Source organism: Phyllobates terribilis, unplaced genomic scaffold (genome assembly GCF_046119375.1).
Source record: "Phyllobates terribilis strain yellow unplaced genomic scaffold, ASM4611937v1 Scaffold_2__4_contigs__length_985480577, whole genome shotgun sequence".
Taxonomy (NCBI): Eukaryota; Metazoa; Chordata; class Amphibia; order Anura; family Dendrobatidae; genus Phyllobates; species Phyllobates terribilis.
The window spans coordinates 316184876-317338308 of NW_027362762.1; the positions used below are offsets into that span (position 1 = coordinate 316184876).

The 1153433-nt window shown below is 43.0% G+C and overlaps 8 protein-coding genes and 1 long non-coding RNA gene across 13 annotated transcripts; 4 read left to right on the forward strand and 5 right to left on the reverse strand.

Moving 5' to 3' along the window:
• Positions 1–104345: 104345 nt before the first annotated feature.
• COL4A1 (collagen type IV alpha 1 chain) lies at positions 104346–322843 on the reverse strand. The gene is made up of 52 exons (XM_073664356.1): positions 322599–322843; positions 227644–227700; positions 214194–214283; positions 214067–214111; positions 212512–212556; positions 212363–212425; positions 212210–212263; positions 210518–210544; positions 208283–208363; positions 208111–208173; positions 203613–203648; positions 203487–203528; positions 202420–202500; positions 201091–201135; positions 198959–199018; positions 196319–196363; positions 195745–195798; positions 195361–195402; positions 195114–195207; positions 194948–194983; positions 186387–186533; positions 181280–181375; positions 179337–179426; positions 155545–155615; positions 154624–154815; positions 149378–149546; positions 149059–149151; positions 141816–141920; positions 137730–137827; positions 133406–133556; positions 133165–133278; positions 131251–131418; positions 131063–131152; positions 129204–129350; positions 129019–129117; positions 128823–128912; positions 128562–128701; positions 125463–125589; positions 125298–125378; positions 124301–124399; positions 123285–123335; positions 120746–120931; positions 119612–119745; positions 119453–119525; positions 118795–118866; positions 111221–111349; positions 111037–111135; positions 110693–110905; positions 110363–110540; positions 109599–109713; positions 109313–109485; positions 104346–107807 (listed from the first exon to the last, which is right to left on the reverse strand). Exons 1-52 carry the CDS (start codon positions 322680–322682, stop codon positions 107726–107728), a joined length of 5016 nt encoding a protein of 1671 aa, XP_073520457.1. The 5' UTR covers positions 322683–322843; the 3' UTR covers positions 104346–107725.
• Positions 322771–590908, forward strand: COL4A2 (collagen type IV alpha 2 chain). The gene is made up of 49 exons (XM_073664347.1): positions 322771–322990; positions 331040–331127; positions 348882–348933; positions 386972–387052; positions 508249–508383; positions 513005–513049; positions 513513–513629; positions 516619–516690; positions 517593–517628; positions 517707–517769; positions 519456–519491; positions 521459–521500; positions 522113–522160; positions 527796–527882; positions 529518–529562; positions 529740–529802; positions 530660–530704; positions 531351–531404; positions 534494–534560; positions 537193–537303; positions 537384–537521; positions 538324–538416; positions 538724–538887; positions 539524–539596; positions 541882–541988; positions 542777–542960; positions 544322–544357; positions 551060–551134; positions 552796–552903; positions 553275–553496; positions 554354–554515; positions 555031–555201; positions 555843–555986; positions 557350–557475; positions 557707–557888; positions 558673–558736; positions 558824–558898; positions 563720–563827; positions 563962–564069; positions 576263–576334; positions 576421–576546; positions 580911–581027; positions 581157–581318; positions 581401–581499; positions 581661–581807; positions 583046–583162; positions 584481–584672; positions 586441–586727; positions 587032–590908. The coding sequence occupies exons 2-49, from the start codon at positions 331060–331062 to the stop codon at positions 587284–587286; spliced, it is 5181 nt and encodes a 1726-aa protein (XP_073520448.1). The 5' UTR covers positions 322771–322990; positions 331040–331059; the 3' UTR covers positions 587287–590908.
• On the reverse strand, positions 553491–585283 carry LOC141207015 (uncharacterized). Its single transcript, XR_012277449.1, has 3 exons — positions 585181–585283; positions 584871–585107; positions 553491–553702 (listed from the first exon to the last, which is right to left on the reverse strand). It is a non-coding gene; the product is annotated as an uncharacterized lncRNA (long non-coding RNA).
• Positions 590909–601686: 10778 nt separating the features above from the next.
• Positions 601687–623812, reverse strand: RAB20 (RAB20, member RAS oncogene family). The gene is made up of 2 exons (XM_073664321.1): positions 623458–623812; positions 601687–602832 (listed from the first exon to the last, which is right to left on the reverse strand). The coding sequence occupies exons 1-2, from the start codon at positions 623630–623632 to the stop codon at positions 602318–602320; spliced, it is 690 nt and encodes a 229-aa protein (XP_073520422.1). The 5' UTR covers positions 623633–623812; the 3' UTR covers positions 601687–602317.
• Positions 623813–623839: 27 nt separating this feature from the next.
• PDCD6IP (programmed cell death 6 interacting protein) lies at positions 623840–627156 on the forward strand. Of its 2 annotated transcripts, none has more exons than XM_073664310.1 (2): positions 623840–623952; positions 624027–627156. In XM_073664310.1, the coding sequence occupies exon 2, from the start codon at positions 624131–624133 to the stop codon at positions 626738–626740; it is 2610 nt and encodes an 869-aa protein (XP_073520411.1). In that variant the 5' UTR covers positions 623840–623952; positions 624027–624130; the 3' UTR covers positions 626741–627156. The 2 variants fall into 2 exon arrangements, with proteins under 2 accessions (XP_073520411.1, XP_073520418.1); XM_073664317.1 differs by having other exon boundaries at positions 623842–623948.
• Positions 627157–721261: 94105 nt separating this feature from the next.
• Positions 721262–764953, forward strand: NAXD (NAD(P)HX dehydratase). Of its 3 annotated transcripts, XM_073664330.1 has the most exons (11): positions 738506–739389; positions 740549–740914; positions 750264–750414; positions 753040–753085; positions 756741–756829; positions 756910–757018; positions 757118–757168; positions 757244–757348; positions 762049–762169; positions 762941–763061; positions 764497–764953. In XM_073664330.1, the coding sequence occupies exons 1-11, from the start codon at positions 738807–738809 to the stop codon at positions 764645–764647; spliced, it is 1893 nt and encodes a 630-aa protein (XP_073520431.1). In that variant the 5' UTR covers positions 738506–738806; the 3' UTR covers positions 764648–764953. The 3 variants fall into 3 exon arrangements, with proteins under 3 accessions (XP_073520439.1, XP_073520435.1, XP_073520431.1); XM_073664338.1 differs by lacking the exons at positions 738506–739389; positions 740549–740914 and adding an exon at positions 721262–721395; XM_073664334.1 differs by lacking the exons at positions 738506–739389; positions 740549–740914 and adding an exon at positions 721373–721504.
• Positions 764954–771226: 6273 nt separating this feature from the next.
• Positions 771227–855479, reverse strand: CARS2 (cysteinyl-tRNA synthetase 2, mitochondrial). The gene is made up of 15 exons (XM_073664364.1): positions 855142–855479; positions 851136–851186; positions 842523–842640; positions 815744–815815; positions 806592–806697; positions 799395–799478; positions 794523–794652; positions 794232–794365; positions 788872–788939; positions 784315–784381; positions 784057–784195; positions 783847–783970; positions 780435–780533; positions 772045–772290; positions 771227–771915 (listed from the first exon to the last, which is right to left on the reverse strand). The coding sequence occupies exons 1-15, from the start codon at positions 855333–855335 to the stop codon at positions 771859–771861; spliced, it is 1689 nt and encodes a 562-aa protein (XP_073520465.1). The 5' UTR covers positions 855336–855479; the 3' UTR covers positions 771227–771858.
• A 49334-nt stretch (positions 855480–904813) lies between these two features.
• ING1 (inhibitor of growth family member 1) lies at positions 904814–914957 on the forward strand. 2 transcript variants are annotated; one of them, XM_073664374.1, is made up of 2 exons: positions 904814–905456; positions 913330–914955. In XM_073664374.1, exons 1-2 carry the CDS (start codon positions 904823–904825, stop codon positions 914031–914033), a joined length of 1338 nt encoding a protein of 445 aa, XP_073520475.1. In that variant the 5' UTR covers positions 904814–904822; the 3' UTR covers positions 914034–914955. The 2 variants fall into 2 exon arrangements, with proteins under 2 accessions (XP_073520475.1, XP_073520476.1); XM_073664375.1 differs by lacking the exon at positions 904814–905456 and adding an exon at positions 906389–906518 and having other exon boundaries at positions 913330–914957.
• A 112726-nt stretch (positions 914958–1027683) lies between these two features.
• ANKRD10 (ankyrin repeat domain 10) lies at positions 1027684–1082455 on the reverse strand. Its single transcript, XM_073664376.1, has 6 exons — positions 1082143–1082455; positions 1076514–1076666; positions 1072230–1072321; positions 1051578–1051816; positions 1046568–1046651; positions 1027684–1029549 (listed from the first exon to the last, which is right to left on the reverse strand). The coding sequence occupies exons 1-6, from the start codon at positions 1082347–1082349 to the stop codon at positions 1029110–1029112; spliced, it is 1215 nt and encodes a 404-aa protein (XP_073520477.1). The 5' UTR covers positions 1082350–1082455; the 3' UTR covers positions 1027684–1029109.
• Positions 1082456–1153433: the final 70978 nt, after the last annotated feature.

Below are 1153433 nucleotides of genomic sequence, written 5' to 3' on the forward strand. Positions count from 1 at the left end.
AGAATTCGGAGTCAGGTGGTGGCACAAGAGGAGGTGGAGGAAGTAGAGGAGGAGGAGTTGTATGCGGAAGGGCTAACATCTGCAAGGTCCAGACGGTCGGCAGCACAAAGGCGGCAGGCATGTGAGGGTGGGGGAGATGGTTTTACCAGGGCGCATGGTAGCAGCCAAACTAGTGAGGAAGGTGCAGGAGCCCAGGAAGAAGTGGAGGACGAACTGATGGAAGACTCATCAGATGAGGGAGACCTTGATCACATTTGTGTTGTGCGAGGTTGGGGGGAGAGGACAGAGGAAGGAAGCATGATTGTTACCTCGCCACCAACACAACAGGGACTTGGTGCTCCTGGATGCACAATACACATGAGTGCCTTCTTGCTGCACTACCTGCAACATGACCCTCGAATTGTGAGAATTAGAAATAATCCTGACTACTGGGTTGCCACACTGTTAGATCCCCGGTACAAAAGTAAATTTGCAGAAATTATTCCTGCCATAGAAAGGGATGCACGCATGCAGGAGTATCAGCAGAGACTGTTGCAGAATCTTACATGTGCTTTTCCACAAAATACCAGTGGTGCACGTAGTGAATCTCACAGTTCCAACTTGCCAACCGTGGGACCGTCAAGTGTTCAGCACTCAAACCGTAACAGAACCACAGTATCTGCTGGTAACATCAATTTTGCGGAATCATTTCACCACTTTTTTAGCCCATCCTTTGCAAGGCCACAGGAGACAAGAAGTCTGACACATAGTCAATGCCTAGAGACGATGGTACAGGAGTATCTCCAAGTAAACATTGAAGCCATGACTGTGTCACTGGACCCTTGCTCTTTTTGGGCTTCCAATCTGGATAAATGGCCGGAGCTAGCCACTTACGCCTTGGAGATCTTGTCATGCCCCGCAGCCAGCGTTCTGTCTGAACGTGTGTTCAGCGCTGCTGGTGGTGTGCTGACAGATAAGCGCACGCGGCTCTCCACTGATAATGTAGACAGACTCACGTTCATAAAGATGAACAAATCATGGATCCGAAACGACTTTTCTACCCCTGTGTCATCCTGGGGAGAGTAAAAGCTTGATCATTGGTTAAAATCACCCTACCAACCGTTTTAAGCTTTCAAATTACTAATCATGTTTATCTGTATCTTGGCTGGAAAATAATTTGGGCTTTGTAGCAGTGTGCAGCACTGATTCTATTAGGCCATCTATAATAAGCTCCACCAGATTTAAAATTACTAATCATGTTTATCTGTATCTTGACTGGAAAATAATTTGGGCTTTGTAGCAGTGTGCAGCACTGATCCTATTAGGCCATCTATACTAAAGCTTCACCAGATTTAAAATTAATAATAATTTTTAGCTGCATCTAGCCCGGAAAATAATTTTGGGGCTCCGAGATGCGCAAGACACATAAGTGCCTTCTTGCTGCACTACCTGCAGCATGACCCTCATATTGTCAGAATTCGAAGTAATCATGACTACTGGGTTGCCACACTCTTAGATCCCCCAAACTTTTCGATCAACCTTTTCATTTTAATAAAGACCAAAAAAATGGTCATTTTTGAAATTATAAGCATTAGCAGGTTGTTAGAAACTGAAATCAAACAGTTTTCAACTCAAAACTTTTTTCTAGGTGATGTTACATTTTCACATAGGACCCCTTGTTCGAAAGGAGCTTCTGAACTCTCTCGTCCATTGAATTTGTCAGGTTTTGGATGGTTTCTGCTTCAATTGTTTTGCATGAGGACAGAATACCCTCCCAGAGCTGTTGCTTAGATGTGAACTGCCTCCCGCCATCATAGACACTCCTTTTGATGATGCTCCAAAGGTTCTGAATGGGGTAGAGGTCAGGGGAGCATGGGGGTCACACCATAAGTTTGTCCCCTTTTATGCCCATATCAGCCAGAGATGCAGATGTTTTATGTGCAGCATGAGATGGTGCATTATCATGCAAAAAAATGATCTTGCTGTGAAATACACGGTTCTTCTTCTTGAACCATGGCAGGAAGTGCTGTTTGAGAAAATCCACATACATTATGGAGTTCATCTTTAGCGCCTTCAGGGATCCTAAAGGGGCCGACAATCTCTCTCCCCATGATTCCAGCCCAAAACATTACTCCACCTCCTCCTTGTTGGCGCTGTAGCCGTGTTTGCGTGGGGTGTCCATCAACCAGCCATCCTCCACTCCATCCATCTGGACCATCGAGCGCTGCACGGCACTCATCCGTGAACAAAACAGTTTTGAAATCAGTCTTCATGTAATGTTTGGCCCACTGGAGCCGTTTCTGCTTGTGTGAAGTGGATAGAGGAGGTCGACAGGATGGCGTATGCACAGCTGCAAACCTCTGAAGGACCCTGCATCTTGTTGTTCGGGGGACGTTGGAGGCACCAGCAGCTTCAAAAACTTGTCTGCTGCTATGACAAGGCTTTTTTGCCGCTGCTCTTTCAACCTGACGTAATTGCCTGTAGGAAAGAGTCCTCAATTTGCCCTTATCAGCACGCACACGTGTGTACTGTGAATCAGCTACATACTTCTTGATTGCCAAGACACTTCATCCTGATCATCGCACAATGTTGATTGTAGTCATGCCTTGACCTAAACACTCCACAATTTGTTGCTTCTCAGCAGCCGACACATCCTTTTTCTTTCCCATTTTGGCAGAAAATGTAGGCTGCTTAATAATGTGAGACAGCCTTCTTAAGTAGTCTTGCCTTTCATTGGACACACCTGCCAAACTAATTAGCACAGGTGTCTGCAATTGCTTACAGTGATATAAAGAGCCCTGACACACATCACCATCAATGAGTTTAACTGACAAACAAACAAATTCTTCCCTTATCACTCCTAAACACTTTTTGCATAATAATTTGGAACACAGTGTACATGTGCTTTTCCACAAAACACCAGTGGTTCACGTAGTGAATCTTACAGTTCTAACTTGCCAACCGTGGTCTGTATGGAGTTGTTCAATAAAGGGCCCAAAATTAAGATAACATAGATGGGAGAGGTCTCTATGAATAGGAATTCCTAAGTATTTGATACCCTGTGAGGGCCAGGCAAAGGGAAAGTTGGACTGGATGGAATCCTATATGGATTTGGGGAGGGAGACATCGAGGGCCTCAGACTTCGCTGCATTGATTTTAAAATTTGACCATGTAACAAAGTGATCTATTTCATCCATAACAGCATGGATGGATATATGTGATTGCGTGATATATACTAGGACATCATCAGCAAATAGAGAGCACTTGTACTCGGTGCCTCCCACCTCAATCCACCTAATATTGGGGTTATGGCAAATTGATGAGAGCAGGTGCTCCGTCACTAGGATGTATAAGAGAGGGGACAGAGAACATCCCTGCCTTGTCCCATTGGTGATTGTGAAAGGTGATGAAAATGTTCTGACGCGCCCCCTGGGCCTTCCGACACCCGGAGCCGGACCCTTTTTGGTGGATGCTGGTGATTGTAGTCTCCGTGGCGGCGACCCGGTTCCGTGGCTCAGGGCGGTCAAACCAGTGGCGGAACTATTTATGTGGTTTTGATGTTTAAATGTCCGACTACGCCACCCGTGGATTGCGGTCAGAGTGAACCGCCGCTCCAGGGCAGACCGCTGAGGCTGGTGTTGTGGGTGCAGCAGAGCGTAGCATAACTCCCCACGGGAGGAGTATAGCCTCAGGGCAGTGTATGCGGAGGATGGGGGTGATGGTGCAGGGCAGCAGCAGTAACGACACGGAGTCAGTGATGCAGTCCAGGGCCTTTACTCACAGTTCTTATTATCCAGACCACGTCTGCAGGCAACGGCTGCCCACGTCGTACTGTGCTCAGCAGGTGAGGGGCTCAGACAACTCCCAGATAACTTTGGAGCGCTTCACAGGACCCCCTTTGTGTGTCCTTTGTCTGGCCTTTCTTACCAACCCTTCTGTCCGGCTGCCTCGGGCCTCCTCTTGGTAAACTTGGCGCCAGTTTCCCTGACCCTATGTGGTGCCTTCCTAGCGGGTGTAGCGAGGGGCTGCGCCACATAAAATGTCACAGCCTCCTGTTTCTAGCTGAGGGTCATTTCCTGCCTCCACTAGTTTCGGGGACCGGTCTCCCCCTTTGGCCTGACCCCTCCACGCAGGTGGATTCGGGCGTGCGGTGGCGACTCGCCCGTCCGCACCCCTGGGATCCCTTCGTTCCTGGAGCCTTCTCCGCTCCTCATCCTTCCTTCTCCCTCTTCCAGGCCTGGGCCTCTGTTACTAGGCCCGCCTCCGGAGCAGAGCTCATGCAGAGCCCCTGCTCCCTGCCACTTCTGCTCAGACTTCTCTGCACTGAACTAAGATAGTGCCCACCTTTTATACTCCCTTCTCAATGCACCCAGGAACTGCTTCCTCCCTGCTCCTGCACTACAGGGTTCCCCTTCCTCAGTGTTCCCTCCCCCCACTCCAGCCAGGGACAGGGACTGTCGTGCCCATCTCAGGGGCATATTGGTCGCCCTGCCCCACGGCAATGTGGTGTAATGCATGCAGGTGTCGGGTCCTGATCCACACTACATCCTTACCTGAGAGTGAGATATCACACCTCTGGGTGAGGTGCAATACCTCTGTAGCAACCGAGCCCTCAGGGTGCTACAGTTCCATTTATCTTCAGCCTAGGTGACGTATTGCGATACAGGGCCGTGATTTTGGCTATAAAAGGGTCCCCTAGACCCCTACCCCAAGCTTTTTAAGAGAATCATATATGGCGTGCCAGGAGACTCTATGGAATGCTTTCTCAGCATCCAACGAGAGTATCTAATTACAAATTTTTAACTGCATCTAGCCCAGGAAATACTTTGTGCCTAGTAGCAGTGTCTGCTAGTCAGCGGATTATCCCGGCTGTTAAGCAAGCTACACCACCTGTAGTTTGGACACTTAATTTTTTCAAAGGAAATGCTTCGGGACCACGGGATACTCAGTGAAGAGCATCAGGAGGTACCCCAAGGCATAGGGGCTGGGACTGGCAGTAGGATGCCTTGCGGTGGACAGCCGAGCTCGATCCTTATAAAAGCTTTTTAACTGCAGCAGCTTTAGTGGACGCTACTGGAGCTGGAATTACGCGGCTGCTGGCATGAGACTTGCCCTCCAATAGATCCTTGTAAATGGATTTAAAGTGTATTCATTCAAATTAGAGGGACAATTTAAATTAAAAAGCTTAGAGCTGCCTCCACCACAGGGGGGCTCGCTCGACCCACCAGCGGACAGGCACCAGTATTGGGAGAGGGGGGCTGGCCGTCAGGGTTCACCGCGGCTCTGGCACAAACCCGGCGACGCGGAGGTGGCACGGGCAGGAGCGGACTGAACGTGTCGGCTTCTCACTTTTTGGATTTTAGAAGGGCATGACATGCCTATATCTGTGTCTCCCCCTCCTTTTACTCCTCCACCTCTTTTCTTTTCACATGACTATATGTACTTGTCACTTTTCCATGTGTTAGTTGTGTCTTCTGAGCAGTTTGTCAGCTTTTGGACACCTTTGAAGGTGTTTTCTATGTGTTTCTATGTGTTTTTGTTTGCCTGCCATTGGTTTTAACGGTGTTCGAAGGTGTTCGACGAACAGTTCGACGAACAGTTCGGCGAACACACGGGTGTTTGACGAACCGAACCGAACTCGAACACTACGGGGGTGGCTCAACACTAATAGTAAGGGACTGTTTGAGTGTGATGAAGTGCTCATTGGGGTGGGACCTTTTCCATCTCCGCTCAGCAGACCTGGAGGCCTGTCGCAGCTCTTTAGTTAGGCTAGTGAGCCAGGGTTGCTTGTTGATTGTGCAAACTTTGTTATGTGTGAGGGGGGCGACCAAATTGAGAGCTGCAGCTTTTGTGGTGTTGTATAAAGCGGCAGCAACATCTGCATTATGTAAGGAACTAATGTCTGTAAGAGAGAGAAGAGATTCAGAGAGTGAGTGTAGGTCAAGGTGTTTAAGATTTCTGCGAGGGTTTGCAAGTTTGTGGAGTAGAGATTGTGGACCTGGAGAGGAGAGGGGAGAGAATGTAAGTAGGTAGTGGACAGAAAGAGGGAGAGGTGAGTTAGAGAGGTTAGGTAGGGAATAGAGGCGAGTCCAGAGTGTGGCCATCTTTGTGAGTGGCTGCAGAAGATCATTGAGCAAGGCCGAAGGAAGAAGTGAGGGATAGAAGCTTAGAGACAGCTGAGAGGGAAGTGTCAATGGGGATGTTGAAGTCGCCCATGATGATAGTGGGGATGTCAGCGGAAAGGAAGTGAAGTAACCAGGTGGTGAAGTGGTCGAAGAAGGTCGTATGAAAGCTGGTCTGGTTTTTCCCACATTTGGCTTCAGGAAACCCATTTGCCCAATAATTCTGTATATATGGTGGATATTCATTTCAATATGGAGTATATGAACGGGTCAGGTCCACTTGAGGAAAAGTCACTCTTTAATAGCAGAGAAAAGATAATATCCAGCAGTAGCACTCATGACTTGTAAAAAAAAAGCATCTTCTTTATTGTAAATCAGTAAAACAACTTGGAATAAATAATACAAGAGTTAAAAGTCACAAACACGTTTCAGAGCTATGTCCTTAATCATTGGTATGATTGAGTCCTGCTACTGGAACTTATCTTATCTTGCTCTGCTCCAAGTGTTCCATGCATGGAAGTGCCTGACCTGCATGGTATGGAAAATAGGTGAGCTGACTTTGTTTTCAAGTTTATGTTTGCTCTTTGATAGCAGCTTGTTTGTTGGCTCATACAGGGGAGTCTGGAGCAGAGGACCCTCCTCTATGACATTCATATAAACTAATAGAAAAAATGATCTATTGAGCTCCAAATAAAACGAAAAAGAATAGACTAGAGTAGAGTTATGTTCTTCTTTTACCATAGATGTTGAGTCTTTTTCTTTTCCTACTGTGATAGCATAGCTGTGCTCTGTGGTCTGAAATGTTTTTTCCTTGTTGCTCTTTTTCTCACTTTCATGCTATGTGAGAAACTGCTGCTTCACTATCCCCTCCTCCAACATACTCTCTGTATTCTATTTCCGACTTCAATTATGTAACATGTACCTGTCATTTCAGATTACTTTTCATAATACGCTGAAGTGTGTGTCCATTAAGAATCGCAGTGTATCTTAATATTACAAGACTCACGTCCTGGATTTTTCGCAATTTTCCTCTCTGACGGCTTTCAGTTGTCTCTAAGCTAGAGAGTGAAGACAAGCAGCTATGATATCTTCCAGAAACAGCAAGCAAAGACATGAGCAATTCCTGCTCTCATGTCCCTCCAGCAGCATAATGGAATTTATACAACAGTGTCAAATAGTGGAGCTGTGAATCCAGCAGTTAGGTGAGATAAAACAATTAATTATGCAAATTGTCTCTTCAGAGAGAAAGAGGACTAGAACAGTAGAGCCAAATATTGAAAGTAGTAATCCTAAAAGTCAATATCGACCCTTGAAAAAGCCTTGCCACAAGGCTTAAGATAAAAGGCAAACCAGAATCTCAATTTGCAGACACAGTGTTTCAAGGTGCTGCTCCTCATCAGTGCAAAGTGTGAGATCTGGTTTGGCTAGGTGACAGGCGTATGACTGGGATCCAAGGGGTAATGTTTCTCCTTGTAGAGAGTGACGTGCCAATGTGAGGAGACTTTTAAGCCTTGTAATGCTCCTCTAGGAAATTAAATATGCTAATTGCCTCTTCAGAGAGGAAGAAGACTAGAACTCTAGTGACACCTATTGGAAGTAGCAATCCTAAAAGTCAATATCGACTCTTTAATGAGCCTTGCCACATGACTTAAGATAAAAGGCAAACCAGAATCTCAATTTGCAAACACGGTGTTTCGGAGTACTGCCCCTCATCAGTGTAAAATGTGAGATCTGGTTTGACTAGGTGAAAGGCGTCTGACCAGGATCCATGGAGTAACATTTCTCCTTGTGGAGAGTAACATGTCAAGCCTGGTATGCCAATATGAGGAGTGGGAATGGCGCTGGCACGGGAGGTGAGTATAAGCTTTTTTATTTTATCGGGATCAAGCGTGGGGTATGAGAAAGAGTTCTCTAAGTAGTGGACAACTTCTTTAAGCCTTGCATGTCACTCTCCACAATGAGAAACATTACCCCTTGGAAAACAATTAATGAAATGCAGCAGCACGATTTCTTTCCTCTTTCTCTCACTCTGCTCCTCCTCGCTCCATAGGTTTCAATAAGCAAATGCAAAGTGATCCTTCAGGGTAGGTTCACAAAACTGAATTCACCACATTCAAGAAAAATGGTCCTATTATTCTGGTCAGAGTCTGATCAGAGGAGTATCAGAAAAAAAAATTTCTCCACCTTTTCCATTCTGTCATAAGAGTGCAGTCCGATTTTTTTTTCACAGACCCATAAACTTGCATTGCCGCTTTTGATGTGACACTCGGATCAAAATCGAACATGTCTCCAATTTTTTCTGCGGACCACGCAATCAAGGAAAAAGTCGTACATGTGGACAGCCCCATAGGATATCATAGGTGCGAGTGCTATCCGTGAAAACAACGGATAGCACTCGTGCGAGAAAATCGGTCATGTGCACGAGCCCTTAGTGAGCTGTGAGATGCCAGTCTTGTCTTTAGTTGTATTTCTTCAACTACAGTTTTTGCCTACTACCTGGAAGCAGGACAATTGCCTGAAACATTCTCATTTATAATGTTTAATCAACTGACAATCTGAAAGAAAAACGTCAGAATATCATCATGGAATGTTTAACCCAGGATGGATTGTCTGTGTAATTGATCTTATCTCATGTCTATGACCAGCTTACATATAACTTTGAATGTAAAGCATTAGGATTGACTTTCATTAAAATAATATCTCAAAAAGGAAACTAAACAAATAGGCATGGTATTTTATCAGTACATCGCTACACCTGGATTGATGTGATAAGAACTGACATTTCCTATAGCTGGAGCTTTCCAAGAGCTTTTAATAAAGGATTCAGTATTGACCACATTGGTTAAGTGCACAAGTATATACCAATCTGTGTTTTCATGATACATTATTTTCTTGTCATATTTCATTGTAAGCAGATTGATTTTCTGTTTTTATTCCTACTTCGACATAGATCGCCCTTTTCCATGGTAATCACTTGATATGGCTTATTGATGTCATTTGGCTATTCTCAGAATATCACAAGCACATCTGACAGCAGAATAGCAAGGTTCACCAGAAGGTTTTTGCTGAGAGTATGCTTTACAAGGAGAAGCCAAGTAGCTTCTACCAAATCTTCCAATCGCGCATTTTCTCATGTGACTGAGGTTTTGATGTTGATGTTTTTAAACATCTATTCTGGATAACGTGTTCATTACAGAGAGCTAGCCAAGTTCTTACACATCAAAAACAGGCCTAGGATATTAGGTTGTATTTACGAGAAACAGATTTTTTTTATTATTTAGATGCACATACATTGATGAGAAAATTATTTGCCCCTTACAGATGGTCTCTATTATTACACTGAATGGATTCTAATCTTTAAATATAATGCATTTCACATTGGACAACTTGAGGTAACTTATGATGGTTAGAAGACTGCAATCTATGTCCTACGAGGAGCGGTTACAGGATCTGGGAATGTTTAGCTTGCAAAAGAGAAGACTGAGAGGAGACTTAATAGCTGTCTACAAATATCTGAAGGGTTGTCACAGTATAGAGCGATCATCCTTAAGGCCCCATCACACTAAGCGACGCTATAGCGATCCCGACAACGATACGATCTGTCACGGATCATTGCTGCGTCGCTATGTGGTCGCTGGTGAGATGTCAAACAGTCAGATCTTCCCAACGACACAGCAGCAATGCGGCAACCCATAACGATCTGTATAACGATGCACACCTATGTGTTTCTGTGTCTGAGTCGTCAACAAGGTCGTTGGTAAGGTGTCAAACACACCGATGCATGCTACCCAGCGGGACCTCAACGATCAAAGACATTTCCAGACCATTCCGACACGACCAGTGATCTCACAGCAGGGGCCTGGTCGCTGCTACATGTCAAACATAGCGAGAACGCTACTGAGGTCGCTGTTGCGTCACAAAACTTGTGACTCAGCAGCGATCTCGCTTAGTGTGACGGGGGCTTTATTCTCATTTGCACACGGAAAGACTAGAAGCAATGGAATGAAACTGAAAGGGAGAAGATACAGATTAGATATTATAAAAAAAATTTTGACAGTGAGGGTGATCAGTGAGTGGAAGAGGCGACCACAAGAGGTGGTGAGTTCTCCTTTAATGTCTTCAAACAGAGGCTGGACAGACATCTGTCTGAGATGGTTTAGTGAATAATGAATTGAGCAGAAGGTTGGACACGATGACCCTGGAGGTCCCTTCCAACTCTAACAATCTATGATTCTATCATTCTAACTTAAATATTAACGTAACAAGAGATGAGTATTCGCCAAAATGCAGATTTTTTGTAATGTGCTTCGGTGCAGATTCAGCAATTGTGCCAAAATATTGTGTTACAAAGTGTATACCAAATGTATTTTTTCAGACACTTTTACAGCCCACCGGGACTGCAGGCATTCATGTACCATTGTTGTGTCACATAAGCACTGCAGCCCATTAGCAGCTGCTGATTCACTGCAGCGCTCATCCGACATAGCAATGTCACGCGGACACCAGAGACCTGGTGCCGACATCAGTGGAATGATGCCAGTGCAGTAGGTGACTAGTTGTTGTTTTAGTTATTATTATTGTTAATTTAAATGAGGGAATATAGAATTTAAGAAGGGGCTGTCTATTAAGTGAACAACACCTTTAAGAAAAGTTGTAAAATGCGTCAAATTTCTTAAAGACAACTTCTTGGAACAAAATGTTAGTATATACAAAAGACCATGTCATGGTATAATGGGGGATATATATTAATGCTGGTGTACCATAGGAGTTGTACTTCAGTAAGTACCCTTGTGTAGAAAGCACCACATTCATAGAGGCACAGGTTAAAAACAACAACTACAACAACTGGTTAAAAACAACAACATGCTGATGTTTGCCACAATTTAACATGGTAGAGCTAGTTAATAAATGAATAATTTTTGTGATTTTTAACAGTATAACTAAATTATAACTACAGATGCCATAGCTTTTTGTTCTTCAGCTGTTATATTTATATAACAGGATTTACAATACTTGCCATATTACAGCAGCATTTAGAGAAGCATATGATGCTGGACTGAGGCACCACGTGTTGGCACATAGTGTCCACAACTACGTCAAAATAGGGATTCTGTGTGATGCAAAAGGGTCTTGACATGCAGCTGGGTCATATGCATGGCCCCTAAATTAGAGCTGGTCAAAATTTATTTCAAGGGATTATCCTACCTTCAACATTTATCACCAGTCACCAGAGGCTCCAAGTAAATGGACGGAAGTGTGCATGTGTGACCACTGCTCAATTCACTTTCTATGGAAGTAGTGGTCATACATGTGAATTACTCCTCCACTAGACTGATAAAATTAAATGCAGCAGTTTTAACTTATGTTTACTACATATAGTACAGATACATTCCCACAGTGGACATGGAAACCCTTGTTCTTGTGACAAGTGGGTATCTTAGCAGTCCAACCCCACAAATCATACATTTAATACCAATCCTGTTGTTGAGATAACTCCTTTAATATCTCTATCCTGTCCAACAGGGCGAATTTAAGTCATATACGATTGTTTTTAAATCCAATGCTTTCTGGAGCCATAACTTTTTTATTTCTGTGTCTACATGGCCAGATGAAGGAAAGAGGAATGTGGAGGATCTCGGGTGCTGCCGCTAACAGAGGTTACTCCAGGCGGTAAATACAAAAAACTTCTAATTTATTGCAACACTTTTAGGATTAGAGCCTACTCCTTCCTCAAGCATGACAGAAAAGTAAGCACCTCTTCCCTTACGATGGGGTCGGAAGTGTTGTGTAAAATACATGTTATCACTTATCAACTCATTTAAATTAAGAACATTTGACTGAATACAAAAAAATGTATAAAAAAACAAAAAACAAACAAGGAAAATGTTTTTCTTTTAATAATATAGTAATAAAAAACAAACAAAGACAAACGTACATGCATATACACACATACAGGTGCATCTCACAAAATTAGAATATCATCAAAAAGTTAATTTATTTCAGTTCTTCAATACAAAAAGTGGAACTCATATATTATATAGAGTAGGTGTTTTTTTGTCAATTATTTTAATTTACTGAGATAATGACTTGTGTGTTTTCATTGGCTGTAAGCCATAATCATCAACATTAACAGAAATAAACACTTGAAATAGATCACTCTGTTTGTAATGACTCTATATAATATGAGTTTCACTTTTTGTATTGAAGAACTGAAATAAATTAACTTTTCGTGAGATGCACCTGTATATATACCTATACATATATATATATATATATATATATTTATATATATATATGACTAAATAAAAAGTGCAGTTATACACCTAAACATACAATATAAATATTGGAAAACAATAGCGTGTAGACATAATTGTAATATTGATTTTATTATAAATTAATTTAATGAAATAATTTGCTATCTTGTATTCTTTCATTTAATCTCTCTGGAACAAGAGTAGATAATTTCAATATCCAATATGATTCATGATTAACTAATTTCTGAAATCTATTTGGTTTGTAGTCGGACATAAATTCATAGAGTTATTATGTTTGTGCTCCATTATAAAGAGTCTTAATAAGCTATGATTAATAATGCCATTATTGATATTGTATCTATACTTATTAATTCCACATCTAATGGATTGTATTGTACATATTGAAAATTGCAGTCACACTCCAATAGATATATAATAGAGGATGTGCTGCAATTAAAAAATTGATGAATCTGGAAAGTCTCTTTAGTAGTGTTGAGCCACCCCCGTAGTGTTCGAGTTCGGTTCGGTTCGTCGAACACCCGTGTGTTCGCCGAACTGTTCGTCGAACTGTTCGTCGAACACCTTCGAACACCGTTAAAACCAATGGCAGGCAAACAAAAACACATAGAAACACATAGAAAACACCTTCAAAGGTGTCCAAAAGCTGACAAACTGCTCAGAAGACACAACTAACACATGGAAAAGTGACAAGTACATATAGTCATGCGAAAAGAAAAGAGGTGGAGGAGTAAAAGGAGGGGGAGACACAGATATAGGCATGTCATGCCCTTCTAAAATCCAAAAAGTGAGAAGCCGAGACGGCCAGTCCGCTCCTGCCCGTGCCACCTCCGTGTCGCCGGGTTTGTGCCAGAGCCGCGGTGAACCCTGACGGCCAGCCCCCCTCTCCCAATACTGGTGCCTGTCCGCTGGTGGGTCGAGAGAGCCCCCCTGTGGTGGAGGCAGCTCTAAGCTTTTTAATTTAAATTGTCCCTCTAATTTGAATGAATACACTTTAAATCCATTTACAAGGATCTATTGGAGGGCAAGTCTCATGCCAGCAGCCGCGTAATTCCAGCTCCAGTAGCGTCCACTAAAGCTGCTGCAGTTAAAAAGCTTTTATAAGGATCGAGCTCGGCTGTCCACCGCAAGGCATCCTAGTGCCAGTCCCAGCCCCTATGCCTTGGGGTGCCTCCTGATGCTCTTCACTAAGTATCCCGTGGTCCCGAAGCATTTCCTTTGAAAAAATTAAGTGTCCAAACTACAGGTGGTGTAGCTTGCTTAACAGCCGGGATAATCCGCTGACTAGCAGACACTGCTACTAGGCACAAAGTATTTCCTGGGCTAGATGCAGTTAAAAATTTGTAAGTAGATACTCTCGTTGGATGCTGAGAAAGCATTCCATAGAGTCTCCTGGCACGCCATATATGATTCTCTTAAAAAGCTTGGGGTAGGGGTCTAGGGGACCCTTTTATAGCCAAAATCACGGCCCTGTATCACAATACGTCACCTAGGCTGAAGATAAATGGAACTGTAGCACCGAGGGCTCGGTTGCTACAGACGTATTGCACCTCACCCAGAGGTGTGATATCTCACTCTCAGATAAGGATGGAGTGTGGATCAGGACCCGACACCTGCATGCATTACACCACATTGCCGTGGGGCAGGGCGACCAATATGCCCCTGAGATGGGCACGACAGTCCCTGTCCCTGGCTGGAGTGGGGGGAGGGAACACTGAGGAAGGGGAACCCTGCAGTGCAGGAGCAGGGAGGAAGCAGTTCCTGGGTGCATTGAGAAGGGAGTATAAAAGGTGGGCACCATCTTAGTTCAGTGCAGAGAAGTCTGAGCAGAAGTGGCAGGGAGCAGGGGCTCTGCATGAGCTCTGCTCCGGAGGCGGGCCTAGTAACAGAGGCCCAGGCCTGCAAGAGGGAGAAGGAAGGAAGAGGAGCGGAGAAGGCTCCAGGAACGAGGAATGAAGGGATCCCAGGGGTGCGGACGGGCGAGTCGCCACCGCACGCCCGAATCCACCTGCGTGGAGGGGTCAGGCCAAAGGGGGAGACCGGTCCCCGAACTAGTGGAGGCAGGAAACGACCCTCAGCTAGAAACCGGAGGCTCTGACATTTTATGTGGCGCAGCCCCTTGCTCCACCCGCTAGGAAGGCACCACATAGGGTCAGGGAAACTGGCGCCAAGTTTACCAAGAGGAGGCCCGAGGCAGCCGGACAGAAGTGTTGGTAAGAAAGGCCAGACAAAGGACACACAAAGGGGGTCCTGTGAAGCGCTCCAAAGTTATCTGGGAGTTGTCTGAGCCCCTCACCTGGTGAGCACAGTACGACGTGGGCAGCCGTTACCTGCAGACGTGGTCTGGATAATAAGAACTGTGAGTAAAGGCCCTGAACTGCATCACTGACTCCGTGTCGTTACTGCTGCTGCCCTGCACCATCACCCCCATCCTCCGCATACACTGCCCTGAGGCTATACTCCTCCCGTGGGGAGTTATGTTACGCTCTGCTGCACCCACAACACCAGCCTTAGCGGTCTGCCCTGTAGCGGCGGTTCACTCTGACCACAATCCACGGGTGGCGTAGTCGGACATTTAAACATCAAAACCACATAAATAGTTCCGCCACTGGTTTGACCGCCCTGAGCCACGGAACCGGATCGCCGCCACGAAGACTACAACCACCAGCATCCACCAAAAAGGGTCCGGCTCCGGGTGTCCCAAGGCCCAGGGGGTGCGTCAGAACATTTTCATCACCTTTCACAATCACCAATGGGACAAGGCAGGGATGTCCTCTGTCCCCTCTCTTATACATCCTAGTGACGGAGCACCTGCTCTCATCAATTCGCCATAACCCCAATATTAGGTGGATTGAGGTGGGAGGCACCGAGTACAAGTGCTCTCTATTTGCTGATGATGTCCTAGTATATATCACTCAATCACATATATCCATCCCTGCTGTTATGGCTGAAATAGATCACTTTGTTACATGGTAAAATTTTAAAATCAATGCAGCGAAGTCTGAGGCCCTCGATGTCTCCCTCCCTAAATCCATATAGGATTCCATCCAGTCCAACTTTCCCTTTGCCTGGCCCTCACAGGGTATCAAATACTTAGGAATTCCTATTCATAGAGACCTCTCCCATCTATGTTATCTTAATTTTGGGCCCTTTATTGAACAATTCCATACAGACCACGGTTGGCAAGTTAGAACTGTAAGATTCACTACGTGAACCACTGGTGTTTTGTGGAAAAGCACATGTACACCGCGTTCCAAATTATTATGCAAAAAGTGTTTAGGAGTGATAAGGGAAGAATTTGTTTGTTTGTCAGTTAAACTCATTGATGGTGATGTGTGTCAGGGCTCTTTATATCACTGTAAGCAATTGCAGACACCTGTGCTAATTAGTTTGGCAGGTGTGTCCAATGAAAGGCAAGACTACTTAAGAAGGCTCTCTCACATTATTAAGCAGCCTACATTTTCTGCCAAAATGGGAAAGAAAAAGGATGTGTCGGCTGCTGAGAAGCAACAAATTGTGGAGTGTTTAGGTCAAGGCATGACTACAATCAACATTGTGCGATGATCAGGATGAAGTGTCTTGGCAATCAAGAAGTATGTAGCTGATTCACAGTACACACGTGTGCGTGCTGATAAGGGCAAATTGAGGACTCTTTCCTACAGGCAATTACGTCAGGTTGAAAGAGCAGCGGCAAAAAAGCCTTGTCATAGCAGCAGACAAGTTTTTGAAGCTGCTTGTGCCTCCAACGTCCCCCGAACAACAAGATGCAGGGTCCTTCAGAGGTTTGCAGCTGTGCATACGCCATCCTGTCGACCTCCTCTATCCACTTCACACAAGCAGAAACGGCTCCAGTGGGCCAAACATTACATGAAGACTGATTTCAAAACTGTTTTGTTCACGGATGAGTGCCGTGCAGCGCTCGATGGTCCAGATGAATGGAGTGGAGGATGGCTGGTTGATGGACACCCCACGCAAACACGGCTACAGCGCCAACAAGGAGGAGGTGGAGTAATGTTTTGGGCTGGAATCATGGGGAGAGAGATTGTCGGCCCCTTTAGGATCCCTGAAGGCGCTAAAGATGAACTCCATAATGTATGTGGATTTTCTCAAACAGCACTTCCTGCCATGGTTCAAGAAGAAGAACCGTGTATTTCACAGCAAGATCATTTTTCTGCATGATAATGCACCATCTCATGCTGCACATAAAACATCTGCATCTCTGGCTGATATGGGCATAAAAGGGGACAAACTTATGGTTTGACCCCCATGCTCCCCTGACCTCTACCCCATTCAGAACCTTTGGAGCATCATTAAAAGGAGTGTCTATGATGGCGGGAGGCAGTTCACATCTAAGCAACAGCTCTGGGAGGGTATTCTGTCCTCATGCAAAACAATTGAAGCAGAAACCATCCAAAACCTGACAAATTCGATGGACGAGAGAGTTCAGAAGCTCCTTTCGAACAAGGGGTCCTATGTGAAAATGTAACATCACCTAGAATAAAGTTTTGAGTTGAAAACTGTTTGATTTCAGTTTCTAACAACCTGCTAATGCTTATAATTTCAAAAATGACCATTTTTTTGGTCTTTATTAAAATGAAAAGGTTGATCGAAAAGTTTGGGGGATCTAAGAGTGTGGCAACCCAGTAGTCATGATTACTTCGAATTCTGACAATATGAGGGTCATGCTGCAGGTAGTGCAGCAAGAAGGCACTTATGTGTCTTGCGCATCTCGGAGCCCCAAAATTATTTTCCGGGCTAGATGCAGCTAAAAATTATTTTTAATTTTAAATCTGGTGAAGCTTATTATAGATGGCCTAATAGGATCAGTGCTGCACACTGCTACAAAGCCCAAATTATTTTTCAGTCAAGATACAGATAAACATGATTAGTAATTTGAAAGCTTAAAACGGTTGGTAGGGTGATTTTAACCAATCATCAAGCTTTTACTCTCCCCAGGATGACACAGGGGTAGAAAAGTCGTTTCGGATCCATGATTTGTTCATCTTTATGAACGTGAGTCTGTCTACATTATCAGTGGAGAGCCGCGTGCGCTTATCTGTCAGCACACCACCAGCAGCGCTGAACACACGTTCAGACAGAACGCTGGCTGCGGGGCATGACAAGATCTCCAAGGCGTAAGTGGCTAGCTCCGGCCATTTATCCAGATTGGAAGCCCAAAAAGAGCAAGGGTCCAGTGACACAGTCGTGGCTTCAATGTTTACTTGGAGATACTCCTGTACCATCGTCTCTAGGCGTTGACTATGTGTCAGACTTCTTGTCTCCTGTGGCCTTGCAAAGGATGGGCTAAAAAAGTGGTGAAATGATTCCGCAAAATTGATGTTACCAGCAGATACTGTGGTTCTGTTACGGTTTGAGTGCTGAACACTTGACGGTCCCACGGTTGGCAAGTTGGAACTGTGAGATTCACTACGTGCACCACTGGTATTTTGTGGAAAAGCACATGTAAGATTCTGCAACAGTCTCTGCTGATACTCCTGCATGCGTGCATCCCTTTCTATGGCAGGAATAATTTCTGCAAATTTACTTTTGTACCGGGGATCTAACAGTGTGGCAACCCAGTAGTCAGGATTATTTCTAATTCTCACAATTCGAGGGTCATGTTGCAGGTAGTGCAGCAAGAAGGCACTCATGTGTGTTGCGCATCCAGGAGCACCAAGTCCCTGTTGTGTTGGTGGCGAGGTAACAATCATGCTTCCTTCCTCTGTCCTCTCCCCCCAACCTCGCACAACAGAAATGTGATCAAGGTCTCCCTCATCTGATGAGTCTTCCATCAGTTCGTCCTCCACTTCTTCCTGGGCTCCTGCACCTTCCTCACTAGTTTGGCTGCTACCATGCGCCCTGGTAAAATCATCTCCCCCACCCTCACATGCCTGCCGCCCTGGTGCTGCCGACCGTCTGGACCTTGCAGATGTTAGCCCTTCCGCATACAACTCCTCCTCCTCTACTTCCTCCACCTCCTCTTGTGCCACCACCTGACTCCGAATTCTGTTTAACATGTGCTCCAGCATGTAAATCACTGGAATAGTCATGCTGATAATGGCATCGTCAGCACTAAACATCTTCGTCGCCATTTCAAAACTGTGCAGAAGGGTGCATAGGTCCCTGATCTGAGACCACTCCTCCAGCGTGATTTGCCCCACCTCTGAATCTCGTTGGCCCAGGCTATACGTCAGAACGTATTGCACCAGGGCTTGTCGGTGCTGCCACAGTCGCTGCAACATGTGCAGAGTTGAATTCCACCGGGTAGGCACATCGCATTTTAGCCGGTGAAGTGGCAGGCCCAACGACTTCTGTAGAGATGTAAGTCGCTGAGCTGCGGGATGCGAACGGCGGAAGTGAGCACACAGCGACCGTGCCCTCTGCAGAAGGCCATCTAGTCTGGGATAGTGGGCTAAAAATTGCTGGACAACCAGGTTCAACACGTGAGCCATACAAGGCACGTGTGTGACATTGCCCCGGCGAAGGGCCGCACCCAGGTTTGCAGCATTGTCGCACACGGCCTTCCCTGGTTTCAGGTCCAGTGGAGACAACCATTCATGAAATTGGTTCTCCAGAGCTGACCACAACTCCTCAGCTGTGTGACTCACATTTCCCAGACATTTCAATGTAAAAACCGCCTGATGACGTTGAGCCCTACTGCCAGCATAGTAAGGAGGTGTGCAGGATCCCTTCTGCGCAGTTAGAAAGCTTGTGGCATGACCAGACAGGCTTTGGGTGCAGGTGGAAGACCGAGAGGAGGTTGAGGAGGCAGAAGCAGTGGAGGAAAAATGACATAAAGAGGATTGACGCACAACTCGTGGGGACGGCAAGACTTGGACAGCAGCCCCTTGTCCTGCTGTCACCATAGTTACCCAGTGGCCAGTCAGCGACATGTAACGCCCCTGTCCATGCCTACTCGTCCAAGTGTCTGTGGTGAAATGCACCCTGTCACACACAGAGTTTCTCAAAGAAGCGGTGATGTTGTGTGCGACATGCTGGTGGAGCGCAGGCACACCTTTCTTTGAGAAGTAGTGCCGACTGGGCATCTGGTACTGGGGCACTGCGACGGACATAAGGTCTCGAAAATCCTCTGTGTCCACCAGGCGGAAAGGCAGCATTTCTGTAGCCAAGAGCTTGCAGATGGTGAAATTCAACCTCTTAGCTTTCTCATGGCTAGGAGGAAATGGTCTTTTACTTGTCCACATCTGAGGGACCGAGGGCTGGCTATTGTGCTTAGACGGGGTTGATAAGGGTGTCCCCGGCAAACTGCCGGTCTGTGAGGAAGATGCAGGCGGACATGTTAGGTTGCCTTGATCCAAAGGTGGTGCTATCGATGTCGGACAGCGCTCAAGACCAGCTGGTGTTACCACCTCCAAAGAAAATGATGACCTGCCAATCACGCTGGCTGTTGCGGGTAAAGAGGTGGCAGGTCTGCGCCCCAAAACAGGTGTGACTGCTGTCCCCCCAGTCACAGAGGATGAAGAGGCCGCGGATGCACAAGATATGGCAGACGGTGGTTGGCCCGGCCGGCTAGACCGCATTGTAGCACACTGAGCTTCCCACTGCAACTTATGCTTCATATCCATGTGCCGGTTCATGCATGAAGTACTCAAACTATGTATTTTTTGGCCTCTACTTAGCTTTTGCTGACAAATGTTACAGATAACACGAGTTGGGTCATCTTTATCGATCTGAAAAAATGCCCAGGCTATGCAAGGCTTAGCACCCATGCGACCTGAAGAGCCACCACGACTTGTGGTGAGAGGCAGAGTTGTGTTTGAGGATGCAGTTGTTGACGTGCTTCCAGTACTACGTCTCTGTCCAGGAAGGCGCAACCTGACCTCGTCGTCACTAGCATCTTCCTCCACCTCCTCTGCTGACCTCATCTCTTGGCTGACTGTGGGTTGACAGTAAGTGGGATCTCCGACCTCATCATCATCACCCTGTGCGTTATCACACCCGTCGTCCTCAGAGCCAAACTGTTCCTGCCCTGACAAAAAACTAAAGTTGTCGCTCCAATCAGGTATTTGAGTCTTATCATCGTCTTCCTCATTGTCTCCACCAACAGGAGTTACAGTTTGGGAATGAGGGTCTACATTATGGTCAGAACCTTCTGCGTCTGGTCCTGGATCCGACTCATAAAGATTCTGGGCATCAGTGCAGATCATTTCCTCGTCTGGATTCACAGAAGCGCTGGAGTCGACCTCTGATTCCCAGGCTATAGTATGAGTAAACAGCTCTGCAGACTCAACCATCTGTTCTACCTCATACTCAGACGGGCAGCTGGAGATTTGGGAGCTGTGAGGAAGCAAGTGCGATTTGGGTGACACCTTTGAGGACTGGAGTATTTGTGATGTTGAAGTTGATGTGGAGGAGAGCCCACTTAAAGGAGCACTTGATATCCGTTGAAGCACCTGCTGTTTTTGTGCCTCATCTGGAATTTGTAGCGATTGGCGTGGCCGTAAGAAAGGGATCTTATCACATTGTCCGCTAAAAGAAGTAGACATTTTAGTTTGGCTGGAAGATGGTCTTTCTTCTGCACCTACCCCACGGACACAACCTTTTTTCCCCTTCCCAACACGCCTATTCCCCTTTCCACCAGCAGCAGGCCTTTTTCCACTCATTTTGGTGGTTAACTAATTCACAACTCTGGAGTTGTTTGCACAAAAAAACAATGGATGGTAACCGAGCAGAGCTGAGTGGCCAAACTGTGGTATTAGGCCAAAACTATTGGCTGGGTTAGATGCAGAAAAAAATTATTTTTAATTTGCAACCTGATGGAGGTCAGTATAGATGGACTAATAGACCAAGTCCCACACACCGCTAGAAGCCCAAATATTTTTTCAGAGCTAGATGCAGAAAAAAATTATTTTTAATTTGCAACCTGATGGAGGTCAGTATAGATGGACTAATAGACCAAGTCCCACACACCGCTAGAAGCCCAAATATTTTTTCAGAGCTAGATGCAGAAAAAAATTATATTCAATTTGCAACCTGCTGGAGGTCAGTATAGAAGGACTAATAGAACAAGTCCCACACACTGCTAGAAGCCCAAATATTTTTTCAGAGCTAAATGAAGAAAAAAATTATTTTTAATTTGCAACCTGATGGAGGTCAGTATAGATGGACTAATAGACCAAGTCCCACACACTGCTAGAAGCCCAAATATTTTTTCAGAGCTAGATGCAGAAAAAAATTATTTTTAATTTGCAACCTGATGGAGGTCAGTATAGATGGACTAATAGACCAAGTCCCACACACTGCTAGAAGCCCAAATATTTTTTCAGAGCTAGATGCAGAAAAAAATTATTTTTAATTTACAACCTGATGGAGGTCAGTATAGATGGACTAATAGAACAAGTCCCACACGCTGCTAGAAGCCCAAATATTTTTTCAGAGCTAAATGAAGAAAAAAATTATTTTTAATTTGCAACCTGATGGAGGTCAGTATAGATGGACTAATAGACCAAGTCCCACACACTGCTAGAAGCCCAAATATTTTTTCAGAGCTAGATGCAGAAAAAAATTATTTTTAATTTGCAACCTGATGGAGGTCAGTATAGATGGACTAATAGACCAAGTCCCACACACCGCTAGAAGCCCAAATATTTTTTCAGAGCTAGATGCAGAAAAAAATTATATTCAATTTGCAACCTGCTGGAGGTCAGTATAGAAGGACTAATAGAACAAGTCCCACACACTGCTAGAAGCCCAAATATTTTTTCAGAGCTAAATGAAGAAAAAAATTATTTTTAATTTGCAACCTGATGGAGGTCAGTATAGATGGACTAATAGAATGATGCTATGCCCAAAAGATTTTACTTCACTAGGTGCAGTAAAAAAATTGGTATTCTATACACAGGTGGTATATCTTGCAACACAGATAGGCTACTCCACTGACTAACACACTCTGCAATAGGCCAAAAAGGATTAGCTTTGCTAGATTCAGCCAAATGCTGTGAAAAAAACTTGCACAGCACTGGCACAGACCTGCCTGGCAAAAACTGATAGGAACTGATGTAACCTAGTCCTGAAAAGGACTCCAATTACAATTAGTCTTTACTCCCACAATCTATCTATTTAAAAGCACAGACCTGCCTGATAAAAGTCGTAGGAAATGCTGTAACCTAGTCCTTAAAAGGACTGCAATCACAACTATTCCCTACTCCCAAGCTATCTGTATATTTGTGCGAAAATTGGCTTGAAATTAACAAGGTATAGCGCACACAGCAACAGCGGTGCCGTCTAACACGCAGCTGCAGCAGTGAGAAAATGGTGGCGACGGGGAAAATGGCTTGGTCTTATAGGGCAAGGACATGTGACATACACTGCCAATCACACATGCCCTTGCTTGTGTGAAAAAAAGCACTTCGCTCCGTGTGTGCGCTGCTGATAGGCTGACAGATTGCACCTCCCCACTGCAAATGCGGGAAAGAGAAAAAAAAATGGAGATCTTCATTGTTCCTGCAGAGATCCATCCCCTGCCCCTCCCCCCGCCCCGCTGTACACTCAAACTGCGTATTAACATTAATTTTCATCATTACTGAGAAAAAATCCAGTTATGATTTTGGTGCACGAACAGTTATCGAACATAACCTCGAACAGCCGAATTTTTCTCAAATTGTTCGTGTTCGCCGACCGGCTCGAACACCGCCCAAAACAGCTCGAATTTGAGATTGGCGAAAAGTTCGAGTAGAACAACGCTCATCTCTACTCTTTAGTAGCCATTAACTGAAAGGTTGAGCAGCCATGTATCATGATAAAGTTTCATTTACACTTTGAATTGCCGCAGTGGTAACAAACTTTAGGCCATGTGCATACGTTGTGTTTTTGCCATGTTTTTGCGGAATTTTTGCCATGTTGATTTGTCACAAAACCTGAAGGGAATCCTGCTGCCAGCAAAGTGAATGAGAATCCTGAAGTGTCATACACACGTTGCTTTTTTGTGACTTGCGGATATGGGGCTGATTGAAATCTGCAGCATGTCAATTCTTTTAGCATTTATGCAGCATTTTTTCAACCTTTGGCTTCAATGAAGTCTGTCCAAAACGCTATAAAAACGCAGGTATAATAATGAATGCAGATTCGCTGCATTTTTGTAGCCTTTTTTGCAACAAAAAATGCATTGTGGTAACTAAAGGATGTCACCAGGAGAAAGAGTAAACTACACCATTTTGTGCAGAGTGGAGGAGAGAGCACATCTTGTTCATCAAGTCTGCAATCAATATGTCTTGGTATCGTCACATGGGGATCGATGTGAGAAGGTTAATTGGGCTGGCAAGTTGTTTTCATCATATAAATATGTGTGTATATATATATATATATATATCTATATATACAGTACAGACCAAAAGTTTGGACACACCTTCTCATTTAAAGATTTTTCTGTATTTTCATGACTGTGAAAATTGTACATTCACATTGAAGGCATCAAAACTATGAATTAACACATGTGGAATTATATACTTAGCAAAAAAGTGTGAAATAACTGAAAATATGTCTTATATTCTAGGTTCTTCAAATTGGCCACCATTTGCTTTGATGACTGCTTTGCACACTCTTGGCATTCTCTTGATGAGCTTCAAGAGGTAGTCACCGGAAATGGTTTTCACTTCACAGGTGTGCCCTGTCAGGTTTAATAAGTGGAATTTCTTGCCTTATAAATGGGGTTGGGACCATCAGTTGTGTTGTGCAGAACTCTGGTGGATACACAGCTGATAGTCCTACTGAATAGGCTGTTAAAATTTGTATTATGGCAAGAAAAAAGCAGTTAAGTAAAGAAAAACGAGTGGCCATCATTACTTTAAAAAATGAAGGTCAGTCAGTCCGAAAAATTGGGAAAACTTTGAAAGTGTGCCCAAGTGCAGTTGCAAAAACCATCAATCGCTACAAAGAAACTGGCTCACATGAGGACCGCCCCAGAAAAGGAAGACCAAGAGTCACCTTTGCTTCTGAGGATAAGATTATCCGAGTCACCAGCCTCAGAAATCGCAGGTTAACAGCAGCTCAGATTAGAGACCAGGTCAATGCCACACAGACTTCTAGCAGCAGACACATCTCTTCAACAACTGTTAAGAGGAGACTTTGTGCAGCAGGCCTTCATGGTAAAATAGCTGCTAGGAAACCACTGCTAAGGACAGGCAACAAGCAGAAGAGACTTGTTTGGGCTAAAGAACACAAGAAATGGACATTAGACCAGTGGAAATCTGTGCTTTGGTCTGATGTGTCCAAATTTGAGATCTTTGGTTCCAACCACCGTGTCTTTGTGCGATGCAGAAAAGGTGAACGGATGGACTTTACATGCCTGGTTCCCATTGTGAAGCATGGAGGAGAAGGTGTGATGGTGTGGGGGTGCTTTGCTGGTGACACTGTTGGGGATTTATTCAAAATTGAAGGCATACTGAATCGGCATGGCTACCACAGCATCTTGCAGCGGCATGCTATTCCATCCAGTTTGCGTTTAGTTGGACCATCATTTATATTTCAACAGGACAATGACCCCAAACATACCTCCAGGCTGTGTAAGGGCTATTTGACCAAGAGGGAGAGTGATGGGGTGCTACGCCAGATGACCTGGCCTCCAGTAACCAGACCTGAACCCAATCGAGATGGTTTGGGGTGAGCTGGACCGCAGAGTGTAGACAAAAGGGCCAACAAGTGCTAAGCATCTCTAGGAACTCCTTCAAGATTGTTGGAAGACCATTTCCGGTGATTACCTCTTGAAGCTCATCAAGAGAATGCCAACAGTGTGCAAAGCAGTCATCAAAGCAAAAGGTGGCCACTTCGAAGAACCTAGAATATAAGACATATTTTCAGTTGTTTCACACTTTTTTGTTAAGTATATAATTCCACATGTGTTAATTCATAGTTTTGATGCCTTCAGTGTGAATGTACAATTTTCATAGTCATGAAAATACAGAAAAATCTTTAAATGAGAAGGTGTGTCCAAACTTTTGGTCTGTACTGTATATATACATATATATGCAGTGGAGAGAATAAGTATTTGATACACTGCCGATTTTGCAAGTTTTCCCACCTACAAAGAATGGAGAGGTCTGTAATTTTTATCGTAGGTACACTTCAACTGTGAGAGGCAGAATCTAAAAATAAAAACCAGAAAATCACATTGTATTACTTTTAAATAATTAAATTGCTTTTTTATTACATGTAATAAGTATTTGATCACCTACCAACCAGCAAGAATTCTGGCTCTCACAGACTTGTTAGTTTTTTCTTTAAGAAGCCCTTCTACTCTGCACTCTTTACCTGTATTAAAATTGCACCTATTGAACTCTTTACCTGTATAAAAGACACCTGCCCACACACTCAATAAATCACACTACAACCTCTCCACCATGGCTAAGACCAAAGAGCTGTCTAAGGACACCAGGGACAAAATTGTAGACCTCCACAAGGCTGGGATGAGTTACAAGACAATAGGCAAGCATCTTGGTCAGAAGGCAACAACTGTTGGCACAATTATTAGAAAATGAAAGTAACACAAGATGACTGTCAATCTTCCTCAGTCTGGGGCTCCATGCAAGATCTCACCTTGTGGAGTAAGGATGATTCTGAGAAAAGTCAGGAATCAGCCCAGAACTGCATGGGAGGACCTGTTGAATGACCTGAAGAGAGCTGGGACCACAGTCTCAAACATTACCGTTAGTAACACACTATGCCATCAGGGATTTAAATCCTGCCGGGTACACAAGGTCCCCCTGCTAACGTCAGTGCATGTCCAGGACTGTTTGAAGTTCGCCAATGACCATCTGGATGATCCAGAGGAGACATGAGAGAAGGTCATGTGGTCAAATGAGATCAAAATAGAACTTTTTGGTGTCAACTCCATTCGCCGTGTTTGGAGAAAGAAGGATAAGTACAACCCCAAGAACACAGTCCCAACTGTGAAGCATGGTGGGGGAAACATCACACTTTGGAGGTGACTTTTTTGCAAAGGGGACAGGACGACTGCACAGTATTGAAGGGAAGACGGATGGGGTCATGTATCGCAAGATTTTGGCCAACAACCTTCTTCCCTCAGTAAGAGCATTAAAGATGGGTCATGGCTGGGTCTTCCAGCATGACAATGACCCGAAACACACAGCCAGGGACCAGGGCTGAAGTGGCCTAGCCAGTCTCCTGACCTGAACCCAATAGAAAATCTTTGAAGGGAACTGAAACTCAATGTTGCCCAGCGACAGCCCCGAAACCTGAAAGATCTGGAGAAGATCTGTATGGAGGAGTGGGCCAAAATCCCTGCTGCATCGTGTGCAAACTTGGTCATGAACTACAAGAAATGTCCGACCTCTGTAATTGAAACAAAGGTTTCCGTACCAAATATTAAGCTCTGTTTTTCTATTGTATCAAATACTTATTTCATGCAATAAAATGCTAATTCATTATGTAAAAATCATACAATGTGATTTTCGAGAGTTTTTGTAAGATTCTGTCTCTCACAGTTGAAGTGTACCTACGATAAAAATGACAGACCTCTCCATTCTATGTGGCATGTAAAAATTTGGCTACCTCTGGTCAAAATTATTGATGTTATTGTGAACATTTAAGCAAGGTGAAGATGAAATGATCTCTAAAAGGCCTAAAGTTAAAGAAGGCACACTCCCTTTATATTTTAGTAAAAAAATATAAATATTGTAATTTTTTACATTTTAAAAATTACAAAAAGGAAAATGGGCCAATGCAAAAGCTCGGGCACCCTTGGAGATTTGTGTGCTCAGATAACTTTGACCAAGATTTCAGTCCTTAATTAGCCCGTGAAGGTTATAGCTTGTTTACTATCATCATTAGGAAAGGCCAGGTGATTCAAATTTCCAAGCTTTATAAAAACCCAGCCTCCTCTGACCTTGTGCCAAAAAACAGCAGCCATGGGTTCTTCTAAGCAGCTGCCTTGCACTCTAAAAATGAAAATAGTGGAGGCCCACAAAGCAGGAGAAGGCTATAAAAAGATAGCAAAGTGTTTTCAAGTTGCCTTTTTCTCAGTTCGATATGTAATTATGAAATGGAATTTAACAGGAACAATGGGGGTGAAGATAAGGTCTGGAAGACCAAGCAAAATTTCAGTGAGAGCTGCTCATAGGATTGCTAGAGAGGCAAATCAGAACCCCCTCTTGACTTCAAAAAACCTTCAGAAAGATTTAGCAGACTCTGGAGTTGTAGTACATTGTTCTGCACAAATATGGCCTTCATGGAAGAGTCATCAGAAAAAAACCTCTCTTGTGTCCTCACTAGTGTTGAGCATTCCGATACTGAAATATCGGGTATCGGCCGATATTCGCGGTATCGGAATTCCGATACTTAATTCCGATACTATTGCAATATCGTATACCGGAATCGGAAGTTCCCATAATGCAATGAGACATTTTCATTTTATTCAGCCAATGAGGATCCTAAGAAGTGTGGGCACATCCTGTTAGGCATGTAGGCATCTTAACTAATGGCATGGCTGTGATTGGCTGCTGAAATGATGTCATGATGCACTATAAAAGCCACCGCCGCCATTTTGAGCTCACTCTGCTGTGAATTCAGTTAGGGATAGGACGCTGTTGTTCTGAGGGACAGTTTTAGCTACCTATTTGCTCTATACTGCTTTACCCAAGCTACTTTCTAAATCACTGTGCCTTGCAGTGCTAGTGCACAGTTCCCTGTGCTGTTCACCGCTATCTGCAAGGTCTGTGTGTGTGAGTGCAGCTCACCCTGTAGTGTGTGCTTCAGCCAAGTCTGGTTGTAGTGCACTCAGTGTGTGTCACTGCCTCATACATTGTCCTTTTTTGCCAATTCATAATTTTTCCTGATATCTCCTATTAGTGTGGTGGTTCCATCTGTATTCAGCTAAATTGGTTCCAAACACACTATATAGGAGTAGATAGAGAAATTTTTTTCCGTCTTGCAGCACTAGTGCACAGTGCTCTGCATCTGTACTGTTCACCGCTGTCTGCAAGGTCTGGTGTGTGAGTGCAGCTCACCCTGTAGTGTGTGCTTCAACCCCGTCTGGTTGTAGTGCACTCAGTGTGTGTCACTGCCTCATACATTGTCCTTTATTGCCAATTCATAATTTTTCCTGATATCTCCTATTAGTGTGGTGGTTCCATCTGTATTCAGCTAAATTGGTTCCAAACACACTATATAGGAGTAGATAGAGAATTTTTTTCCGTCTTGCAGCACTAGTGCACAGTGCTCTGCATCTGTACTGTTCACCGCTGTCTGCAAGGTCTGGTGTGTGAGTGCAGCTCACCCTGTAGTGTGTGCTTCAACCCCGTCTGGTTGTAGTGCACTCAGTGTGTGTCACTGCCTCATACATTGTCCTTTATTGCCAATTCATAATTTTTCCTGATATCTCCTATTAGTGTGGTGGTTCCATCCATATTCAGCTAAATTGATTCCAAACACACTATATAGGAGTAGATAGAGGAGCCTTTCTGCAGCATTGGGCCCTGCAGCCCCAGCCAGATTAGTATTAGCCTATTTTTTGCAGCCTCATCTATTGCATTGTAGGTTACCTTCCTACATTGTAATAGCTACAAAAAGTTTGTGATACTATCGTTATTACATCTTTAGGCACATCCAGTGTCTTTTTGTGACAAAAAAAACCTAAATAAAGTTCACCAAACACTCCACTTTACAGTTGTGTAGGCCACATTAGCTCATATTAAAGTCTAGTCCACACTTTATAAAATTAGTGTTTCTTATACCTGTTAGCAGCTGTTCAGGAATAAGCACACTAAGCCCTTAGTACTTTTCTGCCTATCTTTATCAGTCTACCAAGATGAAGAAGGCAGGGAGTAAGGCATGTGGTCGTGGTCGTGGGCGTGGGCGTGGAGTTTCTGCAGGGAGAGGACGTGAGGATTCTGTGCCTGCAGGGAGAGGACGTGGGGATTCTGTGCCTGCTGCGGGCACCAGTGACTCAGCATCCCCCAGTTTTACCAGGGAACAGTCCTTTATGCGCAGCTTTGTAGGAGCTAGCCGTACCCCACTGCTGCGCGAGGACCAAATTGAAGCCGTTGTCGGATGGATGGCAGCTAACGCATCGACTTCAATTAGTTCCAGATCCTCTCAGGTCCTGAGCACTGAAGAGCACCCATCTGTCTCTTCACCACCTGCCAAATTGCCCAGGCAGTCAGAGAGCCCTGGACAGGAGCCATCTCTACTTCTGTTCTCTGAATCTCTTGGCTTGGAAAGAGGGGGCCAGCCAAGCAGAATTCGAGAATTTGAAGAAGAGGTAGTATGCAGTGATGCGCAACCGTTTTGTCTCTCTGAATCTGAAGAGGCGGGTGGGCCAGTGCCTATGGTCAGCAGCACACCTCAGGACGCATCTGATGATGAGACTCAGGTGCCACTTTCTGGTGCGTACTGTGCTGTCGAGACTACCCAGGAGAAGCAGTTGTTTGAAGAGGGTGGTGTAGATGATGAGGTCCTTGACCCATCATGGCGTGAGGGACAGGAAGGTGGTGGGAGCAGCTCTGAGGAAGAGATTCCCCGAACGGCCCAAAAAGGAGGGAGAGGGAGGGGGCAGACTTGGTTGCCTGTAGCCTCCACTTCGGCACCCATTAGGAGCATGGCTCTTCCAAAATCCAAAGCGGGCGCTCCCAAGACTTGCAGTGCCTGGTCCTTTTTTGACACAGTTGCAGATGACATTTGCTTTGTCAAATGCAAGCTGTGTAATCAGAAGGTGAAAAGAGGGAAAAGTGTCAGCAACCTCAATACCACAAATATGTGGAAACATGTGCGGACCAAGCACGTGGTGGAGTTACACAAACACACTGAAGACCTAGGCCAACCTACAGCGCCACCTACCACCTCTTCAGCTCGTGTTGTAGCCTCTTCCTCCAGCTCACACACAGCTGGTTCGGCTTCCTCACAGGATCGCCATGGAAGAATCTCTGGCACTGTTGTACAGAGACACAGTGTAATTCCACCCACAGCACCACTTTCCCAGTCATCCTCACACTCCCAGGCCAGTCTACAGCCATCGTTAGCACAGGCATGGGAGAAAAGGCGCCCATACTCGGCAAACCACCCCCGAGCACAGGCTCTGAATGCTGGCATTGCTAAACTACTGGCCCTTGAAATGCTATCATTCAGGCTGGTGGAGACTGACACATTCCGTAACTTTATGGCATTGGCAGTCCCACAATACAACGTGCCCAGCCGCTTTTATTTCAGCAGGCAAGCCGTCCCTGCCCTGCAACATCATGTGGAGGGAAAAATTAAACATGCGCTACAAAACGCCGTCAGTAGCAAGGTCCACCTGACCACTGATGCGTGGACCAGTAAGCATGGACAGGGACGATACCTTTCCCTCACTGCCCATTGGGTAAATGTTGTGGAGCCGGGTACAGATCTTGAGAGTGGCGCTGTACGTGTTCTGCCAACTCCAAGGATTGCAGGAATCCAGTCTGTACACATTGACTCCTCCTCATACTCCAGTTCCTCTGAATCAGCGCTGCAGGAGCCGTCACGGTCTACCTCCACATCGACCCGTGAACGGTTACCTGTTATGATGACCGATATGAGCACAGCCGTGGCCAAACGTCAACAGGCCGTATTAAAATTAATTTCTTTGGGGAATCGAAGCCACACAGCGCAGGAGCTCTGGAATGCCATCAAGCAGCAGAGTGACGTGTGGTTTGTGCCAGCGAATCTCCAGCCAGGCATGGTAGTGTGTGACAATGGCCGAAATCTGGTGGCAGCTCTGGGCCTAGGCAACCTCACTCACATCCCATGTCTGGCACATGTGCTCAACTTGGTCGTGCAGAGTTTTTTGAGGGACTATCCGGATCTTGATGCACTGCTTCACAAGGTCCGCATAGAGTGCGCTCACTTGCGGCGTTCCAGCAATGCAAGATCACGCATTGCAGCTCTGCAGCGCCGATTATGTCTTCCGGAACATCGCATCATATGTGACCTACCCACCAGGTGGAATTCAACGTTACATATGTTGGAGAGGTTGTGTGAGCAGCAGGCAGCAGTAATGGAGTACCAGCTGCAGCAGGCGCAAACAAGTCGCAGTGCGCGCCGTTCACACTTCACCACCACTGAGTGGGCCTCTATGAAGGACATTTGCCACGTTTTGCGTGCCTTCGATTATTCCACGCGGATGGCGAGTGCAGATGATGCACTAGTCAGCATGACTATCCCCCTTATCTGCCTGCTTGAAAAAACACTGCAAGCACTAAGGGACGAGATTTTGGAAGAGGTGGAGGATGAGGAGTCACAAATGCCATCTGCTTCTCTACAGTCTGCGCAACGTGGTTCCTCACAAAGGCCTAGGCAGGGGACACTTTGTGAGGAGGATGAGGAGGAGTCAATGGATGAGGAAGACATCTGTCCAGAGGAGGGAGGTACACAATGCTCTAGTAGTCAGTATCTAGAGCGAGGGTGGGGTGATGCAGAGCAGGCAGAGATCACGCCTCAAGCAGGGGACAGCGTTTCTTGGCCAGTTGGCAGTCTGCAGCACATGGTTGATTTCATGCTGCAGTGCCTCAGAAACGACCGCCGCATCGCCCACATTCTCAACACGGCTGATTATTGGGTGTCCACCCTCCTAGATCCTCGCTACCGGGACAACTTACAAAGCCTCATAACACCATTGAACCGGGAGCGTAAAATGCGGGAGTACCAAGACGCACTGGTGCATTCCATCATGTTCTCCATTCCAACCGAGAGCAGTGCTGCTAGTGCTTTACAAAGCAGCTCAGTGCGTCGAGGCAGTGGAGGAAGCTCTGCACAAAGAGGGAGCAGAAGCAGCGCCTCAGCACAAGGCAAGACCAGTATGGCCGAAATGTGGCAAAGTTTTGTGTCCCCGCCGCCACAAATGTCTACACCATCACAGACAGCTCCAGTCAGCAGGAGGCAACGTTTCCGTCAGATGGTGACAGACTACATGTCTTGCCCTCTTAGTGTACTCCCAGACGGCTCTTCTCCCTTCAAGTTTTGGGTCTGTAAGCTGGATACATGGCCAGAGCTTAGTCAGTATGCACTGGAGGTGCTAGCTTGCCCTGCTGCTAGTGTATTATCGGAACGCGTCTTTAGTGCCGCAGGTGGTGTACTAACAGACCGTCGCATGCGACTATCCTCCGATAACGTTGACCGGCTTACTTTTCTCAAAATGAACAAGGCCTGGATCTCTCATGAATTTGCCAGTCCTCTTCCAGAATAAATAATTGGTTGGCAACAGTATCCAGGTCTCCTGTTCTGTTCATGTTTCTACCACCTGAACTGTAATCCCTGAGCTCCAACACCGCCAGTTGGCGCTCGGAAGTGCCGTCTGCACAGTCAACACTTGCTGCCGTGTTATTGGGGTTCAGTAACGTCAGCTGTTCTCCTGCTGTGCGGACGGCAATTTCTCCTGATTTGTCCACATCCACTGTACTACACATTTTAAAGTTGCTCCAATTACTCCTCTGGCTCCTCTGTTTTCATTCTTATCCCTGGGCTCCAGCACCGCCAGTTGGCGCTCGGAAGTGCTGTCTGCACAGTCAACACTTGCTACCATGTTATTGGGGTTCAGTAACGTCAGCTGTTCCCCTGCTGTGCGGACGGCAATTTCTCCTGCTCTGTCCACATTCTCACTACTACAGATTTTAAAGTTGCTCCAATTACACCTCTGGCTCCTCTGTTTTCATTCTTATCCCTGGGCTCCAGCACCGCCAGTTGGCGCTCGGAAGTGCCGTCTGCACAGTCAACACTTGCTGCGGTGTTATTGGGGTTCGGTAACGTCAGCTGTTCCCCTGCTGTGTTCACGGCAATTTCTCCTGCTCTGTCCATATTCACTGTGCTACTTATTTAAAACTTGCTCCAATTACACCTCTGGCTCCTCCGTTTTTAGTATTTACCCTGGGCTCCAACACCGCCAGTTGGCGCTCGGAAGTGCTGTCTGCACAGTCAACACTTGCTGCCGTGTTATTGGGGTTCAGTAACGTCAGCTGTTCTCCTGCTGTGCGGACGGCAATTTCTCCTGCTTTGTCCACATCCACTGTACTACACATTTTAAAGTTGCTCGAATTACACCTCTGGCTCCTCTGTTTTCATTCTTATCCCTGGGCTCCAGCACCGCCAGTTGGCGCTCGGAAGTGCCGTCTGCACAGTCAACACTTGCTGCCGTGTTATTGGGGTTCAGTAACGTCAGCTGTTCTCCTGCTGTGCGGACGGCAATTTCTCCTGCTTTGTCCACATCCACTGTACTACACATTTTAAAGTTGCTCGAATTACACCTCTGGCTCCTCTGTTTTCATTCTTATCCCTGGGCTCCAGCACCGCCAGTTGGCGCTCGGAAGTGCCGTCTGCACAGTCAACACTTGCTACCATGTTATTGGGGTTCAGTAACGTCAGCTGTTCCCCTGCTGTGTTCACGGCAATTTCTCCTGCTCTGTCCATATTCACTGTGCTACTTATTTAAAACTTGCTCCAATTACACCTCTGGCTCCTCCGTTTTTAGTATTTACCCTGGGCTCCAACACCGCCAGTTGGCGCTCGGAAGTGCTGTCTGCACAGTCAACACTTGCTGCCGTGTTATTGGGGTTCAGTAACGTCAGCTGTTCCCCTGCTGTGCGGACGGCAATTTCTCCTGCTCTGTCCACATTCTCACTACTACAGATTTTAAAGTTGCTCCAATTACACCTCTGGCTCCTCTGTTTTCATTCTTATCCCTGGGCTCCAGCACCGCCAGTTGGCGCTCGGAAGTGCTGTCTGCACAGTCAACACTTGCTACCATGTTATTGGGGTTCAGTAACGTCAGCTGTTCCCCTGCTGTGCGGACGGCAATTTCTCCTGCTCTGTCCACATTCTCACTACTACAGATTTTAAAGTTGCTCCAATTACACCTCTGGCTCCTCTGTTTTCATTCTTATCTCTGGGCTCCAGCACCGCCAGTTGGCGCTCGGAAGTGCCGTCTGCACAGTCAACACTTGCTACCATGTTATTGGGGTTCAGTAACGTCAGCTGTTCCCCTGCTGTGTTCACGGCAATTTCTCCTGCTCTGTCCATATTCACTGTGCTACTTATTTAAAACTTGCTCCAATTACACCTCTGGCTCCTCCGTTTTTAGTATTTACCCTGGGCTCCAACACCGCCAGTTGGCGCTCGGAAGTGCTGTCTGCACAGTCAACACTTGCTGCCGTGTTATTGGGGTTCAGTAACGTCAGCTGTTCCCCTGCTGTGCGGACGGCAATTTCTCCTGCTCTGTCCACATTCTCACTACTACAGATTTTAAAGTTGCTCCAATTACACCTCTGGCTCCTCTGTTTTCATTCTTATCCCTGGGCTCCAGCACCGCCAGTTGGCGCTCGGAAGTGCTGTCTGCACAGTCAACACTTGCTACCATGTTATTGGGGTTCAGTAACGTCAGCTGTTCCCCTGCTGTGCGGACGGCAATTTCTCCTGCTCTGTCCACATTCTCACTACTACAGATTTTAAAGTTGCTCCAATTACACCTCTGGCTCCTCTGTTTTCATTCTTATCCCTGGGCTCCAGCACCGCCAGTTGGCGCTCGGAAGTGCCGTCTGCACAGTCAACACTTGCTGCGGTGTTATTGGGGTTCGGTAACGTCAGCTGTTCCCCTGCTGTGTTCACGGCAATTTCTCCTGCTCTGTCCATATTCACTGTGCTACTTATTTAAAACTTGCTCCAATTACACCTCTGGCTCCTCCGTTTTTAGTATTTACCCTGGGCTCCAACACCGCCAGTTGGCGCTCGGAAGTGCTGTCTGCACAGTCAACACTTGCTGCCGTGTTATTGGGGTTCAGTAACGTCAGCTGTTCTCCTGCTGTGCGGACGGCAATTTCTCCTGCTTTGTCCACATCCACTGTACTACACATTTTAAAGTTGCTCGAATTACACCTCTGGCTCCTCTGTTTTCATTCTTATCCCTGGGCTCCAGCACCGCCAGTTGGCGCTCGGAAGTGCCGTCTGCACAGTCAACACTTGCTGCGGTGTTATTGGGGTTCGGTAACGTCAGCTGTTCCCCTGCTGTGTTCACGGCAATTTCTCCTGCTCTGTCCATATTCACTGTGCTACTTATTTAAAACTTGCTCCAATTACACCTCTGGCTCCTCCGTTTTTAGTATTTACCCTGGGCTCCAATACCGCTAGTTACTGCTCAGAAGTGCCGTCTGCACAGTCAACGCTTGCTCCAGTGTTATTGGGATTCAGTAACGTCAGCTGATCCCCAGCTGTGTGTCCGGCAAATTCTCCTGCTTTGTCCACATCCACTGTAGTACGGATTTAAAACCTCCTCCAAATACACCTCTGGCTCTTCTGTTTTTAGTATTTACCCTGGGCTCCAGCACCGCCAGCTGGTTCTCGGCAGTTCCATTGGCTCTTGTACCTTCTGCTACCCATCAGGGTTCCAGTACCGTCAGCTGGTCCTCGGTAGTTCCATTTGCTCTTGTATCTTCTGCTACCCATCCGGGTTCCAGTACCGTCAGCTGGTTCTTGGCAGTGTCTTTGGCACGGGTACTCCCTCCTGCCCAGCCTGGTTCCAGCACGCCAGCTGTTTCCGGGTAGTGTCAACGTCACTTTGCCTCCAATGCGTTGTCCTGTCGTGTTGCGGTCGGGTTAGCCGACTCTATGGTGCCTGCAGTTTAGGTGACTCCTATGTGGGCTGCGGGATCTGGCAATGAAGGCTGGTTCCATAGTGCCAATAGGACAAGCACCCTCTGTAGGACTGTGGGTTTTGGTAACTGCGGCCGGCTCGCGGCCTTGAACTTTTTTTTTACATGGGTACCTTCTGCTACCCATCCGGGTTCCAGTACCGTCAGCTGGTTCTCGGCAGTGCCTTTGGATTAGGTGCCTCCTTCTCGGTATCCAAGTTCCACCAACGTCTGCTGGTCCTTGGTAGTGCTTTCTGGCACAGGTACCTCCTGCTTAGTAACCGAGTTCCAGTAACATCAGCTGGTCCTCGGTAGTTCCATTGGCTCTTGTACCTTCTGCTACCCATCCGGGTTCCAGTAACATCAGCTGGTCCTCGGTAGTTCCATTTGCTCTTGTATCTTCTGCTACCCATCCGGGTTCCAGTACCGTCAGCTGGTTCTCGGCAGTGTCTTTGGCACGGGTACTCCCTCCTGCCCAGCCTGGTTCCAGCACGCCAGCTGTTTCCGGGTAGTGTCAACGTCACTTTGCCTCCAATGCGTTGTCCTGTCGTGTTGCGGTCGGGTTAGCCGACTCTATGGTGCCTGCAGTTTAGGTGACTCCTATGTGGGCTGCGGGATCTGGCAATGAAGGCTGGTTCCATAGTGCCAATAGGACAAGCACCCTCTGTAGGACTGTGGGTTTTGGTAACTGCGGCCGGCTCGCGGCCTTGAACTTTTTTTTTACATGGGTACCTTCTGCTACCCATCCGGGTTCCAGTACCGTCAGCTGGTTCTCGGCAGTGCCTTTGGATTAGGTGCCTCCTTCTCGGTATCCAAGTTCCACCAACGTCTGCTGGTCCTTGGTAGTGATTTCTGGCACAGGTACCTCCTGCTTAGTAACCGAGTTCCAGTAACATCAGCTGGTCCTCGGTAGTTCCATTGGCTCTTGTACCTTCTGCTACCCATCCGGGTTCCAGTAACATCAGCTGGTCCTCGGTAGTTCCATTGGCTCTTGTACCTTCTGCTACCCATCCGGGTTCCAGTACCGTCAGCTGGTTCTCGGCAGTGCCTTTGGATTAGGTGCCTCCTTCTCGGTATCCAAGTTCCACCAACGTCTGCTGGTCCTTGGTAGTGCTTTCTGGCACAGGTACCTCCTGCTTAGTAACCGAGTTCCAGTAACATCAGCTGGTCCTCGGTAGTTCCATTGGCTCTTGTACCTTCTGCTATCCATCCGGGTTCCAGTACCGTCAGCTGGTCCTCGGTAGTTCCTCAGCTTTCTTGTACCTTCTGCTACATTTCCAAGTTCAAGCTTTTTGAAATGGTTCTTGGTAATCACTCTGGATCTCCCTGACGAGGACCCTGAAGACGAGGACCCTGAAGACCAACCCTAAGAAGACGAGGACCCCGAAGACAATGACCCTGAAGACGAGGACCCTGAAGACCACCCCGAAGAAGACGAGGACCCTGAAGACCACCCCGAAGAAGACGAGGACCCTGAAGACCACCCCGAAGAAGACGAGGACCCCGAAGACGAGGACCCAGAAGACCAACCCGAAGAAGACGAGGACCCCGAAGACGAGGACCCCCGAAGACGACGACCCTGAAGACCACCCCGAAGAAGACGAGGACCCTGAAGACCACCCCGAAGAAGACGAGGACCCCGAAGACGAGGACCCAGAAGACCAACCCGAAGAAGACGAGGACCCCGAAGACGAGGACCCCCGAAGACGACGACCCTGAAGACCACCCCGAAGAAGACCAAGAAGATGACCCTGAAGAAGTTGACCAAGAAGACAAAGAAGAGAAGACAAGCACCAAGATACAGAAAAACAAGAGACAGAAAACCAAGAAGCAGAAATACAAGAAGCTGCAGAACAAAAAGCGGAAGAACATTAAGCATAAGACTAAAAATCAGAGCAAAAGATAATATCTAAATTATAAGCAGAAGATGACTAAGCAGTGTATGGGGGTGAGTCCGTTCCTCCTCGTGGTGCCCCTGGAAAAGACCTGCTGCTGCAGGCCAAACTGAACGCGGACAAATCCTGTTGTAAATCTTTTGTGACGGGCAGAACGAAAGGTGTAATGTCCAACCTTTTATAGATAACAACTACAGGAATGCCTGTCACAAATAAGAATATGATGAAGAAGAAGAATATGAAGAAGATGAAGAAGTAGAATATGAAGAATGTAAAAAAAAGAATAATACGAAGATGGTGAAGAAGAAGAAGGTGAAGAAGAAGTGGATGAAAAAGATGCTGAGGATGATGAAGGAGAAAGTGTGGGAGAAGTAAAAAAGAAGGTGAAGAGCATGGAAGTAGTGAAACATAAATATCTGACAAAATATAAAAATACTTAACATAGTTAATATTTCCGTAACTCAGAACATAATAAAAAAATATTAATTCCTGCTATTCCATTTGACTGGGCTAAACCTCTATGCCTTTATTGTCTCCCCCACCTCCCCCAATACATTCTACATTATTCTTAGTTGTTTTCCTTCATGTAGAAATAACCTACAAGGAAAGAAAGGGTTTATTTTAATTCCGATATTTATGTCCCATTGACTTGCATTGGTTTCCGGTATCGGAATCGGCGATATCCGATACTTTTTCGGTATCGGTCCGATCCAATCCGATCCGATATTTCCCGATATCGGAAGGTATCGCTCAACACTAGTCCTCACCATAAAATTCTGTGTCAGAAGTATGCTAAAGAACATCTAAACAAGCCTGATGCATTTTAGATATAAGTCCTGTCGACCGTGCCTCTCGTAGTATTCTACCACAAATGAGGTATTTATGTACTTAGACGAAATTGTGTAACATACTTTGTGGTCCATTTTCTCCTATTATCCCTTTTGAAAATGTAAAACTTGAGGCCAAAGTAACATTTTAGTGGAAAAAATGGTAATTTTCCATTGACTCTGCTCAATGTTATACAAACATCGCTTGAATCGCTTGAATGTTAAAAATGCTCACTACACCTCTAGATGAATTTCAAAATGGGGTCATTTGTTGTGGTTTCTGCCATTTTGCCATGTTAGTGGCTCTTCAAATGTGATGTAGCATTCGAAATCTGTTCCATTGTGCTCCAGAATTCATTTGGCACTCCTTCCCTTCAAAGCCCAGCCATAGTTACATAGTTTATAAGGCCGAAAAAAGACAAGCGTCCATCCAGTTCAGCCTGTTTCTTGTGCACTGCAGCTACTCTGCAGCGTTGATCCAGGGGAAGGCAAAAAAAACCATGCGGTATAGGCCAATTTACATCATTGAGGAAAAATTCACTTCCCGACTCCAATCTGGCAGTCAGATTAAATCCCTGGATTAATTAACTATCACTAAGTATAAAATGTAATTTTATTATTCTCAAGAAAGGCGTCCAGGCCTCTCTTGAACTCATTAAGTGAGTTGGACATCACCACCTCCTCTCCCAGAGAGTTCCAGAGTCTCACGGCTCTGACGGTAAAGAATCCCCTTCTATTCTGGTGCAGGAACCTCCTTTCCTCCAGACCCATAGTGTGCCCCCTCATCTTTGTCACCATCCTTGGCATAAACAGGTCATGGGAGAGATCTCTGTACTGCCCCCTGATGTATTTATACATGTTTATGAGGTCTCCCCTAAGCCTTCTCTTTTCCAACGTAAATAGGCCTAATTTTGACAACCTCTCTGGGTATTCTAGTCCCTCCATTCCCTTTATTACCTTAGTCGCCCTCCGTTGTACCCTCTCTAGCTCCAATATGTCTTTCCTGAGCCCCGGAGCCCAGAACTGTGCACAATATTCTAAGTGCGGCCTTACCAGCGCTTTATACAGAGGAAGAACAATGTTCTCATCATATGCCCCTATTTCTCTTCTGATGCATGCCATGACTCTATTTGCCTTCGCAGCTGCTGCCTGACACTGGGCACTCCAATTTAATTTGCTGTTAACCAAGACGCCCAGGTCCTTCTCCATGTCAGATTTCCCCAACGGTTTCCCATTTGATATGTATGGATGACTGCTGTTTTTCTTTCCCATGTGCATGACCTTACATTTATTGTCATTGAACCCCATTTGCCATTTTTTGGCCCAACTCCCCAATTTATCTAAATCCTCCTGTAGCTGTGCCCTATCCTCATCTGTATTAACTACTTTACAAAGTTTAGTATCATCTGCAAATATTGCTATTTTACTATGCAACCCTTCCACTAGATCATTAATAAATATATTAAATAATATAGGGCCCAAGACAGACCCTTGAGGCACCCCGCTAGTAACCCTGACACACCCTGAGCTTACTCCATTGATAACCACCCTCTGCTTTCTATCACTCAGCCAGCTATTTACCCACTTGCACACATTATCCCCCAGACCAAGCATTCTCATTTTATATACCAACCTTTTGTGTGGCACGGTATCAAACGCTTTGGAGAAGTCAAGGTATACAACATCCACTGACTCTCCCCGGTCCAGCTGTGAGCTCAACTCCTCGTAGAAGGCAATCAGGTTTGTTTGGCAGGAGCGATCCCTCATGAATCCATGTTGATATGGAGTTAGACAGTTATTATCATTAAGATATTCTACAATAGCATCTCTAAGAAATCCTTCAAACAATTTACCCACAACAGACGTTAAGCTGACTGGTCTATAGTTCCCAGAGTCACTTTTAGACCCCTTTTTGAATATTGGTACCACGTTTGCTTGGCGCCAGTCTAGTGGGACCGTCCCTGTCCATAAAGAGTGCTTGAATATAAGATACAGCGGTCTGTCTATCACATTACATGCACCAAAGCAGTAGTTTTCCACCACATATGGAGTATCTGTGTATTCAAGAGAAATTGCACAACAAATTGTATGGTCCAATTTCTCCTGTTACCCTTATGAAAATGAAAAATTTGGGGCTGAAGCAACATTTTTGCTGGAAAAAATTATTTTTTCATTTTCACAGCTCAACTTTATAAAATTCTGTTAAGTACCTGTGGGTTCAAGCTGCTTCTCTGTTTAGCCATATCAGGGGCTCTGCAAATGCGACATGGTGTCCGCTACCTAGTCCTGCCAATTTTGTTCTCCAAAAGTCAAAAGGCACTCCTTCCATTCCGAGCCCTTCTGTGCACCCAAAACAGTAGTTTTTCCCCACATATGGGGTATCGGCATACTCAGTAGAAATTGCACAACAAATTGTACAGTCCATTTTCTCCTGTTACCCTAGTGAAAATGAATTTGGGGCTGAAGCAACATTTTTGCTGGAAAAATGTAATTTTTTTATTTTCACGGCTGAATGTTATTAAACTCTGTGGAGCCCCAGTGGGTTTCAAAGTTCTCACCACTCCTATAGATAAATTCCTTGAGGTGTGTAGTTTCCAAAATGGGGTAACTTGTGGGGGGTTTCCACTGTTTAACCACATCAGGGGCTCTGCAAATGCAACATGTTGTCCGCCTTCTATTCCAGTCAATTTTGTGCTACAAAATTCAAATGGTGCTCCTTCCTTTCCGAGTCCTGCCATGCACCCAAACAATAGATTTCCACCACATACAATTGTATGGTTAATTTTCTCCTGTTACCCTTGTAAAAAAGTAAAATTTGGGGCTAAATGAATGTTTTTGTGGGAAAAATTAAAATTTTCAGTTTTTCCTGTGAATCACCTAAAGAGTTAATAAACTTCTTGAATGTGGTTTTGAGCACTTTGAGGGGTACAATTTTTAAAATGGTGTCACTGTTGAGTATTTTCTGTCATATAGGCCCCTCAAAGTCACTTAAAACGTTATGTGGTCCCTAAAAAAACGGTTTTGTGAATTTTGTTGGAGAAATAAGAAATTGCTGGTAAACTGTTAACCCTTCTAACTTTCTAACAAAAAAAAATTATGTTTCAAAAACAAAGCTGATGTAAAGTAAACATATGGGACATGTTATTTATAAATTATAACACATACAGATGACCAAAATCATCACTTCCATGGTACCACTTTTGTTTTTTTTCATGTCTGTCTCATATGTCCTCCAGTATTTCAGAAACACAAGGGAGAGTAGACAGGCATGATGCAGACAATACACAGTTCTTTGGGAAGACGGCAAGGCCAACAGGCACATCTCCCTGCTGTCAGTGGCGAGGCAGTCTGTTTTCCAAAACAAAGACGTTTCTGTCACTCTTCCTGATTCATACATTCACACAACTCACTGGTGATGCCAGTTTTTGAAACGTGCACACAACCTTACTGGGAAAGATTGGGAAACCACAGAGAGAGTAAAACTAAAGTATAAAAGTAAACAGCTTATTATCTGGCTGTAGCTGGAAGTTTCACTGTTGTGGGAATTCCCTATTCAGAATAGGTCAAGTTGCAAGGTTTGGCACAAGGTTCTATTATAGCTTTTCTTCCTGACCCAGAGTCAGACTACAGGTTCATCAGTGAGGCCTAATCAGGGAGGAAGGCTTTATTCAATATGAACTCAGAGAGATACTTATTCACACAGATAGTGGGCAAAAGCTATTCTGTTTTTTCAGCCCATAAGCAGACTGCTTATACCACTCACAGACACATAAACACTCTGTGTCACTTGTAAATGTCACTTCTCACGGAAAAGCCATGAGGCAGGGGAGTCAAGAGGTCCAGAGTCAAATACGAAGAGAGTTAGTCATAAACAGAGGAGCAAGACAAAGGAGTAAACAGATCACAGTCCGAGGTCAAAATTCTGGGAAGATAGCAGATCGAGACAAATGGGCTAGGCAAATGGATGGTCAAAGGCAAGGTCCAAGCTCGGACAGCAAAACATCAGAATAACAGAGCACTAGAACATGCACACCAATGACTGGCAACAATCTATCATTGTCAGCTAACTAAAGAGCCAGGCAATCATTCAGAAAGGGAGACACCTGGACGAAACCCTGCAGGCCTGACATAAATGGGCGGCTGGGCTGTCACTCACAATACTGATGTAACGGGGGGCAGGGTGGTAGTCATGGGCGAGTGTCGCAGTGCTTTCTTCATCACCCCGGCCCGCTACAGAAATATGGGGACGTGCTTGTCCCTGGGTGTGTGTTTTGTGCTGTACTTTGGGCTGCATGCTGTGGAAGTCTTTACTCAATTTCATCCTTGGTTCAGACGGGTGCAGATCTTCTGTGCTTTAAATGAAAGAAGATACAGTTCTTTAAAAACACAACAGTTCAGGTTACTTGTTCAGCACTGCCTTAGAAACAGGGGATTACAGGTACAACACTTGCTGTAAAACACAGCATTCACAGATGGTAAAACACAGTCTCAATCCCCACACGGTGAGAATCACGGTGTCACTGGGACCTAGGGGAAACTGCCTCTGGACTTTCTCGTGGAGAAGCTCCTGCTTCACTCCATGGCTCCCAATGCCTGACTCTAGCAGGAACTACCTCGCTTCTGAGGTTCCCTAGTCCCGTTTCTGCCTATCGGCTGGAAGAGGCCAGGATCCACAAATTGACCTTTAGAGTATAGATTAGGCTGTGGTGTGCCTGTTACTGTTAATCCTCCTGGTTTCTCCCACAGACACCCATCTCTCTTCTTCCCTGTGCTCTCAGCACGTCTGTCCTTACTCACTGCTCCTTCTTAACTAACCAAGATGGCCGAATCTCACTCCCAGAGATCCCTCAGTCTCTAGCTTGTCACTGAGGGCGGCCCCCAAACTAGTTAACCTTGTGTCCCACTGACATAAGGGTAATGCAGTATCAAACATTACCTGTGCTGCCATCTAATGGCCGTAACTGAAAATAACACATTTTCAGATGACTAAAACAGTACAGTTCTACAGGGGAGTGGAGTAGACATTCTCCACACACCCCTCACACTGATAACCCAGCACGCCCCTACCACTAATTGGGTGACTGGGCTTTCATTCGTAAAACTGACAGCTCAGCGCGCCTCTGCAGTCTATAGAGTGGCAGAGTTAACACTCACTGCATTCCTAGGACTCATGAATGGCAGGATCGTGATAAAAACCCCTTTTCTAGGGGGGCCACCAAATCCTCAGGAAGACTTAAGTGGAAGGACCAAGCAATTGGCCCTCATAGATAGATCTGGACCCAAGATCTTTCATCGGGTCCTTATCCCATCCAATGAACAAGATATTGGATAGAATGTCAGACCTACCGAGAAATCACGATTCTCTGCACCTCATACTCCAAACCTCCGTCAACACAAACTGCAGGAAGCTGGGACAAGAGAAACAACACAGAAGGGACAAATTATTTTAATACAGTGGCTTGCAGAAAGGATTCACCCCCTTGGCTTTCTACCTATTTTGTTACATTACAACCTGTGTTTAAATATTTTTGTAATTTGAATTGTGTTTGATGCATCAGCAGCACTAAATAGTCTAAGTTGGTGAAGTGAAGTGAGAAAAATATAGGCATAAATTAAATTTAAGGGATCAAATAACTAAAAATTGGCATGTGCATATGTATTCACCCCTTTTGCGATGAAGCCCCTAAAAATTTCTGGTGCAAGCAATTACCTTCATAAGTCACATGCTTAATGAAAGGAAGTCCACCTGTGTGCAATCTAAGTGTCACATGGTCTGTCAGTATATACACACCTTTTCTGAAAGGCCAAGGAGGCTGCAACACCATTAAAAAGGAGTTACCACTAACCAAACAACATCATGAAGACCAAGGAGATCTCCAAACAAGTCAGGGACAAAGTTGTTGAGAAATACAAGCATTAGTTTCAGCATTAGACAATTCTGATAAAGGAATAAAATGAGCTTATTTACTGAATCGGTCAACCACAACCCAAATAACTGTTTTTCCACCAGACAAAGGCAAAACCATGACGAAATCCATGGACAAATGAGTCCACTGTCTTTCTGGAACTGGCAATGGAGCCAATTCCCGGGCCAACCAGTTCACATGTGGAAACAAGATCTCTAATATCATTATATTTGGCAAGTCACCAAAAAAGTCTAGCAATAACCTTTCATGTGACCACTCAAGAATCATGAAATCATGAAATTCTTGTTACTGATGCAATTTTAGCTACACAGGTACAAATAATTTGGACCCTGGAGAAGCAAAAGGGGCCAAAGATTAGACTCTATGTATCTCTGTTTCCAACTCCGAGGAAACCACTATGCCCTGAGGAAGATTGGAGGATGGAGGTTTTAGAGGAGAAACTGAATCAAGACTGCTTGATACAGCATCAGACCTCACATTCTTTGACCCTGGCCTGAACATGATAGAGAAATTCAATCTAGAAAAAAATATGGACCATCTGATCTGTTTTGGGGTTAACCGTTTAGCTGATTCAATTTAGGCTAAATTCTTATGATCAGTTACCACAGTGACTTTATGAACTGCCCCCTCCAAAAAATGCCTCAATTCTTTAAAAACTAATTTAACAGCGAGTAGCTCACGATTCCCAACATGATAATTTCTTTTGGCAGACAAAAATTTCCTAGAAAGAAATGCACATGACCGCAAGTTAGTCAGAGTTTTGGGACCCTGAGATAATATGGCCACTACCCTGACCTTCAAAGCAACCTCCTCAATGAATGGCTGTTAGAGATCAGGTTGGATTAGGACTGGACATGAAACACTATTTCAATTTTTTAAAAGCCCCAATAGCATTCGGCAACCAATCCTTAAGATCCGCCCCTTAAGAGGTTTAACGATCTAAGAAAAAACCCTGAAAAAAATTTCTATAGTAGTTGGCGAATCCAAGAAACCATTGTAACGCTTTAATGATACGAGGTTGAACCCAATCAACTATGGCTTGCACCTTCCCAGATTCATCTTAAACCCTTCTGCCAAAACAATGGACCCCAAGAATGACATTTTTTGAACGGAAAAAGTAAATTTCTCCAATTTAGCAAACAAAGAATTCTCTCTTTACTTTTGTAACACAAAACGGACATGTTCATGCTGAGAATCCAAATCGGGTGAAAAAAATAGAATACCATCAAGGTACACCACAATAAACCTTCCAATAGAATTTGAAAATATATAATTCATAAAATTTTGAAAAACTGCTGGCGCATTGGTTAACCCAAAATACTGGACAAGATTTTCAAATAGACCCTCAGAAGTTAAAAACACCGTTTTCCACTCATCACCTTATCGAGTGCGTATCAAGTTATAAGCTCTTCTAAGATCAAATTTGGAAAACCATTTAGACTCCACAAGCTGATACAGGTCGGGAATAATCAGAAGTGCGTATGTATTTTTAACTGTTATTTTGTTTAGTTCATGGAATTCGAGGCAAGGATGGAGACCACCATCTTTATTTTTAACAAAAAGAAACCCAGCCACTACTGGTAAAGAGGAGGGGCAGATATGACCTTTCAGAAAATTTTCATTCACGTAATCCTTCATGGCTGTACGTTTAGGCCCAGACAAATAGTAGATGAATTTGGCATTAGGGATAAGATTAATAGCACAATCATAATGATGATGGGGAGGTTATATCTCGATTCTCTACCTTTTTTTCCGAAAACACATCTCCGAAGTCTTTCAGGTACCCTGGTAGATCCTCCAGACCCGCGGAGCAAATTTGTACAGAACTAATACATCTTTTATGACAATTGAGGCTCCACTTAACAATACCCTTCTGGAACCAATCTCTAACAGAATTGGGAAGAAGTAGGCATGGAAACCTCAATACCAACCCAGCAAGTAAATTATCCAAAACAAAGCAGGAAATGGATTCAGAGTGAAGTGTTCCAACTTGAAGTGTGAACTCCACCGTTACCAGCTTGACAAGATTCTGAAGAAATGGTGTTCTGTCAATGACAAAAATTTGAACTGGTCTTTCCAAATTAACTGTCCCTAATCCTAATTTAAGAACCAGTCCTGAATCAATAAAGTTGGCTGTAGACCAGCAGTCAATGAAAGTGAACGCTGATAACAACTGGTTCTCGAAAAGTAGTTCCACATTAAGCAGAACTTTGTCTGAAGCTGCTGCCCCACTATCAGTATTTGGTCAGTATTTGGTCAGTATTTTTCCTCAGTATTTGTAAGACAAAATCAGCTGAGGAACAATCAGAGAAAAGGTATAATAGAAGCAAGTTCAACAATTCAGCATTTTTGACCCACTCCTGGTTTTGGCTTACAAATACTGCAGAAAAATACTTACCAAATACTGACCAAATACTGATAGTGGAGCCATATCCTGAAGAGTAAAAAGGTATCCCATCAACCATAACCCAGAATTAGGCATTTCCTGACGACTTGCTTGCTTGGGCGAATCGAGCAGTCCTTAAGAAAATGCCCAGCGAGTCAACTGTAGAGTCAGAGTCCGAGATTGTGCCAACATTTCCTCTCAATGGCACAAGAGCTGACAATTCCAACTTCCATCGATTCCACCTCAGGTAAATGGACAGGCTCAGGGGGAATGACCGAAGCACCCTGCCGCTCACCATGCCTCTCTAGCATTCTGTGATTCATTCATATGGCCTGGGTCATGGCCTCCTCCAATGAACAAGGTGGCGTATGAAGAGCGAGAGCATCATTAAAAGTTTTGAAAACACCTTTTACAAAACTGGCTCCTGAGAACTGCAGAGCTGCATCATTCCACCGAACTTCATTATGGTCCCCCTGTGTCAGGTTCATGATCTTTGCCTCAGAGACCGGGATCCTGTCGGGTTTGTCATAAAAGGCATCAAAAAAGTGTCAAAGTAAGACCATTCTAGGGCTTGTGGGGACAAAGAAAATTCCCAGGTTGGAGGGCCCCCTTGCAGTAGGGACCAGATTATCCCTACCCACTGGAACTTATCCCCTGAAGACCAAGGTTGCAGGGCAAAAAATAGCCTACCGCTCTCCCGTTTCTCTAAAAAAAAAAATCAGGGAAGGCCACTACAGGTTTGGGAGAGACTGACTGTATGTCAGAAGGTACAGACATCACAGCCACTTCCCGCAGTGGAGAGCTATGGGAAGTATTCATCACGCTAGACAACTGACCCTGCAGCTGTAACTGTGACTATTCTAGGTTCCGGTGCTCCTTGGCTAGATCCTGAGTCATCTGAGTCAAATTCGCCACCTGAGCTTAAAGTGTACGAATGGGATCCATACGGGAAAAAAAAGTATATGGCCAGTCATAATGTGACGCTTGTAAACGTCACTTCTCATGGGTAAGCAATGAGGCAGGGAAGTCAAGAGATCCAGGTCAAATACCAAGAAAGTTCATCATAAACAGAGGGGCAAGACAAAGGAGTAAAAAATTCACAGTCCAAAGTCACAATTACAAGGAGGTAGCAGATTGATACAAAGGGGCTAAGCAGATGGATGGTCAAAGGCAAGGTCCAAGGTCGGGCAGCAAAAGATCAGAATAACAGAGCACTAGAGAACAAGACACACACACTACCATGTTAAAGCTACGTCTGGATCTAGATATTTGTCAGTTAACTAAATAGCCAGGCAATCATTCAGAATGGGAGACACCTGGATGAAACCCAGCAGACCTGACCTAAATGAGCTGCTGGGCTGTCACTCACAATACTGACAACCCAGAATGCCTCTACCACTTTTTTGGCGCCTGGACTGTCATTCACAATACCGACAGCCCAGCACGCCCCTGCCACCGATTGGGTGGATGGGCTGTCATTCACAATACGGACTGCACAGCATGTCCCTGCATTCTATAGAGTGGCTGAGCTATCACTCACTGCAACCCTAGGGCCTCATGAATGGCAGGATCCTGACACACTCCATGCAAGGTTCCCATGGGAAATTCCACCAAACCCACATTCCCCCTGTCATTGGTTAGGTGGTTAGTCCTCAAAACATGGCATATAAGATAAGAAAATATTAGACAAAACATGAGATTAGAAAAACCTAACCCTTCTAGATCAACGGTGCCCAACCTGCACCATTAATCAGACACTAGCTGAATTATTGCAACCATGTATGTTTTACTGTGAAATGCCGCATTGTTTTAGAAAATATATACTTTGAAAAAAAAACTTTGGCTCGGCTGTTTGGAGGCCTATCCCCATTGGCTCTGTCCTGACACTGCTAGACTGACAGGTCTCTCCCTATGTATGTGCATAGGAAGAAACCTGTCAGTCAAAGGATCTGGGCAAGGAGAAGTCATCCAAGGCACATAGTCCCAAGCCGGCTTTTCAAAGTATGTTTTTCTGAAATGCCACAGCATTTCAGAAAAAAACATGTGTGGCTGCAATAATGCAGCCAGACTCTGATTCATTCTGGCTGTAGTTGAGCAGCTTGAATTAGATTATTATTATTTATTATTATAGCGCCATTTATTCCATGGTGCTTTACATGTGAAAAAGGGGTATAATACAAGAACAATTACAATAACAATAATCTTGAACACAATGTGACAGCGACTGGTACAGGAGGAGCGAGGACCCAGCCCGTGAGGGCTCACAATCTACGAGGGATGGGTGAGGATACAGTAGGTGAGGGTAGAGCTGGTCGTGCAGCGGTATGGTGGAGATGTGGTTACTGCAGGTTGTAGGCTTGTCGGAAGAGGTGGGTCTTCAGGTTCCTTTTGAAGGTTTCCACAGGTTCATTCGAAGGAAATGTCTTCATTAATACTAAAGACTAAAATACTCTTCATCCTAATATTTAATTCCAGATATAAGAAAAAGATTTTAAGTAGTTTCTGTAATTTCACTAATATACAAGGTCAATCAAGTCCATCCACAGCTACAACTATAGATAGCAAAGGTGAAGCAAACAATATACTGTTCCAGATGACCTTTTCAACTTTTCCTTCACCCTAACATAAGCAGATTTACTTTGCCTCAAAACCTTTAGGTAAGCAGTATATTATCTGTCTATGTCTGCAGAGTCTGCTGAGTGGTTGGAGATGTGATAGGAGTCTTTTTATGACATCTGCCACATAGTATTAGAGCACAGTGTTCAGCGAAATGCAAATAGAAAACAAATGCAAGCAAAATAGAAAACTAGTAGATTTTACTTAAAGATTACTTTGAATGTTAAAAATGGTGTCAAGACTGCAATTCCAATAGTGAAGTTACTTAAGGGTTGTCTGCTTTGAATAATCACTTTTAGTTAGCAGGGTCTGCCACAACCAAAATGATTTTTGGGACCCCCAAAATCAGCTGTGCCCTATAGGGGAACTTGTCAGCAAGTTTTTTTTTGCTTCCCTTTAACACCACCACAGGGAAAATAAATATGTTACCAACTCCCATGGTGAGGTGGGCTTTCTAAGCTATAGGCCAGGATGAGCAACATAGATCAAAGGAGATTGCACAACACACGGACAGCATGTGAATTAGTGGGGACCAGGAAAACAAGCTATGCAATATGGCAGGCAAACAAGTGGAGCAGCAAACACAAAAAGACACATAGCCTAGAGTGTGAATATAAACAGGAACTGTAGAAGTATAGACAGTTGAAGGATTTACACAAAATTAATCGTGGAATTGAATACTATAAAGTGACACAGTGTCAATGGCAGAGACATAGGCAATCAGCAAGTAAATGGTTAACTACAGGCATATGAGATGAACAGTCAAATTAGATACTTGCTTAAAGAAAAGATTACACACTGTTGAAACAGTTATGTAGTGTGAAAAGCACCAGTATTACAGAGAAGAATTTTTATAGTTACAGCAGACAAATGGCTAACCGCAGGTCAGCAATAATGAACATACAACTGAATATTTGCTTGCAGAGATAATTACACACTAGTGTTGCAGTGTGTACAGCACCAGTATTGGAGACAAGAGCTGATCATTCACCAGACAAATGGTTAACCACAGAAGTACATGTGGAACTTAATGCAAAGTTGTCTGAGTCAACATTAAAATCACCACTGTGATTGAAAGGTTAAAAGACTGTAATTTTAGGTATTTGGGGAAAGAGGCTGTAAATTAGGCTCCTAAATAACCATTGCAAAAAGGTATATTAGCAGTAGAGATGAGTGAACCAATTTGATGCATCTTTTTACACATTGCAGTAGATTGCATCAGCCAGAGAGAACTGACATGACCTCAGGCGCGACCACAGGGGTTTCCCCATAATGCTCTGCAGTTATCAAATCACATGGTATAGCACAACCAATTAGCACACCAAAGAGAAAATGTATAAGGTGGCGGTCCAATTACAATTACCAACCCGCACAAAAAAACGTGCATTGTTCGGCATCACCGATATCACAGGAGACAGAAACAGAAGTAGTCTCCTGGGAAAACGCGTCGAGCCATGGGATGTAGAATTATGGACCCTGAAGAGTACTTTGGTTAGATAAGTACCCAATGTGCTCAATGTGTTTTAAGAGCATTCTCTTATATTTAGAATGTGTTCATAGAGCATTTTGTCATTTAGGTTCCTGGGATGTGTTGTGTGATGTGTGTTGTTGTGATGTGTTTTGTTGTGACACTACTGTTTTAGATTGATCTATCAGGTTAATATATTGATTATAATGATTATATACATTGTTCATTGTTAGGTTTACTCTGTATACACTCCTGGGATGGTTCAAGTTTTCAATCCTATTGTTGTTTATTCTTGCTGTGGTCTGTGAAGTGAGGGTGCACAGAGAGGCATATATAGTTTCATTCTATGCTAAACGGGAGCGCCATCTTGTATTTCTAGGGTGCCAACCTTTGCCGCTAGGTAGGGTTCACCTAGGGACGTCTAGGGATATTTAGTACCTACCCTTCGATTGCCCTACTTCTAGCTCCCTTTTTAACTCTGCTACTTTGTATCGAGCACCACTCTAGCTTTAGTTTTTCTTAGAGTTACCATTTTTGTTCTTTATGGCTTTTGTGTGCATATTTAATATAACACAGCCAATCAAGAGGCACATTTTAGGGTGATTTAACAGAATCCAACCATTTTAGGGTGATTTAAGATAGTGAGAGGAAGTCAGATCTTACAGCAGAGAAACAGAGATAGAAAGAGAAAACCTTGAAACATTTGACAAAGTATCTTAGAAAGTAATTTGTCATACGTGCAACAGCAGCAGTGACGGAGATGAGTGTAGTAGTCTCGGAATAATACACAGATTCAGTTTATATGGAAAGAGAAAGATAAGAGAGGAGAGGTGCAGTTCCAGATTTGGTGTAATTGATAAGTGATGTGGTGTAGTTGCCATCTGCCCTTCTATATTTAAATTACAATTACACATATTTTTTTCTTTTTTCTTAAAGCACTAGAAAGCACCAAGCCAGCATAATTTTTTTTTTCAAAAATAAAAAACTGAAAATAATGTTAGATGGTATATTTGTTTGTTACAAGTGACTGTACTGAGATTTTGCATTTCTTGTGCATTGATTTTAGTGAAGGGGAATAATTGTCTTTTTTTAAATGAGACTGTCTACCTCATCAAGTGTGTGTTGCAAACTTTTTTTTTTGCACATCTGTTTCACTAGTTGAATTTCACATCTCCATACTGTTTAAACACACATACGATTATCATTTAGACAATATATTGCAACCTATAATCATGACTACAAGACTATGAATGGAATATAAATAATCTTTATTTGTCACACAGAATTATTTAACATGTCTGAGAAGGTGCTAGAACAATTAATTGAAGGTAACAATAGACATATGGCAACTTTTTCCAACACTTTCAATTCATAGGCAAGCATATATCTTATAGCGTGTCAAAGCTTCCAATAGTGCACTGACACCAGTTTCTATAGCCATTCAAAGTATTAGATGCAAAATATACAGTATATTGTCAGTGATAGGTGCTGTACAGATTATAATTTTTTGTTAGAGTGGCAAGGCAGTCCAAATAGAAATACTATATTTAAGATAAATATACCATAAGTCCTTTCATTATGAAAAAAGCATAATGCCAACTGCATATGGATCGACTAGTTGGAATTATAACTCAAAAGATAATTTGTGCAGCATCAATCATTTGATAGATAAAGGTGTATGATAGATTACAGTAAAAAATTCATCACTTTATAAGTGGTCAAATAGACTGTTAAATGTGGATATTATTGATGAAAATACATAAAGATACTGTGAGTGCAATGTGCCCACCAGAGCTGATGTGCAAGGCCAGAAACATAGTGTCCAGCAAAATATTCTGCTTTAGGCTGAGTGCCCAAGATGCGGAGTTAATGCGTTTCCGCAGCGGTATTTCCGCCGCGGAAACACATTAAAATCACTTGTTAAGATGTCTGCCATGTTTCCCAATGATAATCCGCATGTGCTGTGCACATGCTGCGGAAATTTCCGCTGCGGATTATCATTGCGGAAAATTCCACAGCACAACCATTTATTGTGAGATTTTGCGGTGAAATTGCCGCCATTGACTTGCATTGAACCGCATAACATCCGCATGTATATATGTGCACATGCGGATGTTTTGCGGTTCAATGCGCAGATGGTACCCGGGTCTGGAGAAGAGGAGACTTTCCTCCAACCCGGGTACCATGGTACCTGCAAGTTAAACAAGAATTATAAAGTAAAAAATAAAAATAAATATTCATAGTCACCTCTCCGGCGGCCCCCGGTCTGCTCCCCGTGGCGTCCTCTCTCCTCGGCGGCCCGCGGTGTTCTGTCTGTTTCGATCCAGTTTCTCAGGCACTAGGAATGTGGGTTTCTGTGTAAAAGTGCTACATGATAGATTTAGAGCATAAAATGAGGACTGAGAAGACAAAATGGATCCTGATCTCCCACAATACCCACCACAAATGCTAGCTCCTCCAAGCTCTAGGTGTTTTGCCTTTGGGAATCCACAAAACTGTGATAGCTACCTGAATTATGGATATATCATAGTCATGTTTGGTGTGTCTAGGGTGGTGAAAGTATGCTCGCAAATATGGTGATCATATTATTCCACTAGGAGGTTCTTGTGGGAAATTATAACACAAAGTAGCATCATGTCCTAAACGGTGATGGTCTTGCATACAATTAGCCATCCTCAGAGGGACGGGTGAGGGGTCTGGATGAGGTCCTATATAATATCTCACCCAGAGACACCCATGGTCATACTCAAAGAGAATCACGTGCATGGTAGTTCTGTCCAAATTTCTTCAGAGTCTCCTCTGCCTGAAGCGCTCACTGATCCAATTCCTAAGACGTGTCTCTATTTTAAACCTTTTATTTTATATGGTTTTTGCTGGTATTTATATCTTTTGTAACCTTTATATAGCACTATACTCTTTTTCTATATTCAATCTAAAATTTAATACGTTTGTTACTTGCTGCCCTAAACGTACCCCGTAACCCAAAAAGGAAACAAATAGCCTGGTTGTGTTATCCTGTGTATGCCAGAATGTAAGAACTGTACCGGCTAGGAGCTTGTGAAGCTGAGTGGCGTGTATGCTAGTGTATTATTCAATGCAGGCTTCCTACTGGCCTATTAAAACGGTGGGTGGTGGTAGCGAAAAGTGTGGTGTGGATATGTGAACTGGCTTTGTTGTGCGCTTAGGTTATTGTTAGCCTATTGCGAGTGTGAGACATGGAGTCCCCCTTTACAGTCGCATCCGAGTCATGTGTACTACGAGTTGGCAGTGTTGGTGACACACACCAATACAGTGCTGTATTGCAGGTGCTGCCTTTTGTAACTTGTACCTATCTAGCATTTGTTATCAAGTCATTTTTAGGAAGAGAATTACATTTTGTTAAAGAAATAGATGTTTTTTTTAAATGTAGAGATTTAACTGCATGTCTGTTTTTACACACCTGATTTCCTAGTTTCATTTCACAACACAACACACAACACTAGTGATGAGCGAGTATGTTTTGTTAACCCTTTCGCCGAGTATGCTTCGGCAGAGCTCCGAGTATTTACAGCTGCTCAGTGATATGTTTGAATCGCTCCCGTGTGCATGATTTGCAACTGTTTGACAGCTTTAATACATGTGAGGAATGTGTAAGAAATAGACATTCCTCACATGTATTAAAGCTGTCAAACAGTCGCAAATCATGCACGCGGGAGCGATTTAAACATAACACCGAGCAGCTGTAACTACTCGGTGCTCGCCCGAGTATACTCGGCGAAAGGGTTAATAGAACATACTTGCTCATCACTACATCACACCTATAATGCAACCTGCTACAGCATTTTGCTTTGGTATGTGTACCTACCTACATAGCATTTCTTGTTAAATTATTTTTAGGTTGAATAAATGGGTTTGAAAAGATTGTCCAAAGCTAATTATATTGATGTATAAAATGTATTGTAATAGAAAAAGTATCAATGGCAATGGATGGTGTAGTGTAAAAGAAAAAAAACATAACTCATCTAATAATGTAGGAGCTGCTAGCAGCAGCAGAAGTACCACCACCACTGGTACCAGCAATCTGGGCAGTAGCTACCAAACTACCAAACACAGGACACAATTGGCTTCCTTTGCCTCTGGGAAACATCAATGTGGAGGAAGCGGAGGGTGTTTTGAAATATATGATACATCACTCGTCACAGCAGGATGATTTTATTTCTGATAGCGACACCATCAGTTCAAGTCAGTGTGCAAAGAACAGTCTGCCTGAACACAAATGACTAAGAGTGTGAGACATGGAGTCCCCCTTTACAGACGCATCTGAGTCATGTGTACTGCAAGTTGGTGGTGTTCTTGACATACACCAATACAGTACAGTACAGTCTTCCTGATCACAAATGACTAAGAGGGATAATTTTGGACAATTTTTTAATAAAAAAAGCATAAAAAGACTGTCAGTGCCCTGTGTTACTAATTAGCCTGTTGGTTATTACCGGGTTAGTATCTTTTCCCATGGTCAGGTCACTTTGACATTAATGAGGCTCTGTATGTATTAAATAGCTAGATAGGGGAGGATACAGTCCTAGTAATCCTCAGAGTGTTACACACATCTTTTCAGGGCGACACTGGAGGCTTTGCAGTATTGTGATTCTTGGGGAATTGATTTGCTGTTCATCAAACTTTTTTAAAAATTTCATCCAACCTGGCATATTTCAAAATATTTGATTATCTATTAATAAAGGTCTTAAAGGGGTTAATTCAGTATAGTATATTAAGATATTTAGATTTCAGTTTTCTTAAACCTTTACTAGACTGTTATGATGAGTCTGTATACAGCGCACTGAATAACAGGAAACTGAGAAACGGGGTTACTCAAGTTCTCACTAAGGGATGTTCATTTTTTTAGTCTTATGTTTATATTACTAAATACAGATTTATTACTGAAATAGATTTTCTGAAATTGTTTTGCCATATTTGGTACTAAAAAGGGAAAGTATGTGTACGACACTATGACCTGAGAGAACTCCATTTCATATGAGTGTCCCATTTTTAGCATTAAAGAAATCTGAGGAATGTAGAAAAATAAACTTTCACTTAGCTCCCAGAAAAATATTGTCTGTCATAAACTTTTCGTCATCACACTGACCAATTACTTTTCACTATAATAATAAACTCAAACCTTGTTATTTAACTGTTCTTCAAGATGTACCTTCAGCCAAAAAGACAGTAGTGTTTGTCCACCTGAGTGCCTATGAGTAGCGACTGTGAGTAATAAAAAAGGTGTACATATCCCTAAATGTATTCTAAAAACTATGACTACAATTTCACTATACATTTTTACAAAAACTGTAAACCACACAGTTATCAAAAATGAATGAACAGCAACCTCTGCTGAAAAAGAAGAAGAAATTGCATAATGGAGAATGGTAAAATGTATTGGATCATTCAGTGTAGATTGATCGAGTGTTGGTAAAAGGTGTACGCTTAACATTCAAGAGGGTGTACTGCGCTCTCAAGTAGCCCATTCAGTCATCTAATTAGCAAAGATGCAGAGAGATAGACCCCCATCGATCTGATATTAATGCCGTTTCTATAGATAAGCCATAAACATTCTGATTCTTGATAACTCATTTAAAGAGAATCTGTCGGCAGGTTTTTGCTATGTAATCTGAAGACAGCATGCTGTAGGGGTTAAAACACAGAATTCTGTGATGCCTCTCTTATCAAGCCTCAGATTTTGTTTTCGTACAATGATTATTTTAGCACAAGGAGCTTATCATTGCTGGGACACAGCAGGCTGTGCCTCCTGGTCCGACACTACCTCCTTCTTTGAGAATCAACTCCGAGTCTATAGCCATTGTATATAGAGAGCCTGGTGTGGGCGGGGTTAACTTTCTCAGCTCTGCTTCATACTAAATCTAAAAACTCTAATTGTCTCAGAACAGCTGCATCCAGTAAACTAAGTGATACATTATTAGATTCAGGGTCTGTATCCCGACATCGTGCTGCTCTCAGATGAGGTAGCAAAATCTACCTGACAGATTCCCCTTACGATAACCTGCCTTTGACATGAATGACTTCTGTGTTTCTCACTATGTTACTGTGAACAAATAAAGCTCCGTTTATTCTAGAACATAATTTACAGCATACTACTTTAAGGGAATGTCTATTCATCTTTAATGCTAGCGTGACATGAGCGTATATTCTCTCATCCGAGAGAATCAGGACAATTATGCAAATCACAGAGTTTGATCAGAGTGTAATCAAAGTGTGGTACTATTCTCTCGGATGAGGAGAAGATGGGGAAAAAAAAATCTCCATTTTCTCCATTCTGTCAGGCTGTGGAAATCGGACTGCACTCAGATGTCATCTGAGAGCAGTCTGATTGTTTCCACGGACTCATTGATTTGCATGGCCGAGTCCGATCCAAATATTAGCTCAAACTCAAGCATGCTGCAATCTTTTCCTTGGACTGTCTCAGAAAAGATGATATATGTGCTCGTCCCCATAAAATAACATTTATTTGAGTGCGATCCAATGTATTGGCGGATCACACTTGGACCGAAAATACGGTTGTCTGCAGTTGCCCTAATGGGTAAAATTGCTTGTAAAAATAAGCAACTATGCAATTCACTTATTATTAAAATCCTCTCTCTTTTCAGAGCCAGAGGAATTTTTAATTTTATTGTTTATTGCTTGTTGGCTAGGTTACTGGCCACCACTGCAGTCTGAAAGTGGTAGCTGGTCTCCTAGGCAAGGAACATGGTTGGCTCCAGGTTTTCGTGGACCCAGGGCAAAAGAGCCTCAGTGGGCTCCTTTAACACATACCACAATTCATGATACAAAGATATGACAAAGAAATATATCTATAGTACAAGGCCAAATATTTCACTTATTTCTTACATTACATGAGTGATATCTATTGTAAAGTCTACAATAGCTCAGAAACCAGCGAATTCTCGCAGTGAACAGTGCATGCCCTGGGGGGATTCAAAAGTTTTCATTTTAGACCGGACAGTATAGTCCTCCATACAGTATTAACGGCAAAAATAGCCCTCCATACAGTATTATGGATACCACATAGTCCTCCATACAGTATTATGGGCACCACATAGTCCTCCATACAGAATTATGGGCACTTCATAGTCCTCCATACAGTATTAAGGATACCACATAGTCCTCCATACAGTATTATGGGCAACACATAGTCCTCCATACAGTATTATGGGTACCACATAGTGCTTCATACAGTATAATGAGCTCCATATATTGCTCCATAAAGTATAATGAACCCCATAAATTGCTTCATATGGAATAATGAACCTCATATATTGCTTCATATAGAATAATGGACCCCATATAATGCTCCATACAGAACAATGGGCCTCATATAATGCTCCATACAGAATAATGGACCCCATATAATGCTCCATACAGTATAATGGGCCCCATATAATGCTCCATACAAAATAATGGACCCTATATAATGCTCCATGCAGAATAATTGACCCCATATAATGCTCCATACAGAATAATGGGACCCATATAATGCTCCATACAAAATGGACCCCATATAATGGTCCATACAGAATAATGGACCCCATATAATGCTTCATACACAATAATGGGACCCATATAATGCTCCATACAGAATGGGCCCCGTATATTGCTCCACACAGTATGGGCCCCATATATTGCTCCATACAGTATGGGCCCTATATATTTCTCCATACAGTATAGGCCCCATATAATGCTCCATACAGAATGGGCTCCATATCATGCTCCATACAGTATGGACGTTATATATTTTTCCAAACAGTAGGGGCCCCATATATTGCTCCATACATAAAAAAATCAAATACTCACCTCTCCTAGATGACTGCTGCTCCAGACTCCTCAGCGTTTTCTGGCTCTCTGCACTGTGACTGCTCAGTACAGAAGGCATGCTGTAGTGACGTCATTGCACCCTCTGGCCTGAGACATCACAGAGTCAGAAGACGCGGAAGACGTTGGAGTTGATGAGGAACAGGGAGTGGTAAGTATTGCAAGTGCTGGAGCCCTGAGTAATTGGGGGGGAACCCACTCGCAGGCACTGGCACCGGGCTCCCCCGACTCATGGGTCCCATAGCGTGCCGGTGTCCCCGATGGTGAGTGGGCCCTCCCCCGCTTGCTCAGGGCCCCGGCACTTGCCCGGCCGTGGCAAAGAAAGCAGCTCTTTGCTATAACACTGGTCGGATCACTGGATCTTCTTTCATTATCACTGGGCTCCTCTGATGCTGGTGTAATAATCGCAGTTTAATCACAGTTTAATGTATTCTTGGAGATTTGTGATGTAATATGGCCAGTAGAGAGCAGCGGCGTGAGGCCTCATTGGAGCACGGGGTTTTGGCACTTGGTGAGCGGTTGGGAGGCAAAGGAGACACCGGGTGAAGGTGAAGCTGTGGATCCTTGGGGAAAGTCTGGATAGCGCGGTGGGACTCTGGACCTGTTGTTGGTGTCTCTGGGACACGTTGTTGGCTTCACATGAGCCCACTCTGTGATGACAACCAAGTACACAGCATCTTGGGCTAGGCCACGTGAGGCCTAATCTCTAAGGACTTAGGGAAGCCCTGCATTAGAGAGATCAGCGTTCCCTAAGAGCTTCAGGACAGCGTTTCTGATTATTCGGGACTCAGTCCAGCAAGAAACCTTCTACTATCATTCTCAGGACGTATCAATACCATCTTACATCTAAATATATATGCGCATATATAAAAAGCCTTATAGAGGTCCAGTCAGGATAAAAGACCTCTTCTATTCCGTGTAGGCAATTACTAAAGTACTGGCACAATACTGTCGCATTGATTTATACATAGAAAGGGTTTATTGCATTGTATTTTGCTTGCATATAACTGTTAACTTTGTTTAAGTGTACCTGTTGTAGGGATTTGTACTCACTGAGCCACGTTGGAGGTAGGCACAGGTTCACACAGTGATGCACTCCATGGATTCAAACAAACTGGTGGTTTATTTAGTGTCCAATCCTCTCTTGCATCTGGGCAACGTGCTCCACCACGCTCCTATAGGGAGTGGTCTCAGCTTCCCAGGACTCTTTCGCCATATCCAGATCCAGGAGTCCTCGAGGGTGTCGTCCATAGAGTAGTTCAAACGGGGAGAAACCTGTGGAAGCTTGGGGAACTTCCCTGATGGCGAACAACAGATAGGGAAGCAGACAGTCCCAGTCTCGGCCATCCTTTTCCACTGCTTTCCTCAACATTGCTTTTAAGGTTTTGTTAAACCTCTCGACCAGTCCGTCCATCTGGGGATGGTACACGGAAGTTCTCAGTTGTGCAATCTGCAATGTCTTGCACAATTCCCTCATGACCTTCAACATAAATGGAGTTCCTTTGTCTGTTAGGATCTCCTTAGGCAACCCCGTTCTTGAAAACATGTTGACTAACTCCCGGGCTATACAACTGGTGGAGGAGTTTCGAAGTGGTACGGCCTCCGGATACCGTGTAGCATAATCTAATACCACTAGGATATACTGATGCCCTTGGGCGGACTTGACCAGGGGACCCACTAGATCCATTGCTATGCGTTCGAATGGTACCTCGATGTCGGGTGTTTCGGATCCAGGTGGTGGAACCTCTGTGCTGCGGTGCAAGGAGGGACCAGAGGGGCGTGACTAAGTATCTACTCAGCCTGACCAAGGTCGCACGGTGGCTCAGTCGACTCCGTGAACCAGAGAGGGACTGAGCTGAGGGACCAGGTGCCACTTTGGGACTGACCTTGTATGAGAGCAGGTGACTCGCACGGGTCAGAAGGCAGGAACTGACCGGTACAGCGAAAGAGCACGGCAGGCAGGCTGACGGATGGTCCAGGTAGTCAGGCAGGCTGATTCGGCAGATAGCCAGACAGGTGCTCCGGGTAGGCAAGCTGGTGGGCACAACAGGTAACGGGCAGGTGCTTCCAGGTAAGCAGGCTGGTGGGCACGGCAGGTAACAGGCAGGTGCTTCCAGGTAAGCAGGTGGGCAGAGCCCATAGACAGATTGGTGGACTGGACTGTAGGCAGACTGTCGGGCTGGAAAGTAGTCAGACTGGCGGACTGGACTGAAGATCAGACTGGCGGACAGGACTGACTTGCAGAGGACCTGAGGGCTGAAGCAAAGTAAGTATCACAGAGCAACAACCTTGCACGGGCACCTCCATATTGGAGGAGGTGCCGTATATAGAGAAAGCCTTCCGGCCATTGGCCGGGGACTTTTTAGGACGGCACACGACCCCTTTAAGAGGGAGAGAGAGCGTGCGCCCTAAGCACAGAGCCAGGGAAGCTGCGTGCACCAGTAGCAGCTGCAGAGAGGCCGGAAGACGCCGGAGCAGGAACGCGGCGGTTAGGGGGACGGCGTCTGTGCCTGGCAGGCGGCAGAGACTCTGATGCTACAACGGGTAGGGGCACTAGGGGACTGCGCCTGCTGTGCCTGCAGCAGATGTTTAAGCAGGTCCTCCATTTTGTCCGGTGACACTTGCTGGCTTATGGCCGACTTCACCCAGGACATATACGTCTTCTTGTAGCAGTCACACTGCCGCTTGGGATCTGTGCCCATGCTTCTAGCACCAATTGTAGGGATTTGTACTCACTGAGCCACGTTGGAGGTAGACACAGGTTCACACAGTGATGCAGTCCACGGGTTCAAACAAACTGGTGGTTTATTTAGTGTCCATACACCAGTGAGGAAGCAAAAGTAACAACCTTTTCCTGGCACAAAAAGGAATAACAGAACAAGGCTCAAAATAACAAGTCCATGCAGCACAGCCTCAGCCGTTTAAACAAAGTGCTTTTCTCTGCCTCCTGCAGAGTCTAAGAAGCACATGCAAGGTCTGCTCACCTTGCCCAACACACACAGACAGACAGAGACAGGCGCAGCTGTCTTAAATCAGCCTTCCAAGACCTGGACTGGAGGTAAGTGAGCAGCTGTTCCTCCCCAGCTCTTTCAGCTGCTCGTAAAACCCAGCCCTGTAATCTGGGCCTATTAAATTCCTCTCAGCACTATGTGTGCTGGAGCCTGCTTCTCCGGGTCCTACATCACCGAAGCTTGGCACTTCGGGGACACATACCTCCTGTCGACGACCTGTCCGGCAGCCACCTTACACTGTGTATAAACATAGTAGATGTTATTGAGAGTCATTGTATTTGTTACTTATACACTGTTCACTTACCATCCTTTTTTGTTTTTTAAACTGGTTAATAAATATTCATATTATATTATCTAAACTTTGTGCGTGTCTGCTGATTGTTGCTGTACCCCTCGTCCTGTGGCCGTCCCTCGTCTGCTTTTCATTTTACCGCTGTGAGCAGGATACAGCATCACAATGCAGAATGCGTCCGGGATGATAGTGTGGTGCAGGCCGCAGGGTCCGCAGGAGCATCTGTCCCACTCGCTCTCCTGCTGACTCTAAACGCTACGATCCTGAGCTTGTCAGCAGGGTCCATACTGAGAAAACTTGCAAAATTTGATGGCTATAACGTACCAATCGAAGAATGGGCCAATCGTATGCAAAGTATATACAGACTATACAACCTAGCTGAGGAGCTGCACTCTGACATCACGCTGCACACGCTAGAGGGATAAGCACAGGAAACAGGGACATGGCATCCTGCATCAACGCAAAAGATTCTATAAGACATTATGGTCATATTAGAGGAGGTTTACGAAGAGAGAGGCCTCTGGTTTCCGGACGCACTTCTTTAATCGGTGTCAGCAAGAAGACGAAAACATCTCACAGTATATAAATGCTTCACAGAGAATGTTACACACCTGCCAAAAATAATACAAGGCTGGAGTCTCTATTTTCACTGATCCTGACACCATCCTGAAAGAACAGTTTGTTCAGGGGCTGATGGGTACATCGCTGAGGCGGACATTGCGGGATCAGATTCGGGCGAATGAGACGCTTCAGTTTTCCCAGGTTGCCGCAAAAGCTTTTGCTCGTGAAGGTGATGATGATATGGGCTCCAGAACTGTGCAGGTGTATGACCCCAGAGGACAGGGAGTCCAGGCTAAAAATCAGCAGTCTGATTCCTTGGCTGAGATGAGGGCCAAAATCCAGGAACTGACCGGGCAAGTGAATCAGATAAGAAGGTCTCACACCTCGTCACCCCGTCAAATTGGGTGGGGGAAGCCGGTCCATTTGACGTATGACCCGTCACCCTGAAGGATGCAGTGGGAAGAACTGAGATATTCGACAAACATCCCTTCGCATAGGTCATCAGAAGAGACCCGGGACCAGACAGCCCCAGCACGGCCTGACCCACCCCCAAGGACAATCCAAATCAGGACCAAACCTGAGAACACCTGAACACTCTCTACCCCGGGGCCCAATATGCTGGAGGTGCTGAGAAAGAGGGCGTGTCTCCCAGACCTTCGCCCAGCTCAGACAACAAATAGGAATAGTAGCGTGCGAGCCAGGACATTTAAACGAGGATCACCTCCAATGCTGATTGAAGACAAGACCATGCCTAGTGGACAAAGGAGCCAAAGTCTCCACCATGCTACTGGAGTATTTCAAGACCCATTTTGGTCATTTTATCAAAGCCGAGGGAGAAAAACTGATTAAGCTGACAGCCGTTAACCAGACGAAGATTCCAGTCCTTGGGTTAGCGTGGATACACATGAAGATTGGAGACTTGGATGTGTGTCAAAAAGGGGTCGTGCTGGTGGATGGGGATTCACGGTCAGGAACCTCGATTACATTAGGAATGAATATCCTGCTTGATCTAGACCGGTTGATGTTCCACGAAGATGGCCCGGGATTCTGGCAGAGAGTCACCAAACATCGGCCTACACAGAAGGCGTTCCAGAGACTGAGCCGGGTATGTGGGATTCGCTACAGTGTTCCTGAAGATGAAGTGGTGGGGATTGCGACCGTCCCACCAGAGCGTCAAAATATTATCTTGCCTCGTCAGGAGCAGATCGTACAGATAGATGTTGGCAGCAGCTGAAGACTCAATGGAATAGAGGTGATTATTGAGCCCCAGAAGTCAACAGGAACTGGACAAGGCCTGATGATTCCACGTACTATGGCAACAGTGGTGGAAGGACAAGTGGGCTGTCCAGTGTGTCAATGTATATGATTCTCCTGTCGTGCTTCGTGCAGGCGGAAAAGTTGCGGATTTGTACGTGTATGGAGGAGAGACAGTCCCCAAAGTCCAACTGTCTCTGATTGCTGAGGAACAGGAACCGTGAACTGTTACTGTGTCCGAAGCTCTGAGGACAGAGTCGACTCTGGAGTGGAATGGCCGAAAGATCCTCGAAATAATACAACTGGACACCATTCAGTTTTCCTACAAACAGCTGATAAAAGACCTGCTGTGGGAATTTCAAGCTGCTTTCTCCATTAATGAAGATGATTTTGCATGTACAACCCGCATTGAACACGAGATTCCATTGGGAGACACACCTCTGATCTGTGAGCGAAGTAAAAGCCATGCTATCAAAGATGCTAAGTAGTGGAGTAGTGGCGGAGAGTCAGAGTTCAAGAGCCGCACTTATAGTGCTCGTCCGAAAGAAGGAAATGAAAATTGAGATTCTGTTTCGACTATTGTAAGTTGAATAGTGTCACCGTATGAGACGCCTACCCTTTACCTAGACTAGAAGCGTCCCTGATAGCACTTCAACAGGCAAAGTATTTCCCCATCTTAGATCTGGCAAGTGGCTATTGGCAGGTTCTGGTGGCTGAAAGAGACCAAGCCCAAGGCTGCTTTCATTTTACCAATGGGTCTATACGAGTTCAATAGAATGCCAGTCGGATTCACCAATGCACCTGGGACATTTCAGCGGTTAATGTAGCACTGTTTAGGAGAGCTAAATGCATCTTGATCTATCTGGACAATGTCATCGTTCATGCACCCACCTTCGAACAACATCTATGAAGACTACGACAAGTGCTGCTGAGCTGTCTACAGGCTCATCGTCTGAAGTTGAAGCCCCAAAAGTGTAATTTGTTTCAGACAGAAATCGAATATCTAGGGGTGTTCTGGGCTGTAAGAAGGTTCGTGGAAATCGCCTCTACTTGATAGACTAGAAGGGATATGGTCCTGAGGAGAGATTTTGGGTGCCAAAAAAGGACATAAATGCCCCAACCTTGCTCCAAAAATTTCACGTTAAGCATCCTCTATCTGCTGTTATGAACTCATCTGGGAGGGGCCCTAAGAGGGGTGGATACTGTTGCACACCTGTCTCAGGTCCGGGGTCTTCTCCCTTCACCCTGGTCCTCTGTTGTGATCCAAGTAAGGCTTTACAGGTTGCCCGGAATATAACATCATCTCCCTAGGCCTTTTAACCCCTTATTGACATATGACGTACTGGTACATCATATGCCTGCTCCTTGACTTCGATGCAGGCTCGCATGCCGAGCCAGCATCTTTCCTTGCATGTGACGGCTGATTTAATCGACCATCATGTGTCTCTAACAGCTGCGAGTGGAGTTGAGCTCCACCTGCGGTTGTTAGCCTATTAAGTCCCTCTGTCAATCTCTGACATCGGCATTTTACACGCACTGACAATGGCGTGCGTTGTTCCACGCTCCATCAGCACACCAGTGACATGATAACAGGGCGTCGATTGGTTTATCATGTCAGCCGAGGGTCATATGAAGACCCCTGTGCATGGTTGGCGTTCAAAGGATATTGTCATTTTAACTATACATAGCAGTGTTGATGCACTGGTATGTATAAAACAAGTGATCAGATGATCTCAGCTTCAGGTCCCTTAAGGGGACTATTAAATGCATCAAAAAGTGAAAAAATAAATTTTAAAAATATGAAATGAAAAAACACAAATGTTCAAACCACTGCCCTTTTGACCCATTATATTATAATACACATAATTGGTATCGCTACATTTGTAAAAGTCTGACCTATAAAAAGTTAATTGATCTGATTAGTAAACGGCATAACAAAAAAAAATCTCAAAACGCCAGAATTAGTATTTTTGGCCTCCACAACATTGCAATAAAATGCAATAAGAGGCAATCAAAACATCATATCTATCCCCAAATGGTATAATTAAAAACGTCAGCTCAGGGCACAAAAAAATACACAGCCCCATATCTTGAAAAATTAAAATGCTACAGGTCTCAGAAAATGGCAAAAAGTGCAGAAAAAAAATTTCTTACAAATTTCCACATTTTTTTCCACCACTTAAATAAAAAAAACGATACATGTTTGGTATCCGCATACTCAAACTGACCTGGAGAATCATATTGCCTGGTCAGTTTTACCATATATTGAACATGGTAAATAAAAACCTAAAAAACAATTGAGAAATTGCACTTTTTTGCAATTTCAACACACTTGGAATTTTTTCCTGTTTTTCAGTACAGTATGTGGTAGAATGAATGGTGTTATTCAAAAGTACAGTACAACTCCTCCTGCAAAAAAACAACCCCTCATATGGCTATATTGATGGAAAATAAAAAAGTTATTGCTTTTGGAAGAAGGGGAGAAAAAAACGAAAATGAAAAGACGGAAAATGCTCATGGCATAAAGAGGTTAAGGCGCACTAAGACACACATCTGTGTCTTAGTATTAAGACTCTAGTCTCTAGTGTTTGGTGTGCTCCACCATTTGTGCTCCAACATTGATCCTGCAGACCTATAGCTCAGCAACCCTCGTTTCGCCATCCCTGTATTCACCATTTCTTTGTCCTACTGTAAGGAGGTAGATGGAGATGTAGTGGCAAGAAGGAGTTAATGAGAATAAGTGTTATATGTGCATATGTTATGATTACCTGTTTGATAAAGAGCGTTGCATTTTATCCTTATGGCCGGTTTGTGTTTCGGTTTCCTAGAGGTTCTACCTCAGGCCGTCTCCCGGGGAATGAGGAGGACAGTCCACTAGGGGAGCCATTACAAAGCATAGGGATATAGTTTGTCTCACTCAGGGTAGTATACAGTTAACAGATTTGGATTAGCCCACTAGTTGGGAGGGATTAGGTCAGATAATAGGAGAAGCACTTCCTGCTTTTAGTTATTTGAGGAGTCTAGAAGTGTTTGAGTTGAGTTCTGAAGAAGTGCTAGATAGTGACAGTGTTCAATGGGTTCTAAGACAGCGGATGCTGCAGAGGTGTAAGGGTTCAGTCAGTGCCAAGTCTTCAAACAGTATGAAGACACATCTGCAGCTTTGTGAGGACACAGTGGCAGAAGAGGCATTGTTATGTCTATGTCTCCCCTGTGAGGAAGATGCCGGTTGGGTCTCATGGAAACTGTTTTGCCAGATAGAGGGTCTCCGGTGCCAACAAGAGCTGTTGAGGTGGGGGCAGGTTGGGCAGAACGGAGGACAGTACTGACAGTGCACTGAACAAAGGGAACATCATCTGGAGGGGATTCTGTCTCACTCTGTATGCTACAGCCTCATGTATTCAAATTGCACACTAAAGCTGAAGCTGTTGAAACGGACCTTAGGTCTCCTGTTATGTATGTCTGTAGCAGTAACCAGTCCCATGGATGGGGAGGTAACAAGGACTCCCAAACGACAAGTGAGTACAGAACAAGCCCCACAGTATATCACGCACAAGTCAGACTCCTGTTTAGAAGAGGGGTTTCAGGGCAAAGAGTTCTCAGTTCCAGCACACAGCAAACGGTCCTGTGCCCCTCTTTACCACTACACCTGTGCTTCTTGTCCTGAGTCTCTTCCGTGTGCTGAGTTCTTGTCTCCCACGTGCCTTACCTGCCTGATGCACCAATGCACGTGGCCCGTATGCCCACCTGGACCTGGGGCTTGGAGGATCCACCTCACCAGTTGAGCTGAAACAGATTATATCATATGTAGCATCTGCCTACCTGTCCATTATCTTCTACACTGTTCTGCTGACTCCAGTGCTGATGGCCCACACCCAGTCAGGCATCTACTCCATGTCCATCATGTCATCTATACTGTAGCACTGCTACCTGAGCTGCCATTCTGGTCCTATACCTCCAGACATCTTCTTGCCTGTCCCATCATATTTTTATCCAATGCGGCTTCTGCCACTGCCACTACCACTGCTCAGCCACACCAAGTACAGATCAGCAGCCTCCCAACTGGCCTTATATATACTGTAGTACTGCAGTTGCTGGGACTGCCAGAGCTGGCCCTAAAATGACAGATGTTTCCTGCCTGCCCTATCCAATTTATACGGTTGCTACCACTGACACTATTGATGCCACTGATGCTAGATGCGCACACACAAAAAGGATACTTTTTTGGACAATTTTTACAATTAAAGTCTGTTAGTGCTGTGTGTTGTTAAACAGGCTGTTGTTACCACCGGTTATCATCTGTCTATATGATGAGGATACTTTGACATTTCTAAGGCTGTGTTGCGAAAAGGGGTTCAATAAACTTCTAGGAGACCTCAGTGTTACACATTTTTTCTGGGCTACTAAAAGCCTAGCAGTACAGCAAATTCATTTGTTGCAAATCAAGTTTTTGGGAAAATTCAGTGTGGCTAGTGAATTCAAATGTCAAAAGGATGGATCATCTCTAATCACAGCTACATGTTTGGATTTTCAATATATAAATTACAATTATTAGTATTATAAAAATTATTATAAGACAAAGTTGCAATTTTTCATTTTCTGCATAAAGGAGGATTACTATTTATAGAAGACAGCATGAGAACCATGAGATACTGATGCCTTTGCCAATATGTATATTTCTGAATTCATTGTTAATGCAGTACCATCAGTGACAGATGATGAAATGAAATGCCATTGGCATTGTGTTAATGAAATCGCAGTGTATACTCACAGGTGTTCACAACTCATCCACTAAATTTACTTATTTACAGCTCGGAAATGTTAAAAATGCAGCCCGCAGCATTTTATCTGTCTGTACACATATTAGATATATTATGGAAAAATACAGACTTAAACAAATATGTGAACCAGCTAAAAATGTTCTGCAATGCACATAGCTGGGAGTTATCTACTTTGGGTGATTGTTCAGGCGTTAGTTCCTTTTACCGGAATTAGAAAAGCAAGATTGACATACAATCATCTGCATTCCTGTCCATGCAGATGTTTTAATATTTAGTATTTTATATATAATATGCCAGCATATTACTTCATAATTATCAACAAAAATTATTTGAAAAACATTATTAAAACATTTCTGATTTGATTTATCATCACATTTCTAGATAAGGACAATGTCTGATTCCTTAAATTTGCATTAGTAAAATGCAAATGGTATGTTTGTGCCATCTGGTTGACAGCTCAAAAAAATTGTCATGGAGCCAAATATTTCATCTAGCACCAGAGCTTCATGCTTGTCTGTGCAGTGCAGAGATTTTAATATCTTGACCCTTCAGGATATTCGTCCTACTTAAAGCAGTGAACTTATATCAAATAGCAATAACAATGGCCACCTCTTTTGAAAAAAAAAATAGGAAACATTAGTGTAGAATTCCCTTTCTGTTTCATGCAGCAAAATGTTAGAAATGTTCTACCAGTCTGTAGTGGCAAGTGCCATCTTTTTTGCAATCATATGCTGGGGATGTAGTGTGTGGGTGTCTAATGCCAATAAGCTGAAGAAGCTGATCAAGAAGGCAAGCTCTGCTGTTGGTGGCCATATTGCCACTTTTAAGGAGGTAGCGGAGGAAAGAATTCAGAAGAGTTTGGGAATAATGAGCAATAACTCACACCCATTATATGAGCTGTCCATGAACCAGAGGAGCACCTTCAGCGACAGTCTAATCCTACTAAGGTGTAAGAAGGAAAGATACTGCTATGGGAATGTATAAAAGCTACCTAAGTATGAAATTCTCCAAGAGACTGGTGTATTATCGGCGTATCATACTGACCGGTCATGAATAGGAATGTATGAGATTATACCTGCAAAATTCTACTGTTATGTTCTGGCATGCACTTGTAGCGCCCCGAGGGTTCGGCCGCTACAGGGGTATTGCACCTCAGACCAGAGGTGTGATATTCCACTCCCAGGTAAGGATGGAGTATGGACCAGGGCTCAGTTAGCTGCATACAGCACACACACCCCATTTCCGAGGGACAGCTCAATGGTGCTCCCACTAGACATAAGTGCAGGCATGACCGACCATGTCCCTGCTGGAGTGGGGAGGGGGGGGTGGAACACCCAGTGCTGTAGGGGCAGATAGGGGGCGGTTCCTGAGTGTAGGAAGGAGCCCATTGGTTGCTGGTCACCTGGGCTCATGTTGCTAGAGGGAGGTATAAAAGGTGGGCACCATCTTAGATCTAGGTTCGTTCTGTGGAGAGGAGAAGACAGGGAGCAGCAGCTCAGGCTGAGTGCTGCTCCAGAGGCAGGCCTAGGGAAGAGGCCGGGGCCTGAGAGGAGAAGGAGAAGTGGGCCTGGAGAAGAGGCCGAGGAGGAGGTGAAGGGGAGCTGAGATTCTGGCTCATCTCAGCTCCAAGAGAAAGGAACAGAAACAGAAAGGAACTGCAAAGAAGGAGAGACAGAGAAACAGAAGGGCTCAGGAACAAGAAGGTGGAAGGGACCCTAAGAACCCACGAGAATCCAGGGTGAAGGGTCAGGCAGATTAAGGGTGCCGGATCCCAAGTTGGTGGAGGAGAAACTACCCTCAGCCAAAGACCGGAGGTCGTGATCATTTATTGGTGTGACACCTCATCAAACCTGCTAGGAAGGCACCATATAGGACAGCGGGGAACGGGGCCCACGTTTACCTGCGCAGGTCCGCGGCAGCTGGACAAAAGTGGGTCACTGGTGAGGCAGGCCAGAGAAAGGAAAGAAGGGGGTCCTGTGCCATATTCCTGAACTGCCTGGGAGTTGACCGAGCCCCACACCTGGTGGACGCAGCACGGCTCGGGCAGTCATTGCCAGCTGAAGTGACTTGGATATTAACCGTGAGTAAAGACCCTGGACTGCAGTACGTTGTCTGTGTGCTTTTTCGCTCCTCCGGCACTACCGGTACTGGGACTCTCATCACCATCACTCCCACCATCCACTACACTGCCCTGGGGCCGCACTCTTCCCGTGGGGAGTCACAGTACCCCAGCTGCACACCTCATCAGCCCCAGCGGTCTGCATGCAGCGGAGGTTCCTAATAACCGCAATCCACGGGTGGCGTAGTCGGACATTATCTAAAGTACAGTAGCAGACTACCATTGGTCTGACCACCCTGAGCCGTGGGACCGGGCCGCCACTACTACCCCCATCGTTCCCCTATCGCCTGGTCCCGGCTGTACCCAACGATCTTCTAGCTGAAGGAGACTCTTCGCTTTTCCCAGAAGGCACCTGGAATAAGCAAATTGTCCTCTTCAAGCTTCAATCCCTGGTTTGGCGATGCTTTCCAAGCAGCTGGTCCCGGCTGAACCCAACGATCTTCTAGCTGAAGGAGACTCTTCGCTTTTCCCAGAAGGCACCTGGAATAAACAAATTGTCCTCTTCAAGCTTCAATCCCTGGTTTGGCGATGCTTTCCAAGCAGCTGGTCCCGGCTGTACCCAACGATCTTCTAGCTGAAGGAGACTCTTCGCTTTTCCCAGAAGGCACCTGGAATAAGCAAATTGTCCTCTTCAAGCTTCAATCCCTGGTTTGGCGATGCTTTCCAACCAGCTGGTCCTGACTGTACGGCTGTACCCAACAATCTTCTAGCTGAAGGAGACTCTTCGCTTTTCCCAGAAGGCACCTGGAATAAGCAAATTGTCCTCTTCAAGCTTCTATCCCTGGTTTGGCGATGCTTTCCAAGCAGCTGGTCCCGGCTGTACCCAACGATCTTCTAGCTGAAGGAGACTCTTTGCTTTTCCCAGAAGGCACCTGGAATAAACAAATTGTCCTCTTCAAGCTTCAATCCCTGGTTTGGCGATGCTTTCCAACCAGCTGGTCCTGACTGTACGGCTGTACCCAACAATCTTCTAGCTGAAGGAGACTCTTCGCTTTTCCCAGAAGGCACCTGGAATAAGCAAATTGTCCTCTTCAAGCTTCAATCCCAGGTTTGGCGATGCTTTCCAAGCAGCTGGTCCCGGCTGTACCCAACGATCTTCTAGCTGAAGGAGACTCTTCGCTTTTCCCAGAAGGCACCTGGAATAAGCAAATTGTCCTCTTCAAGCTTCAATCCCTGGTTTGGCGATGCTTTCCAACCAGCTGGTCCTGACTGTACGCCTGTACCCAACAATCTTCTAGCTGAAGGAGACTCTTCGCTTTTCCCAGAAGGCACCTGGAATAAGCAAATTGTCCTCTTCAAGCTTCAATCCCTGGTTTGGCGATGCTTTCCAAGCAGCTGGTCCCGGCTGTACCCAACGATCTTCTAGCTGAAGGAGACTCTTCGCTTTTCCCAGAAGGCACCTGGAATAAGCAAATTGTCCTCTTCAAGCTTCAATCCCTGGTTTGGCGATGCTTTCCAAGCAGCTGGTCCTGACTGTACGGCTGTACCCAACAATCTTCTAGCTGAAGGAGACTCTTCGCTTTTCCCAGAAGGCACCTGGAATATGCAAATTGTGCTCTTCAAGCTTCAATCCCTGGTTTGGCGATGCTTTCCAAGCAGCTGGTCCCGGCTGTACCCAACGATCTTCTAGCTGAAGGAGACTCTTCGCTTTTCCCAGAAGGCACCTGGAATAAGCAAATTGTCCTCTTCAAGCTTCAATCCCTGGTTTGGCGATGCTTTCCAAGCAGCTGGTCCTGACTGTACGGCTGTACCCAACAATCTTCTAGCTGAAGGAGACTCTTCGCTTTTCCCAGAAGGCACCTGGAATATGCAAATTGTGCTCTTCAAGCTTCAATCCCTGGTTTGGCGATGCTTTCCAAGCAGCTGGTCCCGGCTGTACGGCTGTACCCAACGATCTTCTAGCTGAAGGAGACTTTTCGCTTTTCCCAGAAGGCACCTGGAATAAGCAAATTGTCCTCTTCAAGCTTCAATCCCTGGTTTGGCGATGCTTTCCAAGCAGCTGGTCCCGGCTGTACCCAACGATCTTCTAGCTGAAGGAGACTCTTCGCTTTTCCCAGAAGGCACCTGGAATAAACAAATTGTCCTCTTCAAGCTTCAATCCCTGGTTTGGCGATGCTTTCCAAGCAGCTGGTCACGGCTGTACCCAACAATCTTCTAGCTGAAGGAGACTCTTCGCTTTTCCCAGAAGGCACCTGGAATATGCAAATTGTCCTCTTCAAGCTTCAATCCCTGGTTTGGCAATGCTTTCCAAGCAGCTGGTCCCGGCTGTACGGCTGTACTCAACGATCTTCTAGCTGAAGGAGACTCTTCGCTTTTCCCAGAAGACACCTGGAATATGCAAATTGTCCTCTTCAAGCTTCAATCCCTGGTTTGGCGATGCTTTCCAAGCAGCTGGTCCCGGCTGTACCCAACGATCTTCTAGTTGAAGGAGACTCTTCGCTTTTCCCGGAAGGCACCTGGAATAAGCAAATTGTCCTCTTCAAGCTTCAATCCCTGGTTTGGCGATGCTTTCCAAGCAGCTGGTCCCAGCTGTACGGCTGTACCCAACGATCTTCTAGCTGAAGGAGACTCTTCGCTTTTCCCAGAAGGCACCTGGAATATGCAAATTGTCCTCTTCAAGCTTCAATCCCTGGTTTGGCTATGCTTTCCGAGCAGCTGGTCCCGGCTGTACCCAACGATCTTCTAGTTGAAGGAGACTCTTCGCTTTTCCCAGAAGGCACCTGGAATAAGCAAATTGTCCTCTTCAAGCTTCAATCCCTGGTTTGGCAATGCTTTCCAACCAGCTGGTCCCGGCTGTACAGCTGTACCCAACGATCTTCTAGCTGAAGGAGACTCTTCGCTTTTCCCAGAAGGCACCTGGAATATGCAAATTGTCCTCTTCAAGCTTCAATCCCTGGTTTGGCGATGCTTTCCAAGCAGCTGGTCCCGGCTGTACCCAACGATCTTCTAGCTGAAGGAGACTCTTCGCTTTTCCCAGAAGGCACCTGGAATAAGCAAATTGTCCTCTTCAAGCTTCAATCCCTGGTTTGGCGATGCTTTCCAAGCAGCTGGTCCCGGCTGTACCCAACGATCTTCTAGTTGAAGGAGACTCTTCGATTTTCCCAGAAGGCACCTGGAATAAGCAAATTGTCCTCTTCAAGCTTCAATCCCTGGTTTGGCGATGCTTTCCAAGCAGCTGGTCCCGGCTGTACCCAACGATCTTCTAGCTGAAGGAGACTCTTCGGTTTTCCCAGAAGGCACCTGGAATAAGCAAATTGTCCTCTTCATGCTTCAATCCCTGGTTTGGCAATGCTTTCCAACCAGCTGGTCCCGGCTGTACAGCTGTACCCAACGATCTTCTAGCTGAAGGAGACTCTTCGCTTTTCCCAGAAGGCACCTGGAATATGCAAATAGTCCTCTTCAAGCTTCAATCCCTGGTTTGGCGATGCTTTCCAAGCAGCTGGTCCCGGCTGTACCCAACGATCTTCTAGCTGAAGGAGACTCTTCGCTTTTCCCAGAAGGCACCTGGAATAAGCAAATTGTCCTCTTCAAGCTTCAATCCCTGGTTTGGCGATGCTTTCCAAGCAGCTGGTCCCGGCTGTACCCAACGATCTTCTAGTTGAAGGAGACTCTTCGCTTTTCCCAGAAGGCACCTGGAATAAGCAAATTGTCCTCTTCAAGCTTCAATCCCTGGTTTGGCGATGCTTTCCAACCAGCTGGTCCCGGCTGTACGGCTGTACCCAACGATCTTCTAGCTGAAGGAGACTCTTCGCTTTTCCCAGAAGGCACCTGGAATATGCAAATAGTCCTCTTCAAGCTTCAATCCCTGGTTTGGCGATGCTTTCCAAGCAGCTGGTCCCGGCTTTACGGCTGTACCCAACGATCTTCTAGCTGAAGGAGACTCTTCGCTTTTCCCAGAAGGCACCTGGAATATGCAAATTGTCCTCTTCAAGCTTCAATCCCTGGTTTGGCGATGCTTTCCAAGCAGCTGGTCCCGGCTGTACCCAAAGATCTACTAGTTGAAGGAGACTCTTCGCTTTTCCCAGAAGGCACCTGGAATAAGCAAATTGTCCTCTTCAAGCTTCAATCCCTGGTTTCGCGATGCTTTCCAAGCAGCTGGTCCCGGCTGTACGGCTGTACCCAACGATCTTCTAGCTGAAGGAGACTCTTCGCTTTTCCCAGAAGGCACCTGGAATATGCAAATTGTCCTCTTCAAGCTTCAATCCCTGGTTTGGCGATGCTTTCCAAGCAGCTGGTCCCGGCTGTACCCAACGATCTTCTAGCTGAAGGAGACTCTTCGCTTTTCCCAGAAGGCACCTGGAATAAGCAAATTGTCCTCTTCAAGCTTCAATCCCTGGTTTGGCGATGCTTTCCAAGCAGCTGGTCCCGGCTGTACGGCTGTACCCAACGATCTTCTAGCTGAAGGAGACTCTTCGCTTTTCCCAGAAGGCACCTGGAATATGCAAATTGTCCTCTTCAAGCTTCAATCCCTGGTTTGGCGATGCTTTCCAAGCAGCTGGTCCCGGCTGTACCCAACGATCTTCTAGCTGAAGGAGACTCTTCGCTTTTACCAGAAGGCACCCGGAATAAGCAAATTGTCCTCTTCAAGCTTCAATCCCTGGTTTGGCGATGCTTTCCAAGCCGCTGGTCCCGGCTGTACGGCTGTACCCAACGATCTTCTAGCTGAAGGAGACTCTTCGCTTTTCCCAGAAGGCACCTGGAATAAGCAAATTGTCCTCTTCAAGCTTCAATCCCTGGTTTGGCGATGCTCTCCAATCAGCTGGTCCCGGCTGTACCCAACGATCTTCTAGCTGAAGGAGACTCTTCGCTTTTCCCAGAAGGTACCTGGATTAAGCAAATTGTCCTCTTCAAGCTTCAATCCCTGGTTTGGCGATGCTTTCCAAGCAGCTGGTCCCGGCTGTACCCAACGATCTTCTAGCTGAAGGAGACTCTTCGCATTTCCCAGAAGGCACCTGGAATAAGCAAATTGTCCTCTTCAAGCTTCAATCCCTGGTTTGGCGATGCTTTCCAACCAGCTGGTCCCGGCTGTACGGCTGTACCCAACGATCTTCTAGCTGAAGGAGACTCTTCGCTTTTCCCAGAAGGCACCTGGAATAAGCAAATTGTCCTCTTCAAGCTTCAATCCCTGGTTTGGCGATGCTTTCCAAGCAGCTGGTCCCGGCTATACCCAACGATCTTCTAGCTGAAGGAGACTCTTCGTTTTTCCCAGAAGGCACCTGGAATAAGCAAATTGTCCTCTTCAATCTTCAATCCCTGGTTTAGCGATGCTTTCCAAGCAGCTGGTCCCGGCTGTACGGCTGTACCCAACGATCTTCTAGCTGAAGGAGACTCTTCGCTTTTCCCAGAAGGCACCTGGAATATGCAAATTGTCCTCTTCAAGCTTCAATCCCTGGTTTGGCGATGCTTTCCAAGCAGCTGGTCCCGGCTGTACCCAACGATCTTCTAGTTAAGGAGACTCTTCGCTTTTCCCAGAAGGTACCTGGAATAAGCAAATTGTCCTCTTCAAGCTTCAATCCCTGGTTTGGCGATGCTTTCCAAGCAGATGGTCCCGGCTGTACGGTTGTACCCAACAATCTTCTAGCTGAAGGAGACTCTTCGCTTTTCCCAGAAGGCACCTGGAATATGCAAATTGTGCTCTTCAAGCTTCAATCCCTGGTTTGGCGATGCTTTCCAAGCAGCTGGTCCCGGCTGTACGGCTGTACCCAACGATCTTCTAGCTGAAGGAGACTTTTCGCTTTTCCCAGAAGGCACCTGGAATAAGCAAATTGTCCTCTTCAAGCTTCAATCCCTGGTTTGGCGATGCTTTCCAAGCAGCTGGTCCCGGCTGTACCCAACGATCTTCTAGCTGAAGGAGACTCTTCGCTTTTCCCAGAAGGCACCTGGAATAAACAAATTGTCCTCTTCGAGCTTCAATCCCTGGTTTGGCGATGCTTTCCAAGCAGCTGGTCCCGGCTGTACGGCTGTACCCAACAATCTTCTAGCTGAAGGAGACTCTTCGCTTTTCCCAGAAGGCACCTGGAATATGCAAATTGTCCTCTTCAAGCTTCAATCCCTGGTTTGGCAATGCTTTCCAAGCAGCTGGTCCCGGCTGTACGGCTGTACCCAACGATCTTCTAGCTGAAGGAGACTCTTCGCTTTTCCCAGAAGACACCTGGAATATGCAAATTGTCCTCTTCAAGCTTCAATCCCTGGTTTGGCGATGCTTTCCAAGCAGCTGGTCCCGGCTGTACCCAACGATCTTCTAGCTGAAGGAGACTCTTCGCTTTTCCCAGAAGGCACCTGGAATAAGCAAATTGTCCTCTTCAAGCTTCAATCCCTGGTTTGGCGATGCTTTCCAAGCAGCTGGTCCTGGCTGTACGGCTGTACCCAACGATCTTCTAGCTGAAGGAGACTCTTCGCTTTTCCCAGAAGGCACCTGGAATATGCAAATTGTCCTCTTCAAGCTTCAATCCCTGGTTTGGCTATGCTTTCCGAGCAGCTGGTCCCGGCTGTACCCAACGATCTTCTAGTTGAAGGAGACTCTTCGCTTTTCCCAGAAGGCACCTGGAATAAGCAAATTGTCCTCTTCAAGCTTCAATCCCTGGTTTGGCAATGCTTTCCAACCAGCTGGTCCCGGCTGTACAGCTGTACCCAACGATCTTCTAGCTGAAGGAGACTCTTCGCTTTTCCCAGAAGGCACCTGGAATATGCAAATTGTCCTCTTCAAGCTTCAATCCCTGGTTTGGCGATGGTTTCCAAGCAGCTGGTCCCGGCTGTACCCAACGATCTTCTAGCTGAAGGAGACTCTTCGCTTTTCCCAGAAGGCACCTGGAATAAGCAAATTGTCCTCTTCAAGCTTCAATCCCTGGTTTGGCGATGCTTTCCAACCAGCTGGTCCCGGCTGTACGGCTGTACCCAACGATCTTCTAGCTGAAGGAGACTCTTCGCTTTTCCCAGAAGGCACCTGGAATATGCAAATAGTCCTCTTCAAGCTTCAATCCCTGGTTTGGCGATGCTTTCCAAGCAGCTGGTCCCGGCTTTACGGCTGTACCCAACGATCTTCTAGCTGAAGGAGACTCTTCGCTTTTCCCAGAAGGCACCTGGAATATGCAAATTGTCCTCTTCAAGCTTCAATCCCTGGTTTGGCGATGCTTTCCAAGCAGCTGGTCCCGGCTGTACCCAAGGATCTTCTAGTTGAAGGAGACTCTTCGCTTTTCCCAGAAGGCACCTGGAATAAGCAAATTGTCCTCTTCAAGCTTCAATCCCTGGTTTCGCGATGCTTTCCAAGCAGCTGGTCCCGGCTGTACGGCTGTACCCAACGATCTTCTAGCTGAAGGAGACTCTTCGCTTTTCCCAGAAGGCACCTGGAATATGCAAATTGTCCTCTTCAAGCTTCAATCCCTGGTTTGGCGATGCTTTCCAAGCAGCTGGTCCCGGCTGTACCCAACGATCTTCTAGCTGAAGGAGACTCTTCGCTTTTCCCAGAAGGCACCTGGAATAAGCAAATTGTCCTCTTCAAGCTTCAATCCCTGGTTTGGCGATGCTTTCCAAGCAGCTGGTCCCGGCTGTACGGCTGTACCCAACGATCTTCTAGCTGAAGGAGACTCTTCGCTTTTCCCAGAAGGCACCTGGAATATGCAAATTGTCCTCTTCAAGCTTCAATCCCTGGTTTGGCGATGCTTTCCAAGCAGCTGGTCCCGGCTGTACCCAACGATCTTCTAGCTGAAGGAGACTCTTCGCTTTTCCCAGAAGGCACCCGGAATAAGCAAATTGTCCTCTTCAAGCTTCAATCCCTGGTTTGGCGATGCTTTCCAAGCAGCTGGTCCCGGCTGTACGGCTGTACCCAACGATCTTCTAGCTGAAGGAGACTCTTCGCTTTTCCCAGAAGGCACCTGGAATAAGCAAATTGTCCTCTTCAAGCTTCAATCCCTGGTTTGGCGATGCTCTCCAATCAGCTGGTCCCGGCTGTACCCAACGATCTTCTAGCTGAAGGAGACTCTTCGCTTTTCCCAGAAGGTACCTGGATTAAGCAAATTGTCCTCTTCAAGCTTCAATCCCTGGTTTGGCGATGCTTTCCAAGCAGCTGGTCCCGGCTGAACCCAACGATCTTCTAGCTGAAGGAGACTCTTCGCTTTTCCCAGAAGGCACCTGGAATAAGCAAATTGTCCTCTTCAAGCTTCAATCCCTGGTTTGGCGATGCTTTCCAAGCAGCTGGTCCCGGCTGTACCCAACGATCTTCTAGCTGAAGGAGACTCTTCGCATTTCCCAGAAGGCACCTGGAATAAGCAAATTGTCCTCTTCAAGCTTCAATCCCTGGTTTGGCGATGCTTTCCAACCAGCTGGTCCCGGCTGTACGGCTGTACCCAACGATCTTCTAGCTGAATGAGACTCTTCACTTTTCCCAGAAGGCACCTGGAATAAGCAAATTGTCCTCTTCTAGCTTCAATCCCTGGTTTGGCGATGCTTTCCAAGCAGCTGGTCCCGGCTGTACAAAACGATCTTCTAGTTGAAGGAGACTCTTCGCTTTTCCCAGAAGGCACCTGGAATAAGCAAATTGTCCTCTTCAAGCTTCAATCCCTGGTTTGGCGATGCTTTCCAAGCAGCTGGTCCCGGCTGTACGGCTGTACCCAACGATCTTCTAGCTGAAGGAGACTCTTCGCTTTTCCCAGAAGGCACCTGGAATATGCAAATTGTCTTCTTCAAGCTTCAGTCCCTGGTTTGGCGATGCTTTCCAAGCAGCTGGTCCCGGCTGAACCCAACCATCTTGTAGCTGAAGGAAACTCTTCGCTTTTCCCAGAAGGCACCTGGAATAAGCAAATTGTCCTCTTCAAGCTTCAATCCCTGGTTTGGCGATGCTTTCCAAGCAGCTGGTCCCGGCTGAACCCAACCATCTTCTAGCTGAAGGAGACTCTTTGATTTTCCCAGAAGGCACCTGGAATAAGCAAATTGTCCTCTTCAAGCTTCAATCCCTGGTTTGGCGATGCTTTCCAAGCAGCTGGTCCCGACCGTACGGCTGTACCCAACGATCTTCTAGCTGAAGGAGACTCTTCGCTTTTCCCAGAAGGCACCTGGAATATGCAAATTGTCCTCTTCAAGCTTCAATCCCTGGTTTGGCGATGCTTTCCAAGCAGCTGGTCCCGGCTGTACCCAACGATCTTCTAGCTGAAGGAGACTCTTCGCTTTTCCCAGAAGGCACCTGGAATAAGCAAATTGTCCTCTTCAAGCTTCAATCCCTGGTTTGGCGATGCTTTCCAAGCAGCTGGTCCCGGCTGTACCCAACGATCTTCTAGCTGAAGGAGACTCTTCGCTTTTCCCAGAAGGCACCTGGAATATGCAAATTGTCCTCTTCAAGCTTCAATCCCTGGTTTGGCGATGCTTTCCAAGCAGCTGGTCCCGGCTGTACAAAACGATCTTCTAGTTGAAGGAGACTCTTCCCTTTTCCCAGAAGGCAGCTGGAATAAGCAAATTGTCCTCTTCAAGCTTCAATCCCTGGTTTGGCGATGCTTTCCAAGCAGCTGGTCCCGGCTGTACGGCTGTACCCAACGATCTTCTAGCTGAAGGAGACTCTTCGCTTTTCCCAGAAGGCACCTGGAATATGCAAATTGTCTTCTTCAAGCTTCAATCCCTGGTTTGGCGATGCTTTCCAAGCAGCTGGTCCCGGCTGAACCCAACCATCTTGTAGCTGAAGGAGACTCTTCGCTTTTCCCAGAAGGCACCTGGAATAAGCAAATTGTCCTCTTCAAGCTTCAATCCCTGGTTTGGCGATGCTTTCCAAGCAGCTGGTCCCGGCTGAACCCAACCATCTTCTAGCTGAAGGAGACTCTTTGATTTTCCCAGAAGGCACCTGGAATAAGCAAATTGTCCTCTTCAAGCTTCAATCCCTGGTTTGGCGATGCTTTCCAAGCAGCTGGTCCCGACCGTACGGCTGTACCCAACGATCTTCTAGCTGAAGGAGACTCTTCGCTTTTCCCAGAAGGCACCTGGAATATGCAAATTGTCCTCTTCAAGCTTCAATCCCTGGTTTGGCGATGCTTTCCAAGCAGCTGGTCCCGGCTGTACCCAACGATCTTCTAGCTGAAGGAGACTCTTCGCTTTTCCCAGAAGGCACCTGGAATAAGCAAATTGTCCTCTTCAAGCTTCAATCCCTGGTTTGGCGATGCTTTCCAAGCAGCTGGTCCCGGCTGTACCCAACGATCTTCTAGCTGAAGGAGACTCTTCGCTTTTCCCAGAAGGCACCTGGAATATGCAAATTGTCCTCTTCAAGCTTCTATCCCTGGTTTGGCAATGCTTTCCAAGCAGCTGGTCCCGGCTGTACTCAACGATCTTCTAGCTGAAGGAGACTCTTCACTTTTCCCAGAAGGCACCTGGAATAAGCAAATTGTCCTCTTCAAGCTTCAATCCCTGGTTTGGCGATGCTTTCCAAGCAGCTGGTCCCGGCTGTACCCAACGATCTTCTAGCTGAAGGATACTCTTTGCTTTTCCCAGAAGGCACCTGGAATATGCAAATTGTCCTCTTCAAGCTTCAATCCCTGGTTTGGCGATGCTTTCCAAGCAGCTGGTCCCGGCTGAACCCAACGATCTTCTAGCTGAAGGAGACTCTTCGATTTTCCCAGAAGGCACCTGGAATATGCTAATTGTCCTCTTCGAGCTTCAATCCCTGGTTTGGCGATGCTTTCCAAGCAGCTGGTCCCGGCTGTACCCAACGATCTTCTTGCTGAAGGAGACTCTACGCTTTTCCCAGAAGGCACCTGGAATAAGCAAATTGACCTCTTCAAGCTTCAATCCCTGGTTTGGCGATGCTTTCCAAGCAGCTGGTCCCGGCTGTACCCAACGATCTTGTAGCAGAAGGAGACTCTTCGCTTTTCCCAGAAGGCACCTGGAATATGCAAATTGTCCTCTTCAAGCTTCTATCCCTGGTTTGGCAATGCTTTCCAAGCAGCTGGTCCCGGCTGTACCCAACGATCTTCTAGCTGAAGAAGACTCTTCGCTTTTCCCAGAGGGCACCTGGAATATGTAAATTGTCCTCTTCAAGCTTCAATCCCTGGTTTGGCGATGTTTTCCAAGCAGCTGGTCCCGGCTGTACCCAACGATCTTGTAGCTGAAGGAGTCTCTTCGCTTTTCCCAGAAGGCACCTGGAATATGCAAATTGTCCTCTTCAAGCTTCAATCCCTGGTAATATTACAAGATTCATTAAAAGGTCGATTGTGACTTGCAGGATTGCTGCTTCCAATAGGTGGCGCTGTAGAGTACAAGTCCTCTTTTTCTCTGAAGAGGCAATTTGCATACTGTTATGTTGTAATTCATGTCTATGTTCGGCTGCTGTGATACTGTAATTTCCCTCAGGATCAATAAAGAGTATTGTATCGTATCGTATGAATTCATTAGGAATAGTGTTGAGCGAGTATGTTCTGTTAACCCTTTCGCCGAGTATGCTCGGGCCGAGCTCCGAGTATTTACAGCTGCTCGGTGATATGTTTGAATCACTCCCCTGTGCATGATTTGCAACTGTTTGACAGTTATAATACATGTGAGGAATGTCTATTTCTTACACATTCCTCACATGTAATAAAGCTGTCAAACAGTTGCAAATCATGCACATGGGAGCGATTTAACCTTATCACCGAGCAGCTGTAAATACTCGGAGCTCGGCCCGAGCATACTCGGAACAGAACATACTCGCTCAACACTAATTAGGAACTCATTTACTTCAGTGGTGTAGCTATAGTGGATATATGCTCCCCTACTCTCTGTGGGGCTAAAAGACCAATCTGTATCATAAGAGTAAAGCTAGGCCTAAAATGGCAGCCTGATAAGTTTACTAAAAAGCTGCATTCAACTGGATGTGGGCCAGTGGTCAGAATATAAGTGGTAATATTAGTACTTCTGGTGCAGTATGACAGAAAGAACACATCTAGAGGTATCAGCATTATTCATTTCACAGGCAGAAATTGGGCACTGTATGGCAGCAGTTATTGGGCACTGTATGGCAGATATAACTGGGCACTTTGCGCTTAAGGATGGTTCTCATCTTAAACGCATAGATATACATTGTTTTTATGGATTTTTGTACTTGACATTTGATGTCTGAATTTTAACCCTTGGATGCCGTAGAGCTGTAATTTTCCTTGTTTACTATCTACTATGTCTGAACAGCATGTTTCCTAGCTCCGGAGTGTTGGAGTTCCCCTTAAGAGTGAGCTGGACTCTTTCCATATATTACTGTGTGAAGGAATGAATTGATTGAAATGTGTGAATTAGCACTAAAATGCTCGGGTGCTCGATGCTGGGGTCGAGCAAATTGGAATGCTCGGGTGCTCAACCCGAGCAACGAGCCCAATGTAAGTCTATGGGAAACTCGAGCATTTTTCAGGCGGCTCCCCCCGCCAGTCTGCAGAGAGCCTAAAAATTGCCCAAATCAATAAGAACAGTGCTTAAATGACATGGGAACAGCATGGGGAAGACCCCTAGAAGCATCTCTGACTCCCAGGTCCTTGCTGTCAACAAAGTTGTCAGAAGTATTACGCCACTTTTACAGACACAATAAAACATACAAAAACGAAACCAAAATGGATTTTCCTGGGAAATATGTTAAGGAATATCCTTTCCAGGTTAATGACTTGTATATAAGGAAAAATTAAAATACAAAAATGCTCCTCCACACCTTGAGCTATGTTCACACGTAGCGTTTTTGATGCGTTTTTGCACTTTTGCATTGCTTTCAACCGTGACAAATGCATTCACTGGTAAATGTTATTTTAACATTATACAACCTTATCTGACCATGTGGTGTGTGACACATCATCCGACACATCCTGCTTCATTTATGATTGAGGGACTCAATTACAAAGCCTATTTTTATAGGGCCTTCAGGATGCCCTTACTATTCTTAAAGGGCCAGCAGTCGGTCCTCGCTATTGCTAGAGAGCCATCAGCCGACTATGCTTTGTTGTTCCCATTATTAACGAGTGGGTCTCCTACACGGTTATTGCGTATGCAGTGACTACAAGGGCTGCCAAAAATTTAGAGGCACTCCATTGCCCCTTGCAAGAGATGTAGAGGTCAGAGAGCCTCCTAAAAACAATATTCCCATTATTAGGAAGAGGGTCTCCCATAGTGTTTGCCTATGCACTGAAGCAATGGCTGCTAAAAATTTGGAGGAACTCCAATTCCCATTGCAAGAGATGTAGAGGTCAGAGAGCCTCCTAAAAACAACGTTCCCATTATTAGGAAGTGGGTCTCCCATAATGTTTGTCTATGCAGTGAAGCAATGGCTGCCAAAAATTTGGAGGAACTACAATGCCCCTTGCAAGAGACTTAGAGGTCGGAGAGCCTCCTAAAAACAATATTCCCATTATTAGGAAGAGGGTCTCCCATAGTGTTTGCCTATGCAGTGAAGCAATGGCTGCCAAAAATTTGGAGGAACTACAATGCCCCTTGTAAGAGATGTAGAGGTCAGAGAGCCTCCAAAAAAAAATATTCCCATTATTAGGAAGAGGGTCTCCCATAGTGTTTGTCTATGCAGTGAAGCAATGGCTGCCAAAAATTTGGAGGTACTACAATGCCCCTTGCAAGAGACTTAGAGGTTGGAGAGCCTCCTAAAAACAATATTCCCATTATTAGGAAGAGGGTCTCCCATAGTGTTTGCCTATGCACTGAAGCAACGGCTGCCAAAAATTTGGAGGAACTACAATGCCCCTTGCAAGAGATGTAGAGGTCAGAGAGCCTCCTAAAAACAATATTCCCATTATTAGGAAGAGGGTCTCCCATAGTGTTTGTCTATGCACTGAAGCAACGGCTGCCAAAAATTTGGAGGAATTCCAATGCCCCTTGCAAGAGACTAGAGGTCGGAGAGCCTCCTAAAAACAACGTTCCCATTATTAGGAAGTGGGTCTCCCATAGTGTTTGTCTATGCAGTGAAGCAATGGCTGCCAAAAATTTGGAGGAACTACAATGCCCCTTGCAAGAGACATAGAGGTCGGAGAGCCTCCTAAAAACAATGTTCCATTAGGAAGTGGGTCTCCCATAGTGTTTGCCTATACAGTGAAGCAACGGCTGCCAAAAATTTGGAGGAACTCCAATGCCCCTTGCAAAAGATGTAGAGGTCAGAGAGTCTCCTAAAAACAATGTTCCCATTATTAGGAAGTGGGTCTCCCATAGTGTTTGTCTATGCAGTGAATGCAAAAGCAGCCAAAAATTTGGAGGCACTCCAATGCCCCTTGTAATAGACGTAGATGTCGGAGAGCCTCCTAAAAACAATGTTCCCATTATTAGGAAGTGGGTCATTTTGGAGATGGATACTGAAGAGGAGGTGCAGGAGCTGTAGAATGTAGGGGCAGTCCTGATTGACCCAGGGACCGCAATCCTCAGCGTCGGGAGGACATGTTACGTCCCAAGGTCTGACTGGGTCCCGGCTTCCACTATGTTAAACCAGTGTGCCGTCAGCGAGATGTACCATCCCTGCTCACGAGCACTTGTACACGTGTCTGTGGTTAGGTGGACTTTTCCAGTAACTGCGTTGTTGAGGGCACGGCTAATATTGTGGGACATGTGCTCGTGTAATGCGGCGATGGCACACCGGGAGAAATAGTGGCGGCTGGGGGGTGAGTACCGAGGAACGGCTGCCGCCATCAGGTTGCAGAAAGCTTCCGTCTTCACGAGCCTAAAAGGCAACATTTTGAGCGCAAGCAGTCACGAAATGTGTGAATTTAGTAGTGAGGCCTGTGGGGCGTTGGTTGCATATTTGCGCTTGCGTTCCAAGGACTGGGGTAGGGACAACTGACGTGGACATGCTTGCTGATGGTGCTACTTGAGAGTGTGCGATGACAGGTGCAGGGCAGGAGGCATCTTCGCATGCGCCATGGACAGAGGATTGGCTTGCACACACAACAGCGGAAGAAGCAGTGGTGCCAAGCGCACACACTGTTCCTGGACTCTGGGGTTCAGCCCACTTAGTCGGGTGCTTTGCTGCCATGTGCCTGATCATGCTGGTGGTGGTCGGGCTGGTAGTTTTGCTACCCCTGCTGATGCTGGCCTGGCAGGTGGTGCAAATGGCCTTTTTGGGGTTATCGGCAGTCTTTAACCCCTTAACCCCCGAGGGTGGTTTGCACGTTAATGAACAGGCCAATTTTTACAATTCTGACCACTGTCAGTTTATGAGGTAATATTGTACTTCATGATTTTGGTAAAATTTCTTCGATATCACTTGCGTTTATTTGTGAAAAAAATGGAAATTTGGCGCAAATTTTGAAAATTTTTCAATTTTCAAAATTTTAATTTTTATGCCCTTAAATCAGAGAGATATGTCACACAAAATACTTAATAAATAACATTTTCCAAATGTGTACTTTACATCAGCACAATTTTGGAACCAAAATTTTTTTTTGTTAGGGAGCTATAAGGGTTAAAAGTTGACCAGCGATTTCTCATTTTTCCAACAAAATTTACAAAACCATTTTTTTAGGGACCACATCACATTTGAAGTCACTTTGAGAGGTCTTTATGACAGAAAATACCCAAAAGTGACACCATTCTAAAAACGGCACCCCACAAGGTGCTCAAAACCACATTCAAGAACTTTATTAACCCTTCAGGTGCTTCACAGGAATTTTTTGAATGTGGAAGAAAAAAATGAGCATTTAACTTTTTTCACAAAAATGTTACTTTAGACCCAATTTTTTTTATTTTCACAGGGGTAAAAAGAAAAAATGGACCCCAAAATTTGTTGTGCAATTTCCCCTGGGCACGCAGATACCCCATATGTGGGGAAAAACCACTGTTTGGGCGCACGGCAGGGCTCAGAAGGGAAGGAGCGCCATTTGACTTTTTGATTGTAAAATTTGCTTGAATAATTAGCGGATGCCATGTTGCGTTTGGAGAGCCCCTGATGTGCCTAAACATTGGAGCTCCCCCACAAGTGACCCCATTTTGGAAACTAGACCCCCCAAGGCACCTATCTAGATGCATAGTGAGCACTTGGAACCCCCAGGTGCTTCACAAATTGATTCGTAAAAATGAAAAAGTGTTGTTTTTTTTCACTTTTTCATTTTTACGAATCAATTTGTGAAGCACCTGGGGGTTCCAAGTGCTCACTATGCATCTAGATAGGTGCCTTTGGGGGTCACTTGTGGGGGAGCTCCAATTTTTAGGCACACAGGGGCTCTCCAAACGCGACATGGTGTCCGCTAACAAATTGAATGGAAAATCGCCTCAAATTGTTAGCGGACACCATGTTGCGTTTGGAGAGCCCCTGTGTGCCTAAACATTGGAGCTCCCCCACAAGTGACCCCATTTTGGAAACTATACCCCCCCAAGGCAACTATCTAGATGCATAATGAGCACTTGGAACCCCCAGGTGCTTCACAAATTGATTCGTAAAAATGAAAAAGTGTTTTTTTTTTTCACTTTTTCATTTTTACGAATCAATTTGTGAAGCACCTGGGGGTTCCAAGTGCTCACTATGCATCTATATAGGTGTCTTGGGGGGTCTAGCTTCCAAAATGGGGTCACTTGTGGGGGAGCTCCAATGTTTAGGCACACAGGGACTCTCCAAATGCAACATGGTGTCCGCTAACAAATTGAATGGAAAATCGGCTCAAATTATTAGGGGACACCATGTCCAAAATATCTTCCTGCTGTCTGGTGACCCGGATGTTGTCATGACGACATCGGGTCGTCATGGCAACATCCTGGAAGCCACGGCAGACAGCGCTGGAGGCCGGAAGAGGAGGTGAGTATCTGCGATCACCTTCCCTTGCCACCGCAATACTGCGATCGACTGCGATCGACTTCGATCGCAGAATTGCGGGGGTTAATGTGCTGGGAGCGGTGCGGGACCGCTCTCTGCACATAGCCCTGGGTGTCAGCTGTGACAAACAGCTGACACCCGGCGGCGATCGCACCCGCACAGCCTGTGTGCGCACGCGATCGCGATGACGTACTAATACGGGTCTGGCTCTTAAGTCCCTGGGCACAGACGCGTATTAGTACGTCTAATGTTGTTAAGGGGTTAAAAAACAACCAGACTAGGGAAGACCTAACAGTTGTACTGGCAACTTCCGTTGTGTTGATGTTACGGGGAACAGTTGCCCACCTTCTATCTGCGGCCATCACACTGCTTCTTTCTGCCTTTTGTGGTGCTTCGCCTCCCTCCTCCTGTGTGCTCCTGTCCTCCCTCTGTATGTCCCCCTGCTATGTTGGGTCAGTTACTATATCATCCACCATCTCGTCTTCCACTTCCTCACCCTGGTCCTCCTCCTGACTTTCTGGCAATTGTGTCTCATCATTGTCCACCTCTTGTGACAGTTTCCCACCATCGCTTTCGTGTGACCATGGCTGCTCAAATATTTGGGCATCGCCACATGCGATCTCCTCTTGCTCTACTTCAAGTGGACCGGGCGAGAGGCCAGAATCTATAAATGGAAAAGTGAACAGCTCTTTGGAGTGTCCAAGTGTGTGATCAGTTGCCTCCAGGCACTCGGCATGGTGGGAGGAAGTAGGATCAGGGTGAGGAATATGCGGTCCAGACTCACGGCTACTGAGACTTGACCGTGTGGAAGATAGAGTGGTGGTGGTGGCTTAGTGACTGGAAGCATTATCTGCTATCCAACCAATAACCTTTTCACACTGCTCTGTGTTCAATAGTGGTGTTTGGCGGTCCCCTATTAATTGGGACAGGAACGTCGAGCGAGAAAATGTGGGTGTTTGTTGTGGCACAATTTCAGCTAGCCCACGGCCTCATCCTCGTCCTCTGCATGCACCATCATCATCCTCACGTCCACTTCCCCATCCCTTGCCATGCTCCTTGCCCATTTTAAATGGAGGACTATATTTTCCACGTTCAGTACAAATGACTGGATTTGAACCGCAGTGATATGTGATTCGTGTGACGGAAAAGCACAGTTTTAAATAGCTGGCCTGTAGGTAACTATTTTTAATACCGACCTCGTGTCAATAACTTCGTTGACACACTGCAACAAAATTTCAATGGAGGCCAGAAATGGCAGAATTTTCAGCGCAATTATATGTGATCCGTGTGACGGACAAACTACAGTTTTAAATAGCTCTCCTGTAGGTAACTATTTTTAACAGCGACCTCATGTCAATAACTTCACTGACACACTGCAATAAAATTTCAATGGAGGAAAGAAATGGCAGAATTTTCAGCGCAATTATATGTGATCCATGTGATAGACAAACTACAGTTTTAAATAGCTCTCCTGTAGGTAACTATTTTTAACAGCGACCTCGTGTCAATAACTTCGCTGACACACTGCAACAAAATTTCAATGGAGGAAAGAAATGGCAGAATTTTCAGCGCAATTATATGTGATCCATGTGACCGACAAACCACAGTTTTAAATAGCTGACCTGTAGGTAACTAATTTTTAACAGCAAGCTTGTATCAATAACTTCGCTGACACACTGCAACAAAATTTAGTGTAGGCCAGAAATGGCAGAATTTTCAATGCAATTATATGTGATCCGTGTGACGGACAAACCACAGTTTTAAATAGCTGGCCTGTAGCTAACTATTTTTAACAGCGACCTCGTGTCAATAGCTTCGCTGACGTACTGCAACAAAATTTCAATGGAGGCCAGAAATGGAAGAATTTTCAGCGCAATTATATGTGATCCGTGTGATGGACAAACCACAGTTTTAAATAGATGGATTTTTAGCGCTGTGATATGGAAAGGATCTGGCTGTATTCTGCAGTGCCAACAAGCAAATGGCGCATGTTCTCTGGATTGCTTTTTAAGCAAATAATCAGGATTAAGATCCCTAAAAAAAATTATTCCTGGCCCTTGATACCTGGGGCTATTTTTAGAAATATCTGTAAAAGCACCAGCAGACAGAACTGGAATTGACCTTCTTGCTATATGCACTGCAGTCTGCCACATACACTGCCTGCCTGCCTAGCACTGATATCTATGCAGCTGGATTAGTCCTTAGAAGGACTGTTAGTCAAGATGGATATGTGTAGAACAAGATGGTGGCCCGATTCTAACGCATCGGGTATTCTAGAATATGTATGCGGCCGACCGGGCGCAATCAGCAGAGCGGTGTTTAAATTTGGCGCCAAAATCGCTGATTGGTCGTGGCCGGCGGCCTGGACCAATCAGCGAACCGTGTTAGTGAGGACCGGAGAGTGTGTTTAAATTTGGTGCCAAAATCGGCCGCGACCAATCAGCAGAGCGATGTTTAAATTTGGCGCCAATATCGCTGAATATCAGCGAATCGTATTAGTGAGGACCGGGGAGCGGCGCTGCCTGTGCGGGTACTTCCGCTGCGAGCAGCCGGGAGATGACCGGCTGCTCACAGCAGAAGTATCCCGACCGGCGATGCTGCTCCCCAGTCCTCCGTTCTCACTTGCTGTCAGGAGATCAGCGGCCCTAGCTGCTGATCTCCCGACGATAGCCGCATGGAGGTCAGTGGCGACGCCGGTCGGGGTACTTCTGCTGCGAGCAGCCACATCGCTGCTGATCTCTGTGCAGAGCGGTGTTTAAATTTGGCGCTAATATCGCTGATTGGTCGTGGCCGGAGGTCGCGACCAATCAGCAGAGCGGTGTTTAAATTTGGCGACCAATCAGCGAATCGTATTAGTGAGGACCGGGGAGCGGCGCTGCCTGTGCGGGTACTTCTGCTGCGAGCAGCCGGGAGATGAGCGGCTGCTCGCAGCAGAAGTATCCCGACCGTCGGCGCCGCTCCTCGGTCCTCACTTCACACTTGCCGTTGGGAGATCAGCGGCCTTAGCCGCTGATCTCCCGATGGTAGCCGCATGGAGGTCAGCGGCGCCGCCGGTCGGGGTAGTTCTGCTGCGAGCTAGGGAGATGACCGGCGCTAGCCGGTCATCTCCCAGCTTCATCGCCGCTGACCTCCGTGCGGCAGATGAGCCGCTAACGGCAGCCATCTTTTTCTGAAATCCCGCGTCGCTGATTGGCCACGGCCGGACCAATCAGCGACGCGGGATTTCCTGGACAGACAGACGGACAGACAGACGGGATAAGACGATTATATATATTAGATATGTTGTGGTATACCTAAACTAACTATGAAGAAGCAACTCTCTCCCTAGCTCAGCAGCAGCTCTCCCTACACTGCCTGATTGCGGAGTAGACTGTGACGAGCACAGCGGCGCCAGATCTGGTATAGACCTGATGACGCTGTGCAGCCAGCCAATCACTGTAATGCCACAACCAACATGGCTGCGGAATTACAGTGTGTGGCAGACAATCCCTGCATGTTCATTGGCGCTCTAAAGAGCACCAAACATGCAGGGAGGGGACCCGAGCTCCTGCCGAGCAACCCCGGAAATACTCGGCGAGCACTGAGCATCTCAAGCAGTGAGATTCTCGGACGAGCACCAAGCAGTAGTGAGCATGCTCGCTCATCACTAGTCTTAATATGTCTTTTTCTTCATCATAACCATTCTGGAGCATGTGAGAAATATTGTGCCTTTATTTTGTTAATCCCTCTAAAACTGCAGGAATAAATTGATTGTAACAGTCATATTCCCCTGGGCATCAGTCCTGATGTTTTCGAATTATACTTGATTTGATTTGTCCTTTATTACTTGCATTCAATTCATTGCAAAATCCTGTTGTGTTCACCTAAAATGCCTTAACTAGGTGTCAGCAACTCAGCAGCCATTTGAGCATTGTGTGTCACAGTTAAAAATCGAAGCTGTATTATGCAAAATGAGCTACTTGAGGTTAATTGTCAGTTGTGTTACAACCTGTATGGTTAATGTTTACTACGTTTCATTTGGACCTGAGGGATACAGCAGCCTTTGATAGATTTAGAACATATTGTCATAAAGGCAAGCCAATATTATTTTGTCCCTTGACGTAGGTATTTAAAAGCTAAGATAAAAAGGTCACTCTCGGTGCCAGGCACAGTTTCCATTCTAAACAAAGAACTGCACAGGTTACTAACCTAGCCTCAGCCACACTTGCTATTTTTATTTATTGGTATTCTATTAAATTTATCTTGGCAATGTACTGTACATCCTGACAGTCTGGTATTAGATCCACCTGGCATTCCTACTGATAGTTGCCAAAAGTCCAGAAATTCCAGGACAGTAGGGCACGTTTTTGTCCTGTCCATAAAAAAAATTAAGGCATCCAAGATTTTTTTTAACCTGAATACATTTTTGCTGATTATTTTGACTGTGATTCTCATAATTTTACGTTGAATGTACCTAATGTCTTCATATCAGAATTATGGGCTGTAGAGCACTAATAGTCCTAATGATTTCTTATGGTTTTTCAATGTGTCCATAAAAATATTGTCTGTCTGTGATTTTTTTAAAATATAAAGTCAAGAAAAATAAAAAGTCAAGCTGACAATCCTGCCAGTATTTTACTATGTAAAGAAACCTTGTTTATAAAGGGAATAGTAGATTCCAGTTGTCAAATTCTTCATACTTTTCTAGGAGCAATAAAAGAGAAATGGCACAACATAAGAGTTCCAAGTAAACATGCTCAAGAGAATACGAATATTTATTAAAACAAGCATGTCATTTTTTCATCATTTTACTAACATCAAATATTAAAAATATGCATGTAATATTAGAATCATACTTTCTGTTTGTACAGATCACTTTTCAGTAGTCATCTCATTAAAATAATCTCCATAAACTAGGATCCACCAATCACAATAAGTGGTGTCAAAGTCCACCTCCTCATCCTAGACAATCCCAGAACATGTCTAGAAAATTCAAATAGAAGTCAATGAGTCAGAACCTGTCTATTGTTGGATGTGTTCTATATGTCAGTAGGATCAACCCTCCTAAACCGTCTATATGGGCCTGCTGGTCATAGCAAGCTGAATAAAATGATACTTTGATATCTGCAATCTGAGGTCTTATTCCTGAGAAATCCACTTTTTTCTTATATGTAAATGAGCTGTTCCAGGCTATGGGCCGGACACAGATCTGAATGAGACTCCGCCTCACAGTTTATTGTATAGATTGTAAGCTTGTGAGCAGGGCCCTCACTCCTCATGTAACTGTTGAAATATGTGTTACTTTGTATTGTTTTTATTGTCTGTACATGTCCCCAATTAACTGAAAAGCGCTGCAAACTATGTTGGCGGCAAATAAATAAAATTATTATTATTTATTATTTTAAACAAAAGGGGGTGTTACCAGTGTGATGTGTAATGGCCGCTCTCTGCTCTCCTGATCTCACTGCAGAGCTGTGTGTGATTATAACTGACACATCTGCAGATTCCTCTCAGCTTCAGCTTCCATCTCACAGGCAGACAGGGTTGTAATATTGTTGCAATACAGCAGAGTTGTGAGAACTGCAGCTGCTGATGTGTTTGTTATCAAAGTTCAGTTCTATTTTTCCGTGTTGATTACATGTTTCACACTGGTAATGCTCCCTTTCATTTATAATAAGCTCTGGAAATATGGATATCTCTGGAATGAGACATCAGATTGCAGATATCAAGGTATCATTTCATTCAGCTTCCTATGACCTACATGCCCATATAGACAGCTTAAGAGGGTTGATTGGTTGATCCTTTAATCCCTTTCTGACATCAAGCATAATAATTCGTACCTGTGCCCTGGGCCTCATGGACCAGGTACGGATTATTACATCCTGGTGATAGCGCTCTCACAGAGGCTGTACGGGCCCGATCGCCACCGGGTGTCAGCAGATTCTAACAGCTGACACCCAGTGCTATGTGCACGCATCGCTCCCGGCACATTAACCACCGAAATGCTCAGTGCACGATCTACCTAACTTGTGTCTGCAGGGCAGACAGCCTGCATAGCATAGAGATGCTACTGCTGCATCCCTATGCTATGCAAGAGATCAGTCTGCAAAAAATGAAAGTCCCATAGTGGGACAAACTGTAAAAGTAAAAAAAAGTGTCAGAAAGTGAAAAAAAAAAAATTGTAAAAATATAAAAAAAATAAAAATAAACTGTACCCATAAATAAATATTATTATGAAAAAAAAAAAAAAACAATAAAAGTACACATATTTGGTATAGCTGTGTCCGGAATGACCTGACCTATAAAACTGTCCCACTAGTTAACACCTTTAGTGAACACGGTAAAAAAAAAAAAAAAAAAAGCAAAAAACAATGCTTTATCATCATACCGCCAAACAAAAAATGGAATAAAACGCGATCAAGAAGACGAATGTAAATAAAAATAGTACCACTAAAAACATCATCTTGTCCCGCAAAAAACAAGGCACCATAAAGCTCTATCAGCTGAAAAATAAAAATGTTATAGCTCTCACAATAAAGCAATGCAAAAAAATAATTTTTTCTATAGAATAGTTTTTATTGTGTAAAAGCGCCAAAACATAAAAATACTATATCAATGTAGTATCACCGTAAATGTACTGATCCGAAGAATAAAGCTGCCTTATCAATTTTACCACACGCGGAACGGCATTAAAAAAAAACAAAACAAAACAATTCCTGAATTGTTGGTTTTTGTTTATTCTGCCTCCCAAACATCGGAATAGAAAGCGATCAAAAAATGTTACGGGCCTGAAAATGTTACCAAGAAAAACTTCGACTCGTCCCACAAAAAAACATTACTCTGTCGGCTGAAATATGGAAAAATTATAGCTCTCAAAATATGGCGATGCAGAAAGTCTTTGCAAAAAAAAGGTTTTTTTAGTGTGTGACAGCTGTCAATCATAAAAACCCAATATAAATCTGGTATCGCTGTATTTGCACCGGCCCAAAGAATAAAGTCGTCTAATCACTTATACTGCACAAGGAACAGCTTAAAAAAAATAAATGCTAGGGTTAGGGTTGTGCTGGTGTTACAGTTGTGCTAGGGTTATGGTTGTGCTAGGGTTAGGGTTGTGCTAGAGTTGTGCTACGGTTAGGGTTGTGCTAGGGTTAGGGTTGTGGTAAGGTTACATTTATGCTAGGGTTAGAGTTTTGCTAGGGTTACAGTTGAATTAGGGTTGGGGTTACGGTTGTGTTAGGGTTGTATTAGGGTTGGGGTTAGGATTATGTTAGGGTTAGGGTTGTGTTAGTTAGTATTTTTTTAAAAGTAAAGAAAACAAATGATGACGATATGGCGACTAGTGTTGAGCACAAGTGCTTGCTACTCGAGTTTGCATCGGGTACTCGAGTATGCACCGAGTATCGTGGGTGCTCGAGTGACATGCCCGAGTCTCCGCTCCATATGTTTTGTGGCTGTTATACAGGCAAAAAACACGCGGGGATTACCTGCCATGCACAGGAAATCCCTACATGTTTTTTTGGGGTGTCTAACAACTGTCAAACATGTGGGGCGGGGACTCGAGCATGTCACTTGAGCACCCGCGATACTTGATGCATACAGGATGCAAACTCAAGTAGCGAGCACTTGTGCTCAAGACTAATGACAACTTATTCAATACGATGATCTAATGTTATCAAATTCTGTGTCTTACCTCTGGGTTAAAAATGTTCACTATACCCCTTGATAAAATCCTTGAGGGGTCTAGTTTACAAAATGGGGTCACTTGTGGGGGGTTTCTGCTGTTTAAGCGCATCAGGGGCTCTCCAAACATAATATGCGTCAGCTCTCGATTCCAGACAATTTTGCGTTCAAAAAGTCACACAGTGCTCCTTCCCTTCCGAACCCTGCCGTGCGCCCAAACAGTGGTTTTCCATATGGGGTATTGGCTTACTCAGGAGAAATTGCACAAGAAATTGCATGGTGCAATTTCTCTAGTAACCCTTATGAAAATGTAAAATTGGGGACTGAAAAACATTTTTGTGGGAAAAATGTGAAAATGTTATTTTTCCGGCTGAATGTTATAAACTTCTGTGAAGCACCTGCGGGTTCAAGCTGCTCACTACACATCTAGATAAGTTCCCTGAGGGGTCTAGTTTCCAAAATGGTGTCACTTGTGGGGGGTTTCCACTGTTTAGGCACATTAGGGGCTCCCCAAATGCGACATGGCGTCCACTAATTATTCAAGCAAATTTTACATTCAAAAAGTCAAATGGCGCTCCTTACCTTCCGAATCCTGCTGTGTGTCCAAGCAGTGGTTTTCTCCTGCATATGGGGTATCAGCGCACTCAGGAGAAATTGCACAACAAATTTTGGGGTCCATTTTTTCCTGTTACCCTTGCAAAAATAAAATAATTTGGGTCTAAAATAACATTTTTGTGAAAAAAGTTAAATGTTCATTTTTTTCTTCCACATTCCAAAAATTCCCGTGAAGCACCTAAAGGGTTAATAAACTTCTTGTATGTGGTTTCGAGCACCTTGAGGGCTGCAGTTTTTAGTATGGTGTCATTTTGGGGTATTTTCTGTCATAAAGATCCCTTAAAGTCACTGTGAAGTGGTCCCTAAAAAAATGGTTTTATAAATTTTGTTGGAAAAATGAGAAATCGCTGGTCAACTTTTAACCCTTAAAACTTCCTAGCAAAAAAAAAATTTTGTTCCAAAATTGTGCCGATGTAAAATAGACATGTGGGAAATGTTATATATTAACTATTTTGTGTGACATACAGTGCAGACCAAAAGTTTGGACACACCTTCTCATTTAAAGATTTTTCTGTATTTTCATGACTATGAAAATTGTTCATTCACGCTGAAGGCATCAAAACTATGAATTAACACATGTGGAATTATATACTTAACCAAAAAGTGTGAAACAACTGAAAATATGTCTTATATTCTAGGTTCTTCAAAGTAGCTACCTTTTGCTTTGATGACTGCTTTGCACACTCTTGGCATTCTCTTGATGAGCTTCAAGAGGTAGTCACCGGGAATGGTTTTCACTTCACAGGTGTGCCCTGTCAGGTTTAATAAGTGGTATTTCTTGCCTTATAAATGGGGTTGGGACCATCAGTTGTGTTGTGCAGAAGTCTTGTGGATACACAGCTGATAGTCCTACTGAATAGACTGTTAGAATTTGTATTATGGCAAGAAAAAAGCAGCTAAGTAAAGAAAAACGAGTGGCCATCATTACTTTAAGAAATGAAGGTCAGTCAGTGCAAAAAATTGGGTAAACTTTGAAAGTGTCCCCAAGTGCAGTTGCAAAAACCATCAAGCGCTACAAAGAAACTGGCTCTCATGAGGACCGCCTCAGAAATCACAGATTAACAGCAGCTCAGATTAGAGACCAGGTCAATGCCACACAGAGTTCTAGCAGCAAACACATCTCTTCAACAACTGTTAAGAGGAGACTTTGTGCAGCAGGCCTTCATGGTAAAATAGCTGCTAGGAAACCACTGCTAAGGTCAGGCAACAAGCAGAAGAGACTTGTTTGGGCTAAAGAACACAAGGAATGGACATTAGAGCAGTGGAAATATGAGCTTTGGTCTGATGAGTCCAAATTTGAGATCTTTGGTTCCAACCACCGTGTCTTCGTGCGACGCAGAAAAGGTGAACGGATGGACTCTACATGCCTGGTTGAAGCATGGAGGAGGAGGTGTGATGGTGTGGGGGTGCTTTGCAGGTGACACTGTTGGGGATTTATTCAAAATTGAAGGCATACTGAACCAGCATGGCTACCAGAGCATCTTGCAGTGGCATGCTATTCCATCCGGTTTGCGTTTAGTTGGACCATTATTTATTTTTCAACAGGACAATGACCCCAAACACACCTCCAGGCTGTGTAAGGGCTATTTGATGAAGGAGAGTGATGGGGTGCTACGCCAGATGACCTGGCCTCCACAGTCACCAGACCTGAACCCAATCGAGATGATTTGGGGTGAGCTGGACCGCAAAGTGAAGGCAAAAGGGCCAACAAGTGCTAAGCATCTCTGGGAACTCCTTCAAGATTGTTGGAAGACCATTTCCAGTGACCACCTCTTGAAGCTCATCAAGAGAACGCCAAGAGTGTGCAAAGCAGTCATCAAAGCAAAAGGTAGCTACTTTGAAGAACCTAGAATATAAGACATATTTTCAATTGTTTCACACTTTTTGGTTAAGTATATAATTCCACATGTGTTAATTCATAGTTTTGATGCCTTCAGTGTGAATGTACAATTTTCATAGTCATGAAAATACAGAAAAATCTTTAAATGAGAAGGTGTGTCCAAACTTTTGGTCTGTACTGTATCTCTCTGATTTAAGGGCATAAAAATTCAAATATTGAAAATTGCGAAATGTTCTAAATTTTTGGCCAAATTTCTGATTTTTTCACAAATAAACACAAGTGATATTGAATAAATTTTACCACTATCATGAAGTACAATATGTCTCGAAAAAACAATCTCAGAATCAGTGGGATCCGTTGAAGCATTCCAGAGTTATTACCTCATAAAGTAACAGTGGTCAGAATTGTTAAAATTGGCCCGGTCATTAACGTGCAAACCAACTTCGGGGGTAAGTTGGTTAACAGTAGGTCAGACATAATTATGTGCAGAAAATATAATAACACTACAATCAGAAAATATAAACAAGTTAGAAAAAAGAATATGTATCATTATATGATTTTAATTAATCAAAATACTGTAGATGACATCTACTCAGTAGCGGGGTTGGCATGTACGGGGTTTGAAAATTAGGAGACTGGTGCTTGTGAGACTCTTAGACAGTAACTGTTGAGAATAACACACAATGATGTTCAAAGACTCAAAGTAGCTCCTTAAGGAATCTGCTGCCAAAGAGAGGTGACTGTGAGAGGGAATGTGCTAAGCACTGTATGCGCTGAACTGCTGAGAAAGTGGCAGAAACTGTTGAAGAGTGAAGGAGTTGATACTGAAGAGATTGATAGCACTGTTGAATATGATAATAACCTGTTCCCTACTATTTGTTACCTTAACCACTTCCCAACATTTGATTTAATAGTATGTCACGTGTCAGATGCCCACGAGCTAAACCCACCCCAAACTCAGGAGATGCCAGCTGTGATGCACACTCGTCATATTGCTGTAACAGCAGTGACTGGAGCTTTCTCCGATCGCTGCTGTTCAACTATTTAGATGATGCTGTCAATCACTGAAAGGCCTCGACGCATTTATGCTATTCAGTAATCATTTAACACAGATATTATTTTTTAGCTTCAAGAGTCAATCAAATGGAAGACACCTACAGTGCCAAGAGGTCACCATACTAACTACAGTTAAAGAATGTAGTATAAGATCAGGGTCAAGAGAATTTTAATATTTTATAAAAAATAGTTTATAGAATTTTTTAGAAGATTACATGTAAGATACAGCAGTTTATGTGGTTTGGGTTTTCTCAAATGTAGTTTATTTTATGATATTTTCCCAAATCAACAAAGATTAAAACACCACATAATCACTCCTCAGCATTATCTGCGATCACCAGAATAACCAGCCACTATTTCTGTAAACAGCAGATTCTTCATATTGTATATGAGATTTCTATTTTTTAAGGATGTGGGGATTATGCTCAATCTCAAAGCCTGTTCAGTTTTTCTAACAGCCCAATGAAATGCATAACTAAAACCCACATCATGCTACGGCTGGTCTATTCGCTGCCTCAGGGAGATCTTTATAACTCCAGCAGATGTTTTCCGGTTACAATGTAATAAATGGCTTTAACATATACATACGGGGTAATATCTGTAGAATGCTCCACTGTTCAGAATTCATTATTCTGTAGCATTGATGGTGGACTATGCATTTTTATTTCTAACAAGTTAGTGCTGATATGATGCTTAAGCTAAAGAGGAACTACAGATATACAATCTTCATATCAATTCATGCGACTGGCTTTCCAAATCTTTTTCAAAAATTTTCCACTTCAAACAGTGGTGCTGAACAAATCCAGGTGAGATCTGACATAGCTTCATTCGGTGCTCTTTGTGGGCGGTTGGGTTAGGCACAACACAACAAACACAGCGCTTACTTTACAGCTCTTACCTAGCAGAGAACTTCACCATGCTCCCCTCCGATTTGCTCCACAGTAGCACTTACACATTTACATTCTTCTAAGCACACACAATATTCTCAGAGATGCACTTAACTCATATGCATGGACTCTACTTGACAGTTTTATTCTGGTACAGTGGCTAGAATTCTAATAGAGCAACTGTTACCACTGCTCCATTCACTAATTACAAAAGTGGTTGTCGCACAAGCTGAATACCACTTCTCCACACAAGTGGCTTTGCCCCCTATCTTGGTATTGGTCTCAGCTGCAGGATTCCGTGATCATACATTTATCATCTATACTGCAGAGAAGTGGTAAATGGAGTTTATAAGATACCCCTTTAAGCGAAACTGCCATCAAGGCTCACATAAAGCACAACTTTCGGACAGAAGTCCAGCAGAAATATGAATGTGACTTTGTCTGAACAACCAATAAAATATCATGAAACTAATAAATGATGATAGGCTGAAGGCTGATCTTATTAGCCTCGGAGGGGGCCAACATCCATGGCTCCTTCCCTGGGTATTAATATCAGCCCACAGCTGTCTGTTTAGCCTTTGCTGGTTAGAATTTATAGGGGGACTCTACATCAATTTCTTTCTGGGGTCCCCCTGTAAACTAGCCAGTAAACACAAACAGCAGGGAGAGCAGGCCACAATGATAAGAGCTGCCTTCAGCACCCGGCGCCGGAACTGTACCGCTGTTTCCCAGGCACCGGTACATGTCACACTGATGACACATGGATGTCATAAATGTTTCATCAGTGTGCACTTGTGTGGGACGTTTTGCGGCCCGTGCTGCGTGCAAAAAATGGACATGCCAGAATGTTTTGCACACGGACACAAAGTCCGTGGAAACACACTGACATGATTTGAATGCGTCTATGTGTCTGTCTCTGGTACATGTGAAAACTGTCGCCATACATACTGGAGAAAGTGATGTGTGAAGGAGGCCTAAGGTGTATGCATACATACTGGTATCATTAGTAAACAAATAGGAAAATAGCAGAGCAAAGAAATCAACAATTAAAGATTTGCAGCATCTAACAATGAGATGCTAAATACAGAAGGAATAGCAGTCTGCCATCACACATCTGTGCGATGCTAAATTTACCCACAGTACTCTGAACACAAATAGAAGCAAGTACAGCGATTTGTTCTCAAGACCAGAGAGGAAGAACATTGCAGTCACAAACTGTACCCGTGTTCCTTCCAGTCATCACAGAAGTACAGCATGAAATACATTTCATCATCTTGCTGTAATGAAGTCTAATGTATTACTTATCAAGCCATTATGTGGACATTATGATAGACACATAGATAGATATGGATAGATAGATAGATAGATATGGATAGATAGATAGATAGATAGATAGATAGATAGATATGGATAGATAGATAGAGATAGATAGATAGATAGATAAAGATAGATAGATAGATAGATAGATAGATAGATAGATGGAGAGCTATATGGAGAGATAGACAGATAGATAGATAGATAGATAGATAGATAGATAGATAGATAGATAGATAGATAGATAGATGGAGAGCTATATGGAGAGATAGATAGATAGATAGATAGATAGATAGATAGATAGATAGATAGATAGATAGATATGGATAGATAGATAGATAGATAGATAGATAGATAGATAGATAGATAGATGGACAGATAGATATGAGATAGATAGATAGATAGATAGATAGATAGATAGATAGATAGATAGATAGATAGAGAAAACTGCTTCTTTCTCTGCCAGGACTGATTTTTTGTTTTCAAAATTCTCACTTTACAGTTATTCAGTGAAGGCAGAATATTGCATTACTGACATCAGAAATGGCCATTACTAATGATAAGATTCTATGTACCAGGGACAGAGGTGCTGGAGTGCTAGAGACAGAGCTCATCCCAACCCCTGCTCCTTCTCTCTACATGGAATCTTACTAGTAGTAACTGCAATCTCCTATGTCAGTATTGTAAAAATAAGTCTTCAATGAATACAGATTTTACCCATGAATTGAGAATTTTGTAAACAAGTGATCAGTTCTAGCAGAGGAAGAAGCATATTTCTCTGATAAGATGCTTTACAAAGTTTCTTATTTTCACATATAATATTGATTTATGAAAGAATGATTAAAATGACGGTTACTCTTTAAAGGTCTTAACTAGTTTTAAACTACAAGTCTAAAGTCACTCTGTGTGACTGTAGATTTGTGGATCTTCATATCGTACGCATTGCGCGCTTTGAGGAGTCTCTGGTTTCGGAGCTAGGAGCGGTGGTCATGTGATCACAAGTATATTTGCATACTCCCGGCCACATTCCGACTAGACTGTTTCTGGCCTCTCTCAATGCATTTGCAGTTAGCGAGGCCACGCCCATATAGTCAAAATGTGACCAGGAGTATGCATATCACATACTTGTCACATGACTGCCGTTTCCGGCACCAGAGAATCCTCAGCGCACAGTGCACACAATGTGAGGATTCACAAGTCTGCAGTCACTCAACGTAGACCTCAAGTGTAAGCTTATACATACTCATCTGTGTTCCTGAAGCTTCTACTCATGAATGTTCTATAATGATCTATGGTCGGCGAGAACTTGTAACCACTTACCTCTCCTCCACTCCCGCTACCTGTTCTGGCCAATCACTCAGTTGCCATGCCCGACCGCATGGATGTCCCTCCTCTATTATCAGGAATTCTTGAATATACCTGACAGCTGTTGAAAGATCATTTTACGCCCGCTTGCTGTAATGTCCACATCGGAGCTCCGTTGCTCCAACTGGTCTCCAATGTCAGCCGACCGTGCCGACAAGTTAGTTGTAAATATCGTTCAATATCAAATCAATCGATTATTTTTTCATCCATTTTTCAGGTCCCCTAAAAGATGTGGGGCCCATAATCAGTAATACAGCAATGGACATTACTTCAGCCTATAACTGAGCTCAGCAGCTCTGCCCGAGTTATATATTATCAGTATTATCAATGTAAATATTACATTTTAAAATATTATTAATATTATTAATCTGACATGTGATTCATGCTGCCTGAACAGCGGGCATCATTGAGAAAACATACTTTAAAAAGTCATTCTTGGATCTTCTGTAATGACTAGTTGGAGGCAGGCCCAATTTAGCTTCTCCCCATTCCGTACCCCACAGTAATATTGAGTGGTGCTGTTAGCAGTGACTGAAGTCGCTTTGTTCATGCCCTCATGACTGAAAGTCGGAGACTACAGGGAGGAAATAAGTTGATTTTTCTCCCTGTAACCTCACTTTCAGTAAGGTGGCCGGACAACATTGGAACGCAGTTTATTTGCAGATTAACCTTATATCTGCAGGTAATTTGCATTTTCTGAAGTGACAGGTTCCTTTTAAGAAAAATATTAAAATACAAAAAAGTTTGTTGCTGCCCACCTTATTGGGTTATGCTAAAGTAGGCACAACTCTATTTACAGCATGTGTCTAGGATTGTCTGCCATAGATGTCTTATTTCCTTCAATATGGCTACCAAGCCTGTTCAGGAGATGATTCACGAACTTGCAAGAATACACCGGTGCTTCCACGAAATTTGGGAATAAAGATCGTTTTCTACACGGATTTTGATGTTATGGACTGAATTTGAGTGCTGATCCTCAGATGCTCAAAAATCTAGAGGGAGAGGGAGTATTTACATACCCTCGTCAATTGGTGAACGTATATGTTACAGCAGTGACAGATTAGATTAGTCAATCATTTGAAGATTCTCTTTTTATAAATTTGCTGTGTTTGGCATGAGAGCATGACAGTTACATTAAGGACACATAGGACTGTGGCTATGTTATTCTGCACCATAACATAAATATTCAGCAAAATTATTAGATTCCTTGTTTAAACTCACAGAAAAAGCAGAGCATTAGCGCCACCTACTGGATATCTTCAATAGTTTACAATAATGATCTCTTATTGGCTTCTGCTTTGAAACTTTGAACATTCTTCACGTTGTAACTTAAAAAGTAAACAAAAAATAATTTACAAAACAAATAAAATACAGTAATGCTGTTTATGTTGGCTTGGTAAAACACGAAGAAGTTTTGTGTTACAAACTAAAGAACAAAAAAGTCACCAAATCGCCTAAAGAAAACTGACCAGGAGAAGGGAAAGCATTCAACACTGACACCACAAGAAAACAGTCAAAAGTTATGGCCCACATTTTAAGGATTTTTCACCAGGCAACATATGAGTGATTGTAAAGGAACCTAATGCATTCACTGAGTATATGAAGTATCTGGATGAACTATATTTCTATTTTACTTACACTTTAAACTAAACTTTCTTGTCACTTAAATCCTCCCCCACCGCCTTCTTTAAATTGTGTTACATAATGTCTAATCACACTCATATGTGATTTTTGGGAGGCATGCAGGGTCACAACTCTACGTGTTCCTGATCAAGGTTGCTTTGTGGCTAGGATGACATCTTATTACATTTTATATGATTTGTGACATCGTACAGGTCTTTAGAACAAAAACAATTCTGAAACTGAATATTATATTTTTTGAGAATAGCATCACACTTGATATAGCCAGTCAGTAAAAAAATACATAAGTGTTTATTGAAAACTGAATATTTCTGTTATGCACAACAAGAGCACAGGGGACCTTAACAGCTGTAAAGGGTGGTTTGGAATTTCCATATAAAACAATTGTTAAACATATATAATTGAAAACACAGTGGTGACGATTCAAGTAGCGCAAAGAAAAATCATTAGATCATTAATGAGGGCGGTTTTCAATTAGAAACATTGTGCATGTTCAGTGTCACTGAGCCCATGAAGTATTAAAACATACATATCATGAAATTGACTTCAGAATAGTGTTGAGGATTTACTACATCATGGGCAAATGAGCCAATGACACCATTATTAAAGGACTATATTGTTTTGTCATATGCAACCTGTGTAAGGATTTGACCAGCGTATTCTATGGAGTATTTTTAAATACCAAGTAACCTTTGTGATAGAGGTGGCATTGGACAACAGGTCTGATATTACTGCATGCACAGCCACTAAGAAAATCAATTATTTTTACTTTAAGAAGCACTCTTCCCGTCAAAGTTTTTATCCTCTTAATATATTGCAGTCATCATATCCTATAGCACTGTGTACTTACAATTGCTCATTTTTCCTTTCTACCCAGTTAATTCTTCTATTTTCTCTGCTCTATGTAGAAACAGGAAGTGTATTTTCCCTGCATGAGTCATCCCCATCTTCAACTCCTGACCCAACTGCTCCTCCACCCTGTCAGGGACTTTGCAGTGATGACTCATGCAGGGAAGAGAGACTTCCTGCTTCTACATAGACTTAGAAACAGCTAGTCAGTTTTTAATCAAGTGATGTCACAGACCTAATGGAAAAGAGAAGAATTAGCTGGGTAGAAGGGCGAAATGAGCAATAGTCATTTACCGGACTATAACTGTGGTAAGAACTTATACACTATGATAAAATTGAGAATTTACTTTTATTTATGATGGAAGGGCTACAGATTGCAGCATTAGTGGTTACTGATTTTCAGAGCATTGAATTTTTCCATCAAGTGAAACATTTGACATCAAACTAGACTTGATATTGTATGTATATATTTCGCTGGGCTTACACAAGAAGGTTGAATAATACCTATGATTATAAAGTATAAACAATGATGGATTAGGGGTATTACAGGTAACAGGAGTGTTGTATTCTGCTAAGATATGAAAACATGAGAAGTAAATTTCCTTATAAAATGTTCTATTATTAACTAAATACCTGGATGCAGATGGATAACTTATACCAAAGATGAAAATATTCATACTGTTTGATTGGTGACCACTAAAGATGTGTGGATCTTTTAAAATACGAATCCACCATAAGAGCCTACACACTACAAAGGAGAGAGCGCAATCCTGGCTGGCCATTAGAGCTTAAACTCTACAGGAGAGAGAAAGGACCCCGCTGATGAGAACAGCTTACACTCTATAGGAGAGAGAGAGGACCCCGCTGATGATAACAGCTTAGACTCTACAGGAGAGAGAGAGGACCCCGCTGATGATAACAGCTTAGACTCTACAGGAGAGAGAGAGGACCCCGCTGATGATAACAGCTTACACTCTACAGAAGAGAGTGGACCCTGCTGATAACAGCTTAGACTCTACAGGAGAGAGAGAGGACCCCGCTGATGATAACAGCTTACACTCTACAGAAGAGAGTGGACCCTGCTGATAACAGCTTACACTCTATAGGAGAGAGAGGGGACCCCGCTGATGATAACAGCTTAGACTCTACAGGAGAGAGAGAGGACCCCGCTGATGATAACAGCTTACACTCTACAGAAGAGAGTGGACCCTGCTGATAACAGCTTAGACTCTACAGGAGAGAGAGAGGACCCCGCTGATGATAACAGCTTACACTCTACAGAAGAGAGAGTGGACCCCGCTGATGATAAGAGCGTAAACACTACAGGAGAGAGAGAGGACCCCGTTGATTATAAGAGATAACACTCTACAGGAGAAAGAGACTCTCCCAGTGATTCTGTAGATGGAAAACGAATCTGCCATACAAACGGTGCACCGCTGATCTGTGATGGCCCAGGTACTGATCACCACTGTACAATGTAATGTACAATGATAATCTGTTGGATGTCATAGCTACAGGGCATTATAAGAAAGCCTCCTCGGTCATGCAAAAAGACATTATCCCCCTCTCTGGTGCTTCAGCAGATGCCGGAAAAGGTTTTTCTTTTTGCAGACTGCAAATGGAATCTCGCAGTGTTCGAATTTGCTTGAAACTGCAAATTTTAGGAAATTTAACTCAAACTCGATCCTCCTTGGATCAATCCGCTTATCTCTAGTGGCCACAACCTATATTGGTAAACCCAGTCACAGCTTGCCTCTCCATTTTCACAATATCTGATACCCAATTGTAAATGATGACATTTTTATGGTATTCGTATTCATACAGATGCAAGTGGTTAATTCATCTTGTAAACAGACATAATACAGTAGGGAGCTGGTCTCACAACTGTTATATTATACATTATATATATATTTAAAAATGTACATATCAATTAACAAAATTAGTATATACTAGTTTGCTGACATAAATTACTAAAATAATAAATTCACTGCTGGGAAATTGTATTTTTATTATATGTGAGTACTGTATTTAGCATCTGCATATAAATGTATACTCAGGAATGTGTTCTGCGGCATCATATAAATGAGTGATAATACTTTTGATATTCCATATACTATACTGAATGATATAGGGAAACAGAAATGCTACTCTGAGGAAACTGTATCTCACACATATGCCATTGCTAAACCTCAAGTCTCTGACGACCTGCCTTATCAACTATTTTCTCATGTACATTAGTTGCTGTTTATTAACTAGATGAACTTCGGTCACATCAGTATATTTTTGCTCTCATTTAGATTTCAAATATCCAAAAAGGCACTAAAAGGGATTTTATGTTGCGTGCTACCAGTTACAACATACCTATGTTTTGTGCAGATAATGGTTATTTATATACTTCTCAAAAACATACAATGATTTTAACAAATATTTATATTTCTTAAACACAACCTAAAATATAGTACAAAAATAAGAGGAGTCAACAGCATAAGGCACTGCGTATCTCCTAGCACCTTATGAATTAAGGAATCAGCTTCTGTTGCTGGAAAGGATCAGTGCATTATAACATTATGTAATTTCAAAGTGCCATCTCATATGTAATAAAGGAATCTAGTCTTGGCTGTCTTGCCTTTGGACAAGGACCATGGACAAGGACCATGGACGAGGACCATTAAGAACACAGTTAGTTATGTAAGTTCCTATAATGCACTTTACTGTTTTTCTTGTACAATAGTGAGGTACATTGATATAGTATTTGGCTTCTTGGATAACACAAATAGCACCATGTGTTGTAAAACGTTGGTCTTTAAGTTTGTCTCATGCATACTTGACAGCGGCTGACATGTGTACGGAGGTCTCCAGCTTTGAGAGTTGACGGAGTAGGTTTTCTGTGCAAATCAAAATGAATAATAAATTAGTCAATATAAATTACAGCAGTATATTAAAGAGAACTTTTAACATAGGATAAAGCTGCTAACCTGCAGATATAGCCTTAATCTGCATGGGTCATAGCGGTTGAAAGGTGCTCAATTACCGTACTGAAAATGCGGCTCCCAGGAGTTAAGGACAGATTCCCTTTAATAAGTCACATTTACTTTAATGTAACTCAAAAGTTGCGCAAAAATATTGCAACTTTTGGCGTTTGTACACCACTCCTGGCCAGCTATGGGCAGAGCATGATCAAGACATGGTTATACCTACCTGTCAAACTCATGATAAGTTATGCCACTTTAGTGGCGTAACTTACTCCAGAAATATACTCCAGACTCTGACTTAAACTTGTGACATGTGCCTGAGATCACGTTGACACGTTCAGGATTTGGTCAGTATTTTACATCAGTATTTGTAAGCCAAAACCAGGAGTGGAACAATCAGAGAAAAGGATAATAGAAACACGTCACCACTTCTGTATTTATCACCCACTCCTGGTTTTGGCTTACAAATACTGATGTGAAATACTGACCAATTACTGCCTCTTAAAGAGGACCTTTCACCAAATTTTTCATGCTGAGATGGACATAGGATGGGATAGTGGCTGCAGAACGGAATAAAACATTTATGTTTGTTTGTAATTTCACCTCTACATTGCAGAGGTATTAGCAATCAATATGTTAACTTTGTCTAACTGGGTGTTTTTGGGTGTTTTTATTGGGGTTGTGTACAACTTCTCCCTGTATGAGTTGTCATCTAATAACATCCACTTTTACTCAACAAAATATAACATATTGGGAGCGAAATACTTTGATTGCTAATATCTCAGCAACAGAAAGGAGAAATTTAAAAGAGCAAAAATATTTTATTCCACTCTGCAGCCATTATTACATGGTGTGTCCAATTCAAATTGAAAAATTGGGTGAAAGTTCCTCTTTAATAAATAAGGCAAAGCTTACTCCAACGGCCTTTTCATTAAGATTGGCTCAAGACAGTCTTAATGGATCGGGGCCTTATTGTTAATTTTCCAACCAGATTTGCTGAAAGTTTTATCTAACCATCTACTAAAATATAATATTTATTAACATGCAATTTTGTTAACACATGCAGATTTTAAAGCTGTAATTTTTTTTTGCCAATCGGTTATTTCCAAAAATGATGTATTGTTTTTAGTGACGTCAGCAGCTTTTTATGTTAATTTAATATGGGAATTTTTTGTGACATTAGGGAAATCATTTTTTGTGCAGCAGCAGACTCTGTAGAGACATTTATAAAGATATCTGCAGAGCTACATGTGGACCAGGCGACATCTAGAGACCGCTGGGCAGTCAGCTGGGTTGTTTCTTTGTTGGAAGCAACATATAAGAGCAACATTTTATTTATTCAATTCTGATCATGAAATTTAACTAGTTTTATTGAAATTAAGTTAATGAAACATTTTAACATTGAATTGTCAACTCACTTGAACATTTCATTCCTCTCTATTGTAGCAAGCCAAAAGCTGTAGGTATTGGCATAGTAGTTGCAGGTTCCTCGTCCATGGCACTCAATGAATGGCACACTGCGGAATTCTTCTAAACAAGACCCTGGTGATGCCAAAGCTTGGCCTGAGCCTTCAGCACCAGCACTGGTTTGCTAGAAGTATTAATAAAATATACATGTGAGAAAATGTAATTTGCATTTAGCATGCTTTTAGTATGAAATATCCCACTATCAAAACAACGTAGGAATAGTGCATGAACGCTCACCATTACAAAGGAATATCCAATCCACAGTGAAATCCATCCATCTGGACAAGCTGGTAACATAATTGTTTGGCTATGTACGGCCATTACCATTGCAGGGGCCTCACAAACACTGCACCTATTGAAAACAATCATTGGTGTTCATCATCAGTAAAGTATGGAACTATTAACAAAATACAAGCAAAAACAGACCTTTTAGTCTTGCAATGAATGAAATTAACCATGATTTATAGTTCAAGAAGAGGTCAACTAAACTTAAAGGTTAGAAAAATAACTTTGTAATGGTGGGATTAATATTTTCTCAGTGTTACAAATGTAGGAGGAACATGTAATACCAAATACTAATTCACTTAAAGGGCTTGTTTGGTTTGGACAATAACTTACTACACCTAAGATTCTAAGGGCACTCCACAATCAACTAGTGCCATTGTGGATTATGTTAGCCCTTTTCTTCATGACTTCTTTTTGTACTGTGTACACAATAGTCCACAGGCATGTTGCATAGATGGGCTGCCTATTCAAGGGCAGAGTTAATCCAAATTTGTAACCTATTTTGTCCCATAGAGAATAAATGGATGACCAAATCCAACATAAGATAGTTAGATCAATTGCAGAAAAGAATATACTAACTTACTAATATTTACATCGAAACCTTACAAAAGCACAAATGGCAAGGTTTTGCATTTCAAGCTCAGTGTATTCTTTTCATGTCATAGTCATTTTTATTAAAAAACAAAACAATATATTAAAAAGGTCAGCTTAGTTACCTGCTGATGAATGGCTGGATACTCTCCCCAGTTACTGGAGCCATGCTCATTGGCATTGGTTCAGGAGTGGATAACCAGTAGGAATAATCATTCCTTGATGCAAAGTTGCAAACATTATTAATATTGCAAAATAGGAAGGGCATTGTGCTGAATTTACGAAGACAGCTTCCTGCAGCACCTAAAATTGAAACAATATAATTGTAGGTAATTCACACTGAATCTAAAAGTTTGGCATAACTAGTAGAATTTATAGAGAGATTGTATATAAAAAGCCAACGTTAGTATGAATAAATACAACAGTAATGGACATTTAATATAACAATTTCTTACCAAGATCTTGTCCGTGTGCCCTTTCATTTCCTTGTACATAGAGAAGTGAGTAGCCACTATAGACTGGAACTGTACCAAAGGGACATTGTGGAACCTCAATTGTTTGACTGTGCCTTGTCACTAGGAACCCATGAGCCATAGAAGCTGGGCCAGGTAATCCCATTGGACCAGGTAAGCCATCTGAACCTGGTGAACCTTGATATCCTCTTGGACCTAAAAGTTTAAAAACATTGATAAAAATCTATATGTATATGATTATGTTTTAGTGATAAAATGTTATCTAACGTAAATAAAAAATGGGTTACATGCTCTTCTTAGAAAATCTAAAATATACAAAAACATACCTGTTGGCCCATTGGGACCTAATTCTCCCTTCTGCCCTGGGATACCATTTATTCCTGGCACCCCACTTGGACCAGGGAAGCCAACTGCACCACTTGGACCTACAGAAAATTAGGTAAAATGTTTATTTGCTATCTAGTAATGTATTTATACACAATTAGACTGAATTAAAGCGAACATACTAACCTTGCTCTCCTTTAGCACCTGGAAAACCAGGAATACCTTTTGGACCAAAGGGACCCTGTAGTCCAGGTGGACCAGGTTCTCCTTTGAATGTCTGGAATGCACCTGCAGGCCCTGGAAGACCTTGTGATCCTAATGAGAACAAACAAAGAATTGTCACCTATTACATAAGTATGTCATGAGAAAAACTAAGTACACTCGCTTAAAATTCTGTTATTGTATATATCAGGACATAATAAACCACATTTGGTCATTAGAAGGTCCTAAAATTAGGCAAATGCAACTGCAGATGAACAACAACACATGACAAATTATTAATTAACAGTAACTAGACTAAACAGCAAAAGCAGTGTGTATAAAATTAAATACACCCTTACTGCTTCCATAGGAAGTAAGAGGGAAATAAGCAAGCCAGTTGATTAATTGTTTATTACCAAGGATGACCACTTTAATAAAAGCTGGAGTGTTGGCTGTTTGTTGGTGTGCAGCATTCAGGTGTGTGTTTACACAATACTAAGGAGGAAAGACACCAACAATGATCATAGAAAAGAACTTGTTTTTGCCCATCCATCATGGTTATAAAGCCAAGGCCAAACAACTTGGAGTCCAACAGTGTACTGTAAATCCACAAGTGGAAAACATTCAAGAAAGCTGACATTCTTCCCAGGACTTGAGGCCTCAGCAAATTCACCCCAAGGTCAGATTGTGCTATGCTCAGAGAAACTGCAAAAAAAACAAGAGCTACAGAGTACACTCTTAAGGCCTCACTGGACATGTTTAATCCTAATGTTCATGAAAGCAGAAGAAAAAAGACTGATCAAGTATGGCATGTTAGGAATGGTTTCCAGGAGAAAGTCTCTTATGTCTCAAAATAACATAACAAAAAAAACACAAGACTTCTGGAATAATATCTTTTGAACAGATAAGAACAAATAGGAGATGATTAGCCATAATGTCATGTGCCACATATGGTGTAAACCAAACACCTCATACCAAATGACAAGCACAGTGGTGGAGGGGTGATAATTAGGCTTGTAATGCAGCCATAGGACCTGGGCGTTTTGCACACATTGAGACGATCATGATTGTCTCTATATACTAAACGTTTATAGCGTCAAATGTAAGGATATCTATGCAAATGCTAAAGCTTGCTTAAAAAACTGGGTCAAATAACAGGAGAATGATCTCAAGCACACCATCAAATCTACACCAGAATGGCTGAAAAAGAAAAGAAACAACAAGTTGCAATAGACCAGTCAAAGTCACACCTCATCCCATACTGTCATAAAGGCATACAAAAAACAATCACTTTAAGTTATTGCTGCTAAAGGTGGTTTTACAAGCTATTGCATCATGGGGTGTACCTCATTTAGCACACACTGCTTCTGCATTTTGCCTTTAGTTGAATAAATAATGACACAATGTAATTGGTCAAATTTAACCTGAGGTTGTATTTACATTTATTTATTTTACCCAGTTATATATCGCCATTCATTTCCATAGCGCTTTACAGACATCATCATCACTGTCCCCATTGGGGCTCACAATATAAATTCCCTATCAGTTTGTCTTTGGAGCGGGGGAGGAAACCAGAATACTTGGAAGAAACCCAACCAAACAAGGGGAGAACATACAAACTACTTGCAGGTGTTGTCCTTGGTGGGATTTTAACCCCTTCATGACATGACGTATAGTTCCGTGATATGCTGTGTCATTGACTTCGATGCGGGCTCCAACACTGAGCCCACATCTTTCCCTGCACATGAAAGCTTATTAATCAACTGTCATGTGCCTTTAACAGACACAAGTGGATCCAAGACCCACCCGTGGCTGTTAACCAGTTAAATCCCGCTGTCCTGTTAAATCTCTGACAATAGGATTTAACACACGCCAGCCAGAATCCCGCATATCAGCACCCCTGTCACGTGATCGGGGGAATGCGGGGGCGCCGATGGGTTGTCATGACAGCTGGGGGTCTGCAGAAGACCCCCATGCCTGTCATTGTGAATCTCCTGTGAACGCTGGCTCGTGGCCAGCATTCATAGGAGATCGTAATTTCTGTTATACATAGCAGTGCTCAAGCCCTGCTATGTATAGCACAGGCGATCGGATGATCGCAGCTTCGAATAACTTAAGGGGACTACTGAAGACAGTAAAAAGTGAACAAAAGTTTTTACAAATACGAAAAAATAAAAAAAATAAAAAGTTCAAATCACCCCCCCACTTTGCCCCATTGAAAATAAAACAATTAAAAACAAAAAATACACATATTTGGTATCACTGCATTCATAAACGCCCGATCTATCAAAATATAAACACACTTAATCCAATCGGTAAACAGTGTAAGGAAAAAGAGAATAGAAATGGCAGAATTACGTATTTTGGCTGCCACAACAATGCAATAGAAAACATTGCATCTACCTCTAGATGGCATCAATAAAAATGTCAGCTCAGGGCAAAAAAAATAAGCCATCACCCAGACCCAGATCTCAAAAAATGAAAATGATATGGGTCTCAGAAAATGGCGCCCAAAAATTTTTTTTCATACAAATTTGGGAATTTTTTTTCACCACGAAAATAAAAACTAAACCAGGGTTGGACTAGGCTGGCGGGGTACCGGGGATTTCCTAGGTGGGCCCCGCCCCCTGCTGCAGAGGAGAGGGGGAAGAAGAGAAGGGGGGGGACAAGCAAAAAAAAGGACACATGGAGGCCAGGATGGATATATGGGGGGGCAGGCTGGACACATGGAGGCCAGGATGGATATATGGGGGGGCAGGCTGGGCACATGGGGGGCCAGGATGGATATATGGGAGGGGGCAGGCTGGACACATGGAGGCCAGGACAAATATATGGGGGGGTGGGTGGCAGAATGGATATATGCGGAGTAGGTGGCAGAATGGATATATGTGGGGGTGGGTGGCAGAATGGATATATGCGGGGGTGGGTGGCAGAATGGATATATGCGGGGGTGGGTGGCAGAATGGATATAAGTGGGGGTGGGTGGCAGAATGGATATATGCGGGGGTGGGTGGCAGAATGGATATATGCGGGGAGCGGTCGCAGAATGGATATATGCGGGGGGCGGTGTCAGAATGGATATATGTGGGGGGGCAGGATGGATACATGTGGAGGGGCCAGGATGGATATATGGGTGAGGAGGTAAGACTGGACACATGGGGGGCCAGGCTGGACAAGGGACTTAATTACTTTTTGGGGGCAGATTGAGGAACATACATTATTAGTTTATGGTGGCGAGTGGGGAACATTATTACTTTAGAGTCCAATTAGGGACATTATTACTTCTGTAATATAATTTACTTTTTAAGAAACTGTTTTCCATGGGAGGGGACAAAAGGTGGGTCCTGTTACTGTGCAGGGGGGCACTATGTCGCTCTTTTTCTCCAACTGGTATAGTGTAGAAGTTGGGGGGAAAAAGTGGGAATGTGCTCTAGAAGAGATCAGTTATTGATAACTGTGTGTTATTTTCTGCAGAGATGAGTCCTGGCTGGAAGAAGTGATGGTGGTCTGTACCAGATGAAGAAGAAAAGTGAAGATGAAGGACTTCACCTAGAGACGTCACTGGTGAGTCAGTGTATTACATGTACACTTACACTATACACTATATAGTGTATACAGAGCTCCTGTGTATGTCACTGGTGACCACTGTATTACCTATACACTATATACAGAGCTCCTGTGTATAATGTCACCGGTGATCACTGTATTACCTGTACACTGACATTATATACAGAGCTCCTGTGTATAATGTCGCTGGTGGTAATAACAATGTTGTTAGTATTGTGGTTTGTATTCAAGATCAGTATTGTGCATTTGGTCATTATGTGGTGGTAATATGTGGTCCGGTCATGGTGTGGCAGTATTTTTTCCTTGTATGTGGTATTATTCGGTCACTTTGTGGTGGTAATATGTGTTACAGTCCTGGTGTGGCAGTATTTGTTCCTTGTATGTGGTATTATTCGGTCACTATGTGGTGGTAATATGTGGTCTGGTCATGGTGTGGCAGTATTTGTTCCTTGTATGTGGTATTATTCGATCACTTTGTGGTGATAATATGTGATCTGGTCATGGTGTGGTGGCATTTGTCCCTTTTCTATGTGGTGCTATTGGTGTTGGTATAGTGGATTGTTTTGTGGATGGCGGTCATTTGTTCTCGCTGATATTAACTAGGAAAATATTTTTTTTACATTAGGACACAGCCCCACAATCAGTATTTGGTCAGTATTCGGTCAGTATTTTTTCTCGGGAGTGGGAGCCAAAACCAGGAGTGGGTGATAAATGCAGAATTGGTGCACGTGTTTCTATTATACCTTTTCTCTGATTGTTCCTCACCTGGTTTTGGCTCCCACTCCTGAGAAAAAATACTGACCGGATACTGACCAAATACTGATAGTGGGGCCGTGGCCTTAGAGATTAAATACTTGGACCAGAGCAGCAGAGATGCACTTACAAGGGTTCTCTGGTGAAAACAAGTAATCACCTCTCCACAGGATAAGTGATAATTTATTGATTGGTGGAGGTCTGACTGCTGGGACCCAATCGGCAGAATGTGGAGCTTTTCTCCCCATTAGACTGGAGCCCTTGTATGACTAGACCACGGATCCATTCATTCTCTCAGTGGCTGTGAGCGCTGCTCTTTTTTGGAAGCCCCCAAGAGAATGAATTGAGCTGCGGTCAGACGTCCCACCTGTCGCTGCATTTTAAAATGGGGATAAGTGTCCTGTCAGGGATAAAACGTCCCCATTCTTTCAATTGGTGCGGTTTCCAATGTTCGGACCCAAACGATCAATAAGTTATCACCTATCCTGTGCAGCCCATGGATCGGTGATAACTTGTTTTAACCAAAGAAGCTCTTTAATGCAAACTACCATAACTGTACATCCCAGTTATATTATGTGCACAGTAGATGTGCAGGAGCCGCCAGTCAATGCTCCACAATAATAGGGATAGTGGATAACAGATATCTGCATATTGCTGTAGGTGGGCCTCTAGAGTCAATTCCCCCTGTGGGCCCCAGACACCCCAGTCCGACCCTGAACTAAACTATACATGTTTGGTGTCTGCGTATTCATACTGACCTGGAGAATCATATTACCAGGTCAGTTTTACCATATAGTGAACATGGTAAATATAAAAAAATCAAAAAACTATTGTGGAATTACACTTTTTTTTGCAATTTCATTGCACTTGGAATTTTTTTCACGTTTTCCAGTACACTATACTGTATGATAAAATCAATGGTGTTGTTCAAAAGTACAACTCATCCAGCAAAAAACAAGCTCTCATACGGCTATACTGACGGAAAAATAAAAGTTATCACTCTTGGAAGAAGGGGAAGAAAAAACGGAAAATGGCCATGGTGTTAAGGGGTTAACCCAGGACCCCAGCACTACAATACTAACCACTAAGCCACTGTCCTACCCAATACAAAATTTTCAGACCTTTCAGAGGACTAGATGTTTTTTTATTGTGTCCTGATACTTACTTGATATTATGCCCTGTACTTAGTTTGTTTCATGACTGTAAATATAGCAGTATGACTCTGTTTTAAAGAGTTAAGTTATTCCATTTCCAGAAAATGAAAACTGAAGTACCAAAATTGTATAAGCAAAAAATAGGAGAATACAATTTTAAAAAATTACTCAATTACTCATTTGCACTATTCCAGTTAATGGGGCCATGGAGCAGTTTCTTGAACGGTGAATGGCGAAGAGTGTCAATAACCAGGGAAAATTTTAAGAGGGATGCAGAACCAAAAATCTTCCAGGGCACTTCATTCTCTGAATTGGTGAGGTTCCTAGTATTCTGACCACCACTAATAATAAAGTGATCAACATACAAGGAAAAAGTGGCCTTTAACTGCGCTGCTGGATCGCCAAAAACATGAATCTGTAGACCAGAGGTTAATAAAAGTGGTTTATTGTCAACGCATTTCAAAGTTAAACCGACTCCTTCTTCAGGACAACCACATGTTTTTACTGAAGAAGCAGTCGGTTTGACTTTGAGATGCGTTGACAATAAACCACTGGTCTTCGGATCCATGTTTTTGGCAATCCAGCAATACCTTCCTGGTGTATTGGCATGTTGAATCCCCATGGATACTGCAGAAGCTGATATTTTCACACTATACAGTGGTTGTGTCTACACACACCCACCAGGTGAGCATACAACTACATGTTTACCTACTCTGCATAATATGGATAAAACCCTATCTGAGCTTTACGCTTCTCCTTAGCTTCAATAATAAAGCGATGGCATATTTGAATGCTATGCCATGACTTTATAAAATGCTAATACAACTTTAAATCTATTTTTGTAAGGGAGATGGAGTTAGTTTTTTTTAGTGTTTGTTTTTTTAAGAAAAACAGAGATCCAATCACCAAAAGTATATATAACGAAATTCATCACCATAGAAAGTCAATCCTGCTTAAAGAAGAAAACTATATTCAAAGAACTAAGATAAAAGTAAATAAAGGTTTAAGGTAGTTATGCTGTAATCAAATATTGGTTCCATTAATAACAGTTGCAGAGCAAAAACATCACATCATTATTATTTAAATATCAAGTTATTTAAGAAAAACTGTTTAAATTGAAACAATAAAAAGAATTTTGCTTAAGTGTGTCTGATATTATGCATCATATAGCAAAAAAAACAATTTTGACACTGGAACCTTTAAAGGGTTATCCCCTTTCAGAAAATACATGTCAGCACGGTTTGTTCTAAAAAAAAAAAGCAAACTGCCCCTTACTCATCATTCTCAGGTCCACAGGTGAGTCTCGACCGATGCTCCTGTTATCTGATATTGGCTGCAGCACTGACATCATGTTGAAAGTGCGGCGTCTATCACTAATAGATCTATCCCAGCTCAGAGCAACTAAGCTCACTGATCAACTGCCGCACGTGCTGTCAGCGCTTCAGTCAATATTAGATACCAGAAGTATCAGATATTGGACGCAGTGGTGGAGAGTCAGAGCTGGACCTCGGGAGGGTGAATAAAGAAAATTTGTTTAATTATATATATTTGTGTATGTATATATATATATATATATATATATATATATATATATATATAAATATATATATTGTATTTGATATATTGCACGTATATATACATGTGCCATTGGGGAGGCTAGTCTACATGTTGTGTATTGGAAGGATTCCTGTGTGTGGTGTGTGTGGGGGAAGGGGAGTAGAGATGGTGATAGATCATTTGTGTATCCTAGAATTTGTATTCACTGTGTTACGGCTACAATGTCTGTCTCATCCGTGTGTTTACTGAAATGAACTAACATCTTCATATACTGTATGTTTATATTGCTGCTAGTCCAAATCAAGTGGTTGCACTGGTCGTTGAAACTGTAAAATGGCATAGAATACGGTTGTGTGATTACACCCTTATTAAGAGGTTAGAATTGCTTTCAGGGCCCAAGATTTTCCAATGGCTGATTTATTTTTTATGTTAGACTTATGAGATCACCAATAGCCTTTAATGCTTTACTGACTAATTGTAGATGTTCCTGTGTAAGGAAACACCTTTTTCTTGAGACAATTTACTCACCTCTTGGGCCAGACTCTCCTCGGTCTCCATCTTGTCCTTTCTCTCCCATTGGACCTTCTGTACCTTTTAATCCTAAAATATGACAATATAAAATGTGAATGTTTTTTCAGTTATAGTTGTGATATATAGATAGATAGATAGATAGAGAGAGAGAGAGAGATAGATAAATAGATAGATAGATAGATAGAGGGATAGATGGATAGATAGATAGATAGATAGATAGATAGAGAGAGAGAGATAGATAGAGAGATAGATAGAGATAGATAGATAGATAGATAGATAGATAGATAGATAGATAGAGAAATAGATAGATAGAGGGATATATATAGAGAGAGAGAGATAGAGAGATAGATAGATAGATAGATAGATAGATAGATAGATAGATAGATAGATAGATAGATAGATAGATAGATAGATAGTAAGCTATTGTGTAGAGGAGTAACTTAGCATTCCTATGCTGCAACGTTTTATCTGTAATAGGGTCCTCACCTACCATGTGCCATTAAAAATGGAGGTGTTTAAAATAAGTATTCTCATATGGCCCATATAGCAATACCTTTTTCTTCCATGGATAAGATATTTTTAGTTAGCTTGCTTGCTTTTATTATTTATTATTTTTTACCATTTTACCTATGTCAATACATTACTTTTACTTTACCTGGAAATCCAGATACTCCTTGAGGTCCTCTGTCACCCTTTTCACCTGTTTGACCTGGAAAACCTGCATCTCCCTACAAAAAAGTAATTAATTACCTTCTACTTATTGGAAAAATGAATGGAAAAGATTGAAAGCAGCTAAATTGGAATAATTACTTACAGGAAGACCCTGATTTCCAGATTCACCTTTTACTCCCTGAAAACCAGTGGCTCCAGGCCAACCTCTTTCACCTTTGTCTCCTTTTGCTCCCTCCGGTCCTGGAAAGCCAGCAACACCCACAGGTCCAGGAACACCTTGGAAAATAGAATATGTAACTAACAAGCAGTATCATCTTCTCACAGCTTAAATTTCTAGAAATTATAATATTGGGAAAATATATATTCTTGTACCGTGTTAGCCAGTAGATAGAAAAATATTTAGATTTGAGAGTCCTCAGTGGTTGATACCTTTTAATGGCCAACTGAAAAGATGGTAACAAATTGCAAGCTTTCGAGACTACTCAGGTCTCTTCATCAGGCATAGTATCTATACTATGCCTGATGAAGAGACCTGAGTAGTCTCGAAAGCTTGCAATTTGTTACCATCTTTTCAGTTAGCCTGATTAAGAGACCTGAGTAGTCTCGAAAGCTTGCAATTTGTTACCATCTTTTCAGTTAGCCATTAAAAGGTATCAACCACTGAGGACTCTCAAATCTAAATATTTAGAAATTATAAGAATGGTTTCTAAGCATCAGTCAAAACTACCAGCAAATAACACGACTGGATTGTCATGTTGTGATAATATTAGACACACCCTCACACAGGGCAAAATGGGTTCCATTATCACAAATGTGCTGACAAGAGCAATATTTTTCAACCTTGCTTAAAAATCATCCCAACCCAATAAATGAGCATCTTACTCGTTTGTTGGGTGATCACTGGGCAGTTAGACAGGCCAATAATCAGGAAGTATTTCCAGGAACTCTCATTCTCTATTATGGTCCTGTCTAAACGAACCCATAGTTAGATGACAAGGGATAGCTACTAGGAAGTAAACCAAGGAGTTCCGGGGCTGCATTTGAACGAAGAAGGATGAGAATAGTGTAAAATTTTTTTTGCTATTTTAGGGCATATCATCCCTTTAGGCAATGTTTTTGCTATCTGGGAATGTCTCTTGTAGTTAATGAAGAAGCATATTACTAATACACACAATGTGAATTCATATATTAGTAATAAACTGTGATTTAATACTGTTTAATACTAAACATAATAAAGATGCACATTGTTAAATTATTTATTTGTTCATTGATTTACCTGGAAATCCTGGAGGACCATGCTGTCCCTTGTCACCTTTTGGTCCATCCATTGCCATTCCAGGAAGTCCAGGAACACCCTGTGGGCCACGTACACCTTGGTTTCCAGGAAACCCTACATCACCTTTAATACCAGGGAAGCCAGAGGCTCCAGGTGAACCAGGAAATCCAGCATCACCTTTGACACCTATTAAGTAAAAATTAAGCAAAAAAAACATATTAAAGAGAAATATTATATAATAAGTTTTATTATATCCAGATCTGACTTTCATTTTTTTTCTTCTTATTCTTTTCTTCCTTTTTTTGATTTTGTAATTGAATTCTTACCTAGATAGTTGCCAACAATGCCAATTCATAAAAAAGTTTGACACATTTTTACAGTTTCAAATCCTGGTCTGCAGGATAAAGCTGATAGATAAAGTCAATAGACCTGTGATTGGCCTAGAATATCCACAAGTAATATCAGCATCCAAAGCAGGCCTGAAATGTAGGCCTCATACATGGCTGTGCAAACAAAACACTTATACATTGTAAATGTAGTTTCACTGTTAACCTATGTTGATAAACCTGCTGTATTGTTTATTTCAATATAACTGATGTAGCATAGCTGGAGGAAGGACAGGGTTAAATCCCAGCTCTGCAGTGTGTGATTAGAAGTACCTGCAGTGTTTCTCTAAGAAGCAAAAAGTAGATTCATTGTGTGGCAGTCTCCTGAGGGAGTGTTCATCTGCTGGATGGAGCAGAGTTGAGTGTGCTACTGGTGAACCAAAATGTGCGCTGTTGCTGAGAGAGAGAGACATGCTGGGGTCTCTCTCTGAATTCAGACTGCACTAAGCAGTCTATTTGTGAGAGCTGCAGAGAACCGTGTGGAACCTGCAGCCTGTTCAGTTTGAACTGTGCCCGGAGTTGAACACTTCTGTTCGACACTGGCTGCTGATGGCGCTCGGGCTGAAGGGGATACCGCAACTGGTGGGACCGTGCCTTTTCTGTGTATGAAGTATGTGGAAAGAACTGTAATCTGTTCGGGTGAGCCCGCACTAACATATGCTGTCATGATTAAATGCACAGGCCGTGTGCAGAGAACCGCAAGTATCACTGGTTGCAATGGACAATAGCTGCTTTGCTTGACCGAGCTGGGACTAGCTCAGCTGTGTATATGTAACCAGGGTCTGTTCTGGTTAGTTAGCACGTGGACAAGGCTAGGGACTTATGTTTATGGTTTTGATTTAGGTGCTGAGCAACTTGTGGAAAGCAACAAAAACTGCATGTGTTAGGCCCAAAACTGCAAAGCCTGTGTGAACGTTACCTATTGCCTACCTGACAGCATGAATTCCTACAATTGGTAGAGAATGCGACATGATATCCCAGAGAGCACAGACAATTGCAGTGTAAGGATTGGAGGTAGTGCATAAATGCGGCAACAGTGTTGGAGTCGTGGTCTGAAAGCATGGAGAAGCTGTCCTGCCAGAAAGTGACATTGCCTTGGTACTATGGCGTCACTTGTGCAGCTCGGTGGAGTGCTGAGAGCCGGGAGCTGTCTCTTTAATTGGAATTGTGCGGAGGAGAACTGGGTACCACAATGCCGAGGGCCGATGGACTGCAGAATTGGCCGGCACAACTCCTACTTTGCCAACCCTGCCTGCAATGCTGTTCCTCATCCTGGCAAGGGACCACAGGAGTGCCAGCTAACTGTGAAATGGTGTCCAAGTGATGGGACTTCAGGATTCAGGGAGTTTGGTGACCCTGGAGAGGGTCAATTCCGCATGTGCTAGTCTGTGGGGTGGGGGCAAGGTGTATCGATGGCAATGCCAAGGACTATCCCATGGCCCAGGTCAACATACGCACAAGACTCTGGCTCCGTGTCCCACCAAGTGGGAGTGATCAAGGACTTGTTGCATGCGACGGTACTTGTGGGCTGAAGTGGTAGCGCCCAGTAGTCCACTATGCTGCCAGAAGTCGGCTGTGATGACAAGGTCACATGATGTGTGGTTATGTACACATGATGTGTAGTGACAAGGTCACATGATGTGCAATGGTGTGCAGTGTGTAGGACTGTGTACTGTGTATAGGACTGTGTGCAATAGGTTTGCAACCTTATGGTGTGTTGGCATTGAGAGTGCAGTGTGCACTGTGTGTGAGGTTTTGTGTATGCAGAGCAGTATGATTATGTGCACGTGGCAGAGCCTAGATGTAGTCTATAGGTAGCTGAGCATTGCATGTAGTCTTTAGGCAGCAGAGCATTGCATTTAGTCTGTAGGAAGCAGAGCATTGCGTGTAGTCTGTAGGTAGTAGAGTATTGTGTGTAGTCTGTAGATAGCAGAGCTCTGTGTGTAAGCTGCGGATAGTAGAGCCCTGTATGAATGGTGTTCCCCAGGAGCTGGGAGGCAATAATCAGTTTTGGTAGAGTGACCGCCTGTTGGCACTGTGGGTTGGCAGATGGTGCCAACTGACTAAAGTTTGAAAGATATTTCAGTGATTTGCAAAACAATAGTCAGACCCATGTCAATGAATTTGTAGCATATAGTTGTACAGAATCTTACCTTTCTCCCCGCGTTCCCCGGGGTATCCAGGAACGCCTCTCCCAGGTATACCTTAAATTACATAAATATTATTCAAATTATTTTACAAGGAATAAATACTGTATTACATAAGCACATAGTGAATAATTAATAAAATAATAAAATAGCTTGCTTTTACAACACATTAATGTAATATTATATTCTAATTATGCCAGCATACAAAATCAGCTATTGTGGAACAAAGGCTAATAGGTATATCTCAGTTCAGTACAAAGTTAAAGGAGTTGGACACTACTTTTTTTATTGATGGACTATCCTTAGGATAGACATTCAATATATGATTGGTGGGTTGCGACAACCGATCCTTCCATCAATCAGCTGTTACTGATGGCAGGAAGGTGTCAGATGCTGCCAGAATACAGCAGCTGCATCAAAACTATAGTGGCCACATCCAGTGACCGCACCTAATCGGCAGGGGTGCCGGGTGTCACATGCCCACTAATCAGATATTGATGGCCTATCCTAAATATAGACCATATATAAAAAAAGTAGTGGCCAACTCCTTTAATGGTTTTCCTTCCAATTTGGAAATTGTGACTGTGACGTATACATTTTTTAAAGAGTTTAAACATTTATGCTAACAATTGTAATTGGAAAAAAAATCTGCTCTTCGGTCATGACAAGTAAGAAGAATGTATATTTTTTTATGAAATTCGGAGTTCATGACTTGCATATTTTTGTATCTTTCTACAACAGTGCTGTTCAATAGAAAAAATACCAAATCCAGATGTCATGTTTTATTAAAAAACTCATTTACATCCCATTTTTATGAAATTTTGAAGATTTTTTTGCAATTAATTGACAAATTCTTTGATGTACTTTCCCTAGGAGATTAATGGTGCCAGATGTTTCTGGCTTAAGAATACCCACCTCTCCCTGTTGAAATAAAACTCCAATCTGAACATGAATTTTTATGTGGAAGTCTTAAGAAAAAGGGAAAGAAGGAAGATAACAAATATTGGAACAATTGGACTTACCTGGTTCACCCTTTTCTCCTGGTGTTCCTGGAATCCCATCATATCCAGGTTCTCCTTTTTCTCCAATTGAGCCAGAGGGACCCTGAGTTCCACGTTCACCTACACATTTACCAAAAAACAAAACTCAATCTAACAGATTTTTTTAAGCTAAAATTAATGTCTGAAAAAAATACTCAAGTAAAGCTCAGCTTGATGCTGCAGTACCAACCTGGCAGCTTTGAGGGAATTCAACAGACCCTTAGCTACAATAGAAACCCTGGAATTATGTAATTAAGGTGCCAATAAGCACCTGGAATGGCGCGCTACCAGGACCAAGCACCTTAAATGAGGGATTAACATCAGCAATCAGAGCTTAGCTCTGAACACTGCTATTACAGGCAGGTGCTGACTAGTACAGACAGCGTCTGCTGGGTAAAGCTTGGGCTCAGCTCCTGAGCTCCATACACCTGAACCCAACATGAACTGTACTAGTATGAAAAGTGTTAGGAAATGGGTTAAAGGTGTTGAACGGTATTTTAAACTTGTTAACCTAACCAAAGGATAGGTTATCAATGTGAAATCAGTTTGGGTCCGATACCTAGCACCCCAACGGACCAGCTAATACTTTCTCCAGTAGCGGCTGGATATAATTCATGTATGGAGCAGAACATTACAGCCCATATGTTGCTTTGTGGTCGATAATGATTAAGCTCATAAAAATAATAAAGTAGCGATAAAGCTCAGATACTCTTATGAAGTCATCATCAGTAGTATTCAATGTAATCTGTAAACTGATTGCAAATTACAATCATAACAATCTGTAGAAGTTCCTCCAATTTGAAAAAAAAATCATGGAGGCAACAATTTTGTCCTATAAACAGAGTTTTACAGGATCCCTAGGAGATTACACTCAACCCTGCCCTATTTACGCAACCCTGCCTTAGATGTACTTAGATGATAAATGTACTTAATCTGGAAAACCCCTTTAAAGGGAATTCTGTTCCTTTATGCTTCTCACCTAGTTGTCCTTTTGATCCCGGAACACCACCTTGTCCAGAGAAGCCCTTCGCTCCTTTCTCTCCAGGCATACCCGGGTTACCTATTACCATGTTAAAGTTATTTTAAAGTTGTACTTCCCCTTTTTATCAAAATATTCAGCTCAAATCACAGGACATCTAATCACCTGGAAACCCTGCAGAGCCCGATGTTCCTTTTGGTCCTGGTAATCCAGGCATTCCAGGGACACCAATGTCACCTTTGTCTCCCCTTTCACCTGGTACACCTTGAAGACCATCAGTTCCAGCTTCTCCCTACATTCAAATGCGTTTTAATATCAAATTTAGAAACAAAATTTAGGTGATACATATATCCACTTTCAGGGAAAAGCTATTATTATTTTACTCTATGTATCAAAAACTGGATTCAGTAGAAAACAACATCAATTCTAACGTGTTCATTTTTGGATAAGACGATACAATCTTAACCCCTTCTAGACCAGGCAAATTTCTGCTTTTTCCAAGAGCTATCATTTTCCTCGTGGGGCAAATTTTATTTTAAAAAATTGACAGGTTAACTTTGCTCTGCATGGGTGATTTAAACTTTTATGTTTTATCTTTTGCTCTTTATATTTTTAAAAGTTGTTTCATACATACATATATGCATACAAAACAATATACAGCACAGACCAAAAGTTTGGACACACCTTCTCATTTAAAGATTTTTCTGTATTTTCATGACTATGAAAATTGTACATTCACACTGAAGGCATCAAAACTATGAATTAACACATGTGGAATTATATACTTAACAAAACAGTGTGAAACAACTGAAAATATGTCTTATATTCTAGGTTCTTTAAAGTAGCCACCTTTTGCTTTGATGACTGCTTTGCACACTCTTGGCATTCTCTTGATGAGCTTCAAGAGGTAGTCACCGGAAATGGTTTTCACTTCACAGGTGTGCCCTGTCAGGTTTAATAAGTGGGATTTCTTGCCTTATAAATGGGGTTGGGACCATCAGTTGTGTTGTGCAGAAGTCTGGTGGATACACAGCTGATAGTCCTACTGAATAGACTGTTAGAATTTGTATTATGGAAATAAAAAAGCAGCAAAGTAAAGAAAAACGAGTGGCCATCATTACTTTAAGAAATGAAGGTCAGTCAGTCCGAAAAATTGGGAAAACTTTGAAAGTGTCCCCAAGTGCAGTTGCAAAAACCATCAAGCGCTACAAAGAAACTGGCTCACATGAGGACCGCCCCAGGAAAGGAAGACCAAGAGTCACCTCTGCTTCTTAGGATAAGTTTATCCGAGTCACCAGCCTCAGAAATCGCAGGTTAACAGCAGCTCAGATTAGAGACCAGGTCAATGCCACACAGAGTTCTAGCAGCAGACACATCTCTACAACAACTGTTAAGAGGAGACTTTGTGCAGCAGGCCTTCATGGTAAAATAGCTGCTAGGAAACCACTGCTAAGGACAGGCAACAAGCAGAAGAGACTTGTTTGGGCTAAAGAACACAAGGAATGGACATTAGACCAGTGGAAATCTGTGCTTTGGTCTGATGAGTCCAAATTTGAGATCTTTGGCTCCAACCACCGTGTCTTTGTGCGACGCAGAAAAGGTGAACGGATGGACTCTACATGCCTGGTTCCCACCGTGAAGCATGGAGGAGGAGGTGTGATGGTGTGGGGGTGCTTTGCAGGTGACACTGTTGGGGATTTATTCAAAATTGAAGGCATACTGAACCAGCATGGCTACCACAGCATCTTGCAGCGGCATGCTGTTCCATCCGGTTTGCGTTTAGTTGGACCATCATTTATTTTTCAACAGGACAATGACCCCAAACACACCTCCAGGCTGTGTAAGGGCTATTTGACCAAGATGGAGAGTGATGGGGTGCTACGCCAGATGACCTGGCCTCCACAGTCACCAGACCTGAACCCAATCGAGATGGTTTGGGGTGAGCTGGACCGCAGAGTGAAGGCAAAAGGGCCAACAAGTGCTAAGCATCTCTGGGAACTCCTTCAAGATTGTTGGAAGACCATTTCCGGTGACTACCTCTTGAAGCTCATCAAGAGAATGCCAAGAGTGTGCAAAGCAGTCATCAAAGCAAAAGGTGGCTACTTTGAAGAACCTAGAATATAAGACATATTTTCAGTTGTTTCACACTTTTTTGTTAAGTATATAATTCAGTGTGAATGTACAATTTTCATAGTCATGAAAATACAGAAAAATCTTTAAATGAGAAGGTGTTTCCAAACTTTTGGTCTGTACTGTATATGTGTACTGCAGTGACTGCAGGCACACTACACAATAATTATGTATGGCAGTATATTGTAAACCTTGCAGTCTCCTATAAAGCATGGCCTGTGGCAGGGCTTCACAGGAATATTAAGATGACAAACGCAAGGACATCAAAAATCCCTGAGTTGCTATGGAAACCCATCAATATCCTTCAATCAAGCTGCATGGGAAGGCAATAGTGTGACTCAAAATGATGTTGGTCATATATCTGAGGATTAAGTAACCACATCAAGCCAAAGAAGTGAGAAGTACTGTAGGTTCTACTGATTCTTATGTCTGACAAATTGTCTCTTCAGAGAGGAAGGTGACCAGAACTCTAGTGCCACCTACAGGAAGTAGCAATCCTAAAAGTCAATAGTGACCCTTTAACAAGCCTTATCACATGATTTAGGATATAAGCCAGAACCATAAACTCAATTTGCAGACACTGTGTTTCAGGGTACTGCCCCTCGTCAGTGCAAAGTGTGAGTTCTGGTTTGGCTGGGTGAGAGGCGTCAGACCGGTATGTCTGACAGACACACTGTTCTATGCAAAATATCTGATAATTATTTGTATTTTTGACAAAGGTAAAGTATAAAAATCTTACAAAATTTAAGGGAGATCTATTAATTTTTGCGCACTGCCTGAGCGTTGTACAAGTCTTTCTCCCAGTGCAGCATGTGCCACATTTATCATCAGAATCCATCCATGCTCACAAAAATACTGTGGTCTAATAATAACTCTGAACTTTATTTTATACACAATTGCTAAACAGATAACTGGAGAAAAGATTAATAAATAAATTGCTTCACCCACTTTTCCTTACACATCTTGTGAAAGTACTAGAAGGACTTACTAAATACACAAACCACAAGTTCACATTAATATATTGATACATTTCCCTATCAGCCTTGCACAAATAAACAAAAAATAACAACAGATTACCTTTACATCATTAAATGAGGAAACTACATTTACTCAAAAATGGATTTTTTTTATTACCTTTGTGCCAGGAGGTCCTGGTATGCCAATGCCTGGAAGACCTTCTTCACCTTTAAGTCCTTTTTCACCTTTGATTCCAGTAACACCCGGAAGACCAGGAGTGCCATGAATACCATGTTCGCCCTTTGGTCCAGTTGTCCCTAAACATAAAATTTGTGTTCCAGCAACAAACTATTTCAGAGAATCCCAAATATCTATCAAAGTGAATGGTCAAGTGCAGGTTCCAATGTAAATAAAAATAATATAACTAAAAATTTTTACCTGGCAAACCCATTTCTCCCACAGATCCTTTTTGTCCAGGCGTCCCAGGAGATCCTGGAGTTCCTTGAAGGCCTTGCTCTCCCTTTGGTCCTGTATATACGTAAGGAAGTTACATTATTTAGATTAAGATTTAACAACCAAAGCTTTTTAAGACTTCTTGTCAGCATACGATGAATGCATGTAATAACATTGTCACCTGGCATCCCAGGCATTCCTTGCTCCCCGTCTTTTCCAGGCATTCCAGTGGAACCCAAATCACCATGCAATCCTTTTCCTCCCTCATGTCCAATTTGCCCTGAAAATATTTTTTTTTAAGTGTTGTTAAAAAAACAATTTATATTAAATATTTTTTAAGAACACAGAGCACATAAATGACTGTACCTCTTATACCCTGATCTCCTTTATCACCCTTCATATGTTCCATGGGTGGAAGTGTTCCTGCAGGTCCTTGCAAACCTTGTTCTCCCTTTTCACCTTTTGTACCAGGAGCTCCTGTTTCTCCACGGAATCCAGTTGGACCCAAATCACCTACAAGTAATAACAATAATTAATAATATCAATGGAAAGATAAAAGGATTACATTGGATGCCATTGACACCCTTAAAAGCAAAATACAAAGCAAATTTATACTTGCACATATTTTATATTACCAGGTTATGTTAACTAAAAAGTCAAGAGTAATACATATTCATCCATCTCATGTCACAATAGGCTTGCCAAACTAATGTATAATGGCCATACCAATGAGATCTTGATTGGTAGAAAATGCTGATTTCAGCAGGAGCAGCCATCCCTCTAATATGTATTGGAGCATCCCCACTCCCCCCTTGGATGATGTTGGGAGAGGATCAAGGATCAAGGAGTTGGATTTCAACTTCCTAATTTCATTGTTTTGGCAGAGTTAAGTCGCCTCCAAAAGTCTAGAATTGGTTTACTCCTTTCTTATTATGTGTATAAAGAAAAGATAGCTGTTAGCCAAACAAATTTTAGGCTTATGGTCTGATTTGCACCCTCACTCTATAAACAAAATTCTTCCCACACATCCACCTAAGAATTTTTTCATTCACTAAGGTACTCATTCAAGCCTTCTCCCACCCAAGCTCTCACTCACACACATTCTAACTTAAAGGGAAGCGGTCATCAGAAAATGACCTTTTGTTTAAGTCAGATTTTTGTGTTAAATTTATTTTTTTATTATTTTTGGAAATGTTTTTATTTTATTTTTTTTTCATATTACAATCTGTATTAAAAATAAAAAAATAATAATCTTGCAATTTGTACTCTGGATACTGAGATTTTTTTTTAGTGTTTAACTTTCTATTGTTTCAGGAAACAACATATGTACATAGCCACAATATTCAGACCGGACCCTATCTTTTGTATTGAAGTCTTTAATGTGCAAAGGTTATTGTGAAGGGAGGGGGAACAAGGTCATCTGTGACATCGCCTATTGTTATTGGTGAATCCTGTGTCATAAACTGTGTTTATAGGTATTACCTGCCATTGCAATGCTGCCTTTTTTATATGGAGGGTGGTTAAAAAATCTTCTGGAAAGGACAGGAAGTATGAGCCTAAAAAAGCACCAGTGGCCACTGTGAAAATTGCAAGATTGCTAATTATGTTTTTTTGTTTTGTTTTTATAAATATCTTGATATGAAAAAAAATTGCTAAATTTTTTAAAAAAATTACATATAACCCAAATAATTGCTGATTTAAACAATAGTTCATTTTCTGATGAAAGCTTCCCGATAAATGGCTCATCTCGGAAACATGATGTCTTTCACATGCACCTCAGCTCCATGGCTGTCACAATAGTGACAGTAGATTAATACAAAATGTATATAATGTGTATAAATGCCATGTTGTATATGCCAGACATCAGTGTCACATGGAAAGAAGGGCATATGAGGACTGAAAACTGCATTACTGTGACACTGCTTAGAAAATATTGCATTGCCAAAAGATAACACAGTGCACCATATAAACACAGAACCAGAATTTCAGATTTTATCTTCGTTATCAGGCTACTTAATGTAAATTATAATCAAGTGGTGGACCGGGCACTGTGTGTATTTTGTCAGTATGTACTGCATAAAACAATTTACAAAACTATAACACAAAGTATAGAAATTCTTAAATAAAAAATAATTTTAAATAACATGATCTTCAATTGAATAATTTTCAAAAATATGTTTTTAATTCTTAAAATTGCCAATTAAGGTTTCCTAGATCTAGTTTACCTTTTTCTCCAGTCAGACCTGGATTTCCTGGTGTACCTGTTTGACCTCGGATTCCTGGAACTCCCATAAAGCCCATATCACCTTTTTGTCCTATTAGAAAAAAAACAATTTTTTATGTTTCTTACACTTTTTAGCTTAAATACATTTGTGAATAATGTATCATCTCCCAAAACGTTATACATGCTTACCTTGAAGACCTGCAGAGCCATCGTTTCCTGGTGGACCTTGACTCCCTGGTATCCCAGGCATACCCATTATGCCAGGCATGCCCGATGTGCCTTTGTCTCCCTTTGGGCCTGGCATGTCAGCTCCAGGAAAACCTGGATAGCCTCTTTCTCCCTTTTCTCCTATTTGGCCTATAGAGTATAGTAAAGTCAGACAATAAGAAATTGTAACACAAAACAAATTTACCATTGTGAGTCACTGTAATATACTATTTAGGCTCCCATACACATTAGTTAGCTGTCAGCCGGACAACTGTTCAGCCAACAGCTTTCTAACCCGACTCCCTCATACACTAGAACATTCGGCTCTGTGTTCTCTATAAGGCTATGTTCACAGATTGTGTTTTTTAATGAAAATTTTCAGCTGCGTTTTACAGTACCAGCAAAGTCTATGAGATTCCAGAAATCTCATGCACACAGCTTGGTTTTTATTTGATCAGTATTTTGTGTATTGCATGTTTTTTTGTAGAATAGAGTATGTCTATTGAAAAACACACCAAACACGCAGGTGTAAAGTTTTTCAGTGTTTTTTGTGTCAAAACCAGAATGAGGTTTTTTTTTCCACTGAACTTCATGTACATGCATAAAAGAGACAAAAGGGCAGTGAAAAAAATGCACAAAAAATGCACCAAAAAACAAGCAAAAAAGCAAGAAAAATCCTGAACAAACCTCCTGCCAAGAGATCAGGTTTTGCTGCAGAAAAAAAAACGCAATGTGTGAACATAGGCTAAGAGAGTCAGTCTCAGAATCCTCTGGCTTATGTCCCCTGGCCTGCTGGAAATCCAAATAACCATATCCGTCTCTCCCCTGACATCGAGAGCTGAGAGGTTTCCATACACATTAGACTGTTGACTGATCCCGCCGATATCGGTAGGTTTGGCCGACTTTAGTCTAATGTGTATATATTACACAGTAACACAATAAAGTGAACCCTTATCCATTAAATATGAAACAGATGTTATATTAATAACCCAAGCAGTGAACCTGTGCTACAAAAATTCTATGTATTTATACCTTATCTTAACATTTATAAACTGATTGTGTTTCAGAAACTATGTGCAAAGTGTTGTTACAAAAGGTACTAAAGCTAATGGGCTGCAGAACATTACAGCAAGTGAAAAGTAATAAATAGTTAGTGATACAGAGATGATGTTTTGCTGCATAACATGGTTCATAAATGAAAAATATTCAGATTGCAGAGAAAGGCTATTGTAATGATATAAAATATAAATGGAAAGATGGGGCTCTGGAAGTTCCTACCATAGAGACAATCAATGAGTTCAGTGCAGGTCTCAAATGTTTCTGCCAATCATGCCACTTTTCTAAAAACGGGTGGAGCATAGCGAAAGAGGACATGGCCTCCCTTGGCCCAACAAATTTACTGTACTTTACACCACAAATTGGAGTGTAACATGGCTGGCATCGATTTCATTTTCTGGCACACATATGGTAAGAAATGCCCTTAATTTAATAGGCGCATATATTAGGCTCAGTCTACACTTACACTATGATTTAAATTACTGAAAATCCATTACACATTTGCTGATGGCAGTTGTTTAATAGCCTGTTTAGATAGGCCGACTATGCTTAGGTTATGCACAGAGCAGTCAGTAATAGATTATTCAGTGCGCATAGGCTGTCATTGTTCTCAACCGCATACTGACAAAGTGCAGCCGAAAACAGTGATTTCTTAAGTAAGCTTAAATGATCATTTTATGAGCGCTTTTGTAGGAACGCTCGTCCCGATAATCTTGCAGTGTAAATGCACCTTAACTCCAGCAGGCTCTTTATTAAAACCAGTCTTGATAAATTCCCCCCATAATATCCAATTTTCATCCTGTCCCCAGCAGATTATTTTTTCTTAAATGTACTTGTCACCTGGAACTCCTGATGATCCTGTTGGTCCTTGAGGGCCTGGTTCCCCGTGTGGGCCAAATCCCGGTACACCTGGGTTGCCTCTCATGCCTGGTGCTCCAGCTGGTCCACTGTCACCTTTGTGAAACAAATGCAAAGAAAATTACTTAGTTGCACATGTTAAATAACAGTAGTAACTTTCATAATAATGGCTTAAACTTTATTTACTCAATGGTGTACATCATATACTGTACAAAGACCTTACCTTTAGCCCCAGAATATCCTGGAACTCCTGAAAGACCTTGCTCTCCAGGGACACCTGTGGGTCCTGTGCTTCCCTTTTCTCCAGTGATTCCAGGAGGACCTGGCGGGCCATGCGACCCTTTAGGGCCTGGAAGGCCTAGTCCTGGCTCACCCTAGAGAGTCCAGGGGGAAAGTAAACATTAAAGAAAAATACAATAAAAAATTATATATAGTAAAAAAAGGTGTCCTATATAGTAAGCATATGTAGCCACGTAAACCCTAAAAAAATTAAAAAGGCCATTTTACAGGTTTTATTAAATATGACTTACATTAAGAATAAACAATGGAAATTAACAAACTGTTGATAAGAGGTCTGTCAATCAAAGACAAGAAACATTATATGCTGTGCATCCAGCAGCACCTCGCAGTCAAAGTTTCCTCAGCCTTATACATATTATATAAATGAATGCCTCCTTATAATAAGCTTTCTTTCTCTCTTCTATACCTCCTGAACCACTACAGTGTAAGTTTGACACAATATTTGGCATTATTTCCACTGAATCCATGTCAGCTGCTGCTGTGAAATACAAATGCTTCACTTGAGTGCTGTTAACTATACTGAGACATCTAAGCCACTCATGTGCACTTTCTAAGCAATCGACAGAGAGTGCAAATGTGTAAGCAAATCAGCACACTTTCCAAACTGTACCTGCACTTTGCTTCATGTAGTGGAGGACATTTAATAGTCACTCAGTAGATCCAAAATTCCGTAGCCCTTCCAATCATTTTAATGCCTCTAAACATAAATTCAGTTTAGTTTAGTTGCTGGATTAGTACCAAATTCTCTGAATCTTTGTCGATGATATATCAAAAAATAAATGCTAGGTATTGCCAAATATACAATATAATATGCATACTTTACTAATACATAATATTTATGTTTTAGATGTAGCTTCAACAATACTAAACGGAATTTATTTGCCAATTATTTAAGCTTGAAAGCAGGTCAGCAGTAGTCTGATATCACAACTCGTTGATTATAAATACATATACAGTCGTGGCCAAAAGTTTTAAAACTAACGTAAGGTTTGATTTTCAGAAAGACTGCTGCTTATTTCTTTAGATCTTTTAGTCAGATGTTTCTATGGTTACTGGAGTACAATTATACACATTTAATAAGTTTTTAAACTTTTATTGACAAATACATCAAGTTTATATAAAGACACAATATTTACTATATTGAGCCTTATTTTTCAAGACTTCTGCAATTCGCCCTGGCATGCTGAATATCAGCTTCAGGGCCAAATCTTGACTGATAGTAACACTGTCTTGCCTTATCAGTGCTTGAAGTTTAACACAATTTCTGTGCATTTGTTTGTCCACCCACTTTTTGAGGATTGACCAGAGGTTCTCAATGGGACTGAAAGCTGGGGCGTTTCTTAGCTATGGACCCAAAAATGTCAATGTTTTGTCCCCCGAGCTCCTTAGTTATCAATTTTACCTTGTGACATGGTGCTCCATCATGCTAGAAAAATCATTGTTCATTACCAAATTGCTCCTGGATTGTTTGATATTGTTTGTTATGAAGTTGTTCTTGGAGGATGTTTAGATACCATTCTTTATTCATAGCAGTGTTCCTAGGTCAAATTGTGATTGAGATTTACTGTTAGCATGGCACAGGATTCATGGTGGCGCTCACCTTTTCTTTTCCAGACAATCATTCTTCTAGATGTTTTAAAGAATCTGAAGGGTGCTTCCATCAGAAAAAAATAACTTTACCTCAATGCTCTGCAATCAAATTCATGTACTTCCGGCACAATTTCAGACCATCCTGGCCAGCCTCCAAATGTTTTTGTCTCACCGTGTGTGCCGATGCTCTGACACCTTCCTGCTGCTATGTCTGAGCAAACTCTGCACTGGTGTTGAGCCGATCCCATAGGTAAATCCTTTTAAGGAGATGGTCCTGGCATTTGCTGGACTTTATTGGGTACTCTGAAGCTTTCTTTACAGCAACTGAACCTGTCTTTTTGACGTTTTTGATTATCCATTACATGGTTGATTTTGAGGCAATCTTACATGCAGCAATGCCATTGCCTGTAAAGCCCTTTTGATGCAAATCAATGAGGGCTGTACGATTCTTTGAAGGTAACCATGGTTAACTGAAGAAGATAATGATTTTAAGCATCAGCCCCTTTTAAAGCAACCAACCGGCTCTTATAATTCGATAAGAATGATAGAATGATTTCATATGCATTGTCCTTGTTAACAATTTCTCCAGAGCTAACGAGAAGATCACTGAAATGATGAAAGCAGGTCATTTTGTGGCGAGGATGAAAATGGGGTATTTGGGATTTAGTTAATTTTCATGGCAAGGAATGACTTTGCAATTTTTTTATAATTAATTTCATCCCTCTTCATAACAATCTAGGGAAAATAGCGTTTGGTACTAACTGTATATAGAGTATTAAAATATAACCTTTATTGAATAACTTTAAAAACTTCTAAGTGCACAAAGTGCAAAAATTGGTGCTCACACACGTGATGTAAAAAAGCCCCTGTGTCCAACAGAGGACTATGACGAGGTGCCTGTATATTAACCACTTCTTGCCAAATGGCCACCAGAGACACCTCCTCTCTATGTATGGTATATGCCTTGTGGTTCTTCCCTAAAAGGGAAGGAGTATATAGGAGTATAAATGGATGACAATTTTTTTCCCCCATCAGCCATTCCTATACATGGACAGAGGATTTGCCAGGAGTGATCCCTGAATGATTGTGGTATTAAAAAGGAGTGAGATTGTTTCTTATATTATCTTATTAATCAATACTTGTCTGCACCAAGGTAATACAGCATGATACCTGGTGCTATATTACAAGACGGCATGTTACAGTATTTGTTATAAATGTGCATCATGGTATGACAGTAACCTGCCTGTAAAACAAACCATTCAGGCAACTGTTTTCCATTACTGGATATGATTATACGTAGGTTACTTCTAACATATATCCAGGCTGCTGCTGCGTATGGTATTACATGTCTAAATATATTTAGCCACACTTTTGTGGTGGGACATCAGGAGGTTCTGTACCATTCTGATTTGTGAGAGGAAAACAGTAGATGCAAGTTTCCCTACATATGTGTGTCCTTTCCCTTTAATGTGCAATAATATTGGTAACAAAGCAAACATTAATACCTTTTAGGGAAGAACCACAAGGCATATACCATACATAGAGAGGAAGTGTCTCTGGTGGCCATTTGGAAAGAAGTGGTTAATATACAGGCACCTCATCATAGTCCCCTGTTGGACACAGGGGCTTTTTACATCACGTGTGTGAGCACCATTTTTTGCACTTTGTTTGAAAAGTTATTCAATAAAGGTTATAGTTTAATACTCTATATACAGTTAGTACCAAACTCTATTTTCCCTACTCAAAATTTTGGTAACCATACCCCAGCTATAGCTAGTTCATAACAATCTAGTGTTAAAGGGAATCAGTCACCACTTTGGAGTTATCAGACCTCTACTATGGCCATACAGGGTATGGAAAAGTAAATCTATACATACCTGTAGTATGTATAGATCAAACCTCTACTATGGGCCATACAGGTATGTATAGATTTACTTTTCTATACCCTATATGGCCATAGTAGAGGTCTGATAACTTCAAAGTGGTGTCAGATTACCTTTAATGCACATTGCCTGTGCCACTATTAAACTTGAAGCAGCAAACTTTGTGAAAACTAACATTTGTGTCAGTCTCAAAACTTTTGACCACAACTGTACAGTAAAGCCCTTTTAACACTTAAAATTACAGTGGAAAATGGACTTCCACTGGGGCAGTTTTCTCAAAAATAGAAAGTGTAAGAAAAACACACAAGATAAAATATAAAACACAAGTTTTCATATTTTTAAAGAGAACTTGTAAAATAAAAATCATGCCGCCCTGTCTGAGTTGGTGATAGGGCACCGCAGTATAAAGAGTTACTTAAAAAAATATCTCTGCTATGTGTAAGAATAATTATCTTGCGCACTGTGTCACAGTCAGTGCAATCTTTATGTAACATTAATACACTCTTCTGTAATAGTTTCCAACTTGTGGCTCTCTAGAACTTGTTTAGTTTCCACAATGCCATACCAGTATTATAGGGCAGGCTGATAGTTGTAGTTTCACAGCACCAGTGGAGCCAGGTGTTAATAAACACTGCAGTATAGGAAACTATCTGCTATACAGTTACTTTACACAGTTTTTGCATGATATGCTGTATACAGTCTTGTACTCTAATACATCTACCTTTTAAATGAAAATTATTTCTCAGTTGAATTATATTTAATTTGTAAACCTACCTTTATTCCTGCTACACCTGGTTCCCCACGTAAACCATCACGACCTGGCTGACCAGGGCTACCATCTATACCACGTGTACCCTCCATTCCTTGATAACCTAGAAAATTAACATTATGCATCCAAATCACTGTTAGCCCTAACACATTGAGTTTTGTATCTGAAAAGACATGAAGGATATAAGAAATGTACAGTATCTGGTACAAATTTAAACTATGATAGTGTGGTGCCCCTGTGGGTCCAGTTGCCACAGAGGTACTGCATCTCACCCAGAGGTGTGGTACCCCACTCTCAGGTAAGGAGGGAGTACTACACAGGACCCAACCACTCGCATCCAACACACTCCACTTCAGTAGGGCAGGGCGAGATTGCTCCTAAGGGAGAGCACAGTCCCTGGTCCCTAGCTGGAGGGTGGAACCATGCAGTGAGTGTGGGTGGAGGAAGTAGATAGAGGAGCACAGTGAGAAGCAGTATAAAAGAGTGGGTGGAACATTCTAGAGTTCAGTTAGAGGAGTGAGAATTGGGAGCAGGATCTCAACAGGAGCTCTGCTCAGAGGAGGAGAGAGAGAGAAGTTGGGCCTAGACTGAGAGGCCCAGGAGAGAGAGTGAGAGAGGACGGGAGCACAGGGAAGGCTCCAGAAGTTAGAGGGGATTCCAGGGGCATGGGGAGTGCAGAGGCCACCCGTGCGCCCAAATCTACACAGACGTGGATGGATCAGGCGGCAGAGAGGGGACCGGCCCCTAAACTAGTGGAGAACAACCAGGCTCAGCTAGACAACCGGAGACTGCTGCATTTTCAAGGTGCTGCAGCCAAAGCCACAGTTAATCGTCGAAAAGGTGACCATTGAGGACCCAGGGGACTGCATGTCGCCCGACAAGGTCCGAGGCCACTGGCTTGGGACTCTGACTGTGAGGCGCAGTGCAGGAAGGCGAGAGCAAGCACAGTGAGATGACCGGGAGAGGCACATAGTATGGGGTCCCGTGAAAGTGCTCCTGAGATACTGGAGAGATTGCTGGATCCCTACCCCGGAGGACACAGGACGACTTGGGCAGTTACACACCGGTAACTGTAACCTGGAGTCTTTACCAAGTGTGAGTAAAAACCTGAAGCCTGCACCCCACTGTGTCCTTGGTTCATTACTGCACGACACCGTCCCTGCCAGCAACATCTACCTCATAAATCTCCATACACTGCACTGGAGCTTAGCTCTGCCTGTGAAGAGCTGAACCAACTCTGCTGCGTCACCATCAGCTCCAGAGGATCTGCACAGCAGCGGCGGCTCCATATAGCCGCATACCACAGGTGGGGTCACGAACATTTTTCCCTTTATTCCCCCTTTTACTTTTATTTGACCGCCCGGGGCCACGGACCAGGTCATTGCCACCGTGACATCCCCCAAATAGAACTGACCGGACCAGCTACCGAGTACCCCACCGCCCCAGGGGGCGAGTCAATAGCACTAACCCTTAACGTATTTACCTTTGGTATGAGAACATAGCATAAAGAAAAAAGCAAAACATTTTATAAAAGATACTTTGAACTTCAAACTCCACAAGTGTTTTCCATTCAATAAATTCAATTTCATGACTTGGATTGTTTTGGACCTTGATATCCAGAGCAAAATTTTACCTTTTAGAATGCTGCATTCTAAAGATTGATATTTTTTTTTACCCAATAGGATTTTCTGATATTAACTTTTTTTTCAGGAGTTAAAACTTTCAGAAATAACTTTAGATGCTGTCTCTGCACATAGATGATTATATTCATGTATGTACATTTTTTACTTAAGGATTTAAAGCAGATGAATGAGCAAAAGAGAAATCTAAATTAAATCAAGTATCGACAAGGAGGTTGTTTTAAACATTTTGGAGAAATAACCACAGATCATCTGTGCATACAGACTTCAGCAGATTCTTCTATTGCTTTTTGTAATCCCACACAGACTCTATGTTGAGTTCAAGGCTCTATTGGGAAATAACACAACAAGACTCCCTGATCTTCTTTACTTAATGGCATTGGTGAAATTTTGGCAGTCATTGTCTTGCTGCAGAATAAATTTGAAGCCAATCACATGTCTCCCTAATGGTATTGCATAATGAATAAGTATCTGCCTATATTTCTCAGCATTGAGGACACCAAGATATGGGCAACATTAAGGACTGTAGACAAAGTGGTTGGCCAAGAAACCTTATTGCAGCAGATGAAAAACATATCATGCTTACTTCTCTTTGAAATCAGATGATGTTCAGCAGTGCTATCAGATTATAACTGTCAGTAACCAATGGGGCCCACTTATACTATCTACTGTTTGGAGAAGTTTGGACTGAAGTGGTCTTCATGGAAGAATTGAGGCCAAAAACCATACCTTCAACATGGAAATAAGGCCAAGTGGCTCAAATATTCACCAGTACTTGGGTGCAGAAGAATGGCAGTAGGTGCTCTAAATTGATGAGTGAAAATGTGAAATATTGTGCTGTAATAAAAGGCAGTTTGTTAGTGGAAAGGCTGGAGAGCGGTACAATAAAGAGTGTCTGAAGGCAACAGTGAAGAATTGTGGAGGTTCATTTCATGTTTAGGGGCTGCATTTTAGCAACTGGAGGTGAGAATGTAGTAAAAATGAATGGTGTCCTTAATGCTGAGAAATAGAGACATATACTTATCTATCATACAGTACTATCATTAAGAACTATCTTCAGTGTAAAAAAGAACAAGGAGTCCTGGAAGTGACGATATGGCCCCTACACAGTCATGATCTCAACATCATTGAGTCTAAATAGGATTACATGAAGAGATAGAAGGATATGTGCAAGCCTTGAACTACAGAAGATGTCTGGAATAACCCCACTTCTGAGTTCCTTCAAAAACTGTCTGAAGTGTACTTAGAAGAATTGATAATTTGATGTTGTTTTGAAAGAAAGGGCAGTCACACCAAATATTAATTTGATTTAGATTCATCTTTTGTTCATTCACTTTGCATTTTAATTGATAAAAATAAACTATTAACACCTCTATCTTTGAAAGCATTCATACTATGCAGCACTGTTTCCATACCTGCCTAAAACATTTTCACAACTCTGTAATTATATGCGTGCATTTGTGTATGCATATATATATATATATATCTGTATATATATATATATATATATATATATATATATATATATATATCAATTACATATGCTAGTATATTGGCAATCTGCGTAGAAGTATACCAGACACATTGTTACGTATGCCACAAAAGTCTTTTTAAAATAGAAAGTTCCAGGAACCTTTTATAGGGAATAGTGAATATATAGTGAAATCAACCACAATATTTACTGCTACTAGGAGGTCTCTCCTCATACAGTGCCACTAACAGGATTGGAATTTTTGTCAGATCCTGGTAGTTGAGACCGAAGGGCGGCTATGTATTAGCCATCCTTGAATGATGATCAAGTAGGCACATTAGCAGTGCCCGAATCAGCTTGATGTGATAGTACATCTATGTATCTCAACTATCTAAGGCCCATGTGGCGTGGGTGTGGGAATGAGTTATGGGTACATTTTTACTATGGGGCATAAAAGCATAGATGATGGTAACAGGCCATTAGATAACTGTTGCCAGTTATATGTTTAGCATGTAATGCATAGAAAACACAGATTGCAATGTGTCTGCGTGCCTCCCAGCCACCTCTACACAAGGAAACCCCCGTGATGTCATTATCGACAAAGTTCCCTAGCAGAAAAGGATAGTGGTGTCAATGGCAGCACGTAAATTAACTACTTCTGAATTTTGTAAAATAGCTTTTTATTCTGTCCATTGTATATTTAGAACCCAGGTAAAATAGATTAAATAAATAACAATACATTACAATTGAAGTTTAAATGCTAATAATTCCAGAGCTAGGATACATCAATTTCACATATATATAACTGTAAATTAATTAAAACAGACATTATTAAAAAGTAATACTACAATAATATAACAACAAATGCTAAAATTGTATAAAAGGGTTAGAAATTTCTGCCACAGTTTACTATGCCAAAAAGAGAAGTAGTCATGGGTAGGCATCATGAGAAAGTGATATGGTTATATGAGTGAACAAACCTTTTTCACCAGGAGACCCAGGAAGTCCTTTCCCTTCAGAACCAGGCTCACCCTTTTCTCCAGGAAATCCAGGTCTACCTGGAAATCCATTAGTACCCTTTTCACCTGGAGATGGCACAAAGTTTAAAGAAGATTTACTTTGCTTGCTCATTTTTTGATATCAAGAGAAAGCAAAATAAACTAAACACAATAAATCACATTGACTTGTTAGCTAGTGTTAACTTACAATAAACACATAAGAAGAACGTTATTCAAACACCTTCTCCATGATAATATAGCCATGATCAATGACTAGATAAGAATGAATTATTAAAAAACCATGACATATAGGAGGGTTAAAAATAGGTCACCCACCCTTTTACAAAAATTTTGAACAAATGCCACTAAAAGCTCACTGTAAGGGCTCATTCAGCAGAGCGTATTAAACATCCGTGTGCAAAATGGGAAGCATACAGACAGCACAACAGAGCCAATAAGGAACTGTTGAAGAGATTTTCAGTAATCTGTATAATGTGTAGCACGTGTCATGCTACTGTTGTTGAAAATACCAACCGTCTACCTCTGTTCATACAAAACTTTAACCTTTTGTGAGATTGTTGCAACTATGAAGCTTGTTGCTACATGTAAGACTCCATAACCATTAAGATTAAAGGGTATTCTCATCTCCAAGATCGCATCCCAATATGTAGTAGGTGTAATAATAATATTAGCAAATTCCTCCAATTAGAAATGTAGTATAGTTTTTCTGATTCACTATGTCTCTTTCCTCATGTGCAGGCATTGCAGGACCTTAGGTGTCCATGGTTACGACCATTGATATATTGACAGTTAGCTAGTTGCTAGTGGTCGTAACCATGGACACCTAAGGTCCTGCATGAGGAAAGAGACATAGCGAATCAGAAGAACTAAACTACATTTCTAGTTGGAGGTATTTGCTAATATTATTATTAAACCTACTACATATTGGGATAGGATCTTGAAGATGAGAATACCCCTTTAATGCTTTCCCTGTGAGCAAAGCTGTTGTTACATAGTCTCCTATACATGCCCTCAAATGGTACTACAGCTCATATCATTTTTAAAGGGCACATCATTATCTAACTATTCTTCTACATATGAGATTAGGTGAGACTAAGTATGATGTTAAAGAGGGAACCAAATGTGCAAATTTAAGATTCACGTCAGAAGAAATTTTTCATTCACTGGGATGAACTGACACTTTCCATTGTGCTGCGTATCTGTTCTCCTTTACAGTGGTCTGCATTATTCTGAAGAAGGACTTGTCTGTCCAAAACGTTAAATAAAATCGATGCTTTGGATCACCCATTATTATCTACTTCATCATTTCATTTTTTAAGTGTGGAGTAATCTGCTATCCATGCACCTTTTTTTCAAATCAAGTACAGTGATGTGTCCTGTGTGATCAGATAAATCTGAGTTAGGCTTAGTGCAATTCTGATGCCAATCACACTTTTTCTAACAATATTTGTATAATATTATGTTTAACAATGTTGGCATAATACAGAAAATGTAGCCCAAGATCCTCATAAAAATGGCATTAGATCCGAACTTTATAATTTTTGTAGTAAATGTGCCACAAAATTATCATACATATATTGATCAATCTGCCCCATGTTATTCATCTCCATAATACAAGTACTGAGAGTCATTGCCATGTTTAAGTGGTTTCTCCATTTAAGAGTTCCACTGAGAAGGTAAAGGGTAATAAAATATTGTCTGTATGATGAATCAGTCCTGGTGGCATCTCCATTTGAGTTTTAGTAAAGCACATGGGTAATGTGGGATGAAAGGAGAAGATCTTAAGGAGAAAATGTCAGGACTAGGTAGGTGAGCATGGAGGCATAGTAAATAGTAAGGACAGCCTGGGGAGACACTGAAGATGGGGGAGTGTAGAGGAAGGCAACATGGGGGGACATTATGGAGATTGGGACAGCATACAGTGGGGATGGTGTTGAGGCTATAATTCATAATGCAGGAGCAGTGTAGAGGAGGCAGTGTAAAGGCCATAGTTCAAAATGGAGTGTGGCACGATAGTTCATAAGGGATAGGTTGATAATCAATTCCTCATTATCAGCCAGTGTAAATGCACCTTGAAGAGTAACTAAACTTTTAAGAGATTTTCTATGTTTTATACTATTTAATTCTGAGTATATCGGTAGGGGTCTGTGTCCTGAGACCCCACCAATAACTCAAAAGATCTCTTAGAAATGCACAACTCTGGAGACAGAAGCACACGCACACAGCAGAGTACCAATGCAGTAGAAAGTAATAGGATTTCTGTGGACTACTGAGTTGCAAACTTTACTTTGAAGGTGCCTTTTGGGCGATCAGGGACTTGAAGAGCATCTGTAGGATCAAGCCAGCTAAATCGTCTATATGGGCATGCAGGTCATCGGAAGCTGAATAAAATGATACCCTGAAATGTGTAATCCAATGTCTTATTCCAGAGAATTAAACATTTTTTACATGTAAGTGAGCTGTTAAAAACTATGGGCGGAACACAGATCTCTTTGAGAATCTGACTTTTAAACAAGAGGGGGAGATACTAGTGTGATATTTAATGGCTGCTCTCTGTTCTCTTGATCTTACTGCAGAGCTGTGTGTGATTATACATTAATTTCACAGGCAGTCAATGTTGCAATACAACAGAGCTGTGAGAGTTGCTGTTGCAAACATGATTGCAAGGAGACAAAGTTCAGTTCTACTGTACTGTGTTTGTTAAAGCTAAGTGCCCACGATGCAGAAATGCTCCGGATTTTCCTGAGCATTTCTGCATCTCCCTGGCAGAAAAAATGCATGGGGATTTTACATGCATTTTTTCAGCCAGGGACAAGCGTTTGTCACGCGTTTTGTACATGCGATTTCGCATGCGGGTTGTCAAGCGCTTTCCAAGCGATTTTAGCATCACTTGGAAAAGTGCTTGACAATTTGGTCACAATATATAAATCCGTGCAACCAGCATGGATTTTATATAGTGTGACTAAGTTAGTTAAAAAAAAGAATAAAAATGTTAAAAAATAAAAAAAAAACATTATACTCACCTTCCGATGGCCCCCGGTCTCCTTCTCCGGTCTCTCCGGTAGCTCGTGATGGTCTAAAAGGACCTTCCATGACGTCATTTAGTCATGTGACAGGTCACGCGACCGCCGACGTCCTTTTAGACCATCGCGAGCTGCCGGGGAGCCAGGACGCATTGCTAAGGAGACCGGGGGCCATCAGAAGGTAAGTATAATGTTTATTTTTTATTTTAAAATCTTTTTTTTTTACAGGTACTATGGTACCCGGGTCTGGAGGAGAGTCTCCTCTACTCCAGACCCAGGTACCATCCACACATTGAATTGCTTAATATCCGCATGTGCACATGTAGTCATGCGGATATTAAGCGATTCAATGCAAGTCAATGGCGGCAAAAGCGCCGCGGTTACGCAAAATAATTGGTAGAGCTGCGGATTTTTCCGCTATGATAATCCACAGTGGAAATTTCGGCATCATGTGCACAGCACATGCGGATTATCATTGGGGAACATTGCAGACCTTCTAACAAGCGTTTTTTAAGCGTTTCTGCAGCGGAATTGCCGCTGCGGAAACGCTTAAAAAACGCATTGTGGGCACACTGCCGTAATGTCTCACATTGGTAACTTCCTCTTTCATTTAAAATAAGCTGTAAAGGCAGATTCTCAGGTTCTGCGGTTTAAAAGTCCTTTAATCCAGGGATGAAGAAAATCAAAGTGGTAGGCAGGGGGTGTGGGCACACCCCAGCCTACCGCTTTGATTTTCTTGCTCCCTGGATTAAAGGACTTTTAAACCACAGAACCTGGTGAGCGACGCTTTTCATTCATCCTATGACAGCATATTTCATTATCTAATGAGAGCACTACCACTAGTTCCATTATACGGCATACAGCTCGATATAAGAGGGCAATTTGCACACTTACCAGTTGGGTCTGGTGCCGGTTCAGCTTAATCTATTTTGTAAATTCTCATGCAGATCAGTGTCTGGCCCATAGATTTTAACAGCTCATTTACATATTAAGAAAATGAGGATTTCTCTAGAATAAGACATCAGATTGCAGATATATTTTCTTGAGTTTCCTATAATCTACATGCCCATATAGACAGTTTAGGAGGGTTGATCCTACTGACAGATTCAGTTTAAAACATCTAAAATAGCTCCCAAAAGCTAAGTTACCGTTTAAATGTTTAATAGTGCTACTGACTATGTTTAATCTTTAATTTGATTCCTGTATAGTCCGCAATCTGATATTGGTTGGTAACAACAGCTCCCACCATATACTTAATATTGCTATAGAGGAACTGTCACTATCTAAAACAAATTGAGGTAAATACTTTGTAAAAATCCCTGAGCTATCCTGATTCTGCTGCATTTTCGGTTTTGCACTGAGTCACTCAACTGCAGAGATATTTACATTTCTGAGTGCAGTTCAACTGGGCATTTCTTCAAAGTCTTCTCTGAGAGTTTGCACTTTCAACCCTCCTTCCCAGATGCAGCAAATCACATCTTTGCAGCTGATCTAGCAGTTTCAGATGCTATGATTGACAGCTTGGGAGGGAGAGGTGAAGGCGGAGACCCCCAGAGAAGGCTTTGAAGAAATGCCCAGTTGAACTGCCAGCAACGATTTCACATACCACCCTCCAAAAGCAATAAATGTGAGTATCACTGCAATGGAGCGATACAGAGAAAACCAGAAAATCAGAGAAGCCCTGAGCTGAGATCCCTGAGAATACCTCAGATTTTTACAAGGTACTTCACTCAGTTTTTTGGAAAAAGTGACATGTCCTCTTTACGCTCATAGTGGGAGTTTCAGGAAGCTTGGTGATGTATTCAAGTACTGATGATGGCTCCGGTGCCATGTTCATGTACTGATGATGGTTCTAGTGCTGCTTCATGTACTGTTGATGGTTCTGGTGCTGTACTCATATAAAGATTATGGTTTGGTTGATGTATTCATGTACTCAGAGTGGTTCTATGTTCTTGCATGAATTAATGTTCTGGTGCTATATTTTTGTACTGATGGTGGTTCTGGTGCTGTATTCATGTACTGAAGGTGGATTTGGTATTGAATTTATGTACTGATGGTGGTTTTGATTCTGTACTCATGTACTGATTCTGGTGCTGCATTCCTTTACTGATGATGGTTCTAGGGCTGTATTCCTGTACTGATGACAGTTCTGGTACTGTATTCCTGCACTAAGAGAAGTTCTGGTACTGCATTCATGTACACATAGTGATTCTGGATTTTTATTTCAGAACAGATGGTGGTTCTGGTGATGTATTGATGTACAGATGGTGGTTCTGTTGTTGTATTGGCGTATGGATGGTGGTTCTGGTGCTGTATTTATGTACTGATGGTTCTGGTGCTGTAATCCTGTACTGCTGATGGCTCTGGTGCTGCATTCCTGTACTGATGCTGGTTCTGTATTCATGTACTTATGGTAGTTCTTGTGCTGCATTAATGTACTGGTGGTGGCCCTGGTGATGTATTCATGAAATGATGATGATTCTGTATTCATGCACTAATGGTGGTTCTTTTGCTGTATTCATGAACAGATGATGGTTCTGGTGCTATACTCATATAATGATTATTTTTCGAGTGATGCATTCATGTACTGATGATGGTTTTGTGCTCATGTTCTGATGATGTTTCCGATACTGTATTTTTGTACTGATGGTGGTTCTGGTGCTGTATTCCTGTACTGATGATGGTTCAGGTGCTGTATTCCTGTACTGATGATGGTTCTGGTGCTTTATTCCTGTACTAATTGTGGTTCTGGTACTGTAGTCATGTACAGATAGCAATTCCTGTTCTTTATTTCAGTATAGAGGGTGCTTCTGATGCTGTATTGATGTACTGATGAGGGTTCTGGTGTCACGCATGTGTCAGAGATGACAGACAGTCGCCCTGTGGTTGGTTGCAGGAGATCTCTACGTTTGGAATTACAGACATCTTCTTAGAGGCTGGCTGTCTCTAGGATCCAGCGGCTACCTCACTCTGGCTAATTAGCTCCCTGGCCTGAGTGTATAAATACCTGGTGTGTCTGAGAGGGAGGTGCTGGCGATATTCATTACTACATGCGAGGCTTTAGCAAGAACAGTACTTCGTCCTCTCTGGAGCTTGAGGCCGTGTGCGCTTTTGACTGGAGTTGTCTAAAGCTAAGCAATCCCCCCCTGTTTGTCTACCCTTGTTGTCTATAGAGTTTAGTGGAGATCGACTAGTGCTCATCTCCTCCCTTCCCTAACCTTAGCCATACGTCAGGAAAAGTCAGAGCGAGGCACGTGTGCGGGGATTGGTGAAGAGCCAATATAGGGACGGTAGTTGAGACAGGGTGACACTAGACCAGACTAGGAGGTCTCCACTCCCCCCTTTCCCTAGTGTCTGGGCTCCCTTTCCCTCTGTGTTGCACTAAGTCTTTCCCACACCCTGTGTGACATTTGGTGTTGTATTCCTGATGGCTCTCGTGCTGTATTCCTGTACTGATGGTAGTTATGGTGCTGTATTCATGTATCAATGGTGGATCTGGTGCTGTATTCATGTACTGGTGGTTCTGGTGCTGTAATCATGTACTGATGGTGGTTCTGGTGCAGTATTCCTGCACTGACAATGGTTCTGATGATGTATTCATGTACTGATGATGGTTCAAGTGCTGTATTTATGTAATAATGATGGTTCTGATTCTGTAGTAATGTAGGTGTAGTAATTCTTAATTTGTCAGATAACATACTACATAGATATGTTAACACAGTAGTGTGTTGTCTGAGAAGTTATATATTATTGAATCTATATTTATATTGAGAGCATTCAAATTTTGTATTTTGGAGGTGGGCAGAAAGATAAGAGTCCTACCTCAGAGTGCTATCTAATCAGTGATGATTCTGTAATCTAGTGAAATACTTATATAATACCTATCATATTAACGGTATTTAAAGATATATCACTGTGTATTATTTGTGGTGTTATATAGAACCATAGGGAACATCTACTATATTGCCAGCATGAAAATGTGGCTTTAATTTTGGCTACCATTACTTTAATTTTAAGTGTGAGAGATGTGTATGTAACTGGGTGTGGCCTACAAAAAAGTTATGATCTGAAAAGGGGCATGGTTTCACACACTCAAACAAGGAACCTGTTAAAAATTTTAATCCAACCCCTGGAAAAATTAATTATTCATTAAAAGCAACCACACAAATAGTCTGCTGTACCTTGTTCTCCCGGAAATCCAGGAGAACCTGCACTTCCCATTGGTCCTGGGGTTCCAGTTACAACACTTAACTTGCCAGGTTCACCCTTGTTTCCTAAAGAGTAAACATAACAATGCAGACAATAATTAGTTGAATGGATTTCAGTAAAGTTAATGTTGCATTATGAAATATTCCATACAGATGTAGCAAATGTAAATTTGAAACTTCGCGTGTCATGATACCATGAGGCAGAACTCCTCTGGTTTGCTTTATTATGACATGTAACACGTTAAGTGTCAAATTAACCTTTGCTACATCTGAAAATAATTATCTTACTTACCTGGGTTACCAGGTAATCCAGCAAATCCTGGTACTCCAGGTTCTCCTCTTTCTCCAAGTTGTCCTGTTGGACCAGATCCTGGAGGTCCTTGTAAACCTCGCTGTCCAGGAATCCCAGGGAATCCACTGTCTCCAGGGGGCCCACGCTCCCCTTTGTCACCAAATGTTCCCTAAATTGTATAAGTAACAATATAGACATTGTATTTGTGCCACTTCTTGCCATGTGTTATAAATAATATGTAAAATTTTAAATATTATTATTATTTATTGTTATAGCGCCATTTATTCCATGGCGCTTTACATGTGAAAAGGGGTATTCATAGCAAAAACAAGTACAATAATCTTGAACACAATGTGACAGCGACTAGTACAGGAGGAGCGAGGACCCTGCCCGCGAGGGCTCACAATCTATTAGGGATGGGTGAGGATACATTAGGTGAGGGTAGAGCTGGTCATGCAGCGGTGGTTACTGCAGGTTGTAGGCTTGTCGGAAGAGGTGGGTCTTCAGGCTCCTTTTGAAGGTTTCCACGGTCGACGAGAGTCTGATGTGTTGGGGTAGAGAGTTCAAAATATGTTCAAGATATCTACTTGCTGAACACTACAGAGCTATATTTTTCAGTGGGACTTGTTCATGTAGCATTGTGGCACCACTATATTACAAAGGATCGATCTTTAAGCCATACTTATATGATGCTAATTATGGTTTTAAATTAATTTACATAAAATTATGTAATTTTATAAAGACTCTATGACTCCTATTTCTCTTGTTTGTATCAATTAAGTGGAGTTGGCAAGTTATTACATGCTGTTTAAACATGCAATTTTGGAACCAGTTTTGTATAACATTTTTGAATAGATTTTTGTTGTTAGCTTTAAAGGGGTTATCCACTACTTGGACAACCTCTTCTCAATCCCTATTTTTCCCACTTGTAAAATAAAAACAGTTAAACTCACCTCCGGTGTCTGCGCCATTCCCGGGGGGAGCCAGTGCCGACACCGCTGGAACGCCGCCGCACAGGAGGTTAGTATAAGTGTTATTTTCTTACAAGGGGTAATTATAGTGGTTGTCCGAATAGTGGACAACCGCTTTAAGTAAAGCAGTTAAATTATTTTTTTATCATCTACATATGAATCAAAACAGCTTGAAATTTGTATATTTTTTCAAATGAATATGTATCAGCTTTGATTACATATCAGATTATGTTCATGTGATAACTGTTGAATTTTAGTCTCTATTTTTAATGCAACACTGTTTTAGCAAATTATTTAATGAGTGAGCAGAATCATCCCTTTATCATATGAAATGGGCATTATTTGAAACACTATAGTACTCCTGAAGGCCTAGTTAAAGAGCTCTGCCGAGATCCATTTCAAAATCTAAAAACCTCCAAAGTTTCTGTAATATTAATATATAGTTGAAGTCTGATCATCTATATTGCCAGAAAATCATTTTATGCAGGTAAATAAACACTGCAATCACTTTGGTGTGTTTATATCCTGATAATGGGCATTCTTTTGTCTTCACAAACTACACTTCTCATCAATCTTTTCCTTCTCTGAATGCTATCACCACACCCCATGTATGTTACTCCTCCCCTGTGTTCCCTATATTAGAGCTAGTGCAGCATGGGCTTCTCATTACTTCTGCACATTGTCTGTGAGAATCTGCAATTGTATGCTGCAGTCTGGAATTACCATCGTTTCTCTTGCTCAGCTGCATTCTACTTAACACTTCAGTACATCAGTCATTTTATCCCCATACTGCAGTACATTGCTCCTCTCTGCCCCTTTATATACAGTAGTCTACAGCAGTATCTTATTCGTTTCACCACCTCTATATACAGTAGCATCACTGCTTTGTGTATGGCGGATATCTCGCATGTCACAAAGAAAAACACAGTTAAAAAGTAAGTATTATTACAGTATGATATAGAGTAGTATTATGCAGTACATCAATCCACTCAGCCTTTCTATATACACAGTCCCATCCTGCAGTATATCACTTCTCTAAGCCTCTCTATATATAGTATCGTCCTGCAGTACATCATTCCTCTCAGCCCCTCTATATATAGTATCTTCCTGCAGTACATCATTCCTCTCAGACCCTCTATTTAAAGCTGCATCAGCAAAGCTAGTACCTCATTAACAACAGAAAATGAATTCCCTAAGCATTGTACCTGATATACCGTATTTTTCGGACTATAAGACGCACCGGACCATAAGACGCACCTAGGTTTTAGAGGAGGAAAACAAAAAAATAAAAATCAAAGCAAAAAATGTGGTCATGATGCACTTTTAAGGGGGAGGGGGTCTTCTGCTGACACTGGTATAGGGGTAATGTCCCCCAATTCTGACAATATCCCCCATCCTGGTATATATGCCGCCCCCCTTCCTTTTATATGTGGTCCCCATCCCCATCCTGGTATGCCCGGCATCCCTCCATCCTGGTATGCATGGCACCCCTCATACCTATCCTGATATGCATGGCTCCCTCATCCTTATCCTGGTATGCATGGCACCCCTCATCCCCAATCCTGGTATGCATGGCACCCATCATCCCTGTCCTGGTATGCATGGCACCCCTCATCCCCAATCCTGGTATGCATGGCACCCATCATCCCTGTCCTGGTATGCATGGCACCCCTCATCCCTGTCCTGGTATGCAGGCACCCCTAATCCCTATCCTGGTATGCATGGCACCCATCATCCCTGTCCTGGTATGCATGGCACACCTCATCCCTGTCCTGGTATGCATGGCACCCCTAATCCCTGTCCTGGTATGCATGGCACCACTCATCTCTGTCCTGGTATGCATGGCACCCCTAATCCCTATCCTGGTATGCATGGCACCCCTAATCCCTGTCCTGGTATGCATGGCACCCATCATCCCTATCCTGGTATGCATGGCACCCCTCATCCCTGTCCTGGTATTCATGGCACCCCTCATCCCTGCCCTGGTATGCATGGCACCCCTCATCCCTGTCCTGGTATGCATGGCACCCCTCATCCCAGTCTTGATATGCATGGCACCCCTAATCCCTGTCCTGGTATGCATGGCACCCCTAATCCCTGTCCTAGTATGCATGGTCCCCCTAATCCCCATCAGGCTGCACAATAAAAAAAAATAAACACTCATACTCACCTCTCTTCTCTCCTCCAGCGCTGCATCCGGTCTGCCTGCACTGATCTCTCCATGTGAGCCGCGCATGACGTCACTGCCATGCGCGGCTCACAAGGACAGATCAGCTGCCGGAAGTCACTGCTCCCCACGCCGGGTCTGTGTGCGCGGGGAGCAGTGACTTCATGCTGCTTAATAGCCGGCACACAGCGGAGCCGTGCTGCGGCTGCTGCTGCTGCCGGCTATCTCCTGTGCCCGCTCATTAAAGGGCATGAATATTCACCCTCTCCCCACGCCCATGGGTGTGGAGAGAGGTTGAATATTCATGCCCTTTAACAGCGGGCACAGGAGATAGCCGGCAGCAGCAGCAGCCGCAGCGCGGCTGCACTGTATACCGCTATTAAGGAGCATGAATATTTAGTGCTCTCCACGCCTCATGGGCGTGGGGAGCAGTGAATATTCATTTTCTTTAGCAGCGGGGACAGTGTAGGCTGCAGCGGGCGGCTGCTGCCTCCTGTGCCCCGCTCCTCCACCGATACCGCTCCCCCCACACCCCACATAAATATACACCCCCCCCAACATTCGGACTATAAGACGCACCCCCCATTTTCCTCCAAAATTTTGGAGGAAAAAAGTGCGCCTTATGGTCCGAAAAATACGGTAATCAGATTATACAGATAGTCAAGTTCCTCAGTAAAATGTAGTTTATGTTTAAAAATCAGAGTCTCTCCAACTTTGATGCGAGTAAATGTTCTCAAGTTTCATGTCAGCTAGAAGTATTCTGCTGACTGGCTAAGTGTTTGAAGGGTGTATGTTACACGCACGCCGCTAGGTTCAGATAGGGTGAGACGGGTTTCACGAATTCTTTAGAATCCTGGGGGAACCGTTACTCAGGGCGACCATAGGCTGCAGCTTCTCTCAGGCACACGATAGATTCAATTGCTGATCAGACACATCTGACAAGAGTCTTTTTCAACAGTTTAACAGTGGAATTTAATCTGAAGCACGGCCAGTGCAATTCAGGGATATTACAGAAACAATCTTCATTACAGTACAGTCTGAGCTTCTTGAGCAACCGGCTCCAGTAACAATACAGTAGTTTTTTCAGTAGCATAATTCAGCATAGATTAGATCTCTTAGCAGCACACTTCTATGCATACACAACTACAGGCTTTTCCTTCACAAGGACACAATAGTATACAGCATTCTTTATTCTGCATGGAGATGGAGGGGGGTAGGGTTTGATGAGGGAGATGATCCCTGTGACACAATTCCTTCCAGTCCTTATCTTCCTGCCTGGCAATACTCTGCACTGTTAGTTCAGGGACTTTATCTGACCTGTGTTTAGTTTCTCTCCTGATCTGAATCCTGTTTAGTTGCCTTCTGTCAGATCCAGATAACACACCACCACCTTTCTCTTCGGCTTCAGCCAGACTACAATAACAAGTTCCCCACAATCCCCATGGGGCTCTGTTAAAACAATCCCTGTCTCCTGTGAATGTGTTAACCCCTCTAGTTGCTGGATGCTTCTGAAGCACAACACTTCCTGTCTCCTGTGCTTGTGTTATTTGTAACAGTTGCTGGATGCTTTTGAAGCAACAGCAATACTTCTGCATGTCACATGTAACATCACATGCACAAATAAGGGAACCGTTTTCACTGGTGTTTGGGTTTGCTGTTGTGATCCTCGGGCCCCGTGATTCTTCCAAAATAAAAAAATATTTTGGACAACCCCTCTAGGACAGGTAAATAAAACTTTACACAGATAAAACTCTGCGTGCAGCTCCCCTTTCATGCTTAGGTCTCTTTAAAGGATCTGTACTATATGGACCCTGTAATAGAGTCTAAAATAATATCATGGACATTGTAATAATGTAATTTCTCTATGTATTGTTTGTTTGAATATCATTTCAGTTGCCATAAAGTGCACACATCCTGCTACTGTATATACAGGAAGGAAATTGTATCTCCAATATGGCCACCACCAAAGCGTTGTAAAAAATAGTTGCCGTATTTTAAGAAAACAACAATAATTATATTCTACAAATTAGCATCAAATCAATTAAACAATTTGATACATGGGACACTGTCTTTAGTCAGAAAATGTTCTAAAAGTAAATTTCTCATACCGAAACGCCTTTGGGACCTGGTTGTCCAGGCTGACCATCTCTTCCTGGCCTTCCCTCTCTTCCAGGCGTACCTTGCAGCCCAGGTAAACCAGCGTCTCCTTTAGCTCCATTTAATTTTGGTTCAAAATAAACTTCACCAGGGGATCCTTTTGCTCCAGGCCTCCCCATTAGACCTGGTATACCCTGTGGGCCCTACAAAAACATATATCATTATTATTATTATTATTATGAAGAAAAAGAATCAGCACTTTAAATAAGGCTTCAGCCATCATATCTTGCATTTTATAGCAGTTTAATCTTTCTGAGTGGTCAGATGAAAAGGGCATGTGAACACGGCATATTATAGATGCCAGCATACCCGCTTAGTTTTTGCTATAGGAAGATACTTTAAGAAAACGCCGGCAGTGTTTTTCCTGACGCGTCCTCTGTTGCGTCTTATATGTCGTTATTGTAGCAGCTTTGCCGTTAGCAGTTATTTCATGAGCAGAAGACACCAGAAGAATGGATCAGTCACTTCTTTTAGAAACTTCATGGCTTTAGGAGCCTGAATCGGTTAAAAGAAGCTGAAAAACACTGAATTTATGAGCAGCAAGTTGTTTTGACATTGCTGTGCTTATTTTCATTTTTTATATATATATTGAGCCCTTTTTCAGGCGAAATCCTCCTAAAAGTCGTGTGTACATACCCTTATTGTAAAATGGAGATGTATTAGTTAATATTTAATTATTATTTAAGAACACATGATCCATTATTTCCTACTTCTTTTCTTTCTCAACCAGGCTTCATCTGTCCAAACACAGGTCAATTTTATACTGGATCCTACTATTTATATCAACTATGACATTCTACCTGGCCTACTAATCAGAATGTATTGCACCAGGAATGTATTTCTTAACTAGCTAACAAATACTCAATACTTACAGGTGAACCTGGGGGGCCATCATAGCCTGGTTCTCCTCTGTCTCCCTTGTTTCCTGATTGACCAGAAATACCTTAAAAAATATATGTATATATTATCAGGATGGGTTAATATAATCAGCTTTTTTTAAAAAATGTACTTGGTGTCAAATAATTTAATATGCAAAAAAGTGGACTTCCAAATTAAAGTGGTTTTCCATGCTTCCAATATTGATGAACTATCCTTAACCCCTTTACCCCCGAGGGTGGTTTGCACGTTAATGACCGGGCCAATTTTTCCAAATCCTTACAAATCTGACCACTGTCACTTTATGAGGTAATATCTCTGGTACGCTTCAACATGTCCCGCTGATTCTGAGATTGTTTTTTGTGACATATTGTACTTCATGTTAATGGTAAAATTTGTTCGATATCACTTGCGTTTATTTGTGAAAAAATCAGAAATTTGGCAAAAATTTTGAAAATTTCACAATTTTCAAAATTTACATTTTTATACCCTTAAATCAGAGAGATACAGTACAGACCAAAAGTTTGGACACACCTCATTTAAAGATTTTTCTGTATTTTCTTGACTATGGAAATTGTACATTCACACTGAAGGCATCAAAACTATGAATTAACACATGTGGAATTATATACTTAACAAAAAAGTGTGAAACAACTGAAAATATGTCTTATATTCTAGGTTCTTCAAAGTAGCCACCTTTTGCTTTGATGACTGCTTTGCACACTCTTGGCATTCTCTTGATGAGCTTCAAGAGGTAGTCACCGGAAATGGTCTTCCAACAATCTTGAAGGAGTTCCCAGAGATGCTTAGCACTTGTTGGCCCTTTTGCCTTCACTCTGCGGTCCAGCTCACCCCAAACCATCTCGATTGGGTTCAGGTCTGGTGACTGTGGAGGCCAGATCATCTGGCGTAGCACCCCATCACTCTCCTTCTTTGTCAAATAGCCCTTACACAGCCTGGAGGTGTGTTTGGGGTCATTGTCCTGTTGAAAAATAAATGATGGTCCAACTAAACGCAAACCGGTTGGAATAGCATGCCGCTGCAAGATGCTGTGGTAGCCATGCTGGTTCAGTATGCTTTCAATTTTGAATAAATCCCCAACAGTGTCACCAGCAAAGCACCCCCACACCATCACACCTCCTCCTCCATGCTTTACGGTGGGAACCAGGCATGTAGAGTCCATTCTTTCACCTTTTCTGCGTCGCACAAAGACACGGTGGTTGGAACCAAAGATCTTAAATTTGGACTCATCAGACCAAAGCACAGATTTCCACTGGTCTAATGTCCATTCCTTGTGTTCTTTAGCCCAAACAAGTCTCTTCTGCTTGTTGCCTGTCCTTAGCAGTGGTTTCCTAGCAGCTATTTTACCATGAAGGCCTGCTGCACAAAGTCTCCTCTTAACAGTTGTTGTAGAGATGTGTCTGCTGCTAGAACTCTGTGTGGCATTGACCTGGTCTCTAATCTGAGCTGCTGTTAACCTGCGATTTCTGAGGCTGGTGACTCGGATAAACTTATCCTCAGAAGCAGAGGTGACTCTTGGTCATCCTTTCCTGGGGTGGTCCTCATGTGAGCCAGTTTCTTTGTAGCGCTTGATGGTTTTTGCAACTGCACTTGGGGACACTTTCAAAGTTTGCCCAATTTTTCAGACTGACTGATCTTCATTTCTTAAAGTAATGATGGCCACTCATTTTTCTTTACTTAGCTGCTTTTTTCTTGCCATAATATAAATTCTAACAGTCTATTCAGTAGGACTATCAGCTGTGTATCCACCAGACTTCTGCACAACACAACTGATGGTCCCAACCCCATTTATAAGGCAAGAAATCCCACTTATTAAACCTGACAGGGCACACCTGTGAAGTGAAAACCATTTCCGGTGACTACCTCTTGAAGCTCATCAAGAGAATGCCAAGAGTGTGCAAAGCAGTCATCAAAGCAAAAGGTGGCTACTTTGAAGAACCTAGAATATAAGACATATTTTCAGTTGTTTCACACTTTTTTGTTAAGTATATAATTCCACATGTGTTAATTCATAGTTTTGATGCCTTCAGTGTGAATGTACAATTTCCATAGTCAAGAAAATACAGAAAAATCTCTAAAAGAGAAGGTGTGTCCAAACTTTTGGTCTGTATTGTATATCTCACAAAATAGTTAATAAATAACATTTCCCACATGTCTACTTTACATAAGCACAATTTTAGAACCAAAATTTTTTTTTATTAGAGAGATATATAGGTTAAAAGTTGACCAGCGATTTTTCATTTTTACAACAAAATTTACAAAACCATTTTTTTAAGGGACCATGTCAAATTTGAAGTGACTTTGAGGGGCCTTTATGACAGAAAATACCCAAAAGTGACACCATTCTAAAAACTGCACCCCTCTAGGTGCTCAAAACCACATTCAAGATCTTTATTAACCCTTCAGGTGCTTCACATGAATTTAGGGAATGGGGGGAAAAAAATTAACATTTAACTTTTTTCACAAAAATGTTACTTTAGACCCCAATTTTTTTATTTTTGCAGGGGTAACAGGAAAAAATGTACCCCAAAATTTGTTGTGCAATTTCCCTTGAGAACATAGATACCCATACGTGGGGAAAAAACACTATTTGGGCACACGGCAGGGCTCAGAAAGGAAGGAGCGCCATCTGACTTTTTGAATGTAAAATTTGCTTGAATAATTACCGGACGCCATGCTGTGTTTGGAGAGCCCCTGATGTGCCTAAACAGTGGAAACCCCGCACAAGTGACAACATTTTGGAAACTAAACCCCTCAGGGAACTTATCTAGATGTGTGGTGAGCACCTTGAACCCCCAGGTGCTTCACAAAAGTTTATAACATGGAGCTGTGAAAATAAAATTTTCACATTTTTCCCACAAAAATGTTTTTCAGACCCCAGTTTTGCATTTTCATAAGGGTAACAGGAGAAATTGCACCATGCAACTTGTTGTGCAATCTCTCCTGAGTAAGCCGATACCCCATACGTGGGGGAAAACCACTGCTTGGGCGCACGGCAGGGTTCGGAAGGGAAGGAGTGCCATTTGACTTTTTGAATGTAAAATTTGCTTGAATAATTAACGGATGTGCCCCTGATGTGCCTAAACAGTGGAAAACCCCACAAGTGACACCACTTTGGAAACTAGACCCCTCAGGGAACTTATCTAGATGTGAGGTGAGCACCCTTAACCCCCAGGTGCTTCACAGAAGTTTATAACATGGAGCCGTGAAAATAAAAAAATCAAACTTTTTCCACAAAAATGATGTTTTAGCCCCAAATTTTTTATTTTCACAAGGGTAAGAGGAGAAAATGGAACCTAAAAACTGTTGTGCAATTTCTCCTGAGTACGCCAATACCCAATATGTGGGGAAAATACACTGTTTGGGCGCATGTCAGGGTTTAGAAGGGAAGGAGCACTGTGTGACTTTTTGAACACAAAATTGGTTGGAATCAAGAGATGATGCCATGTCGCATTTCGGGAGCCCCTGATGTGCCTAAATAGTGGAAACCTCCCACAATTAACTCCATTTTGGAAACTAGACCTCTCAAGGATTTTATCAAGAGATATAGTGTACATTTTGAACACAGAGGTACGACAGAATTTGATAACATTAGGTCATCATATTGAATAAGTTGTCATTAGTCTTGAGTGCAAGTGCTCGCTACTTGAGTTTGCATCGGGTACTCAGGTATGCACCATGTATCACGGGTGCTCGAGTGACATGTTCTAGTCCCCGCCCCGCATGTTTGACGGTTGTGACATGTTTGACACCCAAAAAAAACATGCCGTGATCGCTCATGCATGGCAGGCGATCCCAGCAACTTTTTTTTGGCAGTGAAGCATATGGGGCAGAGACTCGAGCATGCCACTATACTCAGTGCATACCCGAGCACCCGATGCAAACTGAAGTAGCGACCAACCCTTACCCCAACCCTAGCCCAACCTTAACCCTTACCCTAACCCTAGCTCAACCCCAACCCTAACCCCAACCCTAACCCCAACCCTATCCCAACCCCAACCCTAGCCCAACCCTAACCCTAGCCCAACCCTATCCCTAGCCAAACCCTAACCCTACCCTAACCCAACCCTAACCCTAGCCCAACCCTAACCCTAGCCTAACCTAACCCTACCCAAACCCTAGCCCAACCCTAACCCTAGCCCAACCCTAACCCCAACCCTAACCCTAACCCTAGCACAACCCTAACCCTAGAGTTTATTTTTTTACGCCATTCCTCATGTGGTGTAAGTGGTTAGACGACTTTATTCTTCGGTTCGGTGCAATTACAGCGATACCAGATTCATATCGGGTTTTTATGATTGACAGCTGTCACACACTAAAAGACACTTTTTTTTTTAAAAGACTAGTTTTTGTATCGCCATATTTTGAAAGCTATAATTTTTCCATATTTTGGCCAACAGAGTCATGTGACGGATTGTTCTTTGTGGGACAAGTTGACGTTTTTATTGGTACCATTTTTGGGCATGTGACATTTTTTGATCGCTAACTATTCCGATTTTTGGGAGGCAGAATAAACAAAAACCAGCAATTCCGGTATTGTTTTTTTTTTTACGCCGTTCCACGTGTGGTAAAATTGATAAGGCAGCTTTATTCTTCGGGTCAGTACGTTTACAGCGGTACCGCATTTATATTGTTTTTTATGTTTTGGCGGTTAAAGGAGTTTTCCCACGAACGAAAGTACATTTTAATCAATAGATCTTGGAATAATAATAATTTCCACAATTGGATGGGTTTAAATAAAATGTTCCTGTGCTGAGATAATCTTATAAATGTGCCCCTGCTGTGTACTGTGTACTGTGTACTCAACACAGGAACATTTTATTTAAATATATTCAATTGTCGAACTTCTTATTATTCCAAGATCTATCGATTTAAATGAACTTTTGTTCGTGGGAAAACCCCTTTAACACCCTTAAAGCCCAGGGCGTACTAATACGTACCTGCGCCCTCGGCTTTAAGAGCCAGGTACGTATTAATACGCCCTGGCGATTGCGCCCGCACAGAGGCTGTGCGGGCATGATTGCCGCCGGGTGTCAGCTGATTGTCACAGCTGACACCCGGTACTATGTGCTGGGAGTGGTCCCGCACCGCTCCCGACACATTAACCCCCGGAATGCTGCGATTGAAATCGATCGCAGCATTCCGGAGGTAAGCGCCTGTACTCACCTCTTCCCCGGCGTCCCTCGCTCTCTGAGGCTGGGTCCCGTGGTTGTCATGGTGACCTGGATGTCGTCATGACAACATCCAGGTCACCAGACAGCCGGAAGATACTTTGATCATGCGCAGTGCACGATCAAAGTATCTTCTGTCTCTGCAGCGCTGACAGCCTGGATAGCACAGGGATGGGGCTCTATCCCTATGCTATACAGGCGATCAAGGTAAAAAAAAGTTAAAGTCCCATAGTGGGACAAAGTATAAAAGTAAAAAAAAGTGTTAGAAAATGGAAAAAAAAAATTGTAAAAATATATAAAAAAAAAATAATAATCCCCAAAAAATAAAAATATAATGTACCCATCAATAAATATTATTATGAAAAAAAAACCATCAAAACAATAAAAGTACACATATTTGGTATTGCCGCGTCCGGAACGACCTGACCTATAAAACTGTCCCACTAGTTAACCCCTTTAGTGAACACGATAAAAAAAAATGAAGCAAAAAACGATGCTTAATCATCATACCGCTAAACAAAAAATGGAATAAAATGCAATTAAAAAGATGAATATAAATGAAAATGGTACAGCTGAAAACTTCATCTTGTCCCGCAAAAAACAAGCTGCCATACAGCTTCATCAGCCGAAAAATAAAAAAGTTACAGCTCTCAGAATAAAGCGATGCAAAAAATATTCTTTTTTTCTATAAAATATCTTTTATTGTGTAAAAGCGCCACAACATAGAAAAACTATATAAATGTGGTACCGGTGTAAACGTACTGACCCGAAGAATAAAGCTGCCTTATCAATTTTACCACACGCAGAATGGAATAAAAAAACGTAAAAAAAAAAAAAATCCTGAATTGCTGGTTTTTGTTTATTCTGCCTCCCAAAAATCGGAATAGAAAGCGATCAAAAAATGTCACACGCCTGAAAATAGTACCAATATAAACGTCAACTTGTCCCACAAAAAACAAGCAGTCACATGACTCTGTCGGCCGAAATATGGAAAAATTATAGCTCTCAAAATATGGCGATGCAAAAACTAGTCTTTGCAAAAAAAAAAAACGTCTTTTAGTGTGTGACCGCTGTCAATAATGAAAAACCCAGGTATCGCTGTAATCGCACCGACCCCAAGAATAAAGTCGTCTAATCACTTATACCGCACGAGGAACAGCATACAAAATAAACTCTAGGGTTAGGGTTGTGCTAGGGTTAGGGTTGTGCTAGGGTTAGGGTTGTGGTTCTGCTAGGGTTAGGGTTGTGCTAGGGTTGGGGTTGTGCTAGGATTAGGGCTGTGATGGGGTTGGGATTTTTTCGAAAGTAAAGAAAAAAAAAATGATGACGATATGGCGACTAGTGCTGAGCGCCAGTGCTCGCTACTTGAGTTTGCATCGGGTGCTCAGGTATGCACCGGGTATCCCGGGTGCTCAAATGACATGCTCGAGTCTCCGTCCCATATGCTCCGCGGCCAAAAAAACCTCGCTGGGATTGCCTGCCATGCACGAGCGATCCCCGCATGTTTTTTTGGGGGTGTCTATTAACCGTGAAACATGCGGGGTGGGGACTTGAGCATGTCACTTGAGCACCCGCGATACATGGTGCATACCCAAGTACCCAATGCAAACTCATGTAGTGAGCACTTGCGCTCAAGACTAACGACAACTTATTCAATATGATGAGCTAATGTTATCAAATTTTGTGTCGTACCTCTGGGTTCAAAATGTTCACTATACCCCTTGGTAAAATCCTTGAGGGGTCTAGTTTCCAAAATGGGGTCACTTGTGGGGGGGGGGTTCCACTATTTAGGCGCATCAGGGGCTCTCCAAAGGCGACATGGAGTCCGCTCTCAATTCCAGCCAATTTTGCGTTCAAAAAGTCACACCATGCTCCTTCCCTTCCGAACCCTGCAGTGCGCCCAAACAGTGGTTTTCTCTCACATATGGGGTATCGGCTTACTCAGGAGAAATGGTTTGGCGCAATTTCTCCTGTTACCCTTCTGAAAATGCAAAATTGGGGGCTGAAAAACATTTTTGTGGGAAAAATGTGAAAATTTTATTTTTACGGCTCAATGTTATAAACTTCTGTGAAGCACCTGGGGGTTCAGGGTGCTCACCACACATCTAGATAAGTTCCCTGAGGGGTCTAGTTTCTAAAATGGGGTAACTTGTGGGGGGGTACACTGTTTAGGCACATCAGGGGCTCTCCAAATAAAACATGGCGTCCGGTAATTATTCAAGCAAATTTTACATTCAAAAAGTCAAATGGCGCTCCTTCCCTTCCGAACCCTGCCGTGTGCCCAAACAGTGGTTTTCTCCCACATATGGGGTATCTGCTTACTCAGGAGAAATTGCACAACAAATAGTATGGTGCAATTTCTCCTGTTACCCTTATGAAAATGCAAATTTGGGGGCTGAAAAACATTTTTGTGGGAAAAATGTGAAAATTTTATTTTTACGGCTCAATGTTATAAACTTCTATGAAGCACCTGGGGGTTCAAGGTGCTCACCACACATCTAGATAAGTTCCCTGAGGGGTCTAGTTTCCAAAATGGTGTCACTTGTGGGGGTTTCCACTGGTTAGGCACATCAGAGGCTTTCCAAATGCAACATGGCATACGCTAATTATTCAAGTAAATTTTACATTCAAAAAGTCAAATGGTACTCCTTCCCTTCCGAACCCTGCTGTGAGCCCAAACAATGTTTTTTCCCCACATATGAGGTATCGGTGTGCTCAGGAGGAAGTGCACAACAAATTTTGGGGTCAATTTTTTCCTGTTACCCTTGCGAAAATAAAAAAATTGGGGTCTAAAGTAACATTTTTGTGAAAAAATTTAAATGTTCATTTTTTTCTTCCACATTCCAAAAATTCATGTGACGCACCTGAAGGGTTAATACAATTCTTGAATGTGGTTTTGAGCACCTAGAGGGGTGCAGTTTTTAGAATGGTGTCACTTTTGGGTATTTTCTGTCATAAAGACCCCTCAAAGTGACTTCAAATGTGATGTAGTCCATAAAAAAATGGTTTTGTAAATTTTGTTGGAAAAATTAGAAATCGCTGGTCATTTTTTAACCCTTATAACTTCCTAACAAAAAAAAATTTTGGTTCCAAAATTGTGCAGATATAAAGTAGACATGTGTGAAATGTTATGTATTAACTATTTTGTGTGACATATCTCTCTGATTTAAGAGCATGGAAATTCAAAGTTTGAAAATTGCAAAATTTTCTAAATTTTCGCCAAATTTCTGTTTTTTTCACAAAAAAACGCAAGTGATATTGAAGAAATTTTACCACTACCATGAAGTACAATATGTCATGAAAAAACTATCTCAGAATCAGGGGGATCCGTTGAAGCGTTCCAGAGTAATTACATCATAAAGTGAAAGGGTCAGAATTATAAAAATTGGCCTGGTCAATAACGTGCAAACCACCCTGGGGGGTAAAGGGGTTAAGTTAGCAAGTCGGTGAAGGTCCAACACCAGATGAAAACAGCTGAATGTCACAGGTCCATTTAATGTGTAGTAGCCACTCTCACACTCTCAGGTATTGCAGCTTAGTTCCCATTTACAGTAAGTGAATTCAGCTAAGCTGTAGTACCTGGGACTGGTCATCAGAGAGGGAACAAAGCAGAGCTGTTCAGCTATATTCACTGTTTACATCCAGCTACAGCAGAAGCTTATAACAGCTGACCGGTGAAGGTGTTCAAACCTCACTGATACGATATTGGTGACCTATCCATAAGATAAGTCATCAATATCAGAAGCCTGATGACTTCTTTAAAAAGCTTATTGGTTTTTAGTTAAAGGGATTTTCCGGGACTATCTTTTTTCCCTATTGAGCTAAGTACTGCTGGCAGGTAGTTGCTAACTACTTGTCTATTATGCCCAGTGCCAGCTCTAAGCGGTCATGGGCCGCTCCTGCCGGCAATTCAGCTGCTCCACATCAACAGAAAGATTAAAATCTCAACTATAAACAATACACAACATATATAAAAGATTGGGAGATTGGGAAAAGGACATTAGACACCCATGATCTGGAAGACTGACCGCACCTCACTGGTAATTTATGATCATTTTGATGATCTTTTATATATGTTGTGTGTTGTTTATAGTTGAGATTTTAATCTTTTTGGTTTGATAAAGATACTTTTAATTGTTCCAATAACTGCTATAAAATATTTGATTGTCATTGGACACATCCCTCGCTTTATTGATCCACATCAACAGAGCAGCTCTTCCTCTTACGGGCTGCTCTGTTGATTGGGAGTGCATGCCATGGTCATACTGATTGACAGCCATCTCCCTGCAGTTATGTAGCGGGGAGCCAGCGTTCAATCTGCATGACATCGGCAGCCATGCCCCGACAACATAGCACAGTGGAAGAGAAGAAGCTGCTTTGTCGACATGTCGTCACCGGAAGCTTCAGTATTGCCAGCAGGAGCGGTCAGTGACTGCTCGGGCAAACAGACAGATAGTTAGCTGCTACCTGCCTGTAAGTTCTTAGGCTCATAAGAACAAAAATAGTCTCAGATAAACCTTTCAAAAACTTCAGTTAATTATTTTTACAATATAACCTTATAGTGTTAAAAACTCATTTTATAAACAGCCAATCAGCACATGCTTCCCTTCATATAGACATAAAATTAAATTGTGCTATTATTGAGTTTATTGGTATCTGTAAAAATACATCTTTGTTTCTGTCTAAGGAATTTTTTACTTGCACTATCTTGAATAATATGAGCTTAAAAGTATGAAAATAATAATTTTACTTAAATGAAATCTGTCAGTAGGATCAACCCTCCTAAGCCATTTATATGGCATGTAGGTCATAGGAAGCGGAATAAAATGATACCATGATATCTGCTATACGATGTCTTATTCCAGATACATCCACATTTTTATTATATGTACTATGGGTCGGACGCTGATCTGCATGACAATCTGGCACCATTTTTAAAAAAAATCACAAAATAATAATAATAATAAATATATATATATATATATATATATATTGTACCCATAAATATTTTTATGTTAAAAAAAAAGTACACATATTTGGTATCACCACGTCCAGAACGACCCAACCTATAAAACTGTCACACTAGGTAACTCCTTCAAAGAACACTGTAAAAAAATTAAAAACGAGACAAAAAAACAATGCTTTTTCATCATATCGCCAAACAAAAACTTGAATAAAACGCTATGAAAATTGTAAATAAAAATGGTATTGCTGAAAACATCACCTTGTCCCGCAAAAAACAAGCTGCCATACAGCTGCATCAGTGGAAAAATAAAAAACCTATAGCTCTCTAAATACAGCAATCCAAAAATAATTATTTTTTCTATAAAATAGTTTTTATTGTGTAAAAGCGCCAAAACATAAAACATGATATGTCACATCACTATAATCATACTGATCCGAAGAATAAAGCTGCCATATCAATTTTGCCACACACAGAACGCCATAAAAAAACAAAATTCCTTAATTGCAGTTTTTTGTTCATTCTGCCTTCCACAAATCAAAACAGAAAGCGATCAAAAAATGTTATATGACCGAAAATGGGACCAATAAAAACTTAAACTCGTCCCTCAAAAAACAAGCCCTCACATGACTCTGTCGGCAGAAATCTGGAAAAATTATAGCTTTCAAAATATGGCGATGCAAAGAATAGTTTTTGCCAAAAAAACGCGTCTTTTAGTGTGTGACAAACATAAAAAACTGATAAAAAAAATCTGGTATCACTGTAATCGCACCAACCCAAAAGGTAAAGTCATCTAATCACTTATACCACAGGAGCAACGGCGTAAAAAATAAATAAAACAAATTCTTCACCTTCTATTGATTTGTTCATTCTGCCTCCCAAAGATCGCAGTAATGCTCGGCTCACATTTATCCTGCTTTGTATGCTGAGCGCTTACATTTGGGTTTCCATGTAAATCTATGAAATACGTGATTTAGACAGAACCCCCGACGGAAGATTCCCTATAATGAGGCAGATGGAGTCACTTTGGACGTTGTCTGGCCTATCTCCGTCTTTTTGCGCATGCATAAAAGCTCAATCCGTCACAGTTTTGTGCACTTCTGAAAAGGACACCACTGCAGCAGAGGCCAGAAAACGGAAATATAGGGGGCTTACACGTTACTGGTAGCACAAAGGCTCTGGAAAAGCACTATGGCTCCTCGCCCCCAAAAGAAATTTAGCAAATTCTGCACTCCCAAATCCAAATGCCTCTCTCCCTTCTGAGCCCTACAGTGTGCTTAAACCACATTTAGCGTCCATGTTTGGCATTTCTGTAGCGATGAGAGCCCGCTTAATTTACGGGTGCATGTCTCCAGAAGAACAAGCTGGGCACTACAATAGCAGATTTGCAGTTTTCACTCAGCAACATCCACTGCTGCTTGTTTCTGGAAAACACCCATATAGTCAAATCATCACTACACCTGTAGATAAATCCCCAAAGGGGTATAATTTCCAAAATGGGGTCATTCTGCTCTTCTAGCACTTAGTAGCTCTGTATATGGAGTCTGCAAACTATTCTAGGAAAATTTGTACTGCAGGAGGCAAATAGGGCTCCGTCCTTTTCGAGTCTCGCCGTGTGGCTAAACAGTACTGTACAGCCACATATGGGGTATTTCAACATTCAGTAGAAATTGTGTGACAAATTTTGGTGCCATTTTTACCCATTCTCCTGTATGAAAATGTAAAATCTGGAGCTAAAACTAAATTTTTGAAGGTAAATATGTAATTATTTTGTCTTAACTGCCCAATGGTATACAATTCTGTGACACATCTGTGGTGTCAATATGATCACTGCACCCCTAGATTAATTCATTGAGAGGTGTAGTTTGTAAAATGGGGTCACTTATGGGGGTTCTGCTGTTCTGCGGTTCTGCTGTTCTGCCACCTCAGGGGCTCTCCCAGTGGGTCATAGCACCCTCAAACCATAATAGTAAAATATGTACTATAATATGGCAATCTATCCCTTCTGAGCTTTGAACTGTGCCTGAAAAGAAGGGAAAATTGCACAACAAACCGAGAGATCCATTTTTTCCTATTAGCCCTTAGAAAAATTAAAAACTTGGGCTAAAACAACAGGTTAGTGGTAAAAATGTAATTATTCTTTCTTCACTGCCCAATGGTCTAAAATTCTGTGGTGTCAACATGCTTACTGCACCCATAGAAGAATTAACTGGGGGATGTATTTTGTAAAATGAGGTAACTTATGGGGAACTTTCCGTTGTTCTGGCACCTCAGGGGCACTGATAATGTGACATGGCACACTCAAACCATTCCATCAAAATCTGAACTCCAATATGGCGCTTCTTCCCGAGTTTTGCACTGTGCCTCAAAAGTATTTTATAACCACATATGGGGTATTAGCATGCTCAGGAGAAATTGCACAACACATTTTGGGGTCCATTTTCTCCTGCTATCCTTTTGAAAATGAAAAAATTTGGGACTAAAACAATATTTTTGTGAGAAAAAAATGTTTTTCATTTTCATAGTTCAATGTTGTAAAATTCTGTGAAGCACCTGTTAGTTCAAGGTGCTCACCACACATCTAGATAAATTCCTTAAGAGGTCTAGTTTCCAAAATGGAGTCAGTTGTGTGGGATTTCCACTGTTTAAGCACATCAGGAGCTCTCCAAATGCAACATGGCGTCCGCTCTCGATTACAGCCATTTTTGCGTTCAAAAAGTCAAACGGTGATCCTTCTCTTCCGAGCCCTGCCATGCTCTCAAACAGTGGTTTTCTCCCACATATGGGGTATCGGCGTACTCAGGAAAAATTGCACAACAAGTTTTGGGGTCCATTTTCTCCTTTAACCCTTGTGAAAATAAAACATTTTGGGCTAAAAGAACATTTTTGTGGGGGAAAATATGAGTTTTCATTTTCACAGCTCTACGTTATAAATTTCTGTGAAGCACCTGGGGGTTCAAGATGTTCACCACACATCTAGATAATTTCCTTGAGGGGTCACTTGTGGGGGGGTTTCCATTGATTAAGCACACGAGGGTCTCTCCAAACGTGACATGGTGTTTGCTCTTTATTCCAGACATTTTTGCGTTCAAAAAGTCAAACAATGCTCCTTCCCTTCCGAGCCCTGCCATGTGCCCAAACAGCAGTTTTCCCCCACATATGGGGTATCGACATACTCAGGAGGAATTGCACAACAAATTTTGGGGTCCATTTTTTCCTGTTACCCTTGTGAGAAGCAAAAATTTAGAGCTAAGATAAAATTTTTGTGAAAAAAAGTAAAATGTTAATTTTTTCCTTCCACATTACATTCATTCCTGTAAAGCACCTGAAGGTTTAATAAACTTATTGGATGTGGTTTTAAGCAGTGTGAGGGGTGCAGTTTTTTGAATGGTGTCACTTTTGGGTATTTTCTGTCATACAGGCCCCCCAAACTCACTTCAAATGTGATGTGGTCCTTCTAACTTCCTGACAAAAAAAAAATATCTTTCAAAAATAATGCAGATGTAAAGTAGACATGGTAAATGTTATTTATTAACTATTTTGCTTGACATAACTCTCTGGTTTAAGGGCATGTAACACGGGTATTTTAAATGCAGTGACACAGAAACACATACAGTGGTGGCCAAAAGTATTGGCACCCCTGCAATTCTGTCAGATAATACTCAGTTTCTTCCTGAAAATGATTGCAATCACAAATTCTTTGGTATTATTATCTTCATTTAATTTGTCTTCAATGAAATAACACAAAAAGAATTGTCCTAAAGCCAAATTGGATATAATTCCACACCAAACCTAAAAAAGGGGGTGGACAAAAGTATTGGCACTGTTTGAAAAATCATGTGGTGCTTCTCTAATTCGTGTAATTAACAGCACCTGAAACTTACCTGTGGCACCTAACAGGTGTTGGCAATAACTAAATCACACTTGCAGCCAGTTAACATGGATTAAAGTTGACTCAACCTCTGTCCTGTATCCTTGTGTGTACCACATTGAGCATGGAGAAAAGAAAGAAGACCAAAGAACTGTCTGAGGACTTGAGAAACCAAATTTGTGAGGAAGCATGAGCAATCTCAAGGCTACAAGTCCATCTCCAAAGACCTGAATGTTCTTGTGTCTTCCGTGCGCAGTGTCATCAAGAAGTTTAAAGCCCATGGCACTGTGGCTAACCTGCCTAGATGTGGATGGAAAAGAAAAATTGACGAGAGATTTCAACGCAAGATTGTGCGGATGGTGGATAAACAACCTCGACTAACATCCAAACAAGTTCAAGCTGCCCTGCAGTCCGAGGGTGCAACAGTGTTAACCCATACTATCCGTCGGCGTCTGAATGAAAAGGGACTGTATGGTAGGATACCCAGGAAGACCCCACTTCTTACCCAGAGACATAAAAAAGCCAGGCTGGAGTTTGCCAAAACTTACCTGAGAAAGCCTAAAACGTTTTGGAAGAATGTTCTATGGTCAGATGAGACAAAAGTAGAGCTTTTTGGGAAAAAGCATCAACATAGAGTGTACAGGAAAAAAAAAGAGGCATTCAAAGAAAAGAACACGGTCCCTACAGTTAAACATGGCGGAGGTTCCCTGATGTTTTGGGGTTGCTTTGCTGCCTCTGGCACTGGACTGCTTGACTGTGTGCATGGCATTATGAAGTCTGAAGACTACCAACAAATTTTGCAGCATAATGTAGGGCCCAGTGTGAGAAAGCTGGGTCTCCCTCAGAGGTCATGGGTCTTCCAGCAGGACAATGACCCAAAACACACTTCCAAAAGCACTATAAAATGGTTTGAGAGAAAGCACTGGAGACTTCTAAGGTGGCCAGCAATGAGTCCAGACCTGAATCCCATAGAACACCTGTGGAGAGATCTCAAAATGGCAGTTTGGAGAAGGCACCCTTCAAATATCAGGGACCTGGAGCAGTTTGCCAAAGAAGAATGGTCTACAATTCCAGCAGAGCATTGTAAGAAACTCATTGATGGTTACCGGAAGCGGTTGTTCGCAGTTATTTTGGCTAAAGGTTGTGCAACCAAGTATTAGGCTGAGGGTGCCAATACTTTTGTCTGGCCCATTTTTGGAGGTTTGTGTGAAATGATCAATGATTTGATTTTAGCTTCATTCTCTTTTGTGTTTTTTCATTGAAGACAAATTAAATGAAGATAATAATACCAAAGAATTTGTGATTGCAATCATTTTCAGGAAGAAACTGAGTATTATCTGACAGAATTGCAGGGGTGCCAATACTTTTGGCCACCACTGTAGCAGCAAATACAGGGTTAATAAACAGGGGAGACTTATGATAACAGGGTCAATCTCCACGCAGGGAGTAACAGGGGAAAATATGGGGAAAAAACAAGGGAAGTAGCAGGTAAAAGTCTATAACTGACAGTTCACAGTTTAACTAGATGTAGCAAAGTCGAACCGGTTGTAATCGACAGTTTTTACACTTAGCTGACTCTTATCCTCCACAAGGCAGTTGCCAGCTGATACCGGTGTTGCTTTCCTCAGGCTTCCCCGCCCAAACCATGCTCCGTCTTCTGGTGGCAGCGGGCGGTCTCCGGTTTTACCCGCTGAGCCCCTAGTCCATAACACGCCACCTCACGTGCTCGGCTCCACAGACCCTGTGTCTCTTCTCCCTCTAGTCGGCTTGACTCCTCCAGTCCACTGCACTCGGATCTTGCTCCAAGTACTGGAGCCAGGAGCCTGGACCCTCTCACATTGCTCTCCTGAGCGGGACTCTCCTGCCACTTTCCCACGCAAAAGTCCTCATTTCCCCCTCTCTCTAGCCACGCCACCAGTTTCCCGGTCACCTGACCTCCCAGCTCTCACTCTGGACATGCCCCCAGCTTCCCAGTCACCTGACTCCTGTGCTCGCAGTCAGTCTTCCCCCTGCAACCAGAGGTACGGCCCCGGCAGTTCCGGATCCCTTGTTCTGAAAGTACTTACACCCCGGTCTTCCCCCTTACACCCCCACTCTCCTTTAACTCGCCATTCTGCGGGCGAAAGTTCCTTCACCAAAAGTTCACATTCTTGGACTTCCTGGATGATACAGTGCCATATGAATTGATCTTGTTCGTAACGGTGAGGAGGCACTCCTGCTGTTGTCCGTTCTGACCGGCGTAACTCGGTTTGACCGATGGGGGTACAGGGTCACTCGCATTCCCAATCTCCGCCAGCCCGGTGGCTTCAACCGATGTTGTTCCCTCGCTGCCAGCACTGGGGACTGCAGGTAATCGAGTGCTGGGGTTCGGAGGTAGAATCAACAATTCTTCGTCCACATCGTGGCTTGGGGCAACTGTGACAGGACCCTCTCTAGAAGCAGGTGATTCTTCTCCATCCTCGTCATCTTTAGACAGACAGGGTCGCAGCATACTAGGATGAACCACTCTGGTAGGGGCTCCTTCAGCCCCCTCGGGTTGAACTTCATACACAGGTCCTTCAGCACCAATCCTGCGCTTCACTCGGTGCAGGGTCCGTTCTCACCGCCTACTCAATTTTCCCCGGGGCCGCCTGTCCCGAACCAACACCCGCTCCCGGGGCCTCAGAGCTGTCCCTCGAAGAGGCAATGTCTCATGATGTTTGAGCTCCTGAAACTTTTGTTGTACCAACCGTCGGAGGGTCTGCAGTCGATGCCGATGTTCCCGGACCAAGGAAGACATCCCCGTCCGTGGGTAGTCCTCCTCGGGGTCCAGCTCTAACTCGGTAATCTCTCGCCCCTTTCGCCCAAACAGCAAGGTATATGGAGTGAAACCCGTCGTACTATTCACTCGGTTGTTGTAGACCCACACCAGCTCGGCCACAAACTCAGGCCATCGTACCTTCCAATCTTCCTCCAACGTGCGGAGCATTTGGATCAGTGTCCGATTAAAGCGTTCACAGGCCCCATTTCCTTGAGGGTGGTAAGGAGTAGTCCGTGACTTCTCAATCTTGTGCAACCGGTGCAGCTCTTCCATCACCCGGCCTTGGAAGCAGGCGCCTTGATCGGAATGGATCCTCTTTGGAAAGCCGTACACCCGAATGAAGTCTCGGCAGATGGCCTGCGCAGCTGACTCGGCGGTCTGGTCTCTGGTCGGGGTCACTACCGCAAACTTTGTGAAGTGGTCTGTCATTACCAGGCAATGTTCATACCGAGATGCGCCGGCCCAACAGCCAAATAGTCAATCATCAGCACCTTCAAGGGGGCAGAAGTCACAATGGTTTGTATGGGGACCCGATGCTCTGGGGGCTTAACCAGCTCACAGCTCCGACATCTTCGACAAGTGTCTTCTATTGTTGCTCGCAGTTGGGGATGATACACCAGCCTCTGCAACCACTGAAACGTCTTCTCTGGTCCGAAGTGAGCCCCTCGTTCATGAGCCTCCTTAGCCACTACTCCGACCAACTTCTCTGGGATCACCACTTGCCAGGTGGTCCCGAACTCTCACAGTAGCTGCACCCGTCGGTACAGCAGCCCGTCTTGCAAACACAGTCTCTCCCATTGTCCCAGCATTTTCAGTGCTCCCAGGGACAGGGTACTCCTCTCTTCTCGACTAGGGACTTGCCGCAAAGCCACCCATTGACGTAATTGAGCAACTTCTCTGTCAGTCTGTTGAAGTCGGATCCAGTCATCTCTTGGCCGCCCTAGCACTGGTTCTTCCAACGTCTCACCGATCTGTCCCTGCGCCGTGGCTAGCGGTTCCACGAAAGTTCGGAAGCTAGGGGTCTCATCCGCCTCCAAATCTTCATCGCGGTCATGATCAGGCCGTTCATATGTCACTCTGGAGAGGGCGTCAGCGTGAGTATTCTCTGCCTTAGGCCGGTAGGCAATCTTATACCGGTACCTGGCCATGCGGGCCACCCACCGCTGCTCCAGGGCCCCCAATTTCGCATTCTCCAGGTAGGTGGGCCAGCGGGTTGTTATCTGTTCTCACCAGTACTTCGGACCTGGACAAATACTCTGCAAACTTCTCGGTCATTGCCCAAACCAGAGCCAGCAACTCTAATTTGAAAGAGCTATAATTATCTGGATTCCTCTCGGAGTCGTGAAGGGAGCGACTGGCGTACGCAATCATGCACTCTTTCCCCTCCTGTACTTGGGATAACATGGCTCCCAGACCATGTAGGCTCCCATCAGTGTGGAGTATGAATGGTTGGGAGAAATCCGCATAGGCAAGTATTGGGGCCTCGGTCAGGACCATTTTTAGGGCACGGAAGGCCTCTTCCAGGCTGCTTCCCCACTGAATCGCCTGATTCTTGGAGCCCGCCGGCACTCCCTTAAGTAGCTCCAGCAATGGGTTGGCTATGCGGGTGAAGTTCTTCACGAATCTTCGGTAGTACCCGGCAAGTCCCAGGAAGGCCTGAACGTCCTTCACTGTCTTCGGGGTAGGCCACGCCTGTACGGCGGCCACCTTTTCCTGGGTGGGCCTGACTCCTTCACCGGACACAGTATGACCGAGATATTCGATCTGTTTGCGGTACAGGTGGCACTTCTGGGGCATCACCTTTACGCCATGACTCTGTAGGCGACTCAGTACTTGCTCCAGTCGCTGGTGGTGCTCCTCGAAGGTGGCGGCATAGACAATTATGTCGTCAAGGTAAATCAGTGTCGCCTCGAAGTTCAAATCGCCCAGGCACCTCTCCATCAGACGCTGGAACGTCCCGGGGGCGTTAGTCGGGCCGAAGGGCATCCGATTGAATTCGAACAGTCCCATGGGTAATATGAACGCCGTCTTTGTACTGTCATGTTCGGCCATGGGCACCTGCCTGTAGCCACTGGCCAGATCCAAGGAGGAGAAGTATATTGCCTTCCCTAAGGCCGACAGGGACTCTTCGATTCGGGGTAGTGGGTAAGAGTACCATACTGTACAGGCATTCAGTCGTCTATAGTCCACACAGAACCGCAGGGTCCCATCTTTCTTCCGGACCAGGACAATCGGGGCTCCCCACGGACTCTGACTCTCCCGTATCACACCATTCTGTAACATATGGGCTAACATCTCCTTAACCTCTTTATACATCTGGGGAGGTATCTGCCGGTATCTCTCCAGCACTGGGGCAGCGCTCCCCGTGGGAATCTCGTGGGTAATGGCTTCGGTGCAACCAAAATCATCCTCATGGCGAGCAAAGACTTGCTGGTACCGCTCCAGTACCTCCTCAACCTGCTGCACCTGTCGAGGTGTAAGTCCCGTCAATTCAGCCCGCATTCGTTCTAGGATTCTTCGTCCCCCCTTCGCACTAGCCCGGTGGGATTCCGGCGGCATGGTGACCGCCTGAGTCCAGGGGTCTCCTCGTACAGCGGACAGCTGTACCACATCAGGTCACACCAACTTCTCTGGCATTCCCAGAATCTGGGCTATTTCCGCCCTGGGAGGGAGTGTGAGATCATCTTCGCCCAGATTAACACACCGCACTATAACATTGCCACCCTGAACGGTGGCCAGTGTCCGAGCCACCAAGAGTCCAGGGGGTACTTTGTCCATCGATGTTGGTTCTATCTGAACTTCGACCCCCTCAAGAGGTGTGCAATCCCGTGCAGATAACGTGAGTACAGTTTGTCCTGGCAGTAAGGTGAGCGCCGTAGCTGCTGGCATTATTATTTTCCCCAGGATCTTCCCTTCACTCGACGTCTCCTGAGCCTGGGCAGCTCGGATTAGGGGGGTTCGCAGGTCCCACTGGTCTAGAGGAAACTTCTTCGGCTCACTAATCAGGATTTGCCCGATCTCTTTCAGCACATTCATTCCGAGGGTCACCGGGGGTCCACTTCCGGTTCCCCCTGCGACCAGGACGACTCCTTTTTTTCCCACATCTTTTCCACACACTCGGATCTTAATCCACACCACCCCTGCGACCGGGATGGGTAATTGATTAGCTGCCGTGAGTCTAATTACTGGTCCCCATTCAGGCCGCGCTATCTCTGGAAATCGCTGTTGAAAGTAGGCTTCTGTCATCGTAGTCACCTGGGATCCCGTGTCAATCAGGCAGTGAACAGCCCGACCGCTTATTTCGGCCCAGACTGTCGGGCTGGTGGAAACCAGGTCCTTGGGACTTCCTCTTTTTCTTTCCCCTTCCTCAGGCTCCAGGCTGTGTCCCCCAGACACGGAGCCCGCTAGTTTAATGGCTGCCGCGACAGGGGCCGCCCTTGGCTAGCACAGCCCCTGGCGTAATGTCCTGTGCCTCCACACTTCCAGCAGGTCGTGTTTCTGTCTGTGTAGGGCTGCCTCACTCCTCTACGGAACTCTCCTGTAGGTGGGGGCCTGAATTCAATTCTTTCCATGACTGGGACAATCGATCTGGGTATCTCTGGTGTTGGGGCAGGGATCTTCTTGAGACTGGACCATTCATCCCGCATCTCCTGTATCTCCTTTCGCATCTCTCGAGCCTATTCTGGTTCAGCTGCAGGCAGGGTGGGTACCTCATTACTCCGGACCATCCCTGCCAGGGCCGTCACCCCCATCTCCTGCTCTCTCACACGTGCCTCTGCCCCCACTTCTAGAAAAGTCTTATGTGGGTTGGCGCACAGGCGCTCCCACAAGGCCTGCTTCAGCTGCACATCCCTGAGGCCTGCCACAAACTGGTCCCTTAAGATCACGTCAGGGGGGCCATTCCCAAATTCCCCATGTCGTCTTTTCTAGTGATATAGGCATGCACCCTCTGTAAGGCATTAACATACTGCGTCACAGTCTCCCCCTCCTGCTGCACTTGGTGAAACAGCCGTATCCTCAGCTCTCCTACATTGGTGGGATCCCCATGCATCTCCTCCAGTATCCGCACCACTTTTTCTACAGTATCCCAGTCATGGGGAGGGCGGTACATCACGGATTGTCGGGCCTCGCCATCCAGGGCCAGTAAGGCTATTTCGGCTTGCCTAGCTGGGGTCATCGGATGCATACGTAACATACTCCTAACTCTCTCAATCCAGTCCCACAGCATCATATTGTCCCCGGTGAACTTTGGGAGACTGCTGAGCATGGCCCCCAGCGGCAAGCTAGATTTAGGGGCTCCCAGGATGGACTGCTATGCAGTGTCTGTGTCTAACGACTGCATACTGCTGACTACGCCAAATGTAACACGGGTACTTTAGATGCAGTGACACAGAAACACAGAGCAGCCAATACAGGGTTAATAAAGAGGGGAGATTTATGATAACAGGGTCAATCTCCACGCAGGGAGTAACAGGGGAATATATGGAGAAAAAACAAGGGAAGTAGCAGGTAAAAGTCTATAACTGACAGTTCACAGTTTAACTAGATGTAGCAAAGTCGAACCGGTTGTAATCGACAGTTTTTACACTTAGCTGACTCTTATCCTCCAATAGGCAGTTGCCAGCTGATACCGGTGTTGCTTTCTTCAGGCTTCCCCGCCCAAACCATGCTCCGTCTTCTGGTGGCAGCGGGCAGTCTCCGGTTTTACCCGCTGAGCCCCTAGTCCATAACACGCCACCTCACGTGCTCGGCTCCACAGACCCTGTGTCTCTTCTCCCTCTAGTCGGCTTGACTCCTCCGGTCCACTGCACTCGGATCTTGCTCCAAGTACTGGAGCCAGGAGCCTGGACCCTCTCACACTGCTCTCCTGAGCGGGACTCTCCTGCCGCTTTCAAGCACAAAAGTCCTCGTCTCCCCCTCTCTCTAGCCATGCCACCAGTTTCCCGGTCACCTGACCTCCCAGCTCTCACTCTGGACACACCCCCAGCTTCCCAGTCACCTGACTCCTGTGCTCGCAGTCTGTCTTCCCCCTGCAACCAGAGGTACGGCCCCGGCAGTTCCGGATCCCTTGTTCTGAAAGTACTTACACCCCGGTCTTCCCCCTTACAGGCATAAGAATTGAAAGTTTGAAAATTGTAAAATTTTCAAAATTTTCACAAAATTTCTGATATTTTCACAAAGAACGCAAGTCATATTGAACAAATTTTACCACTTTCATGAAGTACAAAATGTCTCTAAACAACAATCTCAAAATCACTGTGATTCGTTGAAGCATTCCAGAGTTATTACGACATAAAGTAACACTGGTCAGAATTGTAAAATTTGGCCTGGTCATGAAAGTGAAAACAAGTTTGAGGGTGAAGGTGTTAGCAAGTGTAGTAAGAGAAAAAGGACCCCATAAATTGTAAAGCAATTTCTCCTGACTACGCCAATACCCCAATATGTGGTTTAAGACTAGTATTTGGGCCCACTGAAGAACTGAAAGGAAAAAGGAACATCTTGGAATGGAGAGTCTTCTGGAATGTTACCTGGGTGCTATTAACAATAGCAGAGGTGCCAGAATAGCAGAAATTCCCCTACAACTGAATACATTTTAGAAACTACACCCCTCAAGGAATTCTTCTAGGGGCATTATGATAATGCATAATTATGTACTAAATGGTAAAACACTGGGTAATACTGTCACTAAAAAGATTTGGGCATAGGGGTGGTCATTAAACTAAACAGTGCCAGACATCTTCTGACAAGGCAAATAAAATCATGGGATGCATTAAAATAGGCATTGATGCTCATGATAAGAACATAGTTTTGCTGCTATACAAGTCACTAGAAGCGGCCACACTTAGACTTCTGTGTATAATTTTGGGCTGAGCTCCAGTCTATAACAAGGATATAGCAGAACTAGAGCCGGTGCAGAGAAGAGCATCCAAGGATACTAAGGGAATGGGTGGACTGCAATACTAAGACAAGCTATTAAATTTGAGGTTATTTAGTTTGATAAAATGAAGGCTTAGGCGTGATCTTATTACAATGTACAAGTATATGAGGAGACCATACAGAGATCTTTCTAATGATCTTTTTACACCTAGGCCTGTGACAGGGGCAAGGGGGCATCCTCTATGTCACACAGACAGATTCTTTACTGTAAGAGCAGTAAGACTAAGGAATTCTCTACTAAAGCTTGTTGTAAAGCCTGATTCACTAAAAAAAAGTTCAAGCAAGGACTGAGTGCCTTTCTTGAAAAATATAACATTACATTGTACAGGTAGTAGATTCTGTGATGGGACGTTAAATAAAGGAAACAAGTCTTATTGCCGTATGTGGAGTCGGGAAGGATTTTTTCCTCTGACATGGGGCAACTAACATGTTTGCCTCATGGGGTTTTTGCCTTGTTCTGGATCAATATATTAGGTTATAGCTTGAACTCAAAGGACTTATGTCACTCTTCAACCTTAAAAACTATGAAACTATTAGTTAAGGATGTGCATATTTATGCAACCACATTATTTTAGCTTTTTTATTTTATTTTTCCACCTGAAAAGATTGCTTTTCAATTGAATTGTACAGATAGGTGACATTAAAGGTGGAAAAAAGATCTGAAATGATTCTTCTTGATATGATTTTTACATGAAAAACTAGCATTCTAACAGGGGTGTGCAGACTTTTTATAACCACTGTATATTAATTTCCTCCCCGTAGCTGCAGCTCCAGTAAAACAGCTAGCCAGGATTTTAACACTATTTACCTGCAGATTCAACCTACATCTGCAAGTAAGGAGCAATTTTGAACAAGACAGGTGCCCTTAACCAGCTAATATTTATAAGCTACAGTAAATGAACATAAAAAGTGAACCATTGAAAAAAATATTATTTTTTTTCTCAGTGGGTGCACATTTCTTTTTAGTTGAGTTTTTTCTTTACCGTGAAAGGAGATTTGATGCACCAAAAAGGCAGAAATCATACCTGGTTCGCCAGGAGGACCTTGAGGCCCTGGTGGTCCTGGTAGAGGTGATGGTATTAAGTCACACGCAGGGCAAGCATCTCCCTTGTCACCTATATGCAAAATGAAAATTATTTTTAATATCATAATAAGAATATATGCACAACTACTAATCACTTTTTCCTAGGAGAAAAGATATACAGCACAAGGGGACACAACTAAATGACAATTATATATCCCCATTGGATGGCTCACTCAGAAAAGCATTATTTATTGCAAATTTTTCCTCAAAAATAATTTTGTAAAAAAATAAATATTTCATAGGAAAAAATTAGCAAGGGCAAACTTTCAAAAACCTATTCATTGCATGATACCATGTGAGGCACTACTATACAACCCTTTTGTTACTTACAAGTCCCAGCTCCTCCACCAGGTTTTGATTCCTTACTTTATGGCCAGCACCTTCTATGCTAGTGCACAGCTTGTTACTGGGGTATCCACGCAAGCACCACTTATGTCATCATCTTAGGCTCTTTAAGCTCAGCTCAGGCAGCTAGCAACCACCTGAATATTCAGGATGTATGGCATCTTGCTACCAAGTTCTTTTCCTGGAGTTAGCCTTATCTTTCTTTATACTCTGCTCCTGCCAGGTGTTTAATTATTTTCCCAGCTACTCCAGCTACTCATCAACTAGCCACTATTTCCAAGCTCAGTCCAGCAATTTCTGGGGCTATTGCACTCTCAACTCTGCTGTGTCAAGTTATGCTAACAAGCTTGTTTCTGCTATCTTTATGCTGCTCATATTTGTTACTCTGCTATTTAATTGAATAACTGCAGCTCTGCAAGTTACCAGTATGTCTACATATCTCTGCTATTCCTCTCTGCTATTCCTAGTTTGCCTCCTCAACTTTACTATAACTGCATATCTGCAAGCAAGTTAACAGTTTGCCTATAGTTCTGCTATTCCTGTGTGAAACTGCACTCATGCTAGCATGGTACTAGTTTACTTATAGATCTTCACTGTTCCTGTTCAATCCACACATCTGAGAGATGCATCCTGTGATACCAGCCCTGCTTGCCCATCTGACGTCCATCATAATCTGCTGTATTAGTTCCCACTAGTGATGAGAGAGTATGAATCGTTAACCCGGGTGCTCGCCAAGTATTCTGGCTTGCTCTGCATTTCTTTTACTGTCGCCGTGGCTGCAAGTGTCAAGGCTGTTAGACAGCTGTGAAACATGCATGGATTGCCTGTTCGAAAGGCAATCCCTACATGTGTCACAGCTGTCTAACCCGGGCATGCTCGCCGAAAGGGTTAACGATTTATTCCTGCTCATCACTAGTTCCCACTGATCCAAATGCAGTATGACAAACCCAGCTCAGGAGCATCATTGCCTCTTTTCCATGCTGCCCACCCTTACTTATGGCATGGAAAATTCACTTCACCAAATGAGCCTTCACCACCCTTGTTAATAGGGAATTAAGGGTGCAGCTTAAAATAAAAATACTCTATTCTGCTGTTCCTGTTCATTCCACACATCAATTCCAGACTGGCACATTTCCTCCAATCTTAGCACCATTCCCCCCCTCTGGTCACTCGACATAAACAATGTCAACTGACCACTCCTACTGATCTGCTGCAGCCTTCATACATCTACATTGTTTTTATGGATTTTTTACATGACATTTGATGTCTAAAGTTTACTCTTGGATTTCTATTAAATAAATGTTTCTGCATACCGTAGAACTGGAATTTCACTTTGATATCTGAGGTCTGATTGTTCTTGATCTAAGATCCTAGCTACAACGGAATGGTTCCGATTTTTCTGTCTAGTTATTCCACAAGTAATAATACAATGAAAATATCCTTTATATATTCTTTGACTGACTATAATAACTGAAGTGTGAGTAAGAATTTGTAGGTTATATATTTTTTGATTGTTTAGATATAAAATGAAAATCGTACCTTTCTGCCCCCTTTCCCCAGGGAAGCCTTGTTCACCTGGAGTTCCAGGGAATCCGGATTCACCAGGCTGTCCTGGAATGCATTCCTGTGTAGGGTCTATCAATAATTACAATTTTATTTATATGGGGCCAACATATTCCGGTGCACTTTACAATTGATATATGCACAAACAATCAGACATTACAGAGTAACACATAATTCAACAATTCAAACAAGAGGAGTGATGGCCATGCTCGCCAAAACATATGAGGAAATATGGGTGACACAAAAGGTAAAAAAGTGCTTGTAGGGTATGAACCAGCCATCTTTTATACTAAATAAAGGTATTCATATAAAAATACATTAACCGGTCACCAGCAGCCGGTATCTGTAAATGTCCAGATATTAAGTGCTACTACGTGTATGGAATGTGTGCAAATAAATGATATAAAGAATAAATAAATTATAATGTAAAACAGATTTAAAAAAGGCTGAAAGGACAAGTAAAATGTATTACTGACTAGCACAGTCGTAGGTGACAGGACTTAGGTTGACCATGTGGAGGCCAGGTGTGGCATTTGCATTTGGAAGCTGTTGCTGTGAACCCACAACACGGGGAAAAAGGAGCTCTCAATGGAAGAAAAACAGACCATCATTAGGCCACGGCCCCACTATTAGTATTTGGACAGTATTCGGTCAGTATTTTTTCTCAGGAGTGGGAGACAAAACCAGGTGAAGAACAATCAGAGAAAAGGTCTAATAGAAACAAGTGCACCAATTCTGTATTTATCACCCACTCCTGGTTTTGGCTCCCACTCCTGAGAAAAAATACTGACCAAATACTGACCAAATATTGATAGTGGGGTTGTGGCCTTAAACTGAGAAAGAAGAAATCCATCAGAGACATCGCAGAAATGTTAGGAGTCGCCAAATCAACAGTTTGGTACATTCTGAAAAAAAGTGTGCACTGGTGAGCTTGGGAACTCAAAAAGGCCACGTCCACAGAAGACAATAGTGGTGGATAATCTTAGAATCCTTTGCATGGTGAAGAAAAACACATTCATAACATCCACCCAAGTGAAGAACACTCTCCAGGAAGGAAGTGTTTCAGTATCTAAGTCTACCATAAAGAGAAGACTTATTGAGAGCAAATACGGAGGTTTAACCACAAGGTGCAATCTATTAATCAGCCTTAAAAATAGAAAAGCCAGATTAGACTTTGCCAAAAACATGTAAAGAAGCCAGCCCAGTTCTGGAAAAGCATTCTTTGGACAGATGAAACTAAGATTAACCTGTACCAGAATGATGGGAGGAAGAGAGTATGGAGAAGGCTTGGAATGGCTCATGATTCAAAGCTCACCACATCCTCTATTAAACATGGTGAAGGCAGTGTGATGGCATGGGCATGCATGGCTTCCAATGGCACTGGGTTACTAGTGTCTATTGATGATGTGACTGAAGACAGAAGCAGCCAGATGAATTCTTAAGTGTACAGGGCTATACTTTCTGCTCAGATTCAAGCAAATGCAGCAAGGTTGATTAGACAGCGCTTCACAGTACAGATGGACAATGAACCAAAATATATTGCGAAAGTAACCCAGGAGTTTTTTTAAGGCAAAGAAGTAGAATATTCTGCAATACCCGAATCAATCACCAGATTTCAACCCCAATGAGCATGTATTTCACATGCTTAAGACAAAACTCAAGGCAGAAAGACCCACAAACAAGCAACAACTGAAGTCAGCTGCAGTAAAAACCTGGCAAAGCATCACAAAGGAGGAATCCCAGTGTTTGGTGATGTCCATGGCTTACAGACGTCAGGCAGTCATTAACTGCAAAGGACTCTCTACAAAGTATTAAAATTAACATTTTATTTATGATAAAGTTAATTTGACCATTTACTTTTGAGCCCCTGAAATGAGAAGGCTTTGTAGAAATATGGTTCCAATTCCTAAATAGTTCACAAGATATTTTTGTTCAAGCCCTCTATTTGAATCTGAAAGTCTACACTTCAATTCCATCTCCGTTGTTTCATTTTAAATCCAAAATAGTTGCATGCAGAATCTAAATCTGAAAGGCCACAGATGCTGCAACAACATTAAGCAAGAGACACCACTAACCAAACAACACAATGAAGACCAAGAAGATCTCCAAACAAGTCAGGGACAAAGTTGTTGAGAAGTATACAGTGGTGGCCAAAAGTATTGGCACCCCTGCAATTCTGTCAGATAATACTCAGTTTCTTCCTGAAAATGATTGCAATCACAAATTCTGTGGTATTATTATCTTCATTTAATTTGCTTGCAAGGAAAAAACACAAAAGAGAATGAAGCAAAAATCAAATCATTGATCATTTCACACAAAACTCCAAAAATGGGCCAGACAAAAGTATTGCCACCCTCAGCCTAATACTTGGTTGCGCAACCTTTAGCCAAAATAACTGCGAACAAAAGCTTCCGGTAACCATCAATGAGTTTCTTACAATGCTCTGCTGGAATTGTAGACCATTCTTCTTTGGCAAACTGCTCCAGGTCCCTGATATTTGTAGGGTGCCTTCTCCATACTGCCATTTTGAGATCTCTCCACAGGTGTTCTATGGGATTCAGGTCTGGACTCATTGCTGGCCACCTTAGAAGTCTCCAGTGCTTTCTCTCAAACCATTTTATAGTGCTTTTGGAAGTGTGTTTTGGGTCATTGTCCTGCTAGAAGACCCATGACCTCTGAGGGAGACCCAGCTTTCTCACACTGGGCCCTACATTATGCTGCAAAATTTGTTGGTAGTCTTCAGACTTCATAATGCCATGCACACGGTCAAGCAGTCCAGTGCCAGAGGCAGCAAAGCTACCCCAAAACATCAGGGAACCTCCACCATGTTTGACTGTAGGGACCGTGTTCTTTTCTTTGAATGCCTCTTTTTTTTTCTGTACACTCTATGTTGATGCTTTTTCCCAAAAAGCTCTACTTTTGTCTCATCTGACCAGAGAACATTCTTCCAAAACGTTTTAGGCTTTCTCGGGTAAGTTTTGGCAATCTCCAGCCTGGCTTTTTTATGTCTCGGGGTAAGAAGTGGGGTCTTCCTGGGTATCCTACCATACAGTCCCTTTTCATTCAGACGCCGACGGATAGTACGGGTTGACACTGTTGTACCCTCGGACTGCAGGGCAGCTTGAACTTGTTTGGATGTTAGTCGAGGTTCTTTATCCACCATCCGCACAATCTTGTGTTGAAATCTCTCGTCAATTTTTCTTTTCCGCACACATCTAGGGAGGTTAGCCACAGTGCCATGGGCTTTAGACTTCTTGATGACACTGCGCACGGAAGACACAAGAACATTCAGGTCTTTGGAGATGGACTTGTAGCCTTGAGATTGCTCATGCTTCCTCACAATTTGGTTTCTCAAGTCCTCAGACAGTTCTTTGGTCTTCTTTCTTTTCTCCATGCTCAATGTGGTACACACAAGGACACAGGACAGAGGTTGGTTCAACTTTAATCCATGTTAACTGGCTGCAAGTGTGATTTAGTTATTGCCAACACCTGTTATGTGCCACAGGTAAGTTACAGGTGCTGTTAATTGCACGAATCCAATTTGGCTTTAGGACAATTCTTTTTGTGTTTTTTCATTGAAGACAAATTAAATGAAGATAATAATGCCAAACAATTTGTGATTGCAATCATTTTCAGGAAGAAACTGAGTATTATCTGACAGAATTGCAGCAGTGCCAATACTTTTGGCCACCACTGTAAGTCAAGGTTGGGTTATAAAAAAATATCACAATCTCTGATGAACCCCCGGAGCACCATCAAATCCATTATCATCAAATGTAAAGAACATAGCACCACAACAGACCTACCAAGAGAGGGCTGTCCACCAAAGCTCTCAGCCCGGTCAAGGAAGGCAGCATAGAGACCAAAGGTAACCGTGAAGGAGCTGCAAAGTTCCCAAGGAGAGACTGGAGTATCTGTCCATATGACTACAATAACCCATACACTCCACAGAGGTTGCCTTTATGGAAGAGTGGGCAGAAAAAAGCCTTTACTTACACATAAAAATTGTAAGGCTCGTTTTGAGTTTGCCAAAAGACAAGTGGGAGACTCCCCAAATGTATGGAGGAAGGTGCTGTGGTCATATGAGACCAAAATTTAACTTTTTGACCACCAAGGTAAACGCAATGTCTGGCGCCAAATCAACACAACCCATCACCCTAAGAACACCATACTCACAGTGAAACATAGTGGTGGAAGCATCATGCTGTGGGGATGTTTTTCGGCAGCAAGGACAGGGAAAATGGTCCGAGTCCAGGGGAAGATGTATGGCGCAAAATACAGGGATATTCTTGAGCAAAACCTGTTTCATTCTGTCAGTGATTTATGACTGGGACGGAGGTTCACCTTCCAACAAAGCAATGACCCAAAGCATACTGCTAAAGCAACACTCAAGTGGTTTAAGGGGAAACATGTAAATATTTTGGAGTGGCCTAGTCAAAGCCCAGACATTAATCGAATTGAGAATCTGTGGTCAGACTTGAAGATTGCTGTTCACCAGAGGAAACAATCTAACTTGAAGGAGCTGGAGCAGTTTTGCCTTGAGAAATGGGCAAAAATCCCAGTGGCAAGATGTGGAAAGCTCATAGAGACTTATCCAAAGTGACTTGCAGCTGTAATTGCCGCCAAAAGACTCTCTACATTGTACTGACTTTAGGGGGTGAATAGTTATGCACACTTAAGTTTTCAGTAATGCATGCGACTAGTTTCTCTAAACAGGAGGCATCTTGAAGCTGTCATCACCAACAAAGGGTTTTGTACGAAGTATTAATTACATTTCAGTAAGAGTGTTCAATACCTTTTCCCTGTCTCATTTTTCGTTATTACACATAACTTAATTTTTGAACATATATGGTTTGATTTATTTAGCTGTGTGGATAGGATGGGTTGTTACCGACATCTGGTGAGAATTTTATGTCAATAGCACCTTTAGAAATATATTTATTTAGAAAATTGGTGACGTGTTCAAAACTTATTTCACCCACTGTATACATATGCTTGTGTGTATATAAGTGTCGATTTAACTATAATGCAACTAAAGTATATAAAAGGACCCCTTTGATCCCTCAGTTGCATAACTTCTTACCTATTGGACCTGGTGGACCAGGGAATCCAGGAGGTCCACGTAGCCCCTCGCTACCTTTCTGTCCAGGTAGGGATAACCCAGGGATTCCAGGTTCACCCTTTTCCCCTGTTAATCCTGGTGCCCCGGGTGGTCCAGGAATTGATATACCTACATATAACAAAAGCAACATTCATAGTTAAAGTTTAACATTAAAGACACTAAGTATAAAAAAATCACTTCTGGTTGTGCCAATTAATATATTATATTTATAATATAATTTAATTTTTTCTCTTGAAATATAGCTCGTACCTCAACCTAATGCTTTTTAACCAAGAGATTGATCCAAAGATATAGACAATTGGGTCATTTAAAGTTACTTCATCAGTCCAGCACCCAGACTTCAGCACCTACCCAGATTTTATCACCAAACACTTCAGCATCCCAAAGAAATAAATACTCAAAACTTCATCACACTCCAGGTTTCAGGATTAAAGATTTCATCCGATGCCAAACCCTTATCACCTTAGAGAGTAACCGTCATTATAATTTTTATTATACAAATATATACTACACACATGTCATGATTCCTGCATTCTGTATGGGATTGCTATGCTGTCCTATTGAACTGGTTCTTGCTGTATTTTGATGGACTGCTTGGTTGTCCAATCCAGTGATTGGCAAGTCGGGCTCTCGGTGCTTTGATTGACAGCTCGGCTGTCCAATCTTTGACTGGGATTTGCAGGGCAGTCTCCAGGTGTTCAGTGTTCTGGAGATTGCCCAAGCTATTTAACTGAGCTGCCTGCCCCTGTTCCCTGCCAGACGTAGTTAGTGCTTCCTGGTGAGTGTTTGCCTCATTCTGTTGTTCTGTGTTCTGATCTTCTGCTGCCTGACCCTTTGGACCGTGTTCTGACTACCTCCTTGTCTTGCCCTTTGGCTTTGCTCTGCTCTCTCTTGATACTGACTCTGGACTGTGACCTGACTTACGCATCTGTCTTTTCCCTTGGTATCTACGGGCTCTCTTGGTATTGACCTCGGAACGTCTGACTACCCGCCTCACGGTCGCTCCATGAGTTACTGACTAGTGTCACATTACGTTTGGCCATACATTTTTTTTTTCTTTTCCTCTCACCAGTTCGTGCACTGTGTGATCAGGTGACGAGTCTGACCCAGATGGTTCAGGATCTGACCAGGAATCTCCAGAGGCTAGAATCCTCACAGTCCAAGCTGCAGGGTCAGTTTAGTACTCTGGGTGTGTCCCAAAGCTCTCTGCCAGCGACAGTAGTTATGTCTTCTGGACCTACTGACGTACAGTTGACATCCCCCGAACCAGTTGTGGCATGCCAAATTCTTGGGGGGGAGGGATCAATTTAGGGTGTTCAAGGAGAGCTGTAAATAATTTTTTACTCTGCAACCCCGGTCTTCTGGGGATGAGTCCCAGCGGGTGGGTATAATCAAGTCCCTATTGCGTGGGGGTCCTCAGACTTGGGCATTTTCTTTGTCCCCACTAGCCCCAGACCGGTCTTCTGTCGACGCCTTTTTTGATGCTTTAGGGATGATTTATGACGAACCTGACAGGGTCCAAGTCGCAGCGGCTAAGATCATGAACCTGATGCAGGGGGGCCACACCGCTGAGGATTATAGTTCGGCCTTCCGGAAATTGTCCTCTGAGGTTTTTCCCTTAGAAAAGTGTACTTTCTCTGTTCAGGAAATATCATTTCTGGGGTTCATTGTATCTGCTGAGGGTTTTAAAATAGATCTTGGGAAGGTGCAGGCTATAACTGATTGGGTTCAACCCCAAGACCTTAAAGCACTACAGCGTTTTTTAGGATTCGCCAACTACTATAGAAAATTTATAAGGGGTTTTTCGCAGATTGCTAAACCTCTTACTGATCTCACATGTAAGGGGGTAGATCTTAAGGTTTGGCCGTCAGATGCTATTGGGGTCTTTGATAAACCAAGAGAGTGCTTCATGTCTGCTCCAGTTTTGATTCAGCCTGATCTTCAGAAACCGTTTATGGTAGAGGTGGATGCCTCAGAAGTTGGGGTGGGGGCTGTTTTATCCCAAGGTCTCAAAACCCTGACTAATTTACAGCCATGTGCATTTTTTTTTCTAGGAAATTTTTGTCTGCTGAGCGAAACTATGATGTTGGAAATCACGAGCTGCTTGCTGTAAAGTTAGCTTTTGAAGAATGGAGACATTTTTTGGAGGGAGCTATTCATCAGGTCCCGGTTGTGACTGATCATAAGAATCTGGCTTATATTGAATCTTCTAAACGTTTAACCCCTAGACAGGACAGGTGGTACTTATTTTTTTCTAGATTCAATTTTTCCATCAAGTTCAGACCAGGGTCTAAGAATGTTAGAGCTGATGCTCTGTCACGCAGCCTTGAGTCTGTTTCTCCTCCAGGACCTCTTTCCTCCATTCTTCCTAAGGGTATAGTAATTTCGTTGATGTCCTCAGAATTGGAGGCTGAGATTTGCAAAGTCCAGTGGTCAGCTCCATCCGCTACTCCTGGATCAAAATTATTTGTGCCCGTTTATCTAAGATTACGTTTGTTGCAAGAGTTTCATGACTCTATCTTGAGTGGTCACCCCGGGGTCACTGCAATTCAGAAGGCTATATGTAGAAACTTTTGGTGGCCATCCATGCTTAATGACATTAAATGTTTTGTATCCGCTTGTGAGGTTTGTGCACGCACTAAAGTTTGACATAACCGGCTGGCCGGGGAATTGGCTCCTTTGCCTCTTCCAGAAAGACCGTGGACTCATTTGTCTATGGATTTCATAACTGATTTGCCTTTGTCTTGTGGGAAAACCGTTATTTGGGTGGTGGTTGACCGATTCAGTAAACAAGCTCATTTTGTTCCGTTATCAGGGTTACCTAATGCTGAGACGCTTTCCCAGTTATTTGTCAATCATGTGGTAAGATTGCATGGCATTCCCTTGAACATTGTATCCGACAGGGGGGTGCAATTTGTCTCCAAATTCTGGAGAGCGTTTTGTAAAAGATTAGGGATTGACCTATCATTTTCCTCTGCTTATCATCCTGAAACTAACGGTCAGACAGAGAGGACCAATCAGTCTTTGGAGCAAATTCTTAGATGCTTCATTTCGGGTCAGCAGGAGGACTGGTCCACATTCTTACCTCTTGCTGAGTTGGCCTTTAACAGTCGGGTTAAGCAGTCTACTGGAACCTCACCTTTTTTTTGCAATTATGGTTTTCATCCTCATTTTGGTGAATTCTCAAGAATGAGTTCTGGTTGTCCAGGAGTAGAGGTTGTGTTAGGGGGATGGTTGCAAACAACTTTATTATAATGGAACCCAACTGACCCCGGGGTCCGCGATGCTGCCTGGTGGACTGCGGCCGAACACCTTCCGGGTGAGAAGGTAAAACAACCAACTTAAATAACAATCCCCTCCGTGTTACAGCACACCGGAGCGGGACTAGGAATTCGCACTATCTCCGTTAACTGCATGAGAGATGTGTAATAAATAAAGTATCTGTAGTCCTGTTGCAGCACACGGACTACACAGTTGGTGCTAGGATGCGTGTGTGACTCACGCCGGGGTATAAGTGCTCTCAGCCGGCGTGCTACCGGACTGAGGAGAATCTCTCCACGTGGCTTACAGGCGGTACCGGGAATACGGCGTCTGCAGACTGCTCGGGGTGTATGGCGACCCCTTAGTCGGAGCCAGACTGTCAGACGAAGCTACCTGCCTATTTCCACTAAACCTGCCTATTTCCACTAAAGCACCAGTGGAGCTCAAATGACCAAGCGTCCACACAACACCATCACTGCTCAATGATCAGAGCGCGCCGCCATGTTTGTGGGAGGGCTTTTTAAATATTAAGCCCTGCCCACAGTCGTACCATTGGTGACGTCACCCGCGACCAATCAGGCGGCTCAGCTGACTCCCAAACCACCAATCACGGTCCGGTCCGCCATGTCACGGGCATGCTCAGTGCAGAGAATCCTGGACTTAGGCTGTAGCAGCCCTGTTTCCCTCCGCAACCTACGCTTCATGTTGCTAGGGATAAAGGCCTGGGAAACAACTCGTCCATCTCGTGCACCAGCTAGGCGTTGGGACTGACGAAAATGCTGAGCAGCATCAGCCCCTGCTGGACCAGAATGGGAGACCACAGAATCCCTTGATGGCTCTGAACCCATTTCAAATCCAGCAAATGCCCGACGCCTAACAGGTTGTCATACAGAAACTTGGGGATGTCTGGAGGGAGGTTCAGAAGAATATTGGGGTAGCCCAGCATCGCCAGAAACGGAAGGCTGATAGGAAACGTTCAGGGGGCCCCATATTCAAAGTTGGTGATAAGATATGGCTTTCTTACAAAAATATTAAATTGAAAGTGCCATCAGCAAAGTTGAGTCCTAAGTTTATTGGTCCATATGAGATTTTGGAGGTAGTTAACCCAGTGGCCTTCAGATTAAAACTCTCTCCGTCTTTCCGCATTCCAAATGTATTCCATAAATCTCTGCTAACAGAGTTTGTCACTTCCGTTTTGTCTCCTTCATCTCCACCTCTGCCAGTTTCCATCAATGACAGTTTGAAGTTTGAAATACAAAAGGTTGTTGATTCTCGGAAAGTCCGTAATTCCCTCCAATACCTCATTCATTGGAGAGGTTACGGACCAGAGGAGAAATCCTGGGTCCCTGCTCGAGACATAAACGCGATCGTCTAGTCAGGGCTAGTCAGGGCCTTCCATCGGAGGTTTCCTGGGAAACCAGGGGGTCCGGAGGCCCCCCAATGAAGAAGGGGTATTGTCACGATTCCTGCATTCTGTGTGGGATTGCTATGCTGTCCTATTGAACTGGTTCTTGCTGTGTTTTGATGGACTGCTTGGCTGTCCAATCCTGTGAGTGGCAAGTCGGGCTCTCGGTGCTTTGATTGACAGCTCGGCTGTCCAATCTTTGACTGGGATTTGCAGGGCAGTCTCCAGGTGTTCAGTGTTCTGGAGATTGCCCAAGCTATTTAACTGAGCTGACTGCCCGAGTTCCCTGCCAGACGTAGTTCGTGCTTCCTGGTGAGTTTTTGCCTCATTCTGTTGTTCTGATCTTCTGTTGCCTGACCCTTTGGACCGTGTTCTGACTACCTCCTCGTCTTGCCCTTTGGCTTTGTTCTGCTCTCTCTTGATATAGACCCTGGACTGTTACCTGACGTACACATCTGTCTTTTCCCTTGGTATTTTACGGGCTCTCTTGGTATTGACCTCGGAACGTCTGACTATCTGCCTCACAGTTGCTCCATGAGTTAGTGACTAGCGTCACAACACAACTTTTTAACATATCTTATCAGACAAATTTGTTCCTTCCACCTCAGGAATTGGTCTTCTACTCTCATTTCACGAGTAAAATCAGTATTCAGTGAAGATTTTCCAATTATTGAGATGACAGTTAGTGGCTTTTAAAATTTTCTGGAAGAAGAGACAGACACAGATATCCTGGTGCAAGTTCTCCTGAAACAACAGTTATAGCTCCCCACAGAAATTTATGAGCACCAACTTTCATCTTCTAACTAATAAAAGGAAAATTTGTATTCGGTGAAGACAGATTTTATCTGTGAATTGAGAATTTTGAGAATGAATGATCAGTTCAGGAGGAAAAAGCAGCAGATTTCAATGATAAGATATTTTACAAAGTTTCTTATTTCCAGTGTACTATTAATTAATAAAAAATAAAATGATGGTTACTTTTTAAACTTCATCAGACCTGATATTTCAGCACTCAGTAGTTCATCTAATTCCAGACTTTACTAACTGAGACTTAAACAGCCCCCCATTTCAGCATCTTGCAATAAATAAGACCTCAGACTCCAAAAATGCATGACACTGAAAGTGGATCATTCCTTAGATTCCATAATACAAATAGTATACATATTTAATAGATCTCTGAGACCTGGTGAGACTTCAATTGTTCTATTGAGAGAAGCTGCTGAGGTTCTAGCTGGCAGGTGATCTTTAATTTGCAAATCGCATACTGGTGTCACGTGACCATCAGCTTGATCTTTCAAATGAGGGGACTAACCTAATCTTTCAAATGATCCACTAATCTCCAGTCACATAGTGTGACTGCCAAACTTCAGCTCAGGGAAAAAAACTCGTTAAAGGGAATCTGTCAGAAGGTTTTTGCTATGTAATCTGAAGACAGCAGGAGATAGAGGCTGAAACACAGAATTCAGGGATGTGTCACTTGTCAAAGTGCGAGATGTTTACTAACTGTGCAGGATTTATCAATAAGAAATTAACATTGCCAGACTGGTCCAGCAACTAAACACCTCACTGTCTATGGACTTAGTACACAGAGAGCCTGGTGTGGGCGGGGTTAGCTTTCTCAGCTCTGCTTCATTCTAAATCTAAAAGTTCTGATTGTGTCAGAACTGCTGCACCCAGTAATCTAAGTGATACATCGTTGGAATCACGGTCTCTTTGCCTACATCAGGCTGCTCTCAGATGTGGTAGAAAAAAATCTGCTGCCAGATTCCCTTTAATAGCATTGAGCTTTTTATCATTACGTCTGTAGAGTGAGGGAACTCACTCTGTTTGCAGTTTTCTATTCATGTATATATGCATCTCTGATTATATTATTATGCAACTATGCAGTTATGGTTCATTTTCTCTGCATATACTTGTTGGGTATTTTTGACTGATGTATTCTACCTTTCTAATTATTGCTTGGTGCATTTATATTAACATACTATTGTTGATTTACCTTTACATAACCCTATTACTATAATTGGATGTGTACTTATATCCATTGAATATTGGTGTATTTACATCAATCTAATGTTCAATATGGAAATATACAGACTATATCCGCGTGTACCCATCTTTTTGTCCTGTGTGTGTCTTGTCTTACCTTTTATGTGTTTTTATTGTGTATTGTTAATAATAAAGTTTATTCTATAACTAATTGAGTCTATTTGTAAAGCTCCTTTTGTTGGAGTAGTTTTATTGAGAAGTGTGAGATTTCAGCAGCAAGAGGATCTGTCAATAAAACTACATAGGCAGAGAATGAGTTGAACTTTCATAAAAGATTACACAGTCATTCTGACATCGATTATCAACAAAAAATACAGCATCCTTATCAAGTCTAAGATCTATTAAACAATGCATGCAGTTTGTATTGTGAAATTGGGTGATATATCTGCTTTAACCATTCTCACCCTAGACCCCAGGGTAGAATACTAACTCCCTAACACTGCCATAACACAGATTGGCTGCATGGCACTGCTTTACAGATCTACTTGACTAGTTCCTATATATAGATATATATACAGGGTGGACCAAAAGTAGGTGGACAGAAAGTGTAATAAGGTTATGAAGGGGGAGATTTATCAAACACTAAATTGCAGCCGCCTGTCTGGATCATCCTCCAATAAACCATGAATTAGACGTGGACGATAAGCTTTCCACCCAATAGAATTCAGGATTCGCATGATAGAAGCTCGTGAAATTCCCAATTCCAAAGAGGCTCTTCTGGTGGACTTTTTTGGACTCTGAACAAATGTTTCAGCAACAAGTTGTTTGTTATCTTCTGTACAGACTGTTTTGGGTCGACCAGTTTTTGGAGCATTAAGGATTGAGCCAGTGGCATTGAATTTGTCACGAATGTGGTAAATGGTTTGTCTCTTTGGGGCTTGAGTACCAAATGTTTCAACCCAATTTGCTCGGTTTCAGCATTTTGAGATTTCCAATACTCTGTTAAAATCCATTTTCTTTGATGTGTATTTAAATTATTTGCCATTATGTGTTAGCTGAATTATCTGAAAAGAAAACAGATTTGGGGGAGATCTATCTGTGAAAACTAGATCTGTGAAATTGGCTCAGTTGCCCTTAGCAACCAATCAGATTCCACCTTTCATTTTCCAAAGAGTCTGTGAGGAATGAAAAGTGGAATCTGATTCGTTGCTAAGGGCAACTGAGCCAGTTTCACTTTACACCATGTTTGATAAATCTCCCCCTTCATAACCTTATTACACTTTCTGTCCACCTACTTTTGGACCACCCTGTATATATATCTATATATATTTGTTTCACATGAGCTGTAGCAGTACCACACACCGAGTAGAAGGAGCTTTATATATGGATTCTTCATACTGAAAAATTGATTCATAGAAAAGTATTAACAACACACTTAGTGATTTGATACAAATTATTTTCAATTTAGTTATCATAGCATAGGATGGTCCATCCATATTTTAATCTACCTTGTGAAACGTGTACCAGCTCATCAAAGACCTTTATCAACTCATATCTGTTAGGGAGTTGGTAGATATAAGAGGCAAAACCCATTGGACTGGAAGAGGGATAGAGTGCTCTTCAATCGGTGTGGGGAGTACTTTTCCCTTTGTATATTTGTATCACAGATATAAAAAGAGTATAAGGGAGTCACTTTGTAGTACTGGTGTAGGACTGCCAGTATCAGCACATAGAAGGAAGGTCAAAAGGGAACAGTTGTCAGCCTTATACACAGGAGAAAATCCAACTCTTCCAAGGTCCAGGAGAGCTCCCTAATTCCATGAGTTTTCTAGATATCTTTTGATATCTAGAGATTTATTTTATACAGTACCTGGTTGTCCAGGGCTTCCGGGTATTCCAGTTGTACCTGAAGAATAAAACAAATAATGTTTGCTATTAAGAAAAAAATTCTTATTAGTAGATAAGGCAATGAAATTAAAAATCACAGCTCAGAACTGGAAACAAAATGTAAACATCCGAAAGCTTAGTCTAGTTACCTTTGGCACCCTTCTCTCCTTTGCTGCCTGGATAACCAGGTGTTCCTGTGTCTCCTTTTTCTCCGGTAACAGTATGTTGGCCATCATGTATTACCTCAAGCACACAATAATAATAAAATGGTCACCACAATTGTACTTTAAAATTGAATTATTTATGGTTTTTGCTTTCTGTAAGATAATTCTTTGAGTAGTGAATATAAATGCATGTAATAATAAGCAACATCTATATGCGAAACCCACAACTTACAATTCCTGGTGGTCCTGGTGGTCCAGAGTCACCCTTTTCTCCCTAAAAAAAAAAATAAATAAATAAAGTTGTTTCCACATATTTCATCTAATGTAAGAATATTCTCTGCAATGTTTTATTACTTTTGTTTGTTAGATACAATTGTAATATTTTTTATATCTACACATTGGAGCAAACAGTATATTATACAAATTGTGCACCAAAGATTGTGCTGTAGATCTTTAGTGCACAAGTGTAAAGCAAAAAACAAGTAGATGAAGTGCAGTAAAGAACTCTAAAGCTTAAAACATCCACTTAAATGTAACAATCTCCTACTTTGATCATAATGTTTGGCAAATAAAAGAGAAGCTAATAACTACACCTCTGTGAACACATTGTACTTACTCTTTCTCCATCCTGTCCTCGAATTCCATCAAATCCTGGTCTACCAGGTACACCCTAAATATGTTAAGAATTGCATTAAACAGTTAAATTGTACATCAGCAATAAAGTTTTAATTACTTTTGCTGAAAAAAAAATGTTTTATTTTAATTAATTTCATACTTTGTCTTTAAAAATATATATTATATTCCATATAATATATTAATTGAAAGACATATTTTAACTTTGTTTATTTTACAAATAATAACCCTTTTTCATTAAAACATAATTCCCCTTAAAGTAGTATCTGAGGGATGGAGATTTCTATAGAATCACTACACCCGTGAAGCAGCATATGGGGCTAGAGCTGAGACTCAGGCAGTATAAGCCCTTTATGTTTAGGGAGATTTAACCTGTAATTCTTTGCATAACTTGTCATACTGTTAGCCATAAATCTTTTATGGACCACTATACTTGGAATATGACATGAGGAGGATGCAGGTATGTTTAATTTATAACAAAAATAACTAAACAATTCATAAAATGTAATTACCTAATGTTATATTCTAATGCTATTATTTTTTAATAAAATACTTACATCATGTCCCCTTCCTCCCTTTTCACCATCTTTGCCAGGTTTTCCCTAAATAAAAGGCATAAAAAATATAAATCGAGAACATGCACATGATTATATTCTTCTGATTTTTAAGAAAGATGGGCATCCTGATTATTGGCTTGGTTCCTCCAATTTCATGCTTACTAAAGGTGGCCATACACATTTGTCTCAGATAAAAGGGATTGTCCAGGCTTGGTGTTAAGGTCTGCAGTCACTCTATGTGACTGCACACTTGTGAATCTTCACAGTTCACAGTCTGCACGCTGTCAGGATTCTCCAGCGCTGAGAGCAGGCAGGAGCGTGATCACACATAAGCGATTAGCATATAAGTGGTCACGTGTCAACTAGACGTGTGCACTCTCACGCAATACAGCTGAATTGAGAAAGGCTGGACACGTCAAGTTGGAATGTGGCTGGAAGTATACATATACAAATTGCATGCTTGCCGTCACATGACCACTCCCTCATGGCATCGGCACTGGAGAATGTTGACACCGCGCACTCTGCACTCTGTGAGGATTATAGCAAGATTGTCACATATAGTAACATAAGATTGTTCATTGTTAAATTTCATCCGCTGAACAATCATTTTAGCTGATCATATATTTTTCTGTGAAAGAATATGCCAAGAATATTCCCAGAAAGATCATTCATCATTCACTTCCTTCATCAAACATATATCACCAGTTGATCAACGGTAACGGCTGAAAAGTTTGACTGTGTTGGTGCAAGGTACATGCAACAGGCAATGACATCTTCAATTGTTGTTCAGCCATCTATTTTATTTCTATCTAATATGTATAGGCACATTAAGAGGTGTCTCTAATAAACAGGCAGGTTAATACTAAGAATAGTCCTGGGGAGTTTGGGAACATGGAGCACCATTAACTCACAGGCCCACTGGCAGCTTCTAGAATATATATACAGTACAGACCAAAAGTTTGGACACACCTTCTCATTTAAAGATTTTTCTGTATTTTCATGACTATGAAAATTGTACATTCACACTGAAGGCATCAAAACTATGAATTAACACATGTGGAATTATATGCTTAACAAAAAAGTGTGAAACAACTGAAAATATGTCTTATATTCTAGGTTCTTCAAAGTAGCCACCTTTTGCTTTGATGACTGCTTTGCACACTCTTGGCATTCTCTTGATGAGCTTCAAGAGGTAGTCACCGGAAATGGTCTTCCAACAATCTTGAAGGAGTTCCCAGAGATGCTTAGCACTTGTTGGCCCTTTTGCCTTCACTCTGCGGTCCAGCTCACCCCAAACCATCTCCATTGGATTCGGGTCTGGTGACTGTGGAGGCCAGGTCATTTGGCGTAGCACCCCATCACTCTCCTTCTTGGTCAAATAGCCCTTGCACAGCCTGGAGGTGTGTTTGGGGTCATTGTCCTGTTGAAAAATAAATGATGGTCCAACTAAACACAAACCGGATGGAATAGCATGCCGCTGCAAGATGCTGTGGTAGCCATGCTGGTTCAGTATGCCTTCAATTTTGAATAAATCCCCAACAGTGTCACCAGCAAAGCACCCCCACACCATCACACCTGCTCCTCCATGCTTCACGGTGGGAACCAGGCATGTAGAGTCCATCCATTCACCTTTTCTGCGTCGCACAAAGACACGGTGGTTGGAACCAAAGATCTCAAATCTGGACTCATCAGACCAAAGCACAGATTTCCACTGGTCTAATGTCCATTCCTTGTGTTCTTTAGCCCAAACAAGTCTCTTCTGCTTGTTGCCTGTCCTTAGCAGTGGTTTCCTAGCAGCTATTTTACCATGAAGGCCGGCTGCACAAAGTCTCCTCTTAACAGTTGTTGAAGAGATGTGTCTGGTCTCTAATCTGAGCTGCTGTTAACCTGCGATTTCTGAGGCTGGTGACTCAGATAAACTTATCCTCAGAAGCAGAGGTGACTCTTGGTCTTCCTTTCCTGGGGCGGTCCTCATGTGAGACAGTTTTTCTTTGTAGCGCTTGATGTTTTTTGCAACTGCACTTGGGGACACTTTCAAAGTTTGCCCAATTTTTTGCACTGCCTGACCTTCATTTCTTAAAGTAATGATGGCCACTCGTTTTTCTTTACTTAGCTGCTTTTTTCTTGCCATAATACAAATTCTAACAGTCTATTCAGTAGGACTATCATCTGAAGTTCCACCAGACTTTTGCACAACACAACTGATGGTCCCAACACCATTTATAAGACAAGAAATCCCACTTATTAAACCTGACAGGGCACACCTGTGAAGTGAAAACCATTTCCGGTGACTATCTCTTGAAGCTCATCAAGAGAATGCAAGAGTGTGCAAAGCAGTCATCAAAGCAAAAGGTGGCTACTTTGAAGAACCTAGAATATAAGACATATTTTCAGTTGTTTCACACTTTTTTGTTAAGTATATAATTCCACTTGTGTTAATTCATAGTTTTGATGCCTTCAGTGTGAATGTACAATTTTCATAGTTATGAAAATACAGAAAAATCTTTAAATGAGAAGGTGTGTCCAAACTTTTGGTCTGTACTGTATATATATATATATATATATATATATATATATATATATATATATATATATATATGTGTGTTTTTGGTTCTCACTATTATAAATGACAGCACTTACTCTGGGCCCTGGTTTGCCGGGTTCTCCTTTTTCACCTTTAATACTTAATCCAGGATCACCCTAAAATAAAAATAAACAAAAATAGGAGTGTGTATTTATATATGCTAGAAATGATCAAATCTTTAGAAATTAGAATTCAGCAGCCTAAAATGTCAGCTGCATTAGGCTTTTATGCAGGCTATGATAGTCCCTCCTGATTGGCTGCGCTAATGTGATGTGTAGTTGCAAGGCATTATTGGGAAGCCTGCTCGGTTGCGCTTGAGGTCATGTCCGCCTTCTGTTACTAAAGCAATTTTCTACAATGTGTAGAAGGGAACCTGTCAGCAGGCTTTTGCTACCTCATCTGAGAGCAGCATAATGTAGGCAAAGAGACCCTGAATCCAACAATGTATCACTTAGGCTGTATGCCCACTATGTGTTTTCCAAGCGTTTATGCTGCGGAATTTCCGCAGCATAAACGCTTGGGAAACGCTTGGTAATCCGCCCCCCATGGTCCCCAATGACAAGCCGCAATGTCAATGCCCATGCTGCGGATTTTTCCGCAGCATTTATGCTGCGCTCAAAAATCCGCAGCATGTCCATTAATTTTGCGGACAAGCAGCGTAATCGCCGCCATTGACTTGCATTGAAACGCATAATATCCGTGTCAGTACATTTGTACACACAGATATTATGCGTTTCTATGTGCGGATGGTACCCAAGTCTGGAGGAGAGGAGACTCTCTTCCAGACCTGGGTACCATAGAAACTGTAAAAAAAAGAATTTAAAATAAAAAATAAAGTTTATACTCACCTTCTGATGTCCTCCCGGTGTTTTGTCCGCTCCGTCCGGTCTCTTGCAATGCTCCCGCTGTTGTGAAGGAACTGCCATGACGTCACTGAGTCATGTGACCCATCACATGACTCAATGACGTCACCGTAGGTCCTTCACAACAGCGCGAGCCGCCCAATACACCGGACGCGGCAGAGAGAACACCGGGAGGGCAACGGAAGGTGAGTATAAACTTTATTTTTTTATTTTTTACCATTCTTATTCTTTTTTTTTAACTAACTTTGTCACACTACTATAAATCCATGCCGGTTGCATGGATTTATATAGTGTGAACAAGATGTCAAGCACTTTTCCAAGTGATGCTAAAATCGCTTGGAAAAGAGCTTGATAACCCACATGCAGAAATGCATGCAAAAACGCTTGACAAACGTCAAGCTTGACAAACGCTTCTACCTGGCAGGAAAAACGCATGTAAAAAACGTATGCGTTTTTCCTGCCAGGGAGAAGCGTAAAAAATATGCAGCATTTCTGCATCGTGGGCACATAGCCTTAGAGCTGAGAAAGCTAACCCCGCCCACACCAGGCTTTCAGTGTACAAAGTCCATAGACAGTGAGCTGCTTATCACAGGAGGGGGTGTTGACGAACTACTGTAGTCTAGCATTGTTAATCTCTTAGTGATAAATTCTTCACAGTTAGTAAACAACAGCACACACTTTGTCAAGTGACACATCCCTGAATTCTGTGTTTCAGTCTCTATCGCCTGCTGTCTTCAGTTTACATAGCAAAAACCTGCTGACCCTTTAAAAGGCAGCAGCCATTTTTTGGGCAATTTGAGAGAATTAAATAAGTTATCTCTAATATATACAGTAAATATATAAATACATGTGCAATGGGAGATAGCTCATCCCAGGACAGTGATTGTAATACAAAATGCATCCACTTTATGACAGAGTTCTTGTCCCAGGACAACAACTGCAATCTATATATAAATATAAATATCCCTGCTCATGAATAAATAGGAATAATAGTTTTAATGCAAAGGCATCAGCTATTTCAAATACACAAAATACCCAGGACAAACCAACTTGAATGTCCCTTAGCGTGTTGCCCAACTGGCGAGCGGCCTGCCATAGGTTGGTGTAGCAGGAGCAGGTGAGCCACACACGCAGGTTAAAGTAGTGGGAGACCCTGTCAGCTATACTGCTGAGAGCAAGGCACAATGGAGTGAGTGTGGATGATATGGCTTCCTTCTCTCCCCACACCTCTCGCTTAGTACTGCTTATATCATATTGTACATTTATGTACAGCACGTCAATAAATGCCCAAAGTTTAAATAAAAACACCAAGAAGAAACACTTACCCTATTGCCTTGATCACCTTTATCACCTTGCATGCCCTTTTCTCCCTGTGATGTGGGCAAAGATCATACAGAGCATTATAATTATTATGATTATTACAAACACTATGTAGGCTGCAACATTTTATGAAGGGCAGTAGACGACTGATGATGTGTGGTACTACAGGGTTAAATATTTAAATGGCTTGATGTTATATAACACAGTCTACAAGGGCTTGGTTTATTCAATTTTACTGATTTGCATTTTTCTCAGCATCATGCAATAAACAGTGATTATTTTGAGAACAATCCTAGGAACCTTCTGACTTTTTTCATTTTTCAGCAATTGGAAAAATTTGGCAAACATACATTTTCTTCTCAGTCCATGTCTAATAAAGTATGGCCATCAATCTATGTTAAAGCCTTTAATTCTGCGGAATAGGACTATTTGTTGATTTTATATTGTATTTTGTATTGTATTGGATGTTGTATTGTATTTTCTATAACTGTTAAATAAAAAAAAACAGGCTTGCAGTTCAGAAGTCGTTTAGAAAAAATAGCTCTATAATAACGGTGCCTCTAATACACCCTTATAATGGTGAATGACTACTGTGAGACAGTGAGGGGAATTATATGCGAGGGATAGAGGATTATTGAACCCTCTGGAGTGCATTGTAATCACAGAAACAGCTGTGGTTGCAGTGCAAAATAAAAGCAAAGTTTGGACTTGGTCAAGCTATTGGATTTAAGAAAACCCAGCATGGGCTTTTATTTTTGGAGTGATCTACAGGATGGCAGTGGGGCGGATCACTCCCTCCAGCCGGGTTTTACAAGTGGCTTATGGCCACAGTTTTCATTTAAAAACCTGCAGCAAAGGTTTGGGTGTGTCAGTGGTTTGTTTGTTAGCTGCAGAGCAGCAGGCTCTGTGCACCGCAAACCTGTGTCAAGCTGAGCACAGGCCTGTGAAAGCAACGTAACTGGCGCACCTCAGAGGGAAACTTTGCAGCGATCACCCATGGCAACATGTTTACACGGACTGTTTGGATCACCCGGTTGCAATCCAGAAGACCTCATTTGCATTTGAGTTGTCAGTTTTTGCAAATAAAGACATTTAAGTTGAACTTTCCTTGGGTCACTGCCTCATTAGCACACAGTGTGAACACCGCCGCACAACACTACATACTATAAGGTCCAATGCCACTAAATATTTTGCTCCAGTTAGGCTGCATTCAGACATTGCGGCTGAGGTGCATTTTTTGCAACAACTGCGATAAAATTGCAACATTTTTGCAGAAAATAAAAATTATTATTAGAATAATCATTATGGTATTTAATAAAAAAAATATATATTACCTTTTCCCGATACCACACTGAACTATTTTCAGCAGATGCATGGCCTTGTGGACCTGGAGGCCCTGGTGGTCCTGGTTCACCCTGAAAAAATAAAGATAAAAAGACACAGCACCCACAATATTAAAATCAAAAGAGAAAAACATTAATAAGGTCCTCCTAAGGTGAGACACATTAATATTTGAATATTCTAAGTAGTCTGCTCAAAGCTGTCAATGTAAGTACACTACATACAAAATAAAAAGGAAGCATATTCTTGACTACTATTCAATGCAGTTGCCTGATTAGCAAACCAGATGTACTGAATGTATAAACAGTTTAGTTCCCATCTGGATCACTTTTCAAAACTACATGACCACTATGCTGAATTTTTCAACTATGCTTGTAAACAGTAATTACTATTAGCAGTAATTTCCCTTGAAAGAGCATCAAACAAGCAAAAGGAGCATCATAACTGTGTTCAGAGAAATTCACTGTTCAATATCTTATAACATCACACAATAAAAATTGTCTTGTGCTGAGATGAGGCATTAATGATCATGAGCCTCATATCCACCACTAAAGTAGGTTTATGGTTAATTTGAGTGAGACTGGTTTCACACATCTGACATTCAAGGCTTGAGCATGGACCATGATGTCCAGATCATCCGCAGGTAACTTGACACCAACTCATCAGTCTCTTAGGCATAAATAAGGCTGAGTTTGGGTCAGAAGACCTATGGGTGGTGGTGGACATGTGTAACCTGCTCTTAGTGAAATGGCATTTGAGGAGCCAAATTTGTGCAATTTGGCTCCATTCTTACATCCGAACTTTTTTTAATCGCATTTAGGCGAAAGCTTGAAAGACAGTGTTGAAAAGCTAAATTAATTAGCTCATGATTTAATTAATTAAGCCAAATGTCAGACTTTTTTTGCTTTGTCTGACTCAAAAAAATAAATACCAACATTTTTTCAACAAGACCCACTTACAGTGAAGTCCAAACTGAACTATCTAGTGGCACAATTTATTTGATCTGGTACTGATTTATCTCCCCTTATCTCTACTTATAACAAAGAAAGACAATACTTACCTTTTCACCCTGTGGTCCATGGAAGCTAAGCCCCATTTGACCCTGGAGAGGTACAAAACAAAAGATCCTTACAGAACAGTTTATGTTAACATTAACTGATATTATTAAGATATAACCTATGCATACCTTTGGTCCTGGAGCTCCAGGTTGACCAGGTGCTCCCTGGAAAAAACACATAAAGAAAGTAATGTAAGTGTACAGTTACAATATACAATAGGGCAGATGTATATTATAGTAGATTGTTGTATCCAAATAGGTGTGGTATGCACCAGGTAAGATTGAACTTTGGTGTGAGTTTCACTTTCACCCACCGTAGAAGTACAATGTCCAAGAAGAGGCTTAAGAGCTCCTTCACGTGTCAGTGATTTTTCCCATAGGCAAAATACAGTCTGAGTTTGATCATTATTTTTCATCAGAGTTTGGTCAGTGATTTTTCATCAGTTTGGTCAGTGTGTCAATTTTTAGCATCAGAGTGTGGTCAGAATTTCATCAGTTTTTCTTGGATAAAAAAATAAATAAATGATGGACATTTTTCAAGCTTCTCCTATCATACAATTCGTGAAAAATGGACAATACACAGTGCTGTCCAATTTTTACCCAGATCCATACATTTGCATTGGTGAGTAGCAATGGCATACCGCCAATGGTGGCAGGCTACGCCAATGCTATGGGGCCCGTGAGCTGGGGAGGCCTGGTGACAGCGCTTGCACCGGGGTCCCACTCCTCCCGTTAGTGCCCGACCACACGGAATGATGGGCGTGGAAGCATCTGCTGACTCTCCCTCTTCCATCATTGCTCGCGCTGACGGGAGGAGTGGGTGTCAGCAGCGCAAGCAATGTTGATGTAGGAGGGAACGTCAGCAGATGCTTCCACCCCCATCATTCTTCCTCGCCGTCTGACGTGTCAGAGCAGTGGGCACGATGACGTCATTACAGCGAGCCCGCTGTTCTGAGATGTGCGGCGCATCACACGACACGCTCAGCAGACTGGAGCATCAGGTGGAACAGGGAGAGGCGGGTATTGTATGTATATTTTTAAATCAGTGACTGGTGGCCATAATAGCGTATGGAGGACCATAGGGGGAGCATTATATTTTATACAGGACCATGGGGTGTGCATTATATTGTATACAGGACCATGGGGGTGTATTATATTATATACAGGACAATGGAAGGTGCATTATATTGTATACAGGACCATGTGGGGTGCATTATATTGTATACAGGACCATGGGGTGTGCATTATATTGTCTGGAGGACCATGGGGGTGCGTTATATCGTCTGGAGGACCATGGGGGTGCATTATATTGTTTAGAGGACCATGGGGGTGCATTATATTGTCTGGAGGACCATGGGGGTGCATTATATTGTATGAAGGACCATGGGGATGCATTATATTGTATGGGGGGTGCATTAAATTGTATACAGGACCATGGTGGGTGCATTATATTGTATGGAGGACCATGGGGGTGTATTATATTGTATGGAGTACCATGGGGGGTGTATTATAATGTATGGAGGACCATGGGGGGTGCATTATATTGTATAGAGGACCATGGGGGTGTATTATATTGTCTGGAAGTCCATGGGGAGGTTCATTATATTGTATGAAAGACTATGGGGAAGTTCATTATATTGTATGGAGGACCATGGGGGTGCATAATATTGTCTGGAGGACCATGGGGGGTGCATTATATTGTATGGAGGGTGTATTATATTGTATGACGGACCATGGGGGGTGCATTATATTGTATGGAGGCCCATGGGCGGTGCATTATACTATATGGAGGACCATGGCGAGTCCATTATATTAGATGGAGGACCATGGGGGGTGCATTATATTGTATGGAGGACCATGGGGTGCATTATATTGTATAGAGGACCATGGGAGGGGGCATTATATTGTATGGAGGACCATGGGGGGTGCATTATATTGTATACAGTACCATGGGGAAGTTCAATATATTGTATGGATGACCATGGGGGGTGCATTATATTGTATGGAAGACCATGGGGGGTGCATTATATTATATGGAGGACCATGGCGAGTGCATTATATTATATGGAGGACCATGGCGAGTCCATTATATTAGATGGAGGACCATGGGGGGTGCATTATATTGTATGGAGGACCATGGGGTGCATTATATTGTATAGAGGACGATGGGAGGGGGCATTATATAGTATGGAGGACCAAGGGGGGTGCATTATATTGTATACAGGACCATGGGGAAATTCAATATATTGTATGGATGACCACGGAGGGTGCATTACATTGTATGGAGGACCATGGCGAGTGCATTATATTATATGGAGAACCATGGAGGGTGCATTATATTGTATGGAAGACCATGCCGAGTGCATTATATTCTATGGAGGACCATGGTGAGTAATTTTATTATATGGAGGACCATGGGGAGTGCATTATATTCTATGAAGGACCATGAGGAGTGCATTATACTATATGGAGGATTATGGAGGGTGCATTATACTATGTGGGGCCACTATATTATTTGGAGGGCTACGTGGGGGCCCATTATACTGTATACAAGCAATTATACAGTGTAAAGGTTTGTGTGGGATCCATCATACTGTGTGGAGGGCTGTGTGGGGGCCATTATATTGTTTGGAGGACTAGTGGGGGCCATTATACAGTGTGGGGCCATTATATTGTATGTAGGCCCATTATACTGCATGGAGAGCTGTGGGGGTCACAGTTGGGGCATCTTACTGTGTTGGGCCACCATACTTTGCCTGGGAGTTGAGTTGGGGTACAGTAGGGTCATTATACTGTGCATGTAGAGGCTAATGTGGAGGAATTCACCATAGGGGTATCATACTGTGTTTGGGGGGCACTTTTGTTGGCATCATACTTTATGGGGGCAATGAATGAGTAATTTAGGATTTCAGCAGGATGAAAATTACTATGTAAAAGCTGGAAAGTTGTGAGATATGCTTTTTTTGTGACCTTGACAATTATTTACTTGTTGTTTTTTTTTTGGGGGGGGGGGGCAATTAGAACTTCTGCTATGGGGCCCAATGATTTCTATGTACGCCACTGGTGAGTATGATCCAACACTCGAATCAATATCAGACAACTCTCCATGCTTTTGTGTGGACCACTCGGTCTGGAGAAAATGTGAATTACCCCATAGACTATCATATGTGCAAGAGCTATCCATGAAAAACACAGAGAGCACATGGAGAAGAAAAACTGATCTCTGACTGAGCCCTAAATGTGTGTTAATACCTTATATGTGTATTTTTTTTGTGTAAATATTTGTTTTATAAATACATTTCTCAAAACTTTTTTTAGAGTAATGAAATGCTTGGGGGCCTTCTTTTAGACCTCTGGATGGTATGGAAACTCATCGCCACCCAGCAATCACACTGTGGGGCACCGAAGGGGTGACAGAGAAAGTCCCCTTCCTCTGTCTAATCTGCAGCACCTAAGGGGATAATTCAGCAGTGCTGTCTGGCGGGGTTTTCCTTGTCAATGATGTTCTATAGTAAAGCAGTGAAAGCAGATCTCACCAATGCCACCAGGTGCAAAAACAATGACACAACAATAGAAGTAGACCGCTCAGGTGTGTAAAGTCAGAGGTAATTTAGCTGTAGAGGATGGCCTTACACAGCCAAAATCTGCCTCTAACAGCAGCAAGCAGAGCCCAGTGTTGTTAACCATTTAAATGCATTTTTATATTTTCTATCAGCTGGATAAGATGATACAATTATACATATTATATATATACATATATATGTATATCTTCACATTTTAGCTAGAGGCACACTATTCACTATAGGCCAGAACTGGACAAAGTGCGGCCCGGGGGCCACATCCAGCCCTCTGGCTGTTCCAGTCCGGCCCGTGCACCGAGACAGCTGAGGGGCTGAAAACAGTGGCCCACAGTGCCCTATGCTACAAGTCCACCACTTGCCCACTGTCACCACTATCTGCATCCTCGAGCGGTGAATACATTGGTGTAAAACAGGGCCCCCGGCTACTTCTTCCACCAATTAGCGCGTGAGTCCACGTCCGCAGACAAGATAACGTCACTTAACCGCACTGCTGCAGTTGCTGGGAGTATGTGTTGTTGTTTTTTTCACAAGTGTATGGCAGGCTATGTGGGGCTCATGCTATATATAGGCTGCTTTGTGGGGGCTCATGCTGTACATAGGAGGCTGTGTGGGGGCTCATGCTGTACATAGGAGGCTCATGCTGTATAAAGGGAGGCTGTGTGGGGGGCGGGGCTCATGCTGTATATACAGGGCTATGTGAGGGCTCATGCTGTATATGCTGCATATTGGAGGCTATGTGGGGGCTCATATTGAATATGCCATCTTCTTTTTTGGGGAAGATTTAGAACCAAGTCTAACACTTTTCCTACATGTATAACTACAACATAGAACATACAGAACTAGCAAGCAAGGATAATAACAGACTTTATCTGTAACAAGGCAGTTTACTCAAGTTGAGAGTTAATGGAAAAAAACTGTTGTGAAGTTTCACTATAATTATAATCTAATTTGTCTTTTTGTGATCTCACTTTATAGTCCTGATTCCATAAGATGAGATAAAACTGAGGCCACAATATATATTTTTCTCACATTTTTCAAATACTTACTGTACGTCCTGGTGGACCAGGGGGACCAACTGGGCCTTCTAAACCTGGCAACCCGGGTGTGCCCTGTATGAACATAAAATGTAAAGGTAAAATATGCAATATATTAACAATGTAAACATAATTATAATAACATATTTAATCAATCTTGTTTCATGATCTACATTTAACTTACTGGTAATCCATTGATCCCTGGTAAACCCTTTTCACCTTTTATCATTAATCCCTGCATACCAATAATATCTCCTGGATCTCCCTGGAAAAAGATACAAATATTAGAATAAACTGAATGTAAATGACTGCAGTATACGTGTAACTTTTCAGAGTTCATTCGTATTGAGTAAGTGAATCTCTTTAGAAAAGAGATATGTAACCTCCATCTGCAGCTATACATGTAACACTGTATGCCTTATGTACATTATAAAGGTACTCTCTTTAGAAGTAGCATTTCCAGGGGAAAATTCCTCCATAAATTCGCCATCTGACAAAATAAGCCACAGCCTTTTTTTTTTTTCATTTTTGTTGAATTAGACACAATAAAAAAACTGTCTGTCTACCCATAAAACTGGAGGCATATAGTAAAGGTCTCCTACTCATCTATGGCATTAAAAATTCTCCTACTCATCTAGCTCATTACAAAATATAGTATGACAATGTGCACACTCCTTAAAAGAATTTCTACAGGCTCAATAAAAAACTCTGAAATTGCAGAAATCTAAGAAATAAGAAAGGAGTTCATGTCCATTTGGCTCTCATCATTGTTAGCTACAGACTAATTGGGCAGGGTTTTGCTAAAAGGCCTCAAATCAGCTTAAGCTGGTATTGACTGAGGAGTAGGAAAACATCCAACAAGTCCCCCCTCTTTCTTAAATTAAGGACAAGGATAAAACTTCTGGCACAAAGAAGATCAATGAAAATGAACATAACATCATCATTGTTGTTAATATTTCCCTATTTCGACTGTGAAGAACTAGATTTTCTACCTCTCAACTTTTCTCGTCCCCTTTCCTGTCTTCATTATTTGAAAGGGACTGCTATTTTCCTATGATTGGGAATTTTTCGCCAGTTTTAGCATGTTAAATTGGCCACATAATGGAACAGTGGCTACAGAGCTGAAAAAAAAAAGATTTTAATTTCTCCTCTCCATTGTGGAGATATTAGCTTGTAAAGCTTAGGTTATAATTTATGATAAACTCAACTGTACGTCTTCCTCTGAGGTTAACCAATCATAAGCAGGCAGCAACATACAAGGGAAAAAAGAAAATACTCACACAATAGCTTAGAATAGGCTTTCTGCTATGTGAGACAGGTAATGACAGACACTGAACTCACTGCTCTGACTTTGATTTTTTGTATTCTTTTTATATGAGTCTAGCCATATCTGTAACTTTGTGTCTCATTTCATTTATTTACTTGTATTTGCTGCATGATGTATTGCCTATTTTTACTAAAATAGTAGATAATTCACACTGAGCTGCCAGATGGAGTTAAAAATAGGGGTAAAGCGAAAAATAGGAATTGAGATAAATATTTGAATAAAAAGAATTTTAGTTAAATAGAAATTAAAATATATAAAATGGTTTAAGATCCGTTTTGAAGGAATGAGTAATCAGATAGTTGATTCAGCTAATTATGATATGATAGGAGGAATCCAACCGAGATTGTCGAGGTGGTGGATTAGTTCTACATGACTGTAGAACTAATCCACCACCTCGACAATCTCGGGTGGATTCCTCCTATCAACAGGACTCCAAAGTTCCCTATCATCTTCAATCAAATCCTCTCCATAATTAGCTGGATCAACTATCTGATTACTCATTCCTTCAAAACGGACCTTAAGCCATTTTATATATTTTAATTTCTATTTAACTAAAATTCTTTTTATTCAAATATTTATCTCAATTCCTATTTTTCGCTTTATCCCTATTTTTAACTCCATCCGACAGCTCAGCGCGAATTATCTACTATTTTAGCATTTTTACTCCCTGCGCAATCGCGGTATTGCTTTCAATTCACAGCAGTCCTGCCGGTCAGATCCTTCTAGCACCACTGAATTTCCCTTTCTCTCATCTATTGCCTATTTTTGCCTAATTTTTGAAATGTCATTGAAATTGTCCTTTTTTTACACAGATTTATATATATTCTTTCAGTCTGATGAAGGTCTAAAGTGGATTGAAATATCATGATATTTGTTTGGATTGCATTATTAAACATATTCCTACGCTAAGATTACAAAAGGGGTGGTCCTCTTCTTTATGAATTATATGGGGTGGTACCCCTCCTGAGCACCCACTGATATGGAGTACACCACACACCACCACCACGCACCATATATTTTTATCACCATCAAAAAGGTTAAACAGCATCAAATAATTCACATGAGTTACTTTACTTCTGCATTAGTACATACCTTAATTCCTGGTAAACCTGGAGGGCCCTAAAATAACAAAACAGGGTAATTAAAGATTTCAACAGCATGTGAAAAGGGAAATATTAAAATATATATATATATATATATATATATATATATATATATATATATATATGTATATTTAAAGAAAAATTTCACACTTTATATTTCAGGCAACTGGATTAAATGCTATTTTGGCATTTCATTCTTTTTTCTACTTTACACCGTTTACTGTACTGGTTGATTAATTTTATACTCTGATAAATCGGTTCGCGGGAATACCAAATATGTTTATTTTTGTTTTATGCTTTATTTCTACTTTTTATATTTTTTACTTTTTTTTCTCACTCCCATTAGGAACTTGTACCTATGTTCGTTTGATTGTTTCTTCTATTTACTGCAATACTTTTATATTGCAGGATATAGTCAAAATGTTGCCCGAAGCTGGCTTCATAGAAGAATTAAGATGGAAGCCATGGATCTAAGTAGGCCCTAACCTGCTATGACAACTCATCGGTACCCCACAAATGTTCAGGAATGGTTGATGGGTGCACACATGCAGTGGCAATCCGAGGCAATTTAAAGGCCGTTATCAGTGAATGACAGTGGCATTTAAATGGTTAAATAGAAATCTCCAGTCACTGCTGTTACAGGCAGATGCAGGCTGTGTAGCACAACTGGCATCTGTAAGCCATGGTGCGGGCTCATACCGAGCCCGCTTCACACAAAGCACCCAATGTATGATATACGTATGTCACATGTTGGGAAGGGGATAAAGTGACCATGCAGTCTGTACCATGCAGTTACTGTAACTGAAGGCGGTGTTTATGGGAACTGTATTCTTTCCATGTATGGCAGACATGCTCATTCCATCTAACTGCTGCGATCATGGCATATAAAGATTGAAAATGGGGGGGGACTATCCCTTATGATTCCCTTGCAACCTAATTGTGGGTTGCTCATGATATTGTCATTGCCGCCAGAGGTTCACTGAATGTGTCATGTTTGTACACCTAGTATATCCATAATTTTACAATACCCTGCAATATTACTGTATTGCAGTGTATTGTACAAGTCATCGCAGGTTCAAGTGTCCCTAGGAAATTGATCAAAAATGTAAATTACATTACAAATATTTAAAAAAAAATGATCAAATTTCCCTCCTTTACTAGGAGGTAAATTAAATTGAAAAAGTAAGGAGAGAAAATATTTGGTATCGCCACCTGCATTACTGTCCAGACTAATAAAAGGTCATAATATCTACCCCCATACGGTGAATGTAAAAAAAAAAAAACTAAAAAGAGCAGAATTTCTGATTTTATGAAATAAAAATAGATCAGAAAGTCATTTAGACTTTAAAATGGTAGTGATAAAAGCTACAGCCAGTACTGCAAAATCAAGCCCGCATACACTTCTATCAGCCAAAAAATAAAGTTAGAGCTCTTGGAAGGCGAGGAGAAAAAATCGAAAGCAAAGAGATGCCCATTGGGACTGCCACCCAAGGGTTCGCATAAACCTGCAGTAGGCCTAGGATGTATTCTTTCCAGTATCGTCTATACCATTAATGAATGTAAAAGTGAACCATCTCACTTCTGCATTCTTGATACTACAATTCTCGTCATATTTATGCTTCATCAACAATGTATATCAATATGAAATGGTATTTAAACCATAGAAATATGTAGTACTTACTGGATAACCTATTAATCCCGGAAGCCCAGATGGCCCCAATGGTCCAATTTCACCCTATGAGGAAAGGATAAATTGTTACTTAATCTAACAATATTACAAAACACCATCTGAATTAGAAAAAATGTATTATCAGTAATAAGTTGCATAATTTACCTTTGTACCATTGCAGCCGGGAATGCCAGGTGGGCCTGGAGGGCCATCTTGACCAGGTATGCCCTTCAGAAATACAAGATTTTATAATAGATTAAAATACTATTTTCAAATGCAATAAAGTATTTATTCAGAATGAAGCCAATACATACAGGGAGGCCAGGGTTTCCTGGAAATCCAGCAGATCCGGGAGGCCCCTGGATTGAATGAAAGGAAAAAACAATGACTTTCTGATTGAATTGCTTCACAATGCAAACCACTTGTAGACTGTACACTGATTTTAATAATAATATAGTAATATTCAGCAGAATTAGTGAGACAGAGGGGGAGAGGTAAGTCGAGAGAGTAAGATAGAATGAAAGAGCCATTCATTAGCCAACAAAATGTCTTAAAGGGATTGCCCCACACTTTAAAGGGTTTGTCCAGTGTAGATAAGTTATCACTTATCCACTGGATAGCTGATCAGTGAGAGTCCGACAGCTGAGACCTGCATTAATCGGCACAACGGGGAACTTTTGTGCCCATTAGAATGGAGTGGCAGTGTACCTGCTTGACTGCCGATTCATCCTTTCCAGCAGCCCCATAGAGAATGAATGGAGTGGCGTTTTAGCATGCACACTCCATTCTAACAGGGATAAAAGTGCCCCGTCAAGGATATAAGTGTCCAATTCTGGATAGGTGATAACTTGTTTCCACTGGACAATATTTTATATTTAGTTTGGTTGCTTGATCTTGAAATGATTTAATTAATGATTGAGTCTAGATTCTGCTGATACATGCTTGTTATGGTGACCTTTGTTGTTTATGTGATTTCCCCCCAAAAGTCTGACTAATGTGTCCATAACTTACAAAAAATTGCCACTTCTAGAGCACTGATGGTTATTGGCTGGCCTGCCGACTGTGTAATAGAGGATAAAGCCACTGAGCATGTGTGACTACTGGCACTGAAGACTGTAGGTGGCCATTCAAAGGTGGGGGATGCCATTACAAATAACAATAACAGTAAGAAACCACAAATATCCAGACACTCAGCATCTCTTTTAAATTATTCAGCAAAAATTGAATTTATTTAATTGAAATTAATGTTTCATTTTCTACGTTTTCTGTAAATCAAAGTTTTAGTTTGAGATAGTATTGAGTGAATGTCAAACATGATTACAGTGGACATCTGAATGGTGGGGAAATGTGGGTTGTGGAGGCGCCATCTCTTCAGGAATAGACCATAGTTGGTATGTACAGTATATGGACACCCATATTATAGCGTTATACTGATTCGCATGCATCTGACTCCTTCTGTCACATAGCCATGTCCACTGCATCATCATATTGCTATTGCTAGTTTCTGCTTTTCCCTGACTAGTATATCATCACTATTCCTAATCTTACTGTGATATGTGACAGTGTGTCACTCTATGGTATCATGTACTCTATCATGCATCATGTAGGTATCATGTACAAAACTCTACAGTTTTGTGTTTCCTACCTCATTTTAATAAGTTCTGAGTGCAATTTTGTCAATAAAGAGTTAAATATCTTTTTTTATAAAGCACGTTATTTGATTGTCTTACAGGTTTTTTTTGTAGGATTTAGGTTTTATATGCTGCATAAAGAATAACCTATGGCCCAAGTTACATTATAGTTGAACAAATGATATATACTAGATGTAATAGTTTGTAGTAGGTATATTTATTAGGTTTATGAACTTACTCTATTTCCTTTGGTACCTGGAAGTCCTGGTTCACCCGTGTCACCCTGTAATAGTAGAATATTAGATATGTTGCACTTGTATAGATGGTGAAATAAATTGAATAGGATCACCACATATTTCACTCACTTTCTGTCCAAATGGTCCAGGAGGTCCTTCTGGTCCTTGAAGGCCAGGAAACCCAATAACGCCATGTAGACCAGGAAATCCTCGTTCACCCTTGCAAAAGAGAACAGGAATATGGTATGAAGTTACAAATGGTACAAACGGCATAGAGTTGTTTAGTAGCTGGCTTACTTGTACAATTGTGGCGTGTATGCTTTACCAAGTCCTAAAAAGAACGTGTTTTACGCACTGCTGATGACGAAAAGGAATATTTCCAGCAGTAATATCACAGTTGGGTGACTGTATACGTAAAACGGAAATGATTTACTCTTTATTATAAATGATAAAAGCTGAAGCACTGAGTATAACGGAGGCTCTAAATCAACCGTAAGCTAAAAGTAAGTTGAAGAATGATCATCACAATTCTGTATTTTGGCCACTAGAGGGTAGACAATACATGGAAATCACTAGAGGGCCTCATAGGTAGCCATTTAGGACTGCTTGTGCCTTTCCACATACACACCAAGCTCTTAGTTGTAGAACTATTGGCTGAACTTATTATTCTGAAATATTTGATTCATTCTATTGGCATCAGATTAAAGCATAAAATAAATAATAAAGGTATCATTACCACAAGATAACCAATGCCTTTAGCAGATTTCACATTATTAATGAGATATACCATATAATATTTGGTGCATCTATTAACAGAAAAGGGAATGTTTAAATAGTCAAACTACAGTTAGTGTGACAATAGTATTATTATTATTATTTATTTTTAAAGCACCATTGATTCTATTGTGATGTATGTGAAGAGGGTTCACCTACAAAAACATCCATAAATTTCAGTGAACAAACTAAAGATGACAGACCGGTATAGAGGGGGAGAGGACCCTGCCATCACAGGTATAGGAGAAGATGCATGTAATATTGTCTTCTAGCTTGGGAAGTTAGTAAGTTGCATGTAACTTCGGTTAGGGTCGTTTCAGTGGAGGTGTAGGGACAGAAGCCGGATTGTAGGTTGTCGAAGAATGTGTTGGACGAGAGGTGGGAGAAAATTTCAATGTGGACAAGCTGCTCAAGGCGTTTTGAAGCGAAAGGGACTAGCAATAAGGGGCAATAGCTGGAAGTACAGGTTGGGTCAAGAGATGGCCTCTTCAGGATTGTTACGTGTTTGAAAGCAGAAGGAAAGACACTACAGGTTAAAGGGGTATTCTTATCTCCAAGATCCTCTCCCAATATGTAGTAGGTGTAAAAATAATAATATTAGCAAATACCTCCAATTAGCAATGTAGTATTGTTCTCCTGATAACCTATGTCGCCTACCCTCATGTATAGGGCATTACAGTAGCTTAGATATCCATGGTTACGACCACTCTTGTAGTGACAGTTAGTTGCTAGTGGTCGTAACCATGGATACCTAAGCTACTCCAATGCCGGCACACTGGGTAAGTGACATAGCTTATCAGGGGAAATATATTACATTTCTAATTGGAGATATTTGCTAATATTATTACTATTATACTTACAACATATTGGGATAGCATCTGGGAGATGAGAATACCCCTTTGATGATAAATTGAAAATATGGGTTAGGGCTGTGATAAGGTTGGTGAAGAGATTAGATGGGATAGGGTCTAGTGCACAAGAGGTGAGGTGTCATTTGGAGAGAAGATGAGTACGTTTTATGGGGGAAAGGCATTGGTTTGTTAAATAAATGTAACATGTGCAAAAAAGATTCCTTCTGCACTGTAATAATTCATTGCCTGCTTTTATAGCTTTATCTCTATTCAAATGCATTTACCTGATGAAAGTACTGTAAGGTATTCCAATCATTAAACCTAACTCTATGTTTTACTAAATTCTCCTCAATCATACGGCCACATGCACATGGCTGGATTAGGGCACAATACAACCTATGAGTTGCCCAGAGCAGTAATCCAGCTCAAAAATACTACTAAGTAGCCTTGTTGTTCCTCTGCATGCCTACTATTAAATACACTGGTATTTCTTGCGTGGAATCAGAAAAGAATATATATATATATACAGTACAGACCAAAAGTTTGGACACACCTTCTCATTTAAAGATTTTTCTGTATTTTCATGACTTTGAAAATTGTACATTCACACTGAAGACATCAAAACTATGAATTAACACATGTGGAATTATATACTTAACAAAAAAGTGTGAAACTACTGAAAATATGTCTTATATTCTAGGTTCTTCAAAGTAGCCACCTTTTGCTTTGATGACTGCTTTGCACACTCTTGGCATTCTCTTGATGAGCTTCAAGAGGTAGTCACCTAAAATGGTTTTCACTTCACAGGTGTGCCCTGTCAGGTTTAATAAGTGGGATTTCTTGCCTTATAAATGGGGTTGGCACCATCAGTTGTGTTGTGCAGAAGTCTGGTGGATACACAGCTGATAGTCCTACTGAATAGCCTGTTAGAATTTGTATTATGGCAAGAAAAAAGAAGCTAAGTAAAGAAAAACGAGTGGCCATTATTACTTTAAGAAATGAAGGTTAGTCAGTCCGAAAAATTGGGCAAACTTTGAAAGTGTCCCCAAGTGCAGTTGCAAAAACCATCAAGCGCTACAAAGAAACTGGCTCACATGAGGACCGCCCCAGGAAAGGAAGACCAAGAGTCACCTCTGCTTCTGAGGATAAGTTTATCCAAGTCACCAGCCTCAGAAATCGCAGGTTAACAGCAGCTCAGATTAGAGACCAGGTCAACGCCGCACAGAGTTCTAGCAGCAGTCACATCTCTTCAACAACTGTTAAGAGGAGATTTTGTGCAGCAGGCCTTCATGGTAAAATAGCTGCTAGGAAACCACTGCTAAGGAGAGGCAACAAGCAGAAGAGACTTGTTTGGGCTAAAGAACACAAGAAATGGACATTAGACCAGTGGAAATCTGTGCTTTGGTCTGATGAGTCCAAATTTGAGATCTTTGGTTCCAACCACCGTGTCTTTGTGCGACGCGGAAAAGGTGAACGGATGGACTCTACATGCCTGATTCCCACCGTGAAGCATGGAAGAGGAGGTGTGATGGTGTGGGGGTGCTTTGCTGGTGACACTGTTGGGGATTTATTCAAAATTGAAGGCATACTGAACCAGCATGGCTACCACAGCATCTTGCAGCGGCATGCTATTCCATCCGGTTTGCGTTTAGTTGGACCATCATTTATTTTTCAACAGGACAATGACCCTAAACACACCTCCAGGCTGTGCAAGGGCTATTTGACCAAGAAAGAGAGTGATGGGGTGCTACGCCAGATGACCTGGCCTCCACAGTCACCAGACCTGAACCCAATCGAGATGGTTTGGGGTGAGCTGGACTGCAGAGTGAAGGCAAAAGGGCCAACAAGTGCTAAGCATCTCTGGGAACTCCTTCAAGATTGTTGGAAGACCATTTCAGGTGACTACCTCTTGAAGCTCATCAAGAGAATGCCAAGAGTGTGCAAAGCAGTCATCAAAGCAAAAGGTGGCTACTTTGAAGAACCTAGAATATAAGACATATTTTCAGTTGTTTCACACTTTTTTGTTAAGTATATAATTCCACGTGTTAATTCATAGTTTTGATGCCGTCAGTGTGAATGTACAATTTTCAAAGTCATGAAAATACAGAAAAATCTTTAAATGAGAAGGTGTGTCCAAACTTTTGGTCTGTACTGTATATTCTCTGGGGAAAAAAACCCAAATGGATCAACATTAAGGGGGATACAAATAGCCTATGCTGTCTCCACACTACAGAAGTCTCATAAGAAATGAGTATTGTCTTATAGATAGGAGACATCGTCTATGTGATTTCCTTTTAATAGGTAGCACTACAGTTCCAGTTCTCTTCCTCTCTGAAGAGGCTATTTACATATTTCATTTCCCAGGAGATCACTGTATGACCTATCAGTCTCCTAACACTGACTTGGCACTCTCCTCCAGGAGAATCTTTACCCCTGAAACCTCCTATCAGAGGCCTCTCACCCAGCCAAATCAGTACTCTAGCTTTGCACTGATGAGTCGCAAAAACCATGTTCTGCAAAAGGAGTTTCTGGTTTTGCTTCTCACCCTAAATCACGTGGCAAGGCCCTTTAAAAGGCTGATTTTACCTTTGAGGATTTCTAATGTCAATATGTGGCAGTAGAGTTCCTGTCTTCTTCCTTTCTGAAGAGACTATTTTCATACTCATTTTAAAAAACATGGACCACACTCAAACATTTGGTTCACAACTTTTTTTTATTTTCTTAACGGGAATATGTCACCAAGTTTTTGCTACCCCATTTTAGAGCGGCATGATGGAGGGGCAGAGACCCTGATTCCATGGACGTATCATTTAGCTTAGTGCCTGCTGAAGACTTGATTAAAAACTGTTTTATCTCCTGTAGATTTACCAGTTCTCTGAATGCTGAGCTCTGTATAACCCCGCCCACACCACTGATTGGCAGACTTCAGTGTACACTGTGCATAGGCAGAAAGCAGCCAAGAAGCAGTGGGAGCCTGGTTGGACTACCTGGCAGCAGTCCAAGTAGTAGCCTACTGATAATCTCCTGCCAATAAAACAGTGATTTATAAAATAAACTACGTTAGAGGGGTATTCCCATCTCCAAGATCCTATCTCAATATGTTGTAGGTGAACATGTGCAGGCATTGCAGTATCCATGGTCATGACCACTGACATAGTGACTGTTAGCTAGTTGCTAGTGGTGATAACCATAGATGCCTAAGGTCCTGCAATGCCTGCACATGAGGAAAGAGACATAGTGAATTAGAAAAACTATACTAAATTTCTAATTGGAGGTATTTGCTATTATTATTATTACGCCTACTACATATTGGGATTCGATCTTGGAGATGGGAATACCCGTTTAAGCAGTCTAGTAAGTGACACATTGCTGGAATCAGGGTCTCTGTCTTTACAATATGCTGCTCTCAGATTAGGTAGCAAAAACCTGGTGATGGATTCCCTTTAAGTGTTATACATAAATATGTGATTGTCACATGACTTTGTCACAGTTTTAGAGGGGAAAAGATGTTAACGACAGAAGGTTCTTGGCTACATCTATAACTCCAATTGCAAAAAAGTTGTGACACTGTGGAAAATGTAAAGAAACCAAGATTGCAATGATTTGGAAATCTAGAACATTGAACGCAGATCAGAAGTTGAAAGTTAGACACTTAAAAAATTAACTTATTTAGAAACCGAAGGCAGCAACACATCTCAAATAAGTAGAGACAATGCCCACAACTACCATTCTGTAGCGTCCCCTCTTGTTTTTATAACAGTCTCTAAAGTCTGGGAAGTGAGGAGACCAAGTGCTGGAGTTTTGGGAGAGGAATGTAGTTCCATTCTCGTCAGATTCTATCTGCTTTACAGTCCTGGATCTTCTTTGCTGGATTTATCATTTCATAATACGCCAAATGTTTTCTCTTGGTGAATGGTCTGTACTGCAGGCGGCCAGTGCATCATCTGAACTCTTCTTCTGCAAAGCCATACTGTTGTGATGGATGCAGAATGTGGTTTAGCATTGTCTTTCTAGAATATGCAAGGTCTTCCCTAATATAGGTGTTGTCATAATGAGAGCATTTGTTGCTATAAAACCTGTATGCTCAGCACTGATAATGCCTTTCAAGATGTGTAAGCTGCCCATGCTATAGGCACTAATGAAAGCTCATACCATTGAAGAAACTGGTTTCTGAACTGTGCATCAATAAGAACTGGATGGTCCCTCTCCTCCTGAGCCCTCAGGTTACAAAGTCCGTGGTTTCCATACAAAAATTAAAATTTTGATTAATCTGACTACAGAAGTTTTCCATTTTGTCTCAGTCCCTTTCAAATTAACTTTAGAGAGAAGATGGCGGTGTTACTAGATTGTGTTGATATACATATTGTGTTGACAATGATTTCTAGAAGTATTCCTGACCCCATTCAGCGATTTTCATGACAAATCATGGCTATTTTTAATGCAGCGGCACAGAAAGCCTGTCCATCACAAGCTTCCAATATTGACCTTTGGCCTCCTCCTGTGTGCACCTAGATTTCTCCAGAATCTTTGATGATATTATGTACTGTAGATGGTGGGTTATCAAAGAGGTTGTCCACTACTTTTACATTGATGCCCTATCCATAGGTTAGGGCATCAATGTATGATCAGCCGGGGTCCCGCACGCAGCACCCCCGCCGATCAGCTGTTATCACTGCCGGCGGCAGCGGTCGCCGGCCGGAAGTGCTCACCTGCGGGGCTTCGCTGTCAAGTAGTAGTGGCCGCCGTGGTGTACTGCAGATCCGCTTCTCATTCAATTGAATGGGAGGCGGATGTGCAGTAACAAGCGCCGGCCACTACCACTTGACGGCGGAGCCCTGCAGGTGAGCACTTTCTGCCAGCGCCCGCCGGCACCGATAACAGCTGATCGGCAGGGGTGCCGCGTGCGGGACCCCGGCCGATCATACAATGATGCCCTATCCTACGGATAGGGCATCAATGTACAAGTAGTGGACAACTTCTTTTAAGCCTTTACAATTTAATGTGGAACATTTTTCAGAAATTGTTCACAGGTTGGTGAACCTCTAACCATCTTTTCTTCTGAGAGACTCTGCCTCTCTAACATGCTCTTTTTCTACAGTCGACAGACTTTTTTTTAGATGTGTTGCTGCTGTCAATTTCTAAATGAGTTAAGTGAAATGGAAAAATGTCTAACTTTCAGCTTCCGATATGTGTCCTATGTTCTGTTGCGGACAAATTATCTCTAGAAGAGAATTGCATGCTTGAGAAAGGGGAACCCCGAAACATCACAAGTGTGATTTTGCTGCATACAGCTTTGCCTCTGCTAACATCTCCATGGAGCCCTGCACAGCTACTTCTAATGAAGGATTTACTTAACCATAACGAGTGGAATCTAAATATATATGCCGTTGCATTACTGTTGCTTGATTTACTCATGAAATAATTAATGAATACATCACTATATTTTGTATTGCATTTTTTCAATTCTAATTTCTTCACATATTACAAAGTGTCCCAACTTTTTTTTAGAATTGGGGTTGTATATTACATCATATTTATATGAGTATTGATATTAATAGGATTTCCTGGGCTGAGAAGAAAAGTCTGCAGTAACTTTATGCAATTGCAGACTGACGAATTGTGGCAGTGTGCAACGCACACTCTGTCATGATTCCCCTGTATTCCCCATGCGAGTGAGCGGTTGGGTGATTGCAAGTATACATAGTTGCAGTCACATGCCGACTAGATTTCTCTTCTGCATCTTGCAATTCTCTTCTATTGAATGAAGCCAGATAAATCTTGTCAAGTCCCATGACTTGGAAATCATACAGGCAGTATTGTATTATTGAGTTCTTATATTGTGCTGTTTTGTTGCTATGAAATAAGGTTTGCCCTCTTTAAAAATTTGTCCTTCCTCTCTCCCTGTCCCTCTCTGATGTAGCTCTGATGTCAGTAACCCCTCCCTTCTTCCTCATTCTCTGACTATCAGCCATTTTAGAAGCTCATGTATTTGCAGTCCTGGCTCTGAAAAGTCTTTTTTACCTGTGTACAAGAATTCAGCTGGAAAATGAACCTTCTTCTGCAATCTTCATACATGCCTTCTACAGTCGAGTTCAAGCTATCTGATGATATATCTCCGTGTGAGTTCTGGGTTTATACTGTGGCAGCCTAGAAATGATGTCTCATGCGCCCTACACTTGCAGCCTAGCTATGGAGTCAGAATAGTCTTGTCATTATTTAACTACAAGTATGAAAATCGCATAGTCGCAGTCACATGTCTGCCACTCACATGGGGAATACAGAGAAACAATAACAATGTGCGCATTTGCACAAATCATCAATTTGCAGCCACACATAGTGACTGCAGACTTTTTTTCAGCCTGGAAAATTCCTTTAAACATGACTATCTATATCTAAGTATCATCAGACGTCATTCTGTGGTTTCATCTATCTCTATAATGTACTGTTTACCTATAACACAAGAGGGATACGGAAAGAGGATATATCCTGAAGTGACACAATACACATATCAGTTCTGCTAGAATGATTAGCTGCCACATGTTTTTGTAATTTCCTCAGTTTTATGGGACATTGTGTATGCTCCACTGACTCACTGAACGGTAAGGACAAAGCTCCCGAAAAATATATCACTTCTTGTTCCTGCTTTAAATAACTTATGCATCTGGATAATAGCTTTAATTGTCCACCGCCATAACAGAATTGTAAAGTAAATGACGGAAATAAGGGTAATTCCTGCCTGAAAAATGAAAAAAATTGTATCTTTTTGTAATATTCTATTCAAAATATACAATCAAAATGTGAGTCTTTTATTCCAGTTTTCTGGAAATAAAACATAATAACTGCAAGAATTAAATCTTTCAAAACTGGCGATTTACATCTATTTAAATCTATAGCCCGCTGGAGTGATATGCACTTGCCTCTTTGGGCAGTCCATGCACCAGAAAAGAAAATTTATGGTAGTCATAAGACTTTTTCAAAAAGTTGAAAATTATTGTGCAAATATGCCACATGATTTTTTACACCAGAAAACTGTGGTGGAGGATGATAAATTCCACCATTTCCATTTTAATTTATCAACATTTTCCAAATGTCATTGAATAATAACACATTTGTTTATATGCGGGGCAGCAAACTGGTGCATATCCTTCCTGGCCTCTGATGAAAATGCAGCTGCCGGATGAGGCATTGTAGAACATATCAGTGAGATTCCTGCTGCTCATATATTTAGCTCACAGATCATTGCCTGGATTTGATACAGTTGTGTCCACTTCTTGCTGAGAGCAGGCATAGCAATGTACAGGTTTGTAGTCTGTCTTTTTTACAGTAAAGTATTTTCAACGTGCTGGCTGGTAATGCCACGGCATCTCGGCTTTCTCCATTCACAGAATACAGGTTGCCAAAAGACACATAGTGGGCGCAATATGGCCAAAGTGCTTACATGTCACCTTACTGCTGATGTATTGTGTTAATGATGCCTCTCATTATGTGTGCATCCTGTTCTCATATCTTTCTGGTAGATATTTCTTCAAGCAGATTAACAAGTTTTTAAAGGTGTTGCCTGGTTCGGACAAGTCATGAGCCAAAAACTGACTCGCTGACATTGACTGTGTTGAGCTGTCCTCAATTAAACCATTAGGATGCACACAGAAATTAAAGAGCTGGGTCCTACAGGAAGATGACCTCCTCCTTAAAGTGGCTTTGTGCTCTGTCTTCTAGATGATATCCTGTGCGGTTCATATGCCCTACTTAGTAGGATATGTTTATTGACCTCCTACTAAAAAGAATCTGTTAGAGCGATGCAGCACCCCAAAATTCTTATATGGTCATTAGTGATGAGCGAGCATGCTCGTTTAACCGTTTCACCGCGCACACTCGGGTGCTTACCGAGCATCTTCGGCGTGCTCGTATATTATGTTCGAGTCCCTGCGTCTGCATGATTTACAGCTGTTAGACATCCTGAACACATGCAGGGATTGCCTTTTTGTTAGGGAATTCTCACATGTGTTGAGGATGTCTTACAGCTGTAAATCAGGCAGACGCAGGGACTCAAACATAATATACGAGCACGCCGAAGATACTCAGTAAGCACCTGAGCGTGTTTGGTGAAACGGTTAAACGAGCACACTCGCTCATCACTAATGGCCATTTAGGTCTTTGGAAATAGAAGGAAATCTATTGAAGCATTGCCCAAAACTCTGTATCCCCGGCTTTATTCCACATCTAACACCAACTTCTTCTGCTTGATTGACAGCTCATCGACTTTGTAATCAAGCCAGGCAAAAGGTTTGGCCTTGCTGCGATGGGCTCTGAAATGACTGTCTGGCAAGGTACTCAATCCTACCAGCCTTTATACCTAACTACTGACCTCTAGTCGGGCTTCACTCTCTTCAGCTGCCCACTGCCAACTGCCAACAACCTCTGGTCACCATAGTGACCAGACTATAGAGAGTGTTGATCAAACATCCTCCAATACATTCTCTTTCCAACCCTTATACCGCCACCTGCTGGTCTCCAGTGGTATTACAAAACTTGTGGCCTGCTTTCATAGGAGATTGTGATTTTTGCTATACATAGCAGTCCTATGGATGATTGCTGTTTCAAGTCTCCTAATGGGACTATTAAAAAAAGTAAAAAGGGATGAAATGGTTTTAAAAATATGAAAAAAATAAAGAAAACACAAAGTTCAAATCACCCTTTTTTTGTCCCATTGAAAATAAAACAATTAAAAAAAATACACATATTTGGTATCGCTAGATTCAGAAATCTCCGATCTATCAAAATATAAAGTAAATTAATCAGATCAGTAAACGGTGTAACATGGGAAAAAATTGAAACACCAGAATTATGTTTTTTGGTCGTTGCAACACTGCAATAAAATGCAATAAGAGGTGATCACACCATAGCATCTACCCCAAAATAGTATCAATAAAAACGTCAGCTCAGGGCACAAAAAACAAGCCCTCACCCAGCCCCAGATTTCGAAAAATGAAAATGCTACGGGTCTTGGAAAATGGCGACAAACGGCAAAACTTTTTTTCATACAAATACTTTTTTTATGACAAAAATAAAAAAATAAACTATATATGTCTGACATCTGCGTACTTGTGCTGGCCTGGGGAATCATATTACCAGGTCAGCTTTACCATATAGTGAACATGGTAAATAAAAAAAAAAACTATTACAATTGCACTTTTTTTGCAATTTCACTGCACTTGGAATTTTTTTCCCAATGAATGGGGCCTTTCTGTGTCTGTTTGCATAATGGATGTAACAGATCCCTCTTGCATATGAATTATATTTGTCTATATTTAAAACAGAACAGACATATGAAATGAGCAAATGCAACTCAGCCTAAGCAAATGATGATTGACCTAAAGGTGAATGACCCCTTTAAAAGGAATCTTTTATCAGACAATAACTATGCTTAAAGGGGTTGTCCGGTCAAAAGTGATAAGTCTGCAGTCACTCTGTATGACTGCAGACTTATGAATCCCCCCAGTGCAGGCACCATATTTTTAAAACTACTGGACAACCCTTTTAAGTTCTGTTTTTCTATTGTATCAAATACTTATTTTATGCAATAAAATGCAAATTCATTACATAAAAATCATACAATGTGATTTTCTGGATTTTTTTTTAAGATTCGGTCTCTCACAGGTGAAGTGTACCTACGATAAAAATTACAGACCTCTCCATTCTTTGCAGGTGGGAAAACTTGCAAAATCGGCAGTGTATCAAATACTTATTTTCCCCACTGTATTTACCTGCAGGTTAGCACTAATACATACTATTATTTCTGATCACAGGTTTCCTTTAAAGGCTAAAATATAGAGGAAGAAAAGCAATATATGTAATAATGAGTGTTGTGACATTCTCATGAGCAATAAAATAGCAAATGAGGTGCCAAGTGAATTGTAAAGGACTCGGCAGACGATGAAGCAAATGTGTGCAACCTTTAGTGCCCTTCATAGGTCAATTACACAATAGGCTACTAACAATGAAATGACTGGTGGATACACCCTTGGGGCCTTGATTTTATCAAGTATATAATTAGTAAATTATGTTTTGCTTATTGTATTGTTCAGAATAAGTATTAAACAACATTGTAAAAAAACAAAATGACGCTAGGTTCACCCTGTTTTAAGGGTTTGCAAGCCTGACATATGCAATTATATGCATTTAAACGTACCATTACTGACAGCTGTATAAAATTGATGTATACTCCATGGTATTGATTTTTTATGCCGTTATGCTGAAAATCACAGTTGACAATGCTGTCATAGTTTTAATATGGAAGCTGAGGTTGTAAACTGTGGCCAGTAGATTAATCCATGACAAATTAGCTGTCCAGACTGGTATTAATGTGTAGTGGGATGCCAGAACATCTCACGTCTTCTGGGATAAAATACAGCTGGAAGACTGAGATGAAAATTTCATTGCATGATCTCAACCAGCCAGCTGCCAGAATTATCCCTCTGCATTATCATACATGGAATTCCACAGTTTGGGAATTTTGCATTTCTAAATCAATTTCATGATGCAATTAATGTTCAATGGAAGTTTCTTTCAAAGAATGAATCTTGTCTTTGCCTGATCTGAAATAATAACCATGGCCCTAACTAATAAGGAAACAAAAGTGTCCAATTCATGGTAGTACCCACGATATCTACCAGCTAAAATCAAGCCCCATATTCAGAAAGATTAATTAATAGCATCATTGATTATACTGTCACATGGCATCTTGTTTAATAGATATATTTATATATATTTATATATATATATATATATATATATATATATATACATATATATATGTGTGTGTGTGTGTGTGTTTATCCCCAAGTACCTGCTTGTTTTCTGCTATGGCCATTGCCGATATAATTATTATGAACAGCACTGTGTGTGGCCAGTGGGCATGGACATGGGCATATCTAATGGGCATTTATACTACTACACAGCTAAGAAGACCCCTCTATTGGAGAATCTTGAATCCACAGATGTCTTTTAACCTTTTTTGTGTAACTTATTGTATTCAAAGTGTACAGCTGCTCCGATTTACTAAAATATTTTCTTCTGACAAACTTTTGCATTTTAAATGTTAAATACAGTAATGCATTTCATGGACTAGCCGCTCCACAAATGTGCACTCTTACCACTGTCTTCTTAAACTGCTTTTCCAAGTTAGCAAGCAAGTGGGTTATCTAACTAAAACTGACCACACATGAGATAACTGTTAGCCAAATTTAGTGGACAGCTATATTTCCCGACTCTTCCACACACGAGTGCTCAGCCGGGCATTCGTGTGTTTCCACTCAGAAGAGAAAGCCGCTGCCAGAATTTCCTGACAGTGCTTTATCTCTTCTGAAAATAAAAGGATCGGCTGTTGAAATTCCTACTTCCCGATACACATTAGAAGGTGAGCCAGTCCTACTGGAATCAGCAGATTCAGCTGATTTTTACTTAAAGCGCATAGAGGTGTTAATACTATGGCAGGAATGGTAGCTGACAATTAGATAGCAGTAGGAGACAACAGGTAGTAGTGAACAAGTAATATTAAGGGGGAAAAGGGAACTAAAGGGTTCACTTTAAGGCCATGTTCACACGGTCAGCATTTGGTCAGTATTTTACATTAGTATTTATCAGGAGTGGAACAATCAGAGGAAAAGTATAATAGAAACATGTGCACTGCTTCTGTATCTATCACCCACTCCTGGTTTTGGCTTACAAATACTGATGTAAAATACTGACCAAATACTGAATGTGTGAACATGGCCTACGGTTAAGGGTGTTTATCATTCAGGACCCCATCTTGTAGAGTTCCAAATTAAGAGTAGCCCCCTCTCTGTTGGATCAGTGTAATAAGATATTACTTGCTGTAATGGAATTGTGTGCCTTGGTGATATATCAGATGTTTGTCAGGAGGTATAAGAAGTACAGCATTCAAATGCACTCACCTTTTCTCCTTTTACTCCGCTACAGTCACATTTGCTAGTTCCACACCCGTTACATGCCTGAAAATAAAATGAGAATATTTGTGTTACTAATTTAGGAATGAATTATCAGTCAATAATAACTGCAACTCAATACTGTGCATAGGCTGTTTAATAAAAACATGAACTTAATAGCAGAATATTGAATTATTCAAGTCCAATAAATAAAATGTTAACAGAAAGAACAAAAGAGCAGTCGTATTTGGACCTGGTTCCCAATGGAGCCCAAAGATGACCCCAGTATTTTAGATGGCAGATTGTGGGTTGGGAGCTTTATTACAGATTTTGTAGTAGGAGAGTGTGAAATTTTCAGCAATCCTTCAGGACAGACTTCAATGTTTAACCTACACTTATCTGTTATATATGAAATATAAGCAAAAAAAATACACAGTTTAGGAATCCGATATAGAAAATACCGCAGTGGAGTGTTGTAAAAAATGGCAAAAAATGATAAATGTGGTTGTGCAATGGCGTTATCTATTCAGTGGAATGCAGAGAGGGTCTGATGAGATCAGTGGTCTCCAACTGTTTCCATTACAGCGCCATAATTCAGCTGACTGATGGCTGGCACACAGGAATATGGGAGCAATGAACATAACTCCACTAACAAGTTTCATTCCATTTATAAAAAACATTTTACAACTCATTTAATACAAATCCTAAGTCCTTCCAAATATTTTGCTTTGCTGGAAACATCTCATGACGCAATATTGTGCACATTCCTTATCTAAGCAGTAGCCCCAGCAGCCATTGATAGCAGCTGATATATGCTACGCTCAGAACGAACTCCTATCTGTATGAACTGTGGCTGATGAATGTGTCCGCCATCAGAACATATTTTTCCTATTATCTCTCAATGCAGTTTTTGCAAGCTTTTTCAGATTATTCACTTTTTTTTTTAAATATCGGATTAGGACTCCCTTGGTGCTTTGATGTGGTGAATATTATAATGACTTTAACCTGGCAGCAGCTCAACCAAATAAGGAGCTGTGGATGTACGGCTCTGCTTATCTCAGGAATGTCTAGTAGCCTCTTCACTATGAAATTCTGATATGAAATTTATTATAAGCTTGGCTGCCATCCTAGCTGAATGCCTAATTTCCCAGCTTAGAATCCCTGTGAGGAGATTGAGGTCTAAGGGGTTACGTTTCTCCTTGTGGAAAGTGAAATACCGGCTCTGGCATGCCATTGTAAGGAGGCTTATTCACCGTGCAATGCTCCTCTGGGAAATCTAATATGCAAATTGCCTCTTCAGAGAGGAAGAGGATTTGAACTCTATAGCACCACCTATTGGAAGTAGCAATCCTACAAGTCACTATTGACCCCTTAACGAGTCTTGTAATATGACTTGGGATAAAAGCCAAACCAGAATCTCAATTTGCAGACACGGTGTTTCAGGGTATTGCCCCTCGTCAGTGAAAAGTATGAGAATTGATTATAATTTAATTATAAATATTTGTTACACAATATATTTTACTTTACATTATTGTATAGGAAAACTAGTACAATACCAGTACAATACAGACTAGTACCATAACAGTTCGATCTGTATTGATAGGCCAGGAAACCACGTAGTGGTCAACCCCTTCTCAATTGCTGTATTCCTCCTTATAAAATAGTAACAGCTTATACTCACCTCCAGTGCTGATGCCATTCCATCGACCGGACAGCCCTGCAGACAGTCAGCAGCCACTTCACTCTCAGTACCTTCGTACATAAATGACATCCAAAGGGAATCAGAGAGCAGCAGCAACTCTCACTTCTTCCGAGTGTCAATTTAGTCCGAAAGAATTGAGAGTGAAGTGGCTGCTGCTCGGGTGAGATAACAACATCACGCAAGCCCCAGTACTGCCAATGCCATCACCGCTGGAATGGCGTCGGCAATGGAGTTTAGGCTGTTTTTATTTTATAAAGGGCAATATAGCAATTGAGAAGGGGTTGTCCGCGTTATGGACAACCCTATTAAAGGGTTACTCCCATCTCAGTCTTTCATGTGTTATATGGGAAAACCTCCATCCAGATGATAACCACAGGGGAACATGGCTGAGCTATACTGTTTCTGTAACTTTCATAGAAACAGATATGCTGTTTACAAAACTGGGGAGTTGCATAAAAGTATGGATCACTGTGCCGCGCTGTTTCCAGAACTCCAATTCATTTCTATGGTAGTTACAGAGACAGTCTAGCCCCATTGCCAGAGCTCGGAGTTTGGATGAGGTTACTCCCGTCTCAGCTGTAAAAAGATAAAATGAGAAAAATCTTGTAACATAAATGAAAAGAAAAGGCGTCCAGAAATATGCTTACGGGTGCGTAATATTAGATGCAGGACACGAAGCTTCATTTAAAAACTATATGTCAATGGCCTACAGTACCGATATACAAAGTACATGCAGCAGTATAAGTCAATCACAAACTAGGCTTCCATTGTTCAAGAAATTTACAGGACTTATGTTTTTTTACATTCACTCCAATTTATTTATTTATTTTAGTCACTTATGAAGCACCATTAATTCCACAGCGCTTCACAGACATTATGGACACTGTCCCCATTGGGGCTCACAATCTACATTCCCTATCAGTATGTCTTTGGAGTGTGGGAGGAAACCCATGCAAAACGGGGAGAACATACAAACTCCTTGCAGATGTTGTCCTTGGTGGGATCTGAACCCAGGACCCCAGCGCTGCAAAGCAACAGTGCTAACCACTGAGCCCTGTGCTGTGCTGCCCAATGGGGTTGTTTCTGCAGCAAAAACATGGATTTCTGCACAACTCTTAGCAGTGACGTCATCTTCACTTCAGTAACCACTAGTGACACTTGTTATTAGTAAGATTACTGGATTTAAGTATACTTATAGGGGGGATTTACACTTAAGTGTATGGACTGAACAAAATCCAACTAAATTTGCTATATATTACAATATGTCAAAGCACATTTCCAGTTTATGAGATGAGAGAGCATTAGACTATAAACATTATGAAGGACAAATGTGTACAATCTCCTTATACTCTCCAAATAAACAGCTGAATAATGTATTGCTAGAACAGCAGACTAAACCAAATCAGTGATGTGGAATGGGACTAGAGGTCATTGCCGTTAATAATTGCATGTGAAGGTCAGCAAATGACATCTTACCTACGGAAGTAACCCATTCCTTGCTGTAAGGAAAGGGTCCTTTCTAAGTAAAGAGGGATTCCTTATTTATAGTGTGGATAAACAGTGGTGCAATAAAGACGCTTAAATAATTATTATACATGCAATTCATTAAAGTAAGAACCAGGCAGAAGTAGATGGCAGAATGTACAAACCTAAAGCTGTACAACTTCTGAGCACTATGATGGTCTTGCTTGTAATGTTTGCTGTCTTAAATAAAGTTCATCATTTTATACTAGTAAATGACCTACAATAAATTAAGCTGAAGTCTATGAAGAATATGTTTTCTGCACATTGTGTTTATTGGTGCATTAATCAGAACCAATGCATTCTCATTAGTCTTTGTACTGCTGTATGCACTGCGAAAAGAGGCTCTTAATCCTATGGTCTAGGTTTATTTAACTTTAGCATTCTCAGAGACTGTGATATTGTGCCAGCTAAATAAACACACACATATAAATATACATGAGAAACCAGAGATTTGTTTTATGATTTTAGGGCTTGAAAATGTCAGTCAAATCATACTGTATACATTACCATCTCATAAACAGTCATTGTCATAAACAGTACCGATCAGACCATACTAGGCTATGCTAACACAGGCATTAAATACTGTACAGTATATGAAGAAAAGTAAAAGCCTTCTACTGTGTTTCCCCAAAAATAAGACATGGTCTTATATTATTTTTTTGCTCTGAAAGATGGGTTAGGGCTAATTTTCAGGGGATGTCTTATTTTTTTGCATGAACAAAAATCAACATTCATTCAACTATAATCAGATCATCACACACTCACACTGCACATACAAATATATACACACAAACAGTGCACACACACATGTAAATACAAACACACTGCACATACATACTCATGAATATAAACACATACTGCACACTGAAATGTATATGTAGCACCCTGAGGACTCGGCTGCTACAGGGGTATTGCACCTCGACCCAGAGGTGTGGTATTCCACTCCCAGGTAAGGATGGAGGGTGGGACTGAGCTCAGCTAGTTGCATGCACTACACTCATCCCATTTCCGGGGGACAGAACAACGGTACTCCCACCAGATAGATGTGCAGGTACGACAGCGTCTGTCCCTGGCTGGAGTGGGAGGGGGGGAGGAACATCCCAGTAGTGTAGGAGCAGTCAGGGGAGGGACTCTGGGCATAGGAGGAGCCCATGGTTGCATTGTGACCTGGGCTCGGGTGTCAGAGGGAGTTTATAAGGTGGGCACCATCTTAAGACAGGGTCTGTTCAGCCTGGAGGAGTGGAGAGAGGAGCTCAGCCAGAGAGGGCTGAGGGGGAGCTGTGGCTCCGTCTGGGCCCAGCTCCAGAGCCAGGCCTGAAGCAAAGAGAGGGAAGGGAGAAGAAGAACACTAGGAAAGGCCCAGAGACGCAAGCAGAAGGAACCCTGAGATCCCACGAGTGAACTAAAACGGGTGAAGGGTTGGCAGAGAAGGGTACCGGATCCCAAGCTGGTAGAGGCAAATCATCCTTAGCCAGGAACCGGAGGTCGTGGTCAAGCTTTGGCATGACCCCTCGCCACATCCACCAGGAAGGCACGCCACATAGGGTCAGGAAAACCGGAGAGAGGTTTTGCCCCATAAGGTCCGAGGAAGCCGGACATAGGTGGGTCCCTGGTGAGGACGGCCAGTAGGAAGGAAGAGAGGGGAGCTCAGGACCACGCTCTGGAACTGCCTGGGAGTTGGCCGAGTCCCGCACCTGGTGGACGCAGCACGGCTCGGGTGGTCACTCTTGGCCGAAGTGACCGGAGCAACACCTGTGAGTAAAAGCCTTGAAACTGTACCACACGTCTCTGAGCTTCCTTGCTGCACCATCACTACCACTATCATCCACATCTGCTGCCCTGAGGCCATACCCCTCCCGTTGGGGGTTATACCATCCACGCCGCACATCCGTACCACCGGCCTCAGTGGACTGTCCTGCAGCGGCGGCTTCATAGCCGCATTCAACGGGTGGCGTAGTCGAACACCGTACCATCTTCTGCTAAACTCTGCCGCTCAGTTTGACTCCCTGGGCACGGACCGGGTCACCGCCACGAGACTACTACCCCCATCTGATCCGGCTCCGGGTAAGCCCCCGTGCGCGCGATGCCGCACGACACAGCAGGCCCAGGGGCGCGTCAACTTTGGCGTAGTCGGCAGGATTACGTGCCCGCAACCGACGGGTACTGCGTGCCTGAAGAAAAGTTCACATTTACCGTAAAAAGGAGTCTCCCGCCAATTCCAGAGGGTTCCCGCCATCGGACGCCATCTCGGGTCGTTTCCCGCCGTTTGCCCGCCATCTGCAGCCTTTTCCCGCCATCCACGGAGTTTCCCGCCATAAGGTGACGATTCCCGCCATCTGAGACGATTTCCCGCCCTGGCAGAGCGGACTCCATTGTGGGCGTGCCAGAGGGTGGCAAGAGGCCACCTCCCATCGTGGGCCAGGTCCAGGAATGGCGCCAAAAGCGGAAACCACCCCCACCAGCAGAGACTGCAATGATAGAAATGTCCATCAGCGTGAGAGGGCTGCCCCTGGAACTGACAATCACTAAGTTGCCACGGGACCACCCTCAATGGGGGCGGATACAGAACAAAACAGAGAAGATGGGTGCGGCCTGGAGGAGTCTGGACAGATCGCACCCGGAGATGGAGGAAGAGTCAATCAGCACCGACCCTGTGGTCCGGAACCTGTTGCAAGCTACCACTCCACAAGACCTGGTGGAGATCCTGGCACAGCTCCCCCGAGACCGGGAACGTGCACAGACCGCGCTGGAGGGCCTCGCACGGAGGATGGCCCAGGTGCAGCGAGAAACGCTGACGGAGTGGAGCAGGGAGATGGCCCAGCAGGCTGGAACCCGCCAGCGAAGCACACCACCCGCAACGAGGAGCACGCCTGCCCCTGAAGAGGATGCAGAAGGGACGGAGGCCGGAGACGACGCCGCAGATGGAGCTGAAGAGACGGAGGCAAGTAAAGGGGACGTCACTACCCCAAGCCCAGCCACCGTAAGCCTACCCCCGCTCCCCATCGCAGAGCCCGAAATCCCACCGATCGTGCCCGTTGCCGCACCGCTACCGTTCCAGACTAGGCCTCCAGCAGGAGCCGCGGCCACGCCTCTTGTGACGTCACGCGCCTCAACCCTGAGCGCGGCCAAGCAGGAGACGCCACCGGCCTGGTCGCAGGGCCGAATACCCCCGGGCGCCGCAGTACCAACAGCGCCCTCTACCGAGCCACCGGCCTGGTCGCAAAGTTAAGTACACCCGGGCGCCGCCGTCTTCACGGTGCCCTTCACCTTCAGGGTGCCCCAGGCCTGGTCGCAAGGCCTGGTGAACCCGGGCGCCGCTACCACCACCGCGCCCTCAACCTCCACAGTGCCGCACCTGGGTGAAGACTTGTTAGCCCAGCATATTTGCCCGGATGGGCAGCCCTTTGAGTGGTCACCAGAGTACTACCATCCCCGACTCCGGAAAGAAAGACCCCTGGATGAGCCCCTGATCCCGGCTCCGGCGCCCGCCAAGATCACCCCACTCTCGCTGGAGGAAGCGCAGTTTGCGTGGGACCCCACTGGAGGAGACCTCATCGGGTTCACTCAAGAGACCCGGGCAGCCGCAGCCCAGTGAGCAGAGTGCTGCCGGCAACAGCTAGAGATTTTCGACCGGGAACGACGAGAGAGGCGGGTCCGCGAGGAGCGGCTGCAAGTGAGGAGTGCAGAACAGAAGAGCCGGACCCGACGGAACCCCAGTGCAGCCCATGGTCCCCGTGCCACTGGGACTGTAATTAAATTCCAACTGCAGCACGGTTGGGGCTTCATCCGGGATCACCGCACCCCAGGCGACGTCTTCGTGACCCGCAGGGATGTCGAGTCCCACCTGCCGGAGGGACACAGAGGTCGTGACCTATACCTGGGTGATGAGGTCACCTTTACCCGGCACCAATGTGCCAAAGGACCCTATGCCCTTCATGTACACCGGTTGACGGAGGAAGAGCTGAGGTGTCAGGAGGAGCAAGAGGACCCGGACTGGTCTGAAGAATACAGGGAGGAAGCATCAGGAGGACGCCGTTATTAGAGTACGGTAAAAAAGAACTGTACATAGTTATCCGTAAGGGTATAAGAACTGCTGCTAATTTAAATATGTTCCCCGTTGGGACAAGTGTGAACTTAAACCCGTGAGTCCCCTATCCCTTAACAGGCTGAGGACTGTGAACAGCCATTCCTTTTCCCCACTGGCCGAGGACTGAGAGCGGCCACCTCCCCTTGTATATAGTTGCGCTTTCTAAGGCGCCCCCTACTGGTTTTATAGGAAACTGTTGTTCTTGAACTGACTGTTGCACTTCTACCTGGTCACAAGCGCACAGTGGCCAGTAACTCAAAGAACATTATTATGAAAGAGTTTTATATGAAAGAAAAAGTTTATATTGTTTAAATCTGATAATGTTTAATGTTTGATATGTTCTTGTATGTTTTGAAAAAAATTGTATGTTTTTGGATATTTTATTCTTTTACAGCCCGAGGACGTGCTGTGATTTACCAGGGGGGAATGTAGCACCCTGAGGACTCGGCTGCTACAGGGGTATTGCACCTCGACCCAGAGGTGTGGTATTCCACTCCCGGGTAAGGATGGAGGGTGGGACTGAGCTCAGCTAGTTGCATGCACTACACTCATCCCATTTCCGGGGGACAGAACAACGGTACTCCCACCAGATAGATGTGCAGGTACGACAGCGTCTGTCCCTGGCTGGAGTGGGAGGGGGGGAGGAACATCCCAGTAGTGTAGGAGCAGTCAGGGGAGGGACTCTGGGCATAGGAGGAGCCCATGGTTGCATTGTGACCTGGGCTCGGGTGTCAGAGGGAGTATATAAGGTGGGCACCATCTTAAGACAGGGTCTGTTCAGCCTGGAGGAGTGGAGAGAGGAGCTCAGCCAGAGAGGGCTGAGGGGGAGCTGTGGCTCCGTCTGGGCCCAGCTCCAGAGCCAGGCCTGAAGCAAAGAGAGGGAAGGGAGAAGAGGAACACTAGGAAAGGCCCAGAGACGCAAGCAGAAGGAACCCTGAGATCCCACGAGTGAACTAAAACGGGTGAAGGGTTGGCAGAGAAGGGTATCGGATGCCAAGCTGGTAGAGGCAAATCATCCTTAGCCAGGAACCGGAGGTCGTGGTCAAGCTTTGGCACGACCCCTCGCCACATCCACCAGGAAGGCACGCCACATAGGGTCAGGAAAACCGGAGAGAGGTTTTGCCCCATAAGGCCCGAGGAAGCCGGACATAGGTGGGTCCCTGGTGAGGACGGCCAGTAGGAAGGAAGAGAGGGGAGCTCAGGACCACGCTCTGGAACTGCCTGGGAGTTGGCCGAGTCCCGCACCTGGTGGACGCAGCACGGCTCGGGTGGTCACTCTTGGCCGAAGTGACCGGAGCAACACCTGTGAGTAAAAGCCTTGAAACTGTACCACACGTCTCTGAGCTTCCTTGCTGCACCATCACTACCACTATCATCCACATCTGCTGCCCTGAAGCCATACCCCTCCCGTTGGGGGTTATACCATCCACGCCGCACATCCGTACCACCGGCCTCAGTGGACTGTCCTGCAGCGGCGGCTTCATAGCCGCATTCAACGGGTGGCGTAGTCGAACACCGTACCATCTTCTGCTAAACTCTGCCGCTCAGTTTGACTCCCTGGGCACGGACCGGGTCACCGCCACGAGACTACTACCCCCATCTGATCCGGCTCCGGGTAAGCCCCCGTGCGCGCGATGCCGCACGACACAGCAGGCCCAGGGGCGCGACATATACACACGTATATACAACACACTGCACATACATACACATGAATACACACACATACTGCACATACAAATATATACACACAAACAGTGCACACACACATGTAAATACAAACACACTGCACATACATACACATGAATACACACACATACTGCACATAGAAATGTATACACACACACTCGTATATACAAACACACTGCACATACATACACATGAATATAAACACATACTGCACACTGAAATGTATACACACGTATATACAACACACTGCACATACATACACATGAATACACACACATACTGCACATACAAATATATACACACAAACAGTGCACACACACATGTAAATACAAACACACTGCACATACATACACATGAATACACACACATACTGCACATAGAAATGTATACACACACACTCGTATATACAAACACACTGCACATACATACACATGAATATAAACACATACTGCACACTGAAATGTATACACACGTATATACAACACACTGCACATACATACACATGAATACACACACATACTGCACATACAAATATATACACACAAACAGTGCACACACACATGTAAATACAAACACACTGCACATACATACACATGAATACACACACATACTGCACATAGAAATGTATACACACACACTCGTATATACAAACACACTGCACATACATCCACATGAATACACAAATAGTGCACATAGAAATGTATACACACATGTATATACAAACACACTGCACATACATACACATGAATACACACACATACTGCACACTGAAATGTATACACACACGTATATACAACACACTGCACATACATACACATGAATACACACACATACTGCACATAGAAATGTATACACACACACTCGTATATACAAACACACTGCACATACATCCACATGAATACACAAATAGTGCACATAGAAATGTATACACACACATGTATATACAAACACACTGCACATACATACACATGAATACACACACATACTGCACACTGAAATGTATACACACACGTATATACAACACACTGCACATACATACACATGAATACACACACATACTGCACATAGAAATGTATACACACACACTCGTATATACAAACACACTGCACATACATCCACATGAATACACAAATAGTGCACACAGAAATGTATACACACACATGTATATACAAACACACTGCACATACATCCACATGAATACACACATACTGCACACAGAAATGTACACACACACATGTATATACAAACACACTCCACATACATACACATGAATACACACACATACTGCACATACCAGCCTGCCTCCTTTTCAATTCTTCTAGACTCCCACAGTTAAAGGACCTCTGGTGACACCATGGTCTCATGACCATGATGTCACCAAACGTCCTCAAGCAGTCTTAACCTCGGAACAGAAATGCTGGAGGGCCCTAATATAGTGGAGGACCTGAGAAATTGCCCAATTTACCTCCCCCTCAACGCCAGTCCTGACTATAACTAGGGCTTATATTTCAAGCATACTGCAAGCATCCTGGAAAATCATGCTGGGGCTTATGTTTGGGGTAGGTCTTACTTTTGGGGAAACACGGTACCTCTCAAAGAAGACCATAGCAAGTTAACTTCAATGATTATCTTTAAGGATTAACCCCTTTTTAACTAGAGATGATTTCACCTAATATTTTCTGGGAATTAAATTACAATTTTCAACAAACTTTGCATAATTCAATAGTACAGCAATAATTAGAAACTTGCAATATATCTTAGTAGAGAACAAGGCATTTTTCTCCACTCATTAATTATATCCTCTCCTCCTTCTCTCAATTTAGAACTGAATGCATCTTTAAAAAGGCAGAGATTAGATGGATTTATAGTTTCAATAAGGGATCAAGTTACTGCTGCTGCCAATGGAAGTCAATGAAGAGGGGTGGAGTAGAAGAAAGAGAGAGCAGCTGCGAGAGATATACACGAAGATGCACAGATTCAGCTGCTGTTTCTAGTTTGTGTTCTGCCAGTGCTGTATTCACAGCTAGCTGCTCAGTACTGCTGTATAGTGTCCTCCATCCTGTTGCTGCTTTTGAGGGCATTCAGAAATATAGGGCAATATGTTCTTCGGTTCTCTGTGCATCATAGTAGCTAATCTCTGCCCACTTTGAAGGTGTGCTGAGCAACAAATAACAATTAGATATGGATGCCCAGAGGGAAAAATTGGTGATATATGCAGGATTCAAGACATATAATGGTCAGAAACAGTTATAATAATAAAAATTTTATATAGCGCCAACATATTCCCTAGCACTGTACAATTGAGTAAAGTATACAGTTGACAGATAAAAAAATCCATGAGTCAGGTTTTAGCTAAACCCATTCACAAGCAGAAGAAAATAAATCTGGATGTATAAACCTAAAAAAGTGCATACCAACTTTTGAGCACCATAATGGTCTCGCTTGTAAAGTTAAATAAAGTTCATATTTTGTACAGTATTAAATGACCCTAATAAATGTAGTAAATAATACAAAACACATATGTTTTCTGTATGTTGTGTTTATTGGCGCACAAATCAAGTCAAAACATTGGATGGCCAATCTGTTGAAGATTTCTGCTGCACAATGGGTAAAATCAGCTGGAAAATCTGCCATAACATCCACATGTATTACATATGGTGCAGATATTTTGGTTACTTAAAAAAATATATATTTTTGCTATGTTTAAACTTTATCCTTAAAGCGAATCTGTAATGTTCAAAATACGTTCAATCTATATTGTAGCGTGCTAAATATGGAATTTTAACAACATATTGATTTACCTTCATAGTGGTTGGAGCTCTGTATATACAGGGTGTTCCAGGACTGACAGATTGATAACCTATCCGTGAGATAGATTATCAATATGAGATGGTGGGTTCTGACACCCGGCACACCCACCGATTGGCTGAAATTCACATCGGCAGCACAGCAGTGCCGAATATTGCTTAGTGGTCACTGCCTAGTACTGCGCTTTATATCCCATTCACTTGAGTAGGAGATAAAGTGCAGTTCTTGCCAGCGATCACTAAACAAAATAAGGGGCTTCTGTGACCCTCCCTATAAATCGCTTAGTTCCTACTTCTGGAGCGAATTTGAACTGCTCAGTAGTGGGGGCCACATGTCAGACCCAACAATCTCATAGTTATGACCTATCCAAAGGAAAGGGATAGGCCATCAATATGTCATTCTCAGATAATATGTAGACTTCCTGCAGCCTCCACTATAATGAGGCCGGCAGCTTACTGCACAGTGTCTTATCATTAAGTTAAATCTGGCCAGATGGACACAAAACCGGGAACACTCTTTGGCTTCCGTCTGGTAAATGTGGGCCCATGGAAATAGTATACACTAGGAGTTTTCCCATTGTGTTTGTTTGGCTCGTGCACACACGTATTACACTTAGCCTAACATTTACTGTACTCCAAACCTTGGTTATAGAGTGACTGAATAGTATTGTCAATTATTCTGGAAATAATGTTTTAACAGCAACTGTATAAAAAGGACATATATGGCTCAAAAAACCAAGACATGAAAAAATAAAACAGAATTATATGAGGAGGAAGGAACTTCCACCTGTATCCTGCTGAGGAATGTGAAATTTCCTCTTATAAGAATAGGAAGGCAACGTTACAAAAACTTCCCAACATAAATAATGACCTCCAGGTCTATTTTCATAGGACAGTCTTATGTCATGCCACTAAACACTTCATACTACAGTACTGACAATGTCTTGTAAAGGTAGCAGAAATGGTGAAATGTGACACAAAGTAAGAAATAACATTCAGCTGAATATTCTCAAGATAATATATAGTAATATAATATTGATTTTAACGGAAAAAAAACATGTTTTCTAACTCTTGAAGTGATTTTTAGAATTTACTTATCAATGTGTTCTGAGAGCTATGATGTTTTTATTATACTACTGGCATGGCGATATGGGGAAATGATTTTTGCAGAGCACGTTGTATTTTTTAATGTCACCTTTTAGGGTACATTTAATGTTTTGCATAATGTTTACATTTTTTTAGAGGGATAGGTGTAGGAGAAAACGAACAATTCAAAAATGATAAGCCTCTAACCTCTCTTCACCCCAGTACTCATATCAATAAGAACGGTAAGGTAAGTATTACCACGCTTTAATATATTTTAGGTATCGTCATTTAACATTCAGAATGTATTATTATAGTCCCGTCTTAATTAATTATGTGTTGCTTAACCAGTAATCTTATTTAGATGGGTTAAGTCTGCCTAAGTTATCCGCAATTTCAGCCCTCAAATATCTTTGGAGAACAACACCTTCATAAGTTCCCAGATTTCAACATCAGCCAAGAAATTTACAATAAAGGAACTCCATTTTTTTTTTAAAAATCCCTTGGTCTCTGTATATTTATTTTTTCCAGTGCATAAAATGTTTCATTTACTCTATCACTTTAGCAATCTGAAGAGTAGTCGGCTATAGTAGACATCGGCTATAGCAGACATCTCTTAGCCACCAAAATAAGGACATGAGCAACCAGCGATAGAGACCCTGTAACTGAGTGTCTGGGGTTCCTCAGCATTTGTTACTAGCCATTTGGATGTCATTAGATATTATGATTTGATCATGGTGTAACTGAGTATGGGGACAGGACCATATCTCATGAAATCGGTCATTTTCCCCCTCTTTATATTTGAGGCGAGCAATCAGGCGATCTGGAACATTGTGGTCTGCAGGGATAATAAAACAATAAATAGATGAATGTGCATCAGTTTAAAGAATGTTTCACACAATCTTTAATTTTTTGACAAGTCTAACAATGATTGTCCACTTCTCTAATATTTTTGTTTAGATGTCAACTCCTTGCAGGTGATTTTTACACTGTTTAAATGATTAAATAATGCCAAAACAACTTTCCAATCAAAGATTAGTAAATTATGGCACATGCAATATTTCCATTAGAATTAGGACTTTTCACTTCTCTTACTGCATTTGAAAAGTGGTAAGGGGAGTGACAATAACAGTGACTTTCTGAGAGCCATAACTTTTCATTTTACTGACTTTAGAATGAGTTCTAGTTTCCAATTTGTTAATTAAAAGGATTGTCCTAAATCAAGCCAATGGTTAGCTGCAGCAATCACTTGTGTACACAGCAGTACAGTATACACCAGCAGGGAACAGCACAATAAACAGTTCCAGAGGAATTAACAAGACTACTTTCATTATACCATGGCATTTCCCCAACCCACGCCCCCTACTGTTTTGTTTTGTTTTGCTTTAAATCTTGGAAAACCCCTTTAATTTTTATTCATTTTTTGGGGGGGAGGCGGAGTGCACAAAAAATCCGTAGCACGATTGTCATTTTGGTATGTTAAATGAAGTCTTAATTTTCGTAAAACAGGTCATTACTCTTGTGGTGATGTAAATTGTGTGAACATTTTAAATTTATTTTTTAATTTTCTATTTTTTTTCTTAAAATAAAGCATTTTATAATGGGAAAAACATTTGTAAACACTCTTTTTTTATTTTTTTTAGGACTCAACTATGTTATTTCTTTTTCAAATCCCTTAGTTTTATCACTTACTTATGGTCTAATGAGCACATACTTATGAGGGTCCTTAGACCTCTGGTTGACAACGCAATCCATCAAGAATGGAGTGACAGAGGGAGACTTTCCCTTTTTTGGATACTTTGGTCACTATCGACCGTCGTATCTTAAAGTTTCAACAACTGGTATTGTAGTTATCTTTCAAGTGTGTTATTATCGTGATGTACTTGCTGGTTGTGACACTCCGTATATACTTGAGTGCTGCAATATAAACTGCCTCCAGTATGAATCTATGACTTAACACTTACATTGGAAGCTGCTTACTTGCATCTATGTAAAGTTCAATTAATGCTTTCTTCTTACTTGCATGACTAGGGAAAACAACCATGACTGAGAACATTACCCATGCTAACTATTGCATGTCTGACTAACTAAAGGTATCATTTTGTAGTACATATAAAGCATAGATCATATAGTATTTTTGATTTGTATTTTTGATTTGTACTTGATCTTAGTCACTTTGAGAAATGGAAATTTTGGCTTTAAACTCAAGCATATTTTTATTACTTTTCCTCTTTTGATTTCAGTACTTATAACTTATTTTTATAGCTGTATGAGGCTTTTTTGTTGTGGGTTGAGATATATCGTACTTTAGGAAGATGCCATTTATGGGTACATACAGTGGGGAAAAAAAGTATTTAGTCAGCCACCATTTGTGCAAGTTCTCCCACTTAAAAAGATGAGAGGCCTGTAATTGACATCATAGGTAGACCTCAACTATGAGAGACAAAATTTGAAAAAAATTTCTTTCCAAATCAGACAATGTGATTTTCAGGATTTGTTTTCTCATTTTGTCTCTCATAGTTGAGGTCTACCTATGATGTCAATTACAGGCCTCTCTCATCATTTTAAGTGGGAGAACTTGCACAATTGATGGCTGACTAAATACTTTTTTCCCCACTGTACAATGCCCTTAGCATTATTTTTTTATCATTTTTTGCATAAATGCAGAGAAAGGCAATTTCAGTTTTACATGTTGTAATGGTCATGACAATAATACCGTAAATATGCGTATATTATTTTGTCCTGGCCTAGAATAACTGTAATTCGATTAAAGGTCTGCCCACTCAGTTCCTTCCTTGAAAGCTGTGATCAGCATTGATAGCAGCATTTAATTGGTTCATTGGGTAATTTAATTGGTTCAATCCATGAAAATCTATGGTTTTATGTATTAGGACATAATGAAAAAACATCGTCCTAAGAAGGTCTTAAAATTAGGTAAGTACAACCCCAGATGAAGAACAACACATGTCAGATGTCATTATTTATTTAGCAAAAACTAGGCTAAAAAGCAATATGTGAAAAATTAGTTTTTCTCATGATTGTACCTTTGATCTATCTGGCTAAATCAGTGTAAACACAGGGGACTGGTATGTATATGATAGGTCTGTATATACAAGGGAGTCTGGTCCGTGATCTGAACACAGTGGTTATACATTGGTGGGTTCTGTATACAGGTCTGGGGTCTGTTTAAAGAGGGATCTGGCCTAAAGTCGATATCTTTATTTACGGAGTCTGGTGTATGAACCATAATCATTTCTGAGTATGCCAAAAAAGTCTTATATACTATTTGTGAAGAAATTGCCATTGGTTAGGTATGCCCTATATAAATAAGCAGGGTATAATGGAAAACAAATTTCTGCCTCTTGTTCCCAATTGATGATGCAGCACCAGTTCTGTCACACAGCAGTGACCAATGGGACTCCACCGGCCCTCCTAATTTATAATCGGGTCTGTCCGAGTTCTGTTGTAGTGTCTGTTTTTTGACATGAAGAATAGTGCTGGATGCTGCCCTATTCTTACCATCATCTGCAATGGAGCTGAAGACAGCAGTTAAACACAGCCTTATAGATGATTGCCTCTTTTGGGGTACTTGTTTGGAGCATTTTGTCACCAGGGGGTACTTGGCTTGAAATAATAGAGGACACTTGAAATTCAGAAAGGGCTCTCTAATTTAAAAAAAAATGTTTTCTTCCTGTCAATCCTTAATAAAACTTTAGTGTGCAAAAATGATTATATTGTAAATAACAGGTTATAAAACGTTTGATATAGTTACTGTCAATTTAAGCCAAGGTTTTCTTTAGTGTTGTGGAAAGTTGTAGAAACAAAATATAAGGAATGTATCATAGATATTAATAGACTAATAAATACTTTGGCTATCTAAGCCTATCCATGAGATGGTAATGTCAGTGCTGTCCAGGGTCCTGATTAATAAAGTTAGAACGCACAACTTAACAAACAAAACATCTGTAATTTCATAATTATCAATTAATATTGTTCATGTAAAATAGCTTACACAGCAAGTATAAGGTGGATGTAAGGGACAGTTGTAAAGAATAAGTATTTTGGCACAAAACATTTAATTCAGTCATGAATTGCATGACAAATGACTGGTTTGTATGTTCCTTCTACGTTTGGGTTAATTTCTTCTCAAATTAGAATTATTATATATGTGAAATAGGGAACTAATATTGTAATACAAACTAGGGACAAGAGTTAAGTGAAAGCATTCTTGTATAAACTTACACAATTATAGAGCCAATATGCATGATGCTTGGAAAAGCATTAGCTAGTACTGGCTAGTATTGAAAGGCTCGACCAAAAGCGACCACCAGAATGGTGCTGGGAAGTGCTATGGATCATATTGGATAATCATTAGTTATAGGTTACCATGCTCCAAATTACCCTTAAAAGCAATCTGTGCAAAATACCTGCTTTTCTGACATATTTAAAGCATATTTAATATATTGCAGTCCTCATATATTATACAGCACTGTGAACTTACAATTGCTCATTTTGCCTTTCTACCCAGTTAATTCTTCCCTTTTCCATTAGGTCTATGACATCACCAGAACTGACTAGCTGAATCCTTCAAAGCTCTATGTAGAAACAAGAGGTCAATTTTTCCTGCATGAGTCATCACCGATTCTACTCAATGCAAATTCCCTGGCAGGGGGCGGAGCAAAGCAGCAGGGTGAGGAGTTATATATTAAGTGATATAAACTTTGATGGGAGTGCTTCTTTAAATACCAAGACTAACAATTAAGCAAATTTATTCGAGTGGAATTGAATTCTCCTCTAATCTTACAAAAATTCATATTCTCCAGGAAGTGGAAAGAGGCTTTATGTGACAGCTACCTTTAAGAACAAGGCTTCTTCTTATTTTACTGCTGCCTAGGGGGAAGAGTTAAGAAATCACTATACAATTTAGATGGTTGGCCAATCCCGCCGATATCAGCGAGTTTGGCCGTTTATCTAATGTATTGGGGACTTGACCTTCAAATTACTCTACACAAGTGGCTACAAAGTATCGCCTGATGTGGAACGAGGCATTATGTGGCAACCACCTACCTGTAACTCTTCAGTACTGCTCTCTATTATCATCCGCAATAGATTGTATAGAATAGATCATTTTTAAGCATATAGATATGAACTCGCTCTTCCCATTCCCCCATCATATTATTTATAGATAACATGACAGATAAAAAAAGTTAGAAGGGTAGAAAGTCAGACAAGTATTATACAGATAAAGTTGCCTTTTAAACCATTTTTGGTGTAATGTGAGGAAGCGCTGTAGTTCAAAGCGATTCCAAGAAATCCGTTTCATTACAATAGACTTATTTTATTCTACTTGGCAAACCTAATATTTGGCTAACTATTGTTGTGTCTTAAAAAATACAAACTTATGTCACTATGGGAATATTTGGCTTCCTTTTCAGTACATGATGACTATTACTTGTTCACAATGAGTAATTTAAAAAACCTAGTAAACAAGCACAGACACAAAGATTCTGTATGGAAGTATACTCCCTAGCTCAGGGTTGGCATAATGCCATGCAAACCAGCATAGGAATCCTTTAGAAACAGAAACAATATTTGCAAGATTAAAATATACTTAATTCATATCTCTACACATTCCTTCCCTGCACAGTTTTATAAATATGTGCTATAAATGTTATCAAAATTGCTTTTGACCCTATTACTGATTTTGAAGTTTGAATAAAAACATCCATATATACAATATGCAACAGGTTGTTAGGATTCTCTTAAAATAAATCAGAACGGTTTTCCCATTATAGTAAGTAATGGAATATAATGATCTTCAAAGACATGAGAACACTGCCCCTTTATTTTTCTCCGTGTGTGCCACTCCAACAAGAAGCTGAGACAGAATTATCACATTCAGAATTGATACATCGAGCTATAGATACCAGAATGTTCTGACAAGGGTACCTTCTGCTATCTGCTCCATAATAGTGTATTTGAAAGTGGATTCTTAAAAAAATACCTCTTAACACATTGGTGTAGATGCATTAGACATCCAGCTGACACTAAGAAGAATTAAAGGGGGAGATCTAGTACAAAGTGTAGCAAAATCCAAACTCTTACTCACAAGTAAATTGGAAGATGTGAATAAAATTCTATGATGTTTTACTGGACTGAAATATTGTATTTTCCATTTTTAGCCTCCTGTAAATATTGTCTTACGATATGAAAGGGCAAAATGTCATCAATTTACAGTTAATCGAAATCCAGTCAATTCTTTGCTGCATAGCAATGAATATACTCTATTCTTATGGGAGTATTCTTTAAAATGATATCCTTTACTTCTTGTGCAGTTTTTCAGGGGGATTTTGCTCAGGATTAAAACTGGCTGTCTGCCTCTATATAAGTCTAAGTCAAAAGAACTCACTGAGAAGGCCTTGTAAAGTACACACCTGTATGTAGGGTGTCTAGTCGGGGTAAAGTCAAGTGACTAGTAGCATGGGCAAGTATATAATAGGGACTAATGTGAGGCGGAACCTAAAGAAAAACGTTCATATAAAAAGAAGAAAAGATGCTGATAACCCTCATGAATCTAGAACATTAGCAAAAAGACTGTATCTATAAAAACAGATTGGGGAAGAGAACACAGCAATGAATGATATAAGTATATACTGTATATAGTGTTATGCTAAATATTTATACTCTGCTTTATTATTTTAGACAATTAAATCTACCTATATATCTTTGATAATTTAATATTAGCTTTATGAGTGTCTTTCATAAAAGCGATAACACAGGGTGTAGAACTGTGTTTCTGTTACGCTTTTCTCTGTTTTTTTAAAGTATAGTTAATTGGACAGAGCTAGCTTTCAAGGACGACTGTTATTTACAATTAAAATACTTTCTCTGTTAGGTAATGTTAGCCATCCCCTTTCTTCTGGGGGTGTAATAAAATACTTGTTGCTTGAGATCTGAGGGCAGACAAGAATTGTACATTCAGACACTGGCTGTGTGTTATTTTCTTTTCTCCGATGCATCGTATATATTTATTTATCAAATTTGAACCAAACATGGCAGATTTGGGGATAATTTGTATCTCAATCCAAATTAGCTCTTCTTGGAAAGGCTACCACGACAATAGTAAGAGCCAACACTGGTTAGGTGACAACTAGTGTTGAGCATTCCGATACTGAAATATCGGGTATCGGCCGATATTCGCGGTATCGGAATTCCGATACTTAATTCCGATACTATTGCAATATCGTATACCGGAATCGGAAGTTCCCATAATGCAATGAGACATTTTCATTTTATTCAGCCAATGAGGATCCTAAGAAGTGTGGGCACATCCTGTTAGGCATGTAGGCATCTTAACTAATGGCATGGCTGTGATTGGCTGCTGAAATGATGTCATGATGCACTATAAAAGCCACCGCCGCCATTTTGAGCTCACTCTGCTGTGAATTCAGTTAGGGATAGGACGCTGTTGTTCTGAGGGACAGTTTTAGCTACCTATTTGCTCTATACTGCTTTACCCAAGCTACTTTCTAAATCACTGTGCCTTGCAGTGCTAGTGCACAGTTCCCTGTGCTGTTCACCGCTATCTGCAAGGTCTGTGTGTGTGAGTGCAGCTCACCCTGTAGTGTGTGCTTCAGCCAAGTCTGGTTGTAGTGCACTCAGTGTGTGTCACTGCCTCATACATTGTCCTTTTTTGCCAATTCATAATTTTTCCTGATATCTCCTATTAGTGTGGTGGTTCCATCTGTATTCAGCTAAATTGGTTCCAAACACACTATATAGGAGTAGATAGAGAAATTTTTTTCCGTCTTGCAGCACTAGTGCACAGTGCTCTGCATCTGTACTGTTCACCGCTGTCTGCAAGGTCTGGTGTGTGAGTGCAGCTCACCCTGTAGTGTGTGCTTCAACCCCGTCTGGTTGTAGTGCACTCAGTGTGTGTCACTGCCTCATACATTGTCCTTTATTGCCAATTCATAATTTTTCCTGATATCTCCTATTAGTGTGGTGGTTCCATCTGTATTCAGCTAAATTGGTTCCAAACACACTATATAGGAGTAGATAGAGAAATTTTTTTCCGTCTTGCAGCACTAGTGCACAGTGCTCTGCATCTGTACTGTTCACCGCTGTCTGCAAGGTCTGGTGTGTGAGTGCAGCTCACCCTGTAGTGTGTGCTTCAACCCCGTCTGGTTGTAGTGCACTCAGTGTGTGTCACTGCCTCATACATTGTCCTTTATTGCCAATTCATAATTTTTCCTGATATCTCCTATTAGTGTGGTGGTTCCATCTGTATTCAGCTAAATTGGTTCCAAACACACTATATAGGAGTAGATAGAGAATTTTTTTTCCGTCTTGCAGCACTAGTGCACAGTGCTCTGCATCTGTACTGTTCACCGCTGTCTGCAAGGTCTGGTGTGTGAGTGCAGCTCACCCTGTAGTGTGTGCTTCAACCCCGTCTGGTTGTAGTGCACTCAGTGTGTGTCACTGCCTCATACATTGTCCTTTATTGCCAATTCATAATTTTTCCTGATATCTCCTATTAGTGTGGTGGTTCCATCCATATTCAGCTAAATTGATTCCAAACACACTATATAGGAGTAGATAGAGGAGCCTTTCTGCAGCATTGGGCCCTGCAGCCCCAGCCAGATTAGTATTAGCCTATTTTTTGCAGCCTCATCTATTGCATTGTAGGTTACCTTCCTACATTGTAATAGCTACAAAAAGTTTGTGATACTATCGTTATTACATCTTTAGGCACATCCAGTGTCTTTTTGTGACAAAAAAAACCTAAATAAAGTTCACCAAACACTCCACTTTACAGTTGTGTAGGCCACATTAGCTCATATTAAAGTCTAGTCCACACTTTATAAAATTAGTGTTTCTTATACCTGTTAGCAGCTGTTCAGGAATAAGCACACTAAGCCCTTAGTACTTTTCTGCCTATCTTTATCAGTCTACCAAGATGAAGAAGGCAGGGAGTAAGGCATGTGGTCGTGGTCGTGGGCGTGGGCGTGGAGTTTCTGCAGGGAGAGGACGTGAGGATTCTGTGCCTGCAGGGAGAGGACGTGGGGATTCTGTGCCTGCTGCGGGCACCAGTGACTCAGCATCCCCCAGTTTTACCAGGGAACAGTCCTTTATGCGCAGCTTTGTAGGAGCTAGCCGTACCCCACTGCTGCGCGAGGACCAAATTGAAGCCGTTGTCGGATGGATGGCAGCTAACGCATCGACTTCAATTAGTTCCAGATCCTCTCAGGTCCTGAGCACTGAAGAGCACCCATCTGTCTCTTCACCACCTGCCAAATTGCCCAGGCAGTCAGAGAGCCCTGGACAGGAGCCATCTCTACTTCTGTTCTCTGAATCTCTTGGCTTGGAAAGAGGGGGCCAGCCAAGCAGAATTCGAGAATTTGAAGAAGAGGTAGTATGCAGTGATGCGCAACCGTTTTGTCTCTCTGAATCTGAAGAGGCGGGTGGGCCAGTGCCTATGGTCAGCAGCACACCTCAGTACGCATCTGATGATGAGACTCAGGTGCCACTTTCTGGTGCGTACTGTGCTGTCGAGACTACCCAGGAGAAGCAGTTGTTTGAAGAGGGTGGTGTAGATGATGAGGTCCTTGACCCATCATGGCGTGAGGGACAGGAAGGTGGTGGGAGCAGCTCTGAGGAAGAGATTCCCCGAACGGCCCAAAAAGGAGGGAGAGGGAGGGGGCAGACTTGGTTGCCTGTAGCCTCCACTTCGGCACCCATTAGGAGCATGGCTCTTCCAAAATCCAAAGCGGGCGCTCCCAAGACTTGCAGTGCCTGGTCCTTTTTTGACACAGTTGCAGATGACATTTGCTTTGTCAAATGCAAGCTGTGTAATCAGAAGGTGAAAAGAGGGAAAAGTGTCAGCAACCTCAATACCACAAATATGTGGAAACATGTGCGGACCAAGCACGTGGAGTTACACAAACACACTGAAGACCTAGGCCAACCTACAGCGCCACCTACCACCTCTTCAGCTCGTGTTGTAGCCTCTTCCTCCAGCTCACACACAGCTGGTTCGGCTTCCTCACAGGATCGCCATGGAAGAATCTCTGGCACTGTTGTACAGAGACACAGTGTAATTCCACCCACAGCACCACTTTCCCAGTCATCCTCACACTCCCAGGCCAGTCTACAGCCATCGTTAGCACAGGCATGGGAGAAAAGGCGCCCATACTCGGCAAACCACCCCCGAGCACAGGCTCTGAATGCTGGCATTGCTAAACTACTGGCCCTTGAAATGCTATCATTCAGGCTGGTGGAGACTGACACATTCCGTAACTTTATGGCATTGGCAGTCCCACAATACAACGTGCCCAGCCGCTTTTATTTCAGCAGGCAAGCCGTCCCTGCCCTGCAACATCATGTGGAGGGAAAAATTAAACATGCGCTACAAAACGCCGTCAGTAGCAAGGTCCACCTGACCACTGATGCGTGGACCAGTAAGCATGGACAGGGACGATACCTTTCCCTCACTGCCCATTGGGTAAATGTTGTGGAGCCGGGTACAGATCTTGAGAGTGGCGCTGTACGTGTTCTGCCAACTCCAAGGATTGCAGGAATCCAGTCTGTACACATTGACTCCTCCTCATACTCCAGTTCCTCTGAATCAGCGCTGCAGGAGCCGTCACGGTCTACCTCCACATCGACCCGTGAACGGTTACCTGTTATGATGACCGATATGAGCACAGCCGTGGCCAAACGTCAACAGGCCGTATTAAAATTAATTTCTTTGGGGAATCGAAGCCACACAGCGCAGGAGCTCTGGAATGCCATCAAGCAGCAGAGTGACGTGTGGTTTGTGCCAGCGAATCTCCAGCCAGGCATGGTAGTGTGTGACAATGGCCGAAATCTGGTGGCAGCTCTGGGCCTAGGCAACCTCACTCACATCCCATGTCTGGCACATGTGCTCAACTTGGTCGTGCAGAGTTTTTTGAGGGACTATCCGGATCTTGATGCACTGCTTCACAAGGTCCGCATAGAGTGCGCTCACTTGCGGCGTTCCAGCAATGCAAGATCACGCATTGCAGCTCTGCAGCGCCGATTATGTCTTCCGGAACATCGCATCATATGTGACCTACCCACCAGGTGGAATTCAACGTTACATATGTTGGAGAGGTTGTGTGAGCAGCAGGCAGCAGTAATGGAGTACCAGCTGCAGCAGGCGCAAACAAGTCGCAGTGCGCGCCGTTCACACTTCACCACCACTGAGTGGGCCTCTATGAAGGACATTTGCCACGTTTTGCGTGCCTTCGATTATTCCACGCGGATGGCGAGTGCAGATGATGCACTAGTCAGCATGACTATCCCCCTTATCTGCCTGCTTGAAAAAACACTGCAAGCACTAAGGGACGAGGTTTTGGAAGAGGTGGAGGATGAGGAGTCACAAATGCCATCTGCTTCTCTACAGTCTGCGCAACGTGGTTCCTCACAAAGGCCTAGGCAGGGGACACTTTGTGAGGAGGATGAGGAGGAGTCAATGGATGAGGAAGACATCTGTCCAGAGGAGGGAGGTACACAATGCTCTAGTAGTCAGTATCTAGAGCGAGGGTGGGGTGATGCAGAGCAGGCAGAGATCACGCCTCAAGCAGGGGACAGCGTTTCTTGGCCAGTTGGCAGTCTGCAGCACATGGTTGATTTCATGCTGCAGTGCCTCAGAAACGACCGCCGCATCGCCCACATTCTCAACACGGCTGATTATTGGGTGTCCACCCTCCTAGATCCTCGCTACCGGGACAACTTACAAAGCCTCATAACACCATTGAACCGGGAGCGTAAAATGCGGGAGTACCAAGACGCACTGGTGCATTCCATCATGTTCTCCATTCCAACCGAGAGCAGTGCTGCTAGTGCTTTACAAAGCAGCTCAGTGCGTCGAGGCAGTGGAGGAAGCTCTGCACAAAGAGGGAGCAGAAGCAGCGCCTCAGCACAAGGCAAGACCAGTATGGCCGAAATGTGGCAAAGTTTTGTGTCCCCGCCGCCACAAATGTCTACACCATCACAGACAGCTCCAGTCAGCAGGAGGCAACGTTTCCGTCAGATGGTGACAGACTACATGTCTTGCCCTCTTAGTGTACTCCCAGACGGCTCTTCTCCCTTCAAGTTTTGGGTCTGTAAGCTGGATACATGGCCAGAGCTTAGTCAGTATGCACTGGAGGTGCTAGCTTGCCCTGCTGCTAGTGTATTATCGGAACGCGTCTTTAGTGCCGCAGGTGGTGTACTAACAGACCGTCGCATGCGACTATCCTCCGATAACGTTGACCGGCTTACTTTTCTCAAAATGAACAAGGCCTGGATCTCTCATGAATTTGCCAGTCCTCTTCCAGAATAAATAATTGGTTGGCAACAGTATCCAGGTCTCCTGTTCTGTTCATGTTTCTACCACCTGAACTGTAATCCCTGAGCTCCAACACCGCCAGTTGGCGCTCGGAAGTGCCGTCTGCACAGTCAACACTTGCTGCCGTGTTATTGGGGTTCAGTAACGTCAGCTGTTCCCCTGCTGTGCGGACGGCAATTTCTCCTGCTTTGTCCACATCCACTGTACTACACATTTTAAAGTTGCTCGAATTACACCTCTGGCTCCTCTGTTTTCATTCTTATCCCTGGGCTCCAGCACCGCCAGTTGGCGCTCGGAAGTGCCGTCTGCACAGTCAACACTTGCTGCGGTGTTATTGGGGTTCGGTAACGTCAGCTGTTCCCCTGCTGTGTTCACGGCAATTTCTCCTGCTCTGTCCATATTCACTGTGCTACTTATTTAAAACTTGCTCCAATTACACCTCTGGCTCCTCCGTTTTTAGTATTTACCCTGGGCTCCAATACCGCTAGTTGCTGTTCAGAAGTGCCGTCTGCACAGTCAACGCTTGCTCCAGTGTTATTGGGATTCAGTAACGTCAGCTGATCCCCAGCTGTGTGTCCGGCAAATTCTCCTGCTTTGTCCACATCCACTGTAGTACGGATTTAAAACCTCCTCCAAATACACCTCTGGCTCTTCTGTTTTTAGTATTTACCCTGGGCTCCAGCACCGCCAGCTGGTTCTCGGCAGTTCCATTGGCTCTTGTACCTTCTGCTACCCATCCGGGTTCCAGTACCGTCAGCTGGTTCTCGGCAGTGTCTTTGGCACGGGTACTCCCTCCTGCCCAGCCTGTTTCCAGCACGCCAGCTGTTTCCGGGTAGTGTCAACGTCACTTTGCCTCCAATGCGTTGTCCTGTCGTGTTGCGGTCGGGTTAGCCGACTCTATGGTGCCTGCAGTTTAGGTGACTCCTATGTGGGCTGCGGGATCTGGCAATGAAGGCTGGTTCCATAGTGCCAATAGGACAAGCACCCTCTGTAGGACTGTGGGTTTTGGTAACTGCGGCCGGCTCGCGGCCTTGAACTTTTTTTTTACATGGGTACCTTCTGCTACCCATCCGGGTTCCAGTACCGTCAGCTGGTTCTCGGCAGTGCCTTTGGATTAGGTGCCTCCTTCTCGGTATCCAAGTTCCACCAACGTCTGCTGGTCCTTGGTAGTGCTTTCTGGCACAGGTACCTCCTGCTTAGTAACCGAGTTCCAGTAACATCAGCTGGTCCTCGGTAGTTCCATTGGCTCTTGTACCTTCTGCTACCCATCCGGGTTCCAGTACCGTCAGCTGGTCCTCGGTAGTTCCATTTGCTCTTGTATCTTCTGCTACCCATCCGGGTTCCAGTACCGTCAGCTGGTTCTCGGCAGTGTCTTTGGCACGGGTACTCCCTCCTGCCCAGCCTGGTTCCAGCACGCCAGCTGTTTCCGGGTAGTGTCAACGTCACTTTGCCTCCAATGCGTTGTCCTGTCGTGTTGCGGTCGGGTTAGCCGACTCTATGGTGCCTGCAGTTTAGGTGACTCCTATGTGGGCTGCGGGATCTGGCAATGAAGGCTGGTTCCATAGTGCCAATAGGACAAGCACCCTCTGTAGGACTGTGGGTTTTGGTAACTGCGGCCGGCTCGCGGCCTTGAACTTTTTTTTTACATGGGTACCTTCTGCTACCCATCCGGGTTCCAGTACCGTCAGCTGGTTCTCGGCAGTGCCTTTGGATTAGGTGCCTCCTTCTCGGTATCCAAGTTCCACCAACGTCTGCTGGTCCTTGGTAGTGCTTTCTGGCACAGGTACCTCCTGCTTAGTAACCGAGTTCCAGTAACATCAGCTGGTCCTCGGTAGTTCCATTGGCTCTTGTACCTTCTGCTACCCATCCGGGTTCCAGTACCGTCAGCTGGTCCTCGGTAGTTCCATTTGCTCTTGTATCTTCTGCTACCCATCCGGGTTCCAGTACCGTCAGCTGGTTCTCGGCAGTGTCTTTGGCACGGGTACTCCCTCCTGCCCAGCCTGGTTCCAGCACGCCAGCTGTTTCCGGGTAGTGTCAACGTCACTTTGCCTCCAATGCGTTGTCCTGTCGTGTTGCGGTCGGGTTAGCCGACTCTATGGTGCCTGCAGTTTAGGTGACTCCTATGTGGGCTGCGGGATCTGGCAATGAAGGCTGGTTCCATAGTGCCAATAGGACAAGCACCCTCTGTAGGACTGTGGGTTTTGGTAACTGCGGCCGGCTCGCGGCCTTGAACTTTTTTTTTACATGGGTACCTTCTGCTACCCATCCGGGTTCCAGTACCGTCAGCTGGTTCTCGGCAGTGCCTTTGGATTAGGTGCCTCCTTCTCGGTATCCAAGTTCCACCAACGTCTGCTGGTCCTTGGTAGTGCTTTCTGGCACAGGTACCTCCTGCTTAGTAACCGAGTTCCAGTAACATCAGCTGGTCCTCGGTAGTTCCATTGGCTCTTGTACCTTCTGCTACCCATCCGGGTTCCAGTACCGTCAGCTGGTCCTCGGTAGTTCCATTTGCTCTTGTATCTTCTGCTACCCATCCGGGTTCCAGTACCGTCAGCTGGTTCTCGGCAGTGTCTTTGGCACGGGTACTCCCTCCTGCCCAGCCTGGTTCCAGCACGCCAGCTGTTTCCGGGTAGTGTCAACGTCACTTTGCCTCCAATGCGTTGTCCTGTCGTGTTGCGGTCGGGTTAGCCGACTCTATGGTGCCTGCAGTTTAGGTGACTCCTATGTGGGCTGCGGGATCTGGCAATGAAGGCTGGTTCCATAGTGCCAATAGGACAAGCACCCTCTGTAGGACTGTGGGTTTTGGTAACTGCGGCCGGCTCGCGGCCTTGAACTTTTTTTTTACATGGGTACCTTCTGCTACCCATCCGGGTTCCAGTACCGTCAGCTGGTTCTCGGCAGTGCCTTTGGATTAGGTGCCTCCTTCTCGGTATCCAAGTTCCACCAACGTCTGCTGGTCCTTGGTAGTGCTTTCTGGCACAGGTACCTCCTGCTTAGTAACCGAGTTCCAGTAACATCAGCTGGTCCTCGGTAGTTCCATTGGCTCTTGTACCTTCTGCTACCCATCCGGGTTCCAGTAACATCAGCTGGTCCTCGGTAGTTCCATTGGCTCTTGTACCTTCTGCTACCCATCCGGGTTCCAGTACCGTCAGCTGGTTCTCGGCAGTGCCTTTGGATTAGGTGCCTCCTTCTCGGTATCCAAGTTCCACCAACGTCTGCTGGTCCTTGGTAGTGCTTTCTGGCACAGGTACCTCCTGCTTAGTAACCGAGTTCCAGTAACATCAGCTGGTCCTCGGTAGTTCCATTGGCTCTTGTACCTTCTGCTACCCATCCGGGTTCCAGTAACATCAGCTGGTCCTCGGTAGTTCCATTGGCTCTTGTACCTTCTGCTACCCATCCGGGTTCCAGTACCGTCAGCTGGTTCTCGGCAGTGCCTTTGGATTAGGTGCCTCCTTCTCGGTATCCAAGTTCCACCAACGTCTGCTGGTCCTTGGTAGTGCTTTCTGGCACAGGTACCTCCTGCTTAGTAACCGAGTTCCAGTAACATCAGCTGGTCCTCGGTAGTTCCATTGGCTCTTGTACCTTCTGCTATCCATCCGGGTTCCAGTACCGTCAGCTGGTCCTCGGTAGTTCCTCAGCTTTCTTGTACCTTCTGCTACATTTCCAAGTTCAAGCTTTTTGAAATGGTTCTTGGTAATCACTCTGGATCTCCCTGACGAGGACCCTGAAGACGAGGACCCTGAAGACCAACCCTAAGAAGACGAGGACCCCGAAGACAATGACCCTGAAGACGAGGACCCTGAAGACCACCCCGAAGAAGACGAGGACCCTGAAGACCACCCCGAAGAAGACGAGGACCCTGAAGACCACCCCGAAGAAGACGAGGACCCCGAAGACGAGGACCCAGAAGACCAACCCGAAGAAGACGAGGACCCCGAAGACGAGGACCCCCGAAGACGACGACCCTGAAGACCACCCCGAAGAAGACCAAGAAGATGACCCTGAAGAAGTTGACCAAGAAGACAAAGAAGAGAAGACAAGCACCAAGATACAGAAAAACAAGAGACAGAAAACCAAGAAGCAGAAATACAAGAAGCTGCAGAACAAAAAGCGGAAGAACATTAAGCATAAGACTAAAAATCAGAGCAAAAGATAATATCTAAATTATAAGCAGAAGATGACTAAGCAGTGTATGGGGGTGAGTCCGTTCCTCCTCGTGGTGCCCCTGGAAAAGACCTGCTGCTGCAGGCCAAACTGAACGCGGACAAATCCTGTTGTAAATCTTTTGTGACGGGCAGAACGAAAGGTGTAATGTCCAACCTTTTATAGATAACAACTACAGGAATGCCTGTCACAAATAAGAATATGATGAAGAAGAAGAATATGAAGAAGATGAAGAAGTAGAATATGAAGAATGTAAAAAAAAGAATAATACGAAGAAGGTGAAGAAGAAGAAGGTGAAGAAGAAGTGGATGAAAAAGATGCTGAGGATGATGAAGGAGAAAGTGTGGGAGAAGTAAAAAAGAAGGTGAAGAGCATGGAAGTAGTGAAACATAAATATCTGACAAAATATAAAAATACTTAACATAGTTAATATTTCCGTAACTCAGAACATAATAAAAAAATATTAATTCCTGCTATTCCATTTGACTGGGCTAAACCTCTATGCCTTTATTGTCTCCCCCACCTCCCCCAATACATTCTACATTATTCTTAGTTGTTTTCCTTCATGTAGAAATAACCTACAAGGAAAGAAAGGGTTTATTTTAATTCCGATATTTATGTCCCATTGACTTGCATTGGTTTCCGGTATCGGAATCGGCGATATCCGATACTTTTTCGGTATCGGTCCGATCCAATCCGATCCGATATTTCCCGATATCGGAAGGTATCGCTCAACACTAGTGACAACTATACAAATCATACACATACCCATGAAGTAAACTCTCCTGCTGGAATGGCACCAGCCCTAACCAATGTTGGCTCTTACTATATACAGAATATACAATATCTTTCTTTGTGATTGCACAAATAGACGTTATATAAATTTACCTTTTAACCTCTCCTGCTGTCTATGTGGCCATTTTTTGCTATGTTCCCTCCCCCTGATGTTTTTATTAATAAAGTCTTTTTGATACTATTTTATATTTTTGAGGATTATTAGCATTTTTCTCTTCTTTTTTGATGTACGTTATTCAATATAAGTCAAACAGTGAGTTCATATAATGTGGGTGAGATGCAGCCACGATGCTGGTGAAAACCACCATGACAAGCCGATAATGAAGCTGCTCCAATCTCCAATCCGTTTGTAAACTATACCCATCTACATTTCGGAATGGTTTTTGGCTGCATTGTGCCGTGGCCATAGAATGTGAACCCATCATTATGACTGGAACTTTCTTGAGGGCTTTGATTGTAGAGAAAGTTTCCAAATTATATACTGAATATATATTGTAGCATTTTATTAAGAAACAACGATGACATTTTGGAGGTCTGCGTTTAGGCTTTATTCATATTGGTGTTTTTGTAAGTTTGTCATGGAAGTATAGCAAGAATATTGAAGCCTGTAATGTTATTACTGCAAACAAAATTTCCAGAGCTTCAAGGGAACCTGACGGACCCCATGATTCCTCTGGAAATGCATCTGGCATCACTGTCATGACTCCATTCTAAACAAAAGCCATGACGATAGTTTTAACAGCGTGTAAAACCAAAAATCACTTGCATACTATAAATTATTATTGCTTTGATCTTATTTCAATTTAAAATAAATAGCAAAGTCTTATTGTCTAAAGAATATAAAAAGACCCATGGGAAGACAACACAAGTAGCTTGTTTGAGGTTACTAAAAAAAAAAATAACACTGCAAAAAGTATTCATTTGGTGATAATTCGGCATTTGTCTCTTCACTTGTTGTACCCATTTGAAGAATCTGATGCCCACTATCCAACTCCAGTTACTTACAATACCAAAAAACCAAATACCACGTTAATGCATAAATCTGTGCTGAAGAATGCTACAGAAAGTTAGTTATAAATAATATGTACCTGTTCATTTGTCATTTCAAATGTTAGATACTATAGTTCAGCATTGAAAACTTGTAGTTGTATTTTCCGCCAGGACATCTGTAAAGATTTCTCAAAGAACTAAAAAGTTCACTGTGTACTATATCTTGGCAGTATACAGTTCCTCACCAGATGTATTCCCTGCATGATTCTGCTTCAACAACACAAGTATAAATTGTAGATGCTTTAGAACACGTTAATAAGTTTAAAATAGTTGTATAATACTGCAACCTATGTGCTAAATGGAAGCACTTCAACTAGAGCTGAGCCTGGCTAAGCAGCCACGTCATCACTACTTTGTGGCACAATGACATCACGTGGGCCTATTAATCACAAGAGGCGCTCAGGATGTCGCAGATAGTAGGAGGTTTGCAGAGCTCTGGTTCAATGGCCATAGACTACTGATATGGCAGCTGGACCAACCAGTTTTGCAGCATGGTGGCTCAGTGGTTAGCGCTGCAGCCTTGCAGTGCTTGGGTCCTGGGTTCAAATCCCACCAAGGACAACATCTGCAAGGAGTTTGTATGTTCTCCCAATGTTTGCATGGGTTTCCTCCGGGTTCTTCGTTTTCCTCCCACACTCCAAAGACATACTGATAGGGAATTTAGATTGTGAGCCCCAATGGAGACAGTGGAAATAATGTCTGTAAAGCACTGTGGAATTAATGGTGCTATATAAGTGAGTAAAATAAATAAATAAATAAACTTCAACTTATGTGCTAAATGGAGGGAACTTCAACATTTAGTATGTGCTAAATGGATAGGCATACAAACTATGTGTTAAATGAATAGTACTTCAAGCTACAGTACAGACCAAAAGTTTGGACACACCTTCTCATTTAAAGATTTTTCTGTATTTTCATTTCCGGCGACTACCTCTTGAAGCTCATCAAGAGAATGCCAAGAGTGTGCAAAGCAGTCATCAAAGCAAAAGGTGAAGAACCTAGAATATAAGAACCTAGAAGAACCTTTGAAGAACCTAGAATATAAGACATATTTTCAGTTGTTTCACACTTTTTTGTTAAGTATATAATTCCACATGTGTTAATTCATAGTTTTGATGCCTTCAGTGTGAATGTACAATTTTCATAGTCATGAAAATACAAAAAAATCTTTAAATGAGAAGGTGTGTCCAAACTTTTGGTCTGTACTGTATGCCATGTATACGTTTTCTTAGCTCTATTAAGGGAATTGTCTATTCAAGATATTTTTAAACAGCATAGAATAGGCTTAAATATTAAGAAGTTATATCTTACTGAACTTCCACATCTCCTTTTCCAGAGCTTCCCAAGCCCTTGAAGGTCTTTGTACTTCTTGCTGTACTGATGACATGTCATCATGGCCATGCAATCACTGCAGTCAATTACTAGCTGTAGCAGGTAACTGCGGTCAGTGATCAGCTGCAGCTCAGAGTGGGTATAATTACCAAAAGAAATCGTCCTCAACTTACTGATCTTCTGCCGCCTCTGTTCAAACACTTCCCAAGCCTCCTAAGGTCTCTGTACTTCCTGCTGCAATGCTGATATGTGACTGCTGCAGTCAATCATCAGCTGTAGCTGTTAACTGCTCTTGCCAGTCCATCATAAGTCCATGCTAGGAAGTCATCACTGCAGCAAGAAGTAGCGAGACCATGGGAAGTAGCAGAAAGTATCATAATAAGTTGGCGACAAGCCAGTAAAGTGAGCATGACTTCTTTTGTTATATTACCCATTCTGAGTTGTTCTTGAAGAAAGTTTTCCCTGCCTGGACAACTCCAATAATATGTTTCATAATGTTAATAGGTTAAGCATAAAAATCAGTGCAACTCTTGTCTATGATCTGTACCTGTTGTTGCAAGTCAACCACATTTAATTTTTGCATGTGGTATCTATCCAGGATGCTGCACTTTGGATGGGGGGCCTCATCATGTGTGCACAAAAAGGTATCTCTGTGTGGTTTCAATGTTTTTAATGTATGTGTTTTATTTGTATCATTCAATAAATATTTAGAATTTTTGTTATATACAGTATATATTTGAGGTAGTGTTTCCAATACCCCACCTTCTTTTAAAGTTTTAGTGACAGGTCAAGTTGACAACAAACAGGGAACTAAGGAGTTTTTGGTAAGTCGAATATGTTATAGTGCATTTAAGACTTTTTTAACCTAATATTTAAAACTGATTTAAGAAAATATTTAGAATGATATAGTTATCGTCTGTATGACAATGCACATAGACAAATGGTTTTTAAAAGCAATATAGATAATTCAGAAAACTCGCTTCCATCTCATACTCTTATTCTGCACACACTATTTTGGAATGTTCCCATTTCTACTTTACACAAAGTACCATTTATATTGCAGACTTAAAGACGCTGCATCCATTCTTACTAAATAGCCAAGGGTGAAATTTTCACATAAAGGTCAATAGTCAATTGAACTAAGAAAGACAGATTTCCAACTTAATGAAAGAAGAGCTTTATGGTCACTTTTAGAATAGTGCAAAGTACAATTACTCTCTATGCAAAGGAAAATGTCTTACACATAGCACATTAATAAACTTGCCAGTAACACCCCCGATATATGGAATTTATAACACTAATACGCATGAGAAAATCTCATTGTATTCAATGGTAACATCTCCAAACACATTCTCTCTCCTTTTCTATAGTTTTATGACATTGGATCACAGTAGATAACTTTTCTTCTTCACTGTTCAACATAAAAGGCTCTTTCATGTCAAGGAAAAAAGCAAAACTCTGCACAGCCATATACAATGTCATATCCTACTTAAAGTTGATAAAACTCCTGCAATAAGTTTATCAACTTGATTATTTAATAGTATTCTCAATTTCCAGTCGATTTTGTAATTCCACAACTTCACTACTACCTTAAATATTAAATAAAATAAAAACAAATAGAAATACTGGGTATGAGTGTATGATAGGAATCCTCGCTCTCCCAGGTGGCAACAGGCAATAAGTGAGTATCTGCTCACTCAAAAAGTAATATCAATAGTATAAAAGTTTACACTGACTCAATGTGTGCCCCGCACTGTACATAATGTTGCTTCGGGATATACTGCTAGGCTAATCTGTATACCGCCACAAAGTCCGCAAAAGGGAGGATGATAGGTTTGTCAGTCGTGGTGAAGGAATCTGGAGGTGGTATAGGGTGGATATGTGATCAAACACTGGGATGAGATCCAGCATTTATAGCACCCCGCTCAGCGGCGTCTCAATACTGAATCTCATACAGGGTTTGACCACACGCCCAACCTCTACTACCTCCAGACTACTTCACCACGACTCCCAAACCTATCATCCTGTCTTTTGCGGACTTGGCACAGGTGTATGTCAGTCCAGCAGTATATCCCAAAGCAAAATTGACTTGTACTCATATTTTTTTTTTGTTATCAATGGAGCAGTCATATAGAGGAGTGGATTATATGATTCATTATGTAGCGCATGTGCAAACACACTGAGTCAGTGTATCTTTTACTGTGACCACAGCTTCCAGGAACTCTAGCGCTGGACATGTCTTATATAGGTCACCAACACCATTAAACTTGCCAAGTGAAGTCAATAACATTAAATATACAGTCATGGCCGAAAGTGTTGGCACCCTTGAATTTGTTCCAGAAAATGAAGTATTTTTCCCAGAAAATTATTGCAATAACACATGTTTTGTTATACACGTTTATTTCCTTTGTGTGTATAGGAACAACACAAAAAAACTGAGGGAAAAAAATGTAAATTGGACATAATTTCACACAAAAACCCAAAAATGGGACGGACAAAATTGTTGCCACCTTTCCAAAACTGTGGGTAAACTTTGTTTCAAGCCTGTGATGCTTGTTCAAACTCACCTATGGCAAGTAACAGGTTTGAGCAATATGAAAATCACAACTGAAACCAGATAAAAAGGGGAGAATTTTACTCAATCTTTGCATTGTGTGTCTGTGTGCCATACTAAACATGGAGAACAGAAAGAGGGGAAGAGAACTATCTGAGGACTTGATAACCAAAACTGTTGAAAAATACAAATAATTTCAAGGTTACAAGTCCATCTCCAAAGATCTTGAAATTCTTTTTTCCATGGTGCAGAACATAACCAAGAAGTTTATAACCAATGGCACTGTAGCTAATCTAACTGGACGTGGATGGCAGAGAAAAATTGATGAAAGGTTGCAACACAGGATAGTCTGGATGGTGGATAAACAGCCCCAATCAAGTTCCAAAGAAATTCAAGCTGTCCTGCAGGCTCAGGGTGCATCAGTGTCAGTGCAAACTATCTCTCGACATTTGAATGAAATGAAACACTATGGCAGGAGACCGTTTTTTATGTGCTGACACAGAGACATAAAAAAGCTAGACTGCAGTTTGCCAAAATGTACGTGAGTAAGCCAAAATCTTTCTGGGAAAGCGTCTTATGGACAAATAAGTTTTTTGGTAAAGCACATCATTCTACTGTTTACTGAAAACAGAATGAGGCCTGCAAAGTAAAGAAGACAGTACCTACAGTCAAATATGGTGGAGGTTCAAAGATGTTTTGGGGTGTTTTTGCTGCCTCTGGCATTGGGTGCCTTAACTTTGTGCAAGGCATCGTGAAATCTGAAGATTACCAAAGGATTTTTGGTCGCAATGTAGTGCCCAGTATGAGAAAGCTGGGTTTGCATCCTAGTTCATGGGTCTTCCAACAGGACAATTGCCCCAAACATACTTCAAGAAGCACACACAAATGGATGGAAACAAAGCTTTGGAGAGTTCTGAAGTGGTCAGCAATGGGTCCGGATTTAAACACCTGTGGAGAGATCTTAAAATTGGTGTTGGGAGAAGGCACCATTCAAATATGAGAGACCTGGAGCAGTTTGAAAAAGAGAGGTTAAAAATTCCAGTTAAGAGGTGTAAGAAACTTGTTGATGGTTATCAGAAAATACAACCTATGGGACTCCCATCCATTTGAAAATTGAGGGTCTCATGACCACCATTCACAGGCTGTACTCTTCAATACACTGTAATAAAGAAATGGCCACTCTTGATCAGGCCGTGATTATGAAAGTTTATGTGAGGTATGGAAACAGATGGATGCTGCTTGCTTCCCAAAGTTAAGAGTTATACCTATCCTAAAGATATGCCATTAGTGCCTATAATGGAAGAAACCTTTTTAACAAGAAATATAATTAGCATTGTAATCTATCATGGATTGACCATAAAGTATTAAGAATATGAACGCATTTAAATGTTCATGTTGTAATAACAAATCCTCTACTGTATTTCACAAACTTTCCAATATTACACACCCTTTACTGTGGCATTTGAGATTCCAGCAAGAAGTTATTTTTTCTATACTTCTGTGTAAAGACAATAATATTAAAAAATCTTACAATAATACACGCACTTCTAAAAGATTCTCTGGAATATTCTCTAAATAAATACACATATGATGGATATACAAAGTAATTGTATATCCATCATACCACAAGGAGATTATTAGGGGTTTCCTTATGGCAAGACGGCTTTTAAAACCAAAAAAAGTTACAGAGCGCCGTGGCAGTAAGTTATGGTGTCCTGTTCTTTGGTCAATGAGGCCTGTGATTGGCAGCAGCTGTCAGATGTCTAGAACAGGACATCATCAGATGTGCCGCAGATGATGTCCCAGTTTAGTCTATTGAGGTTAGAGCAGGGGAGCATGCCTCATCATTTTATTCATTCACACCATCCCTACCATTTGCAAGATTCTTTCCAGAAGTCAGACAACCACATTATTATATGCTATTTTCTATTAAAATAATGTATTATTTCCTTTATTAAACAAGGCTCTTTTACTAATGCTTCCATTAATTACAATTATGAATGATCAAGTATATATTTACACTCAAATATTTTTTTTGATTTGTGACAATATATACCTCTGCTGAAATTAAAATTCACCCCATTTGGATATATTTTTGTACAACTTACTGGCTCTAGTAGTATACTTGAATATAGCAATTCTTATTTAAAAAAAAAAAAGTTTTCTTTTATTTGTTTAAAAATAATTATGATGACATCTGGAAGAGAAAACTGTGACTGAACATAATTATCGTAGCTTGGTTAGCTTCTAGTGTAATGATGTACCAGGTCATGAGTAAGAGTTCATTGTGTCTGGTGGCAGGACACATTTCCTTTTAGAACTATTAATAAAACTTCTTTGTATTCCATTGTTGTGTCTAACTTAAGAGAATTCTTGATTCACATTGTCGCAAGATCTTTCCAAAAATGTTCTGTGACATTTGCTCTAAAGCAGGCTGCATATTTTAGTTGATTAAAAAAATTGTAGATGATTTTCTTATTGGTAGCACTGTTAAACATGTTGCTTCAAAGGTATTAGCAGTTTAACAGTATTTCCTTTTTATGCTTGACATCCTTTAGAACTTACACCTAATTACATTGCTGTTCCCAAGAGCTGCCATGACTTTTTTTAATCAGGGCGTTGGAACAAAATGAAACAGAAAAGTATTTATCCAGTGCTTTGGCAGCTTTAAAGTTTTTTGTTTCTAATTAATTACCACCATGTATGGGCGACCTAGACAGTCTTAAAATTCAACAGATTTACAATAGTGGCAATGCTTTTGATAAATTTGTCGCAACTTTAACCGGTCTACTATACTGTTCAGTTTAACAACCAACTAGTTAGCTTTATGAATTTTATTTATTTTTTCTTTATTTTGCATTTTTTGGTACTGCATGTTACATGTTAGGCCATGACCGCTTTCCGGTAAGCATTACACTTTTTAGTGATGACATGAACCCACTGTTGGAAAAGATGTAATGATTTTAGACTGATCATCCTGAATGATAACTATTGAATATTCGCTGGGAGTCCTAACTCTAACCAGCACTGTCATGCTAAGTTCGCACAAGCTAATTATCGTCCAAGCTTCATCAAGAAAATTCGGACGATTTTTTTTCTCATTTGTCATCCAATTTTATGCATCAGCAATTATTAAAAATTGCCATTTAAGAATGGCAATGTATCCGCAATAATCAGATGCTTTACAGTGGCTCCACATGGAATCCGATTATTTTTGCATAGCCATAGACTTGAATGGGTGAGTCTCATCTAACCCATGGAAGGAACTAATGCATGCCGCAGTCTATGAAAACAATCGCTAATCTGCACTGCCCAATTGCATGTCATTGGTCTGAATACTGTCCGTCTACTATTTTTTCACAGACAGCACTCGGACCAAAAATAAGTTTGTGTGAACTTAGCCTTAAGGTGAGACAATGTGTAGCAACCAAGGTATGACCAATTTAGCCCCTGCTTCTAAATAATGAATGATGACAGTCTTGTTGGGATGACCCCACACATACTGATGTTGATCAACAGTGCGAAAAGTTAGCAGCCTCAAAAATCCAGCAATATTCAATACATAATCTCGTTTAGAGATACCATATAACAGTTAGATACATTTAAAGAAGCACTAAATATATTGCAGACACCATATTATATAGTACTGTGTACAATCGTTCATTTTGCCATTCTACCAGGTTAACCCCTTAAGGACCGAGCCACTTTGTACGTTAATGACCGGGCCAATTTTTTCAATTCTGACCACTGTCACTTTGTGCGCTAATACCAACGGATCCCCCTGATTCTGAGAGTGTTTTTTTGTGACATATTGTACTTCATGATTGTGGTAACATTTATTTGATATCACTTGCGTTTATTTGTAAAATAAACAGAAATTGTCAAAAAAATTTTACATTTAGCAATTTTCAAATTTGAATTGTTATGCCCTGAAATCAGAGAGATACAGTATGTCACACAAAATAGTTAAGAAATAACCTTTCCCACATGTCTACTTTATATCAGCACAATTTTGGAACCAACATTTTTTTTTGTTAGGGAGCTATAAGGGTTAAAAGTTGACCAGCGATTTCTAATTTTTCCAACAAAATTTACAAAACCATTTTTTTAAGGGACCACATCACATTTGAAGTCATTTTGAGGGGTCTTTATGACAGAAAATACCCAAAAGTGACACCATTCTAAAAACTGCACCCCTCAAGGTGCTCAAAACCACATTCAAGAAGTTTATTAACCCTTCAGGTGCTTCACAGGAACTGAAGCAATGAGGAAGAAAAAAATTAACATTTAACTTTTTTTCACAAAATATTAAATTTAGACCAATTTTTTTATTTTCACAAGGGTAACAGATAAAAATGGACCCCAAAATGTATTGTGCAATTTCTCCTGAACAAGTTGATACCAAATATGTGGTGGAAAACTACTGTTTGGGCGCATGGCAGGGTTCGGAAGTGAAGGAGCGCCATTTGACTTTTTGAATTTAAAATTTACTGGAATAATCAGCAAACGCCATGTTGTGTTTGGAGAGCCCCTGAGGTGCCTAAACAGTGGAAACCCCCAACAAGTAACCCCATTTTGGAAACTAGACACCTCAATGAACTTATCTAGATGTGTGAAGAGCACTTTCAACCCCCAGGTGCTTCACAGAAGTTTATAACATAAAGACGTGAAAACAAAAATCACAAAAATTTTCTTTTAGCCCCCAATTTTTTATTTTTACAAGGGTAACAGGAGAAAATGGACCATAAAAGTTGTTGTGCAATTACTCCTAAGCATGCCGATACCCTATATGTGGCAGAAAACTACTGTTTGGGCGCATGGCAGGGTTCAGAATAGAAGGAGCGCCATTTGACTTTTTGAATTCAAAATTTGATGGAATAATTAGCGGACGCCATGTTGCGTTTGGAGAGCCCCTGATGTCCCTAAACAGCAGAAACCCCCCACAAGTGACCCCATTTTGGAAACTAGACCCCTCACTGAACTTATCTAGATGTTTGATGAGCATTTTGAACCCCCAGGTGCTTCACAGAAGTTTATAACATAAAGACGTAAAAAAAAAAATCACAAATATTTTCTTTTAGCCCCTAATTTTTTATTTTCACAAGAGTAACAGGAGAAAATGAACCCCAAAACTTGTGCAATTTCTCCTGAGCACGCCGATACCCTATATGTGGCAGAAAACTACTGTTTGAGCGCATGGCAGGGTTCAGAAGAGAAGGAGCGCCATTTGACTTTTGGAATTCAAAATTTGCTGGAATAATTAGCAAACGCCATGTTGTGTTTGGAGAGCCCCTGATGTGCCTAAAAAGCAGAACCCCCCACAAGTGACCCCATTTTGGAAACTAGACCCCTCACTGAACATATCTAGATGTGTGATGAGCACTTTGAACCCCCAGGTGCTTCTTCTTTTTAGAGGTGCACAAAACTGTGGCTGTCCGCGCTTTTATTTACGCTTAAAAAGATGGACACCGCCGGATCATAGGTCAGACGCCGTCCACAGTGCCTCCATCTGTCTCATTACAGGGAACCTTCCGTCAGGGTTTCAGTCTGAATCACGTATTTCAGAGATTTATACGGAAACCCCGGCGTAAGTGCTCAGCGCAGAGCGCAGGATAAATGTGCACCGAGCCTTACTGAGATCTTTGGGAGGCAGAATATACAAATCAGCCGCAGGTGAAGAATTGGTTTTATATATTTTTTACGCTGTTCCTCGTGCGGTATAAGTGATTAGACGGCTTTATTCTTAAGGTCGGTGCGATTACAGCGATACCAGATTTATATCAAGTTTTTATGATTGACAGCTGTCACTCACTAAAAGACGCTTTTTTTGCAAAAACTAATGTTTGCATCTCCATATTTAGAGAGCTATAATTTTTCCATATTTCGGCCGACAGTCATGTGATGGCTTGTTTTTTGCGGGATGAGTTGACGTTTTTATTGGTACCACTTTTTGGCAAGTTACATTTTTTGATCGCTTTCTATTCAGATTTTTGGGAGGCAGAATAAACAAAAAACAACAATTCAGGATATTTTTTGTTGTTACTTGTGTGGTAAAATTGATAAGGTAGCTTTATTCTTCAGGTCAGTACGTTTAGAGCGGTACCACATTTATGTAATTTTTTTTATGTTTTTGCTCTTTTACATAAAACTTTTATAGAAAAAATAATTATCTTTGCATTGCTTTATTCTGAGAGCTGTAATTTTTTAATTTTTCGGATGACGGAGCTGTATGGTGGCTTGATTTTTGCGGGACAAGATCACGTTTTCAGCGGTACCATTTTTATTTACATTCGTCTTTTTGATAGCGTTTTATTCCACTTTTTTTCCAGCGGTATGATGAAAAGTCATAGTTTCTAATGTGTTGTTTTTTTTTACGCTGTTCACTAAAAGGGTTAACTAGTGTGACACGTTTATAGATCGGGTCCTTCCGGACGCGGCGATACCAAATATGTGTACTCTTTTGTTTATTTTTTTTACCTATAAATCTGTATTTATTAGTGTAATATTTTAGATTTTTACAATTTTATTTTTTATTTTTTTTAAACTTTTTTACTTAGTCCCACTATTGGACTTTCACTTTTTTCATAGCTATAATGTATTGCAATGCACTAGTATTGCAGAACATTATACCTATATTGAAAGCTGCTGAGACTATCCAGTGCATTGGTCTCAGTAGCTTTCCGTAGCTTGTTGACCTGGGGGTCATCATGATGACCCCTGGTCACTATGGCAACGGTCGGGCCCCCGCGATGATGTCACGAGGGCACCGACCTGAAGGCAGAAGGAGCTCCCAGCCCTCCGCCTTGCCTCCTGAACACTGCGATCGAGCTTGATCGCAGTATTCAGGGGTTAACAGCCAGGGGCTGCGCTGACACCGCTTCTGGCTGTTTAGTGCAGCAGCTCAGCCACTGGCAGCGCTGAGCTCCGGCACTGATAGAGCAGCAGACGCTGAAATTGGTAGTGGTGGAGCGGGATCGCAGGGCCCTAACTCCTTCAGGAACATGGTGGCGGCGTCAGCAGCAGAGGTGAGATGCTGTCAGCGGTGAAGCGGTGAGGCAGAGCGGCTGGGGCCGGGACCCGTACCTGGCCGGTGTGGAGCTGTGAGCGGCATCGGGTGGTGAAGCAGAGTGGCCTGCGTGGCTTTCCAGTGTGCGCAGCCATCTTACTGAGGCCGCGATCTACGGGAAAATGGACGCCCGAGCCAGCGCATGCGCCGACCGGGTGCTCCGGCGGCCATTTTCCTGTAGATCACAGCTTTAGGAAGATGGCCGCGGCCACCGGAAACCCGCACATGCCGCTCTGCCTCACCTCCCAACACCGCTCACATCCTGGCACCAGCCCCGCACAGGTCCCGGCCCTGCACAGGCACCCGGCCAGGCTAAGGGCCACCGGCCCGGCACAGGCCCCCGTCCAGGCTAAGGGCCCCAGCCCTGCACAGGCACCTGGCCAGGCCCCAGCCCGGCACAGGAACCAGCCAGGCTAAGGGCCCCTGCCAGGCACAGGTCCCGGCCCGGCTCAGGCCACAGCCAGGCTAAGGGCCCCAGCCAGGCACAGGTCCCGGCCAGGCACAAGCCCCACAGCATCTCACCTCTTCTGCTACAGCCTCCTGAGGGAGGGAACGGAGGGCCTGGCGATCTTGCTCCACCACCACCGCAACTCCCTGCTGCTGGAGCACCGGCTTCTTGCATCCAGGGTCCACAGCATTCTTCCACTTCCGCCGGCTTCCTGAAGGACCCTGCCTCCACCGTCCCCCAGATAAGATACTGTACCTATTCAGACTATAAGATATTTTTTCCTATTTTCCACCCCAAAATTTGGGGTGTGTCTTATAGTCCAAAAAATATGGTAAATGTTTGGCCCCGATAAAATAAAAAAACCTATACTCACCTCCCGTGCTGGCGCTATTCCAGCGGTGTCGCCGCTGGAACGGTGCCAGCACGGGAGGTGAGTACAGTTTTTTTTTTTTTTTTATCAGGGCCACACATTTAGTTCAAGAAGGGGTTGTCCTAGTAGTGGACAACCCCTTTAATATTTCGATTGTTTTACTTGTTCTTTATAAGCTTTTCACTTCTCATTTCTCCAGCAGTCAGAAGACGTTCATGTAAATGTAATTGTACAACTCCTGTTACACTCATCTGGCGGCTGTACTGACATTGACATATGCTGTCCCAGTTTTGAACTTTCAATGTTATACTTAGCAGACTCAGCATATGGTAATTGTTTACCACTTGATTCTTAAATGATTTTTTACCAAACTCATTTCTATAGTGTTGGCTTAAGGGAAGCTCAATTCAAAGAATTGTCATCATTTGCTCAACCTTGTAGTGCTGTCACTTTCTTGCCGATCCACAATACAGCACAGTCTTTCCCTGACAGACTCTGCAGTAAATTTTTCAGTGGGGTTCGGTTCTCAGGAATGTCACACAGTCACCCAAGCAATCGTAGTGCAAGGAGTTCTTTCTAGGGCCATGGCGGCCCCACTATTAGTATTTGGTCAGCATTCGGTCAGTATTTTTTCTCAGTAGTGGTAGCAAAAATCAGGTGAGGAACAATGAGAGAAAAGGTATAATAGAAACAAGTCACCAATTCTGCATTCATCACCCACTCCTGGTTTTGGATTCCACTCATGAGAAAAAATACTGACCGAATACTGACCAAATAGTGGCCTAAATGTTCCATGCACTGACCTTAGTGCCAGTTGTTAGTGTATTACTATACTCCTGTAGTTAGCCTTGAACACTACGCCTGATGCGTGTGCTGCAACTCCTGATCCTGACTCTTGGCTATTCCAGACTATGCTCTTGTCTTATCCTTGGGAATGCCTTACAATGTGCACCCCAATCCAGTCCCTGCAAAGCTGATTAAGGTTTTCCAGTTAAAGGAATAGCCTGTAGTCCAAAGTAATTCTCATCCTAAATCCCTATCTATATAATACTATAAACAAAACTATTTTCTTATATACTTGAATTAAATATTCCCTACTCTTCCCTAAATACTCTAACTGCTTTTCTATTTTTTTCACTTCCTTTTTGATGATGCTTCGTTTGAGAATCCAAGTGCATGCTGCGATACTCAGTCACTGCCCCCTCCCTAAAACTAAGTGTCATCAGTGATGCTCATTTCAGGGTCTAAACTAGTCCCTGTGTGCTGTCCACTGTGCAATGTGCACAATGACAGCAAACCCTCTGTTGCTGGTTCAGATCAGCAGTAACGATCTTGCAACAGAGTGCCTTGTCAAAATACCTGGCTTACAGAGACCAGTGATGTCACTTGCGAGGGTGTTGCTCGTCTCTGCATGCTGGGTATTCTGACAATGCACTCTGTTGCCAGATTGTTACTGCTGATCTGAGCCGGCAACAGAGAGTGTGCTGTCATTGTGCACATCGCAGAGTGGACAGCGTGCAGGGATTAGCCCAGCCCCTGGGACAAGTGTCACTGATGACTCTTCGTTTCAGAGAGGGGGCAGAAGCTGCAGCAGTGAACACAGTCTCTGCTCCCTGATGATGCTTCGTTTGAGTATCCAAACATGCGCTGGGATTCTCAAATGAAGTGTCATCAAGAAGGTAGTGAAAAAAAAAATAGACAAGCAGTTAAATATATTAGAAAATAGTTTAGATTATGACACCAAATAGATAGGGATTTAAGAGGAAAATTACTTTGGACTTCGGACCACCCCTTTAACATTTCAGGTGAGCAAACCTAACAAGTGCCCAGTAGAGTCAGCATTGACTATTGAACTTCAGTACAGAATAAGTAACTGCTGGTGTAAAATGAATAGGAACACTCTCTCTGCCCGGCGATGTACAACCAAAAGGACTATAATGAGGGTAATCTGGCCATGCCCTCCCTGTCACCTCAGACTTCAGTTGCTAGCCCAGATTGCCCTTATTATAATTTGTCCCTAGCTGAGAATGGTAAGAACTTTCTGCATGTTTAAGACTGTGGTGTATAACAAGACAAATGTAAACTTCGGGGGCTCAATTGTTAGAACTGTAGACTTGCAACGATCAAGTCACGGGTTCAAATCTCACCAAGGAAAACATCGGCAAGGAGTTTTTATGCTTTCCCTGTGTTTGCATGGGTTTCTTCCCAAACTCCAAAGACATACTGATAGGGTATTTAGATTGTGAGCCCCAATGGGGACAGTGATGATAATGTTTGTAAAGCGCTGTGGAATTAATGGCGCTGTATAAGCGAGTAATATAAAAAATAAATAAATTCAACAAATCATTAGCAAAAAATATTTATGAAACAAAACTAAAACCAAACAGGATATTCAGTAAGTTAAGAGTTAATCATGTAGTCTTCTCTATAGGTTATAGAAAATCTGTACAATGTGCAAAGCATTATAATATACATAGACTTCGCAGGAGTTATAAACAAGGTTTTGGCTGTGGTTCCAAGAAAAAAAATGGCTGAAATGAAATATCCGTGCGAACTGCAGCTCCGCGCCAGAGCAGCCTTTGGAAATTTAATGCAATTAAATTATTTGACAGATTCCAATAACATCTGTATTACATTTTCACTCAGTTTCATGAAACACGTTGTTCAGTGTTCTTCTACCAACCATTTTCTTCATGTGTTCTCTAATACATTTATTAGCTTTATACAAATCCTTTGGGAAGAAAGCATTCTCATTATCATAGTATAGCAGAGTTTAGTGGCTATTTTATCGTGTATATGTTAGCCTAATTCAAGTTCTTTCTTGTGCAAATGTAAGATAATATTTTCACAGGGGTCCAAATAAGGGGTTTCAAGGAATGTGAAGGAAGGCATATCCTCTGGTAGGAATTATGGCTATTACATTGCATCTGGAAATCTTTTCAGATGTCTAGGTAGCATGTGCTATTAGCTCGCAGCAGCCAAGCAACCACATCACAACAAGAAAATCACTTACAGGAACTTGCCCATAAAGTGAAGATGATTCAGAAAATAAGACAGAGATCACAGAGGACCCTCTATAGGGTCAGCCATGACAAACGTGCTGTAACAGCTGCTTTGTCACAGCAATAAATACATTGACAATACATTATTCTGTCATATTTCTGGAATCTACAGTGGAAAGTTCAAAGTTGAAGAAACCGCTTTAACCACCCCTACTGATGAAACTTAAAGCTGCTGTCTCAGGATGACAACCCTGTCCATATGCCCTATTTCCGAATATGGAACTCGTAAGGTGTGGGGGAGGGGAGGGTCTTCCTTCTCAATGAGCCAGAACAGGAAGAAGCTCCAATGAACCCTTCATGCCATGAATTAAATGGATGGTGCTTCATTTAAATGGTTGACATGTTATGCTCCATTACTTTTTTGAAGACTCTGCTTTTCCTTTCAATAATAGCTGATTGCTGTCGATCTGGCTGTCCTATTATCTGACAATCAGATGCTTTCATTTTTATTAGGGGAACGTTCAAGGTAAAAAAGTGTTATAAGTATTAGGTGTTCTATTGATACAAATCAGACTCGGCACAATAAATATACTGAAAATGAAACAATTTTTAACAGTATGTAGAATAATTTCTTCAAAACAAATATCTTATTAGTGACCGTTAATCTTTTTTATTATCCTATAGAATTTCTTATTTTGTTGTTCAAGGGATATTCCCATCACCGAGATACTATCCCAATATGTTGTATGTGTAATAATAATAATATTAGAAAATACCCCCAATTAGAAATGTAGTATAGTTTTTCTGATTCACTATATTGCTTACCCCATGTGCAGGGCATTACAGTACCTTAGGTATCCATGGTGCTGGCAGAGGAAGCGTAATGGGGTACATGATACTTGGTTGGCTTGCAGCCTGCTGGCGGGTCCAGCGCTGGTGGCTGAGTTTCCCTTGTCGGTGGCCCCCATGGCAGCTGCATGAGCTATGGTGGCAGTGGTTCTGCCATTATAGACTGAATGGGATATCATGTTATTAAATTACAATTCTCCACTGTAATAAGATCTTATCCCGATGTTTGTGTTACAACACTGACCTACAAGAACTGAAGATATGGGAACAAGATGCTGTGCGTCTAATGCATTTTCCTTCCACATGCCTGGGTAGATTGATGGTATAGTTTTGTCTTTCAGTGTTAAGTTAACCCTCCACATATGGTACATACAATAATGCATGGATTAAAAGACAGTGATTTATCTGCTACGGCTTCCAGAAAACTAACAGCACATTTTTCCAATTAAACCAATACTTTTCCATAACAATTGTTATGCACATAATTAGTGTAGCAGCTAAAATAATGTATTGTATGCTATTTTTCACATGAGTCATACATGCGCATTTAAACAAGGAATGTTATTATGTAAAATCTGGATACTGTAGTTTTTTACCATAGGGGCAGAATACCATGAGCAAAATGTGTCCTTGGCTTAAATGGGAAATGTATTTTCAAAAACTTTGCATTCATCAATGGTACAGTCAATTATAACATACATTTTATTAAAGAATCCTGCATCCTTTTCTACTTATGAGCCACTTCTTCCTGTTCTCCCTATCTCCTGAATTTGTAAACCCATCTGAAAGAAAAACAACTTAACTCTGTCTTGCTCAAGACAATACAGACCCCCTGTATGTGATACATCATAGCTTCTAGCACCATCCCACCAGCTCAGAGTCAACTGCAAAATAGAGATCGAGCCTGAGAAGTGGAAAACTGTTTAAAATTCAGAGTACAAGTCATATAATGGCTGGAACTAGTGTTATTCCTCATGTACACACACGAATGCTTAGTGTGAAATGTTGCTTGAAAGTATAGTTATCTTTATAGGATAAACCATCCTAATATTTTAATCACCTTGGTGACCAACCACTTATTTGATCACCAGCTATATTTCTCCTGCGTCCACTAATCTGTACAGGATCCAAGGAGTAACGTTTTTCCTTGCGGAGAGTGACATGTCAAGCCTGACATGCCAAGGTGAAGAAACTTTTAAGCCTTGCAATGCTCCCCTGGAAAATTAAATATGCAAATTGCCTCTTCAGAGAGAAAGAGGACTAGAACTCTCGTGCTACCTATTGGAAGTAGCAATCCTAAAAGTCAATATCGACCCTCTAACGAGCCTTGCCACATGACTTAGGATAAAAGCCAAACCAGAATCTCAATTTGCAGACACTGTGTTTCAGGGTGCTACAGTTGAGATTCTGGTTTGGCTTTTATCCTAAGTGATGTGGCAAGGCTCGTTAAAGGGACGATATTGACTTTTAGGATTGGTATTTGACTCGCCCCCTGGGCCGTGGGGCACTCGGATCCGGGCAATAGGGGGAACGATGGGAGTAGTAGTGGCAACCCGGTTCCGTGGCTCAGGGTGGTCAGGCCAGTGGTAGTCCGTTATGTGATATTATGTCCGACTACGCCACCCGTGGATTGCGGTTATTAGGAACCGCCGCTGCATGCAGACCGCTGGGGCTGATGAGGTGTGCAGCTAGGGTAGTGTGACTCCCCACGGGAAGAGTGCGGCCCCAGGGCAGTATAGTGGATGGTGGGAGTGATGGTAGTGAGAGTCCCAGTGATGATAGTGCTGGAGGAGCAAGGAGCACACAGACAACAGGTTGCAGTCCAGGGTCTTTACTAAACATGTAAACTTGACCCACAAACAGTCCCAGCTAGGAGGGAACCTGGATGTCTGAGAGCAACGGGGAAATTGGCCCTGGTCAGGGTGAGGGTGTAGGCCTACCGTGCTTTCTGCGCTCCTTCTGGCTATCCCCTCCTTATAGAGTAACAGCCCACGTTTCCGAGCTTTCCGTGTATTCTCGCCTGTATGGCCTGCGACGTGGGTTCCTTTCTGCTCCCAGCCTTGTACGGCTTCACTGGTCCCTTCGGTTGTGGCAGGGCCTCCAGGCTTCTTAGGCCAAGGAATGTACAGTCCCTTGCGGACTGGTTCTCTGCTGGGGGATGTGGAATCCTTCCAGCCTCAGACACCAAAGTCTGGTAAAATGAAGTCTTTTCTCTGCCAAGACAGGCTCTCTTCGCCTCTTGTCTCTGGCTGGTGGCTCTCTCCTACTGCCACACTTCCTCTTAGGTGCAATCAACTGTCTGTCCCTGCTCCACTCTGGGACACGTCTCAAAGCTGAGACAGGCAATCCAGTTCTCTCTAACCCTGTCCCCAGTACCAGCTTTTATAGGGGCAGCCTGCTCCCCCTACTGGCCTGAGACAGGAGGCATTGCATGCTAATGTTCCCCTGACCAGAGAACCTCCCCCTTGCTCTCAGACACAGCTTTATTACACTTGTGGCATCCAGGTAGGGTGACACATTCCCCCCTAGTGAAATTTAGTACTCCGGGACTAAACAATAAACAAAGACAATATGCATAACAATAAAACATTAATAGACAGACGGCGCACAAATTGAGTTCTTTAGGTCACAGTGTGGCCTGTGACCGGGTGTCCATATCACCAAAACAACGGGGAGCCTTAACCAGGTGGGGGTCTGTCCTACCCCAAGTCCTTTACAGTCTTAGTTCATTCCTGGGTTAAGTTCCGAACGCAGTCCATACAAGGTCCCGGTTATAAAAAGTCCATAACCTTTGAGTCCTTACGGTAGCTGCAAGAAACTGAAACAGAGTATTACCAAACATGCATGTAACTTTGCAAACGATTCAACATTTGGCAACAGGGTTATTTACAATTTTTGTGCGCTCTATATTCTCCAGCGAGCGGGTATCTGTCCCTTTGTGCTCCTGGTTGACCTACGTAGCCCACTGTCTGGTGGTGGACCAACCTGGCTTTCCCCACTAGCGTTAGGGGTACAGCTACCAGCTGGGTGTACAGGTAGGGCAGGCAGCTGTCTGCGGGTCCTTTGGCTTACCGCAGGCATGGCAGGCTCACTGTCAGCAGAGGGTTGACTCTCCTGGGCTGCTGGTACAGGCTCTTCTGCCTCTGGAACCGCTTGCTCCTCTTCACCTTCCGGCTCTGGTGTTGGTTGTTGCTGTGCCGGTTGCAGGAAATGCAGGACGGGTACCACTATAGCATCATTTATGCGAGTCCAGGACTGAGGGAACTCTCCGAGGACGGTGCTGATCATTTCTTCCTTGTCCTCTGCGGGTTCAAGGTCACTCTGATCCTCTTCTGCACTACGGAGTTGCTCGGGGCACCTTTTGAGGTGGTCTCTGGAGACGACACTAGTGGTTTCTCCTCCGTCCTTGGTGATTACGCACACCTTTGGGTTGTCGTGGTCAGACTGCAGTACGGTGTAGGGTTCCCTTTCCCACTGGTCGTCCAACTTATGTAGCCTTCTTTTTCGCTTTAGGACTTGCTCACCAGGTTCTAGGGGACCAGCAGGGGCGTGTTGATTGAAGAGTCTTTCTTGCTTCTCTCTCACCTGGGCCAGGCTCTTCTCCACACTCTCCTGTACCTTCTTGTACTGCAGTTGCCTTTCCGTATCCCAGTCCGCATCCGGGGAGGTGTCCTCAGGTATTAGGACTCCCATCTCCAGGTCTACGGGCAGCTTACCCAGTCTGGCTCGCATCAGGTAAGCCGGGGTGCAGTTTGTAGCGTTCACCGGGATATTGTTGTACATGTCTACCAGGTCCGGCAGTTTTTCTGGCCACAGGCTGCATTCCTCCAGGGGCAACGTCTTCAGGAGATCAATGACTATATTGTTCATCTTCTCACACATCCCGTTGGTTTGGGGGTGGTAAGGCGTTGTCCGAATCTTCTTACAGCCATAGAGGTTGCAGAACTCCTGGAAGATTTCAGCTTCAAACGCTGGACCCTGGTCTGTCAGGACCTGTTCCGGATACCCGTGTGGACGGCAGAAGTATTGCTGGAAGGCTCGGGCCGCTGTTTGGGCTGTCAAGTCCTTTACCGGGACCACCACTAGAAAACGGGAATAGTGGTCCACGATTGTCAGGGCATAGATGTATCCAGACCGGCTTGGAGCCAATTTGACGTGGTCCAGAGCTACCAGCTCAAGAGGCTGCGTGGTGACGATGGGCCTCAAGGGTGTCTTCTGGCTGGTGCGGTCCTTCCTCCTCAGGTGACAAGGGCCACAGTCTCTGCACCATTTTTCTACTGCTCCTCTCATGCCGACCCAAAAGAACCTTCCTCTTAGTAGGAACTCCAGTTTCTTCCAACCGAAGTGTCCCGCTCTGTCATGGTAAGCTCCCAGGACCATAGCTGCATCTCGCCTTGGGACCACGACTTGCCAGGTCAGCTTGTGCGTCCGGTGGTTGACAATCCTTCTGCACAACTTGCCTTCGTAGAGGAACAGCTTGCTCTTCTCCTTCCATAGCTGCTTGGCTTCCTCTGGGGCATCTGGATCTAGGCGGGCGTCTTCCCGGGTCAGCAGATCTTTCACCAGGCGGACAGCAGGGTTACTATCTTGGGTTTCGGCCCAGCTGTGGTGAGGTAGGGGATTCATCATCACAGTTGTTAGATCCTCCTCCTTCACGCGGTGAGAGTGTTGAGCGGCTCCATACCGGTGAAACGCGGGGAGTTCTACCTCTTCCAGCTCTTCTGGGTCTTCGTCACCTTCAGGTAAGTGAGGCATTCTTGATAGGGCGTCCGCGTTGGTTTTGCCTGCCCGGTACTTGATCACGAAGTCATAGTTGGAGAGACGGGCCATCCACCGCTGTTTCAGGGCACCCAGTCTTGCATTGTCCAGGTGTGTCAACGGGTTGTTGTCCGTGTACACGGTGAACTTTGCGGAGGCCAGGTAATGCTTGAAGCGTTCCGTCACGGCCCACACCACCGCCAAGAATTCTAGCTTGAAGGAGCTGTAATTCTCCGGGTTCCTCTCGGTGGGCCTCAGCTTCCGGCTGGCGTATGCGATCACCCGTTCTCTGCCCTGTTGGTTTTGGGACAGTACGGCTCCCAGTCCCACATTACTGGCATCTGTGTGGAGAATGAAAGGCTGGCCATAATCAGGGTAGGCCAGGATCTCATCCCCAGTGAGGGCCAACTTTAGCTGGCGGAAGGACTCCTCTTCCGGTTTATCCCACCTGAAGGGTGGCTTTTGACTTCTGGACTTGGACTGTCCGATCAGGAGGTCCTGCATAGGAGCTGCCATCTTAGTGAACCCGGGGATGAACCTTCGGTAGTAGCCTACCAACCCGAGAAACTGTCTCACCTCTTTGATGTTCGAGGGGCTTGGCCAGCTCTTGATTGCCGTGACCTTGTCAGGGTCGGGGGCCACTCCTTCCGCGCTTACCACGTGCCCTAGGTACTGGACCTTTGGTTTCAGCAGGTGACACTTCGATGGTTTTACCTTCAGGCCATAGCCTGCCAGGGCTTCGAACACCTCGGCCAGGTGCTTTAGGTGGTCCTCGTAGGTTTTCGAATAGACGATCACGTCGTCCAGGTAAAGGAGGACCGTCTCGAAGTTTCGGTGCCCTAGACAGCATTCCATCAGCCGCTGGAAGGTCCCTGGTGCGTTGCAGAGCCCGAAAGGCATACAGTTGAATTCGCTCAGTCCCATCGGCGTGGTGAAGGCGGTCTTCTCCTTGTCAGCCTCTGCCACAGGAACCTGCCAGTACCCGCTAGTAAGGTCCAAAGTAGAAAAGAAGTTAGCAGATTTTAGTGCGGCTAAAGACTCCTCTATTCTAGGCAGCGGATATGCGTCTTTGTGGGTGATACGGTTGATTTGTCTATAGTCCACGCACATTCTCTTGGTGCCGTCTTTCTTTCTGACCAGAACCAAAGGAGCTGCCCAGGGGCTACAGCTGTCTCTAATAACCCCAGCTTCTTTCATCTCTCTTAGCATGCCCTTTGCGTTCTGATAATGTGCTGGGGGTACAGGCCTGTGTCTCTCTTTTATTGGTGGGTGGCTCCCGGTGGGGATGTGGTGTTCTATCCCCTTTACTCTGCCGAAGTCTAGCGGGTGCTTACTAAAGACTCTCTCGTACTCCTGTACCACCCGGTAGACTCCTTGTTTTTGGTGCAGGGGAGTGGAGTCAGCACCCACATGGAGTTTCTGGCACCAGTCCTCCTTTTGTTTCTGGGAGCCATTACCCTCCACCTGTGGAGATGGAGGCAAGGGTTCCACGGCCCTGATAGCTTGGTGTTCGACAACAAACAGTTTGGCGAGTGTAGCGTACCTGGGTAAGTGTACTTCCCTCTCCCCAATGTTGAGGATGCGGACGGGCACCCTCCCATGACGGACATCAACCACCCCCCGGGCTGTCAAAATGGTGGGCCTGCTGTCTGAGTACACGGGTTCTACCATGGCTTGGTAGTCTCTACCTCTCAACCCGATTGCAGTCCGACACCAGATCATCATTTCACTTTTGGGAGACATAGAAATGGGGAATGGATCACTGAGTCTTACGCTACCGATCTCACCACCAGACAGTTCTACCTGCTGCCGTCTCATCAGGGCTTTTATCTCCTTGTTGAGGACCCTCTGTTGGCTGGAACTAGCATTCACCGCCACCTGTTGTAGAATTACAATTACCTCTGAAAGCCAATTTTCAATTATGTTAGTACCCACAGTTATTTTAGGGTGACTTTCATGACGGTCAATGTCCACAATAATCACTCCCTGTGCCGGCAGTTCAACTTTACCAATTTTAATGGTCATCTCCTTGAACCCCATCTGCGGCACGGGTAAGCCATTACTGGCGATGATGCTCAAGTTACTGTCTGGATACCGTGTGATATCAGCATCAGTCCAATACTGCTTAAAAAGTACATAAGGGATTGTGGTTACTTGCGACCCAGTATCCAGCAAGGCGCTCATGGGGATACCGTCCAGCACCACGGGTAAAACCGGGCGCCCCCCAACGTACTTATCACGCCAATTATAAGGGCCTGGTGATCTTATGCCTGGGGGTCGGCCCTCTGCCCCAAGTTGGACCCGTTTAAATTACAGTACCTGGAAATGTGTCCGGGCTGGTTGCATCGACGGCAAATGGGCTGTCCATCCTCTGCGTAGCGGTCTGTGGGCCTCCCTCGGAACAACGGGATCCTCCTCTGTCGACGCCACGGGACATCCTCCGGACTTGAAGCCAGCTTGATGGGTCTTGACGGGTCCACTTGCAACGCCTGGACGGTCCTGGTCAACGCCGCGACGCTCCTGGTCAGCTCCTGGACTTGGTGGTGCAGGCCTTTCGACGGGGCTTGGTTCAGGGCCTGTGCATCAGCCTCCACGGAGTCCATAGAGGAGGGCGCCGCCTCCTGGTGGTAGGTGATAGCAGGGCGCCGGGGGTTTATAGCGCCACTGGTTGCAGATTCACGGAGCACCCTTATGGCCCTGTCCTTAAATTGGGCAAAGGTCAGGTCGGGGTTCTGAAAGAACATGAGGCGCAGTTGGGCCCTGTGGGCGCTGGACAGCAGACCTTCTATGAATTGTTCTGTTAGCAGTTTATCCATTTCCTGCACACTGCCAGGGTCAGTTTGTTGGATAGCCCTCAAGGCTTCCTGCAGATTTAGGGCATAGTCTCTGATGCTGTCCTGTGCCCGCTGCTTACATCCATAGAACCTCATTTTAATTTCAGCGGAGGTACGTGTGTCAAAGGTACCCCGCAGCCGGGCCAGAATACCCTTCACAGTCCTTTTCTCCTCAGTGGGCCATGATTTTACCTCCCTTTGGGCTGCGCCAGTTAACTGCCCTGTTAATATGCTGACCTTCTGTTCCTCTGTCAGGGGGTATACGTGGAACAAACTGTATAGCCTTTCCTTGAAGTCAGTTAGGGCATGGGGCTCCCCTGAGTATTTGGGCAGCCAGGCCGCTCCCGGGATGTAGGGTAAGGAAAAGGGCATCACCGCTGCTGCAGCTGCGTTGGTGGTAGTGGGCGCCTCTGTGTCCGACATCTTCCTCCCCCCCTAGTGAAGTGTGGCCTACCTTCCGACGATCCTCTTCTGTAGGCCGCGGCTCCGCTGCTGCTCTGGACGAGGACCTGGCGTCGCGTCCTGATGACGTCAGCGTCGCTCTCTCTCCCTTACAGGACCTTGCGCAGCGTTGGTGCGTGGGGCGGAGCTTCGGATCTCGCGCGGTTTTGACGTCCACGCCCCTCTTCTTCCCGCGCGGCGTCCTGAAGATGGCGTCCGATGGCGGGAAACAGCTGCGGATGGCGGGAAGACGGCAGAAGACGGCGGGAAAAGGTCCAAGATGGCGTCTGATGGCGGGAATCGGCTCCGGATGGCGGGAAACGACTCCGGACGGCGGGAAACTTCGCCACAGGTAAGTTACAAAAGTCTTTTTTCAGGCACGCAGTACCCGGTGGTTGCGGGCACGAAATCCTGCCGACTACGCCAAAGCTGACTCGCCCCCTGGGCCGTGGGGCACTCGGATCCGGGCAATAGGGGGAACGATGGGAGTAGTAGTGGCAACCCGGTTCCGTGGCTCAGGGTGGTCAGGCCAGTGGTAGTCCGTTATGTGATATTGATTATGTCCGACTACGCCACCCGTGGATTGCGGTTATTAGGAACCGCCGCTGCATGCAGACCGCTGGGGCTGATGAGGTGTGCAGCTAGGGTAGTGTGACTCCCCACGGGAAGAGTGCGGCCCCAGGGCAGTATAGTGGATGGTGGGAGTGATGGTAGTGAGAGTCCCAGTGATGATATTGCTGGAGGAGCAAGGAGCACACAGACAACAGGTTGCAGTCCAGGGTCTTTACTAAACATGTAAACTTGACCCACAAACAGTCCCAGCTAGGAGGGAACCTGGATGTCTGAGAGCAACGGGGAAATTGGCCCTGGTCAGGGTGAGGGTGTAGGCCTACCGTGCTTTCTGCGCTCCTTCTGGCTATCCCCTCCTTATAGAGTAACAGCCCACGTTTCCGAGCTTTCCGTGTATTCTCGCCTGTATGGCCTGCGACGTGGGTTCCTTTCTGCTCCCAGCCTTGTACGGCTTCACTGGTCCCTTCGGTTGTGGCAGGGCCTCCAGGCTTCTTAGGCCAAGGAATGTACAGTCCCTTGCGGACTGGTTCTCTGCTGGGGGATGTGGAATCCTTCCAGCCTCAGACACCAAAGTCTGGTAAAATGAAGTCTTTTCTCTGCCAAGACAGGCTCTCTTCGCCTCTTGTCTCTGGCTGGTGGCTCTCTCCTACTGCCACACTTCCTCTTAGGTGCAATCAACTGTCTGTCCCTGCTCCACTCTGGGACACGTCTCAAAGCTGAGACAGGCAATCCAGTTCTCTCTAACCCTGTCCCCAGTACCAGCTTTTATAGGGGCAGCCTGCTCCCCCTACTGGCCTGAGACAGGAGGCATTGCATGCTAATGTTCCCCTGACCAGAGAACCTCCCCCTTGCTCTCAGACACAGCTTTATTACACTTGTGGCATCCAGGTAGGGTGACACATATTTCCAATAGGTGGCGCTAGAGTTCTAGTTCTCTTTCTCTCTGAAGAGACAATTTGCATATCTAATCTGTCCAAGCGTGCATGTTTATTTCGTGGGAAAAGGGGAATAAGCCGCATGTTTATTTCAATAGGGAGAGTATAATAAGGCATTGCCAAACCACATGTTGAATTCCATTAAGCTGGATCCTCCTTTCACCTGACATCTGTTGGGTCACAGTCCCATACATTAATTGTTGACTGCATTTACAAAAAACCCGCATTAGTGAATGACTTTTATGTTATGCGTATGGCCAGCTAAAATGTACCAAGGCCTTTTTGAATTGTAGTCAAAATACATGAATAAAATACGTCAAAGCGTATACATTGAAAGGATGTTTACGAATGCTTATTATTCTAGACAAATCTGACTGTCCTTGTGCAATGGCAAACATGGCTTATCAACGACCATTGCAACACATGGGTGGAGTAACATGTTGTGTCTAGGATGGCAGTGCACTGAAAACTAATCTTATTTTTTCTATTGAAGAATCTATCTAATTAGTGAATTATATCGGGAATAACAAAGTTGAATTAACCAACCTATCTTATTACCAAGTTTTATTCAATTGAAATCCATGAAAAAAAGTGACAAATGCAAAGTCTGTGACTATGTAACGAATGTAACATGACAGCTGAAATAAAATGAAATGAAAAGCCATCCTGAGAATGAATTATTCAGTCTCCTGGAAAATACAATAGGAATTGTGCCTCTATATTACATTCCAGCTTTGAACAACTGTTTATTTCTCTATACTGAGCGCTTCCTTTGTGCTTCTATATAAATAAAATAAGTCTTTGTACTCTTAAGAATATTGTTTGAGGCAAAGCCACTTCCAAGGCGCAGGCCAGGACTTGATTCTTGCGTTACATCAAACGTAATACATTTTCTATTGTTTTCTTAAGTTGAGCAGACTTTCACATAATGACGCAGAATAAACTCTTACCAGGCTGGGGGTACTAAATTATCATATATTTAGGGAAATGTAGTAACTTGCTTGCAAGAGATCTGACGTTTCTTAACTGTAAATGTGGACTGTTATTGCATTACAGGATTTCTCTTGAAGCTGATGTAATCAGAGTGATGAAATTCAAGGGGTACAAAACCAAGTAAATAACTCCAAGCAGACATGCTCATGAAAGGCTATACTCAGAACTTAGTTGGAGGCTCTGTTAGACTCCATCACAGATTTCATAGGGGTGAAATAAGAGTCCTTATAAAAGGAAAGACACCCTACTGACAATTTGATAGTTAACGGTGTCCATAAGACTATGTTGGTGTTCACAATGTGATGGATTTCCGCTCCTGATTCAATGCAGATGTAAACATAGTTTGACCCGGGAAAAGGAATGCAATTAATGGTCCACATTGTCAAATGCTTGAAACAAAAAAATATATTATGCTGGCTTTTCCTCATGGTGCTACAGTGATATAATGGTGAATCAAGATGTGTAATCTTTGGTCCATCAATGCACCACAATGAGTGATGATTGAAAGCACAATCCCATCAGCATTCATCTACTACTCTATTTACCCATACACAATGATGGGGAGAGAACAACAACCCGATCGTTGTGCCCCCAAAAAGTATCCCTTATTGACATTGGGCTATGTGCTACCAATAAAAATGTTTTTTTTTGCCATCATAAACAGTCCGATTATCCCATAAGGGAAGATTTTGCTCATTTATTCGGTGATCGCTGGCTTATCTATATGAGGTGATAATCAGGAAAGAGCACTTCTATGAATGCTCCTTCACCAATTATGTACTAGTCTAATTGCACCTTAAAGGGTTAAGATACCGCCACACTTAGCGACGCAACAGCGATCCCAACAACGATACGACCTGGGAGAGATCGTTGCTGCGTCACTATATGGTCGCTGGTGAGCTGTCAACCAGTCAGATCTTCCCAACGACGCAGCATCGATACGACGACCCGTAGCGACCTGTATAACGATGTCGGCGGTCGTTAGGACCCTGTCACATAGCAGCTACTCTGACGATTCAGACCTCGATGAGGGACGCACTGTGTGACGCTGTAGTCAAACAGGCGTGCATTTGCGTTGCCTTTTCCGCGCCCCCTCAGCTCCGATTGGTCGTTGCTACTACGTTCTGATTGGGCGGCCTTGCCTTAAAAGAAGGCAACATAGTAGTGCTTCTGCAAACAAGCACGCGGTCAGGAACAAAGGACGGAAGCGCTACTATGTTGCCTTCTTTTAAGGCAAGGCCGCCAATCACAACGCAGTAGCGACTACCAATCGGAGCTGAGGGGGTGCGGAAAAGGCAACGCAAATGCACGCCTATGTGTCTCCGTTCTGAGTTGCCAACGAGGTCGTTGGTAAGGTGTCAAACACACCGATGCATGCTACCCAGCGGGACCTCAACGATCAAAAAATGGTCCAGGCCATTTCGACATGACCAGCGATCTCACAGCAGGGGCCTGGTCGCTGCTACGTGTCAAACGTAGCGAGATCGCTGCTGAGGTCGCTGTTGCGTCACAAACCTTTTGACTCAGCAGCGATCTCGCTAGCGATCTCGCTTAGTGTGACGGGGGCTTTAGTCTCCAGTTGTCTCTTGAGCAGCACACAGCTTTCCAGTCTCTTTCACTTCCTGGTTTTTAGTGAGGCGGGCACTACTCCTTGAGTGACAGTTTCAGTGAGTAGCAGAGCTGTAGTATAAGGCCACGGCCCCACTATCAGTATTTGGTCAGTATTTTTTTTCAGGAGTGGGAGCCAAAACCAGGGGAGGAACAATCAGAGAAAATGTATAGTAGAAACAAGTGCACCAATTCAGCATTTATCACCCACTCCTGGTTTTGGTTCCCACTCCTGAGAAAAAATACAGACCGAATACTGATAGTGGGGCCGTGGCCATAGTAGAACTATCTAATCTGTGGGCTAAACAGTTTATATTTCAGAGTGAAACATTGTAGCGATCTATCAGAGAGATATGCACAGCTACTGTACTTGCTGATAAATTTAGCTCACAGAGTCTAGACTGGATATAATAGTAAATACTTTAGCTAAGAACAGGATTACATTTTTAACTAAGGTTTTTAGCTTCTGGATAGTAGTGTCCACATTAACTCACAGAAAAGCTTTTATCTTGAAACTGTTGAGAAATTAAAACATAAACTATGTCAGAAAGTCATAGAACTTTTTTATTTATTCAGTTATTAAATCTTCTTGACCTAAAGTATGTTCTTTAAACAACACTGGTGACTTGGCCAAGATAACATGGGGGTGGAGATCATGTTCCTGAATTCTTCCTACGCAAATAAGCCCTCTGGGAAAAATGCTGGAAAAATACCTTGAAAACATTATTATTTGTCATAAATAAAGTTGTGGATATCTTCGGTATGCCAAAAGGAAACATTGCAACTCCTGAAAAATAATTGTTTCTTTGCTAATTCACATAAGATCCCTTTAATGAACATATTGCCTTTGTAAAACATCATTCATATAGTCTTTTGAAATAAACATATTTTTCACAATATAGAATTACAATCTACTAACCTGTATTATAATAATAGAAGGGTTTGTACCAAGTTTAGATCTCCTATCCATAGAATACCTTTGCATAGGATACCTCTCCAATTGCTCGATATTCAACAATTGAAACCCTCACCAATCTCAAGAGCGAGGCTCGAGATCTGTCAGAATGGAGCAAAGATTGACATCAACATTTCACAACACTCATTCACTATAGGACTGAGAGAGGTAGCCACGTAATGTGCCCAGAGGTCGGATTCTCAGCAATCAGAAAGTTATCCTCTATTCTATGCATAGATGATAGATTCTAAACTTGGTACAAACTTAATCAACATTTTCGGTTTCCCACTTACATAATTTTCATGCAAACATCAATATTTATTGGCCATTGCCAAAATCTAGGTTTTGGGTGCCAATTCTGCTATACTTCCTTATGCTGAGCTACCAGTCCAGATCTACTGCACATGTGTAAGGGGTGTGACAGGAGACGTCATATGCTTCTCCCCCTAGAGACAACATCTGCAAGGAGTGTATTTAAATATGTGTTGTGACGTGGTTCTATTGTATTTTGCGAGTAATGAGAATTGTGAATCTGCATATAGTTCTATAGGCACTAAGTGATATGGTTAACGTAATGTATTGTAACTAATCTATAGTGTTGTAAGGTACTGATGCTGCTGTGTAAATACTGTAAGTATAATGCCTATTGTGAGTAACATGCACTCTGCTCAGGTGTAGGGAAAGTATAGGATGAGGTTTAGAGTTTAGGCCTTACCAAAATCCATGTGGATATTTCTGCAACGTCCAAAGCTCAAGGCTTGATTGAGTCGGTGGCTATGGAGAGCACCGATAAACCTTCTGTACAGAGGAAGTTGAACATGGAACCACGTGAGGGAAAGGTTATGGATCTCGGAATACTGCTGGGCCTGATGGAAAATCTCTGGTGCTGACAGGAACTGTTACAGCAAGATAGTTCAGGCAGAAAGGAAAGTGAAGAGGGAAATGTACTGGGTTATTGAAACAAGAAACTGAGAGTGCGGTGCCTGATACTGTGTGATACAATCTGATGTACTGCAACTGTCAAGTAAACTGTTATAAGTTGAAACCAACTGGTGTCCCATGAGTTGTATGCGGCTGTTTCTGAGTATGCAAAACTGAAGACAGCAGAGGCCTACGGCCGCAAGTGAGTGTAATGCACCCTACACAAGATGGCACACTGCGATTGGGACACCATTTATCTCTGGGGTGCCAAGGCATGGGGCGGACATATCATTGATGCAGCTGCACAGGAGCCCAAGATGTAAGGTGGGTCACTACTACCTCCATATCGGAAAGTAGCTAATCTCATACATAAATAATTTTTATTTTTATATAGCGCCACCTTATTCTGCAACGCTTTACATAAGAAATATTGTACTACAAAGGAGCCCTAAACTGTTCTTGCACAGGGGTCCTTTTCTGTCTGTATCAGCCTAGTGTGAAACTACCTTGGGCTATCTCCACACAGGTTCGATATGCTGTAGGGTTTCTGTCTGGATTTGTCTAAACTGAAAACCTTCAGTGTATTAAAGAATGAGCTAAACAGATGCAATTTTACTAAATCTCATCAACATACTGCCGTAGGGATTTGTGCAGAAATACCATGTGGTGCAGATTCTAAATATACAGCATGACAGTTTATGTATCAAATTATCTCCATAAAGTTTAAAGCGGGAGTCAAGAGCCTCAACAAGCCCCCGTTATTGTGAATGTTTCTGTGGATAACCTGCCGGGGGGCTCATGATGTCAAATAATAATCAGTTTCTTAGTTTATTTAGCTGCAGACCAAAAGAAACAAATTGTAAAGTAAAACATAACCTGTGCATCATAATCTGCTAAATGCATTATTTCAAATTAATAAATAAGTGCCTTATGCATAATCAATCCTGAAATTTGTCTGATGATGACTTCCAATGTCCGCCTTGTTTTCTGATAGGAAAGACAAGTATGGTAGGTAGTGTTGAGCGATACCTTCCGATATCAGGAAATATCGGAATGGATTGGATCGGGCCGATACCCAAAAAGTATCGGATATCGCCGATTCCGATACCGGAAACCAATGCAAGTCAATAAGACACAAATATCGGAATGAAAATAAACCCTTTCTTTCCTTGTAGGTTAATTCTACATGAAGGAAAACAACTAACAATAATGTAGAATGTATTACATGAAAAGCCGGCAATTCAGCAGCGGCATACACCGGTACCCAACAATTTATAACAGAAAGAATAGAGCATCACACATAGATTAGATAGATAGAAACATGTCAGTCACATATATATGAAGTACGGTGACAGTGTTGCTTGCTGTACTTGTCATTTAGTGTAAAGGATTTATTAAAAAAAATATTAGTGTTTTCATGCACAGTCTCTTTAAAAAGCCGGCCGGCAATTCAGCAGCAGCACCCGATAATTTAGAATAGAAAGAATAGAGAATCACACATAGATTAGATAGATAGAAACATGTCAGTCACATATATAATAAGTACAGTGACAGTATTGGTTACTGTACTTGTCATTTAGTGTTAAAATAAAGGATTTATTAAAAAAAAAATTGGTGTGGGGTTCCCCGTAATTTTAGTCTCTAGCGGAGGTTAAGCAGACGGCTGGGGCAGATGTTTGAAGCCTGGGAAGGGGGTAATACCCACAGAGCTTCCCAGGCTACTAATATCAGCCCCCAGCTGAATACCTAGCCTTTACTAGCTATTAAAATGGGGGACACCCCCCAAAAAAATGACGTGGGGTCCCCCCTATTTTAATAGCTAGCAAAGGCTAGGCAGACAGCTGGGGGCTGATATTAATAGCCCAGGAAGGGTGCCATGAATATTGGCCCCCTCCCAGGCTAGAAACACCAGCCGTCAGCAGCCCCAGAAATGGCGCATCCATAGGATGTGCCAATTCTGGCATTTAGCCTCGCTCTTCCCACTGCCCTGTAGCGGTGGCAGTGGGGTAATAGGGCTGGGGTTGATGTCAGCTTATATTGCCAGCTAACATCAAGCCCAGGTTAGTAATGGAGAGGCGTCTATAAGACACCCCCATTACTAACCCCATAGTCAAAGTTAAAAAAAACACAAACACCCAGAATAAAATCCTTTAATTTAAATAAACACACAATTCTTTATTGTTCTAAATTAAACCATACTTACCGTCACACCCATTCCAGCTGAAGCCAACGATCTCCTGCAATAAAAATAAAATAATAAAGCAACATCATCCTTACCTTCCCATGGTTCCCAGGACAGCTTCAGCTCAGCTACATCGACATGACAGGCTGGACCGCAGCAGAACGCTGCCATCCAGCCTGTCATCCCGCAGACACTGAGAAGCGCAGGCATGCTTGCTCTCCTCAGTGTCTGGCTGTGACGGCATCCAGATGAGCCGACAATGAACTCAGCTCACCTCATGCACGTCACTGACAGCGTGGGAGAATTCTCCTGCGCATGCGGTGAGCGTGAGAGACTCGGCTCATCGGGATGCCGTCACAGCCTGACACTGAGGAGCGCAAGCATGCCTGCACTTCTCAGTGTCCGCGGGATGACAGGCTGGATGGCAGCGTTCTGCAGGTCCAGCCTGTCATCTCGATGTAGCAGAGCTGAAGCTGTCCTGGGAACCATGGAAAGGTAAGGATGATGTTGCTTTATTATTTTTCTTTTATTGCAGGAGATCGTTGGCTTCAGCTGGAATGGGCGTGATGGTAAGTATGGTTTAATTTAGAACAATAAAGAATTGTGTGTTTATTTCAATTAAAGGACTTTATTCTGGGTGTTGTGTTTTTTTTTTAAATACTTTACTAGAAATTCATGGTGGTCATGTCTAATATTGGCGTGACCCCATGAATTTCGGGCTTAGGGCCAGCTGATAATGCCAAGCTGGCCCTAACCCCTTTATTACCCAGTGAGCCACCGCACCAGGGCCCTGGATGAGTTGGGTACAGCGCCAGAAGATGGCGCTTCTATGAACGCGCCATTTTCCGGGGTGGCAGCGGACTGCAATTTGCAGCGGGGGGGGCCCAGAAAGCTTGGGCCTCCCTGCGCTGCAGATTCCAGCCCCCAGCTGCCTAGTTGTACCTGGCTGGACACAAAAAGAGAGCGAAGCTCTACGTATATTTTTTTTTAATTATTTCATGAAATTCATGAAATAATTAAGAAAAAAAGGGCTTCCCTATATTGTTGTGTCCGGCCAGGTACAAATAGGCAGCTGGTGGTTGGGGCAGCCCGTTCCTGCCTGCTGTACCTGGCTGGACACAAATATAGTGCGAAGCCCCACATCAATTTTTTTTAATTATTTCATGAATTTCCTGAAATAATTAAAAAAAAAATTGACGTGGGGCTTCGCCCTATATTTGTGTCCAGCCAGGTACAGCAGGCAGGAACGGGCTGCCCCCAACCACCAGCTGCCTATTTGTACCTGGTTGGACACAACAATATAGGGAAGCCCTTTTTTTCTTTATTATTTCATGAATTTCATGAAATAATTAAAAATAAAAATACGTGGGGCTTCTCCCTATTTTTGTGTCCAGCCAGGTACAACTAGGCAGCTGGGGGATGGAATCTGCAGCGCAGGGAGGCCCAAGCTTTCTGGGGCCCCCCCGCTGCAAACTGCAGTCCGCAGCCACCCCGGAAAATGGCGCGTTCACAGAAGCTGGATGCTGTACCTGGCTGGCATACAAAAATATGGCAAAGCCCACGTCAAAATTTTTGGGAAAAATTAATTAAAAAATAAATAATAATTTAGGGACTGCATCTTTATTAACTCCTCAAATGTCATTTAGTGTTAAAATAAAGGATTTATTTAAAAAAAAATTGGCGTGGGATCCCCCATAATTTTAGTCTCTAGCGGAGGTTAAGCCGACGACTGGGGCAGATGTTTGAAGCCTGGGAAGGGGGTAATACCCACGGAGCTTCCCAGACTACTAATATCAGCCCCCAGCTGAATACCTAGCCTTTACTAGCTATTAAAATGGGGGACCCCCCCAAAAAAAATGACGTGGGGTCCCCCCTATTTTAATAGCTAGCAAAGGCTAGGCAGACAGCTGGGGGCTGATATTAATAGCCCAGGAAGGGTGCCATGAATATTGGCCCCCTCCCAGGCTAGAAACACCAGCCGTCAGCCACCCCAGAAATGGCGCATCCATAGGATGCGCCAATTCTGGCACTTAGCCTCGCTCTTCCACGCTGCCCTGGTGCGGTGGCAGGGGGTAATAGGGTTGTGGTTCATGTCAGCGCCAGCTGCCATGAAGCCCAGGTTAGTAATGATGGGCGTCTATAAGACACCCCCATTACTAATCTAAAAAGTGTTAAAAAGAAAAAAACACACTACACCCAGAAAAAAATAATTTATTTGAAATAAAACACACCATTTTATTTAATTCTTAGTTTACTAAAAAAAAATAGTTACCAGTCCACGTTCCTGCGCTGATCTCCCATGCACAGCTGTCACATCTGGAGATGGTGACAGCTGTGCATGGCTGCTGTAAGCTCACGCTGCCGGGAACACTTCCGCTCCCGGCAGCGGGAGCCCCTGACTGAGGTCACCGGAGTGCATTCAGGCAGCGCAGCTCCGGAGACCTCCTTTACGGCACTGCTGTACCGTGGGAATTTCTCACGATACAGCAGGGCCGTAAAGGAGCTAACCGGAGCAGCGCTGCCTGAACTCCGGCGAACCCGCTTATGCAATGACGGGGCTGCTTTACGGCCCCATCATTCTAGCGGCGGCAGCGGTTCAGAGCGGTCACATTCTATGTCGCTGCTCTAAACTGGAGATCTTCGTGGGACACTCGTGGACTACTACGGAGGGGTAAGGATAAGGTTGTGGTTTATTATTTTATATTTTATTACAGGAGATCGATGGCTTCGGGGAATTAGGTGTCTAGGTGAGTAGAGGTGTAGTTTTTTATTTTTTACTTTATTTTAGGTGGCGATCGGCGGGGACAGGTAATGTATGAACTAATTTATTGTAGGTAACCACTGGCCACCAATGAAATGTATTTAAAATTTATTGGGGACACAGTAGGGCAATTTAAATAGCAGGATCAGGCTGATGGGAACTACTGCTCCCATCGAGCTGATCCTGCTGGCACGAGTGGACGGGGGACAGACATAGGCCGATGGGAGTAGTAGTGTCACATTGGCCTATGTCTGCCGGCACGCACACACCCGCAGACATCGCACAGACACCGCGCACACCCGCAGACATCGCACAGACACCTCACACACCCGCAGACATCGCACAGACACCCGCACACACTAATCATGACGGGCTGATGGTCTGGGAGGTGAGGCTGACCTGTGCGGCCGTGGGAAAGTTCATGTGAGTTCATGCAATGCAGTCAAGCATGAACTCACATGAACCCTCTGAGGGCACCGCGGCTACTTCAAATGAACAGCTGATCGGCATCACCTGATACCTCAGCTGTTCATTTGAAGCAACCGGCGGGAAAGCGCAGCACAGAACGGGAAAGCCGGCGGTGAAGTCTTTTCACTGCCGGCTTCCCCGCCCGGGTCCTTCGCTCCCCGCCCGGTCCTAACTTACGATTGGGATGGGAGGTGGCGAGGGGAGCGGAGGATCGGGGTCGGAGGCTGTGGGGAAGCAGTATGGGGCTGTGTGATTGTTTAAAAGCCGGCGGCTTTTTACCGCCTGCCGGCTTTTAAACAATCAGGAGAATTCTCCCACGCTGGGATGGCATTCTGATTACAGGCTGGATTGCAGCTGAGCGCTGCCATCCAGCTTGTCATCCTTCAGAGACACTGCAGAGCGCAGGCATTATGGGAACTTCCGATTCCGGTATTCGATATTGTAAAAGTATCGGAATTAAGTATCGGAATTCCGATACCGCGAATATCGGCCGATACCCGATATTTCAGTATCGGAATGCTCAACACTAATGATAGGACATACTTTACCTCAAGTTAAAAACAAAATCCATATGTGAAAAAACTAAGCATATGCCAAAGGACGACCTAAAATTACATTTTACACAAATACAGCTTTACGCCATGAGCCTAAAGGAGAAGATTACTAATGCAAAATGTGTTAAGCAAGGCGTTAAAAGAAAAAAACAACTAATATATGAGGGAATAAATGAATCATGTGAATCTGTCTGCTTATTGGGAAGCTTTACACCCACAATAAAGACACAGCATTGGTGCTTCTTGGCCCATGGAAGCCACAAGCCACAGATAGGAAATAAACTCCAGACGTCTTAGTTTACGAGTCTGGTTCTTTAAAAGCATCATTAACTAATGACATCCTTTTCATGTAAACTCATTTGTTGTGACAAATGTATTCTAAATCTATTTTTTACAGCCAGTTAGGTAAAGAATCCCTGACAGACCAGGTTGTTAAATTATTTAGCTGACTATCAAAAATGTTAGGAAGACATCATGATGCTGCTACTGCACCAGCTCACAGAGGATGACTTGAATCTATGTATTTTTGTATCTATTTTATTATTTTGCTTTGTTATGTGTACCATTTAGGTACAGTAGTGTTCAAAATAATAGCAGTCCAATATGACTAACCAGATTAATCGCTGCTTTTGGTATAAATTATATTACCATTGTCACACAATTTACTAGTTGATGCAGTAGATTCTAAGAAAACCAACAGACTCAGAATTCATGATGTGCATGTTTTTGAGTCTGTGTATTTGAATAATTATTTGAAAGGGGGTTCAAAATAATAGCAGTGTGGAGTTCAATCATTCTGTGAAGAAACAGGTGTGAATCACAGGGCTGTGGAGTCGGAGTCGGAGTCCATTTTGGTGAAGTCCGAGTCAATATAAAATGGACCGACTCCAACTCCTAAAATTTATAAGAAATTGGGTACAGTAGTTCAATACAGTTTGTGGGAAACTTTTTTCATAAGAATTTGGGAAAGTTATGAAATGTCCTATAAATGTCTGTCCTATTCCTGATCTAACGGTCTAGACTTCTAGCTGAGATGAATCTGTGCTACAGTAAATTTATCACTTAAACATGAGCCATGTATGAGGGAGTTGGAGTAGTTTAGTCAGAGTCGGTGTCATGGAAATTGAGGAGTCTGAGTCAGATATTAGGCTTACCGACTCCACAGCCCTGGTGAATCAGGTTGGCCTTATTTAAGGGTGAAGCCGACACATGTTGTGCATGCATTTCTCCTTGAAAGCCTGAGAAATATGGGTCGTTCGAGACATTGTTCAGAAGAACAGCGTACTTTGATTAAAAAGTTGATTGGAGAGGGTAAAACTTATAAAGAAGTGCAGACACTGATAGGCTGTTCAGCTAATATGATCTCCAATGCTTTAAAATGGAAAGCAAAACCAGAGCGACGTGGAAGAAAACGGAAGACTACCATTTGAATGGATCGAAGAATAGCCAGAATGGCAAAGGCTCAGCCAATGATCAGCTCCAGGATGATCAAAGACAGTCTCAAGTTATCTTTGAGTACTGTGACAGTTAAAAGATGCCTGTGTGAGGCTAATCTCTTAGCAAGAAGACCCCGCAAAGTCCCACTGTTAAAACAAAGACATGTACTGAAGCAGATCGTATCAACTGGCTTAAAGAGAAATGGAGAAACATTTTGTGGACTGATTAAAGTAAAATTGTGCTTTTTGGGTCCAAGGGCCACAGACAGTTCGTCAGACGACCCCCAAACTCTGCATTCAAGCCACAGTACACTATGAAGACAGTGAAGCATGGTGGTGCAAGTATCATATGCGCAGGTTTCTCTTACTATGGTGCCGGACCTATTTACCGCATACTAGGGATCATGGACAAGACTGCATATATTAAAATACTTGAAGAGGTCATGTTGCCTTATGCTGAAGAGGATATACCCTTGAAATGAGTGTTTCAACAAGACAACGACCCTAAACACACAAGTAAACGAGCAAAATCTTGGTTCCAGTCCAACAAAATTGAGGTTATGGAGTGGCCAGACCAATCCCCGGACCTTAATTTAATAGAACACTTGTGAGTTGATATCAAAAATGATGTTTCTGAGGCAAATCCAACAAATTCCAAAAAATTGTGGGATGTAGTCAAAGCATTCTGGGCTGGAATAACAGTTGACAGGTACCAGAAGTTGGTTGACTCTATGCAACATAGATGTGAAGCAGTTCTAAAAAACTGTGGGCATACAACTTATTAGGTTAGTGATTCATAGGAATGCTAAATCCTCAAAAAGTACATATTATGAGTTTGTAAAATAGGAATGCTAAATCCTCAAAAAGTACATATTATGACTTTGTAAAGACAAATGCAGACACTGATATTTTTTAGAACAGCACAATGTTCATTTTTTGTTATTTTCTGTAAAGTAGTTAAAAATTATATACATTTCTCTTCATGCTTTGAATTAGAAAACAGTGTGCAATGTTCCCAATGCATAGAAATAAAAACTTGTATAAAGATTTTGTGCTAAACTCATGTTTTTGAACACACTGCTATTATTTTGAACACTACTGTATTTCTGAGGCACATAATTAGAATTTGTACTATCCAGCGACACAATGTGGCTATTTTTAAATTGGGGGCACATCTGCATTCTTTATTAGAACAAATAATGGTGGACATTAATTTTTATCCAGAACACAGTATTTCCATCTTTTCTGTTCAAGGGGCACAATGTGTCTGAGAAGTGTAAGAAATGTGCAGCAAAACCAAGGAGCTGAAGATATCTGGGCAGCAAACTTGACAGCAGAGCCATGGCCAGGAAAAATGGTCACATCCATTTTGGCTGGATAGAGAAAAAAGAATGACTCCAATCGTTATAAGTAGAAGGATGAGGATTGACTGTGGCTATCAATTTGGGCAGAGATGAATTTGAAATCTGCTGGACATTTGAGTAGGGAAACTACAGTCACAACATGGGCTACCCACAAGTAAAATTTCTAGGTAGACACTGACACTTACTTAAAGGGGTTGTCCACTACCAAGATAACCCTTTCTTGATCTAAATGTTTGGTCCTGATAAAATAAAAGAGCCTATACTCACCTCCCGTCGCTTGTGACACTCCTGGTCCCGGGGCTCTCGTGCGGTTGTTGCAACACGTGAGCCCAGTGCCCAATCAGCGCTGAAGTCACTGTCCCTGGCTTCGTACAAATTGAACATGAAGAGGATGTCAGGGCTGCAGCTGCTCTCTCACTTGCTCTTCATGTTAAATTCGTACGAAGCCAGCGCTGATTGGTCGCCTGGCTCACGTGTCATAGCAACCGCACGTGAGCAGGGAGAGCAAGTGCTCACACCGCTGGAATGGCGCCAGCATAGGAGGTGAGTATAAGCTTTTTTTATTTTATCTGGGTAAGCATTGATTTAAACTGAACCTGACAGCTGAGACATGCTGCCGATCCACGGGCAGCATGTACAGTATCAGATAGATAGGTACCCGGCAGCTGCTTCCCACCTGTTGCCCTGAATTTACAGGCCTCTGTTTACATGCTGGTATAGGGAGAGACCTGTATCTCAAGGGCAGCTGGTGGGAAAAAGCTGCCAGGAAAAGCTTTTAAAATCTTTTTTCCTTTAAAGCTCCGCATTGTTTCAGAATCAAACATACCTGGCTGAGATCATACAGCCAGTGGCTGATGCATGATGTCTGTGGATTGGGTAGCATGTATCATATGTCAGCAGGGGTGTAATGATTGCAGTCGCAGAGGGTGCGACAATGACCAGGCCCATGCAGGAGGGAGACCCGCTGAAGCCTGCTGCAATTTCAGCTGGATCTACATCCGAGCACGCACATTCAGCTGAAATGTACTGTGGCGCAGAGACCCGATGGGTTCCTGCACTGCAATACATGCTGCCAGCCAATCAGAGGCCGGCAGCTGACATTGACATGCAAATCACTGGCGGCGAAAGCAGTGGCGTAATGTCCTGCTGTCGCTTGTACGCTGAAATCAGCTGCTGGATTTTAAACTGGCTATGGAAAAGAATGCCGCATGTAGTGGAAGCAGGGGAAGGTGAGAACATTTTTTATTTTTGTTATATTTGTTGGAGAATAGCCGCAGAACAGGGGCATTATTAATGGAAGAAGCCCAGAATGGGGCACATTATATCAGGATAAGGGAAATATATTACCGGAAAGGGCCCAGGATTGGGGGCATTATACCAGGAAGAGGGACATATATTACTGGACTAAGCCCAGGATGGGGGACATTATACCAGGATGGGGGTGATATATAACTGGAAAGGGCCCAGGATAGCGAACATTATACCAGGATGGAGGACATATATTAGTTTAAGAGGCCCAGGATGGGAGACATTATACCAGGAGAGGGAGACATTACACCTGGAAGGGGCCCAGGATGGGGGACATTATACCATGAAAGGGAGATATTATGCTAGGAAGGGGTACAGGATGGAGGACATTATACCAAGAAAGGGAGACATCATACCAGGAAGCAGCCCGGGATGGAGGACATTATACCAGGATGGGGGACATTATTCCTGGAAGGGGCACAAGATGGGGGACATTATACCAAGAAAAGGCCCAAGATGGAGGACATTATACCTGGAAGGGGCCCATGATGGGGGGCACTATTACAGGAAAGGGCTAGGATGGGGGACATTATTACAAGAAAGGGGCACAGGATGGAGGACATTATTACAGGAAACAGCCAGGATGGGGGACATTATTACAGGAAAGGGGCACAGGATGGGAGACATTATTACCGGAAGGGGCTAGGATCGGGAACATTACTACAGGATGGGGGACATTGTTACATGAGAGGGCGAACACATATGTCTTCACATGAACTGGTACGCTACAAGGGCCCATACCTCTGACAAACATGCTGGTGGGGGCCCAAGTCCAAATTTTGCACTGGGGCCCATCGGACTTTAGTTACACCATTGGCTGTTAGGTTCAGTTTAAAGGATTTGTTCATTTCTGGTGAAATCGTCAACAATTGCTGTATATTGCCGAATCCTAATGGGGTGTAATTTACACACTCTTAAAGCGCATCTGTCAGCAGGATTGTGCTCAGTAAACTACATACACTGTCAGGTGGGCGACATTACTCTGATTAATATGATACCTTGGTTGATTAAATCCATCCTGTGGCTCTTGTGTAATCTTTACTTTCAGTTTGGAGATAATGATATGGTCGTGCTTCGGGGCGGCCTGTGGGGGGGGCGCTCTATCTGGTGCTCTGCTTACATATTCATCTGTATGCTCTTATGGCAGCTCACTGTGCCTTCACTGACCTGCCTCCTATTTTACCTAGTCCCGCACTACTAGATGCATTATGTAAAATAGAAGGGAGGTCAGTGACGGCACAGTGAGCTGTAATAAGAGCATACAGATGAATATATAAGCAGAGCACCAGATAGAGCCCACCCCACAGGCTGCCCCGGAGCACCAGCATATCATTATCTCCAAACTGAAAGTAAAGATTACACAAGAACCACAGGACGGATTTCATCAACAAAGGTATCATTTTAAACAGTGTAATGTCGCCCACCTGACAGTGTATATAGTTTACTGAGCACAATCCTGCTGACAGGTGCACTTAAGAGTCGCTCCACAAACATACGTGGTTGAGACAACAAATATGCAATTCGCATGCTTAAGATCATGTGACCACCGCTGGAAACAGCAAAAGGAAACAAATCCTAAAGGTTTGTCCATTATACTCGGTTGCGATTCGGCAAGCTGCGGGGCTTAATAATTGAAATTATGGGATGAAAGTGCCCATAATATAACCTAAGATCAATATTTACAGTCACCCTACAGTACATATATACTGTTATAGACACATATTTTCATTTGTATTGGTTACTTTTTTTGTTCTGCTCCATTAAAGAACATATGTCATCAATGACTTAGAGTCAGTCTGAATTCAACTTCCTATCTAATCAAAGACTCAGGCGGCTCCGCTATCCCTCCCTAGTCATGCTTTATACTGCACATATGCTAGTTGAAATGGGTGTTGTGTAGAAGTACAACCCCTGGCAAAAATTATGTCAGTCCACTTGGTACAACAGCTCTCCAAGGAGTGATCACTCCTTTTTAGATGCAGACTAACGAGCAGATCGAATTTGATGCAGGTGTTAGTTTTGCAAATGAAAATTGACAGGGTGATTCCATATTTTTTTCCCTCAGACTTGAGTGATTCCATAATTTTTTCTCTCTGCTTGGTCTGAAAAAAATTACCCTTACTGAGTACCACATTTTTAATCTTGATTTCTTTTAGTGTTTCTTAAAGCCCTAAAGTTGCCATTTGAAATGACTTTAGTTTTGTGCCATGTCTGTGATCTGCTTTTTTTTCAACAACATTAAACAACTGAATGAACATCCTCCGAGCCCGGTGATTCTATAATTTTTGCCAGGGGTTGTAGATGCCAACCACATGCTCAGAGCAGGGAAAGCTGATTTCTATTACAGCAAGGATAAAATTATTATAAACTACAAGCCAGAAAATCACTGGTAAGAAAAGCAACTAGCCTGTGGTGGAGGTTTAACATGGAATTCAGATTGTAACTACAGAAATGGCGGTTGTATAGAGATATTAACACAGCATTGATATATACAAGTATATTTGGAATTGTTTATCTAGAAATACCAGATACTAAGTGATTTTATATTTCTGTTCACAGTACTTTTTCCAAATCCTTGTTCCTAAATGTAAAACATGCATGGCTTTACTCTTGGATTACAGTAGTTTTCTGCTGTTCTCAAACACTTTTTTATGACAGCCTGGCTGAAACTTTTTAAGAGGTTCTGTGACTATCTGGATGAGTTGTTCTTGTAGATTCGTCTTTTCTGCAGGTTGACAACTCTTAAAAAAACATAATTTAAAGGGGTTGTCTCATGAGAGTTATTTATTGCATTTCCATAAGAGATATGGAGGTGGCACCCACATCTGATAGGAATAAATTACATATCTTATAGATATGCTATAAATGTCGTGACACATCCCCTTTATGGCTGGCCATACACATTAGATGGCTGTCAGCGGAACGATGCTTTGGCTGATCATTTGGCAGACAGCCATGTCAGCAGACACTCCCATACACTGTAGTGCTCGCTGGGCCAAGCACCCTTGTGTTTATGAGAAAGTCGCTAGCTGACACGTTCGCTGGCACCATATCTCAGGGAAAACAGTACGATTGGCAGTCCGAAATCAGACATGCCTGATCGACATCTCTCCCAACCATCAGTTGTCCGATGCCCCCATACAAATAAGACTGTCTGCCAAACTTGTTTATATCGCCTGGTTCAGCCAATATTAGTCTATGTATGGAGGCTTTTGGTCTTTTCCATTTAGACAATTCATTTTAGCGTGGCTTTACACACATTTATAAAATGGGAAATGTCCCTGTGTTTCTCTATGCAAGAGCCATTGCCAGAATCATCTTTCAGCGGCTTAACTCTCCGCCAAGTAAAAGAATTCCAACCGTCCAATCCTTATGTCCCCCAATATAATCTTCTTCAGGTTTTCTTTTTTGTTACATTAACCCTGCTACTGATTATCCTGAGCAGTGCTAACAAGAGGTGATGTACAGTACTGGTATTACCAAGTCAGCTACCTGCATCTCAATTACTAAAGGCAAAATTTACATTAAATTGCCCCCCAAACAGACAGAATGTACAAGCAGGTGGGGAAAAAGCCTGGTAATATCTATGGATTGCAGACTTTAGGAATTCCAAGAGTTTGCAGGCAACTATTCAACATTTTATAAACATGAATTCATGATTGTTAGTTTGTACAGTTGATCCTCTATAGTTTGGGGGGCTATGTACTGTGTGAAAAGAATCGTAATTCCTGTACCATATCTGATAATAAGAAGTACAACATGAGTATATGTAGTGAACACAAAGACACCGGCAGTAATCCCCTGGACTGCTACTTCATGACCTAAACTTGTTTTGCTGACTGACAAGCCGACACCTTTCAGTTCCCTTTTCAAGACCTGTTCATTTTCTCACAACATCAGATTGTCATTATGACACGTAGGCCAAAATCACATCGACAGGTCACTGCTTTCCCTACAATCTATTCACTCACACCACGCTGCGGTGAACTTTCTGATTATCTGACATGCTGTCATTGGTAGTCTAGATAAAACACATATTTGCAAATGGATGGATATGGACGTTTTATTTTTAGCATTATCATAGATAACAAGTATGTGGTTTATTTTCTTTTGCAAATTGCACATATTTACAAACACAAATGTATTTCTAAAAGAAATAAGGAAGAAAGAAGCATGAGGGGAGGTTTTCTAAGCTATATGAGACATAATTCTGGTGCAATTTGTTCCTTACGCCACAATTATTATGTGTTCAAGACACACTAAGCATAGGGGGAGGCTTAGAGGAAAAGGGTGTAGGTTTACACAAAAAGAGTGTCTTACAAAACCATGCACCAAAATTGTGCCAAAATTTTGGTGCAAATTTTTATCACAGAGTAAACCAACTGATAAGTAGTGTTAGCTTATGCCCTGATTCATCAACACTGGTGTTTTGTGTGCCAGCCTTGATGAGCTATTAGCTGCAGTAAAATGTGCCTACTTTATTAAGAGACATGCACCTTTTAATAAATCTGACGCATCTTTTGACTGTGTCACAAACAGAAATGTTTCTCCAGTCACGAGTGAGTTTAGTGGCATAAATTGTCATGCATTAGTCTGGCACTCTTGGCCGTGTCCCATCCAGCCTCAGCTCTTAACGACTTTTCTACAAGTTGATTACCTAATAGACTAAAATTGTAAAAGGCTTTCCCATTATAATCAAAACCTATCGAAATTCAGGAGTATTAGTCAAAAGTAAATAAAAACATACGCTTATTGAACAATTTTCAAGACATAATTTCAAAATGTTAAAAGAAGAATGTCAAACAAAGGCATAAGCCACACAAGAGACCTCCAAATATATAGCCAATTTATATAGTTAGGTGCACACACCTTTTTTTCTAAAAGTTGTCAGAACTGGCCAAGAGTGATGTTAAAACACCAAAATTCTCAATATTTTGTGCAAAACTTTTACATCATTTCAAGGTGTTTAAGCCAGCATTCTGCCAAAAATACCATAACGAATTGAGCACTTAAAGGGGTTTTCCTGTGAACAAAAGTTCATTTTAATCAATAGATCTTGGAATAATAATAAGTTCCACAATTGAATGTGTTTAAATAAAATGTTCCTGTGCTGAGATAATCTTATAAATGTGCCCCTGCTGTGTACTGTGTAATGGCTGTGTCTGACCATGTACGGAACACGGTCTGATCATACCACAGCTCCTGGGCAGGGGAGGAAGGAAAAGAGTATATATAAAGAATCAGCTGCGATTCCATGCTATAATGTCTGTATACTCTTTTGCTTCCCCCCTGGTCAGGAGCTGTGGTATGATCAGACCATGAATTGAAGCAGCTCATCACTGTCAGACACAGCCATAATACGGTATATAGCAGGGGTACATTTATACGCTTATTTCAATGCAGGAACATTTTTTTAACACATCCAATTGTGGAACTTATTATTATTCCAAGATCTATTAATTAAAATGTACTTTTTTTGTGGGACATCCCTTTAACTTATCAATGAGTGTAACAATAAGCTTGCATCTGCTAGTTTTCTATTTAGTTTAGCATCTTATTCTTGTTACATATTCTAATATGTACTTCCATGTTGAACAATGTTTCAGTATAGATAACCCTAACCCACAGTGGCGTACCACCAATGGAGGCAGACCACGCCACTGCTATGGGGCCCGTGACTGGGGGGCCCGTGAGCCGAGGGGCCCCAAGCAGCGAGGGGACCGAAGCAGCGTGGGGACGAGTTTTATAGGTGAGTATTGGTGGATAGTGGTGGGGGGAGGGAGGTTGCGGCGGAGCGGAGAACACACAGAAGCTGCTGAAGCAGCTATCACGTGTGCCCGCTGCTAAAGGGACATGAATGTTCCCTCTTCTCCACTCCCATGGGCTACTCCCTGCTACTAAAGAGAATGCATATTCACGCTTCTCCACGCCCATAGTCCTGGCGTGGAGAGGAGTGAATATGCCGGCAGCAGCAGCTCACCTCGGGATCTAAGAATGCGCGTTGCTCAGATGCCGACATGAGCTGCAGCTGACTGGACGCAGCGCTGGAGGAGAGGTGAGGAAGGAAGGTGAGTATTAGTGTTTATTTTTTTTGCGTGTGCAGTGATTAGGAGATGAGGGGGCCATATATACCAGGATTGGGGGTTTGGGGGGCCACACATACCAAGATTGGGGGATTGAGGGGACCACATATACCAGGATTGGGGGATTGAGGGGGCCACACATACCAGGATTGGGGGATTGAGGAGGCCACGCATACCAGGATTGGGGGATTGAGGAGGCCACACATACCAGGATTGGGGGATTGAGGAGGTCACACATACCAGGATTAGTGGATTGAGGAGGCCACACATGCCAGGATTGGAGGTTGGTGAGACCACACATACCAGGATTAGGTGATTGAGGAGGCCACACATACCAGTATTGGGGGATTGAGGAGGCCACACATACCAAGATTGGGGCATTGAGGGGACCACATATACCAAGATTGGGGTATTGAGGGGACCACATATACCAGGATTGGGGGATTGAGGAGGCCACGCATACCAGGATTGGGGGATTGAGGAGGCCACGCATACCAGGATTGGGGGATTGAGGAAGCCACGCATACCAGGATTGGGGGATTGAAGAGGTCACACATACCAGGATTAGGGGATTGAGGAGGCCACACATGCCAGGATTGGGGAGACCACACATACCAGGATTGGGGGATTGAGGAGGCCACACATACCAGGATTGGGGGATTGAGGAGGCCACACATACCAGGATTGGGGGATTGAAGAGGCCACACATACCAGGACTGGGGGATTGAGTAGACCACACATACCAGGATTGGGGGATGAGGGGTGCCATACGTACCAGGATTGGGGGATGATGAGTGCCATACGTACCAGGATTGGGAAATTTACTATTAGCTGCTGCATTTCCCACCCTAGGCTTACACTCGAGTCAATACATTTTTCCAGTTTTTTTGTAGTAAAATTAGGGGCCTCGGCATATACTCGGGTCGGCTTATTTAAAATATACGGTATTTTAAATATCAGTGAGTACGTGGTGCCCATAATACTGCAGGACTGTGGGGTGCATTATACTATATGGGGGCTGCATTTTACCCTATGGGGTGTGTAATATACTGTATGGAGGACAGTGGGGAGTGAATTATATTCTATGGAGGACCATGGGAAGTTCATTATACTATATGGAGGATTATGAGGGGCGTATTATACTATATGAAGGATTATGGGGGCGCATTATACTATATGGAGGATTATCAGTGGCGTATTATACTATATGGAAGGCTATGTGGGGCCATTATAATATTTTGAGGGCTAGTGCAGGCCATTATACTGTATGTAAGCCCATTATAGTGTATGGAGGGCTCTGTGGGGGTCACAGTTGGGGGATCATACTGTGTTAGTGTCACCATACTTTGCCTTGGGAGTTGAAGTGGGGTACTGTAGGGTCATTAAACTGTGCATGTGGAGGCTAATGTGGAGGAATGCACCATGGGGGTATCATACTGCGTTTGGGGGGCACTTTTGTTGGCATCATACTTTATGGGGAAATGAAAGAGGGATCTAGGACTTTAGCAGGAGGAAAATTACTATGTAAAGGCTGGAAAGTTGTGAGATCTGCTCTTCTGTGACACAGACAAATATTTATTTATTTATTTGGGGGGGGCCCAATTAGAGCTTCTGCTATGGGCCCCCATGATTTCTATGCTAACCCATCAAATATTCAACAATGATGTTCGATTTAGGATTGATGTGAATCTGGACAGCTCCACAATAGTTTATTTGCCTTAAAGGAGAAATGTAGGAAGAGTATGGCTTTCTTGCCTATCATCATTTAAAAAACTTTTTTTATGGTAAAGATGTGAAATTTAAGGGTATGTGCAAACAGCGCCTTTTTTAGCTGGATTCTGCTGGCAATGTATGGGGTAAAGCACCAAAAATACACCCTATAAAATGAACATGGTGAACAAGTCTTATGTCACTTATGAAGCGATTAAAAGTAGCAACATGCTCACTCTTAGGGCGGCTTAACAGTATAGAGTGAAAGCCGCCATAAGAACGCCAGTGAAGCTGCCAGTGAAGACCACCGGTATTTGCTTGACGCAGCTTCACCTGGGACAACTTGGCCGATAAGCCACCATTTAAATGATGTTGTGTGCACATGCCCTACAGTAGTTTTCCTGCAAGCATGTAAGGAATAATTGCCTCATGTACATTATACATTTCTCCATTACAGTAGTAATATTTATTATTTCTATATCAATCTATAAAATCACTGAGACTAGAAATTATTTATCCTGCTTTTAGGCTTCTATAAATACCTGGATATAGCTTGTCTGAATTCTTAGTGCATCAGACATCAAGATTGAGCATCAAACATTTAAAAGGATTTCTAGGTTATTGTTCGTATCTTGTAGGCATTCTCATAGTAAAAACCGCAAAATGAACCATAATTTCCCTTCAAGCATTAACTCTCTGCTACTGGGCCAGGTCTTTCTTTAGACAACTTCAGTGGCAATGTCATTACTACAACCTGTGACCGCTGCGGCCAGTCACTAGGCCCAGTAGTCTTATGCTAACTACAGTGTTGAGCCAAGTGATTGGTTACAGTAGTCACATGTTGTAGTCATGATGTCACCATCGTAGCAGTGTTATCAAAAACCGGGAGAGGTGCTGGAGCTGCAGGAAGAAAGTATAGCTCATTTTGGTATTTTGCAAGCCAGATGCCTATTAAATAAAAAAAATGGAAGACCCCTTTATTACTATTCAGTTTCTCTAACACTGCTATACAGGAAGTCTAAATGCTGTTAGTACATCTGCCAATGCTTTATACTTCACACAGGAAAGGTATCCAATACACATTAACGGCAACACCATGGTTTAATTACTTTCCCAAACTGAGATGGAAACACTCAGGACGTCATTTATTTCCATATTTGGTTTCTTCATGTTTGCTTATCCTTTGTTGAGTAATTACAAAGTAGTGCAGGGTTGGACAATTATTATCCATGTTATTTCTAGCAGGGATGTCGAACTCAAACACACCGAGGGCCAACTTAAAAACTTGGACAAAGTTGTGGGCTAACCTTAATATTCATTTAAAAAAAGTCTACAATTAAGGAAGTTTTTCCTTATCAAATATAACGATGAACCTTTTCATATGGAAACAAACTTTAGCTTTGCTTAAACCTTGAATCTGGAACAAGCAAAGCTTAAAGGCAACCTGTCAATAGTTTTTTTCTACCCCATCTAAAGGAAGCATAATATAATGGCAGAGACCCTGATTTTAGCTATGTATCACTTACTGGGCTGCTTAATATAACTAATAATATAACTAATTATATAACTATAATAAAATCAGAGTCAAGATGGTGGGGAGTGAACAAAAGGGTATGATCTCAATACATAAGGAAAGGATAACAATGAAAAAAATGGAAAATACCTGAAATAGAGCAAAAAAAAAATCATGTCATGATCCAAAAAAGCCTAAAGGGGCAAAGCTCCACTAGAAGTGCCCCTCTCAAGCAGGTCAATAAAACTTAGCTGCTATTGTACTATACTAAAAGTTATTTTATGGGGTAATGAATTAAAAAGAAAATCCTAATTTATCATAAATAGATTAGATTATTCAATATATGTGTATAATTAAATATATTTATGGCAAATTAGGATTGTTATCGAAGTAAGGATCACCAAGCTACAACTTGCCTACTTTGGAAGCATCGTAAGCAAAGAGCAATCACTGGAGGGCATCATGGTCAAAAGAATAGAAAGAACAAGGCAAAGAGGAAGACCAGCAGCCCGATAGCTTGATACAATCAAGATAATGGTGGAAAAGATCATGGTGGTTCTATCTAGGCTTGCAGAAGATCGATCTTCCTACAGAGCGTTCATCCATCCATCCAACCATGGCTTGAGATCGATCCAAAGGCCAGTAAATAATAATAAGTCCAGTACTTTATTACCTGCCCCATTTGTCCCAACAGCTGCAGACTAGTATATTTCTAATTGTCATTGTCATTTATTACATTACATATTGCTGTCGGTCACATGATTCAATGTTTCTTTCCAATGTTTTCTTCCATTAACTTTCCATCCGATTCATCCCTCTTCCAGGCTCTGGATTTATCTATATTGTCACCACGCTCCCTCACGAGGACAGCGAAGGCTTGGTGACAATCTGTTCCTATCCAGAGCCCAAAAGAGGGATGTATCAAATGGAAAGTCACTGGAAGAAATCAGTGTGGAAACGCACTGAATCACATGACCATCAGTAAGATGCCAATCAGTGAATATGGATAGCGGTACCAGAGCGCCAATAACAGGGCAAAAATATTAAAAGGACTGATTTATTAATATACACACAACGCGTTTCGGTGGACACAGCCACCTTCATCAGGTGTGACAAGCAGCAAACAATTGATCCTTATATACATTTGACTAGGTATACAATTACTTAAAAGGGGCGGGGCCAGATACAGAGTAATACCTCTATATTAACCCCTTGAGTTCATATATGCTCAATAGAGTAAAAAGGATTGTTATAAATTAATGCCTAATGAAGCATATAGGGTTCTTATAAAAAGGATTCGCTGTATAAAAACTTGTGAATTCCATAATCATAAATAATAATTTTTACATACAACATAAAACAATGTATAAATATAAAGTTATAAAATTACAATCAGTTTCTATCATTATAATTAGGGAAAAGTAGATGAAGAAAGGAAAGAGAAAAAAAATAAAAAAAAAATTATTAAAAAAAAAAATAAAAATAAAAAAAATAAAATTTTTTTATCTCTCTTTCCCCCTCTCCCTTTTTACTATCCTTTCTCTCTTCTCTCTCTCTTCCCTCCTCCCCTCCCTCTCTCCTTTCCCCTCTCCTTTCCCCTCTTCCCTCCTTCTCTCTCTCCTCCCCCCTGCTCCTCCATATAAAAGATATATATAATAAATTTACTAAAATATAAAAACAATTATTTAAAAAGTTGTCTTCTCTATATTAAGGTTCAAACCTTCAGGAGACAAGGTTCCCATTTTGAAAATCCAATAATTTTCACGTGTAATGAGACGATTTAGTCTATCAGGGTGTGTATCAACTATATGATCAATGATAGTTAGTTTTAGGTTATAAGGATTTTTTTGATGTTCTTTTAAGAAATGATTAGAAACACTATGTAGGGGAAAGCCGTTTCTAATATTTTGACGATGTTTATTTAATCTGGAGTGCATTTCCTGGATAGTGCGGCCAATGTATTGCAGGCCGCAGGTGCACTGGAGCAGATAGATCACATATGAGGACTGACATGTAAGTCTAAAGCGAATGGGATATATCTCTCCAGTGACCGCAGAGACGAATGTTTTAGCTCCGTTATCAATGGATTGACAGCATAAGCATTTAGGGACGTTGCATTTATAACATCCATTATTGCTAGTAGGAGCTGAATTTAGCGAATCCTTTTTATAAGAACCCTATATGCTTCATTAGGCATTAATTTATAACAATCCTTTTTACTCTATTGAGCATATATGAACTCAAGGGGTTAATATAGAGGTATTACTCTGTATCTGGCCCCGCCCCTTTTAAGTAATTGTATACCTAGTCAAATGTATATAAGGATCAATTGTTTGCTGCTTGTCACACCTGATGAAGGTGGCTGTGTCCACCGAAACGCGTTGTGTGTATATTAATAAATCAGTCCTTTTAATATTTTTGCCCTGTTATTGGCGCTCTGGTACCGCTATCCATATTCACTGATTGTCCCTTTCCCCCTGTTGGGGTGTGGTAGAGCTGCCTTTAATTTATTGTTCTTTCACCTGTGGGAGGAATTTAATTAGAATCACTACCCAGGTTTTCCAAGCTGCGCTGCTCTAACCCCTCCGGAGCGCTGCCTGGGGTGTTGGTGAAGCTGGGCGTCCATCTCGGCGTTACATGCAACTAACCTGACCACGTGATCCACCACCGAGAGATCAGGATCTGGGAACGCCGCTGGAATTAGATGACAGCCACCAACAGAGCGGAGCTTGTGGAGCTTTACACTGGGGTTGTGCAGAGGTGCACAACTTCATAAGGTTAGTAGCCATCCTCACACCCCTCTAACAATTGCAATACTGAGTCACCCATTGCGCCTTGTTCTCTCCTCTCTTTACATCAGTAAGATGCCGGCTTAGAAGCATGAAATGTAATAAATGACAATTACAAATCTATTTCTCTGCAGCTGTTAGAACAGATGGAGGGAAGCTATAAAGTAGTGGACAAGAATTTCATTCTAGTGGGAGTGAAAATAGCTGACTTTACAATGGAATTAATAGCAACTTCCTAGTGTGATTAGATTGAAGAAATTCTGTGTTCAATGCCACAATATGTGCTTGAAGGTCCACAGATTATTTTACAGATACCACTGGCGAATTTTATTTAAATGGTCACTAACTTTTAAAACAACCTTGTCTCATTTCATAGTATATGTGACATGTATGAATACAGTATATCACTTTATTCAAAACTGTAGATGTTTTACTTCTGAAAAGTCTCTCTAAAGTGGCCACCACGAGGTGTCTCCTTTTCTCCTAGTCTGAGGTCTACTGCCTGTTTGTAAGGCAATCCCTGCATGTGTCACAGGTGTATGACAGATGTGACACATGCAGCCGCGGCGACACTTTCATCAATGCCGAGCACGCCGCAAATGCTCGGCGGGTACCCGAGCATGCTCGTTTAAAGGGTTAAACGAGCACGCTCGCTCATCACTAATTACATTGCATTATACCTGTCAGTGCTGCACTGACAGAAGCCTCTTAGACCAACCTCTCAGAATGGTCTAACAGGCTTGCCATAGCTGGCTGACCCGGAGGTCGTCATGATGATTGTGCCCTCATGATGATGTCGCAGGGGCACCGATCTGAAGGGAGAGGGATCGCTGAATTTAGGGGGTTAAATGGCCCGGGCAGTGACAGCTGGCAGTGACAGTCGAGCTCCCGACGGCAATCGTGTGGGCACAGCTTCTGTGCTTACATAATCAGCATGACGTAAATTTACATCATTTTGTGGGAACCTCTTCCCGACCACGACATAAACTGACATTAAATGTCGTCAAAGGGTTAAGGGTAGTCCATTTTGGGTTAGAAAGAAAATATGACGATTTACTAAATGTGGGGTTGAGTATTCTGTTCTCATAAGCGTGCTCCTGTCTACTCATGGAGACAGCATCTGTTAGCATCTCCAGCATATCGCCTGTGCTCAGAGTGAAGTAGTCCTCTCTCCTCCAGTAGATTCTTTATTGTCCACCTGTGCGATTATTTCTAGGGTTTTATTGTTTTTTAAACTCCTAAGCTACCAGTAAACAAAATGTACTATTGGTCAAAAGTGACTGGACCACTCCAAGCCTGCATATGTGACCGAGATGTTTCACTGCAGACTGTTATCCTTCTACATCACTGTGATTGCTCATGTGTGCTTGAGAATTCTTGAGTGCTTGAGTGATGAGACAATCTCTTTAACTAGATCAAGATCAGGCCATATACCCCCATTTTTGAGCAGGCACATTTTAGTTTTTTTTTTTTCGTACATGCATTTAAAAGAGCTGTAAAAAATGTTCGCATCTTTTTTCATGGCATATGGGGCCTAGTTTTATTTATTTATGTATTTATTTTCTGAGTTTTATTTATTTATGTATTTATTTATTGTTTAATTTACTTCAAATATTGGGCCCCCCATTAGGTCATAAATGATCTTTGAGTGGCATTTCAACATTAAATACTGTTTTTTTTTTAACTCAATATCCCCTGTGACTCAGGCTCATATTAACCCCAGTTACAGGAGAAATTGTTGCATAACAGAGCTGACTGGGAGTCCTAGGATCCTGCTCCCTCTCTACATTCAGCGATCACATGACCGGAGGAGAAAAGTGCCTTGAGGCACAGCGAACGGGAAGGCAAAGACGATAATAAACCATCAGTGCTTTCTCCATAGGGAATCCAGCTGTGTATGACAGCTGCCTTCTAGTTCCCAAAGAAGTATGATCATGTTCAGCTGCTCTAATATGCAGTGACATTTTAGAACGTTGCTGCCTTAAAAAGGTGCAAATTTTGATGCAATCCAACTTTATGCTATTTTAAACCACTGTCGCCACTTTTAAAAATGAGTATAAAAATTAGGCATGGTTCGCTGTGCAAATGAGCTTCAAGCCAGAAATATGAATTGTGACTTTTTACAAATTTGTTAAAAAGTCACAAATTCTAGTCAGCTGTGTTTGAGAAAATTGATGCAAACTACGGCAACACAGCCACGAATAGAATTTTGATTAGTCCCCTTATGATACCTTCCTTCCACAGTACTTATATATTCCAATATTTAACAATATAGCTGTTAAAAAAATGTCATAGTATGATCTCTGCAGTAATAACTAATTACTAATACCATGAACAGTCCTCCCTCTCCCACTGCATCTAGCTCACTTTCTGTCTTTGAACCAGTCACGGAAGAAGAAATGATCAGGCTCCTTGCATCTTCTCGCCCTACTACCTGCACCAGTGACCCTATTCCCTTATATCTACTTCAGTCCCTTTGCCCGGCTGTCACCATTCCCCTAACTAAAATATTTAACCTCTCTCTCTCATCTGGTATATTTCCCTCCTCATTTAAACACTCCTGCATACATCCATTAATTAAAAAACCGTCCCTCGACCAAAACTGTGCTGCTAACTACAGACTTGTGTCTAATCTTCCATTCATCTCTAAACTCCTGGAACGCTTGGTCTACTCCCGTCTAATCTGCTATCTCTCAGATAACTCTCTTCTTGACTCCCTACAATCCGGTTTCCGCTCTTTACACTCCACTGAAACTGCCCTCACTAAAGTTTCTAATGATCTACTAACTGCTAAATCTAATGGTCACTGCTCCCTGCTGATTCTCCTGGATCTCTCTGCAGCATTAGACACTGTGGATCACCAGCTCCTCCTCATGATGCTACACTCTATCGAGCTCAAGAACACTGTTCTCTCCTGGTTCTCCTCCTACCTATCTGACCGCTCCTTCACTGTATCATTTGCTGGCTCCTCTTCCTCCCGTTTTCCCCTTACTGTTGGGGTTCCCCAAGGATCAGTCCTAGGCCCCATCCTCTTCTCCTTAAACACCACCCCTATTGGACAAACAATCAGTAGATTTGGTTTTCAGTACCATCTCTATGCTGATGACACCCAATTATACACATCGTCTCCTGACCTCACCCCTGAATTATTACAAAACACCAGTGATTGTCTTACCGCCGTCTCTAGCATTATGTCCTTTCTCTGAAACTGAACCAGTCAAAAACGGAACTTCTTGTGTTTCCTTTCTCCACTAACCTACCTATGCCTTATATTGTCATCTCCGTATGTGGCACTACCATTTCTCCTCAGCAACAAGCCTGCTGTCTTGGGGTCATACTTGATTCAGATCTTTCTTTCTCTCCCCACATCCAATCACTCGCCCGCTCATGTCATCTACACCTCAAAAACATTTCTAGAGTTTAACCTTTTCTTACCTTTGACCCTGCAAAAACTCTTACTGTCACTCTTATTCATTCTCGTCTGGATTACTGTAACTCTCTAATAATCGGTCTCCCTCTTACTAAACTCTCCCCTCTCCAACCTGTCCTAAATGCAGCAGCCAAGATCATATTCTTCGCCAACCGCTACACCGATGTCTCAACCCTGTGCCAGTTGTTGCACTAGTTGCCCATCCGCCTCAGAGTTCAATATAAACTCATCACCCTCACCCACAAAGCTCTCCATGCTTCAGCACCGCCCTACATCTCCTCTCTTGTCTCAGTCTACCACCCTACCCGTGTCCTCCATTCTGCTAATGACCTAAGATTAACATCCTCAATAATCCGAACCTTTCACTCCCGTCTCCAAAACTTCTTACGTGCTGCGTCAATTCTTTGGAACGCACTACCCAGGCCTCTTCGATTAATCCCCAATACCCACAGTTTTAAGCGTGCCCTAAAAATGCATTTCTTTAGACTGGCCTATCGCCTCACCTCACTTATCTAACTATCCCCATTTTTTTTTTCCCATACAAAATTTCCTTCCAAATCAGGACCCTCGCAGCATCTGTACACACACTACTATGTACTTAATAGACTTCTATGTCTGTACTTTTTCACATACTGGTTAGTGACTGGTTCATTTAGCATTATGTGATTACCCTATTTATTACATTGATGGTTGACCGTACAATACAAGCTATTGTTACCATCCACCTTTCGTTTTTCCCTTATTTCCTCATAGATTGTAAGCTTGCGAGCAGGGCCCTCACTCCTCCTGGTATGTGTTGATTTATGTGATTATTGTTATTCTGTAATGTCTTTTATTGTCTGTACAACAAGTCCCCTCTAAAATGTAAAGTGCTGCGGAATATGTTGGCGCTATAGAAATAAAAATTATTATTAATAACTACTGTTCATGTGACTGCATTTACTATGGGACCTTTCAGTAACATTTACATTTTATAACTGCTTGCAATGGAAAAACATTTTCCAAATTAGCTTTTAGTTCATGGTCCAGTGACCAGTTACACTTTAAAGATACCCCCCAGGGATACTTTATATAGCTTACCTATTAATGTTTGCCCCCGGCAATAATGTTTGTACAGTTCCTAAAATCTTGGCTTGTGTGAATACTACTAAGGTACAACTCTCTTCATTAATAGGAATACATAATACAATCCATGTGAAATTCCAAAGGTTCTTATCAGCATATTAATATCTAATACTTGAATTGCTTATTCTATGAATGGGTTTTTTAAAAGTGTATTCACAAATGCTGTTTTTGAAGAGGTTCTGTAGTACTTTCTGTAGTGGTTTTAGAAAATTGACATGTAAAACACTCTTTCTGACTGATCATTAATGTGTTATTAATAGTAGTAGGGGAATAAAAGGAAGAGGTATGTCACGATCCCATAGCCCAATCCCTGTTTTCCCCACCACTTGCCATTGTACTATCATACATATTAAATGGTTGGCCAATCTCAACAAAATGTACAGGCTTGGCTGATCTGACAGAAGATCTAAATGATGTGAATCTACTATTTCCAAGGATAAAACCACAAGATGACTAAATGAACAATAGATTAGGATATATCTTACATATTTGAAGAAAGCACTAAAAGTCTAAGATCTAATGTTTGCCAATATTCTACAATATGCCGGCCAAATCGTGTATTAAGAATTGAAGAGACCGGAACTCCATGTACTTCCTAATAGCTATTGTAGTACTGTCCTCAAACAGAGACTATGAAGAATAAGATTTACCTGAAAGGGGCTGCCCGGCCTTGGGGTACAAGTCTGCAGTCATTCTATGAGACTGCAGACTTGTGAATCCTCACACCGCGCGCAATGCACATTTGTGAGTATTCTGCCAGGAGAGGGAAATGCGATTTGCATACTTCCAGCCACATTCCAACTAGACATGTCCAGCCTCACTCAATACACTTGCATTGAGAGAGGCCGCAAATGTCTAGTCGGCACGTGACTGCATGTATGCAAATCACATACTTGTGGTCACGTGCCCACCTCTCCTAGAACTGGCACTAGAGAATCTTCACAGTGCACAATGCATGCGCTGTGAGGATTCACAAGTCTGTAGTCACATAACGTGACTGTAAACTTGTACCCTTATATTCTTTTTTGAGGTCATTGCTCCGCAAACTCATTACTTCATCATTGCTGGGGCTGTGGGTGCTCTTGATTAATTGACAGTTTAGGTCACCAACATTATCATGTTGTTGGCCCAAACTGTGTTCTCCCGATGCTGCTGAATGAGCCTCTGCAGTATCTAAAGCCCAGTGGAACTGAAGCTGTCCAGGATCAGGCGGCAAAATTCTACTCCAGAGATCACAGCCAGCCTCAGTGTACTGATTCTAAAAGTAAATTGCAACTTTTTCAAGCACTTTGCAAAGTTACTTGCGGGTGAGGGTAAGTGCGAGTGGCTGCCATTTGGCACAAACCTCATGGGAATGGGGCATTATCCCCCATTTGCACTGAGCACTTTATCACTATATTCCACTGTCACATCTGCGGAGCAGTTTGCACCAGGCACCTTACTGAGAATGCCAACATGATTCATCTAAGCTAAGTCTCTGTTATTAAGCATTCATATTATATTATTTGAATTTATAGGGTCTGTGGCTCCTGATGAGCCGATTAGCAGGAGAAACGAGCCCGTGTCGAGCGATACCTGCTGCATTTGTATTTGAACTTAGCGGTGTAGTTGTGGGGTTGATCTATTTGCATTTCTGATCTTGTCCCTATGAATAGGAGGGTCCAAGGACACCTCCATACTATATCTCTTGATTTTCTGGCTGACTAGTGAATCTTTTTATGCTTATTGAGCTTGAAGATTGGTCTATTGTGTATATTGGTATAAAGTGACATCTATTTTCTGGTTTGGTGAGGGATGCAGGAATATTCCCTGCAATCATTTTTGTTACTAATACACATATACTTGATCTGTATTTACAGCCAGATTGAGATCTATATACAGTATTATTGTTGTTTGATGATTGATATCCTCTTGAGTATCTGGGCCATTAAGATAAATGACTGTTAGGAAATGAGTACCCATTAATTTCCTATTTTTTGATTTACCACACCTGTACACTGCAGGTACAGTGGTGGTGGCCCATTTGTCTTGGAGATTGAATGGTGATTACCCTCTTGCGTCCCCTAACACTGATAATTGACTCCCACCACTCTCACCTAATCTGGGACTTATAGGGTCCTTCAGGGTGAGCCGACAAGGAGCCGGGGCGCCATTTGCGTTCAAGAGGGTGCCAACCTCCGCTGTGAGGTAGGGACAGATTAGGGGTCAGCTTAGGGCATTTCCCCTTCCCCACTTTATGAGAATCTCTTTTTGGGCTGAGAATACTTTACAGCCTTTTAACCATTTTTGGTGTTTTTGGTTGTTTTTTTGAGGGTCAGTTACAATTGAATTTTTAATGATACTAATAAACATAAAATTTTAGGTTTATTTTTTCGGTGAAATCACTTTGCAAATTTACCTATGTTAGAAGATAGGAACAGATAGAATTTAGTAAAGAGATTTGCGCTGTCTTGTTCCAGCATCCAGTCCTGTCCTCCACGGACTCCAGATCAGGGCAGTGAAAATATTTTTGTCCAACTTTAAGAACAACATTTAGCCTGTCTAGTTGGCACGGCCTCGCTCCATACACTTGTATTGAGCGAGGCCACGCCCACGACTAGTAAAGTGGTCGTCCAGTGGGCGTGGCTGACAAGAGGACGTGGCCTCGCTCCATACTGCCCGGGAGTATATATAACTCATACATACCCTCCAGTCCCAGGTCAGAAACCGGCGAATCCAAGCAGTGCACAACCTGCGCTAGGGGGATTCATAAGTCTGCAGTCACACAGAGTGACTTATCAATTTGGACCAGAGAACCCCTTTAACATTAGAGAGGTTGCTGCGCACAAAAGAAGGGCCAAGCAAGCATAGCCCTAAACCTTGTGCAGCCATCTTATGCAGTCATTAACCTGTTAACAGGGGTTACATGTCCTCTGTCTTCCAAAGGTGGGCATTCTATTAGGAATTTATGGTGTATTTTGTGGATACATAAATGCTTTATATGGGAATACTCTTTTATATAGAACATGAAAATCAGTTCTATTTCAGATGGTGATTTCATGACCTTATATTGGTTTATTTTGTCCCCAGAATTTAGGAAGGCTGAAAAAATGACTCTAGCTTGTAATTTTTCTTGTAATGTAAAGGAGATATTGCAGCCCCAGCCTAACCTGCCCTCAGTTATATTTCTACAGGAAACATGATGGGACTCGTATGATCCCCTTTGTGATTAATCTAGATGAACCCAATAATATAGGGTATGTTCACACAGACAAAAATCTACTCATATTTTTTTCCAGTAAGTGTAAGCAAGGTTACAAAATCAGTCAGATTTTCACATAACTTCATGCATCTTTGTGGATAAATTAGTGCAGTAAAGAGCAATGGAAAAGAGCCTGAAAACTGCACTGTGTGCACCTGAACCTCTACATGTAAGAATGCTTCTAAAAAAATAAAAGTGTTAATAGTTTATTTTATTAATTAACAAAATATAAAGTGAATGAACAAAAGTGAAATATAAATTAAATCAATATTTGGTGTGACCTCCCTTTGCCTTAAAAACAGCATCAGTTCTTCTAGTTTCTTCTAGGCACACAGGTTTTGAAGGAACTTGTCAGTGAAGTTGTTCCAAAGATCTTGGAGAGTTAGCCACAGATCTTCGGTAGATGTAGGCTTGTGCGAATCCTTCTGTCCCTTCATATAAGCCCACACAGACTTCATGATGTTGATATCAGAGCTCTGTGGGGGCCAAATCATCACTTACAGTACTTTATATTACCCCACCAATGTATCCCCCCGGGGCCTCTAAGGATTTTTGTAATTACCTTATGTTGCACATACTCCCTGTGAGCAGCACTATCACTGGCCGCTCACAGGCATCACGTGACCCCCGGCTGCAGCCGGCTCTGACATCCGCTGACGTCACGACAAGTGCTGCCAGCAGCCAGGGGTCTCTGTCTTCTGCGTTCCACGGTGGATGCCAGGCTGTGGGCGGGGTTACCCCCCGCGTCTCACCCAGCATCCACCGCGCGCTTTGCCTGTCCCCATTCATTGGGAAAGAGCGTGGTGGATGCTGGGTGTGATGCGGTGGGGTAACCCCACCCACAACCCAGCAGCCACCGTGGGGACTCCAGCGCTGAGTCACGCCTCACTTGTCGTGACGTCAGCGCAGGGGTCACGTGCTGCCTGTGAGCGGCCACCAATAGCGCCGCTCACAGGCAGAAAAAGCAACGTAAGGTATTTACAAAAATCCTTAGGGGCCCTGGGGGAATACATTGGGGGGGGGGGGGTAATATAAAGTACTGGACAACTTCTTTAATTAGATTGGCTATATGTTTGGGGTGGTACAGAATAAATGTGGAGCCAATCAGACTCCCTGATGGTATTACATGATGGATAAGCATCTGTCAGTATGTATCAGCTTTAGGCACACCAAGAAATGGGAAACGATGAAGACCGAAGATACATGGCCAAGAAGATGACTAGCAGTGCCATCAGCTCAAAACTGGTAGTAACCAGTGGGACCGAGCTAACTTCCCTCTCCTATTTGAAGAAGTCTGGCCAGAAGTGGTCTTCCTGGAAGAATTGTAGTCAAAAGCCATACTGTCATCATGGGAACAAAACCCAGCAACTCAACTATACATGAAAACACAGGAACTAGGGAACAGAAAAATACTCTTGACTGAAATATTTGACTGTAACAGAAGGCAGTTTGCTCACTGAAGGCCTGGAGAGCTATACAATGAGTGTCTGAAGGGAACAGGTAGGCATGGAGGAGGATACAAGTAAGTTTAAGGCTGCATTTCAGCAAATTGTGTTGGGAATTAAGATTAATGGTGTCCTCAGTGCTGAGAAATACAGACACATATTTAGCCATCATGTAATACCATCATGGAGACGTCTGATTGGCCCCCAATTCATTCTGCAGCAGGACAATGACCCCCAAACATACAGCCAATGTTATTAAGAACTATCTTCAGTGGAAAGAAGCACCAAGAGTCCTAGAAGTGATGATATGGCCCCCACAGAACCCTGGTCTCATCATGGAGTCTGTCCGAGATTACATGAAAAGACAGAAGGATTTACACAAGCGACATCCACAGGCAATCTGTGGTTAGTTCTCCAAGATGTTTGGAACAACTTTCCTGCCAAATTCCTTCAAAAACTGAGTGCAAGTGAAGTGAAAAGACTATCTGCTGAACTGAGGGCAAAGGGAGGTCACAAATACTGATCTGATTTAGATTTCTCTTCTGTTCATTCACTTGGCATTTTGTTAATTGATAAAACAAACTATTAAAATGTCTATTCTTGAAAGCATTCTTACTTTGCAGCATGTTTCCACACCTGCCTAAAACATTTACCCAGTACTGTACATACATTCAATGTGGCACTCAGTGAGTCAGTGACTGGTTCGTCAGAGAATTGGCACCAGCAGTCTCACATGAGGGTTTTCATTATGGGTATAGCTGCTGTATCTAAACTTATTACATATCATTATGGGTATAGCTGCTGTATCTAAACTTATTACATACCATTATGGGTATAGCTGCTGTATCTAAACTTATTACACATCATTATGGGTATAGCTGCTGTATGTAAACTTATTACACATAATTATGGGTATAGCTGCTGTATCTAAACTTATTACATACCATTATGGGTATAGCTGCTGTATGTAAACTTATTACACATCATTATGGGTATAGCTGCTGTATGTAAACTTATTACACATCATTATGGGTATAGCTGCTGTATCTAAACTTATTACACATCATTATGGGTATAGCTGCTGTATCTAAACTTATTACAGATCATTATGGGTATAGCTGCTGTATCTAAACTTATTACAGATCATTATGGGTATAGCTGCTGTATCTAAACTAATTACACATCATTATGGGTATAGCTGCTGTATCTAAACTTATTACAGATCATTATGGGTATAGCTGCTGTATCTAAACTTATTACACATCATTATGGGTATAGCTGCTGTATCTAAACTTATTACACATCATTATGGGTATAGCTGCTGTATCTAAACTTATTACACATCATTATGGGTATAGCTGCTGTATCTAAATGTATTACACATCAATATGGGTATAGCTGCTGTATCTAAACTTATTACCCATCATTATGGTTATAGCTGCTGTATCTAAACTTATTACACATCATTATGGGTATAGCTGCTGTATCTAAACTTATTACACATCATTATGGGTATAGCTGCTGTATCTAAACTTATTACACATCATTATGGGTATAGCTGCTGTATCTAAACTTATTACACATCAATATGGGTATAGCCGCTGTATCTAAACTTATTACACATCAATATGGGTATAGCTGCGGTATCTAAACTTATTACCCATCATTATGGGAAGAACTGCTGTATCTAAACTTATTACACATCATTATGGGTATAGCTGCTGTATCTAAACTTATTACACATCATTATGGGTATAGCTGCTGTATCTAAACTTATTACACATCATTATGGGTATAGCTGCTGTATCTAAACTTATTACACATCAATATGGGTATAGCTGCTGTATCTAAACTTATTACACATCAATATGGGTATAGCTGCTGTATCTAAACTTATTACACATCATTATGGGTATAGCTGCTGTATCTAAACTTATTACACATCATTATGGGTATAGCTGCTGTATCTAAACTTATTACCCATCATTATGGGTATAGCTGCTGTATCTAAACTTATTACCCATCATTATGGGGTAGCTGCTGTATCTAAACTTATTACAAAGCTTTCTGTAAGTGCAGTCCAATGTAACCATGTAACTCCGAGATCGCTGCCCTACACATGGACACATCTCCTGGCAGGGAAGCCCCTCTGCAGGCAGCGGCAGGGCTGTGGTCCCTGTGGCTACTGGTGGCAGGGCTGTGGTCCCTGTGGCTACTGGTGGCAGGGCTGTGGTCCCTGTGGCTACTGGTGGCAGGGCTGTGGTCCCTGTGGCTACTGGTGGCAGGGCTGTGGTCCCTGTGGCTACTGGTGGCAGGGCTGTGGTCCCTGTGGCTACTGGTGGCTGGGCTGTGGTCCCTGTGGCTACTGGTGGCAGGGCTGTGGTCCCTGTGGCTACTGGTGGCAGGGCTGTGGTCCCTGTGGCTACTGGTGGCTGGGCTGTGGTCCCTGTGGCTACTGGTGGCAGGGCTGTGGTCCCTGTGGCTACTGGTGGCAGGGCTGTGGTCCCTGTGGCTACTGGTGGCAGGGCTGTGGTCCCTGTGGCTACTGGTGGCAGGGCTGTGGTCCCTGTGGCTACTGGTGGCAGGGCTGTGGTCCCTGTGGCTACTGGTGGCAGGGCTGTGGTCCCTGTGGCTACTGGTGGCCAGGGCTGATGGCAGTGTGCACTCACCGCAGCCTCGTAGCAGCTGATGAGCTCCTGGAGAAGGCAGAGCAGTGCCAGCAGCTTGCATCTCATGGTCCAGCTCCTTGGCATGGTGTGTCCGTCAGATAGGCTGGTATTAATGCGATGCCAGTGTGTGGCCAGCCAGCATCTCCTCACAAGTCCCCCGGTCTCATGTCAGAGCGCAATGTGAAATGGGCGCTGAGGAAAGTTCGCAGTTTGTTGGCGCTAACTCCCCTCCCACTGCAGCCCCCACCTCCTCACACGGGACCTCCATGAGTTGAACCCCTCGTCTGTGTGAGGAGCGCCAGTCCCAGCACAAGGACGCACTTTCCACCTCGGAGGACAGCACAGCTGGGGACAGTGCACGGTGCGGGCAGAGCTGGCATGAGAGGCTGCTGGTAAGTGCCCGGGGCTGCTCCACCGCTGGCTGTGGGTGCGGGGATGCCCCCCATGTTCTGCAGGGAAGAGGGGCTGCTGCTAGCTGGGGTCTGTCATCTAATGAGAGATGTCAGGATAGTAAGCAATATCGCGACAGGCACCGCATTATTATATAGCACGAGGTAGTGCTGCCAGCACAAGATGTACCCACAGCTCTGCTGCCAGTGAATAGTCCATGCCTGGTCTTACTACAAGTGCACAGCTGTCAGCGGATTGCTGGGCTGGCACACTGTAACGAACTGCAGCACTGGGCAACCTACAGCTCGGTCTGTGCCAGTTATATAACAAGTCATCTTCTCAGTCACTGAACTTCTCATTATACTCTGATTTGAGGGCTCCTCCAGCACAGACCCCCCATTTATAAGGGTAGACTCGCTGGTGATCGCTGATTGCTGCCATCGGGTAGGAAGGCGGGCACCCAGACGTAGGAAGGTGGGCACCAGGGCATACACTGCAAGGGTGATATAATAATAATATTACACCGCGCCAATGTATCAGCACAGGGTGCGATCTGGTCACTGTCACTAATAGTTCTTATAGATGGGTCGTCCCCTCATATACGTTCCCTCCATGAGTTTTTGATGCATCAAAAACACAGCATCTTACAGATCCAGCAAAGTGGATGAGATGTATAGAAATCTCCTGCCCTCTGAGCTTCTTTTTTACCCAGCATAAACTGTACTGTGGTCCATGTTTCAAATCTGCAGCATGTCAATTTCTCTTGTGGGTACGCTGAGTTTTATGTTCAGGTTTTTCCTTTAGACTTAAGTTCGATGCGGAAATACACAAATAACCTGCGTTTCCGCTGCGGAAATGCATCAAAAATGCATGAAATCCACAGAAAACTACCGTATTTTTTGGACTATAAGATGTACCGGACAATAAGATGCACCTAGGTTTTAGAGGAGGAAAATAGAAAAAATATTGAAGCAAAAAATGTGGTCATGATGCCCTGTTATGGGAGGTGGGGGTGATCTGCTGCTGACACTGTTATAGGGGTAATGTCCCCCAATTCTGTGCTAATATCCCCCATTCTGGTATACATGGCCCAAATCCTGGTATACATGACCCCCCATCCTAGTGTACATAACCTTCCATCCAGGTATACATGACCCCCCATCCTGGTATACCTGACCCCCCATTTTGGTATACATGACCCCCCATCCTGGTATACATGACCCTCCATCCAGGTATACATGACCCTCCATCCAGGTATACATGGCCCCCCTTCTTGGTATACATGGCACCCCATCCTGGTATACATGGTCCCCTTCCCCATCCTGGTATACATGTCCCCCATCCCCATCTTGGTATACATGGCCCCTATCTCCATCCTGGTATACATGGCCCCACTTCCTAGTATACATGGCCCCCATCTCCATCCTGGTATACATGGCCCCACTTCTTGGTATACATGCCCCTCCATACCCACCCTGGTATACATGGTCCCCATCCTGGTATATACGGCCCCCATCACACTGCACACATAAAAAAATGATTATACTCATCTTCCCTCTGCTCCCTTGCAATGTCCAGTTCTGATGACGTCACTGACATGCGCCCCCACACGCTGAGGTCAGCTGCCGGAATATTCACTGCTCCCCACGCCTGGGACTATGGGAGTGGAGAGCAGTTAATATTCATTTTCTTTATTAGCTGGCACACTGTTGGCCGCAGCCACCGGCTCCTGCAGCGGCTGGGCAATCCTGTGTGCCCGCTATTAAAGAGCATTAATATTCACTGCTTTCCACTCCCATCGTTCTGCCCACCTTTCGGCACCGGCTTCAGTGCATAGAGGTGGTCGGGACTATGGGCGTGGGGAGCAGTGAATATTCATTTTCTTCAACAGCGGGCACAGTGTTAGCTGCAGCAGCCAGCTCCTGCCTTTGTGACCCGCTCCTCTGCCGGTCGCCCCCCCCATCCACAGCCACACTATAAGGTACATTTGGACTACAAGACGCATCCCCTACTTTCCTCCAAAATTTTGGAGGAAAAAATGCGTCTTATAGTCCGAAAAAGAGAGTATATCAATATAGTTTTATCAAGTCCAATTACCAGGAAGTATAAAAAACAAAGCGGCTTTATTTAAAGCATGACTCACCAACAAGAGAAAAAAAAACCCACTGCATTAAAAATGCAATAAAAACACGTTAAAAAAACGCACACGAAAATACAATGAAAAAATGCAAGTAACTTAATTTAAATAATAGTTGCAGAAATTCTGCAGAAATTCTGCAATGTCAAAAACTCACCAAAAGCTTATTGTGGGAATGTAGCTTTAAGGTTTATTTACTACTTTAGTAGCACCCATAAGTGGGTCTAAATGTGCTCTAACTTTTCAATACAGTGGTGGATGTATCATTGGTGCAACCTGTGAAGCCGCACCCTGGGGCCTAAGAGGTAATGGGGGGTCAGTTCTACCGCCATGGGTGGATTATGCCATTTGACTGAAAAAAGCCCACAAACTCTTCTTGCACGGTGGCCCTGTTCTGTGTTCACCCCTATTCCAATATATTGCAGTACATGTATAAAAATGTCTTCTGGGTTTTGTGATCCTTATACTGCGTTTCCATGAATATCGGTTGTGTCCAGTCAGTATCCATATATCAAAAAACTAACCAGCACTTCCAAACAGGAAACGACAAGTGTGAACAGGTGCAAGCTAAGAGAGTCACTCTATATAACTAATATATTAAAGCAGCACTCTGAAACGCTATAGTATGTAAACATTGAATATATGAAATTGGAACTGCATTATTGCTGTAGAACACATGTTAAATAATGAAGGTACTTAGCGCACACATTGGACAATTTGTGTGAGCCCATGCCTTGTCGCTGGCTGTCAGGCTCACACGAATTGGCCAATTTGTGCACCAAGTACCTTCATTTTTAACATGTTTTCTACAGCAGTAATGCAGCTCCACGTTCATATAGTCAATGTTTACATACTATAGCGTTTCAGCGTGCAGCTAATTTGTTAATTATATAGAGTGGCTCTCTTAGCTTGCACCTATTCACACTTGTCTTTTTCTGTTTGGAAGTGCAGGTCAGTTTTTTAATATTTGTAGTACATACCTTCTGACTGAGCACTCCTCCAATCAGCTTAAGGCATTTTTAACCCCTTAACGACTGCTGTAACACATTTTCACAGTGGTCATTAAGGGTACTTATTCCTCAGCGCCATGAAAATGCGACGCTGAGGAGTAAGTAAATAACGCTGCCCAGCGGAGGCGATACCCTGCAGTATCGGCCCGGCCAGTCTCGATGCCGATCGGGGCCGATTAACCCCTTAAATACCGCTGTCAATCGTGACGGCGGTATTTAAGTTGTTACAAGGGGGTCTTGCGACCCCTTTAGTAACCATCGGACCTCTGTGATGAGAATCGCGGGTCCCGATGGTTAGCATGGTACCCTGAGATCATGTGATGATCCCATGGTACGGTAGCCTGTGAGAGCCAGCAATAAGCTGCCTGTCACAGGCTGAGTCACTGAGTCAGACGTGACTCACTGACAGGTCTCATACACTGCAGTACAGAGGTACTGCAGAGTATAAGATCAGCAATAAAAGTGAAAATCACACATGTCCCACAGTGGGACTTAGTGAAAAAGTAAAAAAAAAAGTTAAATAAAATATGTAAAAAAGCAAAAAAAACACACGAAAAGTTCACACAAATCACTAAAATCCGTTTCACCGCTTAAAATGCAGCATTTGTGATAAAACAAAAATAAACGAAAAAATTTACACATAATTGGTATCGCCGCGTCCATCTATAAAACTGTCATGTTATTTAGTCCGTTTGGCGAATGGCGTAAAAATAAAAATCATGCCGAAAATAACTTTTTTTATTATACTGACTCACAAAAAAGTGAATAAAAAGCGATCAAAAGGTCGCACGTAAAAAAAAATGATATAAAAAAAACGCCAAACCGTCCCACAAAAAAGAAGCCCTAATATGGCTCATTTGGCAAAAAAATAAAAAAGTTACAGCTTTCAGAATGTGATCATGCAAAATCAAATTCTTTTTTGTAAAATACTGTTTTTAGTCTGTAAAAATAGCAAAGCATAAAAATATATATAAATCTGGTATCGCTGTAATCGTACCAACCTAATGAACAAACCGGTCTTATCACTTTAACCGCACGGCGAACGGCGCAAAAAATAAAAAATAAAAACAATAACTGAATTGCTGGTTTTTGTTCATTCTGTGACTGAAAAATCAGAATAAAAAGTGATCAAAAATTACTATGTGCCCCAAAATAGTACCAAAAAAATCTGCAACTCGCCCGCAAAAAATAAGCCCTCATACAGCTCTGTTCACCTAAAAATAAAAAGTTACAGCTCTCAGAATATGGCAACAAAAATAACTACTTTTTATTAAAAAAAAAGCATTTTAACTGCGTGATAGCAGCAAAACCTAAAAAACACCAATATAAATCTGGTACCGCTGTAATCGCACCGACCCGAAGAATAAATCCACGTTATCACTTATACCGCTTGGTGAACCGCGAAAAAAATAAAAATAAGAACTATTCTGGTACTGCTGTCTATTTCTTCATTCTGCCTAAAAAAAAACAGAATAAGGCTCGGCTGACGTTTATCCTGCACTCTCTGCTGAGCGCTTACTACAGGGTTTCCGTGTAAATTCACTGAAACCTTAATTCAGACAAAAAACCCAGATGGAGCCACTCACTTATGAGGCCGATGGAGTCTCTGTTCTAGTAGCGTACCATCATTTTCGGGGTTTTTTTTAGTTCACAAGTGTGGATGACCACAGATCTCTGTGCGCCTAAAAAGATGGAGACCACCGGAGCAGACGTCAAACGGGCTCCAAAGTGTGTCCATCTGCCTCTTTGTAGTGAGTGGTTCCGTTGGGGGTTTCGTCAGAATTGCATTTTTGTGGGATTTACACGGAAACCCCATCGGAAGTGCTCAGCGTAGAAGACAAGAATGTGATCCAGCCTTATTCTGGAAGCAATCGAAAATGTATGTACCCCAAAATGTTACCAATAAAACCCCTAATTTATCCCACACAAAACCAGCCCTCTCTCAGGTCCCACATCTGTCACTGGGACTATAGGGGGTCCCACATTACTGGTAGAACAAAGACTCTGGAAAAGCGACATGGCTCCCGCCCCCTCACAGTCCCAGCCATTAACTGTCACTGTCAACTACCTGTTGCTGGGCAGAACACAGCTTTATCACAGTACAGTGTAACACATTACACTTTACATTACAACAATAACATTGATGACTTCAAGGGGGAACAGGACAATATGTTCACCTCATTACAATAACATGCTTCAAAAAGTCATGTCAGTGCTCACATGACTTTAAGCAGCCTATCTATAAGTGGTGGTTTGATTATTAAAAAGGCCAGGTTTATTTTTTGCTCCTTGTTCACATGTTCACAAGAGAACTGTCTAAAGAAACCAAAAATGTTATTATCACCAATAGTCTAGAGCGTGCAAGACTAGTCCAAAGACCATAGAAATCCTGGCTTCAGCGTGTCTTAATACATGAATAAAAGAAGTTGGCTGCTCGTGGACCAATAAAGAATGTTCTGGATTTGATGGAAAGAGGAACATTGTTGAGAGAACCCTACCAAAGTTGGTTCAAAATGTGGCATAAAATCTACCTATGAAATCCTAGGAACTTCAGGCTGAACTGGAGACATCTGGAAAGATGGCTTTAAACCCTACCATATACCGCACACTGAACAAAGCAGACCTCTATGGGTATAAGCAAAAGGAAGACCCCACTATTCATAAAAAAGGCTGAAAAAGCACTTGAACTTTAAATAAATCTTACATAAACAAACCATAACCTTTCTGGTAATATGTTCTATAGACAGATGAAAACGAGCTGGAGCTCTTTGGCAATGCATGCCAACATTATGTTTATAGAAAAAATGAAGCATATAAAGAAAAGTGCACCATACCTACACTGAAACATGGTGGAGAGTCCATAATTCTCTGGGGCTGTTTTATTGTTTCTGGGACTGGATGCCTTGAACATGTTATAGAAAATCAGATGATTATCAAAGCCATTTAGAGAAATTACGCTCCCTATTGTAAGAAACCTGTTTTGGAATCAAATAAAATGGGTGTTACAGCAAGATAAAGATCCAAACCACACTTTCAAGACTACAAAAGAATGGTTAAGAAGAAAAATGGACTGTCTTAAAATGGCCAGAAATTAATTCAGTCCAATTGACAATCTTTGGACTGAGCTGAAATCTGCTGTTGGAAAAAAAGAAACTTCTGACACATTCAAGAGCTCAAGAGAATTGCAGAGAAAGAGTAGAACAAGACAGGTGCATGAAGCTGACAAATGGCCAAAAATGTTTTTTGGCACTAATTTTTGCCAAAGGTTATGCAACCAAGTATTAAGGAAGAAAGTATTTCATCATGCCAATGTCATATATCTTTTTTGGATCTTTTTTTTTATGCTGAATCACAAGGAAATGGACAGCATGTGACTTAAATATGAGTGTCTGAGCAAAGGGTCTGAATACTTATGACCATGTGATATTTCAGTTTTTCTTTTTTAATAAATTTACAAAAATTTCTACATTTCTGTTTTTTTCACTCAAAATGGGGTGCAGAGTGTACTTTAATGAGAAAGAAATGAACTTTTTAGAATTTACCAAATGGCTGCAATGAAACAAAGAGTGAAAAATTTAAAGGAGTCTGAATACTTTCCATACCCACTGTATATATATATACATTTTTGTTGGAAAAGGTTCAGTAAAATTTTCATTGTATTATTGAAATCCTTAAGTGTTTGTGTGCATATCACTCCAGTGGCATTCTCATTCCATGATTGACAGTCTTGTCTTTATGACTGTGGATTCTGAGATAGCTGTCAATCACTGAGTAGCACCGCTCACTATACTCATATACATACAAACACCAGGTATTTCAATGAATAAAATACAAGTTATGCTGAATAACTTCCCCAAAAAAATCTAGATATAATTCTGCTTAGCTACTCCCTCGTTATACCATGCTGTCCACAGATTGGACTGTATGTACAACATGAAAGGGAACATCTCACCTGATTCATGCTTTGAAGATCAGGCCAAGGACCATAACCAGAGACCAGACTAGTCTGGTGCCGCACTCAGCCAGCTTCTCCCACGCTGCTGCAGGTGGGCAGCATGAATCAGGTGATCGGTTTCCATAACAGTAAGTGGGAAGATTAATCAGAGTCTGAAAGTAATGGTCATTCAGGACATAGGTTAACAAGGGAAGTCATAAAGTAATATGTAACATGTAGACAAAACAATGTGCTGTGGAATTAATGGCGCTGCATAAGCGAGTAAAATAAATAAAATAAAAAATGTAAACAGGAGTTAAATGAATTTTTGATACTTGAATAACTTGGCTGAAAAAAAAATAACTATCATGCCCGGATACTCCCAATCTCATCATAGACATTTACGACATATTGTTAATGTGTAATAGGTGCAGGTCATTTGCTGAGGGTCTACATCTAGGTCAAGAACATGGGCCTTCTGATCCCTTTCCCGCTGTTTAGGTGGTCACAATGCCACAATGGAGAGGTGGTCATGGTGCACACCTAATAGAAACAACAATTTAAGTCCTACAAATGTGCCTGGATATTTCCATAAAATTTACAGATTTAAGTCGCATTCACACATCCCAAACTCAACAGCTTCAAATGCATGTATGAGGCTTTCAAGTTCAGCTCAGCGACCACCAGGCCGGTCTGTGCATTGTAGTCCGTACTCGGACAGCATCAAACGAATGTCTGAATACGGCATAACTAAACATTGCTGATTGAAGTTTGATTCACTAAAACCAAGGGGGCTTTCAAATTTTGGCGGTTCAATACGAATGATAAAATATAGCCGTAATATAGTCACTGGGGACATCAGACTGCTTTTCTTGGGTTTGTGAATACTTGCAATTATGTTAACTTTATATAATTAAAGCTATGTGTGCAATGTCAGTATGTTTTACATTTTCCCTGTTTCTTCTAACAGCCTGGGGAAAAGTAGCCAGGATGGTGGTCACCGAAGACATTAAAAGATGTCATAGAAGCCATCAGCAATGGAAGATGAGTGTGTCATGGTAAGTCGATGTACAGCTGCTGTGCTAGTAATCGGAGTTATACACTTACATCCACATGTAAGATTTCTTCCCTGCTAGAGCATAGATTTTAAAGAGTACAATAACTCTTGAAATAGGATGAGCCTTTCCACAAGAATGTTTATAATGCGTTTAGCTGCATGCTACTAATTATTATCTCTTGGTACTCAAGACCAAAACAGTGAGTATAACTGTATACCCACAAGTCATACGATCTGCCAGTCCAATGTGTTTTTTGTGGTGTCATATGTCTCTTCAGTCCACTAATAAAAAACTCATTGTTGTCATAAGGTACAATGCTGTTTAAGAGTAAATGCCTGTTCCAGATGCTCTTTATTACATTTATGTCATACTAGTTTAAAGTTGTAGATGAAGGAAACCTAATTATGCACAAATATGTATTTTCCTTTCATAATCATTATTGGATTTATATGAAAAACATACCTTTGATGAACCTCCTAAAAACTATTAATGCAAAAATCAAATTGTATAATACAGAATTAAAATTAAAGGGGTATTCCCATCTCCAAGATCCTATCCCAATATGTAGATGGTGTAATATTAATAATATTAGCAAATACCTCCAATTAGAAATGCATAGTTTTTCTGATTCACTATGTCTCTTTCCTCGTGTGCAGGCATTGCCGGAACTTAGGTATCCATGGGTACGACCATTAGTGAGTCACCCAGGAGGAATATAAGGGACTCGGTACCCGGGCCTTTTACCTTGTTTAGGAGGTCACGGCAGTCGGCTCCCTCGCCCGTACTCTGGGTCTCTCTTTAAAAAAGGGGTTTCAGTATACAGTTTGCCTCGTGACGCCACCTGTGGTTTCCGGTAATGGTTACTGGCGCTGCTGCTGACCTCCGGGGGGTGATGGGATGGCAGCTGGGATGTTTCTGCTCCCCACAGGCGGAGCGGGCCCCCGGGGCAGTTTAGGTGCAAATGGTGGTGATGCTGGGGCTTGTAGTGCAGGAGAGATGGCGCAGCAGGAGTAACTGACAGAGACAGGGGATTCACTTCAGTACCTTTACTGGTGCGGATGTCAGGTACGGTCCATGGTACTCGGTAGGAAGGGTGCACTTCAGGACTTCTCCCCAGTGAGCGGGTATAAGGCCTCCTGGTCCGTGTCTCCCTCTCTCTAAGCTCCTGGCCAGCCTGCAACTGGGCCTAGCTTCTGTGTCGTGCTGTTCCTTCACCTGTCGCTTGGTAGTAGGACCTTTTTCTGGCAACCACTATCCCTGGACGCCGGGGCCTTCATGGTTCCTAGTCCTGTCAAGGGTTTAGCTTCAGGTCGACCAGGGACTTGTAGTCCTCCTCGTATGCCGGTGATCCCTACTGGGTATAAAGGACCCTGTAGGCGCGGACCCGGTGTCCGGTTCGTGTCTTGGGGTGAGCCTATGATGCTCCTCTGCCCCCTCAACTTCTCTCTCCTCTCCTCTTTGCCTCCGGCCACACTCGGGGCCCTCAGTACAGCAGCAGACATGCTGCGTCTTCACTGCTGTCAGTGGCAGCACACTCTTTCTCAGACTGAGACTGAACTGCCTGGCTCTACCCTCCATATATATATATCCCTAACGGGCTCCCTCTGGTGGTATGAGGTGGAAGGGTGGAGTTGTTTAGTTGTAATGAGTGCCTCTTGTGGAGAAGTCCATCCATGCACCTGTAGCACCCTGAGGATTCGGCTGCTACAGGGGTATTGCACCTCAACCCAGAGGTGTGATATTCCACTCTCGGGTAAGGATGGAGTGTGGAACTGAGCTCGGTAGGCTGCATGCACTACACACATCCCATTTCCGGGGAACAGACCAACGGTACTCCCACTTAGAAATGTGCAGGTACGACCGAGTCTGTTCCTGGCTGGAGTGGGAGGGGGGTGGTACATCCCAAGTAGTGTAGGGGCAGATAGGGGGAGCAGCCTGGGTAAAGATAGGAGCTCATTGGGTGCTGGTCGCCTGAGCTCACACATAGAGGGTGTATATAAGGTGGGCACCATCAAAGAACAGGGTCAGTCTGTGAGAGGTCAGTCTGTGAGAGGTCAGTCTGTGAGAGGTCAGTCTGTCAGAGTCAGGAAGAGGAGCAGAGCAGACCCAGAGAGAGAGAGAGGAGAAAGCCAGAAAGACCCAGAGGGGGAAACAGAAAAGGAACTCTGAGAACCCAAAGTCCATCAGCGGGTGAAGAGTTGGCAAAAGGGTACCGGAACCCAAGCTGGTGGGGGCAAAAGCACACCCTAGCCAGAGACCGGAGGCCGTGGGCAGCGTCTGCCACGGCCACCCACCACATCCACCCCGAAGGCATACCACATGGAGGGTCAGGGAACCCAAGGCCAAGGGTCTCCCAACAGAAGGCCCGAGGGAGCTGGACCTAGGTGGATCACTAGTGGGGACGGCCAGAGGAAAGGACAGAAGGAGAGCTCAGGGTCACGCTCCGGACTTGCTTGGGGGTTGGCTGGATCCAAGACCTGGTGGACGCAGCACGGCTCGGGTGGTCACTTGAAGCTGGAGTGACCGGAACATCAGCAGTGAGTAAATACCCTAAACTGCACAACCCGACTCTGTCTTCATTTTACATCTACGCTGCACCACCACAACCCCCATCCTCTGCACCTGACCCCCTGAGGCTATACCCCACCCGTTGGGGGTTATACCATCAAACGCTGCACCTACACCATCAGCCTCAGCGGACCCTGCTGCAGCGGCGGCCATAGTGACCGCAATACAACGGGTGGCGTAGTCGACAATAAAGAACTTAATAACATCTGTAGGACTGCCACATACAACTGAGTTTGACACCCTGGGCACGGACCGGGTCACAGCCACTCGGAAGACTACAACTCCCATCTGATCCGGCTCCGGATATTCCCCCTAAAGAATATGGCCCAGGGGGCGCGTCAACTTTGGCGTAGTCGGCAGGATTACGTGCCCGCAACACCCGGGTACTGCGTGCCTGAAGAAAAGAACGAGTTTACCTCAAAAAGAAGTCTCCTGCCGGTTCCGGAGGGTCCCCGCCATCGGACTCCATCACAGGTCGATTCCCGCCGGTTGTCCGCCATTAACAGCTTTTTCCCACCATCTGCAGAGTTTCCCGCCACTGGGAAGCGATTCCCGCCATTTCCGAAGATTTCCCGCCTTGCCAGAGCGGACGCCATTATGGGCGTGCCAGAGGGTGGCGAGAGGCCACCTCCCATCGTGGGCCAGGACCGAAAATGGCGCCAAAAGTGGAAACCGCCCCCACCAACAGAGACTGTGATGCTAGAGGTGTCTGTCAGCGTGAAAGAACTGCCCCTGGAGCTGACAGTCACCAAGTGGCCCCGGGACCGCCCTCGAGGTGGGAGGAGACGAAAGGAGAGAACAAAGATGGGTGTCGCTTGGAGCAGTCTGGAGCGAGCGCACCCGGAGGCAAGAAGCCTGGAGAAGAGTATCGGAGGAGCTTACCCGGAGATGGCGAGAAGGCAGAGCAGCACCGGCCCGTTGGCCAGGAGCCTGCTAGAAACAGAAGAGGGAGAGCAGAGCAGCACCGGCCCGCTGGCCAGGAGCCTGCTGGAGACAACTGTAGGAGAGCAGAGCAGCACCGACCCGTTGGTCAGGAGCCTGCTGGAAGCAACGACCCCACTAGGCCTAGTGGAGGTCCTAGCACAGCTCCCCCGAGACCGGGAGTGTGCACAGACCGCTCTGGAGGGCCTCGCAAGGAGGATGGCCCGGGTGCAGCGAGAGACGTTGGCGGAGTGGAGCCGAGAGATGGCCCAGCAGACCGAGACCTGTCAGCGGAGCACGCCACCCAAGATGAGGAGACAGACCGCCTCTGAGGATGGCGCGGGAGGACTGAAGGCCGGAGACGGCGCCGAGAAGGGAGCCGAACGAGTGGAGGCAGGTAAAGGGGACGTCTATACCCCAAACCGGGAAACCGCGTACCTGCCCCAGCTCCCCGTCGCAGAGCCCGAAGTCTATCCTGCCGTGCCCGTCGCTGCAACGTCACCGCCGCAGACTAGGCCTCAAACGGGAGCCGCGACCCCTGTGACGTCACACGCCTCGACCCCGAGCGTGACCAAGCAGGAAGTACCACCAGCCTGGTCGCAAGGCCTAGTACCCCCGGGCGCCGCAATACCAACAGCGCCCCCTACCTCCGCGGAGCCCCCGGCCTGGTCGCAGGGCCAAGTAGCCCAGGGCGCCGCCGTCCTTACGGTGCCCTTCACCTTCCAGATACCCCAGGCCTGGCCGCAAGGCCCGGGCAACCCGGGCGCTAACACCACCGCGCCCATAAGACCAAGAGTGCCGCATCTGGGAGAGGACCTGTACGCCCAGCATACGTGCCCGGATGGGCAGCCATTTATATGGCCACCGGAGTTTCACCATCCCCGACTCCGGAAAGAGAGACCCCTGGATGAACCCCTGATCCCGGCTCCAAAGCCCGTAAAGAGGATCTCGCCCCCGCTAGCAGAAGCGCAGTTTGAGTGGGACCCCACCGGAGAAGATCTCATGGGGTTCACTCAGGAGACTCGGGCAGCTGCAGCGGAGCGTGCTGAGTGCTGCCGCCAACAGCTCGAGGTCTTCGAGAGGGAGCGGAGAGAGAGGCGGGCCCGGGAACAGCAAGCTCAAATAAGGAGCGCGGAGCAGAAGAGCCGGGCCAGGAGAGACCCCCGTGCAGCGCATAGTCCCCGCACCACCGGGACTGTGAAGCCAAAGGTAACCATAAAGCAAGAGCAGGAGGACGCCGTCGTTAAGTACAGCGGAGCCGAAGCTGTATATAGTTGCCCGTCGGGGCACCGTGAACTGAAACTGTTACTGTTGCTAAATATAGTCCCCGTTGGGACCAGCAAGTGTGAACTGTTACCCGTATTTCCCTAAATCCCACTGACCGAGGACTGAGAGCGGTCATTCCTCCCTAATACCTGGCCGAGGACTGAGAGCGGCCACTACCCCTTTTGTATATAGTTGCGCTTCCTAAAGCGCCCCCTACCGGTTTTATAGGAAAACCATTTTTTTTTCAAGAAAGGACTGTCGCACTGTACCCGGTCACACGTTGCACAGTGACCGGAGGAGGAGCCAGAGGCGACGAGAATGTTTTATATGAAAAGTTTTATGCTAATATATGTTGTTTTATATGTTTTATGTGTTTATGCAAATATTTGTATGTTTGGTGTTGTTTATGTCTTACAGCCCGAGGACGTGCTGTGATTTACCAGGGGGGAATGTAGCACCCTGAGGATTCGGCTGCTACAGGGGTATTGCACCTCAACCCAGAGGTGTGATATTCCACTCTCGGGTAAGGATGGAGTGTGGAACTGAGCTCGGTAGGCTGCATGCACTACACACATCCCATTTCCGGGGAACAGACCAACGGTACTCCCACTTAGAAATGTGCAGGTACGACCGAGTCTGTTCCTGGCTGGAGTGGGAGGGGGGTGGTACATCCCAAGTAGTGTAGGGGCAGATAGGGGGAGCAGCCTGGGTAAAGATAGGAGCTCATTGGGTGCTGGTCGCCTGAGCTCACACATAGAGGGTGTATATAAGGTGGGCACCATCAAAGAACAGGGTCAGTCTGTGAGAGGTCAGTCTGTGAGAGGTCAGTCTGTGAGAGGTCAGTCTGTCAGAGTCAGGAAGAGGAGCAGAGCAGACCCAGAGAGAGAGAGAGGAGAAAGCCAGAAAGACCCAGAGGGGGAAACAGAAAAGGAACTCTGAGAACCCAAAGTCCATCAGCGGGTGAAGAGTTGGCAAAAGGGTACCGGAACCCAAGCTGGTGGGGGCAAAAGCACACCCTAGCCAGAGACCGGAGGCCGTGGGCAGCGTCTTCCACGGCCACCCACCACATCCACCCCGAAGGCATACCACGTGGAGGGTCAGGGAACCCAAGGCCAAGGGTCTCCCAACAGAAGGCCCGAGGGAGCTGGACCTAGGTGGATCACTAGTGGGGACGGCCAGAGGAAAGGACAGAAGGAGAGCTCAGGGTCACGCTCCGGACTTGCTTGGGGGTTGGCTGGATCCAAGACCTGGTGGACGCAGCACGGCTCGGGTGGTCACTTGAAGCTGGAGTGACCGGAACATCAGCAGTGAGTAAATACCCTAAACTGCACAACCCGACTCTGTCTTCATTTTACATCTACGCTGCACCACCACAACCCCCATCCTCTGCACCTGACCCCCTGAGGCTATACCCCACCCGTTGGGGGTTATACCATCAAACGCTGCACCTACACCATCAGCCTCAGCGGACCCTGCTGCAGCGGCGGCCATAGTGACCGCAATACAACGGGTGGCGTAGTCGACAATAAAGAACTTAATAACATCTGTAGGACTGCCACATACAACTGAGTTTGACACCCTGGGCACGGACCGGGTCACAGCCACTCGGAAGACTACAACTCCCATCTGATCCGGCTCCGGATATTCCCCCTAAAGAATATGGCCCAGGGGGCGCGTCACACCCTTTTGGGTCCTGTGGTACCTGTTGTAGCAGGGTGCCACATTCCCCCCTAGTACAATTCAGTACTCCTGGACTGAAGCATTTTGTAACAGGTTACAACAATAACAATAATAAAGTTACAGTAACAATAATAAAGTTACAGTATGTCCGGTAACCAGGTGTCCATTTCACCGAAGAAAGTGCAAAAATGAGTAACATGAGGGACCCGCCTGAAAATCCTCAACGTAGGCCCTGGGCGTGGCTACAGTGCATAAGTGATCCAGGTGCTGGACCACGTCTTCGGCCACGTATCTTGGCATATCTTGGCAATTTGACTTCCTCCTCTCCACAATTTAGGAGACGTACAGGTACCCTCCCATTGCGTACATCAGCTACCCCTCTAGCAGTTAGGAGTGTAGGTCTGTGCTCTGAGTTAATGGGCTCCACTACCGCCTGGTAGTTCTGTCCCTTGAGACCTATTGCTGCCCTACACCAAATTAGCATTTCACTCATTGGGGGAATCACAATGGGTATCGGGTCTGTCACCCGTACATTACCAATCTCACCACCTGTTAGTTTTACCTGTTGCTGGTACATGAGGGCTCAAATTTCTTTCTGGAGCACCTTCCTCTGCCCTGGTTCGGCAGTGTCAGCCATCTGTTGGAGTAAGAGCAACACTTCTCCCAAACAGTTACCAACCACATTTGTACCAAGTATCATATACAAGTCTGTATCACCAGGGTTAGACTCCACTGCAATCAGCCCTTGGTCCTTTAGTTCCGCTCTCCCCACCTTCACTGTCACATCCTTAACCCCTACTAGGTTAAGAAGAAGGCCATTGGATGCATACACAGAGAGATTTGGGGCTGGCAGATGGAGTTCATCTAAGGACCAGTACCTTTTGTACAGGATGTCAGGTATGATGGTTATCTGTGACCCGGTGTCCAGTAGTGCAGGTGTTGCTATTCCATCCTGCACGATGGACAGTAAAGGCCTTCCTCCTACAAACCGGTGGTACCAGCTTGATGGGCCTGGTTGGTCTACTCCTGGGTGTTGGCCCTCGGCCCCAGGGTTTGCCCGTTTAAAGGACAGTTCCGCGCGGTGTGGCCTACCTTGTGGCAATGGTAGCATATGTATTCTCTTATAGGGCGACGTTGGTCGTTGGTCCTCCTTCGGGGTGGCGTTGTCCTCCTTCGGGGTGGCGTTGTCCTCCTTCTTCTCCTCATCCAGGGGACATCCTCAGGACTGTCGGCGAGTAGGATCCTTCCTTCTGGCTCAGGCTCCGTCTGTAGCTGCAGGGTTCTCAGGACAGGACGCACTTCAGAGCGCAGGCTGTCCAGCTCACTAGGGGGCACTGTTTGCATTTTTGTTTCAGCCGTTAATGAAGGAGCAGTGGGTGCTGCGGGCACTGGGGTGGCCCCGCCCTGGTAACGCTGGATAGCAGTATCTGATGGTACCAGGGGCTGCAAACCCTTAATAGCCATGTCCTTCAGGGTGTCAAAGGTGGCATTTGGATGATCTAAGGCCCACCACCTTACAGTTCTGCTCTCCTCCTGGGACCTCAACCCCGGGATGAACTGTTCTGTCAGCATTTTGTCCTCACCATGTATGCTGGCTGGACTAACCTGTTTCAGGGCCCGCAGGGCTTCCTGTAAGCGCCAGGCATAGTCCCGGATACTGTCCTCAGGTTTCTGGGTACAGTGGTAGAACCTCATCCGGAGATCTGTCTCAGTGCGGTTTTCAAACACAGTTTGCAGTCTCTTAAAGATAATGGATACTGATTCCTGGTCTGCGGCTGGCCAGGTTTCAACTTCCCGCTCTGCGGCACAAGTCAATTGTCCCAGCACAACAGCGGCTCTCTGCTTACCAGTCATTGAGTACATATCCAGTACACTGCATATTTTCCTTTTGAATCCAGACAGGGTATCTGGTTTGCCGTCTTACTGGGGAAGCCATTTTGCTCCAGGGATATACAGCAGGGCCATGGGTATCAACGGAGTCACGACCCCTGCTGGTGGGGCGGCCGCCCCGGCCTGAGCAGCGCCGGGCGCGAGTTGAGCATCAGGAGCGTTAACCGGTGCTCCGGCGTTTTTCTGGTCGTCGGCCATGGTTGCGCCCCCCTAGTAAACCGTAGCCTACCTCCTGTTTCTTTTTAGGGTAGGTCGCAGCTCCGCAGACAACGGGCTCCTTCCAGGACCTGACGCTTCCTGGTGCTGCGTCAGAGCGCGAGGCGGGGCTTGAGCTTCGCGCGCTTCCAACAGTCACACCTCTCTCCAATCCCCACGGTTACGCCCCTCTTCTTCCCGTGCGGCGACACGGTAATGGCGGCGATGTTCACCACAGTTAAAACACAGTTCAATACGGCACACAGTACCCGGTGGCAACGGGCACAAAATCCTGTTCGTGACGCCAGGAAAGAGAGCTGTGTCACCCAGGGGGAATATAGGGGACTCGGTACCCGGGCCTTTTACCTTGTTTAGGAGGTCACGGCAGTCGGCTCCCGGGCCCGTACTCTGGATCTCTCTTTAAAAAGGGGTTTTAGTATACAGTTTGTCTCGTGACGCCACCTGTGGTTTCCGGTAATGGTTACCGGCGCTGCTGCTGACCTCCGGGTGGTGATGGGATGGCAGCTGGGATGTTTCTGCTCCCCACAGGCGGAGCGGGCCCCCGGGGCAGTGTAGGTGCAAATGGTGGTGATGCTGGGGCTTGTAGTGCAGGAGAGATGGTGCAGCAGGAGCTACTGACAGAGACAGGGGATTCACTTCAGTACCTTTACTGGTGCGGATGTCAGGTACGGTCCAGGGTACTCGGTAGGAAGGGTACACTTCAGGACTTCTCCCCAGTGAGCAGGTATAAGGCCTCCTGGTCCGTGTCTCCCTCTCTCTAAGCTCCTGGCCAGCCTGCAACTGGGCCTAGCTTCTGTGTCGTGCTGTTCCTTCACCTGTCGCTTGGTAGTAGCCTATGATGCTCCTCTGCCCCCTCAACTCCTCTCTCCTCTCCTCTTTGCCTCCGGCCACACTCGGGACCCTCAATACAGCAGCAGACGTGCTGCGTCTTCACTGCTCTCAGTGGCAGCACACTCTCTCTCAGACTGAGACTGAACAGCCTGGCTCCACCCTCCATATATATATATCGCTAATGGGGTCCCTCTGGTGGTATGAGGTGGAAAGGTGGAGGTGTTTGTTTGTAATGAGGGCCTCTTGTGGAGAAGTCCATCCATGCACCCTTTTGGGTCCTGTGGTACCTGTTGTAGCAGGGTGCCACATTAGCAACTAGCTGACTGTCATTATGTCAGTGGTTGTAACTATACTATATTTCTAATTGGAGGTATTTGCTAATATTATTATTACGCCTACTATATGTAGGGGTAGGATCTTGGAGATAGGAACACCCCTTTAAGTATTCTGTGCTGCATATTTTTATATAGAGCAGAGTAAGACCGACTAAAATTACTAAAGCCCTTAAAGGGGTATTCCCATCTCCAAGATCCTATCCCAATATGTAGTTTGTGTACTAATAATAATATTAAGCAAATACCTCCAATTAGAAATGTAGTATAGTTCTTCTGATTCACTTTGTCTCTTTCCTCGCGTGCAGGCATTGCAGGACATTAAGTATCTATGGTTACGACCACTGATATAGTGACAGTTAGTTAGCTAGTTGCTAGTGGTCGTAACCATGGATACCTAAGGTCCTGCAATGCCTGCACATGAGGAAAGAGACAAAGCGAATCAGAAGAACAGGATCTTGGAGATGGGAATACCCCTTTAACTTCTCTTTAAGCTAAGCACACACGGCCATATAAAAAAATCGTATCATTTTCATCCAGAAACAAACAATATTTCATCTGTATTTACAGTGCCTACAAGTAGTATTCAACCCCCTGCCGATTTAGCTGGTTTGATAAGATGCAAATAAGTTAGAGCCTTCAAACTGCAAACGAGAGTAGGTTTTATGAACAGAAGCATAAATCTTACAAACCAAAAAGTTATGTTGCTCAGTTGAATTTTATTAAATTTTAAACATAAAAGTGTGGGTCAATTATTATACAACCCCTATGTTTAATATTTTGTGGAATAACCCTTGTTTGCAATTACAGCTAATAATCGTCTTTTATAAGACCTGATCAGGCCGGCACAGGTCTGTGGAGTTATCTTGGCCCACTCCTCCATGCAGATCTTCTCCAAGTTATCTAGGTTCTTTGGGTGTCTCATGTGGACTTTATTCTTGAGCTCCTTCCACAAGTTTTCAATTGGGTTAAGGTCAGGAGACTGACTAGGCCACTCCAACACCTTGACTTTTTCCCTCTTGAACCAGGCCTTGGTTTTCTTGGCTGTGTGCTTTGGGTCGTTGTCTTGTTGGAAGATGAAATTACGACCCATCTTAAGATCCTTGATGGAGGAGCGGAGGTTCTTGGCCAAAATCTCCAGGTAGGCCGTGCTATCCATCTTCCCATGGATCCGGACCAGATGGCCAGGCCCCTTGGCTGAGAAACAGCCACACAGCATGATGCTGCCACCACCATGATTGACTGTAGGGATGGTATTCTTGGGGTCCTATGCAGTGCCATCCAGTCTCCAAACGTCACGTGTGTGGTTGGCACCAAAGATCTCGATCTTGGTCTCATCAGACCATAGAACCTTGAACCAGTCTGTCTCAGAGTCCTCCAAGTGATCATGAGCAAACTGTAGACGAGCCTTGACATGACGCTTTGAAAGTAAAGGTACCTTACGGGCTCGTCTGGAACGGAGACCATTGCGGTGGAGTACGTTACTTATGGTATTGACTGAAACCAATGTCCCCACTGCCATGAGATCTTCCCGGAGCTCCTTCCTTGTTGTCCTTGGGTTAGCATTGACTCTTCGGACAAGCCTGGCCTCGGCACGGGAGGACACTTTCAAAGGCTGTCCTGGCCGTGGAAGGCTAACAGTAGTTCCATAAGCCTTCCACTTACGGATAATGCTCCCAACAGTGGAGACAGGTAGGCCCAACTCCTTGGAAAGGGTTTTGTACCCCTTGCCAGCCTTGTGACCCTCCACGATCTTGTCTCTGATGGCCTTGGAATGCTCCTTTGTCTTTCCCATGTTGACCATGTCTGAGTGCTGTTCACAAGTTTGGGGAGGGTCTTAAATAGTCAGAAAAGGCTGGCAAAAGAGATCTTTAATCCACACATGTGAAGCTCATTATTCTTGGTGCCTGAACTACTTCTTAATACTTTAGGGGGACCAAACAGAATTCTTGTGGTTTGAGGGGTTGAATAATAAATGACACTCTGAATTAACTTTTAACGTTTTTAAAAAAAAAAAAAAAAATTTGCTGCAGTGCATTTCCCACTTCCAGGCTGATCTACAGTACAAATGTCACAATGCCAAGTTAATTCCGCATGTGTCAACCAGCTAAATCTGCAGGGGGTTGAATACTACTTGTAGTCACTGTATATCCCTTTGGCAGTATGGCATCCGTATGGCATCTGTTTTTCTACATCAGCTGTTAATTAAATTTACAAGACCAAACTCGGTTTCTTATGTTAATAATTGCAATGTATCTATAAAATTGGATGCTATGCCAATGATTGACACTGGATCCGATTTTTTTTGTACACCTATAGACTTGAATAAGCAAGTGTCATTCGAAATACAGAGGAGGCTTGTGACTAATTCAAATTTTTTTGTGCATGGACAGTCAGTCCATCATCTGAACAGCCCAATTAAATAACATTGGTCCTACAGTTATCCTTTTGAGGTCAGTTTTTTTCCAAGACAACTCTCAGACCGAAAATACATTTGTGTATATGTACTCCTAATGAGAAAGAGTCTGTAAAATTATTGGGGCTGGCCGAGACTGGTGTAAAGCACCAAAATTTGCAGGGTTTTTTTGCGCAGCTGTAAAGCTATGTTCACACATTATGTTTTTTTCAGCGTTTCTTGATGCGTTTTTTATGCAAATTTTAAGCTGCCTTTTGCAGTATCAGCATAGTCTATGAGATTCCAGAAATCTCATGCACACATCATGGGTTTTTTTTGTTCAGGATTTTGTGCTTTGCATGTTTTTTCGGGAAGAGAGAGCATGCCACTTCTTTCAGTGTTTTTTCACCCATTAGAAGTAATGGGTGGTGAAAAAAACGCAGGTAACTTTTTTTTCACTGAACTTTATGTACATGCATAACAGACACAAAAGGACAGTGAAAAAAATGCTGAAAAGATGCACCAAAAACACACCAAAAAAAGCAACAAAACAGCAACAAAAGTCCTGAACAACCTCCTGGCAAGAGATCAGGTTTTGCTGCAGAAAAGTAAAGCAGTAAAAACCACGATGTGTGAACATAGCCTAAGTTGTATAACTATAGTGTGACATTTCAAACAGTTCTGGCTAAAATTGTTAGATGAATTGGCCATAGCGTGCACTGGGAGTGTCCTGTAACTGCCCTGCATGTGTCCCATGGCAGACGAAGGTACTGAATTAGTAAGAAGTAGAGGTCTACGTGAGGACGTACATTTTAAAGAACAAAGTAATACAATTACCACATCACCCATATTAAAAAATAGCTTCCTCTATTAAAGCGTTTATCCAGTTATAAAGTGTTAGAGCTGGCTGTCAGTCAGTACCAGGGGGGCAGTTACAGCCACTGATCACAATGCACTGAGCCTTCACTGAATCAATGCTAGCCCACCCCAATGAATGAAAGCCTCAGGCTGCCGAGAGAAGTTAATTTCCTCCAGGCAGCAGGGCTCACAGTGCAGGCCCAGGCAGCTTCAGAGCGCAGATTAACGCCATATCTGCTGGTTAACCCCTTCACGACGGTGTCAATTTCCATCTTTGCGCTTTCCTTTTTTCCTCCCCTTCTTGACAGAGCTATAATTCTTTTATTTTTCTGTTCACATAGACATTATATGAGTGCTTGTTTTTTGCAGGAATAATTGTACTTTTGTATAACACCATTCATTTTACCACATAGTGTACTGGAAAACGTGAAAAAAATTGCGGAAAAATTGTGAAAAAAACGCAATTCTGACGTTGTTTTTTTGTGAACTGTTTTCATGGTGTACATTTTGTGGTAAAAATGACCTCGCAATATGATTCTGCTCATCAGTACAATTATGGAAATTCCAAACATGTCCAGTTTTTTTATTTTTTGGTTGATGTAGCTATGTGTAGCTTATTTTTGGGATAGATGTGACGTTTTGATCTCTTGTTACAGCATTTTTTGTGGAATTGAAGAGACCAAAAAAACTTACCGTATTTTTCGGACCATAAGATGCACCCCAAGTTTAGAGGAGGAAAATAGGAAAAAAATAATTTTTAACCTGTCATCAGGATCAGGCATGTCAGAAGTCACAGGTGCGTCTTACAGTCCGAATGTAGCTTACCGGGGAGTTGGCAGCGATGGAGCGAGGTCACAGGAGGCAACAGCATGGTCACATTCACGTCATTTGACAGTAGGAGTGGCTTCTCAGGTCGGAGGGCGCGATAACGTCTTTCCAGCGCACCCTCTGCTGAGCAGTCACAGCTCAGTCTCAGAGAGTGAGAAGACGGCAATGCTCAGGAGTCCAGAGTAGAGCAGTAGCAGCAAGGAGAGGTGAGTATTTGATTTATTTATTTTTTTTATGTATGTAGGCATGGAGCATTATATGGGGCCCATACAGCATGGGGCATTATATGTAGCCCAGCCTGCATACAGCAGTATATGGGGCCCATACAGCATGGGGCATTATATGGGGCCCATACAGCATGGGGCATTATATGGGGCCCATACAGCATGGAGCCCTATATATGCGGCCCAGCCTGCATGGAGCATTATATGGGGCCCATGCCTCATTATATGGGACCCATACAGCGTGGTGCATTATATGAGGTCCAGCTTGCATGGAGCATTATATGGGGTCCATACAGCATGGATCATTATATGAGGCCCATACAGCATGGAGCATTATATGGGGCCCATACAGCATCGATCATTATTTGGGGCCCATACAGCTTGGAGCATTATATGGGGCCCATCCTGCATGGAGTATTATATGGGGGCCAATATTCTTTATGGAGCATTATATGGGGGCCAGTATTCTGTATTGAGCATTTTATGGGGGCCAGTATCCTGTATGGAGCATTTAATGGACCCAGTATCCTGTATGGATCACTATATGTGGGCCATAATCCTGTATGGAGCATTATATGAGGTCCAGTATCCTGTATGGAGCATTATATGGGGGCCAGTATTCTATATGGAGCATTATATGGGGCCCAGCCTGCATGGAGCACTATATGGAGCCCACTCTACATGGAACATTACATGGGGGCCAGTATACTGTTTGGAGAATTATATGGGGCCAGTATCCTGTATGGAGCATTATATGAGGTCCATTATTCTTATTGGAGCATTATATGAGGTCCATTATTCTGTATGAAGCATTATATGGGGTCCATTATTCTGTATGGAGCATTATATTGGGTCCATTATTCTGTATGGAGCATTATATGAGGTCCATTATTCTGTATGGAGCATTATATGGGGCCCAGCGAGCATGGAGCATTATATGGAGCCCATCCTGCATGGAGCATTATATGGGGGCCAGTATCCTGTTTGGAGCATTATATGGGGCCAGTATCCTGTACGGAGCATTATATGAGGTCCATTATTCTTATTGGAGCATTATATTGGGTCCTTTATTCTGTATGAAGCATTATATGGGGTCCATTATTCTGTATGGAGCATTTTATGGGGCACATTATTCTGTATGGAGAATTATATGAGGTCCATTATTCTGTATGGAGCATTATATGGGGTCCATTATTCTACATGGAGCATTATATGGGGCCCATAATACTGTATGGAGTACTATACTGTCTGGTCTGCACTTGGCGCTGCGAGGATTCGCCAGTTTCTGATCTATTGTAAAATTTACAATAGATATCACTCATGTAATGTAAGAAGTAAGTGAAATCTTTGCATTGTACTATAACTATATTGCATCATGAATTGTGGTATGTGTTAAAGGGGGCCCACTGAGACTCTTTCGCCCAGGACCCACGAAGTCCTGGAGCTGGCCCTGGTGCTAACAATTTTTGTCCGGCCCAGTTTTGGTGTTTTTGTTGTGAAATTATGTCCAATTTGCTTTTTTTCGTGTTGTTCCAATACACACAAAGGAAATAAACATACAGTGCTGGCCAAAAATATTGGCACCACTGCAATTCTGCCATTTTGAGATCCCTCCGCAGGTGTTCTATGGGATTTAGGTCTGGACTCATTGCTGGCCACCTTAGAAGTCTCCAGTGCTTTCTCTAAAACCATTTTATAGTGCTTTTGGAAGTGTGTTTTGGGTCATTGTCCTGCTGGAAGACCCATGACCTCTGAGGGAGACCCAGCGTTCTCACACTGGGCCCTACATTATGCTGCAAAATTTGTTGGTAGTCTTCAGACTTCATAATGCCATGCACACGGTCAAGCAGTCCAGTGCCAGAGGCAGCAAAGCAACCCCAAAACATCAGGGAACCTCCGCCATGTTTGACTGTAGGGACCGTGTTCTTTTCTTTGAATGCCTCTTTTTTTTCCTGTACACTCTATGTTGATGCTTTTTCCCAAAAAGCTCTACTTTTGTCTCATCTGACCAGAGAACATTCTTCCAAAACGTTTTAGGCTTTCTCAGGTAAGTTTTGGCAAACTCCAGCCTGGCTTTTTTATGTCTCGGGGTAAGAAGTGGGGTCTTCCTGGGTCTCCTACCATACAGTCCCTTTTCATTCAGACGTCGACGGATCGTACGGGTTGACACTGTTGTACCCTCGGACTGCAGGGCAGCTTGAACTTGTTTGGATGTTAGTCGAGGTTCTTTATCCACCATCCGCACAATCTTGCGTTGAAATCTCTCGTCCATTTTTCTTATCCACCATCTGCACAATCTTGCGTTGAAATCTCTCGTCCATTTTTCTTTTCCGTCCACATCTAGGGAGGTTAGCCACAGTGCCATGGGCTTTAAACTTCTTGATGACACTGCGCACGGAAGACACAGAAACATTCAGGTCTTTGGAGATGTACTTGTAGCCTTGAGATTGCTCATGCTTCCTCACAATTTGGTTTCTCAAGTCCTCAGCCAGTTCTTTGGTCTTCTTTCTTGTCCTCATGCTCAATGTGATACACACAAGGACACAGGACAGAGGTTGAGTCAACTTTAATCCATGTTAACTGGCTGCAAGTGTGATTTAGTTATTGCCAACACCTGTTAGGTGCCACAGGTAAGTTACAGGTGCTGTTAATTACACGAATTAGAGAAGCATCACATGATTTTTCAAAGGGTGCCAATACTTCTGTCCACCCCCTTTTTTAGGTTTGGTGTGGAATTATATCTAATTTGGCTTTAGGACAATTCTTTTTGTGTTTTTTTCATTGAAGACAAATTAAATGAAGATAATAATACCAAAGAATTTGTGATTGCAATCATTTTCAGGAAGAAACTGAGTATTATCTGACAGAATTGCAGAGGTGCCAATACTTTTGGCCAGCACTGTATGTATAACAAAACAAGTGTAATTGCAATAATTTTCTGGGAGAAATACTTCATTTTGTGGAACAATTTCAAGGGTGCCAACACTTTCGGCCATGGCATATAACATGCTTTCAGTGCATTACTTTACCTAATTTATGACCTTGTATGTAAATAGTCTCTATGATTGCTTGCTGAATGATGACACAAACACTATATAACAATATGGCCTAATAAGTATGTCAATATGAGAACAAGTATATAACTATTAAATAGAAAAAAGGGTTGATTTTGAATGTTATTGCTTTACTAAACTTGGAATAAAGAACAAAATACTTTATTTTCACAAATTTACATTTTAACCAGGAAAAATACACCCCATATTGCCAGCAACTCGGCATCTTCCTTCTGTCTAATTTACTGTCCAGAGATACTGATATGCAATGCATGCTAAGGGGGAGGTATTGGGAGTTACACCATCTGTAGAGCAGATAGAATGCTTATGAAGGGAAACTAGTACCATGTTATAATGCATGAAAATTAGGATGATTCCTGGGCTTATTAGACTGGAATGGACACCAAAAGCAGTTTTATCTTGCTGTGACTGGATAAGGGCATGAAGACCTTGCTATTGTTCTGGTTTTGGGTAAAAAGACAGATATGCATTAATATTGTTATATCTTTATAATTATGTTCACAAGTACTTTTTTTGGAGATGTACTTTTTTCCTTATTTTGCTTTTGTTTTTTTCGTTGTCTACAGATTTTAGAAAATATATTTTTTGAAAGACGTGGAGGGTTAAAGTATGGCCTGTGCAAGAGTGTTCCGTTATAGCTCTGCTCTAATGTATATATTTTTATTTTTTAGGATTCTCCTATCAGCTATGCTAGCAGGGTTGCTCCTCAGGACTGTTGATGCTGTAAGTATGTTATAATCAAATTTAATAATAGATATGAAATATATAACTGTGTTTCTTAGTCGATGGTAACATTTGGGGTATGTTCACTTTTGTAGCTTTTCCAATGGAAAACATTTATTGAGATACATAGTTGTTTTATAAACATTGTTCAACCTTAGTTATGATGAACCGCATGTTTGAGGCTGTGTGCCCACGATGCGTTTTTAATGCGTTTCTGCAGCGTTTTTGCAGCTGCGGAAAAGCATTAAAAACGCATGGTAGAAGGGCAGCAATGTTCCCCAATGATAATCCGCATGTGCTGTGCACATGCTGTGGAAATTTCCGCTGAGGATTATCATTGCGGAAAAAAACGCAGCACTACCAATTATTTTGCGGAAGTGCTGCGTTTTCGCCGCCATTGACTCGCATTAGAACGCGCCAATTCCGCAAGACTGCATCTGTACTTGCGTAATTGGCGCGTTCTAATGTGCGGATGGTACCCAGGTCTAGAGGAGAGAAGACTCTCCTCCGGACCCAGGTACCATTAAAAAATCTGTAAAAAAAGAATAAAATAAAAAATAAATATATATTTACCTTCCAGCGGCCCGCGTTGCGCTCCTCCTTGCTTCCCGGCACTTCGCAATGGAATGAAGGACCTGCACTGATGTCAGAGTCATGTGACGGGTCACGCGACGCTGACGTCGGCAGGTCTTTCAATCCAACGCTGCCGGCAAGGGAGAACGGAGTGAGCAGGACACCGGGGGCCATCGGAGGGTAAGTATACATTTATTTTTTTATTTTTAACCACTCTCTCAGGTCACACTATATAAATCCATGCCGTTTGCATGGATTTATATAGTGTGACCTAGTTGTCACAAGCACTTTCCAAGTGATGCTAATCGCTTGGAAAGCACTTGTCAATCCGCATGCGGAAATGTCAGTGAATAACGCTCCATTTCCGCATGTCCCTGGCAGGAAAACGCATGTACAATCCGCATGCGTTTTTTCTGCCAGGGAGATGCAGAAACGCTCAGGAAAAAATCCTGAGCATTTCTGCATCGTGGGCCCATAGCCTTATAGGTAATTTTTAGCTTGCCCATTCCCTTCTACTAAAATGTTTTGAAAACTGTCAAGTACACAAGATAGTTTTGTCCAGCCAGCTATGCTTTACAGTGTATGCACTCCCAGGGGCGTAACGGCCGCGGTCAATAGAGGTTGCAAACGTGACCAGGCCCATGAAGGTGAGGGGCCTTCCGACACCATGCGCTTCAATACACGCCAATCAGGGGCCAGCAGCTGATGTCAGCATGCATGTGACTGAAAGTGCATGGCAGTGACGTTATATGCTCCCGTTGCTTGCACGCTGAAGTCAGCTTCTGGCTTCAGAAGAGGACTTCGCACAGCGGGGGAGCGGAGGGAATGTGAGTATAATTGTTTGTTTTTTTCCTATGCATTAAAGGTCAGCTGCAGAATGGGGGACATATACCAGGATGGGGCTCAGGATAAGGGACACATATACAAGGATGGGGAATATATATACCAGGATGGGGCCAGGAAGGGGAACATATATACCAGGATGGAGGACACATACAGTGGTGTGAAAAAGTGTTTGCCCCTTCCTGATTTCTTATTCTTTTGCATGTTTGTCACACTTAAATGTTTCAGATCACAAAACAAATTTAAATATAAGACAGAGATAACACAAGTAAACACAAAATGCAGTTTTTAAATGAAGGTCTTTATTATCATTAAGGGAAAAAGAAATCCAAACCTACAGGGCCTTGTGTGAAAAAACATAAATTAACTGTGGTTTATCACATCTTTGGGAAGCTCAGTTCAATTTTCCTAGCCACACACAGGCCTGATTACAGCCACACCTGTCCTTAATCAAGAAATCACTTAAATAGTACCTGCTTGATAAAGTGAAGTAGACTAAAAGTTTTTCAAAAGCTAGACATCATGCTGCAATCCAAAGAATTTCAGGAACAAATGAAAAGCAAAGTAATTAGATCAATCAGTCTGGAAAAGGTTATAAAGCCATTTCTAAAGCTTTGGGGCTCCAGCGAACCACAGTGAGAGCCATTATCCACAAATGATGAAAACATGGAACAGTTATGAACTTTCCCAGGAGTGGCCGGCTGACCAAAATTACCCCAAGAGCGCAGCGACGACTCATCCAAGAGGTCACAAAAAACCCACAACAACATGCAAATAACTGCAGGCCTCACTTGCCTCAGTTAAGATTAGTGTTCATGACTTCACCATAAGAAAGAAATTGGGCAAAAATTGAATGCATGACAGAGTTTCAAGACGAAAACCACTGCTGAGCGAAAAGAACATGAAGGCTCATCTCAGTTTTGCCAGAAAACATCTTGATGATCGCCAAGACTTTTGGGAGAATACTCTGTGGATTGACGAGACAAAATTTGAACTTTTTGGAAGGTGTATATCCCATTATATCTGACACAGAAGTAACACAGCATTTCAGAAAAGGAACATCATACCAACAGTAAAATATGGTGGTAGTATGATGGTCTGGGGCTGTTTTGCTGCTTCAGGACCTGGAAGGCTTGCTGTGGTAAATGGAACCATAAATTCTGCTGTCTACCAAAAAGTCCTGAAGGAGAATGTCTGGCCATCTGTTCGTGACCTGAAGCTAAATCGCACTTGGGTTATGTAGCAGGACAATGATCCAAAACACACCAACAAGTCCACCTCTGAATAGCTTAAGAAAAACAAAATTAAGACTTTGGAGTGGCCTAGTCAAAGTCCTGACCTTAATCCGATTGAGATGCTGTGACATGGCTTTAAAAAGCGGAAAAAGTCCAAGATGGCTGAATTAGAACAATTTTGCAAAGATGATTGGTCAAAATTCCTCCAGAGCATTGTAAAAGACTCATTGCCAGTTATTGCAAACGCTTGATTGCAGTTGTTACTGCTAAGGGTGGCTCAACCAGTTATTAGGTTTAGGGGGCAATCACTTTTTCAGGTTTGGATTTCTTTTTCCCCTAATACTAAAGACTTTTATTTAAAAGCTGCATTTTGTGTTTACTTGGGTTATCTTTGTCTTATATTTAAACTTGTTTTGTGATCTGAAACATTTAAGTGTGACAAACATGCAAAAGAATAAGAAATCAGGAAGGGGGCAAACACTTTTTCACACTACTGTATATACCAGGATGGGGCCAGGATGAGGGACATATATACAAGGATGGAGGGCATATATATACACCTGGATGAGGAACATAAAGTGGCAAGTAAAAGTTTGGGCACCACTGGTCAAAATTATTGTTATTGTGAACAGTTCAGCAAGTTGAAGACGAAATGATCCTTAAAAGGCCTAAAGTTAAAGATGACACATTTCCTTTGTATTTTAGACATAAAATATATATATTTTCATCTTTTACATTTTAAAAATTACAAAAAGGAAAATGGGCCAATGCAAAAGTTTGGGCACCCTTAAAGATTTGTGTGCTCAGATAACTTTGACCAATGTTTCAAACCTTTATAAGCCTATTAGGGTTATGGCTTGTTCACTATAATCGTTAAGAAAGGCCATGTGATGCAAATTTCCCAGCTTTACAAAAACTCAGCCTCCTGTAATCGAGTGCCAAAAAATAGTAGCCATGTGTTCTTTTAAGCAGCTGCTTAGCACTCTCAAAATGAAAATGGTGGAGGCCCACAAAGCAGGAGAAGGCTACAAGAAGATAGCAAAGTATTTTGAAGTTGCCCTTACCTCAGTTTGAAATGTAATTAAGAAATAGCAGTTAACATGAACAGTGGAGGTCAAGATAAGGTCTGGAAGACTAAGCAAAATTTCAGTAAGAGCTGCTCATAGGATTGCTAGAGAGGCAAATCAGAATGCTCACTTGACTGCAAAAGACCTTCAGAAAGATTTAGCAGACTCTGGAGTTGTGGTGCATTGTTCTACTGTTCATAGACACCTGCACAAACACGACCTTCATCGACGAGGCATCAGAAGAAAACCTCTCCTGCGTCCTCACATAAAATTCAGCATCAGAAGTCTGCAAAAGAACATCTAAACAAGCTTGATGCATTTTGGAAACAAATCTGATGAGTTTAATATTGAACTCTCTGGCCACAATGATCAAAGGTATGTGTGGAGAAAAAAGAGCACAGAATTGCAGGAAAAGAATATCTCGCCAACCATTAAGCATGGGGGTGGATCAGTCATGCTTTGGGGTTGTGTTGCAGCCAATGGCATGGGGAACATTTCACGGGTAGAAAAAAGAATGAATTCAATGAAAATTCAACAAATTCTTGATAAAAACATAACACTATCTGTTAAAAAGTTGAAGTTGAAAAGAGGATGGCTTCTACAAATGAATAATGATCTTAAGTGCACATCGAAATCCACAATAGTCTGTATCAAAAGGCGCAAGCTGAAGGTTTTACAATGGTGCTCACAGTTCCTGATCTGAACATCATTAAAAATCTGTGGCCAACCCTTAAAATAGCAGTGTGGGACACAATTATTCCATTAGAATGGAGCAGCAGTGTGTATGCATGACCACCACTCTATTCATACTCTATAGGGATATTGGAAAAGCCAAGCACAGCATTTAGCAGTCCCACTGAAGAACCCCTTTAACATTTTCATTATGGGATCAAAAGGGCTTTTTTTCATTAGGGTCACGTTAGGATTCCTTTCGAATCTAGTGGCTCAACAGTGGAGAAGATAAAGAAGAGTAATTGATAGTAAGCAAGAAAAGAAAATCAACTTTATGTTTGTACATAATGTGCTTGGTAAATTATGAGAGCCGAATCTGCTTTTCTTTAGGAAATAAATAACTTTACAAGACAAGAGTAATCTTTAACCTTGCAGGTCAGTAGACTAACTTCTGTTTTATATTAGTGGAGCTGGCTGTTGGCTGGTGTTAAACGGCAGGGAGAATTTCTCTACAAGTTTCACAGATTGTATCATGAGAAAAAGGAAATCATACCGGAATTTCAGATGTCATCTGGGAGAGAAAGTACACGGACACACTGTTTGGAAGCCGTTCATCCATTTTAATAACACAAAGGGAATAAATGTGTGTGACAGGGGTAACTTGCAAAGTTCATAATTAGTCATCATTACCATTATTTTCCTTTGAGCTACACTATAGGATCAAATCCATATGGACCGGAAGGAAGGAAAGTCTAAATATAGACTGGTGGGTTCTTCATATGAAAATATTCTTAATTTTATTCCCTGACATCTGCTACCTGTCCTGATTGTCCAAGAAACAAGAGGCAATGCCAGCTCTTTAACAATTAAATGCATTGGCATATTTTATAACAGCTTACAGATACTCAAACTGAAAATGAAGACAAGAAAAAAGGGAAAGGCTCCATGTGCAGATCTGAAAATAATGTAAGCAGAGTAGAGCTAGTAAAACTGCTCATCTGAATGAGTTGTATGACTCCAGGCACAACTCTGATGATAGTGAACAGGGCACTCCAATGGCTGCTGCTCAACCCTCTGGATCCAAGGCTTAGACCCAGATGATAGAAATGGGAAAAATGAGGGCTTAAAAAAGCGCTGCCAAATTCTGAGCAATTGAGATGGGTATCAAAACGAATGAAAGTAAAAAAACTGTTTTTTATTTAAAATGCTACGCATTTCAGAGCTGACCTAGCTCCTTCTTCAGGCATATTAAGTACAAAAAAACAAAATAACTATAAGGATTATTCTAAAGGCCCCGTCACACTTAGCGACGCTGCACCGATCCCGACAACGATACGATCGGGATAGGGATCGTTGCTGCGTCGCTATGTGGTCGCTGGTGAGCTGTCAAACAGGCAGGCTCACCAACGATCAGGGGAGCAGTGACATCGTGGAAAGAATCTTTCCACAATGTCCTGCTCCTGGTTACCAGCCTGCTGAAGCAGGAGCAGGCTGGTAACCATGGTAAACATCAGGTTACTAGGGGCACACGCGCACCTAGTAACCCGCTGTTTATCATGGTTACCACTCTGCTATGGTGAGCGGGAGGTTACCGCTCACTTTAGCAGGCTCGTAACCATGATAAACAGCGGGTTACTAGGTGCGCGTGTGCCCCTAGTAACCCGATGTTTATCATGGTTACCAGCCTGATCGCTGCTCCCGCTGGTCACACACAGCGATGTGTGCTGACTAGCGGGAGGGCAACGACCAAAAAAAGGTCCAGGACACTTTGCAGCGATCAGCAACCTCACAGCAGGGGCCTGATCGCTGCAAAGTGTCACACATAGCGACATCGCTGGTGAGGTCGCTGTTGCGTCACCAAAACCGTGACACAGCAGCGATCTCGCTATGTGAGACGGGGGCTTAAAAATACCCCTATTATGTTGTGTTTTCAAATGCACTCATTCAGACTTTAAAAATCCAATAGGATTCCCTATTCACAAGTCTTTGGAACCTATTAGACACATTTTCTGATATTTGTTCTAATATAATAAGTCTTAAACTGGTGGGATCTCGTTTGTGTTCTAAAAGGAAAAACCTTGACTGACTGTGGCAGATTACACCTTTCCTATATTATATCTATGGCTGTTCATCCTGTTATGGACTGCTTGGGTCATACGACCTACATATTGTAAATTGCAATCGCATTTTAATAAGTAGATTGCGAAATCAGTATTGCAGTTGACCAATTGTTGAATACAAAAAACTTCTCCGGTTACAGTGGAGGAAAATTCTCTACATCCACGAATAATCATTTTACAGCAAAGACATTTGCTAATGCCACAGCAATAAGATCCCTTAATTGGAAGTGTTGAAGGGGAAACAGATGAATGTTACCTCTGTGTTGAATTACATTTTATTTTGCTCAGGGCAATGTGTTTTTTTTATATTCATACTCCTGCGGAAGATGATATTAGGTTTGTCTATAATGTTCCCCGATAAAACGGGGTCGCTAAGAATAGCCCAGTGTTTAGTCAAGGCATCCCTTATTAATTTATGAGATTGGTTAAATGCAGTAATGAAACTACAAGTGCTTCTCACTAAATTAGGATATCATCAAAAAATGTATTTATTTCAGTTCTTCAATACAAAAAGTGAAACTCATATATTATATAGAGTCATTACAAACAGAGTGATCTATTTCAAGTGTTTATTTCTGTTAATGTTGATGATTATGGCTTACAGCCAATGAAAACATAAAAGTCATTATCTCAGTAAATTAGAATACTTTATAACAACAGCTTGAACATTTTTTTTAAAATCTGAAATGTTGGCCTACTGAAATGTATGTTCAATAAATGCACTCAATACTTGGTCAGGGCTCCTTTTGCATCAATTACTGCATCCATGCGGCGTGTGCTGAGGTGTTATGGAAGCCCAGGTTGCTTTGATAGCAGCCTTCAGCTTGTCTGCATTGTTGGGTCTGGTGTCTCTCATCTTCCTCTTGACAATACCCCATAGATTCTCTATGGGGTTAAGGTCACACGAGTTTGTTGGCTAATCAAGCACAGTGATACTGTGATCTCCAAAAAGCTTGTCGGCAGAGGGAAGCATGAAGTGCTCTAAAATTTCCTGGAAGACGGCTGCGCTGGCTTTGGTCTGGATAAAACACAGTGGACCTACACAAGCAGATGACATGGCTCCCCCAACCATCACTGATTGTGGAAACTTCACACTAGACCTGAAGCGGCTTGGCTTGTGGCCTCTCCACTCTTCCTCCAGACTCTGGGACCTTGATTTCCAAATGAAATGCAAAATTTACTTTAATCTGAAAACAACACCTTGGACCACTGAGCAACAGTCCAGGTCTTTTTCTCCTTGGCCAAGGTAAGACGATCTAGCATTGTCTACTGGTCATGAGTGGCTTGACACAAGGAATACGACACTTGTAGACCATGTCCTGGATACGTCTGTGTGGGTGGCTCTTGAAGCAATGACTACAGCTGCAGTCCACTTTTTTTGAATCTCCCCCAAATTTTTGAATGGCCTTTTCTTAATAATTCTTTCAAGGCTGCGGCTATCCCAGTTACTTGTGCACCTTTTCCTACCAAACTTTTTTCTTCCACTCAACTTTCCATTAATATGCTTGGATACAGCACTCTGTGAACAGCCAGCTTCTTTAGCAATGACTTTTTGTGGCTTACCCACCTTGTGGAGTGTGTCAAAGACTGCCTTCTTGACATCTGTCAAGTCTTCCCCATGTTTGTGGAACCTACTGAAACAGACTAAGAGACCTTTTTAAACGTGTAGGGAGCCTTTGCTGGTGTTTTTTGTTAATTATTCTAATTTACTGAGATAATGACTTTGTTTTCATTGGCTGTAAGCCATAATCATCAACATTAAAACGGTTGTCCAGTACTTTTAAAAATATGCCTATGTGTTTTTATGATGAATAGAAGCTTCTTTCTAATTACCTCCTGGTGCTGTTTCTGCCTGTCAGTGGCGCTATCGGTGGCCGCTCACAGGCAGCACCTGACCCCCCTCTAGCGTCACTTCAAGTGAGGCTTGACTCAGCGCTGGGGTCCCCATGGTGGCTGCTGGGTTGTGGGTTATTCCCCACGTCACACCCAGCATCCACCGCGCGCTTTCCCAATGAATGGGAACAGGGAGAGTGCGTGGTGGATGCCGGGTGTGACGCGCAGGGTAACCCCGCCCACAACCCAGCAGTTACCGGTGGAACGCGGAAGAGGGACCCTCGGCTGCAGCCTGGACTTGTCGTGACGTCAGCAGATGTCAGAGCCGGCTGCAGCCAGGGGTCACGTGATGCCTGTGAGCGGCCACCGATAGTGCGGCTAACAGGCAGAAACAGCACCAGGAGGTAATTAGAAAGAAGCTTCTATTTATCAATAAAACACATTGGCATATTTTTAAAAGTACTGGACAACCCCTTTAACAGAAATAAATACTTGAAACAGATCACTCTGTTTGTAATGACTCTATATAATATATGCATTTCACTTTTTGCATTGAAGAACTGAAATAACTTAACTTTTTGATGATATTCTAATGTAGTGAAAAGCACTTGTATATTTAATTGTTTTATTTAATTCTGTATCATCCACCTTGGTCTTATTGGTTGTGCCCATAGGTTTGCCAAGACAATCACTTTGGCCTAATCTGAATGTACATTTGAATGCATCATTTAATAACTTTTTGGATATTTTTTTCTCTGAATCTTTTTTTTAATTTGCAAGCTTCCTTCAGGAAATGTTCATTCGTCATACAATTTTTTCTCATTCTCCTATATTGACCATAAGGAATGTTGGTGATCCATTTAAGATAATGGCCTCTGCTAAATTCTAAATAACAGTTCGCGTCGATGCTTTTAAAAAACGTTGAGGTATGGATGATGCCCTGATCTCCTTTATATATAAGTAAATCCAGAAATTCTATTTTTTTTCTGGAGAAAAATTATGAGAGAATTCTAGACCGCATGAGTTTTTATTGAGCTGTTCCACAAAAAATATCCTGCTTCCTCAGGGGTTCCCGTCCAAATAATAAACAAATCATCTATATATCTCCTGTACTAGTCAGACTGAAAATACCCTGCCATCATGAAAGATGCATGTGCTGTGTTTCTACACTGCTCAAAAAAATAAAGGGAACACTTAAACAACAGAATATAACTCCAAGTAAATCAAACTTCTGTGAAATCAAACTGTCCACTTAGGAAGCAACACTGATTGACAATCAATTTCACATGCTGTTGTGCAAATGGAATAGACAATAGATGGACATTATTGGCAATTATCAAGACACCCTCAATAAAGGAGTGGTTCTGCAGGTGGGGACCACAGACCACATCTCAGTACCAATGCTTTCTGGCTGATGTTTTGGTCACTTTTGAATGTTGGTTGTGCTTTCACACTCGAGGTGCATGAGACGGACTCTGCAATCCACAGAATTTACTCAGGTAGTGCAGCTCATCCAGGATGGCACATCAATGCGAGCTGTGACAAGAAGGTTTGCTGTGTCTGTTAGCGTAGTGTTCAGAGGCTGGAGGCGCTACCAGGAGACAGGCCAGTCCACCAGGAGACGTAGAGGGGGCCGTAGGAGGGCAACAACCCAGCATCAGGACTGCTACCTCCGCCTTTGTGCAAGGAGGAACAGGAGGAGCACTGCCAGAGCCCTGCAAAATGACCTCCAGCAGGCCACAAATGTGCATGTGTCTGCACAAATGGTTAGAAACCGACTCCATGAGGGTGGTATGAGGGCCCGACGTCCACAGATGGGGGTTGTGCTCACAGCCCAACAGCGTGCAGGACGCTTTGCATTTGCCACAGAACACCAGGATTGGCAAAGTCGGCTCTGGCACCCTGTGCTCTTCACAGATGAAAGCAGGTTCACACTGAGCACATGTGACAGACGTGACAGAGTCTGGAGATGCCATGGAGAGTGATCTGCTGCCTGCAACATCCTTCAGCATGATCAGTTTGGCAGTGGGTCAGTAATGGTGTGGGGTGGCATTTCTTTGGAGGGCCGCACAGCCCTCCATGTGCTCGCCAGAGGTAGCCTGACTGCCATTAGGTACTGAGATGAGATCCTCAGACCCCTTGTGAGACCATTTGCTGGTGCGGTTGGCCCTGGGTTCCTCCTAATGCAGGACAATGCCAGACCTCATGTGGCTGGAGTGTGTCAGCAGTTCCTGCAAGATGAAGGCATTGAAGCTATGGACTGGCCTGCCCGTTCCCCAGACCTGAATCCGATTGAGGACATCTGGGACATCATGTCTCGCTCCATCCACCAATGTTACGTTGCACCACAGACTGTCCAGGAGGTGGCAGATGCTTTAGTCCAGGTCTGGGAGGCGATCCCACAGGAGACCATCCGCAACCTCATCAGGAGCATGCCCAGGCATCGTAGGGAGGTCATACAGGCACGTGGAGGCCACACACAATACTGAGCCTCATTTTGACTTGTTTTAAGGACATTACATCAAAGTTGGATCAGCCTGTAGTGTGTTTTTCTACTTTCATTTTGGGGGTGACTCCAAATCCAGGCCTCCATTGGTTAATAAATTTGATTTCCATTGATGATTTTTGTGTGATTTTGTTGTCAGCACATTCAACTTTGTACAGAACAAAGTATTCAATGAGAATATTTCATTCATTCAGATTTAGGATGTGTTATTTGAGTGTTCCCTTTATTTTTTTGAGCAGTGTAGTACTTTGGAGTACTTTGGCTAATGTGGCTAGAGAGAATAATGGATTTTACTGATTGTCAATGAAGCAATTGTACCACAACATAATAGAACAAGAAAATCTGAAACATATTGCAAAATCAACCTTTAACTACTACTAACAATAAATTAAGGTTTTGGAATGGCATGTATAGTCCCTTGACTAGGATAATATTGATCTGTGTGGATAGATCTCAAACATATGCATGCAAGATGATGATAGAACAGAGATTCCTATAACTGGGCTAAAAAAAACGTTTCCTCCTGCCACTTTTTTACACATGTTCAATTCGTTTTTATTTTTTTTAGGATACATTGTATACAGTTTCAAAATAAACTATCATAATGCAAATGCTACATATTTCTGCAACTACCTCTGATTTAAAGAAATTGTATGAAGAGGAGAAATGCTTCTAAAAATTATGTTTCCGAAGAAGATATGTAATCATACTTGTACCAAGTCCGCTCAGAGTGGGTATTTGCTTTTACATAGAAAGTAGATATACAGCATAAGAATAAAAAACATATACTTTAATGTATTATCTTTAAAAACACACACTTGTCATTTGAGACTATAACAAAAACAACACAGAAAACAACTCACCCTCTTGTCAATAGACTTATAGTTCTACTGATATTGTCATGATGCTGCTGCATACTCACTGCTGTAAGTAATTGCTTCCTGAGCTCATTGCAAGGAATAATTTAATGCATACAGTGCTTAGCATAAATGAGTACATCCCTTTTGAAGAGTAAGATTTTAATTAATATGTCACTGATTACAAGAACAATTTCCAAAATTTTGACAAGAATGATTTTATAGAACATTTTTTAGCCCATATCACGAAAGTAAGGTTAATAATATAATTCATTACAAAATCTCCACAGTTTTACTCAAATTAGTTGATGCGATTCAAAAATGAATACACCTCACCATCAAATACCAAATACTACTAATTTTAAGGACAGCACCAAGTCTTCTAGTCATGGAATGAACATGGTGACATATTGCAATATCTATCTTTTTCTACAATAACTACTTCTTTTAGAGCCTATATGCTGGATGGAGAGTAATGTTCAACTTGTCTCTTCAGAATTCCCCATAGGTCTTCAATTGGGGTAAGATCAAGAGACATACTTGGTCACTGAACTACTTTCACCCTGTTCTTCTTTATAATTGCAACAGATGTGTGCTTTGGATCATTGTCATGTTGGAAAAGTGCACGTCTACCAAGGGCACGGAGTGTTGGTAGCATCTTTTCTTTCAATATAGAACAGTGCATCTGTGAATTCATAATACCATCAATAAATTGTAAATAATGATGGTAAACTAAAAATAGTAAAAAATAAAATAGAAAAAAAGCATGAATAAAAAGAAAATCTTAACAAAAAGACACACTGCCAGTCTAAATCGCTGTTTCTAGCCACCCTAATTTCTACAGAAGGGGGTATGCAACTAAAAATGTTTATAGCGGTCCTTTGTGGTCATAAAAAAAATAATTACAATTAAAAAGATATGAAAATAGACATGAGCTGCCTTCTTTTCTATACATTTTTCCCCAAAATAAATAAAGAAATATAAAAATGACATAAAAATTAAGCCCCATGTATTGCAAAAAAAAGAGGCAAAATAATTTAAATATCTGAATGAGAAATAATTATAAAGGAAATAAAGGGAACCTGTCAGGTCCCCCGTGCCCCCAGAGCCAGCAGCAGTTGCGTGTACATATATAAATTCCCTGCCTAACAGTCCCTGTATTACACTACATACATAAACAGATCTTTAGAAAAAGTCCATTTATGATATGTAAATGAGGGCTTTGACTAGGCGTGGGGGCGTTAGTGTCCCTAGACTAGTCAAAGCCCTCTTAGCATGTTATCACGCAAGGTCATGGTCATTACATGACCTAGTTCACGTAAAGGAATGGTTCGGCACCTAAAATGTATTTTCTAACTATCTTTACACCTTAACCACTTTTGTAATTTTCTTTATTACCCTGCACTTTTCCTTATCTACCTAATCTCTTAATGTGTTTTTTTAATGTACTTCCTGTGATATTTCATTTGAGAAGAGTCTCAAACTTGGCCGGAGCTGCACTCACTTTCTGCAGCGTCCATCGCCCCTCCTAGAACAGGACGTCACAGGGGGCAGCACTGCAGTTTCTTGCATCGCTGTTGTCTCTGAAGATGTCCTGAGTGATGAACGCTGTGTGAGATATAAGTTCAGTGCCGGCACTCTGCTTCTATCTCAGCTATTTTGTGAAAGAATACATTGTCAGAGAGGCGGAGATAAAAGCAGTGACACCAGCGCCGCCCCACAGGTTCTAGCACCCCTCTCAAACTAATTGTCATTACGGGGGCACTATTGCAGGGCGTGAGTGCACGTCACGTTTGAGACTCTTCTTTATCGAAACATCACAGCAAGTACAGTAAAAAATGTAGTTAGGTAGAAAGAGAAAAGTGTAGGGTGTTGGATAATTAAGGAAATTACAAAAGTGGTTAGGGAGTAAGGATAGATAGTTTGAAAATACATTTTAGATACCGGACCACCCCTTTAAAGCGGATCTGTCACATGCCATACATATGTACATATGTCTTTTTTTTCCTTGGTGTAAATGTCATTTTTCTCTTGAATCTGGCTTTACTTTTCTTTTATTCCTGTGACTCTACATTCCTGAGCCGTAGTCTCATCCTCTCTGTATGCAAATCTTGTTTACTTGGTTCTCGACCCTTCCCTATGCAAATTTTCTTGAGAACCATGTCTAGTTGACTAAAAAAGACAAAATTTACACATAGGGAAGAGGGGCTATATCTCACAAATGGAAAAGTGCAGGATCTAAAGAAATACAATGCCAGATTCAGGAGATGTGGATGCTTAACAAGATCACTTGAGCACTGCTTGTGACATCCTAATTTAAGGAAACCTGTCAGCAGGTTTTTAGATTCTAAACTAACATCATCTATGTAAAGCATCTGGAATGCTGATTATGACTATACCTTTGTATAATAAGTTTGTGTGTCCATTTTCTAGAAATCCATCAACGGATTTTGTTTATGCAGATGAGTTCGCAATTGGGGGGCGTTTTCCCTGTAGTTACAGGTCTCCAGTCTCTCTCCCTCTTTCTGCTCCCGTCGAGGGCCTCCTGTCAGTGACCAACAGGTCACTTTTTTCTGTGACTGACTCCCCCGCCCTAGATCTCAATCATGCCTCATCATTCACGAGGACGGTCCATTCGCAGATTGATAGTCCAGCAGCTCACGCAGCGTTATCGGGACCTTACTGCACATGCACCATTCCCTGGAATGACTACTTCTGCATGAGATCTCTGGTGGGAGATCAGGTCACAGAGAAAAGTGACCTGTCAGTCATTGACACGAGGCTGGCAGCGGAAGGTGAAAGAAGGAGAGAGGCTGGAGAGCTGTAAGTGCAAGGCCCAGCCGCCTGCACCTATGAGATCTTTTACATAAACATGGATTTCTAGAAAATTGAGGCACGGACTTATGATTCAAAGGTATACAAATAATCAACATTTCAGATATTTTACATGGATGACGTTAGTTTAGGGTTCCCTCTAAAGCATATCATCTGCATCACTTGACTTTATACACTTGGTGTCTGGCATCAGCAGCTCAGTACCTGGTTCAATGTTACAGTATGAAAAATGCTAATGTCATAACTTACTTATAAGTTACCACTCATAAACCCATTACAATTGTAATATAGGCTAGTTTGACATCTATTACATTTATGATTAATTTCTCAGTGAAAATTCAGCCTTCTCAGTGGATAAATGTTTCGCAAACCTACATACAGATGGTCTATCATGGTTTATCACAACTACATCTGGTTTCTGTATTCAGAATTATATCTTCTGTGAACTCTTGGTGATGCATAGGTATCTCAGAATGAAATTGTTTCCATACCGGTGTAAACGTTCTGCAGGCGTTCAACATTATATTATGTAAACAGGGAACATGTACCCAATTTTACATATGTTTATAACTATACATACAGTACATTCCCACATATGCGTCCCCCAAAATTACAACTTGCTTTAATTTAAAACATGTTTAACTATTTATAGTTGCCTATTATTCACGTTACAGTATGTGAGCTGCAATATGTTTGGTTATATTTCAATTCATCTAATTAAAGGCATGTTATGCGTCTCATGGCAAAAAATGTAGGAAATTTCTAGTATGTCATAGAAGGGTACTATATGAACACACAAGTTTACATTGTTGTAATCCTTTTCATTAACTTTTCCCAACATTTTAGATTAAAGCCAGTGTATAATATGTTAATATTCTTTGTAGATTTAGAGTTTTTAAATTTGTGCCAGCGATAGTGGAATGGATTAGGGAGACGAGGTAATTGGTTAAAATTTGTTTATTGGGTTATAAATTATTAAAATGTGTAAAAGTGAAATAGAATTGGATATAAGATAGTCCGGAAAAAGTACACTAGGTCCGGGTGTGTACAGTAAATTTTCAATAGATAAAATAAAATAAAATAGAGTTCATAAATTTCAATATATCAGTGTATAGTTCAATAGGCCAGTAGGTAGTTCAATAGAAATGGGTCAGTACTGGCATATGATCCCGGTTTTCCTTGATGGAGGTATTGGTGTGGAGACCTGGTCAGACGTGGCGATCGATCCTCAGCGTAGTGGGTTTTTTTGTGTGTCGGCTGCTTCTTTTTGAATTTAGCTAGGGAGGAGGGGAGGGGAGAGAAAATATTTTGGGAGTAAGATGATTCTTTTAGTATAGAGTTGTGCATACAGTTTGGTGATCAGGTGTGTGATCACGTACCTCCTGCCGGATTGGTGGAGGTCCAGCTGCTGGGTGTGATTGTCCCACTTTTTCCGTTGATCCTGTCTGTGGAGCCTGTAGGGCCTGTAGACTTCACAGTGTATTAGTCATATTCAACCGCTTTGTCAGATTCAAACATGGCCAATGTCCTGAGAAGGAATAAGCAGGGTGAGCTGAGTCCTGTCTGGGGACCCTGTTGGAGTGGGGTCCGACCTTGGTGAGGTTCCCGCCCTTTTGTGGACATGCTTTAGTGTGTAAGTACACTGACCTGTGATGGGTCCAGAGGATGGGTGTCGTTGCTGACAGTCACCTGGGTCTGAGCGTGGTGGGTGCAGCGGGAGGCTCTGGTTGAGCTGTCCGTGGCGGCTGCGATTGAGGTTAGCGTCCTGAGGGGCTAAGCAAAAGTGAGCAATGGAGGTGGTCTCAGAGTGATGCAAAGCAAACACAGAGGGGTTACTGTAGTGCGAGAAGTACTTACACTGAGTGGTCATGCATTAAGTAAGCCAAGGGGCTTAATGGTGGTCCAGAGGGGTGGTAGTAGATTATTATGGAGACGCACTCGGTGTCATATAGTCAGGTGCAGCAGAAGATGCACTTGGTTTCCTAGGGTCACATGTAGCAGGAGGCTCTGGCTGCACTATAGGGGAACAGTGGTAGGCAGTCAGGAAATTGTCACAGAGTGATGCAAGGCATATACGGAGGAGTTGATGTAGTGCAGGAAGTACCTTAGATGAGCTGCGAGGCTTATTGGTGGTCCAGAGGAGTGGCAGAGTATAGTGCAGGGGCACTTAGTCTCATATGGTTAGGTGCAGAAGGAGAGGCACCTGGTCTCGTACGGTCAGGTGCAGCAGGAGGCCCTGGCTGTGCTATGGGGAACAGTGGTAGGCAGTCAGAAAGTAGTTTCACATTTGGGGTAGGGTAATATACGTTAGGGGGCCTAAGCCCACTGGTACTCACAGTCCTGACGGTCCTGGAAGTATAGTCGTGGCGTCCGATAACCGGAGCGGGTGCGGTGTCCCGGCCGGTGACTGCCGCAACCCGCGTAGTTCCGGTGTGAAAAGATGGAGAGGAGGAGATAGGGGTGGGTGCTTCCTGCAGAGAAGCGCGCGAGATGCTGGGCGTGTGACGCGGCGTCACGTGGTGCACGAAGTACGGAAGCCTGGGTGTGCTTCCTGGTCTGGGTTAGGGACAGTCCGTCCAATGCGTTTCAACAGCTGCGGCTGTCTTCATCAGGGATCAAAAAAGAAGCAGCCGACACACAAAAAACCCCACTACGCTGAGGATCGATCACCACGTCTGACCAGGTCTCCGCACCAATACCTCCATCAAGGAAAACCGGGATCATATGCCAGTACTGACCCATTTCTATTGAACTACCTACTGGCCTATTGAACTATACACTGATATATTGAAATTTATGAACTCGATTTTATTTTATTTTATTTTATCTATTGAAAATTTACTGTACACACCCGGACCTAGTGTACTTTTTACGGACTATCTTATATCAAATTTTATTTCACTTTTACACATTTTAATAATTTATAACCCAATAAAGGAATTTTAACCAATTACCTCGTCTCCCTAATCCATTCCACTATCGCTGGCGCAAATTTAAAAACTCTAAATCTACAATACATACATCCATACGGACAGGCATCGGTTCCCTGTCTACAAATTCGCAGCCACCATAGTGAGCGGCTTAATAGCGCCTTCTTTCTCCCAATCTACAAAACCCATGTTAATATCCTTAGCTGTTCTTACCCGATTCATCATGTTTCCCTAAGCTAATGATTTAACATCATTCGCACAAGACTGCAAATAGTCCAAATACCATTAATTTATTGCCTTAAAACAGACTTAATAGTATGACAATAAATGTACTAGGTTTAGGGGTCTTGCATCTGAAATAAAAAAAAAATCAACTTTTTAAATAGTCTGACTTAACCCTTCCCACCACACTTTGTAAACGTATGTCCCAGGCATCATAGAGCAGGAGGAGCTGAACTGCTTCATCCCTGTCTCTCTCTGTATATTGTGAGGGATCGGCTCTGCGGTAGACGCTTGTTCACATACAGGATTCAGTTCTTCGATTCAAACAAACAGGCGGTTTATTAAAAGTTCATAAACCATCACGGTTAACAAAATAAAACAGCTTCTTCCAGGTACAAAAAGGTATAACAGAACAAAATGGAAAATAACCGGTCCATATAACGCAAGGGCTCAGCCGTTCAAATGTCAGAGCTTTTTAACCACTTCGCACCAGAGCCTGTTTTTGCCTTCGTGACTGGGCCAATTTTTTCAATTCTGACCACTGTCACTTTATGAAGTAATTACTCTGGAACGCTTCAACGGATCCCCCTGATTCTGAGAATGTTTTTTCGTGACATATTGTACTTCATGGTAGTGGTAAAATTTATTCGATATCACTTGCATTTATTTGTGAAAAAATCGGAAATTTGACGAAAATTTTGAAAATTTTGCAATTTTCAAACTTTGAATTTTCATGCCCTTAAATCAGAGAGATATGTCACACAAAATAGTTAATAAACAACATTTCCCACATGTCTACTTTACATCAGCACAATTTTGGAACCAAAATTTTTTTTTGTTAGGGAGCTATAAGGGTTAAAAGTTGACCAGCGATTTCTCATTTTTCCAACAAAATTTACAAAAACATTTTTTTAGGGACCACATCATATTTGAAGTCACTTTGAGGGGTCTTTATGACAGAAAATACCCAAAAGTGACACCATTCTAAAAACTTCACCCCTCAAGGTGCTCAAAACCACATTCAAGAACTTTATTAACCCTTCAGGTGCTTCACAGGAATTTTTGGAATGCGGAAGAAAAAAATTAATATTTAACTTTTTTCACAAAAATGTTACTTTAGACCCAATTTTTTTTATTTTCACAAGGGTAACAGGAAAAAATGGACCCCAAAATTTTTTGTGCAATTTCTCTTGAGCGCGCTGATACCCCATATGTGAGGGAAAACCAATGTTTGGGCGCAGTGCAGGGTTCGGAAGGGAAGGAGCGCCATTAGACTTTTTGAATGTAAAATTTGTCTGAATAATTAGCAGACGCCATGTTGCGTTTGGAGAGCTCCTGATGTTCCTAAACAGTGGAAACCCCCCCATAAGTGACACCATTTTGGAAACTAGACCCCTTAGGGAACTTATCTAGATGTGTGGTGAGCACCTTGAACCCCAAGATGCTTCACAGAAGTTTATAATATTGAGCTGTAAAAATAAAATTTTCACATTTTTCCCACGAAAACTTTTTTCCTCCCTTAATTTTGCATTATCATAAGGGTAATAGGAAAAATTGCCCCATGAAATTTGTTGTGCAATTTCTCCTGAACACGCTGATACCCCATATGTGGAGGCAAACCACTGTTTGGGCGCACGGCAGGGTTTGGAAGGGAAGGAGCGCCATTTGACTTTTTGAATGTAAAATTTGTTTGAATAATTAGCGGATGCCATGTTGCATTTGGGGAGCCCCTGATGTGCCTAAACAGTGGAAACCCCCCACAAGTGACACCATTTTGGAAACTAGACCCCTTAGGGAACTTATCTAGATGTGTGGTGAGCACCTTGCACCCCCAGCCGCTTCACAGAAGTTTATAATATTGAGCCGTAAAAATAAAATTTTCACATTTTTCCCACAAAAAATGTTTTTCATTCCCTAATTTTGCATTATCATAAGGGTAACAGGATAAATTGCACCATGAAATTTGTTGTGCAATTTCTCCTGAGTACGCCGATACCCCATATGTGGGGGTAAACCACTGCTTTGGTGTACGGCAGGGTTCGGAAGAGAAAGGAGCGCTATGTTGGCTGGGATAGGTTGCAGACACCATGTCACATTTGAAGAGTCGCTGACATGCCGAAACAGCAGAAACCCCCACAAGTGACCCCATTTTGTAAACTACACCTCTCAAGGAATTCATCTAGGGAAGTAGTGAGTATTTTTTAATTTTTAAATTTATACCATTGGGCAGTGAAAAAAGCATAATTATATTTTTACCACAAAAAAATGTTTTACCCTCAGATTTTACATTTTCACACAGGGCAATGGGTAAAAATGGTGCCGAAATGTGTCACACAATTTCTTCTAAAAGTGTCAATACCCCATATGTGGCTGTATCGTACCGCTCAGCCATACGGCGAGATCTGGGGGGGGGCGGAGTGCTATTTGACAATTGGAGAACAAATTATTGCAGAATAGGCATTTGGATTTGGGAGCACAAAATTTTCTGAATTTCTTTTGGGGGGCAAGGGCCATTTCGCTTTTCCAGAGCCTTTCTGCTACCAGTAACTTGGAAGTCCCTTATATTTTTAACAGATGACAGACCTGAGTGGGGACTAGCTTTTTTTGAGGACTGAGTTGAAGCTTTTATTGGGAACATTTTACGTAACATTTATCCGGCGCTCTAGGCTGAGCACTTACATCGGGGTTTCCATCTAAATTTCCAAGTGATGTAATTCAGATGAAACCCCTGCGGGATCCATTCACTGTAATGAGGCAGCAGAGTTACTCTGGACTCCGTCTGGCCTCTGTTTAGCGGTGTCCTTTTTTTCAGAAGTGCACAAAGCTGTGGCCAACCGCACTTTTATGCACGCCTAAAACAAATGACACCGTGGGATCCCAGGCCAGACGGCATCCACAGTGACTATATCTGCCTCATTACAGGTAATCTTCCGTCATGGGTTCCGGCTGAATCACATATTTCAGAGATTTACACGGAAACTCTGGTGTAAGTGCTCAGCGCAGAGCGCAGGATAAATGTAAGGCTCTGCGCCTTACTGCGATCTTTGGGAGACGTAATAAACAAATCAGTAGCAGGTGAAGAATTGGTTTTATTTATTTTTTACGCCGTTCCTAGTGTGATATAACTGATTAGATTACTTTATTCTTCGGGTCAGTGCGATTACAGAGATACCAGATTTATATGGGGTTTTTATGACTGACAGCTGTCACACACTAAAAGACGCTTTTTTTGCAAAATCTAGTTTTTGCATCGCCATATTTTGAGAGCTATAATTTTTCCAGATTTTGGCCGACAGAGTCATGTGACGGATTGTTTTTTGCGGGACGAGTTGAAATTTTTATTAGTACCATTTTTGGGTACGTGACATTTTTTGATCGCTTTCTATTCCGTTTTTTGGGAGGTAAAATTAACAAAAACCAACAATTCAGGAATTGTTTTTTGAGTTTTTTTTTTATGCCGTTCTGCGTGTGGTAAAAGTGATCAGGCAGCGTTATTCTTCGGGTCAGTACGTTTACAGCGATACTACACTTACTGTATATTTTTTTATGTTTTGGCTCTTTTACACAATAAAACCATTTTATAGAAAAAATTTTTTTTTTGCATTGCTTTATTCTGAGAGGTATAACTTTTTTATTTTTCGGCTGATGGAGCTGTACGGCGGCTTGTTTTTTGCGGAACAAGATGACGTTTTCAGCGGTACCATTTTTATTTCCATTTTGCTTTTTGATCGCATTTTTTTCCACTTTTTGTTTGGCGATATGAGGAAAAAGCATAGTTTTTTGCTCCGTTTTTTATTTATTTTTATTACGGTGTGCACAGAAGGAGTTAATTAGTGTGACAGTTTTATATCTCTGGTTGTTTCAGACGCGGTGATACCAAATATGTGTACTTTTTTTATTTTTGCATAAATATACGGATTTATCGGTTTAATATTTTATTTATTTATTTTTATTTATTTTGTAATTTTTTTTTAACAGTTTAAAAACATTTTTTTTTACTTTTTTTTTTACATTTTTACTTAGTCCCTGTATGGGACATTAATTTTTATTTTTCTGATCACTGATCTCATGTAATGTAATAGACATGTATTACATTACATGAGATCTTCCCTGACTGTTTCACAGTCAGTCTCCTGCCTGGCTTCAGCTGCAGGCTGAGCCAGGCAGGACACCATATATGGCAGATCTGGAGGCGGTCATGTGACCTCCAGCTGCCATAGCAACGTCAGGTCCTGGAAGGTATAAGGGGGCCGTCGGAGAGGTAAGTGGACTGTCTTCTATATGCAGCGATCACTATAGATCGCGGCATATAGAAGACAGCAAAGGGTTAACATCACTGGGACCTGATCCAATCAGGTCCCGATGATGTTCCCTGTCAGAGCTATCGCTCTGCACCGCTCCCGCAGCGCTTGCAAGACCCTGGGGGTCCTGAGCGCTGCGGGACCACCCACCGTTTTTAAACGTCCGCGCTGCACAGAGCCCAGGCAGCGCGGACGTTTATCTACAGTGGGCGGTCGGGAAGCGGTTAAAACCTTTATTTTGGACAAATGGTTAGTACAATGGTGGCACTGGAAAGACGTGTGCACACACTACACAAAAGTAAGCAAGAAAGCTAAAAACCGATTAAAATCGATGAGGGACCGGAGAAATCAATGGATATACATATACATATTATGCAACCACAAGATCAATATATGCATGTAAATAAGATAGTGGATAGCTGTGTACAGAACATGTATCAACATAAAGGGAATCCCATACATAGAGAACTAATGCATCAGTGAGATATTATACGTGCATACAGTCAAATATACTGGCTATGGTGATATCAGTAATACAAATCCCGAAAGACTCAATCGAACTATGTTAAAAGACTGTAAATTAGATTATAGTCAGGGAATAAAATGAGGAGGGGGAGAAGGAAGAAAGTTGCATTATATTCAAAGGGGTGTGAACATCACAATGGATGCATTTCATGTGCAACTAATTAATGCCTCATATATCTGAAGAAATACAAATGGAAGATGCACACAAGAGATTCCAGTAATTAATGTAGAGCAACTAGATATATGGGGAATCCCAAAATAGCATATAAAGAATCAGGGTACATCAGAAAATATGTAAGGTAAAGATAGCACCTATATAGTCCGGTTCTTGCATGTAGCACCCACCCTGACGCGCTTTTCGGTATTGCACCTTCATCTTTCATAGGAGCTTTGGGCATTAAATAATCGGATATTTTAATAATAATAATTATTTTTTATCTATATAGCGCCAACATATTCCGCAGCACTTTACAATTAAGTAGGGACGTATACAGACTATACAATGTAACACATTTCAACAGTTACAGGAGGAGTGAGGGCTCTGCTCCTAAACTTACAATCTATATGGAAATAGGACGACATAATAGGTAGAACATGGTCATCAGCCAGTATCTGTCCAGTATATTTTTAACTAAGTTCTGCTTATTTGCTTTACTCCTTATTGTAAATGCATTGGAACAAGAAAAAATACGTTTGCAAAGATCTAAATATCCCTTAAATTACTAATGCATTCCAAAGTGCATACAAAGCATTCTGTTGTAAAAAAAAAGAAAGAAGATATTTGATTTCTTTGTTTCCCCTTAAAATATATTTTCTAATAATACTTTCTTCTTTTCTCTTCATCCCCAAAAGATTTAAATGGAGTTAAAAAAATGAAAAGCTGGATAATTCTTATTGTTGGCATACAAGCAGACAATTGCGTCTGTGCATTTTGAATGTGGATTTTCTAATGGTCAAGACCCCCTCCTATGTGGATACACAGCCGTGCTGTGTGCTTTACATTTCAGAGATTTCACGCTGGGAGTCTCATATAGAATACATATACAACAATTTTGATTAGCTTATGAATTGCGCAGTCCCCATGCAGCTATTTATTTTAACATTTGAGGTTTTCCTTTAGTTCAGCTATTTCAAAACAAATAGAAAGTGTCAAGGTCAAGTCTAAGTTTCAACAGCATAAATATGATTTCCATGCTCGAACAGTCAACATGACCTGGCCTATCTTGTCTGGTCTTCCTGGAAAGAGGTACAATGATGAATGTCTGCAGGCAACAGTGAAGAATGGTTGAGGTTACTTAAACTTTGGGGCTACATTTCAGAAAATGGAGTTGGGGATTTGATCAGGATCAATAGTGTCCTCAGGGCTGAAAAATACGGGCAGTTACCTACCCATCATGCAGTACCATCACTGAGGCATCAGATTGGCTCCAAATTTATTCTGCAGCAGGATAACGACATCAAACTTATAGCAAATGTTATTAAAAAACTAAATGTTATTAAAAATTATTAAAAAACTATCTTCAACATGAACAAAAGTCCTGGAAGTGATAATATGACCTACAGAGTCCTGATCTCAACATCATCTAGTTTTACATGAAGAGACAGAAGGATTTGTGCAAGCTTACATCCACAAAAGGTCTGTGGTTAGTTCATCAAGATGTTTGGAGCAAACTCCCTGCTGAGTTTCTTCAAAAACTGTGTGCCATTAAACCTATAAAAATTGATACTTTGATGCTGTTTTGACGGCAAAGGGTGGTCACTAGTGATGGGCGAACGTCTTCGGCACTGCTCAATACACGATCGAGCATCGGGGTGCAAGCAGTGCCGGGTATCGCGTGGTGCTCGGGTCCCCGTAAGTGAATTATCTGAGCAGGGCACCGGAGAGATAGATAGAGACTAAGTGCTTGAGTTTGCCATTCACTTCCATTGAGCTCACTACTCGAGTTGAGCACATCCGAGCGTCCGACGTGCTTGATTCGAGTACAGAGCACTCAAGCATTTCAGTGCTTGATCAAAACTAGTGGTCACACCAAATATTGATTGGATTCAGATTTCTCTTTACTTCATTCACTTTGAATTTTGTTAATTCCTACAAATAAACTAATAACACTTCTATTTTTGAAAACATTCTTAGATTGCAGGTTTTTTTTCCACACCTGCCTAAAACTTTTGTACAATACTGTATATATACTAGGTATTTTTTATCTAGGTGAGTGAGGTTAAGAATTATCTAATGTGTATGGGCATGTTAATCTACTGTCAATGAAAACTAGGTTTATGCATATTAAAATCCAACATTCCCATTTCTTTGTTCTTCGGGGACATCATAAGTGTCTGTCAGTTGTTTATTTACTCTCTATCTGGCAATATACAACCCTCTTTGCAGATTATTGATCAGTAAAAATAATCACTTTATTAATGAGACACATGGAATAAGAAGTATCTAAACAGCTATGTTACTTTGGATAATAATCATAAAAGCAAGAGCATAGTTTGCTGAACAGAGAAACAGGTACATGTTTAGCCTGTACTACAATAATACCCCCCAAAAGGCAGCTGCACCCACTTAGATTTACAATGTATTACTCATTATGCAGGTATTTGTCAAGCATGATTATTGCTAGCTCCATGATGGAGAAGCTCTCTCAAAATAAACAAGACACGAGGGCTTAATAAAATGGATGTGAAAGATGTGTCAGCTGACATCATTTGGATAAACGTAGAGGAAACTAAATATTTATGTGTTTATATCTTATTGTACAAGTTGTTTGTACAAAGATAACTGCATTCTTGGTTCATATGCAGAACCACAAATCTCATGTTGGAGAAACCTCTTAATCCAACATCAGGTTTTCTTTGCTTAGCACAATAACTGTAATTTATTCACGCACATAATTTTACATTTCAGGCTAATTATCCTTAAAGAGCAAAATATTGAGTTGCTGTGATCTCATTATAGACATCCTTAAATGAGTCTATCACCCTCAAAACTCTAATGATCTCTTACACATTCATAAAGTGGACTTAGTCCCTAAAAAAATCATATCTGCAGTAAAAAATGTTTTATTACATATATAAATGTGGGGTCCTCAGTGCACACTTATCGTGTCCAAGGATTCAGTGTTCTGTTCAGCCCTTTCAATTAGCATGCTCCACACTTCCTGTTATGTTGACTGACACTCACTTTGGAACACTACCTAAATTGCATGCCCAGCACTGCTGGCACTGACACTGCTGGAGCCGAGGGCACACAGTGTCAGAGTGGGAGTGGACTCACTCCCTCTCCTCTCAGCATTCTCTGCCTTCTTTTGTAATCCTGTATGAAGTGAGCGTCTGCTGTGAGCAGGAGTGAAGGATTAGGCTATGTGCACACGAAGCGTTTTTACTGCGTTTCCACAGCGTTTTTTCCGCCACAAAAATGCTTGTTAATAGGCTTGCCAGGCATAGCAATGGTAATCCGGATGTGCTGTGCACATGATGCGAAAATTTCCACTCCAGATTACCATTGCGGTAAAAACCGCAGCATGACCATTGTTCGGGTGTTTCCGCCGCAAATTCACGCCTTGCATTGAACCGCAGCAAACCTACAGGTATAATATCTATACTTGCGAATTTGCTGCGTTTTAATTAAAGCCAATTAAAGCGTTTCAAATCAGCTCTTGCTGATAACAGCAGCCCCCGGTATCCTCCTGGTCCCCGGCGGCGATCCGATGCTCCTGGCGGCCAGCGGTACACTAGGGGAGAGCGCTCTATACCAAGCAGTGTCCTGAGTTGCCAGGACCTGCGGTGACGTTAGGGATCAGCTGATCCGTCACGTGACTGATCAGCTGATGCTCACGTGACCTTCCCGTGGGAACATTCTCAAGAATGCTCCCACGGTGGTAAGTTCACCAGGGCTGATCAGCTGATCTTCAGCTGATAAACCCTAGTGACCTCCTGCAGCAGCATTTATACTGATAGGAGTGATTTTACACTCCTGTCAGTATACACTGCTGTCTTCTACAGCAGTGACATCAGTGATTGCTGATGTCACTGCTGTAGAAGTGACCTGGATCGCCGTGGGACAATTGTTGGCGGTACATGGACTGCGTTGTTGACGGCGGACAGGTGAGGGATATGGTTGTTTGTTATTTTACATTTTTTTCAGAAGATCGATGGCTTTGCAGACAGAGGGTAATAAAAAAAAATGTAGAACCGTGTGTTTTTTATTTAATCAAAATACTTTATTCAGGCCGTGTCTTTTATTGAAAAAGCAGCGACCATTTTACAGCGCAGTTAGTAATGGGGGGCATCTTATAGACTCCCTCCATTACTAACCTGAGCTTCATGTCAGCTGCCAATACAAGGCTGATGTGAACCCCAACCCCATTACCCCACTCGCCACCGCTACAGGGCAGCGGGAAGAGCGGAGGCCAAGTGCCAGATTTGGCGCATCTTATGGATGCCCCATTTCTGGGACTGCTGAGGGGTGATATTAATAGCCGCGGAGGGGGCTAGTATTCATGGCCCCTTCCCTGGCTATTAATATCAGCTTGCAGCTGTCTGTTTAGCCTCACCCACACGTCAATTTTTTTTATGGAGTCCCCCTCTAATCTAGCCAGTAAATGCTAAATAAACAGCTGTGGGCTGATATTTATAGCCAGGGAACATTGTTGGCTAATTGCCCCTTCCCAGGCTACTAATATCAGCCCCCAGAGGTCAGATTTCCCTCTGCTGGTTACAAAAATGACGCGGGACCCTACGCCATTTTTTTTAAAAAAAAATTTAGGCTCTATGCCCACGATCCGGACGTAGCAGTGCTTTGGATGCATATTTTTGCTGCGTCCAAAACATTGCATTCTATTGAACACAGGTAAATCCGCATGTGTTCACTGAACCATGCGGATTTACCGCTTTCTATACATTCTAGTGGTCAAATTTCTGTTGCAGAGACTAGCGAGAAATGCTGCAGTACTGAAAGACGCGCCTCATGTCAGTGTCCACAGGTGATATGCAGCTTCTGATGCACGCATAGTGAACATGGGATTTCTAGAGATCCCATCCACTATGCTGTAACATCTGGACGCTGCAGGTTTGACGCTGTATAAACATGCAGCTTCAAACCCACAGCGGCTGCTAATCGTGGCCATGTACCCAAACTCACCCGCAGCCTGTTAATTTCTGTAGTGGACACGCTAGTATCCGCTGCAGATTTTGACCGATTGAAGTGTCATTATATGCGGTAGATTCACATTTACCGACAACAAAAGTGCGGCATTAGAACAACGCATTTTGGACGCTACAAAAATACGCTGCGTCCAAAGTGCTGCTGAGTGCTGATCGAGGGCATGTAGCTGCTAACGAACCAGCTGTGAGCTGTTAATTATACCCAGGGACCATGTCTGCAAATGGCACCTTCACAAAAATAGCAGCTCACAGCAGCTGCATAATTTACTTGAATAGCAATGCTAATGAAGATTGAGTGTATGGGATTAGCTGACACCTAGCTCTTTTGTTTGGTTCTGACAAGGTGTCAATCAAACCCCTTTATCACCCAACCTAATTAAAGTAAAGTAAAGAGTTAAATAAACACACAGACACAGAGTAAATACTGTATTTGAAATACAACAGACACATTATTTAATTATGTAAATTAACCAATATACTCACCCCAGTTCTGAAGGTAATCCAAGAGTTTAAGCAAATAACTTGATTTAGCTCCAAATAGCATTAATTGATGTACAAAAACGCTTCAAAAAGCGCATTAAAAAAGCGGCAAAAACGCGCAGAATTTCCGCATGCATTTTTCCTGCCAAGGAGATGCTTAAATGCACAGGAAATTTCTGCTTCAAATCCTGATCGTGCGCACATAGCTTAAGAGTGCAGCTGTACTGACACTGTATGTGCTTCGTTCATTGTCTATGGTATTGTCGAGTACAGCACTCCAGCAGTTCCATTCAGGATGTGACTACTGAGCCCTGTTCTCAGGATTACAAAGCTTCTATCTTAGGATCGCTGGTGGTCCCAACTTTACCTGATGTAGTCATGGTTTTCATCGTGGTGGCTACCTTTTGCATAGTGGTCAGAATAACCCATACATCTTTGAATAATCTTTTGTATGTATTCAAAATATAATTATGTCAATTGACAGTGAATGGCAACTCTCTGGAAACCAACAACTGCTAGGCCAAGTTCAGACAAACTCATTTTAACTCATTTATACTTAACTCATAACTCACTGCACAGGGATGGCACTCTGACCAATGTAAGAGAAAATGTCAGTGCACAGGAGCTGGAGCAGATATTGGTGCATATTTTCTGCAGAAGGGTCGTGACGGTACAACTTTCAGTGGCTTCATAGCTTGTGCCGCGATGCGAATCAGCATGCGTAGCTACATACAGATGAAGTTACATCTGCAGTTTGCAGAACATTTGAATATTTGCTTATCATAAGAAAATTCAGGGATAGCTGAACTGAGTATTAGGAGATTTTCAGATACATCTTTTACTTTCTTAATTATACATTTTCTAATGACAACATGCAGGTATCCTGTGCCAATGCCACCTAAATAGATTTGACATAGTCACTGCATGACAATCATAGTCTACAAATTCTAAAGTATTCTGGTGCAGTGCTTCTCAAACTGTGAGGCTGGCACCACATATGAGGCATCAGGCATCACCAGCTGGTTTTTGGTGAGCCATAGGTGAGGAGGCAGTTTTTATAAAAGTGATCATATTTTGCACAGGCCATTCTATGGCTGCAGATATTTCTAGTTTAGCAGCAGATCTGACTGAGTTTAGGAGGCAACAATTATAAAATTGAGAGATATTTTTAGCTGAAGTGTCCGTTTACGTGGATCTGCTGGCAGCACTAAACGAGCACTGATTGATAACCATTTACCGATTAGCGGTCATTTAATAGCATTTACACAGGCAGACCATGGTAAGCGATGCGCACTGAACGATATGTAGTAGTCTTTTCAGTGCTCGTATGCTGCCATCGTTCTCAGCGTTGCATCCTTTTGTGTTCTCAAGAATGCTCGTTCACAATAATTATATATCTATTTTATATATTATAGACTGATAATAATCTTTCTGTGTAAATGTACCTTAACCATGGACATCCGCTGAGAATGCTTAGTCTCCAGAATTATGTTAGTGAATATGGTAAAAAAAAAAATTATATGACCTAATCTACAGGAATTGCCTAACATTTTTCGATTTGTAAAATGAAAGACTTGTTTTATTGGATATGGTTTTTAAAGACAGTTCCAGACACGTCATAAGTGCATGAAAATAAGACAAAATGTACTGTCCTCCCACCAAGACAGTGGAAATTACAGTTCATGTGCCTTAAAGATATAATATTTTGTTCTTTGAATTCACGCATTGTATTTCAAGTCAGCAAAAGACAATGGACCATTCTTACCTTCATTCTTACCTTCAACAAGAATCAATAGGCACACTTTGTTCTTTTATGTATATACTGCTGTGTAGTGGTTTACCCATCGTTTACATAGAACCTTAAGTAGAACCTCAGCAATAAAAAAGGCTATAAGAAAGAGGGACTAATTGCATGTCTTTGTTTCACCTATCAACATACTGTAACATATTCTTTCCACACAAAATATATTGGTCAGTGTGTGTGTAAGGAGATGGACATACTGCCCATGTTCCTGACGCACCCCTGGGCCTGTGTCGCACAGCGTTGCGCATGCAGGAGCTTACCCGGAGCCGGATCTGTTGAGGGTGGTAGTCTCGTGGCGGTGACCCGGTCCGTGCCCAGGGAGTCAGACTAAGTGGCGTTGTATTAGCGGTAGATGTTGGACGACTACGCCACCCGTTGAATGCAGCGAAGGAGCTGCCGCTGCAGGGCAGACCGCTGAGGCCGGTGGTAGGATTGTGCAGCGTGATAGTATCACCCCCAACGGGAGGGGTATGGCCTCAGGGCAGCCGACGTGGATGATGGGGGTAGCAGGAATCACTCAGAGACGATGCGGTGTAGTTCAGAGTCTTTACTGGTGATAAAGATAGACCCTCCCGGAGTACTGGCTAGCGATTGGGGCCTGGTCAGTCCTTGAGCAGATGGGATCTCCCCTGGCCAGGCGGAGTTGTAGGCCTCCCAAACTGACTGTACTCTTCTGGCTACCTTGCTAGAGGCGGGTATAAGTAGCCCACGTCCCTGAGTGTACCGTGTGGTGCTCACCCGTATGGCCGGTGACTCGGGGCCTTCTAGTAGCTTCCGCTCCACGACGGCGGTGCTGGTCCCACGCGTGTGACCGTGCCTTCGGGTTTCTTGGCCGGAGGACCTGAAATCCCCTGCCGGTCGGTTTCTGCTGCTGGGTAGGAGTTAGTCCCCACAGCCTCGGACTCCGGGTCCGGTGATAGCTTCCCAGTCAGGGCGAGCTCTGCAGCTGCCAGCCCCTGACTCCTTATAGCACTGCTCCCACAGAGCTCCTGATGTTCTTTTCCTATATCTGCTTCTCTTCTCTGTCTCTACTTCTTCTCTACACACTAACCCTGCCTCAGCCCTAGGTTTATATAGGGGAAGTTCTTCCCCTCCCAGGACTGGGCAGGAGGTGTGGCATGCACAGGATCCCTGACCAAGAGACCTCCCACCTGCTCTCAGACATAACATTGCTGTTACTGTGGAAACCAGACCCCTGGGGTGCCACATTCCCCCTTGAAGACATGCGTGTTGTTATCAAGTGTAATGTGTATTGTGACATGTGTTATTAGTGATAGATTGTAATTTGCCCTATAGTAGTTAGAGGTAAAAGCTGGGACTAGCCCCGAGTGGGAGGTGCTAAAGTGAAGGGACAGAGACAGTTTCCTGTCAGGACAACAGATAGGGCCCAGCGTGCAACAGGAGCAGACCTAAGGTCTGACTAGTCAGCAGAGCCACTTGACGTGGGTGTCCCTGAAGTGAGTGGAGATCGAGGCAGTGGATAGCGAGATCCAGAGTAGAGGAAGGAAAAGTGACAGAAGGACAGAGTGATGCACTGGAGACGGATCCTGGACAGGATGCCTAACAGTACGGCCCCGAGTTCGCTAGACAGAGAGGTAACGGGCCAGGATGGGACAGGGAATGTGAGACGAAGAGAGGACCCCGGGCTGTAGTTTCAAGGCATCAGCAAGCAAAGAAGTTAAGTAATAGCCATAGTGGCAATCTAATTTCCCTAAGGGAAAGGAGGACACGGAACTGCAAGTTGAAGTACAGGACTCTCACTTACTGGACTGTACTGGGTTGTCGTGAAGGCAATGAAACTAAGGGATAGAAGCAAATAGGCCTAGAAGAGATAGGGCAACCATGTATGAAGATGTTCCACATTATAAAGGAAACATTTGTGAAGTTATGCACCCGCTATCTATTGTACATTGTTCCCACAAAGTTAATGTTCAGTAAAAGACCGTTTATTTTTGAGTGGTTGTGTCCCACACTGAATTGTTCAATATTCGGTCCTGACCAGCCAAAGTCACCGGCATCATGCTGCCTGCAAGGGCATAGCGCCCCCGTAGACAAAGCCCACACACCCAGCCAGGATCCCCATCTTCATCTAGCGTGCCGAGGCATGGAAGACAAGTACCTCACCCACGTCTACCACCCTGGCCACACTACATATAGCTACTTATATTTTTTTTATTAGTTCAAATAATTATAACTCAGGCAATACATATATATTTTATGCTAAAATGAGATTAAACCCTGTCAAAACGGAAAAAGGAGCAAAAACTTTATACAGTATGCTCATGTGACTACAACCTTGCTGTATTCGACTAGTGCTGATCTAACTGATCAGGCCTTGTTTTTCCCCAGTGCTGCTTTATTCTTAGATGTCATCTGCCGGGATTGGACTCCTGAAATCCCCACAATAAGCAGAAATCAACAGCCTTGTAATGTTCATACAACTATGTCGGGTACTATACATGCTTCTATTTAAATTGACAGACATATGTTCGCACTACAATGGCAGCTAATGAATTTACTTGGCTGTCATTGTGCCCCCACATACTTAGTGACCTGGGCACAAATAAAGAAATTAGGTGTGGGATTAGAACAGTCAATATAGTAAGAAGGAATAGAGGTACAGAGAGATACATAAAATGCTTGTACACTAATGCCAGAAGCCTCACCAACAAAATGGAGGAATTAGAATTAATATTGCTGGAAAATAATTATGACATGGTGGGGATATCTGAGACGTGGCTGGACGAGAGCCATGACTGGGCAGTTAATTTACAGGGCTATAGTCTGTTCAGAAATGACCGTACAAACAAGCGAGGAGGGTGTGTGTTTATATGTAAAATCATCCTTAAAACCTGTCTTGCTTGAGAATATATGTGAATCTAATGAAAATGTAGAGTTCCTGTGGGTGGAGATAAGGGGAGGAGGAAAAAATAATAAATTGCTGATAGGGGTTTGTTATAAGTCTCCCAAAATAATGGAAGCAGCGGAGAATATCCTCATAAAGCAAATAGATGAAGCAGCGACTCAAGGAGAAGTCATTATTATGGGGGACTTCAACTACCCTGAAATACATTGGGGAACAGAAACCTGTAGTTCAAGCAAAGGTAATAGGTTTTTGACAACTATGAGAGACAATTACTTTTCACAACTGGTTCAGGACCCAACAAGAAGGGGGGCACTGCTAGATCTAATATTAACCAACAGGCCAAACCGCATATCAAATATACGAGTTGGGGGTCACTTGGGTAATAGTGATCACAAAATAATACGTTTTCATGTATCCTTTAATAAGATGTGTAGTAGAGGGGTTACAAGGACACTAAATTTCAGGAAAACAAATTTCCAACGGTTGAGAGATGATCTTAGTGCAATAAACTGGGGCGATATCCTGAGACATAAAACTACACAAAGCAAATGGGAGACATTTATTAGCATCCTGAATAGGACCTGTGCACAATATATACCCTATGGCAGAGGTCCCCAACCGCCGGTCCGCGGACCAGGACCGGGCCGTTGGGGTTTTTCAGCCGGTCCGCGGGGAGAGGGGGCCCCTCCAGCCTCCAGCAGGGCCGCCATCAGGGCATGACTGCCCTGACTCCAGTATGGGGCCCGGCCGGTAGGAGCCCCCTCGGAGCCCCCCTCTTGTGCGTCTCTCTCCTCATGGGGCCCCCGGCCGCATGCTAAGCGCCGGGTCCGGGATATCTTAGCGCTGCGCTGCTCCGGCAGCACCTTCATGATTCCCCTGACTTCCGGTCATGTGACGGCGCCGTCACATGGCCGGAAGTCAGGAGAACCTGGTGTCAGCGATTTGGACGAGCGCCAGGATTCTGCAGGGATCGCATGGGGGTAAGTATAACAAGTTTTTTTTTTTTTTAAATACAATTAACTAGGAGTGGGGGGAATGGGAGATGCACATGGGGGGAGGGGAGAGATGAGAGATGCACATGGGGGAGGGGAGAGATGAGAGATCCACATGGGGGGGAGGGGAGAGATGAGAGATGCACATGGGGGAGGGGAGAGATGAGAGATCCACATGGGGGGGAGGGGAGAGATGAGAGATGCACATGGGGGAGGGGAGAGATGAGAGATCCACATGGGGGGGAGGGGAGAGATGAGAGATGCACATGGGAGGGAGGGGAGAGATGAGAGATGCACATGGGGGGAGGGGAGAGATGAGAGATGCACATGGGAGGGAGGGGAGAGATGAGAGATGCACGGGGGGGTGAGAGATGCACGGGGGGGTGAGAGATGCACGGGGGGGATGAGAGATGCACGGGGGGTGGATGAGAGATGCACGGGGGGGTGAGAGATGCACGGGGGGGATGAGAGATGCACGGGGGGTGGATGAGAGATGCACGGGGGGGTGAGAGATGCACGGGGGGGTGAGAGATGCACGGGGGGGATGAGAGATGCACGGAGGGGATGAGAGATGCACGGAGGGGATGAGAGATGCACGGGGGGTGGATGAGAGATGCACGGAGGGGGATGAGAGATGCACGGAGGGGGATGAGAGATGCACGGAGGGGGATGAGAGATGCACGGGGGTGAGCTGCACATGGGGGGGTGAGAGATGCACATGGGGGGGTTATGTTTACATAACTTTGTTGCCTTATGAAGGGCGGGGGGGGCCCCCAAAAATTTCTTGCACAGGGGCCCACTACAGTCTGTGTCCGCCCCTGGGATGAAGTAAATGCAGCTGAACAGCAGCTGTCAGGACAGCTGCCCTGTCCTGCTGCAGGGCGTGATGGGGCCTCAGTGATGCGGCTCCTGGCACAGCACATTATGTGGGGCTCCTGGCATAGCTCCTGGCGGGGACCTGGTCTACACTATATGATAAGTATGCACTAAACTCCAAATCCCTCCATTACCCCGCCCCCATATGACCAAAGCCCCGCCCACCCCACCCCCTCCTTGCTGGGCCATGGAAAAATGATCTTGCTTCAAGCCGGTCCCTGGTGCAAAAAAGGTTGGGGACCACTGCCCTATGGGAATAAACATGCTAGAAATAGGAGGAAACCACTATGGCTAAATAGAGCTGTAAGGGGCGCAATAAGTGACAAAAAGAAAGCATATAGAGAACTAAAGCAAATAGTTAGTGATGAGGCATTAAATAAATGCAGAAAATTAAATAAGTTCTGTAAAAACCAAATCAAGGCAGCAAAGATTGAGAAAGAGAGACTCATTGCCAGAGAAAGTAAAAATAACCCCAAAATATTCTTTAACTACATAAATGCTAAAAAATGATAGTGTTGGCCCCCTTAAAATAGTCTAGGTGAAATGGTGGATGAGGATGAGGAAAAAGCCAATATGCTAAATGATTTTTTTTTTCAACAGTATTTACACAAGAAAATCGCATGACAGAAAATATGATCATTGATGACAAAAATTCTCCATTAAATGTCACTTGCTTAACCCAGCAGGAAGTACGGCGATGTCTAAAAATCACTAAAGTTGACAAATCCCCAGGCCCGGATGGGATACACCCGCGAGTACTGCAGGAATTAAGTAACGTCATAGATAGACCATTATTTTTAATCTTTAAAGATTCCATAATAACAGGGTCTGTACCACAGGACTGGCGTATAGCAAATGTGGTACCAATATTCAAAAAGGGGACAAAAACCGAACTTGGAAATTATAGGTCGGTAAGCTTAACCTCTACTGTGGGTAAAATCCTGGAGGGTTTCCTAAGAGATGCTATAATAGAGTATCTGAAGAAGAAAAACCTCATGACCCAATATCAACATGGGTTTACGAGGGACAGTTCCTGTCAAACTAATTTGATCAGCTTTTATGAGGAGGCAAGTTCCGGACTGGACCAAGGAAATGCAGTGGATGTTGTGTATATGGACTTTTCAAAAGCTTTTGATACAGTTCCACACAGAAGGTTGATACATAAAATGAGAACAATGGGGATAGGGGAAAATCTATGTATGTGGGTTAAGAACTGGCTCAGTGATAGGAAACAAAGGGTGGTTATTAATGGAACACACTCAGACTTGGTCTCAGTTAACAGTGGGGTACCACAGGCGTCAGTATTGGGCCCGTTTCTTTTTAACATATTTATTAATGACCTTGTAGGGGGCATACAGAGTAGTATTTCAATATTTGCAGATGACACTAAACTCTATACAAGTCACTAGTGCGACCACACTTAGAATACTGTGTACAGTTCTATCTCCGGTGAATAAGAAAGACATAGCTGAACTAGAGCGGGTGCAGAGAAGAACGACCAAGGTTATTAGAGGACTGGGGGGTCTGCAATACCAAGACAGGTTATTACACTTGGGGTTATTTAGTTTGGAAAAATGAAGGCTTACGGGTGATCGTATTACTATGTACAAGTATATGAGGGGACAGTACAAAGACCTTTCTACTGATCTTTTTACTCTGAGGCCTGAGACGGGGACAAGGGGGCATCTTCTACGTCTGGAGGAAAGAAGGTTTAATCATAGTCACAGACGTGGATTCTTTACTGTAAGAGCAGTGAGACTATGGAACTCTCTGCAGCATGATGTTGTAATGAGTGATTCACTACTAAAATTTAAGAAGGGCATGGATGCCTTTCTTGAAAAGTATAATATTGCAAGTTATATATACTAGATTCCTTGATAGGGCGTTGATCCAGGGAACTAGTCTGATTGTCGTATGGAGTCAGGAAGGAATTTTTTTCCCCAATGTGGAACTTAGTGTTTGCCACATGTTTTTTTTTTGCCTTTCCTCTGGATCAACATGTTGGGCTATGGGTTGAACTAGATGGACTTAAGGCCCCGTCACACTTAGCGACGCTGCAACGATCCCGACAACGATACGGCCTGTCAGGGATCGTTGCTGCGTTGCTATGTGGTCGCTGGTGAGCTGTCAAACAGGCAGGCTCACCAACGATCAGGGGAGCAGCGACATCGTGGAAAGAATCTTTCCACGATGTCCTGCTCCTGGTTACGAGCCTGCTGAAGCAGGAGCAGGCTGGTAACCATGGTAAACATCGGGTTACTAGGGGCACACGCGCACCTAGTAACCCATTGTTTATCATGGTTACCACTCTGCTACAGTGAGCGGGAGGTTACCGCTCACTTTAGCAGGCTCGTAACCATGATAAACAACGGGTTACTAGGTGCGCGTGTGCCCCTAGTAACCCGATGTTTACCATGGTTACCAGCCTGATCGCTGCTCCCGCTGGTCACACACAGCGATGTGTGCTGACCAGCTGGAGAGCAAAGACCAAAAAATGGTCCAGGACACTTTGCAGCGATCAGCGACCTCACAGCAGGGGCCTGATCGCTGCAAAGTGTCACACATAGCGAGATCGCTGGTGAGGTCGCTGTTGCGTCACCAAAACCGTGACACAGCAGCGATCTCGCTAGCGATCTCGCTATGTGAGACGGGGGCTTTAGTCTTCCTTCAACCTTAAAAACTATGTACTATGTAAATATACATAGATAATAGTTTAGAGAGGTAAAAAATTTAGAGTGAAATAAGTGTCTAGTAGTCTTATGTTTACAACAACAGTGACACTGATGGTGAGGAGCAACTGCAATGTAAAGACAATGACTGCAGCTTCATTTTATCTGTAAGAGGGTAGACAATATGGTCAACACTGAAAGAGATTGTCCGATAGAGGAAGAAAGAATAACGCATGGTTGGTTTTAAAATAAGAGACAGTTGCTTACTCACCGTCAAGCGCCCACACCTGCTCCGTTCATAAGTCAAAGGGCTACTGTACCCTGTGATTGACTGCAGCAGTCAGGTGACTAGAAGGACATGTCAGAAAAACATCTAATGATGTGCTCTTCAAGTCACCTGACCGGTGCAGCCAGTCACAACCTGCAGCAGACCTCTGTGGTAAAGACTATGGTTTTAGAATAGGGTGTCATAAAAGCTCCTGTAGGCATTCTAATACCTTTGTTCATATAGTGTATGACCTCAACCAACCTTATCCTCATTTTCCATGTGCAGTGTTCTTTGGTCATATCTAGAACATAATTGAAGGACCGTTGATTACATATCTGCTTAACATAGCAACCATTAAAAAAATGTATATTTACCTTTCCCCTGTATTTTGTTCTTAGGGTGGCAAGTCATACATCGGACCCTGTGGAGGACGAGATTGCAGTGGAGGATGCCAGTGTTATCCAGAAAAAGGCAGCCGTGTAAGCTATAATATATTACTATTTTATTTGTGTTTGTTATAGTAAGTGGCAGAATTTCTGCAGATTCTTTCTAAAGTGAATCAGCCACATCTAAACATCGTTTTAGGCATATTACTTAATACTTATGTTTTGTCTAAACTATCAAATTTTCTTATGTGTAACAAAGAATGTTCTTTAGTTTCTCGTCTAAATTATGATGATCTGAAAATTTGGGGTAGCTGATGGAGACCTTGGAATATTGGGCTTTTTTATATTAGTATTCTTCTATGAATAAAACAAATTATACAGATTAGGCATTAAGGTAAATTAGCTCAATAAAACGTTACATCTAATGTTTTTGTCTAATTATAGGCAATAAAAATTACTTGACAAAACAGATCCAAAAACATTAAGTTGTAGACCTTTGTAAAATGTAACAGAACTTAACCCGCTGCTGAAGGCTCTGTGTCAGGCATTTTCGCTAAGAGTACATTTAGACTAGTCAACAACCGGAAGTTTACTACCCTGTTTAGATACTAGAAAATTGCCATGCACTCAGTTGTGTTGCAAGGTGCTGGTGGAATGGGGTATGTGACCCGGTATGTGACCCCTCGACCAAGTCATGAGAAATTCACCACACATTCTCATTTCGGGTGATGCAAGGTTTTTGTTATTCGTGAAAGTAGACATATGAAAGTTGCTATGAAATATGCGACAAAGTACGACGTTTCGACCCCTCCAGAGTCTTTATCACAATATCGTTGATTGCTGCGATTAAAGGTAACCCTGTTAGATAGAGTCGCAAATTCAATGGGATTTACAGTGGGTACTGTGCTGTCTGGGCTCCATGTGGTGCTCCCACGCCTATGTGTGCTGCTTGCTTACTACCCTGTTTAGACAGGCTGACCGCACTTCCATACACACAGAATGATCATTAAAGGGAACCTGTCACAATGGATAATTCTACTAACTTGCAGATACAGGGTTAATCTGCAGGTTAATAGCGTTACAAATGTGCCCAAGCACAGTGCTGAAAGTGCGGCAACCTGGAGAAAATGAACTTCATTCCTCCCGGGAGCCACTGGCTTTGTCATACAGGTGTGTTAGTGCGATTACAGTCACTGCGGCGGCTGTAAGCACACCCCGGCACTTGGTTTTACTCAGCAGTGTACAGTTTGCTGTCAGTCACTAACTGTGCTGTGAGCAGGGACTGTAGCTGCGCCGGCACACCTGCATGACTGAAAGCCAGCAGTTCCCCTTGAGAAATTTAGTTAATTTTCTCTCTTGTGCCACACTTTCAGTACAACGGCTGGGTAGCTTCCTAAAACTATTAACTTGCAGATTAACCCTGTACCTGCAGGTTAAAAGCATTATCTGACATGACAGGTCCCCTTTAACACCAGACCCTTTGCTCTGTGCACATTGATTGTTTTGTGTGCATAAACTGTCATTGTTTTCGGCAGCAAATGTTTTGTTTATACAGAACGATGCCGAGACCTACCATTTTAAGCAAACTTAAAAATCATTTCATCAAATGATCGTTTTGCTCTTTTGTTGGGTGATTGTCAGCCTGTTTACACCTTCTAATTTTCATGAAACAAGTGTAGGTAGGGTAAATGCACCCTACGTCAGTACTTTTCAGTCATTATGTAACTAAATAAGGCTATGTGTAGTACATTTGGTGCATGTGGTGGGAAGACTCCCATTCTTTTGGCCTCTATCAGGTTGGACTATACTATTATACATTTTTATTTTATACTACTAAACCAGAATACCAGAATCAACATCAGTACATGAATACAGCACTAAGTACCTTAGTACCGTGATCAATTGCAATGTCAGGTCAGCCCCTACCATATAGATTTGTATCGCAGGAACCTACAACTCACAATATGACCCTGAGCAATGGTAATGAGATGCTGGGAGTTTTTATTATCAGCCGTCATCTGACTATTGACAATACAGGAACCACAGTATTGATTTGATGCAGTCAGTAGCATTATTAAACATTTAAAGAATTACTTAACCTTTGGGAGATTTTTTTATATCTTTTGGCCCTTTTATACTGAGCAGGTCAGTGGGGGTTCGAGTCATGATACCCCTACCAGTGGCTCAAAAGTTTCCTTTGCTAAATAATGGCAAAACTACACTGCACTACAATAATTCACAGGTAGTGACTAATCACAAACAAATATTTGAGTGATTTTTGCTTTAGTTAACATCATTTTCAAAACGTCCAACAAACCTTGTATATAATATGTATATATAATGCCTTTAAAGCATTGGTGAGAGTGCATAAATATATAACAGAAAAGGGTAAATCTTAAAGGCTACTAAAGATTTAAGTATACTGACGAAACAGAAACATACAGCCCTGAGAGTGCATGTAACATCCAGACATTCTAGAATTATATTCTATATAGATCTAGATTATAATGAAGTATTCTAAATTGTCTGCACTCATCTGTATATTCTTGAAGACTTGTGTATAGAACAACACTGACAAAATCAGAAGGGCATGCATTGAAGTATTCCACTAATTGTCCAATTTGATCTCGGAGCATGACCCTCAGTGAACAATATATTACTTGTGCAGCCATTATTGACCAAGATGACACAAAAGTCTTAATACCTGTCCTTTCATTAATGTGAAACATTCCTAAACCCGTTATACTTTGACGACTTTACCATTTTTCCTTATTTTTAAACTAGTTGATCTATTGCTTGAGCCATCTGAAAACAGTTCCATAGTCCAAACAACTCCAATTTGTTCTACAAAATGGAGAAGGCAGTAAAATAAATGTCTCAATGTTGTGTTATAGCATCTTATGTAGTGTTGAGCGAGTATGTTCTATTAACCCTTTGGCCGAGTACGCTCGGGCCGAGCTCCGAGTATTTACAGCTGCTCGGTGATACGGTTGAATCGCTCCCCTGTGCATGATTTGCATCTGTTTGACAGCTTTATTACATGTGAGGAATGTGTAAGAAATAGACATTCCTCACATGTAATAAAACTGTCAAACAGTTGCAAATCAAGCACACGGGAGCGATTCAACCATATCACCGAGCAGCTATAAATACTCGGAGCTCGGCCGAGCATACTCGCCGAAAGGGTTACTAGAACATACTCGCTCAACACTAGTTAAGACATCTCACCCTGAGTAAGTGGTGACAATTTAAAATGTTTGGTATGTCAGATTATTTTTGGCATTGTAGCTGAATATATCAGTACAAGCTCTACAACAGCACTATCTCCAAAACTGATACATAGATGCTAGAGAAAATTAGCAACATCTACATGAATTACATTTTTCAAACTGTATATAAAAAATGTTGTCCATGTTCTTTCTTCAGGAGTGCACTGCTCCCCAGCCTTGTCAGGAGGCAATGCACTCTTGACGACTAACAGATCAGACCAACAACATGGTTGTGTTGCTGCGCCAAACTATGCATTCTCCAGTGCAGAAAGCAGAGACAGCTTTCCTTCTGTAACATCTGAGGAGTGCAGAGGCACTGAAGCTGGCCTGATCCAGTGAAGCTCTATAGCAAAGAACTTATAAGTGCTGCGCTCCTTGCCTAGGAAATTGGTCAGCGGTGGCTGGTAACCTAGGAAATGAGAGGTAAACTATAAAATAAATCTAACCATTTCTGAGAATAGAGATGGTCTTTAAGAAGAGGTAAATAGCAAGTATGTTTGATTTTACAAGCGGTTTGCAAATTTACTTATAAAAAAAAAATAATCTAAATATTATACAGTACAGTATATATACACAGTTTTTTTTATATATATATTTATATATATATATATATATATATATATATATATATATAAATTTATATGATATTTAAATGTCCAGCATTTCACAAATGAAACTTAAAGGGGTTCTCCAGTACTTTTAAAAAATATGCCAATGTGTTTTAATGATAAATAGAAGCTTCTTTCTAATTACCTCCTGGTGCTGTTTCTGCCTGTGAGCGGCGCTATCAGTGGCCGCTCACAGGCAGCACGTGACCCCCGGCTGCAGCCGGCGCTGACATCCGCTGACGTCACGACAAGTCCAGGCTGCGGCCGGGGGTCCCTCTTCCGCGTTCCACCGGTGGCTGCTGGGTTGTGGGCGGGGTTACCCCGCGCATCACACCCGGCATCCACCGCGCGCTCTCCCTCTCACCATTCATTGGGAAAGCGTGCGGTGGATGCTGGGTGTGACGCGTGGGGTAACCCAGCGCTGAGTCACACCTCACTTGACGTGAAATCAGCGGGGTGTCACGTGCTGCCTGTGAGCGGCCACTGATAGCGCCACTCACAGGCAGAAACAGCACCAGGAGGTAATTAGAAAGAAGCTTCTATTTATCATTAAAACGCATTAGCATATTTTTAAAAGTACTGGACAACCCTTTTAATCATTGAATAATAAAATCAATTCCTCATAGTTTCACCATCTCTACTTGCTATCGGTGCGTAAATACATTCTTACAGTATTTACATTAAAACTACCCCTGGTAGCAGCCGCCAGGTGAATGGGGCATTACCATGATGTAGCAGGAGGCCACATGAACCTGCAGTTTTTAAATTGACTATAAACATTCTTTCTCATATCATGAAAAAAAAGCACATGGACCACACATCCAAATATTGTACATTGATCTACTGCTGCTAATCAAAATCTTCAAAATTGAACGTGAGGTTCTTAGTTTACATTTTGATTAAAGTGTATAAGCTCAATGCTAAGTAATAGCAAACTCTTTAAATAGATCCCTACTCTATTTGGTGCAGCACAGCACGGTGACTAGAAAAGCCGCAACATCATACCCACAGGAGTGTAACCCCGATGCACAACAGCACCCATTCTGCCTGGCACAGCCCGTGGCCACACCACCTGACAGACACAGCAGCAAACCAAAAGTGTCTACTGGCTCAGACTGGCGTAAACAATGTCAAAAGCTGCAAAATTATTGACCAACTTTGAGTAGCACAAAAAAATTGTGCCATTTCAATGTGTTTTACCCCAGTTTATAAACACCTTGATGATTTGGGTCATTTGAAAACATACAAGGAAACTAATTTGTAAGATTACATCTATACAGTAACTTGAACCCCATTAAGCCCTGCACTGTGACTGTAAAGGCCCCGTCACACTTAGCGATGCTGCAACGATCCCGACAACGATACGACCTGTCAGGGATCGTTGCTGCGTCGCTATGTAATCGCTGGTGAGCTGTCAAACAGGCAGGCTCACCAACGATCAGGGGAGCAGCGATATCGTGGAAAGAATCTTTCCACGATGTCCTGCTCCTGGATACGAGCCTGCTGAAGCAGGAGCAGGCTGGTAACCATGATAAACATCGGGTTACTAGGGGCACACGCGCACCTAGTAACCCGCTGTTTATCATGGTTACCACTCTGCTACGGTGAGCGGGAGGTTACCGCTCACTTTAGCAGGCTCGTAACCATGATAAACAGCGGGTTACTAGGTGCGCGTGTGCCCCTAGTAACCCGATGTTTACCATGGTTACCAGCCTGATCACTGCTCCCGCTGGTCACACACAGCGATGTGTGCTGACCAGCGGGAGGGCAACGACCAAAAAATGGTCCAGGACATTCTGCAGCGATCAGCGACCTCACAGCAGGGGGCTGATCGCTGCAAAGTGTCACACATAGCGACATCGCTGGCGAGGTCACTGTTGCGTCACCAAAACCGTGACACAGCAGCGATCTCGCTAGCGATCTCGCTATGTGAGACGGGGGCTTAAGTCTCTAAAAACTTTCCTAGAAATGACTTTATCTGGGTGCATCAAGGTATGAGCTGGCAATTGTTGGACAAAAATCCAAGTGAGTCTTTTATTTTACCAGGACTTATATATTGCAATAGATGCCTTGATAATATTGTACATTTTAATAAGCACATTACTTCAAGGCGGTTTCTTAACCCCTGGCCTAGAAATATTTTCTTTATTTTACAGCCTTTGGCAAATTATCTGTGACTGACAGTCTTTTGTTCTTATTTTATTCCAACTGTTTCCTGAATATTCTGGCTTTTTTAAAAAAAAAATCTGCCACTTGGTTTCAGAGATATGGGCCTTTTCATTAAAGGGAATCTATCACCAGGTTTTTGCTACCTCATCTGAGAGCAGCATAATGTAGAGAGAGAGAGACACTGATTCCAGCAATGTATCACTTAGTTACTGGGAGCAGCAACTGTGATACAATCAGTGTTTCTAGATGTAGCATGTTGCATTGTATATTGACAGGAGGTTGCTAATCAGTGTTCAGGGCGGAGTTGGACCAGGCACCAGTCCAGCTGATAAAACACTCATTGTATTAAAACAACAGTAAACAGCCTAATAAGTGACACATCGCTGAAATCAGTGTCTCAGCCCCTACCTCATGCTGCCCTCAGATTACATAGCAAAAACTGCTGACGGATTCCCTTTAAGTGCTAATTTTTCTGTTCTTTACTAAGGGGTATGTCTCCCAGGATTCTTTGGGGACGTGTCTCTAGGCTGCTCTGCATTATTACTCTATGAGCCATGCTCCCTGGTAAACACCATCAAAATTAGCACTTAATAAGCCCATATGTCTGGGACCATATGGTCCCCATTAAAGGGAGACACATACAATGAAGTCTTTGGCTCCTCACAAACTCTGACTTTGTCCTGTTAGTTGAAATTTACAGTCGTTTACTTCTGATTATATACAAACATTTAAGAACTAAAAATTCCTCCTTGTCATATTATGACATTAATGAAACATCACAAGTTGAATAACATTGATGTCAAATTGTTCCTTGCTATCCCACTCACTCAACTAAGTGCACAGTAATAAGTTCTCATGAATTGCAGTACTCTGACAAGTCAGTTGTTTGCATGCTATTCAGTGTTCCCTAAGAAAAGGTTATTTCAGGGAAATGCTTACATTAAATTTGCTGTATAATGATGTGATAGTGTAAATCCTAGTGTGCTTTTTATGTATGACTTAAGAAATTGCCTGTTGTACATGTGTAGTGACTGTCTTGATGGGCTACCTACTTTTAGAATTCAGCTGGCCAGCAATCAGCTGGACGTTCTACATGAAGCTCACTGAAATGTGGGGCCATGAAATTCACAGCCACATTGAGTCCTCTGCAGAGGGAGTCACTATTTCTGGCCCTTTTGGTTTGTAGAGGTGAATTCCCAGAAGTCTTGGCCTAGGCAACTTTATGGTGTCCTAAATTACTTCTATAGAAATAGAAAACGCAAAGGGCAATTTCTTCCTGATCCCATTTCTTTTAGGATGACAGATGGCTTTGGTTTGGAGCTTGAGAAAAAGGGGTAAGAGATTAGTAGTGTAGCCCTTAGTTCCCTGCTATAGAAACGTGTATTAAGCATTGAGACATGACCACTTATAAAACAAATGAAGTTATATATGACAAATATTGTACATTTACTGCCGTTTTTAACCCTTTGCCGACTTGGCTATTTTCCCTTTTTGCATTTATGTTTTTTCCTCTCCTTCCAAGAACCATAACCAGCAACATAGCCATATGAGGGTTTGAGTTTTTTTGTGGAATGAATTGTACTTTTGAATGAAACTATTCATCTTACAATGTGATGTACTGAACAGCAGGAAAAAAATTCCAAGTCAGGAAAAATTGCAAAAAACGCGCAATTTCACGATTATTTTTTGGGGTTTTATTTAGAGCGTTCATGGTACAGTAAAAATTACCTGATAATATTATTCGCTCCATGTGTGGCTGTTAGAGGCTGATGGTGGCTGAATATCACAGCCATCATGTACTGGTAAAGATGCAGACTCAATCCCTGAGCCCGCATTAAAGTCAGGAAGACAGCATATAACATAATCGTAAGTCATATGTCAGTAAGAGGTTAAATGCATCCTCTACTTTAAGTGGAAAAATTGGAAGATGAACATTGCCATTCAGCAACTTTAAAAAATAGAAGAATAATTTTTATTTACTGATTGTATTTTTTGTATGGTTATTAAAAAGAAAACAATAGTTTTATATTTAATTGTTAATTGTTTTACAAAACGCAATTATGAATATTATTACAAGGAAGTCTAGAATATGTAAAAATGGTTGATACCTACACTGATTTTAATGCAGTTTGATAAATAAATTGATTAAAGAGGAGTAAAGTATAAAGTAAAAAACTGTTAGGTTTTTACTGTACAGTTTTATGTACTTTCTACATTTATTGATCTTTTAAAGAACCACTCCTGTTAAAATGTTATGGGCTAAACCTGTGTGAATGTACATATAGGGGGTGTAGTGTAGCGAATTGTGTGAGTATATTAATACATCTACTGTTAGAACTCTCCTGTTAGGTTTTTTTTAGTTTGCTGGTCACATGACCATGTTTGCCTATTTAATCCGGCTCCGCCCTCCTGGTCTTGCTGGACTTCATTGTATTTACTACTCTTGAGCTAGCTTGGTGCTCTGTTGCCGTTCTCTGTTAGTTTTGCTAGGTCTTCTGACCTCTATGCTTTTTGTTGTGTGTTTGTCTTTGACTGCTACTATTTCTGCTAGGAGGGGTCCAACTTATCCCAGTCCCTAGTTCTTGTAGGGATCCCTCCCTCACATCTATAGGTCTTCGTTCAGACTAGCCGAGGACTTTAGCGGGTCTGATCGCAGGATCAGGTTCCCCGTTACATCGTAGGGATCTAGTTTAGTTCTATTGTAGGGACAGTTCTCCTGTCTTTCCTTAGTCCCTGTAGCAGATCATAACAGTAAGTCCAGCCCTAAAAGAAAAAAAAAAATTTTCTCTAAGGAAAGACCTCCAGTTTTCCATCATGGTTTCGGTTCAAGATTTGGCTCAACGCTTGCAGGGACTCTCTCTGGAGGTGGCCAAGCTCCAACAACACGTGAGTAGCTGTTCTGGAGCACATTTTGTGGAACCAAAGGTACGTCTGCCTGATTTATTTTTTGGCGAACAACAAGATTTTTTTTCTTTTAAAAATGCTTGTTTATTGTATTTTCGTTTGAGACCCGGATCCTCTGGTGATGAATCACAGCGCATAGGGTTCATAATGTCACTTTTGCGCAAAGATCCTCAGGGATGGGCCTTCTCTCTCCAACCTAGTGATCCGTGCTTTAGATCAGTGGATAGTTTTTTTTTCTGCTTTGGGTTTGTTGTATGATGATCCTGATCGTGTCTCATCTGCTGAGTCTGAATTGAGACGTTTGAGGCAGGGATCAGGTAATGTGGAAAAATATTGTTCTCACTTCCGTCGGTGATCTGCCCAGGTGGGGTGGAATGATTCAGCTTTGAAAAGCTTGTTTCTTGCAGGGCTAGGTGAAAGGGTTAAGGATTTACTGATTGCTTATCCCACACCTGGAAACTTGCAGGAGGCAATGCAATTAGCTATACGGGTGGACAGGAGACTGCGTGCAAGGGTTAATGACAGCAAATCCTCTGCTATGTCAGCTCCGAGTCTTGAGAGGGTCTGTGCTGACAATGGAGAGCCGATGGAGATTGGGGCGATGGCACCCCGCTCTCAGGAAAAAGATCGCAGGCTTTCTGAAGGCTTGTGCTTCTATTGCGGAAATTCGTGTCATTTTATTAAGAACTGTGTGCTTCGTATCAAGAAAGAAAAAAAAATGGTCAGTTATGCCCTTATTGCCTGTTTAAATTCTAAGGGAGTATTCCTATCTGCCACTACTGCTGCTCAGGATGAATTAATTGAATTTCGGGTATTTGTGGATTGTGGTTCTACTCTGAATGTGATTGATGGAGGATTCTTGGAAAAACTTAGATTAGAACCTAAAACTTTGTCATCCCCTATTGCTGTGGTTTCTGTTGATGGCTCTCCCTTGAAGAGTGCTACTCATAAGGTCTGTGAATTTCCCCTCACTATTAATGGTATTCACCAAGAAAATTTGGATTTGGTGGTATTGGATAATTTGCCTTCTCCAGTAATATTGGGGTTACCCTGGTTAAAATTGCACAATCCTGTACTGGATTGGTCTACCAATGAAATTAAGTCCTGGAGCCCTAAGTGTTATGACAAGTGTTGTAACGGACGTATTGCTGCTGTGGATAAAGGGGAATTGCCTGTACCTATTCAGGATTTTTGGAGAGTTTTTTCTGAGGAGGAGTCACAAATTTTGCCTCCCCATAGAGACTATGATTGTACCATTGAATTTGTCCCTGGAGCGACTCTTCCTAAAAGTCGTTTATTTAATCTTACTATTCCTGAGAGAAAGGCTTTGGAGGAATACATACTGACAAGCTTGGCCGCCGGTCACATTAGGCCTTCCAAGTCTCCTGTGGCTGTTGGATTTTTTTTTGTAAAAAAAAAAGATGGCGGTTTACGTCCTTGTCTGGACTTTCGTGAGATTAATAAAATTACTGTACGCAATCCTTACCCACTGCCATTGATTCCTGATTTATTTAACCAGTTAGTGGGGGCCAAGTGGTTCTCTAAAATTGATCTCCGGGGGGCATACAATTTGTTGCGCATGAAGGAGGGTGATGAATGGAAGACTGCTTTTAACACTCCTGTGGGTCATTTTGAGAATCTGGTTATGCCTTTTGGTCTTACCAATGCTCCAGCATTTTTTCAGAATCTTATTAATGACATCCTTAGACCTTTAATCGGCAAAAATGTGGTTGTGTATTTGGATGACATTCTGATTTATTCGCCTGATCTGGAGTCTCATTGGCGGAGCGTACGTGAGGTATTACAGTTATTAATGGACAATTCGCTTTTTGCTAAGCTGGAGAAATGTGAGTTCGCTGTACAGAGAATTAGTTTTTTGGGCTACATTATCTCCAGTGAAGGTTTTGAGATGGACCCGGTTAAAGTTCAAGCTGTGCAGGAATGGCCTAGGCCTATTGGTTTGAAATCGATACAGAGGTTTTTGGGTTTCGCCAATTATTACAGAAAATTCATAAAAAAAATTTCTATTATTGTCAAACCGCTGACCGATCTCACCAGGAAAGGTGCTAATGCGGTTCAGTGGACTTCTGAGGCCATTGAAGCTTTTGTGTTTCTAAAGGAGAGGTTCACCTCTGCTCCCATCCTTATGCAGCCTGATGTGACTAAGCCGTTTTTGGTTGAGGTTGATGCTTCTTCGGTGGGGGTCGGTGCGGTGTTGTCTCAGGAAAACAAGGATGGAGTACATTCCTGTGCCTTTATTTCAAAAAAATTTTCTGAGACTGAACTTAATTACGATATTGGTAATCGGGAATTGCTGGCGATTAAACTCGCATTTGAACACTGGCGTCACCTATTGGAAGGTGCTGAATTTCCCATTCAGGTTTTCACTGATCATAAAAATCTGTTCTATCTTGATGCTGCCAAGCGCTTGAATGCCCGTCAGGCTAGGTGGGCACTTTTTTTCTCGCGGTTTAATTTTTCCGTTACTTACATCCCGGGTACCAAGAATGTTAAAGCGGATGCTTTGTCTCGCAGCTTTTCTCCCATGGTCGGTGTTGAGGAGGAAGAGGAGAGCATTTTACAAGAAGGTGTTGTGATTGCTGCTTTGGACTCCGTTTTGGAGGATGAGATTCTTAAAGCTCAGGAGAATGCCCCATCTAACACTCCCCATGGGAGGTTGTTTGTGCCTAGGACCTTTAGGAGAGATTTGTTTGTTGAGTGTCATGAGTCTCGGTTGGCAGGTCATCCAGGAATTTCTGAGACCAAGAGACTTGTGGGTCGCAGTTTTTGGTGGCCTGGATGGCAGAAGGAAGTCATTAAGTGGGTGCGCCAATGTACTGTGTGTGCTAGATCCAAGTCTTCGCATGCTCCTGCTGCGGGGTTGCTTTGCCCTCTGGAGGTTCCTAGTGCAACTTGGACACATCTGGCTATGGACTTTATTACTGACCTTCCCCCCTCTGAAGGTTTCACGGTCATCTGGGTGGTCGTGGACCGTTTAAGCAAGATGTGTCACTTGGTTCCCTTCATCAAACTGCCTTGCGCTAAGACACTCGCTAAGGCCTTTGTCAAGGAAATTGTCAGACTACATGGTGTTCCTACTGACATTGTTTCTGATAGGGGACCTCAGTTCGTGGCTCGTTTTTGGCGTGCCTTTTGTGACAGGTTGGGAGTTCATTTGTCGTTTTCATCTGGATATCATCCTGAGTCTAATGGCCATACAGAAAGGAAGAACCAGGATGTTGAGCAGTTCTTGCGTTGTTTTGTGGCAGACAATCAAGAGGGGTGGTCTGAGTTTCTGCCACTTGCTGAATTTGCTCTTAACAACCATACATCCTCTTCTGCTGGGTGTTCGCCTTTTTTTTGTTGTTCTGGGAGACATCCGTCTTTTGGGTCATTCTCCAAATTGGTTTCGGCTGTGCCTGAGGAGGAGAGTTTTTCCGGTGATTTGGAGAGAGTTTGGACGGATGTGCGTGGTAATCTTCAGGAGGCTAACAAAAAATCTAAGAGGTACTTTGATAGGAAACGGCAAGAGGTTTTGTTTGCTGTTGGTGACATGGTTTGGTTGTCCTCTAAGAATCTGCGATTGAGGATTCCTTCTAAAAAATTGGGTCCCAAGTTCGTAGGGCCCTTTAAGGTGCTTCAGATAGTTAACCAATCAGCTGTTAGGTTGGAGGTTCCTACGTCCTGGAAGATTAACCCGGTGTTTCATGTTTCTCTGTTGAAAAAAGCTGATGTGTCTGATGGTGACGCCTCTGCCACTGTTCCTCCGGTGGTGGAGGACGGGGAATATGAAATTTCCCGCATCCTAAATTCTAGACGGTATAGAGGGAGTTTGCAGTATCTCGTCGCTTGGAAGGGTTTCGGACCTGAGGATAACTCATGGGTGAGGGCGGATGATGTTTCTGCTTCCAGACTTGTCAGAGCATTTCACAGGAGGTTTCCTGGTAAGCCTGGGCCTAGGGGATCCGGAGGATCCTCTTAGAAGAGGGGGTACTGTTAGAACTCTCCTGTTAGGTTTTTTTTAGTTTGCTGGTCACATGACTATTTTTGCCTATTTAATCCAGCTCCGCCCTCCTGGTCTTGCTGGACTTCATTGTATTTACTACTCTTGAGCTAGCTTGGTGCTCTGTTGCCGTTCTCTGTTAGTTTTGCTAGGTCTTCTGACCTCTATGCTTTTTGTTGTGTGTTTGTCTTTGACTGCTACTATTTCTGCTAGGAGGTGTCCAACTTATCCCAGTCCCTAGTTCTTGTAGGGATCCCTCCCTCACATCTATAGGTCTTCGTTCAGACTAGCCGAGGACTTTAGCGGGTCTGATCGCAGGATCAGGTTCCCCGTTACATCGTAGGGATCTAGTTTAGTTCTATTGTAGGGACAGTTCTCTTGTCTTTCCTTAGTCCCTGTAGCAGATCATAACATCTACACTATACTACATAAATGTTAAAGGGAACCTGTCAGCAGGATGTTGTTAAGTAAACTACAGGCATTGTCATGTTGGGGCTGCTGCACTGATTAAAATGATACCTGAGGTGAAGAAATCCATCTTGTGGTTCTTGTGTAATCAGTGTTTACAGTTTTGAGCTAATGATATGCCCGTCCTCCGGGGCGGGACTGTGGGCAGGGTCTTTTCCTTGGTGCTCTAAGCCAGATCAGCAAGAAAAGATCTGCCCACAGGCCCACTCCGAAGCACAAGTATGTTCCTCATCATAGAGACAAATAATGGCAGGCCTGTGGGCAGATCTTTTCTTGCTGATCTGGCTTAGATTACCAAGGAAAGACCCTGCCTACAGTCCCGCCCCTGAGCACGAGCATATCAGTAACTTAAAACTGCAAACACTGATTACACAAGAACCACAAGATGGATTTCTTCACCTCAGGTATCATATTAATCAGTGCAGCAACCCCAACATGACACTGCCTGTTGTTTACTTAGCAAAATCCTGCTAACAGGTTCGCTTTAAGACAGGTATTACCATTTAATTACTACTTCAATTTTTTTTCGGTAATGTGAAGGAGACCCTTGAGTATGTTATGAATGTATGAGCCTTTAGGAGTAAAGGGCTTGTCACTTGTAGATTAGGCATTCTAGGATACAGAAATATTTCGGTTGAGACACTTAATCACTTCAGTGATAAAGACTTCTTTCACATGTCCTTTTAGAAGAGCACAAGAATCTATCACAGTTAGTGGAGGGTCAGAACAGAGAACGTCACAGCTTTTATAACTATGTCTTGCTGCAGTGAAGGAGCAAAACTATCTTTGACCCAGAAACCTATGCCTGCTTAAACAAAAGGCTTACCACACACGGCCTTATCAGTAACTGTCTGATGAAAATACGCTAAAAAAATCATGGTAAAACTGTTGCCAGCAGAACCAGTAATTGCTTGGAAATATCATTGTGTATTACAAAAATTGCTACAATTGGTGCAGCGGAACTTGATACAATAATTTACTTTTTATCGTGTTAAAAGTCTGCAAAAATATTTTATATTATTTTCAATTTTTATTTTCATTCGTCTTAGAAATGAGCAAACCATAAATACTGAATCTGTGTAAGAAACTTATGAGCATGAGGTTTCAGCTGGTACAGTGCTGCTTGCCAACAAAGACTGGGAGGACCGCAGTAATGTGTCTGCTGCATCGGGAGGAAAGAAGATGCTAGTGATAAGTTTGTTGTTTGCAGCATTTGCTACTTTTTTATGTTTTTTTCTGAAACTGGATAACTCCTTGAACTCTGTAGCTTCACGAATGGGAAGCAGGAGATCTGTAGAAAATCTACAATATGGCCAAAAATTAAGTATTTCTCCCAGAAAATTATTGCAGTTACACATGTTTTGTTCTACACATTTTTATTTCCTTTGTGTGTATAGGAACAACATAAAAATACAAAGTAAAAAATGACAAATTGGACATAATTTCACACAAAACCCTAAAAATGGGCCAAACAAAACTGTTGGCACCCTCAACTTAATAGTTGGTCAAATGTGCCAATACATCTCATCTTTTGCTCATCATTATTTTTTAGATAGGGTTTCTTTTAACCAGCTTTTACAGATTAAGAAACCCTATCTACAAAATAATGATGAGCAAAAGATAAAATTTATTGGCACGTTTGACCAAAGTGCCGTTGAAGTTAGAAGGATAATGGCTAAACACTGGCATATTATAAGAGAAGATAAGGACCTAAAGGATAAAATTACTGAATATCTTAACATCACATATCGAAGGAGTGCAAATCTGAGAAATTTGCTATTTCCTAGCCATTTTTCACCTATGGTTGAACCTAAGGATAACTGGTTAACTAACAAAATTACAGGATGCTATAAATGCTTTTATTTTAAAACTTGCAAGTATGTTTCCAAAATTAAACAATTTACAAATCCCAAACAACCAGGAAAATCCTTCACTATTAGAGACTTCATAAACTGCACTACGTCAGGTATCATATATGCAGCATCATGTCCCTGTTTACTACTATATGTAGGAGAAACAAACCAACAATTCAGGAGACGTGTTTTGCAACACATTGGATCTATAAGAAATAGCTACGATACCACCATATCACGCCACATGAGATTCCATCACAGTTCAGACCCTCTTGCTATACAATTCTGGGGTATTCAGAAATATATCCTCAAACAAAGGAAGGGTAATCTGGATCAACTTTTATTAAAAGAGGAAGCTAGATGGATATATCGCTTAAAAACTTTAAGTCCAGACAGTCTGAATGAGGGATTCTCATATGGATCTTTTTTTGTAGATGGGATATTAATAAATAAATATTATTGGTTATGGTTGTAATTCACTTACAGCCCAAAATAGGAAGTTTCTGTATAAAAAGGAATGTCCTTCTGACTTTGTTGCAATTGGCTGCGAAGGGGAACAGTGGAATTGGACTAGGTCTATGTGACATCACGAATGACATGTCTAAATGTGATTGGAGAATTGTGGTGAATGGGACAGGGCCTTGGGTGAATGTTACCATGGCTACAAAGAGGTAAAATACATATCTTGACAGCGTATCACAGTGCTTCTTATATGGAACTCTTCTATACTGGGATTGGGCTGATCTGTTGGCGACATGTATTGGTGTAAAGATATGTGTGGTCATATCCTGTATTTTAATATACATACTCCTATTGGTTAATGGGTACATACAGAGGTTATATATAGATGGTGTGTCTGGCTTGCATCCATTCACGCCAGTGCCCTATCCCCTGATGATGCCGCTAAAGTGGTGAAACATGTTGGGGGGACGTGTGCTATTATAACTTTGTCCTGTTCTACCACAAATGATGACACCCAATGGTGTCATGAGAACAATTATATAAGTGATCTATAAATAAAACAGGTAGATTAGGAGACTTGTGGGAGGGAGGATCATGGAGGTAGTTCAACATGCAGGCACGACATTACAGCACCGCAACTGCATGTCACAGTGTGACGTGCAGGGGAGGGGGGTACTATTATAATGAAGAGAGGAGGAGGTGATTCCTTATGGGCCTGGAGCAATCATTACCATAAAGGTATAATATGCGATTTCAAAACATCAAAACCATTAATATGAGGCATACAGGTAGGACTAGAATAACATTTCTATCACCTGTATGCCCATATTAATAGGTTATATACTCTCAGGGGGTGACAGATTCCCTTTAATTTTTAGCCAAGGTCTAATTCTGATGACTGTGACACCTGGTCCCTGTATAGACCATGATGTGTGGACTGGCTGCAGGTCTCCTGATAGGAATATATGAGGCTGTCAAATGAGTGTCAGGAGTCCTGCAGACAGTCCGTGCATCGCAGCCTTTACTCAGACCGTAATACAAGGACATCTAAATGAGGCCTAAATTAAGTTTTTAGATTATTTTTTTGAAAAATAAAGTAGCTACCATGACATTTTTTAAAAAATCCCATCATGTAGCGATGAAAAAAGAGATGAATAGATGCTCACTTCATTTTCAGATTTTCAAGGTAATTAATGCATCCCAATAGACAGCAATACAATAGTAATATTTTTATAGTGAGGTAAAAACTTTAGATGTACCGCTAACATTGTAAAATGTGTTGAAGCCGAATTATAGGGATGAAATTTTTACAGATTAAAATATGTCTGTCACCAGGTTTCACAATACTAACTGCATAAATAGTTTTTATTCTCTCGATAAGACTGGTGTATTTAGTTTAAATATCCATGTAAGAATAGTTGTATGATTCTTTTATTAAGATGAACATTTTATGAGCAGAAATACAGAATAGAACATCTCATGAGTCTAAGTATTCAGTATCCGGCCACACAGTCTGACTGACAGCTGCAGCTTGTAATGAGCAGTGTGAGATCTCAGCAGCTGGAGGGACACTGAGGCGCTGTCAAGCTGACATTTGGTCTGACGTTTATGAAGGATTATTCAGCCATTCTAACACAAATGTTTAAAGCATATAATGCATCCATATCAGTGATCTATGTATTCCTGTATGCAGTCTGTATTTGAAAATCTGGTGGAAGATCTGTTTTGATTTTAATATTTTAGGTTTATCTGACAGTCATTAAAATAAGTTTATATTTATGGTTTGGAAGAAATCCGGCAGAAAGATACAGAAGTTTGAAAACTCTGTAAAATATCATGCTTTTTTAGGTATGCCACTTCACAATATGAGATAAACCATAATGTAATTTTATTGAAATGTTTTAACAAACAATTTGTTTTTGCTGTAATCCTCTTGCTCTGTTCTGCTTGTTAATAAATGGGTGTGGAATACAGGAGATTATGAGTTACAGAACTCTGGTTCATGGTTCACATGTTTCTGGCAGAACAGTTTGCATCATCTGTATAATCTTCAGGGACACTGCGCTCTGTGCAGGCACCTGTTTCACAAGCTGGAGGTAGATCGAACTAATGGAAAACACATAAAACATTCATATCTGCAAAATTAGTCACACACAGATGTAAATGCGCATCTGCATTGTCGTGTCCCTTATGAATCAACTTATTTTGGAATCAGTGTAGCAAGGAAATAACACGTGTGTCGGAATAGGGTCCAAAAGTCTGTGACTTTTTATGAACATACTTCAATTTTGTGTCCTTATGTACTTTCGTCCAAAATTGTGCATGACAAATTACATTGTCTGTATAAGGTTATGTATACACATGCAATTTTTGTAGAATTAAAAAAAATGCTGCAAAAGCATCTTCTAGACATATATTAACCAGACGTATTCCAACACTATTTTACTGTGGGTATGTTCTTTTTTTTGTAAACTTTTTAGGGGAGGATGATAATATATACTTCTTATGTTATCTAACATGGTTTCCAGAAGTTTGTGTACTACTTGATGATTCTTAAAGGATTTGACCATTTTATCTTTAGTATACCAAATGTGTTAGGGACATGATTTTGCAGCACTTAGTAATATAGAAGCATTATATGCTCTTCTCATGTTCTTGTTGGTTGGTTCTTCTCATGTTCTTGTTAGTTTAGCCTTCCTCACTTACTGAACCGCTCTCCTCTTCTTAATTTGGCTACTGATGGAGGAGCATGTGACCAGACCTGCCCATCAACCTCCTCCAAGTAAAACACAGTTTTCCTATTAACAGAATCCTGTTTCACTATGAATCTTTCTCCATCAAGATCCAAACAAGTGGCATTTTTCTTTATCAAGCAGTAGATGATTTCGTGTGATGTTAAACTCCAGGGTAGGAAAAATATCCTAGACACCTGAATATTCCCATTATGATGTTTCACTGATGTTTTGACACACCACTCTGTATTCCTCTCCCTTTAATGCCATTAATGTCAATCTTATTGAAATAATCAGTAAGTAGGACTTTTTTCATCAATCCACGGTGAAATTGTGTAATGTCTTAGCCTTGGCCAAGTGTTTGACATTGTTTCCTTTTTTTGAGTGGTTATTAGGTGACTTGCTATTCGTCCTTTGAGATCACAGCTAGCGAGCGTTCTTTTGACAGGACTTTGGCTGATTGGCGTCTCATTCTTTGTTGTGGTTGCTCTTCTCGATTTACATAACTTTTCATATTAGTCTGCTAGTTTCTCTTTTGCCTGCTGAATCATGTTTTGGCTTCAACCATTACTTGGCCAATATGTTCTAGAACACTGTGCATCATCCCTGATTCAAGCATCATGTATCACTTGCTGGTTTCCTTGCTGCAGTTTTGATAAAATCACTGTTTATCAGCAGGAGATTATCACTAGAGGACTAGTAAACTTGCTGCAAGGTAGACAAGCATATTCATAAGCTCTGTATAACCCCGCCATTGATTTGTAGCTTTCTGTGAACAGCCTTTCAGTGGTGTGGCGGAGATATACAGAGCTCAGCATTCAGAAAACAGGGAGATCTACAGCAGATAAAACAGGGATTTTATCAAAACTGCAGCAAGCAGCCAAGTAAGTTACACATTGCTGTAATCAGGGTTTTTGCCCTTAAATCATGCTGCTCTCAGATGGGTTAGCAAAACCTGGTGACAGATTCCCTTTAATGTCATATTTTCCATTGTCACAATAATATTTTGTATAAAATCTTCTACCTAAAACCTGATGCACGACCACTTTGAAAATGGCTGTATGTTGATCACCTCAATCAATCAGATTAGATATTCCTGAATAAAGACATTAATTAGTCAGTATGACATATTGAGGTGTATTCTGGAATTAGTACACTATGGCATATTGCTAGTATATGCCTTGCCCTACTTTATCTACAGAGCTCCAATCTTTGCAATCACAAAAAGGAAGAGGATTATAGAAATACATTAAACAGTCCCTCAAAGTGATAGTTAGAGATTTAGAATTACTTTGCTAACTCTTTAGTGGATGTAACTGTACTAAATGAATGTCACAGTAATACTGTAGTAACATTGTGGATCAGAGAAAACCTGCAACGTTAATTGAGTAACACTGTAGATTTTAAATACACTGCTCAAAAAAATAAAGGGAACACTTAAACAACAGAATATAGCTCCAAGTAAATCAAACTTCTGTGAAATCAAACTGTCGACTTAGAAAGCAACACTGATTGACAATCAATTTCACATGCTGTTGTGCAAATGGAATAGACAATAGATGTAAATTATTGGCAATTATCAAGACACACTCAATAAAGGAGTGGGTCTGCAAGTGGGGACCACAGACCATGTCTCAGTACCAATGGTTTCTGGATGATGTTTTGGTCACTTTTGAATGTTGGTTGTGCTTTCACACTCGTGGTAGCATGAGACGGACTCTACAACCCACAGAAGTTACTCAGGTAGTGCAGCTCATCCAGGATGGCACATCAATGCGAGCTGTGGCAAGAAGGTTTGCTGTGTCTGTTAGTGTAGTGTCCCGAGGCTGGAGGCGCTACCAGGAGACAGGCCAGTACACCAGGAGACGTAGAAGCGCAACAACCCAGCAGCAGGACCGCTACCTCTGCCTCTGTGCAAGGAGGAACAGGAGGAGCACTGCCAGAGCCCTGCAAAATGACCTCCAGCTGGCCACAAATGTGCATGTGTCTGCACAAATGGTTAGAAACCGACTCCATGAGGGTGGTATGAGGGCCTGACGTCCACAGATGGGGGTTGTGCTCACAGCCCAACACCGTGCAGGACGCTTGGCATTTGCCACAGAACACCAGGATAGGCAAAGTCGCCACTGGCACTCTGTGCTCTTCACAGATGAAAGCAGGTTCACACTGAGCACATGTGACAAACGTGACAGAGTCTGGAGACGCCGTGGAGAGCGATCTGCTGCCTGCAACATCCTTCAGCATGACCGGTTTGCCAGTGGGTCAGTAATGGTGTGGGGTGGCATTTTTTTGGAGGGCCACACAGCCCTCCATGTGCTCGCCAGAGGTAGCCTGACTGCCATTAGGTACCGAGATGAGATCCTCAGACACCTTGTGAGACCATATGCTGGTGCGGTTGGCACTGGGTTCCTCCTAATGCAGGACAATACCAGACCTCATGTGGCTGGAGTGTGTCAGCAGTTCCTGCAAGATGAAGGCATTGAAGCTATGGACTGGCCCGCCCGTTCCCCAGACCTGAATCCGATTGAGCACATCTGGGACATCATGTCTCGCTCCAACCACCAACGTCACATTGCACCACAGACTGTCCAGGAGTTGGCGGATGCTTTTGTCCAGGTCTGGGAGGAGATCCCACAGGAGACAATCCACAACCTCATCAGGAGCATGCGTAGGCGTTGTAGGGAGGTCATACAGGTACGTGGAGGCCACACACAATACTGAGCCTCATTTTGACTTGCTTTAAGGACATTACATCAAAGTTGGATCAGCCTGTAGTGTGTTTTTCCACTTTCATTTTGGGGGTGACTCCAAATCCAGGCCTCCGTTGGTTAATAAATTTGATTTCCATTGATGATTTTTGTGTGATTTTGTTATCAGCACATTCAACTTTGTACAGAACAAAGTATTCAATGAGAATATTTCATTCATTCAGATCTAGGATGTGTTATTTGAGTGTTCCCTTTATTTTTTTGAGCAGTGTATATCCCCCTTCCTGGGCCCCTTCCTTGTATAATGTCCCAGTACTTGGGCCCATCCTATAATAATGCTCTCTTTTCTGCCGCTGCTCTATTTCCTATCACCTTACACGATGCGCGGCCTCTTGATTAGCCAGCGCAGAGGATGGCAGCTAACTTCGGCATGCCTGCTATGGGTGACACATGATGTCACTGCTATGCACCGCCTTTGACTGGCACACCGATGTCAGCTGCCGGCCTCTGAAATAGGAGAAATCCAGCTAAAATAGGTGCTGGTGTCAGCGGACCCCTTTTCACATGGGTCGAGTTGCAGTCGCACCCTCTGCGACCACGATCTTTACGCCCCTGATCATGACACTTAAAGGCTTAAATAGCCAGGTGCAGGGCTGGCTGGTGGAGCTCAGCTATCAGCTGAACTCCCAGTGGTGATTGTGCTGTCACCACTGCTATGTGTGCATTATCACCATGACGTAACTGTACGTCATAATATAGGAACTCCTTCAGAATTATGATGTACATTTACGTTAAATGTTGGGATGGTGTTAAGTAGACAAAGAGCTGAAACACTTAAGTATATTTCCCCTCTGTTTTCTAACACTACCTTCCATTACATTTCAATGCATTATGGAAAAAAAGACAACAGAAAGTTTTTATTATCTTGTATCTATTGGGACTAAGAGGAATGCGCATGTAACTTGTTAATGACTTTGAAGATGTGGAAGAACTGAAAAATATTTTCCACATAGAGCTTCACTTTGAAATTCTCTGGGTGTGGGGAGCCTGTTTTTTATGTTGTCTGGCACAGTTCTGGGAATCTCGTGATTGGTTGTTAAAGGAAGATCTCAAACAGAGGTTGCGTTCATAATTCTCATAGAAAACTTTAGTGCTGCCATTGTCTATGTTTTCTCTGTTTATTTTTGTTCCATGCTCAAGTATTATAAAGTTTTTCTCATGACATTTGCAAAACTATAGCTAAAACTTCCAGACAGAACATCTTTGACCCTAGAAAATTGTATTGAAAAGGAAGTTTATGGTAGAAAAGTATAATAAAATACATTTCAAATTTGTATTATAATGTCTCCACTTTCTAGAGAGTTTAATGGGAAATGCATGCTTTTAGCGTCTTTTCTGGTATTCTGATATTTTCTCATATTTGGTTTTGTCATATTTTATAGCGAGAGATAGATAGATAGATAGATAGATAGATAGATAGATAGATAGATAGACAAAACACAAAAAAACAGAAACAGGTTCACAATGTACGTGTGCCTTATTTGGGGATTTCAGCACCACAAGTTCTTAAAGGGAATCGGTCAGTAAGATTTCACCCCCCACCCCACCCCCAAAACTATTAATATGGGAATGTAGCTCAATTGTACCCTTACATGGCCAGTCCGTTTTTCCCTTACTGAGAAATCAGTGTTTGAGCTGATATGCAAATAATGGCAAAGAACTTTTGTAGATCTGAAGCCTTTGTCATTCCGGTTCTATTCCCCACCCAGTGCTGCCTCCTCCTGCTTGACTGACAACCTCCATGCTGTGTGACCTTAAGAAAAGGAGCCATCAGTCAAGAAGGAGGAGATGGCGTTGGCTGAAAACTACAGTGTGCATAACTATTCTTTGTATAGTCTACTTTTGCAGCAGGTACATCTGCAGGTCGCTTTGGATAAGTCTCCATGAGCTTTCCACATCTTGCCACTGGGATTTTTGCCCATTCCTCAAGGCAAAACTTCTCCAGCTTCTTCAACTTAGATGGTTTCTTCTGGTGAACAGCTATCTTAAAGTTGACCACAGATTCTCAATTGGATAAAGTTCTGGGATTTGACTAGACCACTCCAAAACATTTACACGTTTCCCCTTAAACCACTCAAGTGTTGATTTAGCGGTATGATTTGGGTCATTGTCTTGTTGGAAGGTGAACCTCCGTCCCAATTTCAAATCATTGACACACAGAAACAGGTTTTGCTCAAGAATATCCCTGTATTTCGCACAATCCATCTTCCCCTTGACTCGGACTGTGTTCCCTTTCTCTGCAAAAAAAAAATGCCCACAGCATGATGCTGCCATCACCATGTTTCACTGTGGGGATGGTGTCCTTGGGGTGATGAGCTGTGTTGGTTTGGCGCCAGACATGGCGTTTACCTTGGTGACCAAAAAGTTAAGTTTTGATCTCATCTAAGTACAGCACCTTCCTCCACACATTTGGAGAGTCTGTTGGCAAACTCAAAATGAGCCTTACAGTTTTTGTGTGTAAGTAATGGCTTTTTTCTGCCCACTCTTCCATGAAGACTACCTCTATGGGGAGTACGGCTTTTTGTGGTCGTGTGAACAGATACTCCAGTCTCTGCTTGGGAACTCTGTAGATCCTTCAGGGTTTACCTTTGGTCTCTGTGTTGCCTCTCTGATTAATGCCCTCCTTGCCCGGGCTGAGAGTTTTGGTGGGCAGCCCTCCCTTGGCAGGTTTGTTGTGGTACCATGTTCTTCCCATTTGATGATAATGGGTTTGATGGTGCTCCGGAGTATAATCTTAGATTAGGATATTTTTTATAACCCAACCCTGACTTGTACTTCTCAAAACTTGATCCCTGACTTGTTTGGAGATCTCCTTGGTCTTCATGGTGTTGTTTGGTTAGTGATGCTCTTGCTTAATGGTGTTGCAGCTTCTGTGGCCTTTCAGAAAAGGTGTGTATATACTGACAGACCATGTGACACTTAGATTGCACACACGTGGACTTTTGTTAAGCATGTGACTTTTGAATGTAAATGCTTGCACCATTACTTTTTAGAAACTTTATAGTAAAAGGGGTGAATACATATGCACATGTCAATTTTTAGTTATTTGATTCCATTAATGTAATTTATGCCTATATTTTTCTCACTTCACCAACTTAGACTATTTAGTACTGATGCATCATACACAAATCGGATTAAAAAATATTTAAACACTGGTTGTAATGTAATAAAATAAGTAAAAAGCCAAGGAGGGTGAATACGTTCGCAACCCACTATACATGCCAACACACAGAGAAGAGCGAATTTCCCCTTCAGTGTCAGAAAAAAACCAGAAGTGGAACGGACCAGCACTGATAAGCAAAAGCCCTCTAGATGTTACCTAATAACCTTTTTTAATAATATACTGATGCATTTTATTTATATACTGATGTAGCAATGTTAAAATTAACATCTACGGAGCAATAATTGCTCACACATTCTATTTATGTCGGCGGCAGCCACTCAATAGCTATGCTAGGCGAGTAGTGTGAAATGTAAACAGAGTGACCAATCTATCTGTAAGGATGGTACTCTCTACACCTTAGCACATGGGCAGCACAGGATCCCATAACACTTTTTTTTACTTATTTGACAGTTAATGCTTTTTCATCAATCTAAGAATTTGAACGTTTCCCAGACAACCCTTTGCAGACTATAACATTTTATTTTATAAGGATTGTCCTTATATGACATTTCTCTCTCTTGTCTGGCTGACTTCAGTGTGCAGTTTATGTCCAATGATAGGAACATTTCTCCATTGGGAACAAAGGAATATTTTCCCTTAGACATTCAGCTGGGATTAAGATATTCCAGGGTCATTTATTTCACACACAAATGGTCTTCTTTCAGAAACTAAATATTTCCTGTTTTGGATGAATAAGCATCTTTATCTTTTCAGACTATTTCAAATCTCTATAGAAAACCAGTACATGAACTTCCAGCTAATCTAAAAACTGGGACCGTGGCCCAGTCTGTGTATGTGTATGTATTATCTGAGAAAATGGATCCTACCAAGAAGACTAATTTAGACTTGACTTGATATATAAGGACAAGATTATTCAAAATGTGCTTTAAAAAAATAAAACAGTTTCATGTTTTACAATAAAAATGTTGCTGACAAAAACGTGTAAAGTAACGTACGTGTTTGTTTAACCAGTATAATTTAGCTAGTAACAAGCCTGTCTCTGTAATCTTTGCTAAAGAAATATTGTAGGATAAGTTAAGAACAGTTTTCCATGAGAAAGCGTACAGATTATATATAAAAAAGTCTACACACCCCTGTTAAATTGTCAGGTTTTTGCAAAAAAAAAAAATCATACTAGGAGGAAACATTTTAGAACTTTTTCCACCTTTAATGTCACCAGTAATCTGTACAATTCAATTGAAAAACAAAATGAAATATTTTCTGGTGGAAAAAGAACTAAAATAAATTGGTTGCATAAATATGTACACCCTTAGAGCTTGCTCACACTGGCGTATAAATAATCAGTCCCATTCTAATCCAGGAGAGTGGGACAATTTTTTCTCACTTGTCATCCGTGTACAATCTATTTTTTTAATCAGCAGCTATTAATCATTTACAGGACCATAGACAGGTTCCTATGTTACAGAATTGTAATGTATCCGTAAGAATAGGATGCTATACTGATGGTCCGTATGGCATGCAATTTTCTTCTCACGCTGTCTTTCACCCCTTAGGGCTTACTCACACTTGCGTATAAATAGGACGAGTGCAATCTGGTGAAAAATCAGATTGCACTCGGACCAATGTTACTCAACTTTCCCAGCTGCATTCAGCATGAGAAAAAAATTACTTCATGCTGCGATTTCACTTCGAAGTCGGACAGTGCGAGAAAAAAAATGTAAGTTATAGAGAGCAGTCGCAGTGAGAAAGACAGCACTATCAATTAAGATAAAGGACAGGGCTAGAAATGCAAATCGGTGGGCGAAAAGGTGCACTGAGCCATTGGCATGCCAAGGTTGCACCAAAGCTCCCTCATTTGCTTATGGCTTAAAAGGAAATTGATCTGCTACTACAACACTAAAATGTATATTACTGGTAAGTATAAGTCCCCTATATAAATGTTTAAGTCGCTGAGTTTGCATTTTGTGGGGTGACAGACTCCCTTTTATAGCGTTACTTTTTTTTTTCAGAGATATAGTACTCACCTACCACCTTGACCAACAATCGTCCTGGAGCGTTCCTGGTCTTTGTGTGCACACAGGTGGCACTCAGGGGCTGCAGCGTTCATGTGCCGATTTCTTGGCATCATGGCTCCCACCTCTGAGCGGTAATGCCAAGAATTTATCGCATGCTGCGGTAAACGAAGAGCGGCAGTGCTGCAGGAGGGTCATCTCTGGATGGATGGCTAGGAACGTAGGTGACTACTGTGTATTTTATTATATTAGAACAATTGGATCTGTTAGTAAAAAAAATCAGAAGCTGGATAATCCCTTTTAATCATTTCTTATTAGAAACAAAAATGCCTTCTATGTGAAAGCAGCCTGAGAGATGTAAATGCATTACACATTACTAGAAAAGGGAAGGATTCTGAAGCGTCTGGCAAAGTGCATTTGTCTTTACCAATCAAAGTAGCAGGAATTTCTGAATGCGCTCTGTAAGTGGAAATCTCAGTTCTGCAGATTTTCAGACTGTCACACAGATAAATATTCTTGGAAGGAATGTGCTGAGACAAAACTTACGTCTTTTTTATCCAGGCTAAACACAGTGTCAGACGGAGGAATACGAGCACATGGTGGTCGCATGCTAACGTTATAGAGTCATTAACATTACTTAGAAGGTAGTTTTGTTAATTTCACAGTTTAATGAAGCAGTAAACTGCTGTCAGGACTATTCAACTACTCCATTCCTGAATAACAGTTTAAATAACATTTGCTGCTAGATTTAAGAATGGTGGGCTCAAGTGAATCGACAAGAATATACGTCTGACTGTTGTGCTGCACCATACATGATAATATATTGCGTATGTATTTTACTATATTGCAATCATGGCCAGTTGGATTAAATTTTTCGTTCTATTAGCTTTTAGGCCACGGTCACACGTTCAGTATTTGGTCAGTATTTTACATCAGTATTTGTAAGCCAAAACCAGGAGTGGAACAATCAGAGAAAAAGTATAATAGAAACACGTGACCACTTTTGTAGTTAGCACCCACTCCTGGTTTTGGCTTACAAATACTGATGTAAAATCAGGGGTGGATTAAGAGTAGCAAGGGCCCCGGGCAGTTTAGAAGGCACACCTCCCCCCCCCACACACACACACACACACACACCTGATTTATCACGTGACATGTCACATGATCCCCTGTGATAGATCATGTGATAGTTCACATGAAATTAATTTGGCACAATATTAATTATAATATATTTTTTTAGGCTGTGTGCCCACTATGCGTTTTTTAAGCGTTTCCGCAGCGGCAATTCCGCTGCAGAAACGCTTAAACGCTTGGTAGAAGGTCTGTCATGGTCCCCAATGATAATCAGCATGTGCTGTGTACATGCTGCGGAAATTTCCGCTGCGGATTATCATTGCGGAAAAATCCGCAGCATTACCAATTATTTTGCGGAAGCGCGGCGTTTTTGCCGCCATTGACTTGCATTAGACCGCATGGAATCCGCATCCCTGCATCTGTAGATGTGGAATCCATGTGTTTCAATGTGCAGATGGTACCCGGGTGTGGAGGACAGGAGACTCTCCTCCGAACCCGGGTACCATAGAACCTGTAAAAAAAGAATAAAATAAAAAATAAATATTATACTTACCTTCTGATGGCCCCCGGTGTCTTTATCCGATGCGTCCTGGCTTGCCGGCAGCTCGCGATGGTCTGAACAGGACCTGCCGTGATGTCATTTAGTCATGTGACGGGTCACGCGACCGCTGACGTCGGCAGGCCATCAGAAGGTAAGTATATATTTTTTATTTTTTACCATTCTTTTACGGTCACACTATATAAATCCATGCTGGTTGCATGGATTTCTATAGTGTGACCAAGTTGTCAAGCACTTTCCAAGTGATGCTAAAATCGCTTGGAAAGTGCTTGTCAACCCGCATGCGGAAATGCAAGTGAAAAACGCTTCACATCCGCATGTCCCTGGCAGGAAAACGCATGAACAATACGCATGTTCAATCCGCATGTACAGTCCGCATGCGTTTTTTCTGCCAGGGAGATGCAGAAACGCTCAAAAAAAATCCGGAACATTTCTGTATCGTGGGCACATAGCCTTACATTAATTGTATGACTCAATATTGAGCACACGTAGCCATCTATACACAGCGGGAGGCTGCACAGTGCCATCTATACACAGCGGGAGGGCGCACGTAGCCATCTATACACAGCGGGAGGCCGCACGTAGCCATCTATACACAGCGGGAGGCCGCATGTAGCCATCTATACACAGCGGGGGGCCACACGGCGCCATCTATACACAGCGGGAGGCCGCACGGCATCCCCCCCCCCGAGACAGCAGGAGGCCGCACGGTGCCAACTATACTCAGCAGGAGGCCGCACGCAGTCACGCATGCAGTCACACACACAAACATATACAGACATATACATACATGCATAAACACATTTGAAACACTAAAATACATATAAACAGACATCACACAATGATATCTGCCTGCACACACACACACACACACACATATACACATATATACACACATATACACACAGACTCACCATCCCCCGGCTCCATTCCTCCTGCCTGCTCTGACTTCTCCGTTGCAGCAGTGCAGGCCGGGCGCGCACTGCGTGACATCACAGCTAGGAGACACGGCCGCGCACAGGGCCGTGTCTCCTACCAGTGACGCGGCCGGGCCAGCACAGGGAAGTTAACTGCTGCAGTGCTGGCCCGGCCGATGAAGAAGCGGCGGCCGCTGCTGGGGGAGCGGTCCGGGGCCCCCCTCCCGCCACTGCTACCGGTATGTGCCGCGGCGGCCCGCACATATAATGAGGGCAATCCGGCATTAGACACCCCGCCCGGAGCCGCGGGCCCCCTGCAGGTAGCCCGGATTGCCCTCATTATAATCCGCCTATGTGTAAAATACTGACCCAATATTTGGACTCTCTTTGTCACATTCTGTGAATTATTTGTGAACAATTTTTTGCAATGTGATAGGTTGCATAATTCTCCTTAAAGTGGCTACTGCTGTTAGTAAATTTCATTGATATGACAGGATGGGCTTAATAAATGTTTAGGTAGCTGGCACTTGTCATAGTAATATTCCCATAAATATTTCCCGTAATGCATTCTAGTGCATCTATTTGAAGACAGTTAAGAATTGTACACACTACGTCATCCACATTATGTAAAAGAAAATATGATATATCATCACACCATAGCCTTTTTCCTATTGCTCCATGGTCCAGTTACACACGTGGTCAAAATTGTTGGTAACCCTCGTTTAATGAAAGAAAAACCTACAATGGTCACAGAAATAACTTGAATCTGACAAAAGTATAATACATTAAAAATCTATGAAAATGAACAAATGAAAGTCAGACATTGCTTTTCAACACTGCTTCCACAGAATTTAAAAAAAAATTTAACTCATGATATAGGCCTGGACAGAAATGATGGTTCTTCTTAACTTAATATTTTGTTGAACAACCTTTTGAGGCAATCACTTCAATCAAACGATTCCTGTAACTGTCAATGAGACTTCTGCACCTCTCGACAGGTATTTTGGCCCACTCCTCACGAGCAAACTGCTCCAGTTGTCTCATGTTTGAAGGTTGCCTTTTCCAGACAGCATGTTTCAGCTCTTTCCAAAGATGCTCAATAGGATTTAGGTCAGGGCTCATAGAAGGCCACTTCAGAATAGTCCAATGATTTCCTCTTAGCCATTCTTGGGTGTTTTAGCTGTGTGTTTTGGGTCATTATCCTGTTGCAAGACCCATGACCTGGGACTGAGATGAAGCTTTCTGACACTGGGCAGCATATTTCTCTCTAGAACCCCTTGATAGTCTTGAAATTTCATTGTACCCTGCACAGATTCAAGACACCCTGTGCCAGATGCAGCAAAGCAGCCCCAGAACATAACAGAGCCTCCTCCATGTTTCACAGTAGGGACAGCATTCTTTTCTGGTTATGCTTCATTTTTCCATCTGTGAACATAGAGCTGATGTGCCTTGCCAAAAACTTCCATTTTTGTCTCATCTGTCCATAGGACATTCTCCCAGAAGCTTTGTGGCTTGTCAACATGTAGTTTGGCAAATTCCAGTCTGACTTTTTTATGTTTTTTTTTTGAACAATGGTGTTCTCCTTGGTTGTTTCCCATGAAGTCCACTTTGGATCAAACAACGACGGATGGTGCGATCTGACACTGATGTTCCTTGAGCTTGAAGTTCACCTTTAGTCTCTTTAGACGTTATCCTGGGCTCTTTTGTTACCATTTGTATTATCCGTCTCTTTGATTTGTCATCAATTTTCCTCCTGCTGCCACGTCCAGGGAGGTTGGCTACAGTCCCATGGATCTTAAATGTCTGAATGATATGTGCAACTGTAGTCACAGGAACATCAAGCTGCTTGGAGATGGTCTTATAACCTTTACCTTTAACATGCTTGTCTATAACTTTCTTTCTAATCTCCTGAGACAACTCTTTCCTTTGCTTCCTCTGGTCCATGTTGAGTGTGGTACACACCATGTCACCAAACAGCACAGTGAGTATCTGTAGCCCTATATACAGGCCCACTGACTGATTACAAGATTGTAGACTAATGCTAATTAGTGGACACAACTTGATTTAACATGTCCCTTTTGTCACATTATTTTCATGGGTATCATCATTTCTGTCCAGGCTTATTTCATGAGTTTGAGTTTTTTTTTACAATTCTGTGGAAGCAGGGTTGAAAAGCAATGTCTGACTTTCATTTGTTCATTTTCATAGATTTTTAATTTATTATTACTTTTGTCAGATTCAAGTTATTTCTGTGACCATTGTAGGTTTTTCTTTCATTAAACGAAGGGTACCAACAATTTTGACCCCGTGTATATGATGCACATGTAGCAATTGTAGGTACTTTTTGTGGAGTACATAGGGTTAGCTTGCCTCTTCACAGTCCCATATGCAACAAGTTGCCACTGCTGCACTGTATGTTATGGGAAAGTACACTTGTTCACTCGTTAGCACCAGCTAATTGGAGGCATTCCAGGGGTTCTAATTTGCCAATATTTTGAAGGTGGTCAACACATAAAGAAACAATGATTTTGTGGCCAACTTGCTATTAATATCAGTGTAATTACATTACCTCTATGGAAAATAAGATATATTCAGGTATTTACTAGATTCTGATTGTGGACCTAGAATTTGAGATTTAGATAGATAGATAGATATATGGATAGATAGATGTTAAGTAGGTAGCTTTATCCTTTTATCTAGATTGTGATATTTGATATTTTTGTTTTGAATAACATGTAAATACAATATGTAAACTGTAAATCATTGTTACTAGCAAACATACAGTATGCCCTTTACAATGTTTTTTGTGTCATTTTGATACAGTCCTCAGTTAAAGCTAATTCACTTATTAGAGATTGCCTTAATTATCGACAGTGACTTCAGCCATGGTAAATGTAACAGCGGGTTATCTGAATGGCGCTATGTTCTTGTAAATTCTTCAGGTTGTTCAACAACTGAATCCTGTGCACAGTAGTGGGGTTTTCAACTATCCCTTGGGGAATTGATAGTGGATTCTCATGCCCTTTGACTTCCTTAGTTTAATTCGGACTGTCACATTCCTGGAATGAATTCAACAAAAGGATTCTTTATATCACAGATAGAAATGTAACATAGAGACAACTGCTTTTTAGCTTAGGTTAAGTGGTTATTCCCTGTTGCTTTGTTATTCCTCAAGTTATGAATTCCCACAGTATTCAACCATTTGTCGGCATGGGTCATCTGAACTATGCAGCCTGTATATTACCTCTACTGTTGAAACTTAATGTACTTCAAGAAGAAACTAGAGAACTGGGAACAATTAATATTACAGCTGCAGAGTCGTCATCATTGAAGACATATTTCAGTATACCAAAATATGCATCCAAGTCCAGATATGGAAATCTATTGGTGATTGCAGTAATCTTTTGATGGATTTATGTGAGAACTTTGCAAAGCACATGTATGCTAGTTTATTGTATTAGGATGTGGTTTCTACAGAAGATCCATTCTAACAATCGTAAATTTCACAAGACCCCACTCATTTACTTGGGCTTGGAACATTTCAAATTATACTGTTCTCCCTACTGATACTGAGAAAATCAGAAGTACCGTAACTGCAGAATAATACTAGTTACAAAGGAACAGAGTCATGAAAAACCCATAAAATCTATAAAAACCATGGCCTTAATACATCAAAGTGATTATGCCAGAATTCTGGCGTAAATTGCTTTGAAAAATCTCCAAATTTTGCGCAACTTCTGCACAAAAATGTTGTGAATTTTGGTGTTTTTACCCAGTTTCTCCCAGCTCCGTCAAGACTGGCATAGCTGGAGCAGGAGCATGTCGTGACGTCACAGCTCATCTAATTCATGATATAGCAAGTCAGCGGGTGCATGGAGCACACTCACAGGGTGAGCCCACCCCATCCCTGCAATAATGGCTGGGATCTGCCATCGACTATTAACATGATAAATTAGATACCTTTGTCAATTTCAGTCAGTGGCATTAACAGCATTTCAGCATAGGGATGCATGGGGACACCAATGGGATGCTATGACAGCCAGGTGTCTGTTGAAGACCTCTATGCCTGTGGCTGGACTTCTTGAGAGACGGTGATTTTTACTATACAGAAATTCTGTGGTATTGCTGTATATAGTAGAGCATTTCATTTTAAAGGGAGTCTTTCCCACAAAATGTATTTTAAATGAGCTATACCATGATATAGAGCAGTGTTCCCAAACTTCAGTCCTCAAGGCCCACCAACAGATCATGTTTTCATGATTTCCTTAGTATAGCACAGGTGATGGAATTATTGCCAGTGCTGCTGATTCAGTTATCACCTGAGTAATACTAAGGAAATCCTGAAAACATGACCTGTTGGTGGGCCTTGAGGACTGGAGTTGGGGAACCCTAATATAGAGGACTTAGCCCCTATAAAAATCATACTATCACTGTACCTGTTACTGGTACAGTGCCTGAGAAAATAATTTTTAATATGTATCCAAAGAAGGGGCTCCAAGACACCTTTCGCTTAGCCAAAAGTTTGATGCACAGTTACATTGCTTCATTTTGCATGTTGGTGGCATTCCCTGCTTCTGATTGACAGTGTTTGCTTCCAAAAGCGAGCTATTCCTAAAGTCTGCCAGCATGTGGGCATGTGTGCACTGGCATTACTTGTGCCAGAGCCGCGCACATAATTGTGTGTTCTCCTCTCTGCTGATACCAATCTCTACACTTCTGAGTGTATCAGAGTTGCGAGTGTTGTCTAGAGGGGCCACGTGCCTGGCCACTGTGTGCATGACCGGCTGAACACTGGCAGTGAAAGGGTGTATGTTCACACATGCCAATTAACTTTGGGCAGTACTCGCGCTGTGAAGGACGCTTTGTCAAACAGAAGCCCCCAATATGTAAAATGAAGGGGGCATAATATTGCACCGCGCTGTTGGCCATGCCAAAGTTGTACCAAAGCCTCCTCCTTTGCATATGTATTAAAAGTTATTTTATGAGGCACTATACCAGTAACTGCTACAGTGCTAGTATGATTTTTATAGAGGTTATGTCCCTTTTATCATGGTATAGCTCTTTTAATACCCTTTATGGGGGTCCAGACTCCCTTTAAGTCCAGTTCCCTGTGCATGTCGAGGGGAGCTTTGTTTCCCCTGACATGCATGCATAACAGGGATTGCCATGGTTCTCACAGCGCATGCATCCATTTATTGGCATACATTCTTCTTTGTCTCTGATTGTAGTTGTCCTCTTTCCCTTTTTCTTCTGCATTTTACCTTGACCACTATGACTACTTCTCCTCATGACTGAAGAGTTTGCTGCAAAACATCTTTGGCCACCTTACAACCTATACCCATTACAACAACACAAATACATTTAGACCAGATCCCAAAAATTAATGAAACACCAGACCAGACTCCTAAAATTTATTGAGACTCTAGACCCCAAAAAGGGATTTTATGTATTGCATGTATATCTATGTAGTACGCAGTATTAATAATGTTATCAATTTGTAGCTAATTACATTTTATCCTAATGATGACACCCCTTACCGATAGTGCCCACTTTGAACATCCATAAATTAGACTTAGGTTGGGTGGCAAAACATGTTCAGTGTTCCCAGACTGGACATTCCACTGTATGACCAGCCCGCCAGGAATCTGCCTGGCAGGGCAGATTGTCAGTCTATAGGTGACAGGGGACCTCTTTAAAGGGCATAGAAACGCATTACATTACTGACGTGTGTGAATTACAGTTTTCCATTTTACAGTGTGATATAATCCAGGCAATACTAACATGAGTAAAGATTGTGGCTAATTTCATGTAAACTGCAGTGAACCAGAGCATTGTTTAATAAACCACTTTGTGATAATTCTCTTTTACTATTATTTAATTATTTATAGTGAGAAAGAATTGTTCTCTTCTTTGTTCAAAGGAAGATTACTTGGATGTAATAAAGCAATGTACACACAGTATCCCTTTTATAGAAGTACAGTAGTAGAGAACACTATATATGGCAAGACATTAGCACATTAGAAATGTCTTGGTATCTGTGGCATCTCTGCAGGCAAGAGACACAAATTGAATCTGAAAGCCAGCCTTGAAAATTATATATTCATACATTATATCTTTCACTACAGCACCACTGCATATTACGCTACACATACATGTCAGTGTTTCATTTCTCAGCTCAGATCTACTAGGTATTGTACTTTTCCAAATAACTAATCACTTACTTTATGCAATAGAATGAAGTTGGCATCATCCTGTTGGTGTTGAGTGATTAAACCAATTTTATCCTCAAACTATCTGTGTTTTGAGGATGTGTAGCAGGTGCTAACAAATCGTAACAGTTTGGAGTTACTATTGCTGAAATTGCACATCTTTGCCTATCATTAGACACATTTAATTCTATCATTTAAATTTTTTGCACAATCATATATATTCTTCTAATATATTCAGAAGTCGTTATTTTTTCTCCCAGAACTCTATGGCTGTGTGCCCATGATGCTTTTTTTAAGCGTTTCCGCAGCGGCAAAAACGCTGCAGAAACGCTTAAAAAACGCATGGTAGAAGGCCTGCCATGATCCCCAATGCTGTGCACATGCTGCGGAAATTTCTGCTTCGGATTATCATTGCTCAAAAAAACGAAAAAAAAAACGCAGCACTACCAATTATTTTGCGGAAGTGCTGCGTTTTCGCCGCCATTGACTTGCATTAGAACGCGTGCATTCTGCTTCACTAGATAAGGACATGCGGAATGCACGCATTCAATGTGCGGATGGTACCCAGGTCTAGAGGAGAGGAGACTCTCCTCCGGACCCGGGTACCATAGAAACTGTGAAAAAAAGAATAAAATAAAAAATAAAGATTATATTTACCTTCTGACGGCCCTCGCTGCACTCCTCCTCTCATGCCGGCAGCTAGCGATGGACTGAAGGACCTGCGCTGACGTCATAGTCATGTGACGGGTCACGCGACGCTGACTTCGGCAGGTCCTTCAGTGTACCGCTGCCGGCAAGGGAGAACGGAGGGAATCAAGACACTGGGGGCCATCAGAGGGTAAGTATATATTTATTTTTTATTTTTTACCATTCTTTTACGGTCACACTATATATATCCATGCCGGTTGCATGGATTTATATAATGTGACCAAGTTGTCAAGCACTTTCCAAGTGATGCTAAAATCGCTTGGAAAGCGCTTGTCAACCCGCATGCGGAAATGCAAGTGAAGAACGCTTCACATCCGCATGTCCATGGCAGGAAAAACGCATGTACAATCCGTATGCTTTTTTTCTCTGCCAGGGAGATGCAGAAACGCTCAGGAAAAAATCCTGAGCATTTCTGCATCGTGGGCACATAGCCTATGACTCTGGACCTTATCATTGAATAGGGCAGCTCACAAATAAGGATAAGTTTTATAGGTCCTGTAGAGATTTCCTTTTACTTTGTCAATATAATGCCTTTAAAGTGGTTGTCCACTACTTGGACAACCCCTTCTCATCACTGATATTTGGCCCCGTAAAAATAAAAATACCTATACTCACGTCCCGTTCCACAGGTGGCGGCACTTGCATTCCCGGGGCTCACGTGAGCTTTTTACGTCACACGAGCCATTCTCTTCACTATCCCCGCCTTTGGACGTATTGAACATCAACATGAAGTCAGGGCTGCAGATGCTCTCTGACTTCCTCTTGATGTTTGATTTGTGTGAAAGCGAGGACAGTGACACCAGTGCTGATTGAGCCGGGATGACATGTCATAACAACCTCATGTCGAGAACGCGAGTGCCTACACCGCTGGAACAGCGCAGGCATGGGAGTTGTGTATAGGTGTCTTTATCTTAATGGGGTCAATCATAAGGGATTGGAAGGGGTTGTCCTAGTAGTTGACAACCCCTTTAAATGTTTTCGTCTAAATTTTTCATTAAATGCTTTGCTCTTGCTATTTCGAATTTCAGCTAAGATTGTCACTTTAAGGGCTCGTGCAGATGATTGTATTATCAGTCCGAGTGCGATCTGACAAAACATCGAATCACACCCGTACCAATGCTATGTTATGCTATGGGGCTGTGCACATGTCATGTTTGATCAGAGTGTGATTTGTATAATCAACCCGATTCTCTCTGATGAAAGAATACACAGTCATCTCTGCCTGCCCTTAGGGAGATCCATCAACATTTAGTGTTTTTCATATATTGCAAATATACAGTATTTAAGAAAATAATTTTTACAATATCATACATATGATTGACTCTAGAACTTGGCCTAAAGCTATTCTACTCTCCCTAAGTATGTCTACAAATAAGATTTCTGCTGTCTTTCAATCTCCATCTCTGTGCTAACGTGAAATGTATTAAATAGGAAGCTAGGAAGACCAGTTTTGTGAAGGTGGGTGAGGAACGAGATTGGTGATACAGTGGTGGCCAAAAGTATTGGCACCCCTGCAATTCTGTCAGATAATACTCAGTTTCTTCCTGAAAATGATTGCAATCACAAATTCTTTGGTATTATTATCTTCATTTAATTTGCTTGCAAGGAAAAAACACAAAAGAGAATGAAGCAAAAATCAAATCATTGATCATTTCACACAAAACTCCAAAAATGGGCCAGACAAAAGTATTGGCACCCTCAGCCTAATACTTGGTTGCACAACCTTTAGCCAAAATAACTGCTAACAACCGCTTCCGGTAACCATCAGTGAGTTTCTTACAATGCTCTGCTGGAATTGTAGACCATTCTTCTTTGGCAAACTGCTCCAGGTCCCTGATATTTGAAGGGTGCCTTCTCCAAACTGCCATTTTGAGATCTCTCCACAGATGTCCTATGGGATTCAGGTCTGGACTCATTGCTGGCCACCTTAGAAGTCTCCAGTGCTTTCTCTAAAACCATTTTATAGTGCTTTTGGAAGTGTGTTTTGGGTCATTGTCCTGCTGGAAGACCCATGACCTCTGAGGGAGACCCAGCTTTCTCACACTGGGCCCTAAATTATGCTGCAAAATTTGTTGGTAGTCGTCAGACTTCATAATGCCATGCACACGGTCAAGCAGTCCAGTGCCAGAGGCAGCAAAGCAACCCCAAAACATCAGGGAACCTCCGCCATGTTTGACTGTAGGGACCGTGTTCTTTTCTTTGAATGCCTCTTTTTTTTTCATGTACACTCTATGTTGATGCTTTTTCCCAAAAAGCTCTACTTTTGTCTCATCTGACCAGAGAACATTCTTCCAAAACGTTTTAGGCTTTCTCAGGTAAGTTTTGGCAAACTCCAGCCTGGCTTTTTTATGTCTCAGGGTAAGAAGTGGGGTCTTCCTGGGTATCCTACCATACAGTCCCTTCTCATTCAGACGCCGACGGATAGTACGGGTTGACACTGCTGTACCCTCGGACTGCAGGGCAGCTTGAACTTGTTTGGATGTTAGTCGAGGTTCTTTATCCACCATCCGCACAATCTTGCATTGAAATCTCTCGTCAATTTTTCTTTTCCGTCCACATCTAGGGAGGTTAGCCACAGTGCCATGGGCTTTAAACTTCTTGATGACACTGCGCACAGAAGACACCGGAACATTCAGGTCTTTGGAGATGGACTTGTAGCCTTGACATTGCTCATGCTTCCTCACAATTTGGTTTCTCAAGTCCTCAGACAGTTCTTTGGTCTTCTTTCTTTTCTCCATGCTCAATGTGGTACACACAAGGACACAGGACAGAGGTTGAGTCAACTTTAATCCATGTTAACTGGCTGCAAGTGTGATTTAGTTATTGCCAACACCTGTTAGGTGCCACAGGTAAGTTACAGGTGCTGTTAATTACACGAATTAGAGAAGCATCACATGATTTTTCAAACAGTGCCAATACTTTTGTCCACCCCCTTTTTTAGGTTTGGTGTGGAATTGTATCCAATTTGGCTTTAGGACAATTCTTTTTGTGTTTCTTCATTGAAGACAAATTAAATGAAGATAATAATACCAAAGAATTTGTGATTGCAATCATTTTCAGGAAGAAACTGAGTATTATCTGACAGAATTGCACGGGTGCCAATACTTTTGGCCACCACTGTATACAGTATATCTGAGACAGACTCTAAACACTCTTGGGAATATTATTTAGAAATTGCATGTTCAGAATATTAAGACAATATTAATGATTAAGATAGAAAAGGCTAGTTTTCTCTCTTTTTATATTTTTTTATTTAGGTATACAAGATTCTAAAGAAAAAAGAGTTCAGGAATGGCTTGATACCAATGTATTTTAATGAAATAATGATGGGAAGACTATCATGGCGAGTTTCACTCAGATACATTGTTATTATACCTAATCTTTGCCATGTAAATAGTCCATAATTTTGATAATTGTTTTTTTCCTTTAATTTTTGAGTATTTAGAACTCTTTACTAAGTAAAGCTCAAGTCATTATTGTTGAACACAGTTCCTCGCGTTTATCGAAAAATGCAAAAAAAATGTTTTTGAAGGAAGCAATATCTGTCACATGAACTGAGTGGCCAAAGAAAACAGAACCACTGTTCAAAATATTAGATTTTTATTGGATGGGATCCTGCTGCCTTGTCCAACCCCAGAATCTGGTTTTAATTATCCTTTCATTGCTCTGCTTCCAAATATCCCAGCTGTTTACTTCACAACACGTGTGTCCTTATTATTTTTACTACTTTTTAAGAATGTTTTTTATTTTATTTCACTAATATAAACATCCTATTATTGTTTGTTATTTAGGAATTAAATGGGCAATACTGTTTGTTTCGCTTCTTATAAAGAGGAACAGTTATTTAATGTGAATTGAAACAGATTTTCTTTATTCATGCAGCATCATTACAACACAATGGTGCATTTTTATCAATACAACCTAATGCTTGTTGGAAATTTAGTCTACACAGTCTTAAAATACACCAAAATTATCATAGTTTTTCATTGTGTTTGCTAAATCGAGTGCATCTTTAGATTGTCAGGTTTAAGTTTACATAATCTATTAGTTGGTTTATTTTAACCCAAAAAAGGTAAAGCCAAAATGTTGCCGCATTTTTTAGCTCACGGTGTTGCACATTAGACCATGAATCTTTACAATGAAGTCACGTTCATTTCATTGACATGAAAGAAAAATGTGAGAAAGGGCACCTTGCGCGGATCATACTAAAAGAGGCTCAGCTCTTAATAAAAAAAAGCTCTCACCTGGACTTGTAGTGCATCGGCAGGCACAACACTGAGAAGCATTAAGATTCAATCCACTGGCTGCTGCTTCACCCAATGCATTCAGTGGGAGATCCAGAGAGAAATTCAGAAGACAGGAAAAAATGGTGGTTTAATGCTGCGCTGCCACGGAGAAATGGTAAAAAAAGGTAAAAAAAAAACTGCTTGTGTGCCATTTAAAAAAACTTTTATTTAAGTGCTACACATGTGCTTTACTTTCAATGCTTGCTTTTACCAGGGCGCAATACAATGAATCAACCAATCACAAGTTGAATTTAATTGAGGATGTTTTTTATGAGTGTATAAGACTATGCAGTTATTGTATATGTACAGTGCTGCTCACCATTATTGGCACCCCTTCATTTTTTTACATAGACTGTACAATATCTTCAGAAATAAATGGAAATGTACCAAAGTTATGTCTTCAGGATTTTTTAATTAGTGGTCCAAAGTAATACAACAATAAAACATTTTTTTTTAACTTCCACCATTCGCACCAACCTTCGAAGACATCTCTTGTCAATTTTCCTCTTTCCCCCATATCCAGGAAAGTTCTTGACGGTCCCATGCTTGGCAAACTTCTTAATAACATTGCGCATAGTTGAAGCTGGGATACCAAGGTCTTTGGAGATGGCCTTATACCCTTTTGGAAGTCTTGTGTTTGCTAATAATATCAGTTCTGATGTCCTCAGACAGCTTCTTTGTCTTCACCATTGCGACAAAGGAACAGGGCCTATCATGTGGCTTTTTAAAACACTGAAGTCATCGTTCATTGGCTAATTCATGTCACATGGTCTCTGACAATTAATCACAGGTGAATCTCTTTTGTGATTTACCACAGGCGAGTCAAAATGTGTTTCCATACTAAATTAATGTAAAGTGTGCCAATACCAGTGACAAAGCAAGCTTTAGGTATTTCTATTTTTCCCTCCTATTGTTTTTTGTTTTAAATTATTGTTTATCATTTGCCCTTTTGTATTTAACACAAGTGCTCTGTACAAAAAACTGTTTCACTTTCAGGAGATATTCCACATTATGTACTTAACCTTCATAGGTGCTGGTAACGATGAGCAGGACTGTATATCTGCCTGATGAAGGAGATAGACCAGATCCGACACACATAGCATTTAAATAAAAGTTTTTTTAAATAGCACACAAGTGGGTTTTTTACCTTTTCTCCATGGCAGCGCTGAATTGAACCACCATTTTCATTTCTTTGACATTGACAGAATTTACTTTTCACCATGAACAAATATTATTACATATAGTGACTGAATAATGATTCCTCCCAGCTATTGTTTTTGTTAACAAGATCTTGACACATCAATCTATGCATCCTTCTCAATTTTCTTTGACAAACTGATGTCAAAGTACATCAGCTTCCTGTAAACAGCAATATACTGCAAATAAATATTTGTGTCTGTACCCTAATATCAACATGCCTAAATAATACCGTAATTAATGATTACTACCATTGAAGACTGCACGCACCACTTCAGGCTTTTTTTCTTCAATCACTTAGTTAGGTCTTGTGGACACGTTCTATATTTGGTCTGTATTTTACATCAGTATTTGTAAGCCAAAACCAGGAGTGGGTGATAACTACAGAAGTGGTAACGTGTTTCTATTATACTTTTCCACTGATTGTTCACTCCAAGTTTTGGCTTAAAGATACTGAGGTAAAAAAACACACCAAATACTGAACTTGTGCACGTGGCCTTAGGCATCACGTATGTAAGTGTATTGCATGTATTTATATGCTCACCAGTCAGCATCTTCTGTTTTGAGCCACGTTGCAGTCACTCCGGCACCACATAACAGATTTTGTTCGCTGTGTGTTCCCAGAACTCACTTTTCTCAATACAAGTCTATGAGACTCAGAGCAAAGCAACAGAGCCTAGTTCTGAATTCCCATATACTTACATTGAGAAGGTTTTAAACAGTGACCTCTGCTCCACACAGTAACCACTGTGTGATTTGGCAGGTACAACGGCAGTTATGTGGTGCCAGAGTGGGGCTGAGAACAGGTGAAGACAGCTACATGCATTACACTCACACATGTGATCCCTAACAGAGGGATAAAAAAAAATACTGGGGTGGTGCTTGAAGGATATCATCATATACAGTTGTGCTCAAAAGTTTACATACCCCGGCAGAATTTTTCCTTTCTTGGCCTTGTTTCAGAGAATATGAATGATAACAAAAAAACTTTTTCCCCACTCATGGTTATTGTTTGGGTGAAGCCATTTATTGTCCAACTACTGTGTTTTCTCTTTTTAAATCTTAATGATAACCAAAAGCATCCAAATGATCCTGATCAAAAGTTCACATACCCTGGTGATTTTGGCCTGATAACATGCACAGAATTTGACACGAATAGGTTTGAATGGCTACTAAAGGTAACACCCTCACCTGTGACCTGTTTGCTTGTAATCAGTGTGTGTGTGCATAAAAGCTGAATGAGCTTCTGGGATCCAGACAGACTCTTGTATCTTTCATCCAGCCACTGATATTTCTGGATTGTGAGTCTTGGGGAAAGCAAAAGAATTGTCAACGGATCTACAGGAAAAGGTAGTTGAACTGGATAACACAGAAAAGGGATACAAAAAGATATCCAAGGAATTGATAATGCCAGTCAGCAGTGTTCAAACTGTGATTAACAAAAGGAAAATCATGGGCTCTGTAAAAACCAAACCCCGGTCAGGTAGACCAACAAAAATTTCAGCCACAACTGCCAGGAAAATTGTTCGGGATGCAAAGAAAAACCCACAAATAACATCAGCTGAAATTCAGGACTCTCTGAAAACTAGCAGTGTGGCTGTTTCAAGATGCACAATAAGGAGGCACTTGAAGAAAAATGGGCTGCATGGTCGAGTCGCCAGAAGAAAGCCATTACTGCGCAAATGCCACAAAGTATCTCGCCTACAATACGCCAAACAGCACAGACACAAGCCTCAAAACTTCTGGAACAAGGTAATTTGGAGTGATGAGACCAAAATTGAACTTTTTGGCCACAACAATAAATGTTACATTTGGAGAGAGGTCAACAAGGCCTATGATGAAAGGAACACCATTCCTACAGTAAAGCACAGAGGTGGATCGCTGATGTTTTGGGGATGTGTGAGCTACAAAGGCACAGGAAACTTGGTAAATGTTGAAGGAAAGATAAATGCAGCACGTTATCAGCAAATATTGGAGGCAAATTTGCACTCATCAGCCCGGAAGCTGCGCATGGGATGTAATTGGATGTTCCAACATGACAACAATCCAAAACACAAGGCCAAGTCGACCTGTCATTGGCTACATCAGAACAAAGTGAAGGTTCCGGAGTGGCCATCTCAGTCTCCTGACCTCAATATCATTGAGCCACTCTGGGGAGATCTCAAGCACACAGTTCATGCTAGACAGCCCCGGAATTTATAGTTACTGGAGGCTTTTTGCCCCGAAGAATATGCAGCTTTGCCATCTGAGAGAATAAAGAACCTCATCCACAACTACCACAAAAGACTTCAAGCTGTCATTGATGTTAGAGGGGGCAATACACGGTATTAAAAACTGGGGTATGTGAACTTTTGATCAAGGTCATTTGGATGTTTTTGGTTGTCATTAAGATTTAAAAAGAGAAAACACAGTAGTTTGACATTAAATGGCTTCACCCAACCAATAACCATGAGTGGAGAAAAAGTTTTTTGTTATCATTCATATTCTCTGAAACAAGGCCAAGAAAACAAAAATTCTTCCCGGGTATGTAAACTTTTGAGCACAACTGTAGGTTCCAAAAATACAAAAACTAAATAATACCTCCATTTTATGACTAAATACATCATCATATTGTGATTGAATAATATCACTATATCATGATAATGTATTGATCAAGCAAAGACTGATTCTGAAATACAGCAATTAAAAAGCCTCATAAACCTTAGATCACTATTGACTGAATGATGGTTCAACTGATCACTTAGCTGGCAGCTATTTTGCCCTATTACTTCATACACAGAAACACTCACTCTGCCGAGCGCTCCTGCATTCTCTGTGAGAGAGCTGCAGCCAGACATCTCTGCTAGCGGCCCATCTCTTGGAGAACAAAGTAATAGTGTTCTTTTTGTGCCCCCATATAGTAATCATGTCCACTGACAAATTAATATTGACCCCTTAGTGCCCTCTAGACAGTATAAATGCAGACTATGATCGCCCCAATAATAAATAATACACTGAGTTCTCTAAAAAGTAGTAATACTTCCTATATGCATCCCAGTTATATTCTCTAGATAATAATAAGACCCTTTAGTAGCAAAAAATGCCCCCTGAGCATCCCATTAAAAAGTAATAATTTAGAAAAAATAATAAGTAAATAAAACAATACTCTACTAACACCAATTCCGGAAGGTGGGCAGTGAAGAGTCCTCTTCTGACGTATACGGTTTGTAGCCTAAGATAAGCAGTAACGACATTGCACCACCATTCCGTATAACGTCCTGAAAATTATATGATGCATCCACAGTAGTCCCCACACTGTATGATGGCCTCACAGTACCCTCCACACTGTATAATAGTCCCTTAGTAGCCCCCACACTGTTTGATGGCTCCCATACTGTACGATGTTCCAACTGTAGCCCCCACATTGCATGATGGCCCTCTCACTGTATGACGGCCCCCACAGTAGTCCCTAACCTGTATGATGGCCTCCACAATAGTCCACACAGTTTATTGGCCCCCTTAGTAGCCACCACTCTGTAAGATGGCCCCCATAATAGATCTCACTCTGATGGCCCCACTAGAAGCTCCAACTCTGTAGGATGGCTCCTTTATTAGCTCCCCTCTGTAGGAGTGGTCCCAAAACTGTATCATGGCCCCTTTAGTAGCCTCCAACCTGCATGATGGACCCCTTAGTAGCCCCCACATTGTTTCTTGGCCCCCTTAGTAGCCACCACTCCGTTGGAGGACTCCTTAGTAACCCTATCACTGTATCATGACCCCCTTAGTAGTCCCCATACTGCATGATGGTCCCCCTTAGAAGCTCACAGACTGTATCATGGCCCCCTTAATAACCCACACTATGTGTGAGAACCCATTTAGTAGCCCCTATGTTATATGATGGCCTTCTTCAGTAATCCCCATGCTATTATGATGGCCCCCACTTTATCATGACCCCCTTAGTAGTATCCCTTACTCTATTATGGCCCCATTATTAGAAGCCCCCACTCTATTATGCCCCCCTTAGTAGTAGCCCCCAGACTATTATGGCCCCCTTAGTAGTAGCCCCCACTCTGTTATGGCCCCCTTAGTAGTAAACCCACACTATTATGGCCCCTTAGTAGTAGCCACCACACTATTATGGCCCCCATAGTAGTAGCCCCACACTATTATGGCCCCCTTAGTAGTAGACCCACTCTATTATGGCCCCTAATTTAGTAGCTTTCACTTCATTATGGCCTCCTTATTAGTAGCCCCAATTCTATTATGGCCCCCTTAGAGTAGCCTCCACACTGTTATGGCCCCCTTAGTAGAGACCATCTCTCCCTGCTCCTTCGCAGAGTTTAACTGTATCAGCGCACTGTGCACTGTGCGCGCCGATACAGTTAAGTGTAGTGCAGCTCCGGATGGGCCCCTCAGAGTGCGGGGCCCGGGGCGACCGCACCCTCTGCCTCCCTGGTAGCTATGCTACTGCACTGGCCTCAGTTTCTGAGGACTGCAAAGAAAAGTATAAAGGAAAAACTGAGAGAAAATATGCATGTTTAAGTCTCTTTGCCATATATCTCTACTCATGCATACTACTATCGGCTTGTTTATAGCAAACTACTGCACAAAACAGTCACTTCTTACTGTTTGAATAATAATATGCAAAACTCTGATCAAAGTTTACTAGATTTTCTAGTATTGCATTGGAATATTTTTGTAGCTGAATTTCAGGATTAATAAATGGATATGCCAGAACCAGATTTTCCATAGTTATATCAAAATAAGTTGTTTAGCAGGGAAGAATATTGGATGGTTGGAGCATTTCTAAATTATCTTGTGTATTCATATGAGTTTGCCTGACATGAATAGTCTTTTGTGGCTAACATTAATGAGGGAGTACATAGGAATTGTGTGTGGGAGTAGTTTTAAATGACAGACTGTGATGTATTTAACTCTTTCAGAGAAGCCACAGAACTTCATCTACACCCTTTGCAAATGAGATATATAATAATGGAATAGTTTAAACCAGAACAGATCTGTTTACTAATGGATCAATCCTTGGTCTATATTTTCTTGTGGCATATTTTGTGCGATAAGTGATATTCTATCAATGACATTATTGTGATATGCAGCACACCATTACTGTTAATATTGCATTTTAGGATTGAGAATTAGTTCACAGTTCATTCCAATTTGGCAATGTTTTCCTGTTTGTACTCAGCTCTATGACCAGGTACCGTAATTGCCCCCATTTGCATAAGATAAAAAGACGTCCAAACTTTCCATTTTAGGGGGAATCAGCTGACCATCCAAATCGTATGGGGGCCTCCTAAATGACAGATTATGTTGCGGGGCATAAGGGTCAGGTGGTTAGAATTCTATAACCCAATACTTTTGTTTGGTGGTTGTAGAAGTCGCTACCAGATGATACATAGAGGGTACAAGGACTTTCTGCCATGTCGAGCACTCCGCTCCTCTGGAGAGATAGCATACAGCTGACATCAGTTTGGTCGACAGTTATCTAATGTGTATGGCCAGGTTAAAGCTATGGCTACACAACATGTTGTGTGACGCTGAAATCTCATTGACACATTGCAACATTGAATATAATGATTTCCTATGTCGTCACATATGACCTGTGACACATAGTGGCATATGTTTCCAAATGTATTGGAAATTCTGTTTCTAGATGCAAGTCTCACACAATTCACTTGCAATGAAAGTTGCACATGACAGGCAACTTGCCTGCAACTTGGCTGATTTAATCAGAGGTTTTAAATAGTAGCACGACTGCAAGTCACAGATGTTTTTGGTTGCGCAACTTGTAAGAGAACTGATGACCAATGTCGCGGGACAACACCAGTTTAGAACATCATAGATAACCACTGTTGATTTGATCTAGAAGTGTAAAATGCTGGATAAATCATCTGAAATGACTATCTTATATTCCACAAAATGTATTATATTGTTGACCTTATACTTCACAATAATATACAGTGAAGGAAATCAGTATTTGATCCCTTGCTGTTTTTGTAAATTTGCCAACTGACAAAGACATGAACAGTCTATAATTTTAAGGGTAGGTTAATTTTACCATTGAGATATTGAATATCCCCCCAAAAAATCAAGAAAACCACATTGTATAAGTTAGATAAATTTATTTGCATTTTGCAGGGAGAAATAAGTATTTGATCCCTCTGGCAAACAACACTTAATACTTGGTGGCAAAACCCTTGTTGGCAAGCACAGCAGTCAGTTGTTTTTTGTAGTTGATGATGAGGATTGCGCACATGTCAGGAGGAATTTTGGTCCACTCCTCTTTGCAGATCATCTCTAAATCATTAAGATTTTGAGGCTGTTGCTTGGCAACTCGGAGCTTCAACTCCCTCCATAAGTTTTCTATGGGACTATGGCCTGGAGACTGGCCACTCCTTTGTTGCCTTGGTTGCATGTTTTGGGTCATTTGGCTATGTATTGTCTTGCTGGAAGACCCAGCCACGAACCATCTTCAATGCTCTTACTGAGGGAAGGAGGTTGTTGGCCAAAATCTCGCAATACATGACCCCATACATCTTCCCTTCAGTACGGTGCAGTCATCATGTCCCCTTTGCAGAAACGCACCCCCAAAGTATAATGTTTCCCCCAACATGCTTCATGGTTGGGACGATGTTCTTAGGGTTGTACTCATCATTCTTCTTCCTCTAAACATGGCGAATTGAATTAATGCCAAAGAGCTCAATTTTTGTCTCATCTGACCACAGCACCTTCTCCCAATAACTCACAGAATCATCCAGGTGTTCATTGGCAAACTTCAGATGGGCGTGCACCTGTGCCTTCTTGAGCAGGGGGACCTTGCGGGCACTGCAGGATTTTAAACCTTTAAGGCGTATTGTGTTACCAATGGTTTTCTTGGTGACTGTGGTCCCAGCTGCCTTGAGATCATTAATAAGTTCCCCCCATGTCACTTTAGGCTGATGTCTCACCTTCCTCATGATAAAGGATACCCCATGAGGTGAGATTTTGCATGGTGCCCCAGACCGATGTCGATTGACAGTCATTTTGTATTTCTTCCAATTTCTTACTATTGCACCAACAGTTGTCTCTTTCTCACCCAGCTTCTTACTTATGGTTTTGTAGCCCATTCCAGCTTTGTGCAGGTCTATGATCTTGTCCCTGACATCCTTAGAAAGCTCTTTGGTCTTGCCCATGTTGTAGAGCTTAGAGTCTGACTGGTTAATTGAGTCTGTGGACAGGAGTCTTTTATACAGGTGACTATGTAAGACAGCTGTCTTTAATGCAGGTAACGAGTTGATTAGGAGCGTCTTACTGGTCTGTAGGAGCCAGAACTCATAATGGTTTGTAGGGGATCAAATACTTATTTCTCATTGCAAAATGCAAATAAATTTATCTAATTTATACAATGTGATTTTCTTGATTTTTTGGGGATATTCTATCTCTCAATGTTAAAATTAACCTACCCTTAAAATTATAGACTGTTCATGTCTTTGTCAGTGGGCAAACTTACAAAAACAGCAAGGGATCAAATACTTATTTCCTTCACTGTAACAAACTATAAAGCAAGTTGAAAGTGTGTCTTATTGACACATTATTATACTAAACATAAAAAGACAAATTTCCTATTCAACTTTGCTGTCATATTTTAGGCCTTAATTGCAAGATTTCCAGTTTTAGTTTTCTCATGGTTAGAAACTAAAATTTTGTATAATATTGATGAATATGTGGAAATGTGGAAACCTTCTGCTTAGAACTCTTACACCTAAAATGTGTCTTCAGGCAGAAACCCCTCCTTTTCATGTCTTATTAGCTTGAATTAAGGTATTTCTAAAAATCCCCCTATTGAAGTTAAAGCTTGATCAAGCCATGGCAATTTAGCAGAAATAGCATGAGCCACTTGGGAGCAATGAGACTCTTCACTGTCATAAGTAACACAGGAGTTTATCGAGGAAAGTCTCCAACTGCCCTACTTATAAACACGGGTGATAAGCAGCTTAATTACTAATACAAGAAGTTACTGAGTTCAAGTGGAAAGAGCAAGAAAGAGACAGACACAATACTTAAAGATGATGTTCGTCTTCCTAGACCACTTAGGCCAGTGATTAGCTGCAGTGGTCCTGTATACAAAAAATGTACCACAGAATTGTCCGCATTAAATCATACAACAATAATATTCGGACATGAGGATAGAAATAAGGCGGGCATCGCAGGTAAGACATGAAAGGTTTGGAGGAAAAAACAAGCGACATCAAAGCCCCAAATATGAAAAGACTAATTTTATTCAATATACATATACAAAAAACTATACAAATTACATAGAGCTTCCGGGCACCAAGTGCCACATGTGCAGGTTAAAAGAAAGGACACCACAAAACCCCCCAAGAAAATATAGCTAGTAGTAAACCAGGGCCACATATGAAAATACATATGTATTAAAGGGAACAATTGGTGCCCGGAAGCTCTATGTAATTTGTATAGTTTTTTGTATATGTATATTGAATAAAATTAGTCTTTTCATATTTGGGGCTTTGATGTCGCTTGTTTTTTCCTCCAAACCTTTAGTGGTCCTGTATAGTAGATGAGTCATCACCTCTACAGCCATATGAAAAAGAATTTGGGGAGTAGCAGAGAGGTGATGCTAGAGTGGCAAGGGCTTCAACAGTATTGATAATAAATAAAAGTAATATGGAATACTTTATATTTTATTATTTTACAGCATTGGCCCCGTTTTTATGAAAATGAACAATTCCCTTAAACTGTCTTTAATAGGAATAGTGCAACAACAAGGAGCACTGTGACTTCCCATTAAACCATATAGTTATACACAAGTGGCCAAACCCTAACTTACATGAACAGCTCACTTTGGTACTCCAGATAAAATAAGTACATTCCAGGTATCAAATACAACAACCTTTGTAGAGTCATTTGTCTGTAACCAACCTTTATTCCTGGCATACCTTTATAGATCTCACTATATGAGTAACAGGGAAACTGTTCTCCACTGGCATCAACTTTCACAAGAATGCAGAAGACACCAATCTATAATTGACACTGAACTCTAGTGCAGAGAAACTCTACTCTCTATTTGTTTGTTTCAGGCCTTACAAAGTCTTGAGCTTCTGACAGCAAATCTCTAGAATGCTAGTTCAGTACTTTGTTCCCTGAAGAAAGCTCACACAAGCAAAGAGGTCATGTCACAATCACAAACTTATACCCAACTACTGAGCATTCTAAACTACCCTCATATAGACACTAAACAGACAACAGAGTGCTAACTTAAGAGTAGTGTTGAGCCACCCCCGTAGTGTTCGAGTTCGGTTCGGTTCGTCGAACACCCGTGTGTTCTCCGAACTGTTCGTCGAACTGTTCATCGAACACCTTCGAACACCGTTAAAACCAATGGCAGGCAAACAAAAACACATAGAAACACATAGAAAACACCTTCAAAGGTGTCCAAAAGCTGACAAACTGCTCAGAAGACACAACTAACACATGGAAAAGTGACAAGTACATATAGTCATGCGAAAAGAAAAGAGGTGGAGGAGTAAAAGGAGGGGGAGACACAAATATAGGCATGTCATGCCCTTCTAAAATCCAAAAAGTGAGAAGCCGACACGTTCAGTCCGCTCCTGCCCGTGCCACCTCCGTGTCGCCGGGTTTGTGCCAGAGCCGCGGTGAACCCTGACGGCCAGCCCCCCTATCCCAATACTGGTGCCTGTCCGCTGGTGGGTCGAGCGAGCCCCCCTGTGGTGGAGGCAGCTCTAAGCTTTTTAATTTAAATTGTCTCTCTAATTTGAATGAATACACTTTAAATCCATTTACAAGGATCTATTGGAGGGCAAGTCTCATGCCAGCAGCCGCGGTAATTCCAGCTCCAATAGCGTCCACTAAAGCTGCTGCAGTTAAAAAGCTTTTATAAGGATCGAGCTCGGCTGTCCACCGCAAGGCATCCTACTGCCAGTCCCAGCCCCTATGCCTTGGGGTGCCTCCTGATGCTCTTCACTGAGTATCCCGTGGTCCCGAAGCATTTCCTTTGAAAAAATGAAGTGTCCAAACTACAGGTGGTGTAGCTTGCTTAACATCCGGGATAATCGGCTGACTAGCAGACACTGCTACTAGGCACAAAGTATTTCCTGGGCTAGATGCAGTTAAAAATTTGTAATTAGATACTCTCGTTGGATGCTGAGAAAGCATTCCATAGAGTCTCCTGGCACGCCATATATGATTCTCTTAAAAAGCTTGGGGTAGGGGTCTAGGGGACCCTTTTATAGCCAAAATCACGGCCCTGTATCACAATACGTCACCTAGGCTGAAGATAAATGGAACGGTAGCACCCTGAGGGCTCGGTTGCTACAGAGGTATTGCACCTCACCCAGAGGTGTGATATCTCACTCTCAGGTAAGGATGGAGTGTGGATCAGGACCCGACACCTGCATGCATTACACCACATTGCCGTGGGGCAGGGCGACCAATATGCCTCTGAGATGGGCACGACAGTCCCTGTCCCTGGCTCTAGTGGGGGGAGGAAACACTGAGGAAGGGGAACCCTGTAGTGCAGGAGCAGGGAGGAAGCAGTTCCTGGGTGCATTGAGAAGGGAGTATAAAAGGTGGGCACCATCTTAGTTCAGTGCAGAGAAGTCTGAGCAGAAGTAGCAGGGAGCAGGGGCTCTGCATGAGCTCTGCTCCGGAGGCGGGCCTAGTAACAGAGGCCCAGGCCTGGAAGAGGGAGAAGGAAGGAAGAGGAGCGGAGAAGGCTCCATGAACGAGGAATTAAGGGATCCCAGGGGTGCGGACGGGCGAGTCGTCACCGCAGGCCCGAATCCACCTGCGTGGAGGGGTCAGGCCAAAGGGGGAGACCGGTCCCCGAAACTAGTGGAGGCAGGAAACGACCCTCAGCTAGAAACCGGAGGCTCTGACATTTTATGTGGCGCAGCCCCTCGCTACACCCGCTAGGAAGGCACCACATAGGGTCAGGGAAACTGGCGCCAAGTTTACCAAGAGGAGGCCCGAGGCAGCCGGACAGAAGGGTTGGTAAGAAAGGCCAGACAAAGGACACACAAAGGGGGTCCTGTGAAGCGCTCCAAAGTTATCTGGGAGTTGTCTGAGCCCTCACCTGGTGAGCACAGTACGACGTGGGCAGCCGTTAATAAGAACTGTGAGTAAAGGCCCTGGACTGCATCACTGACTCCGTTACTGCTGCTGCCCTGCACCATCACCCCCATCCTCCGCATACACTGCCCTGAGGCTATACTCCTCCCGTGGGGAGTTATGCTACGCTCTGCTGCACCCACAACACCAGCCTCAGCGGTCTGCCCTGCAGCGGCGGTTCACTCTGACCGCAATCCACGGGTGGCGTAGTCGGACATTTAAACATCAAAACCACATAAATAGTTCCGCCACTGGTTTGACCACCCTGAGCCACGGAACCGGGTCGCCGCCACGAAGACTACAACCACCAGCATCCACCAAAAAGGGTCCGGCTCCGGGTGTCCCAAGGCCCAGGGGGTGCATCTGACGCGCCCCTGGGCCTGTGTCGCGCTGCGGTGCGCACGCGGGCGCTTACCCGGAGCTGGATCCGTGGAGGGTTGTAATCTCGTGGCGGTGACCCGGTCCGTGCCCAGGGAGTCAAACTAGACGGCAGTCTATTAGTAGTAAATAGTTGATGACTACGCCACCCGTTGAGTGCAGCCAGGAAGCTGCTGCTGCAGGGCAGACCGCTGAGGCCGGTGGTAGGATTGTGCAGCGTGATAGTATAACCCCCAACGGGAGGGGTATGGCCTCAGGGCAGCCGACGTGGATGATGGGGGTAGCAGGAACCACTCAGAGACGGTACGGTGTAGTTCAGGGTCTTTACTGGTAACAACGACAGACCCTCCCGGAGTACTTGCTAGCAAACGGGGCCTGGTCAGTCTTTGAGCAGATGGGATCTCCCCTGGCCAGGCGTAGTTGTAGGCCTCCCAAACTGACTGTACTCTTCTGGCTACCTTGCTAGAAGCTGATGTAAGTAGCCCACGTCCCTGAGTGTACCGTGTGGTGCTCACCCGTATGGCCGGTGACTCGGGGCCTTCTAATGGCTTCCGCTCCACGATGGCGGTGCTGGTCCCACGCGTGTGACCGTGCCTTCGGGCTTCTGGGCCAGAGGACCTGAAATCCCCTGCCCGACGGATTCTGCTGCTGAGTAGGAGTTAGTCCCCACAGCCTCGGACTCCGGGTCCGGTAAAGAATCTTCTTAGTCAGGGCGAGCTCTGTAGCTGCCAGCCCCTGACTCCTTGTAACTCTGCTGTTTCCTATGCTGCTTCTCTTCTCCACTCTCCTTGTCTGACTCACCCTGCCTCAGCCCCGGGTTTATACAGGGGAAGTTCTTCCCCTCCCAAGACTGGGCAGGAGGTGTGGCATGCACAGGATCCCTGACCAAAGGACCTCCCACCTGCTCTCAGACATAATATCTCTATCACTGTGGCAACCAGACCCCTGGGGTGTCACATTCCCCCCTAGTGAAATTTAGTACTCCGGGACTAAACACATTTAGAAAAACATAACAAAGTATAACAATAACAATACTATAAGAAAAACACATAAGATGGTTACGGCGTGTCCGCAACCGGATGCAGTCTTTGAAGAAAAGCAAAGGTGTCCATTTCACCAACACAGGGAGACGTAACCAGGTAGGGGTCTGTCCTACCCCGAGTCCTTAACAGTCTCTAGTCCATCCTGGTTACGCTCCAACTATATACAAGGATTCCCGGTAAATCCACCAAGGTTTCCTAAAAATAACTAGAAACACAAAATTATACACAAGCAACAAGACACAGAAAAACATAAATAAAACAATTTATACACTTTAAATTCTCCAGCGTGCGGGTAACTGGCCTCTAGTGGCCCGAGTGGACCTACGGAGCTGACTGTCTGGCCCTGAACTACAGGGTGTAGGAGCTGTCAAGGGTAAACTGGGCAGCTGTCTACCGGCTCTTTGTCTCACTAGGGGTACGGCAGGCTCACTATAAGCAGAGGGTTGATTCTCCTGTTCTGCTTGTGTGGAGTCTTCTGCCTCCTGGACCGGCTGTTCTTCCAGCTCTACCCGTTGCTCCGTAGGTTCTTGGGATGATGGTTGGAGGAAGGTGAGTACGGGTACCACAACTGCACCATTGACTTGAGTCCAAGACTGAGGAAAGTCCCCGAGCACGGTACTAACCATATCTTCCCTTTCTTCCACGGGTCGATGGTCTTCTTGTTCCTCTTCAGGGTTCCTCAGTTGTTCGGGACACTTCTTCAGGTGGTCCCGGGATACAATGGCTGTGGTTTCCCCGCCGTCTTTACTGATGGTACAGACCTTCGGGTTCTCGTGGCTTGAGGGCAGTACGGTGTACGGGTCCTTCTCCCACTGGTCGTCCAACTTGTGGAGCCGTCTCTTCCTCTTCAAGACCTGCTCTCCGGGTACCAGGGGAACAGCGGGAGCATACTGGTTGTAAGTTTTCTCTTGTCTTTCCCTAGCCTGACAGAGACTTCGCTCCACGCTCTCCTGTACTCTCCGGTACTGCTGCTGCCTCTCTGTGTCCCAGTCTGTTTCTGGTGAAGTGTCCTCGGGGGTCAGGACTCCCATTTCCAGGTCAACAGGTAACTTACCAGGTCTTGCCCTCATTAGGTAAGCCGGGGTACAGTTGGTGGAACCTACCGGGATGTGGTTGTATAGGTCCACCAGATCGGGCAACTTTTCAGGCCACAGACTGCGTTCTTCCAGGGGCAACGTTTTTAGAAGATCCATTACCACCTGGTTCATTTTTTCACAAAGTCCATTAGTCTGCGGATGGTAGGGTGTCGTCCTTATCTTCCGGCAGCCATACAGATTGCAGAATTCCTGAAAGACCTCCGCTTCAAAGGCAGGTCCCTGGTCCGTCAGCACTTGGTCCGGGTACCCGTGTGGACGGCAGAAGTGCTGCTGGAAGGCTCTAGCTGCTGTTTGAGCCGTTAAGTCCTTGACGGGGACGACAACCAAGAACCGGGAGTAATGATCCACGATGGTTAACGCGTAGACGTAGCCACTTCTGCTTGGGGTCAGTTTTACATGATCCAAGGCTACCAGTTCCAACGGTTGCCGGGTGACGATGGACTGCAGGGGAGTCTTCTGGCTGGCTCGGTCCTTCCTTCTCAGGTTGCACGGGCCACAATCTCTGCACCACTTCTCGATGGTTCCCCTCATGCCTACCCAGTGGAACCGCTCGCGCAGCAGGAACTCCAGCTTTTTCCACCCAAGGTGTCCAGCTCCGTCGTGGTATGCCTCCATCACCATGGCTGCGTCTCTTCGTGGCACCACTACTTGCCAGAGTAATTCATGCGTCCGGGAGTTAACCATTCTGCGGCACAACTTCCCTTTGTAAAGGAACAGTCGACTCTTCTCTGCCCATAGTTGTTTGGCTTCCTCCGGAGCGTCTGGTTCAAGGCGAGCCTCCGGCCGAGTCAGCATCTCCTTCACCAGTCGGACGGCAGGGTCGCTGTCTTGCGTTTCCGCCCAGTTGTAGTGGGGTAAGGGGTTCAACGTAGCAGCCTGCTTACTCCTTACCCGGTGGGAATACTGAATAGTCCCATGACGGTGGAACGCAGGGAGTTCAACTTCTTCCAGTCCCTCCGGATCTTCTCCTCCGTCCGGCAGGTTGGGCATCCTGGACAGGGCGTCCGCGTTGGTATTGGAGCGTCCTGCCCGGTATTTAATTGTGAACTCGTAGTTGGACAGACGGGCCATCCACCTCTGCTCCAGGGCACCGAGTCTTGCCGTGTCCAGGTGTGTCAGCGGGTTGTTATCCGTGTACACGGTGAACCGGGAAGAAGCGAGGTAATGCTTAAAGCGCTCAGTGATTGCCCATACTACGGCCAGGAACTCTAACTTAAATGAGCTGTAATTCTCGGGGTTCCTTTCGGTGGGTCGCAGTTTTCGGCTGGCGTAGGCGATTACTCGTTCCTTCCCCTGCTGGATCTGGGACAGTACGGCTCCTAGCCCGATGTTACTGGCGTCGGTGTAGAGGATAAAGGGCTGGCTATAATCCGGGTACGCCAGGATTTCGTCCCCCGTGAGGGCCATCTTCAGCTGGCGGAAGGACTCTTCTTCCAGCTCTTCCCATTTGAAGGGCGGCTTCTGGTTCTTGGCCTTCCGGGACTGGCCTATCAGGAGGTCCTGCATAGGTGCTGCCTTTTTGGTGAAACCGGGAATAAACCTTCGGTAGTAGCCTACCAACCCGAGGAACTGCCGCACTTCTTTTACGCTGGAGGGGCTTGGCCATTCCTTAATTGCGGTGATTTTATCAGGGTCGGGAGCCACTCCGTCAGCGCTCACTACGTGTCCCAGGTACTGCACCTTTGGTTTCAGGAGGTGACACTTGGAGGGTTTCACCTTTAGGCCGTAACTCGCCAGAGCCTCGAACACTTCCGCCAGGTGTTTCAGGTGGTCCTCATACGTCTTGGAATATACGATGACATCGTCCAGGTATAACAGGACCGTCTCGAAGTTTCTGTGGCCCAGACAACACTCCATTAGGCGTTGGAAGGTTCCTGGTGCGTTGCAGAGTCCGAACGGCATGCAGGTGAACTCGCTAAGTCCCATCGGGGTGGTGAATGCGGTCTTCTCCCGGTCCGCCTCTGCTACAGGAACCTGCCAGTACCCGCTGGTGAGATCCAAGGTAGAGAAGAAGTTAGCAGATCTTAAAGCAGCCAATGACTCCTCTATCCTTGGTAAGGGGTACGCATCCTTGTGTGTGATACGGTTGATTTTCCGGTAATCTACACACATCCTCATGGTGTTGTCTTTCTTTTTGACTAAAACTAATGGGGCTGCCCAGGGGCTACAACTATCCCGGATTACCCCAGCCTCCTTCATATCTCTAAGCATCCCCTTGGCGTGTTGGTAATGTGCAGGGGGTACGGGTCGATACCTCTCTTTTATGGGAGGATGATCTCCCGTGGGGATGCGATGTTCTACCCCCTTGACTCGCCCGAAGTCTAACGGGTGTTTACTAAACACTCTCTCATACTCTTGAACCACCCGATAGACTCCTTGTTTCTGATGTGAGGGAGTGGAGTCAGTACCCAGATGTAGTTGCTGACACCAGTCCTCCATGTCTTTCTTAGAGCCGTTACCTTCCTCCGGGTGAGATGGAGGCAAGGGTTCCACAGATTGTATAGAATTTTGATTAGTGATATATAATTTGGCTAGCGTGGCATACCGGGGCAGGTACACTTCCCTCTCCCCGATATTTATTATGCGAACGGGCACCCTCCCATGGCGTACATTGACGACCCCCCGTGCTGTCAAAATGGTGGGCCTACTGTCTGAGTAAACTGGTTCTACCATTGCCTGGTAATCTCTACCTCTCAGACCAATAGCTGCCCGGCACCAAATCATCATTTCACTTTTTGGGGGCATGGCAATAGGAAAAGGGTCACACATTCTTACGCTACCAATCTCACCACCGGAGAGTTCCACTTGTTGCCGTTGCATCAGTGCCCGGATCTCTTTCTGGAGCACCCGCTGCTCGCCGGAGCTGGCATTCTTGGCAACCTGCTGTAAAAGGAAAATCACCTCTGCAAGACAATTTTCAATTACATTAGTTCCTAGAGTTATTTTTGGGTGACTCTCATGTTTATCAATATCTACAATGATCAGTCCCTGTGCGGCCAGTTCGACTCTACCAATTTTGATGGTCACCTCTTTAAATCCGATCTGTGGCACGGGCTGACCATTGCTGGCGATGATACTCAAGTCGTCGTCGGGGTAGCGGGTAATATCCGAGTCATTCCAGTACTGCTTGAAGAGCACGTACGGGATGGTGGTGACCTGTGACCCGGTGTCCAGTAGGGCACTCATGGGAATGCCATCCAGTACCACAGGCAAGACTGGGCGTCCTCCCACATATCTGTCGCGCCAGTTCGATGGGCCTGGTGATCTTTTTCCTGGGGGTTGGCCCTCTACCCCAGGTTGTGCCCGTTTAAAGAACAGTACCTTGCCATATGTCCGGGTTGATTGCAGCGGCGGCAGATGGGTCGTCCGTCCTCACTGTATCGGTCACTGGGTCTTCCTCTGGCCGGTGGGGTCCTCCTTGGTCGACGCCACGGGATGTCCTCCGGTCCGGATGCCAGCTGGATCTTCCCTGGGGTGGAAACCTGTAAAGACTGCACAGTTCGGGTTAGCGCAGCAACGCTCTTAGCTAGCTCTTGGACCTGATGGTGTAGGTCTGGAGCCGGGTCATTGTCCAAAGCCTGCGCATCAGCTCCCACAGGCCCTGCTGACAAGGGCGCCGCCTCCTGGTAGTAAGTGGTAGTGGGGCGTCTGTGGGTCACAACGCCACCTGGTGCCGGTTCTCGGAGCACCCGGATGGCTCTGTCCTTGAACTGTGCAAAGTCCAGATGGGGATCCTGTAAGGCCATTGCCCGCAACTGGGTTCGGTGGGCATTGCAATATAAACCCTCTATAAATTGTTCAGTCAACAGCCTGTCCTCGTTTCCCACCCCATCAGGGTCGGTCTGCTTTATGGCCCTCAGGGCCTCTTGTAGGTTTAGTGCATAGTCCCTTATACTCTCATGCGCTCGCTGCTTGCACCCGTAGAATCTAAGCTTAATCTCGGCTGAGGTGCGGGTATCAAAGGTGTCCTTCAGCCGGGTTAGTATCCCTGCGACAGTCTTCCTCCCAGGTGGCCAGGATTTTACTTCCCTTTTGGCTGCCCCTGTTAGTTGGGCCACCAGGATGCTCACTTTTTGCTCTTCTGTGAGGGGGTACACCTGGAAGAGGCTATCCAGCTTTTCTCTAAAGTCATGCAGGGTATGTGACTCCCCTGAGTACTGGGGTAGCCAAGCTGCTCCCGGGATATAGGGCATGGTGAAGGGCATAACTGCAGCAGCGGTAGCGCTGGCGGGGGTTGAGGCAGTGAAGCTCTCCTCCGTATCCGACATCTTCCTCCCCCCTAGTGGACCGTGGCCTACCTTGCGATGATCCTCTTCCGTAGGCCGCGGCTCCGCAGTGGATCGTCAGGGTTGAGGACCTTCCGTCGCGCTCCTGTGACGTCGGCGTCTGCTGGGCTCCTTCCAGGACCTTACGCAACGTCCGGACGTGAGGCGGGGCTTCAGTTCTCGCGCGCTTTCGGAGTCCACGCCCCTCTTCTTCCCGCGCGGCGTCCTCAAGATGGCGTCCAATGGCGGGAAAACTCCACGGATGGCGGGAAGAAGGTCGAAGATGGCGCCGGATGGCGGGAAAACTTCGCGGATGGCGGGAAGAAGGTAGAAGATGGCGCCGGATGGCGGGAAACCTCCACGGATAGCGGGAATCTTCACCACTGGTAAGTTTGAACAGTCTTTGCTTTTCAGGCACGCAGTACCCGGTGGTTGCGGGCACGAAATCCTGCCGACTACGCCAAAGTTGACGCGCCCCTGGGCCTGTGTCGCGCTGCGGTGCGCACGCGGGCGCTTACCCGGAGCCGGATCCGTGGAGGGTTGTAATCTCGTGGCGGTGACCCGGTCCGTGCCCAGGGAGTCAAACTAGACGGCAGTCTATTAGTAGTAAATAGTTGATGACTACGCCACCCGTTGAGTGCAGCCAGGAAGCTGCTGCTGCAGGGCAGACCGCTGAGGCCGGTGGTAGGATTGTGCAGCGTGATAGTATAACCCCCAACGGGAGGGGTATGGCCTCAGGGCAGCCGACGTGGATGATGGGGGTAGCAGGAACCACTCAGAGACGGTACGGTGTAGTTCAGGGTCTTTACTGGTAACAACGACAGACCCTCCCGGAGTACTTGCTAGCAAACGGGGCCTGGTCAGTCTTTGAGCAGATGGGATCTCCCCTGGCCAGGCGTAGTTGTAGGCCTCCCAAACTGACTGTACTCTTCTGGCTACCTTGCTAGAAGCTGATGTAAGTAGCCCACGTCCCTGAGTGTACCGTGTGGTGCTCACCCGTATGGCCGGTGACTCGGGGCCTTCTAATGGCTTCCGCTCCACGATGGCGGTGCTGGTCCCACGCGTGTGACCGTGCCTTCGGGCTTCTGGGCCAGAGGACCTGAAATCCCCTGCCCGACGGATTCTGCTGCTGAGTAGGAGTTAGTCCCCACAGCCTCGGACTCCGGGTCCGGTAAAGAATCTTCTTAGTCAGGGCGAGCTCTGTAGCTGCCAGCCCCTGACTCCTTGTAACTCTGCTGTTTCCTATGCTGCTTCTCTTCTCCACTCTCCTTGTCTGACTCACCCTGCCTCAGCCCCGGGTTTATACAGGGGAAGTTCTTCCCCTCCCAAGACTGGGCAGGAGGTGTGGCATGCACAGGATCCCTGACCAAAGGACCTCCCACCTGCTCTCAGACATAATATCTCTATCACTGTGGCAACCAGACCCCTGGGGTGTCACACATCAGAACATTTTCATCACCTTTCACAATCACCAATGGGACAAGGCAGGAATGTCCTCTGTCCCCTCTCTTATACATCCTAGTGACGGAGCACCTGCTCTCATCAATTCGCCATAACCCCAATATTAGGTGGATTGAGGTGGGAGGCACCGAGTACAAGTGCTCTCTATTTGCTGATGATGTCCTAGTATATATCACTCAATCACATATATCCATCCATGCTGTTATGGCTGAAATAGATCACTTTGTTACATGGTCAAATTTTAAAATCAATGCAGCGAAGTCTGAGGCCCTGGATGTCTCCCTCCCCAAATCCATATAGGATTCCATCCAGTCCAACTTTCCCTTTGCCTGGCCCTCACAGGGTATCAAATACTTAGGAATTCCTATTCATAAAGACCTCTCCTATCTATGTTATCTTAATTTTGGGCCCTTTATTGAACAACTCCATACAGACCACGGTTGGCAAGTTAGAACTGTAAGATTCACTACGTGAACCACTGGTGTTTTGTGGAAAAGCACATGTACACTGTGTTCCAAATTATTATGCAAAAAGTGTTTAGGAGTGATAAGGGAAGAATTTGTTTGTTTGTCAGTTAAACTCATTGATGGTGATGTGTGTCAGGGCTCTTTATATCACTGTAAGCAATTGCAGACACCTGTGCTAATTAGTTTGACAGGTGTGTCCAATGAAAGGCAAGACTACTTAAGAAGGCTGTCTCACATTATTAAGCAGCCTACATTTTCTGCCAAAATGGGAAAGAAAAAGGATGTGTCGGCTGCTGAGAAGCAACAAATTGTGGAGTGTTTAGGTCAAGGCATGACTACAATCAACATTGTGCGATGATCAGGATGAAGTGTCTTGGCAATCAAGAAGTATGTAGCTGATTCACAGTACACACGTGTGCGTGCTGATAAGGGCAAATTGAGGACTCTTTCCTACAGGCAATTACGTCAGGTTAAAAGAGCAGCGGCAAAAAAGCCTTGTCATAGCAGCAGACAAGTTTTTGAAGCTGCTGGTGCCTCCAACGTCCCCCGAACAACAAGATGCAGGGTCCTTCAGAGGTTTGCAGCTGTGCATACGCCATCCTGTCGACCTCCTCTATCCACTTCACACAAGCAGAAACGGCTCCAGTGGGCTAAACATTACATGAAGACTGATTTCAAAACTGTTTTGTTCACGGATGAGTGCCGTGCAGCGCTCGATGGTCCAGATGGATGGAGTGGAGGATGGCTGGTTGATGGACACCCCACGCAAACACGGCTACAGCGCCAACAAAGAGGAGGTGGGGTAATGTTTTGGGCTGGAATCATGGGGAGAGAGATTGTCGGCCCCTTTAGGATCCCTGAAGGCGCTAAAGATGAACTCCATAATGTATGTGGATTTTCTCAAACAGCACTTCCTGCCATGGTTCAAGAAGAAGAACCGTGTATTTCACAGCAAGATCATTTTTTTGCATGATAATGCACCATCTCATGCTGCACATAAAACATCTGCATCTCTGGCTGATATGGGCATAAAAGGGGACAAACTTATGGTGTGACCCCCATGCTCCCCTGACCTCTACCCCATTCAGAACCTCTGGAGCATCATCAAAAGGAGTGTCTATGATGGCGGGAGGCAGTTCACATCTAAGCAACACCTCTGGGAGGGTATTCTGTCCTCATGCAAAACAATTGAAGCAGAAACCATCCAAAACCTGACAAATTCAATGGACGAGAGAGTTCAGAAGCTCCTTTCGAACAAGTGGTCCTATGTGAAAATGTAACATCACCTAGAATAAAGTTTTGAGTTGAAAACTGTTTGATTTCAGTTTCTAATAACCTGCTAATGCTTATAATTTCAAAAATGACCATTTTTTTGGTCTTTATTAAAATGAAAAGGTTGATCGAAAAGTTTGGGGGATCTAGGAGTGTGGCAACCCAGTAGTCATGATTACTTCGAATTCTGACAATATGAGGGTCATGTTGCAGGTAGTGCAGCAAGAAGGCACTTATGTGTCTTGCGCATCTCGGAGCCCCAAAATTATTTTCCGGGCTAGATGCAGCTAAAAATTATTATTAATTTTAAATCTGGTGGAGCTTAGTATAGATGGCCTAATAGGATCGGTGCTGCACACTGCTACAAAGCCCAAATTATTTTCCAGCCAAGATACAGATAAACATGATTAGTAATTTTAAATCTGGTGGAGCTTATTATAGATGGCCTAATAGAATCAGTGCTGCACACTGCTACAAAGCCCAAATTATTATCCAGCCAAGATACAGATAAACATGATTAGTAATTTGAAAGCTTAAAACGGTTGGTAGGGTGATTTTAACCAATCATCAAGCTTTTACTCTCCCCAGGATGACACAGGGGTAGAAAAGTCGTTTCGGATCCATGATTTGTTCATCTTTATGAACGTGAGTCTGTCTACATTATCAGTGGAGAGCCGCGTGCGCTTATCTGTCAGCACACCACCAGCAGCGCTGAACACACGTTCAGACAGAACGCTGGCTGCGGGGCATGACAAGATCTTCAAGGCGTAAGTGGCTAGCTCCGGCCATTTATCCAGATTGGAAGCCCAAAAAGAGCAAGGGTCCAGTGACACAGTCATGGCTTCAATGTTTACTTGGAGATACTCCTGTACCATCGTCTCTAGGCGTTGACTATGTGTCAGACTTCTTGTCTCCTGTGGCCTTGCAAAGGATGGGCTAAAAAAGTGGTGAAATGATTCCGCAAAATTGATGTTACCAGCAGATACTGTGGTTCTGTTACGGTTTGAGTGCTGAACACTTGACGGTCCCACGGTTGGCAAGTTGGAACTGTGAGATTCACTACGTGCACCACTGGTGTTTTGTGGAAAAGCACATGTAAGATTCTGCAACAGTCTCTGCTGATACTCCTGCATGCGTGCATCCCTTTCTATGGCAGGAATAATTTCTGCAAATTTACTTTTGTACCGGGGATCTAACAGTGTGGCAACCCAGTAGTCAGGATTATTTCTAATTCTCACAATTCGAGGGTCATGTTGCAGGTAGTGCAGCAAGAAGGCACTCATGTGTGTTGCGCATCCAGGAGCACCAAGTCCCTGTTGTGTTGGTGGCGAGGTAACAATCATGCTTCCTTCCTCTGTCCTCTCCCCCCAACCTCGCACAACAGAAATGTGATCAAGGTCTCCCTCATCTGATGAGTCTTCCATCAGTTCGTCCTCCACTTCTTCCTGGGCTCCTGCACCTTCCTCACTAGTTTGGCTGCTACCATGCGCCCTGGTAAAACCATCTCCCCCACCCTCACATGCCTGCCGCCTTGGTGCTGCCGACCGTCTGGACCTTGCAGATGTTAGCCCTTCCGCATACAACTCCTCCTCCTCTACTTCCTCCACCTCCTCTTGTGCCACCACCTGACTCCGAATTCTGTTTAACATGTGCTCCAGCATGTAAATCACCGGAATAGTCATGCTGATAATGGCATCGTCAGCACTAAACATCTTCGTCGCCATTTCAAAACTGTGCAGAAGGGTGCATAGGTCCCTGATCTGAGACCACTCCTCCAGCGTGATTTGCCCCACCTCTGGATCTCGTTGGCCCAGACTATACGTCAGAACGTATTGCACCAGGGCTTGTCGGTGCTGCCACAGTCGCTGCAACATGTGCAGAGTTGAATTCCACCGGGTAGGCACATCGCATTTTAGGCGGTGAAGTGGCAGGCCCAACGACTTCTGTAGAGATGTAAGTCGCTGAGCTGTGGGATGCGAACGGCGGAAGTGAGCACACAGCGACCGTGCCCTCTGCAGAAGGCCATCTAGTCTGGGATAGTGGGCTAAAAATTGCTGGACAACCAGGTTCAACACGTGAGCCATACAAGGCACGTGTGTGACATTGCCCCGGCGAAGGGCCGCACCCAGGTTTGCAGCATTGTCGCACACGGCCTTCCCTGGTTTCAGGTCCAGTGGAGACAACCATTCATGAAATTGGTTCTCCAGAGCTGACCACAACTCCTCAGCTGTGTGACTCACATTTCCCAGACATTTCAAGGTAAAAACCGCCTGATGACGTTGAGCCCTACTGCCAGCATAGTAAGGAGGTGTGCAGGATCCCTTCTGCGCAGTTAGAAAGCTTGTGGCATGACCAGACAGGCTTTGGGTGCAGGTGGAAGACCGAGAGGAGGTTGAGGAGGCAGAAGCAGTGGAGGAACTTTGACATAAAGAGGATTGACGCACAACTCGTGGGGACGGCAAGACTTGGACAGCAGCCCCTTGTCCTGCTGTCACCATAGTTACCCAGTGCCCAGTCAGCGACATGTAACGCCCCTGTCCATGCCTACTCGTCCAAGTGTCTGTGGTGAAATGCACCCTGTCACACACAGAGTTTCTCAAAGAAGCGGTGATGTTGTGTGCGACATGCTGGTGGAGCGCAGGCACACCTTTCTTTGAGAAGTAGTGCCGACTGGGCATCTGGTACTGGGGCACTGCGACGGACATAAGGTCTCGAAAATCCTCTGTGTCCACCAGGCGGAAAGGCAGCATTTCTGTAGCCAAGAGCTTGCAGATGGTGAAATTCAACCTCTTAGCTTTCTCATTCCTAGGAGGAAATGGTCTTTTACTTGTCCACATCTGAGGGACCGAGGGCTGGCTATTGTGCTTAGACGGGGTTGATAAGGGTGTCCCCGGCAAACTGCCGGTCTGTGAGGAAGATGCAGGCGGACATGTTAGGTTGCCTTGATCCAAAGGTGGTGCTATCGATGTCGGACAGCGCTCAACACCAGCTGGTGTTACCACCTCCAAAGAAAATGATGACCTGCCAATCACGCTGGCTGTTGCGGGTAAAGAGGTGGCAGGTCTGCACCCCAAAACAGGTGTGACTGCTGTCCCCCCAGTCACAGAGGATGAAGAGGCCGCGGATGCACAAGATATGGCAGACGGTGGTTGGCCCGGCCGGCTAGGCCGCATTGTAGCACACTGAGCTTCCCACTGCAACTTATGGTTCATGTCCATGTGCCGGTTCATGCATGAAGTACTCAAACTATGTATTTTTTGGCCTCTACTTAGCTTTTGCTGACAAATGTTACAGATAACACGAGTTGGGTCATCTTTATCGATCTGAAAAAATGCCCAGGCTATGCAAGGCTTAGCACCCATGCGACCTGAAGAGCCACCACGACTTGTGGTGAGAGGCAGAGTTGTGTTTGAGGATGCAGTTGTTGACGTGCTTCCAGTACTACGTCTCTGTCCAGGAAGGCGCAACCTGACCTTGTCGTCACTAGCATCTTCCTCCACCTCCTCTGCTGACCTCATCTCTTGGCTGACTGTGGGTTGACAGTAAGTGGGATCTCCAACCTCATCATCATCACCCTGTGCGTTATCACACCCGTCGTCCTCAGAGCCAACCTGTTCCTGCCCTGACAAAAAACTAAAGTTGTCGCTCCAATCAGGTATTTGAGTCTCATCATCGTCTTCCTCATTGTCTCCACCAACAGGAGTTACAGTTTGGGAATGAGGGTCTACATTATGGTCAGAACCTTCTGCGTCTGGTCCTGGATCCGACTCATAAAGATTCTGGGCATCAGTGCAGATCATTTCCTCGTCTGGATTCACAGAAGCGCTGGAGTCGACCTCTGATTCCCAGGCTATAGTATGAGTAAACAGCTCTGCAGACTCAACCATCTGTTCTACCTCATACTCAGACGGGCAGCTGGAGATTTGGGAGCTGTGAGGAAGCAAGTGCGATTGGGGTGACACCTTTGAGGACTGGAGTATTTGTGATGTTGAAGTTGATGTGGAGGAGAGCCCACTTAAAGGAGCACTTGATATCCGTTGAAGCACCTGCTGTTTTTGTGCCTCATCTGGAATTTGTAGCGATTGGCGTGGCCGTAAGAAAGGGATCTTATCACATTGTCCGCTAAAAGAAGTAGACATTTTAGTTTGGCTGGAATATGGTCTTTCTTCTGCAGATGTTACTGTTGCTTTAACACCTACCCCACGGACACAACCTTTTTTCCCCTTCCCAACACGCCTATTCCCCTTTCCACCAGCAGCAGGCCTTTTTCCACTCATTTTGGTGGTTAACTAATTCACAACTCTGGAGTTGTTTGCACAAAAAAACAATGGATGGGAACCGAGCAGAGCTGAGTGGCCAAACTGTGGTATTAGGCCAAAACTATTGGCTGGGTTAGATGGAGAAAAAAATTATATTCGATTTGCAACCTGATGGAGGTCAGTATAGATGGACTAATAGAACAAGTCCCACACACAGCTAGAAGCCCAAATATTTTTTCAGAGGTAGATGCAGAAAAAAAATATATTCAGTTTGCAACCTGATGGAGGTCAGTATAGATGGACTAATAGAGAAAGTCCCACACACTGCTAGAAGGCCAAATATTTTTTCAGAGCTAGATGCAGACAAAAAATTATTTTGAATTTGCAACCTGATGGAGGTCAGTATAGGTGGACTAATAGAAAAAGTCCCACACACTGCTAGAAGGCCAAATATTTTTTCAGAGCTAGATGCAGAAAAAAATTATATTCAGTTTGCAACCTGATGGAGGTCAGTATAGATGGACTAATAGAACAAGTCCCACACACAGCTAGAAGCCCAAATATTTTTTCAGAGGTAGATGCAGATAAAAATTATTTTTAATTTGCAACCTGATGGAGGTCAGTATAGATGGACTAATAGAGAAAGTCCCACACACTGCTAGAAGGCCAAATATTTTTTCAGAGCTAGATGCAGATAAAAATTATTTTTAATTTGCAACCTGATGGAGGTCAGTATAGATGGACTAATAGAGAAAGTCCCACACACTGCTAGAAGGCCAAATATTTTTTCAGAGCTAGATGCAGATAAAAATTATTTTTAATTTGCAACCTGATGGAGGTCAGTATAGATGGACTAATAGAGAAAGTCCCACACACTGCTAGAAGGCCAAATATTTTTTCAGAGCTAGATGCACAAAAAAATTATATTCAGTTTGCAACCTGATGGAGGTCAGTATAGATGGACTAATAGAACAAGTCCCACACACAGCTAGAAGCCCAAATATTTTTTCAGAGGTAGATGCAGATAAAAATTATTTTTAATTTGCAACCTGATGGAGGTCAGTATAGATGGACTAATAGAGAAAGTCCCACACACTGCTAGAAGGCCAAATATTTTTTCAGAGCTAGATGCAGATAAAAATTATTTTTAATTTGCAACCTAATGGAGGTCAGTATAGATGGACTAATAGAGAAAGTCCCACACACTGCTAGAAGGCCAAATATTTTTTCAGAGCTAGATGCAGATAAAAATTATTTTTAATTTGCAACCTGATGGAGGTCAGTATAGATGGACTAATAGACAAAGTCCCACACACTGCTAGAAGGCCAAATATTTTTTCAGAGCTAGATGCACAAAAAAATTATATTCAGTTTGCAACCTGATGGAGGTCAGTATAGATGGACTAATAGAACAAGTCCCACACACAGCTAGAAGCCCAAATATTTTTTCAGAGGTAGATGCAGATAAAAATTATTTTTAATTTGCAACCTGATGGAGGTCAGTATAGATGGACTAATAGAGAAAGTCCCACACACTGCTAGAAGGCCAAATATTTTTTCAGAGCTAGATGCAGATAAAAATTATTTTTAATTTGCAACCTAATGGAGGTCAGTATAGATGGACTAATAGAGAAAGTCCCACACACTGCTAGAAGGCCAAATATTTTTTCAGAGCTAGATGCAGATAAAAATTATTTTTAATTTGCAACCTGATGGAGGTCAGTATAGATGGACTAATAGAGAAAGTCCCACACGCTGCTAGAAGGCCAAATATTTTTTCAGAGCTAGATGCACAAAAAAATTATATTCAGTTTGCAACCTGATGGAGGTCAGTATAGATGGACTAATAGAACAAGTCCCACACACAGCTAGAAGCCCAAATATTTTTTCAGAGGTAGATGCAGATAAAAATTATTTTTAATTTGCAACCTGATGGAGGTCAGTATAGATGGACTAATAGAGAAAGTCCCACACACTGCTAGAAGGCCAAATATTTTTTCAGAGCTAGATGCAGATAAAAATTATTTTTAATTTGCAACCTGATGGAGGTCAGTATAGATGGACTAATAGAGAAAGTCCCACACACTGCTAGAAGGCCAACTATTTTTTCAGAGCTAGATGCAGAAAAAAATTATATTCAGTTTGCAACCTGATGGAGGTCTGTATAGATGGATTAATAGAACAAGTCCCACACACAGCTAGAAGCCCAATATTTTTTCAAAGGAAGATGCAGAAAAAAAATATATTCAGTTTGCAACCTGATGGAGGTCTGTATAGATGGATTAATAGAACAAGTCCCACACACAGCTAGAAGCCCAATATTTTTTCAGAGGTAGATGCAGAAAAAATATATATTCAGTTTGCAACCTGATGGAGGTCAGTATAGATGGACTAATAGAGAAAGTCCCACACACTGCTAGAAGGCCAAATATTTTTTCAGAGCTAGATGCAGAAAAAAATTATATTCAGTTTGCAACCTGATGGAGGTCAGTATAGATGGACTAATAGAACAAGTCCCACACACAGCTAGAAGCCCAAATATTTTTTCAGAGGTAGATGCAGATAAAAATTATTTTTAATTTGCAACCTGATGGAGGTCAGTATAGATGGACTAATAGAGAAAGTCCCACACACTGCTAGAAGGCCAAATATTTTTTCAGATCTAGATGCAGATAAAAATTATTTTTAATTTGCAACCTGATGGAGGTCAGTATAGATGGACTAATAGAGAAAGTCCCACACACTGCTAGAAGGCCAAATATTTTTTCAGAGCTAGATGCAGAAAAAAATTATATTCAGTTTGCAACCTGATGGAGGTCAGTATAGATGGGCTAATAGAACAAGTCCCACACACTGCTAGAAGCCCAAATATTTTTTCAGAGCTAGATGCAGAAAAAAATTATATTCAATTTGCAACCTGATGGAGGTCAGTATAGATGGACTAATAGAATGATGCTATGCCCAAAAGATTTTACTTCACTAGGTGCAGTAAAAAAATTGGTATTCTATACACAGGTGGTATATCTTGGAACACAGATAGGCTACTCCACTGACTAACACACTCTGCAATAGGCCAAAAAGGATTAGCTTTGCTAGATTCAGCCAAATGCTGTGAAAAAAACTTGCACAGCACTGGCACAGACCTGCCTGGCAAAAACTGATAGGAACTGATGTAACCTAGTCCTGAAAAGGACTGCAATTACAATTAGTCTTTACTCCCACAATCTATCTATTTAAGAGCACAGACCTGCCTGATAAAAGTCGTAGGAAATGCTGTAACCTAGTCCTTAAAAGGACTGCAATCACAACTATTCCCTACTCCCAAGCTATCTGTATATTTGTGCGAAAATTGGCTTGAAATTAACAAGGTATAGCGCACACAGCAACAGCGGTGCCGTCTAACACGCAGCTGCAGCAGTGAGAAAATGGTGGCGACGGGGAAAATGGCTTGGTCTTATAGGGCAAGGACATGTGACATACACTGCCAATGACACATGCCCTTGCTTGTGTGAAAAAAAGCACTTCGCTCCGTGTGTGCGCTGCTGATAGGCTGACAGACTGCACCTCCCCACTGCAAATGCGGGAAAGAGAAAAAAAAATGGAGATCTTCATTATTCCTGCAGAGATCCATCCCCTGCCCCTCCCCCCGCCCCGCTGTACACTCAAACTGTGTATTAACATTAATTTTCATCATTACTGAGAAAAAATCCAGTTATGATTTTGGTGCACGAACAGTTATCGAACATAACCTCGAACAGCCGAATTTTTCTCAAATCGTTCGTGTTCGCCGAATGGCTCGAACACCACCCAAAACAGCTCGAATTTGAGATTGGCGAACAGTTCGAGTAGAACAACGCTCATCTCTACTTAAGAGCCTCAGCATCATGTCACCACAGGTTCCTCCCTAGAAGAGGAAGACTTAATGGCCATTGTCTAGCAACATGGTGTCTGGTCTGGTTCCTCCAAGAACCGCATCACCCATCCAACAGGAGATGGACTAGCAACACTGCCATCGAAAAGGGTAAAGCACCATCCATCTCAGCGTAATAGAATACAATATTAAAATATTTGGCCAGAAAATCTTAACAATGTTCACATGCTTAACATTCAACAGTTCTGAATTAAAGAATAAACCACATTTTTTTCAAAAACTGGGCCCAGCATTGTAAAAAAAAACAGCTAAAAACATATATACTCCCTATCTCCCACTACTCCCGGACTTTCCCAGGTCTCCCGCAGGTCTCTTTGCATTCTCTTTTGATGGGGATAGGCCTGTGACCACTTCCTACACATTCTTAGTACCAGAAAAAGATGTACAATGACCAGACTGTATGGGAAGGGAAAGTTTGATTATTCTATTTTGTCCTTGTTTAGACATATAATTGTAAATCAGCAGCAAAAAATTGGTCACAAAGCCATGTCAATTCTTGAATATGTTTCTGTGTTTTCTGGTAAGGGTGCCAGCAGACTTGATCAACTGTCACATTGGTGGTTATTGGGAAATTATTATTAACATAGGGAACAATTTATCAAGATGTTTACGCCAAAATTCTGGTGAAAAACACCTTGAGATGTGATGACATTTTTGCATAACTCAAAATTGTACAAACATTTTTCACCTTTTGCTGTTTTTACGCCAGTCTCTGACAGCTTTGTCTAACTGGGTGGAGCAGGGGCAGGACAGGGAGTGGCAAATTCAACAAAAGTTACTCCACTGACTTCTGGCAGAAATACACTCTAGTCCTTAACTGAAGTAATATATCTGTCAGAGGCCTCTTAATGAAGTAGGTGCATTTCACTCCATTAGTGCCTTCATTTACACTGGCGTGCACAAAGCCAGTCTTAGTGAATGAAGCCCAAAGAGTTAAATGGATAACAATGATAAAATAGTTAATGGGTAAGTGAAACACATCTATTGCAAAATATGTTGTTTTTTTATCTCACTTGATTTTTTTTTCAAAATACACATATGTAAAAAAAATCAAATTGACAGTAAGGATAGACCAGTTATGATCAATGAGATCAATAAGTAAATGACAACCTTGATCTGAAAATATCCTAATTATTAAAGGAATATGAACCTGGAGAAAATGAGGGTTTACTATCTAGACCTAGGATTTTCCTGATCTGCCTCCATGATTTTTTAGTGGACCAGATTAAAGTTTACACATATACTTTATGGATGTTTGTAGTCAGAGTGTTTAAGGGAATCTGCCAGTAGGTTTTTCTATGTAATCTGAGAACAGCATGATGTAAGGGTAGTGTCATGCAAGGTGTAGGAAAGACTAAGTGCAACACAAAGGGAAGAAGGTTAAGGGAGCCCAGACTGTAGGGGAAAGGGGTAGTGGAGACATCTTAGGCTGACCTTATATCACCCTGTCTCCCCTAACGCCCCTATATTGGTTCCTCACCAATTACCGCACAGGAACCTCACCCTGTCTTTCCCTGGCGTTTGGCCCTGGCTTGGGAAGAGACGGGATGAGCGCTAGTTGATCCCCACTGACAACTAAAGACAACAAGGGGGAACAAACAAGGGAAGATAGCTTAGCTTTAGTCGACTTCAGAGAGATGAACACACGTCATCTTAGCACCAGAGAGGAAGAAGTAATGCACTTGCTCCAAGCTTTCAACAAGGGGTAATGTGAGTATCGCCGGTACCTCCCTCTAGCAAATAGCAGTTATTTATACACCCAGGCCAGGGTATTAATTAGCAAGAGGAAGGTAGCCACTGGGTCCTAGAGAGACAGCTTCTAAGAAGGTGTATGTAATGCAAAACAAAGAGATCTCCTGCAACCAACTGCAGGGCGACTGTCTGTCACTTCTGACACACCCGTGACAGGTAGAGAGCCTGATTCCAGCAATATGTCACTAGGCTGTATGTTGTTTTAATAATGTCAATTTTTTTATCAGCAGTAAATTATCACTAGAGGACTAGTTGTCTCGTGCCATGTAGTCCTTATGCTTTCTGAAACCCTACCCCTATCACTTATAAGCAGCTTTCTGCCTATGCACAGTGTACACAGAAAGCTTCCAATCAGTTGTGTGGGCAGCATTATATAGAGCTCATCATTCAGTAAAGTGATAGATCTGTAGCAGAGAAAACAGTGATTTTATCAAAATGACAGCATGCCGACCAGTAAGTGACACATCGCTGGAATTAGGGTTTTTGCCCCCAAATCATTGTGCTGCGCTCAGATTATATAGCAAACACCTGGTGACAGATTTTCTTTAAAGGGTCTCTAGCAGCAAGTAAGAAGTGAAATGTGATTTTAAGGTAGTGTTTGAAACACGTCTTTGCAACCAGTCTGTAACATATTTAAAGTTGGCTGCTAGACTATACAAATTAATATCAGGAAGATTTAGACCTTCCAATACATTAGGTTGTTGCAGCATCAAAAAACATATCCAACTGTCCAATTCTCTAGTTTATATAAAAGTTCTAAATACTAGGGAAAGCAGCCTTAAAGGGGTATTCCCATCTCCAAGATCCTAACCCAATATGTAGTAGGTGTAATAATATTAATATTAGCAAATACCTCCAATTAGAAATGTAGTATGGTTTTTCTGATTCTCTGTGTCACTTATCTCATGTGCAGGCATTGCAGGACCTTAGGTATCCATGGTTACGACCATTGATATAGTGAGTTAGCTCATTGCTGATGGCCGTAACCATGGAAACCTAAGGTCCTGCAATGCCCTGCACATGAGGAAAGAGACAACGAAAAAACGGAAAACTATACTACATTTCTAATTGAAGGTATTTGCTAATATTATTATTATTATTGGGAATTGGATGTTTCGCTAGCAGCAGTTCGCCCCCAGCAGTACACCCCCAGCAATTCGCCCCCGGGTACATTTGGCCCCCGCACATTTCGTCCCCAGCATTTGGCCCCCAGGATGGTTTGCCCCCACACATTTCACCCCCGCACATATCGCCCCGAGTTCGCCCCAGTCCGGGGGCGAAACGTGCAGGGGCGAAATGTGCGGGGGCGAAATGTACCTGGGGGCGAACTGCTGGGGGCGAAACTTCCTATAACCATTATTATTACACCTACTACATATTGGGATAGGATCTTGGAGATGCGAATACCCCTTTAAGTCAGGTTTTTTTTTATCAAAAAGTGGCAAGACAACAGACAGAGAATGATCATTTTAAGTGCTGCCGTGATTTGAGAAGCTAGATTATATTCATAAGGACTGGAGAAAAATGTAACTTGTTAAGGGAAGAAAAATTTGGCCCAGCATGGCATAACACCCAAGTACGTATCAGAAGCACAAAGCTATTCAAATGGAAATGGAGTTACTGAACATGATTGACTATTCGTGATTCAAGACATTATGGCATTTTGCAAGAAGCAGAAGTATCTTGTAAATGCTGCTATGGATTTTATTCATGATATGATATTTGAGAATAAGTGAAATAAATGCAAATATGAACATAACTTGTGGTAGTTGCATGACTACACCTGGAGATATTTACAACATGTGGGAAAACCATGACAATAAGAATTTAGACATATGAAACATAGTTCAGCTGCTGCTCCATGATATTATATCTGAGCACAGAACAGATGTGACTTCCTGCCATTCTCCATTTCTGAATGCCTACATGTCACTAGGAAGATGTTTCCAATGAATCAAAGAATGGCTTAGGGAGGATCCATCTCCTTTTACTTTGTTGTACACTAGGCTCATGGGACTGTTGTATGTCTTATGAGAGATTCCGGGTGTGAGTCAGCAGACTCTTCAGGAACAAACGGGGATTGCTGAGCCTCCAGCTCACGTAATACATGTGCTTTAAATAGAGTAGCATCACCCTACAGCATTCTCATCTTCCATTAAACATGGGAACATGTGTATTGCTAGACTACCAGATGTCTGTGTGTTTCCTAAACAGGCTAGTTTAAACATGGGAAAATTCACTAATCACTTTCATACACATAACTTGAAAAACAAGAACAATTGCTAACATTTCTCTGGCTGACTCCCAGATTTAACTAAATTCTCTTTTCTGTAGACATGACAACTGTAGCTATGTTGAAAGAAGTGGATTCAAAGTAAATAATCTAAAATGATTGAATGCAGTACTAGAGGCTTAACCCCTTTACAACCCAAGGTGGTTTGCACATTAATGACCAGGCCAATTTTTACAATTCTGACCACTGTCACTTTATGAAGTAATTACTCTGGAACGCTTCAACGGATCCCCCTGATTCTGAGAATGTTTTTTGACATATTGCACTTCATGATTGTGGTAAAATTTCTTCAATATCACTTGCGTTTATTTGTGAAAAAAATGGAAATTTGGCGAATATGTTGAAAATTTTGCAATTTTCAAAATTTGAATTTTTATGCCCTTTACATCAGCACAATTTTGGAACCAACATTTTTTTTTATTAGGGAGCTATAAGGGTTAAAAGTTGACCAGCGATTTCTCATTTTTCCAACAAAATTTACAAAACCATTTTTTTAGGGACCACATCACATTTGAAGTCACTTTGAGAGGTCTTTATGACAGAAAATACCCAAAAGTGACACCATTCTAAAAACTGCACCCCTCAAGGTGCTCAAAACCACATTCAAGAAGTTTATTAACCCTTCAGGTGCTTCACAGGAATTTTTGGAATGTGGAAGGAAAAAATTAACATTTAACTTTTTTCACAAAAATGTTACTTTAGACCCAATTTTTTTTATTTTCGCAGGGGTAACAGGAAAAAATAGACCCCAAAATTTGTTGTGCAATTTACCCTGAGCACGCAGATACCCCATATGTGGGGAAAAACACTGTTTGGGCGCACAACAGGGTTCGGAAGGGAAGGAGCGCCATTTGACTTTTTGAATGTAAAATTTGCTTGAATAATTAGCAGATGCCATGTTGCGTTTGGGGAGCCCCTGATGTGCCTAAACAGTGGAAACCCCCCACAAGTGACACCATCTTGGAAACTAAACCCCTCAGGGAACTTCTCTAGATGTGTGGTGAGCACCTTGAACCCCCAGGTGCTTCACAGAAGTTTATAACATTGAGCCGTAAAAATAAAATTTTCACATTTTTCCCACAAAAATGTTTTTCAGCCCCCAATTTTGCATTTTCGTAAGAGTAACAGGAGAAATTGCCCCATGCAGTTTGTTGTGCAATTTCTCCTGAGTAAGCAGATACTCCATATGTGGAGGAAAACCACTGTTTGGGCGCATGGCAGGGTTCGGAAGGGAAGGAGCGTCATTTGACTTTTTGATTGTAAAATTTGCTTGAATAATTAGCGGACGCCATGTTGCGTTTGGAAAGCCCCTGATGTGCCTAAACAGTAGAAAACCCCCACAAGTGACACCATTTTGGAAACTTGCTTGAATAATTAGCGGATGTGCCCCTGATGTGCCTAAACATGGAGCCATGAAAATCAAACTTTTCCCACAAAAATGATGTTTTAGCCTCAATTTTTTTATTTTTACAAGGGAGAAAAGGAAAAAAACAAGGGAGTTTATTTTTTACGCCATTCCTCATGCGGTATAAGTGATTAGATGACTTTATTCTTCGGGTCGGTGCGATTACAGTGATACCAGAATCATATCGGTTTTTTATGATTGACAGCTGTCACACACTAAAAGACGCATATTTTTGTAAAATCTAGTTTTTGCATCGCCATATTTTGAGAGCTATAATTTTTCCATATTTTGGCCGACAGTCATGTGACGGCTTGTTTTTTGCGGGATGAGTTGACGTTTTTATTGGTGCCATTTTCAGGCACGTGACATTTTTTGATCGCTTTCTATTCCGATTTTTAGGAGGCAGAATAAACAAAAAACAACAATTCAGGAATTATTTTGGCGCTTTTACACAATAAAAGCTATTTTATAGAAAAAATTATTTTTTTGCATCGCTTTATTCTGAGAGCTATAACTTTTTTATTTTTCGTCTGATGGAGCTGTATGGTGACTTGTTTTTTGCGGGACAAGATGGCTTTTTCAGCGGTACCATTTTTATTTATATTCGTCATTTTGATCACTTGTTATTCCATTTTTGGTTTGGCGGCATGATGATAAAGCATTGTTTTTTGCTTAGCTTTCTTTTTTTTTTTTTTTACCGTGTTCACTAAAAGGGTTGACTAGTGGGACACTTTTAAAGGTCAGGTCGTTCCGGACGCGGCGATACCAAATATGTGTACTTTTATTGGGTTTTTTTTGTTTTTTTTTCAGAATAATATTTATTGATGGGTACATTATATTTTTATTTTTGGTGGATTATTTATTTATTTATTTTTATATTTTTACAATTTTTTTTTCACTTTCAGACGCTTTTTTTACTTTTATACTTTGTCCCACTATGGGAGTTTCACTTTTTTATTCTGATCGCCTGTATAGCACAGGGATGGAGCACCATCCCTGTGCTATGTTGGCTGTCAGTGCTGCAGATGCAGAAGATACTTTGGTCATGCACTGCGCATGACCAAAATATCTTCCTGCTGTCTGGTGACCCAGACGTTGTCATGATCGGGTCGTCATGGCAACATCTGGGAAGCCGCGACAGACAGCGCTGGAGGCCGGCTGGAGAGGTGAGTTTCACGATCCCCTCCCCTTGCCCCCGCAATGCTGTGATCGACTTCGATCGCAGCATTGCGGGGGTTAATGTTCCGGGAGCAGTGCGGGACCGCTCCCTGCACATAGCACCGGGTGTCACCTGTGATAATCGCGCCCGCAAAGCCTTATGCGGGTGCGATCGCAAAGACGTACTAATACGTATCAGGCTCTTAAAGCCTAGGGCGCAAATACGTATTAGTGCGTCTTGGGCTTTAAAGGGGTTAAAGGGAATCTGTCACCCTTTTGAGCTTTTGGGTATGCAGGTTGTAGACAGCTGAAACTAGTCATTATCAAAAATAGGATACAAAAATAGATTATTATTCTAATAGCTATCAATGGGAATCCCCACACATTCATTTTCACAATACGACCCCAATCATTGTTTGTAAAGGATAATTATGTACAAATATATATCATTACTCAAAATGTATTTACTTTAATTCATCTTTTATTTTCACACAAAAGCATAAATATATTAAAAACTAAGCCCCTAAGAAAAACATTAAAAATTGGGCAGAGTGGTACAATAGAAGTAGTTTAAAGGCACAGGCCTTATTCAGATGTGGTATTTTTCAAGTAAACATTTGTAGCCAATATATAGCCAGTATATCACTAGGTCAGTTTAAAGGGATATTGCATATAACAAGTTATTACATATAAATAACAGTGTTTATATTACATAAGCATGCCTACTCAAATCATTATCCTTAGTATCAATATATACAAATTGTCAATACAACAGTTTGCCATATAAATTCAGTCATAATTGTAGCCATACATAAATGTATCTTTCAAATAAAGAGTATTTAAATACTGTAAGAACTCCCTTTTAGAACCTGAAACTAGCGCTAATTAATAGGTGCAGACAATATTATATACACACCATGTGCCATATTGTTATAAGGACTACACTGCCCTTTTTTTAATGGGTTTTTAGGGCCTTAGTTTTTAATATATTTCTGCTTTTGTGTGGGGAAAAAAATAAAAAATATATATATATATATATATTTTTTTTTTTTTTTTTTTTGTACCATGTTAGCCAGTAGATAGAAAAAAACAATAAAACTTTCACAGTCCTTATCTATGAACTGCTACAATATTTACAGCCAGAAATGTTTATCGCTCCCATAGTAATAGCTCTGCTTTTCATCACCTGTCTCATCTATTGCATTATTTCAGTACCATATTGTGTATAAATATGTGACTCTTCAGATTTTGGGTTATACTAGCCTGATGAAGAGGCCTGAGTAGTCACGAAAGCTTGCAACCTGTTACCATCTTTTCACTTAGCCATTAAAAGGTATCAACCACTGACGACTCTCAAATCTAAATATTTTACTTTTGTGTGAACATAAAAGATGAATTAAAGTAAATAAATTTTGAGTATTGATATATATTTGTACATAATTATCCTTTATAAACAATGAATGGGGTTGTATTGTGAAGCTGAAACTAGTCATACCTGTATGCCTCCTGAATGTTGCCTTGTTCAGTAAAAATCATCTTTTATAGCTTCGATCTTCTAGGCTGTGGGGCGTACGCTGCCCGGAAAATAAGACTGCTTGTGGCCTTCATTATACAAGATTTCTCCTCCCCTTCTCTTCTATGTCCCTTTGACGTCATGTGCGTGGGTGGAAATCTAGTGCCTGCGCATTCTGCCTGCCATCGATCCTCTGGAAGATCGAAGCTATAAAAGATGATTTTTATTAAACAAGGCTACATCCAGGAGGCATACAGGTATGACTAATTTCAGCTGTATACAACCTGTATGCCCATGTTAACAACTCAAAAAGCTCAAAAGGGTGACAGATTCCCTTTAGGTGAAAGTTGTTATGAATTCCTCTCGTCATATAATGTAATTCTCTCTCTCTATTTTGCTATAGTGTGGAATCAGAAAGTCACACTATTTTTTTCTTGACATTATATTATATTATATTACAGTACCAGTTAAAAGTTTAGACATACTTATTCGTGCAAATTTTGACACACCTGTTCTTATTGGAATGTGCACTTTATAGATTGAGACTGAAGGCAGCAAAACCACGAAAGTACACATATGGAAGCAGTGTTAAAGAAGCAAGTGTAAAAAAAACAGAATATGTTGTAAACCTTGGATGTTTTAAAGATTCTTTGAATATGAATCTAAAGTTATCTTCTCAAGCACTGTACCAGTAACAGGTACAGTGCTAGTATGCTTGTTATAGGGGCTGAGTCCCCTAAAATACTGTATAGCCCAATTAAAATGCATTTTGATTGGTGACGGACACCCTTTAAAAATCATGGGGGTCATTTGAAATACTTGATGTAGTTGTTTTTTATGTGTTCATGGGCGAAAGTGTTGGCACCCTTGAAATTGTGTCAGAAAATGAAGTATTTCTCCTAGAAAATTGCTGCACTTACATATGTTTTGTTATAAACATATTTATTTGATTTTTGTCTACTGGAACAACACAAAAAAAACAAAGTAAAAAAGGCAAACTGGACATAATTTCACACAAAACCACAAAAATGGGCCAGATAAAATTGTTGCCACCTTTCCAAAATTGTGGGTAAATAACTTTGTTTCAAGCATGTGATGCTCGTTCAAACTCACCTGTGGGCAATATGAAAATCACACCTGAAACCAGATAAAAAAGGGAGAAGTTTACTCAATCTATGCATTGTGTGTCTGTGTGTGCCACACTAAGCATGGACAATAGAAAGAGGAGAAGAGAACTGTCTGAGGACTTGAGAACCAAAATTATTGAAAAATATCCACAATCTCAAGGTTACAAGTCCATCTCCAGAGATCTTGATGTTTCTTTGTCCTCGGTGCGCAACATAATCAAGAAGCTAATCTCCCTGGACATGGACGGCAGAGAAAAAATAATGAAAGGTTGCAATGCAGGATAGTCCGAATGGTGAATAAGCAGCCCCAATCAAGTTCTAAAGAAATTCAAGCTGTCCTGCAGGCTCAGGGTGCATCAGCGTCAGCGCGAATTATCCATTGACATTTGAATGAAATTAAATGCTATGGCAGGAGACCCAGGAGGACCCCACTGCTTACACGCACAATAAAAAAGCTAGCCTGCAGTTTGCCAAAATGTATGTGAGTAAGCCAAAATCCTTCTGAGAAAGCGTCTTGTGAACAGATGAGACCAATTGTTTGGTAAAGCACATCATTCTACTGTTTACCGAAAACGGAATGAGACCTACAAAGAAAACAACACAGTACCCACAGTCAAATATGTTGGAGGTTCAAAGATGTTTTGGGGTTGTTTTGCTGCATCTGGCACTAGGTGTCTTGACTGTGTTCAAGGCATCATGAAATTTAAAGATTACCAAAGGATTTTGGGTCGCAATGTAGTACCCAGTATCAGAAAGCTGGGTTTGTGTCCTAGGTCATGGGTCTTCCAGCAGGACAATGACCCCAAAAATACTTCAAGAAGCACACAGAAATGGATGGAAACAAAGCACTGGAGAGTTCTGAAGTGGCCAAATGAGTCTGCCGCTAAATCCCATTGAACACCTGTGGATAGATCTTAAAATTGCTGTTGGGAGAAAGCACCCTTTAAATATGAGAGACCTGGAGCAGTTTGCAAAAGAAGAGTGGTCAAAATTCCAGTAGAGAGGTTTAAGAAGTTTGTTGATGGTTATAGGAAGTGATTGATTGCAATTTTTTATTCCAAAGGGTATGCAACCCAATATTAAGTTGAGGGTGCCAACAATTGTGTCCAGCCCATTTTGGGGGCTTTGTGAGAAATTAAGTCTAATTTGCCTTTTTTTCTTTGTTTTTTTTGTGTTGTTCCAATACACACTAAGGAAATAACCATGTGTATAACAAAACATGTAATTGCAATAATTTGCTGGGAGAAATACTTCATTTTCTGGAACAATTTCAAGGGTGCCCACACTTTTGGCCATGATTGTATATTATTAACCATACTTTCATGTTATAAGTTAAAAAGGTTTTATAAAATGAAGTCTTATCAAAATTTTGGAAATTGTTTTCGTGTTCAGTGGGATATTGATTAAAACCTTACATTTGAAAGGGGTGTGCACATCAATGCTGAGCACCTTATGTGGTTTGGGTTAGTTGATCCCAAATACTTCTAGATTCTCTTTAACCCCTTTCCGACATGTGCCATACATGTACGGCACATGTCGTGTCTCTCCCTTTGGCGCAGGATGTTCCTGCATCTTTCTGGGGACATGACAGCTGATCTGGTCAGCATTCATGTGCCCCTAACAGCCGCGGGTGGAATCGTGACCCACTCGTGGCTGTTAACTAGCCAAATGCCGCTGTCAATCTCTGACAGCGGCATTTAGCATCACCGCACCGGAAGGACGTCACTAGTCCGGCCCATCGGCGCCCGTGTCACATGACAACCCAGGGTCTGCAGGTTGTCATTGCCAGGATGCTATGAGCGCCGCCCATGATCGCAGCTTCTAGTCTCCCATGGAGACTATTAAAGCATGTAAAAAGTAAAAAAAATGTTTTTAAAAATATAAAAAAAATTAAAAATATAAAAGTTTAAATCACCCCCCTTTCGCCCATTCAAAATAAAACAATAAAAAAATCAAATATACACATATTTGGTATCGCCGGGTTCAGGAGCGCCCGATATATATATTTTTTTGGTCGCCACAATATTGCAATAAAATGCAATAATGGGTAATCAAAACATCATATCTACCCCAAAATGGTACCAATAAAAACGTCAGCTCGGCGCACAAAAAATAAGCCCTCACCTGGCCCCAGATCCCAAAAAATGGAGACGATACGGGTCTCGGAAAATGGTGACTTTTTTTTTTTAAACAAATTTTTGATTTTTTTTTTCACCACTTAAATAAAAGAGAACCTATACGTGTTTGGTATCTACAAACTTGTAATGACCTGGAGAATAAGAATAGCAGGTCAGTTTTAGCATTTAGTGAACGTGGTAAAAAAAAAAAAAACCTGTGGAATTGCACTTTTTTGCAATTTCACAGCACTTGGAATTTTTTTTCCTGTTTCCCAGTACACAATATGGTAAAACCAATGGTGTCTTTCAAAAATACAACTGGCCCCACAAAAAACAAGCCCTAACATGGCCATATTAATGGAAAAATAAAAAAGTTATGGCTCTAGGAAGAAGGGGAGCAAAAAACGAAAGCGCAAAAACAGACTATGGCCCTTGGGGTGAAGGGGTGAAGTCAAATGGTATTCTCAGAGGGCTAAGGTTTTAACTTAATTTGCAATTATGCTTTTGGTGCAATTTAAGCAGATCTAAAAATCCTGTCATGGAAAATTATAGTTATAAATAGTTTATATATGAAAATATCTCCAGAAGATTCTTAATATTACATTTATATTATTTTTTAAAGCTGGGATATATGGGGGGGGTCTGTCAACAATATCACGTCACCAATAATGTTGGTCAGAATGGAAATAGGACTCCCTGGGTAAAACATCAAAAGTCTTACAAACAAGATACGTTGAAGAGTTACATTGTTTTGTATTGTATGATTTCCATCATATAAAGTACCTAATGGCAATAAATCAAAATAGCAGACCACCAGTCATCAAAGTAATGAAGGCTATTAAAATCTACTGTAAGTATTTTAGGAATTTCTGTGTGGGCTGTTTGACATTTCTGGATATCATACTGTGCTGGTGTTGTTAAAGTTTATGAATGGAGGTCATCGTGTTTAATAGACAAATGTTACAAGATTCCCAAGGGTCTTATCATATGAGATGTGTTTGTTGATATGGTAGATGTATAATAAAGTGAGAGTCAAATATCAAATGTCAAGATATTAGAAAATGCAAAACACATCATGTCCAAGGTTGATTTCTATGGCACCCTACTATATCCATTGATGTTGTACATACTGTTTGCAATAACAACTTTTATTGTCACAGAATTATTTTTTCAAAGCAGTTGATACCGTGTATGAACAATGCCATCTATATATAAGTTCACAATGCCACAAAATTTTCGGAAGATTAAAGGGGTTGTTTGATCCAAATCGATGTCTGCAGTCACTCTGTGTGACTGCTGACTTATGAATCCCCCCAGCGCAGGCACTGTGCACTGTAGGGATTCGCTGTTTTTTGAGCCAGGTATGTATGAGTTATACATTTGGAACGGACAACCCCTTTAAACAAGGTCAAAATAATGGCCTTGCACATTCAGCAAGTGTCCTGCAGAGGTAATTGCCAGAGGGCAAGAACATTAAAGCTTAAGGCTATGTGCCCACGTTGCATTTATGAAGCAGAAAATTTCTGCTGCATAAATGCAAGTCCTCTCCCGGAAAAACGCATGCGGAATTCCGCACGCGTTTATCGCGCATTTTTCGCGCGTTTATCACGCGTTTTCCACATGTGGTATTGCCTTGCGTTTTTTATGCATTGGACAAAGGCAATTCCGCTTGCGGAAACGCAAAATTAAATGACATGCTGCGGATTTTTGAACGCGGCATAAACGCTGCAGAAAAATCCGCAGCATGTGCATAGAACTTGCGGAATCCCATTGGGGACCATGGGGTGCGGATATACATGCGTTTTTCAAGCGTTTACGCTGCGGAAATTCCGCAGCATATACGCTTGAAAAATGCTACGTGGGCACACAGCCTTAATATGTGTTGTTATTTTTTTTTAACTGTAGGAAAATATCAGATATCTTGTGCAGGGAATAGACTAGTTAATGTTTTATAGTCTTTCATATTCGCAGGACATAAAGTAAAGCATTATGGTTGATTTAAAAAAGTATGGCTGGGTCCATATCATGTCTGTGTTGCAGATGTAGTCAATATGTCTACTCATACACATCTATACATATATGTACCCACACACAACGCTTTTTACTACACATGTTGGACACAAATACATGTAATTTGCGACACATTTTTATTTTTAGTGAAAGTTAATGGCAAACTCTATAGCTATGTAGTGGCAATTTGCATGGCATATATATTTGGATGACCACTGTCAGGCAGTCCTGCAATGTAGTCACTAAACATAGCATGCTAATCTAGAGGCTAATCTAATGAGGCTTTTAGGCTAAGACCTCCTTAGGAATCCTTCACACTGTTACTTTCACGCCGGACTGACTGGCGTGAGCGTGATTAGTGATCCCACTGTACCATGAACCGAGGAGTGCCTGGATGGGCGTAACCAAGGTCGCACGGCGGCTAACGACTCCGTGAACCAAGGGGGAACCGAGCAGAGGGACCAGGTGCTACTCCAGGTCAGACCCCGGTCACAGCTGTTGACCCACACCGGGGAATGCAGGAACAAGCAGGTTAGGCTGGCATACGGACAGGTGGGTATTGGCAGGCACGGCAGGTAACAGGCAAGTGCTCCCAAGTGAGCGGGCTCGCAGGCGGTCACGGCAAGAGACGGCAGGAACCTCCGGGTAGGCACGTCAGGTAACAAGCGGGTAACAGGCAGGTAACAGGCAGGTGCTCCCAGGTGAGCGGGCTGGCAGGCATGGCAGGTAACAGGCAGATAGGGAGGCACTAGCAGGTTGGAGCGCAGGCTGGATAGGGTCCAGTAAGACTAGGATTCAGGAACAGAACCGCAGATGCGGTAGACAAGCAGAGCAGAGAGGAACCGCCGGAGCGGTGGGCAAGGCAGAGCAGAGAGCAACCGCCGGAGCGGTGAGCAAGGCAGAGCAGAGAGGAACCGCCGGAGCGGTGAGCAAGGCAGAGCAGAGAGGAACCGCCGGAGCGGTGAGCAAGGCAGAGCAGAGCGAAACCGCTGGAGCCGTGAACAAGGCAGAGCGGAGAGGAACAGCCGGAGCGGTGAGCAAGGCAGAGCAGGAAGGAACCGCCGGAGCGGTGAGCAAAGCAGAGCAGGAAGGAACCGCCGGAGCGGTGAGCAAGGCAGAGCAGAGATTAACCGCCGGAGCGGTGAGCAAGGCAGAGCAGGAAGGAACCGCCGGAGCAGTGAGTAAGGCAGAGCAGGAAGGAACCGCCGGAGCGGTGAGCAAGGCAGAGCAGGAAGGAACCTCCGGAGCTGTGAACAAGGCAAAGCAGAGAGGACAGGGCTCTGTTCACACTGAACAGACTGGAAGGGAAAAGAAGAACCAGATACACACAAGGTACTTACAGTGAAGTAGCGAGTGGACTCTAAACTCACAACAGAAGTACAGAGACAACGAGTAGGAGTTAGGTGCAGGGTCAGAGACTGCAGGAAAAGGGAAGGTATGGACACAGAGACAAACAGGCTAGGAGAGTGTTCAGACAGGAACTGACACTGCAACAAGATACAGGAGTGAGTCTGGGTATACGGCCCCCAGAGAGGCGGACAAACAGGCTAAGAGATAGTTCAGACAGGCCTGGGAATACAGCCCCCAGGTTGGCGGACAGGCAAGAAACAGAACGGGACCTGGCACAACAGCGGCAAGGAGCCCTCTGAAGGTAAGAGTTGCTCATGCACCTCCTACTGGGTGGAGGGGGTTTAAATATCCAGTGACTCACAGCAATATGCTGGAGACGCATTAAGTGTGCGCCCACAGCAGCTATAAGAATCAGGAAGTAACCGGGCCGCCGCCCTAAGCAGTCAGTCAAGGGACATGCACACAGCATGAACTGGAGCAGGAATAGCAGACTGGACAGACAGGTAAGATTGCGGCCTTGCATAGTGGGAGGTGATGCACTATGCAAGCACGCCGCCAGGGATGTTACACACACCTTCACATATAATCTGTAGCCCCTTATCCCATCATCAGTACTCACCATATACCATACCATATATATTTATAGATGCACCAGAATAGCAGCAAAAACAATATTTTGTCTGACAAAAAATTTACCTATATGATTCCACAATAATGGTGAAAAGAAAAAATGCTTTGAGAATGCGTCACTGATCCCTCTGCCTTTGGGATCAGTGACGCCTGATCCATCATTCTATTCAATGATACATACAGTTATATGGAAAAGTTTGGGCACCCCTATTAATCTTAAGCTTATTGTTTTATAAAAATTGGTGTTTTTGCAACAGCTATTTCAGTTTGATATATGTAATAACTGTTGGACACAGTAATGTTTCTATCTTGAAATGAGGTTTATTGTACTAACAGAAAATGTGCAATCTGCATTCAAACAAAATTTGACAGGTGCATAAGTATGGGCACCTCACCAGAAAAGTGACATTAATATTTAGTAGATCCTCCTTTTGCAAAAATATCAGCCTCTAGTCGCTTCCTGTAGCTTTTAATGAGTTCCTGGATCCTGAATGAAGGTATTTTTGACCATTCCTCTTTACAAAACAATTCCAGTTCAGTTAAGTTTGATGGTCGCCGAGCATGGACAGCCCTCTTCAAATGATCCCACAGATGTTCAATGATATTCAGGTCTGGGGACTGGGATGGCCATTCCAGAACATTGTAATTGTTCCTCTGCATGAATGCCTGAGTAGATTTGGAGCGGTATTTTGGATCATTGTCTTGCTGAAAGATCCATCCCCTGCGTAACTTCAACTTTATCACTGATTCTTGAACATTATTGTCAAGAATCTGCTGATACTGAGTGGAATCCATGCGTCCCTCAACTTTAACAAGATTCCCGGTGCCGGCATTGGCCACACAGCCCCAAAGCATGATGGAACCTCCACCAAATTTTACTTTGGGTAGCAAGTGTTTTTCTTGGAATGCTGTGTTTTTTTGCCGCCATGCATAACGCCTTATTGTATGACCAAACAACTCAATCTTGGTTTCATCAGTCCACAGGACCTTCTTCCAAAAAGAAATTGGCTTCTCCAAATGTGCTTTTGCATACCTCAGCCGACTCTGTTTGTGGCGTGCTTGCAGAAACGGCTTCTTTTGCATCACTCTCCCATACAGCTTCTCCTTGTGCAAAGTGCGTTGTATAGTTGACCGATGCACAGTGACACCATCTGCAGCAAGTTGATGCTGCAGCTCTCTGGAGGTGGTCTGAGGATTGTCCTTGACTGATCTCACCATTCTTCTTCTCTGCCTTTCTGATGTTTTTCATGGCCTGCCACTTCTGGCCTTAACAAGAACTGTCCCTGTGTTCTTCCATTTCCTTACTATGTTCCTCACAGTGGAAACTGACAGGTTAAATCCCTGAGACAGCTTTTTGTATCCTTCCCCTCAACAACTATGTTGAATAATCTTTGTTTTCAGATCATTTGACAGTTGTTTTGAGGAGCCCATGATGCCACTCTTCAGAGGAGATTCAAACAGGAGAACAACTTGCAAGTGGCCACTTTAAGTAGCTTTTCTCATGATTGTGACGCGCCCCTGGGCCTGTGTCGCGCTGCGTTGCGCACGCGGGAGCTTACCCGGAGCCGGATCTCTTGAGGGTTGTAGTCTCATGGCGGTGATCCGGTCCGTGCCCAGGGAGTCAGACTAAGTGGCGCTGTATTAGCGGTAGATGTTGGACGACTACGCCACCCGTTGAGTACAGCTAAGAAGCTGCTGCTGCAGGGCAGACCGCTTAGGCCGGTGGTAGGATTATGCAGCGTGATAGTATAACCCCCAACGGGAGGGGTATGGCCTCAGGGCAGCCGACGTGGATGATGGGGGTAGCAGGAACCACTCGGAGACGGTACGGTGTAGTTCAGGGTCTTTACTGGTGACAAAGATAGACCCTCCCGGAGTACTGGCTAGCGATTGGGGCCTGGTCAGTCCTTGAGCAGATGGGATCTCCCCTGGCCAGGCGGAGTTGTAGGCCTCCCAAACTAACGATACTCTTCCGGCTACCTTGCTAGAGGCGGGTATAAGTAGCCCACGTCCCTGAGTGTACCGTGTGGTGCTCACCCGTATGGCCGGTGACTCGGGGCCTTCTAGTAGCTTCCGCTCCACGACGGCGGTGCTGGTCCCACGCGTGTGACCGTGCCTTCGGGTTTCTGGGCCAGAGGACCTGCAATCCCCTGCCGGTCGGTTTCTGCTGCTGGATAGGAGTTAGTCCCCACAGCCTCGGACTCCGGGTCCGGTGATAACTTCTCAGTCAGGGCGAGCTCTGCAGCTGCCAGCCCCTGACTCCTTGTAGCACTGCTCCCACAGAGCTCCTGATGTTCTTTTCCTATATCTGCTTCTCTGTCTCTACTTCTTCTCTACTCACTAACCCTGCCTCAGCCCTAGGTTTATATAGGGGAAGTTCTTCCCCTCCCAGGACTGGGCAGGAGGTGTGGCATGCACAGGATCCCTGACCAAGAGACCTCCCACCTGCTCTCAGACATAACATTGCCGTTACTGTGGAAACCAGACCCCTGGGGTGCCACATTCCCCCCTAGTGAAATTTAGTACTCCGGGACTAAACATATTTTTAGAAAAACATAACAAGGTATAAACAATAATAATACAATAAGAAAAACACATAAAGATGGTTACGGCGTGTCCGCAACCGGGTGCAGTCTTTGAAGAAAAGCAAGGTGTCCATTTCACCAAAACAGGGAGACGTAACCAGGTAGGGGTCTGTCCTGCCCCGAGTCCTTAACAGTCTTTAGTCCATTCCTAGGTTACGCTCCAACCATATACAAGGATTCCGGTAAATCCACCAAGGACTCCTATAAATAACTAGAAACACATAATTATACACAAGCAACAAGAAAAACAGGTAACCACAAATAAAACAATTTATACACTTCAAATCCTCCAACGTGCGGGTAACTGGCCTCTAGTGGCCCTAGTGGACCTACGGTGCTGACTGTCTAGCCCTGAACTACAGGGTGTAGGAGCTGTCAAGGGTAAACTGGGCAGCTGTCTACCGGCTCTTTGGCTCACTAGGGGTACGGCAGGCTCACTATAAGCAGAGGGTTGATCCTCCTGTTCTGCTTGTGTGGAGTCTTCTGCCTCCTGGACCGGCTGCTCTTCCAGCTCTACCTGTTGCTCCGTAGGCACTTGGGATGCTGGTTGGAGGAACGTGAGGACGGGTACCACAACTGCACCATTGACTTGAGTCCAGGACCGAGGGAAGTCTCCGAGCACAGTACTAACCATATCTTCCCTTTCCTCTACGGGTCGATGGTCTTCTTGTTCCTCTTCAGGGTTCCGTAGCTGTTCAGGACACTTCTTCAGGTGATCCCGGGATACAATGGCTATGGTCTCCCCTCCGTCTTTACTGATGGTACAGACTTTCGGGTTCTCGTGGCTTGAGGGCAGTACGGTGTACGGGTCCTTCTCCCACTGGTCGTCCAACTTGTGGAGCCGTCTTTTCCTCTTCAAGACCTGCTCTCCGGGTACCAGGGGAACAGCGGGAGCATACTGGTTGTAAGTTTTCTCTTGTCTTTCCCTAGCCTGACATAGACTTCGCTCCACGCTCTCCTGTACTTTCCGGTACTGCTGCTGCCTCTCTGTGTCCCAGTCTGCTTCTGGTGAAGTGTCCTTGGGTGACTTACCAGGTCTCGCCCTCATTAGGTAAGCCGGGGTACAGTTGGTGGAACCTACCGGGATGTGGTTGTATAGGTCCACCAGATCGGGCAGCTTCTCAGGCCACAGACTGCATTCTTCCAGGGGCAACGTTTTCAGGAGATCCATTACCACCTGGTTCATTTTCTCACAAAGTCCATTAGTTTGCGGATGATACGGTGTCGTCCTTATCTTCCGGCAGCCATACAGATTGCAGAATTCCTGGAAGACCTCCGCTTCAAAGGCAGGTCCTTGGTCCGTCAGCACTTGGTCCGGGTACCCGTGTGGGCGGCAGAAGTGCTGCTGGAAGGCTCTAGCTGCTGTTTGAGCCGTTAAGTCCTTAACGGGGACGACAACCAAGAACCGGGAGTAATGATCCACAATGGTTAACGCGTAGACGTAGCCACTTCTGCTTGGGGTCAGTTTTACATGATCCAAGGCTACCAGTTCCAACGGCTGCCGGGTGACGATGGACTGCAGGGGAGTCTTCTGGCTGGCACGGTCCTTCCTTCTTAGGTTGCACGGGCCACAGTCTCTGCACCACCTCTCGATGGTTCCCCTCATGCCTACCCAGTGGAACCGCCCACGCAGCAGGAACTCCAGCTTCTTCCATCCGAAGTGTCCAGCCCCGTCGTGGTATGCTTCCATCACCATGGCTGCGTCTCTCCGTGGCACCACTACTTGCCAGATTAGTTCATGCGTCCGGGAGTTAACCATTCTGCGGCACAACTTCCCCTTGTAAAGGAACAGTCGACTCTTCTCAGCCCACAGTTGCTTGGCTTCCTCCGGAGCGTCTGGGTCAAGGCGAGCCTCTGGCTGAGTCAGCATCTCCTTCACCAGCCGGACGGCAGGGTCACTGTCTTGCGTTTCCTCCCAGTTGTAGTGAGGCAAGGGGTTAAACGTAGCGGCTTGCTTACTCCTTACCCGATGGGAATACTGGATAGTCCCATGACGGTGGAACGCGGGGAGTTCGACTTCTTCCAGTCCCTCTGGATCTTCTCCTACGTCCGGTAGGTTTGGCATCCTGGACAGGGCGTCCGCGTTGGTATTGGAGCGTCCTGCCCGGTATTTGATTGTGAACTCGTAGTTGGACAGACGGGCCATCCATCTCTGCTCTAGGGCACCGAGTCTTGCCGTGTCCAGGTGTGTCAACGGGTTGTTATCCGTGTACACGGTGAACCGGGAAGAAGCGAGGTAGTGCTTAAAGCGTTCGGTGACTGCCCACACCACTGCCAGGAACTCTAGCTTAAATGAGCTGTAATTCTCAGGGTTTCTTTCGGTGGGTCGCAGTTTTCGGCTAGCGTAAGCGATTACTCGTTCTTTCCCCTGCTGGATCTGGGACAGTACTGCTCCTAGCCCGATGTTACTTGCGTCGGTGTAGAGGATAAAGGGCTGGCTGTAATCAGGGTACGCCAGGATTTCATCCCCCGTGAGGGCCATCTTCAGCTGGCGGAAGGACTCTTCTTCTAACTTCTCCCATTTGAAGGGCGGCTTCTGGTTCTTGGCCTTCCGGGACTGGCCTATCAGGAGGTCCTGCATAGGAGCTGCCTTTTTGGTGAAACCGGGGATGAATCTGCGGTAATAGCCTACCAACCCGAGGAACTGCCGCACTTCCTTTACACTGGAGGGACTTGGCCATTCCTTAATTGCGGTGATCTTATCAGGGTCGGGAGCCACTCCGTCAGCGCTCACCACGTGTCCCAGGTACTGCACCTTTGGTTTCAAGAGGTGACACTTGGAGGGTTTTACCTTTAAGCCGTAGCTTGCCAGAGCTTCGAACACTTCCGCCAGGTGTTTCAGGTGGTCCTCATAAGTCTTGGAATATACGATGACATCGTCCAGGTACAACAGGACCGTCTCGAAGTTTCTGTGGCCCAGACAGCACTCCATTAATCGTTGGAAGGTTCCCGGTGCGTTGCAGAGTCCGAACGGCATGCAGGTAAACTCGCTAAGTCCCATCGGGGTGGTGAATGCGGTCTTCTCCCGGTCCGCCTCTGCTACAGGAACCTGCCAGTACCCGCTAGTGAGATCCAAGGTAGAGAAGAAGTTAGCAGATCTTAAAGCAGCCAAAGACTCCTCTATCCTTGGTAAGGGGTACGCATCCTTGTGTGTGATACGGTTAATTTTCCGGTAATCTACACACATCCTCATGGTGTTGTCTTTCTTTTTGACTAAGACTAGTGGAGCTGCCCAGGGGCTACAGCTATCCCTGATCACCCCAGCCTCCTTCATGTCCCTAAGCATCCCCTTGGCGTGTTGGTAGTGTGCAGGGGGTACGGGTCGATACCTCTCTTTTATGGGAAGATGGTCTCCCGTGGGGATGTGGTGTTCTACCCCTTTGACTCGCCCGAAGTCTAACGGGTGTTTACTAAACACTCTCTCGTACTCTTGAACCACCCGATAGACTCCCTGTTTCTGGTGTGAGGGAGTGGAGTCAGTACCCAAATGTAGTTGCTGACACCAGTCCTCCATTGTTTCCTTAGAGCCGTTACCTTCCTCCGGGGAAGATGGAGGCAAGGGTTCTACGGACTGTATGGAATTTTGATTGATGGTATACAAATTGGCTAGCGTGGCATACCGGGGCAGGTACACTTCCCTCTTCCCGATATTTATTATGCGAACGGGCACCCTCCCATGGCGTACATTGACCACCCCCCGTGCTGTCAAAATGGTGGGCCTACTGTCTGAGTAAACTGGTTCTACCATTGCCTGGTAATCTCTACCTCTCAGACCAATAGCTGCCCGGCACCAAATCATCATTTCACTTTTTGGGGGCATGGCAATAGGGAAAGGGTCACACATTCTTACGCTACCAATCTCACCACCGGAGAGTTCTATCTGTTGCCGTCGCATCAGTGCCCGGATCTCTTTCTGGAGCACTCGCTGCTGGCCGGAGCTGGCGTTCTTGGCAACCTGTTGTAAAAGGAAAATCACCTCTGCAAGACAATTTTCAATTACATTAGTTCCTAGAGTTATCTTTGGGTGACTCTCGTGTTTATCAATGTCTACAATGATCAGTCCCTGTGCTGCCAGTTCGACTCTACCGATTTTAATGGTCACCTCTTTAAATCCAATCTGTGGCACGGGCTGACCATTGCTGGCGATGATACTCAAGTCGTCGTCAGGGTAGCGGGTGATATCCGAGTCTTTCCAGTACTGCTTGAAGAGCACGTACGGGATAGTGGTGACCTGTGACCCGGTGTCCAATAGGGCACTCATAGGGATGCCATCCAGTACCACAGGCAAGACTGGACGTCCTCCCACATATCTGTCGCGCCAGTTCGATGGGCCTGATGATCTTTTTCCTGGGGGTTGGCCCTCTACCCCAGGTTGTGCCAGTTTAAAGGACAGTACCTTGCCATATGTCCGGGTTGATTGCAGCGGCGGCAGATGGGTTGTCCGTCCTCGTTGTATCGGTCGCTGGGTCTTCCTCTGGCCGGTGGGGTCCTCCTTGGTCGACGCCACGGGATGTCCTCCGGTCCGGATGCCAGCTGGATCTTCCCTGGAGTGGAAACCTGTAAAGACTGCACAGTTCGGGTTAGCGCGGCAACGCTTTTAGCTAGCTCTTGGACCTGATGGTGCAGGTCTGGAGCCGGGTCATTGTTCAAAGCCTGCGCATCAGCTCCCACAGGCCCTGCCGACAAGGGTGCCGCCTCCTGGTGGTAAGTGGTAGTGGGGCGTCTGTGGGTCACAACGCCACCTGGTGCCGGTTCTCGAAGCACCCGGATGGCTCTGTCCTTGAACTGTGCAAATCCCAGATGAGGGTCCTGTAAGGCCATTGCCCGCAACTGGGTTCGGTGGGCATTGCAATATAAACCCTCTATAAATTGTTCAGTCAACAGCCTGTCCTCGTCTCCCACGCCGTCAGGGTCGGTCTGCTTAATGGCTCTCAGGGCCTCTTGTAGGTTCAGGGCATAGTCCCTTATACTCTCATGTGCCCGCTGTTTGCACCCGTAGAATCTAAGCTTGATCTCGGCTGAGGTGCGGGTATCAAAGGTGTCCCTCAGCCGGGTTAGTATCTCTGCGACAGTCCTCCTCCCAGGTGGCCGGGACTTTACCTCCCTTTTGGCTGCCCCGGTTAATTGGGCCACCAGGATGCTCACTTTTTGCTCCTCTGTGAGGGGATACACCTGGAAGAGGCTATCCAACTTTTCTCTAAAGTCATGCAGGGTATGTGACTCCCCTGAGTACTGGGGTAGCCAGGCTGCCCCCGGGATATAGGGCATGGTGAAAGGCATGACCGCAACAGCGGTGGCGCTGGCGGGGGTTGAAGCGGTGAAGCTCTCCTCCGTATCCGACATCCTTCTCCCCCCTAGTGGACCGTGGCCTACCTTGCGATGATCCTCTTCCGTAGGCCGCGGCTCCGCAGTGGATCGTCAGGGTTGAGGACCTTCCGTCGCGCTCCTGTGACGTCGGCGTCTGCTGGGCTCCTTCCAGGACCTTACGCAACGTCCGGACGTGAGGCGGGGCTTCAGTTCTCGCGCGCTTTCGGAGTACACGCCCCTCTTCTTCCCGCGCGGCGTCTTCAAGATGGCGTCCCACGGCGGGAAAACTCCACGGATGGCGGGAAGAAGGCAGAAGATGGCGCCGGATGGCGGGAAAACTTCGCGGATGGCGGGAAGAAGACAGAAGATGGCGCCGGATGGCGGGAATCTTCACCACTGGTAAGTTTGAACAGTCTTTTTCAGGCACGCAGTACCCGGTGGTTGCGGGCACGAGATCCTGCCGACTACGCCAAAAGTTGACGCGCCCCTGGGCCTGTGTCGCGCTGCGTTGCGCACGCGGGAGCTTACCCGGAGCCGGATCTCTTGAGGGTTGTAGTCTCGTGGCGGTGATCCGGTCCGTGCCCAGGGAGTCAGACTAAGTGGCGCTGTATTAGCGGTAGATGTTGGACGACTACGCCACCCGTTGAGTACAGCTAAGGAGCTGCTGCTGCAGGGCAGACCGCTGAGGCCGGTGGTAGGATTATGCAGCGTGATAGTATAACCCCCAACGGGAGGGGTATGGCCTCAGGGCAGCCGACGTGGATGATGGGGGTAGCAGGAACCACTCGGAGACGGTACGGTGTAGTTCAGGGTCTTTACTGGTGACAAAGATAGACCCTCCCGGAGTACTGGCCAGCGATTGGGGCCTGGTCAGTCCTTGAGCAGATGGGATCTCCCCTGGCCAGGCGGAGTTGCAGGCCTCCCAAACTAACGATACTCTTCCGGCTACCTTGCTAGAGGCGGGTATAAGTAGCCCACGTCCCTGAGTGTACCGTGTGGTGCTCACCCGTATGGCCGGTGACTCGGGGCCTTCTAGTAGCTTCCGCTCCACGACGGCGGTGCTGGTCCCACGCGTGTGACCGTGCCTTCGGGTTTCTGGGCCAGAGGACCTGCAATCCCCTGCCGGTCGGTTTCTGCTGCTGGATAGGAGTTAGTCCCCACAGCCTCGGACTCCGGGTCCGGTGATAACTTCTCAGTCAGGGCGAGCTCTGCAGCTGCCAGCCCCTGACTCCTTGTAGCACTGCTCCCACAGAGCTCCTGATGTTCTTTTCCTATATCTGCTTCTCTGTCTCTACTTCTTCTCTACTCACTAACCCTGCCTCAGCCCTAGGTTTATATAGGGGAAGTTCTTCCCCTCCCAGGACTGGGCAGGAGGTGTGGCATGCACAGGATCCCTGACCAAGAGACCTCCCACCTGCTCTCAGACATAACATTGCCGTTACTGTGGAAACCAGACCCCTGGGGTGCCACAATTGCATACACCTGGCTATGAAGTTCAAAGCTCAATGAGGTTACAAAACCAAAAAAAAAGTGCTTTAGTAAGTCAGTAAAAAGTAGGTAGGAGTATTTAAAACAGGAAAATGATAAGGGTGCCCATACTTATGCACCTGTCAAATTTTGTTTGAATGCAGATTGCACATTTTCTGTTAGTACAATAAACCTAATTTCAAGGCAGAAACATTACTGTGTCCAACAGTTATTACATATATCAAACTGAAATAGCTGTTGCAAAAACACCAATTTTTATAAAACATTAAGCTTAAGATTAATAGAGGTGCCCAAACTTTTTCATATAACTGTATGTCCTGAGGATGTGGATACTGCTTAAATTTTGATAATGGGCAAGGGGATGGGCCCAGTGACGAGCCATGCCAGGCTGCCGGCTTACAGGCCCTGTAGCGGCTGTGTGGTCTGCTGCTATGGGTGGTACACCCCAATGTCCTTTATACTACATGGTAAAGGCTGTGAAAATGAAACCCCAAAAAACAATAGGAAAATAATAACTACTGGGTCTTTAGCTCAATAAAATCTGAGATAAAAATAAAATTTGTAAAAAAAAAAAATGTTTGTGTCTCCATATTCTGAGACCCGTAACTTGTTTAACATGTGATTTAAATAATTTTATGTTTTGATAGTTTGGACTTTTTTGGATGCAAAAATACCAAATATTTTTATTTCTTTATTTTTGAAGGGGGAAAGAGGGGTAATTTAATTATTTTTATTTTTTTTATTTTTAAATACATATTTTTTTTTATTTTTACTTTATTTTTTAGTCCCCCAAGGAGATTTGAACCTTGTTCTATTACTACAGTACCATAGTTCTTTAGCATATAGTCCTAATCACAGTTCCCTATGAAGTTGAGCCCATCGTGGAGTGATCGCATATACTGTATGCTACAATACCATAGCCTGTGGCTGAGCTTCACAGCTGGACTTACATGGCAGTTACAGGGGTCTTTAGCAGATCCCTAGCTGTCAAGGTAACCCATCGGATTCCTGCAATCGTAGAGATTGACATCAGCATTTAAATAGTTAAACTACAGTAATAGGAGCCAGCTCTGATCACTACAGTCACAGACAGATGCTGACAATGTAAAACAGCCAGCATCTGCCTGATATGAAGCAGGCTCTGCTCCTGAGCCAGCTTTATACTTTGCTTAGCGACCTATCACAAAGATGTATGACACATCAGTAACCAGTTAAAAGGGAATTGAATAAATAATGATATTACAAGAACATACCTAGGGGAGCCTAACTATGGGAAAAATGTATAAGGAAATAAAAAAGGTTTTCATTTTTTTATACTGTGCCCAAATAACTTATTCTGACTCTAAGTACAGTGGCCCCTAGTGTTTCTGTGGTCTCCCCAATGCTGTATCCACCTTACACTGTAGTGCGCAGTGGACATGCATTATTTCTTTTAATCTATCTTTTCTGTGTTGGTGTGGAATATAAATTCCCATTGGTGAAGCGGTCCTTGAAGGGAAGAGAAGTTCTAGAACAAAGTCTCTATAAGAACACTTTGAGCTAGTGGGGTATAGAATTTGAAAATGGTTATATGGTGCTGTGATGCTGCCCGTCCATAAGCCAGCAATGGAACAGAGAAAGGAGTGCAGTAATTGCATTTTTACTACTTTTTTTCCTAACCTTTGAATGCTTGTGTTTTTCTAAGAGATAACCCCTTTAAACCCGTCTGTGCCAAATCTATGGGATACAGGGTTATACCATCGATAGCAGCCGCCCACACTATGGGGCCTGTGAGTCGGAAGGGCCCATTGCACCTCGGCACCCCCTGCCATCACATTTTCAATGTTATCCACATCCTCAGGATACAGATACCATTAAATATAATGGTGGATCAGGGAGCCGAACCATTCAGCCTTTGCTCGTGAGTCTGTAGTGTGGTGCTTCTGAACTCACACTGCACAGACCTGCGCGCCGAGAAACAGGGCAAGGTGAGTAGTGTTTTTTTTAGAAATGTCAGTAATTGTGGCAGCCATCATAATAAATGGGGGGATGGTGGGGGCCAAACATACTGAATGGGGGGCTTTTGGGGTTCAATCATATGAATGGGGGGCTAGTGGTAATCAATCATACTGAATAGTGTGCTGATAGCAGCCAATCCTACTGAATAGGGGGCTGGTGGGGACCAATCCTACTGAATTGAGGGGGCTGTGGGTACCAATGATACTTAATTAGGGGCTGGTGGGGACCAGTCATAATGAATGGGAGACTGATGGGGGGCATTATACTGAGTGCGGGCTAGTGAGGACCATCATACTGAGTAGGGCCTAATGTGTTGAGTAGGGTGCTGGAGGGGGTCATTATACTGAGTAGGGGGATGGTGGGGACATTATACTGAGTGGGGAGCTTGTGCAGGCTATTATACTTGAATGGAGGCTGTGAGAGCATCATAATGAGTAAGGGGCTGTAGAGACCATGATACTGTGTGGGGTTGGGGCTGTGGGGTATCATACTGAGTGGGTGATCATATTAAGTGTGGGCCACAATACTGTGTGGGGGCTGTGAGGTCACCCATATTGAGTTGGGGGACTGTGAAGGCTCCCATATTGAGTTGGGGACTGTGGGGGGTTCAACGCAGAGTGGGGTGCTGTAAGGATCTTCATTCTGAGTGGGGGGGCTGTGGAGGCAAAAATGCTATGTGGGGTAGCTGTGGCAGGCCTCATAATGTGTGAGGGGTTGTGGAGCCTTAATAGTAGGTGGCTTTGGGTCTCCTCATACTGTGTGAGGGGCTGTGGAGAACTGCATAATATGTGGGGGCCCTTATACTGAGCAGGGGCTGTGGGGCCCTCATACTGTCTAGGAGGCTTTGGGTGCCCTCATACTGAGTGGGGGGGAGGGCTGCTTCAGCCATAATACTGTGTGGGGGACTGTGAGGTCCCTCATACTGTGTGAGGGCCTTCATAGTGAGTAGGAGGTTGTGGGGGTCCTCATATTGTGTGAAGGGCTGTGGGGAACCCTCATAGTAACTGGGGGAATCATGCTGACAGGCAATCATACTGTGTGTGGGGGGGAGAGACTATGGGTATATCATACTATAGAGGAGCACTTTAGGGGCATCATGCTATGTGGTGTATTATACTGTGTTGGTGGCACTGTTGGGACCTCATTCTTTGTTGGAGGCACTGTGGAGTCATCACATACTATATTGTAGGTGTGGGGTAGAACTGTGAGGGGGTTCACTGAGGGGATACCATATTCAGTGTGTGGGGGAATTTTTGGGAGTATCATATTTGACAATGGCTATAAAAATGGTATCGCTGGTGAGAACACTAAGAATGTTATATAGACACATAATTACTATGTACGAGTCCCAATACATGTCCTTCTTGTTAATAAAAGTTGGGAGATATGACTCAGCCAAATATATATCCTTTTTTTGGGGTGGGAGGGGGAGGCGAAGAACGTTTGTTGTGGGACCCTGTGATTTCTATGTAGGCCTTTGACAGGATTTACCACAAATTTATAGTATTCAAGGCTCTACTAATGAAACCTGCATCTATCATTAGAACAGGGCCCTGGTGTTATGTTCTGCTACCAAAGCTAAAGAAAGAGAGGAGATCTGTCCCTACTATAGGACTCAGCTGAATCCCTACGATGTAACAGGGAACCTGATCCTGCGATCAGACCTGCTAAAGTCCTAATCTAGTCTGTACGGAGACCTATAGATGTGGGGAGGGAATCCCTACAAGTACTAAGGACTGGGAGGAATATGGGACACCTCCTAACAGAAATAGTAGCAGACAGACGAACAAACAAAATAGATAGAACATAGAGGTCCGTAGACCAAGCAAACTAACAGAGTTAGATACAGAGCACAGGCTAGCTAGAAAGTAGATATACAATGAAGTCCAGCAAAGCCAGAAGGGCGGAGCAGGACTAAATAGGCCAACAAGGTCATGTGACCAGCAAAGGGAAAAAAAAAACTAACAGCAAGGTTCTAACAGTACCCCCCCTTCTAAGAGGATCCTCCGGATCCCCTAGGACCAGGCTTATCAGGAAATCTCCTGTGAAACGCTCTGATAAGTCTGGACGCGGAAACATCATCTGACCTCACCCAAGAGTTATCCTCGGGTCCGAAACCTTTCCAGGCCACAAGATACTGCAAACTACCTCTATACCGTCTAGAGTCAAGGATGCGAGAAATTTCATATTCCCCGTCCTCCACCACCGGAGGAACAGAGGCAGAGGCGTCACCATCCGACACAACAGCTTTTTTTAACAGAGAGACATGAAAGACCGGATTAATTCTCCAGGAGGTAGGAACCTCCAACCTAACAGCAGATTGGTTGACAACCTGAAGCACCTTAAAGGGCCCTACAAACTTGGGACCCAATTTCTTAGAAGGAATCCTCAACCGCAGATTCCTAGAGGACAACCAAACCATGTCACCAACAGCGAACAAAACCTCCTGTCGTTTCCTATCAAAGTAGTCTTTAGATTTTCTGTTGGCCTCCTGAAGATTACCACGCACATCCGTCCAAACTCTTTCCAAATCACCGGAAAAATTCTCCTCCTCAGGCACGGCAGATCCCAACTTGGAGAACGACCCAAACGACGGATGTCTCCCAGAACAACAAAAAAAAGGCGAACAACCAGCAGAAGAAGATGTATGATTGTTCAGAGCAAATTCGGCAAGTGGCAGAAACTCAGACCACCCCTCTTGATTGTCTGCCACAAAACAACGCAAGAACTGCTCAACATCCTGGTTTTTCCTTTCTGTCTGGCCATTAGATTCAGGATGATATCCGGACGAAAACGACAAATGAATTCCCAACCTGTCACAAAAGGCACGCCAAAAACGAGCCACGAACTGAGGACCCCTATCAGAAACAATGTCAGTAGGAACGCCATGAAGTCTGACAATTTCCTTGACAAAGGCCTTAGCGAGAGTTTTAGCGCAGGGCAGTTTGACGAAGGGAACCAAGTGACACATCTTGCTAAAACGGTCCACGACCACCCAGATGACAGTAAAACCCTCAGAGGGGGGAAGGTCAGTTATAAAGTCCATAGCCAAATGTGTCGAAGGAGCACTGGGGACCTCCAAAGGACAAAGCAACCCCGCAGCAGGAGTATGTGAGGACTTAGATCTAGCACATATAGTACATTGGCGCACCCACTTAATGACTTCCTTCTGCCATCCAGGCCACCAAAAAATAAATCCGGCAAACATACCTTAGGCTCCAAGAAATGTGCTCCAGGACAGTTACTCACGTGCTGACGGAGCTCGGCCACCTCCAGAGAGAGTCCCTGCAGGCGATGAGCCAAATCCTGAACCGACACCATGATGGAACAGAAAAATCTTTCCTTAGAGAATTTGCTGGCTGGACTTACTGTTATGTTCTGCTACCAAAGCTAAGGAAAGAGAGGAGATCTGTCCCTACTATAGGACTCAGCTGAATCCCTACGATGTAACAGGGAACCTGATCCTGCGATCAGACCTGCTAAAGTCCTAATCTAGTCTGTACGGAGACCTATAGATGTGGGGAGGGAATCCCTACAAGTACTAAGGACTGGGAGGAATATGGGACACCTCCTAACAGAAATAGTAGCACACAGACGAACAAACAAAATAGATAGAACATAGAGGTCCGTAGACCAAGCAAACTAACAGAGTTAGATACAGAGCACAGGCTAGCTAGAAAGTAGATATACAATGAAGTCCAGCAAAGCCAGAAGGGCGGAGCAGGACTAAATAGGCCAACAAGGTCATGTGACCAGCAAAGGGAAAAAAAAAACTAACAGCAAGGTTCTAACACCTGGTGTGCTCTGCTATCTTTGGAGAGTTGGTCGGAATTCCTAATCATGTGCATGGGAAGTCAAACCATCACGTTACTGACAGTAGTGACTGACATGGCTCTGTTCTTGAAATGGCTGTGGGTCTCATTGGTTGAGTCCTCATCTACTATACATTCATGGCATATTTTTTGGATATGCTATAAACATACAAGATGGGAATACCCTTTTATAGGATTATATAAAACTGATGACGAGAAACTGTTACACATTTACAATTCTGCTTATCATCGATATTATCTAATATAAATGTCCTATATAAAGTTCATATCACATTCCAATGCAAGAAACTAACTAGGCTTGTGTTTCTGAGCTGATATTGGGTGAAATTCTGTACTGTTTGTACGGTAACCAATGTATGCCTTTCTTCCCTATTCTATGTTTCTGCTGACTGCGTATCTTGAGGAATTCCTTTAGAGTGCAGTATTTCTCATTTTCTTTCTGTGAGAAACCTAACTCTGAGTAATGTGTTTTCAGCTGCATTGATGATTTATATGGAAATGGAAAGCTAAATCATTGAGAAGGAACATGGGAAAACTATGATAACAGCCAAGGTCTTGCATGCTTGGTCCCTCAGACAGCATTAAATAATGCCATGTGTGGTCTTTTAGAACGTTATTCTTTAAAAAATCACAGCCATTAAAGGAAACAATCATTAGATTCATGCTGCACGAACTCCTTGGAGCATGAATCAGAGACTGGTTGCGCAATTGCAGCCAGGTACAGTGGGTACGGAAAGTATTCAGACCCCTTTAAATTTTTCACTCTTTGTTTCATTGCAGCCATTTGGTAAATTCTAAAAGGTTCATTTTTTTCTCATTAAAGTACACTCTACACCCCATTTTGACTGGAAAAAATCAGAAATGTAGAAATTTTTGTAAATTTATTAAAAAGAAAAACTGAAATATCACATGGTCATAGGTATTCAGACCCTTTGCTCAGTATTGAGTACAAGCATCCTTTTGAGCTAGTACAGCCATGAGTCTTCTTGGGAATGATGCAACAAGTTTTTCGCACCTGGATTTGGGGATCCTCTGCCATTCTTCCTTGCAGATCCTCTCCAGTTCCATCAGGTTGGATGGTGAACGTTGGTGGACAGCCATTTTCAGGAAATGAGCCAGAACTCATAATGGTTTGTAGGGGATCAAATACTTATTTCTCACTGCAAAATGAAAATAAATTTATCTAATTTATACAATGTGATTTTCTTGATTTTTTTGGGATATTCTATCTCTCAATGTTAAAATTAACTTACCCTTAAAATTATAGACTGTTCATGTTTTTGTCAGTAGGCAATCTTACAAATACAACAAGGGATCAAATACTTATTTCTCCCACTGTAGGGCAAGCTGGTTGAAATGTATTTTTGTAATTTGCTGTTACATAACTATTTTAGAGCTTCGATTTGACCATATAAACAGCCAAACTGCAGACATGTGGCTTGGTGAATGCTACTTACATTAAGGCTATGTGCACACAGTGCGTTTTTGGTGCTTTTTTTCCTCCCAGAAATGGGCCAAAAATGCATTTCAAACCTTATCCCATGGTTTCCTATGACATTTTGCAAGTTCTGTGCAAATGTGTGAATTTCATGGGCAGAAAAAGAAGCAGCATGTCCATTCTTTGGGCGTTTTTGCCTGTTTTTTCCTATACAATGCATTGGAAAAAACGCATGGCAAATCCGCAGGCAAAAACACATGAAAATACATAAATGCTGCGGATTTTCCGCAGCGTTTTTGCTGCCAAGAGGTACAGAAGCGCTGCAAAAATTTTCCTGATCGTGCGCACATAGCCTTAAACCTATAGTTGCAAAATCACATACGATTTAAAGTCTGCACTCAAAATGGCTTGGATTTTTCCTAACAATCACTGAGAATTGATATATGCAGCATTGTGATCTTCATGCTGTTTGACAAATGTTGATGTGTAGTCCTAGCCTAAAGGTGACAACATTCATAATGAATGACATAAAATCACTAAGATGTGACAACTAAATTGCCACTGCAGAAATGGCAGTTTTGACAGAAATGGTCATATTCTGGTTGCTATGGGTTAGGTCCAGAAATATTTGTAATTACAGTTCTTTAATATGTACAGTAGCTGCCTCTTTTTAAGGGGAACAAGAGTAATTGGACAATTGTCTCAAAATCTCTTAAATGGGCTATTCTCTCGTTAATCCATCATCAATTAAGCAAGAAAAGGGTCTGGATCTGATTCCAGGTGTGGCATTTGCATATGGAAGCTGTCGCTGTTAACCCATAGCATGCATTGAAAGTACTGGTCAGCTTGGAAACTCAAAAAGGCCTGGATGTACATACCATACCATAAAGACAAGACTTCATGACAGCAAATACAGATAGTTCACCACAAAGTGCAAACCATTAATCTGCCTTAAAAATAAAAAGATAAGATTAGACTTTGCCAAAAAGCATCTAAAGAAGCCAGCCCAGTTCTGGAAAAGCATTCTTTGGACAGATGAAACTATGTTCAACCTGTTCCACAATGATGAGAAGAAGAAAGTATGGAGAAGGCTTGGAACGGCTCATTATCCAAAGCACACCACATCCTCTGTAACACATGGTGGAGGCAGTGTGATGGCATGGGCATGCATGGCTTCCAATGACACTAGATCACTAGTGTTTATTGATGATGTGACTGAGGACAGAAGAAGCCAGATTAATTCTGAAGTGTACAGGGCTATACTTTCTTCTCAGATTAAACCAAATGCAGCAAAGTTGATTAGATGGCGCTTCACAGTAGAAATGGACAATGAGTCAAAACATACTGCAATAGCAACCCAGGAGTTTTTTAGGCAAAGAAGTGGAATATTCTGCAATGGTAATCACCAGATCTCAACCCCATCAAGCATGCATTTCACATGTGTAAGGTGCCCAAACAAGGTAGTCATGGGCGAGCTGTAGCCCATGCTTGCTTTGGCACCCTACAGACAATGTGTGTCCTCCCTCTGATGTGCTGCTGTGTATGTGGTGTCTTCCACTTATTTCTGGCCAGCCGGCCTCTTCTGACTCCAGGAATTCCTCTTCTGGAACCAGGGAAGCAATCAATTCAGAGGACACACAGTTCATAACAACAACTAGAACTTTACTTGGTAACTGGCAGTATTTACAGGCAGGTATAAAGGATAAGGCCCAGCGGGTTGTCATCTTTCTCACAGATACCAGATACAACTTCAGCCCTGGTTCCCAATCTAGTTAAAGCATTTCTGTTGCTTTCTTCTCTAGCCCTAGAGACTCTTCCTCACCATTGACAGTATATCTGGATCCCAATTCACTCTACCTCCTAGAACTTGAGTCCTGACTTCTTCTGCAGCCTCGCAGACAGAATGTGCCCCCAGGCCCCTGACGATGTTCTCGAGATTCACAGGCCAACTAAGGTGACTCTTGTGGAGGGATTCTTTGGCGATCCTCTGTCTCAAGGTTTCCAGGCCGACTAAGGTGACTTGTGGAGGGATTCTTTGGTGATCCACTATCTGAGATACTAGGCCCACGTCAACCCTAGCAGCCACTATAGAGCCTATCAACTCTCTGAAGTGCTGCACACTACTGACTGGGCTCACTTCCTGCACTAGACACTGGCACTGAGTTCCCCCTCCTTCTACTGGGCCGGCTGTCACAGTTAACCCAACCTGGACAAAACTGCAGCCCCAGAGGGTTCTAACTTTGGGAACGTGCTTTTAACCCTTTTTAGTGTCAGGGGGAGATTATCTCCTTCACCACTACTACACATGCTTAAGAGAAAATTTAAGGCAGAAAGACCCATAAACAAGCAACAACTGAAGTCAGCTGCAGAAAAGGCCTGGCAAAGCATCACAAAGGAGGAAATCCAGCCTTTGGTGATGTCCATGGCTTGAAGACTTCAGGCAGTCATTGCCTGCAAAGGATTCCCTGCAAAGTAATAAAAATTAACATTTTATTTAAGGAAAAGTTAATTTGTCCAATTACTTTTGAGCCTCTAAAATGAGGAGGCTTTGTAGAAAAATGGTTGCAATTCCTAAATGTCATAGGATAATTTTGTTCAACTCCTCAAATTAAACCTTAAAGTCTACATTTCAATTGCATCTCAGCTGTTTAATTTTACGCTAAAAAATAAACAGTAGCATGCAGAGCCCAAATCACGAAGATTCAGTCACTGTCCAAATATTTCTGGACCTAACTGTATATCTATATGTGTAACGGTTGCAATCTGTTTTATTGAGTGTCTTTTTATGCAGGTTTTGCATGTGTGTTTTTTTTCTGTAAGATCAAGAGAATTTTTGTTATACTTTGCTCAGCAGAAATGGTGTATTGCCCAGAGCCCTGTGGATTGGTGATAACTTGTTTTCACTGGACAGTCCCTTTAACTTTGATCAATTATTAGTTTTAAACTTTTTTGGTATTTACTGTGGCATACTCTTATTATTATGGCCCCATACACATAGATAACTGTTGGCCAAATTACTGAGCACTCCTGTGTTCATTATGGAAGAGTCATTGACAAACTCCTCATCTTACTCAAGATAGAGCACAGATATCAGCCATTAGAATTCAAATCTGCACATTCTTCTCTCTCTGACATCATCTGGGAAGAGTTAGGAGGTCGCAATACACATTGGACTGTTGGCCTATCCTGCCAAGGCTGGCTGGGTCCCCCCAGCTAACAGGCCATGTGGTCTGCCTCTTTGGCAATAAGATCCTGACTCTAAATATCCAGCATTATAAATGATAGTACGGTATATAGACAATATTCTGTGTGACTATATGCTGCTTTAACCCCTTTCCAACCTTGTCAGTAATAGCACGTAGCTGTGCCCTGGGACTTATGGACCAGCTACGTATTATTACGCGCGCTGCGATCGCGCCTGCACACAAGCGGTGCGGGGCGATCGCCGCCAGGTGTCAGCTGATTGTCACAGCTGACACCCGGTGCTATGTGCTGGGAGCGGTCCCGCACCGCTCCCAGCACATTAACCCCCGCAATGCTGCGATCGAAGTTGATCGCAGCATTGCAGTGGCAAGGGGGGAGGTGATCGGTATACTCACCTCTCCTGCCGGCGTCCAGCAATGTCTGCGGCGGGTTCCGGATGTTGCCATGACGACCCGATGTCGTCATGACAACATCCGGGTCTCCAGGAGGCAGGACGTTACTTTGATTATGCGCAGTGCTCGACCAAAGTAATGTCTCCCCTGTGTGCAACGTTGACAGGCTGCATCGTATAGGGAGCTGCTGCTCTCTATGCCATGCAGCCGATCAAGCTGCAAAAAGTGAAAGTCCCATAGTGGGACAATGTGTAAAAGTAAAAAAAAAAGTAGAAAAGTGAAAAGAAAAATTAAAAAAATTGTAAAAATATTAAAAAAAATGAAAAAAATAATCCCCAAAAAATAAAAATATATTGAACCCATAATATTTATTTAAACCAATAAAAGTACACATATTTGGTATCGCTGCGTCTGGAACGACCTGACCTATAAAATTGTCCCACTAGTTAACCCCTTTAGTGAACATGGTAAAAAAATAAAATAAAAAAACGAAGCAAAAAAACTATGCTTTATCATCATACCGCCAAACAAAAAATGGAATAACACGCGATCAAAAAGACGAATATAAATAAAAATGGTACCGCTGAAAACGTCATCTTGTCCTGCAAAAAACAAGCTGCCACACAGCTACATCATCCAAAAAATATAAAAGTTATAGCTCTCAGAATAAAGCGATGCAAAAAAATTATTTTTTCTAGATAATCGTTTTTATTGTGTAAAAGCGCCAAAACATAAAAAATAGATATAAATGCGGTACCGCTGTAAACGTACTGACCCGAAGAATAACACTGCATTATCAATTTTACCACACGCGGAACGGCATAAAAAAAAAAAAAATCCTGAATTGTTGGTTTTTGTTTATTCTGCCTCCCAAAAATCAGAATAGAAAGCGATCAAAAAATGTCACGTGCCCGAAAATGGTACCAATAAAAACGTCAACTTGTCCCGCAAAAAACAAACCATCACATGACTCTGTCAGCCAAAATATGGAAAAATTATAGCTCTCAAAATATGGTGATGCAAAAACTAGTCTTTGCAAAAAAAGCGTCTTTTAGTGTGTGACAGCTGTCAATCATAAAAACCTGATATAAATCTGGTATCGCTGTAATCACACCGACCAGAAGAATAAAGTCGTCTAATCACTTATACCACACGAGGAACGGTGTAAAAAAATTAACTCTAGGGTTAGGGTTGTGCTAGGGTTGGGGTTAGGGTTGTATTAGAGTTGGGGTTGGGATTTTTTCAAAAGTAAAGAAAAAGAAAATGAAGACAATATGGCGACCAGTGTTGAGCGCAAGTGCTCGCTACTTGAGTTTGCATCGGGTGCTCGGGTATGCACTGAGCATCGCGGGTGTTCGAGTGATATGCTCGAGTCTCTGCCCCATTTGCTTCACGGCCAATAAAACGTTGCTGGAATCGCCTGCCATGCACTCGCGATCCCTGCATGTTTTTATTTGGGTGTCTAACAACCGTGAAACGTGCGGGGCAGGGACTCGAGCATGTCACTCGAGCACCCGCGATACTTGGTGCATACCCGAGTACCCGTTGCAAACTCAAGTAGCGAGCACTTGCGCTCAAGACTAATGACAACTTATTCAATATGATGACCTAATGTTATCAAATTCTGTCGTACCTTTGGGTTCAAAATGTACACTATACCCCTTGATAAAATCCTTCAGGGGTCTAGTTTCCAAAATGGAGTCAATTGGGGGAGGTTTCCACTATTTTGGCACATCAGGGGCTCATGAAATGCGACATGGCGTCCGCTCTTGATTCCAGCCAATTTTGCGTTCAAAAAGTCACATAGTGCTCCTTCCCTTTTGAACCCTGACGTGCGCCCAAACTGTGTATTTTCCCCACATATGGGGTATTGGAGTAGTCAGGAGAAATTGCACAAAAGTTTTTAGGTTCCATTTTCTCCTCTTACCCTTGTGAAACTAAAAAATTTGGGCAAAAAGATCATTTTTGTGGAAAAAGTTAGACTTTTTTATTTTCACGGCTTCATGTTCTAAACTTCTGTGAAGCACCTGAGGGTTAAGGGTGCTCACCACACATCTAGATAAGTTCCCTCAGGGGTCTAGTTTCCAAAATTGAGTCACTTGTGGGAGTTTTCCACTGTTTAGGCACATCAAGGGCACATCCGCTAATTATTCAAGCAAATTTTACATTCAAAAAGTCAAATGGTGCTCCTTCCCTTCCGTACCCTGCCGTATGCCCAAGCAGTGGTTTTCCCCCACATATGGGGTATCGGCTTACTCAGGAGAGATTGCTCAACAAGTTGCATGGTGCAATGTCTAATGTTACCCTTATGAAAATGCAAAACTGGGGGCTGAAAAACATTTTTGTGGGAAAAATGTGAAAATTTTATTTTCACAGCTCCATGTTACTTCTGTGAAGTACCTGAGGGTTGAAGGTGCTCACCATACATCTAGATAAGTTCCCTGAGGGGTCTAGTTTCCAAAATGGTGTCACTTGTGGGGGGGTTTCCACTGTTTAGGCACATCAGGGGCTCTACAAACGCAATATGGCATCCGCTAATTATTCAAGCAAATTTTACATTCAAGTCAAATGGTGCTCCTTCCCTTCTGAGCCCTGCTGTGTGCCCAAACAGTGTTTTTTCCCCACGTATGGGGTATCTGCGTGCTCAGGGAAAATTGCTCAACAAATTTTGGGGTCCATTTTTTCCTGTTACCCCTGCAAAAAATAAAAGAAATTGGGGTCTAAAGTAACATTTTTGTGAAAAAAGTGAAATGTTCATTTTTTTCTTCCCCATTCCAAAAATTCCTGTGAAGCACATGAAGGGTTAATAAACTTCTTGAATGTGGTTTTGAACACCTTGAGGGGTGCAATTTTTAGAATGGTGTCACTTTTGCATATTTTCTGTCATAAAGGCCCCTCATAGTCACTTCAAATGTGATGTGGTCCCTAAAAAAATGGTTTTGTAAATTTTGTTGGAAAAATGAGAAATCGGTGATCAACTTTTAACCCTTATAGCGCACTAATAAAAAAAAATTTGGTTCCAAAATTGTGCTGATGTAAAGTAGACATGTGGGAAATGTTATTTATTAACTATTTTGTGTAACATATCTCTCTGACTTAGTGGAATAAAAATTCTAATTTTGAAAATTATGAAATTTTCAACATTTTTGCCAAATTTCCAATTTTTTCACAAATAAACGCAAGTGATATCAAAGAAATTTTACCACTATCATGAAGTACAATATGTCATGAAAAAACATTCTCAGAATCAGTGGGATCCGTTGAAGCGTTTCAGGGTAATTACCTCATAAAGTGACAGTGGTCAGAATTGTAAAAATTGGCCTGGTCATTAACGTGCAAACCACCCAGGGGTGTAAAGGAGTTAATGAATAAAATGGATTGATCGCTTCAAATTAAATTATCATGTCTAAAGTGCCTGTAATTCACCAAAAAGTTGTTTTACCTTACTTGTGATTGTGTTGTGATTGTGCTTCTTCAGTTTGGAGTTGTGTTTGGAGTTGTTTTACATCAAACTCTGCAGGATATTTTGCTCAAAGCCATATTTTCAATCTTCTGTGTATAAGAGTTGTGTGTGGTCTACTGAGATAAGTCAGTAATAAATGCTTTATTAAAAGGATCGTTGGACAGAACTATGTCAAATAGAAATGGAAAAAGAGTGGTTGAAGCTGACGTTCAGCAAGTCAATAAGTTGCCCCACTTAGCATGGGAATTGCATTACTTGATCTGGTGATGAGTGATATTTGTATCTTCAGATCTAAAGTAGTCAAAGGAATTCATCCAGACTGCATTTATTAAGGATTGCTTTTACCGCATTGAATTCCCTTAGTGCAAGAACATCACATATCTTCCTTTAAAGGTTAATCAGTCTTGCCTCAAAATAATCCCATTTCCGTTTCCATTTTCCTAGAGGGATTTTTTCTAATTTCACATCCGCAGTGACTCAGTCATCTGAGTATTTCTTATTTTGAGAAGCTCACTATCATTCTGTACGCTGACGATGTTTAAAATTTCATTAGGGAACACTTCTAGTAGAAAAGAATGTTCTCACAAATATCAAACCCAGGACAGATGTACTGTAGCCCTTGGAGCTCCCAACGCCTGCTGACACAAAACATCTGCTGGATGCTTTGTGAGAACCCTCCCACACACTACTACTGAACTATTGGTTTGGCTGAACACATTTCTCAGTGTGTTACTGAAATTTGCGTCTTCCAAACAGGTGTAAGATTGTGCAAGAGATACCCTGGAGCTCCTGTGGCAAATAAATCTCACATTTCTTTGTATGGTATAACAAATGGATATGCCATAATCTTTCTATGATTTACATCTACTTATAAATTGGAGGTTTTATGAATGGTAATGGGAAATTTGGAGATTCCGAATGAGGCTGGTCACACACATACAATAGCTTACAGCCGAATACTCATTCAGCTGTCAGCCATCTGTCCTGACTCATCCACACACATGGACATTTGTCACATGTCCTGTCAATAGGGAGAATGGAAAAAGTCTCTGCAAGTCAGCTATGTAAGCAAGTTACCTCCTGAAGAGCAAAAATCAACAGTTCTACCTGCCTGACCCTTATCTCTCTCAACATCATCTGTTGGGGAAGAATTGCGAGGCCCTCATACACTTTAGTCTGTTGGCCAATCCCGCCAACATTGGCAGGTTTGACTAACTTTAGTGTAATGATTACGGTGGTCTTAACATTTAATGACTACCATTTGCTGTGACAAATATGTACCATACATGTCGGGAAGGAGTCAAGAGAATTTTTTTACACTAATCAACAATTTTTATATTCAGGTGAACTTTTTTCAGAAGAATCTTATGCTTCATTCGCATTTCAGTCTTGGCCTTTGGGCATAACAGATGCTGGATCTGTTTTTGGTTTCCCACTGGGTCTGGGTATTTTTGACAGCAAAAACTGCACTGCAAATGACACTATTCTTATTATCAAAAAAACTGAAACCTCCAACATAAAATTGAAAAGGGTAATGTGAGCAGAACCAACCTATAATTGTTGCATTTAAATTGGCTTTGAAGGGTGTGTATGAGTCTTGAAAAACATGGCTGCTTTCTTTCAGAAACAGCGCCTCTCCTACCAATGATTACAGCTCACTCACATTCATTTTTCTAATCTTATACAATCCCTATCATAGATGTACAGAAAATCGTCCACGTAACAAAATAATATGCACCTTTTAGACAGAGGTGAATTCTCAATTTCTATGAGCTAATGTGTCAGAAACAAAGTGTAGTGATTAACACATACAGTGGTGGCCAAAAGTATTGGCACCCCTGCAATTCTGTCAGATAATACTCAGTTTCTTCCTGAAAATTATTGCAATCACAAATTCTTTGGTATTATTATCTTCATTTAATTTGCTTGCAAGGAAAAAACACAAAAGAGAATGAAGCAAAAAACAAATCATTGATCATTTCACACAAAACTCCAAAAATGGGCCAGACAAAAGTATTGCCACCCTCAGCCTAATCCTTGGTTGCACAACCTTAAGCCAAAATAACTGTGAACAACCGCTTCCGGTAACCATCAATGAGTTTCTTACAATGCTCTGCTGGAATTGTAGACCATTCTTCTTTGGCAAACTGCTCCAGGTCCCTGATATTTGTAGGGTGCCTTCTCCATACTGCCATTTTGAGATCTCTCCACAGGTGTTCTATGGGATTCAGGTCTGGACTCATTGCTGGCCACCTTAGAAGTCTCCAGTGCTTTCTCTCAAACCATTTTATAGTGCTTTTGGAAGTGTGTTTTGGGTCATTGTCCTGCTGGAAGAACCATGACCTCTGAGGGAGACCCAGCTTTCTCACACTGGGCCCTACATTATGCTGCAAAATTTGTTGGTAATCTTCAGACTTCATAATGCCATGCACACGGTCAAGCAGTCCAGTGCCAGAGGCAGCAAAGCAACCCCAAAACATCAGGGAACCTCCGCCATGTTTGACTGTAGGGACCGTGTTCTTTTCTTTGAACGCCTCTTTTTTTTTCCTGTACACTCTATGTTGATGCTTTTTCCCAAAAAGCTCTACTTTTGTCTCATCTGACCAGAGAACATTCTTCAAAAACGTTTTAGGCTTTCTCAGGTAAGTTTTGGCAAACTCCAGCCTGGCTTTTTTATGTCTCGGGGTAAGAAGTGGGGTCTTCCTGGGTATCCTACCATACAGTCCTTTTTCATTCAGACGCCGACGGATAGTATGGGTTGACACTGTTGTACCCTCGGACTGCAGGGCAGCTTGAACTTGTTTGGATGTTAGTCGAGGTTCTTTATCCACCATCCGCACAATCTTGCGTTGAAATCTCTCATCAATTTTTCTTTTCCGTCCACATCTAGGGAGGTTAGCCACAGTGCTATGGGCTTTAAACTTCTTGATGACACTGCGCACGGAAGACACAGGAACATTTAGGTCTTTGGAGATGGACTTGTAGCCTTGAGATTGCTCATGCTTCCTCACAATTTGGTTTCTCAAGTCCTCAGACAGTTCTTTGGTCTTCTTTCTTTTCTCCATGTTCAATGTGGTACACACAAGGACACAGGACAGAGGTTGAGTCAAGTTTAATCCATGTTAACTGGCTGCAAGTGTGATTTAGTTATTGCCAACACCTGTTAGGTGCCACAGGTAAGTTACAGGTGCTGTTAATTACACGAATTAGAGAAGCATCACATGATTTTTCAAACAGTGCCAATACTTTTGTCCACCCCCTTTTTTAGGTTTGGTGTGGAATTATATCCAATTTGGCTTTAGGACAATTCTTTTTGTGTTTTTTCTTTGAAGACAAATTAAATGAAGATAATAATACCAAAGAATTTGTGACTGCAATCATTTTCAGGAAGAAAATCTGACAGAATTGCAGGGGTGCCAATACTTTTGGCCACCACTGTATACTGTATAGCATCAACAGTTGTGTCATTGCAATACTTTGATGTTTTATTTCAGATATTCATGTTTTTCTTATACTGTATATAAAATAGCTGTTCCAGACTATGGATAGGACACAGATCTGCATGAGAATCTGCCTCCAGGGCCTATTTTAAATGAAAGGAGGAGTTAGCAGTGTGATGTGTAATGGCCGCTCTGTGCTCTCCGGATCTCACTGCAGAGTTGTGTGTTATTATAACTGACACATCTACAGGTTCCTCTCAGCTTCAGCTTCCATCTCACAGGCAGCCACTGCTGCAATATTGTTGCAATACGGCAAAGCTGTGAGAGCTGCAGCTTCTAACGTGTTTGTAAGAAGACAAAGTTCTGTTCTACTGTTCTGTGTTAGTTACATTTCTCACACTAGAAATGCCCCTTTTATAAGGCAGATTCCCATTCATATCAGTGTCCAACCCATTGCCCCGAGCAGCCTATTTACATATAAAAAAAAGTGGATTTCTCTGGAATAAGACATCGGTTAGCAGATGACAAGGTATCATTTTATTCAACTTCCTATAACTTACATGCCCATATAGACTGCTTAGGAGGGTTAATCCTACTGAAAGGTTCCCTTTAATAACTTTTAGAGATATGTTTTATGGCACCTACATGGATACCATAGAAACCCATAGTCTGGAGATGTTCATTGACTATGAATTTTCTAGGGGTGACCTGTGTAGAATTACTGTGCAGGATGGTAGAGATGGTGAGTTGCAACAATTGTGAATGGCGGATCCTATATTAACTACCGTATATTTAGGTCAAACTTTTCATTATAATCCTGTCTGTGATGATACTGATATGACTACTGAAAATTGATCTTTACAGAACAGGTAGTATCTGCCCAATATGAGACTAAGAGGAAACCGTGAAAATTGCAATATTTTAGATTATTTTTTTTAAATGGTACTGATAGTTGTAAATTTAAAAATTAAACCTTTGAAAAAAACATGTTTAACACACATTGGGGAAATTATGAATTAATCAAGGTTACACGAGTTCATCAAGAATTTGCTAATTTTGTCTCATGTTGTTTTTGTGCAAAAATCTGTGCTTTTTTGCAATTTTATGCCATTCTCGCCATTTTTAAGTAGTGGGTTGGAAATGGATGTGGTTGTCTATGCAAACAAGTCTAAGATTTAAGAATTATTACTTTTAAAAATGCCTAAAAAAGTTGTCAATTTCACTCTAGCAGGACGGCTCTAGACCAAAATTATATAACTAAAGATGTGCCAAATAAAGGCAACACAGCCACAAATAAAACTGACTTGCCCTTATGATGAATTTCTCCCCTCTACCAGGTAACTTTTCTCCTTGTGGAGAATGACATACCGGCTCTGGTATGCCCAGGTAAGGAGGCTTATTCGCTGTGCAATGCTCCTCTGGGAATTTTAATATGCAAATGGTCTCTTCAGAGAGAAAGAGGACTTGAACTCTATAGCGAAACCTATTGGAAGCAGCAATCCTACAAGTCACAATCGACCCTTTAACGAGTCTTGCAATATGAATTAGGGTAATAACCAAATCAGAATCTCAATTTGCAGATGGATTTGCACTGACGAGGGCCAATAGCCCGAAACACCGTGTCTGCAAATTGATATTCTGATTTGGCTATTATCCTAAGTCATATTGCAAGACTCGTTAAAGGGTCGATTGTGACTTGTAGGATTGCTGCTTCCAATAGGTGGCACTATAGAGTTCAAATCTTCTTTTTCTCTGAAGAGGCAATTTGCATATTAAATTTCCCAGGGGAGCATTGCACAGCAAATAAGCCTCCTTACCTTGGCATGCCAGAGCCGGTTTGTCACTCTCCACAAGGTGAAACTTTACCCTTTAGACCTCAGTCCAGAGCCTCTCACCCAGCCAAATCAGATCTCATACTTTGCACTGACAAGGGCCAACAGCCTGAAACACCGTGTCTACAGATTGAGATTCTGATTTGGCTTTTATCCTAAGTCATATTGCACGACTTGTCAAAGGGTCGATAGTGACTTGTAAGATTGCTACTTTTAGTAGGTGGCACTATAGAGTTCAAGTACTCTTTCTCTCTGAAGAGGCAATTTGCATAATTCCCCATTACCAAAACTTGAATAAAAGAGTAGGTCATGGCTGATGATATATCCCCTGTAAAGCAAACCTGTCAGATCATTCAAAAAATGATTACATGACTATGTAGGTGTGAGATGGTGAAACAGCCCCCATTGCCCATGGGCAGATATATGTACCTGGTTAAAGGGATGGATGGTGAGCCCTGTACATCCAGTGCACTACCTGGCTCACCAGCAGGGTATAGATGTGCATATCTGTGTATTCTTATGTGTAAACATTGTACCTGTTGTATATAAGTTTATCACCTGCTTGCTGTCAGTAATGTTGTGGTACTGCTTTACATGGACTAATATGTCGTTATTCGGCCACAAGAGGCCGCTGTTTCCTAAGCACAAGTCTGCCCAGCAGCAGACACATGTTCAAAGACAGTTGACAGTTGGATGTGCATCACAGGAATGAGTGGGGTGGCCATCTTGGCGGCAGTTGGAAGGACAGAGAGAGGACATGCCGGAGGGAGGTCCAGTGACATTAACATGTAGAAGCATCCTACTGAGGACCAGAGCCACGGCGGAGTGAAGCTGACCTTGCCTGTGACCAGATCCTTATCAGATGGGAAAAGATTGCCAGCAGGAATACTGCTGAGAGACAGAAATAGGCCAAAACCTAGCCCAGGTGCTGGATGCTGCTGAGGAGTAAAGCCATAGTCATCAGCAGTACCGCTCATCTGTTGGAGGGGAGCCTCATCCGTGCTCATGCATCGGTATTTGTCTGGATCAGACCTGTGTTGGTAAGAGTGGGTAACCGTGCACGCACCTTATCATATTTTGGCACGAAAGACTGAGACAAGCCTGTAGTTAGTTAGGCAAATGGACTGTGTCAGGCCCCAATTTTTGGCAAGATCAGCGTCTGGTATTTCCGGTTTCACTGCTTTGCCACCTATTTCTTTGTGATTAAGGACTCTATGTTTACTATAAATCTCCAATTTACACCTAGGTGCAGTTAAAGTACACAACAGACTTTAGACCACTTCTGAGCTTGTCCAGGAGAAAGCTTCTGGGGAACATTATAGTTATTTGATATTTGTTTAAGTTTTTCAAAGTTTATTTTTTGGGGGGGGCTAAGCAGCTGCTGCATTTTTATTCATGGTGTAGTTGTAGAAGGATTATTCGTCAGTGTTCACTGAAATGATAACAAGGCCGGGAAGTGTTTGGTTGGGGAATAGAGTTAAATTATTGTTAGATTACAAGCTGTTGCCCTGTACTGCAGGTGAGTCCATATTCCACACCCATTCAATTGTTCTCGATTTAAGGGAACTGACAGGTAATAGACAGCTAGTTTAACCAGGCATGCCAGTAGGTAAAGATATAATGAATACAGTTGGCATATATTGTAGAGTACCACGTGATACAACAACAAGGGTCTCGGCCTTCTGGCTGAGTGTCTGTGAAGCTCTTTGAATCTTTCTCCTTTCTCTACATTTATTCACATATTTAAGTAAAAATTTGTTTAGTGGTTGAACTGTATTTGAGTCGTCTTTCTCGTTCGTGACTTCGCTGTATCCTGTGGAGCCCACCCCGGCACACAGCGCTGTTGTAGGGTCAAGAAATCCATTTTAAAAATGATGTGCAAATTAGGCTAGATGTGCTCTGGGAGGGACGGAGCACTTCTGCTACCTCGGCTCCCATCTCCACCCTCAGCCGAACTCCGCCGTACACTAGGTGATTGACAGTTAGACAGTTTGTTTCCGTATATTAATGTTATGAGTAATATTGTCATTTTTTTAGGTTTAGACTATTACTTCCAACTTTGGTAGAATAAATGACCCAGTTGGCGTTCCTCAGCCTTTAACACTTCATGTTTCTTCTGTTTCTGTGTATGAAATGTCTCTTACTAGCTTCTAATCTTATCTACTTTGGTTTATTTTTGTTGACAGCTAATAGCTGAGTCCTCCGAGAAGTGATTTCTTCATGAGGTGCAGCATAGAATGCCTCAGTCCAACTCTGCTCACTTATCAGTACAGATAAAGTTTCTCTAATCTGCTTTCAGTCAGTGCCAGTGATGTACACAAATTTGTAAGAGTTTCAAAACTATACAAATTGGCGTATATGAAGCATTTGGATACAACTACACAGAGATTACTATTAGGGTGACACTGAAGCTTGATCTGATGACAGGAGCTGAACATTGTATAATATGTGGAGGAGCTACGTACCTGAATGATGACCTAGTGATAGTTGTATTTACATTGGAACATAGAGTAATACAAATATTTTCCTGTGATTGATGGGAAGCCAGAAAGTTTTTGGCCTTATATTTGGTGGAATTATCAGATAAGATTCAGCTGGAGGATAACTACATGTACAGTATGACAGGGTATGACATTGGTCTTTTGAATACTTTTCTAGAATAAATATTGTGAATTTTTTATTTTGTAAATAGTTACTCTCATTTTAATGAAGATAGATTCCTCTGAGGGCCAATGCAGTAACTAATAAAATTATTAAGCCCTTTATTACTTATTTAGAATGATGTTTTAAGTCTGAAAACTCACTTAAAAGTGCAAACACCTAGGTGTCTTCCCTTTGTGTAACCTTCTGTCTTCTGTAATCCTCTAGCAGCAGAGACACCGAGGCAGTTTATATAAAGTGTTTCTTTGTCCTCTATGTTCTTAGTTATTACTCTCCTGTCTGACCAACTGCATACAGGCATTACAGAGAGACAGGCTTTCAGTTGAGGGTAGCTAGGCCATTAGACAATGTCAGGTACAATACATTTTAAGAAATGAGGCAAAGCTAAGGTGTAGCACCTATAGTGCTGGAAGAATGTTCATAAGGCTATCTGCCCACTCAAAAGAGTGGATGGCAAGTTACAAAATATGATAATCAGGATATATTAGACTGATTTGCTCATTAGAAGCAGTTTTAGCTTGTGGAAGATGAGAACAGCAAGACCATGCTTTTACTTATGTTTGGATGAAATGACAAGAATGCTTTAACCTTTTCTTTATATAATTTTAGGGATGAGCGAGTAGTGAAATAATCGGACTCGCTATACTCGTAACGAGTAGGTCCCAATACTCGGGTACTCGTTACGAGTAGCGAGTCCAATGTAAGTCAATGGGAAAAGCGAGTAAGCCGAGGAGTAAGTGTCTGTTAGAGCCTATAAGGTGGTCTGGGGGCTGAGGAAAAGGCTGAAATGGGTGCATGATTCTTTAAAAGCCGGCAGTAAAAAGCAATCACTCACCCCATACTCGCTTCCCCGCAGCCTCCCATCCCGATCCTCTGCTCCCCTGGCGCCTCCCATCCTGATACTAAGTTAGGACCGGGCGGGGAGCGCAGCACCAGGGAGCAGGGAGCAAAGGACCCGGGCGGGGAACCCGGCAGTGAAAAGACTTCACCGCCGGCTTTCCCGTTCGGTGCTGCGCTCCCCGCTCCCTGATGTACGCTCCCTGGTGCTTCGCTCCCCGCCCGGTCCTAACTTAGGATCGGGATGGGAGGCGGCGGGGGAGCAGGGAGCGTACAAAATTGCCCAAATCGATGGGAACAGTGCTCAATTAAACATCGGGCAGGCAGAATATATAGGCAGACAGGCAGGCAGGGTATATAGGAGGGTGCATGAAAAACATAGCAGGGCACTTGGAACACACTAGTGCCCTCCAATTTTCATGCACCCGTCTCTTTAAAAAAGCCGGCCGGCAATTCATCAGCGGCATACACCGGTACCCGACAATTTAGAATAGAAAGAATAGAGCATCACACATAGATAAGATAGATAGAAACATGTCAGTCACATATATAATAAGTACAGTGACAGTGTTGGTTACTGTACTTGTCATTTAGTGTTAAAATAAAGGATTTATTAAAAAAAAAAATTGGCGTGGGGTTCCCCGTAATTTTAGTCTCTAGTAACATATATTACAAAGTTGCTTATTTTCATGTGCACTATTGCTTTATGAAATAAAAAAAAAACTATGGTTACTCTAAAACATTTAGAAGCCTAGATAAAATAGTTAATTTACAGAGCAAGCCGAAAAAGTATTTTGAAAATGATAATTTGGGGATTTTCACAAAAATTACATTAAAAGCATCTGTTATAGGAACAAATTGATTTAAATAAGGGCATCTGTTAGCAAGTAACACTTAGCATCTAACTAATTGAAAGAACAAGCTTTTTATTGCTTTATTTTTCCTGTACACTTACGTCACAGACATGGAGTGTGTTCTCGCGAAAGTATGAGCACAATGTGCTAACTGCTTTTAGGTACTGAAGAAGGCGTCTCTTTTTGTTACTTAAAACAAATTTGAAGTTAGAGTGTGTTTGTACCCCTCATTTCTCAATGGTGGATTAGGCAGCTGCATACTTCCATTTCCCTGACAATATAGTTTTCACCGTAGTTTCCTATTAAAGGGGTTGTCCACTACTCAGACAACCTTTCTTAAATACTATATTCTTCAATGTAAAATAAAAATACCCTATACTGACCACCAATACCGGCGCCATTCCAGTGATGTCTGCGTCAGGTGAGCCCTGCAGCCAATCAGGGCTGCTTCATCTTCACTTCTTTTGGATATCTGAGGTTTGTCCAAATGATGTGAGAACACAGTAGCTCAAAAGTGGCCACTGGTTGGCTGTAGGGCTCACATGGCAGAACAATATAGAGTGAGCCTCAGGAGACAAGGCGCCAACATCACTGGAATGACGCTGGTACGGGAGATGAGTATTTTTATTTTACATTGTTTAATATAATATTTAAGAAAGGGTTGTCTGACTAGTTGGGCACCCTTTTAAAATCGAAACTCCAGTGAAAATTATATTGTCAGGGAAGTGGAAATAAGCGATTGTCTGATCCACCAGTGAGAAAGGATGCGCAGAAAAACACACTCTAACTTGAAATTTGTTTGTAAAACAAGTTGTATTGTGTATGTTCACTGATTATACTGTTGTGCACAGGAATTTAACTGCAGGGGGGGGAAATGCCCCTCTTCCACATTAGAAGACACAAGTATAATAAATACCACCGAACTCCTTTCATTGGGTTCCATTAGGGGGTACTACACATCCACCTTCTATTGAATTGAATAGGTGGCAGATGGGTACTACCCCGCAGCGGCCACAGCTCAGCAAGCAAGTACTTCCAGCCGACGGCCACCGCCGCCAACACCGATAACAGCTGATAGCCGGGGGTGCTGGATAAGTAGTGGACAACTTCTTTAATATAATGTCTATGGAGGCCTTAAAAACCAGGAAAGTTGTCACTTGTCATTTTATACTTGTAATACCATTTATGTACTCAAAGCCTTGTATTGTTCTGTTGTGGGAAACTTTGTACTCTATAAAATGAAGACACTTGTCATTAAGCAAGAAAAGTCTAAGGAAACACATTATAGTAAGGGTGATAGTCTGTTTTTATTTTTCATTTTTAAGAACAGTTTCATAAAAGGCTATATACCCCTATCTACAGGCTCAGTATTGATGCGCCACTTAATTTTCTCCATAATTCACATAACAGATGTTTTTTATTAACGGTATGTACAAGGGTTTCCTCCATTGTTGTTATTTTTTAAACAATACTAAAGATACCTGTTTTTTAGTTTTAAAATAACAAAGCCTTTTCCCAAATGTGTACCATTCTTCTCACAAAATGAGTGTATTGATATATACAGAAGTTACGTGGCTTGAGCACTGTTATGTTAGATTGCCATCTGTCGTAAGAAATTTATACTGCAATAGTAATACTTATGTTGCATAATTGGCACTATTTTGTTAGTCATTAAAAATAGTATAAAACTAATTGTAAGTGCATAATTATAAACAAACTGAAATTCACAGTTTAAATGATCTTTGAGAAGAAAGAGAAAATGAAACAAAGAAAGAAAATGAGATATATAGCTTAAACAAGGTGATTTATAGAGTTTATTAAATGCTACCTGTTTCAGTATAACTTTGCTCAATTGTAGGGCAATCTACAGACTCAATCTGCAGTCATGTTCATCTGCAAATCTGCAATATCAGAATAAAACCATTTTAGACAACATGTGACTCTATGTACTATTAATATACTTTATATATCCTTCTTATGTAGGGGCAACCAGGATTACTTGGCAATCAGGGTGTCTCAGGACCACCAGGACTTATTGGAATAGAAGGATTACCAGGTCGTAAAGGAGACAAGGGTGAAAGAGGTTATCCAGGGGCCACTGGGCCACTTGGAGATAAGGTAATATGGGGCATTATCGTTACAGAATTTATTTAAAATATTTTTTATTACTATTTTGCCATGTCATCTATGTTGAAATAAATGGTTTCATTTTGGAATAACATATAGTAGCCAAACATGATTCCCTGCAGACTAGTTCAAAAAGACTGTTGATTTAATGTTAAAACATCACTCTTTGATGTTAAAGAAGAGTATGACAGTTCCATTAAAGGGGTGTTTCACTCCTATGATATTCATGATCCCTTAGGATAGGTCATCAGTATCAGATGAATGGGGGTCTGACACTCGACACCCCCTCTGATCAAATGTTCTCAGTTCCACCTTCTCCCAGATATAAACAGTTGTGGATTTAACCCCTTAACACCCAATGACGGGGATAACCCGTCATGGCAGGATTGTAGTTCGCGCACCATGACGGGTTATCCCCGTCATGCATTTAAACTGTCACTGCGTGAGACAGACAGCTGAGCGGTACTAGAAGGGGTGCAGGGACCCATGCCGGTGGTCCCCGCACCCAGATTGCTGTGATCAGTCAGTCTGACTGACCGATCACTGCACGATTACGCAGGAGACGCTGAAATATCAGCGTCTCCTGCCCGATCAGTGCCGGAGCTCAGCGCTGCCAGTGGCTGAGCTCCAGCACTAAACAGCCAGTGTCAGCGCTGCCCCTAGCTGTTAACTCCCTCGCAGCGTTCAGGAGGCCGACAGAGGGCTGGGAGCTCCCTCTGCCTTTAGATCGGCGCCCCTGCGATGTCATCGTGGGGGCCCGACCGTTGCCATGGTGACCTGGGGTCATCATGACGACCCCCAGGTTACCAAGCTAAGGAAGGCTTCTGAGACCATGCTCACAGCATGTTCTCAGGAGCTTTCACTATAGGTATATTGTATTGCAATGTTAATGCATTGCAATACATTATACTTGTGGAAAGAGGGAATAAAGTGAAAGTCCCATAGAGGGACTAAGTAAAGAAGTTTACCAAAAAATTTAAAAAAAAAATTGTAAAAATCTAAAACAAAAAAGTTAAAAAATAATAAAATATATTACACTAATAAATACACATTTTTATGTAAAAAAAAATAAAAAAGGAAACATATTTAGTATCGCCGCATCCGGAACGACCCGATCTTTAAATGTGTCACACTAGTTAACCCTTCAGTGAACGGCATAAAAAGAAAAAAAAAACATGGGAAACTATTCCTTTTCATCATACCGCTAGAATAAAGTGGAATAAAACACGATCAAAAAGACGAATGTAAATAAAAATGGTACTGCTGAAAACGTCATCTTGTCCCGCAAAAAACAAGCCGCCATACAGCTCCATCAAGCGAAAAAATAAAAAAGTTATGGCTCTCAGAATAAAGTGATGCAAAGATAACTATTTTTTCTATTAAAGTTTTTATTATGTAAAAGCGCAAAAACATCCAAAAAATGACATAAATGAGGTATCGCTGTAATCATACTGACCCAAAGAATAAAGCTGCCATATCAATTTTACCACACGCAGAATGGCATAAAAAACAAACAAAACACAAAAAAAAAACAATTCCTGAATTGTTGGTTTTTGTTTATTCTGCCTCCCAAAAATCGGAATAGAAAGCGATCAAAAAGTGTCATGTACCCGAAAATGGAACCAATAAAAAGGTCAACGTGTCCCGCAAAAAACAAGCCTTTATATACCTCTGTCGGCCGAAATATAGAAAAATTATAGCTCTCAAAATATGGCGATGCAAAAACTATTCTTTGCAAAAAAAAAGCGTTTTTTTAGTGTGTGACAGCTGCCAAACATAAAAACCCGATATGAATCTGGCATCGCTGTAATCTCACCGACCCGAAGAATAAAGTCGTCTAATCTCTTATACTGCACGAGGAATGGCGTAAAAGATAAATAAAACCAATTCTTCACCTGCTGTTGATTTTTTCATTCTGCCTCCCTAAGATCGCAGTAAGGCTCTGCTCACATTTATCTTGCACTCTGCGCTGAGTGCTTATACCAGGGTTTCCGTGTAAATCTCTAAAATAAGTGATTCAGACGGAACCCCCAGGCGACGATTCCCTGTAATGAAGCAGATGGAGGCACTGTGGACGCCGACTGACCTATGATTCGGTGGTGTGCGTCTTTTTAGGCGTAGATAAAAGCGTGGTCAGCCACAGTTTTGTGAACCTCTGAAAAGGACAATGCTGAACAGAAGCCAGTCGGAGTCCAGAGTAACTCTGCTGCCTCATCTCATTATAGTGATTGGATCCCTTGGGAGTTTCATCTGAATCACGTCATTTGGAGATTTAGATGTAAACCCCAAAGTAAGTGCTCAGCATAGAGCGCAGGATAACTGTGATCGAAAATGTTATGCAAAATGTTCCCAATAAAAGCTTCACACAAAAAGCCCCCACTCAGGTCTGTCATTTGTTAATGGAAATATAGGGGGCTTCCACGTTACTGGTAGTACAAAGGCTCTGGGAAAGCGAAATGGCTCCTCGCCCCCCCAAAAGAGATTCAGCAAATTCTGCACTCCCAAATTCAAATCCCCCCTCCCTTCTGAGCCCCACAATGTGTCTAAACCACATTTAGCGTCCACATGTTTGGCAGGGGTATGATTTCCAAAATGGGGTCACTTGAAGGGGGGGTGGCTTCTGCTCTTCTAGCACTTAGTAGCTCTGTATATGGGGTCTGCAAACTATTCTAGGAAAATCTGCGCTCCAGCAGGAAAATAGCGCTCCTTCCCTCCCGAGTCTTACCGTGTGGCTAAGCAGTATGGACAACAACATGTGAGGTATTACCACTTTCAGCAGAAATTGTGTGACACATTTTGGTGCCATTTTTTTTTACCCCATGTTAAAATGTAAAATCTGGGTCTAAAACAAAATATTTGTGGTAAAAATGTAATTATTTTTTCTTCACTTCCCAATGGTATAAAATTCTGTGACACATCTGTGATGTCAATATGATCACTGCACCCTTAGATAAATTCACTGAGAGGTGTAGTTTGTAAAATGGGGTCACTTATGGGGGATTCTGCTGTTTTGGCACCTGAGGGACTCTGCCAATGTGACATGGCACCATCAAACCATTCAAGCTAAATTTGCACTCCAATATGGCGCTTCTTCCCTTCTGAGCTTTGCACTGTGCCTCAAAAGTAGTTTTCGACCACACATTGTGTATTGACGTACTCAGGAGTAATTGCACAACAAATTTTGAGGTCCATTTTCTCCTGTTACCCTTGTGAAAATAAAAAATTTGGAACTAAAAGATCATTTTTGTGGAAAAAAAAATATTTTTTATTTTCACATTTCTACGTTATAAACTTCTGTGAAGCACCTGGGGGTTCAAGGTGTTCACCACACATCTAAATATGTTCCTTGAGGGGTCTAGTTTCCAAAATGGTGTCACTTGTGGTATGTTTCCACTGTTTATGCACATAAGTGGTTCTCCAAATTCAATATGGCGTCCGCTCTCGATTCCAGACAATTTTGCATTCAAAAAGTCAAACAGTGCTCCTTGCCATCCGAGCCCTGCCGTGCACCCAAACAATGGTATTCTCCCACATATGGGGTATTGGCGTACTCAGAAGAAATTGCACAACAAATTTGGGGGTCCATTTTCTCCTGATACCTTTGTGAAAATAAAAATATGGGTCTAAAGTAACATTTTTGTGAAAAAAGTTGAATGTTAATTTTTTCCTTCCACATTGTTTCAGTTCCTGTGAAGCACTCGAAGGGTTAATAAACTTCTTGAGTGTGTTTTGAGCACCTTGAGGGGTGCAGTTTCTAGAATGGTGTCACTTTTGGGTATTTTCTGTCATATAGCCCCCTCAAAGTACCTAAAAAATGGTTTTGTATATTTTGTTGCAAAAATGAGAAATCGCTGGTCAACTTTTAACCCTTAAAACTTCCTACCAAAAAAATTTTGGTTCCAAAATTGTGCTGATATAAAGTACACATGTGGGAAAAGTTATTTATTAGCTATTTTGTGTGACAAATCTATCTGATTTAAGGGCATAAAAATTCAAAGTTTAAAAATTGCTAAATCTTCGCCAAATTTCCATTTTTTTCACAAATAAACACAAGTCATGTTGAAGAAATTTTCCCACTATCATGAAGTACAATATGTCACAAAAAAACAATCTCAGAATCAGGGGGATCCGTTGAAGCGTTCCAGAGTTATTACCTCATAAAGTGACAGTGGTCAGAATTAAAAAAATTGGCCTGGTCATTAACCTACAAAGTGGCTCGGTCCTTAAGGGGTTAAACAGTACAGCTTGGTCAAGTGTTTACATCCACCGGAGCTGAGAACAGCTGATCAGTGTGGGTGCCACGAGTCGGACCGCCACCAATCTAATACATAACATTGATGGCCTATCTGAGATAGATCAGCAATATCTTAGTAGTAACCACCTCTTTAAGTATTGTTTTCAGAAAGTAACAAGGCATAATACATTATAGTTTTTAAATAAAATTATTAATTTTGACACGAAATTTGAACCATGAACAGATATTTTAAACACGTTAATATTAATTTTGGTGATTTTTTTTCCCTTTAATGGCTTTCACATCTATGTGATTTTGGCGAGTAATATAAAAAATGGTTTTGGTTAAAATATTTTTTTCTTTTTTTTTTTCTTTCAGGGTCAAAGTGGTGTCACAGGATTTCCAGGGGCGAATGGTATACCTGTAAGTATGACAACCTTATACTTCTCTTACAACTAGCATGTGGTGCTTTGGTATTTTTTTATTTAAAATTTATTTTAAAGACAATTTAGTCACTCGAGTTTTGCTACCCCACCAGAGCAGCATGTTGTAGGTGCAGAGATCCTGATTCCAGCGATGTATCACTTAATGGGCAGCTTGCTGTCAATTTGATAAAATCAATATTTTCTCTGCTGCAGATCTTTCAGTTCTCTGAATGCTGAGCTCTGTATAACCCCACCATTGATTGACAGCTTTCTGTGTGCACTGTGCATAGACATAAAGGTGCCAATCAGTGGTGGGTCGAGGTTATACTGAGCTCATGAATATGGAGCCTGGTGACATATTCTCTTTAAGATGATACTTTCAACATGAGATACTTGATACTTGAAATGAGCGCCCTGATTTTCTCTGTGTGCAATAATGTTTTAAATTATGATGTGCACAGGGTCATGTTGGACAAGGTGGTTCAAGAGGAAAACCAGGAGTGGATGGTTGCAATGGAACAAAGGGAGATGCTGGCGAGCGTGGGCCTAGGGGTCCAGGTGGTTCTTCAGGCTATCCTGTAAGTACTATAAGAACTAGTAACAATTCTTCATGCCTTTATGAGAACTGGGTTCAGAGAGAGAACAACATTTAGTAAGAAGCATTAGACAATCAAAATGGTTAGATTAACAACATAACTGGCTATGCTTCATGCAGCAAGAACATCAATATACAGGGTGGTCCAAAAGTAGATGAACAGAAAGTGTAATAAGGTTAGGAAGGGGGAGATTTATCAAACACTAAATTGCAGCCGCCTGTCTGGATCATCCTCCAATAAACCATGAATTAGACGTGGGCGATAAGCTTTCCACCCAATAGATTTCAGGATTCGCATGATAGAGGCTCGTGAAATTCCCAATTCCAAAGAGGCTTTTCTGTGGACTTTTTTGGACTCTGAACAAATGTTTCAGCAACAAGTTGTTTGTTATCTTCTGTACAGACTGTTTTGGGTCGACCAGTTTTTGGAGCATTAAGGATTGAGCCAGTGGCATTGAATTTGTCACGAATGCGGTAAATGGTTTGTCTCTTTGGGGCTTGAGTACCAAATGTTTCAACCCAATTTGCTCTAACGGTTTCCGCATTTTGAGATTTCCAATACTCTGTTAAAATCCATCTGTATTTAATTTAATTGCCATTATGTGTATCTGAATTATCTGAAAAGAAAACAGATTTGGGAGAGATCTATCTGTGAAAACTAGATCTGTGAAACTGGCTCAGTTGCCCTTAGCAACCAATAAGATTCCACCTTTCATTTTCCAAAAAGTCTGTGAGGAATGAAAAGTGGAATCTGATTGGTTGCTAAGGGCAACTGAGCCAGTTTCACTTTATACCATGTTTGATAAATCTCCCCCTTCATAACCTTACTTTCTGTCCTCCTACTTTTGGACCACCCTGTATGTGATTGTCTGAGAAAATTGTGCTATATATCACTATGCCATTAAAGTGATTAGCTGGACATTGTGCCTGCCTGATCTTCCTGAAGTAACCATTAGCTGCAATCATCACTCCTCCCTGACTGCATTAATTTCTTGCGAAACCTAAGACGTTGTAGGGAGATGACTATTATCATTGAACTGCATAGAGAGAAATGCTGGTAATTATAAAAAAATAAAAATCATTAACAGGAAATAAAAAAAATGAAAATAAAGTTTTTCAAACACTTGCCTCAACGTAACCGCACAACTAGGAACCTTGGCATGAAAGTATTGGACCTCTAGAATATCACAAACTATATGTTATATCAAATTTACCAAATTACTACATTTCCTTCATTTTTGTCCACCTTCCGTATCTGCCATACATTTATCTAGTTAAACTAAATCCAATAGATTACAAAAAGAAAATACAAATGAGAATTTTGTCCCTAATTTTCTTATTTTCTTCTGTGTAAAAATTGCACCAAATGAAAGATCTGACTGAAAAAAATATTTGATCAATCAAAAAAATATTCACCTTTTTTACAGCAAGCCTGGAAAAAATGTACTGGTCAGTAACTGTACCATATTGTTAGACTGTTCAACTCCCAAGGGCCCCAATAAAACGTAAATGAGCAATCCCATCTGAGGCGTTTATAGCATATCATCAGAACATGCCATAAAGGACTAGTAGGGGCTTCAAATTCTGGAATTCCCACCAGTTTTATTTGGAAAAAAAGTCCCTTGCTGCACTGTTTGTACACCGGAGAAAAGCAGGCAAGGTTGCTACATATGCACAAAGATTTCTCTATTGTATTTTAAGGATGTTTTAAATATGCAAATTGTCTCTTCAGAGAGGAAGAGAACTAGAACTCTAGCGCCACCTATTGGAAGTAGCAATCCTACAAGTCAATATCGACCTTTTAACGAGCCTTGTCACATGACTTAGGATAAAAGCCAAATCAGAATCCTAATTTGCAGATACGGTGTTTCAGGATATTGCCCCTCGTCAGTACAAAGTAGGAGATGTGATTTGGATGAGTGAGAGGCCAAGACTGGGATCTAAGGGGTAAGGTTTCTCCTTGTGGAGAGTGAGTGAAGTTTTAAAAACTGATGACCATTTCACAAATCCCATAAACAAAATATGGTGAACATGCTGGCCACTTGTCTTCCACACTTCAATGCGGGACCAAACATATCAAATATGTTTTGTTAGAAATCAAACATATGGCATATCACATGTCCCAATATTCCAAAAAAAGAGCAATCTGTTTAAAATTGATATAATGCACTGTGTTATGTGGAGTGAAGTGCCTGAGGGGGCGATGCATGAAGTGGGGATTTAAAGAGACTACCAGTCATGGTCTGCACTATGTGTAACAACATGCACTTTAATTGCTCCTTCAAGTTGCTTAAAATAAAAAAACATACATCCCCATAATGTCTCCCATAATAGGGCCAAACTGATAGCTGAGGGACTCACAAAATAACATTAACAACTCCTCCAGTTGTCTGACACTCATACACATATTCTCTGCCAGGTCATATGAATGGAATAGAAGGGTTCACTGCAGATCTTCCTCTGTTAACCAGAAGAGGCAACTGGAGAAATAGGCAGAGGGCCTATTAATTTTAACAAGCATAATTTAATAATTCATTTCTCAGCCATACTGAGAAAAACTGGGGTTCATTTATTAATATTGTTCTTAATAAAGACAGCAGAAACCTAGAGGAAACAAGCAATGTTATCACAGTGGTGCACACCGTATGATAGACTTGGTGCATCTTAATAGTCATTAGTCATTGACCTCTTCCTTACACCTCTTTTTTTGGATGAGTCCAGTTTTTTGCAGCAATCTGCTCCATTTTAGGATTTCTCTCTGCCCTGCTCTTTTTTTAGACATTTTTAAAAAGTTGACAGCAAGATGCAAAAAGTATTTAAACACGCAACAAATCTGGTGCACAGCGTGTCCCCCAGAATTCTGCCATATAACCCCACAGTAAATCTAGTCCTTGGGTTTTTTAAGCAATTAGAAGATTTCTTTGAACAGTGTGTTACTTGTATATTAAATATTCACTTATTTTATGTTACAGGGGGAACACGGTCTCAAGGGGCAGAAAGGTGAACCTTCTCATATATCCAGAGACTTGAAAATGAAACTAATGGTAAGTGCACCATTAATACAGATTATACAATCAATGTGTTATTGGCAATATTTACAAGCTAATATATATATACAGGATACCTTATGCTAAATATCTGCACATAGCAGAGCCATATGTGCGAGGCTGCTGAGCAGCGTGGGACGCTGTGTGCTGCTGCATTGTGCCCTCTAGTAAAATATTGTCAACTAGAAGCAATTCTTTTGGAGGAGATTACCTCTATATGAGGCCAGATAAAGAGGATTAGCGTGCATACAGTCTGCAGGTCGAGGTGCCGGTAGATGGGATGTAGAATCCCCAAAATCAATGTAGAGAAAATCACCGCACACTCTGTTTTCAAAATGCAGTAGAAGTATTTATTTGTAGATGTGCAAATAGACACACTTGGGGAGCAGGGAGAAATGCGACAGATTATATAAAAAAATGTTTCGACCCTTCCTGGGTCTTGATCACAATGTCGCTTAAACAGGGTAGTATGGAGGCACTCCCGCACCTAGGTCACAGACAGACAGATCAGAGCTAGGCGCGGGAATGCCTCCATACTACCCTGTTTAAGCGACATTGTGATCAAGACCCAGGAAGGGTCGAAACATTTTTTATATAATCTGTCGCATTTCTCCCTGCTCCCCAAGTGTGTCTATTTGCACATCTACAAATAAATACTTGCTACATGTTCTAGATCCTTTAAAAAAATCAAACTCAAACATGGGCATTAGTTCAATGTTTTTTCCATTATGCTTTATGCCACAAAATATACAAACTATATTAATATATCATGGTGTGGACATGCTCTAAAACATACTTGGTTATCTTAGGAAACCAAATATATGTAAATATCAAGCTCTGCTGTATTTTCAGCCACTAATGCATACTTTGTTAAAGTGGTTTGCTGTTTCTTCTTTTAGGGGGATCCTGGTGTACCCGGAATTACTGGCGTTTCAGTGAGTTATTTTATTTATAGAATTTTAATTTTCAATGTTTTTTACTGCTCAGTTCTTACAATCTTTTGAATTTTACAGGGTCCCAGAGGTTCTCCTGGAGTTATAGGATTCATTGGCCCAATGGGTCAACCTGGATATCCTGTGAGTACATTTGATACAAAGGAACAATAAAAATACTCCAATATAAAACTGCTAGATGTGTCTCCGCATTAAAATTCTCCCATGATATTAATATATTCTTGTTCTACTCGTATGATATATGAAAAAAATAGACAACCAAGAGTATATCAGCTAAAAGTATGTCAAAGGGTTCCTCTTTTAAAATCTTGGCGACATCCACCATACATATATAGTGGATGTATACTACTTTAATGGAGCAGGCTCAGGACCTGAGCGTGTTCCAGCTGTGTTGTGCTGGATGCCTATGGAGCTGTCATGGTGTCTGCCATGTTTGTACAGGTATAAAGACAAGCCTGTGGCAAAACTTCATAAGAGATTGCTGGATTTACAAGTGATCAGTTGATCGCAGTTTCTAGTTCTCTAAGGGACAATATTGAAAACTGTGAAAAAATAATTACAAATATATTTTTTTAATATTACAAAACATTAAAGTTTGAATCACCCCCTTTTCTTGAAATGTTACTACACAATAAAGAAAATTTTTATAAAATTAACAAATTTCCCCAGATGCTTTTTTGTCAAAACTAATGAAATATAATATTTATTCCATTCCGTACAAGCAGAAAAAAAATAGATAAGGAAGTCGTATAGACTCTATTATACTAAATGGTACAAGTAAAAACAAATGTTTGTTCCACAAAAACAAGTCCTGATATAGCTCTATTGCCATAAAAATATAAACTTATGAATCTCATATTATGGCGACAAAATCTAATTTTTGGGGAAATTTTTTAAGTAGTAAAGCTTAAACTATATAAATGTGTTATCACTATAACAGTACTGGTACATAGAGAAAATTTTATATATTTTTTACAGCAAAATAGATGTCGTAAATACAAAATCCGCCCCCCAAAAATGGCGGAATTGCTGTTTGTTTTTTTGCCACTCCACTTGAAATTGTTTTGCTGCTATTGAGCACATTATATGTTAAAAATAAGCTGTGTAATTCAAATGTTAACTAGTCCCGCTATATACCAGCTCTTATATATCTATGTTAGTAAAAATAAAAAAATTATGACTATTGAGAAGAGACGACATAAAAAAGGAAAGGGGAAAAATACAAAAACTGCATCTCCAAGGTGTTAACTTGTATCTGGCTAATAAAATGTTGGGGTGCAGTAAAGTAAGTAAAGCAACTGATTAACAAAATTGCTTCACTTCTTATGTAGACTTATCATTAGCAAGTTCATTATGTTTAAAGCAACACTTTTTTATATACAATTTTATGTCAATTACCAAATTAAAGATGCAGTACACATGAAAATCCCTATCTGTACAAAAAATGGGCACTTACACAGTACATTTATTACATTTTTAAAAAAATTAATTAATATTAATATTTTTTTCTGTTAAAATGTATCTCACTTGTCCCATGTAAGATTAAGACATTGATATTCTATATTCAACTTAAAAGGTTAGTACATTAGTACAGCAATAAAAATCTTTATGATCACCATAATGGAGTCTTATGAATTTGCATCTACAGAAAGCTGAGTTATATATTAAGCGTATACTCAATGATTTAATGAATGTTATATTGGAATGATGTTATTGAGTTTAGCACTAACATTTTGCAGACCTATAGATTCCAAAGAACCTACAAATGATTTGCTGTTCATTATAACATACTATTGGATTTCTCAACAGGGACCTGCGGGGCCTCCAGGAGCACCAGGACCACCCGTAAGTTTTATAAAGACACAAATCACATAGTATTTTAATAAATACACTAAATTTTAATTATCATTGTGGTAGAAATAGAATGAAGATAAACAACATTTATAGCTTCTTTGTAAACTTAGTAACTAAAAAAATCAGAATGATGTTTAAAGGGAACCTGTCACCAGAAAAAACGCTATTAACCTGCAGATTAATAGTGTTATTATGCTGCCCAGGGCCTGCACTTACCCGAACGCTTCGGGGAGAAAATGAACTTTATTCTCCCCGGCAACGTTTCGGTTTCAGCCATGGGGGTGGCGCCGGCACTTGTTCAGTCGCCACTGTGAGCAAACAGGCTGGTGGTTGTAATCGCGCCCCGGCACTGACTGATACTGGCTCTGCATTAGGGCTTTCAGTCAGAGCTGGGAGCGTGGTTACAGCTGCCGCTCTGAATACGCGCCCCTGCGCCTCCCCCATGACTGAAACCAAATGCTGCCAGGGAGAATAAAGTTAATTTTCTCCCCGCAGCATTCGGGTAAGTTTGGGCGCCAGACAGGTTAATAATGCTGTTAAGCTGCAGATTAACCCTATATCTGCAAGTTAATAGCGTTTTTTCTGGTGTCAGGTTCCCTTTAATATGTTGACAGCAAAATGTCTTGAATTCTTTTATTGTTTAATTCTAAATTAAAGAGGTTGTCTACTACTATATAAAATGCCCCAATGTATTTAAACGGTGTAGATAATTTTTTTTGTAAATACCTTATGCTGTGTGTCTTGAATGTGAGCGGCGCTATTGCTGCCCGCTCACAGGCATCACGTGACCCCCGGCTGCAGCTGGCTCCGACATCCGCTGATGTCATGTCAAGTTCCGACTGCAGCAGGTCGTGACCCAGTGACGCGCTCCCCCCTGATTGATGGGCTGTTGGTGGGGTTTCCCCACACGTCACAGCCCAGCATCCACCGAGCTCTTTCCCAATGAATGCAGAGGAGAGGGAAAGCGCACGGTGGATGCTGGGTGTGACGTGTGAGGAAACCCCGCCCACAGCCCATCAATCGGGGGAGCGCATCACTGGGTCAACCGCATCCGGAACTTGACGTGACATCAGCGGATCTCAGAGCTGGCTGCAGCCGGGGGTCAGGTGATCATGTGAACGGTCAGCAATAGCGCCACTCACAGGCAAGACGCACAGCAAAAGGTATATTTACAAAAAAACTTATCGCCACCATTTAAATACATTGGGGCATTTTATAAAGTAGTGGACAACCCCTATAATTACATTATTGAAATAAAAAAATGTTACCTACTCATTTACGACACGTGAATATCGCTGGCTGAGCTGAGCATCGTGTAGTTTATATAGCATATTAAAGAAGTTTTTCTCTTCTTAAAAAGTTATTGTGAATAGGCCAAAGGTGGGATCATAAAAAAAATACTTTACTGACCTCCTAGACAAGGGAACCACCACATGTGCAACTGTGTCCCTTGCTGGTCTTGGAGCATTAACATTTGGAAGGGTAATCACATGACTGCTGCAGCAGCTGCTGATTGGCTGCAGCCTTCACATTTCACCTACACTGAAGAAGCTAGCTTGGATGGAAGTGAAGGCTGCAGCAGAACAGTGGGGGCTGATTGGTGCAGCAATCATGTGGCCCTCCCTTCGGCTGTTGATGCCCTAAAACTGGTGACGGATAAAGAAGCCTGTCGAGGTGAATAAAGCATTTTTATTATTATCCCACCCTAGATCTATTGATAACTTGTAAAGTAGGGTAAAACCGGTTTAAGATTGGTAGTAAAAATTTACTTAAAAGACAGTTAATATAAGGCACGTTGACCGTCAGATTTCATTTTTTGATTTTAGCTTCGTGGGATTTATGTGTGTAATATAAAGGATAATATATTTAATATACTAAAACAAAATAGGTTAGTGATTTAAAAAAATGTTTAGGAATTTATTTTTTATACTTTAACATTTATTTTGTCTTTTTTGAAGGGTAGTAAAGGCATTGGATTTTATGGACAGAAAGGAAAACAGGTAATCAACATTTTCTTACATAAGAAAATATTCTAGGTAGTTATATTACTGCATAATGCTCATAAAAAGCAAGCAGCTTTGCAATTTATAGCTTACAGTTCAATTCCAGGATTTCTGGTTAATTCTGCAGTCTGTAAGAGGTGGTCATTTTCCTAGACAAAGAGCATGTGCTTGAAAGCTGTCCGCTATTGAGCTTGCAAGCGCTGCTCTGAAGCTGGCCAAATTTTTGCATCCCGCTAGCTTCTGTGCTCTTGTGCTGCCGAAGCAATGCTGCTTCATATAGCACCATTGGAGAGTGAACATTTTTGGTGCCTCAGACATACTGATGGCCCAACCTGTGAATCATCAGGAGTGCATCATTCCTGGCAAGCAGAAAGGCAGGGGAGCAGTGCGCTACTGATGATAGGATCCTAAGAAAGGAATTTGTCACTCGATTCATGCTGTACAACCTACTAGCAGCATTCATGCTGCCCTAACCAATGTCTAAATAAGCAAGCAAACAACGCTTCCACACAGCCTTACTTTTCTGAGAATTGAATGTGTGTGATGTAGAGTATATGGGAATTGTCACCACATTAAGCTCTTCTCACCATATTTATGCTTACATTACAGGGTGAACAAGGCAGTCCTGGGCCCCAAGGCCTTCCATGTCAATTAACGGTAATCAGATTATTTCTTCATGTTTCTATTGTTCAATTATAATTTGTGTACAGTTTTTTCTCTAAGTGTGTGCCTATTGAGCAAAAAGTGTCAAGCTCCTTTAGGATGTTATAGGTTAGTCTTCAACTGCGCAAAATTAAAATTAGAGACATTTTGTGCCAGAGAGCAATTTCACAAAAATTTTGCAACATTTGAGAAAGTCGCAAATTATGAATTAGGCTAAAAAATTAGGAAAAGGAAAACCAAACCATGTTGTCAAGCAAAGAAAAAAACAGACAAAACCACAAAAGGCACAGACTAAATAATGAATAAGGCACAAGCATAAAAGTCACTATTAGAACCATTTCTAATTTATGTATATCAGCTGTCATTTTTATGGTCTGTAAATAGTTCACCATTATGATAGCATTTTCTTCCAATAGAAAACCAATAACTTGATCAGTTCCCAAGCTCTGCTACCTTAAACAAGCACTCCCATCAACATTTTTATCCTCTTAATATATTGCAATCATCATAATATATAGCACTGTGTACTTACAATTGCTTATTTTGCCTTTCTACCCACTTAATTCTTCTGTTTTCCATTAGGTTTATGATATCTCGTGATTAAAACCTGACTACTTGAATCCTTCAAAGCTCTATGTAGAAACAGGAGGTCAATTTTCCCTGTATGAGTCACTGCAAAAGTCCCTGGCAGGGGTATGAGGGAGCAGCTGGATCAGGAGTTGAAGAGGGGAATGATAAATGCAGGGACAAGAGACTTCCTGTTTCTACATAGAGCAGAGAAAAGAGAAGAATTAACTGGGTAGAAAGGCAAAATGAGCAATTGTAAGTACACAGTGCTATATAATATGATGACTGCAGTATTTTAAGAGGATAACATTTTTGATGGGAAGAGTGCCTCTTTATATCATTTATGAATAGAAGGAATATTTACTGGTCATCTGAGACCATAGGCTTAAAACAAGCTCCATCCATGACACCTTATTCTTTCATTTGAAATGACACATGAACTATTTTGATGGTCGTCATCACAAAATGATAGCCCCTGTCCTCTCTTTATTGACAGAATATTTGCTGCAACTTGATTTCCTCAGTGTTGTTTTCTGTTAAATTAATTACCATTAAATGGAGCCATTCTGGTAGTAGAAGTCATTATGGAATTGCTCATTATGCCATTGCTTAATATACAAGTGTGGTTTTGGAAGACAACTCTTCACTGTAAAAATGCATTCCCAGAAGGAATGTTTTAACCCTTTCCCTGCCAAGGATGGCAAGTCAGTAGTCAAGAATATATAAGATATGTCCCAGTTCCTGATGTCCTCATGTCACCTGAATCACAGCTTCAGCGGGATTCTCAGCTTCATAATGAGACCAGAATTGCTCCAGTAGTCGCTACGCATCCTAGGATAGAATGAGATACTAGGGGTTAAAGTGTACTTATCACTCCTGACTCCAACTTTAACCCTTGATATCTTGGGCTAAAATAATGATTCTGGTCTCAGGAGAGAGATGTTGTGCGATTTTCTGCTGTCACTGTGTAACACTACGTTTTATGCATCACACTTGAAAAGTAAAAAAAAAAAATAGAAAATTAAAAATTAATAAAAATCTAAAAAAAATGTAAATAGATCCTTTTTTCTTTTAAAGAGGATATGTCACCAGTTCAAAAGTGGACAGTTTCTACCTTTATTTTATTCCCGATGCTCCCCTGAGTATGTTATATAAAAATCCATCTCATGGCTCGAGAGATATGGGCTGTTTTTATTTAGAGCTACTTGTTATTTCCTTTACAAAAGGGGCGCGGCTGTCTGTATTATCTGGGGACGTGTCTTAGACTGCTCTACCTTATTGCCCTGTAAGCACCGCCCACTTGGTAAAGGCCACAAAATTCACTCTAAATAATAAGGCCCATATCTCTGGGACCGTACGACGGATTTAAATAAAAAAAAAAAAAAAAACTCAAAAGAGCAGAAGAATAAAATAATCACAAAAACTGGCCACTTTTGACCTAGTGACAGATCCTACTTAAATCCTTTATTATTAGAGAAAAATACGTAAACTAATTTGGCATCCTGTGTCTGCAATGACCTGAACTGAAAAGTAGGTTATCATTTAGCTAAACACATTAAAAAAAATAGCACTGAAAAGTCACAAGCCCAAAAATTATACCAACTTAAGTTAAGTGAAAAAACACTGAACACAGATCCTCAAACATCTGGTCATATGTTTGAGGATCTGTGTTCAGTGGCTTTATCATGTACGGAATAAAGTGATAATAAATGCAACGTTTTCTCAAGAAAGACGGAGTGCCGGGTTTTCTCTTAGGTCACGTTCACACGTTCAGTATTTGGTCAGTACTTTACATCAGTATGTGTAAGCCAAAAATAGGAGTGAAACAATCAGAGGAAAAGTTTAATAGAAACACGTCACCACTTCTGTATTTATCACCCACTCCTGGTTTTGGCTTACAAATACTGATGTGAAATACTGACCCAATACTGAACGAGTGAACATGGCGTAACTTAATTATACTAACACTTTGCCCAAGCTGCCGAGCACCCCGCATGAAGCCATTACTGGTATGGTGAGCTGTTAGTTTTCTTAAGTTAGAGTTTTTTTCCCTGCAAAAAGCAAGCCCTCATGCACAAAAACATTTAGAATAAGGCGACACAATTTTTTTTGTTTTAACTGGGATTTTATTCTGATTCCATAAATGGCCTTATAATGTGTCCATAATGGCCCAAACTATAAAATGAGCATAATATTTACCCCACCAAAAATAACAAAGAAAAAAATGAAACCAGAATTAATATCTTATTTCAGTCATTTAAAATTAAATAGAAAGCAATAAAAGTATTTTTCATCATACAAGAAATATGCCCTCACACAGCTCTGGCAATTTAAAAAAATTCAAAAGTTATGGCTCTTACAATAAGGTGACCAATAAAAACATTAATAAAAAAATGGATTTTATTGTAAAAAAGTAATAAAATATAAATAAACTCTAGAAATATGGTATCACCGTGTCTATAATGACCCAAACCATAAAATGAGCCCACTCTGTATCCTGACCAGTGAATACAATTTAAGAAAAATGCCAGAATCAGTTTTTATGTCATGTTGTCTCACAAAAGATGGAATAAAAAACATTCAAAAGTCGCATACATCCCAAAATAGTAGCAATAAACAACTACAACTCATCCTTCAAAACATGAGTCCTCATACGGCTCTGTCAGACACAAACATATTTTTGTTTTCAACAAAGTTTTTTTTAATGTGCAACCATAGAAAAGCATAAATACAACTATATACATTTGGTATTTCATTAATTGTACGGTCCCACAGAATAATGAATGTCACGCAATCAACATAAAAAAAACCAAGCTTGGAAATCAAATGAAATTTTCACTTTTTGCCAACTGCCACATAATTTGGGGGTCAAAATAGTCCCTATACTCCTTGATAAATGTCTTAAGGGGTATAGTTTCCAAAAATGGTGTCACTTCTGTTTTTTTCCTATTAATACGTAAAGGGCTCTGCAAATGCAATCTGGAGACTGGAAACCATTTCAACAAAAATTTGAGCTCCAAATGGTGCTGCTGCCCTCCTGAGGCATACAATGCACCAAAACAGTAGAATCTGACAACATGTAGGGTATTGCCATACTCTGGAGACATTTTTTTTTCCCTCCTATTACTCCTTTTGAAACTGATTGATTGGGGTCAAAACTACCTTTTAATGGAAAAATGCATTTTTTATTTATCTATTCCACATTGCCTTAGATCGTGTAATGCTACTGAAGGGTTAACAAAAACTACTAGACATCATTTAGAATTCTATTAGGGATTCATTTTTAAAAATAGTGTAATTTGCATGGGGTGGTGTGTAATAAATAGGCCCCTCAAAGGCACTTGAGAACCGAATGGCTCCTAAAAAATAGGTTTTTGAAAATTCCTTGAAAATTTTAAAAATTGCTGCAAAACTTATAAGCCATCTAATGTCCCCCCAAAAAATTAACGGACGTATAAAAATGACGTCAAGATAAAGCAAACAGATGGGAAAGGTAAATTATCATCTATTTTGTCTGGGGTGGCCAACACATTAAAATGTGAAAAGTGAAAATTTACAGTTTTTTTTTTGTTTAATAAATTTAATAAATATCAACCTAAATTTACTACTAACATAAAGTACAATGTGTCATGAAAACATTCAAGTGGGATTGAATACTACATGAATTTTACAAAAACCCGCGTTATGGAGAATATGGATTTCTTGTAATTCTCTCAGCACGATTTCACCAAGATGGTGGCAAGATGTGTCCACCTCCTTGCTGAAGGGTAGAGGACTGATAAAAGGTTAAAAAGAAAAAAAAGCATATTCATCTCACTGTTCACCTCTAATGCCACCCTCGCTGCTCCCTGCCCTCTGTCTGGTATTCTGCTACTGTCGCATCGAATCTCTGGCCTCTTATCTGGCTCTGCCTAAAGTGAACACTGTGCTGGAGATGCAATGCGACACAGGCGCAAAGGACAGGATAGCAGACAGGGAGCAGTGGGGACGGCGGAGGAAGGTGAGTGGAGAAGTGAGCGTGTTTTTATATTTTACCTTTTGCCGTCCGCTTACCCGCCTCCGCTGCTCCCTGCCTGCTATCCGGTCCTGCGTACCTTTGTCACATCTCCATACCGATGTTCAATTTAGGCAGGGACTTTGCCAAACGAGCAGGCCCTGGAGTTCACTGCGCATGTATAGTTAAATCTGGTGCCATCTCAGGGCCAGAAGCCCCAACCTAGAGTGAACACCAAGCCAGAGATGCGACACAGCGGGCATGCGGAGGACTGGGCAGGGAGCAACAGGAGTGGCCGGGAAGGTGAGCAGTGAGATGAGTATAAATATTTTTGATATTTTTTACATCTTTTGTTTGTTATGCTCCGGGGCTGGAGAGACTCCACAGCATAAAGGCAAATTCAAATTTTGTCCGAACCTCTCATCTCTACTGGCGATATTTATAGGCATTCCTAAGTGACACATGCCAAACTTGAATTTTACAGAGTAAAACCATATTTTTGGTTTAGCAAGTTCTTATCATTTTATAAAGGTATATAAATGTAGACATAGGCCTAAGTTTACAATCAATTACACTTTGAAGCAAGTTTGCATGAAGATGTCTGCGTGTATAAAGTGCTGAGTGGCTTTCTGATGTTCTGCAAGATGTCTAATTTCAGAACATATCTAGGTATTGGGGTTCATATCAAGTTATTATTTAGTAATTTACGTTTTATTTGAATGTTCAAAAATTGTCCTGGCTATCAGGGACACAAAATGGTCAGAAACCCTGGAAACAAAGGGTTCAAATATACTTGGTTTAGCTATATAACAGCTTCAAATGCTGAAAACTGCTGTTTGTATTTCTTGCTGGGCCGTCCATTCTGTACCTGGGACAGACGTCAGTACATGTTCCCTTTGTGTCCATCTGTATTTTATTTTTGTTACTTTCTCTTAAACATCTCTATTTTTTTTCTGAAAAAAATGATAAACTGGTTTATTTTTCTTTTAGTACTTTTAGAACAATGTCTCAAAATCTCATATGCAATATGCATGCTACATGAATACTTGTATTTTTGTGCTTCTACAGGGTGAACCAGGGGCGACAGGACCCACAGGCGCACCGTGCCACCTAGAGTTGGTGAAGCCATCTGATATATCCCTATTAGATTATCTTGTAAGTACCTCAATCACTATTGAGAAGCTGACTTTTCTCTACTTTAGTGTCAACCCTGTGCTGGATGCCAGATACTGACTGGTATGGTATGTTCACATGCGACAGTATTGTTGCAGAAATTTCTGTACTTGTCCAATTAAACTAAATTGGGTTTCTTAAAATTTGTGCACAATTGAAAAAACAACCCTATTTAGATATATGTGACAGATCTGCAGTTGCAGAAATCGCTTTAACAAGTCTGCTGTAAGTCAACATAGTATTAATTATGAAGTGATCGTGAAGTAGTTTAATTTTTATATAAATTAATAAAGTAATATATATCAGTTCTAGAGGTCAGACTGTAGATATGTCAGTTGGACAAAATGGACAACTATTTGTTTGTTCTTGCTTTTTTCTTTATAGAGAAGCAAACAATACATCATCCGAGAATGATGTCTTGTTTCAATCAAGTTTTTCTATTAAATGTATTTTTAATTGTTTTTTATCATTTCACAATCTGTAATAAAAATCCAAAAATAGAAATCTTACAATATTTACATTAGCCATTGGGGCTTTTTGGCTTTTTTAGACTCTAATTTACAGTAGTTTCAGAAAACAGTACACATACATTAGCCACAATGAACAGACACTGACCCTATCTTTTTGTATTGAAGCATATAATGAGCATGTGCAGATGTCATTATGAAGGGAGGAGGAAAAGGGTCAGCCGTGACATCACCTATTGTGACTGGTGGATCCTGTGTTATCAGCTGTCTATAGAGGTGTTACCTGTCATTGCAATCCTGCCTCTGATGATTAGGAGTCTGCTAAAAACTCCTCCTTTTTAGGATGTATGACATTAAAAAAGCCCTAGTGGCCACTGTGAAAACTAATTTAACTTTTTAAGAAATATTGTAACATGAAGAAAAAAATCATTGTCAATTTTTTTAAAACATACATGTAGCACAAAAGTCTGATTTAAATAATAGGTCTTTCCCTGCTGATTGTAAATAGAGATGGGAGAATTAATTCACAGGACACTCGTCCATTGGCCAGGTCAGTAATCTGTGACCACTGGAAGGGTACGCTTGCAAATCTCCTTACCTCCTGGTTCTTCTGTTGATTAGCAATGCTGGCACAATGTGGTGTGTGTCACGCTGCAATGATGACGTCTCACCAGCTATGCCGGGAATGACGGGAGGTAAGGAAATTCATAGGCCTCCTGTCCAGCGGTCACAGATTACTGATCTGGCCTAATGACCAGAGTCCTGCGAATTGATTCCCAAATTTCTAATAGATTCACTATATAGGAGTTGTCCAGCCCTGGCAAAATTTTTGGAAAGCGTCTTCGCTTGTCGGTTTGATCAGTTGTCATGTGACCACAAGTATGCAATTGGGTACTTGCAGTCACATGCTGACTAGTTTCTCACCAGCTTCTCGCAATAGAGCATTGAGAAAAGCGGATGAGAATCTAGTCGGTATATGACCGCAAATGTGCAAATGATATATTTTCAGTTACATGACAGCCACTTGAACCGGCAAGCAAAGCCAAATCCAACAATTACTGTATGTACAATATATTGCACACTGTTAGGATTTGGCAATCCCTGGAGCTGGACAAACCCTTTAATTAAATGTCTTGTGTAATGTTTATAGGGAGAAAAGGGTGTCAAAGGAGAAAAAGGAAATCCTGGATTACAAGTACGTTTTTGAATAACTATGTTAACTGATGTTTTATTTTATGATGCTTTATGTTTTCTGCTATTCTCATGTTCCCTTGTCCAAGGAAGCAAAGTCTGGCCTATAACTTTCCGTATGTCACCTGGCGGAGTCCATAAGGAGAAACAGTAATGTAAATTACTCTTTTATTTTTTTTAGGGACAAAGAGCTATTGAAGGAGAAAAAGGAGAAGAAGGTATAATGGGCTTCCCAGGAGCAAGGGTAAATTATATACTACAAAATAGATCCAAAAATTAAGTTAATTGTTGCTTCCCACTGCATATTCATTGCTCCAGGTTATGAGAGTCTTTCTGACTTCAGGTGACACATTGCTTATATGACACTTCTCCTTCCAACTTTAAAAATACAAATACATTGTATAGACCTAAGTTGATATGTATCATTAATATTAATTAATTATATTATATTTTGAGGCATAATTCATATGTCCATTTTTAAACAGGCACGTGAAAAAATGGCACCGGTGTCAATCAGAGTTTTGGATCAGTATGTCATTGGTGTGTCATAAGTATTCTTCACGGATGGATAAAGAAATAAATAAATTACCCAATTGCTCATACACTTTGCAATGTTAAATGTGTACAGCGCACAGATGTCACACGGATGTCACCTGTGTGCTGTACATGGTTGTCACTGACCCATAGACTTTTATTGGGCCTTGTCATCTGTGTTGTTGGAAAAAAAACAGACATGTCTCTGTGTGTTTTGCATAGACATGCGGTCCATGAAAAAACATGTGAATAGCACCATAGATTATAATGGGCACATGTTGTATCCGTGAAAAAAAGGATAGAACCCGTACATGTAACACGTACATGTGAATGAGGCCTTAAGTAGTATTCTGCCAACAAAATGTGTGCTTATATCGTCCTCTGTTCTCTTCCCTTGACACTTGCAGTCCCATTTTCTCTAACCCGTTCAAAGAAGTAAGCCGATCATTGCTGAAGGTTCTTGTTGGATTATTTTTGTTTTTATGGAAACTGAGCAGAGAAAATCTCATAGTAGAAATGATCTGAGCTACTAGGTGAACACAATAATAATAACAATATTTTTCATAGGGTTTTTCTGGGAGCGATGGACAGCCCGGTGAAACTGGATATGACGTAAGCTTAACTCATTCTAAGTGTTAACTATACTATTTATTGGATGCTTATATTGTGAGTTGTGTGCAGCCTGTAGCAACCAAGCTAATAAGCTACAACTCCCAACCTGCCCCGACACCCAGGTTTTAGAGCATGATGGGAGTTGTGGTTTCAGGAGAAATAAAAAGTCAAAGGTAACATCCCTTTGATTTACAAGAAGATGAAACAATGGTGTAATCCATACCACTTATCATATTACTATGCCCAGGGGCAGACACAGACAGAAGAGGGTTCCTGTGCAAGAACAATATTTGGGACCTTTGATGCCCAATAATGTGTCTGTGGGAGAAGCTGCTTTTGAGGTTAAATGGCCCCCTTACCTCTTTGTCCCCTGTGCGTCTGCTAAGGGTATACTAATGGTGGTATATGGCCATCCCTGACTATGTCTTTTTCATATATCTTTCATATGCCTTTTTCTGTAGTATCTGACTTATTAATATATTTTTTTTCTTTGGGCAATGGCAACATCAGATACCCAGAATCTAGTTTACATGTGGCACTTACATATAAAATATTTAAAAATGCCTGATAAACTATAGCATATTTTACTCACTTGTGTTTTAATTAATTTACCTTAAGTCAAGTTCATTGTTTTCTACTTTAATAGGGAATGCCTGGAAGATCTGGTTATCCAGGAATACTTGGCTTTAAAGGAATAAAGGTAAATTGGTTTATATACAGTTCTATTACAACAAATGTTGTGCTTTATCAATATTATATATAATGTATTACTAGGTTCTGTAATACCCTTTGTAGGCTCCTTTTCTGTACGACTGAGCTTTATCCTTCACCAGACATATGTTGTACGTTTTACCCCTAATCCTTAGATAATCCTTATCTCTTTCATTAGTAGTTTTCTACACTGTTGAGGCAAACATTGTACTTGACTACCTTTTATTTGTCACCTTTTGGGATTCCAGAGCAAGGTCTATTTACACATTTAGTTTTTCTTGTTAGATATTGTAAATGGAATAATCTCAAATATTACAAAATTCCTGCATTTACAATGTCTAAAACAAGGACCAATACTATAAGGCTATGTGCCCATGTAGCAGATTTGATGCAGAGCGTTTTTGCCTCTCTCTGGCAGAAAAAAACGCATGCAGATTTACATGCGTTTTTTCTGCCAGAGAGAAGCGTTTTTTCAGCGTTTTTACATGCGTTTTCGCATGCGTTTTTTCAAGCACTTTTCCAAACGATTTTGAGCATCACTTGGAAAAGTGCTTGACAAGTTGGTCACACAATATATATTGTGTGACCAACTTAGATGCTTTAAATGCAGCATCTATAGTAAAAAAGAAAAAAGAATTAAAAGTTAAAAATAAAAAAAATCTGTATACTTACCTCTCCCGTCTCCTCCCGGCGGCGTCCTCTGTCCTCAGCGTCCCGCGGTGTACTTGCAGAACCTGCGGTGACGTCATTTAGTCAGCTGATGGTCCCGCGACCATCACCTGACCACTTACGTCAGTGGTCGCGTGACCATCAGCTGACTAAATGACGTCACCGCAGGTCCTGCCGCCGAGGAGAGATGACGCCGCTGGGAGCAGACCGGAGAGGTGAGTATACAGGTTTTTTTTATTTTTAACTTTTTTATTTATTTTTTTCACCGCGTGGTAGCCGGGATGAAGAGGAGCTATAGTCTCCTCTTCATCCCGGGTACCACACGCACTGCGATTACGCTTCAAATTCACGGCCATTGAATTTAATTGAAACACAGCAAATCCACATATACCTGCGGGTTTGCTGCGTTTCAATGTTCCTCAATGGCCGCAAATTTGCAGTGTAATCGCGGTAGAAATGGTCATGCTGTGTTTTGCAACGCAATGCGAATTCGGTGCCCTAATTAGCGCATCATGTGCACAGCACATCCGAATTCACATTGCGTTGCCTGGCAGACGGTTTTACAAGCGTTTTCGCGGCCGTAAAAATGCCGCAAAAACGCTACATGGGCACATGGCCTAATATTACATAATAAACTAGTGGATGATGAGATAATACATTTGGTGCAGAAAATACCTTATTTAAAGGGAACCTGTCATGTCCCCAAATGCTATTATCCTGCCGATATGGAGTTAATCTGCAGGTTAATAGCATTCTAAAGTTGTGTGGACACCGTACTGAAAGCCCAGCTGACGAGAAGATGTGAATTTTATTCCTCTCGGCAGCCTCCAGCTTTCAGTCATAGAGGCGCAGGCAGAGCAGCTTCAGTCTACACTCAGTGCAGAGTGAGTGGTAGCTGTAAGTACGCCCCAGCACATTGGCTGACTTGGCAGGGTATCACTGCAGAGAAGGCTGTCAGTCAGCATGCAGGGTGTTCTTACAGCTGCCGATCACTGTATACTGAGCAGTGACTGAAGTCAAACCGCCATGACTGAAAGCCGGAGGCTGCCGGAAGGAATAAAGTTCATTTCCTCTTGGTACCTGGGCTTTCAGTACAACAGCCACATAGCTTTAGAATGCTATTAAACTACAGATTAGCCCATATATGCAAATTAATAACCTTTGGAAACATCACACGTAGAGTATGTTTTATTTGTCAACTTCCATAAAATGTCAACATTTATGACTAATTTCTGGTTGTTTAAAGTTTAATATGTGAAATAAGCAAAAGGTAATAGTAATAATGTAAAAGAATACAAAAAAAAGTAGGGAATAAGAGAGCAGAGACACTAATACAAGAATACAGAGAAGATATCATCACCCTTTGCTAAAGTAAAAATGCAGGGTAAGTATACATGTGAAAAATATAAGAAAACACATCCCAAAAATATATCTGAAAGGACAGTCATTGCAAAAAATGACAGAAACAGTTTCTCCATGGACGTATCTTTCTTCCCCTTGTCAGTCTGAAGCTGTAGATGTTTCCATCATTTCTCAAGTGCAGCTGTATAGATGTCCTGTGAGTGAAGCATTGAAAAATCCCATATTCATATATTATCAAACATTATATTACTGAGCCCAATACCCACCAAGTTAAATATATAATTTTAGTCTTAAGTGTCTTATACAATATATAGTTTAATGAGGAGAAAGAAAAAAATGGTGGTTGGGGACTTTGGATAAAACGTAATCTTCTTGATCTTTGCACGTGCATTTATAGACTGAGAGAACAAGTTACATCGTTCCTATAGGTATATGGTTCCCTAGATCTCAGCACATGGACAGCTTTTTGTGGTTCATTTTTTATAAGCACATGTTAAATAAAGTACAAAACCCCCTTGAGTCATGGTGGTTAGCAAAACCATATGTATCTCTTATCTAGCGGAAGTAAAAGAGACAGGAGGTGCTCAAATAGGCATTAGATTTACCCACATATTCCTCGGTGCGTCTGTTGGTTGCTAGCAGGATATAGCCTCCCCCAAACAGAAAATAAGTTTACTAGCTGTCTAATTAAAAAGAAAGTTCAAAGGGAAGTTTGTTTTCTGGGAATCCCCTGTCTTGCTACAGACAAACAATAAACTCTATAGAGTAGAACAAATGATTAAAGAATTCGTCTATGTCTGTTGTCTGTTGCCTAAAGCTATGAGACGTCCGTTCACTGCAAAAGAACAGACAGAAGAAAGGACACCTTGATGTAAATTAAAATAAAGTCCACTGGTTAGGAAAATGGTACAACGCTCTAAAGCCATGAAATGAAAAATTAACAACTACTGTATCTTTTCATTGTATAACTTCAAGCAAATGAAAGTGTGATTATGGTATATAGTATTTAATGATATGTCACAATTGTTTGTATTAACATTTTCTTAGGGAGAACGTGGTGGAATAGGCGCTCCGGGACCTATTACCTATGTAACACAACCTGAAACACAAAAAGGTACTTGGAGACTTTTTACCAATCACATTCCTCAGAAGATATTCCCTTAGGAATTCCCTTTTACATCACATTTGGCAAAGTATACACAGGTCCACCAAAATGGCGAGATGGGGGCGCCACAGCTCATCTAATTTTTGGGGAGCTTTGGCTTACCTTAAGTCCGAAATCTTACATCAGAAATCTAACTGGGGTAAGATTTGCAGCCAAGCGCATGCCACTTGTCAGATGCTCTTTTTTATGTGGACCATTGATAAAAAAGAAAACACATGACTAGCCCATAAAATATAATGTGTCAGTGTGATGTCAGTGCATAGCACTACAAGCACATGTATAACAATGAGGTGCGAAGGAGCCTTAACAGTTAATGGTTAAGTGTTCACATCTGAAGAAATTCACCTGTTTTCTGTAAATTAAAAAAAACACACGCCTTGTAAGCCAAAGTACACAAATAAGGTATTCTTGAAATATTGCGCTAAAATGAATAAACTACATTCATATACATTTGGCCTTCAGTAAATAATAAGAAATGTAAAGAATATAGGCCTGATTCACACTGGTCTTGATGAGGAGGCGTCCTGAATCATGAAGAGTTGTGCCCAAAATATTTTTAGAAAAGCTTTTTTTATGCCAGGCTGCTGGCATAAAGCTTTGATGCATCGGGCCCTTTGTTTCTTCAAGTTTTATTTTCCTAAAAAAAAGGTTGGTAAAATAAAGGATGCAAAGCACCTCATGTAATGGGATTGACATGAGATAGTAAAGCTGTCAATGACTTTACCACGCTGACCCAACCACTGGTGACTGGCACAAGATGACTTATTTCACTTTTGTAGTTTTAAAAATATGTTTAGCTTATGTTACATATGACAGGTTTTGCTCTTGCAAAGAAGGAAAAAAAGATATATGTAGATCATAGTGATCAGCTCAAACAATTTTTTATTTATTAATACCAAATAACAAAAACAAGCCACAATAAGAATCTATAAAAACATTTTAAAAAACCCACAAAAATGGCTATATGTACACAGACAACCAACCTGGTGTAGATATAGGTTGCATTTCCCCCTGATGAAGCCGCATTGGTAGCGGCGAAACGCATGGGGGAACTCCCTCCGTGTTATTTCCTGTAGGATCCCTATTTTTGATATCTCTCAAAACATCTTCGTCATACTGGTATTGTATGTCTATTTGGGGAATATGTCTGAATGAATTGTACATAGGTCTGCGCTATATAATGACACTGCAAGTGTTTTACATCTGCCTATTGCATCTTGAAATGGAGTGTCCACATAGCAATTATTGTTAAACAAGTTTGTTACAAGCAGACTTATTATAGATTGGCTCAATGCAAACCTTGCTTGTATGCCTTATGTATGTCAATCTGAGGTTCTGACAATTCTGCTTATAATATGTCCATATTTTGAGTTTAATATACATGAGGTTATGGTTGCACAATGCACTTTATTTTGTGTATCTAGTGCACTTTATGGTAATATACCAAATTGACTAACCATGTATTAATATTTTTTGATCTGGAACCACGGAATAGGCTCACCTGTCCTATATCTAGACCAGGTTGGTTGTCTGTGTACATATAGCCATATTTTGTGCTTTTTAAATGTTTTTATAGATTCTTTTTGTGGCTTGTTTTTGTTATTTGGTATTAATATATAAAAAATTGTTTGAGGTGATCATTATGGTCTATATATATTTTTTTTTCCTTCTTTCTGATACTTGAATTGATATATAGCAGTTGATCCCTTTTTGTCCACTAGGTGGTGCTCTCCTAAATACGATATATAAAGATTTTGTTCTTGCAACCTTTGAGATTTCATTTTCTTCCAAGTCTAAGATGTGACTATAAGTTATCTAAGGGCGCTATTAACACCTTTCTGCTAAATGTGATCTGCATATGATCTTTCCTGTGTAGAAACTTCTGACATTTAGGGCTCACTCAGACATGCGTATTATACAGACGTGTGCTTTCTGTGTAATAATCAGACAGCACACCGACCAATGTAATTCAATAGAAGGACCATTTACAGTTTCCTATGCTAAAGAATTGTAATGTATCAGTAAAAATAGGATGCTATACTGATGGTCCGTATGACATCCGTATTTTTTCTCGCACCCCATCCGATTTCGGAGTCAAATGCTGCATGCTACGATTTCTTCCTCATGCCGAATACAGCTCAGAAAAGATATGCAGATCTGCGCTGCCTCATTGAATAACATTGGACTGAATGTAATCCCTTTTTTATCAGATTGCACTTGTGTGAGCGAACCCTTGACACTGTTTAGCATGCACAGTGCACTAGTCTCTGCCATATTTCGGATGATACTCCCCCTTTAAAATCTATGGGTGCGCATAAAAATTTGATCCCATACAGATGATCTGTACTGCATCCAATCTTTACAGATACATTGCCATTCTTAACATAGAAAACTGTAATTTTATTAACTGTGGATGTATAAACACAGATGCCATACAGATGTAAAATCTGGACACAGGTGGCAGAGAGATGGAATATGAACGACAATACAGATGAAAGTTGTCCTATTTTTTTGGATGAAAATCAGATGATTTTTCATATGCTTGTCTGAACCCATTCATGGGGCCACTTTTTGTTTATAGGATCCAAAGGAAATGTTGGCTTCCCTGGAAATATTGGCTTTGATGGGGAAAATGGTGACAGAGGGGATACTGGACTTCCAGGTTTAATGGGAAGACCGAGCCCATTCCCTGGTAAATATTAATTATTTGCATTATATTATATTCATAGTCTTATTTAACAAATGCTTCCAGTTTTCCTATTCTTTATATAGGGCAACCAGGCTTAAAGGGTGAAATAGGTCACAAAGGATACCACGGGGATCCTGGATTTCCTGCCTTTCAACCTGGAATTGCCGGACAACCTGGAGAACCTGGACAACAAGGACCTCCTGGCTCACCTGGATATCCTGGTAAATAGAAACACATATAGTAGATTCTAAATATCATGGAAACATCGATGTTAAACTGTCCGAGAAAGGGGTGTTCCCATGGTTTCTATAGGATGTTCTATTAATGTCAAAGAGACTAAAACATCACCTCTCGGACTTACACCTATAGTTAAAATGGAATCCACTGGCCTGTATTCTGACAGTGATCCTACTGTAACTTCCAGAAACGTTGGCCCTGTTCACACTGTGTTTATGCAGTGTGTTCAGGGATTCTATCTGAATCCTCATGAAAATGAGAGCCATCGACTGCTATGAATTGTACGACCTTCAAATTAACTCTGTTGCGTTTGTGCTTTTACCCGGAAAGCATCAATCTTTTCAGATGAGAACAAGAAAACTATGGCCTTGGTTCATTAAGACTTACATTTTGTATCTAGTCTTATTGAGAGGCGTGCAGGAATAATATTCTTCAAATTAATTAAGATTTTCATTGATTAATGAATTTGCTGCATCATGTCAGTGGCATGTGCCTCGCCAGAAATGGTACTCCACTCATGGACTGGAGTACCTTTTCCGGCATAAAAAATGCAGCTATTGATGAATTGGGCGGGAATAGCCATGTGCCATGCTGTGCCGGCTCCTTCCCAGCTACGCCTACTTTGGCGGAGTTGCCAGAAGTTAACATGTTAACAAAATTTGTGACTTTTCAAAGCATGATGAATCAGGGCTTATGTTTCTGTGCTAGTCTGAAAAGAGTAGTGTGGTTCCATGTTTTAACTGAGTTTAAAGGTACTCTGTGTTACATCTATGTATATACTTGTAGGTGGGCGCATTGGGTCTAAAGGTTTACAAGGACCTCAGGGAAAAGAAGGTGTAAATGGATTTCCTGGCCTAGCCGGATCAAGAGGACTTAAAGGTGACATGAAAAATAAAAAAAAAATTAAAACACAGAAAATATCCAATGCAGTGATATCTGTGGTCATTTACAGTTATCTCAATTATATACTAGATGATATTTTTTATATATATCTGTGAACAGTGTTTTTCTTTATTTTTTTTTGTATGGTAAATTTGTGCTGGTTGGCATATTGTAGCTGTGCAGTGGAATCCCTTTTTAATTTTTAGGCATTTTATAGGTTCTATTTGTAATAACTGAATCATATACCAATTCACAAATATATGCTTATACTGAGCATCTCAATCTTATTGTTAATACCTTACAGGGGACCAAGGTGAATGTAGATGCACTGCTGGTGATGACCCTCCAAGAGGTCCTGCTGGTGGTCCTGGTCCTGTAGGATTTTCAGGCTCACCAGGTGAACTTGGTCCTAATGGAGAAAGAGGAGACAGAGGAGTTCCTGGTCTGCCTGGTGCACCTGGTATTGGGGTGAGTATGTTTTTTACCTTCTGTTATGTTAAAAGAAAAGAGTAAAATTAAGCAAAGGTATAATTTTTCACCAGTTACTAGTTTTCAGGATGAACATTGTATCTGATTATAGTTCATAATCCACTGGGCTAGGCTAACAATTTTTACATTGAGAGTCAATGACATATAAGCTGTATAGCATTCACTGCACTCCTTGCCTAGGAGACCAGCCACTGCTGAGAGACAGTAGAGGAGGCCGGTAACCTAAGCGAAGAGCAGTGCACAATAGAAATAAAAATCCCCCCATTCTTGAGAATTGAGATGTTTTTCATAAGAAGTACATTTCTGACTTGCTTGTTTTTACAAGTACTTTGCAATTGTATCCATTTAAAATGAGAGAAGCCCTTTAACTGCTGTTACAAGTGCAAGTTGCCTAATAATGCCAACTTTGACAGGTATGTCAATTGTAGTATGTACTGTACATACAGTTCAAGTTTTACTTAATCATTGTTAAGAGAATAAGAGTAATTTATTTTAGGACTAAACACTCCTTTAAAATCTATCAGCACATACCAATATTACCAGAAGAAATTATTGTAAAAATATTTTTTAAGTGGATAATGGTTTTGGGACAATTTTTTATATATTATTTAAAAGGGACTTCCAGGCATCAATGGTCTTCCTGGATCTGCTGGAGAAAAGGGAGACACAGTGTTTGCTACCGAGAAAGGTAATTAATTACTATGCATGTCTACGATAGTTTAATTTATAATATTGTACAAAATTCTAAGATTTCATAGCCACAGAAAAATGTTACTGATTATATTGATAACAAATCATGCAATTCATACATTAAAAAATAGTACATTTTTTGAGTATGAGATCTGATTTGGCTGGGTGAGAGGCTCTGGACTTGGGTCTAATCTCACTCTGACATGCCAGGCTTTGCTTGTCACTCTCCACAAGGAGAAACGTTATCCCTTAGAACCCCTTCCACAAGAACAAAAGAAACAGGGGCTGAAATTCCACATGTCTGAATGGGAAACCCTCACAGCCATAAGTAATCTGTATGGTAATCTTATGGAGTACTGTACATCTACTGGGCTTTTAATTGGTAGCATATAATAATAGCTATGAGTGTACTTTGGTGTAATATTTTTGAGTAGCAAGCATTACTGGCACTGCTCTACATGCACAGAAAAGGCATTTTAATGCAAGATAAAAAAAAGCCGCCACTCTACGCAAGTAGCATAAGGTGCTACACTACTGCCGCAGCACAGTACAGTGAAGTGGTTGCTTTGTCAATTGCAACGTATGTACAGTGCCTACAAGTAGTATTCAACCCCCTGCAGATTTAGCTGGTTTGATAAGATGCAAATAAGTTAGAGCCTTCAAACTGCAAACGAGAGTTGGTTTTATGAACAGAAGCATAAATCTTACAAACCAAAAAGTTATGTTGCTCAGTTGAATTTTATTAAATTTTAAACATAAAAGTGTGGGTCAATTATTATACAACCCCTTTGTTTAATATTTTGTGGAATAACCCTTGTTTGCAATTACAGCTAATAATCGTCTTTTATAAGACCTGATCAGGCCGGCACAGGTCTGTGGAGTTATCTTGGCCCACTCCTCCATGCAGATCTTCTCCAAGTTATCTAGGTTCTTTGGGTGTCTCATGTGGACTTTATTCTTGAGCTCCTTCCACAAGTTTTCAATTGGGTTAAGGTCAGGAGACTGACTAGGCCACTCCAACACCTTGACTTTTTCCCTATTGAACCAGGCCTTGGTTTTCTTGGCTGTGTGCTTTGGGTCGTTGTCTTGTTGGAAGATGAAATTACGACCCATCTTAAGATCCTTGATGGAGGAGCGGAGGTTCTTGGCCAATATCTCCAGGTAGGCCGTGCTATCCATCTTCCCATGGATGCGGACCAGATGGCCAGGCCCCTTGACAGAGAAACAGCCCCACAGCATGATGCTGCCACCACCATGCTTGACTGTAGGGATGGTATTCTTGGGGTCGTATGCAGTGCCATCCAGTCTCCAAACGTCAAGTGAGTGGTTGGCACCAAAGATCTCGATCTTGGTCTCATCAGACCATAGAACCTTGAACCAGTCTGTCTCAGAGTCCTCCAAGTGATCATGAGCAAACTGTAGATGAGCCTTGACATGACGCTTTGAAAGTAAAGGTACCTTACGGGCTCGTCTGGAACGGAGACCATTGCGGTGGAGTACGTTATTTATGGTATTGACTGAAACCAATGTCCCCACTGCCATGAGATCTTCCCGGGGCTCCTTCCTTGTTGTCCTTGGGTTAGCCTTGACTCTTCAGACAAGCCTGGCCTCGGCACGGGAGGACACTTTCAAAGGCTGTCCTGGCCGTGGAAGGCTAACAGTAGTTCCATAAGCCTTCCACTTACGGATGATGCTCCCAACAGTGGAGACAGGTAGGCCCAACTCCTTGGAAAGGGTTTTGTACCCCTTGCCAGCCTTGTGACCCTCCACGATCTTGTCTCTGATGGCCTTGGAATGCTCCTTTGTCTTTCCCATGTTGACCATGTCTGAGTGCTGTTCACAAGTTTGGGGAGGGTCTTAAATAGTCAGAAAAGGCTGGCAAAAGAGATCTTTAATCCACACATGTGAAGCTCATTATTCTTGGTGCCTGAACTACTTCTTAATACTTTAGGGGGACCAAACAGAATTCTTGTGGTTTGAGGGGTTGAATAATAAATGACACTCTGAATTAACTTTTTACGTTTAAAAAAAAAAAATTGCTGCAGTGCATTTCCCACTTCCAGGCTGATCTACAGTACAAATGTCACAATGCCAAGTTAATTCCGCATGTGTCAACCAGCTAAATCTGCAGGGGGTTGAATACTACTTGTAGGCACTGTATGTGTCCTGGACAGATAATCACAGTTCTGCAACTGGTGGCCATTGGTTTATGATTAAGATTGTCGTGACCTGTACTATAAGTAAGTTTGTGAGAAAATTAATTAACACTTTACATTCTTTAAGGTGCAAAGGGTGCTCCAGGAGATCCTGGCATATCCGGCATTGCAGGATTTGAAGGACCTCCAGGAAAAGATGGATCTTATGGAGTTCCTGGCTTCCCTGGTGCTCCTGTGAGTAGATCACTGAAAGTTAATCTGCAATCAAATCCAAACACATAAAAATATAACATAAATAGTGACTATAAGAACCCCGGCGTCTAATGTCTGTTGTCATCTATATGCACCTTCTATATAATATATATATTCATTTCTTACTTGTGTATACAGTAGCAAAAATGTTAGTAATGCAATTCAGAATGTATTCATAAAACAGATTAAGCCTGCACTTAAAAGAAAACATACTTTTGAGTAGCCATAGGTTATAAGAATATACAAGGTCACAAGAAACGCACAATAATTTTGTGAAGCATTCAAAAAAGGCTAGGTTCACACTGGTTTTACCGGTGCTAGTGCTGCACTTATTTTTCTGGTAAAAATGGCAGAACTTGCTGTGGCTCCAATCCACGTGTGAGCATAGCCTTAGCTGCAAATAGCCATTTAGTACAGAGGGTAATTTGTGAGTGTTTTTAACAAAATGTAATGAAGTGTTTTTTAGGTGTAGCTTCATCTTAGATGTTTCTTAATACCTAGAGAACTGAAGTGAACTTGGCAGTGTTCTTACACCTGTGAGCCCTAAACCATTCTGCCTATATACTCATGCAGGAGTTCTGCTGCCTCCAGAAGGGAGCACTTTGGGACAGTGCTGTGAGCAGTGAGGGTCTCAAGACCTGGATCCTCATTGTTCTGCTGGATATTTAGGGACATAAAATATTTATAAAACTGCTATCAAGTGTACTTACACTCTAAGATGTCCAAAGTGTTCAGAAAGCCGTACAACACATATACTTTGTTTGTTGTAGGGCGATGCTGTCAAAGGATTACTTGGAGACCCTGGGCTTCCAGGACTTCCAGGTTCTGAAGGACCCAGAGGTGAGACTGGTCAGCCAGGTATAGGATTTCAAGGCGCTAAAGGCACACGTGGACTTCCTGGGCCACCAGGACTGAACGGACTTCCAGGAATTCCAGGATTTCCAGGCTTAACGGGTATGAATTGTAAAAGTTACTTTTCAATGATTATGTGTAGATCATTACTTTCATTTCATAAAATTTTAGATAACAGATTTTAGTAAGGCCGGAGCTTGTCATCTGAGCTTAATGACTGCTTTCTACTGATCACTCCTTCTTTAAACGGCTTTATCACAGTCCAAAACTATTCTTAAAAGATATTTGGCCACATTACCCTCCAGACAGATACCTGAATGCTACGCACTGATATGGTATAGTCAAAAGATAAATTCAAGCTGACAAAGCAGAATGGCTCACAACATGGTCCCAACATACAACAAACTGTCCTTAGGTGCAGGGCTGGAAACTGCAGAAGTGGTCAATATAGAAATAAGCCATGCAAATACCTGTCTTTCTTCATTCTTACTGGCTCTGTAGTCTGATGTGCTATCCTATACTTGTTTTAAGTGTTCATCTATTTTTTCGTTTTTTTTTAGCTTGCCACTGTGCTCAGAGTTTAGGATTTCCAAATTATTTTGCCTGATAAATTTTGTCACATATGTACTCTAGTCCTCCCATTAAGTCATTTTATGTAGGCCTGGAATTTTGGCACAAAGTTTGCCAATACTTTAGCGAAACATGCGACTTTTGTAATAAAAAGTCTCAAAACAGCTTAAAGACAACAGTAAAGAGCTTTTTTTTATTGTTTTGCGCAAAATTTATGAATTGAGTGTGTAATTTTGATGAATTTGGCGCAGAAACCTCAGCAAATGCCACAAAACTGAAAGAGAAAAGTGACAAAAAAATGTTTTCAAAAGATGAATTGGTTCCAAAGTAGATTAGGAAATAAAGTGTTTCAGACGATTTGTCAGTTTTTCTACTTTATCAGCTCATAAAATATATTTGAAAAATGTGTTTGCCTTTAATTCTCTAAAATGCACCAAAAGCAATTGTCATAGTGAGTGATCCATATTACCAATATAGATGGAATCCAAATTAGATGAAAGATTTGCTCATCTCCAATGAAGATTTTTGCAACTCAATGTTATCAATTACGGTACATTATTTAGTAATCTGATAAGATATAACACTTATATGTTTTTTTTTTTTCAAGATCTGGCATAAACCAATAGTAAAAAACTGTAGTTCTTTAGTGTGAAAACAGGTTAAAAATGTGTAATATTATTACATTCCGAATTCAAACGATACTGTAATTATATCAATATAACAGTACATATTATGGATGATTACAAATTACAGCCACCATGAGATAATGCTGACTTTATTCATCGGATATAACTTGTTGATAATAACTATGTTATTTCATAAAGACTATAACATTTATTTGGTTACATTTTGACATCAATATTAAAATAGTTTTTTTTATTTTTTTATTTTAGGAGATTGCTTTAAGGAGCCCAGAGATGGACAAAGAGGTAATCCTTGTGTTCCCCACCAACCGCTGGGCACAATAACTAAGTCTCTTTTCTAAAGCTTTCTGATATTTTTATAGGTTATTCCTAGAGATGGGTGAATTTATTTGTGTGAAATCGAATTCTACTCGAATTTTACAAAAATGTGTGTTCTCCAGAATGTGGATTTTTTGTAATTTTCTCCATGGCAATTCAGTAAGATGGCGGCCTACTGGCCGCCATTTGGCTGAACCATAGGTTGCCGACGAAAGAGTAAAAAAATAAAAAGAACTGATACTCATCTCAAGGTTCAACTCCTAGCCACCCCTGCTGCATGCTCTTGGCCATACAGTTCTAACTGCCTCGTCTTACTGGCTCTGCACACTGAAATACATGGCGTCTCCATGCTAGGCCGGGACTTCAGGATGTGCACCACAACCTTTTTTATGACAGGCATTCTAAGCCGGGACTGATGCCACAACTAGACCGGGGACGTTTCTGTGCATCCTCGAGGTCGGAAATCCCAGCTTAGCGTGAAGAATCCTTTGGTTTCAGTGCGTGGCAGCAGTAAGAACATGCGCACAGGACAATACAGGGGATAGTGAGTAGCAGACGCGAGTGGAGAGTTGAGTATTGGTTGTTGTTTCTTTTTCTGCATAATATGTATATTATGTCCCAGAGCATAGTAAGGATTGTTCAATTTGTGGAGCATAAATTTTTCTGTATTTGACACCCTGCCGATTTTGCAAGTTTTCCCACCTACAATGAATGGAGAGGTCTGTAATTTTATCATAGATACACCAACTGTGAGAGACAGAATCTAAAAAAATAACCCAATCACATTTTATGATTTTTACATAATTAATTTGCATTTTATTGCATGAAATAAGTATTTGATACAATAGAAAAACAGAGCTTAATATTTGTTACATAAACCTTTGTTTGTAATTACAGAGGTCAGACGTTTCCTGTAGTTCTTGACCAAGTTTGCACACACTGCAGCAGGGATTTTGGCCCACTCCTCCATGAAGATCTTCTCCAGATCTTTCAGGTTTCGGGGCTTTCGCTGGGCAACATTGAGTTTCAGCTCCCTCCAAAAATTTTCTATTGGGTTCAGGTTTGGAGACAGACTAAGCCACTCCAAGAACTTGAAATGGAGCTACTTCTTAGTTGCCCTGGCTGCGTGTTTCAGGTCATTGTCATGCTGGAAGACAAAGCCACGACCCATCTTCAATGCTCTTAACGAGGGAAGGAGGTTGTTGGCCAAAATCTCCCAATACATGACCCCATCCATCCTCCTTTTAATATGGTGCAATTGTCCTGTCACCTTTGCAGAAAAGCACCCCCAAAGTATGATGTTTCCCCCACCATGCTTCCCGGTTGGGACGGTGTCCTTGGGTTTGTACGCATCCTTCTCCTTCCTCCAAACACAGTGAGTGGAGTTCATACCAAAAAGTTCTATTTTGGTCTCATCTGACCATATGACCTGCTCCCTTTCCTCCTCTGAATCATCCAGATCATCACTGGCGAACTTCAAACGGGCCTGGACATGTGCTGGTGTGAGCAGGGGGACCAGTGAGTTACCAATGTTTGAGACTGTGGTCCCAGCTCTCTTCAGGTCATTGACCAGGTCCTCGCATGTAGTTCTGGGCAGATTCCTGACCTTTCTCAGAATTATCCTTACCCCACGAGGTGAGATCTTGCAAAGGTTTTTTGCAATCACAGAGCTCAGACGTTTTCTGTAGTTCTTGACTAAGTTTGCACACACTGCAGCAGGGATTTTGGCCAACTCCTCCATACAGATCTTCTCCAGATATTTCAGGTTTCGGGGCTTTTGCTGGGCAACATTGAGTTTCAGCTCCCTCCAAAGATTTTCTATTGGGTTCAGGTCTGGAAACTGACTAGGTCACTCCAGGACCTTGAAATGCTTCTTAAGGAACCACTCCTTATTTACTCTGGCTATATGTTTCGGGTCATTGTCATGCTGGAAGACCCAGCCACGACCCATCTTCAATGCTCTCACTGAGGGAAGGTGGTTGTTGGCCAAAATCTCGCAACACATGACCCCATCCATCCTCCCTTCAATACTGTGCAGTCATCCTGTCCCCTTTGCAAAAAAACACCCCCTAAGTATGATGTTTCCCCTACCATGCTTCACTGTTTGGAAGGTGTTCTTGAGGTTGTACTCATCCTTCTTCCTCCAAACATGGCGAATGGAGTTGATGCGAAAAAGTTCTATTTTGGTCTCATCTGACCACATGACCTTCTCCCATGCCTCCTCTGGATCACCCTGATTGTCATTGGCAAACTTCAAACGGGCCTGAACATGTGCTAGCGTGAGCAGGGGGATCTTGTGTGGCCTGCTGGATTTTAATCCATGATGGCATAGTGTGTTACTAATGGTAATGTTTGAGACTATGGTCTCAGCTCTCTTCAGGTCATTGACCTGAAGTTGTAGTTCTGGGCTGATTCCTGACCTTTCTCAGAATCATCCTTACCCCGTGAGGTGAGATCTTGCATGGCGCCCCAGACCGAGGAAGATTGACAGCCATCTTGTGTTTCTTCCATTTTCTAATAATTGAGCCAACAGTTGCTTTCTCACAAGCTGCTTGCCTATTGTCCTGTAGCCAATAGGCAAGCTGCTTGCCTATTGTCCTGTAGCCAACCTCATCCTTGTGCAGTTCTACAATTTTGTCCCTGGTGTCCTTAGACAGGTCTTTGGTCTTGGCCATGGTGGAGAGATTGGAGTGTGATTGATTGTGTGGATAGGTGTCTTTTATACCGGTAATGAGTTCAAACAGGTGCAATTAATTCAGGTAATGAGTGCAGAGTAGGAGGGCTTCTTAAAGAAAAACTAATAGGTCTATGAGAGCCATAATTATTGCAGATTGTTAGGTGATCAAATACTTATTATTAAATCATACAATGTGATTTTCTGTTTTTTTTATTTTTAGATTCTGTCTCTCACAGTTGAAGTGTACTTACAATAAAAATAACAGACCTCTCCATTCTTTGTAGGTGGGAAAACTTGCAAAACTGGCAGTGTATCAAATACTTATTTTCCCCACTATAGATATTCTCCAAAGAAAGACAATACTTCACTTTTACTTTCTTAAATATTCAGGTTTATTCTGAATTGACTGACTGCATTGTAGTTGTTCAATAAAAAAATTATTCATCAAAAATACAAATTGCCTAATAATTTTACACACATTTTAGTTCTAAAAGCCAGCCAGGGAATAATACGACTAAAAAAACTAGTCCAAAAGACAGGTTCCTGACGGCTTCCCTCAACCACCTTTTCTAGACTGACAGATTGGTAAAAGACCTCAACTAAAGGGGTATTCTTAAGTTGTCTCTTGAGCAGTTCAGAGCAATTCTATCTCCTTAAAATTATCTTACTTCTTAGTTTCTATCAGGGCAGGCTCTCTTCCTTGAGTGATAACTGGTGATTAGAACTGTAGTATTATTAGAAATATAAAGCTTAACACAAGTTCTGCTGTAACACATTCAGCCATCAGTGATTTGTTCTCTGTCTACACTGTTATCTCTGTATTTTTACACATAGAGATAACAGGGCATATGAGCAAGCACTCAGGTCCAGACAGGGAGAGCAGAGAGCTGTGAATATAAGACCTGTTGTGGAACCTGCTGGGTTGATGATTTATAACTGTATCTGTTCAGAAGATGAGAGGATGGAGGGAGATAAGGTGAGGAGCTAACTGCTGTACATATATCAATGGACAAAAGAGAGCTGACTGGGATGTTAAGAGTTAACCCCTCTCCTGGAATGTAACTACTGTGCACTCTTTACCAGGCATAAAGACTGGGCTTGTAAGCCTTCTTATTTTCATGCTGCCTAAATAATTAAAGCAATTTAAGAACTTGAAAACATCCCTTTAAGTGGCAGCATTTATAGGGAATCTGTCACCGGGTTTTTGTTACCTAGTCTGAGAGCAGTATAATGTAGACACAGAGAACCTGATTAGAGCAATGTGTCAATTACTAGGCTGATTGCTGTAACTTTTAACAAATCACTGTTTTATCAGCAGGAGATTATCACAAGAGGACTAGTAAACCTGTTGCCATGTATTCTTCTATATTCATGAGTTCTGTATAACCCCGCACTCACCACTGATTTCCAGCATTCAGCTTATACATTGAATGTGTTAGACATCAGGCGTGTGCTGGATCTGAAATTGGGTCAGAATCATCAGTGGATTCTGTGGTCTCCCATTCATCTCCAGTCAGGAAAACACTGCTCAGCATCACCGTCAGTCCCATCGCCTAACTAGTGCACAAGATGTACAGGCTGTCTCTCGGGTCTTTGTTCCTAGTAGCATAAAGCATCGGCTGCGGGAAGGAACAGGGCTGCTACAGCCTAAGTCCAGGGTGCACTGCACTGAGCATGCCCGTGACATGGCGGACCGTGATTGGTGGTTTGGTGTCAGCTGATCCGGTGACCTGGCACCGCCTGATTGGTCGCTGGTGACGTCATCAGTAGTGCGACCAATAATGCGACTAGGGGCAGGTCTTAGTCTTTAAATAGCCCGCCCACAAGCATGGCAGCGCGCTCTGATCATTGAGCTAAGGTTGTGTTCATGTGTGGACGCTTGTCTGTTTGAGCTCCACGTGCTCTCTTGCTGCTCTAGCTTCGGACAGGCAGGTTTAGCTGGGGATAGGCAGTCTTAGCTGGAGGGAGGCAGGTAGTTCCGTTTGACAGTCTAGCTCCGACAAGGGGGTCGCTATACACCCCGAGCAGACTGCGGACTCCGTATTCCTGGCACCGCCTGTTAGTCACGTGGAGAGTTACTCCGCAGTCCGGTCGCACACCGGCTGGGAGCACGTATACGCCGGCGTGAGTCACACACACTTCTTAGCGTCTGCTGCGTAGCCTCTGTTGAGAGTTGAGAAAACTTTGGAGCTATGAGTGGCAAACAAATTTTTGTTTCACCATTCATACTATGCTAATTAGTCAGGACTAGTCTGGTGGTGGTATATATTTCCCAAACTAGTCCCCGTCTCGTGTACTGCAATCACGCCTGCTTGGGGTAATTGACATATTCTTCACTGTGCCCAGGCATATCTTGAGTGCAGGATCTCTCGCTTAAGTACACGGCATCCTGCGCTGAATCTTTAACTGGGCAGAATGAAGAAGTTGTCAATTAAGCCAAGTGGGTGTAAATACAGTGCCCTAGGCTGGACCAGGCCAAGAGAGTAGATGCTCTGCCGAACTAGTCCTAGCTACTTAGCATATCATGAGCAGCGAAACAAAAGTGTTTTTCTCACTGATAACTCCCGAGTTTTCTCACAACAAACACTTTATTAAAACGCACTGCTAGGGCTCTGCAGGATATTGGTGGCAGTATGGGGGCATTAGGTAACCAGACCGGTTCCCTTTTAAGAGGTTCCATCAACTCTCCTGATATGTCTTTCTGTAAACACTTGCATTTCTCATAATATCACAATTCTGGAGCTTGTTTTCTACGAGCTTTGCATTGTGTCATTTTCTGGTTATTCCTACTAAAATATATGAATTCTGTGAATATGAAAGAATGGCTGAATTAGATGAATGTGTTATTAATAGGAGGTATATTATTAACAGTCTAGTGCCCAGTTGTCACTTAATTCACATATTTCCAGGAATAAGAGAAATGGCACAGAGTTCCAGAAACGAGCAAACAATGATGCAAACACAAAGAAGTCTTTCTTATGAATTCATAACTCCAATGGTTTTCCCGAGCATGATAACTGGCTCTTAACAAAGGATCTGTCATAGAGATACAAGTTAAGAAGCCTTGCCGTTTGTATCCCTGTGACTTGGTGCAATGTCTTACTTATTGCCTATTGAATGCTTTTGATAGACAACAGAGAGTGAGTTTATAATACAGAATGAATCCTAGGTTTAAAGTGAATCTGTCAGTAGGATCAAAGCTTCTAAGCCGTATATATGGGCATGTAGGTCATACAATAAAAAAAGGTTAAATAAAATTATACCTTAATATCTGTGATCTGATGTCTTATTTCCAAGAGATCCATGTTTTTCTTAATATGTAAATAAGATGTTAAGATTTATGGGCCAAACACAGATCTTCCTAAGATTCTACCTTAAAGAGCTCATTTTAAATGGTAGAAGGCCTTACCAGTGTAGAAGATGTAGATCAGGAGAGCAGACTGTCAGTCATTACGTGTCTCCCATCAGTAATGCCCCTTTTTTTATTTATAATAAGTTCTGGAGGCAGAGTCTTAGTGAGAAAGAGAAGAATTAGCTGGGTAGAAAGGCAACATGAGCAATTGTAAGTACACAGCGCTATATAATTTGATGATTGCAATATATTAAGAGGCTAACAATTTTGATGGGACGAGTGCTTCTTTGAGATATGTTAGCAGTACCTAACCCTGTGTGACATGTTAAAGGATTATTCCCAGCTCAGCAAGATATCATCTATTCATAGGATCAGCGATAAGTGACTGCTGAGGGTCTGACCACTGGGATTCTTACCAACGCTTAAAATAAGGCTATAAAAAGCCCAGTTGGAATGGTGCTGTAGCCACACATTGTGGGAATCCAAGTAGTCTTACTCCCAGCATTTAGCGAGGCTAACACCTATCCTACGAATAGGTGATAAGTTGCTGAGTTGAGAATAACCTTTTAATTTCTTCAATGCAAGATAAAGCTGAAGCCATTATATGGGAGTATAACTATATATATTGATTTATTTCCAGGAAATGGATGTACTTTAACGCCTCCACCAGCACCAGCCGGAGCACCAGGACCACAGGGATTACCAGGATTTAATGGTTGGAACCTTTATATGTATGCTGTTTAGATGAAAACTGACTTATATCCTTATTTATATTATTTGTAACATATAAAGCTAAATGACACTGACAAAGGATGAGCCACTGCAAAACATATAGGCCCAGATTCATCATTTCCTTTGCGCCTGTTTTTTTTTTTCTAGTTTTGTGTGTTTGTACCAAATTCATTATTCTATTTGCTCCTTTTTTCTTTTATTTTATATGTGCTTACCTGTTTGTTTTTTCGTTTTTAGCTTAGTTGTCGATGTTTAGATGCATTCGCCTGATTCATCAATTGCGACTTTTTAAAAAATCTCTAAATTTAGCCGAACTTCACTCCTGTCCATCCTCCCTGGATGTTTTTGACTTTTTGTAAGGTCGTTGGAAGTAATAAAAGTCGTGTGCCAGCCCTTTGTATTGACCACACATGTATTTATACATATAAATGAGATCTTCCCTGAGACGTCTTTTTTTCCTAATCTAAACAAATCCAATTTTTCCAGCCTCTCATTATAGGAGAGGCCTTCATTCCATGTAATAATCTAGTTGTGCTCCTTTGAACTGACCCTAACTTCCCAATATCATTTTAAAATATGGTGCCCAAAATTGGATCCCATATTCAAGATGTGACCTTACAAGTGATTTAGAGAGGGGTAAATTATTTTTTGGATAATAGGACTTTCTCTCTCTCTTTATACGACCTAAAATCTTGTTTGCTTTTGCAGCAGCTGCCTGACATTGACTACTGGTTTTTAGCTTATTTTTAACCAGAATACCCAAGTTCTTCTTCTGTTCTGTAGTCCCGAGTATATTTCCTTATGCTGGATATGAAGTAATATGATTATTCCTGCCTAGGTGCATTACTCTGCATTTATCAACATTAAACATCATCTGCCATTTCTTTGCCCATGGGGAGAGGGAGAGGTGTGTTTATTTGGAGTATTAGATAAATAATTATGGTCTCATCACAACAGAATTTTTATCGATATTTATTGTTATGTGTTGGATAGAAGAGAGATTGCTCACTTTAGCCCAATGAAAAAAAAACTAATAAACTAGTAATAATGTAGTGCCCTATGAAAAATAGTGTTTAACAATAGAGGGTTGTCCTTCAAAATTTACAAAAATGTTGGGAAAGTGTGTAACTCACCTAATTCTGGGGTGTAGCTCTTACCGAAGCTCTGTTTTTACCCATTTGCCCTGTAATAAATTGTGAAATTATGTTCTATGTGCATGGTTTTATAGTGTAATCAGCTATTATAAAGCTGATGGTATATGTCCCTTCTGTATTCTTATCTGTATTTGATCTACATATAAATTACTAAAAATGATATGCCAAGTCATGTGAGCAGTATCTGTAATGTCGTACGTTTTCATGTTATTCCATTCTTCAATCAAATGAGTTTTAAAAAACGAATGGTCTGAGGCCGCAGAATGGCGACTCTCAAGAAACTTTAAAGAAATAAGTATCACATGACTTGGCCGACTTCAAAACATCACCCAGTAAAGAGTCTTGTGCTACAGACCTATAACGTCTACCGAAATCTTTAAACATTTTTCCCTATAATAATCACAGTCGTTTCACATGTTTACTCGGTGGATTATGGATCCAATCCATAAGAATATATATTTAATGCATATGTGTTTTATTTTTATACCAGGTATCAGAGGCCTGAAAGGCCAGCTAGGGTTACCTGGTACAGACGGCATGCAGGGTTTTAAAGGAATCAGAGGTGATCCTGGACCTGATAGTTTGCCAGGGCCACAAGGTAATATTGTTTTCTTACTCATTAAAATTGGTTCTAGTTTACAGAGTAGATTATTATAGTTATGAACTCTGCATTTCTGAAGGTTTTTTCATAATGTGTATGTGTGTTTCTGACATTGACAAACCAAAGGATTCTACAAGTCAGCATTATTTATTTAGTAGGGTTTCTATAGTGCTTTGTTTCTTGACATTAATTTTTTTTCCATCTTCCTCATTTAATGTTCATTATATAAAAGTATTATAACTTCAAACTAGCACTGAATTGCCACTTTAACGTTGAGGTATCCTGCACTATGGTTCGATCTGTAAGAATTACTTTATTGTATGAAGTAGAGATTATAGCTTTTGTACTGTCTTTTCTTACTTTTGCAGGATTTCCAGGGAGAAGAGGAGACCGTGGTACTCCTGGATTACCAGGTTTGCCTGGGCTACCTGGCATAGAGGGTAATCCAGGGATACGAGGACTTGATGGTCAGAAAGGTGGCTCAGGTGATGTCTTAGGTGCCCCCTCAGGAACTCGTGGAGATATTGGATTTCCTGGCTTCCAAGGTCCAAAAGGAAAGCAGGGTGAACCAGGTTTCTCAGGACTACAAGGTACATCACTTTATTTTAGTTATTACATCTTCATAATACTGACATTTATGGAAAGCAGAAATAGTTTACCTGTAATGTAATGTTAAGATATTTTGTAATGACACATTTATATATTTCTCACATTTGAAAGCCAGTGACCTCTGACTATGTTTCAAACATGTCGATGTAGGTGATTTTCTTGCCGCATATGGTGAGCTGTAGTAAGTCTGAAAAAGATAAGCATTCCAGTCTATTAACTAGTTTCCATTTTGTCAGTTTAGTAGAGGGATAAAAACAAATCCTCACACTAATTTGGGATAAATTTCTTGATTGATTATATACAGAGCAGAATATATTAATGTTTGTATTAATTATTAAACTGAATTAGGGTTACGTCTTTGGCCACGTCCACACATCAGTATTTTGTCAGAATTTCATATCAGTATTTATAAGCCAAAATTAGGAGTGTAACAAACAGAGCAAAAGTATCATAAAAATATTTGCACCACTTATGCATTTTTGACCCACTGATTTTGGCTTAAAAATACTTATATAAAATACTAACCATAGTGCTGACGTGTAAATGTAGCCTTTCACAAATAACCTTTTAATGCATAACATTTGATGTAGTATCTAAGGTACCACTGTCATGCCAGCCTATTGCTTGAGATTCCTACTTCAGTGATGCATTAATAATAAATATTTTGTTGGGATTGCTATACTTCTTGCTGCTTAAAAAATGTATCTGTATTAAGTGATCAGAATATTAATGAAATATAGTTGCTTGACATAAGATTTTAAGATGTAGGTAATGTGTGTTTTTGTGCTGTTTACATATTTCTTTTACCCATTTGGGTTACTATACTGTTCTTGCCCAGGCGACAATGGCATACCTGGGACTCCAGGACAGAAAGGTATTCAAGGAGAACATGGAATTCCTGGTGTTTCCGGGTTGCCAGGACCTTCAGGTAATGGTGGATTTCCAGGAATGCCAGGAAAACAGGGACAGCCAGGAACTGTTGGATCCCCTGGACTTCCAGGTGAGAATAAACGATTTTATATATTACAAATCAACTGCTTCACCCATAAGAGGAGATTTTCTAAGGAAAATTGGAGCTGGCCATACAATTGACCAATCTGGTCAATTGTAAATCCCCCACATCATGGCTATTGCCCATTAAGCTTAGTAATAATACATTAATTTATGATATACCTCTTAGCATTATAGTGCATTATAACATGTATCAACAGAAAAATACACAAATATAGGGAGAAAGCTGTCACTCAAGGGGAAGTGGGGTGGGAAGAAGCCACCAGGACCTGCCACGGATTTGTCATCCTATTTGTATTATTCACAGTCAGCGTCTTAAAGTATGTTTAAGTGAAACATACATATCTGCAGTAATGTCTCTGCTTCCAGCTGCCCGGACCATCAGCTGACAGGTTCTTTTTAAGCTTAAAGTTACTCTTTGCAACACGGAAGAGAAGTGCAGCATATAGTATAATTCAATGTAACTGCATGTGCACAAATTATATTGCAACATATTAATCACAGGCTCTCCTGGACCAAGAGGAAATGAAGGTGCACAAGGCCAGCCTGGACAATCCTGGATAAAAGGACAGCCAGGGGATGAAGGAAATGTAGGCATTATTGGTATAAGAGGAAGACAAGGAGATCAAGGCTTTCCTGGTTTGTTTGGCATGGATGGACACCCTGGTTCAAAAGGTAAATGAAATCAGCCTCTGGCGTTTTAGTAAACGTTACTACTTTTCTATCTTTTTAACTCTGCTTTAGTTGGTTATGTACTTAGAAAATATTCACAGTTTTCATATACTAATTTCTTCCTTAATCTTAATAAAAGATTTGCCTCAGACTTATATATTGATGATCTATATATGGGATAGGTCATCAGTTCAGATTAGTGGGGGTCCAACACCCAAAAATCAGCTGTTTACTGCTTTCGCTGTGACCATATGTATACAGCGTACAGAGCCGGGCCAGCATAGCTCCATACAGTGTGTAGTGGTTGTTCTCAGATATTGCAACTCAGCTCTTATTCATTTAAATAGGAGCTAAGCTGCAGTACTTCAGAACGGCCATTAAACAATTTATGGAGCCATGGTTATTGGGCTCTGTACACCGAGTACATTGAAGAACAGCAGAAGTTGCACAAAGCTGATCAGTGTGGATGCTGCATGGCAGACCCCCACCAATCAGATATTATTGACCTACGCTAAGGACAGGTTAAGAATATAAAAGTCCTAGACCAGCCCTTGTGTGGTCTGTTAGTATATGTTCTCCATGATGCCCAGGTTTTGATTCCATAACTTTTAGACTGAAGTTTTTTTACCATTACCTTGTAATAGGAGCAAAGGGTTCACCTGGCATGGCAGGATTTGAAGGAATGAAGGGAGAAAAAGGAAGACCTGCTTGGAGTGGAGTTAAGGGAGAACTTGGCAATGTTGGTGCACCAGGACTTAGTGGGATTTCGGGAGCTTCAGGAACAAAAGGTAAATTCGAAAACAATAAAATAAAATCGTTTACTTCGTTACTTTCTATCTCTCTCTCTATATCCATATCGAGCTTTTGACATTTCCGTTATTAATTCTAAAATGTACTAAGTGCATTTATTAACAAATATCTTCAGTGGGCTTTGACATCCTACATTACAAAAATACAATATAGTCCTAATTCGATTTTCTTTATCTAGAATTTTCCAAAAAGAAATTTACATTGATAGTAATAAGTTGACTTCACTCCCACTATACTATACATTATACCTATGTCTTATTATATTATCTCTTTCATGCCTCAAAAGCAATACCAATTATTTTGTTTTTTTAGGATGTTTTGAACAGCATAGTCCATAGTCAATGACCCTTCCTCAAACATGTGCCTACTTTCCTTTTACTATTTCTATTGTTGCTTTACGGTTCTTTACGGTAAGAGCAGTGAGAATATGGAATTCACTGAGTGAGGAGACGGTAATGTCGGATTCACTACACCAGTTCAAGCGGGGACTGGATGCATTTCTAGATACCAGGCAGATTTCAGCGTATACTTAAAAATAAAATAAAATAGTAGGTTGATACAGGGATTTATTCTGACTGCTGGTTTCAGAGTCGGGAGGGAATTTTTCCTCAGGTGAAGATTGGCTAAATCATTTGGGGTTTTTGCCCTCCTCTGGATCAACTTTAGCAATTACAGAACTAACAGGTCGAACTTGATGGACGCAAGTCTTTATTCGGCTTTACAAACTATGTTACTATGTTACTAGGTTATACTGTACATTGTTTCTTCTTTAGATCAGATAAATGGTTGCTGTTGTTTCAACAAACTTTGCATAAATCAATAGTAAAAACAAGTATAGAAAACATTTTCAGAGAAATCTGCTTCTTTCTCCACTTAAGAGCTACTTCTTCTCCTCTCCCCTGCCTCCTGAAATGATCATTCACTTTAAAAAAAAATGCTAAAATCCATCTTGCTCAAGACAAGACGGACTACCAGCTCATTGAAGGATCAGATTACAACTGCCTATTGAAGTCTATGGAGAGGGGGAGTGAAAGACAGAGGATGGAGAGAGCACAGAAACACAGACCTATGCTGCTGCTTTCTTCAGTTTTATTTCACAGCTGGATTCACAGCTATACTGCTAAGTATAATGACTTCCATGCTGCTGGGAAATCCACATACACTGGAAAAGTAGATATAGAGCCTGTTCGTGAACAATGCAGGATACCAGTCATATGATGGCCAGAAACACACAACAGTTTATTCTCAAAAGTCACCAGACAGATGCACTTTATATTTCTAGATCTAGAGCTTAAGCACAATAACAAAAAAAGTTACGTTTATCCACTTGTAAACCTTAAGGTAATCGAGGGGAAAGCGGCCCACCTGGATCTAAACCTGAAGTGGAGCCAGAAATGTTAATGAAGATGAAAGGGCAGAAAGGAGATGAGGGTGTTCCTGGATTACAAGGCTTCACAGGACCTAAAGGTAAGAACATAGTTTTCTTTTAAACATTAGCTAAACAATATTCTGACAAAATTCTGACAAAATCTCAAAACTTTGATTGAATTCCAACTGCATGATATTTAGCTCAAAAACTTGTATTATGGTGTTTAATTATCCCACATTTAATTGATTTATTATATTTCTTTAGCATTCTTATTTAAATAGTATTTTTTTAATGCTTGTACAGTTTACTAAATATGACTTGTTCTTTAGGTGATAAAGGTATGCCAGGTCATCCTGGGCAACCTGGACAGCCTGGCTTACCTGGAATGCCCAACTATGACCAAGGTGATAAAGGAGAAAGCGGAATATTTGGAAATACTGGTTTTCCAGGGGTTCCGGGCCAAGGTGGCTCACCAGGCATTCGTGGATTCCCAGGATTTACTGGTCCCAGAGTAAGTTTGTCTCACTTGCCAATATTTAGAAAGAAAACAAGAAAAATTGTGATTTCTCCAGTATGTGTATAAAAGACGACTTTGGGACATAGTAATAGTATAATTGTATTCTAATAGTCTTTATGAGCAACTTAAAGAGTATGGACACATTCAGGGCCGTGGGGCTGTGGTGGGGGCCTATTTTTTACTTAAATTCATGTATTTTGAGCTAAAAGAAAATGTTTTTGCAATTGGAATTTGTTACAATTTTTAACCCATTGACTTCTCCTGCCTCTGTGTATCACAGTACATTTCAGACATAGCAGACTGCAGGATCAGGTAACAGTAAGCACAAGGAGATGAGTTTGTAGCTCTTATGACCACATCATTGATATACTCATAAATCAGCTTAGAGGATTTCAGAAGAGAGATAAGGGTTACTAAAGATGCCATCAGGACTAGCTTACTGACAGATTCACAGTGAACTCATTCTACAGCAACTATGTACAGTGAAATGTTGAGGCTGTAGAAGCCAAATATCTAAAAACTTTAATTGAATTCCAACTGCATGATATTTAGCTCAAAAACTTGTATTATGATGTTTAATTATCCCACATTTAATTGATTTATTATATTTCTTTAGCATTCATTCCCCCCCAAAAAAAACAAAAGCTTTATGTCGTGCACAAAACAAGATAGTTTGTGGTTAGAATAGCCCCAATATTTTACTATAGCGTTCCATTAAAGGTGGTTAATAAGACTTACATATGTTATGGACATTGTCATTCATTGTTTTCACGCACAGGGTTTCAAGGGCATGCCCGGTATGTTTGGCCTGCCAGGGGAAAGAGGTACTTTTGGAGATAAAGGTATGCTCTCTTTATATTATGTTTTCTTTGATGAAAATACAATTTAGTGAAAAATGATTTATTGCTGCTCTGTATTTCTTGTGATAGGACAAATAGGAGAAACGATGGATATGCCTGGAGAGAGAGGAATCAAGGGTCTGACAGGAGACAGTGGCTTACCAGGTATACGTTCTGTAAAGAAATGCTCAGCAAATGTAGAAGAGCCATCATATGAAGAGTTTTCACCAATGTGAATATTGTGCATCCAGTCATGTCCGATCTCTTAGGCCATGTGCCCACGTAGCGTTTTTACGGCCGTGAAAACGCTTGTAAAACCGTCTGCCATGCAAAGCAATGTGAATTTGGATGTGCTGTGCACATGATGCGCTAATTAGCGCGCCGAATTCGCATTGCGTTGCAAAACGCAGCATGACCATTTCTACTGTGGCCATTGAGGAACATTGAAACGCAGCAAACCCACAGGTATATGTGGATTTGCTGCGTTTCAATTAAATTCAATGGCCGCGAATTTGCAGCGTAATCGCAGTGCGTGTGGTACCCGGGATGAAGAGGAGACTGCAACTCCTCTTAATCCCGGCTACCACGCGGTGAAAAAAAGAAATAAAAAAGTTAAAAATAAAAAAAAACCTGTATACTCACCTCTCCGGTCTGCTCCTGGCGGCGTCCTCTCTCCTCGGCGTCCCGCGGTGTACTTGCAGGATCTGCGGTGACGTTATTTAGTCGGCTGATGGTCACGCGACCGCTGACGTCAGGTTTACATGGACATGTGGACATGTTAAACATCCATGATACAAAGGAAGAACCTGAGGTCTAAAGTGACAACTGCTGACATCCTAAACAAATGGTGTCCTTACCCCAGACATCATAACATTAGAGTACAGGGACCACAGAGGTACAAGACGGTATTGCACTGTTTAAATGGAAACGGTCACCAGGTTCATTCTTCCCAGTCTGAGAGCAGCATTAAATAGAGACAGAGTTCCTGATTCCAGCTGTGTGTTACGACTGGGCTTACTGCTGTAGTTTAAAGTGAGCGCTTTCTAACTTTGCCCATGTCATTGATTGACAGCTTTCTGCCTTCACTGTGTTTAAACTGAAAATTAACAATCACTTGTGGGGAGGGGGTCTGAGCTTGTGAATGTCACTACATTGAAACTATTACACAACAGGAATCCATCATTGAAAAGACTAGCAGAGCTGCAGCAGGTAAAATAGTGCTTTTATCAAAACTACAGCAAGAAACCCAGCAAGTGCCCCTTTGCTAGAATCAGGATTTCTGCCCCTACATAATGCTGCTCTCAGATGGTGCAGCCCAAACCTAGCAACAGACTGTCTTAAAAAAAACCTGTTCCCAGTCAATATAATTTTATTTTTTAGAATATGCGCATCTGATCTTTTAATAAGTATCTGGTGTGGTGATATTGCTTACTGTGACATTTAGTCATTTTGACCAAAACATCTCAGCAATGGCTGTCCATGAAGTGAAAGGTGATGGTGTACAATCATTTTTAGCAACCATTATGTCCATTTATGTGATAGAGACTTCTCGGTTCTTTAAAGTACCAGGATATGAATGCTACTGGAATCTGTGCACCCCCTGTAGTTACCCCCAGCTGGATGGCAATGTACTGCACGCTCACAAGCTAATGGTTATGTGCTTCTAGTTTTGTAAAGCTTACTCTGAAAAATCTTTACTACATTTATAGTTACCAAATTGTTTTATCCTAAATTGAGTCATGTACGTGACCTTTCATTTACATTTATGTTTTTTTCCTGCATTTCGTATTTTTCATTTAACCCCATTAGGACTGGGCAATTTTTGCACTTTTGTTTTCATCCTCTTCCAAGACCAATTACATTTTTACTTTCCCATAAACTTAGATATGAGCACTTGCTTTTTGCAGGACAAGTTGCAGTTTTGAATGACACCAATCATTTTTACCATATCATGTACTGAAAAACAAAGGAAAAAAAATCAAGTACTGTGAGATGAAGAATAATAAAACTATTCGGCCTTTATTCTTTGAGTTTTGTTTTTGCACCAATGATTTTGTGTCAAAAATGACCAAGCAACATGAATCTTCAAGTCAGAATGATTATAGTGATTGCAAACTTACAAATCTTTTTTATATTTTACTGGATAGAAAATCAGAACTTTAAAAAAAAAGTTTTGTATGACCATTTTCTGAGGCCAGTTTATTTTTCTGAGGGCTTGTTTTTTTGCACATCAAGCTGTTGTTTTTAAAGATATGTATAATTTTGGGATACATATAATGTTTTGAGCACTTTTTATTGCACTTTTTGAGGAAATTGCGATGACCAAAAAATGCCAGTTCTAGTTATTTCTGTTTCGTCGTTCATCATAAGGGATAAATATTTTTATATTTTATTTCAAGCTATTACATACAGAGCAGTTCTAAATATGTTGATTTTTTTCAATTAACAGAGGGGTGATTTAAAACTTATGTTTCTTAATTTTTTAATTAGTCTCTTCATGGACTTGAACCTTTGATCTGTTGATCACCTATACAATACACTACATTAGCTGTGCTTCATAGGAGATCTCATACTACTGACATAGGGGCCTTCAGAACCAACTGGCACCCCGTGATCACATTATGTGGGGTGTGAAAGCCATAGAATGTGATAGCCACAATGTTGGAGCCTGATATGTACAACTGTTAAACTTGACAGCAGCATTTAAGAAATAAACTTATGGGATTGGAGCTAACTCTTGATTGCATCAGTTACTTTAAGGGTAAGGCTGTATAACACAGCCTGCACCCGCACTGCATGTAGCAAGCTCAGCTCCTGTGATAGCTACATACTGTGATAGTATAGCACATGACACATAAGCTTACATGAAAACAAGCATCATGGTGCTCTTTCAAGCATTTTGCCCATTCAGCTACTAGCTTAAAGATTTCCACATTTCCATAGAGCACAAAATTAATTTTAGTATATGGTGCTTCAGTCTTATGTTCTTCCAAGTCAATGGCAATGTACAGTGGGGGAAATAAGTATTTTATCCCTTGCTGTTTTTGTAAGTTTGCCCACTGAAAAAGACATGAACAGTCTATAATTTTAAGGGTAGGATAATTTTAACATTGAGAGATAGAATATCCCCTGCAAAAAATCAAGAAAATCACATTGTATAAATTAGATAATTTGTTTTTGCATTTTGCAGTGAGAAATAAGTATTTGATCCCTCTGGCAAACAACACTTAATACTTGGTGGCAAAACTCTTGTTGGCAAGCACAGTAGTCAGTCGTTTTTTGTAGTTGATGATGAGGTTTGCGCACATGTCAGGAGGAATTTTGGTCCACTCCTCTTTGCAGATGATCTCAAAATAATTAAGATTTTGAGGCAACTCAGAGCTTCAACTCCCTCCATAAGTTTTCTATGGGATTAAGGTCTGGAGACTGGCTAGGCCACTCCATGACCTTCTGTGCTTCTTTTTGAGCCACTCCTTTGTTGCCTTGGCTGTATGTTTTGGGTCATTGTCTTTCTGGAAGACCCAGCCACGACCCATCTTCAATGCTCTTACTGTGGGAAGGAGTTTGGCCAAAATCTCGCGATACATGACTCCATCCATCTTCCCTTCAGTACGGTGAAGTCGTCATGTCCCCTTTGCAGAAAAGCACCCCCAAAGTATAATGTTTCCCCCACCATGCTTCATGGTTGGGACAATGTTCTTAGGGTTGTACTCAAACTTCTTCTTCCTCCAAACACGGCGAGTTGAGTTAATGCCAAAGAGCTCAATTTTTTTCTCATCTGACCACAGCACCTTCTCCCAATAACTCACAGAATCACCCAGGTGTTCATTGGCATACTTCAGACGGGCCTGCACATGTGCCTTCTTGAGCAGGGGGACCTTGTGGGCACTTCAGGATTTTAAACTTTTAAGGAGTAATGTGTTACCAATAGTTTTCTTGGTGACTGTAGTCCCAGCTGCCTTGAGATCATTAACAAGTTCCCTCCGTGTAGTTTTAGGCTGATCTCTCACCTTCCTCATGATCAAGGATACCCCACGAGGTGAGATTTTGCATGGTGCCCCAGATCGATGTTGATTGGCAGTCATTTTGTATTTCTTCCATTTTCTTACTATTGCACCAACAGTTGTCTCCTTCTCACCCAGCGTCTTACTTAAGGTTTTGTAGCCCATTCCAGCTTTGTGCAGGTCTATGATCTTGTCCCTGACAGCCTTAGAAAGCTCTTTGGTCTTGCCCTTGTTGTAGAGCTTAGAGTCTGACTGGTTAATTGAGTCTGTGGACAGGCTTCTTTTATACAGGTGACTATGTAAGACAGCTGTCTTTAATGCAGATAACAAATTGATTAGGAGCGTCTAACTGGTCTTTAGGAGCCAGAGCTCATAGTGGTTTGTAGGGGATCAAATACTTATTTCTCACTGTAAAATGCAAATAAATTTATCTAATTTATACAATGTGATTTTCTTGATTTTTTGGGGATATTCTATCTCTCAATGTTAAAATTAACCTACCCTTAAAATTATAGACTGTTCATGTATTTGTCAGTGGGCAAGCTTACAAAAACAGCAAGAGATCAAATAGTTATTTCCCCCACTGTAGATATTTTTCTCAGATATTAGAATTAAGCTTGTCATACACATTAAATTAATGTTGGATGAGCTTCCAATTTCTGCTGGACCATCTATTTTCTATAGACTGAGTACATTTATCCCCTAAGCATTCATGTTCTTATCACTGTGGTATTTCTAGTACACGATGCCCTTTTCATATATAAAATATGTGAAGACTAAAAGAATAATCTGCTGACTGTATGTAAATGCAGCATACTGGTACAGACAAATCAGCTCATTTTAAAATAGAAAATATAAATCTTATTTAATATTTTGAGATTTAACAAGTATAAAATCAGTGTAAAAATTACTAATTGTATTTCTAATCTGTACTTGCTTTACATAAACCTAGTACATAACTGCATGCATTTTGCATTTGTAGGGTTTAGAGGAAGACCTGGAGACAAGGGATTCCATGGAAATGATGGGTTTTCAGGCATTGAAGGAATGAAAGGAGTAACAGGACAGCCAGGAGACAGAGGCAGCATAGGTATAGTCTGTGCAGTAACATATATGTTTTAATCATTGCCATTGATTCCAGTTTATCCATTAATCGCAAGAATACAGATCGGTGAACTTTTCGCAGTGTATAATATGTATAATAATATGTTTATTTCTTGTAAGGGTTACCGGGCCTTCTAGGATTGCCTGGAGCACAAGGTGATCCTGGTTTCCCTGGCATTCCAGGTGAAAAAGGAAGTATTGGTTTTCCAGGTGTGCCTGGACAACAAGGTAAAAATTTGTTTAGTTTTTCATTTTTAATATTCAAACATGAGAGACTTTGAATAAATGGAAATGCATTTAAATAAGCTCTAGAGCAAAGATATTTCTGTATATTTGTTCTATCTCTGAATCCATTTCTTTACAAAGAGCAAGGTAACTGCCTCCTGACCTTAGTTACTTTAAGACCCACCATGCTAGATGTCTGTTGGCCAACAGCCATCTTGGCCTGCTCTCCCATACACAGGGTGTGTTTGTTCGGCCTAGCACTCCTGTGTTCCTGATCTGTCTGACGGCAGCTTTATTCCAGGAGAAAATATGATCGGCAGTCCCAAAAAGGACATGCTGAATCAATATTTACCTCTGCAATAAATTATTTGGGGCTCCCATAAACATTAGAATGTCGGCCGAACCTGCGGGTTTGACAGACATAACTCTTTTTATTGAAAAATTCCCACAGGATAATGGTTACAAACAGATTCTGTCATAATATAAGGTCAAGGTAATCCAAACATTACCCATTCTCAGTTTAGTACAATTTTCATCACGTTCTCAATAATCAGAGTAAACAAAAGAAAAAAAAAAGAAAACAAATAGTTTGAAACATAAGCTTCATTGTGGAACACTGCACCCTTTACTAAACCGGCCCATTCCCGATCAGAATTCAGTATATATATCAATTATAGTTCCAATAGAGGTACACTCTTATAGCCCATATATATCATATGTCATTTCCCATGTATTCAAAAGGGCATATATCAGGACTCATAACTTGAGATTAACGAAGTCATGGCACCAGGGGACAAGTGTGTTAAGGGCGAGTTACACCATCTTTCCCATATCCTTTGGAATTTCTGGGGACATCCCCTATTCCTATATACTATATTTTCAGACGGTATTGTATCATTCACTAATTTTTTCCATTGGTTGATAGTAGGAGACTTTCCTCCCATCCATCTTAGTGCTATCGCTTTCCTGGCCATAAATATAACCTCCCGAAGGAATATCCGATCATAGTGTGTCCACATTTCCTCGTTCACAATACCCAAACCACAAAACTCTGGACTACATTCAACTGGCATCCCAATTATCCGTTCTAGTGTAGTTATCACCCCAATATCTTCGTATTATCCCACAATTCCAAATAAGATGCCAGAAATCCGCTCCTGATTCCCCACATCTGTGGCACTCTGATATGACACCATTCTACCAAATCTATACATTCTCACTGGGGTCAGGTAAGATTGATGTAGTATATATAATTGAATTAATTTATTATTGGCGGCTGGTGACACCACCATATGCGCTTCCAGTGCATCATTCCACTGATCATCAGTTATAGAAGTGATTAATTGCCGCCATTTACTCTCAACAACAAATTGGGTAGAAGTGATTTTAGAATTCAGTAGAAAAGTATATAGAGAAGATACCACGTCTGTAGGTCCTTGAGTTTTTAGTACTCCTATTAATGGATATTTAGATATTCGCCTCCTAGGATTCACATCCTAGGATGTGAGAATTGGTGTGTTATGGCATGTCTCATTTGTACATATGTGTAGAAATCCCTATGAGGGATTCCAAACTTTACATGAATTTGATCAAATGACAAAATTTAGTTTTCAAAAATCTGATTAAGTGTTGTTATTCTGTGTTGCTTCCAGAAGATTGTGTCCTGTAGGTTTTTAAGTTGTGGAAATTCAGGGTTATCCCATATTTGGGTTTCTCCCATTTGATCAGTAAATCTCACGATACACCTACTATCACGTCACACCTGCATCACTAGGCTATGTGCAAATAATAAGCACTGTGGTGGTCTGTAAGAGCCTTCTAATATAGCCCATGGTGTATTCTCAATTAATAAATGTATAAGATGCGCTTCTGCATTAGTGAGTTTATCACTACTTATCCAGCACTTCAAATATCGTATCTGACCAGCTAAATAATAGAGAAATAGGTCGGGCACCACGCTACCCCCTTGATCCTTGCGTCTCTGCAGAGATCCAATACTTAGTTTGGGTCTTGCTGAGCCCCATATAAATGTCGCCATCATGCCGTGCAGTTTCCGAAAAAATTCTTTGGGGATTTTAATGGATAAATGTTAATACATACAGACATTTTGGAAGGATAATCATTTTGATTAGGTTAATTCTTCCCGCCACAGACAACAGGAGTTGGGACCAGCTTTAAAATTTTTTCCTCATCATATCCTTTATGGGGTACACATTATCCTTCAGATCCATAATCGAATTAATTATAATGCCTAGATATTTGAATTTTTGTACTACCTGTAATCCAAAAAAAAACGGTTCAGGTATGTTATCTATAAGTGGCATAACCACAGATTTGCTCCAATTGATTTTAAGGCTCGATAATTCCCCAAAGTAATTAATTAGGTCAATTGCTCTTGGAAGGGATTGTTCTGTTTTGTTTAGAAAGAGGATCAGGTCGTCTGCGTATAACCCCACTTTATCTATTCTAGAGTTTATACTAATGCCCTCCACCATGTGGTCTTGCTTAATTTTAAGGGCAATAGGCTCTATCACTAGAGAGAAGAGCATCGGAGATAAGGGGCAGCCCTGTCTGGTTCCTCTACCCAGGTTAAAGTATTCCATTTACTAGAATGTTACCCCTTGGCATATAGTAGATCAATTTAATCCAGCTACAAAATTTATCAGAAAACCCAAATTTCAGGAGCACACACTATAGAAAAGTCCACTCCAAGGAGTCAAAGGCTTTCGCCGTATCTAAAGAAGCTATAGCCCAGGGCTCCTGATATTTATGGCCTATCTGTGTTAACACTTGAACTCTTCTAATATTAGATGAAGTAGATCTTCCCGGCATAAAGCCAGATTGATCCTCATGTATAATGTTTAATATTACTGTTTTTTAATCTATTGGCTATGAGTTTCGTAAGTATTTTGTAATCTGTATTCAATAGGGATATGGGGCGATAGGAGCTACATTCCTCAATTGGTTTATCTGGCTTGGGGGTCAATACTATAGTAGCATCATAGAAGGATTGGGGAAGTGAGCGTCCCGAAAGTGCTTCAGAAAAGGTTTGCAACAGAACTGGGCAATTAGGTCTATGTATCTTTTATATAATTCTATGGGTATGCCGCAGACATAAGTTTAATGTGTATGGGAGGCTTTAGTTCTATTGCACATGTCATATAAATGGCACAAACTCATTTTTCATCTGGTTTTATTTTTTTGCTTGATCTCCACTGATCTCGAGATCACCATCATTTATTATTAATGGGACTGCGAGAGATAGCCAGGTACAGTGCTCAGCTATCTCTGACAGTCCAGTAATAGCAATCAGCAAGTTAACGCATTACATATGTGTGACAACCCCTTTAAGGTTCCTTCATAAGCTGCAAGGAAGAAAATTAGTGATAGAAAATAATTTTTTTATTAAAAAATGTCATAACGTCACATCAAAATTAAATATACAACATCATTATTTAAAGACCTGCATCCCTCCCATATCTCCCTGGACTTGATCACAAATAAATAAAAAACCTTCCCTCATCCCCTCTTTACCTCTCCTCTGTCACCTGAACCATGTTTTCTCCCACTCTATAATTTTGCCTCTGCCAAAACCAGATACGCTCATACTCCACTAATTATCTTATACATAAGATTTTCCAATTCCTCTGAAGTCAGAACCATCTCAGAGGCCCAAACTTTAGATATTTATACTATGTTCTCAATAATTATTGGTCATATTCCTATTCAGAGGAAAAGCACTGATTTCCCTCATTTGAATTCAAGTACAGAAATTTAGCAATATTTCACTACTAAAGTAATAAACCCGGGTAAAGATCTTTGGAGGATGTCATCTGCAATGTCATCAGTGTCAAGTAATGTAATTGGTCTGTACTCTTTCTTTTTTGTTTGGGTTTTTCCCATTCTTTGGTATGAAAACAATTATACCTTCTGCCATTTAATTAAGAAAAGCTCTCTCCTTCCAAGAAGCATTCAGCACTTCCAACAAAAGAGGTTCCAGTATGTCTAGTCACCATATTTCATGAGGTTTCAAAGAGAGCCCATCTACTTCAGAAGCAAAATTAACAGAAAATTAGCTTAGCACCTCCTCCATTTCTAGGAGCATAATTGGGGCTTACAGCTGGGTTTTAAGTGCCTCCCAAGAATCAGGAAGATCAATCTTCTCCAAATACATTTCTGTTTTAGAGATGAGCAGATCGAAACGTGCGTTCCACGCAAATTCAAACACTATATGATTAGATTCGCAGGAATTGAAAAAAAGAGGCTGGCCGACATTTTGGTGACCCTTATATGCCGTCAAATGATAAAAAGAAAACAAAAGTTAACATTTACCTGTGTGCTGCCCACTGTCCTTTCCTCAGGACCTCTTCTTTCAGCTTCTGCATGCCTCATCTCCCTGTTCTTCATTATAGGCCAGAACTTCTGGCCACATCCAGGCCTAAGGGGCCACTGTGCATTGTAGGTCGCAACGTCGCAATGCGACATTAGAACATGCAGTGATCCCTGAGGCCTGGTCATGGCTGGAAGTCCTTGCCTATGGTGAAAAACAGGTAGATGAGGCACGAGACAGCTGAAAGAAGAGGACCTACAAGCGGCAGTGAGCAGAGGTGGCCAGAGAGGTGAGTGGTGATGTCAGGATTACTTTGGTTTTGTTTTTTATATCTTGCGTTCATTATGCTCAGGGGTCTTTCCAAGTCCCAGAATAAACGTTTTTTTCCATGAGAACTGGTGAATTCGAATTTCAAATGATACTCTCATCACTATTTCCAATGAATCGACTTGATGCTGAGGACGTAATATGAGCTATTAACTAGGAATTGTTCGATATTCCATTTGCCATTCTTCTTATTATGCCCCACAAATAAATCATTCATAAAAGTTAAGTCTAGTCTAGACATGGTTCTGTATACCCAATTGAAGCATCAAAAAATCTGACTATATAAAGCATCAATATATTTGAAAGCCAGAACACACTGGTGTTCTTATAGCAACCCATAAAGAAATACGTACCTCCCTTACAAATCAGCAATGGATGCCTACCTTAAAATCAATTGCTTTATGAATATAGACGCTTAGGCTGCGTGCACACGATGCGTTTTTCATGCGTTTCCACTGCGGAATTTCCGCAGCGGAAACGCATCAAAAACGCATGGTAATCCGCACCCCATGGTCCCCAATGGCATTCCGCAATGTCAATGCACATGCTGCGGATTTTTCCGCAGCGTTTCTGCAGCGCTCATAAATCTGCAGCATGTTCATTAATTTTGCGGAAGCGCCGCCATTGACTTGCATTGAGACGCATAATATCCGCGTCTGTACATTTGTACAAGAGGATATCATGCGTCTCAATGTGCGGATGGTACCCAGTTCTGGAGGAGAGGAGACTCTCATCCACACCTGGGTACCATTGTACCTGTAAAAAAAAAGAATAAAATAAAAAATAAAGTTATATTCACCTGTCCGACGGCCCCTGCAGCGCTTCTCCTTCCAGGACCTGAGATGACGTCACGGTCATGTGACCGCAGGCTGTCTCGCGATAGCCCGGCAACCCGGAAGAAGCCAGGACGAGCGCTGCAGCACACGCCGGTGCATCGGGGGGGGAGTATAGCTTTATTTTTTTTATTTTTACGGTCACACTGTATAAATCCATGCCGTTTGCATGGATTTATACAGTGTGACCTAGTTGTCAAGCACTTTCCAAGTGATGCTATCACCTGGAAAGTGCTTGTCAGTCCGCATGCGGAAACACATGCGTTAACGCATGTGGATACGCATGTGAATCCGCATGTATTCTGCAGGAAAAACGCATGCACAATCTGCAAGCGTTTTTTCTGCCAGGGAGATGCAGAAATGCTGCAGAAATTTTCTGCTTCATTTCTGCATCGTGGGCACATAGCCTAACTCCGCAAGAGTAATTGCACTGATAAAAATAGAATTCTTGACCAGCCCATCTCCTTTAAATCAAATAAATCTTTTTCCTTATTCAGATGAGTTTCACTTAAGTATGTAATTGTCGGCAGATGTCTGTTGATGATGTTAAAGACATAGCTTCTCTTGCTCCTGTCATTTATGCCACTCACATTCCATATTTAAAACTCTGTTTACCGATACCATTCTAGAAATAGCTCAGAACTCCAGAGAACAGAAGCAGAGAGAAAAATGACGACCATAACAGCTCCCCACACAGTAAGATGGCTCCATAGCAACCTACACACAGTATGATTCCCCCCTATACACAGTATGATGCCCCATATCCCTCCATGAAGAAAAAAAATGTTTATACTCTTCCAATAAAAGTTCCCCATCATACCGCAGCCTTTGTCTTCTCTCCCAGCTTGTCTAGCAGTGGGCCAATTCAGGCTGAGTGATGCAGTTATGTCATCATGCCGCTCGACGTCACCTGTGTGGCACCGGGTTCAAACAGCCTGCAGGCCAGATATTGCCTATGGCATGCCAGAGTAACTGGGAACCAATGGCTTTCTGCTCCTCTACAACTGTAAACAGGATCGTCATCCTGACGCCAATTTTGTTAAAAATGTTGCAAGCCGTTTTGGCCCACTATGGGAACAGCCCATCTGGCATTGTTCAGTGGCCCACCTTCCTTGCCTTCTGTAATTCCAAGAATTCTAATATTGCTACTTCTTGACTTATCCTCTAAATCAACAATTTTTGCTCTAAGGGTTCTAGTCATTACCTTAGTAACCACTTCCCTCACCTCTGCGATTTCTTGTTGGAACCTAGTCACTGCCCCCTCAGATTCTTTCAACCTGTCCTAAATTTTATTTACGTCTTCACACATTAGGAAGATGTCATTTCTTAGGCCTCCTATTTGTGAGGGCAGATCTTCCATTGACCCATTATATTTTTGTATGGCAGTCAAAATGTCTCCCAAAAGGAAGTTTCCTTTTGTCACTGTCCACTTCCCCTATGATTTTGAGGAGCCTCTCTGGAACCTGATGCTTTAATAGTTTCCCGGTCTAAAGATTCAGCATCCTGGGCTTTCTATCCTAGCGGCGTCTAAACGCTCATTTAGACATTGGTGATTTTTCTCGTTTTCTCGTACCGTTGTCCATCAGTGTTTTGGATATGAGTTTCATCAGTGTTTCGTCCATTTGTGAGTTTTTACCAGTGTTTTATCAGTGATTTTCGAGTATAAAACATAAAAAATATATTACAAAGCTTCTCCTATTCATTACAATGCTAATCACGGACAGTTCATGTACACTGATGCCATCCGTGTGCTGTCAGTGATTTTCATGGACCCATAGACTTGTGCAGGTAATTTCGATCCATAACTTGGATCAAAGATTAACATGTCTCTGTGATTTTTTTTTTTGCAGACTCACAGTCCGCAAAAAATACGGACATGTCAACAGCTCCATAGACTATAATGTACATAAAAATCGGGATATGCACCCGTGCCCTCTTGCATCAAGGTTAATAAAGACAGCTGATGCAGCAAGAGGCAATGCACACACCTGTCTGTGTGGTTACAAGTATTAGAAAACCAAAAGAGAAAAATTTGGGTAACCACTGCACTTCAGGATTAAATAACCTAGAGGATTATATGAATATATAATGCATATGAACAAGCGGAACTCAAAGTATTAATTCATTCATTAACTCATAGTATTAATCAAATAGAAAAAGAGTAAAAAATTCAACATAAAAATATCAATAGAAATAAATAGCTGTGGGCTGCACCTCAATAACAAATTGCAGATAGCTGCAGCAAATCCTTGAGATTACTTAATCCTGAAGCACAGTGGTTAATTAGTGAGAATTTTTCTCTTTAGATTATAATGTGTTCATGTTCTATCCATGAAAAACACGGATAGAACATGTACGTGAATAATAGATGACTGAATAAGGCCTTAGACTCAGGGGTCTTCAAGAATTTGTTTAGTTTACAGGTTGCATTTTTATTAAGAAACCCTAACTAAACTGAACAGCATCACAAAAATATAGACACCCATAAAAGTAAGTATGAGCAAAAGATATAGTATTTATTAAGTAATAAATAGACAAGTTACTCATCAGACATAGCAATACGGTACAAAAGCCGGAGCACCACTCTGACAACGACGTGCATTTCGCAGCCAGCCTTCTCATAGGGTTCATCCAGTTTACCAGTTTCATTTCTATTAACTCCCTGGTCTTTTGGAGGTGACAAACCTCCTAACTTTCCGCTTGTAGGCTGCTATCCAGATTCTGCTAGTAGCTTGCACAGATTTCCAGTACACCCACCCATCCCAATATTATTTTTGGCAGGCAGGACTGGACTCTCCCTTCTCTAATAGAGAAACCTCAGGACTCAATCACAGGATGATTGTCCCAGCACCATCCAGACTGAGCCGAGCATGTTATGGCATGTCACTATATCATGCCATCAAGCGCCAGAAGCGATAGAAAAGAACATTTCTTTGTCTATAAGTTAATAGATGCCAAAAGAAAGTGAGGTGTAACAAAATACCATTAGAATGTATCAGAGTATTACTACAGATTTTGTATTATGTTCACAATTGTGGCACATCTGTGAGTAGCTATTGTTTTATATTTTTTAGTTTGTAAAGCCGAATAAAGACTTGCGTCCATCAAGTTCGACCTGTTAGTTCTGTAATTGCTAAAGTTGATCCAGAGGAGGGCAAAAACCCCAAATGATTTGGCCAATCTTCACCTGAGGAAAAATTCCCTCCCGACTCTGAAACCAGCAGTCAGAATAAATCCCTGTATCAACCTACTATTTTATTTTATTTTTAAGTATACGCTGAAATCTGCCTGGTATCTAGAAATGCATCCAGTCCCCGCTTGAACTGGTGTAGTGAATCCGACATTACCGTCTCCTCACTCAGTGAATTCCATATTCTCACTGCTCTTACCGTAAAGAACCCCTTCCTATGCTTGTGCTGAAACCTTTTCTCTTCCAGTCTTAGTGAGTGCCCTCTTGTTACCGTAATATCCCTCCTTTTGAACAAATCTCGGGCAAGATCTCTATACTGTCCCCTAACATATTTGTACACATTTATTATGTCCCCCCTCAACCTTCTCTTTTCCAGGCTGAATAGTCCTAGTTTTGCCAACCTCTCTGGGTATTGCAGTCCCTCCATTCCCTTTATTAATTTTGTTGCCCTCCTTTGTACCTTTTCAAGCTCATTTATATCCTTTCTATATATTGGGGCCCATAACTGAGCACAGTATTCCAAGTGTGGTCTGACCAGTGCTTTGTACAGTGGAAGAACAATGTTCTCATCCTTTGCAGCTATACCTCTTCTGATACATCCCATTACCCTGTTTGCCCTTACAGCAGCGGCCTGACTTTGGGCACTCCAATTTAGTTTGCTATCAATCAAGATGCCCAAGTCCTTCTCCATCTCTGAATTCCCCAATGATTTCCCATTCAGTGAGTACTGGTGACTTCCATTTTTCCTTCCCATATGTATGACCTTACATTTCTCCTCGTTAAACCTCATTTGCCATTTAATGCTCCACCTACCCAGCTTATCCAAATCCCTCTGTAGGTCTTCACTATCCTCTTTTGTATTAATTGCTTTACATAACTTTGTGTCATCTGCAAATATTGATATTTTACTATTTATCCCGTTGACTATGTCGTTAATAAAGATATTAAATAACATTGGGCCTAGTACAGACCCCTGTGGTACCCCACTAGTGACGCTTACCCAATCTGAGTATATTCCATTTATAACCACCCTCTGCCTTCTATCCTTTAGCCAGTTAGCTACCCACTTGCAGACATTTTCCCCCAGCCCCATCATTCTCATTTTGTATACCAACCTATTATGTGGCACGCTATCGAACGCTTTTGAGAAGTCGAGATACACGACATCCACTGGTTCCTCCTGATCTACTCGAGAGCTAACCTCCTCGTAGAAGTCAATCAGGTTTGTTTGGCAGGAGCGATTCCTCATGAATCCATGTTGGTTCGGGATTAAAAGATTATTAGCATCAAGATGCTCCGTAATTGCCTCTTTAATGAAGCTTTCAAAAATTTTGCCCACAACGGACGTCAGACTCACCGGCCGATAGTTTCCGGCGTCACTTTTCGCTCCCTTTTTGAATATTGGCACTACATTCGCCTGTCGCCAATCAAGTGGCACAGACCCAGTCTCAACAGAGTCCTTAAATATAAGATATAACGGTCTGTCTATCACATTACTTAGTTCCCTTAGTACCCGTGGGTGTATGCCATCAGGTCCTGGTGATTTGTTTATTTTAATGTTACTGAGGCGTTTCTGTACCCCAGCTTGGGTTAGATTTGTCATACTTAGTGGAGGATTAAGTTTGTCACTTCTCATTTCTCCTGTTAGTTCGATTTCCTTTGTGAAAGTTGTCGAAAAAAAATTATTTAATAGATTAGCTTTATCCTCATCTTTCTCTATGATTTTGCCTTCCTCACTTTTTATCGGTCCAATATTATCCGATTTAATCCTTTTACTATTTATATACGTAAAGAACAGTTTGGGATTTGATCTACTTTCCCTAGCAATACGTCTCTCTGTTTCCTCCTTCGCTATTTTTATTTGTTTTTTACAGGTTCTCGTTTTTTCCTTGTAACACATTAGTGCCTCCTTACTGTTTTCCTGTTTTAATCTCTTGAATGCCTCTTTTTTGCTATTTAACGCCCCTTTTACGTTCTTGTTCAACCATATTGGTTTCCTCTTATTTCTGGCCCTTTTATTCCCATACGGTATATATCTCTCGCACTGAGTATTCAGAATTCTTTTGAAGGTTTCCCATTTACTATTCGTATTCCTTTGATTAAGAACTTTGTCCCAGTCTATAAGTTGAAGGCTTTCTTTCAGCTGATCAAACTTTGCCCTCCTAAAGTTTAATGTTTTTGTTGTTCCCTTATTGATAACCCTACTGAAGGGCATTTTGAAGTCGATAATATTATGATCGCTATTACCTAGGTGCCCCCCTATCTGTACCTCAGTTATTCTATCAGGCCTATTAGTCAATATTAAGTCCAACACGGCCTTCCCTCTCGTTGGTTCCTGCACTAGTTGGGAGAGATAATTATCCTTAATATTTGTCAAGAACCTTTTACCTTTCTGAGATCTACAGGTTTCTGTTTCCCAGTCAATATCCGGGTAGTTGAAATCCCCCATTACAATCACTTCATTATGTTTTGCTACTTTGTCTATTTGTCCTAATAGCAGATTCTCATTCTCCTCTGTTATATTTGGTGGCTTATAGCAGACCCCCAGTTTTAGTAGTTACATTACTTCATATGTGACCATATTCCCATTTTTTGCAGCACAACTTTTTATCCTGTTTCTGTACTTTATGTAATAATTCCTTTTTCAATGTTTTTATCTTCATAATTTTAGTGAGAATGAATTAATTGACTTAAATATACTACTCTGAATCAGAATTGCATATATTTCTTTGTAGGATTCATACTAATTTAAAGACTCATACTATTGGACCTTTTAAAGGGTGTTTACCTGCAAATTACTCCTATATCTGCAGGTAAAAAGCATTTTTGAGGTGACACGTTCCCATTACGTACAATTCATGTATCTAATTTTATCATTAAACAAACAATGCATTGCAAGCAAAATGCATTTTCGCAGTGCAGTTACTTTTGCACACCACTAGGAGGCACAAGCTTATTCAGTGAGAGACTGATTGTCACTGTCAAATAGCTTTACAACCACATAAAGGAGAAATCTCTATGGCAACAAACCTTACTGTGCAACAGATAAAACATTGCGCTCGTGCCTGAATATTTTCTCAGGAATTGGTCTTACTTTTGTCCCTCTACACTGTAACATAACTGGTCAATCTGTCACATTAGTGAACATCAAATCAAGCTTTATTCTTCATTGAACGCACCAAAGCTACCCCCATTGCCTCCATAAATGAGTAAGAGATGCAGCCACAGTGCCTAAATATATGGACAACTACACCGCCCCCATAACAGTCACAGCTCCAGTGCCCTATAACATTTCCAACCTGAAATATTTTCTGTCCCCACACGTATGAGCTACAGTGCCATTATGCGTAAAAGCTGCAGCACCACAATAAGTGCTCAAGCAGAGCAATATGATCTCACGTCCTAATAATGGTGTAGAAAGTAACCCCACTGCGTACTCAAAAGCCCAACAACCCCTATACTTTTTACTTTACATTGTATCATTCATAAATAGTTCCATTATTCCTCCTAACACAGGCTTTCCTGGACTCCGAGGACTCGCCGGACTTGAAGGTCTAACAGGGACTAAGGGACAGCAAGGCACATCAGGTACAGGTAGCATCCAGTCATTAATTAATGCTGCGCACAATTTTAGAACTGGATACAAATGTCTGTATACTATCATTTTTTAATAGGCACAGATTCATTTGGTTCACCGGGCTTCAAAGGACCCATAGGTGAAGCAGGTGACAAAGGAGAGCAAAGTAATGTTGTTGGATTACCTGGAAATACAGGTGTTAAAGGAGCCAAAGGAGAACCAGGTCAGTGCTATTTTTTTCAAAGAATTATTTGTTTCGAAATTTTATTCAAAATTAAATCCTTTAATTTTCTCAGGATTAGCTTTTTCATCATTTACTTTAAATAAAGTCAGCTCAGAGTGTAAAAAATGAAGGTGTACAAAAGACATGCTCATATTATCGGAGGACAATTCCCACATATTTGGTAAAGTATGGTTAATGTAGACCCCGAAGGTCCGGTAGCTAATTTTTATTCCACAATCACCCAAATGACTGCAGGTTTCTAGATGTCTAAATAAGAGCATGGGAGCACCGAGTACTATATTGGGCTAGTGAATTGTGGCCACAGGTGGTTTCAGCTACTCTTCCAAATAAGAGAGCCTTCCCTGTTCCAGGACATCTTAGAAGCTTGACATTTTACCATAGATATTGCATGTAATGGAAAACAGTCTAATTCCATTATGTACTGGAGGAAGAAAGTCCACTACTATTATTATTTACTGGAAGAAAATAGTCCACTATCATTATTATATATTGGAGGAAGACAGTCCATTACCATTATTATATATTCGAGGAAGACAGTGCACTACCATTATTATATATTGGAGGAAGACAGTCCACTACCATTATTATATATTGGAGGAAGACAGTGCACTATCATTATTATATATTGGAGGAAGACAGTGCACTATCATTATTATATATTGGAGGAAGACAGTGCACTACCATTATTATATATTGGAGGAAGACAGTGCACTACCATTATTATATATTGGAAGAAAATAGTCCACTATCATTATTATATATTGGAGGAAGACAGTGCACTACCATTATTATATATTGGAGGAAGACAGTCCACTACCATTATTATATATTCGAGGAAGACAGTGCACTATCATTATTATATGTTGGAGGAAGACAGTCCACTACCATTATTATATATTGGAGGAAGACAGTGCACTACCATTATTATATATTGGAGGAAGACAGTGCACTACCATTATTATATATTCGAGGAAGACAGTGCACTACCATTATTATATATTGGAGGAAGACCGTGCACTACCATTATTATATATTGGAGGAAGACAGTGCACTACCATTATTATATATTGGAAGAAAATAGTCCACTATCATTATTATATATTGGAGGAAGACAGTGCACTACCATTATTATATATTGGAGGAAGACAGTTCACTACCATTATTATATATTGGAGGAAGACAGTGCACTATCATTATTATATATTGGAGGAAGACAGTGCACTACCATTATTATATATTCGAGGAAGACAGTGCACTATCATTATTATATATTGGAGTAAGACATTGCACTACCATTATTATATATTCGAGGAAGACAGTGCACTATCATTATTATATATTGGAGGAAGACAGTGCACTACCATTATTATATATTGGAGGAAGACAGTGCACTACCATTATTATATATTGGAGGAAGACAGTCCACTACCATTATTATATATTGGAGGAAGACAGTGCACTATCATTATTATATATTCGAGGAAGACAGTGCACTACCATTATTATATATTCGAGGAAGACAGTGCACTACCATTATTATATATTCGAGGAAGACAGTGCACTACCATTATTATATATTCGAGGAAGACAGTGCACTACCATTATTATATAGTGGAAGAAAACAATAAACTTCCATTATTATATACTGGAAGAAGACAGTCTACCACTATTATTTTATACTGGAAGAAAACATTCCACTATCATTATTATGTACTGAAGGAAGATAGTCCCCTACTATTTTTATATACTGGAGGAAAACATTCTAAAACTATTTTCATGTTTTGTAAGAAAGTAGTCTTCTATGATATGTGTTTAGTATTTATACTATTTGCCTATTCAGATATGTCATTGGGAAATTAATTAAATACATTAGCAGCAAGGTAAAGTGTATAAATAAAATATAACTTTTAATTAATGTAAAAGCTAAAAAGCCAATAGGCTAGTGAACATGAAGGACATACAGACACGCAAATAAATAACCAGCACTGGTGAGAGTAATACACTCTCAAGGAATTGAGGTAGTCTGATATAAAGCAATGTAAACAAGATATATATACAAGTAGGAACGATCTCACCGTGATTCAGGTGGTGTCCTAGATGACTAGATCCAGGTCAGATCCCTAATACCAGATAAATATTCTGTATACTGGGTAAAGGAAGAAGAAAGGGAGCAAAATTACACAAAAACCTTGTGTTGGAACTGTCCTTCAGCCATCATAGCTGTGATATCCCCCCTTTTTGGTCCTTTGTCTCCCCTGATGAGTCTGAGATTAAACGCATAGGGAGAACCATAGGGCATTTCTATTTTTGATCCCTGGAATTTTGTGTGGGAAAATGTGTGGCTTTGTAGTAATTTTGCCCCCTTCCTTCTTCCTTCACCCAGTATACAGAATATATCCTGATTTTTCCGGTATTAGGGATCTGACCTGCATCTAGTCATCTAGGACACCACCTGAATCACAGTGAGATCGTTCCTACTAGTATACAGTGGGGAAAATAAGTATTTGATACACTGCAGATTTTGCAAGTTTTCCCACGTACAAAGAATGGAGAGGTCTGTAATTCTAAAAATAATTACATTCTTAAAATAAAAATCATAAAATCACATTGTATGATTTTTAAATAATTAAATTGCATTTTTATGCATTAAATAAGTATTTGATGACCTACCAACCAGCAAGAATTCTGGCTCTCACAGATCTGTTAGTTTTTCTTTAAGAAGCACTCCTACTCTGCACTCATTACCTGTATTAATTGCACCTGTTTGAACTCGTTACCTGTATAAAAGACACCTGCCCACACACTCAATCAACCACACTCCAATCTCTTCCCCATGGCCAAGACCAAAGAGCAGTCTAAGGAAACCAGGGACAAAATTGTAGACCTGCACAAGGCTGGGATGGGCTGCAGGACGATAGGCAAGCAGCTTGTTGAGAAGACAACAACTGTTGGCACAATTAATAGAAAATAGAAGAAACACAAGATGACTGTCAGTCTTCCTCGGTCTGGGGCTCCATTCAAGATCTCGCCTCACGGCGTAAGGATGATTCTGAGAAAGGTCAGGAATCAGCCCAGAACTACACAGGAGGACCTGGTCAATGACCTGAAGAGAATTGGGACCACAGTCTCAAACATTACCATTAATTACACACTACGCCATCATGGATTAAAATCCTGCAAGGCATGCAAGATCCCCCTGCTCACGCCAGCATATGTCCAGGCCCATTTGAAGTTCGCCAATGAACATCTGGATGATCCAGAGGAGGCATGGGAGAAGGTCATATGGTCAGAACGGACCAAAATAGAACTTTTTGGTATCAACTCAACTAGCCGTGTTTGGAGGATGAAGAAGGATGAGTACAACGTCTAGAACACCATCCCAACTGTGAAGCATGGTGGGGGAAACATCATACTTTGTGGGTGCTTTTCTGCAAAGGTGACAGAATGACTGCGCGATATTGAAAGGAGGATGGATGGGGTAATGTATCACGAGATTTTAGCCAACAACCTCCTTCGCTCAATAAGAGCATTGAAGATGGGTCATGGCTTGGTCTTCCAGCATGACAATGACACCAAACACACAGCCAGGGCAACTAAGGAGTGGCTCTGTAAGAAGCATTTCAGGGTCCTGGTCCTGGAGTGGTCTAGCCAGTCTCCAGACCTGAACCCAATAGAAAATCTTTGGAGGGAGCTGAAACTCAATGTTGCCCAAGGACAGCCCAGAAACATGAAAGATGTGTATGGAGGAGTGGGCCAAAATCCCTGCTGCAGTGTGTGCAAACTTGGTCAAGAACTACAGGAAACAACTGACCTTTGTAATTGCAAACAAAGATTTCTGTACCAAATATTAAGTTCTGTCTTTCTATTGTATCAAAAACTTATTTCATGTAATAAAATGCAAATTAATTATGTAAAAATCATACAATGTGATTTTCTGGTATTTATTTTTAGATTCTGTCTCTCACAGCTGAAGTGTACCTACGATAAAAATTACAGACCTCTCCATTCTTTATAGGTGGGAAAACTTGCAAAATTGGCAGTGTATCAAATACTTATTTTCCCCACTGCATAGATCTTGTTTACATTGCTTTATACTAGACTACCTCAATTCCTTGAGAGTGTATTGATTCTGGAGAATGTATTGAATAATTTATTCTCACCAGTGTTGGTTATTTGTTGTTTGCGTGTCTCTATGTCCTTCATGTTCACTAGTCTATTGGCTTTTCAGCTTTTACATTAATTAAAAGTTGTATTTTATTTACACACTCTACCTTGCTGCTAATATATTGCTACTTGATTGGTATTAGATAATCGGAAATTAATTAAAAGACTGTGTTTATCAGGTATGCCTGGTCTTATGGGTCTACCTGGATTAGTTGGCGTTCGTGGAGTTCCTGGTGTTTCTAACTACTCAGGAATCCCTGGAGATGATGGTTCTGCGGGTGTTCCAGGGCAATCAGGTATGTTTGTCTTTACAAATAGAGGTTTTAGGATTTTCTTACTCATTTGGGCTTCAGGATCATCCCTTTAATAAGGATTCTTAACTAAACTTTTGCTCAGATGCATAACTTATGTTTAATTTCGTTCAGGCTCTCCAGGCCCCCAGGGAAGACCTGGCATGCCCACAAAGCCTGGTGCTAAAGGTGAACCAGGACCATTTGGGTTACAAGGAAAAGCTGGTGATAAAGGAATTCTAGGTGACAGAGGGCCACAAGGATTTACTGGTATCCAAGGATATCCTGGAGGGAAAGGTAATGAACATATTTCTATTGCTGCGTCATTGTACTTTTTCCATATACTTAATAATATAACACTTGTTTTTATTGTCAAAAGGTAAAATAGGAGTGCAGGGTAATGAAGGTGCACTTGGATTACCTGGATTCCCAGGAGACAGAGGTCCTAAAGGACCAAAGGGAAGCCGGGGATCAGAGGGTAAGTACCAAAATACATTTCCTCCATCATTGCTAAGTTCGGAATTGTATGTTTTAAGTAAAGTAAATAAAAATGCACGATTAACCATAATGTCTTCCTGCAAAGCAGTGAAGGATTCATTACGACTGCGGAGACCTTCCTGAATTTATATTCTTTTACAGGTGTGCAGGGTCAACCTGGATTACCAGGAGTTGCTGCTGAACCATTAAGTATGCCAGCAGAACAAGGTCCTATTGGTATAACAGGCATTATAGGTCCTGAAGGCATCAGAGGGGATGTAGGACCTCATGGTCTTGTTGGTGATAAAGGTATGACTATTTTCAGCAGTGTTAGCAAAGTATAGACATTAGAAATAAAACTGATCAACTGATTACTAGACTGAAGGGTCTCCATTGCTCTGCTGAATATCATGCCCCTTTAGGCTTCCCTTGCTTAGGAGAGGTGAATATATGCGATGGCTATGCCACAGTATACATTATTTTCTTTTCTATACACACTGCATGTATATTCATATTTGTTTCATAGCACATACATGTGGTGTCCAACCAGACTAAGTGGCATAAAATTTGAGCTTGATCCTAGTAATGAAGATCACATGTCCAAAGGGGGCATTTAAAGGGAATCTGCCTCTTGGTTTTTGCTACCTCATCTGAGAGCAGAATGATGTATTATTATTATGCTTTGATTATATAGCGCCATCATATTCCGCAGCGCTTCACAGACATTATCATCACTGTCCCATTGGGGCTAAAATGCCTATCAGTATGTCTTTGGAGTGTGGGAGGAAACCCTCATAAATACGGGAAGAACATACAAACTCCTTGCAGATGTTGTCCTTGCAGATTTGAACCCATGATCCCAGAGCTGAAAAGCGACAGTGCTAACCACTGAGCCACCGTACTGCACTATGTAGTGGCAGAGTCCTTGATTCTAGCGATGTGTCACTTACTTTACTGGTTGTTTTCATTTTGATTAAAACGGTTTTATCTGCCGCAGGACTACCAGTTCTCTGAATATCCCGGCCCCCGCTACTGATTGACAGTTTTCTGTGTACACTGTGTGTGGGCAGAAAAGTGCCTAACCAGTGGTGGGGGCAGGGTTATACAGAGCTCATGAATATGGAGAACTACATGGCATCAGGTTTATTAGTCCTCTAGTGATAATATCCTGTTGATAAAACAGTGATTTTATGAAAACTACAGCAAGCAGCCCAATAAGTGACACATTACTGGAATCAGGGTCTCTGCCCTTAAATTGTGATGCTTTCAGACTATGTGGCGAAAACCTAGTGACAGATTTCCCTAAAGTAAACCCACGTAGCTATAGCAGTAATTCACCGGTAATTGTAGGTCAGGTTGGATGGAATGAGCTATTAAGGTCGAATTCAGAAGGATGATCCGTGTACACTCTATGATCCTGGCCCGAACTTGATAGTCTAATAGATATTTTTGAGGCTGTTTAGTTCGGATTGGAAGAATCGTGGCCAGTCTGAAATGTCATGGCAAAGAATAATTACCAAAATCTAATTTAGAAACTTGTTTTCCAGGAGCACAGGGTCCACAAGGCAAACAGGGTGTGCCAGGTATAGCGGGAAGGTCTGCAGCGCCTGGCATCCGTGGAGACCAGGGGATAATGGGACAGAGGGGTCCTTTAGGATTTCAAGGTAAATACTAGCTAATTAGTAATATATCAGATTGAATAACACTAAAACCAATTTTTTTTAAAAAAGTATACTTTGCTGAGTGAATGTTCAGATGTTTCATTAGAATTTGGATATTACTTGAATGAATTACACCAGGCCAAACTAAATCAATTAATCAATATGCTGGTAGTGCTATCTGCTTTGTATCAGTAGGTAAAAGATATGAGCTAGATCCTTAATACGGTATTTTTTTAATCCATTGAGTAATAAATGATGTCCAGGTATTAAGCTGCATTCACACTTTGTGACTGCGGCACATTTTTTTTCTGTAATCACAGTGAAATGGCAATATTTTTGCTGCGATTTTCGCTGAGGCAAAAAATGCACCACAGCTGCAACATGTGAATACAGTCTACACACTGCTTCTTTTTACATTGGATGCAAAACCGCACAGTATGTGTGTTACAAGCTGAATGTACTATAGGTTCTACACAGCGGCTGTCCATCTCTGCTATCTATAACAGTTTATTAATGACACGATTAGGATGCCTGCTGTATTAAGTTACAATTGCAGCTCAGCACAATTGACATTTATCTACAGTACTTTGTATTATTGGAACATGTAGCAATCTATCTAAGGAAACAAGTATTTGTATAAGCTACACATCACAAATTATTAGGCACAAAAGTGTCATCTTCATTGGTCCATATGGGAAAACGACCATATAAGTAGCAGTTAGGCGTCATATGGTCCTTTTGAGGCACAGAGAAGCAAGAGCATTGCCTGAATTGATTTTTACGCACTTGAACCAGTAAAAATGGCAATTTATTGCTGACTTTAAATGGATATCCCCCCCCCAAAACAACAAGGTATTCTCTATCTTTTGGATAGGGGATAATTTGATGATCACTTGAGGTTCAACCCACAGCGATCCCAAGATTGGGGCTTTAGAACCTGGAGAACATCCTAAATGGAGCAGATGTATGAATTCACGGCTTTCTCTCAATTCATTGTCCATGGGACTAGCCAAACACTGCACTTGTCGGTGCTATAGACAATGAATGGAGCCATTCAGAGTGTGGCTGCAAAACCCCATTTTCTGAGTTCAAAAGCTCCGATTTCAGGGTTGGTGGGGTTCTCAGTGTTCCCCCACCAACAATCCATAAGTCATGTCATATCTTTTTTTTAAGTGGGACTACCTACAGCAGAGCTCATAACTGGGCACAGGGGCTTTATGGGTTTCTCTGGGGTACTTACTTGAAATTGATTTGTGCAGTGTCAACAATGTACATTTTTAGGATAATATTTACTACAGCACATTAAGGTTTTTTTTGTCAGGAAACCCTGGTGTACCAGGTACTGTTGGGCTGCCAGGAATGCCAGGAAGAAGTGTGAACATTGGCTATCTCCTAGTAAAGCACAGCCAGACAGACCAAGAGCCTATGTGTCCTGTGGGCATGGGCAAGTTGTGGAGCGGATACAGTCTGTTGTATTTTGAAGGGCAGGAGAAAGCGCACAATCAAGATTTAGGTAACATGATTTCTCTCATTAATTACATATTCACACTAAGGTAAGAAAACAATATAACAGCTAGAAGTGCGCTGATAAAAATGTGAAGCCTGGCAAGTTAAAGGAGTACGCTGCTGATTTTTTTTTTATTTCTCCCTTTGTTGCAAATTAATGATGTATCTATTTATAATGATGTAATGAGTGCAGCAATATACTCACCGGTCATCTTCTTCTGCCATTTTCAGTGGCGTTCTGCACGACCTCATTTGTGGCAGGTGGAATCACATGTCTTCTATGTTGAGAGAAGGTCACTTTATACATTTTCTCAGTGCTCGTCTATGACACTCAGAATGAAGCTAGACTTGCATTGAGAAAGTAACTGCTGCTCCACACAGAGGACACTGTGTGATCCGGCTGGTTTCAAACATGGTGCTGCCAGAACAGACTTGAGCGCTCCTGAAAATTGCAGAAAAGGGCACCCAGTGAGTATATTACTGACCTCATTACACATACACACTGTTAGGCTCACCTAGTGAGGTGGATCCACTAAACCTCAGGTTCAGGTGGGCTCGCGGACCGCAGGCATTGCTGTAGCAGGCAGGAAGGCACATGTGGAGCAAGAACTTGGTGCAGAAAGGACGCAGGAAAGTCTGAAACAACCAAGGCAGCAGGTATACAGGGTCACAAGGCAAATGCTGACAAGGAGCTGATAGCAGAGCACCGCAAACAAATAGGACTAGGAATCTTAATACCAAGACTCAGGTGTGTGTCTTAGTAGGACTTAAATAGGACAAAGGCAGATGATGTCATGGAGGTACATCAGGCCACTTGTAAAACCCGACGTGGAGCACAGCAAAGGGCATCAGCCATAGGGGAAGGTGGTGAAGCCCTGCTGAGCCGAGGCTGTCGCGTAACATACACATCATTTCTACCAAAGGAGAATTTTTTAAAAAATCACCGGAGTGCTCCTTTAAGCAGAATCATAGCTGTTACAATGTGTACTTTAACCGTTAACTTAATAACTAAATGGTCAGTAGTAATCAATTATTTTATTATATAGATAAGATAACACGGGCGTTATGTGGAAAGTAAAATGTCTCAGAAAGGAAGTCTAAATCAGGTTTTTGTGTTACATTTATTTTTTTAATTTTGGGGGCATTTTTTATACATCACAATCTGTATTAAAAAGGAAAAACAGAAATCTAGAAATCTTGCAATTTTCCCACCTCCCATTGGAGCTTTTTTAGACTCTAACTTCCTGTTGTCTCAATAAAATCACATGTATATATTAACCACAATGGTCAGACCCTGACCCTATATTTTGTATGGAAGTGTCCAAAGAGCCCATACAAAGGTATGACTGGAGGGGAGCAGGGTCATCTGTGACATCGCCTATCGTGATTGGTGGATCCTGTGTTATCAGCTGTGTATAGAAGGGTTACTTGTCACTGTAATCCTGCCTCTGATGATACAACCTTGCTGTAAACTGTTCCTGGAAGGAAGGAGTCTAAAAATGCCCCATTGGCCAGTGTGAAAAATGCAAGATTACTATTACTTTTTCTTTCATAAAGATCATGGTATGAAAAAACAAGACAAAAAATTGAAACATTTAAAAAAAAAATACATGCAACACAAAAACCTTATTAAAACAATAGGTGATTTTTTTTAAAAGCATTTAAAAAATCCCTGTAACCACAGTCTGACAGTTTACTACACGTCCGATGTACACCCACTTTTATGTTAAAGCATTTATCCCTATGTTATAATCACATCTGCTTTGTTTCCATAGGTCTAGCTGGATCTTGTCTGCAACGCTTCAGTACAATGCCTTTCCTATACTGCAACCCAGGTGATGTGTGCTATTATGCCAGTCGTAATGATAAATCCTACTGGCTGTCAACCACAGCTCCTCTTCCAATGATGCCTTTAGTGGAAGAAGAAATTCAACCCTATATAAGTCGTTGTACGGTTTGTGAGGCTCCTGCAGTTGCAATTGCCGTCCATAGCCAAGATACTTCCATCCCACTCTGTCCCGACGGCTGGAGAAGCTTGTGGATCGGATATTCATTCCTTATGGTTTGTAGTTTTTAATTGGTTGAATGTTGTCTTTACTTACTATGTGTAATCCTGATGATCTACCCGTTTTTTGTACATGTCCTACGACTGCAAATCTAATACAATAGATTTTAAGGTCCATTTACTTACTAGAGATTATGGTTTACATCCAAATATGAATCTATCGATTTTTATTTTTACATATATGATGTGATTATATCTTATAATAATTGCATGTACATGTGAAAAGACATTTCAGTCTGTATGTAGAATATTTGCCATGGTACGTATAGTAGTGAACTGTAACTTTCTATCTTCCTCTCAGCACACAGCCGCCGGTGACGAGGGAGGTGGACAGTCTCTATCTTCTCCTGGCAGCTGCCTAGAAGACTTCAGAGCAACGCCATTCATTGAATGCAATGGTGGTCGTGGAACCTGCCACTATTTTGCTAACAAATACAGCTTCTGGCTTACAACTATTGACAAGACATTCCAGAGCTCCCCGTCTGCGGACACACTGAAAGCAGGCCTGATCCGAACTCATATCAGCCGCTGTCAAGTTTGCATGAAAAATTTGTAAAATGAAATTTATATGTATTACCTTTTTATAAGTAAACATTTAACAAATGTATTATTGGTGCTCAATGTTAACTTATTACCTCACTACTTGATTTCACATTTGTTAAGAAAATTTTATTTTTGTTCACCCATTTAGTTGGGATCGATGCCATTACAGAGAACTCCATTTATCCATATGTTAGTACTTTATCTGAAAGGTGTTTGAATTGTTCTGTATAGATAAAAATAAAATAATGAAGTGACATGTGGATGAAATGGCTGGTGCACTTAACATTTGCCGCCTTGTACTTTCACTATTCTGTTTTTACTGACTAGGACCAGTGTGAATTGCTGAATGGAAACAAAGGTTCGGATCTCACACCCATTAAAGCATTAGGGATATCACATTTTATCCTGTAAATGGATTGCATTTGCTATATCTTAATAGGCATGGTGCCAGCCTCTATCGGTGCCTTTATACTGGATACTGTAGGGCAAAAGTCTAACATTTGATGTTACTGATAGCTGGCTTTACACAACTGTAGAAAGGCCACAGCGCTTGGACTCCTATGAATCTTATGAATAAAACCTAATCTACTGACAGACATTTCTGACAGCTTTTTGTCACCGGGGAAGATCAGGCATGTTGAAATATTTTGGGGAAATTCATGACACCCCCCCCCCAACCCTTATATAGTCAAAATTCTTGGGTTAAGCCAGTTATCTTGTGTCACCTTTAGATCACTATAGTATACAATTGTAGTTTACATTTGGTTTAGTAGAACCAAGAAAAAGTGTAGGTGAATGACCAAAATAAAAAACCTAAAATGTGAACACAATAAAGCCATAACAAAAAGGGCTTAGAGGCTACATACAACTTTGAGAAGAAAAATGTATATTACATATGTTAGTTGTTACCTAAAATTGCACTATTTTCCAGTCTTCAATGTTCATTTATTTTCATAACAATTTATATGCATTTTGCAGCCTGATCCAAGTTTCAGATTTGTCTCTTATGAGAGTGTCCCTTCCTGTAATATAGGCTGTATGTGAGGTCTGTATCAAAGGTGCTGTTGCCCTCACAGCTCATATATCAGCACAGCTTCTATCCTGCACTTATATCCTCGCCATATTCTTTCCTCGTTTTCTACAGCCTGCTTTCTCTGCTCTACCTAAGATACTTTTTCCCCTCCTCATGCTTCATGTATACAACCTCCTCCTCCTCCCTGCTGCTGTGTCTAAGACCTCGGCCTTAGTATCAGTATTTGGTCAGTATTTTTTCTCAGGAGTGGGAGCCAAAACCAGGAGTGGGTGATAAATGCAGAATTGGTGCATTTGTTTCTATTGTACTTTTTCTCTGATTGTTCCTCACCTGGTTTTGGCTCCCACTCCTGAGAAAAAATACTGACCGAATACTGACCAAATACTGATAGTGGAGTTGTGGCCTTACAATGAGAGAAGGGAGGGAGAGCAGAGAGCAGACAGCTGAGCTGCAGGAACTCTGATGATTTGTAACATATTTTTCAAAACCACTGTGCTAGAAAATCAACTTATATCTGCAGCAGTAAAATGCTAGAACTTTTTGATGAAAACTATTTAGAAAGTTATAAAACTTTGCATTTAGGAAATAAATGAACAGTAAAAAATAAAATAGGAAAGAGAGTAATATGTGATACGTCTGTTATATAAAGACAATGGCTGAGGCTAAAAGTGTTCCTTTTGTGACCACACAGCAGCATACCACACTGGTTTTAGATCTTTTTTTATATAATCATTTTATATCTTTTTTTACTGCTATGCAAATATTGCCATGTACTTAGCGTTTGCAACACTGTATAGCTAAAATTTCAGTTTTTATGAATCATTTTTAAATCTCCGTATCAATTATATATTATTATTTGCAATTAAAGGTCCCTAAAACACTTGCAAATTGACAAAAGAATTAGGAAAATCCAATTTACTGTACTAAAATAATCCCAGTGTGAATATACTGAGTGTAAGTGACATTGCCTTCTTTTTGGGCCATAGAAAATAACTGCAACGTCCTTGTCAGTATTAGCAGATATTGGGTTGCAAAACTAAACACTATTCTTTCCTTAGATTTTGGATCCTGTGCACTTGTGGTTGGGTGAGCTGATCATGTCTTCTTTTTATATTACAACTAAACAATGCTGGACATTATCCACCAGGGGGCATCAACAACTGCTTGTGAACAGACCATATACGATTCCTTCTATGTACAATGCAGAGTTTACCAGCAATAGTTATCGGAACATTAATGTATGATTATTATGCTATTTCATTGTATGCGGATGTGAAACACACACTTTGGCCCATAAAAAGCTGCAAGAAAAAAGTGCAGTGTCATATGTGAATAGGAGTAACATTGTGTCAGGCACATTCCTGCATGCAAACCAATTTTCTTGCCATTTATCAGTGCTTGTTGAGAGCAATTGAAGCATTATATATTAATATGAAGATATGTGCATCGCTAGTAAATTTTTCTGCAGTGTTCTGTCTAGGTCAAGACAATATATAATCCATTGATTTATTCATGCAAGAAATATACTGTAGCTGCAAAGCATAAAGATCATATATACAACAGCAAACACTGGTACAGGTAAAATGGCTGTGCAGCCTAGAAAACCCCTTATTGGTGCGTCCTGAGCTGATAGCCCCTCTCCCAATATGTGATGTCCAGTGTCCATATGGCTGACAACCTACAGCATTGGTGCTGCATGGAAACCATGGGCCCCAATGAACAGCTGAGCACTGGGCTCCCAGGAGTTGGTTTCCCCTTGGTCTTAGTGGGATTCACAGTACCTTTACAACATTACCTTGGGGTGACTATTTTACCCAAAACTGTAGTTACAAATGAGATAAACCTTTTCTTGTCACCAGTCACACTTTAGGCCTGTACTCTGAACTATATGGTTAATTCACACAAAATAACATAGAATATTTCAAGACGAGCCGTCAGCTCTTCTAACATACCTGTTTTAGTAAAGAATTACATTTCCCTTAAACTACCGATATTGTAGCACATGTACTTACCACTCTACAATGTGATGTTCCTCTGTTATTCTTCCTGGAAATGTATGTATAAATTGACAATTCTACCTCTACGCAATGGATGTGTCCCTATTCAGACTTCCACTGTTCAATCAAGGCTGATAGTGTCAGATCTCATTCACACTTGCATAATTTAAACAGTTGTTACATCCATATTTTTAGACCAAAATGAGGATTTGGACCAACACAAGGAAGAGGCACAAATTGTTCCACTCTTGGTTTTTACTTGTAAATACTGATGCAAAATATGGACATATTGTAGAATACATTCATTTCACAAAAGACATAGTTACGCCCAGTTGTCAATTTATTTTTACATTTTTAGGAGGATTAACGAAGGAATCGCACAACTCAAGAGTTCTAAGAAAATATCCTACAGGATTGTTAGCTCATGGAGAATAGTTGCTTAAACACATCAATTCAGTTGACCAGAAAAATGAAATGCCCGTAGTTCAGCTGCCAGTGTTGTAATCACAATTATCTGTATTTCTTTTTGGCTTATTTTGACTTTGTAGATTTCCCAATATGATGCTGTTGTAATTATCCTGAATAAAAGTATATTTTATAATTAATTATGTGTCTATTTTATGTCGTATCATTTTTTAGAGGTGAGCAAAAAGATTCACAGGACCCTGGTCCAGTGGCCATGTGTGTAGTCCATGGCCGCCAGACCAATGCCCTGCATAGCTCCTCTTCTCTATTAGGAGGCACAGCGCGACGACTATGTTGCAGTATGATACATGCATGACATTGTGTCGAGCCTAGCAGTCAGAGGAGGTGCCGGGACACTATCAGGTCAGAGGAGGTCCACAGGGCTGTGGTCCGGCAGCCATGGACTACCAACATGATCTCTAGACTAGGGTCCTGGAAATATTAATGCTCAATATCAGATTTATCTGTTAACCCCTGTCTGATTCTGCATGTCAAATGGTGTGTGCCGACATCTGATACTCTCGCCATTGATTCCACAGTGTCAGACTGATGACACACCCCCAACTTGTAACACCATTTTGTCTAATTAATCATACATTTTCAGAGGAATAACAGGAATCTCACAATACAAACTTCAACAAAAAGCTGATCCAAAATTGTTATTCCGTGAAGAATCTAGTAATTACTAGAAGAGCAAACAGGTAATCTTTAAAAAAAATATTCAGATAACATAAGGAAGAAAAAGCATCTGATTTTTTTTCTGTATTCTTGAACCCGGCCTAATGTGTAGGTCTCACAATACTTGTGTCAATGTAGTGCCCAGTAAAGTGGTAGTTCCATAAAGACAAATTGTCTTTAAACAGAAGAAGAGAGCTGCTTCTCTTCCCAGATGATCTGCTGGTATTGTCAGAGGAAGGAAGCTGTCTGCTCTTCATATAACGTGATAAGTACTAAAGAATAGTCCTTGGTTGTGGCTCATATACAAGAGAGTCCTTACCAGAGACCTCTTAGGTCAGATGGGCAAAGGAAGTATGTATTGGGTCACGTTCACACGTTCAGTATTTGGTCAGTATTTTACATCAGTATCTGTAAGCCAAAACCAGGAGTGGGTGATAAATGCAGAAGTGGTGACGTGTTTCTATTATACTTTTCCTCTGATTGTTCCACTCCTTATTTTGGCTTACAAATACTGATGTAAAATACTGACCAAATACTGAACGTGTGAACATGGACTATGACAAACCCTCTAAAGTTAGTTCAAAACGTAAGTGAAATTTCAGTGCAGTAATTCCTTACCAAGGTAGGGCCATTAACTATCTGGGAAGAAGTGGACTAAAACTTTGGAACATTTTCCCCTCTATCCCCCTCTTGTAAGTTACAAGCTATATCATTTTATTTTGATGATACAGGACCTTTGATAGATTTCAGAATTACTGAAGATGTCAGTGTGATTCTCGAGCTGGCGTGGTGAGCTTATTCCAGTATTCAATCCCTTTCACGATCAACGTTCCCAAACCTAGGATAATTCCTCCTTCAAACATATTTCTTATGGCCTCAGTCAGACGTCCATTTTTTATTTTGTATGGGGGGGGGGTGGAGGAAGGGCAGAACGATATTTATCAGTGCGCTGGATCAGATTTTCATCAATTGGTCAGCGTGTCTATTTTTCCCATCAGTGATTTTGTCAGATGTCCTCTATAAAGGACAGCTATGGACTGACTAAATACTCATGCACATTGATGTATGGAGCGGAATATGGTGCCCATTGCTTGTCTTGCGCCCACGCTGTACTGATTCATACATTGATGAATGGTGACACATCCCCTTTCTATTGTTATTTATGTTTATCGGTACCAGATATATTTCCCATGGAGCCTCTATCTTCTAATTAATGTAAGAATTCATTTTTTATATTCACTATTATGGCAATTGGCAATTTAAGCTTCTGTATTAACAAGTCATTCTAGCCCAACAGCATGATGGGAAATATTCCCTGTGTATGCTTTGATCATTGACATGTGGACAGCAAATTAGGTAGATATTAAGGGTAAAAAATGAGTGCGATAGGTGCTTTATTACAAATAATGTACTAGTAAAAAGAAATTACTTCATTAAATCCCATGTGCCATGCTTACTACTCGCTGATAGACACCTTAAGGCCACGGCCCCACTATCAGTATTTGGTCAGTATTCGGTCAGTATTGTTTCTCAGGAGTGAGAGCCAGAACCAGGAGTGGGTGATAAATGCAGAATTGGTGACTTGTTTCTATTATACCTTTTCTCTGATTGTTCCTCACCTGGTTTTTGCTCCCACTCCTGAGACAAAATACTGACTGAATACTGACCACATACTAATAGTGGGGCTGTGGCCTAAGCTACATTCACACATCCGTGTAACACGACTTAGTGCTATTTTTTCTTCTCGAACAGCACACTGACCCAGAGTTTCATTGATAGTTTTAAAACTGGACTCAGAGCAGGTCCTATTCTCATCTGTTTTGGGAATCAAACTCGGCCATTAAAGTCTATGGGGATCTGTAGAAAACAACTAACACATTGAAGACATACTTTGTACTTCAGAGCTGTATCCAAGATTCATTTGTTTTTAACTGATCCACTGTTAAGTGTCAAAGGAGACAAAAGAACCTTCAGACTGTATTTGCTTTAGTGAAAAAAAAGGTATGAGAAAATAACTAATGCTAATAGGATAACATCTGCTGGGAAAAAAATAGGTCCTTTTCTCTCGGATGGTAAGGCTGTGTGCACACATTGCAGATTTGGTGCATTTTTGTCTGCGCAGATTTGTGGCAAAACCTGATGCCAGCAAAGTGAATGGAGAACCTGAAGAGTCATGCACACGTTGAGTATTTTTGACTTGCAGATTTGGTGCAGAAAATAATCTGGAGCATGTCAATTCTCTGTGCGTTTTTGCCTGTGTTTTTCACTCATTGAATGCACTGAAAATTGCAAGCAAAAAAACGCAACAAAAACGCAATGTTTTTGAGGCTGCGTTTTCCTGCCAAGAGATGCAGAAATGGTGCAGAAATTTCTGCATCCAAATACTCAATGTGTGCACATATCCTAACACTCATATGGATGTGTAAAAATGTTCCTTTATGCTGTATACGCACTTACCGTATATACTCGAGTATAAGCCAACTTTTTCAGACATTTTTTACGCTGAAAAAGCCCCCCTTGGCTTATACTCAGGTATATACTTTATTGTATATACATTCTGGTGAGGGGGGGGGGTTGCAGCGGCAGAGGAGCGGTGCACACACAGTAGCCGCTACTGCAGCTACCATGTGTGCCCGCTGCTAAAGGAAAATGAATATTCACCCTTCTCCACGCCCATGGGAGTGGAGAGGAGTGAATATTAATTTCTTTAATAGTGTGCGCAGTGTCAGCAGCGCTGCAGCTACCGCTGAGGCTCAGTGATCCTGTGTGCCCGTGACTCGCCCCCGGGGCCGTGGGGTACTCGACAGCCGGGGCGGTGGATGCTGGTGGGGGATATCACGGTGGCTGGCCCGGCCCTTGGCCCAGGGCGGTCAACAAAAAGGAGAATTATTTATAGGGGATTTGCAAAGTGTTCGTGACGCCACATGTGGAATGCGGCCAAAGGGAGCCGCCGCTGCGGAGCAGTCCTCTGGTGCCGATGTTACTGCAGCAGGGATGGTGTGGCTCTCCACAGGAAGAGCTAGCTCCAGGGCAGTGAAGGTGTTGTTGGTTGCGCTGGGCGTTGTAGTGCAGGGGGAAGATGGCGCAGCTGAAATAATGGACGGAGGCAGCGCGGTGCTGTCAGCCGAATCTTTACTCACAGTTGTTAAGTTCCTCAGGTTGTACTGTCCAGCTTACCGCCTCCCACGTCGCGCTGCGTTCACCAGACTGGGGGTTCAGCTCTTCCTCAGGCAATTTAGGAGCACCTGACGGAACCCCACTTTCTTGTGTTCCTCTCTCTAGACCGTCTTCACGCTGGGTCTTCTCCCTCCTGCCCTGCGCTTCCCCACTCTCAATCCCACTCGGGTGCTCTGAAGTCCCTCCTGTCTAACTGGAGTTCCCGAACCTGCTTGACCCTCACGGAGATTAGAATGAGGCTTTGGCAACTGGACTATGTAAGCCAGAAGCCTCCGGTTTTTCCAGCCGAGACCTGGAGTAACACGGCTGGTCCAGGGGCCGGTCCCCTTCTTGCGGCCTACGATCCCCCTGTCAGATTCGGGGTGTACGGGTGCCGTCCTGCACTCGCCGTACCCCCTAGGATCCCTTCAATAGAACGGAGCCTACTCCTCTGCTCCCCTCCTGGGGCTCTAGGACTGGGCCCTACATGTGGAGCAGAGCTCCTAAGGAAACTCTGCTCCCAGACCGTCTTCACTCACTGATCTGACTGACCTCTTCTGCCACCCTAAGATGGCTTCCCATTTTATACCTCCTTCTATGGTACTCCTCTAAACTGCTTCCTCCACCCACACCCACTACTGGTTCCCCCCACTCCAGCCAGGGTCAGGGCTCGGCTCAGCTCTGCGCACGCATGTTGCCCTTCCTGCCGGCCTGGAGCAGTGTAGTGTTGAATGTGGGTGTTGGGGTTCCGGGCAGCACTCCCTCCTTACCTGAGGGAAGGAGACACCACACCTCTATTAACCACTTTACAGCCTGTGCCGTATTTGTACGCAACAGGCTGTAACCCCCGGTTCAGCGCGGGCTCCGGCATTGAGCCCACACTGAACCGGGCACATGTCAGCTGATTCTTACAGCTGACATGTGCCCGCAACAGCCGGGGGTGGAATTGCAATCCACACGCGACTGTTAACATGTTAAATGCCGCTGTTAATCTCTGACAGAGGCATTTAACATCGCTGTGCCGGAAGCGCGTCACTTACCCCGCCCATCGGTACCCCGTCACGTGATCGCGGGTCACCGATGCGTGGGCATGACAATCCTGGGTCTGCAGCAGACCCCAGTGGTTGTCATGAGCTGATCGCTATGAGCGCCACCTAGTGGTCATATCTGCTGATCACCTCAATCTAGCAGAGGCGATCAGACAAGTGCTGCTTCTAATCTCCTATGGAGACTATAGAAGCAAGCAAAAAGTGTAAAAAAAAATGTTTTTAAAAATATAAAAAAAATTAAAAAAATATAACGATTTAAATCACCCCCCTTTCGCCCCATGCAAAATAAAAAAAACCAAAAAAAAAACACATACACATATTTGGTATCGCCGCGTTCAGAATCGCCCCCGATCTATCAATATAAAAAAGAATTAATCCGACCGATAAACGGCGTAACAAGAAAAAAATTCTAAACGCTAGAATTACGTTTTTTGGTCGCCTCAACATTGCAATAAAATGCAATAACGGGCGATTAAAACATCAGATCTACCCCACTTTTCTCAGGAGTGGGAGCCAAAACCACGAGTGGGTGATAAATGCAGAATTGATGACTTGTTTCTATTATACCTTTTCTCTGATTGTTTCTCCCCTGGTTTTGGCTCCCACTCCTGAGAAAAAAAAATACTGACCAAATACTGATAGTGGGGCCGTGGCCTAACTGTCCAGTACGAATCCCGAACTTTTAAGTCCAGGTTCACTCATCTCATTCATATATGGTGATGATGTAGCAAGATTTACAACATACCATCAAATCACTTGGTGCAGGGTTAGAAACACTCTTCAGATTTCTCTTTTGTCCAATCAACCTATTGAAATAGGTTATCAAAAGAAAGATTTACTACGCTGCTGTATAACAGCTGCTCGATCTGTAATACCTCGTCATTGGTGCTCGATACTGATGCCTACCTTTGCCAAGTGGTATATGGATATGGCAAATATATATTTTTGCATTTTCATTTTTTGCTCCCCTTGTTCCCAGAGACATAGCCTTTTTTATTTTTTGGGCAATATGGCCATGTGAGGGCTTATTTTTTGCGGGACGAGTTGTACTTTTAAACGCCATTACTAGTTTTACCATATCGTGTACTGGAAAAAAAATCCAAGTGCAGTGAAATTGAATAAAAATGCAATGCCACAGTTTTTTTTTTTCTTTCCACGTTTACTGGATGCTAAAACTGACCTGCCATTATTATTCTCCAGGTCATTACGACATTCGTAGATACCACACATGTATAGGTACTTTTTTTATTTAAGTGGTGAAAAATAAAAATCCAAAAAGTTTGCTAAATAAAAAAATTTAAAAAAATGGTGCCATTTGCAGAGACCCGTAGAGTCTCCATTTTTCGGGATCTGAGGGCTTATTTTTTTGCGCGCCGGGCTAAAGTTTTAATTTATACTATGTTGGGGTAGATCCGATGTTTTGATCGCCTGTTATTGCATTTTATTGCAATGTTGCGGCAACAAAAAAACCCCGTAATACTGGAGTTTGGAATTTTTTCACTCGTTACGCAGTTTACCGATCGGATTTTTTTTTTTTTATATTGATAGGTCGGGCGATTCTGAAAGCGGCGGTACCAAATATGTGTATGTGGGGTTTATTTTTTATTTTATTTTGAATGGGGCAAAAGGGGGATGATTTAAACTTATATATTTTTAATATTTTTAAAAACTTTTTTTTAGACTTTTTGCATGCTTCTATAGTCTCCATAGGAGACTAGAAGCAGCAACTGTCCGATCACCTCTGCTACATAGAGGTGATGAGCAGATCACCTCTATGTAGCAGAAATGCTCCTGTACTATGAGCGCCGACCATTAGGTGGCGCTCATAGTAATCTTTACATGACAACCACTGGAGTCTGCTGCAGACCCAGGGTTGTCATGACCCCATCGGTGACCCGCAATCACGTGACTGGGGTCACAGATGGGCGCGGCGATGTTAAATGCCGCTGTCAGAGATTAACATGTTAAATGCCGCTGTCAACAGCCGCGGGTGGATCGCGATTCCACTCGCGGCTATTGTGGGCACATGTCAGCTGTAACAATCAGCTGACATGTGCCCGGTTCAGTGCGGGCTCACCGCCGGAGCCTTCACTGAACTGGGAGTGATGGCCTGGGGGGTACTAATACACCCTGGGCCATTAAGGGGTTAAGAAATGTCAGTTAACAGGAACGGTGAAGGTCAATATAAGGTCTGGAAGATCAAGCAAAATTTCAGTGAGCTGTTGCAGGATTGCTAGAGAGGCAAATCAGAACCCCCGCGTGACTGCAAAAGACCTTCAGAAAGATTTTGAAGACTCGGGAGTTGTGGTGCATTGTTCTACTTTTCAGAGACACCTGCACAAATATGGCCTTCATGGAAGAGTCATCAGAAGAAAATCTCTCCTGCGTCTTCTTCATAAAATTCAGTGTCAGAAGTCTGCAAAAGAAAAAGCCTGATGCATTTTGCAAACAAGTTCTGTGGACCGATGAGGTTAAAATAGAAACCTTTGGCCACAATGATCAAAGGTATGTGTGGAGAAAGAAGAGCACAGAATATCAGGAAAAGAATATCTCACCAAACATTAACCCCTTAGGTATCCACGGTTACGACCACTAGCAGCTAGCTGTCACTTTATCAGTGGACGTACCCATGGATACCCAAGGTCCTGCAATGCCTGCACATGAAAGACATAGCGAATCAAAAATACAATACTACATTTCTAATTGGAGGTATTTGCTAATAATATTATTATTACACCTACTACATATTAGGTAAGGATCTTGGAGATGGGAATACCCCTTTAATGACCCGGCCAAATTTTACAATTATGACCAGTATCATTTCATGAGGCAATAACTCTGGAACGCTTCAACAGATCCCACTGATTCGGAGATTGTTTTTTCGTGATATATTGTACTTCAGGATAGTGGTAAAATTTCTTTGTTATGACTTGCTTTTAAATGTGAAAAAAAACAAAAATTTGGCAAAAATTTATAAGCTTTTGCAATTTTCAAACTTAGAATTGTTATGCCCTTAAATCAGAGAGATATGTCACACAAAATAGTTAATAAATAACATTTCCCAGGTCTACTTTACATCAGCACAATTTTTGCAACAAATTTAGGAAGTTATAAGGGTTAAAAGTTGATCAGCGATTTCTCATTTTTCCAACAAAATTTACAAAACCATGTTTCTAAGGACCACATCACATTTGAAGTGACTTTGAGGGGTCTTTATGACAGAAAATCCCAAAAAGTGACACCATTCTAAAATCTGCACCCCTCAGGTGCTCAAAACCACATGCCAGAAGTTTATTAACCCTTCAGGTGTTTCACAGGAACTGAAGCAATGTGGAAGGAAAAAATGGAACATTTAACTTTTTTTTTTTCACACAAATTTTACTTCAGACCCCAATTTTTTTATTTTTGCAAGGGTAACGAGAAAATGGACGACAAAATTTGTTGTGCAATTTCTTCTGAGTACGCAGATACCCCAAATGTGGGGGAAAACCACTGTTTGGGCGCACGGCAGGGCTCAGAAGGGAAGGAGCACCATTTGACTTTTTGAACGCAAAATTGGCTGGAATCTAGAATGGACACCATGTCACGTTTGGGGAGCCCCTGATGTGTCTAAACAGTGGAAATCCTTAACAAGTGACACCATTTTAGAAACTAGACCCATCAAGGAACTTATCTAGATGCGTGGTGAGCACCTTAAACCCCAAGGTGTTCAAAGAAGTTTATAATATAGAGCCATGAAAAAAAAAAAAAAAAAAAAACTTTTTCCACAAAAATCATCTTTTAGCGCCAAATTTTTTATTTTCACAAACGTAAGAGGAGAAAATGGACACAGGATTGTTGTGCAATTTGTCCTGAGTATGCCGATACCCCATATGTAGGGGGGGGGCCTACGGGGGGAAAACCACTGTTTGGGTGTACGGCAGGGCTCGGAAGGGAAGGAACACTGACTTTTTGAATGTAAAATTTGCTGACCTAATTAGTGGACGCCATGTCGCGTTTTGAGAGCCCCTGATGTGCCTAAACAGTGGAAACCCCCCACAAGTGACCTCATTTTGGAAACTAGACCCCCTCAAGGATTTTATCAAAGGGTATAGTGAGCATTTTAAACCCAGAGGTACGACACAGAATTTGATAACCTTAGGTTGTCATATTGAATATGTTGTCATTAGTGTTAAGCGCAAGTGCTCGCTACTTGAGTTTGCATCGGGTGCTTAAGCGGGTATGCATAGAGTATCGTGAGTGCTCGACTGAGATGCTTAAGTCCCCGCCCCACGTTTCACGGCTGTTAGACACCCAAAAAAAACATGCGTGGATTGCCCGTGTATGGCAGGCAACCCCTACATGTTTTTTTTGCTGTGTAAGAGCCGCAAAACATGTTGGGTGGGGACTCGAGCACCCGCGATACTCTGTGCATACCCGAGAACCCGATGCAAACTCAAGTAGTGATCACTTGTGCTCATCACTAGTCATCATATGGTCTTTTTTTTTTTCCTTTACTTTTGAAAACATCCCAACCAACACAACCCTAATCCTACCCCAACCCTAATTCTAACCCTAATTGCAAAGAATGGAAAAAAATATATATATTATAATTTTTATCTAACTAAGGACAAAGGGAGATTTGATTTATTTTTTTGATCACTGTGATAAAAATGAACCAATTGGGAAACTCCCTATTGTTGCCGGGTACCTGCTGGCAGATCTCGGCGGGCGCATGCACCCGCCATATATATATATTTTTTTTATCGGAACATCAGAGGGCCGGATCAGAAGATCCAGAGGACGGCAGAGGTGTCAGGGGGCTTCATTTCTCTCTCCTCTGACATGTATATCATGTCAGAGGAGAGAGAGAAACCATTGTAACCGCAAGCACAATTTTTTTGTGATCGCCGCTATTCACTGAATAGCGGTGATCACATGATCGGAGACTGGAAAAACCGTACATGATCATGTTCTCCAGGGTCTCAGCTACCCCCGTTAGCTGAAACCCCGGAGAATTTCTGACGCTGGGGGTGCTACACTCTTATTCCTCAGCGCCATGAAAGCGAAGTGCTGAGGCATAAGTACCCTTAACTGCCACCGTGAAAATGCGTTACGGCGGTCATTAAAGGGTTAAGCATGGGGGTGGGTCAATCATGCTTTGTGGTTATGTTACAGCCAATGGCACGGGGAACATTTCACGGGTAGAGGGAAGAATAGATTCAACGAAATTTCAACAAATTCTTGATGCAAACACCATAGCATCTGTAAAAAAAAGCAGAGGTTGAAAAGAGGATGGCTTCTACAAATGAATATTGAGCCTAAGCACACGTCAAAATCCACAATAGACTACCTCAAAAAGGTGCAAGCTGAAGGTTTTACAATGGCCCTCACAGTCCCCTGATCTGAACCATCATTGAAAATCTGTGGCTAGACCTCAAATTAGCAGTGTATGCAAGACGGCCCAGGAATCTCACAGAACTGGAAAAATTTTCCAAGGAAGAATGGATGAAAATCCCTCAAACAATTGAAAGACCTTTGTCTGGCTACAAAAGCGTTTACAAGCTGTGATACTTGCAAAAGTATGGGCACCCTGCATGGTTAGTAGCTAGTAGCACCACTTTTGCATCGGCCCATTTTCAGTTTTGTAATTTTTAAAATGTAAAAGGGAAAAAGATTAGGATACATTTTTTTTCCCTGAAATACAAAGGAAATATGTCATCTTTAACTTTAGGCTTTTTAGGGATCATTTCATCTTCAACTTGCTTAACTGTTCACAATAACAGTAATTTTGACAAAGGGTGCCCAAACTTTTACATGCCACTAATATAAATAATAAATACACACATTCTTGACGACAGCCTGATCTAATCCAATGTACGCCGTCACGATTGTGAGTTGGAAGTGGTTTGTGTAGCTGGAAAACAATCAATAGCATATATCATGATAATAGTTTTATTACCTTGTTTGTTATCTTATGCTGGTCTTGCGCGACCAAGTTCTGCATTCATACCTTTTAACACTTATTAAAAATAAACTGAACATAAAAATAGAAGTAAGAAAATTCAGAATTTTAATATCAGGTCAGTCATTGATACAGGTTAGTGACAAATCGCATCAACAATGATGGTCATAAATTACTTCCCTCCCCCCCAACATATGTGTATATACATTCATAGCATACAGAACAGTCATTGTACGTGTATTGCTTTGCTTTTTTTTGTTTTTAAACACCCATAATGGACATAACTTTCCTGGATGGACAATTTATTTTCAAAAGTATTTTGCTCAAATAGAAATAAATGAAGTTAATATTTAAATGCAAACGTGAACGATTCTTGAATCAAGTCAGACATTTTTTATGAAGTTGAAAATCAGCAGAATTTTATAAATAAACGTAGTAAAAAGGCGCGAACTCCTATGACATGAACACTAAAACAGAATCAGTGAACTGATCCCTGGGACTTGAAGCGCAATAAATTAACTGCTGAAGGAAGCAAGATGGACAGATTTATTCCAAACTAGTAGGTAGTCATTTAGTAAGGTACTACAATAGGGTATTTGTTTTTCTGTGCAAAATCCAGTTTGGGGTTTGTTTTTATTTTTTTGTTACTAAGGCAGTATATGAAAGTAAAACAGCTGTGCAGTATGATCATAGTTTTAGAAGAAATACAAGAGACCTGACTGCTAACAGCAGCCACTTTTAGTCTTCTTCTCATGATGGTTCTGTGCGAGATTGACTGTATCATCCGGTCCATTTGCTTTCTTCTTCACAATCAGTGGTATAACCATGTTAAAGACGCTATCAAAGAGAAAATCAACATTGTGTCCAGTCTTTGCGCTGGTTTCAAAACACATCTTGTCTGCGGCGGGAGCATGGACTTCATCTACCATTTTATACTTTATGATTCTTTTGTACAGAGCAAAAGCATCTTCGGTAGAAACCTGTTTGCGAAGCTTAGAAGCACTACCCTTACGAAGCCCTTCTCCCCCAAATTCTTCTTCTCCTTCATGTTCATCGGTGAGGTCGATTTTGTTGCCCACTACAGCGTAGATGCAGTCATCACTGGCCGTGTCCGTCAGGCCCAAGAATCTGTCCTCAAGCTCCACGAGACTCTGCCTGTGACACACGTCATAGGTGAAGATGATGGCAGAGGCAGACCGGCAGTACAAAGAGCCCAGGCCATGGAACTGTTCTCTCCCTAAAATGGAAAGAAGACAGGCGATAACAGTCTGTAAGACAAGGTGACAACATTCTTGCACTCTCAGTGGCGTCACTAGGAGGGTCCGCATTTTCACTACAAGGAAACCATTCAGAAAGCATAACATAGGACCGCATTTACTGGATACTTATACATTGCCATTGTTATTGTTCTGATGCATTTAAGGCAAAAAATGCTGTAATTTTTCAAATATTTTAATAATAATAAAAAAAACAACTTTCAATTTGTCTATGCAGCTTCTATACAGAAGTGTGTCTCCAGTGTTACAAAGAAATCCTGAGCAGGATGGATGATCTTGCAGTTATGTGCTACACCCCAACATCCGTCCCCTTTGTACGGTTTGCAAAAAATAGGAAGAATAAAAGCTATACAGTCAGATTTAGTGTCACGATTAATAAAGAGGGATGTTCACTTTTGCAACTAATGCATTTAAATGCAAAAAAATGAAGCAATATTACTTAAAGGGGTTGTCTCACATTTGGATTAGAAAAAATAAAAACGGCCTGCGTATATTGGACGAGACTCATCAATGCAAGTCAATGGGTGCGAGAGAAAAAAAACTAGACAGCACACGGACCACGAATATGCCGTCCTTTTTTTCTCTCACACATCTCAAAAGAACCAGGAAACTTCATCAGCCAAGTACAGTAAATTCATAACCAGAACCCTCAGAATAGATCCAGAGATAGGTGTCCTGTAGATATATAATGTTACAAGCCCCCTACATATTAAACTTGCACCCTTTAGTGCCACATGAAAGGCACTAAAGGGTGCTAGTTTATTATATGTAGGGGGCTTGTAACATTATATATCTACAGGATATATATCTATTTATCTTAGATATATAATCTTTCAATCAATTATCTACATCTGTACATACGATTGCTTTATTATTTTGTAAACTAGCTTTAAAATTATATTGAGAAAACAATATGTAAAAGATGTTAAAAACACATTGCATATGGATTGTACACGCATGTCATATGGATACTAGGCGAGAAAAATCGCATTGTACTCGCACGACACTTGTCCTACTTTTCTGGATCAAAATCGGAGTCATTTTTTTTTTACGTAGATGTGAGCGAGGCCTTAGACGGATATAATTTTTCTGGTTAGCCAATAAAGGCATTTGCAAGCTTTTAGAGCAGAGGCTCCTTCATCAGGCAGGTTTACAAATGGTTAGCCAATAAAGGTATCACTCCTAGAATACGTTTCTTTTTTAGGCATAAAAAACTTTAATATAAATTTTTCATTGTACATGGAGATAGAACCTTATTAGAAGTAACTCGTCTATGTAGATGTGAGGATGAGAGAAGAGATCTGCCTCCAGCTCAGCCCTCCTCCTCCCCCTCTCTTCTACATAGTTCTTTACATTACTAAGCTAGAAGACGAGTTACTTTTGAAATGATTCTGTCATCACTGAATGCAATTTTGGCGCTTTTTGCATGCCAAAAAGCTGGGATCAGATGTTAGATAAAAGTCTATAGGATACTTTATGGGTTTTTTTCCCCCCACAATATGCTATGCTTTGGGTAATGCATTTTTTTTTGGGGTGGGGGACAAATAAAAACACTGCTAAAGTACTTCTTGAAAAAAAAAATTCAAGGCATTTTTGTTCAAAAACGAGAATTTGGCTAACCGCATATACCACTTGATTTCATCCAGGTAGACATCAACAATTAACACACGCACGTACAAGTGCTTCTCACTAAATTAGACTATCATAAAAAAGTTAATTTATTTCACTTCTTCAATACAAAAACTGAAACTCATTATATAGAGTCATTACAAACTGAGTGATCTATTTCAAGTGTTTATTTCTGTTAATGTTGATGATTATGTCTTACAGCCAAAGACAATACAAAAGTCATTATCTCTGTTCATTAGAATAATTAACCAAAAACATCTGCAAAGGCTTCCAATGCGTTTAAAAAGGTCCCTTAGTCTGTTTCAGTAGGCTCCACAATCATGGGGAAGACTGCTGACTTGACAGATGTCCAGAAGGCAGTCATTGACACACTCCACAAGGTGGGTAAGCCACAAAAGGTCATTGCTAAAGAAGCCGGCTGTTCACAGAGTGCTGTATCCAAGTATATTATTGGAAAGTTGAGTGGAAGGAAAAAGTGTGGTAGAAAAAAGATACACAAGCAACTGGGATAACCGCAGCCTTGAAAGGATTATAAAGAAAAGGGCATTCAAAAAATTGGGGGGAGAGTCGCATGGAGTGGACTGCTGCTGGAGTCATTGCTTAAAGAGCCACCACACACAGACGTATCCAGGACATGGGCTACAAGTGTCGCATTCCTTGTGTCAAACCACTCATGACCAATAGACAACGCCAGAAGCGTCTTACCTGGGCCAAGGAGAAAAAGACCTGGACTGTTGCTCAGTGGTCCAAAGTGTTGTTTTCAGATGAAAGTAAATTTTGCATTTCATTTGGAAATCAAGGTCCCAGAGTCTGGAGGAAGAGTGGAGAGGCCACAATCCAAGCTGCTTGAGATCTAGTGTGAAGTTTCCACAATCGGTGATGGTTTGGGGAGCCATGTCATCTGCTGGTGTAGGTCCACTGTGTTTTATCAAGACCACAGTCAGCGCAGCCGTCTACCAGGAAATTTTAGAGCACTTCATGCTTCCCTCTGCCGACAAGCTTTTTGGAGATGGAAATTTCATTCTCCAGCAGCACTTGGCACCTGTCCACACTGCCAAAAGTACCAATACCTGGTTTATAAACAACAGTATTACTGTGCTTGATTGGCCAGCAAACTCGCCTGACCTTAACCCCATAGAGAATCTATGGGGTATTGTCAAGAGGAAGATGAGAGACACCAGACTCAATGCAGACAGGCTGAAAGCTACTATAAAAGCAACCTGGGCTTCCATAAGGTTATGTGCCCACGATGCAGAAATGCTCCTGATTTTTCCTGAGTGTTTCTGCATCTCTCTGGCAGAAAAAAACGCATGCGGATTTTACATGTGTTTTCCTTCCAGGGATAAGCGGAAGTGAAGCATGCGGGTTGTCAAGCGCTTTCCAAGCGATTTTAGCATCACTTGCCAAGTGCTTGACAACTTGGTCACACTATATAAATCCATGCAACCGGCATGGATTTATATAGTGTAGATTGTGAGCCCTCGCGGGCAGGGTCCTCGCTCCTCCTGTACCAGTCGCTGTCACATTGTGTTCAAGATTATTGTAACTGTGCTTGTATTATACCCCTTTTTCACATGTAAAGCGCCATGGAATAAATGGCGCTATAATAAATAATAATAGTGTGACCGTAAAAGAAAGGTAAAAAATAAATATTATACTTACCTTCTGATGGTCCCCGGTGTCCTTATACGATGCGCCAGGTCTCCCCGGTGTCTCGCGGTGGTCTAAAAGGACCTTCCATGACGTCATTTAGTCACGTGACGGGTCAAGCGACCGCTGACATCAGCGGTCGCATGACCCTTCACATGACTAAATGACGTCATTGCAGGTCCTTTTAGACCATCTTGAGCTGCTGGGGACACCGGACGGACGGATCGCTATGAAGACCGTGGGCCATCAGAGGGTAAGTATAATGTATATTTTTTTTTTTTTTTTTTTTTACAGGTACTATGGTACCCGGGTCTGGAGGAGAGTCTCCTCTCCTCCAGACCCAGGTACCATCCGCACATTGAACAGCATGATATCCGCATGTGCACATGTAGTGATGCGGATATCATGCGATTCAATGCCAGTCAATGGCAGCGAAAACGCCGCGATTCCACAAAATAATTGGTACTGCTGCGGATTTTTCCGCAACGATAATCCGCAGCGGAAATTTCCACAGCATGTGCACAGCACATGCGGATTATCATTGGGGAACATGGCAGACCTTCTACCAAGCGTTTTTTAAGCGTTTCTACAATGGAATTGCCGCTGCGGAAAGCTTAAAAATTGCATAGTGGGCATACAGCCTAACACCTCAGCAGTGCCACAGGCTGATCGCCTCCATGCCACGCCGCACTGATGCAGTAATTGATGCAAAAGGAGCCCCACCAAGTATTGAGGGCATTTACTGAACATACATTTCAGTAGGCCAACATTTCAGATTTTAAAAACATTTTTCAAGCTGTTGTTATATAGTATTCTAATTTACTGAGATAATGACTTGTGTTTTCATTGGCTGTAAGCCATAATCATCAACATTAACAGAAATAAACACTTGAAATAGATCACTCTGTTTGTAATGACTCTATATAATATAGGAGTTTCACTTTTTGTATTGAAGAACTGAAATAAATTACATTTTTGATAATATTCTAATTTAGTGAGAAGCACTTGTATATTTGCGGATCTATGAAAAATGCCATGGCTCCAAATATTTCACCGAGTTGCCACAGGTAAACAAATCCTGACATTAATTCTGGGAAACAATGTTTTATTTTGCTTCAGGTTCAAAGACTCAAAGTTTTTATGGCAAAGTAATGGAAATATAGGTAAAAATATTATCTTACAATGCAGCAGTCTTTGCTGGCTTCCGTCTGAAGAACTGAAAAACTGGTGTCAAACATGCCAACAAAGAAAACCATTAATTACATCAATACAAATTGAGCCCAAAGAAACTGTCAGAAAAGGACACTGCCGCAAAGAAGCAAAGCAGGCACAAGAGCGCATGCAACTAGGCTCTTGTGCCGCAGTACGCAGCTAGCCTCATCTCCAAGAAAACACTGAAAACTTTCAGCCGAAAGTCAATCAAATGAGTATGGCCGGCCTCTTCCAACTCCTGTACACATGTTCTGAATGGAGCGATGACTGCGGCCTGACAGCTCTGGCAAAGACTTAGCCCTCCTAAAAACATATACATTCGATGGTCAGTCAGTCCTACCAAATCCATGGTTTCAAACAATCGAACGCGCATGGTGAGCTTTAAGACCCTCATATACCTTAGACTAGTGTCGACCGAACCCATCGATATCGATTAGTTCAGTCAAAAGTGTATGTGTGTAAGGGCCCCCCGACATAGGATTGGGCCGAGCAAGCACGACTGTGCACTCGTATAGCGCACTTACTAGCTATACAAACTAAACCTTTCCACAGTTTTGAAAAATGGGGAACTTCAGTAATGGAGACTAACCGAAATAGGGGTCCAAGCTCCTGATAAAATTTAGAGATATGACTGTTTACATTGTCCCACAGAAATATACATTGTCCTGAACATTTATATAATACATATAAAAATAAACATTTTCATCCATTAAAGCTACTTAATGTCTGGTCCCACAAACACAAGTTATCATGCAAATATGTCAGTAAAAAATGCAGCTAAAGCTGGGACTGAAACGTGACCATACAGGTCTCATGTACAATCACGTTCCTGATGACCTCCTTTGCCCCCCACTGTGTCCTCTGCTCAGATCGGGTTCTGATCTTACAGTTTCCAACATGGCTGCCACAGTGATATGAGGAGTGCAGTGGCAAGTCTCAACCATGCCTCCTTGTCCTTCCTGTGGGATAGGAAAGGTAGAGATGTGTGGTTTACAGTGCACTCCTCGTGCCACTGTGGCAGCCATCTTGGAAGCAGGAGGAAAGCAACATTGATCTGAGTAGAGGGTGATTTGTACCCATGAAGTGTCTAGTCTCTTTGCAGTCTCGGATTGGAGGCTTGCTTTATAAATCTTTTCTACATCTGCATATAAGGCTCAGGGTGGTCCACTAAGCTCAGATATGGGACTAGTTTTATGAGGGTGTCACACTAAGGAGATGTCTGCATGCTTTCAGGATAACCATGATGGGTGATATGGATGTAATCACACCTGAATTTTCAAATTCACTAAATGTAAGAGTTAGGCCTAATTCACACACCAGTTTTGTCATACAAAAGCTATGCTTTTTCTTTTACCAGATAACACATGGACATATTATAGTCCATCACTGCTTTAATATGGCATTTTTTTCCGTCAGTTTTTCTGTCGTTTCCTAGGCGTGTTTTTTTTTTTTTTTGACAACTGGTGGTTTTGGACAGTTCTCTCATGGTATTTGACATTTTTTTTACTGTCGTTTTCAGGTCTGTTTTTAAATGCATTGAATAATGAAAAAAATCACTAACATTTTTTCAAGAAAAAAAAACTATGGTAAAATGCTCCAAAAACAACTGGTCTTCCAGGTGTTGAAAAGTACAGAGAATTATCTGAGCAGAAAACGTTTGGCGATTTTAGACGTGGTTAAAAGACATTCAAAAGCCTGAACATGCGCACAGCAAGTCATTTTTACATAGAAATGCTTAAAGGGAATCTGTCACCCCCCTGGGCGATATCAGACCTCTACTAATGTATGGCCATACAGGGTATAGAAAAGTAAATCTATACATCCCTGTATGGCCCATAGAGGTCTGATTGCAGAGAAAAGCACTGAAATCAATTATTTTTTCCACAGGCTTGGAATCCGCCTCTCTGCTTAATTATCATATCCCCCCTCCCCTGCACATCACAGGGCCCTGTGATGTACACTGTGCACCCTGACTTCCGGGCATGCACAATGCACTGCTCACAGAGCGCGCTTTGCTTCATCCCGGCCCAGTCTACCTGTGCACTGCGCAGGCACCGGGTGAGGTGGGGTCACTGTCACTTATGGCGCCTGTGCAATAGAAACTGCCCAGGGGGGGGGGGGGAGGTGACACATTCCCTTTAAGTTCATTCTTTTGCATGTTTTTCAGACAGTTCCCACCAGATTCGACAATGAGGCTTTCACTATTTAGGCTATGTGCGCACGATCAGGATTTTGAAGCAGAGATTTCCTGAGCGTTTCTGCATCTCCTTTGCAGGAAAAAACACATGGTTTTTGAAGCTTTTTTTGAAGAGTGTTTGTACATCAATGAATGCTTTTTGGAGCTAGATAAAGTTATTTGGTGGGACATTGCTTAAACCCTTGGATTACTGGTCAGAACTAGGGTGAGTATATTGGTTAATTTAAATGATTAAAGAATGTGTGTTGCATTTCAAATAAATAAAGAGACAGAGCAAACACTTTAAATCTTTACTTTTCTTTAATTAGGTTTGGTCATGAAAGTGTCTGACACCTTGTCATCACCAAACAAAAGAGCTAGATGTCAGCTGATCCCATTCACCCAATCTCATTAGCATTTCCATTCATGTAATTTTTGGGGCAGCTGAGCGCTGCTATTTTTAGACTAGGAAGGTGCCATTTGCAAACATGGTCCCTGGCCATTATTAACAGCTCACAGCTGTTTCATTAGTCGCTACGTCCCCCCAATCAGCACTCAGCAGCGCTTTGGACGCAGCGTATTTTTGCTGCGTCCAAAACGTGGTGTTCTAATGCCGCACTTTTGTTGTTGGTACACGTGAATCCACCGCATATAATGACACTTCAATCGGTCAAAACCGGCAGCGGAGACTAGCGTGTGGGCTACAGAAATTGACAAGCTGCGGGTGAGTTTGGGTACATGGCCACGATCAGTAGCCGCTGTGTGTTTGTACAGCGTCAAACCTGCAGCGTCCAGATATTACAGCATAGTGGATGGTATCTCTAGAAATGCCATGTCCACTATGTGTGCATCAGAAGCTGCGAATCACCCATGGACACTGACATGCGGTGCGTCTTTCAGGACCGCAGCATGTCAAATTCTCTTGCGGAGTCGCTAGTCTCTGCAACAGAAATGTGACCACTAGAATGTATTGAATGTGGTAAATCCGCATGGTTCAGTGAACACCTGCGGATTTACCCACGTTCAATAGAATGCAACGTGACGCAGCAAAAAATACGCGTCCAAAGCGCTGCTACATCCGGATCGTGGGCACAGAGCCCAAAGTAAAAAAAAAAAATGGCGTGGGCTCCTGCATCATTTTTATAACCAGCAGAGGGAAAGCCGACCGCTGGGGGCTGATATTAGTAGCCGGGGAAGGGGCCATTAGCCAACAATGTTCCCTGACTATTAATATCAGCCCACAGCTGTTTGTTTAGCCTTTACTGGCTAGATTACAGGGGGACCCCAGAAATAGATTGATGTGGGGTGCTCCTATAAAATCTAACCAGAAAAGGCTAAACAGACCGCTGCGGGCTGATAATAGCCAGGGAAGGGGCCATGAATACTAGCCCCCTCCGCAGCTATTTATATCACCCCTCAGTAGTCCCAGAAATGGCGCATCCATAAAATGCGCCAAATCTGGCGCTTAGCCTCCGCTCTTCCCACTGCCCTGTAGCGGTGGTGAGTGGGGTAATGGGGTTGGGATTCACATCAGCCTTGTATTGGCGGCTGACGTGAAGCCCAAGTTAGTAATGGAGGGAATCTGTAAGACGCCCCCATTACTAACCGCGTAATAAAGTTTTTGCCGCCTTTTCAATAAATACACGGCCAGAATAAAATTTTAATGAAATAAAAAACACACAGTTTAAAAAAATAAATAAATTGTTGCACTGTCCGCAAAACCATCGATCTTCTAAAAAAAAAACGAAAAAAAAAAAAAAAAACAATATCCCTCACCTGTCCGCTGTCAACAACGCAGTCCACGATTACGCCAGAAGGTCACTGGGGTTAATCAGCTTACCACTATGGGAACATTCTTCAGAATGTTAACACTGTGAGGTCACATGAGCGATCAGCTGACTGTAGGTCCTGGAAGCACAGTACACTGCTGGGAGCGAGCGCGCTCCCCGCAGTATACCGCCGGGAGGAGAGCATCGCCAGGACCGAGGACCAGGAGGACACCGGGGGCGCTGGACAGGTGAGTAAAAGGCTTTTTCATTTTTGCTACCGCGGGCACGCCGGCTTGGCAGAGCAGACTACTGCTCCCCCCAGACGACCCACTCTCGCTGTTATCAGTGGGAGCGGCGGGCAGATGAGAGGAGTAGTAGTCCTCCTCTCCCAACACGGGTACCACAAGCACCGCATTTCTGCCACAAATTTGTGGCTATTGGCTTTTAATTGAACCACAGCAAATCCGCACTTCAAAATTGTGCACCATATTACATGCGAGACGGAAGTGGTCATTTATCACATCAGATGCCACTGTGATCTTGTCTACATAGTCATGACCACGAGACCCCTCAAAATTCGCATTCAGGAACACATTAGGGACATAAAAAATGCCACTACCTGCTCAGACCCTCAATCACTTAAAACCATTCCCAGGCACTTTTTTGAGACCCATGGTTGTAATCCTAAAGGACTTTCGGTCCAGGGCATTGATAGAGTGTATATGGGCATAAGGGGAGATAACACTAAACAAAAATTGCTCCAAAAGGAGACACGATGGATTATTACATTGGATACGGTTATGCCCTCCGGTCTTAATGAGTTTGTAAGCTTCAAGTCTTTCTTGTAAAATATATTTCTCTATTGCGCTATTTTACTGCTGGGTTCCTTTATGTTTTTTACCTCTATCTGTGTTTTTGTATTCATTACTAATTTTATGCTTTTTGACATCCTTAGCATCCTGTTATCTACTGACCGCCACTTTACTGCCATTGTTTTCCCTGATATAAAGCCCTGATGCCTCGTCAAGCAATAGCTTGGATGTCACATATTTTCTGTCTCTCATCAACTTAATCGACAATCAAGATCTCTATTAGTGCATTATCTATTTATTTATTGGTTATGTATTTTGTATTAATATTCATATATGGAATATTCTTCTGCATACCTGATGTAATATGACTGATCAATTATCTTTCATTCTGGTCTACTATTACCAGCATCCTATGTTTATTTAGTCTTGTAGTTATCTTTTGGGGACCTTATCTAGATTACATTTTAGAAGACTAACATTTAAATCTGTGGGACAACGGAGCAATGACTTTGATCATTCAGGCTGGAGCAGGGTATTATTATTATATATTTTTTCCTACTTACCCTGATCTGTCCTCGCTGACGGTGGGGGACTGGCCACCCCCCGCCTGCAGCGATGCCATTCAGAAGTATAGTATTCCCCCCTCAGTATATTGTCTTCTCTTTTCTGCCCTTGTATGGACGCGCTTCCTCTCACGCGCTGCGGCGCCCCGGCGGCGTCGCGGCCCATGCGTCGTTGTCCGGGCGACGGAGGTGATGACGTCACTCCTCCCCCTCGTCGCGCGGGCTGCATGCCTGGCTGCGTCATCGCGGGGGGCGCGGCATCATGGGAGACAGCGCACCAATTGGCGGTCAGACATAGCTCATTTACTTAAATAGGACCCACCTTTTATGTTAACCATGCCTCCTGACGAAGCTGAGGCGAAACGCGCGTCGAGGCGTTCTGGCAGAGTGTCACCACGAGCACCCCTGCTCCTTACAACATGACTCAAGGTAGCTATACTTTATCCCCTGATTGATATACTTTATGAGTATCTGAGGTATTGGGCTGATTACTATTATGTGCTTGCAATTATTCATTTCTACCTGAGACTGACACTACTATCTGTCAGCAGGTCACAATGCTCCTATCAGCCTTCTAATTAAGCTTATAGCTATTGCTTCATGTGCACTATTCCTGGCACTTTATGCTGTTATATTTATCTAAATTTTGTACGGTTTTATCTATTATCTTAACATCACTTATCATGTGATGGACTTTGTTAAGTATTTTGCCCTGATTACTATGATGTTTATTATTACATTATAACGTGTGTAGGAGCCTCTTTGATCGGGGGTTATGCTCACAACTCTGCTGCGTCACTTTGGGACTACATACCCTGTTATTCCTTGTGTTTTAGCGGTCTTCTCTCCGATAACCTTTCATGCTATATGTCTTATATAATGATATATTTTTGTTAATAAAATTATAATATCGCATTATTTCTCCAATGTGTCTTGGGTGTCTATTTATATTTTCCTTTATTACTATCTGGTTCTTCTCCTTGATACCCAATAGACCTTGGTTTGGTTTTAGCCTTTAGTGTTTGGAGATTGCATTTGACCTCGGTGATTTGCTTATCTTTAGGTTTTTATAAGTAATATACCTGCTGTTTTGCTGCGGTTCAATTCAAGTCAATGGGCGCAAATTCGCAGCAGAAATGCCCGCACAATGGTCATGCTGCGGTGTTTTCCGCAATGGTAATCTGGAGGGGAAATTTCCGCATCATGTGCAGAGCACATCCGGATTACCATTGCTATAGCTGGCAGACCTATTAACAAGCGTTTTCGCAGCATTTCTGCGGTGGAAAAACCACCGTGGAAATGTGGTGAAAACGCTTTGTGTGCACATAGCCTAAATGTCGATTACAAAAGGCACAATAAACCCATGAGTATGGAGCATTTACATTTCTGTATTGTGGTCAGATCTACTGCTTCTTTTTAGTACAGTTTGTGCAAAAAGTAAAACCGGAGTAATTGCAAAGCTTGCAGGTTTCAAAAAAAAAAAAAAAAAAGCTTTTGTAAAAGGAGAGCCAAATTTTGATTAATTACACCACTTTTCCTCTGCACCAGTTTTGCCAAGTCTGGAATCACACATGCAGTTTTTGCACGGCTGCAAACCGCTTTTTTCTTGTTCAACAGAGCCACAATTCATAGATCATATTTTTTGTAGGAAAATGCACCACCCCTTCAAAACTGTCGTACCCAAAAGGCACTTGACCTAATACCCTTGAATCACAAGTAGTGCAGTGTCCACAACCTTTTCATCCTCCTTTCAAAACTAATTAAGACCCCACACTTAGGCTAGGTCATCACAACCAATTGTCTCTCATCTGAGAAAATCACGCCGATTATGCTAATCACAGTCTGATTAAACCCTGATCCGTTTGATCACAGTGTGATAGATTTTCTCGCATGTGGAAAATAAAAAAAAAAAATAATTTCTCCATTCTGTCAAGTCTGTGAAAATCAGACTGCTCTCAGATGTCATTTGAGTGCGGTCTGATTTTTTCCACGGACACAGACATGAATGGCCAAGTACGATTTGATAAGTGAATGTAATACATGCATGCTGCGATTTTTTCCTTGGACTGGCTTGGTCAGAGAAAAAATAAAATAAAAATCGCACGTGTATGGCCCCATGGAATAACATGGGGGTGAGTGTTATCCGTCAGACCATATAATGAATGATTTTCTCGGCAGCACAAGTCCTGTATACACAGATAACGTGCTACCCAGAACGACGATCTGTCGTGCAAACCACAATGAACCTGATCTGACCTGATGAACAAGCGTTTTGCTCATTCGTCAGATGATCGCCAGCCAGTGTAGATTGCAAGACACTCATTCACAATTATCATGTAGAATAATTGGGGGAGGAAGGTTGAACTAGACGGACCAAGGTCTTTATTCAACCTACTTTACTAAATGGACTTGAAAAAATACAGTTCCCAAATCCCATACGGAGGTAATGCAGAACATAGGCTCTAAACCTTACACTGAACTGCAGTACCAGTTAAAAATGCATTATTGCAGATCCTGAGTCTAACTTAGTTAGAGGAACACGGACTCCAAACCTCCAAGTGATAAAATCAGAAACCACATTTCAGTCTATTAGAATTCCACAGTCCCGTAAAGACAGCGGTAACAAAGAAGCCATTGCTGTAATATGTCAGTGGGATGTAGAATTTTTACAGCAGTGGGAAGACTTCACTAGGAATGTAGAGCATGTGAGCAGTAGAAAGCATGTCAGTATAATAGTAGGGTACACTTATTTATAGACTAATCGGCCACTGCAAGGGGTAGGGCTAAGGGGAATGCTCTGGAATAAACACATTCAGCATTGGTGATAGTCATGCTACCCTACTTACTGACTGTCACCATCTACCTGAATAATTCCAGGCACGTATGTGTCAGGTCACCCCTCATAGCTGCCATGTAGTGGTATTAGGCGGAACGGTCCATATCCATCACGTAATGCAAGGAATGTGGTCTAATTTACCTACAGGCAAGTGCCTATAGATAGCCGAGAGGGAAGACTTCTGATAGATGTTAACTCAAGAAAACAGATCAGAGAGTTGTGCATTTATACGAGTCTAAAATGGCAGACATCCTAGAACTAACTATACTGCTAAAGGAGACGGACATTTAAGAGACAATGGTGAAGACTTTGGGCTTCTATGTATCATCTATAATTATACAATGCATGAGATCTTTATGAACATCAGTTATATTAATAGGGAGTTAATATTCAGTATATACGGTAGGTTCAAAATGGCTTCATAAGCCAGTTAGCAGCAATGAGAGGACTAACCTGACATGGTTAGAGGTTGGATAAGTAGTGTATGACTGACAGAGTGCTCTGTGAGCGAATTGCTGAATTACCATCCAAATTTTGGACTTGTTTTCCTCTTTGCCTGATCCTCTTAAAAGTTCTCAACCATTTCTATTCAGTATTAAAATCACACTAAGATGCAGGAATTAATCAAGATGGCCACTACAGATATTAATACTTAAACACTATGCAACATGATCAGTAAGATAAGGAACAATACATGAAAGTTAAGACAAGTAGATACGTCAGCGAGGAAAACTGACACAGTAACCAAGAAAAACATGCTCCCTGCTCTGCAAGTATTCAGCATCTGGAGGGCATGCCGGGCCTGGAGAGCTGGAGTATGGTTATATCAGTGTCTGCATCTGTGTAGCCTCCACCACTGCAGGATACAGGTGATAAGAGGGAGCTTGCTGCCACTACCAAGGAAGACGGTGGGCGGCAACCCACAAGAAAATGGGTCGGACTCAAAAGGAATATAAAAAGTAGTAGTTAATAAGCCCCATAGTCCAGAATAACCCTTTACATTTTCTGCACACCTTTTAGATATGATTACTCTGACACATAGCTGCAATTAAAATTATTCATCCCCAATTGTAAATTAGGTTTATTAGCACAATTTACAAACTTTGTTTTGCAATAAATCAAGCAAGAACAATGGAAATAGCTCAACACAACTAATAAGTGGTTTCTCCAAACTCAACACAAAATGACAAGAACATATAAATGATTGTGTGCATAGAGCTCAAGAGCAGCGCTCTCTCCATACATGTCTGAGGATGGCCATATTACCCAGCTGGCATCTGTGTCTTAAAGGGTTGGCCCGAAACGAAAATTTATTTTAATTCTAAATGCCTATGTAATGTCATAATCTAATCTCTTTTCTAATATACTTTATTTGAAAATTCCCTATACTTCAGGGCTGTGGAGTCTGTAAACTAAACCTGTGACTCAGACTCCACAGCACGGCCTCACTACTGAGCATGTACAAAAAGTTTTTCTTTTTTTAATAAATTTGCAAACATTTCTACATTTCTGGGTTTTTTTCAGTCAAGATGGGGTGCAGAGTGTACATTAATGAGAAAAAAAAATGAACTTTTTAGAATTTACCAAATGGCTGCAATGAAACAAAGAGTGAAAAATTTAAAAGGGGTCCGAATTCTTTCCGTACCCACTGTACATTTTAGAAGTCGGTCCATTTTATACCGACGCCAACTCCACAGCCCTGGCTGGGATAGTCAAACAAGTTGTCATAAGGTGGACTGCTGGAAGCGTCATCCACATCAATCAGAGCCGGAGGATGGCTTTTGGGGGCAAAGACGCAGCACAGACGACGAGAAATGACACCCATCAGACAGGACCAAAAGCATTTACATAGCGTGCAGGAGAAAAAAAAAAAATAAATTAAAAAAAAAAAGGTAATGCAGGGGGAATTAAGGGATGATGGACACATTTAAGTAATGCAGTACAGGTGTTCAACAAGGTGGTGGCATTGGTTCACGCACTACAAAACTGGTGACAGGTTCCCTTTAAAGACCCATTATAGGTATTGCACCCTTTAAAGATACAATACTACTTGAAACATGCCAAATCTGTGTGAAAAGTGCTACCCCACCCCTTAAAAGCCAGCCATTGTTTTCAATAAGAGACTCGCCTTACCATTCATACGGCCATGGATTTTGAAAACTGTTGTAATAAGAGACATGTCACCTGAATTGGTATCTGAGTTTATTCTGCCACGTAGAAACATGAAGATTAGCTTCATTGAAGATTGACCTGCATCAGTTCAAACCAGGGCTGGGGTCACACAACAGCATTTCCTCCATTCTGTCAGTCCCTGAAAATCGGACCACGCCGAGATGTTATCAGAGCGCAGACCAATATTTTCCATGGACTCACTGACTTGCATGGCCAAGTGCGATCCAAATATTGGATGCAAATCGAACATGCCGCAATTTGTTCCTTAGATAGCCCTGTCCAAGGGGAAAAAAAAAAAACAGACATGTGCACAGCCCCATAGCATAACATTGGTCTGAGCGCGTTCCAATGTTATGTAGAATTGCACTCGGCCTGAAAATACGGTCATCGTCACAAACACTTCTCAGCAGCAGAAACCAGAGATTCAGTCTCAGATTTCTTCCATTGCGACATGTAGGAGTTCTAACACAAAAACTGTGAGTAAATAGTCTAAGGCTATGTGCACACGAAGAGTTTTTACTACATTTCCGCAGCGTTTTTTTACACCACGGAAAAGCTTGTTAATAGGTCTGCCAGCAATGGTAATCCTGATGTGCTGTGCACATGATGCGGAAATTCCCGCTCAGGATTACCATTGAGGTAAAAAATGCAGCATGATCATTGTGCGGGCGTTTCCGCTGATCGCTCACGTGACCTCATTGTGGGAACATTCTGAAGAATGTTCCCATGGTGGCAAGCTCACCGGGGCAGATCAGCTGATGAACCCCAGTGACCTCCTGCAGCAGCATGTATACTGCCAGGGACCATGTTTGCACCTTCCTATGTTACAAATAGCAGCTCACAGCTGCCACAAAATTACATGAATGGAAATGGTAATGAGATTGAGTGAACGGGATCAGCTGACACCTAGCTCTTTTGTTTGGTGATGACAAGGTGTCAGACTCCTGACCAAACCCAATTAAAAAAAAGTAAAAAGAGTTAAATAAACACACAGGCTAAGAGTAAACACTTTGTATGAAATACATCAGACACATTCTTTAATCATTTAAATTAACAAATATATCCACCCCAGTTCTGACGGTAATCCAAGTGTTTAAGCAATGTCCCACCAAATTGCTTTTTGGAGATGAATAAAGTTTACATTGATTTACAAAAACGCAAAAAAAAAACCAAAACGCACGTTTTTTCCGCAGCATTTTTCCTGCCAATGAGATGCAGAAACGCTCGGGAAATTTCTGCTTCAAATCCTGAACGTGTGCACATAGCCTTACTGTAAAGTCATGTGTCAGATATTGTTGCATAACTTCCTGTGACACCCATAAAAAGGAATGGGGCTTGCTGAAATTCATGTGTTTGCTGCCCAAAAAACTCCATTCAGTTGCAGAAATATTAGTAATGTGAATATGTCTAAAGATTCATATATAAATAGCAGAGAGGGAGCATACATTCCAGGGTTAACGGTGCAAGTGTTCTGCATCTGAGTAGCCACAACAGATGGCGTTCAGCTGTCCAGGAGGCACATACCCCTGACAGCGCAGTGCCAGCTTCTGGTGCCCGCTAGTCATGACAAGAATGAACACATGTAACACTATTACAAAAAAACGTACAGAATTTGCTATACACTATTGTATACTGTTTGGTAATATACCTTTTCTTGTTGAATGGTGTGATAGTAAATATTCTATGAATATGTATTAGTAGATGAAGAACAGTTTTGCCTTTCTTAAGCAGGCCATACACATCAGATGGCTGTCTGCCAACTCTCCCATACACAGGAGAACTCGTTCGGCCAGGCTCTCCTGTATTCTCTATGAGAAAGCCGCCGACAGACATCTGTGTTGACAGCTTACATCTGGGGAGAACAAAGATCGGCAGTCCGAAATCATGCCCAAACAACAACTGGCTGGCGTCCCCATAAACATTAGGGTGTCGGCGTAACCTGACGATATCGGCGGGCTCAGCCAGCGCTAGTCTCAACAGTATGGGGACCTTTAGGTTGTGTTCACATCCAATCTGGAGGCTCTTTTAGGAACTTGCAGAATAGATTCTGGCATTTTTTTTAACTGGAAAAGAAAATAGCACAGGAGCCGCATAATGGAAACCCAGCAGACACTATTATAGTCAATGGTGTCCATTAGGCACAGCTTGTGTCTGTCGTGTGACTGAGTCTGTGGATGATCAGTTTTTATTACCATTGAGGTTAATGTCTGATGTAAATTTGTCTTAGTATTTTTGCCCATCGATAAAGAATATACTGGCACAAGACACAAAAGTATTGCTGTTCATGCAAGTCTAATTTTTGATAAGCAATATTAAATGCTATAAGACACGGTATCACAGGAAAATGAGTATGCCTAACCCCCAACTAAAGACTGACTGTTATAAAACCCTGCTAATGAGACATGGATTCCCATGGCCATCATACCGTCTAACCCAGAGGCCTCTTCAAGGAAAGAATCTCATTTACACATTTCCCGAAAAGCCCTGAATGCACATTTCTTAATCAGTTTTGAGAACCAGGAAAGCAAGTGATGATTTTGCATCCCACAAAAGATGAGCCGACGTGACCCGGCTACTTCTGCATTTCGGTTGCACAATAAAAGGAAATTTTGACATGTGGTAATGTTTTATAGAGCAGAAGGCACCCTATGCAGCAGCACTGTCTCATGATTGAGCAGGTAAGGCACATGTGGAAATAGACAAATATTTACACCTATAAGATCACTTCAGGCAATGTCTTAAGACTACAGTAAGGGGTGGGAGATCCTTGTTATTCGCATTCATCAGCATCTAATCTGCACACAGGAGGTAAAACATTCACTAAGTCTACAGCTAAAAAATAACATTCAGAAAGCTGGATTATCCTGACCTGGATTACTACCATTACTGGCACACACAACTGCAGGTTTACAAGTTGCACCTAAAATCGATTCCATGGAAAACCCACAAAGTCAGTATCACACGTAGCATTGGCCCATGTGTAAAATGGGAAGCATACGAGCAACACGCTGATCACTGCACATCAATGTGCTAGCTCACATGAACTTTACATACAGGGCAATGGTTTGCATCTAAAAACAAAGCACAGAATGCATTACTTTGTATCTCGGATCAGACTTACTCGTTATAAACAGGGCTGTAGAGTCGGTCAGCCAAACCTCTGATTCCACAGCCCTGAATTTATTTATAAGTCAATGGATGCAAAAAAAAATTGGATCAAATACGGGCTAGCATCCAAACGTCATGCGATTTTATTAACATGGAACACTGTATTTTGGCTTTTATTACTGGCATGTAAAATCTGGACCTAGACTTCGATTCATCAGAACTAGAGTTTGCACACAAGTCTGGTTGAAGGATGAGAAAGGTGTCAAATTCATTAAGAGGTGTGCTCCTCCTAATAAATTTGGCATATCTTTTAGCTGCCATGTGCCTCAGCAAGAAATGGACTACATTGACTGGCTACATTTTTATTGGAATTCATGCCAACTTTGTGGTGGAAACCATGAGGACTTTGCCGACATACCCCTGCCAGCCAAGCTCCACCCTCTCCCCCTTTCCTTTGTTGGCGCAGCTGGCAGAGACTGATAGAAAAACAGAAAAAGTCACCAAAGGGTTCTGCAGTTGGACAAAAATAAAAATTGACATTCTAACTCCTTTTATCTCAGTTCTTGAGAAAACGGTTCAATGAATCAGGCCCGAAGTGCTTTACCACAATGAAAAATGGATTGAGGTGGTTACAGCAGCAAATAGTCTACAGGATTTAACACTTGCAGCATTAGTGGAGCGGCCACTGCTCATATCCAGGATCAAGCTGCATTCACACTGATCGATAATTGGGAACGGGCGTCCATTCCCTGATATTCAGTGATTTGACAGAGGTCATTCTTTTGGGCAGTAGAGCATACCTATCCTCATACAATTCAGTCAGTGTAAACAGGCTGCCAATCACCCAGTGAACAAGGAAAAAGCTCATTCATCTAAGCTTACATAGAAATCATAGTTTTCAGCTGTGTTCTATGAAAAGAAGACGTGCTGCCGAGAAGATTGATATTCTGCATATGGATGTGCAGTCAGCCTTCCTATCTATACAGCAGCCACTAATCAAAAAAATGTTTAGAATATAAATATATCTCTACTATATCTATCTATTTATCTATCTAGAAAAATGAAAGGTTTGGACATATTAGTGGAGCAGCCATTACATAACAGGATATGTATTAAATGTTTGATGCAGGCCCACAGGTGGGATCTATATCTACCTTGAGAACAGGGACCCCCATCTTGTGCCTCTGTGCCTGGAGAGGTGGCCACATGTCTCCACACATCGATGGGGGGTATTACAGCATTGTCTTTCTCACTTCAATACAATAATGGTACAATTCCCTCCTCCACTGCTTCCACATTGAGAAGCCTCCTGATGAAGTTTAGAGGAGGGGTGCCTTACAGCTTTATCATACTATCTGGTATTGTTAGGAGACTCCCAGTCACAATGGCTAGTGAGAATAGCTGGAGGAAATTCACTGATAAGGAGTCACTTATTGTATTCTTAAAGAGATTACTAGACAACTTTTTTGTCCAACAAAAAAAAAAAAAAAAAAGATTTCAACTGAAACCATTCTTTTAACATTGAAGTCTATGGAAAACAGATCTGTTAAGTAGCCATTTGCTTTGTTCCATTTCAAACTAGCCCAGTAAGCAAAAAAGCGATCCAGATCAAATGAAAGAAATACAGATGGCCATTTAACGGATCAGTTTTCCATAGACTTCAATGTTAAAAAAAGGATCGAGTTTAAATCTGTTTTTTTTAGCTTTACAAAAAGGTTGTGTCTGCTGGATCCATTCTAACTGATGATTACTGGACATGTGAACACTGACTTACTGGAAGGTCTATGACCAGTCGATGGGAGTAATGTTATATGGAACTAGTCTTTGATTTTATGTTATTTTTTGCATTGTTCAATGGCTCAGAGGAGGTTCTCCCTTAGGCCTCATTCACATGACCACATTTAAACATGTATGTGAAAAAAATGGTGTTGGTGTCAGTGTCTGGTCCGTGTGTCCATTCTTACAATCGGATGGATAAATAAGGTATAAAACTTCTCCGATACTTTGCAATATTAAACACTGACGGCACACAGATGACAGACGGACGCTATTCCATGTGCTAGATGTGTTTCTCATGGACCCATAGACTTGTACCGGCCTTTTTCATCCGTCATCCCGCAGAGAAACGGACAGGTCTCAGTGAATTTTGTACAGACACATGGTCCGCAAAAAAAAAAACACAATCATGTGAATAGCGCCATAGATTATGGATACATGTTGTATCTATGAAAAAACAAGATAAATTATGGATTTATGCCTCTTTTCCAATGTATTTTTTAGAATGGTTTCTCACTATTAGCCCACGGCCCCACTAGTATTTGGTCAGTATTTTTTGTCAGGAGTGGGAGCAAAAACCAGGTGAGGAACAATCAGAGAAAAGGTAGAATAGAAACAAGTCACCAATTCTGCATTTATCACCCACTCCTGGTTTTATCTCCCCAAAAATACTGACCGAATACTGACCAAATACTGATAGTGGAGCTGTGGCCTTAAGAAAAGCAGAGAAACCTCCATCAGGATTTATTTTTTTATTTACAAAGAAAACTGAAAATAAAAAACCGACAACCTGATGAAAATCTGCTCATGTGTGAACGAGGCCCTACATGGGGATGTGCGGCGTGCACGGAGACCCCGCCGTGCAGCCAGAGCGCCCCCTACCTGCAGTGTCCCAGATGGAGATGTTGTAGGGGCCCCACTGCTTCAGGTAGAAGGCTCCCCCGACAGTGCTGACCGTGTCCGCGAACCTCCGCTCCATGTACCGGTGCAGCAGGGATGTCTTGCCCACGTTCATGTCGCCCAGCAGCACCACCTTCACGTCCGGCTTCTTCATCATGATGGAGGCGATGCGCTCCGGAGACCTAGTGCCCTGACTGTGCCGGCAGGCCGGGGTGGCGGGGCAGCTGGCAGCACATAGCGGGCCGGCGCTGCCTGCACTCCGCTCCTCACACTGCTACACAACTTTAGGATAAACAGGGAAGTTCAGGAAGTTGTTGGGCTCATGCCGCCCCTCCTCGGCCCCGCCCTCTCCCAGCACGGCCCCGCCCTCTCCCAGCACGGCCCCGCCCTCTCCTGCTAGGCTCCTCCCCTTCATGATGTGCGCGCCCGCTTACTTCGCGCCTCATTACTGGCGGGACCCCGCTGACATCTGAGTAGGTATGGGCGGGGGCAGGGCTCGCACACGGCGGTACATGACAGGCAGCAGGAAATGACAGTGCACTCTCTTTCAGGTGACTCACCCTGCCGTGTGACCGAGCAGCACGGGAGGCGGCACCCGGAAACAGCGGCCGATACTGAGGAGGAAGACTAGTCTCCTGCAGGACGCGGTGCAGTCATGGCCGCCTTCATCTCCGTGCCCCTGAAGAAGACGTCGGAGTCCGAGCTGGCCAAACCGCTCACCAAGTTCATCCTGAACACGTACCCGAGCGGGGAGGAGCAGGCCGAGTACGTGCGGGCGGCGGAGGAGCTGAACAAGCTGCGGCGGAGCGCGGTGGGGAGGCCGCTGGACAAGCACGAGAGCTCGCTGGAGGCCGTCATGCGCTACTACGACCAGCTCTGCTCCGTGGAGCCCAAGTTCCCGTGGTCGGAGGGCCAGCTCTGCCTCAGCTTCACCTGGAAGGACGCGTTTGACAAGGGCTCTCTGTTCGGCGGCTCGGTGAAGCTCAGCCTGCCCAGCCTGGGCTATGAGAAGACCTGCGTGCTCTTCAATGTCGGGGCCCTGGCCAGTCAGATCGCCTCCGAGCAGAACCTGGACAACGACGAGGCCCTGAAGGCGGCCTCCAGGTACTACCAGCTGTCCAGCGGGGCCTTCTCACACATCAAGGACACAGTGCTGTCCTCCCTCAGCCGGGACCCCACTGTGGACATCTCCCCTGACACCATGGGCACCCTGAGTATCATCATGCTGGCCCAGGCTCAGGAGGTCTTCTTCCTCAAAGCCACCAGAGACAAGATGAAGGATGCCATCATAGCCAAGCTGGCTAACCAAGCTGCTGACTTCTATGGAGATGCCTTCAAGCAGTGTCAGTACAAAGATGTCCTTCCCAAGGAGGTGTTCCCAGTGCTGGCTGCCAAGCACTGTCTCATGCAGGCCCATGCGGACTACCACCAGTCAGTTCTGGCCAAGCAGCAAAAGAAATTTGGGGAGGAGATCAGCAGGTTACAGCATGCCGCCGACCTGGTGAAGACTGTCACCTCCAGGTACGATGAATACATCACTGTCAAGGATCTGTCTGACAAAATCCACCGAGCACTGACAGCTGCTAAAAAAGACAACGACTTTATCTACCACGATAGAGTCCCAGACCTAAAAGATCTTGATCCTATCGGAAAAGCTCCTCTTGTCAAACCTACTCCCGTCTCAGTCCCCATGAGCCAGAAGTACACCGACCTGTTTGAGAAGATGGTACCTCTGTCTGTACAACAGTCAATGAGTCTCTACAATCAGAGAAAGGCTGATCTGATCAACGGAACCATTGCCAGGATGAGAGATGCCACCACTTTATGTAATGGGGTCCTTGCCTCTTTGAATCTTCCTGCTGCCATCGAAGATGTTTCTGGTGACAGTGTACCTCAGTCTATTTTGCAGAAATCAAAAGCTGTGATTGAGCAAGGTGGGATCCAGACCATTGATCAACTAATCAGAGACCTTCCAGAGCTGCTCCTGCGAAACAAGGAAATTCTGGACGCATCACTTAAGTTTCTGGATGAGGAAGAGGCGACTGATAATGAACTGAAATCAAAATTCAAGGAAAGGTGGCAAAGAACGCCTTCTATTGAACTCTATAAACCTCTGAGAATTGAAGGCGCCAACCTGCGTAGTATCTTGGATAAAGCCATTACAGCAGATGCACTTGTAAAGGAGCGTTATCAGTCTCAGCGTGAAGCCATCGCAATCCTATGTAAGGGAGAAGCCGATCTCAATGCATCCATTCCTTCTGCCAACCCTGCAAAAACCATACAGGGAAGTGAGGTGGTCATCACACTTAAGTCTCTGTTGGCCCAGTTGGATGACGTTAAGAAGGAGAGGGAGCAACTTGAGAATGATATAAAATCTGTTAATTTTGACATGACAACCAAGTTTCTCACTGCCTTGGCACAAGATGGAGCCATCAATGAAGAGGCTTTATCAGTGACTGAGCTTGACAGAATCTATGGAGGCTACACAGACCGAGTGCAGAAGAACCTGAACAAGCAGGAGGAGCTGATCGGTCAAATTCAAGTGTCTCACCAAGATTTTTCCAAGATGAAGCAGTCAAACAGTGAAGCCAACTTAAGAGAAGAAGTCTTGAAAAAATTAGCTGCTGGCCATGATAGTTACATCGAACTTGTAGCTAATCTGAGGGAAGGAACCAAGTTTTACAACGACCTGACAGAAATACTGCTGAAATTCCAGGGTAAATGCAGTGATATTGTGTTTGCCCGGAAGACCGAAAGAGATGAGTTACTGAAAGATTTGCAACAAAGTATTGCAAGAGAGCCAAGTGCGCCATCAATGCCAGCTGTACCAAGTTACCAGACTGCGGCTTCATCTGCTGCTGCTGGTGGTGGCACAGCGAGCCTTCCAACACCAGCTCCAAGGACTGTCTACAACAACAAGCAGCCTCCACCACGTCCTCCTCCTCCTGCAGTCCCCACAAGTGCTCCGGTCCCTATTAGTGCAGCTCAGAATATGAATCCTGCCCTAGGAGGTGCCACTGCTCCAGCACCCGTACAGCCTCCTGCAGGCGCTATACCATCACAGGCACAGGGTCCTCCATTCCCGACCTACCCAGGATACACAGGGTATTACGGTATGCCTATGCCTGTTGGCTATAATCCATATATGTATGGCCAAACCATGCCCCCTTACCTATACCAACCACAGGCTGGTCAGGCACCTTACCCAACTCAACCTTCTGGTTACCCCTGCCCACAGCCTCCTTTCTTCCCACCTCAGCAATAAGTGTGTAGACAAAAAAACTTTCTCAGTTTTCTTAAGATTATCTTTCAGTGGCAGTAAGTGCACTGTATAATATAAGTCCCTAATTCCTGTTCTGAAAACTGTTTGAGCTAAACTTCTGGTTGCACTAAGCCATTTCTGCCTGCCTGTTTTCAGCCGAGACCTGATTAGAATGAAAGTGACTCAAGTTTTGCCTGACAAAAAAATAACTTTCTTGAGCTCGATGCAGAGATTTTTTTTTTTTTGGTAATGTGCAGATATCTCTGGTAACACTATGCTCTTTCATATATAGAATTTTGGTTGTTCTCTATTTTTCTTTCTCTATTTTTACTTTCTTTATATTTAGTTATTGTATGCCATTTTTGTCTAATAATCAAAAGTCTTGTAAATCATAATGAAAATAAATGTACAAAAGCACAGCACCGTTTGAGAATGTCGGTCTAAGATGCATCATTCAGAGCTGATGGGGGTTAAAGATGTGATTCCTCCTGTCTTATCATTGCTCTAATGTGGTAAGTGATGATCATAAATGTTATCACCATTTCTCAGTAATGGCTCATGGCATTGATTGGGTTAACTGGAGGCTGCATAAATGTGGATTTTATTTTTTTTTTCTGGTAGAAAAAAGGTTTTACAGGCAAACAAGCAAAGATTTAGACTTAGTTTTAGCAGATTCTTAAAGGGGTTGTCCACTGCTAGGACAACCCATTCTTGAAATAAATGTTTGGCCCTGATTAAAATTTTAAAAAAAGCCTATACTCTCCTCCCGTGCTGGCGCCGTTCCAGCAGTGTCAGCACTCGTAGTCTCGGGGCATGTGATGCGGTGGAATAAAACGTGATGCTCGGCGCCCAATCCGCGCAGGCGTCACTGTCCCCGCCTTTGTACGGATTGAACATGAAGAGGAAGCCAGGGCTGCAGCTGATCTGACTTCATGTTCAATCTGTTCAACGGCAGGGACAGTGACACCAGTGCTTATTGGGTGCCGGGCACAACGTGTCACAACACCGCATGACAGCCCCGGGACCGTGAGCGGACACCGCTGGAACAGCGCCAGCATGGGAGGTGTGTATAGGTTCTTTTATTTTATCAGGGCGAACACTTAGTTCAAGAAGGGGTTGTTCTAGTAGTAGACAACCCCTTTAAGTTTTTTGTTCATTGATTTCACATATGATTATATAAGGTCTACAAAGGATGGATCCCTATAGTGTCCATGGTAAAAAGTGGTAATAGCTGTCATCTTGAGTTCAGATAAGCTGATTGGAATTTTGTTTCCATGCCCAGGCGTCTTGCATGCATGTTGCCTCACCATGCCTTTTTTATACTTCTACAGTATAAAGCTATCAGGCTGTTTGACTATTTGCCAGGCAAAGGTCCAAGGCCGGATCATAACGTTGTATGAAAAGTGCCAATGCATTGGCAGCTGTCTGAAACAACTGAATACAGATTGACCAATCCCACTGCAAACAATAGAATCCATTTGTCATACCATTCATTAATTAAAGGGAACCTGTCACCAAAATTTTGCTATCCCATCTGAGTGCAGCATGATGTAGGGACAGACTGATTCTAGGGTTGTATTGCTTACTAGAACGGCTGCTGTCATTTTGATAAAATCATTTTTATCTGCTGCAGATCTACCAGTTTTGTATGCTGAGCTCTGTAAAACCCGGCCAACACCTTTTGATTGACAGCTTTCTACCCATGCCCAATGTATACAGAAAGCTGCCAATCGGTGTCGGAGTTATACAAAGTTCATGAATATACTTGACAGTGGGTTTACTAGTCCTCTAGTGATCTCTTGCTGATAAAAATTTTAGCAAAACTACAGACAGTCCAGTAAGTAACACATCGCTGGAGTTAGGTTCTCTGTCCTTATATTATGCTGCTCTCAGATCTGGTGGAAAAAGAGAGATTCCCCTTAAATGACACATTGAGCAACAAATGCAGGGGGCATGACATTGTGCACTACGCATTGTATCAAAATCAAGTAAATTGTAGCTTTAAATTAATTGCACATTTTTATTTTTTTTATTCTTTGCTGAGCAGAGTTGACTTGTGTTGTGCTGGTTCTCTATGTGCAATAGTAGCCAGTAATGTTCTGACCATGGTTTGTACTTATCAGTGGTCTGCTCCAAAGCCTTATGTGCCATAATTGTATACTAGTTGTTGTCACCAATGCCATTCGTATCTACCTCGAGAACGGGCCTCTAATGTGCGTCACTGTCAGTGGAGGATTGGTCGCAATTCCAATTACTTTGTTTGGGAATTGCAACCACCTCTGACAGCAGCAAACTATGGGCCTTGTTCTTCATGTGGAGACTGCATCCTGTGGATATTCCTTACATGTTTGAAGGGAACCTGTCAGCAGTTATTTTTCATGAATGAAGACTAGCACCTGTGCTGCATTCCATAGAGGGGTATATAACTCCTGACTCCCCCCTGTATGCCCCCCATAAAACTTTTTGAAAGTCTTCTGTACTGTATATAAATCCTGCCGGTCCGATAGGCGTCTTTGCTGAGGTGTCTATCCCTTCTCCCAGCTGCTGTGCTCCGTCCTCCTGCTCTGGATGCTGCCTCCCGCATCATCCACATAACCGGACAACATCTTGTGGCGGCACAGAGACATCGGCGGCTCGCGCCTGCGCACTTAGTTTGCCCTGCTGTGGGCAGAGCCTAAAACCTAAGGACAGAGATCAGTAGCCAGGAGGAGGGATAGACTCCTATTGGACCTGCAGGATTTACATAGAGTGCGGGAGACTTTCAAAAGGTTTTATGGGGGTGCATACAGGGGGTTATGCAGCACACGTGCTGATTATGGTGCTAGTCCTTAGTTCAGACATGAAAAAACTAGTGACAGGTTCCATGTAAGATGAGAATACCCCTCCAGATTCTGTGTCTAAGGGCAGGGACAGACGGCTGTAGATTCTCTACAGTATGCTGCGATTCCCTGCCCCCAGGCACATTGTCTTGAGGAAAACATGTGCACCGCCCCATGGAATAACATTATGTACATTTATACAGCTCCACTCTTTCGACTGGGATACAGAGCTATTGCATAATTTTTCTTTTTTATCCCTTATTTACCTTGATATTCATGCAAAAGAGTACAGCAGCACGCTGGAAGCACAGAGATATATTCTTATAGCCCGGGAGAGGCATGTTGGATAAATATTAGGTTTAGGACCCTATCAAAGAAGGTTACCCCTTGTCATGGTTCATGGGCTCACTTGAATTGGCCAATTTGTGAGCTAAGTACCTTCATTTTAGAAGACTTTTATATAGCAGTAATGCAGAATACATTTCATATATTCAATGTTTGCATACAGAGTGCTGCTGTACTCTGTATATTATGCAGTTAGAGCAGCTTTCACCTGTTCACACTTGCCTTATTCTATTCAGCGGTACTGGTCATTTTTTTTGTTTAACCTTGATAATGGTTAGATTTTTTTTTTCTTATGACTGTGATGTCGTACCCAGCAGTAGCCTTAGACATGAGATAGGTAAAGGTCTTAAAAGTATTCAGTCCAGAATTCTATGTCACTATTAATCACGTGGTTGTAAGTTGGTAATATTGTCCACTAGTAAATACGAGGGACACTAATTTTCACTGAATATAAAACCTTATTTAACCATATCCTTTAGCTTTTTGCAGTATGGAAACTAACAAATGCTACAAGCTTGCTGCACCTGCTGATTCTGATGGGGAGAATGGTTTCCTTCTATTTGGTGCAGTGCCAAAGACTAATGTAAATCAGTTGTTAGTTTCATTATGCTTTCAAGAGCTGCTCAGAAGCTTGCTCCTTACATGCACTTGATATAATCCAGCAATGCTCTGGCTGAGCCATTTAGGCTATGTTCACCTCACATTTTAGGAGCGCGTTTAAGGGTATGTGCCCACGATGCGGAAAATTTCTGCAGCGTTTCTACATGGTCTTGGCAGTCAAAAACGCTTGCGGATTTTACACGCGTTTTTACATGCGGATTTGACTTGCGTTTTTCAATGGCCATGCGGATTTTTCCGCAAGGAAAATTCCGCAGCATGGGCACAGAACATGCAGATTTTGATTGGGGATCATGGGGCACGTATTACCAAGCGTTTTTAAAGCGTTTCTGCAGCGAAAATTCCGCATCAAAAACGCTTGAAAAAGTATAGTGGGCACACAGCCTCACTTGTACTTATTTACGGACTACTGCTGTTTAAAAACGATCATATCTATCCCAAAATGGTATCAAAAACATTCTTGCCCCTCAAAAAATAAGCTTTCACACAGCTCCAAAGACCAAAAATGATAACGTTACAGGTTTAGGAAAATGGTGACACCACCCCCCAATTTTTTTTTCTTTTTTGCAAACTTCTGGGGTTTTTCCCTACTAATAACCCCTTCACGATCTTAGTATTTTCCATTTTTGCGTTTGATTTTTTGCTCCCCATCTTTCCAGAGCCATAAGTTTTTTGTGTTTTTTTTCTTTCATCAATATAGCTGTGTGAGTGCTTATTTTTTTGTGGGACGAGTTGTACTTTTGAACATCACCATTGATTTTACCGTATAGTGTACTGGAAAACGGGAGGGGAAAATTCCAAGTGTAGTGACCTTGCCAAAAAAAATGCAATTCCACAATAGTTTGTGTTTTTTACCATGTTCACTAAATGCTAAAACTGACCCGCCATTATAATTCTGCGAGGTCGTAGATATCAAACCTGTATAGGTTCTTTTTTTATTTAAGTGGTGAAAAAAATTCAAAGTTTGTTTAAAAAAAAAAAAAAAGTCATTTTCCGAGAATCATGGCTTCTCCGTTTTTTGGGATCTGGGGCTTTGGGGGGCTTATTTTTTGCGCGCCGATGTGACGTTCTTACGGATACTGTTTTGATAACCTGTTGTTGCAATGTTGCGGCGACTAAGAAACTGGCGTTTTTTTTTTTCCTCAGGGCTGAAGCCCTGCAATGTGTAGCAAATCGTCTGCAGACCCCCAGTTGTCATGCCCGTCACATTATCACAGGGCGTTGATGGGTTGGCGTCAATGGGCGGGGTTTGTGACGCGCTTCCTGTAAGTTCGAGTTAAATGCCGCTATCAGAGATTGACTGAGGCATGTTAACAGCCGCTTGTGGATTGCGATTCCACCGACAGCTGTTAGGGGCACATGACAGCTGAGTTAGGCTATATGCCCACGTAGCAGATTTGATGCAGAGCAGTTTTTGCCTCTCTCTGGCAGAAAAAAACGCATGCAGATTTACATGCGTTTTTTCTGCCGGAGAGAAGCGTTTTTACATGCATTTTCGCATGCGTTTTTTCAAGCCGTTTTCCAAACGATTTTGAGCATCACTTGGAAAAGTGCTTGACAAGTTGGTCACACAATATAAATCCATGCAACCGGCGTGGATTTATATAGTGTGACCAAGTAATAGTTAAAAAAAAAAAAATGATAAAAAAAGATTATACTCACCTTCCGGTGTCATCTCTGCTGTGTCCGGTCTCTTGCATTGCTCGCGGTGGTGTGAAGGACCTGCTGTGACGTCATTGAGTCATGTGATGGGTCACATGACTCAGTGACGTCATGGCAGGTCCTTCACAACAGCGTGAACAATGCAAGAGACCGGACGGCGTGGACAAAACACCAGGAGGACGTCGGAAGGTGAGTATAAACTTTATTTTTTATTTTAAATTCTTTTTTTACAGATTCTATGGTACCCAGGTCTGGATGAGACTCTCCTCTCCTCCAGACTTGGGTACCATCCGCACATTAGAACGCGCCAATTACGCAAGTACAGATGCAGTCTTGCGGAATTGGCGCGTTCTAATGCGAGTCAATGGCGGCGATTACGCTGCGTGTCCGCAAAATTAATGGACACGCTGCGTATTTTTGAGCGCAGCATAAACGCTGCGGAAAAATCCACAACATGGGCATTGAAAGTGCGGAATTGCATTGGAGACCATGGAGGAAGGTTTACCAAGCGTTTACGCTGCTGAAATTCCGCAGCGTAAACGCTTGAGAAATGCATCGTGGGCACACAGCCTAAATCATGTGCTGGAAAAGATGCGGGCTCATCGTCTGTGCCTGCATCAAATGCCGGGATACTATCTACGACATATATACGTGAAGGGGTTAAAATAATTTAAAAAAAAAACCTCCATGTTTGGAATCGCTGTAATCATATTCATGACTAGACTCCTATTGCCAGGTCATTTTTACCACAAAATATACATTGTAAAAAAACAAAACACGTCAGAATTGCATTTTTTTTTTTTTTCACAATTTCTCCTCATTTGGATTTTTTTGCCGGTTTTCCAGTCCACTATGTGGTAAAATTAATGGTGTCATTCAAAAGTACAACTTGTCCTGCAAAAAAAAAACAAGCCTGGATATATCTACATGGACAGAAAAGTTATTGCTCTAGGAAGAAGGGGAGGAAAAACAAAAACTTAAATCGGCCACGTTGTGAAGGGGTTAAGCATGTGCTTCCAGTGTACACTGGCTTTTTTTTTCTTCTTGATCTGTCTAAAGTGACTTTAGAAGAAAATTTTGAGCTGAATACAGATGGTGGTGAAGGAGTATTTATGCTGAGAGCTACAATAAATGGACGGATGGTGGCATTTCATAACAAATGGAATCAATGTTTCAGTAACACTTCATTTTACCATACAAAATGCCAGACTTGCATAATTTTTTTTTTTTATAAAATATAATTGGGTTTTTGTTTTCTTTTTCCAAACCTATAACATTTTTATTTTTCCGTTGTTGAAGCTGCGTGACGGCTTGTATTTTACACGCTGAGCTGACTGTTTTATTAACCCTTTTACCCCCCAGGGTGGTTTGCACGTTAATGACCAGGCCTATGTTTACAATTCTGACCACTGTCACTTTGAGGTAATAACTCTGGAACGCTTCAACGGATCCCTCTGATTCTGAGATTATTTTTTTTTGTGACATATTCTACTTCATAATAGTGGTAAAATTTATTCGATATGACTTGCGTCTTATTTGTGAAAAAAAACGGAAATTTGGCAAAAATTTCGCAATTTTCAAAGTTTTGAATTTTCATGCCCTTTAAATCAGTTGTCACACAAAATAGTTAATAAATGACATCCCACATGACTACTTTACATCAGCACAATTTTGGAACCACAATTTTTTTTTTTTTGTTAGGAAGTTATAAGGGTTAAAACTTGACCAACGATTTCTCATTTTTTCCAACAAAATTTACAAAACCATTTGGACAACATCACATTTGAAGTGACTTTGAGGGGTCTTTATGACAGAAAATAACCAAAAGTGACACCATTCTAAAAACTGCACCCCTCAAGGTGCTCAAAACCACATTCAATAAGTTTATTAACCCTTCAGGTGCTTCACAGGAATTTTTTAAATATGGAAGAAAAAAAATGAACATTTAACTTTTCACAAAAATGTTACTTTAGACCCAAATTGTTTTATTTTCGCAACGGTAACAGGAAAAAATGAACCCCAAAATTTGTTGTGCAATTTCTCTTGAGCACGCCAATACCCCATATGTGGGAGAAAATCACTGTTTGGGCGCACAGCAGGGTTCGGAAGGAAAGGAGCGCCATTTGACTTTTTGAATGTAAAATTTGCTTGAGTAATTAGCGGACACCATGTCACGTTTGGAGAGCCCCTGATGTGCCTAAACAGTGGAAACCCCCCCCCCCCCCCCCCCAAGTGACACCATATTGGAAAGTAGACCCCTCAAGGTAGTCTACGTCCTCTAATACATGTTAAACTAATATCGGCCGGCAGTCTGTGAATGGGGGCCTGGGAGAATTGGGCTGAAATACAAATTAATTTTCATCCTAAATGCCTATCTGTTTTACACCATAATCAAAACTATTTTCTAATATACTTTAATTCCCCATCCCTCTGGACCTACTCTGTCAGATCTTGTTTTTATTATTTTTTTTCCCCCTACTTCCTTTCTGATGACTCTTCATTTGAGAATTCCATTGCATGCCGCAGCCTCTGCCACCTTCCTGAAACGAAGGTCACTGATAACGCTTTGTTTCAGAGAGGGTGCATTAGCGACCTCAATCCCTGGCCCCCAGATGACGTCCGGTTTGAGTATCCCAGCATGCACTGGGCTTCTCAAACGAAGCGTCGTCAAAAAGAAAGGAAAACAAAAAAGGATAGAGAATCTTCAATTAAAGTAGATTAGAAAATGGTTAAGATCAGGGTTCCCCGACCTGTAGCTTGCTAGCCCCTGCAGTGTGGCTCACAGCTGTCTGCTTCATCGGCATGTTAGTGCCAAGCTAACAGCCAGGAGGAGGATGAGCCATGAAGAGGTTAAGGCTGTCTCCTCCTCCTTGCTGGTGACTTTATTCCCCTCAGCGTTGCAGCTCGCTCTGCCTCCTGATGTGTTTGCATGCACTCACCATTGCAAGACAGTGAGAGGAGCCGGCACATCAGTGAGAGCGCAGACACTTCACACGGGCTGTTTCCACTGCTTATCCAGTGAGTGCTAGTAGCAGCCTGTGCAGACACTGAGACTGCTCTCAGCAGTAATAGGCTGCTTTCTAATGCTGCTGAGTAGCAGTCTCCATACCTGTGCGGGGCTGTTGCTAGCACTCGATATGCAATGGACACAGCACAGATTTCTCCCCACTTCTTCATCACTTCTGATAGAGGACTGTGTATCCCTCAAGTGTCTGCACATGGTATGAGAATGCAGAGCTGCTAAACAGAGGGAGAGCTGAGGGATGTAGGGTATGTGCACACGATCCGTACAGGCAGCGCTTTGGACGCAGTATACTTTGCTACGCCCAAAGCGCTAAGTTACATTGAACGCAGGTGAATTCACATGTGTTCATTGAACCATGCAGACTCAATACATTGTACTGATCTAATATCTCTTGCAGAGACTAGTGACTCCGCAAGAGAAATTGACATGCGGTCTGGAAAGACGCCCGTGTGTCCGCGGGTGATCCGCAGATACCCGCATAGTGGACATGGGATTTCTACAAATCCCATCCACTAGACTGTAACAACTGTCCGCGGCGGGGTTTGACGCTGTAAAAGCAGGCAGCATAAAACCCGCAGCGGCTTCGGATCGTGTGCACATACCCTTATGGTTCCATCCTACTCACTCAGATAAGCAGCACATGTAGCCATGCTGAATAGCCCTCAGCCCCATTAAAGGGAATGTCCACCTTTTCAGTAAAGTAGTCCCCAAAGTGTGAAAAAGATAAGACTCATCAGGTTCTCCCCATTTGAAAGTTGACAGCCCCTTTTAAGAATGGCAAAACCAAGAATTAGTGATCTGACAGGGAATACAAAGATGTCCCTTTTTTGTGAAAAATTGTATAATTTAATTACGTATGTGCATCAGGCGCAGGGGTGTAATTGATTAAGTGCAGTATCGGCCTTAGGGCTGATGCATACAACCTATTTTACTCGTATGAGTGATAGCTGTGCTTTGCATGGATTGCACTTGTACCTATGATAGTCCTATGGGACCGTGCACATGTCAAAATCGGCAATGAAAGTCTCTGGGTCCGTAAAAAAAAAAACTAAAAATTGGACCGTGCTGACATCTGAGTGCTGTTTTGATTTTCCCTGTCTGATAGACTGGAGAAGGAGAACTTTTCTTTTTTTTTTTTTCCTCCATGTCTGAGAAAATCTGATGCTTCTCTGATCAGAATAACTGCACCTGTGGCACCCCTGAGGGTTCAGTCGCCACAGGGGTACTACACCTCAGACCGAGGTGTGGTATCTGCTCTCCGAGGTACAGAAGGGGCACCTCTCAGGACTCAGCCATCCATCCAACACTACACTTCTCCCACTTGAGGGGGGCTTATATGCACCAGGGTGCTACCCCAGCCGGGATAAGAGGAGATGGGGGGAACCAAAAGATAGGGGGAACCATGTAGTGGGAGAGGGTGGGGAACGCACTTTAGGTTACACCACAAAATTCATATTGAATAAACGGCCATCTTGGGCTTATGGTCTTTTGATTGTGATCTTCATCACTGAACGTGGCTTTGTTGTGAACCTGCAGCTGATTGAGGATACACGGTCCTCGTGCTCTGGCATTGAGACGAGGAGCGGGCTAGAGTTAACGGCTGTCCTCTACCCGGTCAAGGTCCCTACCTAAGAAGGCCTGGAGGGGAGTAGAGGAGACAAGCTCCACAGGCAAAAGGATCCCAGGGGGATGCAGACGGAGCGGTATACGCCACCTGTCCTCACTATTCTGGCCTAGCCAGAGGGACTTCTGCTGCAAAAGGGGCACCGGCCCCCGATATCTGACTCTGTCACTTCAAGTCTTAGTCAGAGAAGCCCGGAGGCTCAGAGGATCCCACCGGGTAATGGACGGAGCGGAGTCGTCACCCGTACTCTTGTTCTGTGCATAGTCCAGAGGGAGACCCAGCCTTGTAACACGCACCACATACGGACAGGAGAGGACCTAGTGGGAAAGTCTAGGAACACTCTGGTGCAGGGGGTCCTGATTGTTGCACCCGAACTACCCGGAGTGTGCTGAACCCCTTCCTGGTGGCCGCAGCCCGCCGTGAGGAGCAAGGAGAAGCCTTGCGGCTGACACCAAACAACGTGAGTAAAGCTTGGAAGACTGCATCCATTGCCTCCGGTCCCTTATTTCAGCGCGACACCACACCGCACCACCCACTACGACCCACCTTCCTTCCTCACACTGCCCTGAGGACTGCTACGCCTGCGGGGAGCCGTCCCATCATAGCTGTCAGCAACACCGACCTCAGTGGACTGAAACAGCGCTGGTGTCCATCACCGGAAACCGTAGGTGGCGTAGTCGAAATACCACTCAACCCTGAAAGCCCATTACATCTTTTATGTGACTGCCCTGGGCACGGAATGGGTCTAGGCCGCGACTGCATCCCCTCCAACATCTGACCTGGCTCCGAGTAGCCCCACTTCCCAGGGTGAGGGCTGAGAGCGTCACACACCGTTTTTCTCAGATGTGGAGAAAATGGTCACGCGACCCTACCCTTCTACTGAATTTAGATGTCCATGTATCACAGTCTGGGCGCAAACAGCAATGCACGGACTGGCCACCGTTAAGGATCAATAGGAACTGTCCTGAATTTTGGGAGCTGTCTCACTGGAGGTTATATCCTGATTTCAGCTGTGTCTGCTCAGGATACAGATACTGCTGAACCATCAGACTCTCCACCATTCAGTCTATGCAGAGACTGAGGATCCGGCCAGGACACTGGTGCTTTTAGCCCAATATGAGAAAAGCGCAGTACGAATGTCACATGACAACAAGAAAACATTCTCACATGGTCCTGGCAGGATATTCAGTCTCTGCACAGACTGCACTGTGGCAGAGACGTGGGGCAGGACACATGCAAGGGGTGTTGATGTGATAGAGCAGAGTATGCACACTGTGGGGGCATCATACTGTATATGGGGGGCATTGTGGAGGCTATGAAAATGGTACCATATTGTGCGGAAACACGAACTGGCTTCACTAGGAGCAATATTTCAGTGTGGACACACGGATAGGGGAGGGTTAGTGTCATGCCGCAGTAAGTGTCCCTCTTATCTTTCATAGTTGTGGGGTATGTAGAATTAATACACTCCAATAAGGTCCAACAATAATTACTTCCTAATCATAATATAACCACAATCAGAAACTAAAGTGCCATCGCACTAATTTCAAAAAGGGAGATACAAAAATAACCAAAATAATTAAAATTAAATATTTTTATTTCAAAATAGTTTAAATCGATATATAAAATTTCAGGTACTTTCATTACAATCACCACCAACCACAAACTGAATTTATTATGACTTATATTAATACTCCATCAATTAATTAATATTCCAATATTTTATTGCACCTATCCCCATATCCAAAAGGTGCAAAGTGCAAATGCCAGGTTCTCAGTAATTCTTTTATACCCCTCTTATACAAATAAATAATGGTTATTCCATATATGGATAAAGTGCAAGTGCCAAACTCTATTCCAATTTTATTCATGGAGTAATAAATTATTCTGCGATCAAACTGGGGTATTTCATTAGTATTCCTATCATATTAGCATTAGCATGAGTATTACTATAGAAATTGTACTTACAAAGTAGCAATATCAGAGAGTGTGTGGTAGTGCTGGTCTTTACCCCGACGACGCTGTTTCGCCTTGGGCTTCTTCAAAACCCCAATGCCCCCCTTTTTTGGAGAAGCCCAAGGCGAAACGGCATCGTCGGGGTAAAGACCAGCACCACCACACACTCTCTGATATTGCTACTTTGTAAGTACAGAACCAATGCTTTCTGGCTGATGTTTTGGTCACTTTTGAATGTTGGTTGTGCTTTCACACTTGTGGTAGCATGAGACGGACTCTACAACCCACAGAAGTTGCTCAGTTAGTGCATCTCATCCAGGATGGCACATCAGTGCGAGCTGTGGCAAAAAGGTTTGCTGTGTCTTGTCAGCGTAGTGTCCAGAAGCTGGAGGCGCTACCAGGAGACAGGCCAGTACACCAGGAGACGTGGAGGGGGCCGTAGGAGGGCAACAACCCAGCAGCAGGATCGCTACCTCCGCCTTTGTGCAACGAGGAACAGGAGGAGCACTACCAGAGCCCTGCAAAGTGACCTCCAGCAGGCCACAAATGTGCATGTGTCTGCACAAACGGTTAGAAACTCCATGACTCCATGAGGGCCCGACGACCACAGATGGGGGTTGTGCTCACAGCCCTACACCGTGCAGGACCCTTGGCATTTGCCACAGAACACCAGGATTAGCGATGTTGCCACTGGCGCCCTGTGATCTTCACAGAGGAAAGCAGGTTCACACTGAGCACATGTGAGAGTCTGGAGACGCCATGGAGAGCGATCTGCTGCCTGTAACATCCTTTAGCATGACTGATTTGGCAGTGGGTCAGTAATGGTGTGGGATGGCATTTCTTTGGAGGGCCGCACAGCCCTCCATGTGCTTGCCAGAGGTAGCCTTACTGCCATTAGGTACCGAGATGAGATCCTCAGACCACTTGTGAGACCATATGCTGGTGCGGTTGGCCCTGGGTTCCTCCTAATGCAGGACAATCCCAGACCTCATGTGGCTGGAGTGTGTCAGCAGTTCCTGCAAGATGAAGGCATTGAAGCTATGGACTGGCCCGCCCGTTCCCCAGACCTGAATCCGATTGAGCACATCTGGGATATCTTGTCTCGTTCCATCCACCAACGTCACGTTGCACCACAGACTGTCCAGGAGTTGGCGGATGCTTTAGTCCAGATCTGGGAGGAGATCCCACAGGAGACCATCCGCAACCTCATCAGGAGCATGCCCAGGCATTGTAGGGAGGCCATACAGGCACGTGGAGGCCACACACAATACTGAGCCTCATTTTGACTTGTTTTAAGGACATTACATCAAAGTTGGATCAGCCTGTAGTGTGTTTTTCCACTTTAATTTTGGGGGTGACTCCAAATCCAGGCCTCCATTGGTTAATAAATTTGATTTCCATTGATGATTTTTGTGTGATTTTGTTGTCAGCCATTCAACTTTGTACAGAACAAAGTATTCAATGAGAATATTTCATTCATTCAGATCTAGGATGTGGTGTTTGAGTGTTCCCTTTATTTTTTTGAGCAGTGTATTATATAGAGTCATTACAAACAGAGTGATCTATTTCAAGTGTTTATTTCTGTTAACGTTGATGATTATGGTTTACAGCCAATGTAAAAAAGGTTGAGGACCACTGGTTTAGATTATGACATTTAAATAGACATTTTAGGATGATAATTCATTTTTATTTTGGACCACCCCTTTAAGTATTGAGCAAGTCTAGTGGTGGCTCTCATTGAGAACTTAGAACAAATTGTAAATAACGTGTCATCTGAAAGGGCTGATTTATTTTGGATTGGACAACCATCTGATGTGCATAGGTGTCGCCAGATTTTACCCTGATGGTAACTGTGATTGTATGAAGAATTAGGTTTAGATTTCAAGGAATGTAAATTGCCTTGGGAGGTGCCTGGCAGAATTTTATCCCCCTCTCTCTGAGAACACATGGCAGATTTAGGCTGTCCTTTTGTACAGTTAGGTTGTCTATTGAGAATCTACTGAAATTGACAGGTTCTGGTTGAGGAAAACCTCTATCCGGCTTACCCAAACCAGCTTTTCAGGCGTGGTGGTTTCTCTTTTAACCCTGCAGAGCTATGTCTTGTAGAGTAATCTCATTTACTCACTGCAGATGCAGTTATTGTAGTACACTCTTTCAGTTAGTCCCGTGATTTGACCCTGCATCCTGGTTTCCTAATGATATCAACTGGTAATGATGAGAGGATTGCAGCTTGACACTCATGCTATGCCTATAATTTGCAGACTCATACAGAGGCACAACTGTTCAATGATTAAAATATCAGGAAGAGAAACCAAGGTGATGCACATGGGTAAATTGTTAGGAGACTGGTATCCACAGTTTGGGACCCGGTCCTTTGTCTGCCCTTATATACATTGAGGTCAACTCTGACACATGGTAAGGATTTTAATATTACACAGTGTTGGACCATCTTGAATAGGGTCACCTTGCCGATGGTGGGATGGCTTTTATTCTTTTTTTTATCAAAAACAATGGTTACTAAGAACCTTATGTTATTTAAATGCACTTTTGATTTTTGATTTATTTAGTTACAGCAGGGTTTATGATCATTTTGTTTCTTGTAGGTTTTGTCTATTTAGTGGCCAATGTGAACATGCGTTTATGTGCTGCATGTATACCAACTTAAATCCAAGCTCAATTTTTTGTGTTTTTCTCAGGAATATTAATCTGTAGTACTACAGAAAGTTGCTTATTTTACATTTTATACCCATTCACTGGGTATGACCGCAATATACATTTTTACCCACAGTGTTTGAAACTACAGGTTCAGTTTAGAAATCTTAGATCATAGTGATGTTAGAAATTTTGATTGGTAAGGATCTTGGTGATTACCCCAATGAAATAAAAGGACAGAAACCTGGCAGGATCCAGTACAGCTGCAGGAGCACAGCAGATTTTCTTTGTACAGCAAGGCATGGAATCCATGTCTTTATCAAAATGTGTTGTGGAAACCTTTTGCCAGCATGCTTTTGGTAAAACCAGAAGTATCATGCGACCTGGATAGCGTGCCCTCACAATAGGCAGGGATTGTTGTAGATATTTTCGTTATTTTAGAAATAAGGTTATCCAGAGCTTCTGACTTTCACATGCTGCTAACATTGCATTGATGCCAGTTTGTCAGGTGTCCTACACAGTTGGCAGGTCTCATTCATGCATCCTAGTCTAACAAGACAGATGCACAGTGCCTGGCAGATGGCCATCAACGCCACATCAGAAGAGTCTCTCTGCTTACCTACTGCCCCAATGCCAAACTGAGAGACCTTTAATTTCATAACACTTGAAAACCCAAAAATGCATACCAAAGAGAAATATACCGCTATGGATATTGGGGTGTTTGGGCCTCAAAAGAAATGTTAGGCGATTAAAAAATGTAAAATTACTAGATGACAAAATACAGATTGTATGAATGAACAGACTATACAAAGTTGTGTTGCTCCACTGATGCTCTAGGACATATGGAAACCTCATATAGGGAGGACGTAACTAAGACTCCTCTTTATTAGGTGGAGCAACCATTGTGCTTTTGCAAAGCCGCCACATAGGCAATTGCCTGGCTATGGACAGACTTTCTGGCCAGCTTTCCCAGAGTGGACAGCTGAGTGTACCAGCAGCCGACCCTGTGACCATTATCCCATTGTTACTTACCATTGAAATGTTATATTTAACCAAAGATGAAAAATAGCATACACAGCTTTCATTTTCAGAGGCGTCTCTATGATTGAATCTATTTAATTTCCAGACAGTGCTGATAAATGTTTGTTTAGGCTTTATTCATACACTCCCATATTAGTTGTCAATCTTCAATGTGTTTTTAGGCTGTGGGTTACATGAAGATTTTGGTTACATTTTTCACTATTGCATATGTGACTTAATATCTCTCACAATTTTTTTTAATGATAACTTAGGTTATAGGTTGAACTCAATGGACGATGGTGTCTTCTTCAATGTTAAAGGGAGTCTGTCAGCACAGAATGACTGTTCAAACCAAATACAGGCGCTCGGTGCAAGTTTGGCGTGGCCAGAAATGTAAGTGCACCTTCCCACCAACTTAATTTTCATCTATCTCCACCCTTCTCTGCCTCTATAAAGTCAGTTGTTAATCAAGAACTGGGGGGTGCACTTAAATGTTTGGACACGCCAAGGATACACTGAGCGACTGCACTTGGTTTGAACAGTTATTCGGTGTTGACAGACTCCCTTTAAAGAGGTGTCTGGTACTGTATAGTGGCTATGGCTGGGCACTGCAATCTGCCCCTATCCGAATGAATAGATGGATCTGCAGTACCCCGATGCGGTCACTATGAAGTTGACGGAGCTGTGCTGTTCCACTCTGCAACGAAGCACATTGGTGCCGTCTGTGTCAGGAACGGCTGATCATGAAGGGTACAGAGTGTTGCACTCAGTGGCATATCGCTAATGCCGGCAGGCCGCGCGACTGCTAAGGTGCCCAACGGGTGAGGGGGCCCAGTGTGGTCTGGCGGCTGCGCAGTGCCGTGTGTGTGGCTTTAATTAAATGTAAGCGCCGCTGTGTACCTTCTCGCTCCAGCCTCCTCCTGACTCTTCCTTCTTTACTGCTTTGCTGTCACTGGATTTGTATAAGCCCGCCACACCTCCTAGCGGAGGTAGCTTTCCAGCCGGAAGTCATATGCACATGTGAGGAAGTTGGAACCTGAGCTGAGCTGCACTGCCGCACGCCTGTGTGGAGACGCAAGATGGTGAGCCGGGCCCGGCGGTGGTAATAAATTTAACTTGATTTTTTTTTTTAATGTGTCCCCTTGCCACTGGCACTTCTCCTTTCTTTGTGGCCCAAAAAAGTAAATATAATATTTTGCCTGCAGCCCTGCACACAATTTGCACATTACAGAGTGGAGGAGGGGGGTAAATATTGTGACTGCTTCTGCACAGTTTGCACATTACAGGGGGGAGGGAGTAAATATTCTGCCTCCTAGGGGAGCATACACTGTATACAGGACCATGGGGGCTGCATTACATTGTGTACGGGACCACGGGGGGTGCGTTACACTGTGTACGGGACCAGGGGGGTGCGTTACACTGTATACGGGACCACGGGGGGTGCGTTACACTGTATACGGGACCACGGGGGGGGGAGCGTTACACTGCACACGCGACGGGGGGGAGCATTACACTGTATACGGGACAACGGGGGGCTGCTTTACACTGTATACGGATCATGGGGGGTGCTTTACACTGTGTACGGGACAAGGGGGAGTGCATTATACTGTATGCAGGACCATGGGGGGGAGCACGCAATTATTCAATGTGAAAGTTTGTATGGGGTCCATCATGCTGTATGTAGGCCCATTATACTGCATGGACGGCCGTGTGGGGGTCACAGTTGGGGGATCATACTTTGTTCTGGTCACCATACTTTGCCTTGGGAGTTCAGGTGGGGTACAGTAGGATCATTATGATGTGCATGTGGAGGAATTCACCATGTGGGTATCATACTGTGTTTGGGGGGCACTTTTGTTGGCATCGTACTTTATTTGGCAATGAAAGAGGAATCTAGGACTTCAGCAAGATGAAAATAACTATGTAAAGGCCTAAAAGTTGTGAGATCTGCTGTTCTGTGACCCGCCAATTTTCTTTTTTTTTGGTGGGGGTGGGGGGGCACTTAAAACTTTTGTTATGGGGCCCCATGATTTCTATGTACTCTTCTGGTTGCTCTCCCACCAATCAATAAGTACTGGGCACCCACTTTAAAATGATGAAGTATTGGAAAGTGTTGTGAGATGTGGGAATCATTTAGTAAAGTTAACTGGAAAGTTATTTTAGCTGTCATGGAAAATAGTGGGTGAATATTCAATCTCCAGTCATATTTTGGCTGCTTAGTCACAAGTCTAGCATGACATTATTGTAGTAGACTACCCAACCCAGAGCAAAGTTCAACCTGCCATCATCAGCATATGACTGCTATCCGTTGATATAATTAAGCAATCCATAACATGCACAGATATTCACAAGTGGTGACTGATGACACTTGTAACAGAACACATTACATAGAAAGTACTCATTGCTTCTCTTACATGTGCATTGAGCACCATTACCTTTTATGTACATTGCTGGTTACTGTACCATATAGAGTTGTTTTAATTTTTCGCTGATCTTTTCTTAAAGGGGTTATCGCATTCAGGATTCTTCCAGGGCAGCTGCTGGAACTGCAGGTGACCTCACATTTGCATTGGAAAAGTGGTAGTGCAGGGCAGCCATCCCAATGAAAATATAACCACTTGATAAATGGTTGCTCTGAATCTGTCAGACTGATTTGCAGCGGCTCTCCGCTCTGGATAAGGTACACCGATCAGCCCTAACATGAAAACTACTGACAGGTGAAGTAAATAACATGGCTTACTTCCTGACAATGGCACTTGCCAAGTGCTGGAATAGGGTAGGCAGCAAATAAACGGTCACTTAACCCCTTAACGCCCTATGACGTGATTATACGTCTTTTCCGGCACATGACAGCTGAACTGATCAGCTGTCATGTGCCCCTAACAGCCGCGGGTGGAATCTCGATCCACCCGCAGCTGTTAACTAGTTGCTGCTGTTAATCTCTGATGGCTGCATTTAACTCTCGCAAAACGGATGCGCGTCATTTGCATTGATCGCGGGCCGCCGATGGGTTGGCATGACAACCTGGGTTCTGCAGGAGACCCCTGTGGTTGTCATTGCCATACTGCTATGAGCGTCGCCCTGTGGTCAGCGCTCATAGCAAATGAGCATTTTTGTTACACATATCAGGGCTGAAGCCCTGCTGTGTGTAGCACAGGCGATTCGAATGATCGCAGCTTCAAGTCTCCTATGGAAACTATTGAAGCAAGTGAAAAGTAAAACAAAAGAAAAAAAAAGTTTTTGAGAAAAAAAATAAAAAAAAATATAAAACTTCAAATAACCCCCCTTTTTGCCCCATTCAAAATAAAACCATTAAAAGAAAAATCAAAAATACACATATTTGGTATCGCTGCGTGCAGAAACGCCCGATCTGTCAATATAAAAAAAGAATTAAACCGATCGGTAAACGGCGTAACAAGAAAAAAATCAAAACGACACAATTACTTTTTTTGGTCGCTGCAACTTTGAAATAAAATGCAATAACGGGCGATCAAAACATTGTATCTACCCCAAAATGGTATCAATAAAAACATCCGCTCGGCACGCCAAACATAAGCCCTCACCCGGCCCTAGATCACGAGAAATTTCACCACTTAGAAAGGAACCTATACATGTTTGGTATCTGCGAATTCATAATAACCAGGAGAATCATAATGGTAGGTCAGTTTTAGCATTTAGTGAACTTGGTAAAAAAAAAAAAAAAACAACTATTGTTGAATTGCACTTTTTTTTGCAATTTCACCCCACTTGGAATTTTTTTCTCGCTTTCTAGTACATGATATGGTAAAACCAATGCTGTATTTCAAAAGTACAACTCGTCCCGCAAAAAACAAGCCATGGCCATATTGATGGAAAAAAATTAAAAGCTATGGCTCTGGGAAGAAGGGGAGCAAAAAACAAAAACTGAAAAACCCACGGTCTGTATGGGATTAAAAAACATTGGTGAAGGTCAGATTGTTAGAATATTTGTTAGGTAAATGGGTTATATTTCAAGATGATGTGAATCGATTTGCAGAACCCAGTCCAGTGGCTACTCCAGTATCTGTGGTCGACAGCTTAGCCTGGCGTGACCTCACGTGCATAATGCCATAACAATGTTGTCACACCAGGCTGGCTAATCCAAGAAGAAGCTGAGAATGCTTTGGGTAAGGAGCGGTTTGCGAGTCTCTTGCTCGCTGGCCACAGACTATTGGCTTGACCATCTCCTGCGATCCAATTCGCACTATCTCTAGTTATATTCTGTAGTGTTATATGGGTTTCATTGTCTGATTCACCAGGTGTTTTCTGTTTAAAGTGCACTGAAATTATGAAGAACTTTGCCTTATACGTGTATCTGACGCTTAGCGGTGGGCTTCACTTTTTGTAGTTGCTACTGAATATTGAGTGTTGGTGATTGTCTATAAGATTACATACAACTGAATGAATATATTTCTTTCAGCTGTATCTCAAGCCGGATGATCTTTCTTTGTGTTTATTTAATGTGTTTTCCTTCTCTTGGTGCACATAAATGAAGGTGTCATTGGAGCAATAACTACAATTTTTAAATGGTTTAATTGAACAGATGTATTGAGTATGATTATCTAACCAGCGCTACTGTGGTAATGGAAGCAGTCTCTGGAGTACTTGGGTGCACAAATTACCAACTTGTGTAAAAAACACAGAGCTCTACAAGGTGAGCAGTGCTAGAAAGGTGCTAAGTGGCACTTTGATACCCAAACTTTCACCAGTGATGGTCACAAAGTGTGGATCCTGACTTCAGGACTTTCTGGTTAGATCCAAATCAAACGGTAGAACGGTGTCAGGGATAGTGATCTGCTAGTGAATACCAGACATGGCACAACCTTCATCCATACTCCATTTCTGGTGTTGCAGTTCAGTGAGGTTGACCTAGAATATAGGACTTGGTCCATGAATAATGATGGTACTGTGTCTAGTAACTGGCAAAGGCACAAACCACTGCACAAATTTCACCCCATATTTTTTTTGATTGTTGTATGGTTTATACTATCTATAATTAATGATACAGAACCTGCTTACATATAGCAGTATACAGGAGTGGAGCCAAAGTCTTCACATGTAAACCCAGACTGTGGGAGAGACACAACATAGCTTGGTGGGAATATCAGTGCTTATATATAAAAAAGAATGCTGAATATGGATTTACTCAGTGAGGATGCTAAAATAATAGTAATGGCTCATAAATTGGTTTATATTCTCCACTAGAAATCAGGCTGGTTAATGCACATACTCTGCGCTTAACCTGCTTGTTTGTGAACTGTATTCTGTAAAATGCCTGGTCTGGTCAGAAGTGGTCAGGTTGTTTTACTATTCCTAGAGAAAAAGCCTCGGCACTCAAATATTCAAAGCGGTGAAATTTATTTGCAGTCCATACACATACAAAAACGTTTCGGTCTTAGCGACCTTCATCAGTTTAACTGCAAAGATGTAAAACAGTGTAACTATATTGTCATAACAGTTTATACAAATATACAATGTTACATATAAGCCTGATTCAGGGAATGTAACGTGGTAGGGGAGACAAGACAAGGATAAGACAACTGGAGAGAGAGGGTGGGGGAGGGGGAAGGGCCTGAAGGGGAGAGCGGATGACTAGCAGTACCAATTTAGAAATAAAGTATGGGGACCTACCAATAGTAGTATATAGTGGAATTTGCAAAGAGATAAGTCCAACTGGGACCAATACGATGGGGACCACCTGAGGATATACATAAAGGATGAGCACACACTGTCTAGTTCCCAACATGGAGGGAAGGGAGGGACCAAATATGCTCAGAGGATTACCTTATACAGAGGGACTGGATGCAGACCAAAGGGGCTCCACAACGCGGTATCCACCGCTCGTTGTTGTGGCCAGAAATGGGAAGGGGTCCTTTATATAGGGGGGCGACTATCCCCTGATCAACCGCAGAGAGCGGAGCCAGGAAATGAGGAACAGGAAGTGGGGTGACGTCACCGGAAGTGACGTTGAACTCGGACGCTTGCGTTCCAACGATACAGTGTTTGCGTTCCAGCAAACAGGAAGGGGTGGGCGGCGCTCTGGGGATGCGAGCAGGGTACGAGGAAGGAGGAGAGGAGGCAGAGGAGAGGACCAGGGAAGAAACATCTGCAAATACAAAAGATAAGAGTCAGCATAATCAAGTATTATACATGAGTTATCAAATCATATATAAGGCAGTATGATGTCTAGGGCTTGGTTGATTACAGAATATGAGAACATGAAACTACTATGGTGTCAACAGAATCGACATAATAATAAGACCGAATGATTGAAGGTATCATCACTCAAAGAGGCACAGTAATCGGTATACATAATATAATATATCCTCCTACAAATGTACATACATATGTGCTCAATAAATGCATTTATAACCATAGATCTGAGGTATTGGGGCTCTACTAGGAGGTGTATGAAGCCCCTGCGTCCTTCAGCACCACACTTCTTATTTAGGTGAAAGAGAGGAGATCGTAATCCCTGTTAAGTCCGTTAGGGGAAAGGGATTCAAGTTTATGGATCCAATAGGCTTCCCTCTGTTTGAGAAGGTGGATCCGATCACCTCCACGTCGTGGCTGTTGGACCTGTTCCAGAACCTGAAACCTCAGTTGGGAAATATTGTGTCCATTGTTGATAAAGTGGTGGGGAATGGGTAGTAGTAGATTTTTACAGCGTATCGTGGATTTGTGTTTTGAGATTCTGTCCCTGATGGGTTGTGTGGTCTCTCCTATGTAAATCATGCCACATGGGCACTTAATCAGGTATACCACATAGGAGCTTTCACAAGTATAGTAGCCCTTGATAGCGTATTGCTTGCCCGTCTGAGGATGATAGACTAAACTGCCTTTCATGACGTTACTACATTGTCTGCACTGGAGACATGGGAAAGTTCCCATTTTAGGATTCTGGAGAAATTTTTGACTATGTCCCCGTTTGGTGCTGCCAATGTCTGCTCGTACTAGGGAGTCCCTCAGATTTCGGGCCCGCTTGAAACATGGCATGAATGGTTTCTGGAAGCTGGTGATAGAAGGGTAAGCAGTGCCTAGGATGTTCCAGTGTTTGCGGATTATTTTATGTAGAGTATAGGCAAATGGGTGATAGGTGTGAATGAAAGGGATGCGCTCAGAATTATCGGAGCGGTGTCCATTTCGACCCGTATGTTGAGGCTGTAAGGTGGATTGAGGGTAGCCTCTTGCTATGAATTTAGAGCCCATCTCTTGCAACCTTTGTTGTCGAATGACAGGGTCTGACACTATTCTTTCAACCCTCTTAAACTGTGATTGGGGAATGGATTTTTTAATATGTGTTGGGTGGTTACTCGAATAATGTAGCAGACCGTTACGGTCGGTAGATTTAGTGAACAGATCAGTAGTGAGCTGTCCATTATCGTCTTTGATGACCAACGTGTCCAGGAAGCTCACTCTCTGAAGGTCATACGTCATGGTGAAACCCAAGTCTGGCCAAGCAGTGTTGAGGTGGTTATAGAAGGTATCAAGTGTTTCTGGGGGACCATCCCAAATGCAGAAGATATCATCAATGAATCTTTTCCAGAGCAAAGAGTGCATTTGGAAAAGCGGATGGGTATATACTATAAGTCTCTCAAAGGCTGCCATGAAGCAATTAGCATATGGAGGCGCTACATTTGAACCCATTGCGGTGCCTTTGATCTGCAAATAGTATTTATCCTGAAACAAAAAATAGTTCTTAGTGAGGACTATGGTGAGTAGGTCAATTGTGAGCTCAATAATCCGAGGGTCAATGTCTGATTCCACTAGGAGGGTCTTCACAGCGTGAATGCCCTGATCATGTGGTATTGAGGTGTAGAGGCTCTTTACATCGAATGAAATAAGTAGAGCGGTAGTGGGGACTTGTCCTAAATCGGAAAGTGTTTTGAGGAAAGCTCCTGTGTCTAAAAGGAAAGATGGGCTTCTCTGAATCAGTGGTGTGATTATTTTCTCTAGAAATCTTGATAATGGAGAAAAAATAGAGTCAGTTGAAGCCACTATAGGTCGCCCAGGGGGATTTGTTAGATTTTTATGTATTTTGGGTAGTATATAAAATACCGGAATGATGGGATGTGCCCTGTTGAGGAATTCCCCAGTTTTGATGTCAATGGTACCCGCTATAGTATGTCGGTTGACCATGGTCCTAATCAGATTACTAAACTGACTGGTGGGGTCCTGTGAAAGTTGAAGATAGAGCGCCAGCTGAGCGACACTACCATCTATCTCTCGGATATATTTGTCCTTATCCATAATCACTATGGCACCCCCTTTATCTGCCGGTTTTATGACCAAATCCTTATCATCTTTTAGGCTATTCAACGCTTGTTGGTCTAATGCTGATAAATTGGGCTCGTAATGGAGTTTCCCTTTGTCAACCCTAGAACGTAGATCCCTAAATGCTGTGTCGACAAATCCAATGAAGGTTTCCAGGGCATGAGACCCATGAGGAGGTCTGTAAGTACTCTTATTGGCTAAACCCAAGCTCTTAGCCGTGATCAATACGTCGGGGTTAGTTAATGGGGTGCTTAGGTCCCGTGTAGGTGGCAATTGAGTCTCTGAAAAATGTGTTTTAAGTCTCAGGGTGCGGTAGAAGCGTTGCAGCTCCATATCTAATTGGAAGGTATTATACCTCCCTGTTGGGCAAAAGGACAAGCCCTTCTGCAATACTGACAGTTGGGAGTTGGTTAGAGTTTTAGAGGAGATATTTACCACCAACGAGGTTGTGTCTGGGATCGGGTCACCCTGGTGAATTCTTTGTTGCCTCTTGTGTTGTCCGCCTCTCCTCGTTTTCTTCTTCTTTGTTGCCTCCGTGGAAGTCCTAAAAAATGAGAAGAGTTCGTGAATTGGTCTCTCCTCTCTGCCTCTGACCCTGATGAGGAAAAGTCTGTAGAGGAACGTGTAAATCTGTGGGTGTGGCCACCCTTGCCTTGCCATTTATAAACTCTATTGAGGTCGTAGTCCTCGGTATCTCTCTGGAATTTATTCCTCTTCCTCAGTTCGGTGTCGCGCCTATGCTGATCGGTATTAATCTTTATGTAGCGCCGGCGTCCCTGCCCTCTGCTAGGCAGGGACGCTGTTCCCCTCACCTCTCTGCTCCGTGCCCGGCGTCCTCCTCCCGCTCTGCTGGCAGCGCGCGCTCCTTCCCGGCCACTGTGCTTAGGGCGCGCGCGCTCTCCCTCCCTCTTAAAGGGGCCGCGCGCGCCAATGGCCGGAGAACTTCACCATATATAAGGCACCTCCTCCAAAATGGAGGTGCCCGAGCAATGTTGTTGCACTGTTCACTACTCTGCTTCAGCCCTCAGGTCCCGTTGCCAGTTACCTGCCAGACACCTGCCAGATTCCTGCCAGCTTGCTGTCTTATTCCTGCCTGATTATCTGCTACCTGCCTGCTAGTCTGAGGTCCGACGGTCTGCCTTACTACTCCTGTCAGTCTGTCTAAGGACCAGCCTGTCCGCTCACCTGGGAGCGCACTTCAGCCACCTGCCTGCTTGCCTGAGGTCCGACGGTCTGCCTTCCAACTCCTGTCAGTCTGTCTATGGACCAGCTTGCCTGCTCACCTGGGAGCACACATCTGCTACCTGCCTGCTAGCCTACCTGGAGGCTCCGCCGTCACGTGCTGTGACCACCTGCCTGTCCAGTGACTCCTGCCCGCTCACCTGGGAGCGCTCATCTGCTGCCTGTCTGCTAGCCTACCTGGAGGCTCTGCCGTCACGTGCTGTAACCACCCGCCTGTCCAGAGACTTCTGCCCGCTCACCTGGGAGCGCTCATCTGCCGCCTGTCTGTTGGTCTTCCTGGAGGCTCCGCCGTCACATGCTGTGACCACCCGTTCATCCAGAGACTCTCGCCTGCTCACCTGGGAGCCCACGTCTATCATCAGTCGCCACAGGTCGTACCAACCCTTTACCCAGAGACTGCCCCGGTCACTTGCCGTGACCATCTGCCCGTTCATCCAGAGACTGCCCCGGTCACTTGCCGTGACCATCTGCCCGTTCATCCAGAGACTGCCCCGATCACTTGCCGTGACCATCTGCCCGTTCATTCAGAGACTGCCCCGGTCACTTGCTGTGACTTCCTGCCCGTCTTCCCTGGTCGCCACCCGTTCCCTTACAAGGACCGCCCCCTTGTATAGTAGCTCAGAGGTTCCGCCTCCCAGACCCGTTACAGTTTGCTCGGGCCATGGAACCCGGTGGCACCCAAGCTCCCTCGCTCTCGGACCTGTGTCATGAACTGTCCCGTCAAAGGTCCCAACAGGAGTCCATCCTGGGTCACCTGCGGAATGTCAATACTCACCTGGACACTCTGACTGCTCCACCAGCAACCTCCGCCAGTGCCATGTCTTGCAATCCGGCAGCTCCGCTGCCCACTAATACCATGGTATCCTACCCCGGACCCCGGCTTTCTGCACCTCCTCGCTTCGGAGGCGACTCCGCCCAGGCTCGGGGCTTCATAAATCAGTGCACCCTGCACTTTGAACTATTGTCCCACCAGTTTAACTCCGACCGAGCCAAAATTGCATTCATCATGTCCCATCTCACCGGGGAGGCCCTGGCCTGGCTAAATCCTCTATGGGAGAGAGGAGACCCCCTGGTGTCCAACTTGCCTGCTTTTCTCACGGCTTTCCGGAAAGTCTTCGATGAACCCGGACGGAAGACCTCATCCGCATCATCACTGCTACGCCTCCGTCAGGGAAGTCTCACCGTGGGCCAATATGCCATACGGTTCCGTACCCTTGCCTCGGAGCTGGCCTGGGATAACGACGCTCTGGTATCCGTCTTCTGGGAGGGTCTGTCCGGCCGTATTAAAGATGAACTTGCCGGTCGGGACATCCCTACCACTCTCGATGACCTAATAACTCTTGCCACCCGGATTGACCTACGGTTCCAGGAGCGTGCCAAAGAGGTCACCCGTGAGAGGAGGTTACCACGTCTAGCTCCTACTTTTCAGAAACCCGTCACTCCCTCCGTCTCTACCCAGGTACACTCTCCTGAGCCTATGCAGGTCGACCAGACCAAGATGGTCAAAACCCGTCAGGACTTACGCCGTGCCGAGGGGAGCTGCTTCTACTGTGGCAGTAAGGAGCACCGGATCCGTACCTGCCCGGAGAGGTCGGGAAACGCCTGTGTCTAGGTTCGCTCAGAGAGGTCGACCTAGACAAGAATAAATCCTCTCCATCTCTGCTGTTGTCAGTCTCAATCGTCTGCGGGGAGAACCGTTATTTCGAACTAGCCCAACTTGACTCTGGAGCAGCCGGGAATCTTATTTCACAGTCCCTGGTAGAGAAATACCGCATCCCCACCAAACCTCTAGCTGTACCCTTGTCTGTTGCTGCCATGGATGGGGGCCTCTTACCACGCCGCATCCAACTCATCACCGAATCCATTACTCTGCAGGTGGGAATGCTGCATTCTGAGAGTATCTCCTTTCATGTTCTGCCTGGACTCTCCCACGCCCTCTTGCTAGGCCTACCTTGGCTCCAGAGACATGCACCCGTGCTTGACTGGCAGACCGGAGAAGTCCTTCGCTGGGGACAGGACTGCCATAAGACCTGTCTGGTTCCCGTCCATCCCGTCCGTCCTTCTCCTACCCCAGCTAATCTACCTGGACTTCCGATTCCTTATTGGTCTTATGCTGATGTCTTTAATAAAAAGGAAGCAGAGACACTACCCCCTCATAGACCATACGACTGCCCTATCGACCTGTTACCTGGTACTACTCCTCCCCGTGGGCGTATTTATCCATTATCCGCTGCTGAGACCCGGTCGATGTCCGAATATATTGAGGAGAATCTGGCCAGGGGATTCATCCGGAAATCTACCTCCCCGGCGGGAGCAGGCTTCTTTTTCGTCAAAAAGAAGGACGGCTCTCTCCGTCCCTGTATAGACTATAGAGGCCTTAACCAGATCACGGTGAAGAATAAGTACCCCCTTCCGCTTATTCCGGAGTTATTTGATCGTCTGAGGGGGGCTAGAATCTTCACCAAACTGGACCTCCGTGGGGCGTACAACCTGGTTCGTATCCGTCAGGGGGATGAATGGAAGACGGCATTCAACACCCGGGACGGCCACTATGAATATCTGGTAATGCCCTTTGGTCTCTGTAACGCTCCTGCCGTCTTTCAAGAGTTGGTCAATGACATCTTCCGGGACCTTCTCTACTCCTGCGTAGTGGTGTACCTGGACGACATCTTGGTCTTCTCTCCGGATCTCCAGACTCACCGGAGGGACGTTCGTCAGGTCCTGCTCAGGCTCAGGCAGAATCACCTCTTCGCTAAATACGAGAAGTGCCTCTTTGAGCAGACCTCGCTTCCGTTTTTGGGCTACATTATTTCTCTGACCGGCCTACGAATGGATCCAGAGAAACTGTCTGCCATCGAGAAATGGCCTCGACCGGAGGGGTTGAAGGCCATTCAGCGATTCTTGGGCTTCGCTAACTACTACCGCCTCTTCATACCACACTTCTCTTCCCGGACTGCCCCAATTTCCGCGCTCACCCGTAAGGGTACTAATCCCAAAGAGTGGCCGCCCGAAGCAGAGGAGGCCTTTCTTTCCCTAAAACAGGCCTTCTCTTCCGCCCCGGTGCTGCATCGCCCGGACGGCAACAAGCAGTTCTTCCTGGAAGTTGACGCCTCCTCCTCTGGAGCCGGAGCGGTACTTACTCAAAAATCATCTTCCGGGAGAATGGTAACTTGTGGCTTCTTCTCTAAACTCTTCTCCTCTTCTGAGCGCAACTATTCCATAGGAGACCGAGAGTTATTGGCCATCAAACTGGCGTTGGAGGAGTGGCGTTACCTACTCGAGGGGGCTCTTCACCCGGTAATAATTTACACTGACCACAAGAACTTGGCTTACCTCTAGCATGCCCAGAGACTTAACCCGCGCCAAGCCCGGTGGTCCTTGTTTTTTGCTCGCTTTGATTTTGTTCTTCATTTTCGCCCGGCTGACAAAAACGTCAAAGCAGACGCCTTGTCCCGATCCTTTCTGGTGTCCGATCTCGAGGAAGAACCTAAACATATCATCGATCCCGCCAGAGTAATGCAGGTGGCTCCCGTGAGTCTAAATCGTCTCCCTCCCGGTAAGACGTTTGTTTCAGTACCTGATCGGAAGAAGATCCTACACTGGGGCCATTCGTCTAAACTAGCTGGCCACGCCGGTCAGAAAAAGACCCTCCAGCTTATTGCCCGGCACTACTGGTGGCCTACCCTGCACAAGGACGTAATAGACTTTGTTTCTGCCTGTGTGTCCTGCGCCCGCAACAAAGTCCCGAGACACCTGCCAGCCGGTCGCCTCCTTCCGCTTCCTGTGCCTGCTGCCCCCTGGCAGCATATTGCTATGGACTTCATAACTGATCTCCCCGTCTCCGCCGGTTGTACGGTCATTTGGGTGGTCGCTGATCGCTTTTCCAAGATGGCTCACTTTATTCCCCTGCCAGCCCTCCCGTCTGCACCCGAGCTGGCTAAAGACTTTATCCGCCACATCTTCCGTCTTCATGGCCTGCCCCTCCACATCGTGTCGGATCGTGGGGTATAGTTCACCTCACGTTTCTGGAGAGCCACTTGTAAACTGTTAGACGTCACCCTGGACTTCTCTTCCGCTTACCACCCACAGTCCAATGGTCAAGTGGAGCGGATCAATCAGAACCTGACCAGTTACCTCCGGCACTTCGTTAATGCCCATCATTCAGACTGGGTGGATCTCCTACCATGGGCCGAGTTCTCTTATAACAATTACGAGAGCGAATCCTCCTCCAAATCCCCGTTTTTTGTAGTCTTCGGTCAGCATCCTCGGATTCCTTTTCCTGTCTCCACCTCTGTGGACAACCCGGCTGCGGAATCTCTCGTTAGCAAATTTTCCTCCATTTGGGAGAGTACCCGATCCGCACTCCTTCAGTCGTCCGAACGGATGAAAAGACACGCTGACAAAAAACGCCTGGATCCTCCACAATTCCGTCCTGGAGATAAAGTCTGGCTCTCATCTAAATATGTCCGACTCAAGATACCTTCTTACAAGTTAGGGCCTCGGTTCATCGGTCCTCTGGAGGTCATCAGTCAGATCAACCCGGTGGCCTATAAATTGAAACTCCCGGCCAACTTACGGATCCCTAACTCCTTCCATGTATCTCTCCTCAAACCTGTGGTACTTAACTCTTTTTCCAAGTCTACAGGTACGCCTCCTGCTCCGGTTTCTGCTGAGGACGAGTTTGAGGTAGAGAACATTCTTGCCACCAAAAGGGTAAGAGGAAAGACCTTTTTTCTAGTAGATTGGAAGGGGTTTGGTCCTGAGGAGAGAACGTGGGAGCCCCGGGAGAACATCCATGCCCCTCTTATCCTAGCTAAATTTCTGTCTGGCCTAAAAAAGGGGGGGCCTAAAGGGGGGGGTACTGTAGCGCCGGCGTCCCTGCCCTCTGCTAGGCAGGGACGCTGTTCCCCTCACCTCTCTGCTCCGTGCCCGGCGTCCTCCTCCCGCTCTGCTGGCAGCGCACGCTCCTTCCCGGCCACTGTGCTTAGGGCGCGCGCGCGCGCTCTCCCTCCCTCTTAAAGGGGCCGCGCGCGCCGTCCTAAGGAGTCCCCGGCCAATGGCCGGAGGACTTCACCATATATAAGGCACCTCCTCCAAAATGGAGGTGCCCGAGCAATGTTGTTGCACTGTTCACTACTCTGCTTCAGCCCTCAGGTCCCGTTGCCAGTTACCTGCCAGATACCTGCCAGATTCCTGCCAGCTTGCTGTCTTATTCCTGCCTGATTATCTGCTACCTGCCTGCTAGTCTGAGGTCCGACGGTCTGCCTTACTACTCCTGTCAGTCTGTCTAAGGACCAGCCTGTCCGCTCACCTGGGAGCGCACTTCAGCCACCTGCCTGCTTGCCTGAGGTCCGACGGTCTGCCTTCCAACTCCTGTCAGTCTGTCTATGGACCAGCTTGCCTGCTCACCTGGGAGCACACATCTGCTACCTGCCTGCTAGCCTACCTGGAGGCTCCGCCGTCACGTGCTGTGACCACCTGCCTGTCCAGTGACTCCTGCCCGCTCACCTGGGAGCGCTCATCTGCTGCCTGTCTGCTAGCCTACCTGGAGGCTCTGCCGTCACGTCCTGTGACCACCCGCCTGTCCAGAGACTTCTGCCCGCTCACCTGGGAGCGCTCATCTGCCGCCTGTCTGTTGGTCTTCCTGGAGGCTCCGCCGTCACATGCTGTGACCACCCGTTCATCCAGAGACTCTCGCCTGCTCACCTGGGAGCCCACGTCTATCATCAGCCGCCACAGGTCGTACCAACCCTTTACCCAGAGACTGCCCCGGTCACTTGCCGTGACCATCTGCCCGTTCATCCAGAGACTGCCCCGGTCACTTGCCGTGACCATCTGCCCGTTCATCCAGAGACTGCCCCGGTCACTTGCCGTGACCATCTGCCCGTTCATTCAGAGACTGCCCCGATCACTTGCCGTGACCATCTGCCCGTTCATTCAGAGACTGCCCCGGTCACTTGCTGTGACTTCCTGCCCGTCTTCCCTGGTCGCCACCCGCTCCCTTACAAGGACCGCCCCCTTGTATAGTAGCTCAGAGGTTCCGCCTCCCAGACCCGTTACACTTTATTTTGGCTTGCAATGTAGACCACTCTTCAGGACTGGCCAGGGTACTTAACTGAGTTTCTATGCTCCTGATCTGGTCCTTGGTAGAGGTAATCGCCTTATGTAAGGACTCTACAGTCAAAATCATTAAATCAAATGAACATTTATTGAGGATTTGTTCGAACTTACTGCAGTATTCTGGTATGTCAGAGAAGAGGGTGGGTCTCAGTGGTACTCTAAGGCCTCTAGGAATACGGTGTACCCTCAGGTACTCCGTTAGCGTGGCGCAGTGCAATTCCAAGTTGATGAGATGTCGCTGTTCTTTTTCCAAGTCGCGTCCCCTTGTCTCACCTGGAGGTGCCCTCAAAAAATCACTTGGTATGGTACTCTGTGCCAAAATGGATGTGGCTTCATCCGCGTTATAAGAGAAAGTGGAGGATGACATCTCCCAACAGTGTGCAAGCGGACCGGAATTCAATCACTATAGAAAAAAATCGCTGCACTACCGTATACTGGTGCACAAGTAGGGGCCGAACCCGCTGATATATAGAGAAAAAGCCTCGGCACTCAAATATTCAAAGCGGTGAAATTTATTTGCAGTCCATACACATACAAAAACGTTTCGGTCTTAGCGACCTTCATCAGTTTAACTGCAAAGATGTAAAACAGTGTAACTATATTGTCATAACAGTTTATACAAATATACAATGTTACATATAAGCCTGATTCAGGGAATGTAACGTGGTAGGGGAGACAAGACAAGGATAAGACAACTGGAGAGAGAGGGTGGGGGAGGGGGAAGGGCCTGAAGGGGAGAGCGGATGACTAGCAGTACCAATTTAGAAATAAAGTATGGGGACCTACCAATAGTAGTATATAGTGGAATTTGCAAAGAGATAAGTCCAACTGGGACCAATACGATGGGGACCACCTGAGGATATACATAAAGGATGAGCACACACTGTCTAGTTCCCAACATGGAGGGAAGGGAGGGACCAAATATGCTCAGAGGATTACCTTATACAGAGGGACTGGATGCAGACCAAAAGGGCTCCACAACGCGGTATCCACCGCTCGTTGTTGTGGCCCGAAATGGGAAGGGGTCCTTTATATAGGGGGGCGACTATCCCCTGATCAACCGCAGAGAGCGGAGCCAGGAAATGAGGAACAGGAAGTGGGGTGACGTCACCGGAAGTGACGTTGAACTCGGACGCTTGCGTTCCAACGATACAGTGTTTGCGTTCCAGCAAACAGGAAGGGGTGGGCGGCGCTCTGGGGATGCGAGCAGGGTACGAGGAAGGAGGAGAGGAGGCAGAGGAGAGGACCAGGGAAGAAACATCTGCAAATACAAAAGATAAGAGTCAGCATAATCAAGTATTATACATGAGTTATCAAATCATATATAAGGCAGTATGATGTCTAGGGCTTGGTTGATTACAGAATATGAGAACATGAAACTATTATGGTGTCAACAGAATCGACATAATAATAAGACCGAATGATTGAAGGTATCATCACTCAAAGAGGCACAGTAATCGGTATACATAATATAATATATCCTCCTACAAATGTACATACATATGTGCTCAATAAATGCATTTATAACCATAGATCTGAGGTATTGGGGCTCTACTAGGAGGTGTATGAAGCCCCTGCGTCCTTCAGCACCACACTTCTTATTTAGGTGAAAGAGAGGAGATCGTAATCCCTGTTAAGTCCTTTAGGGGAAAGGGATTCAAGTTTATGGATCCAATAGGCTTCCCTCTGTTTGAGAAGGTGGATCCGATCACCTCCACGTCGTGGCTGTTGGACCTGTTCCAGAATCTGAAACCTCAGTTGGGAAATATTGTGTCCATTGTTGATAAAGTGGTGGGGAATGGGTAGTAGTAGATTTTTACAGCGTATCGTGGATTTGTGTTTTGAGATTCTGTCCCTGATGAGTTGTGTGGTCTCTCCTATGTAAATCATGCCACATGGGCACTTAATCAGGTATACCACATAGGAGCTTTCACAAGTATAGTAGCCCTTGATAGCGTATTGCTTGCCCGTCTGAGGATGATAGACTAAACTGCCTTTCATGACGTTACTACATTGTCTGCACTGGAGACATGGGAAAGTTCCCATTTTAGGATTCTGGAGAAATTTTTGACTATGTCCCCGTTTGGTGCTGCCAATGTCTGCTCGTACTAGGGAGTCCCTCAGATTTCGGGCCCGCTTGAAACATGGCATGAATGGTTTCTGGAAGCTGGTGATAGAAGGGTAAGCAGTGCCTAGGATGTTCCAGTGTTTGCGGATTATTTTATGTAGAGTATAGGCAAATGGGTGATAGGTGTGAATGAAAGGGATGCGCTCAGAATTATCGGAGCGGTGTCCATTTCGACCCGTATGTTGAGGCCGTATGTTGAGCGGTGTCCATTTCGACCCCTTCCTGTTTGCTGGAACGCAAACACTGTATCGTTGGAACGCAAGCGTCCGAGTTCAACGTCACTTCCGGTGACGTCACCCCACTTCCTGTTCCTCATTTCCTGGCTCCGCTCTCTGCGGTTGATCAGGGGATAGTCGCCCCCCTATATAAAGGACCCCTTCCCATTTCGGGCCACAACAACGAGCGGTGGATACCGCGTTGTGGAGCCCTTTTGGTCTGCATCCAGTCCCTCTGTATAAGGTAATCCTCTGAGCATATTTGGTCCCTCCCTTCCCTCCATGTTGGGAACTAGACAGTGTGTGCTCATCCTTTATGTATATCCTCAGGTGGTCCCCATCGTATTGGTCCCAGTTGGACTTATCTCTTTGCAAATTCCACTATATACTACTATTGGTAGGTCCCCATACTTTATTTCTAAATTGGTACTGCTAGTCATCCGCTCTCCCCTTCAGGCCCTTCCCCCTCCCCCACCCTCTCTCTCCAGTTGTCTTATCCTTGTCTTGTCTCCCCTACCACGTTACATTCCCTGAATCAGGCTTATATGTAACATTGTATATTTGTATAAACTGTTATGACAATATAGTTACACTGTTTTACATCTTTGCAGTTAAACTGATGAAGGTCGCTAAGACCGAAACGTTTTTGTATGTGTATGGACTGCAAATAAATTTCACCGCTTTGAATATTTGAGTGCCGAGGCTTTTTCTCTATATATCAGCGGGTTCGGCCCCTACTTGTGCACCAGTATACGGTAGTGCAGCGATTTTTTTCTATAGTGATTGAATTCCGGTCCGCTTGCACACTGTTGGGAGATGTCATCCTCCACTTTCTCTTATAACGCGGATGAAGCCACATCCATTTTGGCACAGAGTACCATACCAAGTGATTTTTTGAGGGCACCTCCAGGTGAGACAAGGGGACGCGACTTGGAAAAAGAACAGCGACATCTCATCAACTTGGAATTGCACTGCGCCACGCTAACGGAGTACCTGAGGGTACACCGTATTCCTAGAGGCCTTAGAGTACCACTGAGACCCACCCTCTTCTCTGACATACCAGAATACTGCAGTAAGCTCGAACAAATCCTCAATAAATGTTCATTTGATTTAATGATTTTGACTGTAGAGTCCTTACATAAGGCGATTACCTCTACCAAGGACCAGATCAGGAGCATAGAAACTCAGTTAAGTACCCTGGCCAGTCCTGAAGAGTGGTCTACATTGCAAGCCAAAATAAAGATTAATACCGATCAGCATAGGCGCGACACCGAACTGAGGAAGAGGAATAAATTCCAGAGAGATACCGAGGACTACGACCTCAATAGAGTTTATAAATGGCAAGGCAAGGGTGGCCACACCCACAGATTTACACGTTCCTCTACAGACTTTTCCTCATCAGGGTCAGAGGCAGAGAGGAGAGACCATTTCACGAACTCTTCTCATTTTTTAGGACTTCCACGGAGGCAACAAAGAAGAAGAAAACGAGGAGAGGCGGACAACACAAGAGGCAACAAAGAATTCACCAGGGTGACCCGATCCCAGACACAACCTCGTTGGTGGTAAATATCTCCTCTAAAACTCTAACCAACACCCAACTGTCAGTATTGCAGAAGGGCTTGTCCTTTTGCCCAACAGGGAGGTATAATACCTTCCAATTAGATATGGAGCTGCAACGCTTCTACCGCACCCTGAGACTTAAAACACATTTTTCAGAGACTCAATTGCCACCTACACGGGACCTAAGCACCCCATTAACTAACCCCGACGTATTGATCACGGCTAAGAGCTTGGGTTTAGCCAATAAGAGTACTTACAGACCTCCTCATGGGTCTCATGCCCTGGAAACCTTCATTGGATTTGTCGACACAGCATTTAGGGATCTACGTTCTAGGGTTGACAAAGGGAAACTCCATTACGAGCCCAATTTATCAGCATTAGACCAACAAGAGTTGAATAGCCTAAAAGATGATAAGGATTTGGTCATAAAACCGGCAGATAAAGGGGGTGCCATAGTGATTATGGGTAAGGACCAATATATCCGAGAGATAGAGCACCAGCTGAGCGACACTACCACCTATCTTCAACTTTCACAGGACCCCACCAGTCAGTTTAGTAATCTGATTAGGACCATGGTCAACCGACATACTATAGCGGGTACCATTGACATCAAAACTGGGGAATTCCTCAACAGGGCACATCCCATCATTCCGGTATTTTATATACTACCCAAAATACATAAAAATCTAACAAATCCCCCTGGGCGACCTATAGTGGCTTCAACTGACTCTATTTTTTCTCCATTATCAAGATTTCTAGAGAAAATAATCACACCACTGATTCAGAGAAGCCCATCTTTCCTTTTAGACACAGGAGCTTTCCTCAAAACACTTTCCGATTTAGGACAAGTCCCCACTACCGCTCTACTTATTTCATTCGATGTAAAGAGCCTCTACACCTCAATACCACATGATCAGGGCATTCACGCTGTGAAGACCCTCCTAGTGGAATCAGACATTGACCCTCGGATTATTGAGCTCACAATTGACCTACTCACCATAGTCCTCACTAAGAACTATTTTTTGTTTCAGGATAAATACTATTTGCAGATCAAAGGCACCGCAATGGGTTCAAATGTAGCGCCTCCATATGCTAATTGCTTCATGGCAGCCTTTGAGAGACTTATAGTATATACCCATCCGCTTTTCCAAATGCACTCTTTGCTCTGGAAAAGATTCATTGATGATATCTTCTGCATTTGGGATGGTCCCCCAGAAACACTTGATACCTTCTATAACCACCTCAACACTGCTTGGCCAGACTTGGGTTTCACCATGACGTATGACCTATAGAGAGTGAGCTTCCTGGACACGTTGGTCATCAAAGACGATAATGGACAGCTCACTACTGATCTGTTCACTAAATCTACCGACCGTAACGGTCTGCTACATTATTCGAGTAACCACCCAACACATATTAAAAAATCCATTCCCCAATCACAGTTTAAGAGGGTTGAAAGAATAGTGTCAGACCCTGTCATTCGACAACAAAGGTTGCAAGAGATGGGCTCTAAATTCATAGCAAGAGGCTACCCTCAATCCACCTTACAGCCTCAACATACGGGTCGAAATGGACACCGCTCCGATAATTCTGAGCGCATCCCTTTCATTCACACCTATCACCCATTTGCCTATACTCTACATAAAATAATCCGCAAACACTGGAACATCCTAGGCACTGCTTACCCTTCTATCACCAGCTTCCAGAAACCATTCATGCCATGTTTCAAGCGGGCCCGAAATCTGAGGGACTCCCTAGTACGAGCAGACATTGGCAGCACCAAACGGGGACATAGTCAAAAATTTCTCCAGAATCCTAAAATGGGAACTTTCCCATGTCTCCAGTGCAGACAATGTAGTAACGTCATGAAAGGCAGTTTAGTCTATCATCCTCAGACGGGCAAGCAATACGCTATCAAGGGCTACTATACTTGTGAAAGCTCCTATGTGGTATACCTGATTAAGTGCCCATGTGGCATGATTTACATAGGAGAGACCACACAACCCATCAGGGACAGAATCTCAAAACACAAATCCACGATACGCTGTAAAAATCTACTACTACCCATTCCCCACCACTTTATCAACAATGGACACAATATTTCCCAACTGAGGTTTCAGGTTCTGGAACAGGTCCAACAGCCACGACGTGGAGGTGATCGGATCCACCTTCTCAAACAGAGGGAAGCCTATTGGATCCATAAACTTGAATCCCTTTCCCCTAAAGGACTTAACAGGGATTACGATCTCCTCTCTTTCACCTAAATAAGAAGTGTGGTGCTGAAGGACGCAGGGGCTTCATACACCTCCTAGTAGAGCCCCAATACCTCAGATCTATGGTTATAAATGCATTTATTGAGCACATATGTATGTACATTTGTAGGAGGATATATTATATTATGTATACCGATTACTGTGCCTCTTTGAGTGATGATACCTTCAATCATTCGGTCTTATTATTATGTCGATTCTGTTGACACCATAATAGTTTCATGTTCTCATATTCTGTAATCAACCAAGCCCTAGACATCATACTGCCTTATATATGATTTGATAACTCATGTATAATACTTGATTATGCTGACTCTTATCTTTTGTATTTGCAGATGTTTCTTCCCTGGTCCTCTCCTCTGCCTCCTCTCCTCCTTCCTCGTACCCTGCTCGCATCCCCAGAGCGCCGCCCACCCCTTCCTGTTTGCTGGAACGCAAACACTGTATCGTTGGAACGCAAGCGTCCGAGTTCAACGTCACTTCCGGTGACGTCACCCCACTTCCTGTTCCTCATTTCCTGGCTCCGCTCTCTGCGGTTGATCAGGGGATAGTCGCCCCCCTATATAAAGGACCCCTTCCCATTTCTGGCCACAACAACGAGCGGTGGATACCGCGTTGTGGAGCCCTTTTGGTCTGCATCCAGTCCCTCTGTATAAGGTAATCCTCTGAGCATATTTGGTCCCTCCCTTCCCTCCATGTTGGGAACTAGACAGTGTGTGCTCATCCTTTATGTATATCCTCAGGTGGTCCCCATCGTATTGGTCCCAGTTGGACTTATCTCTTTGCAAATTCCACTATATACTACTATTGGTAGGTCCCCATACTTTATTTCTAAATTGGTACTGCTAGTCATCCGCTCTCCCCTTCAGGCCCTTCCCCCTCCCCCACCCTCTCTCTCCAGTTGTCTTATCCTTGTCTTGTCTCCCCTACCACGTTACATTCCCTGAATCAGGCTTATATGTAACATTGTATATTTGTATAAACTGTTATGACAATATAGTTACACTGTTTTACATCTTTGCAGTTAAACTGATGAAGGTCGCTAAGACCGAAACGTTTTTGTATGTGTATGGACTGCAAATAAATTTCACCGCTTTGAATATTTGAGTGCCAAGGCTTTTTCTCTATATATCAGCGGGTTCGGCCCCTACTTGTGCACCAGTATACGGTAGTGCAGCGATTTTTTTCTATAGTGTTTTACTATTCCTGACATATGAAGACAGAGTATCCCATAATTTATTCAGTGCAATGAGTGTGAGGAAACCTGTGTTTGTAGTTTGCATCAGCCACATAAATACATTGGGACGATCTCCCTGTTAGTTATGGTTGAGATCTTTTGTAAGATTGCGCAAAAGACCATTTAGTCCTTTACAAGACTAGATTGATAATTCTGTTAAGTGTTTAACCTCTTTACCCCTGAGGATGGTTTGCACATTAATGACCAGGCCAATTTTTACAATTTTGACCACTGTCACTTTGCGGTAATAACTCTGGAACGCTTCAACGGATCGCACAGATTTTGAGGTTTTTTTTGTTTTTTTTTTTCAGATATATTGTACTTCATGATAGTGGTAAAATTTATTTGATATGACTGGCGTTTATTTGTGAAAAAATCAGAAATTTGGCAAAAATTTTCACAATTTTCAAACTTTGAATTTTCATGCCCTTAAATCAGAGAGATATGTCACACAAAATAGTTAATAAATAACATTTCCCACATGTCTACTTTACATCAGCACAATTTTGGAACTTTTTTTTTTGTTAGGAAGCTATAAGGGTTAAAAGACCAGCGATTTCTCATTTTTCCAACAAAATATACAAAACCATTTTTTTTTTAGGGACCACATCACATTTGAAGTGACTTTGAGGGGCCTTTATGACAGAATATACCCAAAAGTGACACCATTCTAAAAACTGCACCCCTCAAGGTGCTCAAAACCACATTCAAGAAGTGAAGAATCTGAGAGACCTTGTCAGAGTTGCTTCATGAAATTCAAGCAAGGTGGATCCTTCTGTAATTTCCGGGTTTTTTATTTTTGGGGTGATTTGGAATTACCCAATTAATTATCAATTCTTTCCAATGAGTTACACAACTTGAATCTTTTATTCATTGAGATCAGATGTGATTTACTGTAAGCATTTCTTTATTATTTTTCATCTGTATATAATGCCCCCTTTGTCTCACCAATATTCCCATATATACATTATTCCATTCACTGAAAAATGACCGCAGAGGTATATAGCATAAATGAATTGCTGTAAGCAACTATACCAGATAATATTTATAACTCTACAACCTGTTTGACCAGTCCATTATTATTACAAGGTTCTTGTATCGTAGGTGTGAATCATAACATTCCTATGGTTAGCGATCATAATGTACACACTAGAGAAGTGCCATGATGACTAGTTACCACATGTAGGTATGGAGACTTCTCACTAGATTACCGTAATATACGCAGCCGATGCAGCAAGAGGTGCTGGTTACTGTAGCCTGTGTTCTGTCAATTTCCTGAAGACAAAGGGTCTGTTGATGTGGTAGCAGAATTCAGATGATGGGAAATACCACCTAATTGTCATATATATCCCAAATTCCTGAAACCTTCTTTTAAGATACATTAGTGGTAGGATTAGAAAAAAACAGCAGCTTCTTGCAATGGCGTGTAGGGATGTACCCCTCTCCTGGAGGAGCTGGACTACCTGTGCAACTTGATTGGGCTGCAGGTATCTCCTCGTGCTACCAGAAGTGATAAGAACACTACCAAAACACAAAACAAGGGACGAATCAGGAAGAATGAGAGCGTAATTGTTTGTGACCACCACCAGCAAAACCATTCCCTTTTTGAGAGTTCTCTTGCTGTCGCCGCTCCACTCTGACTGTTGTCACTTTTGTTTGCACCAAACAAGGTAAAATTGATTCTCAATCACTTCTGCTTCATAAGGGTTGTGCCAGACTTCGCAGCGGGCTGCATGTGGATGAAATTCTACGCACTGTGATGGCCAAGGGCCGCATGATTGTGTGATTTTGTTTCATGGGTGTATGGTGGAGCCTCAGTCGCACTGCCACTGCATCTGGCTATACCGTCACTGGGCAGAAAGATTTCCCTCAAGTTTAATACCTTAGTTACAATGCCGCTTTTGGCTTTAAAGACCAAGTCCCATTTATCAAATCTGACATGTCACTTTATGTGGTAATAACTCTGGAATGCTTGTTCCAATCAAAATGATTGAGATTGTTTTTGTTTTCATGTACTTTTATGTTAGTGGTAGATTTAGGTCAAAAAGTTTTTTGCTTTGTTTTTTTTTTTAAATATTTGAAATTTGAGTAAAAAAATAAACCAGTCATACAACACAAATGGTTAATTTACAACATTTCCAATATATCTACTTTTCTTCAGCATAATTTTTTTTAAAAAAGTCATTTTGTTTTGTTAGGCTGTGTGCCCACTATGCGTTTTTTTAAGCGTTTCCGCAGCGGCAATTCTGCTGCAGAAACGCTTAAAAAATGCTTGGTAGAGGGTCTGCCATGTTCCCCAATGATAATCCGTATGTGCTGTGCACATGCTGCGGACATTTCCGCTGCGGATTATCATTGATGAAAAATCCACAGCACTCCCAATTATTTTGTGGAATCGCGGCGTTTTCACCGCCATTGACTTGCATTGGACGCATGACATCCGCATCACTGGGCGGCACAGTGGTTAGCACTGCAGTCTTGCAGCGCTGGGGTCCTGGGTTCAAATCCCACCAAGGACAACATCTGCAAGGAGTTTGTATGTTCTCCCCGTGTTTGCGTGGGTTTCCTCTGGGTTCTCCTGTTTCCTCCCACACTCCAAAGACATACCGATAGGGAATCTAGATTGTAAGCCCCAACAGGGACAGCAATGATTATGTATGTAAAGCGCTGCGGAATATGTTAGCGCTATATAAAAAATAAAGATTATTATTATCACTACATATGCACATGCGGATATCATGTGGTTCAATTTGCGGATGGTAGGTACCCTGGTTTGGAGAAGAGGAGACTCTCCTCCAGACCCAGGTACCGTAGTACCTGTAAAAAAAAGAATATAAAAAATATACTTACCTTCTGATGGCCCCTGGTGTCCTTATCTGATCCATCTTGGCTTGCCGGCAGCTCGCAATGGTCTAAAAGGACCTGCCATGACGTCATTTAGTCATGTGATGGGTCACGCGACAGCTGACGTCGGCGGTCGCGTGACCCGTCACATGACTAAATGACGTCATGTCAGGTCCTTTTAGACTGTCGGGAGCTGCCGGCAAGCCAGGACGGATCGGATAAGGACACCGAGGGCCATCAGAAGGTAAGTATAATATTTATTTTTTACCATTCTTTTACACTATATAAATCCATGTGTGACCAAGTTGTCAAACACTTTCCAAGTGATGCTAAAATCGCTTGGAAAGCGATTGACAACCCGCATGCGGAAATGCATGTGAAGAACGCTTCACTTCCACTTGTCCCTGGCAGGAAAAACACATGTAAAATCCGCATGCGTTTTTTCTGCCAGGGAGATGCAGAAACGCTCAGGAAAAAATCCGAAGCACTTTTGCATCGTGGGCACATAGCCTTAGATAAAAATTTATCAGCAAGAAATCTATGAATCCTTTTTTTTTTCTTATCTCTTCAATCTGGAACTGACTTTGAGGGATATATGTATGTATGTACAGTACAGACCAAAAGTTTGGATACACCTTCTCATTTAAAGATTTTTCTGTATTTTCATGACTATGAAAATTGTACATTCACACTGAAGGCATCAAAACTATGAATTAACACATGTGGAATTATATACTTTACAAAAAAGTGTGAAACAACTGAAAATATGTCTTATATTCTAGGTTCTTCAAAGTAGCCACCTTTTGCTTTGATGACTGCTTTGCACACTCTTGGCATTCTCTTGATTAGCTTTCACTTCACAGGTGTGCCCTGTCAGGTTTAATAAGTGGGATTTCTTGCCTTCTAAATGGGGTTGGGACCATCAGTTGTGTTGTGCAGAAGTCTCGCGGATACACAGCTGATAGTCCTACTGAATAGACTGTTAGAATTGGTATTATGGCAAGAAAAAAGCAGCTAAGTAAAGAAAAGCGAGTGGCCATCATTACTTTAAGAAATGAAGGTCAGTCAGTGCGAAAGATTGGGCAAACTTTGAAAGTGTCCCCAAGTACAGTTGCAAAAACCATCAAGCGCTACAAAGAAACTGGCTCACATGAGGACCATCCCAGGAAAGGAAGACCAAGAGTCACCTCTGCTTCTGAGGATAAGTTTATCCGAGTCACCAGCCTCAGAAATCGCAGCTTAACAGCAGCTCAGATTAGAGACCAGGTCAATGCCACACAGAGTTCTAGCAGCAGACACATCTCTTCAACAACTGTTAAGAGGAGACTTTGTGCAGCTGGCCTTCATGGTAAAATAGCTGCTAGGAAACCACTGCTAAGGACAGGCTACAAGCAGAAGAGACTTGTTTGGGCTAAAGAACACAAGGAATGGACATTAGACTAGTGGAAATCTGTGCTTTGGTCTGATGAGTCCAAATTTGAGATCTTTGGTTCCAACCACCGTGTCTTTGTGCGACGCAGAAAAGGTGAACGGATGGACTCTACATGCCTGGTTCCCACCGTGAAGCATGGAGGAGGAGGTGTGATGGTGTGGAGGTGCTTTGCTGGTGACACTGTTGGGGATTTATTCAAAATTGAAGGCATACTGAACCAGCATGGCTACCACAGCATCTTGCAGCGGCATGCTATTCCATCCGGTTTGCGTTTAGTTGGACCATCATTTATTTTTCAACAGGACAATGACCCCAAACACACCTCCAGGCTGTGTAAGGGCTATTTGACCAAGAAGGAGAGTGAAGGGGTGCTACGCCAGATGACCTGGCCTCCACAGTCACCAGACCTGAACCCAATCGAGATGGTTTGGGGTGAGCTGGACCGCAGAGTGAAGGCGAAAGGGCCAACAAGTGCTAAGCATCTCTGGGAACTCCTTCAAGATTGTTGGAAGACCATTTCTGGTGACTACCTCTTGAAGCTCATCAAGAGAATGCCAAGAGTGTGCAAAGCAGTCATCAAAGCAAAAGGTGGCTACTTTGAAGAACCTAGAATATAAGACATATTTTCAGTTGTTTCACACTTTTTTGTTAAGTATATAATTCCACATATCTTAATTCATAGTTTTGATGCCTTCAGTGTGAATGTACAATTTTCATAGTTATGAAAATACAGAAAAATCTTTAAGTGAGAAGGTGTGTCCAAAGTTGTGGTCTGTACTGTATGTGTGTGTGTGTGTGTGTGTGTGTATGTATGTGTATATATATATATATATATATATATATATATATATATATATATATATATATATATATATATATATATATATATACAGTACAGACCAAAAGTTTGGACACACCTTCTCATTTAAAGATTTTTCTGTATTTTCATGACTATGAAAATTGTACATTCACACTGAAGGCATTAAAACTATGAATTAACACATGTGGAATTATATACTTAACAAAAAAAAGTGTGAAACAACTGAAAATATGTCTTATATTCTAGGCTCTTCAAATTAGCCACCTTTTGCTTTGATGACTGCTTTGCACACTGTTGGCATTCTCTTGATGAGCTTCAAGAGGTAGTCACCAGAAATGGTCTTCCAACAATCTTGAAGGAGTTCCCAGAGATGCTTAGCACTTGTTGGCCCTTTTGCCTTCACTCTGCGGTCCAGCTCACCCCAAACCATCTCGATTGGGTTCAGGTCTGGTGACTGTGGTGGCCAGGTCATCTGGCGTAGCATCACATCACTCTCCTTCTTGGTCAAATAGCCCTTACACAGCCTGGAGGTGTGTTTGGGGTCATTGTCCTGTTGAAAAATAAATGATGGCCCAACTAAACGCAAACTGGATGGAATAGCAAGCCACTGCAAGATGCTGTGGTAGCCATGCTGGTTCAGTATGCCTTCAATTTTGAATAAATCCCCAACAGTGTCACCAGCAAAGCACCCCCACACCATCACACCTCCTCCTCCATGATTCACGGTGGGAACCAGGCATGTAGAGTCCATCCGTTCACCTTTTCTGCGTCACACAAAGACACAGTGGTTGGAACCAAAGATCTCAAATTTGGACTCATCAGACCAAAGCACAGATTTACACTGGTCTAATGTCCATTACTTGCGTTCTTTAGCCCAAACAAGTCTCTTCTGCTTGTTGCCTGTCCTTAGCAGTGGTTTCCTAGCAGCTATTTTACCATGAAGGCCTGCTGCACAAAGTCTCCTCTTAACAGTTGTTGAAGAGATGTGTCTGCTGCTAGAACTCTGTGTGGCATTGACCTGGTCTCTAATCTGAGCTGCTGTTAACCTGTGATTTCTGAGGCTGGTGACTCGGATAAACTTATCCTCAGAAGCAGAGGTGACTCTTGGTCTTCCTTTCCTGGGGCTTTCCTTATGTGAGCCTGTTTCCTTGTAGCGCTTGATGGTTTTTGCAACTGCACTTGGGAACACTTTCAAAGTTTGCCCAATTTTTCGGACTGACTGACCTTAATTTCTTAAAGTAATGATGGCCACTCGTTTTTCTTTACTTAGCTGCTTTTTTCTTGCCATAATACAAATTCTAACAGTCTATTCAGTAGGACTATCAGCTGTGTATCCACCAGACTTCTGCACAATACAACTAATGGTCCAACCCCATTTATACGGCAAGAAATCCCACTTATTAAACCTGACAGGGCACACCTGTGAAGTGAAAACCATTTCCAGTGACTACCTCTTGAAGCTCATCAAGAGAATGCCAAGAGTGTCCAAAGCAGTCATCAAAGCAAAAGGTGGCTACTTTGAAGAACCTAGAATATAAGACATATTTTCAGTTGTTTCACACTTTTTTGTTAAGTATATAATTCCACATGTGTTAATTCATAGTTTTGATGCCTTCAGTGTGAATGTACAATTTTCATAGTCATGAAAATACAGAAAAATCTTTAAATGAGAAGGTGTGTCCAAACTTTTGGTCTGTACTGTATGTATATATATATATATATATATATATATATATATATATATATATATATATATATATATATATATATATAATATATATACACACACACACACATATACATACATATACACTGTGTGGAGAATTATTAGGCAAGTTGTATTTTAGAGGATTATTTTTATTATTGATTAACAACTATGTTCTCAATCAGCCCAAAAGACTCCTAAATATCCAAGCTTAATATTTTTGGAAGTTGGAGTAGGTTTTTTTTTAGATTTGGCTATTTTAGGAGGATATCTGTTTGTTCAGGTAACTATTACTGTGCAGAATTATTAGGCAACTTAATAAAAACCAAATATAATCTCATCTCACTTGTTTATTTTCACCAGGTAAACCAATATCAGTGCACAAAAGTTAGAAATAAACATTTCTGACATGCAAGAACAAAAAAAATTAGTGATCAATATAGCCACCTTTCTTTATGATGACACTCAACAGCCTTCCATCCATAGATTCTGTCAGTTGCTTGATCGGTTTTCGATCAACATTGCGTGCAGCAGCCTCCACAGCCTCCCAGACACTGTTCCGAGAGGTGTACTGTTTTCCCTCCCTGTAGATCTCACATTTTATGATGGACCACAGGTTCTCTATGGGGTTCAGATCAGGTGAACAAGGGGGCAGTGTCATTATTTTTTCTTCTTTTAGACCTTTACTGGCCAGCCACGCAGTGGAGTAGTTGGATGCATGTGATGGAGCATTGTCCTGCATGAAAATCATGTTTTTGTTGAACGATACTGACTTCTTCCTGTACCACTGCTTGAAGAAGTTGTCTTCCAGAAACTGGCAGTAGGTCTTGGAGTTGAGCTTCACTCCATCCTTAGCCCGAAAATGTCCCATAAGTTCATCTTTGTTGATACCAGCCCAGCCCATACCAGTACGCCACCTCCACTTTGCTGGTGTCTGAGTCGGAGTGGAGCTCTCTGCCCTTTACTGATCCAGCCTCTGGCCCATCCATCTGGCCCATCAAGAGTCACTCTCATTTCATCAGTCCATAAAACCTTTGAAAAATCAGTCTTAAGATATTTCTTGGCCCATTCTTGATGTTTTATCTTATGTTTCTTGTTCAAAGGTGGTAGTTTTTCAGCCTTCCTTACCTTGGCCATGTCCCTGAGTATCGCACACCTTGTGCTTTTTGATACTCCAGTAACGTTGCAGCTCTGAAATATGGCAAAACTGGTGGCGAATGGCATCTTGGCAGCTTCACGCATGATTTTCCTCAGTTCATGGGCAGTTATTTTGCGCCTTTTTTGGGCAACACGCTTCTTGCGACCCTGTTGGCTATTTGCCATGAAACGCTTGATTGTTTGGTGATCACGCTTCAAAAGTTTGGAAATTTCAAGACTGCTGCCTCCCTCTGCAAGACATCTCACAATTTTGGACTTTTCAGAGCCCGTCAAATCTCTCTTCTGACCCATTTTGCCAAAGGAAAGGAAGTTGCCTAATAATTAAGCACACCTTATATAGGGTGTTGATGTTATTAGTCAACACCCCTCCTCATTACAGAGATGCACATCACCAGATTTACTTAATTGGTAGTTGGCTCTCAAGCCTATGCAGCTTAATGGATATGATCAAGTGGATGCAAGAAAGAATAACATCAGACAAACACACAGTCGGATGTAAGCTCTCCTTGATCAGCTATGGCACAGCTCCAAGTGTCCTTTATTCAGCTCCAACATAGATTTATATAACCTCTGTATATGGGCTCGCTTAGCCCCAGAATGTAAGTAACCTGATGTATTGATTGGTTAGTCCATGGGCAGATCCATGAGGTCATCAGGGTGGGTTGGTCCATGAGGACATCAGGGGGCGTGGTCCGTGAGGACATCAGGGGGCGTGGTCCGTGAGGACATCAGGGGGCGTGGTCCGTGAGGACATCAGGGGGCGTGGTCCGTGAGGTCATCAGGGGGCGTGGTCCGTGAGGTCATCAAGGTGGGTTGGTCCGTGAGGTCATCAGGGGGCGTGATCCATATGATGTGTCGCTCTGTGGTTGGTTAGTCCTTCTATAGAATGCAGCTTCCTCCCAGAACAGAGCATGGTGTGATGAAACAGGAAATGGCAGCCATCTTCTGATCTAAACAACCTTATGTAAGGTGAAATAATACACTTTGTGGGTCTTTTCTCTCACTCTCCTATGTCTTGAGGTTAATTAAGTATTTGAGCCTATGGCTCTCCTCAACAGTCCCCCCTAAATACTTTATTAACCTTTTGTCCCTACTGTGGTTCCCTAACCCATCAGTGCTTGATCACCCCTCTTGCTTTGGTGATTGCGACCTGTTGTGCTCCTACAAATGAGTATAGAATGGCACAACACACAAAGTAGAGGATATGTAACATTATGTAGAAGGTTCTGATGGAGGCATAAACTTCTTGCAGTGGGAGGCGTGTATCCACGTCGAAGTAGGAGTGGTCAGGAGCACTTGGTAGGGACCCTCAAATCTCAATTCCAGGGATGTCTTTCTGATGAACTTTTTTACCAGCACGTAGTCACCAGGTTGGTAAGTGTGAGTACCTTCACTGAAATCTGGATCTGTAATGGATGATAAAACTCCTTCATGTGTTATTGACAATTCTTTAGTAAGGGCAATGACATAATGTACAAGAGTATCACTTCCTAAGGCTAGCTGTTGTGGAAAATATTGACCCAACCTTGGAGGCCCCCCACAAAGAATCTCATATGGTGTAAGTTTAGTGGGACCCCTCGGAGTGTTTCTGACTGAATATAAGGCAGTGGGCAAAATGTCTGTCCAAGGAAGTTTGACCTCCTGACTGGCTTTCAGTATTTTGTTTTTCAAGGTGCCATTTAGCCTTTCTAATTTACCACTGCTCTGGGGGTGATACGGAGTATGTAAACCCAAATCGGCCCCTACCAATGTCCATAGTTCCTTAGTCAGTGCTGCAATGAATGCGGGTCCTTGGTCACTCTCAATCACCTCTGGGATTCCATATCTGCACACTACCTCAGTCATCAGTCTCTTAACAGTCACTCTGTCAGTCATGTTGGTTACTGGATAGGCTTCAGGCCATCCCGAGAACATGTCAGTCACTACCAGTACATACTCGTACTTACCTACTTTTGGCATTTGAATATGATCGATTTGAATTCTTTGAAAGGGATAGAGTGGTTTAGCCAAATGTTTCTGAGTAACTTTCTGAGGCGGTGCTGGATTTGCATGTTGCACACACAAAGCAGGACTTGCAATATTTTTGGGTGACAGTAGAAATTCCAGGTGCCATATAAATATTCCAAATTAAGTCATTGATCTGTCCCTTGCCTCTATGGGTGATACCGTGTGCCCATTCTGTCACTGAGGGGTACAAATTATGAGGTAGACAGATCTTTTTGTTCTTCCTCCAGACTCCATCTTCATCCTTTTTAGCTCCTGCTTCTTGCCACGACTTCTTTTCATCATCCGATTTCTTGTCTTGATGTAAATGGGTAAACTTCATAAGAGGGCTTTGAGGCCCTCCTTCAGTGACTTGAGACACGTACACCGCTGCTTTCTCTTTTCTAAATGAATCCTAGTCATGTGTAACCGATATATCCCGTATGGAATCTTCCTGTTTCATCTGCAAATCTGTAACCATCGGTGAAGAACGTCAGGTCAGCATGCGGGAGTGGGTCTTCAGACACATTTCTCTTGGAGGCAGCTTCTTCCTGCATCTGTTCAAGACAATCATGATCCTCTGAGTGTGTAAAGGCATCTTCACCTAGAGTATCAGTATCATCATCCACATCCCCCCTGGGAAAAGGAAGTAGCGTGGAAGGGTTGAGGATGGTGTTGCGGACAAGAGTGACATTATCCGGAATCAAGAGGGAACATTGGAGTCTCATATGACGCTGCAGCGACAGATGTTTAGGTTGAGTTTGGTCAAGAATAGCTTTTATGTTTTGTGGAGCCATTAAGAGAACCGGATGTCCTAAGATGATATCAGAAGTTTTGTCCAGAAGCACATGTGCAACATGAATGGCTCTGAGGCAAGTCGGGGAAGCTTGAGACACCGAGTCCAGGCGGGCAGAGTAATAGCCGATGGGTCTTGTTCTTCCCCCATGTTTCTGTGCTAGAACTCCGGAAGCATGTCCTGCTACTTCACTGACAAACAAGTAAAAAGGTAGTTGATAATTTGGGATTCCAAGAGCTGGTGCAGACTGTATGGCCGGTTTAAGAGCGTAGAAGGCTTCAACGGATTTGGGACCTAGTGGAAAAGCTGATGTCTTGAGGTCATCATACAACGGTTGCATCAGCTTTGAGGCATCTGGAATCCATTGGCGACAATATGTGATAAGTCCTAAGAAAGCTTGTAATTGCTTAGGTACTTTTGGTAGAGGAACGGTCTCAATAGCAATTTTCCTTTCGCCCGTTAGATGTTTCAGGTTTGGAGAGAGACAGTGGCCTAAAAACACAACTTTGGGCTGACACCACTGAATTTTGTTGAGGGACACCTTGCAGTTTTGTTGTGCAAGATGAAGGAGAAGACTGAGACTCGACTCTTCAGCTGTCGCCTGATCCGGATAACATAGTAGGAGATCATCCACATACTGAAGAAGGACAACTTGATGGTTAGTCTCTCCACGGCCATAAACAAGAGGCAAGGGCCTAAGAGAAATGACTTGGTGAGTTCTGTGCTCCTTGTGGTAAGACCATCCAGGTGTATTGTGATCCTCTGTACGTGAAGGCAAACAGATTCCAATCCTCTGGATGTAGTGGTACGCTGAAGAAAGCATTGGCCAGATCGATGACAGTGAAACGTTTTGCATCTGATGGTATTTCTGACAACAATGTATGTGAATTGGGCACAATGGGACTTTCTAGTACAGTTGCCGCGTTAACAGCTCGGAACTTAAGTTGTTGGCAGAACTGAGCACCAGAGTCCCATGTGGTTTCACTGACAAGTGACACATCATTAAATGTAGTGTCCATAACAGTCCAATATGCATCACCTGCTTTAAGATTTGCCAGGGAAATGAGATCTTGCCATGTGGTGGAGTAACTCCTTTGTATTTGAAGCATGTTTCTATATAAAGACATCGACTGTTTTTCTGGATCTGGGAGTTGGTTCAGCAGAGTAGCAGCTTGCTGGGGTGTAAACTTGACAAAGGGTGGGCTCCTCAGACGTGGGCATTGGCACGGTTGGTGGTGGCACCTGAGGCGGGAGTAGAGATGGCACCGGAAGTACAGGTGTAATTACTTGTGTATGAGGAGCAGGAGGAGGTAAAAGTCCTGGAATGAGGGGCTCTATTTGGGCAGCTCCTATATCATGGGGTGGAGTCCAGGTGATACAGGCAGTCTTAAAAGCTTTAACAGTCCTGTCCTCATTACTAATTAACCTGATTTCGGAGAAGCATCAAATGCTTGGGGGGCTACACTTGTTCATTATAATACCATTCCAACAATGTCCCTTGCACACACATGAACAGGGAACCCGAAGAGGCCAACACCAATGGCAGGAATTTTCAAGGTCTCAATCTGCTCACTAATATTCGCACACTCTAAGATACGAGTTATTGCAGCGCGTAGTTGTCGAGCACTGACATTTGGATGAATAGGGTCAAAAGTAGGGATTACAGCGTGTATGATCATTCTACAAGGAAGATTGCCAGATTTAGTCACCGCTATGTCCCCAACTGCTATCTGACCACGCGACCCAACAATGATACGACTGTCAGTTTGAATAGTCGCCCCTCCTGCTTCCTGTGATGTTGGTGTCTGTCCCCCCCCCACCTCCCCCAGATTGAGCCCCTCCTTCATTCAGTGGCCACCGTTCCATACAGGTGTGCGCTCGGCCACGCGAGGGGCTGTGAGGTACTGGGAATAGAGTTAAGTAGACTGCGTGAGAGTGCTGTTGTAGCGGAAGTGTTGGGAGGAGAGGTCGCTGCTTGAAGTAACTCATGTGGATGTGCGGCTGAGTTGCCAGTGGAAGTGACAGTGGAAAGGGTCGGTGCTGGGGATGATCCAGGTAGGAGAATAGCTGGGCTCACGATGGGAGTGTTAGGTGAAAGGGTGGGCCCACTGGACACCGTTGTGACAGGGAACATGGGTAAAGCCTGTTCACTTCGCGAAGGAGTATAGTACTGGCCATTAGTGGTCATTGCTGGGTAAAAAGGATCTGGTCTTGTGATGTGTAGCATTTGCCTAGTATGTTCACCACCGAAAGTCGTGTGTATATTCCTGGATTCTGCATCACTCGATTTAGCCAGATCTATGTCAGTTACATGATGATATGGCTCAGTTTGTATGATCTAAGGCAACGTTCCAAGATGGTCGCCACCGGAGGCAGCACATGTGCCATCCGCAAAATGGCTGCCGCCAGAAACAGCACATTTGCCACCCGCAAAATGGCTGCCGCCAGAAACAGCGCATTTACCATCCTCAAAATGGCTGCCGCCAGAAACAGCACATTTGCCATCCACAAAATGGCTGCCGGCAGAAGGAGCACATTTGTCATCCGCAAAATGGCTGCCACCAGAAACAGCACATTTGCCATCTGCAAAATGGCTGCCGCCAGAAACCGCACATTTGCCATCCATAAAATGGCTGCCGCCAGAAACCGCACATTTGCCATCCATAAAATGGCTCCCGCCAGAAGGAGCACATTTTCCATCCGCAAAATGGCTGCCGCCAGAAGGAGCACATTTGCCATCTGCAAAATGGCTGCCGCCAGAAGGAGCACATTTGCCATCCACAAAATGGCTGCCGCCAGAAACAGCACATTTGCCATCCACAAAATGGCTGCCGCCAGAAACAGCACATTTGCCATCCACAAAATGGCTGCCGCCAGAAACAACACATTTGCCATCCACCAAATGGCTGCCGCCAGAAACAGCACATTTGCCATCCACCAAATGGCTGCCGCCAGAAACAGCACATGTGCCATCCACCAAATGGCTGCCGCCAGAAACAGCACATGTGCCATCCACAAAATGGCTGCCGCCAGAAATAGCACATGTGCCATCCACAAAATGGCTGCCGCCAGAAACAGCACATGTGCCATCCACAAAATGGCTGCCGCCAGAAACAGCACATGTGCCATCCACAAAATGGCTGCCACCAGAAGGAGCACATATGCCATCCACAAAATGGCTGCCACCAGAAGGAGCACATGTACCATCCACAAAATTACTGCCGCTAGAAACAGCACATGGCAATGTGCCACCATAACCACAATTATACGGCGGTGGCAGCTCACAAGATACATTTTTTAAATACACATAACTCAAAACTCTGTCCTTTTTCCTTTCCTCTTCTACCCAATTTTCTCTATACAAACTTTCAGAGACTCTGTCTCATGCCTTAGCAGTAGACAACAATCCATTATCTTCTAAAGTACCTTTTCTCTCTTTTAAGACAGTCTTTTACTCCAGGGGCTGTAACCTCCCCCCTTCTGGCATTCCACACAACTTCATAAGCTTTTTACATTGTTTAACATGACTTTTCCCTTCACGAGTTGCAACTAATGCACACGGGTCTAACTTGCCATCTGAATTTGGCTTAGTTCCAATACGACAAAACTGCATTAATTTCTCCATCTTTCTCTATATAGACCAAGATAAACACAAAACAAACAATAAGACGGGGGAGAATGACTCAAACCTGAGATTCTAAAGGAAAACTGAGTCTGCAGCACACACTTTCTATCTCTCCGTCCTGCCACGTGCTCCCGGTCTGATCTCTGTGTGTGTGTGTGTGTGTGTGTGTGTGTGTGTATATATATATATATATATATATATATATATATATATATATATATATATATATATAATGAATAAAACACCTCGTATTAATCCAATTACCAGGCCCCGTACCGAGTCACTCACTCTAGGCTACGTGCCAAAACTCAATTTACTAGGCTCCGGGCCGAGTCACTCACTCCAGGCTCTGTGCCGGTACCAGGCCGAGTCACTCACTCCAGGCTAAGTACCCCTACTTTCTCCACCAGAACTGAAAATCATATCACAGGCGACAAACGTGAACTGTACCACAGACAATATCCTTTACTTCTCGAGACACCACTCAAAAACCCACTTGCTCCCTTTAAAAACCACTCAATCTCCCCTCAACACGACACATAACAGGAAGCAGGCAACTAAGCACGTGACGGTTCTTCCGCAATTAAATGGCCAGCAGCAGAGAGACCCTTCTGCCGTCTTACAGATACCTCGAAAACCGGACACAGTTAGGCAATCTGCACAGGATACCCCGAGGAACACAGGAAAAGACTAGACTACAGATTATAAAAATCAGCAGACTTACCGTGTTTGGTAAGGAGGTGATCAGTCTCCTGGCTTGGGGTATTCAGTGCGTCCTGCCATTCCACTCGCCGGTCCTCAGGGTGTAGGGCTTCTCCCTCTGCTGGCCCAACGTTGGGCGCCAAAAATGTTAGAGTGAACACTTTAATATGTTCACAAGTTGTCTGCTCCAGGCCTAATGGATATGATCAAGTGCATGCAAGAAAAAATAACATCAGACAAACACATAGTTGGATGTAAGCTCTTCTTGATCAGCTATGGCACAGCTCCAAGTGTCCTTTATTCAACTCCAACATAAATTTATATAACCTCTGTATATGGGCTCAGTTAGCCCCAGAATGTGAGTAACCAGATGTATTGATTGGTTAGTCCATGGGCAGATCCATGAGGGTGGGTTAGTCCATGAGGTCATCAGGGGGCGTGATCCATGAGGTCATCAGGGGGCGTGATCCATTAGGTCATCAGGGGGCATGCTATTCCATACGGTTTGCGTTTAGTTGGACCGTCATTTATTTTTCAGCAGGACAATGACCCCAAACACACCTCCAGGCTGTGTAAGGGCTATTTGACCAACAAGGAGAGTGATGGGGTGCTAGGCCAGATGACCTGGCCTCCACAGTCACCAGACCTGAACCCAATCGAGATGGTTTGGGGTGAGCTGGACCGCAGAGTGAAGGCAAAAGGGCCAACAAGTGCTAAGCATCTCTGGGAACTTGTTGGAAGACCATTTCCGGTGACTACCTCTTGAAGCTCATCAAGAGAATGCCAAGAGTGTGCAAAGCAGTCATCAAAGCAAAAGGTGGCTACTTTGAAGAACCTAGAATATAAGACATATTTTCAGTTGTTTCACACTTTTTTGTTATGTATATAATTCCACATGTGTTAATTCATAGTTTTAATGCCTTCAATGTGAATGTACAATTTTCATAGTTATGAAAATACAGAAAAATCTTTAAATGAGAAGGTGTGTCCAAACTTTTGGTCTGTACTGTGTGTATATATATACCAGAGCCAGCGATGTGGGCAAACACAATAGCACCCAAGAATCTTAAGAGGGATGCAAGGGCCAGCGGCACTGGACTTTATTTATGCATTCCCAGCTGCAATTCGGGGGTGAGCAATTTTCATGTATGAGTACTTGGACAATAAAGGACATTTCATTTAACTTGCCTGGGTCACTGTCTCACTAAATTTACTGGCGGAAAACACTGTTGTCTCTCTCGCAAATTATTATTCAAAAGCGCTGTCATTAAGTTTGTTCATTAGGAATTTCAGCAAAGTAATATGAAAATAAAATTTCCACTAAAATATTGCTTTAGCTCCAAATTTGTAATTTTCATAATATTAATGGGAGAAAGAATCTATGACTTTGATGCTCAACTTTTCCCGAACGTAGCAATATCCGATATATATCGTCAAAATCTGCTGTTTGGGCTCACAGAAGGGAAGAAATGCTGTTTTGATTTTTGCAGCGCAGATTTGGCTGGAATTAATTTAGGATGCTATGTCATCTTTTCAAAAGTCACTCTCGTAGCAAAAGTGCAGAAACCACCTACAAGTGACCCTATTTTTGTTACTAGACCCTTCAAGGATTTCATCTAGGAATGTGGTATTTTTTAAATCCACAGTTTCTTCACAGAACTTTATAAAATTAGAACTGTCATGGGTTCAGGAGGACCAAGATAGAGGGGTGATGGCCCTTGAGAATATAGATTGAGCTGTATGAGCCCAGAGTCGTTTCTTGGAGATAAGGAGGGAGTCTAAGACTCGGGAGAACTCTTGGTGATTGGGTGAGGAACGAATAAGTGTGAAGGAGAGAAGGTCTTGGGAGGACCGGTGATTACGTGAGGGAAGATATCGGAAGATTAGTTCGGAGATTTACGGAGGAGACAGGTTATGTATGGTCTTTGTATGTGTTAGTAGTTTGAGCTGGATATGCTGGGGAATTGAGAGCCAGTGAGAGGATTTGCAGAAGGGGGAAGCAGAGGAGAAGCAAGGTGACAGATCAACTAGTCGGGCAGCAGAGTTAAGGATGGACTGGAGAGGTGCAAGTGTTAGCAGGTAGGCCACAGAGGAGGATGTTGCTGTAGATGAGGTGGGAGATGATGAGGGCATGCACAAGCATTTTAATAGATTGAGGGTTGAGGAAAGGACAGATTCTGGAAATATTTTTAAGCTGGAGGTGACAAAAGGTGGCAAGAGTTTGGGGATGTGCAGTTTGAAGGACAGGGCAGAGTCCAGGGTTTCTCCAAGGCAGAGGATTTCCGGTACAGGGGAAGGCGTGATGTCATTTATTATGATCGATCAGGCAGGGAAGATACGTGAGATGGAGGAAAGGTAAAGAGTTCAGATTTGTCCACATTGAGCTTTAGGAAGCGAGAGGAGAAGCAGGAGGATATGGCTGATAGACATTCCGATATTCTGGACAGCATGTCAGTGACGTCTAGGCCAGAGAGGTAGATCTGAGTTTCGTCAGCATACAAATGGTACTGGAAGCCATGGAACTTTGAGATGTCCCAGGCCAAGGGTTTACATGAAGAAGAGTAGGGGTCTTAGGATGGAGCCTTGAGGGACTCCAACAGATAGAGGGCGGGATGAGTAGGCAGTGTGGGAGACGCTAAATGTGCAGTTGGAAAGTTATGAGGAGATCCAGGATAGGGCAATATTTTTGATGCCAAAGAGAGTATTTGTAGTAGGAAACAGTGGTCAACTGTGTCGAAGTCAGTGTACAGGTCAAGAAGGAGGAGAATGAAGGATAGTCTGTTAGCTTTGGCTGTAAGTAGGTCGTTAGTAATTTTGGTCAGGGCCATTTCAGTGGAATGGTGGGGATGGAAGCTAGATTGTAGGTTGTCGAAGAGCGAGTTAGAGGAGAGATTAGTGGAAAAGTTCAGTGTGGACATGCTGTTTAAGGAGTTTGGAGGCGAACTGGAGCAGCAATATGGGGCGAGAGCTGGACTTGCGGTTGGGTCGAGGGATGCTTTTTGAGGATGGGTTTGATTGTGGCAAGTTTGAAAGCAGAGGGGAAAGTACCAGAAGTTAGCGATAAGTTGAAGAGATAGGATAAGTGTGGGGGTAAGATTGGGGAGAAGATGGGATGGGGTCAAGTGCACATGTGGTGAGGTGTAATCTGGAGAGAAGACAAGTAAGCTCTCCTTCAGTGATGTTGGAGAGGGAAGTTATGGAGTAAGGGCATTGGTCTGATATACAAAGAGTTTGTGGTGGTCGAACAATAAAGACTTGCCTTGTTTGTTCGATCTTATTTTTGCAGTGTGTAGAAAAGTCCTCAGCAGAGATTAGGGAGGTCGGAGGGAGTTAAGTGTTTGAATAACTGTTTGGGATTAGGAAGATATGAGGCTTGTGAAGTAGGCCTGTTTAGCCGAGGTGAGGGCTCATTTGAATGCGAGTGTTATTTATTTGAATGCAGTGAAGTCCTCTTGCAAATGTGTTTTCTTCCAACGCGTTCCGCAACCTTGAATGTTTGCCAAAGCTTTTTAGTGAGGTTATTGTGCCAGGGTTGTCTATTGATTCGTCGCACTCTGCCATGCACGAGAGGGCGACCGGGTCAATAGCTGATGCAAGAGTGGCATTGTAGAAAGCAGTGGCACGGTCTTTGTCTTGGAGTGAAGATAAGGCTGTCAGTAGTAGAACAGAGTCAGGCTGCTTTACTTCCCTTGAGAAAGGTGCCTGCTGGCACCGAAACGTGCGTTGGGACAGGACAAGATCTCTGGCGTGGAAGCTAAGTATATACTATATTACACTCATAATGAATTGATTTAACTTGATTTTTACATACTTAGATTCTGTCATTGAACTGGAGGAGAGGACTCTTATGGGCAGCATGGTTTCCTCATGTGATCAAATGCAACTTTGAGAACCACAGGTCTGGTCAAATTACCCTGCACAACTTAGTTTTTTACTTTTGTATTTACATTGATGTGCATGTGACAGGGAAGACCCTGACCTTTGAGGTTACTATGGGCTTTCTATAGTTGTCCTCATTCCTCCATTTTTGCTACCATGTTACATTAATGCATTACCTGTGAGTCTTCCAATTAGCCTTTCTGCGAGCCTTACTGATACCTCTGTATTACTGTGTGGAAATGTTTCCCTTGTTCTGAGCCCATGCCACTGGGCAGGGTTCTATATGATGTATTTTAAAATGTTTGTGTTTGTCTACTAATAAAATCGTATTTTGTCTAAATATGTGTTGTTGACCTCCTATGACTTTTAGTGGTTCTTTGTAGGTGTTAGTGTGTACGTGCGTCTAGATGTGTGAAGTTTCTGCGGGGGGGTGCTAGTTGCTGGACATGGGTGGCAGGTGAGGAGGACAGGGATGAGAACAGGGATGAGAACATGAGTACATTATGGTCAGATGAGGGGAGGTTGTGAGGTTAGATAGGGAGCAGAGTCGGGTGAAGATGAGGTCTAATGTATGTCCGTCTGTGTGGGTGACTAAGGAGGACCACTGATTAAGACCAAAAGATGAAGTAAACAACAGGAGTTTGGAGGCTGCTGACTGGGGGGTGTCAGTGGGGATGGTGAAGTCACCCATGATGATGGTGAAATGTCAGCAGAGAGAAAGTGAAGAAGCCAGGTGGAGAAGTGGTCAATAAAGGCAGTGGCTGGGCCTGGAGGTCGGTATATGACGGCCACTTGGAGGTTGAGTAGATGCGGACAGAGTGGACTTCAAAAGAAGGGAGTGTAGAGGTGGGATGGGCTGAAGGTGCAGTTGGTAGAAAGGAGAACACCCACTCCTACACCATGTCTGTTACCAAGGCGAGGAGTCTGGATGAAGTAGAGGTCGCCATAACACAGCGCAGCAGGGGAAGCGGTGTCCGAGGGTGTCAGCCATGTTTCGTTGAGGCCCAAGAAGGAGAAATTTCGGGAGGTGCGTGCGTTGGGGGGATTTTCAAGTCTGTCACACAGAGTTACTGCAGACTTATCGGTTTTGATCGGACAACCCCTTTAAGTTCTGCACAAAGAATTGCCATTCACTGCACAATGGGAGAGCTGTATCTTTTAGGCGGAGGACAAATTTATTTAGCCTATACAGCATCATCACATTACAAAGCGATTTACAGACATCATCATTGTTCCTATTGGGGCTGACTCTCTAAATTGTTAATAAGTTTTGTCTTTGGAGTGTGGGAGGAAGCTGAAGTACGCGGAGGAAACCCACGTAAACACGGGGCGAACATACAAATTTTTGCCGATATTGTACTTTGTGGGATTTGAACCCAGTACCCCATTGCTCTAAAGCAACAAATTGCACCTGGACTTGGCTATGGATTTAGTGTTTATTATAGTGAAAATCTTGTTCTCAATTCGTAGGATAAGTATCATGTATCCTGCCTCGGGGTCCTTAAAGCAACTGCGAACTTGATGAGTGAGATTTTCTATGAATAACGATAGTTACTTTTACGCCTTTCTTTTAGACTGGGGATTATTGCGTAAATGCCGGTGGTTATAATGTCTGTTTGTAGGAGGGAGAATAGCTTTCTTTAACCCCCTTAACGACCGCCAATACACATTTTTCCCGCAAAAAAATAAGTCTTCACTCAGTTCTGTTAATAGAAAAATGAAAAAGTTATAGCTATCAGAACATGGCAATGCAAGAAGAAAACATATTTTGTAAAATATTGTTTTTATTGTGCAAAAGTAGCAAAACATGAAAACCCCTATATAAGTCTGACATTGCTGTAATCCTACTGACCTGCAGAATAAAGCTGACATCACTTGCTGCTCACGTGATGACGGTGCGACTGTAAAGGGGGACTCCACATCTCACACTCACTCGTTCACTCACCTATCACAGTAGGCTGACAATGGGCTAAGCGTACCCCACAGTCAGGCCACACATATACACACCATGCGTTGCACCAAGACTCACCATTTTTATAGGCCAGCTAGATGCTTGCACAGAGTAATACACTAAGATACATGCTACCCAGCTTTCCCAAACACCTGACAGGTACAGTTCTTGCACTCTGGCATATACAGGGTAACACAATCAGGCTACCTTCCCTCCTCGAGGTTGTGGGTACATTTAAAGTAGCAAGGAACAAATATTTACATTTTAGATTTAATATACAAAAAGAGTACAGTGCTTACAATCTTAAAAAATATTAAATAAAAAAAACATACTGTGGTAGATCGACTCACTTGGTTGCACACAAAGGTACACAGGAACACTGTCTCTTTAAATCTTCTGTGGTTTACTAAGAGCACTGCATGAGCCTCAGCATTGTTAGCAAAACAAACACGGCCTTCCCGGCCTAACAGGAAAAACAAAACATAACGTATGGCACAGTCCTTGTTGCTACAGGTAATCGTCCGCTTCAGGAACAAAACAAGGTTTAGCTTTCCTTAACATGCACGCCACAGCTCCAGAGCTTGTGCCTCCAGACCTTCCCCACACCAAATGCACTGAAAGGCTGTGATTTTATCCTCCGAGTTCCTCCCTTTCTACAGGTGTTTAATCACCCTAGCACTAAAGATGGCTGATTAACCCCTTTCTATACTTCGTGTGCTGGAACACTTTTTCTATGTTTATATCACTGGAACTAACAATCTTAGTGTTACACATCTTCTCTCCAGTACTTTGCCAGTGACCTTGTCACAATACATTAAAGCAAACAGTATGGATTAAAAAGATAAATGAAGAAAGCTCCTTCAATTAGATCGTATAGTGACTTTGCAGAGGAGTCAGCGAAGAAATTAGGATAGATGTACAATACATGTTGTCCTCCTTTGACCTAACTAGGGGGTTCTCTTGAGATGTTATAAAGTGTCTTCAGACCCCTCACACCTTCCTTTGATAATTTAAGGGGACGATGTCTAATTATATGCAAGCACAACCACAGTTTTTGACATAATTCTACTTTGTCACATTTTCCCACTGGAACCTCCTAGTGAAATATGATCGCCATTCTCCGGAGCATACTTAAAGCATCCTAAACTCATCAAACATGACTATAATATAATTCGGGGTGATATTGCACTTCTTTGGGTTACCAGCTCTGAAAATCCTAGATATATCCATGCATGGTCACAATTGGACTATTCACTGGCTAATGCACATTTTGGTGCCTCAAATGTTAGACCTGTCTCTGGGTAGATTTGAGCGGCTGATTCCCAAAAATGTACCAGTTTCTCCTCATAATCTCTAGTTTTTGAGATACAGAAAATATACCATATACCTCTCTTTACTCTGCTCTCCCATAAACGATCAGGATATTGTAATGTAGTGTTTAAATTATTATCTTTCAAGCTAAATATTAAGATTTGAGAGTCATCAGCGGTTGAGATTTTATTAATGGCTAACTGAAAAGATGGTAACAAATGGCAGCTTTCCAGACTACTCAGGTCTCTTCATCAGGAATAGTATTTATTTATTTCACTCACTTATATAGCACCATTATCGGCACTGTGCCCATAGGGAATCTAGATTGTGAGCCCAAATCAGTACGTCTTTGGAGTGTGGGAGGAAACCCACGCAAACACGGGGAGAACATACAAGCTCCTTAACACAAAATCTGAAAAGTCACATATTTATACACAACAGGACACAGGAATAGTTAGCCTATTTTCAGTTAGTGATTAAAAGGTATCAAACACTGAGGACTCTCAAATTTTAATGTTTTTCTATCTACTGGATAACACCATACAAACATATATTTTCCCGTATCTTTTAAACATGAAGGAAACAAACATATAAAAAAAATTAAAACAAAAGTATACTACATGAAAATATTTTTAGTTCATACCAAAAGCACAGATTTATTATACAAACTTTGCATTCATTCGAGACACAAGACGCTCCTTTTGTAAGACTTCAAAGAGTGGGATCTGGCAGAGCAATGCTGCATACGATTCCAATAATATTCTGCAATCATGTGTGTCTCCCATCTTCTTGGAAATTAATAATAAATAATAATTTTATTTATATAGTGCCAGCATATTCCGCAGCACTTTACAATAAAGCCAGGGGTATCTGGCTTCCGTTGTTTTTATGTCTTGGTGAAATCTTTCACCTTGCTCTTCGGTTAAGTCACCAGGTTCTCTGGTAAGCAACATAAGTGACTGTGTAGGTAATAGACTATAACACTCATGTTACAGCCAAGCCTGTTGACATGAAAGCGCATATGCTCTACTAATTTATTACATTTTGTCCTGCAACCATCACATATTCTCTGAGTGCAATCTTTTCTTGCCCAATGTTCATGTTTGCCTCTATTATCCCAAAGGCATACATAGCAAGAATACTTTGTGTAGCCACTTATTTATCTTGGTGTCCAGGATCAGCCAACTTTTTAAAAAAAAAATACAAATTTTAGAATGGATTTGTTAATTCTGCTAATGTTCACATTTATTCTGCCCTCTACTCTTAGGACTCACCTGGGGGTATCCGTCTAAAACCCCAGAAAAAAACGCGATTTAGACTCTAGGCCCAGCAAGACCATTCAATGTAATAGGTGAGATGGAAACACTTTGGACTCTAACCTGATTTCCTGCGGTGTTTTTTAGCTTTCTACTTAGTGCACAAAAGTGTGTTCGACCACAGTTGTTTGTATACCTAAAAAGATAAGACACGTAGATCAAAAAATGTTATGCACCCCAAAATGGCACCACTATAAACTTCAATTTTTTCCTAGGGGTTTTTATGTTTTGCTACTTTTGCACACTAAAATCAAGTCCACCAACCAGTTCTGTTCTCTGTGGGGAAAAAAAGTGGATTTCCATGTTACTGGTAGCACAAGAGCCAACTACCCCCCCCCCCCCCCTACCCCTTCCTCAAATAAAATCCAGTTAATTCTGCAGTCCCAAATCTAAATGGTCCCCCTCCAAATGGCCAACTGCAGTTAGGATCTACATGTTTGGCATTACTGTAGCTGGAAGAACCCACCTAACAATTTATGGGGTGCATGTCCTCAGAAATGCAAGCTGGGCACCAATGTGTTGGGCACTAATCTGGCATTTTTGCAATTTTTACTGTGCCACATCTACTGTGCTTTTTTTTCCCTGGAAAAACAGATTGTTGGCCAGAAAACTAACTGAATCAGTGAATAAATGAATCGAGGGGTTTAGTTTTAAAAATAGGATAATGTGTTTTTTTCTGCTATTCTGTCACTTTAAGGGCCTTGCAAATGCCACCAGTAAGCTATTCCAGCAAATAGATGTTGCAAAAGTCAAATAGCACTCCTACCTGCTGAGCCCTGCTGTGCGGCCAAACTGTAGTTTGCTATGACATATAGAGCTTCATCACATTTTAGAGAAATTGTGTAAATAATTCTGTGGTATATTTTCACCAATTACATCTTGTGAAAGTGAAGAAATATGCAGCTAATATAAAATCTTAGTGGTGAAAAATGTATATATTTTTTTTAGCTTTGCGGCCCAGTGTTATAAAATTCTGCAGCACCTATGGATTCAAAATGCTCGGTATGCCCCTAGAGTGTAGTTTCCAACACAAGGTCACTTGTGTGGTTTTTTTTTCTTTTTGTTGCTGTTGTGGCACCTCAGGGGCTCTGTAAATGACTTCTACAATCTATTCAAACAAAATCTAGACTCAGAGTCAAATGGCATTCCTTCCCTTCAGAGTCTGGTCGCGTGCTCGAACAGGAGTGTGCATGCACACATATGGGGTATTGCAGCATTCAGTAGCAAGTGCATAACAAATTGTGGGGTCTGTTTTGTACTATTACCACTTGTGAGAGTTGAAGATTTGAGGCTTAAGTAACATTTTAGTGGAAATTTTTTTTTGTTTGTTTTCACAGCTCAGTCTTAAAAACTGAAGCACATGTGGGTTAAAAATGCTCTCTACACTCCTAGATGAACTCAGTGAGGGATTTAATTTCCAGAGTGGGGTCACTTGTGCTGGGGTTTTTTGTTGATCACCCATGACAGCACCATGAGAGAGGGGATCTGCCCTTCAAGGACAGGAAACCTACAGGCAAAAAAGGCACCTCTGACACGCATCGGTTAGTTTCCTGTCCTTGACGAGTGAACCTCTTGCAGGCATACCTGAAGAACAGAAGATGGATGTTCGTCTTTCCCAGGCCTGAACGGTTGTTTCAGGCAGCGGTATTTTCCCTGCCTGGGCCGGTGCGGGGTCTCTGGAAGTGCCACAGTGGGTCCAGGGGGACTTCGACGCTTGTTTTCGGGTACAGGTGAGCAGTATCCTGAATGGGGATAGCTGGCTCTGGCGTAGTTCATGCGGCGCTGGCACGTGCCGGAAGAAGATAAGCGGCATGTTGAAGACTCCTGTGACACTGCCCGGCGTGTTTGGAGCAGCCTCTCTGCATGTGAGGAGGATGCAGGCCCGGGTGATGCGGCTGGGGCACTGGATAATATAGCAGCCTGCATAACGTTCGGGCACGCCTGGATGGCAAGCCATGACCTGCTGACCAGGAACTTCAGAGAGGGTACAGGAGTCTGGAGGGATGGGTTATAGCACTGGCCTGGCATTTAAGAAGCTGCCGGAGCATGAATCAATGTTTTCTGGCCCTTTGCCTCCTCCAGGATAATGGATGTAACCGAAGAGCAGCAGCAGCTTGTTGGGAAGCCCCAGCAACAAGCAGAATGGTGTCAACTTCGTGGCAGTACTGACGGCGGCCATGTCGGTGAGAGACGGAGTTCTGCAGGCAGTGGCAGATCCAGTCAGCGAAGCTCCAGCAGAGTGGATGAGTCTTCGGCCTCTCGAGATGGTCTTTATGCTGAGATGTGTCCCCCTTTAAATCCGGTACCATTTGATTGCCTCACACTGGTAAGTGATCTTTGTGAAAGTTCACTCGGTGATGTAGCCTTTCCCCTTTTTGGTCATTTGTTGCCAGGGAAAGAAATGTGCAGCAAAGTCCAAGAACAGGCAGTGTGCGCTTTGCAGAAATCTATTGCCTGATTCCTACCAAAAGATGCTTTGCCAGCTTTGCTTAGAGCAGACAGTAGCGGAGGAGACCCCTAACTTTGCCACCGACCTAATATCAATCATCACGGTGGAAGTTAGACAGTCCCTTAAATCCCTTTCCCAGGAAGAGGTCCACAGGGGGAAGAGGAGTAAAAAAAAGCTTGCCAGCGCTCCCCAGCGTCAGACGTGTCTAGCGCGTCAGATAAGGATAACGACTCCTCCGAATCCTCATCTTCCGCCTCCTCCTTAGATGATAACACAGGCAGTCTCTGTTTCCCTGTAGAACAGACGGACAAACTGATAAAGGCATTCAGGACCACGATGGGGATAGTCAAGTCCAAACCCGAAAGATCGGTTCAGGACATTGTTTGGAGGCTTGGACCAAAAAACGCGTGGGTCTTTTCCGTTGGATGATAAAATTTGCGCCTTAATACAGGGAGAATGGATAAAACCCTAAAAGAGAGGCTCCTTGTCCCCAAGAGGAGATATCCCTTTGAGTCAAACTGGGACAAAACCCCAAAAATGGATGCATCGGTAGCAAATGCTTCTAGAAGATCCTCTCTCCCCTTTGAAGATATGGGGAATTTAAAGGAACCCCTCGACAAAAAAGCAGATACTTTCCTTGTACACTTGTACATGGGAGACATCAATTGGAGCCCTAAAAACGGCAGTGGCTGGTACATATACAGCCAGATCCTTAATGATCTGGTTAGACTGTCTGGAAACCCAGTTAAAAGATAAAACATCTGGAGACAGCATCCTGGCCACTGTCCCGCTTATGTGAAGGGCTGCAGCCTTTTTATCAGACGCCTCAGTGGACCCAGTTTGTTTGGCAGTGAGATCTGCAGCCCTTTCAAACGCGGCTCGTAGGGCCTTATGGTTGAAATGCTGGCCAGTGGACATCCAGGGTAGGACAAAGCTGTGTGCCATTCCGTGTGAGGGGGAATACCTGTTTGGTTCAGCTTTGGATAAACTTTTGGAGAAGACTGACGACGCCAAGAAGAGATTTCCTAACTTGTCATCAAGCGAACCTTCAGAAAAAGAAGGTTCGCCAGAAGGAAGCCATCCAGAGATCAGGACACATGGGAAGACCAGAAGAGGAAAGGTAGAGGTTTCATGTTCGGAAACTCCTCCCAAGATTAAAAAAAAACAGGCTAATGACTTCCAGCCCAGTTGGGGGAGGGGGGCTTTCATCCTTCTTTCCAGTCTGGGAAGAAATATCAGGGAGTAGTTGGATTCTCAGCCTGATTATATCTGGGCTTAGAATGGAGTTCTGCTCTATCCCGCAGAGAAGGTTCATGGTAACTCCCTCTCGGTCTTCACCGGCAGAACAACAAGCCCTAGAGACTGAAGTCTCAGCACTGGTAGAGAACTATGGGAAGTGCATTATACTGTATGGAGGACTATGGGAAGTGCATTATACTGTATGAAGGACTATGGGGAGTGCATTATACTATATGGAGGACTATGGGTAGTGCATTATACTATATGGCGGACTATGAGGTGTGCACTATACTAAACGGTGAACTATGGGGAGTGCACTATACTATATGGCGGACTATGGTGTGCATTATACTATATGGCGGACTATGAGGAGTGCATTTTACCATATGGAGGACTATGGTGAGTGCATTATGCTATATTGAGGACTATGGGGAGTTTATTATACTATATGGAGGATTAAGGGGTGCAGTATACTATATGGAGGACTATGGGGCCCATTATACTATATGTAGGATATATGGGGTCCATTATAATAGTTGGAAGGCTATGTGGGGGCCATTATAATATTTGGAGTGCTATGTGGCAGCCTTTATACTTTATGGAGGGCTATGTGGGGTCCATTATACTGTATGCAAGCAATTATATAGTGTGAATGTTTGTGTGGGGTCCATCATAATGTGTGGAGGGCTCTGTGGGGTCCATTGTATTTTATGTAGGCCCATCATACTGCATGGAGGGCTGTGCGAGGGTCAAAGTTGGGGGATCATACTGTGTTGGGTTCATCATACTTTGCCGCGGAAGTTGAGGTGGGGTATAGTAGGGTCATCATGCTGTGCGTGTGGAGGAATTCTCTGTGGGGGTCTCATACAGTGTTTGTGTGACACTTTTGTTTGCATCATACTTTATGGGTGCAATGAATCTAGGGCTTCAGTAGGAGGAAAATTACTTTGTAATGGTTGCACAGTTGTGAGAGATGCTCTTCTCTGACCTCGCTGAATATTAATTATTTTTTTGTTGGGGGATCCAATTAGAACTTCTGCTATGGGGCCCCATGATTTCTACTGTACGTGCGCCACTGTCTGTGGGCATGAGTAACATAATTTACAAGAACAGAATCCCCTCCGGCTCTTTCCAAATCTCTGCATCCCGGACAATGTGCAGTAAGCTGGGGGTTTGCATCTCAGCTTCATTGGCACATTGCATAGGCAGTGGTTACGTAGGACACAGCTGCGTGATTTGCAGAAAACAAAGGGAGTGTAGAAATAACTCAATATATACCAGTGATTTTGAGATTGTATTTTTGTGACACATTGTACTTTATATTATGAATTGATATTTATGAAAATGTCTAAAATTTGACAAATTTAGAAAAATTTGCAGTTTTTGAACTTTTACATTTTATACCCTTAAAGCAGATAATCGTTATATAACACACAATAGTTAATAAGTAACATTTACCATATTTCTACTTTACATCAACATATTTGAAACAAATTTTTTTGTTAGTATGTTTTGTTTTGGGTTTTTTATAATGAAATTTAGAAAACTTGTATTTTTAGGGACCACTTCACTTTTCAAGTGACTTTGAGGGGCCTATATGTTATAAAACCGGCAAACAAGGCCCCATTTTAAAAATGTTGGATACTACACCTCTCAAGGAACTCATCTAGTGGGGTATTGAGCATGTTAAACCCACAGCTGATTCACAAAATTTTATAACATTGGGCTGTGGAAATCAAAAATTACATTTTTTTCCACTAAAATGTTGTTTAAGTCACAATTTTTTAACAGACCACATCATTTGTTAGACAAATTCTCCTGATTGCGCCAATACAAATATGTGATCTGAAATTACTTTTCAGGTAGAATTTAAAGCTCAGAAGCGAAGGAGCGCCATGTTGGAGTGCAGATCTTGATCCACAGGTGTTTCACATAATTTTATACTATTAGGTGGTAAAGAAAACCTAACCACATTTTTTTCACTAAATTGTTGTTTTAGCCCTAAATTTTACATTTTCACAAAAAGAAAATTACCTCATAATCTGTTTCACAATTTCTCTTGAAAGTGGCAATACCTCATATGTGGCTATACCGTACTATTTTGGCCACACGGTAGGACTCTGAAAGGAAGAAGTGCAATTTGACTTTTGAAGCGCAGAGTTTCCTACAATAGTTTGCCTACTTCATTTGTCAAGTGACTAAGTGCCAGAACAGCAGAAACCCCCCTCAAGTGACCCCATTTGGGAAATGACACCACTTTGGGCATCCACCTATGGGTATCATGACTATTTTGACTCCATGGGCGTTTTCCAAAAACAAGCACATATGGAATGTTGCAGAGTGAAATTTGTAAATATGCCAGCTCAGTGCCCAAAAGAGTTTGCCCAGCTTGTGCTTCTGGAGACACGCACCCCATAAATCATGAAGTGGGCTCTCCTTGCAAAAGTAATGCCAACATACAAAGAAGAGCATATAATGATTACTAAAAACACTTTTTTATTTAAACATGATTAAAATGATTATGCAATACAAAAGGTGATACAGAGGCTGCTGACCCTCAAACAGGGACTTCAACATATATGTACAGAGTAACAACAGCTCACAAAGTAGCAAGTATAAGTATAGCCTGCATTATGAATTGAGATGCACTTTTTCCCTTTTCTTGCAATTAGGCAATACAATATCAGAAAGATATCACTTACATGAAAAGATCTCCTGTATGTGAGATGTGCGTTGGGGCACCGGGGACGTTTCGCTTTGTCTTCATCAGGAGACTCCTCCTCCTGACGAAGACGAAGCAAATCATGCCTTGGGGCAGCAGGGACATCACACAAACAGGCACCTCAGGAGCTCTCCCAGGGAGTCATGGCACCCACAAACCATAACCGTAAAATCAGAACTATAATATGGCGCTCCTTCCCTTCTGAGCTTTGCACTGTGCCTCAAAAGTATTGCCCGAATACATGTAGGGTATTGACGCACTCAGGAGAAATTGCACAACAAACTGTGACCCATTTTTTTCCTATTAGTCCTTATAAAAATTATAAATTTGGGGCTAAAACAACATTTTAGCGGTAAAAATGTAATTATTCTTTCTTCCCTGCCAATGGTATACATTTCTGTGAGGCACCTGTGGTGTCCACATGCTCACTGCACCCCTAGATGAATTCATTGAGAGGTGTAGTTTGTAAAATCACGTCACTTATGGGGGGTTTCTGCTGTTCTGGCACCTCAAGGGCTCTGCCAATGTGACATGGCACTCTCAAACCATTCCAGCAAAATCTGAATTCCAATATGGCGCTTCTTCCCGTCAGAGCTTTGCACTGTGCCTCAAAAGTAGTTTTTGACCACATATGGCATATTGGCACACTCAGGAGAAAATAGACCCAAAAATTTGTTGTGCAATTTCTCCTGTTTCCCTTGCAAAAATAAAAAAAAATTGGGGCTAAGGTAAAATTTTTGTGAAAAAAAGTTAAATGTTTATTTTTTTCCTTCCACATTCTATTAATTCCTGTGAAGCACATGAAGGGTTAATAAACTTTTTGAATGTGGTTTTGAGGGGTGTCGTTTTTAGAATGGTGTCACTTTTGGGTATGTTCTGTTATATAGATGCCTCAAAGTCACATTTTTTTTTAGGGACCACATCACATTTTTTAAATTTTGTTGTAAAAGTAAGAAATTGCTGATTACCTTTTAACCGTTCTAACTTCCTAACCAAAAAGAAATTAATGTTTCAAAAATTGTGCTTTCATAAAGTAGACATGTTTGAAATGTTATTTATTAACTATTTTGTGTGATATAACTCTCTGGTTTAAGGGCATAAGAATTACAATTTTCAAAATGTTAAAAATTTTCGCCAAATTGCTGCTATTTTTACAAATAAACGCAACTAATATCGAACAAATTTTATCACTATCATGAAGTACAATATGTCACGAAAAAAAACAATCTCAGAATCACAGGGATCCGTTGAAGCGTTTCAGAGTTATTACCACATAAAGTGACAGTGGTCAGATTTAAAAAATGCGGCCCGGTCATTAACCTACAAAGTGGCTCGGACTTTAAGGGGTTAATAGGATTACAGCGATACCACATGTGTATTTAGTTGTCTTGTTTGTTGTTGTTTTTCTACTGTTGTACAAAAAAAACTTAGAGTAAAAAATAAAAATCCATTGTCAAATTCTGAGAGCTGGAACTTTTTGACTTTTCTAATTACAAAACTGAGTGGAGGCTTGTTATTTGTGGGACAAAGTGAAGTTTTCAGGATCTCATTATTATGTACAAATGACTTTGATACTGTTTTACTGCATTCTTTGTTTGATTTCATGATGTAAAAACATAATTTTTGCTTTTTTTTTAACCGTGTTCACTGTGGGGATTAAATAGTAGGACTTAAAAGCCTCTGGCATCAGAAAGGTCTACACAAACCTGTAGAAGGCTTTATAGGACACTGTGCTATGAGCCAGATGACCAGGTACAGGTGTTCCATTGAGCTCATGCCATCACTCTGAAAGAATATCATGGTGGAGGGTAGAATGGAGCTCTATCTTCAACGATGTCCAGCTTTTGTCTTGGACACTAACATAGCCAGAGATTGGTCAGAAAACTATGTAGGCAACTCTGTGAAGAGTCAATATAATCTGAAACACACACATCGTGTATACAATTGAATATTATAGCAAAATGCCCAAACGCCAGGCTATAGTGGATAATCCACACGGACACTCCTCAATGTATGCATCATGCAAAAAACATGGAGTCACAGCCCATAAATATAAAATATACCAAAGTTTATTAATGATTACAAACAGAAAAAAGATATATATATACATATACACACAGTTGAAACCAGAAGTTTACATACACTATATAAAAACACATATGCATGTTTGTCTGCCATTAAATCAGAATAAACCTTTCCTGCTTTAGGTCAATTAGGATTACCATAATTTTTAATATTTGCCAAATGCCAGAATAATGAGAGAGAGAATGTTTTAAGGCATTTTTACTTACTGCAAAGTCAAAAGTTTACATACATTTCATTAGTATTTGGTACCATTTCCCTTAAACTGAATGACGTTTGGGATATCCTTCCACAAGCTTCTCACAATAGTTGGTCGGAATTTGGGCCCGTTCCTTTTGACAAAACTGGTGTAACTGGTCCAGGTGGTTTATAGGACGCCTTGCTTGCACATGCCTTTTCAGCTTTGCCCATAAATTTTCAATAGGTATGAGATCAGGGCTTTGTGATGGCCACTCCAAAACATTGACTTTGTTATCCTTAAGCTTCTTTGTTACCATTTTGGCAGTGTGATTCGGGTCATTGTCCATTTGGAAGACCCATTTCTGCCCAAGCTTTAACTTCCTGGCTGATGTCTTGAGATGTAGCTTCATTATTGCCAAGTAGTCTTCTATTCTATTTTGTGAAGTGCTGCAGTTCCTCCTGCAGCAAAACAACCCCACAACATTATGCTGCCACCCCCATGTTTCACAGTTGGGATAGTGTTTTAGGCTTCCAAGCTTCTCCCTTTTTCCTCCAAACATAACGATGGTCATTATACCCCAAAAGTTCAATTTTAGTTTCATAAGACCACAGGACATGTCTCCAAAAATTAAGGTCTTTGTTCCTGTGTGCATTTGCAAACATTAATCTGGCTTTTTTAGGTTTCTTTTGGAGTAATGGCTTTTTCCTGGCAGAGTGGCCTTTCAGCCCATGTTGATATAGTTCTCGTTTCACTGTGGATATTGACACAATCTTACCAGCTTTTGCCATCATCTTCACAAAGTCTTTTGCTTTTGTCCTTGGGTTGACATGCACTTGTCGGACCAAAGCATGTTCATCTCTGGGGCACAGAACGCGTCTCCTTCCTGAGCGGTATAATGGCTGGACATTCCCATCTTGTTTGTACTTGCGTATAATTGTTTGTACAGATGAACGAGGCACTTTCAGGTATCTTAAAATTGTACCCAAGGATAAGCCAGACTTGTGCAAGTCCACAATTCTCTTCCTGATATCTTGGCTGATTTCTTTAGACTTTCCTGTGATGCTACACAAAGAAACAGTGTGTTTCAGGTGTGCATTAAAATTCATCCACAGGTGTGTCTCTAATTAACTCAGATGTTGCCAAAAAAAACATCAGAACAACAATCAGAAGCTTCCAAACACATGACATCATCATATGGGCAGTCCAGAATTGTTTAAAGGCATAGTAATCTTAGTGTATGTAAACTTTTGACTTTGCAGTAAATAATAAAAATGCCTTAAAACATTCTCTCTACTTTTTCTGGCATTTTGGCAAATATTAAAAATCATGCTAATCCTAACTGACCTAAAACGGGAAAGGTTTATTCTGATTTCATGTCAGATATTGAGAAAAACATGCATATGTGTCTTTTTATATAGTGTATGTAAACTTCTGGTTTCAACTGTATATATATTAAAAACCAAGTCAATCAGACACAAGCTCAGGTGTTTTGGCTGCAAACCCATAAGCAGTATTCCGGGCAGGGGTAGTGTGTATCCCAGCAATCTCCAATAGTCCCTAAAACAAGGCAGTGGTCGAAGTATAAGGTCAATGGTATTAGTACCGTGTATAGGCAATACAGGTCTCACTGGTTCTCAACATATTGAAAATCCAATAATAAAGTGCAAGTGCATAAGGTTAAGTGAAATCCTCAATATGAGGGAGCCAGAGATACTATGTAAATGCCATATAGGACCACCTATCATACAGAATTACATGTGAGTACCATGCGTATTTTTAAAAAATTAATGAGGGACATAACAGCCATAGTGGAGGGGGATGACCTACCCATTTTAGACCTGTATGGACCAGTATGGTATGAACCAAGAGCAACAGCAGCTGATTGACTTGGTTTTTAATATATATATATATATATATATATATATATATATATATATATATATATATATATATATATATATATATATATATATATATACATATATATATATACATACACGTACAATAGGTGAAATAAGTATTTGATCCCTTGCTGTTTTTGTAAGTTTGCCCACTGACAAAGACATGAACAGTCTATAATTTTAAGGGTAGGTTCATTTTAACATTGAGAGATAGAATATCCCAAAAAAATAAAGAAAATCACATAGTATAAATTAGATAAATTTATTTGCATTTTGCAGTGAGAAATAAGTATTTCATCCCCTAAAAACCATTATAAGTTCTGGCTCCTTCAGACCAGTTAGATGCTCCTAATCAACTTGGTATCTGCATTAAAGACAGCTGTCTTACATAGTCACCTGTATAAAAGACTCCTGTCCACAGACTCAATTAATCAGTCAGACTCTAATCTCTACAACATGGGCAAGACCAAAGAGCTTTTCAAGGATGTCAGGGACAAGATCATAGACCTGCACAAAGCTGGAATGGGCTAAAAAGCCATAAGTAAGACGCTGGGTAAGAAGGAGACAACTGTTGGTGCAATAGTAAGAAAATGGAAGAAATAAAAAATGATTGCCAATCAACATCGATCTAGGGCACCGTGCAAAATCTCACCTCTTGGGGTATCCTTGATCATGAGGAAGGTGAGAGATCAGCCTAAAACTACACGGGGGGAATTTGTTAATGATCTCCAGGCAGCTGGGACCACAGTCACCAAGAAAACCACTGGTAACACAATACGCCTTAAAGGTTTAAAATCCTGTAGTGCCTGCAAGGTCCCCCTGCTCAAGAAGGCACATGTGCAGGCCCGTCTGAAGTTTGCCAATGAACACCTGGATGATTCTGTGAGTTATTGGGAGAAGGTGCTGTGGTCAGATGAGAAAAAAATTTAGTTCTTTGGCATTAACTCAACTCGCCGTGTTTGGAGGAAGAAGAAGGATGAGTACAACCCTAAGAACATCGTCCTAACCATGAAACATGGTGGGGGAAACATTATACTTTGGGGGTGCTTTTATGCAGAGGGGACATGATTACTGCACCGTACTGAAGGGAAGATGGATGGGGTCATGTATCGCGAGATTTTGGCCAACAACCCCCTTCCCTCAGTAAGAGCATTGAAATGGGTCCTCGCTGTGTCTTCCAGCATGACAATGACCCAAAACATACAGCCAAGGCAACAAAGGAGTGGTTCAAAAAGAAGCACAGTAAGGTCATGGAGTGGCCTAGCCAGTCTCCAGACCTTAATCCCATAGAAAACTTATGGAGGGAGTTAAAGCTCCGAGTTGCCAAGCGACAGCCTCAAAATCTTAATGATTTAGAGATGATCTGCAAGGAGGAGTGGACCAAAATTCCTCCTGACATGTGCGCAACCCTCATCATCAACTACAAACAAAAGTCTGACTGCTGTGCTTGCCAACAATTATTTTGCCACCAAGTATTATCTGATGTTTGCAAGAGGGATCAAATACTTATTTCTTACTGCAAAATGCAAATACATTTATCTAATTTATACAATGTGATTTTCTTGATTTTTTGGGGGGGATATTCTATCTCTCAATGTTAAAATTAACCTACCCTTAAAATTATAGACTGTTCATGTCTTTGTCAGTGGGAAAACTTACAAAAACAGCAAGAGATCAAATACTTATTTCCCCCACTGTATATCTTTTTGCCTGTTTTCTGTTATTTGTAATCATTAATAAACGTTGGTATATTTTATATTTATGGACTGTGACTCCAACTCTGTAAAAGAGGCTTTACCCAAGGAATGGCAAAGTGTCCTAGGTACGGCTTTCAGCACGACAACACCAGGCTGCTTTTGCATTCCCAACTGCGTGGCAGAACATTCTGCAGACAGCCATTAATAATCTTATTGATAGCATGCCAAGGCGTGTACGTGGGTGTATTTCTGTCTATGGCACTCATTCTTGATACTGAATAAATTGAGATGTTTTGAAAATGTTGTTTCTATTTTTTCACCATTTGCATATTATTAAAATGTCTGTCAATCATGCGATTTTCATAATTTTATGAATTTTCATTCTTCATGTTGCAGTTTCAATGTAAATACACTTGGTGTCTGGCAGCAGATTTAACATGAGACTTTCTGCTGTGCTTGTCGGAGACTCTCCCCTGCAGAATCCGGGAAGCAAACTTGTGATAATGGCCGCTGAAAGCTGAAAACAAAGGCACATTAGGACAAGGGCTAGACCTGTTAGAGTAGGGCTTCTCATACTTTAGAAACAAATGTGAATAGTCCAGCCAATATGGATAAAAGCCTATAATCCCAGAAAGAGCAGAGGTGTAAATGATTAAAACAGTTTATCCTTAATGCTTTCTCACAAAACTATATATCCATCTACTCAGCTCCCCCTTCTGTATAACAGGATGCAGCAGATTGAAATGCATTTTTATGGTGACAAGTTCCCTTTAAGGGCATGTGCAACGTTTAATTGACCATAATTTAGCTATTCTATTGCCAAACCATACAATGCATGACAATGGCGTATTAGTGGAGACCAATTGTTTACCACACCAGGAAAGCTTTTATATTCAATTCCACATAATAATATAATGATTAAAACATAAGGAAAAGAAAATTAAAAAAAACAATAGATCATGCAATTCATTTGGTCAAAAAAGAACAACATGGACTTTCGTATACATGGGAAAATTATATACAACTCCTGCTATGATCGATACAGAATTACAGCTGTGTTCATACTATACAGCTCACGGTCATAACTGCAAAAAAATACACTCAGAAAAGTAAAATCTTAACTTTCTCTACTGTAGATCCACCTAAAAAAATGTGGTGGTGGGGTCTAGGCCTTAATATTGATTAGTCCAGGAAAAAATAATTGCTTCGTGCATCTTTCATTTATCTCACAAGCTCATTAAAATTAGGAGAAAAGCAGTCAATTACTTTGCTGAACTAGAGCTATGGCAGCAGGAGAAAAGTCCCTTTATTATAGGTAAAAACGTAAAAAGGAAGGCCCTGAATCATCAAAAACGACAGTGCCACAAATCTTACACCAGTCTGCGAGATATGTGGCAAAATGAATGAATTTAACAACACACCCCTGTCCCATCCCTGCTCTACCCACATTGTCAGAGGTGGGCATAAATGGTGAGAACACAAATTGCAAAATATTAGCGCAGCCCTGCGTTGTGCCAAAATGTTATGACTTTTCAAAGCTTTTTACACCAGAATTCTGGCTGTGTTGAATCAGGCTCCAAAACATAAAATAACTCCAGTTTTCTGTAGGAACATATGTAGCGAGAGTTTTGCACCCAAAACCTGTCAATTCCTGTTGCAGACTTGAAGATTTTCCTTAGGGCTCCCTCACACTTGCGAATAAATCGGACGGATGCAATCCGATAAAAAAAAAATCAGATTGCATTCGGACCAATGTTATTCTTTGATTCTGTGCTCTTCTGCGTTTTTTTTTTTCAGCTCAGATCAGATCGAGATTGGGCTTAAAAAAAAAAAAAAAAAAAATTGCGAAATTTGGATCACACGCACCCATACAAGTCTATGGATGCATGTGAAACATCGCACTGCACTCGGATGTCACCTGAGTGCAGTGCGATTCTTGCTGACGCCGGCAAAGGAGAAATTACTTTCTCCGCCTACTCCGCATCTGTGCAAGCGAGAGGATGGGTGTACAGTGCACCAACACTCGGCTCAAACTCGCAGCAGTGTCATTAAGGTATCGCAGCCAATGCTTTATGCTAGTTGCGGTAAATACAGTGGGTGAAATAAGTATTGAACACGTCACCATCAGCAATACATCAGAGAAAGACTGGGAAGGCTGTGGGGATAAAGCTCTTTTTAGAAGATTTAGAGACATTAAATTGCAGAAACTTGTCAACAAAGATAGAAGAGTTATCTTCAGTTCTGAAGGCATAGAATTAGAGCGCAATGTCCCCGACATCTACTGAGCTTTTAAAGTAGCGAAATTGTGAGATACCCACAGAATTTGTTCATGCTCAGCGCATTACCTATAGCGCTGGCCATCTTGGGACTCACCGATTCCTTATTGCTACAGGCTGAAGAAGATCCTGGTAGCGGTAATCTTGGAATTCCTTGATGTGCTAGAGATGAGATGTTCTATCAGGTAGAACTGACCAGCTTAGGTACCCAAGCTTGTTGAAGACTAGACAGCAAAGACACGCACACCAAGTTGTCTTTTTAATGAGGTCTCGTTTATTATGGGATAAGCGCATCTTTTAAAGAGGTGCTCTGATTACGTAGAGTATTTCACAAAGTTACACAATGTTTGGCAGAAATATTGGTAAAAACAATCATTTGGCAGAGACCACAACTTTTGATATGATGGATTATATTTGTGGTGCCATCATGACGTTTAGAATATGTCTCAAAAATCACCGTAAACAGTTTGTCCTCGGCTGAAATAGAAAATTCTGTGCTTTCCCATGGATTCTGAGAAAAAGGGGTTTTTTTTGTACAGCCAGCCAAAGTCTCCAATCCGGTCAAGATCAACCATTGCTCAATCTTAATAGAAAATAATGCTTATGGAGACACAGATGATAACCACAGAAACAAATATATTCTGAAAAACAGATTTTAACGATTTCTTTAACAGATGATATCTGAAAGAGGAATCAGACCACTGCGCCATTGTATAGGTGCTGCAGCAGAGTGAAACCAAGCCCATTTAAATCCAGTAGCTGAGGGACTGCGAAACCTCCCAGTATACTGCCAGAAGTGCCAGGAACAGAGCCTTAGGCCTCATTCAGACGTCCGTGTTGCATGTACATGTTGTAAACGTTTTTTTAATGGATACAACAAATACCTATTATAATCTATGGTGCCATTCACATGTCCATGTTTATCACGGACCGTGTGTCCGTACAAAAGGCACAGAGACATGTCAATTTTTTTCCGGTAGCATGGATGAAAAGAGTCGGTACAAGTCTGTGTCCGTGAATAACATGCACAGCACTTGGATGGCATCCGTGTGCAGTCCATGTGTAATTTTTTTTTAATTATTTTGCTCTGAACTTTATTCAACACTACTTTATTATTCTGTAGTATGCACTTCCTGTGTGGAGAAACTGCCGAGGACTTGCACCCAAAGAACGTTTGGTCTTCGTTTTCACCAACCAAGCAAGCTGAGTAATTCCCCTCATGGTTGTTCCTTTTGCCTAATTATTTTTTACCTTTGTTATGTTTACTATATTGCGGTTTTGCTCTCTACTATTGTACAAGAACATTCAATTGTGCCCTCCAGTTACAAATGAACATTGCCCTATCTGGTGACTTTGCATGCTCCCAATGTGATCTGTCAATTTAATCTACATTTATGTTTTTCTCTTAAACGCTGCACTTTCTCAGAGAGAAACATACAGTATGTCACAAAAGTAAGTACACCCCTCACATTTTTGTAAATATCTTATTATAGCTTTTAATGGGACAACATTGAAGATATTAAACGTTGATACAATGTAAAGTAGTCAGTGTACAGCGTGTATAACAGTGTGCATTTGGTGTGCCCGCTAAATAACTCAACACACAGCCATTAATGTTGTAACCGCTAGCAACAAAAGTGAGTACACCCCTAAGTGACAGTGGTCAAATTGTGCCCAATTAGCCATTTTCCCTCCCTGATGTCATGTAATTCATTAGTGTTACATGGTCTCAGGTGTGAATGGGGAGGTGGGGTAAATTTGGTGTTCTCTCTCTCACACTCATTCTGGTCACTGCAAGTTCAACATGGCACCTCATGGCAAAAACTCTCTGAGGATCAGAAAAAAAGAAATTGTTGCTCTACATAAAGATGGCCTAAGCTATAAGAGATGATCAATACCCTGACACTGAGCTGCAGCACGATGGCCAAGACCGTACAGCAGTTTAACAAGACAGGTTCCTCTCAGAACAGGCCTCGCTATGGTCGACCAAAGACGTTGAGTGCATGTACTCAGCATCGTATCCAGAGGTTGTCTTTTCAAATTAGACATATGAGTGCTGCGAGCATTGCTGCAGAGGTTAAAGTGGTGTGGGGGGGGGGGGTCAGACCATACGCTGCACACTGCATCAAATTGGTCTGCATGGCTGTCATCCCAGAAGGAAGCCTCTTTTAAAGATGATGCACAAGAAAGCCCGGAAACAGTTTGCTGAAGACAAGCAGACTATGTACATGGATTACTGGAACCATGTCCTGTGGTCTGATGAGACCAAGATAAACTTATTTGGTTCAAATGGTGTCAAGCGTTTGTGGCGGCAATAAGGTGAAGAGTACAAAGACAAATGTGTCTTACCTACAGTCAAGCATGGTGGTGGTGTCATGGTTTGGGGCTGCATGAGTGCTGCTGGCTGAGGGTAGCTACAGTTCATTGAGGGAACCATAAATGCCATCATGTACAAGCAGAGCATGATCCCCTCCTTTAGAAAACTGGGCTGCAGGACAGTATTCCAACATGATAACGACCCCAACCACATCGCCAAGATGATCACTGCTTTGCTAAAGAAACTGAGGGTAGAGGTGCTACTCTGGCCAAGCATGTCTCCAGAACTAAACTCTATAGAGCATCTGTGGGGCATCCTCAACCGGCAGGTGGAGGAGCACAATGTATCTAACATCCACCAGCTCCGTGTTGTCCTCATGGAGGGGTGGAAGAGGATTCCAGTGGCAACCTGTGAAGCTCTAGCAAACTCCATGACCAAGAGAGTTAAGAAAAGAAAGTATTGTTGGCCACACAAAATATTGACAGTTTGGGCACAATTTGGCCATTTTCACTTAGGGGTGTACTCACTTTTGTTGCCAGTGGTTTAGATATTAACCCCTTTCCGACGTGGTGCGCATTAGTACGCACCATGTCGGTACCCCCGATTCAGCACGGGCTCCGGTGCTGAGCCCACACTGAATCGGGCACATGTCAGTTCATTTACACAGCTGACATGCGCCCGCAATAGCCGTGGGTGGAATCGCGATCCACCGCGGCTGTTAACCAGTTTAATGTCGGTGTCAATCTCTGACAGTCGCAATTAACTTGCGCTTCCGGGAAGCGCGTCACTGACTCCGACCATCGGTGACTCCGTCACATTATTGCGGGTCATCGATGGGTTGGCATGACAACCTGGGGTCTGCAGCAGACCTCTGTACTTGTCATGTCTAGATTGCTATGAACGCCACCCAGTGGTCGGCGCTCATAGCAAGTGAGCATTTCCGCTACATACAGGCGATCTGCTCATCACCTGTGTGTAGCAGAGGGGATAAGATAACTGCTGCTTCTAGTCTCCCATGGAGACTATTGAAGCAAGCAGAAATGTTTTTAAAATATTAAAAAAATATAAAAGTTGAAATCATCCCCCTTTCGCCCCATTCAAAACAAAACAATAAAAAAAAAACAACAACACATACACATATTTGGTATCGCCGTGTTCAAAATCGCCCGATCTATGAATATAAAAAAAAGAATTAATCCGATCGGTAAACGGCGTAACGAGAAAAAAATTAAAAATGCCAGAATTACGGTTTTTTGGTCGCTGTAACATTTCAATAAAATGCAATAACGGGCGATCAAAACATCACATCATGGGGAAAGCCACCACCTACCAACTGCAGCAAATCACCCCCTACCTGCTGCTGCAACCCACCACTCACCTGCTACAGCAAGCCTCCCCCTACCTGCTGCTTCAACACACCATTCACATGCTACACCTTTGCCTCATCAGGCGTACAGGTGTCCCCAACCTCAACACCCACAACAGTATTGTGATCCTCTTTATATCCATGACTCCTACCCTTATCCCTCTGACTATTCCAATACTGCCCCACATTTGGTTCACTAAAGACATTCCCAATTATCACTTTCAAGAGGCCAAATGCAAGCTCAAATGACCCCCTCACACATGGCCATACAGCCAGAAGGGGAGAGCTCCCACACCCCCAATGTTTTGTTGGTCAGGAGGAATAATATAATTCAGAAATCCCAGTTTTCCCCACCCATCTTCTTTGTATGTCTTTTATTTAAATACGCTGAGTTTAATGTTTGACATTTCAATTGATTTTACACATTAAAAATGTGTTGTTAAACCAAGGTGCATGTGGTCTTCTTTTACAATGTGTTCACCAACATTTTTCTTAACAATATTCAATCATGACTTGTGTCTCATATGTATAGAGGGTTCAGATCATGTGCAATCGGAAGCTCACTGCCCTAGCTGAAATTTGTAAAGATTAAGCACACAAATACTTAAAATGCCGAGTGAAGCAATGTGGCGAGAACAAAGGCCACCTCAAACTTTGCTACCCCCAGCTTTTACAAGTGACAATATATCATATAGGTCAGCAGTGGAGCTTCCTTTCAATGTCATGTGAACATTCAGGAACATGGCTCATTTGTAACTGGTTGCCCAATATGTTGTAAGCTCTGTTGACAAATGGAGTTCAAATGGAGTTTTTTTCTCTATGTTGTGTCTACTTTCATATCATTCGTTTAGCTCAATGATCTTTCCTAGTTTACAGACTTAAGACTATTGTGTCCAAAGGGTTGGCAGCTTGTTCCCGGGATGTCCCTTCTGTTTGTTTGAAGGTAAGAAGTCATGTCCCCAAAATAAAGTCAGTAGCAGATATTGGGGTGATGGCCATATTTCTGGCCTCCCCAAAAGTGTACTTCTGGGGTCCTGAAAGGACACCTACCGGGAGCGAAGGGGCTAATTTCATCCCAGCAGCCTCTGCATGTTGGTCCACGAGGTGTGACTTTGCAACTTTATTCACCGATCACTATAGTCTATAAGGCGGCTGAAAGCATGGCACGCCACGAGGCTTGGCAGCCAGCTCTGTCGGTAGGTGCATAACCTGATTGCAAACTCACAGGCCGTGCTTCTAGCCAAGAGACCCTGTACACTTAACATTGCCAAATCTGCAACACCACAACTCTTAGTGTGCCAGGATAAGTAAATTTCCTCCCAGGAGTTGGCCCGTCAAAACAGTGCGCCATCCATTTTTGGAAACCCAAGCAACCTGCTGTATAAATATCTGCCGATCAGATCTGAGCTGCCCCATAGTATAACACTGAGCCAAGTGCTATGTGATGTTTTATTGCATAACACTCGGCTGTGTTATATACTCGTGTGAGCGAGCCCTAATTGTAGAACCAGGAGCCAGAGTTCATCGCTTTCCTGACACGAATGTGCTTACCATCCAGGGAACCAAGACAGTTTGCAAACTCGGCTGCTTCCATGAAGCCCTGGGCAATCCTCACCCAGTCCAGTGTGGTTGACTCACCCGACTCTTGAGATTGACCCAAATGATATCACAAGTTGTGTGTGCAATACTGGATATCATGGATGTGCCTGGAGGAAAGCAAAATAATTGCCAGTAGTCAGGAATCTGGAAGAAAAAAAATTATGAAAGTAAAGAAATATTTTAAAGGATACTTTCAGCAATAAGCAATATTAGCCAAGGGGAAAAAAAGGTGCATAAGCACAAATACACATTAAATGACAATATAGTGGTCCCATAAAAACAATATACTTACCGTTCACCACACACCAGTACAAAGGTTTCAACAATTAACTATCAAACACAATACCATATGAAAACACATTAAACACTTGGACCTAGCAGCAAACTATTTGATAGATAGAAAAAACGTGATATACCTCAGGGTAACTAGCAATTGTTGCTCAGGAGATCTGCTTCGCGCATGCAGGTGTCTTGACGGATAAGATGAGGCCACAGCTCATCAAGTAGTAGGTCAAAACTACACACCGACATGGACAAAAAGCCAAAAACTTCACAGGATAATTTCAGAAGGTGTTTAAGTGCCCATACGCCCCATGTTACAAGACAATAGGGTGAACCCACGGCCTTCTGCGTATCCAGAACTTGAGTAATCATCTGCCGCCGAACACCAAAGCAGCACGACAGGAGCCAGCACTGCGAAATTAAAAACTCCATTGACTGCGAAACTTTAAAAGCACGAGGAACCCAAACACACAAGCCAAATCTTGAATGACAAAAATCAATAGGGTTTTTACATGGAAATTACAAACTTTTCACATCTTTTTCACATCAACACCAGCCATTTTTTCATGTACGTGAAACACGGATGACAAAAGAGTATACCACATGGATGTCATACACGGACCGTGTGAGGCGTTTTTTTTACAAACTGTGTAAGTGCAAAACTCAGGGACATGTCCGTTTTTTTTCCGGTATCACGGATGAAAAGGGTCGGTACAAGTCTGTGTCCGTGAAAAACACTGACAGCACATGGATGGCATCAGTGTGTAATCAGTATGATATCCATATCAACATTGCAAAGGATAAAATACGTTTTGTAATTTATCCATCTGTAAAAACACTGATGACACACTGATGGTAAAAACGGACACATGGACCGCACACTGATGACACTAATCCAAAACACTGATGACCCCCCTACCATTTTTTTCATGTACATGTTTAAACACGGACGTGTGAACGAAGCCTTAGGGACAGGATAAGCATCCTGTATAAAAGGCTGTCTTTGACTATGATAAAGTCTTCAACTATCCAGTTCAGAAGAAAATTGAATAATTGGTTTATTCGCTATATTGATAATTAATACGTCTCTTCAATCTAAGCAGACGAAGTGTCGTTACTAGTGTTGAGCGATACCTTCCGATATCAGGAAATATCGGATCGGACCGATACCCAAAAAGTATCGGATATTGCCGATTCCGATACCGGAAACCAATGCAAGTCAATGGGACACAAATATCGGAATAAAAATAAACGCTTTCTTTCCTTGTAGGTTAATTCTACATGAAGGAAAACAACTAAGAATAATGTAGAATGACATGCAAAGCCGGCAATTCAGCAGCGGCATATACCGGTACCCGACAATTTACAACAGAAAGAATAGAGCTTCACACATAGATTAGATAGATAGAAACATGTCAGTCACATATATATGAAGTACAGTGACAGTGTTGCTTACTGCACTTGTCATTTAGTGTAAAGGATTTATTTAAAAAAATAACTGTTTTCATGCACCGTCTCTTTAAAAAAGCCGGCCGGCAATTCAGCAGCGGTACCCGACAATTTAGAATAGAAAGAATAGAGAATCACACATAGATTAGATAGATGGAAACATGTCAGTCACATATATAATAAGTACAGTGACAGTGTTGATTACTGTACTTGTCATTTAGTGTTAAACTACAGGATTTATTTAAAAAAAAATTGGCGTGGGGTTCCCCGTAATTTTAGGCTCTAGCGGAGGTTAAGCAGACAGCTGGGGCAGATGTTTGAAGCCTGGGAAGGGGGTAATACCCACAGAGATTCCCAGGCTACTAATATCAGCCCCCAGCTGAATACCTAGCCTTTACTAGCTATTAAAATGGGGGACCCCCTATTTTAATAGCTAGCAAAGACTAGGCAGACACCTGGGGACTGATATTAATAGCCCAGGAAGGGTGCCATGAATATTGGCCCCATCCCAGGCTAGAAACACCAGCCGTCAGCCACCCCAGAAATGGCGCATCCATAGGATGTGCCAATTCTGTCACTTAGCCTCGCTCTTCCCACTGCCCTGTAGCGGTGGCAGTGGGGTAATAGGGCTGGGGTTGATATCAGCTTATAATGCCAGCTGACATCAAGCCCAGGTTAGTAATGGAGAGGCGTCCATAAGACACCCCCATTACTAACCCCATAGTCAAAGTTAAAAAAAAAAACACAAACACCCAGAATAAAGTCCTTTAATTGAAATAAAGACACAATTCTTTATTGTTCTAAATTAAACCATACTTACCATCACGCTCATTCCAGCTGAAGCCAACGATCTCCTGCAATAAAAGTAAAATAATAAAGCAACCTCATCCTTACCTTTCCATGGTTCCCACGACGACTCCAGCTCTGCTACATTCACATGACAGGCTGGATCGCAGCCGAAAGCTGCCATCCAGCTTGCCATGTCGCAGAGACTGAGAAGCGCAGGCATGCTTGCGCTCCTCAGTGTCTCGCTGTGACGGCATAAAGATGAGCCGAGGTCATGTCCAATGAACTCAGCTCACCTCATGCATGTCACTGACAGCGTGGGAAAATTCTCCTGCTGAAGCGCTGAGCACAGGAGAATTTTCCCACGCTGTCAGTGACGTGCATGAGGTGAGCTGAGTTCATTGGACATAACCTCGGCTCATCTTTATGCCGTCACAGCGAGACACTGAGGAGCGTAAGCATGCCTGCGCTTCTCTATGTCTGCGGCATGGCAAGCTGGATGGCAGCGTTCTGTTGCGATCCAGCCTGTCATGTCAATGTAGCAGAGCTGAAGCTGTCGTGGGAACCATGGAAAGGTAAGGATGATGTTGCTTTATTATTTTACTTTTATTGCAGAAGACATTGGCTTCAGCTGGAATGGGCGTGATGGTAAGTATGGTTTAATTTAGAACATTAAAAAATTGTGTGTTTATTTCAATTAACCCCTTTGCAACCCATGCCGTATTAGTACGCACATTTGGCATCCCCTGGTTCAGTGACGGCTACTGCACTGAGCCCGCACTGAACCGAGCACATGTCAGCTGATTTTTACAGCTGACATGTGCCCGCAACAGCCCCGGGTGGAATCGCGATCCACCACGCGGCTGTTAACATGTTAAATGCCGCTGTCAATCTCCGACAGCGGCATTTAACGCGCGCTTCCGGGTAGCACGTCATAAGCCCTGCCCACCGGCGACCCCGTCACGTGATCGCGGGTCACCGATGGGTGGGCATGACAACCCAGGGTCTGCAGCAGATGCCTGTGGTTGTCATGATCTGGTCGCTATGAGCACAGGACCATTTCTGCTGCATGCAGGGGATCTGCTCGTCCCCTGTATGTAGCAGAGCCGATCAAACAAGTGCTGCTTCTAGTCTCCTATGGAGACTATTGAAGCAAGCAAAAAGTGAAAAAAAAAAGTTTTTAAAAATATAAAAAAAATTAAAAAAATATAAAAGTTTAAATCACCCCCCTTTCGCCCCATTCAAAATAAAATATATAAAAAAAAAAACCTACATAGACATATTTGGTATCGCCGCGTTCAGAATCGCCCGATCTATCAATATAAAAAAAGAATTAATCCGATCGGTAAACGGCGTAACGAGAAAAAAATTCTAAACGCCAGAATTACGTTTTTTGGTCGCCGCAAAATTGCAATAAAATGCAATAACGGGCGATCAAAACATCGGATCTACCCCAAAATGTTATCAATAAAAACGTCAGCCCGGCGCGCAAAAAATAAGCCTTCACCCAGCCACAGATCACAAAAAATGGAGACGCTACAGGTCTCGGAAAATGGCGCTATTTTTTATTTATTTTTTTTACCAAATTTTGGATTTTTTTTTCACCACTTAAATATAAAAGAACCTATACATGTTTGGTGTCTATGAACACGGAATGACCTGTAGAATAAGAATGGCAGGTCAGTTTTAGCATTCAGTGAACGTGGTAAAAAAAAAATAAATAAAAAACACTTTTTTTGCAATTTTACCGCACATGGAATTGTTTTCCCGTTTTCCTGTACACGATATGGTAAAACTAGTAATGGCGTTGAAAAGTACAACTCGTCCCGCAAAAAATAAGCCCTCACATGGCCATATTGACCAAAAAATAAAAACGCTATGGCTCTGGGAACAAGGGGAGCAAAAAAGGAAAAAGCAAAAAAGGAAAAAGCTCTGGTCCTTAAGGGGTTAAAGGACTTTATTCTGGGTGTTTGTGTTTTTTTTTTTAACTTTGACTATGGGGTTAGTAATGGGGGTGTCTTATGGACGCCTCTCCATTACTAACCTGGGCTTGATGTCAGTTGGCATTATAAGCTGACATCAACCCCAGCCCCATTACCCCACTGCCACCGCTACAGGGCAGTGGGAAGAGCGAGGCTAAGTGCCAGAATTAGTGCATCCTATGGATGCGCCATTTCTGGGGAGGCTGACGGCTGGTATTTCGAAGCCTGGGAGGGGGCCAATATTCATGGCGCCCTTCCTGGGCTATTAATATCAGCCCCCAGCTGTCTGCCTAGCCTTTGCTAGCTATTAAAATAGGGGGGACCCCACGTCATTTTTTTTGGGGGGGGGTCCCCCATTTTAATAGCTAGTAAAAGCTAGGTATTCAGCTGGGGGCTGATATTAGTAGCCTGGGAAGCTCCGTGGGTATTACCCTCTTCCCAGGCTTCAAACATCTGCCCCAGCTGTCTGCTTAACCTCCGCTAGAGCCTAAAATTACGGGGAACCCCACGCCAATTTTTTTTTTAATAAATCCTTTATTTTAACACTAAATGACAAGTACAGTAAGCAACACTATCACTGTACTTCTTATATATGTGACTGACATGTTTCTATCTATCTAATCTATGTGTGATGCTCTATTCTTTCTATTCTAAATTGTCGGGTACCGCTGCTGAATTGCCGGCCGGCTTTTTTAAAGAGACGGTGCATGAAAACATTATTATTTTTTTAAATAAATCCTTTACACTAAATGACAAGTACAGAAAGCAACACTGTCACTGTACTTCTTATATATGTGACTGACATATTTCTATCTATCTAATCTATGTGTGATGCTCTATTCTTTCTGTTGTAAATTGTCGGGTACCGGTGTATGCCGCTGCTGAATTGCCGGCCGGCTTTTTTAAAGAGACGGTGCATGAAAACACGATTATTTTTTTTTAAATAAATCCTTTAACACTAAATGACAAGTACAGTAAGCTGAGCGCTGCCATCCAGCTTGTCATCCTTCAGAGATGAGGCCGAAGGGAGCAGCCGTGGGGCGCCATATGCCGCTGTGGTCTTTTAACAGCTTGTAAAATAATCACATGATTTTTTTTAGAGAAAGAGCTGTTTCCCCACAAGTTTACATCTATGCGCAGCTGGTATTCACTATGATTGTAAGCACTGTTGTAGCCATAATGTTTGGTCTTACTCTAAGGGCTTATTCAGTAGTCAGTATTTTCTACGTTTGAGAAAAACAGACCAATTATTCGGATCAGAGTGTGGTCCGAATGCCATCAGTTTGTCTCGTCTGTGGAAATAAAAAAAGTTTCTCCACCTTCTGACTCCGGCATGCGACAGGAGCGTGTGACGTCACTGCCAGGACAGATTTCTTCAACCAAGGTATCATGTTAATCAGTGTAATGTCACCCTCCTGACTGTGTATGTAGTTTATTGAGCACAATCCTGCTGACAGGTGCGCTTTAAGGCTAACCACCTCCCCAATCCTAAAAATGCTAAAGAAAAAGACAACTTAAAAAGGCTGTGTTCATAGTGCAGACTACAAACCTTCCCTAGTTGATCAAAAAGACCTACCAACATAGCAAAACACAAAGGTCTCCTGCTGTCTGGAGTCCGCAAACCCTTACGGAAACCCTTATCAACCTGTCTGATAATAAAGACCATGGTAACATCTTCACTCCCAATTTACTGCAATAAAAATGACAAAGCCAACATAGTCCTATTAACCAAAGATTAGGAAACATTTATCTTAAAAAAAAAGTGGCCAAAAACAGAACACACTCCAAACGATTCAAACGACCCCAGTCCAGTCGCAACAAATCTGCCAGTGGAAACCATCTTCCATAAATAATCTGGACACTGCACTGGGTTCTCCGCTGCTTCGGGGGCTAATACTCTGAACCAATGCTGCCGAGACAAGGCATTCACAATGTTGTTATCAATCCCTAGTATATGCTTCGGCCTGAACACAACAAAACTAAATGTTTGAGCAAAGCAATGACCGGAGGTGAATTTGCTCAGGCAATCGCTTCTACCACCGATAGATTATCACAATGGAAAAACGCAGATCTAGTGTCTGGTAAAGGTCCCCAAAGCTTGACTACTACCACTATCGGGAATAATTTTAAACAATAAATATTAGCTGTAATACCCAACATATGCCATATACCCAACCCTCTGCCCATGGCTGCCCACTCTCCCCAGTCCCGCAAGCTCGCTGCCTCGGGGTAACCCTGGACTCTAATCTCTCCTTCAAACCACATATCCAAGCCCTTTCCACTTCCTGCCGACTCCAACTCAAAAATATCTCCCAGATCCGCACATTCCTCAACCACGAATCTGCAAAAACACTAGTGCACGCCCTACTGCAAACTCCTGCTCTGTGGTCTCCTTTCTAACACTCTCGCACCCCTCCAATCTATCCTAAACTCTGCTGCCTGACTAATCCACCTGTCCTTCCGTTATTCCTCGGCCTCTCCTCTCCGTCAATCCCTTCACTGGCTCCCCATTGCCCAGAGACTCCAGTTCAAAACCCTAACCATGGCATACAAAGCTATCCACAACCTGTCTCCGCCATATATCTGTGACCCAGTCTCCCGATACTTACCTATACGCAACCTCCGATCCTTAGAAGATCTCCTTCTCTACTCCCCTCTTATCTCCTCTTTCCACAATCGCATACAAGATTTCTCCCATGCATCCTCCCTACTCTGGAACTCTCTACCCCACCATTTCTGACTCACGCCTACTGTGGAAACCTTCAAAAGGAACCTGAAGACCCACCTCTTCCGACAAGCCTACAATCTGCAGTAACCCTCGCTCCACCATACCGCTGCACGACCAGCTCTACCCTCACCTACTGTATCCTCACCCATCCCCTGTAGATTGTGAGCCCTCGCGGGCAGGGTCCTCTCCTCCTGTACCAGTCGCCGACTTGTATTGCTCAAAATTTACTGTAATTGTTTGTGCTACGTATATCCCTTTCACAGGTAAAGCGCCATGGAATAAATGGCGCTATAATAATAAATAATAATAATCCTCTGGCCACTGACCCACCCTTCAGTTTCCTTGAAAACATTTGTTATAGCCAACTGAGCCTGCTGTATCAGTGAACAAATGTAGGCCAACGTTTTTCCATTAAACTCTGACAGAAAGGTGTCCAAAAAAGGTGTAGCAAATCACATTTATGCTTGCTCTTTAAGCCGATGAAATGCTGTGGTTGTCTTATACCTGCTGTCTTGTCTAGCCGCCTGCAAAATATCAACCCCATTGACTATATTCTACAGGCAAAATTCAATTTTCCAAGCAGTGATTGAAGACGTTGCAAAGTTATCTTTGTCTTCACCACTGCTTCTTTCACTGCCAGTTGCAAATCAAGAAGCTTTTATTTGGTAAGTGACATTCCATACTCTGGGAATCTAGTTCAATACAACCCTAAAAAAGTATGGACAGCGGGCCCTCAGTTTTTTCCACTGCGAATGGAACTCCAAAATGAACAAAAATGTGAGTCAGACTCCAAGATAATACCACATCAAATGATGAACCAGACCCACAGAAATGAAACCATCTAAATAGTGGATTATGCCTTGTGAGCTTGTCTCTTCCCTTTTGACCCACTCAAAAACATGCTAAAAGCCTGAAAATAAGCACATCAAATTGAGCAGCCCATAGCAAGCCAACAGTTAACATAAAAACAACCTTCAAATTGACAAAAGAGTTGCATAGATTAAGGATGTACTGTCAGGAGGCGAAATCAACTGTCCATCATGAACACCTTCTTCAAAAATCACAAACGGAGACTCTACACATGGACATCACCCAATGGGGCAAATAGGAATAAAATTGACTACATATGTGTACGCCAAAGATGGAGGTCGTGAATAATTACTGCGAAAATAAGGCCAGGAGCTGACCCTGGAATTGATCATCAACTTTTGATATCAAAAATTAAAGTCAAGCTGCACAAACGGAGTACACAACACTTTGTTTCCAACTTCGATTTGACCAACATACCTGAAGTTTTTTGGAATGGTCTGCACAACTGATTTATATCACTGGACATGGATGAAAAAAAGCCTGAGAAATTATTGACAGATATTAAGACTATTACAAGAGGCAGAAGAGACCCCTGCAGCCATGGTTGTCTGAATAGACCCTAAAGATCATCGAAGAAAGACGAATGGCAATGGGTAACAAGATGCAGAAAACATCAGTAAAATACTAAAGAATCATTTGAGCAGACAAAGACAAAAGTTTCAAACAAAGGTGGGAATATTGAAAGGCGCCAATGGGAAAAAACTGAGCCCGAACAGATCAAGGAAAGATGGAAAGAGTACACGGAGCACCTCTACTAGAATGACTCAGTGATACAGGAAGAAATTGAGACTGGAAATGATAGCAAACCAAACATCTTGAAAGGCGAAGTCGTTGTTGCAATAAAGCTTGAGTCAAAAAACAAAGCACCTGAATGTGACAATATTCTAACACAGCTAATAAAGTCTTCTGAAGCAGCAGTTGATGTCATCACATCCATGTCAACAGATATGGACAACTAGTAAATGGTCCAAAGACTAGACAAGATCGGTGTTTATTCCTTGTCTGAAGATGAGAGAGGCTACCGACAGTGGAAACTATCGGACTATGGCGCTCATACCTCATGCCAGCAAAATACTACTGAAGATCAAACAAAGACGGCTACAGCTCTACTTTGACAAAGAGCTGCCAGCGGAACAAGCAGGATTCAGAAAAGGCAGATAATTGCTAACATTAGATGGATAATGGAAAATGCCAAAGAATACAACAAGGAGATCTATTTTTGCTTCATCGACTACAACAAAGACTTTGACATTGTTGATCACCAGAAACTTTGCAATAGCATAAAGGATATGGGTGTGCCGAACCATCTGATCAGCCTCATTAGGAACCTTTAAAATCGATGAAGAAGCAACAGTTAGAATGGAACACAGGCACACGGCATCGTTCAAAGTAGAGTAAGGCGTCAGGCAAGGCTGCATCCTGTCACCATTTCCCTTCAATTTATATGCAGAAGCTATTTTCAGGAAGGCTGGACTTGCCGAAAAAGAAGAAAGAATCAAAATTGCTGGACGAATCATCAACAATTTTAAATACACAGATGATACAACATTGATAGCAACAAGCGCAGATGGAAGGAAGGACTCATTACGAGTGTGGAGATGGAAAGCTTGAACATGTGACTCCTACTCAATACAAAGACAAAGATATTGACTAGTGCCAGGTACAACCGGAACACAATTAAGATGGACGGTGACGAACGGCAAGTGGTAAAGGACATCAACCTACTTGGATCAATGATCATTCAGGATGCAGCGACAACACCGGAAGTCTATATAGGAGAATAGCTAAGGGCAAATCAACAATGAAATCACTGGACAACGTCTTTAAATAGAGGAACATATGGACGCGAAACCTAGGCTATAAAGAAGCAAGACAAAAGAAGAATCAACACCTTCAAAATGTGGTACTGAAGAAGGATGTTATCAATACCATGGATGGCAAGAACAAACATATCAATTTTGGAACAAATCAAGCCAGACATGTCACTCGAAGCAAGAATCCCTAAGCTACGACTTGCCTACTTTAGACACATCATACGAAGAGAGCTATCACTGGGGAAGTACATCATGGTCAGAAGAATATAAAACAAGGCGAAGACTAAGACCAGCACCAGCAAACCGATGGCTTGATACTATCAAGATAACAGTGGAGAAGACCCTGATGGACCTATGTAGGCTTGCACAAGATCAATCTTCCTACAGAGCGTTCAACCATCAAGTAGCCGTGGCTCCAGATCGAGCTGAAGGCCGGTAACTAAATAATTCCATATGATAATTTACTGAAGGAAGATTCTTAGAAGAATGGCTGGCAACCCCTGGGTAAGAATGAATACGGAAACCCTCGCTAAAACCAGCTAACAAAAGTTCAGCCCTTCCTTTATTTGGGCATCTATTTAGCCAACGCATCATTTCATCCAGACTCACTGGTGTCACTCCCTTTTTTATTACCATCTATTTACTGTGTTCTGGCCCTGAAAATTGGGATGGTTACTTCCTAAGAAACCCGAACAGTCATGTCTGTAGACATATGATGATAAGAACTTTCATGAAAGAGTCAGTGCACTCCCTGTTTTGTAGATCCTGGCATCTTGGATCCGTCGGGATGGACCTGAAAGGGGTTCGAAGAACCAAACTCTCTTCATTGACTAGCAGAAGGGTTCTAGCCTTTTGGCATTGTCATGAGCATCAGCCGGAGGACAGTATCTTTATTGTCCCAATTTAAGGAAGGTTGCACAGCCATCCTCTGACGAAATTGTTCAACATATTTTAACCATGCCGTGCCGCAATAAACCAATACGCCTCCCAAACCACACTTCGAATTACTGAATGTGTCTGGGGTTAACCTATAATGCTAGTTTTCATCATCCTCGTCTTTTCTATGCTCCTTTCCTTTTTCCCAACGCTCAATGCTAAATCTCTGCAGCAGTAATAAAGTATCTAAATTCTCCCTCTTCCCAATTTCTTCTGTTACTTCTTGCTTTAAGTATGGTCCCAAAGGTCCTTGAAAACACACATACATACTACTATTTGCTAGATCTGACACAGGTGACTCGCTATTAGCCCCATGCTGCTCCTCTGTCTGAATGTCTGCTTCCCTAACAGGACAACCCGATGCCTTAGCTTTGGACTGAGGGCCCTGTAAGCTGTGACCCCAAAACACTATCAAATGAACCCAAAAACTGCCTAGCACCAGTGAGAAAATCCCTAAACATGGTACTTTGTTGTAAAATAGGCTGAACCTCAACAACTCTATCAGGTACTGTTAACTGTGCATGTGTTGATATGGAAGCTGAGGATTCACCAAAAGGGCACCAGCCGCACACTAACGGTGGAGCCACTAGTCCAGCATCCCCTGAAGAAACAGTGAGATCCATATGTAATGGTGGGACCGCTGCGCCTGTCCCACCACCAACAACTTGATTGGAAGTGTCTCCTGACTGTCCTAGTGCCTGCTGTAAGGTTCTGTGCCCACTATCCGGACGTAGCAGCGCTTTGGACGCAGCATATTTTTGCTGAGTCCAAAACGCTGCGTTCTATTGAACGAAGGTAAATCCACATGTGTTCACTAGACCATGCGGATTCACAGCATTCAATACATTCTAGTGGTCGAATTTCTGTTGTGGAGACTAGCGACTATGCAAGAGAAATTGACATGGTGCGGTCTGGAAAGATGAGCCGCATATTAGTGTCAACGGGTGTTCTGCAGGGGCACAGAGACGCATAGTGGGCATGGGATTTCTAGAAATCCCATTCACTATGCTGTAACATCTGGACGCTGCGGGTTTGACGCTGCATAAATGCACAGCGTCAAACCTGCAGCATTTCCTGATCGTGGGCACATACCCTAAAAGTTTTTCTGGCTGCGCATCTCTAGAGCCAGTACCTGTTAAAAAAAGAAAAAAACAGAGAAAACACTAGCACACTGCTCAACTCCAACAGCAGGTGGCGCCAAAACAGCAGACTCCACATCTCCTGCAACGCGGACATTATAGGACACACCAGCAGATGGCGCTGGATCCTCACTCCTGGCACTGCTTACAGCTCCAGCCTGCTCCTTTGAAGATCCAGCCTCTAGGGAAGGAAAATGTTGTAACCCTACTTCTATAGCAGCCTGAATAGCCGTTGTTTCCCCTCATTGCCTGATCTGACAGGTGCTGGCTGCCGGACTGCAGCTTCTGACGCTCTCCCTCCACGCCTGGCTGTCATGTTCTGTGCAGGCGCTGTGATGCCACACTGAAGCAGTCACTGTCACAGCTGCAGTTGGATCCCGGCTAGTCTAGTGATTGGCTCTCTACTTTGACAGCTACCATGATAAGACCGCCCACACTGGAATCTCCTCTGTGATTGGTTGGTTCTTCTGTCACTAGCTTGCAGCACTGGGATCCCGGAAGTGGCCTGATGCTGCTTGCTCGGCGCACAGCGATAGGTAAGGAGCGTGATCGTCATGGCGTCCTGGGGCTCCCTCTCTGCGCTCACAGTGACGGCCGCTGCGGGGGTCCTGGCTGCAGGTCTGCTCTATGGCCTACGGGAAGCAGGTACTGCCGGGGACAGAGGCGCTGACTGCATAATGCCCAACCTCCCCTATGGAGCTGCTGATTGGACATGATCAGAGCCCTCAGCTCATATGCCCCCATGAGCTATAGGAGCAGCTGTATCCTGAAGACTGCCATTAAGAAGGAGACCTGAATTCATCACATGGACCAATCCTGGGTGCTACAGGGCAACCTATATTACAGCCTGCACAGCAGGGATTGTCCAGGACCCACTGATCACATCTGCATTAGGTCATCACTATCCCATGCCTGGATATCCCCTACACAATGCTCCAGACTTATCCCAGTAGCCGGTGGATGATATACGTGGAGCCTCTACCAGGGGTGGATTAAGAGTAGCAAGGGCGGTTTAGAAGGCCTCACCCCCAAACCCCTACCTGAGGTATCACGTGACATGTCACATGATCCCCCTTTCATAGATCATGTGATAGTTCATGTGAAATTAATTCTGCACAATATTAATATATTATAATTATTTTTTTACATTAATTGTATGACTTAATAATCGTACTCAATAAGTATGCGAACATCCCCCTATATACAGTATGAGACCCTACATACAATATGAGCTGCCACCCATACACGGGGGGGGGGCCGCACAACGCCATCTATGCACAGCGGGGGGCCGCATTGCGCCATCTATACACATACACGCATAAACACATTTGAAATACAAAAATACATATAAACAGACATCACACAATGATATCTGCGCACACAGACACACATACGTCACTCGGCTCCAGTCGTCCGGCTCCTCTCCGGTGGTAAGTAGCAGTGCAGGGCGCACTGCGTGACGTCATGGTTGCAGAGACACGGCCGCGCACAGGTCCGTGTCTCCTAGCTGTGACGCGGCCGGACCAGCACACAAGCAAGTTTACAGGTGCTGGCCCGGCCGAAGAAGAAGCAGGGGCCCTGCGCAGCTGCTGGGGCAGCGGTCAGGGGGCCCCCGCCTCTGCCTGCTGAGATATGTGCGCCGCACACATTATAATGAGGGCAATCTGGCCATGGGTTCCCCCGGAGCCTCGGGCGGTAGCCCAGATTGCCCTCATTATAATCCACCTAAGCTCTTTACACACTTCTGTCTAGGCTTTCCACCATTTGTTTGGCTTTAAATTGCGCAAAATATTTGGCAGATCCCTCCTAGTCAAGTAAAGCGAAAGTGTCCTAAAAGGCATGTGCACATACATTGATAAATACCCTGTCCCGCTGTTCTGTCCACACTATAAGCCACATTTATACATTTCTAGAGGATTTGGTCACAATCTCTGTACAAGAAATGAATAAATTGGGAAGTGAATGGAGTTTAGGGCACATGGATGACCTCCAAGATTATATGTAGCTCCATAAAGTTCTGCCTCTGGCAGATTTGCTCCTAGTTTGCAGCATATTTCACTCATACCTATTGGGTGACTTCACATAGGCTATGTTCACACGTTGCGTTTTTGCTGTGTATTTTTCTGCAGCCAAAACCCAGGTTTTACTGAATTTTTAGGATCCCAAAGTTCAGCTTTGCTTCCACCTAGCAAACAAACAATACAAGGTGTTTGGCCACCAATGCAGACGTATGTGAAACCATAAAACATTTTTGCAACAGAGGGAAATTATTTGGAGAGAAACTTTTTTTTTTAATCTTTATTACTGATTCAGCTAAACAATGCTTGGAGTGAGGAGAAACAAACAAAAAAAAACAACTTTTTTTTAAAGCAATTATTTTATGTCTGAAAAAATAGTGACTATTCTGAACAAAAAAGCTGGATTCATGTATGAAGAGCAGTCGTGACCTAACGTTCTACGAAAAAATACACTATTGCAAACATACAAACTGCGGGGAAGTGGAATTGGTCCAGCATTGTTTAACACACAACTTCAATGTAATAAAACTGTGAACTTAGAGTGGGGAGAAACCATAGGATTGCTGTAAAAATAGTAGGTGCACATTACAATAAAAAAGTACTACCATCCATGCTCATGGGACCATACCAGGACATTATGGTTTATACTTAGGAAAATTGCAAAAATAAATGGGTTTCACATCCTGTTGCACCTGTGTTTTTTTTTTTTCCACTAAAACGCTGTAAAGCTGCGATTTTGCACTTACCCATTGCTTTCTATGGGTGAAAAAACACTGAAAGAAGGGACATTAAGCAGATTTAAAAAAAAAAAAAAAAAAAAGTCAGTTTCCCAATTCAATCAGGAAAAAAACAAGTATATTCATAAGATTTCTGAAATCTCATAGCTTTTGTCTGCACTATAAAAAGCTGCAAAAAACGCAACGTCTGCACTTAGCCTAACATATGCTGCAGTGGCGTACATAAGAATCACAGGGCCACATAGCAAAAATTCTAAAAGGGTCCTGTGGCCCCCTAAACTCCCACAAAAAAAATCTATATGTATTTGTCGGAGTCATATCTCACAACTTTTACACTGCTCAAAAAAATAAAGGGAACACTTAAACAACAGAATATGACTCCAAGTAAATCAAACTTCTGTGAAATCAAACTGTCCACTTAGGAAGCAACACTGATTGACAATCAGTTTCACATGCTGTTGTGCAAATGGAATAGACAATAGATGCAAATTATTGGCAATTATCAAGACACACTCAATAAAGGAGTGGTTCTGCAGGTGGGGACCACTGACCACATCTCAGTACCAATGCTTTCAGGCTGATGTTTTGGTCACTTTTGAATGTTGGTTGTGCTTTCACACTCGTGGTAGCATGAGACAGACTCTACAACCCACAGAAGTTGCTCAGGTAGTGCAGCTCATCCAGGATGGCACATCAATTTGAGCTGTGGCAAGAAGGTTTGCTGTGCCTGTCAGCGTTGTGTCCAGAGGCTGGAGGCGCTACCAGGAGACGTGGAGGGGGCCGTAGGGGGGCAACAACCCAACAGCAGGACCGCTACCTTTACCTTTGTGCAAGGAGGAACAGGAGGAGCACTGCCAGAGCCCAGCCCACAAATGTGCATGTGTCTGCCCAAATGGTTAGAAACAGACTCCATGAGGGTGGTATGAGGGCCCGACGTCCACAGATGGGGGTTGTGCTCACAGCCCAACACCGTGCAGGACGCTTGGCATTTGCCACAGAACACCAGGATTGGCAAAGTCGCCACTGGCGCCCTGTGCTCTTCACAGATGAAAGCAGGTTCAGACTGAGCACATGTGACGTGACAGAGTCTGGAGATGCCGTGGAGAGCGATCTGCTGCCTGCAACATCTTTCAGCATGACTGGTTTGGCAGTGGGTCTGTAATGGTGTGGGGTGGCATTTCTTTGGAGGGCCGCACAGCCCTCCATGTGCTCGCCAGAGGTAGCCTGACTGCCATTAGGTACCGAGATGAGATCCTCAGACACCTTGTGAGACCATATGCTGGTGTGGTTGGCCCTGGGTTCCTCCTAATGCAGGATAATGCCAGACCTCATGTGGCTGGAGTGTGTCAGCAGTTCCTGCAAGATGAAGGCATTGAAGCTATGGACTGGCCCGTCCGTTCCCCAGACCTGAATCCGATTGAGCACATCTGGGACATCATGTCTCGCTCCATCCACCAACGTCACGTTGCACCACAGACTGTCCAGGAGTTGGCGGATGCTTTAGTCCAGGTCTGGGAGGAGATCCCACAGGAGACCATCCGCAATCTCATCAGGAGCATGCCCAGGCGTTGTAGGGAGGTCATACAGGCACGTGGAGGCCACACTCAATACTGAGCCTCATTTTGACTTGTTTTAAGGACATTACATCAAAGTTGGATCAGCCTGTAGTGTGTTTTTCCACTTTAATTTTGGGGGTGACTCCAAATCTAGGCCTCCATTGTTTAATAAATTTGATTTCCATTGATGATTTTTGTGTGATTTTGTTTTTAGCACATTCAACTTTGTACAGAACAAAGTATTCAATGAGAATATTTCATTCATTCCGATCTAGGATGTGTTATTTGAGTGTTCCCTTTATTTTTTTGAGCAGTGTATAATCAAGAAGGACATGTATTGTGGAACATTCACAGTAATTATGTCCCTATTGAAGCCTCTTAGTGTTCTCACCAGCAATATCACCATTATACTGTAGAGTATGATGCTCGTACACATGCACTATGGTATCCCCAAAGTGAATTACCACACACACACACACACACACACTTTCATCCCACAGAGACAGTACAGAATGAGGTGACTCCACAGTGCCTCCAGCAAAGTAGGTCATCGGGGTGCCATTAACAGTATAATACCCCACAGTGCTCCCTTATAGTGTGATCTCCCAATAGTCGCCCGCTCACACACACACACAGTATCATTGCCACCACATGGCATGATGGCCCTAACAGCCCCCTCCCCTCCCCCCACAGTATAATGGCCTCCACAACTCTCCACTTAGTATGATGGTCCCACCACTCAATATTATGGCCCCTACCAAACCCCTCCTAAGTTTGATGCCCCCCCATCAGCCCCACATGCAGTATGATTGACCCCCATAATTACTGACATTAAAAAAACAAAAACACCTCGTACCCATTTCTCCAGTGTGCTGTTCCGGTCTGTGCAGTGTGCGTACTGAGGCTTCAGCACAGCAGGAGCGATGTAGTGACATCATCACGCCTGTGGTGCACGGAGTCTTAGACTCGCATTCCTTCGGCTTCCTGACCCACCATAGCGGCCACGTGGGCTGCCAATGTGGATAGTATTGCCCCTGATATGCAGATTTTGACCCATACTTGGCTATATATTTTCAAGCTGCTGGATCTCCTTCTTAGTAAAACATTGTTGCCTAATAATCCATAGTCTAGCAATAGTAATCAAAATTAAAGGGTTATTCCTGTCAGCTTCCTGCTGTTATTGCCTGCTGCATGAATGTTTCTCTGCAGCATCAGGGCTGGATCTAGTGATCTGGCCAGCTTTACAGCAGTTTGCTTGTGCTCCTTGCATAGGTAATTTAGGCAAAGAGAAAACACCTCATAGGGTACATGCGCATGACTTCTTTAAAACGCTGGCGGACCCGCTGAAGTTTTCCTGGGCGAACACACTTTAGGAAAGAGCCAGTGGTCCTTTTCCAGAAGTAAATTCACTGGTGGTTGTTTCATTGTTTTTGTGGTGGCTCCACCACCAGCATCCTTAACTATAACTAGCAAAGAATGAACATGCTACTTTCAGCCACTACATGGTTTTCAAACCCTGAAGCTGTTAAAAGTAACAAAAGACAGAACATGTGCACAGCAAGTAGTTTTTTCATTGCTGTGTATTATGTTCATATTTTGCGGTACATTTTCAGAGGTTGCAGGTGGAATCTGCCTAATAAAAAAAAAAAAATATGTGCACACATACCTTTTAAAGGTGTTTTCCAATACACTGATATATTGATTGGTCATCCCTACGGTATGTTAGGATCATTCAGCCATGGAGGGTCCTTGTTGGAGTCGGGGTATCCCCGTAACAAGAAATACACAGACACGTAGTGTATAATCAAGTACTGGGAAGCCCCTGAGCGCGTCTCCCTCTATGGGTGCTGTCCCTTTATTTATACTAATAATCATTTCATTTTTTTTTTTTTTTTTTTTGTCAGACATGCGCAGTAAAATGCCTTTGTTTCACAAGCAGTGAAGTGATGATTCATAACAGTGGAATGTTGATAAGAAAGTTTCATAAACAGAAAAGTGATAATTAGTAGAAGGTTGCTGAGACAGCTAAAACAAGTTACAATCTAGTTTCTGGGCGTCAGTCCAAATGTCCAGATAAGGGAAGAATAACTTCATCTGTGTCTTACATCGTAGTCTTGGGTGAAGTGTAACTCCTATCATCCTCTCAGTCCCCCCTTTGATTCTTCCTTATGGACTTTTGGTAGAAGACCTGGTCCGGGAGTTCTTTTCTTTCATATTCTTGAGTCCGTGTTACAAAGCTTATTTATGCATATTAAAATAATTTTTAATCCTATTTTAAACACTACATATATGACTACTATAATTAGCACAATCTGTAATATACCTTGCAGAATTCCAGCCACCCAACCTCCAATACCCTTAAACCAGTTCTTTGGGTTGAGAAAGGAGAAGGTGTCTGACCACCAGCTATCTTTATTTTGGTCATTGTGTCTGTCATATTCATCCCGTAATCGTTGTATATCTGCCAGCTTGAACCTCATACTCATTGTACTGTTTGGATCTATGTAATGACAACAGGTTGGACCAATAATTTGACACATTCCTCCCTGGGCCGCAGTTAGGTAGTCTAACACTACAGTATGTTGATTAGTAACAATTATAAGTTGATTTTGGACAGCTATACTAGTATTAAGTATATCCATAATATCCCATATCTGATCATCTAGATAGTCGGTGGCCTGAACTAATTTATCCCACATCTGCATCAACATTGGATACACAAAGAAAGTGCTGAATATTTTATTAGGAATTCCCATTTGGACCACATGTGGCCTACCTGAAGGTCTAGGCGAGTTGTCGGCTGCTCTTTTGTATAGTGTGTGTTTAGGTACTGCTTGCATATCTACCTGCTGATTCTGAACTATAAATGTGGCCGGTGTTAAGCGTCCTAGAGTACATGCACCTTTTATTCCTACTGGGAGCCATTTGTATGCTCCATTTCCACAAATCCAGAAAGTTCCTTCAGGCAGATCCCATATTGCAGAGTGTTGGAGCACCAACCTATGTACCAAATCTAAAAATTTAGATACATTCTGAAGTATACACCAAGGGGGTTTTTGACCTAATGGACTACAGTATCCTGCATCTGAATTTTCACAAGTCGGTGTACCTGGGTCATATGCACTTGACTCATTACATAATATATTACCTGGTATCTTTGAACATGTATCATTGTTTCCATCGGGGAATAATTGTGAATATTTCCAACCATTATTGTGTATGTATTTTTCTACTATATCAGGTTTAAAAGGTTGAGAAGAAGATACTGTGCTACTAAAACTGAGTTGTATATTTTCTGTAGGAATTAACCCTAAGTCTGTTAGTCCCGTCTTATTTCTAGGAACCCATACACCTCCTTTAAACGCTAAATATTGTAAGTTGTTTATTTTTCCGGTCATATTACCTTGCCACCAGGGAAATCCCACCCACCCCACAACTGGGATGGCAACAGTGGTGTTCCATAATCTAGAATTAACGGTTTGGTTATTTGCTAATTTGTCTGAGCAATTAGTCCATGTAAACACTTCCTCAGGGGTCATGGGTACGGCCAGGAAGGGTATGCTCGTGGCTGATATTGGAGAATGCGTACAAATCCAACAGTCTGCTATTTTCTGTCCGCCATCGAGCAGCCCGTTTACCAATATCTCATGATGTTTTATAAATTTATTATCTGTAGGTTTTGGGGAACTTAGTTTATCCCACAAGTCTCCCTGATCTATCGTTATAGCTAACACAAGTACAATCACCACTATTTCTTTTTGCAATGGCTTGCATGTACCCATGCTGATTTTCCTTCCAATTTTACTGCAGTTGGAGTTGTCAATAACACCTGATATGGACCCTCAAATCTGGGTTCTAGCGTTCTTCTGTTATGTCTTTTTACGTAAACTTCGTCTCCTGGTTGCAGCTTGTGCGTTCCCTCAATGGAATCAGGATCTGGAATGGAAGAGAACACTAAAGAGTGTATTTTAGACACATGCTTACATAAATTTTGTACATAAGCAGTTAAGCTTTCAGTTTCTAACATTAAAGTCTGTGGGAAATACAATCCTGTATTGGCAACTCTACCAAACAATATTTCATGGGGGGTGAGTTTGCTCTTTCCCTGGGGGGTGTTTCTGACTGAATACAATGCTATTGGGAGACACTCAGTCCATGGTTTCTGTGTTTCTGCCATGGCTTTCTGTATTTTTAACTTAAGTGTTCCATTCATTCTCTCAACCTTACCAGAACTCTGTGGGTGGTAAGGGGTGTGTAGTTCACTTTTTATACACAACATTTTCATTACATTCTGAAAGATCTCTCCAGTAAAATGTGTACCTCTATCCGACTCGATCACTTCTGGGATACCATAACGGGGTACCAGTTCATGTGCTATTTTTACTGCAGTGACTTTAGCCGTGGCTGTATGAACTGGATAAGCCTCTGGCCACCCCGAAAACATGTCCACACATACCAGTACATACTCATAGTGTCCATGCTTAGCCATCTGGATGTAATCGATCTGAAGTCTCTGGAACGGATATAGTGGTCTTACATGGTGCTTCTGGGGGGTCTTAACAGTCTGTCCTGGATTGTGGGCTAAACAGATTTAACAAGAACCACATTTTGCTCGAGCTACCTGGCCGAACCCTGGGGCTAACCACTTCTGTCTGACCCTCTGTATCATACCGTTTGCAGACACATGTGTAGGTCCGTGGGCTTCACTGACCACAACAGGGTACCACGCTCGGGGGAGACAAAGCTCATCTCCTTTTCTCCATAGTCCTTCTTTTTCTTCTGCCCCCTGTTTCTGCCACTCTTCTTTTTCTTCTCTACTCACCTGCTGGTGGGCTTCTTTGAGCCGTGTAATTAAGTCAAATTCTGATACTGCACTAATAGTGTGGTCAGTTGTCAGAGGTTTTACTGCAGCTCGCTTAGCAGCCTTGTCGGCTCGGTCATTACCCCTAGCTATCTCGGTGTCGAGTCTTACATGTGCAGGTACTTTTATTACTGCTACTTGTTTTTTTGAGGCAGCTGATTCTAGGATTTGTCTAATCATTTGTCCATGTTTTACTGGTTGACCTGAAGCTGTCATGTAACCTCTAGCTCTCCATATACATCCAAAATCATGTACAATACCATATGCATATCTAGAATCGGTAAAAATATTAGCGGTTTTTTCTTTTGCTAACTGTAATGCTCGTATTAGAGCTAATAGTTCAGCTTCCTGGGCTGAACAGCTGGCCTGCATTGGCTCAGCTTCAATAACATCATAATCTGATACAATGGCATAACCTGTGTGAAAGTTACCAGTTTCATCTGCATACCTACTACCATCTATATACATATGTAGGTCTGGATTGTCAAGAGGGGTGTCCTGTACATTAGGTAGCCCTTGTGTTTCTTGTTCTATACACTGTAAGCAATCATGTATTATATTGTCTTGTTCGTGGTATTGTAAAAAATTTTCATCTTCGTCTTCCTGACCTCCTTCCACTCCCCCCTTTGTCTCTAGTGGTAACAGAGTGGCTAAATTTAGAGACAATATGCGGCGAAAAGTGAGGTTTGGTGGCATTAGTAAGGAGCATTGTAATCTAAGATGTCTAGCCATTGAAATGTGTTTTGGCAATACCTGATTCAGTATGCCATGTACATCATGTGTAGTTTGTACTATTAGGGCATGGTCTAGTACTATTTCTGAGGCTTTTTCTACCAAAAGAGAGACAGCTGCTACTACTCTGACACATGATGGTGCAGCTTTGGTAACATTATCTAATTGAGCAGAATAGTATGCGACAGGTCTTTGTTTATTTTCATGTTTCTGTGTTAGTACTCCTGTAGCATGATTAGACATTTCCGCAGCCATTAATTGGAATGGTTTGGCGTAGTCTGGGATTCCCAAGGCCGGGGCTGACATGAGACCTTTCTTGAGGTCTTGAAAGGCTATGAGCGCTGATTCAGTTAACTGAAAAGGCTCGATTTTTAAACAATCATATAGAGGTTGCATAAGCTGACTAGCATGTATAACCCATTGTCTGCAGTGTGATACTATTCCCAAAAATGCTCTTAATGTTTTGTAGTTCTTGGGAGGAACAAGATCTCTAATGATTTTTAGTCTGTCGGCGGTGAGGTGCCGAATACCTTGTGAAATGCAGTGACCTAGAAATACTACCGTAGTCATACAAAGTTGTACTTTTTTCTTGTTAACTTTACAGCCCATGTCTGCTAGAAATATTAACAACCTTATTGTGTTGCTGTTTGCGGACTCTTGAGCAGGGGCACATAACAATAGGTCATCAACATATTGAAGAATTACAACCTCATCCGTAGGTTTGAAATTTTGAAGAACTGATCTCATAGCTTCTGAGTACAAGGTAGGTGAATGTATCATACCCTGTGGTAATCTTGTCCATGCTAATTGTCTATTCTTAAATGTAAATGCAAACAGTTTGTAACAGTCTGGGTGTAATGGTACTGAAAAAAATGCATTTGATAAGTCTATGACAGAAAATACTCGTGCTGTTGCTGGGATCTGTGATAGCAACGTGTGTGGATTTGGCACAACAGGAGTAATAGGTTCCAAAATTTTATTTATCTCTCTTAAATCATGTACCATCCGGTATCTAGCAGCTGACCCCTCAGTAGATTTCTTTTTTACGGGGTACAACGGTGTATTGGCTGGTGACTTTACTTCTATCAGTACTCCAGTTTTTAGATAATCTTTTATCTGTTCTCCTATAGCGTGTTCTTGTTGGGCACTAATAGGATACTGTCTCAATTGGGGTAGTGTCACACCTGGAACAGGAGTGACTTTTACTGGAGCTATTGGCATTAGTCCTACATCGGTGTCATGTTGTGCCCATAATTTTTCTGGTACCTCAGAAAGATCTAAAATAATTTGGGTAGGGGCAGGATCTTTCTCATCCTCTAAGGCTTGGACTTTTACAATGTTTTCTAGAGACTCTTGGTCATCAGGCACCAAAATTTGGACTCTACCATCCTCCAAAAATTGGATATTCATTTCTGTCTGCTTTAATAGGTCTGTACCTAGAAGACAAGTAGGTGCCCCTTTGACAAAAAGAAATTTAGATAAAAATATTTTAGATCCTATCTTTGTTTCAAGGGGAATACTATATGGGAGTGGCCTGATTCCTCCATCATACCCTTCGGTATAGGTTACATCATCTGATAAACAATCAGCATTTGGTAAGGCGTCTTCATTGAGGACGGAGGAAGTTGCTCCGGTATCTATTAGAAAAGGGCATTGTTTTCCTGCTACTTTTACCTGAATTATTGGGCGCCTTCCAGTCAAAGTGGTTTGCATCACGTCTAGTCACTCGCTTGCTGCAGGAGCAGAAGCCTGTACTGTCTTTTCTTGTGATTCTCTTGGGACATAGGTACCATCTTCTATATCCCTGGCTTTTTTCCTGCATTCTCTAATCCAATGTCCTGGTTTCTTACAGTAGTGACATGGATTAGTTTTCTTATCCAAATTCCCTTTGTCATAGGTCTGATTTGATCTGTTGTTTTTATTGACCAGACTATTATTTGCTGCTACTCTGATGGGTTTGGATGCTGCCTCACGCATATCCATTTCTATCCCTAATAGTTTTTGTCTGACTATCTGGGGATCATCTAGGGTTCTCCAATCAGGAGTTGCAGCCTTGAACTTTTCCCTAAGTTTTGGGTTAAGATTCTCTATAAAAGTTTTTGTCATCAGTCGAATGACTCCTTCATTGGTAAGGTCCATTCCCTCGTCTCTGTAACTGTTTTCTACCGCTAAGTAGTATTCATCTACAGGCTGTCCTGACTTCTGGGAGACAGTTCCTGAAGTCCCTCTCATTCGTTGTTTAGTTCTCATAAACTCCATAAGTCTGATCATAAAATTCTGTCCTGACAGTGCGGTATTTGGATCCTCACCATCTACTGGTTGAGGTCTATGAGGTTCTATAACTGTCATCAATTCCTGATACAACCCTGGTGTCATTTTCATTCTACATAATTCTGTCCCATCTGACCATGTTCCATTATGGGTGTGTATTATCTGCTGTATGTACGTAGCAAATCTTAGTGGGCATTGTATTGGATCTGGTGCATTCTGAAGTAGGGACATTCCCTCAGCGGGGGTCCATGGAAAATATTGTCTAGTCTGATGGTATCTAGTTACTCTACGCGGTGGATTGCCACCATCTTCTTCTCTGTATGGTCGACTGAGGATACGCACTGGTGCCAACATATCATGTGGTCGTGGTGCTCCACATCCTGCACATGTGTCTCTCCAGTCTGGATTCTGGAGTCCACAGTTTGTACATGTCCATCCACCCGGACCCCGAAAATTAGGATACAGTGTGGGTTCTGACCTGGGCTGATATGGTGGTGCCAATGGGTTCATTTGTTTACTGTTTTCTGTTTGTACAATGGGACCCTGTCTGACTGGAGTTCTCCATAATCCATTGTCTTTATTAAAAGTCCAATGGTCTGTCTCTGCTGTTTTTGATAGTTCGACCATGGCCTCTACTTGTTCCTGCCATCCTTTGTCTCTTATCACTCCTGCTTTTCTAACCCGAATGTCCTCCCATAGTTTCCTGTTAAACCTGTCATGCCTTGCTACCTGAAAAGTTTTGCAAACTTTCCCTAAATTCTTAGTTGCTTCTACACCACACCTTTCTTTCACGATTGTATAGACATCTTGTTCATCATTTGTGGTCTTAGTCTGTTTGTTGCCCATTTTTCCTGACTATTCTTACCTTAGGAGGCTTTTTGGGTTAGATAAAATATATTCTATATTCTACCTTTCCTCGTTACCCATTCTGTCCTAAGGAGCCAGTATCTGAAACGGTTTCTCTGGACCGTTTTGTCTGAAGTGTAGAGTAATTCTAACACACATATATATGGCAACAAGGGCAAGACCAACAATACATAAAATGAACCATACAGTCTCCATTATATATCGTGTCCCTGGAGTATTATCATTACTTCCATGGGCTCATTCTGTCAATCTCTTATCCGTCAAAAAGGAGGACAAAGGTTCGGGAGTTAAGCGTGAGCGAAGGTTTCCCCGAAAGGACACAACCTTATGACTCAGTTAGGCAATCTCCGTAATACTTATGTCATCTACCTTAGTGCGGCTTATGAGGCTATTCCCGACATCCACATCTCTTTCATACCATCCGTTCCATAACCTTCTCTGACCTCTCCTTCGGCAGATCCTACAGTATATACATGAATGACCCGAGCTATAGGTATCCTTCTCTACTAGTTCCTCAATCCCAACACAAGATATGCATGAAATTTACGGACTATCGCAGAGCAGATGTAAGAGAACTAACAGTGTCTCTTACCTGGCCAGGTTTGTCATCTGCTGTTCCGATGTCCCAATCTCAGCGGTTACTCGTGCCGGTCGATGAACTTGAAGGAATACGCAGACCTCGGGTCCCTGTTCGGGCGCCAGGAATTGTTAGGATCATTCAGCCATGGAGGGTCCTTGTTGGAGTCGGGGTATCCCCGTAACAAGAAATACACAGACACGTAGTGTATAATCAAGTACTGGGAAGCCCCTGAGCGCGTCTCCCTCTATGGGTGCTGTCCCTTTATTTATACTAATAATCATTTCATTTTTTTTTTTTTTTTTTTGTCAGACATGCGCAGTAAAATGCCTTTGTTTCACAAGCAGTGAAGTGATGATTCATAACAGTGGAATGTTGATAAGAAAGTTTCATAAACAGAAAAGTGATAATTAGTAGAAGGTTGCTGAGACAGCTAAAACAAGTTACAATCTAGTTTCTGGGCGTCAGTCCAAATGTCCAGATAAGGGAAGAATAACTTCATCTGTGTCTTACATCGTAGTCTTGGGTGAAGTGTAACTCCTATCATCCTCTCAGGTATCCATATCATATCAGTGGGCTTCTAGCACCTGGCACTTGAATCAATCAGCTATACAAGGGAGCTGATCTGTAGTACCCGATGCAGCCCTCCCCTGATCTGAAATTGATGACGACCCCCCAAAAAAATGGTATCAGAATGAGGCTTTAAAGGGAATATGTCAGCAGGATTTCATCCTCTTCACCCCCCAAACTATCTCTATGTTCATTTAGCTCTATCAAAGACTAGTCAGGCAATATCTTTACATGGCCAGTCCGTTACTGAGAAATCAGCATTTGAACTGATGCTCAAATGAGGCTAAAGAGCGATTAGTAGATGTGAAAGCTCTGTCACTCCAGCTCTATTTCCCATCAAGCGCTGCCTCTTTCTGCTTGAGTGACTGCTCCTTTGTTTAAAGTCACACAGCATAGAGGTTGTCAGTCAATCTGGAGAGGACGGCACTGGGTGGGGAATAGAGCTGGAGTGACAGAGGCATCAGCTCTACCATAGCTCTTCAGCCTCATTTCCATGCCAATTGAAATGCTAAATTCTCAGTAACAGAGGTAAGGACTGGCCATATTAAGGTATTGCTGGACTTGTCTTTGAAAGAGCTACATGTGCATACATATAATTTTTTTTTTTTTGGGGGGGGGGGGGATAAATTTTGCTGATAGATTTCCTTTAATCTCTTTCATGAGTATGTGTATATATGTTTTTGAGCCCCGCATAGCAGTATTATTTGAATAATAAATTGGTGGCATTATATTGCATAATATGGTGATACAAGTGCCATTCACAGCACATTTTTGGCCTACATCAGACCGTAATCTATACATAAAATGTATGAGACATTCTCATAGGCTTCTTTAGTGCAAATATATTTTTGTTACATGTTTACAACTTGGTATCTTGTTGAGGTTATTTGAGGATGCTGAAAAGTGTAGTAATTTTCATATATAACTAACTTGCATTTTTGCCAATCAGTGGTTCTTATAATGGGTTTTATATAATCCAAATGAAGATATACGCGTGCAGCTTCCAGGGATCCTTTGAAGAAGTCACAACTGCAACTAGACGTGATGGACAAGTGCTGGGGTCTGTAGAACAAGCCGTGAGTATTGCAGAAAATGGGTTCTAATCCCTGACGAAGGAGGCCGTGACCTCGGAAAGGCGTCGGATAAGCGCTGGACTTTTTTCCCTCAGTGGAATCCCCCAGCTGTTGTGACGTCACACAGATACGAAGCGCTCACATCCTTGATCATCAGCAGTCCTGCAGGTGTGACCGGCCGGCACACCTACCAGGCTGTCTGCAGTCCTTCTCACCCATGATCTTCATCCCTGTATCCACCTAGTGCAACGGCTGCATGTACCTGAAAGCCCGAGTCTCTGAGAGTCTCTGCAGCCCTCTATCTCCAACGTTAACACGCCATCTGAACCCATTTTCTGCAACACTCACGGCTTGTTCTTCAGACTCCGGCACTTGTCCACCACCTCTAGTTGCATTTGTGACTTCTTCAAAGGACCCCTGGAAGCTGCATGCGTATATCTTCATTTGGACTACCATTTTCTCTAAGACAGGTAGGAATCAGTCTTTTGGTATTTTATGAGTGGTTTGCAGCTCTTCTCTTTTCTTTTTATCATTTCATTATTATTTGCACCAGGGCATATGGTGCTTTGAGATGGCGGCTCTTTGCCTATCTGATCTTACTATAGCTGCTGCGCTACTGCAGTTTTTTACATTTTGGTTTTATATAACCTTTGGTGGTATACAGATTTTGTAAATCAATACAGACTTGTATATTAAAAAAAATATTCAAAAACCATGAAAAACTCTCTCAAAAAATGTCAGCAACCAAAGGATCAGCAAACTGAATAAATGACATAAAAGACACTTCAGGAAAAAAAACACAAGTGTAATGAAGGGTATTCTGTGTGCAAAACGCAGTGGTTCCTAGTTTAAAAGACATTGTGTGCACATACCCAAAGCCTCCATACACGTTAGATAGAAGTCACCCACACCCCAGTGATTGCAGAGGGATCAGTCAGCCATCTAATACCATACGGGCCTCCTAACTGTCCTCTAGCAGTAACATGATGAGCCACAGCCAGAGGAGCGAGCGTTCCTGTGTTTGGGGAAATTGGGAACCGTAGCCGACAGCTACCTAATGTGTATGGCCAACATTAGTCAATAAGGAAGAGTTTTTACAAATGTGTGTCAGTCATATAGGAACTGACCAGGATATCCTTATCTGAAACGTGTTGTTTTCTTACTGTAAATTGTCACTGCTCTTTGCTAAAAGAAGTTGGTCAGGATTTAAAAAATCATATTTCTGATCTTCATAGATCGGGATTTCCAGGCTGGATGTGGGTCTCCTTACCTGACCCCACCAGCTATATATAATGTGCAGTTTAGGTCAGGAGCCCCATGGCCAGTCTGGAAATCGTGATTCATACACGGACCATGGAACTGGAAGGGGCAGTAGAGATTGAGATGTATTTACTATATTCAGATAACCATTAGTTACTATTAATCCCCCCCTGCTTTGGTGGTCCATGCAGCCATGAGGCCTTGTCCATCACTCACATGACTGCTGAAGTCAATTACTGACCTCAGCGGTGATGGCTCCATGTACGGAATATTCAGTGATTGGCTGCAGCTGACGTGATGATGGACATGCTGTCATCGCTGCGGGCCCGGTTGGGGCCACTTGAGTAATGAGTTGTTTTTTTCCTTAATACTTTTGTAGCAGAATTGAATACTCCCGTCATCGCAGACCCTTTACTTGTCTTTTTTCTATTATTTTGTCACAGTTCTCACAACTTAAAAATGCAGCCCCATATTTCAGACATAAAAATGCTACAGTTTAATAATTTGGGAAAAATAAACACGAGTCCCTAAAGGTTCTTAAAAATGTAAAAGGGTTGTGCAGGAGCGCGCCGCTCCCAGCCTCCGTCTCCAGGGGTCCGGGGCGCGTTACTCCTGTGTGAATGATGGCTTGGCCCGGTGCTGATATATGAGGGGCAACTCGCTTCTAATCGTGCGTCCCAGCAGTCTGGCCGGCTCCAGAGCGATTATGGCTCTATTGGAAGGGCTCTTTAGCAGCGGTGGCCACATGCGCAGTGCTTTGTGCAGCAGTGGCCAGCTCCCTAGGCAGCAAACAATAAACCTGAGCTCCTTTCTTTCTTGACAGCTGAGCAGATTTTTAATAGTAAGCATTTTACAATTATACCCATAAAAGAAGGTAGGCATAACCCCATAAATGCTGGCTGACAACACATGGCTAGAGCCTGACCCTTATTTATAGTTACCAATGCATGGGTAGCTGCTGTCCATGTCAACCAATCAAACGCCTGCTGTTACTTTTCTAGGACTGGTTATAAAATAAAAAACAAAATCTGATTGGCTGCTTTGTACTACAATCGAGTGTGCGCTGCACGCGCTATGTACACTAGTCTGCTGACAGCACGGCTAGTGACGTCACTCCACACTCGCGTGGTGTTTTTGTTTATAATAATGTGTCAGGATTTTGACTATCCGAGCTTTATTGAACAGTGACAGCATGGAATGTGGGCTCCCCGCAGCTCTCTACCAGCGCAGCCATGCATGAGTCCGGGAACTGCTCCTCGCGGCCGCCGCGCTGCGCTGTGTGACCGGGTCACTGCTCCAGTAATGTGTGCGCCGGGCACGTCTGCTGAGCGGAGCCGGTAGCCTCCCGGGGGTGCCGGCTGTGGATGCGAGAGCTCCGTGCACTCCGTTCCGTGTATCCTGGGACTGTGCGGCCGGGCGGGCGGGATGTCGGTGTGTATGCGGCGGCTCATCACAAGCACCCGGGGCTTCCTGTGGTCGGACATGGAGACCCGAGCGCTGCTGGACATCTGGGGGGAGGCGGACGTGCAGTCGGCACTGGACGGGAATTTCCGTAACAGCCATGTGTACCGGGACGTGGCCGGGCGGCTCAGCGAGCTGGGCTTCGAGCGCACACCGGAGCAGTGCCGCATCCGCATCAAGGGCCTCAAGCGCCAGTACTACCAGGCCCGGGAGGGCTTCCAGAAGAACGGGCACGCCCGGAAGATCTGCCGCTACTACGACGAGATGGACCGCATCCTGCGCACACGGCCGTGCCCGGCTACCGGCGCCGAGCCCCCCGGGATCCTGCTCCTCCGCCCGGAGCCCCCCAGCAGAGAGGAGCTGCCCGCAGACCCCGAGGAGGAGGAGGACATAGAGGAAGAGCTCCCCGGGGAGGGGGACGGGGGGCCCGAGTCCTCCCAGGACAACTTCACCGAGGACTCGGGAGAAGGATCCTCCTGCTACACGGAGCTGCCCATCAAGGTGGAAGATGGCCCCAGCTTCGCCATCCCGCTGCCCCCGAACCAGGGTGAGTGTCCCTGTGCCCATCACCAATGTCTCCATGGTAGCCACAGCATGGAGGGGTCTGTGATCTAGGTCAGGTGATGGGCCCTGCCCATCAATGGTGGGGAAACCCCTTTTTAGTGGTCCGTAAGGGGGGGGGGGGGGGGGGCTTTTTAGTGGTCCATTAGGGTGCCCAAGGAAGTAAGAAATTAAAATACTCAGCTCATACTTACTCAGCTCATACTTACTCAGCTCTTCGCCCCCCTCCAGTCTACTGGCATCGATATCCGGCGGAGTCATCCCATGACCGCTTCAGCCAATCAGTGACTTCAGCGTCCATATTTGATCTACATCTTCCCCAGTGTTTCTTATGCTTGGACAGAATATAAACGCTGCAACCAATCAGCGTTTGATTGGTTGCAGTGCTCCCCTGACAGATGTTGGTGTCAGCGACAGCTGTACCTGCTCTGGAGGTGAATAGTGTGGGGTTTTTTTTTTCTTCCCCCTTGAGCCCATTAATAGGGGGTTGTCCAGTAGATGATCTGTCACCGGGACTAAACCATTCACCCTGGGACACAAGCTGGTAAGAAGCCGGCAGGGTGTAGTGCACTGGATTAGCGCTCCCCGCAGTACTGTGGATGTGGCTACCCGCTCCTCTTCAGTTTATCACCCATGCACAGTGGGGACTTGACAGTGCTGTGATTTTTAGTATTTGCTTGAGACCAGCTGGCTTGTTTTGTTTAGCACATGTCAGATCCCCCACGTTCCAAGGGTCTATCCTGGTGACCGATATTCTTTGACGACCTTCAGGCAGTCATGGGAGATCTGTAGACTTGTTCCAGTACATTGATGGGACAAGTGCTGCAGTCACCAGCATGGCCCTAGCCTGCTTCTGGGATTGCAGGTGCTTATTGGCCATTGCTACGTATAGTACAGTAAATAATGCTATTTCCAAAGAGAGGGAAGACCAGAATAAATCCGGCCACAGCATGCAGAGTGAGCCGAGATCACAGCGATGTGCCGCTGTCTGATAGTGATGGCGACCAGATTACTGGCACATCTCCACTGAAGTGCAAATGTAACTAACATCTTCCTTAGCAGACAGGCCGCTCTTCTTTACTTCATTTTGTTAAATGCGCATCTTGAAGCATTAATAAACCATGTCTAACTTCCTCCCACCTCAGGTTATAAATCTGTTCATGCTAAGACAAATCCGTCTCAGATACCTCAGCTCAAAAAGTCTAAGAAGCGCCACTTGGGCTTTAGTTTGGACAAGATGATGGAGCGATTTCTTCAGCAGAGCGTGAATGCAGAGGAAAGGTTTTACAAGTATGAAGAACAGCGGCTGCAGATTGAAGACAAGCGGCGAGAATCTGAGCACAATCGGGAAATCCAAATGTTACAGATGCTGGGACAGTTGCTGAATGGCATCTCCTCTGGCGCTCAGATGGGAGGGCACGGCCGTGTCAGCAGCCCCATGCGAGGCAATGTCCGGACGTATGGGGACTCCATGCACTTTACTACTGCTTCACCATTTTCCCCTCCAATAGGTACAACTAGAATAATTATCAATTATGCCAGGCCGCGGGGTCTAGTCGTGTGTACAACAAAGAACCCTATGAAGCGCTGAATTGTGGGTGAGGCTCTCTTATAGATTGCATTTCCCTCCAGGGGTACTGAAATCGGAGCTTCTCAGGGAACAGGTTCTCAATATGTGAGTAAAGAAACACTGAAATCAAGACGGGCACAAAAAGAGGCGAAAACCGCGCTGATTTGTTGTTTAGTATGGTTCACAAATAGTTAGGCCGTGACATTTCAAGTAATATTGCTGTTTAGAAATCACAGTAAGACTCAAATTACTTAGTACCGACAATAAACAATCGAGCGCACAGATTTGGTACCCTATACTTATACATATCAAAGGTTAATTTTCAAATATATCTTAAAATCAGACACCATTAGATACCATAAAAACAACAAACCAGATTATCAGTGCAAATGAATGAAAGAAGGGGAGTGCCTTTCCTTATTATGGCACTACCTTACCCTACCTTGCTGCGGAGGTTGGCACCCTGTATCCTGCGCAATGGCGCCCCTGCTCACCGAGGACTCACCCTGCTTTCCCTATATCACCCTATAGTGACAAAAAATTAAAGTGCAAGGTGCAAAAAGTAGAGGTAGAAATATTTCAGAACCATTGGCAAATGGTAAGGTAAAAAATATCAGCAGCTCTGATCAGTCCAATTTAGCAGCAGAAAAAAGGAGATTGAAAAAATCTATGCTGGGAATACTTTATATCCCCAGCATATAACCAATGACAATTCTTTGTTACAATGTTAAGTACAGATTATTTGAAGAATGATATAAGAAATATGATCATTTAGACTGATAATAGGCATATATATAATGATAATTTCAATGCCAATATATAGATCCCACAGATACAATTGGCTGGTCTTAATTTTGTTCCATTCAGCCTCATCAATCCATAGACAAATTCAATAAATTTCAGGTTCATGCTAATCTGTACAGAGTCATAACAAATTTGCCTTAATAGATCCAAACATTATCAGTGTAGCCTCATCAATACAAATACCAACTCAACGCGTTTCTCCTTTTACAACGTTCATCAGGAGTAATCAGTTAGGCAGACTTCATAATCAAAAATTATAACTGATCTGGCTCCTTTAGTTTTTCAAAAATGGTTCAGTAGGGACCCGACCTTTTGATAGGGCATCTTATTATGGTCCGAGGAGAATCCCCCGCAGCCCCCATATACTGATGATGGGACAGCCTATCTCACCAAAAGACCCTTATATAAACCCAGACTGAGCCATAGTGTGCGCCTCTACTGCACGTGCTTTGCGTTCCGGACATAGCCGGCAGTTGCTGCGTGTCAGGAGTACCCGGAAATACGTCACCGGAAGTGATTGGAACGCACAAACAGCGGAACCACATCACTGCCGCTGTCATAGCTAGATCACATGCCCAGAAACCAGTGTGCATTCCACAGTATAACATCTCACCGGAACCACCACTGATCAAACACCGATACATGACCTGGGACACTGGATCACAATCCCCAAGTACCCCATTATTCAGGCTATATAACATTCAATGGCCATTTGCTATTTGACACCAGATTTAATTTGCATACTCAATGAATCCATTTATATGCATAATAATAATGCTGTAAAACGCAAATTTGTCTTCCTATTCACTGTCGGAGTACGAGTTATCGGTCTTACGAAGGGGATTATCCTTTGTGCCAACCAGTAGGTATAATGAATTTGACTGGGTGAAAGATATAAATTTATCTTCGAGGAAACTTAAATGGAAAAGGTTTTTTAAAACTCATGATAAATTAGAATGTGAAGCCTTAGGGATAAAGGAATGAGTTATCTGATGTCAGAATACTAGCAGACTTTCTTAGTGAATGTTCAAATTGGCTCAGGACCATTTACGGAGCTTAAACCCAGAAGTACAAAAATGCCCCCCCCCCCGTTTCAGACAATTCAAGCAGTGATATCTTCACCAAATTAGTCATGAGAGATTTGCAGGAACTTGGTATTAGAAAGAGAAGGAAGGGAGGAAATTTATCCCCCCTGGAAAGGAAAGCGCTAGATGCGTTATCGGAGAACGATGACCTTATTTTTAAGGCATCTGATAAGGGTGGAAATCTGGTCATTCTTGATCATAGTCTTTATAAGAACATGTGTAATAGCATCTTGGCTGATAATGACACATATGGTACTCTTCGCAGGGATCCGACTGACGCATTTAATGCTGAACTTCAATTTCTGCTGTCTGAAGCCTTAAAAGCGGGTCTGATATCCAAAAATGAACGAGATTTTATGTTTCAAAAAAAACCCTACGATTCCTTTTACTTGCTCCCAAAGGTGCATAAGGGTCTCTCTCCATTAAAGGGACGTCCGATAGTCTTGGGGAACGATTCGATTACCCAAAATTGTGGTGTTTACATAGACAAGGTGCTTAGAGAATTTGTAATAGCTTTACCCTCATATATTCGGGACACTTCCGACTTATTGTCAAAATTGGAAGACATCACAGTGGGGGAGGACGTACAGTTGGCCTCTATTGATGTTGAGGCCCTGTACAGTAGTATCCCACATGAGATGGGGCTACAGGCAACCACATTTTTTCTAAAGTCTAGAAGGATTCATTTGATAAAACATGAGTTTATACTTAAACTATTGAAGTTCCTGTTAACTATTTTAATAGCTGTTCCATCGATATAAGAGGAATATTAGTTAAACATTGGAATATTCTCACTGCTGATAGTGAGATTGTTGATTTTCTTCCAGCTAGACTGGCCATCACTTTTAGAAGAAGTAGATCTATTAAGGATCAGTTGGTACATAGCACTTATATCCCCCCTAAGAAAAAGACTATGTGGCTTGAAAATAGAAGCCTTGGCACATTCAGTTGTGGAGGTTGCAGTTTCTGCAAATATATAAAAATAGGGGATCACTTTGAGAGTATAAAGACACGGATCCGTTATAAGAGTAAACATTTTGCTAACTGTAAAACGACGGGAGTCTTATATCTGATTGAATGTTCCTGACCTTTAAATTATATCGGCAAGAAGAAAATGGAGTTGAGGAGGATAGGAGAACATATTTGAGACATAAAGCATGCGAGGGACACGCCGATATCAAGGCACATCAGGGAAAAACATCAGGATGACTTGAATTCTTTTTCTTTCTCCGTTATTAAGGCAAAAACAATATCCATTAGAAAGGGTAACTGGGACAAAAAGACTCTGCAAAAAGAACTAAAATGTATATATAGATTTAGATCTTATCAGCCAGAGATGGGCTGAATGAACAATTACATTTTGGATGCTACATTTAATCACTCCCTTTGCATTATACATGACTGTAACATGATCGTATAAACCTGATCAGTGTCACTGGCCCTAATGGGTCATCTAATTTGGAACAGAACGCTCTGATTGGGGTTTTTGAAATGAAAATAATTGAATTTAATTTACCACTGTTCTGTGCATATGTACCAATTTGCACTCATTTGCGTTTTACAGCATTATTATTATGCATATAAACGGATTCATTGAGTATGCAAATTAAATCTGGTGTCAAACAGCAAATGGTCATTGAATGTTATATAGCCTGAATAATGGGGTACTTGGGGATTGTGATCCAGTGTCCCAGGTCATGTATCGGTGTTTGATCAGTGGTGGTTCCGGTGAGATGTTATACTGTGGAATGCACACTGGTTTCTGGGCATGTGATCTAGCTATGACAGCGGCAGTGATGTGGTTCCGCTGTTTGTGCGTTCCAATCACTTCCGGTGACGTATTTCCGGGTACTCCTGACACGCAGCAACTGCCGGCTATGTCCGGAACGCAAAGCACGTGCAGGAGAGGCGCACACTATGGCTCAGTCTGGGTTTATATAAGGGTCTTTTGGTGAGAGAGGCTGTCCCATGACTGCGGGGGATTCTCCTCGGACCATAATAAGATGCCCTATCACGAGGCCGGGTCCCTACTGAACTATGTTTGAAAAACTAAAGGAGCCAGATCAGTTATAATTTTTGATTATGAAGTCTGCCTAACTGATTACTCCTGATGAACCTTGTAAAAGGAGAAACGCGTTGAGTTGGTATTTGTATTGATGAGGCTACACTGATAATGTTTGAATCTATTTAACCAAATTTGTTATGACTCTGTACAGATTAGCATGAACCTGAAATTTATTGAATTTGTCTATGGATTGATGAGGCTGAATGGAACAAAATTAAGACCAGCCAATTGTATCTGTGGGATCTATATATTGGCATTGAAATGATCATTATATATATAATATACACCTATTATCTGTACTTAACATTGTAACAAAGAATTGTCATTGGTTATATGCTGGGGATATAAAGTATTCCCAGCATAGATTTTTTTAATCTCCTTTTTTCTGCTGCTAAATTGGACTGATCAGAGCAGCTGATATTTTTTACCTTACCATTTGCCAATGGTTCTGAAATATTTCTACCTCTTTTTGCACCTTGCACTTTAATTTTTTGTCACTATAGGGTGATATAGGGAAAGCAGGGTGAGTCCTCGGTGAGCAGGGGCGCCATTGCGCAGGATACAGGGTGCCAACCTCCGCAGCAAGGTAGGGTAAGGTAGTGCCATAATAAGGAAAGGCACTCCCCTTCTTTCATTCATTTGCACTGATAATGTGGTTTGTTGTTTTTATGGTATCTAATGGTGTCTGATTTTAAGATATATTTGAAAATTAACCTTTGATATGTATAAGTATAGAGTTCTAAATCTGTGTGCTCTAATATTGCTGTTTACTTGCAACATGCTAAAAGTACCGGTCTATTCAGTGAAATGTCCAATTTTACGCTAAACTGTTTTACTCAACAAAATCATAGGGCCATTAACAATCAGTTTGGAAACTGCATGTCTGCGTGGGTTTTGGCCACCTGGAGACCTCTCTCTGTGGCCTTGGGCATTGTCGCAGTACCCCTTTTTTTCCTGAAATAGTTTGTATCCCATCCCAAATTAGCTATCTCCAGATCTACCATTGTTGGTCCAATTAAAAAAACGATGCATCGGAGGCAGGAAAACACACACAGCCAGTGTCGGTCAGTGTACAACGCCCTCTGTGATTGGTTTTATGAATATCACTTATAAAACTAATACAAACACACAAAATTATCAAACATATAGAAATTGCCTAAATGATCAAAGCTAGGCATAAAATATTTACCATAACAGCATTCTTGAAACCATGTAATATATGTCTCGAGTACGCTCATGTGGATCTAAAACCAGCATGAGTTACCTAAAGACAATTGAAATAACCCTCATTTATTTGGAAGAGGCTAAAAGGCACCCACTAGGAAGGCAGCTGAAATGGTCAGGGCCGGCGATCGCTCTGATCCCTGTGGTTTAACTTGTTAGATGGTGTGGTTAATAAGGAGTTTGACCCCTGCTCCCTTAAGAATCAATTGAGGGGTCCCACTAAGCTATGGCAGCCAGAAGCTGAAAGGGGTTCTCCTGCAGCAGATGAGGGTATGCCGGCAGATGCCTGGCAGGCTCTGTGAACCTGTCTTATTCTTTTGAATAGCTGTTGATTGTGCACACGTCCTGACAGGCATCTATGAGGTGGAATTGCGCAGCCAGCCTTCAGTCATAGAGGCATGTCCGATGCCCGGAGTGGCTGTAAGCATGCCCCGGCACTGGCAGCTTGCTGTGCGGCACATCTGTGCAGAACAGTTGGCTCTGGTGTGGCTTATAGTGAGCGGTGACTGTATCCTGTCTGTGCGCACCCCCATGACTGAAACGCAGCAGCTCCCTGGAGGCAATAAGTTCATGTCATCCTGGTGGCCACACTGTCAGTAAGGAGGACGGACCGCATTGGAACGCTATTAACCTGCACATTAACTCTGCATCTGCAGATGTAATACTGTTTGGTGGAATAATTAGGTTCCCTTTTAACATGGAAAGGGAAGCATAATACACAGCACTTTTGTTTCATGTATTATGTAAAGGGGTTGTCCACTACTAGGTTAACCCCTTCTTGATCTAAATAATTGGCACCGATAAAATAAAGCTTATACTCCCCTCCCATGAAGGCATCGTTCTAGTGGTGTCGGCATTCGCAGTCCCGGGGCTCCCATGCTGCTGTTGTGACATGTGAGCCCAGTGCCCAATCAGCGCTGACGTTACTGTCCCTGGCTTCTGTCGAATTGAACATGAAGAGGAAGTCCGGGCTGCAGCTGATCTGACTTCACCCCCATGTTCAATTCATACAAAGGAGGGGACAGACGCCATCGCTGATTGGGCCCGGGCTCACATGTCACAATAACAGCACGGGAGCCCCTGGACTGTGAGTGCCATTACCGCGGGAACGGCGCCAGCCACGGGAGGTGAGTGTAAGCTTTTTTTATTTTATTGGGGCCAAGCTTGGGGTATGAGGAGTTGTCCTAGTAGTGGACAACTTCTTTAATCTATTGGATGTTAAGCTTTTACTCCGTTCACATTCACCAGACAGAAGGAAAGAGTCTTTTGACTTCCATTTGACTGTGTCATCATCCAGAAGGCCATCACAAAAGAACAGTCTAGTTATTTATTCTCTTTCTATAGGAGCTGACCAGTTACATCAGGCTGCTGCTTGATAACAGCTGATTAGTTGGGGTCCCGCCTCTGCATCCCCCTACTAATCTGATAATGGAGACCAATCTTCAGGATAGATATAATAACTGGGACTTTGTGCTTAGAAAAGTATAGCTACCTGCAGATCTCCATCTTTCCACTGTGAAGAACAGACATGTCCTTATTATTGTACCACGTAACTGTATCCGTGGCTGTTCCCACCTCTGTGTCAGTGCTGAACGTGACCTCTGCCATCTTATATATACGGGAAGATGGCCGGCTTTCTGACGTTTATTGGCACAGCAGGGGTGCTATATGCAGATGGTTATGCTTTTCCCAGACACGGCCACAATTTAATAAATTGTCTCATTATGTCCATAAAGTGGATAATCCCTCAAACTAAACTTTGGTGCTAGCTGTATTGAGTTCTAGTTTCTAATACCACAAGGATAACACACATTCCCGCAGAAGAGTATTCTGTACCTGCCTTTATATGACGATATTGAATGATTTCCTCTGACTTACATGTAGATAATATCATATTCATGTAGTGTTAGTAAATGTAATATTAATAATACTAATCATGGGCTCTCACCTAGGAAGTTTTTAGGCTCGGCGTCTATGCACCTCTGCCACAGTGGGAAAGGATGTAGATATTTTGAGAAATAAGCAGATCTTAGACTATGTGCCCACGATGCAGAAATGCTCCGGATTTTTCCTGAGCGTTTCTGCATCTCCCTGGCAGAAAAAAACGCATGCGGATTGTACATGCGTTTTCCTGCCAGGGATATGCGGATGTCAAGCGTTCTTCACATGCATTTCCGCATGTGGGTGTCAAGCGCTTTCCAAGCAATTTTAGGATCACTTGGAAAGTGCTTGACAACTTGGTCACATTATATAAATCCATGCAACCGGCATGGATTTATATAGTGTGACTGTAAAAAATAAATCTATACTTACCTTCTGATGGCACCCGCAGTCTTGCTTCGCTCCGTCCTGGCTTGCCGGCAGCTCGCGGTACACTGAAGGACCTGCCGTCACATGACTATGACGTCAGCGCAGGTCCTTCAGTCCACCACGATCTGCCGGCAAGGGAGGGCGAGCACAGTGGGGGCCATCAGAAGGTAAATATAATATTTATTTTTTATTTTATTCTTTTTTTTTACAGTTTCTATGGTACCCGGATCCGGAGGAGAGTCTCCTGTCCTCCACACCCTGGTACCATCCGCACATTGAAACGCATGAATTCCGCATGTACAGATGTAGTGATGCTTAATCCTTGCGTTCCAATGCAAGTCAATGGCGTTGAAAACGCAGCGCTTACGCAAAATAATTGGTAGTGTTGCGTTTTTTTCCGCAATGATAACCCGCAGCGGAAATTTCCGCAGCATGTGCACAGCACATGCGGATTATCATTGGGGAACATGGCAGGCCTTCTACCAAGTGTTTTTAAAGCGTTTCTACAGCTTTTTTGCCGCTGCGGAAACACTTAAACGCATCGTGGGCACACAGCCTTATACTGTTTATAAGCCATTTAACAATATAGCATTATGCGGTGTTTGTCTGTTGGTTCTTTATACGCCGCTTTCTGTATTTTAGTGTTCATGGGAAAGATGACTAAGGCAGGTGCATTGCTGGGGACGGAAGGGGATCAGGTTAGACTGCACACATTTGGTTTTTGTTGGCTAAAGTAACCCCAACTTTCTGTATATAAGACCTCTTATTTTGGTCAGGATTCTCGACAGTTAAACTGGTCATAGATGTAAAGATTGTTCAGATTGTTAATGAGATAATCTCTGACTGATAATCTTATGATTATTAATTAGAATTGTTCCATGTATAATACAACAAAAAAGGAAAAAAAAAAAAAAAATCTAAGTCATATTTCCAGGGAAAAAACACTAATGAAGAAATTAGTTCTGTACACAGCAGTATATTGCAACCTTCATTTTATTATGAGAAGATTTTTATTTAGCAGAATCTGAGTGCAGTGAGCAGACCCCGTCCAAATGACTATTTTATATGGGCAGAAGTCAGCATCGGTATATTACAAGTTAGCAAAGTTACACAGTATTTCATAAAAAATCACAGATCCTATCCCAATATGTAGTTTGTGTAATAGTAATATTAGCAAATACCTCCAATTAGAAATATAGCATAGTTCTTCTGATAAGCTATGTCACTTACCCCATGTGCAGGGCATTGCAGTAGCTTAATTATCCATGGTTTCAACCACTAGCAACTAGCTAAGTATCTGTCACTAAATCAGTGGCCATAACCATGGATACCTAAGCTATGGCAATGCACTACATCAGGAAAGCGACATAGCAAATCAGAAGAACTATGCTATATTTATAATTGGAGGTATTTGCTAATATTATTATTATTACTACACCTTCTACATATTGGGATAGGATCTTGGAGATGGGAATACCCCTTTAAGCCCCCATACACCTTAGATAGCTGTTGGCCAAACGATGGTTATGAGAGAGTCTGGCTGCGGCTAATGTCAGGGAGAAATAAAGGATTGGCAGTCTGATATCTGACATGCCAAATCCTTAACTCGCCCAGCAATCATACGCTTCAGACTGTCGGCTGGCAGCTTTGTGTATTGGGTGTAACTCATGATGCCCTCAGAAAGTGTAAAGTCCCTATATACAGTCAGGAGAAATCCTCTTGAAGTTTTGCACATGAATCTTTGGTCATCATTATTCTGGTGTCTGGAAAACAACACTAATTTTGTCATTTTCATACTCTAGTTTTAGAGAGATCGTTCTCTCTGCGTCCCACACGGCCTTCCAAGGACATGGAGAATATCTTCCAGCTGGTCAGAAATGTCATCCCCCCACTTACATCTAAAAAGCACAAAGGTCAAGATGGGAAGATTGGCATTGTTGGAGGCTGTCAAGAGTAAGCACACCCTATGTACTGGGTGCGGGGGGTTCTTTGTTTACAGCATACAGTAACGGTTGCTCAGTGCCGATAACGAGAAGAGCTATAGTGGGATATCTGTATACTTGTAGAATTTTTGTTCAGAGCAGCAGTGATCAACTTGTAACATTATAGGGCCGGACTCCATGCCCAGCCAAGGCAGCACAAGTGGGCACACTCAGTCTGTATGCTGTAGCTATGGAGATTTTTCATGCAGTTTCACATGTATTTATTTTACGCACTTATATAGCACCATTAATTCCACAGCTCTTTACATACACTATTATCACTGTCCCCATTGGGGCTCACAATCTATATTCCCTATCAGTATGTCTTTGGAGTGTGGGAGGAAACCGGAGAACCTGGAGGAAACCCATGCAAACACGGGGAGAACATACAAACTCCTTTCAGATGTTGTCCTTGGTGGGATTTGAACCCAGAACCCCAGCTCTGCAAGACTGCAGTGCTAACCATTGAGCCACCATGCTGCCCAGCTTAGACTTTAGTATGGGGGGGATAGGGGAAACTTTAAGGCCACGTTCCCATGATGAGCTTTTGATGTTGCAGATTTTCTGCACCTATTATGTAAATTGGGTTACCTGCGTTTTTTTACATGCTTCTTTATCACGTTATTGACGCTGCGGTTTTTGTCTCTTACGTTTTAAACAAAGCTGCTTTGTTTCTGATACTTCCTGGTATTTGGCTTTGACAAAACTTTGTTTATATGGTCATGTGTGAATTACATGTGTGCTTGATGCGCTTCTGCAGTGGAAAATACTAAAAACCACATGTGCATTTTCCGCATCTAATGCTAGCCTATGGGAAAAGTCTGCACCTAACATTCAGCGTACGCGCAGAAATTGACATGTTGTGAATTTGAAATATGCACCGCAGATCCGTTTACATTGACTGGAAAAAAAAAAACAGGGCAGGAGATTTCTATAAATCCCATCCACTTTGCTGGAGCTGTAAGATGCTGTGTTTATGCTCCAGCTTCAAATACTCGCCAAAAACTCATTGTGGGCACAAGGCTATAGGATGGTAACAAAACCTGTGTGAAGAAAATCTTGTGCAGGATTTCAACAGCACAATTATGGTCATTAAACGACTGCCAATCTGCTACATACAAGCCAATCTGCAGTTGTTTAATAGCCTGTTCAGTTATTCTGTGTGCAATCATTAATGATCGTTCTGTGCACATCAATGTCACTTTATTTGCATGTTTACACAGGATGTGTTGCTGACACTGATTAGCTTTAGGGCTCGCTCACACGTGCGATGAAATCAGACAAGTGCAATCCAATAAAAAATCGGATTGCACTTGGCCCAACGTTACTCTATGGGGCAGCTCACATCTGCTATGTTTTCGCATGCCGAACCAGCACGAGAAAATAAATCGCAGCATGCTGTGAGTGCATCCGAGTATCAAATCGCACGCACCCATATAAGTCTATGGGTTCATATGAAACATCGTACTGCAGTCTGATATCACCCAAGTGCAGTACGATTCCCGTGGACGCCGGCAATGGAGGAGATGGAGAAATGAATTTCTTCGTCTCCTCCGCACCTGTTCTCCGTTCCTCGCTTGCGAGAGGATCAGAGCACTCGGCTCCCGCTTGCAGCAGAGTTTGAGCAGAGTGTCATTACTATATCACATCCGATGCTATACACTAGTGTGACTCCGGCCTTACACATACATAAGGGAATCTGAGACACTGACTTCAGTGATTTCACTTATTAGGCTGTGTGGTGTTCTTTTCAATACCATGAATGTTTTTTCAGCAGGAGATTAATACTACAGGACTACAGCTCATCTGCATTCTAGTCCAGCTATGCCCCCCATCACTGATTAGCAGCTTACTGTCAATATATAATGTACACATAAAGCTGCTAATTAGGGGTGTGGGCAGGGTTAGCCTTCTGAGCTCTGCTACATCTAAAAACTGATAGTTTACTGGGTGCAGCAGTTGTGATACATCGCTGGAATCGGGGTCTCTTTTCCTACATTATGCTGCTGTCAGATTAGGCAGCAAAAATGTAATGATTCCTTTTAAAGGGTTATTCCCAAATAAACATGTTCTCGTCTATCCATCACCCAGCATGTAGACCTTTAGTCATCCAAGATAAAGACTATGGGAACCTGAGAATGGGGCTCTGCAGCCCAGTCTTGAATGGAGCAGAGATGTTCCTACTCTACCTCTACTTCATTTGTTGTCAATGGGACTGCCAGAGAAAGCCAAGCAGTGTACTCTGCTGTTTCCGACAATCCTATTAACAATGATTAGGAATGAATGGAGTGGAGGCCAAGCATGCTTTACCTTCATTTCACTGAAGATGGGGCTGCAGAGACCTGTTCTCAGGATTGCTGAAGGTCCCAGCTGTCCGTGCAACAATTTATTCACTATAGTTAGTCGTTGTTGCTTTTGATTTTAGCGAAAAAAAAGAGCCCTTGTTAATCAGAAAATGCTTCTCCTTAGGCATATCTGCATGTATTCAGCAGAGGCCGGCATGGTGCTAGTTTCCTATGCAGGTTGTCTCACTATGACACATGTATAGCGTATTTATAATTCAGCTGTGTTTAAAAATGCTTTGACTTTTTTATAGATATACTGGTGCTCCGTACTTTGCAGCAATTTCAGCACTTAAAGTGGTAAGTAAATTATTATTACAAATGGAACATCGCATCACTTGGTGTGTAAAGAACAGTGTAGTCTCCTACAGCTGTCCATACCCATTAGGGGAAAATTATTAAAAACTGTCCCTTTAAAATGGTTGTCCACTTCTTGGACAACCCCTTCTCATTCTCCATGTTTGGCCCCATTAAAATGAAACCAATTATACTCCCCTCTGGTGCCTGCGCCGTTCCAACCATGTTGGCGCTCGTGTTCCTGGGGCTTACGTGAGGTTGTTATTATACGTGAGCTTGGTGCCCAATCAGCGCTGGCGTCACTGTCCCGACCTTCAGAGAAATCCAACATCAAGAGGACGTCAGAGAGAAGCCACAGCCTTGGCTTCCTGTTGATGTTCCATACATCCGAAGGCGGGGAATACTAGCAACCTCACTTGAACCCTGGGAATGCGAGTGCTAACATCCATGGAAATGCACTGGTGGTGAGTATAGATGTGGAGGTGCATCTCACAAAATTAGAATATCATCAAAAAGTTAATTTATTTCAGTTCTTCAATACAAAAAGTGAAACTCATTATATAGAGTCATTACACACAGAGTGATCTATTTCAAGTGTTTATTTCTGTTAATGTTGATGATTATGGCTTACAGCCAATGATAGCACAAAAGTCATTATCTCAGTAAATTAGAATACTTAATAACAGCTTGAAAAATTATTTTAAAATCTGAAATGTTATCCTACTGAAAGGTATGTTCAGTAAATGCACTCAATATTTGGTCGGGGCTCCTTTTGCATCAATGCGGCGTGGCATGGAGGCGATCAGCCTGTGGCACTGCTGAGGTGTTATGGAAGCCCAGGTTGCTTTGATATCAGCCTTCAGCTCGTCTGCATTGATGGGTCTGGTGTCTCTCATCTTAGAATCATAGAATCATAGAATGGTAGAGTTGGAAGGGACCTCCTGGGTCATCTGGTCCAACCCCCTGCTCAAAGCAGGATTCACTAGATCATCTCAGACAGATGTCTGTCCAGCCTCTGTTTGAAGACGTCCATTGAAGGGGAACTCACCACCTCTCGTGGCAGCCTGTTCCACTCATTAATCACCCTAACTGTCAAAAAGTTTTTTCTAATATCTAATCTGTGTCTCCTCCCATTTAGTTTAATCCCATTGCTTCTAGTCTTTCCTTGTGCAAATGAGAATAAAGATGATCCTTCTACAATGTGACAGCCCTTGACATATTTGTAGACAGCTATTAAGTCTCCTCTCAGTCTTCTTTTTTGCAAGCTAAACATTCCCAAATCCTTCAACCGTTCCTCATAGGACATGGTTTGCAGACCAGTCACCATTCTGGTCGCTCTTCTCTGAACTTGCTCCAGTTTGTCTATGTCTTTTTTAAAATGTGGTGCCCAAAACTGTACACAGTATTCCAGATGAGGTCTGACCAAAGAGGAGTAAAGACCGATAATGACTTCACGTGATCTAGACTGTATGCTTCTGTTAATACATCCCAGAATTGTATTTGCCTTTTTTGCTGCTGCATCACACTGTTGACTCATGTTCAGTCTATGATCTATTAGTATACCTAAGTCTTTTTCACATGTACTGTTGCTTAGCTCTATTCCTCCAATTCTGTATATGTTTTTTTCATTTTTATTGCCCAGATGTAGTACTTTGTATTTTTCCCTGTTAAAAACCATTCTGTTGGTTGCTGCCCACTGCTCCAGTTTATTTAGGTCTTTTTGAATCCTCTCTCTCTCTTCTCTAGTATTAGCTATCCCTCCTAGCTTTGTGTCATCAGCAAATTTAATCAGTTTACCCTCAATTCCTTCATCTAAATCATTGATAAAGATGTTGAACAATACAGGTCCCAGGACGGAGCCCTGTGGTACCCCACTTGAGACATTCATCCAGCTGGATGTGAAGCCATTTACAACCACCCTTTGAGTCCGATCACTAAGCCAGTTATGAATCCACCTAACAGTTGCCTGGTCCATTGCATACTTGGTCATTTTTTCAATAAGGATGGTGTGAGATACTTTGTCAAATGCTTTGCTGAAGTCAAGATATACTATATCTACAGCATTTCCCTGATCCACCCAGTCAGTGATTCTGTCATAGAAGGAAATTAAGTTAGTCTGACATGACTTGTTAGTTACAAACCCATGCTGACTCTGGTTAATCACTTCATTCTTATCCATGTACTTACATACATGTTGTTTAATAATTTGTTCAAAGATCTTTCCTGGTATAGAAGTCAGACTCACCGGCCTATAGTTCCCTGGGTCCACCTTCTTCCCCTTTTTGAAGATAGGAACAACATTTGCTCTTCTCCAGTCTTCTGGGACTTCTCCTGTTCTCCAAGAATTTTCAAAGATTATGGAGAGTGGTTCTAAAATTTCTTCTACGATCTCCTTCAGTACTCTGGGGTGTAATTCATCTGGACCTGGAGACTTGAACTCATTTATGTTAGCTAAATATTCCCTCACAATCTTTCTGTTTACAGATAACTTGGATTCCTCTATTCCTTTAAAAGGACATCTTCCTCTTGACAATACCCCATAGATTCTCTATGGCGTTAAGGTCAGGAGAGATTGCTGGCCAATCAAACACAGTGATACTGTTGTTTTTAAACCAGGTATTGGTACTTTTGGCAGTGTGGACAGGTGCCAAGTCATGCTGGAGAATGAAATTTCCATCTACAAAAAGCTTGTCGGCAGAGGGAAGCATGAAATGCCCTAAAATTTCATGGTAGATGGCTGCGCTGACTTTGGTCTTGATAAAACACAGTGGACCTACACCAGCAGATGACATGGGTCCCCAAACCATCACTGATTGTGGAAACTTCACAATAGACCTCAAGCAGCTTGGATTGTGTCCTCTCCACTCTTCCTCCAGACTCTGGGACCTTGATTTCCAAATGAAAATTGGATCTCTGGGACCTTGTGGCGTGTATCAATGACTGCCTTCTGGACATCTGTCAAGTCAGCAGTCTTCTCCGTGATTGTGGAGCCTACTGAAACAGACTAAGGGACCTTTTTAAATGCTTAGGAAGCCGTTGCAGGTGTTTTTTGTTAATTATTTTAACTTGAAATAGATCACTCTGTTTGTAATGACTCTAGATAGTATGAGTTTTACTTTTTGTATTGAAGAATTGAAATAAATTAACTTTTTGATGATATTCTAATTTAGTGAGATGCACCTGTATGTATTTTTACAGGGCCAAATACCTAATACAAAAGAAAATAAGGGCTATTGCTCATTAAAAAAATAAAAAAAAAATCCCAGCATTCAATTGCAAACGAGAACTGGAATCTGGTTGCTCTGGACAATTGCTCCACTTGTCCTTTACACCAGGTATGACTAATTTCCCTTATGTATGCAGTAAATTGATTTAATGATGACCCCCACGCACAAGTTGTCTTACATGTTGGCCATATGGATCCCTATGTAATGTGACTGGCCAGCTTGAAATATAAAACCTTTTACATAACTACACATTTCTGTCTCTTTTGAGCCAATAAGCTGTTAAGATCCCATACAATATATAATATGGTAATGGATGAAAAGCTTTCACCCTTGATGTTACATAACTTGTATTTCTATTATATTGGGCATTACATTGTATTCTTCATAGCCCAGATCTGCTCTCTGACCTTGTGTATATTACTTTTTCGTAGGGTGCAGATTTGTCCCAGGTATTTTGTACCAAAGATGCAGCGACTGTGATAAAGTCATACAGTCCAGAGCTGATTGTACATCCAGTTCTGTAAGTGTTCATCAGTACCATTCATAATAGACCACCTTCATGTTCACTGTACATTGCTAATGTATATGATATTCACACAGTGATCATCCCAATGCGTTGCATGAGATAGAAAAATGGCTTCCAAGACTACACACTCTAGTAATAGGACCAGGTTTGGGAAGAAATGATTCCATACTGGACACCACAAAGGTATTAGTATCACAGAGAGAACTAGTGTTATAGCCTCAAGTCATTACAAGTTCCATGTATAATTCTTATGAAGTATTCATGCCCATTTTTCATTCCCAGGGTATTATTGAAAAAGCCAAGGCGAAAGGCATTCCTCTGGTTATAGATGCAGTGAGTATGCTGCTTTTATTCTTGGGCATTTGTAGATTTCATTTGGTACTAAGTAGATGTTGCCCTGTCTTTTAGGATGGACTTTGGCTTATTGCCCAACAACCTTCTGTTATTCAAGGCTATCAGAGGGCTGTCCTCACTCCAAACTTCATGGAGTTCAGTCGGCTGTACGAAGCGGTGGTAAATATATTCACAGTGACCATGCTTGTTCATGTAACTGTAAAGGTCAGATAATTGGCTCCACAATACCCTTCAGATTCTGTTTATAGCGCATTGTACATTCATTTGATTATAGGATCCCCCAGAATCTTGGGCTCATGTGAGAGATAATGCAAATGGCGCTACTAGGAAGAGCAGTCTATGGGCTAATCCTCAAAGTGGCTTTGTTAGGTGTCCTTCGTGCCTGTAACTGAGGGCACCATAGCACAGAGACGTTAGAGGCTAACCTCTGTCTTGGTGCCATATACTATAGGACACCTTGAGAAGTCTCCTGGAGTCCACGCCTAGAGTGGTCAGAGCTGTTCTGGTGGTACACAATGGGTTTCAGTGTTGTGGCTGATCGCTAACCATCTCCCTCTCTATCTTGTTACCGCCTACAATAAGATGGGATAGGACCTCAGTTTTTTTTATACTATGGAGGTCCACAGTTTTATGTAGAAAAATATCTGAGTGAAATAAAGATATATATTGTGTATACAGCCAGAAAATTCTCACATGCTTTATGCTGCCCCAACCACAGGCAGCATGAATCAGGCACAGACCTTCATTACAGATATGTACATTGGGGGAAAATAAGTATTTGATACACTGCCGATTTTGCAAGTTTTCCCACCTACAAAGAATGGAGAGGTCTATCATTTTTATCATAGGTACACTTCAACTGTGGGAGACAGAATCTAAAAATAAAAAAATACAGAATCACATTGTATGATTTTTACATACTTATTTCATGCAATAAATGCAAATTAATTATTTGATACAAAAGAAAAACAGAGCTAAATATTTAGAAACCTTTGTTTGCAATTACAGAGGTCAGATGTTTCCTGTAGTTCTTGACCAAGTTTGCACACACTGCAGCAGGGATTTTGGCCCACTCCTCCATACAGATCTTCTTCGCTGGACAACATTGAGTTTCAGCTCCCTCCAAAGATTTTCTATTGTGTTTAGGGCTGGAGACTAACTAGGTCACTCCAGGACTTTGAAATACTTCTTAAGGAGCCACTCCTTAGTTGCTCTGGCTGTGTGTTTTGGGTCATTATCATGCTGGAAGACCCAGCCACGACCCATCTTCAATGCTCTTACTGAGGAAAGGAGGTTGTTGGCCAAAATCTCGCAATTCATGACTCCATCCATCCCTCCTTCAAAATGGTGCAGTCCTAATGTCCTCTTTGCAGAAAAGCACCCCAAAAGTATGCTGTTTCTCCCACCATGCTTCATGGTTGGGACGGTGTTCTTGGGGTTGTACTTATCCTTCTTCCTCCTCCAAACATGGCGAGTGGAGTTGATACCAAAAAGTTCTATTTTGGTCTCATCAGACCACATGAACTTCTCCCATGTCTCCTCTGGATCATCCAGATGATCATTGGTGAGCTTCAAACGGGCCTGGACATGTGCTGGCGTGAGCAGGGTGACCTTGCATGCCTTGCAGGATTTTAATCCATGACGGCATAGTGTGTTACGAATGGTAATGTTTGAGACTGTGCTCTTGTCAGGTCATTGACCAGGTCATTGACCAGGTCCTCCCATGTAGTTCTGGGCTGACTCCTGACCTTTCCCAGAATGCTCCTTACCCTACGAGGCAAGATTCTGCATTGAGCCCCAGACCGAGAAGATTCACAGTCATCTTTTGTTTCTTCCATTTTCTAATAATTGTGCCAACAGTTGTTACATTCTCACCAAGCTGCTTGCCTATTGTCCAGTAGCCCATCCCAGCCTTGTGCATGTCTACAATTTTGTCCCTGGTGTCCTTAGACAGCTCCTTGGTCTTGGCCATGGTGAAGAGGTTGGAGTGTGTGGACAGGTGTCTCTTATACAGGTAACGAGTTCAAACAGGTACAATTAATACAGGTAATGAGTGCAGAGTAGGAGGGCTTCTTAAAGAAAAACTAACAGGTCTGTGAGAGCCATAATTCTTGCTGGCTGGTAGGTGATCAAATACTTACCGTATTTTTCGAACGATAAGACGCACCTAGGTTTTAGAGGAGGAAAATAGGGGAAAAAAATATTTACGCAAAATATGTGGTCATGATGCCCTGTTATAGGGGAGGGAGTCTGCTGCTGACACTGGTATTGGGGTAATGTCCCCCAATTCTGTTAATATCCTCCATCCTGGTATGTATGGTCTCTCCTTCCTGGTATACGTGGCCCCCATCCCATCTTGGTATACGTGGCCCTCATGCCCATCCTGGTATGCATGGTACCCCTTGATTCCCCCATCCTGGTATGCATGGCACCCCTTGAGCTCCCATGCAGGTATGCATGGCACCCCTTGATTCCCCCGTCCTGGTATGCATGGCACCCCTTGATTCCCCCGTCCTGGTATGCATGGCACCCCTTGATTCCCCCATCCTGGTATGCATGGCACCCCTTGATTCCCCCATCCTGGTATGCATGGCACCCCTTGATTCCCCCATCCTGGTATGCATGGCACCCCCCTGATTCCCATCCTGGTATGCATGGCACCCCTTGATTCCCCCATCCTGGTATGCATGGCACCCCTTGATTCCCGTATCCTGGTATGCATGGTACCCCTTGATTCCCCCATCCTGGTATGCATGGCACCCCCTTGAGCCCCCATCCTGCTGCCCACAAAAAAAATAAACAATCATACCTCCTCTCTCCTCCAGCGCTGTCCCGCTCTGCTGCCGACACCCTCACTGTGTGAGCCGCGCATTGCAGGGCGCGCATGGCGTCTCTGCCATGCGCCCTCACACAGTGTGAGAGCGCGCACACTGTACCGCAGCGCGGCTCCTGCTGCCACTCTGCGGTCAGTGTGCCTGCTATTAAAGACCATGAATATTCCCTACAACCCAGTACAGTGTGCCGGCTATTAAGGAAAATGAATATTCCTTGCTCCCTACGCCCTTGGACGTGGGAAGCAGGGAATATTCATTTTCTTTAGTAGCGGGCACCGCGCAGGCTGCAGCAAGCAGCTGCAGCCTCCTGTGCCCCGCTGATCCCCCGCTGCTGCTCCCCCAGACCTCCTACCACGTAGAGCCACAGTATATACAGGGAGCTAGTATTCGGACTATAAGACGCACCCCCCACTTTTCTCCAAAATTTTGGAGGAAAAAAGTGCATCTTATAGTCTGAAAAATACGGTATTTCATGCAATAAAATGCAATTTAATTATGTAAAAATCATTCAGTGTGATTTTCTGGATTTTTTTAAGATTCTTTCTCACAGGTGAAGTGTACCTACGATAAAAATTACAGAACTCTCCATTCTTTGTAGCTGGGAAAACTTGCAAAATAGGCAGTGTATCAAATACTTATTTTCCCCACTGTATGTTTCATACTGAAACACTAAGGCGACTCAGAGAAACATGGTTGAAAATGGGAATGAGGTAGCCAAAGCTAGTAACAGTGGTGGGAGCTGAGCTGGCCAGAGGATACTCGTTCCTGTGACTAATATTTTTAGTCACCTTGTCCTCATTTTGGTGCATAGATGTTTGTAGTGCAGTGGCCGGTCTCCGATTCATGCTGGCTTTGGATCGGGCAGCATTAAAGTGAATCTGTCAGTAGGATCAACCCTCCTAAACTACCTATATGAGCATGTAGGTCATAGACAGATGAAAATATGTAAATGAGCTGTTAAGATCTATTGGCCTACTGATCTGCATGTGAATCTGCCTCCAGGGCTTATTTTAAATGAAAAGGGGCCATTACAAGTGTGAGACATGTAATAACTGATGCTTTGATCTCATGTTGACGCACCTCTCTACAGTGAGATCAGAACTAACACAGTACAGCAGACTATAATGAGAAAGCGTTCACTTCTGTTGTACTAACACATTGTATTGCAAGTGTCCTCTCATAGTGCTTCAACTTCCATTTCACAGGCAGCCAATATGGGGGGTGGAGGGGCAGTACAGCAGAGCTGACATCACTGCAAATATGTTTGCAATGAGACAAGGTTCAGCTCTGCTGTACTATCTATTTAAGCTCTGCTGTATTGTTGGTTATAATCGGACCCAGCTTTGCAGCAGAGCTGCCAGCACTAAGAGAGGACAAGTGCTGCTGCATTGTTTCTAATCAGACATTAATCATCACTACTACTGTTCACTTAGCTCTGCTGTACTGTGTTAGTTCTGATCTCACTGCAGATTAATGTGTGATTATGAGAGCAAAGTGTCAGTGATAACATTGGTAAGTCCCCCTTTCATTTAAAATAAACTCTGTAGGCAGATTCTCAGAGTCCGGCCTAGTTGTCAACAGCTTGTTAGCTTATGAGAAAAATGTGGATTTCTCTGGAGTAAGGTATCAGAGTGCAGATATAAAGGTATCATCTTTGGTTGATCCTACTGACATTCCCTTCAATTATATGGCAGGTAGCCTTCTAACTTCCTGCTGCCACCAGGGTAGATCATTACACTGAACTCCATAATAAAACGTTATTGCAAAATAATAATCGTTCTTATACAAGCCAATAAGAAATTTTCTGCATGGGCACTGGTGAGAGGCGGTAATATGCTTTGTTAGCTGCAGGGGATATAATTTGGATCTAGATATCCCAGCGATGGCTTACCATGAGACAATGGCATCCGGATGTGTTGAGCTGTTCTGCAAGAAAGCAAACATTAATTTTGTATCTTTTAATTGAACTGCTGTAAAGAATGAATGAGCACCAGAAATGCTGAGAAGTTTCTTTTCTCTTGGCAGCTCACGGAGCCAGTGGACAGTAGCGATCAGCATGGGAGTGTACTAAGGCTCAGCCAAGCAATGGGCAATATTACCATTGTTCAGAAAGGAGAGTGGGATCTAATCTCAGACGGTGATAAAGGTTTGTGCACATATTGGTAAAACGTGTGTCCAGAATATAGAGGAGGATTCAGGTAACATACAGCTATCCACGTGGGAATTATCTATATCATTGTTCTCTGAACAAGTGAGGGATGAAAAGAGCAATGTTAGGAATATGGCTGTTCTCCAGTTAACCATTCTTATTCTGTAGTTTTCATGCAGAATATAGTAAGGTCATGGCATTGTGGTTATTAATATTAGAATATGGAAAAGGTGTACTTGTCATTTCAATATCATCAATGGAAACATAAGCAGATTCCTTAGTGCTCCATGATGTACTATTACTTTGTAGAGCGTGTCTGGGTACTCAACACAGGGCAGATGCTGGCTATATTACAGAGCTGGCATATGCCTTTAATAGCAGTGACAGGCGCTGCCACCAAATGTTGCTGTTAACCTCTTTAGATGCTACTGTCCATCACTGACAGCGGCATTTAGGCGGTCAGTCATTGTGATCTAGCCCGAGCATTTCTTCACTGTAATGTGATCGTGGGGGAGCTGGTGGGTTGCTTTGACAGCCGGGGGTCTACTGAAGGTTCCTGTGCCTTTCATGTTATTTGTCCTATGGCATCCAACCACAAGCTGGCCTTTATAGGGGACTGTCAGTTTTGCTATGCACATCAATACTGTTGCATTGCTGAATAGAATACAAGTGATCAAACTATCGCACTGAAAAATAAAATGAGGAAAAACCTATATAAAATTTGAATCATCAAGACAAATTCTAATGCTGTAACTTTTGTATTTAAAGTGCTAGTGTGCAATCATGAAGGCAGCAGCCGACGCTGCGGAGGACAGGGCGATCTCTTAGCTGGTTCTCTTGGCGTCTTTGTACACTGGGCATTTCTTGCTGGACCAGAAAAAATAAATGGGTATGTTATGTCAAATCAAAGCTTGTAGTGTAATTTCCCTGTCTACAGAATTTCACAATTGACTGGCAAATATTTGCTTTACCATCTTTGCATTGATTTTAATTTGAGTTTTAGTCATTCCTAATTATCTGGAATCCATCATTTACCAACTTTAATGTAAGTTTACAGTACTAATATTTTGTACAAACTACTTAACCAGAATCAAGCAGTACTCACGGTAATGGATAACGGCCCCTTGTCGTCTTTCCTAGTGTAAGGGGTGAGCAAACAGTGTAGTCGCTGTGGCTCCTGCTTCATTCCCACGTGTGTCACATATAGATGCCGGTCATCTGAAGCGTGTATTTGGAATGTTAGGCTATGTTCATATGTTGCGTTTTTGATTCGTTTTTTCCGCAGGCAAAACCTGCGCTCTTGGCAGTAAATCCGCAACCTCAATAAAGCAGGTTTTGCTGCATTTTTTTTTACTGCGTTTTTATAAGGGTACATTTGTCTCTTGTGCATGCTGATAAAGTTTAGTACAGAAAAAATAACCTAATTCAACTTCATCGGGTTTTGGCACCAAAAATGCAGCAAAACCTGATACCTGCATTTTTGCACTACAAATTGCTTTCAATGGGTGAAACACAATGAAAGAAGTGACGCACTTTGCAAAAATGCAGTTCTTTGACAAAACAGTCAGGGAAAAAAAAACCTGATGTGTGCATGAGATTTCTGAAATCTCAGACTTTGCTAGAACTGTAAAACGTAGCTGAAAATTTGCATAAAAAAAGCATCAAACGCTGAAAAAATGCAATGTGTGAACATAGCCTTAGGGTATGTGCACACGATCAGATGTTACAGCATAGTGGATGGGCTTTATACAGATCCCATGTCCACTATGCATCTGCGGCACAGCCGCGTAAACTGACATGCGGCGCGTCTTTCCAGACTGCAGCATGTGAATTTCTCCGGCGGGTCCGCATGCGGGCTTTCCCCATAGACCTAATCTCTATGGGGAAAGCCTGCATGTGAGAAAAAATAAAAAAGGCTGGCGCTCATTTGCATAATGAGCGGAAGCTGGAGGTGGCTCCGGATGGTCTGCACATACCCTTAGAGGAAACAAACTCCTTGCAGATGTCTCACCCAGCAGAGTACAGTCAATTTTGACATAAAATGTGTCCATACAGAGGTGTAAATGAAGTCTGAAAATGATCGGGTAGAACAAACTACAAATCCTGGCATCCCTATAATGGCACTTTTATGAATATTTGTCAGATAAAGCGTTCACCCCACCAGACCTGTTTGTGCCATTTCCAGCTCCATGTACCCCTTAGTATCCTTTTTATACTACACTTGTTGTGAAATCATTTTATTTTACCCATTTCCCTAGTTATGCATTTCCAGACCTGTATGTTGAACAGATGTATTTTAACCCTTTGATTTCATTCTGTTGCAGTCAAAATCCTTTTGTGGTGGCAGCATTCGGAGCCTGTTCTCTTACAAGGCAGTGCAATCATCAAGCATTTCAGAAATATGGCCGTTCAATGACCACGACTGACATGATTTCGGAAGTTGGGACGGCTTTTAACAAGCTCTTTGAAACCTGATCCAGCTTGTTGTGAACAAGTGGTTGCTTTATGCATAGGACTGGCACTGGAATGCACAAAAGACACTTGTTCCTATGCAGTAGGGAAACCATGCAACACTATTTCCTGTAAGGAGGGGTTGGAGAAATTTCTATTGAAGACTCCAGATTTTTGTTTAACCCTTTACCAAAAAGAGAGCACTGAATTGAAGGAAGTGCACATTCACGATGACTGGATTTTCTTCCCATCACCTCTGAACACTAGGATATACAGTTACTATGGGTGCTCTGATAATGAACTTAATAGAAAGAAATAAAAGGCATTAAAGGGGTTGTACATGAGATTAACATTGATGAACTGGCCTTAAAATAGGTTATCAATGTCTGATTAGTGGGGGTGCGACACCCACTAAGCAGCTGGTGCCGGTGGACATCGGAACTGCTCAGTTGCGGAGCTGTGCAGCTCTGTTAACTGTATAGTGGCTGCAGCTGGGTACTGTATCACCTAATTCAAATCAGTAGGGGGCGGATGTGCAAGACCTGGTCGTTGGCACTATACAGTTGAAGTTGTGCTGTGCTGCTCCGCAACTGGCATCAGGAACAGCTGATTGGCGGTGGTGCCAGGTGTCCCACACCCACCGATCAGACATTGATGACCTATCCAAAGGACATGCCATCAATAGTAAAGTCCTGGACAACCTCTTTAATTGTAGCTGATCGCTGTCTAGTGACTCCCACTTGCCCATGGTGATAAGTGCCTGCAATTAGGTTTCATTTGTCTCCACTTTGTAATGAGTTCCTTGAAATGTTGTCAGAGCTTCTAATGCATTGTTCTAAATATACATAGTTTGTATGCAATTTTAGAAAATCTTTACAGGAAAGTAAAATAATTTACCCAGTGAAAAGCTCTATTGTCTTTAAATTTGGTGATTTTTACTTATGTACAAGACCTACAGTTCTAAGTTACAGTTGTTTCAAATGAAAGTAAAATAAATATTGTCATTTTGGATTTTCTTTAAATAGAATCTATTAGCTTACTGTAAAGACTCGACAGCGAGAACAATAGCTGCCTATATGCACGGAATGATCTATTAGGCCTCGTTCAGTATTTGGTCAGTATTTTACATCAGTATTTGTAAGCCCAAAGGAGTGGAACAGTCAAAAGAAAAGTATAATAGAAACACGTCACCACTTCTGTAGTTATCACCCACTCCTGGTTTTGGTTTACAGATCCTGAACGTGGCTTTACTGATAGCACAGCATGCATCTGAAGAGCGATCTGTCTGTGTAATCAGACTATTAAAGACCACCATGTTGCTGATCAGTGGTCATTTCACACTGCATCGCGCAATGGAACAAAGCTGTTCAATTCTACTTTATCCATGACAGTGGGTTTCTTGTGGGATTTTTCACACTCCAGGATAATCTTAATCTGTAGATTGAAGTTTGAGGAGAGGCCACTGACATTGCTCTTTGCTTCAGACAGACTAGGGGTAAAAGTCTACAAGGCTTATCTAGAGCTGTGACAAAATGTTTCAAAGACCAACTTCATATGCAGTAATGTCACTAGCACTTTCCAGGGGTCCACCGGTGGTTCCCTCTTGATATTCCTCCCCACATAGTCTGGTCTGCCATGACCAGTAATAACTTATCTGTGGGAACCTTCCTTAAATTGTCTTGGAGACCCATATGGATCGCCACCTGTTCATAAATTTTGAGTCCTATGTTTTTTGTTTTGTTTTTCTGACTTGAGCCAAAAGATACTAATTGGTACCTTTCACAATATTGCTGGCCTGGTGCCAAAATCATTTTTATACTTGTAGAGACACACAAATACCATTTAAGCCACAAAAAAGGAAAAATCAGATACTGATATTTTGCATTTGTAGACTTAGGATGTTGTTGCATCTTTAGTATTTAAAAAAAATCGTTAAGGCCATGAAAACAGATACTTGTGTGTGTGTTTGTTTTTTTTAAATGATCAAGACCTCCTTGTTTTGGTTGATCATCCATGTAAATTATATTTAATATTAGATAAAAAGAATAATATTGCTAGCTGATTATCATTTTTTTTTAAGTTAATATGCAGAGTAAAAAGAAAAGTGACTGTAACCTAATTCTTTAATTGTACGAGAAGTTAAAGCGGTTGTCTGGGTTGCAGACTTTCTTCTTGCTCTTAGACCTCACTAGACTGGCCCACTTCACCAGTGGTCCAAGCCCTTGAAGAATGCTGCTTATAGTATTTTTATATTGTATCCTGAACTCTGTGCAACATTGAAGGGGTTGTCCACTACTTGGACAACCCCTTCTTGATCTAAATGTTTGGCCCCGATTAAAATAAAATAGCTTATCCTCTCCTCCCGTGTTGGCGCCGTCCCAGCAGTGTCTGCACTCGCTCTCCTCTGGTCTCCCCTGCTGTTGTCACATGTGATGCTGGCGTCACTGTCACCGCCTTCGGGCAAATTGAACATGAAGAGGAAGTCCGGGCTGCGACTGATCTCTGACTTCATGCTCAATTCGACAGGAGGAGGGGACAGTGACGCCAGCGCTGATTGGGTGCCGGCATCACATGTCACAACAGCACGGGAGCCCCGGGGAGAGCGAGTGCCGACAACTTCTTTAAAATAAGTACATTATGTTACTTAACCAGAGTATGCTGACAATAGAAAAATGCCTGTGCCGCTTATAATTCCCTCTGTGAAAATCACCTTCCAAACGCTACACCAATAACTAGGTGACGAATCACAATTTGATAAGCACAGCTATATGGCAAACCTCCCACTGCTCAACAATGGAGCAGCAATCGGCAGTTATCACCCGAGGAAACTAAGCGGGCAGAGAACATGACTGCTCCTAAGGCAACCAATAGAGCTGTGTCTGGAGCAGGTGTACTCAGATGTGTATATAACTAAGGGCTCATTCAAACATCCGTATTTATTTTTATTTTTTTACATACAAGGAAAACTGTTCTAGCATCATTTAGTTTTTCTGGGTTGAAAAAAAAAAGTTTCTCTATCTAACAGTCCATGAAAAGCAGACAGTAGTCAGATGGGGTCTGAGTGCTGACTGATTTATCTTTTCTCAGACCACAAAGACTGCCATTGCCGATTTTGATCCAACACTCAAATCCATATCAGACCGGTCTTCTCTATTTTGCGTGGACCACCTAGTCTGCAAAAAAAAAAAAATCAGACCTGTGAACAACCCCATAGACTACACTATTGGGGTTGGGAAAAAGTGGTGTTCATATGGGGACCAAATTTTAAAATACTAGACTAGATGCACAATAATTGTTAAAGGGAATCTGTGATCAAGTTTCCCCTTTCAAATTCAGGGTCCCGGCATTTTTATGCAAAGAACTTGTGCTTTATAGCAATCTGTCTATTGCATGTACAGTGGCTTGTGAAAATATTCACCCCCCCCCCACCCCACCGTTGGCTTTTTGCCTATTTTGTTGCATTACAAACTGTGTTCAAAGCGCACCTGTCAGCAGGATTGTGCTCAGTAAACTACTTACACTGTCTAGTGGGCGACCTTACACTGATTCAAATGATACCTTGGTTGATGAAATCAGTCCTGTGGTTCTTGTGTAATCTTTACTTTCAGTTTGGAGATAATGATATGCTCGTGCTTTGGGACGGCCTGTGCGGTGGGCTCTATCTGCTGCTCTGCTTACATATTCGTCTGTATGCTCTTATGACAGCTCACTGTGCCTTCACTGACCTGCCTCCTATTTTACATAATGCATCTAGTAGTGCGGGACTAGGTAAAATAGGAGACAGGTCAGAGAACGATCAGTGACCTGTCATAAGAGCATACAGATGAATATATAAGCAGAGCACCAGATAGAGCGCCGCCCTGAAGCACGAGCATATCATTATCTCCAAAGTGAACGTAAAGATTATACAAGAACCACAGGACAGATTTCATCAACCAAGGTATCATTTTAATGTCACCCACCTGTCAGTGTATGCCCAATCCTGCTGACAGGTGCGCTTTAAATATTTTTGTAATGCAATTTGTATGTGATGCATCAGCACTAAATAGTCTAAGTTGGTAAAGTGAGAAATATAGGCATAAATTTAATTTATGTGCATATGTATTCACCCTATTTGCTAAGAAGCCCCTACAATTTTTGGTGCAAGCAATTACCTTCATAAGTTACATGCTTAGAGGCAAGAAGTCCACCTGTGTGGAATCTAAGTGTCATAGGGTCTGTCAGTATATACACACCTTTTCTGAAAGGCCACAGTGGTACAACTAACCAAACAACATCATGAAGGCCAAAGAGATCTCCAAACAAGTCAGGGACAAAGTTGTTGAAGTACAAGTCAGGGTTGGGTTATAAAAAAAACAAACAAAAAACAACTCCATCTCTGATGCTTCCCCGGAGCACCATCAAATCCATTTTCATCAAGAATGGTACCACAACAAGCTGGCCAATAGAGGGTTGCCCACCAAAACTCTCAGCCCAGGCAAGGAGGGCACTAATCAGAGAGGCAGCACGGAGACCAACGGCAACCCTCAAAGAGTTGCAGAGTTCCCAAGCAGAGACTGCAGAATCTGTCCATATGACCACTATAAGCCGTGCAATCCATAAAGATGGCCTTTATGGAAGAATGGGCAGAAAAGACATGTGGGAGACAGCCCAAATGTATGAAGGAAGAAGCGGTAGTCAGATAAGACCAAAATTGAACTTTTTGGCCACCAAGCTAAATGCTATGTATGGCGCCAAACCAACACAGCTCATCACCCCAAGATCACCATCCCCACAGTGAAACGAGGTGGCAGCATCATGCAATGGGGATGTTTTACAGCAGCAGGGACAGGGAAAATGGTCCGAGTCGAGGGGAAGATGGATGGCGTGAAATACAAGGATATTTTTGAGCAAAAGCTGTTTGTCAGTGATTTGAGACTGTTCACCTTTCAACAAGACAATGACCTAGAACAACACTTGAGTGGTTTAAGAGGAAAAGTGTTTTGGAGTGGCCTAGTCAAAGCCCAGACCTTAATCCAATTGAGAATCTGTGGTCAGACTTGAAGATTGCTGTTCACCAGTGGAAACCATCTAACCTGAAGGAGCTGGATCAGGTTTGTCCTGAGGAATGAGCAAAAATCCCAGTGGCAAGATGTGGAAAGCTCATAGAGACTTATCCAAAGCGACTTGCAGCTGTAATTGCTGCAAAAGGAGACTCTACTAAGTGCTGACTTTAGGGGTCACACACACTGAAGTTTTCAGTTATTTTGTCCTATTTGTCGTTTGCTTCACAATAAAAAGAAAACCAAATGTCCACAATTGTAGGCATGTTGTTTACATGAACTGATGCAAACTCTTGGAAAAAAAAATAGTAAGATTCCAGATTGTGAGGAAGCAAAACACGAAAAATGCCAATACTTTCGCAAGCCACTGTTCACAGCCAGATATACAGGTGCATCTCACTAAATTAGAATATCACCAAAAAGGTAATTTATTTCAATTCTTCAATACAAAAAGTCATTACAAACAGAGTGATCTATTTCAAGTGTTTATTTCTGTTAATGTTGATGATTATGTCTTACAGCCAATGAAAACACAAAAGTCATTATCTCAGTAAATTAGAATACTTTATAACAGCTTGAAAAATGTTTTTCAAATCCGAAATGTTGTCCTACTGAAATGTATGTTCAATAAATGCACTCAATACTTGGTCGTGGCTCTTTTTGCATCAATTACTGCATCAATGCGGCGTGGCATGGAGGCGATCAGCCTGTGGCACTGCTGAGGTGTTATGGAAGCCTAGGTTGCTTTGATATCAGCCTTCAGCTCGTCTGCATTGTTGGGTCTGGTGTCTCTCATCTTCCTCTTGACAATACCCATAGATTCTCTATGGCGTTAAGGTCAGGCGAGTTTGCTGGCCAATCAAGCACAGTGATACTGTTGTTTTTAAACCAGGTATTGGTACTTTTGTCAGTGTGGACAGGTGCCAAGTCCTGCGGGAGAATGAAATTTCCATCTCCAAAAAGCTTGTCGGCAGAGGGAAGCATGAAGTGCTCTAAAATTTCCTGGTAGACGGCTGCGCTGACTTTGATCTTGATAAAACACAGTGGACCTACACCAGCAGATGACATGGCTCCCCAAACCATCACTGATTGTGGAAACTTCACACTAGATCTCAAGCAGCTTGGATTGTGGCCTCTACACTCTTCCTCCAAACTCTGGGACCTTGTGGAGTGTGTCAATGACTGCCTTCTGGACATTTATCAAGTGAGCAGTCTTCCCCATGATTGTGGAGCCTACTGAAACAGACTAAGGGACCTTTTAAATGCTTAGGAAGCCTTTGCAAGTGTTTTTTTGTTAATTATTCTAATTTACTGAGATAATGACTTTTGTGTTTTCATTGGCTGTAAGCCATAATCATCAACATTAACAGAAATAAACACTTGAAATAGATCACTCTGTTTGTAATGACTCTATATAATGAGTTTCACTTTTTGTATTGAAGAACTGAAATAAATTAACTTTTTGATGATATTTTTATTTAGTGAGATGCACCTGTACCTTACAAGAAAAAAACTGAGGAACTTCCAGGCATATGCTAATGACCACGGACTGTTATTAGAAAGGGTTGTGAGACTGCTCATGACTCTCCTCTGCTTTTGATGTGGATGACATCCCCTACTTCATCCTCAAACCTGTGCAAATCTTGCGCTAGCACCATTAATAAGGCCAGTGCATGCACAGAACAGGATTGATTATTTTTCCCTGAAAAGGGGCAAATCAAATTGTATATGTTTTCTAATCAGCGGGCAACATAGTGGCTGGGGACAACATTAGCAGGCTCACATAGGATGCTGAGCCCATGGCCAGGCTGGCATAAGGGAAATTGAATGAAAAAATAACAGTGGTGTTGGTCTTCCCTTTAATGATTGGAGAAATTTATAATAACTATTACAAAAGGAAAAGTAGAATGCTGCTTATTTTCTAAAGTTTCCGGTATTAGTTGATTTGGGAAACTGCTTTTCTTTTGCACTAGTTTTGATATACTTGTTGTTATATATCTATATAAACATACATGCCTATACAATTATACCATCCCAGAACTATATTTCATTAGAAAAGAAATAAGTTAATTATGGTTTATAATGACAAAATCTAGACAAATAGCATTGCTTAGTTATGAAATATAACATGTATTCTGAAAAAAAATATAATTTTAATGTGACATAAATGGCAGCATATAAGAAATAATCTCTCTATTCCGGGTTTTCCTTTTTGTTCTGCAGCTCCCATGTAGAAATGGTCCCTCTGTCCTGAAAAATATGAAATAATCCAATGACGGGACATCTACAACTGGCATGGAGGTTGGAAGTAACAAGATATTGCTTTATTAGCTCTTAATAAAAATGAGGCAACTGTAATGAGCAGCAATAGCAATTTACCTTAATGGTAACACCAAGCCCGGCTAAATTCAGGCGTACTCCATCACAGGCCCTCATTAGAGGCTCCCTGTCTTTAATCATCCGCTTCCTCCTCTCCTTCTGCTGCCCCCTTTCTTCCTTAGACTCCCGCAAGTCTTCCATGGTCTCCTCGGTTACTAGAGCGTAATTACGAACTTTACTTCTGAAGTCTACAATCTCATCAACCACGTTTATTAGAAGTGCAGGATTTTTCTCTTCCACTGCAACCTATGTAGAGACGAGCAAGACAAAAGAAACACCCGTCGTTACTATGCAATCCAATTATGAGGAAGCGACTGGCGCCAGTCTTCTGGTGGAAAAAAGTTGCAAATTTTGCTGCATGTGATCTTACGACCTTTTTTTGTGCCACTTTTACCACTTAAAAAAAAATGTGTGCAGCATTTGCGGGAGGCCAGGCTTTTATCTCTGACAAATTTACTATCGTTTACACTAGAAATTGACAGACATATCTATAACATCCCATATACATGGATTTCCTTTTCTGGTGCATAGACTGGCAAAGATTGGACAAATATATTAAAAGGCCTTTGTCACCTGAGAGATTTGTCACATTTTACTCCAGTGCTCTTTTAGGCCTCATTTACACATACATGAAAAAATGGCAGTGTTATCACTGTTGTGCATCAGTGTACAGTCTCTGTGTCCATTTTTATAATCAGTGTATGATCCGTGTGTCTGTTTTTACCATCAGTGTGTCATCAGTGTATGGTCTGTGTGTCCGTATTTACCATCAGTGTAAGGTCTGTGTGTCCATTTTTACCATCAGTGTATTGTCCGTTTTTACCATCAGTGTCACCAGTGTATGGTCAGTGTGTCCGCTTTTACCATCAGTGTGTCACCAATGTATGGTCGGTGTGTCCGTTTTTACCATCAGTGTCATCAGTGTATGGTTGGTGTGTCTGTTTTTACCATCAGTGTCACCAGTGTATGGTCGTGTGTCCGTTTTTACCATCAGTGTATGGTCGATGTGTCCGTTTTTACCATCAGTGTATGGTCAGTGTGTCTGTTTTTACCATCAGTGTAAGGTCGGTGTGTCTGTTTTTACCATCAGTGTATGGTCGGTGTGTCCGTTTTTACCATCAGTGTATGGTCAGTGTGTCCGTTTTTACCATCAGTGTATGGTCAGTGTGTCCGTTTTTACCATCAGTGTATGGTCAGTGTGTCTGTTTTTACCATCAGTGTATGGTCGGTGTGTCTGTTTTTACCATCAGTGTATGGTCGGTGTGTCTGTTTTTACCATCAGTGTAAGGTCGGTGTGTCTGTTTTTACCATCAGTGTAAGGTCGGTGTGTCCGTTTTTACCATCAGTGTCACCAGTGTATGGTCGAAATGTCCGTTTTTACCATCAGTGTCACCAGTGTATGGTCGGTGTGTCCGTTTTTACCATCAGTGTCTCATCAGTGTATGGTCGGTGTGTCCTTTTTTACTATCAGTGTCACCAGTGTATGGTCGGTGTGTCCGTTTTTACCATCAGTGTCACCAGTGTATGGTAGGTGTGTCCATTTTTACCATCAGTGTCACCTGTGTATGGTCGGTGTGTCCGTTTTTACCATCAGTGTGGTCATCAGTCTACGGTCTGTGTGTCCGTTTTTATCATCCGTGTCACCAGTGTATGGTCGGTTTGTCCATTTTTACCATCAGTGTCACCAGTGTATGGTCGGTGTGTCCGTTTTTACCATCAGTGTCACCAGTGTATGGTAGGTGTTTCCATTTTTACCATCAGTGTCACCTGTGTATGGTCGGTGTGTCCGTTTTTACCATCAGTGTGGTCATCGGTCTACGGTCTGTGTGTCCGTTTTTACCATCAGTGTATGTTCTGTGTGTCCGCTTTTACCATCCATGAGTCATCCGTGATTGAGAGTGAAGTACAGCTAAGGCGGCACTCATGGCATGGCAGCTGAGAGTGAAACCTTCCATATGGCCAGTCATGGTAGTATTGTCTGTATCATCACTACATCCTAAACCAAAGACCCTCAATAATATATTTGAGCACTGACTATATAACAGACATACACATGTGGTCAAAATTGTTGGTACCCCTCATTTAATGAAAGAAAAACCCACAATGGTCACAGAAATAACTTGAATCTGACAAAAGTAATAATAAATTAAAAATCTATGAAAATGAACAAATGAAAGTCAGACATTGCTTTTCAACCCTGCTTCCACAGAATTTTTTTTAAAAATTAAACTCATGAAATAGGCCTGGACAGAAATTATTGTACTCTTAACTTAACACCTTTACAACCCAAGGTGGTTTGCACGTTAATGACCGGGCCAATTTTTACAATTCTGACCACTGTCACTTTATGAGGTAATTACTCTGAAATGCTTCAACGGATCCCCCTGATTCTGAGATTATTTTTCGTAACAGATTGTACTTCATGATTGTGGTAAAATTTCGTCGATATCACTTGCGTTTATTTGTGGAAAAAACGGAAATTTGGCGAAAATTTTGCAATTTTCAAAATTTGCATTTTTATGCCCTTAAATCAGAGAGATATGTCACACAAAATAGTTAATAAATAACATTTCCCACAAGTCTACTTTACATCAGCACAATTTTGGAACCAAAATTTTTTTTTTTTTATTAGGGCGCTATAAGGGTTAAAAGTTTACCAGCGATTTCTCATTTTTCCAACAAAATTTACAAAAACATTTTTTTAGGGACCACATCATATTTGAAGTCACTTTGAGGGGTCTTTATGACAGAAAACACCCAAAAGTGACACCATTCTAAAAACTGCACCCCTCAAGATGCTCAAAACCACATTCAAGAACTTTATTAACCCTTCAGGTGCTTCACAGGAATTTTTGGAATGTGGAAGAAAAAAATTAACATTTAACTTTTTTCACAAAAATGTTACTTTAGAAACAATTTTTTTTATTTTCGCAGGGGTAAGAGGAAAAAATGGACCCCAAAATTTGTTGTGCAATTTCCCCTGGGCACGCAGATACCCCATATGTGGGGAAAACACTGTTTGTGAGCACAGCAGGGTTCGGAAGGGAAGGAGCGCCATTTGACTTTTTGAACGTAAAATTTGCTTGAATAATTAGCGGACGTCATGTTGCATTTGGGGAGCCCCTGATGTGCCTAAACAGTGGAAACCCCCCACAAGTGACACCATTTTGGAAACTAGACCCCTCAGGGAACTTATCTAGATGTGTGGTGAGCACCTTAAACCCCCAGGTGCTTCACAGAAGTTTATAACATTGAGCCGTAAAAATAAAATTTTCACATTTTTCCCACAAAAATGTTTTTCAGCCCCCAATTTTGCATTTTCATAAGGGTAACAGGAGAAATTGCACCATGCAGTTTGTTGTGCAATTTCTCCTGAGTACGCCAATACCCCATATGTGGGGAAAATACAGTGTTTGGGCGCACGGCAGAGTTCAGAAGGGAAGGAGCACTGTGTGACTTTTTGAACGCAAAATCGGCTGGAATCGAGAGCAGACGCCATGTCGCGTTTGGGGAGCCCCTGATGTGCCTAAATAGTGGAAACCCCCCACAAGTGACCTCATTTTGGAAACTACACCCCTCAAGGATTTTATCAAGGGGTATAGTGAACATTTTGAACCCAGAGGTACGACACAGAATTTGATAACATTATGTCATCATATTGAATAAGTTGTCATTAGTCTTGAGCGCAAGTGGTCGCTACTTGAGTTTGCATCGGGTACTCAGGTATTCACCATGTATCAAGGGTGCTCGAGTGACATGTTCGAGTCCCCGCCCCGCATGTTTCACGGTTATTAGACACCCAAAAAAAAACATGCGGGCATCGCTCGTGCATGGCAGGCAAGCCCGGCGAGGTTTTTTTTGGCCGCGAAGCATATGGGGTGGAGACTCGAGCATGTCACTCGAGCACCCACGATACTCAATGCATACCCGAGCACCCGATGCAAACTCAAGTAGCGAGCACTTGCGCTCAACACTAGTTGCCATATCGTCATCTTTTTTTTTTCTTTTACTTTTGAAAAAAATCCCAACCCTAACCCTAGCCCAACCCTAACCCCAACCCCAACCCCAACCCTAGCCCAACCCTAACTCGAGAGTTTATTTTTTACTCCGTTCCTTGTGTGGTATAAGTGATTAGACGACTTTATTCTTCGGGTCAGTGCGACTACAGAGATACCAGAATCATATCGGGTTTTTATGATTGACAGCTGTCACACACTAAAAGACGCATTTTTTCGTAAAATCTAGTTTTTGCAGCGCCATATTTTGAGAGCTATAATTTTTCCAGATTTTGGCCGACAGAGTCATGTGATGGCTTGTTTTTTGCGGGATGAGTTGACGTTTTTATTAGTACCATTTTCAGGCACGTGACATTTTTTGATCGCTTTCTATTCCGATTTTTGGGAGGCAGAATAAACAAAAACCAACAATTCAGGAATTATTATTTTTGTTATTTTTTATTCTGCTCCGCGTGTGGTAAAATTGATAAGATAGCTTTATTCTTGGGGTCAGTACGTTTAAATCGATACCACATGAATATCGTTTTTCTATGTTTTGGCGCTTCTACATAATAAAAGCAATTTTATAGAAAAAATTATTTTTTTGCATCGCTTTATTCTGAGAGCTATAACTTTAATTTTCGGCTGATGGAGCTGTGTGGCGGCTTGTTTTTTGCGGGACAAGATGACGTTTTCATCGGTACCATTTTTATTTATATTCATCTTTTTGATCGCGTGTTATTCCATTTTTTGTTTGGCGGTATGATAAAGCATTGTTTTTTGATTCGTTTTTTTTTCTTTTTTTTTTTACCGTGTTCACTGAAGGGGTAAACTAGTGGGACAATTTTATAGGTCAGGTTGTTCCGGACGCGGCGATACCAAATATGTGTACTTTTATTGTTTTTGGTTTTTTTTTTCATAATAATATTTATTGATGGGTACATTATATTTTTATTTTTGGTAGATTATTATTATTTTTTAAAAAAAATATTTTTACTATTTTTTTTCACTTTCTGATAGTTTTTTTACTTTTATACTTTGTCCCACTATGGGACGTTCACTTTTTTTACTCTGATCGCCTGCATAGCACAGGAATGGAGCACCATACCTGTGCTATGCAGGCTGTCAGCGCTGCACAGGGAGAAGATAGTTTGGTCATGCACTGCGCATGACCAAAAAATCTTCCTGCTGTCTGGTGACCCAGATGTTTTCATGACAACATCGGGTCATCATGTCAACATCCGGGAAGCCGCGGCAGACAGCGCTGGAGGCCGGAAGAGGAGGTGAGTATTGCGATCACCTCCCCCTAGCCACCGCAATGCTGCGATCGATTTCGATCGCAGCATTGCGGGGGTTAATGTGCCGGGAGCGGTGCGGGACCGCTCCCTGCACATAGCACCGGGTGTCAGCTGTGATAATCAGCTGACACCCGGCGGCGATCGCGCCCACACAGCCTGTGTGCGCACGCGATCGCAATGACGTATTAATACGGGTCAGGCTCTTAAAGCCCAGGGCACAGATGCGTATTAATACATCTTGGGCTTTAAAGGGGTTAATATTTTGTTGAACAACCTTTTGAGGCAATCACTGCAATCAAACAATTCCTGTAACTGTCAATGAGACTTCTGAACCACTCAACAGGTATTTTGGCCCACTCCTCATGAGCAAACTGCTCCAGACTCGTGTTTGAAGGTTACCTTTTCCAGATGGCATGTTTCAGCTCTTTCCAATGATGCTCAATAGGATTTAGGTCAGGGCTCAATTTAGGTGTATCCATATATGGCCCACCCTGTATAATATTTCTCCATGTAGTAAAAATCAGTTTTCTTTGAAGCCCACCCACAGGCACCCTTGGAGATTTGTGCACTCAGATAACTTTGACCAAGGTTTTAGACCTTAATTAGCCTGTTAGGGTTATGGCTTGTTCATTATCATCGTTAGGAAAGGTCAGGTGATGCAAATTTCCCAGTTTTATAAAAACCCAGCCTCCTCTAACGTTGTACGAAAAAACAGCAGCCATGGGTTCTTCTAAGCAGCTGCCTAGCACTCTGAAAATGAAAATGGTGGAGGCTCACAAAGCAGGAGAAGGCTAAGAGAAGAAAGCAAAGCGTTTTCAAGTTGCCCTTTCCTCAGTTCGAAATGTAATTAAGAAATGGCAATTAATAGGAACAGTGGAAGTCAAGATAAGGTCTGGATGACCAAGCAAAATTTCAATGAGAGCTGCTTGTAGGATTGCTAGAGAGGCAAATCAGAACCCCCACTTGACTGCAAAAGACCTTCAGAAAGAATTAGCAGAGTCAGAAGTATGCAAAAGAACATCTAAACAAGCCTGATACTTTTGGAAATAAGTCTTGTGGACCAATGAGGTTACAATTAGTGTTGAGCGAATTTGTTCGGCATTTCAAATTCGAGTTCGTGTTCAGGGTTCCGGCTTGTTCGCGCCAACAAATCGACTCCGCCCTTGAACATCTCTGATTTGCCACGCTGTCACGCAGATAACATCTGCCCCTGAACACGAACCCGAATTTGAAATGCCAACAAATTCGCTCAACACTAGTTACAATAGAGCTCTTTGACCACAATGATCAAAGGTATGTGTGGAGGAAAAAGGGCACAGAATTTCAGGAAAGGAACATCTTGCCAACCATTAAGCTTGGGGGTGGATCAATCATACTTTGGGGTTGTGTTGCAGCCAATGGCACGAGGAACATTTCACGGGTAGAGGGAAGAATGGATTCAATGAAATTTCAACAAATTCTTGATGCAAACATAACACCATCTGTAAAAAAGCTGAAGTTGAAAAGCAGATGGCTTCTACAAATGGATAATGATCCTAAGCACACGTCAAAATCCACTATAGACTACCTTAAAAGTCGCAAGCTGAAGGTTTTTCAATGGCCCTCACAGTCCCCTTATCTGAACATCATTGAAAATCTGTGGCTAGACCTCAAAATAGCAGTGTATGTAAGATGACCCAGGAATCTCACAGAACTGGAAGAGTTTTCCAAGGAAGAATGGATGAAAATCCCTCAAACAATTGAAAGTCTCTTGTCTGGCTACAAAAAGCGTTTACAAGCTGTGATACTTTCAAAAGGGGGTGTTACTAGGTACTAATCATGCAGAGTGCCCAAACTTGTGCATTGGCCCATTTTCCTTTTTGTAATTTTTAAAATGTAAAAGATGAAAATAAATATATCTTTTTTTGCCTAAAATACAAAGGAAATGTGTCATCTTAACTTAAGTCATAGAATCATAGAATGGTAGAGTTGGAGGGGACCTCCTGGGTCATCTGGTCCAACCCCCTGCTCAAAGCAGGATTCACTAAATCATCTCAGACAGATGTCTGTCCAGCCTCTGTTTGAAGACGTCCATTGAAGGAGAACTCACCACCTCTCGTGGCAGCCTGTTCCACTCATTGATCACCCTAACTGTCAAAAAGTTTTTCTAATATCTAATCTGTGTCTCCTCCCATTCAGTTTCATCCCATTGCTTCTAGTCTTTCCTTGTGCAAATGAGAATAAAGATGATCCTTCTACAGTGTGACACCCCTTGAAGTCCTTTTAGAGATAATTTCATCTTCAACTTGCTTAACTGTTCATAATAACAGTAATCTTGACCAGGAGTGCCCAAATTTTACATGCCACTGTATGTATTAGTTTTCATAATGGTGAGACAACATATAAAGCATACTTTCACCTTAAAGGAGTTTCTCTGGTGAAAACAAGTTATTCAGTGAATAAATGAAAATGTATTGATTAGCGGGAGTCCTACCACGGGAACCTGCGCCGATCAGAAGGAAAGGAATCTTCTATCCCTGTTAGAATACAGAGTCAGTGTGTATGCCCGACTGCCACACCATTCATCCCATATGGGACTGCTAAGCACTGTACTTCGCTTTTTCAGGGGGTCCCATAGAGAATGAATGGAGCGCCGGTCAGGCTTTTGTACTGTCGTTCCAACAGAGATGAAAGCGTTTTTGCTGCATGTTTTCCCCATTCATTAGTATGGGTGAAATCGGCTGCAAAAACGCTGTAAGAATTGACATGCTGCGGATTTAAATCAGCTGCAAATCTGCTAGGAAAAAATAAGCAACGTGTGCATGAGATTTCAGAATACTCATTTACTTTGCTGGTACTGTAAAATGCTACTTATTTTATGCACCAAATCTGTGTGGGAAAAAATGCAACATGTACACATAGCCTTATGGATGAAAACTCCCCGTTCTGCCAATTAGTACAGACCCCCTCCGAACAATCAAATATCCTCTACTCCATGAATAGGTGATAAAGGGGATCTCTGATGAAATTAAGTTAAGAAAGAGGGCTGTTCTGTAAATTATGCTCTTATGTTCAAGTTTAGTGGGGGATAGATTACATAGCAAAGAAATGATGGTACCTGCTGCTCCTGCTGAGACATTCCCAAAAGATCCAAAAACTGCTCCACGTATGATACAATCGCACCGTACACCACAGGGCTACGAGCCTCGGGTATACCCTGCAACAGATACAAATGTATTGTGTTTTGTTTAGTTAAGTGACACTGACGCAATGTGAAGTCTGAAAAAATGCATTGATCCTGCATCTGAATGGTGTCATGCAATATCCATAGACACATGATAACTGCCAACATCATCCTAGCTTTGCTTGACCCTGGCAGATGACATGCATAGTCTTCAAAAATCCCACACATTCGTTCCATTTTGCAAATTCTTAAATGTGGCAAAACATTGAAGAACTTTAAATATGATTATTGTAATGTAAATGGCCTAAATTATGGCTTTTCTTATTATTTCACAGATGGTAATTGTGTAATGACACAAGAAATATTTAATCAATTAACTAAAAATGGATAAACTGGGGTTAGCAAGACTGAACTTGGATCCCTCAATAAACTCCTAATGGAATAGTACAGAATAATTCCATATTTGTGTTCTTCCTTTAGACACCTTTCTCAAAGATCCCAACCTGCTGGAAGCCAACATGGGCAAGTTTTCACAACTTGTGACTAGAAGTTTAAAGGGAATCTGTCACCAGAATTTTTCTATACCATGTGAGAGCAGCATGAAATAGGAGCAGAGACCTTGATTCCAGCAATGTATTACTTTACTGGGTGCTGAAGTTTTGAATAACTTTATCTGCTCCTGTTCTCCTAGTTCTCTGAGTGCTGAGCTCTGTATAACCACACCCACATCACTGATTGGTAGCTATCTGTGTACACTGTGCATAGGCAGAAAGATGACAATCAGTGGTGGGGCGTGGTTGGACTGCCTCGCTGCAGGTTTACTAGTCCTCTAGTGATAATCTCCTGCTGATAAAACAGTGATTTTTTAAAAACTACACTAAGCAGCCCAGTAAGTGACACATCGCTTGAATCAGGGCCTCTCACCCTACAATATACTGCTCTCAGATTAGGTGGCAAAATCTGGTGACAGATTCCCTTTAAATATTAAGAGATCCCTTTTTTTTTAAAGACAAACCTGAATGTCTTGGAAAGTTCTCAGGACACTTACATATTATACAACCCCTTTGTCTCCTGGGAATGAAGTGGTTTAAAGATGAAAGCTGGACTACATAGTTAACAGGTTGTGATTGCTGGTCAATGCCATCGCCTCGGATGTTTTATGGCTAGTCCAGGGAATCTATGATATGATCTTCTAAATGACTTTCGAATCTCTAATCTATTCTGGACCTAAGAGTGGCATCTTCAGACGATGGTGACACTGGACTGATTGGTTGGTATTACATGGCTGACGCTTGAGTGAGAAGCTGGCAAAAGGTGGCACACAGTGCTAGTTAGACACTTCCCACCATCTCCAGACCCCTATTTCCCTTGTCCTTTATACATGAACTTAAAAATACCCTATTTATAATAAATCCCCTTTTAAAGATCCAGTAGATATTAGTGTAATTATTAACTTGCACACCAAAACTCAGCAGATCCCATACAACCATATGCTACATGTTTTCTTACATCTCATAATCTATTTGTTAATTGAGCGCATGTTTGTATCTTAAAAGTATTTTACATTTCATAGTTTCTCTCTTGGGATATAATGATGTAAGATATTGCTTTAGATATTTTAAGCAGATTTGGGGATAGGTTGGTAATATTTTAACCTAGCTAAACAGTATATTTGCAGGGCATTTCATAAAGGGAATCTGTCACCTGGTTTTTGCAACCTTATCTGAGAGCAGCATGATGTAGGAGCACAGACCCTGATTCCAGTGACGTGTCACTTACTGGGCTGCTTGCTGCAGTTTTGATAAAATAACTGTTTTTATCAGCAGGAAATCTACCATATCTCTGAAAGATGAGTAGAGTTGGTGCGAATTTATCTGCACATCCCATTCCATCAACCACAACAGTGGTCAGTGGCCGCATGATAGGAGAGGGAGTACCGCATCTTACCTGGTTTGTGTATGCCAGACGGCTATGATGTTGTGCCAGGCTGGCTAATCAAAAGAAGAACCACGGACGTCAGCAGGTAAAAGGTTGTACTCCCCTCTCTTGTCCCGAATCACTGTCGTGGACGATGGAATGGGATGTGCTAATTGATTCGCACCAACTCTAATTCTAAATTCTGTATAACCTTGCCCACACGACTTATTGGCAGTTTTTAATGCATACTGCGCATAGGCAGAAAGCTGCCAATCAGTGGTGAACGCAATGTTATACAGAGCTCATGAATATAGAAGAATACATGGCAGCAGGTTTACTAGTCCTCTAGTGATAATCTACTGCTGTGATTTTATACAAAAAAAATACTGCTAGCAGCCTAGTAGGTGACATATCGCTGGAATCCAGGTCTCTGTCTCTGCATTATGCTGCTTTCATATTATGTGGTAAAAACTTGGTGGCAAATTTACCTTAAATGGAGTCTGTCACCCCCCATAATGCAAATTGAGCTACTTAAACAATTATATAAGGGACTATAGCCCTATAAAAGCATACCAGTAATGTACATTTTAATGTTGTAGTTTCAGATAAAATTACTTTTAATCCATATGCAAATGAGAGCACTTTGGTGCACCCCTGGCATGGCCAATGGCTCAGTGCACAGTCACACCCTCCCATTTGCTTATCCAGCACTGATTTGATCGTCAGCGCTGGCTTTCTGACAGCGAGTGCTCCTTAATCTCAAATCTCTGATCCAGCACGTATGCACCGACACTAGAGGAAATCCAGCGACACGCTCACAGTGTCAGGGTGGGCACACATACTGAGTGTGAGTGTGAAACTACTCGCTCGCTACACTACAGCATGGCAGAAGCTAGCGCTCTAAGCATGTCTGCACCCACACTGAGTACGCCCCGGACTGACACTGTGAGCATGCCGCTGGGCCCCTGCAGTGTCAGTGTGCAAGCGCAGGAACAGAGATTTTAGTCAACCAAGATCAGGGACAGTGCTGGCTATGCAAATCGGAGGGCGTAACGGTGCACCGAGACATTAGCCATGCCAAGGGTGCACTAAAGTGCTCTCATTTGCATATGGATTAAAAGTGAATTAATCTGCAAATAAAACATTAAAATATATATTACTTGTATGATTTTTATAGGGGCTAAGCCCCCTATATAAATGTTTAGGTAGCTGAATTTACATTTTGGGGGAGACAGGCTCCCTTTCAGGAGCAACAATGATTTCTTTTTTTTCTGATCCACACAATATTCTCACAGCTGAACTGAAATGTATTGTCCTGGGAACTAGAAAGGATCAGATCCAGCCCAGAAGTAGTGGCCACCCACAGGGCACCCTTGAGCCTGCTGGCGTGGACAGCTGCCATCTTTAGATTTAAATACTGATGGGTTACCTTGGAAACGGCCTTAAGTTGTCGGTTGCCGTGGTGAATGAGGTCCAGAACGGCATTGACGGCTCCTAGGGTGTCAAAGTCATCTGCTAATGCGGCTTTCACATTCACTTTTGTTTCATTCAGGCTTTTTGACAAGGGAGGAAAAACATTTGTGAGAAAAGCAAGTGAAGACTGTGTTGTGGTAGGAAGGTGGAGAGATGATGGGAGTACCTCTGCCACAGGATCTGCTCCTGTACCGGCCCACAGAGGAGCTGGCCTTTCACATAGGCCCTGGCATCGTGCAGAAAAGAGGAGATTATTCTCAGGGTGTTGGAGGCTTCGCTCATGGAATCCTTACTGTATTCAACAGCTAAGAATGGAGATGAAAGTAGGTGAAAGCAGAAAGCAGGCAGCACATCACCTGATCGCCTGTCCTCCCTGCGCTGGAAGCCGCACAGTACAAGGTATCACAATATATCATGACTGTACCTGATCTGTAATTAGTGCGCAAGCAAAACATCCGAAATTCATCAGACGAGAAAGACTGTAGGAATTCCTGGAAAGAGGAATACACAAAAAGAGTCAGCGTGTGCAGGATTAGGAAAGCAGCCACATTCTGCCAGAAAGTGCGCCACACTTGTGCTCTGGTTGGGTTTGGTATTGCAGCTCAGCTTTAGTAAAGTGAATAGATTTAGGCTGCAATCTAGCACACAACCCAGGTCCAGCAGCCATGTAATTATATGCCTGTACAATCCTCTTTAGCCTACAAGTGTGATAGCTGGAAACTACAGTGGGTTATCCCACCAGGCTTGCTAAGCTGTTAGTATGAAAGGAGAACAAAGCCCTGTGAATGAGGGGCATTGGGATTGGTCTCACTACTGGTTTGCACAATATACAGTACATTAACCCCTAACCACCGTGGGTTTTTACGCTTTCGTTTTTTGCTCCTCTTCTTCCCAGAGCCATAACTTTTTTATTTTTCCGTCAATATGGCCACGTGAGGGCTTGTTTTTTTTGCAGGATGAGTTGTACTTTTGAAAGACACCATTGGTTTTACCATATCGTGTACTGGAAAACAGGAAAAAAAATTCCAAGTGCGGTGAAATTGCAAAAAAAGTAAATTCCACAGTTTTTTTTTTTTTTTTTACCACGTTCACTAAATGCTAAATCTGACCTGCTATTATGATTTTCCAGATCATCACAAGTTTTCAGATACCAAACATATATAGGTTACTAGATCTAAATCTAAATTTTGTTTAAAAAAATAAAATAAAAAAAAGTCGCCATTTTCCAAGACCCTCAGTGTCTCCATTTTTCGGGATCTGGGGCTGGGGAGGGCTTAATTTTGTGCATTGAGCACACGTTTTCATTGATACCATTTTGAGGTAGATCTGATGTTTTGATCGCCCGTTATTGCATTTTATTGCAATGTTGCAGCGACCAAAAAAACGTACTTTTGGCGTTTTGATTTTTTTTCTCGTTACCCCGTTTACCGATCAGATTAATACTTTTTATATACTGATAGTTCAGGCAATTCTGAACCCGGCGATACCAAATATGTGTATGTTTGATTTTTTTTATTTTGAATGGGGCGAAAGGGGGGTGGATTTGAACTTTTATATATTTTTTATATTTTTAAAAACATTTGTTTTTCACTTTTCGCTGGCTTTAATAGTCTCCATGTGAGACTAGAAGCTGCAATCATCAGATTGCCTGTGCAACAAATAACAGGACTTCAGCCCTTTTATGTGTAACAAAAGTGCTCATCTGCTATGAACGCCGACCGCTAGCCAATCTGCTATCAGCACCGCCTATGACAACCACAGGGGTGTCCTGCAGACCCCGGGTTTGTCATGCCAACCCATTGGCGCCCCACAATCATGTGACGGTTGCGCCGATGGGCGGGTCTTATGACGCGCTTCCGGAGCGGCGTTTAACATGTTAACAGCTCTTTTGGGCACATTACAGCCGATCAGATCAGCTGTCATGTGCCGGAAAAGATGCGGGCTCAGCGCATCAAACATGGGGAGGCGACCTTGGACGTACTCATACGTCCAAGGTCGTAAAGGGGTTTTCCAGTTTTGTGAAACCCATTTTCCCCAGCTGCAGTTTGTTTTACTCACCCTCCAGGTGTCCACTGCTGCTCCTGGTGTCTGTTATTGTCTGCAGCACTGACGTCAAGACGACAGCACTACAGCCAATCAGTGAGCTCAGAGGCTCTTGCCGCCAATCCCAAACAACAACACACAACTGGGATCAGCAGCAGAGACTAAAAGCTGGACTCTGGGAGGGGGGAAAATAACACAGTTTGTTTTTTAAAAACACACATCAGTTAAGGTATAGGAGTTTTCCAAAACTGGAAAACCCCTTTAACTTTTTATTTTATTTTGAAGGGAAAAGGGCAAGTAAGTTGCCAGGTCTGAAAAAATATACATTTAGGAGACATTTAGGTTATGTGCACACAATGTCATTTTCAGGCGGAATCCACCTGAAGGAGTGCCGCAAAGCCGCCACAAAAAGTGAGTATGCTGCACAGCAATGTAAGAATGACACTGAGCGCATGTCTTTGGTTACTTGTTTTAACAGCAAGCATCATCATTCATTGAGTGGCTTTGTTTGGAATCCGCCACTTGAAAGTATAAAGAAAAAGATGCTGGTGGAACCGCAGCAAAAAACGACAGCAAAGCCAATTCAGGTAAAAGATCGCCAGGAAAACCTTGTTGGCTCAGATGTTGGAATGAAAACGTCATGTGCACATACCCCAAGTAAAGGTGTCACAAGGAGGTTTTTAAGGGCTTTGTACTGTTGCCTTGTGTAATAATTATGATTCACTTATAGTTAGTGTTTAGCGAACGTGTTCGGATAACATGCTATCCGAGCATGCTCGGGTGTTATCAGAGTATCTTCGGCGTGCTCGGATAATATGTTTGCCTCCCTGCGGCTGCATGTTTTGCAGTTGTAGACGCATCACATGAGGGGATTGCCTAACAAACAGGCAGCCGCAGGGATCAAACATATTATCCGAGCACGCCGAAGATACTCTGATAACACCCGAGCACACTCGGATAGCACGTTATCCGAACACGTTCGCTCAACACTACTTATGGTATGTTCCTTAGGCTATGTTCACATCTGCATTTCTGTTCAGAGCCACCGTCTCAGATCCAGTCAAAGTAATGGACAAAATGTGCAGCATGCTGGTGCAGACACTACGACGGAAACCCAACCCCATTATAGTCAATGTGGTGTGTTAGGTGCCGCTAGTGTCCATCGTGTGTCAGAACATACAGTGCTGTTAATCTTGATGTTCTGCTCATGTGACGGAGGAAAACAATGAAATGACCAAAAGCAAATGTGAACAAAGCCCAGAATGTCTCATCTTATTTAAGTGTTATCATTCTGTATGTAGGAGATCTAACCCTTCAGTCTGCAATGCTTCATTTCACGGTAATATTTTACTGCATGATGGAAAAGACCCTCCATCACTGCTTTTTTTTTGCCTTGGGTACATTTTATGAAGACTCAGATCAGATCATATGAATGTGGTGTCTACAATTTACTTGGTAAGCCACTATTCCAGAAAAGTCTCATTTTACCCTTACTGGAGCCAAATGCCGTAAGGCCCAATTCAGAATAGCATTTTCTCAGTTTTCTGGAGTAATTCGCTCTTTTTTTAGTAGTTTTAGTACTTGTCTCTTATTCTCTAGTTGATTTGCACCATTTTAAGTTGTTTTTCCTTTTTTAAGTCTTTTTGCTGATTTTTCCTCTACATCTTTGCTTATCCAGATGTTTTAGACATATTCATGAAATGTGACTTTTACCAAATGTCACATTTTTGGCGTATCTCACGCCAGTCCCCTCTGGAGTTTTCAATTTGCAACATTTTTAGTGTGCGACTTTTATAGGGTTTGAAACTTTTGGAGCTAAAAAGTTGCAAAAAGACAAAAATAAAGAGCATTTTTCATTTTCCGCAAGCACCATGTTGAAGAATTTGGTGCAAAAATCATCAGTGAATAACGCAAGACAAAAAAAAAAAGAAAAGTGACTTCATGAAATCGCAAATGATGAATCGGGCCCTTAGTTTTAATGGTAAGAGGGATCTATGGGCAGCTGTTGCTATCTTGTATATGGTACTCGTATATGAGAAGTTTCCAGTATTGGACAATGATAAAAAAAATGGACATTATGACTGCAGTAATATGTAAATTTAGTCTCTTCAGAGAGGAAGTGCACTACAACTCTAGCGCCGCCTATTGGAAGTAGCAATCCTAAAAGTCAATATCAACCCTTTAATGAGCTTTGCAACATGACTTAGGATAAAAGACAAACCATAATCTCAATTTTCAGACACTGTGTATTTGGGTACTGCCCCTCATCAGTACAAAGTGTGAGATCTGGCTTGGCTAGGTGAGAGGCGTCTGACCGGGATCCAAGGGGTAACGTTTCTCCTTGCGGAGAGTGACATGTCAAGTCTGGCATGCCAAGGTGAGTAGACTTTTAAGCCTTGCAATGCTTCTCTGGGAAATTAAATGCATAAATTGTCTCTTCAGAGAGGAAGAGGACTAGAACTCTAGTGCCACCTATTAGAATAGCAATCCTACAAGTCACTATCAACCCTTTAAGGAGCCTTGCCACATGACTTAGGCTAAAAGCCAAACCAGAATCACAATTTGCAGTAATGTCACGTGTCATACCACCTGCTGTTCTCTTATGTGTCACAGAGGCTTCTGGCCCTCGTCATGCACCAGGACACAACATGATCTATAACCTGTGTCTCTCTCGAGTCTAGATTCATCTTCTAAATGTAGGGCTACATGCCAAATAGGTGTATTCTGTATTGTCAGATATCAATTTATTTACAACCTAATCTAAGGAGATTTAACTAGTTTAATAGAATATCAATGAACAACTGGCTTTGGTAAAACCCAAATCACCCGTATATTCTACAAGAACTTCCATTAGCATTCAGTATGTAACCACCGATAAAAGCTGTATTACAAAATTATCTACATACATTTCCCAAGACAGAACGCCAACACAAATTACCTGCACTGTAATGTAGTTTTTCAAAGACTTTGACATTTTATCTTCTTTTCCTTTCAGATGTAAATGCCCTAGGATGAAAAGTCGTTATCTCAGTGTCTTGTTTTTGGGAATACAGTGGCTTTATTTAATGAGATCATTAAGTTGTGCTGACACAGAGGGATGGATGACTTAGTTCCCATTTACAAGAAGTGATCAACATTTAGATCCAAACCATTAAAAGCAATAACAATAAACTACCCTGTGTCAATAAGCGAAATGACTGACAAATGACATACAGAAACGTCCAAAGAAGTTTACACTTTCATTAAGTGTGTGTAACCCAATGTCTGTATAAAACACTCCTACACTGTACTGTAGATCAATTTATATAATGGCACTGGTGAAAGAGAAGACGAGACGGAGGAAGAGACAGAGAAAGAAGAAGCGAACAGAGACGCCCTGATTGAGAATCTAGAAGTGACACCTAAGGGCTCGCCCAGACGAGTGTATTATACGTCTGTACTAGTATCGGATAGCATACATACAACACACTGACCAATGCTATTCAATAGGGCTGTCCAGAAGACATGGACCAAGTGTCCATGTGAATATAATCGCAGCAGGCTCTGGTCTCTTTTGTATTTTGGATCAGACTCGCCTATTCAAGTCTATGGGTGTGCAAAAAAAATAATCAGCCTCCTTATGGATAAACTGTATAGCATCTGGTTTTTATGGATACATTTTGATTGTACTATAGGAAACTGTTTGGTGCTGTAAATTTTATTCACTGTTACTGTATAAAAACCAATGTCGCACTGACGAAAAAAATGAACATATGGATGAAAATTGCCCGTTTTTAATCAGGATATAAATCAGATGATTTTTCATTGTTCATCAATGTTAATTTTTTGAACTTGGCCAAAAGCAGACACTTTACTATACCTTATCAATAGCAGAAGCAGAGAGGATGTAGCTGTTCCAAGGAAAGATCCATCTTCATTGTGCCCAGAAAAGTGTACAGAATATCAGCGACGAGTCTGCAGACACAGAGTGACTGCAGACATAGTGATTTGGACCGGACAACCCCTTTAAGTGTAAGGTGTAAGTGTTCCTATACTTATGTCCATATAGTATATGACAAATCATATGGGTTTTCCCTTAGCATTAACTGTAATTGATACAGATTGGAACCTAGTACAAGTTTCATTAATACTAAAAAATCTTTGGTGCGACTGGAGACATTTAGTATTCTAACCAACCCTATTCACTACACAGAATAAAGAATTGTGTTTCCATTTTACCAGCTGATCAAAAAATAAACTCTGTCTCCCTCTAGCGTTTTTTTCTATAGCTTTACCATGAAAAAATCTGTTGATATCTCCTGTATTTTGTCTCAAAATCTTGGAAACTGGCTATCTGGCATCAGAGACTGCCTGCAGGGGTGGAGAGGGTGCGCGGTAGGTGGACTGACTGATGTGGTGTTATATCTGGATGTGCCTCTGATCACTGAACGCTGCAGTCAATCACAGTAAGGTGACCAAAGAATGGGACATCATCACTTCTTGTCCTGCTACAGAACATAGCGAGGGAGGGAGCCATGGGGGTTACAGCCAGTCAGTATGCACCATCTCATTTTTTTTTACTCATCACTTGCCACTGGGGAAAAAAAAGATAATCCTGACTGAATGCTAAGAGCAGCTGCTTTGTATTCTTTATCAGTCCTTCCACATAGATATTGCTATATGTACTGGTACAGAACATTCTTACTGACTCTACTAAATCCCTTTTTTCATTTATTCTTGCCATCAAGTATACTTAAAACTCTGAAAAGTATATAATGCAAGTGTGGAGAAGGTTACCACCAGCAATTCATTTTCTACAGCAAAGCCTGCTGTTTAGCTCTGCAGCGTTAGCACACCACTCTGATCTGTGACTGCAGGTTAGCTATTAAGCATGTGATGTGATCTAAAATGCACCATCTGTCTCATCAGAATATGAGGCTGCTGTCCCTCCCCCATGCTTTACACTACAGTTTGTTGGCTGCTGTATATAAACACAACACAAGCTGACTGTAACATACCTGGCGGCGTCCTTGCATAGTGGTCCATCTCCCACTGTGCAAGAGCGCGCACTTGATCTCCAGTCCAGAATGTCTCTCTGGCTTCCCTCCATGCTGTCTGTTTGTGTCTGTTTCTGCTGCTTAAGGGCGGCGCCCAATCACTTCCTGCTTTTTGTACCTGCTGTGGGTCACACGCCTTGTGCGTCCTCAGCCTATTGCTGTCTGTCACCTGGTATTTAACCCAGCCGCCCCAATCAATCCCTGCCTGAGCATTGTGTTTCATTCAGTGTGTGCTTTCACTCTGAAGGTGCCAGGTCCCGTTCTGTGTTCTCTTGTCTGCCTATCCTGGAGGCTGTATTTCCAGGCCTGTCTGAACACGCTCCTAGCCTGTTCCTCCTGCCTTCTAGGGGCCGATTACCTAGACCCGCTCCTGTATCTTGTCTGTCCTGTCTGAACACGCTCCTTGCCTGTTCGTTCCGCCTCTCTGGGGGCCGTATTCCCAGACCCGCTCCTGTATCCCGCTGCAGTGTCGGTCTCCTCCGTACACTCAGTTCTAGTCTGAACTCTCTCCTATCTTTTACCTGTTTTTTCTGTATGTCCGTTCCTTTCCTTTTTCTGCAGAGTCTGAACTCGTACCTAACTCCTGCTTGTTGTCTCTGTACTCCCATTTGTGAGTTTGTGGTCCACTCGCTACTTCTCTGCAAGTACCCTGTGGGTATCTGGCTCTGCCTTTCCCTTCCTGTCTGTTCCGTGTGAACAGAGCCCTGCCCCCCCTGCTCTCGCTCACCGCTCCGGGCGGCCTCGTCCTGCCCTGCTCTCGCTCACCGCTCCGGGCGGCCTCGTCCTGCCCTGCTCTCGCTCACCGCTCCGGGCGGCCTCGTCCTGCCCTGGTCTCGCTCACCGCTCCGGGCGGCCTCGTCCTGCCCTGGTCTCGCTCACCGCTCCGGGCGGCCTCGTCCTGCCCTGCTCTCGCTCACCGCTCCGGGCGGCCTCGTCCTGCCCTGCTCTCGCTCACCGCTCCGGGCGGCCTCGTCCTGCCCTGCTTGTCCGCCACATCTGTGGTTCTGTTCCAGAGTCCCAGTGTGTACTGGGTCCTATCCCGCCTGTGTTCCTACTTGCTAGTGCCTTCCTGTCTGCACTCTAGCCGTGCTTGCCTGTACCCCCCTGCCTGCATACCCGCCTGCCTGCATACCAGTTGTGCCAGCCTAACCAGTCTGTTCCTGTATTCCCCTGTGTGGGTCAACAGCCGTGTCCGGGGTCTGTCCTGGAGTAGCACCTGGTCCCTCTGCTCGGTTCCTCCTTGGTGCACTGGCGTCGTATGCCGTCGTGCGACCCTGGTCGGATCGGGTGAATACCTAGTTACGCCCCTCCAGGCATTCACTCTCCGGCACGGTCCAGTGGAATCACACGCACACGCCGCTCAGCCCGGGCGTGTGCATTACACTGACCAAAAGGTCAGTGCAGGAAGAGCTGGTTCTGTGCAGGAAGAGCTGGTTCTTTACAGCAAGGATAGAGCGATTAGTACCTACAAGCTAAACCACCAGCGAAAAAAAAATGAACATCATTGTACGCAAAATTTTATATTTATACCAGGCAACTATGCCTTAATATGGAAGGATGCTGAACAAGTATCAGTGTGTGTTTTGCTCCCTATATCCCCAATATCATGTATGTTGTACTCGTTTTTAGCCTATTATGAAACAAACATAATACAGTAATGTTCAAAATAATAGCAGTCCAATATGACTAGCCAGATTAATCACTGTTTTTGGTATAAATGATATTACGTGTCAAACAATTTACCAGTGGGTGCAGTAGATTTTAAGAAAACCAACAGACTCCGCATTCATGATCTACATGTTTTTGAGTCTGTGTATTTGAATAATTAATCGAAAGGGGGTTCAAAATAATAGCAGTGTGGAGTTCAATCATTCTGTGAAGAAACAGGTGTGAATCAGGTGGCCCTTACTTAAAGGTGAAACCAGCACATGTTGTACATGCATTTCTCCTTGAAATACTGAGAAATATGGGTCGTTCGAGACATTGTTCAGAAGAACAGCGTAAATGATCTCCAATGCTTTAAAATGGAAAGCAAAACCGGAGAGACATGGAAGAAAACAGAAGACTACCATTCAAATGGATTGAAGAATAGCCAGAATGGCAAGGGCTCAGCCAATGATCAGCTCCAGAATGATCAAAGACAGTCTCATGGTACCTGTGAGTACTGTGACAGTTAGAAGACGCCTGTGTGAAGCTAATCTCTTAGCAAGAAGTCCCTGAAAAGTCCTTTTATTAAGAAAAAGACATGTACTGATGTGGATACAATTTTCCAAAGAACACATCAACTGGCCTAAAGAGAAATGGAAAAACATTTTGTGGACTGATGAAAGTAAAATTGTTCTTTTTGGGTCCAAGGGCCACAGACAGTTGACCCCCAAACTTTGCATTCAAGCCACAGTATACTCTGAAGACAGTGAAGCATGGTGGTGCAAGCATCATGATATGAGCATGTTTCTCTTACTATGGTGCCGGACCAATTTACCGCATACCAGGGATCATGGACCAGTTTGCATATATTAAAATACTTGAAGAGATCATGTTGCCTTACGCTGAAGAGGATATGCCCTTGAAATGGGTGTTTCAACAAGACAACGATCCTAAAAACACCAGTAAATGAGTAAAATTGAGGTTATGGAGTGGCCAGCCCAATCCCTGGACCTTAATCCGATAGAACACTTGTGAGGTGACATCAAAAATGCTGTTTCTGAGGCAAAGCCAACAAATGCCAAAAAAATTGTGGGATAAAGTCAAAGCATCCTGGGCTGGAATAACAGTTGACATGTGCCAGAAGTTGGTTGACTCTATGCAACATAGATGTAAAGCAGTTCTAAAAAACTGTGGGCATACAACTAAATAGTAGGTTAGTGATTCACAGGAATGCTAAATCCTCAAAAAAAAAGAGTACATATTGTGAGTTTGTAAAGATAAATGCAGACACTGATATTTTTTAGAACAGCCCAATGTTCATTTTTTGTTATTCTCTGTAAAGTAGTTAAATGTTATATACATTGCTCTTCATGTTTTGAATTAGAAAACAGTGTGCAATGTTCCCAATGCATGGAAATAAAAATGAGTATAAAGATTTTGTGCCTAACTCATGTTTTTGAACATATTGCTATTATTTTGAACACTACTGTATATACAACAGTTTGCATTCGGATCATAGCCAATTTACAAATGGATCTGAATGAATTACATATATTCCCAGTTGTATTATAGCCAAGGCTCCAGTCACCTATTTATACGCATCACCCAGACCTACCAGAATGAAGAAAATAGTTCCCCCACTGATCACACTGGTGATAGGCCTCACATTGAGCAATTTCATTTTCATGATGAGGAAATGCCAGATCAATTCCACCAGTATGAATGTCCAGCTGTTCTCCAAACACTGTACTAGAAAAGAAAAAGTCACACATCTAAGTTACATGCACAGAAACATCATTAGTTATGGAACTTTTGTTTATATTTATGCATTACAAAGGGCAAAGTATGAAGGTTTTATATATGTAAAACACTAAAAGAATACTTTCAGATGAAATGTTTCATGCACCTTGCAATAGTGGAGCACTCGATATGCCAACCAGGCCTTCCTTTACCCCATGGAGAGTCCCAATGTGGCTCATTAGGTTTAGCAGTCTTCCATAATGCGAAGTCTCTGGGGGACCTCTTGTCACTTACAACTGTCAAACACAAAACAGCACAAATCAGTGAATGAACAAAATATAAATATAATCAATATTTGGTGTGAACTCCCTTTGTCTTCAAAACAGCATCAACACTTGCGCAAACTCAGGGATTTTATAACATTATAGTCCGGTATATGAGTAAAAAATAATACCAAACAGGTGATAAGGGTTATCATTTTCATAACTAGGTTGAAACACAGTCATTAACTGGAATAGAAACTGCTGTGTAGAAGGCTTAGCCTGGTTGAGGAACAGCCAAACTATGCTACAAAAGTGAGGTTGTAGAAGACATTTTCACATTTGAAGTCATACATCATGCTAAAGCTGAGCACAGCAAACATACACTATGTAGTTATACTGGATCAGCAAAGTCTCTTACAGGCAAAGATTTCAAACAGACTGAGGTTTCAAGATGCGCTGTTCACGTTCTGTTGAAGAAGTACTAAGAAATGGTCAACGTTTAGAACTGTAGATCCATTGGTCAGCTAAGGAAACTTAGTACAGAAGATGAAAGACACATCATGCTTACTTCCATTCGAAATCAGAAAAATGTCCAGCAGTGCCATCAGCTCAAAACAGGCAGCAAAAAGTGGGACCCAGCTACACCCATGTACAGATGGGAGAAGTTTGGTCAAAAGTGGTCTTCATGAAAGAATTGCGGCAAAAAAACCATAGCTTCCTAGAACATGGAAACATGGCCAAGTGACTCAATTATACACGAAAACATAGGAACCGGGTGCAGAAAAATGGCAGCAGGTGCTCTGGACTGACTAATCAAAATTTGAAATATTAGGCTTTAACAGAAGGCAGTTTGTTTACCAAAAGGCTGGAAAGAAGTACTATAAAGTGTATCTGCAGACAACAATGAAGCATGGTGGAGGTTCTTTGCAAGTTTGGGGCTGCTTTGCAGCAAAAGGAGCTGTGGATTTGATCAGGATTAATCGTATCCTTAATGCTAAAAATACCGGCAGATAATTATCCATCCAGCAATACCATCAGAGAGGCATCTTACAGGCATTTGTTCTGTAGTAGGACAACAGCCCCAAATATACAGCCAATGTCATTAAGAACTATCTTCAGCCATAAAAAAGAAGAAGGAGTTCTGGTAGTGATGATGTGGCCCCATAGAGTCCTGATGTGAAAATCATCGAGTCTGTCTGGAGTTACATGAACATAGAGAAGTATTTGCACAAACTTACATCCACAGCAGATCTGTGGTTGGTTCTCCAAGATGTTTGGAACAATCTCTCAGCCAAGTTCCTTCAAAAACTGTGAGCAAGTGTGTCTAGAAGAATTGAAGGCAAAGGGGGTCACACCAAATGTTGATTTGATTTAGCTTTCTCTTTTGTTTTTATAAATAAACAAAATGTAGAGCGAATGAACAAACTATTATCACTTCTATTTTTTAAAGCATTCTTAATTTGAAGTATTTTCTCCAAATCTGCCTAAAACTTTTGCAAAGTTCGTATGTCTACCAACAAACGCCTAAAAGACACTCATTTGGCTTCTGTCGGGTAAATGAAGGGCCATGGATATGTTTCATGCATGTAATGTGAACTTTTATGCTGCATATGGAAAATGAACACTGAAAATTAGGTGTGAATGTAGCCTTTGAGGGTAAAGGTTAGGGTTAATTTTACAGTGTATGCATTGCAGATATCCCTCCCATAATTTTCACATGAGATAAGCATATTTATAGACCATAGCATCCTAGGTTAATAAAAAAAAAAAAAAAAAAGATGTATACTGATCAGTGTACCTCCTTTTTTTCACCAGATGCCAAGTATATGGAATTGTACTATTTTAGAAAGATAAAAAAAAAAAGTATACCAGCCCGACAGAGGTTAAAAAGGACACTATTTTTGGCATCTATGGGCCAGTGGATACTTTTCATGTATGGGATAGGAACTTTCATGAAACATATGAGATACAGGTGCATCTCACTAAATTAGAATATCATCAAAAAGTTAATTTGTTTCAGTTCTTTAATACAACAAGTGAAGCTCATATATTATATAGAGTCATTACAAACTGAGCGATCTATTTCAAGTGTTTATTTCTGTTAATGTTGATGATTATGGCTTACAGCCAATGAAAACACAAAAGTCATTATCTCAGTAAATTAGAATACTTTATAACAACAGCTTGAAAAATGTTTTTAAAATCTGAAATGTTGGCCTACTGAAATGTATGTTCAGTAAATGCACTCAATACTTGGTCGGGCTCCTTTTGCATCAATTACTGCATCAATGCGGCGTGGCATAGAGGCGATCAGCCTGTGGCACTGCTGAGGTGTTATGGAAGCCCAGGTTGCTTTGATAGCAGCCTTCAGCTCATCTGCATTGTTGCGTCTGGTGTCTCTCATCTTCCTCTTGACAATACCCCATAGATTCTCTATAGGGTTAAGGCGAGTTTGCTGGCCAATCAAACACAGTGATACTGTTGTTTATAAACCAGGTATTAGTACTTTTGGCAGTGTGGACAGGTGCCAAGTCCTGCTGGAGAATGAAATTTCCATCTCCAAAAAGCTTGTCGGCAGAGGGAAGCATGAAGTGCTCTAAAATTTCCTGGTAGATGGCTGCGCTGACTTTGGTCTTGATAAAACACAGTGGACCTACACCAGCAGATGACATGTCTCCTCAAACCATCACTGATTGTGGAAACTTCACACTAGACCTCAAGCAGCTTGGATTGTGGCCTCTCCACTCTTCCTCCAGACTCTGGGACCTTGATTTCCAAATGAAAATTGGAACTCTGGGACCTTGTGGAGTGTGTCAATGACTGCTTTCTGGACATCTGTCAAGTCAGCAGTCTTCCCCATGATTGTGGAGCCTACTGAAATAGACTAAGAGACCTTTTTAAACGCTTAGGAAGCCTTTGCAAGTGTTTTTTGTTGATTATTCTAATTTACTGAGATAATGACTTTTGTGTTTTCATTGGCTGTAAGCCATAATCATCAACGTTAACAGAAATAAACACGTGAAATAGATCACTCTGTTTGTAATGACTCTATATAATATAGGAGTTTCACTTTTTGTATTGAAGAACTGAAATAAATTAACTTTTTGATGATATTCTAATTTTGTGAGATGCACCTATAGATATAGAAGGACTTATTACATTATGCTGCAGATTAATTCAGGAGTTCTGCCAAATTCCAATAGGCTGAGAACAAATGAATGTTATATTGGACTAAATTGGAAAGTTAAATTGAACTCCAGTCGGTTATGCCCGGTTTGCTGAACCAGTGGTTGGAATCGTATTCAATCTGTCATACTAGGAAGAAGCAGTGATCCCATTCCGGTTCTTTAACTGCAGCTTATCCATAGTGCTGATGGCCCATCTACCCTACATATTCAGTGACGAGAGGAGTAGGTAACTCATCCTTTTTTCCTTCCTCAATCACTGATCTGCAGGTAAGCGGAGCTGAACGGCCACTAGGGGGACAGCTAGATCAAGGCTAAAGGCTTTGTCCAGTACTGGATAACCCCACCTTAATCAATTTACAACCCAAAATAAAATAAAAACAGAGTATACTCACCTACTGCAGCAGCAGTACCAGTGGTAACGTGACATTGTCTGCTCTGATGAATAGCATACCTTTTTGCTATATAAAGGTATTTAGAAAAATGCTTAATATTTAAATGTGTATTATTTATGTTAGTACATTTCTCGGAGAACCCTTTTAAGTTACTTTAGAGATAGATTAAACTACAGAGAGTTAGAAAAAATAATAGATTTTGAGAACGGGAATCTGCCACCAGATTTTTGCCACCTAAGCTGAGAACAGCATAATATAGAAACAGAGGCCTGGATTACAGCGATGTGTCACTTGCTGAGCTTCTTGCTGTGGTTTTGATAAAATCACTGTTTTATCAGCAGGATCTTATCACTAGAGGACTAGTAAACCTGCTGCCATGTAGTCCTCCATATTCACGAGCTCTGTATAGTCTGACTGCCCACCACCATTTGGCAATTTTCTGCCTATGCACAGTGTACACAGAAAGCTGTGCATCAGCAGTGTGAGCGGAGTTATATAGAGCTGAGCATTAAAAAAACTGGTGAATCTGTAACAGTGATTTTATCAAAACTGCAGAAAACAGCCTAGTAAGCAATACATCGCTGGAATCAGGATCTCTGCCCTTATATCATGCTGCTTTCAGACAGGATAGCAAAAACCTGGTGACAGATTCCTTTATAACCGAGCATGGTTTTGGCATAGAAGGCATTAAACATTACAGAGTATAACAAAGGTTGGGAAGATTTTGGCTGAATGGTCTGTGAATGTTTATGAATGTGCGAAATATCGTACTATAAGTAATGGATGAGAATAATTTAGTAATTGTAGGCAGATACAGGTATATTCATAATGTAGCTAATGAGCTTTTAAATTCTAGGCTCAATAAAGACACGCACGTATGGAGAATGTATATGATATTACATACAAATTTATAATGTATATGGGATGTTACTTACATATTTATTTAGTTTCTATAGTAACATATTATACTGGGAATAAGTAATTGTTGATTATTGGGATAGAAAAATGTTCTGCTCCACAATGCACAGCGGGCATATTACATATAAATAGGGAACCACCACCGTAAAAGTGCAAATGATCTGAAGAACAGAAGTGCTCAATATCCATGAAGGCTTTGACTCCTATGGCAGCACATGTACCTGGTGTAATTACATGTATTGGTTACACATCTTGTCATCTATGACCGAGTTTATACCTGGCTCTGAGTTCGTATCGGAAAAAGAACCAATGAACTTTCCATATCTTTTGCCAATGGACTGGACATCAAAATACACATTTCCTAAAAAAATAAAAAACAAATTGTTGAAATAGTGAATAGATTACCAATATAGACCAGTGCAAAGCCTTATAGCTGAAGGATTCCCTGGGATTAGAGCATATCCTCAGCATAAGAAGAGAACAGTGTCTCACATTATCATAACATGTAGACCAGTAACACCGGGAGGTAGAACAGTCACTGCTGGAAGTGGTGGACCACAGTATGCTATCCTTACAGTCTATGCGGATAGGTCATCAATCTGTGATCGGAGGGGTCCAATGAACTTCATGGAGACCTTATTTAATGTACATGTTCTTAACTCTGACTGTAATTTCTATTTCTCATCATTGTCAATCCACATATCTATATGTCAATCTCTAAAAAGTATCTAGAATTCCAGGAAAATTCAAAAAGTCACCGATAGTTTCTAGCCTATGCATCTCGAAATAGCCATGTACGTTAACGCATTAATGACCAGGCGTGTTTAGGTCTTAAAGACTAATTGTATTTTATCTTTTTTTCATAGTTGCAATGCAATATATATAACCTTTTCATTTTTCTATTAATGTAGCTGTATGAGGGCTTTTTTAGGGGTTGAGATGAATTTTAATGACACCATTTTGGATTACATATAACTTTTTATCTAGCTATATTAGCAACGCTTGTTTGATCGAATATCAGCCCGGGTAAATAGCAGGTGGTGGTTCACCCACTGGGATCCGCACTGATCGGCAGAACGGGGAACTTTTATTCCCGGTAGAACGGAGTGGCAGGCGGAGAACCTGACCTACGGTCCATTTATTTCCCATGGGACTACTGAACACTTTGCTCGGCTTTATGCAGCAGCCCCGTAGAAAATTAATGGTACAGCAGTCATCCTAGCGGCAGGACATCCACAATCAGCATGTTATCATTTATCCTGCGGATAGGTAAATATTTTTATTACTCACCGTAAAATCTCTTTCTCTTGGCCTTCATTGGGGGACACAGGAATCATGCTGCCAATTGGTAGCTGACACTAAGGCCACGGTCACACATTCAGTATTTGGTCTGTATTTCACATCAGTATTTGTAATCCAAAACCAGGAGTGGGTGATAACTACAGAAGTGGTGACGTGTTTCTATTATACTTTTCCTCTGACTGTTCCCCTCCTGGTTTTGGCTTACAAATACTGATGTAAAATACTGACCAAATACTCAATGTGACCTAAGGATACATCTCTGAAAAAAAGTCTGACTCTTCCCCACCAGATTACACCAGGGCAGCCAACACCCAGTTATTCAGTTAATGCAAAAGCAGCAGGAGGTGCAAAAACCAAGAACCACGCTCCTACTCCACCTCCCCCCCACAAAAAAACAAGGGAGAGTGCTGTATCCCCAATTAAAGCAACAAAAAATAGATTTTTTACAGTGAGGACCAAGAATCTTTATTTCTCGGTCACTTCATTGGGGGACACAGGATCCATGGGACGGTCTAAAGCTGTCCGTGGGGTGGAAAAACTATTAATAGCAATTCCTCATGCTACTACTCAAGCAACTGCCACTTGTAGTACCCTTCTGCTAAGACTTGTATCCCTAGATGCACAGGTAAGAGCTCCACAAAGATGTGGTCAACAGACTAACTAGCATCCATATGGAATAGAACAGACACCTGGAGGCGAAAGCCCCAGGAGGTTTCCACTCTGTGGGGAAAATAGAGCCGTGCCCTGGCAGGGATCCCTTAGATGAGCCCGACCTTACGCACTGGCAGACTGAAGCGATAGAACAATGGGATGACCCACAAGATAACCGAATGTCCGAATGGAGCTGAGAGACACAGGTAGACTATGTCACATTGTGTTGTAATAATGAGGAAGGGTGTAACCTTCCCCTGGGACTGAAGTAGTTAGGATTACATATCCCCATAGTTAGGCACTCTCTGAACTGAACTGCCATTAGGTCAAGTTACGAGGTTAATTTCAGTGGCGCAGTCAGTGGAGTAAGGGGGAAACGTAGTGACAGGGATAGCCATTGGGCATGTCTAGAGGTTAGATATAATTCCTTGTGGGGCTGCAGTACTGTTTATCAGGCACAAGATGCCACTGCTGGGCACAGTTGTCAGTGAGAGGCAAGGCAGTTGCTAAGCAGATGGCTTAGTGGGTGGAGCCTCTGGGTGTGCTAAAAATAGCTGCAGCCATTATTTTTGAGTTGAGTTGAAGCCCTGTCAGGGACGTGACAGGAACTCTTACGTACGGACAGTCAGGGAAATTGGCTGCTAGGGTAGACGGGGGCTCTCTACCCTCAGACAGTGAATCCGTAGTGTGAATATCTCCTCACGCAGGAGTCCCATTAGCCGGCCAGAGAAACTCAACGGAGGTATTGAGGACACTTCTAGTCTGCAGGTAGCAGATGAAAATAGGACTCCAGGAGAAGTCGTGAGGGAGAAAAAGGATCTGGGCACACTGTTGCTGGTGAGGAACCATCTCTTAGGCTAAGGAATATAAACAGAGAGATGCTTCACCTAAAGAGGGCACCAGGGCTGAAGATGATTTTAGCACCTGTATGAGAGACAAGAACCTGTTGGGCCTTATCCAATCTACCAGACTGTAAATATTGTCATTACTCCTTTACCCCAAGTAAAACCCCAGTTATGGTTAATAACTTTGTGTCCTCTGAAATTATTACTGCCCTGGTCTCTGAAGAGAAATGTCTGGAGACAGCCGCAACCGGATTGTGTGAAGTAAGTGAAGAATGTGACATGCACAGCCACACATCAGAGGGAGGACACGAATTGTCTGTAAGGTGCCAAAGCTAGCAGAGGCCACAACTCGCCCACGACTACCTCACTGGGGCACCTTACAGTGTAAGGACCTCTCCTGGAGATGAAAGGTGAAGTAAGGAGAGAAATCTCCTCATTAAGATAACAGGTGGAGAACACACTAAGGAGAAAGGAGGACCCAAACTCTAGACTATTCTGTCTTGGAGAAAGAGAGAGACAGGTTGAGAGCCACTACCTGCAGAGCTTTGCCTGATAGAACAGATTGCCAAGAGGAAATAAAATCAACCTTCTGGAATGATGGAATGGAGTGATATCTCTGATCGGCACGAAAGGAGAAGACTGAAGGGTGTCCATGACCGGAATGTGGTCCACCAGATCCATGGGGTCTAATACGATGGCCCAGAGTTCGGCCTGCCTGGGCGGGCAGACCTGACCTGTGACTTACAAGGAAAGTTATAGATTGTAAGCTTTTGAGCAGGGTCCTCACTCCCCCTGTAACTGTTGAGCTACGTATTACTTTGTATTGTCTTTATTGTCTGTACATGCCCCCACTTACATTGTAAAGTTGTGCGTAATATGTTGGCGCTATATAAATAACATTTTTACTATTATTTGTTAAGTTCCGCTAGACCAGGATAGCCAAGGCAGGCCTCCAACTGACATGAAGTTAAACTGAATAACTGGGTGTCTGCTGCCCATGTGTAGTCTGGTGGGGACAAGTCAGCTTTTTTTGACTAAGATGTATTCTTAATGTCATCCTCCAGGTGGCAGCATATTAACACAGGTTTCCTGTGTCCCTCAATGAAGCGACCAAGAAAACTGGTTTTAAAGGTAATCTGTCGCCAGGTTTTTGCTATGTAATCTGAATACAGCACTGAATTCAATGATGTGTCACATTTCAGGCTGTGTTTTGTTGGTTACTTACACTGAAGGTGATTATCAGTGTCTGGACTACAGCAGCACTGGCATGCTAGTCTGACTCCGCCCCCTCTTCTAATAAGCACCTGTGTCCAAAGACAACGTACATAGGGACCCTGGTGTGGGTGGGGTTAGCTTCCTCAGCTCTGCTGCACTGCTAAATCTAAAAACTCTGGATGTGTCAGAACCGTTGCACCCAGTAAACTAAGTGATACATCATTGGATTCAGGGTCTCTTTGTCTAAATCATTCTGCTCTCAGATGAGGTAGCAAAAACTTGCTGACAGACTCACTTTAAGTAGACAACCCTTTTACGCCACAGGGGTCAAAAATGCAATATATAATTCTTTTTAGTGGTCAGCACAGATATTCCCAAGCATGACATACAAAACAGTTTAGATACTTCTCGGAGATAATTCAGCTTAGTTGTAAGTGACTGGTAATACGCACAGCAAGCTGCAAACGTCCAATTCTACAAACTGTTATCAGTGCCGGCGGACGCAGGCTGGAAGTGCTTACCTGCGCTGATTAGTCGTCCATCTGTAGTGGCCGTCATGGGGTACTACACATCCGCCTCCCATTGAATTAAATAGGAGGCGGATGTGCAGTAACAAGCTGAAAGTTATCCTTCAGATAGGGGATAACTTCTTGATACCTGAAGGACTGACCGCTGGAACCTCATCGATCCCAAGAACTGGGGCTCAGAGCACCATCTTAATGGAGCAGTGGTCTATCATAAGTACTGCTACTTCATTCATTCTTAATGGGGCCAGGAGAGATAGCCAAGCGCAGCGCTCTGCTTGTCTTCGGCACCCTCATAAGAAAAAATAGAGCAAAAGAGCACATGATCATTTATCACTGCATTCAGATGGAGCTCTAAGTCCTGTTTTCACTTTTGTTTTTTGTGCTTTTTTATTTACCATGTTCACTATATGGTAAGACTAACCTGGCAATATTATTCTCCATGTCAGTACAAGTACACAGATACTTTTTAAGTATATATATCTTTTAAGTTAAGTTTTGAGAAAAAAAAATTGGAAATTTGCATGCAAAAAAATGTTGCTTTTGTTGCAATTTTCAGAGAATCGTAATGTTTTCATTTTTTGAGGTATGGGCTGGGTAAGGGCTCAGTTTTTGCGGCTTGAGATGACGTTTTTATTGATACTATTTTGGGGTAGATACGATGTTTTGATCACCTCTTATTGCAATGTTGCGGTGGCCAAAAAAACATAATTCTGGCATTTCAATCTTTTTTTCTCATTGCGTCATTTACCGATCAGATTAATCTATTTTATATTTTGACAGATCGGGCATTTCTGAATGCAGCGATACCAAATCTGTATTTCTTTTTTTATTGTTTTATTTTCAATGGGGCAAAATGAGAGTGATTTGAACTTGTGTTTTTTCATTTTTTATTTTTTCATATTTTTAAAAACTTTTTACTTTATTTAATAGTCCTCTTAGGATACTTGAAGCTGCTATCGTCTGATCGATTGTGCTATACATAGCGGTGCATTAGAACTGCTATGTATAGCAGTAATCACAATCTGCTACGAACACCGGCCACGAGCTGGCGTTCACAGGAGGATCGTAATGACAGGCACAGGGATCATAAACAGACTCCTGGCTGTCATGTCAACCCATCGGCGCCCCATGATGCCATCACAGGAGTGCCGATAGGCGGGAAAAATTACGCACTTCTGGCCTGAGCAAGTTAAATCCCGCTGTCAGTGATTGACGGCGGGATTTAACTGGTTAACAGCTGCGGGCAGAGCATCACTCCACCAGCGGCTATTAAAGGCACATGATGACAGATTAAATCAGTCATCATGTGTGGGGAAAAATGCAGGCTCAGCTTGTGAGACCGCATCAAAGTCAGTGACTCGACATAAAAAGTAAATATACGTCATATGTCGTGAAGGTGTTAAAGGGGTTGTCCAGGCATGGGACTGCAGAATAGTGATGTCATGTGGTGCGCATGCTGTCATGATTCCCCAGTATTCCCGATTAGAGCAGGCAGTCACATGGCTGTGTGTATGTGATTTGCATACTTGGCATTATGTGTCAACTAGATGCATTCGGCTTTTCTCAATAGATGAGAACTGAGAGAAGCTGCATGAGACTAGATGGCACATATTTCCAAGTATGAAAATCGCATACACACAGCCACGTGACCGCCTGCTTGAACCAATAATACTGGGGAATCCTGACAGCATGCACAGTACATGCTGTCACGAGTCGGCAGTCTGCAGTCACATAAAGTGACTGCAGACTTTTGTGCCATGTTCGGACAACCCCTCCAAGTGTGTATGTGAAGGTGACAAAGCAAGAACTTGAAATATAGCTATTGCAGTAAAATGTGCATTTTAGAATAAAGTAAGGGTATATTTTACTTCCATATACAAAGCATATCCCTCTACTTTCCTGTCATGTCAATGGAGTGACAAGCAAGCTGCTGGGAAAAAAACATCTCACATGCTATACAGGCAGATGGTGTTAAAACAGCTTCTAAAGAAAAATAATGAAATACTCCACATTATTATGGTAAAAATTGAAATAAAATTAAGAAAAGGAAATGTGATAAATATATTTACTGATATATTCAAAAATACAAAAAATGCCTGTGATCATATTAAGAAATGGCAAAAAAAGCAAAAAAGACTTGACTCACTTTTGCTGCCCCAACAATTAAAGCAACCAAAGGTGTCAGAGCATTATTTGGGGGGAAGTGGAAGTCTTAAGTCAATACACATGGAACAGCAACTATTTTGAAAAAAAGATGTTTGCGCTTAAAGGGAATCTGTCAGTAGGATCAGCCCTCCTAAGCCGTCTATATGGGCTCGTAGGTCATAGGAAGCTGAATAACATGATACATTTATATCTGATCTAATGTTTTGTCTTGTTCAAGAGAAATCAAAATTTTGTTAATATGCAAATGAGATGTTAAGATCTATGGGCTGGACATAGATCTCCCTGAGAATCTGCCTCCAGAGCTCATTTTAAATGAAATGAGGTGTTACCAATGTGAGACATGTAATGACTGACAGTCTGCTCTCCTGATCTACATGTCTAACACTGGTAACACCTCATTTCTTTTAAAATAAGCTCTGGAGGCAGATTCTCCGGGAGATCTATGTCCGGCCCATAGATCTTAACAGCTCATTTATATATAAACAAAAATGTGGATTACTCTGTAATAAAACATTGGATCATAGATATCAAGGTATCATTTTATTCAGCTTCCTATGACCTACATGGCCACATAGATGGCTTAGGAGGGTTGTAAAGTGTCTGCCATACCAGAAAACATGTAAAAAAGTGGATTGTACATACCTAAAAGTCTAAAAAGTGTTGGGAGGCTGGCACCAGGTGACAACACTATTTGATGCTTTGCAAATCAACAACTCTTCTAGTTTACAGCTTATGTTTTTATCAGGTATGAAACTTACAAACACTTGCCTTGTGAGGTAGAGTAAGCATGGCCATTAGAAATGATCTGCTCTATGAAAGATAAGATCCGTGGAATGTGTTCAGTAACTCTCATATATATTGTGGGCGGGAGAACCTAGAGAAACACAAGAACATAGGTATAGATGTAAGAAGGAGAATGCATATCTCTACAAATACCAGTAACTGTAAAAACACATACAGAGGATACTATCAGGGAAGGCTACCATGAAAATAAAAGACAAATCAAAAGAAGGATGGAATGTCTCAGACTGTCGCTAAGAGCTTTCCATCCCTATCTTACGGTCCATGTAGATGAGCAGATAATTGACGAATGAGTTCTTAAGAGTGATCAGTACCAATTTACAAGCCGTATAAAACTATCAACGATCACCCAACAAATGAGTGCACTGCTGGGTCCTTGGGTCATCAGAAAGTTTATACGCGTGTACAGCCATGGCCAAAAGTCTTTAGACTGACAATTTTTAGTTTTTACAAAGTTTGCTGCCTCAATTTGTTTAGATTTTTTAGTTAGATGTTTCTATGGTTAATGAAGTACAGTTATAAGCATTTCATACGTTTTACACTTTTATTGATAAATACATCAAGTTAAGGTCGGCCTCTGGCGAGTGCATGAGAAATTGTCCAAGTTTCATCCAGAAAACTCAACAATTTTTTTTAGAATTTGTTTTCATCCGATTTTCATTTGTGTACCATATGTGTACATTTTTTTAAGTCCATGAGACATCTGTGCCTTCTGGTTTCATACATCTACACAAAAAAAAACGTACATTATCAAATACAATTTCCTAGATTTATTATAGAAATGTATCAGTAAAAATTGGATGCCACAAGGATGTTCCGTGTGGGATCCAATTTTTTTTAGGCATCCATAGGGCCTGTGCACACATTACAGATTTATCCTTTGCAAGGAGGTGGGCACTGCTATAGAATAGTGAGCAAAACGGGGTGCTACAGTAACCTGATATAATTGTATAATATAGTTTGGAAGAAAAAAGACTCAGGATATACAACCGTGCACACCCAATATTAGAAAAATGAAAAAATCTTTATTACATGATTACACACTGACAACACAAGAAAAAATAAAAACATTTAAAAACAGACAAGGCATAACAATATACATGGGGGAAGAACAACAATAATGTTCCAAAGCAATAAATCCCCCCTTAGGCCACAGGTATAATATATATCAATTTTAATATCTCATAATACAATAATGGTTTTTAACCAAGCTATGTCACCCTAGTGAAGGGTAGCACAGCACCACTAGACCAAACATAGGTAATGGACCAGGCATTCCCAAATAATCAAACTATACATCATAATAGATTAAGGAATGAAGGAGTGAGTGGGAGTGATAACCTGCTAGCACTAGGGGCCCGTATAGTATCAGCATTTACCAAAAAGTGTCATCCCACGTAAGGTACGACATCGGATCATGAATTAAATCATGTATGGCAAAACGGGCACTCCTGAGTAGTCAAGGGATAAATCAAAAATAATAAATTGACATAGTTACCTGTTGGCACCAGAGACCCTACGCGTTGCGCTGCTAGACCGCAGCTTCGTCAGGGGTATGTTGTCAGTGAACACATGTGTACATTAAATAATCTATCCAATTTAGTGTGATTCCCTTCAGGTGAGTATAGATGCCCTCAGATAATCTCTCCAGCATCGTGGCTAGTCGGACGGTAACTTCCTATTTCCACAGCGTACCGCCCACGTGCTGTGATGTGACGCTACCGGAACTGGATAAGACGTCATATCCGGTCGGCGAACCGCCGCCCCTTCCTATCTCTCATGCGTTCCACCCAGACGCTATGGTGGAACGCAACCGGAACTAGGTAAAAGGTCATATCCGGTTTTGGAAACCGCCCCCTCAGAGATCAAGAGGGATGCAGTCCCCTAGGATGGCCACAATAGGAAAGAAGCTGGCATTCCCGGGGAAGATAGAACGCAAAGAACATGTATACCCCCGGAAGTAGCGCGTCCGCTACAAAAAATTACCGGTACAAAGAAAAGAGGGCTGGCCCTGATCAAGGAAAGTGCCTGGCCAGGCCAAAGAGCAAGATGAAAAATATGAATGGAGTCAGAAAGTCACCAAATGTGCATAAAAGTGTGACCAATAATGACAATACAAACATAAACATAAAAGACTTACCAGACAAACCAACTATAAACAAACATAGAACAAACAACAATCATATACAAATTGTGGGCCATTACAAAGGTGGCTAATGAAGCCAAGCAGCAACATATATGGATATACGTACAATTATAAATAAGGACCTGACATTTGAGATGATAAAAATGTTGGGGATTAACTTGTTATGGGATGGAGGAGATGCACAAGCCAGCCACACGAGAAGAGATGGAAGGATAAAAAGGATAAAAAGGAAAAAGGTTGAACCAGAGAGCCCTCAATCTAAGGCGGGATTCCAATAGCAAGGATACCATGGGAGTTTAAGCCAAGTAACCAGTAAATGAAAAGTCCTCATTTATACCCCTAGGGGCCACTGTATCAAGAACAAAGATCCACCTAGATTCAGATCTCAATAGATCCTTGGTGTGATCTGAATTACGTGAGTTGGGCCTCATCTTCTGGAGGCCCATGACTCGCAATTTATTGGGGCTACCAGAGTGGCATTGGAAGAAGTGCAGAGCCACCGAAGAGATGGCTTTGCCCTTCTTCAAATCCTGTTCAGCAAGATGGATGTTGGAAACATGTTGCTGTACCCGTCTACGGAGTTCCTGCGACGTTTGACCAATATAAACCTTCGGACAGGGACAGGTCAATGCATATACAACATTAGTGGACCTACAATTGATAAAGTCCCTCAAAGGGTATTGATGGTTGTCAATCGGATTAGTGAAAGTTTTACCAGAAGAGAAAAATGGACAAGCAGAACAATCGCCACAAGGGAATGAGCCCTTAAATTTACTACCGCCCGAGGTACTACAACTGGGGCGTGTATAGTGACTATGCATACAATCGGGGGGTTTTCAAGTGGCTACGCTTCATAGATGATATCTTGATTATCTGGACGGGCACGGAAGCCGAGGCACTTACCTTCATTGATAGGCTGAACGTTAATGATTTTAACATTCATCTTACCCATTGTGTATCTTCCTCTGCAGTTAACTTCCTGGATCTGGAGATCAGGAAAGTGGGTGGCTCACTTGTATCCAAATTACATAGGAAATCGACTGCCACAAACAGTCTCTTACACTACCAAAGTTTTCATCCTAGAAACTTGAGAGACAGCATACCGGTGGGACAATTTTCAAGGGCCAAAAGGAACTGTACAACACAGGAGGATTACAAAACCGAGGCCAGCAATTTAACCTCACGTTTTCGGGAACGCGGATATCCTAAAGCGGTAATTTCCAAGGCTCACCAGAAGGTTTTGGTCAAACCACGGGAGATGTTGCTACAATCACGTGTCAATATGGAGGATACACAGATTAGATTTATCACCAGGTTTAACAATCAGTGGAATGAAGTGGGTAGTCTATTTCGGAAACATTGGAATATACTTAAGACGGATAGTCGTCTTTCTAGCATTTTACCAGAGAGACCGTTGTTGACGGCTAGACGCGCCCCAAATTTAAGGGATAAACTTATGCATAGTCACTATACACGCCCCAGTTGTAGTACCTCGGGCGGTAGTAAATTTAAGGGCTCATTCCCTTGTGGCGATTGTTCTGCTTGTCCATTTTTCTCTTCTGGTAAAACTTTCACTAATCCGATTGACAACCATCAATACCCTTTGAGGGACTTTATCAATTGTAGGTCCACTAATGTTGTATATGCATTGACCTGTCCCTGTCCGAAGGTTTATATTGGTCAAACGTCGCAGGAACTCCGTAGACGGGTACAGCAACATGTTTCCAACATCCATCTTGCTGAACAGGATTTGAAGAAGGGCAAAGCCATCTCTTCGGTGGCTCTGCACTTCTTCCAATGCCACTCTGGTAGCCCCAATAAATTGCGAGTCATGGGCCTCCAGAAGATGAGGCCCAACTCACGTAATTCAGATCACACCAAGGATCTATTGAGATCTGAATCTAGGTGGATCTTTGTTCTTGATACAGTGGCCCCTAGGGGTATAAATGAGGACTTTTCATTTACTGGTTACTTGGCTTAAACTCCCATGGTATCCTTGCTATTGGAATCCCGCCTTAGATTGAGGGCTCTCTGGTTCAACCTTTTTCCTTTTTATCCTTTTTATCCTTCCATCTCTTCTCGTGTGGCTGGCTTGTGCATCTCCTCCATCCCATAACAAGTTAATCCCCAACATTCTTATCATCTCAAATGTCAGGTCCTTATTTATAATTGTACGTATATCCATAAATGTTGCTGCTTGGCTTCATTAGCCACCTTTGTAATGGCCCACAATTTGTATATGATTGTTGTTTGTTCTATGTTTGTTTATAGTTGGTTTGTCTGGTAAGTCTTTTATGTTTATGTTTGTATTGTCATTATTGGTCACACTTTTATGCACATTTGGTGACTTTCTGACTCCATTCATATTTTTCATCTTGCTCTTTGGCCTGGCCAGGCACTTTCCTTGATCAGGGCCAGCCCTCTTTTCTTTGTACCGGTAATTTTTTGTAGCGGACGCGCTACTTCCGGGGGTATACATGTTCTTTGCGTTCTATCTTCCCCGGGAATGCCAGCTTCTTTCCTATTGTGGCCATCCTAGGGGACTGCATCCCTCTTGATCTCTGAGGGGGCGGTTTCCAAAACCGGATATGACCTTTTACCTAGTTCCGGTTGCGTTCCACCATAGCGTCTGGGTGGAACGCATGAGAGATAGGAAGGGGCGGCGGTTCGCCGACCGGATATGACGTCTTATCCAGTTCCGGTAGCGTCACATCACAGCACGTGGGCGGTACGCTGTGGAAATAGGAAGTTACCGTCCGACTAGCCACGATGCTGGAGAGATTATCTGAGGGCATCTATACTCACCTGAAGGGAATCACACTAAATTGGATAGATTATTTAATGTACACATGTGTTCACTGACAACATACCCCTGACGAAGCTGCGGTCTAGCAGCGCAACGCGTAGGGTCTCTGGTGCCAACAGGTAACTATGTCAATTTATTATTTTTGATTTATCCCTTGACTACTCAGGAGTGCCCGTTTTGCCATACATGATTTAATTCATGATCCGATGTCGTACCTTACGTGGGATGACACTTTTTGGTAAATGCTGATACTATACGGGCCCCTAGTGCTAGCAGGTTATCACTCCCACTCATTCCTTTATTCCTTAATCTATTATGATGTATAGTCTGATTATTTGGGAATGCCTGGTCCATTACCTATGTTTGGTCTAGTGGTGCTGTGCTACCCTTCACTAGGGTGACATAGCTTGGTTAAAAACCATTATTGTATTATGAGATATTAAAATTGATATATATTATACCTGTGGCCTAAGGGGGGGATTTATTGCTTTGGAACATTATTGTTGTTCTTCCCCCATGAATATTGTTATGCCTTGTCTGTTTTTAAATGTTTTTATTTTTTCTTGTGTTGTCAGTGTGTAATCATGTAATAAAGATTTTTTCATTTTTCTAATATTGGGTGTGCACGGTTGTATATCCTGAGTCTTTTTTCTTCCAAACCACGTTACAGATTTGTCGCAGATTTATCACAAAACCTGTTGCTTATTTTTGACTTGCAGATTTAGTGCAGATTTAAATCTTCATCATGTCAGTTCTTTTGGTGTTTTTGCTGCAGATTTCACTAACACTAATGAGTGGGGACAAATCTGCACCAAAAATGCAAGTAAAAATGCATGAAAAAGGCGCCTATTTTAGGCAGCGTTTTTCCTGCCAAGAGATGCAGAAATTTCTGCACCAAATACTCATCATGTGCGCATACCCATAGACTTGAATGTGTGAGTCTCATCTGAGACTTGGAAGAAACTATTGCATACTGTGATTTTTTGTCTTATGGACAGTCAGACCAAGAGAAAAATCCTTCACCTGTACAGCCCTAATGAATAACATTGGTCAGTGCACGGTCTAATCAAAAATCGGACAGCACAAGTCCGATTTATATGCTCGTCTGCATGAGCCCTCATGTAAAGACTCAATAACTTCTCCCAATGATCCAGGAGCAATTTGGTGATGATCGGTGTCTAAATGGCCTTAATGAATAACCATATAAACATGGCGCTTATGAAAATATAGACATATTCAGTAATCGTAGTGAGCAACTGTAGAGATCAAAAATGTATAATTCTTAATTCTATTAGTTTGCTGACTGAATTTTATTTGACAGAAGACATTTAAAATTTGGATTAGATGCCGACCCCAAAGCTACTACTGTATAACATGCACTAATGGTATGGTATAGTGTACATATATGAGATGAGAGCCCAACCCTAATGCTGAGATCATCAATTTCCTAGAATATCTCATTCACCCTTTAACATACGTCTTGGTCAGAAAGCGGTGTAACCGCACACATAGACGATATGCCCTGGCTACAGAAGGCTATAACCGGCTATAACTCTGGATACAATCCAAACTGTGCAATGCTTCCGTTGTTCAGGAACCATGGACATGACCCTGACGGAAATCTCATGCGTCTGGTCAACTTAACAATCAGTTTGCATTATAATGTTTTTTCGGTGATATTATTTTCCTATTGGAGAATCAGAAAATAGCCAGTGTGACACTCGGATTTTGCTTGCAGATTTGCATTGTGATATTGTGTGGATCAATTCAACGGGCTAATCTGCTTGTAGATACATGTTATGGATTCAATAAGTTAAAAGACTCGAGATTGACAAAAATCGCACATAGGGCATTAACCAATTAGCATTCGGTTTTATTGCATTTTTTTTGCTCATCTTGTGCTGCTGTGAAACCACAGCAATTGAATAGCCTTAGATGGCAATACCCTAGCTGCTGCTCTACTGGCTGGATAGACCAACGTCGATATGCATGAAAGGGAGAAATGCGGGTGTGCTGCGTTGCTGGTAAGGAATTCACAGGATTCAGATGAATAAAAATAGATTGTAGTTTATTTCCAATGCGTTTATAGGTTATACGGACCTCACCCTCAGGGGAACCACATTGAGATCCCCTGAAGAAGCGGTCTGTTTGACCTAGAAACGAATTAGAAATAAACTACAATCTATTTCTATTAATCTGAATCCTGAGAATTCCTTCCCAGCGCAGCACACCCGCATTTCTCCCTTTGGTAAATGAATTCAATAAGTGACATATCATTGTTTTTTCTGCAACAATGATTTCGAATCCGACCTGGAAAAAATAAAGTGCGCTAATGAGGACTTTCAATAGAATTATTTTGGGGGTAGATTTCAAGTTGCTTTTGGCCCAGAATACCTGTTCAAATCTGTATGAAATCCTACGTGTAATGTTATTGTAAGTATTAAGAATAGGAGTTCACAGAACAAAGTACCTTTTTTTAGATAGTTATAAAATTTAACCTTTAATATATATTCTCTTAAAAATACTAATTAGGTGTTCATAATATTAAAACAACAAACCAAATTATCCGTGCATAATTAAAAAATCAGCGGAGTGTGCCTAACCCTATAATGACACTAATCTTTTCCTACCTAGCCGCGGAGGTTGGCACCCTGAAACCTTCGCAATGGCGCCCCTGCTCAACTTCGGCTAGCCCTCCTCACCCTAATTCACCCTATAATGGCAAGGAGAACCTCAAATACCAAAAATTTTTAGGAATGCATTAATTGGTGGAAAAAATATATGAATACCAGCAGTCCTGATCAGTTCATAGTGTCAGCCTATATATAGAAATGGCTTTTTTTTGATACATGAAGACACAGTCAATGATACATAGAAAATAACCAGTTAATCACCTGGTATTTGTGAACAAAAATATCCTATATGTTACATGATGGATATTAGCCTTTTTACAGTTTTTTAGAATATAGCCCAATCAATTCAAATTCAACTCCGACGCGTTTCTCCATTCACAAGGTTCATCAGGAGTAATTAATCAGGCAGAGTTAATTTTTACATAATAAAAAGACCACTTATCTTTCATTTTTGTTATGGACCAAATATGCCTTAAGCTCTGTTCCTTAATAGGGCTTTTAAAGAGTATGAGGCAAATCCCCCGTGTTCCAAATAGGTAAATGAATTAGGTTATGAATAAGAAGTATCACTTTGAAACGCGTCAACCACACCTTGAATGCATCCCCCTTGGGACTATTTCCTCAGATGATACACCTTTCCATAGTTTCTGTGGATTTCTTATGGAATTATATATTTTTTATGGATGAAATTTTCTTAATAAAAATATACGTCTTATTGGAAGTGCTGTATCAACTGCCTTTGTTATATGGACTAATTCATCAAGACCAGCGATTTTCCTGCTAGTCTTGATGAGGAGACATGCAAAGTCAGACGCTCCTAATTTATGAAGAGGTGCATGCCTTTTTCAGAATTATAATAAATAATAGTCATTTTTATTTTTATAACGCCAACATATTCTGCAGCACTTTACAATTTGTCTCGACTGACGAGTGGCGTGAGCCTCTTTGTGCCACGCCAGAAATCTTATTACAATCAGAAACTGGAGTGAGATTTCTGGCATAGGGAACGCCACAGCTCGTCATCAATTAGATGAACTATGGTATCGCGCCCCTGTCCCATCCCAGCTCCGCCCCTTTTCGGTGGAGCTTGGAGAAACTGGCATTAAAACAGCAAACATTTTGATGCAACTCCAGGTAGTGCCAAAATTTTGCAAGTTTTCAAAGTTTTTACGGCGCTGGGCATAAAAGCTTTGATAAATCAGAGCCTTTGTTTTATTATCATACAGAAAATGTTGCAGACTGATAGTCTTGAAGAAATTCAGCAGAGAATAAAGGCTTAATTTGCTGATCAGTACCATTTTCTGTTTAATAGTCAATATGCGGAACTTCGTTATCTTTTCAATCACACCTAGGATGGCGAGGTGGAGTAGGGTGAACAGAGAAGATTTATTTCTATATCATTTCAATTTTTAATTGTATGCATGAGAAAACAGGATAAAAGAGGAAGAGTTAGCGAGAAAGTGATGGGATATTTTTTATTTGTGTTTCTTAAAATAAGTTACTAAAATCCTGGCATTCACTCGGTCATCCTTACCTTCAAAGCCATCATATCTTGTTTAAACTCTTGTTCATATGTGCGAGCCAGGGAAACTGGAGACAAATTAAGCTGTTGGTAAAACAAAAGACAGGAATATACTTATACATAGCCAAAGTACCAGATCCCTAACTGAAATCATAGCTCGGACTCACACAAAGCCATCATAAAGGGAATAGATGTATAAAAGAGTACAGAGAAACGTCTTATTATTTGTCCATTCTGTATCCACTTAATAAACCCATATTATATATATATATATACTGCAATCCAGTGGCCACATCAGTCATCCGTGGCTGCCAGAAGGGTCCCCTGCGAATTGCCTCCTAACCTGGCGCTTCTTCTGATTTGTAGGCCCAACATGATGTCATCATATCAGGGTGACACAGGCATGACATTGCATTGGGCCTACTAATCAGGATGATTCATAAAACAGCAGTAGCAGTTACGGTGAAGGACATCACAATTGGTGCAGGATGTACAAAGTTCTACTCATGAACCATCTGGTGTCACTAGAGCTCGACAGCTTGATGAGGATGAGTCCTGGTAGGTAACTCAACATTTAATGCCTCATTAAGGCATATGTTTTTTTCCTTGTACGTGAAAAAAAACAGACTGATTTTACATCAGAGTGCTGGATTAGATTTTCATCAGTGTTTGGTAAATGATCCGTTTTTACCATCAGTAATATTTTTCATATGCAAAAAAAAAAGTTAAGAAAAATTGCACAACTTGCCGCCCCCATTACAATCTTAAAGCTGGACAGCAGACAGATTGTATCCAGTGCATCCATTAGATTTTCACAGAGCTAAAAACTTGCATGGGAGATTTTAACCCCTTTACCCCCGAAGGTGGTTTGCACGTTAATGACCAGGCCAATTTTTACAATTTTGACCGCTGTCACTTTACTAGGTAATAACTCTGGAACGCTTCAACGGATCCCACTGATTCTGAGACTGTTTTTTCGTGACTTATTGTACTTCATGATAGTGGGAAAATTTCTTCGATATCACTTGCGTTTATTTGTGAAAAAATCGGAAATTTGGTGAAAAATTTGAAAATTTCACAATTTTCAAAATTTGAATTTTCATGCCATTAAATCATAGAGATATGTCACAAAATATAGTTAATAAATAACATTTCCCACATGTCTACCTCAGCACAATTTTGGAACCAAAATTTTTTTGGGTTAGGAAGTTATAAGGGTTTAAAGTTGACCAGCGATTTCTAATTTTTCCAACAAAATTTACAAAACCATTTTTTTAGGGACCACATCACATTTAAAGTGACGTTGAGGGGCCTTTATGACAGAAAATCCCAAAAATGACACCATTCTAAAAACTGCACTCATAAAAGTGCTCAAAACCACATTCAAGAAGTTTATTAACCCTTCAGGTGCTTCACAGGAATTTTTGGAATGTGGAAGAAAGAAATGAACATTTTTTTTTCACAAAAATGTTACTTTAGAACCAAATTTTTTTATTTTCGCAAGGTAATGGAAAAAATTGACCCCAAAATTTGTTGTTCAATTTCTCCTAAGTAAGCGAATACCCCATTATGTGGGGGAAAACCACTGTTTAGGTGCACGGTAGGGCTCGGAAAAGAAGGAGCGCCATTTGACTTTTTGAATGTAAAATTTGCTTGAATAATTAGCAGACACCATGTCGCGTTTGGGGAGCCCCTGATGTGCCTAAACAGTGGAAATCCCCACAAGTGACACCATTTTGGAAACTAGACCCCTCAGGGAACTTATCCAGATGTGTAGTGAGCACCTTGAACCCCCAGGTGCTTCACTGAAGTTTATAACATTCAGCCATAAAAATAAAATTTTCACATTTTCCTCACAAAAATGTTCTTCAGCCCCCAATTTTGCATTTTCATAAGGGTAACAGGAGAAATTGCACCATGCAATCTGTTGTGCAATTTCTCCTGAGTAAGCCGATACCCCATATCTGGGGAAAAAACGCTGTTTAGGCGCACAGCAGGGTTCAGAAGAGAAGGAGCACTGTGGGACTTTTTGAACGCAAAATTGGCTGGAATTGAGAGCGGACGCTATGTCGCGTTTGGAAAGCCCGTGATGCGCCTAAACAGTGGAAACCCCCCCACAAGTGACCCCATTTTGGAAACTAGACCCCTCAAGGATTTTATCAAGGGGTATAGTGAACATTTTGAACCCAGAAGTAAAACACAGAATTTGATAACATTAGGTCATCATATTGAATAAGTTGTCATTAGTCTTGAGCGCAAGTGCTCGCTACTTGAGTTTGCATTGGGTACTCGGGTATGCATCAAGTATCGCGGGTGCTCGAGTGACATGATCGAGTCCTCACCCCGCATGTTTCATGGCTGTTATACACCCAAAAAAAACATGCGGGGATTGTCCGTGCATGGCAGGTAATCCACGCGTGTTTTTTTGGGCTGTATAACAGCCACAAAACATATGGGGCGGAGACTCGAGCACCCGTGATACTCGGTGCATGCACGAGCACCCAATGCAAGCTTAAGTAGCAAGCACTTGCGCTCAACACTAGTCAACATATTGTCGTCATTTTTTAAAATCCCAAGCCCAACACAACCCTAACCCTAATACAACCCCAACTCTAGCACAACCCTAACCCCAACCCTAGCACAACCATAACCCTAGCACAACCCTAACATTAACCCTAGCACATCCCTGTACCTAGCACAACCCTAACCCTAGCACAACCCTAATCCTAGCACAGCCCTAACCCTAGCAAAACCTTAACCCTAACCCTAGCACAACCCTAACCCTAGCATAACCCTAACACAACCCTAACCCTAACACAACCCTAACCCTAGCACAACCCTAACCCTAGTCACGATTTTTTGTGGACAAATAGTTTGCAAACAAACATGGGCATGTGAACAGCATCATAGACTATAACGTGTAAGTATTTAATCAGTGCAAAACATCTGAACAAGGTTTATCGCTGAAGTTCACACATAGTATAGCTGGTGTTTGTGGTGAAGTTTAGAACTGCAATATTCACCCCAAAAAACTTCAGCAAACATCTGTGTGTGATCTGTTCTTTGCTATGAATCAGGACGACTCCTTAAATACACCTGTCAATTGTTTTTTTGCATCAGATCAGTTGGGGCCCACATCTTGAGACTCCAACCAATTACTCAAGAAGCTGCTCTGAGCACATTACTCTGCAGGTAGAAGTACTGAGCTATGGATTGCTCACTAAGTGCTTAATAGAGAATGTATGCATGTCTACTCCACTTTGTGCACAGGCTCATACACTTACACATTAAGTGGAGGTGACAAGCATCTGTCATTTCACAAAAATATGTAATTTTTTTTTACCACGTCTAGATTCTGCTTTTCTGAATATAGCATTGATTTTTTTTTGTTTGGTTCTGTGCTTCTTGTTCCTGAGATATGCCCCCTCATCCTTGTATGCAAATCTAGTCTTGTTAACCATGAAGACACCCACAGAGAATAGTTGAGAACCACACTCCCTTAAAGGGGTTGTCCAGGCCAAATCAATAAGTCTGCAGTCACTCTGTATGACTGAAGACTTATTAATCCCCCCAGCGCATGCACTGAGTGGGGAACGGAGGGTATGTATGAGTTATACATACTCCTGGCCAGTGGGCGCGGCCTCGCTTCCATACACTTGTATGGACTGAGCCTGCATCCTCAAGTTGGCCACGTCCGCTAGACGGCCGCGTCATTAGACAGGCGCAGCATAACTCATACATACAGTTATATGAAAAAGTTTGGGCACCCCTATTAATCTTAAGCTTAATGTTTTCTTAAAATTGGTGTTTTTGCAACAGCTATTTCAGTTTCATATATGCAATAACTGTTGGACACAGTAATGTTTCTGCCTTGAAATGAGGTTTATTGTACTAACAGAAAATGTGAAATCTGCATTCAAACAAAATTTGACAGGTGCATAAGTATGGGCACCCTTATCATTTTCTTGTTTTAAATACTCCTACCTACTTTTTACTGACTTACTAAAGCACTGTTTTGGTTTTGTAACCTCATTGAGCTTTGAACTTCATAGCCAGGTGTATGCAATCATGAGAAAAGCTGCTTAAAGTGGCCACTTGCAAGTTGTTCTCCTGTTTGAATCTCCTCTGAAGAGTGGCATCATGGGCTCCTCAAAACAACTGTCAACTGATCTGAAAACAAAGATTATTCAACATAGTTGTTCAGGGGAAGGATACAAAAAGCTGTCTCAGAGATTTAACCTGTCAGTTTCCACTGTGAGGAACATAGTAAGGAAATGGAAGAACACAGGGACAGTTCTTGTTAAGGCCAGAAGTAGCAGGCCAAGAAAAACATCAGAAAAGCAGAGAAGAAGAATAGTGAGATCAGTCAAGGACAATCCTCAGACCACCTCCAGAGAGCTGCAGCATCAACTTGCTGCAGATGGTGTCACTGTGCATCGGGCAACTATACAACGCACTTTGCACAAGGAGAAGCTGTATGGGAGAGTGATGCGAAAGAAGCCGTTTCTGCAAGCACGCCACAAACAGAGTTGGCTGAGGTATGCAAAAGCACATTTGGAGAAGCCAATTTCTTTTTGGAAGAAGGTCCTGTGGATTGATGAAACCAAGATTGAGTTGTTTGGTCATACAAAAAGGCGTTATGAATGGCGGCAAAAAAACACAGCATTCCAAGAAAAACACTTGCTACCCACAGTAAAATTTGGTGGAGGTTCCATCATGCTTTGGGGCTGTGTGGCCAATACCGGCACCGGGAATCTTGTTAAAGTTGAGGGACGCATGGATTCCACTCAGTATCAGCAGATTCTTGACAATAATGTTCAAGAATCAGTGATAAAGTTGAAGTTACGCAGGACATGGATCTTTCAGCAAGACAATGATCCAAAACACAGCTCCAAATCTACTCAGGCATTCATGCAGAGGAACAATTACAAAGTTCTGGAATGGCCATCCCAGTCCCCAGACCTGAATATCATTGAACATCTGTGGGATCATTTGAAGAGGGCTGTCCATGCTCGGCGACCATCAAACTTAACTGAACTGGAAGAATTGTTTTGTAAAGAGGAATGGTCAAAAATACCTTCATCCAGGATCCAGGAACTCATTAAAAGTTACAGGAAGCGACTAGAGGCTGCTATTTTTGCAAAAGGAGGATCTACTAAATATTAATGTCACTTTTCTGGTGAGGTGCCCATACTTATGCACCTGTCAAATTTTGTTTGAATGCAGATTGCACATTTTCTGTTAGTACAATAAACCTCATTTCAAGGCAGAAACATTACTGTGTCCAACAGTTATTACATATATCAAACTGAAATAGCTGTTGCAAAAACACCAATTTTTATAAAACATTAAGCTTAAGATTAATAGGGGTGCCCAAACTTTTTCATATAACTGTACACTCCGGTCCCCGCTTCGAAAATGGTGAATCCCCGCAGCACACAGTTCGTATGCTGGGGGATTCATAAGTCTGCAGTCCCTCAGTGTGATTTTGACAGGATAACCTCTTTAAGTAAGAAGACTAGATTTACATATAAGGAAGAAAGGCCATATATCAGTAATAGAGACTTGGGGACAAAAAAAACAAAACCACCATAGATTCAGGAGAACAGCAGCATTTGGAAAAGATAAAACAATTACATTTTATTGGCAAGTGACTGCTCCTCTAAACAAAAGGATTACATGACAGTTACTCTTTATCTAACAAATGTTCCCCCTACTCCAGAGTTTTTATTTATTTATTGCAGCGCTGGAGTGGTGCTACTAATCTACGTTCCCTGACACTAGTATTATACAGTACTTACCAGCCACCGTCTTCAGCTGTTACAGTAGGTAACGGTCACAAGCTCTCTGTGTAAGTCTATGAGAGCCAGAACGACTCTCTCATAGACTAAGGGATCATTCAGATGTCAGTGATTTCTCATCAGTGTTTGTATGCCAAAATCAGGAGTGTCTCCAAAACACAGAACAGGTGTCAGTCTTAAAATTATAGTTGTTCTCTGTATGTTCCACTCCTGGTTTTGGCATACGAGCACTGATGAAAAATCACTGACGTCTGAATGAGGCCTTACATTGAGTTGTGACTTATGGCTCACCCAGCAAACACTGGAGCAACCGCAGGTCACAAACTGCTGGAGACCGACCGAGTGGTGCCGGTAAAAGATGAAGACGCCGGCTGGTCAGTATAATGCTAAAAAAAATGTAAAAAAAATGTAAAAAAACAACAACCCTGGACTGGTGCTTCAAAGAATAACTGTAATTGCATTTTTCTTTAAATATTAAAATACTTATTGTACATTCGATTGCAAGCCCGTAAGAGCAGAGTATTCATTGTACTAGATTGTCAGCTCCTATGAGCAGGGTGTCTACGTCTTTCTTTACAGGGTCGGTTCTTCTGTGCTAATAATTACATAAAGATATGCAGCGGGACAGACACGATTGAGGGAACAATGTTATCAATGGAGTAAGCTCAGGGTGTGTCAGGGTTACTAGCGGGGTGCCTCAAGGGTCTGTCTTGGGCCCTATATTATTTAATATATTTATTAATGATCTAGTGGAAGGGTTGCATAGTAAAATAGCAATATTTGCAGATGATACTAAACTTTGTAAAGTAGTTAATACAGATGAGGATAGGGCACAGCTACAGGAGGATTTAGATAAATTGGGGAGTTGGGCCAAAAAATGGCAAATGGGGTTCAATGCCGATAAATGTAAGGTCATGTACATGGGAAAGAAAAACAGCAGTCACCCATACATATTAAATGGGAAACCGTTGGGGAAATCTGACATGGAGAAGGACCTGGGCGTCTTGGTTAACAGCAAATTAAATTGGAGTGCCCAGTGTCAGGCAGCAGCTGCGAAGGCAAATAGAGTCATGGCATGCATCAGAAGAGGAATAGGGGCATATGATGAGAACATTGTTCTTCCTCTGTATAAAGCACTGGTAAGGCCGCACTTAGAATATTGTGCACAGTTCTGGGCTCCGGTGCTCAGGAAAGACATATTGGAGCTAGAGAGGGTACAAAGGAGGGCGACTAAGGTAATAAAGGGAATGGAGGGACTAGAATACCCAGAGAGGTTGTCAAAATTAGGCCTATTTACGTTGGAAAAGAGAAGGCTTAGGGGAGACCTCATAAACATGTATAAATACATCAGGGGGCAGTACAGAGATCTCTCCCATGACCTGTTTATACCAAGGATGGTGACAAAGACGAGGGGGCACACTATGCGTCTGGAGGAAAGGAGGTTCCTGCACCAGAATAGAAGGGGATTCTTTACGGTCAGAGCCGTGAGACTTTGGAACTCTCTGGGAGAGGAAGTGGTGATGTCCAACTCACTTAATGAGTTCAAGAGAGGCCTGGACGCCTTTCTTGAGAACAATAAAATTACATTTTATGCTTAGTGATAGTTAATTAATCCAGGGATTTAATCTGACTGCCAGATTGGAGTCGGGAAGTGAATTTTTCCTCAATGATGTAAATTGGCCTATACCGCATGGGTTTTTTTTTGCCTTCTCCTGGATCAATGCTGCGGAATAGCTGCAGTGCACAAGAAATAGGCTGAACTGGATGGACGCCTGTCTTTTTTTCGGCCTTATAAACTATGTAACTATGTAACAATCCGATCTCCAGAACTGGGGACAGGAAGGAATCTCTCCCCCCTGAGGCAGAACTCAGGGATGTTTCTTCACCTTCCTATGGATCATTGGGTTTAGTAGCTATTAATCGGACCAAAATGCCCACTGCTAGTTCTGTGGTCGTCTCAATATTCCACAACTAGAAACAGGAACTAGAGTGGACTCCAGACACAAAGAGCAGATCACACACGGTTTCAATCAAAATTATTCAACACTATTCAAATTAGGTTGAGTAGCAAAATTTACAAACTTCATCAAACAAAACCTATTTAAATAACTCAACACAACTGACATAACAAGTGGTTTCTCCAAATTCATTACCAATTTCATCACAAAATGACACTTTTACTGAATACTGCAGTCTCAAAATTCTTCAAACTCAAGCGTCTACTACTTTGTTGAGCCCCTTTGGCTTTTATAATCTACTTCAAACGTGAGAGATAGCCAGACGTCAGCTTCAAATTGTTCTTGCTTATTTCGAACAGCACAAAGTTTGTAAATTTTGCTTTGGGGGCTTGAATAATTTTGATTGCAACTGTATAAATCTACCCATTGCGATGTTGTCTCCTGTACCAAGCTACATTACAATTGTTATGAGGTTTATTGCCTGTGACGTGGGCACTAATATTGTAAATATTATACACAATATACTACATTAACCCCTTGCTGACATATGACATACTGGTGTGCCTGCTCCCTGACTTAGATGAGCATCTTTCCTGGCAGATTACAGCTGATTTAATCACCTATAATGTGCCTTTAACAGCCATGGGTGGAGTGGCTGTTAACCTGTTAAATCCTGCTGTCAATCTCTTACAGCGGCATTTAACATGTGCTGGCGGGGGGGTGAGTCATTCCACAGTCCCATCGGCGCCGATGGGTTGTCTTGACAGCCGGGGGTCTGTTGATGACCCCGATGCCTGTCATTACAATCCTCCTACGAAAGTCAGCCCATGGATGGCGTTCATAGTAAATCATGATTTTCTCTATAAATAGCTAGGGAGATGCACTGCTGTGTAAAGCACAAGCGATCGCATGATTGCAGCTTAAAATCCCCTATGGGGACTAACAAATACAGTGAAAAACTAAAAAAAAAGTCAAAACAGAAAATAGCCCTGTCCGGAAGGGTTTACAGAAGTCTGAAAACCAGGACACGGGCATAAGAATACAGTAGACACAGCGGGTTTTGTATAAAAGCAGGAAACAGACTAAAAAGGAGTTGTTCACAGTCTGGAACAAGTAGCCATGCGGCCCTAGGACAAAACCTGCAAGGAAGCCTCGCTCTGCAATCGCCACCATTAATAGATAATGGCTCACATTTACAAAAACTTTCATGCGATAAGTTATCACCTCAACTTGGGATAAGATGCATAAGAGCCACATTTATTACAAGGTGCAGGTCTCTTAATAAATGTGGCACATTCAAAACTATCCTACAGACACTTGTTTACATGCACCCAGCACCTATGTCGGCCACTACCAGAATCCTTTATCGATCAGCTCCGTAAATACAAACATGTGTGCCATCAACATCCTACACAACCGGAGTACTGTTCCAGACCACTAGGTGGCCTATACAATTCAAGTTCAAGTGTGTTTAGACAAGGGTACTATCTCTTTAACCCCTTAAGGACGGAGCCAATTACGTAGTTAATGACCAGGCCAATTTTTACAATTCTGACCACTGTCACTTTATGAGGTAATTACTCTGAAACGCTTCAACGGATCCCACTGATTCTGAGAATGTTTTTTTCATGACATATTGCACTTCATGATTGTGGTAAAATTTCTTTTATAAGACGGAAATTTGGAGAAAATTTGTAAAAAATTTAGCAATTTTCAAACTTTGAATTTTCATGCCCTTAAATCAGAGAGATATGGCACACAAAATAGTTAATAAATAACATTTCCCACATGTCTACTTTACATCAGAACTATTTTGGAATCAAAATTTTTTGGGGGGGTTAGGAAGTTATAAGGGTTAAAGGTTGACCAGCGATTTCTCATTTTTCCAACAAAATTTACAAAACTATTTTTTTAGGGACCACATCACATTTGAAGTGACTTTGAGGGGACTATACAACAGAAAATACCCAAAAGTGACACCATTCTAAAAACTACACCCCTCAAGATGCTCAAAACCACATTCAAGAAGTTTATTAACCCTTCATGTGCTTCACAGGACTGAAGCAACGTGGAATGAAAAAATGAACATTTAACTTTTTTTCACAAAATGTTTACTTCAGATCCATTTTTTTTTATTTTCACAAGGGTAACAAGAGAAAATGGACCACAAAATTTGTTGTGTAATTCCTCCTGAGTAAGCCGATACCCCATATGTGGGGGAAAACCACTGTTTGGGCGCACGGTGGGGTTTGGAAGGGAAGCAGCGCCATTTGACTTTTTAAATGTAAAAATAAAATTTTCACATTTTTCCCACAAAAGTGTTTTTCAGCCCCCAATTTTGCATCTTCATAAGGGTAACAGGAGAAATTACACCATACCATTTGCTGTGCAATTCCTCCTGAGTAAGCTGATGCCCCATATGTGAAGAAAAAACACTGTTTAGGTGCACGGTAGGGTTCGGAAGGGAAGGAGCGTCATTTGACTTTTTGAATGTAAAATTTGCTTGAATAATTATCGGACACCATGTTATGTTTGGGGAGCCCCTGATGTGCCTAAACAGTGGAAACCCCCACAAGTGACCCCATTTTGGAAACTAGACCCCTCAGGGAACATATCTAGATATGTGGTGAGCACCTTGAACTGCCAGGTGCTTCACAAAAGTTTATAACGTAGAGCCGTGAAATTAAGAAATCAATTGTTTTCTACAAAAATGTACTTTTAGCCCCAATTTTTTTATTTTCACAAGGGTAACAGGAGAAAATGGACCCCAGAATTTGTTGTGCAATTTCTGCTGAGTACGGACATACCCTATATGTAGGGGAAAACTATTGTTTGGGCACACGGCAGGGCTTGGAAAGAAAGGAGTGATGTATGGAACGCAGACTTTGATTGAATGGTCTGCGAGTGTCATGTCGCATTTGGAGAGCCCATGATGTGCCTAAACAGTGGAAAACCCTGACAAGTTGCCCCATTTTGGAAACTACACCCTCAAGAATTTTATTCAGGGGTATAGTGAGCATTTTGAACCCACAGGTACTACACAGAATTTCATAACATTAGGTGGTCATACTGAAATTTTTAATTTTTTTCACAAAAATGTAGTTTTAGCCCCAAATTTGTAATTTTTGCAATGGATAATAGAAGAAAAAGGACCCCATAATTTGTTATGCTATTTCTCCCAAACGCGATGATGTGTCATATGTCATCAGAAAACCGGAATTAGTCTTACCGGTAATGATGTTTCCAGGAGTCCACATGACAGCACCATAGGAGGAGTAATCCCATATCCTCTGTAGGGACAGGAAGCACAATAGGTTAAAAGCCCTCCCACCCCCAACCTCCTCAGTGATTTTCCAAGAACCACATTGGCTGGGTACAACAAAATTTTATTTTACACTGCTTAGACATATGTTGAAGTCACATACAGTAGCACTATAGGGAGTGAAATAAGGGTGCTGTCATGTGGACTCCTGGAAACATCATTACCGGTAAGACTAATTCTGGTTTTCCAGTACGTCCCCATGACAGCACCATAGGAGTATACCCAAGAACTCATAGTTATGGGTGGGATAATTGCCTGAAGTACCTTCCTACCAAACGCAGATCTCTGCTGTAAGAGAACATCTAGCTTGTAGTGTTTGCAAAAAGTAGTATGTCCTGACCATTTGGCTGCGGTACATATCTGTACAATGGTAGCACCTGCTCTAGTTGCCCATGAGGTGGAAACTGCTCTGGTAGAATGGGCTTTGATAATTTCAGGGGAGGTTGTTTTGAAGCCTTCCTGCCTCTATTTTTTCCCCCAAACTGTATGAAAAGATTAGGAGTCTAATCTCCAGTTTGGAGTGGCTTCCAAATAGGCCAACACTGCTCTGCGGACATTGAGATGGTGGAACTCTTCCTCCCTCGGATTTCTAGGGTTTTTGCAGAATGATGGAAGAACCACTTCTTGGTTTACCACTTTACAGCCTGTGGCGTATTATTACGCACCAGGCTGTCACCCCCTGTTCAACGAGGGCTCCGGCACTGAGCCCACACTGAACCGGGCATTACAGCTGACATGTGCCCGCAACAGCCGTGGGTGGAATCGCGATCCACCTGTGGCTGTTAACATGTTAAATGCCGCTGTCAATCTCTGACAGCGGCATTTAACATCGCCACGCCGGAAGAGCGTCACTTACCCCGCCCATCGGTGACCCCGTCACATGATCGCGGGTCACTGATGGGTGGGCATGACAACCCTGGGTCTGCAGCAGACTCCAGTGGTTGTCATGTGCTGATGGCTATGAGCGCCATCTAGTGGTCGGCGCTCATAGCAAGTGAGCATTTCTGCTACATAGAGGTGATCTGCTCATCACCTCTATGTAGCAGAGGCGATCAGACAGTTGTTGCTTCTAGTCTTCTATGGAGACTATAGAAGCATGCAAAAAGTGAAAAAAAATGTTTTTAAAAATATTAAAAAAATATAAAAGTTTAAATCACCCCCCCTTTCGCCCCATTCAAAATAAAAAAAAACAAAAAAAACCCACATACACATATTGGTATCGCCGCATTCAGAATCGCCCGATCTATCAATATAAAAAAAGAATTAATCCGATCGGTAAACGGCGAAACGAGAAAAAAATTCTAAACGCCAGAATTAAGTTTTTTGGTTGCCGCAACATTGCAATAAAATGCAATAATGGGCGATCAAAACATCGGATCTACTCCAAAATGGTATCAATAAAAATGTAAGCTCGGTGCGCAAAATATAAGCCCTCACTCGGTCCCAGATTCCGAAAAATGGAGACGCTACAGGTCTTGGAAAATGGCGCTTTTTTTTTTTTTTTTTTTAAGCTTTGGAATATTTTTTCGCCATTTAAATAAAAAAGAACCTATACATGTTTCATGTCTACGAACTTGTAATGACCTGGAGAATAATAATGGCAGGTCAGTTTTAGCATTCAGTGAATGTGGTAAAAAAAAAATTAAAAAAACATCTGTGGTATTGCACTTTTTTTTCCAATTTCACTGCACTTGGAATTTTTTTCCCGTTTTCCCGTACATGATATGGTAAAACCAGTAATGTCATTCAAAAGTACAACTCGTCCCGCAAAAAATAAGCCCTCACACGGCCATATTGACCAAAAAATAAAAACGCTATGGCTCTAGGAACAAGGGGAGCAAAAAACGAAAATGCAAAAACGGAAAATCCCAGGGTTGCGAAGGGGTGAAAGTCATCGATGACACCATCTTCGGGGAGAAACTTGGATCCAGCTTGAGAATGATGCAACCATCCCGAATCTGCATACATTGCTCGACAACAGAGTGAGCCTGGATTTCACCCAACTGTTTAGCCGTGGTAATTGCCACCAAGAAGACTGTTTTTAGAGTTAAGTTCTTTATTCCTAATTCATGAACTGGGCTGAAGGCAGGTTTGCAAAGGACTCTCAGGACAAGATTCAGATCCCATGGAGGTGAAGAAATTCTCTGGGTACACCTAAGTCTCTGGATTGCCTTGACAAATCTGATTATCCAGGGATGTGAGGACAATGATGTGTCGAAAAAAGCACTTAGTGCCACAATCTGCACCTTCAAGGTACTAGGTCTAATCCCGCCTGCAAGAAATCAAGGATCGCAGGGATATCTGGTTGAGAGGTGTCTACCGTCCTGTTGAACTGACAAAAAGTCCTTCAGACCTTTTTATATATGGCTTGGGTCACAGGTTTTCTACTAGCCTGCATAGTCTGGATCACTCTGGCCTTTGGTCTTCAGGATCTCCCCTTCAGAAGCCAGGCTGAAAGCTGGAGCTGTTGAAGATTCCGATGCAACAGTGGACCTTGTGTCAGAAGATCTTCCTGTAGTTGTAAAATGATTGGGTCTTCTAACGCTAGATGATGTAGAAGGGAGAACCAACTCCTCCTTGGCCAGAACGGGACAATTGCTATGACTGTCTCCCGATCTTCCTGAATCTTCCGCAGCACTCTTGAAATTAGGGGAGCAGGTCGGAAGGCATATGCTAGACCCTCTCCCCAATACGGTGAGAGATCATCCACTGCCAAAGGATGATCTCCAGGGTCGAGAGAGAAGAAAGATGTCGTCTTCGCATTCGTCCGGGATGCAAACAGGTCTAGGTGAGGCTAACCCCACCTGCCAGTCAGTTGTTGGAACCTCTCTTCATTCAGTTCCCATTCCGAAGCCATCATTTGATGCCGGCTGAGGTAGTCTGCCTCTTGATTGTCGGATCCCCGAAGGTGGACTGCTGAAATGGAGCTCACTATCTTCTCTATACCTAGGAATATCCAGTTGGCCAGAGACTGGTGAAGTGGATGTCTTGGTCTGCCCTGATGCCTGATGTAGGAGACTGCCGTGATGTTGTCCGACAAGATCTTCACATGTCTGTCTCTTAAGACAGCCCGGCTTCTCTGTAGGGCTTTCCAAATCAACTGTAGTTCTCTAAAATTCGATGATTGGGTCCAAATCTCTGTGGACCATGTTCCCTGAAGATAACAATCTCCCACTTGAGCTCCCCATCCTGAGAGACTTGTGTCTGTGTTCGCTAAAAGACAAGGTTCTAGAATCCACTGCACTCCCTTCTGTAGATTCTTCTGGTCGAGCCACCAGTGAAGAGAGTCCTGGGCGTCTATGGACAAAGACATCTTCATGTCTAAGTAATTCTGATGTCTGTCTGTCACTTCCAGGATGCATTTCTGTAGAGGCCTGGAATGGAACTGGATCCATCTGACGCAAGTGATGCATGATGTCATGATTCCCAAAATACTCATTGCCTTTCGAATAGAAGGTTTTTTGCTCTCTTGTAAAAGAACGAACCCTTTGTAGGATTGAGAGCATCTTGTCTTCCGGGAGATAAGACGTTCGCATTCGGGAGTCGAGATAGACTGCCAGGAAGATGTGTGAAGTACTTGGGACAACATTGGATTTTTCTTTGTTCACAAATTCCAGATGTTGTGTCATACCTAGAGGGGATCCTGCAACCAACAGGAAGTCGTCCAAGTACAGAATGATGGTAATATCCCTGAGTCGGATGTAGGCCACCACCTCTGCCATGATCTTCGTAAAGATTCTGGGAGCAGATGACAGGCCGAAGGGAAGACATCGGAACTGGTAGTGTAGAATCTGACTGCCTGATGGTAGTGCAAACCTCAGATATTGCTGAATTGAGGAATGTATCGGCAGGTGGTAGTATGCATCCCTGAGGTCCAGGGTGCACATTACCGCATCTGTGTCTATTAGAGGAATGGCTGATCTTACTGATTCCATGCGGAATTTTTTGTAGCGGACCCATCGGTTTAGGGGTTTCAGATTGATAATTGTATGGAATTCCCCTGATGTTTTTTTTTTACTGAAAACAGAGAGGAGTAATGGCCCCGATGTTAGTCGTGTTTCAGAACTGGAACAATAACCCTCTGTTGTAGAAGCTTCTCTATGTCTGCCCGTAGATGGGAAAGTGAGGTAGAGGAACCCTCTGTCAGGCTGAATTTTTGAGGGGGATTTTGAGAAAACTCTATCCTGTAACCCTGCACTATAGTTGTTAGTATCCAGGGATTTTGAGTGACTCGATGCCAACTGTTTTTGAAAAACTTTAATCATCCCCCTACTCTGACATAGTCATTGCCGTTTTGAACGGGAGCTAGTACTGGGCTGGTATTTTTTATCTTTGTTCCCCTTAAAACTCCAGCTTGTGGACTCCCCTTTTTTCTGAGTGTTATATTTACGGAGGGGGAAAGGTTTGTGAAACGTCTGCTCCTTTTTCTCCTCAGGGAAGCCCTTCTTTTTAATCGGACGCTTTTTCTAGTATGTCATCTAACACTGGTCCGAATACTCTGAGCCCTGAAAATGGAATGGAGCACAGCTTGTTCTTAGAAGCTGTATCCCCAGACCATGTCTTTAACCAAACAGCTCTTCAGGCTGAGTTGGAAAGCGCATTATTTCTGGCCGCAAATTTGATTGATTCCGCCGAAGCGTTGGCCATAAAATTTGTTGCCATTTAGGGGCAATGATTGAAGGAGAGATTCCCTCGGGGTGCCATCCCGTAGGTGACCCTCTAGCTCCTCTAGCCAGACTCTCATGTATGTGGCAATAGATGTAGCAGCGACATTAGACTTAATAACTGCCACCGAAGCTTCCCAGGCTTTTTTCAAAAGTCCATCCGCCTTACGATTCATAGGATTCTTAAGTCCTGATGAATCCTCAAAGGGGATAGAGGTTTTCTTGACCACCTTGGCCACTGGGACGTCAATCTTAGGAATAGTGTCCCAAACACTGGTGTACTCTGGATCAAAGGAGAGTGGGGCGCGGAAGTCTCGTGGAATAGAGAGTCTCTTCTTCGCATCCTCCCATTCCTCCAGTATCATGTCCTTCACATGAGCATTAACAGGGAAAACCATGGATCTCTGGGTTCTAAGACCACCAAACATCTCATCCTGAATGTTACTGCTCTTCTCCGTTTCTTCTACCTGCATCGTGTTTCGGACGGCTCATAGAAGAATATCCATACCATCTGAATGGAACATATATTTTTTTCATTCCCTGCCCTGAGGTGGACTAATGGTCTCACTGTTGTCAGAGTCGCCAGATGGGTCGATTTCACCCTCAGAAGATGGTGCTATATCTTCTCTGCGTCTTTTGCGTCCCAGGACATCCTGAACCCCGGAACCTTTTGACACTGAGGGTTCTCCATGAGTGGAACAGGCGGCCAAGAGAGGTGGTGAGATCTCCTTTAATGGAAGTCTTCAAACAGAGGCTGGACAGACATCTGTCTGAGATGGTTTAATGAATCCTGCATTGAGCAGAGGGTTGGACATGATGACCCTGGAGGTCCCTTCCAACTCTAACATTCAATGATTCTCTATTATCTACTGATGATCTCCGTCCCTGGCAATGACGTCTCGCAGTGCTCCGGACTAAATTGAGCTGGCTTTCCTGAGTTCATTTCGGCATTTGCACATACCCTTAATAGGTTTTCCAGCACCATTCACTTCCACATCAGGAGGTTGAAGAGTGCATGCATCCTATTCTAATAATTTGATGCAATATCATCAGCATCACTCACCTTCCGATGCAGAAGTGCACAGTGCCGGAGAAATGGTTTAAAGAAGAACCTACTGGAGTGAGATTTGATCAATTTATTAGGTAGTGCGCACTTCTTAAAAAAATTGGCAGAACTCTTGCAGTTCATGCACCAGAAAACCTAATCCACGGCAGCCAAATACTGTATATTTGATGTCAATTTCCGCCACAAATTAAGGCAAATTTGTTTATTTTGGAAAGGCCACACTCTGTCACACCCTTTAAGAAGTATCTTGTAAGTGTTAGAAACAAAATATTTTTGTAAATATCACATTTGTTGGAATTTTAGACTTTTCGTCACCAAAAAATTATTTTTTAGTCGGAATGGTACATTTTCAGCTTTGGTACCTAGGTAGTTATTCATCTGTTTATGAACATCTACCTTGTTGTCTTTGATATTTTAACAGTTTTTTAATTTATAAAATGTTCAATTAGGTGTGTACCATCTCTTTTTGCTAAACTCAAAACTTGGCGTCAAGGTACCTAACGTAAATTGATATGTCAGTCTTGTTACTCTGTTCGGCTGTGAGCTTTCCATGACTACATAGTTCAAGAACCTTAAAAGATGAAAGGATAAGTATTTATAAAACAGAGAAGTTTTGGTTCCATCTTAGCAACAGAGCTATTACTGCTGTGAAACACGATTGGATGACTAGTAAAGCCTTTGTACACTTTCATGCAAACATGTTTTTAGCTGCAAGCTGTGAATAAAATGTGCCACAATGTATTCACAGCTAGCCTCATACGTTCTGGGAGTCTTTTTATCTTTTCAAGTCTTTAGCAATCATCGTTACTCTAAAAAGCTGTAAGTGGACAAAAGGGCATTTTCTCTTTTAAATAGATCTAAACAATAGTATTGGAGCTGGCCATACATGCACAGATAATATGCTGGTTGATCTGCTTCAAGTTATCATTTAATTGTCTATATGAAGAAAAGGATTTACATCATATATATCTATATACATAGATATAGATATATAGATATATAAATTAGAAGCAGCACTTCAATGGAAATAACTGGAAAAAAGTGTACTTTATTCACACAGATACATGCAACGCTTCAGCTTCCCATTTGATGCCTTTCTCAAGTACTCAAGTATAACACGTAATACCTAGTGCTATTAGAGCTTAATTGATATATATATATATATATATATACACTGCTCCAAAAAATAAAGGGAATACTTAAACAACAGAATATAACTCCAAGTAAGTCAAACTTCTGTGAAATCCAACTGTTCACTTAGGAAGCAACACTGATTGAAAATCAATTTCACATGCTGTTGTGCAAATGGAATAGACAATAGATGGACATTATTGGCAATTATCAAGACACCCTCAATAAAGGAGTGGTTCTGCAGGTGGGAACCACAGACCACATCTCAGTACCAATGGTTTTTGGATGATGTTTAGGTCACTTTTGAACGTTGGTTGTGCTTTCACATTCGTGGTAGCATGAAACGGACTCTACAACCCACAGAAGTTGCTCAGGTAGTGCAGCTCATCCAGGATGGCACATCAATGCGAGCTGTGACAAGAAGGTTTGCTGTGTCTGTCAGCGTAGTGTCCAGAGGCTGGAGGCGCTACCAGTAGACAGGCCAGTACACCAGGAGACATGGAGGTGGCCGTAGGAGGGCAACAACCCAGCAGCAGGACCGCTACCTCCGCCTTTGTGCAAGTAGGAACACACGGTTAGAAACCAACTCTATGAGGGTGGCATGAGGGCCCGACGTCCACAGATGGGGGTTGTGCTCACAGCCCAACACTGTGCAGGACGCTTGCCATTTGCCACAGAACACCAGGACTGACAAAGTCGCCACTGGCGCCCTGTACTCTTCACAGATGAAAGCAGGTTCACACTGAGCACATGTGACAGACGTGACAGAGTCTGGAGACGCCGTGGAGAGCGATCTGCTGCCTGCAACATCCTTCAGCATGACCGGTTTGGCAGTGGGTCAGTAATGGTGTGGGGTGGCATTTCTTTGGAGGGCCGCACAGCCCTCCATGTGCTCACCAGAGGTAGCCTGACTGCCATTAGGTACAGAGATGAGATCCTCAGACCCCTTGTGAGACCTTATGCTGGTGCAGTTGGCCCTGGGTTTACCTCCTAATGTAGGACAATGCCAGACCTCGTGTGGCTGGAGTGTGTCAGCAGTTCCGGCAAGATGAAGGCATTGAAGCTATGGACTGGCCCGCCCGTTCCCCAGACCTGAATCCGATTGAGCACATCTGGGACATCATGTCTCGCTCCATCCACCAATGTCACGTTGCACCACAGACTGTTCAGGAGCTGGCGGATGTTTTAGTCCAGGTCTGGGAGGAGATCCCACAGGAGACCATCCGCAACCTCATCAGGAGCATGCCCAGTCGTTGTAAGGAGGTCATACAGGCACGTGGAGGCCACACACAATACTGAGTCTCATTTTGACTTGTTTTAAGGACATTACATCAAAGTTGGATCAGCCTATAGTGAGTTTTTCCACTTTAATTTTGGGGGTGACTCCAAATCCAGGCCTCCATTGGTTAATAAATTTGATATCCATTGATGATTTTGTGTGATTCTGCTGTCAGCACATTCAACTTTGTACAGAACAAAGTATTTAATGAGAATATTTCATTCATTCAGATCTAGGATGTGTTATTTGAGTGTTTTCTTTATTTTTTTGAGCAGTATATATATATACACACACATATACAGTACATATACACACACACATACACACACGCTAGGGCGACAGTCAAATTTTTAAGTCTCACACCTGGGACTAATTCCCTTTTTTGCAATTGTAACGTACACAAAATTTTGAAACAATGCAACATTGTTTACTGGTGGCTCAATCATCACAGAACTAACAATTATTTGTAATTAATGTCTTGCGGGAAAAGTAAATGTACAATTTTACAGTAGCTTCACTTTTTTTTTTAACAAAACACGCTTTATTTGGTTCAGGATAGTCATGGCGATGCTTCTCCACACACTGGAGAATAAACTGTTTCTGGTCTTGAGTGCTCAGTGACGAACTGAATGTACTCATGAGTGCAATGGAGCGTTCGGCTTCATTTACAATTTTCAATTTGGTGACTTTTGAGGATGCATCGATGTAACTTGCATTAGTGAGCCACAGAGAAGGATCTTGATGAAGAACATCTTGGTTTATTTTCAGTATAACAAACAATTTTTTTTGTGTTGGACGATGGATGGATGAAGTGATGAAGCTTCTTGTGTGACAAAAGGTGTTCAGCAAATGGCACGCGAGTTGAGCAGACATCGTTGCCTTTCTTCTGCAGAGCCAGAACCATCTCAACCTTATCTGAGGTTAGAACCTCACTGTCAAAAAAAGCCAGACCAACCATAATCTCACTGAGGTACCACAGGTGTCTGTTGAAAGTTTTTATTGCAGCCTCAGCAGCAGGCGAGTTGATTCCTTTGTATGCTATCAGTTCTTGCAGTAATGTCAAATCATTTCATGGAGATGTGGAAGGGATCTGACAGAGGTACCAAGTCTTCAAGTACACTGTGTGCAGAATTATTAGGCAAGTTGTATTTTAGAGGATTATTTTTATTATTGATCAACAACTATGTTCTCAATCAACCGAAAAGACTCATAAATATCCAAGCTTAATATTTTTGGAAGTTGGAGTGGTTTTTTTTTAGATTTGGCTATCTTAGGAGGATATCTGTTTGTTCAGGTAACTATTACTGTGCAGAATTATTAGGCAACTTAATAAAAACCAAATATAATCCCATCTCACTTGTTTATTTTCACCAGGTAAACCGATATCAGTGCACAAAATTTAGAAATAAACATTTCTGACATGCAAAAACAAAAAAAATTAGTGATCAATATAGCCACCTTTCTTTATGATGACACTCAACAGCCTTCCATCCATAGATTCTGTCAGTTGCTTGATCTGTTTTCGATCAACATTGCGTGCAGCAGCCACCACAGCCTCCCAGACACTGTTCCGAGAGGTGTACTGTTTTCCCTCCCTGTAGATCTCACATTTTATGATGGACCACAGGTTCTCTATGGGGTTCAGATCAGGTGAACAAGGGGGCCATGTCATTATTTTTTCTTCTTTTAGACCTTTACTGGCCAGCCACGCTGTGGAGTAGTTGGATGCATGTGATGGAGAATTGTCCTGCATGAAAATCATGTTTTTCTTGAACGATATCGACTTCTTCCTGTGCCACTGCTTGAAGAAGTTGTCTTCCAGAAACTGGCAGTAGGTCTGGGAGTTGAGCTTCACTCCATCCTCAACCCGAAAAGGTCCCCCAAGTTCATCTTTGATGATACCAGCCCATACCAGTACCCCACCTCCACCTTGCTGGCGTCTGAGTAGGAGTGGAGCTCTCTGCCCTTTATTGATCCAGCCTCTAGCCCATCCATCTGACCCATCAAGAGTCACGCTCATTTCATAAGTCCATAAAACCTTTGAAAAATCAGTCTTAAGATATTTATTGACCCATTCTTGACGTTTTATCTTATGTTTCTTGTTGAAAGGTGGTCATTTTTCAGCCTTCCTTACCTTGGCCATGTCCCTGAGTATCGCACACCTTGTGCTTTTTGATACTCCAGTAACGTTGCAGCTCTGAAATATGGCAAAACTGGTGGCGAATGGCATCTTGGCAGCTTCACGCTTGATTTTCCTCAATTCATGGGCAGTTATTTTGCGCCTTTTTTGGCCAACACGCTTCTTGCGACCCTGTTGGCTATTTGCCATGAAATGCTTGACTGTTCGGTGATCACGCTTCCAAAGTTTGGAAATTTCAAGACTGCTGCATCCCTCTGCAAGACATCTCACAATTTTGGACTTTTCAGAGCCCGTCAAATCTCTCTTCTGACCCATTTTGCCAAAGCAAAGGAAGTTGCCTAGTAATTAAGCACACCTTATATAGGGTGTTGATGTCATTAGTCAACACCCCTCCTCATTACAGAGATGCACATCACCAGATTTACTTAATTGGTAGTTGGCTCTCAAGCCTATGCAGCTTGGAGTAGGACGACATGTATAAAAAGTATCAAAGTGATCAAAATATGCATTTGCCCAATAATTCTGCACACGGTGTATAAGCGGACAGTAAAAGTGAAAAATTGACAGAGATTTTTTAACTCTGTCAAAGTTAAAAGAAATTGGTGATGAAACATGAAGATGTTCAGAGCATATATCACTTTGGCCATCCATCAGGCCCGATGGTAAAGCACCTGGAGTGTTGATGTGTACATCTGGGTTTGCTGGCGAACCAAGCAACAATTCCTTGTAATCATCTCTTGGATGGTCTTGTGCAAGCTGGTTGGTGCAAAATTGAACTAAGACACTCCTTAAGTGGTCCTAGCTCAGTTGAAACTATGTCATCTTCCATTCCAGCCGAAAACTTGGTTTTATCCAGTTCATTCCAGGCGGCAGAAAATCTCTCAAAAACTTAATATTTGGCCATGTTGTTTCCAGCCACAATTTATCAAACACGTTTGCAATAATTAGCTTGGGAATGTGGTGCCTACACAGAAAACTCAGTAGTTTTTTCTGCAGTTTCTGTTGCAAGAGGACGCACGCTCCCGCCTTTGTTCTAGTGTTACTAATGGTTGTGTCGAATGACAAACTTCACTTTATCCAAGAGCTGCCAATCCTGCAGAACCTCGAATACAGCCTTAGCTTGTGCTGCTCCTGTGCAGTTAGGTATCTCTGGGACCGACAACAACTTCTCAGTTCCTTCTCCTGACACTAGTACTATCAGTCGCTCAGCAGTTTCATTGCGGGCCTGGCTTGCAAACCTTTTCCCGTCCCAGTGTACAGTCAGTGGACCACTGCTATGGAAGGAAGCTTTGATAACATTTGCTGCAATCTCTTGATGCCGGCGACAAGCCTGTCTGATAGATTCCTTATTCAACATGAGACTGTCTGGATCATGGCCAAGAAACTGAGAAGCAGCAGCAAGCAGGTAGGTCGCTTTTCTGTCACTGGTATTAGTTCTGTCTAGAGCTACAGCAACTTCCGTAGTCACAATGTTGACAGGTCTTACCGACTTCCATATCTTGGGACTAAAATGCCCTTGGCCCTCATCACTATCATTGTCAGAAGCACTGTTGTCGCTGTAACTGCTACTACTACTGAAAAGTTCAGCTGATGCTGTCGACTGCTGAACTCGCTCAGTTTCCTTTTTTCTTTGTTTCTCTGCCTGTAATTCTCTCATAAATCTTTTTTTCTCGACCTTGGCCAGCTTTCTGTCTAACTGTCCCATGCTTCCACGACGATCTTTTTTATTTTTGAGCAAGCAAGAAGTCACAGTCTTCCTGAAGTTTTAGAAGGTTCAGCGTCAGCTTGAGCAGCATCAAACAAATTAGGACACTGCGTAGTATGCTTTGCCCAACTGTGGGTAAAGCTGAAAAACAGAAGTGCGCATGCGCTGGCACACGTCTTTCCGGCTTACGTACCAGAAGTATTTTGTGCCCATTGCTGTGCGCATGTTCCCTGATGATTTCGGCTCTGCCCGCAGTAGGGCAGAGCACAGTGCACAGACGCGAGCCAGCAATTTCTCTGCGCAAGCGTGGGATTTCACCCGGCTAATTGGATGAAGCAGGAGACGTCACCAATGTACGAGGGTCAGTCAATAAGTAATGCCTATTTTTTTTTCTCCTTTTAATTGGCAAGAAATTCAAATGCAATTACATAGGTTGAAAACCACAACATTAACGATTAATTTGTCACTTTTCAATATAATCTCCATCCATTTCCACAGTCTTGGTCCACCGTTTAACAAGTGCATGTATTCCAGCATGGTAAAAAGCATTCTTGGGACCCACCGTGCACAAACTTTTCTGTATCCCAGTTGTCCAATAATTTTCATCACACTGCCTTTACTGAGGCAGATAATGCCACACAATTCATCTGCAGTCACCCGGCGGTCACCACGAATGATGTCATCGACTCGCTGAATGTTGCTTGGAGTCACTCCGGTTACTGCCCTGCCACTCTGAATTTTGTCAGCCAACGGTGATGGCCCTTCAGCTGTGTTACAGCGACGAACCCATCGTCTAACAGTACTGACATCCACTCTTGCATCACCGTACACATTTTTCAGTCTCTCATGAATTCGAATGGGTGTTTCACCTTCTGCATGCAAGAATTCAATCACAGAACGGTGTCTAATACGAACATCGATGTCAGCCATTTTGCAAACGCATACAGTCCTGCCACCTGTTGGTGCAGGAAGTTGCAATTGCTGTGGATTGGAGAAGAAGGTTTGAGGAATTGTGCCAAATTCCAATATTTAACATAACTAGGGAGAAAAAAAATAGGCATTACTTATTGACTGACCCTCGTAACTCAAAGCAGAAGGAGAGAGAGCAGCAGCCGGGGGGGGAGGGATAGAGAAGCCCGAAGCAACGCCCATTGGACTAGACCGAGAAGATTACTATACAGCAAGGGAGACATTAAAAAGGTTTTTCGGGGATATACAAGGGGAGTCAGGGGGTTATAAAGAATTTTGGGAATGCAGCGCAGATGCTGAATAAGGTGATATTTTTACCTGGTATGTCACAGAACTGGTCACAGGTTCCCTTTAAATATGCAGGTTTATTAACCTTTTTAATTTACCAACACTGTAGTTGTTCAATAATAAATTAATCATCAAAAATACAAATGCAGACAAGCTGAAGGCTGCTATCAAAGCAACCTGGGCTTCCATAACACCTCAGCAGTGCCACAGGCTGATCGCCTCCATGCCACACCGCATTAATGCAGTAATTGATGCAAAAGAAGCCCAGACCAAGTATTGAGGGCATTTACTGAACATACATTTCAATAGGCCAACATTTCGAATTATAAAAACATTTTTCATAAAGTATTCTAATTTACTGAGATAATGACTTTTGTGTTTTCATTGGCTGTAAGCCATAATCATCAACATTAACAGAAATAAACACTTGAAATAGATCACTCTGTTTGTAATGACTCTATATAATGTGAGTTTCACTTTTTGTATTGACGAACTGAAATAAATTAACTTTTTGATGATATTTTAATTTAGTGAGATGCACCTGTATATAATATAGGATCTAAAGAGTTACTTTTTATATTCTGATTAAGGTTGTACTGCTGATCTGGTCCTTCATCTCCCATTTCTCCTTAATATGTAGATAACTGGCCGCAGCAGCCCAAAGGGAAATAGCTGTTAGCTGCTGGTGACATTTCTATGTGAACAAGCCCTAAATAACTGCACGGAGTCAGATGGGGCAGCTCACTGGGGAGACCATTACTAAATGCTGCTCATTGATATCTGGCAGCCACACAACAGGATGGCTGTAACAGGAGACCTCTATAGGTTCAATGGAGCCTCTCTGAGAAAACCTGCATCATTGATTCAGCACTGTAACTGGCTTGTCTAAATGAAACTGAACAGTGCGGCAAGCAGAAGAAAACAGAATTTACTTTTTTCTTCCTTGTAATTCTACTTTCTCACACTGTGTATCAATGAACTGGCTGCAGGCAAAGATTACATAAAAGTTGTGAACATTCAGAAAGAACGTGATATTTTCAGATGAAACCCAGTCAATTTTGCCAAATCTTCAGAACAGAACTAGTAGCAATAATGTCAGAAAAGATTTCCTAATTACTCATTTTCTTTTATTTTATTCGCTCTTTCAATAATATTATTTTCTTCTCACGTACATTTCCAACTCTTCACCATCCAATTTAGGTCTCATTAGGGAAGTTGTTTTACATTTTACTATGAAACTATTCTTCATAGATCACAGATTCCAGACAATAAGATAGAGGTTTTTATTGTAGTCAGGCAGTTGTTTCATCAGTTTTCTTGGTATATGTGCTATCCTTTATGTTTACGGCTAGATCACAGTCCCATCAGAATCAATGCATCCTTTTACTTTTTTTTTTATTCCCGGTCCGGCCGGCTTCAAAAAAAGAAAAAAAGATAACATGTTCTAAAGTAATCCTTATTAAGGATCAAAATCGACAATGGTAGTTAATGGGCCAGAGAGAAAAAACAGATAGCACAGAGACATCATTCATGTGTGGTCCCTATTTTATTGGAAAATGAATGCAATAAGGATTGTAAAAACTGACACAAAAACCAAAAACGGGTCCAGAACACTGAAAAAAAAAGCCCCAAAGACTGTTTTTCACAAGAAACATTGTTATAGCACAAACATATGCAGTTTAGACCAGGGGTCTCAAACACGTGGCTTGGGGGCCGGATGTGGCCCCTGAGGCTCTGTTGTGCGGCCCTCGGGCCCCTGAGACAATCGCGTCAATCGACGTCAGCGCTTATTTTCAACTGAATGTGCGTCTTCTGTATTGTGGCGCAGAGACTGGCTCTCTACACCGCAATACTAGCCACTGGCCAATCAGAGGCCGGCAGCGGACGTCAGCGTCCCGGCACAGCCGCACAAGAGGTCATTGCTAAGCGCCCCGGCTGTGGAGGAGGACGAGGGAGCGAGGTCAGGTTAGAAGAATTTTTTGTGTGTAAAGAGCAGCAGAATGGTTGACATTGTTACAAGAAGAGGACAAGGATGGGAACATTTCTATAAGATGGGACCAGGATGAGGACATTACTACAGGGCAGGGGAAACAAAAAAAAACAACTTAAAGGCCTTACACGGTTTCCTATTTACACTACAGAAAGTGCATGAAAAAATAAGACTGCGCTCATCAGATAGGGCGAAGGAATGAAGATACTGGATGTTAAAGTAAGAGACAAATAATTGTACCATTTATGCTGAGCAGTTACCTAATGGTATATGCAGCAATGTAACACAGAAATCAATTCTTTTCTATATTATATTGCTGTCATTTGTGTTGTACTTGCTCTAATATCCATCAATAAACGATTGGCATAACACCTTGTGTCTGTGAGATGCAGAACTGCCCACTGATGTCACGGTATAAACACAACCCACGGCAGAACATTTCCATACACAGAATAAATGCAGCTGGTATCACATTCACCTCACTGGCCCTCTTGATTATCTTGTCATCAATATCGGTTATGACCATCACCATCACCACGTCGATTCCAAAATACTGAGTCAGAATTCTACGAATGATATCAAATCGAACATAGGAACTGCAAAAGGAAAGGTGGCAGTTTTTACTAAACAAGACACTATAGTTTTTAAAAACAAAAGCCATAAATACCTCACACAATCTTTAGCTTTTTCCAAAAATAATCTATAAAAAAAAAACAAAGCTTTTATTCCTACAGCAAACAAAGTCCCTGCTTCTCCACACATTCCCACCACATATTCTCTTTTATATTGTGGTTTAGGGTTTTCTCGGGATGACTAATCTTTAGGACAGGACATCAATATGGAGATCAGTGGGGTCCAACTCCTGGCACCCCCATCGATCAGCTGATTGAAGGTGCTGGTACAGCGCCGTACCTTGTGTAGTGGCCATGAATGGTACTGCAGCTCTCTCCTACTCGTGTAAGATCAAATATCAAATACTTTTCATCTCATAGTCCAAACAATTCTTTACTTCTCAAACTAAATAACTTACTGTTATTTAAGAAAGTTAATGTGGACATATTTTTTTTTAGGAATGTTTTTTAGACAGAGCCTCCAAGGTACTAATGCAGTGAAAACCTTCCAAAGTGACCGATTTTTTAAACTACGCCTCTCAAGGAATTCATAAGGGGTGTAGTGAACATTTTACCCTACAAGTGTTTCGGCAACTTTTTTTTATATTGGGCCATAAAATTGTGAAAATATTTTTGTTCCCGATATAATGTTCTTTAAGCCCTAAATTTTAGATTTTACAAGAGTAAATGGAGAAAAAATTGCTGTTTGAGTACACGCTAGACTTTATTAGGGATAGAGCGCCATTTGCAACACTGATTTTACCGAGAGAGTATTATCTGAACAGCAGCCCTGTATCTAATAGTCATTGGTCAATGAGGGCTAATGTCTGAAATTGGATGTCTTAAAAGCTGTGGAAATATTTGCATTCGTATATTTTCAGCATTTGTTTCCTGAATGAAAAGTTAAGAATCTTTCTAAGGCTATGTGCCCACGTTGCATTTATGAAGCAGAAAATTTCTGCTGCATAAATGCAAATCCTCTCCCGGAAAAACGCATGCGGAATTCCGCACGCGTTTATCGCGCATTTTTCGCGCGTTTATCACGCGTTTTCCACATGCGGAATTGCCTTGCGTTTTTTATGCATTGGACAAAGGCAATTCCACTTGCGGAAACGCAAAATTAAATGACATGCTGCGGATTTTTGAACGCGGCATAAACGCTGCGGAAAAATCCGCAGCATGTGCATAGAACTTGCGGAATCCCATTGGGGACCATGGGGTGCGGATATACATGCGTTTTTCAAGCGTTTACGCTGCGGAAATTCCGCAGCATATACGCTTGAAAAATGCTACGTGGGCACACAGCCTAAATAACCTTCATTGAAAAGTTTCCCATCATTTCACTGCTGTAGTCAGATACTTCTGACAGCACACTGCTCCTGGCAGTGTCTACTCTGACCCTCCCTCCTCTCATAGTAGCCCATCGTTACCAGAAGGGAGAAGAGATTGTACACAGCAGGAGTATGTGGAGAGGAAGGAAAGCACCTAAGTCTTCAGGTAGGGCAGAACACACAATCTGCAGTCTACTAGAGTATAGACTGGGGAGGAAGGGGCAGGAGGGATAATTAAGGCTGTGTCAATGTAGAGAGAAAGCACCCATAGGAGAATATGCGGGGATGACAGGGGAAGAAAAATCACACTCCCCTCAGCATCAATTTCTGCCAGAACAGTGGGGAGAAGATCCGTCATGAGCTGTAGAAGTGGGAAGCTGTGCAGGAATGGACATGTGCCGATTCATGACAGTGAGTGAAGGCAGTTGCTTGCTGGACACATGGAACCTGTTGTATTGTTTTTGCTCATCACACTTATTGCTCTACTTTTGTTCTTCATGCGATATCACGGTGTTAATACAGTGTATTTTGCTTGCACATTTTCTTTGTGTTTATTTGGACTTTTGGTATATCATATTCAGGAGACTGATAAATCACATGCTTATGAAATTGTTAGTTCTTTTTAATGCATATTTAGTTTTTACATTTGGTAATGTACATGAAGCAGTTTTATCCATGTGCATTGCAATGTGACCGTTTTTCTTGATGTCTTATTAACAGAATGTATCACAGCAGAACCATTCTTATCTATGAAATATGGATTTATTCTGAACCGTATATACCACTGCCTATGAATAAAGCTTTTCTATTTGATCCTGTAACTATGGAGTACACACTTACCGTACTTAATGTGTTTCTTGGTTTTTTGCTTATGGGATGAAGATTGCAGCCTGAAACTTAGTGGATGGTAATCACTGACATATAATGTACAAAGAGTGTGAAATCCCCAGTGACAACCCCAGCACAACCTGCCATGCTGCGAATTTGTAGTTTTCTGCAACAGGCAATTTACGCGGTGGGTATTCTTTGCAGTATATGGTAAAATCTCTAACACATTGGTGCTATTGCAAAATGCAACAGATTTTCCATATGGAAGTCAGACCCACAAATCTGCTGCATCGCCCCCTTACAGAGCAATGGACGAGCTTTCAGCTTCTAACACTGAACAATAAGGGCCCAATACATTATTGTATTTGTGCCTATTTTGTGGCTACTTTTTCCTATCCTATTTTAGGGCTGTTTTGCCTATTTTTTGCAACTATTTTGAAGTCTATTTTCTACTAGTTCATCAGGTTTTTTCTCGGTTTGGCATAGTGGGGGTGTATTTTGCAATGTAGATGTTTGCAGTATTTGTACAAATGTTCTGCAGTCCTCCTCTGGAAGTGATTTTTTTTTTGTATGCCAGAAATTTCGGCAAGTTGTATGCAACATTTTACCAGATCCTGTAACTTTTTGCTCTAAACTGGCGCAAAAAAAAGTTTAAAAATAGACTTACCGGTAATTCGGTTTCTAATAACCCTCCACGACAGCACCAAAGGAGGATGTGACCCCACCCTAATAGGGACAGGAAACACAAAGAGGTTAAATAGCCCCTCCCTCATCCTCCCTCCAGTGTTTTATAAAGGACCACACAAGTATGGATGCTTCAAATTATATTTATTCTTATTCAAATTAGATTATTTTCTGGCTAACCAAGCCTGGGAGGGAATTACCAGTGCTGTCGTGGAGGGTTATTAGAAACCAAATTACCGGTAAGTCTAATTCTATTTTCTCCAATAATCCCCCATGACAGCACCAAAGGAGGAGTACCAAAGACTCATGTTTAGGGAGGGACAATGGCCTGAGGCACTTTCCGCCCAAAGGCCAAGTCTTTAATGGACATTAAATTAAGTTTGTAATGCTTGGTGAAGGTATGGACCGAGGACCATGTAGCTGCTCTACGTATCTGCTCGAGGGAAGCGCTAGCCTTTTCTGCCCAGGAGACGGACATGGCTCTAGTAGAGTGAGCTTTCAGTTTTTCTGGTGGTGAGAGATTTTGGATCTGATATGATTCCACAATTGCTTTCTTGATCCAAGTAGCGATGGTAACCTTTGAGACTTTCTTCCCTCTGTTCTGACCAGATGGCTGAATAAAGAGGTTCTGATCCTTTCTCCAGGCCTCTGTCTTTTGGAGGTAGTGAAGAACAACCCGCCTCACGTCCAAAGTATGGAATTCTTCTTTCCTTTTATTTTTTGGGTCCTGACAGAAGGAAGGCAGAATTATCTCCTGTGACCTATGAAAGTCTGAGACTACCTTTGGCAAGAAAGATGGGCCCAGTTGTAGAATAATCCTATCATCCAGGATTCTCAGATATGGGTCATTCACTGAGAAGGCCTGGATTTCTCCCACTCTCCTGGCAGTGGTAATCGCTACTAGAAAAGTTGTTTTCCAGGCTAATTTATCCAGCTCTATTGAGGCCAAAGGTTCAAACGGTGGTAGTGTCAGACCTTTAAGGACGATATTAAGATCCCAAGAGGGAACGTGGTTGATTATTCTGGGACACAGACGAGTAGCTGCTGTCATGAACCTTTCTACCCATCTGTGTTCGGCTAGGCTCTGGTCGAAATAAGCACTCAGCGCCGCGATCTGAACCTTGAGGGTGCTGGGTCTAAGGCCCTTATCCAGCCCCTCTTGTAGAAAATCCAAGATCTGGGTCATGTCAGGATGCCGAAGATCTGGTATATTTGGTTTATACCATGTTAGGAAGGTCTTCCACATCTTGCTGTATATGGAGTTTGTGATTAGTTTCCTACTTTTTTGTAGGGTATGAATTACTCGGTCTGAGAGTCCCTTGGCCTTCAGGATTGTGAACTCAGAAGCCAGGCCGCTAGATGGAGGTTTTCTGGATCTGGATGGAGTATTGGACCCTGATGGAGAAGGTTTTTGATTGCTGGCAGAATGAGGGGTCCTTCTATGCTTAGACTGTTTAGTGCACAGAACCAGCTCCTTTTAGGCCAAAGTGGGGCTATCAAGATTATCTTGACCTCCTCGGTCCTTACTTTCTGTAAGGTCTTGGGTAGCAATGGAATTGGGGGAAAAGCGTAAGCCAAATGGAAACGCCACAGGTGAGCGAATGCATCTATCCCCAGGCATACGTCGTTTGGATCTAGGGAGAAGTATTTTTCTGCCTTGGTGATCTGGCGTCTTGCAAAGAGGTCCACCTCCGGACGACCCCATTGTCTGGTCAGCATGTGGAAAATGTCTAAGTCCAGCTCCCATTCCCCCGGATGGATATTCCTTCTGCTCAGAAAATCGGCCTGGATGTTGTCTGAGCCTTTTATGTGCAGTCCTGATAAGGAACGAAGATGTCCTTCTGCCCAGAAGAATATTCTTGCTGAGATACTTTTTAGATTCTCGAACCTTGTACTACCTTGATGGGACAGGTGAGCTACGGTAGTCATGTTGTCTGAATAGACTTTTACGTGTCTGCCCGTAATGATTGGAGCCGATATTTTGAGTGCCTCCTCCACTGCCTTTAACTCGCGGAAGTTGGAGAATCTCCTGCTGGTCACTTCTGTCCAGACCCCCTGGAAGGGGGTTTGAGCGACAACGGCTCCTCATCCTTGCTGGCGTCTACCGTGACTGTTATCAGGGGGAACTGAGACCATGGAACCCCTGTTCTTAGATTTCTTGGGCTGAGCCACCATGACAGGGATGTCTTCACATAATGAGGGATCATGATCTTCCTGTTTAAGGAGTCTGGGGATCCATCCCACTGTGCAAGAATATGGGTTTACAATACCCTGGTGTGAGCCTGAGCCCAGGCTACGGATTGAATGCAGGCTGTCATGGAGCCGAGGGCTGACCTACTAGTAAGAAGTCGTCGAGGTAGGGAATGATGCAGATTTTCTCTTTTCTGATAGAAGCCACTACCTCTGACATAATTTTGGTAAATATTCTTGGTGCTGAGGATATCCCGAACGGTAATACGTTGAATTGAAAATCTAACGTTTGATCCTCTTGAACCACCGCAAACCTTAGAAATTTTCGGTATGTTGGATGTATAGGGACGTGATAGTATGCGTCCTGTAAGTCGATGGTTGCCATCACATATCCTTGTCCTATCAAGGGAACTGCTGATCTGATGGACTCCATTTTGAATCTTCGGTAGATGATGTATTGGTTTAAGGGTTTCAGATTTATTATTATTCTGTAAGTGCCGTTTGGTTTTCTTATCATAAACAGGCGTGAATAGTGGCCTGTGTGTCTTTCTGTTTTTGGGACCGATGAAATAGCCCCCAAGGATAGTAGGTCTTTTAGGCCGGACATCAGTGCGGTTTTTAATCTCGGGGAGGTTAGACGAGTTATCCTCACTTTTCTTGGAGGATATGAGGAGAATTCGATCTTCACCCCTTCTTGAATTACCTTCAAGACCCATTGACTGGAGCAGATCTTTTGCCATTGGGGAAGGTATTTCATGATTCGTCCCCCCACTGCTCTGGCGTCACCGCTTCTGTTGTCGCTGTCCTTTTGGGAAAAAAATATTCCTATCTTTCCCTCCTTTGGGGTAGCTCCACCGACCAGACTTCCCTTTCCCCTTGTACTGGGGATTCTGCTCCCGAGGGAGGCGAAAGGGGGTCTTCTTGTAGTGTCTGGGTTCTGGCAAGGACTTCTTCTTATCAGCCGCCTTCTCCAGGAGGTCGTCAAGGGCCTGGCCAAACATATATTCTCCCCTGAAGGGAATGGAACAGAGTTTTATTTTGGAGGCCACATCACCGTTCCACGATTTCAGCCATAGTGCTCGCCTTGTGGAGTTCGATAGGACTGCTGCCCTAGCGGTTACTCTCACAGATTCCGCTGAGGCATCAGCCAGAAAGTCAGTGGCCTTCTGCAGCAAGGGTAGGGAAGCTTGTATCTCTTCTCTGGATGTGCCCATAGCCAGATGCTCTTCAAGTTGGATGAGCCATCTCGACATGGATCGTGCAACACACGTGGAGACTACATTAGTGTTCAGAAGGGCAGCTGATGTCTCCCAGGATTTCCTGAGAAGGCTGTCCATTTTGTGGTCCAGAGGATCCTTCAGTTGCGACGAATCCTCGAATGGCAATATTGTTTTTTTTAGCAACTCTTGCCACTTGAATATCGACCTTAGATATCCAACATTTTGAGGTTTCTTCATCTACCGGAAACCTGTCTGTCTTTCAATTCTGCTGGTGTATTCAGTCGTCTTTCAGGATTTTCCCATTCGTCCAGGATTAAATCCTGAATGTTTTTATGTATCGGGAACACCATCTTTTTCTTTGAACGGAGACCACCGAACATCTCTTCCTGGACTGATCTAGTGGGCTTCTCTTCTTCCACCTCCATCGGTCTTCTTACTGCTGTGAGGAAGTCTTCCATAAATTCCGTTGAGAAATAATATTTCTTATTTTCCAGACCTTCCTCTGCTGGGCTGAGTTCACCTTTCTCTATGAGGCCTTCTGGAAGGGATATTTCGTCCTGGGAGCCGAGTCTCTTCTTTCTTCCAGGGAAATCTTCCTCTTCTTAGCCTTTGGAGGCGAGTCAGAAGTGGATCGGGAAAAGGAGGCCAATGAAGATTGAACTTCGTGACGGACTATCCCCTTGATTTCATCTATGAGGGATGGCTGCTCTTCCCTAATAATCTTCTCCGTACATTTCTGGCATAAATATTTTTTGTTTGAATAAGATAGTTTTTTTGCGCATATAGCACACTTCCGGCTAGACTTATTCCCTGGTGCAGGATCCTTGTCCCCCTAAAAAAGAGGGAGAAGGGTAAATAACACACCAATTCTAACCTGCACCTAGGAAAGGCCCCCCAGTGCCACACTTACTGGGGCTGGAATCGCGCTGGGCTCCGCAGACATGGAGAAGATAGATTCCTGACCATCCAGTGTGTAAATATACAAAACGGATTAGGTCCTACCTTAGATGTCTTCTGTCCAGGGCTCTTAAATAGGTGACTGGACACAGGGCTTTCTCTCACTCCCTGGGGATGGGGGTGGGACGGCTTCTCCCGCTTGGTCCAATTGGTGAAGCAGGAACACCTGCGATCACCTGCAGGGTCTTTTTTTTTTTTTGCTTTTTATTATTTCCATTTTCAGAGGCCCCCAGTGTCCTAAACGGACCGGAAGTAACCTAAGAAACCCTGTTTCGGCGTCCCCCGTCACTTTCCGGCCGTTTTTAGGTAACTGCGTTCCAGGGTGGAACGCAGACCGGAAGTGATGTCATCAGCGGTCCACGTCACTTCCGGGATCCGGCGCGCATCTCTCCCACTATGGAGAACGCCGGAGGCCGTCTGAGAGTGGGGTGACATCCTCCTTTGGTGCTGTCGTGGGGGGTTATTGGAGAAAATAGCATTTTTTATTTTGCACAAAATCAACCCAGTGGGAACCATTTTGAATAATTTGGCGCTAAAAACTGCATTGAAAATTACAAGACAAAAAAAGCAAAGTGACTTGAAAGAAAATGCAAATTAAAAAAAAAAGATCAATCAGGCCCTGTGTGTTCCCATTTAAAGAGAACTTGTCAGGACATTTTACTACTGAATCTAGTTCTTCTGGCTGTAAAGGTCCTAGGTACAAATATAAAAATCATACCTCTCTTGTCTTAGTGCTAAAAAATTAAGTTTTGAAGCTACATGCAAATTAGACTGGAACTGCATTGGGGGCGTGGCGATGTACACAAAGTACATTAATGCACCCCTAATGCACTTCCAGGCTAATTTGCATGCGGTTTGGAAGCTAGATTTCTCAGCTCTAGTACAATGGATTACTACAAGACAGGTATCATTTTAATTATTGTACTAGGACCTATTCAGCCATTTCACTAGTTCCAGTAGTAAAAGCATGCTGACAGATTCCCTATGCTATCTACTAAGCAAAAGAGGTCCCTAGTCCAGTAACAATGAGTACATAGGATTACATTGCGGACAGTTATACGAGTCTTGCAATCCGTTTAATAGAACTTGTCATCCTATTTCAGACTATAATAATCATAAAAAACAATTGAGCCTATAGTAAAGTAAAAGAAATAGCGATTTCAGTTATGAAGACACTAAACACCAGTTTCCAACAAATCGTAGGATAAATAAATGTGGCAAATTTCCTTATTTCGCTGCCCACAATGGTAAAGAATAGATGATGACTTACCATGCATGTCCAAGATGTGCATGATCATAAACTGTTGGCCCACAGCTATACCTGAAAACAGCAGGAGAGATCATGTTACCATAAGTATAATGAAGGCTTTTGATTTAGAGTGTCAAATATACAGAAAAAAGTTTTATAAAAAGTCAATAAACTGCCTTAGGCTTAGATTCAGACGTCCGTTTTTCTCATGTATGTATTAATTATTTTGATCAAACTTTGATCAGAGTGTGGTCTAAGTGTCATCCATTTTTCTTGTGCATGGAGAAAAAAAAAGCTTCTCCACCTTCTATGTGACAGTACGCGAAAATCGGACCGCAATTGGATGTCAACCAAGTACCGCCCGATTTTTTCACTGACCCATAGACTTACATTGCCAGTTATGATTCAACTCTCAGATCAAAATTGGACTTGTCTCCGCAATTTTCCGCGGACTGCTCACTCCAAGGAAAAATTACGGACATGTGACTGGCCCCACGGACTATCACAGTTATGAGTGCTATCTGTGAAAACCATGGGTACCACTCGTACAAGAAAACCGGACATCTGAACGAGCCCTTAACATGACTCACCATTACTGCTCTTTATCCCACATGTTAGCATTTTTTTCTTCATGTCCATCTCCCTCAAAGCTTTCTAAAAATCATTTCTAGTCCTCACCATTTATGACATCTGCTTGCTGTCAGTATACTGAGATTCATTTACATCCAGATGCTGGAAGCTCGTCCTCCTCATGTACTAGTGACATGAGCTCATTAAAGTTTTCTTTTGCCTTTTCAGGATGTTATCGTACTTTACTAGGTTAACCAATAAGTTATAAAAGTGTAAAATGTCATAATCACTCTGGAATAACATATTAAAATGATTCTCTATGAGATTAAAGCAATCTTCTGGCTCAGCCGTCCCTGGCACAACTGTACTGAGAAGAACAGTATTCAGACAGCACAATACTTTTACCCTAACCTGCACCTTTTCTACCAGCACTTGCTAAGGAACAGGAATAAATAGGTACGGGTGCAAAGTCACATGTAGTGCAAACTAGCGCGAGCACAGAGAACGCCGAGACGCTCCAGCCGCTGCCGCTCCAGAGGGACGATCGGCCCCGCTGAAGCGATGGGGCTGCCACCCCAGACAGGGGCGCAGCCCCCCCGGAATATCCAGAGTGCCATCCTCTGCCGGGTGTCGATGGAAATGGCACCCCACGCAACCCCGCCATCATCCTCAGAGCGTTGGTGGGCCTGCAACCCCAGATAGGGGCGCAGTCCCACTGGAGTCCGGATCAGTCCAGGGACAGCCCGCCCCCAGGTAGGGGCGCAGACCTGACTGTAGCAAGAGATGATAAGGCTGCCACTGCTATACGGTGCAAAAAAAGATGCTGGGCATTTCCCAAATACGGGTGCCCTCGCACAGCTGACGCTGCCGATCCCAGATAGGGGTGCTGCTTGACAGCCGTCGCCAAATCCAGCTTCGTACGGAGATCTTCCACGAGCCTGCTATAGCTTCCCTCCATCAAGGACAGGAAACCAAACTGAGGCGAGAGAGAGGGCCGCCCCTTTTAAGCCTGTAGGTTTCTTGTCCTTGGTGGGTGGATCCCCTCTCTCGTGGTGCTGTCATGTTCGACCGATAAAAAATGGATTCTTCACGCCATTCAAGAGAATTAGGTTTCTTCAACCCGGTTCACACACATTGGAAAACTTCCAGATGAAATTGTGCTACTTCTTCCTGCAGATTCCGAGCCTGAAGCCGCTGAACCAGCCCCACTTAGCATACATGCTCGTCTTCTAGCCGCTGACGTAGCTGAATAGCCTTTGAAGCAAAAGACTCCTCAGGAAAACACTGGCGGTGATTTGTTTTTTATTCCACATATAATATAGTGATGGCCTCCAAGCTGAAGCCACCAGAAGAACGGACTGGTCATTTATTGCCTCTTCACAGCTTTTGAGGCCTAAAGTGGTTAAAAGAAGTGACAAAAGACGGAACCCGAGCACAGCTAGTCATTTTCAATAGAATATGTTCCATCTTTTTGGCACTTTTTCAGCTGGAATCCACCTGATAAATCTATTGCGTGCACACACCCTTAATGGGGTTATTCCTCACCCCGATCCCTGCAGAGTCTTGTGCATTAATCTTTATTTTCTCCAGCTTTTCTGTAATGTTCATTCTCTCTGTAAGAATAAAGGACGGCCACACGCTCGCACCCTGTAAGATAGGGACCTTATTATGGACCCATGGCACTACCCGGGCCAGGCTACAGGCTCAAACCCTGTAAGATAGGGCCTCATTAATGAGCCATGGCACTACCCGGGCCAGGCTACACACTCGCACCCTGTAAGATAGGGACCTTATTATGGACCCATGGCACTACCCGGGCCAGGCTACACACTCAAACCCTGTAAGATAGGGCCTCATTAATGAGCCATGGCACTACCCGGGCCAGGCTACACGCTCGCACCCTATAAGATAGGGACCTTATTATGGACCCATGGCACTACCCGGGCCAGGCTACACGCTCAAACCCTGTAAGATAGGGACCTTATTATGAACCCATGGCACTACCCGGGCCAGGCTGGCTACACGCTCACACCCTGTAAGATAGGGACCTTATTATGGACCCATGGCACTACCCGGGCCAGGCTGGCTACACGCTTACACCCTGTAAGATAGGGACTTCATTATGGACCCATGGCACTGCCAGAGCCAGGCCGGCTACACGCTCACACCCTGTAAGATAGGGACCTTATTATGGACCCATGGCACCAACCGGGCCAGGCTGGCTACATGCTCACACCCTGTAAAATAGGGACTTCATTATGGACCCATGGCACTGCCAGAGCCAGGCCGGCTACACGCTCACACCCTGTAAGATAGGGACCTTATTATGGACCCATGGCACCAACCGGGCCAGGCTGGCTACATGCTCACACCCTGTAAAATAGGGACCTTATTATGGACCCATGGCACCAACCGGGCCAGTATGGCTACACGCTTACACCCTGTAAGATAGGGACTTCATTATGGACCCATGGCACTGCCAGAGCCAGGCCGGCTACACGCTCACACCCTGTAAGATAGGGACCTTATTATGGACCCATGGCACCAAACGGGCCAGGCTGGCTACATGCTCACACCCTGTAAAATAGGGACCTTATTATGGACCCATGGCACCAACCGGGCCAGGCTGGCTACATGCTCACACCCTGTAAAATAGGGACTTCATTATGGACCCATGGCACTGCCAGAGCCAGGCCGGCTACACGCTCACACCCTGTAAGATAGGGACCTTATTATGGACCCATGGCACCAACCGGGCCAGTATGGCTACACGCTTACACCCTGTAAGATAGGGACTTCATTATGGAGCCATGGCACTGCCAGAGTCAGGCCGGCTACACGCTTACACCCTGTAAAATAGGGTCCCCATTATGGAGCCTTGGCACTACCCGGGCCAGGTTACACGCTCACACCCTGTAAGATGGGGATCTCGTTATGGACCCCTGGCACGACTTGAGCACTAGTATGTTCTACAAGCAATGCTTCTGGGGCACAGTATGGGTAGATTGTAGGACCTTTTTGAGGTGGCACCTGTGGAGGACCGAACGCCTAACACGTTACCCACTAGGTTACGTATCGCGTGTTCTAAGGATCTATGGGAGATACAGAATGGTGGGAACAAGCTACACGGATGGGTGCTACCTGCGCTAATGAGGGTCCTGGGGGGTCAGGCAGAGGTCATCGGGTCAGGTATTCAGGCTCTGGATATTTCCATTCACTGACAGCAAGCAGCGCCCTTACAAGAATAGAAACACCACAGCAAAAAGCTCTCTCCATCATAAGAGGAAGACGTTTTATTTCCATAAAGACATTTTCTCTGGGTGACAACTGACAAACCATCCCAGAAGCATTACACAGCCCGGCCAGGTGCTATAAAGCCGCGGGGTGTAGACAGAGCCTCCATCCCACACAACTGCCGCCATACGTCATGCGATATACAATACAGGCAGGGTCTGACCATGTCGCCAGCGCCGGTCGGTGCAGTGTGAGCACTTCCTTCCTCTTAGTCAGGCTGTTGTACACTTGTATTCCCGTGTCGTATCCACTAGGGGGCGCCCGGTGCCTAGCTGAAGAGGTACATAAGCCTCCAGTCCGAACGTTCACGGTCATTCCGAGGAGCCGCCGGCAGCAGAGGCGCGCTATGCCCTGCATCCTCCCTCTGACGCCCGACGGCTCGCACCAGTGAAGAAGCCTCCGTGTTATCAGCCGTAAAGTGCGGTATTAGGAGCGCTGTCAGTGACTCCACATGCACTGTGACAGAAGCCAGCCCCCTTCGACGAAACCGAGCCTCTTCCTCTCCCCCGCCCACCGTTAACCCTGTAGCTCCCATAGAGCAGGAAAGAAACCAGACCCACATTGTTTAAAGACCCCCTCGAGCCCTCGGGGCTCAAGCTCGGGGCGTATCTAGAGGGGATAGGCGGGGCACATGCCCGGGAGCAGTCGGGTGCCTAATGCGGCGGACCGACTCGTCCTCCCCGGTGGCTGCATTCTGCTGCTCCCTCCCCTTTACTGGTGGGGGGATTTACTATGGGGTGTGATTTACTATGGGGGGTTATTTATGGTATGGCTGGGGGGAGATTTACTATGGGGGGGTGATTTATTGTATGGCTGGGGGGAGATTTACTATGGGGGGGTGATTTATGGTATGGCTGGGGGGAGATTTACTATGGGGGGTGATTTATGGTATGGCTGGGGGAGATTTACTATGGGGGGGTGATTTATGGTATGGCTGGGGGAGATTTACTATGGAGGGGTGATTTATTGTATGGCTGGGGGGAGATTTACTATGGGGGGGTGATTTATGGTATGGCTGGGGGGAGATTTACTATGGGGGGGTGATTTATGGTATGGCTGGGGGAGATTTACTATGGGGGGGTGATTTATGGTATGGCTGGGGGGAGATTTACTATGGAGGGGTGATTTATTGTATGGCTGGGGGGTGATTTACTATGGGGGGGTGATTTATGGTATGGCTGGGGGGAGATTTACTATGGGGGGGTGATTTATGGTATGGCTGGGGGGAGATTTACTATGGGGGGTGATTTATGGTATGGCTGGGGGGAGATTTACTATGGGGGGTGATTTATGGTATGGCTGGGGGAGATTTACTATGGGGGGGTGATTTATGGTATGGCTGGGGGGAGATTTACTATGGAGGGGTGATTTATTGTATGGCTGGGGGGTGATTTACTATGGGGGGGTGATTTATGGTATGGCTGGGGGGAGATTTACTATGGGGGGTGATTTATGGTATGGCTGGGGGAGATTTACTATGGGGGGGTGATTTATGGTATGGCTGGGGGGAGATTTACTATGGAGGGGTGATTTATTGTATGGCTGGGGGGTGATTTACTATGGGGGGGTGATTTATGGTATGGCTGGGGGGAGATTTACTATGGGGGGGTGATTTATTGTATGGCTGGGGGGAGATTTACTATGGGGGGTGATTTATGGTATGGCTGGGGGGAGATTTACTATGGGGGGGTGATTTATGGTATGGCTGGGGGGAGATTTACTATGGAGGGGTGATTTATTGTATGGCTGGGGGGTGATTTACTATGGGGGGGTGATTTATGGTATGGCTGGGGGGAGATTTACTATGGGGGGGTGATTTATGGTATGGCTGGGGGGAGATTTACTATGGGGGGTGATTTATGGTATGGCTGGGGGGAGATTTACTATGGGGGGGTGATTTATGGTATGGCTGGGGGGAGATTTACTATGGAGGGGTGATTTATGGTATGGCTGGGGGGAGATTTACTATGGAGGGGTGATTTATGGTATGGCTGGGGGGAGATTTACTATGGAGGGGTGATTTATTGTATGGCTGGGGGGTGATTTACTATGGGGGGGTGATTTATGGTATGGCTGGGGGGAGATTTACTATGGGGGGGTGATTTATTGTATGGCTGGGGGGAGATTTACTATGGAGGGGTGATTTATGGTATGGCTGGGGGGAGATTTACTATGGGGGGGTGATTTATGGTATGGCTGGGGGGAGATTTACTATGGAGGGGTGATTTATGGTATGGCTGGGGGGAGATTTACTATGGAGGGGTGATTTATGGTATGGCTGGGGGGAGATTTACTATGGGGGGGTGATTTATGGTATGGCTGGGGGGAGATTTACTATGGGGGGGTGATTTATGGTATGGCTGGGGGGAGATTTACTATGGAGGGGTGATTTATTGTATGGCTGGGGGGAGATTTACTATGGAGGGGTGATTTATGGTATGGCTGGGGGGAGATTTACTATGGGGGGGTGATTTATTGTATGGCTGGGGGGAGATTTACTATGGAGGGGTGATTTATTGTATGGCTGGGGGGAGATTTACTATGGGGGGGTGATTTATTGTATGGCTGGGGGGAGATTTACTATGGAGGGGTGATTTATTGTATGGCTGGGGGGAGATTTACTATGGAGGGGTGATTTATTGTATGGCTGGGGGGAGATGTACTATGGAGGGGTGATTTATGGTATGGCTGGGGGGAGATTTACTATGGAGGGGTGATTTATGGTATGGCTGGGGGGAGATTTACTATGGAGGGGTGATTTATTGTATGGCTGGGGGGAGATTTACTATGGAGGGGTGATTTATTGTATGGCTGGGGGGTGATTTACTATGGGGGGTGATTTATGGTATGGCTGGGGGGAGATTTACTATGGGGGGGTGATTTATGGTATGGCTGGGGGGAGATTTACTATGGGGGGTGATTTATTGTATGGCTGGGGGGAGATTTACTATGGAGGGGTGATTTATTGTATGGCTGGGGGGAGATTTACTATGGGGGGGGTGATTTATGGTATGGCTGGGGGGAGATTTACTATGGGGGGGGTGATTTATGGTATGGCTGGGGGAGATTTACTATGGAGGGATGATTTATTGTATGGCTGGGGGGAGATTTACTATGGAGGGGTGATTTATTGTATGGCTGGGGGGTGATTTACTATGGGGGGGTGATTTATGGTATGGCTGGGGGGAGATTTACTATGGGGGGGTGATTTATTGTATGGCTGGGGGCAGATTTATAATGGGGGGGAGATTTATGGTATGGCTGGGGGGAGATTTACTATGGGGGGGTGATTTATTGTATGGAGGGGTGATTTATGGTATGGCTGGGGGGAGATTTACTATGGGGGGGTGATTTATTGTATGGCTGGGGGGAGATTTACTATGGGGGGTGATTTATTGTATGGCTGGGGGGAGATTTACTATGGGGGGGTGATTTATTGTATGGCTGGGGGGAGATTTACTATGGGGGGGTGATTTATTGTATGGCTGGGGGGAGATTTACTATGGAGGGGTGATTTATTCTATGGCTGGGGGGAGATTTACTATGGGGGGTGATTTATGGTATGGCTGGGGGGAGATTTACTATGGGGGGGTGATTTATTGTATGGAAGGGTGATTTATGGTATGGCTGGGGGGAGATTTACTATGGAGGGGTGATTTATTGTATGGCTGGGGGGAGATTTACTATGGGGGGTGATTTATTGTATGGCTGGGGGGAGATTTACTATGGGGGGGTAATTTATGGTATGGCTGGGGGGAGATTTACTATGGAGGGGTGATTTATGGTATGGCTGGGGGGAGATTTACTATGGAGGGGTGATTTATTGTTTGGCTGGGGGGTGATTTACTATGGGGGGGTGATTTATGGTATGGCTGGGGGGAGATTTACTATGGGGGGGTGATTTATGGTATGGCTGGGGGGAGATTTAATATGGGGGGTGATTTATTGTATGGCTGGGGGGAGATTTACTATGGAGGGGTGATTTATGGTATGGCTGGGGGGAGATTTACTATGGAGGGGTGATTTATTCTATGGCTGGGGGGAGATTTACTATGGGGGGTGATTTATGGTATGGCTGGGGGGAGATTTACTATGGGGGGGTGATTTATGGTATGGCTGGGGGGAGATTTACTATGGAGGGGTGATTTATTGTATGGCTGGGGGGTGATTTACTATGGGGGGGTGATTTATGGTATGGCTGGGGGGAGATTTACTATGGAGGGGTGATTTACTATGGGGGGGTGATTTATGGTATGGCTGGGGGGAGATTTACTATGGGGGGGTGATTTATTGTATGGCTGGGGGGAGATTTACTATGGGGGGTGATTTATTGTATGGCTGGGGGTGATTTACTATAGGGGGGTGATTTATGGTATGGCTGGGGGGAGATTTACTATGGGGGGTGATTTATTGTATGGCTGGGGGGAGATTTACTATGGAGGGGTGATTTATAGTATGGCTGGGGGGAGATTTACTATGGGGGGGTGATTTATTGTATGGCTGGGGGGAGATTTACTATGGAGGGGTGATTTATTGTATGGCTGGGGGGAGATTTACTATGGAGGGGTGATTTATTGTATGGCTGGGGGCAGATTTATAATAGGGGGGAGATTTATGGTATGGCTGGGGGGAGATTTACTATGGGGGGGTGATTTATTGTATGGAGGGGTGATTTATGGTATGGCTGGGGGGAGATTTACTATGGGGGGTGATTTATTGTATGGCTGGGGGGAGATTTACTATGGGGGGTGATTTATTGTATGGCTGGGGGGAGATTTACTATGGGGGGGTGATTTATTGTATGGCTGGGGGGAGATTTACTATGGGGGGGTGATTTATGGTATGGCTGGGGGGAGATTTACTATGGAGGGTTGATTTATTGTATGGCTGGGGGGAGATTTACTATGGGGGGGTAATTTATGGTATGGCTGGGGGGAGATTTACTATGGAGGGGTGATTTATTGTATGGCTGGGGGGAGATTTACTATGGGGGGGGGATTTATGGTATGGCTGGGGGGAGATTTACTATGGGGGGGTGATTTATTGTATGGCTGGGGGGAGATTTACTATGGGGGTGATTTATTGTATGGCTGGGGGGAGATTTACTATGGGGGGTGATTTATGGTATGGCTGGGGGGAAATTTACTATGGGGGGGTGATTTATGGTATGGCTGGGGGGAGATTTACTATGGAGGGGTGATTTATGGTATGGCTGGGGGGAGATTTACTATGGAGGGGGGATTTATGGTATGGCTGGGGGGAGATTTATTGTATGGCTGGGGGGAGATTTACTATGGAGGGGTGATTTATTGTATGGCTGGGGGGTGATTTACTATGGGGGGGTGATTTATGGTATGGCTGGGGGGAGATTTACTATGGGGGGGTGATTTATTGTATGGCTGGGGGGTGATTTACTATGGGGGGGTGATTTATGGTATGGCTGGGGGGAGATTTACTATGGAGGGGTGATTTATTGTATGGCTGGGGGGAGATTTACTATGGGGGGGTGATTTATGGTATGGCTGGGGGGAGATTTACTATGGGGGGGTGATTTATGGTGTGGCTGGGGGGAGATTTACTATGGAGGGGTGATTTATTGTATGGCTGGGGGTGATTTACTATGGGGGGGTGATTTATGGTATGGCTGGGGGGAGATTTACTATGGAGGGGTGATTTATTGTATGGCTGGGGGGTGATTTACTATGGAGGGGTGATTTATTGTATGGCTGGGGGCAGATTTATAATGGGGGGGAGATTTATGGTATGGCTGGGGGGAGATTTACTATGGGGGGGTGATTTATTGTATGGAGGTGTGATTTATGGTATGGCTTGGGGGAGATTTACTATGGGGGGGTGATTTATTGTATGGCTGGGGGGAGATTTACTATGGGGGGTGATTTATTGTATGGCTGGGGGGAGATTTACTATGGGGGGGTGATTTATTGTATGGCTGGGGGGTGATTTACTATGGGGGGGTGATTTATGGTATGGCTGGGGGGAGATTTACTATGGAGGGGTGATTTATTGTATGGCTGGGGGCAGATTTATAATGGGGGGGAGATTTATGGTATGGCTGGGGGGAGATTTACTATGGGGGGGTGATTTATTGTATGGCTGGGGGGAGATTTACTATGGGGGGTGATTTATTGTATGGCTGGGGGTGATTTAATATGGGGGGGTGATTTATGGTATGGCTGGGGGGAGATTTATTGTATGGCTGGGGGGAGATTTACTATGGAGGGGGTGATTTATTGTATGGCTGGGGGCAGATTTATAATGGGGGGGAGATTTATGGTATGGCTGGGGGGAGATTTACTATGGGGGGGTGATTTATTGTATGGAGGGGTGATTTATGGTATGGCTGGGGGGAGATTTACTATGGGGGGGTGATTTATTGTATGGCTGGGGGGAGATTTACTATGGGGGGTGATTTATTGTATGGCTGGGGGGAGATTTACTATGGGGGGGTGATTTATTGTATGGCTGGGGGGAGATTTACTATGGGGGGGTGAGTTATTGTATGGAGGGGTGATTTATGGTATGGCTGGGGGGAGATTTACTATGGGGGGAGATTTATGGTATGGCTGGGGGGGTGATTTATTGTATGGAGGGGTGATTTATGGTATGGCTGGGGGGAGATTTACTATGGGGGGGTGATTTATTGTATGGCTGGGGGGAGATTTACTATGGGGGGGTGATTTATTGTATGGCTGGGGGGAGATTTACTATGGGGGGGAGATTTATGGTATGGCTGGGGGGAGATTTACTATGGAGGGGTGATTTATGGTATGGCTGGGGGGAGATTTACTATGGGGGGGTGATTTATTGTATGGCTGGGGGGAGATTTACTATGGGGGGGTGATTTATTGTATGGCTGGGGGGAGATTTACTATGGGGGGGTGATTTATTGTATGGCTGGGGGGAGATTTACTATGGGGGGGTGATTTATTGTATGGCTGGGGGGAGATTTACTATGGGGGGGTGATTTATTGTATGGCTGGGGGGAGATTTACTATGGGGGGTGATTTATTCTATGGCTGGGGGGAGATTTACTATGGGGGGGTGATTTTTTGTATGGCTGGGGGGAGATTTACTATGGGGGGGTGATTTATTGTATGGCTGGGGGGAGATTTACTATGGAGGGGTGATTTATGGTATGGCTGGGGGGAGATTTACTATGGGGGGGTAATTTATGGTATGGCTGGGGGGAGATTTACTATGGGGGGGTGATTTATGGTATGGCTGGGGGGAGATTTACTATGGGGGGGTGATTTGTGGTATGGCTGGGGGGAGATTTACTATGGGGGGGTGATTTATTGTATGGCTGGGGGGAGATTTTCTATGGGGGGGTGATTTATGGTATGGCTGGGGGGAGATTTACTATGGGGGGGTGATTTATTGTATGGCTGGGGGGAGATTTACTATGGGGGGGTGATTTATGGTATGGCTGGGGGGAGATTTACTATGGAGGGTTGATTTATTGTATGGCTGGGGGGAGATTTACTATGGAGGGGTGATTTATTGTATGGCTGGGGGGTGATTTATGGTATGGCTTGGGGGAGATTTACTATGGGGGGGTGATTTATGGTATGGCTGGGGGGAGACTAAGGGTATGTGCGCAGGATGCAGAAATGAAGCAGAAAATTTCTGCAGCGTTTCTGCATGTTCTTGGCAGTCAAGAACGCTTGCGGATTTTGCATGCGTTTTTGATTCTTTTTTGCAGCATTTTTACATGCGGATTTGACTTGCATTTTTCAAATGCATTGGTACCTTAAATTCGCATGCAGAAACGCACAAATAATGGACATGCTGCGGAAAATTCCGCAGCTTGGGCACAGAACATGCAGATTTTCATTGGGGATCATGGGGCACGTATTACCAAGCGTTTTTAAAGCGTTTCTGCTGCGGAAATTCCGCATCAAAAAACGCTTGAAAAACGCATAGTGGACACACAGCCTTACTATCAGGGGTGATTTATTGTATGGCTGGGGGGAGATTTACTATGGGGGGGTGATTTATGGTCTGGTTGAGGGGAGATTTACTATGGGGGGTGATTTATGGTCTGGTTGAGGGGAGATTTACTATGGGGGGTGATTTATGGTATGGCTGGGGGGAGATTTAGTGTGGGGAGAGTTATTTTAATGCTGCGGGGAGATTTATTGTATGGCTGGGGGGTGATTTACTATGGAGGGAGATTTATTGTATGGCTGGGGGATGATTTACTATGGGGGGAGATTTATTGCACACAGAGGGCCCAATTCCTCTAGACCAGTGTTGTTCATGTTGGTCTTTATAGGGAGATGTGCTGGAGTCAGACGCACCTGAATCAGGAGCGTCTGACGAGTGGCATGCACATCTGGAGTAAGAATTTTTTCATAGCGAATCCCACCACTCATCATGAATTTCACGAGCAGCGATTGCCTCACCCTGTCCCAGCTTTGCCCACTTTGTCAGTGTTGGGTGAAAATAGTGGATAACGCCAAAAGTTGCAAAACTTTTAACACAGCCTCAAGTTGCGACAAAATTTTGCAACTTTTGAAATCTTTTTACACCACAACACTGGCTTAAAAGCTTTGATGAATCGGGCCCAGAGTCTATTTACTGAGTTTTCAGAGCAGAAACTGAGTGAAAACGTAGGCCCTGATTCATCAAGACTGGCATTGTTCCCACTAGTCCCCTGTTGGGGACTGGAGTAAGATTTGCTCCAAAAATTCCTCAAAAAACTGTGTGCAGCTAGTTCTGTAAATTAAGGGGAAGAAGGAGAGAGGGGAGAATAGAATGTGAATTGAATAAAATATTACTTTTTTTTTTGTTAATTTAAAATGTGTAGAAATGTTAAAATAGAGACTTGCAATCAGAAAACGGTCAGTCGATTAAACCGTACTAGGGAATATGACTGTAGTTCCCAATTAATACAGTCAAATCATAATTAAGCACTTCACATTATTAGAAGGATAATCCAGTATTGTAGGGTTAATGTCACACCATGAATGTAGCAGCAATGTGTTATGAGCAGTAACTGGTCTGGTATTACAACACTTTCATAAAGTATCATAGCACAGATTAAAGGGGTTATCTGGGACTATTTTATTATTTTCTTATGGGCCTAAGAATTTATGATCTATGACGGCACCGAGAGGGCATGGACTGTTCCTGCCTGCGATTCTGTGACTTTTGGTTGTGTCATGTCGACAAAGCAGTGTCTTCTCTTCTGCTCTACACTCTTGACGGGATGTGATTGTCGACGTCATACTGATTTAGAGCTGGCTCCCTACCGCCTAATTGCGGGGAGCTGTCTGTCAATCAGCCTGACGACGGCCGTCACACCCTGTCGACAGAGTAGCCCGGAATAGCTGCTCTTTTGATGTGAGGTCAAATGACGCAGCAGAATCGCCAGCAGGAGCGGACTGTGATTGCTCTGAGCCAGCTCCTTGCGAAGAGGCAAGTAGTTAGCAACTACCTGCCGGTCCGTTCTTAGCCCCATGAGTGAAAAAAATAAAATAGTTCCAGATAACCCCTTTAAGTATGAAGGTTGTTTTATAGTGTGTGTGTGAGTCAATCTCCTATTACAATAATCCTTCTTGTCTAATTGTAGTTTTAGAGAGATACTGAAAGTTCCCACCTAGGCTAGATAGACTAACATTGGGTCCATGCACTGTCTATTCTTCATACAAGCAGAACATATACCAATAATATGTGCACATACCATGTGTGTGAGCGACACCACCACAGCAGTGGTGGATCTACAGAGAATGCGCTCTTCTCTTTCTCACTTAGCCCATGTTCAGAGCTTTCAGAAGTTGCAAAGTGTAGGTGCGACTCCAAATTGAGCTTAAATCTGGCAACTTTACACCAATTTCTCCAAGCTCCACCAGAGTAGTAGGAGCTGGGGTGGGACGGGATGTGATGTCACAGCTTGCCTAATTCATGACGAGCTGTGGTGTTCCGTACACTAGACTTGTGACCGGAGTGAGGTTTCTGGCGTGATGCACACGCCACTTGCACCTCTTCAAGAATCAGAAGCTTCTGACTCCACCACGTCCCCCATCAAGACTGGCGTGAACAACAACAACACTGAGGCCTGATTCATTAAAGCTTTCACACCAGTATTCTAGTGTAAAAGCTTTGAAAAGTTGCAAAATTTAGGCATAATTTGGACTTGCGCCTTTTGGGGTGTTCACGTCAGTTTTTCCCAACTTCACCAAAATGGTGTGTGCTGTATGTATTCTCACAGACTCATAGACTTGTATTTTTTTCTTTTAGGAAAACCGTTATGCATGCCATAAGTACTGTGGTAGGAAACCATTACTGATACTAGAAGTTCTGTGGGAGACGCTTAGTTGGTTGAAGGGAAATTTTGCACAATTCTTACCAGGGGTCATACCTTTGAAATGGAGGAGCAAGAAGAAAAATAAAAACTGTCCATGAATGAGTGGAGATTGGAGAAGCATTAATTGAAGGAAATAGTCAGTTTAAATGAAAAAAATCCAATAAAAGTTGTCCTCTTAAAGGCTAAGTTCCCACGATGAATATTTGATGCTTTTTTTCTGCTGTGTATTTTTCAGCACAAATAACCAGTAGCTATGTTACTTATGACTGTTGTATATGAACCTCTGAATTGTAAAGCGCTGCGGAATATGTTGGCGCTATATAAATAAAGATTATTATTATATTATTATTATTACAGTTACAGAAAAGTGGATGAAATTTATGTAATTCTCCTGACTATTGTGTTGGTTTTTTTAATGCCGCGGAAATTGACCTCCTGTGTGTTTTTTAAATCCGCAACATGTCAATTTCCCTCTGACTTGAATGAGATGCGGAAATTCGACATGAAAAAAAAACACATTTTTAAAAGTATAGTTTTATCAAAGCTAAGTTATAGGAAGTATCCAAAACAAAGTAGTTTAATTTAAAACATGACATACCAAAAAGAGAAAAAAACTGCACATAAAAAAGCAGTGAAACTCTGCAGCATCAAAAACGCACCAAATTCTCATTGTGGTAAGTTAGCCTAAGGCTCTAATTGCATCTTCATCACAAGTCCTGTTAGCAACAGCTTTCGTCACTTTTAACAGAGTGTATAACATGTGGCTATATATTCCCTGCTACAGACACAGTAGCAGACCCTAACAAATCCCATTATAAATAAAAGGGGTATGTCAATAACAGCCTGTGCCAACCATGTGGGTAAACCATAATACCAAAGCTCACAACGGACTAAGATCCAAGAGGGACAGTCCTTATATGGGGGAGCTCTTCCACAAGGTCAGGGCTGAGTTTTCTGCTGTGCAAGCTTCACTGTATGTGTTATTGAGTTCACTGCTCAGTCGTTTCTCCATTTATTCTCTTTTCTTGAAATGTGGTCTTCACCCATACTGTAGCAGTAGAGGCAGCAGCTGTAGCAATAAGCCACAGGCTGCATTGTCAAGTATAGGAGAAGTTTCTCTTCTTGAATGTGTATCAAATTCTTCATTACAGGCACATTGTACTGGTACGTAGAGCTACATCTCTATATACTTGTGCATTTCTATGTACCTGTATTCTAAAGGTAAAATAAAATGCAGATTTTTTTCTTCCTATAAGATTACTAAAAATAATTACATTTTTAAAGTGCTTTAAAAAAAATCACAAATCAGCAAATAACAGGTACATATTAGTTTTCATGTAATCATAACAACCCATACAGTACAGTGATCAAGTTGGGACTACTTCCTACTGTTCCTAGCAGTCTGCTGTATGTCCCTCACTCCCAACATGTCCTGGTTTCTCTTCTATAAAAGTTGTGGGGTATCTAATACAGGTATGAACAAAGCCTACATTTTTTCACTATGTAGTCTCCGAATGATGCTACTTAGTTGGGAGTGGTTTTAGATGAAGTATAATGGTGTAGTTTTTGATTGTGCCCATATCTTAGCACCAACCAAAGTTTCCACATACTAGTGCCACCTATGAGAACAGTTATGGAGCCCCATTGGTCCGTGTAGAAAATCAGCAATGTGCACCTGCACACTGGCTATAATGGCAGAGACAGATGGCCGTATAATCGGAGCGAGTCTGGCTGGCGGCTCTCCTGACCCGAGCATGTATTTCTATGCAGCTGTCGTGCTTGGATCGGAAGAGCCGCCGGCCAGTGTTCACACTGCGTTCTGATCTCGCTCTGATCTATAGGACTGCCTGACTCTGCCGTAATTCTGTGTGCTCTACTTGTGCTCACGACTTGTCTGAGTGAGCCATACATGTCATTATACATTTCCTTTGTATAACCACCATACTGGTGCTCTCTGTTCTGATGGGAAAGTATTGAAAATAAAATAAGTATTTAAAAACTGTGTGATAAATACAAGCAAAAACAAGGGTAAAAGGGAACTTGCAGCTTTATTTTCTCTTATTTCAAATTACATTCACACCTGACATCCCAGCTAGTTACCTAATCGCACGTTAAAACTCAAATAAGGCTGTGCCATACATGCTGGTTTATGACACTGTTTTCATTTTGGATTTGCCACACTGCTGGAATTTTTGGGGATAAAAATTACAGTAAAGTATAACAATGTTCAAATAGCTCATCATTTAGATGTGTAGTAGAAATATATAGTAATTGATAAAATGGCAACTTGAGTTCAGCAACAAACAGCAATGTTTTGCGGCTTCTGGTGAACTTATTCCCTCTATGGTACTCACAAAGGATTTTGGGCCCTGCAGATAACTATTCTGTCTTGTGAAGGTCATGCACATGGTGCACTGTGGCTTAGTTCTGTACACAGACAGACTTCCTGGATCATAAACTCTGTCTAATGGATTTCACAGAAACCAGACATCTAAACACTGCCACAATGACCATAAGTGCCTGCTAAACCTTACAGGCCGCAGTGGTGGCCTGCCTCAGTCAGTGGTAGGTGGGCATTTCTGGTGTCTTGATTATGGGATCAGGAAGCATGGACCAATGAGGACTAGGTAAGCACGAGAATGGGACCTGCATAGGATAGCGTGAGGATATTATTAATTTTATTATTTTTAACCAGTCTGAGCTTTTTAAGAATAAATTCTGTCAACCGGAAACCCTACAGTATTTAATAGTACAGTAAACATCCTAAACAGGTACAGGAACATGGAGATGAAACACTCTGAAGATCTGACAGTGGCCATTAGATCATACTGGTGTTTCGTACTCCACTTTGCGTATGATATAATGTGGCCTGACGGAGACCATATTACGAGGTGAATGTATACAAAAGGCATTCCCAATACCATTCGGGAGAGAGGTTGGTCAAACAGACTCTTCAGGGTTGCGTCAGAGATGAGGTAACTGTGGAGTCTGGTAAACCTCTCACTTAACCCAAGTTTATTTCTTCTTAGCTAAGACTCAAGGTTTTCCATTAACAAAGCCAATTTTTTTCATACACGAAATACACAAGCCACACTAAGTTACATTCTGCAGAAATAAAGAAGCTCACCTGCCAATATTGTTCAGGATACACCGCAAAGTTGCTGAATGGGTGCCAATTCCTGCTGGTGAAGGTCAACTACACTGTGTTCCAAATTATTATGCAAATAATATTTTCTCAGATTTTCCCAAATTACCTCTATGAATTGCAGTCATTGTAATTTTCCAGTCAAATAACTATTAGAGTACAATTGAAAGGTTTTTGTACAAACTGCCTATGATAACAGTGTATTTTTAAAAAAATAAAAAACTCAAACTGCACTCAAAATGCATGTTCCAAATTATTATGCACAGCAGAGTTTTCAACCTTTTCATTTTAATAAAGAACAAAAAAATGGTCATTTTTGAAATTATAAGCATTAGCAGGTTATTACAAACTGAAATCAAACAGTTTTCAACTCAAAACTTTATTCTAGGTGATGTTACATTTGCACATAGGACCCCTTGTTTGAAAGGAGCTTCTGAACTCTCGTCCATTGAATTTGTCAGGTTTTGGATGGTTTCTGCTTTAATTGTTTTGCATGAGGACAGAATACCCTCCCAGAGCTGTTGCTTAGATGTGAACTGCCTCCCGCCATCATAGACACTCCTTTTGATGATGCTCCAGAGGTTCTCAATGGGGTAGAGGTCAGGGGAGCATGGGTGCCACACCATAAGTTTGTCCCCTTTTATGCCCATAGCAGCCAGAGATGCAGATGTGTTCTGTGCAGCATGAGACGGGGCATTATCATGCATGAAATGATCTCGATGGTCCAGATGGATGGAGTGGAGGATGGCTGGTTGATGGACACCCCATGCAAACACGGCTACGGCGCTAACAAGGAGGAGGTGGAGTAATGTTTTGGGCTGGAATCATGGGGAGAGAGATTGTCGGCCCTTTTAGGATCCCTGAAGGGGTAAAGATGAACTCCATAATGTATGTTGAGTTTCTCAAACAGCACTTCCTTCCATGGTTCAAGAAGAAGAACCGTGCATTCCACAGCAAGATCATTTTCATGCATGATAATGCCCCGTCTCATGCTGCACATAACACATCTGCATCTCTGGCTGCTTGGACATAATTTGTCTGAAAAGAAAAGGTGAGCGCTACCATGAGTTCTGTGTGTCACGCCAACGGTAAAGGCCGTTCATGTGTCGGGTTGTCTTTCATGAAAGGTACTGGGCCCACTAATGATTTTGCCTAAGAACGCTGCCATGGACAAAGAATGGTATGTACTCATACTCCAAGAGCATCTTCTCCCAACCATCCAGCTGTGATTTGGTGATGAACAATTCATCTTCCAGCATGATGGAGTACCATGTCACAAAGCAAAAGTGATAAGGAGCTCAGTGTACAAAACATTGAAATTTTGGGTCCGTAGTTGGAAAAATGGCCAGATCTCAATCCCACTGAGAACCCAAGTCAATCCTCAAAAAGCTGGTGGACATACAAAAACACAGAAATTGTGATTAAACTCAAAGCAGTGATTAGACATAAATTGGATGTCATCAGTCAGGATTGTCCCAGAAGCTGATATCCAGCATGCCAGGGCGAATTGCAGAAGTCTTGAAAAATAATGGTAAGCACAGTAAATATTGAGTCCTTGCATAAACCTGATGCATTTGTCAATAAAAGTTTTAAATCATATCAAATGGTTATAATTTCACTTCAGTAACCATAGAAACATCTGACTTAAATATCTAAAAACACTGAAGGAACAAACTGTGTAAAATCCAAACTTGTGTCAGTTTCAAAACTGACAGAATTCTAATTTATTAGTATCGGAATTCTGACAACTGACAGCAGAACACAATGGCGCCATATTCTCGAGAAAGTCCCATTGGTGAGACCTGCATCTATAATACAATTATGCCATATAATGCGGATATCCCATCAATGTACGAGAAGGAAATGCCCTTTGATAGAGTAATAAAAACTTGGTGACAGATTCCCTATCTGAGAGCAGCATGATGTAGGATCAGAGACTCTGATTCCAGCAATGTGTCACTTACTGGGCTGCTTGTTGCAGTTCTGATAAACTAACTGTTTTAATGCTGCTGAACTCCCAGTCCTCTGAATGCTGAGCTCTGTATAACCCCACTCACACCCAAGGCCGCCATCAGGACATTACTGCCATTACTGGTGTATGGGGCCGAAACAAAGAGGCGAGGCCACGACTGGGTGAGACACGCTGCACAGCCTGCACTGAGGCAGCAGAGCCGAGCTGTTGTATAAATGGCCTGGCAGACTACGTGGCACACTGGAGCCCTAGCTAATGACTTTGCTTTATTAAGCCCTGGGGCACCAGTCACTCACAGTCACAGCTACTTATATTGTATGGCCACAGCAGAGGGGGCCAGCTGCGTCTGACATCAGTGACGTCAGACGCTGTCGGCCCACCCTCTGTTCCTAAGCTGCAGGTGCGCCCTGGCCCCTTGTGACATACTATATGCAGGATTTCAGGGCCGGAAAGTGATGAGGTGCGCGCGCCCGCTCAGCCGAAATAAAAAGAGTCCCCTTATAATGTCTTGTGATATATATGCATGCATACTGTATGTCCATTGTCCATATCCACAAACAGGCAAGAGAGCAGCTTTCATAAATGTACAGAAAACCATACAATAATCTGCAATCAGAAGTACAGATTATAAAAAAAAATCACAATCTGGTTTCAATTAGTTTAAAAAATGTATGTGACATATTCCCTTAAAGAAAAATAAATAAAAATATACCTAAAAAGAGTATTGGATATTTTAACAAAATTTTAATAGGTTAGAGTAGAGAAGGGCCCAGCCAGAAGAGTCTGCCTTGTCGTGGTGGCAGGATTAAAAAATCTTTTGGCCGAAACAAAAGCTGATGGCTATGTATGTGATATGGTGTTCGATGGGAACTGTTAGGCCGGAGACACACTAGCGTATGGCATCAGATGCGAGATGCTAATGACACTCAGCTCCAGCTCTGCTGTGAGCTTTAGCCGAATGTCAGTGCTCTGAGCTCCGGTCCTTTCACATGCGAGAATTGAAGCTCAGGTGCGGAGGAGGTGGAGAAATTAGTTTCTCTATCTCCTTCATTGCCGGCGTCCACGGGAATCGTACTGCACTCGGATATCACCCATAGACTTATATGGGTGTCTGTGATCCGATTCTCAGATGCACTTGCAGCATGCTGTGATTGTTTTCACATGCCAAATCGGCATGAGAAAATAATCGTAGATGTGAGCTGCCCCACAGTATAACACTGGGCCAGATGCAAACTGATTTTTTATAGGATTGCACTCGTCCGATTTCATCGCAAGTGTGAGCAAGCCCTTAATGTGTGATTGATGAGGATGTGGAGCAGAAGTGGAGTTTTTCTAATAGTGGGCAGTGGGATTGTGGAAGGTCCGAGGGGTGAAGGCGAAGTTGGGGTGGAGCCTGGGCGGACTCTCAAGGAGGCCCGAAAATTTTGCCCGTATGGGTCCCTGAAATTCCTAGTGGCAGCCCTGATCTCTACTACTGGAGCTCAGCAACTCTCAGTTCTCATCACTTGATGAACTGAGGCATATACATATGGAAGTTGCTTTGTTGAGTACTGTGGAGGATTGGCTGCAGCGCTACAGAATTGCAAATTTATTTGAGTGGAATTGAATTTTACAGACATCCATTTACTTCAAATACAAATGTTTTGTAATTTGTTCCACGCAAATTCAGCAAACCGGCGTCCAGCTGAGGCTGCCATTCTGTTCAACCATAGAAGGTCGTCAAAAAGTTAAAAAAAAAAGAATACCTCACCAATGTGGTCAATCTGAGTGCTCTTGATACAATATCTAAAATACTCATTTGGTTACATGTAGACAGGGGAGTAACGATCGCGGTCGCAGTGGCCGCGACCAGGACAATACTGGAGGGGGGTCCACCGATGCCAGCACTTATTTCAGCTGGATGTACGTTCAAGGACGCACATTCAGCTGTAATGTGTTGCGGCGCAAAGACCTGCTGGATCCCAACATCATAATACACGCCGCCGGCCGATCAGAAGCCGGCAGCTGACATTCCTGAAATCAGCTGCCTGTTCCTGCATCGGCTATAGAAGAAATCGCACCAAGTGACGGGAACGGAGGAAGAATCTTTTTTTTTTTTTTTTTTTTAATGTATTAGAGAACAGCGGCAGAACTGGGAGCATTATCACAGGATGGGCCTAGGACATGGGACATTATACCAGGAAGGGGTCCAGGATAAAGGACATACAGGCGCATCTCACTAAATTAGAATGTCATCAAAAAGTTAATTTATGTCAGATCTTCACTACAAAAAGTTAAACTCATATTATATAGAGTCATTACAAACAGAGTGATCTATTTCAAGTGTTTATTTCTGTTAATGTTGATGATTATGGCTTACAGCCAATAAAAACACAAAAGTCATTATCTAAGTAAATTAAAATAATTAACAAAAAACACCTGCAAAGGCTTCCTAAGTGTTTAAAAAGGTCCCTTAGTCAGTTTCAGTAGGCTCCACAATCATGGGGAAGACTGCTGACTTGAAAGATGCCCAGAATGCAGTCAGTGACACACTCCACAAGGTCCCAGAGTCCAAATTTTCATTTGGAAATCAAGGTCCCAGAGTCTGGAGAAAGAGTGGAGAGGCCACAATCCAAGCTGCTTGAGGTCTAGTGTGAAGTTTCCACAATCAGTGATGGTTTGGGGAGCCATGTAATCTGCTGGTGTAGCACAGCCATCTACCAGGAAATTTTAAAGCATTTCATGCTTCCTTCTGCCAACAAGCTTTTAGGAGATGGAAATTTCATTCTCCAGCAGGACTTGGCACCTGTCCACACTGACAAAAGTACCAATACCTAGTTTAAAAACAACAGTATCACTGTGCTTGATTGACCAGCAAACTCGCCTGACCTTAACCTCATAGAGAATCTATGGGGTATTGTCAAGAGGAAGATGAGAGACACCAGACCCAACAATGCAGACGAGCTGAAGGCTGCTATCAAAGCAACCTGGGCTTCCATAACACCTCAGCACTGCCACAGGCTGATCGCCTCCATGCCACGCCGCATTGATGCAGTAATTGATGCAAAAGGAGCTCTGACCAAGTATTGAGTGCATTTACTGAACATACATTTCAGTAGGCCAAAATTTTGGATTTTAAAAACATTTTTCAAGCTGTTATAAAGTATTCTAATTTACTGAGATAATGACTTTTGTGTTTTCATTGGCTATAAGCCATAATCATCAACATTAACAGAAATAAACACTTGAAATAGATCACTCTGTTTGTAATGACTCTATATAATATACGAGTTTCACTTTTTGTATTGAAGAACTGAAATAAATTAACTTTTTGATTATATTCTAATTTAGTGAGATGCACCTGTATATTACTGAAAGGAGCAAGTATGGGGATATTACACCAGGATGTGGGAGATTATTACTGGAAAGGGCCCAGGATGGGGGCCATTATTACTGGAAAGGGTCCAGGAAGGGGACATTATAACAGAAAGGGGCCAGGATAGGGATGTTATGACAAGATGGAGCACATTATAGCAGGAAGGCGGCCAGGATGTTGGACACTATTACTGGAAGGGGTCTAGAATGGGGAACATTCTTACTGTAAGGGGCACAGAATGTTGGACATTATAACTGCAAGGTGTCACGGTACTGTTGCAGGATTTCTCAGGGAAAGGGGCTTCTTCCCTATCCTTCACGCTAGGGGGCACCCTAGTCTCTCCCTGTCCCTCGGATTACCCTGGAAGGTGGAGACTCCAGGGTCACGTGCCTTTCTATGCTCCTGACTTACCCTTACTTGTTCCCTTCCTCAGTCAGGAAGGTGAGAGGCCGAAGTGTATAGGATTACACTAACTAGACAGACAAGGGAAGACAGACAGGGATAAATTAAAACTGCAAAATACACCAAACAACAGAGTGGAACACAGGAAGGGGTAAGGTAGGTGAAACCAAATAGGAGAGAATGAAGATGAGCACGCAAACAAACTCCACGCAGAAATCTTCAACAACTCTCCAAACATCAACTCCTAACACCGAACAACTCCTCCAACTCCAAACCAGGCAGAATGAACTATCACTGGCAATTCCCAAATGCCATAGGCAAGCATATATATCAGAGGGGAGTGTCCAACACAGAACAGCTGAGGCAATCCATGATGAAGATCAACTGAGCTGATTAATCCTAACAATACCAGAGCAAAAATAAACCTGCACTGTTTAGTATGATGGGGAAGCAGTTCTAACCAGCACAGGAGTTCTGGTAACCAGACGCTGCGATCTTCTGGCCCCTCTCTGTCGCAGTATCCCTGTGACACAAGGAGACCAGAATGGGGGACATTTTTACTGGAAGGGGCACAGGATAGAAGACATGCAGTCTATGGAGGGTATTTATAATTTACAAACTGACTTGGACAAACTTCGTGTTTGAGCATCCACGTGGATGATGAGGTTAAATGTGGAGAAATATAAAGTTATGCTCCTGGGCACTAATAAAAGGCTAGCATCATACATTCTAGGGGGAGTAAAATTAGGAGAGTCACTTGAAGAGAAGGATCTTAGTGTACTTGTATATCACAGACTAAATAGCAACTTGCAATGTCAATCAGTAGCTTCTAAGGCCATGAGAATATTGTCATATATTATAAGAGGAATGAACTCATGGGACAGGTAAGTAATACTAATACATAACAAATCATTTGTGGGATCCATCTGGAATAAGTAGTTCTGTTCTGTGAACCAGTTCATAAAAAGAGTAAACAGAGCTGCACTCTGAAATGTAAGAATAGTAAATCTAGAAAATTGGAACTGCATTACTGCCACAGAAAATAGGTAAGTGCTACATTATGTGCATATGGAATATTGGAAAAATGGAATTACAATATTGCTATAGAAAAATTACAGTAAAAACAAGGTACATAGCACATAAATTGGCCACTGTATATGAGCCCAATAACCACTGTCATGGCGTACCTCATTGTTGGGTCCCTGCCCTGATAAGACACCTCTCCTGGACTAAAAAGCCTACAATTTATGGGGCAGGAAGGAACCAGCTAATTAAAACCACCTAAGGCTGATGGGAGTAGGAGTGCACAGGTCATAGGAGTTCCCTATTAGGTCAAAGACCCAACAATGAGGTACGGCTTGATGGTGGCTGTTGGGCTCATATACATTGGCCAATTTATGTGCTAAGTATTATATTTTTCGGACTATAAGACACACTTTTTCGGACCATATGACGTACTTGGGTTTTAGAGGAGGAATATAGGAAAAAAATGTAAGCAAAAAATGTGGTCATGATGCACTGTTATGGGGAGGGGGTCTGCTGCTAATACTGTTATAGGGGTAATATCCCCCAATTCTGTACTAATATCCCCATCCGGGTATGTTTGGCACCCCTGATCCTGATGGCACCTCTCATCCTGGTATGCAAGGCACCCCTCATCCTGGTATGCCTGGCTCCCCCAACCTGGTATGCATGGCACCCCTCATCCTGGTATGCATGGCACCCCTCATCCTGGTATGCATGGCACCACCAACCTGGTATGCATGGCACACCTCATCCTGGTATGTATGGCACCTCTCATCCTGGTATGCATGGCACCCCTCACCCTGGTATGTATGGCACCCCCCTCATCCTGGTATGCTTGGCACCCCCACATCCCTCATCCTGGTATGTATGGCACCCCTCATCCTGGTATGCATGGCATCCCCCTCATCCTGGTATGCTTGGCACCCCCACATCCCTCATCCTGGTATGCATTGCCCCCCTCATCCCTCATCCTGGTATGCTTGGCACCACCATCCTGGTATATATGACACCCTTCATCATGGTATGAATGGCACCCTCATCCTGGTATGAATGGCACCCCTCATCCTGGTATGCTTGGCACCCCCAACCTGGTCTGCATGGCACCCCTCATTCTGGTATGCATGGCACCCCTCATCCTGGTATGCTTAGCACAACCAACCTGGTATGCATGGCATGCCTCATCCTGGTATGCATGGCGCCACTCATCCTGGTATGCATAGTACCCCTCATCCTGGTATGCATGGCACCCCTCACCCTGGTATCTATGGCATCCCTCATCCTGGTATGCACGGCACCCCCTCATCCTGGTAAGCTTGGCACCCCCACATCCTGGTATGCATGGCCCCCCTCATCCCTTATCCTGGTATGCTTGGCACCACCATCCTGGTATATATGACACCCTTCATCCTGGTATGAATGGTACCCCTCATCCTGGTATGAATGGCACCCCTCATCCTGGTATGCATGCCCCTCCTCATCCTGGTATGAATGGCACCCCCACATCCTGGTATGCATGGCACCCCCACATCCTGGTATGCATGGCACCCCCACATCTTGATATGTATGGCACCCCCCACATCTTGATATGTGTGGCACCCCCACATCTTGGTATGCATGGCACCCCCATATCCTGGTATGCATGGCACCCCCATATCCTGGTATGCATGGCACCCCCACATCCTAGTACGCATGGCACCCCCACATCTTGATATGTTTGGCACCCCCACATCTTGGTATGCATGGCACCCCCACATCTTGGTATGCATGGCACCCCCACATCCTGGTATGCATGGCACCCCCACATCTTGGTATGCATAGCACCCCCACATCCTGGTATGCATGGCACCCCCACATCCTGGTATGCATGGCACCCCCACATCTTGATATGTATGGCACCTCCATCCCCATCACACAAAAAAATAACCACTCCTCACCTTTCTTCCCTGTGCTCCAGCGCTGGGTTTTGCTCTGCTGCCAGCACTGATCTCACTGTGTGAGCCGCGCATGACGTCACTGCCATGCACGCTCACACAGGGAGATCAGCTGCCGGAATAGTCACTGCTCCCCACGCCGGGACTATTGGCGTGGGGAGCAGTGACTTCACGCTCCTTAATAGTGAGCGCACAATGTAGGTACGCTGGGGCTCCTGCAGCTGCCGGGCAATCGCATGTGCCCGCTATTAAAGAGCATGAATATTCACCCCCTCTCCACTCCCATATTCTTTAGTAGCAGGCACAAATGACCGCCGAGCGCTGCAGGAGCTGCAGCTGCTGCAGACACTGTACGCCCGCGATTAAGGAGAATGAATATTCAGTGTTCCCCACGCCTATGGGGGTGGGGAGCACTGAATATTCATTTTCTTTAGTAGCGGGGACAGTGTAGACTGCAGCAGGCAGCTGCTGCCTCCTGTACCCCGCTCCTCCGCCACTACTGCTCCCCCCATAACCTCACCACCCACAGCAACAAGACAGTAAATTTGAATGTTCGGACTATAAGGTGCACCACCCACTTTCTTCCAAAATTTTGGAGGAAAAAAGTGCGTCTTATAGTCCAAAAAATCCAGTACCTTATTTTTACTGTAATTTTTCTACAGCAATATTGCAGTTCCATTTTTCCAATATTCCATATGTACATAATGTAGCGCTATTTTCTATGGCAGTAATGCCGTTCCAATTTTCTAGATTTACTATTATTAGCATTTCAGAGTGCAGCTATGTTTACTCTTAGAATTGTTGTCTTAGCTGGCACCCGTACACACTAGTTTGGATGTGCTGGTCAGTTTTTCTGTTTGTAGTTCATAAAAAGGATGCCCTGGAGATATAAAAAGGTACAAAGAAAAGCTACCAAACTGATAAGGGCATGGAGAATTTTGCTTATGAGAAAAGATTATAAGAATTAAATTTATTTAGTCTTGAGGAGAAACCTCTAAAGCGGGACATGATTACCATGTACAAGCACATAAATGGCCCATGCAAAACATATGGTGAAAAGCGGTTTTATTTACCCCCTGCCTCAATCTGGAAAAAGCAATGTTCAACCTCCAGAGAAGAATAGTGGAATAGTCTACATCAGGAGCTGGTCACTGTAGGAACTGTTGATGGTTTAGAAAAGGCTTAGATGCTTTTTTAGAAGAAAATATCATAAATAATTACAGTACAGACCAAAAGTTTGGACACACCTTCTCATTTAAAGATTTTTCTGTATTTTCATGCTTATGAAAATTGTACATTCACACTGAAGGCATCAAAACTATGAATTAACACATGTGGAATTATATACTTAACCAAAAAGTGTGAAACAACTGAAAATATGTCTTATATTCTAGGTTCTTCAAAGTAGCCACCTTTTGCTTTGATGACTGCTTTGCACACTCTTGGCATTCTCTTGATGAGCTTCAAGAGGTAGTCACCGGAAATGGTTTTCACTTCACAGGTGTGCCCTGTCAGGTTTAATAAGTGGGATTTCTTGCCTTATAAATGGGGTTGGGACCATCAGTTATGTTGTGCAGAAGTCAGGTGGATACACTGCTGATAGTCCACACTGATTAGACTGTTAGAATTTGTATTATGGCAAGAAAAAAGCAGCTAAGTAAAGAAAAACGAGTGGCCATCATTACTTTAAGAAATGAAGGTCAGTCAGTGCGAAAAATTGGGAAAACTTTGAAAGTGTCCCCAAGTGCAGTTGCAAAAAACATCAAGCGCTACAAAGAAACTGGCTCACATGAGGACCACCCCAGGAAAGGAAGATCAAGAGTCACCTCAGCTTCTGAGAATAAGTTTATCCGAGTCACCAGCCTCAGAAATCGCAGGTTAACAGCAGCTCAGATTAGAGACCAGGTCAATGCCACATAGAGTTCTAGCAGCAGACACATCTCTTCAACAACTGTTAAGAGGAGACTTTGTGCAGCAGGCCTTCATGGTAAAATAGCTGCTGGGAAACCACTGCTAAGGACAGGCAACAAGCAGAAGAGATTTGTTTGGGCTAAAGAACACAAGGAATGGACATTAGACCAGTGGAAATCTGTACTTTGGTCTGATGAGTCCAAATTTGAGATATTTGGTTCCAACCACCGTGTCTTTGTGCGACGCAGAAAAGGTGAACAGATGGACTCTACATGCCTGGTTCCCACCGTGAAGCATGGAGGAGGAGGTGTGATGGTGTGGGGGTGCTTTGCTGGTGACACTGTTGGGGATTTATTCAAAATTGAAGGCATACTGAACCAGCATGGCTACCACAGCATCTTGCAGCGGCATGCTATTCCATCCGGTTTGCGTTTAGTTGGACCATCATTTATTTTTCAACAGGACAATGACCCCAAACACACCTCCAGGCTGTGTAAGGGCTATTTGACCAAGAAGGAGAGTGATGGGGTGCTACGCCAGATGACCTGGCCTCCACAGTCACCAGACCTGAACCCAATCAAGATGGTTTGGGGTGAGCTGGACCGCAGAGTGAAGGCAAAAGGGCCAACAAGTGCTAAGCATCTCTGGGAACTTCTTCAAGATTGTTGGAAGACCATTTCCGGTGACTACCACTTGAAGCTCATCAAGAGAATGCCAAGAGTGTGCAAATCAGACATCAAAGCAAAAGGTGGCTACTTTGAAGAACCTAGAATATAAGACATATTTTCAGTTGTTTCACACTTTTTTGTTAAGTATATAATTTCACATGTGCTAATTCATAATTTTGATGCCTTCAGTGTGAATGTACAATTTCCATAGCCATGAAAATACAGAAAAATCTTTAAATGAGAAGGTGTGTCCAAACTTTTGGTCTGTACTGTATATAAATGTGTAAAGCTCTTTTCTCAATGTTTAGTCCAGTGGATCAACAATTGTGATCAGGGGGGAAAGTTTAGCTCTTTTGGGGCAGACTAGATCATGCATTGTGGTTGTGCATTTGCCACTTCCCTTTATCCTTTCTCATTCCTTGGTTAACATTATTATTTTTTGAACCTCATTAACTATGTAACAAAATATTATAGCTTTCATTTCACAGTGACTACTGATCCATCTTAAAGCGCTAAAACGTTCTGCAATGATAACTTCTCGGCATTCATCTCATCATCACCTGCAAGATTACAATGAAAGGTGTTACGGGTGTGGGAAGTGGAACCTCTGAGCTGCAATACAAGGGGGAAGTCCTTGTAAGGAAGCGGGTGACTCCCAGGGAGGGCAAGCAGGTAGTCACAGCAAGTGACGGGGACAGTCTCTGGGTAGACAGGCAGGTGGTCACGGCAAGTGATGGGGGCAGTCTCTGGGTAGATAGGCAGGAGGTCACGGCAAGTGACCGGGGCAGTCTCTGGGTAGATAGGCAGGTGGTCACGGCAAGTGACCGGGGCAGTCTCTGGGTAGATAGGCAGGTGGTCACGGCAAGTGACCGGGGCAGTCTCTGGGTAGATAGGCAGGTGGTTACGGCAAGTGACCGGGGCAGTCTCTGGGTAGATAGGCAGGTGGTCACGGCAAGTGACCGGGGCAGTCTCTGGGTAGACAGGCGAGGCGGGTACCTGACAGGTAGCTGGCGGGTGCTCCCAGGTGAGCGGGCAGACTGAGACAGCAGGAAACAGTCAGGTAACTGGTGGACGCTCCCAGGTGAGCAGTCTGACAGACGAGGCAGGAGACAGGCAGGTGACTGGTGGGCGCTCCCAGGTGAGCAGTCAGCAGACAAGGCAGGTAACAGGCAAGTAACTGGTGTACGCTCCCAGGTGAGCGGTCTGACAGACGAGGCAGGTAACAGGCAGGTAACTGAAGGACGCTCCCAGGTGAGCGGACTGGCAGACAAGGCAGGTAAGTAGAAGATGCTCCCAGGTGAGCGGTCTGACGGACTAGGCAAGTAACAGGCTGGCATGCAGGACGGGAAGTCAGGCTAGCAGCGGAACCTGAGGGCTGAAGCACAGGTGAGACACAGTGCAAACAACATAGCTCGGGCACCTCCATTTTGGAGGAGGTGCCTTATAAATGGGAGGTCCTCCGGCAATTGGCCGGGGACTCCTTAGGACGGCGCGCGGTCCCTTTAAGAGCGGGGGAGCGCGCGCGCGCGTGCCCTAAGCACACTGCCGGGGAAGGAGCGCGTGCCGGAAGCAGCGGGGAGAGAAGCGCTGGAGGACGCCGCGCCAGGAGTGGGGAGGTGAGAGGGACGGCGTCTCTGCCTAGCATGGGGCAGAGACGCCGATGCTACAGTACCCCCCCCTTTAGGCCCCCTCTTCTTTTGGCCAGAAAGAAATTTTTCAAGGAGAAGCGGGGCGTTGATGTTCTCCCTGGGCTCCCAAGTTCTCTCCTCAGGACCAAACCCCCTCCAATCTACCAGAAAAAAGGTCTTTCCTCTTACCCTCTTGGAGGCCAGAATACTCTCTACCTCAAAGACGTCATCAGCGGAAACCGGAGCAGGAGGGGCACCTGGATTATTGGAAAAAGAGTTAAAGACAACGGGTTTGAGGAGAGACACATGGAAGGAGTTAGGAATCCGTAAGGTGGCCGGGAGTTTTAGTTTGTAGGCCACCGGATTTATTTGCCTGAGGATTTCGAATGGGCCGATGAAGCGAGGACCTAACTTGTAGGAGGGTATCTTGAGCCGTACATGTTTGGAGGAGAGCCAAACCTTGTCTCCCGGACGGAATTGAGGCGGATCCAGACGTCTCTTATCAGCATATCTCTTCATCCGCTCGGAGGACAGAAGAAGTGCGGATCTAGTACTCTCCCAAATGGTAGAAAACTCGCTGACAAGAGACTGCGCGGCAGGGTTGTCCACAGAGGCGGAGACGGGAAACGGAATCCGGGGGTGCTGGCCAAAGACAACAAAGAACGGGGATTTGGAAGAGGACTCGCTCTCGTGGTTATTGTAAGAAAACTCGGCCCAAGGGAGGAGGTCCACCCAATCAGAATGGTGGGCATTAACAAAGTGCCGGAGATAGCTGGTAAGGATCTGATTGATCCGCTCCACTTGACCATTGGACTGAGGGTGGTAAGCGGAGGAGAAGTCCAGGGTGACGTCCAGCAGTTTACATGTGGCTCTCCAGAAGCGTGAGGTGAACTGAACTCCTCGATCCGACACGATGTGGAGGGGTAGGCCATGAAGACGGAAGATATGGCGGATAAAGTCCTTAGCCAGCTCAGGTGCAGATGGAAGACCAGGCAGGGGAATGAAGTGGGCCATTTTAGAAAAGCGGTCAGCGACCACCCAAATGACAGTACACCCGGCAGAGACAGGAAGATCGGTAATGAAGTCCATAGCGATGTGTTGCCACGGGGCAACAGGTATGGGAAGCGGCAGGAGATGACCAGCTGGTAAGTGTCTGGGAACCTTGTTGCGGCCACAAGATGAACATGCAGAGACGAAGTCTACCACATCCTTACGCAGGGTAGGCCACCAGTAATACCGGGAAATGAGTAGGAAGGTCTTTTTTTGGCCGGCATGGCCAGCAAGTTTAGAAGAATGACCCCAGTGAAGAACCTTCTCACGGTCAGGAGGCGCCACGAACGTCTTGCCGGGTAGAAGACGAGTCAAATCCAGGGGGGCCACATTCATCACCTTGGAGGGGTCGATAATGTGCATAGGCTCCTCCTCTTGGTCGGAGGACAGGAAGGATCGGGACAAGGCATCAGCTTTGACATTCTTGTCCGCCGGGCGGAAATGAAGGATGAAATCGAAGCGGGCAAAAAACAAAGACCACCGGGCCTGACGTGGATTAAGTCTCTGGGCATTTTGGAGATATGCCAGGTTTTTGTGATCCGTGTAGATGATCACCGGGTATAGAGCCCCTTCAAGCAGGTAACGCCACTCCTCCAGCGCCAATTTAACAGCTAACAGTTCTCGGTCTCCAATGGAGTAATTGCGCTCAGAGGAGGAGAAGATTTTAGAGAAGAAGCCGCAGGTTACCATTCTCCCGGAAGAAGACTTTTGGGTGAGCACCGCTCCGGCTCCAGAGGAGGAAGCATCAACCTCCAGGTAGAACTGTTTGTTGCAGTCCGGACGGTGCAGCACAGGGGCAGAGGAGAAGGCTTGCTTCAGGGAAAGGAAGGCCTCCTCAGCTTCGGGTGGCCATACCTTGGGATTTGCTCCCTTACGGGTGAGCGCAGATATGGGCGCAGTCCGAGACGAGAAGTGAGGAATGAAGAGACGATAGTAATTAGCGAAGCCCAGGAATCGCTGTATCGCCTTCAAGCCCTCCGGACGGGGCCACTTTAGGACAGCAGAGAGCTTCTCGGGATCCATTCGCAAACCCGTCTGGGAGATAACATAGCCCAGGAATGGAAGAGAGGTCTGCTCAAAAAGGCACTTCTCGTATTTAGCATAGAGGTGGTTCTGCCTGAGCCTCAGCAGGACCTGACGAACATCCCTCCAGTGTGAGGGAAGATCCGGAGAGAAGACCAAGATGTCGTCCAGGTATACCACCACGCAGGAGTAAAGAAGGTCACGGAAGATGTCGTTGACCAGTTCTTGGAAGACGGCGGGAGCATTGCAGAGACCGAAGGGCATCACACGGTACTCATAGTGTCCGTCACGGGTATTAAATGCCGTTTTCCACTCGTCTCCCTGACGGATACGGACCAGGTTATACGCTCCACGTAGATCCAGCTTGGAAAAGATCCTGGCGCCTTTAAGGCGATCAAATAACTCGGAGATGAGCGGAAGGGGGTATTTATTTTTAACCGTGATCTGATTGAGTCCTCTATAGTCAATACAGGGGCGTAGCGAGCCATCCTTTTTTTTTGACAAAGTAGAATCCGGCTCCAGCCGGGGAAGTAGACTTCCGGATGAATCCCCTGGCCAGATTCTCCTCTATGTACTCAGACATGGCCCGGGTTTCGGGCCGCAGACAACGGATAAATACGCCCACGGGGTGGAGTGGCGCCAGGAACCAGGTCAAAACGGGCAATCATATGGCCTATGAGGTGGCAATGTCTCTGCTTCCTTCTTACCAAAGACGTCAGCATAGGTCCAGTAAGGAGCCGGAAGACCGGGTAAATTAGCTGGGGTAGGTGGAGGACGAACCGGACGAACCGGAACCAGGCAGGTCTTATGGCAGTCCGGCCCCCACCGGAGTACTTCACCGGAATGCCAGTTCAACACGTGTTCGTGTGTTTGGAGCCAAGGTAGACCTAGCAATAGGGAGTGGGAGAGTCCGGGCAACACATGGAAGGAGATTACCTCAGAGTGCAGCATTCCCACCTGCAGGGTTATGGGTTCTGTGGTGAGCAGGATGATCACCGGAAGGAGTCTTCCATCCACTGAGGCGACCGACAAGGGTTCAGCCAGAGACTTGGTGGGAATACGGTATTTCTCAACCAGGGACTGGGAGATGAGGTTTCCAGCGGATCCAGAATCCAGGTGGGCGAGTTCAAAGTGACGGGTCTCTCCCCAGGAGATAGATACAGACAAAGTCAGGGTTGGAGAGGATTTATTTTTGTCTAGGGCGACCTCTCCGAGCGGTCCTAGACACTGGAGTTTCCCGGCCTCTCCGGGCAGGAACGAATCAAGTGCTCCTTACTGCCACAATAGAAGCAGCTCCCCTCGGCTCGGCGAGACTCTTGGCGAGATTTGACTATCTTGGTCTGGTCGACCTGCATGGGCTCGGGTGAGTGTGCCCGGGGAGTGACAGAAGAGGAGACAGGTTTCTGGAAAGTAGGAGCTAGGCGGGGAAACCTTCTCTCACGGGTGGTCTCTTTGGTGCGTTCTTGAAACCGGATGTCAATCCGGGTAGCCAACGACACCAGGTCATCCAGGGTGGTAGGAATATCCCGACCGGCGAGCTCGTCTTTAATCCGACCGGAAAGGCCCTCCCAGAAGACGGACACCAGGGCCTCATTATCCCAGGCAAGCTCAGAAGCGAGGGTGCGGAACCGTATGGCATATTGGCCCACGGTGAGACTCCCTTGACGGAGACGTAGCAAAGAGGAGGCAGATGAATTCTTTCGTCCCGGTTCATCGAAGACTCTCCGGAAAGCAATGAGGAAAGACGACAGGTCGGACACCAGGGGATCCCCTCTCTCCCACAGGGGGTTAAGCCATGCCAGTGCCTCCCCAGTGAGATGGGACATGATGAATGCCACTTTGGCCCGGTCGGAGATAAACTGGTGAGTCAAGAGTTCAAAGTGCAGGGTGCACTGGTTTATGAAGCCCCGAGCTTGAGCGGGGTCGCCTCCGAAGCGAGGAGGTGCAGACAGCCGGGGTCCGGGACAGGATGCCATAGTATTGGTGGGCAACGGTGCTGCCGGGGTGCGAGTCGTGACACTAGCGGTGGTTGCTGGTGGAGCAGACAGTGTGTCCAGGCGGGAGTTGACATTCCGCAGGTGGTTCAGGATGGACTCCTGCTGGGATCTCTGACGGGAGAGTTCATGGTATAGGTCAGATAGCGAGGGAGCTTGGGTGCCACCGGGTTCCATGGCCCGAGCTAACTGTTACGGGTCCGGGAAGTGGAACCTCTGAGCTGCAATACAAGGGGGAAGTCCTTGTAAGGAAGCGGGTGACTCCCAGGGAGGGCAAGCAGGTAGTCACAGCAAGTGACGGGGACAGTCTCTGGGTAGACAGGCAGGTGGTCACGGCAAGTGATGGGGGCAGTCTCTGGGTAGATAGGCAGGAGGTCACGGCAAGTGACCAGGGCAGTCTCTGGGTAGATAGGCAGGTGGTCACGGCAAGTGACCGGGGCAGTCTCTGGGTAGATAGGCAGGTGGTCACGGCAAGTGACCGGGGCAGTCTCTGGGTAGATAGGCAGGTGGTCACGGCAAGTGACCGGGGCAGTCTCTGGGTAGATAGGCAGGTGGTCACGGCAAGTGACCGGGGCAGTCTCTGGGTAGACAGGCGAGGCGGGTACCTGACAGGTAGCTGGCGGGCGCTCCCAGGTGAGCGGGCAGACTGAGACAGCAGGAAACAGTCAGGTAACTGGTGGACGCTCCCAGGTGAGCAGTCTGACAGACGAGGCAGGAGACAGGCAGGTGACTGGTGGGCGCTCCCAGGTGAGCAGTCAGCAGACAAGGCAGGTAACAGGCAAGTAACTGGTGTACGCTCCCAGGTGAGCGGTCTGACAGACGAGGCAGGTAACAGGCAGGTAACTGAAGGACGCTCCCAGGTGAGCGGACTGGCAGACAAGGCAGGTAAGTAGAAGATGCTCCCAGGTGAGCGGTCTGACGGACTAGGCAAGTAACAGGCTGGCATGCAGGACGGGAAGTCAGGCTAGCAGCGGAACCTGAGGGCTGAAGCACAGGTGAGACACAGTGCAAACAACATAGCTCGGGCACCTCCATTTTGGAGGAGGTGCCTTATAAATGGGAGGTCCTCCGGCAATTGGCCGGGGACTCCTTAGGACGGCGCACGCGGTCCCTTTAAGAGCGGGGGAGCGCGTGCCCTAAGCACACTGCCGGGGAAGGAGCGCGTGCCGGAAGCAGCGGGGAGAGAAGCGCTGGAGGACGCCGCGCCAGGAGTGGGGAGGTGAGAGGGACGGCGTCTCTGCCTAGCACGGGGCAGAGACGCCGATGCTACAAAAGGTAACACTTCTATATAATACAGTTTGAGGCAGATAATACTCTATCCATCATTGACAGTACCTTAAGGATCCAGCTCACCTCCTCCTTCCTCACCCTACATATAACTCAGAGCATGCCCACAGTACTCATATTTTCTCATGCGTGACAAAAAATAAAGTGGATCTGTCACCAGATCTCACAATACAAACTGCATAAATTATTAAATAGAACTCTTAGAGTTGATGAGGCTGGTGTATTTACTTTGAAAATCCAAGTCAAAATGGCTGTATAATCTTGATATTAAAGAGTGAGAGAGTTCATGAGTGAGAAAATTCATGAGTCCTAGTATCTTCAGTCTCTGTGGACCCAGCTGCAGCTTCAACTAAGCAGTGTGAAATCTCGGCAGCATCAGGGAGGTGGGACATTGAGGAGCTGTCAATCAGGCTGTGTGGGTGGAGATTGCGTTTATACTTTCAAAAACGATTATACAGCAATGACATGGATTTTAAAAGTAAGTATAGGTCTAAGGTCATCAGATCCACACTGTGTTCCAAATTATTATGCAAATAATATTTTCTCAGATTTTCCCAAATTACCTATATGAATTGCAGTCATTGTAATTTTCCAGTCAAATAACTATTAGAGTACAATTGAAAGGTTTTTGTACAAGCTGCCTATGATAACAGTATATTTTTAAAAAAATAAAACACTCAAACTGCACTCAAAATGCATGTTCCAAATTATTATGCACAGCAGAGTTTTCAACCTTTTCATTTTAATAAAGAACCAAAAAATGGTCATTTTTGAAATTATAAGCATTAGCAGGTTATTACAAACTGAAATCAAACAGTTTTCAACTCAAAACTTTATTCTAGGTGATGTTACATTTGCACATAGGACCCCTTGTTCGAAAGGAGCTTCTGAACTCTCTCGTCCATTGAATTTGTCAGGTTTTGGGTGGTTTCTGCTTCAATTGTTTTGCATGAGGACAGAATACCCTCCCAGAGCTGTTGCTTAGATGTGAACTGCCTCCCGCCATCATAGACACTCCTTTTGATGATGCTCCAGAGGTTCTCAATGGGGTTGAGGTCAGGGGAGCATGGGGGCCACACCATAAGTTTGTCCCCTTTTATGCCCATAGCAGCCAGAGATGCAGATGTGTTATGTGCAGCATGAGACGGGGCATTATCATGCATGAAAATGATCTTGCTGCGAAATGCACGGTTCTTCTTCTTGAACCAAGGCAGGAAGTGCTGTTTTAGAAACTCAACATACATTATGGAGTTCATCTTTACCCCTTCAGGGATCCTAAAAGGGCCGACAATCTCTCTCCCCATGATTCCAGCCCAAAACATTACTCCACCTCCTCCTTGTTGGCGCTGTAGCCGTGTTTGCATGGGGTGTCCATCAACCAGCCATCCTCCACTCCATCCATCTGGACCGTCGAGATCATTTCATGCATGATAATGCCCAGTCTCATGCTGCACATAACACATCTGCATCTCTGGCTGCTGTGGGCATAAAAGGGTACAAACTTATGGTGTGGCCCCCATGCTCCCCTGACCTCAACCCCATTGAGAACCTCTGGAGCATCATCAAAAGGAGTGTCTATGATGGCAATTCATATAGGTAATTTGGGAAAATCTGAGAAAATATTATTTGCATAATAATTTGGAACACAGTGTAAGAGATCTTTTTAATAATGTATAGTATGCAGCTCATAGTGTGAAATCAGGTGACCGATCTCATTTAATCAAATCTCTGAACTGATATTCATAACTCAAAAAAGTGCAAAAGATATAATTAAAAATATTTCAGTATAATCTACTAGAAAAAAAGCAAAAATATTTCCTTGCTGTCATGTGACATCATTCATAAATTTAATGAACTTTGTGACAAAATGAAACAGATCTAACACCGGGTATCAAAATACAAACCTACGGTTTGGGGGCGGCTGTGGTGGAGCGGGGTCACAGGAAGCAGGGTCGCTGCTGCAGGACGCTGGCGGCAGCAGGAGTGGGGCGATGCTGCAAGCCCCGGGCTGGAAAGAAGGGGGGTGCTCCGACACTGCGAGGCTGTGGGTACTCGGCTGTCAGAAAACTACATAGTTTAGTGGAGTCTCCGCACTCCCCAACGAGATCTCAATCTGCACATGCGCCGCCTTCGGCAGCCATTTTCCCGGATCTCGCCTCAGGCAAATCAATGGGAAAGCGTGGGGCTCTGCTCATTGCTGACGTATTCTGACAGACCAGGGTCCATAGCGCCGGGACACCCCCTTCTTCCAGTCCGGGGCCCACAGCATCGCCTCACTCCTGCAGCCACCAGAATCCTGCAGCAGCAACCCTGCCTCCCCTCTCCCCACTAAGCTACAATTGTTTTTATAAGACACACCCACATTTTCCTCCCAAATTTTTTTGGAAAAAAAGTGCGTCTTATAATCCAAAAAATACGGTAATTAAAGTATACTAGAAAATAGATTTGATTTTGGCATTACATAGATAGGCATTTAGGATGAAAATTTATTTGTGTTTCAGACCACCCCTTCAAGTTACAGTACTTGTTTGCCTAAAGTGTAAAACCAGAAAGACAAAGGTAGTGGCACAAATGTGGCAAGAATCACCATTCAAATACAATACACCAGTAGAATTAAAAATGCTTAAAAACATATGAGCAAATGGTTTCAGCAATTATCCCCCAAACTATGTGACGCGCCCCCTGGGCCACGTGGGGAACCCGGAACCGGACCTTTTTGTAGATGCTGGGGGTTGTAGTCACCGTGGCGGTGACCCGGTCCCGTGGCTCAGGGTGGTCAAACTGAATGGCAGTCTATATACTAATGTCCAACTACGCCACCCGTGGATTGCGGTCAGGGTGAACCGCCGCTGCAGGGCAGACCACTGAGGCTGGTGTTGTGGGTGCAGCAGAGTGTAGTACAACTCCCCACGGGAGGAGTATAGCCTCAGGGCAGTAAATGGGGATGTTGGTGGTGATGGTGCGCGGGAGCAGCAGTAACCACACGGAGCCTGTCATGCAATTCAGGGTCTTTCCGTCCGGAATACAGGTTAACAATGGAGGCCTGGTCAGTCTGAGAGCAACTGGGAAATCCCGCTGGTCAGGGGGAGTTTGTAGGCCTACCGTGCTGACTTCACTCTTTCTTGGCTATCCTGCTGTAGTGTAGTGGTAGCCCACGTCTCTGAGTGTACCGTGTTGTTCTCACCCGTATGACTGGCGACTCGGGCCTTCCGTACCTCTCACCCCTCCGGGGCAGTAGTGGTCCCTCTCTTGTGGCTGAGCCTCCGGGCTTCCTTGGGCCAGAGGACTTGAAGTCCCCTGCGTAGTGGTTTTCTGCTGCTGGGCTTATAACCCTCACAGCCTCGGACTCCAGTGTCCGGCTTGACAAGTCTCTGGCCAGGACGAACTCTTCTAGTTCCCCTCCTGGCCTCGTGTTCCTCCTCTGCCTACAGGGACTCCTCAGCCTGCTGCTGACCTGTCCCTATCTGCAACTTGTCTGGACTCTCACTGTTCTCTGGCTGGACTCTGTCTGTCTAACCCCGCCCCAGATCCAGTTTATAAAGGGCAGGTTTCTCCCCTCTCTGGACTGAGACAGGAGGTGCTTCATGCTAATTGTCCCCAACCAGGGAACCTCCCACCTGCTCTCAGACATGACATTGCTGCCACTGTGGCAACCAGACCTCGGGGTGCCACATATGCAACTAACACAAAAGTCTTTAAGGAGATGACAATGCCTAGAGCAAGTGCTGCCTGAATTGAATCTGGCCCTGTACTACACACTCCAAAAATACCTAAAAAAAGCTCCATGTGAATATACTCTGAAATTGGCCTAATATGGCAGTGTCCAGTAGAGCAATGTTTCTCAAACTGTGAGGCGCCATCTAGTTTTTAGCAAGGCACTGCAAGGGCGAGGGTGGGGGAAGGGGGCAGTTTTCACAGTAGTGATGTCTGTCTGTTCTTTGGTTTTGTTTGTACAGCGATAATTATGCAGTAAAAATGACCTGGCAACATGATTCTCCAGGTTAGTTCGAATACAGTAATTGCAAACATGCATCGTTTTTTTACAAACATTTTTTACAAACGTTTTTTATTTCGATTTTTATTTTAATCCTCATAGGGGACTTGAACCTGCAATCGTTTGATCACTTGTACTCTATACCATGACAATCCATCGGCCATCCATGATGGATTGAGGGGGTCGATGGGTGCCTGGTACAGTCACTTGGGCAGAATCGCATGATTTCAATGCTGCGGTTAATGTTTGACAGTGACATTTAACAGGTTAACAGCAGTAAAAAGGACCTCACTCTGGTCGCTGCTGTTGGAGGCAGATGCTGGCTGTGTAATACAGACAGTATTTGCCTCGTGTCGAGCAGCATCAATTCCTGAGCTCAATCCATACACTCGCATCCACTCTATTAAATCAAAGTATGTCATTGGGTGAGAAGGGGGTTAAACAGGCAGTTCTGATGACATCACAATCCACATGAACATCAGAGACATCATATGACATCACAATTGGTATAGAATGTACAGAGTGCAACACCTAAGCCATCTTGTTTCACTAGAGCCTGACAACTTGAAGGGAACAAGTCCAGGTAGGGAACTTTCACTGACGACCTCACTCATACATTGTATAGATGGGGGGGTAGTTGTGGGATTCAGAACTGCATTATTAGGCCACGACCCCACTATTAGTATTTGGTCAGTATTCAGTCAGTATTTTTTCTCAGGAGTGGGAGCCAAAACCAGGTGAGGAACAATCAGAGAAAAGGTATAATAGAAACAAGTCACCAATTCTGCCTTAATCACCAACAGCAAAAAGCGCTGTATCATATGTTCCTTGCTGTGATTGTTATAAAGATTTTATGATTAAAAAAAAATGTTATGTTATAGACCAGATTCTAAGGAAAATATGCACATTTAGATGCTTTAGTAAAGCAGTATGAGCCCAGCCTAACAGGGGTTACCAAGCTGGACAAACCCTTCCCTAAATGAGAACAAGCTGCGATCAACTGATCATACGTCACTGGCTTGAAGACCCTCAGCAATCGGCTGGTTTTGGCCTCTATGACACCCATGTGCTCTATTAAAAGCATATAGAAAGGCGTGGGCCAGTTGAGACAACTCCATTTGGCTCCATTTTTGGGTAGCTTTGTCATCAATCTTGTCAAAACAGCGTTTTCATAGTAAATTTAGTTACGGGCTGCTACAGTTCTCCATTGTCATCTCTTGGTCCTGTTGGATCAGGGTTGACCTGGAACTGACGGTTTATTGAGATCAGGAGTATGGCGTCCTGTGTTTTCCTTTAGGTCATAGAGCAGTAGGTGATACAGATTAGAATAAAAGGGTGGAAATGTTTAGGTTATAACGTGCGTCATGACTCAATTAAAAACGAGGCTGGTAGTTATTTGCAGTCTGGGGTTTTGTTTTATTAATTCAACTCTTCCTTGATGTTAGAAACTTGATACATAAAACAGCAGTGGCTGTTATTATGACATAACAGGGGGACATGACATCATAGATATCACATGACCTCACAGAATGTGTAAAGTTCTAATCCTGAACCATCTTGTGTCCCCAGAGTCCCTGGAGGCAGCAGCCAATCACAGATAATCACCTGAGTGCAGGGCACAGGCACGGGATCCAGGCGTCACAGCTGCACGTCACATGGCACTGGGACATGCAGAGGAGGGGGGGTGGTACGCAAATTAACACAGGAGGCAGGAGTTTTCTTCCAGGCACCGCACGCCCCGGAGCCTGGAAGAACGCTTTAACATAAACGATTAAAAGTCTATTTCTCAGCAACAAGACAGCAACTATGAGGCATACAGGTAGGACTATTTTAACATGGTTATCACCTGTATGCCCACAGTAATAGCTTAAAAGAGGGGGTGACAGATTTCCTTTAACTCCAGCCTTGCATAGAAGTTTAGAAGCCTTGTGGTGCATTAAATTACCCGATGTGCCGCTTATTACCACTGGTAGACTCGGCTTCAGATGTTCCATGAACAATCTGTAATAAATTATTCAGTGTATATAGGTTGCCAATATTCTCAGCAGCAGGATGCTGTGCCGTCTAGAACGATGATCTTTTTGTGCGGCACAAAAGATCATTTCACATAACGAATCAGCGCTTTGCTCATTCATTGGATGATTGTCAGCATGCTTGGATGGCAGAATTATTGTGAACGAGCGTCCCTAGGAAACTTGTTCGCAATAATCGCGCAGTGTATCTATTGCTTCTTAGATCAGCAAAGTATTCATGGTATTATATTGTAAGCTCCAAGGAGCAGGGTGTAGATTTGTCTGTAAAGTTTCAGGAGCAGCCTGTATACTGTTTATTAGATTGTAAACTCCTAGGAGCAGGGTGTAGATTATTCTGTATGTTATATATTAGATTGTAATTTCCTAGGAGCAGGGTTTAGATGAGTCTATAAACTCTCAGCAGTGTGTATATTATATATTAGATTGTAAACTCCTAGGAGCAGGGTGTAGATTATTCTGTATATTAAATATTACATTGTAATCTAGGAGCAGGGTGTAGATTAGTCTATAAACTCTCAGCAGTGTGTATGTTGTATATTAGATTGTAAACTCCTAGGAGCAGGGTGTAGATTATTCTGTATATTATATATTAGATTGTAACCTACCTAGGAGCAGGGTGTAGATTATTCTGTATATTATATATTAGATCGTAATCTCCTAGGAGCAGGGTGTAGATTAGTCTATAAACTCTCAGCAGTACAGTGTCCATTTTAGGACTGAGAACTGACTTTGATATGTGACTTTGACATCAGACTTTGATATGTGACTTTGACATTTGACATGTGACTTTGACATCTGTCAATAATAATAATAATAATAAGTCACTGTTCGCTGCTGGGACCTGAACCCAAAACTCTATGTATAGAAGCCAGTGCATTTACCATTGAGTTATACACTCAGTTGATGAAAGCATTTTTACTTGGCTTATGAGATCAACCATGAAAATACTCAGGGTATCTAAAAGTCAGATATCAGACTCACATATCAAAGTCATCCATCATTTGAATTTGGCTTGAAGGAGGCCTGTGTTAAAGTCCCAATGAAGTTTCAGACAGGTTTGCACTGAAAATCAGATAATTTTTTTTTCCTCAAACATCAGAATCAGAATCACAATGACTTTTAGACACCCTGAGTATTTTCATGGTTGATCTCAAAAGCCAAGAAAAACTGCTTTCATCAAGTGAGTATATAGCTCAATGGTAAGTGCATTGGCTTCTAAACATAGAGTTTTGGGTTTGAGTCCCAGCAGCGAACAGTAACTTATTATCATTATCAGTTGTAAAAGTCAGATATCAAAGTCAGATGTCAAAGTCAGTTCTCAGACAGGGTATTTAGCCTCAAACTGGCATTATTCTGATGTTTGACTTTGATATCTGATCATGTTCTAAAATGTACTACAGTGTCCATTTTAGGACATGATCAGATATCAATGTCCATTTTAGGACATGATCAGATATCAAAGTCAAACATCAGAATAATGCCAGTTTGAGGCTAAATACCCTGTCTGAGAACTGACTTTGACATCTGACTTTGATATCTGACTTTACCCTGTCTGAGAACTGACTTTGACATCTGACTTTGATATCTGACTTTTACAACTGATAATGATAATAAGTTACTGTTCGCTGCTGGGACTCAAACCCAAAACTCTATGTTTAGAAGCCAATGCACTTACCATTGAGCTATATACTCACTTGATGAAAGCAGTTTTTCTTGGCTTTTGAGATCAACCATGAAAATACTCAGGGTGTCTAAAAGTCATTGTGATTCTGATTCTGATGTTTGAAGAAAAAAAAAAAAATCAGATTTTCAGTGCAAACCTGTCTGAAACTTCATTGGGACTTTAACACGGACCTCCTCCAAGCCAAATTCAAATGATTGATGACTTTGATATGTGAGTCTGATATCTGACTTTTAGATACCCTGAGTATTTTCATGGTTGATCTCATAAGCCAAGTAAAAATGCTTTCATCAACTGAGTGTATAACTCAATGGTAAATGCACTGGCTTCTAAACATAGAGTTTTAGGTACAGGTCCCAGCAGCGAACAGTGACTTATTATTATTATTATTGACAGATGTCAAAGTCACATGTCAAATGTCAAAGTCACATATCAAAGTCAGATGTCAAAGTCACATATCAAAGTCAGTTCTCAGTCCTAAAATGGACACTGTACAGCAGTGTGTATATTGTATATTAGTTTGTAAACTCCTAGAAGCAGGGTGTATTTGTCTTCTCCTTCCTAGGGTCGGCTCTCCTGAGCCTATAATTACATGCAGATATACAGCAATATGCAGCAGGACAGACATGATCCAGGGAAATATCTGATCGCCACAACTGGGGTCAGGAAGGAATTTTTTTACCCCTTCGAGGCAGAACTCTCCGGTGGGGTTTCTTCGCCTTCCTCAGGATCTTCGGGTCCAGTGGCTCTCAGCCGGTCCTCAATGACCACAGCCAGTTCAGTGGTCTCTATGGAGCATGACCTGAGAGTCATTGTGATCACGGTTTAATTTCAAAGGGCCGGTAATATATTCATTACAAAGTTGCTTATTGATATTCCAATTAATAAATAAGAAAGAAAATAAAAGTGTCATAGGAGTTTTTTTGTCTTGATTTTTTTTTACAGAGTTACAATGATGGGAGTGACCATTACTACCCTCAATATTCCCAAGTAGAACCAGGAATTATGGGGGGGCGTCATTTATAGAAGGCAGACTATATATATCTCCACCCATTGTGGTATCATAATGTCAACTTCTGTCCCAAGTTGCATTACAAATGTGATGGGGGGCCCATCTATGTGATCGGGGCATTGCCCTAAAATAGTATAAGTCCTACACAACAAACTACCCGATAGAAGACTGAAGACTGGAAACAGAGCCGCCGAATACAAGAGACACAAGGTCCTTGTAAAAAAGTAGGAAACAGACTAAAGATGTCTGCAACAAGTGGCCCCGGGGCAAAACCTGCAGGATGGTTTTAGATCTCATTCAGACGTAAGTGATTTTTCTTGTACGCAAACAATGGTCTGAGTTTGATCACTGTTTTTTATCAGCGTGACATCAGTGTTTGATCCATGTGACAGTTTTTACCATTGGTGTTTAGTTTCATCAATTTTTCTCAGATGAAAAACAAATCAATGATGAAGGTTTCTCGAGCTTCTCATATCAAACAGCATCGGATCAAGATTGGACATATCTCTGTGATTGTGCAGACCACTCGGTCAGCAAAAAAAACACAAGCATGTGAGCAGCTCCATAGACTATAATAGGTATGAGTTCTGGCTGTGAAAAAGATGGATAGAACTCATATGTGAAAAACTGATGTCTGAATGAGGCTTTGCTCAGCAATGGCCACCATTATCAGATCATGGCCAACATTTATTAAAACCAAAATATCTTATTTTATGCATCTTATGCCAAGCTGGAGTGTTTTGTGCCACATGTATTAAAAGGTGCAGGCCGCTTATTAAATGTGGCCCAATTGGAAATGTCCAAAGGCCACTTGTTTACATTTGCCCAGCACCACCGTCGGTCCTTGTGACCACTACCGGAATTCTTTACTGACTATGCACAGCTATGTACGTACAAACATGCAGGTCAACAACACTTTATGCAACCTGAGGGCAATTTGTGTCCAACTTTATTTAGACAAGGGCAAAGGCGAGCTTGGGGGCAGAGGGGCTTTTGTCACCCTGTCCGATCCACTTGTAGCTGTTTGCGACCAGTTGATGCTTTTGCCACCCTGCATTTGTCTCCTGGCTGAATTCCACTGCACATGTAGCTGAAGACATCTCTCTCACAAACACAGGAAAGGAGTATGGGAGATGCCATAGCTCCTAACCGTCTCGGATTCAGCGGAGCTGTCCCGATATGAGTGCTCAAGTCCAGCCACTTCTAATACTCATCTCTCTACAAAGTAATCTTCACTCCGTGGTACCTCCTCCACAGGGGAAGGGGTCGCATCTCTCTGCTCTGACATAAATTAAACTATTCCCGTTTCTTGTGATCAGGATGTTGGACACTATAACTGGAAGGGGTCCAGAATGGGGAACATTCTTACTGGAAGGGGCACAGGATGGAAAACATTATACCAGGAAGGGGCCCAGGATGGGTGATATTAGTACATAATGGGGGACATTATTACATTATGGGGGAGCAACACGTATTTCTTTATAGGATTTAGAATGCCACAAGGACTAATACATCTGACCAACATGTAGATGGGGGGCCCAGGTCCAAATTTTGCACTAGGGCACATCAGACTCTAGTTACGCCACTGTGCATAGATATGGTCCAAGCAGTGGCGTACCGCCAGCAGCATCAGACCACGCGGTCACTATGGGGCCCGTGAGTCGGAGGGCCTGGGGTCAGTGCCTGCAACGCCCCATCCATCCCCCTGCATCATACTTTAAACTGTATCGGCATCCTGGACCTGGATGACGGAACAGTTGAAAACAATGATGGGAGAGGGAGCCGTTGGCTGACGATCCCTCTCATCATTTCCCCTCTGTGACGTTTCAGTGCAGAGGGTGCGATGACATCACTACAGCGCGCCCTCTGTGCGCAGTAGTGCAGAGGGTCAGAAGACGTGCTGCTGAGACCGGAGCAGTGGGGAACGGGGAGAGGTATTTATTTTTTATGTATAGAGGACTATATGGGGCCCTTAATACTGTATGGAGCACAATTAGAAATTCTGCTATGGGGTCCCATAAATTCTGTGTATGCCCTTGTGTCCAAGCAAAGCTATTTAAAATAAATGTGAATGAGGCCCCCAGCCCAGAGGAGCTGTATCTAAGAGCTCTTAAGAAACAGCTCCATTACTGCTGTGCCTCTGTACATAATTTATAGAGACTCACTAGTGACTGGTACTGTGCTGAGCAACCGGCACAAAGCTAATATGGTGCCCATTTTTAATAAGGGATTATATATTGGACTATGTGATGGAAAGTAAGTATTATAAATTACAGCCAGTATGGTTTTATGAAGAACAGACATTGTCAAACTAAAATTATTAGCTTTTAAGGAGATATGAGTAGAAACCTGGATAGAGGAGAATATAGTGTTTGTAGACTTTTGTAAAGGCATTTGACACTGTCCCACACAGATATTTAATGAGTAAATCAAAGTCTATCGGCTTCGAAAGTAAGGATTGTAATTGGATCGAAAACTGTCTCAAAGACCCCACCATAGATTTGTGGTGTATGACTCCTATTCTGAATTTCTCCAGTTATAAGTTGTGTACCCAAAGGACTAGTGCTGGGTCTGCTATTGTTCAACTTATTTATTATTGACCTAAAAGATGGGCTACATAGTGGTATTTCTATTTTTTGCAGATGATCGCAAGCTATGTAGTATTCTGCAGTCTATGGAAGACGTTTATAATTTACAAACTGACTTGGAGAAACTCCTTGTTTGAGCATCCACTGGAGGATGAGGTTAGAAGTGTAGAAATCTAAAGTTATGCCCCTGGAAACTAATAGGAGACGAGCATCATATATTCTAGGGGGAGTAAAGCTAGGAGAGTCACTTTAAGAGAAGGATCTTGGTGTACTTGTAGACAGGGCTATACAATCTGCCACAAGGGCCCTAGGGGCGCCGGCAGTTTAGGAACAGAGGACGGCAGCATCTGAGGTCACTGATGTTGGACACAGCCAGCCACCTCTGCAGTGGCTATACGATGTAAGTAGCTGCGGCTGTGGGTGACTGGTGCCCCAGGGCTTAATAAAGCAAAGTCATTAGTACAGGCCCCAGTGTGCCACGCAGTCCGCCAGGCCATTTATACAGTGGTTCGACTGTGCTGCCTCAATGCAGGCTGTGCAGCGTGTCTCACCCAGTATAGACCCCCATCTTTGCTTCTGCTCAACAAGCCCCATACACCAGTAATGCCCTGATGCCGTGGCATCAAGGGGTTCCGAAAATTTTGCCAATATGGGGCCCTGAAATTCCTGGTGCCAGCCATGCCCACACCACTGATTGGCAGCTTTCTGACCAGATGCATAGTGTAAGCAGGATGCATGTCACTTATACTCCCTATAGAACTCATGACTATGGAGGACTACATGGCAGCAGGGTTACTAGTCCTCTAGTGGTAATCTCAATGATTTTATCAAAACTGCACCCAAGAGCCCAGTGAGTGACACATGGCTGGAATCAGGGTCTCTGCCCCTACATCATGCTGCTCTCAGCTTCCCTCTATGGTCCCCCTGCTGATGGTCCTCCTCTAACCCTGCTGACTAGTGTTGAGCTTTCCGATACTGTAATATCGGGTATCAGCCGATATTCGCGGTATCGGAATTCCGATACTTAATTCCGATACTTTTACAATATCGGATACCGGAATCGGAAGTTCCCATAATGCCTGCGCTCTGCAGTGTCTGTGAAGGATGACAAGTTGGATGGCAGCGCGATCCAGCCTGTCATCAGAATGCCATCCCAGCGGGGGAGAATTCTCCTGATTGTTTAAAAGCCGGCGCGCGGTAAAAAGCCGCCGGCTTTTAAACAATCACACAGCCCCATACTGCTTCCCCGCAGCCTCCCACCCCGATCCTCCGCTCCCCTCGCCACCTCCAATCCCAATCGTAAATTAGGACCGGGCGGGGAGCGCAGCACCAAGGAGCGAAGGACCCGGGCGGGGGAAGCCGGCAGTGAAAAGACTTCACCGCCGGCTTTCCCGTTCTGTGCTGCGCTTTCCCGCCGGTTATTTCAAATGAACAGCTGAGGTATCAGGTGATGCCGATCAGCTGTTCATTTGAAGTCGCCGCGGTGCCCTCGGAGGGTTCATGTGAGTTCATGCTTGACTGCATGAACTCACATGAACTTTCCCACGGCCGCACAGGTCAGCCTCACCTCCCAGACCCGTCATGATTAGTGTGTGTGCGGGGTGTGTGTGCGGGGTGTGTGTGCGATGTGTGCGGGGTGTGTGTGCGGGGTGTGTGTGCGGGGTGTGTGTGCGGGGTGTCTGTGCGATGTTTGTGCGGGTGTGCGCGGTGTCTGTGCGTGCAGGCAGACATAGGCCGATGTGACACTACTACTCCCATCGGCCTATGTCTGTCCCCCGTCCACTCCTGCCAGCAGGATCAGCTCGATGGGAGCAGTAGTTCCCATCAGCCTGATCCTGCTATTTAAATTGCCCTACTGTGTCCCCAATAAATGTTAAATACATGTCATTGGTGGCCAGTGGTTACCTACAATAAATTAGTTCATACATTACCTGTCCCCGCCGATCGCCACCTAAAATAAAGTAAAAAATAAAAAACTACACCTATACTCACCTAGACACCTAATTCCCCGAAGCCATCGATCTCCTGTAATAAAATATAAAATAATAAACCACAACCTTATCCTTACCCCTCCGTAGTAGTCCACGAGTGTCCCACGAAGATCTCCAGTTCAGAGCAGCCACATAGAATGTGACCGCTCTGAACCGCTGCCGCCGCTAGAATGACGGGGCCGCAAGGGTTCACCGGAGTTCAGGCAGCGCTGCTCCGGTTAGCTCCTTTACGGCCCTGCTGTATCGTGAGAAATTCCCACGGTACAGCAGTGCCGTAAAGGAGGTCTCCGGAGCTGCGCTGACTGAATGCACTCCGGTGACCTCAGTCAGTGGCTCCCGCTGCCGGGAGCGGACGTGTTCCCGGCAGCGTGAGCTTACAGCAGCCATGACAGCTGTCACCATCTCCAGATGTGACAGCTGTGCATGGGAGATCAGCGCAGGAACGTGGACAGGTAACTATTATTTTTAGTAAACTAAGAATTAAATAAAATTGTGTGTTTTATTTCAAATAAATTATTTTTTTCTGGGTGTAGTGTGTGTTTTTTCTTTTTAACACTTTGTAGGTTAGTAATGGGGGTGTCTTATAGACGCCCATCATTACTAACCTGGGCTTCATGGCAGCTGGCGCTGACATGAACCCCACCACTATTACCCCCTGCCACCGCACCAGGGCAGCGTGGAAGAGCGAGGCTAAGTGCCAGAATTGGCGCATCCTATGGATGCGCCATTTCTGGGGCGGCTGACGGCTGGTGTTTCTAGCCTGGGAGGGGGCCATTATTCATGGCACCCTTCCTGGGCTATTAATATCAGCCCCCAGCTGTCTGCCTAGCCTTTGCTAGCTATTAAAATAGGGGGGACCCCACGTCATTTTTTTTGGGGGGGTCCCCCATTTTAATAGCTAGTAAAGGCTAGGTATTCAGCTGGGGGCTGATATTAGTAGCCTGGGAAGCTCCGTGGGTTTTACCCCCTTCCCAGGCTTCAAACATCTGCCCCAGCCGTCTGCTTAACCTCCGCTAGAGACTAAAATTATGGGGGATCCCACGCCATTTTTTTTTTAAATAAATCCTTTATTTTAACACTAAATGACATTTGAGGAGTTAATAAAGATGCAGTCCCTAAATTATTATTTATTTTTTAATTAATTTTTCCCAAAACTTTTGACGTGGGCTTCGCCATATTTTTGTATGCCAGCCAGGTACAGCATCCAGCTTCTATGAACGCGCCATTTTCCAGGGCGGCTGCAGACTGCAATTTTCAGCGGGGGGGCAGAAAGCTTGGGCCTCCCTGCGCTGCAGATTCCATCCCCCAGCTGTCTAGTTGTACCTGGCTGGACACAAAAATAGGGAGAAGCTCCACGTTTTGTTTTTTTTAATTATTTCATGAAATTCATGGAATAATTAAGAAAAAAAGGGCTTCCCTATATTGTTGTGTCCAACCAGGTACAAATAGGCAGCTGGTGGTTGGGGGCAGCCCGTTCCTGCCTGCTGTACCTGGCTGGACACAAATATAGTGCAAAGCCCCACGTCAATTTTTTTTTAATTATTTCAGGAAATTCATGAAATAATTAAAAAAAAATTATGTGGGGCTTCGCCCTATATTTGTGTCCAGTCAGGTACAGCAGGCAGGAACGGGCTGCCCCCAACCACCAGCTGCCTATTTGTACCTAGCCGGACACAACAATATAGGGAAGCCCTTTTTTTCTTAATTATTCCATGAATTTCATGAAATAATTTAAAAAAAAAATGCGTGGGGCTTCGCCCTATTTTTGTGCCCAGCCAGATACAACTAGGCAGATGGGGGCTGGAATCCGCAGCGCAGGGAGACCCAAGCTTTCTGGGCCACCCCCGCTGCAAATTGCAGTCCGCAGCCGCCCCAGAAAATGGCGCGTTCATAGAAGCGCCATCTTCTGGCGCTGTACTCAACTCATCCAGGGCCCTGGTGCGGTGGCTCACTGGGTAATAAAGGGGTTAAGGCCAGCTTGGCATTATCAGCTGGCCCTAAGCCCGAAATTCATGGGGTCACGCCAGTATTAGACATGACCACCATGAATTTCTAGTAAAGTATTTAAAAAAACACAACACCCAGAATAAAGTCCTTTAATTGAAATAAACACACAATTCTTTATTGTTCTAAATTAAACCATACTTACCGTCACGCCCATTCCAGCTGAAGCCAACGATCTCCTGCAATAAAAGTAAAATAATAAAGCAACCTCATCCTTACCTTTCCATGGCTCCCACGACAGCTTCAGCTCTGCTACATCGAGATGACAGGCTGGACCGCAGCAGAACGCTGCCATCCATCCTGTCATCCCGCAGACACTGAGAAGCGCAGGCATACTTCCACTCCTCAGTGTCTGGCTGTGACGGCATCCAGATGAGCCGAGGTCATGTTCAATGAACTCAGCTCACCTCATGTACGTCACTGACAGCGTGGGAAAATTCTCCTGCACTCAGCACTTCAGCGTGAGAATTTTCCCACGCTGTCAGTGACGTGCATGAGGTGAGCTGAGTTCATTGGACATGACCTCACCTCATGTATGTCACTGACAGCGTGGGAGAATTCTCACGCTGAAGCGCTGAGTGCAGGAGAATTTTCCCACGCTGTCAGTGACGTGCATGAGGTGAGCTGAGTTCATTGGACATGAACTCGGCTCATCTGGATGACGTCACAGAGAGACACTGAGGAGCGCAAGCATGCCTGCGCTTCTCAGTGTCTGCGGGATGACAGGCTGGATGGCAGCGTTCTGCTGCGGTCCACCTGTCATCTCGATGTAGCAGAGCTGAAGCTGTCCTGGGAACCATTGAAAGGTAAGGATGATGTTGCTTTATTATTTTTCTTTTATTGCAGGAGATCGTTGGCTTCAGCTGGAATGGGCGTGACGGTAAGTATGGTTTAATTTAGAACAATAAAGAATTGTGTGTTTATTTCAATTAAAGGACTTTATTCTGGGTGTTTGTGTTTTTCTTTAACTTTGACTATGGGGTTAGTAATGGGGGTGTCTTATAGACGCCTCTCCATTACTAACCTGGGCTTGATGTCATCTGGCATTATAAGCTGACATCAACCCCAGCCCTATTACCCCACTGCCACCGCTACAGGGCAGTGGGAAGAGCGAGGCTAAGTGCCAGAATTGGCGCATCCTATGGATGCGCCATTTCTGGGGCGGCTGACGGCTGGTGTTTCTAGCCTGGGAGGGGGCCAATATTCATGGCACCCTTCCTGGGCTATTAATATCAGCCCCCAGCTGTCTGCCTAGCCTGTGCTAGCTATTAAATTAGGGGGGACCCCACGTTATTTTTTTTGGGGGGTTCCCCCATTTTAATAGCTAGTAAAGGCTAGGTATTCAGCTGGGGGCTGATATTAGTAGCCTGGGAAGCTCCGTGGGTATTACCCCCTTCCCAGGCTTCAAACATTTGCCCCAGCTGTCTGCTTAACCTCCGCTAGAGCCTAAAATTAAGGGGAACCCCACGCCATTTTTTTTTAAAATAAATCCTTTATTTTAACACTAAATGACAAGTACAGTAATCAACACTGTCACTGTACTTCATATATATGTGACTGACATGTTTCTATCTATCTAATCTATGTGTGAAGCTCTATTCTGTCTATTATAAATTGTCGGGTACAGATGCTGAATTGCCGGCCGGCTTTCTTAAAGAGACGGTGCACGAAAACACTAATATTTTTTTAAATAAATCCTTTACACTAAATGACAAGTACAGTAAGCAACACTGTCACTGTACTTCATATATATGTGACTGACATGGTTCTATCTACCTAATCTATGTGTGAAGCTCTATTCTTTCTGTTGTAAATTGTCGGGTACCGGTGTATGCCGCTGATGAATTGCCGGCTTTTCATGTAATACATTCTACATTATTCTTAGTTGTTTTACTTCATGTAGAATTAACCTACAAGGAAAGAAAGGGTTTATTTTCATTCCGATATTTGTGTCCCATTGACTTGCATTGGTTTCCGGTATCGGAATCGGCGATATCCGATACTTTTTGGGTATCGGTCCGATCCAATCCGATACGATATTTCCTGATATCGGAAGGTATCGCTCAACACTAGCGATGACACAATGCTGGCCCGCTCCCTGCGCCTCCCCTACACTTTCTTTCCGGCAGCTGCATTCCCTCCTCCTCCCACTAACCCTGTAATAACCCGCTGCCCTGGCTGACCACAGAAGGCAGAAGACCGCTGCTTAGCTGCCTGCTTATCTCCTTTCACGTGGCTGAGCAATACTGTGGGGGTCTCGGCGCCCCCATTATCAGTATGGACACTACAGCTGGAGGTTTATTTATCTCTCTGGCAGCAGGTGGGCGGGCCGAGGGCCGGGCTGTTGGCGTTGTTGTCATGGTTACATGAAATCCTGCCAATCCCTTCTCAGCTCACCAATCCCCGCCCACCTTACTATAGCCACTTCCGTTTTCCATCCCTGGCTCCGCCCCCTGCGGGCGCGCATTGCGCGTTACCTAGTGACTACTAGGATGAAAGATTTGTGGGGCGGCGCGCCTCATGCCCCGCCTTCAAATGGCGAGAGGCAGCTACTATTGGCTGCCTTTCAGTGACAGGTGGCTTCTGGGATTGATAGTTTTCTAGTGACAAGAGCTGCGCTGTCAAAATGTCATATCCGCGTTCACGGGCAGGAGGCGTGCACGAGCAGCGCTCACTGCCGGCGTAACTCTGTGTGTAGTATGCACGGAGTGTCCGCACGGGTACAGCGCTGATGCCTCCTAGTAGGAGGAGCCTGGCACTGAGCGCTGTAAATAAACCAGGGGCTGGGAACCGGCGGCAGCGCCGAGGTGACACTGCGCATGCTCAGGAGGCACAGGCAGGAATGTTTCCCAAGTGTTCGGAACTGCTGTGTCTCCGGCGGCGGAGCGTGCAGAGAGCGCCTCCCGGGCCGGCCCCGCTCACCCGCCGCTCACTCCTGCTCTGCCTCCCTCAGCAGTAACACTTCATCTTCCTGGCTGCTGCTGCATACTCCGGCCGGCGCCGCCCCCTGCCCGCCCCCTTACACACACACACACCCCACAGCCTCCTCCACTGTCTTGTTCCCGAGTTGTCCAGATAGACAGCCATTCAATCAGCTGCTGAGCCCGCCGGACTTTCGTGCTGTGCTCCGCTCGGACAGCCGCTGCTGGAGGCTGGATGCCCGGCCCCGAGGCTCCCCTGGCCGGCCCGCAGCTCTGCTCCTTTGTTTTTCTGTCCTGCTGCCCCCATCACTAGGGCATTACTACTTGGAGGCTGCACTCATCTCCTCGGTCTCTGGGAGGCGGTGCTGGCATCCAGACCCCGGAGCTGGGCACACCATGCTAAACCCGACCAACGGCGAGCAGGCTCACATGGTGACCTACGTGGAGGATTACCTGGACTCCATCGAGTCTCTGCCGTTCGACCTGCAGAGAAATGTGTCCCTGATGCGGGAGATAGACGCCAAATACCAGGGTAAGCGCGGAGCGCGGCTGCCCCGAGTGCGGGGAACTTTTCCTGCCGCCGCCGCTGTGTCTGGCCGCATTGTGCAGCCCGGTCCTGCAGCCTGTCACAGGGCGGAACAAAAGCCCCATCAGCTGCAAAGTGGCCGGAGCGCTGGTCCCCGCCGCGGGCTGTGCTGGCAGTGCGGTGTACGGGCAGACGGCGGAGTAGTAAGTGGTGGGAGGGCTTCTTCATTGTGTGCTCCTCCGCAGACATCTCTGCTCGCTGCCTCCCCCCGGCTGCCCGGTACTTGCTGCAGAGTCGCCCGTGCATTGTCCCCGGTAACTCCTTGTGTGTGACATTGTGCGGGACTCCATGTAGGTGTGCGGGGCCGCAGTGCGCCGCCTGCAGCCCCCTCCTCCTCCGCTCCGTGCACCGGCAGCGGGTCACTCGCCTCCCCAGAGACAGCCTGGCTTGTGTAGATGCGTCACACTCGGGGTGTCTCCCGCTGCCCTGCCTTGTTTGCTTCCCGTCCCTGTACACGGGCTGAATGTGAGCGGCGCCGCACGGTAACTTGTTGTGGTAACGCTGCTGACAGCCGGTACAATGCCGAGCAGGAGGCAGGCACGTCCGCGGGCGGCCGTCACGCTTTGTGCGCTGTTGTGTGACTGTGTGTTGCAGCACCGTTCTGTGCAGAGGACATATTTATGTGTTTACTGCTTCCCTGATAAACAACCGACGTACTTGCTACAAACGCCAGCCGCGCTTTAAACTGGCGAGTGCTCACAAGGCTCCTTTTTATAATGAGGACAGGTCTACGTCATCCTATCGGCGCCGCCTCTTCGTGCTCATTGGACGATACTTACTACTTTAGAACGTCCCGGGTGCTGGCTGTCTTTTCATTGGCTATCAGTTAGCCCCGCCTCCTGTTGGATGCCCCGCCTTCGTTTTCGCTATTTATTAGTCTCTTTACATTCATTTGGATGTCTCTGCCCGCCTCGGTGTTCTCATTGGCTGGTGGTTTTAGAGGGGCGGTCACTAAAGCCTACTTTCCTACAGTACTGATATGGGCAGAAAATACAGGAAAGTATATACGTATGTGGCCGCCATGTTTTCTGTGGGCATGATGAGGGATTTCCTCCACAACGGCTATTGTTTGTACAGGGCAGAGCCGGCCGTCTGTTGTCGTAGTCGTGCCGGTATAGGCAGCAGGTAGTGGCCGGCTGAGAGCTGCCTTTCCGGGGATCAGGACTAGGAGCTCCAGCTGTTACTTGTAGGGGGTCACAGCCAGTTGTCCTGTCTGCTCCTCCCATAGGGGGGCTGGGGGTGATTGGCTGCACATAGAGGCTCCCTGGGCCGGGTCTGAGTCTGGGGGATCCGTCACATGACCGCACACGTGTGATTAGCATACTTCCACCCTTGGGCTGCTGGCCGCTTTGTCTGCCGCCTCTCCGGTGCCACACTGTAGGGTTCCCCGTATTACATAAAGAAAAAGTGCGAAAAGTCTCCAATAAAAATTAATTCTCACTTTATTTGTACAAAATATTAAAGTATATTAAGGTCCATGATGGCTGACCCCGTATTACATTCCTGATCTTATACTTCACACATGTTGGGTTTTTTTACATCACATTTGCAGCAAAACTGATCTCTGGCAGGAAATCAGCGGCATTAACCCCCCCCCACTGTCCTTCTGTCTCTATTTAGGCATGTACATAAAGTTCTGTGAAGAAAAAAAAAAAACATTCTATTTTGCCATCAAAAACATTGATATAAATGTGGTGCTTTTTTATGCTTTTTTTTTTCTCCACCCATTACTTCCTATGGGTGAAAAATCGCTAAAAGAAATGACATGCTCTATTTTCCAAAAACCCAACCAAGGCACAAAATATGAAGCAAAAAAAAAAAAAAAAACATGATGTGTGAACCGAGAATTCTAGTTTCTCAGACTTTGCTGGTACTGCAAAACGCAGCTGAAAATCTGCAGTGGAAAACCTAACGTGTGTGAACATAGCCTAATATGCTCACTGATCGCCATCTTACCCCATATCCAGCACAGGGTCTCTTCTCACTTGACTAAAATTCTGGGTTGCTGATCACACTGGGGTCTCTGTGAGCCAGAAGTCACTTTTTACACTGTAAGCCCATGGACCCTCGTCCTGACGCTGCATAGACCTACCAACTCCAGTGTGATCCATCAAGCCGGCATCACATGAGTCAGAAGAGGCATGGGGCGGCGCTGGAAACGGGGAAGATGGCGGTCGCTGAGCATGTTAATGCACCTACACTACACATACAGGTTTAAATTATTACATTGAACGTTCTTCAAATTTAGATTTGTTACTTTTTTTTTAATTTGGTGGTTGGCACTGTTGCTTTGTAGTGCTGGGGTACTCGGTACTAATCCCACCAAGGACAACAACTGCAAGGAGCTTGCATGGGTGTCCTCCAGGTACAGAATATAGTTGGATAAAAAGATGTAGAGCTAGGCGGAGGAGCAGCATTATCTATATCATCTACTCTGGTTCTGTATTTGCCATTGTTTATTTAATTACCTATACTGTCTGTATATAATTTTGGAGGCTTCTTTGACCACAAAAAATCTGTGATTTAATACACTTCCTTCATATATTTATATTTTTGATACTTTCCTTACATGGGCTATACACACACAGCCATATGTATTTTTTACATGTATAAATGCTATCTATTTGTAACTAGTGTGTGTGTATGTGTATATATATATTATGTAGAATTATATTTATTAGTGGTCCAAAAGTAGGTGGACAGAAAGTGTAATAAGGTTATGAAGGGGGGAGATTTATCAAACACTAAATTGCAGCCGCCTGTCTGGATCATCCTCCAATAAACCATGAATTAGACGTGGGCGATAAGCTTTCCACCCAATAGATTTCAGGATTTGCATGATAGAAGCTCGTAATATTCCCAATTCCAAAGAGGCTTTTCTGTGGACTTTTTTGGACTCTGAACAAATGTTTCAGCAACAAGTTGTTTATTATCTTCTGTACAGAGTAATTCCGGTGTAATTTTTATTTTTGTGTTGTGGTATTGGTCAGTTTTGTTTTTTTTTTTTTGTTTGTTTTTCTTTTTTGTCTTATCAATAAATATATGTAACTTTATTGCCTTTTCCTATTATACACATAGTTGGCTTTTGGACTGACTTCGGTTTGTCATAGTATGACCCAGCCATACTACGTTCATATTTTTTGGTAAAACTATTTGGATATTGTTCTTTTCTTCTTGTTTGAAAAAAAAAATTCTAAAAAAACACTCAGTGGCAAGTGTGAAAATTGCAAACAATCTGTATTAAAAATAACATTTAATATAAACCTAATTAAAGCAATACTTCATTTTCTGTAACACATTCCATTTTAAATAATATTTTTTTTTGGGAGTGAGTAGAAAAAAGCAGTCTAATAAAAATTACTGAAAAGAAAAAAAAAAAACCTACACGCAATACTTAACTGCATAGCACCTCTAAGCTTCATGCCTGAATTTGTTTACTTGTCCTGCAGTGATAACGCCAAGGACAGCCACATGACCGCTGCAGCCAATCACTGGCCTCTGCAGTCTTGTGTTTAGTAGACAGCTCATGAAGTCATCACTGTAGGACAAGTAGACAAAGAATGGCATAGTCAGTTTTGGAGTATTTAAAGCAAACCTCCACCCTGGGACTGAAAAGTGATTATACATTTCAGATGAATAGTCACCCTAGATTTGCCTTCTATTGCTACCTCCACTGAGACCGACATTTCGGTCATTGGCAGAGCTTCTGAGGTTCAGAAGAGAAAACCTCCGCCTTCACGGGACCCAATTTTGGAAACTAACCCGTTCAATGAATTCAGATTATATCTGGGCATGTAGTCATTATTTTGAACCCTCAGCTGCCTCACAGAATTTTATAACATTGGGCAGTGGAAATGCAACATTTCACTGGTAAAAATGTAAGGTTTGTTTTTGTTTTTTATATTCGCTGCAAAAAATTTTATGTACACAAGGGTAATAGGTGAAACTAGACCCCATAATTTGTTACACAACTTCGCCCAAATTCGGTGATACTCTATTTGGTCGCTCTGCGGAGCTGAAAAGGAAGGAGCACTATTTGGCTTTTGGAGCACAGATTTTGCTCGAGTACTTTGCTGGTGACATTTGCAGATTTTGACAATACGTACCACACGCATTACATAATTGTGACATTCATGTGCCGTCCGTGTGATAAGTATCGGAATAGAATGCAGAAAAGAAATTAAAGATTTTTGTGTTTAAAGATTTGCAAAGATATAGATGGATAGATATGGTGTAAATAGATGATACAGGGTAGATATCCATGAGATATATAATTAGTGCCTTGCGTGTGTAGTTTACTGTACGTGTATTAACCTAATAAATTAAAATGATGTAGGGGTCCTTCCCCATTTTTGATAACCAGCAAAGGTAAAGCTGAGAGCTGATGATATTAGGCTGGGAAGGTCCATGACTTTTGGGCCCTTCTCAGCCTAAAAATATCAGCCTTAGTGCATTGGTAATCTGGGTAATGGTGCTCGGGGTTGATGTTGGCTTTGAATTGTCCAAAAATACAGCTGACATCTAGCCCTGGTGTTAGTAATGGAGAGGTGTTTATCATACACCCCCAGTACTAAAAGAAAAGACACACACGCACACACACATTATTAAAGAAACCAGTCCCCAACTCTTTCCCTGGGTTACCAATTTTTTCTTTTTTTTAAATCCAAACAGGTCTGACTTAGTTCAGGGAATCAGACATAGTCCACAAATGGGAAAAAATAAAAAAGTTCCCACGCAAGTCCGATGTAGTCCAGCTCTACCCATGATGTTCCCTGAATCTGGCTCATGCTGCACTCCGCTACTGTGATGAGCAGTGATGTCAGTATCATAGACACCGGGTCTCGTGGACTGCAGCATGAGCCAAATTCGGGGAACGTTATGGTAAGCGCTGGACTACGTTGGACCTGCGTAGGAACTTTTTTTTAAAAAAAATTATTGGTGAACGAGGGATAGTGTCTTGTTTTTATTTCTTTGTTTTTCATGTTTCCATTTGAGGACAGTGTTGAATTCTCTGATAGACACCTCTCCATTACTAACACCAGGGCTTGATGTCAGCTGTGTTTTTTGGATAATTCACAACTGACAACGCCAAGCCACAATACCCTGATTGCCAGCGCATCAGGGCAATCGGGAAGAGCGAAGGCGAAGCGCCAGAATTGGCGCATCTAATGTGATGCGCCACTTCTGGGGCAGCTCAGAGCTGGTATTTTTAGGCTTGGAAAGGCCCAATAACCATGGACCTTCCCAGCTTGATAATGTCAGCTCACAGCTGTCTGCTTTACCTTCGCTGGTTATCAAATAATGGGGGGACCCCACATAGTTTTTTTTTTCATTTATTTATTATGTCAATACATGTGCAGTAAGCTACACACGCAAGGCACTAATTATATATCTTACAGAATATCTCTTTACAGATTTTTAGGTGTTAAAGATATTCAATTTCTATTCCAGTACATGGCACACATACACACAGATGACGCACATGTGCACAAATGTCACACTGGCATGCAACACTTAACACCGGTACTGGTTTTTCCAGTAACGGTAAAATCAGGACTTGTTTAGTACTTCTAAAACTTTAGGCTCATTCAGGTGTACGTGCGAATCTGTCCAAAATCTGACTGCAGTGCACGGGCTATCGTCCTCGGATCGAGAAAGCCGTGGCCAGTCTGTTTTTTTTTTTTTTTTTTAGGGGGTCCATGCTCGGACTGATTTCCACGGACATCTGAATGAGCCCTTACTAACATACCTCAATTTTCAAAAATTATTGCCAATGGGGAAAATGCAGATTTTCTCAGCAATGTGTAAGTGCTATTTTTAAAAATCCCATTCACTTGTATTGCTTGGAAAATTCAAAACAAACCTGTGACCGTGGCTTTTCTGTGACCTCCTGTGTATCTAAATGGGTTTATATCATTGAGCAATTTCTTTCAAATGATTGTGCAGTTAGTTTAAACCACTCAGGGCTTCAAAACTTTTGGGTTTTAAAATAAAATCTGAGAGAATTCTATTTTAACAAGTTAGTCAGTGGACGAGTGGCTTTTGGTTTTGACGGCCTCTCTGGCATCGCGGGCAGGATCTGTATTTAGATGGTCAGATGTCTGAGGCTTCACGTGTTTGCTGCAGGAGCACAATTTCTCATACCTATGAAGTGTAACAGTCAAATGCAGATAGTTACATTACTAGCCAAAAATATAAATGTACAAATAATTTCAGAATTTCTTTTCTGCAAATTTGGGCACGTGTTCCGCACAGAAATCTGTCTACAAACTCCAATTTATTTTGAAAGGAGTTCTGACATTGCAGTTCATAAGGTTGTGGATTTGTAAACCACTTCAATAAATGCGATGTTACTTATTTCACCAGTTTCTATGCAGATTCAGCGGATTTTTTAAACTATGGCACGTAGCCACACAAGGATTAGCCCCAATGAATGGATCAAATCTACATGCTAACCCACTGCAGTTAAAACTGCAAATTCGTGGCTGAAATCTGAGGGTCATTCTCTAATTTATGTTGTAAATTTAGACTGTAGAATACATACGGTAACAAATTTTTACAAATGAAAAGTGCTTGTAAAAACAAGGGACTTTGCAAATTTACCTCTTAGAATTTTTATTATCTGCCTTCAAGAACTGAGTGATTTTTAGTGCTGTAGGGTTACCGGCCACCCTGCAGTCGATTACCAAGGTAAGCCACAAGCAGGGGTCTCAACCTCACCCAGGTAAATGGGCCGCACATAGAAAAAAATTAGAATGTGAAGGGCCACGTTCTTTGCGGGAGAAGATGACGTTTTCAGTGATACTGTTATTTTCTAGATTACTTTTTGGTCATCAGTTTTTAAAAAAAAAAAAAATAAATAAATGTTGGCATGCTTTCTATTTGTTTTAATGGTGTTTATCATGTGAGTTATGGTACTTGTCTTCTATTTTTAGTGGCCAAATAGTTTTCCTTTTTTTTTTTCCACTTTATTTTGAATATATTTTTTTTTAAAAAAAAATCCCTCTTTTTTTTTTTGGGGTCACCCAATCAGTCCTATACAATATTAGTATTTTATAATTAGCCCCCTATAGTAATTATGTCCTCAGTCCTGTGGTAATGGTCCCCATCCTTGTCCCATCTTGTAGTAGTGTCCCCATCTCGTACTTGTAACAATGTCCCATATTCTGTCGCTCTATACACATTCTACATAGGCAAAGCTGTCCCTGCTAGCGGAACACACCAGGAAGAGGACATAACTGCACCGCCTCTGGCTACCAGGGTAGCGGTTTACTCCTGAAGAATCAACATGAGTACATTCCTTTTAAAGGGTTTGCCCTGGTTTAAAAAACATCTTATTTCTCTATGGGCTTTCAGATGTAGAAATTAACACACATAGCTTATGGAGAAGTAAATATAAATCCCAGACAACCCTTTTAATACAGCTCATGGGGGAACTGTGCACCAAGTACAGAATGATACCACACCTAGAGAACCATTCTTGGCAGTAAACAACACATGGCAGAAGGGATATAGCCAGGGGAACCCTTGCAATTTTGAAAGATACTACCAAGCTCAATTAATAAATACAAACTGCTGCCCAGGAGGGAGTAACAAGTCAATATAGAGTGGAAAGCTGAGGCAGATTGACCTAAAGTGATTCACTTTTAGGAGGGAGAACTGGTTGCTTGCTATTAAACACTTCATATTGATGGTCGACCTTGGTCCTTCAAGGCAAGAGCTGCCCTCGCAGTCGCTTTCTAAGTAACACAGGGGTGTGGTGTGTGGGTTGGCTCAAGCAGTTGGCTATTTCTATTGACTCTAAATTTTGTCATTGTAGAGATCCTGAAAGAGTTGGACGACTACTATGAAAAATTCAGACGCGAATCTGATTCAATACAGAAGCGACGCCTTCTGCAGTTCATTCAGAGAGCACTTATTCGTAGCCAAGAATTGGGTGACGACAAAATACAAATAGTTAGCCAGATGGTGGAACTAGTTGAAAACAGGACAAGACAAGTGGACAGTCATGTGGAAATGTTTGAAACCTGCCAGGATCTAAATGACAGTACAAGCAACAGCAGCAAGAACACTCAAGATAAGTCTAAAAATGAGGCGCTTTCACAGACTGAGAAAGCCAGCAATAAGAGATCGAGGAGGCAGAGGAACAATGAAAATCGGGAAAATGCCACCATTAATCATGACCATGATGACCTTACATCAGGAACACCCAAAGAAAAGAAGCCAAAAACATCAAAGAAGAAAAAGAGATCAAAAGCTAAAGCTGAAAGAGAAGCATCACCTGCCGATCTTCCGATTGACCCCAACGAGCCGACCTATTGCCTGTGTAACCAAGTTTCATATGGTGAAATGATTGGTTGTGATAATGAAGAATGCCCAATAGAATGGTTTCACTTTTCTTGTGTTGGACTCAACCATAAACCCAAAGGAAAATGGTACTGTCCTGAATGTAGAGGAGAAAATGAAAAAACCATGGGTAAAGCACTTGAGAAATCAAAAAAAGAGAGGGCGTACAACAGGTAGTTGACTTGCAATTCCCGAGGGAAGAATAAAGCATTGTATTTATTGCCCAGACACACCTTGTGAAGGTGATGAGGAAGGCATACTTTTTTTTTTTCTTGTACCCCAGTTTAGGGATATCCCTGCTATAGTGACAGCAATAACATCACTTCATGCCCATGTTTTATGTCCAAGAACCTAGTGAGCTGGTTTATTGTTCATGCCATGCATGTCTTATGTTCATTGTCTTGGGCCCTTTCTGGAGAAGATGGGACTCAGACTATATCAGTTATGGTGGATGTCTAATGCACTTCTAAAACTCTTTAAAAGCACTGTGTCCATCCACTAGTTTTCTCACAGCCCATTGTCTCATTTCGGTTATATTTTCACCACTACTTTACGGCATATAGTTATGCCAAATTCTTTTGTAATAACCTTTTATCCCTATACGTTTTGACTTTTGTCAAAAGCCACCGCTTTGTAATTTATTGCCGTGTGCCCCTTGTGTTGGCAGCAGAAGTATAAAAGTGACCCATGTTCTATGACTGCATTATTATTCCAACAGACTGAATTTAAGACAACTTGCTTATTTTTAGAGATGCAAAGAATAAAAAAAACAAAACACATTTTACATGGTGAATATTTTATACTGAATCCTGGCCTGGAATCCAGATGAGGCCATTTTAATTAACTATGTTTTTTTTATTCAACCAAACAGTGGTTTATTAATGACTCTCACAGATCAAGCTTTATACAGTCAAAGGTATTAGTGAAGCAATCCTAATTTGTATAAATGTACATTTTTACGTGGCATTGCATTTGATGTATTATAATTGGAAATGCAGCTGAATGCCGTTGTATAGCCAATGTGCATTTCCTTCTGTATGTATGAAGATTGTACAGCTGTGATACTTAAAATAAATACAGGTCTATGGAAAGTTATTTTTGTGACTTTATTTTTTTGGATGCAAGAAGAGCATGGAAATTTAATGAAAATCAATCCAAACTTTGCACGTCACATCATGTAAGACATGCAGCATTGTAACAAAAGGAAGTGAAACATTTATGATAACCTAGGTTGAGCATATAGAAGTTTTATCATAGAGAACATTTAATCAAAGGGGGATTCCCATTTTCATAAATGGGTATTGATGGAAAGTTCTTTTAAATACAAGCAATTTTGCGATTTATTGCTTATTTAAGATAGTCAGCCGTTCTTGAGACATTAACACTTTTTTTTTCATTTATAGCTTGTTGCTTTGGAGACTGGCCACTGCTTCTAGACAGCGGGACATTTTCAGTGCTTGCAAGTTCTTTAGCATTGCTTTGAAGCTAGCCAGAATCGCTGGAGCGCACTGTTACCTCCAAATCCCATTAAACTTCAGAGTAGTGTTTACAAACTGGACAGCAGTGGTGGTCGGTCTCCTAGACAAACAATTTCAGTCTCGTAAACTAAAGAAAAGTGTTCAAGGGAACCTGTCACCAGAAAAAATGCTATTAATCTGCAGGTTAATAGCGCTAACCTACCCAGTGCCCGCACGTAGCCGAACACTGCATTTAGAAAATTTTACTTTATTCCCCCTGGCAGGGTTCGAGTTTCAGTTGTAGGGAGTGGTGCCTGCGCGGGTTTAGTCACTGCTCTGTATTGGCAGCTGTAACCGCTTCCCCAGCCCTGACTGACAGCTGGCACACATTCAGAGCCAGTGTCAGTCAGGGCTGAGGGTGAGGTTACAGCCGCTGCTCTGTATTCTCAGCGGTGACTGAACCAGCGCCGCCCCCTTGACTGAAACCCAAACGTTGCTGGGGGAACAAAATTAATTTTATCGCCACAGCTTTCGGCTACGTGCAGGCGCCAGGCAAGGTGATAAGGCCTGATTAACCTGACAAGGTGATTAACCCCTTCTCTGCAGGTTAACAGCTTTTTTTTCTGGTGACGGGTCCTTTTTAATATCTCAAGAACGACTGGAGATCTCATGGTAGTAAATTTCAAAAGTTCTTGTTTTTACAAGTGCTATCTGATAGTATCCATCCATGAAGATGGGAATAATCCTTTAGAAGTGCAATACAAAGTGGAATTTGCACCTAAAGAGTCATGCTGAAATCCAACACAGTATAACTCACAAGTGTATGTCAAGTTGAACGGGGCAAGGGCCATGGGCGAGGCACTAGTCTGTGGCGCCCTGGCATGTTACATGAAAGTGGAGGTCCTGGCTGGGTGTGTGGACTTGTGCTGTGAGGACCTTACACCCATGCAGGCTGCATGGAACTGTTGTGGGTTTGCCAGGACCAGATGTTTCACAGTTCAATGAGGGAGACCACCATTCAAAAATAAACTCTTTACTCAACTGGAACTTGGTAAGGGTTGTATACAAGGGATAGTCTTATGAACGTTTCATGACTCAATCCATGTCAACAGAATTGCTACTCCGCCATTTCACACCGCTGCTTCCTCTCCGACTTACAGCCCACAAATGGCACAGTTTCTTCCACCTCCCGAGGCCCATCATGGCCCCACCTTTTGCTGGGTGGGGTCTTCTGACTCTCCATCCTGTTTTTTGGTGGTCTCTGTCAGTTTCCTTGGGTGACACCTTACTGGGTGGACCTTCTCTGTCCACTCCCTTACGTAGGCGTTCCTTTTGAAGGGTTGGACACCGCTTCTTGCCCTTTCATTTCTTCTACGCCCATGGTGGGCAGGACCTCCTTGCTGTTCTGTGGCACCCACTGCCATTTTAAAGTTCTTGTTCGGCGCCATCTTTAGGCACTGTAAGAGTCACCATTTTCCATACAACTCGAGTCTTCCCCACATTACTGTGCTCTTTCAGCTGCAAGACTTGATCCTGCCGACTACGCCAAGTGTAGCGTGGGGCGGTGGCTGTTATCGAGGGAATTATTCTGTGGTGCCACGGCACGTAACGTAACGGTAGAGGTCCTGGCTGGGTTTGTGGACTTTCACTGTGAGGACCTCACACCCTTGCAGGCCGCATGTAATTGGTGATGTTGGTTTGCCAGGACCAGATGTTTCACAGTTCAATGAGGGAGATCACCATTCAAAAATAAACTCTTTGCTGATCTGGAACTTGGTAAGGGTTATATACAAGGGATAGCGGATACAAAGTTTTATGAACCTTTTCCTTTACAACTTGAAGCATTCTCCACACAGTTTTCTTCCTTAGTAGTATACTCCAGGGATCTCTGTTCGCTGTTTCTCCTTACTTCCCCACAACCCAGCAGTCCTGATCAACAAGTGTCATCTACTTGTTTTGCGATTCCGCATCCTCTTTCCACTACTGGCGCCCTGCAACTCCTGCTTGGGACCCTTCACTAGTCCCACATACTTAGTCCTGCTTAGGCCCCATTACCTTCCAGTGTTGTAAGCTCGGAATCTCGTGGCTGGGCGTCCTCTTCTAGGACTTGTCTCCGGAAGACCACTCTGTCTCTGTCACTTATGCTCAGGATCTCACTATCCCCTTCTCTTAGGTCTTCTCTCATTTAGACTCTCTAAGCATTCCAGGCCCTATCTGCCTCTATCAGGAAGTTCCCCACTATCTTCCCACATAGCTCCTCCCATTCTGGGCTAGTCCAAAACATTAACGCTAACTGTTCCTACAGTCAAACTACACAAATTATTAACGTACTACACAATTCACATTGCATATCTTTTAACATTTATCACTTTACACACACTTCAAGAAACAAGTTTTGTTGTTGAAGAAGGAAAGTGGGCAGCCTGTCCATATCCTTGCATGTACATAAAGAAATTTTTATATTAGGAAGAAGAGGGCCTGACCAAGTCAAAGCAATAATATCAAATAATTTTATGTCTAGTTAAAACCTATTCATCACGTATATTAAAGACTTTGTCCTTGCTCACATCAGTCCCTGTCCCATATTTGCTAACAGAGATATAGCTAGGGGTTTGGGTTTGGTTCAGGTTGGTTGGGGGGAGGACGAAACTTCTGAGTGGGCCCTGATTACAACTGCAGCAGTGCACCCTGATTGTGGGTATAGGGGAACATCAGCGGATGACTATGCTGTTACTGGAAATAAATCTCTACACAAAGACCAACACTGATATTACTGCCTTATGGCGACCATACAGGGGTAGAAACCAGTGCTGCAGAACATGCAAGAGATTACTGTAGAGTGACAGATGGTGACTTACAACTGATGTTCTTTTTGATGGAGTCGTTTACTTTTCCTGACTTTTCCATCTTGCCCAGACCGACATAACTTCTTCCAGCCACGATTCGTCTGCAGAGAACACAACAGAGATATATTTGACTTCTCACATCTCTAGCATCGCCACCATCTATTCTCAACCTGTACAAACTCCTCATCCTGCTGGTGCCCCAATGTTGAGCCGCTGCTGCCATATGTGTGCCTATTACTGCAGGGTTCCCCAACTCCAGTCCTCAAGGCCCACCAACAGGCCATGTTTTCAGGATTTCCTTAGTATTGCTCAGGCAATAATTCCATCACCTGTGCAATACTAAGGAAATCCAAAAAACATGACCTGTTGGTGGGCCTTGAGGACTGGAGTTGGGGAACCCTGTATTACTGCACCTGTGTAGTGTTACGGGTCCGGGTGGTGGAACCTTTGTGCTTCGGTGCAAGGAGGGACCAAAGGGGCGTGACTACGCGCCTACTCGGCCTGACCAAGGTCGCACGGCGGCTCAATGGACTCCGTGAACCAGGGAGGGACAGGGCAGGTGGACCAGGTGCCACATTGGGACCAACCTTGTGTGAGAGCAGATGACTTCCACGGGTCAGATGGCAGGAACTGACCGGTACAGCGGATGAGCACGGCAGGAAGGCAGACGGATGGTCCGGGTAGATAAGCAGGCTGGTTCAGCAGATAGCCAGATGGGAGCTCCGGGTAGGCTGGCGGGCACGGCAGGTTACAGGCAGGTGCTCCAGGTAGGCTGGCTGGCGGGCACAACAGGTAACAGACAGGTGCTCCAGGTAAGCAGCCTGGCGGGCACGGCAGGTAACTGGCAGGTGCATCCAGGTAAGCAGGCTGACGGGCAGGACTGTAGACAGACTGGCGGACTGGACTAGACAGGCAGTGGGACCTGAGTTGTGTTAGCACACGGAACAACAACCTTGCACAGGCACCTCCATTTTGGAGCAGGTGCCTTATATAGGGGTAGTCCTCCGGCCATTGGCCGGGGACTCTATAGAACGGCGCGCGCGGCCCCTTTAACCCCTTTACAACCCAAGGTGGTTTGCACGTTAATGACCAGGCCAATTTTTACTATTCTGACCACTGTCACTTTATGAGGTAATTACTCTGGAACGCTTCAACGGATCCCCCTGATTCTGAGATTGTTTTTTCGTGACATATTGTACTTCATGATTGTGTTAAAATTTCTACGATGTCACTTGCGTTTATTTGTGAAATAAACTGAAATTTGGCGAAAAATTTGGAAAATTTAAAAATTTGAATTTCTATGCCCTTAAATCAGAGAGATATGTCACACAAAAGAGTTAATAAATAACATTTCCCACATGTCTACTTTACATCAGCACAATTTTGGAACCAATTTTTTTTTTTTAATAGGGAGTTATAAGGGTTAAAAGTTGACCAGCGATTTCTCATTTTTCCAGCAAAATTTACAAAACCATTTTTTTAGGGACCACATCACATTTGAAGTCACTTTGAGGGGTCTTTATGACAGAAAATACCAAAAAGTGACACCATTCTAAAAAGTGCACCCCTCAAGGTGCTCAAAACCACATTCAAGAACTTTATTAACCCCACAGGTGCTTCGCAGGAATTTTTGGAATGTGGAAGAAAAAAATTAACAATTAACTTTTTTCACAAAAATGTTATTTTAAACTCAATTTTTTTTTATTTTCGCAGGGATAACAGGAAAAAATGGACCCCAAAATTTGTTGTGCAATTTCCCCAGAGCACGCAGATACCCCATAAGTGAGGAAAAAACACTGTTTGGGCGCACGGCAGGGTTCGGAAGGGAAGGAGCGCCATTTGACTTTTTGATTTTAAAATTTGCTTGAATAATTAGCGGACGCCATGTTGCATTTGGAGAGCCCCTGAAGTGCCTAAACAGTGGAAACCCACCACAAGTGACACCATTTTGGAAACTAGACCCCTCAGGGAACTTATCTAGATGTGTGTTGAGCACCTTTAACCCCTAGGTGCTTCACAGAAGTTTATAACATTAAGCCGTAAAAATAAAATTTTCACATTTTTCCCACAAAAATGTTTTTTCAGCCCACAATTTTGCATTTTCATAAGGGTAACAGGAGAAATTGCACCATTCAGTTTGTTGTGCAACTTCTCCTGAGTAAGAAGATACCTCATATGTGGGGGAAAACCACTGTTTGGGCGCACGGCAGGGTTCGGAAGGGAAGGAGCGCCATTTGACTTTTTGATTGTAAAATTTGCTTGAATAATTAGCGGACGCCATGTTGAGTTTGGAGAGCCCCTGACTTGCCTAAACAGTAGAAAACCCCCACAAGTGATACCATTTTGGAAACTAGACCCCTCAATGAACTTATCTAGATGTGTGGAGAGCACCTTGACCCCCCAATTCCTTTACAGAAGTTTATAACATGGAGCCGTGAAAATAAAAAATCTAACTTTTTCCACAAAAATGATGTTTTAGCCCCAATTTTTTTATTTTCACAAGGGTAAGAGGAGAAAATGGAACCCCAAAACTTTTGTGCAATGTCTCCTGGGTACGCCAATACCCCATATGTGGGGAAAATACAGTGTTTGGGCGCACGGCAGGATTCAGGAGTGAAGGAGCACTGTGTGACTTTTTGAACGCAAAATTGGCTGGAATCGAGAGCGGATGCCAGGTCGCGTTTGGAGAGCCCCTGATGTGCCTAAATATTGGAAACCCCCCACAAGTGACCCCATTTTGGAAACTACACCCCTCAAAGATTTTATCAAGGGGTATAGTGAACATTTTGAACCCAGAGGTACGGCACAGAATTTGATAACATTATGTCATCATATTGAATAAGTTGTCATTAGTCTTGAGCGCAAGTGCTCGCTACTTGAGTTTGCATCGGGTACTCAGGTATGCACCATGTATCGCGGGTGCTCAAGTGACATGCTCGAGTCCTCACCCACATGTTTCAAGGTTATTAGACATCCAAAAAAAAAACATGCGGGGATCGTTCGTGCATGGCAGGCAAACCCCGCAAGGATTTTTTGGCCGCGAAGCATATGGGGCGGAAACTCGAGCACCCGCGATACTCTGTGCATACCCAAGTACCCGATGCAAACTCAAGTAGTGAGCACTTGCGCTCAACACTAGTCGCCATATCGTCATCTTTTTTTTTTTTTTTTTTGTACTTTTGAAAAAAATCCCAACCCTAACCCTAGCACAACCCTAACCCGAGAGTTTATTTTTTACGCCGTTCCTCGTGCAGTATAAGTGATTAGACGTCTTTATTCTTCAGGTCGGTGCAATTACAGCGATACCAGAATCATATCGGGTTTTTATAATTGACAGCTGTCAGACACTAAAAGACGCATTTTTTGTAAAATCTAGTTTTTGCATCGCCATATTTTGAGAGCTATAATTTTTCCATATTTTGGCCGACAGAGTCATGTGATGGCATGTTTTTTGCGGGATGAGTTGACGTTTTTATTGGTGCCATTTTCAGGCACGTGACTTTTTTGATCGCTTTCTATTCCGATTTTTGGGAGGCAGAATAAACAAAAAACAACAATTCAGGAATTGTTTTTTTTAAAAAAATTTTATGCTGTTCCGCGTGTGGTAAAATTGATAAGGTAGCTTTATTCTTCGGGTCAGTACGTTTACAGCGGTACCACATTTATATCATTTTTCTGTGTTTTGGCGCTTTTACACAATAAAAGCTATTTTATAGAAAAAAATATTTTTTTGCATCGCTTTATTCTGAGCACTATAACTTTTTTTATTTTTTGGCTGATGGAGCTGTATGGCGGCTTGTTTTTTGTGGGACAACATGACGTTTTCAGCGGTACCATTTTTATTTATGTTCGTCTTTTTGATCGCGTGTTATTCCATTTTTTGTTTGGCGGTATGGTGATAAAGCATTGTTTTTTTCTTAGTTTTTAATTTTTTTTTCTTTACCGTGTTCACTGAAGGGGCTAACTAGTGGGACAGTTTTATAGGTAAGGTCGTTCCGGACGCGGCTATACCAAATATGTGTACTTTTATTGTTTAGTTTTTTTTCATAATAATATTTATTGATGGGTACATTATATTTTTATTTTTGATGGATTATTTTATTTATTTATTTTTATTTTTTTACATTTTTTTTTTAATTTATTTTTTTCACTTTCTGATACTTTTTTTTACTTTTATACTTTGTCCCACTATGGGACTTTCACTTTTTTAATTCTGATTGCCTGTATAGCACAGGAATGGAGCACCATACCTGTACTATGCAGGCTGCCAGCGCTGCACAGGGAGAAGATCGTTTGGTCATGCACTGCGCATGACCAAACTATCTTACTGCTGTCTGGTGACCCGGATGTTGTCATGACGACATCTGGTCGTCATGGCAACATCCGGGAAGCCGCGGCAGACAGCGCCGGAGGCCAGAAGAGAAGGTGAGTATTGCGATCACCTCCCCTTGCCACCTCAATGCTGCGATCGACTTCCATCGCAGCATTGCGGGGGTTAATGTGTCGGGAGCGGTGCGGGACCGCTCCCTGCACATAGTACCGGATGTCAGCTGTGACAATCAGCTGACACCGGGCGGCGATCGCGCCCGAACAGCCTGTGTGCGGGCGCGATCGCCATGACATACTATTCCGTACGTGGCTCTTAAAGCCCAGGGCGCAGGTACGGAATAGTACATCATGGGCTTTAAAGGGGTTAAGAGGGAGCGCGCCACAGCAGAAAGGGAGCGGGAGGACGCCGGACATGGAACGCGGCGGTGAGGGGAACGGCGTCTCTGCCCGGCAGGAGGCAGAGATGCCGATGCTACAGTACCCCCCTCCCCCCTTTACGCCCCCTCTTCTTTAAGCCCGCAAGAATTTTTTTAAGAAGATGAGGGGCATGAATGTTCTCCCTGGGTTCCCAAGACCTCTCCTCAGGGCCAAACCCCTTCCAATCCACAAGAAAGAAAGTCTTTCCTCTTACCCTCTTGGTGGCCAAAATGTTTTCTACCTCAAAGACATCCTCAGCAGAGACTGGAGCTGGAACGGTACCTGGATTTTCAGAAAAAGAATTAAAGACAACAGGTTTAAGATGGGATACATAAAAGGAGTTGGGAATCCGTAAGGTGACCGGGAGTTTCAGCTTGTAAGCCACGGGATTGATTTGGTTCAGAACCTCGAATGGACCGATGAACCGCGGACCCAACTTATAGGAAGGTATCTTGAGATGAACATATTTGGAGGAGAGACAGACCTTGTCTCCCGGACGGAATAGAGGCGGATCCAGACGTCTCTTATCAGCATATTTCTTCATCCGCTCGGAGGACTGAAGAAGTGCAGATCTAGTGTCTTCCCAAATAGCTGAAAATTTGCTGACCAGAGACTCCGCGGCAGGATTGTCCACTGAAGAGGAGACGGGGAAAGGAATCTGGGGATGTTGAACGTAGAGCACAAAGAACGGGAATTTAGAGGAAGACTCGCTCACATGGTTATTATAAGAGAACTCGGCCCAGGGCAGGAACTTAACCCAATCGTTATGGTGAGTGTTGACAAAGTGCCGTAGAAAGCTGGTAAGGACCTGGTTGATACGTTCCACTTGACTGTTAGACTGAGGATGATAAGCAGAGGAGAAATCCAAGGAGACATCCAGCAGCTTACACGTAGCTCTCCAGAAGCGCAAAGTGAACTAAACCCCGCGATCAGACACAATGTGGAGGGGTAGGCCGTGGAGATGAAAAATATGATGGATGAAGTCCTTAGCCAGCACAGATGCAGATGGAAGACCAGGCAGAAGGATGAAGTGGGTCATTTTAGAAAAGCGGTCAGCGACCACGTACAACCGGCAGAAACAGGGAGATCCGTAATGAAGTCCATTGCAATGTGTTGGCACGGGAAGAGGAAGAAGATGGCCGGATGGAAGGTGCCTGGGAACCTTGTTACGGGCACAGGAGGAACAAGCCGCGATGAAGTCCGCAACATCCTTGCGCAGTGAAGGCCACCAGTAATGTCGGGCGATGAGCAGAAAGCTTTTCCTCTGGCCCGCATGACCGGCTAGTTTGGATGAATGGCCCCAGAGTAGAACCTTCTTACGATCCGGAACCGCTACAAAGGTCTTAACAGATGGAAGATGAGACAGGTCAAACGGAGCCACAGTAATTACTTTGGAGGGGTCGATAATATTTAGAGGCTCCTCCTCTTGGTCGGAAGACCAGAATGAGCCGGATAGAGCGTCGGGTTTAATGTTCTTGTCCGCCGGGCGGTAATGCAGAGTGAAGCAGAATCGAGCAAAGAATAGAGATCACCTGGCCTGACGCGGATTTAATCTTTGGGCGTTCTGCAAATAAGCGAGGTTTTTGTGGTCAGTGTAGATGACCACCGGGTGCAGAGCTCTCTCCAGCATGTAGCGCCACTCCTCCAGCGCTAATTTGATGGCCAGCAGCTCACGATCTCCTATGGAGTAGTTGCGTTCAGACGAGGATAAGAGCTTGGAGAAGAAGCCGCAGGTTATCATTTTCCCGGACGAGGATTTCTGGGTGAGCACCGCTCCGGCATTGGAGGAGGATGCATCAACCTCCAGGAAGAACTGCTTGTTGCAATCCAGATGGTGTAGCACAGGAGCGGAGGAGAAGGCCTCCTCCGCTTCGGAAGTCCATTCCCTGGGATTTGCTCCTTTACGGGTGAGCGCGGAGATTGGAGCAGTTCGGGAGGAGAAATGAGGATTGAAGATGCGGTAATAATTTGCGAAACCCAGGAATCGCTGTATCGCCTTCAACCCCTCCGGTCGGGGCCACTTTAAGACGGCAGAGACCTTCTCGGGATCCATCCGCAGACCATTTTTGGAGATTATATAGCCCAGGAACGGTAGAGAGGTCTGCTCAAAGAGGCATTTTTCGAATTAGGCGTATAGGCGATTCTGCCGGAGCCTTAGCAGAACCTGACGAACATCCCTCCGGTGTGAGGGTAGATCCGGAGAGAAGACCAAGATATCGTCCAGGTACACCACCACGCAAGAATACAGGAGATCACGGAAGATGTCGTTAACCAGCTCCTGGAAGACGGCTGGAGCATTACAGAGACCAAAGGGCATTACGCGGTATTCATAGTGACCGTCCCGGGTGTTGAATGCCGTCTTCCACTTGTCTCCCTGGCGGATCCGGACCAAATTGTACGCCCCACGAAGATCGAGCTTGGTGAAGATCTTCGCGCCTTTAAGGCGGTAGAACGGCTCCGAGATGAGAGGCAGAGGGTACTTATTTTTGATGGTAATCTGGTTAAGACCCCTGTAATAGATACAGGGACGTAGAGAGCCGTCTTTCTTCTTGACGAAGAAGAATCCTGCTCCAGCCGGAGAGGTGGATTTCTGGATAAATCCCCTAGCAAGGGATAGATGCGCCCGCGGGGAAGAGAAGCACCAGGTACCAGGTCGATGGGGCAATCATACGGCCTATGAGGTGGTAGTGTCTCTGCTTCCTTCTTGTCGAAGACGTCCGCCTAGGACCAGTAGGGTGCCGGCAGACTGGGTAGATTAGCCAGAGTAGACGGGGGTCGAGCTGGATGAACCGGAACCAGGCAGGACTCATGGCATTCCTGACCCCAACGGAGCACTTCACCAGATCTCCAATTCAGGACGCGCTCAAGTCTTTGTAACCAGGGTAGACCAAGCAATAGGGAGTGAGAGAGACCGGACAGCACATGAAAGGAGATCTTCTCCGAGTGCAGCATTCCCACCTGAAAGATTACAGGCTCTGTGATGAGCAAGATGGTCTCTGGAAGCAGTCTCTCATCCACGGAGGCAACCGCCAATGGTTCAGCCAGACGTACAGTAGGAATATGATACTGCTCCACAACAGCCTGTTGAATGAGATTCCCAGCGGCTCCGGAATCCAGATGGGCAATCTCGAAGAAGCGGGTCTCACCACTGGAAATAGAAACAGACAGAGTCAAGGACAGAGAGGATTTACTCTTGCCTAGGACGACCTCTCTGAGCGGTCCTAGACACTGGAGTTTTCCGGCCTCACAGGGCAGGATTGGATCAGATGCTCTTTACTGCCACAGTAGAAGCAACTCCCCTCGGCGCGTCTCCTGGTGAGACTTGACCATCTTGGTTTGGTCAATTTGCATGGGCTCAGGTGAACATGCCCCGGGGAATTGCTGGTTGAGAGGCAGGCTTTTGAAATACAGGAGCGAGGCGCGGAAATCTCTCATGGGTAGTCTCCTTGGCACGTTCCTGAAAACGGATGTCAATCCGGGTAGCTAATGACACCAGGTAGTCCAGCGTGGAAGGGATGTCACGACCGGCTAGCTCATCCTTGATCCAACCGGAAAGACCATCCCAGAAGGTGGACACCAGGGCCTCGTTGTTCCAGGCAAGCTCGGATGCGAGAGTTCGGAAACGTATGGCATACTGGCCCACGGAGAGACTCCCTTGGCGGAGACGGAGAAGTGAGGAGGCAGTAGAAGATTTTCGTCCGGGCTCATCGAAGACCTTCCGGAAGGCAGCGAGGAAAGCCGGAAGATCGGACACCAGGGGCTCCCCTCTTTCCCACAGAGGGTTTAGCCATGCCAATGCCTCCCTGGTGAGGTGGGACATGATGAACGCCACCTTGGCCTGGTCGGAAGGGAACTGATGTGCCAGGAGTTCAAAGTTTCGCGTGCACTGATTTAAGAAACCCCGACATAAGACGGGGTCACCACCAAAACGTGAAGGCGCAGAGAGCTGGGGTCCTGAGCCGGGTGCCATAGCGCCAGTAGGTTGAGGTGCCACCAGAATGGGTGCCGCTCGGCTAGTGACGGACACAGACGGGGTGGACAGCGTGTCCAGGCGGGAGTTGACAGTCCGCAGATAGGACAGGATAGTCTCCTGTTGGGATCTCTGACGTGAGACCTCCTGGTACAGGACAGAGAGTGAAGGAGCCTGGGGGCCACCGGGTTCCATGACCTGTGCAAACTGTTACGGGTCCGGGTGGTGGAACCTCTGTGCTTCGGTGCAAGGAGGGACCAGAAGGGTGTGACTAAGTGCCTACTCGGCCTGACCAAGGTCGCACGGCGGCTCAATCGACTCCGTGAACCAGGGAGGGACCGGGCAGGTGGACCAGGTGCCACTCTGGGACCGACCTTGTGTGAGAGCAGGTGACTCCCACGGGTCAGATGGCAGGAACTGACCGGTACAGCGGATGAGCACGGCAGGAAGGCCATAGGATGGTCCGGGTAGATAAGCAGGCTGGTTCAGCAGATAGCCAGACGGGAGCTCCGGGTAGGCAGGCGGGCATGGCAGGTTACAGACAGGTGCTCCAGGTATGCTGGCTGGCGGGCGCAACAGGTAACAGACAGGTGCTCCAGGTAAGCAGGCAGGCGGACACGGCAGGTAACTGGCAGGTGCTTCCAGGTAAGCAGGCTGGCGGGCAGGACTGAAGACAGTCTGGGGGACTGGACTGAAGACAGACTGGCGGGCAGGACTGTAGACAGGCAGCTGGACCTGAGGGCTGAAGCAAGTGTTAGCACACGGAGCAACAACCTTGCACAGGCACCTCCATTTTGGAGGAGGTGCCTTATATAGGGGCAGTCCTCCGGCCATTGGCCGGGGACTCTATAGGATGGCGCGTGCGGCTTCTTTAAGGGGGAGGGAGCGCACACCCTAAGCACAAAGCCCGGGAAGCTTCGCGCGGTGCACGCCATAGCAGCAGGGGAGCGGGAGGACGCCGGACTTGGACCTTGGCGGTGAGGGGAACAGCGTCGCCAGGCAGGAGACAGAGATGCTGATGCTACATGTAGTACAAAACCACATAGTAATGCCCACCACTGTGCCCCTTTTATATTAATAATACCTCCTATGTGCACTCTAGATGGTAAAACAAGCCTCTAGAATATATTAATGCCCTGTGGAAGTGCCCTAGAATAGTACCCACATTTCCCCCTAGAAAGTAATAGTCTTGTGTGCTCCTTTGACAGTCACAATACAGTGAGTGAGTGCCCCTACAACAATACATGTTCACTTCACATTTAATAATATCCCCAGTCTCCCCACTGTAGAGCTCCCCTAGACATATGATGTCCCCACAGCTCCCCTCTACATAGTATGATGCTCACCTATGCAAAGTATAATGCCCCCTTAGGAGCCCCCAAACTGATGGCCCCCACACTGTAAGATGGCCTCACAGTAGCCCCTACTCTGTATCAAGGACCCTTTAATAGCCCCCTCATTGTATGATGACCCCCTCAGTAGCCCCTACTTCATGATGGCCCCCTTAGTAGCCACCACTATTTATAAGGGAACACTTAGTAGCCCTACTATTTTGTGGGGCCCTTTAGTAACCCCCACTGTTTGAGAGCCCTCCCCTATTAGTAGACCCCACACATAATGGCCATCACACAATTTTAACCCCTTTCTGACGTGGTCAGTAATAATACGCACCACGTCGGAAAGGCCGGTTCAGCGGGAGCTCCGGCGCTGAGCCCGCACTGAACTGAGCACATGTCAGCTGATTCTTACAGCTGACATGTGCCCGCAACAGCCGCAGGTGGAATCGCGATCCACCCACGGCTGTTAACTAGTTAAATGCCGCTGTTGATCTCTGACAGCGGCATTTAACAGCGCCGCGCTGGAAGCGCGTCACTTACCCCGCCCATCGGTGACCCCATCACGTGATCGCGGGTCACTGAGGGTGGGCATGACAACCCAAGGTCTGCAGCAGAGCCCAGTGGTTGTCATGTAAAGATTGCTATGAGCACCACCTAGTGGTCGGCGCTCATAGCACAGGAGCATTTCTGCTACATAGAGGTGATCTGCTCGTCACCTCTATGTAGCAGAGGCGATTGGACAGTTGCTGCTTCTAGTCTCCTATGGAGACTATTGAAGCATGCAAAAAGTTAAAAAAAATATGTTTTAAAAAAAAAATATATATATATATATATATATATATATATATATATATATATATATATAAATTTAAATCACCTCCCTTTTGCCCCATTCAAAATAAAATGATAAAAAATAAACCCCACATACACATATTTGGTATCACCGCGTTCAGAATCGCCCGATCTATCAATATAAAAAAAATTGGAAAAATGGAGACGCTGCGGGTCTCGGAAAATGGCGCCATTTATTTATTTATTTAGCAAACTTTGGATTTTTTTTCACCACTTAAAAAAGAACCTATACATGTTTGATGTCTACAAACTCGTAATGACCCGGAGAATAATAATGGCAGGTCAGCTTTAGCATTCAGTGAACGTGGAAAGAAAAAAGAAAACAAAAAACAACTGTGGAATTGCATTTTTTTTGCAATTTCACCACACTTGGATTTTTTTTTCCCATTTTCCAGTACATGATATGGACAACTAGTAATGGCGTTTAAAAGTACAACTCGTCCCACAAAAAATAAGCCCTCACATGGCCATATTGACTAGAAAAATAAAGAGGCTATGGCACTGGGAAGAAGGGGAGCCAAAAACCGAAAACTCAAAAAAGGAAAATGCTCCGGTCATGAAGGGGTTAAAATAAAATAATAAACCTCATATACTCACCTTACCCTGGCGAGTCCAGCAGCAGAGAGTGGCAGGTCCCGAGCAGAGCGACGCAGTGACATCATTGCGCCAGGACTCGTGTCATTGTACCGCTCCGCTCTGTACCTGCTGTTCTGTCGGCTGCATACAGAACTGAGAGTTGCAGTGCATGGAGATCGTGTCTCCCTTCACAGCTACAGAGCTTGACTATGTCGGGGTGCTACGCACGCCAATGCAGTTAATGGTAGCGTAGCTCTGGGTGGGCCCCTCCAGTATTAGGGGTCCGGGGCGACCGTGTAAGGTGCCCCAGCGAGGTAGTCGTGGGCGAGCTGTAGTCCCCACTCGCTATGACACCCTACAGACAATACGTGTCCTCCCTCTGAAGTGTGGCTGTGTATGTGTTGCTCTTCACTTACTTCAAGCCATCCGATCGCGGCTGTCTCCAGGCATTTCTCTTCTGGGACCAGGGCAGCAAGAACTTCAGAGGACACAAAGTTCTTAACCAGAACTTGAACTTTACTTGGGGAAGAGGGATATATACAGTATTTACAGGCAGATATAATGGATAAGGCCCGACAGGCTATCATCTCTCTCACAGGCACTGACAACATCTTCAGCCCTGGTTCCCTCTCTGAGTGAAGCATCTCTTGTGACTCGATCTCTAGTCCACGAGACTCTTCTGTAACATTAACAGTGACCTGGATCAAATATCTCCCCCACGTCCTAGCCTGGAGTTCTATTTATCTTCTTCTGCTTCCTGCAGACTAGAAGTGCCTCGGGTCCTTACTAGCTCTGATGAGTTTCTCCGACCAGCTAACAGGACTCTTGCTCTTGCGTGAGGAGACTTGCACAGTAGTGATCCCACTGTCTGAGGGTGTAGAGCTCCCGTCTACCCTAGCAGCCACTATAGTCAGGCTGCCTGAACGATTTGCTGTCCAATCTCTTACTGGCCTCTGGACACTAAAACCGAGGCTTTTTGCCAATGTGCCCACCCCCTGTGAGCTGTCATTACACAGCATTAACTCATCATTGCCTGCAACCCTGCTAGCAGACTCAACCTGACATCTGCACTCAGAACAGTGGCATCTTGTGGCCGTTTACAGGTACTGCAGCCCACAACGAATTATGCCAGGAACAAGCTCTATATCACTCAAGGCTTGAACCGGGCACTAAGTTCCCCCTTTACCCTACTGACTGGGCCAGTAAAGCTAACCCCTTAGCTTTGTCTACCAACAGTTCAGAGAGGTCTGACTTCAGGAACACTCCCTTTAACTATCTCAGTACCAAGGGAAGGCTAAGCCCTTCCCCACTATTACATTCGCACCCTCTGTTCCCTCTGAAATACAGGAAAGCATACAATATACATGCAGATTGTCACGGTCCAAGGGTACAGGCAGATGTTTGCACCGCAAGAGCTCTTTTCGTTAGTATCCATCAGGCACAGAATATCCGTAGACATACTGATAGGGAATTGTGAGCCCCAATGGGGACAGTGATGTCTGTAAAGTGTTGTGGAAATGAATGGTGCTATATAAGCGAGTAAAATAAATGGCCGGTTTTATACCCTTTGGTCCCATTTTCTTAGTATCCGCAAGCCCTGCAGTGCAAAAATAGAGGCAGGTCCCATTATAATCACATGCCGTTTTATCCACAACTTAAATGGTATGCGTGAATAATCTTACATGTGAATAAATCATCATAATTGGCTCAAAGACCAGAGCACATGTGATTTAAATGGCATGCCAGAGACTCTAATTGGTGGAGTAATTATTTTTCATTACGCAAATGTAGCCCATGGTCAAGTCCAAACCCAGGACCCCAACGTTACAAGGCAATAGCAGCTTGCGTCCCACCAGTTATCCATTTTTCCTAAAAGCATAATGTGAAATGAGATCCCAGACAAAATTGCATGAAGCAAAAATTAAAAAAAAGAGCTACAATGTCCCTATATAAAAAGCTAGCTGCTCCCGCCTCAAAAGTGTTGAGCAGTAAAACTAATGTATTTTTTGTTTCTCGAGTAAGGTGGTGGAATAGGCCATACCAATGTTAAAAGACTTAACTTGCCTAGCGCTGCTCTCCTCAATCTTTTCGTCATTGGACCTCACCACTGGTCATTGTCTCTTTACAGGGACTCGGCACAGAATGACTGTTCAAGCTAAGTCCCACTGCTCGGTGCTTCATGGCGGTACCAATCATTTAACTGCTCATTTTCCCTCAATCTCCACTCTACTCTCTTTGATTGACAGCTCTGTCTTCATAGGGTCAGAGAAGGATGGATATAGATTGAAACCAAGCAGGTGGGAAGGTGTATATAAATGATTGGCCCTGCCATGAGGCACCGAGGTCCTGTACTTAGTTTGAACAACCATTTTGTTCTGACAGATTCCCTTTAACGGGTTTTTAAAATGTATCCTCTAAACCTAATATAACATTAAATAAGCACAAAATGAGTGAGTTATTTTGCTAATCAAGACTTTGGTGCAACCATAGAAAGACATGTCGTGAATTATATAATCAATTCTGTCAAACGTGACGCCACAGCTGCTCCTCTCCAACAACTGAGGGTGCTTCGCCAAAAAATCCCACCACACAGTTTGTAAATTACTAGTCTTTACAACCAGGTATCTTTGGAAAATGAAGTGCAATAAGGATGTAGCAGCCTTAAAGGAAATCTGTCACCAGGTTTTGCCACCTAATCTGAGCACAGTATGATGAGGTGAAAGAGATTATGATTTCACATATGTGTTACTTACTGGGCTGTTTGCTTTTGTTTTGATAAAATCGCTGTTTTACCAGTAGGAGATTTTCATTAGAGGACTAATACATTTGCAGCATGTAGTCATCTGTATCCATGAGCTTTGTACTGTACATAGGCAAAAAGCTGCCAATCAGTGGTGTGGGCGGGGCTGTACAGAGCTCTGCATTCATATAACTGGTAGATCTGTGGCAGATAAAACAGTGATTGTATCAAAGCTGCAGGATGCATCCCAGTACATTGCTGGAATCAGGGTATCTGCTCGATTTTCATACTGCTCTGAGTTGAGGCAGCAAAAACCTGGTCAAAATTCCCTTTAGGCTTCATTCACACAAACGTATAATACGGCCAAGTGCTATCTGATGTTTTATCAGATAGCACTCGGCCCAATGTCCTTCCATGGGGCAGTGCTGCTCAGCATTTTAGTTTTTTTTTTTCTTGTGATGCCGATTCAGCATGAGAAAAAAAATTGCAGCATGCTGCGAGTTGATCTGATGTTCAGATCATGCACACCCATAAAACATCGGACCGCAGACTCAGGCAATGGAGAAGACGGAGAAATTACATTCTCCTTCTTCACACTTGTGCTGTGATTCTCATGCGAGAGAATCTGATCACAGTAAGATGTCATTATCGGCCCAATTCTCTTGCCTACGAGAACATACGGCCGTGTGACCTGGCCTTAACTGTGTTCATGGCAAACAGAAACCTGCCTTTATATGACGTGTTTCATTCCGGGAAAAGAGGTTGTTACTAGTGTTGAGCGAGCATGCTCGAGACTGCTCGGTACTCGCCCGAGCATCTCACTACTCGGGATGCTCGGCGAGCACCGAGCATTTTCGGGTTACTCGGGCGGGAGCTCGGGTCTCCGCCCTGCATGTTTGGCGCTCTTTACAGAGCCAATGAAGATGCAGGGATTGCCAGCCAGTCACTGTAATGCCACAGCCATGTTGGTTGTGGGCATTACAGTGATTGGCTGGCCGCACAGCGTCACCTCAAGTATTTAAAACCGGGCGCCGCCATCTTGGACACAGTCGCTCCGGATCAGACAGTTTAGGGAGAGTGCTGCTGAGCTAGGGAAAGATTTATACTGTGAAATAGGTAGTGTAGGGTTTCTAAAGCCTGCCAAATCAAACTAACAGTCCTTCTGAGGACTAATATCCATCCCAGATATCAGGCAGGCAGGCCGGCTGTATAGGAGACGCAGTGGTTATACCAACAAACACTACATTACAGTCCTGTGTGCTGCTTCTCAAATTGCTAGACTTAGCCCCGGGTCTCATGGGCCAGGGAAAATCCTTTTTTTTTTTCATCTAAATCCTCTTTTTTTTTTTTTTCCTCAGTCAGACTGTACAAATACCCATCTTATTAACCTTTTGGTATTTCCCCCCCCCCCAAAAAAAAAATTGAGTGTGTCTGTGAGTGTTCAGACACAAGTATATCTGTTTAAAAGAGTCTGTTTTTTGCCAGATAACTAGAACTTTGGTTTTGCAGTTCCACGGTTCAAATCTCTGTATTATCCACTTTTTTGCCTTTTTTCCATAAAAAAAAAAAACAGTTTGAGTGTCTCGCTGACTGTTCAGACACAAATATATCTGTTTAAAAGATTCTGGTGTAGGCCAGAGAACTAGAACTGAGGTTTTCCTCTTCCACGGTTAAAATCTGGGTGCAATCCACCTTTTGGCCTTTTTTACATTAAAAAAAACAGTTTGAGTGTCTCGCTGACTGTTCAGACACAAATATATCTGTTTAAAAGATTCTGGTGTAGGCCAGAGAACTAGAACTGAGGTTTTCCTCTTCCACGGTTAAAATCTGGGTGCAATCCACCTTTTGGCCTTTTTTACATTAAAAAAAACAGTTTGAGTGTCTCGCTGACTGTTCAGACACAAATATATCTGTTTAAAAGATTCTGGTGTAGGCCAGAGAAATAGAACTGTGGTTTTCCTCTTCCACGGTTCTAATCTCCTTTTTATTACCCTTTTGCCATTGATAGTGTGAGTGGAAGCTATTTTACTTCATTTACAATGGGCAAGGCGCGTGGAACTGGACGTTCTGGTGATGGTGCGTGCAGAGGATGGGGCCGTGGCCAAGGTGAAGATGTGCCACAACCAACAGCCACATCTTCTCGCTCCCAGTTCTTGACCGAATTACTAGGAAAGCACACAACAACACCACTACTGCGAACTGATCAGTGTGAACAGGTTATTAATTGGATAGCAGATAATACTTCCAGTCACCTGGGCACCACCACCTCCAGTCTGTTTTCCACATGGTCAAGTGTTAGTAGCCATGAGTCTCGACCGCATACTCCTCCTCACGCTGATGCTCCTTCCTCCCACCATGCCGAGTGTCGTCAGACAGCAACTAATCCCACAGTTGGACACTCTGAAGAGATGTTCACTGGTCCATTTCCATATTTGGGCCCCTCGCCTGCTCTGCTTGAAGTGGTGGAAGAGGAGATCCCATGTAGCGATGGGAAAATATGTGAACGGCCACAGGAAGTCGACGCTGGCAATTTGTCACAAGAGGTGGACGATGACGAGACACAATTGCCACGAAGTGAGGAGGAGGACCGTGGTGCGGAAGTGGAAGAGGAGGAGGTGGTGGATGATCTAGTAACTGACCCAACATGGCAGGAGGACATGCAGAGCGAGGCCAGCAGCACACAGGGGGAGGGAGGAAGAGTACACCAACAGGCAGGAAGAAGCAGTGTGGTGGCCACAGACAGAAGGCGGGCAACCGTTCCCCATAACACCAACACAAGGGACGTTGCCAGTACAACCGGTAGGTCTTCCAGAGTCTGGAATTTTTTTAAAGACTCTGCTGATAACCCCAAACAGGCCATTTGTACCAACTGCCAGGCCAGCATCAGCAGGGGTGACAAAACTACCAGCCTGACCACCACCAGCATGATCAGGCACATGTCAGCAAAGCACCCGACTTTGTGGGGCGAACCCCAGGGTCCACGACCAGTGCAGCGGGTGTCACTAGTGTTGAGTGAGCACTAAAATGCTCGGGTGCTCGATGCTCGGGCCGAGCTCACCGTGATACTCGGGTGCTCGACCTGAGCAACGAGCCCAATGTTAGTCTATAGGAGACCCGAGCATTTTTGCAGCAGCACCCCCGGCAGTCTGTAGAAAGCCTAAAAAGTGCCCAAAACGATAGTGACAGTGCTCAAATGACATGGGGACAGCATGGGGATTGCCCCAGGAAGCATTTCTGACCCCCAGGTCAATGCTGTCAACAACGTGGTCAGAGGTATTATGCCACTTTTACGGGCTCATAATAAAACGTTCAAAAACGAAACTGAAACTGTTTTCCTGTTAAATATGTTGAGGAACATCCTTTCCAGGGTAAAGACTTGTGTATAAGGTAAAATAAATAACCAGAAACAAAAATACTCCTCCACACCTTGGGCTATGTTCACAAGTAGCATTTTTTATGCGTTTTTGCACTTTTGTATTGATTTCAACCATGACAAATGCATTCACCAGTAAATGTCATTTTAACATTTTACAACCTTATCTGGCCATGTGCTGTGTGACACATGCATACAGTACTGAAAAGACATGGGAACTGCATGGGGAAGACCCCTGGAAGCATCTCTGACACCCAGGTCACTGCCTAAAAGTGTGCCCATCAGAAGTGATCCTTGCCGCATCAGAAGATGCAGACTTGCAACTATCCCCGTGCAAGTCCTTGTCTATCTGGGATGGATATTAGTCCTCAGAAGGACTGTTTGTTTGATTTGGCAGGCTTTAGAGACCCTACACTACCTATTTCACAGTATAAAGCTCTCCCTAGCTCAGCAGCACTCTCCCTACACTGTCTGATCTGGAGCGACTGTGTCCAAGGTGGCGGCGCCCGGTTTTAAATACTCGAGGTGACGCTGTGCGGCCAGCCAATCACTGTAATGCCTACAACCAACATGGCTGCGGCATTACAGTGACTGGTTGGCAATCCCTGCATGTTCATTGGCTCTGTAAAGAGCGCCAAACATGCAGGGCGGAGACCCGAGCTCCCGCCCGAGTAACCCGAAAATGCTCGGTGCTCGCCGAACATCCCGAGAAGTGAGATGCTCGGGCGAGTAACGAGCAGTGTCGAGCATGCTCGTTCAACACTAATAGAAACATGTCAGTCACATATATAATAAGTACAGTGACAGTGTTGCTTACTGTACTTGTCATTTAGTGTTAAAATAAAGGATTTCTTAAAAAAAAAATTGGCGTGGTGTTCCCCATAATTTTAGTCTCTAGCAGAGGTTAAGCAGACGGCTGGGGCAGATGTTTGAAGCCTGGGAAGGGGGTAATATCCGCGGAGCTTCCCAGGCTACTAATATCAGCCCCCAGCTGAATACCTAGCCTTTACTAACTATTAAAATGGGGGACCCAAAAAAACAAGGAAGTGGGGTCCCCCCTATTTTAATAGCTAGCAAAGGCTAGGCAGACAGCTGGGGGCTGATATTAATAGCCCAGGAAGGGTGCCATGAATATTGGCCCCCTCCCAGGCTAGAAACACCAGCCGTCAGCAGCCCAAGAAATGGCGCATCCATAGGCATATGACAGCACTTGTGCAAATCACATATTTGCAGTCATGCACTCTTCGCTCCCGACACTGGAGAATCTGTGCAGTTTTGAAGATTTTCAAGTCTGCAGTCACATAAAGTGACTATGTCCCTTATCCTGGGCCCCTTGGTCGAGGACGCACATCCAGTTGAAGTTTCTGTTGGCTTCGGCGGACCGCTCTCCCGCACTGGCACCCTCAGGCGCCATCGCGGTTTTGACCTCTGAAACCACGGTCTTTACGCCCCTGGGTAAATCCAGTAATTCACCTGTCATGTTCTCTCTGGTCCAAGTCATTCACTTTCCCTTTTCTTGTCCACATAGCTCAGGTCCTGTCAACACTTACATTTTTTTCAGTTACTTTCCTTTTTGGTATTATGGTATTAGTTGTGTTTTTTGGCACCAAATCCTTCAAAATAGTGCACATGATTCATGAATATGGCACAAAGTCAAAAATTGTCTTTTTTTCTGTCTTGAACTGTTTTTGCAACTTTTTGTGCCCAAACGTCACATGTTTTGCAAAATGGTGCAAAATTGCGCCGAATTACTGGCTTACTCAAAAATACACCTGGGGAAGACTGGTGTTGAGTTGCACCAAGTATTGCAACTTATTAAAAATTTGCAATTGATGAATCAGACGAAAACATCTAATGCTAAACTGCGCCCACAAAACAAAAAACAGGCAAGCGCATATAAAATAGACTTAACGTTATTTTAGTTGTGCCTTTTTGTACATTCAGACGCAAAACCAAACAACACACAGGCACCAAGGCAACGATGAATCGGGGCCAAAGTGCTATAACCATCCAACATGTCCCCGGCAGTAATTACAGCTGCAGTTAAAATTATTCAATTGTAATTTAAGTTTCTTAGCAAAATGTTCTGCTATTTGCAATAAACCATTTAAATAGGAACAATTTCAATAGTTCAACACAATTGATATAACAAGTGGTTTATCCAAATCACCCAAGTCTGAAGAATGGTGACGTCACTGAGAAGAGGAGCAGAACGGTGCTGGATCCAGGAGAAGTGGGCGGTAGTTGATTATATAGATTTATTAAAAATAAAAATCTTCAAAGGACTGTTTATTTAAAGAGACTCGATCAGCAGGTTTTTGCTACCTCATCTGAGAGCAGCCTAATGTAGGCTAAGAGACCCTGAATCCAATGATGTATCACTTAGATTACTGCGTGTAGCTGTTATCACACAAACAGAGCTTTTAGATTTAGAATGAAGCAGAGCTGAGAAAGCTAACCCCGCCCACACCAGGCTCTCTGTGTACTAAGTCCATAGACAGTGAGGTGTTTAGTTGCCGGACCAGTCCAGCAATGTTAATCTCTTAGTGATAAATTATTAGTTAGTAAACAGCACGCACTTTGATAAGTGACACATCCCTGAATTCGGTGTTTCAGCCTCTATCTCCGGCTGTCTTCAGATTACATAGCAAAAAACCTGCTGACAGATTCCCTTTAAGCTCTGTGCTCCAAAACGCGTTGTTTTTTTGCCTTGATACAATATTTTGAATGTATCTGAAATATTTTAAGCTTTACTAATAAATTGGTGAATTTTTGTATCCAAACAGCTGGATACCTTCATTTGATTTGTCTGCATCTTAAGCCAAGCAGGGGTTTTTAATTTCCGTGCTGAAAATCTTCACAGTCAATCTTCGGGAGCTGGTGAACTTTGTGCGTAATAATGAAGACACTTTGATAGAGGAGGCTCATCTCACTTGCTATTGTTATATTTACACTACATGTCATTCTACTACCTTATACACATTTTTTTGCATGTGGTTATTCACATTGCACTTTATCAGTCATAGTTCTCATGCACAGTAGCACTTTACTTCTTACTCCACTAGATGTCACTCTTTATCTATATTCTTACTTTTATTCTGGGACACCAGCCATCATATCCAGTATGGATTCATTCTTTGACAAAATGGCCACTGGTGTGCACTTGCAGCTGCGGCCCAACATCGCATAACACCTGTGAAGTCCTCTGTTTGGCGTGGGTCTATGATGTCACAAAGACTCATTTTCTCCTAACACAGATGTGCGATAATGAGAGACCTTTTGGGAGGGGGTGTTCTCCACATATCATAGGATAGCAGAAGATAGAGTTGATGCCTCCCCCAGGTAGATCTCCTGTTTATACTTTCAGGCTTTTTTAGATCTCAAAAATAGGGCCTCCTATGGTTTTGCCTGACTGCATATCATTTACTAATACTAAGACACTGGCACACGACTCTTACTCCGTCCATGTCCGAGTGGCAACAGGAGTGATCAACTTTATGTCATATGGAAGACTTGTCAACAGAAAGTTCTGGAGAAAATATTTGGGCGGCTATGGCAACCAAGGATTTTCATCTGACTTTCAATCCTTACTTATGTAAGAGGTTTTCAAGATTTTATTCTGACAGGACCCCTTGACAATAGATTGTTTTCACAAGAGTCTGTATTCTTGACATCAATAACTCAAACTTCTGTCCCACCCAATTCCCCGTCAAGTTCCCCCAAACCCACCCAATTTGCCATTGTTTTTTTTTTTTCTCTCACTCTCTTACCTACTTTCCGTCTATTTGTATCCTATTTTCATCTTCTCTATCACTCGTTCCATATACCGTCATGGCCGAAAGTGTTGGCACCTTTGAAATTGTTCAAGAAAATTAAGTATTTCTCCCAGAAAAACGTTTATTTCCATTGTGTGAATTGGAACAACACAAAAAAAAACTGAAAAAAGGCAAATTGGACATAATATCCCCAAAAATGGCCTGGGCAAAATTGTTGGCACCCTCATCTTAATATTTGGTTGCACACCCTTTGGAATAAATAACTGCAATCAATCGCTTCCTATAACTATCAACAAGCTTCTTACACCTCTCAACTGGAATTTTTCTTCTTAAAATTATTTTTATTACTTTTTAAGGGAAGGGTTACAATACACACATAAGGAAATATACATAGAAATAGTATACAGTGGGTACGGAAAGTATTCAGACCCCTTTAAATTTTTCATTCTTTGTTACATTGCAGCCATTTGGTAAATTCTAAAAAGTTCATTTTTTTCTTATTAAAGTACACTCTGCACCCCATCTTGACTGAAAAAAACAGAAATGTAGAAATTTTTGCAAACTTATTAAAAAAAGAAAAACTGAAATATCACATGGTCATAAATATTCAGACCCTTTGCTCAGTATTGAGTAGAAGCACCCTTTTGAGCTAGTACAGCCATGAGTCTTCTTGGGAATGATGCAACAAGTTTTTCACACCTGGATTTGGGGATCCTCTGCCATTCTTCCTTGCTGATCCTCTCCAGTTCCGTCAGGTTGGATGGTGAACGTTGGTGGACAGCCATTTTCAGGTTTCTCCAGAGATGCTCAATTGGGTTTAGGTCAAGGCTGAACCTGAGCCAGTCAAGAATGGTCACAGAGTTGTTCTGAAGCCACTCCTTTGTTATTTTAGCTGTGTGCTTAGGGTCATTGTCTTGTTGGAAGGTGAACCTTCGGCCAAGTCTGAGGTCCAGAGCACTCTGGAAGGGGTTTTCATCCAGGATATCTCTGTACTTGGCCGCATTTATGTTTCCTTCAATTGCAACCAGTCGTCCTGTCCCTGCAGCTGAAAAACACCCCCATAGCATGATGCTGCCACCACCATGTTTCACTGTTGGGATTGTATTGGGCAGGTGATGAGGAGTGTCTGGTTTTCTCCACACATACCGCTTAGTATTATCACCAAAAAGTTCTATCTTCGTCTTATCAGACCAGAGAATCTTATTTCTCATTGTCTGGGAGTCCTTCATGTGTTTTTGAGCAAAGTCTATGCGGGCTTTCATATGTCTTGCACTGAAGAGAGGCGTCCGTCAGGCCACTCTGCCATAAAGGCCCGACTGGTGGCGGGCTGCAGTGATAGTTGATTTTGTGGAACTTTCTCCCATCTCCCTACTGCATCTCTGGAGCTCAACCACAGTGATCTTGGGGTTCTTCTTTACCTCTCTCACCAAGGCTCTTCTCCCACGATTGCTCAGTTTGGCAGGACGGCCAGGTCTAGGAAGACTTCTGGTGGTGCCAAACTTCTTCCATTAAGGATTATGGAGGCCACTGTGTTCTTATGAACCTTGAGCAATGCAGAAATTCTTTTGTAACCTTGGCCAGATCTGTGCCTTGCCACAATTCTGTCTCCTTGGACAGTTCCTTTGAGCTCATGTTTCCCATTTGGTCTGACATGCACTGTGAGCTGTGAGGTCTTATATAGACAGGTGTGTGCATTTCCAAATCAAGTCCTATCAGTTTAATTAAACACAGCTGGACTCCAATGAAGGAGTAGAACCATCTGAAGGAGGATCACAAGGAAATGGACAGCATGTGACTTAAATATGAGTGTCTGAGCAAAGGGTCTGAATACTTATTATGACCATGTGATATTTCAGTTTTTCTTTTTTAATAAATGTGCAAAAATGTCTACATTTCTACATTTCTGTTTTTTTTCAGTCAAGATGGGGTGCAGAGTGTACTTTAATGAGAAAAAAAGGAACTTTTTAGAATTTACCAAATGGCTGCAATGAAGCAAAGGGTGAGAAATTTAAAGGGGTCTGAATACTTTCCGTACCCAGTGTATATAACAAGAAAAATGGGATGAAAAGGGAAGGGATAAACAGATTGTAGAAAGGAGGGACATATGAACATAAATAAAAACATACATAAAAGGTCAACTGAACCAATTGCACCTTGCAATACAATATTTGCAAAAAACATTAGTCTATTCAATCATAAGATGAGCGGTATAGATTCTCATTATACAAATTTTGATCAAATGTTTTGCTTTTAATTACTTCTATTTATGAGGATATATTGAGTTCCATATGGACCATTTCAAGTCATATGTTGAAAGTGAGTTATTTCTGATTGCATATGTATATTCAAACACCATGTATTCCCTCAATTACTGAAGTTATAGACAGAATTATCAATTGGAAATTTTGACTACTGTTCTTTTGCAAACTGCTCCAGGTCTCTCATATTTGAAGGGTGCTTTCTCCCAACAGCAATTTTAAGATCTCTCCACAGGTGTTCAATGGGATTTAGATCCAGACTCAATGCTGGTCACTTCAGAACTCTCCAGCGCTTTGTGTCCATACATTTCTGGGTGCTTCTTGAAGTATGTTTGGGGTCACTGTCCTGCTGGAAGACCCATGACCTAGGACACAAACCCAGCTTTCTGACACTGTGCACTACATTGCGACCCAAAATCCTTTGGTAATCTTCAGATTTCATGATGCCTTGCATACAGTCAAAGCACCCAGTGCCAGAGGCAGCGAAACAAACCCAAAACATCTTTGAACCTCCACCATATTTGACTGTAGATACTGTGTTCTTTTCTTTGTACGCTTCATTCCATTTTCAGTAAACCGTAGAATGATGTGCTTTACCAAAAAGCTCTATCTTGGTCTCATCTGTCGACAAGACGCTTTCTCAGAAGGATTTTGGCTTACTCACATACATTTTGGCAAACTACAGTTTATCTTTTTTATATCTCTGTGTCAGCAGTGGACAAAGGAACATCAACATCTCTGAAGATAGACTTGTAACCTTGAGATTGTTGATATTTTTCAACAATTTTGGTTCTCAAGTGCTCAGACAGTTTTCTTCTCCTCTTTCTGTTCTCCAGGCTTAATGTGGCATACAAAGACACACAATGCAACGATTGAGTCAACTTCTCCCCTTTTTATCTGGTTTCAGGTGTGATTGTCATATTGCCCACTGTTATGCACACGCCCGGACTGACTGGCGTGTGCGGGTGTTGTGGTTCCACTGGACCATGGACCGGAGAGTGCCTGGAGGGGCGTGACTAAGTATCTGGCCGATCCGACCAAGGTGGCACGACGGCATACGACGCCAGTGCACCAGGGAGAAACCGGGCAGAGGGACCAGGTGCTACTCCAGGTCAAACTCCGGACACGGGGGTTGACCCACACTGGGATTACTGGAACAGGCAGGTTAGGCTGGCACAGACTGGTGGATGTAAGCAAACACGGCAGGTATGCAGATGGGTGGATACAGGCGAGTATGCAGGCAGGGAGGTACTGGCCGAAAGGACGGGCTGGAGCACAGAGAGGTTAAGACCCAGTACAGACTGGGTCACAGAACCGCAGATGCGGTAGACAACCACAGCAGAGAGGGAACGCCCGAAGCGGTGGGCAAGAACAGAGCAGGACGGGGCTGCAGGAGCAGCGAGCACAAGCAGGGCAGGACAGGACTGCCGGAGCAGCGGGCAGAAGCAGGGCAGGGCGGAAACCGCAGAAGCAGTAAGCAAGATAAGAGCAGAGCAGAAACCGCAGGAGCGGCAAGCAAGGCAAGAGCAGAGTGAAAACCGCAAGAGCGGCAAGCTAAGCAGGAGCAGAGCGGACACCGCAGAGCGGTAAACAAGGCAGGAGCAGAGCAGAAACCGCAAGAGCGGCAAGCTAAGTAGGAGCAGAGCGGACACCGCAGAGCGGTAAACAACGCAGGAGCAGAGTAGAAACCGCAAGAGCGGCAAGCTAAGCAGGAGCAGAGCAGACACCGCAGAGCGGTAAACAAGGCAGGAGCAGAGCAGAAACCGCAAGAGCGGCAAGCTAAGCAGGAGCAGAGCGGACACCGCAGAGCGGTAAACAAGGCAGGAGCAGAGCAGAAACCGCAAGAGCGGCAAGCTAAGCAGGAGCAGAGCGGACACCGCAGAGCGGTAAACAAGGCAGGAGCAGAGCAGAAACCGCAAGGGCGGCAAGCTAAGCAGGAGCAGAGCGGACACCGCAGAGCGGTAAACAAGGCAGAAGCAGAGCAGAAACCGCAAGAGCGGCAAGCTAAGCAGGAGCAGAGCGGACACCGCAGAGCGGTAAACAAGGCAGGAGCAGAGCAGAAACCGCAAGAGCGGCAAGCTAAGCAGGAGCAGAGCGGACACCGCAGAGCGGTAAACAAGGCAAGGGGATAGGACTCTGTTCACAAAGAACAGACGGAGAAGGAAAGGCAGAACCAGAAGCACGCACAGTACTTACATAGAAGTAGCGAGCGAACACTAAATTCACAACAGAGGTACAGAGACGACAAGAAGGAATTTAGGAGCGGGTTCAGACTCTGCGGAAAGACGCAGAAAACAGAGGGAAAAGGGAGACAAGGTTAAAGTAGAAACGAGGCACAGACAACAGGGAACAGAGGAACGGGAACAGAGACAGCAAGGCAGGAACACAAACAGGACTCTGTTAAGACGGGAACAGATACCGCAAGGCAGGAACACAAACAGGACTCTGTTCAGACGGGAACAGATACCGCAAGGCAGAGACACAAACAGGACTCTGTTCAGACGGGAACAGATACCGCAAGGCACAGACAGGCAGATCTAGGAATACAGCCCCTAGAAGGCGAAAGAACAGGCAAGAAGCGTGTTCACGAGAACAGACCACAGTTCAGACACAGAACTGGAAAACAGGCAGGAAAATAGGATAGGACCTGGCATGTCAGAGACAAAAAGCCAACTGACAAGAAACAATGCTCAGGCGCCATCTTGAGGAAGAAGGTGGTATAAAAACCCAAAGATGGACAGCAATAGGCTGAAGGTGCAACAGGGGCGTGTCCGCAGCAGGTACAAGAAACAGGAAGTTCAGCGGGCGTCGCCCTATGCAGCCAAAGTGGAGCAGAGCAGAGCACAAGGAAAGAAGCCAGACCAGGAAGCTGGGCGGGAGATGAAGTTTGCGATCTTGCATGATGAGAGATGGAACACCATGCAAGAACGCCGCCAGGTATGCTACACCCACGCTTGTTACTTGCCACAAGTGAGTTTGGACGAGCATCACATGTTTGAAATAAAGTTGTTTACCCACAATTTTGGAAAGGTGCCAACAATTTTGACAAGCCCATTTTTGCGGTTTTGTGTGAAATTATGTCCACTTTGCCTTTTTCTTCTCTGTTTTTTATGTGTTGTTTCAATACACACAAAGGAAATAAACGTGTATAACAAAACATGTGTAATTGCAATAATTTTCCGGGAGAAATACTTCAATTTCTGGAACAATTTTAAGGGAGCCAACACTTTTGGCCATGACTGTATCTTATATAGTACTTATATGGATATTCTAACAATGCATATATGTGGTCTTTAGGAAATAAGTCAAATATTGCTGAAATGAAATGTCTAAATCACTCATGTATCTCATTCATTCATATATGCTCACCTCTGGTAGAAGCTTTGCTTCTTGATCCTTTGGACTCAATAGTTGGATGTTAGAACAGAAGACAATGCCCGGGCAAATATGTATAGCACTCAAGAGTTACTAAGGAGCTACTAGTTTTCTATTAGTTACTTGTATGGGATGTTTACAATGTTTAGCCCTGTGTGGCCTGTTCTTCCTGTCTTCTTTCTTTAACCCCTCAAGGACCAAGCCACTTTGTACATTAATGGCCGAGCCTCATTTTCCAAATCTGATCGGTGTCACTTCATGTGGTAATAACTCTGGAACGCTTTAACATATCCAAGTGATTCTGAGAATGTTTTTTTCGTGACATATTGTACTTTATGTTAGTGGTTGATTGTTGTCAATATGATTTGCGTTTATGAATATATCGAAAATTTGACAAAAAATGTGAAAATGTAGCAATTTTCAAACTTTAAATTGTTATGCCCTTAAATCAGATGTGTTATACCACATAAAACAGTTAATAGATAACATTTACCACATGTTTACGTTACATCTGCATAAATTTTGAAACTTTTTTTTGTTAGGAAGTTAGAAGGGTTAAAAGTTTATCAGCAATTTCTCATTTTTCCAAGAAAACCATTTTTTTTAGGAACTACATAACATTTGAAGTGACTTTGAGGGGCCTATTTGACAGAAAATACACAAAAGTGACCCCATTCTAAAAACTTCATTCCTCAAAGTGCTCAAAACCACATTCAAGAACTGTATTAACCCTTCAGGGGCTTAACTGGAATTGAAGTAATGTGGAAGGAAAAAATTGAACATTTTACTTTTTTTTCACAAATATGTTACTTTAGCACCAACATTTTTATTTTCATAAGGGTAACAGAAGAAAATGGACCTCAAAATGTATTGTACAATTTCTCCTGAGTACGTCGATTTCCCATATGTGGGGGAAAACTACTGTTTGGGTGCACAGCAGGGCTCAGAAGGAAAGAAGCACCGTTTGACTTTTTGAATGCAAAATTGGCTGGAATCGAGAACGGACCCCATGTCGCATTTGGAGAGCCCGTGATGTGCCTAAAGAGTGGAAACCCCCTTCAAGTGACCACCTTTTGAAAACTAGACCCCTCAAGGAATTTATCTAGATGTGTGGTGCGCACCATGAACCCCCACGTGATTCAGAGAATTTTATAACGTTGAGCTGTGAAGATAAAAGATCACATTTCTCCCACAAAAATGTTTTAGCCCCAAATTTTTCATTTTTACAAGGGTAACAGGAAAATATGCACCACACAATTTGTGCAATTTCTCCTGAGTACGTCGATGCCCCATATGTGGTGGAAAACTACTGTTTGGGTGCACGGCAGGGTTTGGAATGGAAAAAGCGCATTTGACTTTTGGAGAGCAAAATAGGCTGCAGTAGATAGCGGAAACCATGTCACATTTGCAGAGCTGCTGATGTGTCTAAACAGTGGAAAACCCACACAAGTGATCCCATTTTGGAAACTACACCTCTCAAGGAATTTATCTATAGGTGTGGTGAGCTTCTTGAACTCACAGGTGCTTTGCAGAATTTTAAAACATTAGACCGTGAAAGTTAAAAATTACGTTTTTTCCCCAGAAATGTTGTTTTACCCCCAAATTTTTCATTTTCACAAACGTAACAGGAGAAAATGAACCATATAATTTGTTGTGCAATTTCTCCTGAGTACAAGGCTACCCCATACAGTGCAGACCAAAAGTTTGGACACACCTTCTCATTTAAAGATTTTTCTGTATTTTCATGACTTTGAAAATTGTACATTCACACTGAAGGCATCAAAACTATGAATTAACACATGTGGAATTATATACTTAACAAAAAAGTGTGAAACAACTGAAAATATGTCTTATATTCTAGGTTCTTCAAAGTAGCCACCTTTTGCTTTGATGACTGTTTTGCACACTCTTGGCATTCTCTTGATGAGCTTCAAGAGGTAGTCACCGGAAATGGTTTTCACTTCACAGGTGTGCCCTGTCAGGTTTAATAAGTGGGAGTTCTTGCCTTATAAATGGGGTTGGGACCATCAGTTGTGTTGTGCAGCAGTCAGGTGGATAGACAGCTGATAGTCCTACTGAATAGACAGTTAGAATTTGTATTATGGCAAGAAAAAAGCAGCTAAGTAAAGAAAAACGAGTGGCCATCATTACTTAAAGAAATGAAGGTCAGTCAGTCTGAAAAATTAGCCAAACTTTGAAAGTGTCCCCAAGTGCAGTTGCAAAAACCATCAAGCGCTACAAAGAAACTGGCTCACATGAGGACCGCCCCAGGAAAGGAAGACCAAGAGTCACCTCTGCTTCTGAGGATAAGTTTATCCGAGTCACCAGCCTCAGAAATCGCAGGTTAACAGCAGCTCAGATTAGAGACGAGGTCAATGCCACACAGAGTTCTAGCAGCAGACACATCTCTTCAACAACTGTTAAGAGGAGACTTTGTGCAGCAGGCTTTCATGGTAAAATAGCTGCTAGGAAACCACTGCTAAGGACAGGCAACAAGCAGAAGAGACTTGTTTGGGCTAAAGAACACAAGGAATGGACATTAGACCAGTGGAAATCTGTGCTTTGGTCTGATGAGTCCAAATTTGAGATCTTTGGTTCCTACCACCGTGTCTTTGTGCGACGCAGAAAAGGTGAAAGGATGGACTCTACATGCCTGGTTCCCACCGTGAAGCATGGAGGAGGAGGTGTGATGGTGTGGGGGTGCTTTGCTGGTGACACTGTTGGGGATTTATTCAAAACTGAAGGCATACTGAACCAGCATGGCTACCACAGCATCTTGCAGCGGCATGCTATTCCATCCGGTTTGCGTTTAGTTGGACCATCATTTATTTTTCAACAGGACAATGACCCCAAACACACCTCCAGGCTGTGTAAGGGATATTTGACCAAGAGGGAGAGTGATGGGGTGCTACGCCAGATGACCTGGCCTCCACAGTCACCAGACCTAAACCCAATTGAGATAGTTTGGGGTGAGCTGGACCGCAGAGTGAAGGCAAAAGGGCCAACAAGTGCTAAGCATCTCTGGGAACTCCTTCAAGATTGTTGGAAGACCATTTCCGGTGACTACCTCTTGAAGCTCATCAAGAGAATGCCAAGAGTGTGCAAAGCAGTCATCAAAGCAAAAGGTGGCTACTTTGAGGAACCCAGAATATAAGACATATTTTCAGTTGTTTCACACTTTTTTGTTAAGTATATAATTCCACATGTGTTTATTCATAGTTTTGATGCCTTCAGTGAGAATGTACAATTTTCAAAGTCATAAAAATACAGAAAAATCTTTAAGTGAGAAGGTGTGTCCAAACTTTTGGTCTGTACTGTATGTGCTAACACACTCTTGTTTGGGCACACAGCAGGGCTTGGAAGGGAAGGAGTGCTATTTGAATTTTGGAGTGAAAAATTGTCTGGAATAGATTGTGGACGCCTTTTTGGATTTAGAGAACCGCCAAGGTTCCAGAACACCAGGAACCCCCACAAGTGACCCCATTTTGGAAACTACATCCCTTGAAGAGATTTAGTGAGCATTTTAAACCCACAGATATTTCACGAAATTGTATAATATATAACACTAAAATGTTGTTTTAGGCCCAAATTTTAATTTTCAAAAGGGCTATTGGGAGGAAATAGACCACAAAATTTGTTATGCAATGTCTCCTGAGGACAGCAATGCCCCATATGTGGTCAAAAATCACTTTTTAGGCACAGTGCAAAGCTCAGAAGGTAAGGAGCGCCATATCGAAGTGCAGATTTGCCTGGAATGGTTTGCAGGTGCCATGTCACATTGGCAGAGCCCATGAGGTGTCAGGACCGCACAACCCCCCATAAGTAACCCTATTTTATAAACTACACCTCTTAATTAAATCATATAGGGGTGCAGTGAGCATACTGACACCACATGTGTTTCACAAAATGTTATACCATTGAGCGTTGAAGAATTTTTTTTTTCATTTTTACCACTATAATGTTGTTTTAGCCTCAGATTTCACATTTTCACAAGGGGAAATAGGTAAAAATGAGCACATAATTTGTTACACAGTTTCTCTTGAAAGAAGCAATACCCCATATGTGGCTGTACAGTACTTCCTGGCGACACGGCGAGACTTAGGAGGGAAGGAGCGCAATTTGATATCGTCCACATGCCTCATATAGGTTTTAATGAATTTGATAAATGGGTATGTGGACGATAACTTTATTGTCTGGGTTGGAAGAGAGAATGATTTTATTCAGTTTGTTAATTACCTTAACACTACAAATTCTGAGAACATGCGGATTACAGCCAATTTTGGTGGTGATAATTTGGATTTTCTTGATGTAAAAATTAATATTGTCAATGGGCAAATAATAACACAAGCATATAGAAAACCTATCTCTACTAATTTGTTGCTCTATTATGACAGTGCGCATCCACATCACACCAAAATTGGCTTACCATATAGTCAATATCTGCGTTTGCGTAAGGAATAGGTTGATTCCAGAATCTACGAACTGGTTAGAGCGTAATACCCCCAAAGGGAACTTTAAATGTAATAACTGTACCTTTTGCCAATATCATATCACTAATAATCCTCTGAGAATTGGTCACATCTCCCATTCTGTAACAGATTTCATTTCCTGTAAAACTAATACGTGGTATATGCCCGTTTTGCCTGTGCCAATATTATTATATAGGAAATACTATTTGTCCTTTGTGTATCCGCTTCCGTGAACATTTTCACTTAATTGAAACGAAAAAAGGTTCCCTGAAATTAATTAAGCACATCACAGAGTGTCATGGTGCTAATTCCAAACATTAAGCTTTGCAGGGTTGGAACGGGTTAATAATCCCGCAGAGGCGGCGACCATAATAAACTTCTCCTACCGCATGAGATGAGATGGATTCTTAAAACAAAAGCTAATGGCCCATTAGGTTTAAAAGATATAACAGAATTATTTATCTTTAAATGTATATAATTGTTTTCTTTGCACTAGCATTGTATATTTATGACATATGCTACCTGTTACCTGTAAAAGGAAGTAGATCTACGTCATCTCACTCTCCGGACCTGTTGAAGCGCTCGGCTGAGCTCGAAACGGCTGGTCGTCCGTGTTTATTTTCCCCTGCACCTCCCGCTCGCAGCCTGACTGTCCTGTGAATGGACTAAAGGACTGATTTATTACGGAGGGTGAGTGCGGCTTTTTTCTTTCTCTCCGCTTGCATGTGTAGCACCCTGAGGACTCGGCTGCTACAGGGGTATTACACCTCAAGCCAGAGGTGTGGTATTCCACTCCCGGGTAAGGATAGAGTGTGGGACTGAGCTCAGATAGCTGCATACACTACATACATCCCATTTCCGGGGGACAGACCGACGGTACTCCCACCAGTATATGTGCAGGTACGACAGTGTCTGTCCCTGGCTGGAGTGGGAGGGGGGTGGAACATCCCAGTAGTGTAGGGGCAGATAGGGGGAGCAGTTTGGGTAAGGCTAGGAGCTCATTGGGTGCTGGTCACCTGAGCTCACACATAGAGGGAGTATATAAGGTGGGCACCATCTTAGATCAGGGTCAGTCTTCTGTAGAGGGTCAGTCAGTCCTGAGAGAGGTCCAGGAGCGCCTGCAGAGAGAAGAGAGAGAGGAGAAGAGAAGGACCCAGAGGGGGAGAAGAAGGAACCCCAAGAACCCAGTATACAACCAGAAGGGTGAAGGGTTGGCACGCAAGGGAACCGGATCCCAAATTAGTGGAGGAGAGAAACAACCCTCAACTAAGAACCGGAGGCTGCGACATTACATGTGGAGCAGCCCCTCACCAAGTCCACTAAGAAGGCACACCGAGCATAGGGTCAGGGAAGCCAAAGAAGGTTCACCCAATAGGAGACCCGAGGGAGCCGGACATAAGTGGACCCCTGGTGGGAACGGCCAGTAGAGAGGACAGTCAGAAAGGGAGCTCAGGACCACGCTCCAGAATTGCTTGGGGGTTGGCCGAGTCCAGGACCTGGTGGACGCAGCACGGCTCGGGCGGTCACTCAAGGCCAGAGTGACCAACAGAACAGCAGTAAGTAAAAACCCTGAACTGCACAGCCCGACTCTGAGTCTTCTTACCATCCACACTGCACCACCACTACCACCATCCTCTACACCTGACCCCCTGAGGCTATACCCCTCCCGTTGGGGGTTATACTACCACAGCTGCACGTATACCACCAGCCTCAGCGGACCCTGCTGCAGCGGCGGCCTTTTGACCGCAAATCAACGGGTGGCGTAGTCGACACTAAGAACAACTAATAACATCTGTAAAGACTGCCACACACTGAGTTTGACACCCTGGGCACGGATCGGGTCGCCGCCACTCGGAGACTACAACCCCCATCAGATCCGGCTCCGGGTAATCCCCAAACAGCACTGGCCCAGGGGGCGCGTCAACTTTGGCGTAGTCGGCAGGATAACGTGCCCGCAACCACCGGGTACTGCGTGCCTGAAGAAAAGTACACATTTACCTCAAAAAGAAGTCTCCCGCCAATTCCGGAGGGTCCCCGCCATCGGTCGCCATCTCGGATCGGTTCCCGCCATTTGCCCGTCATCTGCAGTCTTTTCCCGCCATCCACGGAGTTTCCCGCCACTGGGAGACGATTCCCGCCATTTCAGAAGATTTCCCGCCCTGGCAGAGCGGACGCCATTATGGGCGTGCCAGAGGGTGGCAAGAGGCCACCTCCCATCGTGGGCCAGGACCAAGAATGGCGCCAAAAGCGGAAACCGCCCCCACCAGCAGAGACTGTGATGATTGAGATGTCCATCAGCGTGAGGGGACTGCCCCTGGAACTGACAATCACCAAGTTACCCCAGGACCGCCCTCAGTATGGGCGTATACAGAACAAAAGAGAGAAGATGGGAGCAGCTTGGAGGAGTCTGGAGAGGAGTCTGGAGGAGCCGTACCCGGAGATGGAGGGAGAGGCAGGCAGCACCGACCCAGTGGTCAGGAGCCTGTTGCAAGCGACAACCCCAGAAGGCCTGGTGGAGATCCTGGCACAGCTCCCCCGAGACCGGGAGCGTGCACAGACCGCACTGGAGGGCTTGGCTCAGAGGATGGCCCGAGTGCAGTGGGACGTACTGGCCGCATGGAGCAGAGAGATGGCCCAGCAGGCTGGAACCCGCCAGCGAAGCACGCCACCCGAGACGAGGAGACAGACCGCCTCTGAGGATGGTGCAGGAGGAGTGAAGGCCGGAGACGGCGCCGAAGAGGGAGCTGAACAGATGGAGGCAGGTAAAGGGGACGTCACTACCCCGAGCCGAGAAACCGCGTGCCTGCCCCAGCTCCCCGTCGCAGAGCCCGAAATTCCCCCTGCCGTGCCCGTCGCTGCATCGTCACCGCTCCAGACAAGGCCTCAAGCAGAAGCCGCGGCCGCGACCCCTGTGACGTCACGCGCCTCAACCTTGAGCGCGGCAAAGCAGGAAACATCACCGGCCTGGTCGCAAGGTCTAGTACCCCCGGGCGCCGCAGTACCAACAGCGCCCTCTACCTCCACTGAGCCACCGGCCTGGTCGCTGGGCCAAGTAACCCCGGGCGCCGCCGTCTTCACGGTGCCCTTTACGTTCAGAGTACCCCAGGCCTGGTCGCAAGGCCTGGCGAACCCGGGCGCCGCTTCCACCACCGCGCCCTCAACATCTAGAGTGCCGCACCTGGGTGAAGACTTGTTTGCCCAGCACACTTGCCCGGATGGGCAGCCCTTTATATGGCCACCGGAGTACTACCAACTGGAACTCCAAAAAGCAAGGCCCCTGTGCGAGCCCCTGATTCCGGCTCCGAAGCCCGTTAAGAGGACCCCGCTCCCGCTGGAAGAAGCGCAGTTCGAGTGGGACCCCACCGGAGGAGACCTCATGGGGTTCACTCAGGAAACTCGGGCAGCCGCAGCGGAGCGTGTGGAGTGCTGCCGCCAGCAGTTGGCAGTCTTCGAGCAAGAACGGAGAGAGAGGCGGGTCCGTGAGCAGCGGCTGCAGGAACAGAGCGCAGGGCAGAAGAGCAGGACCAGGAGGAACCCCCGTGCAGCTCATGGTCCCCGTGCCACCGGGACTGTGATTAAATTCCAAATGCAGCACGGGTGGGGCTTCATAAGAGATCACCACACCCCCGGCGACGTCTTTGTGACCAGAAGAGACGTGGAGTCCCATCTGCCGGAGGGACACAGAGGTCGTGACCTATATGTAGGGGACGAGGTCACGTTCACCCGGCACAAGTGTGCCAAAGGACCCTACGCCCTCCATGTACACCGGCTGACGGAGGAGGAGCTACGGTGTGAAGAGGAGCAAGAGGACCCGGACGGGTCTGAAAGAGGAGCAGGAGTACGCCGTCATTAAAGTACGGTAAAGAGACTGTACATAGTTACCCGTCAGGGTATAAGAACTGTTACTGCTGCTAGTTAAAATATAGTCCCCGTTGGGACCAGCAAATTGAACTGAAACCCGTGTGTCCCTATTCCCACTGACCGAGGACTGAGAGCGGTCATTCCTTTCCTAATACCTGGCCGAGGACTGAGAGCGGCCATATTGCCCCTTGTATATAGTTGCGCTTTTTAAGGCGCCCCCTACTGGTTTTATAGGAAAGCTGTGTTATTCTACAAGAGACTGTCGCACTTTACCCGGTCACAAGTTGCACCGTGGCCGGAGGAACAAGAAAGTTTACAAGAATGTTTATTATGAAAAAGTTTTATGCTGCAGAAATATATATATAATGTTTTATATGTTTATGTTGTTATGAAAAAAAAAATTGTATGTTTATGGATGTTTTATTCTCTTACAGCCCGAGGACGTGCTGTGATTTACCAGGGGGGAATGTAGCACCCTGAGGACTCGGCTGCTACAGGGGTATTACACCTCAAGCCAGAGGTGTGGTATTCCACTCCCGGGTAAGGATGGAGTGTGGGACTGAGCTCAGATAGCTGCATACACTACATACATCCCATTTCCGGGGGACAGACCGACGGTACTCCCACCAGTATATGTGCAGGTACGACAGTGTCTGTCCCTGGCTGGAGTGGGAGGGGGGTGGAACATCCCAGTAGTGTAGGGGCAGATAGGGGGAGCAGTTTAGGTAAGGCTAGGAGCTCATTGGGTGCTGGTCACCTGAGCTCACACATAGAGGGAGTATATAAGGTGGGCACCATCTTAGATCAGGGTCAGTCTTCTGTAGAGGGTCAGTCAGTCCTGAGAGAGGTCCAGGAGCACCTGCAGAGAGAAGAGAGAGAGGAGAAGAGAAGGACCCAGAGGGGGAGAAGAAGGAACCCCAAGAACCCAGTATACAACCAGAAGGGTGAAGGGTTGGCACGCAAGGGAACCGGATCCCAAATTAGTGGAGGAGAGAAACAACCCTCAACTAAGAACCGGAGGCTGCGACATTACATGTGGAGCAGCCCCTCACCAAGTCCACTAAGAAGGCACACCGAGCATAGGGTCAGGGAAGCCAAAGAAGGTTCACCCAATAGGAGACTCGAGGGAGCCGGACATAAGTGGACCCCTGGTGGGAACGGCCAGTAGAGAGGACAGTCAGAAAGGGAGCTCAGGACCACGCTCCAGAATTGCTTGGGGGTTGGCCGAGTCCAGGACCTGGTGGACGCAGCACGGCTCGGGCGGTCACTCAAGGCCAGAGTGACCAACAGAACAGCAGTAAGTAAAAACCCTGAACTGCACAGCCCGACTCTGAGTCTTCTTACCATCCACACTGCACCACCACTACCACCATCCTCTACACCTGACCCCCTGAGGCTATACCCCTCCCGTTGGGGGTTATACTACCACAGCTGCACGTATACCACCAGCCTCAGCGGACCCTGCTGCAGCGGCGGCCTTTTGACCGCAAATCAACGGGTGGCGTAGTCGACACTAAGAACAACTAATAACATCTGTAAAGACTGCCACACACTGAGTTTGACACCCTGGGCACGGACCGGGTCGCCGCCACTCGGAGACTACAACCCCCATCAGATCCGGCTCCGGGTAATCCCCAAAGAGCACTGGCCCAGGGGGCGCGTCACATGCATTGTGACTTTCTAAGCCCAACATCACCATAACTCCTATTGCCTACAGTGTTTTTTTCTTGATTGAATGTTGCTCACCTGCACCTGTGGACGTTTGGTGCCGCTGATATTCTTATTATTTAAATAACATTCTTTGATCGCTTTCTATTCTGATTTTTGGGAGGCAAAATGAACAAAAAACAGCAATTCAGGGATTTTTTTTAATTCCTTTCACCATGTGGTAAAAGTGGTAGGCAGCTTTATTCTTCGGGTCAGTACAATTACACCTCTATGGGACTTTAACTTATTATTCTGATCACTGGTCTCATGCAGTGCAATGCATCAGCACTGCAATGCATAAGACGTGATATTACACAAGCAGACCGCCTGTTAGACCCTACCTATGGCTGAGTCTAACAGGCCACTGTACTTGGCCCACCAGGAGGTCATTGTTTGACCTCCAGGTGCCATGACAACCATAGACTCCCTGTGATTTTGTCAAAGAGGTGCTGATGGGGGTGAGAGAGGAAGCCTCCTTCCTCTCACAACCTTCCAAATGTCGCGATTGCTCTCAATCGCAGCATCTGGAAGGTTAATCAGCTAGGGACGGTGCAGGCACGATCATGTTGTGATTGGTCAGTCAAATTCACTGACCGATCACAGCGATCTGAGGGACCACTGAAATGGGTCCCCGCACCTCTTCCTGTTCCGCTGCGCTGTATGTGACAGCCGCCGGCACGGAACTGTCACTGTGTGTTTACACACACTGACAGGTTTAACCCATGATGTACATAACATTTCAAGATGCAGGACCTGAGTCTCAAGTCCTCCCTAATTGGTCTACTGAAGCTTTCAGTGGGAAGATGGGTCTTTGAAGGGGATCTATCACCAGGTTTTTACTACTTCATCTGAGAGCAGCATGATGTAAGAAAAGAGACCTTGATTCCAACAATGTATCACTCCGTTTATTGGGTGAAGCTGTAAAGAGCAAATATTTCAGTATTCGGTTCGGATTACGATCGTCGATTTTTCAATTTTCGACGATTCATTAGTCGAATATTCGTCGAACATAGCCGAACGCCATTGGATTCAATGGAGGGCAAAACCAAACACATACACAGCGCCTTCAAACTGGCCCAAAAGCTGCTAAAACACATTAAATTAGGTGCAGACACCAGGAAAGTGGCCTCAATTGACCCAGAGTATAAATTTTATAATGGCACAGCAGCAATCAGCCATGGGTTATGCAAGAGGTATCAGGGTCTGGGCCAGCATTTACAGCTTTCAGTTGAGCTTCAAATTAAGACAAGGTGGGTGAGGGATCGATGTAGGTCTGCTGTGCTGGGAGCCCTGATACCACATGCAACAGCTCACCCTGCTTTTATGCTCAGCCACACTCAGATGGCAGAAAAATCATCTTCATAGATTAGCACTGGTACTAAAATTTAAGGATAGTAACACGGGTAGTTGACTGAAAGTAAGTGGAGGCCTGCCGGTCTGGGAGGCCTATTGCTACAGGCAACACACTTGAAGGAGACTCAACCAGGAGTCTCCCCATTTCCAAAAATTAAAGGCTTACACCACCAAAGTGGCATCAATTTCACCAGAGTAAAAATATTATAATTAGGACTGACACCTCTTCCACTACAGCCAACCCAGCAGATGGAGACCCAACCAGGAGTGTTCACATTTCCCTAAATTAGAGGCTGACACCACCGAAATGGCATCAATTTCATTACAGTAGAAATAGTATTATTAGGACTGACAACTCTTTCACTACAGCCAACCCAGCAGATGGAGACCCAATCAGGAGTCTCTACATTTCCAAAAATTAGTGGCAGCCACCACCGAAATGGCATAAATTTCACTACAGTACAAATAGTATAATTAGGACTGACACCTCTTCCACTACAGCCAACCCAGCAGATGGAGACCCAATCAAGAGTGCTCACATTTCCCTAAATTAGGGGCTGACACCACCAAAGTGGCAACAATTTCACCAGAGTAGAAATATTATAATGGGAACCAACACCTCTTCCACTACAGCCAACCCAGCGGAAGGAGACGCAACAACGAGTGTTCACATTTCTCTAAATTAGTGGCAGACACCACCGAAGTGGCATCAATTTCACTTCAGTAGAAATAGTATAATTAGGACCGACACCTCATCCAATACAACCAACCCAGCAGATGGAGACCCATCCAGGAGTGTTCACATCTCCAAAAATTTGTGTTAACACCTGCAGCAGCAAGCAACAGCAGGCACAGAAGCCATGCTAAAGATATCACAGACTGCAATTACGCAAGATCAATGCAGCACATTAAAAACTACAACATTGCCTAGTCTGTACAGTCTGCGATTGGGGTGCAAAAGTCCTTGGAGATCCATGACTTGTTCATCTTGATGAAAGTTAGGCAGTCTACACTTTCAGGGGACAGTCGGCTGTGCTTATCCGTCAGGACACCACCAGCAGCGCTGAAGACACGTTCTGAGAGAACGCTGGCTACCGGGCATGATAAAACCTCCAAGGCATGACAGGCAAGCTCAGGCCATTTTTGCATTTTTGAAGACCAAAATGTAAAAGGGTCCAAACCCTCCCTGATGGTATTGACATGGAGTTATAGATACTCCTGCACCATCCTCTTCAGTCGTTCACCACGTGTCAGACTTGTACTCTGTTGTGCTGGTGCACGAGCTGGTGTAAAAAATGCATGAAAGGAATCACAGAAATAGCTTCTGCCACTTACACTGCTGCCGCTGCTGCTAATGTTTTGGAGTTGATGAAGTGATGTGCCGGAGGTTGAAAGTCTACAGCTGCGATGCACACTGTGTGCCTCACTGCTGTCTTGGAGAAAACCTCTCTTTAAGGTTGTGTAAAAGCTTGTTTCGACACTACAGCATTCGCGGGTCCCTTTCCAGGGCGGAAAGCATCTAGCAAAATTTACTCTTGTAACATGGATTTAACAGAGTGGCAACCCAGTAGTCAGCACTATTTCGAACCATAACTATACGGAGATCATGTTGCACATATGCATTTTAACACTTCCTGATTGCGGTGAGCCCTGGCCGCGCAGTATGGAGATGATGTGGATTCGCTCTGCACTGTTGGAATGTGTGTCTCGTTAAGGCAGATGTTGATTGTGCAGGTGGAGGCCCTAGAGGAGGTGGAGGAAGTGAGAAATACAGAGGTTAGTTCTGCAAACCTTGGGGATTCCAAGACTTGTGGAGTAGCCCCTTCCCGCCTGCCCCCACAGCCACCAGAGTCACCGAGTGCCCAGTCAGCGTGATGTAACGCCCTTGGTCATGCTTACTCGTCCAGGTGTCTGTGGTGAAATGCACCCTGGCAGACACAGATTTAGTCAAAGAATGGGTGATGTTGTCTGCAACATGCTGGTTGATGGGGCAGCTGATGGTTGTTGAGGTCCGCATCTTATCGCAGTGAAATTGCCAGAGTAACGCATGTTGATTGCGCATGTGAAGGTTCATGCATGTAGTAGTCAAATTATTGTACTTTTTCCCTCTACTAAGTTTTTTAGTGCAAAGTTTGCAGATAACGTGAGTTGGGTCATCCTTTGAGGTGTCAAAAAAGGCCCAGGCTAGGCAACCCTTGCCGGCCCTGCTAGCTGCCGACCCGCAACCGATGCTGGCCACAGCCACAGTTGTGACTAAGGATGCAGTGCTCCTTGTGCTTGCATCACATAACCTCATCGTCTTCCTCCTCCTTCACCTCCTCCTCAGATGAGTTACTCAGCTGCGTGCCTCTGGGTTCACACCAAGTGGGATCTACAGCCTCATCATCATCCAATGTGTTATCCCATTCCTTGCCCTGAGAGTCACCCTTCTCCTCTTCTTGCCCTGACAGCACAGTACAGTCCACGTGAGCATCAGATATCTGAGTCTCATCAGGATCACCTTCCCCCCCAGGGGTTAACGTCTGGTGACAAGGGTCTGGAAGCTGCTCAGATCCTACTTCGTCCTGCCCCGAATCCAATCACAAAAATTTTGGGCTTTGGTGCAGATGCTTTCCTCCTTGACTCTGTGAATCTTTGGATTACACTTCTGATGCCCATGGCATAGAATGTGTGAACTGTTCTGCAGACTCACCCATCTGTGGTTCCCTACAGTCAGTTGGGTGGTTGGACATTTGTGACGCAGGGGGAAGCAAGGGTAATTGGGGTGCCACCTCTGTGGACTGTACTGTGTGTGATGTTGAGGTGGAGGAAGAGGAGGAGAGGCCACTTGAAGCAGTGATTGCCATCCACTGAAGCACCTGCTCTTTCTGGTCCTCATTAACAAGGCATACCGCTGTGCGGCTGCCAAAGAAAGGGAGTGGAGTAGCCCATCCAGTAACAGAAGTTGTCAGTTGTCTTTTGATAGGACATGATGGTGTTGGTTCACTAGTGCTTTCACTAACATTACCACCTACCACACGCATACCTTGAACACCAAGCCTATTCCCCCTTTCACCACGATATCGCTTTTTCCCACTCATGTTGCTCAGATAGTGTGCGGAGGAGCATGCTATTAGCAACAAAAAATTCGATTTTTTTACTCTGCACACAGCTGATTTCAAGCGCCACTAAATGACAAAGTGAGATATGGCTTGCTGTATCACGTTAGTAACAGAATAAAGTATTTTTTTAGTGTGGATGAGGCCTATATAACATATAAGATATGCTCCAAACAATTTCAAACTCAGATCTCCCCTACTGTATTACGTTAGTCACAGAAGAAAGTATTTTTTAGTGTGGATGAGGCCTGTATAACATACAAGATATGCTCCAAACAAGTTCAAACTCAGATCGCCCCTACTGTATTACGTTAATCACAGAAGAAAGTATTTTTTGAGTGTGGATGAGGCCTGTATAGCATACAACATATGCTCCAAACAATTTCAAACTCAGTTCTCCCCTACTGTATCACGTTAGTCACAGAAGAAAATATTTTTTTAGTGTAGATAAGGCCTGTATAACATACAAGATATGCTCCAAACAATTTCAAACTCAGATCTCCCCTACTGTATCACGTTAGTCACAGAAGAAAGTAATTTTTTTTAGTGTGGATGAGGCCTGTATAACATACAGGATATGCTCCAAGCAATTGCAAACTGAGATCTCCCTCACTGTATCAAGTTAGTCACAGAAGAAAATATATTTTTAGTGAGGATGAGGCCTGTATAACATATAACATATGCTCCAAACAATTTCAAACTCAGCTCTCCCCTATTGTATCACGTTAGTCACAGAAGAAAATATTTTTTTAGTGTGGATGAGGCCTATATAACATATAAGATATGCTCCAAACAAATTCAAACTCAGATCGCCCCTACTGTATTACGTTAGTCACAGAAGAAAGTATTTTTTAGTGTGGATGAGGCCTGTATAACATACAAGATATGCTCCAAACAAGTTCAAACTCAGATCGCCCCTACTGTATTACGTTAATCACAGAAGAAAGTATTTTTTGAGTGTGGATGAGGCCTGTATAGCATACAACATATGCTCCAAACAATTTCAAACTCAGTTCTCCCCTACTGTATCACGTTAGTCACAGAAGAAAATATATTTTTAGTGAGGATGAGGCCTGTATAACATATAACATATGCTCCAAACAATTTCAAACTCAGCTCTCCCCTATTGTATCACGTTAGTCACAGAAGAAAATATTTTTTTAGTGTGGATGAGGCCTATATAACATATATGATATGCTCCAAACAATTTCAAACTCAGATCTCCCCTACTGTATCACGTTAGTCAGTGAAGAAAGTATTTTTTTAGTGTGGATGAGGCCTGTATAACATACAAGATATGCTCCAAACAATTTCAAACTCAGATCTCCCCTACTGTATCACGTAACAGAAGAAAATATTTTTTTAGTGTGGATGAGGCCTGTATAACATACAAAATTTGCTCCAAACAATTGCAAACTGAGATCTCCCTCACTGTATCACGTTAGTCACAGAAGAAAATATTTTTTTAGTGAGGATGAGGCCTGTATAACATACAAGATTTGCTCCAAACAATTGCAAACTGAGATCTCCCCTACTGTATCATGTTCGTCACAGAAGAAAGTATTTTTTTAGTTTGGATGAGGCCTGTATAAAATACAAGATATGCTCCAAACAATTTCAAACTCAGATCTTTCCTACTGTATCACGCTAGTAACAGAAGAAAATATTTTTTTAGTCTGGATGAGGCCTGTATAAAATACAAGATATGCTCCAAACAAGTTCAAACTCAGCTCTCCCCTACTGTATCACGTTAGTCACAGAAGAAAATAGTTTTTAGTGTGGATGAGACCTGTATAACATATAAGATATTCTCCAAACAATTTCAAACTCAAATCTCCCCTACTGTATCATGTTAGTCACAGAAGAAAGTATTTTTTTTAGTGTGGATGAGGCCTGTATAACAGAGAAGATATGTTCCAAACAATTTCAAACTCAGATCTAGCCTGCTGTATCACGTTTGTCACAGAAAAAAATAGATTTTTTTTCACTATGCATGAGCAGTGCATATAGCTGAATCTCACCGCCACAAAATGACAAGGTGAGATATAGCTTGCTGTATCACATTAGCAACTGAAAAAAATTTTTTTTTTTTACTCTGCAACAGCTCTACACACAGCTGAATTTCAGCATCACTAAATGACAAGGTGAGATATGGCTTGGCGTATCACATTAGCAACTGAAAAAAAAATCTTTTTTTTTTCTACTCTGCATACAGCTGAATTTCAACACCACAAAATGACAAGGTGGCTTATGGCGTGCTGCGTCACGTTACTCACAGAAAAAATATTTTTTTACACTGCATACAGCTAAATTTCACCCCTCACAAAATGACAAGGTGGCTTATGGCGTGCTGCGTCACATTACTCACAGAAAAAAATAGATTTTTTTTACTCTGCATATAGCATAATTTCACTCCCCACAAAATGACAAGGTGGGCTACTATGGCTTGCTATATCACGTTAGCAACTGAGAAAAATTTATTTATTTTTACTCTGCAGGAGCTCTGTATACAGCTGAATTTCAACCCCACAAAATGACAAGGTGTGCTACTATGGCACACTCTCCTTCTTGGTCAAATAGCCCTTACACAGCCTGGAGGTGTGTTTGGGATCATTGCCCTGTTGAAAAATAAATGATGGTCCAACTAAACGCAAACCGGATGAAATAGCATGCTGCTGCAAGATGCTGTGGTAGCCATGCTGGTTAAGTATACCTTCAATTTTGAATAAATCCCCAACAGTGTCACCAGCAAAGCACCCCCACACCATCACACCTCCTCCTCCATGCTTCACGGTGGGAACCAGGCATGTAGAGTCCATCCGTTCACCTTTTCTGCGTCGCACAAAGACACTGTGGTTGGAACCAAAGATCTCAAATTTGGACTCATCAGACCAAAGCACAGATTTCCACTGGTCTAATGTCCATTCCTTGTGTTCTTTAGCCCAAACAAGTCTCTTCTGCTTGTTGCCTGTCCTTAGCAGTGGTTTCCTAGCAGCTATTTTACCATGAAGGCCTGCTGCACAAAGTCTCCTCTTAACAGTTGTTGAAGAGATGTGTCTGCTGCTAGAACTCTGTGTGGCATTGACCTGGTCTCTAATCTGAGCTGCTGTTAACCTGCGATTTCTGAGGCTGGTGACTCAGATAAACTTATCCTCAGAAGCAGAGGTGACTCTTGGTCTTCCTTTCCTGGGGCAGTCCTCATGTGAGCCAGTTTCTTTGTAACGCTTGATGATTTTTGCAACTGCACTTGGGGACACTTTCAAAGTTTTCCCAATTTTTCGCACTGATTGACCTTCATTTCTTAAAGTAATGATGGCCACTCGTTTTTCTTTTCTTAGCTGCTTTTTTCTTGCCATAATACAAATTCTAACAGTAGGACTATCAGCTGTGTATCCACCAGACTTCTGCACAACACAACTGATGGTCCCAACCCCATTTATAAGGCAATAAATCCCACTTATTAAACCTGACAGGGCACACCTGTGAAGTGAAAACCATTTCCGTTGACTACCTCTTGAAGCTCATCAAGAGAATGCCAAGAGTGTGCAAAGCAGTCATCAAAGCAAAAGGTGGCTACTTTGAAGAACCTAGAATTTAAGACATATTTTCAGTTGTTTCACACTTTTTTGTTAAGTATATAATTCCACATATGTTAATTCATAGTTTTGATTCCTTCAGTGTGAATGTACAATTTTCATAGTCATGAAAATACAGAAAAATCTTTAAATGAAAAGGTGTGTCCAAACTTTTAGTCTGTACTGTATTCGCTCATCACTAATAAAGAGGCCCGGAGCGGTAGTTGTGGGGGAGGTACTCGTATTTCTGTCATTCTTCACATATTATTAAAAATATCCCAGTAGGAGAACTAATTAGGACAAAAATAAACTGTACTCATGCTTATGATTATGTTAGAGAATCAGACAATGTACTCAATAAATTTAAAAACAGGGGATATTCAAATTGGGCACTGAAAAGGGCAGATTAAATAGTCTCTAAAATACATAGAAATAATCTCTTAAATAATTCCTCCAAAAATAAAAATAGAAATAACAATTCAAAGTACATTACCTTTTCTACTGAATATAGTCCACAGTATCAAGAAATTGCAAAAATTATTTGTAAATACCTACCAATATTGAATCATGATAGTATCCTTTCAGAGACTGCACAACATAATATTATATTTACATCTAGAAAACCACCTACCCTGGCCTCAAATTTGTCTCCCAGTCCGTTCCTTATTAAATAAAACAAAGAGACATCCAGTTCTTGGCTTTCCTTAAAAGGTTTCTACAAATGTGCACATAACCAATGTAAATCATGAGGTTTTGCATTGAAATCCAAAAACTTTTCAATAAAAAACTTTATTAATTGCAATACCTCATATGTAGTTTATTTAATCGAATGCTCTGTGTGTAATATCCAATATGAGGGTTGCCACCGCTGGTCCCCTGAAAACACAAAGCAGTTTCTAGAAATTTTTTACATACACACAAGAGAGATATTACTTCACTTAAATTTATGGGCATAGAAAAAATACAAAGAGCTACTAGAGGAGGTGATTTAAAAAGAACATTTTTAAATCCTGAATCATTCTGGATATTTAAATTGGAAACTAGAGCTCCATCGGGTTTGAATATCAGACAAGACCTCATTTTACAATATTAAAATGTCATCTGATCATGTGGAATAATATACATGTTTGTATTTTTACTATGTCTTTGTATTTTTAACAATTTTTATGCATTTTTTAATTATTTTTCCTGATTGGTTGACTGTATTGCATGTGACATCCTAATTTGTATATATAATCAAGCTATACTTTTGTCTATCTGTACCATGACTAAGGCATCATGCTGAAACGCGTAGGTTAAACAGGATTCTAATTTGTGCTGACCCTATACTGGCTTTATACTGCTTTTAAAATTCTTTAATACACACGTGGTCAAAATTGTTGGTAACCCTCGTTTAATGAAAGAAAAACCCACCATGGACACAGAAATAACTTGAATCTGACAAAAGTAATAATAAATTAAAAATCGATGAAAATGAACAAATGAAAGTCAGACATTGCTTTTCAACCCTGCTTCCACAGAATTTTTAAAAAATTAAACTCATGAAATAGGCCTGGACAGAAATGATGATACTCTTAACTTAATATTTTGTTGAGCAGCCTTTTGAGGCAATCACTGCAATCTAATCCTGTAACTGTCAATGAGACTTTTGCACCTCTCGACAGGTATTTTGGCCCACTCCTCATGAGCAAACTGCTCCGGTTGTCTTGTATTTGAAGGTTGCCTTTACCAGACGGCATGTTTAAACTCTTTCCAAAGATGCTCAATAGGATCTAGGCCAGGGCTCATAGAAGGCCACTTCAGAATAGTCCAATGTTTTCCTCTTAGCCATTCTTGGGTGTTTTTAGCTGTGTGTTTTAGGTCATTATCCTGTTGCAAGACCCATGACCTGCGACTGAGATCAAGCTTTCTGACACTGGGCAGCACATTTCTTTCTAAAATCTCTTGATAGTCTTGAGATTTCATTGTACCCTGCATAGATTCAAGACACTTTGTGCCAGATGCAGCAAAGCAGCCCCAGAACATAACAGAGCCTCCTTCATGTTTCACAGTAGGGACAGTGTTCTTTTCTGGATATGCTTCATTTTTCCATCTGTGAACATAGAGCTGATGTGCCTTGTCTTGCCTTGCTGAAGGATTTCTTTTACAAAGAGCTGCTGTCCATAGCCTGAAGGGTCCCAGCAGTAGAAGAAGCTCTGCCCTCCTGCCCATATTTTATATATAGATATAATTTTAATCCCTTTACATTGTCACAGTGTTTATTAGACAAGGGGGTGGGTGGGGATTAATTGCCTAGTTAATACTGGATTGATTTGGTGGATTTTTTTTATTAATTGATTTAATGTTATGGTTGATTTAAAGGAATTGATTAAATGATTGATTTAATTTATTATATTCTTAGAATTTAATTCTTACCCTTAATAAACATCATTGCCTTATTTTATCCAGAGTTGGTGGTTGTGTCTTATTTATTAGATGTTAAGTTATGGAATTTGTGTTACTATATCCTTCATGACCTCACACTGTAACATCCGCTATTTGTGCCCCCATACAATAATCTCCCCCACTTTGTGCCGCCAACATATTCTCCTATGCCCTGCTTGGTCCAATAAAAATAAAAAAATGTTACTCCACTGCAACAATGAACAATGATCTTCTACGTCTTACTTCTCACTATACCTTGCTGCCTGTCAGGTGGCACCATGAAGTGACATCATTACCACCCCAACTTCCAGACATCCTTCAATATTCCAGGCCGAACAGGACTTGGCAAATGAATGGAGCTGGGAGACAAGCGATTCTCCTATACGTGCATGTAGGCCTATCGATCCATCCTATCAATCCAGGCAGTGGGTGGGGAGAAGCTGCCGGGGATCCGCCTGTCTGCTGTCCACCTAATCTTCCATGCGTCTAGGTCCCCGGCAGCTTTTAAAGTATGTTACTCTCTGAAATGGTGTGGTGTTTAAGAGTCAAACATACCTGGCTGAGAACAGCCAGTCTGTGCCTGATACATGCTGCCCGTAGATTTTGCATCATGTATAAGCGATTACGTTATCTTTAAAGAGAACCTGTCATGTGAAAAAAAGCTATTAACTTTCAGCTATAGGGTTAATCTGCATGTTAATACCGTTCTGAAGCAGAGCAGTTGCCACACTGAAAGCCCTGCTTCTGGGAGCAAATAAACTTTAATCCCCCTGGCAGCCTCAAGCTTTCAGTCATAGGCTGCTAGTTCCCACTCAGTGTATAATGAGTTGCGGCAGTAACCACGCCACCGGTACTGACAGACAGCCGGCTCAGCAGAGCATTAGTGCAAAGCCGGCTGTCAGTCAGTGCAGTTTCAGCCACCGCTCACTGTGCACTGAGCGTTGACTAAAGCTGCGCCTCTATGACTGAAAACCCAAGGCTGCTAGGAGGAATAAAGTTAATTTCCTCCCAGCAGTTGGGCTTTCAGTGAAGCTGCTGCATGGCTTCAAAACACTATTAACCTGCAGATTAAACCCAGCTGATGTTATGACTTTCCATGGCTTTTTGTACCTCTCATGCTTCATGTGTTCAATCCTTTTTCCCTGCGCCATTTCTCATTATTACACATAACCTAATTTATGGCCATCTATGGTGATTTGTTTGCCTGGGTGGATTGGATGGGTTGTTACCGACATCTGGTGAGAATTTAATGTCAACAGCACCTTTAGAAACATATTTAATTGGTGACGTATTCAATACTTATTTCACCTGCTGTACATCTCTTTGCAGTGCCCCCCTTTATGGGAAAGTGTAATCTGCTGTGCTTTCCTATACTGTTACATACAGTAAGTGCATGCTGGCCAGACGGAGTCTAAAAGAACACAGGGGAGAGACAAACTGCTGTATAACTCGTGCGAGGATCGCATCGCAATCCTCGTACTGGCTGTCTGCTATCCTGACCTGAGTTTGACAGCGGCATAGAAATACATCACGCTGTCATGCTCAGGTCAGGAGAGGTACCGGGTCAGTCAGATCATCACACGAGTTATACGGCATTCTGCCTCTGCCCTTAGCCTGCATCTGGAGAATGGTCGGCCAGGGTGACGTTACAGTATTCGTCTGGAAAAGTCTAAGTGGAGTACAGGCTATATACAGCAACCCTGTACATTGTTTGGTGGCCACTGCCTTAATACTGCAGTATATTCACTTCTATGGGAGATCAAGCTCAGTACTCGTCTACTAAGAAATGTGCGGAGCTGCTGAGCTTAGCCTATACATCGCTTAGGTCCAGCCGCTGTCAAGCAGTTTTAGGCTGATACAGTAGTGTTCAAAATAATAGCAATGTGTTCAAAAACATGAGTTAAGCACAACATCTTTATACTACCGTATATTCCGGCGTATAAGACGACCTGGTGTATAAGACGACCCCCCTACTTTCCTGTTAAAATATAGAGTTTAGGATATATTCACCGTATAAGACTACCCCTTTTCCAACGCATACCAAACACCGGTAAAAATTTAAAAAAAAACAGATTTGAATTTAACATGGTCCTTTTTTAATTTAAATTCTTATGACATGCAGGTATATAGCAGGAAAACTGTCACTCATAAACATAAGGCATACAACAACAACAATACTATCATCCATTTTCATCAGCGGCATACACCGATACCCAACAATTTACAACAGAAAGAATAGAGCTTCACACATAGATTAGATAGATAGAAATATGTCAGTCACATATATATGAAGTACAGTGACATTGTTGCTTACTGTACTTGTCATTTAGTGTAAAGGATTTATTAAAAAATATAATAGTGTTTTCGTGCACCGTCTCTTTAAAAAAGCCGGCCGGCAATTCAGCATCTGTACCCGACAATTTAGAATAGAAGGAATAGAGAATCATACATAGATTAGATAGATAGAAACATGTCAGTCACATATATATGAAGTACAGTGACAGTGTTGCTTACTGTACTTGTCATTTAGTGTAAAGGATTTATTTAAAAAAATAATAGTGTTTTCATGCACCGTCTCTTTAAGAAAGCCGGCCGGCAATTCAGCATCTGTACCCGACAATTTAGAATAGAAGGAATAGAGAATCATACATACGGTAGATTAGATAGATAGAAACATGTCAGTCACATATATATGAAGTACAGTGACAGTGTTGATTACTGTACTTGTCATTTAGTGTTAAAATAAAGGATTTATTTTAAAAAAAATTGGCGTGGGGTTCCCCTTAATTTTAGTCTCTAGCGGAGGTTAAGCAGACAGCTGGGGCAGATGTTTGAAGCCTGGGAAGGGGGTAATACCCACGGAGCTTCCCAGACTACTAATATCAGCCCCCAGCTGAATACCTAGCCTTTACTAGCTATTAAAATGGGGGACCCCCCCAAAAAAATGACGTGGGGTCCCCCCTATTTTAATAGCTAGCAAAGGCTAGGCAGACAGCTGGGGGCTGATATTAATAGCCCAGGAAGGGTGCCATGAATATTGGCCCCCTCCCAGGCTAGAAACACCAGCCGTCAGCCGCCCCAGAAATGGCGCATCCATAGGATGCGCCAATTCTGGCACTTAGCCTCGCTCTTCCACGCTGCCCTGGTGCGGTGGCAGGGGGTAATAGGGCTGGGGTTCATGTCAGCGCCAGCTGCCATGAAGCCCAGGTTAGTAATGATGGGCGTCTATAAGACACCCCCATTACTAACCTACAAAGTGTTAAAAAGAAAAAACACACACTACACCAAGAAAAAAATAATTTATTTGAAATAAACCACACCATTTTATTTAATTCTTAGTTTACTAAAAAAAAAAATAGTTACCTGTCCACGTTCCTGCGCTGATCTCCCATGCACAGCTGTCACATCTGGAGATGGTGACAGCTGTGCATGGCTGCTGTAAGCTCACGCTGCCGGAAACACGTCCACTCCCGGCAGCGGGAGCCACTGACTGAGGTCACCGGAGTGCATTCAGTCAGCGCAGCTCCGGAGACCTCCTTTACGGCACTGCTGTACCGTGGGAATTTCTCATGATACAGCAGGGCCGTAAAGCAGCTAACCGGAGCAGCGCTGCCTGAACTCCGGCGAACCCGCTTATGCAATGACGGGGCTGCTTTACGGCCCCGTCATTCTAGCGGCGGCAGCGGTTCAGAGCGGTCACATTCTATGTGGCTGCTCTGAACTGGAGATCTTCGTGAGACACTCGTGGACTACTACGGAGGGGTAAGGATAAGGTTGTGGTTTATTATTTATATTTTATTACAGGAGATCGATGGCTTCGGGGAATTAGGTGTCTAGGTGAGTATAGGTGTAGTTTTTTATTTTTTACTTTATTTTTGGTGGCGATCGGCGGGGACAGGTAATGTATGAACTAATTTATTGTAGGTAACCACTGGCCACCAATGACATGTATTTAACATTTATTGGGGACACAATAGGGCAATTTATATAGCAGGATCAGGCTGATGGGAACTACTGCTCCCATCGAGCTGATCCTGCTGGCAGGAGTGGACGGGGGACAGACATAGGCCGATGGGAGTAGTAGTGTCACATTGGCCTATGTCTGCCTGCACGCACACACCCGCACACATCGCACAGACACCGTGCACACCCGCAGACATCGCACAGACAACGCACACATCGCACAGACACCGCACACACCCCCAGACATCGCACAGACACCGCGCACACCCGCACACACTCGCAGACATCGCACAGACACATCGCACAGACACCGCGCACACCCGCACACACTCGCAGACATCTCACAGACACCCGCAGACATCGCACAGACACCCCACACACACTCGCAGACACACGCACAGACACCCGCACACACCAATCATGACGGGTCTGGGAGGTGAGGCTGACCTGTGAGATCGTGGGAAAGTTCATGTGAGTTCATGCAATGCAGTCAAGCATGAACTCACATGAACCCTCTGAGGGCACCGCGGCGACTTCAAATGAACAGCTGATCGGCATCACCTGATACCTCAGCTGTTCATTTGAAATAACCGGCAGGAAAGCGCAGCACAGAAGGGGAAAGCCGGCGGTGAAGTCTTTTCACTGCCGGCTTCCCCACCCGGGTCCTTCGCTCCCCGCTCCTTTGTGCTGCACTCCCCGCCCGGTCCTAACTTACGATCGGGATGGGAGGTGGCGAGGGGAGCGGAGGATCGGGGTGGGAGGCTGCGGGGAAGCAGTATGGGGCTGTGTGATTGTTTAAAATCCGGCGGCTTTTTACCGCCCGCCGGCTTTTAAACAATCAGGAGAATTCTCCCACGCTGGGATGGCATTCTGATGACAGGCTGGATCTCAGCTGAGCTCTGCCATCCAGCTTGTCATCCTTCAGAGACACTGCAGAGCGCAGGCATTATGGGAACTTCCGATTCCGGTATTCGATATTGTAAAAGTATCGGAATTAAGTATCGGAATTCCGATACCGCGAATATCGGCCGATACCCGATATTACAGTATCGGAATGCTCAACACTACTTGTCACAGAAGCGATGCGAACTTCCCAGCTCCGGACACAGCGCAGCGCTTCTGTGACAAGTGAAAGCTGTCGGCACAGAAGCCCTGCGCTGTGTCCGGAGCTGGGAAGACACTGCGATGTGTCAGAAAAGTTCGCTAGGTTCTGTCTGTCTCCGCTGCTGGGAATACGCTACGCTGTGTCCCAGGCCTGAGAAGACACAGTGCAGCGATGTGTCAGTTTCAGCACAGAAGCGCTGACTGTCTGGACCTACCGCCGCTGTATTTTAACTCCCTCCACCTTATATTAACTCCCACATGGCAGGGATACGGCCACGGCAGCTTATTAACACCCCCAGAGTATCCCCGCATGTCAATTTCTGAAAGTTCAAAAACATTACCGGCGTATAAGACGACCCCAGACTAGACAGAAGATTTTTCAGTCTTCAAAAGTCGTCTTATACGCCGGAATATACGGTAGTTTTTATTTCCATGCATTGGGAACATTGCACACTGTTTTCTAATTCAAAACATGAAGAGAAATGTATATAATTTTTAACTACTTTACAGAAATAACAAAAATGAACATTTGGCTGTACTAAAAAATAGTGTCTGCATTTGTCTTTACAAACTCACAATACAGTGCCTACAAGTAGTATTCAACCCCCTGCAGATTTAGCTGGTTTGATAAGATGCAAATAAGTTAGAGCCTTCAAACTGCAAACGAGAGTAGGTTTTATGAACAGAAGCATAAATCTTACAAACCAAAAAGTTATGTTGCTCAGTTGAATTTTATTAAATTTTAAACATAAAAGTGTGGGTCAATTATTATACAACCCCTATGTTTAATATTTTGTGGAATAACCCTTGTTTGCAATTACAGCTAATAATCGTCTTTTATAAGACCTGATCAGGCCGGCACAGGTCTGTGGAGTTATCTTGGCCCACTCCTCCATGCAGATCTTCTCCAAGTTATCTAGGTTCTTTGGGTGTCTCATGGGGACTTTATTCTTGAGCTCCTTCCACAAGTTTTCAATTGGGTTAAGGTCAGGAGACTGACTAGGCCACTCCAACACCTTGACTTTTTCCCTCTTGAACCAGGCTTTGGTTTTCTTGGCTGTGTGCTTTGGGTCGTTGTCTTGTTGGAAGATGAAATTATGACCCATCTTAAGATCCTTGATGGAGGAGCGGAGGTTCTTGGCCAAAATCTCCAGGTAGGCCGTGCTATCCATCTTCCCATGGATGCGGACCAGATGGCCAGGCCCCTTGGCAGAGAAACAGCCCCACAGCATGATGCTGCCACCACCATGCTTGACTGTAGGGATGGTATTCTTGGGGTCGTATGCAGTGCCATCCAGTCTCCAAACGTCACGTGTGTGGTTGGCACCAAAGATCTCAATCTTGGTCTCATCAGACCATAGAACCTTGATCCAGTCTGTCTCAGAGTCCTCCAAGTGATCATGAGCAAACTGTAGACGAGCCTTGACATGACGCTTTGAAAGTAAAGGTACCTTACGGGCTCGTCTGGAACGGAGACCATTGCGGTGGAGTAAGTTACTTATGGTATTGACTGAAACCAATGTCCCCACTGCCATGAGATCTTCCCGGAGCTCCTTCCTTGTTGTCCTTGGGTTAGCCTTGACTCTTCGGACAAGCCTGGCTTCGGCACGGGAGGACACTTTCAAAGGCTGTCCAGGCCGTGGAAGGCTAACAGTAGTTCCATAAGCCTTCCACTTACGGATGATGCTCCCAACAGTGGAGACAGGTAGGCCCAACTCCTTGGAAAGGGTTTTGTACCCCTTGCCAGCCTTGTGACCCTCCACGATCTTGTCTCTGATGGCCTTGGAATGCTCCTTTTTCTTTCCCATGTTGACCATGTCTGAGTGCTGTTCACAAGTTTGGGGAGGGTCTTAAATAGTCAGAAAAGGCTGGCAAAAGAGATCTTTAATCCACACATGTGAAGCTCATTATTCTTGGTGCCTGAACTACTTCTTAATACTTTATGGGGACCAAACAGAATTCTTGTGGTTTGAGGGGTTGAATAATAAATGACACTCTGAATTAACTTTTAACGTTTTAAAAAAAAAAATAAAAAAAAAAGTTGCTGCAGTGCATTTCCCACTTCCAGGCTGATCTACAGTACAAATGTCACAATGCCAAGTTAATTCCGCATGTGTCAACCAGCTAAATCTGCAGGGGGTTGAATACTACTTGTAGGCACTGTATGTACTCTTTTTTTGAGGATTTAGCATTCCTGTGAATCACTAACCTAATATTTAGTTATATACCCACACTTTTTCAGAACTGCTTCACATCTATGTTGCATAGAGTCAACCAACTTCTGGCACCTGTCAACTGTTATTCCAGCCCGGGATGCTTTGATTACATCCCACAAATTTTCCATTTGTTGGATTTGCCTCAAAAACTGCATTTTTGATGTCACCCCACAAGTGTTCTATTTGATTAAGGTCCGGGGATTGCGCTGACCACTCCATAACCTCAATTTTGTTGGATTGGAACCAAAATTTTGCTCATTTACTGGTGTGTTTAGGGTCGTTGTCTTGTTGAAACACCCATTTCAAGGGCATATCCTCTTCAGCAAAAGGCAACATGACCTCTTCAAGTATTTCATGGTTCATGATCCCTGGTATGCGGTAAATAGGTCCGGCGCCATAGTACGAGAAACATGACCACATCATGATGCTTGCACCACCATGCTTTACTGTCTTCAGAGTATATGGACTTCTAACCTTGAGATTGTTGATGTTTTTCAACAATTTTGGTTCTCTAGTCCTCAGACGATTCTCTTCTCCTCTTTCTGTTCTCCATGCTTAATGTAACACACAGACACACAATGCAAAGATTGAGTCAACTTATCCCATTTTTATCTGGTTTCAGGTGTGATTTCCATATTGCCCACACCTGTTACTTGCCACAGGAGAGTTTGAATGAGTATCACATGCTTGAAACAAAGTTGTTTACCCACAATTTTGGAAAGGTGCCAACAATTTTGTCTGGCCCATATTTGGAGTTTTGTGTGAAATGATGTTCAATTTGCCTTTTTTTTCTGTTTTTTCTATGTTGTTCCAGTACACACAGAGACAATAAACATGTATATAACAAAACATGTGTAATTGCAATCATTTTCTGGGAGAAATACTTCATTTTCTGGAATAATTTCAAGGGTGCCAACACTTTCGGCCATTATTGTATTCGTTCTTTATCATGTATTAAAAACGCTCACACTTGCACATGACTCTGTGCTCTGTTCATACTAGTCTTTTATTTTCCAGGTTATCATTATCGCTATTATTTGCAAATCACGCCTCTGGCATGCCCAGATGTGCATACTTTAGCATAAATTGGAGTTCTTTTTGAATATAGAGAGAGTGAAATAAGTATTGAGCACGTCACCAATTTTCTAAGTAAATATATTTGTAAAGGTGCTATTGACCTGAAATTCTCACTAGATGTTGGTAACAACCCATCCAATCCATACATGTAAAGAAATCAAACCATAGATGTCAATAAATTAAGTTATGTGTAATGAGAAATGAAATAGGGAAAAGGTTTTGAACACACAAAGAAAGAGAGGTGAATAAAGCTATGGAGAGTCATGACACCAGCTGAAATCTATCAGCAGTGGTTCAACTGATGGTCTATAAAAAGGTGTTTCATTACTAAGTTGCTACACAAGAAACATCTCATGATGGGTAAATCTAGCGAGTTGTCTCAAGACCTTCTTAACCTTATTGCTGCAAAACATATTGATGGTATTGACAGAAGAATATCTAAACTACTGAAGGCTCCTGTGAGCATTATTGGGGCCAAAATCCATAAGTAGAAAGAACGTCATTATACCATAAACCGACCACGACCAGTTGCTCCCTGCAAGATTTTAGACAGAAGAGTGAAAAGATTATCAGAGGAGTTGTCCAAGAGCCAAGGACCATATATGGAGAGCTAGAGAAAGACCTGGAATCAACAGGTACAATTGTTTCAAATATAACAATAAGTAATGCACTCAACCTCCATGGCCTATATGCATGCTCACCATGCAAGATATTATTGCTGAACAAAAGGTCTGGTCAGATGAGATCAAAATTTAATTCTTTGGATGCCATGATACATAATGTCATGCCAGGTGTGAGTGCAACATAGAGAGTCAAGCCAGGGGTGAGTGCAACACAGAGGGGAAAGGAAAAGGGAGCCCAGACACTAGGGAAAGGGGGGAGAGGTGACTTCCTAATCTGGACTAGCGTCACCCTGACTCCCCCTGACGTCCCTTTACGGCCTCCGCAGCTGTCGCCGATCACGTGCCTCGCCCTACTATCCCTGGGGTAAGGCTATAGCTGGGGGTGGAAGGAGATGAGCACTAGTCAACCTCCGCTAGCACTCTAAAGACAAAAGGGGAAGACAACACAGGGGAACAACAACTCAGCTTTAGAAGAACTCCAACAGGGCACACGGCCTCAAGACTCCAGAGAGGACATGATGCTGCTTCAGCCAAGTTCCAAGTAGAAATGAGTATAACCGGCGATGCCCACCTAGACTCACCAGGTATATATACACCCAGACTAAAGGGAGGTAGTCGCTGGGTCCTAAACACAGCCTCCTATCTAGGCAGCTGTCTGCATTGCCAAACGTGGAGATCTCCAGCAAACCACTGCAGGGCGACTGTCACCTCTGACACACCCGTGACACATACCATGTTTGGAGGCCAAAAGGCACTGTATATCACCCGAAAAACACCATACCAATAGTGAAGTTTGGAGGTGGGAACATCATGGTGTGAGAATTGGCAAACTTTATATAACTGAAGGAAGTATGAATTGTCAAATATACCAAGACATTCTTGAAAAAAATCTTCCATCTACCTGGATGATGAAGATGAAACGAAGGTGGACATTTCAGCAAGACAATGATCCCTAACACACAACCAAGGAAGCTTTCAATTGGTTTCAGAGAAAATAGAGTAAAGCTGCTAGAATGGCCCAGCCAATCACCTGACCTCAAGCTAATAGAAAATTTATGGAAGGAACTAAAGCTCAGAGTTCATAGAAGGTGCCCACAGAACCTTCAGGACTTGAAGAGTGTTTGTGTGTAAGAATAGGCCAAAATCACACCTGAGCAATGCATGCGACTAGTTTCACCATACAGAAGGCGTCTTGAAGCTGTCATCACCAACAAATGCTTTTGTACAAAGTAATAATTACATTTTGTTAAGCGTAAAAAAAAATGTCAGTAAGCGTGTTCGATACCCTTTCCCTGTGTCATTTCTTATTATTACACATACAGTTGTGCTCAAAAGTTTACATACCCCGGCAGAATTTTTGCTTTCTTGGCCTTGTTTCAGAGAATATGAATGATAACAAAATAACCTTTTCTCCACTCGTGGTTATTGGTTGGGGGAAGCCATTTATTGTCAAACTACTGTGTTTTCTCTTTTTAAATCTTAATGACAACCAAAACATCCAAATGACCCTGATCAAAAGTTCACATACCCTGGTGATTTTGGCCTGATAATATGCACAGAATTTGACATAAATGGGTTTGAATGGCTAATAAAGGTAACACCCTCACCTGTGACCTGTTTGCTTGTAATCAGTGTGTAGGCATAAAAGCTGAGTGAGTTTCTGGGATCCAGACAGACTCTTGCATCTCTCAACCAGCCACTGACATTTCTGGATTGTGAGTCCTGGGGAAAGCAAAAGAATTGTCAACGGATCTACTGGAAAAGGTAGTTGAACTGTATAGGACAGGAAAGGGATACAAAAAGATATCCAAGGAATTGATAATGCCAGTCAGCAGCGTTCAAACTGTGATTAACAAATGGAAAATCAGGGGCTCTGTAAAAAACAAACCACGATAAGGTAGACCAGCAAAAATTTTGGCCACAACTGCCCGGAAAATTGTTCGTGATACACAGAAAAACCTACAAATAATCAATGATATTCAGGACTCTCTGAAAACTATAATAAGTAGGGACTTGAAGAAAAATGGGCTGCATGGTCGAGTTGCCAGAAGAAAGCAATTACTGCACAAATGCCACAAAGTATCTTGCCTACAATACGCCAAACAGCACAGACACAAGCCTCAAAACTTCTGGAACAAGGTAATTTGGAGTGATGAGACCAAAATTGAACTTTTTGGCCACAACCATAAACGTTACATTTGGAGAGAGGTCAACAAGGACTATGATGAAAGGAACAAAATTCCTACTGTAAAGCACTGGGGTGGATTGCTGATGTTTTGGGGATGTGTGAGCTACAAAGGCACAGGAAACTTGGTAAAAGTTGAAGGAAAGATGAATGCAGCACGTTATCAGCAAATACTGGAGGCAAATTTGCACTCATCAGCACGGAAGCTGTGCATGGGACGTACTTGGACGTTCCAACATGACAATGATCCAAAACACAAGGCCAAGTCAACCTGTCATTGGCTACAGCAGAACAAAGTGAAAGTTCTGGAGTGGCCATCTCAGTCTCCTGACCTCAATATCATTGAGTCACTCTGGGGAGATCTCAAGCGCGCAGTTCATGCTAGACAGCCCAGGAACTTACAGGAACTGGAGGCCAAGAAGAATGGGCAGCTTTACCATCTGAGAAAATAAAGAACCTCATCCACAACTACCACAAAAGACTTCAAGCTGTCATTGATGTTAGAGGGGGCATTACACGGTATTAAGAACTGGGCTATGTGAACTTTTGATCAGGGTCATTTGGATGTTTTTGGTTGTCATTAAGATTTAAAAAGAGAAAACACAGTAGTTTGACAATAAATGGCTTCATCCAACCAATAACCATGAGGGGATAAAAAGTTTTTTTGTTATCTTTAATATTCTATGAAACAAGGCCAAGAAAGCAAAAATTCTGCTGGAGTACAACGGTAACTAGAGATGAGTGAATATGTTCGGGAAACGATCATCAATGTTATATTCGGCACGAATATGGCACATTCGGATTTGTGTTCGAGTTACCGAGCTTTTGCGCAAAAATCGGTAAAAGTCGGCCCCAAACACGAACATCCCTGGTTTCCCGCGCTGTCATCTGCGTGACAGCGCGGGAATCAGGAGCTGTGACCGGCAGTAAGATCATTACCGCGGATCACAGTGCTGGAGGATCATACTGTCAGCTGTCAGCATGATCCCCGCTACTGTGACAAGTCACCTGCGGTATAAAGCTTACCGCGGGTGACAGGAGCCGGCTAATGGGACTACTAGCCCCATCATCCAGCGCCTGCTGTCACTGTATGTAAGCAGCCTAAGCGGCGCTGATGGGAGAAGTAATCTCTCATCAGCTGCACTTATGCAGTGAAAGTAAAAAAAGGTAAAATAAATAAATAATTCTTTAAATAAAAATAATAAACACATCATACTCACCTACCATTAACCTACACCTTGACCTCAATGTTTTCGTCCGTCCCCTGTAAAAAAAAACAAACACCATACATTCACCTTACATGTCTCCTGCAATACAAGTGAAATAATAAACCAACCTCATCCTCACTTGCTTGCCGTAGTTTATATAGCGAGGGTCCCACGACAATCTCAGTGATAGCACAGCCACATCCGGAGATGTGACCGTGCTATCCAGCGATACACTGACAGGAGCGCTATGGGTGAGTTCACTTGAGTTCAAACAGCTCAAGATCAGCTGAGTGCTTCGGTGATCTCACTTACAACATTAGTGCTGGGTGGGAATTTTCCCATGCAACATTAATGCCGTAAGTTAGATCACTGGAGCTCTCAGCTTATCTTCAGCTGTTTGAACTCAAGTGACCTCACCCCTGCAGCGCAGCACTATACACTGACAGGAGTGATTACATTCCTGTCAGTGTATACAGTGCTGTCTTCTACAGCAGTGACATCAGTGATTGCTGGTGTGATTGCCGTAGAAGTGACCCGGATCGCCATGGGACACTGGGATTATGTCATGATGGCAGACAGGTGAGGGATATGGTTGTTTTTTATTTTTGTGTTTTTACAGGAGACAAGGGATTCAGGGATTAGGCGTTAGGTGAGCATACTGTGTTTTTTATTTTTAAATAAATTATTAAAACTGTGGAATTTTATTTAAACAAAATACTTTATTTTGTCCGTGTCTTTATTGAAAAAACATCAAAACCCTTTACTTCGGGATTAGTAATGGGGGAGTCTTGTAGACGCCTCTCCATTACTAACCTGGGCTTCATGTCAGCCGCCAATACAAGGCTGATGTGAACCCCACCCTATGACCCCACCCCCCACCGCTACACGGTAGTGGGAAGAGCGAGGCTAAGCACCAGATTTGGCGCATCTTATGGATGTGCCATTTCTGGGTCCGCTGAGGGCTGATGTTATTATCCTCGGAGGGGGCCAGGATCCATGGCCCCTTCCATGGATATTAATATCAGCTCACAGCTGTTTGTTTAGCTTTTGCTGGTTAGATTTTAAAGGAGGGACCCTACGTAAAAAAATTCTGGGCCCCCCCTGTAATTTAGCCAATAAAGGCTAAGCAAATAACTGTGAGCTGTTATTAATAACCAGGAAACATCTTTGGCTAATGGCTCATTTCCCGGGTAGTAATATCAGCCCCCCTCTGCTGATTATGAAAATGATGCAGGAGCCCACACCATTTTTTTTATTTAATTCATTTTATTTCATATATAAGAAATCCCATGCCCACTGTGCTTGTTTTTGACGCTGCGCAAACTCACCCACAGCATGTCAATTTCTGTAGATTTTGACCGATTGAAATGTCATTACATGCGGTGGATCCATATGTACTGACAAAACAAGTGCGGCATTAGAACGCATTTCGGACGCAGCGAAAATTTTCATCCCTGGTCCGATGGTTAGGGTATGTGCACACGATGCGGACAAGCAGCGTTTTAGATGCAGCATACTTTATGCTGCGTTCTATTGAATGAATAAAACATAATTCCCACACAGCTCTAATGCCGTGAGATCACCGGAGCACTCAGCTGATCATCAGCTGTTTGAACTTCGGTGACCTAAGCCAGCAGTTTCTCTCGATACACTGACAGGAGTGCTATGGCTCCTGCAGTGTATCGCCTGCTGCCGGATAGCATGGTCACATCTCCGGATGTGGCTGTGCTATCACTGAGATCGTTGTGGGACCCTCGCTATATGGACTACGGCGGACAGGTGAGAATGAGGCTGGTTTATTATTTTACGGTAAATAAACAAAAAAGCAGCCTCAACTTGTCCTATTTATATGACTCAGTCCGTCTTACAATGTTATGGGTCTCCAACCAGTAGCCGTGACTTACGGCTTCACATAGAAAAAGAATTTTGGCGAGTCCCAAAAATAATTAAAATCCTCAATTTATTTCAAAATAATTTAAAAGATCATACAAGTTGAGAATACATCTCAACGCGTTTCTGGCAAAAAGATTTTTGCCAGAAACGCGTTGAGATGTATTCCCAACCTGTATGATCTTTTAAATTATTGTGAAATAAACTGAGGATTTTAATTATTTTTGGGACTCACAAAAATTCTTTCCTTTATTATTTTACCTTTATTGCAGGAGACATGGGCTTCGGGGATTAGCTGTAAGGTGAGTATATGGTGTTTTTTTTATTTTTTACAGGGGACAAGAACATCGGGGTCAAGGTGTAGGTAAGTGGTAGTGAGTATGATGATGTGTTTATTATTTTTATTTAAATAATTATGAATTTTACCTTTTTTTTATTTTCACTTTCACTGCACAAGCGCAGCTGATGACAGATTACTTCTCCCATCAGTGGCACTTGGGCAGCTTACGTACAGTGACAGCAGGCGCTGGATGATGGGGCTAGTAGTCCCATCAGCGGGTGCCTGTCACCCGTGGAAAGCTTGTTACTGAGGGTGACTGTCACAGCTGCGGGGATAATGCTGACAGCTGACAGTATGATCCTGCAGCGCTGTGACCCGCGGTAATGAGCTTACCGCCGGTCACAGCCCCTTATTCCCGCGCTGCCACGCAGATGACAGCGCGGGAAACCAGGAAACCAAGGATGTTCGGGGCCATGTTCGTGTTCGTGATCGGGTGCCCCAACACGAACATTTTTTTGATGTTCGGGTTGATTCGCCAAACCCGAACATCATAACATTCGCTCATCTCTACACATTACTTAATTTATGGACATCTATGGTTTTATTTCTTTGCCTGTGTGGATTGGATAGGTGAGAATTCCATGTCAATATCGCCCTTAGAAATATATTTACTTAGAAAATTGGTGACATGTTCAATACTTATTTTGCCAGCTGTATAAACCCCCCTACTCTGTTAACCCCTGTATGTAGTTTTATTTGAGAAAGGGACCAGTGTGGACCCAAAATAAAAGGCTACCTGAAGCACATCTGTATGCGTGGAACCATGTTTTAATCCAGCAGTGTGGTCATCCAAATGTCAACTTCCCAAAGGCTATGTTCACACATCATGTTTTTTAGCGTCAATTTTCTGCAGCAAAACCTGATCTTCAAGGGCATTTTGTTCAGGATTTTTCTTGCAGTTTTAGTGCTTTTTTGATGCGTTTTAGGTGCATTTTTTAAGTGTTTTTTTCACTGTCCTTCTGTCTGTTTTTATGCATGTACAAAAAGTTCTGTGAAACGAATCCCATTCTATTTGGCATCAAAAACGCTGAAAAAACGTTGATACAAATTTGGATGCCTTTTTGATTTGTTTTTTCAGCTTTTTTTTCACCACCCATTACTTCCTATGGGTGAAAAAAATTTGAAAAAATGATGAAAGAAGTGACATGCTCTATTTTCCAAAAAAACATGCAAGGCTCAAAATCCTGAACAAATAAAAACCATGATGTGTGAACAGAGAATTCTGGTTTCTCATAGACTTTGCTGGTACTACAAAAGGCAGCTGAAAATTTGCATAAAAAACTGCATCAAAAATGCTGAAAAAAACATGATGTGTGAATATAGCCTTTACTCTTTACTGACAGCATAGTGGCAGACACTACTTAGGAATACTCCAGTCAGTCTGCCAGCAAGCACCAGGCTTTCCTGGGCCAATCCTCTCTATCTCCCTTGAGACTGTTCCTTAGACATCTCTTAAGAATTCGTACAATCAAAGCACAACTCACACACAACAGTGTTACAGTGCAGCAAGATTTGCAGAACAAAACATATGTACAGGTACGTCTCACTAAATTAAAAGATCATCAAAAAGTTAATTTATTTCAGTTCTTCAATACAAAAAGTGAAACTCATTATATAGAGTCATTACAAACAGAGTGATCTATTTCACGTGTTTGTTTCGGTTAATGTTGATGATTATGGCTTACAGCCAATGAAAACACAAAAGTCATTATCTCAGTAAATTAGAATATTTTATAACACCAGTTTGAAAAATGATTTTAAAATCTGAAATGTATGTTCAGTAAATGAACTCAATACTTGGTCGGGGCGCCTTTTGCATCAATTACTGCATCAATGCGGCGTGGCATGGAGGCGATCAGCCTGTGGCACTGCTGTGGTGTTATGGAAGCCCAGGTTGCTTTGATAGCAGCCTTCAGCTCGTCTGCATTGTTGGGTCTGGTGTCTCTCATCTTCCTCTTGACAATACCCCATAAATTCTCTATGGGGTTAAGGTCAGGAGAGATTGCTGGCCAATCAAGCACAGTGATACTGTTGTTTTTAAACCAGGTATTGGTACTTTTGGCAGTGTGGACAGGTGCCAAGTCCTGCTGGAGAATGAAATTTCCATCTCCAAAAAGCTTGTCAGCAGAGGGAAGCATGAAGTGCTCTAAAATTTCCTGGTAGACGGCTGCGCTTTGGTCTTGATAAAACACAGTGGACCTACACCAGCAGATGACATGGCTCCCCAAACCATCACTGATTGTGGAAACTTCACACTAGACCTCAAGCAGCTTGGATTGTGGCCTCTACACTCTTCCTCCAGACTCTGGGACCTTGATTTCCAAATGAAATGCAAAATTTACTTTCATCTGAAAACAACACTTTGGACCACTGAGCAACAGTCCAGGTCTTTTTCTCCTTAGCCCAGGTAAGACACTTCTGGCGTTGTCTATTGGTCATGAGTGGTTTGACACAAGGAATGCGACACTTGTAGCCCATGTCCTGGATACGTCTGTGTGTGGTGGCTCTTGAAGCAATGACTCCAGCAGCAGTCCACTCCTTGTGAATCTCCCTCAAATTTTTGAATGGCCTTTTCTTAACAATCCTTTCAAGGCTGCGGATATCCTGGTTGCTTGTGCACCTTTTTCTACCACACTTTTTCCTTTCATTAAATTGTCCATTAATATGCTTGGATACAGCACTCTGTGAACAGCCAGCTTCTTTAGCAATGAACTTTTGTGGCTTAACCACCTTGTGGAGTGTGTCAATGACTGCCTTCTGGACATCTGTCAAGTCAGCAGTCTTCTCCATGATTGTGGAGCCTACTGAAACAGGCTAAGGTACCTTTTTAAATGCATCGGAAGCCTTTGCATGTTTTTTTTGTTAATTATATTAATTTACTGAGATAATGACTCTTGTGTTTTCATTGGCTGTAAGCCATAATCATCGACATTAACGGAAATAAACACTTGAAATAGATCACTCTGTTTGTAATGAATCTATATAATATATGAGTTTCATTTATTGTATTGAAGAACTGAAATAAATTAACTTTTTGATGATATTCTAATTTAGTGAGAAGCACATATTATATATATATATATATATATATATATATATATATATATATATATATATATATATATATATATATATATATATATATATATATATATATATATACACTGCTCAAAAAAATAAAGGCTGTTCTGTACAAAGTTGGATGTGCTGACAACAAAATCACACAAAAATCATCAGTGGAAATCAAATTTATTAACCAATGGAGGCCTGTATTTGGAGCCACCCCCAAAATTAAAGTGGAAAAACACACTACAGGCTGATCCAACTTTGATGTAATGTCCTTAAAACAAGTCAAAATGAGGCTCAGTATTGTGTGTGGCCTCCACGTGCCTGTATGACCTCCCTACAATGCCTGGGCATTCTCTTGATGAGGTTGAGGATGGTCTTCTGTGGGATCTCCTCTCAGACCTGGACTAAAGCATCCGCCAACTCCTGGACAGTCTGTGGTATAACGTGACGTTGGTGGATGGAGTGAGACATGATGTCCCAGATGTGCTCAATCGGATTCAGGTCTGGGGAACGGGCGGGCCAGTCCATAGCTTCAATGCCTTCATCTTGCAGGAAGTGACACACTCCAGCCACATGAGGTCTGGCATTGTCCTGCATTAGGAGGAACCCAGGGCCAACCGCACCAGCATATGGTCTCACAAGGGGTCTGAGGATCTCATCTCGGTACCTTATGGCAGTCAGGCTACCTCTGGTGAGCACATGGAGGGCTGTGCGGCTCTCCAAAGAAATGCCACCCCACACCATTACTGACCCACTGCCAAACCTGTCATGCTGAAGGATGTTGCAGGCAGCAGATCACTCTCCACGGCGTCTCCGGACTCTGTCACGACTGTCACATGTGCTCAGTGTGAACCTGCTTTCATCTGTGAAGAGCACAGGGCGCCAATGGCGACTTTGCCAATCCTGGTGTCCTGTGGCAAATGCAAAGCATCCTGCACGGTGTTGGGCTGTGAGCACAACTCCCATCTGTGGGCCTCATACCACCCTCATGGAGTCGGTTTCTAACCGTTTGTGCAGACACATGCACATTTGTGGCCTGCTGGAGGTAATTTTGCAGGGCTCTGGCAGTGCTCCTCCTGTTCCTCCTTGCACAAAGGAGGAGGTAACAGTCCTGCTGCTTGGTTGTTGCCCTCCTATGGCTCCCTTCACATCTCTTGGTATCTGCTCCATGCTCTGGACACTGTGCTGACAGACACAGCTACCCTTCTTGACACAGCTCGCATTGATGTGCCATCCTGGATGAACTGCACTACCTGAGCAACTTCTGTGGGTTGCACTGTAGACACCGCCTCATGCTACTGTACCTCTAGGGGTGAGAGCAATGGCAAAATGAAAAAGTTACCAAAACAGCAGCCAAAAAGGATGACAGCAGAGAAATGGTCTGTGGTCACCACCTGCAGAACCACTTCTTTATAGGGGGTATTTTGCTAATTGCCTATCATTTCTACCAGTTGTCTGTTCCATTTGCATAACAGCAGGAGAAATTGATTCACAATCAGTGTTGCTGCATAACTGGACAGGTAGATTTCACACAAGTGTTATTGACTTGGAGTTACATTGTGTTGTTTAAGTGTTCCCTTTTATTTTTTTGAGCAGTGTATATATATATATATATATATATATATATATATATATATATGCATATATACATAGGTGACATAAGTGTATATAGTACAAATAGTCATCTGAGCAAACTCTCAGTAAACATAGGTCCTTAACCCCTTCACACCATGGCCATTTTCCATTTTTTCATTTTAGTTTTTTCCACCCCTTCTTACAAGAGCCATAACTTTTTTTATACTTTTGTCAATATAGCCATACGAGGGCTTGTTTTTTGCGGGACGAGTTGTACTTTTGATTGGCTCCATTGATTTTACCATATAGTGTACTGGAAAATAGGCAAAAAATTCCAAGTGTGGTGAAATTGCAAAAAAAGTGCAATTCCACAATTTATTATCTTTTTTATTTACCATGTTCACTATATGGCAAAACAGACAAGCACTATGATTCTCCAGGTCAGTAAGAGTATGCAGATACTGAACATGTACAGTTTTTTTTTTTTATTTAAGTGGTTAAAAAAAAATCCGAAATTTGTATGAAAATTTTTTTTTTGTTTGCTGCCATTTTCCGAGACCTGTAGCGTTTCCATTTTCCAGGATCTGAGGCTGGGTTATGGCTTATTTTTTTGGGCCTTGAGCTGATGTTTAAGATCACCTCTTACTGCATTTTATTGTAATGTTACGTCGGGCAAAAAATAATAATTCTGGTGTTTCGATTTTTTTCTTGTTACACTGTTTAACGATTGTGTTAATTTATGTTATATTTTGATAGATCGGACATTTCTGAACGTAGTGATATCAAACGTGAATTTTTTTATTGTTTTATTTTCAATGGGGCAAAAGGGGGGTGATTTGAACTTTTGTGTTTTTTTATTTTTTTTCATATTTTTAAAAACTTTTGTTTTTCACTTTTTACTTTATTTAATAGTCCCCTTAGGAGACTTCATGCGGTAATAACTCTGGAACGCTTCAACGTATCCCAGTAGTTGTGGGACTATTTTTTTTTTTTTTCGTGACACATCGTACTTTATGTTAGTGGTAAAGCTAGGTCTATATCTTTTGCGTATATTTGTCAAAAAATCGGAATTTTGCTGAAAATTTTTAAAAGTTTGCAACTTTCAAACTTTAAATCCTTATATCCTTAAACCAGATAGTATTAATTACTTTGTGCAGCATGGCTAACATTTCCCATGTGTCTACTTTATATCTGGTTCATTTTTCAAATGTCATTTTATTTTGTTAGGATCTAAGAAGGGTTAAAAGTTTAGTAACAATTTCTTATTTTTTCAAGAAATTTACAAAACTTGTTTCTTTATCGACCTATTTAAGACCACATGGGAGGTGGGTCTCTCCCAATATTCTAAAATTCTAATCAATATGTTATTAAAACACGTCAGACAGCTTTTACAGTCTCTGAAGATGCATATCAAAATCTTAGAGTCCCAAATGGCTAAATTTGATCATGCACAGTTGGTCTTACCATTCCAAAGCAAGTTAAAGGACATTATTAATAAACCTGAAAAGGAATTAATGAACAAAAAAAGAAACAATCTTAATCATGAGAGGAGGGATTATGAAAGGGGACAGGTATTCAATTGGAAGCACATGGGTAACAAATGAAGTCCATCTGGTGATAACTTTCCTGATCTACCATCTACCTCGGAACAGGAACAAAGTGATTTTTTAAGTTCAGAAACAAGCAGCACGGACGACGAGTCAGACACGGCAAACATACAGAAAAAGCAGGGTCTCAGATACCACATTGTAATACCAACATGAACAAACAAGAAGAGATAAAAATACATTCTTACCAGGGGCTGGCTGGCAAATTTTAGCCTGGGGGGCAAGCACACTACAGTGGCCCATGAGTAGCGGCCTATCAGAATCATATATGCTATGGTGCTATATAAATAAATTAATGGTGCTATATAAATAAATAATAATAATAATATTTACCTCTGTCTGCTTAATAAATTAGAGGTAACAAGGCTTTAAAAAGACAAAAATTGGTGTGTAAGGGCACAGTCAGACGGTTGTATAAATCAGACCGAGATTGGACTGTAGTGCATGGACTGGCCGGCAGTTTCCCCAATCTGAATGAGACAGCTTCATGTATTTCTATGCAGCTGTCACGCTTGGGTCAGGAGAGCCACCAGTACTGCGGGGTGATCTTGGTCAGATTTATACAGCCGTCTGACTGCACCCTGACTGCGCAATCCTGTAGGTGTAGCAGTGGTCAGTGATATATGGTCATTATAACATTATAACTAGTTATCTTAGATGTGAAACATCACCATCTCTAAACAGAAATCTTCATAAACTTCACCATCCAGGAACTCAACACATCAAGCAGACTCTGTACAGGAACATCTTCACCAAAAATATGACACTATCTTTGGTGAAGGAGAAAAATTTATATTCACCTCCATTGTCAAAAAACAAGTCCATCTAGAGCAGAATTTAAGTGACATACAGTTGCATCCTATTAATATTTCAGCGTTAGTCTAACCCAGAGCAAGTGTACACTGCCCGCTGAGACAGGCCCACCGCACTTCCATGCACAGAATAGTAATAGATTGTCCTGTGTAAGTAGGAGATGTGCTGCCAAAAACAATGTGCTGTCGAGAAGGATGATTTTTAAGCAACCTTACATTTTTTTTCACCCAACGAATGATCATTTTGTTAAGACTGCAAGATTACCGGGAAGCAAACTTTCCTAGGGACCCTCATTAACGAATCGGCCACAGGAAATGGATCTTTACGGTTGTTTACAATCTCAGCATCGGCCAAATGAGTACATTACAAAAAAACAAGGTGGAGGTACAGCTAATGTCTGCAGCCCCCAATCACTGCACACAAGAATCACACAGCCGCGTGCGGCAGTCACAGGGCGGGATAAGAGTGCACCTGCACTGACAATGTGTGAACAGGGCCAATTCAGGCAGTGCTCACTCTGTGAACATTGTCAATCAAGCTCAGAGGAGGATTGGGAGGGTGGAACAGTGCACTGAGCCTTTGGCCATGCTAAGGGTGCACTGAGAAGCCCTCATTTGCATTTAAAGAAAAACTATTTTTTTTTTTAATTAAATCAATGAAATCTGTACTGAAGGTTTTATAGGGGCCAAGTCCCATATAAGAATGTATAAGTAGCTTAAATTGAGTTTTGGGGGATGGTAGATTTCCTTTAAGCCGGGTATATGTTTTTTTGAAGTGTAGTAAAGCACAGTATACTGGACTTTCCTACACTTCAAAAAACAAGAGCAACCATGTACTCAGTGTAAGGCCAGGGCCCCACTATCAGTATTCAGTCAGTATTTTTTCTCAGAATTGGGTGATAAAGGCAGAATTGGTGACTTGTTTCTATTATACCTTTTCTCTGATTGTTCCTCACCTGGTTTTGACTCCCACTCCTGAGAAAAAATACTGATGAAATACTGACAGTGGGGCCGTGGCCTATGGGTGGTCAAACATAAGCAAAGTCCTACTAAATCTGACCATTGTAATCTATGACACTGCAAAGTGTTAACTCTGAATACCCTTTTTGTATTTTTTCAATCATAGTAGCTTGGTCAAGTCTCCAGTGTTCACCTGAACTCTACAAGATGAATAAAGGTATACTTTAAAATATCGCATATTAGGGCTCATGCAGATGTCCGAGGATCACACACTGCAATACATGGACTGTCCACGGCTCTCCTGACCAGAGCATGACAGCTTCATATATTTCTGAGTGGCTGTCACCCATGGGTTGAGGAATTGAGATCCATGGACATCTGCATGAGCCCTTATCCTGTATATAACAGCTGATGTCTATGCACATAGTATATTACAGGAGAGTGTGTCTGGTGTATGGTATACTGACATCCCACGCACGTCATATACAGGATAATATGTGACTGGTATATATTATAGTATGACTTCAGACCATCGGATATTACACCAGTCGCGTATTATCCTGTATACAACATATAACGCTGGATGACTGTGCGCACAATATACCACATACAGTGTACAGGGTAATATGTGACTGGTATATGATACAATATGAAGGTGTGCTGGTATGATAATATACATACATCAGATGTCATACAGGATAGTATCTGATAGTATATATTATACTATGATTACAGACATTACATTAGATATTACACCAGTCACATATTATCCTGTATACAACATCTGATGTCTGTGCACATAGTATGCCACATCCAGTATGCAGAATAATATGTGACTGGTATATGATAAACTATTACTGCAGACATCCAATGCCATATATAAGATATTACTAGATGGTGGCCCGATTCTAACGCATCGGGTATTCTAGAATATGTATGCGGCCGACCGGGCGCAATTAGCAGAGCGGTGTTTAAATTTGGCGCCAAAATCGCTGATTGGTCGCGTTCGGCAACCGCGACCAATCAGCAAAGCGGTGTTTAAATTTGGTGGCAATATCGGAGATTGGTCGCGGGCGGCGAACGCGACCAATCAGCGAACCGTGTTAGTGAGAACTGGAGAGCGTGTTTAAATTTGGCACCAAAATCGCTGATTAGTCACGACCAATCAGCAGAGCATTGTTTAAATTTGGCGCCAAAATCGCTGATTGGTCGGGGCGGCGGCTGCGACCAATCAGCGAACCGTGTTAGTGAGGACTGGAGAGCGTGTTTAAATTTGGCACCAAAAACGCTGATTAGTCGCGACCGTTGTTTAAATTTGGCGACAATACTGCTGATTGGTCGTGGCCGGCGACCGTGACCAATCAGCAGAGCGGGGTTTAAATTTGGCGCCAAAATCGCTGATTGGTCGCCGGCCGCGACCAATCAGCAGAGCGTTGTTTAAATTTGGCGCCAAAATCGCTGATTGGTCGCGGCCGGCGGCCTCAACCAATCAGCAGAGCGGTGTTTAAATTTGGCGCCAATCTCGCTGATTGTTCGCGGCTGGCAACCACGACCAATCAGCAGAGCGTTGTTTAAATTTGGCATAAAAAACGAAGATTGGTTGCGGCCGGTGGTTGCGACCAATCAGCAGAGTGAGGTTTAAATTTGGCGCCAATACTGCTGACTGGTCACGGCCGACAACTGCGACCAATCAGCAGAGCGGTGTTTAAATTTTGCGCCAATACTGCTGATTGATCTCGGCCAGCGACCACGATCAATCAGCAGAGCGTTGCTTAAATTTGGCGCCAATCTCGTTGATTGGTCGCAGCTGGAGTCCGCGACCAATCAGCAGAGCGTTGTTTAAATTTGGCGCCAATCTCGCTGATTGGACGCGTCCGGCATCCGCGACCAATCAGCAGAGCGTTGTTTAAATTTGGCGCCAAGCTCGCTGATTGGTTGCGGCTGGCGTCCGCGACCAATTAGCACAGCAGTGTTTAAATGTGGCAGCAAGATCGGTGATTGGTCGCGGCCGCTATTTAAATGGGGCGCCCAAATCGGTGATTGGTCGCGGGCCGCGGCCGCGACCAATCAGCAGAGCGTGTTTAACTTTAGCGCCAAGATCACTGATTGGTCGCGCTCTCCGCACGCGACCAATCAGCGAATCGTATTGGTGAGGAGCGGGATCGTATTAGTGAGGACCGGGGAGCGCCGCTGTCTGTGCGGGTACTTCCGCTGCGAGAACCCGGGACATGAGCGGGCGCTCGGAGCAGAAGTATCCCGACCCGCAGCGCCGCTCCCCAGTCCTCCCTTCACACCCTAGCCGCTGATGTCGCCACAGTATCCGCATGGTGTTACAAAGGTCTGGACATTTGTGTTAAAAATCGCTGATTGGTCGCTGGCGCTGCCCGCGACCAATCACCGATTTGGGCGCCAAATTTAAATACCGGCCGCGACCAATCACCGATCTTGGCTCCATATTTAAACACTGCTGTGCTGATTGGTCGCCGACGCTGGGCGCGACCAATCACCGATTTTGGCGCCACATTTAAATAGCGTCCGCGACCAATCAGCACAGCTCATGTCCCGGGTTCTCGGAGCGGAAGTATCCGCACAGGCATCGCCGCTGACATCCATGCGGCTAGGGTGTGAAGGGAGGACCGGGGAGCGGCGCTGACATCCAATTGGTCGCGGCCGCTATTTAAATCTGCCGCACAAATCGGTGATTGGTCGCTGTCTTGGCCCGCGACCAATCACTGATCTTGGTGCCAAGTGGTATTTAAGTTTTGTGCTAAGATCAGTGATTGGTCGGGTCCGAAGACCGCGACCAATCATCGAATCGTCTTGGTGAGGACCGGGGAGCGGCGCTGCTCCCCGGTCCTCCCTTCCGCATGGAGGTCAGCGGCGCCGGCGGTCCTTCCGCTGCTACCGGCCGGGAGATGAGCGCCTCGCGCCGCTCATCTCCCGGCTGCATCTCCGTCCCGCAGATGGGTCCGGCGGTCGGTTTCCTTCTGCTGTTGCCGGCCGGGAGATGAGCGCCTCGCGGCGCTCATCTCCCGGCTGCATCGCCGCTCAGCTCCGTCCCGCAGATGAGCCGCTAACGGCCGCCATCTTTTTTCAGAAATCCCGCGGCGCTGATTGGCCGCTGCCGGACCAATGAGCGACGCGGGATTTCCTGCACAGACAGACAGACGGGATAAGACGATTATATATATAGATGTGATGGTATATAGTATACTATGACTACAGACATCATTTTACACCATTTTATCCTGTATATACTATACAGAATAATATGTGACTGGTATATCATACACTGTGATACAGACATCAGATATTATACAATATATACACTGTGGTATATATGTATGTGCATACAACATTGTGCATACTGTGTAACACTGATGTCTGTATCACCGTGTATCATATACCAGCACTGTATATGCTGTACTGTGCACTGACGTTACAGGTTATATGCACTGGACATATATATATTTATATATGTCCTGTACCTGGTGTAGTGACGCGCCCCCTGGGCCGTGTGTGTGTGGGGATACCCGGAACCGGACTCTTTGTGGATGCTGGGGGTTGTAGTCCTTGCGTAGCGGGGACCCGGTTCCGTGGCTCAGGGTGGTCAACCCAAATGGCAGTCTATATGCTGAATGTCCGACTACGCCACCCGTGGATTGCGGTCACAGTGAACCGCCGCTGCAGGGCAGACCGCTGAGGCTGGTGTTGTGGGTGCAGCAGAGGATAGTATAACTCCCCACGGGAGGAGTATAGCCTCAGGGCAGTAAATAGGGATGTTGGTGGTGATGGTGCGCGGGAGCAGCAGTAACCACACGGAGTCTGTCATGCAATTCAGGGTCTTTACTGTTGGTGGTATTAAGGGACCCGTCCGGAGTACAGGTTAACAATGGAGGCCTGGTCAGTCTGAGAGCAACTGGGAAATCCCGCTGGTCAGGGGGAGTTTGTAGGCCTACCGTGCTGACTTCACTTTTTCTTGGCTATCCCGCTGTAGTGTAGTGGTAGCCCACGTCTCTGAGTGTACCGTGTTGTTCTCACCCGTATGACTGGCGACTCGGGCCTTCCGTACCTCTCACCCCTCTGGGGCAGTAGTGGTCCCTCTTGTGTGGCTGAGCCTCCGGGCTTCCTTGGGCCAGAGGACTTGAAGTCCCCTGCGTGGTGGTTTTCTGCTGCTGGGCTTATAACCCTCACAGCCTCGGACTCCAGTGTCCGGCTTTGTAAGTCTCTAGCCAGGATGAGCTCTGCTAGCTCCCCTCCTGGCCTCGTGTTCCTCCTCTGCCTACAGGGACTCCTCAGCCTGCTGCTGACCTGTCCCTATCTGAAACTTGTCTGGAACTTCTCTCTGGCTGGACTCTCTAACCCCGTCCCAGATCCAGTTTATAAAGGGCAGGTTTCTCCCCTCCCTGGACTGAGGCAGGAGGTGCTGCATGCTAATTGTCCCCAACCAGGGAACCTCCCACCTGCTCTCAGACATGACATTGCTGCCACTGTGGCGACCAGACCTGGGGTGCCACAGTAGCAGGATCAGTCCTGTGCAGGGTCTGTATACTCAGGTCTGCAGTGCTTCTATCTGGGGCACAGTATGATTTATGGCGGCAGTTTGATCTGGAGCTGATGACCTCACACTGACAGCCCGACCTGCATGAATGATCAAACTGCTGCAATAAATCCCCCTGATCCTCAGAGTGGCCTGAGACACAATGCATTATACTGTCCTGGACATGTGAACAGGAGGTTGCAGAGTCCGGCCACCTTCTGCACAAATCTCCTGCCCACATCACTTTTTGGCGCCCCTACTAAGGGTGCACAGTGTCTGACCTCCCATGCTGCTCAGCGACTGAATCTCTTCTCTGGCGGGAGGAGGAAGGTCAACCTGACGTCACGTGAGTAGTGTCTGCTGTGCTACAGCTGCCCAGGCCGGCACATCTACACATTTAAAGGTACAGTGTCGGCCCTCAGGCTGCAAAGCAGCAGATGGCTATGAAGCCCTGAACAATTGCTTGGGGACCGGCCCAGGGGGCATGTGCCCCTCTGCCTCCCGGCCCAGTCTGCCCCTGATTCTTACTGATGAGGAAAGGTCTGTTTTAAAACGTGGTCTTACTTTTTCCCATATGTTACCTGTTGATAAACTTACTTTACTTAAAGATTTATATTTATTTTGCAGGAAGATTATCTTTAAAGCTATACATAGTAGACCAGACCTTCTACCTGAATTATCTTCACCCACAGACAGACAAGTTTTTGCAGATCTTCTTGACTTGTTACAGGAGAAGTAAACTTATACAGGTAGGAAGAAATTCCCACACATATCCCACTTACTTTCATTTCAATCTTTATCCCTGGTTTTTAAGAAGAATAACAAAGGAAAATATGCTATTAAATTAAAGTATTTATTAAAACCACAATGACAGGAGACCTAAGTCCTCTTTGACAGCTAATCATTTTTCTATATATATTTTTACCCACAGATATACATTTCACATATTTTTATAAGCTTGGAATTTACATATTGATTCATCTGCACACATACAGTAGCATCTGAAATCATTGTGAAACATTCTACATTTTTTACCAGGAGGTGGCAGCATAATACAAGCAACTTTGTCTTTAACATGCTGGTATATCAAGCTGTTAGCATGGTTTGTCATCAATATTTCCTGCAAATCTGTTCAGGTTCATCAGTAAATTTACACTAATAATGTATAGCTGGAAAATATGATTTCACTAAATGCTGTAACATCATTGTTTTATATGGTGTCCAACATATAATATGGAATACATTACACTGTTCTACATATTTTCAAAAGTTGTCAGGTTCAGTTATGAAATTGGCCATTTCTTAATGATTTTGACCTCCTGAATTCAAATCTGACAATGAACATTTTTAGCTGTCTCTCGCTTCTATGATATCAAACAGTTTTCCTTTTACTGCTACATATAATTAATGCATAAAAGTTTCAGTACTTTGAAACATTATTTTTGCAAATATAAAGATGCAGTATATTTTGTTATTCCAATTTTCTGATATTTATTTAGAGGAAACTTTGCAACAATTAAAATAACTAAAACATGTCTAAACAGTATTGTAAATTCTAAACGGTTACAGAAATTGTACTACAAAATTTGGTCCTCATTCAGTGACAACTCTTTTTTGCTTGTCTCTTGTACTCCTACATCGGATCATCTCTTACAGTTGGAAAAAAACAAGGAGTGATCCAGCATCCAAAAGTCTTCTTTAAAATCAATAAGCCGTTATTGGAAAAAGTATTTTATAGTATTATAAATACATTGCATACAATGATTAAGGACCATAAGGTCTGAAACGCGTCTGTACATCACCTCCTCCCGTGGGGGCTGTGATTTTTGTGCATATGATTTTTAAAATATTTTTCCAATAAAGGATTATTGATTTTAAAGAAGACTTTTGGATACTGGATCACTCCATGTTTTTTCCTGTTAATCTCCCGGGGCACTGCCGGCTGTTACATGCACCTGATGTCTGAGTAAGTTGAGCTGACTTTTTCCCTCTTTATCTCTTACAATCCTGCAAACATTGATAGATTCCATTTTCCTTGATATCTTTTCTCCATAAGCAGCAATATCTTGGTGAAATCTCTCATCGTGCTCATTGCTCACTGCTCCGCAGTTTAGTGGAAAGAAAGTCTAGATGCGAGTGTAAGAAATTAATATTTAACCGCTTCATGACCGGAGCATTTTCCGTTTTTGTGTTTTCATTTTTTGCTCTCCTTTTTCCCAGAGCCATAACTTTTTTATTTTTTGGTCAATATGGCCGTGTGAGGGCTTATTTTTTGTGGGACAAGTTGTACTGTTGAACGACATTACTGGTTTTACCATATAGTGTACTGGAAAAAGGGAAAAAAATTCCAAGTGCGGTGAAATCGCAAAAAAAGTGCAATTCCACAGTTGTTTTTTACCATGTTCTCTAAATGATAAAACTGACCTGCCATTATGATTCTCCAGGTCATTTCAAGTTCATAGATACTAAACATGTATAGGGTTTTTTTTTTTTTAAGTGGTGAAAAAAAAAATCCAAAGATTTCTAAAAAAAAAAAAAGTTGCCATTTTCCGAAACCCGTATCGTCTCCATTTTTCGGGATCTGGGGCCAGGTGATGGCTTATTTTTTGAGCGCTGAGCTGACATTTTTATTAATACCATTTTGGGGTGGATCCAATGTTTTTATCGCCCGTTATTGCATTTTATTGCAATGTTGCGGAGACCAAAAAACTGTAATTCTGGCGTTTAGAATTTTTTTCTCGTTACGCCATTTACCGATTAGATTAATTCTTTTTTATATTGATAGATTGGGCGATTCTGAATGCGGCGATACCAAATGCAGTATGTGTATGTGTGTTTTTTTTTACTGTTTTATTTTGAATGGGGCGAAAGGGGGGTGATTTAAACTTTTATATACATATATATATATATTATTTTTTTTTCTTCAATTTTACTCTTGTCAGAGGCTCTCCAAATGCGACATGGCATTCACAATTTATTCCAGACAAATAACGCTCTTTCTTTTCCTAGCCCTACCATGTGCCCAAACAGAAGTTTTGGGCCACATATGGGGCATCATCGTGTTTAGGAGAAATTGCGTAACAAATTATCGGGTCCGTTTTCACCTATTATCCATTTTGAAAATTACAAATTTGGGGCTAAACCAAATTTTTGTGAAAAAAAATGAAAATTTTCCATATGATGACCTAATGTTATCAAATTCTGTGCAGTACCTGTGGGTTCAAAATGCTCACTATACCCCTGGATAAAATCCCCGTGGGGTTTAGTTTCTAAAATGGGGTCACTTGTTGGGGGTTTCCACTGTTTAGGCACATCAGGGGCTCTCCAAACGTGACATGATAACCGCAGACCATTCCATCAAAGTCTGTGTTCCAAAACATCACTCCTTTACTTCCGAGCCCTGCCATGCTCCCAAACAGTAGATTCGCCTACATATATAGTATCAGTGTACTCAGGAGAAATTGAACAACAACTTTTGGGGTCCAATTTCTCCTGGTACCCTTGTGAAAATAAAAAAATTGTGGCTAGAAGTACATTTTGTGGAAAAAATGGGATTTTTTATTTTCACGTTATAAACTTCTGTGAAGCACCTGGGGGTTCAATGTGCTCACCCCATATCTAGATACATTCCTTGAGGGGTGTAGTTTCCAAAATGGGGTCACTTGTGGGGGGTTTCCACTGTTTAGGCATATCAGGGGCTCTCCAAATGCGACATAGTGTCTGCTCTCGATTGCTTTCAAAAAGTCAAACAGTGCTCCTTCCCTTCCGAGCCCTGCCGTGCACCCAAACAAGTTTTCCCCTACATATGGGGTATTGGCATACTCAGCAGAAATTGCACAACAAATTTTGGGGTCCATTTTCTCCTGTTACCCTTGTGAAAATAAAAAAATTGGGGCTAAAAGTCTTATGTGATTTTCTAATTTTCATGGTTCGTTATAAACTTCTGTGAAGCATCTGGGGGTTCAAGGTGCTTACCACACATCTAGATACATTACTTAAGGGGTCTAGTTTACAAAATGGGGTCACTCGTTATTGGCATGATCAGGAGAAATTGCACAACAAATTTTGTGGTCCATTTTCTCTTGTTACCCTTGTGAAAATAAAAATAAAATTAGGGTCTGAAGTAAAATTTTAGTGAAAAAAAGTGAAATGTTCATTTTTTCCTTCCATGTTGCTTCAGTTCCTGTGAATCATGTAAAGGGTTAATAAACTTCTTAAATGTGGTTTTGAGCACCTTGAGGTGTGCAGTTTTTAGAATGGTGCCACTTTTGGGTATTTTCTGTCATATAGACCCCTAAAAGTCACTTCAAACGTGAGGTGGTCCCTAAAAAAATGGTTTTGTAAACGTTGGAAAAATGAGAAATCACTGGTCAACTTTTAGCCCTTATGACTTCTTAACAAAAAAAAATTTTTTTTAAAAATTGTGCTGATGTAAAGTAGACATGTGGGAAATGTTATTTATTAACTATTTTGTGTGACATATCTCTGATTTAAGGACATAAGAATTAAAAGTTTGAAAATTGCTACATTTTCACAAAATTAGAATTTTGCCCTTTTTTTAACCATGCTGTGACTTTCTGCTGAGGGAGAGGGAGAGAGCTGCCCTATTCAGAGTCTGTAATAAGACCTGCTGACAAAAGTGTTGAAGATACAGTCTAATGTGAATTAACAATGAAAAAAAGTTAATTTCACAAATGGCTTGTATTTTTTTTAATACAAACTTTTTTGTGTTTACAGCTCCTTTAAAGGGAATCTGTCATCAGGTTTTTGCCACCTAATCTGAGAGCAGCATAATGTAGGGTTAGAGGCACTGATTCCAGTAATGTGTCACTTACTGGGCTGCTTAGTGTTGTTTTGATAAAATCATTGATTTGTCAGAAGGTAATTATCACTAGATGACTAGTAAGTTCTGTAGGACCCCACCCCCATCACTGATCAGTAGATTTCTGTGTACACTGAGCATGGGCAGAAAGCTGCCAATCAGTGGTGTGGGTGGGGCTATACAGAGCGCAGCATTCAGAGAGCTGCTAGATCTGCAGCAGATAAAACGGTGATTTTCTCAAAATGACAACAAGCATCTGAAAAAGTGACACATCGCTGGAATCAGGGTATCTGCCCCAATATTGTGCTGCTCTCAGATGAGGCAGCACAATTAATATTGTGCCAAATTAATTTCCCGTGAACTATCACATGATCTATCACAGGGGATCATGTGACATGTCACGTGATAAATCAGGTGTGGGCGGGGGGGGGGCCGCGCCTTCTAAACTGCCTGGGGCCCTTGCTACTCTTAATCCACCCCTGAGGAGCCCTGACCAAGTATTGAGTGCTTTTAGTGAACATATATTTCAGTAGGCCAACATTTCGGATTTTAAAATAATTTTTCAAGCTGTTGTTATAAAGTATTCTAATTTACTGAGATAATGACTTTTGTGTTTTCATTGACTGTAAGCCATAATCCTGAACATTAGCAGAAATAAACACTTGAAATAGATCACTCTGTAATGACTCTATATAATATATGAGTTTCACTTCTTGTATTGAAGGACTGAAATAAATTAACTTTTTGATGATATTCTAATTTAGTGAGAAGCACTTGTATTTACTCTATGCATCACACTACCATCCTTTCCATCTTATATTTACAACCAATGTGGTGGTTTTATATCGTGCCCTGGGTCTGTTTTTTCATCCTACACATTCCCCTATTTTCTCTTTTTAAATGGTTTTAATATGTATATCCCTTTGAATTTATATACTAATAAAGGATTTTTATATTAATCATTGGAGAATAGTCTCTTTTTCTGTTGGATCTATAGAGATAGTTAATATATATCAAAGATAGATAATAAAGATATAGACAGACAAACATATAGACAGACATATACAGACAGACATATAAACAGAGCGACAGACATATAATTGCACAACCCCTAGCATATTATAAAATTGCACCCTGTGGAGCTTATGGGACTGCTTTTTATGATGAAATAAATGAAAAAAATGACGTGTGTCCCCCCCCATTTTTTTGTTTCCAGCAAAGGTAAAGCAGTCAGCTGTGAACTGATATTATCAGATTGGGAAGGTCCCTGGTTATTAGGCCTTAACCAGGCTAAAAATACAAGCCCACAGCCGCCATAGTCTGGCACTTCGCCTTGGCTCTAACCAATTGCCTTGGTGCGTTGGCTCTGGTGTCCACCTTTTGGGAGGGCCTTTCTGGATGGATCAAGGATGAGTGTCAGGACTTCGAATATTTTTGATTACATTTTGGCCATTTTGCCCTCTTTCAAGATGCCCCTTGTCTTCCTGCTTTATAACTCCACCCCAGCCTCTAGTCAGTGCTAGAGTATTCTGACTGTGACCTGTTCCTGGTGGTTTCCTAGTTTCCTGCTTTCCCCTGCAAACCTGTGTGGATCTCCTGTTACCTGCTCTCAGAGATTCTGCTGCATTCACTTGTTACCAGCATTCCTCCTTCTCCTGGCTGCTCGTGCTGCTTCCTCTGAGCCTCAGTCCTCACCTGCATTTTGCTAACAAGTAAGCTGGTTTCTGCTCTGACTCACCTTCATTAGATAGTGCAGCACAGACCTGTGCTCTGCAACTTTCAGGGACTTCCTACCCAGGCCTCCCTGGATTATCTAATATATATTGTATGGACTTACTTGCATCTATATATATATATTTGTGTATGGACTTGATAAAGACTTACTTGTTTTCTAGCATCTTCTAGTGTGAACTGTGCTTTACAGACTGCTCTGCTGATTACATTTTCCCCTGAGTGTCTATGGACTTTGAGTTTTTGTCTGCACTTGTTTGAAACACCGTGTGTTTATAATATAAACTTTGACACCTATAAACTGTGTTCTGTAGTATCTTTGTTCCACGCAAAGAGACTCCTGGGGCATCCATTATAATTATTACAATGAGCTAGGCGGTCGTGACAAACCTCCCTCTCTGGACGACCTGGTGTCATTAGCTACACGGATCGACATCCGTTTTCAGGAGCGTTCTAAGGAGGCGACCCGTGAAAGAAGACCTCTGCGCCTCGCACCAACCTTCCAAAGGCCAGTCTCGCAACCAGCATCCCCTCCGGTGTCTTCTCCAGAGTCTATGCAAATAGATCAAGCTAACATGGTCAAGTCTCGTCAGGAGATCCGCCGCGCCGAGGGGAGTTGCTTCTACTGTGGCAGTATAGAGTATCTAATCTGCTCCTGTCCGGTGAGACCGGGAAACTCCAGTGTCTGGGACCGCTCGGAGAGGTCGTCCTAGGCAAAAGTTCTTCCTCTCCGCCCTTGACTCTGTCCGTTTCAGTTACCAGTGATGAAACCTGCTTCTTCGAGACTGCCTATCTAGATTCCGGAGCCGCTGGGAATCTCATTCAAAAGGACGTTGTGGAGCGTTATCAGAATCCTACCATATGTCTGGCTGATCCTTTAGCGGTTTCCTCTGTGAATGGAAAACTTCTCTCTGAGACCATCTTGTTTTCCCCTGAGCCTGTAACTCTTCAGGTGGGAATGCTACATTCGAAGAGGATCTCCTTTTACCTGCTGTCCGGTCTCTCTCATCCCCTCTTGCTTGGCCTGCCTTGGTTACAGAGATATGAGCCCGTCCTGAATTGGAGCTCGGGTTAGGTGCTCCGTTGGGGTCAGGAATGTCATAAGTCCTGTCTGGTTCCGGTTCGTCCTGCTCGACCTCCGTCTACTCCAGCTAACCTACCTGGCCTGCCAGCACCATACTGGTCATATGCGGACGTCTTTGATAAAAAGGAGGCAGAGATACTACCACCTCATAGGTCGTATGATTGCCCCATCGACCTAATACCTGGTGCTTCACCTTCTCGCGGGCGAATCTATCCCTTGTCACTGACCGAGACCCATGCTATGTCTGAATACATAGAAAAGAATCTTGCTAGGGGATTTATCCAGAAATCCACCTCTCTGGCTGGAGCAGGATTCTTCTTCATCAAAAAGAAAGACGGCTCTCTTCGTCCATGTATCGACTATAGGGGCCTAAACCAGATCACCATCAAAAATAAGTACCCCCTGCCTCTCATCTCGGAGCTGTTTGACTGCCTAAAAGGTGCGAAGATCTTCACTAAGCTCGATCTTCGTGGGGTGTACAGTCTGGTCCGGATTCGCCAGGGAGAGGAGTGGAACACTCGGGATGGTCACTACGAGTACGGCGTGATGCCCTTCGGTCTCTGTAATGCTCCAGTCGTCTTCCAGGAGTTAGTAAACGACATCTTCCGAGATCTCCTGTATTCCTGTGTGGTGGTGTACCTGGACGATATCTTGGTGTTCTCCCCTGATCTGCCCTCTCACCGGAGGGATGTTCGTCAGGTACTGCTGAGGCTCCAGAAGAATCGCCTGTATGTTAAGTATGAGAAATGTATCTTTGAGCAGACCTCCCTATCACTTTTGGGGTATATCATCTCTGAGACTGGGCTGCGGATGGATCCAGAGAAGGTGTCTGTCGTCTTAAAGTGGCCCCGACCTGAGGGGTTGATGGCTATTCAGCGGTTTCTGGGATTCGCTAACTATTACCGCGTCTTCATTCCTCGTTTCTCCTCCCGGACTGCTCCCATCTCTGCTCTCACCCGCAAAGGAGCAAATCCCAGGGAATGGAATTCCGAGGCAGAAAGTGCCTTTGTCTCTCTTAAGGAAGCCTTCTCCTTTGTTCCAGTGCTACATCGTCCAGATTGCAATAAACAGTTCTTCCTGGAGGTTGATGCCTCTTCTTCTGGGGCCGGAGCAGTGCTCACCCAGAAATCCTCGTCCTGGCGAATAGTGACCTGCGGCTTCTTCTCCAAACTCTTTTCTTCGTCTGAGCGCAATTACTCCATCGGAGATCAACAACTGCTGGCTATCAAATTAGCGTTGGAGGAGTGGCGCTACTTGCTTGAGGGGGCTCTGCACTCAGTGGTCATCTACACTGACCATAAAAACCTCACTTACTTGCAGACTGCCCAAAGACTAAATCCGTATCAGGCCAGATGGTCTTTGTTCTTTGCTCGATTCAGCTTCACTCTCCATTACCGCCCAGCAGACAAGAATATTAAAGCTGACGCTCTACCCCGCTCTTTTCTGTCTACCGACCAAGAAGAGCCTCTACACATCATTAACCCCTCCAGAATAATGACAGTTGCTCCGTTTGACCTGTCTCATCTTCCGCCTAGAAAGACCTTTGTAGCGGCTCAGGATCAGAAGAGGGTCTTACTCTGGGGCCATTCGTCCAAACTGGCTGGTCATGCCGGCCAGAGGAAAACGCTTCTGCTCATTGCCCGACATTATTGGTGGCCCACCCTGCGCAAGGATGTTGCGGATTTTGACGCGGCTTGTTCCTCCTGTGCCTGTAACAAGATACCTAGGCACCTCCCAGCTGGTTATCTTCTTCCTTTCCCTGTGCCTTCTGCTCCTTGGCAACACATTGCTATGGACTTCATCACTGAACTTCCGGTATCTGCCGACTCTACCGTCATATGGGTGGTCGCTGACCGCTTCTCCAAGAAGGCTCACTTCATTCCTCTGCCTGGTCTTCCGTCCGCACCTGTGCTGGCTAAGGACTTCATCCGTCACATCTTTCATCTCCACGGCTTACCCCTTGACATTGTCTCGGACAGAGGAGTTCAGTTCACTTCTCGCTTCTGGAGAGCCACGTGCAAGCTGCTGGATGTCTCTTTGGACTTTTCTTTGGTCTATCATCCTCAGTCCAATGGTCAAGTGGAACGTATTAATCAGATCCTTACCAGTTTTCTTCGGCACTTTGTCAACGCTCACCATAACGATTGGGTAGAACTTCTGCCTTGGGCCGAGTTTTCTTATAACAACCATGTGAGTGAGTCCTCTGCTAAGTCTCCGTTTTTTGTGGTTTACGGTCGACACCCCCAAATTCCGTTTCCCGTCTCTTCTTCAGTGGACAATCCTGCCGCGGAGTCTCTCGTCAGTGACTTTTCGGTGATTTGGGAAGACACTAGATCTGCGCTTCTTCAGTCCTTCGATCGGATGAAGAAGCATGCTGATAAGAGACATCTGGATCCGCCTCTATTTCATCTGGGAGACAAGGTTTGACTTTCCTCCAAATATGTCCGTCTCAAGATACCATCATACAAGTTGGGGCCGCGGTTCATCGGTCCTTTCGAGATTCTGAACCAAATAAAACTAGTAGCATACAAGCTGAATCTCCCTGCCTCCTTACGGATTCCCAATTCCTTTCATGCGTCTCTCCTCAAGCCTGTTGTCCTTAATCTTTTCTCTGACGATCCAGGTACCACTCCAGCTCCAGTGTCCGCTGAGGACGTCTTTGAGGTAGAGAATATTTTGGCCATCAAGAGGGTAAGAGGAAAGACTTTCTTTCTTGTGGATTTCCCCGGGCACTGTACTTAGGGCGCGTGCGCTTCCCTCCCTCTTAAAGGGGCCGCGCGCGCCGTCCTAAAGAGTCCCCGGCCAATGGCCGGAGGACTACTCCAATATAAGCACTTCCTCCAAAATGGAGGTGCCTGTGCAAGGTTGTTGTTTGTGTGCTAACACTCTCCTCAGCCCTCAGGTTCCAGTGCCCGCCAGCCTGTCTATCAGCCGTGCCCGCCAGTCTGTCTATCAGCCGTGTCCGCCAGCCTGTCTATCAGCCGTGCCCGCCAGCCATGCCCGTCTGCTTGCCTACCCGCATCACCTGCCTGTCTACCAGCCGTGCTCATCTGCTGTGCCTGTCGGCTTCGGCCATCAGTCCCATGGGAGTCGCCTGCTCTCACACAAGGTCGGTCCCAGAGAGGCACCTGGTTCACCTTCCCGGTCCCTCCTTGGTTCACGGAGTCAACTAAGCCGCCGTGTGGCCAGGGTCGGTCCGGGTTGGCACTTAGTTATGCCCCTCTGGTCCCTCCTTGTATCACAGCACAGAGGTTCTACCACCCGGATCCGTAACAGTAAGTCCTAAAAATTTCTTCATTTCAGGAAGATTTGTTGGCATCCTAAATTTGGTCTACCAAAATAGGATAGCAGATTCTGATAAATTGGAAAGCAGAGGCGTAACTAGGGGTTCAGCTCAGGGGGATTAAACATCTGAGTGGGCCTCTAACCAGGTAACCCTGATTACAACTACAGTGGCACACACTAATAGTGGTTATAGGGAAACCTCAGCAGACGACCCTACTGTAGCCAAAAAAAATTCTCTACACAAAGACATATAATATCAACACTGATATTACCACCATATGCTGACCTAATAGTGGTAGATACCAGTACTGCAGAACATATAAGAGATTACAGTACAGTTATAGTGACTTACAGGTGATGTTCTTTCTGATGGAGTATTTCACTTTTCCCATCTTTTCCATCTTGTCCAGACCGACATGACAACTTCTCCAGACAGGACTTGTCTGCAGAGATTACAACAAAGACACATTTGACTTCTCACATTTCCTGCACCATCCCCATCTATTCCCAAAGTGCATAAACTCCTCATCTTGCTGATATCACAATACTGAGCTGCTGTTTCCACATGTGTCTCTATTAATGCACCTGTGTGGTACAAAAATAGCACTCCTTTTACTGCCACACATAGTAATGCCACCACTGTGTTCTTTTCATAGTAAAATATCTCCTTTGTGCCCTCACGGTAGCCTCCACACCCTTTAATGGTCCCCACAGTAGCCCCCATTGTATAATGGCCCCCACAGTAACCCCCAAACTGTATAATGGCCCTCTAATTAGCTCCCACGCCATATAATGGCTCCCAAAGTTTATGATGGCCCCCTACAGTAGCTGACACAGTAGTCACTACTCTGTATAATGGCACAGTTTATGACAGCCTCCCACACTGTATAAAGGCCCCCACAATAGCCTTCAAACTGTATAACGCCCCCCCCCCCCATTAACTCCCACACTGTATAATGGCCCCTGCATTAGCTCCCAAGCTGTATAATGGCTCCTGCATTAGCTCCCATGCTGTATAATGGAACCTCACATTGGTTCCCACACTGTAGAATGACCCCTGCATTAGCTCCCACTCTGTATAATGGCCCCACAATAGCTGCTACGCAGTATAATAGCTCCCTGCATTAGCTCCCACGCTATATAATGGCCACTGCATTAGCTCCAATGCTGTATAATGGCCCCCGCATTAGGTTCCACGCTGTATAAATGCCCCCTGCGTTTGCTTCCATGCTGTATAATGGCTCCGCCTTAGCTCCCATACTTCATAATGGCCCCTGCATAAGCTCCCACCTGTATAATGGCCCCCATATTAGCTCCCACGCTGCATAAGGGCCCCCCAGAGTAGTCCGTAAAATGTATGAAGGGACCCCCCATTTTATGAGTCCTCCATACTTTATGATGCCCCTACAGTCCCACCACACATTTTAAATAAAATAAAAAACATCATATACTCGCCTAATCCAGGATCCTGACAAGTCCACCCCACAAAGCATGGGTGGACTAACGTACAGTCATTGCACGCACAAGAAATCAGAGTCCTCACACTGTGAGATGACGTCACTGCAACGGGACTCTGAAGTCCTGAGCTTACACCAGTGCATCACCTGCTGTTCTGTAGACTACCAATCGCTTTAACAGAGTGGTAGTGCAGAGAGATTGTGTCTCCTTGCGCATCTGCAGGGCTTAACAATATAATTAACAGTGGCGGTATGTCTAGGTGGACCCCTCTGGGTAAGGGGCCCGGGATGACTGCACCCTCTGCGATGGGACTCTGAAGTCCTGATCTTACGCTAGCACATCACCTGCTGTTCTGTAGACCAAACAGAATGGTAGTGCAGGGACATCATATCTCCTGTGCACGCCGATATATTTACCAGTGGCAGTAGCTCCGGGTGGGCTCCTCTGAGCGAGGGGCCCGGGCCGACTGCACCCTGTCACCCCGGAAGCTACGCTACTCTTGGGGAGCACATAAATTTGTTTGGAACACAATATGCTCTAGCAACCTGTAATAAGCAAGTTTCAAGCACCACTCCAGCGTTTTTTTAGTGCTGGGGTGGTGCTTTAAGTGTAAGCTCCCAACCCTCGGTGATATGCTCACCCTCTGGGTCTTCCCCGCTTTTCAGCACCCCTGCGGCACCATCTTGTGAGCGTAGGTTCTGACAGCCGAATGAGGCTCTCACAGACTTGTATTGAAAAGTGACCACTGACGCGCTCCGACATACACTGGAGCACACCGGCAGGTCAGTTTTCACAGGAGACGGACTGGAGCGGCAGAGAAACCGATGAAGGCGGCAAAAGGTGAGTATATGAACAGGGACAGGAGACTTACATTTAGGCCATGGCCCTACTATCAGTATTTGGTCAGTATTCGGTCAATATTTTTTCTCAGGAGTGGGAGCCAAAACCAGGAGTGGGTGATAAATGCAGAATTGGTGCACTTGTTTCTATTATACCTTTTCTCTGATTGTTCCTCATCTGGTTTTGACTCCCATACCTGGGATGAATGAAGTAGCTGTTAAATCAATCTGAATCTTCCCATCTGGGAAATACAACATCAAGTGGCAAAACCCCTTGTACATTGGCATGTGCCAATTCACTAGTACCAGGAACATTGCTTGTACTGGGCATTGTTCCCTGATTTGGAAAGGTTTCTCAAGTAGCGTGATTTGCCTGTCTCGTACTGGTCCATTGTCATTTTTGTAGATGGACCAGAACGACTGATCATTTCTGAGCCATTACTGTCGCTGAAACTAAAGCCCTAGAAATCATCATCGGCTTCTGACATTACATTTTTTTTACTGTCAGAACATACGCCTCCTTTGAAGTATAAAACTGGCGTGCTATTGTATTACTTTTTATATATAAATGGATATAAATCTATACAATTGCTGGACTAAGAGAACATTCTACAGCAGACCAGGGCAAACTGCGGCCTGTGGCCACATCCAGCCCTTTGGCTGTGCCAGTCCGGCCCGTGGACCGAGACAGCTGAAGGGCTGAAATAGTGGCCCAAGGGCTGCACCATGCTCTCCCTCACCCATCCATTTCAGCGGCCCGCCATCTGCTTCCTCAGTATGCAGGCAGCGGTGAATACATTGGGAATAAGAGGGCTGCCGGCTCCATCTTCCACCAATCAGCATGTGAGCCAGTAGGCTCATTTCATGGCTCTGCTAGAGACTCAGTGCACAGGAAACCAGGGGAACAGGAGCGAGATATGTGTTATTTTTTTCTTTTGTATGGGATATTTGTATGCATATAGGAGGCTATGTGTGGCTCACAGTGTATATATGGAGGTTATGTGGGGCTCATGCTGTGTATAGGGGGCTAGGTGGGGCTCATAGAGTAAATATGGAGCCTGTGTGTGGCTCATTGTATATATGGAAGCTATATGGTACTCACAGTGTACATATGGAGGCTATGTGGGGCTCACAGTGTATATATGGAGGCTATGTGGGGGCTCATACTGTATATTGGAGGCTATTTGGGGGGGCATACTGTATATAGTGAGGCTATGTTATGCACATGCAGTATGTAAGAGGCTATATGGGGGCTCATATTGTATATAGGAGGCTATGTGGAGGTTCATATCACATATAGGGGGCTATGTGGGGGCTCATACCATATATGAGGTTATGTGGGGGCTCATATCACATATAAGGGGCTATGTGGGGGCTCATATCATATATAGGGGGCTATGAGGGGGTCATATCATATATAGGGGGCTATGTTGGGGCTTATATCCTATATAGGGGCTATGTTGGGGCTCATACTGTGTATAGGAGGCTATGTGGGGGCTCATACTGTATATAGGAGGCTATGTGAGGGCTCATACTGTATAAAGGGGCTGTGTGGGCACATATAGGGGGGTTGTGTGCGTGCTCATACAGTATATGGGGGATGTCAGCATACTTAATTTTGCTCAATATTAAAGGGATACTATTAATATAAATAATTATAATTAATATGGAGCAGAATTAATTTTAGCCTATTGGTTCAGCCCTCCACAACAGTCACAGTCTCTCATGTGCCTCCCTTGGGAAAATTAATTGCCCACCCATGCTCTACAGTATTAGATATATTTTAATAGAAAATACATTCCTATCAAATTATGTATATAGTGTATATATAGTATTGTATATGGTAGTGTATATTCGTGTAAAAAGAACAAATTAACGTAACCAATTAACTGATCATCACTTCCTATTGAATTCTAGATAAGGATATAAATACAAAAATAATGAGTTGTATAAAAATTAAATTAGTTAAATACTGATTCATTAACTGGTGCAGCACATCTAAACTATAGATATACATATGTATATCCTCTAAAGTACAAAAATAAACTAGACTATAAAATAAGGGAAATGAAAATAGGACGTACAAGAAACATATAATTTAATTATGAATAACCTAATTTATACATCAACCTTGCCTATCTTACCCTATAGAGAAAGCAGAAAAATCCAAAAAAGTGCATTTTATTTTTCAAGGTACATGAAGCAAAGATTAAAATTGTGTATTCACAAAAAATAGAATGCAGGCATCTTTCGACGCTCTTGCCGCTCGAAACGCGTTGAAAGATGCTTGCATTCTCTTTTTTGTGAATACACAATTTTAATCTTTGCTTCATGTACCTTGAAAAATAAAATGCACTTTTTTGGATTTTTCTGCTTTCTCTATATGGTAAGATAGGCTAGGTGTTTAGCATAGGTTGATGTATAAATTAGGTTATTCATAATTAAATTATATGTTTCTTGTACGTCCTATTTTCATTTCCCTTATTTTATAGTCTAGTTTATTTTTGTACTTTAGAGGATATACATATGTATATCTATAGTTTAGATGTGCTGCACCAGTTATTGAATCAGTATTTAACTTATTTAATTTTTATACAACTCATTATTTTTGTATTTATATCCTTATCTAGAATTCAATAGGAAGTGATGATCAGTTAATTGGAAAATAAAATGCACTTTTTTGGACTTTATCTGTGAGCTGGATTTTTCTGCTTTCTCTATTGGATGTTGCGCCCTGCCCAGGTGCTATCCGTGCTCCAGAAGTGTGGAACTGCAGGTGGTGAGCTGGATTTAATTCTGTGTATCTTACCCTAAATCATAACTGAGAAATTGATGCAACTAACTGGGAAGGGGGGGGGGGGATTGATGTAGGTGTTTTACAATATGACAAGATCGCTCACTCACAAATCTGAGTTCCATACATAAACTAAATGCAGCAGGTAGTCATCTTCCCCAGGTTCAGCACCTGGTCCCTATCATTGTTCTTGTCCTGCTGTTTTGACTACAGTAAGGAAGTCACATCAACAGCGTGGATCATGGCTAGCCAATCACTGAGCTCAGTACTCGTGCACCGACTTTGTAGGCACGTGACACTTAGTTCAGTAACTGGCTATAAGGCCACGGCCCCACTATCAGTATTCGGTCAGTATTTTTTCTTAGAAGTGGGAGCCAGAACCAGGAGTGGGTGATAAATGCAGAATTGGTGACTTGTTTCTATTCTACCTTTTCTCTGATTGTTCCTCACCTGGATTTGGATACCACTCCTGAGAAAAAATACTGACCGAATACTATAATAATAATAATGTAATATTTTGTATTTATATAGCGCCAACATATTCCGAAGCACTTTACAATTAAGCAGGGACATATACAGACAATAAAAAGAATACAATGTATCACATTTCAACAGTTACAGGAGGAGTGAGGGCCCCACTCGCAAGCTTACAATCTATATGGAAATAGGGGGACACAATAGGTAGAACATGGTCATCAGCCAGTATCTGTCTAAGTGCAGTTACCGTGTGCTATTTGGTGCATGGAGGATGTGGATACAGATGAATAGGCAGGAGCAGATTAAGATGTTAGTCTTAGATCAGTTGCAGAACGTAGGGCACGGGAAGGGTGATAGAAATGAGGGAGGAGATGTAGGGCAGTGCAGAACTGTGGAGAGCTTTGTGGGTAAGAGAGATGAGTTTGTATTATATTCTGTAGTGAATGGGTAACCAGTGCAATGACTGGCACACGGTCGAGGCATTGGTGAAGCAGCCTGATAGAAATACGACCCTGGCTGCTGCATTTAGGATGGATTGGAGAGTTTGTTTAGAGGGAGACCGATTAAAAGAGAGTTGCAGTAGTCCAGACGAGAGTGAATAAGAGCAGCAGTAAGAGTTTTTGCAGTATCAAAGGTGAGAAAAAGTGAGATTCTGGAGATGTTTTTAAGGTGCAGGTGACATGAGCGAGTGAGTGATTCTTTTATTCCCCATATACAAAGTTGTGCGTCAAATATGACTCCAAGACAGCGAGCTTGCTGCTTGGGAGTTATGGTGGCACCACCCAAGGAAATTGCAAAGTCAGATATAGGTAGGTTAGTAGAGGGAGGAAACACTAGGAGTTCAGTTTTGGAGAGATTCAGTTTCAGATAGAGGAAGGACATGATGTTAGAGACAGCAGAAAGACAAGCACTTGTATTTTGTATTAGAGTGGGGGTGATGTCAGGTGAAGAGGTGTATAGTTGGGTGTCATCAGCATAGAGAGGATAATGGAAACCAAATCTGCTGATGGTTTCTCCAATAGGGGCAGTATACAAAGAGAAGAGGAGGGGGCCTAGCACTGAGCCTTGAGGAACCCCGATAGTAAGGGGAAGGTTAGAGGAAGAAGAGCCGGCCAAAGATACAGTGAAGGAGCGGTCAGAGAGATAGGAGGAGAACCTGGAGAGAACGGTGTCCTTGAGGCCTATAGAGCGGAGCATAGTGAGGAGGAGCTGGTGATCCACAGTGTCAAATGCGACAGAGAAATCCAGGAGAAACAGCAGGGAGTAGTAACCATTAGATTTAGCTGTTAGTAGATCATTAGAAACTTTAGTGAGTGCAGTTTCAGTAGCGTGAGAAGAGCGGACACCAGATTGTAAAGGGTCAAGAAGAGTGTTATCTGAGAGATAGCAGATGAGACGAGAGTGGACCAAGCATTCCAGTTTAGAGATGAAAGGAAGATTAGAGACCGGACTTTAGTTAGCAGCGCAGTTCTGGTCCAGGGATGGCTGTTTCAGTAAAGGGGTTATGATTAGTGATGAACGAATATGTTCGAAATCCGATCTCCAAACTTAAGTTCGACACAAATATGGCACATTCGAATTCGTGATTGGAAAGGCGAGCATTTTTACTTAAAATCGGCATCATTCGGCGAATAAATGCGGGAACGTGATTGCGGGGCAACTACAACGCTTTGAATAGTTTGGCTAGCATAGTGCTTGTGTATGATGAGCGGGGGGATGTGGTAGATAAGTGGGGGCTGGTGAGAGCTCAGAACAGGTCAGATCAGCGGCACGCTTGTAATTTTTTTTCCCCCTGTAATTTTAAGTGAGGAAAGCGTGGCTAGCCAATCACAGCGCAGGAAGAATCCACACTGTCCAGACACAAGGGCTTCTGCCATTGGCTGCTGAAATCACATGTCCTCTCTATATAAAAAGCGGCCATGTTCCCTCAGCGCCATTTTATCCATGTCACTGCTGGAAACAGACGCTGCTCCGTGTGCACCTGTGTACTGAGAGATATTAGCTAGATAGATGGGCACTTGTTTGGAAGTCAGATAGTGTAGATAAGTTTTGTGCTGTGTACCTGTTCAATCGACCTTGCAGCACATTTTTTTTTCTCTTGTGCAATTACTGAGATTCTGACAGAAAGAGCAGGGCCCATGCCATAGAGCAGTGTTGTGCATCTGTTGTACTGTCTGTGCTCCATGCAGGGGTATACCTTCAATCTATTTATGCACTTGCTAATGTGATAAAGTAAGCAAGCCCTCGTAGGCCACTTCTTGATTTTGTGGGATTGAAATTCAGCTATCTGCAGAGCTTGTCAGTGCAGAGCACAAAAAACTTTTTTTTTTTTTTTTTTTCATTTGCTTATGTGATAGTGCAAGTTGTGTTAGCCCAGTTGGTTATATATATATTTTTTTTTTTGGGGGGGGGTGAAATTAAGCTGTATGCACAGTAAAACAAATATATTTTTTCTGTTGGCAGGCAGACCCCACAAAAGATTTTTTTTGTTTTGCAAACGTAATACACTCTGCTAACAGCCAACTACTATTTTAGTGGCGTTGAAGTTCAGCTGTTTTCAGAGTAAAAAAATAGATTTTTTGTCTTGCTAGGCAGAGTCTACAAAAGATTTTTCTGTGTCGAAAACGTGATACCCTCTGCTAAAAGCCACCTACTATTTTAGTGGCGGTGAACTTCAGCTGTTTTCAGAGTAAAAAAAATAGATTTTTTTTTCTTGCTAGGCAGAGTCCACAAAAGATTTTTTTGTGTCGCAATTGTGATACACTCTGCTAAAAGCCACCTACTATCTTAGTGACGTTGAAGTTCAGCTGTTTTCAGAGTAAAAAAATAGATTTTTTGTCTTGCTAGGCAGAGACCACAAAAGATTTTTTTGTGTCGCAAACATGATACAATTTGCTAAAAGCCACATACTATTTTAGTGGTGGTGTACTTCAGCTGTTTTCAGAGTAAAAAAAAAAATTTTTTGTCTTGCTAGCCAGAGTCCACAAAATATTTTTTTCCATCATAAACGTGTTAAACTCTGCTATGAGCCACCTATTCATTTAGTGGCGGTGAAATTCAGCTGTATGCAGAGCTCATGCAGAGTAAAAAAATCTATTTTTTGCTGTAACTAACATGATACAGCAGGCCAGATCTGAGTTTGAAATATCTTGGAGCATATATTCTATGTTATACACAGTTAAAAAATAGTTTCTTCAATTCCTAACATTATACAGCAGGGGACATCTCAGTTTGAATTAGTTTGGAGAATATCTTGTATGTTATACAGGCCTCATCCACACTAAAAAAATACTTTGTTCTGTTACTAACGTCATACACTAGGGAACATCTCAGGGTGCCAAGGGAGGGTGGTTCACTGCGATCGAGGAGGGTTCTTGATATCAGAAAAACTGTTAGTGAAGGTGTTAGTGAAGGCGAGGAACAAACGGAAGAGGTAGAGGTGATGGGCGAGCAACAGTCAGAACATGAAGAGGATAATCGTCCCCGTTCTGTTCGTGTTTGGCAGGAGGGGACGGAGGAAACAAGCACCAGAATTACCCAGTCACCAACACAGCATGGGCTTGAACCTCATGAAAGAGCCTGACATATGAGTGCCTTCTTGCTGCACTATCTGCAACATGATCCCCGTATAGTTTTGATTCGAAATAGTGCTAACTATTGGGTTGCCACTCTGTTAGATCCACGTTATAAGAGTAAATTTTACCAGATGCTTCCCGCCCTGGAAAGGGACCCGCGAATGCTGGAGTATCGAAACACGCTTTTACACAACCTTAGGATAAGTTTTCCCAAAGCCAGCAGTGAGGCGCACAGAGTGCATCACAGCTCTACACTTCCAACCTCTGGCACGTCAATTCGTCAACGTCAAAATATTTGCAGCAGCAATAGTGTAACTGGCAGAAGCAATTTCTGTGAGTCCTTTCACACATTTTTTAGACCAGCTCGTGCACATGCACAACAGTGTACAAGTCTGACACGTGGTGAACGACTGGAGAGGATGGTGCACTCCTGATTGAGTCTCCACCTGCTGGGTTGGCTGTAGTGGAACAGGTTTTGGTTCCTAATTTTACAATTTCTACTGTAGTCAAATTGATGCCACTTTGCTGGTGTCTGCCACTAATTTTTGGAAATGAGAAGAATCCTTATTGGATCTCCATTTGTTTGGTTGGTTGTAGTGGGAAAGTTGTCGGTCTCCATTATACTACTTCTACTCTAGTGAAATTGATGCTACTTTGTTGGTGTTAGGCCCTAATTTAGGGAAATGTGAACACTCCTGGTTAGGTCTCCATCTCCTGGGTTAGCTGTAGTGGAAGAGGTTTTGGTCTCCATCCATTAGTATAGTTATACTCTAGTGAAATTAATTATTTGGTGCTGATATTGTTCTCCACAAAAAGGTACACAAACATGATAAACTCAAAATTGGTTTTCAATAAACAACCATCAGCTGCCCCATCAAATGCATCTGCTGCTTCTTCCTTTTCCTCTGTTACCGTGCCAAGTATTGTCACACAGGTGTCCGACCGCAGAACCTACGGTTGTATACCCGCTCCAGTCAGGCTGAGTGAGAGCCCGTCAGCAGTAACAAAAGCGGACATGCCTGCTGTGTTTGTTTCACTGAGCACACCACATGTTTCTCAATCCATCGTAACATCTCCACCTGCACCTCACTCACGGTCTAGCAGTTTGTCCGTTTCACCGTACTCCGCCCTCTCTCAGCATTGCAGCCAGCCCTCAGTCCCGTAGTTGTGGTCACATAAAAGATTGTTTACTCCTACACATGACAAAGCTAAGAGGTTGAACTCCACCATTTCCAATCTGTAGGCCACGGAAATGGTGGTCTTAGGCCCTATTTTTTTTAAATGTGAACAGTCCTGATTGTGTTTCCATCTACTGGGTTGGCTGTACTGGAAGAGGTGTCGGTCCTAATTATACTATTTCTACTGTAGTGAAATTGATGACAATTTGCTGGTGTCTGCCACTAATTTTTGGAAATGTGGAGAATCCTGATTGGGTCTCCATCTATTGTGTTGGCTGTAGTGGAAGAGGCTTTGGTTCCTAATTCTACAATTTCTACAGTAGTGAAATTAATGCCACTTTGCTGGTGTCTGCCACTAATTTTTAGAAATGTGGAGAATCCTGATTGGGTCTCCATCTATTGGGTTGGCTGTAATGGAAGAGGTTTTGGTCTCCCATTATACTACTTCTACTATAGTAAAATTGATGCCACTTCGGTGGTGTTAGGCCATAAGTTAGGGAAATGTTAACACTCCTGATTGAGTCTCCATCTACTGGGTTGGCTGTACTGGAAGAGGTGTCGATTCTAATTACACTATTTCTACTATAGTGAAATTGATGCCACTTTGCTGGTGTCTGCACTAATTTTGGGAAATGTGGAGAATCCTAATTGGGTCTCCATCTATTTTGTTGGCTGTAGTGGAAGTGGCTTTGATTCCTAATTCTACAATTTCTACTGTAGTGAAATTAATGCCACTTTGCTGGTGTCTGCCACTATTTTATGGAAATGTGGAGAATCCTAATTGGGTCTCCATCTATTGTGTTGGCTGTAGTGGAAGTGGCTTGGATTCCTAATTCTACAATTTCTACTGTAGTGAAATTAATGCCACTTTGCTGGTGTCTGCCACTATTTTTTGGAAATGTGGAGAATCCTGATTGGGTCTCCATCTGCTGGGTTGGCTGTAGTGGAAGAGTTGTCCGTCACCATTATACTAGTTCTACTCTAGTGAAATTAATTCTTTGGTGCAGATATTTTTGTCACAGGGGTACACAAGATATAATCTAAATTGATTTTCTTAGTACCGTGGTATATAAAGCAGGCTATATTTCATCTTTCAATTCTTCGGTGCTGATATTGTTCTCCATACAGGGGTACACATTAGTAATGAGAGAGCACTAAATGTGCTCAAATTAGTGGTTCAGTGGTTTCTCAAAACCTACCCAGATCTGCCAGAGCAGCTTGTGAAAGTACAACGCGTGTGTGCCCATTTCAGAAAGTCAGCTATAGTGTTAGAACCCTCCTGTTTGCTTTTTCCATCTTGTGTTTTGCGGTCACGTGACCATCTGCCTTTATATTCCAGCTCCGCCCTTCTGGCTGTGCTGGACTTCAGTGTTTGACTGTTTCTCTAGCCAGGTGCCTAGGTGCCTTCTCTGTCAGTTCGCTTGGTCCTTCTGGGACCTCTAGTACTTTTTGTCAGATTGTCTTTTTGTGTTCTGCAACAACTTCTCTGTTTAGGAGGTGTCCCATTTTTGTCCCAGTCCTTAGCTCTTTTTAGGGACCTCTCCCTTAATGCTATAGGTCTTTGTTCAGACTAGCCGAGGAATAAGGTGGGTCTGTTCGCTAGGAACAGGCAGCCCGCTACATCGTAGGGATTCAGCTTAGTCTTAGTGTAGGTACAGCTTTCCCCTATCTTTCCTTAGTTCATGTTGCAGATCATAACAGTAAGTCCAGCCCAAAAAACTAAAATGAAAGAAATTTGGGGATCAGTATGGTTTCCGTCCAGGATTTGGCTCAACGCCTGCAGGGATTGTCTCTGGAGGTGGCCGAGCTTCAGCAACACGTGAGTAGCTGTTCTGGAGCGCATTTTGTCGAACCCAAGGTAGGACTGCCTGATGTTTTTTATGGTAAACAGCAAGATTTTTTTTCCTTTAAAAATGCTAGTTTGTTATATTTTCGTTTGAGACCAAGGTCCTCTGGGAATGAATCACAGCGCATTGGTTTTATTATGTCACTTTTGGGCAATGAACCACAGGGGTGGGCCTTTTCTCTCCAACCTAATGATCCTTGTTTAAGGTCTGTTGAAGACTTTTTGTCTGCTATGAGGCTATTATATGATGATCCTGATCGAATCTCATCTGCGGAGGCAGAACTTAGGCGTTTGAATCAGGTGTCAGGTGATGTTGAAAATTATTGCACACACTTCAGGAGATGGGCCTCAGAAGTTAAATGGAATGATCCTGCGCTGAAATGTTTATTTCTTGCTAGTCTGAGTGAAAGGGTTAAGGATCTGCTTATTGCATTCCCTGTACCTGAGACTCTGCAGGATGCCATGCAATTAGCTGTTCGTGTGGACAGGAGGCTGAGGTGCAGGCTGAATGAGGTAAAGACTCCTGTAATGTCAGTTCCTAGTCCCCAGAAAATGTGCTCAGACAGAAGAGAACCAATGGAGGTTGGGGCGATGTCACTCAGCTCTCAGGAAAGAGACTGGAGGTTCGCCAAGGGATTGTGTTTTTATTGTGGTAAAGCTGACCATTCGATTAAGTATTGTGAGCGTCGTTTAAGTAAAGAAAAAAAAAAGGTCAGTTACGCCCGTATAGCTTGTTTACACTCTGCAGGAGTATTTCTTTCTGGGAGTACTACTTTGCAGGGAGATTTGATTGAATTTCAGGTATTTATGGATTGTGGTTCAACACTTAATTTGATTGATAAAGGGTTTTTGGAAAACCTTAAATTGAAATCCAAACCTTTGTCATCACCTATTTCTGTGATTGCAATTGATAACACTCCCTTGAAATGTATTACTCACAAGGTTGCTGCATTTCCCCTCACTATCAATGGAGTTCACCAAGAAATTTTGGACTTGGTTGTTTTAGATAATTTACCCTCTCCGGTTGTTCTAGGATTGCCTTGGTTAAAACTGAACAATCCTTTACTGACTGGACTGGTCTACTAATGTGATTAAGTCTTGAAGTCCGAAGTGCTATGATAAATGTTGTAATGGTCGCATTGCGGCTGTGGAAAAAGGGGAATTACCAGTACCTATTCAAGATTTTTGGAGGGTTTTTTCGGAGGAGGAGTCGCAAGTTTTACCTCCTCATAGGGATTATGATTGCGCCATTGAGTTTGTTCCGGGAGCTACTCTTCCCAAGAGTCGCTTGTTTAATCTGACTATCCCTGAAAGAAAGGCCTTGGAGGAATACATACAGACTAGCCTGGCTGCTGGTCACATTAGACCTTCTAAGTCGCCTGTGGCAGTTGGATTTTTCTTTGTTAAAAAAAAGGAAGGGGGTTTACGTCCATATCTGGATTTTCGTGAAATTAATAAGATTACCGTACGCAATTCCTACCCATTGCCATTAATTCCTGACTTGTTTAACCAGTTAGTGGGGGCCAAGTGGTTCTTTAAAATTGATCTCCGGGGGGCATACAATTTGTTACGAGTAAAGGAGGGTGATGAATGGAAAACTGCTTTTAACACTCCGGTAGGTCATTTTGAGAATCTGGTGATGCCTTTTGGTCTTACCAATGCACCTGCATTTTTTCAGAACCTTATTAATGACATCCTGAGACCTTTGATTGGTAAGAATGTGGTTGTGTATTTGGATGACATTTTGATTTACTCACCAGATCTAGAGTCCCATTGGCAGAGTGTACGTGAAGTTTTGCAGTTATTGAGTGATAATTCACTCTTTGCCAAGCTGGAGAAATGTGAGTTCGCTGTGCAGAAAATTAGTTTTTTGGGCTACATTGTCTCCAGCGAGGGCTTTGAGAAGGACCCTGTGAAGGTTCAGGCTGTGCAGGAATGGCCTAGACCTATTGGTTTGAAATCTATACAGAGATTTTTGGGTTTTGCCAATTATTACAGGAAAATCATTAAGAATTTTTCTGTAATTGTTAAACCTCTAACCGATCTCATCAGGAAAGGTGCGAATATGGCCCAGTGGACTACTGAGGCCATTGAAGCGTTTGAGTATCTAAAAGAGAGGTTCAGTTCTGCCCCTATCTTTATGCAGCCTGATGAGACCAAGCCTTTTTTAGTCGAGGTCGATGCTTCATCGGTGGGGGTCGGAGCAGTTTTGTCTCAGGAGAACAAGGGTGGAGTACATCCTTGTGCCTTCTTTTCGAAAAAAATTTCGGAAACCGAACTGAATTATGATGTTGGAAATCGGGAGTTGCTGGCAATTAAACTCGCGTTTGAACATTGGCGTCATTTTTTGGAGGGCGCTAGATTTCCTATTCAGGTTTTCACAGATCATAAGAATTTGATCTATCTGGATGCTGCCAAGTGCTTGAATGTCCGTCAAGCTAGGTGGGCACTTTTTTTCTCTGTTTCATTTTTCTGTTACCTATATCCCTGGTACTAAGAATGTTAAAGCCGATGCTTTGTCTCGCAGCTTCTCTCCTACGGTCGGTACCGAGGAGGAGGAGAGCATTTTACAGAAAGGAGTTGTGGTGGCGGCATTGGACTCCATTTTGGAGAATGGGATTCTGAAAGCTCAAGATGATGCTCCATCTAACACTCCCCATGGGAGGTTGTTTGTGCCTAGAGCCTTTAGGAGAGATTTGTTTGTGGAGTGTCATGAGTCTCGGTTGGCAGGTCATCCAGGAATTTCGGAGACTAAGAGACTTATCAGTCGCAGTTTTTGGTGGCCTGGATGGCAGAAGGAAGTCATCAAGTGGGTGCGTCAGTGTACTGTGTGTGCTAGGTCAAAGGCTTCACATACTCCTGCTGCGGGGTTGGTTTGCCCTCTGGAGGTTCCTAGTGCGCCTTGGACGCATCTCACAATGGACTTTATTACTGATCTTCCTGTGTCCGAGGGTTTTACTGTCATCTGGGTGGTCGTGGACCGTTTTAGTAAGATGTGTCATTTGGTTCCATTCATTAAGTTGCCCTGCGCCAAAACACTCGCTAAGGCGTTTGTTAAGGAGATTGTCAAGCTCCATGGCGTTCCCACGGATATTGTTTCTGATAGAGGACCTCAGTTTGTGGCTCGCTTTTGGCGTGCTTTTTGTGACAGGTTGGGAGTCCATTTGTCATTTTCGTCTGGTTATCATCCTCAGTCTAATGGACAGACTGAAAGAAAGAACCAGGATGTTGAACAGTTTTTGCGTTGTTTTGTGGCTGACAATCAAGAGGAGTAGTCTGAGTTTCTGCCTCTCGCAGAATTCGCTCTTAACAATCATACATCCTCCTTTGCTGGGTGTTCTCCTTTTTTTTGTTGTACTGGGAGACATCCGTCTTTTGGTTTGTTCTCCAAATTGGGGTCGGCGGTGCCGGAGGAGGAGAATTTTTCCGCTGATTTGGAGAGAGTTTGGATTAATGTACGTTGCAACCTTCAAGAGGCTAACAAGAAGTTCAAGAAGTATTTTGACAGGAAAAATAAGGAGGTTTTGTTTACTGTGGGTGACGTGGTTTGGTTGTCCTCGAAAAACCTGCAGTTGAGGATTCCCTCTAAAAAACTGGGTCCTAAGTTTGTGGGTCCATTTCAAGTGCTTCAGGTTGTTAACCCATCTGCTGTTAGGTTGGATGTCCCTACTTCCTGGAAGATTAATCCTGTGTTTCATGTTTCCTTGTTGAAAAAGGCTGATGTATCTGATAGGGACGCCACTGTCACAGTTCCTCCTGTGGTGGAAGACGGCGAATATGAAATTTCTCGTATCTTGAATTTTAGATGGCATAGAGGGAGATTACAGTATCTTGTCTCCTGGAAGGGTTTCGGTCCCGAAGACAACTCCTGGGTAAGGACGGATGATGTCTCTGCTCCTAGGCTTGTTAAAGCTTTCCACAGGAGATTTCCGGATAGGCCTGGGCCTGGAGGATCCGGAGGATCCTCATAAAAGAGGGGGTATTGTTAGAACTCTCCTGTTTGTTTTTTCCATCTTGTGTTTTGCGGTCACGTGACCATCTGCCTTTATATTCCAGCTCCGCCCTTCTGGCTGTGCTGGACTTCAGTGTTTGACTGTTTCTCTAGCCTGGTGCCTCGGTGCCTTCTCTGTCAGTTCGCTTGGTCCTACTGGGACCTCTAGTACTTTTTGTCAGTTTGTCTTTTTGTGTTCTGCAACAACTTCTCTGTTTAGGAGGTGTCCCATTTTTGTCCGAGTCCTTAGTTCTTTTTAGGGACCCCTCCCTTAATGCTATAGGTCTTCGTTCAGACTAGTCGAGGACTAAGGCGGGTCTGTTCGCTAGGAACAGGCAGCCCGCTACAACGTAGGGATTCAGCTTAGTCTTACTGTAGGGACAGCTTTCCCCTATCTTTCCTTAGTTCATGTTGCAGATCATAACATATAGCTTCCGCCACCCTGGCAGTGCTTCAGCAGCGTTTGCAGCTTCCACCTCACCGACTGTTGTGCGATGTCACCACATGTTGGAAATCAACATTGCAGATGTTGGGAAGGATTTGTGAGCAGCAGAGGACAGTTGTTGAGTACCAGCTTTAACATGCCCATCGACATTCAGGTCAGCCTCCGCACATAAGAGCTGATGAGTTGGCATGGATGTCTGACATCTGTGCCATCCTCCAAAACTTTGAGGACTCCACCAAGATAGTGAGCGGCGATGACATCATAATTAGCATCACCATCCCGCTTCACTGTCTACTGAAACGCTCGGTGCTCACAGTTAAAGAGGAGGCATTGCAGGCAGAGCAAGGAACAATACAGCCCAGCCTCATCACATCTCAACGCAGATCGGGTTATAATGAGGAGGAGGATGAGGAGAACATGGACAGTTGTCCTCTTGGTGAGGACAGAAAACTCTTGGATGTCTTGATACCCCTCTTTCAGTCTGAGGGAAAGCTGTATGAGTTTCGCTTAATGACCTTCAGTGGAATAAACTGTGGCTTTGCTTATGCACGTTATTTCTCAAAACGCATTGCAGATCAGGCCATTGTCCAACTCTATAGTGATTAAATTCAAGGCGTAAAGAAAGATCTTTGTCTGTGACTAAGCACCACCGAGAAGTATGAGCTGATATTGGACGGGCTGCCATTGCTTATGCAACAAGCTGCATTAGAGGACTTTCTGGGAGAAATGACAGCCAGAGTAGATACAGTTTCCCTCTATGCCAGTCCTTTCACTGAGCTAAATATGGCTGTGGTGAAATACAACTCTCACCGAGAAGCAGTGTCAGACTGAAGAACGTTAGGCCCACCAGAGTATTTGATTCTGAGGGACCAACTTTCTCCCCCGCTAAAGAGCCCCATAGGTTTGCGCTATGAAGTCTCCTGAAGGAGAAGCCAGGGCCCACCAGAGGATTCTCCGGTTCTCTGGTGCACCCGCCCAACCCTGCCAAGAACCAGCCCTGGCTAAGAAAAGTCTGTGTGAAGGTTCCCGGACACTCTATGGCTGCTTTTTTACTGTGGACTGGCTCCAGCAATCCATAAGATTGCAATCTATAAGATACCTTCACTGGCTCTCAATTGCTCAGCGTATCCAGTTCAAGCTACTAACGCTGACGTACAAAGTCATCCATAAACTTTCTTCTCTGTACATCTCTGAACTAATCTACCGATATATTCCCTTACGGAATCTCCGGTCCTCTCAAGACCTCCTTCTCTCCACACTTATTTGTTCCTCACCCAATCGCCTCCAATACTTCTATCAAATATCCTCCATCCTCTGGAATTCTGTGCCTCAACACGTCCGAATAGCCACTATATTTGGATCCTTCAGACCCAACATGAAAACCCATCTCTTCAAAACAGCCTACAGCCTCCAATTGCCTCACTGCCACCTCAACACCGCCGGAGCTAATGCAACTCCACTACCTACTGTCTCCTTCCCCACCATCCTGTAGAATGTAAGGCCGCAAGTGCAGGGTCTATAAGACTTAAGATGCAATAAGGCACCTTGGCAAAGCCCAGTTATGTTCTCCCTCTAATATCTAACAATAACAAACAGGTCATGCTGGCGAAACTTGCACCTACTGCCACTCAGTGTCTTCAGCTCCTTTGTGAGAAACTAATGTTTGCTCATCCAGTCTACCAAATAAAATTCCTGAGGTACGGAAATTGTGTATGGCTTTGCTTCTGGTACTGGGTGCTAATACCAAACCGTGGCGTGCCATTCACTGGATATTCCTGGCTGGTTGGAGACAAGCTCATTCCCACAAAAAAGTACCAGCAAGCTAAGGAGATGGTGGCCTCTATCATCATGAAGGAGTTTGCTCGTTGTCTAGTAGTCTGGCTTTTATACTAAAGATCCTGCTCATTTTTATAGTTTTAAGTGAGCACGCAGAGACCGTGGTTTCTGCCGCAGCGCATCCAGGTAAGGATAGTATGTGGAGAAATTGCTGTACCATCAGGTTGAGGATACGAGCCATGCAAGGCATGTGTCTGAGGTTGCCCCAGCGTAGGGCCTCGGCCTGGAGAGCAGTCCACAACTCTTCAGCTGTATGACTGCGATCTCCAAGGCATATTAATTTTAACACTGCCTGATTGCAGTGAGCCCTGGCTGCGCAGTATGGAGGTGGGGGAGGGATTCTCTCTGCACTGTTGGAACATATGTCACATTAAGGCAGAAGTTGAAGGCGCAGGTGGAGGCCCTAGAGGAGGTGGAGGATGCAGAAGCACTGGAGGAAGTGTTACAGAGTTTTGTCCCGCAAGCCTTGGGGATTCCAAACACTTGCTGTCTAGTAGTTTAGTTCTCCATCCCCTGGTGTGTAGTGATTTAGTTCTCCAACCCTGTTTAGTAGGCTAGTTTTCCAACCCGTTTTCTATTAGTTTAGTTCTCCATGTTCTGGTGTATATTTGTTTCATTCTCCAACCTTAGATGTTTAGTAGTTTAGTTCTCCAACCCCTTTTGTCTTATAAGTTTAGTTCTCCAACCCGTTTTCTATTAGTATAGTTCTCCATGTTCTGGTGTGTATTTGTTTCATTCTCCAACCATAGCTGTTTAGTAGTTTAGTTTTCCAACCCGTTGTATATTAGTTTAGTTCTCCATGTTCTGGTGTGTATTTATTTCTTTCTCCAACCCATCCATGCCCACCCCCAGGGGTTAACGTCTGGTGACGAGGGTTTGGATTCTTCTCGGACCCTACTTGGTCTGGGCCCGGATCAACTGAAAAAAATTTTGGGCATCGCTACACGTGCTTTCCCCCTCTTGAGTCTTTGAAGCTTTGTATCAGACCTCTGATGCCCTGGAATAGAATGTGTGAACAGCTCTGCAGACTCGCCCATCTGTGCTTCCCCACAGTCAGTTGGCCGGTTGGAGAGTTGTGACGTGGGTGAAAACAAGTGTAATTGGGGTGCCACCTCTGAGGACTGTACTGTGAGTAATGTTAAGGTGGAGTAAGAGGAGCAGAGGCCACTTGATGCAGCGCTTGTCATCTACTGGAGCACATGTTCTTCCAGTCCCTCATCTGCAAGGCGTACCGCTATGCGACTGACAAAAAAAAGGGAGTGGAGTCCAGTAAGAAGTTTTCAAAATGCTACACAATTGCTCACTGCAACAAAACAAACCTACTTCTCATCTCTCATATCATCCGTGTCTCACAACCATAAACAGCTATTCAGTACTTTTAAGTCCCTCCTCCGTCCACCAGCTCCCCCTTCCTCTCAGCTGAAGACTTAGCCTCATTCTTCAAGCAGAAGATTGACAACATAGGGCAAAGCTTTTGCTTAAAGTCCCAACAGCCCCTTCTCATAACGACTCAACTCTCCTCCTCCAAAACCAGCTTTTCCGCCATCACGGAAGATCATCTTTACTCTCCAAATCACAAATCACATCTCACCACCTGTGGACTTGACTCAATATCATCCCACCTCATTCCAAACCGTACCACAGTCTTCATCCCAAGTCTCTCTCCTTTTCAATCTGTCACCAACAACTGGCATCTTCTCATTATTCAAACATACCTCGATCACACCCATCCTCCAAAAGCCCTTGCTTGACCCATCCTATGTTTAGCTATCGCCCCATCTCACTTCTCCCCTATACCTCCAAACTACAGGATCAACATGTCTATTTTGAACTGTCCTCCCACCTCTCCGCCTGCTCCCTCTTTGACTGCTTACAATCTGGCTTCCGACCTCACCATTCCACTGAAACTACCCTGACTAAAGTCACCAACGACCTAATAACTGCCAAATCCAAGCAAGACTACTCTGCCCTCCTCCACCTAGACCTGTCATCTGCCTTCGACACAGTAGACCATACCCTCTTACTACGGACTCCCATCTCTCGGCATCACAGACTTGGCCCTGTCTTGGATGTTTTCATACCTGACAGGACATTGTGTCTCCCACTCATACACCATCTCCTCATCTCACCCCTATGTGTCGGTATCCTCCATGGTTCAATTCTAAGACCCAGGCTCTTCTCCATCTACACCTTCGGCCTGGGAGAGCTCATGGTCTCACGGCTTTCAGTATCACCTCTATGCTGATGACACACAGATCTACCTCTCTGGACCTGATATCACCTCCTTACTAACCAGAATCCCACTATGTGTCCTCTATTTCAGCTTTCTTCTCTGCTAGATTTGTAAAAATGAACATGGATAAAACAGAATGCATCATCTTTCCACCATCTCATTCATCCCCCCAACTGACCTATCCATCAAAGTGAATGGCTGCCCATTCTCCCCAATCCTGCAAGCTTGACTCTGATCTGTCCTTCAAATGTCAGATCCAAGCCCTTTCCACTTGCTGCTCCAAAGTATCTTGGGGATCCGCACATTCCTCAACCATGAATCTAGAAAAACACCAGTGCACGCCCTCATCATCTCCCACCTCGACTACTACAAGCTCCTGCTTAGTGGCCTCCCATCTACCACTCTCGCACCCCTCCAATCTATCCTAAACTGTGCTGGCTGATTAATCCACCTGTCACCCTATTCCCAGGCTTCTCCCCTCTGTCAATCCCTGCGCTGGCTCCCTGTTGCCCAGAGACTCCAGCTGAAAAGCCTAACTTTGGCATATCAAGCCATCGAAAACCTGTCTCCTCCATACATGTGTGAACTAGTCTCCCTGTACTAGTTTACTTGCACGCAACCTCCCATCCTTCCAAGATCTAATTCTCTACTTCCCTCTTATCTCTTCTTGTCACAATCGCATACAAGATTTGTCCCATGCATTTCACCTACTATGTAATGCTGTACCCCAACACTTCAGACTGTCGCCTACCGAGGAAACCTTGAAAAGGAAGCTGAAGACCCACTTCTTGTGACAAGCGTACCATCTGCGGTAAACCTCACTCCAGCATACCGCTTCACGACTAGCTGTACCCTGACCTACTGTATCCTCAACCATCCCTCGTAGATTGTTTTTGCGCCCTCGCGTGCAGGGTTCTCTCTCCTCTTGTACCAGTCCGTGAGTCACCGACGGTGACCTCTTTTGATATGTAAAGCACCACGGAATAAATGTCGCTGTAATAATAATTATAGTACTTGTACTCTGGGTCAATTGATGGCACTTTCCAGGTGTTTACCCCTAATTTGATGTGTTTTGGCAGCTTCTGGGTCCGTTTGAAGATGTTGCATATGCATTTTTTTTTTGCCCCGGGCAATCCTATGGCATTGAGTAACGTTCGGCGAATATTCAACGAATATTGCAGATTTGCCGATCGGAACTCGAATATCCAAACATTCGCTCTTCTCTAGTTATGATGGCATGTTTGAATGAAGAGGAAAATATACTTAACCTCTTTCTTTCTTTGGGTATTTTAGTTAGCTGGGTAGCGACAGCTGGAGAAAGGGACTGAAGGAGATGTGAGGGAATAGTGTCACTGTAGCAGGGCAAGAAGCGATGAGTCTGGTCTGGAAATACTGATCAAATACGGATAGTGGGGCCGTGGCCTAACAGTGACATGCGTTTTGGACAGGACGTCTTCACTATAGTCAATACACCGGACCCGGAGCAGCGGCGTGAAGCTAATGATGCACTTAGAGATGGCGAGTATAGAATGAGTTTGTTATTTTAGGTACTATAGACTGTTTGGGGCCCATTTTCCTGAAAGCTGACGACACCATTAACCCCTTCATTACCGGGCTATTTTCCTTTTTTCCTCCACTTTTTCCAAGAGCCATACTTTTTTTTATTTTTCCATCCACATGAGGGCTTTTGTGTGTGGGACAAGTACACCATTCATTTTATCATGCAATTCATTGTCAAATGGAGGAAAAAAATACAAGTATGTTGAAATTGCAAAAATGAGCAATTTCACAATTGCTTTTTTTTAATCATGTTCACTATACGTTTAAACCAACCCATCAATATGACTCCCCAGGTCAGTACGATTACACAGATATAAAATATGTATAGTTTTTTGCTGTTTTATTTAAGTGGTGAAAATAATTTGGAAATTTGTAAAAAAAACAAACAAACAAAAAAAACTAATAATTTGCTTGTGTATATACAATGTTTTGATCGCCTCATACTGCATTTCATTGCAATGCTATAGCATCCAAGAAAAAAGTAATTCTGCCATTTTGATTTTTTTTTTCTTGGTACACCATTTACCCATCGAATTAATTTTTTTTATATTTTGATAGATCAGACTTTCACGAATGCAGCGATACCAAATGTGTATTTTTTTAATGGGGAGAAAGGGGGAAGAGGATTTGAAATTTTGCATTTTTTTCCCAACTTTTTACTTGGTCAGTCCTCTTCGGGGACTTGAACATGCGATCATCCAATCTTTGTACTATAGCAGTGCTGATGCGCTATGAAATGTATAGCGAAAATCATGGTCTCCTATGACCGCCAGCTACTGGCTGGCCTCCCACAGGAGAATCGTCATGACACGGAGGTATTAAGCAAACCCCCAGCTCTCATGACAACCTATCAGCACGCCATGATTACGTCATGGGCACGCTGATGGACACGTGGAATGACTCACCCCAGTCGGTGTGTGTTAAATACCGCCGTCAGATTGACAGCAGAATTTAACATAACAGCTGATGCAGAGCTCCGCTCGCTCCATCTCCGGCTGTTAGAAGCAGATGATAGCTAAATAATTCTGCTATGATCTACTGGTTAATATGCATGCTCAGCGTGCAAGCCTGCATTAAAGTCAGAGACCCAACATATGACATAAATGTACGTCATATGTCGGGAAGGGGTTAAGCATTTCAGTTTGGGCATTTTTTTTCCTTCAGAAAGCTGTTATGTAATGTTGGAAGTTGTAGCCGCTTTTCTCAATCTGTTGAAGAGTCAGCTTAGACATATTGCACACTGCATCTCCTGCAATAACACCATAATGAAAGGTTTTCCTTTGTAAGCATGTGCAAGACAATATGCCATTTAATGTGGTCAATGTGGGTTTAACTTCTAGTCAAATATAGCTATGTAGCCCAGTGACCCCAGTGGGCTGAAAGATTTTTTATTTTCTTAATCAGTTAATCTCAAGAGAGACTGAGTACAGATGTATGTTGGCTCAGTATACTCCTCAAGAACTGTTGCTTATTCTAAATTGCTGAATAATCTGATTTCATTACCCTCCTAACAATATATTCAAAATCTCAGATTTACAGGCGACTGGAAGTTTCTTTCCAAGGTAATTTCACTGCTGTCTGTAAAACTAACAAACAAAAAAAACCCCACAAAAACAAGGAATGGAAAACAACGTTTTTGCAGTAGCTTTTTTCTTTTTTTTTTTTTTATTAAAGACAAAATCATAGGGAACATGCATTTCCATTGCAATGTGAAACTGTATATGATGGAAAAAGAAAAAAAATGAGGGAAATAAAAGTCAGTTTTTGCTTAACAAAAATATCTATGCCACAAACTGAGCAAAAGTGAAGTGTTTTTTAAAGAAACATTGAAAGTTTGGATAAGAAAATTGAACTTCATAGTCTTATCCAATAAAACAGGAAGCTTTGGTTTCCGTAAGGAATGAACATAAATCAGAAATTCATTAAAAAAATACAACATTGCAAGCATGAACATTATATACAAATTAGTATTCTGTAACAATCCAAGCAGTGAGTAAATGTCAAATTTTGGCGTTGAAGTATTTGCATCAAATGGGGATACTCTGAGGGTTTACACAGACAAAATGTAAATGATTTCAAGCTTGGTAAAAAAAATAAAATAAAAAACAAAAACGATGAAAAAACAGAAATTGATAGAATGCAACTGTCTTTACGCCTAGTCATGTTTAAGGCTTACATAAAAAACAATGATTAGGGCTAACAAACATAGTACATAGATCCACGTTAAATGTGGACTGCTCTTGCTGGAATTGGTACAAGTTGTGACTTTTTAGTCTACACTCATTTATCCTCTTGTTATATTATTGCAAAATACAAATAATATTCCCTTGTTTAATGGTGTACAGTACAGGTCTCTAGAAAATAATAACTGCTACAAACATTAAAGACCAGTCATAATAATAAAAAAAAAAAATCTATGAAATGTCAATTAAATTTACCTTCAGGAAGTATCTAAACATCAAAGAAATAGAAGCTTCTTACAGTTTTAGAAGCAATATTTACTAAAATATAAAATAATTTATTAAATTCAACTTGAATTGTTTGCCCTTTTTTCCTGTAGGAAGTCTCAAAAGAGTAATCTTACTACCATTTTTCTTTTTTGGTTAAAACTGATACAAAAATTAAATGGTAGCATATTCCCAAGGATGGGGCGAGTACAGTTATGACAACTCTTTCACATACAAAAAAACCAGAACATTTATACTAGATCAAACAAAAAAAATAGCTTTCCTTACTATTTGCATAGCAGTTAGAAAAAAAATGCCTAAAAAACTGGACACGCAAGTGTCATTTGACATAACATTGAAAAAGTATTCAGTTTTCATAGCTTAGGATGACACAGCATTACTCATGACCCTTATATTGCGTCACACTGGGTGCCCATCCTACCATGCAGTCTCTTTAGCCTTTGTTTTCATACGTGACCATTCTGTGTAATTCTACTCATTATGAGATGCTTGAGTGAACTGCAACTGACTAGATATAGGCAATTCTACCCAAGTTTAATTATCCATGGGAATTACAAAAAAAGAGACAACTTTATACTTGTATATAAATGGGTGCTAAAGATCATTTTCTATGCAACTGGAATCCAAATTGCCAAGTTACCAACCTGCTTTGCACACTGGTAGGTAACCTCAGAATCCCTGATACTGGTGAAGTGTGCTTATGAAAGTACTTTTATACCTATGTTCAACACTGACCGAATCAGAATGCTCTAGAAGACTACTGTACTCAGGTAAGCTTTCAGCAGAGTCTCCAAATCCATGGTAGTAGCCATACTGTAAGATATCAGCAGCCCCATCACCCAATGAAGGCCTAGATGCAACCCAGCTACTAGGGCTCCCATTAACATGCAGAGAGCCACAGGTTTGAGAATTTACAGCATTAATGTTATTTTCAGCAAAAGTCCCATTTTCATCAGGGCTCTCCTTCTTGCCATTTGAGACTGTGACATTGTTGATTTCTTGGGACAATTGAAGGCACTTTGCAGGACTTGTATCCATGTCTCCAAGTGGCGCAATAAATCCATTACTGGCTTGTCCATTTGTTAACGTAGCGAAGCTACCATTCAGATCTGTATCAAGAAACAAACCTGTCAAACCTTTGAAACTCAGAGTGTAATTGTGCAAAAAGAAAAGTGAAATATCACTAAATGCCCCCCCCCCCCACCTCTATGTATACATGGAGGCGAGCTATGCTAAAGAGTAGATATAACTATAAAACAATGAGTGCATATTTTGCTGGTTTACATGTCCTCTACACCCATGGGTGTATCCGTTTACAAAATGTCCAGATACATGAATAAACAGTAAAAGGGGTTATCCAGTCTTGTAAAATTCAGACCTCTGAATCCTTACAGTGTGAACACCGGTGAGAGGGTGCAGTCACATGCCCGCAGGTGTACGACTTGTATACTTCCAGCCACACTCTATTCACTTGTATTGAGCAAGGATGAGCATGTGTGGACGGAATGTGACCAAATGATTGTGAAAAATCGCATACTTGCTCTCAGGGCAACATCAAATAATCACGACAGTGTGCAAGGCACACACTGTGAGAATTAAGAAGGCTGTAGTTACAGAATGTTTGTAGACTTTCAAAACAAGACTGTACAACCCCTTTTAACTGTAGACAAACATTACACTGTCACTTTCTCCTCCATTTATGCCCAAATACTTATAATCTACATTTAATAATTTGCTAAAGAAGCACTCATTAAGTTTTTTCCGCTAAACCTGTGTGAATGTTAATGTAAGTGTCCAAGTGTTAATATACTCACGGATTTAAGTCTTCAAGTATCTAGCACCATGACTCTCCAGATCACACTGTGCTCTGAGTGAGCTGGAAGAGTCAGAACGACACTCCATAGATTGTAAAAGCCACCACCGGCTTACACATAGACCCCAGTGAGATCTGGAGAATTTGAATTGCAGTCATGTGACTCAAAAGGGGAGCGGAACGGCACTGGATATCAGAAGACAACGATTGTGAGTATATTACTACATAGACATTACACTAACATTTACACAAGGATATCAGGCGTGGAAAGTTAATGGGAGTGCTTTATTAATCAGTAGACACTGGATTTTAATATAATATTGTGTTATTATCACAAAATGTGTTTGATGTGGTTTCAAGGGAGTGTTAAGCACCTGCCCAAGATAGGGCTGCATGACCTACGACAAATTATTTTTAAAAATGTTAAGAATCACATACAGTTAGGTCCTGAAATATTTGGATAGTGACAAGTTTTGGAATTTTAGCAGTTTACCAAAACATATTCAAGATGCAGTCATAATTAATATGGGCTCACAGTGCAGACTTTAATTCAGCTTTAATTTGAGGGTATTCACATCCTAATTAGAGTAAGGGTTTAAAAATTACAGCTAGTTAAAACGTAGCATGCTGCACATAACACATCTGCATCTCTGGCTGCTATGGGCATAAAAGGGGACAAACTTATGGTGTGGCACCCATGCTCCCCTGACCTCAACCCCATTGAGAACCTCTGGAGCATCATCAAAAGGAGTGTCTATGATGGCGGGAGGCAGTTCACATCTAAGCAACAGCTCTGGGAGGGTATTCTGTCCTCATGCAAAACAATTGAAGCAGAAACCATCCAAAACCTGACAAATTCAATGAATGAGAGAGTTCAGAAGCTCCTTTCGAACAAGGGGTCCTATGTGCAAATGTTACATCACCTAGAAGTTTTGAGTTGAAAACTGTTTGATTTCAGTTTGTAATAACCTGCTAATTCTTATAATTTCAAAAATGACCATTTTTTTGTTCTTTATTAAAATGAAAAGGTTGAAAACTCTGCTGTGCATAATAATTTGGAACATGCATTTTGAGTGTTTTATTTTTTAAAAAATATACTGTTATCATAGGCAGTTTGTACAAAAACCTTTCAATTGTACTCTAATAGCTATCTGACTGGAAAATTACAATGACTGCAATTCATATAGGTAATTTGGGAAAATCAGAGAAAATATTATTTGCATAATAATTTGGAACACAGTGTAGTTAGCTTGGGAACTCAAAAATGTCTGGATATTCATGGTAAACAGTGGTGGATGATCGCAGAATCCTTTCCATGGTGAAGAAAAAACATTCACAACATCCACCCAAGTGAAGAACACTCTCCAGGAAGTGTTTCAGTCTAGAGTCTATCATAAAAAGAAGACTTCATGAGAGCAAATACAGAGGGTTCACCACAAGGGGAAAAACCATTAATCAACCATAAAAATAAAAATGCCAGATTAGAGTTTGCCAAAAAAAACATCTAAAGAGGCTAGCTCATTTCTGGAAAAGCATTCTTTGGACAGATGAAACCAAGATCAACCTGTACCAGAATGATGGGAAGAAGAAAGTATGAAGGAGGCTTGGAAAGGTTCAAGATCCAAAGCCCACCACATCCTCTGTAAAACATGGTGGAGGCAGTGTTATGGCATAGCAATGCATGGCTTTCAATGGCACTGGGTCACTAGTGTTTATTGATGATGTGACAGAAGCAGCCGGATGAATGTACAGGGCTATACTTTCTGCTCAGATTAAATCAAATGCAGCAAGGTTGATTGGACAGCGCTTCACAGTACAGATGGACAATTACCCAAAACATACTGCGAAAGCAACACAGGACTTTTTAAAGGCAAAGAAGTGGAATATTCTGCAATGGCCGATTCAATGGCCTGATCTCAACCCCAGTGAGCATTCATTTCACATGGTAAAGACAAAACTTATGGTAGAAAGACCCACAAACAAGAAACAACTGAAGTCAGCTGCAGTAAAGGCCTAGCAAAGCGTCACAAAGGAGGAATCCCAGTGTTTGGTGACGTCTATGGCTTCCAGACTTCAGGCAGTCATTGCCTTCAAAGGATTCTCTACAAAGTATTAACAATGAACAGTTTATTTATGGTAAAGTTAATTCGTCCAATTACTTTTGAGCCCCTGAAATGAGAAGGCTTTGTAGAAAAATAGTTGGAATTCCTAAACATTTTAAAGGATATTTTTGTTCAACCCCCTTTAATTAAACCTGAAAATATCCACTTCAATTGCATCTCAGTTTCATATTGAATAAAAAATAGCGGCATTCCGAAATCAACACAGACTCAGTAATCGACCTAAGTGTATATTATTTTGCATTTAAAAATCAGATAAACAGAGAATATTTGAGTAGTTTCTGATTACAGATTCTAATTTTTATTGTGTTATTTAATTCTATTCTCTATACATTATAGGGGCTTTCTTGCCTAAACTGCTGTTTAAATTTGCTTACTTTTAAAAATAGGATTAAACATATGAAACTTGTAAACCTATTACTTACCCTGCACCAAGTTACTACCAGCATTACTGTATACTCCCATGCTGCATTCAGAATCCTTCCAAACAACACAAAAAACTGATCTCCAATAATGCATTGGGACAGCTCAGTTTCATCATATCAGATTCCAGATACACGGTCTGGTTAAAGACTTTACAAAAAGTCACTGGACAGATACTAAGCAAGCAGTGCATGTTGGAGGATTAATACTCTGAAGCCTTCAGAATTGTTAATGCAGCTTCAACTGTAGTAAACAGTAACTCTGTATCAGTACAAGGTAAATATTGAACTATTATAGTTTATTAGTTTAGTTACTTAAACATATTTATTAAATAAAAAGCTATGTCCAGACGTGAGCACATACTGTACATGTCACCAGATGATTTTTCTACCTATACATAAGTTTGCTTGAATTGTAGCATACAAAGTTTGCTTCCAACCTATAAAGTAGCATAGTATGTGCATATATTGTATAGCAGAACTTTATCATTTAGTGTCAATCAGCTTTGCTACAACATATTACAATGGTAATGTGAATAATAATGACAGCATAAAAAGCTAGAGAGGCTGGAATGATATTCTTTATTTGGCACAAACTAGTGGTACCTGGATCTTTTAAAAGGTAGCTTGGCAGTGATAGGCCTCGAGGTGGGATGAGCAACTGTTAAAAACCTGTATTTTTTACGGACAGATTTCCTTTAAGTTGGAGAAAATATATGAACAGGATAAGAAGTCACTTATCAATGGCCCTCAACTCTAAGACAGACCTCCACTGCTACATTTACAACCCCTGGCAAAAATTATGGAATCACCGGGCTCGGAGGATGTTCATTCAGTTGTTTAATGTTGTTGAAAAAATGCAGATCACAGACATGGCACAAAACTAAAGTAATTTCAAATGGCAACTTTATGGCTTTAAGAAACACTAAAAGAAATCAAGATAAGTAAGGGTAATTTTTTTCAGACCAAGCAGAGGGAAAAAAATTATGGAATCACTCAATTCTGAGGAAAAAAATATGTAATCATGAAAAACAAACACACAAAAGAATACTCCAATACATCACTACTCCAATACATCACTAGTATTTTGTTGCACCACCTCTGGCTTTAATAACAGCTTGCAGTCTCTGAGGCATTGACTTAATGAGTGACCAACAGTACTCTTCATCAATCTGGCTCCAACTTTCTCTGATTGCTGTCGCCAGATCAGCTTTGCAGGTTGGAGCCTTGTCATGGACCATTTTCTTCAACTTCCACCACAGATTTTCAATTGGATTGAGATCGGGACTATTTGCAGGGCATGGCATTACCCTTACTGAGTACCACATTTATCTTGATTTCTTTTAGTGTTTCTTAAAGCCATAAAGTTGCTATTTGAAATGACTTTAGTTTTGTGCCATGTCTGTGATCTGCTTTTTTTCAACAACATTAAACAACTGAATGAACATCCTCCGAGCCTGGTGATTCCATAATTTTTGCCAGGTGTTGTATATACATTAAGAAGACAGACTGTGTTCCATTCTATAGGGAAAAACAGGAAAACCATTGGGAGACAATGGTAAACTGGCACTAAGGAATCTTCATTCTCAGGATCTCTGCACATCTCAGAGGTAAAACACCCATCAATAAAAAAAAAGTACCGTTATTGAATATATAAGCAATATGCCATCTTTTTATAGGATGGAAATGTCCCTTTAAAAGTCCACCACTCTGTTTCTGCTGGAAAGTGAAAATAATCTGTAGGGAAGATTGCTTCTCTTCAGTTTCTGCAATTGCACTATTAATTTTAATAGTAACACATTTATATTATACCCAGTCACCACAGCACAGTTCTTCCATCATACATCAAAAGACTATAGCTTCTAACTCAAAACATATCAACTGTTCATAACAGCTATGGACACATCTGCTCTGCCAGTCGGGGTGAAACAAAGCCCAAGCCCAGCACCACAAGAATAATGTGGGCTGAACAATAAGGACTACCCATCAATCTGTCGTTGCCCTTTTTATTTAAGAAATCAAAACAATGGGCAGCCATAGATAGATGTTACTTAATAAAATCACCAATTAAAATGGGAAAAACATACACTGTCAAGTGTCCCTAATGGCCCCATAAAGAACCAGGAAGTTGGGATGTGCGGCCCCTCTTGCAGTGAAAACATATGAGATATCATGCTTTGAAATAAACAAAGCTGCGAAGGTTTGTGGGATCCCACAATCAAAGTCCGGACTAGACGGTTGCTATTAAGTCTAGTTCTTTAAGAGGGCATTAGAGACACTTGCCAGCATTTTTATTAAATAGATATTAATGACTAAAATCACCATCAACACTGCAGCTGCCCACAGGGTAGCCAACTTTATTTATTTCTTTTTTTTCTGGACAGCTTCTCGAAATAAAAAAAAACAAACAAAAAAAAACACTACTACCTTTTTTTTACTGACATTACATGATCATAATAAATTACGACTGTAAGTGATATATGTCTACAGACCATAAATCCTATATGAAGACAACAGCTGCATTCAGTTAACTGTAAAAGGGTGATAAATACAATAGTAAAAATCTGTACATGTCGCTACAGCTTCAAAAAAATCAGGGACATAAAATTTTTTTCCCGTTTTTACTGACAGGCATGGAATTTCTAGACAGTTGGTAAACCTGGCTGCCATTGTTCTCAAAAAGAGCCCCTTACATCATGATAAAGGAGCTGAAGATGTGACTAAAACTTTTTTATTATGTCTATTGAGGAGATATTAGCCTGTACAATTCATATTTCAATATAAAGTGGATGCTAGTAGAGATTATTTTTTAGGCAAAGTCATACAGTGGTGAAAAAAGCTCCCATCATAAATAGGCAAACACGTACAGGGGAAGGAGGAGGGTGTGAAAATGAGAGCTTAGAAAAAACGCTCAGCGTAATATGGTAAGTCCGTTACCAAGTGCTCACTTCGGCAATTACTGACAGTTCAAGTGCAGTGGGAGGACTACCAATGTGGTGCATGTCATTACTTACAGTTGTGCTCAAAAGTTTACATACCCTGGCAGAATTTTTTCCTTTCTTGGCCTTGTTTCAGAGAATATGAATGATAACAAAATAACTTTTTCTCGACTCATGGTTATTGGTTGGGTGAAGCTATTTATCAAACTACTGTGTTTTCTCTTTTTATATCTTAATGACAACCAAAAACATCCAAATAACCCTGATCAAAAAGTTCACATACCCAAGTTCTTAATACCGTGTATTGCCCCCTCCAACATCAATGACAGCTTGAATTCTTTTGTGGTAGTTGTGGATGAAGTGCTTTATTTTCTCAGATGGTAAAGCTGAACATTCTTCTTGGCAAAAAGCCTCCAGTTCCTGTAAATTCCTGGGCTGTCTAGCATGAACTGTGCACTTGAGATCTCCCCAGAGTGGCTCAATGATATTGAAGTCAGGAGACGGAGATGGCCACTTCAGAACCATCACTTGGTTCTGCTGTAGCCAATGACAGGTCGACGTGGCCTTGTGTTTTGCATCATTTTCATGTTGGCACATCCAATTACGTCCCATGCGCAGCTTCCGGGCTGATGAGTGCAAATTTGTCTGCAGTATTTGCTGATAACATGCTGCATTTAGCTTTCCTTTAACTTTTACCAAGTTTCCTGTGCCTTTGTAGCTCACATATCCCCAAAACATCAGCGATCCACCTCCGTGCTTTACTGTAGGAATGGTGTTGCCTTTCATCACAGGCCTTGTTGACCTCCCCCAAATGTAACATTTATGGCTGTGGCCAAAAAGTTCAATTTTGGTCTAATCACTCCAAATTACCTTGTTTCAGAAGTTTTGAGGATCGTCTCTGTGCTATTTGGGGTATTGTAGATGAGATACTTTGTGGCATTTACGCAGTAATGGCTTTTGACGACTCGACCATGCAGCCCATTTTTCTTCAAGTGTCTCCTTATTGTGCATCTTGAAACAGCCACACCGCTAGTTTTCAGAGAGTCCTGAATTTCAGCTGATGTTATTTGGGTTTTTTTCTTTGCATCCCGAACAATTTTCCTGGCAGTTGTGGCCGAATTTTTGGTTGTCTACCTGACCGTGGTTTGGTTTTTACATAGCCCCTGATTTTCAATTTGTTAATCAGTTTCAACGCTGCTGACTGGCATTATCAATTCCTTGTATATTTTTTGTATCCCTTTCCTGTGTTATACAGTTCAACTTCCTTTTCCCGTAGATCCGTTGACAATTCTTTTGCTTTCCCCATGACTCACAATCCAGAAACGTCAGTTGTTGGATGAAAGATGCAAGTCTGTCTGGATCCCAGAAACTCACTCAGCATTTATGCACACACACACACACTACAAGCAAACCGATCACACGTGAGGATGTTACCTTTAGCCAAAGCCATTTGTGTCAAATTCTGTGCATGTTATCAGGCCAAAATCACCAGGGTATGTGAACTTTTGATCAGAGTCATTTGGATGCTTTTGGTTGTCATTAAGATTTAAAAAGAGAAAACACAGTAGTTTGACAATGGCTTCACCCAAACCAATGTAAAATCATCCTTAAAACCTGTCTTGCAGGAGGATATATGTGAATATAATGAAAATGTAGAGTCCCTGTGGGTGGAGATAAGGGGAGGAGGAAAAAATAATAAATTACTGATAGGGTTTGTTATAAGTCTCCAAAAATAATGGAAGTAGCGGAGAATATCCTCGTAAAGCAAATAGATGAAGCAGCGACTCAAGGAGAAGTCATTATTATGGGAGACTTCAACTACCCTGAAATACATTGGGGGACAGAAACCTGTAGTTCAAGCAAGGGTAATAGGTTTTTGACAACTATGAGAGACAATTACCTTTCACAACTGGTTCAGGACCCAACAAGAAGGAGGGCACTGCTACACCGAATATTAACCAATAGGTCAGACCACATCAAATATACAAGTTGGGGGTCACTTGGGTAATAGTGATCACAAAATAATACGTTTTCATGTAACCTTTAATAAGATGTGTAGTAGAGGGGTTACAAGGACACTAAACTTCAGGAAGGCAAATTTCCAACGGTTGAGAGATGATCTTAGTGCAATAAACTGGGACGATATCCTGAGACATAAAGCAACACAAAGCAAATGGGAGACATTTATTAGCATCCTGAATAGGACCTGTGCACAATGTATACCCTTTGGGAATAAACATGCTAGAAATAGGAGGAAACCACTATGGCTAAATAGAGCTGTAAGGGGCGCAATAAGTGACAAAAAGAAAGCATTTAGAGAACTAAAGCAAGTAGGTAGTGATGAGGCATTAAATAAATATAGAAAATTAAATAAATTCTGTAAAAACCAAATCAAGGCAGCAAAGATTGAGGCAGAGAGAATCATTGCCAGAGAAAGTAAAAATAACCCCAAAATATTCTTTAACTACATAAATAGTAAAAAACTAAAAAATGATAGTGTTGGCCCCCTTAAAAATAGTCTGGGTGAAATGGTGGATGAGGATGAGGAAAAAGCCAATATGCTAAATGATTTTTTTTCAACCGTATTTACACAAGAAAATCGCATGATAGAAAACATGATCAGTGATAACAAAAATTCTCCATTAAATGTCACTTGCTTATCCCAGCAGGAAGTACGGCGGCGTCTAAAAAATCACTAAAATTGACAAATCCCCGGGCCCGGATGGGATACACCCGCGAGTACTGCAGGAATTAAGTAACGTCATAGATAGACCATTATTTTTAATCTTTAACCCCTTAATAACATCTGACGTACTAATACGCGTCTGTGCCCTGGGACTTAAGAGCCAGACCCGTATTAGTACGTCATCGCGATCGCGCCCGCACACAGGCTGTGCGGGCGCGATCGCCGCCGGGTGTCAGCTGATTGTCACAGCTGACACCCGGTACTATGTGCAGGGAGCGGTCACGCACCGCTCCCAGCACATTAACCCCCGCGATCGAAGTCGATCGCGGCATTGCGGGGGCAAGGGGAGGTGATCGGCGATACTCACCTCCTCTTCCGGCTTCCAGCGCAGTCTGCAAAGGCTTCCCGGGTGTTGCCATGACGACCCGATGTCGTCATGACAACATCCGGGTCACCAGAGAGCAGGAAGATTGCTTGGACATGCGCAGTGCATCTCCAAGCAATCTTCACACTGTGCACTTCTGACAGCCTTCATGGCATAGGGATGGTGCTCCATTCCTGTGCCATGCAGGCGATCAGAAAAAAAAAAGTGAAAGTCCCAGAGTGGGACAAAGTAATAAAGTGTATAAACTGTGTGAAAGTGGAAAAAAAAAAAAAAATGTGCAAAAATATTATAAAAAAATAAAAAAAATAATACACCAAAAATAAAAATATAATGTACCCATCAATAAATATTATAAAAAAAATAAAAAAAAAAACAATAAAAGTACACATATTTGGTATCGCCGCGTCCGGAACAACCTGACCTATAAAACTGTCCCACTAGTTAACCCCTTCAGTGAACACGGTAAAAAAAAAAAAAAAAAAAAAACAAGCAAAAAACAATGCTTTATCACCATACCGCCAAACAAAAAGTGGAATAACACGCGATCAAAAAGACGCATATAAATAAAAATGATATAGCTGAAAACGTCATCTCGTCCCGCAAAAAACAAGCCGCCATATAGCTCCATCAGCCGAAAAATAAAAAAGTTATAGCTCTCAGAATAAAGCGATACTAAAAAATATTTTTTTCTATAAAATAGCTTTTATTGTGTATAAGCACCAAAACATAGAAAAATGATACAAATGTGGTACCGCTGTAAACGTACTGACCCGAAGAGTAAAGCTGCCTCATCAATTTTACCACACGCGGAACAGAATAAAAAAAAACAAAAAAAAACAATTCCTGAATTGTTGGTTTTTGTTTATTCTGCCTCCCAAAAATCGGAATAGAAAGCGATCAAAAAATGTCACGTGCCTGAAAATGGCACCAATAACAACGTCAAGTCATCCCGCAAAAAACGAGCCGTCACATGACTGTCTGCCAAAATCTGGAAAAATTATAGCTCTCAAAATATGGCGATGCAAAAACTAGATTTTACAAAAAATGCGTCTTTTAGTGTGTGACAGCTGTCAGTCATAAAAACCCCATATGATTCTGGCATTGCTGTAATCACACCGACCCGAAGAATAAAGTCGTCTAATCACTTATACCGCACAAGGAACGGCGTCAAAAATAAACTCTTGAGTTAGGATTGGGCTAGGGTTAGGGCTGGGTTTGGGGCTAGGGTTGTGCTGGGGCTAGGGTTGTGCTGGGGCTAGGGTTGTGCTAGGGTTAGGGCTGGGGTTGGGATTTTTTTCAAAAGTAAGAAAAAAAGATGACGATATGGCGACTAGTGTTGAGAGCAAGTGCTCGCTACTTGAGTTTGCATCGGGTGCTCTGGTATGCATTGAGTATCGTGGGTATTTGAGTGACATGCTCGAGTCTCTGCCCCATATGCTTCGCGGCCAAAAAACTTTACGGGGATTGCCTGCCATGCACGAGCGATCCCCGCATGTTTTTTTTTGGGTGTCTAATAACCGTGAAACATGCGGAGCAGGGACTCGAGCATGTCACTCGAGCACACGCTGTACATGGTGCATACCTGAGTACCCGATGCAAACTCAAGTAGCGAGCACTTGCACTCAAGAATAATGAAAACTTATTCAATATGATGACCTAATGTAAACAAATAATGTGCCGTACCTCTGGGTTCAAAATGTTCACTATACACCTTAATAAAATCTTTGAGGGGTATAGTTTCCAAAATGGGGACACTTGTGGGGGAGCTCCACTGTTTAGGCACATCACGGGCTCTCCAAACGCGACATGGTGTCCGCTAACAAATTGAATGGAAAATCGGCTCAAATTGTTAGCGGACGCCATGTTGCGTTTGGAGAGCCCCTGTGTGTCCAAACATTGGAGCTCCCCCACAAGTGACCCCATTTTGGAAACTAGACCCCCCAAGGCACCTATCTAGATGCATAGTGAGCACTTGGAACCCCTAGGTGCTTCACAAATTAATTCGTAAAAATGAAAAAGTGTTTTTTTTTTTCACTTTTTCATTATTACGAATCAATTTGTGAAGCACCTGGGGGTTCCAAGTGCTCACTATGCATCTAGAAAGGTGCCTTGGGGGGTCTAGTTTCCAAAATGGGGTCACTTGTGGGGGAGCTCCAAAGTTTGGGCACAGAGAAGCTCTCCAAACGCAATGTGGTGTCCGCTAACAATTTGAGCCGATTTTCCATTCAATTTGTTAGCGGATACCATGTTGCATTTAGAGAGTCCCTGTGTGCCCAAACATTGGAGCTCTCCCACAAGTGACCCCATTTTGGAAACTAGACCCCCCAAGGCACCTATCTAGATGCATAGTGAGCAGTTGGAACCCCCAGGTGCTTCACAAATTGATTCATAAAAATGAAAAAGTGTTTTTTTTTTCACTTTTTCATTGTTACGAATCAATTTGTGAAGCACCTGGGGGTTCCAAGTGCTCACTATGCATCTAGATAGGTGCCTTGGGGGGTCTAGTTTCCAAAATGGGGTCACTTGTGGGGGAGCTCCAAAGTTTGGGCACACATGGGCTCTCCAAACACAACATGGCGTCCGCTAATTATTCAAGCAAATTTTACAATCAAAAAGTCAAATAGCGCTCCTTCCCTTCCGAGCCCTGCCGTGCGCCCAAACAGTATTTTTTCCCCAAATATTGGGTATCTGCGTGCCCAGGGGAAATTGCACAACAAATTTTGGGGTCCATTTTTTCTTGTTACCCCTGTGAAAATAAAAAAAATTGGGTCTAAATTAACATTTTTGTGAAAAAAGTTAAATGTTCATTTTTTTCTTCCACATTCAAAAAATTCCTGTGAAGCACCTGAAGGGTTAATAAAGTTCTTGAATGTGGTTTTGAGCACCTTGAGGGGTGCAGTTTTTAGAATGGTGTCACTTTTGGGTATTTTCTGTCATAAAGACCTCTCAAAGTGACTTCAAATGTGATGTGGTCCCTAAAAAAATGGTTTTGTAAATTTTGTTGGAAAAATGAGAAATCGCTGGTCAACTTTTAACCCTTATAGCTCCCTAACAAAAAAAAATTTTGGTTCCAAAATTGTGCTGATGTAAAGTAGACATGTGGGAAATGTTATTTATTAACTATTTTGTGTGACATATCGCTCTGATTTCAGGGCTTAAAAATTAAAATTTTGAAAATTGCAAAATTTTCAAAATTTTCGCCAAATTTCCGTTTTTTTCACAAATAAACGCAAGTGATATCGAAGAAATTTTTCCACAATCATGAAGTACAATATGTCACGAAAAAACAATCTCAGAATCAGGGGGATCCGTTGAAGCGTTCGAGAGTAATTACCTCATAAAGTGACAGTGGTCAGAATTGTAAAAATTGGCCCGGTCATTAACGTGCAAACCACCCGCGGGGCTTAAGGGGTTAAAGATTCAATAATAACAGGGTCTGTACCACACGACTGGCATATAGCAAATGTGGTGCCAATATTCAAAAAGGGGACAAAAACTGAACTTGGCAATTATAGACCAGTAAGCTTAACCTCTACTGTGGGTAAAATCCTGGAGGGTTTCCTAAGAGATGCTATACTAGAGTATCTGAAGAAGAATAACCTCATGACCCAATATCAACATGGGTTTACGAGGGACCGTTCCTGTCAAACTAATCTGATCAGTTTTTATGAGGAGGCAAGTTCTGGACTGGACCAAGGAAATGCAGTGGATGTTGTGTATATGGACTTTTCAAAAGCTTTTGATACGGTTCCACACAAAAGGTTGATACATAAAATGAGAACAATGGGGATAGGGGAAAATATATGTATGTGGGTTAAGAATTGGCTCAGTGATAGGAAACAAAGGGTGGTTATTAATGGAAAACACTCAGACTGGGTCTCAGTTAACAGTGGGGTACCACAGGGGTCAGTATTGGGCCCCCTTCTTTTTAACATTTATTAATGACCTTGTAGGGGGCATACAGAGTAATATTTCAATATTTGCAGATGATACTAAACTCTGCAGGGTAATCAATACAGAGGAGGACAATTTTATATTACAGGAGGATCTATGTAAACTAGAAGCTTGGGCTGATAAAAGGCAAATGAGCTTTAAATGGGGATAAATGTAAGGTAATGCACTTGGGCAGAGGAAATAAAATGTATAATTATATGCTTAATTGTAAAACACTGGGCAAAACTGTAACTGAAAAAGACCTGGGTGTATTGGTGGACGACAAGCTCACGTTTAGTGGCCAGTGTCAGGCAGCTGCTGCAAAGGCAAATAAAATAATGGGATGCATTAAAAGAGGCATAGATGCTCATGAGGAGAACATAATTTTACCTCTATACAAGTCATTAGTGCGACCACACTTAGAATACTGTGTACAGTTCAGGTCTCCGGTGTATAAGAAAGACATAGCTGAACTAGAGCGGGTGCAGAGAAGAGCGGCCAAGGTTATTAGAGGACTGGGGGGTCTGCAATACCAAGACAGGTTATTACACTTGGGGTTATTTACTGTGGAAAAAAGAAGGCTTAGGGGTGATCTTATTACTATGTACAAGTATATGAGGGGGCAGTACAAAGACCTGTCTACTGATCTTTTTACTCTGAGGCCAGAGACGGGGACAAGGGGGCATCTTCTACGTCTGGAGGAAAGAAGGTTTAATCATAATCACAGATGGGGATTCTTTACTGTAAGAGCAGTGAGAGTATGGAACTCTCTGCCGCATGATGTTGTAATGAGTGATTCACTATTAAAATTTAAGAAGGGCATAGATGCCTTTCTTGAAAAGTATAATATTACAGGTTATATATACTAGATTCCTTGATAGGGCGTTGATCCAGGGAACTAGTCTGATTGTCGTATGGAGTCGGGAAGGAATTTTTTTCCTCAATGTGGAGCTTAGTGTTGCCACATGGGTTTTTTTTTGCCTTCCTCTGGATCAACATGTTAGCCTATGGGTTGAACTAGATGGACTTAGTCTTCCTTCAACCTTAAAACTATGTTACCATGTAATAACCATGAGTGGAGAAAAAGTTATTTTGTTATCATTCATATTTTCTGAAACAAGGCCAAGAAAGGAAAAATTCTGCTGGGGTATATAAACATTTGAGCACAACTGTATACTGCTGTGCATCTCTCAGTGACACACTGCAGCGGTACTCCTCCCCCTGCACATGTACCATCAGTAAATCACCAACAGTGAGATCTGTATGACCCAGCTACTCACGGTCTTATCATATTACACTGAGAAAGCCGGTTCCAAGCCTCGTCACCCCCCTTCGCCCCCCCCCCCCCCATTTACAAAAACAGCAAGGGATCAAATCAAATAATTATTTCATTCACTGTATGTTTGCCCACTGACAAAGACATGAACAGTCTATAATTTTAATGGTAGGTTAATTTTAACATTGAGAGAGACTGTCCCAAAAAAAAAAAAAAAAAATGATAATCACATTGTATAAAATAGATAAATTTGCATTTTGCAGTGAGAAATAAGTATTTGATTCCTCTGGCAAACAACACTTAATACTTGGTGGAAAAACCCTTGTTGGCAAGCACAGCAGTCAGACATTTTTTGTAGTTGATTAAGAGGGTTGCGCACAAGGCAGGAGGAATTTTGGTCCACTCCTCTTTGAAGATCATCTCTAAATCATTCAGATTTTCAGGCTGTCGCTTGGCAACTCGGAGCTTCAACTCCCTCCATAAGTTTTCTACGGGATTAAGGTCTGGAGACTGGCTAGGCTACTCCATGACCTTAATGTGCTTCTTTTTGAGCCACTCCTTTGTTGCCTTGGCTGTATGTTTTGGGTCATTGTCTTGCTGGAAGACCCAGCCATAACCCATTTTTAATGTCCTGGCGGAGGGAAGGAGATTGTCACTCAGGATTTTACGGTACATGGCTCCATCCATTCTCCCATTGATGCGGTGAAGTAACCCTGTGCCCTTAGCAGAGAAACACCCCCAAAACAATGTTTCCACCTCCATGCTTGACAGTGGGGTCATAGGCAGCATTTCTCTTCCTCCAAACACGGCGAGTTGAGTTAATGCCAAAGAGCTCAATTTTTGTCTCAGCACCTTCTCCCAATAACTCACAGAATAATCCAGGTGTTCTTTGTCAAAGTTCAGACAGGCCTGCACATGTGCCTTCTTGAGCAGGGGGACCTTGTAGGCACTGCAGGATTTTAAACCTTTAAAGGCGTAATGGGTTACCAATGGTTTTCTTGGTGACTGTGGTCCCAGCTGCCTTGAGAACATTAACAAGTTCCCCCCGTGTCGTTTTAGACTGATCTCTCACCTTCCTCATGATCAAGGATACCCCACAAGGTGAGATTTTGCATGGTGCCCCAGACCGATGTCGATTGGCAGTCATTTTGTATTTCTTCCATTTTCTTACTATTGCACCAACAGTTGTCTCCTTCTCACCCAGCATCTTACTTATGGTTTTGTAGCCCATTCCAGCTTAGTCCAGGTCTATGATCTTTTCCCTGACAGCCTTAGAAAGCTTTGGTCTTGCCCATGTTGTAGAGGTTAGAGTCTGACAGATTAATTGAGTCTGTGGACAGGAGTCTTTTATACAGGTGACTATGTAAGACAGCTGTCATTAATGCAGGTAACGAGTTGATTAGGAGCGTCTAACTGGTCTGTAGGAGCCAGAACTCATAATGGTTTGTAGGGGATCAAATACTTATTTCTCACTGCAAATCAATTTATCTAATTTATATAATGTGATTTTCTTGATTTTTTTTTGGATATTTCATCTCTCAATGTTAAAATAATAGACTGTTCAGGTCTTTGTCAGTGGGCAAACTTACAAAACAGCAAGGGATCAAATACTTATTTCCTTCACTGTATATATATATATGCTGCCTCCTTATGATTGAGCAAAGTCATAGGGGAAAAAGACAAGCGTCCATCCAGTTCAGCCTATTTCTTGTGCACTGCAGCTATTCCGCAGCGTTGATCCAGGGGAAGGCAAAAAAAAACAAAAACATGCGGTATAGGCCAATTTACATCATTGAGGAAAAATTCACTTCCCGACACCAATCTGGCAGTCAGATTAAATCCCTGGATTAATTAACTAAGCATAAGATGTAATTTTATTGTTCTCAAGAAAGGCGTCCAGGCCTCTCTTGAACTCATTAAAGCCCTCGAGGGGAAATTAGCATACAAACTAAAAAAAAACTACATTTTATTTAGATCCTCCGTCCCTTTAACATGATGTAGCCAGTTTAGCATGTAACAAGTGGTGAAAGGTCCTCTTAAATGGGCAGTGTTCACATTTTGTCTTTCTTTCCCAATATCTGCATTAAACCAATACAAGTGCAATCCAATTTTGTACTGATTTTAATAACTACAACATTCATGCTGTTAGAAGCGAATGTCCAACATATATACTGAAATTTACAATTAAAAGCTCCAAAAGAAACTGAAAAAAAAGCAACAATAGTAGTTGGACATAGCGATTATTTTTACACAAGTACTTTATAGATTAATACTCCTTGATTACCAGCTTATACCAATCCCTACCAAAGTCTTTATTATTTTTTATAAAGATATGAAGTTATGATACAAATCAGGAAGGATGATGGAGATACCATTACTTCATACAAGAGAACATTCAAAAATAAGCATATTGACTTATGCAACGAAAAGGCGATTGCATCGGAGACACTGTGCAAATATTATTTGCTGGTCTATCAGATGTGTTCTCCTGTGGTTTCAGATCTTCAACCAGCTGTGCGTTGTAGCATCTGTCAGAAATTTGCCCAATCCCACCTGATATCTCCGAGTGACTCTCCACATGCATGTTCTCGTCTTCTATCCCTATAGCCAAATCAGCCTGTAGATGAATGCTGCCTCCTGGAAGAAATAATAAATGCAAATATACTAGGAAAAAAGTACCAAACATGAGAAAAAATTGTTTCAAGCTAATTTTTTTTATTGAATAAACGTAAAAACAATAGAGGCAAAAAAGGTACAAGGTTTCAGTGGAATTCTAGTAAACAGGAATGGTGGGCCCACATGTATAAGCAGTCACAGATTAACAGATGATCAACTATATATATCCAATCTAAAGCTGCTATATGTCACACACGGGCATAATCATCTGCAATCTGATTGTAAACATCCAGGCATATAATCCTGTTCAGTATACGTAGGGATGGCCATAGTGGTCACCACAGTATATTATGGGTAAGCAGCAATATATTTTAGAACAAAATTTCTGAGCTGGTCTACACTCCTTTATTATATGCACTAGCATGATACTGTTGATAGAACTGAGATTTTTCCTTGGCTCTCTTGAAATCGATAGGATTCTGACATCTATGTAGGTTGTTTCACGTTTCCAATAGCACTTTATTATATGCATACTCAACAGGATTATATGCCACAGGATGTTTACAATCAGATTGCAGATGATTATGCCTGTTTGTGGCATATAGCAGCTTAAGATTGGATATACAGTATATGAAATTTATCATCCGTTTATCTACCTACATACACCCGGTATGTGGGCCCATCATTACGGTTTACTCAAATTCCTCTAAAACTTTATATACAGTACAGACCAAAAGTTTGGACACACCTCATTTAAAGATTTTTCTGTATTTTCTTGACTATTAAAATTGTACATTCACACTGAAGGCATCAAAACTATGGATTAACACATGTGGAATTATATACTTAACAAAAAAGTGTGAAACAACTGAAAATATGTCTTATATTCTAGGTTCTTCAAAGTAGCCACCTTTTGCTTTGATGACTGCTTTGCACACTCTTGGCATTCTCTTGATGAGCTTCAAGAGGTAGTCACCGGAAATGGTTTTCACGTCACAGGTGTGCCCTGTCAGGTTTAATAAGTGGGATTTCTTGCCTTATAAATGGGGTTGGGACCATCAGTTGTGTTGTGCAGAAGTCTGGTGGATACACAGCTGATAGTCCTACTGAATAGACTGTTAGAATTTGTATTATGGCAAGAAAAAATCAGCTAAGAAAAACGAGTGGCCATCATTACTTTAATAAATGAAGGTCAGTCGGTGCGAAAAATTGGGCAAACTTTGAAAGTGTCCCCAAGTGCAGTTGCAAAAACCATCAAGCGCTACAAAGAAACTGGCTCACATGAGGACCGCCCCAGGAAAGGAAGACCAAGAGTCACCTCTGCTTCTGAGGATAAGTTTATCAGAGTCACCAGCCTCAGAAATCGCAGGTTAACAGCAGCTCAGATTAGAGACCAGGTCAATGCCACACAGTTCTAGCAGCAGACACATCTCTACAACAACTGTTAAGAGGAGACTTTGTGCAGCAGGCCTTCATGGTAAAATAGCTGCTAGGAAGCTACTGCTAAGGACAAGCAACAAGCATAAGAGACTTGTTTGGGCTAAAGAACACAAGGAATGGACATTAGACCAGTGGAAATCTGTGCTTTGGTCTGACGAGTCCAAATTTGAGATCTTTGGTTCCAACCACCGTGTCTTTGTGTGACGCAGAAAAGGTGAAAGGATGGACTCTACATGCCTGGTTCCCACCGTGAAGCATGGAGGAGGAGGTGTGATGGTGCTTTGCTGGTGACACTGTTGGGGAATTATTCAAAATTGAAGGCATACTGAACCAGCATGGCTACCACAGCATCTTGCAGCGGCATGCTATTCCATCCGGTTTGCGTTTAGTTGGACCATCATTTATTTTTCAACAGGACAATGACCCCAAACACACCTCCAGGCTGTGTAAGGGCTATTTGACCAAGAAGGATAGTGATGGGGTGCTACGCCAGATGACCTGGCCTCCACAGTCACCAGACCTGAACCCAATCGAGATGGTTTGGGGTGAGCTGGACCGCAGAGTGAAGGCAAAGGGCCAACAAGTGCTAAGCATCTCTGGGAACTCCTTCAAGATTGTTGGAAGACCATTTCTTGCAGCTCATCAAGAGAATGCTAAGAGTGTGCAAAGCAGTCATCAAAGCAAAAGGTGGCTATTTAGAAGAACCTACAATATAAGACATATTTTCAGTTGTTTCACACTTTTTTGTTAAGTATATAATTCCACATGTGTTAATTCATAGTTTTGATGCCTTCAGTGTGAATGTACAATATTCATAGTCATGAAAATACAGAAAAATCTTTAAATGAGAAGGTGTGTCCAAACTTTTGGTCTGTACTGTATGCGTTTTAAATATTTGTGTGGTTTCATTACAACACTGCTACAAGGGCCAATGAAGCTGGAGTGAGGCAGATTTAATAATTTGATAGAACTCAGGCAGGGGTCTCCACACAGCGGCAGCCACAACCTGCAAATTGGGCCCATTATAATTAAGGCACCTCCTCAGTTTCTCCTGCAATACCATGTGGCCCTTGGCAACTTTATGCAAGAGTGTTTTCAGACAAATGTAGCTGCCATAAAGTGAGAAACCTGTTAGGATCTCAGCGTGACATCTAACCTTCGACATGTAACGTTGACTAGATTTGCATTATCCTAATGCTTCATCGCAACCTACTGAAGGAAATGGATCACATTACAACCCTGAAAATTGCCAGAAATTCAAGCCTGCTGTATTGATTGCAATTTGTGGATACAAGAACTTTCAAGTCACAGCACATTCACTTTCTTTATATTGCAATGTAGCATCACAACACTGCCATCCTTGGCCCCATGACAGGACTAGCTTTAAACATTTCCCTTATATAGTGTAGTTCAGTAACATTCAAAAAGGAAACACGGCCCAAATCATGCAGTTTAAAGTGGATTGGCTTCATGCCACTATTTCTGCCATAATGTGGAGGTTTTGATACTCCACAAAGCCATGCAAAGGGAACCTGTCAAGTCCCCAAATGCTATTAACTTACAGGTTTTTTTTGCAGGATAATAGCGTTCTAAAGCTGTGCGGCCGCTGCAATAAAAGCTTGGCTGCCGGGAGGAAATTAACTTTATACTTCCTGCCATCCTCGGGCTCTCAGACACAAAAGTGTGCCGGCGCGGCATCAGTCTCCCACTCAGCACTGTGTTTGACAGCTGTAAGCATGCCGCGGCACTTTCACAGACAGGAGTCTCAGCACTGAGCCGGCTGTCAGTTAAAGTGCTGGGGTATGCTTACAACTGTCAATCACAGAGCTAAGAGTGGTGACCAAAGCAGAGTGTACACGCCTCTGACTGAAAGCTCATTTCCTCCCAGTAGCTGCACTTAAAGTGAGGCAGCCACACAACTTTAGAATGGTATTAAAGCACCACTCCAGTGTTTTTTTTTTTATTTCAGCACGGAATGGTGACACTAATGTAAGATCCATAACCCTAGTAAAATATTCACCAGCCGCCATATTCAGCTGTTGACGGCATCGCTCCAAGAAGAAGTAGCGGTCACAACCTCTCAATATCAGGCCTCCTTTATAGGTCTGTCTTTTCAGTACGTTTTCAGTTTTATCTGTTATAATGGGTAGGTGTGGCATGCATTAAAAAAAAAAAACTAATGGTGGTGTGCACATATCCGTATTTTTACACAGACCGTGTCTCCATGCACAACACATGTCAGTTTATCCAGCAGCAAGAATGACAAGAGTCAATATGGGTCCGCGAAAAATACATACAGCACACAGATGCAATCCTTGTTTAACATTGCAAAGTATAGGAAAAGCTTCATAATTTATTTATGAAGTGGAAAACCACTGACACAGATGGTAAAAATTAACACGCTGATAACACACCCATGACACCAGTAGCATTTTTTCATGTTAAGTGTTTTATACAGCCATGTGAAAGAGGCCCAAGTCTACGAGAGCCTCATTTTGCCTCTCGTAGACTTACATTGAGTAGTGACTTCCGGCTCGCCCGGCAAACACTGAAGGTAACAAAACACAGACCGGAAAACGGCCGGAGCTGTGCCATTAACAGATGAAGACTACAGCTAGTGAGTATAATACTAGGGGCAGGCACCTAAAAATGCAGGTTATTAGCGTTTGTGGATATGTCAGGTTCCCTTTAAATCCCCCATACTCATTACATAGCAGTCAGACAAACAATTGGCCAAATCTGACATCTTCCCTTACTCTCGCATTCACCGAAATGCTCAGCCAATTTTTTTGTGTTCCACAAAAGACAGCCACTGTAAAAAAAAAAAAAAAAAAAAAAATCCTCTGGCAGTAGCTCATCTCCTGGAAAACAAACTTTGGATAACCTACAAGGGGCCAAATCCTTCTCATCCTCGACATAATCTGTCTGGGTATTGATAGGAGGCCCCCGAACACTAGACTGTTGGCTGATCCCAGAGAAATGGAAGTCTGCCGAACTAGACAATGGGCCCAATGCATCAAAGCTTTCCCGCCAGAATTCTTTGAAAAGTCGCAAAATTTAGTTGCAAATCAGCTGCCCCAAAATTTTGCACTTTTTGGTTTCACCCAGCTCCGACAAACTGGACAGGGTGGGGGCATGGCAACTGCCCTTCATCAAATTCATGTTAAGCAGCGGTATTCGCTATGCCACAAAGCTTACTCCAGCAGGGGGTAGAATAGGACTTGTTACGAGACGCACACAGAGGTGTACGCCTCTTGTCCAACGTTCCTGAATCATGGAAAGGCTTACACCTCTTCATGAATCAGGAGCGTCTGACTCCAGTCCATCTCCAGATCAAGACCAGCGTGAACAACGCCGGTCTTGCCGCATCATGCCCAATGTATATTAGGGGCTCAACTCCCATTTCCCAGATTTGTTTTTTTTTTATAATAAGGTGCTTTAATGAAATGCTGAGGTACTGCATTAGTCACAATTTGTTACACAGGACAAGAAACGTCAATTTCTCACCTTCAGTTCGAAGCTTCTTGAAAGTATAAGCCTCTAAATCATTGAAGGATCGTTTGCGATTTATAGAACCTCCATTAAAATGATTAGAGGTGTTGACTTGGTGGACTCCATTTAAAGAGCTGCTGTAATAAAAACCGTTCAGCTGACTGTTCTGGAGGTTAAGCAGAAATTGAGCACACTCTTGGAAGCCTTGGGAGTGTGCAAGGTCAGCCGCTGTCAAGCCATTGGCATTCCTAAAGCTGCATAACAAAGAATTGAATTAGATCCTACATTTTGCATAGGGTGCGGCCTCAGTTACTAACTAACCGAAGGCTGAACATTCATAAAACCATACAAACTGTAGTTGCTCTAAATTCATCTAGATAGGTCTTCACTTTTCCTAAAAGTCTTAGCCATTTCTAAGCAAACATTTCTAATTCTAAAATACATAAATGTTAAATGCTTAAAGTTTCCTAAACTCCTTTTAACAGTACACAAAATCCCATTATCTCACAGTACCTAAAATGACAACTAACTAAATCACAAGAGTTTATTATGCCTATGCTACAAATTATAGCAGGAAACTACACTGAATATAACCAAATATAGATTGTCTGTGGCATTTCCCATGTCTTGGCTCAGAAAAGGTGTATATATAAAATATTGGGGTAGATCATCATATGACACAACCTGTAGCTCCTACTGGATGAAAGCTATGCAGCACAGATGGGACATGGCCAAGCCTTATATTCCATCTTAAACGTTTAGCATCTAAGCTATACAAATGTTAAAGTGTGTAGTTCTATAAATATGGCAGATTTCGATGGATTTCTTAAGTTTTTCTTGCATAGCAAGATGCATATAGAGTTTACATCAGTGCCAAATGCAGTAACCCTCACAAAATAGACCCAGGTCCAGTGCAATTTATTCATTGGAGCCATTTCCACATCCCTTATTGTCCCAGTGGCAAAGTGAGAAAATCATATAAAAAGGATTTTTGCAAGTTCCCCAGAACATGCATTAAATTGCAAAAGTCTAAACTACCACATATAAAGTGTTGAAGAAAATAGTGCCAAAATGTCTAAAGCCTTCTTCATATGGCACCTAGGTAATCCAAAGTCCTTTTACATGTATTTAGGTGTTAAAGGAGTTCTCCAGCACAGCTATTCGAGGAAGGAATGGTGCTGATGGCATTGCATCAGCAGATACCTGCCAAGATGCTTGCACAATTACCAGGCATCATCCTGTGCTACACACAAGGTCATCAGATCCGCTTACCTCCTGATGTGGATGTGAGTAGTGCCAGAAAACCCTTTAACTTCTATGCACATTTCTCTGGACTGAATTTCAGATCAGAATTGTAAATGCCAAAATGACTTAAGTCTATGAGGCAGTAAGCTATCACATCTAAGAGGTGTATTGAAATGGCGTAACTAATTTTGAAATAGAACTTAACATCCAAGTATAGCATTTAAGACATGACAATGTACAAACACATCAATTTTAAATAGTAACTAAATCTTTATATTTTTATATTCGAGTGCCCTTTAATTGCAAGCAGATAGGTGGGAGTCCAGATCCCGAGGACCCCATTGATCATTAAAAAAAACCCTTAACCGTGACAGGTGCAAAGCTCAGGTGACAGGAAAGCACAGCGCTTTGCAGAGTATGGCAGGACCTAAACCCACAACTCATCTACTTGCAATTAAAAGTGTACTTAAATATTGAACAAAAGTTATAAAGTTTTAGTTACTCATTAAGCAACACTTACACAGAATTAAAAAGAAAAAAAAATGTAATTCTGGAAATGAAGTGACTGGTAGATATAATGGAAAACACCAATTTAAAGGGAATCTGTCACCCCATGGGACCTATCAGGCCGCTAATATGGGCATACAGGTGATAGAAATGTGAATCTATATTTACATGCATGTCCCATATTAGCGGTCTTGTGGCAGTGAAATTGCTTTTTATTACTTGTGGGTTACGCTGAGTTTCCCTCCGGGGGCATGGAAGAAATCCCGCCTACTTGTTTAATTAAAATATTTCTCCCCTCCCCTGCACGTCACAGTGCCCTGTGACATGTAGTTCCCATGGACGGATCCCGCGCACTTCACCTGTTATTTCCCTGCAGTCTGTGTACAAGTGTAGAGCAGGAAACGTGCCGGGAAGTCCTAGCGCCTGCGCACTAGATCCCTGATCTACACTTGTACACAGACGGCAGAGAATTAACAGGTGAAATGCGCAGGCACGGGATCCGGCCATGGGAACTGCACGTCACAGGGCACTGTGACGTGCAGGGGAGAGGAGAAATATTTTAATTAAACAAGTAGGCGGAATTTCTTCCAGTCCCCCGGACAGGAACACCGCATAACCCACAAGTAATAAAAAGCAATTTCACAGCCACAAGACTGCTAATATGGGACATGCAGGTAAATATAGAGTCACATATCTATCACCTGTATGCCCATATTAGCGGTCTGATAGGTCCCGGGGGTGGGTGACAGATTGCCTTTAAGATCACTCCCTGTAGTTAATCTCAGATGGAAGACAAAATGAGCTGCAAACATGCAAACAAAAATGTCAGGAAGCTGCAGGAAGGCTATAAAAGGAGAAGTGAAAGTCATGAGTAGAAGCTTGCAAAATGTATACACAGTAGAAATTGACCAATTGTTTTCTTCTCAATTGCATACTTAAAAAAGTGGTCAACTACTTTTCCAAAGGATGGGGCATCAATGTCTGATCGGTTGGGGTCCCGCACCTGGCACCCTAGCCGATCAGCTGTTACCGGTGCCGGCCGGAAGTGCTTACTTGCGGAGCCTGGCCATCTAGTAGAAGTGGCCGCCGCAAGGTACTGCACATCCGACTCCCATTAAATTGAAGGCGGATGTGTAGTACCCCGCAGCGGCCACAAATAAGCACTTCCGGCCGGTGGCTGCCAGCACCGATAACAGCTGATCGGCGGGGGTGCCGGGTGCTGGACCCCAGCCGATCAGACATTGATGCCCTATCTTACAGATGGGGCATCAATATAAAAGTAGTGGACAACTAATTTAAAGGGGTTGTCCAGGTTTGACACGAAAGCCTGCAGTCACTATGTGACCGCATACTTATGAATCCTCACGGTACGCTATCAGTACTCACCTTTACCACCGGCAAGATGAGTCGTGTGACCGATGTATGCGCTATGCATACTCCCAACCAAATTCGCACTAGACGTGAGAGGCCTTGCTAAAATTGTCTTGTATTGAGCGATGCCGCACATGTCTAGTCAGAATGTGACTGGGAGTATGCTAATCCATACTTTTGGTCATGACTGCATGCTCCCACAGAATCCTGACAGCGAAAGCCATCACAGAGTGACCGCAAGGCTTTCATGCCAAACTTGGACAACACCTTTAAAAAGGTAAAGAGGCACTCCAAGTTAGAGTGTGTCTCATGTATTAACATGTTTACTGTAGTATTATCAGAAAAGGTTGTGCTTTAAAACTGCTTATTCTATTCATTCTCAAGTAATGAACTGCAACATAAGAGCCCACAAGCTTGCTCCGGGAAATAGCAAAGCGCACGATGAATGTATGAGGCACAGGCTTCAAGTGTGGTAACACATACTGGAAGTCTATAGCTAGACTTAATTCTTACTGAATGCTCAGTATTTTATAGAGTTAATTTCTTATGGATTGCAAAAAACCATCCTCATCAAGGTCAGGTGATCAATTTCATAATGTATACACCTTATGTTAGAGCTGGTGACAGATTCGCTTTAATTTGCAAGGCAATGGCTATAAACATGTAACACTACATGACATGGAAAGAGCGATAATACAAGCAGCTGTGCAATGTACAAATAGCAATAAGGAAAACAAAAGAATGGTAAACTGAAACAAGAAAAGTGAGGGTCTCACGACACAGAGCATATATACAATGTGTGGTAACATGATAGACAGACTCATAGGTTGTTTGGGGTGATGGAGAAATATGGAGTATACTGTTGAACGCAACATGAATAAGCTATAGTTTTAAAAGATCCTCAATTCAAGGTATAGCAGGATTCTTTCTGGTCTTGATAATCTCATATACCATATAAGTCTGCATGTGACTGCAGAGAGCATATTGGTTTGCAGTTTATTGGCAAAATATATTTAACATTTTGTGAAGGCGGCTACATATTTCAGAAGGAAACTTGTAGTTTAAGGACACATTTTTGTGTCAGGGAATTCATTTGGGCATGTGGTGTCATAGTGAGGAAGGCATTAAAATAAGTGTCCATTGAAAGGGGTTGTACCAACTTTGGAAGTCATCACCTATCATCAAGATATGCGATAACCTCCCGATTGCTGGGGGTCTCGAATCTCAAGAACAGGGCTCTTCAGAGTTCCGTCTGAATAAAGCTGTAATAGAGTACCTCTGAGGGACTGCCACAGATAGCCAAGTACAGCACTTGGCTATATCCAGAAGTGCCATGAAGAAAGAATGCAGTTCAGCTGTGCATGCTCAGTGACTGCTCAAATCATACATGTAGGGGGTCAGAGGATCCCAGTGGCTAGACACACCAGCAATCAGGAAGATACCCCATACCCACGAGATTTAGTATATGCCTCAGGTTTTGCAATGACATGGCAGGTCTGATGCAAACATTTCCAAAAATGAAAATCCGTTTCTTTACATTCAAATGTTTTATTTTATTTTTTCAACAAGCACATGGATTTCCGTATACCCCATTACTATAAAAGGTAAAAAACTGCAAACACAAGGTGCAACAAATATGCTGCATGTTAATATACCCTAGCTGCAGTATTTCCAAACTACCAGTGGTTGTAAATTGTATCAACCACTGCTGAATAAAAGGCAATATTTTATTGGTGGCATATAAAGAGAAAACGGAATGCTCTTCCTGTTGGGAAAGCTTGTGTGATGATATCAGAAGACTGAATAATGGGCAGACAGAAAAATAGGTCAGTAAAAGTATTCAAATAAGGGAGTGTTAATGTTTAACCCTGAAGTAGGGGAAGAGATGGTGAAGCCACATTATTTTGGCTCCTAGTATTCAGTGATGTTTTATGGCCTCTCACTTGTCTGCATTATCCAATACATACAGAAATGGCTACATGTAATCAGCTGATGCTTTAAAAAAAATGTAAGGAGGAGGTAATCTGCAAAATGATACGTTGCATTCACCATCATTTATAGATGGGCTCAACTATCCATCAAGGCTTCCATTACAAGAACAGAGGGTGTAGGGGATATCTCTATCACATGCCTCTAAGAATACTTGTTGACCTGGAAGCACATAAATGTTGTCATAAAAGGCAAAGTTGATCAAAATTTTGCAGTTTATTTCTTTGAAAATTACAGCAATGGATTCTGAAGGAAACCATTTGCCAGCAAGACATCAGGTGAGGAGAATATATGAAGTTGAATATATGCAGATATTTCTTATACTATAACAATATATAGTGGTACTTGAAAGATTGTGAACCCTTCAGAATTTTCCATGAATTTGATCTAAGACTACATCTGATCACACAAGTGCAAAAATAAACAAATGAGTAAAATATTACTGCTTTTTAATGGAGGAAAAATTATCCAATATCACATGCTTGAGGCAAAAGAATGTGAATCTTTCCTCTCAGTATCTAATGTAAGCCCCTTGTGTAGCAATAGCTAACTACATCTAAACATTTCCGATAATTGTCGAGTCCTACCCAATGGCTTGGGAGAAATTTTAAACCATTCCTCCCTAAAACAGCTTTAATTATTACGTTGGTGGTTTTCCTCCCATGAACTGCTCACTTCACATTCTTCTACAAGTTTTCTAGAAGATTAAGATCAGGATTTTGCTTTGGCTATTGAAAAACTATTCAGCCATTCTTTTGTAGAACGACTTGAGCACTTTGGGTCTTAGTTTTGCTACATAACCCTTGTTTTCAAGATTCAGCTCATGAACAGAGGCCTTGACATTTCCCTTTAGAACTTGCTGAAATAATTCAGAATTCATTGTTCCATCAACGATGGCAAGTCATCCTGGACCAGATGCAGAAGAGGCCTAAACCATGATATTACCACCATAGTGTTTCACAGATGTTATGAGGTTTTTTCTCTCTCATTTAAACCAAAAATCTCTGTTTTGGGCTCATCCACCCACAAAACATTTTTCCAATAGCCTTCTGGCTTGTCCAGGTAATATTTAACTAACCACAGACGGGAAGCAATACTCTTTTTGGAGAGCAGTGCCATTCTCTAGAATTTCTGCTATGCAAACCATTATTTTCAGAGACCTCCTAATGGTGGACTCAAATATTAGTGAGACCTTTAGTTGCTTGGAGGTCATCTTAGGCTACTTTGTTAAGCAAGACATGTAATAGTCTGTGAGATCACTGAGTGATCTTTGTTGGTCGACCACTACTGGGGAGGATAATATTGGTCTTGGATGTTCTCCATTTGTAAACAATCTGTATATTGGCGGAGTCCAAACCCTTTACAGATGGTTTTGGACGTTTTCCAGTCAGAAGCATGAACAACTCTTCTTCTAAAGGTCCTCAAAAATCTAAGTTACTTGTGCCATGATACATTTCGACAAACGTGTTGTGAAGATCAAACTCTGATAGATTCCAGTTCTTTAAATAAAACAGGTCTTCCATGCACACCTTATTGTCCCATTGATTGAAAACACCATATTCTACTTCCATTTTCACATGCTAATCCTAGAGGTTGACACTACTATTGACAGTAACAGACATGTGATATTCGATTATATACCTCAATTTATTTATTTTTCTACAAAGTGTAATATTCTGCACAATTTAATTTTATTTAGTTCTCCCTCTACTTTTAGAACTTGTGTAAAAATGCAATTATGGGTCAAATTTATGCAGAAATAGGGAAATGATGAATGGTTGTCAATCTTTCAAGCACCACTATAGTGTTCTCTAAGTCTTATATTAGGTTTGAACTATCAGACTGTGTCCAGCAATAAGTTAGCATTAGCGATGCGAGATAAAACGGAGGAAAGGGTTAATACCATAAAATGAAGTAAACAGGGTATACTATCATATTGTTTGTAATAAGAAAGGCATATTATCAGAAATTTGTAACATGACAGCAAGATGCTCCATAACAGAGCTCTCTGGAAAAATGAATACTGGGAAGTGAAGAAAGGGAAGTGCCAATACATATAGCGCTGGCAGAATGTTGTTAAAGAGAAACTACCCAATAGAGAAGAGTGGGTGGCATGAGAATCTGGACAGTTCCTGAACACCTTGAAACTAATTTTAATTACACAAACTGTTTTAACTTGTGAGGGATCACGACAACTCTGCTTTGTGTGAAAAGGACAGGAACAGTCTGAATGGTCAGTTTTTTGCACATGGAAAGAAAAAGGAATGTTGAATTTATTGAACAATTAACAAAACAAAAAAAGCAAACATGGCAAAAGTGCTGTGGACTAAACAAATACAAGCTATGAGAAAGACAATTTGAAGATGAGGCCAGTAGGATTACAGCATTGTGTTAATATTCACTATTCTTAGAGAAATAACCCCAGTAAATGATAGTTTCACAAGGACATTGTACCCTGGATAAAGAATCCAGAAACACTTGAGACCGACAACGTTACCTTCTTATATATTTGAACATTTTATAAAATAGAAACATGGATATTTTAGCACCATTTTTATGTAAATGCCAGCAGACAATTTAAGTGAACCCTCACATCTTATGCCCTTTACAATAGTAAAATATCTAACCTCCACATAGCTATTGTTAGTTAATAGGTAAGGCTTACTCTGATTATTAGGGTAATATATGCATGCAAGTCTAAAATTGCTATAACTGAATTCCTAAATTAGCATTAAAACCAATCACCGCAACAAATACCTCAACAGTATGCCTTGTGTGCAGAAAGGAAGCGATACTGAACACTCATTGCCACAACTGTAAGGTTTTCGGAGAAGCACCTGTGGCAGTTTCAGCAGTTTCTATTTGGGATGCTCCCCTTTCTAGGATTACTTGAAAAAATCAAGTCAATTCGAATTACGTAGCTGTAAAACATTGACATGTGTAGTTTTCACAGTTTTTTTTGTTTTTTCAAAAACGTCTAATTTAAAATAGGGAAATGGCAAATTACAGAAAAATAAACAGGAAACTGATCAGTTAAGTGATCACATATCTATATCCAACATTTAAAAGACATTGACATAAACCCCAAAAAAAGTGATTAGAGCCCAAGTTATCATAAAAGGTTTGTAAACCATGGAACATCTTAAAAATTATATTTACTACAACTTGCCATTTGGGCTCTTCAACTAAGATAAAAGGTTTGCTACCTATGCTGATAAATTCATTTATAAAAAAGGGAATATAGTTAAATGCGTTATTAAAACAACAATTTAGGCACAACTGCTGCTTAAATAAATGAATTGTAAAGAGTGACCGATATGGTGATGCAGGTTGACAAAGCAAGTTTGATTTTCACCAAAATGCTGCAAAATAATGCCAATTGATTTCTAAGAAGCAATTTGCTGTTTGCAGTTTGTTGTCTAAACATCGTACAGGAGTTATTCATAGGACATACCCAAGAACATGAGAATGATAGAGGTGGGGGGAGAATGGGGTAAAAAAAAAATACCAAAAAAGCAATTTGAGGCATTCAAGGGAGAGTTAAAAAAAAGCACAATGGTAAGATTCAGGAAGTTACATATAAAATGCATGGGGGATAATTTAAACCATTAATACAGAATTGAAAAAAAAAAAAAAAAAAAAAAAAAAAATGGAATCAGGATTTCATTTTCCCTTATCAGGAAATTACAAACCTTAACTGAAAACATTTAAAGAGGTTGTCCACTACTATTATCCATGCCCCCATCGATTTAAATTGTGGAAAGCCGTCTTTGTAAATACCCTGTGTGGTCTTCATTGGCTGTGAGCGTCGCTATCCCTGGCCGCTCACAGGCACCACGTGACCCAGCTGCAGTCGGCTCCGACATCCGCTGATGTCACGTCAAGTTCCAGCTGCAGCCGGGCGTGACCCAGTGACGCGCTCCCCCCTGATTGATGGGCTTTGGGCGGGGTTTCACAGTGCATCACAGCCCAGCATCCACCGTGCGCTTTCCCTCTCTGCCTTTGTTGTGAAAGCGTGTGGTGGATGCTGGGCTGTGACGCGCAGTGAAACCCCACTCAAAGCCCATCAATCAGGGGGGAGCTTGTCCCTGGGACACCCCCAGCTGCAGCCAGAACTTGACGTGACATCAGCGGATGTCGGACCCGGCGGCAAACGGGTCACGTGGTGCCTGTGAGCGGCCAGTGATAGCGACGCTCACAGCCAATAAAGACCACACAGGGTATTTACAAAAAGACTATTTTCCACAATTTAAAATCGATGGGGGCATTAGTGGACAGCCTCTAAGTATAATGTACTTAAAGCCTGAAAGATTACAGGGAACTTAATGGATCATCCAGTAAACATCGAAAAACCAGTAAAAGTGTATGAGTAAAAAACAGATTAACAGCTTCATCCAAAAAGTTAGTGCATTTTATATAAAATGTGATATCTAAAATGAACAAGTACATTTAACGTAGAAAGTGTTTGAAATTGAGAAATTTCACTGAATACTAGTCAGGGAAACGGTGATCCAAAGTTTCCTCCTGGCGTTGATTTTAAGAATCAACGCTTAAAAAAAAAAAAAAAAAAATGGGGCCACTAGTAATTAAAAGTTTTCTCCACTGTCACGTTGCTACAGTATACAGCGATGCAGTAACTTAAATCTTGCAGTCAATTCAGTACACACGCTGGTAACATTTGGGACAATTAAGTTTTTCTTAAGATGGTCTAAAACTAATGTAAAACTCTTTAAAATGAACAGACAAAGGCACTTAATCTTCACCTACGAAGTAAAAACTTTTCTAAGTAAACCCATGCCTACTTCAAGTGGAAAACATTGACGCAAATAAGTAGGAAAATGGATTTAATCTTTACTGCAAAGGTGATACAGAATGGGCAAGATTTTGTGAACTTGGGGGTGAAAAAAATAATATTTATAAATACATAGTCTCATCTGGCTTCTGTTAAAAATGAATTCAGATAAGACAGTGTAAACATGGGGGTAGGGATGGGAGATAGGTTGAAGAAGTAAAGGCAGAAAAATCTTGCAAAAGATTGTCAATGCAAAGTGCCAGTAACAGTAAACCAGGGTAAGCATTACCAAGATGCAGGTCATACACGATTGTACAGTTTTGTTCACACAACAAATTTACATAAAATTAGACCCTTGCTTTTGGAAATCAATTATTTTCAGGGATTCTGCACTTGTCTTGCACTGGGGTTGAATAGTCTGGGTACATGTACACCCAAAGTAACTATCCTGGTAACAGAGTAACTATCCTGAAAGTAATGACAGACTAGCTACATTCTAAGAGCTGTGTGATTAGTGGAGTGTCAATACATCATACCAGTCTTCTGTCAAGTACAGTGCCTTGAAAAAGTATTCATACCCTGTGAACTTTTCCACATTTTCTCACATTGTACCCCAAGCAAATGTATTTTTATTGGGATTTTATGAGGTATGCCAAAACAAAGTACAAGCATTTGTAAAGTGTAAAAGGAAATTACATATGGATTTCTACACATTTTAAACATTAAAATCTGAAAATTGTGACATGCATTTGTGTTCAGCCCCCAAGTCAATACTTTGTAGGACCATCTTTCACTGCAATTACTGCTGCAATTGTTCTGGGGTATAAGTGTCTGAACAGTAACTTTCAAGTCTTACCACATATTCTCAATGGGATTTATGTCTAGACTTTGACTGGGCCAAACACATGAATGTGTTTTCAGCTAAACAATTCCATTTCATTGTAGACCTGGCAGTATGTTTAGGGTCATTGTCCTGCTGAAAGGTGATCCTACGCCCCAGTCAAGTCTTTTACAGCCTCTAACAGGTTTTCCTCCAGGATTGCCTTGTATTTAGCTCCATCTATGTTCCTCATCAACTCTGACCAGCTACCCTGTTCCTGCTGAAAAAGAAAAAAAACACAAACATTCCCACAACATGTTGCTGGTACCACCACGTTTTACGGTGGAGATGGTGTTTTCAGGGTGATGTATGCCATTAGCTTTCCGCCACAGATTTTTGGGCTAAATGCTATAAACCAAGTTCTACTTTGGCCTCATCTGACCAGAGCAACTGCTTCCACATGCTAGCTGTGTACCCTACATGGCTTTTTGCAAATTGAACAAGTGACTTCTTATGGCTTGCTTTCAAAAATGGCTTTCTTCTTGCCACTCTTCCATAAAGGCCAGATTTGTGGAGTATACGACTAATAGTTTTCCTGTTGACAGATTCTCCCACCTGAGCCGTGAATCTCTGCAGCTCCTCCAGAGTGACCATGGGTCTTTTGAGATAAGAGCTTGAGAATATTTTATATATTTCTAATAAAAAAAAATTGACTAATACAAAAGGAAGCAGGTCATCTTTAACTTGCTTGACGGTTTGTAAAATTCTAACCAATTCTGTGAGATTCCTGGGTGGTCTTTTATACACTGCTATTTTGAGGTCTAACCACTGATTTTCAATGATGTTCAGATCAAGGGACTGAGGGCCATTGTAAAACCTTCAGCTTGCACCTTTTGAGGTAGTCTATTGTAGATTTTGACATGTGTTTAGGATCATTATCCATTTGTAGAACCAATCCGCTTTTTCAACTTCACCTTTATTTCAGATGGTGTTAGACTTGCATCAAGAATTTGTTGACGTTTCATTGAATCCATTGTTCCCTGTACTCGTAAAATGTTCCCCATGCCATTGACTGCAACACAATTCCAAAGCATAACTGAACCACCCCCATGCTTAATGGTTGGCAAGATGTTCTAATCCAGAACTTCTGTGCCCTTTTTTCTCCACACATACATTGATTAATGTCGCCAAAGATTTCTATTTTAACCTCATCGGTCCACAGAACTTGTTTCCAAAATGCATCAGGCTTGTTTAGAGGTTCTTTTGCAAACTTCTGAAGCTGAATTTTATGGTGAGAACGCAGGAGAGGTTTTCTTCTGATGACTCTTCCATGAAGCCTATATTTGTGCAGGTGTCTCTGAACAATAGAACAATGTACCACAACTCCAAAGTCTGCTAAATATTTCTGAATGTCTTTTGCAGTCAAGAAGGGGTTCTGATTTGCTTCTCTAGCAATCCTACGAGCCGTTCTCACTGAAATTTTGCTTGGTCTTCCAGACCTTATTTGACCTCCACTGTTCGAACTGAGGAAAGGGCAACTTGAAAACGCTTTGCTATCTTCTTATAGCCTTCTCCTGCTTTGTGGGCCTCAACCATTTTTAGAGTGCCAAGTAGCTGCTTAAAAAAACCCATGGCTGCTATTTTTTGGTACAAGTTTAGAGGAGACTGGGCTTTTATAAAGTTGGAAAATTTGCATCACCTGGCCCTCTCCTAACAATGATCGTGAACAAGCCATAACCCTAAAATAAAATATAATTATATATATATATATATATATATATATATATATATATATATATATATATATATATATATATATATATATATATATATATATATATATATATATATATATATATATATATATATATACACACACACACACACACACACACACACACACACACAGGGTGGTCCAAAAGTAGGTGGCCATAAAATAACATTTATTTTGATTTATATGCAAAATATTTACTAACACAAGCATAACATTGACAATTAACACATTGACACACACACACACACACACATTTGGCTTGCGGATGAAATTCATGGAAGGAGTAAAAAGTGATATTTTATCATGAAGGTAGGGAATTTAAGTAGAAGCATGCAATCGTTATTTCCTCATCTCAATTTATTTAAACAAAAGCCAACAATAGTGGTGGGTATACCACCAAAAAAAAAAAAGTCTAAACAACTTATGTGGCCTTGAGCATCAATTACAGCTTGACAACAACGTCTCATGTTGTTCACAAGTCGAGTTACTGTCTGCTGAGGAATGGCATCCCACTCTTTCACGTCATTGAGGTTCTGGGGGAGAGGGAGATAGTTACGAGCCTCTACACGGCAACTCAGCTGATCACCATGAACGTCACCAAACGCTGGGTTTACTACTTTGATGCTTTACCAGGCATTTACTGCAGCTGACTTCAGTTGTTGCTTAACCCCTTCGCAACCCTGGGATTTTCCGTTTTTTGCATTTTCGTTTTTTGCTCCACTTGTTGCCAGAGCCATAGAGTTTTTATTTTTTGGTCAATATGGCCATGTGAGGGCTTATTTTTTGCGGGTGAGAGTTCTACTTTTCAACGCCATTACTAGTTTTACCATATTGTGTACGGGAAAACGGTGAAAAAATTCCAAGTGCGGTGAAATTGCAAAAAAAGTGCAATACCACAGGTTTGTTTTTTTTTACCACGTTCACTGAATGCTAAAACTGACCTGCCATTATTATTCTCCAGGTCATTACGAGTTCGTAGATACCACAGATGTATATGTTTTTTATTATTTAAGTGGTGAAAAAAAATTCCAAAGTTTGGTTTAAAAAAAAAAAAAAAAAAAAGGCGCCATTTTCCAAGACCCACAGCGTCTCCAATTTTCGGGATCTGGGGCCGGGTGAGGGCTTATCTTTTGCGCACCAAGCAGAAGTTTTTATTAATACCATTTTGGGGTAGATCCGATGTTTTGATCGCCCGTTATTGCATTTTATTGCAATGTTGCAGCGACCAAAAAACGTAATTCTGGCGTTTAGAATTTTTTTCTCGTTACGCCGTTTACCGATCGGATTAATTCTTTTTTTATATTGATAGATCGGGCGATTCTGAACGGGGCGATACCAAATGTGTATGTGGGTTTGTTTGTTTTTTTATTTTGAATGGGGCGAAAGGGGGGGGGGGGTGATTTAAACCTTTATATTTTTTAAATTTTTTTTAATATTTTTAAATAATTTTTTTTTCTCACTTTTTGCTTGCTTCTATAGACTAGAAGCAGCACTTGTCTGATCGCCTCTGTTACATACAGATGATCAACAGATCACCTGTATGTAGCAGAAATGGTCCTGTGCTATGAGCGCCGACCACTAGGTGGCACTCATAGCGACCAGCTCATGACAACCACTGGAGTCTGCTGCAGACCCAGGGTTGTCATGCCCACCCATCGGTGACCCGCGATCACGTGATAGGGTCACCGATGGGTGGGGTAAGTGACGCGCTTCCGGCGCGGCGCTGTTAAATGCCGCTGTCAGATTGACAGCGGCATTTGACATGTTAACAGCCGCGGGTGGATCGAGATTCCACCCGCGGCTGTTGCAGGCACATGTCAGCTGTAATAATCAGCTCAGATGTGCCTTTTTAGTGCGGGCTCAGCGACGAATCCCTCACTGAACCGGGGAATTACAGCCTGTGCGTACTAATACGGCACAGGCTGTAAAGGGGTTAATGACTCTGTATGTTCCACCCATGTTTGCATGGGTTTCCGCCGGGTTCCTCCCACACTCCAAAGACATACTGATAGGGGATTTAGATTGTGAGCCCCAATGGGGACAGCGATGATATTGTATGTAAAGCGCTATGGAATATGTTGGCGCTAAATAAAAATTGATTATTATTATTGTTTGTGGGACTTTCTGCCTTAAGTTTTGTCTTAAGCATGTGAAATGCATGCTCGATGGGGTTGAGATCTAGTGAATGACTCAGGTATTGCAGAATATCCCACTTCTTTGCCTTTAAAAAACTCATGGGTTGCTATCACTGTGTTTTGGGTTATTGTCGATCTGTACTGTGAAGCGCTGTCTAATCAACCGTGTTGCATTTGGTTCAATCTGAGCAGAAAGTATAGCCCTGTACACTTCAGAATTCATCCGGCTGCTTCGGTCACATAAATAAACACTAGTGACCCAGTGCCATTGGAAGAAATGCATGCCCATGCCATCACACTGCCTCCACAATATTTTATAGAGGATGTGGTGAGCTTTGGCTCATGAGCCATTCCAAACCTTCTCTACATTTTCTTCTTCCCGTCATTCTGGTACAGGTTGATCTTCGTTTCATCTGTCCAAAGAATGCTTTTCCAGAAGCAGACTGGCTTCTTTAGATGTTTTTTGGCAAAGTCTAATCTGGTCTATTTTTATGGCTGATTAATGGCTTGCACCTTGCGCTGAACCCTCTGTATTTGCACTCATGAAGTCTTCTCTTTATGGTAGACTCAGATACTGTAACGCCTCCGTCACAGTGTTCTTCACTTGGGTGGATGTTTTGAAGGGATTTCACCATGGAAAGAATTCTGCAATCATCCACAACTGTTGTCTTCTGTGGAGGTCCAGGCCTTTTTCAGTTCCCTAGCTCTAGCTCTCCAGTGAGCGTTTTTTTTTTTGTTTTTTTTTTGCAGAATGTACCAAACTGTCGATTTGGGCATTCTTAACATTCTGCTATCTCTCTGATGGATTTCTTTTTTTAGCCTAATGATGGTCTGTTTCCCTTCCATTGAAAGGAGCGTTGACCGCATGTTGAGGGTTCACAGCAACAGCTTCCAAATGCCACACCTGGAATAAGCTCCAGACCTTTTACCTGCTTAACTGATGAAGGAGTAATGAGGGAGTAGCCCATACAGTCCACTAAAGAGCTTGAGATAATTTAACGATTATTTTTGGTCCCTTTAAAAAGAGGCGGCTAAATATTAGAGCTGTAATTCCTAAACCTTTACAACAATTAGGATGTCAATACCCTCAAATTAAAGCGGAGAGTCTGCACTTTAAGCCAATATTAATTATATATTTGTACCAAAACTTATTCATTCAAGATAAACAGCTAAAATGCCAAAATTTGTGTCCCTTTCAAATATTTCTGGACTTAAATGTATGTTGTTGTTTTGTTTTTTTTTGTAAAACTTCCTTTACACATACAATCCCAATAAAATGTGGAGAAGTTCACGGGGAATGAATACTTTTTCAAGTCACTGTAGTTTCTCTCAGGCACTTCAGCAGCAAACATGAGCAGGGTTGCCATTACATAGTGGGCACTACATGTACTAACTACTGAACTAAATGCAAGACTGGTGTAGAATATGCCGTCTATTTACAGATCACATTTCATACTAAACCTATGCTCAATATGGTCCAAGGTTTTTTTTCTGGACTAGCAGAGATGTGCTTCTATATGGTTTTGTCTACATACATACATTTAATTGGAAACCTAAATTTCTAGAAGATAATCAAATATTTGAATGAATTAGTTTAAATTAAAAAAAACAAAAAACTAATGACCTACAGCATCCAACAAGCAGCCCCACAAATGGATTCACAGCTGGTTGGCTGAGAGGTCACATGTGATGCACCACAGAACCAGGAAGAACCATCTAATCAGCTACACTTTGGAGACCATTTGTCACACGTGTTATTTATTCTATTGCATGGCGAGTTTTCCTTAAAAGATTGTCTAAATCATTTCCACATCGGGAGGAGAGTAGAGCTGATGACATTGCATCAGCAGAAACACACGTGGACGTCTGCTCGACAGGAATGTGACAAAGTAACAATCAGCGCTGCTCACATATCGCTAAAGTAGTAAACAGCGTGGACAACCCATATAAGAGGTCTAGATCACACAACTACAGTGAAAAAAAATACTGAAGGTACACTTAAAGGTACAGCTTGAATAGCGTTACCCCATGTATCATTTTCCCGTTAAATGTCATGAAAGGTTGTTAATGGCCAAATTTATACCACTCACCAATGTTTCTGGCATAAAAAACACTGATTTTTATTTGCTTCCGCTGGTGTTTTTAATCTGTGCTGCTGGGGATAGGCAGTCTCTGGCAGCTAACAGCCTAGTACTATACTTTCTCTGCAGGAGTCTTCCCAGCTATACGGATAAGCTACTGCGAAGGCTCTGCTCTTTCACTGATAAGCAGAGAAGCTTTCTGTAACAGCTGCTCTATAGTGATCAGGAGAGCCTATACAGGTGACTGGCGGTGGGGACGGTGTCAGAGCACGAGTGTCCATCCAGAAGCATATAGTTCTTTAGAGTGTATAACAATGGACACATTTATCTAAACGCCATGTGGCTCCAAATTTATGTAGGTTAGTAGATGTAGTAACTTTAATGGATACGTTTTCTAACAGCTTGTAAAAGGGAGACTGAGCTATACAAAAGTAATTAAAGAAACGCTCCCAGTTTTTAATTTGCTAAACCTATGTGAATGTTAGTGTAGTGCATCTTGATGGCAGTCTCCCCCTCCCCCCCCCCAATTCTAGCACTGTTCTGGTCCTCTTCTGAGTCATGTGACTGCTATACTGACTTGCCAGATCACACTCACTATTCGAGCTGAATGTGGTATTTACAATGTAAGCCTATGGTGTGTCAGAATGAGGCTCCATAGACTTGCATTGTAATAGACTTCCAGCTCACATATAGCATAGTGTGATTCAGGGTCAGAATAGCTGTCTCATGACACAGAAGAGAACCAGAGTGGTGCTGGACACAAGAGATAGCAATTGGCGAGTATTAACAAACTGACAATATTCACACGTGTTTAGCCAATAAACCTAACAGGAGTGTTTCTTTAGAGTAAACGGGAGATAAAAGTAGCAAACAGAATTTATAAACCCACTGAATTTTCTATATGTTTGTGAAACCGTCTTACAGTAAACAGTCTCTCGTTTGTTATACACCAGAATTCTGGTTCAATTTAAGAACTTTGGCATACTTTTATAACATTGGAAGCTTTTTTTTTTGCACTTCCCTATGCACCGACTGGTGTAACGTGTTTACAACAAGACAGATTTGAGTAATATGGCACATATGTTAAAGGGTCCCATTTTATTACAGCAAATTTGCAATTGACTTGCTTTGTCTATCTACTGTCATTTTCCTGTAATGAGAGCTTTTATCTTACATACTGGACAGCTGGTTTCCATGAAACTCAGCCACTAGAGCTTTTTCAGACTGACCAAGTGGTTACACTCCAGTAAAGGGGTTAACTCCTAACATACGAGTGAGCTCTCCCCAGACCATTAATTGTTATATAGTAGACAGGTGTTAACCTCCCTCCTTCTCAGCCCTTGTTATAAACCTTGCAAAGTCACCAGTCCCCACCATCAGAACCTTTCAGAGCAGTTCTCATAATTATGGTTAAGCCGTGTGCTTGTTCAAATGCCCTGCTGTAGCTACATGTAAATACAGTTATAATGTAGAACAAAAGACAGCTGAATGTGTTACAGCAAAACTTATACTGAGATTTAAAATACTACAGTTCTGCTACTCACCAGAACTGTCACTCAAGTAGAAGTGCCTGCCCCACCAGAGACCAGGAAGTAAGGAGACTGCAGAGCTGCAAGCTACTCAAGTGACAACTTGAGAATAACCCTTTCAGACTCGGCATCAATTTCTTGGGGGAAAAGTAAGCAAGTCTTGAGCAGGTGTAAGGAATATCAAGTATCTAACTTCAAGCAAAATATAGGCAAAGTATCATACAGTGTGATCCATAGTGATAAATGTGGTGCATCCCCAAAATTGATGGAATAATATTCTAAATATTTGATATCTTCTGAAAATTTAGGCATACAGTGGGGAAAATAAGTATTTGATACACTGCCGATTTGAAGGTACACTTCAACTGTGAGAGAGACTCTTAAAAAAAAAAAAATAAATACAGAATCATATTGTATGATTTTTACATAACTAATTTGCATTTTATTGCATGAAATAAGTATTTGATACAACAGAACTTAATATTTGCTTGCAATTACAGAGGTCAGATGTTTCCTGTAGTTCTTGACCAAGTTTGCACACACTGCAGCAGAGATTTTGGCCCACTCCTCCATAGAGATCTTCTCCAGATACTTCAGGTTTTTGGGCTGTCACTGGGCAACATTGAGCTTCAGCTCCTTCCAAAGATTTTCTATTGGGTTCAGGTCTGGAGACTGGCTAGGCCACTACAGGACCTTGAAATGCTTCTTACAGAGCCACTCTTTAGTTGCGCAGGCTGTGTGTTTAAGGTCATTGTCATGCTGGAAGACCAAGCCATGACCCATCTTCAATGCTCTTACTGAGGGAAGGAAGCTGTTTGCCAGTATCTCACGATACATGACCCTATCCATCCTCTCTTCAATATGGTGCAGTCTTCTTGTCCCCTTTACAGAAAAGCACCCCAAAGTATGATGTTCCCCCCCACCATGCTTCACGGTTGAGAGACTGTGTTCTTGGGGTTGTACTCATCCTTCCTCCAAAACACGGGGAGTGGAGTTGATACCAAAAAGTTCTATTTTGGTCTCATCTGACCATATGACATTCTCCCATGCCTCCTCTGGATCATTCAGATGGTTCATTGGCAAACTTCAAAGGGGCCTAGACATGTGCTGCTGTTAGCAGGGGGATCTTGCGTGCCTTGCAGGCTTTTAATCCATCACGGCGTAGTGTGTTACTAACAGTAATGTTTGAGACTGGTCCCAGCTCTCTTCAGGTCATTGACCAGGTCCTCCCGTGTATTTCTGAGACAATTCCTGACCTCTCAGAATCATCCTTACCCCACGGGGTGAGATCTTGCTTGGAACTCCAGAACGAGGAAGATTTGCAGTCCTCGTGTTTCTTCCATTTTCTAATATTTGTGTCAATAGTTGTTGCCTTCTCACCAAGTTGCTTGCCTATTGTCCTGTAGCCAATCCCAGCCTTGTGTAGGTCTACAATTTTGTCCCTAGTGTCCTTAAATAGCTGTTTGGTCTTGGCCATGGTGGAGCGGTTGGAGTGTGATTGTGTGGACAGGTGTCTCTTCTACAGGTAATGAGATCAAACAGGTGAAATTAATACAGGTAATGAGTGTCGAGTAGGAGGACTTCTTAAAGAAAAACTAAGCTCTGTGAGAGCCAGAATTCTTGCTGGTTGTTAGGTGATCAAATATGTATTTCATGCAATAAAATGCAATTTAAATTATATAAAAATCATACAATGTGATTTTCTGCTTGTTTTTTTCTTTTCTTTTTAGATTCAGTCTCACAGTTCAAGTGTACTTACAGTAAAAATTACAGAACTCGCTATTATTTGTAGGCGAGAAAACTTGCAAAATCGGCAGTGTATCAAACACTTATTTTCCCCACTGTATATACACCAAATAGAACATTTGAGGATTTACTTTTTACTCTTGCTTATAAACAAGACACTTTTCAATCAATTAAGATGGAAAGGGTGCTACTACATGGCACCAGTAGTTCATCTAGCAATCTTATATTCACAAAACAAAGACACAAAGAAATGTTGATATTTAAACAATTTGCAGCATAAGGATGAAAAGAGGAGAAAAAAAAACCTGCTTAGCCTCATGACTGGAAATATGTACCGGTCATTGTTGGGGTTTGCATGAGAAAATACTTCAGTTGGTGGAAGAACTTTAGAAGGAAATCTATAAACCTTCAAGACAAAAATGGTTAAACAATGTACAAAACAGGACAATAATTTATCTAAGATAATTATGGAATTTGTTTATAAATGTCATGTGTGCGATAATATAAAATAACATGCACTATGTTTTCAGTAATGTGTGGAACCAATAGGTCATAAAGGTCCAAACTGCGACCCCACAAATGAGACTACTCATTTGTTATTGATAGAGAATGTATGTGTAGTACTTGATTGTTCATAAAATAGTCAACTTAAGAAATAGAAACAAAAGAGACACATACTCGATTTGTGCGCCATTTGATACAAGAGCCTTAAGGCAGTCCATACTGCCAGCCCTTGCAGCTTTATGGACAGGGGTCTCACCCACATAGTCCTAAAAGAAAGAAGACAAAAAGAAAGGAAGAAGTGAGAAAAGCTATATATGGTAAATAAAAGTTATACAATAAAAGTTAACAAATGCAAAGTTAACATACCTGGTACTCTGGAGGCTCAAGTTAAACACTGTCCTTGGTAGGATTTGAACCCAGGACCCCAGCACTTCAAGGCAGCAGTGCTAACCACTGAGCAGTCTGCGCAAAGAAGTGAAAAGTCCCAAAGTATGTAGTGACCTTGCACACAAATGCACAACACACTCTAGAACTTCAAAGCCGGAAGTCCCAGCTCAGTGTGAGAGGCCCAGGAATTTCAGTGCGAGATGTGACAAGGACCAGATGGGTGACAGTGCGGTACAGAAACAAGTACAAGAATGTTTTTTTTTTGTTTATTTTTTTAACCTTTTAAAGGAATTTTACAGTTCAGAAAAATGGTGGCCAGAGGAGCCTGCGTGACAGCATTCATGTTTTTTGTCAAATACGAATTTTGGTAAAATTAGAGTATAATAATTCAATTCCACTCTTATTTGCTCATCTCTAGCAAGAGCTATTCAATAAGTATGCAATATGCATTGTAAAATTAGGTAACAGATTCACCTTAAAAAGACAGTGTTCTTCATCGCGCTCCTGCACAGGCGTACTTCTCTCTGCTATGCAAGTGCCAGCTCCCTCTGCCCTTTCCCCGCGCTTGCAGGGAAGTTTGTCAGTTTATTGTGATTCGATTCTCTTCCATGAGAACACCATCACAGGTGCTGAGGAGAACTTAATTTCTCCATTGTTTGTGTCTGCGTAAATCTGACAGCACTTGGATGACATGCGAGTGCAGTCTGATGTTTTCCACGCATCCATGTACTTGGTATGGGTTCGCGTGATCAAATTTGTGGAGCCACACTCAGGATGCTGAGATTTTCTTCTCATGCTGAATCGAAAAAAGATCTGCACTGCCCCATAGCATATTTGTACAAATGCTATCCGATAAAACATTGGATAGCTCGTGTCCGAGTTATATGCTCATGTGAGCGAACCCTAAGAAAGAGAATAACTGTCTTTAGTGCGAGACAGCAAAAAAGAGCTTCTGCCATGCTTATGCAGGAGGACAGTGACCAGTAAGAATCTTAATGCATACACTGAACATTTCATGGCGCTCAGAGCTCAGCTATTGAAGTCCTGTATGTTTCACTCTGCAGTGTTTCAGAAAAACACACTTTATATGGCCACTAGCAACCATGGTATTAGGATGACTAGTCCAAGAGGCAGGTCCCCACCACTGTCCTATAATGATTGGTCTCTCCCAGTACACAAAGTGGGTGTACTCATTTTTGCTGAGCACTGTGAAATGTAACTTTAATAACTAATATAACTTTCATTACAAAATCTTCAGGTTTTACTCAAATCAGTAGATGCAAAAATGAACACATCCAATATCAAAACTACTACATCTAGTATTTTGTATGACTGCCATGATTTTTAAGGACGGCATCAAGTCTTTTAGTAATGACATATTGCAACATCTGTCTTTTTCCATTCTTCAAGAACGACCTCTTTTAGAGCCTGGATGCTAGACTGGCAACTGAATTAATTTCACCATGTTCATCTTCAGATGATTATTAACTTGGGGTTATTCAGTTTGTAATAAGATTGCCCCTAAGCCTTCGATTTTTCCAATGTACAAATATATGAAGGGACAGTACAGAGATCTTTCTAATGATCTTTTAACATCTAGGCCTGCGATGGGGGCAAGGGACATCCTCTAAGTCTAGAGGAAAGAAGGTTTAATCATAATCACAGACGTGGATTCTTTACTGTAAGAGCAGTGAGACAATGTAACTTTTTGCCACATGATGCTGTAATGGTTGATTCACTACTAAAAATCAAGAAGGGCCTGGATATTACAGGTTATGGGGACTAAATTCTGTGATGGAGCGTTGATCCAGGGAGCTAGTCCGATTGCCGTATGGAGTCTGGAAGGAATTTTTCCCCTAATTTGGAGCTATTAATGTCTGCCCCATGGAGTTTTGCCATCCTCTGGATCGACATGTAAGGCTATGGGTTGAACTCAATGTACTTAAAACCACTCCAGCGGGTTGTTTTTTTTATTCCACCGCTGGAGCGGTGCTTTAAATGTAAGTCCCCTGCCTCCTGTCCGATACTCCTTCATCAGTTTCCCCGCCGCTCCTGTCCGTCTCCTGTGAAAAGTGACCTGGCGCGCTACAGTGTTTCATGGAGCGCACTCGGGTCACCTTTCACTAGAAGTCTATGAGAACCTCGTTCTGGCTCTCATAGACTTGTATTGAAAGCTTGTGAGAGGAGCTTCTGACTTCCGGCTGTAAGAAGCTGTGCTCACAAGATGGCGCCGCAGGGCTGGAGCAATGCTGAAAACCTTACTTTCACGTTATGGGTTAAAATAAAAATAAAAAAGTCCTATGAAACGCAGTTTTGTCAAAATTTTGGAAGTTGTTCTGGTGTAAAGGGAGATTAAAATTTTACTTTTCAAAAGGTGCTGCACTCATTTATGCTGAGCACTGAACATAAAGGTGGGATCTGTGGGTTAAGGAGTGTGGGGTTGAGAGAAGGTGGCCAGGGATTTGCCCCTTGTACAAGTTAGCCTAGATGCATGGTCCACGGCGGCAGTTTTAAAACATACAGAGCACGAATCAGTTTATTAATTTTTTAAAGTGAATCTTGGTTTATAGTTATCCAATTACACAAAACTTGTGGTATAACAGACAAGCTATACGTTCATACCTACTTATGTCATCAGGATCATGATACATAGGACATTTACACATTGTAATATATTGTACAACAATGTGCAATAGTTTTAGACAGGTGTTGAAAAAAATGCTGCAAAGTAAGAATGCTTAAAAAAAAGTAACAATTCTATCAATCAACAAAATGGAAAGTGAATTAACAAAAGACAAATATAAATCATTTTGTGACCCCCCCTTAGCTTTCAAAAGAGCAAAGCATCAATTCTTCTAGGTACACTTACAGTTTTTGAATGGACATAACAGGGAGACTGGCTGTATGTTTAGGGTCATTGCCCTGCTGCAGAATACATTTGGAGCCAAACACCTACCTTTGCATTGCATGATGGATACGTAACTGACTGAATTTCTTAGTATTGAGGACACCAAGTAATGGACAACTTTGAAGACCAGAGAAGCAGTGGTTGGCTAAGATTACTAAGTGCAGCAGATGAAAGACATCATGCTTACTTCTTTTCTGAATTCCAAAGACGTCCAGCTGTGCCATCAGCTCAGAACTATCAGCAACCAGTTACATAAAGCTACTGTCTGGAGAACATTGGCCCAAAGTGGTTTCATGGAAAAATTGCTGCCAAAAGTCATACCTGCGACATGGGAACAAGGTCAATCGACTTAACTATGTGCGAAAGCATAGCAACTGGGTTGCAGAAAAAAGTCAGCAGGTGCTCTGGACTGATGTATGAAAACTTAAAATACTTTGATGTAAGAAAAGGTAGTTTCTTCACCAAAGGACTGGAGACTGGTACAATAATGAGTGTCTGCAGTCAACAGGGAAGTATGGCGGAGTTTCCTTGCAAGTCTGGGGCAGCATCTCAGATAATGGAAGTTGATAATTTGGTCAGGATTCAGGATGTCCTCAATGCTGAGAAAACCAGGCACATACTTATAACCCATCATGCAGTACCATGAGGAATGCGTCCAATTGGCTTCAAACTTATTCTGTAGCAGAACAACGAACCCAAACATACAAAGAGTCATTAATAAATATCTTCAGAGTAAAGAACAAGGAGTCCTGGAAGTGAGGTCATGGCCCCAAAAGAGCCCTAACCTTATCAGAGCATGTGGGATTACATGGAGACAGAAGGATTTGCACAAACTACATCCACAGAAAATCTGTAATTATTTCTCCAAGACGTTTGTGACAGCCTACCTGTCGAGTTACTTCATAAACTGTGCAAGTGTGCCTAGAAGAATTGATGCCGTTTTGAAGATAAGGGAGCTCACACCAAATATTAAATTTTGTATTTTGTTAATTGATAAAAAATAAAACTATTAACACTTATTTTTGATAGATTTTCTTACTTTACTGCATTTCCCACATATAGCTAAAACATTTGCACAGTACAGTATATTTATATTAAAAGAAAGCAAAAACATACCACACTAGAGGAAAATCGTTTTATTCAGTACACTGCGGATTAGTTACCTGCTTATTTACATGGGCACCTGCTTGAATTAGCCATACCAGGCAGTGTGGATGTCCTCCAAATGCAGCAATGTGAGATGGGGTTTGAGCAAACCGGGTTGTGCTGGCATTAACAGAGCAACCTGCTGCTACCAACTGTACCAGGCACTCCAACTATGAAGAGACATCAGAAAAGTCACAAGTCAATAGATAGAAAAAGCAGATTAAAATACAAATAGTGTTAAAATCTAAAATGGCAAATGTGATCAGTAATAGAACAAAATAGAAATACAAAAGACAAATAAAAATCAAAGAAAAGTTCTCCATTTACAAAACAAGGTGTTTTAACCCCTTCACAACATATGACGACAATGTAAGTCACATGTGGTGTCCCTGACTTTGATGCGGGCTTGCATGCCCAGCCCCTATCTTTCCCCAAAGATAATGGGTGATTTAATCAGCCATCATGTACCTTTAGCAGGGCAGGTAGAGCTGAGCTCCACCCACGGCTATTAACCGGTTATATGCCACTGTCAGATTGACATTGGCGTTTAGCACGTGCCGGCAGAGGGGCGAGTCATTCCACGAGCCCATCGACACCGCACGATCATATCAAGGCGTGCTCCCCTGCAACATGTGTTAGATCAGAGCTGAGGGGGAAGAGGGGATCTGCTGAAGTCCTCCGTGCTAGTCATGACGATTCTCCTGTGAAAGCCGGCATTTAGCTGGTGTTCATAGATTGTGATTTTCTCTATACATAGCAGTGCTGATGCGCTGCTATGGATAGCACAAGCAATCAGATGGTCGCAGCTTCAAGTCTACTAAGCAAATTATTAAATATAGTAAGAAAATATAAATGTTTTTCAAAATATAAAAGGAAATAGAAAAAACCCACAAAAGTTCAAATCACCTACTTTTGCCCTATTATAAATTAAAAAAATAATACACGTTTGGCATCACTGCGTTCGTAAAATGTCCAATCTACTGAAATAAAATAAATCTGATCAGTAAAGGGTTTAACAAGAAAAAACAAAACAATTATGTTTTATTTTCACGGCCTCAACATTGCAATAATGGGCGATAAAAACATCTACCCCAAAATGGTATGAATAAAAATGTCAGCTCAGGGTGCAAAAAAATAAGCCCTCACACAGCACTATATTACGAAAATTTCAAGCGCTGAATCATACCGACAGGTCAGTTTACCATATAGCAAATATGGTAAATTAAAAATCCTCTCATTCTCCAAGAGCCACTGTTCCAACACACTTGGAATTTTTTCCAGGTTTCCAGTGTACCATATGATAAAATGAATGAGGTCATTCAAAGTACAACAAAATACAACTTGTCCTGCAAAAAACAAGCCCTCATATGGCAATGCGGATGGAAAAATTAGAAAAAAAAGTTATGGCTCTTAGAAGAAGGGGAGGAAAAAACAAGAACAAACAATGAAAATCACCCAGGGGTGAAGGGGTTAATGAACAATTCACTTTCAGGAATGCAAAAAAAAAAAAAAAAACACCAGTGGGAATCACCAGTCTGTGATTCATCAATGCTTTTTTTTTTAGGGGTAATAACACATAAGGCTATGTGCCCACGATGCAGAAATGCTCCGGATTTTTTCCTGAGCGAATCTGCATCTCCCTGGCAGAAAAGACGCATACGGATTGTACATGTGTTTTCCTGCCAGGGACAAGCGGAAGTGAAGCGTACTTCACATGCATTTCCGCATGCGGGTTGACAAGCGCTTTCCAAGCGATTTTAGCATCACTTGGAAAAAGAAAATATGCGCAGAACCAAGAAAAACTAGTGCCTAGAATAGCACACAGCCATGTGGCCACACCATGGGTGCACTCAGGGCTGTGGAGTCGGTAAGCAGACGTGTGAATCTGTGCAGCACTTTATGTACACGTTGAGCAGTGAGGTTGGTCTTCGGCTGTGTGCCGAGGCATTTTCCAAGCGTTTATGCTGCGGAATTTACGCAGCGTAACGCTTGGTAATCCGTACCCCATAGTCCCCAATGACAAGCCGCAATGTCAATGCCCATGCTGCGGATTTTTCAGCAGCGTTTATGCTGCGCTCAAAAATCCGAAGCATGTCCATTAATTTTGCGGACACGCAGCGTAATCGCCGCCATTGACTTGCATTGGACCGCGTGACATCCGCATCACTACATGTGCACAAGCAGATATCACACGGATCAATGTGCGGATGGTACGCAGGTCTGGAGAAGAGGAGGCTCTCCTCCAGACATGGATACCATAGAACCTGTAAAAAAAAAAAATAAAGATTATACTCACCTTCCGATGGCCCCCGGTGTTTTCTCCGCCGTGTCCGGTCTCTTGCACTGCTCGCGGTGGTGTGAAAGGACCTGACATGATGTCATTGAGTCATGTGACACATGACTCAATGACGTCATGGCAGGTCCTTTCACACCACCGCGAGCAGTGCAAGAGACCGGACACGGCGGAGAAAACACCGGGGGCCATCGGAAGGTGAGTATAATCTTTATTTTTTACCATTCTTATTCTTTTTTTAAACTATTAACTTGGTCACACTATATAAATCCAGGCTGTTTGCATGGATTTATATAGTGTGACCAAGTTGTCAAGCACTTTTCCAAGTGATGCTAAGGCTGTGTGCCCACGTAGCGTTTTTCAAGCATTTATGCTGCGGAATTTCCGCAGCGGAAACGCTTGTGAAACGCTAGGTAATCCGCACCCCATGGTCCCCAAAGGGATTCCGCATGTTCTATGCACATGCTGCGGATTTTTCCGCAGCGTTTATGCTGCGTACAAAAATGCGCAGCATGTCATTTAATTTTGCGGAAGTGCAGCGGAACTCCCGCCATTGACTTGCATCGAGACGCACAGAAACTGCGACTATACATTTTTACAAGCGGCTTCTATGCGTCTCTATGTGCGGATGGTACCCAGTTCTGGAGGAGAGGAGACTCTCATCCAGACCTGGGTACCATTGTACCTGTAAAAAAAGAATAAAATAACAAATAAAGTTTATATTCACCTGTCCGGCGTCTTCTCTCTGAATAACGGCATCGCTTGAGGACCTGCGGTGACGTCACAGTCATGTGACCGCAGGCCCTTCACCGCTCTGTCTCGCGATATGCCGGCAGCCGGGAACCAAACAGGAACGAGCGCTGCTGCACACACCGGGGCCTCGGGGGTGAGTATAGCTTTATTTGTTTTAATTTTTACGGTTCACACTGTATAAATCCATGCTGTTTGCATGGATTTAGGCTGTGTGCCCACGTAGCGTTTTTCAAGCGTATATGCTGCGGAATTTCCGCAGCGTAAACGCTTGAAAAACGCATGTATATCCGCACCCCATGGTCCTCAATGGCATTCCGCAATGTCAATGCCCATGCTGCGGATTTTTCCGCAGCGTATATGCTGCGGTCAAAAATCCGCAGCATGTTCATTAATTTTGCGGAAGCGCAGCGGAATCAATGTGCGGATGGTACCCAAGTCTGGATGAGAGGAGAGTCTCATCCAGACCTGGGTACCAAAGAACCTGTAAAAAAAAAAAGAATAAAATAAAGTTTCTACTTATCTTCTGATGTTTTCCCTCCGTCGCGCTGTTGTCTGAAGGACCTGCCACATCATTGAGTCATGTGACCCACCACATGACACAATGACGTCACCGCAGGTCCTGCACACAACAGCGTGAGCCGCTCAAGCCTCCGGACGGGGCAGAGAATGCATCAGAAGGTGAGTATAAAGTTTATTTTTTTATTTTTTACCATTCTGAACAAGTTGTCAAGCACTTTTCCAAGTGATGCTTGGAGAAGTGCTTGATAACCCGCATGCGGAAATGCATGCAAAGACGTCTCACAAACGCTTCTACCTGGCGGGAAAACCGCATGTAATATCCGCATGCGATTTTCCCGCCAGGGAGAAGCGTAAAAAATATGCTTCAGGTCCGCAACGTGGGCACATAGCCTTATACAGTGTGACCTAGTTGTCAAGCACTTTCCAAGTGATGCTAATCGCCTGGAAAGCGCTTGTCAATCTGCATGCGGAAACGCATGTGAACCCGCATGTGGATCCGCATTTAGGCTATGTGCCCACGTTGCATTTATGAAACAGAAAATTTCTGCTGCATAAATGCAAGTGCTCTCCCGGAAAAACGCATGCGGAATTCCGCACGCGTTTATCGCGCATTTATCACGCGTTTTCCACATGCGGAATTGCCTTGCGTTTTTTATGCATTGGACAAAGGCAATTCAGCTTGCGGAAGCGCAAAATTAATTGACATGCTGCGGATTTTTGAACGCGGCATAAACGATGCGGAAAAATCCGCAGCATGTGCATAGAACTTGCGGAATCCCATTGGGGACCATGGGGTGCGGATATACATGCGTTTTTCAAGCGTTTAGGCTGTGTGCCCACGTAGCATTTTTCAAGCGTATATGCTGCGGAATTTCCGCAGCGTAAACGCTTGAAAAACGCATGTATATCCGCACCCCATGTTCCCCAATGGGATTCCGCAAGTTCTATGCACATGCTGCGGATTTTTCCGCATCGTTTATGCCGCGTTCAAAAATCCGCAGCATGTCATTTAATTTTGCATTTCCGCAAGCGGAATTGCCTTAGTCCAATGCATAAAAAACGCAAGGCAATTCCGCATGTGGAAAACGCGTGATAAACGCGCGAAAAAAGCGCGATAAACGCGTGCAGAATTCCGCATGCGTTTTTCCGGGACAGGACTTGCATTTATGCAGCAGAAATTTTCTGCTTCATAAATGCAACGTGGGCACATAGCCTCAGGCTGTGTGCCCACGTAGCATTTTTCAAGCGTATATGCTGCGGAATTTCCGCAGCGTAAACGCTTGAAAAACGCATGTATATCCGCACCCCATGGTCCCCAATGGGATTCCGCAAGTTCTATGCACATGCTGCGGATTTTTCCGCAGCGTTTATGCCGCGTTCAAAAATCCGCAGCATGTCATTTAATTTTGCGTTTCCGCAAGCGGAATTGCCTTTGTCCAATGCATAAAAAACGCAAGGCAATTCCGCATGTGGAAAACGCGTGATAAACGCGCGAAAAATGCGCGATAAACGCGTGCGGAATTCCGCATGCGTTTTTCCGGGAGAGGACTTGCATTTATGCAGCAGAAATTTTCTGCTTCATAAATGCAACGTGGGCACATAGCCTTAAAAAAAAATCGCTTGGAAAGCGCTTGGCAACCCGCATGCAGAAATGTATGCAAAAAAGCTTGACAAACGCTTCTACCTGGCGGGAAAACCGCATGCAAAATCCGCATGCGTTTTCCCTGCCAGGGAGAAGTGTGAAAAATATGCAGCATTTCTGCATCGTGGGCACATAGCCTTAGCGCCTGTATGTAAACACGGGGCTTCCCGTCCGAGTGTGCGGGGTGTTTCCCGCCTTTGTGCACTGGCTCCTCCCACCTTTGTTCTCCAGCAATAGCCGCCCCTCCCCCTCCAGCGCAGACGCCTCGCACATTAGCATGTCCCCGCCCGCTCCCCGTTTTCTTTGTCTCTGGTCCCTCACTCGTCTTCTAGCCTCCCTACAAGACAGGAAGGAGCCGAGGAAAATGGCGCTATCTCCTCCCACCTCCATCTCCTCAGTGATGTTTCCGCACTACCCCACACTGTCCCCGTAACGTCACCTTCCCGAAGTGCGCGGCCCAATGTATGGGAGTCCAGCCGTAGCACGAGTCTTCCTTCCCGAGCTGCTGCGCGGTGTTCCCTGGTGGGCCCTGGAGCAGAGACTGCAGGCAGCCGAGGTCGCCATCCCTGCAGGCGCGGTGCAGAGGGAAGCGCAGGTTGAGCAGCTCCTCACTGGAGAAGCCGGGCTCTGAGCACACAGACATCATGGTTCTGAGGAGCCGCCACCAGACCGCGCAGCACACCGGGGCCGGGGAGGAGCTTGTACAGCCCCGCCTCCCGATACTCACTGCCGGGGCGGCTCACAGCGGCATGGCTCTGTGTACACACGGACACGCCCAGTCATGTGACCTGCCCTGTGCGAGGGATGGGCGGCGCCGGCGGAGGAATACCGCTAATCAAAGAAGAGCTGCGATACCGGAGCTGCTGCTCGTAGGGTGGTGTAATGTAATGTGAGGGGAGGACGCGAGGGACCAGCTGGTGCTGGCAGTAGCGCCCACCTTTCATGATAAGCCCACCCTGTCCTTTGTGCCCACACAGCATAGCCTAGTCGGGGCCGGGTTTACATTTCTAGACCAAAGCCTGTAATTCTGCGCCCCCTTCTCGCTGTAAAGGTTGATTAATAATGTAGTGATTCAGAAGCTGTCTCGCCCGCTTTATTCTTAACAAGTGTCTCTTGAGATAGAAGTTTCCTGAGGACCGAACGCTTTTCATCACCTCATACACTTTATTCTGCGAAATGTTCACGCTTTTCTGCATGTAAATCAGTCTGGTCTCACCGTTCTATCTGGAACTTTCCTAATGAGCGAACAACTCCGGCAACTTCCAAAAGATCAGTGTCCAAGTTTTGTTCATCCTTGCGGAGTAATCAGAGCAGCACTGTTCCCCAAAATTGAGCCATGAACCAATATCAAGTCTCCACAGGTGGATGAGTATACCCCCTAGCCTCAGTATACCCTTAGCCTCGGTATACCCCTAGCCCCGGTATACCCCTAGCCCCGGTATACCCCTAGCCCCGGTATACCTGTTATGATCTGCAACAATAACTAAGGAAAGAATGGGAAAAGCTGTCCCTACAGTAAGACTAAGCTGAATCCCTACGATGTAGCGGGCTGCTTGTTCCTAGCGAACAGACCCGCCTTAGTCCTCGGCTAGTCTGAACGAAGACCTATAGATATAAGGGAGGGGTCCCTAAAAGAACTAAGGACTGGGACAAAAATGGGACACCTCCTAAACCGAAATTGTTGTAGAACACAAAAGAGAAACTGACAAAAAGTACTAGAGGTCTCAGAGGACCAAGCAAACTGACAGAGATAGGCACCAAAGCACCAGGCTAGCAAAACAGTCAAACAACACTGAAGTCCAGCAAAGCCATAAGGGCGGAGCTGGAATATAAAGGCAGATGGTCACGTGACCGCAAAACACAAGATAGAAAAAACTAACAGGAGGGTTCTAACAGTACTCCCTCTTCCATGAGGATCCTCCAGGCCTATCCGGAAACTTCCTGTGGAAAGCTTTAACAAGCCTAGGAGCAGAGACATCATCCGTCCTTACCCAGGAGTTGTCTTCGGGACCGAAACCCTTCCAGGAGACAAGATACTGTAATCTCCCTCTATGCCATCTAGAATTCAAGATACGCGAAATTTCAAATTCGCCGTCTTCCACCACGGGGAACTGTGACAGTGGCCTCCCTATCAGATATGTCAGCCTTTTTCAACAAGGAAACATGAAACACAGGATTCATCTTCCAGGAAGTAGGGACATCCAACCTAACAGCAGATGGGTTAACAACCTGATGCACTTTAAGTGGACCCACAAACTTAGGACCCAGTTCTTTAGAGGGAATCCTCAACTGCAGGTTTTTCGAGGACAACCAAACCACGTCACCCACAGTAAACAAAACCTCCTTATTTTTCCTGTCAAAATACTTCTTGAACTTCTTGTTAGCCTCTTGAAGGTTGCAACGTACATTAATCCAAACTCTCTCCAAATCAGCGGAAAAATTCTCCTCCTCCGGCACCGCCGACCCCAATTTGGAGAACTAACCAAAAGACGGATGTCTCCCAGTACAACAAAAAAAAGGAGAACACCCAGCAGAGGAGGATGTATGATTGTTAAGAGCAAATTCTGCGAGAGGCAGAAACTCAGACCACACCTCTTGATTGTCTGCCACAAAACAACGCAAAAACTGTTCAACATCCTGGTTCTTTCTTTCAGTCTGTCCATTAGACTCAGGATGATAACCAGACGAAAATGACAAATGGACTCCCAACCTGTCACAAAAAGCATGCCAAAAGCGAGCCACAAACTGAGGTCCTCTATCAGAAACAATATCTGTGGGAACGCCATGAAGTTTGACAATCTCCTTAACAAACGCCTTAGCGAGTGTCTTGGCGCAGGGCAACTTAATGAATGGAACCAAGTGACACATCTTACTAAAACGGTCCACGACCACCCAGATGACAGTAAAACCCACAGACAAAGGAAGATCAGTAATAAAATCCATTGTGAGATGCGTCCTAGGAACTTCCAGAGGGCAACGCAACCCCGCAGCAGGAGTATGTGAAGCCTTTGACCTAGCACACACAGTACCTTGACGCACCCACTTGATGACTTCCTTCTGCCATCCAGGTCACCAAAAACTGCGACTGATAAATCTCTTAGTTTCCGAAATTCCTGGATGACCTGCCAACTGAGACTCATGACACTCCACAAACAAATCTCTCCTAAAGGCTCTAGGCACGAACAACCTCCCATGGGGAGTGTTAGATGGAGCATCATCTTGAGCTTTCAGAATCCCATTCTCCAAAACGGAGTCCAAAGCCTCCACCACAACTCCTTTCTGTAAAATGCTCTCCTCCTCCTCGGTACTGACCGTAGGAGAGAAGCTGCGAGATAAAGCATCGGCTTTAACATTCTTAGTACCAGGGATATAGGTAACAGAAAAATGAAACCGGGAAAAAAAAAGTGCCCACCTAGCTTGACGGGCATTCAAGCGCTTGGCAGCATCCAGATAGATCAAATTCTTATGATCTGTCAAAACCTGAATAGGAAATCTAGCGCCTTCCAAAAAATGACGCCAATGTTCAAACGCAAGTTTAATAGCCAGCAACTCCCGATTTCCAACATCATAATTCAGTTCGGTTTCCGAAAATTTCCTCGAAAAGAAGGATGTACTCCACCCTTGTTCTCCTGAGACAAAACTGCTCCGACCCCCACCGATGAAGCATCGACCTCGACCAAAAAAGGCTTGGTCTCATCAGGCTGCATAAGGATAGGGGGAGAACTGAATCTCTCTTTGAGATACTCAAACGCTTCAATGGCCTCAGTAGTCCACTGGGCCGTATTCGCACCTTTCTTGGTGAGATCGGTTAGAGGTTTAACAATTACAGAAAAATTCTTAATGAATTTCCTGTAATAATTGGCAAAACCCAAAAATCTCTGTATAGATTTCAAACCAATAGGCCTAGGCCATTCCTGCACAGCCTGAACCTTCACAGGGTCCATCTCAAAGCCCTCGCTGGAGACAATGTAGCCCAAAAGACTAATTTTCTGCACAGCGAACTCGCATTTCTCCAGTTTAGCAAAGAGTGAATTATCACTCAATAACTGCAAAACTTCACATGCACTCTGCCAATGGGACTCCAGATCTGGCGAATAAATCAAAATGTCATCCAAATACACAACCACATTCTTACCAATCAAAGGTCTCAGGATGTCATTAATAAGGTTCTGAAAAAAATGCAGGTGCATTGGTAAGACCAAAAGGCATCACCAGATTCTCAAAATGACCTACTGGAGTGTTAAAAGCAGTTTTCCATTCATCACCCTCCTTCACTCGTAACAAATTGTATGCCCCCCGGAGATCAATTTTGGAGAACCACTTGGCTCCCACTAACTGGTTAAACATGTCAGGAATTAACGGCAATGGGTAGGAATTGCGTACGGTAATCTTATTAATTTCACGAAAATTCAGACATGGGCGTAAAAAGCTGTCCTTTTTTTTAACAAAGAAGAATCCAACTGCCACAGGCGACTTAGAAGGTCTAATGTGACCAGCAGCCAGGCTAGTCTCTATGTACTCTTCCAAAGCCTTTCTTTCAGGGATAGTCAGATTAAACAAGCGAATTTTGGGAAGAGTAGCACCCGGAGCAAACTCAATGGCGCAATCATAATCCCTATGAGGAGGTAAAACTTGCGACTCCTCCTCCGAAAAAACCCTCCAAAAATCTTGAATAGGTACAGGTAATTCCCCTTTTTCCACAGCCGCAATGCGACCATTACAACATTTATCATAGCACTTCGGACTCCAAGACTTAATCACATTAGTAGACCAGTCCAATAAAGGATTGTGCAGTTTTAACCAAGGCAATCCTAGAACAACTGGAGAGGGCAAATTATCCAAAACAACCAAGTCCAAAATTTCTTGGTGAACTCCATTGATAGTGAGGGAAAATGCAGCAGTCTTGTGAGTAATACATTTCAAAGGAGTGTTATCAATTACAACCACAGAAATAGGTGATGACAAAGGTTTGGATTTCAATTTAAGGTTTTCCAAAAACCCTTTATCAATCACATTAAATGTTGAACCACAATCCACAAATACCTGAAATTCAATCAAATCTCCCTGCAGAGTAGTACTCCCAGAAAGAAATACTCCTGCAGAGCATAAACAAGCTATACGGGCGTAACTGACCTTTTTTTTTTCTTTACTTAAACGACGCTCACAATACTTAATCAAATGGTCAGCTTTACCACAATAAAGACATGGAGTGACATTGCCCCCACCTCCATTGGTTCTCCGCTGTCAGAGGAGATTTTCTGGGAACTAGGACCTGACGTTACTGGAGTCTTTACATCATTCACCCTGGACCTCAGTCTCCTGTCCACACGAACAGCTATCTTCATAGCTTCCTGCAGAGTCTCAGGTGCAGGGAATGCAATTAGCAAATCCTTAACCCTTTCACTCAGACCAGCAAGAAATAAACATCTCAGCGCAGAATCATTCCATTTAACTTCTGAGGCCCATCTCCTGAAGTGTGTGCAATAATTTTCAACATCATCTGACCCCTGATTCAAACGTCTAAGTTCTGATTCAGCAGATGAGATTCGATCAGGATCATCATATAATAGCCCCATAGCAGAAAAAAATTCTTCAACAGAACTTAAACATGGCTCATTAGGCTGGAGAGAAAAGGCCCAACCCTGTGGTTCTTTGTGCAAAAGTGACATAATAAAACCAATGCGCTGTGATTCATTCCCAGAGGATCTTGGTCTCAAACGAAAATATAACAAACAAGCATTTTTAACCCCTTAACAACATTAGACGTACTAATACGCATGTGTGCCCTGGGACTTAAGAGCCAGACCCGTATTAGTACGTCATCGCGATCGCGCGCGCACACAGGCTGTGCGGGCGCGATCGCCGCCGGGTATCAGCTGATTGTCACAGCTGACACCCGGTACTATGTGCAGCGGTGCGGTCCCGCACCGCACATTAACCCCCGCAATGCTGCGATCGAAGTCGATCGCAGCATTGCGGTGGCAAGGGGAGGTGATCGCAGATACTCACCTCCTCTTCCGGACTCCAGCGCTGTTTGCCGCGGCTTCCGGGATGTTGCCATGACAACCCGATGTCATGACAGCATCCGGGTCACCAGACAGCAGGAAGATTTTTTGGACATGCGCAGTGCATCTCCAAACTATCTTCTCCCTGTCCAGCGCTGACAGCCTGCATGGCACAGGGATGGTGCTGCATTCCTGTGCCATGCAGGCGATCAGAGAAAAAAAAGTGAAAGTCCCAGAGTGGGACAAAGTAAAAAAGTATAAAAACTGTCAGAAAGTGAAAAAAAAATGTAAAAAAAATTGTAAAAATATAAAAAAAATAATAATCCACCAAAAATAAAAATATAATGTACCCATCAATAAATATTATTATAAAAAAAAACAATAAAAGTACACATAATTGGAACCATGTCGCGTTTGGAGAGCCCCTGTGTGCCTAAACATTGGAGTTCCCCCACAAGTGACCCCATTTTGGAAACTAGACCCCCCAAGGCACCTATCTAGATGCATAGTGAGCACTTGGAACCCCCAGGTGCTTCACAAATTGATTCGTAAAAATTAAAAAGTGGAAAAAAAAATACTTCTCAATTTTTACGAATCAATTTGTGAAGCACCTGGGGGTTCCAAGTGCTCACTATGCATCTAGATAGGTGCCTTGGGGGGTCTAGTTTCCAAAATGGGGTCACTTGTGGGGGAACTCCAATGTTTAGACACACAGGGGCTCTCCAAACGCAACATGGCGTCCGCTAATTATTCAAGCAAATTTTACAATCAAAAAGTCAAATGGCGCTCCTTCCCTTCCGAGCCCTGCCGTGCGCCCAAACAGTGGTTTTTCCCCACATATGGGGTATCTGCGTGCCCAGGGGAAATTGCACAACAAATTTTGGGGTCCATTTTTTCTTGTTACCCCTGTGAAAAAAAATAAAAATTGAGTCTAAAGTAACATTTTTGTGAAAAAGTTAAATGTTCATTTTTTTCTTCCACATTCAAAAAATTCCTGTGAAGCACTTGAAGGGTTAATAAAGTTCTTGAATGTGGTTTTGAGCACCTTGAGGGGTGCAGTTTTTAGAATGGTGTCACTTTTGGGTATTTTCTGTTATAAAGACCTCTCAAAGTGACTTCAAATGTGATGTGGTCCCTAAAAAAATGGTTTTGTAAATTTTGTTGGAAAAATGAGAAATCGCTGGTCAACTTTTAACCCTTATAGCTCCCTAACAAAAAAAAATTTTGGTTCCAAAATTGTGCTGATGTAAAGTACACATGTGGGAAATGTTATTTATTAAGTATGTTGTGTGACATATCTCTCTGATTTAAGGGCATCAAAATTTTCGCCAAATTTCCGTTTTTTTTCACAAATAAATGCAAGTGATATCGAAGAAATTTTACCAAAATCATGAAGTACAATATGTCACGAAACAACATTCTCAGAATCAGGGGGATCTGTTGAAGCGTTCCAGAGTAATTACCTCATAAAGTGACAGTGGTCAGAATTGTAAAAATTGGCCTGGTCATTAACGTGCAAACCACCCTCGGGGGTTAAGGGGTTAAAGGAAAAAAAATCTTGCTGTTTACCATAAAAACCATCAGGCAGTCCTACCTTGGGTTCGACAAAATGCGCTCCAGAACAGCTACTCACGTGTTGCTGAAGCTCGGCCACCTCCAGAGACAATCCCTGCAGGCGTTGAGCCAACTCCTGGACGGAAACCATACTGATCCCCGAATTTCTTTCCTTTTAGTTTTTTTTTTTGGGCTGGACTTACTGTTATGATCTGCAACAATAACTAAGGAAAGATAGGGGAAAGCTGTCCCTACAGTAAGACTAAGCCGAATCCCTACGATGTAGCGGGCTGCCTGTTCCTTGTGAACAGACCCGCCTTAGTCCTCGGCTAGTCTGAACGAAGACCTATAGAAATAAGGGAGGGGTCCCTAAAAGAACTAAGGACTGGGACAAAAATGGGACACCTCCTAAACAGAAATTGTTGTAGAACACAAAAGACAAACTGACGAAAAGTACTAGAGGTCCCAGAGGACCAAGCAAACTGACAGAAATAGGCACTGAAGCACCAGGCTAGCAAAACGGTCAAACAACACTGAAGTCCAGCAAAGCCAAAAGGGCGGAGCTGGAATATATAGGCAGATGGTCACGTGACCGCAAAACACAAGATAGAAAAAACTAACAGGAGGGTTCTAACAATACCCCTAGCCCCAGTATACCCCTAGCCTCAGTATACCTCTAGTCCCAGTATACCCCTAGCCTCAGTATACCCCTAGCCCCAGTATAACCCTAGCCCCAGTATAACCCTAGCCCCAGTATACCCCTAGCCCCAGTATACCCCTAGCCCCAGTATACCTCTAGTCCCAGTATACCTCTAGTCCCAGTATACCTCTAGTCCCAGTATACCCCTAGCCTCAGTATACCCCTAGCCTCAGTATACCCCTAGCCCCAATATACCCCTATCCCCAGTATACTCCTAGCCCCAGTATACTCCTAGCCCCAGTATACTCCTAGCCCCAGTATACTCCTAGCCCCAGTATACCCCTAGCCCCAGTATACCCCTAGCCCCAGTATACCCCTAGCCCCAGTATACCCCTAGCCTCAGTATACCCCTAGCCTCAGTATACCCCTAGCCTGTGCCCCAGTTCATGATTTTTATTTCTTCTGCTCATACGCCCTCCTGACTTCTGCGCCCTAAGCCATGGCCTAGGTTGGCCCTATAGGAAATCTGATCCTGAGTCTAGTGAAAACTATTAGTGTTCCCAGACAGTGCCCCACACAGCCTGATGCCCCCACAGAGTCTCCCCACACAGTCTGCTGCCCCCCACACTAGGTTTTTCTACGTCAACATAGAACTGCAGGGCCGGCGTCAGCACCCGGAGTGCCGGGGCCCTGAACCATCAGAGGGGTCCACTCAGTGTCGGTTCCCGGGCCGCTTCCCCGGCATCTGTGCAGGACCGCCGGCGCTGCTTGATTGCCAGCACTTCACTAGACATGGCCACACGCTGTGTGCTGTGCGGTTGTGTCTGGTAGTAATGACACTGCACCTATAATTGTGCTTTTGTGTTGCCCCTGTCGCATCATTACTACCAGGCACATCACACTGCGTGTGGCCATGTGTAGTGAAGTGCCGGCAATCAAGCAGCAGCGCCGGAGGTCCTGCACAGATGCCGGAGAAGCGGTTCGGCCCCGACAGCGACTGGGCCCCTCAGATGGTGCAAGGCCATGTCTGTGACACGCCGGAGGCCCTGCACCGCCACATACCTGAGGAACTACTGGACAGGACACAGGCCGGGTGCAGGTTAGCGAGGCTTCCCCAATCCCCATAATAAAAATATGTCTAATGTGTGTGTGTATGACAGTGTATATATATTTGTCTGTTTTATATGTGTTTTTAAGAATTTGTGTTCAAATATGTATGCATGTCTGTGTCTGTCTGTGTATATGTTTATATATGTGCCTGTCTATGTATTGTATGTGTGCATATCTGTGTACCATGTACATTTGTGTATATGTGTGCATGCCTGCATACTGTGTGTGTGCGTGCATGTCTGCGTACTGTGTGTGCATGTATGTCTGTGTACCCTGTATGTCTGCGTACTGTGTGTGCATGTATGTCTGTGTACCCTGTATGTCTGCGTACTGTGTGTGCGTGTATGTCTGTGTACCGTGTATGTCTGCGTACTGTGTGTGTGTGTGCTCGTGCATGTTTGCATATGTGAAGGATGAGAGGATGGGCACTGTGTTGTATACCTATATTTCTTCAGCGTATCTGTGCATCATGAATGGTGGGATGTGTTAAAGGGGCCCACTGAGACTCTTTCGCCTGAGGCCCACGAAAACCTGGAGCCAGCTCTGTATAACTGCCATGTCAAACACATACCTTCCTGTGTCCTGCTCCTTTTCCTCACTTCCTAGTCATGTGACTTTAGATTGACACATAACCCAAGTGTCCTTGCAGGGCTTTCAGACTTTACGTAGACTAAATGGTGGAGGAAAGAGCTGTCGGATCCCTTCTTCTCTATCTGTGCCCTGAGGACATACTTGCAACTTCCCAGAAAAGCTCAATTATCAGGGATGTGATTATTGCACACTGCATTGCTGTATGTTTGCGTTATTCCAGTCATGTAATCCCATGCACAAATGGCTTTCATGCCTGCCCCCTGAAACATATCACACACTGTCGTAATCACGTGTAATTTGGGGGCGTACCCAACAATCAGAATCACTGTATAATCCTTTTCCAGAAGTTTCCAGTCAGATATTATGCAAATTGCCTCTTAAGAGAAAAAGAGGACTTGTACTCAATAGCGCCACCTATTGGAAGCAGCAATCCTACAAGTCACAATCAACCCTTTAACGAGTCGTGCAATATGAATTAGGATAAAAGCCAAATCAGAATCTCAATTTGCAGACACTTTTATCCTAAGTCATATTGCACGACTCATTAAAGGGTTGATTGTGACTTGTAGGATTGCTGCTTCCAATAGGTGGCGCTATAGAGTTCAAGTCTTCTTTTTCTCTGAAGAGGGAATTTGCATATTAAATTTCCCAGAGGAGCATTGCATGGCGAATAAACCTCCTTACCTTGACGTGCCAGAGCTGGTGTGTCACTCTTCATAAGGAGAAATGTTACCAGTCAGATATTAAAATGTGGATTTACAGGTGCATCTCACTAAATTAGAATATCATCAAAAATGTAATTTATTTCAGTTCTTCAATACAAAAAGTGAAATTCTTATATTATATAGAGTCATTACAAACAGAGTGATCTATTCCAAGTGTTTATTTCTGTTAATGTTGATTATTATTGTTATGCACACGCCCGGACTGACTGGCGTGTGCGGGTGTTGTGGTTCCACTGGACCATGGACCGGAGAGTGCCTGGAGGGGCGTGACTAAGTATCTGGCCAATCCGACCAAGGTGGCACGACGGCATACGACGCCAGTGCACCAGGGAGAAACCGGGCAGAGGGACCAGGTGCTACTCCAGGTCAAACTCCGGACACGGGGGTTGACCCACACTGGGATTACTGGAACAGGCAGGTTAGGCTGGCACAGACTGGTGGATGTAAGCAAACACGGCAGGTATGCAGATGGGTGGATACAGGCGAGTATGCAGGCAGGGGGGTACTGGCCGAAAGGACGGGCTGGAGCACAGAGAGGTTAAGACCCAGTACAGACTGGGTCACAGAACCGCAGATGCGGTAGACAACCACAGCAGAGAGGGAACGCCCGAAGCGGTGGGCAAGAACAGAGCAGGACGGGGCTGCAGGAGCAGCGAGCACAAGCAGGGCAGGACAGGACTGCCGGAGCAGCGGGCAGAAGCAGGGCAGGGCGGAAACCGCAGAAGCAGTAAGCAAGATAAGAGCAGAGCAGAAACCGCAGGAGCGGCAAGCAAGGCAGGAGCAGAGCGGACACCGCAGAGCGGTAAACAAGGCAGGAGCAGAGCAGAAACCGCAAGAGCGGCAAGCTAAGCAGGAGCAGAGCGGACACCGCAGAGCGGTAAACAAGGCAGGAGCAGAGCAGAAACCGCAAGAGCGGCAAGCTAAGCAGGAGCAGAACGGACACCGCAGAGCGGTAAACAAGGCAGGAGCAGAGCAGAAACCGCAAGAACGGCAAGCTAAGCAGGAGCAGAGCGGACACCGCAGAGCGGTAAACAAGGCAGGAGCAGAGCAGAAACCGCAAGAGCGGCAAGCTAAGCAGGAGCAGAGCGGACACCGCAGAGCGGTAAACAAGGCAGGAGCAGAGCTGAAACCGCAAGAGCGGCAAGCTAAGCAGGAGCAGAGCGGACACCGCAGAGCGGTAAACAAGGCAGGAGCAGAGCAGAAACCGCAAGAGCGGCAAGCTAAGCAGGAGCAGAGCGGACACCGCAGAGCGGTAAACAAGGCAAGGGGATAGGACTCTGTTCACAAAGAACAGACGGAAAAGGAAAGGCAGAACCAGAAGCACGCACAGTACTTACATAGAAGTAGCGAGCGTACACTAAATTCACAACAGAGGTACAGAGACGACGAGAAGGAATTTAGGAGCGGGTTCAGACTCTGCAGAAAGACGCAGAAAACAGACATAGAGGGAAAAGGGAGACAAGGTTAAAGTAGAAACGAGGCACAGACAACAGGGAACAGAGGAACGGGAACAGAGACAGCAAGGCAGGAACACAAACAGGACTCTGTTCAGACGGGAACAGACACCGCAAGGCAGGGACACAAACAGGACTCTGTTCAGACGGGAACAGATACCGCAAGGCAGGGACACAAACAGGACTCTGTTCAGACGGGAACAGATACCGCAAGGCAGAGACACAAACAGGACTCTGTTCAGACGGGAACAGATACCGCAAGGCACAGACAGGCAGATCTAGGAAGACGGCCCCTAGAAGGCGAAAGAACAGGCAAGAAGCGTGTTCACAAGAACAGACCACAGTTCAGACACAGAACTGGAAAACAGGCAGGAAAACAGGATAGGACCTGGCATGTCAGAGACAAAAAGCCAACTGACAAGAAACAATGCTCAGGCGCCATCTTGAGGAAGAAGGTGGTATAAATACCCAAAGATGGACAGCAATAGGCTGAAGGTGCAACAGGGGCGTGTCCGCAGCAGGTACAAGAAACAGGAAGTTCAGCGGGCGTCGCCCTATGCAGCCAAAGTGGAGCAGAGCAGAGCACAAGGAAAGAAGCCAGACCAGGAAGCTGGGCGGGAGATGAAGTTTGCGATCTTGCATGATGAGAGATGGAACACCATGCAAGAACGCCGCCAGGTATGCTACAATTATGACTTACAGCCAATGAAAACACAAAAGTCATTATCCCAGTAAATAAGAATAATTAACAAAAAACACCTGCAAAGGCTTCCTAAGCATTTAAAAAGGTCCCTTAGTCTGTTTCAATAGGCTCCACAATCATGGGAAAGACTGCTGACTTGACAGATGTCCAGAAGGCAGTCATTGATACACTCCACAAGGTCCCAAAGTTCCAATTTTCATTTGAAAATCAAGGTCCCAGAGTCTGGAGGAAGAGTGGAGAGGTACACAATCCAAGCTGCTTGAGGTCTAGTGTGAAGTTTCCACAATCAGTGATGGTTTGGGGAGCCATGTCATCTGCTGGTGTAGGTCCACTGTGTTTTATCAAGATCAAAGGCAGCGCAGCCGTCTACCAGAAAATTTTAGAGCACTTCATGCTTCCCTCTGCCGACAAGCTTTTTGGAGATGGAAATTTCATTTTCCAGCAGGACTTGGCACCTGTCCACACTGCCAAAAGTACCAATACCTGGTTTAAAAACAACAGTATCACTGTACTTGATTGGCCAGCAATCTCTCCTGACCTTAACCCCATAGAGAATTTATGGGGTATTGTCAAGAGGAAGATTAGAGACACCAGACCCAACAATGCAGACGAGCCGAAGGCTGATAGCAAAGCAACCTGGGCTTCGATAACACCTCAGCAGTGCCACAGGCTGATCGCCTCCATGCCACGCCGCATTGATGCAGTAAATGATGCAAAAGGAGCCCCACCAAGTATGGAGTGCATTTACTGAAAATATATTTCAGTAGGCCAACATTTCAGATTTTAAAATCATTTTTCAAGCTGTTGTTATAAAGTATTCTAATTTACTGAGATATTGAGTTTTGTGTTTTCATTGGCTGTAAACCATAATCATCAACATTAACAGAAATAAACACTTGAAATAGATCACTCTGTAATGACTCTATAAAAAAAAATATGAGTTTCACTTTTTGTATTGAAGAACTGAATTAATTTTTTGATGATATTCTAATTTTGTGAGATGCACCTGTAACTCTAGCTGGACTCAGAAAATGCTCATTTTTATATTGGCATTGCACAGCCCATCTCCACATGGATTTTCAAAGTAAGAACACTAGTCTCATTAGGTCCAAGGCTGGTTCACACTTAATGCTCAGTTCAAAACCATGCAAATGTTAAAGGGAACCAGTCATTAGATTCATGATGCCTGCTTCTTTGTACTGTGTGATTGCAGCCAGGTATTTCTCTGAAACGTTGCGGCATCTCAGAGAAAACATAGTTACAAGAGCCGACTGAGGACTATATGGAAAGACCTGAGTAGTCCGGCGCTGCTCCTGGCCAGCTTCTCCCTTCATCGCCTTAGTTGATTGACAGGTTTCTCACGTGTGTACATGGGGAGAGAAGTGTCAATCAACTGGAATGGAGCTGGCACAAAAGCGTGGTCAACTGCATTTTTATGCCCTCTTGAAAAAGGCGGATACTGCCGAAATTGAGGTTGGAAAGCACAAAGTGACTCAGTCTGCTTCATTAAAGTCAATGGCCCGTAGGCAGATACACATGAATCCCAATTTTCAGGGCTTAAAGGGAACCTGTCAGCAGGATAGTGCTAAGTAACCTACAGGCACTGTCGTTACACTGGTTAAAATGATACCTTGGTTGATGAAATCCGTCCTGTGGTTCTTGTGTAATCTTTATTTGCAGTTTGGAGATAATGATATACTCGTGCTCCGGGGCGGCCTGTGGGCGGGACTTTTCTTTATGCTCTGTTCTCATCTTCATCAATGTGGCTTAAATGACAGGTCAGTGACCTGCCTCCTATTTTAAATATTGCGCTTGCTCAGTTCATATTGTGGTCTCTTTTAAAAAAAAATATTAACTAGCAAAATGGCCACCGCGCATGCACAGTAGCATCGACAGCTTGCCAATAGATGCTACTGTGCACGCGCCATGGCGATTTTGCTGGAACCAAATTTTTTTTCTTTGCTCCAACAAAATGGCAGTGGCGCGTGTGCAGTAGCATCTATCAGGAGGCGGCGCCATTTTCCTGGAGTTAAAGGATCAGTGACTTGTCATTTAAGCCACAATGATGAAAATAATGCCAGAGCACCAAAGAAAGACCCGCCCACAGGCCGCCCCGAAGCACGAAAATCGAATTATCTCCAAACTGCAACTAAAGGATAGACAACAACCACAGGATGGATTTCATCAACCCAGGTATCATTTTAATCAGTGTAAAGGCGCCCACTTGACACTACCTGTAATTTAGTGAGCATAGTCCTGCTGACAGGTTCGCTTTAAGATGGAAGTTCCGAGGGAGCTACTGACGTGGCAAGAATGGGATGTGAACCTAGGCTAATAGGATTCAGCATAATACAGCCCCTGCCTGGCCTGGAAAACCCCTTTAAGCCACAACATCTCAGTGTTCAGATGCAGCAGCTTTACCTCTTGTAAGTTCATGCTTCCGTTGCTGTGAATGGAGAGGGATCATGCTGTGGCTTTTGGAATCTCTAGATGTGTCCTGTGACTTTTTTTTCTATAAGTCAATTATGATTTTTATGGAAATAAAGAAATTTGGCTTCTAATTATTTTCCAGTTATATATTCACCGTAAATCCATATTCTAGCAGGGATACCAGAGATTGTACATGTACACATTTAGCACAGTGACAACCATTGTGACCTAAAAGGTATTTTGTTTACGTGACAGTGATTCATAGATGATAACATTGCACACTCATGTTATTCCTGGGAGTTTTCTTACTGTGTCTCATGTGCTTGGGTGAGATTTGGGATTGGCTTGGGTGTGGATTTGTAGAGTGCAAGCTATTCCTAGATGTGATCTCTGCAGTAATGTAATTTTAAAATGTTTTTACCTGCTGTGCATTTTTAGCATTATTGCATACTATTTTGCCTAATATACTTATGATAATTGTATTTATTTTACTTTATATATTACTTTTTGAACAGGTTTGTTTTACTGGTAGACATTATTGGGAAAGAGCTCATCTGCTTTTGTAAAAGCAATATTAGATTATTGGGGTTCCAACTCTTGGCTCCCCTTACAAACAGCTGATAGAAGGGACCTGTGGTACTCCTGTGAGTGTTATGTGGCCTTCATTGTGTACATTGGTCTGTACTATTCTCCTCCATACTTTTAGTAGCTGCAGTGCCTGGCATTGCAGCTTCGTCCTATTCACTTTAAAGGGGTTGTCAAGTACTGGGAAATTTTTCAGCAAGCACTGCAGTCTGACAAATCCTAGCAGTTTGTAATATACATACTGTTAAGATTTAGCTCTGCTTTCAGGTTTGAGTAGTCGTCATGTGACCACAAGTGTGCAAATTTCTTATTTGTGGTCACATGCCAACTAGTTTCTTATCTGTTTTACTCAATGTTCTATTGAGAGAAGTGGATGAAAAGCTAGTCAGCACGTAACCAAAAGTAAGCAAATCGCATGCTTGTGATCATGTGAACAGACGACCGCTCGTACCAGAAAGCAACTGTTAGGATTCGTCAATTTGCACCACTTACCAAACATCAATGTTTGCTAAAAAAAAATGCCAAAAAGGTCCAAGAAGAGATTCCACAAGTGTGTCTGAGCTATGGGGTGTGAAAAGTGGAAAACGCATGTATGTCATCTGTGTGCTTCCCATTTTTTGTGTGGATCCATTCACTTGAATATGCATGGTTGGGGCGCAAATGGGACAGAGTAGTACATATGTTTGCTTTTTTCTGCAGATTATCAGTTTCCAAAAATAAATAAAGGGGCAAGCCATGAGTTCCATAAATTATAATGTGTATGTACAGTACAGACCAAAAGTTTGGACACACCTTCTCATTTAAAGATTTTTCTGTATTTTCTTGACTATAAAAATTGTACATTCACACTGAAGGCATCAAAACTATGAATTAACACATGTGGAATTACAGTGCCTACAAGTAGCATTCAACCCCCTGCAGATTTAGCTGGTTGACACATGCGGAATTAACTTGGCATTGTGACATTTGTACTGTAGATCAGCCTGGAAGTGGGAAATGCACTGCAGCAAATTTTTTTTATTTATTTATTTATTTTTTAAAAACGTTAAAAGTTAATTCAGAGTGTCATTTATTATTCAACCCCTCAAACCACAAGAATTCTGTTTGGTCCCCCTAAAGTATTAAGAAGTAGTTCAGGCACCAAGAATAATGAGCTTCACATGTGTGGATTAAAGATCTCTTTTGCCAGCCTTTTCTGACTATTTAAGACCCTCCCCAAACTTGTGAACAGCACTCAGACATGGTCAACATGGGAAAGACAAAGGAGCATTCCAAGGCCATCAGAGACAAGATCGTGGAGGGTCACAAGGCTGGCAAGGGGTACAAAACCCTTTCCAAGGAGTTGGGCCTACCTGTCTCCACTGTTGGGAGCATCATCCGTAAGTGGAAGGCTTATGGAACTACTGTTAGCCTTCCACGGCCTGGACAGCCTTTGAAAGTGTCCTCCCGTGCCGAGGCCAGGCTTGTCCGAAGAGTCAAGGCTAACCCAAGGACAACAAGGAAGGAGCTCCGGGAAGATCTCATGGCAGTGGGGACATTGGTTTCAGTCAATACCATAAGTAACGTACTCCACCGCAATGGTCTCCGTTCCAGACGAGCCCGTAAGGTACCTTTACTTTCAAAGCGTCATGTCAAGGCTCGTCTACAGTTTGCTCATGATCACTTGGAGGACTCTGAGACAGACTGGTTCAAGGTTCTATGGTCTGATGAGACCAAGATCGAGATCTTTGGTGCCAACCACACACGTGACGTTTGGAGACTGGATGGCACTGCATATGACCCCAAGAATACCATCCCTACAGTCAAGCATGGTGGTGGCAGCATCATGCTGTGGGGCTGTTTCTCAGCCAAGGGGCCTGGCCATCTGGTCCGCATCCATGGGAAGATGGAAAGCACGGCCTACCTGGAGATTTTGGCCAAGAACCTCCGCTCCTCCATCAAGGATCTTAAGATGGGTCGTAATTTCATCTTCCAACAAGACAACGACCCAAAGCACACAGCCAAGAAAACCAAGGCCTGGTTCAAGAGGGAAAAAGTCAAAGTGTTGGAGTGGCCTAGTCAGTCTCCTGACCTTAACCCAATTGAAAACTTGTGGAAGGAGCTCAAGAATAAAGTCCACATGAGACACCCAAAGAACCTAGATAACTTGGAGAAGATCTGCATGGAGGAGTGGGCCAAGATAACTCCACAGACCTGTGCCGGCCTGATCAGGTCTTATAAAAGACGATTATTAGCTGTAATTGCAAACAAGGGTTATTCCACAAAATATTAAACATAGGGGTTGTATAATAATTGACCCACACTTTTATGTTTAAAATTTAATAAAATTCAACTGAGCAACATAACTTTTTGGTTTGTAAGATTTATGCTTCTGTTCATAAAACCTACTCTCGTTTGCAGTTTGAAGGCTCTAACTTATTTGCATCTTATCAAATCAGCTAAATCTGCAGGGGGTTGAATACTACTTGTAGGCACTGTATATACTTAACAAAAAAGTGTGAAACAACTGAAAATATGCCTTATATTCTAGGTTCTTCAAAGTAACCACCTTTTGCTTTGATGACTGCTTTGCACACTCTTGGCATTCGCTTGATGAGCTTCAAGAGCTAGTCACCGGAAATGGTCTTCCAACAATCTTGAAGGAGTTCTCAGAGATGCTTAGCACTTGTTGTCCCTTTTGCCTTCACTCTCCGGTCCAGCTCACCCAAAACCATCTCAATTGGGTTCAGGTCTAGTGACTGTGGAGGCCAGGTCATCTGGCGTAGCCCTCCATCAGTCTCCTTCTTGGTCAAATAGCCCTTACACAGCCTGGAGGTGTGTTTGGAGTCATTGTCCTGTTGAAAAATAAATGATGGTCCAACTAAACGCAAACTGGATGGAATAGCATGCCGCTGCAAGATGCTGTGGTAGCCATGCTGGTTCAGAATGCCTTCAATTTTGAACAAATCCCCAACAGTGTCACCAGCAAAGCACCCCCACACCATCACACCTCCTCCTCCATGCTTCACGGTGGGAACCAGGCATGTAGAGTCCATCCGTTCACCTTTTCTGCGTCGCACAAAGACACGGTGGTTGGAACCAAAGATCTCAAATTTGGACTCATCAGACCAAAGCACAGATTTCCACTGGTCTAATGTCCATTCCTTCTGTTCCTTAGCCCAAACAAGTCTCTTCCGCTTGTTGCCTGTCCTTAGCAGTGGTTTCCTAGCAGCTATTTTACCATGAAGGCCTGCTGCACAAAGTCTCCTCTTAACAGTTGTTGTAGAGATGTGTCTGCTGCTAGAACTCTGTGTGGCATTGACCTGGTCTCTAATCTGAGCTGCTGTTAACCTGCGATTTCTGAGGCTGGTGACTCGGATAAACTTATCCTCAGAAGCAGAGGTGACTCTTGGTATTCCTTTCCTGGGGCGGTCCTCATGTGAGCCAGTTTCTTTGTAGCGCTTGATGGTTTTTGCAGCTGCACTTGGGGACACTTGCAAAGTTTTCCCAATTTTTTGCACTGACTGACCTTCATTTCTTAAAGTAATGATAGCCACTCATTTTTCTTTACTTAGCTGCTTTTTTCTTGCCGTAATACAAATTCTAACAGTCTATTCAGTAGGACTATCAGCTGTTTATCCACCAGACTTCTGCACAACACAACTGATGGACCCAACCCCATTTATAAGGCAAGAAATCCCATTTATTAAACCTGACAGGGCACACCTGTGAAGTGAAAACCATTTCCGGTGACTACCTCTTGAAGCTCATCAAGAGAATTCCAAGAGTGTGCAAAGCAGTCATCAAAGCAAAAGGTGGCTACTTTGAAGAACCTAGAATATAAGACATATTTTCAGTTGTTTCACACTTTTTTGTTAAGTATATAATTCCACATGTGTTAATTCATAGTTTTGATGCCTTCAGTGTGAATGTACAATTTCCAAAGTCATGAAAATACAGAAAAATCTTTAAATGAGAAGGTGTGTCCAAACTTTTGGTCTGTACTGTACGTTGTCTGTTGAAAACACGATCGAAAACACCAAATAATGCCTGAGGGAGGGAAACACCAGATATTGAGCAACAACCAATTACAGTGTTACGACACACCCTAGTGATAGGCCATAGCGTTCAATGATGGGAATACTTTGTTTTTAGAAATATAATCTGCTCTACTGGTTAGAGCACTTATACATTCTGGAAAAGTTTTCTTGTTCGTTAGTAGTAAACACTGCAATCATAGCATTTACTTTATTTTCGCCTGAAGAAAGGCTCACCTTTGTGATTGGGCCTTTGTGGCGAAACGTCTGTTGGGAGTGGTGGGTCACTTGGTTTCTTTCCTATATTAGGGTTAGTTTCCCATTTGTTAGCACCACAGGCGTAGGAGCATAGTCATAGCAGAAGTGTTATTTTGGGTTTTGTTTCCATCAGCCCATGTTATTGCATGTACAGTTAGGTCCATATATATTTGGACAGAGACAACATTTTTCTAATTTTGGTTCTAGACAATACCACAATGAATTTTAAACAAAACAATTCAGATGCAGTTGAGGTTCAGACTTTCAGCTTTCATTTGAGGGTATCCACATTAAAATTGGTTGAAGGGTTTAGGAGTTTCAGCTCCTTAACATGTGCCACCCTGTTTTTAAAGGGACCAAAAGTAATTGGACAGATTAAATAATTGTAAATAAAATGTTCATTTCCAGTACTTGGTTGTAAACCCTTTGTTGGCAATGACTGCCTGAAGTCTTGAACTCATGGACATCACCAGACGCTGTGTTTCCTCCTTTTTGATGCTCCTCCAGGCCTTCACTGCGGTGGTTTTCAGTTGCTGTTTGTTTGTGGGCCTTTCTGTCTGAGGTTTAGTCTTTAACAAGTGAAATGCATGCTCAATTGGGTTGAGATCAGGTGACTGACTTGGCCATTCAAGAATATTCCACTTCTTTGCTTTAATAAACTCCTGGGTTGCTTTGGCTTTATGTTTTGGGTCATTGTCCATCTGTAGTATGAAACGACGACCAATCAGTTTGGCTGCATTTGGCTGGATCTGAGCACACAATATGGCTCTGAATACATCAGAATTAATTCAGCTGCTTCTGTCCTGTGTCACATCATCAATAAACACTAGTGACCCAGTGCCACTGGCAGCCATGCATGCCCATTTAGATCATGAGCTGTACCATGCCTTTGCCATACTTTTCTCTTTCCATCATTCTAGTAGTGGTTGATCTTGGTTTCATCTGTCCAAAGAATGTTCTTCCAGAACTGTGCTGGCTTTTTTAGATGTTTTTTAGCATAGTCCAGTCTAGCCTTTTTATTCTTGATGCTTATGAGTGGCTTGCACCGTGCAACCCTCTGTATTTACTTTCATGCAGTCTTCTCTTTATGGTAGATTTGGATATTGATACGCCTACCTCCTGGAGAGTGTTGTTCACTTGGTTGGCTGTTGTGAAGGGGTTTCTCTTTACCATGGACATTATTCTGCGATCATCCACCACTGTTGTCTTCCGTGGGCACCCAGGTCTTTTTGCATTGATGAGTTCACCAGTGCTTTCTTTCTTTCTCAGGATGTACCAAACTTTAGATTTTGCCACTCCTAATATTGTAGCAATTTCTCGGATGGGTTTATTTCTGTTTTTGCAGCTTAAGGATGGCTTGTTTCATCTGCATGGAGAGCTCCTTTGACCGCATGTTTACTTCACAGCAAAACCTTCCAAATGCAAGCACCACACCTCAAATCAACTCCAGGCCTTTTATCTGCTTAATTGAGAATGACATAACGAAGGGATTGCCCACACCTGTCCATGAAATAGCCTTGGAGTCAATTGTCCAATTACTTTTGGTCCCTTTAAAAACAGGGTGGGACATGTTAAGAAGCTGCAACTCCTAAACCCTTCATCCAATTTTAATGTGGATACCCTCAAATGAAAGCTGAAAGTCTGAACTTCAACTGCATCTGAATTGTTTTGTTTAAAATTCATTGTGGTAATGTCTAGAACCAAAATTAGAAAAATGTTGTCTCAGTCCAAATATATATGGACCTAACTGTACATAACTTGTGTCTGATGAAATTTCCTGCTATATTTGGGCTCTTTTACTTGTTGCATTACTTTATACCTATTGCACTTTTTTTATCATATGGTCTTATATATAACTCTACATGGTAAGCATCTTATTCCTTTGCATCTTATTCCTTAGTGTCTCATTCTTTTGTAGAAGTTTGATTGTTACCTGTATAAGTGCCCATAACACAAAGTCCAGAATTTTTTCTTTTGTAGGTGTTTATATAATTATTGATGCATTTTGGACTTAAATTGATGATTTGTCAGGAACAGCACTCCTCCGCTGCCACTAACACCACTGGATCGCAACACATGTGCCTTGGATGCTACTGTAAAAGGGTACTCCGCTTCCCACATGTCTACTCGCCTATCGCAATAGGCAAGACCATGAGACTAACGCACCCAACAGCCAGATCTCACATCCACACCACACTTTTCGCTGCCACCACTTCCTGTCTTGATAGGCCGAGACACCTGCACTGGATCACACACTAGCATACATGCCACCCAGCTTTCCTGAGCACCTGATAGGTACTCTTCTTGCACTCTAGCATTACCAGGGTAACACAACCAAGCTATTCTCACACTCTCCATGGTTTGTGGACAAGTTTAAAGCAGCAAGGAATAAAATGTATAAAATTTTAGATTTAATATACAAAAAGAGTACAGTTCTTAAAAGGCTTACAAAAGTCGTAATAATAAAAAGACATACACACAGGCAAAAACAGTATGAAATAAAAGGGATAAAATACAGATACTTCTTAGAGTTTGGATCCTTGTGAGCTTCTGGCAGAGGAGAATAGCACAGGAAAGATGGATAGATCTGTAATAATCCCCCGGTGTCGTACCCTGATATTTGGTAGATGAGATGTTATAAAGGGGTCTACTAGACCCCTCACTCGTCCCTCAGCTGAGGTCAGCAAAGAACGGCTGATTAGATTCAATTCTAATCCATTTTTAGGCCATATTTATGCTGTCGGCCATATTTCCCCCAGGAACCTCTTAGGGAAACAATATGGCCATCATCTTACCGAACATTCTTCAAGCATTCTAAACATACCACACATTAATATGAAATATCCATAATTCATGGAGATACTGCGTTCCTGTGGGTTGCCCACTAACAAAACGTTTGCAATTTTACCCACAGATGCGAATAGGCTCCCCGATTATGGATATTTGCATGCATTGTGTTGAACTTGGATTCTATAGATATGGCATGGAATATATTATACTTACATTGCCATGTGAGGCCTCTGATATGGAGGCGTACCGTCTGCCTTCGGACAGATGTCTTCAACTTGCATGAGTAGCAACTCTTTGGTAATCAGGCTGTACACTGTCAAACTTTGCCCTTCCAACAACAGTCATCTACTCTATATCTACACTGCACATCTGGTCTTCATGATATAACCTGCTTCAATTACCTGTTCAGAGTGGGGGGTGCAAGCAGTGATCCAATGCCCCCAGCTTTTGTTGTCTATCACTCATAACTACATTTATGACAGAGTTGATATTAACAGCAGTTTTCTGCTGTAACAGAACATGACTTTACAGTACATCTTTATAGTTTATACTATATCCAGTATATTTCTGTATACATATTGCAAAATTGGATACAACAATCCTAATACTGCAGTGTTACAGAATCCTGCATCTGGATGTTACTCTGTAATACATTTCTGCAGTCTGATTCTTTGCTGTGTCTTAAATCATTTCTGTTATTCAGATACTAGAAAATCAGTTTACAAATCTGCCTTTCTTCCTTAGCATAAAACATTGAACCTGGATATAAATGTAAGTTCCTCAATGTGCTGCTGGTCATAGAGGCTGGCATCCTTCCCAGACTGACCTTTATATTTTTACCGGTGTTAGCTTGAGCTAAATTTAGAAATTAGGGTATGATGTCATTTCTGCAGAATAACAAGCAGACAGCGCTTCGCTATCTCGCCAGCAGATGGCTGTTGTGTTGCTATCTTCTCTTTACAGAAGAGGGATTGCCCAGATTTACAATCGCAGGCATACAGCACCTAGTGAAAATATAATATTGCAGGAACTCTGTTAACATCAGCATCTAGAAAATGATACAACTGTGGTATGTATAATGCAAAAAAAACAAGACAGAGTCGACAGAGCCACAGTATTCATTAGTGTTTAGTTTCTCCTACTAGTGAGTTGTTAGCTCCTCTGGTCCTGATGCGGCCAGTCCTGAATCCAAAGTCCCTGGTCTTTGTGCGGCCGTCCTGAACCCGAAGTCCTTGGTCCTAGGGCGGCCAGTGCCAGTACCATTATCTGAGACCACCTGTGTGTCTGAATTTGTGCCTATCCAAGTACCCAATATATCGGGACTGCTACTACCAGTCCAGTCTGAACGTAGCCCGAGTTCCTGTCAGCAAACCTGACCCCTGGGGAGTAGTAGTATAATCTTGTAGGAGGCAGCAGGTAAAGGAAGAGCTTGACTAAAGGCTGGGAGCTCAATAATCTCGCAAGGAAGGAGGTGCCAGGCCAGGTTTAAATCGGGTGTGCAATCAGGAAATCACAGGATTAAGCAAATCAGCAGCTACACAGAGTGAAGCCGCTCAGGAACGACGCACATACTAGAATCTAGTTTAGCCAGGAACTGTCCAGCAAGCAGAATAGCTCAGAGGGAAGAGCTGCCAACTGGTGTACAAGAGCTGCTGGGTTTGAGTCCTGACAAGCTGGGAAACATTTAGTATATGTGTACACCTGCAAGATGGCTCCCAGCCAATTGCTGGGAGGCATCTTGTATATAAGGCTCTCTTCTCTATAGGGAGTCGCTGAAGCAACAGTATTCATCAGTGTCTAGTTTCTCCTACTAGTGAGTTGTTAGTGAACATCAGGTATGTAACATACCTGGCGGCGTCCTTGCATAGTGGTCCATCTCCCACTGTGCAAGAGCGCGCACTTGATCTCCAGTCCAGTCTGCTAGCCTGGCTTCCCTCTATGCTGTTTGCTTGCCTCTGTTTCTGCTGCTTAAGGGCGGCGCCCGATCAATTCCTGTTTCTTGTACCTGCTGCGGGCACACCCCTTGTGCATCCTCAGCCTATTGCTGTCTGTCATCTGGTATTTAACCCAGCTCCTCCCAAGAAACCCTGCCTGAGCATTGTGTTTCTTTCAGTGTGCTCTTGCACTCTGAATGTGCCAGGTCCCTTTCTGTGTTTGCTTGCCTGCCTTTCCTGGAGGCTGTATTTCCAGGCCTGTCTGAACACGCTCCTAGCCTGTTCCTTCCGCCTTCTAGGGGCTGCATACCTAGACCCGCTCCTGTATCTCGTCTGTCCTGTCTGAACACGCTCCTAGCCTGTTCCTTCCGTCTTCTAGGGGCTGCATACCTAGACCCGCTCCTGTATCTCGTCTGTCCTGTCTGAACATGCTCCTAGCCTGTTCCTTCCGCCTTCTAGGGGCTGCATACCTAGACCCGCTCCTGTATCTTGCTACTGTGTCTGTTCTTGTCTTTACTCTTCTAGCCTGTTTTCTGTTTTTCTCTATGTCCGTACCTTTCCTTTTTCTGCAGAGTCTGAACTCGTACCTAACTCCTGCTCGTTGTCACTGTACTTCCGTTAGTGAGTTTGTGGTCCACTCGCTCCTTCACTGCAAGTACCCTGTGGGTATCTGGTTCTGCCTTTCCCTTCCTGTCTGTTCCGTGTGAACAGAGCCCTGTCCCCACTGACCCTTTGCTCGCTGCTCCGGCAGTCTCGCTCTGCTCAGACCCTTTGCTCGCTGCTCCGGCAGTCTCGCTCTGCTCTGACCCTTTGCTCGCTGCTCCGGCAGTCTCGCTCTGCTCTGACCCTTTGCTCGCTGCTCTGACAGTCTCGCTCTGCTCTGACCCTTTGCTCGCTGCTCCGGCAGTCTCGCTCTGCTCAGACCCTTTGCTCGCTGCTCCGGCAGTCTCGCTCTGCTCAGACCCTTTGCTCGCTGCTCCGGCAGTCTCGCTCTGCTCTGACCCTTTGCTCGCTGCTCCGGCAGTCTCGCTCTGCTCTGACCCTTTGCTCGCTGCTCCGACAGTCTCGCTCTGCTCTGACCCTTTGCTCGCTGCTCCGGCAGTCTCGCTCTGCTCAGACCCTTTGCTCGCTGCTCCGGCAGTCTCGTCCTGCTCTACTCTTGCTCACCGCTCCAGGCGGCCTCGTCCTGCTCTACTCTTGCTCACCGCTCCAGACGGCCTCGTCCTGCTCTACACTTGCTGACCGCTCCAGGCGGCCTCGTCCTGCTCTACTCTTGCTCACCGCTCCAGGCGGTCTCGTGCTGCTCTACTCTTGCTCACCGCTCCAGGTGGTCTCGTCCTGCTCTACTCTCGCTCACCGCTCCAAGCTGCCTCATCCTGCTCTTCTCTCGCTCACCGCTCCAGGCGGCCTCGCCCTGCGCTACTCTCGCTCACCGCTCTAGGCGGTCTCGTCTTGCCCTGCTCTTGCTCACCACTCTGGGCGGCCTCACTCTACTGTGTTTGTCCGCCACATCTGTGGTTCTGTTCCTGAGTCCCAGTGTGTACTGGGTCCTATCCCGCCTGTGTTCCAACCTGCTAGTGCCTCCCTGTCTGCACTCTAGCCGTGCTTGCCTGTACCCCCCTGCCTGCATACCCGCCTGCCTGCATACCAGTCGTGCCTGCCTATACCCACCAGTCTGTGTGCCAGCCTAACCTGTCTGTTCCTGTATTCCCCGGTGTGGGTCAACAGCCGTGTCCGGGGTCTGTCCTGTGTATGTAGTGATTCCACTGAACTGCACCTGGTCCCTCTGCTCGGTTCCTCCTTGGTGCACTGGCATCGTATGCCGTCGTGCGACCCTGGTCGGATCGGGTGAATACTTAGTTACGCCCCTCCAGGCATTCACTCTCCGGCACGGTTCAGTGGAATCACTACATATACACGCACACGCCGTTCAGCCCGGGCGTGTGCATTACAAGGTAGCTGCTTAGCTACACCCCTTCCTAGGCAGGCCCGCCCTGTGGCACAGTGCGCCACCTGCAGGCGTGACAAACACTGTGCTGCTATGTTTTTTTATTGTTAAAAATTATTCTTGCAAATAGTATCTGTTTTTAATTACTAACCTTTAAATAGTTTATACATTAGTTATACACACACACACATACTGTAGTTGATACATTCATTTTAAGGCTATGCGGATAACTGCACTTGGACATTAGTACTGGAACCTACACAGATGCTATCGTAGCCTCTGGGCAAGAAAATAAGTATGTATATTTATAAAGTAAATATATATATATATATATATATATATATATATATATATATATATATATATATATATATATATATATATATATATACATACATACACATACATACATACAGTACAGACCAAAAGTTTGGACACACCTCATTTAAAGATTTTTCTGTATTTTCAGGACTTTTAAAATTGTACATTCAACTAAAGGCATCAAAACTATGAATTAACACATGTGGAATTATATACTTAACAAAAAAGTGTGAAACAACTGAAAATATGTCTTATATTCTAGGTTCTTCAAAGTAGCCACCTTTTGCTTTGATGACTGCTTTGCACACTCTTGGCATTCTCTTGATGAGCTTCAAGAGGTAGTCACCGGAAATGGTTTTCACTTCACAGGTGTGCCCTGTCAGGTTTAATAAGTGGGATTTCTTGCCTTATAAATGGGGTTGGGACCATCAGTTGTGTTGTGCAGAAGTCTGGTGGATACACAGCTGATAGTCCTACTGAAAAGACTGTTAGAATTTGTATTATGGCAAGAAAAAAGCAGCTAAGTAAAGAAAAACGAGTGGCCATCATTACTTTAAGAAATAAAGGTCAGTCAGTCCAAAAAATTGGGCAAACTTTGAAAGTGTTCCCAAGTGCAGTTGCAAAAACCATCAAGCGCTACAAAGAAACTGGCTCACATGAGGTCCGCCCCAGGAAAGGAAGACCATGAGTCACCTCTGCTTCTGAGGATAAGTTTATCTGAGTCACCAGCCTCAGAAATCGCAGGTTAACAGCAGCTCAGATTAGAGACCAGGTCAATGCCACACAGAGTTCTAGCAGCAGACACATCTCTTCAACAACTGTTAAGAGGAGACTTTGTGCAGCAGGCCTTCATGGTAAAATAGCTGCTAGGAAGCCACTGCTAAGGACAGGCAACAAGCAGAAGAGACTGGTTTGGGCTAAAGAACACAAGGAATGGACATTAGACCAGTGGAAATTTGTGCTTTGGTCTGATGAGTTCAAATTTGAGATCTTTGGTTACAACCACCGTGTCTTTGTGCGACGCAGAAAAGGTGAACGGATGGACTCTACATGCCTGGTTCCCACCGTGAAGCAAGGAGGAGGAGGTGTGATGGTGTAGGGGTGCTTTGCTGGTGACACTGTTGGGGATTTATTCAAAATTGAAGGCATACTGAACCAGCATGGCTACCACAGCATCTTGCAGCGGTATGCTATTCCATCCGGTTTGCGTTTAGTTGGACCATCATTTATTTTACAACAGGACAATGACCCCAAACACACCTCCAGGCTGTGTAAGGGCTATTTGACCAAGGAGGAGAGTGATGGGGTGCTACGCCAGATGACCTGGCCTCCACAGTCACCAGACCTGAACCCAATCGAGATGGTTTGGGGTGAGCTGGACCGCAGAGTGAAGGCAAAAGGGCCAACAAGTGCTAAGCATCTCTGGGAACTCCTTCAAGATTGTTGGAAGACCATTTCTGGTGACTACCTCTTGAAGCTCATCAAGAGAATGCCAAGAGTGTGCAAAGCAGTCATCAAAGCAAAAGGTGGCTACTTTGAAGAACCTAGAATATAAGACATATTTTCAGTTGTTTCACACTTTTTTGTTAAGTATATAATTCCACATGTGTTAATTCATAGTTTTGATGCCTTCAGTGTGAATGTACAATTTTCATAGTCATGAAAATACAGAAAAATCTTTAAATGAGAAGATGTGTCCAAACTTTTGGTCTGTACTGTATATATTTATATAAATATGACTACACTGCACACTAGTGACATTTTTCATCATATGATAAGGCTGAACTCATGAACATCGATATTATGCTGCCATTTACATTACAATAGCACAATATAGTCTTTCTCTCCATTCAATTTTATAAGGGAAGAACTGAAAGATTTCATCCACAATAGTAACCTCTTTTAATCTAATAATGAAAAGAAGTGACACATAAGATTGTCTACAGTCTGTAATTATGTGTATAGGTCTGTATATCGGTTTGTCTGAGATTAGAAAAAGCAGCAGCATTTTTGTCCTTGATGTACTGCAGTTTAGCGGCATTAACCTAAATTGGCTGAGCTGTGATACCAGACAAAGCTCATGAGCAAGCCTGTTGGACAAAAAATGCATTTTTTTAATTTTAAATGCGTTAGTGCTATAAAAGATTTTTTAATATATTGAATATGTGTAACATACCTGGCGGCGTCCTTGCATGGTGGTCCATCTCCCACTGTGCAAGAGGGCGCACTTGATCTCCTGTCCAGAATGTCTCTCTGGCTTCCCTCCATGCTGTCTGTTTGTGTCTGTTTCTGCTGCTTAAGGGCGGCGCCCGATCACTTCCTGCCTTTTGTACCTGCTGTGGGTCACACCCCTTGTGCGTCCTCAGCCTATTGCTGTCTGTCACTTGGTATATAGCTCAGCAGCTCCCTTCTATCCCTGCCTGAGCATAGTGTTTCCTTCAGTGTGTGCTTGCACTCTGAAGGTGCCAGGTCCCGTCTCTTGTCTCCTGCTTTTTGTATCAGTTCCCGTGTCTGAACTGAGTCCTGTATGTCTCCTGCTTTGCGGTATCAGCTCCCGTGTCTGAACTGTGTCCTGTATGTCTCCTGCTTTGCGGTATCAGCTCCCGTGTCTGAACTGAGTCCTGTATGTCTCCTGCTTTGCGGTATCAGCTCCCGTGTCTGAACTGAGTCCTTTCTGTGCTCTCTTGTCTGTCCTGTCTGAACACGCTCCTAGCCTGTTCCTCTCGCCTTCTAGTGGCCGATTTCCTAGACCCGCTCCTGTGTCTGGTCTGTCCTGTCTGAACACGCTCCTTGCCTGTTCGTTCCGCCTCTCTGGGGGCCGTATTCCCAGACCCGCTCCTGTATCCCTCTGCAGTGTCGGTCTCCTCCGTACACTCAGTTCCAGTCTGAACTCTCTCCTGTCCTTTACCTGTTTTGCCTCTATGTCCGTTCCCTTCCTTTTTCTGCAGAGTCTGAACTCGTACCTAACTCCTGCTTGTTGTCTCTGCAAGTACTGTGTGAGTATCTGGCTCTGTCTTTCCCTTCCTGTCTGTTCCGTGTGAACAGAGCCCTGTCCTCCCTGCTCAGCCTTGTCTGCACTCTAGTTGTGCTTGCCTGTAACCCTCTGCCTGTATTGTTCCTGAGTCCCGGTGTGTACTGGGTCCTATCCCGCCTGTGTTCCTACCTGCTAGTGCCTCCCTGTCTGCACTCTAGCTGTGCTTGCCTTTACCCCCCTGCCTGCATACCCGCCTGCCTGCATACCAGTCGTGCCTGCCTATACCCTCCAGTCTGTGTGCCAGCCTACCAGCCTGTTCCTGTATTTCCCTGTGTGGGTCAACAGCCGTGTCCGGGGTCTGTCCTGGAGTAGCACCTGGTCCCTCTGCTCGGTTCCTCCTTGGTGCACTGGCGTCGTATGCCGTCGTGCGACCCTGGTCGGATCGGGTGAATACTTAGTCACGCCCCTCCAGGCATTCACTCTCCGGCACGGTCCAGTGGAATCACTACCAATCACACGCACACGCCGCTTAGCCCGGGCGTGTGCATAACAATATGTAGTTATAGTATTCTTATGCAGCAATTTTTTACTCTAATATAATACATTTTTTTAAAAATAGTCGGTCCTTTTTCTTTTTGTACATATTGACAGACAACAGCCCTAGTCAAAAATAGATAACATTACTATAGAAATGTCATGTGCATAATGTAAGAGCAGACCTAAATCCACGTATTGTCAGTGTTAGTGAACAGCAGATCTTACTTTTGAACCAGATGGAGAAATAAAAAAATAAAATAATACTAAAATCAGTTCATAATTTCTTGTAAGTGCCTTGGCTAGTTGATAATAGTCCTTGAGCACCCACCAGTGGTATAACATGGGAGATTTCTGACTGATTCATCAGCTGAACTCCTAAAAATAAATGTCAGAAATAGCTGAATTAGAGCATTTCAGTTCATCAATTACCATTTGGAAATTGTACATGAACAGTCATTCGCTATGGCTGATGGCAGGCTACTGTGTGGCAACAATGTGAACAGTCAGATTGTATTTAAGCAGCCATTACTAGTGTAAACGGATTACTAATGCTGTTATACTGTGGTTCATACGCTTTTCTGTTTTGTTTTAAAGAATATGGTGTCTGGTGAAGAGATTATGAAATTTATTAACTTCTTCCCATCCCTATAGTTGGCATTTTCTATAATCGTACTAAATAAGCCCAGTGTATGTTTCTATTACTGGCTGTCACTATCACTGGAGGTTCCACCAGTGATTCTGGGCGTTCGTTGGATATCACTGTTAAGCCTAAAGATCCCATAAACATTACATTAATATCAGAAAATCCCGCCGATATCCACGCGTTCGTCTGACAGTCTAAGGTGTATGGGGGCGAAGCTGACTGATTATCACAGGAGATGTCACATACTACTGATGGCTCTGGTGATGTAGTCTGATGATGGTAATGATGCTGTATTCATCACCAGAACCATCATCAGTACATGAATACAAAACCAAAATCAACATCAGTACATAAATAGAACACCAGAGCCATTAATAGTACATAAATACAGCACCAGAACTATAATATGTAAATAAATAGGTCACTAGAATCACCATCAGTATATTAATGAGTCACCAGAACCTCAATCAGTACATGAATACATCATGAAAACCGCCGCCAGTAAATACCAACACCAGTACCATCATCACTACATGAATACATCACCAAGCTTAACACAGCAAGTCCCAGTATGTCCTTAACAATGGTAAGGAGATGCTGGGAGTTGCTGTTATCAGTCTTTATCAGATTACGGACCATACAGGAACCACAGTACTGATAAGACTTAGTAATAATAAATAATAATAATGGCTAGATGTAAATGTTTACTTTTTGTTACTGACTGTGAGGCAGTGAGGGGGATCATATGCGAGGGACGGTATGCGTGGTTTCAGTTTAAAATAAAAGTAAAGTTTGGACTTGGTCAAACTATTTGGCTAAGTTTTATTTTTTAGAAAACCCGGCATGGGCTTTTATTTATGGAGTGAACTACAGGAGGCAGTGGGGTGGTTCACTCCCTCCAGCCGGGTCTTGCAAGTGGCTCATGGCCACAGATTCCATTTAAAAACCTGCAGCAAAGGTTTGGGTGTGTCAGTGTTTTGTCTGCAGGCTGCAGAGCAGGTGGCTCTGCAATACAGGCCTGTGTGAAGCAAATACAGAGCCAAGGAAACCAAAACTCTTGGTCCATCTCAGCGCGACACGGCGGTGCAGTCGCCCACGGCAACAGGTTTTGGAGACGCACTGTTTGACGCCTCGACTGCGATCCAGAGGATACCATTTGCCTTTTCTTTGTGAGTTTTTGGAAAATAAAGACATTTGAGTTGAACTTTATTGGGTCACTACGTCATTATAGCACAGTGTGAACACTGCCGCACTACAGTACCTTATAGGTGACATCTCTGATTTTCGTCTCCATCTTGTCTTGACGCCATGATGACTTTTCACATCCACAGCTCTTCTCTCCAGATTCCCTCTTCTCCAATCTTCTGCAGCACATGCTGACACAATACCCTTACAAATAAGAGTGTCATTATAATACTCTCTGCATAAAAATATCTACCCATGCTATAAGCCTCTAATAGTACAGTGGTGGCCAAAAGTATTGGCACGCCTGCAATTCTGTCAGATAATACTCAGTTTCTTCCTGAAAATGATTGCAATCACAAATTCTTTGGTATTATTATCTTCATTTAATTTGTCTTCAATGAAAAAACACAAAAATAATTGTCCTAAAGCCAAATTGGATACAATTCCACACCAAACCTAAAAAAAGGGGGTGGACAAAAGTATTGGCACTGTTTGAAAAATCATGTGATGCTTCTCTAATTCGTGTAATTAACAGCATCTGTAACTTACCTGTGGCACCTAACAGGTGTTGGCAATAACTAAATCACACTTGCAGCCAGTTAACATGGATTAAAGTTGACTCAACCTCTGTCCTGTGTCCTTGTGTGTACCACATTGAGCATGGAGAAAAGAAAGAAGACCAAAGAACTGTCTGAGGACTTGAGAAACCAAATTGTGAGGAAGCATGAGCAATCTCAAGGCTACAAGTCCATCTCCAAAGACCTGAATGTTCCTGTGTCTTCCGTGCGCAGTGTCATCAAGAAGTTTAAAGCCCATGGCACTGTAGCTAACCTCCCTATATGTGGACGGAAAAGAAAAATTGACGAGAGATTTCAACGCAAGATTGTGCGGATGGTGGATAAAGAACCTCGACTAACATCCAAACAAGTTCAAGCTGCCCCGCAGTCCGGGGGTACAACAGTGTCAACCCGTACTATCCGTCGGCGTCTGAATGAAAAGGGACTGTATGGTAGGATACCCAGGAAGACCCACTTCTTACCCCGAGACATAAAAAAGCCAGGCTGGAGTTTGCCAAAACTTACCTGAGAAAGCCTAAAATGTTTTGGAAGAATGTTCTCTGGTCAGATGAGACAAAAGTAGAGCTTTTTGGCAAAAAGCATCAACATAGAGTGTACAGGAAAAAAAAAGAGGCATTCAAAGAAAAGAACACGGTCCCTACAGTCAAACATGGCGGAGGTTCCCTGATGTTTTGGGGTTGCTTTGCTGCCTCTGGCACTGGACTGCTTGACCGTGTGCATGGCATTATGAAGTCTGAAGACTACCAACAAATTTTGCAGCATAATGTAGGGCCCAGTGTGAGAAAGCTGGGTCTCCCTCAGAGGTCATGGGTCTTCCAGCAGGACAATGACCCAAAACACACTTCCAAAAGCACTATAAAATGGTTTGAGAGAAAGCACTGGAGACTTCTAAGGAGGCCAGCAATGAGTCCAGACCTGAATCCCATAGAACACCTGTGGAGAGATCTCAAAATGGCAGTTTGGAGAAGGCACCCTTCAAATATCAGGGACCTGGAGCAGTTTGCCAAAGAAGAGTGGTCTACAATTCCAGCAGAGCATTGATGGTTACCGGAAGCGGTTGTTCGCAGTTATTTTGGCTAAAGGTTGTGCAACCAAGTATTAGGCTGAGGGTGCCAATACTTTTGTCTGGCCCATTTTTGGAGTTTTGTGTGAAATGATCAATGATTTGATTTTTGCTTCATTCTCTTTTGTGTTTTTTCCTTGCAAGCAAATTAAATGAAGATAATAAGACCAAAGAATTTGTGATTGCAATCATTTTCAGGAAGAAACTGAGTATTATCTGACAGAATTGCAGGGGTGCCAATACTTTTGGCCACCACTGTATATGGCCTCCACACTGTCCGTCTTAATGATCTATAACCACCACACTGTCAACCATTATCAACTTAAACCACCCATTATCAGATATAACCACCATAAAGTCCACCCTTATGGACCACAGCCTATACTATGTATGCCCCCTCTCCACTTTTTTTCCTTACAGTCTCTAAATCTCCATATTGTCCCCCAGCCATGCTAACTTCTCTCCATACTGTGCCCCCATTTCACACTGCCCCTTTCCATATCCATTCTGTGTTCCCTTTTCACGCTATGCTCTAATACCTCCCACCACTTTGTCCTCTCCAAACTGTACCCGCCACACACACACTGTCTCTTTACACAGTATGATGGTCACTACAGCAGCCGAAACAGTGTGATATCCACAACAGCCCCCCCCCAATATACACTATGATGTACACGACAGCCCCCCATGCAGTATAATGTCCACCACAGCCCCCAATATACAGTAGGATGTCCACCACAGCCCCCTATACAATATGCTCACCACAGCCGCCTATACAGTATGATGTCCTCAACAGCCCCTATACAATATGGTCAACACAGTCCCTTTACAGTATGATGTCTCCACAGCCTCTTGTAATGTTCCCACAGCCAGCCCCACATATATGTCCCCAAAGCCAGCCCCATGTATATGTCCCCACAGCCAGCTTCACGTATATGTCCCCACAACCAGCCCCACCTTATGGCTTTATATCCAGCCCCACATATGTCCCCACAGCCAGCCCCACGGTCAGTCCCACGTATGTCCCCACAGCCAGCCCCTCTTGTTATGCCCCCATTCATTGGCAATCTAATATAAGATAAATAAAAAAAGCTCATGGTCACCTAACACAAGCACCCATCCAGCGCAGCTTTCTCCTCTTCTTCTATTCTGTACAGCAGTGGGCGCTGGATGGCGCGATGACGTTAGTGCATAGTGCCACGCAATGTCCCCAGCGTGTGCCATCTCCAACAGGGCACAGGCCGGATTTTGCCTGCATTCTGCTGGAGTTCCCGGTGGAGCAGGCGTCTGATAACAGCTCACCTGTGCCCGTGCCCTGGCCATCACTGTGCTGAATGGACGAAGGTCCCGTGTGGCAGCAGGCATTCAGCAATATCCCCCCCCCCCCAAAGTGTGCCCCCCTTGAGGAGGCAAGAGGTAGTGCCCTAAGCAGTTGCCTACCCCTCGTCCTGGTCCTGAGTCACATACTTGCAGTCACATGAACGCCCTCCCCCACCACCTCCCACCCCGGCACTTGCACCGGAGAATCCTAACAGCATGCAGTGTGTGCAATGGGAAGATTAACAAGTCTGCAGTCACAGAGAGTGACTGATTTGATGGTACTATGTCTGTCATGGGGAATACCTTTTCTGTTGAGAAACTCTTCCTAAGCAATGATTTCACAAAAAGTTTGCCACCCCTGGAGATAAGTAGTACACAATATTTTAGTGGGATTCACTCATTGTCTAGCTAGGTTGAAGGCCAGGTGGATTAAGATTGTTATAAAAATCAGCCCAATTTTAGTCGTCCTAATCAGCGCAGTCTGTCATGAAACTGCACGTAATGAATATAGGACAACAGCTTTGCACCCATTCAGGACGTCTGGAGATATTGGTTGCCACAGGGTATAAAGCAGCCTGCAAAGTCGCCATGTTTGAGCATTTCTGTATAGGCATCATATTTTCTCCAGGTGAGCGAGAATTTCCCTTTTTGTAATTATTATTGTTGCAAGCTGTAATCAAAGTTCATTTATAGAGCACATGATTTGGAGAAAAAAAATATTTGTTAATCTGCTCCTTGGTAAGACTCATCATCCCTGATTCACCAGCTAAAGTGCTTGTCTTTACTGTATTCCTGCTTTACACTCCTAAGATGCATTAGTACTAAAAAATCCTTTCTAAATGTATATGCTTCACATATATAGTGAGAATAATGGCACTTAGCACCTGGAGAATGATGAGTATAGTCAGCAGAACTGTGAATAATACCAGGGTAACAAAGGTCTGTTGATGATTTGAAGACTTCTACCTGAAAAGAAGGGCAGTTCTCTTTGTAAAATTCTGAATGGAAAACCAGTAATACTTCCAGAAGATCAAACTATTTCTAAATGTGCTATTGAATGGTCCTGCTGCATGAGAAATATAGAGTTTCCTATTGCATTGGATTAGAAGTCATCTGAAACCATTCATGTGAAGCACTGGCTGAAAGAACAAATGGATAAGTGATGATGTGGCCATTCTGCCAAAGAAAAAAAATCAGATAATAGTTGGCTAAAACTTAATGGCTTAAAAGTACTCTTGAATTGGAAATGAATTACTTTTTGTAAAGGAAAAAAACCCTTAAAAGAAAAGTTTTAGAAGAGAATCTACAGTAAAGGAGGTTTAGCCATTTGAAACACCGCAATTACTGGTTTCAGCTATAGAATACAGTTATGCAAAATCTATTGATAACTGATTTTATCAGTAAAATGGGTCACACTGAAGAGACCAGAGACTCAGGTACTTTCACATTTGCGTTTTGTCACATGCTAGGTGGTCCCATCGACGCTTGCGTCCAAGTCCCCCTTAAACAGGATTCGAACTTATGCGCCGGCGGGGCCATAGACTGTAATGGTGCCGACAGAGTTAACGTGCGCGCTGTCGTGCATCATTTTCGAGAGTGTACGCTTACTGGAGGCGGACACCCACACGTAGTTCGGACATAAACCCCGTCGGGGCCACTAAACGGGTTCCTAAACGCAATGTGAAAGAACCCTTAAGAGGACGTTTCCCACCAAGGCACATCCTGCTGGTGTACAGCTGCCCTAGCAAACTGAAACTGTTGTGAAATGCAATGGTTAGGATCAATCAACAGTTCAGCCATGAAACTGTAACCCACACAAGGTAATATAATTGTGCTGCTGAAGCGTTCTCATTAACAAACCACCCCTGGAAGCAACAACTGCAGAAAAACTTGCTGGAGAGGCATGAGTCACACTATTGGAACTGAAAAAACACTCCAGAGTGAGAAATCATACTTCACACTCTTGTGGTCTGACAAAATATGGGTTTTAGAATGCAGCGGAAAACATTTGCATTCCAAATATATAACAAGTGTGGTAGTAAATGAATGGTCTGTGCGGTTTATCATGACTAGTTTCAGTATGACAATGCTCATTACTGTAAGCAAGGTCCCTGCTACATTTGGTCTATAACTTGACTGTCACAGAACCCTGTCCTAATTCCCATCAAACACCTTTGAATAAACTGGAGCACCATTTGCAGTTCACATCTTATTGTTTATCACTGATGTCCAAGGCTTATTCCCTCACATTCTATGTTTTATAAGCACAAAAACTTAAAATGGATGTCTAGAATTGGAAACAAAGATTTTTTTTCAGAAGTGCCATGTGTGTTCATGGGTTTCATCTGGTATTGCAGTTTAGTCTTATTAAGACTGCAGATACATTGCGATTTTGGCCACAACATAGATTGTGCGGCCAAAAACATCTATCTATGCTACCTCTACATCGCAGCATAGTGCAGGCGAATAGGGTCGAATTGCAACCTCTAAGGGGCCATGACAACAAGCAAGTCGCAAAAAGTCAGAACTAGTTGGATTTTTTTGAGACTTGCTTGTTGTGTTGTGGTGCCATAGGGGTTGCAGTGCATTACGCTGTGATGTAGCAGCGGCATGGAGCAATCTTTAGCCTCATGACATGTGTCGTGACCAAAGTAGTCTTGTAGCCCCAGTTAAATTGAATAGGGAGGTATACATACAGCCTTTGGGCAGACAGATTCTGTATTTGGAAAGAAATCTACGCAGGAAATTCAATAAACTGTTTTAAATATAGTAGTTTACAAGCAAAGCAATTATCTGAGTACAAAAATTTAATTAAAAATGGCATAATTTAAATTGTTATTTAACTATACCACATAAGCAAAGCACACAAGACAATTACTGTAATTCGTGCACTGTTCACAGTCACTTTGCAGCTTCCAAATGGCTACCACGAACAGGCTTGGCACAAGCTACTCTGCTTCCCAGAACCTAGGGGTTGCCCTGGCCTTCACCCTTTAACCCTTTTACATGGATCTGGACTTACACAGTTCCTTGGACTAGGGCCACAGTCAGCTGCTGTTCGGTTGTGCAAGCTGGCAAGAAGGTAAGTCAGGTAGCATGTCAGATCCAGGAGGTCACGTCGGGAACAGAATAATAGTCAATTGTCAAGCCGAGGCCAAAGAATGGAAATAATCAGGACAAAACACAGGAGCACAGCACACAGGTATGCAGTATATCCGGAAACCAGAACTATTGACTGGCAGTGGAGTCAGATCTTCAGGGGTTTAACTAGCTGACTGCCCAACCAGGGCTCTAAGGAAGGAGTGATCAAAACCTAGTCCAAAATTAGCCCCATAGCTCCCTATAAAACATCAACAAAAATCCCAGGTAAAAAAACAGAACTGGCACTGTCACGCGTCACAAGCAACAATGGCGCGCTGCTGCCCAGCAGCCAAAGCAGAAACAGAGGGGGCACAAATCGGCATAGATGTTACAATTGCTTTATCTTAGTGCTCCTGTCTCATCTCTTAGAATACAAGCTTACTCTCATTTACTGTGCAACCAGGAAATATTAAGACAGGGGTCTCATGTAAGATTGGTATACACTCTTTTCTAGAAACAAAGTTTAAATAGATTGCTTATTGTTAAAGCACACCTGTCAGCAGGATTGTGCTCAGTAAACTACATACACTGTCAGGTGGGTGACATTACACTGTTTAAAATGATACCTTGGCTGATGAAATCCGTCCTGTGGTTCTTGTGCAATCTTCACTTTCAGCGATTGGCGCTACTGTCAGCGATTGGCGGTACTGTTCTCGCCTCCTGTCAAATTGAGCATGAAGAGGAAGTCAGAGAGCTGCTGCAGTTCGGACTTCCTCTTCATGTTCTATTTGTCCAAAGGCGGAGACAGTGACGCCAGCGCTGATTGGGCGCCAGCATCACGTGTGACAACAACAGCAAGGGAACCCCAGGAGAGCGAGTGTCGATGTGGCACCCCAGGGGTCTGGTTTCCACAGTAATAGCAGTATTACGTCTGTGAGCAGGTGGGAGGTCTCCTGGGCAGGAATCCTAAGCATGCCACACCTCCTGCCCAGTCCTGGGAGGGGAAGAACTTCCCCTACATAAACTGGGGCTGAGGCAGGGTTAGAGAGAGGAGTTCCAGACAGAAACGGAGTCTGGTCTGGACACGCAGAAACAGGGACAGATAGACATCAGGAGCTCTGTAGGAGCCAAGGAGAAGCGCCAGGGGCTGGAGCTGTGCAGAGCTCGCCCTGGGAGAAGGTACTAAAACCGGACACAGGAGTCCGAGGCTGTGGGGACTAAGATATACCCAGCAGCAGAATCCACCCGGCAGGGGATTCCAGGTCCTCTGGCCATAAAAGCCCGGAGGCTCAGTCACAACGAAGGGACCAGCACCGCCATCCCGGAGCGGAGGCTAACAGGAGGCCCCAGGTCACCAGCCATACGGGTGAGCACCACACGGTATACCCAGGGACGTGGGCTACTTGTAACCGCCGAAAGCAGGGTAGCCAGGAAGGGTACAGACTAACGGGAAGGCCTACAACTCCACCTGGCCAGGGGAACTCCGGCTTACTCGCAGACTAACCAGGCCCCAACTACTAGCCAGTACTCCCGGGGGAATTTGCCTTGTACCATCAGTAAAGGTACCTGAACTGTACCCTCGCGTCTCCGTGCTTCCTTGTCGCACCGTTAGTGCTGGGACATCCACACCATCACACCCAACATCACCCACATCCGCTGCCCTGAGGCCATACCTCTCCCATTGGGGGTTATATCAACATTGCTGCACACCTATACCACCGGCCTCAGCGGTCTGCCCTGCAGCGGCGGTTTCATAACCGCATTCAACGGGTGGCGTAGTCGGACACTAATACCATCATACCAATAACTGCCACTTAGTTTGACCACCCTGGGCGCGGACCGGGTCACCGCCACACGAAGACTACTACCCCCATCGGATCCGGCTCCGGGTATCCCCCGCGCGCACGCGCGCCGCACTACAGCACTGGCCCAGGGGGTGAGTCAACGACACACAGGGAACGGCACAGGAGGTGAGTATAGTTTTTTTCATTTTATCGGGGCCAAACATTTTGATCAAGAAGGGGTTGTCCTAGTAGTGGACAACCCCTTTCATATTTGTGTCCTTTTGTGCATTTTATGTGAATAATATTACTGCCTGATTTTGCACAATACGTAATAGATGCAATTCAGGACCAGTAAATATAAAGATATGTGAACTATTGCCATAGAGATTGGGCAAAATGTAGATCTAAATTGTAATTGGCATCCAGGTCCTGAACCCCTCAAATATGCCCTATCCAATAATTTGCAATGGAAACTGTATAATACAACTTCTGCTTTCTCTCTTGGGCATCGAGCTCTTACTGACATCTGGCACCCAACCGACAGTTGAACAATTTATCATAATTCCTTTTAATGAACAGAGATGAATACTGCGTATTCATTAAAGGGTCAAATTAATTTTCATCCTGTTACTAGGCCAGGTTATTACTTGATTTAATTCATTTTAGTAAATTCACATGTTAACTTGATATGTAGGTAAGACGGGTGTAAAATTCTACATCAGACATAATTTTTTTTTAACTTAAGTGTGAAACATCTTTCACACCCTTTCATTCAGGTTAACTATGCATTTAGAAAGTGCAGTTTATAAAAAAGAACTGCTAATTCACAGATACGATTAGAAATGTCAGTTCTCACAGCTCGATATATTTGGGATAAAGTATCTATCATAAGAATTCCCTTCCAGTTAGCTATGGAATTAGGGAAGACTATAGTCATACACTCCCCGGTATTATTTACAGATTTTTCCACCCTTCACTTTTCACAAATTTCAGTAAGTTTTCCAAGTCCTCACAATGTAAATACAATGCATTGTCACAATATAATTTGCAACACTCTCAACAGCCTGTAATAAGAATATAGACACGTATAACAAAAACATTTCCCGAAAGAGTATAGCAAAAGAATTTTGTGTCTTTTTGTTTTTTTTCACAAAGCTGCCACTGTCTTGAGCCACTTATCTGAGAATACGTCGAGCCAAGAGAAAAGATAATGAAGAACATATATGGTTAAGTGCACATGTAGCATTTTTGATGCATTTTCGCGGTGGTTTCTCCATGCGGAAATGCATCAAAAAAGCTTGGTAATCGGTCTGCAAGCTAATGCAATGGCAATCCTAATGTGCTGTGCGCATGATGCGGAAATTTCCACTCAGGATTGCCATTGCATTTAAAAACGCAGCATGTCCTTTCTCTGCAGCATTTCTGCAGCGTTTGACGCCCATTGACTTTAATTGAAACGCAGCTGTGCATCAATTAAAGTCAATGGGCAGTGAAGCGCTGCAAAAACGCACACAGTGTGCGGCAGTGTACATTACTGCGCTGTCAGAACCTGAGTTCACGTGAGCTCTCAGCTGAAGATGAGCTGAGAGCTCATGTGACCTCATTTTACGGCACCGGTGCTGCATGGGAACATTCTCAAGACTGTTCCCACACGTACTGATGCTGACGTCACCGGGGCTGATCAGCTGATCTTCAGCTGATGAACCCAAGTGACCTCACTCCTGCAGCAGAGCCATGTACACTGCCAGGAGTGATTAGGCCCCTGTCAGTGTACATTGATGTCTTCTACAGCAGTGATATCAGTGATTGCTGATGTCACTGCCGTAGAAGTGATCCGGATCGCCGAGGGACAATCTGGACTACGTCGTGACGACGGACAGATGAGGGATATGGTTGTTTATAATTATTATTTTTTTACAGAAGATCGAGGGCTTAAGGGACTGAGCATGCAAAAATAAAATTATTAAAACCATGTGTATTTTTATTTAATTAAAATACTTTATTCTGGCCGTGTCTTTTATTGAAAAAGTAGCGAAAACTTTACTACACGGTTAGTAATGGTGGCGTCTTATAGATGCCCTCCTTTACTAACCTGGGCTTCACGTCAGCCGCCAATACAAGGCTGACATGAACCCCAACCCCATTACCCCACTCGCCATCACTACAGGGCAGTGGGAAGAGTCGAGGCTAAGAGCCAGATTTGAGGGACTGCTGAGGGGTGATATTATTAGCCACGGAGGGGGCTAGTATCCATGGCCCCTTCCCTGGCTATTAATATCAGCCCGCAGCTGTCTGTTTAGTCTTTGCTCGTTAGATTTTATACGGGAACCTTACGTCAATTTTTTTCTGGTGTCCCCTGTAATCTAGCCAGTAAAAGCTAAGCAAACAGCTGTGGGCGGTTATTAATAGCCAGGGAACATTTTTGGCTAATGGCCCCTTCCCTGGCTACTGATATCAACCCCCAGCGGTCGGCTTTCCCTCTGCTGGTTATGAAAATGATGCGGGAGCCCACGCAATTTTTTTTTTTTTTTTTAAATTTAGGATATGTGCCCAAGATCCAGACGTAGCAGCGCTTTGGATGCAGCATATTTTTGCTGCGTCCAAAACGTTGCATTCTATTGAACGCAGGTAAATCCACATGTGAACCATGCAGATTTACCGCATTCAATACATTCTAGTGGTCAAATTTCTGTTGCAGAGACTAGGGACTGCGCAAGAGAATTTGACATGCTGCGGTCCTGAAAGACGCACCGCATGTCAGTGTCCATGGGTAATCCACAGCCTCAGAGGCACACATAGTGGAAATGGGATTTCCAGAAATACCGTCCACTATGCTGTAACATCTGGATGCTGTGGGTTTGACGCTGCATAAGCATGCAGCGTCAAACCCACAGCGGCACCTGATCGTGGCCATTTACCCAAACTCACCCTCAGCATGTCACTTTCTGTAGCGGACATGCTAGTCTCCGCTGCAGATTTTGATCGATTGAAGTGTCATTATATGCAGTGGATTCACATGTATCGACAACAAAAGTTCAGCATTAGACCACTGCGTTTTGGACGCAGCAAAAATACACTGCTTCTTGCTGTTCGTGGGGACGTAGCGGCTAACCAAACAGCTGTGAGCTGTTAATAATAGAAAGGGACCATGTTTGCCTAATGGCACCTTCCTAGGCTAAAAATAGCTGCTCACAGCTGCCTCAGAAATTACATGAATGGAAATGCTAATGAAGATTGGGTTTATGGGATTAGCTGACATCTAGCTCTTTTGTTTGGTGATGACAACGTGTTAATCAGACCCTTTCATCACCAAACCTATTTAAAGTAAATTAAAGAGTTAAATAAACACAGACACAGAGCAACCACTTTATTTGGAATACAACAGATACATTTTTAAATTAACCAATATACTCATCCCAGTTCTGACGGTAATCCAAGGTTTAAAGCAATATCCCACGTTCCTTTTCAAATAACTTTATTTAGCTCAAAAAAGCATTCATTGATGTACAAAAACACTTAAAAAAAACTTGTCAAAAACGTGGCAAACCGCACGTTTTTTCTCCAGCGTTTTTCCTGCCGAGGAGATGCAGAAATTTCGGCTTCAAATCCTGAATGTGCGCACATAGCCTTTATCATACTATATTTAACTGCACATCAAATGTAAATAATTGTAGTGTCCCTTTAATAGTTATTTAATAACCATTCTGTACAGTACCTTCCTTTTAATTTGTTTTCTAATTTCTTTTCTGAAATGCTGTATCTGAATATTTGCTATTCCTATCCAAACTATCCTACTGTATTCTCCCAAAGTCTGCTCAATGTGTGTATTGCCTAAGTAACAATGAAGCTATTTAGACTACCTCATTAGAATGTTGCTGATTTTTGATAAGTACCAACAGATTTGTCTAAAACCTAGAGAGTATCATACCCCTTTACAATCCTATACAGTGACTACCAATTTAGTGCAGAGCTATCACAGAATCACTATGGCCAAATTACAATAAAAATGTGCAACTAGCTGTACAAAAAATATATAAAAACCATAAAAGAAGGGATGTGTGCCAGTACAAAATAAATCATATCAATAGTTAAAATATACTACATTTTATTTAATGCAATTGAAAAAAACAGGATATAGAAAAATCCAGCAATACAAACAAGGATTACAATTTGGTGGGTGAGCACCTGTTGGAACCCCAATTGTACAAGGTATAATAATAGATGGATCACAGATAGATATTCAAAAGTATATAACCATATACCCCTGACAAAGAATTTGTGAAATGCTCATTGGGTCTTTGTGGGTGAGCTTAATACAATTGACTATTTATACTTGTTATCCTGTAATCTCCTGTGGGTCACACTAGTCTTTCTTGGTATTGTAAATTCTTACACAGGTATGAGTTGTGACAAAGTCACTGGCAAAGTGCTGGAGGGGAGATATGTTTCACTGAGGCTATTAGTCTTAGTGATGTGAAACCTAGAAGTTTTTCTCCAGCACACTATGTGCCAGCAGAGGTTAATCAGCCATTTTTAATGGGTTTGGTTTTATGTGAACAACGGTAGAGTGGGTGGGAGGCTTTTAACCATATCTGCACCCTGGGGTGTGGTCTGGGATATAAAAAGGCAGCCTTTTGAATCATGAGTTGTTCAGCATCTGGAGAGGCTAGCTCCAGACAGGAGACGGTTGTTTTGAGCTAAACCTGAACAGTGTGTTTGCTGAACCCTGAGTGGGTGGATCCCCGCTACCACAAGGACTGTGCGTGGTATAACCACTGAATTTGTTTTCCTGTTTTTGCCCAAAGAGCTGTGTTTATTTTTACTTCACTATGGTGTGGTAGATTGCTCACTTAGCTGCACACGGAGGTAGACACAGGTACGCTGTCTCTTTAAATTTCATGTAGGTTTATTAAAGTTAATAAACCAACATTTAAGTCCATAAAAGGAAACACAGCCCACTGGGCAAAACAGGAAAACCAAAACAAAATGGCAACACAAAGAGCAGTCCTTGTGGTAGGAGGGATCCGCCTGCTCAGAGTTTTAGCAACTCCACATGGTTCAGGTCAGCTCAACACAAAGATGTCTCGAGTTACTCTCTCCAGACTCACCGAACACTGAATAACTCAGCAGGCCAAGTATTTAAACCCCAGACCACACCCTGAGGAGGAGATATGGTGAATGACCTCCCACCCTTCACAATGGTCATTCACAAAAACCACTCCCTTTTAAAATGGAGGTTTAACCCTCTGTGAGGCAGTGACAGGAATCATATGTGAGGGATGGTATGTTTCTCCTAGAATGTGCATAGAGACATATTAAACCCGCTGGAGTGCATTGCAGTCACAGAGATAGCTGTGATTGCAGTGCAGAATAAAAGTAAGTTTGGACTTGGTCAAACTAGTTGTCCAAGGCAGATTTGGTATAACCCGGCATGGGCTTTTATTCTTGGAGTGGACTACAGGAATGGCAGTGGGCGGTCCACTCCCTCCAACCTAAGTCTTACAGGTGGCTCATGGCCACAGATTCCTGTTTAAAACCTGCAGCAAAGGTTTGGGTGTGTCAGTTTTTGGTTTGCAAGCAGCAGAGCAAGAGGCTCTGCTTTGTACAGGCTTGTGTGAAGCTGAACACAGGCCTGTGAAGGCTCCGCATCTGACGCACCCTGAGTGACACGGCGCGGCCGTCTCCCATGGCAACAGGGTCTTACGAACTGTGTGGCATCCCGGCTGCGATCCAGAGGACAGCTTTTGTTTTGAACTGTGAGTTTTGCTGAATAAAGCCGTTTAAGTTGGACTTTCCTTGGGTCACTGCTTCCTTTCTGCACAGTGTGAACACCGCCTCACTACACCTCTCAGCAAATAACATGCTGGAGTAAACTTCATGGTTTAATTTCACGAAAGCTAATAGCCTCCATGAAACATATCTTCCCTCTATCACCTTACCAGTGACTTTGTCACATACAGTTATATGAAAAAGTTTGGGCACCCCTATTAATCTTAAGCTTAATGTATTATAAAAATTGGTGTTTTTGCAACAGCTATTTCAGTTTGATATATGTAATAACTGTTGGACACAGTAATGTTTCTGCCTTGAAATGAGGTTTATTGTACTAACAGAAAATGTGCAATCTGCATTCAAACAAAATTTGACAGGTGCATAAGTATGGGCACCCTTATCATTTTCTTGTTTTAAATACTCCTACCTACTTTTTACTGACTTACTAAAGCACTTTTTTTGGTTTTGTAACCTCATTGAGCTTTGAACTTCATAGCCAGGTGTATGCAATCATGAGAAAAGCTACTTAAAGTGGCCACTTGCAAGTTGTTCTCCTGTTTGAATCTCCTCTAAAGAGTGGCATCATGGGCTCCTCAAAACAACTGTCAAATGATCTGAAAACAAAGATTATTCAACATAGTTGTTCAGGGGAAGGATACAAAAAGCTGTCTCAGAGATTTAACCTGTCAGTTTCCACTGTGAGGAACATAGTAAGGAAATGGAAGAACACAGGGACAGTTCTTGTTAAGGCCAGAAGTGGCAGGCCAAGAAAAACATCAGAAAGGCAGAGAAGAAGAATGGTGAGATCAGTCAAGGACAATCCTCAGACCACCTCCAGAGAGCTGCAGCATCAACTTGCTGCAGATGGTGTCACTGTGCATCGGTCAACTATACAATGCACTTTGCACAAGGAGAAGCTGTATGGGAGAGTGATGCGAAAGAAGCCGTTTCTGCAAGCACGCCACAAACAGAGTCGGCTGAGGTATGCAAAGGCACATTTGGAGAAGCCAATTTCTTTTTGGAAGAAGGTCCTGTGGACTGATGAAACCAAGATTGAGTTGTTTGGTCATACAAAAAGGTGTTATGCATGGCGGCAAAAAAACACAGCATTCCAAGAAAAACACTTGCTACCCACAGTAAAATTTGGTGGAGGTTCCATCATGCTTTGGGGCTATGTGGCCAATGCCGGCACCGGGAATCTTGTTAAAGTTGAGGCACACATGGATTCCACTCAGTATCAGCAGATTCTTGACAATAACGTTCAAGAATCAGTGACAAAGTTGAAGTTACGCAGGGGATGGATCTTTCAGCAAGACAATGATCCAAAACACCGCTCCAAATCTACTCAGGCATTCATGCAGAGGAACAATTACAATGTTCTGGAATGGCCATCCCAGTCCCCAGACCTGAATATCATTGAACATCTGTGGGATCATTTGAAGAGGGCTGTCCATGCTCGGCGACCATCAAACTTAACTGAACTGGAATTGTTTTGTAAAGAGGAATGGTCAAAAATACCTTCATCCAGGATCCAGGAAATCATTAAAGCTACAGGAAGCGACTAGAGGCTGTTATTTTTGCAAAAGGAGGATCTACTAAATATTAACCCCTTAACAACATTTGACGTACTAATACGTGTCTGTGCCCTGGGACTTAAAAGCCAGACCCGTATTAGTACGTCATGGCGATCGCGCGCGCACACAGGCTGTGCAGGCGTGATCGCCGCCGGGTGTCAGCTGATTGTCACAGCTGACACCCGGTACTATGTGCAGGGAGCGGTCATGCACCGCTCCCAGCACATTAACCCCCGCGATGCTGCGATCGAAGTCGAAAAAAAAAAAAATTGTAAAAATATTTAAAAAAAAATAAAAAAAATAATCCACCAAAAATAAAAATATAATGTACCCATCAATAAATATTATTCTAAAAAAAAACAAACAATAAAAGTACACATATTTGGTATTGCCGCGTCCGGAACAACCTGACCTATGAAACTGTCCCACTAGTTCACCCCTTCAGTGAACACGGTAAAAAAAAAAAAAAAAAACGAAGCAAAAAACAATGCTTTATCACCATACCGCCTAACAAAAAATGGAATAACACGCGATCAAAAACACAAATATAAATAAAAATGGTACCGCTGAAAACGTCATCTCGTCCCGCAGAAAACAAGCCGCCATACAGCTCCATCAGCCGAAAAATAAAAAAGTTATAGCTCTCAGAATAAAGCTATGCTAAAAAATAATTTTTTCTATAAAATTGCTTTTATTATGTAAAAGTGCAAAACATAGAAATACGATATAAATGTGGTACCGCTGTAAACATACTGACCTGAAGAATAAAGCTGCCTTATCAATTTTACCACATGCGGAACAGAATAAAAAAAAAAAAAAAAAAAAAACAATTCCTGAATTGTTGTTTTTTTTTTTTTCTGCCTTCCAAAAATCGGAATAGAAAGCAATCCAAAAATGTCACGTGCATGAAAATGGCACCAATAACAACGTCAACTCATTCCGCAAAAAAAAAAGCCGTCAAATGACTGTCTGCCAAAATCTGGAAAAATTATAGCTCTCAAAATATGGCGATGCAAAAATTAGATTTTACAAAAAATGCGTCTTTTAGTGTGTGACAGCTGTCAGTCATAAAAACCCCATATGATTCTGGTATCGCTGTAGTCTCACCGACCCGAAGAATAAGGTCATCTAATCACTTATACCGCATGAGGAACGGCGTAAAAAATAAACTCTCAGGTTAGGGTTGTGCTAGGGTTGGGGTTGTGCTACGGTTAGGGTTGTGCTACGGTTAGGGTTGTGCTACGGTTAGGGTTGTGCTACGGTTAGGGTTGTGCTACGGTTAGGGTTGTGTTAGGGTTAGGGCTGTGATGGGGTAGGGATTTTTTTCAAAAGTAAGAAAAAAAGATGACGATATGGCGACTAGTGTTGAGCGCAAATGCTCGCTACTTGAGTTTGCATCGGGTGTTCTGGTATGCATTGAGTATCGTGGGTATTTGAGTGACATGCTCGAGTCTCCGCCCCATATGCTTCACGGCCCAAAAAACTTTGCGGGGATTGCCTGCCATGCACGAGCGATCCCCGCATGGTTTTTTTTGGGTGTCTAATAACCGTGAAACATCCGGGCGGGGACTCGAGCATGTCACTCGAGCACACGCAGTACATGGTGCATACCTGAGTACCCGATGCAAACTCAAGTAGCGAGCACTTGCGCTCAAGACTAATGACAACTTATTCAATATGATGACCTAATGTTATCAAATTCTGTGTCGTACCTCTGGGTTCAAAATATTCACTATACACCTTAATAAAATCTTTGAGGGGTATAGTTTCCAAAATGGGGTCACTTGTGGGGGAGCTCCATTGTTTAGGCACATCAGGGGCTCTCCAAACGTGACATGGTGTCCGCTAACAAATTGAATGGAAAATCGGCTCAAATTGTTAGCGGACGCCATGTTGCGTTTGGAGATCCCCTGCGTGCCTAAACTTTGGAGCTTCCCCACAAGTGACCCCATTTTGGAAACTAGATCACCCAAGGCACCTATCTAGATGCATAGTGAGCACTTGGAACTCTTAGGTGCTTCACAAATTGATTCGTAAAAATGGAAAAGTATTTTTTTCCACTTTTTCATTTTTACGAATCAATTTGTGAAGCACCTGGGGGTTCCAACTGCTCACTATGCATCTAGATAGGTGCCTTGGGGGGGTCTAGTTTCCAAAATGCGCCCAAACTGTGTTTTTTCCCCACATATGGGGTATCTGCGTGCCCAGGGGAAATTGCACAACAAATTTTGGGGTCCATTTTTTCTTGTTACCCCTGTGAAAATAAAAAAAATTGGGTCTAAAGTAACATTTTTGTGAAAAAAGTTAAATGTTCATTTTTTTATTCCACATTCAAAAAATTCCTGTGAAGCACCTGAAGGATTAATAAAGTTCTTGAATGTGGTTTTGAGCACCTTGAGGGGTGCAGTTTTTAGAATGGTGTCACTTTTGGGTATTTTCTGTCATAAAGACCTCTCAAAGTGACTTCAAATGTGATGTGGTCCCTAAAAAAATGGTTTTGTAAATTTTGTTGGAAAAATTAGAAATCGCTGGTCAACTTTTAACCCTTATAACTCCCTAACAAAAAAAAATTTGGGTTCCAAAATTGTGCTGATGTAAAGTACACATGTGGGAAATGTTATTTATTAACTATTTTGTGTGACATATCTCTCTGATTTAAGGGCATAAAAATTCAAATTTTGAAAATTGCAAAATTTTCGCCAAATTTCCGTTTTTTTTCACAAATAAGCGCAAGTGATATCGAAGAAATTTTACCACAATCATGAAGTACAATATGTCACGGAAAAACAGTCTCAGAATCAGGGGGATCCGTTGAAGCGTTCCAGAGTAATTACCTCATAAAGTGACAGTGGTCAGAATTGTAAAAATTGGCCTGGTCATTAACGTGCAAACCACCCTCGGGGGTTAAGGGGTTAATGTCACTTTTCTGGTGAGGTGCCCATACTTATGCACCTGTCAAATTTTGTTTGAATGCAGATTGCACATTTTCTGTTAGTACAATAAACCTCATTTCAAGGCAGAAACATTACTGTGTCCAACAGTTATTACATATATCAAACTGAAATAGCTGTTGCAAAAACACCGATTTTTATAAAACATTAAGCTTAAGATTAATAGGGGTGCCCAAGCTTTTTCATATAACTGTATCACTCCCCCCCCCCCCCTCTGTGCCCAAAGCTGGGGGTTTTGGCACCTTCACTCGCTAAATAGGGAAGTCTGGACAGGGCATCTGCAGCTTCCCGGGCCTGTGGTCCACATGAAAATGAAAGTCCTGGAGTTCTAGAAACCACCTAGCCACCCGGGCATTCTTCCCCCTTCCTTTCCCTCAGGGATGCATGTTCTGATACTAACCTGAGTCTCAATTGCCCATTTGATGGACAAGCACTCCTTCTCTACAATGGAATAGTTCTTTTCACAGGAGGAGAGTTTCCTATTCAGGAATAGGACTGGATGCTCGTCCCAGTCTATTTCCTGTGCAAAATAGCTCCCAAACTGACCTCAGAGGTGTCAGTCTGAACCAAGAACTCCTTAGTGAAGTCAGGCGCTACTAAAGCTGGCTGTTACATAGGGCTTCAACTTCTGGAATGCCATCTCCCTTCAGGGGACCACTTGGCCATCGATGTCTTCGTTCCCCTAATAAGATCAATCAGGGGGGGCGGATATCCTGGCGAAATTTGGGATAAATCGCTGATAATACCCCACAATTCCAAGAAACGCCCGAACTTGCTTCTTGGAGTACTGTTGCGGACAATTTCGAATAGCCTCCAACTTATTTTCTTTTTTTCGCCCCTTCTGATGATGTAGCCCAAGTATTTTGCCTCTTCTTTCCCCATGGTGCACTTCTTTGGGTTTATCGTAAACCCTTCCTTAGCGCATCCAGTACTGCCTGGACCTTCTATAAATGACTTCCCCAATCCAGACTGAATATTAGAATGTCATCCAGGTAAGCTGCAGCGTACGTCTTGTGAGAGACTAGGATCCGGTCCATGGCCCTCTGGAAGGTAGCTGGGGCTCTCTGCAGGCCGAACGCATATTGCTGTACTGAAAGCACCCGTCAGGAGTAGAGAAGGCCGCCTTCTACTTAGCACTTGGGGACAGGAGAATCTGCCAGTACCCTTTCGTTAGGTCCAGAGTGGTGATATATCTGGCTGACCCCAGCCTCTCAATGAGTTCATCGACATGGGGCATCGGATCCGCGTCTAACTTTGACACCTCATTCAGTTTCCTGTAGTCATTACAGAACCGCAATTCTCCATCCGGCTTCGCCACCAGGACAATGGGGATGGACCAGCCGCTCTTTGTCTCCTCGATGACCCCAGGCTCAATATTCTCCTCACCTCTTTGGAGATCACCTCATGGTGGTCTTCAGGAATCCGATACGGCTTTTGATTCACCCTCGCATGCGGCTATATCAAGATTTCATGCTTGACCACCTGCGTACAACCTGGCATCTCTGAAAACAGGTCCCAGTTCCTCTGAAGCAGCTCTTGGCACTGTTGCTTCTGGGCCGGTGATAGTGTCTCTGCCACTGTGACATCCTCGAATCGGGCTTCAGGATGGGTCCCCAGGCACATAGCTTCCACCGGCTACCTGTCTCTCCAAGGTTTGAGCAGGTTAACGTGGTACACCTGATACGGCTTTCTTCTTCCTGGTTGGTGGACCTTGTAGTTGACCTCACTCAACTTTCGACCACCTCATATGGCCCTTGCCACTTGGCCAGGAATTTACTCTCCACCGTGGGGATCAACAGCAGCACCCGGTCTCCAGGGCTAAACTGACTCAGTCTCGCTGTCCGATTGTAGACCCTTGCCTGGGCCTCTTGTGCTTGAAGGAGACTCTCTCTTACAATTGGCATCACCCTCGCGATCTGATCTTGCATCTGGGCCACATGCTCGATGACGCTACGGTGAGGTGTTACTTCAGCTTCCTAGGTCTGCTTCACAATGTCCAACAGTCCCCGAGGGGGCCAGCCGTAAAGCAACTCAAAGGGTGAGAACCCCGTAAAGGCCTGGGGATGTTCCCTAATGGAGAATATCAGGAAGGGGAGTAGGCAATCCCAGTGTCGTCCATCTTTCTCAACGACCTTTTTAAGCATTGACTTTAGGGTCTTGTTTAACCTCTCCACCAGGCTGTTCATCTGCTGATGGTACACTGACATCCTGAGTTGTGTACTCTTGAGAGCCTTACACAACTCCCTCATCACCTTAGACATGAAAGTAGTTCCCTGGTCTGTCAGGATCTCCTTTGGCAGGCCCATCTGGGAGAAGATATGTACCAGCTCTCAGGCTATGCTCCTGGCAGAGGAGTTTCTCAATGGTACCTTGCCAGTGACTTTGTCACAACGGTTTATGCCGCCTGTACAATAAACGTGGGAAGAACTTAAAGAGACAGTGTTCCGTGTCTACATCCCTGTACAGCTGAGTGAGCCGTTCTACCACTGTGCTTCGGTGCAAGGAGGGACCCAGAGGGGCGTAACTAAGTATCAACTCGGACCGACCTAGGTCGTAAGGCGGCTAACAACTCCGTGACCAGGGAGGGACCGAGCAGAGTGACCAGGTGCTACTCTGGGGATTACCTTGTAAGAGAGCAGGTGACTCCCACGGGTCAGATGGCTGGGACTGACCGATACAGCAGGCAACAGACGGGAGCCTCTAGGTAGGCTGTCAGGTAGTCACGGCAAGTGATGGGCAGGAGCCTCCAGGTAGGCTGACTGGTGGTCACGGCAGGTGACAGGCAGGAGCCTCTAGGTAGGCTGTCAGGTGGTCACGGCAAGTGACGGAAGGAGCCTCTAGGTAGGCTGACAGTTAACAGGCAGGTGCTTCCGGGTAAGCAGGCGGGCAAAGCCCATAGACAGACTGGCGGACTGAATGGAAGACAGACTGTCGGGCTGGAGAGTAGTCAGGCTGGCGGGCTGGACAGATAGTCAGGCTGGCGGGCAGGACTAGTAGTCAGGCTAGCAGCGGGACCTGAGGGCTGAAGCAGAGGTAAGTACACTGTGCATCAACTATTGCTCGGGCACCTCCATATTGGAGGAGGTGCTTTAAATATGGGAGGACCTCCGGCAATTGGCCGGGGACTCCTTAGGGCAGCGCGCGCCCTAAGCACAGTGCCCGGGAAGCTGCGCGCTCCGGCAGAAGCAGGAAGAGGAGCGCTGGAGGACGCCGGGCAGGGAGCGCGGCGGTGAGAGGGACGGCGTCTCTGCCTGGCAGGGGGCAGAGATGCCGATGCTACACTTATATTTACTTCATATCTATCTGTGATCCATCTATTCTTATACCTCGACCCACTTAGTTCCCCATAGGTGCTCACCCACCAAATTGTAATCCTTGTTTGTATTGCTGGATTTTACTAAATCCTGTTTTCATCAATAGTATTTAATAAAATGTAGTACATTTTAACTATTGGCATTATTCATTTTGTCATGCACACATCCCTTTTTTTTTCCTCAAGTTTTGCAGTGCCTTTTTGGGATGCTTACATTTCCCAGGATTGCAAGTTTTGGTACTAAAATATATATATAAATTAGCACTTAGAATTCCCAGTAATTTCATAATGTATGTCATGTTGTGATCTCTTTTTTTTTTGCGTTTCTCATTTGGCCAGTGTCCATGCTACGCACTGCTCATATAATGGAGAATAGCAAATACAGAGAAGACTGTATGTACACATGACATCTTTTGTCAGAAAACGCTCAACTTAATGAACTTTTAAATGTCTTTTTAGCCCTTCAGGTTTCTAAAATAGCCAAACAGTTAAGATAAGTGACATATCCATTCTTCAGGTGTTTTCTGTTTGGAAGTCGATCTGTACTTTACAATATAAGTCACTGGGAAAGCTCAAAAGACTCCCGGACTTCTTTTGGAGCATTTTGCATTAGTTATTGCTTGAAAAACCACAAGTGGTTTCTTCATTATTAAGTGGAGTGAAAAAAAAACTATTGTAAAACAACAGTAAAAAATACATCACAAAAGCCATGGGAAAACCCTCCAAAAAAAACAACTCTGGTGACCAAAACCATCAGAAAAACAGAGGAAATGATTGAAAAAAATGGCACAAAAGACACTTCAGGAAAAAAACCTCATTGTTTCCTTAAACATTTTCTATTTAAAAAACTTGGTGGGTTCGCCTAAGTTTAAAAGAGGTCTCCTTGTATTTTATACTCATCGTGGTTGTCGTTTGTTACAATTACTGAATATAAGGTATTTTTTTTGCGTGTCCATGTTGACCCCTGTCAATTGCCAGAAATGCCTACAATGGGCACATTACCAATAAATAAGGACCATAAAGCCATGGAAGATCCAGTCTAATGAATCACATTTTCTTTTGCGCCATATGGACAGGTGTAGCGCCGGCGTCCCTGCCCTCTGCTAGGCAGGGACGCTGTTCCCCTCACCTCCCTGCTCCGTGCCCGGCGTCCTCCTCCCGCTCTGCTGGCAGCGCGCGCTCCTTCCCGGCCACTGTGCTTAGGGCGCGCGCGCTCTCCCTCCCTCTTAAAGGGGCCGCGCGCGCCGTCCTAAGGAGTCCCCGGCCAATGGCCGGAGGACTTCACCATATATTAGGCACCTCCTCCAAAATGGAGGTGCCCGAGCAATGTTGTTGCACTGTTCACTACTCTGCTTCAGCCCTCAGGTCCCGTTGCCAGTTACCTGCCAGATACCTGCCAGATTCCTGCCAGCCTGCTGTCTTTTCCTGCCTGATATTCCGCTACCTGCCTGCTAGCCTGAGGTCCGACGGTCTGCCTTACAAACTCCTGTCAGTCTGTCTAAGGACCTGCTTGCCCGCTCACCTGGGAGCGCACTTCAGCTACCTGCCTGCTTGCCTGAGGTCCGACGGTCTGCCTTCCAACTCCTGTCAGTCTGTCTATGGACCAGCTTGCCCGCTCACCTGGGAGCGCACATCTGCTACCTGCCTGCTAGCCTACCTGGAGGCTCCGCCGTCACGTGCTGTGACCACCTGCCTGTCCAGTGACTCCTGTCCGCTCACCTGGGAGCGCTCATCTGCTGCCTGTCCGTTAGCCTACCTGGAGGCTCTGCCGTCACGTGCTGTGACCACCCGCTTATCCAGAGACTCTCGCCCGCTCATCTGGGAGCGCTCATCTGCCGCCTGTCTGTTGGTCTTCCTGGAGGCTCCGCCGTCACATGCTGTGACCACCCGTTTATCCAGAGACTCTCGCCTGCTCACCTGGGAGCTCAAGTCTACCATCAGCCGCCACAGGTCGTACCAACCCTTTACCCAGAGACTGCCCCGGTCACTTGCCGTGACCATCTGCCCGTTCTTCCAGAGACTGTCCTGGTCACTTGCCGTGATCATCTGCCCGTTCACCCAGAGACTGCCCCAGTCACTTGCCGTGATCTCCTGCCCGTTCTTCCAGAGACTGTCCCGGTCACTTGCCGTGACCATCTGCCCGTTCACCCAGAGACTGTCCCGGTCACCTGCTGTGTCTGCCTGCCTGGTCGCCACCCGCTCCCTTACAAGGACCGCCCCCTTGTATAGTAGCTCAGAGGTTCCGCCTCCCAGACCCGTTACAACAGGTAAGTGTTTGCATCAGTTTTCTGATAAATACATTCTACCTGTTCCACTGTGGGAAGAAGGTAGGGAGTCAGTCTGAGTCTTGTATCAATTTTCTGGTGGTAAAACTTGGGTTCTTTCATTTATGTGGATGTTTGGATACTATATTGCCACTTACCTCATGTCAAGTTATGAGTAAATGTGGCCATACACTTTAGATAGCTGTTTGCTGAATAAACATTCGGTCAACAGCTATTCATCAGACCCTCTCCACACACTTGCACGTGCAATCCCCCATATTGAGGTCAGGGAGGCTAAAATTCCACAAAAACAAACAATGCATATTGCAGTGTTGAGAAATAATAATAATAACAATAATAGAAATTATGCAGTTCTGTGCTGTAAAGTGTGAAAAAAGTAATTTTCTCTGCTGCAGGATACCTGGCCATTATGTTAAGGGGGTCATCTAACTTTCAAAATAATAATATTAATAATATTAATAATAATAATAAAGCTGCAAGTGGTATTAAACAAAACCGATACTTTTAGCTGCTGTTAAAAATTTAAATTAAAGGTGGTTTCATTGTATTAATTAAAGGTTTTCTCATTTTATTAAATGGGTAAAATTTAGAAATCTTTGCAAAAACAAGCAACTTTTCCATTTGCCTCTTGTTAAAAATCTACTCCATTCTGAAGAATGGAGGGGTTTTAAATCAATAGTTTACTGCTTGTTGCCTAGCTTACTGACCACTATCAGCAGTGGCTGGTTTCCTAGGCAAGAAGTGCACACTTGAAAGCTGTCTGCCATATCGCCTTCAAGTTCTGCTCTGAATCTAGGCAGATCGCTTTAGTACCCCTGCATTATTTTGTTGATGCAGAGGTAAATCTGCCTCTTCTAGCATCGGGGAGTTAGGATCATGGCTTAGCCGTGCTACCACTATCAATCATGAATAACGTACCCCTTTCCTCCACGAGAAAGCAGAGAAGCAGTGTGCGCCTGAAGATAGAGATCTTGAGACAATCCCTTTAAAAATTTGAAAACATCCCGAAATGGAGTTATGTCAAACTGAAGTTTCTGCAGCGATCAGCAGATAGCAGCTGGTGAGCGCTCAGCAAAACCGTCAGTCACACAGTGCCCATGCAGAAGGCTCCAGGGTCTGTGCCCCAGATACACTCAATTAATCTAGGGCTGATTATATTTTTCTTGAATTGATTCTTTAACATGTGAACCACCAGAATGATTTCCCAACATCAAAACTACTCATGGGCCTTAGTGTTTTTCCATCACAAGAGGGCGCTTTATTTTAAATTTGCAGTTTTCACATTTCAAAGCATTACATACACCCACAAATATACACTGGGTTCCAAATTATTATGCAAATAATATTTTCTCAGATTTTCCCAAATTACCTATATGAATTGCAGTCATTGTAATTTTCCAGTCAAATAACTATTAGAGTACAATTGAAAGGTTTTTGTACAAACTGCCTATGATAACAGTATATTTTAAAAAAATTAAAAATCTCAAACTGCACTCAAAATGCATGTTCCAAATTATTATGCACAGCAGAGTTTTCAACCTTTTTCATTTTAATAAAGAACAAAAAAATTGTCATTTTTGAAATTATAAGCATTAGCAGGTTATTACAAACTGAAGTCAAACAGTTTTCAACTCAAAACTTTATTCTAGGTGATGTTACATTTGCACATAGGACCTCTTGTTCGAAAGGAGCTTCTGAACTCTCTCGTCCATTGAATTTGTCAGGTTTTGGATGGTTTCTGCTTTAATTGTTTTGCATGAGGACAGAATACCCTCCCAGAGCTGTTGCTTAGATGTGAACTGCCTCCCGCCATCATAGACACTCCTTTTGATGATGCTCCAGAGGTTCTCAATGGGGTTGAGGTCAGGGGAGCATGGGTGCCACACCATAAGTTGGTCCCCTTTCATGCCCATAGCAGCTAGAGATGCAGATGTGTTATGTGCAGCATGAGACGGGGCATTATCACAGTAATGTTTCTGCCTTGAAATGAGGTTTATTGTACTAACAGAAAATGTGCAATCTGCATTCAAACAAAATTTGACAGGTGCATTAGTATGGGCACCTCAACAGAAAAGTGACATTAATATTTAGTAGATCCTCCTTTTGCAAAAATAACAGCCTCTAGTCGCTTCCTGTAGCTTTTAATGATTTCCTGGATCCTGGATGAAGGTATTTTTGACCATTCCTCTTTACAAAACAATTCCAGTTCAGTTAAGTTTGATGGTCGCCGAGCATGGACAGCCCTCTTCAAATGATCCCACAGATGTTCAATGATATTCAGGTCTGGGGACTGGGATGGTCATTCCAGAACTTTGTAATTGTTCCTCTGCATGAATGCCTGAGTAGATTTGGAGCGGTGTTTTGGATCATTGTCTTGCTGAAAGATCCATCCCCTGCGTAACTTCAACTTTGTCACTGATTCTTGAACGTTATTGTCAAGAATCTGCTGATACTGAGTGGAATCCATGCGTCCCTCAACTTTAACAAGATTCCCGGTGCCGGCATTGGCCACATAGCCCCAAAGCATGATGGAACCTCCACCAAATTTTACTGTGGGTAGCAAGTGTTTTTCTTGGAATGCTGTGTTTTTTTGCCGCCATGCATAACACCTTTTTGTATGACCAAACAACTCAATCTTGGTTTCATCAGTCCACAGGACCTTCTTCCAAAAAGAAATTGGCTTCTCCAAATGTGCTTTTGCATACCTCAGCCGACTCTGTTTGTGGCGTGCTTGCAGAAACGGCTTCTTTCGCATCACTCTCCCATACAGCTTCTCCTTGTGCAAAGTGCGTTGTATAGTTGACCGATGCACAGTGACACCATCTGCAGCAAGTTGATGCTGCAGCTCTCTGGAGGTGGTCTGAGGATTGTCCTTGACTGATCTCACCATTCTTCTTCTCTGCCTTTCTGATGTTTTTCTTGGCCTGCCACTTCTGGCCTTAACAAGAACTGTCCCTGTGTTCTTCCATTTCCTTACTATGTTCCTCACAGTGGAAACTGACAGGTTAAATCTCTGAGACAGCTTTTTGTATCCTTCCCCTGAACAACTATGTTGAATAATCTTTGTTTTCAGATCATTTGACAGTTGTTTTGAGGAGCCCATGATGCCACTCTTCAGAGGAGATTCAAACAGGAGAACAACTTGCAAGTGGCCACTTTAAGTAGCTTTTCTCATGATTGCATACACCTGGCTATGAAGTTCAAAGCTCAATGAGGTTACAAAACCAAAAAAAGTGCTTTAGTAAGTCAGTAAAAAGTAGGTAGAAGTATTTAAAACAAGAAAATGATAAGGGTGCTCATACTTATGAACCTGTCAAATTTTGTTTGAATGCAGATTGCACATTTTCTGTTAGTACAATAAACCTCATTTCAAGGCAGAAACATTACTGTGTCCAACAGTTATTACATATATCAAACTGAAATAGCTGTTGTAAAAACACCAATTTTTATAAAACATTAAGCTTAAGATTAATAGGGGTGCCCAAACTTTTTCATATAACTGTATATATTTATATATAATGAAGGAAATAATTTTTTTTTATCCCTTGCTGTTTTTGTACGTTTGCCCACTGACAAAGACATGAACAGTCTATAATTTTAAGGGTAGGTTAATTTTAACATGTACAGATAGAATATCCAAAACAAAATCAAGAAAATCACATTATATAAATTAGATAAATTGATTTGCAGTGAGAAATAAGTATTTGATCCCCTAGAAACCATTATGAGTTCTGGCTCCTACAGACCAGTTAGACGCTCCTAATCAACTCGTTACCTGCAGCAAAGACAGCTGTCTTACATAGTCACCTGTATAAAAGACTCCTGTCCACAGACTCAATTAATCAGTCAGACTCTAATCTCTACAACATGGGCAAGACCAAAGAGCTTTCCAAGGATGTCAGCGATAAGATCATAGACCTGCACGAAGCTGGAATGGGCTACAAAACCATAGGTAAAACGCTGGTTCAGAAGGAGACTACTGTTGGTGCAATAGTAAGAAAATGGAAGAAATACAAAATGACTGTCAATCGACATCGATCTGGAGCACCATGCAAAATCTCACCTCGTGGGGTATCCTTGATCATGAGGAAGGTGAGAGATCAGTCTAAAAGTACACGGGGGGAACTTGTTAATGTTCTCAAGGCAGCTGGGACCACAGTCACCAAAAAAAACATTGGTAACACATTAAGCCTTTAAAGGTTTAAAATCCTGCAGTGCCCGCAAGGTCCCCCTGCTCAAGAAGGCACATGTGCAGGCCCGTCTGAAGTTTGCCAATGAACACCTGGATGATTCTGTGAGTTATTGGGAGAAGGTGCTGTGGTCAGATGAGACAAAATTGAGCTCTTTGGCATTAACTCAACTCGCCGTGTTTGGAGGAAGAGAAATGCTGCCTATGACCCAATGAACACCGTCCCCACTGTCAAGCATCGAGGTGGAAACATTATGTTTTGGGGGTGTTTCTCTGCTAAGGGCACAGGACTACTTCACCGCATTAATGGGAGAATGGATGGAGCCATGTACCATAAAATCCTGAGTGACAACCTCCTTCCCTCCGCCAGGACATTAAAAATGGGTCGTGGCTGGGTCTTCCAGCAAGACAATGACCCAAAACATACAGCCAAGGCAACAAAGGAGTGGCTCAAAAAGAAGCACATTAAGATCATGGAGTGGCCTAGCAAGTCTCCAGACCTTAATCCCATAGAAAACTTATGGAGGGAGTTAAAGCTCCGAGTTGCCAAGCGACAGCCTCAAAATATGAATGATTTAGAGATGATCTGCAAAGAGGAGTGGACCAAGATTCCTCCTTACATGTGCACAACCTTTATCATCAACTACAAAAAACGTCTGACTGCTGTGCTTGCCAACAAGGGTTTTGCCACCAAGTATTAAGTGTTGTTTGCCAGAGGAATCAAATACTTATTTCTCACTGCAAAATGCAAATTAATTTATCTAATGGATTTTCTTGATTTTTTTGGATATTCTATCTCCCAATGTTAAAATTAACCTAACCTTTAAATTATAGACTGTTCATGTCTTTGTCAGTGGGCAAACTTACAAAAACAGCAAGGGATCAAATAATTATTTCCTTCACTGTATTTGATATTTGGTGAAGTCATATCTCCCAACTTTTATATACGAGGAGAAGGACATGCACTGTGACCCGTTGTCACAGGTGTGTCAGGTGTAATAGACACTCGCTCTGGATCTAGCTGTAGAAGGTCACTGCACTTGGCATTACAGACGCCTTCTTAATCCTTCTTCCTTTTGGACCCAGCGGCGACCTCCCTCCTGCTGCTGATTGACACACCCTTTCCTGGGAGTTGAAAGCACTCAGTTTGCTTCATCAGGGGGACGAGGCTATAATACCTCGTGCAGATAGGGTGTATTATAGCCTTGTCCCCTGATAAAGCCAGTTGTACTGATGAAACATGTTGGAGAGGCTTAGGTTCATGTTTTAATAGCATTAGTCAGATATAATGGTGGATACTTAGTGATAGGATAGTAAGGGTAGCGGCCGCACCTAAGCTATCTTCCAACCACATAATTGGAATATTAAGGACACCAAACAGAGTGTGGATCTCAGTGAATGGATAGGTTATCCGTATCCAATAACATACTTACTCATGCAGAATTTTAATTAATTATATTCCTTTAATAGTATTATTAAAAGTTTGTTATATTGTATACTCTTTAGTTAGGGCTTATTTGCCTAAGGCAATCTGTTAATAGTAATTGTAGACCATACGCTGACTGTGGTAAACAGCAATTATAGTATCCTATAGTATGATTCCCCCATAGTCACACATACACACAGTATCATAGCCCCTACACTGTATGATGATGGCCTGTTAGTATGAAAGTCCCCACAGCCCTCTACTCAAAATTAAAGAAATGAGCCAGAGCATAAGTTGGTATACATGTACTGTCTAGGAGTATAGTCATGGCTGAAAGTGTCGGCACCATTGAAATTGTTCCAGAAAATGGAGTATTTCTCCCAGAAAATTATTGCAATTACACATGTTTTGTTATACACATGTTTGTTCAGCAACCTACTCAGTATGAGAGTCCCCACAGTCCACCACTCATTATGAGGGCCCCAACAGCCTCCTACTCAATTTGAGGGTCCCCACAGTCCCTCACACAGTATGATGGCTTGCACAATTCCTCACAGAGAAAAAGGGCCCTAAAAGTCCCCAACTCAATTATGGGGACTCTCACAGTCCCCCACAGCCTTTCATAGAGTATTATGCCCCCCACCAACCCATTTTTCATTGCGATTGGTCCCCACCAGCTCCCCATTTAGTATGATTGGTACCACCAGCTCCCCATTTAGTATGATTGGTACCCACCAGCAACCTACTTAGTATAATACCCTCCACTCCACGCCCACCCATTCAATATTATGACTCTCAAGAGCTCCCGACTCAGTATTATGGCCCCCACCAGCCCACTACTCGGTATAATTGCCCCCACCAGTCTCCCATTCAGTATAATTTCCCCCCACAGCCCTCATTCAGTATGATTGTCTCTCACCTTCAACCCATTCAGTATGATTTGCCCCCACAATTACTGACATAAAAAAAAACTATTCACCTGGCCCGGTTGCTCTGATCTGTGCACTGGTAGTGCTGAGGCTTCAGAACCTGCAGTGCACGGAGTCTCAGACTCACTGGCGCAGGATGAATGGTGGTGGATCACATAGCCTTTACCTCCCTGATCCACCGTTCTGTTCAACGGTATCTGTGTCCTGAGGGTGTGGATACCGCTCAAATTGTGATAACCGGACCCCATCAACTCACCGGCACCATAGAGGCTGCGTGGGCTGCCATGAATGACGGTGCGCCTCTGCATGTGGAGTGTAGCATAGGCATAGGCATCTGGTTTACATCTGGATTAACAGCATATTTTTTCCTAATGGAAGTCAAAGGCTGAAGGAAAATAAAAGCAAAAATTGTTTGCTGAATATTTTTGGATGGATCATGTGTTATGTACAGTACAGACCAAAAGTTTGGACACACCTTCTCATTTAAAGATTTTTCTGTATTTTCATGACTATGAAAATTGTACATTCACACTGAAGGCATCAAAACTATGCATTAACACATGTGGAATTATATAGTTAACAAAAAAGTGTGAAACAACTGAAAATATGTCTTATATTCTAGGTTCTTCAAAGTAGCCACCTTTTGCTTTGATGACTGCTTTGCACACTCTTGGCATTCTCTTGATGAGCTTCAAGAGGTAGTCACCAGAAATGGTTTTCACTTCACAGGTGTGCCCTGTCAGGTTTAATAAGTGGTATTTCTTGCCTTATAAATGGGGTTGGGACCATCAGTTGTGTTGTGCAGAAGTCTGGTGGATACACAGCTGATAGTCCTACTGAATAGACTTAGCTGCTTTTTTCTTGCGATAATACAAATTCTAAGTAAAGAAAAACGAGTGGCCATCATTACTTTAAGAAATAAAGGTCAGTCAGTCTGAAAAATTGGGCAAACATCAAGAGAATGCCAAGAGTGTGCAAAGCAGTTATCAAAGCAAAAGGTGGCTACTTTGAAGAACTTAGAATATAAGACATATTTTCAGTTGTTTCACACTTTTTTGTTAAGTATATAATTCCACATGTGTTAATTCATAGTTTTGATGCCTTCAGTGTGAATGTACAATTTTCATAGTTATGAAAATACAGAAAAATCTTTAAATGAGAAGGTGTGTCCAAACTTTTGGTCTGTACTGTATGTTTACAGTTCACAGATCCAGTTGCATTCCTATTTCATATGGAAAAACAATGAAACAACACATATGCCTGACTAAGGACACAAATGATGAAGGATTAGTGTAAAACTCCTCCTTAGTTTATGATAATTAGCAGGTATGATCCATCATGACCTAGGTAGCTTTACTGTCAAGCCGAGATGTACCTAATGAGTGCCTAATTACCATATTAAATAATGACCTCACTCATAATTAACTAGTATATGGACATGTTTTATATGTGCTGGGTGGAAATCTATTTAACACATGTTCTTAACACCATTAGATTAATTGTGGCAGTGTAAAACAGTCAAAAGAAACATTATCCAACCCAAGTAAACTCAAAGTGGGAGACCGCGCTGCCCAGACAAATTTACAGTCCAAACAGCTGTGTGTATGAAGGTTGATTCCTATATATTAGATTTGGTGTAGAAACATCAGCAATTGTTCTGTTTATCTACAAAGGGGTTGTAGACATGCACAGGATACATAAAGAACCCCACTCCCAGTCCTAGATATGAAAGGGATTTTCAGTCGGGTTTAAATGTGTAATCATGGTCACTATATTGCATTACAGTCATGGGACAATTATGTTAGATAACCCCTTATAAAGTTTCCTATTAGTACATGTTGAGAAAATAAAGTAGAAATATCTATCAGAGCTGTCACCAGATAGAGAAATCTACATTAAAAAGGCACCTTTCAGCTACCCTTAAATGCTGCAATGGAAAAAGAAAAAAGCCGGAACCCTTTAGGTTGCGTGCCCACTATCCGTTTTTCACGCGTTTTTGGCGTGGAATTTCTGCAGCGAAAACGCTTGGTAATACGTGCCCCATGGTCCCCAATGATAATCCGCATGTGTTGTGCACATGCTGCGGAAATTTCCGCTGCGGATTATCATTGCGGAAAAATCGGCAGCATGTCCATTAATTTTGCGGACAGGCAGCGTAATTGTCGCCATTGACTTGAATTGAATCACTTAATATCCGCATCACTACATGTGCACATGCGGATATTAAGCGATTCAATGTGCGGATGGTACCCGGGTCTGGAGAAGAGGAGACTCCATACTTACCATAGTACCTGTAAAAAAAAGAATTTAAAATAAAAAATATACATTATACTTACCTTCTGATGTCCCCCGGTCTCCTGTATGACGCGTCCTGGCTCCACGGCGGCTCGCGATGGTGTAAAAGGACCTTCCAAGACATCATTTAGTCAAGTGACAGGTCACGCGACTGCTGACGTCGGCGGTCACGTGACCTGTCACATGTCTAAATGACGTCATGAAAGGTCCTTTTACACCACCGCGAGCCGTACAAGAGACCGGACGCATCGTACAGGAGACCGGGGGACATTGGAAGGTGAGAATAATGGTTTTTTTTAATTATTTTTTTACCATTTTTATTCTTTTTTTAACTATTAACTTGGTCACACTATATAAATCCATGCTGGTTGCATGGATTTGTATAGTGTGACCAAGTTGTCAAGCACTTTTCCAAGTGATGCTAAAATTGCTTGGAAAAGCGCTTGATAACCCGCATGCAGAAATGCATGCAAAACCACTTGACAAACGCTTCTACCTGGCAGGAAAAACGCATGTAAAATCCGCATGCGTTTTTCCTGCCAGGGAGATGCGGAAAAAATCTGCAGCATTTCTGTATCGTGGGTACTTAGCCTTAGTCTTCATTCCAGGTACACTAACAGCGTAACATTACATTGATTTGGTGCTAGAACCAGTTTTATGTCCATTTCTCCAAAGTGTTCCAGGAGACATTTTTCAACATGTCAACACTAGTGCACATGTTGCTTGTGCTACTGTGAGCAGCATGCATGGTCTATTTGTGCTACCATGGCCTGGAGCATCTCCGGACTTGTCTCCCATAGAACATATTTGTGACATCATTGGTTGGCAACTACAAAATTTCCTGCCAGCAGTGGATCTTGATTATTTGTATGTCCATTTACCATGCAGAAAATTCCTCGGACAACCATTTATAATGCCATTAATAGCATGTCAAGGTGTGTAAGTGCGGCTATTTCTCATACTGTATACTGAATAAATTGAGATGTTTCCAAAATTTTGTTTCTATTTTTTTATCATTTACGTATCATTATCCTGTTTATCAATCCTGCTATTTGCATTAGGTCACGTTCACACGTTCAGTATTTGGTCACTCTTTTACCTCAGTATCTTTAAGCCAAAACCAGGAGGGGAACAGTCAGAAGAAAAGTATAATAGAAACACGTCACCACTTCTGTATTTATCACCCACTCCTGGTTTTGGCTTACAAATACTGATGTAAAATACTGACCAAATACTGAATGTGTAAATGAGCCTTAGTCCATGACTTTTCCTGCTTGGTTTTGCAATTTCTATGTTGAGGAGTGTATATACGCATATCTCTCTGTTTAGTGTTTCTTTAAAAACGCAGTTGCTAGTGCTTGATACATATTATGACAGTTTCCCATTCCTATATTCTCAGCTGTATAATTATTTGCCATTATCTTATCCCATCCATTCTAGTGTTGTACTTCTGTAAAAAAAAATATAAATAAAAAGTTGGCAGTGCAAAACCCCCATCTGTGATGGATTTTGTCATAGTGTCCTGTTTTATTCTGACATTTTTTGCCATATTAAGTCATTTAGAATCGATTCAATATTTCTGAACTTTTTTTTTCCAAGTCATACAGGGCATTTTGTTATATAATGTTTGCTGCTCTTGTTATAGGGAAGTGATTCTACGTTTTTACCTTTTATCAGGTCCGATATTTCCATAATATAATTTGATAGAAACTTCAATATTTTATCACGCAGAAAATAAATTTTGTCCACTATTCTTTTCTGAGACCCCTTTTGAAGTGAGAAATTTAAGTCAAAGGTAATTTGATCAGACTCTAATTTATTTTAATACCTGCTGTAATGCAGAGGCTTGCGGCATTACTGCAATGGTCCAGGGTGTGTTTTGGCCGACCATGTACCTCCCCCAGGTGACTGGTAACATGACTGTGACATTGCACAGGTCCTGTGCACACAGTAGGTCTGATCACATGACTGTGACATCAGCACAGGTCCTGTCTGTGCACTAGAGGATATATAAACCCTGATTTGAGACAGGTGTGTAAGGCGTGAGGCCTGTTCGCGTCTGGGACACCGTTAGCCTGGAGAGGCCTGGAGAGGCCTAGTGAGGCCTGGTGAAGCCTGGTGAAGCCTGAAAGGCAAAGGCTGGATCCTAATGTGTAAGCGATACCAGTAGCCTTGGAGGGCCAGAGGCTTGGAAGGCAAGAGTCCTGGACGTTAGGTGAGACAACATACCAGTAGCCTTTGAAGGAACGAGGGCTGGAGACCCCCATCTGGGAAGCCGTAAAGCCACAGTGGTGGCAGAACAAAACTGACTGGAGCAGCTAAAACACGGCAAAGGTAAAACACTGCATTATATGGACGTTGCTATAAGTGACTTTGCTGGAGGCTGTAACTGGAGCCAAGTGGGCCTGTCTGCCACTTGAAAGGCTCCTGGACATTATATGTGTATGTCGGCGAGCCACTGAGTTGGACTCGTTTATAAGCAGTTATGATAAATAATAAACTGCTGGATTGTGAAATACTGGAAAACGTGGCTGGTGTGCTTTAATTGACCCGGTGCAGCGAGTGTTCCCCAGCATGATGACTAGCGCTGCCTTACATGAGGTTGGACTGCAGCCCGGTTGCTAGAGGCAACGGCACAGGACGACGAGTGTGGATACAAGCATCTTGCTGTGGCTCGGCGGGGTCACGAAGATTAAAGCATCTTGCTGTAACTCGGCGAGGTTACGAAAATTGTCTTCGCACTCAAACCTGATTTGCTGTCGCTCGGCGGGGTCACGAAAATTAAAGCATCTTGCTGTAACTCGGCGGGGTTACGAAAATTGTCCTAGCATTCAAACCTGGTTTGCTGTAACTCGGCGGGGTTACGAAAATTGTCCTCGCACTCAAACCTGGTTTGCTGTGGCTCGGCGGGGTCACGAAAATTTTTCCGGGGAAAGTGGTGAAGTGTCTAGTGTGAATAGTATACCGCGATGGCTGTGAACGGAGCAGCAAAAGAAAATGAGGCTATTGAGCGATTAAAGTGCCGATTAAAACCGCAGCAGGTATTTGAGAAACGTCTACAGGACATGGTGCAGGAACTGCAGGAGCTGTGGGCACCGTATAGAATGGCGGTAGTGGACCATTCTGTGAACTCTCCGGGGGTGCCAGTATTGTCCCAAAGTGCCCGGGGAGGTGGTAAGAGATGTTGTGAACTGAGTCCTAAGACTATTGTTGATTTTTTTTTGTAAAATTCCCCCTACAGGTGTGGGTGTCCAAAAGGGGGCAGAATCTCAAAAGGGGGCGGATTTTCACAAGAGCGTGGAGTATAGAAAACCAAAATTTGTTACTGGTTGTGGGTTGGTACTGCCTAAAAATGACGATTTGACCTGTTGATAACAGGGTAGCTCCAGTAGAAGGGGTTAACATCAAAGTGGGAGGTGACCTGTTAGTCCACAAAACCATGGGGAGTGACACAGACCCCGTAGTCGACGGTGACACTATGAAAGTAGAAAGAGAGGTCAGTCAGGAGTCCCCCTCTCGTCGTCAACGGCGCAAGGGCCACAAAAATGTTGCTCCTGTAGTCTTTGCTGAAAGTGAAAATAAAGAAAATGTAGTACTGTGTGCCTTTGTTTCAAGTGTGGATCCTCCTTTAGAGGCAGAAGAGGAGGTGACGTTGCCAGTAGCAACCTCTGGTACAGTACTGAGACAGAAGGATCAGGATCTGAAAGAGGAGGCGGCCAGTCATGACCAAGAGCTGGAGTCTATCAGGCAGCAGTGTCAGAGTGATGTGTAGCAACTATGGGAAAACCTGGAGAACGTGTCCTCAGACCAGCGGAGCCTGGAGTCTGAAAGGCAGAAAATGTACCAGGTTGTGAGGAACTTACAGCGAGACCTGGAGGGAATCAACGAGGAAATTAACCAATGGAAGGAAATGTTCCAGGAAATTAAGGAGGACCGCCGCAAAACCAAGGATGAAGTTTTGCAGTTGAAGCTTGAGAAGGAGGCAATGCAGGATGAAGTTTCTGGGCGTGAACAAAACCTAGAACGACTGCGCAAACAGTTCAACCGGGAGCTATGTGAATCCAAGAAGGAATATGGTGAACGCAGTGGGGAGCTGCAACAAATTAAGAGTGACTATGAGGATCTCCTCAGGGTTAAATAAAAACTAGAGGATGATAAGGCGGATGCAGAGCACATGCGCCAAGTGGCTGAGACCACTCTGCAGGACACCTGTGATGAAAATGGTGATCTCCGCAGAAAGACTCTAGGTCTGGAAGCTCAGGTGAAGGACCTGCTGACGTTCTGTGATAATCTCCAGAGGGCAGAGACGTGCCTTAAGGAAAGAATCAGCAAGATGGAAGCTGAGCGGAAAAAGATGGAGGTGTCTATCGGAGAAGCCACAGACCAGGGCCAGGAGTTGGCCACTGGAGATGGGAGGTATGAAACAAATACCTACTCGAATAATGCGAGCTCGGATGATTCGGTGGATGTAGGAGCCGAAATCAAGGAGCTCAAGGAGTCGCTACAAGCCCTTTTGAAGCAAGAGGGGCTTGAGAGACTGGCTGTTGAGAGCCAAGTGGGCGCATTGGAGACAGAGAGGTCTGAGAGAACTCTACTGTTAAAGGAGCAGTTGAAGCAGGAAGAGCTTCAGAGATGGGCTGCTGAGAGGCGAGTAGCTGAGCTAGAGGAAGAAGTTTTCAGGCTCAAAAGTCGCCTGGCAAAGTATCACTTAGTGAACGAGGCCTCCTTGGAGAAGGAAAAGGGGAAAAAAAGTTGCACTTACTCCTTTATACCATGAGAAGGTGGACATGAGGAGAGCTAAGAGAGTGTTAACAGAAGATAAATATGAAATGGAAGTGGTCAAGACGAAAATTCGTGAATTTGTAGCTGTGAGTCAGCTCAGGGGAAGCATACAGGGTGAAGAAGCTGAAAGTCAGTTGCCCCTGAAACCTGAGCTAGATGATCGTTTGGAGACCACTGGTGAGACAGAAACCTCTCGGTACAAGTGCCTCATAGATGTACCTGAGGATTTGAGAGAAGAATGCACCAGCGAGTCTGTGCATGAAGAGTTTAAGAAGGCCGTGGGAGCCTGTAAGGTGTACTCGACCTCAGAAGCTAAACAGCTGGTGGTCCTGTCCACGACCGAAGTCACAGTGAAGAGAGTGGCGATCCTAAGTGACATGCACTGGCGATGTATTCGCACAAAGCGGTTTCTCCGGTTGAAGACGGAACAAGCCGTTAGACAACTGGAGCTTATGAGAAAAGCTCACAGTCTGCATGAAGAGGTCATCCGGGTGCCTCATGTTCTGGTGAGAAAGCTCATTGGGAGAAATGGCCGAGCCATGCAGATGATGGTAAAGAAGTCTGGTGTGATGAAAGTAAGCAGTCCACGTGATCGTCAGGACTGGATACCAGATGAAGACGGCATGGTGTCATTCTCCGCTGTAGGAACGGAAGAAAGTCTTGCATATATACGCATGCTGATGGAGTACCGAGTGACCTACCTGCGAGAGGTAGAACAGTTCAATCTTGCTAGACTGCGAGTGGATAGACAGCATCATCTGAGCAGCAGAAGATGGCAGCCGTCTAGAAATTGAGAAAGGGCCCCCTCAATAACATAACAGCTACAGCTGAAGTTAGGGACCTTTCAAGATGTCCTGAGAGTAGTGGACGTGGGTTTAGAGGTAGTGAGACCTCTAGTAACTCAGGATTGAGAGGCCCATACAAACGACCCAATAGAGTACGGGACAGTACGGAGTCTGACCGGACCTTAGATATCAGGGCGTGTGAGTCATCCTGCTGTATTGACCGCTGGGAGCGGGGGAGGTCTGACAAGGTTACGACTGACCGCTGGGAGTGGGGGAGGTCTGACAAGGTTACGACCTGGAAATGTGACTTGACGAAGTCAGTGACAATGACGGATGGTAGGTCCCTAAGGAATGGGCTAATGTCGATGACTAATGTTCCAGGGGCTGGGCAGCGCAATTGTCAAGTACATGGTCTTGGTGTGAGCTGTGGGTTATAAGGTGATTGTGTATATTATGTGTTCAACCCCACAAGTTTGAACACAGGGGGGGATATGTAATACAGCGGCTTGCGGCATTACTGTAATGGTCCAGGGTGTGTTTTGGCCGACCATGTACCTCCCCCAGGTGACTGGTCACATGACTGTGACATTGCACAGGTCCTGTGCTCACAGTAGGTCTGATCACATGACTGTGACATCAGCACAGGTCCTGTCTGTGCACTAGAGGATATATAAACCCTGGTAGATTTGAGACAGACGTGTAAGGCGTGAGGCCTGTTCCCGTGTGGGACACGTTAGCCTGGAGAGGCTTAGTGAGGCCTAGTGAAGCGTGGTGAAGCCTGAAAGGCAGAGGCTGGATCCTAATGTGTAAGCGATACCAGTAGCCTTGGAGGGCCAGAGGCTTGGAAGGCAAGAGTCCTGGAAGGCAGAGGCTGGACGTTAGGTGAGACAATATACCAGTAGCCTTTGAAGGAACGAGGGCTGGAGACCCCCATCTGGGAAGCCGTAAAGCCACAGTGGTGGCAGAACAAAACTGACTGGAGCAGCTAAAACCCGGCAAAGGTAAAACACTGCATTATATGGATGTTGCTATAAGTGACTTTGATGAAGGCTGTAACTGAAGCCAAGTGGGCCTGTCTGCCACTTGAAAGGCTCCTGGACATTATATGTGTATGTCGGCGAGCCACTGAGTTGGACTCGGTTATAAGCAGTTATGATAAATAATAAACTGCTGGATTGTGAAATACTGGAAAACGTGGCT

What these genes read in the sequence shown, in the direction of transcription:
- COL4A1 (XM_073664356.1), bottom strand. Translation starts at nt 322,682, where the DNA reads ATGCCAAGGAGCTGGACCATGAGATGCAAGCTGCTGGCACTGCTCTGC. An exon ending in TGGATTACCTGGTAACCCAG is followed by an intron (nt 149,152 to 149,377) that starts GTAAGTAAGATA and finishes TTTACTCTTTAG; the next exon opens with GAAACAAGGGTGAACCTGGC. An exon ending in AGGATATTCTGGGGCTAAAG is followed by an intron (nt 133,279 to 133,405) that starts GTAAGGTCTTTG and finishes TGTTTCACAAAG; the next exon opens with GTGACAGTGGACCAGCTGGA.
- COL4A2 (XM_073664347.1), top strand. Translation starts at nt 331,060, where the DNA reads ATGGTGGTCACCGAAGACATTAAAAGATGTCATAGAAGCCATCAGCAA. An exon ending in CTGGGCCACTTGGAGATAAG is followed by an intron (nt 508,384 to 513,004) that starts GTAATATGGGGC and finishes TTTTTCTTTCAG; the next exon opens with GGTCAAAGTGGTGTCACAGG. An exon ending in TGGATCCCCTGGACTTCCAG is followed by an intron (nt 554,516 to 555,030) that starts GTGAGAATAAAC and finishes TATTAATCACAG; the next exon opens with GCTCTCCTGGACCAAGAGGA.
- RAB20 (XM_073664321.1), bottom strand. Translation starts at nt 623,632, where the DNA reads ATGATGAAGAAGCCGGACGTGAAGGTGGTGCTGCTGGGCGACATGAAC. An exon ending in CTCCATCTGGGACACTGCAG is followed by an intron (nt 602,833 to 623,457) that starts GTAGGGGGCGCT and finishes TTTCCATTTTAG; the next exon opens with GGAGAGAACAGTTCCATGGC.
- PDCD6IP (XM_073664310.1), top strand. Translation starts at nt 624,131, where the DNA reads ATGGCCGCCTTCATCTCCGTGCCCCTGAAGAAGACGTCGGAGTCCGAG.
- NAXD (XM_073664330.1), top strand. Translation starts at nt 738,807, where the DNA reads ATGTCGGTGTGTATGCGGCGGCTCATCACAAGCACCCGGGGCTTCCTG. An exon ending in CCCGCTGCCCCCGAACCAGG is followed by an intron (nt 739,390 to 740,548) that starts GTGAGTGTCCCT and finishes CTCCCACCTCAG; the next exon opens with GTTATAAATCTGTTCATGCT. An exon ending in ACCATTTTCCCCTCCAATAG is followed by an intron (nt 740,915 to 750,263) that starts GTACAACTAGAA and finishes TTCATACTCTAG; the next exon opens with TTTTAGAGAGATCGTTCTCT.
- CARS2 (XM_073664364.1), bottom strand. Translation starts at nt 855,335, where the DNA reads ATGCAGGGCATAGCGCGCCTCTGCTGCCGGCGGCTCCTCGGAATGACC. An exon ending in AAGATATGATGGCTTTGAAG is followed by an intron (nt 806,698 to 815,743) that starts GTAAGGATGACC and finishes GTGTTTCTCTAG; the next exon opens with GTTCTCCCGCCCACAATATA. An exon ending in AACTTAAGGCCGTTTCCAAG is followed by an intron (nt 780,534 to 783,846) that starts GTAACCCATCAG and finishes TATCTGTTGCAG; the next exon opens with GGTATACCCGAGGCTCGTAG.
- ING1 (XM_073664374.1), top strand. Translation starts at nt 904,823, where the DNA reads ATGCTCAGGAGGCACAGGCAGGAATGTTTCCCAAGTGTTCGGAACTGC. An exon ending in GATAGACGCCAAATACCAGG is followed by an intron (nt 905,457 to 913,329) that starts GTAAGCGCGGAG and finishes TTGTCATTGTAG; the next exon opens with AGATCCTGAAAGAGTTGGAC.
- ANKRD10 (XM_073664376.1), bottom strand. Translation starts at nt 1,082,349, where the DNA reads ATGATGTCTGTGTGCTCAGAGCCCGGCTTCTCCAGTGAGGAGCTGCTC. An exon ending in TCAAATGGCGCACAAATCGA is followed by an intron (nt 1,051,817 to 1,072,229) that starts GTATGTGTCTCT and finishes TTTGTTATGCAG; the next exon opens with CTTTAGGAATGCCAATGGCT. An exon ending in CAAGAAGCTTCGAACTGAAG is followed by an intron (nt 1,046,652 to 1,051,577) that starts GTGAGAAATTGA and finishes TATTTCTTCCAG; the next exon opens with GAGGCAGCATTCATCTACAG.